Consider the following 1,153,433-nt stretch of genomic DNA (forward strand, 5'->3'; position numbering starts at 1 on the left):
TTATTTTTTTCAAAAACCATATGGATTTGAATCACGTGTGATTGCATCAGCCAAGCTTGAACCTTCGTGCGCATGCGTGAGTTTTTTCACGCCTGTCGGTTGCGTCATTCGCCTGTGAGCAGACTTTGAGTGAGGTGTGGTCCACCCCTCTCGTCTATTTTTTATTGCGAATAAATGTCTGAACGATTTGGATTTTTGCTGCATCAATTTTTTTCCAGAAACTGTGAGAGACCTCCAGGTGGACACCGTTCGGAAAATTAATATGGCTTTCAGGGATGATTTTATGGGGATTACACAGATTAAGGAGTGATCCAGACGGTTTAAAGACCGCCCACAACTGCTGAGAGCACGGGGCGCTCCCAGCCCCCATCGACAGGCTGACACCCCGCTGGAACAACCAGATCATTTCCAACGTGAAGGCTTTGTTGATCCGGGACCTCGTCTGACTTTCACAAAAAGGCTGAAGATGTGGACATCAGCACTTTTTCGGTACATTCCACCGTTACAGGAGTTTTTTTCATGGAAAGAAAAGCGGAGGGACGCGCCACGGAGCCGTTCATTACGCGGCACAAAACCACCTCGGTGTTGGTCTCACAGGAAGGCTTAAAGGTGGATTTCAGATGGATTCCGGTTGCTTTTCAGTCGTGTGATTATCCGTGCATGAGCTGGACATGCCCCAACATGTCCTGTGAGGCTTCATCACGGCGTTGCTTTGCGCCATGCAGCTCCACCGCGATGCGCGGAATTCCTCCGCATGTCTGTCTCAATGTGCCGAAAAAATGCTGATGTCCACGTCTTTTCACAATTCCTGTGCTAGTCAGACGACATACTGGATCAAGACAGTGTCCAGTTTAGAAATGAACGGCACATTCCACTGTTACAGGAGTTTTTGTCATGGAAAGAGGAGCGGCTCCACCGCACGTCGCGGTGGAGCTGCATGGCGCAAAGCAATGCCGTGATGAAGCCTTCCAGGACATGTTGGGGCAGGTCCAGCTCATGCACAATCACAATCGGATAATCACACGACTGAAAAGCAACCGACAGCCGTCTGAAATCCACCTTTAAGCCGTCCTGTGAGACCAACACCGAGGTGGTTTTGTCCCGGATACTTTTCTAACAGACCTCGTAAATGCAACAGCAAAAACAACATACCGAAGAACAGGTTATTAAAAAAAAAAAAAAAAAAAGATCAAAACTAGGAGGAATTTTTTTTTTTACTTTCTCAAGGTAACCACATTTCAGATTTCCTGTTTCACCGTGGACTCAAAATTTGGCACTTCCTGTTTCAGTCTCAACTTGCCACTGAAGATCTCCTCTATTGTCATTCCAGGAAGTGTTCAACATTTGACATTTCCTATTTCACTGTGGACTCAAAATCTGGCACTTCCTGTTTGGAACACAGTGTACCATGTACGAACTGCACGCCAGTGCGTCGCTTCGCTCAGAGTATTATAAGTACTAGTAGTATGAATAAAATGTCTTTAAAAGTGTACCTTTAATCTAGGTTTGCCATCTGAGGAGGAAGAATGGACATGTGTTTATGCAGAAAGCATGACCAGCTTGACAGGTAAGAAAGTTTTATCTGCATTTTTACGTCATGTTGTCCTCAGAAGGAGAGTTTAAGCACATTTGGGTGGAAAAAGAGCATTAGTATTTGTTGCTAACAGGTCTTCAGCTGTTTTTAGTGAGGACACTCACAGAGTGACACAGAGTTTTAAAGAAAAAAACAGCATAAAAATGTCTTAGTAAAGCTCAGTGCAGGTGTGCTGCCATCACCACGCTTTGAGAGATGACAACTGTTTTTTCAACTCAGAGCTGCTCTGCCCAGAGGCCAGTTTTAATGCTGCAATCGACCCACACCATCTCTGCGATCAACCGATCAGGCACCCCTGATTTATCACTCACTCATCTTCAACTGATCACTCCAATTAAGGGTCGCGGGGGGCTGTCATCCTAGCAGAGCATGAGGCAGGGTACACCCTGGACAGAATGCCAGACTGTCAGACATAAAGACATGGATGACCTCTAATTTCCTGCTTTTAAACTCAGATAAAACTGAAGTTATTGTACTTGGCCCCACAAATCTTAGAAACATGGCATCTAACCAGATCCTTACTCTGGATGGCATTACCCTGACCTCTAGTAATACTGTGAGAAATCTTGGAGTCATTTTTGATCAGGATATGTCATTCAAAGCGCATATTAAACAAATATGTAGGACTGCTTTTTTGCATTTACGCAATATCTCTAAAATTAGAAAGGTCTTGTCTCAGAGTGATGCTGAAAAACTAATTCATGCATTTATTTCCTCTAGGCTGGACTATTGTCATTCATTATTATCAGGTTGTCCTAAAAGATCCCTGAAAAGCCTTCAGTTAATTCAAAATGCTGCAGCTAGAGTACTAACGGGGACTAGAAGGAGAGAGCATATCTCACCCATATTGGCCTCTCTTCATTGGCTTCCTGTTAATTCTAGAATAGAATTTAAAATTCTTCTTCTTACTTATAAGGTTTTGAATAATCAGGTCCCATCTTATCTTAGGGACCTCATAGTACCATATCACCCCAATAGAGCGCTTCGCTCTCAGACTGCAGGCTTACTTGTAGTTCCTAGGGTTTGTAAGAGTACAATGGGAGGCAGAGCCTTCAGCTTTCAGGCTCCTCTCCTGTGGAACCAGCTCCCAATTCAGATCAAGGAGACAGACACCCTCTCTACTTTTAAGATTAGGCTTAAAACTTTCCTTTTTGCTAAAGCTTATAGTTAGGGCTGGATCAGGTGACCCTGAACCATCCCTTAGTTATGCTGCTATAGACTTAGACTGCTGGGGGGTTCCGATGATGCACTGTTTCTTTCTCTTTTTGCTCTGTATGCACCACTCTGCATTTAATCATTAGTGATTGATCTCTGCTCCCCTCCACAGCATGTCTTTTTCCTGGTTCTCTCCCTTAGCCCCAACCAGTCCCAGCAGAAGACTGCCCCTCCCTGAGCCTGGTTCTGCTGGAGGTTTCTTCCTGTTAAAAGGGAGATTTTCCTTCCCACTGTCGCCAAGTGCTTGCTCACAGGGGGTCGTTTTGACCGTTGGGGTTTTTACGTAATTATTGTATGGCTTTGCCTTACAATATAAAGCGCCTTGGGGCAACTGTTTGTTGTGATTTGGCGCTATATAAATAAAATTGATTGATTGATTGATTGACTGTCGCAGGGCCACATACAGACAAACAAACACATTCACACACCTACCGACAATTTCAGGTCTCCAATCCACCTAACCAGCATGTCTTTGGATGTGGGAGGAAACCAGAGCACCCAGAGGGATCCCACGCAAACACGGGGAGATCATGCAAACTCCACACAGAAAGGCCACAGGTGGGAATTGAACACATGACCTTCTTGCTGTGAGGCAGCAGCGCTAACCACTAAGCCACTATGCTGCCCCCTGATTTATACTGTATAAAAATACAAAAATACCAGTAGCGGAGAGTGACTTGGAGAAGTAATTTTAATCTGACTACTGATTTGGAAATATTAACGCGTTAGAAACCGGTCCAAGATAATAAAAATAATATTAATAATAAGAAGGAAAAATACTTAAAAGGCAATTACTTACACTCATAATCCAGAAAAACATGGACACATGCACACATGGACGAACTATTGTGATGTATGGCCAAAAACTTCATAGGGTGAGGAAACCTAGTATATTATTATACATATGAATTTTGGAATGAGTTGGATTAGGTATTCATAAGATGTAGTGTTGAAAGGAAAACACAACAGGTGAGGCACATGTGTACGGCTCAAACATGGAGGCGGTTTCTGGCACATCCCAAGCAAGATCAGATTTGACAAAAGGTCAGTCACAGGTGCACTAGGTTGTGTCTGCGTGTATGTATGTTTGTGGTCCTGTTCCTGACAGATCTTTCTTCTGATTTCTACCCAACTTGGTATGTCAATGAACAAAAATTAGTTTTGGTCAAGGTCATGGAAATTGATTTTCAGCCTAATTTGGACCAAATGTGATGCTCACTTGGGTGGATTCCATAACTACCCTGGCCATTACTGTCTTCATGCCCACAAGTACTATTACAGAGTGTCAACAAATTTGTTCACTTTTATGATTCAGATATGGCGTGCTTATTGTCATAAGGATCATTTCTGTTGGCTGCTCCCATTTTGCTCAGAGTGACCACAGCCGAGCAATGGATGTTGATTTGGCACAGCTTTTACACCGCATTCTCTTCATAGACGCAACTCCAGATGTATATGGAAAATGGGGCACGCGTGGTTTTGAACCAGCAACTTTCTGTTTGGGAGGCAAGTGTACTCAAAACATTATTATGATTATTATTGTTACATCAACAATAGCAGTTCTAATGTTAATATTTCATGCATTTTAACACCTCCACACTGACCAATGAGCAATGTGAACTATTGTTATTTTTGCACATTATCTTCTTATCATCAGTTGAAAATGATGAAACAGTGGCAGCTATGTGCACAGTGTTATTAGGTCCAATGCCTGGTGTTGACTGTAGCGTTGGTTGGTGACATATTCTTTCTGGGGCTAATGCACTGAGACTTATTTCCACGTCAGTGAATGGTACAGGCTGAATCTCAGCGGGCTTGGGTGACCCACTTTTTTCTCTCTCCAAGTAAGCATTGTGCACTTCACATCACACAGCACTCCATTGTTATCTGTATGCTCTCACAAGTCACAAGTCACGGTGGAAGCACCTCATGTAACTTTATACAGTGAGCTGTTCTTGGATCTTTGGCTGGTGTAGCTCCATAATACTCCAAAAAGACAGTTTACATGGAAATATAATTAAAACTGCACCTGGATTTGGGAATCTGGGGCCTGTTGATTCAGTTTTACTATTTGAAACTCAAATAGGTGCATCAGTAAATTAGTATTAGTACAACCCCAATTCCAATGAAGTTGGGACATTGTAAAATGTAAATGAAAACAGAATACAATGACTTGCAAATCCTCTTCAACCTATATTCAATTGAATACACCACAGAGACAACATATTTAATGTTCAAACTGATAAACTTTATTGTTTTTGTGCAAATATTTGCTCATTTTGAAATGGATGCCTGTAACATGTTTCAAAAAAGCTGGGACAGTGGTATGTTTACCTCTGTGTTACATCACCTTTCCTTCTAACAACACTCAATAAGCATTTGGGAACTGAGGACACTAATTGTTGAAGCTTTGTAGGTGGAATTCTTTCCCATTCTTGCTTGATGTATGACTTCAGTTGTTCAGCAGTCCAGGGTCTCCGTTGTTGTATTTTGCCCTTCATAATGCGCCACACATTTTCAATGGGAGACAGGTCTGGACTGCAGGCAGGCCATTCTAGTACCCGCACTGTTTTACTACGAAGCCATGCTGTTGTAACACGTGCAGAATGTGGCTTGGCATTGTCTTGCTGAAATAAGCAGGGACGTCCCTGAAAAAGACGTTGCTTGGATGACAGCATGTCTTGCTCCAAAACCTGGATGTACCTTTCTGAATTATTGGTGCCATCACAGATGTGTAAGTTGCCCATGCCATGGGCACTAACACACCCCCATACCATCACAGATGCTGGCTTTTGAACTTTGTGCTGGTAACAATCTGGATGGCCTTTTTCCTCTTTTGTCCAGAGGACATGACGTCCATGATTTCCAAAAACAATTTGAAATGTGGACTCATCAGACCACAGCACACTTTTCCACTTTGCATCTTGCCATTTCAAATGAGCTCAGGCCCAGAGAAGGCAGCGGTGTTTCTGGATGTTGTTGATGTATGGCTTTCGCTTTGCATGGTAGAGTTTTAACTTGCACTTGTAGATGTAGCGACGAACTGTGTTAACTGACAATGGTTTTTTGAAGTGTTTCTGAGCCCACGCAGTAAGATCCTTTACACAATGATGTCAGTTTTTAATGCAGTGCCGCCTGAGGGATTGAAGGCCACAGGCATTCGGCCTGCTTGCATGAAAGTTCTCCAGATTCTCTGAATCTTCTGATTATATTATGGACTGTCGATGAATCCCCAAATTCATTGCAATTGAACATTGAGAAACATTGTTCTTAAACTGTTGTACTATTTTTTCACGCAGTTGTTCACAAAGTGGTGATCCTCGCCCCATCTTTACTTGTGAAAGGCTGAGCCTTTTGGGGATGCTCCTTTTATACCCAATCATGACACTCGCCTGTTTCCAGTTAGGTGTTCTTTGAGCATTCATCAACTTTCCCAGTCTTTTGTTACCCCGTCCCAGCTTTTTTGAAATGTGTTGCAGGCATCTATTTCAAAATCAGCAAATATTTGCACAAAAACAACAACGTTTATCAGTTTGAACATTAAATATCTTGTCTTTGTGGTGTATTCAGCTGAATATAGGTTGAAGAGGATTTGCAAATCATAGTATTCTGTTTTTATTTACATTTTACACAACGTCCCAACTTCATTGGAATTGGGGTTGTAATAAGTACTCATACAAAAGTCTTTATTTTTATTATGTTATGAGGTTTGGGGCAGTACAGTGGTGTAGTGGTTTGCAAAGTTGTCTCACAGCAAGAATGTCGTGGGATCACTTCCTCCTTGGTCCTTTCTGTGGAGAGTTTGCATGTTCTCCCCGTGTTTACGTGAGTTCCCTTCAGGTGCTCCGGTTTCCTCCCACTTCCAAACACATGCAGGTTAGGTGAACTGGAAACTTTAAAATGACCGTAGGAGTGTGTGCAGATGTGAATGTGTTTGCACACACTTGCGAATGCACACACTTTAATAAATACTGCTTTTGTACCAACATATGTTTGAAATAAAACTGATTATTATTATTATTTACCTCATTATTATCCTGAAATCTATCCTGTCCCAAAGCAAGACGGACAAATAAGCATGCAATTGACAACATATTGGAAGTTATTCAACGCAATCTGGACAAAAGGAATCAGATGGACTGCTGGCTCACACCAATATGGTGAAGTAAACAGTGGATTTATGCAGGAAGACCTCAGCTTGTGGTGTATACCGTAATGACTGTTAAATACCAAAAATACGCAAGATGGACAAATTAACCTGCAATGGATAACATTTTGGCTGTTATTTGATGCAGTTCGGACAAAATAAAATCAGATGAACATGTTTTTTTTTTCTTATCAGCTCTGGAATTTGGTATTTTGCAATTTATTATTGGAGTTTATTTTGTTTAGTGCTTTCATTGCTGGCAAAGCCTGAGATAAGTACAGTAAAACTCGCATATAATAGATTCAGGTGGACCAGAAAATTTTGTCTGTTAAAATCGAAATCCGCTGTATGTATCAAACAGACATAATCCACTATATGTATAAAATGGACAAAATCCGTTATATGTATGCAACGGATTAGATACAGTCAGGAGGCGCTGACCGATCTGTGGGGAATCCTCAGCACCAATTAGGCTTATATATTTCCTTGATTAAAAGCCTGACCTTGAATAGGGGCCTACCTCATTAAATGGCTGGGTCAAAACTTCATCTGAAAAAAATTAACTCCTCCCTTCAATAAGCTCCAGGCATTATGTGCATTAAAAATTTAGTTGAGTCACTATTTTTTCTAAGTCTGCTGTAGAGTGGTGCCTTCAAATCCTAAAGCCTGATTTATGCTTCTGCAACTCTGTAACTCTGTGGCCATGCAATGACATTGACGTACGCATGACCCTTTTAAAGTTTTCCATCACGTTGTTGGGTGTCTTAATGCAATTTACGACGAAAGCAGTGGCTTTTTCTGGATCAATTTTGTCCCTCATGAGCTCCACTTCTTTATACAATCCTCAACTTCCAAACCAACATTACAGTACGTGCAATTTCTCTCCATGTCTGCCAAACGTCTATTTGATCCATGATCAAAATGTAATCAGCGCGCTCATTGCAAAAACTTTTAACCCTATAAAGCCCACCCTGTGAAATAATTGTCCGAAAATTCTAATTTTTTTGAAACAAGAGTCTTTATTGGACCTTTTAACAAACCCACCAAAAAAAAAAAAAAAACCTTTTTGCATATATGAGTTTTTATTTGTATCATATTTGCTACAGTGGGCGTTCTAGCATAAAAACATCCATTTTAAATCCAGAGCAAACATAACATTTCAAACCTATAAAATGCTGCGTTTTCTTAGGGAAACTACTGTGGATCACTTGTTTCAGGCAGCCATTATGAATGTCTCATCTGAAGGCCCTCTGATGCATAAGATACTGACATCTGGTGGTTTGTGTGTGCACTACAAGTATCTCATTGTATATGATGGGTTTTTTTGGGGAGAAAATATCACACTGATGAAGCAGACATCTCAGAAAATCCTATATCAAATATGATACACTTGGCATTATAGGGTTAAATGTTACAGGAGAGGAAGGAGTGAAACTGTAGGTGACCAATCACAGCCCTTGGGGTCTCCATCATTTTGACTGAGCTACAAAGAGGGTTCGCAGCCATGCAGAGGGCTCTGATCTAAAGTGCTTGTCTTTGGTTCTCCACACCCAGAGATATGTGTTAAACTTAACACCATATTACAGTGTATTTTGTTAATAATCCCCAGCGTTAAATAAAGGCCTCGTTTAGGCGCTGGGTCTGAGCACAGTTTTAAAAAATACATGTAAATGCCCGGGTTTTTAATCAAGGTAATAAGGTACCCACTTTCTTCGAATTGGCTAGTTTCAGTGTTGAACTTCATTTCGTACCTCTGTTGCAACTGGGCAAGCCCAGGCTGCTCTGTATGGTACACAGGAGGGGTGTTTAATGGAAATGCATTGCGATGGGATGGGACGTTTTGTCTGATGTGAGCAAAAATCCATGATACAAAATCTGGTATATTGTTGTTGTTGATGTTCATTCAGGTGCTCCTGTTTTTTGTTCAGGGTCACCACAACGGATACAGCCCGATCTGTATTTGTATTTGGCACAAGTTTTACACCGGATGCCCTTCCTGAGGCAACTCCAGTATAACCTGGAGAAACACACACAGCTGCTGGTGTTACAAAGAGGTCTCCCATCCAAGTACTATCCAGGTCCCACACTGCTTAGCTTCTGAGATCTGATGGGATCAGGCTTAAACAGAGCAGACCGGTTGTGGTACTAAATCTGGTATATATGATGTTTATTACATGGAAAACTGTACAAAAACTTTTGCTTTTGTCCGGTGAGTGTGACTATCTCGTTTATTCGATGACGGTTTAGGTGAGTTTTACTGCAGCCATTATCATTATTATTAATACTAATTAATGCATGATTATTCAATATATAAGTCACAGGATCGAACCCCCCTCTATCTCATTGTATTATTCTGTATATGCTTTGAAACATCTACATTCCTTATGGCTTGTCCTCACGTACTGTGCACCCCGAATGTATTCACAGCGTTTGACTCTTTCCATATTTTCTTATGTTACAGCCTTATTCCAAAATGGAGTAAATTCATTGTTCAACTCAAAATTGTACTCACATCATAATGACAACATGAAAATGTTTTGGGTTTTTGTTTGTTTTTTTAATTTTTGCAAATTTATTAAAAACAAAAAAAAATAAATAAATAAATCACGTGTCCATAAGTATTCACACTCTTTGCTCAATACTTTGTTGATGCACCTTTGGTAGCAGTTACAGCCTCAAGTCTTCTTGAATATGATGCCACAACCTTGGTGCACCTATCTTTGCCCAGTTATGCATATTCCTCTTTGCAGCACCTTTCAACCTCCATCAGGTTGGATGGGGAGCATCGGTGCACAGCCATTTTCAGATCTCTCCAGAGAAGTTCAATCAGATTCAGGTCTGGTCTCTGGTTGTGCCACTCAAGGACATTCATAGAGTTGTCCTGAAGCCACATCTTTGGTATCTTTGCTGTGTGCTCGTGTCTATGTCCTGCTAAAAGATGAACTGTTGCCTCAGTCTGAGGTCAAGAGCGCTCTGGAGCATGTTTTCATCCAGGCTGTCTCTGTATATTGCTGCATTCATCTTTCCCTCAATCCTGACTAGTCTCCCAGTTTCTGCTGCTGAAAAACATCCCCACAGCATGATGCTGCCACCACCATGCTTCACTTCACTTCTACCGACAGTTCCTTTGACTTCATGCTTAGTTTCTGCTCTGACATGCGCTGTCAACTATGGGACCTTATATGTAGACAGTGGTGTGTACAGGTGGACTCCAATTAATCTGTAGAAACAGCTCAAGGATGATCAATGGAAACAGAATGTCCCTGAGCAATTTTGAGCAAAGGCTGTGAATACTAGGGCTGCAACAACGAATCGATAAAATCGATAAAATTCGATTACGACAGGCGTTGGCAACACATTGCGTCATCAATGCGTTGTGTCGAGCGATTATGGCACCAGAAGCAACCAGTGCACAGAGCAGATCAGACGCTGTTTCGTAGAAGAACTACACACTTAGAATATGGCAGAAGCAAGTAGACAGAAGAAAGTCAAGACTTCAAAAGTGTGGGAGCACTTTACGTTAACGCAAATACGTTTGTTAACTGCAACATTTTCAAGTCGGACCTCGCATGGCACGGGAGTACGACGGTAATGATGCATCTCAAACGAAAGCATATCGGAGTCATCAAAGAGGAAAGGGAGAGCTCAGTGTCTGGGCAAGTTAACAAATCTTTATTTTTGTTTAAGCAGTTGTAACGTCTCAGTATGACAAGTCAGGCAGTGATATGAAGCTAGTCAGGCTCAGGCTGTCTGCGCGTCTCCGAGAGCAGTGAGGTGAGGGGCAGAGAGTGAGAGAAAAAGAAAACAGTAACAGCACCAACAGTTTTTTATTAATGTTGTCAAAGTCCGACCATCGACATTAACGCTTGTCCGATTGTCCGGGTTACAGCAATAAAAATACCTCTTTTTTCACCATATATTTTATAACATTTATATGCTTCAGTGTTGTTTTATGGCAACTCATCCATTTGATAAAGCAATGCCATTTGAAATAATTATTTTTGTTCTTTATTATAAACTGTTTTATTCTTTATTATTTTATATTTCAACAGCCAAGGGACATTTGTCAATTTGTTGATTTTCAAGTATTTTAAGTTTTCAAATAATGTTCTGTTGTTAAAGTGATGGAAGGAGAGAAAAATTGTTTCCCTGGCACATTTTAAAAAAATTCCCCGCTAATCCGATTAATGATTAATCGTGTCGAAACCCCATCAGATTAATCGATGATCCAAATAATCGTTTGTTGCAGCCCTAGTGAATACTTATGTACATGTCACCAGTGGTGGGCACAGCTAACCAAAATGTTAGCTTCGATAACCATTAATCAGATAACTGAAAAGTTATCTTTTATGACGATAAACTGATAAACTGATAAAAAATGTATCTTTATTACAGATAACCGATTATTATTAGTATTGATTTGGACACAGCCACATCAGATTACACGGTCGGCTTCTGATAAACCAGTTTCACTTTAAGCGCCGCAGGGGCTTATGGGTAAATTCAAGGATCACAAACACAAAGAACACATGAAAAATGAATAAATAAAAAAATAAAACCCCAAACACTGTCATCTTTCAAAAGCAGTAACACACAGTATTAGAAGTCACAGTTTATCTACCGCACAATGGTGGAGAGCGAGCCACGCTCCGGTCGGCCATCAACATGCTGAAATGACCGGATCATTTCCAAAGTGAACGTTGTAGTGATGCGGGACTGTCGTGAGGTGGGCATCAGCACTTTTTCGGTACATTCCACTGTGACAGAAGATTTGGCCATGAAAAGAGTGGCTGTGAAATTCATGCCGAAGCTGATGGTGCAGCAAAAGCGCCTCTGTGTTGAAGTCTCACAGGACATGCTGTGACATGCCCAGCTCTTCCACAATTTCTCAGATAGTCACATGACTGAAAAGTCACCGAAAGCCATCTGAATCATCTGAATGGTTTCCACCTGGCTGTCGCCCAGTTTCTGGCAAAATTTGATGCAGCGCTGCTCCAGTCGTTCCATCTTTTTCCTTGACTGAAAAAACGCTGAGTGCATGACACACACCTCATACAAAGGCTGTTTACCAGAAAATGATGCAATTGACAGGCGTGAAAAAGTTCACGCATGCGCACGAAGGTTCAAGGTTTGCTCATGCAAGCACATGTGATTCAAATCCATCAGGTTTTTGAAAAAAATAAAAAGTTCCGATACTTTTCTAACAGACCTCGTACATCTATTCCAAGGACTTTGTTGGTGAAGCTGGACCAAGTATTGAGCATCTGGAGTTCCAGACGTTATCAATCAATCAATCAATCAATTTTTTTATATAGCGCCAAATCACAACAAACAGTTGCCCCAAGGTGCTTTATATTGTAAGGCAAGGCCATACAATAATTATGTAAAACCCCAACGGTCAAAACGACCCCCTGTGAGCAAGCACTTGGCTACAGTGGGAAGGAAAAACTCCCTTTTAACAGGAAGAAACCTCCAGCAGAACCAGGCTCAGGGAGGGGCAGTCTTCTGCTGGGACTGGTTGGGGCTGAGGGAGAGAACCAGGAAAAAGACATGCTGTGGAGGGGAGCAGAGATCGATCACTAATGGCATGGTTATTCCAGCCACATTTCTCCCTAAGCTAGTAAGTCATGTTTCCCACGGGGCAGATGCTACATGTCTAAAAGAGAGATGATCATTTTGGTATTTTCTCTAAATTTATCAGTGGTATAGTGCTTGCAGCGGTAGACATCACGTCAATTAGTGCGCCTGAATCTGTTAAAGCACATTTTAAAGCTATAGATAATACCGTGAAACTGCGGTATTTTTGCCCACAGTTATCATCCAGATTTCATACCGGCCCTTGCCTACACCCGAGTATAATTCGCAGGGCTTCCCAAACTAGTAAAAAACAAAACAAAAAAGATTTGGTCTTCAGATTGTACTTTTCAAAACTATGTCTTGGAAAAAAGGGTTTTATTTTTTAATCAGAGCCATTTTATATCTAGGCCAGTATGAAGATGTGAATAGGGTTGTAAAAAAAGAGTGCATTTCTATACACTCTTTTTAAATGACAGCAACAATAATTACTTACCCTGATAAAAAAAAATTCCAGTTTCATTGCATGTATTTGTCTCTCTACTGCATAAGCAGGAAACAGTCAGAAGAGGTGCATGTGCTAAGGTGCTGGACAGGAATCAGACCTTCGCTTCGTGATTGAAACAGAAATGAGGGTCAAGCGTTCGTCATTCCTGCCTCAAGCCTCTGTCAGATTGCCAGCAGATGAAAGGTGATGGATTAAAACAAGAAGAAAGGAAAGAAAAAACCCACTGCCAAGTGCTGTGATTGAAATCACTTGGCCACTGCCTGTGTTTTCTCTTTTGTGTTAATTACTTTGCTTCACAGATGGTCTTACACTCAGTGGCCTTATCTGCCCAGCAAACAGTCGGCCGTTATCTCCTGGCGATTTACATGCAAAGCAATCAAATATAAAAATCTCCTGCCAGCTCATGTTTGCAGATCTATCGAATCTAAAATCCATCAATACATCCAATTTCATGAATATGCTAATACACTCTTGTTTCTTGTTTCAGAAACTCAGACAGCTTTCTTTTTTGTCCACCTTAAATGGATGAGGCACACGGTGTCTTCTTATTGTTCTGACTGCTGCAAAATCACACGGTCTTGACCTGAGTGAGTTTTCTGTGTTCAGAAGCATTTTTTATGCATGTTTCTTGGTGGATTTGAAAATAAGGATGCAAAACCGATGTCACAACCAGCTAAACAGAAAGATGTGGCGCAGTTTAAGTTCTATACCCAACAACATGCAGTAGAAGGACTGTTTAGTCTGCAGCGAGCATATATACACATGCAATAATCTATTCTAAACCCTTTATAAAATACTGTTAAGAGTTAATACATGTGTGCAGTAGCACATGTAAGTGTATCATTTGTGGTCATATGTGTCCGTCAGTGTGTTAACAAAAGTTTTCATCCATGGACGAAACTTGTGTAGCTGAGTGGAAAATGTCATGCTGATTATAATTAATGCCACTATATTTGGGGAAGCCCCGGGATGACGTGAGATTTTGGGGTTATATAAGAGGCTGTAAGTCATAGGATGTCATCTCATCTTGACTTCCTTGTTGCTATGTGGAGGGTTGTCGGTGTGGATGTTTCCAGTGTCGCAGACCGAACGGTTCCCCCCTAAAATTCAATCCTCCCCGCCTTCACTGCTCATGCGTCATTTCAGAGCGTCAGCAGCGATTCACAGATTATTGTCTCTCTTCTTCTTAAAACTGACTTTAGACTTTACTTTGTCATCTGATGGTTAATAATCACATTATTCCAATTGATCGCTTTGAGTGTAGAGAGTCAGACTCAGAGAGTGAGTCTCAGATGTGCTGCTGCGGCGCTTTGATTGTTCCCCTGTCTTATTATGAAATAATGCTTAATTTATGTGGAAATGATTGTTGTACACAAGCTTCAGATATCTGTCGCTGAGACAGATGATGACTGGAGTGCAGTTTTAAGCAGAAACAAAGTGATAATCGGTGAACGGTGGCTGACGCACAGAAATGACACATGCACAGTGAAGGCAGGGAGGACCAATTTTTAGGGGGACCGTTCAGTCAGCGACACGAGCACATTACGATGACCGTAGCCGGTGCGGGGAAACATGGAAGTTGATTGACAGCAGTGGGACCCACACTCACACCCATTGTGTAGGCCGCATTTGAGAGTATTTTTCTTTCTTCCCTGCTTGTTAGTATTTGTCTTTTCCTGATTTTATTTATTTTAATAATGAAGTAATTTTGTATATTTTCACTTATGATAATTAGTTGTAATTCTATATCACTGATTCATTTGTCCAGAATAAAGAGCCCAAAAAGAGTTCTTGTGTTCTGTGTAGTGTACAAAATTTGCCAGGCTACACTTGGTGGAACCATCTGCTGGTGCAGACAACAGCTGCACCATGCAGTTTCTTCAAGTATACCATGGATTCACCCGACGTTTTGTTCAGAAACAGTGGAGCTAACACTAGCCAAAATGCTTATGTTACCAAGAATGTTGGCAGCTCTTCAGAATCATAAGCATTAGCTAGCAAAGCTAATGCCCCTGGCCAACACTTGTACCTTTGGCAAGTCAGTGGAATTGTTATCGACTGCCAAAGCCTTAACAGCAAGGTGCATGAACTTGTTCTAAACTTTGACGGAGAATTTCTCATGCCAGTGGAGGAATATGCTACACCTTGGAAGTACAGCAAGAGATAGCATAAACCCTCCTCCCAAAAACAGATACCCAATTGAGACTGGAAAGATGTATAATTGGTGGTAAAAGTAGCATTGTAAAACATTGTGAGCAATTGCGAAAGTTTTAAACTTGTCTAAAAAAAAATTTAATATCAGCACACATCGTGACCCACAAAATTTAAAAATCAGATGTAATAGGGCACCGCAGTCTCATTTGAACAGTCCCGTGATAGTGCAGGATTTGACCACTTAAGGAGATCTCCGCTGCCATTGTGCAATATATACAGAGCATAACTTCACACGGATAAATGGTGTAATGTTTTGTTTTCGGCTGCAATCACCGAAGCAGTCCAGAAAAGTGTTTTTTTTTAGTTCCCAGTGGAGAAGGGAAGACAACGTGAGTGGGAAATGTTGTGTCACTAAGTGTTAGCCTACACAGCTAACCAGAGTAGCTGCGTTGTCTCAGCTGCACAACCGCCTCGACATGTTTGAGTTCCGGGTCATAAACCCGAACACATGTCCACTTTCCCACTTCATTGTCACTTTTTCTGTGCATTTTCACTTTGTTTGCATGTAATTTGTCCAAAAACCCATTTAAAATGCCATGGCTTTTCCCCCCGAAAAACAGGGAAATTACATCATATGCATCATATTTTACCCCTTTAGCGCCCGCCCTCAAACGAGACTACAGTGCCCAATTTGTACAGACGGGGTTAATCTTTAGCAAAAGTCAGGGCATGTGAGCAGCATGATAGTGGAGGGGAGAAAATGGATTTTGGCAAGAGCTTAGGTTGGCATAAGAAAGAAACTTGGTGCATCAAGTATGAAACACAGCTCACTTTACTTTCACATACTGGAGCAGTAGCTACTGGACCTGCACACACCAGGCATTTTTACAGATGGATTTGTTTTTTATTTCATGAGTACATCATGAAATATATGATGTCGGCTTAAATATGGATTTGGATGCATATTTACTTTGATGCAAGGCTAAAGTTTAATGTGTTTAATGTAAAATTAAAATACAGCACAGATTGTTTTCTCTTTAGGCGCAAGAGGTGAGTCATTTCATTGGCTTAGGGTGAAAGTTCACTAGGCCGAGAAACGATCATGAGAACAGCGGTTTGCTGTGTGCAGGGGAGCAGGTGGAGCACACAACTCCACGAGTGCACCGTTTCATGAGCAATGAGTGAAACAGGGTCATCGCTCTGGCAAAAGGATGGATATTGCTCATGTATGATATCTGTGTGGCAAAAGTGGGTGATGGTGGACACGCCAGTCCAACATACAGCGATGGAGATGTACCATTATGTGAATGGTAGCCTTCCAATTCTCCTCTAAAACATAAATCCCATGACAAACATGTCATGCTCTCCAACAGAAGACAGTTTGAGATGTGAACAAATACAATTTAGCTTTGTGGAAAATAGTGAAAATAACCAGAACTTTGTGGAAAAGTGTGGCAATAAAAGCAGTCGTACTGCATAGACTGTACAGAGTAGCATTGTGCAGTGCACAAGCACTCGTGTCATGGGACTCATCTGTGCTTGAGTGGAGTTATCAGTAATAGTAGGATACACATTCTGCCTGCTATTTTAATGAATCTGGGCTGACTCTCTCACTTTTGTAATGGGGACGCAAACTGAAACCAAAAATCTGCATTCTGAGATGGGCATTCGTCCGATACAACCACTGAGACCCTTCAGTAAACAGGAACTAACCCACAGGTGCACAACTGCATAAATGAAATATGTGTTCTACACCACTTCAGTTCAAAGAGAACATGGGTTCAGCCTATTGACACGACGTTTTCAGTCTCTGGCATCCAGTGTAGTGCATTAAATGATCACAGACATTGGGCCTTTGCATTTTAATGGGTTTGTTGGCAGAAGGGGCATGGGGCGACCTTGTTGTTTATTTCCTATCTTTGGCTCTAAGTCACTTATGTGACATCATCTGTGATTAAAAAAAATTATCTGGATCGAGTTTAATTTGTTTGACCCCTGAAAATTGGAAGCTCCCCTATTGATGGTGACCTGGTACCGCGACCGATCCCATACATCAAGACAGACAAGTGACACTTGTGCTGCAGTCAATTGGTTTTTAAACTCCAGTAACACAGACACGTCAGCTACAACCACATACCTGATGTGCGGTATGACACATTACTGTGCATGAGACCATGGAGAGGCGCAGCGGCACATGGTGCCTTCGGTTTGATAGCGCGCGCTTCACACCCACTGTACAATGAGTGCCACATACATGTTATGACATATCAACATTTCCTTTGGCCTCCGTGGCCGGGGTCCAGTGGAGGTGGACATCCGAGGTACAACATGCCGGCAGGCTTTGCTGTGACCGATCAATCTCAGAGGTCAATCAATCGGATCATGTCAGTTGCTGTTTTTATGCCATCAGAAAATGTAGACTGTGATGAGATGACGCAAAAACTGCACATAGACCGCCGGCAGATGTGCGTCACATCTTGATGGCGCCAAGAGTGTTTTGAATATGTGCAACACACTCGGGAAAGCCGAGCGAATGGGACCAAATATATAGATGCTCACAGGCTGCCGTCCATAGGTCTTCAGACTGCACCTCAATATTTCCCAATTGTGGCCGGATGTGTCATTCTGATGCATTTCGGCCTCAATCGGCGTATGTGTGTTGGGGGTATAAAACAGAACTACACCCCAAATAAATTAAAGACATGCAGCTTAAATATGACTACAAATGGATAATACTGCAGAAGGTTGAATTTGGACTATTCAGTGTAAGACAAAAATATTTTGAGTCAGGAGATAAAAGTGGGAAACTTTTAACATGCTGTACTAACCTTCCTGTCGTGATGATGATGTTGGGGTTGCCACAGCGGATACAGCCAGATCCGCATTGGTATTTGGCACCAGTTTTACGACGGATGTCCTTCCTGACGCAACTCCAGTTTTACCTGGAGAAACACACACAGCCTGTGGTGTTCCAAAGAGGTCTCCCATCCAAGTACTAACCAGGTCATGCACTGCTTAGCTTCTGCGATCTGACGGTATCAGGCTTACACAGAGCAGAATGGCTGCACTAACCTTCTTGTTGTGTTTGGGTCAAATCTGACTGTTTTTTTTTTTTAAATTATTATTTAAATTAATCTTTATTTAACTAGGTTAGTCCCATTGAGATCAAGATCTCTTTTGCAAGGGAGACCTGGACAATTATAAAGCTTCCAATCCACATAACCTGCATGTCTTTAAATGTGGGCGGAAACCAGACCACCCAGAGGAAATGCACACAAACACGGGAGAACATGCAGACTCCACACAGAGAGGCCACAGGTGGGAACAGATCCCATGACCTTCTTGCTGTGAGGCAACAGTGTTTTAAGTTGTAAAAAAACTAAGCCATCATGGCTTAGTGGTTACAAATATGTTTTTAAACTTTTCTTTTCTTTCAAACTCTTTGCCACTCTGTGCATGTCCTTGCTACAGTTAAACTAAAACACAGCTGCAGAAGCATGACACTTAACAACAAATACTAATGTTTTTTCTCCTTCAAATACGACTATAGTCTCTTTCTGAGAACGACGTGAACTAAAAAGCGCTGATAAAACCTTCTTAACTCTCAATTAAGTCATGCTTTTCACATACTGTACATACACAACTTTTCCATTCTACCTGCTCAGAGCCTGCAAACCAGGGGTGAAATGATACGGAAAGGGGGTGGGGGGGAGGACTGCTCCCAACACCTCAGTTAAAGGTGGACTTTTGAAGACATTTTTTCATACTAAAAGAATACTACTACTTCTACTACTACTAGGGCATGGCGCAGCACAGCAGCGACACAGGTAAGGGCTGCTGTTGCTTGTCCTGTCTAAACTCTGTATTTTATGTGAATTGTGTAAGTGGAGTTTATTGAGCAAAACGTTTGGTGATTAAACTCTGACTGCAGCTGTGCAGTGAGTACGAGCCACGCTAGTAGGAAGCAGCGTTTTTGATCTGCAGTTGGTAGCCTCGAACAATGGCACCATGGCAACTTTTTTCTACTTTGGACAATATTCTTTTGCAAACTGTTTGAATTGACCACCACGTGGAATATACGACAAGAACAAAGAAGACCTGCGAGGATAGTATATTCCAGAGATACACTGCTGTTTTTGAGACAGCAGTATACTGAACCGGAGTGTTTGCCTGAGGCTATCTGGGCGTGGCAGCCACGAGCTATTACTGGGATTCGGCTACGGCGTAAACGAGGAAGACGTGGAGGAGTACGTGAACGGCTCCGCCGGCGAGCCAGCAGACCACCGCTGCCCTCGATAATTCTGAGCAACGTGAGGTCATGGGCACCTAAGATGGATCAAATCAAATCAAATCAATTTTATTTATATAGCGCCAAATCACAACAAACAGTTGCCCCAAGGCGCTTTATATTGTAAGGCAAAAGCCATACAATAATTACAGAAAAACCCCAACGGTCAAAACGACCCCCTGTGAGCAAGCACTTGGCGACATTGGGAAGGAAAAACTCCCTTTTAACAGGAAGAAACCTCCAGCAGAACCAGGCTCAGGGAGGGGCAGTCTTCTGCTGGGACTGGTTGGGGCTGAGGGGAGAGAATCAGGAAAAAGACATGCTGTGGAAGACAGCAGAGATCAATCACTAATGATTAAATGCAGAGTGGTGCATACAGAGCAAAAAGAGAAAGAAACACTCAGTGCATCATGGGACCCCCCCCCCCCCCCCCAGCAGTAAGTCTATAGCAGCATAACTAAGGGATGGTTCAGGGTCACTTGATCCAGCCCTAACTATAAGCTTTAGCAAAAAGGAAAGTTTTAAGCCTAATCTTAAAAGTAGAGAGGGTGTCTGTCTCCCTGATCCGAATTGGGAGCTGGTTCCACAGGAGAGGAGCCTGAAAGCTGAAGGCTCTGCCTCCCATTCTACTCTTAAAAACCCTAGGAACTACAAGTAAGCCTGCAGTCTGAGAGCGAAGCTCTCTATTGGGGTGATATGGTACTATGAGGTCCCTAAGATAAGATGGGACCTGATTATTCAAAACCTTATAAGTAAGAAGAAGAATTTTAAATTCTATTCTAGAATTAACAGGAAGCCAATGAAGAGAGGCCAATATGGGTGAAATATGCTCTCTCCTTCTAGTCCCCGTCAGTACTCTAGCTGCAGCATTTTGAATTAACTGAAGGCTTTTCAGGGAACTTTTAGGACAACCTGATAATAATGAATTACAATAGTCCAGCCTAGAGGAGATAAATGCATGAATTAGTTTTTCAGCATCACTCAGACAAGACCTTTCTAATTTTAGAGATATTGCGCAAATGCAAAAAAAGCAGTCCTACGTATTTGCTTAATATGCGCATTGAAGGACATATCCTGATCAAAAATGACTCCAAGATTTCTCACAGTATTACTAGAGGTCAGGGTAATGCCATCCAGAGTAAGGATCTGGTTAGACACCATGTTTCTAAGATTTGTGGGGCCAAGTACAATAACTTCAGTTTTATCTGACTTTAAAAGCAGGAAATTAGAGGTCATCCATGTCTTTATGTCTGTAAGACATTCCTACAGTTTAACTAATTGGCGTGTGTCCTATGGCTTCATGGATAGATAAAGCTGGGTATCATCTGCGTAACAATGAAAATTTAAGCAATGCTATCTAATAATACTGCCTAAGGGAAGCATGTATAAAGTGAATAAAATTGGTCCTAGCACAGAACCTTGTGGAACTCCATAATTAACCTTAGTCTGTGAAGAAGACTCCCCATTTACATGAACAAATTGTAATCTATTAGATAAATATGATTCAAACCACCGCAGCACAGTGCCTTTAATACCTATGGCATGCTCTAATCTCTGTAATAAAATTTTATGGTCAACAGTATCAAAAGCAGCACTGAGGTCTAACAGGACAAGCACAGAGATGAGTCCACTGTCTGAGGCCATAAGAAGGTCATTTGTAACCTTCACTAATGCTGTTTCTGTACTACGATGAATTCTAAAACCTGACTGAAACTCTTCAAATAGACCATTCCTCTGCAGATGATCAGTTAGCTGTTTTACAACTACCCTTTCAAGAATTTTTGAGAGAAAAGGAAGGTTAGAGATTGGCCTATAATTAGATAAGATAGCTGGGTCAAGTGATGGCTTTTTAAGTAATGGTTTAATTACTGCCACCTTAAAAGCCTGTGGTACATAGCCAACTAATAAAGATAGATTGATCATATTTATGATCGAAGCATTAATTAATGGTAGGGCTTCCTTGAGCAGCCTGGTAGGAATGGGGTCTAATAGACATGTTGATGGTTTGGAGGAAGTAACTAATGAAAATAACTCAGATTTCAGAACAATCGGAGAGAAAGAGTCTAACCAAATACCAGCATTACTGAAAGCAGCCAAAGATAACGATATGTCTTTGGGATGGTTATGAGTAATTTTTTCTCTAATAGTTAAAATTTTATTAGCAAAGAAAGTCATGAAGTCATTACTAGTTAAAGTTAAAGGAATACTCGGCTCAACAGAGCTCTGACTCTTTGTCAGCCTGGCTACAGTGCTGAAAAGAAACCTGGGGTTGTTCTTATTTTCTTCAATTAGTGATGAGTAGTAAGATGTCCTAGCTTTACGGAGGGCTTTTTTTTATAGAGCAACAGACTCTTTTTCCAGGCTAAGTGAAGATCTTCTAAATTAGTGAGACGCCATTTCCTCTCCAACTTATGGGTTATCTGCTTTAAGGTGCAAGTTTGTGAGTTATACCACAGTCAGGCACTTCTGATTTAAGGCTCTCTTTTTCAGAGGAGCTACAGCAGCCAAAGTTGTGCTCAATGAGGATGTAAAACTATTGACGAGATAATCTATCTCACTCACAGAGTTTAGGCAGCTACTCTGCACTGTGTTGGTATATGGCATTGGAGAACATAACAAAGAAGGAATCATATCCTTAAACCTAGTTACAGCGCTTTCCGAAAGACTTCTACTGTAATGAAACTTATTCCCCACTGCTGGGTAGTCCATTAAAGTAAATGTCAATGTTATTAAGAAATGACCATACAGAAGGGGGTTTTCAGGGAATACTGTTGTCTTCAATTTCCATACCATAAGTCAGAACAAGATCTAAAGTATGGTTAAAGTGGTGGGTGGACTTATTTACATTTTGAGCGAAGCCAGTTGAGTCTAATAGTAGATTAAATGCAGTGTTGAGGCTGTCATTCTCAGCATCTATGTGGATGTTAAAATCACCCACTATAATTATCTTATCTGAGCTAAGCACTAAGTCAGACAAAAGGTCTGAAAATTCACAGAGAAACTCACAGTAACGACCAGGTGGACGATAAATAACAACAAATAAAACTGGTTTTTGGGACTTCCAATTTGGATGGACAAGACTAAGAGTCAAGCTTTCAAATGAATTAAAGCTCTGTCTGGGTTTTTGATTAATTAATAAGCTGGAGTGGAAGATTGCTGCTAATCCTCCCCCTCGGCCCATGCTACGAGCATTCTGACAGTTAGTGTGACTCGGGGGTGTTGACTCATTTAAACTAACATATTCATGCTGCTGTAACCAGGTTTCTGTAAGGCAGAATAAATCAATATGTTGATCAATTATTATATCATTTACCAACAGGGACTTAGAAGAGAGAGACCTAATGTTTAATAGACCACATTTAACTGTTTTAGTCTGTGGTGCAGCTGAAGGTGCAATATTATTTTTTCTTTTTGAATTTTTATGCTTAAATAGATTTTTACTGGTTGTTGGTGGTCTGGGAGCAGGCATCGTCTCTATGGGGATGGGGTATTGGGGGTATGGCAGGGGGAGAGAAGCTGCAGAGAGGTGTGTAAGACTTTGCCAATTATCTATGAAGCCCACCTCATTTTTTGGACACCACTCAGACAGCCAGCAATTCAAGGAGAACATGCGGCTAAACATGTCACTCCCGGTCCGATTAGGGAGGGGCCCAGAGAAAACTACAGAGTCCGACACTGTTTTTGCAAAGTTACACACCGATTCAATGTTAATTTTAGTGACCTCCGATTGGTGTAACTGGGTGTCATTACTGCCGACGTGAATTACAATCTTACCAAATTTACGCTTAGCTTTAGCCAGCAGTTTCAAATTTCCTTCAGTGTCGCCTGCTCTGGCCCCCGGAAGACAATTGACTATGGTTGCTGGTGTCGCTAACTTCATATTTCTCAAAACAGAGTTGCCAGTAACCAGAGTTTGTTCCTCGGCGGGTGTGTCGCTGAGTGGGGAAAAACGGCTAGAGATGTGAACGGGTTGGTGGTGTACAGGGGGCTTCTTTTTAGGACTACGCTTCCTACGTCACCCAGCCGGCCTGCTTTCCCGGCTGCTCGGGATCTGCTGGGGGACAGCTAACGGCGGCTAAGCTACCTTGGTCCGCACCAACTACAGGGGCCTGGCTAGCTGTAGGATTTTCCAAGGTGCGGAGCCGAATCTCCAATTCGCCCAGCCTGGTCTCCAAAGCTACGAATAAGCTACACTTATTACAAGTACCATTACTGCTAAAGGAGGCCGAGGAATAACTAAAAATTTCACACCCAGAGCAGAAAAGTGCGGGAGAGACAGGAGAAGCCGCCATGCTAAACTGGCTAAGAGCTAGTAGCTGCGCTAAGCTAGCGGATTCCTAAAAACACACAAAGTGAATAATGTGTAAATAATTTAGAGGTGATTCAGCAGAGGGAGTGCTTTAGTTAAGGCACGTGAAGATTACACTGTGAAACAAATCGTTATCTAGTTATCTAGATCAATCTAACTACGCAGATTAAACAACCAACAGATACAGCAAAACACCGCTGTGCTCCAGAACAGGAAGTGATACAATACCGCAGTGAGAGCCAACCACCAGTGGATGAGCTTCAAGTCATCACAAAGACTTGTTTTGAATACCGTAAGGCTAATGTTGTGGTATTTGCAGAAACTTGGCTTCATGAGAGAGTCCCTGGCTCTTTACTTGGACTAGATGGATACTCATTGATACGCGCTGACCACTCAGTAGCCAATTCAGGCAAGAAAAGCGGAGGAGGAGTTTCTCTGTACATCTCTGACAAGTGGTGCACACAGCATACAGTAAGGGACAAAGTGTGCACCCCAGATGTTGAAATTCTATGTGTGTCTCTGCGACCTCACTATCTGCCCCGGGAGTTTGGCTGTGTGCTCATCTGTGCTGTTTATATTCCACCAAGCGGCAATGCAGGACAAGCAGCAGCGCGCATTGGCGAGTGCGCACACCAGCAGCTTCAGCGCTCACCGGGAGCCCCTCTGTTAATCTTGGGAAATTTCAATCACTGCAGACCAGATGCGGTGCTTGCAGGATTCCAGCAGTATGTGCAGTGTGACACTCGACAAAAGAAAACCCTGGATAAATGTTATGGCAATGTAAAAAATGCATACACAGTGAAATCAAAGCCCCCTCTCTCCAACTCTGATCACAACACAGTTAATCTAATTCCCATATATAAATCAGTATTCAAGACAAGTAAACCAGAGTGCAAAACAGTAAATGTTTGGACGGAGGAATCACTGGAAACACTAAAAGGCAGTTTTTTTTATGTACAGACTGGTCAGTATTCCACACATTACATCTTGAGGCCACGGTTACAATTAGTGATTATATACATTTTTGTGCAATGTTGTTTGCAAAAAAAAGATTGTTGTTTATCCAAATAACAAATCATATATTACCAAAGAAATCAAACAATGTATCAATAATAAAAAGTGGGCTTTTGGGAGGAAAGACAGAGCAGGGTTGCGTAGCACAGAAGGAGCTAAAAAATTATCTTAAAAGGGCCAGGGAAAAACACAGACAAGCCATGGAACACAGTTTCTACACTGCTAATACTAAAAAGCTGTGGGATACAATGAAATTGGTTGCAAATATGAAAACAGCCAAGACACATATTGCAGTAATAAATGAACTGCAGAGAGCAAATTAATTAAATGATTTTTATTTGAGGTTCGAGTCACAAGATCATTCAGAGAAATGCCATAATCTGCTACAATCACTGCCTGATACTGATTTGAAACCCAGAGTGAAGGTAGACCCCACTGATGTGCAGCGTCTTTTCAAACGCCTGCGCACCAATAAGGCAACTGGACCTGACGGCCTGCCGGCTTTCTTACTAAAAAGCTGTGCCGAGGAACTTTCTGCAGCTTGGTGTCCTCTATTTCAGCAGTCTCTTGATCTGCAGAAAGTGCCTTCTTTGTGGAAATTATCACATATATCGCCAATTCTCAAAAAGCCTGGTGCTACAGCTAACAATGATCTGCGCCCAGTGGCTTTGACCTCAAATGTAATGAAATGTTTTGAGAGGTTTGTTGTGTCACTATTGGAGAGAGAAGTGGACTCAATGCTGGACACTAATCAGTTTGCTTACAAGAAAAACAGGAGCACTGAAGACGCTGTCCTAAGCATTGTCCATCTTGTGTCTCAACATCTGGAAGATACTTATGCACGCATTCTATTTGTTGATTTTAGTTCTGCTTTTAATACAGTACAAATACATCTGCTTTTAGAGAAACTGTCTGCAATGGGAGTCAGTGCTTTTTTAATAAAATGGCATTATGCTCAAAATAACAGCATTATGAAAAATGCAGATGACAATGCTATTTTGAGTCTTTTATCTAAGGATACGAACACATCCTTATATCACAATGAAATTGACAGCTTCGCAAAATGGTGTGAAGGGAACTTTCTTGTGATTAATCCAACAAAAACACAAGAAATTGTTTTTGATCCTCGGCATATATGTGAGCATGAACCTATCCACATAGACAATGTGATCATCCAGCAAGTGGACTCCTACAAATATCTTGGGGTCCACATGGACAGTGCTGTCTCTTGGAAGGCTCACATTGGGCCTCATTTATCAAACGAACGTATGGCAGAAAACGTGCATTTGACCATTTTTACGCAAACTTCAGTATTTATCAATTTGGACGTGAGCAGAGGCTAAGACGAATCTCACGACAGAGCTTACATCTGGTCTGAGCTTGCGAACGCAACTGAGTCTGTGGATCTGCGTCGCAGCACTACAAAATCTGTCTGCGTCTGAAAATAATTATGAAACAAACTTCAGCTGTCATCCAAGCATAAGCGGCCACATATTCAGAATAGATCAAAATGGATTCTTAAAATGGATTAAACAAAATTAATTAAAAAAGCCCACGTTATTAATGATACTGCTTCCTTTGTAAAATACAAAATACATATGCTAAATAGCCTAAACATGACAATTAATCATTGCACATTAAAATGTGAAATAATCATAAATAAGCTGAAATCTGTGTTTGCAAACAAACTCAAAATACCCTCGGTTTTCCGCTGGGTTTCCCCCAGTCTGCCTAATGCTGCGCTTAAGTGCCGCAACACGTTTTTTGGTGGCCAGCTTTAAATCGGACCACTTTTTCTTGACCTAAATGCAAAGAATTCTTAATCAATTAGCAGGCATAAGCTTTTAACTGTGGGTGCATAAAAGATTGATTCAAAATCATTAGGCATAGGTTAAGTCAAAGAATTCTTCAAACCTCAGCCAGGGTACGTTCCTCTGCTGTTGACTGCCTCCGTTACACTCTTCCACACAGCATTGTTCTGAGTGCCTTTGACTCCACTTTTCAGACTGCCAAAAAGTACAAGTTTGTTTTTCTCCACCTCCGATGTTAGGATGCCGATTTCCATCTCCGAAAAGTTTTTGTTCTTCCCAGTGCTTCTTCGGTCCATGTTGAGCTCAGTGGGCGAGGCTTCCGAACCATGAATATTTATGGGCATAACACACAAGTATAAATCACAAGGGTGTCTTGTCATAAGACCAATTATGCGCTCAAATCTGCGCCTGTTTTTATGCAGTGTTGTTAAATGAGGCCCACTGACTCTCTCTGCTCACGGCTGCAGCAGAGGCTGTACTTTTTAAGGAGGCTGAGGCTGTATGGAGTGGTAATTAACATCCTGCTTGTTTTTTTACAGAGCAACAATTGAGAGCCTCATCCGTTATGGGATCACAGCGTGGTTTGGTACTCTGTCCAACTGAAAAACAAGCTCGCTCACATCCATTAAACAGCCATGAAAGTTGTAGGGCTAAAAGATTACCTGCCTATTCAAGCTAAGCTCTGTCATGTGGGACTATGTACATGTTTGAATTTTATATTGCTTTATGTTCTTGTTCAGGTTTTGTTTTGCTTTGTGTTGTGGTTACGGCACACTCTTGTCTTGTGTCTGGCGTTTGGGTCTGGGTGTGTTTTCCTTTTGTTTGCCACCCCTCTTTCCTGAATGTTCCATCACACCTGCTCCTAATTTGTCCCTCATTACCTGTGTTATTTAAGGCATTTGTTTTCCTTCTTGTCTTCACCAGTTCATCATACCTTGTGTCGTCTCTACCAGCCTTCTCACAATCCTTGTCTTTTGTTACTGCAATGCCGTGGTTTTGACAGTGGTGGGCACAGCTAACCAAAAAGTTAGCTTCGATAACCATTGATTTGATAACTGAAAAGTTATCTTTTATGATGCTAAACTGATGCTAAAACTGCTAAAAAATGTATCTTCATTAAAGATAACTGATAACTTTTATTCGGACATGGCCACATCGGATTACACTGTCGGCTTCTGATAATCCAGTTTCACTTTAAGCGCCGCAGGGGCTTCTGGGTAAGAATTTATCTTTCAAAAGCAGTAAAACACAGTATTAGAAGTCACAGTTTATCTCGGTATTATATACGCCATCATTTACAAACTAAAAGCTGCTGCTTTTTCACACGCTTTGAACCCCGCAGCTTAAACAACCAATACATCCATTGATTGGCAGAGTAAAATACACATAGTAAATATAAATTCTTACCTATAGGTTCAGTGGGATTCATCAAATTCTGAAGAAAATATTCCACATAAAGCATCCCGATCATCCAAAATGGTGTGTAAACGGAGAAGTCCTTGCAGCTGTGCCGTGAGCTCTCCTCTCTCCCACCGAGTCACAAAGAAATAAAATAAAATGTTAAAATTAGTCAGTTTTGTTTGTGTTGAGTGGACGTAACAGTGTAATGTCCAAAGTGAACCTGAACTACACTACCCACAATGCTCGCTGCATCGACGGGCCAATCACGTTTTGCGTTAATGAAGACGTCATCAACAAGCGACAGCCAGTCTGTCATAAATCACTGATCTACACACAACAGGGATTAAAATGTTTGATTTTAGGGTTTACAAATGTTTTTGACTGTTAAACTTTGCTCACTTTACCAGCAAAAAAAAAAAAAAATGTTAGCGGACTGAAAGTTACCGGAACTAAATTTATCGGAAGATAATTGGTCCGATGATGGTTTTAAAACTTATCTGAAAAGCTAATCCACTAACAAAAACATTAGCTTTGATAATTATCGGTTATTGGATTAGCTGAACAGTGCCCACCACTGGTTTTTGAACCTTTTGCCTGTTTGTTGACCTCCAGTTTCTCATGATTTGGATACCTCTGCTGATTCTTGTCTGTCTTTTTGTGTACTGACCTCTGCCAGTTTACAAAGTAAATTATTTTTCTCATCCTTCTATGTGAATCCTGCATTTGTGTCCAGTCTTTCTGAGTCCAAGTTCATGACAAGCTCAGGCATTACTGATTCTGTTTGGAAATTTAGCTTTAAAATGAGGTCATTTAGAGATCAGGAATAAGTATGAAAATGATTATAACTCTTGTGGTTAGTATGCGTTTGATAGTTGTTTGAGGTTTGATCAACATATAAACTCTGGTGTCAAGTTTTCTTTTTCCCAACTATGTGCTCTGGCTAAAGTCAAGTCCTTCCTCAGTAGACATGCTCTTCAGATGACCATTCATGCTTTCATCAGCTTCAAACTTGAGTACTGTAATGTATCTCATGCTGGTGTTAACCAGTTTTCTCTTGCATGCCTCCAGCTTGAGCAAAATTCTGCTGCTTGTCTTTTAATGAACACTTCCAGAAGTGAGCATATTATGCCTGTACTTTACTCACTACACTGGCTTCCAGTCCATTTTAGAATTGATTTTAAGGTTTTAATGTTTGTTTTTAAAGTTATTAATTGCCTTGCACCATCTTGCTTGTCTGAAATTTTAACTGCGTACTTACAGTAGGACATTACGGGCGTCTCATCAACTTTGCTTAGATATTCTGAGGTCAAAATATAAACTCTGGGGTGATCGTGTTTTTGAGGTAGCTAAAACGAGACTGTACAACAAGTTACCTCCTGATTTACGCACTTTTGTGACCTAGCACATTTTAAATCGAAGCTCAAGAGTTATTTATTTAAAATGGCTTTTACCACCTGGTGGTGTTAACATGTTTGTGTGTGAGTTTTTAATTCTATTGTACATTTGTTTTATTTTTGTTAATTCTTGTTCATTGAGTTTACTGTAAAACACTTTGGACACCGTCTGGCTGCTGTAAAGGGCTACATAAATAAATGTTGATTTATTGATAGTAATCTTATCAAACAAACAGGTTGTGATATCAATTTGGGGTAAAGGCAAAGAAAAGGCGAAAATGTGGAACAAAAAAAAATATAAACAACACACATATTAAGCAGTTCAACTAAATTGGGGGGGGGGATAGTAATCAAAAAATCCTTCAGAATGTATCCCGAGACATCAAAATCACCAATGTTTCTCTGCCGACAAAGACAAAAGTCCTGTTTTACCAAAAAAGGCCCACACTTTTTCAGTACCTGACTACAGGCGTGCAAGTTCAGAACCAATTTTAGGGCCCTGTCCCACTGGGGAGAAGATTAATTGTGCATGAATTGAGTACGGGCATTCGTTCTCGTCCACAACAAAAATGGCTAAAAATGACAAATGTCCCAGTATGAATTATGGATATATTAATAATGTACAGTGAATACGAGGTCTGTGAGAAAAGTATCCGACCTTTTTATTTTTTTCAAAAACTATATGGATTTGAATCATGTGCACTTGCATCAGACAAGCTTGAACTTTCGTGCGCATGCATGAGTTTTTTCACGCCTGTCGGTTGCGTCATTCGCCTGTGGGCAGGCTTTGAGTGAGCACTGGTCCACCCCCCTCGTCGGATTTTTATTGTCAGTGAAATGGCTGAGAGGCTGCCGCTTTGCTCCATGAATTTTTTTTCAGAAACTGTTAGAGACAGCCAGTTGGAAACCATTCGAAAGATTCAGATGGATTTCGGTGAAGATTCTGTCGGTATCATACGGATTAAGGACCATTAAAACTGGATTAAAAATGGCCCACGGCGGCAGAGGGCGCACCGCGCCCCGAGCAGCCATCGACAGGCTGGAACGAGCAGATCACTTCCAAATTTAAGGCTCTGTTGATGCAGGACGTCGTGTGACTAGCAGAGAAGTTTCAGAAGAGGTCGGGATCAGCACTTTATCGGCACATTCCACTGTTAAAGGAGATTTTGTAATGAAAGACGTGTGGACGGATTCGTGCGTCGGGACGCAGCCCCTCACAGCCGCTGGACAAACAACACATCCGTGTTGGAAGTCTCACAGGACAAGTTGGAACATGCCCAGCTGTTAAACAATTTCTCGGATGCTCACTCGACTGAAAAGCCATCAAAAGCCGTCTGAATCTTCTGAATGGTTTCCAACACGGAGGTGGTTTTTTTTTTTGTTGCGCGCCATGAGCGGCTCCGTGCTGACTCGCGAAATCCTCCGCACGTCTTTCATTACAAAATCTCCTGTAACAGTGGAATGTGCCACAAAAGTGCTATGTCCAGCTCTCTTGCCATTTCTGTGATAGTCACAAGATGTCCCGGATCAACACAGCGTTCAGTTTAGAAATGATCTGGTCATTCCAGCCTGTCGATGGCCGCTCGGTGCACCGCGCGCCCTCCGCCGCTGTGGGCCGTCTTTAAAAAGGTTTTAACACAACTTAATCCGTGTGACGCCGACAGAATCTTCACCGAAATCCACCTGAATCTTTCGGATGGTTTCCAACTGGCTGTCTCTAACAGTTTCTGAAAAAAAATTCATGGAGCAAAGCGGCAGTCTCTCAGCCATTTCACTGACAATAAAAATCCGACGAGGGGGGTGGACCAGTGCTCACTCAAAGCCTGCCCACAGGCGAATGACGCAACCGACAGGCGTGGAAAAAACTCACGCACGCGCACGAAGGTTCAAGCTTGTCTGATGCAAGCGCACATGATTTAAATCCATATAGTTTTTGAAAAAAATAAAAAGGTCGGATAGTTTTCTCACAGACCCTGTATATGATGAACAATCACAGTTGTATAACGCATGTAGTGAGGAAATGGATCTGACGCATTGCGATTATCATGGCAGCATTACGAGTGTATTATGAATGCATCGCGCACGTGTTTGCGCGTGCACGGCATCTGCATTGTGGTCATAAAAGAAGCGCACTCGGGCCATCAGCATCACTATTCACATCAACAATACAGTCTCTGGAGCATTTGCTGGACTTGGACAAGTTGATTGGAGTAAACAAGCAGTGAACAGGGTGAGTGGTGACGTCAGTGGATCGCATCAGAGCACAGCTCATCTGAACGATTATAACAAGAAGTTAAATCTGTTATAAACATAGGAATAAATACTGTAACAGCTGCAGACAAGAAGAAAAAAGATGCAACTGTTTTATCAAGCCTTGACAATGTAAACAAGTCAAATAATTACCTTTTTAGACGGCTCAAAATGCTTTCTGCAGCTTGTTAGCCGTTCGCACGCAGCTTCCTGTGATTCAGGAGGTGATTAGAGCCATTTTCAACAGCCAATTTGCACAATAAAATGATTAATCTGCCACGAAATAATTATTTTATATACGCAGCATCCAGCGCAGAGCGTGTGGCAGCCGGTAGAACAAAGAACGGTGTCTAGCTGTGAACACAGCGCATCTGATTTGCATCCGCCTCAAATCAGATGCAAAGCAGACGGAATAAAAATGCTTTATTTGTAGCCAATCTGTATACAACTTATGTTAGTTCGTGATGTGGACATGATGAGCAAGCAAAATATCCATTTTACACACTGTCCCAGTCCGCTGCCAAGACACAAATCCCTGTCAGTTGCCGATATCAGCAGATGACGGCGAATATACAGTGCATAGATTGACTATGTATATGTATGTTGTTATGCTCCCGAGACGATGATCTCACCCGTCTGGTCACAAGGTCGAGTCTCTGGCAAATACACACTGTGTACTCCAGTCTTAAATGCCACCATGTTCCAATCCATGTAGATGCACCACAGCTGTGAGTCCTGACGAGCCGTAGGTGATCAGGGTGAGGTCCTGATAAACTCAGCTACACAGCCACTCAGTCCCAAATGCAAGCCACCTGGAAGGAAAAACAAAAGACAGAAACAAAAAGGCAGCCAGGCCCCCCAGCCATACAACAGTACCCCACCCTCACGGGAAGCCTCCTGGCGACCACACAAACCTGGCCCAGGAGAAACACCCCCCTCCAGGGACCATGGCTGGAAACCGTATCCGCATTCATCTTCCAACAGAATCTTCATCTAACAGAACGGTAGATGTCTTCTCCTCTGGCTGCATCTTTGCCCTTGTTTCTATCAGTCAATTAGCACAGGTGTGGCCAGGAGTTCTTGAACCTGTGCGGTCAGCCTTTGTCCAACCATGTTCACAGTCTGATTAGTCATAAAACAAAAAAGACAAACATAAACAACCAAAACACCCCCCCCCCCCCCCCCCCCAGAGGCCCGTTCCATCAAACCCCGGGAAGGGGAGAAAAGAAAAACAACCCAAACTTAAGCTAACAAATAAAAACACTAACACCCCCCCCCCAGAGGACCGTTCCATCAAACCCCGGGAAGGGGAGAAAAGAAAAACCCAAACTTAAGCTCACAAATAAAAATGCTAACACCCCCCCCCCCAACGACATGTAGGGACCAACACCCCCCAGAGGACATCCCGCCAGCTCCAGGAGTAATAACCACAGCCGAGGTCCCTCTGGGATCCAACATCACCCACGGGGACTCCCAGCGCCTCCCAGAGGACCATTCCATCAACCCCAGGAGACGCCTCCCCTCATGACCAACGGACCCAGCCCCGGCCGTCTATGGCTAGATGGACCCACAGCCCTTTCCCCCCCAGAGGACACCACAGTCAAACCCTGAGGGCGGAAACTGGGGGGAAAAACAAAAGAAGAAAAAAAAAACATACAAACAAAACAACCCCAACCCCACCCCCTTGGCGCAGTGGAAACTGGAAGCAGGTCCAGTGTCACCAACTGTGACTATACCCCAGAAGCCAACCGGGAGGAGTGGAACAGCGGTTATGGCAGACAGCACAAAACGGCGCCACTCCTCCAACTTCTAAACTGCCACCAGCTGCGGGTATATCCCACTGCCCCAAACCTCAGCCACGCCGATGGCAGACGGCTCAAAGGCGTGCTGAAGCCGGAGGTGGAACAGGGAAACAACAAACAAAAACATCCCCCCCCCCCCTCCCCCCCAGGTGCAGAGATTACCTGGGAAACGCCCAGCATAACCAAACTGCACCACTCCAGCAACGCCGACACTACGGCTCACACGGCTGGAGCCAGAGGAGAAGAGAGGGAACAAAAAGAAAATATCCCAAACCCCCCCCCCTCCCCTCCCGGGTGCAGAGGTTACCTGGGAAACGCCCAGCACAACCAAACTGCACCACTCCAGCAACGCCGACTCTGCGGCTCACCCGGCTGGAGTCAGAGGAGAAGAGAGGGCATAACAAAAAACAAAACAAAAAAAAAGAAAAAAGAAAAAACAACCCAAATACCCCCCCATGACCCCCCAGGGGACCGTCCCATCAAACCCTGGGAGGTGAAACTGAAAGAAATAAAAAGAAAGACTAACAGACTAACATAAAGTTGCTTGGGTCCTTTTTTTTTTCCAGACAGACTGCAGGGTCACAACCCCAGACCCTAATAGTGGAAAACAAAAAAATAAAATCGCACACAAAAACCAACTCAAAAAATGAACACAAAACAAATAAGTGATTTATACCGTCAAGCTCAAACAAATGGAACACACCTGTTCCAACTTAAGAGCTTGACGGTAATGTGACTCAGTCACCAACAGAGGGAGCCAGAGTGCTAAAAATAAAAAACCCCCTTTGGTGACAGAAAATAATTCATGCTGCTTTTCCTGTGAGCAGCACACAACCAAAAATGTGATTCAACTAAATAACACCGGAGCTGACAACAGACGCAGTAGCTATCATTACCCAGGGAAACGGGGCTACGACTGTAACACAGGAAGCACTGCGACCCGTGCCACAGAGCTCCGCCGTGCGCGTTCACCCATTACAGACCCACTCCTGCAGCTCCCGTTCAAACCTCTTATCCGGTCGAAGTGCGACGCGAAGCCGTCACCAGTCACACTCCACCACGACCCACGGATAAGGCACAAACACAGGAACACGGCTGCACGAGCGCTCAAATCAGTATTCAGTAATGGGTTCTCCAACACGCACCATCCGGGCGGAGAGCACCCGCAACTGATCCGGATAACTTCTGAACGTCTGCTGCCGCCTTCCCGGCGCGTTACCGTCTCTGCTACCGCTGGGTCCGTGATGTTTGGCCAGAGACTACTGTTATATGTCGGACGCAGCCCGGAGAACCGACCAGCGTTTGAAGGACCCAGTATAAAATAAGCAGAGCACGGTACAAAGGATAACAGAGTTTAATGAACATAACAGTGCTGTGAAAAATATAAAAGTGCGCGGTCTGGTGTGGTGGATTGCGGTGCGCTCCCAGCAGCGCTAACGGTCCGGAGCCAGAACTGGTTCGGACCCAAGGACCCCGCCGACACCCCCCAGGTGGCCGCGACAAACCGAGTCTGTGAAAGAAGGAATCATTATGTGAGTCCACACTCAACACACAGAGAGAACGCTCAAAGGTGCACAAACAGCAAACACTTCCTGGCTTAATTACTAATCAGCTTCCCACCCTGCAGGCATGGAACATCCAGTTCACAAACTCACTGCAGCGGAAGCTGATTTAAACGACCAACATACAGCTCAATATAATAAGGTGTGAGGGACACCACATTTACTGACTGTATAAATGTTAGTCACAAAATCTAACGTACCTCAGGAAGTGTGCTGACGAGCGTGAGACCTCACCCTCTCCTCTTTCACAGACCATGCATCAAACCTGGACGTTCTCTGCATCCACTGATGATGAGATGGCTCCCGAGACGACGATCTCACCCGTCTGGTCACAAGGTCGAGTCTCTGGCAAATACACACTGTGTACTCCAGTCTTAAATGCCACCATGTTCCAATCCATGTAGATGCACCACAGCTGTGAGTCCTGACGAGCCGCAGGTGATCAGGGTGAGGTCCTGATAAACTCAGCTACACAGCCACTCAGTCCCAAAGGAAAAACAAAAGACAGAAACAAAAAGGCAGCCAGGCCCCCCAGCCATACAACAGTATGTATTATGTAAGGCAGATGTCATCCGCAGCCAATATTTTGTGCAGCTCAAAAATCCTGGAAATGGAAAAACGTGCCTCTGTGGATAATTGCGAACGTGTGCGGGTGTCAGCCAACTCATACAAGCATGTTTCACGCATACTGCGGATGTTAAGCGAATATGAGCCAATTTTGTGAGCAATCCATGCGCAAATCCTCCTAAACGCCAGTGGGACCGGGCCCTTACAGCTGGCTGGACTGAGACACTGCAGATGAAGTATCTTTTTCAACAATACAGGTAGGCTGAGCACACCCCTGGTATCAAACTCTGCACTGTATGTTGCAGTGGTGGGCACAGTTCCGCGGATCTGCTAACAGATAATTATCGAAGATAATGTTTTCATCATCAAATTAGCTTTTCAGATAACTTTGAAAGCCGCCATCAGACCACTTATCTTAAGATAAGTTTTCGTCCAATAATTTGTAGATCGTAACATCTTCGCAGACAAAGCTTTTTGTCGTAGATACGCACTACTGTCCTCTAAAAACAGAGAAGAGGTGGTTCCAGAAGGAACCACTCTATCCTTTGCACGCAAGGGAGAACTGGTCATAGAAAAAAAACTAATCTCTATTCAGATGTATTTGGGAGCCACTCTGAAGTTTCAGACTGTGGAATCTCCCAGGCGTCTGTTAATCTGGATATCTATTTGGTTTCCAAACACCAGCTGTCCTTCAAGGCCGCTGGGATAAAATCCTCCCCCCGAGGAACACTCCTGATAGCCTTGCTCCTTGTTCCCCCCCCCCCCTTCGTCTTCCCCCTCCCTCCTTCCCTTCCCAGTCCCGAGATGTTTACTGTGGGACCTTGAGACTCTGGTGGACTGATTCAGGACTGGGATCCCCCCCCCAGGATGGACAGATAAGGCCTGTCGATGGCGCCTCATGTGTGGCCTTCCGGGCTGTCTGTCTGGACACTGGACACATCCAAGTCTCAGCTGTCGTCTGTCGTCTGTTGTGATTTGTTTTTTGTTATGACTGTTTTTCTGTGCTTATGGGTTTTTTGTTTTTTTTTTTTGCTCTCCAGTGGTGCTGCGTGAGTTCAACGCATGGTATATATTAACCATTTGTGCTTTATCCCCATTCAGAATCATCATAATAGTATTTATCTTTTATTGAGCCAAGAATATATTGTTACATATATGAGTGTGTTCTAATGTTTGGAAGTGATCATTTATACGAGGTCTGTTAGAAAAGTATCTGCCCTTTTTATTTTTTTCAAAAACCATATGGATTTGAATCACGTGTGATTGCATCAGACAAGCTTGAACCTTCGTTCACATGCGTGAATTTTTTCACGCCTGTCGGTTGCATCATTTGCCTGTGAGCAGGCTTTGTGTGAGCACTGGTCCAGCCTCTCATCGTTTTTTTATTGCGAATAAATGTCTGAACGATTTGGAGCTTTGCTGCATCAATTTTTTTCCAGAAACTGTGAGAGACCTCCAGGTGGACACCGTTCGGAAAATTAATATGGCTTTCAGGGACGATTTTATGGGGATTATACAGATTAAGGAGTGTTACTGCCGCTTTAAGGACGGCTCACAACTGCTGAGAGTGCGACGCGCGGAACTCCTCCGCACGTCTGTCTTAATGTGCTGATGTCCACGTCTTTTCACAATTCCTGTGCTAGTCAGACGACATACCGGATCAAGACAGCGTCCAGTTTAGAAATGAACGGCACATTCCACTGTTACAGGAGTTTTTGTCATGGAAAGAGGAGCGGAATTCCGCGCGTCGCAGTGGAGCTGCATGGCGCAAAGCAACGCCGTGATGAAGCCTTCCAGGACATGTTGGGGCATGTCCAGCTCATGCGCAATCACAATCGGATAATCACACGACTGAAAAGCAACCGGAATCCATCTGAAATCCACCTGAAAGCCGTCCTGTGAGACCAACACGGAGGTGGTTTTGTACCGCGTAATGAACGGCTCCGTGGCGTGTCCCTTCGCTTTTTTTTCCATAAAAAAACTCCTGTAACAGTGGAATGTGCCCAAAAAGTGCTGATGTCCACGACTTCTGCCTTTTTGTGAAAGTCAGATGAGGTCCTGGATCAACAAAGCCTTCACGCTGGAAATGATCTGGTTGTTTCAGCGGGGGTGTGAGCCTGTCGATCGGTGCTGGGAGCGCGCCGCGTTCTCAGCAGTTGTGGGCCGTCCTTAAAGCGGCAGTGTGGACCAGTGCTCACACAAAGCCTGCTCACAGGCGAATGAGGCAACCGACAGGCGTGAAAAAACTCACGCATGCGCACAAAGGTTCAAGCTTGTCTGATGCAATCACACGTGATTCAAATCCATATGGTTTTTGAAAAAAATAAAAAGGTCGGATACTTTTCTAACAGACCTCGTATATTAATAGAGCTTGTTGCTGTTGAAGAATATATTACTTATATGCTCATAGTGATCAATATTTAACAATGCTTATTAAACATGTAATCTATAGCTAAGGTTAATTACACGATATCTATATGTTCAAATATTTTTGAAATATATGTTTGTATGCTGTTTTGAATTGTGTATTGTGTCTACCAAATTAAAGGTATGTTATGTTTATGATTACATTTGCTTTTGTTCTAAGATTTGCTTTTGCTCAAATATTAGTTTAGTTTCTTAGCAGGCTGAAGATATGTTACTTATATAATCATTTTCAAAGTGTTGTAAATGTGATGTGTCCCTGTTTCGGTGAGGCCCTGAAGATATATTGAGAAATACCTGTATGTTGCAAACAGCATATGGAACTGGATGCCAGTACTGACCACAAACAGTCAGATAAGGAGACTAAACTTGATACACAGTTATGATTAGACTTATTTGTTAGACTACTGTGCAATTTTGTGAGGTGCTATTATTCTTGTGGTATAACCGCGTGATGAGACTTGCTGACAGTCTTTCAGTTTGCAGTTTTCTGGCCCAAAATAATTTCCTATCAGTTTAGGCACAGGTGTCACTTTAGGAGAAAGAGGAAGCAAGAGCACTCCACGGCACGTGTGGGCAGGACCAGTGCCACGAAGAAGAGGGATGAAGACCACTCAGATGAAGGACAACGCCTAAGATTAGCATGAATCATTGTATTAGCATAGGAAGACAGAGGATTATAAAAACAGAGTCCAGCCCACTGTTCGGAGTTCCTCTTTGCTGAGAGCTTGCTGGAACACCAGATGCCTGGTTGGAAGCTCTCAGCTCCTGGGACCCTCAGAATGTCTGGGTATGATCTCACTCATTCTGTAAAACTTGCATTCTGTGAAATTCTGTGACATTTAAATTCTGTTTAATAAATCTCTGGGTGGTGGACTAGCCCTCAGAGTGATTATGTTCAAACTTAATAACTGGTCAAAACCTTCTTTCAAATCAACGGATGCGCGGTGTTATGTGTCGGACGCAGCCCGGAGAACCGACCAGCGTTTGAAGGACCCAGTATAAAATAAGCAGAGCACGGTACAAAGGATAACAGAGTTTAATGAACATAACAGTGCTGTGAAAAATATAAAAGTGTGCGGTCTGGCGTGGTGGACTGCGGTGCGCTCCCAGCAGCGCTAACGGTCCAGAGCCAAAACTGGTTTGGACCCAAGGACCCCGCCGACACCCCCCAGGTGGCCGCGACAAACCGAGTCTGTGAAAGAAGGAATCATTATGTGAGTCCACACTCAACACACAGAGAGAACGCTCAAAGGTGCACAAACAGCAAACACTTCCTGGCTTAATTACTAATCAGCTTCCCACCCTGCAGGCATGGAACATCCAGTTCACAAACTCACTGCAGCGGAAGCTGATTTAAACGACCAACATACAGCTCAATATAATAAGGTGTGAGGGACACCACATTTACTGACTGTATAAATGTTAGTCACAAAATCTAACGTACCTCAGGAAGTGTGCTGACGAGCGTGAGACCTCACCCTCTCCTCTTTCACAGACCATGCATCAAACCTGGACGTTCTCTGCATCCACTGATGATGAGATGGCTCCCGAGACGACGATCTCACCCGTCTGGTCACAAGGTCGAGTCTCTGGCAAATACACACTGTGTACTCCAGTCTTAAATGCCACCATGTTCCAATCCATGTAGATGCACCACAGCTGTGAGTCCTGACGAGCTGCAGGTGATCAGCCTCAGGTGATCAGGGTGAGGTCCTGATAAACTCAGCTACACAGCCACTCAGTCCCAAATGCAAGCCACCTGGAAGGAAAAACAAAAGACAGAAACAAAAAGGCAGCCAGGCCCCCCAGCCATACAACACGCGGGATAAGAGACAGGAGAGAGCGAGGTCACTGGAGAACCCTGAATTATCCCAAGATTACCCATGATCCCTTTGGGCTTCTGTGTGTTAATGTTCAAATGTTCAGAGTTAGTATATTATTTTAAAATTAACAGATATGTGTTATATATCACTTTGTACATTTTAAAAGTTTACATTAATGTAGTTATTCCATACAGAATAATTTTATTTATAAAGCAAAACCATAATTCAAACCTGCTTTCCATTTCAAGACCTCTGCCTCATCCTGGACCTCTGTATTCTACCAGGGTAAATGATGCTTTCCTACAGCAGGGGGCAGAGTGCACAAATGCTGGCTCATTAGCTGTTTGGGTTTTGATCTCCTTTGGTTCTATTAGAACATTTGGTGGTGTTTAAGCTCAAAATCAGCTTCTTAATAACTGAGAGCCTGTGGGAGGTAAAATGGAAAGTTATTGGTTATCTGTAGCTTCTGATAAGTTTTTGGTCAGTTTATTAGATTAGTGTTAAAAAAGGTAACTTTTTACTTAGCTAATTACCAGTTATCGAAGCTAAGTTTTTGGTTAGCTGTGCCTAGGGTTGCCAACCGTCCCTTGAAAAACGGAATCGTCCCTTATTTGGAAATAAAAGTGTGCGTTCCGTATTGACCTGAAACGGGACGCAGTTTGTCCCGTATTTCTGTGAGAATCAAAAAGTCTGTAAAATGTCAATGGAATTGACTGGCGCTTTATATGGAAACGTACGGTAAATTTGATCCCAGCCTCTCTCCTGCTTTTCACCAATGAGCTGACAGATACGAGTTGACAATACAGAATCACTCTTATCTCATTGGTCGAGGGACATCTGCTCGCAAGAAGATACCGACGTCATGAGCCGACGACGGTCGCTGGACGACAATAACAAATCAGCATGGCTGATATCGATACAGACACTGACACTGGCACTGCAGATATGCCTACGGACAGCAATGTCTGTAACGTTGTTACTACTCCTAAAAAAAAAAAAAAAAAAAAAAAAAAAAAAGAATGCAAAAATACAGGGAGAATGAGAAAAGGAAAATGGCTGGGTGGAAAAGGTGTGCGACAACAGTATTGTTTACTTTTCAGACTTTATTTTTTGCACTTTGTATTACACTAAATGTGTAAATGTGCACTGTTACATTGTTTTGGATGATGCAAATTTTCTATTGGGTTTTTTTTTTGTTAATTTATACAATTTTAAGTTAAGCAATAGCACTACAGAGATTTATTTTTAAAGAAGACAGAATGCTCATATTGAAATTGTGAGTGAAAATTTATTTTGCACTAAAAATAAATTGCTAAATAATAATTTGTTTTCCACATGTTCATATCAGAACAAATGCATGTATGCAGCTACCTAAATTCAGGGTCAAGTCAACAGTCAAATGGTTAAAAATCGTTTCACACAGACGCTGGGAAGGGTGAAGGCAATGGTCAGTCGCCGGTCGGCCCTGGCGGTGAGGTGTCCCTTATTTATTTTTCAGAGAGTTGGCAACCCTAGCTGTGCCCACCACTGGTATATTGTAATCCAGCTCCTATGTAACACACCCACCTACAAAAACATGCTGATACAGTAAATATAGTATGCAATTTTAAAAAGTTTGGCAAAATGTAGTTTTAGTTTGAATTGGAGCTCTGTTGCAGGTACGTACATTGGCAACCATATTTTCTTTTCACCACTTTTTTCCAAATGACATTTCTCTCTTAATGATGCTATTGTTGAAAGGGTGTATAAGATTTTTGTAGTGCGACCTTTGCATATTGAAATGTGTGTCACTGTCCCAGAGAGAAGGCTCTGAGAGACTGCTGGCTAAACAGATGTGCCACAAGGCCACCAACCCAGCTCATCATGGGTTCAGATCTCTACCTCAGTTTGAAAGGATTTGCAGGTGGCACTCGGAGCCTCAAGCAGCAACAGAAAGGTCGTTAGAGAAGCTCCACGACTCTGCATTGAGCCATATGGCGAGAGCACGGACAGATGAGTTTTTAACTGCTGCACTGTGGAACTGATTACTCCAAAGAGTTTGGAAACAACCAGTCAGCAGAACTGAATCAGGCACAAAGACATTATAGGAACCTGGTAGCAAAGGGAGTAGAGACGTATTGATGTATGATTGTTTCTTAAGCCTTCATGTTGATCTAAATGGTAAATGGCCTGCATTTATATAGCGCTTTTCCATCTGCATCAGACACTCAAAGCGCTTTACAATTATGCCTCACATTTACCCTGATGTCAGTGTGCTGCCATACATGGCGCTCACTACACACTGGGAGCAATAGGGGATTAAAGACCTTGCCCAAGGGCCCTTAGTGATTTTCTAGTCAGGTGGGGATTTGAACCGAGGATCTTCTGGTCTCAAGCGCAACACCTTAACCACTAGACCATCACCTCCCTGTCTTGTTTGTGCAAAGGCCTTTTTTACACATTTATGGGATCTGTTTCCTTTTGATTTTTAATCAGTCACATAAGATGTTCTCCAAGGCTTTAACGGAATCACAGTTTAGAAGACAAATGACCAAACTCTATAAGTTAATGAATGTCTTTCTGAACACTGATACACTATGTTTAGAACTGCTCATTGAATCTAATACCCCTATTCCACAGAGTGCCGTTCCTTCCCGTGAAGTGAAAACACAGTGAACTTTTCTGTATTTTGTAGCAGTTCGAGTGATTTTGGAGCTGTCTCGCTGGCTGTAGAGCCAATTAAATAAAAACATTCAGTTCTAAAGCAATTTGCCACATTTTTCTGCTGCACAAAGTAACACTGTTTTTAATAATGCCACTCACATTTGATGAGTTAGACGCTCTCACTCATAAAACAAACGTAGCACAGTGCAAGTTTGACTAGTACAACTCAGATTTCAAGCATTCATTCAGATGTGCTGACTCAGTAAGAGCCAGAGCTCTATTCAAAAACCACGGGTCCACAATGTATTGATCTCATTTATTCATTTTATATCTATTGTAAGCGCCACAACTTGAGCCAGTTCAATTTAAATATGATGCACACTTAATATTTCATTATTTGTTTTATATAAGGCCTGAATAGGTCCTTGTCATTTAATTGGTGGTTTGTATGTCACGTGACATGGATTATTCGTACCATTTGCCATTGTGTTCCATTTTCCATGCAATTTTGGTGCTATTTAGTGTGCAATTTTGGTACTATACAATTTGTGCTATTGCATGCCGCGACCACCGGGTGTACTCACAGTAGCGACAATAGCGCTTAGCTTAAAAACGAACATGGCGGGAGCTTATTGACGCTGCTCATTCTTCTAACACACACACACAAAAAAACAAAACAAAAAAAACAAAAAACAAATCCAGTACACCATAAGCCATCTGGAGGCATTTGCAGTATTTGCTGGGACGTCGATAGGTGAAGTGGAACCACTGTCGGATGAAGACCTCAACACATTCCTGTCGCGATTTTTCGTTGGACTGAGAAAAATAGACAGCAGTCTGTACATGGCATCAGCTATGGACTACTTTCTCTGGATTGTTTTTGAACTTTTTGACTGTTTTTGCAAGTTGACTGAGAGCAATTAATGAATGTTTTTCATTCTTGCAATGGAAATAATATATCATTTGGTGAAAAACAGAACATTTCATTTTTCACCTCCATGAAATATTCTTACCATTGCATTTGTAAACATTCATTATTTGTATAATATTTCATGTTATTTGTTATATACGTATGTATGTATATAACTCGCTTAGTTGGATTGCAGGAGCAACAGCTCCAGTAGGGCACTCCAATCTTCCCTTTCCTGGACCACATTAACCACCTCTGACTAGGGGATACCGAAGCATTAATCTTGTGCATGTGTGACCACGTATGCACATGTGCATGAGGACGTGCATGTGTGTGCATGTGCATGTGTGTGTAGAGTGCAATGGTAACAAATGTATGGAACCAAATTTGCACTCTAAATGGAACCAAACTGCACTCTGAATGTAATGCAACACAAATGGGATGAATTAATCCATGTGACATACAAAGCACCAATCAAATATTCTTCATAAATTTGGACTCTCGATGGTCAGGGGTGCAATAAATAGAATTCTGTATCTCTCCGCCAAACATCAACATGGCAGCCTTATCGGCTCCTGAAGGCCAAATTCCCTGCTCTTTCCCCAGAAGGATCTACAGCCTTGGTGAAGGAATTCGGCACCCCCTTCTCATCTACCCCCCCCAGCCTGCTGTTGCCTAGCAACATCAGACTTTACACACACACGGACAGAAATTGACAGAAATTTAACTCATCTGCACACGACGCATGTCTCCCTTCCTCCATTCCTATTACCCCCCCCCCCCATGTCTCTCCACTCCTCCCACCCAGGCTTCCTCGCCACCTCAAAGGCAGCGTGGTTTTTACTGCTGCAGCCTTCAACCCCCAGGCTGGGCGGCGCGGGCCCCTCCTGCTGCGGCCTTCACCCACTTTGCCTCAATTCGGAAGACGGACTACTTCAAGTTTAGTGCACATAAACAATGTCAAATGTATATGTGTTGTCTTTAATTTTGATGTGTGCCATTATTACGGTAAACAAGTAATAATTGTGGATTAATTGCTGTATCTTGTCTGAGGTAATTGGAGTGTAAACGTAATTGCCCTTTTTTGGGATCAATAAAGTTGTCTGAAGTCTGTCTGAAATGACAAGCATCCACTCAGCCATTATATAATATTACATATAATACTCACTTTTGAAAGCTCACTCCACAATCCTTTGTCATCTTGTTGCTGCACCCGAACGCTGCACAGAACAGCATTTTCAGATCATTTTAAGTTTACGTAAGCGCATCACCGATTTCTACTTAATCTAATGCCTGACAATGTGTAATAACACTAAGCAAGATGGCAGTTGCCTGGCAACAGCCCACGAGCAGCATCCACCATCTAGCATATTAAATAGAAATTGATGGCTGAGACAAGAGTGTCAATGTAACACACAGTAACTTTAATCCGAGCCTCAGAGAGCTGACAGAGTGTAAATGTAAAGTAACACACTGTGCATCCAGAAAGTATTCACAGCACTTCACTTTTTCCACATTTTATGTTACAGCCTTATTCCAAAATGGAGTAAATTCATTTTCCCCTCAAAATTCTACTCACAACACCACACAATAACAAAATGAAAAAAGTTTTTTGTTTTTGTTTTTTGTTTTGTTTTTTGTTTTGTTTTTTGTTTTTTTGCAAATTTATTAAAAATAAAAAAAAATAAGAAATCACATGTACATAAGTATTTACACCCTTTGCTAAATACTTTGTTGAGGCACCTTTGGCAGCAATTCCAGCCTCACGTCTTCTTGAATATGATGCCAAAAGCCTGGCAACAAAATGCCAAAAAAGCGAAGCGATGTGAATACTTTCTGGATGCAGTGTAGATCAGCTTTGACAAACTATCGTAATTTGCACGAGACATCAGTTGTTGTGCTGCACATGGGTTAAGCTACTGGTGAAGACTTTTAAACAAACATCAAGTGAGATTATCACAGCTGTCCACTTAGGTGGGAACTTACCAAAACACTGTAGCTTTTCCATTTCTTTCTCACTTGTGCTTGAACTGTCAAAGTCCTGATTTCCCACTGGTGCTCTACTAAAAACATATGAGCCAACTTCACTGCATTTTCTCCTCTTTTAATAAGCTTAGGCTCCTCAAAAAATAATGATTTGATTCCATACAGGCTGTTTCTACCTTTCCCTCCTTCTCCCTCTATGGTGAACCAGCTGCACCCCCTACTTTCACCTTTACAACACCTCCTTCCCCCAGCAAACACCAAGAACATGATGAACACCCTCTCCCACCAGACTGTGACTACAGACCAGGTTAAGAGACAGCTGGACAGACTTCATCAGTGGAAGGTTGCCAGCTTAGATGGACTCAGCTCCAGGAGACTGAGGACATGTGTCAGCTAACTGTCCCCTGTTCTACACAAGCCTGAGTCAGTAAAGAGTACCAGTGCTGTGGCAAATGTTCCTTGTTCCTGGTCCCAAGAAACCATCTCCATCGGACCTCAAAGACTTCCATATTTTCATGTTATGATGGTTTTGGAGAGGCTGGTCTTGGTTCACCTGAGGCCACAGTTGAGGATCTCTGGATCCTCTGCAGTTTACATGGGAGTGGACAATGATGTCATGTTTCTGCTGCAACAAGACCAGGCCCACCTGGATGGTGGTAGTAACATTGAGAGAATCACTTTTTTGGACTCCTCCATTGCTTTCAACACCATCCAGCCACTGTTACTGAGCGAGAAACTGCAGGGGATGGCTGTCAACCCCTACATAGTCTCCTGGGCTTCTGGTAGCTTTAAAATTTGTAGAACCAGAGTAAAGGTCTTTGTGAATTTAGAAAAAGTTAAAGGTTTGAGAGCGGCGTTGTAACATTACAAAAAGGAAAAGTCACTTTTATGTAAATTTGCTCTTATTCTGAAAAGTTCCACTAGGACATTTTCTTATAAAAAATTGAAGACTTGACAAACCTTAGGGCCCCTTTACACATAGTGAGAATTTGGTCGAATTACGGCAAAACAGTTCGAATTAGCGAACCACGAAAACATTGTGCCGATGCGCCGACGGGCAGGCATGTACGATCCTGCTGCAAAGGTGTCGAACACATTGCGAGCAACTGGAGCGTGTGTAACCACATCGCTCTGCTGCTGTGGAATAAATAAAAAAATAACCCCTATGATCATGACCCCAACCCTCATGACCATAGGTGAGAGTAGGAACAAAGATTGACCAGTAGTTCGAGAGCTTCGCCTTTTAGCTCAGCCCCTTTTCGTAACAACAGTACAGTAGAGTGAATGTGAGAGTGAAGAGCTGGTTGGTTGTTCCACGACCAGGACGGAACCTCTCCAATCAGAGGTTTGACCATCGGCCGAACCCTCCTTTCCAGCACCCTGGAGTAGACTTTACCAGGGAGGTTGAGTAGTGTGATGCCTCTGTATTTGCTACACACTCTCTGGTCCCTTTTTTTTAAATATGGGGACCACCACCCCAGTTTGCCACCTCAACGCAATGTTGAAGAGACGTCTCATTCAAGACAGTCCCTCCACACCCAGAGCTTTCAGCATTTCTGGAGGGATCTCTTCAACCCCCGGGGCCTTGCCACTGTGGAGTTCTTTGACTACCTCAGTGACTTCCACCAGGGAAATTCCAGTTTCTACACAGTAACTGTGTCGTAACTGTGTTTTACTACACAGTAAAATCACTAGTGTTAAATTAACTCTGACATATGGTGAACATATGGTTCCACTCTGACTAGAGTAGGACCATATGTACACTGTCATTGTTAGTTTTACACTGGTGATTTTACTGTGTAGTAGTTTTGGCACTGCGGAAAAAGGAAAAGGAAACCAGCATCTCAACAAGGGCTGTCAGCAGATGGAAGAAGGAAGTGCTCTAAAACCTTCTGGTAGATGGCTGGGTTGATGCTGGATATGATAAAAATGCAGTGGAACAACATCAGCAGATGACATGGATCATCCACAGTGACCATCACTCACTGTTGAAACTTCATACTGGACTTCAAGCAGCTTGGATTTTGTGCCTCTCCACTCTTACTCCAGACTCTGAGACCTTGATTTCCAAATGAAAATTTAAATTTACTTTGGTCTGAAAAGAGGACTTTGGACTACTGAAGAATGGTAAATGGACTGCATTTACGTATATAGCACTTTTCCATCTGCATCAGAAGCTCAAAGCACTTTACAATTATACCTCAAATTCCCCTATTCACACAGACACACAGTGCTGTCATAGTGCTCCGATGCAAGGCGCTTATGACACACTGGGATCAACTAGGGGACTAAGGACCTTGCCCGAGGGTGCTTAGTGATTTCCAGTCTGGCTGTGTTTTGAACTGAGGATCCTCTGGCCTCAAGCCCAACGCTTAACAACTAGACCATCACCACCCCCCACGGTCCAGTTCTTTTTCTCCTTAGCCTGGGTAAGACGTTTGTGACATTGTCTCTGGATCAGGAGTGGCTTGGCACCAGGAATTATCAAGTCAGCAGTCTTCCCCATGATTGTGGTTGTTACTGAACCAGATTTGAGAGCTTCATGGTATTTATAATGCTTAAATAGTGACTTGAAATAAAACATTGTAATATTTTGAGATAGGCATTTTCTATTTTTTGGAACAGGAGGCTGTAATTATCAAAATTAAAAGGACAAAAATGACAAACACTTTAGTTTCTATGTGTTGAAACAGGAATATGTAAAATTTTGCTTTATGAAATACTGTACTTGACAAAAAAAAAAAAAAAAACTTTTTCATGGTATTTCTTTTTTCTTTTTTTCTTTTTTTTAGATGCACCTGTACAACTAACTACCATCATATACTTTATATTGTAAAGTCAGTTTGTTACTAATAATCTTATTAGGTGATCGGTAGCTGGATGGTCTTCATGCAGATTTACGCTCAACAATGAACCTTTTTTAACTCGCTACAGCCAAAGCGTGTAATTATTGTGCAGCCGTGAGAGCCTCAGCTGAATGCAGTGAATATCTCAAATGACATTTTAATGCTCCATCACCAGCTGTAACAAACAAACCATAAGCACCAAGTCACTGCATCATTTTTAGCGTTTACGAGCCAGCATTCCAGTGAACCCTGTAATATAATGCACAGCTAATTATGAGCCACAGCACTGCTTCACGTAGCATAAAATACATATTTACAACAGGCACAAGCGGTATGGTGAGTATTTATATCTCATTCTATATCACTGCTGTCTTTGTTGGTCAGGTTACTGTACTTAGAAATTAACAGGCGATTGTTAAATGATTTAAAAGTTCCTCATCACTGCTTTTTACGCTGTGGTTTATTTTCATGGGCATGGTTCTGACACAGCAATGTTTGCTCATGACTCTTTGACAAGTGGAAAGCTATAATTGCTTCCGCCAGTTAGACAGCGAATGTTTGTAGTCGCACTCACATTCACTCTCTCGTGTAACCATGTGTTTAAATTTTACACCGCATTACATAGCTCAGACTGTGTGAACAATCCAAACATATGCAAACCCGAGTCACAGCCAGACATTTTTGTAACACCCGGGCACAGAGCACATTTATGCACAGTCTACATTTGATTTCATTTTAAAATATTATAGTAACAATAAATAGTAGATAGCAATTGTGCTACAGCAGTTCTTTGTCTGCGTGTTTGTACTTAAACATGAAAATGAAAAAGAGATTAAGGGTGCGTGCACTTGCATGTGTGTGTGTTGGGGTGTGTGCATACAAAGCATAGAGTGCTGATTAGGCAGCCAGTTATTTGCCTGTACATTATACAATAGCTCTCACACAGGCTTTAATTGCTTTGCACCATGCAGAATTCTCTTTAATTTTAAAAACACTAAAGATGGGATTTTAAAGGCCTGCCATTACGAGTCTAGTTAAAACTGGTAAGTCCCTCCCACATATATCCATGAATCCACTTTTATGACCTGAAAACGTGTTTCTCCATGAGCCACAGAGCCTCATTCCTCTTTTGTTGAATATGTTCTCTAAAATATGACCATCTGAATTATACATGTGGTTAACCCCCCCTTTGTAATAGTCCTGAAGATTACAAAGGGGAATCTATATAATAAAAAGACTAATTTTGGAGGCTGGTGATCAAAATTCCTCATTGTTATTGTTGCACTTGGGTTTATTCTGCTACCATTTGATGCACTTGGAAATATTTCAGTTCCACTAAGAGCTGGTATTTGCAAAAGCCTCTGTGATTGTGTGTAATTTAATGCAAATACATGCAGTTCCTTCCACCACCACCACCCGCAAAACAATGGTGTGTGTGTATCCCGTGTGTATTTGTGTGTGTGTGAGCAGCATTGATTTGGTGCTCACTGCACATGTACATTGATATAATCTTGTGGAGCTGCTTGCTGTATGTAGTGAAAGAAAGAGAATGCTAATCCCTCAAACATGCAGAAAATAACAAAAGAGAATCTAAATTTTTCAGTAAAATGCTTAGTCACCACTGGAAAAGAAAAAGGACAAACGGATATGACAGACAAAAAAACCAAAGTTGCAGGAACAGATGATTCAATTCAATTTATTGAATTTAAATAGCACCAAATCACAACAAAGCTGCCTCAAGATGCTTCATACAAGTAAGGTCTAACCTTACCAACCCCTAGAGCAAGCACACAGGCGACAGTGGTAAGGAAAAACTCCCTCTGATGGTGTTGAGGAAGAAATGTCAAGCAGACCAGACTCAGAAGGGTGGCCCACTGCTTGGCCATTCTAACAGTTACAAGGTTTTTACAAAGTTTTTACAAGATGAAGAAACGGGAAACAGAAAACCAGAGTAACATTAAAAACAGTACCATAAAAAAACAAAGTCCATTATTGAGATGACCACGCAAGCAGTTGTGCCACAGGCAGGGGGTCATCCAGCACCCTGGGATGCAGTGCCAGCATCCATCCATCATGTCATCAGTAGGCCTGTCCTCCTGGCAGAATATATTCCAACAGCAGACTGCAGTGTGCTTTGTCAGCTTCAGCCAGGACATCTCATGGTCAGTCCAGCACCTTGTGGTGTGCAGCTGTCAGCCTTGTGAGATGTCATCAGTGCCTCAGACAGAGAGAGAGAGAGAGAGAAAAGAGCAGAGTAAGTCAACTGGAAAAACTACACCTAAGGTATGAGTTCACCAGCAGTAAATTGACAGGGAAGCAACGGGAATACTAAGGTGATCGCTGGCCCTAAGCTTCACTAACAGACCCAGAATTTAGATGAAATGAGGCAGAGACCTGTTCCATTGCTAATAAGATGAGGGATAAGAAACATAGTACTATACTATGCAAATATGCTAGCTATACGAGAGGGAGAATAGATACGTCAAGTCTGGACTTCAATCTGACTGTTGTGAGGGTGAGGAGCTCGGTCACTCGGGAGGAGCTCGGAGTTGCGCCGCTGCTCCTCCACGTCGAAAGGAGCCAGCTGAGGTGGCTCAGGCATCTTTTTCGGGTGCTCCCTGGACGCCTCGCTGGAGAGGTGTTCTGGGCACGTCCCATTGGGAGGAGGCCCCGGGGAAGACCCCGGACACGCTGGAGGGACTATGTCTCGCAGCTGGCTTGGGAACGCCTCGGGGGTTCCCCCCGGAGGAGCTGGGGGGAGGTGTGGGGAGAGGTGTGTGTGGCTCGGGAGGTCTGGGCGGCTTTGCTTGAGCTGCTGCCCCCGTGACCCGATCTCGAATAAAGCGGAAAAAAATGGATGGATGGATGTTTTATCTCCATAGGGAGATCATTCCACAAAACAGGGGCATGATAAGAGAAGGTTCTGTGGCCCACAGACTTTTTACTCACCCTAGGGACACAAAAAACATAACTGCAAAAGACAAATTGTCAATTCAATTCAGTTCAGTTTATTTTTCTTATACATTAAATCACAATATGAATTGCCCCAAGGAACTTTGTAAGTGTAAGGTTTAACATAAGCAACCCCCTGAGCAAGCACTTAGGCAACAGTGACAAGAAAAAACTCCCTCGGGCTAGTTTTGAAGGAAAACCTCAAGTAGACCAGATTCAGGGGGTGCCCAAATGCTTAGGCAAAGATCGAATAAACAGAGAATAACAAAGAATTTTATAAAAACGAAGGTGGGAAATCCCTATTTTCACAAATACCTGTGTATGTGTGCACTTTGTCTGTGACACCTGTGTTCTGGTTCATGCACAGATGCATGTCCAAAATGCATATATGCAAACATAATTTCAAATGCATATTAGAAATAAAACACTCAAAGTAAGTTAATCAAGAAAAAGGACATCGGAGAAAAGCAGCATGCTTGGACAAACTAAATATACTGTCTTATCTGTAGCCTCAGTAATCACTTTTGTTTTCAGTGTGGTGTTTTTTTGTGAGCAGTACAGACTTGTGTGACAAGGTACTTGAATATATTGTTGGACACAAATCTTCTAGAGGACATGTAGTTCGCAAAATGCTGTTGTGGTCTGTGTGTGTGTGTGTGTGTGTGTGTGTGTGTGTGTGTGTGTGTGTGTGTGTGTGTGTGTGTGTGTGTGTGTGTGTGTGTGTGTGTGTGTGTGTGTGTGTGTGGCATTTGGTTCACAATGTGGATTGGAGAGTCTTTGAAAGCTCTGTTAAAGAGGTAATATCATTTTAATACTGTAAGCTTCTACAGTTATGATTATTTTGGAACATCTTTTTCAGGGTTTATTTTGTTTATTTATTTACTTTTCAATTCTGTGATCATCTTCGCTTTTAGATGCTTTTGAGAGATGAGGGCCAGATCTGAGTGGCTGCCTGCACATGATGAGTGGGGTGCGTCCTTTGAGTGTCCTGTCCTATTTGGTGTCTAATGTTCTGCAACTCTGCACTTTATTATAAATCAATCAATCAATCAATCAATCAATTTTTTTATATAGCGCCAAATCACAACAAACAGTTGCCCCAAGGCGCTTTATATTGTAAGGCAAGGCCATACAATAATTATGTAAAACCCCAACGGTCAAAACGACCCCCTGTGAGCAAGCACCTGGCTACAGTGGGAAGGAAAAACCCCCTTCCAACAGGAAGAAACCTCCAGCAGAACCAGGCCCAGGGAGGGGCAGTCCTCCGCTGGGACCGGCTGGGGCCGAGGGAGAGAACCAGGAAAAAGACATGCTGTGGAGGGGAGCAGAGATCGATCACCAATGACTAAATGCAGAGTGGTGCATACAGAGCAAAAAGAGAAAGAGAAAATCTTATGATACTCAATGTAACTCTGTCTGGATTTGTCAGATAACTTCCTGAATCTGAGTTGCTGTCAGCTTCCAAGGTGTTACAGCTGGGAATATGAGCCATTAATAAAAGATTAGTTTAAAATGCAGCCAACACTGACACAGCTGCATCAAGCCAGATATATATATATATATATATATAGAGAGAGAGAGAGAGAGAGAGAGAGAGAGAGAGAGAGAGAGAGAGAGAGAGAGAGAGAGAGAGAGAGAGAGAGAGTGGTATGTGTGTTCCTCAAGCTCAGGTCCTCTACCAGAGGCCTTGGAGTTTGAGGGTTTGGTGCAGTATCTTAGCTGTTCCTAGGACTGCACTCTTCTGGACAGAGACCTCTGGTGTTGTGCCTGGAATCTGCTGTCACTACTCTTCCAATTTTGGGGGTTACAGCTCCTCGTGTTTCTATTGCCACTGGGAACACTTTGGACTTTACTTTCCACATCTGCTCCGGTTCCTTGTGTTGTGCTCCTTCTTTCATCGATCACAACTGCAGTCTTCTATTCTTTATCAACCACCACTATGTCTGGTTATTTGGCCAGCAGCTGCTTGTCTATCTGGAATTTGAAGTCCCACAGGACCTTAGTCCTGTCGTTCTCAACACCTTCGGTGGTATCTCTCATTGGGACTTGGTCACATCTAATCCGTATGTGGCACAGATGTTATAGACCCTTGAAGTAGCATCATCTTAGTCAATGGACAGTTCTGTAGGTAAAAAGACCAGTGCTTCTTCACGTTTTTGGCTTTATGGTTGGATGTTTGTGGGAATTGCAATGGTATCTTCTTCCATGCTGAGGAGACAACTAGGTTCTTACAAAGGAGGAAAGTGTGTCTGTGGTCAACATGCTAGATTTTTCAGCACACCATTCATCACCAACATGGTGTCCACTTCCAAACCACCATCTACTTATGTTTTCCTAATATCTTCACTTGTCTTTTTACATTGTTTCTCCTTCTGGCTGTTTATTTAATTTTAGATGATAATTTTTGACTTAGATAATTTTTTCTTCATGTCAAGCAAAGTCTGGGAGCCTGTGTTGCAGGGGCGCCTTGTTCATAAGGGTGAGTTGGGCGATGCATTTCCAAACGGGAAAAAGGTTGATTTTTTTTTTCCCCCTGTCTGAGTCTACCCCTGTTACAGTGGTTATTAGTGTTCCAGACTGTTTGATGTCATTGTCCAGCCAGCTCTCTTCCAGACTCTCATGTAAAATCAATATTTTTCACAAAATGGATCTTTCAACGCAATCCCTAATTTTGCGGGTGTGCACGTTACATTTACATCATACGCAACTGTGAAAATCGCGGGCTGTGACATCCATCAGTGCTGCAATCAAAACCGCTGCGAAGCCTCAGACTGCAAGCTTAATGGATTTACTGATGAGACAACTGGGACGGCAGTTCGTGATGCATTACGAAAAGTAAATTAATCTGTGGTTCGTGATACTGTTACGAAAACGGGGAACTTTTTGTGACAGGGCACGCATTGGTAGGTAGGATTAGAAACGGTATAATAATTTTAAAAAAAATCACGAAAATGTGGAAAAAAGTGTGAGACTGGGCTGTTTTTTTTTACTCTACTGGACGTTTCTGCTGGTGAGTGTGGTACCATCATGCTAACCATTTGTTATTATTATTGTTTATTTTATTTTATTATGTTATTATGGCTGACAAAATGACACGTTAATTTATATTAATCACTTACAGGACCTATAATGTGTTCATTTTTTTAAATTGTGATTGATCGCACTTTGCTCCGTTTTGTTTTGATGTCACTGACTTGGTCTGTAGATAAAGTGTTTTTGAGAGCAGTAACTGAACTGGGTTAGATCATAGGGTGGCCAGATGTCCTCCTTTGTGCCACAAATTGAGATGGTCAGTCCAGCTTCAGTTTTGAAATGCGTATTTGAAACATGCATTTTTAAAACACGCTTTTGAAAACTGAAGCCGGACTGTCAGTAACAATGCCGGAAACCATCTCAATTTGTGGCACAAAGGAGGACATCTGGCCACATGTCTGTGCCTTTTGGACACTTTTTTCACAGTTAAAACAATAACAACACAAGATCCGAAGTCAATTTTCTTAAATAGTGGCAAGAAAATTACACGATTAACTCAGCCACAGTGCACGGGTTAGTTTATGTGGTTAAAACAGTCTCATTATTGTTTTCTGCTGCTGAACGAGACATGGAGGTAAAGTACACGTTAAATACTTTTCATACCAAAGTTAACATAACTGTTGTTTTATCTAAAATGTGGGAGTTTGTTCATTTACCAACACATTTTGCTTACACACACACATTAACAATTGTTAATGAACAGCTTCAGGCAGCTCCAACAGACTTAATGAAATGGTCTTGGAGCCAATAAGATAATTATTAAAGGGGTCATATTGTGCAAAATCCCCTTTTACATAACAACTCCAAAGTCCCACAATTGTATGAGGGCTTTCACAGATGTTCTCCTGATTTAAGACGAATATATGTCACCTCTGAGACATATATAACAGAAATAACCCTGATTATCTCATTTTACCTGGGAATATTACAAATACATGCACATATATACATAGACACACACACACACACACACACACACACACACACACACACACACACACACACACACACACACACACACACACACACACACAAATCTATACAGCGCTTTTCCATCTGAAAATAACGAAGGGCCCTTTTGGGCAAGGTGGGGCCACTTAATTTTGCTTTTCTTGTGAATGTTCCTGGATGCAACTTTCTTCCATAGCTTTCCACCTGTAATTTATGTACATAGAGGGGAAATATTTCTCTTGTATGCTGCCATCTAGTGGACTTATTGCTAACAACTAACAACAAATTGATACAATTGTCTTGCTTAATACATTTACTGAATGGGTTGCCTTAATCATTATCAGAAACATTGCCCCTGCTGAGAAATTTTTCAGGAGTCGCCACTGCTGTGTTGGTGTCGCATGTTGCTGCACGCACCACCCTACGGAATAACCTTGGATTGTAGACAACTGGTCCAACCGGTCCAGTTTTCTCTTTGCAAAAAAGAACATCCCTTTAATATCAACTATCAACATTAATGAAATCTTCCCAACATTTATGCACACAAGATGGTTTTGACTATAATTGACATTTTATTCAACAAAAACCACAGAAATGGCTGTTTTACTTCAGGGACTACATGCTTTAAAGGATGTATTTTATGACGATCTGGACATCAGAGACAACAGAGGCCAAAACTGTTGTGATTCCTGTATGTGTCTGTCCTTGTTCTCTGTCTCCCTCTTGTGGCCATTCTTGGGTTGGGTTCTCTGTGTTGTCACTGCTCTGTCCTTCTTCTGCAGTTCCTGTTTTATTTTGGTGGACACAGTTTCCTTGTGTATTTTACTAGCTTTCTTCCTGTGTTTCTCCTCAGCTGTCTCCCATTTGTGTGATTACGTTCCCAGTGTATTTATACCCTTGTGTTCTTGTAGCTTTTGTTTGTTTATCCCCTCTTGGATGCTTTACTGTGATTTTTCTGATATCTGTGTACTGCTCTCTGTGCCTACGCTGGGTTATAATAATCAAGACTGTGTTTTTATGCCAGATCATCTTTATCTTTGTGTTGTGGTTTAACTCATCCACCTGTGACAGAAACAGCTGTTCTGAAATGAGACAGTCTAGCCCATGGAGCATTTTGCTTTTGTGTCATTTCTTTAACTTTACCCCCACTGCCCAGCAACCTTAACAGTTGGCATGCCACAGGCTAGTGTAACCTGTAGTTTAGTAATCTGTTTCAATATTTATATCTACTTATAGACATTACTTACTTATTATACATATGAAGCCAGACATTGTCTTTTTTTTATCAACCATTTTGTCTTGGGGGGATTGCTAAATGACTCAAGATAGTTTTTGTTTTTTTTTCTTTCCCCATCAAGGATATATGTGCTATGTTATTTCAAAACAAAGATGAAGGTTGCATTTGTTGGCTGCATTCTAAGAAACATTTGAAACAAGACAGAATCGTCACACCTCTATGATGCATGCATGTGATGTGCCCTCTGCTCCAGTAGTTTGGGAGAGGTACGTGGTAACCTTTGAGCTAAATGGACAGGAATGCAGCCAAAGTCTTTACTCCATTTCACTTTACTCAAAAGAACATCAAAGCTTTTCTGCATAGGTGCAAAACAGTTCTGTCAAGAGCAATCGATCTGCGAATCATCGAACTCTTAATAAACTATAAATAGTGTACATGGTATTTATACTTTTTGTACTGTATTAACAATGTTTTTAAAAGTAACAATCATGACATAAATGAACTATGAATCATTTTTAACTCTCGGTTTTAACTGTATATAAATTCCTACTATCAACCCTTTTTAAATCATTTTTAACTGTATGAATTCTACTATCAATCTTTTTAACCTGGGTATGGAACACTTTTAAGCATTTTAATAATTTTAACCTGTCATGTATGCAGTTTTTGAAGGATGTGACCCCTGAAGTGGGACACACCCAGTGAGTTTCAGATATGACCTAAACATGTGAGTAAACGATGCTGAATTGGGAATCAAACACTTGAGGAGTTTTGGAAAAAGTAATGGAATGCATCTCTGACCATCTACTCCGGTGCATACCTTGATTCTCTGTAGTCTGGACAGGAACAGACTGTGGTGACCTCATGTTGAAACTGAGACATTGCAGTCCTCCAAGTGTGCACAAACTCCCATCCTGCTTATCAGCGGTCGGAGTGGGAGATGTAGTCACGAGGATGTTGTGCATCTTAAACTGTCACTGCTGGTATTTGCAAGTCTGACAACCTGCTGGAGCAACAAATCCCCACGAGCGTGTGCATACATTCATGCATATGTAAATATACACTTAACCCGACACATCAATACGCACAAACAGCAGAGCCGCATGTCAGCCAGCAAAAGCAGCACAGTATGTGCATAAGATGTGAAAGGTGGTGCTGTTCCAGTTATTATGATTAATGGCAAAACTCTCACCGTGCAGCAGTCATGGCAGAGTGCTCGCACGCAAGATTAACACATGACATGATGGTGCCGGATTTGCAAGGCAGCACTATATATCATTTGCTTCGTGCACAGTGGACGGCTGTCTGGAGACACGGCCAATTAGGGGACACATTTTTCTGCAGCGTTACAAACATGATGAGTAAGCTTTGATGGAAAACGCCACAAGGGATGCAAATAAATATGAGAAGAAAATGTCACTCTAAATAAGTTAGATGTCATATCAAGAGGAAATAAACCAACTTGTAAAGCTATTGAAAGGTGTGATAAATAATAAACCAGCATCTGATGCTGTTCTGATTTCACTCCTTGTTATATCCAATCACCTCTCATCACGACGTAAATCACAGCATTCTGCCACAGTTACTAACTACCACAGAGTGTTCCTAGGCTTAATAAGAAGACAGAGGGCAGCAGAGCGTTTGTGTATCGTGCACTAATTTGACAGTCGAGTTCTGTGAGTACTTTAAAGTCCAGACTCAACTTATTTTCTACTGCTTACTATGTATAATTGTACAAGGGTGTTTTGAGGGTTTGGTTTCTATTAACGTTATACTTTTGAGATGTTTAACTTTTTTTTTTCTTTTCTGATAACTTTTTAAATGAGATTTAACTTTTTTTTCATATATGCATTGTTGTATTGCAGTTTTATTTTTGGAGTTTATTTGTTCAGTGCTTTGATTTATGAAAAGCATATATATATAAACTTTTATTATTGCAGTTAACCACACAGAAAGCCATATTACCTCATCTGTATTGAAAATGCTCAAAGGAACTAGTGGCCTGTTAGCAGCTAGCTGTCAGACAAATTAACCACACCCTAAATATGCACAACTTTAGGATTTAAACAAATGAATTTATTTAAAAATCCCCCACATGCAGATGAGTGGGGAACTTGCTATCGAGACCAAACCTGCTTGTTTGTTTTTTGACAAAAAATGTTTATTTCTGCTGTAAGATAGAATAATATAACATTGTTTTATGCAGATTGAATTGCTTTTGGATCAGCCACAAGGGGCCATTCGAGGAACTGCAGTTTTTAGCACTTCAAGTTGGGCTTCATATCTCAGCACTGGAGGTTGCAGTTTAATTACCTGCAAGAAATTGGAATGTATAATCTCATCCAGATATCACAAAATTAATGTAATCTAATTAGTTTTGGTTAATTTTGGGTTTACCTCAAAACCATATGCACATAAACAGATTAAAAAAATGTGAGTGGATTCTACAACACAGATACCGTATTGAGAGGAGGGCATAAAGTCCTCTGGCTAAAATCAAATTTGTGGTGGGGGGTGTATAACTGCTCTGATACTGTGTGAGACACCAAGGCAGAAAAATACTGTATGTCCAAGACCAGACGGACAAATGTTTGTGAAAGGAAAAAAAATAGATGAACAAACATGTCAATCAAAGCTAAATGATAATGAATACAGCCTCGCTCTTCGGCTCCCTGTCAGTGTTGGAAGATATATGTGTGTGTGTGTGTTTAGAAAATACCTTCAGTTTTCGCAGGTTTTAACCTGAATTTGTTTCATTTGTACAGGAGTCGTCGTAAAAAATAGGGAAAATAAAGGTCCAGGTTGAGAAGGTACATCGTTAAAATTCATCTCGGGTTCCAGTGTCTCCAATAATAGTCCGGGGTTCAATAAAAACTGCAGAAGTGGTGGTGGGTGCAGGTGGAGCTGCTTGATTCCCCCCCCCCACACACACACACTTCCAAACGATGGGCAAGACAGAAAAAGTTCTTAGAAACCACTCCTTTACAGCAGCCCAATCACTTTCTTTGTATAATTATATATGAAGTGGTGCTTTCTCTTGAAAATAGATTATTTGACAAGATGGAAACAGAATATTTGACAAGATGTCATTCTGAAAGTCAACTGTTCAACCTGCAGAAACTTCTAAATGGACATTATCAATGTTGGTCATATAAACACAGCAAACCTGTGGTGGTACTACAGTAATGCACATACATACAGTATTTACATTAGTGTGAAGTCCCAGAAAACTAGACTGTTGGACAGTTTTTACTCACAAGCACTCAGGCTTGTGAACAACTCTCCCACTCAGCCCACTCTCACCCTCACACATAGATCCTTGTGCACTTCCTCACCAGTATGACTTACAAATGCATTGACACTTTACACTGCTGCGTTGTTGTTGTTGTTGTTAACATGATAATGAGGATGATACAATGACTATTATTACAGTACTTTTATTGCTTTTATTATTTTATTCAGTTTCTATTTTATTATTTGTAGGAAATGTGCAAGTAAGATTTTCATTATAAACTCTGTTTTTTATGTGTATATGACAATAAACTCCTATATTTTGTCATTGTAACTGCAATGGAATACATTCATTTTCTATACCTGCTTATTCCAGTCAAGGGTCACTGGGGGGCTGGAGCTTATCCCAGCAGCCATAGGGCGTGAAGATGCCAGGGACACGCGCGCGCGCACACACATATATATTCTTGCTTGCCTCTACTGGTGGTTGGCTCTCACTGCGGTATTGTATCACTTCCTGTTCCGGAGCACAGCGGTGTTTTTCTGTATCTGTTAGCTGTTTAATCTGCGCAGTTAGATTGATCTAGTTATCTAGATTACGATTTGTTTCCCAGTGTAATCTTTACGTGCCTTAACTAAAGCACTCCTTCTGCTGAATCACCTCTAAATTATTTACACATTATTCACTTTGCGTGTTTTTAGGAATCCGCTAGCTTAGCGTAGCTACTAGCTCTTAGCCGATTTAGCATGGCGGCTTCTCCTGTCTCTCCCGCACTTTTCTGCTCTGGGTGTGAAATGTTTAGTTATTCCTCGGCCTCCTTTAGCAGTAATGGTACTTGTAGTAAGTGTAGCTTATTCGTAGCTTTGGAGGCCAGGCTGGGCGAATTGGAGACTCGGCTCCGCACCGTGGAAAATTCTACAGCTAGCCAGGCCCCTGTAGTCGGTGCGGACCAAGGTAGCTTAGCCGCCGTTAGTTACCCCCTGGCAGATCCCGAGCAGCCGGGAAAGCAGGCCGACTGGGTGACTGTGAGGAGGAAGCGTAGCCCTAAACAGAAGCCCCGTGTACACCGCCAACCCGTTCACATCTCTAACCGTTTTTCCCCACTCGACGACACACCCGCTGAGGATCAAACTCTGGTTATTGGCGACTCTGTTTTGAGAAATGTGAAGTTAGCAAAAACAATGTCGGACTCTGTAGTTTTCTCTGGGCCCCTCCCCAATCGGACCGGGAGTGACATGTTTAGTCGCATGTTCTCCTTGAATTGCTGGCTGTCTGAGTGGTGTCCAAAAAATGAGGTGGGCTTCATAGATAATTGGCAAAGCTTCTGGGGAAAACCTGGTCTTGTTAGGAGAGACGGCATCCATCCCACTTTGGATGGAGCAGCTCTCATTTCTAGAAATCTGGCCAATTTTCTTAAATCCTCCAAACCGTGACTATCCAGGGTTGGGACCAGGAAGCAGAGTTGTAGTCTTACACACCTCTCTGCAGCTTCTCTCCCCCTGCCATCCCCTCATTACCCCATCCCCATAGAGACGGTGCCTGCTCCCAGCCTACCAATAACCAGCAAAAATCTATTTAAGCATAAAAATTCAAAAAGAAAAAATAATATAGCACCTTCAACTGCACCACAGACTAAAACAGTTAAATGTGGTCTATTAAACATTAGGTCTCTCTCTTCTAAGTCCCTGTTGGTAAATGATATAATAATTGATCAACATATTGATTTATTCTGCCTAACAGAAACCTGGTTACAGCAGGATGAATATGTTAGTTTAAATGAGTCAACACCCCCGAGTCACACTAACTGTCAGAATGCTCGTAGCACGGGCCGGGGCGGAGGATTAGCAGCAATCTTCCATCCCAGCTTATTAATTAATCAAAAACCCAGACAGAGCTTTAATTCATTTGAAAGCTTGTTTCTTAGTCTTGTCCATCCAAATTGGAAGTCCCAAAAACCAGTTTTATTTGTTATTATCTATCGTCCACCTGGTCGTTACTGTGAGTTTCTCTGTGAATTTTCAGACCTTTTGTCTGACTTAGTGCTTAGCTCAGATAAGATAATTATAGTGGGCGATTTTAACATCCACACAGATGCTGAGAATGACAGCCTCAACACTGCATTTAATCTATTATTAGACTCTATTGGCTTTGCTCAAAAAGTAAATGAGTCCACCCACCACTTTAATCATATCTTAGATCTTGTTCTGACTTATGGTATGGAAATAGAAGACTTAACAGTATTCCCTGAAAACTCCCTTCTGTCTGATCATTTCTTAATAACATTTACATTTACTCTGATGGACTACCCAGCAGTGGGGAATAAGTTTCATTACACTAGAAGTCTTTCAGAAAGTGCTGTAACTAGGTTTAAGGATATGATTCCTTCTTTATGTTCTCTAATGCCATATACCAACACAGTGCAGAGTAGCTACCTAAACTCTGTAAGGGAGATAGAGTATCTCGTCAATAGTTTTACATCCTCATTGAAGACAACTTTGGATGCTGTAGCTCCTCTGAAAAAGAGAGCTTTAAATCAGAAGTGTCTGACTCCGTGGTATAACTCACAAACTCGTAGCTTAAAGCAGATAACCCGTAAGTTGGAGAGGAAATGGCGTATCACTAATTTAGAAGATCTTCACTTAGCCTGGAAAAAGAGTCTGTTGCTCTATAAAAAAGCCCTCCATAAAGCTAGGACATCTTTCTACTCATCACTAATTGAAGAAAATAAGAACAACCCCAGGTTTCTTTTCAGCACTGTAGCCAGGCTGACAAAGAGTCAGAGCTCTATTGAGCTGAGTATTCCATTAACTTTAACTAGTAATGACTTCATGGCTTTCTTTGCTAACAAAATTTTAACTATTAGAGAAAAAATTACTCATAACCATCCCAAAGACGTATCGTTATCTTTGGCTGCTTTCAGTGATGCCGGTATTTGGTTAGACTCTTTCTCTCCGATTGTTCTGTCTGAGTTATTTTCATTAGTTACTCCATCCAAACCATCAACATGTTTATTAGACCCCATTCCTACCAGGCTGCTCAAGGAAGCCCTACCATTATTTAATGCTTCGATCTTAAATATGATCAATCTATCTTTGTTAGTTGGCTATGTACCACAGGCTTTTAAGGTGGCAGTAATTAAACCATTACTTAAAAAGCCATCACTTGACCCAGCTATCTTAGCTAATTATAGGCCAATCTCCAACCTTCCTTTTCTCTCAAAAATTCTTGAAAGGGTAGTTGTAAAACAGCTAACTGATCATCTGCAGAGGAATGGTCTATTTGAAGAGTTTCACTCAGGTTTTAGAATTCATCATAGTACAGAAACAGCATTAGTGAAGGTTACAAATGATCTTCTTATGGCCTCGGACAGTGGACTCATCTCTGTGCTTGTTCTGTTAGACCTCAGTGCTGCTTTTGATACTGTTGACCATAAAATTTTATTACAGAGATTAGAGCATGCAATAGGTATTAAAGGCACTGCGCTGCGGTGGTTTGAATCATATTTGTCTAATAGATTACAATTTGTTCATGTAAATGGGGAATCTTCTTCACAGACTAAAGTTAATTATGGAGTTCCACAAGGTTCTGTGCTAGGACCAATTTTATTCACTTTATACATGCTTCCCTTAGGCAGTATTATTAGACGGTATTGCTTAAATTTTCATTGTTACGCAGATGATACCCAGCTTTATCTGTCCATGAAGCCAGAGGACACACACCAATTAGCTAAACTGCAGGATTGTCTTACAGACATAAAGACATGGATGACCTCTAATTTCCTGCTTTTAAACTCAGATAAAACTGAAATTATTGTACTTGGCCCCACAAATCTTAGAAACATGGTGTCTAACCAGATCCTTACTCTGGATGGCATTACCCTGACCTCTAGTAATACTGTGAGAAATCTTGGAGTCATTTTTGATCAGGATATGTCATTCAAAGCGCATATTAAACAAATATGTAGGACTGCTTTTTTGCATTTACACAATATCTCTAAAATCAGAAAGGTCTTGTCTCAGAGTGATGCTGAAAAACTAATTCATGCATTTATTTCCTCTAGGCTGGACTATTGTAATTCATTATTATCAGGTTGTCCTAAAAGTTCCCTAAAAAGCCTTCAGTTAATTCAAAATGCTGCAGCTAGAGTACTGACGGGGACTAGAAGGAGAGAGCATATCTCACCCATATTGGCCTCTCTTCATTGGCTTCCTGTTAATTCTAGAATAGAATTTAAAATTCTTCTTCTTACTTATAAGGTTTTGAATAATCAGGTCCCATCTTATCTTAGGGACCTCGTAGTACCATATCACCCCAATAGAGCGCTTCGCTCTCAGACTGCAGGCTTACTTGTAGTTCCTAGGGTTTGTAAGAGTAGAATGGGAGGCAGAGCCTTCAGCTTTCAGGCTCCTCTCCTGTGGAACCAGCTCCCAATTCAGATCAGGGAGACAGACACCCTCTCTACTCTTAAGATTAGGCTTAAAACTTTCCTTTTTGCTAAAGCTTATAGTTAGGGCTGGATCAGGTGACCCTGAACCATCCCTTAGTTATGCTGCTATAGACGTAGACTGCTGGGGGGTTCCCATGATGCACTGTTTCTTTCTCTTTTTGCTCTGTATGCACCACTCTGCATTTAATCATTAGTGATCGATCTCTGCTCCCCTCCACAGCATGTCTTTTTCCTGGTTCTCTCCCTCAGCCCCAACCAGTCCCAGCAGAAGACTGCCCCTCCCTGAGCCTGGTTCTGCTGGAGGTTTCTTCCTGTTAAAAGGGAGTTTTTCCTTCCCACTGTAGCCAAGTGCTTGCTCACAGGGGGTCGTTTTGACCGTTGGGGTTTTGCATAATTATTGTATGGCCTTGCCTTACAATATAAAGCGCCTAGGGGCAACTGTTTGTTGTGATTTGGCGCTATATAAAAAAATTGATTGATTGATTGATATATATATAAACTGATTCTCACGCACACCTACAGTCAATTTAAATTCACCTAAGCTGCGTGTCTTTGGATGTGGGAGGAAGCCAGAGCACCTGGAGGAATCCCACACAAACTGTTATGGATTAGACGCGGATTGAGGAGCGGTCCAGTATCTGACTGAACCCAGCATGAAATAATCAGAAGCAGTTCCAAAAAGAAAACACATTTATTTTTCTCCCTTTGTGCTATACATGAAATACTAAATAATTATAGTTCTGGTGAGGTGAAAAGGCTGCGCGCTCTCTCAGCGTCTCAACAGTCGAAGTCCGAACGTTCAGGACTCAGGAGTTCCGCCAACACCCCCCCCCCAGGTGACTTTCCCAGACTGTACTCTGCGAAGGAGGAACAGAGATGAGATTATTCAACACTTATTACTATGAAATATTGTTTAGAGGCAAACTTATCAGCAACACGTTTAGGTCTGGTTTCAAACTTAGTTCAAAGAGGCTGCTGCTCACAGCTAGTGGAGGATCATTAATCCGCACGCCACTGCCGTGAGGAGCACGCCAAACAATTTCCACCAATAATTACTTATAGCTGCGCATAAACGCCAATTTACATTCACGGATAAACCTTTCAGAATATTCACCTCTGTCGTGTGCTGACATTTGCCTCTCACCCTCGTCCTCCTTCACAGGCGCGATGTCAGACTCTGAAACGGCCCTCAGCGTCCCCACACGGTCGTCACAAGGTCATATTCTCTGGCAATCTTATCCAACTCACTGCTGGTTTAAATGTAGTTCTTCATCACTACATTGGTACCAGCTGGAAGTCCTCAGATCTGCACGTGAACAACACACAACACAAACACAGGGAGAAGAGAAAAACTCCACATAGAAAAGGACCAGGTGGGAAGCGATCCCAGTGTTCTTGCTGTGAGGCAGCAGTGCTAACCACAGTAAGCCACCGTGCCACCATAATGCAATGCACTTACTTTTTTTGTGTCCTGATTTGAACGCCATCACTTCTTCATCCCTCCCTGAGAGTGCCCACATTGCAGTAGATGGAGCAGTATTTACCTAATGGGCATGATCGGGTGTTCAGGAGACCCTGGACTCACACCAAGCAGAGTGAACTTCAACTGAGGACCAAAGTTGTAATTAAACATGAACAGATGGTTTTGCTGGAGGACGCTCTTCTTTCAATCCCTCTGCTCTCGCTACCCTCAAAGAATTGTTGCACACAGATTACTGTTCAGTCATTTGAGGGCTGGCAGGTTGGCTGTGCAGTCAAAGCGACTGCTGTGAGGGAGTGTTGTCCGTCCAGCCTTGAAATGAGGAAAAACCTGAACTTTCCAGAAAACATTTTATGGAACCTTCCTGCAATATAACTCTGATCACTACTGCTGAATCATATCAGAATGTCACCCTTCGAGCTGCTTACAAAATTATTTGGTAAATTGGTTGGCTTTAACAAGCTCTATAAATATCGTTTTAATTACTTGTTATAGCAAGATGAATTAGGTGTATCAATTTTTTGTTTTTTGGGGGGGATCTGCATTCTGCACTGTTTGCATGGTTTTGAAATTTTAGTTCAGTGATTAATTTAATTAATTGTATTTGTCATCATAGCTATGTATATTTTATATACATTTTTATGGTTAAAGGGGGGGCGTTTATAAGCTTTTGCTTCTGCCTACAACCTTTCAGGCACATGAGTATGTTGTTAAATTGTTTTCTTTGAACTTTTGTTTTTGCTATTTTTGAGTCTGTGCCAAATAAATAAATAAATTCAATACAAAGAAATCATTTTTTAGTGCATACTATAATTTGAGCAATGATTGTGTGCTTTTTTCCCCTGATCCCTTCAGGTCCATTGGCCAGTTTCACGCAAACTTGATTTGTGGATGATGGTCAACCCCACATTTTCTCTTAATGGGTTTGTTTGGGCAAAAGTCAAACAATGTCATTGGGGTTTTTCCACACATATGGAAGTGGGTTCCAGAATTGCCCAGCAATATCAAATTTGCCAAAGATCATTCATTGGCATTTAGGTCATGTCTACCTGTCTGTTTGATGAACTACTCTTCACAGGTCCTTTTTTCCTGATTTCCCTAAAACTTGGTATGTCAAGTAGGGAAGAACCCTGTTGTGTCTAATTTGTGGACATTATACGGTCGCAAATTGACCTTTACCTGTTTTAAAATGGATATTTGTGACCGTATAACAGCATGAACATCCACAAATCATTAGACATAAGGGGGTTATTCCCATTCTAATCCAATTCCGTCGTTTGCATGGTTTATTTTTCTGTAGGTAATTCGGTTGGTGAGGCTTACCATCGAGGCAGCGTTGCTCCAACAGCAGTCAGGGTGTGGAGTAATCCATCAAATATTAAAATCCATCAAATGTGAAATGGTAATTCTGTATCAGAATCCACATCAATACTTTACTATGGGAGCTTAAATTCACCCATTTTGGCGGCAGTATGCGACTTGCTCTCATTCTCAGGTAGCAGCACGCCTGGTGTTCTGTTGAATTGTGTGTCTCATCGCATAAATAAACAGTTCCGCGTCCTGACAATATTGCAAGCGCAGTTACGCAGCAGGCTGGCCTGTCGACGGGAATGACATCTCATCAGAACACTGCTGGGGTGCGGAGTGATGCATCCAAATGTGAAACGGTGGAATATTTTCCCACCGTTACCCTGATATCATAAGGTCTGAAATGTCACATGATTAATCAGATTTCTGGAAAAAAAATGTAATTGGATTAGAATAAAGGTTGACCTCAAAACTACTTAAAGAATTTAATTTTGCCAAAGGTCAAGGAATTTGATTTTTCAACCCAATTTAGCTCAAATGTGTCACACACTCTGATGGATTCGAGCTTTCAGGTTGCTGCAGTTGTTACTGCAGGAGTTACCAACCCTGCTCCTGGAGATCACCTGCCCTGCATAGGAAAATATGCAGGGCAGGTGATGGTCTAGTGGTTAAGGTGTTGGGCTTGAGTCCAGAAGATCATGGGTTCAAATCCCCGCCTGACTGGAAAATCACTCAGGGCCCTTGGGCAAGGCCTTTAATCTCCTATTGCTCCCGGTGTGTAGTGAGCGCCTTGTATGGCAGCACCCTGAATGTGAAGCATAATTGTAAAGCGCTTTGAGCGTCTTATGCAGATGGAAAAGCGCTATATAAATGCAGTCCATTTACTGTCTGCTCCACCCACTGCTAATTTATTAAGTCAGGTGTCCCAAGCCAATCAAGAGCTCCCAAACACCACACTTGATGAATTGGTTATGGGTACAACAGGTAAACATGCAGGATTGGTGACCCCTACCTTACTGTCTTCAAGCCCATGGGTACATTTCCCTACTCATCTTAAAATCACTCCTAATCAATCAAACCTAATTTTGTATCATCGTCTTACTTTAACAGGTAGATCTCCTGCTTAAAGAGCAGACATCTATTATAGATAGAAACAAAAAATAAGCTCCGAGGTCAGCTGACGAAGGTACACAGTAGAGTAGAGCTGAATATGTGCTGAGTCCTTTTCCTGGACTCCCATGAGATAAAGACAATGTACAGTGTATAATTCTTTGCTACAGATGCCCTTTGTCCTCTCTTTTGAAATTGCACAGGTGATTTATGATTTTATGAGTTTAGAACCAAAGGAGCGCCACTGCATTTTGCAATAGGTAAAAATCCATTCATAATGTACTCCAAAGACAGTATATAGAGGTGTTCATGTTGGTGCAGTTTCCTCTTTTCTGATTGTCTTATGAGGATCTCTGGGTATTCCAAACTGTGCTGGATTGAAACATAACATTTTTTTCAACTGTGTTCCCATGTGGCAATGACCTATTTGAGTGCAGCCAGTGTCGACTGTATAATTACCCAGAAAACGAGAGAGCTGAAAAATTGGATCCAACATGTTCCTAGACTTTGGAAATGCAGTGAGTGAATAGATATAAATGTCAATCTCTCAAAATTGTTAACAAATTAAGATGGCATATGATGAGGACCAAGTAATTACAATCTAGTGAACTCTGATGCATCCATTCAATCAGAAAAGCAATTTTGTTTTGCTTACGTAATTTCCCATAGACTTGTGTGTCACCTGCTGTATGATTAGTGGACCCTTTTTTATGAATGGTAGAAATTAGTAGCAGGTGTTGAAATGAGCTTGTTTTTCTGGAAAGTTCTGAGGAGGGTGTAGTAACCGGGGTTACCTGCAGGGGTGCTGAGTGTGTGGAGGCAAAAAAGGACTTTAACTGTCTGAGGCTGTTTGTGGAAATGGAAAGTCAGACGAACTGACAGATTGTCTAAATAACAGGCTTTTAATTTGAGGCCTCAAAGACACATGCAAAGTCAAAATCAATACAGCAGGATTTTGAATAAGTGTGTGCACAGAGCAGTTCTGAAGGTGCTTTTTTTGTACACCAGCTAGGGCGAGCACACAGCAAGCAGACAAAGACACATGAAAACATTTCAGCTTTTCCCATGAAAACTCTCGCTGAACAATGAATGTTGTCAGAGTTTCGGCTAAGGAGAAAAAAGGGAGGACACCAGGCAGAGACGTTGTGTTTTTCCAGCTGCAAGGTTACATGGAGGCATTTGTAATACAGTTAGAGAGTTTAGATGCAAGTTTTAGGCAGGCTGTCTTTAAGTCATAAAATGAATAATTTTATATCACAAGTGCCAGTATACGAAAAGACTGAGCACAGAAGTAGGGGGGCAATGAGGGGAGACCTGTAGCCTGTGTGAAAACCTTTGTATTAAAGGTCACTATGTTCTTGTGCACACTTGTCTGTTTCCTTTGGCAATATTGAGCTAAACTTCTACACACATCAGTTTCTTTCATTTATAAAGCCATAGGTCCGGTGGCTATCACAGCTACTGCTGCTTTCATTGGTAGATGTAAAATAGTTTCACTTTCTTGGGGCTCTTTGGTTCCTGTATAAGACACATCTGACATTGTCCTCAAAAGCAAAATTTTTAAATTGTGCTTGTGCGCGTGTGTAATTCCTCAATGCAGCGAAAAAAAAAATCACATCAGAAATTAGTCCAGCTTTGCTTGTTGTCAAGCTGCTACAGTCAAAGTTCAACCCAATCCAACTTTTGCCGCTGTACGCTGTGACAGCTTCACATTGTCCAGTAGAAATGAGGCATCAGGACAAAATACAGAAGACTACATTGCAGAACTGTCACAGAACTGCTCATTTGTACACAGCAGTTTTCTGAAGAAAATCCTTGCAAATGTGTGTTTGTTTGTTTTTTTACCTCAAGATCAGTGGCAGTGCCAGGAAATTTTTGTTGAGGGGGCTGAGGGGGGCTGGAGTAAAAGTTGGAGGGGCACCACAAAATGTTGTAGAAATGAACAATATATAGTAAATTGCTTTATAAATACCAAGGTATATGTTTTAGTCACCCGTGCTCCTCTAAAATGTGGTATCAATGCACACATCACTTAGAATGATTGCAAGTTCAGTAAACTTGCACATAGGTATAAATAAAGATAAGTGAAGTTTTAAGAGTGGCCATAATAAATATTTAGGAAACCTAAATTCTTGGAGTATGGAGTTAAATTTGTCTTGCAAATGCACAGAGGGTGATTTACAAATATCCTTTGATTTGTACACATGCTTTGTGATCCACAAACACAAATTTCTGATTTGTAACTTGTGTGTTGGTTTTTACAAATAAATGTTTATTTGCAAAACTGAAAATTCTGCTTGTGAAGGGTGATTTAGCATTCGTGAATCACCGAACACACACATTCATCACTTTGCTCAGTTACACAATACTGAGACATTCTCAGCGCAAAACTGCAGTTGAGATCCACAAATATCAGTCGCTAGTCACATTATTGGCAGAATTATTGGGGGGGCTAAGAGGGGGCGTGGCTCATTATTGGGTGGGCTTAAGCCCCCCTTGGCACCGCCACTGCTCAAGATTAATTTCTGATTACCTTAAACATTTCGTACATTATAATACTTGTATAGTTAAAAAAATCTTGGACATTTATTTTTAGACAAATAAAATAGCATGAAAATGAATGTGCACTTTAATCCAGAACAGAGATATAGGACACAGCAAGGAGGGTTGAAGGACACAGCAAGGAGGGTTTGTTATGGTTTGGACGCGGATTGAGGAGCGGTCCAGCGTCTGACTGAACCCAGCGTCAAATAACCAGAAGCAATTCCAAAAGAAACAAGTTTTATTTTTTTTCCACTTGTGCTGTACATGAAATACTAAATAAGTCTGGTGAGGTGAAGAGGCGGCGCACTTTCTCAGCGTCTCAACAAATCGGAGCCCGAACGTCTTGGACTCAGGAATTCCGCCGACCCCCAAGGTGGCTTTTCCCAGGACTGTACTCTGCGAAGGAGGAACAGAGGTGAAGTTATTCAACACTATTACCACGAAATATTATTTAGAGGCACACTTATCAGCTACAGGGTCAGGTCTGATTTAGTTCAAAAGGGCTGCTGCTCACAGCTAGTGGAGGATTATCCATCCGCGCGCCACTGCCGTGAGGAGCAAACCAGACAATTTTCACCAATATTTAATTATAGCTGCGCAAAACGCCAAATTACAATTACAGATAAGCCTTTCAGAATAATTGCCTCTCACCCTCGTCCTCCTTCACAGGCGCAATGTCAGAATCTGGAGCGGCCCTCAGCATCCCCAAACAATCGTCACATGGTCGTATTCTCCGGCAATTCAGCCCTGATCACTGCTGGCTTAAATGCAGCTCTTCATTTCTTCATTGGCACCAGCTGAGAGTCCTTAGATCTACACGTGAATGCCACAGGTGTCGTAGATCGTCCTGATAGAGAGCCGCACGTGAGTGCAACAGGTGCAGCAGATCACCGTAACAGAGGTGAGAGACTCTTCTGCAGCACGAGATCAGTCCCAAAACCACCTGGGAGGAAAATAAACACAAAAACTGCAAAACAATGCCCAGCCAAACCCCCCAACACACAACAGCGTTAGAGGACAGAGGGCAAAGATGAGAGGAAAAAGACCTGAAAACAGGGGGGAAAAACCCAAACTGTTGTTCTCACAATTGTTAAAAGGAGGAGACCATTTATGTTTAACCTTTTTTGGAAAGACATAAAAAAAATTTTAAGGTGAATATGGGACGAAATCTGCTTCTGTTTTTGGAAAATAAAACATTTTTTAGTTCCACTGCTGCCTGTTTATTAGACTGTTCCATCGTAGCCTGCTCTGTTGACCTCTCATGGCATTACCATAGGTTGTGTGTGACACACATGTACACGTTGGATGCATTATAAATAGAATTCACAAAAGTAAAACATCTTTGGATAACCCATTTCTGCTGGTCTTATTAAACACAGAAGGATACCTTTGGATAGGCTACAGATGAAGCATTATAATTTGGTGCTTTGGTGGTTAAGCCAGGCTGATGGATCATAGTTTGCAAAATTATAAGGACAAATTAGTTCCTATTAAGAGGAAAGTGAAAAGCTGGTTGGGCAACCTCTAGATGCAGTGACATTTTTTTAAGAATTAAATGAGTGTAGTGATGTCAAGTTAATAGCTGCAGCATTCTCAACTGCTCATCTGGGTCACTTTAAAAACCTAATAACCAACTGCAGTGCCCCCAATGGGCTCAGACCAGAATTCTGGTTCCATCATACTGCAGTTGGTGGAAAGTGACCACCAAAAACATTCAAATTAAATACATTAAAAAGAAATCACTTTAGCATTGCAGGGCTGCTTGAACAATACAAAAGGAAGAACTGCATTTTTTATAGCACCTTTCCAACTAGCAGATGCTCAAAGTCCTTTACAGTGATGCCTCACATTTACTTTCGCAGCCCAAAGATAGTATCTGTTTACATGGACTGATGCCATGCCAGATTAGGTATCTTCAGTGGTGGGCACACTTCCGATAATCAGATAACAGATAATTATCGAAGATAATGTTTTCTTTATCGGATTATCTTTTTAGATAACTTTAAAAACCATTATCGGACCAATTATCTTCCGATTAATCTTTAAACCGATAAACAAAGCTGAACAGCGACAAGCATTTTTAGTTGCTCCATCGCTGTACTGAGCTCAAGCATAAAGCAATTTAGTGGGGCACTTGTGTACCCCATGGCTGTGACGATAAACATAAAGGACCGACGGGTTCCTGGAACACGAGATGGCTAATGGGCGGATCATGGAAGGAGCTGATGACTTCTAACCCAACGGCTGTGAAGGTGGATGAAGGTTGCGGCATGTCTTCAGACCTCGAATGTCTGGAATTTCCCAGCCATCGTACCTGGTTAAGGATCTGTCGATGACTGTGTGTTTGTCAGCATGCAACACCATTCCCATGTTCAACAAATCCATGCACAGGCATCTGTAGATAAACCCTGGATATAGATTTTCTACACTGCATAGGTGATTCACATTAAGGCAGTTAAGGCTTACTTAACTTTGTATAAGGCTTCCTTTTACAATAGGGAAGCCTTCCCAAGCTTATGTCGGTACAAATGTTGATCAAAATGGAATTAAGAAGGTCAAACTACGCTACAAACAAAAAGATAAAGTCAAGCTAAGTAATAATATTTTGGGCGTCATATGACGACTATGGCTTGGCTAACTGACAATGTTAAGAAAAGTATCAGTACACTTTACACCAAGGTCTAGCTCAAGAGCTTTTACATGCTAACATGCCAAAAAATACATGGGAAACCTGTAACTACTTGCCTACCTGTTTTCCCACTTACTGGATATTTGACACATTCACTGTTCTTTGTGATTGATGCAAATGAAGTCTAGGTTATATATTCAATGACTTGGAAATGCTCATGTATCCATCTCCTGACTTGGCTCAAGAAAACTGGCTCTAAAAGTGATGATTTAATCCATATATTTAGACTAGATTGCCTTTGTCCCAACTTCTTTATGTATGTGTGTTGCAGGCTTAAATGCAGGAATAGAAGTATATTAACAAATGAAATTAATTTAAACCACACAACATGGAATATCTTGGTTTGCAACGAAACAGAAGTCAAAGTAAATGTAAGGATCACAATGCCACCAGCAAAATCCAAACACTACTTTAGTCTCTGCCATCTCCCCAAAACTGAAAAGGCAGTTATTTGTATTTTTTAATCTTTCTGTGTTTGCCTTGATTGTTTTTAACTTATCCATTTTATTGTGTATTTATGGCATTGTTTTATTTTATGTGCCCTTCTTTCTTTTTAACTGAGGATCATATTTATGTTGTACAAACAGTGAGCACTGCAGCATACATTTAGTGGACACGAAAGGCCCAACTGGGAACAAATAAAGTTAATATTGATTGAACGTTTGGTGCAGTCGTACGCTGTATAGTGCCAGTAAATGATAGAGAAGTATATATTTGCACTGGGTATTTCATTTTAGTTTAATTTGTTGTTCACTATAACCATGCCAGAAGAGAGACGGTGAAGTAGCGGTCACACCTGGCCGTGTCTAGCACAGTGTTTGTTCCCCGGTGGGAGGGAAGGTGTTTGTGTGTTAAGGGGGGTGGAGGGGGGTAGTGTGTAGGAATGGGCAATAACGTCTTAAATTTATATCATTTCATTGTTTTGGGGGCAATAATGATATAAATGACCATATGAAAATGGTACCATACATCTCACTCGCCTGCAGCCAAAGTCCATCAGACTTCCACCAAGAATTCCCAACCACTTTGAGAGTAAGTCTTCTCTTGAAGATATTCTAGACATTTTTTATACAATAATAATAATAAATTAACAGCTAAAATGTTTAATCAATATTACACTGTCTTCATTTTACTGAAATTCTGGACTTAATTGAACTTTTCTGCATAACTAAAGTGAGATGTGAAGCAAGCAGCTAGGTCTTTTTTGGGGTTCTCACTTTGAAATCAGGGCACTAGGGTTAGGGAAGTCAAAAAATATGTAAATGATGAAGGGTTTTGGGGGTTAATAATCTTACCAAACATACATGTAGACTGTTCAGTCAGTGTTGCAAAGAAAACATGAAAATGTGCAAAAGAATAAATGAACAGAGCACATGAAATATATTTCAGTAGACTGTTATTACGTTGTTTGGCCCATGCACACTGAGTATACCAAGCTGCTCATGTGGAATGCTGTGGGGAACAAAGTGTTCTAATACAGACCTGCATGCTCTGCATAACTATATGGACGCAGCTGAATTTATGGATAACACTGCAGCAAATGTCTGTAACGTGACCAAAGATGTGACAATCGGAACAATCATACAATAGTTAGTAGAGAACATTGGCGTCGGCAGCTGTAATCCTGTACACACCTTTAAAGCAGCAGAAATATTTCTGTACCCTTCCCCAGATTTGAGCCTCGAGACAATCCTGTCTCTGAGATCGACAGACAATTCCTTTGACTTCATCCTTGGTTTGTCCTCTGACGTGCACTGTCAACTGTGGAACCTGACACATGCAGACCGGTGTGTGTGTGTGTGTGTGTGTGTGCCTTTCCAAATCATGTCCAATCAACTGAATTTATCCCAGGTGGACTCCAATTAAGCTGTCGATGATCAGTGGAAACAGGATACACCTGAGCTTAATTTTGAACTTCATGCCTTTACCATGAAGTTCCATATATACGTGTGTGTGTGATTTCTTAATTACTTTTAATAAACTTGCAAAAATGGAGTATTGTGTGTAAAATTTTGAGGGGGGAAAATTTTCAACCATTTTGGACCAAATGGTGGAAAAAGTGAAGTGCTATGAATACTTTCTGGATGCTCTCTCTCTCTCTCTCTCTCTCTCTCTCTCTCTCTCTATATATATATATATATATATACGAGGTCTGAGAAAAGTATCGTACCTTTTTTATTTTTTTTTCAAAAACCATATGGATTTCATTCATATGTTTTTACGTCAGCCAAGCTTGAACCTTCGTGTGCATGCATGAGTTTTTCCACGCCTGTCGGTTGTGTCATTCGCCTGTGAGCACGCCTTGTGGGAGGAGTGGTCCAGCCCCCTCGTCGGATTTTCATTGTCAGGAAATGGCGGAATGATTTGGGCTTTTTTTCCATCAGAATTTTTTCAGAAACTGTTAGAGACAAGCAGCTGGAAACCATTCGAAAAATTTTATCTGGCTTTCGGTGAAAATTTTACGGGCTTCACAGAGAACAATGACTGTTACTACAGCTTTAAGGACACTCCACAATGGCGCACGGCGCGCCGCGCTCAGAGCCGCCATTGAGAGGCAGAAAACACATCATTTCTAAACGGATGGCTGTGTGGAGCCGGGACCGTCGTGTGCAATTTCTCTGGTTATCACAAGAGCTGGACATCAGCCATTTTCCGGCAGATTTCACTTTTAACAAGAGGCTTCGCGCGTCAGGACCGATTCGATAATCGAGCGAGACAAAGGAACACCTCCGTTTCGGAGTGCCAGGGGACAAGTTGGGACATGCCCAGCTCTCCACAATTTCTCTTATACTCACTGGGCTGGTAAGCATTGAAAGTCGAGATAGGCATGTCCCAACTTGTCCTTTAACACTCCAAAATGGAGGTGTTCCTTTGTCTCGCTCGATCAGCGAATTGGTCCTGACGTGCAAAGCCTCTGCACGGCTTTCCATGACAAAATCTCTTGTTAAAAGTGAAATCTGCCGGAAAATGGCTGATGTCCAGCTCTTGTGATAACCAGAGAAATTGCTCACGACGGTCCCAGCTCCACACAGCGATCCATTTAGAAATGATGTGGTGTTTTCTGCCTCTCGATGGCAGCTCGGAGCGCGGCGCGCCGTGCACCATTGTGGGCCGTCCTTAAAGCTGTAGTAACAGTCCTTTCCAGTCACCGAAAGCCAGATAAATTTTTCAGATGGTTCCAGCTGCTTGTCTCCAACAGTTTCTGAAAAACTTCTGATGGAAAAAAAGCCCAAATCATTCCGCCATTTCCTCACAATGAAACAACGACGAGAGGGGTGGACCAGTGCTCACTCAAAGCCTGCCCACAGGCAAATGATGTAACCGACAGGCGTGGAAAAACTCACGCATGCGCACAAAGGTTCAAGCTTGACTGACGTAAAAACATATGAATCAAATCCATATATTTTTTGAAAAAAATAAAAAGGTACGATACTTTTCTCACAGACCTCGTGTGTATGTGTATGTGTATATATATATATATATACATATATATATATATATACATATATATATACATATATATATATATACATATATATATACATATATATATATATACATATATATATATATACATATATATATATATATATATATATACATATATATATATATATAGTTTATTTGCAAAAATCTGAAAAAAAAACTGTCACATTGTCATTATGGGGTGTTGTGTGTAGCATTTTCAGGGAAAAAAAAGAATTTTCATCCATTTTGGAATAAGGCTGTAACATGACAAAATGTGGAAAAAGTGAAGCACTGTGAATACTTTCCAGATGCATGGATCAAGCATCTCAACTCCAACAATATGTATCATATTGAATCAGGTTTTGAGAAAAAATAGAGCCCAAACCATAACGCTGTTATGCAGTATGATCCTGCATCAAGGTCATGTGTCTGTTACAGCAGTATGACATTGTATCATCATGGTTTTTATGGTGGTTTCTTCCTCATCTGTTTTGATGTCTGCCTTCCATCATGCTTCTTTTCAATGTGAATGATGTGCCAGTGTGCAGCATAAATGAAAACACATCTATATTGTTAAATATCACAGGATGACGATTTTTTATGAAGGGATATGGCACATCCCTACTAGTGTGCAACTTGGCTAAGTGCAGCAATAGTCAAGAAAGGTTAGTTAAGCTGATTCTACTTTTGAACATATTCACAATTTTTTTTGTAGCATGGCCAGGTTCCGGGAAAATGTGACCCGATTTGTGCTCAACATGGGGCAGCAACGTGAACCCAGTTTTTATGCCAGACACGGAATGAGTTCACTCGAGATATCAAGAGTTGCGAGAGTTCTGCTGGAGTGTACACCAAGTTTTCTTGGAGTTATGCCAGGCCTTTCCCCAGCCATGGAGTAGGCTGAGGTGTGGGAAAACTTTCCCAACTTTTTATGAGTGATGTGTCTGCTCGGAAGACTCGGAGTCAAATGTGGCCAGGTAAGAACTGTTCAGGGAAATCATCTGAGGGCTGCTGAGTTGTAAGTTGGCCCTTTATGGTACATAACACCACCAAATGGCATGTTAAGTGTGACAGTAACAGTACTGGATTAAAAGTCAGAAGAATCGTTCAGACCAGATGGACTAAGGTCCATCCCCTTGAACAGACAGATAAATGTGGGTAGAAAGGTGAATGTACAGTATTTATCCTGTACAGCATTTATCTCACTGTCTTTGCCACCAACAAGGTGCCATTTTGGAAGGCTCTTATTCCCCAGCGGAGTTGTGCACCTTGTATGGCAATACTGTGACATCGGAGCTTGAGTAGTGTTTTTTCCATGTATCAGAAGTTCAAAAAGTGCTTCACATTCATGCATTAACATAGAAATGCAATCCATTTACTTAATTACCTCCACCAAGGAGGTTATGTTTTCGGTCGCATTTGTTTGTCTGTCTGTCTGTTTGTCAGCAAGATAACTCAAAGTTTTGATCAGAATTTGATGAAATTTTGTGGAGTGGTTGGAAATGACAAGAGGAACAAGTGATTACATTTTAGTGGTGATCCGGATCACGATCCAGATCCCGATGCTAACGCATTAGCATGTCTATGGTATTTTCAATATTAAAAGTTAGCATTAAACAGTTGCAGCTGCCATCACATTCGGGTGCATTTGTTTTCAAATTGTAATATTTCTTAAATTTATTTTTGTTTATATATTAATAATCTAATGATTATTATATACAATGTTAGAGAAAGAGACAAAGAAATAGATCACTGTGCCAAGGAGGGAATCTCTTTAGGGTCAGTGACCCTATGGCCTTGTTTAGAGAAGTATTTCATAAATGTTAAAAAAATTCATATATTTGCAGTTTAGTTGAATAATAAATTGAATTTTGGTCTCATTTGTTTTGTCTATAAACACATGCAATATCAATATCAGTGCTCAGATGACAGTAGCTTCTGGGAAAGGTGCAAGTTGCAATAAACTGATGCCAAGCGCTGAGGATACATGCTATCCAGTCACAGCAGATGAAACTTTTTTTTACTACTGAGCAAGTTTTTTAGGTTCAATGATTCCACGGCGTGTAGATGTTATAACGTCAGTGACCCCATGGCCTTGGTGGAGGTTTGCACTCTCTGAGTGCTTCTAGTTTTATTTACTTCTTAAAATTCTTGGATCATGCATACTCAGGATGCACAGAGGGCCTCGCCGTATCAGTGATTTCATACAGAACCAGGCTGAGGTGTTATCAAGGTGACCACAATTTCTAGCAGCCCACATCTTATAGCAATACAATGGTTCCAAGGTTTCAAACGTAACACTTTGTCACATCAGTGACATACTGGCAATCAAGTGATCCCAACACCAAATACTATGTGTACATTTAATTTTTAATCAAAAACTAAAGTGAAATTGTCTGCAATCAACTGAAGGTTCTGCCCAGAAGACAGCATCACAGAAAGGAAGTAATAACACTTCCCCCTGCCATGTTGTCACGTGTTTGCTATAAAAATGTCAGTGGGCAGAAAGAATCACAGCACTGTTTGCTGTAATGACAACAAAAACAGTTGGCTGCTCAGTTCTACCTCCATTCAGTATCTCATCTTGCAGGGTTAAAACATGGGAGCTATTGGGCTGCGTGATGCTGCAACCATCCACTAAGAACAGGTGATCAAATCATTGTCATCTATGGCAGTGCACGCCTTAGTGCCCGACTTTACTGCCGCCGTATTGTGGCTGCAGACCGGCGTTTGCTGTGTTTAATGGCAGTGTTGCTTTACCCACTGAGACACACAGCTGTAATTACACTCAGGCAGACTTGAGATGGAGAAGGCAAGGTCAGCTAACACCCACAAAACAGATGCACACATATTTAAGCATATGGACACTAGCATTCACATGCAGCACACCAACATGTAGGTCACGCCATGTTTCTCTTGCAGTTTGTATAATACACAAGTATTGTACATGCACACACAGAGATCTCCCCAGATACACTGTGCTGCTGATTTATTAAAGCCGTAAGAGGACAAAAGCTCAAATTGATGATGCCGGACTGAGGGGAAAAGGATTATGAGCTGGATTGGGACAGCAGAGTTTTCACTGAGACACTGGACTGTGTGTAGAGGAAAAGAAAATCATAAATCTTGCTTCTTTATGTGTGTTGTTATTCTTAGTACAATCAAGCAGACACTTGGGCCAATAACCTGTGCATTCCCTGACAGATCCAAGAACAACTGGCTGATCCAGGATCACGCGAATCCGGTTCATTCGGTTCTTGAAACCCAAGTGAGAATTTCATTAGAGAAGCTGTATTCCTTCATCTGAGATGATGGGGCACACCTGTGGTTCCGGAGGGTATATTTGTCAATTCTGGAAATCAGGATCAGCAATGCTATGGGTAGAGGTGCAACTAGGGTTGCCAACCATCCCTTGAAAACCTGAATCACTCTAAACTAAAATATGCGTCCCGTGTTGAACCAATAAGGGATGTACTTTGTTCTGTATGTGAGAGTCAAATACACACTGTATATAATTAATGAATGACAGGGCAATTTATTAGAATTTACAGTAATGTGCTCATCTCATCGGTTGACGTGCTGCTTACTTAAGATAGCAGAAGAGACAGTGAAGTACGGCAGTGGAGTGCAGCAGTACTCTCTTCATTTAATACTCTCCCAACAAAGAGAAAAAGGCTGCAAAAATATTACATTGGAAAATGAAAATGCATGGCTTGAAAAGGTACATGATGATGTTTACAAGGCTCACTGCACCTTTTTGTCAGTGCCCCAAAATTTCAACGTTGGAACACCAGAAAACTTTTTTCATGGTGGACTGTCCGAAGATAAACATCATGATTCCAGTGACGGACATGCAAGGAACACAACAACCAAAAAAATCCTGGGCAACATTTGACAGGTTTGTCGTCCACCAATCAAATCCAGAGGCAGCTGTTGCATGTACAAAAAGAATGAACTTTTTTTTATCCTCTCTGTCATGCATTGGGTAGGTGGAAAGTGACTTTCAGTGTTTCATGGCCAAAAATAATACAATATTATGTATGTGATTTTAATAAACAAACACATTGAATGGACAATTAATATATACATTATGAAAAAACACATTATATACACACACACACACACCGCTCTCTCTCTCTCTCTCTATATATATAAAATATACGAGGTCTGTTAGAAAACTATCCGACCCTTTTTATTTTTTGCAAAAACCACATGGATTTGAATCACGTGTGATTGCATCAGCCAAGCTTGAACCTTCGTGCGCATGTGTGAGTTTTTTCACGCCTGTCGGTTGCGTCATTCGCCTGTGAGCAGGCTTTGTGTGAGCAGTGGTCCACCCGCCTTGTCGGATTTTTATTGCGAGTAAAATGTCTGAACGATTTGGAGCTTTGCTGCATCAAATTTTTCCAGAAACTGTGAGAGACAGCCAGGTGGACACCTTTCGGAAAATTCAGATGGCTTTCAGGGACGATTTTATGGGGATCACACAGATTAAGGAGTGTTACAGCCGGTTTAAAGACCACCCACAGCGGCTGAGGGCGCGCCGCACTCCGAGCAGCGATCAACAAGCTGAAACGACCAGATCATTTCCAAAGTGAAGGCTGTGTTGATCCGGGACTTCGTCTGACTACCACAGAAATGGCAGAAGACGTGGACATCAGCACTTTTTCGGCACATTCCACTGTTACAGAAGATTTTGTCATGGAAAGAGGAGCGGAGGAATGTGCCACAGAGCTGCGAATGGCGCCGGACAAAAGCACCTCCGTGTTGGTCTCACAGTGTGTCTTGATATATGAGGTTACTATAAATATGTCTGGTAATTGTCTGAAGTCATTGCATTTCCTTATGATTATGTTTATAATGGGTAGGACTTCAAACACCCACCCAAAAGTAGCTGAAATAGTGCGGAAAATTGAAAATAATAAACAAAGGTCACATTTTTCAGCCAGTTTGTCAGGTAAAGGCCACAGCCAACACAGCACATAGGTGCCCCTTATTTTAATTTCAGGGAGTTGGCATGCAACTAATGATTACAGTCATGATCTGTCAGTTACTTTCTTGATTAATCGATGAGCTGTTGCGTCCAAACCATGTCAGGAAATGGTGTAAATGTCGATCAGTGTTTTCCAAAGCCCAAGATGACATCCTGAACAGTCATGTTTTGTCCACAACGGCAGAGCAGGTAGCTCAGTGGATAAGGATCTGGCCTGCTATGATGTAGACCTGGGTTTGAATCCCATTTGTGCTACCTGTCTGTGCCGTTGGAAAAGACACCTAATCTGCATTGTTTCAGTCCACTCAATTGTAAAATTGGGACTGGCCTTAGCTGGGAAGTAACTTGCGATGGAGTGGTGTGCTGTCCAACTGGAGTCGTTGACATGTCTGCTTCACACCACAGAAACCAGAGCGAAACGCAGGTTCAGTTGGCCAATAAGGACTTTTTAAAATTTTGTCCACAAACCAAAGATATTGTTTTTTTTTGTTATAGAGGAGGAAAGAAACCAGAAAATATTCACATTTAAGAAGCTAAAATCAAAGAATTTTAATGACTCAAATAACTGATTTAATTATGATAATAGCATGTGATCCATTTAGTTGTAGCTCTACAATTGTAAAAGCTTCTGTTACACTATCACACATTTTGTGGGATGATTTGCACTGAAACCACAGAAGCTGCAAAATATTAAATGAAGGATGACAAAATATGATACTGAGCAGTGTCACAGAAATGGACATCTTGGTGATCCATCATCTCCTGTTTTTGGACACCACTGCCCTTTCACTGCAAATCTTTTCTCGCATTTGCACTTGGGATTCATGTCAAATCCATAGTCAGACATATCATCCAAAACACATCAAAAATCAATGAATCTACATCACTACATAGATGCACACACCCTTGAATCAAACTAAATGGATGATGATTCAGTCATTTCATAATTTTAATGTTATAAATTGGTTGTATTATCTTGTTGCAATGCTGTTTCCATGTCTTAAAACTCTTGTAACAGTTCAAAGGTTGGTGCAATGTTCTTGAGACATTTAACTTTATAATGGTAAAAACAAATCATGTTCTATCGAGGTACCCAGTACAATGGATACATTTTTCTCATTTGAACCATAATTTGATTCACAATTTCCTGCGTTATTTGCACTATGCTAACGACCACAGCCGGCTCCAGGCACCACCTGCTGGAGGGCCATCGCTGCAAGCACAAATAAAAAAACAACTAAAAATGAAACAAAACAACCCTTCACATTAATGCTTGTCCAATTGTCTGGGACAAGTAGAACATGTGATCACACAGATCCTTTTATAACCTTGCCCAAATTGGACACGTCCAATTTTTCTTTCTAAAGTGATCAAATCACTTGTTTTGTGTCGATGTTTGTCAAAATGCTTTCCAGACAGTGCGTGCGAGCCTGTAAAAAATAGCCTTGCTTATGTGAAGCTGTTCCGCAAAAGCTGCATTGATAAATCTGTTGTTCACCCTGTTGATGAATAAATGAACGCACAGGGTTGATCAGAACAGACAGTGAACTCTTTCTCTGCAGCTGTACACACACTCTATAGGCCTTTGGTGCAGGGGTGGACCCACAGGAGCCCTCCCCCAAACCCCTTAAAAGTCCACTATTATAACTATTTTAAAGACATTTTTTTTCAAATAATAATAATGAGTGCGTTGCCGGTGGGGATCCACAGGCAATAGATTGGGTAGTGTTTATAAAATAGGTCGCTGACATTTTTCAAGGGTGGTAATAACAAATTATGCAAAGTTTCTGTAATAAGCTGGAATGGCGTGCGAGTCCAGAATATTTATAAAACTTTAAACCTTAGTCCTCAACAGTTTCTAGAAGAATAACTCCACACTTTTTTTTCCTGTTAATTATGTAATTTTTAATGCTAATTTAATGGCAGTGTATTTATAATAAATTGTTTAGGTTCTTCTTATATATTCATATACACATTATTATTATTTTATTAGCACCTCTATTTTGTCATTTGATTTTTAAATACACCACAATGGATATAAATGTTTTCACTTTCTTGTGTCATCCACATATTTTTAATGTATTCACAGTTGTATTATGTACTTACTTACACTGAACTTACTAAATAAAATCACGCACATACGCGTGCTTTTAATATGTAGATGATTTACACCCCCTGCTGGAATGGTGTGTGAGTCAAGAGCGTAATTATCAACAGCCATTGTTCAGTGTTGTTAGCTAATATCCAAGGTTTCTCCAAAAATATTAGCCCTATAAACATTTTGTTTAGGCGGCATTCATCCTTGACCCAAAATACATAGGCTAAGCATACCAAACAGCAAATGTCAGCTTTCACCAGTTTATCCGTGATCAAAGTTATACGCACACACAGAGCTTTTTGTCTAATCTGCATTCTGCCGCAAGCAGGTGCTTTTATTTTTACACACCCACAATCAGAGATGGTGGCAGAAGACATCAAACACAGTACACTTCTCACTCATGGTAATGCCAACTTTCTGTTTTCTCAGCGTTCATCCTTGACCCAAAATATACTCAACAAAAATATAAATGCAACACTTTTGGTTTTGCTCCCATTTTGTATGAGATGAACTCAAAGATCTAAAACTTTTTCCACATACACAATATCACCATTTTCCTCAAATATTGTTCACAAACCAGGCTAAATCTGTGATAGTGAGCACTTCTCCTTTGCTGAGATAATCCATCCCACCTCACAGGTGTGCCATATCAAGATGCTGATTAGACACCATGATTAGTGCACAGGTGTGCCTTAGACTGCCCACAATAAAAGGCCACTCTGAAAGGTGCAGTTTTATCACACAGCACAAAGCCACAGATGTCGCAAGATTTGAGCGAGCGTGCAATTGGCATGCTGACAGCAGGAATGTCAACCAGAGCTGTTGCTCCTGTATTGAATGTTCATTTCTCTACCATAAGCCGTCTCCAAAGGCGTTTCAGAGAATTTGGCAGTACATCCAACCAGCCTCACAACTGCAGACCACGTGTAACCACACCAGCCCAGGACCTCCACAGCCAACATGTTCACCTCCAAGATCATCTGAGACCAGCCACTCGGGACAGCTGCTGAAACAATCGGTTTGCATAACCAAAGAATTTCTGCACAAACTGTCAGAAACCGTCTCAGGGAAGCTCATCTGTATGCTCATTGACCTCATCGGGGTCTCGACCTGAATCCAGTTCGTCGTCGCAACTTCGCACAGCCATTGAAGAGGAGTGGACCAACATTCCACAGGCCACAATTGACAACCTGATCAACTCTATGCGAAGGAGATGTGTTGCACTGCATGAGGCAAATGGTGGTCACACCAGATACTGACTGGTATCCCCCCCAATAAAACAAAACTGCACCTTTCAAAGTGGCCTTTTATTGTGGGCAGTCTAAGGCACACCTGTGCACTAATCATGGTGTCTAATCAGCATCTTGATATGGCACACCTGTGAGGTGGGATGGATTATCTCAGCAAAGGAGAAGTGCTCACTATCAGAGATTTAGACTGGTTTGTGAACAATATTTGAGGGAAATGGTGATATTGTGTATGTGGAAAAAGTTTTAGATCTTTGAGTTCATCTCGTACAAAATGGGAGCAAAACCAAAAGTGTTGCATTTATATTTTTGTTGAGTATACATAAGCATACCAAATGGCAAATGGCAACTCTACCCAGTTTCTCTGTGATTGAAGCCATGCACACAACAATTAACCAACATTAAAGGTCTGTCATACGGCTGTTGTACATTAATGTTGAGGGTGGTGTGTGTGTGCACGCAGAGGGGGGGGGGGGGTCCAAACCATAATCTCGCCTGGGGCATCAATGGCTACAGCCAGCTGTGCTAACAGCTGGCTTTTTCTTCTGGGCTTTTTCAGTGTTACTGTATGTGATGCTGCCCAGTTGGGAGCAAAAGGCCAGCAGAGGCAGCGCCAATATTTCTGCAGTACAGTTGTAAAAAGTTAACGATATTTTATAGAATATGTATTTGAATGTAAGAAATGTCACTTTTGGCTTCTTTTTAATTTATCATGGAAGGTGAAAGTTAATATTAAACAAAGAATTGTCTTAGATTGCTTCATATCACAATGAATCAAATTGTTCTGAATTAAAATTGTTCCATAAAAACAAAAAAAACCCCTACTGAATCATATTGCGGCACATGTATCTAGATAGATGTATCATTTTACAAAGGAAACATGCACATCCTCTAGAAATGCACACACATATAAAAGACCATGGGTTAAAAGTTGTGACATTACCTTTTGTGATATGAACCAGCTCTTCCTCAGAGATCATAATTTGTGCACTTTGTCCTTTGAAATGTGCATTCGATAAAGATTAAATTTTGCTGCAGGGGTTGACCCTGTGTAGATGACGGGTCAAGGTTGCTGTTGCGGTCATCACTGAATTTTGGCATTTGTTCTGCGAAACAAGTGGGGTTGGTGCCTTCCTCTGGGTCAGACCTGTGAGACTGACTGACTGACTGTGCTTCTCCTGCATCATTTTGTTAACTCCTGTATATGTTTCTATTCTTGTGTCCTGCTTTGGTCATCTCTGATAGTATGCTGGGAAACAAGCCAGCATGACTTGAATTAATAGCTCAGAGTAAGAGCATCCGAGAAAGAAACAAGTATATACAAATAAAGGAAATTCCAGGTAATGTGATCAATTTTCTATTTAGAAATATGCAGCTTCATTAAATGATTGAGCTAATGGGATGCAGAAGAGTTAAGAAAAATATATCCTCAAGTGATAATGACAGCAATCACTTCAGACACTAAAATATATTTGTTGATGAGCAACAATGTGCAGGCCTGGCACCATGCGCTGATGCCACACATTGCAGCACCCATCACATTACTGCAGTGCTCCGGGTCTCAGATTGCAACCACCCAGGCAGATAAGTGGTCCATGCGCAATTCTTAAAGGTGGTCATCTGTTTTCTGCAGCCAGGTAAAATGTGGGAATCTCCTCGGCTGTCTCTAGTTGCAGGTGTTGGCAACACTGCAGCACCTCCATGCTGGTTCACGCTTTGAGAAACATGCCATACGACCAAAGTCTTGTCGCTGAAGTTCCCTCGTGGCACAAATGATAAACCTCATTTGAGTCTCCAAAAGTCACCGCAAATTCATTCCAGTGGGACTCAAGGATTTCCAAAGTGACCTGGGACCAAAAGCATCTAGTCATCGCCTTAGGTCACTGGTTAGTCCAAGTCACTCAATCACAGAGCAAGACAGGAAGCACTGCAATACCAAAGACTTGAACCTTTGTTCTTTTTCAAATATATCAGCATCACCAGGCACTTCTTTCCAGTGACCTCATGACTCCATATGCTTTTCCAAGACATCTATTTTTTTCAAAGCCTGAGGACCCATAGACAAGAACATCTTTGAGGGAAGCAAATTTTGAAGGTTTCAGTTTCACAGACGTTTGATGGCCATGTCGAGGAAATCACTGAAAGCCTAGATCTTTGTCTTGATGCAGGACAACTACAAAACCAAACACTCTGTGTAATCAGTGGATACACAGTGCTTTGAGTGAGGAATCAAAGATTGCTGCACTGTCTTCAAAGTCAAAAATAATAAAGTCAAGAATCCAGATCTGTCTTATGCTAGAGGTGCTTAAAGGGGATAGAGAATCAAAATCATCTTTTTCATGTTTTTGGTGTTAGTTCAGAGTCTCCCCGCTGTGGGGAAAACACATGAAGTGCCAGCAAGTTTCAGAACCTCTGTTTCAAGTATTTCTCCTTTTTTGAATTGCCCCTAAAAAACAGGCCAATCCGTTTTTGAGAGAAAACTTACGTCACTTTTTCACCAATAGCCCCCCCCCCCCACACACACCCACACCCACCCCCTTTCACACACGCCCCTTCGAAATTAATTATTCATAAGGTTGTGCCCACCCATTCATAACACTCGAAGAGAAGCAATGGTGAGCTACAGGTGTGCTTTCCCAGGCTGTTTTAGGGGACTACGATCTTCCCACGGAAAGCAGTGTACGCGATCACTGGCTTTTATTCATTTTTAACCGCATCCCCAGTACATACAACCGCCGACTATTTCTTTGCGCATTTCACGGAGGACTGTTTCACAAACCTTGCACGATTACGAGCTGGCTTCAGTCGGCATTTAGTACTCAGTAGAGGGTCAGTTCCGACGCTGCGACAAAATCAACCCCAGCAATCAGTACAGCCTGTAAAGTATCACATTTTCTTTTGTTTTAAATTTGTGTTGCGCCATATTCCTGTTGTAAGAATTGCACGTTAGAATGGCACGTTAGCTCTGGTTTGTCCCTCTAAAGGGAATGAGCTAACCCCTTAGCAGCTAGGGATATGTATCAAGAACCGGTTCCTTTTGGGTATCGTTAAGAAATGACTCGACCCACCGACATCAATAAGCTTTGTGCTTAACAATTATGTTATCGGCCCTTCAGAGTGGCCGTTGTTTTGGGGGGTGTTTGTCAGGAAAATGATGATTTCTGTATTGATTACAGACCCTGCAGCGGGTCCGTAAACAACTTTTCTGCAGCGCGGCTTTGCTTTGAACCTTAACCAATCAAAGCAGTGCTTCGCAGATTGAAGCAATGCTTTGATTATTCTTTCTTTCTTTTGCTTAATTTTCTCCTGCTAAAACCCTAAAGAGCATACATCTGTGAGTATTATTTACCTTTTCTATGTTAAACCGACCTGTTATGTTCTTCTGAAACAGTTGATAGATGTATTTTATAACTTAAAAACGGGAGCGATGCTAACGCGTTAGGATGTCTATGGCATTTTCAATGTTAAAAGTTAGCATTGCAGCTGTCATCACGTTCGGGTGCATTTGTTTTCAAATTGTAATATTTCTTAAATTTATTTTTGTTTATATATTAATAATCTAATGATTATTATATACAATTTTAGAGAAAGAGGCAAAAAAAAAACCTGAATAGAAACACAACAGAAAATATAAAAGCAATGAAAATAAATAAATAATGCTTTCTTTTCAGTGAGAGCAAGGGCAGCCAATCAAACAACGGCAACCGATCACCGCCACCTACTTGCATTTCATAATGAGGTTGCCAAATAAGCTCCGAAACGACACCATTAAAGGCAAACGAGGCATTCTAAACCCAGCATAGTAACATAGCTGTTTCAGAGAGCCTTTTAGGAAGGTTCTGATCCATTATAGACCCATCCAATTTTTGGGGGGCTACATATCATCACAGAACAAGGATTAATGCCCCATTCAACCTCTCTCTATCACCTTTAAGTTGAGGTTGATCTGCATGTGTATTTGACACAAGTTTTACACTGGATGCCCTTCCTGATGCAACTCCCTGTTACATAGAGAATGGTTTTGAACTGGGAACCTTCCATTCTCTGTCTCTCTCTCTCTTATTTTCTGTATATAGTGTGTGTGTCTGTGTGTATGCGTTCCAAATAATAGCAGTGTGTTTAAAAATGTGAGTAAAGTTCAAAATCCTTATAATAGCTTTTGTTTCCATACATGCCAGTGCATTGGGAAACACGAAGAAAAATGTACTGGATTTATTACTTTACAGAACGTGAAGAAAAAGGAATATTAGGTTGTTAAAAAAATGGCAGTGTCTGCACTTTTCTTTACAAAGTCAAACATTTACTGTACAAACTAAAAAATGCTTGAAGATTTATCTTTCCTGTGAATCACTGAACTAATATTTATTTGTATAACAACTGTTTCTGAGAACTGCTTCACATCTGTGTTACATGGAGTCAACCAAATTCTGACACCTGTGAATAGGTGTTCCAGCCCAGGACGATTGAACTATATTTTGCATGTCCTCTGCATTTCTTGGTTTTGACACAGAAACACCTTTTTTGATGTCACCCAACAAGTTTTCTATTGGATTAAGGTCCAGGGATTGGGCTGGCCACTCCATAACATCAATCTTGTTGGTCTGGAGCCAAGATGCTGCTCACTTGCTGGTGTGTTCAGGATCACTGTATTTTTGAAACACCAATTTCAAGAGCATTTCTTCTTCAAAATAAGGCAACAAGACTGCAAGTATTTTGATGTATTCAAACTGATCCATGACCCTGGCATGTGATAAACAGGCCCGACACCATAGTATAAGAAACATCCCCATATCATGATGCTTGCTCCACCATGCATCACTGTCTTGAATTCAGTTTTTGTGGGTCATCTGGCAAACTGTGGCCCCGAGATATACGAGGGCTGTCCATAAAGTATAGGTCCTTTTTATTTTTTTCAAAAACTATATGGATTTCATTCATATGTTTTTACGTCAGACATGCATGAACCCTCGTGCGCATGCGTGAGTTTTTCCACGCCTGTCGGTGACGTCATTCGCCTGTGAGCACTAGGAGTCGTCCAGCCCCTCGTCGGAATTCCTTTGTCTGAGAAGTTGCTGAGAGACTGGCGCTTTGTTTGATCAAAATTTTTTCTAAACCTGTGAGACACATCGATGTGGACACGGTTCGAAAAATTAAGCTGGTTTTCAGTGAAAATTTTAACGGCTGATGAGAGATTTTGAGGTGACACTGTCGCTTTAAGGAGTTCCCACGGTGCGAGACGTCGCGCTGCGCTCTCAGGCGGCGTCATCAGCCTGTTTCAAGCTGAAAACCTCCACATTTCAGGCTCTATTGATCCAGGACGTCGTGAGAGAGCAGAGAAGTTTCAGAAGAAGTCGGTTTCAGCATTTTATCCGAATATTCCACTGTTAAAGGAGATTTTTTTAATGAAAGACGTGCGGACGGGTCCGCGCATCGGGACGCAGCCGGCGCGGAGCGGCGGCACAGGAAAAACACCTCCGTGTTGATAACCATTTGTAAAATCCAGGCGGCTTTTGATGGCTTTCAGTGGAGTGAGTATATGAGAAATTGTTTAACAGCTGGACATGTTCCAACTTGTCCTTAAGGCTTCCAACGGAGGTGTTTTTCCTGTGGCGGAGCGTCGCGGCGGCTGCGAGCCGACGCGCGGACCCGTCCACACGTCTTTCATTAAAAAAATCTCCTTTAACAGTGGAATATTCGGATGAAATGCTGAAACCGACTTCTTCTGAAACTTCTCTGTTCTCTCACGACGTCCTGGATCAATAGAGCCTGAAATGTGGAGGTTTTCAGCTTGAAACAGGCTGATGACGCCGCCTGAGAGCGCTGCACGACGTCTCGCACCGTGGGAAGTCCTTAAAGCGACAGTGTCACCTCAAAATCTCTCATCAGCCGTTAAAATTTTCACTGAAAACCAGCTTAATTTTTCAAACCATGTCCACTTCGATGTGTCTCACAGGTTTAGAAAAAATTTTGATCAAACAAAGCGCCAGTCTCTCAGCAACTTCTCAGACAAAGGAATTCCGACGAGGGGCTGGACGACTCCTCCCACAAGGAGTGCTCACAGGCGAATGACGTCACCGACAGGCGTGGAAAAACTCACGCATGCGCACGAGGGTTCAAGCATGTCTGACGTAAAAACATATGAATGAAATCCATATAGTTTTTGAAAAAAAATAAAAAGGACCTATACTTTATGGACAGACCTCGTAAAAAAGAACAATCTTGCTTTCATTAATCCACAAAATGTTGCACCATTTTTCTTTAGTCCAGTCAGTGTGTTTTCAAATTGTAACCTCTTCAGCACGTCTTTTTCAGCAATGGGACTTTGTGGGGCTTCTTGTGCATAGTTTGTTTTTACATAGGCGTCTTCTAAATGTTACAGTACTCACAGGTAAGTTTAGACCTTCTTTGTTCACCCTGGAGCACATCATTGGCTGAGTCTTTAAAATGGTCACCAACAGGGGCGTAGCACCAAATTCTGGGCCCTAGGTACTAGCCATATTGAAGACCCCCCCCCACACACACACACACTGTTATGTTCTTTTTTTATTAACGCAAACACCAAATTTCTAATGTGTAGTCAAACCAGGTCTAAATCATGTATACCTTCGATCACACTTGGGAGTCAGAATCCTTTTTAAAGTTGGGGGAGCAATATTGAATTGGGGGATCTGGGGGACCAAATTGCACCATTTTCTAGAAAAATTATGCAATTTGGTGTATTCCTGTGCATTTTAACAGATGGGAACGTGCCAAATTGCACCATTTTTCTAGACAATGGTGCAATTTGGTCCCCCAGACCCCCCAACTCAATGTAGCTAGCTTTCAAGCTCACCTCTCTTTTCAAAGAATTTGGTTAGCAGCTGCTTTCCCTCATTTAGTTTTCTTTCCCTGTCCTTTTTTCTCTTCTTTTTTGAAATCCGGACTTTGATTTTTTAGGAAAGACATTTTATTTCAGCCTAAACATTAGGGCTGCAACTAACGATTATCTTACTAATCAGTTCATTGGTCGATTATTTTTTCGATTAATTTTTTTTTTTTTAACTTGTGAGTTTTGCCGTTATTTCTTTAAGTGAGTTATTATTAAAAGGCCTTTGTCACACAACATCAACATTTGACCTTGTAACAAAGTTGTTATATTCTTGTCAAAAACATACCTGGAGTAGTGTTTTGTTTTATTTTGCATATACATACATCACTGACACACCACAAAGAGATTTCTATCAGGTTTAGATGTCTACAGCAACTATCTCAACCACTGACAACATATTACAGCAAGAGTCCACTAAAGTATTTTAAAGGCCCGACGAAAGTGTAATATGTTATATTTAATAAGATATTTTCATGAAAAAAGACACAAATGTGCAGTTTATTGCATTTTATTTTTTCTTGTGTAAAAGCAAAGCTTAGATGTGGTTTGACCGAAACAAATTGTCATTAAACTGTTGTGTGGGCCGCCAGAAGAGGAGGTACTGCTGGCCCACCACCAGAGGGCGCCCTGCCTGAAGTGCGGGCTTCAGGCACGAGGGGGCGCTGCCGCCTTACAGGAACAGCCGAGGTGACAGCTGTCACTCAACTATGACAGCTGTCACCGATCATCTGCACTTCACCCTGGATAAAAGCAGGATGACACCTCCACCACGTCGCCGAGATATCGTACTTCTTTGAGAGGTAACTTTCTCTGCCTGCGTACTATATTGATTGATTTCAAGAGCTACTTTGTTGCAGCTGTCTACCCAGAGGACCGGCGTGGGTCGCGACTGTTTCGTTCTACTTCCCACCAGATAAGTGGTACTCAGACGCTGCACGAGTGTGTGTTAGAGGTGGAGGTGGAATTCCCACCGTTGTTGTTACGGGGTGTACACACACCCACACTTGACTGTCTTTGCTCTCCGCCAGCAGTACCAGATCCGACACGCTGAGACGGTGGCCACCTGGGGACTTCGGGACCTGGCGGCTCCAGTATCCTTCGGGTTCGGTGGCGGTGGAAATCGTGTGGTTCCGGTTCATCTCCAGACGGACGTCTCCTATCGTCGAGCCTGCCCACACGACACCTTTATTCATTGACTTGTATTTATTCTATAATCTGCTGTGTGTGGTTGTGACATTCACAACAGTAAAGTGTTCACATTTAACTTCCTCTATTGTCCGTTCATTTACGCCCCCTGTTGTGGGTCCGTGTCACTACACTTTCCCAACATAAACTTAATAAAACAGGGATGAAGTGGAGATTTAAGAGTCACTAGGTGTTCACAGGAAACAGTTATTTCTATATTTATTTATGTTCATTGTTAGTTGGTTTAAATTTTCTGTTTTGTTTTATCAGATTCTTTTTGTCCGTTTCTCTAAAACTGTATTGTGGCATTATTCGTTATTATAACTATTATTGTTGTTGTTTTTATTATTATTATTATTATTGATATATAAATACAAATAAATGATAAAATATTACAATTTGTAATACATTTGACTCTTTTACGACAACAAACGCTGAGCCATGAATTATTATACAGAAAACAAATGTGCTGACAGCTGCCAACAGCTTAATGCTAACTTCAACATTGAAAACGCCATAGACATGCTAACACATTAGCATCGGTCCCGTTTTTAAGTTATAAACAAGGTTGGGTAGGATTACTTTGAAAGAATACATGTGGATTACATGTATGTATGTATGTACATACATACATGTAATCCACATGTACTCGTATGTGGATTACATTTCAAAGTAACCCTACCCAACCATGATTATAAAATACATCTATCAAGTGTTTAAGAAGAATATAACAGGTCAGATTAACATAAAAAGGTAAATGTTACTCACAGACATATGCTCTTTGGGGTTTTAGTGGGGAAAAATTAAGATTAAGCGAAATAAAACAGTGAATCAACAAAGCACCAGATCGAGGCTTCGATTGGTTCAAGGTTCAAAGCAAAGCCGCGCTGCAGAAACGGTTGATTTATATGGAAGAAACGAAACATTTGCGGCAAAACAGTTATTTAACAACTAACTGATGACTAAATTACTTGACAACTATTTTAATAATCGATTAAATCGATTAGTTGTTTCAGCAGAATCAGCACTACTAAACACCACCTCTTTCTGTCAGATCCCGTTTGGGATGTGTGTGTGTGTGTGGGGGGGGGGTGTCGCCTGTGCGCCTGGACTAAACCATTGTACAACTGTGCAGGGGTGGGAAGGGCCCTCGGAGATCTTTCAATATTATTGTTAGAGCAGAACAGAATTATGTTTTGCAACGTTTATACATTCATTCTAATAATATTCTTTTACAACATGAATTGTATGGACATTAATAACATGCAACACAAAAATGTATTTAATGCCAGTTTTTTGTGGGCCCCCCCGCCCTGGTCACCAAAACCAGAAAGATGTGGAAGAAAATGAAAAACCACCATTTAAATGGATCTAAGAAGAGCCAGAATGACAAAGCATTTGAGATCATTTTATCTGAGCAGCCTGTCAGTTTCTGTACAGCCTAATATTCCTTTTTCCTTCACTTTCTGTAAAGTAATTTTACACACACACACACGCTTCTTCAACCACTTAGCAGGGGGCTGGAGCCTATCCCAGCAGTCATAGGGCGTGAAGCGGGGCTGGACAGGATGCCAGTCTGTCCCAGGGACACATATAGATCAACAAACACACACACACCTACAGACAATTTAATGTTTCCAATCCACCTAAGCTGCATGTCTTTGGATGTGGGAGGAAGCAGGAGGACCCAGAGGGAACCCACACAAACACAGGGAGAACATGCAAACTCCACACAGAAAAGACACCGGTGGGAATCGAACCCATGGTTTTCTTGCTGTGAGGCAACAGTGCTAACCACTAATCTACTATGCTGCCCAACAACGTATAAATTTAGAGAAGCCAAAAAAAAAACAAAAAACAGACTGGGCACACAGACACTGGCAACTATCAGAATGTCCATGTCAGCAGAGGCAGAACATCTTCCTGATTGGAGTAAGTGGATATAGAAAATGGATGTATTTCTGCTGATATTCAAACACCTTATAATAGAGAAAATGGTAAATGATTTTGGCTCTTATAGGAGACAACATGAAGGTGAATGAAGTTCATTTTATTTTTATTTTATTTAACCTTTATTTTACCAGGTAAGCCAATTGAGAACCAATTCTCATTTGCAATGGCGACCTGGCCAAGAAGCAGTATAAGAACTACTAATTACTGTATTGTCTCAGTTTTAGTGACAAGTGTCCACACTACACTTTGCAGGTGGGCAGCTGAAAAAAAAATCACACATCAAAGCTTTTGAATTTTAAAGTCTTTACTTATAAATATATCAAATAGAATAATCATGCTTTATTAATCCAATATAATGTACATATTTATACACACACACCAAGACGGGACACACAGACACAGGCAGCCATCAGCTTGTCCATATCAGCAGAGGGCGAACATCCTCCTGAAAGTCTGTGTCAGACGGCTCCTCCAAGTTGTCCTGGTCTCTGTTTGTGCCTCTAAAAATCACACAGAAATATTTTGTTAGATTGAATAAAGCAATAAAGATAGGAACACTGTGGTCACTGTGGAGCATATGACTCACCGGGCTGGATGGCTGATGGTTCTGCTTCCTCCTTCATAATGGGGATGGGGTTCTCAGTCAGGTCCAGATTTTCTTCATCCGTGACAAGTGGTTCATCCTTCTCCAGACTGTTCTCATCCAGGAAGGGATGTTTCAGAACATCAGCGGGTCTGATACGTTGCTCTTTGTCGAGGCACATCATGCATTTTAGGAGGTCCACAAACTCACACCCCTCTTTCTCTGTTGTATTTCTGTCCATCAGCTGGTGAAGCAAGAAGTCAGAAAGACTGTCACATAACCCAAATGGCTGGTGGTAATCATCAACTGCATAGATCCTGGACAAACCCTCTGTGACATCACAGACAGGTTTTCTTTAGGGTGGTTTTGAAGCTCAAATAATTTGTGTCATTTGTGGATTTGTGAATGTGTCACGGTCTGGGGGCACGCCCTCCCTCCCCTCAAATTTATTTGAATTTTAAGGTGCCGTTTCCTGCATTTTGGTACATATTTTATCACAAAATGCAATCAGAGGAAATCAGAGAAAAGATACTTTATCATCTGTTCTTATTAATTTGAATTTGTACAATCTTGAATGTGATGCTGTGATGTTATGACGACAAGTAACAGAAAACATTTGAAGTGTCTTTGTCTAAAAAGGTGAGAGACGTTACTATACCTTGCTGAATCATGGTCTGGTACAAATTGTTCTTCACTTTTTGCTAAATAAAGCATTAAGAACCAGCATTCAGCAGGTTTTTTTTTTTTGGTCCAAGAAAAGGGGGCATGGGTGGTGCCCCCCTCAGTCACTGAGGAATATCTGTGGCACCAACCTCACCAAGTTACCCAAACCTGCTAATCGTGCTATTATACAAATGAAATAACAAGAAGCTTTCACTTCAGAGAAAAGTGAATTTTTGTATTCATTTTTAATTATTTATTCAATTTTATGTTGACTTGTTTTATGTGAGGCGCCTTGAGATGGCTTTTGCTGTGATTTGGTGCATTATAAGCTAATTAAATTAAATTAAAAGCTGGCACACATACTACTTATATGGTCTTTTAGTCCCATTCACAGCACAACAATCCATATTATCTCATATTTGGAATAAAATGCTCTGGACACAGCTCAGCAGCACACACAGCTGTCAGTCAAAGCGACCATGGTGCTTATTATTCTTATATTCATGCCTTAAAAATTCTTAAATTGATGAAGTGGGAACAATCTGTTGAGGCCAAAACTTTTTTGTATCAGGCTGTATATGTTTTTTTTGTTTGTTTCTGTTTGAAAATTGGACAATTTAACATGTGGGTCAATGGACAGTAAATCTCTATAGGAGCCAGCATCAAGTGGCCATTCAAGGAATTGTCTGATTTAGCTTTTTGATTTTGCTTAATTTCACAGGGCGAGAGGCTGGGGTGTCATGGTCATGCAGTCAGTGAATTAAGCTGGGTTTACACTGTGCAAGTTTTGGCCCTTTTTGAGCCAATTTTTCACTCGTGAGAATTTTTTGGATCGCACCGAGTTTCAGCTTAATCATGTGTCCTGCATCGTGTAGTATACATGGAGTAACGAGCTGCGTTTAACCTCTCATGACCACCTCCCCATCGGCAATCATATGGTCAGATGAAATTCAAACCTGTTTGATATTCTGGGCGGCCCTCGTGACGGTATTGTGCTGTTGAAGCAGCGCTATGAGCGTCTACAAGCCGATTTACCCCAACCTCTCGCACTGTGCATGTGCAAACACCGATGCAGAATTGGAGAGAGTATAAACAGTGATCATCTCTTAGGGAGAGAGCAGCATCTGTTTACGTTTTGCTTACGGAAACACAAGTCCGACGTGTGGTTTTTGAAAGTACAATGTTAGTAGTCAGATCGCATCAGAGCATCGGGCCGTATAGTGTGAGAACATAAATCATGCACTGAACTTTTACACCCTGCAGTTTTGTCGTACAGTTTCAGCTGGAGCCGAGTACAGCGATTGAAAATATCGTACAGTGTCTGCCCAGCTTTAGACACTGGAGGCATAAATTTGTTGAAGGTGGTTGAAGAAATGACTAAGAGGCCATTAGGGAGCACCTACCTGCATGATGTCCTCCAGAGAGGTTAACATCACTGCTCTGGTGTCACGGAACTTGTGCCCCGTCTCCATCTGAACCAGTGCAGGAGTCTGCAAAGAGACAGTAACTGAGTTAACTCTCAAAAAAAAAAAAAAAAATGGATGGATGAATGGCTGGACGGATGTGATGGTACCTTCAGTGTCCAGGTGTCCTGACCATCAATACGACGTCTATTAAAGTAGTGGTTGGTTTCTGGTCCCAACCTGAGGAGGTGGTCTGGGGGCAGACCCTGTGTGTCCACAATGAACTTCATCTGAAGACAAACAAAAACATCAAATCACACTGACGTTTCTTTAACAAATTGTTGCCTTTTCAGGTGCAAATGTTTCTCTGTTTAAGAGTGCCATGGATTAATAACAAATCCAGGATTTTGACAAGCTGGACAAAAAAGACTTACTATATCATATGAATGATATCCTGGATACAGGGAGACTCCCAGAGCCAGCTCAGCCATGGACACACCGAGCGACCACATGTCAATCTCCTTGAATCATTTTTTTTTTCTTCCTTCCTTTTTTTTAAATTGTATTATTATTTATACTGATCAACTGTCTATTGGTGCACAAACTAAGCTAACGTAAGTGAATGTATATTTGTTATTTGACTCATTGTGTAAAGTCATGTGCTAAGCTAGCTGTAACAGGCTAACAGGAGCACTGTGTGTCAGAACCTCATGTCATTTGTTGATTTTCTTCTTCTGCTTGAAGGACCTGAATTTACTGGTGACATTCTGGGCTGTAACATTTGTCTTTTTGTTTGATATTGATACATGAAACTGTTTGACCCTGATTAACTGACTTGTTTTTAGTGGGTGTGTGGTCAGATGAGGCTGAATAAGGTTTTCACTAACTGAGCAAATGAAGTATCAAAGTATATTTTAAGACCGATTCTATTTGCAAGGCAGAAATTCAATATACTGTTTGCAAGACAATGCCCTGGTGGTGAAAGTGGGAACTAAAGTTGTAGTTCCAAACTAAACAGTAATGAGGTGTTGATGCTATTTCGGTACCCACATTTAAATTGTCTTTAAACTCTTATTTCTTGGCCAAATTTGTTGATTTAAGAGTCAAATCACATGAATAGAAGGCGTCACGATGATGTCACACGCCGGTGCGGGGGCCATTGTGGTTGGCAGAAAACCTATTCAGCCACTGACTGTATAATATTTGAAGATATCACCATTCAAAGCGTGTACTCTGTCATCCATCCATTACACACAGACAGATCAGCTCAGCGCCATGCGTAAAACCCGTCAACACATCACATCCAGATGGATGACAAACCGTGTAAAGACTTTCACTTCTCAAGCATTTAGTATCAAAGACTGGATGTGGTTTGGCTCAGAAGTGTCCAGTACAAATGGAATATGGGATCACATGAGCTCACCTTGTGTTCAAACTAATCACATTAAACCCGCTCCTGTATTTATTTATTTTTTTCTTTTTGCCTTTGGTTTCCTCTGTGCAGCTCCACATTTAGGAGACAAACTGTGACTGATGTTATTGTGAGAGTTGCAAACTAACAATGATCTGATTTTTGTTTCATTCTTGAAATCAGAGTTTGGTGTAACCTGGGTGACAAATCCTGTCATTTTTATTTTGCGTCTTTCCCATATTACTTGTATTTTACATGCTGGTTCTTGCGTAACTACGTCACACAGTCATGTGATCTAGCGCGGCCAATTGTGTTGGCATAAAGAGACGGAAGTGACTTGCTTCTGTTAGGAGCGTGAGGGGTGCATGCCTTGCAGGAGCCTTCTATCAGTGTCATCGATCTGAAACAACTGGGCGTAGAATGTTCACAATCTATGGAATCGGCCAGGTTTGATGGCGAGCTAACGAGCCTAAACAGCTGTCTGGGACTTCCAGAAGATCTCCCTGAATTTAAGTGAACTGAATCTCCTGCCTTGGTCTGGTAGGAGGCACCACTGTGCAGCCGCCTTTTCCTTCTTTTTGGTTTGCCCCTCTGCAACTCTTAATCACGGCCCAACTATATACATCTTTGTTGGACTAAAAACTTTGTCCAATATCTGGACCATTTCTCCTTCTGGTTTGCGTGAGGCTGTTGAACTGTGGTGCCTTTGGGCAAAATTGAAACACATTGACTGGAATTTGCGGTCGCAAGATACCGCGCGGGGATTTTTTGTGGTTGAATTGTTACATTTGGACTGTGAACTGTTGAATTGTGACTACTCGTGACTTTACGATTTTTATGGTGTTTATCGAATGGCCATTCGCATATGTGTTGTATGTTAAATTGTTTGTCTTTCACAATATATGGTACCGCTCACACCAAAAGATAATTTGTGGTTCAGTTTTTTGTTCTCCTCTCCTAGAGCCGTTCTTAGTTCTTCTGATCTAGATTATCAGTTAGATTTATTAGTACTGAAACTGTGCTATTTCTGAGTAACACCCCGTGGGTTACAAAATGTGGTGAGCAGTATCCAGGAGTGGAGGAAAAAAAAAAACTGAACATATTTTTTCTTGTGTGATATACATATATTGTTTTTTTTTGTTTGTTTTTTTTTGGTGCGAAACATGGATATATTTGAGAAACGTGGCATTAAAATCCCTAATGCAGTTTTAATACAGAACGCAACTAAAACTGAAAGAGATGAAGAAGTTATTGAGTTGTTAGGATGGTACGGGTCGATTTCAAAATTTGAACACATCAGTGAACCTAAATCCACTTTTTGTGGTGCAGTCATAGTTAAATTTGGGTCCGGCGCTGTGATGGTTGCCTTGCGTCCGCTTTTGCCGTATACGTTTGCGTGTGCAAATGTGAAAGTTACATATGATATTCTAGACTTGTCTCCGGTTTGCTCAGATGAAGTGGGGAAAGCCCACACTGAAAATTACTTGTCCGAGTTACAGAATGTTGCTAAATTGACTGGGCAAGAATTTTGCACTTGTTTTAAAGGGGGTGATGTCTCTGCTTGGTCGGACAGTTACCAAGCTCCACCACACTGCTCCAGTGGAAAAGCCTCTGCCGGAAGACAATGAAGAGTTGACTGCTGATCTCAACGCTACAGCTCATCTGATTGAGACGCCGCCAGCCATTCAGCCGAACTCCACTGCCCAACATGCCAGAAGATCCTCTCTTCCAGTCCTGTTGAATGGTAATTTAAATCCACCAGAAGTGCAACGTTACGTTGTTGAACATATTGTTAAGAATGATGATGGGGACATCAACCAGTCAGTACAGTGTCTGAGAGCCTTCTCCAGGAGAATGCCCAGACCACACACAGAGTCTGACTACGATGCCTGCCGTTCCGGAGTAGAGCTGCTAATGAAAGATCCTGCCGTGTCCGATCTGCAGCGCTCACAGAAGATCTTCGATAGCTTGTTACTGCTTGCTGCTGATGTGGTGAAACACCTAAAGCCTGATGCACTGCTAGCATTGTATCTTCAGACTCTTGACTCAGCGTACGGCATGGTACAGGATGGCGATTAGCTATACGCTAAATTTATGGAAACATTCCAGGATGCTGGAGAGAAACCTTCAAACTATTTGCAACATCTGCAGGTGGCGTTAAACCAGGCTGTGAAGCAAGGTGGAGTTGCAAATAAGGACTTTGATCGACACCTATTGACCCAATATTGCCGTGGCTGTTGGGATAATTCACTCATCACAGAATTACAACTTAAGCAACGAAAGCACAATCCCCCATCATTTGCTGAATTCCTGCTATTACTGCGAACTGAAGAGGACTGTGAAGCCGCTAAAGCCATCCGTATGAGACAATATCTTGGCTCATCACGCCCTAGAGTTGCAGCCCATGCACAATATGTCCACACCAACAGTGCAGAGAAAGGGGAGATTGTTGCTCTCACCAATGTTACGCAGCAACTAGTCCAACAGATGGCCGAAATTCAAAAGCAGCTAGCAACAATAACTGCTGCCCAGGCAAGCTCCAGTCAGTCTGCTGCTCTTAAGCCCACACCTGGCAATAAGTCAAGTGAGGGGCAGAGGGCGGGCAAGCCATCAAAGAACCCATCCTCTGTTCCCAAGCCAGGCTACTGCTATCGGTGCGGTGAAGATGGCCATTTCAAGCCTAACTGTAATAACCCCCCAAACTCTGCACTTGTTTCTGCCAAGAAGAAACAGTTTGCAAAAAAAAAGTGGCAGAAATAGAACACTTCCAGAAGTAATTTACCTAGAAGCAGTTCCAGTTGTGGGGCAAACCGGAACTGTTGCAGACCCACAATGTCCCAACAAGAAATGTGTCACATGTCAAGAAGTAACTCAGACTACATCCACTGTTTCATCCAGATTATCCAAAGGCTTGGTTGGATCTCGCTGCACTGCAAATGTTAAACTTGCTGGTGAGGAATGCAGTTGTCTTTTGGACACAGGATCACAAGTAACCACAATTCCAGTATCATTTTACAATCAGCACTGTGCAACCAGCCATTGAAATCTCTTAATGACTTATTGCAAGTTGAAGGAGCTGCAGGGCAAGCTGTCCCTTATCTGGGATATGTGGAGATGGTGGTCACATTTCCAAAGGAGTTTCTGGGAGCTGATTTTGATGTTGCAACACTGGCGCTTGTTGTCCCTGACATCGAAACCCAGCAGTCCCCTTGTGTTGATCGGCATGAGCACCCTGGAGGCACTGTATAGCCAGTACATGGGGAGTGAGCACTCCAATTTTCTGCCAACTGCCAATGGCTACAGGGCAGTCCTCAAATTACTGCAACTGCGCCAGCAACAGCAAGGCAGCCAGGAAGTTGTGAGATCAGCCAGCAAGACTCCAATCCTCATTCCTGCTGGCTGTACTACAGTCGTTGATGGGTTGTTGCATCCCAGCATGCCAACTCCTGGCCAGTGGGCGCTTGTGGAGCATCCAGCCTCCCACTGCCAGGTGGGCTGTGTGTTAAGAACTCTTTAATTATGCTCCCAAGCCAACTCCACAAGAAGATACCTGTCCTTCTTAGTAATGAGTCAGACCAAGATGTGACAGTTCAACCCCTTTCCATCATCGCAGAACTTGCAGTGCCACCGCAGGTCCTTTCGCACAGTGTGAAATCCTGTTCATTAAATTCTGGTAATACTGACATTGAATTTTGGAGACTCGCCCATTCCTCCTGAGTGGAAGGCAATGATCACGGAGAAACTCAGTCAGATTCCTGAAGTCTTTTCATTTAACGACATGGATTTTGGATGCACTAACAAGGTGAAACATCACATTAAACTGAGCGACGAAACTCCATTCAAACATAGAGCCAGACCTATCCATCCTCAAGACATTGAGGCTGTCCAACAACATCTAAGGGACCTATTGGAGGCTGGTGTCATTCGTGAATCGGAGTCACCCATTTCATCACTTAATGTCATAGTCAAGAAAAAGAATGGAGACATACGTCTGTGCATTGATTACCGTAAGATGAACCATCAGACGGTTAAAGACGCCTATCCTTTGCCCAATCTGGAGTAGTCACTTTCAGCATTGACCGGTTCCAAATGATTCACTGTACTTGATCTAAAATCTGGGTACTACCAAATTGAAATGAACAAAGCCGACAAAGCAAAAACAGCCTTTGTGATGCCCATTGGATTCTGGGAATTTAACCACATGCCTCAAGGGGTAACAAACGCCCCATCGACATTTCAGCGGTTAATGGAGAAGAGCATGGGGGACCTCCATTTAAAAGAAGTGCTGGTCTTTCTTGATGATCTTATTGTGTTTTCGGATACACTTGAAGAACACGAGCGAAGACTACTGCGGGTGTTGTGTCGCTTGAAGGAATATGGATTGAAGCTCTCTCCAGAGAAATGTAAATTCTTTCAGGCATCTGTTAAGTATATGAGACACATTGTGTCAGAGAGAGGGGTCGAACCTGATCCAGATAAAATCTGTGCTTTAAAATCCTGGCCGATTCCGAGAGCTTTAAAGGAATTGAAATCATTCTTAGGATTTGCTGGCTACTATCAGAGGTTTATAAAGGGTTACTCTGCCATTGCCAAGCTTCTTAATGACATGACACGGGGCTATGGGCCTACCTCCAAGTCTCAGAAGAAGACCAGTCCAATTAAGTTCCAGGACATGTGGTTTAAAGGTGGTCTATTAAACATTAGGTCTCTCTCTTCTAAGTCCCTGTTAGTAAATGATATAATAATTGATCAACATATTGATTTATTCTGCCTTACAGAAACCTGGTTACAGCAGGATGAATATGTTAGTTTAAATGAGTCAACACCCCCGAGTCACACTGTCAGAATGCTCGTAGCACGGGCCGAGGCGGAGGATTAGCAGCAATCTTCCACTCCAGCTTATTAATTAATCAAAAACCCAGACAGAGCTTTAATTCATTTGAAAGCTTGACTCTTAGTCTTGTCCATCCAAATTGTAAGTCCCCAAAACCAGTTTTATTTGTTGTTATCTATCGTCCACCTGGTCATTACTGTGAGTTTCTCTGTGAATTTTCAGACATTTTGTCTGACTTAGTGCTTAGTTCAGATAAGATAATTACAGTGGGCGATTTTAACATCCACATAGATGCTGAGAATGACAGCCTCAACACTGCATTTAATCTATTATTAGACTCAGCTGGCTTTGCTCAAAATGTAAATGAGTCCACCCACCACTTTAATCATACTTTAGATCTTGTTTTGACTTATGGTATGGAAATTGAAGACTTAACTATTCCCTGAAAACCCCCTTCTGTCTGATCATTTCTTAATAACATTTACATTTACTTTAATGGACTACCCAGCAGTGGGGAATAAGTTGTTGTGAAAGTGTAGTGACACGGACCCACAACAGGGGGCGCAAATGAACGGTCAATAGATGAGCCAAAAATTAACAATTTAATGTTGTGAAGGTGCACAACGAACATACAGACAATCTCAGAATATGATTACAGTCAATCCACAAAGGTGACATGTGGGCAGGCTCAAGGATAGAAGAGCTGGAACCACACGATTTCTGCCGCCACCGAACCTGGTGAATACTGGAGCCGCCAAGTCCCGAATTCCCAGGTGATCACCGTCCCCGACTGTCGGATCTGGTACTGCTGGCGAGAACAAAGACAGTCAAGTGTGGGTGTGTGTACACCCAGTAACAACAACGGTGGGAATGCCACCTCCACCTCTCACTCAATATGTTGCAGAGTACCGCAGTGATTCCTCAGGGGAAAAGAGTGCCGTCCTGCACTCACTCAGCCTCCACGGAAAGAGGGACCGGTACTCCTGCAAACACTCACAATATACAGATATGTTGTAACACAAATGGCTGAGAATATTACCTCCAACGAAGTACCATATCTCGGCAACGAGGTGGAGTTGACGTCTGGTCTTTATGGAGTGAGATGATGTTGAGTAGATGAGTGACAGCTGTCACCCCCGGCTGTGTCCGTGGCGGCAGTGCCCTCTCGTGCCTGAAGCCCGCACTTCAGGCAGGGCGCCCACTGGTGGTGGGCCAGCAGTACCTCCTCTTCTGGCGGCCCACACAACATAAGTTTCATTACATTAGAAGTCTTTCGGAAAGTGCTGTAACTAGGTTTAAGGATATGATTCTTTCATTGTTATGTTCTCCAATGCCATATTCCAACACAGTGCAGAGTAGCTACCTAAACTCTGTGAGTGAGATAGATTATCTCGTCAATAGTTTTACATCCTCATTGAGCACAACCTTGGATGCTGTAGCTCCTCTGAAAAAGAGAGCCGTAAATCAGAAGTGCCTGACTCCGTGGTATAACTCACAAACTCGTAGATTAAAGCAGATAACCTGTAGGTGGAGAGGATATGGCGTTTCTCTTATTTACAACCCCTGGCAATAATTATGGAATCACCAGCCTCGGAGGATGTTCATTCAGTTGTTTAATTTTGTAGAAAAAAAGCAGATCACAGACATGACACAAAACTAAAGTCATTTCAAATGGCAACTTTCTGGCTTTAAGAAACACTAAATCATCACGCAATGCAAAAGATGTTGGTTGTTCACAGTCAGCTGTGTCTAAACTCTGGACCAAATACAAACAACATGGGAAGGTTGTTAAAGACAAACATACTGGTAGACCAAGGAAGACATCAAAGCGTCAAGACAGAAAACTTAAAGCAATATGTCTCAAAAATCAAAAATGCACAACAAAACAAATGAGGAAAGAATGGGAGGAAACTGGAGTCAACGTCTGTGACCGAACTGCAAGAAACTGCCTAAAGGAAATGGGATTTACATACAGAAAAGCTAAACGAAAGCCATCATTAACACCTAAACAGAAAAAGAACAAGGTTACAATGGGCTAAGGAAAAGCAATCGTGGACTGTGGATGACTGGATCGAGTGAGGGTGGCCCGTGAGCTAACCGAAGCGGCGGCGGAGGAGCGAGGTTGGCCCGTGAGCTAACCGAGGCAGTGGTGGAGGAGCGAGGTTGGCCCGTGAGCTAACCGAGGCAGTGGTGGAGGAGCGAGGTTGGCCCGTGAGCTAACCGAGGTAGCAGTGGACGGCGGAGGAGAGAGGCTGAGGTGCGGAGAGAGTGGTTGGTGGGGAAAAGTGCCTGAGTGGCTGGTCCGGAGAGAGCTGTCCGGCGGGGAAACATTGCGGTTGACCGGTGAGGCAAGTAAAAGTTGTCGGCTATAAGCAGGCGGCGTGCTGGCAGCTAGCAGCTTAGCATAAGTAACAGGACTGAGCTTATTAATGGGCATACCATTATGGGGCCAAAAAAAGAGCGGCACAGAGACATCAGAGTCAAATATAAGATCGGTCCCTTTAAGCACAAGCCCAACCATTGAAAAGGAGCTAGAGGATATTAAGAAGTCACTGAAGTTTATAGCACTGGACATGCAAAACATATCGAACCAACAAAAAACAATTATAGATTTAATGGCCCAAGTGAATGAACTGAAACAGCAAAATATGGAGAAAGACGTGAAGATTAAAACTCTTGAAAATAGAGTATCAGATCTTGAACAATATTCCAGGATAAACGATCTCATGATTACAGGCCTTGACATCAAACCAAGAACTTATGCAAGAGCAGTAACCAACGAAGATGAGCCCACTGACAAAGATCTGGAATCAATGGACCAGCAGGTGGTCACCTTCTTTGCTACCAAAGGAATTACAATGAACACGCAGGATATAGAGGCATGTCATCTGCTGCCCCGAAAAGACAAGCAACAAAAATCAGCAATAATAGTAAGGTTTGTTAATAGGAAACATAAGTTAACCATATTAAAGCAGGGAAAGAAACTTAAAGGGACCAAGGTATACATAAACGATCATGTGACCAAAAAAAATGCAGATATAGCTAGAAAAGCCCGTCTACTAAAGAAACAAAACAAAATCCAAGGAACATGGACCTCTAACTGCAGAGTTTACATAAAATTATTAGGTACACCAGAAGAAGCTAAAGTATTATGCATCAAAGAAGAACATGAACTGAACAAATACAATTGAAAAATGAAACATAAATATAAAAACCTAGATAGTTTTACCTTCAACTCAAAGTGACAAATTAAACATTAACAATTCCCTGCCCACAGAGGACAATGAAAGTACAAAACCAAGAAATGCAATTTAAAACTTTTGAATGTAGTGAATCTAAAATGCATCTTACTACTCATCACTAATTGAAGAAAATAAGACCCAGATATAAACTTTTATAATGACATAAATGATGACTGCATGTATTGTCAAGACCAGCAAATACCAATTCAAAATAAACCTAATGAGATGTTATCAATTGTTCACTTCAATAGCCGCAGCCTTCATGCAAATTTTGAAAAGATAAAAGATTACTTGAACCAATTGGGTACTTTGTTTAATGTACTAACAATTTCAGAAACTTGGATAAAAAATGATGAAACAACTTTATGTTAGAAGATTATGAGATGTTTGCACAGAGCAGAAACAAAAAAATGGAGGTGGTGTGGCATTATATGTGGATAAAAACTTACATGCAAAACAGATTGACAACATGACATTGGCTATTGATGATATTATGGAGTGTATAACAATTGAATTGATAATGGAAAACAGAAAAAATATATTGATTACGTGTGTTTATAGGTCTCCTGGATCAAGTATTGAAATGTTTACGGAACTAATGCATAATTTGTATACGAAAATGGAACATAAAGATGTCTTTATATAAGTGACCAATTACCAGTATTTGCAACTATGAAAATAAGTTATAACTATAGGAAAGTTAAGAAAAATATTAAATTAGTAATTTTATAAGAGTAAAAACAAATGAATCAATAATGATATTCAAACAAAGTCTATTAAAACAAGACTGGAAAGTAATATTAGATGAAACTGAGGTTAACTCGGCGTATAACACTTTTTTGAATAAATTTTTGACTCTCTATGATCAATGTTGCCCTGTGAAATCAATCCAAATCAAACAACAAGCTAAAACCAACCCATGGATGATAGGTAGTTTAATAAATGCCTGTAAAAAGAAAAACTGGCTATACAGGGTATTTATTAAAGAAAGAACAACTGAAACAGAAAATAAATATAAAATATATAAAAATAAGTTGACATGTGTATTAAGAAATTGTAAAAAAAAATGTATTATAAAACACAACTAGAACAAAACAAGGGAAATATTAAAGGCCTCTGGAATGTAATAAATAGTGTCATCAGGAAAAAGGAGAACTGTAGTATTTTGCCGGACTATTTCATTGACAGTGATAAAAAAAATCTATAACAACGAAGAGCTAGTAAATGCATTTAATCATTATTTTGTCAACATAGGGCCAGAATTGGCAGCTGAAATAAAAATGCCATATTCAGCCTCAGAAACAGGTGCTGAACAAACAAACTTAAATTCATTCTTTCTATCAGCAACAGATGAAATGGAAATAATAAACACTGTTAATGAATTGAAGGCAAAAAAAAAATCATTAGATTGCAATAAGTTGGACACTACAATAATTAAGTCATTAATGAAATTGCAAAACCTCTAAGTCATATCTATAACTTATCATTTATTAATGGAGAGTTTCCAAGTCAAATGAAGATTGCCAAAATTACACCCATATATAAAAGTGGAGATAAGTATCTATTCTCACATTATAGACCTATATCTGTGTTATCTCAATTCTCAAAAGTTTAGAAAAACTATATACAGTATGGTTAGGTCAATACATTGAAAAGTTCAAGATATTAAACGATAACCAGTATGGCTTCAGAAAAAATAGATCTACAACTTTAGCGTTAATTGATTTAGTGGAAGAAATAACAAATAATATTGATAAAAAGAAACAATGGCGATCTTCACTTAAAAAAGGCATTTGATACTATTAATCACAACATATTATTACGTAAATTGGAAAAAAATTGGCATAAGAGGTACTGCACTAAATTGGCTCCAATCTTATTTAAACAGGCAACAATATGTACAAATAGGAGAATATAAATCTTTGTTCAGATACATTGTGGAGTTCCACAAGGGTCCGTTTTAGGACCTAAACTTTTTCTAATTTACATTAATGACTTGCAACTCATCTCCGAAAAACTGAAATTTATCCTCTTTGCTGATGACACAACAATAGTATGTTCTGGGGAAAACCTGGAACAAATTGGTGTGATGGTAATAAATTGTCACTTAATATTTCAAAGACAAAACTAAATGCTCTTTGGAAACCGAGAAATGAAAACAAAAGTAAATCTTAAAATTGACATGGTTCCTATTGAAAGGGTTAACCAATACAGATTTTTAGGAATAATAATCGATCACAAGATGTGCTGGAAACCCCACACTGCTAGCATACAATCCAAAATGGCCAGAAGTATTTCCATAATGGGGAAAGCCAAACATTTCTTAGATCAGGATTCCTTATATATTATTTATTGCACATTAATACTACCATATATTGGCTATGGCATTGAGGTATGGGGTAATACATATAAAAGTAATGTAGACACACTTTTTAAGCTACAGAAAAGGGCAATAAGAATCATCCATAATGCAGGCTTCAGAGATCATACGAGTACACTGTTTTTACAATCCAAAATCCTAAAATTTAGAGATCTTGCAGAATTTAAAACTCTACAAATAATTTTCAAAGTGAAACAAAACCTACTACCAGATAACCTCCAAAAATTGTTTAGTGAAAGAGAGGGAGGTTACAATTTAAGAAGGAAATATAATTTAAAAAAACAGTGTGCTCGTACAACAATGAAACAAATGTGCCTTACGAGACATGGGGTGGATTTATGGAATAACCTAACTGAGGACATCAAAGTGTATACTACATTACATCAATTCAAAAGAAATTTAAAACTTAAAATATTAAAAAATATGAAACTGAATAACATAATTTTCAGTATATATACAGGTGTGCATGTTTGTGGATTTAAACTGTTATATTATCGGGTCATATCGAATGTATGGGAAACATGCATGCACACGTGGACACAGGTTGCCCATGGGTGCATGTGTGTGGATAAAAAAACTGTTATTATTATGTCATGTTGAATGCAAGGAAACGTGCATGGACACGGGTTGCCCATGTGTGCATGTAAGTGGATAAAATTGTTATATTATTAAGTCATATTGAATACAGGGAAACGTGCATGCAGGCGTGGGCGCGGGTTGCCCACGTGTGCATGTATGTGGATAAAAAATTATTATCATCAAGTCTAATCGAATACAGGGAAATGTGCATGCATGCATGGGCTTGGGTGCCCATGGGTGCATGTATGTGGGTTAAAATTGTTATATTATCAAATCTCAATTGAATCTAGTGTCTGTATTGGTGTATGCAAGGGTATTTGTGTATAGACGTAATGCATTTATGTAAATATATGTTGATATGTATAGTGCAAGGTGTGTGTTTATACAGGTATGTATGATCTCAAATCTTTTTATTTATTCTTGTCTGCACAGCTGAAAATAATACATGTGAAAGGGGGTAGAAAATATAAGTTTTACTTCATCCTACTCCCTTTGAGTAATGTATGGACTCTAAATAGATAAATGTTTTTAACTTGCTCAATAAATAATAAAGACTGGATGAAAGTCATATTCAGTGATGAATCTCGAATCTGCATTGGGTAAGGTGATGATGCTGGAACTTTTGTTTGGTGCCGTTCCAATGAGATTTATAAAGATGACTGCCTGAAGAGAACATGTAAATTTCCACAATCATTGATGATATGGGGCTGCATGTCAGGTAAACGCACTGGGGAGATGGCTGTCATTACATCATCAATAAATGCACAAGTTTACGTTGATATTTTGGACACTTTTCATATTCCATCAATTGAAAGGATGTTTGGGGATGATATCATTTTTCAAGATGATAATGCATCTTGCCATAGAGCAAAAACTGTGAAAACATTCCTTGCAAAAAGACACATAGAGTCAATGTCATGGCCTGCAAATAGTCCGGATCCAATTGAAAATCTTTGGTGGAAGTTGAAGAAAATGGTCCATGACAAGGCTCCAACCTGCAAACCTGATCTGGCAACAGCAATCAGAGAAAGTTGGAGCCAGATTGATGAAGAGTACTGTTTGTCACTCATTAAGTCCATGCCTCAGAGACTGCAAGCTGTTATAAAAGCCAGAGGTGGTGCAACAAAATACTAGTGATGTGTTGGAGCGTTCTTTTGTTTTTCATAATTCCATAATTTTTTCCTCAGAATTGAGTGATTCCATATTTTTTTCCCTCTGCTTGGTCTAAAAAGTAACCGTTACTGACTGCCACAATTTTTTTTCCTGATTTCTTATAGTGTTTCTTAAAGCCAGAAAGTTGCCATTTGAAATGACTTTAGTTTTGTGTCATGTCTGTGATCTGCTTTTTTTCTACAAAATTAAACAACTGAATGAACATCCTCCAAGGCTGGTGATTCCATAATTTTTGCCAGGGGTTGTAGAAGATCTTCACTTAGCCTGGAAAAAGAGTCTGTTGCTCTATTAAAAAGCCCTCCGTAAAGCTAGGACATCTTACTACTCATCACTAATTGAAGAAAATAAGAACAACCCCAGGTTTCTTTTCAGCACTGTAGCCAGGCTGACAAAGAGTCAGAGCTCTATTGAGCCGAGTATTCCTTTAACTTTAACTAGTAATGACTTCATGACTTTCTTAATAAAATTTCAACTATTAGAGAAAAAATTACTCATAACCATCCCAAAGACATATCGTTATCTTTGGCTGCTTTCAGTAATGCTGGTATTTGATTAGACTCTTTCTCTCCGATTGTTCTGTCTTTTATTTTCATTACTCACTTCCTCCAAACCATCAACATGTCTATTAGACCCCATTCCTACCAGGCTGCTCAAGGAAGCCCTACCATTAATTAATGCTTTGATCTTAAATATGATATGCTAGCACCATTGGGCTCGGCGCAGCTTTGTACCAGGAGCAGGATGGACAGATGAGGGCAATTGCTTATGCCAGCCGCGGTTTATCTGCAAGTGAGTCGAGGTATCCTGCTCATAAATTAGAATTCCTTGCAATAAAGTGGAGTGTGTGTGAAAAGTTTCATGACTATCTTTATGGGACTAACTTTGTGGTAGTGACAGACAACAATCCGCTCACTTACCTTTTAACATCTGCAAAGTTAGATGTCGCCAGCCATAGATGGTTAGCTGCCTTGTCCACCTACACTTTTAAGTTGCAATATCGAGCAGGTAAACAGAACCTTGATGCAGATGCTTTATCTCACCTACCTCATCCCCATCTTGCTGACTTGTCCATACAGAGAGACTGAGATCTGATCCACAAATTCAAAGAAGAACATGACATGGAACCTGATGAAGTCCAAGAGCTTGATCTTGACACTGTGTCTGCCATCTGCCACCGCAGCCTTGTCACCAGTCAGCCTGTCTCTTTGAATTCCATCACCTTGGTTGAGTCGATGAGTATGTCACCAAAAGCCATACCAGACTGTTACAGCAGTGAAGACCAGCATGGACTGCCAGTTATTCCTTTCCTGTCACATTTGGACCTTAAGGAAATGCAGTGCGCTGATCCAGTCATCAGAGAGGTCATTTACCAGATGGAGACTGGAGAGAACATTCCCCTAAGCGCAAGGCAGTAACTCCCGGACCTTGTACTGTTGTTCAGGGAGCTGAATCGTCTTGAGTTACAAGAGGATATCTTGTATTGAAGGAGGCAGGAGGGAGAGCACGTCTCATTCCAGCTAGTATTACCTGAGGAGCTGCGGTCAACTGTCCTTAAATGTCTGCACGATGATATGGGCCATATGGGCATTGAACGGACCTTAGACCTCCTGCGTTCCCAGTTCTTTTGGCCCCGCATGGCAGCAGATGTAGAGGTCAAATTCAAAACCTGTGATCGTTGTGTGAGACGTAAAGCACTCCCAGAGAGATCTGCACCCCTTGTGAATATCACAACTACCCGTCCTCTGGAGTTACTCTGCATGGACTATTTGTCACTCGAGCCTGATCAGAGTAATACAAAAGACATCCTTGTTTTCACCGATCATTTTACCAAATTTGCAATAGCCGTCCCTACTGCAAACCAAAAAGCGAAAACGGTGGCAAAATGTCTATGGGAGAACTTCATTGTGTGTTATGGGATACCCAAACGACTCCACACCGATCAAGGACTGGACTTTGAGTCCAAGTTAATAAAAGAACTCTGCCAACTTGCCGGTATTGTAAAGACTCGCATGACCCCATACCATCCTCGAGGTAACCCAGTAGAGCGGTTCAACCAGACTCTGATTAGTATGCTCGGTACTTTGGAGCCTAAGCAGAAGTCCAGATGGAAAGACTATGTTAAACCGCTAGTGCACGCTTACAACTGCACCAGAAATGACGTTACTGGCTTTACGCCTTATGAATTAATGTTTGGCCATTCACCGCATCTCCCGGTGGATCTGGCCTTTGGGTTGCCTGTGCCAGAGGACCAGTCTATTTCGCACTTCCAGTATGTGAAGAACTTGTGGTCCCGACTGCAAGAGAGTTTTCAACTTGCGACGAAGAATGCTGCAAAGGTTGGGGAAAGGAATAAAGCTCGGTTCGATCAACGAGCCATTCCATCAAGTCTGGAGGAGGGAGATAGAGTTTTGGTGCGGAATGTTAGACTTCGTGGGAAGCACAAGCTTGAAGATAAATGGGAGAAAGGTGTGTACGTCGTTGTGAAATGTGCTGGTGACCTACCAGTGTACACAGTACGGCCTGAGGACAGCCCAGATGGACCAAGTTGTACATTACACTGAGACCTACTGCTTCCTTGTCCCCTCCTTCCAGCAAGTGCCGATCCAGAACTGTCGCCGGCTACACAATCTTGTCGTCCTTGTACAAGGAGCCAGAGGCCAACCGGTGTCAAGGACGTTGTCGATCTGGTTGGGGAGGAGGATGGATGGATGGAGTCCTCCGCGAGTCCGAATCCAGCCAACAACTTTCCAATTTGAGACCTTGCATGCTGCTGAACCTGTTTTTCCATCTGCTGATTCACCTGAGTCCTCAGAGAGTCCTGTAAATTCTGTTACTGAACCTGATAAGGATCACTTATCTACCGATGGGGAGTCCGCTGCAGAATCCGAAGTTTCTTTACCTGTGGAGGTAGAGCTTGAGCCTGGTGAAACAGAACCAGAGTCTAAAGAACTGCCACTTACCTATACCTCTGAAGACTTGCCTGTAGAAGAACTGGAGCTCTCTGATCAAGCAGGGACATCCTTCTGCCAAGATGAGCGATTGCTCGATTCCCCTGAAATATTTGCTGAACCATCCAACTTGCGTGATCCGGTTGTGGAACCGCCTGTTGTTAGACATCCAAGTCGTCAGCGGCAACCTCCAAATCATCTCCAATACACGGCATTAGGTACTCCGCTAATTTCAGTTGTTCAAACGCTATTTCATGGGTTGGTCGATGCTTATAGCGAGGCGTTTACTACTGCTGCAGCCAACAATCTCTTGCAACCTTGTATTCACAATGTTTAGCATGCACCAGGAGTCGCATGATCTAAGGCGGGAGGGTGTAACCTGGGTGACAAATCCTGTCATCCTCAAAAAGCTCTCCAAGAGCTGACAGTTTTCTTTTACTTTTGACAGGTGTCGCTACCATATCTTCTTCTGACCTTAGCTCCTCTTCCACCTCCTGTTCATTTGTTCTTCCCTTCTCCTGCTTGGTCAACTGTCTAACCTTGAAATAAAACATATATAACAAGTATTTAAAATACTGTGATTGTATTAGAACATAACCAAGTGGTCTACATAATGGACAAACCTTGTCTCCACTTAAGGTATAGCTGCATTCTGTAGGCGGGTCCAAATAGCCTCATCATGAATCTTCCGTTTGAATCGAGGATCCAGAGTGGTGGCCTCCTCCAGGAATTGCCGAAGCTCTTTGTTTGTTTCCTCCTATCAACATTAAAAGTAAAAAATTGGGTAACAAATTATTATATGTGGATAATTGCACAATTAAGTTTAAGTTGACAAAATGATCAATCAATTGAAAGTATCAATTACACACCAAGTGTGTAGTTAATCGATACTCGACCAACTCGTTAATCGACCAACAATGGGAGAGGTCTCCCCAGACCTGCTCCTTGATGGCTGTCTTGAATGGAGAATCATCATGTTTCACCTCAAGCTTTGTCTTCAGTTTGTCCAGTATAGGGAGGATCTGCCCAGCAGTGGCACTCTCATCAGATGAGGCTGCATATGTGTAACTTAGATTGGTTTTTTATATCATTTTTATCTGTACCTGTCTCTGTCCATTGCCTTCTTGATGCGTGGGTCCCTTGAAGCAGTCTGGATTACAGAATGTTCATCAAGGCCCTTGACAAGACATAAAATCATAAGGATGTTAATATTGTGGAAATTGGAAGAATCTAAAATAATTTGAATGTCTGAAATAGTAAAGGTATATGAACATCCTATGTGTTTTACTAACCTCTGTAGGAGTTTCTGCTTATCTTTAAGGACAGGCTTGACAAGACTATTTCTTCTGAGCCACAGCACAACAGCCCATATCCTCCTGGACCAGTTGGCAATGCTTTTCACATTGTACAGCTTTTGGGCAGCTGTGTTCAGGGTATGAGCAAAATACCCCATCTTCATAACATGCATTTTCTTCACAGCTACATCCATGTTGGCAGCGTTGTCAACAGTAATAGCAACCACTGCGGACTTCACCTCAAGGTCATCTACGATGCTGTCTGTTTCTTCAGCTACAGCAGCCCCTGTCTGGAAGACATATGCTGCTCTTGTATGGAGAACTCTCTCAGCTCTGCCTCCACAGCATAGTGGACAGTGACGGTGATGTCGTGATCTTGAGCCACACTACTCCATGCATCTGCCGTCACTGCAACATGATCTACTGCTTTCAGCTCCTGCTTCACATTAACCTTTTCAACATTATACCAAGCTGGTATTAATGTGTTGCAAAGATCCTTTCTGTTGGGGGGGGTGGACTTTAGATTCAGGGCCCTCGTCATCTCCCTATTACATAACGACAATAAAATAACAAACATAACTGCTTTTTCATCACCTTCATCCATCACACATACTATACATTATCACTTATTGTATGCCGTAATACTTTACCTAAACCATGGGGTGTCAGTGGTTGTAAAGAGCAACATTCATTTGACCACAAATGCAGTCACTGCCCTGTGACACGCATCTACCCTCTGATGGGAAAAGGCTGTCTCTTTGGCTTTTGTAAGGGGAGTCACAGTTGCAGCTGTCACTTTACCTTTAGGCTGCGTTGACAACAGGTTTGACTGTGACAGACCTGCATGAAAATACATAAATGTCACAAAGTACACTCAACAAAAATATAAATGCAACACTTTTGGTTTTGCTCCCATTTTGTATGAGATGAACTCAAAGATCTAAAACTTTTTCCACATACACAATATCACCATTTCCCTCAAATATTGTTCACAAACCAGTCGAAATCTGTGATAGTGAGCACTTCTCCTTTGCTGAGATAATCAATCAATCAATCAATCAACTTTTTTCTTGTATAGCGCCAAATCACAACAAACAGTTGCCCCAAGGCGCTCCACATTGCAAGGCAAGGCCATACAATAATTATGAAACACAGTCTACGTCTAAAGCAACATAACCAAGGGATGGTCCAGGGTCACCCGATCCAGCCCTAACTATAAGCCTTAGCGAAAAGGAAAGTTTTAAGCCTAATCTTAAAAGTAGAGAGGGTATCTGTCTCCCTGATCTGAATTGGGAGCTGGTTCCACAGGAGAGGAGCCTGAAAGCTGAAGGCTCTGCCTCCCATTCTACTCTTACAAACCCTAGGAACTACAAGTAAGCCCGCAGTCTGAGAGCGAAGCGCTCTAATGGGGTAATATGGTACTACGAGGTCCCTAAGATAAGATGGGACCTGATTATTCAAAACCTTATAAGTAAGAAGAAGAATTTTAAATTCTATTCTAGCATTAACAGGAAGCCAATGAAGGGAGGCCAACACGGGTGAGATATGCTCTCTCCTGCTAGTCCCCGTCAGTACTCTAGCTGCAGCATTCTGAACCAACTGAAGGCTTTTTAGGGAACTTTTAGGACAACCTGATAATAATGAATTACAATAGTCCAGCCTAGAGGAAATAAATGCATGAATTAGTTTTTCAGCATCACTCTGAGACAAGACCTTTCTGATTTTAGAGATAATCCATCCCACCTCACAGGTGTGCCATATCAAGATGCTGATTAGACACCATGATTAGTGCACAGGTGTGCCTTAGACTGCCCACAATAAAAGGCCACTCTGAAAGGTGCAGTTTTATCACACAGCACAATGCCACAGATGTCGCAAGATTTGAGGGAGCGTGCAATTGGCATGCTGACAGCAGGAATGTCAACCAGAGCTGTTGCTCGTGTATTGAATGTTCATTTCTCTACCATAAGCCGTCTCCAAAGGCGTTTCAGAGAATTTGGCAGTACATCCAACCAGCCTCACAACCGCAGACCACATGTAACCACACCAGCCCAGGACCTCCACATCCAACATGTTCACCTCCAGCATGTTCACCTCCAAGGACAGCTGCTGAAACAATCGGTTTGCATAACCAAAGAATTTCTGCACAAACTGTCAGAAACCATCTCAGGGAAGCTCATCTGCATGCTTGTCATCCTCATTGGGGTCTCGACCTCACTCCAGTTCGTCGTCGTAACCGACTTGAGTGGGCAAATGCTCACATTTGCTGGCGTTTGGCACGTTGGAGAGGTGTTCTCTTCACGGATGATGCGAAGGAGATGTGTTGCACTGCATGAGGCAAATGGTGGTCACACCAGATACTGACTGGTATCCCCCCCCAATAAAACAAAACTGCACCTTTCAGAGTGGCCTTTTATTGTGGGCAGTCTAAGGCACACCTGTGCACTAATCATGGTGTCTAATCAGCATCTTGATATGGCACACCTGTGAGGTGGGATGGATTATCTCAGCGAAGGAGAAGTGCTCACTATCACAGATTTCGACTGGTTTGTGAACAATATTTGAGGGAAATGGTGATATTGTGTATGTGGAAAAAGTTTTAGATCTTTGAGTTTGTCTCATACAAAATGGGAGCAAAACCAAAAGTGTTGCGTTTATATTTTTGTTGAGTATATAAAGAACCAAGCTGGTAATTACTAACACTAGTTACAATGCCATGCTAACATCATCTAAACACTACACTTTAGTGTTTCTTACCTGCTGCTAGATCTGCCACAAACAACTATTTTGATAGTTGACTTGTCAACGATTATTTTTGCCATTAGTCAACAAGTCGGATCATACATAAATTGCACCTTAGCGCATTTTATCGATATCGATGTCATTATCAATTCCGCTTATCGAACCGATTCCTTATCGATTCCTCCTGTGAATTTGCTGTGTGCTACAAGTAGACTTCAGGGGTTTTCTATGTCAACAACATTTTATTGAGTCTTGAAGTAAATAAATATGAATTTGGTCACTGGATCTTTCATCTCTGGCCTAAATAAACTCAACATGGTGGATCCTTGATCTCTGGACATAGACAGAAAAAAATCTGTAGTTTTTGTCAAAACATTTCCTTTCAGACATTAGCGGCATGGATGTCACTCCATACGTCTAAGCTGAGTTCAGCTGGCTGTGGAGTCTGCAGGTCTGCAGCCATATAGTTTTGGGCTGCTGCACATCAGCCAGGACGTCTCACTTTGAGAAGAAAAAAACATTTTGATTGATTGCAGTTTATTGTTTGTATTACAATGTTTGGAAAGAGGTGTCATTTGATTTAAATGGGGATTCGCTGTGAAGTTATTAATTCCGAGCGGACTCTATCTTTCTAACTTGACTCGGCAGTGCAGCATTTGGAGCAATGGAACAAAGGACGATTCTTGTTTCTTTCAGGAGTCCTAGTTCGTCACTTTAATCTACACAAAAGTGACTCACGAGTGACATATTTTAATGGCTTTGAGAGGAGTTAAGAAACTGAGTTGACGCTTCTGAAGAGAAGCGAAGCAAATATCCAACGAAGCAGCGGATCAAAACACTGCTTCACTGGTTCAAGGTTCAAAGCAAATGACTCGTCGACTACTAAATTAGTTGTCGATGGTTTCGATAGTCAATGTCGTTGTGACTAGTTGTGGCAGCCCTACCTGCAGCAGACAATGATGATGAAGCGGATGTCTCACTTATTTGAATTGTCGTTGTCACTGTTGCCATCACCAAATGTTTCAACAAGCGTATCTTCTCCAGCGATGCTGGCTGCAGACGATGAGTCGCGAGTGGTGCCGAATTTAGGAACTGATCTGACTCACAGGCAGTCAAACTCTAACCATAACGTGTCTCCTTTCCTCTAACCCTAACCATAATTCCCCCAGACCCCCACTTGCCACCCTGCATTTCATGCCCCTGTCACAAAATGAATTTGTGCCCCTGTCACATATGACGTACCATAGATTATTTTACTTTTCGTAATGGCTTCACGAACTGTTGTGAGACTAGGTTTGAAACAGATAATGTAGTGATTTGGAGTTCTCTGTCTGGCCACCAGGGCTTTACTTTGTGAATAGCAGATAGGAAATTATCCACAAGGCTGCCTTGCGAATAGCCATTTCCATAATTTAAATTCGCCGGAGACAAATTAAGAACCCAAAACATAATTAATTTGACTTAGATTGGTGGGAGAAATTCAGTAATAGACTAAGTAGGACATTTGGGACATTGGTCATGTGACCATCATTGCAACACGGTCTTCATTTTCTTGTTTGTGAAAGTGCAGTGAATGTCTCAGGGTTCTCACCAGGATTTTTTCACAGCATAGGGGGTAACTTAGCAGGGCATAGCCGCGTGACAAGCATTGCAGGCGCGAGTACTGTAGGAGGTTCTGGACCATCCCCGGAGAAAATTTTGATTCTGAATCTTATGATTATATTATGGACTGTAGATGATGGAATCCCTAAATTCCTTGTAATTGAACATTGAGAAACATTGTTCTTAAACTGTTGGACTATTTTTTTCATGCAGTTGTTCACAAAGTGGTGATCCTTGTGAGAAATTTGGTGGTTGGCTCTCACTGCGGTATTGTATCACTTCCTGTTCCGGAGCACAACGGTGTTTTTCTGTATCTGTTAGCTGTTTAATCTGCGCAGTTAGATTGATCTAGTTATCTACATTACGATTTGTTTCCCAGTGTAATCTTTACGTGCCTTAACTAAAGCACTCCTTCTGCTGAATCACCTCTAAATTATTTACACATTATTCACTTTGCGTGTTTTTAGGAATCCGCTAGCTTAGCGTAGCTACTAGCACTTAGCCGATTTAGCATGGCGGCTTCTCCTTTCTCTCCCGCACTTTTCTGCTCTGGGTGTGAAATGTTTAGTTATTCCTCGGCCTCCTTTAGTAGTAACGGTACTTGTAATAAGTGTAGCTTATTCATAGCTTTGGAGGCCAGGCTGGGCGAATTGGAGACTCGGCTCCGCACCGTGGGAAAATTCTACAGCTAGCCAGGCCCCTGTAGTCGGTGCGGACCAAGGTAGCTTAGCCGCCGTTAGTTCCCCCCTGGCAGATCCCGAGCAGTCGGGAAAGCAGGCCGACTGGGTGACTGTGAGGAGGAAGCGTAGCCCTAAACAGAAGCCCCGTGTACACCGCCAACCCGTTCACATTTCTAACTGTTTTTCCCCACTCGGCGACACACCCGCCGAGGATCAAACTCTGGTTATTGGCGACTCTGTTTTGAGAAATGTGAAGTTAGCGACACCAGCAACCATAGTCAATTGTCTTCCGGGGGCCAGAGCAGGCAACATTGAAGGAAATTTGAAACTGCTGGCTAAGGCTAAGCGTAAATTTGGTAAGACTGTAATTCACGTCGGCAGTAATGACACCCGGTTACGCCAATCGGAGGTCACTAAAATTAACATTAAATCGGTGCCTGCTCCCAGACCACCAATAACCAGCAAAAATCTATTTAAGCATAAAAATTCAAAAAGAAAAAATAATATAGCACCTTCAACTGCACCACAGACTAAAACAGTTAAATGTGGTCTATTAAACATTAGGTCTCTCTCTTCTAAGTCCCTGTTGGTAAATGATATAATAATTGATCAACATATTGATTTATTCTGCCTAACAGAAACCTGGTTACAGCAGGATGAATATGTTAGTTTAAATGAGTCAACACCCCCGAGTCACACTAACTGTCAGAATGCTCGTAGCACGGGCCGGGGCGGAGGATTAGCAGCAATCTTCCATTCCAGCTTATTAATTAATCAAAAACCCAGACAGAGCTTTAATTCATTTGAAAGCTTGTCTCTTAGTCTTGTCCATCCAAATCGGAAGTCCCAAAAACCAGTTTTATTTGTTATTATCTATCGTCCACCTGGTCGTTACTGTGAGTTTCTCTGTGAATTTTCAGACCTTTTGTCTGACTTAGTGCTTAGCTCAGATAAGATAATTATAGTGGGCGATTTTAACATCCACACAGATGCTGAGAATGACAGCCTCAACACTGCATTTAATCTATTATTAGACTCTATTGGCTTTGCTCAAAAAGTAAATAAGGCCACCCACCACTTTAATCATATCTTAGATCTTGTTCTGACTTATGGTATGGAAATAGAAGACTTAACAGTATTCCCTGAAAACTCCCTTCTGTCTGATCATTTCTTAATAACATTTACATTTACTCTGATGGACTACCCAGCAGTGGGGAATAAGTTTCATTACACTAGAAGTCTTTCAGAAAGCGCTGTAACTAGGTTTAAGGATATGATTCCTTCTTTATGTTCTCTAATTTCCTGCTTTTAAACTCAGATAAAACTGAAGTTATTGTACTTGGCCCCACAAATCTTAGAAGCATGGTGTCTAACCAGATCGTTACTCTGGATGGCATTTCCCTGATCTCTAGTAATACTGTGAGAAATCTTGGAGTCATTTTTGATCAGGATATGTCATTCAAAGCGCATATTAAACAATTATGTAGGACTGCCTTTTTGCATTTACGCAATATCTCTAAAATCAGAAAGGTCTTGTCTCAGAGTGATGCTGAAAAACTAATTCATGCATTTATTTCCTCTAGGCTGGACTATTGTAATTCATTATTATCAGGTTGTCCTAAAAGTTCCCTAAAAAGCCTTCAGTTGGTTCAGAATTCTGCAGCTAGAGTACTGACGGGGACTAGCAGGAGAGAGCATATCTCACCCGTGTTGGCCTCTCTTCATTGGCTTCCTGTTAATTCTAGAATAGAATTTAAAATTCTTCTTCTTACTTATAAGGTTTTGAATAATCAGGTCCCATCTTATCTTAGGGACCTCGTAGTACCATATTACCCCATTAGAGCGCTTCACTCTCAGACTGTGGGCTTACTTGTAGTTCCTAGGGTTTGTAAGAGTAGAATGGGAGGCAGAGCCTTCAGCTTTCAGGCTCCTCTCCTGTGGAACCAGCTCCCAATTCAGATCAGGGAGACAGATACCCTCTCTACTTTTAAGATTAGGCTTAAAACTTTCCTTTTCGCTAAGGCTTATAGTTAGGGCTGGATCGGGTGACCCTGGACCATCCCTTGGTTATGCTGCTTTAGACGTAGATTGTGGGGGGGTTCCCATGATGCACTGTTTCTTTCTCTTTTTGCTCCGTATGCATCACTCTGCATTTAATCATTAGTGATCGATCTCTGCCCCCCTTCACGGCATGTCTTTTTCCTGTTTTTTTCCCTCAGCCCCAACCAGTCTCAGCAGAAGACTACCCCTCCCTGAGCCTGGTTCTGCTGGAGGTTTCTTCCTGTTAAAAGGGAGTTTTTCCTTCCCACTGTTGCCAAGTGCTTGCTCATAGGGGGTCGTTTTGACCGTTGGGGTTTTTCATAATTATTGTATGGCCTTGCCTTACAATATGGAGCGCCTTGGGGCAACTGTTTGTTGTGATTTGGCGCTATATAAGAAAAAAGTTGATTGATTGATTGATAATGCCATATACCAACACAGTGCAGAGTAGCTACCTAAACTCTGTAAGGGAGATAGAGTATCTCGTCAATAGTTTTACATCCTCATTGAAGACAACTTTGGATGCTGTAGCTCCTCTGAAAAAGAGAGCTTTAAATCAGAAGTGTCTGACTCCGTGGTATAACTCACAAACTCGTAGCTTAAAGCAGATAACCCGTAAGTTGGAGAGGAAATGGCATCTCACTAATTTAGAAGATCTTCACTTAGCCTGGAAAAGAGTCTGTTGCTCTATAAAAAAAGCCCTCCGTAAAGCTAGGACATCTTTCTACTCATCACTAATTGAAGAAAATAAGAACAACCCCAGGTTTCTTTTCAGCACTGTAGCCAGGCTGACAAAGAGTCAGAGCTCTATTGAGCTGAGTATTCCATTAACTTTAACTAGTAATGACTTCATGACTTTCTTTGCTAACAAAATTTTAACTATTAGAGAAAAAATTACTCATAACCATCCCAAAGACGTATCGTTATCTTTGGCTGCTTTCAGTGATGCTGGTATTTGGTTAGACTCTTTCTCTCCGATTGTTCTGTCTGAGTTATTTTCATTAGTTACTTCATCCAAACCATCAACATGTTTATTAGACCCCATTCCTACCAGGCTGCTCAAGGAAGCCCTACCATTATTTAATGCTTCGATCTTAAATATGATCAATCTGTCTTTGTTAGTTGGCTATGTACCACAGGCTTTTAAGGTGGCAGTAATTAAACCATTACGTTAAAAAGCCATCACTTGACCCAGCTATCTTAGCTAATTATAGGCCAATCTCCAACCTTCCTTTTCTCTCAAAAATTCTTGAAAGGGTAGTTGTAAAACAGCTAACTGATCATCTGCAGAGGAATGGTCTATTTGAAGAGTTTCAGTCAGGTTTTAGAATTCATCATAGTACAGAAACAGCATTAGTGAAGGTTACAAATGATCTTATGGCCTCGGACAGTGGACTCATCTCTGTGCTTGTTCTGTTAGACCTCAGTGCTGCTTTTGATACTGTTGACCATAAAATTTTATTACAGAGATTAGAGCATGCCATAGGTATTAAAGGCACTGCGCTGCGGTGGTTTGAATCATATTTGTCTAATAGATTACAATTTGTTCATGTAAATGGGGAATCTTCTTCACAGACTAAGGTTAATTATGGAGTTCCACAAGGTTCTGTGCTAGGACCAATTTTATTCACTTTATACATGCTTCCCTTAGGCAGTATTATTAGACGGTATTGCTTAAATTTTCATTGTTATGCAGATGATACCCAGCTTTATCTATCCATGAAGCCAGAGGACACACACCAATTAGCTAAACTGCAGGATTGTCTTACAGACATAAAGACATGGATGACCTCTAATTTCCTGCTTTTAAACTCAGATAAAACTGAAGTTATTGTACTTGGCCCCACAAATCTTAGAAACATGGTGTCTAACCAGATCCTTACTCTGGATGGCATTACCCTGACCTCTAGTAATACTGTGAGAAATCTTGGAGTCATTTTTGATCAGGATATGTCATTCAAAGCGCATATTAAACAAATATGTAGGACTGCTTTTTTGCATTTACGCAATATCTCTAAAATCAGAAAGGTCTTGTCTGAGTGATGCTGAAAAACTAATTCATGCATTTATTTCCTCTAGGCTGGACTATTGTAATTCATTATTATCAGGTTGTCCTAAAAGTTCCCTAAAAAGCCTTCAGTTAATTCAAAATGCTGCAGCTAGAGTACTGACGGGGACTAGAAGGAGAGAGCATATCTCACCCATATTGGCCTCTCTTCATTGGCTTCCTGTTAATTCTAGAATAGAATTTAAAATTCTTCTTCTTACTTATAAGGTTTTGAATAATCAGGTCCCATCTTATCTTAGGGACCTCGTAGTACCATATCACCCCAATAGAGCGCTTCGCTCTCAGACTGCAGGCTTACTTGTAGTTCCTAGGGTTTTTAAGAGTAGAATGGGAGGCAGAGCCTTCAGCTTTCAGGCTCCTCTCCTGTGGAACCAGCTCCCAATTCAGATCAGGGAGACAGACACCCTCTCTACTTTTAAGATTAGGCTTAAAACTTTCCTTTTTGCTAAAGCTTATAGTTAGGGCTGGATCAGGTGACCCTAAACCATCCCTTAGTTATGCTGCTATAGACGTAGACTGCTGGGGGGTTCCCATGATGCACTATTTCTTTCTCCTTTTGCTCTGTATGCACCACTCTGCATTTAATCATTAGTGATCGATCTCTGCTCCCCTCCACAGCATGTCTTTTTCCTGGTTCTCTCCCTCAGCCCCAACCAGTCCCAGCAGAAGACTGCCCCTCCCTGAGCCTGGTTCTGCTGGAGGTTTCTTCCTGTTAAAAGGGAGTTTTTCCTTCCCACTGTAGCCAAGTGCTTGCTCACAGGGGGTCGTTTTGACTGTTGGGGTTTTACATAATTATTGTATGGCCTTGCCTTACAATATAAAGCGCCTTGGGGCAACTGTTTGTTGTGATTTGGCGCTATATAAAAAAATTGATTGATTGATTGATCCTTGCCCCATCTTTGCTTGTGAATGGCTGAGCCTTTTGAAGATGCTCCTTTTATACCCAATCATGACAGTCACAATTAGTGTCCTCAGTTCCCAAATGCTTATTGAGTGTTGTTTGAAGGAAAGGTGATGTAACACAGTGGTAAACATACCACTGTCCCAGCTTTTTTGAAATGTGTTGCAGGCTTGCATTTCAAAATGAGCAAATATTTGCACAAAAAACAATAAAGTTTACCAGTTTGAACATTAAATATCTTGTCTTTGTGGTGTACTCAATTGAACAACTACAATTATGAACAGCTACATGAAAAAATAGTCCAGCAGTTTAAGAACAATGTTTCTCAATGTTCAATTGCAAGGAATTTAGGGATTCCATCATCTACAGGTCATAATATAATCAGAAGATTCAGCGAATCTGGGGAATTTTCTACACGTAAGCGGCAAGGCCGAAAATCAACATTGAATGCCCATGACCTTTGGTCCCTCAGGTCCCACTGCAATAAAAACTGACATCATTGTGTAAAGGATCTTACCGTATGGGCTCAGGAACACTTCAGAAAACCATTATCAGTTCACACAGGTCATCTCTACGTCTACAAGTGCAAGTTAAAACTCTACCATGCAAAGCGAAAGCCATATATCAACAACATGCAGAAATGCCCCCGCCTTGTCTGGGCCCAAGCTCATTTGAGATGGACAGATGCAAAGTGGAAAAGTGTGCTGTGGTCTAATGAGTCCACATTTTCAAATTGTTTTTCAAATTGTCTTTTTCAGGGACGTCCCTGCTTATTTCAGCAAGACAATGCCAAACCACATTCTGCACGTGTTACATACAGTGTGGCTTCGTAGTAAAAGAGTGCGGGTACTAGACTGGCCTGCCTACAGTCCAGACGTGTCGCCCATTGAAATTGTGTGGCACATCAGGCATTGACATTAAGCTTTTTAAACCACCAGGGTTACTTGTCCTATAGGAAAAGCTGGTTGTCTGGACGAGCGAGTGCCGCAGGTGCCAGTCACATGAAATGTGCCGAAGGCACGCGATACATACGCCAATGGCGCGTGTCACCTAGGGGTGTCTGGGGGCATGCTACTGTGGAAGTACTGAAATTACACTTTTTCATAAATTGCTTCTCTCCTGTGTGGGTGGTAAAATTGAATTTCCAAAAAATACATTTTATTATATATCGCATGCATAGCCTCTAGCCTTTTAGTCCGTTAACTAAGACATAGCTCATAATGTTTCTCTCCTGCGATTGTTCATAATTGGGGGGAAAAAATTTAAATAACTGGTAAATGCCAATATGCATCTGCTTCTCTCCTGTGTTTTCTGAATTCATCACTGTTCAATCCATGATCATTTGCCAGTATGTATTTTATAAAGCAAATCAAATTCTTTTATTTCAACATTTAAAAATGCCTTACTGGTCCGCAGTTGAAGGAAAATCCCGACTTCTTTTTTCTAAGTTCTTTTTTGTATTTTTCTGTCTATGTTAAGAAAATAAATGACATTGAAAAGTTTAAAAACACATTAATATTTAATGGACATACCATTTGCTCTCTTCTTTAAAAAATGACACACTGTACCTGTGCAGAATTTTTTCTGTCATGTTGACAGTGTAGCTTTTTTTCAACATTTTTGAGTGGAATTGCATACTTATTTAAAAAAAAAAAAAAAAAACAATATAACCCCTAATTGTCTTGTTTGAACAAGAGCTAAATCTGGACTGATTTAATTGTCAAATCAGAATCAAATTTATTGTCAAGTAAGTTCTCACATACAAGTAATTTGATCTGGGATCATTGGTGCATAAACAACAATAATAAAAAGAAAATGAAAAAAATTATTCTGGAAGAAGTAAAGGAGTAAGTCTGCTCTTTTAAAGATGAATCCTGGATGAAAAACTTTCTGAATCAGTTTTTCACACTTTACTGTTTCACTGAGGCTGTGTGGTGAAGATGATTGTTGATTAAAATTGTTTTGCTGCTTTTTACAGCTGTAGTGTCTGCTAACACTTTTTCCTCCTCTCTCTCTCTCTCTCTCTCTCTCTCTCTGTGTGTGTGTGTGTGTGTGTGTGTGTGTGTGTGTGTGTGTGTGTGTGTGTGTGTGTGTGTGTGTGTGTGTGTGTGTGTGTGTGTGAACGAGAGACTCCACTCTCACACCGTATTTGAGCAAATTTTGGAAACATGAAGGCTTTCAACTGTAAAATAAAGCCTATAAATGAATTTCTGGAGCTATGCAAGCAGAAGGAGCTCTTTTTATCTGAAGAATTTGACTTTTTTTTTTTTTTCCCCCCCCCACTGTGCGCTCTGAGCTGCAGCGCTGCTCGGCTCTCTGCCGGCAGGGGGCGGGCAGTTCAGCACAAACAGGCTGGCTGGATTTAAAAAACTACTTGATAGCAGGGCAGAGTGTGACCGCGCTGCGCCGTTGTTCCATTGTCTGGGGAGAACCCTGTGATATCATGTTTTCCGATTGTCCGCTGCGTGGAGAGTTGCGGGAAAAAACGAGCATGCTTTCTTGCGAGGTGTGAGACAAGACGTGATGTAAATGAGAAAACAACTTGTCCGGTCGAACAATGATTTAGAGCTATTGCTTGTCCGATCTCACATTTTACACTTGTCCCGGACAGTCGGACAACCGTTAATGTCGATGGTAGCACATTATGAAGCACAAAATACAACAACAGCTGAAGTCGTACATCAAGCAAGAATGGGAAAGAATTCCACTGACAAAGCTTCAATAATTAGTGTCTTCAGTTCCCAAACGCTTATTGAGTGTTGTTAGAAGGAAAGGTGATGTAACACAGTGGTAAACATACCACTGTTCCAGCTTTTTTGAAACGTGCTGCAGGTATCCATTTCAAAATGAGCAAATATTTGCACAAAAACAATCAAGTTTATCAGTTTGAACATTAAATATCTTGTCTTTGTGGTGTATTCAACTGAATATAGGTTGAAGAGGATTTGCAAATCATTGTATTCTGTTTTTATTTACATTTTACACAACGTCCCAACTTCATTGGAATTGGGGTTGTATATGGCTCCAATGGTACGTGCACTCTGATTGGCTTATTTCTGGTCTGATATTTTCACATATGTTCACCTTCCTAAAATAATGGACTAAGTCATGTGACTTAGTCTATTATTTTAGGAAGGTGACGATATATGATCGGTTACCATGACAATTGGTCCGAAACGCATATCCCATTTGTTACAAACCAGAACGCTAAAAACGCAATTAGAAAAATCAAGTTGGACGAACAGGTCTGACTACGAGCCATCAGCAGCTTTCTTTTTCTGTTGTGTGTGTGTTGCATTGTTATGACAGCCAGCATGGCCTGTGTTATACTTTCTGTACTTGTGTCTGTCCCCTTGGCACCTCTTTAGTCTTGTCGAAGTAATTTGACAAGACTATGTTGGTGTGTCTGTTGGTTTGTTTGTTTATATGTTTGTCTTTGTTTGTTTGTTCACCTTAAATTTGGAGCATTTTTCATCTGATTGACTTGAAATTTGGTCAGAACATGTAGACTGCCTGTGTGTATAAGCCAATGATTTTTGGAGTGGTTCCAATAATATTTATCACTGATAATTGCGTCAAACTTCACAATTTTGCGAACATTTAAATGAAAAGCCACCCTGTGGCAAACACCGGAATCACAGCTTTCTGTTATCAGATGGCACCGCCTGGTGGCAAAAACCAGAAGTACAGGCAGATGGGCTGTGATCTAAAGTGGTTCTCTTTGCTTCGTCACACTCAGGGATCTGTGTGAAACTTCAGACAACAAGCAGCATTTTGTTAATAATCACGGTTTACATTTCCTCGTCGTCATTCCAACAGGCTTCCGTTCAGGTAAAATACTTGTGAAGTTTGTCTGTTTTGATGGTGAGCCATCAGGAAACAGCAAAATATTCGTAACTACAATATTTAGAGGAAAAAAAAGTGGAGAAACTTTTAAAATAAATATGACGGGACAGAAAGGAGTGAAAAAGGAAAAGTGTCCATCACAGCCTTTGCGGTGTCAGCAGCTATCATCAGGCTGCGAGAAGGTTCGCAGCCTGACCAAAATACTGCAATTCTGGTTTTGCGAAATGACACTTCTGTTTGTTTAGTATTAGTCCACTGTCTTTAATGGTTTTCAAGACTCTGCTCAAACGTTTGTCGTGCTCTTCTTTTGTTGGCCCAAAGACCAGCACATCATCCAACACAACAACTACTCCGTCGTGACCCCTCAACAACTCTGACATTTGTCTCTGGAAGATTTCAGGGGCGGATGTGATTCCAAAAGGTAAGCGTTTGAAGCAGAATCTGCCTTTTGGCGTGATGAAAGTAGTTAGCTTTCTGCTGCTTTCTTCCAAAGGGATCTGCCAGAATCCACAGGATGCATCCAAAGTTGAGAACACTTTAGCTCCAGCCAGCCTTGGGGATATGTCCTCTAGCGTTGGCAGTATATATCTTTCACGCTTGACTGCATTGTTTAGGTGTTTAGGTCAACACACACCTGGACACGTTCTCTGTCCTTCTTTTCAACAGGAACCATGGGGGCACACCAATCAGTGGGCTCTGTGACCTCTTTGATTATCCCCATAGCCAGCATACGCTTCAGTTCAGCTTCGACTTTATGGCCCAGGCACACGACGATTCCTGAACGAAGGGAAAAAGTAAAAAAAGTCACAATTCATTGAGAAAAGGTGGACGAAAGAGCTTTTATCACCGAACAGTTTGCGAAGCAAGAGCGCAAAAGGGACGAAAGAGGAACTTAACAAAACCGAAGCACACGATCTTGATGCTTTAACGAACAGCTGGAGCAGTGCAGTGTGTGTCTGCATCTCTGCTTCCAGGACTCGGCACTGGGACGGAGCTCATAGCACCTGAGTCCTGGAGAAACTGCAAACAGAAGCTGTGGAGATCTGTGTGTACGTCGGTGGACCACCTGCTCTGGTTCCTCGTCCAGAACAAAAGAGGGATCATCTCCTTCATCATCAGAATCCTGACTGTCTGTCGACACGCTGCAAGCTCCGTCTTGTTCCAATTAAAAAAAAAAAAGTGCTGTGGTCACTGCTGTATCACTGTATTATGTTCTAAGCCATTTTTTAACAGAAAACTGTCAAAAGGGAGAATAAATATAAATATAAGTGTTATTGAATATATCAGAGCAGTAAATTAATCAGTGCGTGTGAACACGTGCATTGACTCACATGTGCTGTTATTTCCACCAGCTGATCACTGATCCACAACGTGAATTCTTCCTTCCAGAACAACTCTTTATATCATCATTTTGATTCATCTGTCCGTTGCCACATGTACAGAAGGACTGGATTGTCATTCCTACACTCATATTGTTATATTTAATACAAAATAATAAGCGCACACAGTAGCTCCTGCTGCCGCTTATGCTACATTCAAGTACCGTCGGAAATTACACAACTTTTTTGTTGTTTCAAATTCAGCAGTTGCTTGTGGCCACACAAAACATTAATTCTGTCCTAGGTGCCTGAGCCCATTGAAGCTGCCCCCCCACACACAGATAAAAAACATCCAAGCAAGCAAGCTGAATTTGCCCTGTAATTTCCAATGGTACATGAAGCAGCAGCAGCCTCAGCGCTCACAAACCGGCTTCTGCAGTGTGTGAAAACATTCAACTGCTCCAACGACGTCAAATTAATCAATAACGTTACAAAAACTACACAAACAAAAAACATCAAGAACGACAACAAAACGAAACACAGACGAATTGAGGTTTTCGCTGCCATTCCTTCAAATTTTTCAACAGTTTAAAAATCCTGACGAAGCTCCAGCTGCAGGAACGAAGCTGCGTGTAGGTTAAACGATGCCAACGAAAGTCCAGATTTCTTGTTTCATAGGGCTTCGTCACCCTTCGTTAAGTGCCGTGTGACTGGGCCTTTAGGCAAGAGGGAAAAAAGGCACTCTTGGTGGTGTTGTTAGGGAGTAGGGCTCAGCATTAGCTTTCAGTTCAATTTTTACTGGGTCACATTTGAGAAGGCCAATGTCCCCAACTACAACCTCCAACAGTCCTGTGTTAATGCCATCAGCTCGTTTAACTAGACCCATTTTCTTAGCTACACTCCCAACGAGTAGGTTATGTGCATAAGGGCCAGTAATAAGTTATCCAAAACTTGTACTTTTGTCTTTTATAGTGGCTTGAAGCCAGAAATTAGCCTGTGCACTGTACCTTTCCTCCTGGGCTAGTGATGTGTGGTGCCTTTCTCTGAGCGACCAGACGAGGGCAGTGTTGTAACTTGTTAACTTCACTTTGTGCCATGACCATAATGTCGGCTCGCATATCGATTTTGAACTTGACTGTGTTGCCGTTTACAGATAAGTTCACCAACCACTCCTCGTCAGTTCCATGTTGCTCAATTACGTCCTCATTTACTGCTCCAAGGAAGAAGTAATCATCTGTGTCTGTCTCTTTGGGAACCACAGTGACTTCTTTCAGTGTTTTTGTGAAACAAGCTACCTCAAAATGTACGATTTTGTTGCATCTCCTGCAGTTTTTGTTTCTTGCCGAACAGGGTTGAGCCAGTTCATATAAACTCCTCACAAACGCCTCCACCGATTCACCGGGCTTCTGCACTCATTTGTAAAACCATGCACGTTCGTGAATGATGTTACGTTTTGGTACAAAGTGGTCGCTAAACTTTTCCATGACTTTTGCGTAGTCCAACTTTGACCTTAGTCTTTCCTCCTTAGTCTTTTTCTTCACTGTCACAAAATACAAATAAATCATAAATACAACAATGGTTCATTTCAGGTCATCTTAGTGTATAAATCTCACTGTCCCAGGCAATTTAGAAGCAAATTAGAAACAATAAAAAACTGCTGATTTCAATAGAACAGCATATACAGACAGTTACCCAGTTCCGGATCATCTTTTTTAAAAGTCCAGCTATATGGAGCCATAATGCACCTGAATGTCCTTTATTGGGTATTGTTATATTGGGTATTTGGATGTTATCTAGCTGAAAAAGTCAGGATGGGGTAGCCCTTCTTCTTAAAGTGTGAAGCCACATTATGTGTGCTGCAAATATTTGCCAGAAATGGATCACTTTACCTGGTTCTGGATCACGACACTCTGTGTCACTTTGGGGGCATTCCTGGGATCTGGCTGGAGTCCTTCTAATGCAGAATGATGCACACTGTGCCGAGAATGTGTTTTGAACACAAAATTATATCAATTATACTTATTAAATGAGAATTTACTTAGTTTCAAAAGGCGCAGTTATACGTTTTTACAAGCAAAAAAATGAAGTGTGGAGGTGAGATTTCTCATGCGTGAGTTTTTCCACGCCTGTCCGTGACGTCATTCGCCTGTGAGCACGCCTTGTGGGAGTTGTGGTCCAGGCCCCTTGTCGGATTTTCATTGTCTGAGAAGATGCTGAGAGACTGGCGCTGTGCTTCATCAAAATTTTTTCCAAAACTGTGAGGCACATCCGAGTGGACACCATTCGACAAATTAAGCTGGTTTTCGGTGAAAATTTTAACGGCCGATGAGAGATTTTGGATTGTTTCTATCGCTGTAAAGACTTCTCACGGAGCGGGACGTCGCACAGCGCTCCGAGGCGACGTTGTCATCCTGTTTTAAGCTGAAAACCTCCAAATTTAAGCCTCTGTTGACCCAGGACGTCGTGAGAGAACAGAGAACTTTCAGAACAGGTCGGGATCAGCAGTTTATCCGGACATTCCACTGTTAAAGGAGATTTTTTTAATGAAAGACATGCGGACGGATTGGTGCGTCGGCTCGCAGCCGGTGCAGCGCGCCCGCCACAGGAAAAACACCTCCGTGTTGATAACCATTTGTAAAATCCAGGCGGCTTTTGGTGGCTTTCAGTTGAGTGAGTATCTGAGAAATTGTTTAACAGCAGGGCATGTTCCAACTTGTCCTTAAGGCTTCCAACGGAAGTGTTTTTCCTGTGGTGGGCACGTCTTTCTCACCCTCTAAATACGGCGAGTAGCGTTGATACCAAAAAGCTCTATTGACTTACACTGATGAGGAGAAGAGCTCACTTACATTGTGCTCAAGGTCCCCAGAAAAGACAAGCTCTTAATACTAGGCGACTTTAACGGTCGTGTCGGGGTAGATTAAAAAACTTACACAGGCATCATTGGCAAGTTTGGCAAGAAGAAAAAAATGCCAATGGGGTGCTCCAGCTGAACTTATGTGCACAACTAGTGCTTAGCATTACTAACACGTTTTTCTACCAGCCTAACAAGAACTATTTCTCCTGGAAACACCTACGATCAGGTCACTACTACTTGCTCAACTATGTCATCACAAGAAAGCCAGACTTGACAGTTGTACTTTGTACAAAAGCAATGCGTGGACCAGAGTGTTCTACTGATCACTACCTTGTGAGGTGTCAAGATCACTTTGTCTTACAGGAAAAGCTCTGCAAGTGCCAAGACTAAGAAACTGGACATAAGCAAGCTGACAGACTCTGAGCGCACTGTCGTGCACTGGCGAGGGTGATAGAAGCTGCATTGGAGAGTGTTCAGCCGGCTGCAGAGGAAGAGGTAGAGCAGCATCGGAAAGCCCTGAGGGAAGTGGTGTACTCTGGAAGTAAGGAAATTTTAGGCCATCCCCATACAAAGACTCCTGATTGTTTCTGGGAGCATGGTAATGAAATTGAGAGGCTCCAAGAAGAGAAGAGGAGCAAGCATTTTTTGCATCTACAGGAGAACTTGGAGAGGAGCAAGAGTGCACTTAAGGCCAAGATACAGAGGGAAGTGAGAGCTCTTCCGAACGACTGGTGGCAGAGGAAAGCAGAAGAATTACAGTGTATGGCTGATAACCAGGACTTTCGTGGCATACTGGGCATTTATGGACCCAAGAGCAATGCTGTGCCCCAGTTAAGTGGGCGGATGGTAGGAAGTTGCTCACAGACCTTCAAGACATTGAGGCCAGATGGTATGAACACTTAAACATCTTGTTAAACCAAGAAGGATCTGCACACGCAGATGCATGTCAACCACTGAAGAGGAAGCCCACAAGGAATGAGCTGTGCGGGGAACTCCAGAAAGCTCTGAAGTCGACGGCAAATGTCAAAGCACCTGGTCTGGATGGTATTCCCTCAGATATCCTGAATAAAGGTGGAGAAAAGTTGTGCAAAGCTCTACTTGACCTGGTCAACAGATGTCTACTCTCTTGGACTATGCCCCAAGACTTTCGAGATGCTTTAATTGTCACCATCTATAAGAGAAAAGGTGATCACACAGAATGCAGAACCCATTGGGGAATATCACTACTGGCCATAGGTGGCAAAGTACTTGCCAAAATTATTCTGAACAGACTGAAAATCATTTCGGAAGAAGTTCTCCCTGAATGTCAATGTGGATTCTGGACTGGCCGTTCCACTTCCAACACGATCTTCACTCTGCAGCAGCTCAAAAGAGAAGGCTGCAGAGCAGCACCAACCATTGCATGTAGTCAGTGGTGGACAAGGTTCTGCTAATTAGTGAAGCTAACTTTTTTTATTAGCAGATTAGCTGTTTAGCTAATTTTGAAAATATTCAGTGGACCAAATAGCTTCTGCTAAAATTAGTTGTGGTAATTTTCAAAATCATACAGTCCCTGTATGATTAGTCCCTATCTGTTGTGTGTTTTTCAACAGTCACACCACTGTGAGCTTTGTCTTCCCCCAGCAGAAGGGAGCGGGCTGGCTGCTGTTGCCACAAAAAAAGAAGTGTCATTTACTTTCCACATGCAATGAGACAGTGGGCAGGAGACTTCAAACACAAAGCAGTTTTCACTCATGGCTTCAATTATAAACAACTAATTCCGGACAGTTTATCAACATTAACAGTAACTCTGTCATTTTTACAAAGTGAAAATATTGCACATATCTTTTAAAGTAATGCACTAATTGTGAAGGTTTGAACTTTAACAGACACATGTTGGCGAAAGGCATGGGAAAATTAATCTCCTTCTCTGGCTTGTTGGTTTATTTAATTGTAAAACCAACACACAAGTTACTGTAATGTGTGTGTTGGTTGACAAACTGTCTGGAATTAGTTGTTTGAAATTGAAGCCATGAGTCAAAAGTGCTTTGCGTTTCATGTCTCCTGGCCACTGACTGTGTTGAAGTATGTGGAAAGTAAATTACATTTTGGGGGGGGGCAGCAGTGGACAGTGTGCATAAAGACAGAAGCTCTGGCTCGTTGTTTTGATTTTACTCAGAATTCTTGGCGGTGCTTAAACTTGAAACTGGCTTATCAGTAGTCGACAGTGTACTGAGTCAGTACTAAAAGTTAGTGGTTAGCTGTAACTTCCGCTAATTTTTTTTTTTCTTTTTGCTCTGTTGCTGGCTCGCCATGATATTGTTTGAGCATAACATTTTCAGTGACATCATGGCTGACCTGGATTACCGCTACTGTGAATGTGCGTCAAGGACAGAAAGGCAGTGGAAGACACAGCAGCAGCTTTAAAAGAAAAACAAAGCTTAAAAAAAATAAACAATGATGGCGATTATTAAATTAGCTGCCAACAATTTTGCTAGTTGACATAATCATGAGTAGTTGACTAATCATGGCAGCCCTAGTGCAGAGTGTGGTTTGTGTTAAGGATTTTATATATATATATATATATATATATATAAGGTTAAAGGTCCTCTACGGTTGCGAGGGACGCAAGTAGTTAAATTCCGGAAGGAGGATACGGACTCCTCTGTTTTAATACGTAAAGGAAATCCCGGGTAGAAATACGTGCACTGTAAAAAAGCAGTTAAATTTGGCAGGGACGGCGGAGTCCCCTAATGCAGGACATTAGTTAAATTTCACGGGAGGGCGAGCTCCCCTGGCATAAGAATACGCGTACGATTATTAAAAGTGTTTCTATGTGTAAATAGTGTTTTGTGTAAGTGTAAATAACTGTGTGAAAGTGTAATACTTTGGACAACGTTAGTGACAACCGTGCGTGTGGAAGCAGAGGCAAGTGATTCCGCTTCCTACGGGGAGGTGAAAGGAATCAACCACACGACGGCAAATTAATTGTCACGTCCAAAGAAAGTGTGAAAACTTCAGATTTAGAACACCCTAGGTGTGCCCCCGTCTGAAGTCCAAATTATAACAAGGGATAATAAAAATGGGGGGTAAGACGTCTATAAATAAGGAAAATTTATCAACTGACGACTGGAAATTTATGGAAGCAAAAAAAAATCCAAGACCAACAAAACATTGGAGACCTGGATTAATAAACATGACTTTGACGGACGACTGAACCTGATCAGTATACAGAAGCTAAAGAAGGAGTTAGAACAGCAACATAAAGGTGATGAGAAAAAGATGCAGAAAGTAGGGGCAGATTTAGTGGCATTTTGGGAGGAGGAAGCAGAGAACAGACGGAAAGGAGCAGAGAAGCGACGATTAGAGAAAGCAAGGAAAAAGAAAGCTGTAGGTAAGGCAGAAGAAGATGTGATAATTCAGCACAGAGAACCAGAACAGCCTCAACAATCACCGCTGGCTGGATCGTCGGTGACAACAACACCTTTATCTCCTCTACCAGAGGATGACGATGTACCGCCACCACAGTATGATTTGGCAGTAAAACCTAAGGTAAAAAGTGAAAAACCAGAAAAACCACAAACACGCAGTCAAGCGAAAGTGCCCACAGCCCCTCCCATGGTGGAACACAGTGACCAGGGAGGTGCCTATCCTATGATAGAAGTACCAAATCCTCGTGCAGGAATAGCAGGACAGCGATCAACCATGCTCGTATATCGAACATGGAATGCTGATAATATCAAAGCAGCAGTCGACATGATACCATCGCCACATGTCGATATCGAGGGATTTATGCAGGATGTAGAAAACATTAGAAGTTCTTACCACCTTAGTGGACCTGAAGTCCAACAGGTGTGGATGAAAGCATGTGGCCCTAAAATGGAGTCAGATACGCGGAGACTGGAATCCTGCAGACCAGGATGGCGTACCATTGCCACATGATGATCCAGTCTTGAAAACAAGAGTGGAAGCTATGATTACACGTGCAAAAGGTGTGTTAGGACCAATTATACTGAAATTACCAGGACAACTCAGAAAGAAGGAGAGCCATGGATAGAGTTTAGATGCAGATTTGAGAGTGTATTTAGAGTCCATAGTGGCATATTGCCAGGAACACCAGTGTATGAAAACAAATTGAAAAATGTTTCACCTGTGAAGCTGACAATGACCGATTTGATTCATGATGGCAACTCAACAGCTGTCATAACAGTAACAGGTGCCACTGAAGATGTTTTAAAATTGAGATTCACAGGTATGCCATTACATGTGTCACTTTGTAAACCATATTTGACAGAATGGCAAGAATTGGGACTGACAGTCATAACAGCTTTGTCAGCCACTGATTGAAGCAGAGTTGGACCACGAACGGAGTTCAGTCCATCAACTAAATTGTATAAAGTGCCAGTTAATGTCTCATTGGTGCTGACAGCTGGAACACACATTAATGTGTCCACTTCACAATCCTGAGTGTTTCAGTTGAGTCCTGAAGAGGATGATCTTCTCTCTTCTGTACCATCAGGATTGTGGACAACAGGTCCTTCAGACGTAGGACTGATAAAAAATGCACAACCTGTAGTTATAAGACCAAAAACAGAATACAGACCATGTGTAAGACAGTATCCATTGAAACCTGATGCAATTGAAGGAATCAGGCCGGTAATAGAGAATTTATTAACAGCAGGAGTAATAGTGCCATGTCCAGATTCACCATGTAACACACCCATATTTCCTGTAAAAAAAGGCTCCGCCCTCAGTGGGATGGAGATAGATTCAAGATCTGCAGGCAGTAAATGCTGCTGTGATTAAAAGAGCACCATGTGTACCAGATCCGCACACACTGTTAAGCTCATTGAGATTAAATTCTAGTTGTTTTTCTGTAATAGATATCAGTAATGCATTTTTTTTTTTTTTTCTGTACCAGTACACCCAGATAGTCAATTCTGGTTTGCTTTTACAAACGATAAGGACAACAATATACATTTACCAGATTACCGCAGGGTTACGCAGAGAGTCCAACTATTTATTCTCAAGTCATGTCAGCATGTTTAGCCAATTTCGTTCCACCGGCAGATAGCCAACTATTAGTGTATGTTGATGACATTCTGATTGCCTCTGACACACGAGAAAACTGCATAACTGACACAGTAGCATTATTATGTTTCTTATTTGATAATGGCCACAAAGTGAGTAAAAACAAAGTTCAGTTGTGTAGGGATAAAGTAAAATATTTAGGACATGAATTATCAGCCACAGGGCGCACGATCCTGTAATTTTGCACGCTCCAAAACCACAAACCAAAAAGCAGATGATGTCATTTCTTGGACTGACTAATTACTGCAGAGCATGGATTCCCTGCTATGCAGAATTGACTAGTCCACTTTCTGATTTGATGTACAAGGATGATATTTCAATGTCAACCGTGTTGGAATGGAACAAAGATGCTGAGGAAGCCTTTGTAAAAGTAAAACAAACATTAGTGTCATCCACAGTTTTGGCACTACCAGATTATAGTAAACCATTCATTCAAACAGCTGATTGTAAGAATGAGTCCATGACTAGTGTTTTGGTTCAAGTGTATGGCTCAAAATTAAGGCCAGTTGCCTACTACTCATCTAAATTGGATGCAGTGGCAAGTGCTCTACCACCATGTGTACAGGCTGTTGTTGCAGCCTTTATGGCTGTTCAAAGTAGCAGTAATGTTGTTCTATTCCATCAGTTGACACTGGAAGTTCCACATGCAGTTTCTGCACTTCTGTTGCAGACAAAAATGAGCCTTTTGTCCCCAGCAAGACATCTTTCGTGCATGTCCTTGCTATTATCACAACCACACCTTACGGTAGAGCGCTGTACGACATTGAATCCATCCACATTGATACCCTTACCTGAGGATGGTGAGCCGCACAATTGTCTTGATGTAGCTACGGTCTGTACGAAAGCACGCCCAGACCTCCAGGACACACCCATCCCAAACAGTACAATTGTGTATGTGGATGGTTCTTCCACTGACAAAGCTTATGGACAAACACAATCTGGATATGCTGTTGTCACAAATTCAGAAGTATTGGATTCTGCTTCATTGCCATCGTCATTTTCAGCACAAGCAGCTGAATTAGTTGCTTTAACTGCAGCTTGCTATCTGTTTAAAGGTACGGCTGTATCAATTTATACAGACAGCCAGTACACTTTCAGCACAGTGCATGTGTTTGCAAAACTGTGGGAGGAGCGTGGAATGGTGACATCATCTGGAAAGCCAGTGACTCATGCCACTCTCCTAACTGCCCTACTGCAAGCTGTGAAGTTGCCTCAACAAATTGCTATATGCAAATGTGCGGCTCACACCAAAGGCTCTGACAGTGTTTCAAAAGGAAATGACGTTGCTGACAAAACCGCAAAGGCGGCAACAGCTCTTTCTATTTTTCTCCTATATGACACCCCTCCGGATATGACCACAAAAGAAACCCATATTGCCAAAAAATATGTTTAAATGGGCAGCTATTATGAGCCATGGCGTGACGCATGTCTCATCAGGGGGTATGATATCGCAATTGCAATCTATTTTTTGTCTTTATGGGTTCGATGCATATGCAAAACAGCATTGTAGAGCATGCATGACATGTGCAAAACACAACTCACAAGGCAATTTGAGACCCCAAAGAGGCAAAAGAGACCCCAAAGAGACTGGGTGTTCATCAGAGTCCAGTCCTCGTTGGGAAGGTCTATACCAAGTGCTGTTAACAACACCAACTGCAGTAAAGATAGCGGAGAGATCAACGTGGATACATCACTGTAAGATACAGCGTGTGTTGGCGGCCTCCACAGTGGAAGGGGAAGTCTGGCTACAAAGGGAGTCTATTTAATTAGCAATAGATTGTCTCAATGCCAGTGAAGCAGGGAGATCCTTGCACTATTAGGTGAGGTGGTTAACAACACTGTATCCTAGCAATCATGACTGAACTACAGCAGACCCCGGAGCGGCGTGCTCAGCGCCGCCGCTGCCGGACTGTTGGTAGGGCAGCCGGTTGCGTTGTGATCTTAGTGTGTTTCGTGCTCCTCGGATTCCTGGCCTGGTGGAATGGAATTACGTTACTAATTGTTATGTTTGTTCACAGATACCTATATCCTCAACACACCCAGCTCTGACGGCTAAACCGTACCCTGCTAGGGTGACAGAATGTCTTATCATACGGATGCATAATCAAACTGTATTTCGGGGGCAGCAGTTCTCAGCAAATCTGATAAGATGTAACACCACTTGCCTCAGTGCAACCACTTATATGATAGGGATTTCAACAGAGGACGTACAAGCGTGCCCAAGTGCTGCTCCATTGACTAGACTGAAGGGAAATGCAAAAATATCATCACGTTAAATTGTCATCACAACGGCCATTCCCAATTTGCTTTTACGGGACAGGGAATAAAAATGTAGGTAAAATTAAGAAACGTCTGTGTACCCAAACGTATGTTTTATCAAATAATTTAAGCCTAACCAAAACATAATATGTGGATGGTACTTATCTTCATCACATTGGACGGGGATGTAATTATACAGGCTCCTGTCCATGGGGAACGGATGAATCATGTGCTTATGTTAGTAAGTTTTTGCTACCACCTATAAATGGTACTCCGGTGTATGATGACATCTATTGGCTTTATGGTTCCAGACTGTACATGAGTCTCCCACCAAATTGGGGTGGTGTGTGTGCACCTACCCAGGTGACTGACCATACATATGTGGTAGGACCTCCACAGAGAAGAATGGCAGCACCAGACGGAGGAGATTGATATACCCAGATGTGTTACCACATGATCACATGTGGGGCTCGGATGTACTAAAGGACCAAAAAATTGTGGTCTGTAGGAGATAAAATAGCACATTCATTGTTCCCCTGGATAGGAGTGGAAAAAAATTCATTAATGATTGAAACTCTGAATTATCGATTGGGTCTGTTCATGAATGTAACTAAAAAATAGTAGCAGCTCAAAACACTGAAATAGATGCTTTACGTACCATGGTGATGCAAAATCGCATGGTTTTAGACTTGCTTACTGGTTCACAGGGAGGAGTTTGTGTTCTGCTGAACACAACATGCTGTACTTTCATCCCAGACTCCATTCATTCAGTGGATATGCAGGACGCATTGGAAGAGCTGAATAAACTTCGTGATGCAATGCATAAAGACACCCTAGCCGTGAACCGGTGGAATCCCTGGTCCTGGTTGACTTCAGGACCATGTTGGCAGTTACTATTGAAAATGGTGACACCAGTTATTATAGTCCTAATTCTGATTGGACTTTGCATGTGTTGTGTGATCCCTTATATCAAAACAATGGTTGGCAAAATGGTGTCAAATACATTTGTACAGTGTAATCTGGCCTTCCAACAAACTATGCCAAAATATCAAGCATTGAAACAGTCAGACCTTAGTGGAGAAAACTGTAATGACTGTACTGAGAATTATGATGATATTGAAAAGCTCACAACTCCAGTTCAAGCTTGAACTGTTGACGTGATGAGTTAACACACTCTTAGCCTATGAAGCTTTAGCTGAAAAAGTAATAAGACAAGTGGTGTAGTCGAATAATACAGAAAAAACAGTTCATTTATACCAGTCGGTAGGAGTGATGTATGGTGGTGGTGTGGTGATAACAGAATCTTTGACAGACTGCCACGAAATGTGTCAGGTTATTGTGCATTAATATCATTATTGTTACCCATGACCCCTGAAGACGTTACGACATATGCAGCCTCTCTTATTCCTGAGGATTGGCAGAAAGGCATAGCCAGACATAGAGTAAAAAGAGATTGGAAAGGAGTAGGAAATCCAACATATATTGACGCAATAGGAGTCCCCAGAGGAGTGCCTGACGAGTATAAACTGGTTGATCAAATAGCAGCTGGATTCGAATCTTCCATCTGTTGGTGGTGTTTAATTAATAAAAACGTGGACAGAATAGATTAAGTTAATAAACTAACTAACTAAGCTGGGTGATGCCTACTGTATGTTTAACAGGTGATAAACAGGTGGGAAATGTTAAGGATTTTATATATATATATATATATATATGTTATCACTGTTAAACATTTGTACCTTTGTCTTCTTTCTCATGAGAACGGTGTTGTGCTGTTTTGCACCTGTCTTAACCAAGCCTGAGAATTCAATTTTGTTTTAGCACTCTGGGGTCAATCTGAGCTGGGAATGAAGGGCTGGATGTACTTATTATTATAATATAACTTTGTTTTCGCAGCCTCTTAACGACTGGGAGTAAGAGAACGTTTTGACTGTTGTGATGTGGTGCTTAGTGTGAAGGAGTGTGAAGGACAGGACACTTCAGGCAGATGCAGAACAGCTGATAACTGCAACAGACGAACGAGATGTGCTGACCTGTGTAAAAGAAAGTGTCCTTCCTTACAGCTGCACTTATTGACGTATGCGTTTATGTTACGGGAAGAAACTTGTCTTGCGTCATCACCCCCACCCTTAGGACAAGTTTTTTGTTTATGTGATGAGGGCGTCTCTTAATAAAAAGAGCGGAAAAGCAGGCCAGACTTTAGTGTAGCCTTGGTGTACAGCCTGGCCGCACTCCGCGCGTAAAATTTGACTTTCTGTCTCACCCAACAGTGAGATACCCAACAGTTTGCATTGTATTTTTGAAAGAACCCCCCCCCCCCCCCCAAAAAAAACATGTGAATTCAGTGGAAAAGATATGTTCTTGAAGGCAGCATTTGCTCTAAAACCTCAATGTACTTTCCTGCAATAATGATGCGATCACTGAATTGTAAATTACCTTTGCCAAGACAAGAGCATTGACACAACCCCATAGGATGACAAATCCTGGCTTTTGGACTTGTTGTTGATGATATTGTGGTTGGTCCTTGTAATCTTTCATCCATTTCTTCCAAAAAGACCTGGAATATTGTTTTATCTGACCACAGTAGACAATTGCACCATGTGATGGCCCTGTCTCTGGGCCCAGAGACGTCCATGCTGCATCTGAGCAAGATAAGTGTATGGCTTGTTTTCTTGCCCCTGTATAGTTATAAATGTAATGGTGACGACAACTGCTAGGATAGGCGCCAAACTCATGTGACCCTAAATTGGAATAAACAAGTCAAGAAAATGAATAGATGTGTAACTATAACTCCTTATTGTAGTGCTTTACAAAGGTTTCTTGGAGTTATCCTTTCCCATGTGGCTATATCAACTATTGATAAATGACGGTTCTTGATGCTGTGATGTCTGAGGGATCGGAGATCGCTGGTGTTCATTTTTAGGCTTGCGCCTTTACCCTTTATGCACTGAAATTCCTCCAGATTCCTTGAATTGTTTAATGATACCATGCATCTGACTTGTACTAGTTGACAAGTGCCCAACTCATCAACTTGCGTTTCATTAGTTGTTCTAACCCTACTTTTAGATTATAAAAATTTAGCCCTGATACATCTTCTGAGGCCCAATGGGCTGGTGCTTATCCCTGGATACCAAAACCTGATGTTGATGAGTCCATGACTTCCCCTGGATTGGGCGCCAGTCCATTTGTAAGTTACTTATCCAGCCAAAACTGATTCCCATTTACCACTGCATGGATTGGGGTGATGCAAATGAAATGAAACGTCTTGACCACAAACAGATGGCCCCCCCAAAAATACACCTGGATTTGAACTCTAGTCTACATACTGTATGTGTCGACCTATAGACTGTGCATTGCTGTCACACCCAACACGTGATTGTGTTTATGCAACCATAATGGATGGCAAGCTCTGTATACACCACAGCATGGCCGATGCTGGATCGTCGGTGGACAGCCAAGTTATTTTGTCTGATATAGCAAAAGCGCTCGATCCTGAACAACAGAGGAGATATTTAGAGAAAATACAGAAAATTAGTGTTGTTCCCTACAATATTTCCCTTGAGAAGTTCACCAGTTTCATCGATTTTGAGCGGAAATCAGATGTGCGGTACCCAAACATTTTTAACTACTTGATCAACACTCCATCACCTTACACTAGGGATGGGTATTGATAAGATTTTATCCATATTAATTCTGCTCATCTATCTGATTCTTTATCGATTCCTTTATCAATACCTCCTGTGAATTTTCTGTGTACAAAAAGTAGGTTTTCCAGGCTTTCTATGTCAACATTTTATTGAGTCTTAAAGTAAATAAATATGAAATTGGTCACTGGATCCCTGATCTCTGGACATAAATACAAAATAAAATAAAATCTGTACATGGTTATTGGATCCTAGATCTCTGGGATAGATTCAACCAGGAGTTGGCCATATCTTATTTCGGACAGTTTTATAGTGATTAGGGATGTCCTCATGTATTGTAATAAATATTCCAGAGAAAATCAAGAACTTCTCTCAGAATTTAGAAGAACAGGCCTAAAAGAAGTTTCTGTTGGAAGGCTTTTAGACATAGGATCAGCAGTTTAGGTGAATTGGAAAGTTTATAAATGTCCAGGCCTCCCGTGTAAAAGAGATCTTCATCTCAATGGGACAAACCTGGTTAAATAAAGATTAAATTAAAGTGTGTGTGGGGGGGGGGGGGGGGGGGGTGCAGTGTTGGAAAGACACTGGACTTGAGAGGATTTAGTACTGCTATAACGGACTGATGCAGAAGGTGGCAGCAATACAACAATAAGGATGCCGGCTGCCATTAAATGCCACAGAAGAACGTTTGGTGTATATCACAGGAGTGTGTTTTGATGTTGGAGTGCATTTCTGCATTCACAAAATGCCTCAAGAAACCACAAAAAAATGCATAAAAGTACTTGATTTACTCATTTGTTGTCAGTCTGGGTAAATCATCAGACTCAGCCCCTTTGATTGTGCAGGTAATGTTGTTTCCTCAGCGAAGCGTGCGCGAGACAAAAATAAACGTGTTATTATCTTGATGAGTGGTCAGAGCTATCACCAACCGCCAGCTATCTCCAGCATAATGTGAATTAAAGAATAACCAATAAGGGAATCATTAAGCAAAAAGGCTATTGATGTTGGTGGATCAAATAATTTCTTATCAATTCTTAACAGGAACTGGTTTTTCAATACCCATCTCTACCCTACACAGGAGAAACCCTGAAGGTATATAAAAGTTTGGATGCCTACAGCTTCTTCGCAGCTTGATGGGTGCAGAATGTGGTCATACTCCAAGGCTGAAATTCTGTCTACTCACCCAATATGAAGTGTTTGCTGCATAGTCAGGAATATTGGGTCGGGTGCTAAGCCTCTCTTTTCACAGCAGCCACCCACTTTTCACACTGCTCTTTATCAGCGGGAAAACGATAAAAATGTATCCTGGAGCCCTTCTTCTGAAGGTTCATACATTTATATTTGTCTTGACATTCGTAAATAACGCGAAAAAGTACAACTGATAAATATAAGGTTCAATCATTTGCCGTCCATGCCATGCAAAAGTTGCCGTCCAGTATGGCTGGGTAAATACATATCACGTGATCTGTGATATGTCACCTGCACAGTATCTGTTGGTGTCCCACAGAGTCACCTGCTCCCTATTTTGATTTGATGTTACAAGACATTTCACATTTTGCTACCCAAACCTTTGGATATATCTGTACACTAAATGTTTTGTTTTTCTTGCTGTCTTTCACAGAATATTAGAGGTGAAAACAAATACTACAAATGAACTTGTAGTAGAATTTGTGAGCTTTAATTTGAATTACACTGAGTAACTCAGGAATTACTGCACATTTTGCATGTGGTTCTCCATTTTGAAGTACCAAAAGCAACTGTCATGCAGGCAGTTCTGTGGTGCAGGAGTTGTGCGTCCAACAAACAGACCAGGGTTCAATTCCAGTTGCGTCCACTCAAGACTGCCAGTTTCTGTCCTTGGACAACACACTTCATGTGCATTGTCCCATGCAGTCCAGCAAGATGGAAATACCAGATACAGCTGTTGAGTCAACGATGGACCAGGGGGGTACCACAGGAAGTCATAGACTCCTCTGATTCACACTCTAGAAAAGAGTTAAGCACCACATCTATGGGCTGCTACACTGTCAGCTAATGTTCCTTCTTACTAATTTGAGCCTGGATTCCACATTTTGTTTTTCCTACCATGGCTTTCTCTGCGCCAGTTTGACTGATAAAGGAACAGGCAAAGTTTTTGCATGCAGTCTGTCCAATGATGCCTGCTGATCTTTTGTCAGCTTGGTGGAAGGTCACGTAGAATTTTAGGATAACATGACTGCATTATAAAATATTCTTCGCTGGAATGAAATATTCTTCCATTAAATGAAATAGTCATATTGTCTGTCACACTGTTCCAGTTGTCACATCTTAAACATGGTTGGTTTTATGGTAGTTGGTAATAGTGATAAACACTGGGCCAATATATAATCGCCATCATGATGTTTTTACAGCCTCCCAGGAGATACCACGTGCCGTTGACAGTGCTCAAGATGGTTCCACCCTGTCTTTTCAAAATTGACCAGGCCTTCTGATTGGAAACCATGTCATTTCATTTCATTTAATTTATTATACAGGAAAAAGGTTAAAAGCACAATTGCACATTACCCCAGGCCTGACTCAGTTAAAACTGTTTTACAGCAGGTTCCTGTTTTACACATAAACCTACACACAAACAATCATTTCATTCAATCATGTGGACAATAAACCTAAGGTACAGCACACATTCATAAAATCATAAATACATAAATAAAAAGATCAGACAAGTGACAAAGGTAGATCAGTGGTTACACGAATAACTATTCAATAAATCGTCTCTGTAAGTTTTTTTTAAATAGTATCTCTGAGCTGATAGTTCTAGTGCCCAGAGGGATATCATTCCACACCTTAGTATAGATGTAGAAGAATGATCTTCGTCCATAAGTGTTTTTATAAGAAGGGACTTGGAGCTGTTCCACAGATGTTGATCTGGTGCTCCTTTGAGAGTTTGTAGTTGGTACTAGAGCCAACAGAGCTGGTGGCAGGTTGAAGTTTTTTAACTGAAAATAGAATCTAATAGCCATACTGCTTATATAGTTGTTGAAGGTCAGAGCATTTGATCTGGACAGAGCTATACAATGGTGGGTCCAACCTGGAAGTTGACAGTGAATTTTAAATGCTCTGTTGTACAGTCGAGCCACAGGATCAAGAACATCATTTGTGGTGAGAGACCATATAGGCAAACAATAGGAGATAGAGGAGAGGACTACAGCATGGAGGTACGTATGAGAAACAGAGTTTGTCAAATATGGTCTGATTTTGTTGTAGACATACAGTTTTTGTTGCAGTTTCTTGGTCAGAGAGTTGACATGTTCTTTGTAATTAAGACGAGAATCCAAGAGCACACCAAGATATTTATAGGTTGTTGTTATGTGCAGTTTGTAATCGGAGAACATGATTGTGTTGCACATTTGGAGTTGCTTCCTGGGGGAATGAAAATACATACATTCTGTCTTTTTCATGTTAGTACTAAGGTGGTGATCCGTTAGCCAATTTTGGAGTGTTTTGAGTTCAGGTTGACAATTTAACAATTACAAAATTGGGGTTTGAGTCGGAGTAAAAGAGTACAGTGTCTGCATACAATACAATACAATATGCATACAATAAAACGTTAGAATAATTGCATATAAGTGGAAGATCATTAATATAAAGAAGAAACAGTAATGGACCAAGAGTACTCCCTTGTGGTACACCGATATTGTATTTAAGAGGACGAGATTTAGTTTGACCAATTTTGACTATTTGAAACCTGCCACTCAAATAGGATGTAATCATGTCAAGCACACTTTGGGACAGCTTAAAGGACTGAAGTTTACTTAGTAAAATGAGATGATTTACTGTATCAAATGCTTTACGGAAATCTATAACAACTGCACCTGTAACCTGTCCTTTGTTTAAAGCAGAGCGTATATGTTCAGTGAACAGTAGAAGAGCAGACATAGTGGAATGTTTGGACCGAAAACCATACTGAGAGTCACTGAGCAGGTGGTTATTCTCCAGGAAGTTGATAAATTGATTATACAGAGTTTTTTCTAGTAATTTTGATATTGTTGAAAGTATAGCTATTGGTCTGTAATTTGAAATGCATGTAGGGCTGTCTGATTTAAATATGGGAATGATCAGGGCAGTTTTCCAGGAACATGGGAACACAGAGAGTCTAATACATAAATTGATCAGATGGTGAAACAAAGGTACAAAGCTTTCAGAGTGTGTCTTCAGGAAGTTCGTTGTTAAGCCAGTGACATCCCGTGTGTGAGAGTTGTTTAAGGTTTGAAAAGTGGCAGGTATCTCTTGTTGTGAGACTTCTGTAAAGGAGAACAATGATTGAAGACCTGTCTGCACTGTTGTAACATCAGGAGATGTGAAGACAGAGGATAACTCATATACAGAGGATATAAAATAATCATTAAAAGCACTTGCAATCCTTTCGTGTTCCGTGACAAGGTTACCATCAATATTAATTTGAATTTTATTTAAGTTATTCTTTTTATTGTTTCCTGTTATGTTGTTAAGTACTTGCCATAGCGTTTTTGGATTTGAGCCAGCTTGAACAATTAAGTTTTGAAAATATGTAATTTTGGATTTGTATAATTCAGCCGTGCGTTTATTTCTAATTTGCCTGAGTTGATATTTACTCTCTGGCGTTTTGTTTTTTCTATATTGTTTTAAAGATGTAGATTTTTGTTTAAGAAGTTTAATTATTTGGGAGTTAATCCAAGGTAATTTATTTTGCCGTTGTTTTATCGTTCGGACAGTTGTATATTTTGTAATTACAGTTTCGATTTTCTCATGAAAATTAATTAAGATTTGATCGGGGTTTCTAAGTTGCATTTCATTTGACCAGTCAATATTGTCAATCTCTTCGTTTAATCATGGTAAATTAGAGTTTAGTACTTTGGTCACAGTTGAATGACTAGCATGACCTTTTGTATTCTTGGCTTTTTTCCTGATTACATATGTAAGGAAATGATCAGAAATAGCAGTTTCTACTATACCAGAGAGAGCGAATTTGGAGGCTTGAGAAGTAAAGATGAGATCAAGCACAGAGCTGCGTGTTTTTCCAATTCTAGTTGGGTTTTTGATTAACTGAGTAAGTCCAAGTTTGGTTGCAAGAGCTTTTAATGGTTTAGATGAGCTGTCATTCCAGTCCAGATTTAGGTCTCCAAGTACAATCAATTCCTTTGTATTCACTAATTTTAATATATCAGAGAGTTGAGACACAAATAGGTTCGGATTTACATTCAGAGGTTTATACGTTACTAGAATTGTAATTGCGTGTTGATTTGTAAAATTTATAACTAGCTGCAGTGACTCCGAAACAGTTTCAATTTTTGATATGGAGTGCGCATAATTTTGACTTACATAGAGCGCCACTCCACCTCCACATTTACCAATACGGTCTTTCCGATATAAACTATAGTTTTCAATGGAGAGAAAAGAATCAGGAATTTCTGGTGTTAGCCAGGATTCACTGATTGCCATTACATGGGCTTTAGTTTGTGCTAGTATAATTTTCAGTTCATCTATTTTTGGTGCAAGGCTGCGTATATTTAGATGACAGATTTTGAGACCTTTGCTTCTACTAAGCTGGTATAAAGTTTTTGGATTTTTCCTGGAATGACAAACTCGTTTACCCTTCTTTGGTTTGGGACCTGGTTCTGTACTATAAAAAAAGGGAAGTACAGGAGCAGAGTCCAGTTTTATGAGGGGGGCACGGTGGTGCAACAGAGTGGGAGTAGGAAATGATAGGTTTGGAGGTGTACATTCTGTGATAGATGTGTACATTCCAGCAATAGTAAGTGTATAAAAGTTGACATAATAACTTAAAAAATACATAAAAAGTGGGATAAATACATTTGAGTCAGGACCTGGGTTAATTTCAACATTTCCAATAAATAACAAGATAAATAACAGTAGTCCAGGACAGCAGGTGTAACCCTCCAGGTCAGATCCCTCAGAAAACCCTTAGTTTGTGATGTCAAAGCAGTGCTGTATCGATGCAATGACCTCCTTGCTCCAAACCTGCACAGTCTTTATAAAGGGTATAAGCATATCTAGGTGAAGGGTGAAGCACTCTGAAGTCACAAAAATTAACATACAGAGGACTTGTGACCTTGCCAGAAAGATGTGTCGGCATCAATTAATAGTCACTGGTCCCCTTCCCTCTTGGGGTAATGATGAGGTGTTTAGGAGGCTGACATCATTAAATAGGTGGCTGGTGCAATTTTGTAGACAGCAAAGGTTTAGTATTATTGATAACTGGCATTTGTTTTGGGGCCATCGTGGTTTGCTGATGCCGGACGGCCTTCAACCTACTGGGGAAGGTGCTGCCATCTTGTCTGCGAACATAGAGCTCTACAGGGACGGTAACATTAGGACTTTACAGCAGACCACAGAGCAGGTGATTTGAGACCCTGCAAGGCATATGATGAATTTGGATGTGGAATCCATTAGCTTAGCGAGGACATTAGTGCAGAAAATCCGCTATGGTGACACTGCAGTTTATGTGGCAGGGAGAGAAATTCATCCAGTTGAGACTGTGGCCTGTTTCCGCAGACGTGTCCATAAAAATCATCGAGGGATATGCTTTGCAAACTTAATACCCGTTACTACATTGGATGACGCTGAAATTGAGGATGGTCCGCAGGCTGATCCAACAATATCAAATATTTGGTGTCTGCTCCCTGCAACCCGCGTGGAATGTCTGATACCTAAACCTGCTTCCAAGCATCTTATACAGCGGTGGGCACAGCTTACCAAAAAATTAGCTTTGATAACAGATAATCTGCTAACTGAAAAGTTATCTTTTATAGAGCTAAACCGATAAACCACCCAAAAATTTATCGGAAGCTACAGATAACCGATAACTTCCAGTATTCTTCCAGCGTTGTCTCCGGTACACTTGCAACTACTAACAAGCTGATTTTGAGTTTTAACGCCACGATCGCATCTGGTAGCATCAAAGGCTACTACAGACCCAAACAATGAGTCAGAACTTCTGTCTTTGTGCGCCCTGCCCACTGCTGAAAGCTCCTGTTTATTACATAGCTTCCAGCAGTGAAGCAGTTGAGAGGAGCAGCGAAGCTCAACTCGCTACTCAAAAACACAGTTGCCGTGAGGTGGTCTTTGAAAATAAAGCAGTGTTGACTTATGGTTTGGTTTATAAATAAAATTAATACTGATAGAATATTACTGTCAATTCTGTCATTTGTACAAAGTTAAAATATAACATATATCTTTTAATGTTGAATATTGCACTAATTCTGAAGTTTTGTAACAAACACAGAGAGATACCAAAGGGATTATGGGTAAAATGTGCCTCCGCTAACATTAATTGGTTGACTCATTCATTCTTTGTAAACCAACACATTAATGTGAGGTGTGTCGTCTGTTGGTGTTTACAGATAAATGTGCTTTTGTAAAATATGCCTTTTTTTTTTTGTAAAAAAAAAAAAAAGCATTTTCCAAAAAAAAAGCACCAAGTTGTAATTAGATAACCGTCTGATATAACCACTGTCAAAATAAATAGAACACTGCCATGATCTACTGGTGCCCAGACGCTCAGTACTTAAGCTGGGCTGACACTGTACTTACTTACTTGTACCCCTTTTCAGCCGATTCTTCACTTGTGCGAGAATTTTTTTGGATCATGCCGAGTTTCAGCTTAATCGCGCGTCCTGCATCATGTAGTATACATGGAGTAACAAGCTGCGTTTAACCCCTCACGACCACCTCCTGATTGACAGTCGTATAGTCAGATGAAAATCAAACCTGTTTGATATTCTGGTCGGCCGTTGTGAGGGTATCCCGCTGCTGAAGCACTACAAGTGAGAATTTTTGTAAAAATAAGAAATGTAAAGAAAGTTTTAAAAAAAAAGCTTCTGTTTATGTTTTGCTTCTGGAAACACGAGCCCAACGTGTGGTTTTTGAATGTACAATGTGAGCAGTCAGATCGCATCAGAGCATCGGGCCGTATAGTGTGAGAACATAAATAATGCGCTCTAAACTTTTACACCATGCGGTTTTGTCAGACAGTTTGAGCTGGAGCCGAGTACAACAATGTGAAAATATTGTACAGTGTCTGCCCAACTTTAGGGCGAATACTGCCATGAACACTACTGGCCAGTAGATGGCAGTAGAGACCTTGAAAACTTGCCAAAACGAAATTCCAGATAATCCATGTCTGCTACGTTTAAGATGCGTGGAATTTAATAAATGCAAACTGAATTTCAGACATCTTATATATATTACTCTGGAACAAAGACGACAGACTGTTTAACATAAGCAGGACTCTATATAGCAAATAGCAAACAGCAATCAACTGCAATGATTCCATCCATCCATCCATTTTCTTCCGCTTTATCCGGAGTCGGGTCGCAGGGGCAGCAGCTCAAGCAAAGCCGCCCAGACCTCCCGATCCACACACACCTCCCCCAGCTCCTCCGGGGGAACCCCAAGGCGTTCCCAAGCCAGCCGAGAGATGTAGTCCCTCCAGCGTGTCCTGGGTCTTCCCCGGGGCCTCCTCCCAATGGGACGTGCCCGGAACACCTCCATTTGAAAATAATGGAAGCGCAACCTGAGCTTCTTCTGGCATTTTTACATAAAACAAACACAATAACAACGTCTATAAACCCAGAGAATATATTCACGAGAGTTTTAGGTACAATATACAAAGAGCTTAATGCTGTTGTCCGTGTGGAGCCTGATCAGAGCGTCTCAAATGCATTTCTTCTGTCGTGAATGTACTGAGATTACCCATAAAGCACCTCGACATAGCATGTCCACACTAAAACCTTCAAAATTAGTGCATTACTTTAAAACTAATACATATATCTGATATTTTCACTTTATAAAACTTCAGACGTGACGTTAATTTAAATAACTTGTCTGAAATTAGTTTGGTTAAAATTTTAACCATAAGTTAAAACTGTATGCCTCTGGATGACTTGGGTGATATTGCCAGCATATCAGTATGGGGTCAAAAGAAATGAGTAGGGTTGAGCCGGATACTCATTTCAGATGAGTATCTGGTACGGATAACATTTTTGAATTTATCTCTAACTTGTGAACGAGTGCAGAGAACATTCTGATTATTGGTGACTTCAACATTCATATAAATAAGCCTTGTGATCCCCTCTGGAAATCATTTATGAAAATTATGGATGTATTAGGATTCCAGCAATGCATACAGGATTCGACACACATTTGTGGAAACACCCTGGATTTGGTTCTTGCACGTAGTATTGCTGTCACAAATATTGACATCATGCCTCTTGCATCAGTGGTCTCACTCACTTATTACGTTTACAGTTTCGCTGCTGTGTTTAGTGGAACAACAACCTTATTTATCATTGCAGCAACACGTCACCTCTCAACTACGACTGAACTCGAAGGTAGACTGTCTGATATCTTAGCTTCACGTCTAGAAAATGCCCAGTCAGTAGACAGTCTTGTGGACAGTTTAAACTCGGCGCTCAAAACAACACTCGACATGTTTGCTCCACCTATATTAAAACCATGCTCCCCCCAAAACACAGTCACCTTGGTTGAATGATTATTTTGGTGTAGGGCTGAAATGATTCCTCTAATAATTTGATTACTAAAATGCCTCGAGGCTTAGTTTAATTCACTACTATGCGTGCGATACATGCACAGCACGCTCGCTTTTGATGCCATAAAGCCTATGCAAAGCACGAAATGCAAAATGGAGACAGACGGAGATGAAAACGGTTAGCGGCAGAGAGCACAAGATAACCCACGGAGAAAACATCAGAAACTGTCGAAAGTGTGGGACCATTATCAGTTAAACCAAAAAAAAAAAAAAAAAACACAGTACAATGCCTGTACAGCAAAACGGAATTAGCTTTCCATAACAGCAATTCTTCCATGTGCTGTCCATCGAGCCTGCCAAGTGGACCCACAGTTAATGTTAATGTCACAGTGATTGCTAGTAGGGCTGGGTATCATTAAGAATCTATAAATTATTCGTTATTCAGTTCACATTGTGCGGGAGCTAGGTGGGGGTTGGAGATAGCTTTGACCGCATGCCATGATGAAAACACGGATGTTTTTGTCTCACGAACACTTCGCTGAGGAAACAAAATTAGTCCGATGATTTACCCATATTGATAACAAATATGAGTTAAAGTACTTTTTGCACTTTTTGTGTCTTTTTTTTGTGTATGTGTGTGTGTGTGTGTGTGTGTTTAGGCAGTTTATGAATTGTAAATGGAGAAACACACCCCTGTAATATAAAACAAACGAACTCTCGCGCACGCTCTGCTGTGGAAACAAGATTAGCTGCTAAATCAATGGGTCAGAGTCCTACTATTTATCCAGACTAACTACAAATATGAGTAAAGTAAGTACTTTTAGGCATTTTTTGTGGTGTCCTGAGGCATTTTGTGAATGCAGAAATGCGCTCCGACCTCAAACCGCATTGCTGTTAAATAAACTAAACATACCCTGTCTTCTTCTGTGGAGTTTAATGGCAGCCAGCATCCTTACTGTTGCATTGCTGCCACCCTTTGCATCAGTCCGTTATAGTAGTACTAAACCCTCTCAAAAGCCAGCACTCCCCCCCCTCCACTTCAATTTAATCTTTATTTAACCACGTTACTCCCACTGAGCTCAAGACCTGGACAATGATAAAGTGTCCAATTCACCAAACCTGCTGATCCTATGTCTAAAAGACTTCCAACAGAAACGTTTCAGCTCTATAATATGGCAATATGTTTTACAACCCCAATTCTAATGAAGTTGGGACGTTGTGTAAAATGTAAATAAAAACAGAATACGATGATTTGCAAATCCTCTTCAACCTACATTCAATTGAATACACCACAAAGACAAGATATTTAATGTTCAAACTGATAAAATGTATTCTTTTTGTGCAAATATTTGCTCATTTTGAAATGGAAGCCTGCATATGTTTCAAAAAATCTGGGACAGTGGTATGTTTACCACAGTGTTACATCCCTCTAACAACACTCAATAAGCTTTTGGGAACTGAGGACACTAACTGCTGAAGCTTTGTAGGTGGAATTCTTTCCCATTGCTTGATGTACGACTTCAGTTGTTCAACAGTCCAGGGTCTCCGGCGACAAGTCTAGACTGTAGGCAAGCCAGTCTAGTACCCGCACTCTTTTACTACCAAGCCACACTGTTGTAACATGTGCAGAATGTGGCTTGGCATTGTCTTGCTGAAATAAGCAGGGATGTCCCTGAAAAAAACGTTGCTTGGATGGCAGCATGTGTTGCTCCAAAACCTGGATGTACCTTTCAGCATTGATGGTGCCATCGCAGATGTGTAAGTTGCCCATGCAATGGGCATTAACACACCCCCATACCATCACAGATGCTTGCTTTTCAAGTTTGCACTGGTAACAATCTGGATGGTCTTTTTCCTCTTTTGTCCGGAGGACACAACGTCCATGATTTCCAAAAACAATTTTAAATGTGGACTCATCAGTCCACAGCACACATTTCCACTTTGCGTCTGTCCATTTCAAAGGAGGTCGGGCCCAGAGAAGCTGGCAGCGTTTCTGGATGTTGTTGATTTATGGCTTTCGCTTTGCATGGTAGAGTTTTAACTTGAACTTGTAAATGTAGCGACGAACTGTGTTAACTGACAGTGATTTTCTGAAGTGTTCCTGAGCCCACGCGGTAAGATCCTTTACACAATGATGTCAGTTTTTAATGCAGTGCCTTTTTGGCCTTGCCGCTCATCAACTTCCCCCGTCTTTTTTTTGCCCCTGTCCAAGCTTTTTGAAATGTGTTGCAGGCATCCATTTCAAAATGAGCAAATACTTGCACAAAAACAAAAAAGTCTAACAGTTTGAACATTAAATATCTTGTCTTTGTGGTGTATTCAATTGAATATAGGTTGAAGAGGATTTGCAAATCATTGTATTCTGTTTTTATTTACATTTCACACAATATCCCAACTTAATCGGAATTAGGGTTGTAAGTTTTTTGGTAATCTGTTTTGTCATCTTTAAAATAAACATTTTTATGGGCAGACTTTGGTGGCATAACTTAATTGGTAGCTTCTTCTTTAAAGAAAGAAAAGGAGTCCATTTAAGTGGCATTGGCATATCCTGGATTAATTTTAAGGAAATTAATGAAATACATTTTTTTACTCAATTAATCGCCAAAATAATCAATAGAATGCTCTATTACTAAAATAATCGATAGCTGCAGCCCTACTTGCGTGACCTCAAGCATAAGGCTAGAGGTATAGAACAAAAATGGCGTAGTTCATAATTAGCAGTATTCCTCGCGGAACGTAATGCTGTCTTAGACTGTAAGCATGCACTACAACAAAAACAAGCATAACTCAAAGTTCTTGTTTGACATGGTGGCAGCACTTATTCATGGGCAACCACCTGTAATTCTCTCTCCTTGTACAGCACAAGATTTCTTGGATTATTTCGAGAAGAAAATAGATGACATTAGTTTAAACATATGCCAGCATACTACACCCTGCTATTGAGGTGGGTGTCATCACTGAGGTAGTACCGAGATTTATAGAATTTGATAGTCTCTCACTGGGTGTGCTGATGAAGCTAATGTTTTCATTATCGGATTAGCTTTTCAGATAACTTTGAAAACTATCAGTGGACTAATTATCTTCCAATAAATTTTGGCTCAATAATTTTTAGACCGCTAACATTTATGAAGTTTGCCATCAAAGATTTGAGTGTAGTAGATGCTAGTAGTAGAGCTAGTTTCAGAGAAGCTGCTCTGTACTCAGCAGACAAATGAGAACTGCTCACAGAAAAAAACAAAAACTAATTTCTTTCAACCCCATACTAGTTCGCTGGCAATATCAACCAAGTCATCCAGAGACATATAGTTTTAACTTATGGTAAAAAATTTTAACCAAACTAATTTCGGACAAGATATTTACAGTGAGGAAAATAAGTATTTGAACACCCTGTAGTTTTGCAAGTTCTCCGACTTAGAAATCATGGAGGGGTCTGAAATTTTCATCTTAGGTGCATGTCCACTGTGAGAGACACAATCTAAAAAAAAAAAAATCCGTAAATCACAATGTATGATTTTTTTTATATATATAATTGATTTGTATGTTACTGCTGCAAATAAGCATTTTACCCCCTACCAACCAGCAAGAATTCTGGCTCACACAGACCTGTTAATTTTTCTTTAAGAAGCCCTCTTATTCTGCACTCTTTACCTGTATTAATTGCACCTGTTTGAACTTGTTACCTGTATAAAAGACACCTGTTCACACACTCAATCAATCACACTCCAACCTGTCCACCATTGCCAAGATCAAAGCGCTGTCTAAGGACACCAGGGACAAAACTGTAGACCTGCACAAGGCTGGGATGGACTACAGGACAACAGGCAAGCTGCTTGGTAGAAGACAACAACTGTTCTGATTATTTATTAGAAAGTGGAAGAAACACAAGATGACTGTCGATCTCCCTCAGTCTGAGATTCCATGCAAGATCTCACTTTGTGGGATAAGGATGATTCTGAGAAAGCTCAGAACTACATAGGAGGACCTGGTCAATGACCTGAAGAGAGCTGGGACCACAGTCACAAAGATTACATTAGTAACACATGATGCTGTCATGGTTTAAAATCCTGCAGGGCAGCAAGGTCCCCCTGCTCAAGCCAGCACATGTCCAGGCCTGTTTGAAGTTCACCAGTGACCATCTGGATGATCCAGAGGAGGCATGGGAGAAGGTCATGTGGTCAGATGAGACCAGAATAGAGCTTTTTGGAATCAACTCCACTTACCATGTTTAGAGGATGAAAACAACCCCAAGAAAACCATCCCAACCGTGAAGCATGGGGGTGGAAACATCATACTCGTGGGGTGCTCTTCTGCAAAGGGGACAGGATGACTTCACCGTATTGAAGGGAGGATGGATGGGGTCATGTATTGCGAGATTTTGGCAAACAACTTCCTTCCCTCAGTAAGAGCATTGAAGATGGGTCATGGCTGGGTCTTCCAGCATGACAAATGACCCCAAACACACAGCCAGGACAACTAAGGAGGGGCTCCGTAAGAAGCATTTCAAGGTCCTGGAGTGGCCTGGCCAGTCTTCAGACCTGAACTCAATAGAAAATCTTTGGAGGGAGCTGAAACTCCAAACCTGAAAGATCTAGAGAAGATCTGTATGGAGGAGTGGACCAAAATCCCTGCTGCAGTGTGTGCAAACCTGGTGAAAAACTACAGGAAACGTTTGACCTCTGTAATTGCAAACAAAGGCTACTGTATCAAATATTAACATTGATTTTCACAGGTGTTAAAATACTTATTTGCAGCAGTAACATACAAATAAATTATTAAAAAATCATACATTGTGATTTCCAGATTTTTTTTGATTTTTTTTAGATTATGTCTCTCACAGTGGACATGCACCTAAGATGAAAATTTCAGACCTCTCCGTGATTTCTAAGTGGGAGAACTTGCAAAATCGCAGGGTGTTCAAATACTTATTTTCCTCACTGTAAATTAATGTCACTTCTGAAGTTTTATAAACTGAAAATATCAGATAAATGTTTTAGTTTTAAAGTAATGCACTAATTTTGAAGTTTTTAGTGTGGAAATGCTGTGTCCAGTGCATTATGGGTAATCTCAGTACATTCATGACAGGAGAAATGCATTTGCGACGCTCTGTTCAGGCTCCACACGGACAACAGCATTAAACCCTTTGTACATTGTGCCTAAAACTCTTGTGAATATATTCTCTGTGTTTATAGACGTTATTGTGTTTGTTTTATGTGAAGATGCCAGAAGAAACTCAGGATGTTTCCCCATTATTTTCAGTTGGAATCATTGTGAGCTGCAATCGCTTCCTGTTTGCTCTTTAACATCTTGCTTATGTCAAACACTGTCTGTCCTCTTTGTTCCAGAGTAATATATAAAAGATTTCTGAAATTCAGTTTGTGTTTATTTAATTCCGCGCATCTTAAACATACCAGACACGGACGGTTTATTTATTTGGAATATTTATTTTAGCAAGTTTTCAGGGTCTCTACTGCCATCTCCTGGCCAGTAGTGTTTATGGCAGTATTCATCCAATGTACTGAGCATCTGGGCACCAGTAGATGGCAGTGTTCTATTTATTTTGACCCCGGATGTATCAGATGGTTGTCTAATCAAAACTTGACTTTTGGCTTTTGCAAATGCCTTTTTTTTTTTCATTTTTTTTTTTACAAATAAAAAAATGGCATATTTTACAAAAGCACATTTATATGTAAACACCAACACACCTCACGTTAACGTGTTGGTTCTTACAGAGCATGAATGAATCAACCAATCAGTGTTAGCGGAGGCACATTTTACCGATAATCCCTTTGGCATCTGTCTGTTTGTTACAAAACTTCAGAATTAGTGCATTATTTAAAATTAAAGATATATGTTATATTTTAACTTTGTACAAATGACAGAATTAACATTAATGGAGTTAATCTATCTGTATTAATTTGATTTATAAATCAAAACTATAAGTCAAAACTGCTTTATTTTCCAAGACCTCTGCCTCACTGCGACACTGCTATATTCTGTTATAGCAGTGTTGAATGGTATGTTCCAGCTTTCGCCAAATTAAATATTCGTACCATTGAAAGAATTTAAAAACATTCATTATTTCAGGAAAGCACGCTTCTTATAGAAACAGGGAAAAAATCCAGCACACATGGACTTCAAACTGTAAAATATTCATCAAACTGAACGGATCACCAGAACAAGCAAAGGTTATGGCAATAAGGAACATCGAGGAGCTGGACAAATATGAACAATAGGTATGAGGACTCAAACACATCACAGCACCATGATGCAGACTGGAGCAACCCACTCATCCACATCATCTACACCCGGAGACAAGAGAGACATAATGACTAAGGATAATGATCCGTTTATTTCTGCCCAGGAGCTCTGTCTAGATACATTTAATTATAATAACTCTGCTAACCACCCCTTCGAATCTGAAAATGATCCTGATACCTTTTTCAGTGAGAATATTGTGAGACAGTGCAAATATTTTACAGAACAATTCAAAAATTATAAAATCAATGATGAAGATTTTTCAATTATACATTTCAACAGCAGAAGTCTTTCTCGTAATCTGTCCACTATTAATGATTGTTTGAAAACATCCAAAAAACGTTTTTCAGTTATTGCAATTTCAGAAACATGGTTAAATGAGGATAATAAAGATCTCGTATATCTTGATGGTTATGAATTGTTCCTGGTTAATAGGCAGACGAGAAGGGGCGGAGGCATTGCATTGTTTGTAAGGTCAGATTATAACTGTAAACTCATTAACAACATGTCATTTACAGTGGACAACATCATGGAATGTGTTACCATAGAAATTACATCTATAAACTCCAAAAACATAGTTGTTAGTTGTATTTACAGAGCTCCTGGGACAAATATTGACACCTTTGAAGACATTATCTTAGGAATGTACAACAAAATCAACAGAAATAAACATTTATTTGTCTGTGGAGATTTCAATATAGATTTTTTAAACCCTCACAATCATCCACAAATCACTTCATTTATAAACACCTTGTATTGTTTAGGACTGTTTCCAACCATCATTCATCCTAGCAGAATAACTATGGACTCAACAACTCTCATTGACAATATTTTAACTAACGTTATATCCGGTAATCTTAGTGGGGGACTACTGGTCAGTGATATCAGTGATCACTTGCCAGTTTTCTCAGTCTTTGCATTGGAGGGTTGTTGTAAGTATCGAAGCAATATCAAATTCATGAGCAGAAAAATAACACCTGAAACAATTGATAATTTAAGGGAGGATTTATCAAGTCAGAATTGGTCAGATGTTTTTGTTGATGATGTTGACAGGTCATATGATGCTTTTTGTATAATAAACACTGTCCATTTGTTGACAAAATATATAGAAATCAGTATAGCAACAAACCATGGATAACTAAGGGGCTTCAGAGGGCATGTAAAAAGAAAAACGTACTATATAAACATTTCATAAAACTACGAACTAAGGAAGCTGAAAGTAAGTATAAAACATATAAGAATAAGTTAATCAATATCATGAGACTCAGTAAAAAAATATATTATAATGAGTTACTTGTCAAAAATAGAAATAACATCAAAAACACATGGAACACTCGAGGTCTGTCCGTAAAGTATAGGTCCTTTTTATTTTTTTCAAAAACTATATGGATTTCATTCATATGTTTTTACGTCAGACATGCTTGAACCCTCGTGCGCATGCGTGAGTTTTTCCACGCCTGTCGGTGACGTCATTCGCCTGTGAGCACTCCTTGTGGGAGGAGTCGTCCAGCCCCTCATCGGAATTCCTTTGTCTGAGAAGTTGCTGAGAGACTGGCGCTTTGTTTGATCAAAATTTTTTCTAAACCTGTGAGACACATCGAAATGGACATGGTTCGAAAAATTAAGCTGGTTTTCAGTGAAAATTTTAACAGCTGATGAGAGATTTTGAGGTGATTCTGTCGCTTTAAGGACTTTTCACGGTGCGAGACGTCGCGCAGCGCTCTCAGGCAGCGTCATCAGCCTGTTTCAAGCTTAAAACCTCCACATTTCAGGCTCTATTGATCCAGGACGTCGTGAGAGAACAGAGAAGTTTCAGAAGAAGTCGGTTTCAGCATTTTATCCGGATATTCCACTGTTAAAGGAGATTTTTTTAATGAAAGACGTGCGGGCGGATTGCAGCGTTGGCTCGCAGCCGCCGCGACGCTCCGTCACAGGAAAAACACCTCTGCTGAAAGCCTTAAGGACAAGTTGGAACATCTCCAGCTGATAAACAATTTCTCATATACTCACTCCACTGAAAGCCATCAAAAGCCAACTGGATTTTAACAAATGGTTATCAACACGGAGGTGTTTTTCCTGTGCCGCCGCGCCGCGTCGGCTGCGTCCCAACGCGCGGACCCGTCCGCACGTCTTTCATTAAAAAAATATCCTTTAACAGTGGAATATCCGGATAAAATGCTGAAACCGACTTCTTCTGAAACGTCTCTGTTCTCTCACGACGTCCTGGATCAATAGAGCCTGAAATGTGGAGGTTTTAAGCTTGAAACAGGCTGATGACGCTGCCTGAGAGCGCTGCGCGACGTCTCGCACCGTGAAAAGTCCTTAAAGCGACAGAATCACCTCAAAATCTCTCATCAGCTGTTAAAATTTTCACTGAAACCAGCTTAATTTTTCGAACCATGTCCACATTGATGTGTCTCACAGGTTTAGAAAAAATTTTGATCAAACAAAGCGCCAGTCTCTCAGCAACTTCTCAAAGGAATTCCGACGAGGGGCTGGACGACTCCTCCCACAAGGAGTGCTCACAGGCGAATGACGTCACCGACAGGCGTGGAAAAACTCACGCATGCGCACGAGGGTTCAAGCATGTCTGACGTAAAAACATATGAATGAAATCCATATAGTTTTTGAAAAAAATAAAAAGGACCTATACTTTACGGACAGCCCTCGTATTAAATGAAATAGTAAAAAAGAATAGAGTAACTAGAGATTATCCTTCATTTTTTCAGAGTAACAACTACATCACGATTGATAACGACGAGTCTATTGCTGAACACTTTAATGAATACTTCGTTAATGTGGGTAAAAATCTTGCCAGTAAAATTGACTCATCAACTAATAACTTTTGGGTAAATAATTCAACGTTTAACAAATCTGTATCAATGTTCATTGGTGGTACTCATGAAAGGGAAATACTTGATCTGGTTCATGGTTCAAAAAGTAAGAAATCGACTGATTTTAATAATTTGGATATGGCTTTATTAAAAAAAGTTACTGATTGTATAGTAAAACCGTTCAATTATATTTGCAATATGTCACTAAGTACTGGTAAATTTCCTTCTCAAATGAAAATAGCCAAAGTAATTCCTCTGTTTAAAACTGGTGATAAACACACATTTTCTAATTATACGAGGTCTGTCCGTAAAGTATAGGTCCTTTTTATTTTTTTCAAAAACTATATGGATTTCATTCATATGTTTTTACGTCAGACATGCTTGCACCCTCGTGCGCATGCGTGAGTTTTTCCATGCATGTCGGTGACGTCATTCGCCTGTGAGCACTCCTTGTGGGAGGAGTCGTCCAGCCCGTCGTCGGAATTCCTTTGTCTGAGAAGTTGCTGAGAGACTGGCGCTTTGTTTGATCAAAATTTTTTCTAAACCTGTGAGACACATCAAAGTGGACATGGTTCGAAAAATTAAGCTGGTTTTCAGTGAAAATTTTAACAGCTGATGAGAGATTTTGAGGTGATTCTGTCGCTTTAAGGACTTTTCACGGTGCGAGATGTCGCTCAGCGCTCTCAGGCAGCGTCATCAGCCTGTTTCAAGCTTAAAACCTCCACATTTCAGGCTCTATTAATCCAGGACGTCGTGAGAGAACAGAGAAGTTTCAGAAGAATTCGGTTTCAGCATTTTATCCGGATATTCCACTGTTAAAGGATATTTTTTTAATGAAAGATGTGCGGACGGGTCCGCGCGTCGGGACGCAGCCGACGCGGCGCGGCGGCACAGGAAAAACACCTCCATGTTGATAACCATTTGTTAAAATCCAGTTGGCTTTTGATGGCTTTCAGTGGAGTGAGTATATGAGAAATTGTTTATCAGCTGGAGATGTTCCAACTTGTCCTCAAGGCTTCCAACAGAGGTGTTTTTCCTGTGGCGGAGCGTCGCGGCGGCTGCGAGCCGACGCTGCAATCCGCCCGCACGTCTTTCATTAAAAAAATCTCCTTTAACAGTGGAATATCCGGATAAAATGCTGAAACCGACTTCTTCTGAAACTTCTCTCTTCTCTCACGACGTCCTGGATCAACAGAGCCTGAAATGTGGAGGTTTTAAGCTTGAAACAGGCTGATGACGCCGCCTGAGAGCGCTGCGCGACGTCTCGCACCGTGAAAAGTCCTTAAAGCGACAGAATCACCTCAAAATCTCTCATCAGCTGTTAAAATTTTCACTGAAGACCAGCTTAATTTTTCAAACCATGTCCACTTCGATGTGTCTCACAGGTTTAGAAAAAATTTTGATCAAACAAAGCGCCAGTCTCTCAGCAACTTCTCAGACAAAGGAATTCCGACGAGGGGCTGGACGACTCCTCCCACAAGGAGTGCTCACAGGCGAATGACGTCACCGACAGGCGTGGAAAAACTCACGCATGCGCACGAGGGTTCAAGCATGTCTGACGTAAAAACATATGAATGAAATCCATATAGTTTTTGAAAAAAATAAAAAGGACCTATACTTTACGGACAGACCTCGTAGACCTATATCACTCCTGCCACAATTTTCCAAAATTTTGGAAAAAATATTTGCTAAAAGATTAAATGATTATTTACTGAAGCATAACATCATTTGTGAAGAACAATATGGATTCAGAAGGTCTCGAACTACATCACATGCTTTGATGGACTTTGTGGAAAGTATAGCAACTGCAATTGACAATAAACAATACACAATAGGTGTTTTTTTTTATTTACAGAAAGCGTTTGACACAATTAACCATGGAATACTATTAATTAAACTGCAGAAATATGGAATCAGAGGTCTGGCATATGAATGGATAGCTAGTTATTTACAAGGCAGATTTCAGTATGTTCAGTTCAATAATACAAATTCTGAACTCAGGGATGTCACATGTGGGGTGCCGCAGGGCTCAGTGCTGGGTCCTTTGTTGTTTATAATCTATATAAATGATATAAGTTGGGTGTCGGGTTCACTGAGATGTGTCCTTTTTGCAGATGATACAACTGTGTTCTGTAGCGGTGAAAATCTTGAACAGCTTCTGGACATAGTGGAGAAAGAACTGGAAAAATTTAAGGTTTGGTTTGACGCTAATAAGTTGTCACTCAACCTTGGGAAAACTAAATGTATTATATTTGGAAATAAACAGGCACCCAAATGTAAAAATTTAACTATAAACAATAAGGAAATTGAGTTACTGACAGAGAATAAATTTTTAGGTGTTATAATTGATAATAAACTTAGCTGGAAACCACATATAAATTATGTGAAATCAAAATTGTCAAAAACTATAGCCATTCTGTATAAAGCCAAAGACCTACTGCCGCAAGAAGGGTTACTTACTTTATATCATTCTCTGATGGTACCATATATGACATATTGTGTTGAGTCATGGGGAAACACTTACAAATCAAATACCAATCCAATATTCCTTTTGCAAAAACGAGCCATACGAATCATCTGCAATAAACAATATCGTGAACCAACTCATTCTTTATTTGTGTCTTTAAATTTATTAAAATTCATAGATTTGGTCGATTACATTACAATTCAAACTTTATTTCGAGCGAAAAACCAAGCCTTACCGAGACATGTCCAGAGTCTGTTCCGATTGAGGGAATCCAGATATAGTTTAAGAGGTTGTGCAATTTTATGAAACCATCAGTAAGAACAAATGTAAAGGGTTTTTGTGTGTCTGTGGTTGGGGTGAGGAAATGGAACAAATGTTCAACAGAGGTTAGAATGAGTAGTACCTTAGTAAGATTTAAGAAACTACTCAAAAAGAACATCATGTCTAAGTATCATAAAGAAGCAAATATAATTTGATTTATATGGAATGTTCAATTTATAAGTGGGACTCATTGTATATTTGAATGTGTGGGTATGTATATGCGTATGTAGATATATAGATATGGGTAGGTGTATATGTATATAAGTGACTGTGTATATGTATGTATGTATATATTTATGTTTGTAAAGTATATAAGTATGTATATAGGTATATATGGCACAGCCCAAGCAGAGGGTCACCCCCAAGAGCCTGGTCTGCTTGAGGTTTCTTCCTTATAGGGAGTTTTTCCTCACCACAGTTGCCTAGTGCTCGCACTGGGGGTTGGTAAGGTTAGTCCTTACTGGCGTAAAGTGCCTTGATTCGACTTTCTTGTGATCTGGTACTATATAAATATAATTATAAGTGAATAGTATATTGATGTGTATGTCTGTGTGTCGACATGTAGTAGTGAATTTGTATTTATGTAAATATGACTGATAAGAATTGTTGGACTTGTACGAGCAGGGGTGGGCGCTAATAAGCTTTGCTTCAGCCCACACACTTTCGGACTCACTAGTTTTGTCTGTGTTTGTTTGTGGAATTGTTCATTTTTTTTCTATTTGAATATTTTGTGTGCCGAATAAAAACTTTGTCATTTGTCACATATTTGTTTTATATAACGGCTAAAATAGATCATTGTCATTTCCAACCTTCCTTTTCTCTCAAAAATTCTTGAAAGGGTAGTTGTAAAACAGCTAACTGATCATCTGCAGAGGAATGGTCTATTTGAAGAGTTTCAGTCAGGTTTTAGAATTCATCATAGTACAGAAACAGCATTAGTGAAGGTTACAAATGATCTTCTTATGGCCTCGGACAGTGGACTCATCTCTGTGCTTGTTCTGTTAGACCTCAGTGCTGCTTTTGATACTGTTGACCATAAAATTTTATTACAGAGATTAGAGCATGCCATAGGTATTAAAGGCACTGCGCTGCGGTGGTTTGAATCATATTTGTCTAATAGATTACAATTTGTTCATGTAAATGGGGAATCTTCTTCACAGACTAAAGTTAATTATGGAGTTCCACAAGGTTCTGTGCTAGGACCAATTTTATTCACTTTATACATGCTTCCCTTAGGCAGTATTATTAGACGGTATTGCTTAAATTTTCATTGTTACGCAGATGATACCCAGCTTTATCTATCCATTAAGCCAGAGGACACACACCAATTAGCTAAACTGCAGGATTGTCTTACAGACATAAAGACATGGATGACCTCTAATTTCCTGCTTTTAAACTCAGATAAAACTGAAGTTATTGTACTTGGCCCCACAAATCTTAGAAACATGGTGTCTAACCAGATCCTTACTCTGGATGGCATTACCCTGACCTCTAGTAATACTGTGAGAAATCTTGGAGTCATTTTTGATCAGGATATGTCATTCAAAGCGCATATTAAACAAATATGTAGGACTGCTTTTTTGCATTTACGCAATATCTCTAAATCAGAAAGGTCTTGTCTCAGAGTGATGCTGAAAAACTAATTCATGCATTTATTTCCTCTAGGCTGGACTATTGTAATTCATTATTATCAGGTTGTCCTAAAAGTTCCCTAAAAAGCCTTCAGTTAATTCAAAATGCTGCAGCTAGAGTACTGACGGGGACTAGAAGGAGAGAGCATATCTCACCCATATTGGCCTCTCTTCACTGGCTTCCTGTTAATTCTAGAATAGAATTTAAAATTCTTCTTCTTACTTATAAGGTTTTGAATAATCAGGTCCCATCTTATCTTAGGGACCTCGTAGTACCATATCACCCCAATAGAGCGCTTCGCTCTCAGACTGCAGGCTTACTTGTAGTTCCTAGGGTTTGTAAGAGTAGAATGGGAGGCAGAGCCTTCAGCTTTCAGGCTCCTCTCCTGTGGAACCAGCTCCCAATTCAGATCAGGGAGACAGACACCCTCTCTACTTTTAAGATTAGGCTTAAAACTTTCCTTTTTGCTAAAGCTTATAGTTAGGGCTGGATCAGGTGACCCTGAACCATCCCTTAGTTATGCTGCTATAGACGTAGACTGCTGGGGGTTCCCATGATGCACTGTTTCTTTCTCTTTTTGCTCTGTATGCACCACTCTGCATTTAATCATTAGTGATCGATCTCTGCTCCCCTCCACAGCATGTCTTTTTCCTGGTTCTCTCCCTCAGCCCCAACCAGTCCCAGCAGAAGACTGCCCCTCCCTGAGCCTGGTTCTGCTGGAGGTTTCTTCCTGTTAAAAGGGAGTTTTTCCTTCCCACTGTAGCCAAGTGCTTGCTCACAGGGGGTCGTTTTGACCGTTGGGGTTTTACATAATTATTGTATGGCCTTGCCTTACAATATAAAGCGCCTTGGGGCAACTGTTTGTTGTGATTTGGCGCTATATAAAAAAAATTGATTGATTGATTGATTGATTGATATTTTATTAATTTATAAACAACAGAAAAGGTACTTGCATTTTGGTGTTCCACTGTGACGTGTAGTCCAGTGATGCTGTGCACTGACTTCGGACATCCATAAAAAAAAAAGACTTTGTGTAGTTCCTCAGTTCAGCCAAAAATCACATCAGCGTTTCATGTTAGCAGCTCTTCATGCATCCAGACGGCTTACAGGGGAGTGGATTTTGTGTGTGTGTAGCAGCGTCAGTTAACTCAATCAAATCATCATGTCGCTGTCCCATGCGCACGTGCGCGCCCACGCATCTGGCTCAGTCCAGCTGTACCTCTTCAGTGCAGCAAAAAAAAGTCACATCAGAAATGAGTCCAGGTTTTCTTTCTCTTCCTGCTAACAGACAGCACAGTGGATTTGTTTTGTGTGTATGTGTGTCTGTATCTTACAAGAATTAGCAGTGTCAGTTAGCTCAAATTATGTCTCAGGAGAGTCGTGTCCCCCGCGCACACGCACACACAACCTGGTCGGCGCTTGTGCGTGCGTGAACAACAAAAATAAGACTGTATACGTCCTCAGTGCAGCAAAAAACAAAAATCACGTCAAAAATGAGTCCAGCTTTTGTTCTCTCTTCCTGCTAACAACCTCCAGGCAGCACAGTGAGTTGGTTTTGTGTGTGTGCGTGCGCACACGAGCATGTGTGGGCGCGCATGTACTCGTGCGCAAGCGCACATGTTTTGCGACATGCGTGTGCACGAGTATACGTGCGCGAGTATGCGTGCACGAGCATGCTCACACGTGCACGCATACTCGTGCGCACTTGTGTATGCGTGATCACATGTGCGCATGTGCACGAGGCTATGCATGTGCACGTGCACGTGAAAGTGCAATGGTACCAAACGTATGGAACCAAATTTGCACTCTAAATGGAACCAAGCCGCACTCTGAATGCAATGCAACACAAATGGGATGAATTAATCCATGTCATGTGACATACAAAGCACAATGAAATAAATTGAATTGAAGCATATTCCCCTCATGCATGCCCCACCAGGGCTACCAAAATGTAGGACTCAGACCTTCAACAGGTCTACTGTGTTGTGTGGGCCGCTGAAGAGGAGGTACTGCTGGCCCACCACCAGAGGGCGCCCTGCCTGAAGTGCGGGCTTCAGGCACAAGAGGGTGCATCCGCCCCACGGGAGCAACTGGGAGTGACAGCTGTCACTCATCATCAACGCCAGCTGTCACTCATCAACCACCACCATAAAAGCCGGGCAGCATCTCCACCTCGCTGCTGAGATATCGTCTACCAAATAGGTAAACTACTCTGCTGTATTGCTGACTGTTTTGCATCTGTACTTTTGCAGTTGGTGAGTGCTTACAGCTGGAGGCTGGGTTTGTGGTTCGTGGAGGGCTGCCGGTTTCGCTCCCCACGCCAAACTTGGATAAGTACTCACAGATTTCTGCACGTGCCTGGTTTCTGGATTAAAGGTGGAGGTGTTTTTCCCACCCGACTTCAGAGAGAACGTGTTTGCTGACTGTTTACTGGGTGTGTAAACACACACCCACCATTAACTGTTTCTGCTTCCTGCCAGCAGTACCAGGTCTGACAGCTGGAGACGGTGGCCACCTGGGGACTCAGGACTTGGTGGCTCCGGTGTGCTTCAGACCCGTTGGCAGCGGAAATTGTGTGGGGCCCGGCTCTTCTCTGGACAGACGTCTTCTATCCTCGAGCCTGCCCACACTGTTGTATGGGCCGCCAGAAGAGGAGGTACTGCTGGCCCACCACCAGAGGGCGCCCTGCCTGAAGTGCGGGCTTCAGGCACGAGAGGGCGCTGCCGCCACGGACACAGCCGGGAGTGACAGCTGTCACTCATTATTTCCTGACAGCTGTCACTCATTCTTCATCATCTCACTCCATAAAACCCAGACGTCATCTCCACCTCATCACCGAGATATCGTACTTCTATGGAGGTAACTTTCTCTGCCAGCATTAAGTGATTCCAAGAGCTATTGTGTTGCAGCTTTCAACCAGAGGACCGGCGTGGGTCGCGACTGTTTCGTCCTACGCCCCGTCAGATAAGTGGTTAAACAGACACTGCACGAGTGTGTGTTAGAGGTGGAGGTGGAATTCCCACCGTTGTTGTTACGGGGTGTACACACACCCACACTTGACTGTCTTTGCTCTTCGCCAGCAGTACCAGATCCGACAGTCGGGGACGGTGATCACCTGGGAATTCAGGACTTGGCAGCTCCAGTATTCACCAGGTTCGGTGGCGGCGGAAATCGTGTGGTTCCGGCTCTTCTCAGGACAGACGTCTTCTATCCTCGAGCCTGCCCACACGTCACCTTTGTGGATTGAGTGTTATCAAATTCTGAGATTGTCTGTATATTCGTTGTGCACCTTCACAACATTAAATTTTTACTTTTTTGGCTCATCTATTGACCGTTCATTTGCGCCCCCTGTTGTGGGTCCGTGTCACTACACTTTCACAACACACACGTCACCTTTGTATATTGATTGTATACAAATTCTGTGATTGTATTTCGTTGTGCACATTCACAACAGTAAATTCTTGTTTTTGTCTCATTCATTGTCCATTCATTTACGCCCCCTGTTGTGGGTCCGTGTCACTACACTTTCCCAACATACTGCATGGAAAGAAGAAATTGCAGCTGCAAAGACGCCCACACACTTTCCATAGGGTACAAATAATTTGTTGCTTAAACTTGGTTGAAAAGCAAAATAATGTGTTAGAAATGTTCTTTAAACTCAGTGTGAGTTTTTACCAATGTGCGTTCAATTATCTCCAGGTCTAAAAATATTGAATTTTTTCAAGTTTTGTAAATGTGATCTTTTACAAAGTCTTCACTGATACCATCTGTGTGTCAGCTTTGTGTTGATCTCTTAGTGTCACTACTCTGTGTCCACAATAGGACCACAGTTGTAAAGCAAAGACAAAAGAATGACTGTGATGAATGGACACATTTTGTCTGGTTTTAGCTCCTGCTTCCAGCTGATGAGATGCAGTAAGAGGGATTGAGAGCCTAACTTCGAGCTAAAGAAGTGCGTTAAAAGGAGTAATGTGGAGGAGTAGCTGCGGCTTTACACTTCAGTCTAAATAAACAGCCCATCTGGAGTTGGAAAATGTTCATGAAGGTTCTCAGTCGTATGGAGGTCAAGAGTTTCTAAAAGGCAAAACTTGTTCAGTCCTCATTTCCATCCTCATCTATGGCGAACTTCAAAATGGCCAAAAAGGTGTATTTTAAATCAGGGTCTAGCCAGATAAGCAATGATTTTCCTAGAGCGCTCGCCTCTATTTTTATATGAAATGAAAAAGTGAATAAATTAATTTAGTACCTTTCAATATAAGTAATATTTGTGTTTTAAAAAATAAATTGGCTGAAGAAAACCTGCAGCCTGGCTGCACTGCAACCCCACCAGCGGTGGCTGTCGTGCGTCAACCACTTAACTCATGATGCGGGCAGATGGATCATGGAGGTCTAAAAAGTAGGCTGTAGGCTAACAGTTAAGCAAATTATTTTAGCAGCACAGATGAGCACAAAGGAACAGCAGTGCTATTTTAATATTTTGAATGACAGGTGAAGCCACCTTCACGCAGGTTGATGTCATGCATGTAAAAACATAGGCCTAAGCTGTGAACAGGTGAAACCGTAAAAGCACAAAAGTTTTATTTTAACAGCACAAACATAGCACAAATAATAGAGACCAGTTTGGATGTGGGAAGGGGGCTGACTGACATCATGGGTCAGAAAATGTATTTTTGAATTACTTCAAAAGCTTTAAGAGCACAAATGAAAATTTTACCCCACAAAACGGTTTGGGAACTGAGGACACTAATTGTTGAAGCTTTGTAGGTGGAATTCTTTCCCATTCTTGCTTGATGTATGACTTCAGTTGTTCAACAGTCCAGGGTCTCCATTGTTGTATTTTGCACTTAATAATGCGCCACACATTTTCAGTGGGCAACAGGTCTTGACTGCAGGCAAGCCAGTCTAGTACCCGCACTGTTTTACTACGAAGCCACGCTGTTGTAACACATGCAGAATGTGGCTTAGCATTGTCTTGCTAAAATAAGCAGGGACGTCCCTGAAAAAGACGTTGCTTGGATGACAGCATGTGTTGCTCCAAAACTTGGATGTACCTTTCAGCATTGATGGTGCCATCACAGATGTGTAAGTTGCCCATGCCATGGGCACTAACACACCCCCATACTATCACAGATGCTGGCTTTTGAACTTTGCACTGGTAACAATCTGGATGGTCTTTTTTCTCTTTTGTCTGGAGGACACGATGTCCATGATTTCCAAAAACAATTTGAAATGTGGACTCATCAGACCACTGCGCACTTTTCCACTTTGTGTCTGTCCATTCAAATGAGGTAGGGCCCAGAGAAGGCGGTGGTGTTTCTGGATGTTGTTGATGTATGGCTTTCGCTTTGCATGGTAGAATTTTAACTTGAACTTGTAGATGTAGCGACGAACTGTGTTAACTGACAATGGTTTCCTAAAGTGTTCTTGAGCCCATGCGATAAGATCCTTTACACAGTGATGTCGGTTTTTAATGCAGTGCCGCCTGAGGGATCGAATGTCACGGGCATTCAGTGTTGTTTTTCGGCCTTGCCGCTTACATGTAGAAAGTTCTCCAGATTCTCTGAATCTTCTGATTATATTATGGAATGTAGATGATGGAATCCCTAAATTCCTTGCAACTGAACACTGAGAAACATTGTTCTTAAACTGCTGGACTATTTTTTTCCACGCAGTTGTTCACAAAGTGGTGATCCTCGCCCCATCTTTCCTTGTGAACAGCTGAGCCTTTTGGGGATGCTCCTTTTATACCCGATCATGACACTCACCTGTTTCCAATTAACCTGTTCACCTGTGGAATGTTCCAAACAGGTGTTCTTTGAGCATTAATCAACTTTCTCAGTCTTTTCTTGCCCCGTCCCAGCTTTTTATGAAATTGGTGCAGGCATCCATTTCAAAATAAGCAAATATTTGCACAAAAACAAAAAAGTCTATCAGTTTCAACATTAAATATCTTGTAGAACAAAAGTTCTCCGCACTTCTGTATAGCACAAAAAATCTGGTGCAACCAGGTAGGACTGACTTGTAGAAGAGAACATCAGCTGGTGCAACACAGAAGTAGGTGCTAAAAAATTTGTTAAGGTGCTGAAAACATACAAAAAAGACTAACGTTTCGATGTGAAAATCACATCTTCATCAGAGTCCTTACGAAGATTGGTCTGTTTGGGGTTTTAGCTTTAAAATCAGGTCAGTTAGGATGAAGGAAGCCAAAAATAGGAAAATGATTACAGCTCTTGTGATTAGTAATCTTATCAAATAAACATGTAGGTTGTGATATCAATTTTGGTTAAAGGCAAAGAAAATGTGAAAATGTGCTAAAGAAAATACAAATACAACACATATTAAGCACTACAACTGATCCTGCTATTATCCATGTTAATAGACTGTGGAAATTTCCCTGACTATACACAGTAACGACAAAATAAATTAAATAATGATAAACACAGCACAATGCCACAGATGTCGCAAGATTTGAGGGAGCGTGCAATTGGCATGCTGACAGCAGGAATGTCAACCAGAGCTGTTGCTCATGTATTGAATGTTCATTTCTCTACCATAATGTTATATGGCTGGGGGGGCCTGGCTGCCGGTTTGTTTGTCTTTTGGTTTCCTCCCAGGTGGCGTGCATTTGGGACTGAGTGGCTGTGTTGCTGAGGCTGTCAGGACCTCACCCTGATCAGCTGCGACTCGTCAGGACTCACAGCTGTGGTGCATCTGGATGGATTGGAACATGTTGGCATTTAAGACTGGAGTGCACAGTGTGTATTTGCCAGAGACTCGACCTTGTGACCAGACGGGTGAGATCGTCGTCTCGGGAGCCATCTCATCAACAGCGGATGCTGAGAACGTCCAGGTTTGATGCACAGTCTGTGAAAGAGGAGGGGGTGAGTCTCAACGCTCGTCAGCACACTTCCTGAGGTACGTTAGATTTTGTGACTAACAGTTATACAGTCAGTAAATGTGGTGTCCCTCACACCTTATTGTATTGAGCTGTTTGTTAGTCATGTATCAGCTTCCACTGCAGTGGAGTTTTGTGAACGGGATGTTCCATGCCTGCAGGTTGGGAAGCTGATCAGTAATCAAGCCAGGAAGTGTTTGCTGTTTGTACACCTTTAAGTGTTCTGTGTGTAGAGTGTGGACTCACATAATGGTTCCTTCTTTCACAGACTCGGTTGTTGCGGCCACCTGGGGGGTGTCGGCGGGGTCCTTGGTCCGAAACAGCTTCTGGCTCCGGACCGTTAGCGCTGCTGGGAGCGCACCACGCCAGGCCGCACCTTTTTGTTATTATCACTGTTATGTATTAAATTCAGTTAGCCTTTGAACCGTGCTCTGCTTATTTCATACTGGGTCCTTCAAACGCTGGTCGGTTCTCCGAGCTGCGTCCGACACATAACAGTAGTCTCTGGCCAAACATCACGGACCCAGCGGTAGCAGAGACGGTAACGCGCCGGGAAGGCGGCAGCAGACGTTCAGTGTTATCCGGATCAGTTGCGGGGCTCTCCGCCCGGAAGGTGCGTGTTTGAGAACCCATTACTGGATACTGATTTGTGCTCTCTTGCAGCCGTGTTCCTGTGTTGTGCCTTATCCGTGGGTCGTGGTGGAGTGTGACTGGCGACGGCTTCGCATCACGCTCCGACCGGATAAGAGGTGTAAACGGGAGCTGCAAGAGTGCGTTTGTAATGGGTTCACGCGCACGGCGGAGCTCTGTTAGCACGGGTCGCTGGGCTTCCTGTGTTACAGTCGTAGCCCCGTTTCCCCGGACAAAGGTAACTACTGCGTCTGTTGTATCAGCTCCGGCGTTATTTAGTTGAGCACATTTTGGTTGTGTGTTGCACTCAGCTGCGCACACAAAAGCAGCTCGTTTGTTTTTTTCTGTCGCCAAAGGGGTTTTTTTCATTTTTAGCACTCTGGTTCCCCCTTGTGGTGACTGAATCACGTTACCGTCAAGCTCTTGAGTAGGAACAGGTGTGTTCCATTTGGTTGAGCTTGACGGTATAACTCACTGATTTGTTTTGTGTTAGTTCATTTTGTGTGGGTGTTTTTGAGTTGGTTTTTGTGTGGGATTTTATTTTTTGTTGTCCACTATTTGTCTGGGGGTGTGACCCTGTAGCCTTTGCAAAAAAAAAAAAACAACAAAAAAAAAAAACACAAACAGGGACCCAAACAACTGTGTGTTGGTCTGTTTGTTTTTTCTTTTGTTTCTTTTGTTTCACATCCCCAGGGTTGGATGGAACGGTCCCCTGGGGGGGTGATGGGGTTGGTACTTGGGTTGTTTTTTTTCTTTTTGTTTTTTGTTATGCCCTCTCTTCTCCTCTGACTCCAGCCGGGTGTGCCGTAGTGTCGGCATTGCTGGAGGGGTGCAGTTAGGTTGTGCTGGGCGTTTCCCAGGTGGCCTCTGCACCCGGGAGGGGAGGGGGGGGGTTTGGGGTATTTTTTTTGTTTCCCCCCCCCCAGTTTCCGCCCTCAGGGTTTGACTGTGGTGTCCTCTGGGGGGGAAAGGGCGTTGGGTCCATCTAGCCGTGGACGGCCGGGGCTGGGTCCATTAGTCATGAGGGGAGGCGTCTCCTGGGGTTGACAAGTGGTCCTCTGGGAGGCGCTGGTAGTCCCCGTGGGTGACGTTGGATCCCAGAGGGACCTCGGCCGTGGTTATTACTCCTGGAGCTGGCGGGTGGCCCTCTGGGGGGTGTTGGTCCCTACGTGTCGTTTGGGGGGGAGGAGGGGGGTATTTTGGCATTTTTGTTTGTGAGCTCAATTTGGGTTGTTTTTCTTTTCTCCCCTTCCCTGGGGTTTGATGGAACGGTCCTCTGGGGGGGGGGGTGTTTTAGTATTTTTGTTTGTAGGCTTGGGTTGGGTTGTTTTTCCTTTCTCCCCTTCCCTGGGGTTTGATGGGACGGTCCCCTGGGGAGGGGGGGGTGTTTTGGTTGTTTTGTTTTATGACTAATCACACGTTTGGTTAAAGGCTGACCGCACAGGTGTAGGAACTCCTGGCCACACCTGTGCTAAGACTGTCAGAAACAAGGGCAAAGATGCAGCCAGTTCAACCAGTCTGTTGGAGGATGAACGCAGACGCGGTTTCCAGCCATGGTCCCTGGAGGGGGGTGTTTCTCCTGGGCCAGGTGTGTGTGGTCGCCGGGAGGCTTCCCGTGAGGGTGGGGTACTGTTATATGGCAGGGGGGGCCTGGCTGCCGGTTTGTTTGTCTTTTGGGTTTCCTCCCAGGTGGCGTGCATTTGGGACTGAGTGGCTGTGTTGCTGAGGCTGTCAGGACCTCACCCTGATCACCTGCGACTCGTCAGGACTCACAGCTGTGGTGCATCTGGATGGATTGGAACATGTTGGCATTTAAGACTGGAGTGCACAGTGTGTATTTGCCAGAGACTCGACCTTGTGACCAGACGGGTGAGATCGTCGTCTCGGGAGCCATCTCATCAACAGCGGATGCTGAGAACGTCCAGGTTTGATGCACAGTCTGTGAAAGAGGAGGGGGTGAGGTCTCACGCTCGTCAGCACACTTCCTGAGGTACGTTAGATTTTGTGACTAACAGTTATACAGTCAGTAAATGTGGTGTCCCTCACACCTTATTGTATTGAGCTGTTTGTTATCAGCTTCCACTGCAGTGGAGTTTTGTGAACGGGATGTTCCATGCCTGCAGGTTGGGAAGCTGATCAGTAATCAAGCCAGGAAGTGTTTGCTGTTTGTACACCTTTAAGTGTTCTGTGTGTAGAGTGTGGACTCACATAATGGTTCCTTCTTTCACAGACTCGGTTGTTGCGGCCACCTGGGGGGTGTCGGCGGGGTCCTTGGGTCCGAAACAGCTTCTGGCTCCGGACCGTTAGCGCTGCTGGGAGCGCACCATGCCAGGCCGCACCTTTTTGTTATTATCACTGTTATGTATTAAATTCAGTTAGCCTTTGAACCGTGCTCTGCTTATTTCATACTGGGTCCTTCAAACGCTGGTCGGTTCTCCGAGCTGCGTCCGACACATAACACATAAGCCGTCTCCAAAGGCGTTTCAGAGAATTTGGCAGTACATCCAACCAGCCTCACAACCCCAGACCACGTGTAACCATACCAGCCCAGGACCTCTACATCCAGCATGTTCACCTCCAAGATCGTCTGAGACCAGCCACTCGGACAGCTGCTGAAACAATCGGTTTGCATAACCAAAGAATTTCTGCACAAACTGTCAGAAACCGTCTCAGGGAAGCTCATCTGCATGCTCGTCGTCCTCATCGGGGTCTCGACCTGACTCCAGTTCGTCGTCGTAACCGACTTGAGTGGGTAAATCCTCACATTCGCTGGCGTTTGGCACGTTGGAGAGGTGTTCTCTTCACGGATGATTCCCGGTTCACACTGTCCAGGGCAGATGGCAGACAGCGTGTGTGGCGTCGTGTGGGTGAGCGGTTTTCTGATGTCAATGTTGTGGATCGAGTGGCCCATGGTGGCGGTGGGGTTATGGTATGGGCAGGCGTCTGTTATGGATGAAGAACACAGGTGCATTTTATTGATGGCATTTTGAATGCACAGAGATACCGTGACGAGATCCTGAGGCCCATTGTTGTGCCATGCATCCGAGAACATCACCTCATGTTGCAGCAGGATAATGCACGGCCCCATGTTGCAAGGATCTGTACACAATTCTTGGAAGCTGAAAGTGTCCCAGTTCTTGCATGGCCGACATACTCACCGGACATGTCACCCATTGAGCCTGTTTGGGATGCTCTGGACCGGCGTATACGACAGCGTGTACCAGTTCCTGCCAATATCCAGCAACTTCGCACAGCCATTGAAGAGGAGTGGACCAACATTCCACAGGCCACAATTGACAACCTGATCAACTCTATGCGAAGGAGAAGTGTTGCACTGCATGAGGCAAATGGTGGTCACACCAGATACTGACTGGTATCCCCCCCCCCCAATAAAACAAAACTGCACCTTTCAGAGTGGCCTTTTATTGTGGACAGTCTAAGGCACACCTGTGCACTAATCATGGTGTCTAATCAGCATCTTGGTATGGCACACCTGTGAGGTGGGATGGATTATCTCAGCAAAGGAGAAGTGCTCACTATCACAGATTTAGACTGGTTTGTGAACAATATTTGAGGGAAATGGTGATATTGTGTATGTGGAAAAAGTTTTAGATCTTTGAGTTCATCTCATACAAAATGGGAGCAAAACCAAAAGTGTTGCGTTTATATTTTTGTTGAGTGTAAAAAAGGCCTCAAGACATTTTTATTTAAAAGGGCCTTGTAAAATGTTAAAAATGTTAAAATTGTTGTGTGGGCCGCTGAAGAGGAGGTACTGCTGGCCCACCACCACAAGATGGCGCCCTGCTTGAAGTGCAGGCTTCAAGCACGAGAGGGCGTCGGCTTTGCTGGAGGTGACAGCTGTCATCAATCAACACAAGCTGTCACCCATCACCACCACTACAAAGACCAGACTGCAACTCCACCTCCTCGCCGAGAAATCAACTACCATTCAGGTAAATTCTCTGCTGACTAACACTGTGTGTGTAATAACTTGGACTTCTATTGCAGCCGTTTTCCTGGAGTGTTGCCTTATCTGGAGGATTGGCGTTTGGTGTGACAGCGACGGCTTCGCCTCACAGCCCAACTCAGATAAGTGGTTGACCAGGAGCTGCACGAGTGTGTGTGATTGGAGGTGGAGGTTTTCCCTCCTTTACTTAATACAGACTGTGGGATTACTGAGTGTGCGAACTCACACTCATCTGGACTGTCTCTGTTCTCTGCCAGCAGTACCGGGTCTGACTGCTGAAGACAGCGGCCACCTGGGGCGCAGGGCTTGGCGGCTCCGGTGTTCTTCAGCTCCGTTGGTGGTGGAAGCTGTGTGGGGATCCAGCTCTTCTCTCTCCAGGCGTCTTCTATCGTCGAGCCTGCCCACACGTCACCTGGTGTATGATTGACAGTCCACCATATTGTTATTGTCTGTACGTTGTTGTGCGATTCACAACATTAAATTGTTACTTTCTGGCTTATCCATTGTCCGTTCATTAACACCCCCTGTTGTGGGTCCATGTCACGTCACTTTCACAACAGGATTTCTCGGCCAGCGTCGTGGATCCCGAGGGGCGTCAACCATCGCTTGAACAGCCAATGGGAGAGCGAGGTGCACAGGCAGGAGGCGTGTTGGGTGAGCTGCAGCACATCTTAACCGCCTTTGCCGCTCGGTTGGACTTAGTTACCGAGCAGAGCAGTGTTCTCAATTGCAGGATAGAGGCTCTCACCGCCCAGGTGGAAGCGCATGCTCAGGGCGCTGCTGCAGCACCTCCTCCTGCTGACCGTGTGCCAGAAACAGACATTCCGCTGGTCGTTCAACAACCCCCCACCTTCCCCTGAAGCATACATAAGCCCTCCGGAGCCGTACGGAGGCTGTGTGGAGACGTGCGCGGACTTCTTGATGCAGTGCTCGCTCGTCTTTTCACAGCGTCCCGTCATGTACTCGTCAGACGCCAGCCGGGTGGCTTACGTTATAAACTTGCTTCGAGGAGAGGCACGCGCCTGGGCTACGGCGCTTTGGGAGCAGAATTCACGGCTCCTAACGGTTTATACTGAGTTTGTGAGGGAGTTCCGACAGGTGTTCGACCACCCTCATAGAGGCGAGACCGCTTCAAGTGTGCTGCTGTCGATAAGACAGGGGCGTCGGAGCGCAGCAAAGTATGCAGTCGACTTCCGCATCGCGGCAGCGCGAGCCGGCTGGAATGCTGTTGCGCTCCGCGTCGCCTTTGTAAACGGACTGTCTCTGGTCCTCAAGGAGCACCTGGTGGCGAAGGATGAGCCGTGGGATTTAGATGGGCTTATCGACCTGGTTATACGGTTAGACAACCGATTAACAGAACACCGACGGGAGCGAGACGAAGGGCGTGGTCAGGCACAAGCCGTCCCTCTTCCTCCCGGGTCTGAAAGGGAGCCGACTTCCCCACGCTCCACTGCCAGGGCTCTCCACGTGACAACAGCTCCCCCTGCTGACGTTGCTATGGAAACGAGCAGGGCCAAAAAACGATCAGATCAGAGACAAAGGAGGCTGATCCGTGGAGAGTGTTTTCTCTGCAGCTCTACTGAGCACACACAGAGAGAATGCCCCAAACGATCAAAACAGCAGCACTCGTCCTTAGAGACTGGGCTAAGGGTGGGTCACAATACCCACGCGGGGAGACTCCGTAAATCTGCACGAATCCCAGTCATGATCCTGAGTGAGGATTTAACCCTTCACGCCCCAGCACTGGTGGACACGGGGTCGGAGGGAAATCTGCTGGATAGCAGATGGGCAAAGGAGGTTGGGCTCCCTCTAGTGGCCTTACCGTCACCATTGTCGGTGCGGGCACTAGATGGCACCCTTCTTCCACTAATCACACACCAGACTCAACCAGTGACATTGGTGGTGTCTGGGAATCACAGGGAGGAGATTGTGTTTTATGTAACACCTTCTACCTCCCGAGTGATTTTGGGTTTTCCATGGGTGTTAAAACACAATCCCCGGATTGATTGGCCGTCTGGGGTTGTGGTTCAGTGGAGCGAAACCTGCCACCGGGAGTGTTTAGGATCCTCGGTTCCACCCGGTGTGACAGCTAAGGAGGAGGTTTTAGTCCCCCCCAATCTGGCGGCGGTGCCAGCCGAGTACCACGACCTTGCTGACGTCTTCAGCAAGGATCTGGCACTCACGCTGCCCCCGCACCGTCCATACGATTGTGCCATTGATTTGATACCGGGTGCTGAGTACCCGTCCAGCAGGCTGTACAACCTCTCATGTCCGGAACGCGAATCAATGGAGACCTACATCCGGGACTCGTTAGCTGCCGGGTTGATCTGGAACTCCACCTCCCCGATGGGTGCTGGTTTCTTTTTTGTGGGCAAGAAGGACGGCGGACTCCGTCCATGCATTGATTACAGAGGGCTGAAGGAGATCATGGTTCGAAACCGATACCCGTTACCTCTGTTGGATTCAGTGTTCACGCCCCTGCATGGAGCCCAAATTTTCACGAAATTGGATCTTAGGAATGCTTATCACCTGGTTCGGATCCGGAAGGGAGACAAGTGGAAGACGGCATTTAACACCCCGTTAGGTCAATTTGAGTACCTGGTCATGCCGTTCGGCCTCACCAATGCACCCGCGACGTTCCAAGCATTGGTTAATGACGTCTTGCGGGACTTCCTGCATCGGTTTGTCTTCGTATATCTAGATGATATACTCATTTTTTCTCCGGATCCTGAGACCCATGTTAAGCATGTACGTCAGGTCCTACAGCGGTTGTTGGAGAACCGGCTGTTTGTGAAGGGCGAGAAGTGTGAGTTCCACCGCACTTCTTTGTCCTTCTTGGGGTTCATAATCTCCTCCAACTCCGTCGCCCCTGATCCGGCCAAGGTTGCGGCGGTGAGAGATTGGCCCCAACCAACGAACCGTAGGAAACTACAACAGTTCCTCGGTTTTGCAAATTTCTACCGGAGGTTCATCAAGGGCTACAGTCAGGTAGTTAGCCCCCTGACAGCCCTGACCTCCACAAAAGTCCCCTTCACCTGGTCGGATCGGTGCGAAGCCGCGTTTAGGGAGTTGAAATGCCGGTTCTCAACTGCACCAGTTCTGGTGCAGCCCGATCCAAAGCGCCAGTTTGTTGTTGAAGTGGATGCCTCTGACTCAGGGATAGGAGCCGTGCTATCCCAGAGCGGGGAGTCCGACAAGGTTCTCCATCCATGTGCCTACTTTTCCCGCAGGTTGACCCCAGCTGAACAGAACTATGACGTCGGCAATCGGGAACTTCTTGTGGTGAAGGAGGCTCTTGAAGAGTGGAGACACCTGTTGGAGGGAGCATCGGTACCATTTACAGTTTTCACGGACCATCGGAACCTGGAGTACATCCGGACCGCGAAACGTCTGAACCCCAGGCAAGCCCGCTGGTCGCTGTTCTTCGGGCGTTTTGACTTCCGGATCACCTACCGCCCCGGGACAAAGAACCAACGATCTGATGCCCTGTCCCGGGTGCACGAAGCGGAGGTCAAGACCGAGCTGTCAGACCCCCCTGACACCACCATCCCCGAGTCCACTGTTGTGGCCGCCCTTACCTGGGACGTGGAGAAGACCGTCCGGGAGGCCCTGACACGGAGCCCGGACCCGGGGACCGGTCCGAAGAACAAACTGTACGTCCCACCAGAGGTCAGGGCTGCGGTCCTTGCCTTCTGTCACGGTTCCAAGCTCTCCTGTCACCCAGGGGTGCGAAGAACTGTGGCAGTGGTCCGGCAGCGCTTCTGGTGGGTGTCTATGGAAGCCGACGTCCGGGAGTATGTCCAGGCCTGCACCACCTGCGCCAGGGGCAAAGCTGACCATCGCAAGGCCCAAGGCCTCCTCCAGCCTCTGCCAGTGCCTCGTCGCCCCTGGTCTCATATCGGCCTGGACTTTGTCACGGGCCTCCCGCCGTCCCAGGGAAACACCACCATCCTAATGATAGTGGACCGGTTTTCCAAGGCGGCCCACTTCGTGGCCCTCCCGAAGCTCCCGACGGCCCAGGAGACTGCAGACCTCCTGGTCCACCACGTCGTGCATCTGCATGGGATTCCACCAGACATTGTCTCGGATCGTGGTCCTCAGTTCTCCTCCCAGGTCTGGAGGAGTTTCTGTAGGGAACTGGGGGCCACCGTCAGTCTCTCGTCTGGGTACCACCCCCAGACGAACGGGCAGGCAGAGCGGACAAACCAGGAACTGGAGCAGGCCCTCCATTGCGTGACCTCCGTGCACCCGACGGCCTGGAGTGAGCATCTGGCCTGGATCGAGTACGCTCATAACAGCCAAGTCTCGTCTGCCACCGGCCTCTCCCCATTTGAAGTGTGTTTGGGGTACCAGCCCCCATTGTTCCCGCTAGTGGAGGGAGAGGTCGGGGTGCCCTCGGTCCAGGCCCATCAGAGAAGGTGCCGTCGGGTGTGGCGTACCGCCCGCTCTGCCCTGCTCAAAGCCCGGACGAGGGCCAAGAACCATGCAGACCGCCGGCGTGCCCCGGCCCCTGCGTACCAGCCTGGGCAGGAGGTTTGGCTTTCTACAAAGGACATTCCCCTGCAAGTGGAATCCCAAAAGTTGAAGGACAGATACATCGGACCTTTCCCTATCCTCAAGGATCCACCCGGTTTTCCATGTGTCCCACATCAAACCTCACCACGTGTCACCCCTCTATACCCCCGGACCGGCGCCGCCTCCTGCCCGGATCATCGACGGGGAGCCGGCTTGGACCGTGCGCCGGCTCCTGGACGTCCGTCGGAAGGGCCGGGGTTCCAGTATTTGCTGGACTGGGAGGGGTATGGACCCGAAGAACGCTCATGGGTGAAGAGGAGCTTCATCCTGGACCCGGCCCTCCTGGCCGACTTCTACCGGCGGCACCCGGACAAGCCTGGTCGGGCGCCAGGAGGCGCCCGTTGAGGGGGGGGTCCTGTTGTGTGGGCTGCTGAAGAGGAGGTACTGCTGGCCCACCACCACAAGATGGCGCCCTGCTTGAAGTGCGGGCTTCAAGCACGAGAGGGCGTCGGCTTTGCTGGAGGTGACAGCTGTCATCAATCAACACAAGCTGTCACCCATCACCACCACTACAAAGACCGGACTGCAACTCCACCTCCTCGCCGAGAAATCAACTACCATTCAGGTAAATTCTCTGCTGACTAACACTGTGTGTGTAATAACTTGGACTTCTATTGCAGCCGTTTTCCTGGAGTGTTGCCTTATCTGGAGGATTGGCGTTTGGTGTGACAGCGACGGCTTCGCCTCACACCCCAACTCAGATAAGTGGTTGACCAGGAGCTGCACGAGTGTGTGTGATTGGAGGTGGAGGTTTTCCCTCCTTTACTTAATACAGACTGTGGGATTACTGAGTGTGCGAACTCACACTCATCTGGACTGTCTCTGTTCTCTGCCAGCAGTACCGGGTCTGACTGCTGAAGACAGCGGCCACCTGGGGTGCAGGGCTTGGCGGCTCCGGTGTTCTTCAGCTCCGTTGGTGATGGAAGCTGTGTGGGGATCCAGCTCTTCTCTCTCCAGGCGTCTTCTATCGTCGAGCCTGCCCACACGTCAGCTGGTGTATGATTGACAGTCCACCATATTGTTATTGTCTGTACGTTGTTGTGCGATTCACAACATTAAATTGTTACTTTTTGGCTTATCCATTGTCCGTTCATTAACGCCCCCTGTTGTGGGTCCGTGTCACGTCACTTTCACAACAAAAATGTTTAAAATGTTATGATTTTATCTGTGTGGTTATGTTTTATGGATATATTTTATTGTTCTTGACCCTGTATATTGTTTGTTTTTAGTCTCTGCTCTGTAGCACTTTGAGATTCCATGGAATGTAAAGTGCGTTACAAATAAAATGTATTATTATTAAAAACGCTGCATTTCTTCAGCCATGACAAGGAAGTATTTCCAGAGGTTGTTTTCTAAAATAAGGATGCTTTATGTGGATATGTTTTCATCAGGCTGTGATTATAATGTTAGCCAGAAATTGAACTTGCGGGTGTCCAAAAAAAATCAGGGTGTCCAAAATTTTAGGCACTGACCTGGGAATATTTTTTTTTTGGTAATTAAATTTTTTATTTGGAACTTTACACTGGAATATTTACATATTACATACATTCATACATAACAATAATTATCTTTGGATTTTAACTCTCAAGAATAGTGTTCCCAGTGGCCTTTACATTCCGCCCCTTTAAAAAAATATATAATAATAAACATCAACAAAAACAAAGAAAATAAAAATAAACAGGCAAATGAAAATATTAACGGAGTAGCAGTAGAAGAGTGGGTGTCATTATATTGTTCCTTTTCAAATGTTCATAAAGTCTGTCCAAGGTTTCCAGTAGTCCTCAAATTTCTTGTGGGCGAGTCTCAATGCAAATGTCAGTTTTACCATCTGAGCAATGTTGTTGACAATATCGGTCCATTCTTCTATGGTGGGAAATTTATTAGACATCCATTTCCTAGTTATTGTTTTCTTACAAGCAACCAACATAATATTCCACAGATATTTTTTTTTTTACAAATTCCGTTAATACAATCAGGCCTTTTCCCTAAAGACATAGTCTCAAAATTTAAAGGAGTTATTATTCCTAAGACTTTGTCAGTAGTGCTCTTAATGTTCACCCAGAACTGAGACAGTTTGGGACAACTCCAAAAAACATGATGGTGGTGAGCTTTTTTCATCCCACATATCCTCCAACATGATGTGTCTGCGTTTGAACCTGAGTAAAATTGTTATAATTCCACATAGTGGTGTATTAGCATCTAGTTTGTTCATTTTGTCTAGGTAGTGATGAATTTGTAAGAATCTAGAGAAATCTTTGTTGTCAAGGTTATATGTCTGTTTTGGATCTTGAAAGCTTCGCAGGCAGCCTTTATGGTATAAATCGTCAAATTTTACTAACCCCCTTCCAATCCATGCCTTAAAGTTTTTGTCAGTCTTTGATGGGGTGAAGTCTTCATCATATGCTATCCACCTCATCCTCAAGCAATTTTCATTACACTCTTTAACAAGTTTTGTCCAAGTCCCAAGTGCAGATTCTGTCCAAGGATTAATTTGATCAATTTTATTCAAAAGATCTACATTTCCTCTCACAGCCTGTGTGGGAGTATTATTTTGATATTCTATTTCTTTCCATTTAGTTACATATGATGGATTGCAAATGTCTATCAGTGTGTTTATTTGAGCTGCCCTGTAGTAATTTGTAACATTTGGAAATGACAGGTCTCCTTTATTTTTGGCCAATTGTAAAGTTTTATATTTAATCCGGGGCTTATTTCCCTGCCATGTAAATCTAGAAAATAATTTATCTATTTCTTGAAACATAGTGTTTGGAGGTTCAGCTGGTATCGTCTGAAATAAGTGTAATAATTTAGGCAATATAATCATCTTTATTGCTTTGATCCTTTGCATAATGCCTAGGAAAGGAACCAGGTTCTACCTGTCTAAATCACTTTTATTTATTTTAGTCACAAGTGGGTCATAATTGGCTGGAATTAGATCGTTCATGTCTAGGGATGGGTATCGAGAACCGGTTCCTTTCGGGTATCATTAAGAAATGATTCGATCCACCGACATCAATAAGTGCTTAACGATTCTGTTATCGGTCCTTCAGAGTGGCCGTTGTTTTGGGGGATGTTTGTCAGGAAAATGATAATTTCTCTACAATGATTACAGACCCTGCAGCGGGTCCGTAATCAACTTTTCTGCAGCGCGGCTTTGCTTTGAACCTTAACCAATTGAAGCAGTGGTTCGCAGACTGAAGAAATATCAGTCTGCGATAAAATCGGATCAATACCCATCCCTATTCATGTCTCTTGGAATAATAATCCCCAGGTAGGAAATTGATTCCATCCCCAGTTTATTTTGAAATGTTTTTTAATGGACTCGTCAGGTATATAATTGAAGGCTATCACTTGAGATTCATGAGAATTTAATTTGTAGCCTGAAACTGTGCCAAATTCTGTTAAGGTTTTATGTAGTTCTGGGAGGGATTCATAGAGGGCTGCAAAGAGGGCTATCTTCTGTTCTATCTTATTTACCTTCACACCATATATTTTGGGGTTCTGTCTGATTAAATGTGCCAAAGGCTCAATAAATGTACTAAAGAGAAGTGGTGAGAGATTACATCCCTGTCTGCAGCCCCGTTCAATTTGTAGAGCGCCTGACAGGCCTCCATTAATTTTAATTTTCCCAGTAGGACTGTCATAGAGACCTTGTATAATTTTTGTAAATTTGTCAGAGAAACTAAAGTGTGAAAGTGTTCTATACAGAAAAGCCCAGTCTACTGTGTCAAATGCTTTTTGGGTGTCTAGTTCTAGTATAACTGCCTGGTCTTTGTTTTTTGTATATGAGTCATTACGTGGAGATATCGTCTTATATTGTCTCTGTTTTTTCTTTTTTTTTCAAATTCCTTTTATTGAAGACACAGGTAATAAAATACAGTACAATGTCTTTCTCTTTTCTTCTTCTTTTTTTCCCCTCTTATTACAGTAATTGTACAGAGTTACACAAATGTAAAATATCACCTGTTATGTGCATCCTTTTTTATGATGGCTTAACTGAAACAGAACAAGTAGAACAAAACAAAACAAACCCACCCCATCTCAGCTCGTCAGTAATAACATTGATTGCTTTACATTACAAAATATATATAAATATATACATCTATACAGAATAGGCTGTGTATTTTCACGTATACATGTGTCATGTCCAGGCATTGGCAGATGTTCAATCTGGTAGCACAAGCAGATCTGAAAAGTAACTAATAAAGCATTGCCATGTTTGGAAAAATTTGTCAGTGCATCCTCTTAAAGTGTATTTTATCTTTTCAAGTTTTAAGAAACACATAACATCTTTTACCCATTGAGAAAAAGAAGGACATTTTGCAGATTTCCAAAGTAGCAATATTAAACGTCTTGCAATTAGAGAGGTTAAAGGCTATAATATCTTTCTGCAGGGAGGTCAATGCGATTGAAGAATCAGTGATACCAAATATGGCAATCAAAGGACTGGGCCTTACGTTTACACCCAGAATTGTTTTCATAGTAGTGAAATAACTAGACCAAAAACTATATAGAGAGGGACATTGAAAAAACATATGGCTAAGGTGGCAAGGAGAGCCCTTACATCTGTTACATTTGTCTTCAGTTTCGGGAAATATTTCAGATAGTCTTAACTTGGCTAAATGTACCCTGTATAAAACTTTAAGTTGTATAAGACTAAGACGGGCACATGAGGTGGTTCATATTCTATCAATGGATTTGTCCCAAAGTTCCTCATTTATAATGATCCCCAACTCCTTTTCCCATGCGCTCTTGATTTTCAGACTCGATTGATCATTTGAAGACAATATAAAATCATATATTTTTGAGATATGTCCTTTTTGGTGTATATTGTGCGATAACACAATTTCCCAGGACTGTGTTGGAGGAGCAGTAGGAAAATTAGTAAAAAGATTTGAAACAAAGCTACGGATCTGAAAGTAGCAAAATAAATGACTTCCAGGCAAAGTATGTTTAGCAGAAAGATTAGCAAAACTATCAAATATCCCAGATGTATATAGGTCTTTAATTTGCTTGATGCCCTTATCATACCAAATTGAGTAACTCGAGTCAGATAGTGATGGAGGAAATAAGTGATTATTGTTCAATGGGCCCTGTGATGATGCAGATACCCATCCAAAACAGCGTCTAAATTGATACCAAATCTTACGTGTATCGAGTACCACTTTGTTATCAGTATAGAAGGATAGTTTTGTAGGAATAGAGGAAAAGATCAAAGCTGAAAGAGATGAACCACTACAGGATAAGTGTTCTAGTCTGCACCATGGAGATGTTGTAGCTTTTAACAAGTAGCAAAGTTTATGAATGTGAGCCACCCAGTAGTACGATTGGAAACTGGGTAGTGCAAGACCACCACCAAGTCTACACCTTTGCAACAATGATTTCCGCACTCTAGGAGGTTTCCCATTCCAAATAAAATCACTAATTATCTTGTCCAATGTGTCAAAGAAATTCTTAGGCAGAAAACTTGGAATCGTCTGGAATAAGAAAAGAAATCTAGGCAAAACATTAATTTTAATCACATTAATCTTGCCAATAAGGGATAATGGGAGATAACGCCATTTCTGAAAGTCAGACTTAAATTTTATAATAAGAGGGGTATAATTAGCAGAGACTAAAGAAGAAAAAGAACGAGTAATGTTTATGCCTAAATACTTAAACCCTAAAGGGCTAAATTTAAAAGGAACATTGTTTTGTTGAAGGTTGCAAGCAGCATGGTTAATTGGAAAACATTCACTCTTTTCGAAATTTAATTTATACCCCGAAAAAGAGCTAAAATTATCCAGAATACTCAAAACAGTTGGAATAGTGATGGCATGGTCAGTAACATATAGTAGCAAGTCATCAGCATATAATGACAGTTTGTATTGGATATTATTTCACATTATCCCTTTAAATAATGGAGAAGCCCTTAATGTGATTGACAGCGGCTCAATTGCAATGGCAAAAAGCAGAGGCGAGAGAGGGCAACCCTGACGTGTTCCGCGGCCCAGGGTGAAGTAATCAGAGTCAACGTTGTTGGTATGTACACTAGCTTTGGGTGATGAATATAAGAGACGGATCCATGTGATTAATCTCTTACCAAACTCAAATTTAGACAAAGCTGCAAACAAGTATTCCCACTCCACCCTATCAAAAGCCTTCTCTGCATTGAGAGAAATGACCAACTCTGGTTTATCTGATGTGTTTTGAGTATATGATATTTAATAATAAGCGAGTGTTGAAAAATCATTGACGCGACTTTATAAAACCATTTTGCTCGGTGGAAATAATGGAGGGGAGTACACTTTCCATGCGGGATGCAATAGCTTTAGCTAACACCTTAACATCAGAATTTAACAATGATAAGGGCCTATAGGACCCACAGAGTGTGGGATCTTTGTCCTTCTTATGGATTGCTTGCGTGAGCGTGGGTGGTAAACAACCGTTCTCCAGTGATTCATTAAACATGGCCAAGAGCAGTGGTCCCAATTTTTCAGCAAACTTTTTGTAAAATTCAATTGGAATCCCGTCAGGTCCGGGTGACTTATTTGATTGTAGTGCTTTGATTGAATTTAAAATTTCAGTGTTAGTGAGTGGGGAATCCATACTCTTAGCAATGTCAGGATTAACCACTGGATTATTAAGGTCTCTGAAAAATTCATCCATTTTGGTATTGGCAGGAGGGGATTCTGATTTTTATAATGAAAATAAAATGATTTAAAGGTGTTATTGATTTCAACAGGGTCAGAATCAACAGTGTCTTGGGCATTTCTTATACTAGATATACTACGAGAAGTAGTTTGTCGTTTTAGCTGATGAGCCAAAAGACAACTGGCCTTATCGCCATGCTCATAATATGTACCGCGAGTTTGTAATAGTAAGTGCTCTGCTTCGCTAGTGGTTAAAAGGCCAAACTCTGTTTGCAAATCCAAACGCTGTTTATGAAGTTCTGGAGACGGGTTCCTGGCATATCTTTGATCAATATCGGCTATAGCAGTGGTTAATTCGTTTATTCTAAAATCAGATTTTTTTCTTTGATAAGGCATTATAGTAAATTATTTGACCCCTAAGATAACATTTGAGTGTCTCCCATATCAGTGAATGCGAAGTAGAATTAGTTTGATTAAACAAAAGGAACTCATCGATCGAGTTAGAGATGAAATCACAAAATTCCTTATCTGCCAAAAGAAGTGAATTAAACCTCCATCGAGGTGGAGTGCGCATCTGGGTGTTAAATTGAATGTCTAATAATAGTGGTGCATTATCAGATATTGTTATACTCAAATAATCTGATGAGAGTACAAATGGATTTAAAGTTCTATCAATAAAAAAAATAGTCGATTCTGGAGAAAGAATGATGCACTTGGGAAAAAAATGAGTACTTCCGACCTGCAGGGTTAAGAGATCTCCATGGGTCGATAAGGCCATTGTGTTTCATGAAATTAGAAAATACTTGTGCCATAGCTGATAATGTAGTGCGTGGGTTTGATCGGTCCAAATTTGGATTAAAAACACTATTCAGATTGGCAGCAAAGATGATAGAATGAGTATTCAAAAAGGGGAGGCTACTTAACAATCTCTTGGTGAAGGCAGCGGCGTCAAAATTCGGAGCATATGCATTAACTAATAAAACATTTTTCCCCATCAAAGTACCAGCAACTATTAGAAATCTACCTTGTCTGTCGGCTATAACCTTAGTGGAGAAGAATTGTACATTTTTATGAATCAATATAGCAACTCCTCTCGCTTTTGAATTGAAGTCAGAATGAAAAATCTGACTCACCCAAGGACAGCGCAATCTGTGATGGTCATCATTTCTAAGATGCGTCTCCTGTAAGAACACTATAGAAGGCCTCTGACGTTTCAGATGAGAGAACACCTTTGATCTCTTGACAGGGTTGCCCATCCCTCTAACATTCCAACTTATAAATCTGCAAGGTGTACCAAGCCCAGACATATTAGAATGGTGGTACTAGCCATTTGACCATATAACATAGAGCTGAGACGGCCCCCCTCCCCCAATTCCCCTAAAAAGCAAAAAACACCCAAAGTCTCAACAAAACCTTTGAAGTGTGGAGACAGCAGTGTAAATGACATAAAGAAAAAACATGCTCACAAAGTGTGAGCACTTCGGAGTCAACCAAACTATTCCTAGAAGCAAAAATTAGAGCCAGATAGCTAAAAAACAGAGTGAAGGGACTCCCACCAAACACAGATCTTAAAAGTAAAATGCGCATTGTAAGAGCACCCTAATGTTACAAAGACTATGATTTAAAATTATATGAGCACCACAAATTGTACATTTACATATGTATCAATAATTGTGAACAACAAAATTTCAATGTTAATGAAAGTCTGTATTGTTAATCAGTCTTGTATCAACTAACAATCAAAATAAAAAGAAGTGAAAAAGTGTCTGAAAGATGAGGCCATACCGGTACATTCCCGGATTACCCTGCTACCATGATCTTCACATACCGTCCAGCATCTCTACTTTTAAGATTAGGCTTAAAACTTTCCTTTTTGCTAAAGCTTATAGTTAGGGCTGGATCAGGTGACCCTGAACCATCCCTTAGTTATGCTGCTATAGACGTAGACTGCTGGGGGGTTCCCATGATGAGTGTTTCTTTCTCTTTTTGCTCTGTATGCACCACTCTGCATTTAATCATTAGTGATTGATCTCTGCTCCCCTCCACAGCATGTCTTTTTCCTGCTTCTCTCCATCAGCCCCAACCAGTCCCAGCAGAAGACTGCCCTCCCTGAGCCTGGTTCTGCTGGAGGTTTCTTCCTGTTAAAAGGGAGTTTTTCCTTCCCACTGTCGCCAAGTGCTTGCTCACAGGGGGTCGTTTTGACCGTTGGGGTTTTTACGTAATTATTGTATGGCCTTGCCTTACAATAATTAGGCCTTGGGGCAACTGTTTGTTGTGATTTGGCGCTATATAAATAAAATTGATTGATTGATTGATTGATCCTCAGCAGAGGTGAACTCCTTCTCCACTCCCCTGTAGGTAATACAGAGCCGTGCTGGATAAAACAGACCATACTAGGCTCCCTTGATGTTCCGGAGTTGTCGCCTCACGTCGTTGAATGCAGCCCGCGCCCGAGCTACTCCGTCAGTGTAGGGAAAATAGAAATGGTCATATCACCGACCTTTATCTGCCCCCGCTCTCTCGCACGATGTAAAATGTCCACACAATCACTGTAGTAGTGAAGCCGACAGATAATAGCTCGTGGGCGCGAGCGATCTCCTGGTGCTGTTTGACGAGGCGCCGTTCGGTGAGATCGGTCCAAGCGGGGCTTGCTCTCCAACCCGAGGGTCTCTTTGAGCAGGGCAGCGACAGCAGTGATATTGCAAGTGTTGGGTCCCTCGTGGACTCCCACTATTCTTATGTTTTGGCGCCTCGATCTGGCCTCAAGATTCTCACATTTGCTTTCCAGTCTGGTTACAGTTGCAGAGAGATGTGCCACAGTTGTTCTCATAGTAGCTATGTCATCTGTACAATCAGACAGAGCCGTCTCCATGTCCTCAACTGTACCTTTCAATGCCGTCAACGTAGCATCAGTAGCGGCCTTATTAGCCGTTAGCTGCGCCTGCAAGGCCTGTAAATCAGACCTCACTGGCAATAGCGCTGGCACAAGGGCATCTTGGAGCTCTTTCTTGATGATTCTGGCAATGTCTTCTTTTAGTGATGACAAAATCTCAAGTTTTAAAGCGGCAGTGTCTGATTCAGCCTCGGATAGGGCAGAGACCAGCTCATTCGGTGCTAGCTGCACACCTGAAGCACCAGTGGTAGCCTGCATGCTAGGAGTTAGCTGCGTCTGAATGGTAGTCCAAGTCTTCTTAACTGTGCTCTTTCCAGACATTTTAAAGCGATTCTGTTGTCCACTTCAAATAATTATGTGCTTCGAATAAGCAAAAATACAAGATTTGTAAATAAAAGCGCGAAGAAATATCACTTTTAGTCGTATTTGGCAGGAGCCCGCAATCACACGTCTTACTCCATGAACAGCTTAGCCACGCCCCTCATTTTTAATTTTTTTTTTATGAAACCTGATTGATCCAAGTTTATTATGTATGGAAGGATGAATTCTAGTCTTTTGGCATGTATAGAAGTAAAAATCCTATATTCCTGGTTGAGTAGACTACTTAGTCAGTAATTTGAGCAATTTAAATTGTCTTTCCCCTCTTTCGGGATTACTGTGATTATTGTCTCTCTCCAGGAGGGTGGGATCTTTCCTCCATTTAAAATCCAATTAAATGTTTTCAAGAGCAGAGGAGAAAGCTCTTCCTGGTATATTTTGTACCAATCTCCATTGTAACCATCCACTCCTGGTGATTTGTTTGGTTTCAATCTTTCTATTGCTTTAATTCCCGATGTGATATTTCTGTTGTTAAGGATTTGTTTTGTTCTTTTGAGACAGTGGGTAATATCAAATTGTCTAATACTGTCTTAATATTCTGCAAAACATTCTCTTATTTCCTCTTCTTTGTAAGTGATTTTTTTTTTTTTTTTTTTTTTTTGTCCAACTTCCTGATTTTCTGTACAGACATTTCAGCTTGTTTTTGGAGTCTGTATGCTAAGGGTTTTGTTGATTTGCTTCCTGCTTCATAAAACTCTGTTTTAGAAATATAATTTTTTTCAGAATCTGAGTCTGTAATTCTTGGTTTATTTCATCTCGAATTTCTTTAATTTTCTGTAAAGTTTCTTCTTTGAAATTTTTCTTATGTTTCCCCTCCAGTTCAGTCAGTCTGCTCTCCATGTTTTTGAGTTTTTCTTGTCAGATTTTTTTTTTTTTTTTAGAAGAGTTGCTTTTACAATTAATTTAATATGGCTTTACAGGTGTCCCAGATTATGTTTGGGGAGACAGCCTCATTGTCATTATCATCTGTGTACCTTTTGATATCTTATTTTATTTCTTATTTAATTTTCCCTTTGAGTATACTGGAGTTGAGTTTTCCAAATGAAAGGCATTTGGGTTTTACCAACATCAACTTTCAGAAAAACTGGGCAATGATCCGATAAGTCCACCGTTCCAAACTGGCAATCTTTCACTCAGGCAATATCCTTGTTGAACATAAAAAAATAATCAAGTCTTCTTGAGTAGGAATTTCATGCATATTGTGCATATTTTCATTGCGTGCAGAATGCTGAAGAGTCGACTGAGGCCAGTGGTAAATGCTGGCGTGAATGAATGAGGTGCTGTGACGCTTTCAAATTTTAAAAGAAGTTACCGGTAATTTTCTTGTTGTGGGACAAAGCGCTGGCATCCCTTGGAAAACACACCGGAGCAGACAAACACAGAAGGACTACTGTAAAAATGCTGTGTTTCTTCAGCCACGACAAGGAAGTATTTACAGACATTGTTTTCCAAAATAAGGATGCTTTATGTGGATATGTTTTCGCCGTGATCATAATGTTAGGCAGAAATTGAACTTGCGGGCTTCCCAAAAAAAAAAAAAATCAGGGTGTCCAAAATTTTAGGTGCTGACGAGTGGTGGGCCTCCCCTGGGAACATTTTGAAAAAAATAGACCTTAAATAATGCATTCTGGAGAACAAAATACTATATTTTGACCTTAAAAATCTGATTAGATGTTGCTTCTTTACAGTAATATATTTTCTTTTCAGCCTAACATTATTGTTAATGCAACCTACACCCTTCCTTGCCTTCTTTAAATGTTATCTTTTTTCTTTTCACGAAATGGCTTCCTTTCTTTGGTGATGATTTCCGACTTTCCAAGAATCTGAACCTGTCCTGTGCCTGAATCAACTCACTGCATGTGCATGTTTAAACCCCCTGTAGCTGGCACATTGCTTGTTTCTGCACTCCTAAACTGTGCACATGTAGATTCTGAAATAGTTTCTATTATCCTAGTCTTAGTTTATAATTGGATATTGTACGCTTATTTTATTTCTGCATGTTAAAAACCTAATCAGCAAATTGATATATATCTCTTTCAATCTTGCCATAGCATGTGCCACCTATAGCTAGGTCCCATGGTCTTAGTATGTCACACATACTTAAATTGGTGAGGGAACAAGCATGATTGTACTTTTTGAATGTAAATACTTACATCAAAATCAACCACATTTAATAATTTAATTGAACTTTTTTATTGATTAATGAAATGAAAAACTAGAATTATTGACAGTATATACAAATATGTGTCTACAGTATGAAAGTGAAAAATAAGTCATGAAAGTGGTTAAACAATGATCAAATATGTAAAGGAACCAGATGTGTAACTACCAAAAGAGATCATCATTGAATATTTATACATAGACATATGAACACATTAGAAGGGGAAAATGGCGGCGCCCATGCACTGTTCCGACGTGTGCTGTAACAAATTGGGAAAAAAAAACAAGCTTAACACCCTCACAGCATTCATCATTTGTTTCAGAGGAAGGTATTGTAAAACTAACTTAACTATGAAGGAGGTGGAAAAAGCCAAGACCCGTGGGAGCAGGAGAAAAGACGCTGATATTGATGGCGCAGCCGCTGGGAGTGACTCGGTCATTATTATGAGTGAGTTGAAAGCACTCAGTAAAAAGTTGGATGGCATGCAGTCCACTTTTGAAAAACAGCTTAATAGTAAAGTTGACAGTCTGCGTGCTTCCCTGGAAAAACTGATGACTGAAACTGGTGAATCACTGAAAGCTGAGCTGGAGAAGACCATGGAAATCCGGGATGATTTTGTTATGGAGATTGGTCAATTGAGAAGCCGGGTGGAAGCCGTGGAGGCTAAGCTAGCATGCGCGAGTCCTAAGCTCAACAGATTTGACTCTGATGACTCCGTCATTGTAACGAGTCTATCGTTTGAAGAGGCAGAGGACATTAAAGAAAAACTCAAACAGCTGCTCACCGATGGAATGCAGTGTGATGTCGATGTGTTAGCGGCGGAGAAAACGAAGCCCAGAGGACGGGGCCCTGGTGTGGTGAAGGTGCAGTTCTGATCTGTTCAGGAGAAGGTTGCGGTGCTCAGGGAGAAGCAAAAGCTAAAAAAATCACAGCGCCTATAAGAGGGTGTATCTACGATCTGTGAAATCCCACACCGACCGTCTCATAGAGCTAAATTTCAAGACACTTCTGCGAGAGATTCCTGGTGGCAAGGATTACTTTATCACTGGCAGCGGACAAGTTAATAAGCGGGAGCCCCGGGATGCGCCCACTGACAATGACTCATCTTTATCGCGGCCGTGAGAGTGCACTGCCCAGCCTGCATGGGATCAGATCCGCCTTGTACATTGGAATGTGAACGGATGGACGCCTTCGAACTATGAGTTGCGAGAAGCTGTTCTTGTTGGGAAAGTGTAGTGACACGGACCCACAACAGGGGGCGTAAATGAACGGACAATAGAAGGAGTTAAATTTGAACACTTTACTGTTGTGAATGCCACAACCAAACACAGCAGATTACAGAATGAATACAAGTCAATCAATAAAGGTGTCGTGTGGCCAGGCTCGACGATAGGAGACACCCGTCTGGAGACGAACCGGAACCACATGATTTCCACCGCCACCGAACCCGAGGGATACTGGAGCCGCCAAGTCCCGAAGTCCCCAGGTGTCGGCGTGTCGACCTCAGCGTGTCGGATCTGGTACTGCTGGCGGAAAACAAAGACAGTCAAGTGTGGGTGTGTGTACACCCTGTAACAATAATGGTGGAATTCCACCTCCACCTCTCACTCAATATTCTGATGAGTATGCAGTGATCCCTCAGAGGAAAAGAGTGCCGTCCTGCACTCACTCAGCTTCCACAAAACAAGGGACCGGTACTCCTGCAAACACTCACAAAATACAGATTTATAAGGTAACCACAAATGGCTGAGGATATTACCTCTCACTGAAGTCGATATCTCGGCGATGTGGTGGAGGTGTCTTCCTGCTTTTATTCCAGGTGAGATGCAGATGATCGGTGACAGCTGTCATGGTTGATGAGTGACAGCTGTCACCTCGGCTGTTCCTGTAGGCGGCAGCGCCCTCTCGTGCCTGAAGACCGCACTTCAGGCAGGGCGCCCTCTGGTGGTGGGCCAGCAGTACCTCCTCTTCTGGCGGCCCACACAACAGTTCTGTTCTATTTATCTCCAGACATTATATCGGTGAATGAAACAATCTGAAAGGCAGCGATGTAGTTGAACTGAATGGCTACATCTGGTATGGTCAAAATAGAATGGTTCATCACAGGGCCCCTAAAGGCTCGGGTGGTGTTGGTATATTTGTAAAGGATGACTTGTTGGTCCATTATAAAATTGCTGTTTTAGATAAGCATGTGGATGGAGTACTGGGTTTGCAGTTTGAACATTGTTTTCAAAATACACTTTGCACTGTTTTTCCTGCTACCTGAGCAGTCCCCTTGGGGACGAGATGCTAATGAATTTTTAGTCATATGCTGTGTCAGATGTATGCATTGAAGATGTGGACAATATTATCATATGGGGGATTTATTAGCAGAACAGGGGCGCTCGATGACTGTATTGATGATGTGGACGGGATTCCACCATGTGAGATACTTGACTTTGTTGTAAACAATCATGGTGCCAGCCTAATTGATTTTTTGAAAGATTCCAAGATGTGCATGTTGAATGGAAGATTTTCCCCAACAAATAACAGTTCACCTCTGTTTCTCCAAAAGGGAAGGCAGTGTAGATTATATTATTACGCCTTATGACTGTCTTGATAAATTCTTGAGTTCAGTATATTGAGTCCATTATCTGATGGAAAAATGTGGTACCTCTAGTTTGGAATTAATAGGTGATTGTTGCAGACTACCTGACTATTGTGTGTTATGTGTAGGATTTTATGTTTCTTCACAAGGAAAACAGTTGGTTGAAAATCCACAGCAGTTTTCACAGCAAGGCAACAAAAAGAACTTCAATAGCAGAAACATATCTGGGAATTTTTTGACATCTGATGCCAACCGTAGGGCTTTGTGTACTGTGATTGATAACTTACAATCTATGCTTGAAACTCAAGAAAACATGGACATTTGGTATGACAAGTTTTGCAACCTTATCCATGATGAATTAAATTCAGGCGCTGATGATGACAATAGCAATGTGTCTAGATACAGGAAGTTCTATTGTTCGGGTAATGCATTCTGGAATGCTGAGCTGGACAATTTATGGTCAGATATGAGGAAAGCTGAGTGACTTTTTACCAAATTTCAGGGAAGTAGGAGATGTAGAGAGGTTTTCAGGGCAGAGTTTAGAAACAAACAATACACATTGATAAAAAGTTTAGATTTTACAAAGGTAGATACCAGCGAGGACAAATACTTGAACTTGAGGGTCTCCAAACCAATAATCCACAAAGATTTTGGAATGAGGTTAACAAACTTGGACCTAAGCGAAGTACAAAAATTCCAATGGAGGTCACTGATAATAATGGGGATCTGATTCAGGATGTGAACAGAGTACTTTAAAGATGGGAAAGTGATTTTGCAGACCTATTTGCAGGAAATAGCACAGAGACTGAATTTGATGAAGAATTTTATCACGAGATTTGTACACTGAAAAAACAGCTTGAAAAGAACATGAGAGATTTGTCATATTCATCAAACTCATTTTTGAATTCCCCAATTACACTGACTGAAGTTGAAGAGGTCTTGATCTCTGTTAAGAAGGGTAAAGCGTGTGGGGTGGATGATATCCCTAATGAAATCCTAAAAACACCAAATTTGTTGCAATCTCTGTGCAATCTAGTGCAAAAATGTTTCAAAAGTGGTCTTATACCATCTGTTTGGTATAAGTCGATTATTAAACCCATACCAAAGTCTGCAAAGAAAGACCCTAAAGTTCCCATGAACTACAGGGGGATAAGTCTGATGAGCACAGTATATAAACTTTATACAAGTGTTCTTAACAACAGATTAAATCACTACCTTGAGTCTTCAAACTTGATAGAGAACAAGCAGAATGGTTTCCGCAAAGCGAGAGCCTGCATCGATCACATATATACAATTTCTACTGTTATCAGAGCTAGAATTCAGGAGGGAAAATCAACTTTTGCATGTTTTATTGACTTCCAAAAGGCATTTGATTGGATAGACAGAGATCCCCTTGCATACAGACTTATTCAAGCTGGGGTGGTCAGTAAGTTCTATGAAGCACTTATGACATTATATAAATCGCCCCGTGGCACGCGTTCAACTTAATGGACATATTACTCAATGGTTTCCTACTCCTTTTGGAGTTAAGCAGGGCGATGTTTTGTCCCCAACTTAATTTGTATTGTATGTTAATGATCTTGCAAAACTTGTGTAAGAATCTGGGCTTGGAGTTAGGATAGATGATATTACACTTAGTATACTACTCTATGCTGATGATATTGTTCTTGTAGCTGAGACTGAAGACCATCTCCAGGAAAATGTTGAATTTAGTAACAAATGGTGTTCTCGATGGAGACTAATGATCAATCAGTTAAAAACTCAAATTATTCACTTTAGGAAATGTGGTACTAAACAAAGTACTTATGAATTTATGTTCAGAAAAGTGAAACTGGAGTATGCAATCTCCTATAAATACTTGGGTCTCTATTTAGATCAACATTTAACTTTTACTCCTGGTACTACTATACTTGCTGATGCAGCAGGGAGGGCTTTAGGGAGGAATACTTGGCAAAGTTAAATGTTTAAAGGACCTAGGGTACCAAACATCCTCTGCACTTTTTGATGCATGTGATTGTCCTATATTGGACTACGCTGCTGGAGTATGGGGTTTTAAAAATTATGACAAAAGCCTCGTTATTCAAAATGGGCCATCCGCTGCTTTCTTGGTCTTCACCGCTTTGCACCCACCTCTGCAATCAGTGGTGACATGGGCTGGATACCATGTGAGGTTAGGTGGAAGGGAGCTATGGTCGCACTCTGGAACATGCTTGTGACTATGCCTGATGACAGGATCACAAAGAAGGTTGCTAGATGGGACATAAGTAATCAAGGTTCCTGGAGCAAAGATTTATTTAAATTTTTTTGTGACTCAGATTAGGAACATGTTTTCTTGAATATGCTCAAATGTGATATAAGGCGTATCAGAGATGTACTGTTCTCTAAATATGAGCAAAATTGGTCTTCTGACTGACCTTTGGATAAAACCAAAGCTAAGAACGTATGTGATGATCAAAGATACATTCTCACCGGAAAAATATGTAACTCTACCTCTTACACGGTCCCAGAGGTCCCTGTGTGCCCAGGATAGAGCTGGGATTCTACCTTTGTCTATCGAAACTGGCCGATACCATGTTATCCCAGAAGATGACAGAATTTGCTTGTTGTGTGACTTACATAAAATAGAGAATGAGGCTGACTTTATATTTTACTGCCCATTCTATGATAACCTGCGTCACGCTCTTTTTGTTAAAATGTATAATAAGAGACCGGATATCATCTGAGAAAGAGATGAAATTAAACTTAAATGGTTATTTACAGAGGGTGTGTTTGAAGTTGCGTTATTGTTACAGCAGGTGTGGAAAATAAATATTCCATTTATGTGTAATAGAATGTGATTCTATTTTGTGGAAATACGTAATGTTGTTGCTTTTTAGATGACTGTAAGATTAAATATCTTTATGTTTTGTAATGAGATTAAATTATTCTGTGTAGTGTATGTAACACTCTTGTTATGGTGTCCTATAAGCCCATGTGAGCTGGGCGACCTGTGGTCGCATGACACGTTAATAAACTTTCATTCATTCATTCATTCATTTATACTCAATAAACTTGTATAATCTATAAAGTAAATTTGAACAGCTGCTGCCACTTTATATAAAAATACATTAACAAATATTTCTGAATTTGACATGCTATAGCATAATGTTTAGAATCAGCCTTACACTTTACAACTACATTTACCACTTTTCATGAAAATATAATGACTAGAAATTCACGTTGATTGTATTGTGCTACTTTTCATTCATGTTTCCTACAGAATGATGGAATTACAGACCAATCAGAGGCCACCTTCAAAAGGTGGTGTCAATTGACAAATCACATCGCACGTTACTGGGCGTAATGCAGAACCAGAAGTCAGTTGCTGGTTGTCTACTTGAGATGATGATTTGCTATATTCCTTGAAAAAGGATGGATTTAGACCAAATTAGACTGTGACAAGGTAAAAGGCCATTATCCACCTATTTTAGACGGCTTTGAGCAAGCTCTCCAGTAATATTTCGACAGTCTTTTTCAAAAATTGATTGCCCAAGTGACTGCTGGATGGCTCGCTGCCTAAAATGTTAGCTGTGATAATGAATCCAACTCAAACAATGTAACAGGTAAAATTAAGACTTTATATTTACTCACTGTGTGAATGGTTTTAATATTTGTAATAGTCTGAACTGTTCACATGAGGACTGCAGGTTTCGTGTTAGCTGCTGAGGCAATCAATGCACAGCAGCAGGTTAGCGCCTCCCTTTTCTAACCAGTCCATAATTTTGGGACCCCAGCCGAAGCGTGCCGAAAAAGTGGTACGGTACGGGTTGGGGTTTTTTGGTGCTGGTTCCTAAATCTGAATGTGGAAATGGTAATGGACTGCATTTATATAGCGCTTTTCCATCTGCATCAGACACTCAAAGCGCTTTATAGTAATGCCTCACATTCACCCCGATGTCAGGGTGCTGCCATACAAGGCGCTAGGTTAGGCTAGGGGATTAAGGACCTTGCCCAAGGGCTCTTAGTGATTTTCCAGTCAGGTTGGGATTTGAACCAAGGGTCCTCTGGTCTCAAGGCCAATGCTTACCCACTATACTATACCATCACCTCTCCTAAAAACACAAAAAATAGCGTGCCAGACCACTCTGTGGAAACGGGGTTTAAGTGTACAAGGTCTGTCCATAAAGTATCGTACCTTTTTATTTTTTTTTAAACTATATGGATTTGATTCATATGTTTTCACGTCAGACAAGCTTGAACCCTCGTGCGCATGCGTGAGTTTTTCCACACCTATTGGTTGCGTCATTCGCCTGTGAGCACGCCTTGTGGAAGGAGTGGTCCCACCCCGTCGTCGGATTTTCATTGTCTGGAAATGGCGGAATGATTTGGGGTTTTTTTTGTCATCAGAATTTTTTCAGAAGCTGTTAGAGACTGGCACCTGGAAACCATTCGAAAAATTTATCTGGCTTTCGGTGAAAATTTTATGGGCTTCACAGAGAATAAGGTCTGTTAGTACAGCTTTAAGGACCCCTTTAAGGACGCTCGGCGCACCGTGCTAAGAGCTGCGACGACGCAGCACAAGCCACCGGACCATTTCTAAACGGATGACTCTGTGGATACGAGACCGTCGTGTGCTCTTTCTCTGGTTATCACAAGAGCTGGACATCAGCCATTTTCCAGCAGATTTCACTTTTAACAAGAGATTTTGTCATGGAAAGCCGCGCGGAGGCTTCGCGCGTCACGACGATTCACTTTGGGAGCGAGATAAAGGAACACCTCTGTTTCGGCGTGCCAGAGGACAAGTTCGGACATGCCTATCTCGGCTTTCGATGCTTACCAGTCGAGTGAGTTATAAGAGAAATTGTGGAGAGCTGGGCATGTCTGAACTTGTCCTCTGGCACACCAAAACGGAGGCGTTCTTTGTCTCGCTCGAACAGCGAATCAGTCGTGACTCACAAAGCCTCCGCGTGGCTTTCCATGACAAAATCTCTTGTTAAAAGTGAAATCTGCCAGAAAATGGTTGATGTCCAGCTCTTGTGATAACCAGAGAAAGTGCACACGACGGTCCCAGCTCCACACAGCCATCCATTTAGAAATGATCCGGTGGTTCGTGCCTGTCGTCGCGGCTCGGGGCGCGATGCGCCGAGCGCCATTGTGGGCCATCCTTAAAGCTGTAGTAATAGTCTTTATTCTCTGTGAAGCCCGTAAAATTTTCACTGAAAGCCAGATAAATTTTTCGAATGGTTTCCAGGTGCCAGTCTCTAACTGCTTCTGAAAAAATTCTGATGGAAAAAAACCCCAAATCATTCCGCCATTTCCAGACAATGAAAATCCGACGACGGGGCGGGACCACTCCTTCCACAAGGCATGCTCACAGGCGAATGACGCAACCGACAGGAGTGGAAAAACTCACGCATGCGCACAAGGGTTCAAGCTTGTCTGACGTGAAAACATATGAATCAAATCCATATAGTTTAAAAAAAAATAAAAAGGTACGATACTTTATGGACAGACCTCGCAAGCCAAGATACCCTACAGAAGAACCTAATTTCTGTCACTTTTATCTGTGGTCTGCTTCTTTTGTCACGACCCAGAACTTTTGAGAAATATTTGTTTTTTTTCTTTGTGAAAAGTAAAATTGTGTACGCATCCAAAATAAAGTAGGATGTTTAAAAATGCTATGTTGAAAATTCCTTGCGCTGTTAAAAAAGCACTTGGGAACATTTTTTTTTAGAAAACTTTTCAGAGGGGGTTTAAGTGTAGATTTCTCATAGCACGGTGACAACACAGCAAGCAAAGAGCTGAGTTTTACAAACATATTTTAAACTTTTCTTTAAACATCTGCTCTGAGTGTCTCGGTGAGTATCTTTGCTGTGTTTAACCCTTGTATTATGGTGAGAAATAAATATGTTTATTATGTTGTGGGTCATTTTGACCCGTATTGTTTAAATCCACTCAAAACAGTCAAAAATGAAGTTAAACCAATCAGAACTTTATTTTAGATTATACAAACATTTTGAAGAGATATGAAGAAGAGATATACAATTCAAACACTACATCAAAGAACTCCTGTTTTCAATTTTTCCCTCTTCACAAACACTTTTTTTTTTCATTTAACTTGCCCCGTTTTCTTGGATTTTCAGTGTTCAACATTTTCCCCACGTGATGGACAGAATGTGACTTTGTGCTTTCTGCAGATGTACTTCTTGCATCTCACACAACAGGTACTTGTTTTATTATCATCTTGATAGGGAGAGACTTGGCATCTTTTGCATTTCTTTGCACCTGTATCCAAAGGATCCATTGTGGGTTGGCCAGATGCCCTTCCCTGGACCTTTGTGATGAAAGCTGCAGCTGCTGGGGATCGAGCTGGCATGGCCCGGTTCTGGATCTTGGTGACGACTGCTTTGCCTAGTTCTTCCAGGAAAATTCGACGTCTGTACAGTTTGCTGGCATTCCACTGTTGGTTGATCTCAATCCACATAGGCATTGTACGCAGACACGTCGACAATGTTGTAGAAAACCACCAAGGGCCAACGGGCAGTCTTGCGCTGGCAGCTATATGTTGCTGTGACTTTGTCAATGTAGCAGGAGGAGTATTCCCTGTCTCTCCCCTGATTGTCATTTGGTTCATCCAATCCTCGTTAGGGGCGCACTTCAAAAGGAGTGGTGCCTTATGGGTGGGCCCTTCCTGGTTCGGCATGGTATTGAACGGGCACGCTTAGCCGCTCCACTTCCACCACTTGGTTTCTTTTGCCTCACTCCCCGGTGCAGCACGTCATCGTGCAGCGAGTTACCAGCCTCCTTCTGTGCATTATTTGGGTGTGCGCCTCGTCTTCTGCAGCTCAGCAGGCAGGAAATCTGTGGTTATCGTGTTGTGGGGGGGAAACGTGATCAGTAGGGTCGTTACGGCGGCATCAGCAGCTGTGGCGCTCCTCCCTCCCTTCCTGTGATTAAGCGGCTCCTTCCTTGATCTCTAGTGTGGACAGTGGCTCTGGACCGGCTGCATGAGACCGCTTGCTGCTTTGCCTTACTTAGTTTTAGCGTGTTGTCTGCATGTGTTAATGTTAGCATACCCCCCTGGTGGCTAACTTAGACACCCGCAACATATCCAGGCCTCTTTGCGCAGTAGCGCTTGTGGGGGTTTGGATTAGGGTCTAATAATTTTTGTTTTTTTTTATTTTATCCTTTTTCTTTTAACTGCACGTATATTGTGTTTCTTTTTAATATTGGCTGATGTGTTTTTTTTGTGTCTAGTTTGTGGTTAATTTTAAATCTTTTTTTTTTTTAACTATGTCTCATTGGGGGGATTGTTTTGATCTCTTTTATTTGTTTTTCAGTTGTGGGTCAACGGTGGTGGTGTAAGGGCCCAGGGTGTTGGATCCCTCGATTTTGGTGTGTTGTGCTTCACCCACCCCGCAGGATTGGACCTTCACAGTGTGATTTTGGTGTGTGTGTCACGTGTGACTGGGGTGCTTATTTCTTTCTTTAGGGACCATCACTGCTGGTGTCTCCTTTTCACCGATAAGCCCTTGCTGCTGATCAATCCCTCCACGCTTTGTTTGTTAATTAATTTTTAACCACAAGTTGGCCATTTTAAATAATTGAAAATAAAATCTAAGTTATTGTAATTTGGGACCACGCCTCTGCTTGTTTTTCTTACCCTAGTTTGAGAATCTCTCTTTTTTTTTTTTTTGTTGGTGACCTGTAGGGGTCGCCACATTCTGGCGTCACAAACAGGATTCTCATAGGGTTGGAGCAGAGACCTGTGTTCCTTAATTTGTGTTTGTTTTTGTTTTGAGGCAAAGCAGCAGTGGGTTTGCAATTGGTAAGGTATCATTTTTTTGGGGGGGGGTGAGTTGTAGCCATGGAGGAACAGTTACAGGAATTAAGAGAGTTAGTCGCTCAGTTAAAGGCAGACAGTGAGTGGTTATGACAGGAGCAGGCCGAAGTTGCGTTGGGACCTAGCACTTCGGTGTCTGCTGGACCTCCTGAGGCCCCCCATCCTGAGAGGTTAGTTTTGGTACCTCGGGACCGGAAATGCCCTATGTTTAGGGGAAGATCAGGGATAGGACTGAGCAAATGGATTGAGGAGGTAGAGGCTTGTATGAGAGCGCGTCACCTATCCACATCTGATAGGGCGTTCTTTTTGTTTGATCATCTTGAGGGGGAGGCACGTGAAGAGATTAAATTTCGGTCGAGGCAAGAGCGGGAAGATCCAGATGAAATCATTGCAGTGTTGCAGGAGTTGTATGGTTGTTGGCTGGTTGTTGATTCCTATGTTGCTCTGCAGGAAGCGTTCTTCTCCCGACGACAACAAGAAGGTGACACGTTGCAGAAGTTTTCGTTAGCATTAATGCGTTTAATGGCGGCTGTTAAACAACGTGCCCCGGGCGACATGCCTAATGCTGACGCCCTGCTACGCGATCAATTTGTAGAGCATGTTAGTGATGGCTCCCTTCGTCAGGAGTTGAAACAATATGTGCGCGGGCAGCCGACTGCTACATTGCTTGAGGTCCGGGGGTGAGGCAATTCGGTAGGGAACGGGAAGGTCTGCCTGGGGTTCTCGGGGTCATAGTTCTTTTGTTCCTTCACTGCTTGGCTTTCAGTATGGGATCAACGGTGGCCCCACAGTTAATCCATCCTACGGGTCTGAGCTGACTGAGATGAGGGAGATGCTCAGACTCCAGCAGCAGCAGCTTAATCAGCTCACTCAGAGCATCTCCCAGTTACGCAGCTCTCGCCAGCGTAGTCGCTCCCATCGTGGCCCTCTTATTTGTGACCGATGTCAGCAACCCGGTCACTTTGCTAGGGAGTGTGATGGGGTTCGTGTGGCCCTCAGGCACTCAGTCTTCCTCCTTCGGCACAGATGACCAGACGGGCCGACCCATTCTGTTGAACCGGCGGAAAACCAGTTCCCGCCGGATTGCAGAGCCACTGTTTGGAGGGTGTAGCCACAGGCTCAAAGTTTGCCGTTGGCAATTCTGAAGTTGCTAAATTGGTGTCATCTTGTCCCCATTTAGCTGTGAGCATGGGTGGAGTCAGCGTCCCTTGTTTAGTGGATACTGGCTCTATGGTCTCTACAATTACAGAGAGTTTCTTCCTTCAACATTTTAAGCCATGGGGCGAGAGAGACTTGCGTCTTTCCAGTGGCTTCAACATCAGAGCAGACATGGCCTGGCTTCCCCTATATTGGCTATTTGGAGCTTCTGGTTGAGTTTTGTGGCAAGCTGATGCTGCAGTGTGGGGTCCTTGTGGTCCGGGATCCTCCTGGTGGCGGGTTTGCGCCAGCTCCCGGTGTTTTGGGGATGAACATCATACGCAAGTGCTACCAGGAGCTGTTTTGCCAACATGGTCCGCATTGTTTGATTTGCCATCTGTGTTGAGGCCCCCGAAGTTGGTTGGCGGGCACTACATTCGTGTCATCAGGCTAGTGTGTCACCTGTTGCTCTGCCTCTGGTGGGTCAAGTGTGTGTGGGAGGATGTGGCGAATTCCTGGTGGGGTGATGCGATTGTTTGCAGCAACCTGTTCTGAACATTACTCAGGCACTGCCGCACTGTTTGAGCCTTTGGAATCTGTCTCCCTGCTGGACTACTTGCCTCGCCAGCTTTGGTTCGGGTTGTCGGGGGGACAGCTTACATTCCTATAGGAATGTAGGTACCACCGAGGCACTGCTTTATCCTCGTACTGTAGTTGGCAGCCTAACTAAGGTAGACGTTGCGAGTCTCCCTGCTGGGGTCACAGAAGTACCATCTAATGTGGCCACAGTCTTATCTCAGTCGGCTTCCACTTCTGTTTCTGAGCAGATCGCCTCCCTTCCCTTGGCTTCTTTGTCTGTTGAAGACCAGTGTATGGTCAGGGCTCTCCTCACAAAGTATGCGTCTGTATTCACCGCTCATGATGGTGACCTTGGCTGTACTAATTTGATCACTCATGACATCCCTTTGTTGGATGATGTTCCTGTTCGGCAGCGTTACAGGCGCATTCCTCCATCTGAATACGAGGTGGTAAAAGCACACATAAATCAACTGCTGGAGGCTCAGGTGATTCGGGAGAGTAGCAGTCCGTATGCCTCTCCCATTGTCCTTGTTAAAAGAAGCATGGTAGCCTCCGTATGTGTGTGGACTATAGACAGTTAATAGTAAAACCAGGAAGGATGCTTTCCCTCTGCCTCGTATTGAGGAGTCTTTGGATGCTCTGACTGGGGCTCGCTGGTTTTCGACTTTGACCTTGCTAGCGGGTATAATCAGGTTCCGGTTGCAGAGGGGAGATCGAGCCAAACGGCGTTTTGTACACCTTTTGGCTTGTTTGAGTGGAATCGCATGCCCTTCGGGCTCTGTAATGCTCCGAGCACCTTTCAGAGATTGATGCAGAGGCTTTTTGGTGATCAGCAATGCCAGTCATTGCTGCTCTACCTGGATGATATTGTGGTCTTCTCTTCGACTGTTGATCAACATCTGCAAAGGTTGGAGGTGGTGCTCGAGCGGTTACAGCGAGAGGGCCTTAAAGCAAAGCTTTCCAAATGCTCCTTCTTTCAGAGGGAAGTGTGTTATTTGGGGCATGTGATTTCTGACAAGGGTGTTGCTACAGACCCTCGTAAGGTCGAAGTGGTGGCTAATTGGCAGCCTCCCACCACAATTTCTGAACTGCGGTCATTTCTGGGTTTTGCCAGCTATTACCGCCGGTTTGTGGAAGGCTTTGCCAAGTTGGCAGCACCCTTACACCGATTGGTGGCTGAGCTGGGAGGGAAAAGGTCTAGAAATAGATCACCTACTGTGGTTGAGCACTGGTCTGATGAGTGTCATCGGAGTTTTGAGTTATTGAAGACCAAACTCACCACTGCGCCTGTGTTGGCGTACGCCGACTTTTCCCTTCCATTTATCCTGGAGGTGGACGCAAGCTATGGTGGTTTGGGGGCAGTATTGTCACAGCAGCAGAATGGCCAGATTAGGCCGATTGCTTATGCCAGCAGAGGTCTACGGCCCACCGAGTGCAATATGGAAAATTACAGCTCTATGAAGCTGGAGTTTTTGCGCTCAAGTGGGCCATGACTGAAAAGTTTCGAGAATACCTGCTTGGTCATAAGTGTGTGGTCTATACTGACAATAATCCCTTGAGCCACCTTTTCTCAGCTAAGCTTGGTGCCACGGAACAGCGCTGGGCAGCTCAACTCATGCAGTTCGATTTCGACATTTGTTCGGACTGCAGTGGGTACTGCAGCCTAGCGCCGCGGAAGCGATTCAGGGTGCTGTTGTGGCTCTGCCTCATTATGCGCCCCGGGATCTTTCCCAACTCCAACAGGCCGACCCGGTCATTCAAGAACTTTTGACTTTTTGGGTGCAGAAGCGGCGTCCAACTTGCGTGGAGCGTAAACAACTCTCCCACTCTGCCTTGGTTCTGCTCCGCCAGTGGGACCGCTTGGTGGAGAGGGAGGGTATGTTGTATCGGCGGCCTTCCGCCGTGATGGTACCGAGGGGGTGTTGCAGTTGGTGTTACCTGTGGCATTAAAGGAAGAGGTATTAATGGAAGTACACCAGAGACATGGCCATCAGGGTGTTGAAAGGACCTTGGAGTTGTTGCGTTTATGCTGTTACTGGCCAGGCATGTCCGCTGATGTGGCGCAGTGGTGCCGGTCCTGTGATAGGTGCCAGGTTGCCAAAAACACACAACCAGTCGCTCTTAGCTTCATGGGGCACCTGCTTGCATCTCGGCCAAATGAGATCTTGGCCATGGATTTTACGGTACTGGAACCTACTGCGACGGGCCTGGAGAACGTCCTTGTTATGACGGATGTTTTTAGTAAGTACACTCTGGCCATCCCCACCCATGACCACCGTGCATCTACTGTGGCACAAGTGTTGGTTACAGAGTGGTTTTGTAAGTTTGTAAGTCTCCCCGCTCGTATTCACTCCGATCAGGGGCGTAACTTTGAGAGTTTGCTGATCCAGCAGCTTTGTAGTCTTTATGGCATTGAAAAGTCCCGTACAACGCCATATCATCCAGCTGGCAGTGGGCAGTGTGAGCGGTTTAATCGAACCCTCCACAACCTGCTGCGTACTTTGCCCGCCTCTCGGAAACGTGAGTGGCAAGCCTGCCTACCGCAACTCCTTTATTCATATAACACCACCCCCCCATCAGTCAACAGGTGAATCTCCATTCTTTTTAATGTTTGGACAAGAGCCTAGGCTCCCAGTTGACTTTTTGTTGGGCCGTGTTCAAAGTCCAGTTCGTGGTGGTGTTTCTGAATGGATTCAGGAGCACCAAGTCCGGTTGCGGATGGCATTTGAGGGTGCGAGAGAGAGGTTGAGGTTGGTAACAGAGCGTCGACGAAACAACTATAATCGGCGGGTCCAGGATGTCCCTCTGCACGAGGGGCAGTTGGTGTTGTTGCGGGACTGTAGTGCAAAAGGCCGTAATAAAATTCAGGATTTGTGGAGTTCTGTTCTGTATCAAGTTCTGAACGCACCAAAGATGGGGGCTCTGTGTATACTATTGCCCCCGTGGAGGATACTCCAAATTAAAACAGTCCACAGAACCCTGTTAAAGGTAGTGGCTGGAGTTGGTACCCCTGTGGACCCGGGTCCTCTTTCTCTGGAGGGAGAGCTTCTGGAGGAGGAACCCCAGAAAGTGACCTGTTTGTGGTGACTCGTGGAACTTGTCGTGGAACACATTCGTTCTGTGGCGACCCCTACAGGTCACCAACAAAAAAAAAAAAGAGAGAGAGATTCTCAAACTAGGGTAAGAAAAACAAGCAGAGGAGTGGTCCCAAATTACAATAACTTAGTTTTTATTTTCAATTATTTAAAATGGCCAACTTGTGGTTAAAAATTAATTAACAAACAAAGCATGGAGGGATTGATCAGCAGCAATGGCTTACCGGTGAAAAGGAGACACCAGCAGTGATGGTCCCTAAAGAAAGAAATAAGCACCCCAGTCACACGTGACACACACACCAAAATCACACTGTGAAGGTCCAATCCTGCGGGGTGGGTGAAGCACAACACACATTGCCCCACAACTGAAAAACAAATAAAAGAGATCAAAACAATCCCCCCAATGAGACATAGTTAAAAAAAAAGATTTAAAATTAACCACAAACTAGACACAAAAAAAAAACACATCAGCCAATGTTAAAAAAGAAACACAATATACGTGCAGTTAAAAGAAAAAGGATAAAATAAATAAAAAAAAAAAATTACTTGACCCTAATCCAACCCCCACAAGCGCTACTGCGCAAAGAGGCCTGGATATGTTGTGGGTGTCTACGTTAGCCACCAGGGGGGGTATGCTAACATTAACACGTGCAGACAACACGCTAAAACCAAGTAAGGCAAAGCAGCAGTGGTCTCATGCAGCCGGTCAGGGGCCGCTGTCCACACCAGAGATCAAGGAAGGAGCCGCTTAATCACAGGAAGGGAGGGAGGAGTGCCACAGCTGCTGATGCCGCCGTAACGACCTACTGATCACGTTTCCCCCCACAACACGATAACCACAGATTTCCTGCCTGCTGAGCTGCAGAAGACGAGGCGCACACCCAAATAATGCACAGAAGGAGGCTGGCAACTCGCTGCACGATGACGTGCTGCACCGGGAGTGAGGCAAAAGAAACCAAGTGGTGGAAGTGGAGCGGCTAAGCGTGCCTGCTCAATACCATGCCGAACCAGGAAGGGCCCACCCATAAGGCACCACTCCTTTTGAAGTGCGCCCCTAACGAGGATTGGATGAACCAAATGACAATCAGGGGAGAGACAGGGAATACTCCTCCTGCTACATCAAGATTGTCAACTCCTCCTTTGTCATCTCTTCCTTTCATGGACTTCAGCTCGGCATTCAACACCATCATCTCCGACATTCTCCACCAAAACTCTCCAACCTCTCTATGCCAGCTCCCACATGTCAGTGGATGTCCAACTTCCTGATTGACAGGACACAGCAGGTGAGGCTGGGGAGCATCACATCCGGCACACAGACAGTCAGCACTGGCGCCCCTCAGGAGTGTGTGCTCTCCTCACTGCTCTTTTCCCTCAATACAAACAACTGCACCTGGGAACGCCTCTGTTAAACTCCTGAAATTTGCAGATGATACCACCATTGGTTTGAGGCTGTGTACAGACAGGAGGTGGAACAGTTGGTCCTCTGGTGTAGTCAGAACAACATGGAGCTGAACCCATTCAAAACTGTGGAGATGATACTGGACTTCAGGAGAAACCCCACATCATCCCCCACCCCATCCATCCTCAACAACACTGTGTCTACTGTGGACAATTTCTGGTTCCTGGGATCCACCATCTCCCAAAATCTTAAGTGGACCTCCCACATAGACTCCATCACGAAAAAGACACAACAGAGGATGTACTTCCTCAGATAGCTCAGGAAGTTCGACCTGCCCCAGAAACTGCTAATCATCTTTTACACATACATCATCCAGTCTGTCCTGTGCATCTCCATCTCTGTTTGGTTTCCCTCTGCCTCCAAACATGACAGGCACAGACTTCAGCGAACTGTCAGGTCTGCAGAAAAAATTAATCGGAGCCAACCTGCCCTTCATCCAGCACTTATACTGCTCCAAGACCAGGAAGCAAGCTGGTAACATCTCTGCAGACCCCTCACACCCTGGACACACACTCCTCCCCCATGGTTGATGTTACAGAGCTGTGTACGTCAAAACAACCAGTCACAGGAACAGTTTCTTCCCACAGGCCATCACACCAATGAACAATTTAACTTGCCAAAAATCTCACGAATTCATATACTTCATGTACAACTTTAATCTGTTTGTTTCTCCTTTGCACATTTTTATTGTGAATTATTTAGTGTGGATTTATACATGCCCATACAGAGAGTACAGTTCAAACCGGAGTCCAGTTCCTTTTTTTCTTTAAGATACTTGGTGAATAAAGGCTATTATAATTATTTTGAGATTGATGTCCTGGAAGTTATAATTTACAACTTGACTTTTCTTAAACACAGAATGACGTTCCATGGGCAAACATGGTAGTGATAACTGTAACATGATGATTAGATCGAATGACTTTACTTTCCAGGCCAAAAAAACAAAAACAAAAAAAATAATAAAAACATAGACCACTGCGCTCATAGAGGGCAAACCTCTGGCAACACCAGTTTCCAATTCCACGAAATTTTACCTTCTTGAAAAAATTTCAAGGTCAATGTCCTGTTAGAAGTGGTTTTTCATAATGAATTAGATGTGATGTCAGGAATATGTACTTGGTTCAGGCAGTTGAATCAAAGTTTATTTTGTGGTGGTATCATTTTTTTCCCAACTTTTTTGATTTCTGAATTCTTTTTAGATAATTTGCACAGATCATTGGTTATCTCTGCTGTGTGCAATTTGTCATTGCTTTTTGGCACATGGTTTCTGACTCATAATTGGAAGCTAGACAAACGGACATAAAATTGGAACCTCCAATCAATTTTGGTGGTGTAGATAAATCCGTAAAAGAAAAATGAGAATGATTGAGGCACTTTTGATTGAGATATAATGCAAAATGTACACCAAATGGGCTTTTCAATATTAAAATTAAAATATCCACAATCCTGATCAGATCCTGATTAATCTGTGTCAGGCAATTGTGAGTGACAGTCACTGGTTATGTTAAGTTTAAATGGTCACAGAATCTGTAATCTGGATCTGGATCAAACTTTGTCAATTGATTAAAGGATAACATTCCTACGTAATGCTTTCGGATATGAAAGAAATTTAATCTTTTTTGAGTTATGAATTTTTGAACATTCAGTGTTAAAAATAGGGATTTTTCCTGGACTTTGCCCGTTGCCCTTGAAAATTTAATCAGTTCTTGCCTATTAGGATATGAATCTTCAGTAAAAATTTAACAATATATAAAAAATTGTGGGTTACAAGCTGTTCCTAAACAAACCGGCGAAAACATAACTTCCTCCAATGTCGCCGGAGGTAAAAATCTAGATAGTCTCAGCTAAGTTTTGCAATCTTTTACTACTCGCTAATGAAAATTTTCTCCCATGTTGTGTGGGCCGCCTGAAGAGGAGGTACTGCGGGCCCATCACCACCAGATGGCGCCCTGCCTGGAGTGCGGGCTTCAGGCACGAGAGGGCGCTGCTGCCACGGACACAGCGGGGGTGACAGCTGTCACTCATCATCTCATGACAGCTGTCACCCATCAACACTTCATCATGCTACTCCATAAAACCCGGGCGTCATCTCCACCTCGTTGCCGAGATATCTTCGACCCGTGAAGGTAATACTCTCAGCCGTTGTTGTGCTAAAACACAGAATTCTCTGAGTTGTTGCAGGAGTTCCTGAGGAGCCTACTGTTAACGGGACGCTAAGTTTGGGGAAACGTGACAAGTGACGCACGTCAGACTAAGTAGCCCTCAGTCTCTTACTGTGTTAGAGGCGGAGGTGGAATCTCCACCTTTGTTGTTACTGGGTGTACACACACCCACATCTTATTGTCTCTGCTCCTCGCCAGCAGTACCAGATCCGACACTCGGAGACGGTGGCTACCTGGAGACTCGGAACTTGGCGGCTCCAGTATTCTCCAGGTTCGGTGGCGGAGGAAATCGTGTGGTTCCGATTCTTCTCAGGACAGACGTCTTCTATCCTCGAGCCTACCCACACGTCACCTTTGTGATTGACTGTTTTCAAAATCTTATATTCCTCTGTATTGTGGTTGTGCTCATTCACGACAGTAAAGTGTTCATATTCGACTCTTTCATTGTCCGTTCATTTACGCCCCCTGTTGTGGGTCCGTGTCACTACACTTCCCCAACAGGATATCTCGGCCAACATCATGGATCCCGAGGGGCATCACCCATCTGTTGAACAGCCAATGGAAGAGCAGGGTGCACAGGCGTCTGCAGGAGGCGTGATTGGTGAGTTGCAGCAAATCCTCACCGCCTTTACCGCTCGGTTGGATCTGATGACCGAGCAAAACGTCATCCTTAATCGCAGGATGGAGGATCTCACCACACAGGTGGAAGCGCGTGCTCAGGGCGCTGCTGTGGCTCCTCCTCCTGCCGACCCGGTGCAGAATATAAACGTTCCACTGGTCATTCAACGAACTCCCCCACTATCCCCTGAAGCATACATAAGTCGCCCAGAGCCGTACGGAGGTTGTGTGGAGACATGCGCAGACTTTCTTATGCAGTCGTCTTTGCACAACGTCCCGTAATGTACGCGTCTGACTCCAGTAAGGTGGCTTATGTAATTAACTTGCTTCGTGGTGAGGCACGCGTTTGGGCTACGGCGCTTTGGGAGCAAAATTCACGGCTCCTTACCACTTATACTGGGTTTGTGAGGGAGTTCAGAACAGTTTTTGATCACCATAATAGAGGACAGACTGCTTCAACAGTGCTGCTGTCAATGAGACAGGGGCGCCGGAGTGCAGCCGAATATGCAGTCGACTTCCGCATCGCGGCTGTGAGGTCCGGCTGGAATGACGTTGCGCTCCGCGCCGCCTTCATAAACGGACTGTCATCGGTCCTGAAGGAGCACCTGGTAGCGAAGGAAGAACCGCGAGATTTAGATGGGCTTATTGATCTCGTTATATGGTTGGACAATCGGTTGGAGGAACGCCGTCGGGAGCGAGACGAAGGACATGGCCGGGTACGCGCCATCCCCCTCCCTTCCGGTTCCGAAAGGGTTCCACCCTCCCCACGCTCCACAGCCGCAGCGCTCCGTGGGGCAACAGCTCCCCCTGCTGACGTTGCTAGGGAAACGCACAGGGCCAAAATGAGAACAGATGACAGAATGAGGAGGCTGGTCCGCGGGGAGTGTTTTCTCTGCCGCTCAAAAGAGCACATACAGAAAAACTGCCCCAAACGGCCAAAACGACAACACTCGCCCTTAGAGACTGGGCTAAGGGGGGGTCATAACATTCACGTGGGACACACACATATTGCCACACAACTCCCAGTTACAATCCTGAGTGGGGATTTAACCCTTCAAGCCCCAGCACTGGTGGACACAGGGTCGGAAGGGAATCTGCTAGACAGCAGATGGGCTAGGGAGGTAGGGCTCCCTCTGGTGGCGCTCCCTTCGCCATTGCAGGTGCGGGCACTAGATGGCACCCTTCTCCCTTTAATCACGCACAAGACACAACCAGTAACTCTGGTGGTGTCTGGAAATCATCGGGAGGAGATCGAGTTTTTTGTAACTCCTTCTACAACCCGCGTGATTTTGGGCTTCTCGTGGATACTGAAGCACAATCCCCGGATTGATTGGCCGTCTGGGGTGGTGGTTCAGTGGAGCGAAACCTGCCATCGGGTGTGTTTAGGATCCTCGGTTCCTCCCGGTTTACATGCTAAGGAGGAGGTCAAAAGTCCCTCCCAATCTGACAGCGGTGCCGGTTGAGTACCACGATCTTGCTGACGTCTTCAGCAAGGATCTGGCACTCACCCTTCCCCCGCACCGTCCGTATGATTGTGCCATTGATTTGATTCCAGGTGTGGAGTTTCCATCCAGCAGGCTGTACAACCTCTCACGACCTGAGCGCGAATCAATGGAGACCTACATCCGGGACTCATTAGCTGCTGGGCTGATCCGGAATTCCACCTCCCCGATGGGTGCAGGATTCTTTTTTGTGGGCAAGAAAGATGGCGGACTCCGTCCATGCATTGATTACAGGGGGCTGAATGAGATTACGGTTCGCAACCGATACCCGTTGCCATTGTTAGATTCCGTGTTCACCCCCCTGCATGGAGCCAAAATCTTTACAAAGTTGGATCTTAGGAATGCGTATCACCTGGTTCGGGTCCGGAAGGGAGACGAATGGAAGACGGCATTTAACACCCCGTTAGGTCACTTCGAGTACCTGGTCATGCCGTTCGGCCTCACTAACGCCCCCGCGATGTTCCAAGCTTTGGTAAATGACGTCTTGCGGGACTTCCTGCACCGATTCGTCTTCGTATATCTGGATGATATACTCATCTTTTCTCCGGACCCTGAGACTCATGTCCAGCATGTACGTCAGGTGTTGCAGTGGTTGTTGGAGAACCGGCTGTTTGTGAAGGGCGAGAAGTGCGAGTTCCACCGTGCTTCTTTGTCCTTCCCGGGGTTTATCATCTCCTCCAACTCCGTCGCCCCTGATCCGGCCAAGGTTGCGGCGGTGAGAGATTGGCCCCAACCAACAAGCCGTAGGAAGCTGCAACAGTTCCTCGGCTTTGCAAATTTCTACAGGAGGTTCATTAAGGGCTACAGTCAGGTAGTTAGCCCCCTGACAGCCCTGACCACTCCAAAAGTCCCCTTCACCTGGTCGGATCGGTGCGAAGCCGCGTTCAAGGAGTTGAAACGACGGTTCTCGACTGCACCAGTTCTGGTGCAGCCTGACCCTAGCCGCCAGTTTGTGGTTGAAGTGGACGCCTCTGACTCAAGGATAGGAGCCGTGCTATCCAGGAGCGGAGAGACCGATAAGGTTCTTCACCCGTGTGCCTACTTTTCTCGCAGGTTGACCCCGGCCGAACGGAACTATGACGTCGGCAATCGAGAACTCCTTGCGGTGAAAGAGGCTCTTGAGGAGTGGAGACACCTGTTGGAAGGAGTGTCTGTGCCGTTCACGGTTTTCACCGACCATCGGAACCTGGAGTATATCAGGACCGCCAAGCGGCTGAACCCCAGGCAAGCCCGCTGGTCACTGTTCTTCGGACGTTTTGACTTCCGGATCACCTACCATCCCGGGACCAAGAACCAGAGATCGGATGCCTTGTCCCGGGTACACGAAGACGAAGTCAAAACTGTGCTGTCGGATCCACCGGAGCCCATCATTCCAGAGTCCACTGTCGTGGCCACCCTCACCTGGGACGTGGAGAAGACCGTCCGGGAGGCCCTGACACGGAGCCCGGACCCGGGGACAGGTCCGAAGGACAACTTGTACGTCCCACCAGAGGCCAGGGCTGCGGTCCTAGACTTCTGTCACGGTTCCAAGCTCTCCTGTCATCCAGGGGTGCGAAGGACCATGGCGGTTGTCCGGCAGCGCTTCTGGTGGGCATCTATGGAGGCCGACGTCCGGGAGTACATCCAGGCCTGCACCACCTGTGCCAGGGGCAAGGCAGACCACAGGAGGTCCCAAGGACTGCTCCAGCCGCTTCCTGTGCCTCATCGCCCCTGGTCCCACATCGGCCTGGATTTCGTCACTGGCCTCCCACCGTCCCAGGACAACACCACCATCCTCACGATAGTGGACCGATTCTCCAAGGCGGCCCACTTCGTGGCCCTCCCGAAGCTCCGAACGGCCCAGGAGACAGAGGACCTCCTGGTCCACCATGTCGTCCGTCTGCATGGGATACCAACTGACGTAGTCTCGGATCGTGGTCCGCAGTTTTCCTTTCAAGTCTGGAGGAGTTTCTGCAGGGAACTGGGGGCCACCGTGAGCCTCTCGTCCGGGTACCACCCACAGACGAACGGACAGGCAGAACGGGCCAACCAAGAGTTGGAACAGACCCTCCGCTGTGTGACATCCGCACACCCGACGACCTGGAGTGACCATCTGGCCTGGATCAAGTATGCACATAACAGCCAGGTGTCTTCTGCCACCGGCCTCTCCCCATTTGAGGTGTGTCTGGGGTACCAGCCCCCGTTGTTTCCCGTGGTGGAGGGAGAGGTCGGTGTGCCCTCGGTCCGGGCCCAGCTGCGGAGGTGCCGTCGGGTGTGGCGCACCGCCCGTTCTGCCTAGTTGAAGGCCCGGACGAGGGCTAAGGCCCATGCAGACCGCCGGCGGTCCCTGGCCCCTGCATACCAGGCCGGGCAGGATGTGTGGTTATCGACGAGGGACAGCCCCCTCCAAGTGGACTCCCCTAAGTTGATGGACAGGTTCATCGGACCCTTCAAAATCCTCAAGATCCTCAGCCCTGCCGCAGTGAAGCTCCAACTCCCAGCTTCACTGCGGATCCATTCTGTTTTCCACGTGTTCAGATTGAAACCACACCACACCTCACCCCTCTGTGCTCCCGGTCCGGCGCCGTCTCCTGCCCGGATCATTGACGGGGAGCCTGCCTGGACAGTCCGCCGGCTCCTGGACGTCCGTCGAATGGGCCGGGGGTTCCAGTATTTGGTGGACTGGGAGGGGTATGGACCTGAAGAACGCTCCTGGGTGAAGAGGAGCTTCATCCTGGATCCGGCCCTCCTGGCCGATTTCTACCGCCGACACCCCGATAAACCTGGTCGGGCGCCAGGAGGCGCCCGTTGAGGGGGGGGGTCCTGTTGTGTGGGCCGCCTGAAGAGGAGGTACTGCGCGCCCACCACCACCAGATGGCGCCCTGCCTGGAGTGCGGGCTTCAGGCATGAGAGGGCGCTGCCGCCACGGACACAGCCGGGGGTGACAGCTGTCACTCATCATCTCATGACAGCTGTCACCCATCAACACTTCATCATGCTACTCCATAAAACCCGGACGTCATCTCCACCTCGTTGCTGAGATATCTTCGACCCGTGAAGGTAATACTCTCAGCCGTTGTGCTAAAACACAGAATTCTCTGAGTTGTTGCAGGAGTTCCTGAGGAGCCTACTGTTAACGGGACGCTAAGTTTGGGGAAACGTGACAAGTGACGCACGTCAGACTAAGTAGCCCTCAGTCTCTTACTGTGTTAGAGGTGGAGGTGGAATCTCCACCTTTGTTGTTACTGGGTGTACACACACCCACATCTTATTGTCTCTGCTCCTCGCCAGCAGTACCAGATCCGACACTCGGAGACGGTGGCCACCTGGGGACTCGGAACTTGGCGGCTCCAGTATTCTCCAGGTTCGGTGGCGGAGGAAATCGTGTGGTTCCGGTTCTTCTCAGGACAGACGTCTTCTATCCTCGAGCCTACCCACACGTCACCTTTGTGATTGACCCTTTTCAAAATCTTATATTCCTCTGTATTGTCGTTGTCCTCATTCACGACAGTAAAGTGTTCATATTCGACTCTTTCATTGTCCGTTCATTTACGCCCCCTGTTGTGGGTCCGTGTCACTACACTTCCCCAACACATTTTGTCACACGTTCCAGACACTGACTCAATTCAACTGATGCTTAGTAATTTCTAGCCCTTCTTCAGTGTTGAAGAAGGGCTACAACAAGCATCTGTTATACTATAAAATTATATACTCTTTATATTGCATGAGGCAGTACAGTGATTATTGTTATATACAGTGGTATGTAAAAGTTTGGGTACCCCTGATGATTTCCATGATTTTTCTTTATAAATCATTGATTGTTTGGATCAGCCATTTCAGTTAAATATATCATATAGCAGACAAACACAGTAATATTTGAGAAGTGAAATTAAGTTTATAGGATTTAAAGAAAGTGTGCAATAATTCTTTAAACAAAATTAGGCAGGTGCATAAATTTGGGCACCCCAAAAGAAAAAAAAATGCATCAATATTTAGTAGATCCTCCTTTTGCAGAAATAACAGCCTCTAAATGCTTCCTATAGCTTCCAATGAGAGTCTGGATTCTGGTTGAAGGTATTTTGGACCATTCTTCTTTACAAAACATCTCAGGCTTGTTGGTTTGCGGGCATGGATAGCCCGCTTAAATTCACACCACAGATTTTCAATAATATTCAGGTCTGGGGACTGAGATGGCCGTCCCAGAATGTTGTACTTGTTCCTCTGCAAGAATGCCTTAGTAGATTTTGAGCAGTGTTTAGGCTCATCTTGTTGAAAGATCCATCCCCAGCGCATCTTCAACTTTGTCACTGATTCATGAACACTGTTCTCAAGAATCTGCTGATATTGACTGGAATCCATGTGACCCTCAACTTTAACAAGATTCCCAGTACCTGCACTGGCCACACAGCCCCACAGCATGATGGAAGCACCTCCAAATTTTACTGGCTTCCTGTGCATTACAGCATCTGTTCTTGCAAAGTGTGCTGTGTAGTTGAACGATGCACAGAGACACTATCTGCAGCAAGATCATGTTGTAGGTCTTTGGCGCAGGTCTGTGGGTTAACTATGACTGTTTTCACCATCCTTCGCTTCAGCTTATCTGAGATTTTTCGTGGCCTGCCACTTCGGGCCTTAACTCGTACTGTGCCTGTGGTCTTCCATTTCCTCACTATGTTTCTCCTAGTGGAAACTGAGAGCTGAAATCTCTGAGATAGCTTTTTGTATCCTTCTCCTAAACCACAATGTTGAACAATCTTTGTTTTCAGGTCATTTGAGAGTTGTTTAGAGCATCCCATGTTGCCACTCAATAGAAGAGATGCAAAGAGGGGAAACATTTGCAAATGGCCACCTTAAATACCCTTTCTCGTGATTGGATTCACCTGTGTAAAGAGGTCAAGTGTCAGTGAGCTTACCAAACCAATTTTGTGTTACAATAATTAGTGCTAAATGTATTCAAAGCGATAAAATGACAAGGGTGCCCAAATTTATGCACCTGCCCAATTTTGTTTAAATAATTATTGCACACTTTCTGTAAATACTAGAAACTTCGTTTCCCTTCTCAAATATTAGTTTGTTCATCTGCTATGATATATTTAACTGAAATTTCTGATCCAGACAACCAATGATTTATAAAGGAAAGTCATGAAAATTAACAGGGGTGCCCAAACTTTTGCAGACAACTTTATACTGTTCAAATTGTATAAATGTTGAGAAAAATAAAACCTTGTCGATAGCTGCCCATACTTTTCCATCTCTTTGTAAGACTCTCAATGGCTCAATAAGGGCCGATGGTTCCCAGAGTAAGGCAAACACCTCGAAGGGGTTGACAGGTGTGATATCCTCACTGTTTGATCCATCTGGGCTTCTTTGTTTTTCAGACCATGTTTTCTTGGACATTTGGCCAAACTGTAATCTATATATTAATAGTCAAGTGGCCTCCATGTGCCTGTATGCATACATGGATTCAATCATATTCAAACTGGGGAGAGCGGACATTTGCCGTTTGGTATGTTTATGTATTTTGGGTCAAGGATGAACACCGCCAAAATGTAATGTTGATAGGACTAATTTTTTTGGAGAAACTACAGATATTAGTTAACAACACTGAACAATGGACATTGATATTTACAGTCTGGACTCGCACGCCATTCCAGCAGGGAGCAGTAAATCATTTATACAGTGAGGCAAATAAGTATTTGATCCACTGTCTCTTTTGCACGTTTTCCCACCTACAAAGAATGGAGAGGTCTGTAAGCTTTATCGTAGGTACACTTCAACTGTGAGAGACAGAATCTAAAAAGAAATTCTGAAAAATTACATTGTTTGATTTTTAAATAATTAATTTGCATTTTATTGCATGAAATAAGTATTTGATCACCTACCAACCAGCAAGAATTCTGGCTCTCACAGACCTGTTAGTTCTTTAAGAAGCCCTCCTATTCTGCACTCTTCATCTGTATTAATGGCACCTGTTTGAACTTGTTACCTGTATAAAAGACACCTGTTCACACACAATCACACTAAAACCTATCCACCATGGCCAAGACCAAAGAGCTGTCGAAGGACACCAGGGACAAAACTGTAGACCTGCACAAGGCTGGGATGGGCTACAGGACAATAGGCAAGCATTTTGGTGAGAAGGCAACTGTTGGTGCAATTCTTAGAAAATGGAAGAACATGATGACTGTCAGTCTTCCCTGGTTTTGGGCTCCATGCAAGATCTCACCTCATGGGATAAGGATGATTCTGAGAAAGTCCAGAACAACACAGGAGGATCTGGTCAGTGACCTGAAGAGAGCTGGGACCACAGTCACAAAGATTACTTTGGTAACACACAAGGCTGTCATGGTTTAAAATCCTGCACGGCAGCAAGGTGCCCCTGCTCACGCCAACACAGGTCCAGGCCCATTTGAAGTTCATCAGTGACCATCTGGATGATCCAGAGGAGGCATGGGAGAAGGTCATGTGGTCAGATGAGACCAAAATGGAGCTTCTTGGCATCAGCTCCACTCGCCGTGTTTGGAGGATGAGAACAACCCCAAGAACACTGTCCCAACTGTGAAGCATAGGGGTGGAAACATCATTTTTGGAGGTGCTTTTCTGCAAAGGGGATTGGATGACTGCACCATATTGAAGGGAGGATGGATGGGGTCATGTATCGTGAAATTTTGGCAAACAACCTCCTTCCCTCAGTAAGAGCATTGAAGATGGGTCGTGGCTGGGTCTTCCACCATGACAATGACCCCAAACACACAGCCAGGACAACTAAGGAGAGGCGCCGTAGAGAAGCATTTCAAGGTCCTGGAGTGACCTAGCCAGTCTCCAGACCTGAACTCAATAGAAAATCTTTGGATGGAGCTGAAACTCCAAACCTGAAAGATCTGGAGAAGATCTGCATGGAGGAGGGGACCAAAATCCCTGCTGCAGTTTGCAAACTTGGCCACTACAGGAAATGTCCGAGTTCTGTAACTTCAAACAATGGTTTCTGTACCAAATATTAAGGTCTGCTTTTCCAGTGGATCAAATACTTATTTCATTATTTCAAAATCATACAATGTGGTTTTTTTTTTTTTTTTTTTTTTTACATTCTGTATCACAGTTGAAGTGTACTTACGATAAAACTTACAGACCTCTCCATTCTTTGTAGGTGGGAAAACTTGCAAAATCAACAGTGGATCAAATACTTATTTGCTTGAAGTGTACATGTATGTGTGCAATTTTATTTAGCAAGTTCAATGTAAGTATATAATGTAACTGTAAATACATTAAAAATACATGGATGACACAAAGTGAAAACTTATTTCCACTGTGGTCCATTTAAAAATCAAATGACAAATTAGAAGTAATAATTATCATAATAGTGTGTAGATGATAGCAAGAACCTAAACAATGTATAAATACATTAAGATAGTAAACATAAAAATGTAATTAACAGGAAATAAAAGTGATGAGTTTTTCTTCTAAAAACTGTTGAGGTTTAAGGTCTAAGGTTGTAAAAACATTCTGGACTCACATGCCATTTCATCTCGTTATCGAAACTTTGCACAATTTAATACCACCCTTGAAAAATGTTAGCTACGAATTTTATAAACACTATCCAATCTAGACGCCATGGATCCCCACGGGCAACGCACTGGTCACCTCTATATATATCCAAGTAGTTCTCACCAAATTTTAATTAAATCCATTGAGCCATTTTTGAGTTATGTCCACACAAGTGTGCCAATGAAAACAATACATGTGTATTGCTGCTTCACTGACAGCCCAACCCACAGGAGGGCATTTGTGTTTTTCAAATTGTAATAAATATGTTTGAATCCTAAAAATGCTGAATTTACAAACCTGTGGTGTTAAAGAAGTGTTTACTAGAAAATTGTTTGAAATAACCCACATGATTTAACACATTTGCATACTTTATGCACACTGAAGAAAAGTAGACTTTTGTACAATATCTCACTAAATATATTTACATGACATACAATTCGCCATCAGTGCAATACATAGGAATGTTGCATATTTACCAAATGTTAGACTCTTTCCTTTTATGAAGAAAAATCATTCAAATGACAGAAGCTAACTGAACTAATGTGTAAAGTAACATGTGCAACTTTCATATTGGTTAACAGCTTCACATGAAATAAAAAAAAATAATTTTAGTACCACCCTATTAACAATAAAATATTAAGCATTGAAAAAGTAATAGATGACTTGTACATATATATCTTCATACATGTAATGGATTGCTTTTGTACAAATATTTTATATAACTTTGGCAGTTTATCACAAACAAAGAAACAAAAAAGTACCTTAAAACATGAAATAATATTAAACTGTCAATAATGTCATGTAAGCTTGCCTTCCAAAGCTAATGTTCACAGTGGTCATTCAAAAAGGCTAGAAGCCAAAAAGGAAAAGAAAAAAACAAACAAACAAAAAGCCAAAAAACATTTCCATCCTTTCTAAGTCTGTTCGCATTGGAGGCTGTCGTCATTGTTGTCATGGTTATAAAATTACAAACACTTATTAAGGTTTACATAGCAGTCATCGCCATTTAAAAAACACGGTCTATTTTTTCAGGTTGACTTAAAATACAAACAGTTTGAAGGCAAGGGGAACGGACCCAGCTCTGTGGTCGCTGTGGAATCATGGGAGAGACATGGCCAAGAAAGGGACATGCACAACAGTGCAGTGTTGAAGAATGTGATGCAAAACGAGGGTGCAAAATGAGACACTTTGCAACAATCAAAACGCCACACGGTCAGAAAATGACTTACACCGGACAAAATAATCGAGCAAATTCGAAACATACTAATTTCACCATAACTCTTATGAGTCTGTTTTGTTCTTTTTTCCACTGGTTTGGCACTTTATTGGAACAAATCTCTGTTCAGAAAGACTAAATGTTATACAAAAATGTATTTCATGTCCTGTTAACTAATAGAATATAGTACTTAGCATACGGTAAGTAAACACTTGTACATACTGTAGTTTAAAATGAACATTCCAACAGATGTTTTACACACATGCACAAAAACAAACACACACAACTCTCGCGTTTGCCTTTCTCCTTCTTGCCTGTTTGGGGCTTTCTCTCTTTCACGTTGGGCAATTCTTTTCATCTGCTTTCCAGTATCTCAAAAAACAAAGTAAAACAAAAGTTGCTACTGCTCACTCTCTCTCTCTCGTTCTCTCAGTTAAGACAACAAGAGACCCTTGTCATACCGCGTTTCGCTCCACATTATGATACGTCCTCCGCTGAGCGTGTGTCTGTCTTTAGACGCACAAACTCTTTGGCCACCTCATCGTTGGTCCTTTGGGAGAGTATCCTCATGATTGTGAGGCCCGTTTCGTCCATGGTGATGCTCTTCACCAGCGGGTAGCAGGTGGAGCAGCTGCCTTTGTCTGCCAGCTCGCGGAGCTGGATGACCGTCATGCCAATGACGCGGTCCTCACGGGCGAAGCAGTAGTCTTTTACTGAGACATGCAGCTCGTAGGCTTCTGGACCGTGTTCATTACTCAGAATGCTGGGAAAAATGGCAGAGGGAAGGAGAAACTGTGATGCAAAGAAATGTTTTACTGGTACACAGTCAAGAAAAATATAAATGCAGCACTTTTGTTTATGTGCCCTTTTTCCATGAGTTGAAGGAAGATTCAAGACTTCTTTGAACACAAAAGGCTTTTTTCTCTTGAATTTTGTTCGCAAATTTGATAAAATATGTGTTAGTGAGCACTGTTTTTGAGATGATCTGTCCACCTCATGGACATACCCTATTTTCAGGAATATAAATTGTACCTGTCAAAAAATGCCTCCTGGAGAAAAACAACAACAACAACAACAAAAACCCCATATAAATCGCTTCAGAGTATACAGCACCAGGCAAATGTTTGCCTGGTAGTGTTAAGTTGCAGGTTTTTTCTGCATATGGAACTCACTAACACAACATTTCGTGGGGCCGAGGACAGAAACTCAGTAGCACATACGAACACCACAGTGTGTGCCATTATTTAACATAATTCCTTTAAAATTCCAAAAATAAGGAAGATGGACAAATATGTGTGTTGGAGAACATACTGCATGTAATTTGACTCAGTTTGGACAAAAGGAATGGTCAGTTGGACATGGACGGACACTGCACAGTGGGTTTATGCTCGAAGCCCTGGTTTGTATCGAAAGAATGTTTAAATTCTAAAAAATAAGCAAGATAAATGTGCTCATTTAGATGCAAATGAACACTGATTGCTGGCCCACAGTGTCAAACACTACAATAAAAATGTGAGTGCCTTTGACTTTTTTTCCTCCCCAGCTCTTTAATTTGGGATTTTTGTGCATTGCTGTTGGGATCAATTAAGTTGATCTTATCTTATTATTAGTGTTTATTATTTTAGTATGTGTTAAGTGTGTTGACTCCTCCAAAAGCTTGAAATCAAGTGTTACTATTATATTAATAACAACCATGATTTTTTGTTACTCACAGTAAGTTGCACTGGAATATAAATCATAAAAGCTCCCAAACTAGTTAAAAAAATACCTGCGACATATACTCTGGAAATTTCAATGAATGGTGACTCAACAGCATGATTATTGCACAGATGTGCCTTGGACTGGTGAAAATAAAACACTTTAAAATGTACGCGTGATCTTGACCAGTATTAGAGGATGCCAGATGTGTGTATCCTGGGCTGGGTTACATGGGGCTTGTGGTTGTCAAATGACATTGAAGGTGGTTCATGCTTGTGAAATGAACATTTAATTCACAGGCAACAGCTCTGGTGGACATTCCTGCCGTCAGTATGCTAACTGCATGCTCCCTCAAAAACTTAGTGTCTGTGGCATTGTGCTGTGTGATAAAACTGCACATTTTATTGTGACCAGTCCAAGGAACGCATGACCAATAATCATGTTGTTTCTTCAGCATTTTGATTTGCTACACCTGTCAAGTGGCTGGATTATTTTAGCAAAGATGAAGTGCTCATTAACAGATTTTAACACATTTTTGAACACAATTTGACAAAAATAAGGCTTTTGTGTGCACAGAAGAAATCTTGGGTCTTTTCCTTCAATGTATGTAAAATAGGAATGAAAACAAAAGTGTATTTTTGTTGCATGCAGACAGCAGGTGAGATTAAAATGACTACTTTTGTATTCCTGTCTAACATTCTTGAAAATGGAGCAGCTTGTTCATGAGCAATGTGCATGTTGTTTTTGACACCGACGTGAAGCTCTTTACAGCTGAATATGATGTGTCAGTCAGAGTCTGGCTGGGTGACAAGTCTTCTTGTATATGAGACAGATGAGACAACTGAATCATGTTTAGCAAGTGAAATGAACACTTTTTATTCAAACGAGGCATTACATACAGCCCGGCCTATTCTTTCAGCTGTTTTTGAAGTATGTCACGCAGCTTGACCTCTTTTTCTAATTTCAGTGAAACTGGAGGAGTGAATCTTGGCCCAGTGGAGATAACTGATCACACTGACATATTACAGCACCGCAGCTCTTTTACATTAGTTGTATGAGCTAAGAGAAATGTAGTACAGAAAGGTCAACAAATCAGATCTCTAAAGCTAAAACACTGAAAAGTGCTACAAAAACAGCATTTTCGTAACTGGAAATAGACAAGTCTGCAAATAAAGTTACAATTATTTGTAAATTCACTGCATATCACAGAAGGTATTAAGCATTTTATTAAAATGCATGATGTGCAGCAGATTGTCATGAGTATGCTGAAGGCTAAACTGGAGTTGGAACAGTTGGAGCTTTTTTCTATCACAACTCGTAATGATCTTTTTTATACAACAGCATTTTAAAGTTAACCTTTGTCTTAGCCCGACAACCGGCCCTGAATTGGGCCAGATACTGGCCTCCATTTTGGAGTGGGAATTCCACTCCTAATCGACCAATAGGCGAGCAGTGAAAGTGAGGCTGGCGTCAGCGTCTCGGCCACCAACCAATTACAGGCTAGGAGAGAGAGGCCAGTATCTGGCCCAATTCAGGGCCGGTTGTCGGGTAACTTTTGTCTTTGTTTTTTCTTCTTCTTCTTCTCTTGGCTTTGGAAAAGCCCAGTCATGTACTCTGTAAAATGCAGCATAACAAACAATAAATGCTAACATTTGTGTACATACAACTTACCGATTAACATTTTGTTAACCTTGATGTTATGAAGGACCAAACATGAATTAAGAATAAATACATAAATACAACCCCAATTCCAATGAAGTTGGGACATTGTGTGAAATGTAAATAAAAACAGAATACAATGATTTACAAATTCTCTTCAACCTATATTCAATTGAATACACCACAAAGACAAGATATTTACAAAGCTTCAACAATTAGTGTCCTCAGTTCCCGAATGCTTAGTGAGTGTTGTTAGAAGGAAAGGTGATGTAAGACAGTGGGAAACATACCACTGTTCCAGCTTTTTTGAAATGTGTTGCAGGCACCCATTTCAAAATGAGCAAATATTTGCACAAAAACAATAAAATCTATCAATTTGAACATTAAATATCTTGTCATTGTGGTGTATTCAACTGAATATAGGTTGAAGAGGATTTGCAAATCATTGTATTCTGTTTTATTTACATTTTACACAATGTCCCAACTTTATTGGAATTGGAGTTGGACATAAATGCATGAACAAATTTATTTGGGTCTTTTATTTATACTTTGAGACATGTATTTGTAGTTTTATACTTGTATTTATACTTACACTTACATACATATTTTATTTATTTATTATTTATTATTTTTTATTTACTCTTAATTTTAGGAATTAAAGTTCTCCGTCATTATGACGGATGTCCGTCAATTGGGCTGTCAGAAAGCAGATTTCATGTTGACACCATCCTGGTGAAAAATATAAAGATATAAATTTTACCACGTTCAAAATGTTCAAAAATCAAGTCTTGTTTTTGTTTAGTTTTTTTTTTCTCCCCTTCTGGCAGTGAGTCCCTCTGTTTCTTTGTGTCCTGTTTGCACTCTGAAGGTGGGGGGAGGGTGGTGGTGTGTTTGTGTGTCCCACAGCGCGATGATGACCGACACAGCGAGCAGAGTGCAGAGTTTTACAAATATATTTTTAAACTTTATTATCAAAGTCTGCGCTGAGTGTCTGTGAATGTTCTCGCTGTGGTTAATTTAAATTAAAAACAGCTGCAAGACCTGCAATGTATTATCAACAAACACTAACACCCCCCCTCCCCCAAAAATACACATAAAATCTCTGGATTGTGTAAAGGAAAATGCACGCATTAAACCTTATCTCCCAATCAGGTCACGATTTCCACATAATTACACAAATTCTTGATTATTCCTGCGCATGTGGAAAAAGGTTTTTTTTTTTTTCATTGCAAATTTCTTAAAAATAACAAAAACTAAGAAACGACATGTCCATAAGTATTTACAGCCTTTACCATGAAGCTCAAAATTGAGCTCAGGTGCATCCTGTTTTCCTGTATTTCTGCAGCTTAATTGGAGTCCACCTGGGGTAAATTCAGTTGATTGGACATGATTTGGAAAGACATACACCTGCCTACATATAAGGTCCGACAGTTGACCAGTGTTGCTACAGTTACTTTAAAAAGGTACATTATTAGTTACTTTATACAGTTACTTCATTAGCAGCTTTATGTAGTTACTTTATTAGGAGCTGCTGACAACTTGTAACTAATAAGTAATCTCACTTGGTTACTCTTAAGATTGCAGTAACTAATCAGCAAAGTAATTAATAGTTACTTTCTGAGTATTCAATCTTAAAAATAACCAAGTTATATTACTAATTTACTTTATTAGTTACATTCAGCAGCTGCCGACAAGTTGCCTGCAGCTGCTAATGAAGTAACTGTAAAATGTAACTGTTTAAAAGTAACTAATAAAGTAACTTTTCAAAGTTATTGTGGCAACACTACAGATGACAGTGCATGTCAGAGCACAAACCAAGCATGAAGTCAAAGGAATTGTCTGTAGACCTCTGAGACAGGATTGTCTCAAGGCACAAATCTGCTGAAGGGTACAGAAACATTTCTGCTACTTTGAAGGTCCCAATGAGCACAGTGGCCTCCATCAACCATATGTGTAAGAAGTTCGGATCCACCAGGACTCTTCCTAGAGCTGGCTGCCCGTTGAAACTGAGCGATCTGAGGGGAAGGGCCTTAATCAGGGAGATGACCAAGAACCCGATGGTAACTCTGTCAGAGCTCCAGCAATCCAACAATCAGGCCTGTATGGTAGAGTGGCCAGACGGAAGGCATTCCTGAGTAAAAAAGGCACATGGCAGCCCACCTGGAGTTTGTCAAAAGGCACCTGAAGGACTCTCAGACCAGGAGAAACAAAATTCTCTGGTCTGATGAGGCAAAGATTGAACTCTTTGGTGTGAATGCCAGGCATCATGTTTGGAGGAAACCAGGCACCATCCCTACAGTGAAGCATGGTGGTGGCAGCTGTGGGGATGTTTTTCAGCAGCAGGAACTGGGACACTAGTCCGGATTGAGAGAAAGATGAATGCAGCAATGTACAGAGACACCCTAGATGAAAACCTGCTCCAGAGCGCTCTTGACCTCAGACTGGGGCAACAGTTCATCCTTCAGCAGGACAATGACCCTAAGCACAGAGCCAAGGTATCAAAGGCGTGGCTTCAGGACAACTCTGTGAATGTCCTTGAGTGACACAGCCAGAGCCCAGACCTGAATCCAACTGAACATCTCTGGAGAGATTTGTAAATGGCTGTGCACTAGGGCTGCCACGATTAGTCAATAAGTCACGATTACATTGACTATCAAAATAGTCAGCAACTAATTGAATAATCAGTCATTTTTTTAAAGCTGTGTTTTTCTCTCAAAACTGCCGCTGTACCTTTGATTGCCTTTCTGTCCTTGACGCGCATGGCGCAGTAGTGGTAATCCAGGTCAGCCGTGATGTCACTGGAAAAGTTATGCCCAAACAATATTATGGCTTGCCAGCAAGGGCGCTCAAAGGTTTGGGAGCATTTTAACCATCTTAAAGAGAAAAATGTACAATGCAAAATCTGCAAGGCAGAACTTGCCTTCCACGGCAGTACAATGGCAATGCAGGAAAATCTGAGAAGGAAACACATTGTGGCTGATTCTGATGAAGAGGGACCATAGTCTCGGTAAGATAATTAGGTAGACAGCAGATAACATTAATGTCTATAGTGAGCTACTTAACGTATATTGATAGCTGTAAACGTTAATATTAACAATAACAATTTCATTAACCATAGCACACGTTATGTTTGCTGTAATGTTTTAACAGTGATTTCATGTCTGAATAGGAAATGTGATAATGCAGATGTTTTACGCTATGTGACAGTGCCAAAAAATATGTTCCTCTTCAATGGGCAACTTTGTTACTAAAGCAACAACGTGCACACCTTGGCAAACAAATATCCTGACTGAAGCAATCTTGAACATGTTGGTGACTGACATGAGACCCCTGTCCATGGTTGGCGACCAAGGTTTCAATTATCTTTATTTTTTAGTTATCACATACCTTAAACACTTCAAACTTGAGGTTAATGATGGTTATACAAGAGCAGCTACATGCTGTGCATTAAGACACAATTTATATATGATGTGATTACTGGATTATTTGCAAAAATAATCCGGGACTAGTCGATTATCAAAACAGTTGTTTGTAGCCCCATCCAACTTGATGGAGCTTGAGAGGGGCTGCAAAGAGGAAGATGGATTTTGACCCAAAATGCATAGAACAATGCTATCTACTGGATGGGAGTGTAAATAGCATCCTACTGTCATACGGTTGACATTCAGTGCGCTATATCACACTTAAACAGAATTTCCAGTTTTGCAAATGCCTTTTTTAAACAAATGATTAGTTTTTTAACATGTTTACAAATGCAGATGTATTTGTAAAAACCAATACACACGTTATAGTAACTTGTGTGTTGTGTTTTTTTTTTTACAACCATCCAGTGATGAGGAGGCTCAATTTCCCATAATGCCTTTTGGCATCTGTGAGTTTTAATGCTCAAACTTTCAGAATTAGTGCATTACTTTAAAACTAAAAGATATTTGTGATATTTTCACTTTGCAAAAATGACAGAGTTAACGTTAATATTAACAAACCGTCTGGAATTAGTATGGTTTTTAAATCAAACCATAAGTCAAACCTGCTTTTCTGTTTATGCCTTTTGCCCACGTCTGGTGGACTGTATGCTGTGAGTGTAAATGACTGTTCCTTACAGCAGTGGGCATGGTGCACAAAGACAGAAGCTCTGACTCATTGTTTGTGTTGGGTCTGTGATCACCTTTGATTCTACTCAGAAGCATCAGTGGTGCTTAAACTCAAAACTGGCTTGTCAGTACCTGACAGTGTACCGGAGTCGATACTAAAAGTTAGCGGTTATCAGTTAGCTGTATCTTCCACTAAATTTTCTATCAGTTTATTGTTATGAAAGTTAATATTTCAGTTAGCGAATTAGCGGTTATCGAAGCTAATTTTTTTTGGTTAGGTGTGCCCACCACTGGACAGATCAATATAAAAAGAAACTTAATTTTGCATACTCTATATTATATTCCATAGACTTGTCTGCCATGTTTTCATAACATGCATGATGGAAATTAGGAGCATTTGTGGGTCATGTTATATTGCATCTTACAGTGAGCTTGTTTCTTTTCCAAGGCCACTGCTGCTTGTTTTGAAAACTTGTCATTATCATTGTCTTTAAAAGACAACTTTTATTTATTTTAAATGGTCACTGATTCAGCAGACCTATAGCTGACAATACAAGTTGTAACACTGGCTGTGTTTGACTGCAGGTGTTTCTCAATATGACCTCAAATCAAAAATTTTGAGTCGCAGCACAAAACATTGCTCACACATTTCTAACTATCAAAAATCACACGGGGCTGAAAATGAATGAATCAGGATTACTCACTATTGGAATGTTTCATTGTACTTTGGTGACCAATTGTTGTTCTTAGTCTTGGTGCTGAATTTGCGCTTCTTGTCAGCCAGGTGCGGTCCTACTGCGTTGACTTCGACAAATGGCCGGAACATGGCGTTGGTCTGCCAGTTGATGTTGTTTACTGCGACCACTAGGTAATGTAGAAAACATACCATATTAAGTAACACAGAGCAGATAAAGTAAAGGACAGTCTTTTTATTTGTTCACTTTCTGCAATGGACATCTACTGTTTAAAAACAAAAACAGGTTGTGCACTTTTCATGAATGTTTCCTTTTTGTAAGTACATCTTATTATTGCAGTATTTGCCTACATGTAATAAAAATGTCATTATAGGATGAGTCACTTTTGGCACACTAACAATAGAAACTGATTTTTTAAAAAAAGGTAAACATGCCTGCAAGACAGTGCCTATGAGTCGTGTTGCTGATTTGCATGTACAAATGCTGCACAGGAAAAGTCTGCCATGAAGGATAAAGAGAACAACACCCCTTAATACAGTGCAGTATTTTGACTGAAGCTATAGAAACATAATATTTATACCCTGGATATCTCGCTGACTGTGACAGAATAAATTCTAGGTGGCCACAGCCCCTCATTTGGCTCATTTATTAATAATGCATATGGTGTTTTGGCTGCCAAAGTTACTTCTGGAAATGTCAGTACTTTATTTCAAGAATGCAGATTTTTTAAATGTAATTGCAGCCACTGATGAGTTCATGTTTTCATTGTCATCGGTCTGTCTGGAGGATCCCCCAAAAAGGTGTGAACAGATTTCAGTTTAATTTGGTGGAAAGGAAAAACTTGGACAAGCAAGAGCTTATATGTTATTATTTCTGGTCTGGATCAGAAGATGGATCATGACTTTGGTCTTAATTATCTTAAAAGCATATTAAGAGGTTTCAATTAAATTTGATGGAGAAGTAAACATTGGCTCAAGGAAGAGTTTGTTAAATTTTGGTGGTGCATCTGGATCGAGTGGAGGATCTTGTCTTTGATCATTACCTTTAATCCAGTTTTTGATCTTTGAGCCAGACTCCTTTGATCCTGACTGAGGCAAATTCTGCCCTTTATCCTTGATTCTGATCCTTCCTTTCATCCTTGATGCAGATCCAAGGGCAGTTCATTTACATTACATTTACATAGCGTCAAATCACAACAAAGCTGCCTTAAGGCGCTTTAAATGAGTAAGATCTAACCTCACCAACCCCTAGAGCAAGCACACAGGCAGCAATGGTAAGGAAAAACGCACCCTGATGATATTGAGGACGAAACCTCAAGCAGACCAGACTCAAAGGGGTGACCCACTGCAGATCATGCATTTGATCCTTGATCTTTGATCGGTGGTTTTGAAAATTCTTCAAATTTTTATATAGTAGCTGTAATCTGTGAGCAGCAGAGAGCTGCTGTCAGACACTTCAGCACTATGAAACAAAGTGTAAGTGTAAACTTTTTTCATTAAACGTTTATGAATTGGTTTACATTCTTCTCACTTGCATTGGGATGATTTTACTGTGCAGTGTGTTGCTTTGTTTTTTGCTTGTTTTTATGTCGCATGACATGTCAATCCAGACCGCCTTCAATATTTTGTCCATTGTAAGTTTTTCATTTTTGCTCAAAGACGGCATCTCATAAAACCACACTCTGTAGAGGTTTGAAATAACTGTACGCAGTGTCGCCACCTCATCTGTGAAATTTCATACTAATTCATATAAAACGTTACATTTTGTCATAAGCTGGTGGCGTTGTCTGTCTGAACTGAAATGGTTGGGCTCATCCAGAGACAGTGATTCAGCACAAATATGCATCGGCATGCTTTCGCTTTTAGGTTCATACTTTGGAGGAAAAAGGTAAAATTAACCAATTCCATTTGTCTCCAAAATTTCTGATTGGAATATTGCCACTGCTTGCTTCAACTGGCAGGCTCACCATTTCCTCTGTTCCACTGACATGCAGACAGCAGACTGAGGTGCCTGACCCCACCTTGCTGCACAGAGCATGATGCAGTCTGTGGACACGAGCAGTGCAGCTCGCTGAAATGCCTGTGGTTTATGGAAGCAAATACGCATTGCAGTCATACCGCGTAATTGGCGTACAGTTCTGTGCACGAACCGTTGAGTGTGCACCATAAGGTTCGATACAACCACATGTACTGTGACACCCCAAATGAAGAGTGATCAGCATCAATGGTTAGCAGACCTGATCAATGTTCAGGGTTAAAGATCAGGAATCAAAGGTCCCAGTTAGGTCTCAGAATGTTGGAAAAGCAAAGAAATATCTCTCACTGTGAAACTGAAAGAGATAAAAGGAAAAACATGCAAAACAGAGGACAATTTGCACTTGGCATAGGAATGCACTCTCTGAGTGCCCTTGTACTTGTTAATAATAAAATGGTCAAAATATAAGAAAACCCTCACATCTTTGAAATTAATTACCAGTTTATTTACCCACCCATATGCAGATTAGACAAAGATAATGAAATGCTGTCCTGTGACTGTTTGTCTTTATGAGAATAGTCATTATTTTACTAAACAGTCACAGAAGATGGAGTTTGTTTGTAAGAGAAACATGTATTTTCCATTGCCATAGTAACCTAACTCTCCTGACAATCACTTTGTTTTGTTACTGCTGTCAGCCGATTATCTCTGATTGCCAGCTGCACTGCGCGTCTTGCATCCATGTGGGAGATGTTTTCAGCTGAGTCTGACTTTTGTTGCTAACAAATAAGGAGGAAAACAACAAGAAGTGCAGGGTTATCTAAAATCAAAAAGTATAAAAACAGTGCCTGCTTTTAAGGAAAAAGACCTACAAATCTGTACATTTTTAAATTTGTTAACACGGAACAATGTAGCAGACATGAATTATATAAGAATACCAATGTGCACATGGCCAATAGAGACAAAAGCAACAATTTATGCACTGATGGAATGAGCTTGGTGATACTGTGGTGTTCTCACAGCTCACGCTTGGTGTACTGTTTGATTAGATATGGACTTTTTAGGTTTGATAATCTAATATTGATGAGAAAAGTTCTTTCTGTATAATAGTGATAATGCATGTGTTGGCTTATTTCAAAACCTTTTTATAGCTTTTGAAAGAATATGAATGAAATCTAAAATACACAATTCCTTGTCAGAGTAAAAAGTAATATTTGTTTCCATAGTTTTTCCACAACAGAATCAATCATTCAGCCTTCACAGAAATAATAAAACTAATGTACATAATGTTTCACAACCCAAAGAGATGTTTTCAAATGACATGTAGTCAAAACACAGTTCAAAATTTGAACACAAATCATATATTCAGTCATTTTATTACTAACAATCAAAACAAAATTTCTGATGACACAGTAATGACTGATGTAAATTATGTCCAAAACATATTCAATTGAGAATGTTCACATATCCATTCCTTTACCCGTTGAAAGAAAACTAACCATGAAAGTGATGATTTGTTATTATTATAATAGTGTTTTTGTATTTGCCCAATTACTTATGGGTTCTTAAAATCGAGTGCCTGTGTATACAAATGGCTTTAATTTCTTCATGGAGTATTTTTTGTTAAACCCCTTGAATGAAAGTTGTAAGTCTAGACCAGAAGACCATCTTAATTGTTTAATTTCAACTCCATTGTGGTGGTGTGTAGACGGAAAATTAGTGTCGATGTCCAAATACTTTATGGACTGGACTTTATCTTAGTGTCCAAAAGTCCTATGTTTGTTGTCGCTTTCATCAGTTCAGCCACTGACTGCATCCTGGGTCACTGAATGCAAGTGTGAATATTGACACTGCTTATTTGCAGCCTATGTTGATTTTTCTAAAGCATTTGATTCATTGACCAGACTGCTCTCTGGTACAACCTGAAAACTGAGAAAATAAGAAAACATAAAATTTGTCATTTAGGTTAAAAAAAAAAAAAAAAAAAAAAAAAAAAAAAATCAAAATATGCCAATTTTTCCCTGATGAGTATAACCAATGATCAAATTTCACTATCACTGGCAAAACCATGCTTATTTAGGGTCTGCTCCTTTGTCTTTCTCTACTCTTGACTAAGTCATCGTATCTACATTTGCAGTTGGTCCTCAGGCCCCAGAATGTGGCTGCCCACTGCTCATAGTGGTTGGATTGTGTCTAACTGTAATCAGGATGGGTTAAATGTAGAGGACAAACTTCGATGTAGGCATCCATGTATACACAATGACAACTAGAACACCGTGCTTGTGGAGCACAAACCAATTCCACAAAATTTTACCTTGGAAAAATATTTCAAGGTAAAAGTCCTGTTAGAAGTGTCTTTTCATAATAATTTAAGATGTGATCAAATGTCAGGAGTATGTATTTAGTTCATGCACTTGAATCAAAGTGTTTTTTGTGGCGTTATCATTTTTCCAACTTTTTTGGTTTCTGAATTCTTTTTCAGATAATTTTCACAGAACATTGGTCATCTCTGCTATGTAAAATTTGTCATTGTTTTTTGGCACTTGGTTTCCGACTGATAACTGGAAGATAGACTAACAGGCAGAAAACTGGAACCTCCATCCAATTTTTGTGGTGTAGATAAATCCATAACAGAAAAATTTAAGTGATTGAGGCACTTTTGATTGAGATATAATGCAAAATGTACACTAAATGGGCTTTTCAATGTTAAATTTCAAAGTCCACAAAAATCCACAATCTAGATCAAAATTTGTCAGGCGAGTCAGTGCCTGTCTGCACCTCACTTTCAAATATGAGAGTGATTGGGGCACGTTTTATTAAGATATGTAAAATATACATGAAATCGGGTTTTCAATGTTAAATTTAAATGGCCATAAAAACTGTAATCTGGATCAGATCCAGCTCAAACGTTGCCAGTTGATAAAGCCTACATAATGCTCTCACATATGAAAGAAATTTGATCTTTTTGACAGGATTATGAATTTTTGAAAATTCGTTCCATGTTAAAAGATAGGGATTTTTCCACTTCTCCAAGATATAGAAAATTGTTGGCACCAGGCTGTTCACAAAGAAACAAACAGGTGAAAACATAACCTCCTCCAACTTTGTTGGCGGAGGTAATAAAGGCCCTTCTTCTTTAAAAGAGAATTTTCTGTTGATCAGTGAACTTTTGAACAATTGCAGAGATGTTTTTACAATGCTAATTTCCAAGGTTCTAGAATCCACATCAATGCTGGGGGACACAGTTGTACAGTCCCACAGAAGAGGTTACAAATCTGAAATGCATTGATGAAAAGCGAGTGTAAGTATGGGAGCGCTCACCCTTCACGCTGACTTTGTGCTCCCCCGTGCCAGGGTGAGAGATGAGATTCACTTGCATCAACACCTCCCCAACTGATCCATTGGATGACTGACCTGGGCAAAGACCAAAATAGGAACAGGACAATTGCAAAGAGGCATAATGACAGTAGAGGGAATGGAGGAATGGTGCAGAGGGAGCCAAAGAAAGAGAGAGAGTGATGGTGAGATAAAAAAAAGTGAGTGAGAGGGGAATCCAAAACAGAGAATGTGCTTTTTTGTAAATGAGGTATCTAGAAATTGATCCAAAAACCAATGTGTAAACACCCCTGTGTATCAAAGCTTGAAAAGAAAACAGAAAAACAGCAGGGTATAATATTTGATTTCAGCCTCAGGCGTGTCGGCCTGGAGGCAAATACGGTCAGTTTTTCCTCCAGCTTTAGGCTCAGCTCGACCCAATGCAGACACAGACATAAATACAAACAAAAATAATCTCCCAGATATTAAAGCCATGGAATACACTGCACATGTTCTGATACAATCAATAAATAATGTTGCACACTGCAACTAACAATTATTTTTGTAATCGATATATCAATTTTTTTCTTCTTGATTAATTCACTCATCTTTTTTGAATATTATTAGACAATTGTTTTTTTTTTTGGAAGGTTCTCTGTTCAAACCTCATCCTTGCCCCATTTCTCCATGCAACATGGAGTTGCATCAGGAAGGGCATCTGGCGTAACACTTCTGCCAATTCAACATGCAGCTTCACTTCGAATTTGCTTTGGTGACCCTGAGTGCAAACAAAGAAGCAGCCGAAGGGACTTATTATTCATCGAGAAACATAAGCAAATCTTATTCTCTCTCTCTGTCTTCCTGAGACACACAAAGATACAAAAAAAATCCCAACATATTTCATAGGGCTGCAAATAACTGTTCATTATTTAATAGGTTTAAATTAAATGTTTTGTTTTATCCATAACCCCAAAGATATTCAATGTACTGTCAGAGAGGAGTAAATAAAAACATTTACAGTACATGCAAGAAGCTGAAATCAGAATTTGGACATTTAAAAAAGAAGACTCAAAATCATTAATCAATTACTAAATTAGCTGGTGATTAATTTAATTCTACAGATTCAGATTAACTGTTGCAGCTCTATTTGACACAATGACATCATTAATCTGTTCAACTCCAGGACAATAAGGAAACACTGGATTTGAGAACATGCTAATAAATCCATTGCGTGTTTTTTTTTTTTGCATCAAAGTGTAAAACCACTGTGCCAGATTGAGGCAACGTTTGACTAAACCAAAATGTGAAGGAGGAAATACCCTCATCACATCCCTTTGCCAGCAAACAGTTGTAGCTGACTGTTGACCACGTGTTTGTTGCTGTCCATTGTGGGAAATTGTGTTCATTTCAACATCCTCTTGTCTTTCACCACCACAGACCGAGAGGCAACAGCCAGTCTGGCTGATGAAGGGCCATGTTGACTAAATAGTGAATCGATACATGCCAAACAACCAGGATCTATTACAGCAGGTAATGAAGAAACAAGGCTTTTGATTTATTGTAATGACGCTGTGAGAGGCTGTGTGGTTGGGAGGAGAATTAAACCCTCCACTTGTAGGAAATTAATACATCCGTGCCTTAATAAGTAATTCCAGCTCTTGGCTGAAATATGTAAACAATAAATTCTGGCTGAACATGAGAATAAATAAATGAATACTTTTAAAACAAAAAGTCCTGCTGTTCAAAAACATGCTCCAGCTGTGAAATAGTGAACTGCCAAATTTTGCGATTTACTAAAGGGCACATATGGTATCAGAGACGAGTGAAGGAAAGAAAACAATTTGAACTGAAAATCAGTTGAATGAGTGAAACTGGCCAAATAATTTAAAGCTATAGGGCCTTTCAAATTTCACAAAACTGAGAAAATTTAGTCTACCAAAATCTAAGCATTGTAATGTAGGTTTATTTTTGCAAAGTGTTGCAAAATTACAGCTCATTTTAATGAAGAGGATGTATTTATCTGGGGGGAAATTTCATGGTGGCAGCACAGTGGATTAGTGGTTAGCACTGTTGCCTCACAGCAAGAAGGTCATGGGATCGATTCCCACCTGTGTACTTTCTGTGTGGAGTTTGCATGTTCTCCCTGTGTTTGCATGGGTTCCCTCCGGGTGCTCCGGCTTCCTCCCACATCCAAAGACCTGCAGGTTAGGTGGATCTGAAACTTTAAATTGTCCGTAGGTGTGCGTGTGGGTGTGTTTGTCTGTCTATATGTGGCCCTGCGACAGACTAGCGTTCTGTCCAGGGTGTACCCCGCCTCATGCTCTGTGACTGCTGGGATAGGCTCCAGCTCCCTGCGCCCCTTAAATCAATCAATCAATCAATCAATCAATCAATCAATCAATCAATCAATCAATTTTTTTATATAGCGCCAAATCACAACAAACAGTTGCCCCAAGGCGCTTTATATTGTAAGGCAAGGCCATACAATAATTATGTAAAACCCCAACGGTCAAAACGACCCCCTGTGAGCAAGCACTTGGCTACAGTGGGAAGGAAAACTCCCTTTTAACAGGAAGAAACCTCCAGCAGAACCAGGCTCAGGGAGGGGCAGTCTTCTGCTGGGACTGGTTGGGGCTGAGGGAGAGAACCAGGAAAAAGACATGCTGTGGAGGGGAGCAGAGATCGATCACTAATGATTAAATGCAGAGTGGTGCATACAGAGCAAAAAGAGAAAGAAACAGTGCATCATGGGAACCCCCCAGCAGTCTACGTCTATAGCAGCATAACTAAGGGATGGTTCAGGGTCACCTGATCCAGCCCTAACTATAAGCTTTAGCAAAAAGGAAAGTTTTAAGCCTAATCTTAAAAGTAGAGAGGGTGTCTGTCTCCCTGATCTGAATTGGGAGCTGGTTCCACAGGAGAGGAGCCTGAAAGCTGAAGGCTCTGCCTCCCATTCTACTCTTACAAACCCTAGGAACTACAAGTAAGCCTGCAGTCTGAGAGCGAAGCCCTCTATTGGGGTGATATGGTACTACGAGGTCCCTAAGATAAGATGGGACCTGATTATTCAAAACCTTATAAGTAAGAAGAAGAATTTTAAATTCTATTCTAGAATTAACAGGAAGCCAATGAAGAGAGGCCAATATGGGTGAGATATGCTCTCTCCTTCTAGTCCCCGTCAGTACTCTAGCTGCAGCATTTTGAATTAACTGAAGGCTTTTTAGGGAACTTTTAGGACAACCTGATAATAATGAATTACAATAGTCCAGCCTAGAGGAAATAAATGCATGAATTAGTTTTTCAGCATCACTCTGAGACAAGACCTTTCTGATTTTAGAGATATTGCGTAAATGCAAAAAAGCAGTCCTACATATTTGTTTAATATGCGCTTTGAATGACATATCCTGATCAAAAATGACTCCAAGATTTCTCACAGTATTACTAGAGGTCAGGGTAATGCCATCCAGAGTAAGGATCTGGTTAGACACCATGTTTCTAAGATTTGTGGGGCCAAGTACAATAACTTCAGTTTTATCTGAGTTTAAAAGCAGGAAATTAGAGGTCATCCATGTCTTTATGTCTGTAAGACAATCCTGCAGTTTAGCTAATTGGTGTGTGTCCTCTGGCTTCATGGATAGATAAAGCTGGGTATCATCTGCGTAACAATGGAAATTTAAGCAATACCGTCTAATAATACTGCCTAAGGGAAGCATGTATAAAGTGAATAAAATTGGTCCTAGCACAGAACCTTGTGGAACTCCATAATTAACTTTAGTCTGTGAAGAAGATTCCCCATTTACATGAACAAATTGTAATCTATTAGACAAATATGATTCAAACCACCGCAGCGCAGTGCCTTTAATACCTATGGCATGCTCTAATCTCTGTAATAAAATTTTATGGTCAACAGTATCAAAAGCAGCACTGAGGTCTAACAGAACAAGCACAGAGATGAGTCCACTGTCCGAGGCCATAAGAAGATCATTTGTAACCTTCACTAATGCTGTTTCTGTACTATGATGAATTCTAAAACCTGACTGAAACTCTTCAAATAGACCATTCCTCTGCAGATGATCAGTTAGCTGTTTTACAACTACCCTTTCAAGAATTTTTGAGAGAAAAGGAAAAGGAATGGAGTAAGCGGTTGAAGGTGAGTGAGTGAGTGAAATTTCATGGTGCATACTGTCTTTTCCTTCATTGCTGTCATGCAGACTTAACTACACGAGGAAGCGTGTGTGCGTATGTGTGAGGTTTTGAAATGAACTGTGACCCATTTTACGTTAACATCCATAAGATCTTTTGTAAATTACTTCCAAGTCTACCAAATGTTGGTCACAGCATCTCAAACCTTGAATTTCTCTCACTCAGGGGTTGAAATTCTAAATTGTTTCCAGACAGCATGAATTTTGATCATACTGGCAATCATTTTATGAATCTCTTATCTAAATGCTAAGGAATAAAATTATAGTGGTGCCAAAGAAATTCTTTTTATGACTTAAATCTTGAAAAAACAAAACAAAACAGTGGCACTATACCTTTAAACAATAAGGTGTTCAGTTTTGACAAAGAATTGCACACAATTGAACTACTGTCCTCTCACCTTCCTCCCAGCTGAAGAAATATGATGTTAGGACAAACACAACTGAAAAACAAAATGGTGTTTTGGGATGTCCAAATCACATTTTAATCCAATCCTGTCCAAGTTCTTTATAATTAAACGTGATTAACATATTATGAAGCATTTATTTTCCTGGTTTGTGATGCCCAACTGTCAACATTATTGGTGCAAGAAATAATCGGACACCCAGTGGTGGCTTAATGTTGGGTGTAAAATGTGGTAAAAGTGGCTTTGAAGAACATTGTCAGCACTTCGGGAATTTTTGTACATGTTTAAAAATTCTGTGACATTCGGAAATTTTGTTATCTAAAACAGTGAATAGTCAGCCTTTGATTTGTGTAGAGCAGGGTTGAGGACCTCTTCACACATAGTGTGAATATGGTCGATTTGCACATAAAGTGCGCATGAAGCAAGAATCGTGTGCAAAACATGTAAAATCGTAGCTGCCTCGTACACCTGTTGCTACAACTATTTGCGCACACCAGCTGCTGAAAGACAGAGTGTGCACTGTGTGAGCCCATCGATCCCTCTCTTGGCAGGTGTCAACCAAATTCCAGGTGACACACACAAACATCTAACACCGCTCGTTTGGCACTTAGAAAATGTGTGGCCATTCGCACTATTAACACAACAACAGTCAGCAGACAATCATTCCTGAGCTGGCAGTGAAACCTGTCTAAGCGCCCCACGACTGTGAAGTTGCCTAGTGCACATGTGGCGTGTCAGAGTGTCGGCTCCCCCCCACCCCAACACATGTGTACAACCCCCTGGCAGGTGAGTCATCTCTCATCTGATCACAGAGTGACATCTTGGTCTGTGCGCTGAACGGACAGGGGGTGTGGCTGGCTGCTCACAGCTGTTGAGACATTGCCGGTCCTGGACATTACAGCTGCAGCACATGTCCCATGTTTTCACAGATACGTGTATGTGTGAAGGAGAAACAGGCTGTCAGTCTGTTTGGACACGTAGCAGGCGATCTCAATGTCACGTCTGACAGGACATGCGTGTCGGGCCATGAGGGCTGTGACCAGTGCGCCGCAGGACCAGGACAACCCAGCAGTATGACAAATACGCCATTTTCAGTCATATATCAGCAGAAATACACCATACCAAATGCCGTTTGGTCAGTAATCACAGTGCTTTTTTTTTTTTTTTTTTTAAGAAAATACGTTTATCTGCTTGTTGATTTTAGCCATTTCATGCTCCTGTTACAAGACAGTGATTGTAGTGCAGTTGTAAAGTTTCCATCTGGTAATCAGCGAGTGTGGGTTCAAATCCCGTGAGTGGCTTTTTTTTTTATTTAACCAGGGTTGTTTAACTGCGGGCTTCTGTATTGCGTCCCCTGTTATGTATTATTTATATCAACCCAGTGATATTCACTAATTAGACAGCTGGTTTTATTTAATTTTTCTCAATATCAGCGGCGCGATGTGGTGCACCTTGCCGCATGGAACACGCTGTGTTCCTGCTCAAAAGACACCATGGCATGCACTAACCGTCGCACTGGCATTGTGCATGCCTGCATGCCTGACCGCCAGTACGATGTTTCGTGGTGCGCTCATACGAGCTCTACCGCCATGAGTTGCACTGAATTGTACGTATTCGCACTATGTGTGAAGGGGCCCTAAGATTTAACAAAAGTAGGTGATCCACAGAAACCTCCATCTGATTCTCCTCTGCAACATTAATGCCATGTAAAACATGTTGCTCTCTTTAACAGAAGGCAGTTTTGGGATGTAAACAGACATGTTAGCTTTCTGGAAAAGTGTGAATAACATATGCTGACAAATACGTGTATAATGGGACTGGTATCTACTCAGGTGTGTACAGCACCGACCGGCAATACTCGGTAATCATTGGTTACACTTGTTTGTGAGTGGTTGTATAACTGTAAGAAATACATTTTTTTTTTGCCTGCCATTTTACTGCCAGGGAAAGTATTCACAGTGCTTCAAGCTACAACTTAGTAAAAGGCACATGGCAGCTCGCCTGGGGTTTGCCTAAAGGCACCTGAAGGACTCTCAGACCATGAGAAACAAAATTCTCTGGTCTGATGTGACAATGAAGCATGATGGTGGCAGCATCATGCTGTGGGAATGTTTTTCAGCAGCAGGAACTGGGAGACTAGTCAGGATTGAGGGAAAGATGAATGCAGCAATGTACAGAAAACCTGCTCCAGAGCACTCTTGACCTCAGACTGTGGCGACAGTTCATCTTTCAGCAGGACAATGACCCTAAGCACACAGCCAAGGAGTGGCTTCAGGACAACCCTGTGAATGTCCATGAGTGACCCAGCCAGAGCCCAGACCTGAATCAGATTGAACATGTCTGGAGAGATCTGAGAAAGGCTGTGCACTGACGCTCCCCATCCAACCTGATCGAGCTTGAGAGGTGCTGTAAAGAAGAATGGGCAAAACTGCCCAAAGATGCTTGTGGCATCATATTCAAGAAGACTTGAGGCTGCAATTGCTGCCAAAGGTGCAAGAAGGTATTGAGTAAAGGGTGTGAATGTACATGTACATGTGATTTGTTAGTTCTTTATTTTTAATAAATTTACAAAAAATTACAAAAACGTTTTTTCATGTTGTCATCATGGGGTGTCATTATGAGTAGAATTTTGAGGGAAAAAAAATTATTTACTCGATTTTGGAATAAGACTGTAACATAACAAAATGTGGAAAAAGTGAAGTGCTGTGAACAGTTTCCAGATGCACTGTATATTGGCAGCTACACTATATTCGCACGTTCACTAATTCTTAAAAAGACATCACAGTTACCACCTCCAATGGACAGACTCCTTCAATTATTTTGGAAATAATGATCTATAGCAGTTTAAAGCAGCCCACATTTGGCAAATTCACATTGTAAAAAAGGTCAAGTTACAACTCAGATACTCCCTAGATAATTTTTCAAAGGATCTCTTGCCTACCTGCATTCAGCGCCAAGTGCTTCTGAGCAAAAGTCAGAAAAGGGGCAGAGCTCGATGAGACTTCCAATTGCCTTGGCCTGGCCCAGAGTCAGTCCAAAGCAGACTGGTGTAACTCCAGACAAACATGGTGTTCACTTAAGGCAAAGTAGTCTTCAACTCTTGATATGTTGGGGTAACTCATTCCGTGCTTGTCATGAAAACTGCACACCAAATTGCAGTTGCGGTCAAGGGAGTCCAGCTGAGTGCCGCAAAAATTTGAAGTATGCAGCTCTTGATTTGTTTATTAAATGACAATGCATTTTGATGCTTCATTTTTCTTTACAGGATTTCTTTTTTCTCAGTGTGACAACTTGGTACTTTTCAAAGGAAAGAATTTGTCATGATCCATAATGCATTTATTTCCAATACATCCTTGAACCACTCAGCCATATTTATACATATTTTGCTCTCTATCAATGGTTGAAATTCTAAAATAAATAACACATAATTTAAATCCCATGTATTTGTTTTTTTTATTTCTGATTATTTTGAAATAATAAGTAAGGTTAGTCCTTACTGGCGTAAAGTGCCTTGATTTGACTTTCTCATGATCTGGTACTATATAAACATAATAATAAGTGAATAGTATATTGATGTGTATGTCTGTGTGTCGACATGTAGTAGTGAATTTATATTTATGTAAATATGACTGATTAGAATTGTTGGACTTGTACTAGCAGGGGTGGGCGCTAATGCTTCAGCCCACACCCTTTCGGACTCACTAGTTTTGTCTGTGTTTGTTTGTGGAATTGTTCATTTTTTTTCTATTTGAATATTTTGTGTGCCGAATTAAAAAACTTTGTCACTTTGTCAATAATCGAATGTTTGTAGGTCATTTTAACCATTTTTAAAAATCAAATTCAAAATCAAAGACGTACATATGAATTTATTTTTAGTAACCTCTCATGGCCCACCTGTAGTACCTCCACGGTCCATGTGTTGAAACCTCAGCACTCATAAGCAAAGACGGAAACATACAGTGGGAGGATAACCCTGAATGTACAAATCTCAGAATTAAAGCAGCACGTGGCGTGGTCTGTCGCTGTCATACCACCGGGGTTGTGATTAATGAAATGGTGTCTGCTGTGCTACACAAAGCATGAGCACATTTCCCACTGCTTACTGACCGAATGCACATTGGCCATCTCACTGCTGTACACCGACATCGCTGCAGAATACTTCAGACAAAGATGGACAACAGAGTGAATTGGTGTCAACACAGGCGGGGCTGAGATAAGAGGTGTAGTGTGAAGCAAAGGACAAAATAGTAGACAATGAAACAACGTTCATCTATGCCCATCTGCCAGTCAGCAGCTGGACTGCTGGATGCCCAGCTGAATGATTTCTCCCACTGCTATTCTGTTTCTTTCCATATGTCGATGTGGCATCCTGCAAGGCTGAAGAACATGAGGCTTAACGCTTTAAGATTCAGTGCCAATCTGGGCTGAATTCCCTCTCGATTTTCTCTGGACACCTGAAGGTACTGATGCCTTGTTACAGAAAAAGACAAACGAACAGTGCTGCACAGAGACAGATGAACGAGACAAAGCGCACATAAAAGTGGGTCAGTGATGACTGAGAGAAAAGAGAGACAGAGAGAAGCATTAAATGACATCAATTTCTAATGACAATATTTTTGAGAGAGAGACAGAAAATGAGATCGAAAGAAGTTTAAAAAGGCTAGGAGAGGATTCTAGCTCTTGTGGGCATTGGTTAAAGAGGCAACAATAACGTAACATTTTGCATTTCGCACAGAAAGACAGAAATGACTCCTGCATTGCAGACATAAATGCAATTACTGCAGAGTCCTAAAGACAGTAACCTGACGGAGTGAGATTCCATCCAAGTCTCTGAACACAAAGGCAACTGGAAGGTGGTTAACGCTGATGAATGGTCAGAAGATATTTAAGAAAGGTGAACTCAAAATGGCAACAATACCTGCAAGTGAGTCTATGCTAAAAAGAAGGCACCACTCCTTAGGGTGTTATCTCACTGGGTACGACTGGAGAGCAGTTGGAGATGTGAATTAGCAACCAAACACACGAGCAAGTGACAGTGTTGGTATCTCAAATAAAGTGGCCACTCGCAGCTGAAGACTAATGATGCATTTGCACACAAAGTGATCAGCTCTTATTATCCATCTGAACACACTGGAAATTCCTCCACTGTTCCCAATAATGGCAAAATACAATAATATAAATAATAAAATAATAATAAATAAAACTAAAAAAGCCTCCATCACACTCACTGATTTGCAGAATGATGTCCCTGCTGGATCTAGTGTCCAATCTTCCATGTCCAGTATATAATTAACTTGTTTTCTATACCTGCTTATTCCAATTAAGGGTCACAGTGGCTCTGAGATCCACGCACATTGATTGTTCATATGCTAGAACAGCCTTCTGTCCATGACAGCAATGTCCAGCAACATTTCAGGGGTTTGCCTCCTTTGATTTCATTTATTCAGCAATAATATTAAGTACTTTCAGGTGTTTTTTTTCACTCTAGGTCTCCACAGCATATTTGAGTTGGATCTGTATGTTGATTTGGCACAGATATGTCCTCCATTTTGGCTCTGATGGGCATACTATGACGAAGGGCTGTGAAATGAAAATAGTGAAATCTGAGGAAAATTTGCAGGTGATTTGGGGGAGTGCAGCCCTCCTGGAGCTGGGGTCTAGGGCCTGCGGGGCTCCAGAAACCAAATTAATTTTGTATCTGATACATTTTCAGGATCTCCTGGAGGAATAAATCTCAAAAGAAGTGCATATTTAAATGATCCTAGATTCAACCTTTCATTTGAACTGTCAATGATAATGTTGAAATAACAGAACATGACATGGAAGTCGGACCTGGAATGATTTTCCTTTTAATCATAAACCAAATTATGCTTTGGTTTTGCTCCCATTTTGTATGAGATGAACTCAAAGATCTAAAACTTTTTCCACATACACAATATCACCATTTCCCTCAAATATTGTTCACAAACCAGTCTAAATCTGTGATAGTGAGCACTTCTCCTTTGCTGAGATAATCCATCCCACCTCACAGGTGTGCCATATCAAGATGCTGATTAGACACCATGATTAGTGCACAGGTGTGCCTTAGACTGTCCACAATAAAAGGCCACTCTGAAAGGTGCAGTTTTGTTTTATTGGGGGGGGGGATACCAGTCAGTATCTGGTGTGACCACCATTTGCCTCATGCAGTGCAACACATCTCCTTCGCATAGAGTTGATCAGGTTGTCAATTGTGGCCTGTGGAATGTTGGTCCACTCCTCTTCAATGGCTGTGTGAAGTTGCTGGATATTGGCAGGAACTGGTACACGCTGTCGTATATGCCGGTCCAGAGCATCCCAAACATGCTCAATGGGTGACATGTCCGGTGAGTATGCAAGAACTGGGACATTTTCAGCTTCCAAGAATTGTGTACAGATCCTTGCAACATGGGGCCATGCATTATCCTGCTGCAACATGAGGTGATGTTCTTGGATGGCACAACAATGGGCCTCAGGATCTCGTCACGGTATCTCTGTGCATTCAAAATGCCATCAATAAAATGCACCTGTGTTCTTCGTCCATAACAGACGCCTGCCCATACCATAACCCCACCGCCACCATGGGCCACTCGATCCACAACACTGACATCAGAAAACCGCTCACCCACACGACGCCACACACGCTGTCTGCCATCTGCCCTGGACAGTGTGAACCGGGATTCATCCGTGAAGAGAACACCTCTCCAACGTGCCAAATGCCACTCAAGTCGGTTACGATGACGAACTGGAGTCAGGTCGAGACCCCGATGAGGACGACGAGCATGCAGATGAGCTTCCCTGAGACGTTTCTGACAGTTTGTGCAGAAATTCTTTGGTTATGCAAACCGATTGTTTCAGCAGCTGTCCGAGTGGCTGGTCTCAGACGATCCTGGAGGTAAACATGCTGGATGTGGAGGTCCTGGGCTGGTGTGGTTACACGTGGTCTGCGGTTGTGAGGCTGCTTGGATGTACTGCCAAATTCTCTGAAACGCCTTTGGAGACAGCTTATAGTAGAGAAATGAACATTCAATACACGAGCAACAGCTCTGGTTGACATTCCTGCTGTCAGCATGCCAATTGCACGCTCCCTCAAATCTTGCGACATCTGTGGCATTGTGCTGTGTGATAAAACTGCACCTTTCAGAGTGGCCTTTTATTGTGGGCAGTCTAAGGCACACCTGTGCACTAATCATGGTGTCTAATCAGCATCTTGGTATGGCACACCTGTGAGGTGGGATGGATTATCTCAGCAAAGGGGAAGTGCTCACTATCACAGATTTAGACTGGTTTGTGAACAATATTTGAGGGAAATGGTGATATTGTGTATGTGGAAAAGTTTTAGATCTTTGAGTTCATCTCATACAAAATGGGAGCAAAACCAAAAGTGTTGCGTTTATATTTTTGTTGCGTGTACATGAACTTCATGAAGACTGAAAAGACTGTTAAAGCATTTCAAAAACTACAGCTAAAGCTTTTATAATATTTTGAAAATCATGGTAAAATAACATACCTTATAGTAAAAAAATCACATATTCTTGGGTAAATTTCTGTAAGTCCATTCAAAGCGACGGTGTCTTTTTTCCAATGAAAGAAAGTCTACATTAATTAAAAAAAGTCACAGAATGTCTGAAATCCTGTTTGAACAAAACAGTGTTTATTTTCCAGAGACAAAAAAATTCCTATACCATGTTTCCTGAGAGCACAAGATGCACTTTGCTTTTTCCATTTCTTTTAGCTTTCGAATGTGTTAAATTCAAGCCAGCGCCAATTCCAAGGATTCTTGTCCTTATTAAACTTTTTCAAACTATGTTTCTCGCCATCTTCCCTCTGTACGACGTCACTCCATGACACAGACATGCTGCAAAATTCTTCTTTTAAAAACTTGATGGCTCTAAAGTATGCAATGTCCACATGCTACTTTTAGCTTCAGCTTCTTGGAGCAGGCACACAGCGTCGCCGTAGCAACCAACCAGTCCTGCTTACAACTGTCGTAACAGCCATGCTTTGAGTGAGCCAATTTTCTTTGCCAAACTCCACGGACACTGAACTGTATCTGTTATACAGATCATTGTCCACGGAGTTATAAAACTTGCACGATGTTAAAAAAAAGAACGCTTTGCGATAGGCATTTTAAAAACTCAGTGATGATCACGATTACACAGTACAACACTAACATGCCCCCCTCCTCCTCATGATGAAATCCGTGGAATTCCTCAGATCCACTGAGTTTTCACAGCCCTGTATGACATCACATTTCCACAGCACAGTAGAAAGATTTTCCCGGTTTAAAGACACGTACGCTGTTACTGAACTGAGCACTGTGTGCCTTTAATGAAAGCACGCGGTTATATTTCCTCAATGATCATGCGCTCCTCACAATGAGCATCAAAGAACTCCCACCGCACATCCTCAGGGGGAGGAGGGAGGGGAGCAGAGACAGACAGAATGAGAGGAAGAGAGAGAGCACTCCAGATAAGAAAAGAGCCTCAATTAAAAAAACAAAACAACAACAAAAACAAAAAAACCCCATTAAATCCAGAAGTCCTGATGTCCTGCAACTGTTGGCCAGGTTGGCAGCAGCTCGGCCATTTCCAGATGTGGCTGTTCCTCACCGATCATCTCTGCTATTTAAGAGTGCTCCCCCGCAGCTTGTACGTGTGCCCCAGCCCCTCCCTCCGCTCACCTCAGTTCTCTCATGAAGCTCTCATGTTAGGAGTCACAGCGAGTACATTCAGAGGGTTGGGCGACACCAGCGATGGCTCTGGGAGCACACTGGGAGGAGCCTTGTCACCTTGCCAACATTGAAAAATTGAAAATCCAGACGCGACGCCCTGCAAGTGAAGCGAGCGATCCAGCGGATGTCGTGCAAAATTAAGTGATATCCCTCGTAACTGCTATTCGCAGGTTGTTGCAGCCCATTGAGATAGGACCCGTAACAAGTGGCAGCTGAAAAATGTGCTGCAGAAAGTATCCATGTTTCCCTCTAACTTTTTCACATTTTCCTCATGCAAGTACATTTTTTATACATTATTTTCATTCTCTTGGATTTTTTTTGTAATATGATGTTTATTCTGTTCTTTAAAATAATTTACTTCTTATGGACAATGAAAGCCAACTGTTGAAGACTGAAATATCTCCTTTGCCTGAGCTGCATTTTTAATGAACTTAAAGCTAAACCATTCTTACCTTGAGAGGTTTGGGTGCATATGTATTTCTTGATCAAGGCATCTGTAGGTTGAGTGTAAAGGCTGAGAGCATATTTGAGGGACTTCAGGTCAGGACTCTTCTCAAGGAAATTTTTTTTCAGCCCATTTCCTCCAGCATGGAAGTATTGCTACAGAAGAAGAAAATATCAACCTAGTTTTAGAATTATTCAGGTTAATGTATCACTTAGTATCCATCATATACTATCTTGATACATATATGGTGCATGGTCTATACCACATAGTGCAAGTGCATTTGGTACATTTCTAACTCCACTGTGCTATTTACAGAATGCATAATCTGAGCACAAAGAGCAAAGGCAGGTATTTAGTCAATTAGTCATGGGCCCGGTTTCATAAAGCAGTCTAATCTTGTTTCGAGGACAAAACTCACTTTGTTGGTTGCACAAAGCGCTTAGTCCGCTAATGTTACATGTTACCTGACTAAAGTTTTCAGCATGGTACAGAAGTGGCTAATTGTATTTTTTTCAACAAAACTTCAGCGTCTTACCTCAAAAAAGGCGGCTATCATGTACCACCACTTGGTGGAGGAGGAAGGAAGGAGACCCTTGCAGTGGGAGCGGGTGTTTTGGGACCGTAATAATCAAGGTGAGATTTTTACAGATGCCTAGGTTGGGAGCACTTCTCCTCTGCTGCGGTGGACTCAGCCATGTTTGTAGGAGATGGACAAACCCGGAAGTAAAGAAAACTGTCACGCAACTAACCTGTAAACTAACCTTAGACTGCTTTATGAAACTGGGCCATGGTTTATTGGGATGTAACATGTCTGTCATCCCCTTTAAGAGTCTGATTTCTCGGAGTGAGTGAATCCCACCAAAGTTCCCTGACGTGAAGCAAGTGAAGTATTTGTATTTTTCTTGTTATATCCATTCGTACTTACTTTTTTCCAGTTTTACTGTGGGTTTAGTGAAGTTTTATTATGTACACATGCTGCCTGTATGTGTGTTCTAAAACTCCCTATAAAAAGCGTAGCTGTATATTCTTCAAATACACCTTGCAAAAATTCCAGAATACACTGCCAGACTGTCACACTACCTTGGTTACACCCATTTCAATCTTTTCTTCTGGGGTGTAAATGATAGCAGTGTTTGGTCTGCTGGTATGGACTGAAGAGATACCCTTTGTGTTGGCTGCTAGCTCCACAGCACTTCTATGGACACCGAATTGGTGGGATAGAACACCGTACATGTTGGAATGGCCAGGTCCTTCCGGGCTATGTGTGCTAGATTTTTGTTGATCTGTGATGCAGTTGTTGTGTGCTGCCTCATGATACCAATGCATCAACACTGCCCCTGACGACACCTTATTCAAAGACCACCAAGGTCCTCAGTACAATTTAATGAGCTGTCTCAGAGAAAATCATGCGGGGGTGGCTGGATGACCGACTCCGATTTTGATTAAATTTTCACCATATACCCTTCAAGTAGATTGATTTAGAATGGCAAGGTTAGTTTGTCCATCAGGCAAAATTTAGGTCAGTTCAAAATTTGATATGAAAATGGCCTCAGCTTGTGTTACATTAAAAATATAGTAAAAATGGCTAACTTTTACTTATCTGTTCTCAATTCTCGACGGGTAGACACAATAAGTGGGTGTGATTCCTCATACGGTTGCCAGTGACCTTCAAAAACCATTGTTTCGTTCTGTGGCATATTTCCATATATTTCTGTAATTGACACTTTTTAAATCCTACAGGTGAGCATTTTCAGGGCCAAATCTGGGTGAGCGGGAAATTTGAAATGTCTCATAAATGAGTCAATTTTCTGCTTATTTCAGCCAGTAAGATTTCCTATGTTTTCCAGTATGCAGAATCACTTTATACAGTTATTTTGGTGATTAGAGGTCAAGGTCATTGATAAAGGTCAAGGTCATTCTCAAATTTTACAATTTTTCACATATCTTTGGTGCTTAACAGGACATTTTAGCACCTGCAATGATAAAATTTAGTTTGTGACTACATCAATTGATAGAACATATTGTTAGCATAAAGTTAATTGTAATATGCACAGTTTAAAGTATCTTCGCATTCCGTGAGGTTATCAAATCGATCATTCTAAATGCAGAAGAAGTTGATGAAAAACATGTTAATTTTTTATACCAATATACATTTATTACAAAGAGGTATTTTCTCCACTCATACCATGATATGATTGAATTCCATGGAGTTATGGGGCAAAACCAGCAAAAATGGTGACAAAGGACAGTTTCAGTTTGTACAAAGGTCAAAATTAAAGTTCCTCCAATTTTAGTAAAAAGTGATGCAAAATATTGGTTACGCTAATAGGATGACTGTGACGGGGTGCTTGCAGCACTGCGTCCCTCTCTGCCTTGCATGCCCCTCCTTCTCTCTCCCTCTGTGCTCAGGGACCGTGTGATTACAGCGCACTGGTTCTCTGCTTGAATTCATATACACTTCCTCCCAGTTGTAGCGCGGTTGAGGGTGCACATTTTGGGTCTATATGTCAATATTTTTGGCTCTCAGCTATCCTTTGGGGGCTAAACTGAAGCACTTCCTGGTTGCGCTTTAAATAGCACATTGTGGCGCGCTTCAAGCGGTCAGCTGACCTCGGGCTGAACCATTCTTGTGTGTGTAGATCTGTTTGATTTGTTACATTTTGTTGTTTATTGTTGGGTACCAAAGATGGGTAAGGAATTTTTATTATTGTGATTGAGTTTTGGTTTGGCGTTATAGATTGTTTGGGCAGTGTTAAAAATATTCCCCTCTGATTATCTCGGTACGCCCAGGGGCGGGGCTTTGGGTATTTGGGGGGGTATTGATGCCAGGAGGAGAGATGGTGTTGGAGCTTTGGTCTTGATGCACTGGTGGTGCTGTTGTCCATACGGTGTCTGAGTATTTTTTGTTTGGAAATTGCTGGCCCTGAATAAAGTATATTGCTGGGAGAAGTCTTGGACTCAGCCATTATTATTATCTTTTTGAGCAGTTTGAGGAGAACCCCGTGACATATGGTGTCAGAAGTGGGATGGCGATGTCGAAGAAAACGTCGGTCCCAGCGGCATAAAATGGAGGAAGAGGAGGAGCTGGTAAATCATGGAGAAGCTGAGTCATTAGGTGAGCTCCTGGACCTAATGAAAACCTTTATGATAAGCCAGCAGACACGAGAGGAGGGATTCCTGGCTGGGTTTAAAGAACTCCGGGTGTGTTTGGCAGTAGCACAGCAGGACCAGCAAGCGCCCATGGATGAGCAGGAAGCAGCAATGTCTGTCCCGTTACCTGAGGGGGCTCAGTCGCCAACTGAGGAGTCTGGTCTAAGCCCACGGCTGACTCTGCCAACACCTGCTCCCCGGCGACGTCAAAGTCCCTCTATAGATCTACCCAGTGTTCATGTGAGGGGTGAAGAGGAACGCCCCAGGCCTGAGGTTCAACCCTATGGTGACCCTAAAATCCCTCAGTATGTGGCGGGAGAGGACATTGAAAACTACCTTCTTCACTTTGAGCGTATTGTTAAGACATGGGGGTGGCCGCAGGATGAGTGGGCCTGCCGTCTGGTGCCGTTACTTAGTGGTAAGGCACTGGAGGCCTATACGGCAATGGATGAGGACAGGGCCCACCTGTATCCTGACCTGAGGGCAGCGCTTCTGGCCAAGTTTGACATTTCGCTGGAGACGTATCGTCAGCAGTTCTGGTCCAGCCTGGTTCCACCTGGGGAAAACCCAACGGAGACGTACAATCGCCTGAAGGGACTCTATCGTCGATGGATCCGTCCTGAGCAGCACTCCAAGGAGCAGATCGGGGAACAGGTCATCCTGGAGCAGCTTCTGCGGGTCTTTCCAGCTGACATCTGTACCTGGGTGAAGGAGCACGAGCCTGTGGACGGACTAGCTGCGGCCAAGCTAGCACTGCAGTATATGAATGCGCGGAGGGGAGGCCCACCTGTACATCCCGGTGGACTTGGCCGTCAATCTATGGGGCAGCCCAGACAAGTATTCCGAACTAGCTACCAGCCACCAGCAGATCCGAGCCCGGCTCCTGGTCAACAAGGTGCCGGTATTTGACACAAGGGGACAAAGAGTGTTTTATTCTTGATAATGGCGTCCTTTATGCAGTGACTGATGGTGTCAAACGCCTTGTGGTTCCGGTGACCTGTCGACAGATGATTCTGCACTTGGCACACACCTTGCCCTGGGCTGGTCATTTAGGCCGTAATAAAACCTTTTTGCGCATAGCCTCCCGATTCTATTGGCCCTCCATCTACTTTGATGTGCAAATGTACTGTAAGACCTGTCCTATCTGCCAGAAAACCTCCCACGTACGCCAATCCGATCGAGCCTACCTCCGACCGATGCCGGTGATTTCCACACCATTTCGGCGTATAGCTATGGACGTTGTCGGTCTGTTAGTGAAGAGCAGCCGGGGCCATCAATACATCTTAGTGGTCTCAGACTATGCCACATGTTTCCCCGAGGCGTTTCCATTGCACACCGTCACTGCCCCTGCTGTGCTGCGTTGTCTTGTGCAGTTGTTTTCCAGGGTTGGTATTCCAGAGGAGATTGTGACAGATCAGCCCGGGGAAGACCGACCTGGTCGAGCATGCCATCCATTTGAAAGAGAGGGGTCCAATCCGCCAGCGGTCCTGCCGGGTGCCACAACATCTGGTGGGGAAGCTTCTGAAGGAAGTAGAGGAAATGCAGCGTCTGGGTGTGATCGAACCATCACTGTCCGAGGGGTACAGTCCAGTGGTCATCGTGGTAAAGAAGGATAGCTCGCTGCACATTTGCACTGACTTCCGAAAGCTCAACGCAGTGTCAGAGTTTGATACCTATCCAATGCCTCGCATTGACGACTTGCTGGAGAAGATTGGACGAGCCGGTTCATTACAACGTTGGACCTTTGCAAGGGCTATTGGCAGGTGCTGTTGGAAGTGTCCTGTCGCCCTTACACTGCTTTTCGGACACCTGCGGGCCTCTTCCAGTTTACTGTGATGCCCTTCGAGCTGCATGGAGCACCTGCCACCTTCCAGAGGCTAATGGACTGTGTCTTGCGTGGGTGTGAAGACTGCTGTGCGGCTTACTTGGATGATGTTGTCATCTTCAGTGCCAACTGGGAGGAGCACATGCGGCACTTGGAATGGGTCCTGAGCCGGATTCAAGAGGTGGGCCTGACGCTGAATCCAGCCAAGTGTGAGTGAGCCAAGGAGGAAGTTAAATACCTCGGCTATCGGCTGGGGCATGGTGAGGTCCGTCCCCAGCTGGACAAGGTGGAGGCGATCCGCAGTTGTCCACAGCCCTGCACAAAGAGGGAGGTGAGGTCCTTTCTGGGGCTGGCCGGCTGGTACAGGAGGTTTCTCCCGCAGTTTGCTTCCATCGCCGCTCCCCTGACCGCCCTCACTGCGAAGAATCAGAGGAATCCTGTCATTTGGAGTGAGGACTGCGAGACTGCTTTCCAGACCCTGAAGACTTGTCTGTGTACACCACCTGTCCTGCGGAGTCCCGATTTCAACCAGAGGTTTCTGGTCCAGACCGATGCATCGGCCCTTGGGATCGGAGCTGTCCTGGCTCAGGGTACTCCGGGAGAAGAGAAACCCATCTTGTATCTAAGCCGCAAGCTGCTGCCTCGGGAGACCATATATTCGACGGTGGAGAAGGAGGGCCTGGCTATCAAGTGGTCCCTGGAAAGCTTGCGATACTATCTGCTGGGAAGGGAGTTCGACCTGGAGACTGACCACCATGCTCTGACCTGGATGAATTCCATGAAAGATCACAACAGCCGTCTCACTCGGTGGTACCTGTCCCTGCAGCCGTTCCAGTTTCGAATCCGTCATCGGGCCGGCAGGAACAATGTGGTGGCTGATTATCTCTCCAGGTTGCCGCGCAGCGTCAACTTTGGAGAGGAGGAGATACTGTGACGGGGTGCTTGCAGCACCGCATCCCTCTCTGCTTTGCGTACCCCTCCTTCTCTCTCCCTCTGTGCTCAGGGACCGTGTGATTACAGCGATTCTCTGCTTGAATTCATATACACTTCCTCCCAGTTGTAGCGCGGTTGAGGGTGCACATTTTGGATCTATATGTCCATATTTTTGGGTATTGAATGTTGACAAACTCTCTTACCTGTTGTTGCGCAGCTCTCATCTATTCTTTAGGGCTAAACTGAAGCGCTTCCTGGTTGCGCTTTAAATAGAACATTGTGGTGCGCTTCAAGCGGTCAGCTGACCTTGGGCTGAACCATTCTTGTGTGTGTAGATTTGTTGTCTGATTTGTTACATTTTGTTGTTTATTGTTGGGTACCAAAGATGGGTAAGGAATTATTGTGATTGAGTTTTGGTCTGGCGTTATAGATTGTTTGGGCAGTGTTAAAAACATTCCCCTCTGATTATCTCTTGGTACGCCCAGGGGCGGGGCTTTGGGTATTGGGGGGGTATTGCTGCCAGGAGGAGAGATGGTGTTGGCGCTTTGGTCTTGATGCATAGGTGGTGCTGTTGTCCATATGGTGTCTGAGTATTTTTTTTTTTTGGAAATTGCTGGCCCTGAATAAAGTATATTGCTGGGAGAAATCTTGGACTCAGCTATTATTATTATTATCTTTTTGAGCAGTTTGAGGAGAACCCCGTGACAATAAATAAATGGAATAGTTTTGACAGTGTTGAATGTTTGGTCTCCAAAGTAAAGGTCAAACAAGGTCGACGTCCATTGGATTCGATGACATATGACATATGCTACCCCGTAACATGATAACTAAGAATGACAGATGGTGCAAACTACTCCTTTTAAAATGCTCTTAACTCAACCAATAATTTGCATCAATTTTTTTTCCAAAATTGTAGCAACTTTAACTTTTGACCCCTATACAAACCAAAACTGACCTTTGTCACCATTCTTGCTATTTTTTACCCCATAACTCCATGGAATTCAGTCATAGATAGTCCAAACTATTCCTTTTTGGAATCTTTATGATCAGGCAAATAATGTGGTATAGTTTTCAACATGATTGGAGCATTTTAAAAGTGTGACCCCTACCTGGCTGCCTATTGAAAATTCAGGTGGCTAATCAGTTATGTCAAGAGTAATGTCTAAGGCCTGGTTCACACGGCAGTATAATTAGATTGATCTTTGTATCACCATTTGCAGTATTCCGCTCTAAATATTCTCTTATCTGCTGCACTATATAGGATTCAAAACTGTCAATTATAGAAATATAAGGAGATATACCACAGAATAAACAGTGGTTTTGTAGGTCACTGCAGGCACCCCGCATGAGGACTCACACTCACTTTTTGTATCTACCCATCATGAATTGGGAACCGATATGTCAAAGTTGTGCATTTTTACTATATTTTAATGTAACATAATCTGAAGCCATTTTGACATCAAATATTGAACTGCCCAAAATTAAAGTAAAATTTTGCCTCATGGAAAAACTAACTTTGCCATTCCGAATCAATCTACTTGAAGGGTATATGGTGAAAATTTCATCAAAACTGGAGTCGGTCATCCAACCACCCCCGCATGATTTTCTCTGAGACAGCTCATTAAAGACAGTAACTAGAGAATATGTCATTCCCTCAGAAAAGGTCACTTTGCTCATTTACACTGCAATATGCCATGCTACAGACACTAAAAACATTTAGAAAAATATGTTTCCAAAATTCTGGTACACAGGGAACAGCAATACAGGTGTCGAGAACTGAGAACATTCCCTTTAAAAATCGGCTTTTTTACTATATATTTCAATGTAGAGATGGCAAGCGTGGCCAAAAGTGGATCATTTTTAAAATTGTCTAAAGTTGTTCAGCACATTTTATGAAGTGAAAAAATGTTATGGGTCCAAGTTTTTAAGATTGTTCTTCACTTCTGGAAAGTTTCATGGAAATCGGTGATGGTCATCCAGCCAAATTCTCTTTTTCTGTGCAGCAATGTGCAATGCTTTGTTTTTAAATTTAAATGTCCAAAAGCTGGTCACAGGATCCTGCAGAGGAAGAGCAACCACGACACAACCAGTGGCGCAAAGTCAAAGACAGCAGTAACAGCTCCTTGTGTACTTAATTACCATGCACATTATTTAAAACTGAAGTCTACGCGGGGATGCTTAATGCACATTTGTGCTACAAGGGCTGACAGTTCATGACTGAAAACTGCTTTATTTTAAACTTCTGTTGCCATCTGCATAGGGGTGTTTGAGTCTGAACAGATTTTATTCAGAAACGACATGCTGTTGAATGTCAGCAACAGCTAGGACAGCAGATAGGTAAAATTAAGTTCATTTTTTAGTTACTAAAGCATGAAATTTGGCACACATATTCTGAACTAAATAATGCTTATTTTGAAATATGGAGGTATCCTGGAGCTGACCTCTAATGACTGACAGAGGTCAATGAAGAATTACACGGGGGTAAAAATTTTAAAGTGTTCCAATCATATTGAAAGGTATACTGTATTATTTTTCTGATCATAATGATTCCAAAAAGGTATAGTGTAGACCAGGGGTAGGCAACCTGTTCCAGAAAGAGCCAAGAGGGTGCAGGTTTTCTTTGCAGCCACTGACTCCACCAGGTGATTTCACTGATTAACTGATTCCATCTGCTCAAAGTGATATTAATCAGTAAAATCACCTGGTGGAGTCAGTGGCTGCAAAGAAAACCTGCACCCTCATGGCTCTTTCTGGAACAGGTTGCCTACCCCTGGTGTAGACTATCCTTGACTAACAGTCCGGGATCTCCGTTGTCGTATTTTGTGCTTCATAATGCGTCACACATTTTCAATGGGTGACAGGTCTGGACTGCAGGTCGGCCACTCTAGTACTTGTACTCTTTTACTATGAAGCCACGCTGTTGTAACACGTGCAGAATGTGGCTTGGCATTGTCTTACTGAAATAAGCAGGGACGTCCCTGAAAAAGACGTTGCTTGGATGGCAGCATGTGTTGCTCCAAAACCTGGATGTACCTTTCAGCATTGATGGTGCCATCACAGATGTGTAAGCTGCCCATGTCATGGGCACTAACACACCCCCATACCATCACAGATGCTGGCTTTTGAACTTTGCGCTGGTAACAATCTGGATGGTCTTTTTCCTCTTTTGTCCGGAGGACACGATGTCCATGATTTCCAAAAACAATTTTAAATGTGGACTCATCAGACCACAGCACACTTTTCCACTTTGCGTCTGTCCATTTCAAATGAGCTCGCGCCCAGAGAAGGCGGCAGCATTTCTGGATGTTGTTGATGTATGGCTTTCACTTTGCATGGTACAGTTTTAACTTGCACTCGTAGATGTAGCGACGAACTGTGTTAACTGACAATGGTTTTCTGAAGTGTTCCTGAGCCCACGCGGTAAGATCCTTTACACAATGATGTTGGTTTTTAATCCAGTGCCGCCTGAGGGATTGAAGGTCACGGACATTCAATGTTGGTTTTCAGCCTTGCCGCTTATGTGTAGAAAGTTCTCTGAATGTTCTGATTATATTATGGACTGTAGATGATAGAATCCCTAAATTCCTTGCAATTGAACATTGAGAAACATTGTTCTTAAACTTGGACTATTTTTTCACACAATTGTTCACAAAGTGGTGATCCTCTCCCCATCTTTGCTTGTGAATGGCTGAGTCTTTTGGGGATGCTCCTTTTATACCCAATCATGACACTCACCTGTTTCCAATTAGGTGTTCTTTGAGCATTCATCAACGTTCACAGTCTTTTGTTGCCCCATCCCAGCTTTTTTGAAATGTGTTGCAGGCATCCACTTCAAAATGAGCAAATATTTGCACAAAAATAATAAAGTTTATCAGTTTGAACATTAAATCTCTTGTCTTTGTGGTGTACTCAACTGAATATAGATTGAAGAGGATTTGCAAATCATTGTATTCTGTTTTTATTTACATTTTACACAACGTCCCAACTTAATTGGAATTGGGGTTGTAAGTCTATCCGCGCACATGCAGTAATAATTAGTGGTTGCTGATGTATTTTATTGGTAATTATCCCTCTTTGTCTGCGATTCAGCAGGTGCATTTCTGCTGGAGGTTTAACAAGTCTCACAGTCACCGTATTTGTGAAACGCTGTGTGTTTTAAAAAAAAAAAACCCCAAAAAAACAAAAATTAAAAAACAAAACAGTCTGAGAGTCATAACCACAAGATTAATGATCAAAAAGCAGAAGAACAAGTGATGGACATCACCCTGCTGGGAGGAGCTTTTTTTCAGTGACTGTTCATCAGTGAGGCCGGTTGAACCTGACACAGACAGCCACACCAGTTGATAAGGGAGAGAGACAGCAGCTGGTGTTATTGAGCAGCAGAGGGGTCAAATCCAGCTTCAGAAAGTAAAATTCCAGCCACATATTTGTTTCATCTTCCCAAAAACCAGCTGATTATAATTACTTCAGCTCTTCAGGCAGGTGGATGAGCTAATTATTGAGATCACCTGTTTTAGGTGCACAGGTAGAAGCAACACATGAGAGGGTTTTTACTTTCTGAAGCTGGATTTGACACCTCTGTTGAGCAGACACACTCGCTTTTAGATATGTACAAATACCCAGTTTGAGCAACAGAGCTACTGCAAATTTTTCTGAGGTGAGTAAATAATCTAAAAATAAAACATGACGTTACTACATCGCTGAAGGTTTATCAGCTAACATTAGCCTAGCCTTTAGCTGCGGGATGTTGAATAAATTACTGTCAACCTGAATGAACGTTTTATATTCGTAAACTGTTTGATCTATTTTTATTTTTACCAAATAAAGCCACACAGATTTTAATGGTTACTGTTCTGACTCAAGCTCAATTTTAAATAACTTAGATTTTTTTTAATCCTAATGTTAACTACGTAGTAATCAGCCAAAACAGCACAGCACTGTTTTGTGTTGCTTTATATTTTATGAAACAAATTTCTTGACTTGTCCCACATCAGGAACATAAATACAGATGCATTGCAAAAACCTCCAGTGATGGAGCTGAACACCAAAACCTGAAGTCCAGAAGGAAGAAGAGAACATGTCTGTTCTTCAAAGTGTGAGGAAAGTGTCTCCAAAAACTCCACCAAGAGGGTGAAGCTGCAGGGGAGACCTTCATCTGGTTAAACGCCCTGGTTGTCCAGGAGACCTGTCATCTCTAAAAACTATGGAGCTGTATATAAGAACTAGAGAGCGCAGTCCCATTGTTGCACACTAAACGAAAACGTCCCTTCATGGACAGCGACATGACGTCTCCTAACCGGACAAAATATTGATGAAGTACCCGGATGTTAATGCATTTTCAATGGAGATTCACGACTGAACACAGAAAAATGCTTGTAAAATACGTGTTAAAATGCCATTTTGACCTGGATATCGAGCCAGTAAAATTAATTTACATTAAATTATGTCAGGAAAGTATTAAACTTACTCTGAGACCCACACATTCCCAAATCTTAGTGTTGAAAGTTATACGGATCTGCGCTGTTAAGCTACGCTGCTAGGCTGAGCTGCTGCTGTGTTCAACGCAGCGCAGCTCCTTAAACCATTATAATACATTTACAGTGAGGAAAATAAGTATTTGAACACCCTGAGATTTTGCAAGTTCTCCCACTTAGAAATCATAGAGGGGTCTGAAATTTTCATCTTAGGTGCATGTCCACTGTGAGAGACATAATCAAAAAAAAAAAAAAAAAATCCGGAAATCACAATTTATGATTTTTTTTTTAACAATTTATTTGTATGTTACTGCTGCAAATAAGTATTTGAACACCTACCAACCAGCAAGAATTCTGGCTTTCACAGACCTGTTAATTTTTATTTAAGAAGCCCTCTTATTCTGCACTCTTTACCTGTTTACACCTGTTCACACACTCAATCAATCACACTCCAACCTGTCCACCATAGCCAAGATCAAAGAGCTGTCTAAGGACACCAGGGACAAAACTGTAGACCTGCACAAAGCTGGGATGGACGACAGGACAACAGGAAAGCAGCTTGGTAGAAGACAACAACTGTTATGATTATTTATTAGAAAGTGGAAGAAACACAAGATGACTGTCGATCTCCCTCGGTCTGGGATTCCATGCAAGATCTCACTTTGTGGGGTAAGGATGAGTCTGAGAAAGCTCAGAACTACACAGAAGGAACTGGTCAATGACCTGAAGAGAGCTGGGACCACAGTCACAAAGATTACATTAGTAACACATGATGCTGTCATGGTTTAAAATCCTGCAGGGCAGCAAGGTCCCCCTGCTCAAGCCAGCCCATGTCCAGGCCCGTTTGAAGTTCACCAGTGACCATCTGGATGATCCAGAGGAGGCATGGGAGAAGGTTATGTGGTCCGATGAGACCAGAATAGAGCTTTTTGGAATCAACTCCACTTACCATGTTTAGAGGATGAGAACAACCCCAAGAAAACCATCCCAACCGTGAAGCATGGGGGTGGAAACATCATACTCTGGGGGTGCTTTTCTGCAAAGGGGACAGGACGACTGCACCATATTAAAGGGAGGATGGATGGGGTCATGTATTGCGAGATTTTGGCAAACAACCTCCTTCCCTCAGTAAGAGCATTGAAGATGGGTCATGGCTGGGTCTTCCAGCACGACAAATGACCCCAAACACACAGCCAGGGCAACTAAGGAGGGGCTCCGTAAGAAGCATTTCAAGGTCCTGGAGTGGCCTGGCCAGTCTCCAGACCTGAACTCAATAGAAAATCTTTGGAGGCAGCTGAAACTCCAAACCTGAAAGATCTAGAGAAGATCTGTATGGATGACTGAACCAAAATCCCTGCTGCAGTGTGTGCAAACCTGGTGAAAAACTGCAGGAAACGTTTGACCTCTGTAATTGCAAACAAAGGCAATGGAAAATATCAACTAGATATAAGTGAAGAGATAAGGGTCCATGTCATCGGGCGACACAGGTGCGGCAGGAAACATACAGCTGTTTATCATCCAAATATCATGGACAAAGTGACAAGAATAACCAAAACCACTTACTTGTGGAAGGAAATATTGTCTCCCTTGTTCCTCCGTTTGTGGCTTTGCCAACATGCGCAGCTTTCTGGCATATTCCACCTGTTTCTTGACGAGACTAAGTGAACGTAAATCACTAACTTGCCCGAAATTAAAATGGCGATCACGCCTCCTTGTTGGCACATGGCTCAGCGCGACTGCGCTCTCCAGTTCTTATATACAGCTCCATGCTAAAAACACACACCTGTTGCTATGCTTCTAAATAAAGCAAATATTTAATTATGTGAAAATCTCTTTCCGTTTATATTTTAACATTAAATGAATGAATCATTGAACACGTCCATGAAGTCAAAATTCAGTCAAAAAAAACATTTGCACAGGCAGACGTCTGCCCCAACTGTGCACAATTTCAAAGCATTCACAATCACTAGTATAGTCAAATTCATATTTTATTAATTACTCTGTCCTGATTACATTAAAATCAATCAAGTAGTCAAAGAGGACACAATTTAATGTTGAAATGAGTAAATACAAAAATTATTTCATCATGAGGGTTATGCCACATTGAGAAATCCTAATTAACAGACACACTGCAGTCATTGTTAAATCATCTCTGTTGTGTTTATAATAAATATTTATATTTATTTACAGTGTCTTTTTTCCTGGTTGAAATGCAGATATGAATGAATGAAGGAATCTACCAGAGTTAAAAATGTACACATTACTTTTCATGTTATTTTATTTGTCTAAAAATAAATGCCCAAGGTTCCTTGTAATGTTAATCAAGAAATCATCTCATGTGAAGCAAAAACAACAGATAAGTTAAGGTTTTAATTTACAGATGAACATCAAAGTTTTCTAAAGAACCTCTTTTTCTTTTAAAAAAAAAAAACTATTTTAATTACAAGTTTTTTAATGTAAAAAACTTTTTTGATTTCAAAATGTACAGCAATCATAAATTAATCTTGAAGTAAAAAATACATTTGTAAGGATTTTCTTTAGAAAACTGCTGTGTACAACCCCTGGCAATAATTATGGAATCACCAGCCTCGGAGGATGTTCATTCAGTTGTTTAATTTTGTAGAAAAAAAGCAGATCACAGACATGACACAAAACTAAAGTCATTTCAAATGGCAACTTTCTGGCTTTAAGAAACACTATAAGAAATCAGGAAAAATAATTGTGGCAGTCAGTAACGGTTACTTTTTTAGACCAAGCAGAGGGAAAAAAATATGGACGCACTCAATTCTGAGGAATAAATTATGGAATCACCCTGTATCCCCAAAACTAACACCTGCATCAAATCAGATCTGCTCGTTAGTCTGCATCTAAAAAGGAGTGATCACACCTTGGAGAGCTGTTGCACCAAGTGGACTGACATGAATCATGGCTCCAACACGAGAGATATCAATTGAAACAAAGAAGAGGATTATCAAACTCTTAAAAGAGGGTAAATCATCACTTAATGTTGCAAAAGATGTTGGTTGTTCACAGTCAGCTGTGTCTAAACTCTGGACCAAATACAAACAACATGGGAAGGTTGTTAAAGGCAAACATACTGGTAGACCAAGGAAGACATCAAAGCGTCAAGACAGAAAACTTAAAGCAATATGTCTCAAAAATCGAAAATGCACAACAAAACAAATGAGGAACGAATGGGAGGAAACTGGAGTCAACGTCTGTGACCGAACTGTAAGAAACCGCTTAAAGGAAATGGGATTTACATACAGAAAAGCTCAACGAAAGCCATTATTAACACCTAAACAGAAAAAAAACAAGGTTACAATGGGCTAAGGAAAAGCAATCGTGGACTGTGTATGACTGGATGAAAGTCATATTCAGTGATAAATCTCGAATCTGCATTGGGCAAGGTGATGATGCTGGAACTTTTGTTTGGTGCCGTTCCAGTGAGATTTATAAAGATAACTGCCTGAAGAGAACATGTAAATTTCCACAGTCATTGATGATATGGGGCTGCATGTCAGGTAAAGGCACTGGGGAGATGGCTGTCATTACATCATCAATAAATGCACAAGTTTACGTTGATATTTGGGACACTTTTCTTATCCCATCAGTTGAAAGGATGTTTGGGGATGATATCATTTTTCAAGATGATAATGCATCTTGCCATAGAGCAAAAACTGTGAAAACATTCCTTGCAAAAAGACACATAGGGTCAATGTCATGGCCTGCAAATAGTCAGGATCTTAATCCAATTGAAAATCTTTGGTGGAAGTTGAAGAAAATGGTCCATAACAAGGCTCCAACCTGCAAACCTGATCTGACAACAGCAATCAGAGAAAGTTGGAGCCAGATTGATGAAGAGTACTGTTTGTCACTCATTAAGTCCATGCCTCAGAGACTGCAAGCTGTTATAAAAGCCAGAGGTGGTGCAACAAAATACTAGTGATGTGTTAGAGCGTTCTTTTGTTTTTCATGATTCCATAATTTTTTCCTCAGAATTGAGTGAGTCCATATTTTTTTCCCTCTGCTTGGTCTAAAAAAGTAACCGTTACTGACTGCCACAATTTTTTTTCTTGATTTCTTATAGTGTTTCTTAAAGCCAGAAAGTTGCCATTTGAAATGACTTTAGTTTTGTGTCATGTTTGTGATCTGCTTTTTTTCTACAAAATTAAACAACTGAATGAACATCCTCCGAGGCCGGTGATTCCATAATTTTTGCCAGGGGTTGCATAAACTGGTAGTTCTGATGTTCCTCCATGTTCCTTCCTTCCATGTTTTGACCTGATACCTAGTTTCTTTTGGCTTTAAAGTAAGCTGTAACAACGATCAAAATCTTAATTCACAAAATTTGGCCTACAAAACGCAGGAAATAATGTCTCAGTGGGTTATGAATTTCAAAATTGTCTGGGGGGAGGAGAGGGGTGGTTGCCCCCAGACTACTGCCCCCACAATACTCGCGCCTGCAGCACTTGCTATGCTGTGAAGAAATCCTGGTGAGAACCCTGAAATGTTTAAAGTGAGTCAGTCTCTGAAAATACAACCCCTGGCAAAAATTATGGAATCACCGGCCTCGGAGGATGTTCATTCAGTTGTTTAATTTTGTAGAAAAATGCAGATCACAGACATGACACAAAACTAAAGTCATTTCAAATAGCAACTTTCTGGCTTTAAGAAACACTATAAGAAATCAGGAAAAAAAATTGTGGCAGTCAGTAACGGTTACTTTTTTAGACCAAGCAGAGGGAAAAAATATGGAATCACTCAATTCTGAGGAAAAAATTATGGAATCATGAAAAACAAAAGAACGCTCCAACACATCACTAGTATTTTGTTGCACCACCTCTGGCTTTTATAACAGCTTGCAGTCTCTGTTGCATGGACTTAATGAGTGACAAACAGTACTTTTCATCAATCTGGCTCTTCAGGCAGTCATCTTTATAAATCTCATTGGAACGGTACCAAACAAAAGTTCCAGCATCATCACCTTGCCCAATGCAGATTCGAGATTCATCACTGAATATGACGTTCATCCAGTCATCCACAGTCCACGATTGCTTGTAACCTTGTTTTTTCTGTTTAGGTGTTAATGATGGCTTTTCTGTATGTAAATCCCATTTCCTTTAGGCGGTTTCTTACAGTTCGGTCACAGACGTTGACTCCAGTTTCCTCCCATTTGTTCCTCATTTGTTTTGTTGTGCATTTTCAATTTTTGAGACATATTGCTTTAAGTTTTCTGTCTTGACGCTTTGATGTCTTCCTTGGTCTACCAGTATGTTTGCCTTTAACAACCTTCCCATGTTGTTTGTATTTTGGTCCAGAGTTTAGACACAGATGACTGTGAACAACCAACATCTTTTGCAACATTGCGTGATGATTTACCCTCTTTTAAGAGTTTAATAATCCTGTCCTTTGTTTCAATTGACATCTCTCATGTTGGAGCCATGATTCATGTCAGTCCACTTGGTGCAACAGCTCTCCAAGGTGTGATCGCTCCTTTTTAGATGCAGACTAACGAGCAGATCTGATTTGATGCAGGTGTTAGTTTTGCGGATGAAAATTTACAGGGTGATTCCATAATTTATTCCTCAGAATTGAGTGATTCCATATTTTTTTCCCTCTGCTTGGTCTAAAAAAGTAACCATTACTGACTGCCACAATTATTTTTCCTGATTTCTTATAGTGTATCACACTGAAGATATGGGGAGGTGATGGTCAAGTGGGCTAGTGACCACAGGATCCTCGGTTCAAATCTGCGTCAGAAAATCATTCAGGGGCCTTGGCCCAGTGGAGCAACCGCCTTGCAATGTCACCACCTTGATGTTTGTGTGTGGGTGACGGTGAGAATCACTGTCAAGCAGTTTGACCATCAAAGCTCTCTCTATATAAATGCAGTCTGTTTACCATATGCCAATTTACTGCATCATTTTGCAAAATACAGTCCAGTGAAAAACAGTTAGGCAATGTTGAGACTGAAGATGGTTTCAACAAAAATGCCATCAATATTTTTAATTTAGCTAAAGGTTCTCGTAATGTAATGCTATGCAAACTGTATACCTGAAGAATAAGATGTTAATTCTGTTCTTAGCACTTCTTGATCTGATCAGCAAACTCTCCTCAGGCATTATTGAACTAAGTTAATTGTCTGTTCTCATTAGAATGGCGATGAAATACATTCCAACATCATTATTGATCTAGCCTGCTGGTAGTTTCCTTGGAAACAGCAGAATCAATTAGGCTTTTTTTCTGCACTTGATGCAGTGTTCGCCCGATGGCATGCCACCATAATTCTCTTTTCTCTGGAGAACTATGAGCTGGTCTAGAAAATGTCTCATACACGTTTTACTACTACCAGCGGCATGGCAGTAAATCAACAGTGAAACACTTCATATTTTCTGTATTTTTCTTTTGTATCTGCCCTTTAGAAGCTGGAAAGAAAATCTCATTCCTTGTTCACAAATTTATAACCAACCATTAATTAATAATATTGATGGCCTGAGGGGGGGGAAAAAAAAGAAAAGCCAGAGCTATATATTGTATCAAGTATACAATACCAGTCAAAGGTTTGGACCCACTTTCCCCTTCAAATGAATGGGAAAGTGGGTCCAAACTTTTGATTGGCAATGGAAGAGCATGTCCACAGGTGAAAACACTACCAGTCAAAAGTTTGGACCTACTTTCCCTGTGGGTCCAAACTTTTGACTGGTACTGTAAGAGCATGTCTACATGTGAAAACAGTAACAGTCAAAAGTTTGGACCTACTTTCCCCGTGGGTCCAAATCTTTGACTCGTATTGTAAGAGCATGGCGACAGGTGAAAACAGTACCAGTTAAATGTTTGGATACACTTTCCTATTCAATTGAAGGGGGAAGTAGGTCCAACCTTTTGACTCATACTGTAAGAGTATGTCTACAGGTTTTCACCTATGCCATGTTACTTTTGAATATTATAAATGTGAATTATACTTTATCCAACCTGGCAATGTTTTTACAACATTAAAAACAAAGACCTAGCAACACTGACAGGAAACATAAAAGCAATAAAGGATAGATCCTATTTTGGTGCTGACTAACATGCTTTTCTTTTCTAGTCTGCCTTGCTATTACATCAGAGCAGTGTCGTTTAGTGTTCTCCATACGGTCCTGTGTCGATATCATGGTTTTTGCTTAATTTATTTTTTTAACTGGCAGAAAAGTGCTGATCGAGCACCCACAAACATTGTCTTCCCAGCAGTTTAAGCATTTTCAGTGGGAGGAAGCACAAAAAAGCTCTCCTTGTGTCATGAGCCGATGGCAACAAACAGCTGATGGTTGGTTATAACAATGCTTGGTTATAACAAACATCTGTTTCAGCTGCTATTACAGATTACCTTTTTTTTTGTCTCTATTGTGATGGGTCATTTGTCTGCCTGGGTGCGTGGCATCCAGTACTCAAGGTGGTTCCATTGTGCTATGGATGCAGCAAGGGATGGCACCAGTGCATGCTCCCAGACTTCACTTAACTTGTGACAGATTTGGGGGGGGGTGCTGGAGCCTATCCCAGCAGTCACAGGGCATCCTGGACAGGACAGCAGTTTGTTGCAGGGCCACAAGTAAAATCAAGCCACATTTTACCCTCAGAGGTGGCTCCACAAGGGCTAACCTCTAAACTTGCAAAATGCCCTTTTCCTCAAACCATATCAGAAAACGAAGTGATTACAACACACAAACCATTCAAATAAAGAGGAAAAAAACATACATTTTAAACATAAAAACTGTCAGACTAAACAGTAAATTAGGTCAAGAAGTATGTGTTTTGTAATTAGGATTTCAAACAAATTAATTTTGCTATGTCCAGTGAAGAATCATGAAGATTATCTGAAAATGTACATGTCACAGAATGCACTGCTCAAAACGTTTTCTCCCACAGACTAATGCAGCGGTGCACTAACCTTGATGGTGGGAAGTACAAGGTCCATGGCAGCACACTGTCGTGGAGTCAGACTTCTGGCTTCCTCCCGAATTACATGCTCCTGGATGGAAACCAAAATAAAGCATGTTAAGAAAGCTAAAAAAGAAAGAAAGAAAGAAGAAGAAAAAAAAAAAAGAAATCCTCCAACGCTAGAAAAACTTTTCCACAATTAAGCATCATAAATGACATCTGGATACTTTTCCGATAATTTTCTTATCAGCTTCGAAAGCCAGATGGTCAGCATCCGCCTTTTCCTCTAAAAACACAGACCCCAGAAGGACATACTTTTCCCCAAAGTCCCAGAACTGTGCCTTCACAGCAAAATTCCAATAGGTTCATATCACAGAAGAATTGCTATCAACTTGGAGATCACAATACAGTTTTTCTGGTCAAAATCGACCTCAGATTGACGGATTTCATGTTTATGATAAAATCCAAAAACCAGCCACTTCTAGTACATGGAACAAGAGTGACCCCTTTTGGTGAATTGGGGAAGGACATGTACCCAATTCGTGGAATGTTATAAAGTTGTAGTTACATTTAAAAAAGTCGTAATATTGTTTGTTGTAACAAGAAAAAAAAAAGAAAAGAAAAGAAAGGGGAGAAACCAATATGTGATCATTTAACCTCACACATGGAATTTATATATCCTGTGCCTTTTGTTCTGAGCATAGATTGTAGAAAGTTTATCAAATGTGTGCTTTTCATATATGATTGTGTTGCATGCTATTTCAAAGGAAATTGTTTACTAGAGTTTTGTGATACAGGACTTGCTTGGTTTTAAGCAGGAATTTAAAAAATGGACATTGATTTATTATAAAATCAGACAAAGAAACGCAGAGAAAACTAGAATTCTTGCGGGTGGAGCTTTTAACCCTTCAAAAGCATGCGCCCCCAGAAAAGTCATTCTCTTGCTCTTTCGCCTCTTACGCTCTTCCTCCTTCACCTATCTCTTTTTCTTGGGTCTTGAGACAGTCGCCTCCACCGTCCCAATTTTTATGACCATTTGTTCTTGCAACCATGTGTTGTTTGAACTGATTTCTTGTCTGTGCGTGCAACAACAAATCAGCTTTTTCCTTTTTCTACAGATAACTTTTACACAAACTTCTGTGAAGTCAAACACGCTGGTGCAAGTAACTTCCATTCACGATTTTTCAAGTTACACTCAACAAAAATATAAATGCAACACTTTTGGTTTTGCTCCCATTTCGTATGAGATGAACTCAAAGATCTAAAATGTTTTCCACATACACAATATCACCATTTCCCTCAAATATTGTTCACAAACCAGTCTAAATCTGTGATAGTGAGCACTTCTCCTTTGCTGAGATAATCCATCCCACCTTACAGGTGTGCCATATCAAGATGCTGATTAGACACCATGATTAGTGCACAGGTGTGCCTTAGACTGTCCACAATAAAAGGCCACTCTGAAAGGTGCAGTTTTGTTTTATTGGGGGGGGGATACCAGTCAGTATCTGGTGTGACCACCATTTGCCTCATGCAGTGCAACACATCTCCTTCGCATAGAGTTGATCAGGTTGTCAATTGTGGCCTGTGGAATGTTGGTCCACTCCTCTTCAATGGCTGTGCGAAGTTGCTGGATATTGGCAGGAACTGGTACATGCTGTCGTATACGCCGGTCCAGAGCATCCCAAACATGCTCAATGGGTGACATGTCCGGTGAGTATGCTGGCCATGCAAGAACTGGGACATTTTCAGCTTCCAAGAATTGTGTACAGATCCTTGCAACATGGGGCTGTGCATTATCCTGCTGCAACATGAGGTGATGTTCTTGGATGTATGGCACAACAATGGGCCTCAGGATCTTGTCACGGTATCTCTGTACATTCAAAATGCCATCAATAAAATACACCTGTGTTCTTCGTCCATAACAGACGCCTGCCCATACCATAACCCCACCGCCACCATGGGCCACTTGATCCACAACATTGACATCAGAAAACCGCTCACCCACATGACACCACACACGCTGTCTGCCATCTGCCCTGAACAGTGTCAACCGGGATTCATCCGTGAAGAGAACACCTCTCCAACATGCCAAACGCCAGCGAATGTGAGCATTTGCCCACTCAAGTCGGTTACGATGACGAACTGGAGTCAGGTCGAGACCCCGATGAGGACGACGAGCATGCAGATGAGCTTCCCTGAGACAGTTTCTGACAGTTTGTGCAGAAATTCTTTGGTTATGCAAACCGATTGTTTCAGCAGCTGTCCGAGTGGCTGGTCTCAGACGATCTTGAAGGTGAACATGCTGGATGTGGAGGTCCTGGGCTGGTGTGGTTACACGTGGTCTGCGGTTGTGAGGCTGGTTGGATGTACTGCCAAATTCTCTGAAACGCCTTTGGAGATGGCTTATGGTAGAGAAATGAACATTCAATACACGAGCAACAGCTCTGGTTGACATTCCTGCTGTCAGCGTGCCAATTGCACGCTCCCTCAAATCTTGCGACATCTGTGGCATTGTGCTGTGTGATAAAACTGCACCTTTCAGAGTGGCCTTTTATTGTGGGCAGTCTAAGGCACACCTGTGCACTAATCATGGTGTCTAATCAGCATCTTGATATGGCACACCTGTAAGGTGGGATGGATTATCTCAGCAAAGGAGAAGTGCTCACTATCACAGATTTAGACTGGTTTGTGAACAATATTTGAGGGAAATGGTGATATTGTGTATGTGGAAAAAGTTTTAGATCTTTGAGTTCATCTCATACGAAATGGGAGCAAAACCAAAAGTGTTGCGTTTATATTTTTGTTGAGTATAAAACCTTTTTCTTCTTAAACTCCAAATTTATCTCGTGAACATTTTTCTTACCAAGTCAACTATTTTTGTATCGAGTTTTGACTGGACCTGGCTTCTTAAGATGACGACGAAAGACAAATTTTTGTTTTTGGCGAAAACAAAATAAAGACACTCAAACCTTTATTCTGACGATCCCAGACGGCAACCGCTGCAGAGATATATACATCCATGTCAGCCTGAGCCGCACAGCGATTCAAAACGCCGTCAAAAATCACAGCGTAACGACATAAATCGCCTCTGGTAACCAATGAAACCGGGCGCGGTGACCGGCAGAGTCACTTTGTCAAGATTCTCCAAGTCAGCTGTGCAGACGGGCGATTCATCGACTGGAGATGAAACAGCTCCCAGCATCTGACCTCACAGAGATCCTATCTGCACTGTGCATCAAGTAAGACCTGGGTTTTCGTCATCATAAAATTGCCTTACTGTGATATGTCCTGTTATTCAACTCCTGACTGAGTTAAATAAATGTTTTAAACGTATGAAGTTGTCTGTGATTGTATGGTTTTACAGAAGACTCAGACCTTGACCTGTAGAACTTCTGAACGGAAGATCAGAGATTGATTTAATATTTCCTATTGACTGACACTAAAATCACTGATATTATAACCTTGTTATAATATCATTCAGTCATAGGTGGTGTCCCCATTATTCAAAGTAAAATTGTCCACAAGTGATAATATCAACATATCTAAAACACATCTTTATGCTACAAAAATCACTTTGCAGTCTGCTACAAAACTTCAAGATAGAATCATATGCATCTGGTGTCTGGTATATACACACACACACACACACACACACACACAAGATTTAATAAGCATGTACTGTACATCAAGAAAGTATTCAGAGCGCTTCACATTTTCAAAATCTGTGCAGTATTTTTGACATAATCTTTAAAAGTGTACAAAGTGAAATCCTGATCCAGAATCCGGATATGGATCCAGATCACCTCCAAAATGTAATGGAATCTTCCAAGGCCTAACACCAATGTGTGGTAAAACTTTGGTGAAAATCTGTGAATCAGTTTTGATAGAATCCTTCAAAGCCTATATAAAGTGAAATCTTGATCCAGAATCCAGATCAGGATCACCTCCAAAACTCAGTGGAGTATTTCATGCCCTAATATCTACCTGTGGTGCAAATTTTGTCAAAATCTGTGCAGCAGTTTTGACATAATCCTGTTAACAGATAAACAAATAAATAAACACAATGATTTTATTATATCCTTGGTGAACGTAATAAAAACTAAAATAAAAAAGAAATCACATGTACAGAAGTATTCACACTGTTTGCTCAATACTTTGTTGATGCACCTTTGGCAGCAATTACAGCCTCAAGTCTTCTTGAATATGATGCCACAAGCTTGGTGCACCTATCTTTGGGCAGTTTTGCTCATTCCTCTTTGCAGCACCTCTCATGCTCCGTCAGGTTGGACGGGGAGTGTCAGTGCACAGCCATTTTCAGATCTCTCCAGAGATGTTCAATCGGATTCAGGTCTGGGCTCTGGCTGGGCCACTCAAGGACATTCACAGAGTTGTCCTGAAGTCACTCCTTTGATATCTTGGCTGTGTGCTTAGGGTCATTGTCCTGCTGAAAGATGAACCATTGCCCCAGTCTGAGGTCAAGAGCACTCTGGAGCAGGTTTTCATCCAGGATGTCTCTGTACATTACATTACTAGGGGGTGGTGGCCAAGTGGTTAATGCGCTTGGTTTCAGTTCAGAAGGCTCGGGGATCAAATCCCAGCCCTGCCACATTTCTCCATGTAATGTGGAGTTGCGTCAGGAAAACCTGTGCCAATTCAACATGCAGATCCACCTTGGATTTGCTGTCGCGACCCCGAGTGCAAACAAGGGAGCAGCCAAAGGGACTTTTATGTCTCTGTACATTACTGCATTCATCTTCCCCATCTGCACAAACATCCCCACAGCATGATGCTGCCACCACCATGCTTCACTGTAGGGATTGTGCCTGGTTTCCTCCAAACATGATGCCTGGCATTCACACCAAAGAGTTCAATCTTTGTCTCATCAGACCAGAGAATTTTGTTTCTCCTGGTCTGAGAGCTTTTAGTTTTTTATTTTTAATAAATTTACAAAAATCTAAAATAAACTAGAAGCACTCAGAGAGTGCAAACCTCCACCAAGGCCATGGGGTCACTGACACCATAACATCTACACGCCGTGGAATCATTGAACCTAAAAAAGTCTAACAATGATGTTTGCTCAGTAGTAAAAAAGTTTCATCTGCTGTGACTGGATAGCATGTATCCTTAGCGCTTGGCATCACAGTTTATTGCAACTTGCACCTTTCCCAGAAGCTACTGTCATCTGAGCACTGATATTGATATTGCATGTGTTTATAGACAAAAACAAATAAGAGACAAAATTCAATTTATTATTCAACTAAACTGCAAATATATGAATTTTTTTAACATTTATGAAACACTTCTCTAAACAAGGTCATAGGGTCACTGACCCTAAAGAGATTTCCTCCTTGGCACAGTGATTTATTTCTTTTTGTCTCTTTCTCTAAAATTGTATATAATAATCATTAGATTATTAATATATGAACAAAAATAAATTCAAGAAATATTACAATTTGAAAACAAATGCACCTGAACGTGATGGCAGCTGCAACTGCTTAATGCTAACTTTTAACATTGAAAATGCCATAGACATGCTAACGCGTTAGCATCGGGATCCGGATCGCCACTAACATTTAATCACTTGTTCCTCTTGTCATTTCCAACCACTCCACAAAATGTAATCAAAATCCGTTCAAAACTTTTTGAGTTATCCTGCTGACAAACAGACAGACAAACAAACAAACGCAACCGAAACTATAACCTCCTTGGCGGAGGTAATTGTCAGGGTAAAACACCTTTAGACACTTAAGAAAGAATGGACACGGAATGCAGCAAATCTTTTTTTGTCAGCTTTGCAAAGGGAAGAGCAGTCTCAGAGCACACAGTCTCCACCTTACTCTCTTTCTGACTTTCTTCGACTGTCTTCCTGTGCTTAGCATCATTTTATTCAGTCAAACAGTGACATACAAGCAGGGCGTGATCATAGTGACATTGTCAGTCACCTTGAGTGGAAGCAAACATCCTGTGCAGCTGGTGGATACAAGGTTTAATACATGTCTTATCTGTGGGTTTACTGTGATTGCTAGCCTATACTCCCTTCTTTTCCCATCAAACATCAAACAACCTCGCTTCAAGGCCGCAATCCCAGCAGAGACGTGCAGTACTACATGGTGCAAAAGATATAAGCATGCATAAGATATGTGATGCAGAACAAACGATAATTAAGTGTTGTGGTGGTACAAACAATTTTTCTAACAGTAATAAACTAAGCAAGCTTTTTTCACATTGTCATTATGGGTTTTTGTGTGTAGAATATTGAGGGAAAAAATGAATTGAAATGAAACGCTGTGAATACTTTCTGGATGCACTGTATCCATGGTGGAAAAGCCGCTTGCATACATGCTGTGCTTTAAAATTGCACACAATATGTCAAATTAAAGACTGCAGCTGTCATGTACATAGGTATAATTTCTACACCATTTATCCAGTTTACATGTAATTATCTTCACATTAAAGCTGCACTGGGGGCTCTCATTCATTATTTTCTTTCAGCTGTAATGAGCTGTGATAGATGTCCAAAAATGAACACACAGAGCCATTGCGCATGTTGGACTGCATGTAAAAGTAGTGTGGTAAAGTGAGATTATCACTGAAGATTACACAACAGGAGGAGGATGAACTGTAAAACGTCTGGGGACTGAAACACGCCATCTGCATGGTGTTGTTATGTATCCAGATGTCACCACAAAGAACATGGGGAAAAGAGTATCTCTCGCTCACACAAGCAAAGACTACTGTAAAAAACACTCGTAAAACCACACATGCAACGAAAAACACACAAGCAAAGATTCAATTTACACCTACTGTGTGACTCACAACAACTCTCTGAGGTGTTGTCATCCCAAGGTTGTTAGTTAAAAACACTGATCCAATCCAACGCCTCACTACCCATAGCATGAAGGATTAAACATCCTCAGGCAGCACCAACAATTGCATACCAGCCTGGGCTACATAGAGCTGCAATGCACACTGACTGCCAAAGCTGCTCTCACATGGCCATGATTCCAACAGTCCATTATATAAATCTGGTCCTGAATTAAATCCGAGTGCAGTATATTCTTACATGCTGCATATTGAACTGCTGAAATGGCAGGAATGTAACTGTGAAAATTCCTTAAAGGGAAATACCCCAGGTCGCATGTGCTGTATTTTCGAGCGGAATAGTCGGTACGGGACGTTCGGTTCGGTACAGGGTTGTTCACAGGTGAATTTGCGTTTTGTGCTTACATTCAGTGTTGCCAGCTTGGCCATTTTCTTGCTAAATTTGGCGACTTTCCAAACCCTCTTGACGACGTATTTTCTCTAGTGACAAATCTAGCTACTTTTCCTGGCATTACTGGAGACTTTTCTGATGTTTGGCGACTGAAAGTGAAAGTCTTGTCACCGAGCTGGCAGCGGGTCTCCTCCTCCTCCTCTGCAGCAGCCTGTCTGTAATGCTGCGTTCACACCGGGCGCGACGCGAGCAACGGCAGTGACAGGTTGCCATGTAATCCCTGTGGAAGGATGCGTTTTGGCACCAAGCCGCGCAGCGCGATCCGCTGGACGCGAATGAAGCGACGCGAGTGAAGCGATTTTGAGCGAGTGGTGCGATATTGTGTCGTGTCACGTCGCATTGCCCTCCTCCCCAAGTTGAAAAATCTGAACTTTTTCGTCTTGTCCCGCCGCGATGACCAATCAGGGACTGAATATGTAGTGACATGGAGATGTCTGGAGTTTGACTGAGTTGGATGTGAACATGCCCTGTCTCTGGTAGCCAGCCTGTGAGCAGGACTTATGTCCCTTTTGTCCTTTATTTCACAATTATGACAGAGATTTTGGAGCGAGCAGCAGCCCCACAGCAGGGGGAGCGGAGGTTTTTAAAAAAAATTGTTTACATGTGCGCGCGTGAATGGGACAGGAGGTCCTCAAACTGGGTCCTGCAGAGGCGGAAGGACCGCTGAAAGCGGCCATCATCCATATGCAGCCCCTGCAGCAAATAATGATACTCCTCGAACTAGGAACATCTCATGACATTTGTCAGCTTTCCACAACAACTCGCTCCGTGTGATCAAGGTCCGTCATGTTAACTTGACTGACAACCGGAGCCAGCGAGCGGAATGGAAGCTCCTCCTATTTGATGAAGCACTGGGGCGAATTTTCGCAGTGAAAGCAGAACAACACACCGGGCGATGGTGGCGCATCCGTCGCCACGCGACCGACATGAATTCGTGGCGTCTGGTCGTGCCGGTGTGAACGCGGCATAAAGCACTGAGCGGAGGGATATCTACAATCCTCCTCACTCAGACTCGCTCAGCCTACTGACCTCGTTTACTGCGCTGTGATTAAATAGTCCCCAGACTTTGAGAAGCCCTGGCCTTGAGAAGTTATTTTATTTAGAGATGTACCGAATCCTGATTTTTAAGATTCTGCCGAATACCGAATCCACTGCTTAAGATTTGGCCGAATCCGAAACCGAATCCTACTCCGATCATCAGCTAGTACATTATAATGCAATGAAAACCATTGCACAGTGTATTTCCTTTCCTTAACAGTAAGATAAAACATAGGCAATAACTTCTACCATTATTTTTTTTATTTCAATATAGTCACACTTAGAGAACACCACTGAAATGTTAAGCTTAAAGCCATTCAGTGTACAGGCTTAGTGTTCTGTTCATTCCAAAGAACAAAAAGCAAAAAGGTTATCTTCTCTTAAGCCTGGTTCACACGACAGGATTTTAAAATTATCTTTAGGTTTCCAAAACCTGAGAGACCACACACGTGAAGATAAAAAATCATAGCTCTAACAGGTTTGGTCGTACAGTGTGTGGTGTTTTGCCACACGGTAAGAACACCACACACGAACAGATTTCATGCACGGACATTCACACCTCAGACAGGAAATCTCGCAAAATCTCTCAAGATTAAACGTGACTTCAGAGTAAACAAACAGAGATACTTTGTGGACTATTTAAAACAGAGGGGAAAAAAAGATACAAAAAGAAAAAGAAAAGGTGTTCTTTAAAGGAGTGGAGACAGCGCGACCACCGGACTTTCTGGTAAGTCAGAACAGCTGTTTTGATTTTATTTTCCACTCCGTGCGTCCGTCACCTTGCTTTCTGATTGGCTGCACGTCACATTCAGCAGGCTGTGTGCTTGTTTTGGTCGAAAGACACAACACACACAGCGATATAGGGCCAAAAAAAAATACATGTTGAATATCCCAGATTTGCGATCGGAGCGCTCCTGACGCCCTTCTGAGCAGATCAGAGCGCTATAACACACCACACACGGGAGGAATATCTGATAAGATTACCTTTAGTGTCATCACGATTGTCGGGGCGTCCTTAAGATTGTCGGAAGGGGAAGATCGGGTCCGATATCGGCCTAATTATCCTGCCGTGTGAACCCGGCCTTAAACATTAACGACGTAATCACGTTGTGCTTACATGCGGTAGAATTCGGTTCAGTTGGCGCTCTAGTAAAAAAGTTGGCCTTGTTGACAGGGTTCGGTTTCGGTCGAACCCTGTCAACAATGCCAATGTTCGGCCGAATCTGAAACCGAATCTTGGATTCGGTACATCTCTATTTTATTTTAATATGGGATGGGCAATTTTAATGGCAAAAATATATAAACAAACCAAGAATCAAGTTTATTTGTGGTTCTAAATATTTTAAGGTGATTTTACTCACTTTTTTGCCTCTCCCACAATGTTTTGTTTTCAAAACTATTTTAAAAAGATATATGAACAAACATCAAACAAACAGTTAAGGCCACAATAACATTCACAGTATTATTATAAATAGAAAGAGATAGAAAATAAAATAAATTGTACAAAAGTAAAGGAATTCTTTAACATTAATTCTCTTTAAAAAATTCCTCATAGAATGTTTTGGACACGTTAACTTTTCTGGCAAAAAATATGAAGGCTGAATAAAATTGATCAGGGCTTGATGCTGGAATCGTTCTGTTGCACTTGTGGAAAGGTTTTGTTAAAAGCTGTTTACTAGGAATTTATTTTTTTTATATATAATATTTTATACATTTGTTTTATTATTTGAGAACATTTTATTTAACTTATTACCAGGCAGCACTTTGCAATTATTTTATTTTCCTGTTTGTACAATGTTACAATAAATTGTTGGTTTAAACAACAAGCAAATTTAGATTTTGCATTTTGCTCCCATACTGTACCGAAAAGGAACCGAACTGTGACATATATATATATGTGTGTGTGTGTGTGTGTGTGTCACACCTTTATTCAGAATGTGGAAGTCACTTTTTAACACAGCATTTTCCTGGAGGACAGTTTACTTAGTAGCATATGTGCACACCACAGTATGTGCTGTTATTTAATATAAGGACTTTTAAATTCTAAAAATAAGCATGGTGGACAAATAAACATGAGATAGACAACAAATTTCCTACTTTTAAACTCTGATAAGACTGAAATAATGGTTCTTGGTCAAGTGAGACATCGGCATCAATTTGACCAGTTAATGCTTAGCCTAGGCTTGTGTGTCATACATCACGCTGACAAAGTGAGGAACCTTGGGGTAATTTTTGATCCTACATTGTCCTTTTACCTCCACATTAGAAATATTACGAGGACTGCTTTCTTCCACCTGCGAAATATAGCAAAGATTTGTCCAATCCTGTCTATGGCTGATGCTGAGACCCTGATCCATGCGTTTATCTCTTCTAGATTGGACTACTGCAATGTTCTATTTTCTGGTTTATCGGAGTCCAGCATTAGGGCTCTCCAATTGGTTCAAAATGCTGCAGCCAGACTTTTGACACGAAGCAGAAAGTTCGACCACATTACACCCATTTTGGCATCCCTTCAGTGGCTTCCTGTCCCAGTGAGATCAGATTTTAAGGTTCTGCTACTAGTCTATAAAACTGTTCATGGACTGGCACCTCCCTAACTAGCTGACCTAATTAAACCTTATGTACCGGCCCGGGCTTTGTGTTCTCAGGGTGCAGAACTACTTTGTGTCCCTAGGGTGAATAAGAAGTCTGCGGGTCATAGAGCTTTCTCTTATCGTGCCCCTGTTCTGTGGAATGATCTCCCCACGTCAATAAAACAGTCAGATTCTGTGGAGACTTTCAAGTCCAGACTTAAGACACACTTATTTTCCCTTTCGTATGGCTAGGCATACTACATAGTATAGTTCTGCGCTTTTTACTCTTTAATTCATTTTATTTCACTAAAAGACCTAAATTCTGGGTCTTTTAGTGAAGCTTAGATCTAGTGGCTGGCGATCACCTCAGTATCCTGTTTTTCTTGTTGTTTAATGCTGGCAAATTATAGTGTATTTCTTATCTTTCTGATGCCTGATTCTGTTTTTTCTCTCTGTTTAAGGTGCAGCTCCATCCAGAGATGAGCGTGGTATTTGTGCTGAAAACCCTCCTGTCCTGTGCACCAACAGCATTTCCTGTATATTCGTTTTGTGAATTGTTCTGTAATTTATGTCTGTAGCATGGCCCAAGCAGAGGGTCACCCCTTTGAGTCTGGTCTGCTTGAGGTTTCTTCCTCAGAGGCAGTTTTTCCTTACCACCTTTGCTCTGGGGGTTTGTAAGGTTAGACCTTACTTGTGTGAAGCGCCTTGAGGCAACTCTGTTGTGATTTGGCACAATATAAATGAACATAAATTGAAAATGAATTGAAATGGGATATTACATGAGGGGTTATGGGCATTAAAAAATAGATTTACAGGGATTGTAACGCACAGCATTGGAAACAGTATAAGTCCATTTGTTTGTTTTTTTGTTCAACTTTTTTGGGATTTGGGATTTTTTATACATTGTTGTAGTATGTCATTCGCATTGTGAGGGAGTGTCAACTTTGACACTTTGGCCACGTGGCATGTTTCTCTGTGCATGATTCATCATGTCCGTGCCTGAGTGTTCCCCAGTTGGTGGAGAAGGCCAAGGGGACACCCATGTTTCACCTGGCTGCACTTACCTCTGCCCTGTCTGCTATATATACATAGGCTGAATCTCAATTCTACCCCTGAGCCCTTCCCCTTACCCCTTCCCCTCCATTTTGTGCGGGCACGAGAGACAGAGGGGTGTCTCAATTCTCTTTTTGGAGCGAGGCGGAGGGGTTGGCGAAGGGGTACAAACCCCTGTGTTTGGAGTGAATCTGGATGCACACTCCATTTGGAGGGGTAGGAGGAGCTTACCGCTGTCTCCGAAAAAACAAACATGGCGCCGAAAGAGCCACACAAATGAAGCGGCTTTCATTAAAAATTACGCTCTTTAGAAAGTTATAACTTGCTAAAAAACTTTACAGGCAGTTGTCTATGACAGCAACATGTATGCTGCTGGATGCATGTTGCGTATATTGTCTTTCTAAGGAATATCGTAACTTCGCTCATGCGCTGAGGCGTTATAATGCGCATACACATGAACGCTACGATAAGACACTTTTATATCTCACAATGGAGAAAATCATGATAAAGGATAAGCACGTTAATTTGTATGTTCATTAATCTTTGGACAATAGTGATCCCTGCTGTTGGATTTCACGGTCTGTAACGTGTGTGTATTTTGTAAACAAACAGGGAGCCCTGAGCACACTCGTCTCCTAATAAGCTTTCGAGCAGAAAATGAGACATTTCATCAATGGGAATAAGTTGGAAAATATATACACACATGTGTAACACATAACCTGATGTCCTAGTAGACTGATATTATTTGTCAAGGAAATTTCTAAAGGAAATAGGGCTGGATGCAAAAAATGGGAGAATTTGAAAAAGAAATATAAGGTTAACAGAACTAGATGCAGCCCATAACATACATACAGGTGCTGGTCATATAATTAGAATATCATGAAAAAGTTGATTTATTTCAGTCATTCCATTCAAAAAGTGAAACTTATACATTCATTGCACACAGACAGATATATTTCAAGTGTTTATTTTAATTACTAATTAATTACTAATCATTAAATTAATGATTAATCAAACAATATTAATTATTACTATTATTGATCAATTATTATTAGTATTAACATAAATTAATTAATAATTAATTCATGATTAATACTATTTATTATTATTATTACTATTATTATTATTAGAAATTACAAATTAATTACATTAATTAACATGACATGATTGTGACGAGTCGAAGAAGACATACCCCTTCGCCTTACCCCTTGTTTTAACGGGGTAAGCGTAGGGGTAGGGGTAGGGCCAGGGCCAAGGGGAAGGGGGTACAAAAGAGAATTGAGATTGGGGGTTAACAAAGGTCCCAATTCAGCATAATTTCAATTCAGCACATATTTGAGCCTGTACTTAGAATTTAGAGCAGGGCTCTTCAGCTCATTCCAGAAAGAGCCGAGAGGGTGCACCCTCTCGGCCCTTTCTGGAATGAGTTAAATACCCAATTGACACTGTGTTGGCAATGATCCAAACTAAATTCAAACTTGTGTACCCAATTCTGTTTTTTTTTTTAAGTCATTAATGATATTTGCAGTCCAATCAATCCAACGTGGCAAAAGAACAACTCAAACAAATCATTAAACCCCCAAAACAAGAAAAATAAATAAACAGACGAGAGCACTGTGCTTGTACAGCACAAACCTCCGCCAACACTAGTTTCCAATTCCACAAAATTTTACATTGGAAAAATTTTTCAATGTCAAAGTCCTTTTAGAAGTGGCTTTTCATAAGCTAAATTAGATGCGAATAAATGTCAGGAGTATGGATTTAGTTAATACACTTGAAGTTTTTCTGTGTTGTTATCAGATTTTTTTTCAACTATTTCAGTTTCTGAATTCTTTTTCAGATAATTTTCACAGAACACTGGTTGCCTTTGCTATGCACAATTTGTCACTGCATTTTGGCACTTGGTTTCCGACTGATCACTGGAAGATAGACAAACACATAAAATTGGAACCTCCATCCAATTTTGGTGGTGTAGGTTCGGCATGCCCAACCAATTGATCACGGTTGAGTTCCAGTTGGTCACATGAACAAAAAACAAACAAACGTCTATCTCTGTATGCACAGAGTCGAAAGGGCACAAGAAGCTACAGTAGAGAGTACAGGGATGCTACAATGGCAAAAGCTAAAAAAATCCAAAACTTATTTTCATTCAGAGTGGGAGGAGGATTTTTTTTTTTTTTATTCAAATGGAAAATCCATCGGTCTTTCTGCAAAGAAAATGTGGCTTTACTGAAGAAAGGGAATTTGGAGCAGCATTTCAAGAGCTACAATGCAAACTTCCCAGCTAAATCACCTCTGTGTGCCCAAAAAGTTCAGGAATTGAAAAGATGGCTAGCAGCACAACGGTCCATAAATATGGAAGACGTGATGGATGTGGCTAACAAGATTGTGTGTTCTGTTCGGGCCAGGAGTCTGAGGAGGTGATTATTCCATGCGTAGCTGGAGGGGAATAGAATAGAATACAAACTTTATTGTCATTGCACATACGAAGGCTGTCAATAAAGTAACGGTCCTTTTTATTTTTTTCAAAAACTATATGGATTTCATTCATATGTTTTTACGTCAGACATGCTTGAACCCTCGTGCGCATGCGTGAATTTTTCCACGCCTGTCGGTGACGTCATTCAGCTGTAAGCACTCCTTGTGGGAGGAGTCGTCCAGCCCCTCGTCGGAATTCCTTTGTCTGAGAAGTTGCTGAGAGACTGGCGCGTTGTTTGATCAAACTTTTTTCTAAACCTGTGAGACACATCGAAGTGGACACGGTTCGAAAAATTAAGCTGGTTTTCAGTGAAAATTTTAATGGCTGATGAGAGATTTTGAGGTGATTCTGTCGCTTTAAGGACTTCCCACGGTGCGAGACGTCGCTCAGCGCTCTCAGCCGCCGTCGTCAGCCTGTTCAAGCTGAAAACCTCCACATTTCAGGCTCTATTGATCCAGGACGTCGTGAGAGAACAGAGAAGTTTCAGAAGAAGTCGGTTTCAGCATTTTATCCGGATATTCCGCTGTTAAAGGAGATTTTTTTTAATGAAAGACGTGCGGACGGGTCCGCGCGCGCTCTGCCACAGGAAAATTACCTCTGTTGAAAGCCTTAAGGACAAGTTGGAACATGTCCTGCTGTTAAACAATTTCTCATATACTCACTCCACTGAAAGCCATCAAAGCCGCCTGGATTTTACAAATGGTTATCAACACGGAGGTGTTTTCCTGTGCCGCCGCACCGCGTCGGCTGCGTCCCGACGCGCGGACCCGTCCGCACGTCTTTCATTAAAAAAATCTCCTTTAACAGTGGAATATCCGGATAAAATGCTGAAACCGACTTCTTCTGAAACTTCTCTGTTCTCTCACGATGTCCTGGATCAATAGAGCCTGAAATGTGGAGGTTTTCAGCTTGAACAGGCTGACGACGGCGGCTGAGAGCGCTGAGCGACGTCTCGCACCGTGGGAAGTCCTTAAAGCGACAGTATCACCTAAAAAATCTCTCATCAGCCGTTAAAATTTTCACTGAAAACCAGCTTAATTTTTCGAACCGTGTCCACTTCGATGTGTCTCACAGGTTTAGAAAAATTTTGATCAAACAACGCGCCAGTCTCTCAGCAACTTCTCAGACAAAGGAATTCCGACGAGGGGCCTGGACGACTCCTCCCACAAGGAGTGCTCACAGGCGAATGACGTCACCGACAGGCGTGGGAAAAACTCACGCATGCGCACGAGGGTTCAAGCATGTCTGATGTAAAATATATGAATGAAATCCATATAGTTTTTGAAAAAATAAAAAGGGACCGTTGCTTTATTGACAGACCTCGTATATACATACAACAAAACTTGTCCTCTGCATTAACCCATTCTAATTACAGTCAGACACAATTTAACTACTAGGAGCAGTGGGCAGCCACAGTCCAGTGCCCTGGGACCAACTCCAGATGTAGATACTGCCTTGGTCAGGGGCAGAGAAAGGAGCAGACCCTAAATATGCATATTTTTGATTATGGGAGGAACCGGAGTGGCCGGAGGAAACCCATGCAGACGCGGGGAGAACATGCAAACTCCACACAGAAGGCCTGGAATCGATCTTGCTGTGAGGCAACAATGCTAACCACTAAGTCACCGTGCCGCCCAGGGGACGTGCAGAACACACAGATATGCTGCTGCACACAGAGGTAAATTTTCTGGAACGGTTTTCTGAATTGTTGCCCGAAATTAAAGAATTTCTGAAATGTTCAAACCATGCTGAATATGCAAAGGTAGAACAGTCATTGGCGCATGAATTTAGCCTTTCTTCCTGATCTGACTAATATGCTCATTCACTTAAATCTAGACCTGCAGAGTAAAGACAAACACATCAGCAACATGATCAGCTCCATGAACACGCTTTAAAGCAAGTTACACCTGCTATCAAGCAGGTTGCAACAGTGTGACTTACTGACCTTTCCACATATGGACACAGAACTAAGTGGTCAGGGCAAAGACTGTGCGGAGCTTGAGAGTGCACGTTCTGATGGTCAAGTGCAGAGCATCTTGTAAGAATTTGACAGGCGCTTTACTAACATTGCTGCATCTGGTGAGCTTGTTGTCAGTTTTCCCTGTTTTCCATTTGGGGAAAATATAGATGTGTATTGTATAACCTCCAAAGTAGCACCACTCTTCAACCTGGATAGCTGTGCTGTTCAGAATGAGATCCTCACATGGACAAATGACACTGAGCTCAAATCCAGAGCAACTCCTGACATGAATGTCCAGTTTCTAGAATCTAATGCAGGAACAGAAGTAACCCATCCTCAGGCAAATGGCACAGAATTTGACTGCACTTTTTGGATCAACATATTTGTGTGAGTCTGACTTTTCACATCTGAAAATCATCAAGTCAACATACAGATCCACTATGACTGATGATCACCTTGCGGCCTGCTTATGGCTGGCACTCAGCTCCTACAGTCCGAACTATGAGAGAACAGCTTCCTCCTCTCGGTACCAGAAGTCCCACTAGGTAGGTAACAATTTTTCCAACTTAATTAGGCATTGTATTACTTGGGTTGTTGGTTGTTCTAGGCCTACATGTGCTTATTCTTTGCACACACGCATTTACTTGAATAATGTATTAATATTGTTAAAACTTTATCTTTGTACCAGAAAATCTTGTTATTATACTGGTGCCCAATAAATGTTATGGTGTTTGATATGGCTTGGAAAGCTTGACACACTGTGTCAACTTTAAAAGTAGATCTTGGTTCAAAAACGTAGGGCATCCCCGGTGCAGTTAAATCCATAAAAGAAAAATGAGAGTGACTGAGGCACTTTTCATTGACATATAATGCAAAATGTACATCAGATGAGCTTTTCAATATTACATTCAAATGTCCACAAAATCCACAATTCGGATCAGATCAAAATTTGTGAGGTGATAGTGAGTGCCAGTCTGCACATCACTTTCAAATATGAGAGTGATTGGGGCATGTTTGGTTAAGCTATAATTACAAAGTAACCCTGTTGTGTCTGATTTGTGGACGTTCATGCTGGTTATATGGTCGCAAATAGAGGAACGTTGCCGGAAAACTCCTCTATTTGTGACTGTATAACCAGCATGAACGTCCACAAATCATCAGAGGAGGTTATTCCCATTCTAATTCAATTCCATCGTTTGGACGGTTTATGTTTCTGTAGGTAATATGGTCGGCGAGGCTTACCGTCGAGCCAAGACAGCGTTGCTCCAACAGTGGTCAGGGCTCGGAGTAATCCATCACATGTGAAAATTTATCAAATCCATAAAATGTGAAACGGTAATTCTATATCAGAATCCACATCAGTACTTACGTATGGTAGCTTAAATTCACCCATGTAGGCGGTGGCGTGGGTACGTGACTTCCTCTCGCTCTCAGCTAACAGCTAGCAGCGCGTGCAGCCGGTGTTCTGTCAAACTGTGCATCTCGTCGCATAAATCAACATTTCCGCACCCCGACAATCAAAATCCACATCAATACTTTCGTATGGTAGCTTAAATTCATCCATTTAGGTGTCGGCGTCGGTATGCGACTTTCTCTCAGTCTCAGCTAACAGTGCTAACAGCTAGCAGCGTGCAGCAGGTGTTCTGTCAAATTGTGCGTCTCGTCACATAAATCAACACTTCCGCGTCCTGACAATTTGCGCATGCGCAGCTGCGCGGAGGACAGGAATGACATTCAACAGGAATGAAATCTCATCAAAACACCGGTCAGGGCGCGGAGTAATACATCTAAATGTGAAACAGTCGAATATTTTGCCACTGTTTACCCTGATATTATATGGTCTGAAATCTCACACACTTAAAGAATCAGATTCAATGAAACAATAACTGGATTAGAATGTAAAAATATACATTAAATGGAGTTTTAACGTTAAATTAAATGGCCACAAAATCTGTAATCTGGATCAGATCCTGATCAAACTTTGTCAGTCGATAAAGGATATTATCACATATAATGCTTTCAAATATGAAAGAAATTCTATCTTTTTTGACAGAGGTATGAATGTTTGAAAACGACATCAATGTTAAAGATGGGATTTTTCCAGACTTTGACCTTTGGACCTTGAAAAGGAGTCACTTCTTGTCCACCAGGATACGAATCTTTAGTAAAAATTTCAAATAATATATGAAAAAGTGTGGGCTCCAGGCTGTTCACAAACAAAAACAGGGATATGAAAACATTAGTTGGAGGAGGTAATTACCATGACATTCATGCTCAGCATGAGTGTATGTAAACCTCCAACCACAACTGTAGAGCATCACTCCCATGGGTACACAGATGAGTGCAGTTTTACTTTCTATTTACATGAGGGAAGCACTGAAAGTGAAAACTACATCTGTTACTTGTACACTAGGAATGACACTTGCGATATGCTGTGCACAACTTTGACCTGGTTTAAAGATAGGGCCCTTCATGAAATGCTTTCAGATGCAACCTGACAACCAACAGACTACAATATGCTTTTACATATTCAAGATTGACAGAGTTTTGAATTTTCCGCAAACCACTGAACCTATATCTAGCAGCTGTACTCTGCTCTTCTGCTTTGCGTTGTCTCCTCTCACTCGCTCCCCTCGGGACATGAACTCAGTATCGTCAGTATGGAAGGCAGACACTCTAACCAGAAGGCCAAAAACTGGCTCTGACCTTGTGGCCAGAAGTCCTATTAGCTGTTGGGGAGTGAGGTTTACTGACTACTATTGCATCGTGACTCCTGCTGGCCTCGTCACAATATATATGTATATCCCGTATCCTGCTCACACTTTTCTGGCATATACACTAAAATACATCATTCATATTCAGCATACAGAAACTGTGTGAAATGCAGACTATTTACAGTATATTTTATAGGTGTGGTGGAAGAAATTCTCAATTTGCAGGCCAACATTTTTGTGCAAAGCTCATGAGAAAAAAAATTACCTTCAGTTTGGAGAGCTGTCCCAAGTCCTTCGCGGCACTGAAGATCATCTGAGCTCCTTGCTGTTAAAGAGATAATTAGGTTTTCTTACACAGAAGAAAAATAAAATACAAGAATAAAAAGAAGGCAAAAAAGTATAATTTCCAGCAGAAACTTTCAAAACAAACATTTTAAGATTAGCCTGATAAAAAATGAATTTGACTTTCTTATAACCACCACAGGGTTATTCCACAAAACAGGAGCACAATAAGTAAAAACTCTACAGCCTGCACGAGACAGAACGTCAAGCTCAACAGGGTCTGTATAAGTGTCTGCACAGCCAATCAGAGTCTTAACAGTCAACAACAAATCATCTCAAATGATCACTCAGTCCTACTTGAGAAGAAAATGCAATCAGCATGGCTCAAAGAACTGGAAATGACAAATTCCTGAAATGAAAGGTGAATGTTGCACTTCGAGAAGTACTGCCAGCACAGTACTAAATGAAGTATGACCAGCACAGTACTAACTGAGGTACAGCACAGAAATGCATGCGTGAAGATTTATAGCAGCCATGTTGCTCCATCGATTGTTCAGTAAGGATCTGTACATCACAAGTTGGTCAGAGAGCTGAACAGATGGAGGAAAAAAAGAGAGACAGGTGGACAAGAGGAATGAGGTGGAGGGCAGCCAGGGCAACAAAAGGAGTAAAGAAGCAGAAAAAAAGATGTAATTGATCAAACTCACACTCTGGTCACTCAGCGGAGGCAGAACAATTGTTCTCTCGATGGTGTTCAGCACAATTTTCCACAGCTCTTTGAGAACTCGCTTCAGCACAGTCTTCTCACAAATCTTGGCAAATAACATCAAACTGCAAAGCAGCAAAAAGGGCATTTGTCAGATTACCGCATGAATCATGTGTCTCAAACTGAGCCAACAAGGCTGAAGGCTGCAAGACATGACGTTCAGGGAAAAACACCTGTGCCTCAGTAAAATAAATGCAGTGGCCTTATGTTTTAATCCCACTCTATTGTGCAAGCACGGGATGAAGGATTTGGTATTTCCATATATTAAGAGGATTTGCCGTTAATACTCCACTGGCCTCAATGTTACTTTGAGAAAATGGTTGAGGGCGATTCTTGGAGCTCAGCTGAAGCATACTAGTGTTCCGGTTCTTGAAAGAAATTCACAGAAACAAATGCAATTTATGTAGATGGTATACAACCACACAGGGCTTTGGCAGTGTTTTTTTTTCTCTAAAACCTAAAACCTACTGACTTAAATTAACAGCTAAAATCTCATTAATACATTGTAGATGGTAAAACCTATAATCCAAAGACTGACAGCATAGGTTGTCCAACTTCTTCCTCCTCTAATTTACAGTAGATGTGCCCCAAATTTGAGAAGATTCAGTGTTTAACCCTTAAGCCGAGCCTATTTCACCAAATCACATACCCATACATTATGATTTATTTCTCAGCTTGTACAAGGTAAAAAATGCAACAGTTTGGATCAGCTAAAAGACAGGTCCTAGGGGATGTTGTGGATGCAAAAAAATTGAAAGTAAATAATACATGGTAGGAGTAAATTTTTTTTTTTCCAAAAAAATGAATTCCGATTTATGTCTTTATTTGCTTGGCATTTCAGCTGTGGTTAGTTGATATGTGATTGAAGTGGATACTTTTGTAGAGGATATTTTGCTTGACATTTTGATGTATAATAAGTGTATGTTGGTGTCAGCATTGGTTAGTTATGAGTGTTCAAATGTTTCCAAACAGGGCAACTCCCCAAATTTGGGGACTCTAGAGTTTAAGAGGTTAAGAGCTCAAGGACATTTGCTTGTGTTGGGTTGTAACAACTGTGTAGCATGACATAAACTCCTAATAGATATGTGCCTTGAGCAAACCTTTCTCAGTTTGGTCAGAAGTGGTGCTGGTGATTCTAGGCTGGGGTTCATTTTTAATAATGGCTTTCTATGTGGCCACTACTGTGAAGCAACAGGCAAACGTTATTTCCCTTAAGTCCCTCAATTCCACATGCTGAAGATTACAGCTACGTCAATATTGTCATGTATATGTTCATGGCTTCCCTCACTTGCTCCCCGCCCCCCATGCCATTCGGTTAGCACTACATTTTTTGGGGATGGGTGGGATCCCTCTGCCATTCTGGGAGGTATGCACTGTTCAACTGCTCCTTTTAGTTCACTTAGTTTGGAAAATATACTGGGAACAAAGAAAAAAAAAAAATGTTCATTTTTACCCAAGGTCATCAAATGTCCAAGGCCACTAACATTCTTGGACACAGACCTTGGAGAAGTTCAAAGATGGCTAACCTTGACCTATTTTAAGAGGTTAAAAAGTCACATTCTGTTTCAATCTGTTCCTTTTTTTAGATGCGGGGGTTACAGCCAATCAGAGTAGAGCTGCACCTAACATCAGTAGCTGGTCTCTCCAAAACCACTTCGTTTTGTGTGTTTACATACATGTTTCTCATATTTTATGTAAAAGCTAGCGAGCAATAAACACTTCTAAAACTGAAAATACTGTTTTTGGAACCTAATAATACCTCTGAAGTGATTTAGAAGACATTTAGTGGACATTAGCATGCATGCTAATGTCCGCTAACTCAAAGCTAACGTCCGTTCTTGTCAAAAGCTCAGTATTACCAGCTCAGCCTGTTCCTCTGTTAAGAAGACGGCATTCTGGGATCTATCATGTGGGCACTGGGAGAGGTCTGTGTGGTTTATTTGAGTTATTTCAGTTTTGTCTGCAGCTGCTACCAATGCTCCCCACCAAACAGGTGGTGGTAGTAGTGCACCGAGTCAGGTTATGAGCCGCATCCTGAAACAAAGAGGAAGAAGTGTGTGAGCTGGCTGCAGCGCGGAATATTAGGGACCTCTACTCTGTTAAAAAGAAAAATAAAGTTTGTGTTCAGTGAGTTACAATATGAGTGCTCAGCCTCTGTACCATGGTTAAGACACCACTGTGCACACGCAGACGCAGGCACTCCGGCAGGCACCGTTAAAACATAAAATTGTTTATGATTATTGAGGGGCTTTATTGAACATGTGCATCATATGTAAGACAATAGGATCTTAATAATTAATTAAATAACTGCAAATTATAAAGGATGCAAAGCTCATATGGCTGAGGGTATTTTAGCATTGCATTAAATTTAAAATCTTCACCCAAAGCTCCAATCATACTGCTATGTACCCACTTTTTATCTAGAAGGTCCATAAGAGGTCGCAGGACTGTCTCTGCATCCATGGCAGCGTGCTCCCTTTGATAGGTCCTTCATCTGTACTAACTCCTGGTTCATCTGCTTCACACATTCCTCCAATCACAGGTTTTGAAACTACAGTAGGTGAGAAAAAACATCACTTAAAAATCAATATCCAAATTTTTTTTATGCAGTAATAACGAAAACACTTGTTTTGGGGAGGTGCTGACACATATATTACTTTTCTGACAAGTATTCAGCACACTGGTTTGTGTACAAGTGTACATAAGCAACAGAATTGTCAGCCGTGATCATGTGACCAAAAATAAAACATGTGGATCTGTGACTGAAAATAAAGGCACCTAAGACTGCAAGCAGTCATATACGAGCACTCATGTACCGTGCCAGCACATCCCCTTGTCACCAGATTGGGCAGATGCGTACAGGGGGCAGACACTCATCATACAGTTCAAGTTTCAAGACAATCAGACAATGCATGAAGGAGTATGTCAAGTTGATATTTCATCCACTAGGGGCACTCAGGGGGCAGGTGTGTTCAGGGGCCGATCAACATCACACGTGAAATTTCAAGGTCAATGAGAGAAAGCATGAAGGAGTTATCATGACTTGATGTTCCATGGCGAAGGTCAAAATTGCGGCGACTTGCGGCCACACACTTCGACATAGAAAAAAGCTTTGATACTTTTGATAAGTATAGTCTCTGGATGATCTGAAAGAAATTTGAAGTGCACTGGACAAAATCCCAAGGAGGAGTTTGCTCAAATACAACGTGTGGGAATCATGTCAAAATGACACGAAAATTCAAAATGGCTGACTTCCTGTTTGGAGTAGACCAATTGTGCAAGAGACTTTTTGTATGTCTATGCAAATCACACGTGTACCAATTTTCATCTCCCTACTGCAACAAAACCCCTATGGGGAGGGGTTTTTGAAAGTTGCAAGGGGGCGCTATTGAGGCACTTTGCCCCACCCATGGGCGACGCTCCTATGACCTGTAAGAGGTTGTCATGCTTGACCTGTGTATGAATTTTCATGATGAAATGACAAAATGAAAGCCATCAAAAGGAAGAACATAATTTCATGGTGAGGGGTCAATATTCGGCACGCCGCCACACGGACGCCGTTACTCGTAACTTCACGGCAATCATTGCCTACGTTCACCAACTTGTTCTGCATGTTTTAGAAGTGGAATGAAGTTGATGGGGTTAACTATGTGACATCAGTACTGGTTAAAGTATAGATAGGACATTTCCTGTTACCACCGAGTGGCGTTATGCGTTAGGTGGGAAGTTAATATATGGCTATGTTCAGGGCGGAGCCCTCATCATGTCCACAAGTTTGAAGGACCTACAATGAAGTATTGGGCGTGACAGCCGTTCGGAGTGAAATGACGAACCCTAGCAGCCACGCCTTTTGACCTACAGAAATTCTTTTGATAACTTTAATCAGCATGGAGTCCATGATGATGTGTACTAAATTTGAAGACGATTGGATGAAATCCCTAGGACGAGTTCCTTCAAATGTAAGTAGTGGAAATGGCCAGAACTGCAAAAATGACCTCAAAATCAAACTTCAAATCAAAATGGACGACTTTCTGTCGACATCTTCACCATGACGTTAAGAGACTTTTTTGTGTATCCCAGCATGGTAAATATATGTACCGAATTTCGTGAGGCTACCACCAAAAAAAAGCCCAATGGGGAGGGTGTTTTGAAATTTTGTACGGGGTGCTATTTGATATTTCACTGCGAGCATGTGCGCGACCCCCAAAATATCGACTTCAGATCCGGCTGAATGACTTTGCAAGTTTGGTGAGTTTTGAGCAAAAGTAAAGGGGAAAAGGGAAAGGGGCGAAATTGGGGCTTTAAATTATAAATAAATAAATAATAAACAGCGCAATTACAATAGGGTCCTCGTAGGACTTTGTCCTACTTGGGCCCTAAATATTCTTCTTCTTATTGCTATTCTAGCCCCAACCTTAACCTTCGTCTCTGAAGGTTGAATGAGAAAAGTGTGTTGCGCATCCATATGAAAATCATAAGATTATCCATGAAATATCGTGTTTAAATTTTAGTGTATCATATGGCCGAATTCAGGAGAATATATTATGCTGTTGGCAGCATGCACAGCAAGACATGGAATTTGCTATATTTTTCAGTCAAAAACCAATCAGACCTGTAGTGTAATTTGCTTGATGCAGTTCTGCTAGTGCATATCAATGCATGTTCACCTTCATGTCAATACCATACAGACACAAAAGTGCATCCTGAGCCACAGCCATTAATACTTACCTTGACCCAAACACGCCGCTGAGCTCATCTAGCACTGTGTTGAGTTTATTCTGCAGCTCCTTCAGCAGATCACTGGCCTCTGCGTCCAGCTGTTAGAGACAGACAGTTACGGCATCATTACACACAGGCCAAACTGAGCAGGACTGGAATTGGGAAGATGCCTCAGCTGTAGCGGGTTGTTGGAGAAAGGGCAGGCATGAAGTGAGGGTAATCCTGCATTTGTGGCGACTCCCACTCACTTTCCCTGCCATCTGTGTTGAGCAACACGGTGAATACAATGGGCAATAGACCTTGGAGTGCTAAAATAATGAATGCTTGTTGAGTCAGCAAACATGAGCTCAACGTAAAGCCATCCTCACAAGCCACTGGAAATTGAATAGTTTTCCAAAATGGGAAATTTTCTTTTGTACTTCATCTTTACAGGAAACAGTACAAACAGCATTCTCCCGGTCATTCCCACATTTTAACATCTAAAAAAGGATACATTCTGTTGTACTGTGTGTGTAGAATTTCTTGCATCACTGGGTCAAAAGCACAAACATTACTGTTCCAACAAAGTTGATAAGTTTTTTGTTTATTTTATTAAAGAAAATACCCATTTATTAAGTTAGAACTAAGGTTGAAAGAAGGAAAAGAAACTAACACCCGATTTGTGGATGTACCATCAAGTACATGACAACACATGACAACACAAGGTAGTTGCTAATAATCAGATGTGTGTGTGTGTGTGTGTGTGTGTATATATATATACGAGGTTTGTTAGAAAAGTATCCGACCTTATTATTTTTTCAAAAACCATATGGATTTGAATCACGTTCGATTACATCAGACAAGCTTGAACCCTCGTGGGCATGCGAGAGTTTTCTCACGCCTGTCGGTTGCGTCATTCGCCTGTGGGCAGTCTTTGAGTGAGGAGTGGTCCACCCCTCCTGTCTATTTTTTTCATTGTTTAGGATGGCTCAGAGGACTGCCGCTTTGCTTGATCAAAATTTTTCAGAAACTGTAAGGCACATCCGAGTGGACACCATTTGAGAAATTCAGCTGGTTTTCGGTGAAAATTTTAAGGCCTGGTAATCTTCTCACTCAACAAGCGATTCATGCTGCAGTCAAACTTCTACCTAAAGGCTACAAGACTGTCAAAATACCCCCATTCAAATTTAGAGACAGGTTTGTATAACTAGTCAAATATTATATTAAGAACAAAGAATCATCTCCTGAAAAAAGTTGTGCTGAGAACAAGGATGTGGATCACCCTGAAAATAGAATGTGATGTCAAGAATCACATCATTAAAGATATCATTACATGTGGGTGGATATGATGAAATCATTGTATACGAGGTCTGTCCATAAAGTATAGGTCCTTTTTATTTTTTTCAAAAACTATATGGATTTCATTCATATGTTTTTTACGTCAGGACATGCTTGAACCCTCGTGCGCATGCATGAGTTTTTCCACGCCTGTCGGGTGACGTCATTTGCCTGTGAGCACTCTTCGTGGGAGGAGTGTCCAGCCCCTCGTCGGAATTCCTTTGTCTGAGAAGTTGGCTGAGAGACTGGCGCTTTGTTTGATCAAAATTTTTTCTAAACCTGTGAGACACATCGAAGTGGACATGGTTCGAAAATTAAGCTGGTTTTTGGTGGAAATTTTAACGGCTGATGAGAGATTTTGAGGTGATACTGTCGCTTTAAGGACTTCCCCACGCAGTGGGGACGTCATGCAGCGCTCTCAGGCACCGTCGTCAGCCTGTTTCAAGCTGGAAACCTCCACATTTCAGGCTCTATTGATCCAGGACGTCGTGAGAGAACAGAGAAGTTTCAGAAGAAGTCGGTTTCAGCATTTTATCCGGATATTCCACTGTTAAGGAGATTTTTAATGAAAGACGTGCTGGCTGATTGCAGCGTCGGCTCGCAGCCGCCGCGACGCTCCACCACAGGAAAAACACCTCCGTTGGAAGCCTTAAGGACAAGTTGGAACATGCCCAGCTGTTAAACAATTTCTCATATACTCACTCCACTGAAAGCCATCAAAAGCCGCCTGGATTTTACAAATGGTTATCAACACAGAGGTGTTTTTCCTGTGCCGCCGCACCGCGCCGGCTGCGTCCCGACGCGCAGACCCGTCCGCACGTCTCTTCATTAAAAAAATCTCCTTTAACAGTGGAATATCTGGATAAAATGCTGAAACAGACTTCTTCTGAAACTTCTCTGTTCTCTCACGATGTCCTGGATCAATAGAGCCTGAAATGTGGAGGTTTTCAGCTTGAAACAGGCTGACGACGGCGCCTGGGACGTCCTTAAAGCGACAGTATCACCTCAAAATCTCTCATCAGCCATTAAAATTTTCACAGAAAACCAGCTTAATTTTTCGAACCGTGTCCACTTCGATGTGTCTCACAGGTTTAGAAAAAATTTTGATCAAACAAAGCGCCAGTCTCTCAGCAACTTCTCAGACAAAGGAATTCCGACGAGGGGCTGGACGACTCCTCCCACAAGGAGTGCTCACAGGCGAATGACGTCACCGACAGGCATGGAAAAACTCACGCTATGCGCGACGAGGGTTCAAGCATGTCTGACATAAAAACTAATGAATGAAATCCATACAGTTTTGAAAAAAATAAAAAGGACCTATACTTTATTGACAGCCCTCGTATATTGAATATTTGCACAGTCAGGTGTCAATTTCAGTTGCAAAGACAAAGCAAGATTTGTTTAAGACACTGTATGCATTTGGTCTTTGAAGATCAGTTACAATCTGGTCATTTAACTTCATGTGAAGGAAACACTACATTTTTGGGACCACTAATCTCTGTGCAGATTTAGTGAGTGTGTCATATTGTCCTGTGCATGTGACTTTACAGATCACACTGCTTAACGTCCCTATTTCACAGGGTGCTGTTCCATTATGATCCCCTACAATCCACAAAAAAGTACAATAACAGGATGGCACAGTTTACTCTAGCTTGTAAAGTGCAGACCCGGCAACCCACTCGAAAACAAAAGTAAAGCTGCACTCGGCTGCGTCCCCGGCCACAACAGTGTTGTGCTTCCAATTTTTTAACAAGTATCAAGGTGTACTCACTAGGACTATATACACTATTTAAGATATCTGAACATGAACGAAGCTGTTAAGACTATGAACACTCAAAAGTGACTGCGTAATGAAGCTGATTTGGCCAATCGGGATGAAATTTTAGATTAGCTCAAAATTTCACCCGATGTTCAAAACTGGTGCCAATGATAGCTGTAACTACTATGCACGTAGACCAATTTTGTTCAAAATTGACAAAAGATGGATAAAGAAATTCCTGTGATGCTTCAAAACACGCCCCAATTTGCTATTCAGGATGCAACGGATAGGAATGGTGCTCTGTTCCTTGGGTGGTTGCTTGAGGCCAGCTCCAAAATCAAGTCACTCCCGTAGACCCAATGTTAAAATGTAGAACTTTACAGTAGAAAGTTTACAGTTTTGTACAACACCCCAAATAAATGTAAAAGACATACGAGGTGAATTCAAAAAGTATCCGCAAAAATTACTCACCTGGTGGTCTGAAATCCTATCCTCTTTGAAGTAGTGTCCTTGGGATTGCGCACACTTCTCCCAGCAGTTCTGCTATTTTTTGAAGCATTTCGAAAGTCTTCTTTTGGAATGGTGTCCAGCTGGCCCACTGTGTTCCAAGTGATGACTTCTCGCAAACTCAAGGAACTTTTAGTGTAGTTTTGAGCTTGGGGAACAGCCAAAAATCAGAGGGAGCCATATCAGGAGACTAAGGAGCATGATGAATCACAGAAGTGTTGTGCTTGGCCAGGAAAGCCCGAATCACCTGAGCAGAATGGGCGGGGTGCACTGTCATAATAGAGATGCCACCTTTTTTGCTGCCCACAGATCCTGTCATTTGCAGCACACAGCATCAGCAAAGGTGACGTAGGACCTCCTGATAATGCTCATTATTAATATTTTGTCCTTCGTGTGCATAATCATGAGACCCCACGAGAGTCAAAGAAAACGGTTCAGCTTGACTTTGACATTGCTGCATATTGCCATGATTCTTTGGCTTCGGTGATGTTTCCAATGCGATGACTGAAATTTGGTTTCCGGGTGGTACCCGTAACCCCATGTCTCATCACCAGTGATGATGGTGTTCAGGAAGTCGGGTCGCTGTTTGGCCATTTTAGCATGTCCTGTAAGACTTCCAGACGCAGTTGCTTTCGCTCCACTGTTAGCAGCTTTGGCACAAATTTCACTGACACTCCTGCATGCCCAAGTCAACTGTCTAAATGGAATACACTGAACCTGTGCTTATCCCCACGTTATCTGCAAGTTCTTGGATGGTGACACAACACTCATCCATGACCAAAGTCCATATTTTGTCATTCAACTGGTCATTTTGGCTTGTGGATGGTCTACCAAAACAATCTTAACTCACCACTGAAGTGCGCCCATTTTTGCAGCAGTTATACCACTCTTTTATTTGATTTATGGTCATGGCCAAAAGCCTGCTGAATCTTGTAAATGGTTTCTGCTTGGGCATCACCAAGCTTTTAGCAAAATTTGATGCAATGCCTTTGATCAGCCGTTCTGTTCAGGGGTGCCCAAGTTCGGTCCTCGTGATCTACCTTCCTGACACTCTTAGTAGTCTTCCTGCTCCAACACAGTTAAATCCAATGAAAGGGTCATTAAAAGCCTGCTAACGAGTCTTTCATTGGATTCAGGTGTGTTAGAACAAGGAGACAACTAAAAGTGTCAGGAAGGTAGAGCTCGAGGACCGAACTTGGGCACCCCTGTGCTATGTTATAGCAATGGAACCCGTCGGGTACTGAGTACACTTGTTCACTCTGTGGTTGACAGCTACAAATTGATGCGCATTGCAGGCTGGAAAAAAATCACACATGCGCAAGAAGGTTCCTTTCAGCTCCCCACCAAACAACAAGTACACTTCATTTGTTTCAGTAGCCACCATAACTAGTTTCTAGTTATGTATAACTCATCAATTTAAGCTGTAAAGTTATTAATAATTAGGGGTGTGATTGCTTTGAGTGAGGGCTAGTGTGTGAAATGTGTCTGTACTACATGGTTACTAGAGCATGTCTCCCATCGCCAATTTCTGGCACTGAATATCCATTCGGGCATGCTATAGTGTGTAGTCCATGTTAATCGCATTGCAGAATGCTGCAACCTATCATGAAATTTTTAAAAATGCTAAAAAAAAATTGTGACACTGTGATACATCATCCAGAAAAAATAAATAACTGGACATAATCTGTGCAGACAGGGGTCAAATGTGCGTGTTTAACTTTACCGACGGCTTTGGTTTTTATTTCGTTATTGCATCTTGAAAAACTGTTTCCATTTCATTGTGGATTTGGCTCTGCAGTCACTTTGATGCCAGGCTACAATTAAAGACCAAAAGTAAAATACAATGCAGATTATTTTCTGTTTTAAAGCAGTACATTTTCACTGACTAGAGCAGGCAGTAGAGTGGACAGCTTGTGCGTGGTGTGTGTGTATTCACAGACGCATTGTTTCCCTGGACATATAATGCATCCATAATTCCATGAGAGGCATGCCGCACTGTTCATCAGAAGACAATTTTCAGATGTTAACAGATACACTGTAGCTTTGTAGTAATGTCTTAAAAAAAATAAACATTAGCACCTAGACTGCACACAGTACTGTTGTGAGCATGCCCAGTAGTTCCTGTGTCATTGGGCTGCATTCAAAGTGCTTGTACAACTTTAGACTGCTGATAATAAACAGGCAATCACAATGTGAGCTAGCTCATGTAAACAAAGACACCTCAGCCCTCCAGTGTGTTGATATAAGTCACTGCTGTAGTGTTGAAACATTAGGTCTCTCTCTTCTAAGTCCCTGTTGGTAAATGATATAATAATTGATCAACATATTGATTATTCTGCCTTACAGAAACCTGGTTACAGCAGGATGAATATGTTAGTTTAAATGAGTCAACACCCCCGAGTCACACTAACTGTCAGAATGCTCGTAGCACGGGCCGGGGCGGAGGATTAGCAGCAATCTTCCATTCCAGCTTATTAATGAATCAAAAACCCAGACGAGCTTTAATTCATTTGAAAAGCTTGACTCTTAGTCTTGTCCATCCAAATTGGAAGTCCCAAAAACCAGTTTTATTTGTTATTATCTATCGTCCACCTGGTCGTTACTGTGAGTTTCTCTGTGAATTTTCAGACCTTTTGTCTGACTTAGTGCTTACCTCAGATAAGATAATTATAGTGGGCGATTTTAACATCCACACAGATGCTGAGAATGACAGCCTCAACACTGCATTTAATCTATTATTAGACTCTATTGGCTTTTGCTCAAAAAGTAAATGAGTCCACCCACCACTTTATCATATCTTAGATCTTGTTCGGACTTATGGTATGGAAATAGAAGACTTAACAGTATTCCCTGAAAACTCCCTTCTGTCTGATCATTCTTAAATTTACATTTACTCTGATGGACTACCCCGCAGTGGGGAATAAGTTCATTACACTAGAAGTCTTCAGAACGCGCTGTAACTAGGTTTTAAGGATATGATTCCTTCTTTATGTTCTCTAATGCCATATACCAACACAGTGCAGAGTAGCTACCTAACTCTGTAAGTGAGATAGAGTATCTCGTCAATAGTTTTACATCCTCATTGAAGACAACTTTGGATGCTGTAGCTCCTCTGAAAAGAGAGCTTTAAATCAGAAGTGCCTGACTCCGTGGTACTAACTCACAAACTCGCAGCTTAAGCAGATAACCCGTAAGTTGGAGGAGGAAATGGCGTCTCACTAATTTAGAAGATCTCACTAGCCTGGAAAAGAGTCTGTTGCTCTATAAAAAAGCCCTCCGTAAAGCTAGGACATCTTTCTACTCATCACTAATTGAAGAAAAATAAGACACCCAGGTTTCTTTTCAGCTACTGTAGCCGGCTGACAAAGAGTCAGAGCTCTATTGAGCTGAGTATTCCATTAACTTTAATAGTAATGACTTCATGACTTTCTTGCTAACAAAATTTTAACTATTAGAGAAAAAAATTACTCATAACCATCCCAAAGACGTATCGTTATCTTTGCTGCTTTCAGTGATGCCGGTATTGGGTTAGACTCTTTCTCTCCGATTGTTCTGAGTTATTTTCATTAGTTACTTCATCCAAACCATCAACATGTTTATTAGACCCCATTCCTACCAGGCTGGCTCAAGGAAGCCCTACCATTATTTAATGCTTCGATCTTAAATATGATCAATCTATCTTTGTTAGTTGGCTATGTACCACAGGCTTTTAAGGTGGCAGTAATTAAACCATTACTTAAAAAGCCATCACTTGACCCAGCTATTTTAGCTAATTATAGGCCAATCTCCAACCTTCCTTTTCTCTCAAAAATTCTTGAAAGGGTAGTTGTAAAACAGCTAACTGATCATCTGCAGAGGCATGGTCTCTTTGAAGAGTTTCAGTCATGGTTTTAGAATCATCATAGTACAGAAACAGCATTAGTGAAGGTTACAAAGATTTTCTTATGGCCTCGGACAGTGGATCATCTCTGTGCTGTTCTGTTAGGACCTCAGTGCGACTTTTTGTACTGTTGACCCATAAAATTTTATTACAGAGATTAGAGCATGGACATAGGTATTAAAGGCACTGCGCTGCGGTGGTTTGATCATATTTGTCTAATTAGATTACAATTTGTTCATGTAAATGGGGAATCTTCTTCACAGACTAAAGTTAATTATGGAGTTCCACAAGGTTCTGTGCTAGGATCAATTTTATTCACTTTATACATGCTTCCCTTAGGCAGTATTATTAGACGGTATTGCTTAAATTTTCATTGTTACAACAGATGATACCCAGCTTTATCTCTCAATGAAGCCGAGGACACACACCAATTAGCTAAACTGCGGATTGTCTTACAGACATAAAGACATGGATGACCTCTAATTTCCTGCTTTTAAACTAGATAAAAATGAAGTTATTGACTTGGCCCCACAAATCTTAGAAACCATGGTGTCTAACCAGATCCTTACTCTGGATGGCATTACCCTGACCTCTAGTAATACTGTGAGAAATCTTGGAGTCATTTTTTGATCAGGATATGTCATTCAAAGCGCATATTAAACAAATATGTAGGACTGCTTTTTTGCATTACGCAATATCTCTAAAATCAGAAAGGTCTTGTCTCAGAGTGATGCTGAAAAACTAATTCATGCATTTATTTCCTCTAGGCTGGACTATTGTAATTCATATTATCAGGTTGTCCTAAAAGTTCCCTAAAAAGCCTTCAGTTAATTCAAAATGCTGCAGCTAGAGTACTGACGGGGACTAGAAGGAGAGAGCATATCTCACCCATATTGGCCTCTCTTCATTGGCTTCCTGTTAATTCTAGAATAGAATTTAAAATTCTTCTTCTTACTTATAAGGTTTTGAATAATCAGGTCCCATCTTATCTTAGGGACCTCGTAGTACCATATCACCCCAATAGAGCGCTTCGCTCTCAGACTGCAGGCTTACTTGTAGTTCCTAGGGTTTGTAAGAGTAGAATGGGAGGCAGAGCCTTCAGCTTTCAGGCTCCTCTCCTGTGGAACCAGCTCCCAATTCAGATCAGGGAGACAGACACCCTCTCTACTTTTAAGATTAGGCTTAAAACTTTCCTTTTTGCTAAAGCTTATAGTTAGGGCTGGATCAGGTGACCCTGAACCATCCCTTAGTTATGCTGCTATAGACGTAGACTGCTGGGGGGTTCCCATGATGCACTGTTTCTTTCTCTTTTTGCTCTGTATGCACCACTCTGCATTTAATCATTAGTGATCGATCTCTGCTCCCCTCCACAGCATGTCTTTTTCCTGGTTCTCTCCCTCAGCCCCAACCAGTCCCAGCAGAAGACTGCCCCTCCCCGAGCCTGGTTCTGCTGGAGGTTTCTTCCTGTTAAAAGGGAGTTTTTCCTTCCCACTGTAGCCAAGTGCTTGCTCACAGGGGGTCGTTTTGACCGTTGGGGTTTTACATTGTATGGCCTTGCCTTACAATATAAAGCACCTTGTGGCAACTGTTTGTTTTGATTTGGCGCTATATAAAAAAATTGATTGATTGATTGATTGATTGTCTGTCCAAACCAACACATTGTGGACCTCTAAAATTGGGGGAAATGTGCCTCAGAATCAGTTGCAGGGCTGACAGCCCCTGGTACTTTATATGGGAGACTGCATATGAGGGCTGTATGATACATTCATTGCGCTTCCTTCAAACATGCCCCCCCACCCCAATGCCTGTTAATGATGTGTCTGAAGGGACACCCTTATAGCAGTCAACTCTTTTTCCTCCAGGGATATGACACTGAAATGCACTATGCCATCTGTGTGACAGATTTGGCAACACTTCCCATGAATGAAAATAAAGAACTGCAAGAAGAGTGGATGCTATTAGACATAAGCAGAATTTTCTCTGCTACTGGGCTAATTATGGAAATCTTTAAACTTTCCTGAGTAGGGCTGACCCAGCACTGTCTGGAGTCTGAGGAGAACCCCATGAAGGAAACTGTTTGAATGGGGAAATGACATTATTTTCCAGCTTTATCCTGGAACTTAAACTCCCCAGATACTCTGTGAGTAGGTTTGCATAGCCTGCGGCTTTCTGCTGAGATGACGCAGCTGTGAGCCAATGATGGATACAAAATAGCCACAATGATCCCCTGCTTCTGAGTGGCTTCGCTACAGCTTCTGTGTATTTCACAAACACCCGTGGACTCGGCAAAGGAAAAGGGAGAACCAACTAACTGTAATGTATCCACTGGAAAGAAAGATTGTCATGTCGGGGATAAACTGGAATATTAAAACAAGCTTCGTCATGGACAACTGATGTAAAACAGTTAACTGGACACAGATAAATGCAGCAGAGTTATGTATTTACATTTTACATTTGCATTTTCTGTTAAGAGCTCTTGAGATCCAGAACTGCCTGTGAGAAATGCCCTGCCCACTGCCCCCTTTCTTTGAGACTAGAGAGGATCTTGAATAAGAGCCACTCTGTCCGTGCAGTCTTGGAATCATTTTTATTGCCGTGCTTTTCTATAGAGAATAAATCTCCACTTGAACGAATTGAGTCACTTCAACGTGAGCCTGTGAGTGAATTATTCCTTTGAAGTGAGGACAGACAGCAAATTGTCATCTGTACCCCCTGTGAATCATTCTCAGAGACCTCTATGACTGCACTGTCCAGCCAGCATGTAATACACTAGTACTACAGACCTGCCAACCTCAAAGGAGTACCACTTGTGTGTGTGTGTGGGTGGTGGTGGGGGGGAGGAGTGAATCCAAAAACAGAAAATAGAACTGTTTTTTGAAGAGCTGATTTATTTCTAATTATAAATCTGAACTTAAAAAGTGAACCACTTGCAGTAGCTCTGGCCAAAAAAGGTTTATTTAATGAAATTCTGATGATAAGCATGGCCTTGGGGGAAAAAAATATTTATGACAAAGTGTACCTGAAAAAAGTAAGCAATTTGCTGTAGCATGACATAAAGTAAAATTAAATTGAAGTAAAAGACCCATAAATCAAACAATTAAATACTAAGAATTTAAGAATTAAAAACTAATAGCATCAAATAATGAAACAGGTTTTTGTAGTTTAAAAAAAAAAAAAAATTTGTTTCATGTATTTTACACCCTTATATCCCACTCCCAACACTTTTTCCAAAGTTAACGGTGTTAACTGCACTTGCATTCTTAAACTTAGCCTCAAGCGAGGCACACTTGAGCCTTGTTCACATTACCACTCAAAATTGGATTTTAGGAGATAGTATCTAACTTATTATTTATTTTTTTTGGAAATCTGGAGAGTGGAAAACCACATGAGATGAGATTTTGGAAATTTATTAAAAATAAAAAACTAAGAAATCACATGTACATAGTATTCACAACCTTTGCTAGTTTAAGTTAACCTTTATTTAGCCAGGTTCGTCCCACTGCGATCAAGATCTCTTTTGCAAGGGAGCCCTGGGCAATTATAAATTTCCAATTAACCTAACCTGCCTGTCTTTTTATGTGTGAGGAAAACGGAGCACCCGGAGGAAACCCACACAAACACGAGGAGAACATACAAACTCCACACAGAAAAGCCACAAGTGGGACTCGATCTCATGACCTTCTTGCTGTGAGGCAACAGTGCTAACCACTATTCCACGACTAAGTGCATCCTGCTTCCACTGATCATCCTTGAGATGTTTCTGCAGTTTAACTGGAGTCCACCTGGGGTACATTCAGTTGATTGGACATGATTTGAAAAGACACACACCTGTCTACATATAAGGTCCCACAGTTGACAGTGCATGTCAAAGCACAAGCCAAGCATGAAGTCAAAGGAATTGTCTGTAGACCTCCGAGACAGAATTGTCTGTGCCCACACCACTGTGTGTGTGTGTGTGGGAAATATTGTCTCCCTTGTTCCTCCGTTTGTGGCTTTGCCAACATGCGCAGCTTTCTGGCATATTCCACCTGTTTCTTGACGAGACTAAGTGAACGTAAATCACTAACTTGCCCGAAATTAAAATGGCGATCACGCCTCCTTGTTGGCACATGGCTCAGCGCGACTGCGCTCTCCAGTTCTTATATACAGCTCCATGCTAAAAACACACACCTGTTGCTATGCTTCTAAATAAAGCAAATATTTAATTATGTGAAAATCTCTTTCCGTTTATATTTTAACATTAAATGAATGAATCATTGAACACGTCCATGAAGTCAAAATTCAGTCAAAAAAAACATTTGCACAGGCAGACGTCTGCCCCAACTGTGCACAATTTCAAAGCATTCACAATCACTAGTATAGTCAAATTCATATTTTATTAATTACTCTGTCCTGATTACATTAAAATCAATCAAGTAGTCAAAGAGGACACAATTTAATGTTGAAATGAGTAAATACAAAATTATTTCATCATGAGGGTTATGCCACATTGAGAAATCCTAATTAACAGACACACTGCAGTCATTGTTAAATCATCTCTGTTGTGTTTATAATAAATATTTATATTTATTTACAGTGTCTTTTTTCCTGGTTGAAATGCAGATATGAATGAATGAAGGAATCTACCAGAGTTAAAAATGTACACATTACTTTTCATGTTATTTTATTTGTCTAAAAATAAATGCCCAAGGTTCCTTGTAATGTTAATCAAGAAATCATCTCATGTGAAGCAAAAACAACAGATAAGTTAAGGTTTTAATTTACAGATGAACATCAAAGTTTTCTAAAGAACCTCTTTTTCTTTAAAAAAAAAAAACTATTTTAATTACAAGTTTTTTAATGTAAAAAACTTTTTGATTTCAAAATGTACAGCAATCATAAATTAATCTTGAAGTAAAAAATACATTTGTAAGGATTTTCTTTAGAAAACTGCTGTGTACAACCCCTGGCAATAATTATGGAATCACCAGCCTCGGAGGATGTTCATTCAGTTGTTTAATTTTGTAGAAAAAAAGCAGATCACAGACATGACACAAAACTAAAGTCATTTCAAATGGCAACTTTCTGGCTTTAAGAAACACTATAAGAAATCAGGAAAAATAATTGTGGCAGTCAGTAACGGTTACTTTTTTAGACCAAGCAGAGGGAAAAAATATGGACGCACTCAATTCTGAGGAATAAATTATGGAATCACCCTGTATCCCCAAAACTAACACCTGCATCAAATCAGATCTGCTCGTTAGTCTGCATCTAAAAAGGAGTGATCACACCTTGGAGAGCTGTTGCACCAAGTGGACTGACATGAATCATGGCTCCAACACGAGAGATATCAATTGAAACAAAGAAGAGGATTATCAAACTCTTAAAAGAGGGTAAATCATCACTTAATGTTGCAAAAGATGTTGGTTGTTCACAGTCAGCTGTGTCTAAACTCTGGACCAAATACAAACAACATGGGAAGGTTGTTAAAGGCAAACATACTGGTAGACCAAGGAAGACATCAAAGCGTCAAGACAGAAAACTTAAAGCAATATGTCTCAAAAATCGAAAATGCACAACAAAACAAATGAGGAACGAATGGGAGGAAACTGGAGTCAACGTCTGTGACCGAACTGTAAGAAACCGCTTAAAGGAAATGGGATTTACATACAGAAAAGCTCAACGAAAGCCATTATTAACACCTAAACAGAAAAAAAACAAGGTTACAATGGGCTAAGGAAAAGCAATCGTGGACTGGGTATGACTGGATGAAAGTCATATTCAGTGATAAATCTCGAATCTGCATTGGGCAAGGTGATGATGCTGGAACTTTTGTTTGGTGCCGTTCCAGTGAGATTTATAAAGATAACTGCCTGAAGAGAACATGTAAATTTCCACAGTCATTGATGATATGGGGCTGCATGTCAGGTAAAGGCACTGGGGAGATGGCTGTCATTACATCATCAATAAATGCACAAGTTTACGTTGATATTTGGGACACTTTTTATCCCATCAGTTGAAAGGATGTTTGGGGATGATATCATTTTTCAAGATGATAATGCATCTTGCCATAGAGCAAAAACTGTGAAAACATTCCTTGCAAAAAGACACATAGGGTCAATGTCATGGCCTGCAAATAGTCAGGATCTTAATCCAATTGAAAATCTTTGGTGGAAGTTGAAGAAAATGGTCCATAACAAGGCTCCAACCTGCAAACCTGATCTGACAACAGCAATCAGAGAAAGTTGGAGCCAGATTGATGAAGAGTACTGTTTGTCACTCATTAAGTCCATGCCTCAGAGACTGCAAGCTGTTATAAAAGCCAGAGGTGGTGCAACAAAATACTAGTGATGTGTTAGAGCGTTCTTTTGTTTTTCATGATTCCATAATTTTTTCCTCAGAATTGAGTGAGTCCATATTTTTTTCCCTCTGCTTGGTCTAAAAAAGTAACCGTTACTGACTGCCACAATTTTTTTTCTTGATTTCTTATAGTGTTTCTTAAAGCCAGAAAGTTGCCATTTGAAATGACTTTAGTTTTTGTTTCGTTTGTGATCTGCTTTTTTTCTACAAAATTAAACAACTGAATGAACATCCTCCGAGGCCGGTGATTCCATAATTTTTGCCAGGGGTTGCATAAACTGGTAGTTCTGATGTTCCTCCATGTTCCTTCCTTCCATGTTTTGACCTGATACCTAGTTTCTTTTGGCTTTAAAGTAAGCTGTAACAACGATCAAAATCTTAATTCACAAAATTTGGCCTACAAAACGCAGGAAATAATGTCTCAGTGGGTTATGAATTTCAAAATTGTCTGGGGGGAGGAGAGGGGTGGTTGCCCCCAGACTACTGCCCCCACAATACTCGCCTGCAGCACTTGCTATGCTGTGAAGAAATCCTGGTGAGAACCCTGAAATGTTTAAAGTGAGTCAGTCTCTGAAAATACAACCCCTGGCAAAAATTATGGAATCACCGGCCTCGGAGGATGTTCATTCAGTTGTTTAATTTTGTAGAAAAATGCAGATCACAGACATGACACAAAACTAAAGTCATTTCAAATAGCAACTTTCTGGCTTTAAGAAACACTATAAGAAATCAGGAAAAAAAATTGTGGCAGTCAGTAACGGTTACTTTTTTAGACCAAGCAGAGGGAAAAAATATGGAATCACTCAATTCTGAGGAAAAAATTATGGAATCATGAAAAACAAAAGAACGCTCCAACACATCACTAGTATTTTGTTGCACCACCTGGCTTTTATAACAGCTTGCAGTCTCTGTTGCATGGACTTAATGAGTGACAAACAGTACTTTTCATCAATCTGGCTCTTCAGGCAGTCATCTTTATAATCTCATTGGAACGGTACCAAACAAAAGTTCCAGCATCATCACCTTGCCCAATGCAGATTCGAGATTCATCACTGAATATGACGTTCATCCAGTCATCCACAGTCCACGATTGCTTGTAACCTTGTTTTTTCTGTTTAGGTGTTAATGATGGCTTTTCTGTATGTAAATCCCATTTCCTTTAGGCGGTTTCTTACAGTTCGGTCACAGACGTTGACTCCAGTTTCCTCCCATTTGTTCCTCATTTGTTTTGTTGTGCATTTTCAATTTTTGAGACATATTGCTTTAAGTTTTCTGTCTTGACGCTTTGATGTCTTCCTTGGTCTACCAGTATGTTTGCCTTTAACAACCTTCCCATGTTTTTGTATTTTGGTCCAGAGTTTAGACACAGATGACTGTGAACAACCAACATCTTTTGCAACATTGCGTGATGATTTACCCTCTTTTAAGAGTTTAATAATCCTGTCCTTTGTTTCAATTGACATCTCTCATGTTGGAGCCATGATTCATGTCAGTCCACTTGGTGCAACAGCTCTCCAAGGTGTGATCGCTCCTTTTTAGATGCAGACTAACGAGCAGATCTGATTTGATGCAGGTGTTAGTTTTGCGGATGAAAATTTACAGGGTGATTCCATAATTTATTCCTCAGAATTGAGTGATTCCATATTTTTTTCCCTCTGCTTGGTCTAAAAAAGTAACCATTACTGACTGCCACAATTATTTTTCCTGATTTCTTATAGTGTATCACACTGAAGATATGGGGAGGTGATGGTCAAGTGGGCTAGTGACCACAGGATCCTCGGTTCAAATCTGCGTCAGAAAATCATTCAGGGGCCTTGGCCCAGTGGAGCAACCGCCTTGCAATGTCACCACCTTGATGTTTGTGTGTGGGTGACGGTGAGAATCACTGTCAAGCAGTTTGACCATCAAAGCTCTCTCATATAAATGCAGTCTGTTTACCATATGCCAATTTACTGCATCATTTTGCAAAATACAGTCCAGTGAAAAACAGTTAGGCAATGTTGAGACTGAAGATGGTTTCAACAAAAATGCCATCAATATTTTTAATTTAGCTAAAGGTTCTCGTAATGTAATGCTATGCAAACTGTATACCTGAAGAATAAGATGTTAATTCTGTTCTTAGCACTTCTTGATCTGATCAGCAAACTCTCCTCAGGCATTATGAACTAAGTTAATTGTCTGTTCTCATTAGAATGGCGATGAAATACATTCCAACATCATTATTGATCTAGCCTGCTGGTAGTTTCCTTGGAAACAGCAGAATCAATTAGGCTTTTTTTCTGCACTTGATGCAGTGTTCGCCCGATGGCATGCCACCATAATTCTCTTTTCTCTGGAGAACTATGAGCTGGTCTAGAAAATGTCTCATACACGTTTTACTACTACCAGCGGCATGGCAGTAAATCAACAGTGAAACACTTCATATTTTCTGTATTTTCTTTGTATCTGCCCTTTAGAAGCTGGAAAGAAAATCTCATTCCTTGTTCACAAATTTATAACCAACCATTAATTAATAATATTGATGGCCTGAGGGGGGGGAAAAAAAAGAAAAGCCAGAGCTATATATTGTATCAAGTATACAATACCAGTCAAAGGTTTGGACCCACTTTCCCCTTCAAATGAATGGGAAAGTGGGTCCAAACTTTGATTGGCAATGGAAGAGCATGTCCACAGGTGAAAACACTACCAGTCAAAAGTTTGGACCTACTTTCCCTGTGGGTCCAAACTTTGACTGGTACTGTAAGAGCATGTCTACATGTGAAAACAGTAACAGTCAAAAGTTTGGACCTACTTTCCCGTGGGTCCAAATCTTTGACTCGTATTGTAAGAGCATGGCGACAGGTGAAAACAGTACCAGTTAATGTTTGGATACACTTTCCTATTCAATTGAAGGGGGAAGTAGGTCCAACCTTTTGACTCTGTAAGATATGTCTACAGGTTTTCACCTATGCCATGTTCTTTTGATATTATAAATGTGAATTATACTTTATCAACCTGGCAATGTTTTTACAACATTAAAAACAAAGACCTAGCAACACTGACAGGAAACATAAAAGCAATAAAGGATAGATCCTATTTTGGTGCTGACTAACATGCTTTTCTTTTCTAGTCTGCCTTGCTATTACATCAGAGCAGTGTCGTTTAGTGTTCTCCATACGGTCCTGTGTCGATATCATGGTTTTTGCTTAATTTATTTTTTTAACTGGCAGAAAAGTGCTGATCGAGCACCCACAAACATTGTCTTCCCAGCAGTTTAAGCATTTTCAGTGGGAGGAAGCACAAAAAAGCTCTCCTTGTGTCATGAGCCGATGGCAACAAACAGCTGATGGTTGGTTATAACAATGCTTGGTTATAACAAACATCTGTTTCAGCTGCTATTACAGATTACCTTTTTTTTTGTCTCTATTGTGATGGGTCATTTGTCTGCCTGGGTGCGTGGCATCCAGTACTCAAGGTGGTTCCATTGTGCTATGGATGCAGCAAGGGATGGCACCAGTGCATGCTCCCAGACTTCACTTAACTTGTGACAGATTTGGGGGGGGGTGCTGGAGCCTATCCCAGCAGTCACAGGGCATCCTGGACAGGACAGCAGTTTGTTGCAGGGCCACAAGTAAAATCAAGCCACATTTTACCCTCAGAGGTGGCTCCACAAGGGCTAACCTCTAAACTTGCAAAATGCCCTTTTCCTCAAACCATATCAGAAAACGAGTGATTACAACACACAACCATTCAAATAAAGAGGAAAAAAACATACATTTTAAACATAAAAACTGTCAGACTAAACAGTAAATTAGGTCAAGAAGTATGTGTTTTGTAATTAGGATTTCAAACAAATTAATTTTGCTATGTCCAGTGAAGAATCATGAAGATTATCTGAAAATGTACATGTCACAGAATGCACTGCTCAAAACGTTTTCTCCCACAGACTAATGCAGCGGTGCACTAACCTTGATGGTGGGAAGTACAAGGTCCATGGCAGCACACTGTCGTGGAGTCAGACTTCTGGCTTCCTCCCGAATTACATGCTCCTGGATGGAAACCAAAATAAAGCATGTTAAGAAAGCTAAAAAAAGAAAGAAAGAAGAAGAAAAAAAAAAAAAGAAATCCTCCAACGCTAGAAAAACTTTTCCACAATTAAGCATCATAAATGACATCTGGATACTTTTCCGATAATTTCTTATCAGCTTCGAAGCCAGATGGTCAGCATCCGCCCTTTTCCTCTTAAAAACACAGACCCCAGAAGGACATACTTTCCCCAAAGTCCCAGAACTGTGCCTTCACAGCAAAATTCCAATAGGTTCATATCACAGAAGAAATTGCTATCAACTTGGAGATCACAATACAGTTTTTCTGGTCAAAATCGACCTCAGATTGACGGATTTCATGTTTATGATAAAATCCAAAAACCAGCCACTTCTAGTACATGGAACAGAGTGACCCTTTTGGTGAATTGGGGAAGGACATGTACCCAATTCGTGGAATGTTATAAAGTTGTAGTTACATTAAAAAAGTCGTAATATTGTTTGTTGTAACAAGAAAAAAAAAAGAAAGAAAAGAAAGGGGAGAAACCAATATGTGATCATTTAACCTCACACATGGAATTTATATATCCTGTGCCTTTTGTTCTGAGCATAGATTGTAGAAAGTTTATCAAATGTGTGCTTTTCATATATGATTGTGTTGCATGCTATTTCAAAGGAAATTGTTTACTAGAGTTTTGTGATACAGGACTTGCTTGGTTTTAAGCAGGAATTTAAAAAATGGACATTGATTTATTATAAAATCAGACAAAAGAAAACGCAGAGAAAACTAGAATTCTTGCGGGTGGAGCTTTTAACCCTTCAAAAGCATGCGCCCCCAGAAAAGTCATTCTCTTGCTCTTTCGCCTCTTACGCTCTTCTCCTTCACCTATCTCTTTTTCTTGGGTCTTGAGACAGTCGCCTCCACCGTCCCAATTTTTTATGACCATTTGTTCTTGCAACCATGTGTTGTTTGAACTGATTTCTTGTCTGTGCGTGCAACAACAAATCAGCTTTTTCCTTTTTCTACAGATACTTTTACACAAACTTCTGTGAAGTCAAACACGCTGGTGCAAGTAACTTCCATTCACGTTTTTCAAGTTACACTCAACAAAAATATAAATGCAACACTTTTGGTTTTGCTCCCATTTCGTATGAGATGAACTCAAAGATCTAAAATGTTTTCCACATACACAATATCACCATTTCCCTCAAATATTGTTCACAAACCAGTCTAAAATCTGTGATAGTGAGCACTTCTCCTTTGCTGAGATAATCCATCCCACCTTACAGGTGTGCCATATCAAGATGCTGATTAGACACCATGATTAGTGCACAGGTGTGCCTTAGACTGTCCCACATAAAGGCCACTCTGAAAGGTGCAGTTTTGTTTTATTGGGGGGGGGATACCAGTCAGTATCTGGTGTGACCACCATTGCCTCATGCAGTGCAACACATCTCCTTCGCATAGAGTTGATCAGGTTGTCAATTGTGGCCTGTGGAATGTTGGTCCACTCCTCTTCAATGGCTGTGCGAAGTTGCTGGATATTGGCAGGAACTGGTACATGCTGTCGTATACGCCGGTCCAGAGCATCCCAAACATGCTCAATGGGTGACATGTCCGGTGAGTATGCCGGCCATGCAAGAACTGGGACATTTTCAGCTTCCAAGAATTGTGTACAGATCCTTGCAACATGGGGCCTTGCATTATCCTGCTGCAACATGAGGTGATGTTCTTGGATGTATGGCACAACAATGGGCCTCAGGATCTTGTCACGGTATCTCTGTACATTCAAAATGCCATCAATAAAATACACCTGTGTTCTTCGTCCATAACAGACGCCTGCCCATACCATAACCCCACCGCCACCATGGGCCACTTGATCCACAACATTGACATCAGAAAACCGCTCACCCACATGACACCACACACGCTGTCTGCCATCTGCCCTGAACAGTGTCACCGGGATTCATCCGTGAAGAGAACACCTCTCCAACATGCCAAACGCCAGCGAATGTGAGCATTTGCCCACTCAAGTCGGTTACGATGACGAACTGGAGTCAGGTCGAGACCCCGATGAGGACGACGAGCATGCAGATGAGCTTCCCTGAGACAGTTTCTGACAGTTTGTGCAGAAATTCTTTGGTTATGCAAACCGATTGTTTCAGCAGCTGTCCGAGTGGCTGGTCTCAGACGATCTTGAAGGTGAACATGCTGGATGTGGAGGTCCTGGGCTGGTGTGGTTACACGTGGTCTGCGGTTTGTGAGGCTGGTTGGATGTACTGCCAAATTCTCTGAAACGCCTTTGGAGATGGCTTATGGTAAGAAATGAACATTCAATACACGAGCAACAGCTCTGGTTGACATTCCTGCTGTCAGCGTGCCAATTGCACGCTCCCTCAAATCTTGCGACATCTGTGGCATTGTGCTGTGTGATAAAACTGCACCTTTCAGAGTGGCCTTTTATTGTGGGCAGTCTAAGGCACACCTGTGCACTAATCATGGTGTCTAATCAGCATCTGATATGGCACACCTGTAAGGTGGGATGGATTATCTCAGCAAAGGAGAAGTGCTCACTATCACAGATTTAGACTGGTTTGTGAACAATATTTGAGGGAAATGGTGATATTGTGTATGTGGAAAAAGTTTTAGATCTTTGAGTTCATCTCATACGAAATGGGAGCAAAACCAAAAGTGTTGCGTTTATATTTTTGTTGAGTATAAAACCTTTTTCTTCTTAAACTCCAAATTTATCTCGTGAACATTTTTCTTACCAAGTCAACTATTTTTGTATCGAGTTTTGACTGGACCTGGCTTCTTAAGATGACGACGAAAGACAAATTTTTGTTTTTGGCGAAAACAAAATAAAGACACTCAAACCTTTATTCTGACGATCCCAGACGGCAACCGCTGCAGAGATATATACATCCATGTCAGCCTGAGCCGCACAGCGATTCAAAACGCCGTCAAAAATCACAGCGTAACGACATAAATCGCCTCTGGTAACCAATGAAACCGGGCGCGGTGACCGGCAGAGTCACTTTGTCAAGATTCTCCAAGTCAGCTGTGCAGACGGGCGATTCATCGACTGGAGATGAAACAGCTCCCAGCATCTGACCTCACAGAGATCCTATCTGCACTGTGCATCAAGTAAGACCTGGGTTTCGTCATCATAAAATTGCCTTACTGTGATATGTCCTGTTATTCAACTCCTGACTGAGTTAAATAAATGTTTTAAACGTATGAAGTTGTCTGTGATTGTATGGTTTTACAGAAGACTCAGACCTTGACCTGTAGAACTTCTGAACGGAAGATCAGAGATTGATTTAATATTTCCTATTGACTGACACTAAAATCACTGATATTATAACCTTGTTATAATATCATTCAGTCATAGGTGGTGTCCCCATTATTCAAAGTAAAATTGTCCACAAGTGATAATATCAACATATCTAAAACACATCTTTATGCTACAAAAATCACTTTGCAGTCTGCTACAAAACTTCAAGATAGAATCATATGCATCTGGTGTCTGGTATATACACACACACACACAAGATTTAATAAGCATGTACTGTACATCAAGAAAGTATTCAGAGCGCTTCACATTTTCAAAATCTGTGCAGTATTTTTGACATAATCTTTAAAAGTGTACAAAGTGAAATCCTGATCCAGAATCCGGATATGGATCCAGATCACCTCCAAAATGTAATGGAATCTTCCAAGGCCTAACACCAATGTGTGGTAAAACTTTGGTGAAAATCTGTGAATCAGTTTTGATAGAATCCTTCAAAGCCTATATAAAGTGAAATCTTGATCCAGAATCCAGATCAGGATCACCTCCAAAACTCAGTGGAGTATTTCATGCCCTAATATCTACCTGTGGTGCAAATTTTGTCAAAATCTGTGCAGCAGTTTTGACATAATCCTGTTAACAGATAAACAATAAATAACACAATGATTTTATTATATCCTTGGTGAACGTAATAAAAACTAAAATAAAAAGAAATCACATGTACAGAAGTATTCACACTGTTTGCTCAATACTTTGTTGATGCACCTTTGGCAGCAATTACAGCCTCAAGTCTTCTTGAATATGATGCCACAAGCTTGGTGCACCTATCTTTGGGCAGTTTTGCTCATTCCTCTTTGCAGCACCTCTCATGCTCCGTCAGGTTGGACGGGGAGTGTCAGTGCACAGCCATTTTCAGATCTCTCCAGAGATGTTCAATCGGATTCAGGTCTGGGCTCTGGCTGGGCCACTCAAGGACATTCACAGAGTTGTCCTGAAGTCACTCCTTTGATATCTTGGCTGTGTGCTTAGGGTCATTGTCCTGCTGAAAGATGAACCATTGCCCCAGTCTGAGGTCAAGAGCACTCTGGAGCAGGTTTTCATCCAGGATGTCTCTGTACATTACATTACTAGGGGGTGGTGGCCAAGTGGTTAATGCGCTTGGTTTCAGTTCAGAAGGCTCGGGGATCAAATCCCAGCCCTGCCACATTTCTCCATGTAATGTGGAGTTGCGTCAGGAAAACCTGTGCCAATTCAACATGCAGATCCACCTTGGATTTGCTGTCGCGACCCCGAGTGCAAACAAGGGAGCAGCCAAAGGGACTTTTATGTCTCTGTACATTACTGCATTCATCTTCCCCATCTGCACAAACATCCCCACAGCATGATGCTGCCACCACCATGCTTCACTGTAGGGATTGTGCCTGGTTTCCTCCAAACATGATGCCTGGCATTCACACCAAAGAGTTCAATCTTTGTCTCATCAGACCAGAGAATTTTGTTTCTCCTGGTCTGAGAGCTTTTAGTTTTTTATTTTTAATAAATTTACAAAAATCTAAAATAAACTAGAAGCACTCAGAGAGTGCAAACCTCCACCAAGGCCATGGGGTCACTGACACCATAACATCTACACGCCGTGGAATCATTGAACCTAAAAAAGTCTAACAATGATGTTTGCTCAGTAGTAAAAAGTTTCATCTGCTGTGACTGGATAGCATGTATCCTTAGCGCTTGGCATCACAGTTTATTGCAACTTGCACCTTTCCCAGAAGCTACTGTCATCTGAGCACTGATATTGATATTGCATGTGTTTATAGACAAAAACAAATAAGAGACAAAATTCAATTTATTATTCAACTAAACTGCAAATATATGAATTTTTTAACATTTATGAAACACTTCTCTAAACAGGTCATAGGGTCACTGACCCTAAGAGATTCCTCCTTGGCACAGTGATTTATTTCTTTTGTCTCTTTCTCTAAAATTGTATATAATAATCATTAGATTATTAATATATGAACAAAATAAATTCAAGAAATATTACAATTTGAAAACAAATGCACCTGAACGTGATGGCAGCTGCAACTGCTTAATGCTAACTTTTAACATTGAAAATGCCATAGACATGCTAACAGCGTTAGCATCGGGATCCGGATCGCCACTAACATTTAATCACTTGTTCCTCTTGTCATTTCCAACCACTCCACAAAATGTAATCAAAATCCGTTCAAAACTTTTTGAGTTATCCTGCTGACAAACAGACAGACAAACAAACAAACGCAACCGAAACTATAACCTCCTTGGCGGAGGTAATTGTCAGGGTAAAACACCTTTAGACACTTAAGAAAGAATGGACACGGAATGCAGCAAATCTTTTTTTGTCAGCTTTGCAAAGGGAAGAGCAGTCTCAGAGCACACAGTCTCCACCTTACTCTCTTTCTGACTTTCTTCGACTGTCTTCCTGTGCTTAGCATCATTTTATTCAGTCAAACAGTGACATACAAGCAGGGCGTGATCATAGTGACATTGTCAGTCACCTTGAGTGGAAGCAAACATCCTGTGCAGCTGGTGGATACAAGGTTTAATACATGTCTTATCTGTGGGTTTACTGTGATTGCTAGCCTATACTCCCTTCTTTTCCCATCAAACATCAAACAACCTCGCTTCAAGGCCGCAATCCCAGCAGAGACGTGCAGTACTACATGGTGCAAAAGATATAAGCATGCATAAGATATGTGATGCAGAACAAACGATAATTAAGTGTTGTGGTGGTACAAACAATTTTTCTAACAGTAATAAACTAAGCAAGCTTTTTTCACATTGTCATTATGGGTTTTTGTGTGTAGAATATTGAGGGAAAAAATGAATTGAAATGAAACGCTGTGAATACTTCTGGATGCACTGTATCCATGGTGGAAAAGCCGCTTGCATACATGCTGTGCTTTAAAATTGCACACAATATGTCAAATTAAAGACTGCAGATGTCATGTACATAGGTATAATTTCTACACCATTATCCAGTTTACATGTAATTATCTTCACATTAAAGCTGCACTGGGGGCTCTCATTCATTATTTCTTTCAGCTGTAATGAGCTGTGATAGATGTCCAAAAATGAACACACAGAGCCATTGCGCATGTTGGACTGCATGTAAAAGTAGTGTGGTAAAGTGAGATTATCACTGAAGATTACACAACAGGAGGAGGATGAACTGTAAAACGTCTGGGGACTGAAACACGCCATCTGCATGGTGTTGTTATGTATCCAGATGTCACCACAAAGAACATGGGGAAAAGAGTATCTCTCGCTCACACAAGCAAAGACTACTGTAAAAAACACTCGTAAAACCACACATGCAACGAAAAACACACAAGCAAAGATTCAATTTACACCTACTGTGTGACTCACAACAACTCTCTGAGGTGTTGTCATCCCAAGGTTGTTAGTTAAAAACACTGATCCAATCCAACGCCTCACTACCCATAGCATGAAGGATTAAACATCCTCAGGCAGCACCAACAATTGCATACCAGCCTGGGCTACATAGAGCTGCAATGCACACTGACTGCCAAAGCTGCTCTCACATGGCCATGATTCCAACAGTCCATTATATAAATCTGGTCCTGAATTAAATCCGAGTGCAGTATATTCTTACATGCTGCATATTGAACTGCTGAAATGGCAGGAATGTAACTGTGAAAATTCCTTAAAGGGAAATACCCCAGGTCGCATGTGCTGTATTTTCGAGCGGAATAGTCGGTACGGGACGTTCGGTTCGGTACAGGGTTGTTCACAGGTGAATTTGCGTTTTGTGCTTACATTCAGTGTTGCCAGCTTGGCCATTTTCTTGCTAAATTTGGCGACTTTCCAAACCCTCTTGACGACGTATTTTCTCTAGTGACAAATCTAGCTACTTTTCCTGGCATTACTGGAGACTTTTCTGATGTTTGGCGACTGAAAGTGAAAGTCTTGTCACCGAGTGGCAGCGGGTCTCCTCCTCCTCCTCTGCAGCAGCCTGTCTGTAATGCTGCGTTCACACCGGGCGCGACGCGAGCAACGGCAGTGACAGGTTGCCATGTAATCCCTGTGGAAGGATGCGTTTTGGCACCAAGCCGCGCAGCGCGATCCGCTGGACGCGAATGAAGCGACGCGAGTGAAGCGATTTTGAGCGAGTGGTGCGATATTGTGTCGTGTCACGTCGCATTGCCCTCCTCCCCAAGTTGAAAAATCTGAACTTTTTCGTCTTGTCCCGCCGCGATGACCAATCAGGGACTGAATATGTAGTGACATGGAGATGTCTGGAGTTTGACTGAGTTGGATGTGAACATGCCCTGTCTCTGTAGCCAGCCTGTGAGCAGGACTTATGTCCCTTTTGTCCTTTATTTCACAATTATGACAGAGATTTTGGAGCGAGCAGCAGCCCCACAGCAGGGGGAGCGGAGGTTTTTAAAAAAAATTGTTTACATGTGCGCGTGCGTGAATGGGACAGGAGGTCCTCAAACTGGGTCCTGCAGAGGCGGAAGGACCGCTGAAAGCGGCCATCATCCATATGCAGCCCCTGCAGCAAATAATGATACTCCTCGAACTAGGAACATCTCATGACATTTGTCAGCTTTCCACAACAACTCGCTCCGTGTGATCAAGGTCCGTCATGTTAACTTGACTGACAACCGGAGCCAGCGAGCGGAATGGAAGCTCTCCTATTTGATGAAGCACTGGGGCGAATTTTCGCAGTGAAAGCAGAACAACACACCGGGCGATGGTGGCGCATCCGTCGCCACGCGACCGACATGAATTCGTGGCGTCTGGTCGTGCCGGTGTGAACGCGGCATAAAGCACTGAGCGGAGGGATATCTACAATCCTCCTCACTCAGACTCGCTCAGCCTACTGACCTCGTTTACTGCGCTGTGATTAAATAGTCCCCAGACTTTGAGAAGCCCTGGCCTTGAGAAGTTATTTTATTTTAGAGATGTACCGAATCCTGATTTTTAAGATTCTGCCGAATACCGAATCCACTGCTTAAGATTTGGCCGAATCCGAAACCGAATCCTACTCCGATCATCAGCTAGTACATTATAATGCAATGAAAACCATTGCACAGTGTATTTCCTTCCTTAACAGTAAGATAAAACATAGGCAATAACTTCTACCATTATTTTTTTTATTTCAATATAGTCACACTTAGAGAACACCACTGAAATGTTAAGCTTAAAGCCATTCAGTGTACAGGCTTAGTGTTCTGTTCATTCCAAAGAACAAAAGCAAAAAGGTTATCTTCTCTTAAGCCTGGTTCACACGACAGGATTTTAAAATTATCTTTAGGTTTCCAAAACCTGAGAGACCACACACGTGAAGATAAAAAATCATAGCTCTAACAGGTTTGGTCGTACAGTGTGTGGTGTTTTGCCACACGGTAAGAACACCACACACGAACAGATTTCATGCACGGACATTCACACCTCAGACAGGAAATCTCGCAAAATCTCTCAAGATTAACGTGACTTCAGAGTAAACAAACAGAGATACTTTGTGGACTATTTAAAACAGAGGGGAAAAAAAGATACAAAAAGAAAAAGAAAAGGTGTTCTTTAAAGGAGTGGAGACAGCGCGACCACCGGACTTTCTGGTAAGTCAGAACAGCTGTTTTGATTTTATTTTCCACTCCGTGCGTCCGTCACCTTGCTTTCTGATTGGCTGCACGTCACATTCAGCAGGCTGTGTGCTTGTTTTGGTCGAAAGACACAACACACACAGCGATATAGGGCCAAAAAAAAATACATGTTGAATATCCCAGATTTGCGATCGGAGCGCTCCTGACGCCCTTCTGAGCAGATCAGAGCGCTATAACACACCACACACGGGAGGAATATCTGATAAGATTACCTTTAGTGTCATCACGATTGTCGGGGGCGTCCTTAAGATTGTCGGAAGGGGAAGATCGGGTCCGATATCGGCCTAATTATCCTGCCGTGTGAACCCGGCCTTAAACATTAACGACGTAATCACGTTGTGCTTACATGCGGTAGAATTCGGTTCAGTTGGCGCTCTAGTAAAAAAGTTGGCCTTGTTGACAGGGTTCGGTTTCGGTCGAACCCTGTCAACAATGCCAATGTTCGGCCGAATCTGAAACCGAATCTTGGATTCGGTACATCTCTATTTTATTTTAATATGGGATGGGCAATTTTAATGGCAAAAATATATAAACAAACCAAGAATCAAGTTTATTTGTGGTTCTAAATATTTTTAAGGTGATTTTACTCACTTTTTTGCCTCTCCCACAATGTTTTGTTTTCAAAACTATTTTAAAAAGATATATGAACAAACATCAAACAAACAGTTAAGGCCACAATAACATTCACAGTATTATTATAAATAGAAAGAGATAGAAAATAAAATAAATTGTACAAAAGTAAAGGAATTCTTTAACATTAATTCTCTTTAAAAAATTCCTCATAGAATGTTTTGGACACGTTAACTTTTCTGGCAAAAAATATGAAGGCTGAATAAAATTGATCAGGGCTTGATGCTGGAATCGTTCTGTTGCACTTGTGGAAAGGTTTTGTTAAAAGCTGTTTACTAGGAATTTATTTTTTTTATATATAATATTTTATACATTTGTTTTATTATTTGAGAACATTTTATTTAACTTATTACCAGGCAGCACTTTGCAATTATTTTATTTTCCTGTTTGTACAATGTTACAATAAATTGTTGGTTTAAACAACAAGCAAATTTAGATTTTGCATTTTGCTCCCATACTGTACCGAAAAGGAACCGAACTGTGACATATATATATATGTGTGTGTGTGTGTGTGTGTCACACCTTTATTCAGAATGTGGAAGTCACTTTTTAACACAGCATTTTCCTGGAGGACAGTTTACTTAGTAGCATATGTGCACACCACAGTATGTGCTGTTATTTAATATAAGGACTTTTAAATTCTAAAAATAAGCATGGTGGACAAATAAACATGAGATAGACAACAAATTTCCTACTTTTAAACTCTGATAAGACTGAAATAATGGTTCTTGGTCAAGTGAGACATCGGCATCAATTTGACCAGTTAATGCTTAGCCTAGGCTTGTGTGTCATACATCACGCTGACAAAGTGAGGAACCTTGGGGTAATTTTTGATCCTACATTGTCCTTTTACCTCCACATTAGAAATATTACGAGGACTGCTTTCTTCCACCTGCGAAATATAGCAAAGATTTGTCCAATCCTGTCTATGGCTGATGCTGAGACCCTGATCCATGCGTTTATCTCTTCTAGATTGGACTACTGCAATGTTCTATTTTCTGGTTTATCGGAGTCCAGCATTAGGGCTCTCCAATTGGTTCAAAATGCTGCAGCCAGACTTTTGACACGAAGCAGAAAGTTCGACCACATTACACCCATTTTGGCATCCCTTCAGTGGCTTCCTGTCCCAGTGAGATCAGATTTTAAGGTTCTGCTACTAGTCTATAAAACTGTTCATGGACTGGCACCTCCCTAACTAGCTGACCTAATTAAACCTTATGTACCGGCCCGGGCTTTGTGTTCTCAGGGTGCAGAACTACTTTGTGTCCCTAGGGTGAATAAGAAGTCTGCGGGTCATAGAGCTTTCTCTTATCGTGCCCCTGTTCTGTGGAATGATCTCCCCACGTCAATAAAACAGTCAGATTCTGTGGAGACTTTCAAGTCCAGACTTAAGACACACTTATTTTCCCTTTCGTATGGCTAGGCATACTACATAGTATAGTTCTGCGCTTTTTACTCTTTTAATTCATTTTATTTCACTAAAAGACCTAAATTCTGGGTCTTTTAGTGAAGCTTAGATCTAGTGGCTGGCGATCACCTCAGTATCCTGTTTTTCTTGTTGTTTAATGCTGGCAAATTATAGTGTATTTCTTATCTTTCTGATGCCTGATTCTGTTTTTTCTCTCTGTTTAAGGTGCAGCTCCATCCAGAGATGAGCGTGGTATTTGTGCTGAAAACCCTCCTGTCCTGTGCACCAACAGCATTTCCTGTATATTCGTTTTGTGAATTGTTCTGTAATTTATGTCTGTAGCATGGCCCAAGCAGAGGGTCACCCCTTTGAGTCTGGTCTGCTTGAGGTTTCTTCCTCAGAGGCAGTTTTTCCTTACCACCTTTGCTCTGGGGGTTTGTAAGGTTAGACCTTACTTGTGTGAAGCGCCTTGAGGCAACTCTGTTGTGATTTGGCACAATATAAATGAACATAAATTGAAAATGAATTGAAATGGGATATTACATGAGGGGTTATGGGCATTAAAAAATAGATTTACAGGGATTGTAACGCACAGCATTGGAAACAGTATAAGTCCATTTGTTTGTTTTTTTGTTCAACTTTTTGGGATTGGGATTTTTTATACATTGTTGTAGTATGTCATTCGCATTGTGAGGGAGTGTCAACTTTGACACTTTGGCCACGTGGCATGTTTCTCTGTGCATGATTCATCATGTCCGTGCCTGAGTGTTCCCCAGTTGGTGGAGAAGGCCAAGGGGACACCCATGTTTCACCTGGCTGCACTTACCTCTGCCCTGTCTGCTATATATACATAGGCTGAATCTCAATTCTACCCCTGAGCCCTTCCCCTTACCCCTTCCCCTCCATTTTGTGCGGGCACGAGAGACAGAGGGGTGTCTCAATTCTCTTTTTGGAGCGAGGCGGAGGGGTTGGCGAAGGGGTACAAACCCCTGTGTTTGGAGTGAATCTGGATGCACACTCCATTTGGAGGGGTAGGAGGAGCTTACCGCTGTCTCCGAAAAAACAAACATGGCGCCGTAAGAGCCACACAAATGAAGCGGCTTTCATTAAAAATTACGCTCTTTAGAAAGTTATAACTTGCTAAAAAACTTTACAGGCAGTTGTCTATGACAGCAACATGTATGCTGCTGGATGCATGTTGCGTATATTGTCTTTCTAAGGAATATCGTAACTTCGCTCATGCGCTGAGGCGTTATAATGCGCATACACATGAACGCTACGATAAGACACTTTATATCTCACAATGGAGAAAATCATGATAAAGGATAAGCACGTTAATTTGTATGTTCATTAATCTTTGGACAATAGTGATCCCTGCTGTTGGATTTCACGGTCTGTAACGTGTGTGTATTTTGTAAACAAACAGGGAGCCCTGAGCACACTCGTCTCCTAATAAGCTTTCGAGCAGAAAATGAGACATTCATCAATGGGAATAAGTTGGAAAATATATACACACATGTGTAACACATAACCTGATGTCCTAGTAGACTGATATTATTTGTCAAGGAAATTTCTAAAGGAAATAGGGCTGGATGCAAAAATGGGAGAATTTGAAAAAGAAATATAAGGTTAACAGAACTAGATGCAGCCCATAACATACATACAGGTGCTGGTCATATAATTAGAATATCATGAAAAAGTTGATTATTTCAGTCATTCCATTCAAAAAGTGAAACTTATACATTCATTGCACACAGACAGATATATTTCAAGTGTTTATTTTAATTACTAATTAATTACTAATCATTAAATTAATGATTAATCAAACAATATTAATTATTACTATATTGATCAATTATTATTAGTATTAACATAAATTAATTAATAATTAATTCATGATACTACTATTTATTATTATTACTATTATTATTATTAGAAATTACAAATTAATTACATTAATTAACATGACATGATTGTGACGAGTCGAAGAAGACATACCCCTTCGCCTTACCCCTTGTTTAACGGGTAAGCGTAGGGGTAGGGGGTAGGGCCAGGGCCAAGGGGAAGGGGTACAAAGAGAATTGAGATTGGGGTTAACAAAGGTCCCAATTCAGCATAATTTCAATTCAGCACATATTTGAGCCTGTACTTAGAATTTAGAGCAGGGCTCTTCAGCTCATTCCAGAAAGAGCCGAGAGGGTGCACCCTCTCGGCCCTTTCTGGAATGAGTTAAATACCCAATTGACACTGTGTTGGCAATGATCCAAACTAAATTCAAACTTGTGTACCCAATTCTGTTTTTTTTTTTAAGTCATTAATGATATTTGCAGTCCAATCAATCCAACGTGGCAAAAGAACAACTCAAACAAATCATTAAACCCCCAAAAACAAGAAAAATAAATAAACAGACGAGAGCACTGTGCTTGTACAGCACAAACCTCCGCCAACACTAGTTTCCAATTCCACAAATTTTACATTGGAAAAATTTTTCAATGTCAAAGTCCTTTTAGAAGTGGCTTTTCATAAGCTAAATTAGATGCGAATAAATGTCAGGAGTATGGATTTAGTTAATACACTTGAAGTTTTTCTGTGTTGTTATCAGATTTTTTTTCAACTATTTCAGTTTCTGAATTCTTTTTCAGATAATTTCACAGAACACTGGTTGCCTTTGCTATGCACAATTTGTCACTGCATTTTGGCACTTGGTTTCCGACTGATCACTGGAAGATAGACAAACACATAAAATTGGAACCTCCATCCAATTTTGGTGGTGTAGGTTCGGCATGCCCAACCAATTGATCACGGTTGAGTTCCAGTTGGTCACATGAACAAAAAACAAACAAACGTCTATCTCTGTATGCACAGAGTCGAAAGGGCACAGAAGCTACAGTAGAGAGTACAGGGTGCTACAATGGCAAAAGCTAAAAAAATCCAAAACTTATTTTCATTCAGAGTGGGAGGAGGATTTTTTTTTTTTTTATTCAAATGGAAAATCCATCGGTCTTTCTGCAAAGAAAATGTGGGCTTTACTGAAGAAAGGGAATTTGGAGCAGCATTTCAAGAGCTACAATGCAACTTCCCAGCTAAATCACCTCTGTGTGCCCAAAAAGTTCAGGAATTGAAAAGATGGCTAGCAGCACAACGGTCCATAAATATGGAAGACGTGATGGATGTGGCTAACAAGATTGTGTGTTCTGTTCGGGCCAGGAGTCTGAGGAGGTGATATTCCATGCGTAGCTGGAGGGGAATAGAATAGAATACAAACTTTATTGTCATTGCACATACGAAGGCTGTCAATAAAGTACGGTCCTTTTTATTTTTTTCAAAAACTATATGGATTTCATTCATATGTTTTTACGTCAGACATGCTTGAACCCTCGTGCGCATGCGTGAATTTTTCCACGCCTGTCGGTGACGTCATTCAGCTGTAAGCACTCCTTGTGGGAGGAGTCGTCCAGCCCCTCGTCGGAATTCCTTTGTCTGAGAAGTTGCTGAGAGACTGGCGCGTTGTTTGATCAACTTTTTCTAAACCTGTGAGACACATCGAAGTGGACACGGTTCGAAAAATTAAGCTGGTTTTCAGTGAAAATTTTAATGGCTGATGAGAGATTTTGAGGTGATTCTGTCGCTTTAAGGACTTCCCACGGTGCGAGACGTCGCTCAGCGCTCTCAGCCGCCGTCGTCAGCCTGTTCAAGCTGAAAACCTCCACATTTCAGGCTCTATTGATCCAGGACGTCGTGAGAGAACAGAGAAGTTTCAGAAGAAGTCGGTTTCAGCATTTTATCCGGATATTCCGCTGTTAAAGGAGATTTTTTTTAATGAAAGACGTGCGGACGGGTCCGCTGCGCGCTCTGCCACAGGAAAATTACCTCTGTTGAAAGCCTAAGGACAAGTTGGAACATGTCCTGCTGTTAAACAATTTCTCATATACTCACTCCACTGAAAGCCATCAAAAGCGCCTGGATTTTACAAATGGTTTATCAACACGGAGGTGTTTTTCCTGTGCCGCCGCAACCGCGTCGGTCTGCGTCCCGACGCGCGGACCCGTCCGCACGTCTTTCATTAAAAAAATATCCTTAACAGTGGAATATCCGGATTAAAATGCTGAAACGACTTCTTCTGAAACTTCTCTGTTCTCTCACGATGTCCTGGATCAATAGAGCCTGAAATGTGGAGGTTTTCAGCTTGAACAGGCTGACGACGGCGGCTGAGAGCGCTGAGCGACGTCTCGCACCGTGGGAAGTCCTTAAAGCGACAGAATCACCTAAAAATCTCTCATCAGCCGTTAAAATTTTCACTGAAAACCAGCTTAATTTTTCGAACCGTGTCCACTTCGATGTGTCTCACAGGTTTAGAAAAAATTTTGATCAAACAACGCGCCAGTCTCTCAGCAACTTCTCAGACAAAGGAATTCCGACGAGGGGCTGGACGACTCCTCCCACAAGGAGTGCTCACAGGCGAATGACGTCACCGACAGGCGTGGAAAAACTCACGCATGCGCACGAGGGTTCAAGCATGTCTGATGTAAAAATATATGAATGAAATCCATATAGTTTTTGAAAAAAATAAAAAGGACCGTTGCTTTATTGACAGACCTCGTATATACATACAACAAAACTTGTCCTCTGCATTAACCCATTCTAATTACAGTCAGACACAATTTAACTACTAGGAGCAGTGGGCAGCCACAGTCCAGTGCCCTGGGACCAACTCCAGATGTAGATACTGCCTTGGTCAGGGGCAGAGAAAGGAGCAGACCCTAAATATGCATATTTTTGATTATGGGAGGAACCGGAGTGGCCGGAGGAAACCCATGCAGACGCGGGGAGAACATGCAAACTCCACACAGAAAGGCCTGGAATCGATCTTGCTGTGAGGCAACAATGCTAACCACTAAGTCACCGTGCCGCCCAGGGGACGTGCAGAACACACAGATCTGCTGCTGCACACAGAGGTAAATTTCTGGAACGGTTTTCTGAATTGTTGCCCGAAATTAAAGAATTTCTGAAATGTTCAAACCATGCTGAATATGCAAAGGTAGAACAGTCATTGGCGCATGAATTTAGCCTTTCTTCCTGATCTGACTAATATGCTCATTCACTTAAATCTAGACCTGCAGAGTAAAGACAAACACATCAGCAACATGATCAGCTCCATGAACACGCTTTAAAGCAAGTTACACCTGCTATCAAGCAGGTTGCAACAGTGTGACTTACTGACCTTTCCACATATGGACACAGAACTTAAGTGTCAGGGCAAAGACTGTGCGGAGCTTGAGAGTGCACGTTCTGATGGTCAAGTGCAGAGCATCTTGTAAGAATTTGACAGGCGCTTTACTAACATTGCTGCATCTGGTGAGCTTGTTGTCAGTTTTCCCTGTTTTCCATTTGGGGAAAATATAGATGTGTATTGTATAACCTCCAAAGTAGCACCACTCTTCAACCTGGATAGCTGTGCTGTTCAGAATGAGATCCTCACATGGACAAATGACACTGAGCTCAAATCCAGAGCAACTCCTGACATGAATGTCCAGTTCTAGAATCTAATGCAGGAACAGAAGTAACCCATCCTCAGGCAAATGGCACAGAATTTGACTGCACTTTTTGGATCAACATATTTGTGTGAGTCTGACTTTTCACATCTGAAAATCATCAAGTCAACATACAGATCCACTATGACTGATGATCACCTTGCGGCCTGCTTATGGCTGGCACTCAGCTCCTACAGTCCGAACTATGAGAGAACAGCTTCCTCCTCTCGGTACCAGAAGTCCCACTAAGGTAGGTAACAATTTTTCCAACTTTAATTAGGCATTGTATTACTTGGGTTGTTGGTTGTTCTAGGCCTACATGTGCTTATTCTTTGCACACACGCATTTACTTGAATAATGTATTAATATTGTTAAAACTTTATCTTTGTACCAGAAAATCTTGTTATTATACTGGTGCCCAATAAATGTTATGGTGTTTGATATGGCTTGGAAAGCTTGACACACTGTGTCAACTTTAAAAGTAGATCTTGGTTCAAAAACGTAGGGCATCCCCGGTGCAGTTAAATCCATAAAAGAAAAATGAGAGTGACTGAGGCACTTTTCATTGACATATAATGCAAAATGTACATCAGATGAGCTTTTCAATATTACATTCAAATGTCCACAAAATCCACAATTCGGATCAGATCAAAATTTGTGAGGTGATAGTGAGTGCCAGTCTGCACATCACTTTCAAATATGAGAGTGATTGGGGCATGTTGGTTAAGCTATAATTACAAAGTAACCTGTTGTGTCTGATTTGTGGACGTTCATGCTGGTTATATGGTCGCAAATAGAGGAACGTTGCCGGAAAACTCCTCTATTTGTGACTGTATAACCAGCATGAACGTCCACAAATCATCAGAGGAGGTTATTCCCCTTCTAATTCAATTCCATCGTTTGGACGGTTTATGTTTCTGTAGGTAATATGGTCGGCGAGGCTTACCGTCGAGCCAAGACAGCGTTGCTCCAACAGTGGTCAGGGCTCGGAGTAATCCATCACATGTGAAAATTTATCAAATCCATAAAATGTGAAACGGTAATTCTATATCAGAATCCACATCAGTACTTACGTATGGTAGCTTAAATTCACCCATGTAGGCGGGTGGCGTGGGTACGTGACTTCCTCTCGCTCTCAGCTAACAGCTAGCAGCGCGTGCAGCCGGTGTTCTGTCAAACTGTGCATCTCGTCGCAATAAATCAACATTTCCGCACCCCGACAATCAAAATCCACATCAATACTTTCGTATGGTAGCTTAAATTCATCCATTTAGGTGTCGGCGTCGGTATGCGACTTTCTCTCAGTCTCAGCTAACAGTGCTAACAGCTAGCAGCGTGCAGCAGGTGTTCTGTCAAATTGTGCGTCTCGTCACATAAATCAACACTTCCGCGTCCTGACAATTTGCGCATGCGCAGCTGCGCGGAGGACAGGAATGACATTCAACAGGAATGAAATCTCATCAAAACACCGGTCAGGGCGCGGAGTAATACATCTAAATGTGAAACAGTCGAATATTTTGCCACTGTTACCCTGATATTATATGGTCTGAAATCTCACACACTTAAAGAATCAGATTCAATGAAAACAAATAACTGGATTAGAATGTAAAATATACATTAAATGGAGTTTTTAACGTTAAATTTAAATGGCCACAAAATCTGTAATCTGGATCAGATCCTGATCAAACTTTGTCAGTCGATAAAGGATATTATCACATATAATGCTTTCAAATATGAAAGAAATTCTATCTTTTTTGACAGAGGTATGAATGTTTGAAAACGACATCAATGTTAAAGATGGGGATTTTTCCAGACTTTGACCTTTGACCTTGAAAATGAGTCACTTCTTGTCCACCAGGATACGAATCTTTAGTAAAAATTTCAAAATAATATATGAAAAAGTGTGGGCTCCAGGCTGTTCACAAACAAAAACAGGGATGAAAACATTAGTTGGAGGAGGTAATTACCATGACATTCATGCTCAGCATGAGTGTATGTAAACCTCCAACCACAACTGTAGAGCATCACTCCCATGGGTACACAGATGAGTGCAGTTTTACTTTCTATTTACATGAGGGAAGCACTGAAAGTGAAAACTACATCTGTTACTTGTACACTAGGAATGACACTTGCGATATGCTGTGCACAACTTTGACCTGGTTTAAAGATAGGGCCCTTCATGAAATGCTTTCAGATGCAACCTGACAACCAACAGACTACAATATGCTTTTACATATTCAAGATTGACAGAGTTTTGAATTTTCCGCAACCACTGAACCTATATCTAGCAGCTGTACTCTGCTCTTCTGCTTTGCGTTGTCTCCTCTCACTCGCTCCCCTCGGGACATGAACTCAGTATCGTCAGTATGGAAGGCAGACACTCTAACCAGAAGGCCAAAAACCTGGGCTCTGACCTTGTGGCCAGAAAGTCCTATTAGCTGTTGGGGAGTGAGGTTTACTGACTACTATTGCATAGTGACTCCTGCTGGCCTCCGTCACATATATATGTATATCCCGTATCCTGCTCACACTTTTCTGGCATATACACTAAAATACATCATTCATATTCAGCATACAGAAACTGTGTGAAATGCAGACTATTTACAGTATATTTTATAGGTGTGGTGGAAGAAATTCTCAATTTGCAGGCCAACATTTTTGTGCAAAGCTCATGAGAAAAAAAATTACCTTCAGTTTGGAGAGCTGTCCCAAGTCCTTCGCGGCACTGAAGATCATCTGAGCTCCTTGCTGTTAAAGAGATAATTAGGTTTTCTTACACAGAAGAAAAATAAAATACAAGAATAATAAGAAGGCAAAAAAGTATTAATTTCCAGCAGAAACTTTCAAACAAACATTTTAAGATTAGCCTGATAAAAAATGATTTGACTTTCTTATAACCACCACAGGGTTATTCCACAAAACAGGAGCACAATAAGTAAAAACTCTACAGCCTGCACGAGACAGAACGTCAAGCTCAACAGGGTCTGTATAAGTGTCTGCACAGCCAATCAGAGTCTTAACAGTCAACAACAAATCATCTCAAATGATCACTCAGTCCTACTTGAGAAGAAAATGCAATCAGCATGGCTCAAAGAACTGGAAATGACAAATTCCTGAAATGAAAGGTGAATGTTGCACTTCGAGAAGTACTGCCAGCACAGTACTAAATGAAGTATGACCAGCACAGTACTAACTGAGGTACAGCACAGAAATGCATGCGTGAAGATTTATAGCAGCCATGTTGCTCCATCGATTGTTCAGTAAGGATCTGTACATCACAAGTTGGTCAGAGAGCTGAACAGATGGAGGAAAAAAGAGAGACAGGTGGACAAGAGGAATGAGGTGGAGGGCAGCCAGGGCAACAAAAGGAGTAAAGAAGCAGAAAAAAAGATGTAATTGATCAAACTCACACTCTGGTCACTCAGCGGAGGCAGAACAATTGTTCTCTCGATGGTGTTCAGCACAATTTTCCACAGCTCTTTGAGAACTCGCTTCAGCACAGTCTTCTCACAAATCTTGGCAAATAACATCAAACTGCAAAGCAGCAAAAGGGCATTTGTCAGATTACCGCATGAATCATGTGTCTCAAACTGAGCCAACAAGGCTGAAGGCTGCAAGACATGACGTTCAGGGAAAAACACCTGTGCCTCAGTAAAATAAATGCAGTGGCCTTATGTTTTAATCCCACTCTATTGTGCAAGCACGGGATGAAGGATTTGGTATTTCCATATATTAAGAGGATTTGCCGTTAATACTCCACTGGCCTCAATGTTACTTTGAGAAAATGGTTGAGGGCGATTCTTGGAGCTCAGCTGAAGCATACTAGTGTTCCGGTTCTTGAAAGAAATTCACAGAAACAAATGCAATTTATGTAGATGGTATACAACCACACAGGGCTTTGGCAGTGTTTTTTTTTCTCTAAAACCTAAACCTACTGACTTAAATTAACAGCTAAAATCTCATTAATACATTGTAGATGGTAAAACCTATAATCCAAAGACTGACAGCATAGGTTGTCCAACTTCTTCCTCCTCTAATTTACAGTAGATGTGCCCCAAATTTGAGAAGATTCAGTGTTTAACCCCTTAAGCCGAGCCTATTTCACCAAAATCACATACCCATACATTATGATTTATTTCTCAGCTTGTACAAGGTAAAAAATGCAACAGTTTGGATCAGCTAAAAGACAGGTCCTAGGGGATGTTGTGGATGCAAAAAAATTGAAAGTAAATAATACATGGTAGGAGTAAATTTTTTTTTTTCCAAAAAAATGAATTCCGATTTATGTCTTTATTTGCTTGGCATTTCAGCTGTGGTTAGTTGATATGTGATTGAAGTGGATACTTTTGTAGAGGATATTTTGCTTGACATTTTGATGTATAATAAGTGTATGTTGGTGTCAGCATTGGTTAGTTATGAGTGTTCAAATGTTTCCAAACAGGGCAACTCCCCAAATTTGGGGACTCTAGAGTTTAAGAGGTTAAGAGCTCAAGGACATTTGCTTGTGTTGGGTTGTAACAACTGTGTAGCATGACATAAACTCCTAATAGATATGTGCCTTGAGCAAAACCTTTTCTCAGTTTTGTCAGAAGTGGTGCTGGTGATTCTAGGCTGGGGTTCATTTTTAATAATGGCTTTCTATGTGGCCACTACTGTGAAGCAACAGGCAAACGTTATTTCCCTTAAGTCCCTCAATTCCACATGCTGAAGATTACAGCTACGTCAATATTGTCATGTATATGTTCATGGCTTCCCTCACTTGCTCCCCGCCCCCCATGCCATTCGGTTAGCACTACATTTTTTGGGGATGGGTGGGATCCCTCTGCCATTCTGGGAGGTATGCACTGTTCAACTGCTCCTTTTAGTTCACTTAGTTTGGAAATATACTGGGAACAAAGAAAAAAAAAATGTTCATTTTTACCCAAGGTCATCAAATGTCCAAGGCCACTAACATTCTTGGGACACAGACCTTGGAGAAGTTCAAAGATGGCTAACCTTGACCTATTTTAAGAGGTTAAAAAGTCACATTCTGTTTCAATCTGTTCCTTTTTTTAGATGCGGGGGTTACAGCCAATCAGAGTAGAGCTGCACCTAACATCAGTAGCTGGTCTCTCCAAAACCACTTCGTTTTGTGTGTTTACATACATGTTTCTCATATTTTATGTAAAAGCTAGCGAGCAATAAACACTTCTAAAACTGAAAATACTGTTTTTGGAACCTAATAATACCTCTGAAGTGATTTAGAAGACATTTAGTGGACATTAGCATGCATGCTAATGTCCGCTAACTCAAAGCTAACGTCCGTTCTTGTCAAAAGCTCAGTATTACCAGCTCAGCCTGTTCCTCTGTTTAAGAAGACGGCATTCTGGGATCTATCATGTGGGGCACTGGGAGAGGTCTGTGTGGTTTTATTTGAGTTATTTCAGTTTTGTCTGCAGCTGCTACCAATGCTCCCCACCAAACAGGTGGTGGTAGTAGTGCACCGAGTCAGGTTATGAGCCGCATCCTGAAACAAAGAGGAAGAAGTGTGTGAGCTGGCTGCAGCGCGGAATATTAGGGACCTCTACTCTGTTAAAAAGAAAATAAAGTTTGTGTTCAGTGAGTTACAATATGAGTGCTCAGCCTCTGTACCATGGTTAAGACACCACTGTGCACACGCAGACGCAGGCACTCCGGCAGGCACCGTTAAAACATAAAAATTGTTTATGATTTATTGAGGGGCTTTATTGAACATGTGCATCATATGTAAGACAATAGGATCTTAATAATTAATTAAATAACTGCAAATTATAAAGGATGCAAAGCTCATATGGCTGAGGGTATTTTAGCATTGCATTAAATTTAAAATCTTCACCCAAAGCTCCAATCATACTGCTATGTACCCACTTTTTATCTAGAAGGTCCATAAGAGGTCGCAGGACTGTCTCTGCATCCATGGCAGCGTTGCTCCCTTTGATAGGTCCTTTCATCTGTACTAACTCCTGGTTCATCTGCTTCACACATTCCTCAATCACAGGTTTGAAACTACAGTAGGTGAGAAAAAACATCACTTAAAAATCAATATCCAAATTTTTTTTATGCAGTAATAACGAAAACACTTGTTTTGGGGAGGTGCTGACACATATATTACTTTTCTGACAAGTATTCAGCACAACTGGTTTGTGTACAAGTGTACATAAGCAACAGAATTGTCAGCCGTGATCATGTGACCAAAATAAAACATGTTGGATCTTGTGACTGAAAATAAAGGCACCTAAGACTGCAAGCAGTCATATACGAGCCCTCATGTCCGTGCCAGCACATCCCCTTGTCACCAGATGTGGGCAGATGCGTACAGGGGCAGACACTCATCATACAGTTCAAGTTTCAAGCAAATCAGACAATGCATGAAGGAGTTATGTCAAGTTGATATTTCATCCACTAGGGGGCACTCAGGGGGCAGGTGTGTTCAGGGGCCGATCCACATCACACGTGAAATTTCAAGTCAATGAGAGAAAGCATGAAGGAGTTATCATGACTTGATGTTCCATGGCGAAGGGTCAAAATTGCGGCGACATTGCGGCCACACACTTCGACATAGAAAAAAGCTTTTGATAACTTTTGATAAGTATAGTCTCTGGATGATCTGAAAGAAATTTGAAGTGCACTGGACAAAATCCCAAGGAGGAGTTTGCTCAAATACAACGTGTGGGAATCATGTCAAAATGACACGAAAATTCAAAATGGCTGACTTCCTGTTTGGAGTAGACCAATTGTGCAAGAGACTTTTTGTATGTCTATGCAAATCACACGTGTACCAATTTTCATCTCCCTACTGCAACAAAACCCCTATGGGGAGGGGTTTTTGAAAGTTGCAAGGGGGCGCTATTGAGGCACTTTGCCCCACCCATGGGCGACGCTCCTATGACCTGTAAGAGGTTGTCATGCTTGACCTGTGTATGAATTTTCATGATGAAATGACAAAATGAAAGCCATCAAAAGGAAGAACATAATTTCATGGTGAGGGGTCAATATTCGGCACGCCGCCACACGGACGCCGTTACTCGTAACTTCACGGCAATCATTGCCTACGTTCACCAACTTGTTCTGCATGTTTTAGAAGTGGAATGAAGTTGATGGGGTTAACTATGTGACATCGTACTGGTTAAAGTATAGATAGGACATTTCCTGTTACCACCGAGTGGCGTTATGCGTTAGGTGGGAAGTTAATATATGGCTATGTTCAGGGCGGAGCCCTCATCATGTCCAACAAGTTTGAAGGACCTACAATGAAGTATGTGGGCGTGACAGCCGTTCGGAGTGAAATGACGAACCCTAGCAGCCACGCCTTTTGACCTACAGAAATTCTTTTGATAACTTTTAATCAGCATGGAGTCCATGATGATGTGTACTAAATTTGAAGACGATTGGATGAAATCCCTAGGACGAGTTCCTTCAAATGTAAGTAGTGGAAATGGCCAGAAACTGCAAAAATGACCTCAAAATCAAAACTTCAAATCAAAATGGACGACTTTCTGTCGACATTTCACCATGACGTTAAGAGACTTTTTTGTGTATCCCAGCATGGTAAATATATGTACCGAATTTCGTGAGGCTACCACAAAAAAAGCCCAATGGGGAGGGTGTTTTGAAAATTTGTACGGGGTGCTATTTTGATATTTCACTGCGAGCATGTGCGCGACCCCCAAAATATCGACTTTCAGATCCGGCTGAATGACTTTGCAAAGTTTGGTGAGTTTTGAGCAAAAGTAAAGGGGAAAAGGGAAAGGGGCGAAATTGGGGCTTTAAATTATAAATAAATAAATAATAAACAGCGCAATTACAATAGGGTCCTCGTAGGACTTTGTCCTACTTGGGCCCTAAATATTCTTCTTCTTATTGCTATTCTAGCCCCAACCTTAACCTTCGTCTCTGAAGGTTGAATGAGAAAAGTGTGTTGCGCATCCATATGAAAATTCATAAGATTATCCATGAAATATCGTGTTTAAATTTTAGTGTATCATATGGCCGAATTCAGGAGAATATATTATGCTGTTGGGCATCATGCACAGCAAGACATGGAATTTGCTATATTTTTCAGTCAAAAACCAATCAGACCTGTAGTGTAATTTGCTTGATGCAGTTCTGCTAGTGCATATCAATGCATGTTCACCTTCATGTCAATCCCATACAGACACAAAAAGTGCATCCTGAGCCACAGCCATTAATACTTACCTTGACCCAAACACGCCGCTGAGCTCATCTAGCACTGTGTTGAGTTTATTCTGCAGCTCCTTCAGCAGATCACTGGCCTCTGCGTCCAGCTGTTAGAGACAGACAGTTACGGCATCATTACACACAGGCCAAACTGAGCAGGACTGGAATTGTGGAAGATGCCTCAGCTGTAGCGGGTGTTGGAGGAAAGGGCAGGCATGAAGTGAGGGTATCCTGCATTTGTGGCGACTCCCACTCACTTTCCCTGCCATCTGTGTTGAGCAACACGGTGAATACAAATGGGCAATAGACCTTGGAGTGCTAAAATAATGAATGCTTGTTGAGTCAGCAAACATGAGCTCAACGTAAAGCCATCCTCACAGCCACTGGAAATTGAATAGTTTTCCAAAATGGGAAATTTTCTTTTGTACTTCATCTTTACAGGAAACAGTACAAACAGCATTCTCCCGGTCATTCTCCACATTTTAACATCTAAAAAAGGATACATTCTGTTGTACTGTGTGTGTAGAATTTCTTGCATCACTGGGTCAAAAGCACAAACATTACTGTTCCAACAAAAGTTGATAAGTTTTTTGTTTATTTTATTAAAGAAAATACCCATTTATTAAGTTAGAACTAAGGTTAGAAAGAAGGAAAAGAAACTAACACCCGATTTGTGGATGTACCATCCAAGTACATGACAACACATGACAACACAAAGGTAGTTGCTAATAATCAATGTGTGTGTGTGTGTGTGTGTGTGTATATATATATACGAGGTCTATTAGAAAAGTATCCGACCTTATTATTTTTTCAAAACTATATGGATTTGAATCACGTTCGATTACATCAGACAAGCTTGAACCCTCGTGGGCATGCGAGAGTTTTCTCACGCCTGTCGGTTGCGTCATTCGCCTGTGGGCAGTCTTTGAGTGAGGAGTGGTCCACCCCTCCTGTCTATTTTTTCATTGTTTAGGAATGGCTCAGAGACTGCCGCTTTGCTTGATCAAAATTTTTTCAGAAACTGTAAGGCACATCCGAGTGGACACCATTTGAGAAAATTCAGCTGGTTTTCGGTGAAAATTTTAAGGCCTGGTAATCTTCTCACTCAACAAAGCGATTCATGCTGCAGTCAAACTTCTACCTAAGGCTACAAGCACTGTCAAAATACCCCCATTCAAATTTAGAGACAGGTTTGTATAACTAGTCAAATATTATATTAAGACACAAGAATCATTCTCCTGAAAAAGTTGTGCTGAGAACACGGATGTGGATCACCCTGAAATAGAATGTGATGTCAAGAATCACATCTTAAAGATATCATTACATGTGGGTGGATATGATGAAATCATTGTATACGAGGCTGTCCATAAAGTATAGGTCCTTTTTATTTTTTCAAAAACTATATGGATTCATTCATATGTTTTTACGTCAGACATGCTTGAACCCTCGTGCGCATGCATGAGTTTTTCCACGCCTGTCGGTGACGTCATTTGCATGTGAGCACTCTTCGTGGGAGGAGTTGTCCAGCCCCTCGTCGGAATTCCTTTTGTCTGAGAAGTTGCTGAAGAGACTGGCGCTTTGTTGATCAAAATTTTTTCTAAACCTGCGGAGACACATCGAATTGGACCATGGTTCGAAAATTAAGTGGTTTTTGGTGGAAATTTTAACGGCTGATGAGAGATTTTGAGGTGATACTGTCGCTTTAAGGACTTCCCACGCAGTGGGACGTCATGCAGCGCTCTCAGGCACCGTCGTCAGCCTGTTTCAAGCTGGAAACCTCCACATTTCAGGCTCTATTGATCCAGGACGTCGTGATGAGAACAGAGAAGTTTTCAGAAGAAGTCGGTTTCAGCATTTTATCCGGATATTCCACTGTTAAAGGAGATTTTTTTAATGAAAGACGTGCTGGCTGATTGCAGCGTCGGCTCGCAGCCGCCGCGACGCTCCACACAGGAAAAACACCCTCCGTTGGAAGCTTAAGGACAAGTTGGAACATGCCCAGCTGTTAAAACAATTTCTCATATACTCACTCAACTGAAAGCCATCAAAAGCCGCTGGATTTTACAAATGGTTATCAACACAGAGGTGTTTTCCTGTGCCGCCGCACCGCGCCGGCTGCGTCCCGACGCGCAGACCCGTCCGCACGTCTCTTCATTAAAAAAATCTCCTTTAACAGTAGGACTATCTGGATAAATGCTCTGTGAAAACAGACTTCTTCTGAAACTTCTCTGTTCTCTCACGATGTCCTGGATCAATAGAGCCTGAAATGTGGAGGTTTTCAGCTTGAAACAGGCTGACGACGGCGCCTGGACGTCCTTAAGCGGACAGTATCACCTCAAAATCTCTCATCAGCCATTAAATTTTCACAGAAAACCAGCTTAATTTTTCGAACCGTGTCCACTTCGATGTGTCTCACAGGTTTAGAAAAAATTTTGATCAAACAAAGCGCCAGTCTCTCAGCAACTTCTCAGACAAAGGAATTCCGACGAGGGGCTGGACGACTCCTCCCACAAGGAGTGCTCACAGGCGAATGACGTCACCGACAGGCATGGAAAAACTCACGCATGCGCACGAGGGTTCAAGCATGTCTGACATAAAAACATATGAATGAAATCCATACAGTTTTTGAAAAAAATAAAAAGGACCTATACTTTATTGACAGCCCTCGTATATTGAATATTTGCACAGTCAGGTGTCAATTTCAGTTGCAAAGACAAAGCAAGATTTGTTTAAGACACTGTATGCATTTGGTCTTTGAAGATCAGTTACAATCTGGTCATTTAACTTCATGTGAAGGAAACACTACATTTTTGGGACCACTAATCTCTGTGCAGATTTAGTGAGTGTGTCATATTGTCCTGTGCATGTGACTTTACAGATCACACTGCTTAACGTCCCTATTTCACAGGGTGCTGTTCCATTATGATCCCCTACAATCCACAAAAAAGTACAATAACAGGATGGCACAGTTTACTCTAGCTTGTAAAGTGCAGACCCGGCAACCCACTCGAAAACAAAAGTAAAGCTGCACTCGGCTGCGTCCCCGGCCACAACAGTGTTGTGCTTCCAATTTTTTAACAAGTATCAAGGTGTACTCACTAGGACTATTATACACTATTTAAAGATATCTGAACATGAACGAAGCTGTTAAGACTATGAACACTCAAAAGTGACTGCGTAATGAAGCTGATTTGGCCAATCGGGATGAAATTTTAGATTAGCTCAAAAATTTCACCCGATGTCAAAACTGGTGCCAATGATAGCTGTAACTACTATGCACGTAGACCAATTTTGTTCAAAATTGACAAAAGATGGATAAAGAAATTCCTGTGATGCTTCAAAACACGCCCCAATTTGCTATTCAGGATGCAACGGATAGGAATGGTGCTCTGTTCCTTGGGTGGTTGCTTGAGGCCAGCTCCAAAATCAAGTCACTCCCGTAGACCCAATGTTAAAATGTAGAACTTTACAGTAGAAAGTTTACAGTTTGGTACAACACCCCAAATAAATGTAAAAGACATACGAGGTGCATTCAAAAAGTATCCGCAAAAAATTACTCACCTGGTGGTCTGAAATCCTAATCCTCTTTGAAGTAGTGTCCTTGGGATTGCGCACACTTCTCCCAGCAGTTCTGCTATTTTTTGAAGCATTTCTGAAAGTCTTCTTTTGGAATGGTGTCCAGCTGGCCCACTGTGTTCCAAGTGATGACTTCTCGCAACTCAAGGAACTTTTAGTGTAGTTTTGAGCTTGGGGAACAGCCAAAAATCAGAGGGAGCCATATCAGGAGACTAAGGAGCATGATGAATCACAGAAGTGTTGTGCTTGGCCAGGAAAGCCCGAATCACCTGAGCAGAATGGGCGGGTGCACTGTCATAATAGAGATGCCACCTTTTTTGCTGCCCACAGATCCTGTCATTTGCAGCACACAGCATCAGCAAGGTGACGTAGGACCTCCTGATAATGCTCATTATTAATATTTTGTCCTTCGTGTGCATAATCATGAGACCCCACGAGAGTCAAAGAAAACGGTCAGCTTGACTTTGACATTGCTGCATATCTGCCATGATTCTTTGGCTTCGGTGATGTTTCCAATGCGATGACTGAAATTTGGTTTCCGGGTGGTACCCGTAACCCCATGTCTCATCACCAGTGATGATGGTGTTCAGGAAGTCGGGTCGCTGTTTGGCCATTTTAGCATGTCCTGTAAGACTTCCAGACGCAGTTGCTTTCGCTCCACTGTTAGCAGCTTTGGCACAAATTTCACTGACACTCTCTGCATGCCCAAGTCAACTGTCTAAATGGAATACACTGAACCTGTGCTTATCCCCACGTTATCTGCAAGTTCTTGGATGGTGACACAACACTCATCCATGACCAAAGTCCATATTTTGTCATTCAACTGGTCATTTTGGCTTGTGGATGGTCTACCAAAACAATCTTAACTCACCACTGAAGTGCGCCCATTTTTGCAGCAGTTATACCACTCTTTTATTTGATTTATGGTCATGGCCAAAAGCCTGCTGAATCTTGTAAATGGTTTCTGCTTGGGCATCACCAAGCTTTTAGCAAAATTTGATGCAATGCCTTTGATCAAGCCGTTCTGTTCAGGGGTGCCCAAGTTCGGTCCTCGTGATCTACCTTCCTGACACTCTTAGTAGTCTTCCTGCTCCAACACAGTTAAATCCAATGAAAGGGTCATTAAAAGCCTGCTAACGAGTCTTTCATTGGATTCAGGTGTGTTAGAACAAGGAGACAACTAAAAGTGTCAGGAAGGTAGAGCTCGAGGACCGAACTTGGGCACCCCTGTGCTATGTTATAGCAAATGAGAACCCGTCGGGTACTGAGTACACTTGTTCACTCTGTGGTTGACAGCTACAAATTGATGCGCATTGCAGGCTGGAAAAAAATCACACATGCGCAAGAAGGTTCCTTTCAGCTCCCCACCAAACAACAAGTACACTTCATTTGTTTCAGTAGCCACCATAACTAGTTTCTAGTTATGTATAACTCATCAATTTAAGCTGTAAAGTTATTAATAATTAGGGGTGTGATTGCTTTGAGTGAGGGCTAGTGTGTGAAATGTGTCTGTACTACATGGTTACTAGAGCATGTCTCCCATCGCCAATTTCTGGCACTGAATATCCATTCGGGCATGCTATAGTGTGTAGTCCATGTTAATCGCATTGCAGAATGCTGCAACCTATCATGAAATTTTTAAAAATGCTAAAAAAAATTGTGACACTGTGATACATCATCCAGAAAAAATAAATAACTGGACATAATCTGTGCAGACAGGGGTCAAATGTGCGTGTTTAACTTTACCGACGGCTTTGGTTTTTATTTCGTTATTGCATCTTGAAAAACTGTTTCCATTTCATTGTGGATTTGGCTCTGCAGTCACTTTGATGCCAGGCTACAATTAAAGACCAAAAGTAAAATACAATGCAGATTATTTTCTGTTTTAAAGCAGTACATTTTCACTGACTAGAGCAGGCAGTAGAGTGGACAGCTTGTGCGTGGTGTGTGTGTATTCACAGACGCATTGTTTCCCTGGACATATAATATGCATCCATAATTCCATGAGAGGCATGCCGCACTGTTCATCAGAAGACAATTTTCAGATGTTAACAGATACACTGTAGCTTTGTAGTAATGTCTTAAAAAAATAAAACATTAGCACCTAGACTGCACACAGTACTGTTGTGAGCATGCCCAGTAGTTCCTGTGTCATTGGGCTGCATTCAAAGTTGCTTGTACAACTTTAGACTGCTGATAATAAACAGGCAATCACAATGTGAGCTAGCTCATGTAAACAAAGACACCTCAGCCCTCCAGTGTGTTGATATAAGTCACTGCTGTAGTGTTGAAACATTAGGTCTCTCTCTTCTAAGTCCCTGTTGGTAAATGATATAATAATTGATCAACATATTGATTTATTCTGCCTTACAGAAACCTGGTTACAGCAGGATGAATATGTTAGTTTAAATGAGTCAACACCCCCGAGTCACACTAACTGTCAGAATGCTCGTAGCACGGGCCGGGGCGGAGGATTAGCAGCAATCTTCCATTCCAGCTTATTAATGAATCAAAAACCCAGACAGAGCTTTAATTCATTTGAAAGCTTGACTCTTAGTCTTGTCCATCCAAATTGGAAGTCCCAAAAACCAGTTTTATTTGTTATTATCTATCGTCCACCTGGTCGTTACTGTGAGTTTCTCTGTGAATTTTCAGACCTTTTGTCTGACTAGTGCTTACCTCAGATAAGATAATTATAGTGGGCGATTTTAACATCCACACAGATGTGAGAATGACAGCCTCAACACTGCATTTAATCTATTATTAGACTCTATTGGCTTTGCTCAAAAAGTAAATGAGTCCACCCACCACTTTAATCATATCTTAGATCTTGTTCTGACTTATGGTATGGAAATAGAAGACTTAACAGTATTCCCTGAAACTCCCTTCTGTCTGATCATTTCTTAATAACATTTACATTTACTCTGATGGACTACCCAGCAGTGGGGAATAAGTTTCATTACACTAGAAGTCTTTCAGAAAGCGCTGTAACTAGGTTTAAGGATATGATTCCTTCTTTATGTTCTCTAATGCCATATACCAACACAGTGCAGAGTAGCTACCTAAACTCTGTAAGTGAGATAGAGTATCTCGTCAATAGTTTTACATCCTCATTGAAGACAACTTTGGATGCTGTAGCTCCTCTGAAAAAGAGAGCTTTAAATCAGAAGTGCCTGACTCCGTGGTATAACTCACAAACTCGCAGCTTAAAGCAGATAACCCGTAAGTTGGAGAGGAAATGGCGTCTCACTAATTTAGAAGATCTTCACTTAGCCTGGAAAAAGAGTCTGTTGCTCTATAAAAAGCCCTCCGTAAAGCTAGGACATCTTTCTACTCATCACTAATTGAAGAAAATAAGAACCCCAGGTTTCTTTTCAGCACTGTAGCCAGGCTGACAAAGAGTCAGAGCTCTATTGAGCTGAGTATTCCATTAACTTTAACTAGTAATGACTTCATGACTTTCTTTGCTAACAAAATTTTAACTATTAGAGAAAAAATTACTCATAACCATCCCAAAGACGTATCGTTATCTTTGGCTGCTTTCAGTGATGCCGGTATTTGGTTAGACTCTTTCTCTCCGATTGTTCTGAGTTATTTTCATTAGTTACTTCATCCAAACCATCAACATGTTTATTAGACCCCATTCCTACCAGGCTGCTCAAGGAAGCCCTACCATTATTTAATGCTTCGATCTTAAATATGATCAATCTATCTTTGTTAGTTGGCTATGTACCACAGGCTTTTAAGGTGGCAGTAATTAAACCATTACTTAAAAAGCCATCACTTGACCCAGCTATTTTAGCTAATTATAGGCCAATCTCCAACCTTCCTTTTCTCTCAAAAATTCTTGAAAGGGTAGTTGTAAAACAGCTAACTGATCATCTGCAGAGGAATGGTCTATTTGAAGAGTTTCAGTCAGGTTTTAGAATTCATCATAGTACAGAAACAGCATTAGTGAAGGTTACAAATGATCTTCTTATGGCCTCGGACAGTGGACTCATCTCTGTGCTTGTTCTGTTAGACCTCAGTGCTGCTTTTGATACTGTTGACCATAAAATTTTATTACAGAGATTAGAGCATGGCATAGGTATTAAAGGCACTGCGCTGCGGTGGTTTGAATCATATTTGTCTAATAGATTACAATTTGTTCATGTAAATGGGGAATCTTCTTCACAGACTAAAGTTAATTATGGAGTTCCACAAGGTTCTGTGCTAGGATCAATTTTATTCACTTTATACATGCTTCCCTTAGGCAGTATTATTAGACGGTATTGCTTAAATTTTCATTGTTACACAGATGATACCCAGCTTTATCTATCCATGAAGCCAGAGGACACACACCAATTAGCTAAACTGCAGGATTGTCTTACAGACATAAAGACATGGATGACCTCTAATTTCCTGCTTTTAAACTCAGATAAAACTGAAGTTATTGTACTTGGCCCCACAAATCTTAGAAACATGGTGTCTAACCAGATCCTTACTCTGGATGGCATTACCCTGACCTCTAGTAATACTGTGAGAAATCTTGGAGTCATTTTTGATCAGGATATGTCATTCAAAGCGCATATTAAACAAATATGTAGGACTGCTTTTTTGCATTTACGCAATATCTCTAAAATCAGAAAGGTCTTGTCTCAGAGTGATGCTGAAAAACTAATTCATGCATTTATTTCCTCTAGGCTGGACTATTGTAATTCATTATTATCAGGTTGTCCTAAAAGTTCCCTAAAAAGCCTTCAGTTAATTCAAAATGCTGCAGCTAGAGTACTGACGGGGACTAGAAGGAGAGAGCATATCTCACCCATATTGGCCTCTCTTCATTGGCTTCCTGTTAATTCTAGAATAGAATTTAAAATTCTTCTTCTTACTTATAAGGTTTTGAATAATCAGGTCCCATCTTATCTTAGGGACCTCGTAGTACCATATCACCCCAATAGAGCGCTTCGCTCTCAGACTGCAGGCTTACTTGTAGTTCCTAGGGTTTGTAAGAGTAGAATGGGAGGCAGAGCCTTCAGCTTTCAGGCTCCTCTCCTGTGGAACCAGCTCCCAATTCAGATCAGGGAGACAGACACCCTCTCTACTTTTAAGATTAGGCTTAAAACTTTCCTTTTTGCTAAAGCTTATAGTTAGGGCTGGATCAGGTGACCCTGAACCATCCCTTAGTTATGCTGCTATAGACGTAGACTGCTGGGGGGTTCCCATGATGCACTGTTTCTTTCTCTTTTTGCTCTGTATGCACCACTCTGCATTTAATCATTAGTGATCGATCTCTGCTCCCCTCCACAGCATGTCTTTTTCCTGGTTCTCTCCCTCAGCCCCAACCAGTCCCAGCAGAAGACTGCCCCTCCCCGAGCCTGGTTCTGCTGGAGGTTTCTTCCTGTTAAAAGGGAGTTTTTCCTTCCCACTGTAGCCAAGTGCTTGCTCACAGGGGGTCGTTTTGACCGTTGGGGTTTTACATTGTATGGCCTTGCCTTACAATATAAAGCACCTTGTGGCAACTGTTTGTTTTGATTTGGCGCTATATAAAAAAATTGATTGATTGATTGATTGATTGTCTGTCCAAACCAACACATTGTGGACCTCTAAAATTGGGGGAAATGTGCCTCAGAATCAGTTGCAGGGCTGACAGCCCCTGGTACTTTATATGGGAGACTGCATATGAGGGCTGTATGATACATTCATTGCGCTTCCTTCAAACATGCCCCCCCACCCCCAATGCCTGTTAATGATGTGTCTGAAGGGACACCCTTATAGCAGTCAACTCTTTTTCCTCCAGGGATATGACACTGAAATGCACTATGCCATCTGTGTGACAGATTTGGCAACACTTCCCATGAATGAAAATAAAGAACTGCAAGAAGAGTGGATGCTATTAGACATAAGCAGAATTTTCTCTGCTACTGGGCTAATTATGGAAATCTTTAAACTTTCCTGAGTAGGGCTGACCCAGCACTGTCTGGAGTCTGAGGAGAACCCCATGAAGGAAACTGTTTGAATGGGGAAATGACATTATTTTCCAGCTTTATCCTGGAACTTAAACTCCCCAGATACTCTGTGAGTAGGTTTGCATAGCCTGCGGCTTTCTGCTGAGATGACGCAGCTGTGAGCCAATGATGGATACAAAATAGCCACAATGATCCCCTGCTTCTGAGTGGCTTCGCTACAGCTTCTGTGTATTTCACAAACACCCGTGGACTCGGCAAAGGAAAAGGGAGAACCAACTAACTGTAATGTATCCACTGGAAAGAAAGATTGTCATGTCGGGGATAAACTGGAATATTAAAACAAGCTTCGTCATGGACAACTGATGTAAAACAGTTAACTGGACACAGATAAATGCAGCAGAGTTATGTATTTACATTTTACATTTGCATTTTCTGTTAAGAGCTCTTGAGATCCAGAACTGCCTGTGAGAAATGCCCTGCCCACTGCCCCCTTTCTTTGAGACTAGAGAGGATCTTGAATAAGAGCCACTCTGTCCGTGCAGTCTTGGAATCATTTTTATTGCCGTGCTTTTCTATAGAGAATAAATCTCCACTTGAACGAATTGAGTCACTTCAACGTGAGCCTGTGAGTGAATTATTCCTTTGAAGTGAGGACAGACAGCAAATTGTCATCTGTACCCCCTGTGAATCATTCTCAGAGACCTCTATGACTGCACTGTCCAGCCAGCATGTAATACACTAGTACTACAGACCTGCCAACCTCAAAGGAGTACCACTTCGTGTGTGTGTGTGTGGGTGGTGGTGGGGGGGAGGAGTGAATCCAAAAACAGAAAATAGAACTGTTTTTTGAAGAGCTGATTTATTTCTAATTATAAATCTGAACTTAAAAAGTGAACCACTTGCAGTAGCTCTGGCCAAAAAAGGTTTATTTAATGAAATTCTGATGATAAGCATGGCCTTGAGGGGAAAAAAATATTTATGACAAAGTGTACCTGAAAAAAAGTAAGCAATTTGCTGTAGCATGACATAAAGTAAAAATTAAATTGAAGTAAAAGACCCATAAATCAAACAATTAAATACTAAGAATTTAAGAATTAAAAACTAATAGCATCAAAATAAATGAAACAGGTTTTTGTAGTTTAAAAAAAAAAAAAAAATTTGTTTCATGTATTTTACACCCTTATATCCCACTCCCAACACTTTTTCCAAAGTTAACGGTGTTAACTGCACTTGCATTCTTAAACTTAGCCTCAAGCGAGGCACACTTGAGCCTTGTTCACATTACCACTCAAAATTGGATTTTAGGAGATAGTATCTAACTTTATTTATTTATTTTTTTTGGAAATCTGGAGAGTGGAAAACCACATGAGATGAGATTTTGGAAAATTTATTAAAAATAAAAAACTAAGAAATCACATGTACATAAGTATTCACAACCTTTGCTAGTTTAAGTTAACCTTTATTTAGCCAGGTTCGTCCCACTGCGATCAAGATCTCTTTTGCAAGGGAGCCCTGGGCAATTATAAAATTTCCAATTAACCTAACCTGCCTGTCTTTTTATGTGTGAGGAAAACGGAGCACCCGGAGGAAACCCACACAAACACGAGGAGAACATACAAACTCCACACAGAAAAGCCACAAGTGGGACTCGATCTCATGACCTTCTTGCTGTGAGGCAACAGTGCTAACCACTATTCCACGACTAAGTGCATCCTGCTTCCACTGATCATCCTTGAGATGTTTCTGCAGTTTAACTGGAGTCCACCTGGGGTACATTCAGTTGATTGGACATGATTTGAAAAGACACACACCTGTCTACATATAAGGTCCCACAGTTGACAGTGCATGTCAAAGCACAAGCCAAGCATGAAGTCAAAGGAATTGTCTGTAGACCTCCGAGACAGAATTGTCTGTGCCCACACCACTGTGTGTGTATATATATATATATATATATATATATATATATATATATATATATATATATATATATACACGAGGTCTATTAGATAATAAACCGACCCTTTTATTTTTTTTTAACTATATGGATTTGAATGACGTGCGATAACACCAATCATGCTTGAACCCTCGTGCGCATGCGTGAGTTTTTTCATGCGTGTCGGTGACGTCATTTCCCTGTGGGCAGGCCTTGAGTGAGATGTGGTCCTGCCCTCTCGGCTGAATTCCTTTGTTTCACACGCTGCTCGAGACGGCGCGCGTTGCTTTACCAAAATTTTTTCTGGACCTGTGAGGAATATCCGAGTGGACACTATTCGAGAAATTAAGCAGAAGAGGCCAGCATGAGGACTTTATGTGGACATTCCACTGTTTAAGGACATTTTTTAATGAAAGACGTGCGCGCAAATTCGCCGAGTTGTTTCCGTGACGACTCGGCAAATCTGTGTGCGCCGCGACAGGAAAAACACCTCCGTGTTGAAAACCATTTGTAAAATTCAGGTGGCTTTTGATGGCTTTCAACAAGTAAGTAACTGAGAAATTGTTTAACAGCTTGGGCATGTTCCAACTTGCCCGTTAAGGTTTCCAACGGAGGTGTTTTTCCTGTCGCGACCCCCCGCGGTCGGGTCCGGCCCAACATGCAACTCTGCCCGCACGTTCTTTCATTACAAAATGTCCGTTAACAATGGAATGTCCGAATAAACTCCTCATGCCAACTTCTTCTGAAAGTTCTCTGTTCTCTGACGACTTCCTGGGTCAACAGAGCCTGAAATGTGGAAGTTTTCAACTTGAAACGGTGAGACGCTGCCGCCTCAAAGGGCAGATCACCGTCAGGCGCCGTGGGCCGTCCTTACGGCGACACTACCAGACCAAAATCTCTCATCAGCCGTTAAAATTTTTTACCGAAAACCAGTTGAATTTATCGAATGGTGTCCACTCAGTTGTGCCTTACAGTTTAGAAAAAATTTTGATCAAACAAAGCAGCAGTCTCTGAGCCATTCCTAAACAATGAAAAAATCGACGAGAGGGTGGGCGACTCCTCACTCAAAGACTGCCCACAGGCGAATGACGTAACCGACAGGCGTGCAAAAACTCTAGCATGCCCATGAGGTTTCAAGCATGTCTGATGTAATCACACGTGATTCAAATCCATATGGTTTTTGAAAAAAAATAATAAGGTCGGATACTTTTCTAATAGACCTCGTATATATATATTAGGGTTCATCATTTGCCCCACTTTTATAAAATTTTTTGAAAATTACTCTGCACCTAGAATAATTTTTTTACACTTACTAAAATAAACTTCCATAAGAAATTTGATCAAATTCCATTAATATCTAAGGGGTCCACTGAGCCCCTGAAGTTTCCTACTAACAATGCCCATGATTCTGGGCCGAAAATATCAGTTTTTCTGAAATAGCACCAAAAATAATGGATTTAGCCATATAATGTCAATGAAAGTTGAAGATAAATATGGACGTTGCTATTTGTTTTGCCATCTGCCTTTGGGATCTATCAGCTGTTGCATATGATAGTGCAGCGGCCTCTGGGTTACCTCCAGCCTCCTCAATGACACACTGAGTGAAAGCAGCTTGCTGAGACGGAGTGAGCTTCATCCTCGTGGACAATGACACCAGCTTGGGACGTTTCAGAATGTCATAAGGGATAAAAACTGAGGTGCCAGTCTTCTTGACACAATTATGTGGTCGCTGTTTGGAAAACTGCTCGAAAGTTTCATCATCATCAGAATACTCTCCACCTGTCATGCTGATGACATTCTGAGATGTAGACGCTTGTTCTTCATACTTGCATTTTCTCTCATTCTCTGCTGACAACTGGGCCTCCTTCCTCTTCTCCTTTGCAGCAGTTGGCTTGTCCAGAGCACCAAAGGTTGCTTTCTGATCTGTTTTCCTGGTTCTTCATGAGCTATTCAACATTACAAGGCTAGATGGCAAATGTCTCCTGAAGTTTGACCTGCATCTTCTCCTGTGAGGCTGGCAGATCCCTGCGATTCTTTGGAATGGCTCTCATCTTGGCATTCTCATCTGACAAGGCTATTATCCTCTGAAGGGCCTTTATCTCTGATATCATTGGGATGTTGGCTTTCTGGTAGAAGGTTTCAAGTTATGCTATCACCAGTTTTGCTGCTTCCCATTTGGAATGTAGCTCAGATGCTCCCTCTTGGATGTGCCACATCATATATCTGAGGACTTGATTGCAGTTTGGAAGCCTTGAACCTGTTATGATAGCATCATGATTGTTTATTGCAGCCCCAAGTCCATATATGGACTTTGCCCTCCTTGTTGCTGATTTTGCATTTTGGCTTGGCCTGATATCCTTTTGCAATGGCTTATCTGCCATAGTGGCAAAGTACTGACAAGTACTACAGGATACAATATAGATACTCTGGAAAAAACACAAATATTGGGACAAATTTTTTGGTAAGTACTGAAAAGTACTTGTTCACTCTTTTCACCACCAGAAATTGCTGTGAAAGATTATCAGTAGTAGAGACTATCAGTAAGAGCTCTAAAATAACTGCGGAATGAGTACTATAACACACACTATGTCTCTCGTCTCATTAATCAACCCTCAATAACAGCGAGAACTTGCCTTTTAAGTCTAGATCTATATACTTGTGTCTTTGTAGGTTTGGTTCCATGAACCCATAGTGGAAAAAGTTTATTTCATGAGACCATGACTAGTGACTACATTCATTTCTGGTCTTGTGATGACAAAATGCTCAGAATTTCATCAAAAATGCTGTATCTTGAAAACCAAAGAAGTTAGAGAAAACAGACTGGTGAGGAAGGCAGGTTTGGTGGTGGGCATGGAGCTTGAGACTCTCACTTCAACAGCTGAGAACAGAACCCTGAACAGACTGGACTCTATAATGGACAATCAGAAACACCCCCTTCACACCATCTTCACTAACCAGCTGAGTCTGTTTAGCCACAGACTCCGTGCCCTCTCCTGCAGGACAGACAGGCTGTGAAGGTCCTTTGTCCCATGGGCCATTCAACTGTTTAACAACACACAGAAGGACACTAAGAAGGACATCATCATTGGGGACTGGACTGCCTAAGACCACATGTCCTCCAGTTATTCAAGGATGCTAAGTTTTCACTACAAGACACTAGAACAGTTTTTACCCCACTATTTTTCACCACCAGGGACGGTTGCACTGCACTTATCAGAAGAGTGACTTAATGGAGATGTAAGGAGCCACACACAAAAAGGGTTGCGTAAAAAAAATCTATAAACATCGCACCGTTCATCACATCCTGGATTAAATCAGGTCATCGCCTGATCACATCACGGGCTTCTGGACCAAAGGAAGCTGATCCCAGGCCTGTGGTTACTTCTGTTTTAAGGTAAGGCCTAATCTATATAAACTATTACTGTTAGCATTGTGTTGGCTGATTTTTTTATCTTAATGGTCTGGTTTGAATGGTCATGCGTGTGGGGTGTCATTGATTGGTTTGTTGATGTGTATTATAGTATTTCAGAGTTATTTTGTGTATGTTAATGCAGACTTGATTCCTTGTTCAGATTTGATTCAGATTTGATGCATGTAGAGGTTTTATGTGATATGTGTTGTGCTGACATGAGGCAAGTAGGCGCACAGGCTTGTAATAATGGATGTTTTGGCCTATCATCAGCAGCATGGCTTCACCCTGCCTGTTTTAACAATATCTACTCTCTTAGCAGGCTTTTATTCCCAAATACAGTGCGCCCTAAATTATTTACAGTGCCAAGAAAATAAAGGCTGACTACCCTCCAAAGCAAGGAAAAAACAAAAAAACAAAACACAAGCACAAACCGCATATACAGTGTAACCTCAGCACTGAGGGATCAGGCAATGATGATTGCAGAAATTGACACACTGTGAGACAAAACGTCTGTTATGTGTTACTGAGTAGAAGGAAGGACTTCTTGCTTCACAGCAAGAAGGTCATGTGTTGAGGGTGTAAACTGTCATTGTGCGTTGGTGTCATCCCCTTCAGGATGCAACAATGCATAACTGGAAGTACACACTCCTCCTGATCTGATGTGTTATTGGCTGTTTTATTGCATCATTACCTCTCCGTGACTAAACTGCTGATAGGAAACGTTTCTGTAGAAACAGAAAACCTTTGCTTGAAATGTACCCTCATCTGTATAATTTACATGTACAGTGCAGACACCAACAAACATATACTTGTGCACTGTGTGTAGATAGTCACACTTTGGGAATTTTTAATGAATGCAAAGTATTCTTGTGGCCTGGGAGTAATCCAGCTCTTGGTGAGCTACCTGTGAGGAGACAGAAGCACCTCAGCGGAGGCCACAGCGGCATAGATTTGTACATGTTTGAGAAGCTCATTAAACACGGACTGAAAATCCTGTCTCAAGTGGTTGTGGCCGCTGCCAGGCAAATGAATAAAGATGATCAAAACCACAGCCAAGAGATGTGGCAAGCCCCTAACTACACTCTGTGCAATTGGGGAGGAAAAAAATGAACAAAAATGAATACCTCCTTTCTAAATTAGCTGCGGACAGAAAAGTGGTAGAGAAAAACAAAAAGCAAGCTAAAAATAAAGGTGGGATCTGGTGGTTAGAGTCACCATCCCCAAAGCACTGGGGAGAGGACACTGGGGAGCCTGTCCAGAGGGGTGATGGGTAATTCAGATTCCGTATGCTCTGTGGCACATGCTGCTGAAGGGTGAGAAGCGTCGGCGTGAGACATGGCATGTGTGGGAGGAGGGGGGTATTTTTGTATCATTCAATAAATGGTAAAAGACCTATTGCACACACCTTACAGAAGGACACAACCCCCTCCTCCTGGAGACAGAAAGAGAGAACACAGAAGGGAAATGGGGGGAAACAGAAGACACAATGACAACAGGTGACAAAACGCAGGGCGAGACAGGGCCTTAGAGTCTGGAGAGAACATGCATGTTGAGTAGGGATGGGAATTTTATTCATATCAATTCGTTATTGATTCTGCTTGTTGGGTCCAGTCACAGGATATTGATAACAGATAATTGTGGGCATTGAAAACATGGGTTTCTATAGAATGACATACCCGACAGAGGCAATTTCAGTGAAGCATACAAATCACTGCTGAAATTGAAGTGCCATTATTGCTTTCGACCAAAATGTGTGCATAAAAGTGAAAGTAACCATTTCTGGGATCAGACAGTGCCTTTTATCACTAATTGTCATGTTTGACCTTGACCTTGAGGTCCAAGGTCAAAGGGAGTCAGGATTCACGATTTCCTATAGGTGTTCCTATGGATGTGATTTTGGATGACCTTGAAAATCTAGGTCAAGGTCGTATGCCTGGACATCAAATATGTGCCTGCGTACAATATAGTATGGGTGTGTAGTATGTATGCAAGGGGTAAGAGGGAAATCTAGAGCCCTCGGAACAACGGACAGACAGACACACACATGGAGTCCATTTCAATGGTACCCTTATTTCATGGCGGAGGACATGTATTTGTAGCTTTTAGCTTGCTCTGATTTGTCAATGAATGTGTACATTAAAGAATTGTATTGGATTGCACTGTATTTCACCGGCTTGAATTGCATGGAATCATTCCATAATAAAAAGCATTGTTCCTGGATTGTACTGTATATGGATGCATTTAATTCCCATTTACTGGGTGACAGTGAACCACAATGATAATCCGAATCCGATGCTTCACATGTAGGAAGGTCGTCGGCAACAAATGGGAAGTGTACCTTGGCCTGCTTCAAGCAGTATAGAGAGGGTGATGCCCTGGGTTTAAAGAGATGCTGCTGCCAAAGGATGCTCCTTTCTCATGTGGATCTCACTGAGAAACTTAAATTATGCTCCCCTGGAGAAGTGATAACTTATCAACTTCATCCAAGTCCTGCATGGATAGCCGGACTGTGGCATTGATTGACAGGACGTGTGCGTACCTGCATGTGCACACATGACAGAAGAGACCACTGAAGCTATGCTGTTAATTTCTGCATCTTTTAGAATTTTTTTATTTCAATATGAACTAATTTCTTTAATAAACTTGATAAGTGAAAAAATAAGGGGGAGGTGATGGTCTAGTGGTTAAGTGTTGGGCTTGAGACCAGAGGATCCTCAGTTCAAATCCCAGCCTGACCAGAAAACCACTATGGGCCCTTGGGCAAGGTCCTTAATCCCCGAGTTGCTCCCGGTGTGTTCACCTTGTATGGCAGCACCCTGACAGTGGGGTGAATGTGAGGCATTATTGTACAGCATTTTGAGTGCCTGATGCAGATGGAAAAGCAATATATAAATGCAGTCCATTTGCCATTTACAGCCCACAACCCACATATCTGTACATGTATTGTTATATAAAGGAGAGATATACACTCCACTACACAGGTTTTCAACATTGCAATGCAGCTGTTTTCCTTGTTGCTAGGTGCAGAGGTTGACAAAACTCCTCCATCACAATGTTTTTGCATTGCTGAACTGTCAGGAACAGTATGTTTTGCATTTATAAGAAGAACTGATAATGTCTGAGAAATACAATTAGAAAGGATGGAAAAATTTGGAAACAGCTCATGACTGGACCTGGTTATCAATTCCCATCCCTCGTGTTTAGTCTTAAGATGTTGCATCTTCTGCTTCTCAGGTTAGACTGACAGAGACCATATTCAACAACATTTGATACCAAGCACATAGAGGATTTATCTCAATATTTCCTAAAAATTATTGCCACAACAAAACACAAGGTACATGAGGGAGATGTTAGAGGTGGGGAAACAATGACAGAGCACAAAGAAGTTAGTGGTGATGTTTGAAGAAGGAACATGTACACTGATTGAAGACAGATTTGTTGAAAGGACTGAGCTTTAAGCCCCGTGCTATCAACCTTGACAAAGTAATTTTCACCAAATTGTTGAGTTCCTACAAACTCCAAGGAGGTTCTTGTGGCTGACTTTGTGCTTTGACCGTCCTGTGAAAGAGAATGTCTCCAGGATTAAAGCAGTAATTGCACTGTAATAATTATAACTAATGCGTAAAAGCACAACAATAATTAAATTATTAAAAATGAACTGCTACAAAGGTTGACACAGACACAGTGGGAACATAGAATTAGAAAGCGACAGACCTGTTTGCCACCCATGGACTCAAACATCTTCTCCAGCTGAACTCGTAGCTGCTGAATGTTGTTGAGGAGGATGCAGGGCTGTAAAAGTGCACACATACACTGTTGCTTCACTGTACAACATTTTTAATGCTTAAATACATACTTAACTAGAAGCACTCGGAGAGCACAAACCTCCGCCAAGGCCATAGGGTCACTGACGTCACTTGAATACCCTTTGGCAAAGAGACTTATTCCAAGTCGTTTCACGCATCTACTGTCATGTTTTAGATTCAGTGGTTAAACCCTTAGCTCTTCAGCAAATGTATTTATAAAGAGAAACTGCATGAACTACACAAGTTTTTTTTAAATTTTCTAATAAGTTTATTCAATGAGGAGAAATGAATGCTAAATTATTTCTGTGTCGTAACTTAATTTTTGTTCAGCCTTTGTGACCCGTCTTCATGAAGTTAGATGCAAAAATGTTGAAATTGGCTCTATCCTGCAATGATAAAGAATCCTTAAAAAAATTACTGGATCTGGATCGTGTTCTGGATCATTACCAAAATGTAATGACTTCTAAGTTAGCCCAAGATAAACCACTGGTAAAAATTTCATTGAAATCCGTTGAGGATTTTTTGAGTAATCCTGCTAACAAACCAACCAACCAAACAACAAACAAATGGACGCGATCAAAAACATAACCTCCTTGGCGGAAGTAATAATGGTTCAAATGTTTGTAGCAGGTGACATTGTTGAACACCAAGTGGGTATTAAAAGTAACCAGTGTACAGTAATAGAATCACTCAGGCAATGCACAGGAAGTAAACAACGGTAACAAGTTTTCTTAACTTCCTGACACATTTTCTAGAAAGATGTGGGGTTTCTGTTTAATGCTGCACTTTAAATGGCGAGCATTATTGATCCTCATTTACACAACAAATTTAATAAATGGCTGTCATTAATCATGTTGTTTACAGAGAACAATTCCTCAGAGTTTTTAGTATGTCAAAATGTAATGCTTAATATCTATCCAAAAATAACAGACAATGAATATATAACAGCAATGGACAGCACCAAAATGATTATTCTCACCCCAGGGGAGAATCGTGACTGGTTTCTTTCAACGCACAAAGCAATCAATATCGTCTCTGCTTCGAGATGTAACACAGTGTGTTCCACTGATTTATAACCACATTTGTACAACAGTGATTATGTATGCTAATCTGAACTAAAACAATGGACAGCTTCCTCAGTCTCACATTTTTATCTTCAAAAAATGTAAATAGAAAAAGGGTCAATTCACATATGCAGTTGTTGGAAAAATCAGTGACTATGGCGATATGCTGATGCCAAGAGAAAGTACAATGGTAAGATGTGTATCTGCTAACTGATATCCTATATCACATATGCAGCAGGTAACGGATAATGTTTCAAGTGGTGGCAGAAGCGCTGAATTTGGTAAAAAAAATACTCCTCTGATGTGACTCATTCGAAAAAGCCCAGGGGCCACTTGAATTTTCAACACTGTAGCCTTCTTGAAAAATTGCAGCCATTCTGGCATACTGATGTGCAGAATCCCACCACGTGGCTCAAACTGGCTGGTCTTGGTATCCTCAAAGTAAGGTTTTTTTATTATGAAGAAACCCCGTGGTCATCAGGCTGATGCTTATCCATGCATATCCTGGCGTCAAGCAAAGCCCTGGATGGGATGCTAGTCCATCATAGGTTACTTCCCCAACCAAGGCTGGTATCCTTTTACAGCTGGTTGGACTGCAATGATGCAGATGAAGTTGGATTATGTTGTGTACGTAACGGTGTAGACAGAGGTGGTCTGTGGGGCCACTAACTAGTTCACTACAACATTTTATAGATATAAAGCTCCAGCCAAAATATTCTGTGATAGTTAATGTCTTCTTTGCATCCTTTTGCATAGGACTGTGTCTTGTCTGAACTATGGCTATACTGCTCCCATGATATTCTGTGGTATTGTTCCATTTCATCCGTGTCCATTAGCTTTCAGAAAATAGACACAAATATGGAAAAATTGTGTGCAGGCAGCAGGCTCCCTGCATATCCATAATCAGCTTCTTTCAGCTGCACTATTTATAGGTTGCCTCAGCAGATCATCCATCTCACACAGTCCTCAGTATCTTCCTCTGTCACACCAACTACCAACATGTACTCCCTCATCACATCCACAGACCTCCATTCTGGCCTCCCTTTTCGGCTCCTGCCTGGTGGCTCCATCCTTAGCATCCCTCTCCCTATATAACCAGGGTTACTCCTCTGTACGTGACCAAAGCCATCACAGTCTCACCTCTGTTGGCCGCCAAAACATGAATCTGCTGCAAATCGTGAATTATCCACAAACCATTCATGAAAATTTACGCAAACCATGAATATCTGGGAACTGTTAATAATTTTGCTGCAAACCCTGAATAAAATATCCCACAAAACATGAACGCAGGTCTCGCAAGACGTACGTATTGTGAATATCATTCATGATATATATTTTCTTTCAGTTTAAGTAGTTAACGGATTTCAGTTTATGGATCAATTACTTAAGGAAATGTTGATCACAAATCCTATCTACGCAAAGATATTTTTTTGGGGGTGGGGGGAGTCACTATGGTGAGGTGGGGAGGCGAGACCTTTGCAGGCTCTCGCTTCTGGTGTCAAGCGCCCGCCCCCCGCTGGGCGTGACCCACTCCAGAGACAGTGGCAAGTGTGGAATCTGGTACACTTGTCAAACACAGGTGTCTAAAGCAAACTCAGAGAAGACAGAAACCTCCTGTAGAGCAAAAGGGCAAAAGCTTGCTTGATATTAATTTTTAGTATGAATACACGGTGAAAGTGGGGCCTCACGATTCTTCTGGCTTTTTGGGTTTTAAGCAGGAGGTGTCAAAAAAGTTACCACAGAGAGAACTGACTTCTGGTGGTCAAGCATTTATAGCAACATCACTTTTTGATCCTTTGATGTCGACTTTTCCTATCATCATGAAGCAAATTTCGCCAAGCATTGGACTAATCACCCACTAACAGGAAACGTGAAAGACCCCTGCACTGACGTGCAATTCATCGTGCCAATACATCCCGCTTTGTCCCGCTTGACGCCATGCTATATAAAATAATAATTTTGTAGCTGATGATGTATTTCCTCTCAGAACTTGGTTGATGAAACTATTCTCTCATCGCTCCCAGAATCACAGATAAATACTAATCCACAGCTGACTTTCATGTGCATCTGTGGTGGAGAACACATTTGTCTCAAAGGTAAATATTTACAATATTCATACTGTAATGGATTAGTAAAACAGCTGCATTTTCATTCTGTCTTATGAGTTAGATAATGTATCTGTAAAGTTCTGTTTATTATAGATGTAACATCTTGTTGTAATCTCTATTTAAAGTTCAGATGCACTGCAAGCAATTACACAGTGACATGCAGTGTTTTCCAATAGGTTGCGCAATGTTCACGACTAGTTCATGAAATTAATGCGTGCAAGAGGTTTTGAATATTTAATTTTCTTTGCGCACTGGCACGCAGCCATGCACAGGTTACAGCAGTTTACGAAGAGTTTACTCATTAGCATGCCAGATTGCGTGCCAGTGAGGGGGTCAAATTCGTGCAAGTGTCAAGGTCGTGTGAAGCCCTGTGGTGCAATGAAAGTGAGAGGTGCGCAGTCATAATTCCATAGATGGTAGCTTCGCACCATTGGCTCCTCAGCCATACATCAAATTGTGAAGAAATGCATGTTTTATGACTTTACATTTTGCGAGATCTGCAGTCAAATTTCGGGAGATATTTTTTCAGTATCCGCGTTTTACAATTCATTGTTTGCAGATTTGCATGATTCACATTTTGAGAGTTAACACCTCTCTGACTTTGTCTCCTACCCCCCAAAGAAAATCGCAGCAACTTGGACACCTCCACCACCACCTCTTGTCTTTTTGTTTGCGATACAACATAACTGGACTCATCCCTGTTTAGTAAACTTTCCCTTTCACTGTTGCATATGACCCCAAGTATTTAAACGCTAACTTCATCACCTCTACTCCTTGCAACCTCACAATTCCACCAGATTCCCTCTGATTCACACACATGTATGCCCTGTTGCTTCGACTGATTTTCATTCCCCTTCTCTCCAGAGCATAGGTCCACTTTTCCAGGCAAGTCGCTATACTGCTTGCTGCTATATGCTCTACTCTCACTACAGATCCCAATGTCACAACATACAGTATTTTATATGAAATGTTTTATACATACGCAGTTGTGTTCAAAATAATAACAGTGTGTTTAAAAACGTGAATAAAGTTCAAGATCCTTATAATAGCTTTTATTGTCATGCACGCAAATGCATTAGCATCACTGCACATTCTATTCCAAATCCAAACATGAAGAAAAATTGATAAAATTTGTCACTACTTTCCACAAAGTGAAGAAAAGTAATATCAGGCTGTTCAAAAAAAAGCAATGTCTGGATTTTTCTTTCTGTGACTCTTATACCCCAGTCACACATAGTCAGAATCACGCAGAATGGCGTCAGAATTATGAAGTGTCAGATTTCAGTTCCAAGACATTCTGACAGCCATCTGTGGAAGTCCACACAGTTGGTCAAAATCGGCCGGCGGCCCCGAGTGTGAAGCACATGTTCAAACCCCCCCAGGTGCCGTCGAGATGGGACACCTATCCCATGTGCAATTTGAGGACCACCTGAACCACAATTTACATATTCCAATGGTGGCAAAACGGAATCCTGAATGATCTGAGCGCAAATGAGGGGACCTCGAAATGGATCTGCACAGTATGACCTGCACATGCCACGTATAATGATGCCCATGCCCCCTAGAGCACAAATGAGCTGTTGAAATGTATGTGGCACACTTCATCATGATAATAATTATTAATAATCATTATTATTATTATGTACAGTGAAGGTGAACATCGGCTATCAAACCGAAAGCTCCATCGCCGTAAATCTGAACAGGCTGTTATATCCACAATAGACCTTACAGTACAGATATTTGTCCATTTGCTCTCAAGGGTGATATAAATATTGTGAACTATTGTCTCCATCATATCTGTATATAACACGGGCAGCTCTGCCTCTCCGTGGTGCGCAGTAACGCGTCATTGCACAAGTCAGGCTCAGAGCTGAACGGATCTCACGCTGTAATATACAACCCCAATTCCAATGAAGTTGGGACGTTGTGAAAAATGTAAATAAAAACAGAATACGATTTGCAAATCCTCTTCAACCTATATTCAATTGAATAGACCACAAAGACAAGATATTTAATATTCAAACTGATAAACTTTATTGTTTTTGTGCAAATATTTGCTCATTTTGAAATGGATGCCTGCAATACGTTTCAAAAAAGCTGGGACAGTGATATGTTTACCACTGTGTTACATCACCTTTCCTTCTAACAACACTCAATAAGCATTTGGGAACTGAGGACTCTCATGACTCGGTATAAAAGGAGCATCCCAAAAAAAATCTCACCCATTCACAAGCAAAGATGGGGTGAGGATCACCACTTTGTGAACAACTGCATGAAAAAATAGTCCAACAGTTTAAGAACAATGTTTCTCAATGGTCAATTGCAAGGAATTTAGGGATTCCATCATCTACAGTCCATAATATAATCAGAAGATTCATAGAATCTGGAGAACATTCTACACATAAGCGGCAAGGCCGAAAGCCAACACTGAATGCCCGTGACCTTTGATCCCTCAGGCGGCACTGCATTAAAAACTGACATCATTGTGTAAAGGATCTTACCGCGTGGGTTCAGGAACACTTCAGAAAACCATTGTCAGTTAACGCAGTTCTTCACTACATCTACAAGTGCAAGTTAAAACTCTACCATGCAAAACGAAAGCCATACATCAACAACATCCAGAAATGCCGCCGCCTTCTCTGGGCGTGAGTTCATTTGAAACAGTCCTGTTGTGTGTTGGGGGGTTTGGCTGGACATTTTGGTGTTGTTTTCTTTTCTTTGCTCTCCAGGTGGTATGCAAACTGGGTTTTTGTCTGTGGAGAAGGTGCTGGCAGAAGAGTCCTTCACCCTCATCAGCATTATTGGCTGCACTTGTGGAGGATGTTCACGTGCAGGCCTAATGACTTGCAGCACCTGTGGATGATGCTCATGTGCAAACTTAAAGACTTTTAGCTGAAGCAGATAATGAGATGGTGTTCTGCATTTAAGCCATGAGTGACTCGAGCAGAATTGCCGGGAACTCGACCTTGTGACGTTCGTTTGTGAGACGCTGAGGGCCGCGCCAGGGTTTGACACATCGTGCCTGTGAAGGAGGACGGGTGAGGGACACATGCTGTCAGCACACATCAGAGGTGATGACTGTCTGAATAAGTGTTAACAGTAATTTGGTATTTTGTTACGCAGTATATTTGAACAGTGATGAGAATTGTGCAGTTTGCTTCTCACTGCCGTGGCGTACGGAATGATGATCCTCCACCTGTTGTGAGAAGCTGCTCATTTACATAAAGCTTAAATTCAGACCTGAATGTGTTACTGATAGTGTGTGCCTCTGAAGGATATTTGTTGTAGCTCTGTTGACTTACCTCACCTTTTCCATCCTTCACAGAGTCAGTTTGTCGTATCCACCTGGGGGGTGTTCGGCGGTGAGTCTGGGTCCAGAAGCGCCGAGCTTTGAGCCATTTGGGCGCTGGAGAGCGCGCCGTCCTTCACCTCGCCAGACAACCGCACATTTATGTTGTACACAAAGTATTGCACAAGAGGGAAATAAATTTGTTTTGTTTTTGGAATCGCTTTCTGGCTATTTAGCGCTGGGTTCGGTCAGACGTTGGTCCGCTCCTCAACCTGCGTCTGCACATAACAAGTCCGGGGTCTCTGTTGTATTTTGCACTTCATAATGCGCCACACATTTTCAATGGGCGACAGGTCTGTCTTTGTGGTGTATTCAATTGAATATAGGTTGAAGAGGATTTGCAAATCATTGTATTCTGTTTTTATTTACATTTTACACAACGTCCCAACTTCATTGGAATTGGGGTTGTATGATCACCTTCTAACTCTGTAGGAGATATGACATGGAAGTGTTGTGCCAGGCTGTGACATCATTAATAAACATGAATCTCACCTCCAACAGTGGTCCAGGAGTGTTTCACAGCTTGTACGTGGATGTGGGGCCAAAACTGGTACCCTGTGGTTAAAATCCTCTCACCCAAAATAAAAAATTAATTCCCATGTGATAATCCAACCATCGCGGTGTCAAGTGTTGCGTTGTGCTCCTGAAGTGAGCAAAAAAAAAAAAAAAAAAAAAAGTAAGTCCCTTCAACTGGTCCCTTGTTTGCACTCAGGGTCGCCACAGCAAATCCAAGGTGGATCTACATGTTGAATTGGCACATGTTTTACGCCGGATGCCCTTCCTGACGCAACTCCACATTACATGGAGAAATGTGGCAGGGGTGGGATTTGAACCCGGAAGCTTCTGCACTGAAACCAAGTGCATTAACCACTTGGCCACAGAAAAATGAAATTAAACTTCAGGAACACAGCGCTCCAGTCCAGTGTTTGTCCTCCAGATGTTTGGACACCGGGCAGTCTGCAGTGCCTTTTATGGCTGTCTGACAGCAGTCTGTATAATCCACCTGTTGTCTACATGCACTTTGGACGCCATCATGCAGGTGTGGACGAGGTACTCCGGATGCGTTCTGACACGGCTGACCACGCCTCTTTCCTCCCGACTGCGTCTGATTATGACAATATTTGCAGTGTTAGGCATGGTTCCTCCACATTCTTGCTATGTGTGACGGGGGCTTTATTACACCCTTAAAGGTGGCCCTTATTTAAGGATGAAGGCAGTAAATGTTGCCCATGGTGGTTGTGGTGCATTTCTATCTGAAAATCTGAGTAAAATGGGTAATTCCAGACACTGTTCAGAAGAACAGCAGACTTTCATTCAAAAGTTGATTGGAGAAAAACTTAAAATGTTAGGCTGCTCAGCTAAAATGATCTCAAATGCTTTAAAATGGTGACCAAAATCAGAAAGACATGGAAGAAAATAGAAAACTGCCATTCAAATCAATAAAAGAAGAGACCAGAATGTCAAAGACTCAGGCAATGATCAGCTCTAGGGTGATTAAAGAAGATCTAAAGTTGCCTGTGAGTACTGTAACAACTAGAGCACTGCGCTCATAGAAAGCAAACCTCAACCAACACTAGTTTCCAATTCCACAAATTGGAAGAAGTGGCTTTTCATAAATATAACACAAACTATAGATCAAAAGGGCTTTTCAATGTTAAAGTCAAGTACCTGCTAAATCCGCAATACGGATCAGATGTGGATCAAACTTAGTCTATTCATTGAGAGTGCCATTGTCACAAATGACAGTGACTGAGGCACTTTTGTTTGAGATATAATGCCAAATGGGCTTTTTAATATTAAATCCAGATGTCCACAAAATCCACAATCCCGATAAGATCTGGATCAAACAGTCTGCACCTCACTTTCAAATATGAGAGTGATTGGGATATGTTTGATCTAAATGAAGAAGATACATTAAATGGGGTTTTCAATGGCCACAAATCTGTAATCCAGATCAGACCCAGATCAAACTGTCAGTCGATAAAGGATACCATCCTACATAATGCTCTCAAATATGAAAAAAATTCAATATTTTTTTGACAAAGTTTGAATTTTACAGTATTTGTTCAGTGGCAGGGATATGGATTTTTACTGACTTTGACCTTTAACCTATGATCTTGAAAACTGAATCAGTTCTTGACTATCAGGATATGAATCCTCTGTAAAAAAAATTCATAACGATATATGAAAAATTGCGGGTTCCAGGCTGTTCACATGCAGACAAACAGGGGTGCAAACATAACCTCCACCCAACTTCATTGGTGGAGGTAATTAGAAAATGCCGATGTGACGCCAACCAGTGAGTGCCCATGAAATCCCATTGTTGAAAAAACGACGTGCTGAAGAGGTTACAATTTGCCAAACAACACACTGACAGGCCTAAAGAGAAATGATACAACATTTTATGGACTGATGAAGCAAGATTATTCTTTTTGAACTCAACTTTACAACTCAACTCAACTTGTAAAGTTGAGTTCAACATCCTAAATTTGTAATTTTTTAGAGTGCACCATAATCCATGGAGACTTCTGTCTGATCTCATCAGTCAATCTGATCCATAATCAACATTGAGCATAAATAAGCCTTAACTCAACAAGATTTTCAGTTTCATGGCAGGAAATACAGCACCTTAAGTGTACCTTAATTACATGATCAAAATTTGGTTTCATTTAGATATATTGCCAATCCCTCTCCCTCACTTTTCCTTTTTGTCCGCATCATCTGTGCTGCACTCTCTGAGGAACAATGCATGTTTTCTGTGGAACAATTGTCCTGAACCTGTCAGCTCTGAAAAGAAACAGCTGCCTTGTCTGCTGATATTCACAGGGTTATCTTTCACTTCAACACCAAACACCCCTTGTGGATAATTCAACAATTCAGAATGCGTGCGCGTATGTGTAGTCATCATTCATATTACACAATGGACAAAAAGCTGAGAAATACCATTGACTTCACACCATCGACTACAGGCTGCAAGTTGAATAATTAGCTTTCAGCTAATAGAGATGCTTTGTTGCTGTAAGTGCATTTGAAAGACCAGGCAGGGCTGACCTACATAGCACAGCGATACTACATTTTCCAAAAGCCAATGATGCTATTAACAATATCACTGTTTACTGTATTTGCAATCCTGTCAAAAACACTTAATGTGACCTTTGCTTTTAAGCTTTTCTGATTTTGGTGGGACACTTACCACATTCTCTTTACTCAAATACAAGTGAAAGTCCTTGGATATGATTGCAGCATACTGCAGAAGAACTTTGTTGATAGTCTGTCGGGAAGAACACACAATCATTAATAATTACTGTGTGTGCATACATATATGTACTGTATGTACACTCACTGGCCACTATATTAGGTACATACACCTGTTCAATTGCTTAACACAAACAGCTAATCAGCCAATCACATGGCAGCAATTCAATACATTTAGGGATCTAGACACGGTGAAGACGACTTGCTGAAGTTCAAACTGAGCATCAGAATGGGGAAGAAAGGGAATTTAAATGACTTTGAATGTGGCATGGTTGTTGGTGCCAGACGGGCTGGTCTGAGTAGTTCAGAAACTGCTGAGGAATTGGCATTTTCACACACAACCACCTCTAGGGTTCACAGTGAATGGACTGAAAAAAAAAAGAAGCTATCCAGTGAGTGACAGCTATGTGGACAAAAATACCTTGTTGATGTCAGAGGAGAATGGGCAGACTGGTTGAATGAGCGACTGCATGATGCTATCATATCAGTATGGACAAAGAGCTGCGAGGAATGTTTCCAACACCTTCTTGAATCTATACCATGAAGAATTAAGGCTGTTCTGAAGGCAAAAGGGGGTCCAACCTGGTATTAGCAAGGTGTACTTAATAAAGTAACCAGTAAAAATGTGTGCGTGTGAGTCTGTGTATGTATACACAGTGGATCCAGAAAGTATTCACAGCACTTCAATTTTTCCACATTTTGTTACAGCCTTATTTCAAAATGGATGAAATTCATTTTGCCGCAAAATTATACACACAATATCCCATAAATGGTTTTTCTTTCCAAGGTCTTTTTATTAAACACTCAAATGTAATATAGAATACAAATTATGTAAAAAAATTACCATTATTATTTTTTTATTTTCTTCCCATGAACATTAAACAATAAAGAAGAGAAACCAGCAGCCAGCTGCTTAACAACATATAACAAAGAAACCCAGAGGAAAAAAAGAGGAATCGAATGAGTAAACATAAAACAATATATATAAAATTAAAGGGGGGGGGGAGGGGTAGAACGTGGCAAGGGGGAAAGGGGGAAGGGCAGTCATTGGGCTACTCAGAGGCATTACTAGTTGTAGATCTCTCAAAGAATTCCAGAAAAGGACACCATAACTTATAAACTGTTTTCGGATCCACGAACTGTGTATCTGATTTTTTCTAAATCCATGCAGGACATTACATCTCTTAACCGTTGTACATGTTAAGGGGGTGAGGAATCTTTCTACACAAGGAAAATAGCCCTTCTGGCTAATAAAGTCCAGTGGATTTTTATTTTATTTTATTTTTTAGCACTGTTGTTGTGCGTTACCTGTGCTGCTCCACAGCCTGTCCAGTGGATTTTTATTTTGTTTTAGCACTGTTGTCGTGCGTTGCCTGTGCTGCTCCACAGCCTGTCCAGTGGATTTTGATTTAGCACTGTTGTCGTGCGTTACCTGTGCTGCTCCACAGCCTGTCCAGTGGATTTTTATTTTGTTTTAGCACTGTTGTCGTGCGTTGCCTGTGCTGCTCCACAGCCTGTCCAGTGGATTTTTATTTTTATTTTATTTTTTAGCACTGTTGTCGTGCGTTACCTGTGCTGCTCCACAGCCTGTCTAGTGTCGGATTCCCTGTTTGGGAATCCGCTAGCTTAGCGTAGCTACTAGCTCTTAGCCGTTTTAGCATGGCGGCTTCTCCTGTCTCTCCCGTACTTTTCTGCTCTGGGTGTGAAATGTTTAGTTATTCCTCGGCCTCTTTTACCAGTAACGGTACTTGTAATAAGTGCAGCTTATTCGTAACTTTGGAGGCCAGGCTGGGCGAATTGGAGGCTCGGCTCCGCACCGTGGAAAATTCTACAGCTAGCCAGGCCCCTGTAGTCGGTGCGGACCAAGGTAGCTTAGCCGCCGTTAGTTCCCCCCTGGCAGACCCCGTGCAGTCGGGAAAGCAGGCTGACTGGGTGACTGTGAGGAGGAAGCATAGCCCTAAACAGAAGCCCCGTGTACACCGTCAACCCGTTCACATCTCTAACCGTTTTTCCCCACTCGACGATACACTCGCCGAGGATCAAACTCTGGTTATTGGCGACTCTGTTTTGAGAAATGTGAAGTTAGCGACACCAGCAACCATTGTCAATTGTCTTCCGGGGGCCAGAGCAGGCGACATCGAAGGACATTTGAAATTGCTGGCTAAGGCTAAGCGTAAATTTGGTAAGATTGTAATTCACGTCGGCAGTAATGACACTCGGTTACGTCAATCGGAGGTCACTAAAATTAACATTGAATCGGTGTGTAACTTTGCAAAAACAATGTCGGACTCTGTTGTTTTCTCTGGGCCCCTCCCCAATCAGACCGGGAGTGACGTTTAGCCGCATGTTCTCCTTGAACTGCTGGCTGTCTGAGTGGTGTCCAAAAAATGAGGTGGGCTTCATTGATAATTGGCAAAGCTTCTGGGGAAAACCTGGTCTTGTTAGGAGAGACGGCATCCATCCCACTTTAGAGGGAGCAGCTCTCATTTCTAGAAATCTGGCCAATTTTTTGGGATCCTCCAAACTGTGACTGTCTAGCGTTGGGACCAGGAGGCAGAGCTGTGGTCTTATACACCTCTCTGCAGCTTCTCTCCCCCTGCCATCCCCCTATTACCCCATCCCCGTAGAGACGGTGCCTGCTCCCAGACCACCAATAACTAGCAAAAATCTATTTAAGCATAAAAATTCAAAAAGAAAAAATAATATAGCACCTTCAATTGCACCACAGACTAAAACAGTTAAATGTGGTCTATTAAACATTAGGTCTCTTTCTTCTAAGTCCCTGTTGGTAAATGATATAATAATTGATCAACGTATTGATTTATTCTGCCTAACAGAAACTTGGTTACAGCAGGATGAATATGTTAGTTTAAATGAGTCAACACCCCCGAGTCACACTAACTGTCAGAATGCTCGTAGCACGGGCCGGGGCGGAGGATTAGCAGCAATCTTCCATTCCAGCTTATTAATTAATCAAAAACCCAGACAGAGCTTTAATTCATTTGAAAGCTTGTCTCTTAGTCTTGTCCATCCAAATTGGAAGTCCCAAAAACCAGTTTTATTTGTTATTATCTATCGTCCACCTGGTCGTTACTGTGAGTTTCTCTGTGAATTTTCAGACCTTTTGTCTGACTTAGTGCTTAGCTCAGATAAGATAATTATAGTGGGCGATTTTAACATCCACACAGATGCTGAGAATGACAGCCTCAACACTGCATTTAATCTATTATTAGACTCTATCGGCTTTGCTCAAAAAGTAAATGAGTCCACCCACCACTTTAATCATATTTTAGATCTTGTTCTGACTTATGGTATGGAAATAGAAGACTTAACAGTATTCCCTGAAAACTCCCTTTTGTCTGATCATTTTTTAATAACATTTACATTTACCCTGATGGACTACCCTGCAGTGGGGAATAAGTTTCATTACACTAGAAGTCTTTCAGAAAGCGCTGTAACTAGGTTTAAGGATATGATTCCTTCTTTATGTTCTCTAATGTCATATACCAACACAGAGCAGAGTAGCTACCTAAACTCTGTAAGGGAGTTAGAGTATCTTGTCAATAGTTTTACATCCTCATTGAAGACAACTTTGGATGCTGTAGCTCCTCTGAAAAAGAGAGCTTTAAATCAGAAGTGTCTGACTCCGTGGTATAACTCACAAACTCGTAGCTTAAAGCAGATAACCCGTAAGTTGGAGAGGAAATGGCGTCTCACTAATTTAGAAGATCTTCACTTAGCCTGGAAAAAGAGTTTGTTGCTCTATAAGAAAGCCCTTCGTGAAGCTAGGACATCTTTCTACTCATCACTAATTGAAGAAAATAAGAACAACCCCAGGTTTCTTTTCAGCACTGTAGCCAGGCTGACAAAGAGTCAGAGCTCTATTGAGCTGAGTATTCCATTAACTTTAACTAGTAATGACTTCATGACTTTCTTTGCTAACAAAATTTTGACTATTAGAGAAAAAATTACTCATAACCATCCCAAAGATGTATCGTTATCTTTGGCTGCTTTCAGTGATGCCGGTATTTGGTTAGACTCTTTCTCTCCGATTGTTCTGTCTGAGTTATTTTCATTAGTTACTTCATCCAAACCATCAACATGCTTATTAGACCCCATTCCTGCCAGGCTGCTCAAGGAAGTCCTACCATTATTTAATGCTTCAATCTTAAATATGATCAATCTATCTTTGTTAGTTGGTTATGTACCACAGGCCTTTAAGGTGGCAGTAATTAAACCATTACTTAAAAAGCCATCACTTGACCCAGCTATCTTAGCTAATTATAGGCCAATCTCCAACCTTCCTTTTCTCTCAAAGATTCTTGAGAGGGTAGTTGTAAAACAGCTAACTGATCACCTGCAGAGGAATGGTCTATTTGAAGAGTTTCAGTCAGGTTTTAGAATTCATCATAGTACAGAAACAGCATTAGTGAAGGTTACAAATGATCTTCTTATGGCTTCGGACAGTGGACTTATCTCTGTGCTTGTTCTGTTGGACCTCAGTGCTGCTTTTGATACTGTTGACCATAAAATTTTATTACAGAGATTAGAGCATGTCATAGGTATTAAAGGCATTGCGCTGCGGTGGTTTGAATCATATTTGTCTAATAGATTACAGTTTGTTCATGTAAATGGGGAATCTTCTTCACAGACTAAAGTTAATTATGGAGTTCCACAAGGTTCTGTGCTAGGACCAATTTTATTCACTTTATACATGCTTCCCTTGGGCAGTATTATTAGACGGTATTGCTTAAATTTTCATTGTTACGCAGATGATACCCAGCTTTATCTATCCATGAAGCCAGAGGATACGCACCAATTAGCTAAACTGCAGGATTGTCTTACAGACATAAAGACATGGATGACCTCTAATTTCCTGCTTTTAAACTCAGATAAAACTGAAGTTATTGTACTTGGCCCCACAAATCTTAGAAGCATGGTGTCTAACCAGATCGTTACTCTGGATGGCATTTCCCTGATCTCTAGTAATACTGTGAGAAATCTTGGAGTTATTTTTGATCAGGATATGTCATTCAAAGCGCATATTAAACAAATATGTAGGACTGCCTTTTTGCATTTACGCAATATCTCTAAAATCAGAAAGGTCTTGTCTCAGAGTGATGCTGAAAAACTAATTCATGCATTTATTTCCTCTAGGCTGGACTATTGTAATTCATTATTATCAGGTTGTCCTAAAAGTTCCCTAAAAAGCCTTCAGTTGGTTCAGAATGCTGCAGCTAGAGTACTGACGGGGACTAGCAGGAGAGAGCATATCTCACCCGTGTTGGCCTCCCTTCATTGGCTTCCTGTTAATGCTAGAATAGAATTTAAAATTCTTCTTCTTACTTATAAGGTTTTGAATAATCAGGTCCCATCTTATCTTAGGGACCTCGTAGTACCATATTACCCCATTAGAGCGCTTCGCTCTCAGACTGCGGGCTTACTTGTAGTTCCTAGGGTTTGTAAGAGTAGAATGGGAGGCAGAGCCTTCAGCTTTCAGGCTCCTCTCCTGTGGAACCAGCTCCCAATTCAGATCAGGGAGACAGATACCCTCTCTACTTTTAAGATTAGGCTTAAAACTTTCCTTTTCGCTAAGGCTTATAGTTAGGGCTGGATCGGGTGACCCTGGACCATCCCTTGGTTATGTTGCTTTAGACGTAGACTGTGTTTCATATTTATTGTATGGCCTTGCCTTGCAATGTGGAGCGCCTTGGGGCAACTGTTTGTTGTGATTTGGCGCTATACAAGAAAAAAGTAGATTGATTGATTGATTGATTGATAAAGATGAAAAATTCAAAACTTTGAGCTTGGAATCTGGCAAGTTCAGGTTTGGGGCCACTCCAAAAATAGCACCGATGGATCTGGTTTAATTTGATGGTGCAGGATATCAGACGTGTAAAAAACAGAATTCCAAAAATTAACCAATAAGGGACAGGACCAGTACATGTGAAGCAATGTACCAGGAGCACATCTACACCTTGAACAAGTTGGATCGACATCTGGATATATGCGTGCCAAGTTAACCTTGGACAAGTGCACACAATGAACAATCTTAAATTGAATGAGTCCATGTCGAGCACACATCGATGTAGTGTGAACCTGGCCAAGGATAGAATCCCACAATTAATTTGTAATGATAAGATTGAGATCTTGCTCGCATTTGGATTTAATAACGGCTGCAGAGGGACACTGAAGGTTTGAGACATAGTTGTACGAGGTTGAAATTTTGAAGGTTTGAGACATAGTTGTACGAGGTTGAAATTATACCCCTTGAAGTTGGCTTGAACATTAACAGACTCTCTATGGGATTGTCTGTTGGTTTTTGAGGAAAATGTGCAGTCATAGTTTGCATATAGTGTCTGACCTGTGAAAACCGAAAGAAATGAGTAGAGGGAATACCAAATTTGGTACACAGTTGAGAAAAGCTTGCAAATTGTCCACCTAAATATAAATCAGTAAAACATTTTAAATGCTTTCTGTGTCAAATGTGAAAACATTATCTGTCATTGAAGGAACAAATAAGTGATTCACAGCAACTGGACTTTGAAGTGAGAAAGACTGGAGACCAAAACTTTTCCTAAACTGAGACCAAATTCTGATAGATTGATGTACTATTCTATTATTACTAGGTAAAGACAAAGCAAGACGAAGTGATGAACCTAAAGTTGCAGGCAAAGAAATCCTATTGTCTGCATGAGACTCCATGACGACCCAGACAGGTGGTGTTGGTTCCAAGTAAAAGTATTTCCAGTACAACATACACTTGATATTTGTAGCCCAATAATAATGTTGAAAGTTGGACAGAGCCATACCTCCCATCCTCTTAGCTCTCTGAAGAAGAGCCTTCCTCAGTCTTGGATGTTTGCCATTCCAAATAAATGAAATAATTAAAGAATCCAGAGAGTTAAAAAAGGATTTAGGAATCAGAATGGGAAGACACTGAAACAAGTATAAAAATTTTGGAAGTAGCGTCATTTTAACAGAATGAATTCTGACAATTAAAGACAAAGATAATGGGGACCATTTAGAATCAATCAATTAATCAATCAATCAATAAATGTTTATTTATAGAGCCCTTTACAACACTCAAGGTGACCAAAGAGTTTTACAGTAAAGTAAAAAACAATATAGAATAAAAAAAATAAAAAGTCTTTAGAAAGAATGTGCTTGTACTGATGAAGTAGGAGGAGAAAAGTATTCTTAAATAAATAATTAAATTGTTTAGTGACACATATTCCAAGATAATTGAAACGATCAGTAACTACTTTAAAAGGGTCATTTTCAAGACCCTTGTCTGAAATCTTAATATTAATAACAAATAACTTTTCTTCATATTAATTTTGTACCCAGAAAGCTTGCTGAAACCATCAAGTATATTAAGTACAGCAGGTAAAGAAGTGAAATGATTGGAAAGTAACAACAAAAGATCATCGGTGTAAAGTGAAAACCTGTGCTCAATGCCCCCCTCCAAATGCCTTGTACGAGGGCTGTCAATAAAGTAACGGTCCTTTTTATTTTTTTCAAAAACTATATGGATTTCATTCATATGTTTTTACGTCAGACATGCTTGAACCCTCGTGCGCATGCGTGAGCTTTTCCACGCCTGTCGGTGACGTCATTCGCCTGTGAGCACTCCTTGTGGGAGGAGTCGTCCAGCCCCTCGTCGGAATTCCTTTGTCTGAGAAGTTGCTGAGAGACTGGCGCGTTGTTTGATCAAAATTTTTTCTAAACCTGTGAGACACATCGAAGTGGACACGGTTCGAAAAATTAAGCTGGTTTTCAGTGAAAATTTTAACAGCTGATGAGAGATTTTGAGGTGATTCTGTCGCTTTAAGGACTTTTCACGGTGCGAGACGTCGCGCTGCGCTCTCAGGCGCCGTCATCAGCCTGTTCAAGCTGAAAACCTCCACATTTCAGGCTCTATTGATCCAGGACGTCGTGAGAGAACAGATAAGTTTCAGAAGAAGTCGGTTTCAGCATTTTATCCGGATATTCCACTGTTAAAGGAGATTTTTTTAATGAAAGACGTGCGGACGGATCCGCGCGTCGGGACGCAGCCGACGCGGTGCGGCGGCACAGGAAAAACACCTCCGTGTTGATAACCATTTGTAAAATCCAGGCGGCTTTTGATGGCTTTCAGTGGAGTGAGTATATGAGAAATTGTTTAACAGGCAGGACATGTTCCAACTTGTCCTTAAGGCTTTCAACAGAGGTGTTTTTCCTGTGGTGGAGCGTCGCGGCGGCTGCGTCCTGACGCGCGGACCCGTCCGCACGTCTTTCATTAAAAAAATCTCCTTTAACAGTGGAATATCTGGATAAAATGCTGAAACCGACTTCTTCTGAAACTTCTCTGTTCTCTCACGACGTCCTGGATCAATAGAACCTGAAATGTGGAGGTTTTCAGCTTGAACAGGCTGACGACGCCGCCTGAGAGCGCTGCGCGACGTCTCGCACCGTGAAAAGTCCTTAAAGCGACAGAATCACCTCAAAATCTCTCATCAGCCGTTAAAATTTTCACTGAAAACCAGCTTAATTTTTCGAACCGTGTCCAATTCGATGTGTCTCACAGGTTTAGAAAAAATTTTGATCAAACAACGCGCCAGTCTCTCAGCAACTTCTCAGACAAAGGAATTCCGACGAGGGGCTGGACGACTCCTCCCACAAGGAGTGCTCACAGGCGAATGACGTCACCGACAGGCGTGGAAAAACTCACGCATGCGCACGAGGGTTCAAGCATGTCTGACGTAAAAACATATGAATGAAATCCATATAGTTTTTGAAAAAAATTAAAAGGACCGTAACTTTATTGACAGCCCTCGTATGTCCCCACTGCCACGAACCCCAATTGCTAGCGGTTCGATCGCTAGGGCAAAAAGCAAAGGACTTAAAGGACAGCCCTACCATGTCCCATGGTAAATCCTAAAATAATCAGCGTAGCAACAATTAGTTAAAACTGAGGCCAAAGGACTAGTATAAAGAAGTTTTAACCAAGGAATAAAATAAAGGGCCGAAACCAAACCTTTCTAAAGTAAAAAACAACTAATTCCACTCAACCCTATAAAATGCTTATTGCAATGAGACATTCATTGGTTAGGAGTGTAAATGATGTTAAATACTCTTCTTATGTAAAAGAAAGCACGCCGATTCTTAATAAAGCCAGTTTGATCAGGTGATATTATGGAAGGAAGAATGTTTTCTAACCTACGAGCCAGCAGTTTTGTGAGAATTTTAAAATCAGTGTTCAACAAAGATATAGGCCTGTAAGAAGCACAATCAGCTGGATCCTTATCGTTTTAAGCAACACAGAGATACAGGCCTGGTAACACGATGGAGGAAGTGCACCAGAGTCAAGAGACTCTTTGAAAAGTTGGCAAAGAAAAGGGGCAAGGTCGTCCGATTTGTTTTTTTTTTTTAAATCAGCAGAAAACCCATCAGGGCCTGGAGATTTTCCTGACTGCATAGATGATATTGCCAACTGAATTTCCTCTTTTGTGATGGGAGCTTCAAGAGCTTGTCTAAGCTCTGGGGAAAGCAAAGGCATAGTAATATAGTCAAAGAAATCATGCAAATCCTTTAAATTTACTGTAGATTCTGATGTGTATAGTTTGGAGTAAAATGCCTGAATGTGTCGTTAATCACCTTCTGGTCTGATGTCACCTCTCTGTTGTTTGTCCTAACCGCAGTTATTATTTGCTTCGCCCTAATACCATGCAATTGATTAGCCAGGAGCTTACCAGTCTTTTCCCCATGTTCATAAAACTTTCTCAGCCTTCAACTTGGTGGGTGGAAAGTAAACTGAGTTTGGTTTGTAAGCTCAAGCGTTCTTTATATAGAGCAGGTGATGGTGACTGAGCATACTGCCTGTCAATACTCAAAATTTGATCTGAGATAGCTCTCTGTTCCTGCATTGCAGACCATCTTTTAAATGCTGCCAATGAAATAATTTCACCTCTCAGAAACACCTTCATATCCTCCTATATAGTGTTGCCAGGCATACCAGGTGTTCTATTCTCCTTCAGAAAGATTTTGATTTTGGATAAGATGTTAGTTACAAATTGTTCTTCTGTGAGCAACAATGGATCCAGTCTCCAGCGCTTTCTCACAAAGTCACAGCCCTCAAAAAACATTTTCAGTACAAGGGGGGCATGATCAGAAATTATAATACTTTCATAACTGCCAGAACACTACACTACACTGCAAGAACACTATTAATCAATAAAATGTCAATTAAAAAAAATCTATTCTGGTATAAGTATGATATACATGAAAAAAGAGAGCAATCTCTGCCGGTAGGATACAAAAACCGCCAAAGATCTGTGAGGCTATAATCCTCAAGGAAAGATTTCACATAGGTTGTAGATTTGTTAAGAGAAGCAGGTTTGGAGGATAAGCGGTCCAATACCACATCCATATACAAATTAAATTCACCTCCAAGAATTAAAGGATGGGTATTTAAATCCAGGAGCTGCAAAAACAGGTTCTGAAAGAACTGCATGTCATCAAAATTAGGTGCATAAAGATTAGCCAAAGTCACAAGCTTACTGCAAAGTTTGCCAGACACTATTACAAACCGACCATTTTTATCTGATACAGAGGGAACAAATGGAATATTTTTATCAACAACAATAGTTGTACCCCTGGCCTTCTCTTTATAATTTGAATGAAAAAACTGACCTGACCAGCATTTTGCCAAGTGTGAGTGGTCTGAATTCTGCAAATGAATTTCTTGCAAAAAAGTTTTTATTTTTTTGCAAATTTATTTAAACACAAAAACAACAAAAAACTAACTAATTAAGCAATCGCATGTAAATAAGTATTCACAGTCATTGCCATGAAGCTCAAAATTGAGCTCAGTGTTCATCCTGTTTCCACTGATCATCCTTGAGGTGTTTTTGCAGCTTAATTGGAGTCCACCTGGGGTAAATTCAGTTGACTGGACATGATTTGGAAAGAGACACACCTGTCTACACATAAGGTCCCACAGATGACAGCACAGGTCAGAGCACAAACCAAGCATGAAGTCAAAGGAATTGTCTCTAGACCACTGAGACAGGATTGTCTCAAGGCACAAATCTGGGGAAGGGTACAGAAACATTTCTGCTGCTTTGAAGGTCCCAATGAGCACAGTGCCCTCCATCATCTGTAAATGGAAGAAGCTTGGATCCACCAGGACTCTTCCTAGAGCTGGCCGCCCGTCTAAACTGAGCAATTGCGGGAGAAGGGCCTCAGTCAGGGAGGTGACCAAGATGGTCACTCTGTCAGAGCTCCAGCATTCCTTTGTTCAGAGAGGAGAACCTTCCAGAAGGACAACCATCTCTACAGCAATCCACCAATCAGGACTGTATGGTACAGTGGCCAGATGGAGGCCACTCCTTAGTAAAAGGCACGTGGCAGCCCACCTGGAGTTTGCCAAAAGGCACCTGAAGGACTCTCAGATCATGAGAAACAAAATTCTCTGGTCTGATGAGATGAAAAATTGAACTCTTTAGTGTGAATGCCAGGTGTCATGTTTGGAGGAAACCAGGCACCATCCCTACAGTGAAGCATGGTGGTGGCAGCATCATGCCGTGGAGATTTTTTTTTCATGGCAGGAACCAGGAAGCTAGTCAGGATTGAGGGAAAAATGAATGCAGCAATGTGCAGAGACATCCTGGATGAAAACTTGCTCCAGAATGCTCTTGACCTCAGACTGGGGCTAAGGTTCATCTTTCAGCAAGGCAATGACCCTAAACACATAACACAGATCTCAAAGGAGTGGCTTCTGGACAGCTCTGTGAATGTCCTTGAGTGGCCCAGCCAGAGCCCAGACCTGATTCCGACTGAACATCTCTGGAGAAATCTGAAAATGGCTGTGCACTGACGCTGCCTTCCAACCTGATGGAGCTTGTGAGGTGCTGTAAAAAGGAATGGGCAAAACTGCCCAAAGATAGGTGCACCAAGCTTGTGGCATCATATTCAAGACGACTTGAGGCTGTAATTGCTGCCAACGGTGCATCAACAAAGTACTGAGCGAAAGGCATGAATTTCAAAAAAACTTTTTTCATGTTGTCAGTGTTGTGAGTAGAATTTTTAGGGAAAAAAATGAATTTACTCCATTTTGGAATAAGGCTGTAACATAAGAAAATATGGAAAAAGTGAAGCACTGTGAATACTTTCCGGATGCATCGTACATTTACATACATACATACAGTTGTGCTCAAACATTTACATAACCTGGCAAACACAGTTGTTTGTCAATAAATGGCTTCACCCAACCACTAACCATGAGTGAAAAAAGTTTTGTGTTATCATTCACATTCTCTGAAAAATGGCCAAAAAAATTAAAAATTCTGCCAGGGTATGAAAACTTTTGAGCACAACTGTATACACACACACACACACACACACACACACACACACACACACACACACACACACACACACACACACACACACACACACACACACACACACACACACACACCGTGTTTTCGTTTGTGAGGTGCACTGGTCAGGGGAGCGTTATTGCCTCAGGTACAGGAGTTTAAGTCACTCTGGGTCTTGTTCATCAATGGGGCAATGGGGGCAAGTTGGAGCGCAAGATTGATAAATAGATTCGAGCGGTGCCTGATGTTTTACGGACGTTGTACTGGGCCATCGTGGTGAAGAAGGAGTTGAGCCAGAATGAGAGGCTCTCAATTCATGGTCATATCCTCACCTATGGTCAAGAACTTGGTGTAATGACAAAAAGAATAAGGTGACGGATACAGGTGGCAGAAATTAGATTCCTCCAGCGGGTATCTGGGCTTACTCCTGGACAGGGTGAGAAGCTCGACTATCCGGGAGGGACACAGAGTAGAGATGCTGCTTCTTTGCATCAAAAGGAGTCAGCTGAATTGGTCTGAGCATCCAGTGTGGATGCCCCCTGGTCCGGGTCCTCTCCCTAGGGAGGTCTTCCAGGCATGCCCAAATGGGAGAAGACCCCGGGGAAGACAAAAGACACGCTGGAGGGATTATATTTCCCAGCCCCCTTAGGAACACCTCAGAGTACCTGGGAAAGATCTACAGCACTTGGTAGAGGATAGGGAAGTGTGGGGTGAGCTGATTAGTCTGCTGTGACCTGGACCCGGATAAGCGGTAGAAAATGAATGAGAACTTATATAATGAAAAATCACAAGTTTAGTATTAGTAATAATATTAATGACTGTTTATATAGAACTTTCCAAGGAATCAAACACTAAAGAAAAAAAACTCTGATGATGTGATGCACTGAAAAAACTGGATTGCTGTAACTTAAAAACAAGACAATATCACACATAGGGCAGGGTAATAAAATACTTACTGTGACAGGAATAAAAAACAACCTCAATATAAAATGGAAAACATCAACCGAAGGTTATTGATGATGCATAAAGACAATAATATCTCAATCTTGAAGAATTTTTTACAAATTATGAGACAGTTGGTTAAGAAAGCATCACCCGTTGGACTGGTGATTAAGGAGGGGGCTGTTTATTTGAAAAATGGAGAAACTTTCTTTCTGTAGCATTCGACTCTGTGCCCTCTCCTGAACCTGTTCACATGACATCATGATCCAATTTCAATTCAATTTCAATTGTTGTGTGGGCCGCCAGAAGAGGAGGTACTGCTGGCCCACCACCAGAGGGCGCCCTGTCTGGAGTGCGGGCTCCAGGCACCAGAGGGCGCAGCCGCCTCACAGGAGCAGCCAGGGTGACAGCTGTCACGCATCACCTGCAACAGCTGTTACCAATCATCTGATGGCAGGAGTATATCAGCAGGACGACGTCTCCACCTCTTGGCCGAGATATCGTTTCTACCTGGAAGGTAACGTATCTCAGCTGACGGATTGTATCCTTTTGGATTTTGTGCGTTGTTCTGTGGATTACTTTTCCAACGAGAGGTGGAGGTAGCTTTCCTGCCGTTCGGATTCCTGGGTGCAAACATGCCCTCATTTAATTGTTCTTTGTTCCTCGCCAGCAGTACCAGGTCCGACACGCGGAGGCAGTGGCCACCTGGGAGTTCGGGACTTGGCGGCTCCAGTATTCCCGGGGTCTGGTGGCGGAGGAAACCGTGTGGTTCCGGTTCTACTTTGGAGAGGCGTCTCCTATCTTCGAGCCTGCCCACACAACACCTTTGTGAATTGACTTTTGTCCATTGCTGTAATCTGTTGTATTTGTTGTGCACATTCACAACAGTAAAGTGTTGTTATTTGACCTATTCCATTGTCCGTTCATTTGCGCCCCCTGTTGTGGGTCCGTGTACTTACACTTTCCCAACATCAATTTCAATTTGTTTTCCTTTATATAGCGCCAAATCACAACAGAGCTGCCTCAAATCGCTTCACACAGGTAAGGTCTAACCTTACCAACCCCCAGAGCAACAGTGGTAAGGAAAAACTCCCTCTGAGGAAGAAACCTCAAGCAGACCAGACTCAAAGGGGTGACCCTCTGCTTGGGCCATGTTACAGACATAAATTACAGAACAATTCACAGAACAATTCACGGACAAATATACAAGAAATGCTGTTGGCGCACAGGACAGAAGGGTTACCAACATGAATACAACTCCCATCTCTGGATGGAGCTGCACCTTAAACAAAGAGAAAAAACAGAATCAGGCATCAGAAAGACAAAAAATACTGTATAATTTGTCAGCATTAAACAACAAGAAAAACAGAGAAATACTAAGGTGATCGCCGGCCACTAGCCCTAAACTTCACTAAAAGACTCAGAATTTAGGTAAAGTTGAGGCCGCAGCCCTCTCCAATTACTAATAAATGAATTAAAAGAGTAAAAAGCATAAAACAAAACTGTACCAGTATGCTAGCCATATGAAAGGAAAAATAAGCGCGTCTTAAGTCTGGACTTAAGAATCTGACTGTTTTATTGTCGCAGGGAGATCATTCCACAGAACAGGGGCACGATAAGAGAAAGCTCTATGACCCGCAGACTTCTTATTCACCTTAGGGACACAAAGTATTCCTGCACCCTGAGAACGTAAAGCCCGGGCCGGTACGTAAGGAATCCAAGCAACACAGCTGTCATTTTAAACGCTTCACCAATGATCCAACAACAGTATTCGAGCTGGTGAACATTTACACTGCATTATGCACGTGGAAGCACAGAGAGAGCTACTTCATCATGCACCGAGAGCACACGTGCATGTGTGTTTGTCAAGGAAGCAGCAGGAGTGAGATGAGCAGACAGAGGATCAGACTGGTGACTGATCAATACTTAAGTACACTTTGTTCAATGAAATGCTTTTGATCACCATAAACTGTTTATTGGCCATTTTCTTAATATAAATATGTTGTTACTACTGCACGTCACTGCATCATTGGAGCATGTACACATAGCGATGAATCTTAGAATCAATCTAAAAGGCATGATGCCAATACACATTACATAAAAAAGGTGGATTGAAGATGCTGATGACAGTAACTGACACAAAATATGAGCTTCCCGGTCACAAACATTTCTCACACACTGTTCTTTGTCAGCTCTACACAGAGTGTAGAAGAGCTGCTAATAAATCTCCACTTCACCTCTGATACGTGGTCCACTCATCAGTCCATACACGAGCTTTTACATTCACTTAATCAATGAAAGTGAAGCTCTTGAAAATGCTCGCAAGCTGCTTACTTCACTGAGAACCACACAAAGGAGACTACTCCTGAAGCCCTGACTGAGGCAATGCATCCTGGGGATGGCAGCAGGACCATTAACTCTGCATCACAACAGACAGCAGAATAAATATGCAAGTGAAGTCAACTTTATGAAACAAGTGAGTTACTGCATATACCCTGACAAGTATTGCAATGATAGATATACAAAAACAAACAAAAAAAACCATTGTTACAGTGGTGGGCACAGCTAACCAAAAAGTTAGCTTCGATAACAGCTAATCAGCTAACTGAAAAGTTATCTTTTATGAAGCTAAACCAATCCGGTTGTTAAGCTCTGACGTAACGCATCACGTGATAAATCTTTCCGGGTCCAAAGACCTGCAAGTTTACAATTAAAGTTACGTCTGTATGATCCTTTTAAGGATCTACAGTTCAAGTTTAGTTTGTGTTTACAGTGTGCGCAAACCTCCCACCCGCCGTTAACCGCATTCGTCTGTTTCTAAGGTAAGAACATTTACATGTCTGTTTGTTAATAAAAAATTATTACAATAAACAGGATGTTAAAGTGCAAACTTCACTTTCCCCCCGAACGACATGAACAGGAAGCTATCGCAGCAACTCCCACTGAAAATAACGGAGAAACGACCTGAGCTTCTGGCATTTTTACACAAAACAAACGCAATAACATCTAAAGACCCAGTTAATATATCCAGGAGAGTTTTAGGCACAATATACAAAGAGTTTTATGTTGCAATGTTAATGCTGTTGTCCGTGTGCAACGGTTTAAGTGCAGCCTGATCAGAGCGTTTCAATGTTAATGACAGCGCGCCTTTTTTGTTTGGAGCCAGAAGTTGAAAATCACATGATGCGTTACATCACACTTAACAACTGGATAAACCACCCAAAAATTTATCGGAAGCTACAGCTAACCGATAACTTTCAGTATTGTCTCCAGTACACTTGCAACTACTAACAAGCTGATTTACCAGGAGTGATCACAAACCCAAACGAGTCAGCACTGTCTTTGTGCACCCTGCCCCCTGCTGGAAGCTCCTATTTACTGCATATTTTGCAGCAGTGAAGCAGTTAAGAACACACACACACACACACACACACACACACACACACACACACACACACACACACACACACACACACACACACACACACACACACACACACACACACACACACACACACAGTTATTGCTGCCAAGGTTTGGAAACAACCAGTTAGGTTGAAAGGGGAATTATTCAGCTAAAATATATATAAAGTACAGATCTTGCAGTCGATTAGCAACAAGGGAAGTTTTAAAAGACAAAGTTAAGTTTAAAAGTTAAGTTTATTCAGTTAGCTAAGGGAAGAGGATCACACCACGTTTTTATTTATTTTTATTTTATAATGTGATTTCTGGTCCAAAAGACAAACTTATCTTCTAGTCCTTTATTTTCTTGTCCAAAACGTGGTGTTAAATTGGTTGTCTACACTTCTAGAGGGATACAGTTGCTATTTATTTTAATTTATTGAGATCTTATTGTTCTCTGTTCCATTTATATTTATTTTATTGGTATCCCAGTGTAAATTGTGTGTGTATATACATACATACATATATATATACGAGGTCTGTCCATAAAGTATCGTACCTTTTTATTTTTTTCAAAAACTATATGGATTTCATTCATATGTTTTTACGTCAGACATGCTTGAACCCTCGTGCGCATGCGTGAGTTTTTCCACGCCTGTCAGTGACGTCATTCGCCTGTGAGCACGCCTTGTGGAAGGAGTGGTCCCGCCCTCTCGTCGGATTTTCATTGTCTGGAAATGGCGGAATGAAAAGGACTTTTTTTCCATCAGAATTTTTTCAGAAGCTGTTAGAGACTGGCACCTGGAAACCATTCGAAAAATTTATCTGGCTTTCAGTGAAAATTTTACGGGCTTCACAGAGAATAAGGACTTTAACTACAGGTTTAAGGACCCCTTTAACCACGGTCGGTGCGCCGCGCTGCGAGCTGCGACGATGCGGCACAAACCACTGGATCATTTCTAAGCTGATGGCTCTGTGGATACGAGACCATCGTGTGCTCTTTCTCTGGTTATCACAAGACCTGGACATCAGCCATTTTCCGGCAGATTTCACTTTTAACAAGAGATTTTGTCATGGAAAGCCGCGTGGAGGCTTCGCGCGTCACGACCGATTCGCTGATGAAGCGAGACAAAGGAACACCTCCGTTTCGGAGTGTTAGAGGACAAGTTGGGACATGTCCAGCTCTCCACAAGTTCTTTTATACTCACTCGACTGGTAAGCACTGAAAGCCGAGATAGACATGTCCCAACTTGTCCTCTAACACGCCGAAACGGAGGTGTTCCTTTGTCTCGCTTCATCAGCGAATCGGTCGTGACGCGCGAAGCCTCCGCGCGGCTTTCCATGACAAAATCTCTTGTTAAAAGTGAAATCTGCCGGAAAATGGCTGATGTCCAGGTCTTGTGATAACCAGAGAAAGAGCACACGACGGTCTCGTATCCACAGAGCCATCAGCTTAGAAATGATCCAGTGGTTTGTGCCGCATCGTCGCAGCTCGCAGCGCGGCACACTGACCGTGGTTAAAGGGGTCCTTAAACCTGTAGTTAAAGTCCTTATTCTCTGTGAAGCCTGTAAAATTTTCACTGAAAGCCAGATAAATTTTTCGAATGGTTTCCAGGTGCCAGTCTCTAACAGCTTCTGAAAAAATTCTGATGGAAAAAAAGTCCTTTTCATTCCGCCATTTCCAGACAATGAAAATCCGACGAGGGGGCGGGACCACTCCTTCCACAAGGCGTGCTCACAGGCGAATGACGTCACTGACAGGCGTGGAAAAACTCACGCATGCGCACAAGGGTTCAAGCATGTCTGACGTAAAAACATATGAATGAAATCCATATAGTTTTTGAAAAAATAAAAAGGTACGATACTTTATGGACATACCTCGTACATATACATATATATATATATATACATATATATATATAAGTGTTCAGAATAATAGTTGCGCTATGTGACTAAAAAGATTAATCCAGGTTTTGAATATATTTCTTATTGTTACAAGGGAAACAAGGTACCAGTAGATTCTCACAAATCCAACCCCCTTTTCTACTTTTTTTTTTTTTACTAATAGCCTAGTTTCATAGCCTTAAGAGTGTGCATATCATGAGTGCTTGGTCTTGTTGGATTTGTGAGAATCTACTGAATCTACTGGTACCTTGTTTACCATGTAACAATAAGAAATATACTCAAAACCTGGATTAAACTTTTTAGTCACATAGCACTACTAGTGGAGCGGTTAAGGCAGAAATCGTTCAGTTTTTGAAGAAAGCATGAAACTTGGCAGAGTGATACTATAGGACCTAGGGATCATGAAAAAAAATAGACCCCCAAAAATAACGCCCCCTGGTGGCTGCAATATTGGATTAAAAAATGGCCATTATTTTCAACATATTTTTGCCATTTACTTTCAAATTAAGGCAGATAAAAGCACAATTCCAAAATATTTATCCATGTTTTTGGGGTCAGGGAATCCAATGGACTCATTTTCAACTTTGTGAGATGGAGGCCATATTGGATTCCAAGATGGCCACCATTAAAATGAAGATTATGAAAAATATCAGTCCTCTGTAAAGATGGAAGCATAATTGTAAAAGTTACCCATAAGTAATGAGGAGTCCAATTAACCGATTACATTAATTGCCTGATGCCAGCCATATTGGATTCCACAATGGCTGCAATTAAAATTAAGTATTGATTATCTCTGCTATTTTAGTGACAAATTCAAAATTCAAGCCTTAGGCCTTTGTATCTATGAAGTAGTGATTGCAATAGTTTCATTCACAATTCATCTACTAGATGTTTGTCATACTGGATTTCAAGATGGCTGCCATATTTCACGTTATTGTCAAAATATTTTTCTTCTATTTTTCCATGCATCCTACTTAGCATACATTGCCATATATGTTGAGTATACATCAGAGAATTACCTTTCAAATTAAGTAACTGGTAATAAAGATCTATGTTTAAATCCTGGAGGCAGAAATCTAGTTCAAACATGTCCATGCACCATGGCAACTTTAAAGGTAAAATAGATGGGTGGGCTGCCAAATGAATATAAACAAGGCCAAAAGATATGGTTCATATTAGCCATATCCAGCTAATGCCAGTTCCACATTTCAGTTGAATTATTTTAGCCATAGTGGAATAATCTGTATCGCTCCTGGGATACTTCATTATAAAGTGTGTTATTTACAAGGAATTACCTGCGCAAACTGATATTATTGACCCATATTTATATAAAAAAAAAATTAAGATTATAACAAACAGCTGATTTATTATAATTAAACATGTGTAGATCCGTAACAGAACAAAACAGATTATTTAAAAAGCACAATGCAAAAACTGGAGATGTTTATGCTATCTTTGTTACAGCAAACAAATATTCAATTTTTTTTTATTTTTTTTTTGTTTTCAAACAGAATGCTTTAAAGTTGCATCAGTAAATGTTTAGTGCTTTAAAAACATATGAACGTTTTCGTCCATTTCAAACAGCCCAAGTGTGGGGAAATCTTACCCAGATGGCCAAATGTCCAGCAAGTTTATAATTAAAAGTTGCCCTGTTGGCATGTGTCTGATCAATGTCAGAAGCTTATCCATCATAGCACTCCCCACTGCATTTGCACAGCTGGGTGCAAGTATTTTTAGATAGATATTTAAGATAAGCATTATTAAACAAACAAGAGATAAAGAAGAGACAAAGAATTTAAATAGGATTTTAAGTTGCACTTTTGCTTTGGAAATTTAGCACTGTCTTAACTGTAATCTCTGATGTATTGGGCAGCTTGGCAGCATAAAATAGTGCCATAGCATCCATATAGGTGTTTTTATTATTACATAACACGGGTATAAGAACCTCAAGACGCGCGGAATTCCTCCGCACGCCTGTCTCAATGTGCCGAAAAAGTGCTGATGTCCACATCTTTTCACAATTCCTGTGCTAGTCAGACGACGTCAAGGATAAAACACAGCGTCCAGTTTGGAAATGAACGGCACATTCCACTGTTACAGGAGTTTTTGTCATGGAAAGAGGAGCGGAGGCTTCGCGCGTCGCGGCGGTGCCGCATGGCGCACAGCAACGCCGTGATGAAGCCTCACGGGACATGTTCTGGCATGTCCAGGCACATCCACAATTTCTCGGATAATCACTCAATGGAAAAACCACCGACAGCTGTCTGAACGCCATCTCAAAGCCGTCCTGTGAGACCAAAACGGAGGTGGTTTTGTCTCGCTCCAGTAGCGAATCCACTGTGACGCGTGAAGCCTCCACTCGGCTTTCCATGACAAAATCTCTTGTTAAAAGTGAAATCTGCCGGAAAATGGTTGATGTCCAGCTCTTGTGATAACCAGAGAAATGGCACACGATGGTCACGGATCCAGACAGCCATCCGTTTAGAAATGAAATGGTCGTTCAGCCTGTCGATGGTGGCTTCGGAGCGCGGCACGCCCCACAGCCGCTGGGGGCCATCCTTAAAGCGACAGTAACACTCCTTATTCTCTACCAAGCTCATAACATTTTCAAGCCAGATAAATTTTTCTAATGGTTTCCAGCTGCCAGTCTCTAACAGTTTCTGAAAAAATTCTGATGGGAAAAAAAGCCCAAATCATTCCGCCATTTCCTGACAATGAAAATCCGACGAGGGGGCTGGACCACTCCTCACTCAAAGCCTGCTCACAGGCGAATGACGCAACCGACAGGCGTGGAAAAACTCACGCATGCGCACGAGGGATCAAGCTTGTCTGACACAATCACACGTGATTCAAATCCATATGGTTTTTGAAAAAAATAATAAGGTCGGATACTTTTCTAATAGACCTTGTATAGTCACCTTTCTGTGTTATATTGATTTTACAAAATGAACTCAATCAATTCTGTAAATACTGATGATTTTTGTTTTACTCTAAATACTATTTTATCTGAGGCAACAAGGCTGTCCACGTTGCCAGACTGGGAACTGCTCGACTCAGCATCCAAGAGTCAGCTGGTGGTCTCCTGTCACCTGTGTCATCCTGTCAACCATCGTCTGGTAGAATACTGCCTGAGAGGCCTCATGGTTGATCCCAGATATCCTGGACGTCTTCATGTTGCAAGAACTAACAATGTGCATAGTACCGAAACTACAAAGCTTTCATGTAGTTTTGTAATATCACACAAACCCGCTGGGCTTGCTGGTGATTTTTCCACAGTTTTGGCAGCTTGCTAGAAACAGAGACAGGTGTCAGGTCCTTCATGATGCCTCTCATATTTTCTTTGATTTGTGTGGACTGAAATAAATTATGCATATTTCATTGTGTTGACTGTGTGATACCTCAGTGATATGGAAATAATTTATGACTGAAAATAAAATGTGAATTGTTCTTAACAATGAGTGATGTTCAGCAAAAGAACGTGGTTCTTCTGGAACAATATCAGGATCTTCAAGATTGATGTCATTCCAGCATGACAATGGATCCCAAACACACCGCTCGGGAAGTGAAGGAGTGACTCCGTAAAAAGCATTTCAAGGTCCAGGAGTGGCCAAGCCAGTCTCCAGACCTCAACCCCATTTGTGGAGGCAGTTGAAAGTCAGTGTTGCCCTGCGACAGCCCCAAAACATCATTGCTCTAGAGGAGATCTGCACGGAGGAATGGGCCAAAATACTAGCTACAGTGTGTGCAAACCTGGTGAAGACTTACAGGAAACGTTTGACCTCTGTCATTGCCAACAAAGATTATGCTACAAAGTATTGAGTTGAACTTTTGTTATTGACCAAATACAGTAGTGTTCAGAATAATAGTAGTGCTATGTGACTAAAAAGATTAATCCAGGTTTTGAGTATATTTCTTATTGTTACATTTGAAACAAGGTACCGGTAGATTCAGTAGGTTCTCACAAATCTAACAAGACCAAGCATTCATGATATGCACACTCTTAAGGCTATGAAATCGGGCTATTAGTAAAAAAAAAAAAAGTAGAAAAGGGGGTGTTCACAATAATAGTAGCATCTGCTGTTGATGCTACAAACTCAAAACGATTATGTTCAAACTGCTTTTTTAGCAATCCTGTGAATCACTAAACTAGTATTTAGTTGTATAACCACAGTTTTTCATGATTTCTTCACATCTACAAGGCATTAATGTTGTTGGTTTGGAACCAAGATTTTGTTTGTTTACTAGTGTGCTTGGGGTCATTGTCTTGTTGAAACACCCATTTCAAGGGCATGTCCTCTTCAGCATAAGGCAACATGACCTCTTCAATTATTTTGACATATCCAAACTGATCCATGATACCAGGTATGCGATATATAGGCCCAGCACCATAGTAGGAGAAACATGCCCATATCATGATGCTTGCACCACCATGCTTCACTCTTTTCAGTGTGAACTGTGACTTGAATTCAGAGTTTGGGGGTCGTTTCACAAACTGTCTGTGGCCCTTGGACCCAAAAAGAACAATTTTACTCTTATCAGTCCACAAAATATTCCTCCATTTCTCTTTAGGCCAGTTGATGTGTTCTTTGGCAAATTGTAACCTCTTCTGCACATGTCTTTTATGTAACAGAGGGACTTTGCAGGGGATTCTTGCAAATAAATTAGCTTCACACAGGCGTCTTCTAACTGTCACAGCACTTACAGGTAACTCCAGACTGTCTTTGATCATCCTGGAGCTGATCAATGGGTGAGCCTTTGCCATTCTGGTTATTCTTCTATCCATTTTGATGGCTGTTTTCCGTTTTCTTCCACGCGTCACTGTTTTTATTGTCCATTTTAAAGCATTGGAGATCATTGTAGATGAACAGCCTATAATTTTTTGCACCTGCGTATACGTTTTCCCCTCTCCAAACAACTTTTTAATCAAACTATGCTGTTCTTCTGAACAATGTCTGGAACGTCCCATTTTCCTCAGGCTTTCAAAGAGAAAAGCATGTTCAACAGGTGCTGGCTTCATCCTTACACAGGGGACACCTGATTCACACCTGATTGTTCCACAAAATTGACAAACTCACTGACTGAATGCCACACTACTATTATTGTGAACACCCCCTTTTCTACTTTTTTTTAACTTATAGCCCAATTTCATAGCCTTAAGAGTGTGCATATCATGAATGCTTGGTCTTGTTGGATTTGTGAGAATCTACTGAATCTACTGGTACCTTGTTTTCCATGTAACAATAAGAAACATACTCAAAACCTGGATTAATCTTTTTAGTCACATAGCACTACTATTATTCTGAACACTACTGTACTTATTTTCCACCATAATTTACAAATGAATTCTTTAAAAATCCTATAATGTGATTTCCTGGATTTCTTTCTCATTTTGAAGTGGTTGAAGTGTACCTATGATGAAAAGTACAGACGCCTCTCATCTTTCTAAGTAGGAGAACTTGCACAATCAGGGGCTGACTAAATACTTTTGGCCCCACTGTGTTATATAGATATATATATATATATATATTATATATATATATATATATATATATATATAATACACAGTATAATATGTACAGGCCAGAATTTCTTCCCCATAATAGAATTTATTATATTTGAGTGGTCACTCTCACATTTTTGATATGACTCAAGATAATATTTTATATTTAGTTGTAACTCTGTGGAACGGTCTCCCTTATCATGTGGTAAATACTCCAAATGTTATTACTTCAAAGGAATCTATGATTATTTTATGGTGTTTGATTTTGATTGACAATTGTATTATGGTGTTTGATGAGTTTTATTATGCAATTTATGAGTTTTATACGGTTATATTTGAGTTTTACTAGGACGCTTTTTAATTGACGAATGATGTGTGCTTTTATTGTATTTTTATACACGTTTTATGAATAATTAATGATCATTGGCCATGATTTTCTGCCACAGTTGCTGACAGTCTGCATGCTGTTATCAACAGTATTAGCACGTTTTGTTCTGAATACGATTAAAATCAACAAGAACTTCATTCAAGCTGCACTTTGAACATACTTCGAGGAGATAAGTTGCTGAAGCCACGGCAGAAAACGCAAGAAAACACGCAGAAACTGCTTTAAAAGTGCATCTGGTGTTATTGCTGGCAGATGACCGGAAGTGAATTACCCCAACTCTTGCAGCTGAGCGGCTGAAATCTCGGGGTCGCAAGCTCACAAGAGAACTCAATGGAACGAGATCTTGAGTTGGCATTCCAGTCTGGTAAAAATTAACACGTTAATGTGAGGTGTGTTGGTGTTTACATATAAATGTGCTTTTGTTAAATATGCCATTTTTTTATTTGCAAAAAAAAAAAAAAAAAAAAAAAAAAGCCATTTGCAAGGTCAAAAGTCAAGTTGTGAATAGACAATCGTCTGATATAACCAGGATCAAAATACATAGAACACTGCCATCTACTGGCGCCCAGACACTCAGACCCTAACCCATAATCCTTTGTGTGCCAGAGAGTTGCTGCGGTTTTAAACAGCACAGAGAGGAAAACATGACGACAATTGTAAATTAACATTATGCAACCAAAATGTACAGTTTTATGCTTTTCATCTGCTGCAGCAAGAGGCTGCTGCAACCCCTCTTGTGTGCAAAGGATTATGGATATCTCAATACTTAGGGCGAATACCGCCATGAACACTACTGGCCAGGAGACGGCAGTGGAGACCCTGAAAATTTGCTAAAAACAAATATTCCAAATAATAATCCGTGTTTGCAAACGTTTAAGATGCATGGAATTTAATCAACGCAAAACCGAATTCAGACATATATATTACTCTGGAACAAAGACGACAGATAGTGTTTGACATGAGCAGTACGTTAAAGAGCAAACAGGAAGCGATTGCAGCTCACAGTGATACCAAATAAAAATAATGGAGAAGCAACCTGAGCTGCTTCTGGCATTTTTACATAAAACAAACACAATAACAACATCTATGAACCCAGAGAATATATTCACGAGAATTTTAGGTACAATATACAAAGTGTTTAATGATGTCCTGTTGTGAATGTACTGAGATTACCCATAATGCACTGGAGACAGCATGGCCACACTAAAACCTTCAAAATTAGTGCATTATTTTAAAACTAAAACATATATCTGATATTTCACTTTATAAAACTTCAGACATAACGTTAATTTAAATACTTGTCCAAAATTAGTTTGGTTAAAATTTTAACCATAAGTTAAAACTGTATGCCTCTGGATGACTTGGGTGATATTGCCAGTGAGTCAGTATGGGGGTCACAAGAAATGATACCCCCTCCTCCCTGTTCTTCTGCTTTCTTTCTGTTATGTGACTTGTTCTCCTCTGTCTGCAGAGGATAGAGTGGTTTCTCATGAAATTAGCTCCCCTGTTTGCAGAGAAGAGAACTGTCCATCTACTACAAAACATTTATAAACAAGTAGGTACTCATTCTTTGATATCAGGTTTCATAATGTTTGTAACTGTTAAGCTTTGTTCACCACGCCTGAAAAAATATGTTAGTGATCTAAAAATTATCAGACCAAAATTTATCATAATATAACTGATGGTTTTCAAAATTACCTGAAAAGCTAATCCAATAATGAAACAATAGCTTCGATAATTAGTGGATTAGCCGAACTGTGCCCACCACTGCACTGATAGTACAGGTTTTTTTTCCTCTCAAAATGGCTTGAAGGTTTAATAGAAGAAAAGAAAATTGTAGCAAATATGACCACAGAACATATCTTTACAGAATCAAAAGTTGCCTTAATTTCCCACTTTTAACAAAGAAGAGACTCTCCAGAAATTCTAGAGAGAGCCGTGTCTGGTAAGTTAGAACAGCATCTTAGCTCAGTAGAGTTAGATGTTACGGGCACTCCAGATGAGGTTAGTGTTGGGCTGGCTAGTGTGCCCATTAACATCAGCCTAGAAATGCCAGCTGTGGAGGACGGCTTTTGGACTGTGGCGAGGCAGAGGAAGCCCTGTAGGGTTTGGTTCACGGTTGTGGTACGCCAATCACACTCTTGGATTTGCCTGATGTGAATTCTCTGAGCCCACGAGTGACTTCCACTCCTGTCTCCAGGCCGAAACACCTCCCGGGGTACTGATGAGGTGTTTAGCAGGCTGACATCGTTAAATAGTTGGCTGGCGAAATTTTGTAGACAGCAAGGATTTAGTTTTATTGATAACTGGCCTTCGTTCTTGTATGTATATGTGTTGTCTTTAATTTTGATGTGTGCCATTATTACGGTAAACAAATAATAACTGTGGATTAATTGCTGTATTTTGTCTGAGGTAATTGGAATGTAAACCTAATCTTGTTGCATTTGTGATGACAATGACAATAAATCTCATTCATTCAACTGTTTAATGCTTGTAGCTGGAATACTGTGAGAACACACTAAATGTGTTTCATCTTGGGTCTTAATTCTGCACTCCAAAGCCTGAAGAATATCAAAATGACATCAAACTGTTTTTCTCATCTCACTGACTTACCAGCCATAGAATCAACAGGATACTGCAACCCCCTCTTCCAGGTGGTCAAAAAAACCCAAAGGCTGAAGTCTGCTTGGATAAATCATACAGCTGAACTAAAAACTCTGGTTAAATGGCAAAAATCAATATAAATCTCCTCAGGACTTAACTGGACGCAGCAAGAAGACCACATTGCCTGTTTGTCTTGTGAAAATAGGCCCCAGAACGACAAAATTTTGATGTTTATGGAAAGCTGTAATGGGCATCACAAGAATGGACCCACAGAGCCTCCTTTGGGATCGCGTTTGGAAGAACACGGACTCCTCAATACGCAAATATACTTTCTTTTAACAAAAGAGAAAAAATGTAATTTCTTTTCCTCTTCTTGTCATTAACCAAAGACAAAATTTATATTCCAATTTCATTTGTTACACGTTTCTTTCATGTGACATAATGAGCATTCCTTTTATAACTCTGGCACATGTTTAAATGTTATTTGCTGAATTATTAATGAATTGTTATGGTGAAAACAGTGTTTCTGTTAATCACTTCCCTTTTCTCGGATGGATTTAGGAAACTCAGTCGCCTTATATTTTTTTGCCAAAGAAGAAAGAAGAGATATGTAATTTATTGTATCTGGTGGTGTGTTTCAAATAATGTTTCTTTGGGAGAAACCTGATGCCCAGTGGGTAGAGCTTATGACCATGTGCATAGCTTCTTTAAAAATGACCCTGGAACAAAGAAACACTCTCTTACACCCTTCTTCAGCTCTTCTGATGGCTTCAACTCCATTCTGTCTTCAACACTCTCTAAGTCAAAGTATGTTCAAGCTTTTGTTTCATTGTTTCTTTTATTTCATTGTGTTTCTTTTTGTTCCGCAACTTTCATAGTTTTATGCACCAGTTTTTAATAACTTTTAAAGCATGGGTCGAGTCCTTTGCATTTTGAAGACAACTTCCGAGCTGAGTTTGTCAAATTAAGAGCAAATTTGCGAGTCTCCAAATTCTTTATTGCCAAAAGTGTTTTTGTTAACTTTAATTTTTCTCCACAACCTTCTTTGTAAAGCCTTGAACTTTTTCAAAGTTTTGCAAAGACTAGAACTACCAGCCTTTTCTCACTACTCCTTTTCTACCGGAGGGTGCCAAATGGCACTGCTGGGGTAATTTACAACTCATTAGGCCACCTTTTTTTATGTGAATGCAGCCATTAGATTGGAAAGTGCCACTACCAGAGTCAACAGCAGTTGAGCCTAAGGATAGTGTTGATTCTTGCCTTCAAATGATCATTTGTTGCTCTCTGTTCCATTTGCCTGCACAGAACTGGGAAAAAGGGCTTTTGTTTACTCTGCTCTGTCTACCTGGATCATGTTGCAAAAAGACTTTGAAATTAACTGAACTTATTTCATTGAGCATGTTTAAGTCCAGACTGAGAGCACTTGAGATGGCCTCTTTAAATTGTGACTGTTTTTGTTAATCTTTTTATTTTAATTGTGTGAATATAATTCAAATTGTAGTGTAACTTTTTCTGCCTCTTGGCCAGGACTCCCTTGTAAAAGAAATTTTTAATCTCAGTGAGACTTTCCTGGTTAAATAAATGTTAATAATAATAATTTACTTTGATGTCCACGAATGTATGACGCTACTGCTTTTTAATATATACAAGTGCATCGCACAAAATTAGATTATATTGTGAAAAAGTTCAATACTTTATCTCAGATATTTTAGAAAGTGACATATAAACATTAAATATAAACTCAGGGCCCTGTCCCACTGGCATTTAGGAGGATTTGCGTATGGATTGCGCACAAAATTGGCCCATATTCGCCAAACATCCGCAATATCCGTGTAACATGCCTGTATGAGTCGGCCGTCATCCCAACACGCCCATGATCATCCGCAGAGGCACGCATGTCCACAGCCAGGATTTTTGAGCTTTTCAAAAGTCTGAATGCGGATGATATCCGCCTTACATACTCCATATATACTCAATTCATACACAATACATACTCACTCTATGCGCTGTATATCTGCCATTAACCGCTGATATCCGCAACTGATGGGGATTTGTGACTTGGCGGCGCACTGGGACAGTGTGGTAAAACAGATATATTGCGTGCCCGTCATGTCCACATCACAAACTAAAATATGTTGTAGCGAATGCATACAAATTGGCCACGAATAAAGCGTTTTTAATTTCATCTGCTTTGCAGCTGATTTGTGGACAATCTGTGAATGCATAACAAACATGTCACGTAAACCCAAAGTATTATATGTGGCAGAAAGCAACATACCTGCCAGTCAGTGCAGGTCCAGCTGTGTAAATCCACAAAGACGTAGCTGCTGCAATCAGGTCTCCTCCAGGACTTTTATTTAACACCAACAAAAGGAAGAGTTGCTGTTTACCCACAACTCACTCAAAAAAAAAACAAAAAAAAAAACACTGTCTCACACCCCGAGCGGCTTCCCCCCTCCCGCTCCCCAAAGTCATGAAAAGTTAACCCTCGCATGACAACACTCTGATCAACTTGTCCAAGTCCAGCAAATGCTCCAGAGCCTGTATTGTTGGTGTGAATAGTGATGCCGACGGCACGAGTGCGCTTCTTTTATGACCGCAATGCAGATGTCGTGCACGCGCAACACGTGCGCGATGCATTCATAATACACCCGTAATACTGCTGTGATAATCTCAATGTGTCGGATCAGTTTCCTCACTACATGCATTATATAACCGTGATTGTTCATCATATATTCGCTATATATTATTAACATATCCATAATTCATACTGGGACATTTGTCATTTTTGGCCATTTTTGTTGCGGACGACAACGAACGCCCACAATTTGTATACTCAATTCATGCGCAATTAATCCTCTCCCCAGTGGGATAGGGCCCTAAAATGTTTCTGTAAGGGTTGTGAGTGGGACGCCAAAGCAGGAACAAGGTTGGTGGTGAAAAAAAACAGCAAAAAACAAAACAAAAAACACTGGTTTATTGTGCAAAACAACACACTGGAAATAAAAAAGGAACCAAAAAACAGTCAACAAAACACAAACAAAACAAAATGGCAGGCTGGATCAAGGTCAAGAGCAAAAGCAAATGCAAGGTCAATACACTTGAGAGCAGTCCATAGCGCAACAGTCTTTTTGGAGGGGAAAGCAAAAGTGTGATCCAAATAACAAACACAGGTCAAGCACAAAAAACAGTAGTCGTGCCATGCACAATTATACAACTCAGGAGAAACGTGGGGCTCAAAAGCAGCATGAAGTTCACCAACAAGGATGCAGTATCCAGATCAGACAGGAGATAATATACCTCTGGAAATATAATTTTCTGGCTTGCTAAAAATGAAATTCAACTGTCTGGACAAATAATGAAATTCTGTTCTGCTTCTGACCAAACAGAGCTTGGCTGTAGGTTGCTTATTCACAACAAAATTTATGTAGTATGTTGTCAAAAAAAGTCAACTGAAACACATGACTTCAAATTACCACTGCTCCTGTCGTGGTTCACGCTTCTGGTGCTTAATTTATGATATCTGGGTTTATATTTCTAGTGTCGTCTCCTGTGTATTGTATTCTTGTGTAGTGCTTATATTATCTGGCATTCCTCATCCATGTTAATTAGTCAAGTTTTCCTGTTTATTATTTCACTCATCACTCACTCATCTTCAAACCGCTTACCTCCAAATAAGGATTGTGGGTCGTGCGAAAGTACACTACGTTCAGGAACACGGCATTGGCCAGTTGCTGTGTTTTACAACCTGAATGACATTGCTCAGACTATCTGGTCCTTTTGAGGAGTGGGTCTTTTCCGCCGTGCTTCAAACACTTGTGAGCTTCAGTGGCTACAGCTTAGCATGGCGGATGAAGAGCTAATTCAGCCAGCACCGTCTTTGCTGAAGGCAAATATTTGGGCGTATTTGGATTTTATTATTTGCTGCGTAAGAAGGGAGCTTGACATGACTTATGCAGTGTGCAAAATCTGCAAAATGAAAGTCAAGTACTTCGGAAACACTTCAAATCCGCAAGCCGACATGCTATGCCATCACCCGGAGCTAAAAGAGCGGAGCAGCGGTCTACTGACCAGCGCTTCGGTAACTGCCAGCCAACTCCGAACGAGCAAAACAGATAAGTACCGTATTTTCCGGACTATAAGTCGCACCTTTTTACATGTTTTGGCCGGTGGGTGCGACCTATACTCCGGTGCGACTTATAAATGAAAAATATAACCGGTAGGATCTCAATTAATTACTGTAACAAACAATTTTACGTGACAGAGTCGATCTATGTTTTAAAATGGCCACCGGAAAGGAAATGCAATGCATCATGGGCACTGTAGTATGACGCCATCCTATAGTTCACGCTGGTCGCGATAACCAATCAGAGAACAGAACTTTGGATGCGTATTCCTCACCTCACCCACAGCGTGTGAAGCTGACGAACTCGGTGCTTGCTGTTATTCCAGCTTGGCGAACAGAACAGCTTCAACCCTTGGATATCAATGTGAGCAGAGTGTTTAAGTTGACGCTGAGAGCTGCGTGGGAGCACCGGGTGAGCGACGGCGGAGGATTAGTGTGTGCACTTGGAAGGAGCTGGCGTCGATGATTGTGAAAAGCGTTTGAAGCAGACGAACATGGTGTTTATTCCGGGACGGCTAACAAGACAGCTTCAACCCTTGGATATCAGTGTGAGCAGAGTTGACGCTGAGAGCTGCATGGGAGCACTGAGCGACGGCGGAGGATTAGCGTCTGCACTTGGAAGGAGCTGGATCGACACCGCTGGGTGGTCATGAGCTGCGCAGGTAGGTGCTGCATGGTTCGGCTCGCAATGTGGTCCGCAAAATACAAACATATCCGTAGGTAAAATGCAGCTCACGAGAGGGCACTCGAGGCTTGTGTGACTGTTCCTGCGACTTCTGACAACCATAGAAAAATAAAAATTTTAACGTTACTGATAACATAACAAGACACCGGAGAAGGCCCGAAAAAAATGCCACCAAAAAGAAATCATACTCTGCAGATTACAAGTTGCGACTGGTGAAATATGCATCCGAAAACGGTAGCCGTCACAATATTATCATCTGAACTTTTCATGTTAACATACCTGTATGTCCACTGGACTTATAGTCCAGTGGACCTTATTTATGGTTTATTTTTCTTTATAATGGATAAAGTGGCTGGTGCGACTTATACTCCGGTGCGACTTATAGTCCGAAAATACGGTAAATTTACATCTATAATCACTTGATTAACCCTGTAAAGCTGCATTTTCTTAAACATAATAGTTTTTTTAAGTAATATAACCATTTCTCAGAGCTCTCTGAATCGAAAATCGATTCTGAATCGAATCGTCACCCCAAGAATCGGAATCGATTAAATCGTAAGTTGTATTATTCACATCCCTATTCTAGTGTTAAATTGTTCTTCCACATGTTTTGGAAGCTGCTGGAGCATTTTTGATAACAAACACCGAGCTTCATCCTGGGTCTGTCAGTGAACCAGTTCTACGGAACCGTCAAACTATCTCAGTCGGTCCTGCTGGATCCATGCCTGTAGTCATTCGCAGAGACCAGTGGGTTAACCTGACGCAGGTCAATTAAAGAAAGCCAGCAAAGGCCCATCAATAAACCGCAGAATTTTCACTCCACCCAATCCAAAGTACCCAGATAAGTGAACCTTTAAGTGTTCCGATGGTCTTTGCTGTCAGTGATGCAAAGTGGTTTCCTTTGTTTAATTTTTTAAATATAATACAATTAACCTATGACCTGTGAACCTATAAATGGAAAACTCATTGACTGATAGGAGCGATGAGCTGCACACAGACTACATCTATTGTTGTTGTGGCATCACCGAAGTTCTCAAATTTGGTCCTTGTCATTACATTCTGGGACACAAAGTGCTTTTTCTCATCATTCCAGGGTAATCCAGGTATAGTGGGCTTCTACAAAGCCTTCACGCAAACACTTCGTCAGCTGATCAGCTATCGTCACCCGGTGTGGGCTATAAGCCATTCTGGCCACTGTGCACCCCTGACTCCATTGACATGGTGGAAGATACCTCCGCACTGACAGATGGGGATGTGTTTGGTCTGAATACACAGACCGAACCAAAGCTGGACTTCCTTAGAAAACATGTTCCCAGGGAAATGAGTCTGGTCCTGGTGGGACCACTCCACTGGCTGCTACATTATTCTGGAGATGATGAAGAGAGATCCTGAACTCAAGATTTTCAAAGGCTGTTATGCTGTTTCCCACCATGGCGCGAAGGGCCCAGAGTCCACAGGGCAAGATCACCATCCCTGGTTTTCAAGACCAGGCACCTAAGTGGCTCTACTCTACTCTTTTCTACTCTCCTATTTTACTCTTCCTTTTTAGATATTTAGATATACCTTATATACTAGCATAGTTCCACCTTAGAATTTGAATATAATATATAAGATATACCTTAAGATATACCTGCTGTGCCACTTGCATTATGTGGTTTATTTGCCCATTTCCTGCTTTCTCTGTTGCCCGAAGGACTCAAAACCTCCTTGATCAAGTTAATCTATGGTAGACTTCCCTCCTTTGACCACAGTGTCGTCCAGGTGGACTGTTGGTCTTCTCAGCGGGGATTGTGCAGTCAATGGTATGTATATGGGGGCTCAGGAAATGCAAAAGGTCCTGGTCAGAGACAACCACACTATCAGGAACAACTTGAAAAAGCTTACGTTTTATTATGGAGCCACAGAACACTGGTGCCCTGTGCAGTATTATTATGCTTTTGTCTTGGATGCGGGAAGAGAAGTTGCTGAAATGGTGGTGGAATGGGTCCATCTTGATGTTGGGACATGAGTTGTCTGTCCTCTGACAGATGGGAATGCACGGTTACCAGTACATATACTAATAAATAAAGCTGCCTCAAGGCGCTTCACATAGGTAAGATCTAACCTTACCAACCAGAAAGAAACCTTAAGCAGACCAGGCTGAGAGGGGTGACCCACTGCTTGGGCCAAAGTGACAAGCAGTTAAATTGCATGATAGTGCAAAGTCCAATTAAGGCCAAGCTGACAGAGTCCAACAACTTATCCCACATTCAACTGTGTCTTCTGTCTTCAACTGTGTCCAGTTGAACACAGATGTTTAATCAATCTTATCCAGAACTTATGACTTTGAGAAAAAAAGACTGAATAATATCAATCATAACATGATCAAGTTCCTGTGGTATGCAGGTGGTGCCCCTTTCAAGGTATTTAATTAAATTTCATATTTAATTCAATATTGTTTTAATTTACATGCACTACACACTTTTAACCTGCGTAACTCTAAATGCAAAAGAACCACTGGCTTGATATGTATTGTCATATAAGAAAAAATATTTTGAGATACAGATTTACTTCGTACAGTATAACATTGCCCCAGCCACACTCTAAAACTGGCAATATATATCAGGTAAAATCCCGCATAGTGTTATTTCTATTTCAAATTGTCTGACCTTTGCAAAGCGACACATAAAATGAGCCAAAGCCTGTGGGTTCGGACACTCCAGCTTCTTGATGATCTCAAAACTCTGGTTGAGTTGAGTGAACACGTCCACACCGAACAGGAAAACAGGGCGTGCTCTGATGTCTGCTGGAACTGTTACAGTAAGAGAAAGGCAGAAGAAAAAGACACGTTGAAGAAAGGGAAGGAGAAGAAAGGAAGCAAGTACAAGACTAAGAGACCAGGACACAGACACAGAATCTCATCACCTCATGATAATATTCACCAAGTGTTGAGGACGCTCGTTAATGTAAAAAAGACTCTGTCTTATCAGTAATTGAGAGCGAAGTTTTAAACACTTACACGCGATGAGACTAGATGAAATGCAATGCACTAAAGCAGTGAAGTGCCCTGCCAGAATCAGACAGACTGCTGCGTCTGAACAAATTACCTTGGGGTCAGCTTTACAATAAGAGAAAAATGGACTGGAAGACAACATCAATGGTAATGTGGGTGCTGCTTCTGACTATTGCAGTTTTTAAAGTGACTGAGACAGAAGGTGAAGCTCTTAATTCGACCTACATTACATCCCTCACCTGTAATCAGAAATTTTGAATAGCGACTGAAAGAATGAGACAACAAAGATAAACTGCAAACACCAAAATGTTTCCTTTGCAGCATGCTTGGACTTCTTCTCTTGATACAGGTAGAGGAGTTTGAATATCCAGCTAATATTCCAGTGAACATCTGCTCTACCTATGAAGTGGTTTGGCCATCTGATTAGGATTGCACCTGGATACTGTTATTTTGGAGGCATAACCAAGTGGCAGGAGATTCTGGTCTAGACCCAGAACATGTGGAGTAATTATATGCTGAGAAAATGACCTTGGCAACAGTAAAAGTATTACAAAAGGCACACAATGTGTTTGTGTGGATATTGAGTCCTGTATTTGTATTACAACCTTTCTAAAGCTTTTCTTGTGGCAAAAAATTAGATTTTTGCAAAGTGTTCAATTTCCTGGTTTGGTCACATTTGTGTATTACCTGTTTGCCAGTCCTGTAGAATTTTTAAAGGCGTAGCAATGGTAGGGGATACATTAATTATACATGTGCATAATCTTGACACAAGCTCTACAGCTGTGTGGTCATGTGCAAATGAAGTCATGGGTGGAATCTACAACCGTTGTTTCAGGCAGTCCAACTGCACCTCAACCTCTATATCTGCACAGTACATGGGTTCCTTCCTGCTCCCGTGACTCCCAAATAAAGCAAGAATGCTGCAGTCTACAGCTGGCTTGCTGACTGTTGATCCAGAAGAGCATATTAAGGTTGTGAGCATGAAAACTGACAATACGAGGTCTGTCCAAAAAGTATCAGACCTTTTATTTTTTGCAAAAACCATATGGATATGAATCACGTGTGATTGCATCCGCCAAGCTTGAACTTTCGTGCGCATGCGTGAGTTTTTCACGCCTGTCGGTTGCGTCATTCACCTGTGAGCAGCTTTGTGTGAGCAGTGGTCCACCCCTCTCGTTGATTTTTATTGCGAATAAATGTCTGAACGATTTGGAGCTTTGCTGCATCAATTTTTTTCCAGAAACTGTGAGAGACCTCCAGGTGGACACCGTTCGGAAAATTAATATGGCTTTCAGGGACGATTTTGTGGGGATTACACAGATTAAGGAGTGTTACTGCCGCTTTAAGGACGGCCCACAACTGCTGAGAGCGTGCCGCGCTCCCAGCGCCGATCGACAGGCTGAATCAACCAGATCATTTCCAACGTGAAAGCTTTGTTGATCCGGGACGTCGTCTGACTTCCACAAAAAAAAGGAAGAAGGCGTGGACATCAGCACTTTTTCGGCACATTCCACTGTTAAATGGAATGCGCCACCGGGCTGTTCATGGCGCGGGACAAAACCACCTCCGTGTTGGTCTCACAGGACGGCTTTGAGATGGCTTTCAGACGGCTGTTGGTGGGTTTTCAGTCGTGTAACTAACCGAGAAATTGAGCATGAGCTGGACATGCCAGAACATGTCCTGTGAGGCTTCATCACGGCGTTGCTTTGCGCCATGCGGCTCCACCCGCGACGCGCGGAATTCCTCCGCTCCTCTTTCCATGACAAAAACTCCTGTAACAGTGGAATGTGCCGTTCATTTCTAAACTGGATGCTGTCTTGATCCGGTATGTCGTCTGACTAGCACAGGAACTGTGAAAAGATGTGGACATCAGCACTTTTCGGCACATTGAGACAGACGTGCGGAGGAGTTCCGCGCGTCGCGGTGGAGCCGCATGGCGCAAAGCAACGCCGTGATGAAGCCTCACAGGACATGTTGGGGCATGTCCAGCTCATGCTCAATTCTCAGATAATCACACGACTGAAAAGCAAACCGACAGCCGTCTGAAATCCACCTGAAAGCCATCCTGTGAGACCAAGACGGAGGTGGTTTTGTGCTGTGTAATGAACGGCTCAGTGGCGCGTCCCTCCGCTTTCTTTCCATGAAAAAAACTCCTGTAACAGTGGAATGTGCCGAAAAAGTGCTGATGTCCACGCCTTCTGCCTTTTTGTGAAAGTCAGACGACGTCCCGGATCAACAAAGCCTTCACGTTGGAAATGATCTGGTTGTTTCAGCGGGGTGTGAGCCTGTCGATCGGTCTCTGGGAGCGCGGCGCGCTCTCAGCAGTTGTGGGCCGTCCTTAAAGCGACAGTAACACTCCTTAATCTGTGTAATCCCCACAAAATCGTCCCTGAAAGCCATATTAATTTTCCGAACGTGTCCACCTGGAGGTCTCTCACAGTTTTCTGGAAATGCAAAGCTCCAAATCGTTCAGACATTTATTCGCAATAAAAATCCGACGTGAGTGGTGGACCACTGCTCACACAAAGCCTGCTCACAGACGAATGACGCAACTGACAGGCATGAAAAAACTTGCGCATGCGCACGAAGGTTCAAGCTTGGCTGATGCAATCACACGTGATTCAAATCCGTATGGTTTTTGCAAAAAATAAAAAGGTCCGATACTTTTTGGACAGACCTCATATATGATGATATTTCTATTAAGAATATGAACGGCACCAAGTTACAACTAAATGTATACGAAGACCATGTCCATAAAGATCACATCATAGTGTTGCATTCAGTGTTTTGCTTGGAATATAGCTCATCTGGTCTGGGTTCACCTTGAGTTTCCTAAGAAGTAGCTGGTCTTTGTGGCTAGGTAGAAAGACATCTGGCCTATTTATTTAATGTAGTCCCACCATGACACAGATAAACACAGGAAATGCATGAATGGAATACACTGTATTTTTATTCTCTTCTTTGAGGCTATCTCTGAAACACTTCACACGTGAGCCTATATAATACGTCACTTCGGCTGCTCCCTTGTTTTCACTCTAGGTTGCCACAGCCGATCCAAGATGACAACTCCATATTACATAGAGAATGGGCAGGGGTGAGTTTTGAAACACAACCGCTATAATTTATTCATGTTAAGCTTGAATTTTCATTTATCCCTCACAACATCCTCTTCCATAAGAAGTGCCATCCTTATGGATAAAAAGACAGTCATCTAACATGGCTGAATAAATACGAGGGCTGTCAATAAAGTAACGGTTTCAGAAGAAGTCGGTTTCAGCATTTTATCCGGATATTCCACTGTTAAAGGAGATTTTTTTAATGAAAGACATGCGGACGGGTCCGCGCGTCGGGACGCAGCCGCCGCGAGCGCTCCGCCACAGGAAAAAACACCTCTGTTGAAAGCCTTAAGGACAAGTTGGAACATGTCCTGCCTGTTAAACAATTTCTCATATACTCACTCCACTGAAAGCCATCAAAAGCCGCCTGGATTTTACAAATGGTTATCAACACGGAGGTGTTTTTCCTGTGCCGCCGCACCGCGCGGCTGCGTCCCGACGCGCGGATCCGTCCGCACCTCTTTCATTAAAAAAATCTCCTTTAACAGTGGAATATCCGGATAAAATGCTGAACCGACTTCTTCTAAACCTCTCTGTTCTCTCACGACGTCCTGGATCAATAGAGCCTGAATGTGGAGGTTTTCAGCTTGAACAGGCTGACGACGGCGGCTGAGAGCGCTGAGCGACGTCTCGCACCGTGGGAAAGTCCTTAAAGCGACAGAATCACCTCAAAATCTCTCATCAGCCGTTAAAATTTTCACTGAAAACCAGCTTAATTTTTTGAACCGTGTCCACTTCGATGTGTCTCACAGGTTTAGGAAAAAATTTTGATCAAACAACGCACCAGCTCTCAGCAACTTGTCAGACAAAGGAATTCCGACGAGGGGCTGGACGACTCCTCCCACAAGGAGTGCTCAAAGGCAAATAACGTCACCGACAGGCGTGGAAAAACTCACGCATGCGCACGAGGGTTCAAGCATGTCTGACGTAAAAACATATGAATGAAATCCATATAGTTTTTGAAAAAATAAAAAGGACCGTTACTTTATTGACAGCCCTCGTATTCAAGATCATTCTGAGACAGGAACTGGTTTACTCACTCCATCCTTTTTGTCCCTTCCCAATGCCCATTGAGGAAATCCATGGCAACATCCTCATTCTCGTCGAGCCACTGAATAACAAATGGTTCAAACCACCTGGCAAAGAAAAGCAAAAGAAATAATTACATTCACCAACTTTTTGTAGAGAACTAGATGAGATGTTGTTATTGTGGTTAGGACGATTCATATTTGTATACAACTTAAAAACAAACAGGGAACCGGTAGGTGAGATTCTTAAAAAGGTATATCATATTGGTTTGGTTTTAACAGCGAAGTTTAAACAGACGACAGCAGAGGACAGGGTTGCCAAGACAGACGAGTCAGTAGAGGACATACATTTGTTAGTGGAATAATAATTCTGCTCTCTCCGTTTCATTTTGCCATTTCCTCATTTATTATAGTGCCTGAGCTTTTCCTTGGAGCAACAAATTCCCCCAAATGGCTTTGGACTCTGGCTAAGGGCATCTGCTGCATAAGGGAAAGCCCATAAATAAGGTGGGTGTGACTCGCGAGATATGAGAGTGAGAGAGACAAGCAGACAGGAGAAAAACACTGAGTGTTTGCATGATGTGTTTGCCTCTGGAAGAGTCTGTCCACATTTGAATGACAGCATTAGTGGGGGGGAGGGAGTGAGAGTCATTACTCTGACAGACTGACAGGAGGAGACAGGACACTGCATTCTCCGCATGTGTTTATATTACAGCTGCTCCTCCTTTGCTGCACATGAATAACTATAAAATAGAAAAATAGGAATTAAAGGTATCAGAGGGCTGATGAAGCCCTGCGCGCTCTGAGCAAGCACAGATTCCTTTAGGGCCCCTTCACACATAGTGCGAATTTGGTCGAAATTGTGCATGAAGCAGAATCCTATGCAAAACATGTAAATGTGTAGCTGCTTCCAACGCCTCGCACATCTGTTGCTACAAATATATGTGCACACAAGTGGCTGAAAGACAAGAGTGTGCGCTGTGCAAGCCCATCGAACCCTCTCGCGGCAGGTGTCGGCCAAATTCCAGCCGACACACACGAATATCTAACACCGCTCACTTGGCACTTAGATAATGTGTGGACATTTGCACTGTTAACATGACAACACTCAGCAGACAATCACTGTTGAGCTGGCAGTGAAATCTGTCTAAGTGCCCCATGAGTGTGGCATTGCAAACAGACACAGTGACACGTTGGTGTGTGAGCTGAAGTGACAGGAGGTATAGCCACCGACAGGAGTGGCTGTGGAGATCTGTGGTTCTGGACGTCACGACTGGAGAACACGTACTGTGATGAACTGCCCACTGTGACGCTCATGTGTCTGCTTGCTGTCATCACATGGACATAAATAAAAACATATATTGCTGTTGCAATGGGCGCACGCCGTGAACATTGACAGGCTGCCCCCAGGTGAAATGGACCGTCAGATCATAACACGCTGTGGTGATCTGAATGTCACGTCACCCACGTGAGCCCTGTTCCACATGACACGGTGTAAGTCCTGCGGCGCACCATCCACAAGACACGCGTGTCGGGCAAGACACACGCGTGGAGCCGGCTGGACACGCCGCCAGTAGATGTGGACACGATAAGAGCACCCTGTTTCTCATTCATGTTGTTTCATGACTGTACATCTGTGGCCATGGGTCAGAAGAACAGAAGAACAGATGGTTCATACTTATATTTCTCACTTGATAAGAGGGATTCAATAAAATGCGGTGTTTTTATATGGTGTGTTGTTTTTTTTTTTTTAAATACATCAATGTCCTTCTTGATTTTAGGCATTTTCCCGCACCTTTTACAGGACAGCGATGGCAGCGCAGTGATAACGTTTCCATCTGGTAATCAAGAGTTTATAGGTTCGAATCCCGTGAGTGGCATTTTTTTTAACCAGGGTTATTTAACTGCGGGGTTCTGTATTGCGTCCCCTTTTATGTATTATTTATACCAACCCAGTGATATTCACTAATTAAACAGCTGGATTTTATTTTATTGTTCTCCACATCAGCAGCACGATGTGGTGCAGCTGCTCGCACTGTGTTCCTGCTTGATTCGTCGCAGCGGCATCGTGCTCGCCTGCCCGTGTTGGTCTGCCGTAAGTCGCCCTGAGCTGTACTTATTCGTACTGCGTGTGAAGGGGCCCGTAAAGCATACAGTTCTTGTGCTGTGATGTTTTGAACTTAGACTGAGTGGAAGACATGGTTTGTCTCTGACTGTAGTCAATAAATCTATGATGCTTTTACTTCATGCTTGTAGCAATATGTTATTGAGTACTGTACTGTACACATGCTGGATTTTGTCTCTCCCTTTTAGTCTGCAATACAGGTGGCCTTAATAGAGGGGGACGACTGTATACAGATCTAGTTGTTGATCAGTTATCAGTCTGCTCTGGTCTGTTTGCCAATCTCTGACTTTCCTCGACAACAACAAGTTTCCTCCCATACACACACACACACACACACACGCACGCACAGCAGAAATCTATTCTCTGTGTATTGTTAAATGGCTTATTCTGTGCTTCCATAAGCAGAATGCAGCGTAAATGTTCACCAGTTTGTGCTTGAATATTTCAGTTACAACACTGATGAATAGTCTGAATTAACTGTTATGTTGCTGTGGTCAAAAAAAAAAAGAAAAAAAAGATGTGCGAACAAATTCAGCTGTGTGTGCTCAATTTGTGCATGCAGAAAGTGCTGCAAGTCAGCGCCATGCTGAAAGAGAGAGTGCATTCACCGTTTTACAACAATGAAATCCCTTTGTTAATAATCAATCCATTAAACCCTGCAACAGTTTTGTAACAATTCTGCCAAAAAGGAAACAAATTTCACATAGGCTCCTCCTTTAAAATCAGAAACACAGAAGGCCTGTGCGTGGTGTTTAGAAAGGTGTGTCACACTTGCCACCCAACTCACTGTTATCTGCCACAAACACATCACACAGTGCCACACTGTTGCTCATCAGGTTGTGGGGTTTTGGTCATGTTCAAAACACTTACCATTCAATATCACTCGTGAGCCGTCTCTCCTTACACCTGCGACAGGCTGGAAAGCACCAGGTTATTCTGAAACTCTAAATCCATAGTGCAATGGAGGAAAATGGAGACCAATTTGATAAAACACTAGCCAGGAAGCAGCAGACAATGTGCTTCATTAAACACAGCTGAATGCCGCAACCACCCAGGGGTCACATAGTGTACATGTGTTGAAGTCACACACCATACACACACTGGCAGTTGCTGGTATTGGCGGCACGTGCAGTTGTGTTCCCGGCAGGTATAGTACCCTCATGGTTGGCACTAATATGCCATGCACACTCCTTATGTGTGAGGGTAGCGTCACACGGCCTATTAGAATGGTGTACACCACAAACTGTTGTCTTACTGGAACCCCAACGTCCTCCTGACGGAGCAGAGGTGATGATCACTCAGTCAACCATGTTATTCTATAAGTTGTTTGATAAATGACAAATAATCATTCATTTTATTCATTCATTTTGTATACCCGCTTATTCCAATCAAGGGCCAGGGGGTGCTGGAATCTATCCCAGCAGTCATAGGGTGTGAGGTGGGGTACTAGTCCTTCACTGTGCAAATGAATTCCAACTTTTCAAAATTGGGGATTTGCTACTTTGTGGCAGTTGATTATAACATAAAGATCTCTGAAGACAAATCTTTAGGTTGGATAACTGTGATGAGCATTTTCTACAATGTTGTGACACTTTACAGACTTAATCCTTAATTAAAAAAAATAATCTAAATGTTAAACAGTCATGGAACTACAGATTAGTTTTCAGCACTAGGAAATAACAACATGATACGGCTAAATTTGCTACATTGTTATTTGCATGGTTACAAAAGCTTTTGGGTCATTTGTAAGAACTAAAGCACTGATATCCACGCAGTTAATGACACTGTCACTTCTGTCTCTGGACTTTGAAGGTTTTTAATTATTTGTGCATACACACAGTGTGTGTGGTAACGCTTCCACTGTGTGAAAATGAGCTGGTACTTACAGAGAATACTCAGGTGGGACATCCTTGAAGGATGGCAGTTCACGGACATATTCATTATGGAACCATTTTACTTTGAAGTGAAGATTCATGTATTCCGTACTCTTGCATAGGCGGTGCTTGTCATGCTCTGTAATGCAGATTAAAGCATGAAAATAAAACACGTCAGTATGTAAAGTACATCCACTGAAATTCTTTAGCAGCTGGATCGTGTAATGGTGAATATTTAGGCATTTTCAATTTGTCATTAGATCACTGTTTCGAGGCAAAGTCTCACAGCCATACAATAAAGGTGCCTTGACACTTGCACGAATTTGATCTGTGCACTGGTACACAATCTGCCATGCTGGAGAGTAAACTCAATGTAAACTGTTGGAAACTGTGCGCGGCTTCGGGAAAGTGCACAAAGGAAATTTTGAAATGTTCAAAATCTCTGTTACGCATTAATTATGTGAACTTCACGTGAACATTGTGCAAACAATTAAAAAACACTGAGTGTGCGTGCAAGTGATTGCTTCAGTGCACCCCGTCACAGCGCAGCTCGTCTGAACGATTATAACGAGATGTTAAATCTATCATAAACATACTTTTACAGATACTCATAAGAAGGAATGAACATGCAACTGTTTTACCAAGCCATTACATCATAAATATTACAAGTAATAGTACCTTCTAGACTATTCAAAAAGCATTCTCCACATTATGAAGCGCAGGGGAAGGAGAGAGGAGAGAGAGAGAGAGAGAGGAGAGGAGAGAGAGAGAGAGAGAGAGAGAGAGAGAGAGAGAGAGACTGCAGCTGTAACGGTCCTCTGTGTTTCCGGAAGCGATTAGAGGTGTTTTCAACATCCAAACTCTAAGAGAAACTGATTAATCCACTACAAATAATTGTTTTATATATGCAGCATCCAGCTGCACAAAGCGTGGTGAATTGCGCGGGAGTGCGGAGCCAAAACGCATGCAAGTGTCAAGGCACCTTAAGAAAGTAAGCACTGAGACTCTAAAGACTTGGACCTTTATTTTCTACAAAGATATCATCATTGGCGAACACCTATGTCCAGCAACCCCACAACTCCTTATAAGCTCTTTCCAGGTGTCTCTCAGCCACTACTGAGACAATATACAGTAGTGTTCAGAATAATAGTAGTGCTATGTGACTAAAAAGATTAATCCAGGTTTTGAGTATATTTCTTATTGTTACATAGGAAACAAGGCACCGGTAGATTCAGTAGATTCTCACAAATCCAACAAGACCAAGCATTCATGATATGCACACTCTTAAGGCTATGAAATTGGGCTATTAGTAAAAAAAGTAGAAAAGGGGGTGTTCACAATAATAGTAGTGTGGCATTCAGTCACTGAGCTAGTGAATTTTGTGGAACAAACAGGTGTGAATTAGGTGTCCCCTATTTAAGGATGAAGCCAGCACCTGTTGAACATGCTTTTCTCTTTGAAAGCCTGAGGAAAATGGGACGTTCAAGACATTGTTCACAAGAACAGTGTAGTTTGATTAAAAAGTTGACTGGAGAGAGGAATCTCCAATGCTTTAAAATGGCCAAAAATCCAGAGACGCGTGGAAGAAAACGGAAAACAACCATCAAAATGGATAGAAGAATAACCAGAATGGCAAAGGCTCACCCACTGATCAGCTCCAGGATGATCAAAGACAGTCTGGAATTACCTGTAAGTGTTGTGACAGTTAGAAGAAGCCTGTGTGAAGCTAATTTATTTGCAAAAATCCCCTGCAAAGTCCATCTGTTAAATAAAAGACACGTGCAGAAGAGGTTACAATTTGCCAAAGAACACATCAACTGGCCTAAAGAGAAATGGAGAATATTTTGTGGACTGATGAGAGTAAAACTGTTCTTTTTGGGTTCAAGGGCCGCAGACAGTTTGTGAGACGACCCCCGAACTCTGAATTCAAGCCACAGTTCACAGTGAAGACAGTGAAGCATGGTGGTGCAAGCATCATGATATGGGCATGTTTCTCCTACTATGGTGTTGGGCCTATATATCGCATACCAGGTATCATGGATCAGTTTGGATATGTCAAAATACTTGAAGAGGTCATGTTGCCTTATGCTGAAGAGGACATGCCCTTGAAATGGGTGTTTCAACAAGACAATGACCCCAAGCACACTAGTAAACAAACAAAATCTTGGTTCCAAACCAACAAAATTAATGTTTTGGAGTGGCCTGCCCAATCCCCGGACCTAAATCCAATTAAGAACTTGTGGGGTGACATCAAAAAAGCTGTTTCTGAAGCAAAACCAAGAAATGTGAATGAATTGTGGAATGTTGTTAAAGAATCTTGGAGTGGAATAACAGCTGAAAGGTGCCACAAGTTGGTTGACTCCATGTCTTGCAGATGTGAAGAAATCATGAAAGACTGTGGTTATACATCTAAATACTAGCTTAGTGATTCACAGGACTGCTAAAAAAAAGCAGTTTGAACATAACAGCTTTGAGTTTGTAGCGTCAAGCATGTTCAACAGGTGCTGGCTTCATCCTTAAGTAGGGGACACCTGATTCACACCTGTTTGTTCCACAAAATTGACTAACTCACTGACTGAATGCCACACTACTATTATTGTGAACACCCCCTTTTCTACTTTTTTTACTAATAGCCTGATTTCATAGCCTTAAGAGTGTGCATATCATGAATGCTTGGTCTTGTGGGATTTGTGAGAATCTACTGAATCTCCTGGTACCTTGTTTCCCATGTAACAATAAGAACAATACTCAAACCTGGATTAATCTTTTTAGTCACATAGCACTACTATTATTCTGAACACTACTGTACCTGGCAATAAATCAATAATGAAATAAATTTTTATTCTTATAACTAAGAAAACATCTGAACTGGCCAGAGAGCAGGATGAAGTGAAAGCCCAAGTTTTCAGTTTATAAAATACATTTTACACACTTGGTGAGGGGTGGGTTGTCGATATAAACTGTGTCTACCTCAATATTTGAATGCATAAATATAGTCACACACCCACAAAAATATGTGTGTAAAATATGTTAATAAGTGAAACAAAAACCATCTTAACTGCTGCTGTTGGTTAATCTGGCATCTATCAGCCTCGATTATAAGAAAGATCAAATCATGAGGAATCAAAATTAAGTCTGTAAATGCATCCTGCTCCTATCAAACCATCAATGACTGTACAGAAGCTGAAGATAAAATGGATTAAGTTGTCATGCCAGCTCACGTGGCTGCTGAGTCATTTATTCCAGCTCACTGTTGGGCTTTCAAAACAATTAAACATTTTCCATTGGATCCCCTGGAGACAAGATGGATGGGTGATGGTGCAACAGATGGAGTGAAGAAAGAAGAGATGAAGAAAAAATTAAACCAATGAAGTAAAATCAGTGAAGAGGACGAGATGGGCCAAGTGGAGAAAGTACAATAATAATGGTATTCTGCAACCATAACGGTCAGTGAACATAATGGCTACATGCCAGCAAATGAAACAAGAAGACGGCCAAGAAATATCAGAGAAAATGCAATATAAGGAGACTGTGGAGGTACAGTATTTGTTGGATCATAAAATAAGACAGAAGAGTGCATTTACAGTTACACGCATACACACATAAACAAAACAGAAGTAGAGTACACCACTGAATACTGATCGATCCCATTACAAATACGCAGTTACATTTATTTTTTCAGTCTTGGATGTTTGGGATGAAAATGTGAAAATGCAAGACTTCATATCCATGATGACATCTCATTGGAGATGTTTTCAGTTGATTTTACAAACAATATATTTTTTTGTGCCTGAAATCCAACCCAGACTGCTTCAGAAAACAAAAATAAACTGGAAAATGTTGCCACAGATGGAAAAGAAAAAATAAAATAAAACCAGACTTTCAGAAATTCCCAGAAGACGCAGCGAGGATGACAGGATCTGTCTCTGATCATCTGTGACTGCAACGCATCATCACTACTGTTCAACATCAAGAGAGTCAAATACGGTGCCAACACAATAGCTGTTGGTCAGCTGTGCATGGGGAAAACAACCTTATGAACACCATAACATAAGAACAAGCACCAACATAATATATCCTTACTCACAACCTTCACACAAGACGACCCTACAGAAGGTTTATCTTTAACCCCCGAAACTGTAACAACCATTGGTAGTGGTTGCAATGACATAGATCCTTACACAGTCGATCAACCAGATGCAGTGATCTCAGGTAGAAAGTTTCGCTCATGTATGTGTTAATGTGGGCAATCCCAGCAGATATTGCAGTATAGGTCACCATTTCCAGACAATAAACCATTGAGACGCATTCTAACTTTCATGGATATGCCTCCCAGAATGTCACAATCATTGACAAATTGGCGAGTGAAGCTGACAATCATTGACAAATTGGTGAGTGAAGCTGATGCTTGCCCACAAATGTGATCTAGCATGAAGTTTAATGACGTAACACCCTGCACTTGTATCATATAAATCGACTGTAACACACCCATAGTATAACTTGAGCACAACCTTGATGCTTCTGGAAAATGTCCTGTAATATTACAGCATGTACAACAATATTAAAAACTTCACAGAAATGCAAGGGATTACTAAGATATGTCAAAATTCATGAAGGACAAAAGATATTTTTGAATATTTTCAAAATCCCATCACGATTAAAACAAGACTGCAGCTCAATCATGAAATATCCAGGGCCTCGTGTACAAAGCGTGCTTACGCACAAAAACCTGGCATACGTCCGTCTCCACGCCAACGTTCAGATGTATCAAAAGTGAAATGACCGTGGAAATGTGTGGTGCGTCACACAAAAATCCTGGCTGGCGTACGCATGTGTCTACAGCTATTGTTTCACTGTGGATATGTAACGGTGATGCTGGGAACCGTTAATAGTGTGAAAACAAGAAGTCATCAGAGTGATGTGCACATCAGCGACACAGTGATGAGCAATTAACGCACCCACGTGTTTGCAATTATATGGGTGAATATAAAAACATGCACAAAGTGATGTGTAAAATGGCACTAACAATGGGTCTGTTAGAATTGTTCGAGAACCTTGCAAATGGTGCAATCCGACACAGGTGCTGATCATGCTGGGCATCCTGGCATCATGGGCATTTCAGTGTGAGCTGGCTGATCGGTCAGGAGTGTGCCAGTCAACTTTGTACCAAGCCAAGCCAGCTGTGTGGAACGCAATTATCTGAATCTCATCCAGGTACATTCCAACATTACAGCGCATTTTGCAGCGAGAACCGGTTTCCCAAATGTAATCGGAGCTATGAACTGCACACATACGAGGTCTGTTAGAAAAGTAAGGGACCTTTTTATTTTTTGCAAAAACTATATGGATTTGAATCATGTGCGCTTGCATCAGCCAAGCTTGAACCTTTGTGCGCATGCGTGAGTTTTTTCACGCCTGTCGATTGCGTCATTCACCTGTGGGCAGGCTTTGAGTGAGCACTGGTCCTCCCCCCTCGTCGGATTTTCATTGTCAGGAAAATGTCTGAACGATTGGAGCAGCACTGCATCAAATTTTTTCAGAAACTGTGAGAGACAGCCAGGTGGAAACCATTCGGAAAATTCAGATGGCTTTCAGTGAAGATTCTATGGGTGTCACAAGGATTAAGGAGCATTACAACCGGATTAAAGATGGCCCACAGCGGCTGAGGTTGCGCCGCGCTCCGAGCGGCCATCGACAGGCTGAAATGACTAGATCATTTCCAAAGTGAAGGCTGTGTTGATCCGAGACGCCGTGTGACCCAGAGAAATTGCGTAAGAGGTGGGCATAGCCATTTTTAGGCACATTCCACTGTTAAAGGATATTTTGTAATGAAAGACGTGCATCGGAATTTGCGCATTGGGACGAAGCCGCAATGGTGGAGAACAAAAGCAAGTCCATGTTGGAAGTCTCACGGGACATGTCTTCCACCATTCAGAAGATTCAGATGGCTTTCGGTGGCTTTTTAGTCGAGTGAGAATCCGAGAAATTGTGGAGAGCTGGGCATGTCAACATGTCCCGTGCTTGGTGGTTAAATAATTTATCCGTGCAATTTTTGCTAACGAAAACCACCGTGGACACATTTGAGCATGTGTGCATTCAAATATGTTTTATTTTTTATTATTATTATGTTTTCTTTTTCTTGATGGTGGAACTAGAGAGCCTCTTAACAAGGCCCTGGCTGTGTTCAGGTTTTGTCAATAAAAGCGTGTAATGTTAATCTCACACACTGTCAGCCGCTGTGCACCTAATATCTTTTTACTTCAGTGTGTGCGCGCAACTCAGTTCAGCATTTACACTTACACTTACATGACTGTACACTTTGACATGACAAATTTTCAAAGTAATTAATGTAATTAATGCCATGGTCAGCATATTTTACCTATCTACCATAGAGTGTCTGCGGATTCAGCTCAAAGGGAGTAAGTGTTGGAGTACACCGGGACTATGTAACTGCCAAAAGTTGGCACCCACCAAAATGAGTCTCATGTCAATCAATCAATCAATCAATCAACATTTATTTATAAAGCGCTTTACAGCACTGACTGGTGTCCAAAGTGCTTGACATTAAAAACACAAATTCACAAAAATAAAACACATATAGAATAAAATTTTAAAACAACACATAAAAAAGAACATAAAAATATAACATGTCACCTCCCCACTAAGTGTTAAAAGCCAGTTTAAATAAATAAGTCTTTAACTTAGATTTAAAAAGTGCTAGGTCAGGAATAGTATGTAACTCAAGAGGCAGCTCATTCCACAGTCTGGGGCCAGCTACCACAAAAGCATGATCACCCCAGCGTGTATATCTTGACCTTGGAACATCTAAGTAAAGCTGGCCAGATGCCCTTAATGTCCTACTGTAGGTGCGCAAAGTTAAAATTTCAGACAAGTAGGGAGGTGCAAGGCCATAAATAGCTTTAAAAACAAACATTAAAATTTTAAAATCAATTCTAAAACGAACTGGAAGCCAGTGGAGTGAGTACAGGACGGGCGTAATATGCTCACGTCTAAAAGTGTTTGTTAAAAGACGAGCAGCAGCATTCTGCACCAATTGGAGACGTGCAAGAGACGACTGATTAATGCCCGAATAAAGTGCTTTACAATAATCAAGTCTGGAGCTGATGAAAGCATGAATAGCTGTCTCAAGATCACGTCTACAGAGAAAGTGCTTTATTTTAGCCAAAAGGCGAAGTTGGAAAAAACTAGCTTTGACAACAGAGTTTATCTGTTGATCAAACCTCAAACAGCTGTCAAATATTACTCCCAAATTCTTGACAGCTGGTTTTACATAGTTAGCCAAAGCACCAAAATTTGGTGTTACCACATTTGGTATGCCAGAGCGCTCAAACACCATGATCTCAGTTTTACCATCATTCAGGTAAAGGAAGTTTTGGGACAGCCACTGCTTTACATCACGAATAAAATTAAATAATGATGACAAAGCATCACTCCCATTAGTCCTTACAGGCAGATAGATTTGCAGATCATCTGCATAACAATGAAAGGATAGGTTGTGCTGGGTTATAATTGACCCCAATGGCAGAATTTACAAAGAAAATAGAATCGGCCCAAGGACAGAACCCTGTGGCACTCCACAAGACAGATGAGCAGCTGATGAGGAGAGGTCCCCAATCATGACAGAAAAGCTCCTTTCAGGCAAATATGATCTAAACCACTTAAGTGCAGTACTCTGAATGCCAATAAAATGTTCTAACCGGGAGACAAGTACTGTGTGATCCACAGTATCAAAGGCTGCTGTGAGGTCCAACAGAACCAGCACAGCGGGATTCCCTGCATCCACCGACAGAGTAATATCATTAAGAACTTTTAAAAGTGCTGACTCAGTGCTGTGTCGTGATCTAAACCCAGATTGGAATTTTTCAAGGATGAGATTGTCTTCTAAAAATGATTGTAACTGTAAAAAGACAACCTTTTCTAAAACCTTAGACAGAAATGGCAGATGAGACACAGGTCTAAAATTAGATAAAACTGACAAGTCCAGGTGAGGTTTTTTAAGAAGAGGTCGAACCACAGCATGTTTAAAAGCAGCTGGAACAGACCCTGATCTAAGACAAGCATTGATAAAAGTTAGGAGACCCGCTCCAACAGTATTAAAAACCTCCTTCAGCACCTTAGCTGGAACAACATCTGAAGGACAACTTGTAGATTTTGTGTTTTACAACATTAGCAAGAGATGCAAAAGAAATGGGCTCAAACTGTTCGAGCACAGCAGAATGTGCACGAGGAGCAGACAACTCAACATTACAGTTCTGATCAGCGTTCTGTCTGACTGATGAAACCTTGTCAATAAAAACTGAAGAAACTCCTCACAGGTTGTGGTTGTAGCGTCCAACAAAACAGAGGTGTGTGGATTTACAACTGAGTTTATAGTCTGAAATAACACACTGGGACGATGACAACTGCTCGAAATAATATGAGACAGATATTGTGCTTTTGCCTCCTTCACAGCCTTCTGATAGCCAGTTAGACTGTCCATCAGAAAACCCAGAGACACCTGTAGTTTGTCCTTTTTCCATTTTCTCTCTGCCTGTCTGCAGCGTTGCCTGAGGGCACGGGTCGTGGCATTTAACCGGGGGTCGGATTTTGATTTCCTGGATTTGCAGCGCATCGGTGCAACAGAGTCCAAAATTACTGTGCATGTGGAGTGGAAAGAAGAGAGGATGTTATCTGGGAGTAATGGAGAAACCAGTCCATTCATGGCATAAAACTGAGAGTCCATAAAGGCAGCAGCAAAGTCCCCCGCTGTCGAGGAGGTGACCAAACGGCGGCGAGAGACAGGAACAAGTGGCTTACCAGCAGATGGAGGAGCAGTAAATTCAAAAACAACAGGAAAGTGATCTGAAATAGCAATGTCTGATATGTCCTTAAGTGAAACTGAGAGCCCATAAGAAATGACCAGGTCCAAGGTGTGTCCAAGATTATGTGTTGGTCCATCCACAACTTGTGTTAGACCAAAAGAGTTCAGGAGGCTTTTAAAATCATCAGCCAGCTGATTAGGAGGACAACAGATATGAATATTAAAATCACCACAGACCAAAAATTTGTCATATTTTGAGATAAAATCTGCCAGAAACTCATAAAACTCCTGAATAAAATCCTTATTAAATTTTGGTGGACGGTAAACAACAGCACAGAGCACAGGACAGTCGAACTCCATCACAAACAACTGAAGTTCAAAAGTGGAGTAGACATTAGAAGACAAAAATCGGCATTTAAAGCTGTCTTTAAAAACCATGGCCACACCCCAGTTGCGTCCCTGGCCGTCCGCCCGAGCCAGGTACAGCTAAATTCTCCAGCGAAGCCCGAATGCTGATAAAAGTCTGGCGATCATACACCAGGAGCGGTGACACATTCCATGCAACAAAATGCAAAAACAATAAAAACGACAGCAAAAGAAGCGAGTGCCGACGGCAGGCCACATACAACGGCGCCATCTTGTTTTATGTCAGCTGATGTCTGCAAAGATAGTCATTAAGCTTTGTGCATGTTCAAATCTTTGAGGGACAAACAGATCTTTCCTGCTGCCTGGACATTTGTTTGCTGTTCTGAGACTGAGAGAGTAGGACACAGAGCACATGTAGCGATTCTGGACGAGAACATGATGAAAACTGGCTTCAAGTGTTGACAGTAAGCAATAGTCTGGCTGTTCCACTGTTTTTTGTGAGAGACTGATGGGAAACATATGGATTTTTTTATCTTAACAAGCAGGAATCACGGACCGCAAATGGATTATTTAACTGCAGAGTCGCCTGGATTTAAACAGGTAGGAGGTTTTTTTAATCATCCATGAGAACCACAGTTTTCTGTTTTAATACAACACTGTGCAAAATGTTTCAGTGAAGCAAATAATTGTCTGCACGGTTCATTCTGAAAACTGACCATACACTTGATATCATTTTTTTTTTTGCTGCAGAGATAAAAAGAAAGAGAAAGTTGGCTAAACACCCACCAGAAATTAAATTATTTTTTAAATTAAAGTTTATTAAATGCCCACCTAAAATAAATTAATTCCGTGACCCCCAGCATGTAAAAAGCAAAAAGCAAAAAACAATGAGTTTTCACAATGTTTTTCTCGTCATCCGTTTGTCCTGTGCTCTCACTGTGAAGGACTCTTGTGCAAGAAACATTAAGTGCTCTGTGACAATATGGCTAGCTTTATATGGACAGCATCAAATGGAGTACTTAACTGTAGAGTTGCCTGGATTTAAACACATAGGAACTTTTAAAGCTTCCATGAGCACCAGAGTTTCCTGTTTTAATATAAATGCTGTGCACGATGTTTCAGTGAAGGAAATTATTGTCTGTGTGGTTAATATTGAAACCAGACTGTGCATGTCTTTTTTTTTGTTTGTTTGTTTGTTTGTTTTGCTGTGCCAGACATCAGCTGAGAAGGAACACATTTAATAAATGAAAAGGATAGGGAGAAAAAACAAAAGACAGTTTGTGAGGAAATCAGACATTTTACTGAAATGGGCAGTTGACAAACATAATATTTGGCCGGTTTGTGCAAACGCCCAGCCCCGCTTCAAGCAGAATTTCATCCGGAGTGCTGAGGCTGCTCATACGTGTGATACGGTACACATATTCATACGCACTTCATAAATAAATACAGGAACATACGTCCCAACATGTTTAAATCTACAGAATGCACACTGGCTGTTATTTCTTAATCCTCACAAGAACCTGGGTGCTATCTCTGATACGTAGTCCAATGCCTGCAACTCGGAACTCACCTATGAGCCTGATCAAAATATTTACATATGTAATGAACGGTGAATGTGATGAATGCACAGCACAGTATATTTCTAATTACAACTTTTCTTAATATTCTGTTGACTCAGGTCAGTTGTGTTACATGACGCTCCGTTCATGTCTGCTCTTTGAACTAAAGCAACTGAAATAAAAAGAGCTTTGATATACAAATAGTAAAAAGAATGACATTTCATAACTTCTTGTGTTTAGAATAAGTTTCAAATTTGAATTAGGCTAATATTACATCATCCTAAATTCATTTTGTTGGACAGGTATTTACGTTTGCACAGAGTACAAAACATCAGTAATGTAATCTTAATAAATGGAATGAAATATAAGAGTGATTGTACCTGTTTCACTGACAGGTTTTTTTCAGGGATGCATTGTTCTGTTCGTTGAGGAATTTACCTTTAACAGTAATAGTTATCAGTGGAGGTTTAGCGGAAACAGGAAGAAAGTGATCTAGGGGAAGGTCGCTGCAAAAACAACAGTTAAAATTTTCTGTTAAAGGGGTTTTTACAAATACAATGAAATCAGAAATCATTTTCCCCTTATTATAACAACTACTCAGAACACACCCCAAAGATAAAAGTGAAGTACAACTGCTGGAATTAATTCGTCTAATTATAGCCAGAAGCACTTTTAGCAATGTACAACATGTTCAACTTGTAACAGAGGGTTTAACATCCTGACAGGTGGTATCTTGACAGATGTAGTGTTGTAAAGAGACAACCGGGCAAAAAGGCTTTTCATTTTCTGCCCTGTCTACCTGGAATGATGTGCAGAAGGACTTGAAATTGACACATTTTGTATCTCTGGGGAAATTTAACACAATTATAAAAGAGAAATAAGCTTAATTAGATCTTGTGACTGCACTGTGTAATCATGTAATCCCACTCTTGATTTCTGCAGTGTGTGAAAGTGTGACTGTATTTTATTTGAGTTTTATGTTTTTCCTATAATTCATTTTGTGCTGCATTCTTGGCCAGGTCACGCTTGAAAAAATGGTTTTAAATCTCAGTGAGTCTTTTTTTTACCAGGTTAAATAATGCACATCCATCCATTCATTCAAATGAACCTGTCTCTAAGTTAAGTTTCGCTGTGTCTTGATTATTGGTGAAATGCAAATGGTACAATGAACAGGATGTTAAATGTAGTTTCTTATGTAATGACTTTCAGCTTCAGGTCAGGTGGTTTCATAATTCTATTTATGAACTAGCTGAGTTACCTGTTTTACGCACGGGCAATAGAGAAGATTTTAGCCATGTCATTGTACAACCACAGTTCCAATTAAATTAAGACATTGTGTAAAATGTAAATAAAAACAGAATACAATGATTTGCAAATCCTCTTCAACCTATATTCAACTGAATACACCACAAAGACAAAACATTTAATGTTCAAACTAATAAACTTTATTGTTTTTGTGCAAATATTTGCTTATTTTGAAATGGATGTCTGCAACACGTTTCAAAAAAGCTGGGACAGTGGTATGTTTACCACTGTGTTACATCACCTTTCCTTCTAACAACACTCAATAAGCGTTTGGAAACTGAGGACACTAATTGTTGAAGCTTTGTAGGTGGAATTGTTTCCTGCTCTTGCTTGATGTACGACTTCAGTTGTTCAACAGTCCGGAGTCTCCGTTGTCATATTTTGCGCTTCATAATACGCCACACATTTTCAATGGGCGACAGGTCTGGGATGCAGGCAGGCCAGTCTAGAACCCACACCCTTTTACTATGAAGCCACCCCGTTGTAACACCTGCAGAATGTGGCTTGGCATTGTCTTGCTGAAATAAGCAGGGACGTCACTGAAAAAGACGTTGCTTGGATGGCAGCATGTGTTGCTCTAATACCTGGATGTACCTTTCAGCATTGATGGTGCCATCACAGATGTGTAAGTTGTCCATGCCATGGGCACTAACACACCACCATACCATCACAGATGCTGGCTTTTGAGCTTTGCGCTGGTAACACTCTGAATGGTCTTTTTCCTCTTTTGTCCAAGGACACAACATCCATGATTTCCAAAAACAATTTGAAATGTGGACTCATCAGTCCACAGCACACTTTTCCACTTTGCATCTGTCCATTTCAAATGAGCTCGGGCCCAGAGAAGGTGGCCGCGTTCCTAGATGTTGTTGATGTATGGCTTTCGCTTTGTATGGTGGAGTTTTAACTTGCACTTGTAGATGTAGTGACGAACTGTGTTAACTGACAATGGTTTTCTGAAGTGTTACTGAGCCCACGCGGTAACAACATTTACACAATAATGTTGGTTTTTAATGCAGTGCCGCCTGAGGGATCGAAGGTCACGGGCAATCAATGATGGCTTTCGGCCTTGCTACTTACGTGTAGAAAGTTCTCCAGATTCTCTGAATCTTCTGATTATATTATGGACTGTAGATGATGGAATCCCTAAATTCCTTTCAACTGAATGTTGAGAAACATTGTTCTTAAACTGTTGGGTGATTTTTTCATGCAGTTATTCACAAAGTGGTGATCCTCGCCCCATCTTTGCGAATGGCTGAGCCTTTTGGGGATGCTCCTTTTATACCCAATCATGACTCTCACGTGTTTCCAATTAGGTGTTCTTTGAACATTTATCAACTTTCCCCGTCTTTTGTTGCCCCGTCCCAACTTTTTTGAAACGTGTTGCAGGCATCCATTTCAAAATGAGCAAATATTTGCACAAAAACAACAAAGTTTATCAGCTTGAACATTAAATATCTTGTCTTTGTGGTGTCTTCGATTGAATATAGGTTGAAGAGGATTTGCAAGTCATTGTATTCTATTTTTATTGACATTTTACACAACGTCCCAACTTCAATGGAATTGTATATTTCATGTTACTTTAGTTGAGGTGTAGTAAGTTGCATTGCATTGTGTGTATGCTGTCATCATTAATTTTCATAAAGCAATTTGTCACATTCATGAGACTCAAGTGAATGATGATAAAAAGGTGAAAGCATGTCATATCACAGCAATACTGTGGGATATATGATGTTCTTTGCGCTGTAGATGTTTCCCCAGCTCTATTACATTTCATCCGTTTAGCACTTGGAGTTTTACAACCTAACGCCCCCTGCTTCTTGGGAGGTATATCAACAGTCTGCATGCTGTACACAGCAGGTACATTTTAAGTCAAAAAATGCACTTAACTCGCATGCAATGCACACTGGCCCGTCGGATTTCAAAAATTAAAAAATTGTGTCACTGTCCAAGTATGTATGGACCTGACAGTATATACAGATGTTGAGATAAGTCTTTGTACACCTTGACCATAAACTTTCAAAGTCAATTTTCCCCTACTTCACACAGGAAGTATGTATTAAGTGATGACCCACACTGAATGAAAACAAAATTATTACATTTTTCATTCCAATCACAGACATCACTGTGAATGTTTGAGAAGACATTCTGAAGGGAGCAGTGCTTTCATCCTCTGGAGTCGTCTGACGCGGAGATGTGTCAAAGTCACATGACCGAATTAAGCGGATGTACCATCCAATACACCACAGTCTGAGTCTCCATTTGAGTGGGTGTTAAATGTGTGGACTTCAAACTATATACCAGTTTTTAAATTGTATTTATAGTCCTGGTATAACTTGAATCATGATTAATAATTTATGCCATGCTTTTTCTTGAATATTATGGTCATTTCTGGTGCGCATTTCTGCAAAAATGTGCAACAAAAATAACCATAACTTCCTTATCCTCTCCTCTGTCGATGCAGCAGTTGCAGAGCAAAAAATCATGACTTCCCCTTTACCAGTGTGGAAAAATGCACAACCTAAACCAGTCAAAAAAGATCACCAACCCACGTATTTGGTTGCTGAGGAGATTCTGGCCAAAAAGCCACCAAAGGCAGACTGTAGTGCCAACACTGCCTCTAGGTGGACAACAGGAGGCCTGTGTCCCCTCTGTCTTGTGTTGGACAGGAATTGTTTTTTTGAATGACACAAATAATTTGTGTGGCATCTTATTATTTTGTAAATAGTTGTACAAAAAACACCTGAAGCTTTTCCTGCATTTTAATGTAAACAATTGTATATAACTTTGTTACATTTGTACGTCTTAGAAATTTACAATTTATATTTGCATTCTAAGTTATGAATATAACACAATGCTAAAATACCCTCAGTCATATGAGCATAAAAATAGGAAACAGAATGTGACCTTTTGGCCTCTTAAAATAGGTTAAGGTTGTCATCTTTGAACTTGTCCAAGGTCTGGGTCCCAAGAATGTTCTCTATGAATCTGAAGACCCTGGCAGTAATAGGAATGGACATACGCTGAGCACAGACAGACGGACGGACACAAGTCCTTCGCAATACCCAATGACCATATTTTGGCTTCAGGAAAAAATGGTTAAACCACATTTATGGTTTTCACAGTAAAAAACAAAACTTTTTATGTTTTTGTGTGAATTTAGGTCCATTGTGTCGATAAAGTATGTCAGAATGAAAGAAAAACTATAAGCTCACACGGGTAAGGTTTTGGTGAAAAAAATTACACCAAACAAGGCAAAGTAAACAGTTTTTGAAGGTAAATTATGAAGGTAAATTCAAAAGTAGTAAAAAATGGCCAACCACTTGTATACTCTTGACCGCAGAGGGTTAAAACTGCTTGTAGTGAAGACTTCCAGAAGTAAATCCACACAAGTTGACATCAGAATGAGTCATCCTTTATTTCACATAATGGCTTTAAATATTTAATATTGCAGAAATCCTTTTAAAAATCAGTCTTTCGAATGATTATGCGTTTATGCACTATAACAAGTACTAAGAAAATTGCACGCTATGAAAATTTACTGATTAATTAAATCACTAATTGAATAATTTCACATCCATCACAACAATTACTTTTGTAAATTCAAATTTAAATAAGGGTTTGTAAGTTTTACTAACATTTACATGAGAAAGGGAGAAAGGTATCTTTTCAGATGCTAAATTAATTAAAATTATGTAGTTGCTATTTTGTAACAGAAATCTAACATCTTGGGCTCCATTTAAATGCACACACACACGCACACACATATATGTGTGTGTGTGTGTACATACAGAGATGTGACTTGTGAGCCTATAAAACTGTTATGTTTTTAACAGCAATGTGCGGAACAGCTACACTACATTCTTATTTTATGAATTTGTCTATACCTTCCTGCCAAGTGCCGCGACTGATATAAAGAGAGTCATTAATACAATGTAGACAGAAATGAGGTGACCCAAAACAAGGTAATTGAATTTTGACAGAAAGTCAGCCTTTAATGTTGCACTAAGAATTGTGATGTGAGGAACACATTGTCAGCACAATGACTTATTTGAAATGTTTTTCTGAACAAGGTCAATAAAAGCAAATTCAATCAGCAAATGTGTATTTCATGAATACATGGATTGCACATTCTTAAAGTACAGTAGATGACATACTGTATTTAGACCAACAAATTGCAAGCCATGGGTGACTGCACCTCAGTCAGTAGAGCACATTGAATACTGGGTATGCCTTGACTGCAGGTGTAAACAAACAACAAACAAGTTGTACAGAAGCTGCAAATCCATTTGGTGGCGTGTCTGTGTGCTTAATGTAGTGGCTGGAAATGCCAGCTCAAGGCTGTTCATGAGGTATGGGAGTGTTGTAGTCTGAATATAATATCAACCAGAGTGGCACCTGACCTTCCCTTTAAATCGGAGTATAAGAGGTGCATAATGCACCAACACACCACACCTCATTTTTGATCAATACACCCACATTACACTGAGGCACCTGAGTGCCAGCTCATGCATGGCAAAACAACCCACATGGTCGAAATGCTGAAGCTGATGCTCTGTCACAATGAAAATGATCATGTTACTTTCTGAAAAGGTCGCATTTCACTGGGCTGCGACAGCCTATGAACAGCATTTGCGAGGGAAATCGCTTGACTTCGTGCAATGTTTGCTGGGTGGCGTTCTTGCCTCGGCTCACTTGCAGGACAATGCAAGTACTGTGCCTGAATTTTGAACTGTTGTGGGCTGCCTTTGTCTGCCTCCCTTTCCTGTCTGTTTTTAACCTTGTGTGTAGTTTGTTGTTTCCCACAGATGGCACACTCTGAGCTGAGGAACACCTGATGTTCATGAGCGGCTCATCAGCAGCGAGTTACTTAAACCCAGGCTTTCAGCTTATTCACTGCCAAATTCTTGCATTGCATCATGATCGTGAAGCTTCCCTGACCTTGACCTTGTCTTTCCTGCTGCTACCATGCGCCCTGATGTCTGAGCTCTCCACAGCTCGTTCCACGGTAACCTGGTCAACTCTAATTGAAATTAAAGCCCTACCATTATTTAATGCTTCGATCTTAAATATGATCGATCTATCTTTGTTAGTTGGCTATGTACCACAGGCTTTTAAGATGGCAGTAATTAAACCATTACTTAAAAAGCCATCACTTGACCCAGCTATCTTAGCTAATTATAGGCCAATCTCCAACCTTCCTTTTCTCTCAAAAATTCTTGAAAGGGTAGTTGTAAAACAGCTAACTGATCATCTGCAGAGGAATGGTCTATTTGAAGAGTTTCAGTCAGGTTTTAGAATTCATCATAGCACAGAAACAGCATTAGTGAAGGTTACAAATGATCTTCTTATGGCCTCGGACAGTGGACTCATCTCTGTGCTTGTTCTGTTAGACCTCAGTGCTGCTTTTGATACTGTTGACCATAAAATTTTATTACAGAGATTAGAGCATGCCATAGGTATTAAAGGCACTGCGCTGTGGTGGTTTGAATCATATTTGTCTAATAGATTACAATTTGTTCATGTAAATGGGGAATCTTCTTCACAGACTAAAGTTAATTATGGAGTTCCACAAGGTTCTGTGCTAGGACCAATTTTATTCACTTTATACATGCTTCCCTTAGGCAGTATTATTAGACGGTATTGCTTAAATTTTCATTGTTACGCAGATGATACCCAGCTTTATCTATCCATGAAGCCAGAGGACACACCAATTAGCTAAACTGCAGGATTGTCTTTCAGACATAAAGACATGGATGACCTCTAATTTCCTGCTTTTAAACTCAGATAAAACTGAAGTTATTGTACTTGGCCCCACAAATCTTAGAAACATGGTGTCTAACCAGATCCTTACTCTGGATGGCATTACCCTGACCTCTAGTAATACTGTGAGAAATCTTGGAGTCATTTTTGATCAGGATATGTCATTCAAAGCGCATATTAAACAAATATGTAGGACTGCTTTTTTGCATTTACGCAATATCTCTAAAATCAGAAAGGTCTTGTCTCAGAGTGATGCTGAAAAACTAATTCATGCATTTATTTCCTCTAGGCTGGACTATTGTAATTCATTATTATCAGGTTGTCCTAAAAGTTCCCTAAAAAGCCTTCAGTTAATTCAAAATGCTGCAGCTAGAGTACTGACGGGGACTAGAAGGAGAGAGCATCTAATTTCCTGCTTTTAAACTCAGATAAAACTGAAGTTATTGTACTTGGCCCCACAAATCTTAGAAACATGGTGTCTAACCAGATCCTTACTCTGGATGGCATTACCCTGACCTCTAGTAATACTGTGAGAAATCTTGGAGTCATTTTTGATCAGGATATGTCATTCAAAGCGCATATTAAACAAATATGTAGGACTGCTTTTTGCATTTACGCAATATCTCTAAAATCAGAAAGGTCTTGTCTCAGAGTGATGCTGAAAAACTAATTCATGCATTTATTTCCTCTAGGCTGGACTATTGTAATTCATTATTATCAGGTTGTCCTAAAAGTTCCCTAAAAAGCCTTCAGTTAATTCAAAATGCTGCAGCTAGAGTACTGACGGGGACTAGAAGGAGAGAGCATATCTCACCCATATTGGCCTCTCTTCATTGGCTTCCTGTTAATTCTAGAATAGAATTTAAAATTCTTCTTCTTACTTATAAGGTTTTGAATAATCAGGTCCCATCTTATCTTAGGGACCTCGTAGTACCATATCACCCCAATAGAGCGCTTCGCTCTCAGACTGCAGGCTTACTTGTAGTTCCTAGGGTTTGTAAGAGTAGAATGGGAGGCAGAGCCTTCAGCTTTCAGGCTCCTCTCCTGTGGAACCAGCTCCCAATTCAGATCAGGGAGACAGACACCCTCTCTACTTTTAAGATTAGGCTTAAAACTTTCCTTTTTGCTAAAGCTTATAGTTAGGGCTGGATCAGGTGACCCTGAACCATCCCTTAGTTATGCTGCTATAGACGTAGACTGCTGGGGGGTTCCCATGATGCACTGTTTCTTTCTCTTTTTGCTCTGTATGCACCACTCTGCATTTAATCATTAGTGATCGATCTCTGCTCCCCTCCACAGCATGTCTTTTTCCTGGTTCTCTCCCTCAGCCCCAACCAGTCCCAGCAGAAGACTGCCCCTCCCTGAGCCTGGTTCTGCTGGAGGTTTCTTCCTGTTAAAAGGGAGTTTTTCCTTCCCACTGTAGCCAAGTGCTTGCTCACAGGGGGTCGTTTTGACCGTTGGGATTTTACATAATTATTGTATGGCCTTGCCTTACAATATAAAGCGCCTTGGGGCAACTGTTTGTTGTGATTTGGCGCTATATAAAAAAATTGATTGATTGATTGATTGATTAATTTCCATATTAGAGCTCGTTAATGTTGTTGGTGTTTCCAGACTCTCCTGCGCGGCTTCCTTGTTGCACATGTTCCTGGCTCCCACGCCACATTCTGCACGACGTCACTTTGGAACTCTTCAGCTCTCAGCTACAGAGCACACAGCTCTGCCATGCTTCAGTTAAGTACCTTCATGTTCTATGAGATCCCGCTCTCACACTGCCCTTGTTTGTGACTGTGCATGACTAAGAACTGTTTCCAAGAACTGGTTCCTTGAACTGTTCCAAGAACTGTTTTACCTGAACTGTATGAACTTTGATACTGAACTACTAAGAAATTTCCAAGTTGTTCCTAAAGTCAAGTCTTGCTTAATTGGAACTGCATCACAAGACGCGCAGCACCTGACCTTTGAACTCTGAAGATATTTATGAACTGTGAACAACTCCTGAACAGCAAACCTTATTTCCAAGACGGTGAACATTATTTCCAGAACTGTGAACATTCCTGTTTTAAGCCTACAGCGAACTGTCTGTTGTTAAAGGCTTCAGTGTTACGAGTGCAATCACTCACCAATTCTCTCCTCCGTTCTCCTAGTTCCTGTTCTTGGCTCTGTGCATCCCACCTGGCCCCGGCTCTCAGTTTTCTTACAAGACTGGCTTGGGAACCTGCAGCTCCTCCACCACTACGAGCAGGCTGACTCTCCACTCTGCAGGCACCCCCACCGCAGCAATATTATTTATCCAATTTCATCTTTTAATTCACAACCAGTTCTGTTCCTTGCTGCCAGCATTTGAGTTCATCGTCTGTACTGGTCTGGTCCCGCCCGGACCTCTAACCATAACATAATTGTTCAAAGTTGGAGAGGTGACAGAGCTCCTGCCAGTGCATTCTCAGAGCCCTGTGACTCGCTGAAGGCACTCACTGGGACTCAAAACATGAGACATTCATGAGAGAACTGTAGGAGGGGTGGGCCACATCCACGAGCTGCAGTGAAGCATGCCAAAATAGCGGAGATGAGCCACTTCCATCCTGGCCACAGATGAAGGGGACATCAAGACTCACATTTGAGCTTTCTGGACTTACAGTGAGGCAAATAAATATTTGATCCACTGTTGATTTTGCAAGTTTTCCCACCTACAAAGAACGGAGAAATCTGTAATTTCTATCATAGGTACACTTCAACTGTGAGAGACAGAATCTAATTTTTTTTTTTAGAAAATCACACTGTATGATTTTTAAATAATCAGCATTTTATTGCATGAAATAAGTATTTGATGACCTACCAACCAGCAAGAATTCTGTCACAGGTCTGTTAGTTTTTCTTTAAGAAGCCCTCCTATTCTTTACCTGTATTAAGTGCTCTGTTTGGACAATCATGGACTACTAACTGTCCACTGTGAGGCACGTGTGTCTGATTGCTGCATTTACATGGACATAAATAAAAACATATATCGCTGTGGTGGCAACAAGCTGCAGCAAGCAAGCGCGCGCATGGCGCGGACACTGACAGCCCTGCAGGTGAAACAGACCATCAGATCAGAATACGCAGCAGGTGATCTGACCGTCACGTCATCCACATGAGCTCTGTTCCACATGACGCAGTGTCTGTGCTGCGGTGCGCTGTCCACAAAACAGACGTGTCGAGCAGAACACACGCGTGGCCGTCTAGAAGGACCTGATCTTTAGAGGTGGACATGATCAGAGCACACTGCTTCTCATTCACGTCATTTCATGACTGTACGTCTGAGACCAAGGGTCATCACCAGAGGAACGGATGGATCCTATTTGTATTGCTCGCTTATTAAAAGCTGTGTTTTTATATGGTGTGGGATTTTAATTTTTTGTTTTGTAATACTTCCATGTCTTTTCTGATATGAGACAGCTTCCCGCAGCTTTCAAAGAACAGCTCCGTAGCTCAGTGGTAAAGTCTCTGACTGGTGATCAGAGGTTGTGAAAGGCACAAGTTCACATCCAGGGTGGTGCGTTTTTTTTTTTTTATTATTATCCCACATAAGCGGCGCGATGTGGTTCCACATGTACCTACCAGCTGGTTTTTATTTCTTCCACATAAGTGGCGCCATATGGTGCACTTGGCACTGTTCCTGCTCAACAGACACCGGCCCACGAACTCTTGCCCCGGGTTCGTGCACGCCTGCCCGTCGTCACAATGATTTGTGCAATAATTTCAAACTGTTTTGTCGTTTTCATCCAAATGCTGTCCAGACCTTGCACTATGTGTGAAGGGGCCATGACAGCAGTTTTCACTGAGGAAAAACTCCAGTCTCTGCCTCAGCTCTGTACAGCACTCACAGTATCTGTGTATAGGCTGGTTATGATACTCAGAATCTGCTTGGGGACCCCAAGAGTTCCAAGGTGTCATGGAAGTGGCAAAGCACAGCACCAGTGCATGCTCCTAGACCTGACTTGACACCCACATTCTTGCAAAGTGGTACTGTGGTTTAGAGGACATGGACGCAGCACGTAGAGCTGAGATGGAAAATAGCAACGACGTAATATGCTGTGTGCTGCTGTGTGTTGGGTGGAAAATAGACCCCATAGTCATTGCCAAAAGGTTGGTGGTTCTATTCCTGGCTACTCCTCCATATATCTTACCACATCCCTACACACAACAAAGAACATCCTGGTGTGCAGGTCAATGCATTGCATGCCAGTTCATAACACAGAACTATGTCAGACTTGTCTTGATTATTTTTCCATATGTTCAACCAAAACCACCAGTTTACAGGTGCAACAGCTGTTTGTCTCAGCAGCTTCTGTCTCACGTCTATCACATATGTTTTGACAAGAGCTTAATTATGACTAATAGTTTGGATTAACTGGACATTTATGAGTTCAACAGGAATTTATCGTTTCGCTCTATTTTTTTGCATTTCCACACCTTTTTCAAGCATTATTATGATGGATAACCATAAACAATACATGCCCAGCTTGTCATGATGTAGCTCATGAATGACTGTGGATGATAGTGCAGCCAGTGATTTTTTTCCCTTCATTCGGTGAAACATCTTCATTACATTCCATAATGATTGGCATAACTGTTTAAAAGGTAATGTGACTGAGTGAGGAGATTATAACAATACCCATTTTATTCATATTCCACTTCAACCACTCTTTTGCAAATAGCATTCTGAAAATTTATAAACCAAAAAGATCAAGGGTGCTTAAACGCATTAATACTGTACAGAAATTAACTTTGCAACTGTTAAAATGTGGCCTCCGTATATGTATGTGCATGTTGTGTGTCTGTGTATGCTTGTCCATGCTTCTGTAAGTGCCTTTGTGTCTTGGTGATGGTAAACAGTGTGGGTTGTCCTCAGGGAGTTGTAGGATCAAGGTCCCTGGTGAGGATGTCATCTTGTCTGACTCAGCCCACTGGGACATTCAAGCTCATAAAAGACTCATTCACTAACTGTCTCATTGATTTGAATACATTGGATATTGTGATGAACTACACCACAGCATTAACCTCCAACAATTACGATGCAGTGGATATGTCAATGAGGGTAATGTTAGACAGATTTCCCAGGACAAAATGCTGGACAACCAGAATGGCAAGCTGAGGCTAGTGTGACACTCAATGTGACATAATTCCTTCGTCTTAGCTTCTGACCCAGTTCTGTCAAAGGGTCTCCTAAGCTGTATCACAGGGGACGACTGATGCAGCTCTTTGCTAACACTTGAGACCATGGAAACACAAACTTCTATTGATGTGACACAAATGTACAAGGCACTTGGACACTTCCTGTTTTATGCCTCACAAAAATAATAGGTCACTGTGGTTCACTACAGTGTCACAACCTTGGCATTTAAACTTGTAGCATGCTAACAATAGCATGGAATAAAATGCCCCAGAAATGTAAAAGTCAAGCAGACCTTAAAAATACCAGACTATCATTTAATGGAATAGTAATTACTTTATATAAATTAACATTCCCTCCCCCCTTGCAAAGCGAGAGCTCTGTTCGGGTTCTCAGCAGTAAATCGGACTTGTCATCAATCTTTGTCATCAATCATGTTTGCGATATTCACTGACAGGTGACAGTTTGGTGGGCTCAGGGTCTCATCTCTGCTTTTTCCAGATGATGTGGTCCTGTTGGCTTTATCGGCCACAACTCCGGGTAGGAAATGAGGTCTTGCCCCAAGTGAAGGAGTTCAAGTACAAACAGGTACAAACTTGTGGCCAAAATGGGTTTCTTCAGGAGGTTGGCTGGTGTCTCCCTTAGAGACAGGATGAGAAGCTCAGTCATCCGTGAAGGGCTCGGAGTAGAGTGGCTCCTGCTCTGCGTTGAACGGAGCCAGCTGAGGTGGTTCAGGCATCTGGTAAGGATGCGCCCTGGGTGGTTTCAGGCACGTCCACCTGGGAGGAGAACCCGGGGAAGACCCAGGACGAGATGGAGAGATTATATCTCCACACTAGCACTGTAAATGCCTCGGCATTCCCAAGTCAGAGGTGGTTCTTGTGGCCTGGAAAAGGGAAGTGTGTTGTCCCGTGCTGGAGCTGTTGCCCCGTGACCCGATCCCGGATAAGCAGTTGAAGATGTATGTATGCAACATTACCTCACCCCTTCTTCTGGGGTGATGGTGGTGTGTGTCTAACTCACACCTGGATCCTATACCAAAGACCTGACAGACCATAACAGTGTCTTAACTGCTCCTCAAACTGTTCTTTAATGACCCTGCTGGACCTCAAAGATTCAAACAGGTCATTAATTCTTTAAAAATAAAAATGCTTTATCTGTGTAAATGTAAAAATGCATAAGGTGGTAGGTGGGGGGACAAAGCATGCAGGGTTAGGCTGGGAAATTGGGCTTTACAGACAAAAAATCTAGAGAACAAAGCATTAAAAGTGCACACCATCTTGACAGATTGTACACTATAAATGTATGCATTAGCTCCTGTTTTCTAGTGCTCCTCTTTTGTAGCTTCCATTCTTTTTCCTCTCTTACTGCTGTACCACTGTAGAGCAGGGAGCTCAGTGGATAAAGATCTGGCATGGCAATATGAAGAGCTGAGTTTAAATCCTGCTACCTGTCTTTATCTTTGGACAAGACAGTTAATTTTCTAAGTCCACCAAGAGGTAAAATTGGTACTGTTCTTGCCGGGGGAAATAATCTGTGTCAGACTGGCATCCTGTCCTGGGGGAGTTATCGGTGCTCATCCTTTTCATGCTACAGAATCTGGAGATCGGCAGCATCACCAATATGCCATTGGGTTTACTACCCTATTTTTTTTCCTGCCTCTAAACCTATCCACATTCAGTCATTTACATTTGAAAATATTATAACCCACCTCCTCAGATGTTGTCCTTTTGGTGGCATTTTCCAGCCATGAAAATATGGCTTTGTTAGCACAGTCTCCAGAATGGATCAATCCAAATACACCTGAGCAATTGATTACAGAGCGCAGAACAAACTTGAACCGAGGCTTTACACAGTAGCTTGAGGTTGAGAAGAAAAGTTTGTTTCCTGCAACTCTGCATTTGTGAATTTTAAATGTTAATGTAGCCAAGGACACAATAAAGCTGTTCTCATTAAACTGTATTCATTTTAAATTTGTCAGCCAAACTTGCAGTCATAAAGGTCTAATTAATTGTAACAGCACGGAGATTGCTGCTAATTAAAAGACTGCATGAGACACACTGCTGCATTGCTACTTCATTTGTCTGACAACAGAAACAGAAATGTCATTACAATATGAATTGCAGTAATTATAAATGAGAATAACTACATTGTCGGTTTAGCAGAACTGGTTGCATAAGTGGTGCAACAGGTGCAACTGAAAGCAGTTTTCACCTGCTGAGTCTCTGGTACTCTGTGTTGCTGTCTTACATCAACACCTCTATTGGCGTCCGAGTGACAACAGGGGAAAAGAAATGTCTTAACTGATCTTATGGAAAACAACTCAAAATGCTAATGTGAATATGTGTTGTTTGTACATGCAAAGCTAGCTTCTAATTTCAGACATCGCTCTCTCTCTGTGTCTCACACACACACACACACACACACACACACACACACACACACACACACACACACACACACACACACACACACATGCACACACAGACTCACAGACGGAAGCTAAAATTAGCAACACCCATTTTTGTAGCATCCTTGGCACCAAAGGCCTCTCAGCTGGAAGCAGAGGCTGGATCAAAGACTTGATTCAGAAATGTGCATGCACAAATATGCACACAGACGTACACATTCAGATCCAAATTCCTGTTTTGTTTTCATTCCTTCACTCGCATTACTTACTGGCACAACACACAGATGCTTTCACAAATGCACAAGACTAATTTGCATCCATGTGTGCACACAGAGACACACATGAACAGAGACCAACATTCCCCTCCTTCTGGGTATCTCAGTCAGCTGCACTGCCAGTTTTATAAACCCTTTAACCTACACAGGTCACCCACAACTTAAACTCTGTCACTGAGTAAGAAACACAGGGTGCAGCCTGGACAGGCTCAGAGCCCATTCCTCCTAATTGTGATCATCATTCATTGCGCAAACCTCAAATACACATGTACGACTGAAGGCATGTACAAGCGCGCATGCACACACACAGTGCATCTGGAAAGTATTCACGGTGCTACACTTTTTCCAGATTTTGTTACGTTGCAGTCTTATTCCAAAAAGGATGAAATTAATTTTTTTCCTTCAAAATTCTAAACACAATACCCCATAATGACAATGTGAAAAAGTTTTTCTAATTTTTTTTTTTTTTTAGATTTTTCAAAATTTATTCAAAATAAATGAAAACTAAGAAGTCACATGTCCATACAGTAGTGTTCAGAATAATAATAGTGCTATGTGACTAAAAAGATTAATCCAGGTTTTGAAATTGGGCTATTAGTAAAAAAAAGTAGAAAAGGGGGTGTTCACAATAATAGTAGTGTGGCATTCAGTCAGTGAGTTCGTCAATTTTGTGGAACAAACAGGTGTGAATCAGGTGTCCCCTATTTAAGGATGAAGCCAGCACCTGTTGAACATGCTTTTCTCTTTGAAAGCCTGAGGAAAATGGGACGTTCAAGACATTGTTCAAAAGAACAGTGTAGTTTGATTAAAAAGTTGATTGGAGAGGGGGAAAACCTATACGCAGGTGCAAAAAATTATGGGCTGTTCATCCACAATGATCTCCAATGCTTTAAAATGGACAAAAAAAAAACAAAAACCCAGAGACGCGTGGAAGAAAATGGAAAACAACCATCAAAATGGATTGAAGAATAACCAGAATGGCAAAGGCTCATCCATTGATCAACTCCAGGATGATCAAAGACAGTCTGGAGTTACCTGTAAGTGCTGTGACAGTTAGAAGACACCTGTGTGAAGCTAATTTATTTGCAAGAATCCCTCTGTTAAATAAAAGACGTGCAGAAGAGGTTACAATTTGCCAAAGAACAAATCAACTGGCCTAAAGAGAAATGGAGGAATATTTTGTGTACTGATGAGAGTAAAATTGTTCTTTTTGGGTCCAAGGGCCGCAGACAGTTTGTGAGACGACCCCCAAACTCTGAATTCAAGCCACAGTTCACAGTGAAGACAGTGAAGCATGGTGGTGCAAGCATGATGATATGGGCATGTTTCTCCTACTATGGTGTTGGGCCTATACATCGCATACCAGGTATCATGGATCAGTTTGGATATGTCAAAATACTTGAAGAGGTCATGTTGCCTTATGCTGAAGAGGACATGCCCTTGAAATGGGTGTTTCAACAAGACAATGACCCCAAGCACACTAGTAAATGAGCAAAATCTTGGTTCCAAACCAACAAAATTAATGCCTTGCAGATGTGAAGAAATCATGAAAAACTGTGGTTATACAACTAAATACTAGTTTAGTGATTCACAGGATTGCTAAAAAAGCAGTTTGAACATAATAGTTTGGAGTTCGTAGCATCAACAGCAGATGCTACTATTATTGTGAACACCCCCTTTTCTACTTTTTGTTACTAACAGCCCAATTTCATAGCCTTAAGAGTGTGCATATCATGAATGCTTGGTCTTGTAGGATTTGTGAGAATCTACTGAATCTACTGGTACCTTGCTTCCCATGTAACAATAAGAAATATACTCAAAACCTGGATTAATCGTTTTAGTCACATAGCACTACTATTATTCTGAATGCTACTGTAAGTATTCACAGCCTTTGCCATAAAGCACAAAATTGAGCTCAGGTGCATCCCGTTTCCACTGATCATCCTTGAGATGTTTCTACAGCTTAATTGGAGTCCACCTGGGGTAAATTCAGTCAATTGGACATGATTTGGAAAGGCACACACCTCTCTACATATAAGGTCCCACAGTTGACAGTGCATGTCAGAGCACAAACCAAGCATGAAGTCAAAGGAATTGTCTGCAAACCTCTGAGACAGGATTGTCTTGAGGCACAAATCTGGGGAAGGGTACAGAAACATTTCTGCTGCTTTGAAGGTCTCGATGAGCACAGTGGCCTCCCTCATCTGCAAATGGAAGAAGTCTGGATCCATGACACCTGTCTAAACTGAGCGATCGGGGGAGAAGGGCCTTAGTCAGGGAGGTGACGAAGAACCTGATGGTCACTCTGTCAGAGCTCCAGCATTCCTCTGTGGAGATAGGAGAATTTTCAAGATTGACAACCAGCAATCTGCAGCAATCCACAAATCAGGCCTGTATGGTAGAGTGGCCAGACGGAAGCAACTTCTCAGTAAAAGGCACATGGTAGCCCACCTGGAGTTTGCCAAAAGGCACCTGAACAACTCTCAGACCATATATACACAGTGTATGACAAAGACGTTATGTGTCAAGGTGAAACTTTGTACACTGAAGCTAGGGAGTGTTTTGAATGCAACTGTGGCCACCAGGGGTAGAGCATCTGAAACTCTGTGTATGCGATATATTGACAAAGATTTTTGTATATTAAGATGAAACTTTAGTCACAAAGGTCATCTCACTCCGAGCTTCAACAAATTCAACGTTGGGTGCGAGTTGATTCTGTGGCCACCACAGGGCAGATGGTCTGAAGCACTGTTTGCAATATTGTAGAAGTATTTTTCATTTTTTTTATATATATATTTTGGTGTGTGGGATATTCTGTGTAGCAAGGGAGATAAAATATACTGACAATGAAAGTATTTGTACTAGTGGAGACATTGTCCATACCCTTCAAAATGTTACTTTATAGAAGAGGTCAAACCGCATAGTGTATTAAAAAACCCACCAAGAACACTAAAATTGTTTTACAAACTCATTCAGTGGTGGTGCAACACATAGCATGCCTTCTTGAGCCTGTCAGTTTCATTAGCCTCTGCTTTGTCCATTAATAATTCCTGAGACCATGAACCTGTCATGTCATATAGAAGCTGCCATTTCCAATCTGTCTCGCAACTGCCCTCAGTCTGTTCCCACCTTCATTTTATAACCTTCATCATCATAACCTTCTCTACTTACTTATAGCGTTTCTTTCCATCATAACAGCACATACTCACTCAGTCTCCACCAAGCCTATACTGAAACGCAAAAAAAAGATTCCTATTTAACAAGTGAAAAAACATGTCATCACATATTTCCCTTAGTTGTTCCCAATAGAATGATTTCATATTCACAATTTGGATGACAGTACAGGTGTCTATGTCAGATGGTTTAGAGGCAATGTAGAAATGTAGTCCACAATGGTAACAAGTGTTTACAATGTATTGTGTTATCCAGGTGTTTTAATGTGCACTATATATTTTTGTATTTTGCACAGTTTTACTAAATAAATTCAATAAATGGATCAGTCACACATTAAAAACTGACCACACTGTGGCACATTGCTGGTGTTTAACCTAATGCCATTCTGTCTATTTCACATACCTAGGCACACAGAAACACACCCTCTTTAATTAAGACAACTGGCTTTTCCTTATTGATTTTGTGCACTGGATGTTCATTCCCACAGTTAATGTGCATTTGTTGTGGCTTAATGAAAAGTTACCAGGTAGTTTTTCATCAGACTTTACTAATGCAAACAAACAAATGGGAGAGGTGATGTGGGCTGGAGGCATTTAAAGTTGAGAAAACACAAAGAAAGGAAAGTGAATAGTTTTAGATGTCAAAGAAAGAAGAAACCAGAGCAAATTATGTATTTATTTAAAGCTATTAATATTTTGAACATTGCACGCCATTATGTCATAAATCTTGATTTTATGAGTTAGGCCAGTTTAGGTCATAGAGGTTCCAACTGGAACTGCTTTATGTGAGCAAAGAACCTTGAAAGGTGAATGATGGCACTATTTCTCTCTTGCCAATGGGCACGCTTAAGAGCATAAGGTTGTCTCCGCTGGGCAACAATCTGCTGCTCTGCATGGAAATCATCTGACCATGACAGTAAACATAAGGACAAAACCATGGAAAGGAAAAGACCAGGAAAAAGAAAATTAAACAACACTGGCCAATTGATACCTCCAAGATGAAATGGAGAAAACAGAAAAAGAATTTAACCCATTGATGGCTCATTCCAAATAATGTACCTTAAATGAGAGAGTGGCGACATGACGAGCCGGAAAAAAATTGGTGATGTGACTCATGGTGCCATTTTAGGTTCAAAATAGTGTTCGCTGTAATCTGTCTGTCTACATGTACAGTAAATCCAGCTATTTTATTTTATTTTTTTGCTGAAAATGCCGAGTTGCTGTGGATTTGGGGGTACAAATAGACACAACAACAGGGGCTTCAAGATGTACAGATTCCCTTCAGATCCGAGCAGAAGACAAATTTGGGACAATAAAGTCAGTAGTGTGGGATGGAAGCTGACATCATCGTCAAAGCTTTGAGAGGTAAATTTATTGTTCTATTTCATTCCTCCTGACCGACAGAGGGTGGTGCTTTAGCACCTGGATAACTACATGTGCGCAGCACAGAGTTCGAGAATATATACCAACAAAGTCACACCACTGGATGTGACCTGGGTGACGTCACTGGTTGTCTTTATATACCAGACGCACCCAGCGCTCGCTTCTTTTCTACATTCTCACATTCTTAGAGGTTGAGAGCACATTTAGATGTGATTGCCGCTCTCGCTTGTAGCCTCACAACCGTGCACTGCACACGTCCTCCAGAGGCTGTGAGACACGGCTTCACTGTTTTGTGTATTCTTTGACTGACGCCTGTCGTGAGTACGCCTTCCTAAACGCCGGGTGCACGCCTTTGCCGCTGCCCTGTTGGGTATTTTCCTCTGTGCACATTAGCTGTGTTGTTTCAACAAAAGCTGGCTATTTGTTTCGTTGTGTCACTAACCCCGTTAACTACGTGGTAGTGTGTGTATCAGAACCAGTATAGTGTACTGTGTTGTGCTTGCCGTGAGTGTTTTCCACTCCTTGAAGTACTTCGTCTGCACTGCCACCATTTTGCTAAGTTTAAAAGCTCCGCTAGCAGCTAGTTTTGTCATCGTTGCTCTAAGTGACTTAGCACTGTGAGTTTTTCGGCTGTGTGCATCGTGTTATTACTGTGGCTGTGAGTGTTTCACGCTCCGGGCCTTGTATTAGCTTTTACACTGTGAGTGTTTCACGCTCCGTGCCTCGTGCCAAGTCTGCGGCTGGAGTGCTTCACACGCCGTGCCTCATGTCGAGTCTGCGGCTGGAGTGCTTCACGCTCCGTGCCTCGTGTCGAGTCTGCGGCTGTGAGTGCTTCACGCTCTGTGCCTCGTGTCAAGTCGACGGCTGTAAGTGCTTCACGCTCCGTGCCTCGTGTCAAGTCGACGGCTGGTGTGCTTCACGCTCCGTGCCTCGTATTACTATTTACACTGCATGTGATTCACGCTTTGTCTTTCCATCTGTAACCGTCAGGGTTTGCGTTAGCCATCTGCACGCAGTCCACAATGTTGGCAGGGCCTTTGTTGCATGGCTGTAGTACCTGATTGGCTCCCTTGAGCCGAGATGATGGACATATGTTTTGCCCCTCGTGTCTTGGGATCGGACACCTGAGGGAAGCCCTGACTGGCGATGCCTGCCTTAATTGTGCCAGCATGCCACTGGCAGAGAGATCTGCTAGACTTGCGGCATTGTAAAGTGGAATATCTAGTGCGACTTTGGCCTCCAGCCCCAGGAAGGAACCAAAGCGCCGTAAACGCCCACATGCAGGAGCCCCTTCTGCTAAGAAGGTTAGTTATGACCATGCATTGGCTGAAAAGGTCGAAACGTTGACTTCTGAGTTTGCTCAGATTAAGTCCTTGCTTCTGAATCTACAGCCTAGGGATGCAGTGACAGTTCCTGTTGTCACTAATGAGGCTGATCAGACCAGTGTAGTTACTCAGCAGGAGGAAGATGTCGTGTCTATTGCTGCGACTGATTCCTTGTACATGACAAGTGATATAAACTGTGTGTAGGATGAGGATGAGAGGGGTCTTTCTCCAAGCCATTCATTAGTGGGCTCTCACACCTCTGAGGCAGAGTCCCTGCCGCAAATCGGACCTGGACTATCCTTTATCAAGCAAGCTGTTCAGTTGGATTTATCCAGGCTTGGGGTCAACAATCCCCCTGCGGAAACCACCGCTTCAAGTGCCTTTTTCAAAGTCACTCAGAAGCCTGAGTTCAACGTTCCAGTTTCACAACCATATATCGAGGAGCTCCACCGATGTTTGGCGGACCCCAAATCATTGACCCATCTATCGCAGGACTGCAGAGCCCTTAGCTCTATGTGTAATTCGGCCCAGTATGGTCTGAACCGTATGCCCACCGTTGACAGCATTATTGCGAACCTGGTTGTGGCTCCAGCTGATGCTGCTCGGCCGGATGCCCGCTGCCCACGACCTCAATGTAGGGCCACTGATGACCTCCTCACCAAAAGCTATGACATAGCTGCTCGCATCGGTCACCTAGGCAACACACTATCCCATTTAGCCCTTGCCCTCTCAGTCTTTGAGGGAGGCAGAGGTTGATGATGCTATGCAAAGTCTTAGTGATGCCTCACTCCAAACATTTGCTTATATGTCCAGAGAGCTTGGCAGACTGATGTCAACCCTTACCATCACTAGACGTAAGGTGTGGCTTGCGCAGTCTCCCCTGTCCGAATCCTGCAGAGGCACACTCTGTTCGCTGCCGGTTCTTCCAGGCCAAGTATTTGGACCTGCGGCCCAACAAACTTTGGAGCATGCTGTTGAGGCTAGTAAATCTTGGCAACAGTTTGCTGACCTACACCGGTCTTCCAGACCTCAGCCAGTCAGACGTGCTACAGCTTTTCACTCTACATCCAGGTTTCTGCCGACTCCCAGAGCTGCACGTGCTTTCGCAATTGAGGGCCAGCTCTCCCAGCGGCCTGCCTTTCGGGAGCCTACGGGCAGACCCCCGAGAACTGAACGGTTTCACAGAGCTTCCAGTAATTACGCCCAGAGGTCCTCAGGGATGCGAGGCAGAGGTGGTCGGGTCTGACTGCCAACGTTTGGCCCCCAGCCGTTTTTCATAAAATCAACTGAGCCACTGGGAGGCTCAAGTTCAAGACCCATGGGTCATTTCAACCTTGTTCGAAGGTTACAGAATTCAGTTCAGATGTCGTCCTCCAAAGTTCAATGGGGTAAGGATGACTGTTGTTTCTGACTTGGTGCAGTCTGCCGCCCTACAACGGGAGATTTTGGAACTCCTGGAGAAGGGGGCCATAGAGCCAGTTCACAGTTCAGACCAGCTCAGGGGGTCTATTCAATTTACTTCCTTGTTCCAAAGAAGGATGGCGGCTTTCGTCCTATTCTCGATCTCCGACGTCTGAATCATTATATCAAAGTGCTGCAGTTTCACATGCTCTGCACAGTAGACGCCCTTCAAACTATCACACCAGGAGACTGGTTCACAAGTGTCGACTTAAAAGACGCCTATTTCCATGTGCCAGTGGCGCCTCGTCACAGGCAGTTTCTCCGCTTTGCTTACGAAGGTCAGGCATACCAGTTCAGGGTGTTTCCTTTCGGCCTCTCTCTCACCCCTCGTACATTTATCAGATGCATGGCTGCAGCACTAGCCCCACTGCAAGCTCTTGGATTAAGAATCCTACCCTACTTAGACGATTGGCTTGTCTGCGCTCCAACTCAGGAGCAGGCGCACAACGACACAGCTCTTCTACTGAACCATGTCTCTCATATAGGACTCACAGTGAACTTTGCAAAGAGTTCTCTTGTTCCCAGTCAACAAATGACCTTCATCGGCATTGCCATCAACTCCCTGACTATGACTGCATCGCCATCCCCGCAGAGAGTGGACAATGTAATTTGTCTTGTCTCACACATTCAACGGGCTGTGACGCTGTCTTTTGGTTTGCTGCTCCGGTTGATGGGCGAATTGACTGCAATGTCGCTAGTGGTACCTTTGCGACTGGCAGGTCAGTCAGTTCACACCTCTTAGTGTGCCGTTTTTTACAACGTGCTCTACGTTTGCAGTCTCCAAGGCTTGCACGCGTACCTTCATGGGACCTTCCTCTAGTCCTGGAGGGTTTAAGCTTATCCCCTTTCGAACCAGTTGAAAGTGCTGATCTTAAATGGGCGTCAGTGAAGACTGCCTTTCTACTTGCACTGTCTTCGGCTAAGCGTGTGGGAGAGCTCCATGCCCTATCAGTCGCTGGGGACTGTTTGCGATGGAATTCTGACGGATCTGGGGTTACGCTGTGGCCTAATCCGTCCTTTATACCTAAGAGAATTTCAACCTTTCATGTTAACCAGCCAGTTTCCTTTTCTGTGTATGCCCCGCATTCTGATCCAGGATTATCTGTTTCAGGTTCCCTGTGTCCTGTCCGAATGTTGAAGCAGTACATTAGTGCGACTGCCGGGATCCGGAAAACAGATGCCCTGTTTGTGTGTTACGGTGATCACAAAAGAGGCTGTGCTGTCTCAAAGCAGCGACTCTCACATTGGGTCGTGGCTGCCATTTTACAAGTATACAGGTCCAGAGGTCTTCAGCCTCCTAAGGTTACGTGCCATTCCACCAGAGGGGTGTCCACCTCCTGGGCTGCACTGAGAGGCGTCCCTTTGAGTGATATTTGTGCTGCTGCTACGTGGGCTTCGTCCTGTACCTTCGCCCACTATTACAGACTGAATGTGGCTGCTCCTCCTGCGGTGACTTCAGCGGTGTTGTCTGCCTCCACTCCCCACTGCTGATGCAAGGTGAGTGTGACTCTTCGTGACTTTGTTGGTATTAAGTCATCCAGGTGCTAAAGCACCGCCCTCTGGCGGTCAGGAGGAATGAAATAGAACGAGAGTTACAAATGTAACTACGGTTCTATGAATTCCGGATGACCGCCAGAGTTGCTTGTCACTCAGTCTTGCGAGTTCATTCCGAAAAGAAGCGAGCGCTGGGTGCGTCTGGTATATAAAGACAACCAGTGACGTCACCCAGGTCACATCCAATGGTATATAATGGTATAATGTTGGTATACATTCTCGACCTCTGTGCTGCGCACATGTAGTTATCCAGGTGCTAAAGCACCGCCCTTTGGCGGTCATCCGGAATTCATAGAACCGTAGTTACATTCGTAACTCTCGTTCAGTCCCATGTACAGTAAAACTCACCTCAACAGTCATTGCATAAACCAGATATTCATAGTCATTTAACAAAAAAAGTCCCAATGTTTTTGTATTGTTTTCTATGTAATAAACACCTTATATAACGGATTATGTACAACGGATTTTCGCTCACCTTGGATAAAATGTCCCATCCAATCACAATGTATTTCCATTAAACCCCTTGCATGTGGGACTGGAGTCATTTCGGTGATTACAAGCCCAACCATTTATTTTTTCACACCGTGTTCAGACTAAGACTTGGACGTGCACCTGTTAAATCAGACACCACAAAAGGCTGTAATTTGACACTTTGCTGCTTTTGCTGCTTCGTCTGCCATCAGATTTTAATAGCTTTTGCAGTGCACACGCAGATTACATTTTAATAATGGATCAAATACATTTGGCAGGAAAAAAATTTTCATAGGAAATTTTGACACGGTCATTAAATGAGGCACATGTCCCGACTCAGGATTCCCCGTAGATGTTCGGGGCCTCCTGACTGACGAATCCGTTACATGCATATCGCTCACATCGGATAAAATGTCCCATCCGATCGCAATGTATTTCCATTAAAAACCCGAGCAGTCTGGATGTGCAAAGTAACAGAGGTACGAGGGCTGTCAATAAAGTAACGGTCCTTTTTATTTTTTTCAAAAACTATATGGATTTCATTCATATGTTTTTACGTCAGACATGCTTGAACCCTCGTGCGCATGCGTGAGTTTTTCCACGCCTGTCGGTGACGTCATTCGCCTGTGAGCACTCCTTGTGGGAGGAGTCGTCCAGCCCCTCGTTGGAATTCCTTTGTCTGAGAAGTTGCTGAGAGACTGGCGCGTTGTTTGATCAAAATATTTTCTAAACCTGTGAGACACATCGAAGTGGACACGGTTCGAAAAATTAAGATGGTTTTCAGTGAAAATTGTAACGGCTGATGAGAGATTTTGAGGTGATTCTGTCGCTTTAAGGACTTCCCACGGTGCTTCCCTCTGTTGAAAGCCTTAAGGACAAGTTGGAACATGTCCTGCCTGTTAAACAATTTCTCATATACTCACTCCACTGAAAGCCATCAAAAGCCGCCTGGATTTTACAAATGGTTATCAACACGGAGGTGTTTTTCCTGTGCCGCCGCACCGCGTCGGCTGCGTCCCGACGCGTGGATCCGTCCGCACGTCTTTCATTAAAAAAATCTCCTTTAACAGTGGAATATCCGGATAAAACGCTGAAACCGACTTCTTCTGAAACTTCTCTGTTCCCTCACGACGTCCTGGATCAATAGAGCCTGAAATGTGGAGGTTTTCAGCTTGAACAGGCTGACGACGGCAGCTGAGAGCGCTGAGCGACGTCTCGCACCGTGGGAAGTCCTTAAAGCGACAGAATCACCTCAAAATCTCTCATCAGCCGTTAAAATTTTCACTGAAAACCAGCTTAATTTTTAGAACCATGTCCACTTCGATGTGTCTCACAGGTTTAGAAAAAATTTTGATCAAACAACGCGCCAGTCTCTCAGCAACTTCTCAGACAAAGGAATTCCGACGAGGGGCTGGACGACTCCTCCCACAAGGAGTGCTCACAGGCAAATGACGTCACCGACAGGCATGGAAAAACTCACGCATGTGCACGAGGGTTCAAGCATGTCTGACGTAAAAACATATGAATGAAATCCATATAGTTTTTGAAAAAAATAAAAAGGACCTATACTTTATTGACAGCCCTCGTACAAATTAAAGCTCAGCACTCTGACACTTGCTGATTTGAGGAAAGTGGGACCAGAGTAATTTCTGTGATTAAAAGACTGTTTATTTTTTCACACCGTGCTCAGGCTCGAACCTGAAGCCTGATGTGCACCTGTTAAATCAGACACAAAAGACTGTGATTTGACATTTTTTTGCTTTTACTCTTTCGTCTGTTATAATAGTTTTTTATTGCACACGCTGATTAAAAATGGATCAGAAAAGTCTGCAACTTTACAGCATAAAGTCAGCAAAAGAGGAAAATGAACAGCTTACTTTTGATTTGGATGTGATGACTGTAGAAAGTAAAGCTTGAGGGTTAAATTAGTCCAGAATAAAGCATAATCCAGAGACAGAGAAGTTTAAAACTGTCACGCACACCATCGTATGACACAGAGTTACAGAGGTGCAACTGCATAAATCAGGCTTTAAATTAATTAAATAAATCATAAATTGTAAATGTATGTAAATTCGATAGCTTAACTATTTTTATAATTATTGTGGTAGCACCTGTACCTGGATGTGTTGCTGTATATGGTAAAATTATTTTAAAAAATGTTGAAAACATTAAAGGTTCATTCAGCAGTTCAGCGCAGTTGGACCCAAAATGAGTTGAGTATGACTTGACACCACTCTCTCAATTAAGGCACTCTAATTCCAACAATACTGCACATCCTCAGCTCTTACTAAGAAGCACCATCACCAGTGCATCTGATCACACCAGTGTAGAGATTATTAAGTAGTCCAAAGTAGCAAGAACCCTATCTGAAAAAAGCATCAGTAAGACAAGGAAGTAAAGAATTTTTAAAAAGCAAAAATGATAGTTTCTGAAATAACCAGATGATGCATGACTAAAAGAATAACTTTGAATGAATGAATGAATGAATGAATGAATGAAAACTGTTTATTTCGTACATTTGATACAACAACAATTACAAGATAGATCAGTAAAGACAACAACAAAAAAGTTCCTACTGTGTACCCAACATGTCCGAAAAGGGGTAGGGTGAAGCATCAGCTTATTTATCCCTACCCCTTCTTCCCCACAACCCGTAATACCCTTTGCCACATATACACAGAGATTCCTACACACCTAAACCGATATCAATATATATATATATATATATATATATATATATATATATATATATATATATATATATATATATATATATATACATATATACACATACACATACATATATACATACACACATCAACATACATACACATATACATACACATATATACACATATACATATATACACATATATATACACAAACATAAACATACACCTACACATACCTACTTACATACAAAATACTATATATTTACAAGCCGAAGCAAAAAACAAAAACACCCTAACCCTCATTACCCTTCCTCCTCCCTATACCCAGAAAAAAACATATTTTTGTACTAACTTTAACTTTAAGAAGACTATCATGCATTCACTAGTAACGTATAAGCTGACGTTAATATGTTTTGAAAGTGTCAAGCTTTGTAAATGTGTCAAATCTTTATGTATCATGAAAATAGACCCTTTATGTTTTATTGAATGTTATTACAAATTGTATGGTGAGCTGCAACAATTTATAATATGTACAATGAAGCAATGATGGGCTGTGTGGTGCCCATGCGGTTAGTGCATTTGCTTTCGGAGCAGAAGGTTCCTGGTTCAAGACCACCCCTACCCTCCATGTAATGTGGAGCTGCACCAAGAAGGGTATCTGGCATATAAATGTGTGCTTCATCAACATGTAGATACATATCAGACCTGCTGTAGCTACCCCAAGTAAAAAAGAACTTACTTTTACAATGAACCTACGATAATCATTCATAAATGCCTATTATGTTCATGACAATGCTGAATAGAAAGGTTTGGGAATTTTAAGAAGTGAAAGCTCCTTTGACAGTGTCGGCACTTGAAAAACCTGCAATAAATTTCCAAGCATGCAGTTAAAGTGTTAAGGCTCGGACATTGGATTTTTGATGCTTCTTAAGGTGTAAAAGTTAAAGTTTATTGGGTGTACAACATCAAAAAGTGCTCTAAAAGGTTAGTCTGGTTTTTAATGAAAATAACACATCCTGGGGACTCGCTGTACGAGTCACTAAATTCAAAATCTAGCAACATTCCAAGAGCCCTGATCCATAAGAGGAGAGCTGCCGTTAACGGGCGTGGCCGGTTCGTATCCTGGTTCCAGAGAAGGCTATTCGACCGGGGTGCGAGATCAGCGTAAGCGGGGTGGACGTCCGGATGGAGGCAGTGAGCGGCTAGACGAATCTCCTCGCCACCAGCTTGAACAGCCTTTGTGCAGCCCTGCCGGGTATTACGAACCGGCCACGCCCGTTAACGGCAGCTCTCCTCTTATGGATCAGGGCTCTTGGAATGTTGCTAGATTTTGAATTTAGTGACTCGTACAGCGAGTCCCCAGGATGTGTTATTTTCATTAAAAACCAGACTAACCTTTTAGAGCACTTTTTGATGTTGTACACCCAATAAACTTTAACTTTTACACCTTAAGAAGCATCAAAAATCCAATGTACGAGCCTTAACACTTTAACTGCATGCTTGGAAATTTATTGCAGGTTTTGCAAGTGCCGACAACATAATCAAAATAGGTTATATGATGATAATTTCACAACAACATTGTTCTTAAACTCTTGAACTATTTTTTCACGCATTTGTTCACAAATGATGATCCTTGCCCCATCTTTTCTTGTGAACGGCTGAGCCTTTTGGGGATGCTCCTTTTATACCCAATCATTACACTCACCTGTTTCCAATTAGGTGTTCTTTGAACATTCATCGACTTTCCCACCATCCCAACTTTTTTGAAATGTGTTGCAGTCATCCATTTCAAAATGAACAAATATTTGCACAAAAACAACAAAGTTTATCAGTTTGAACATTAAATATCTTGTCTTTGTTGTGTATTCAATTGAATATATGTTGAAGAGGATTTGCAAATCATTGTATTCTGTTTTTATTTACATTTTGCACAATGTCCCAACTTCATTGGAATTGGGGTTGTAACTCAATGCAGCTGACGAGATGGAGAAATGGGACTGCTAACAGAATTTCCAGTTTGGAATTAAGGCGATGTTGCTATGGTAAGCTTTGACGAGCCGACCACACCCTTTCACAACAATTCGCCGACCAAATTACTGACAGAAAAATAAACTGTGCAAATGATGGAATTGGATGAGAATGGGAGAATTACAGTTGCAAATATCCATTTATCCGTTTTACTGGCTCCAGTAAAACTTAATTTCCGTAAAATCCAGCATGAATGTCCACAAATCATCAGACACAACAGGGTTATTCCATAAATGTACAAGATGTCCAAACAGAGAAATCCTAACCACAGCAAAACTCAAGTTTCGAGGCCATAAGCTGATTAAGGGCAGACATATGACTGGTATGAGATATCATCTGATTTGAGGTGTACAACTGCTGTTGGGTAAAAGTTTCAGGATTACATCTGATTTTTTCATTACTCGAATCAAAAACACTGTAAAACCTAAGGCAAAATTAGAAACTTGAGACTTTGGGAGTGGTTGCCTGGAAAACTGTGACATCTTCAAATTGAGCCACTTGTAGGCATTTGCACTAAAGTCAACACAGCCACTGCAAGATAAGAAAACACTTATGGAATCCTGAAGGGAAATTTGAATGGAATTTTGGTGTACAGTTTTCTAAGCTCCCTCGATAGCAGTGAAAGATGGTCATTCTTGCTAGAGGAGAAGTGGTATTCCAGGTGCCCACCTGCACCAGCCGCCTCATGTTTGGACCTGGGTGCTGCTGTATAGTGGATGATTGATCAGCACTGCACCAACTGCCACCTCCAAAACAACCCTTGGCGCTCTCATGTGGTTTCTTCTTTTGAAGAAATGAGGCACCAAACAGCTTTCCCCTATCCGCTTCATAATGCACTCCACTCCCATGGAAGGCAGCAGCAGATTTACTCTCCCAGAGTGCAGAAACAACAGGGGTTTTTTGTTGTTTGTTTTTTCTCACTGTGGAGCTTTGTGAAGTGATTTATTTAGGCTGAAGTGTCAATCCTGCCACCAACCCAGAAAAAGGGGATTATCTGCAGGTTGGGGGACCACCTAGTCTCAGCATGAAGAATAATGTTTTGCCCAGGATGCAGATACATAAAATAGATAATATAAATTAATATATATATATATATATATATATATATATATATATAAAAACATGTCGACGGGTGCAGTCAGTGTGAGGATAAAAATCTTTCACTAAAGCGATCAATTGCTACCATTAAAGAGATTCTGTGGACCCAAAGTGCAGAATGCTAACTGTTTAAATGTGTGACACAGCATATCTGCATGGAAGCTTTTCTAGTTGTTTATTCTCAATACAATTAAATTCAAAGTAATTTATATATGTTGCGTCAAAGAACAACATAAGACACCCTGTGGCAATGGGCACTGTACGGCCCGTTGCTCTGATGCGATCTGACTGCTCACATTGTATGTTCAAAAACCACACGTTGGGAGCTTTTTTTTCTTAAAAAAAAAAAAAAAATTATTTCATGCCTATCAGTGCGCACAGTGAGTGAAATCAGGTGGGGGGAGACTGAACGTATATGCGTGCGTGCACACACACAGCAGACGACAGATGAGGGAGTAAGTTGCTGCACCTTGGACAGCTGTATGACTCCATATGAAATATAGTTTATTTATACAACAGTGTAAGTAGCAACACCTGTTATGAATGTTTATGTTTTCTTTTTTTACTGTCCTCTCATGGATCATGTTGCTGTCTGCTGTGTGTGCGCGCGCATACACGTTCAGTCTCCCCCCACCTGATTTCACTCACTGTGCGCACTAATAGGCATGAAATAAAATTTTTTTTAAAAGAAAAAAAAAAAGCTCCCGACATGTGGTTTTTGAACATACAATGTGAGCAGTCAGATCACATCAGAGCATCGGGCCGTACAGTGTGAGAACATGAATCATGCGCTCTGAACTTTTAAATCCTGCGGTTTTGTCACACAGTTTGAGCTGGAGCCAAGTACAACGATTGAAAATATCGTACAGTGTATGCCCAGCCTTACTCATCCCACGAGTAAGGATTGAGCTGCCAAACTCAATGGTGACCGTGGTAAGAAAAAAAAAACCTTTTTTGATTATTTTAAGAAACCTCGCACAGACCTGACTCAGTCGAGTGGCCATCTGCTTTGGCTGGATGCTAATGAAATAAATGCAGAACAAAGAAGTGCCGAAATGCAAAGACAGAAATGTTGCAGCTAATCAATCATTTACATTTTAGTCCAGTAATCACAATGTCCAATCATTGAAAAGACAATGCACAGAGTCCCACTAAAACAGACTGCAATTAGCAAGTGAGTGACTGTACTGATATGATGTCAGATCAGCCATGACATTCTTCCATTTTCACCTCCACCCTGATGCATCACTAAAGGGCCTGTCACAGTGGCGTATTCGTAGAACTGCTCATTACAGCGTATCGTCTACGCTGTAATGAGCAGCTCTCTGCCCACTTCACGAGGAGTTTTTTCTCAATATGCAGCAGTATGTTGAGGACTACGTGCGTAGGACGGAAAAAAATCAAACCTGTTTAATTTTCTTCGGCGTACAGCACAGCATGGAGCCTCCACACAAGTCCACGCAGCGCCGTGCTACTGTCCGCTATTGTGAGCCCGCCCACGCTTCAACACGGTACTGTGCGCCATTTCACATCTCCCTGTTGTTCTTCTGGAGCCATAAATTCTGCAAGATCGTTGCTTCACTTTATCATACTGGACTATGATAAAGGACTGATATGATATGAGGACTGTTTCACTGTGTCGCATTGTAAATATAAATAAAATAAAATAAAATAAAAGCGCTCTCTCATGTGCGTGTGCTCTCCCTCCCTCACTCTCTCTCTCTCTGTGTATAATCAGAGCTGTGACTCTTTAAAATAAACGCACACTCGCTGCATGTCGGTGTGCTCATCAAACGCCCTGATCAATCAGTCTGATCAAAGCTGAAAAGAGCTGTGACTCTAAAATAAATGCGCACTCGCTACATAAAAAAAAAAAATAATAATAATAATAATAATGTTAAATGACTGCTTTTGAGCCGCACCACACCATGCAGTAGAGAACAGAGCGCACATCCACAGAGGCAGAAAATAGCACTGAAACTGGTGCGGCATGGCACGCGCGACTGTGTGCACATTAAAACGCGAGCACACGCAGCTGCAAGTATGAACAAACACTGTTAAAGGCCGAGTACGCGCTTATTTCGGGCGTATTTAAATGAAACACAATGCTGCAATGAGCAGCTCTACGAATACACCACTATGACAGGCCCTTAACCCCACCACAAGATGCCCCACATCTTGAAAACAAGTTCCCATATAAACTGCACTTGTCTCAGTGCAGAAAAGTCACACTCAGAGTAGATGCAACATGAGTTCATCCACACCTCTTCAATTCTGTCATCAGAGAGGAGATGAGACCTTCCCTGATCCATAGCTTGAACTTGCTCCTGTTTTCTTTAATAAGTGTGTGACTTACGTACATGTTGTACTGAGTGTTATGCCCTGGTATATGCATTTAAAACAATGAATCAAATCCTAAATCCAAGTGCTGCTTATTTTTTTATTGTTTACAATATATTTAGTTTTAATGTGATTTATTTGCTGCCAAACCTTCCATCACAACTTTCTTCAACAAACCCATTCCTTCAACTGCGAATAGATCTGACAAACAAATGAGCAATAATTCATTCAAAATGTTCCTCTGAGGAACATGACAGTCATGTCCTCCTCCTGGCACGTGTCGCTGTGGGCTGGCAGTGACAAACTGACAAGAGGAGGCAAAATAAGAGAAGAGGAGTTCAGACTCAAGGAGTGAGCGTGATGCTGTGGGTGACCAAGTGCATCCATGATTCTTATCTCCTTTTGTAACATGAACACCCTCAGGCAACTCCTACACAAAGAAGCAAACACACACACACTGCAAAGGCCTGCTGTGACAGTAGTCTGTAACACATTAGGTATTCACATGCCCATTACACAGTACACATTCTCACAGACACTCTAGCTTTCTCACTTGAAGCCGAGGCTTCAGATTGTAACATATGTCACATGTCACAGAATCCAATGGACGTTGACACTGCTCTACCTTTACCTTGCAGACCAAGCATTCAACACAGTCAAAACTATTTCATTTATTAATCCTATTAGGTCAACCAATAATTTGCATCACTTTTTACCAAAATTGGAGCAACTTTAACTTCTAACCCCTGTAAGAACTGAAATTGACCTTTGTCACCATTCTTGTTGTTTTTACCCCATAACTCCATAACATTCAGTCATAGATAGTCCAAACTATACCTTTTTGGTATCGTTGTGATCAGACAAATAATGTGGTATAGCTTTCAATATGACTGGAGCATTTTTAAATTTTGTTCCCTGTGTAATTCTTCAATTGACCCTTACCTGGCTGCCTACTGAAAATTCAAGTGCCTACTCAGTTTTTTCAAAAGAGTAATGTCTAAGGAGTATTTGTGCCAACTTTGGTGCTTCTTTCCAGAAATGAACAATTGTTACAGTTATCTGCCCCACTATCTGAAGCTTTTGTACAACAATCATTTGCGCATAAATTCAGCATAATTTTGTAATAAAAGACTGTGGTCCGATCAGAGCGTCACAGCTGCAGCTGTACCTACGTCATTTCAGAGCGTCAATAACGACTCGCCGATTACAGCCTCGTTTTCTGCTTAACCCTCTGGGGTCCGAGGGCATTTTTTGGACAGTGCACTCGCCTGGCATAAATGTTTTATTATTGCTGTTAACAGCTCTCCCTGCATCCCACAATCAAGTTTTATGTCTCTTTTTTTCAGGACAACCTGTGCTTAAAAAAATAATTTTCCACACACATTTAATCAAAACACACAGCAAACTATAATAAACAACTGTTTTGACACATTATAAAGGTAATATGAGGTCTTGTGTGAAAGGGTGTGCAACAAAAAGGTTCAAACAATCAATACAAATGCACATTTTGAACAATATATACAAAATGGTCTATGCGTTTTGTTGTCCATTGATATGGTAAACAGTGCTTTACGCAGCGAAAGCAACAGAGTTATCCAGTAACAATCACATGCAAACTAGCGGAGCAATCCTGATAGTTACACACTCTTTGTTTGAGCACGTGAGATTGTCATCAGAGGCTCTCCGTGTGCTCCTGCTTTCAATGATCGCTGTGTGTAATGGCGCAGGGCACACTGAGTATGTACTAATATTATGTACTCATTGGAGCACCCAGGGGGCTATTGAAATGGGCCAACTAGTAACATATCACTCCTGAAAACGATCTTTGGCTTTTCACGTGAGGTAAATCTGCCCTACGATTGGATTTTGGAAAACCATGTAACGGTAAACCAATTCCGATTGAACACTCACATTGCGCATGTCATCACACAGCTTCTATGAGGAGTACAAAGATGGCTGATGGCTGGCTCGAAAGTCAGCGGAGTTAAATTTTCAGCAAAAAAAGAGTAAGTTTCTATCTCATATCATTCAAAAGTTATTTATAATTTAGTAAAGCTTGGTCATAGCCGTCGTATACGATGGCGTCAGCCCCAGAGGGTTAAAACGGCCTCGTTTCTGCTTGAAACCTACTTTAGAATGATTTAAGAGGTTTTACTCTGTCATCTGATGGTTAATAATCACATTTTTCCCTTTCATCGCTTTGGGTGCAGAGAGTCCATCTTAGACGTGCTGCTGTTGTCCCAAATGACGCATACGCAGTGAAGGCAGGGCAGACCAACTGTCTGGGGTCTCCGATGTCGTATTTTGCGCTTCATAATGCACCACACATTGTCAATGGGTGACAGGTCTGGACTGCAGGCAGGCCAGTCTAGTACCCGCACTCTTTGAATACGAAGCCATGCTGTTGTAACATGTACAGAATGTGGCTTGGCATTGTCTTGCTGAAATAAGCAGGGACGTTCCTGAAAAAGACGTTGCTTGGATGGCAGCATGTGTTGCTCCAAAACCTGGATGTACCTTTCAGCACTGATGGTGCCATCACAGATGTGTAAGTTGCCCATGCCATGGGCACTAACACACTTCCATACTATCACAGATGCTGGCTTTTGAGCTCTGCACTGGTAACAATCTAGATGGTCTTCTTCCTCTTTTGTCCGGAGGACACAATATCCATGATTTCCAAAAACAATTGGAAATGTGGACTCATCAGACCAGAGCACACTTTTCCACTTTGCGTATGTCCATTTCAAATGAGCTTGGGCCCAGAGAAGGTGGCGGCATTTCTGGATGTTGTTGATGTATGGCTTTCACTTTGCATGGTAGAGTTTTAAGTTGGACTTGTAGATGTAGTGACAAACTGTGTTAACTGACAATGGTTTTCTGAAGTGTTCCTGAGCGTACGCGGTAAGATCCTTTACACAATGATGTTGGTTTTTAATGCAGTGCCACCTGAGGGATCGAAGATCATGGCCATTCACTGTTGGTTTTCGGGTTTTGCTGCTTACGTGTAGAAAGTTCTCCAGATTCTCAAAATCTTCTGATTATATTATGGACTGTAGATGATAGAATCCCTAAATTCCTTGCAATTCAACACTGAGAAACATTGTTCTTAAACTGTTGGACTATTTTTTTCACACAGTTGTTGTGATCCTCGCCCCATCTTTGCTTGTGAATAGCTGGGCCTTTTGGGGATGCTCCTTCTATACCCAATCGTGACACTCACCTGTTTCCAATTAACCTGTTCACCTGTGGAATGTGCACAAAAACAAAATAGTCTATCAGTTTGAACATTAAATATCTTGTCTTTGTGGTGTATTCAACTGAATATAGGTTAAAGAGGATTTGCAAATCATTGTATTCTGTTTTTATTTACAATTCACAAAACGCCCCTACTTCGTTAGAATTGGGGTTGTACAATACTGCTGAAAAAGCAAAAGCTTTGCTTTTCTGCAGTATTGTACAGTAACGCATACATTTCACACAAGTGTATGTGTGCCAACTGTATGAAGAGATATTGGAAACTGCAGCGCTTGGTTGCTATAGCAACTCGAGATGGTTTTGCTAGGAGACGAAGAAGATATGTATGTGCATAAATCAGCAATAAGCTCCTTTATTTGCTACTATCCCTTTTTCCCAAAAAGGAATATTGTGGTTTTATTCTCCACCGGACAGTTTTTTTTAACACCATATCTACTGTATAAAATTAGATTACAAAGTTGGACAACAGTAGAAAAGAGCATCTTATACCCCCAATGAGAAGTGAAATATGTTAGTTCCCCTTTCCTAAAATATATTTTAGCCTTGAGAATATTCTTCACCAAAGTGAATCACAAAGCTGCATTATACACAGCATCTCACAAACATGCTGTATAGTTCAAACTTAGCTGTAACTGCCTAATCAAAACTGCCCAATCTTAGGGCCTCTTCACACATAGTCCGAAGTTTGGACGATGCGCAAACTGTGTAATGTCATCCCTGCCTCCAATGCCTTGTACACCTGTTGCTACAACTGTTTGTGCACACACGCGCCTGAAATACAAAGTGTGCACTGTGCGAACCCATCGCACCCTCTCAAGGCAGGTGTCGGCCAAATTCCAGGTGACACGCATGAACATCTAACACCATTCGCATGGCACTTAGAAGATGTGTGGCCAGTCACACTCTTCACACAACAGCAGACTGCAGATGACCACTGTAGTGCTGGCAGAGAAATCTGTCCAGTTCCAAGTTCCACACAACTGTGGCTTTGGTGTGTGCGCTGAGAACTGACAGGAGGTGTGGCTATGACAGAAGCAGCTGTGGTGATCTGTCATTCTGGACATTCCAGCTATGCAACACCTACTGTGTTTGGACAGACATAGACTACCAACTGTCCACTGTGAGGCGCGTGTGTCTGATTGCTGTATTTACGTGGACATAAATAAAAACATATATCGCGGTGGCGACAAGCCGCAGCCAGTAAGCGCGTGCACGGAGCGGACATTGACAGCCTGCCAGGTTGAAACTGACTGTCAGATCAGAACATGCAGCGGGCGATCTGACTGTCACATCACCCACATGAGCTCTGTTCCACATGATGCGGTGTTTATGCTGAGGCGCGCCATCCACAAGACACACATGTCGGGCAAGACACATGCGTGGCCGACTGGACGCACCGGAGTAGTTGTGGACATAAGAGCACACTGATATTCATGTTATTTCATGACTGTTTGTCAGTGACCAAGGGTCATCTACAGATGAACAGACAGATTGTATTTGTATTGCTCGCTTGATAAATGCGGTAATTTTATATGGTGTAGGATTTTAAATTTTTTTGTAATGCTTCCATGTCCTTCGTGATATCAGGCAGCTTCTTGCAGCTTTCAAAGAACAGCTCCGTAGCTGACTGGGAATCAGAGCTTTTGAAAGGCACGAGTTTGCATCACGGGTGGTGTGTTTTTTTTCTTTTGTTTTTAAATATTCCACATAAGTGGCGCGATGTGGTCCCACAGGTACAGGCTGGTTTTTATTTTTTTCTTTATTCCACATAAGCAGCGCAATGTGGTTCCACACGTACCAGCTGTGATGTGCTGCACCTGGCACTGTCCCTGCTCGAAAGACAGCAGCGCATGCACAAACTCTCACACCGGGTTCATGCACGCCTGCCTGTCGGTGCAATGTTTCGAGGTGCACTAATTTCGAGCTGTTTAGTCGTAATTGACCAGACGTTAATCAAACTTCGCACTATGTGTGAAGGGGCCCTTAATAACAGACACACACATATTAAACAAATGTGCAGAGTGTGCAAATACATTTGGGGCATGTCCAAGCACATACTGTTATTAAATTAATGGGAAATACCAGCACAGTGCAAGGCGCTGGGCACACAGGGGTTGGATTTACCATGTTCATTAAGAGGAGGGTACTGTTGCCCGAATACAATATTGATCAATCAGTGTGGCACCTTTAACTAGGAGTGCATCAGGCAGGCGCATAGCACTGTAATACTTAGAAACCCGATGCACATGAAACAGTTTCAACTGCCTTAACAGATTAGTCAGAGTGTGTCAGAGTGTCACCAACCTGTCAGAGTGCACAGAACATGTCAACCACCAAAGCTCCCTGAAGTGAAGCAATTGCAGAGGCAAGGAGTGTGTTTACACTTATTTTGTTTAATGGCTGTTTTCAAGTCATTTTCATTATGTGTTTCATGGTATTATCATGATGCCAGTGTTGTGTGGTGGTGGTGGTGGGGGGTATGTCAACAGTAGGATTAATTCAGCCACCTCCACAGTCTCATTAACTGCCAGTCACACATCTGTTTCACCTCTGCTCTATCTGTAACATGAGAGTTTAATACAGAAGCCACTCTTTTCAGCTTCATCTATCACAGTACATTCCATGAGAAATTTGGTGGCATGCTGGGAGATGAGGTGAGAAGGAAGGAAGTGAAGATTGAAATCAAGACCAACAGTATTATGAGGACATCTGTCTTTCTGCCAGTAGAGATATGAGATTTAATATGAGGTTCATGGAAGTGCCATCTGTTGTGTTTTCAGACTTGTGGTGACCAGTGTTGCCACAGTTACTTTGAAAAAGTAACTTAGTTACTTTACTGATTACTCAATTGTAAAAGTAACTTAGTTACTTTACTGATTACTCAATTGTAAAAGTAACTAAGTTAGATTACTAGTTACTTTTTTAGTTACTTTTCCCAGCTGCCGACAACAACCCTCTGCCACCTCAACATGACAATGATACCTGTTTTGCCAAAACTCACTTTATAGTCACCCTTTCTTGACTTCAATGAAAATAAATACTTGTTTTATAAAAAGTAAAATAAAGACGTCTTTCTTGACCTCATATTTAACTGTTGACAGCACTGTAACAGTAAAACTTGCAATTTCGAGCCTACATTGTTTATAAAGGTAACTATTAAATTCTAACATTTTTCTAACATTTAAATTCTCTCTAAACATTTTACTTGTCGAAATTATTATTATTTTAAGCAATATTAGTTGTAGTAAAAAATGGCTTCAAAATTGCACCTTTAATCTAGGGGTGTTGTGGGGGAGGGGGCACATCCCTGCCCCACGCCCCCATTCCATCTAGATTCGCCCCTGCTTTGGCGTTTGAGCACAAAGAATGGATAACATTTATTTATGCAGAAAACATGACCAGATTTACAGGTAAGAAAGTTTTATTGCGTTTTCACATCATGTGGTCCTCAGAAAGAGAGTTTAGGTGCATTTGAGTGGAAAATAGTGTTAGTTGTTGACGCGTCGCGGAGGATCAGCTGTTTTTAACGACCAGATACAGAGCGGCTCAGCTCAGAATTCTAAATAAAGGAGGAAAAAAAGTATAAAAATGTCTTTGTAAAGTCCAGTGCAGGTGTGCTGATCACCGCGCTTTAAGAGGTGAGGACGAGTCGAGCAGCTGCAAAAAACCGCGGATTAAAAGCTCACAGCTCGCTTAAAGTGGGCAGTTCAGTCGAACCCCGACCCCCTGCCCACGGACCAAGTTTTATGCTGTTATCGACCCACAATGAAAAATAATAGTAACGCACAGTGACATGGAGAAGTAACTTTAATCTGATTACTGATTTGGAAAGATTAACGCGTTAGATTACTCGTTACTAAAAAAAGTGGTCAGATTAGAGTAACGCGTTACTCTAATCTTACCGCGTTACCGGCATCACTGGTGGTGACAGACTCTACACTGCTGAGGCAGCATGTGACTGCATCCAATTGATGGATTCACAGTGACAACATATTACATTGTTTCACACAAGAATATTAAAGATTGCAAGCCATAAATCTGTGGACAGCAGAATTTCCTTTCTCTGTGCCTTTGCACATCAACACAGTGGCACACAAACTGGGTGTCCTGAGTTTCTTATCTGTTTAGACTGTGGCATTGATCAATTTTTTTATCTTGATGAAAAAGAACTTCCAGTTTCTGCACAGAGATCAATAGTGTTAAATCAAGGCTGTAATATAGATAGACAACACAGCTCATCATGGCCAGAAATGTCAGACAACCGACACTGAACAACTGCAAGACAAACTGAGGTATAACACTCAGTGACAGGATAACACACCCACAATCCCGAGCAGCTAGCTGTTAATGATAGAGCAGGAAGTAAGTGCTAATGATTAAAAAGCTGGCAATTAGCTATACAGTTATTTTGAGCTATCCAGGATTTTGTGTCTGTCAATATAAGATGATTAATTACTGCACTCCATCATCAGAAATTTATCTCACTTTGTCACAACTCCAACAGGGAAGGATTCAGTCAAGATAAACTCATTTTGGACAGTGTCAGCTGAGTGTAAGATTCTCCAGCTTGAGCGCACTCAAGCTGCTGTTGGCTGCACAGTCAATTCTGAAGAGTGAAATGGACTCTGAAGTGAGTAGATATAGTGTTAAATCAACTCATCATTGTGTTAAATCATTTCCATCATAGTGTTAAATCAGATTGATCACTGCTAAGGTCAGATCAGTGGTTCCCAAACTGAGGGCTACAAAGGTATGTAGTGCAGATGGGCTGCAGCCCCCTGGTGGGTGTGAAGGTAATGCAGCAATGAGAGGTAATTAAAAATAAATTGGTGGAGGGTGATGTCTTGGACCTTTAATTTTGTAATAAATATTAAAATTACCTAAAAATATTTTATTTCAAAAAATCTAATCAGAAGTAATAAAACAAAGCCAAGGGATTTAAAGTATGCATTATTCTTTGTTTAACTCGGTGACATGAGGTGTGCAGCCAGTACATTCTGAATGCCAGTCCCAAGCTCAGATAAATGAGGAGGGTAGAAGGAGGCAGGCGTTAACCTTAAAGTTTGTCAAATCTCTGCCACATGGGGTGTGCAGTCAGTAGGGCAAATTGGGGCACGGTGAATCACAGGGCACAGTGAATCAGTCTAGAAAGTGATTTACTAAGCCCCAGTATCAAGTAGATGACAAATATTATTTGTTGAAGCTTATACATTTATTTTTCCATGAATTATTTCTATAAGTTGTATATATAAACAACTGTTTTCACTTTTGAACAGAAATTATGACAGTTGTATTTATAATAGTTTTGTAAAGGACTTATATCACTATATAAGACACTCACACATTACATAGCTGGTTTGCTGGATTATAGTTTGTATATGCATCAGCATATATTTAATAATTTTGAAGAAATCTTTATAATCATGTGTTTTTTCATTATATTCTAAGTTGATTCACTGTGCCCCGGACACTGATTCATTATGCTCCATGAATTAGTGGCCGGGGCATAGTGAATAAAAAATTTTTAAATCGATTTTAAACGCTTGTAAATTACACTTGAGGAGACATACACCTACAACTACTCCGGGTGGAGTAGCAGGGTGTAAGTGAGAGTTGGGACTTTGAATGTCTGATAGGGGAGAGAGCTGGCTGACATGATGGAAAGGAGAAAGGTAGGCATATTATGTGTGCAAGAGACCAAGTGGAACGGAAGTAAGATCAGGAGCATAGGCAGTGGGTTCAAATTGTTATATCATGGTGTAGATAGGAAGAGAAATGGTGGTGTGGTTATTTTAAAAAGAGTATGTTAAGTGTGTGTTGGAGGTTAAGCGAGTGTCTGACAAGGTAATGAGTGTGAAGTTGGAAATTGAAGGGGTGTTGATGAATATCATTGGTGCATATGTCCCACAAGTAACTCCGCCCCATGGGGTGTGGAGTCAATACATTCTGAGAGTCAGTCCCAAGCCCAGATAAATGAGGAGGGTAGAAGGAGGCAGGCGTTAACCATAGAGTTTGTCAAATCTCAGCCACATGGGGTGTGCAGCCAGTACACTCTGAGTGCCGGTCCCAAGCCTGGATAAAAGAGTAGGGTTGCATTAAGAAGGGCATCCAGTGTAAAACAGGCCAACCCAACCATGCAGAGTACAAATTGAATTTCCATTCCGGATCAGTTCAGGCCCGGGTTAACAACAACCGTATTGGTGCCATTGCCCAACAGGGTACCAGTGGAAATTGGGCTACTGCTGAGTGAAGAAGAAGAAGGGGAGGAGAACGTGTGGAAGTGAGAGTTGGCACTTGGAATGTTTGGTAAAGGGAGACAGCTGGCTGACATGATGGAGAGGAGAATGGTGGATATATTGTATGAGCAAGAGACCAAGTGTAAGGGAAGTAAGAGCAGGAGCATAGGTGGTGGGTTCAAGTTATTGTATCACTGTGTGGATAGGAAGAGAAATGGTGTTGGGGTCATTTTAAAGAAAGAGTATGTTAAGAGTCTGTTGGAGGTTAAGCAAGTGTTGAAGGGGTGATGATGAATATCATCAGTGCATATGCTCCAATGGTAGGTCGTGAGATGATGGAGAAAGAAGATTTCTTGAGTGAGTTTATCTACTAATCATTTATGATTATTTAAATCAGGCCTGGTGCACCTTTCATCACTCCTCAAAAAAAGGGGGTGGGGGGGGGGTAAAATGACTAGACTGAACAGACTGGATTAGCCTCTATGACCTGTGTTCTATCATCTAGCTTCTGTGTCGTGCATATGTCTACTTCACGTGTATTCCTGCTATCTGGGCTGTGTGCAGAAGTGTGCACTTTATGGAGTGGCTCATGCAAAGCAGGTCCGAACACTTCTCATCAAGCACAGAATAAATGTGTCCTATTCCACTGACTTTGTAGCTGAACGTTTTTAATCTTCGTGCAGAGGTGTACAGCCTGTCCACAATGTCAAAGGAGAGCAGGTGGTCTGACAACAAACAGTAACAAAACGCATAGTGTCGAATCATTGACATGAACACGATCACATGATTTCACAGCCTTGATGTGTGAAAGAAATTCTACGTAAATAAAATTCAAGCATGAATGTAAAATCTTTGCTACTGTCGTGGAGACTGTCTTCCAAATGCTTCTTTAAGCACTCCCATACTTGAGGTAAACAGCAGAAAACTCCTTTTTCAGAGGATGTCATTGACATCTCTATTAACATTGGATTAAGTTTGGAATAGCTGATTTAGACAGAGCTGATTTAACACTACTTGGAATGGAACCATATACGTTCACTGTGTACTTAAAGGCTATTTCTGAAAAGGTTACTGCATGTTTTTAAATCTCATTTTGTGCCTGAATGGCCACAGCAAATGGCCACCAAATTGTTCCTGTCTGTCTGGAGGTTCAGAATATTAAAAAGGAGTTAAAGTGAGGTATTTTTTAATCACTATTGCAAATGGACTCGATTGTTGGATAGGTATGGTGTAGGTGTTACTCTTTGTGTATAATGCGTTGTCATGATTTCCATTTTGATTTGGCTCCAAATAAATAAACTGAATTGACTTAACAGTTTTAAGTCACTCATTTAAACACAACACACAAAGACATACATGTCTCGACACGTTGTCTATAACAAGCAGCACAGCTTACCTTCCATTGCGTACTTCATATCCTGGGCAAAGAGGTTCCACATGATCTCAGCACTGATCTTGCCCACATTCAGCTCCTGTGGAAACCTCAAAAACCAAAATGGATTCCAGTCAGACTAATTTTCTTATAATGACACGCTAGACTGAGCAGTCTGATGGCCTGGCCCAGCCTGAATCTCTGACAAACAAGGTAACGGATGTAACAGATGTACAGGGAGGCATGGCTGGTGAATCTTATAATCTAATAATCCCCAATCATTTCCAAACCAGGCTGATATGGAGCAGAATGGACATGCATGTAATAGGATAAAGTGTAGGAAAATGCACAGCAAAGAAGAGAAAGTGAGGAAAAAAAAAAAAAAAACAGTTTGGCAAGTACAATATAATTTGCTATTTTGAATGCCCAGAGATTTCCAGTCAAACCTTGAATGTGACATGCCAGTGGTTAAATTACCCATATCATCAGACTGCGATGGGAGGACATTTATAGTTATTGGGGTCTTGGTTTGGCGCGAGTCAATTCAGCTGAAAATGTTTAATGTTTGTTAAAGGCAGACCTGGTTCTAAGAACAGATATATCCAACATTTTCTTAAAATTTCAAAACCATCATCTATTCAGCTGGGGCATGCCTGTCGAAATGAATGCACAATTGCACAGAAGCACATTCATCCACCCACTTCCCTGTATCCTCTCCAACCTTACGCACATCCCTATACAGAACGGAATAAACAAAGACTCAAAGGAGGATTTGTGCACCCAGTGGAGCATTAAAATGGGGAAAAAACATTAATCAAAGAAACAATTGCTCCCTCCTTCATCTCCATCATTCTGAGAACATTTCTCTCTTTAGACTTTTTAATACTCCCACATGGTACAGTAGGCAAAACAGCTAATGAAAACCTCTCATGAAAAAACGTGAAGGTAGCATCAACAACTGCGTCATTCATTTTACCACCTCTGTCAGCAGTGGTGAGCACAGTTTATCTAAATGTTAGCTTTGAAATCTGTTAATCTGCTAACTAATAATGTATCTGAGGTAACACTGAACTGATATACCGTTAAAACATTTCGCTGAAGCTAAACACTAAAGTTTATTGTATGAAATAAGCTTTGGCTTGCAGTTTAATTTTTTCTCTAAACAGCTGAAATTTTAACATGCTGAAGTGTAAACATGGTTGTTCCCTAAAAGCAGTGTTGGGCACAGTTCCGATAATCCGATAACAGATAATTATCGAAGATAATGTTTTCATTATTGGATTATCTTTTTAGATAACTTTAAAAACCATTATCTGACTAATTATCTTCCAATAAATTTTTGTCCAATAACTTTTAGACCGATAACGTATTAAACAAAGCTGAACAGCGGCAAACATTTTTAAAATTTAAAATCAGTTGAGTACCTACCTGTTAAAAGTTTCCTAACAGATATATAGTTCCACCCTCTGCAAACAGAAGAGAGCTGCTTCCAGGAGTAACCATTCTGTCCTCTGCAGGCAAAGGAGAACTGGTCTCTCACACACACACACACACACACACACACACACACACACACACACACACACACACACACACACACACACACACACACACACACACACACACACACACACACACACACACAAAATCATTTCCTTTAACTTTAACACCATACTGATATGCTGGCAATATCACCAAAGTCATCCAGAGGCATACATTTTTAACTTATGGTTCAAATTTTAACCAAACTAATTTTGGACAAGTTATTTAAAATTACTGTCATGTCTGAAGTTTTATAAAGAGAAAATATCAGATATACGTTTTAGTTTTAAAGTAATGTGCTAATTTTTAAGGTTTTAGTGAGCACATGCTGTGCCCAGCAGTGCATTATGGATAGGATAGAGTAATCTCAGTACGTTCATGACATGAGAAATGCATTTCAGACATTCTGTTCAGGCTCCAGCATTAAACTGTAGTGCCTAAAACTCTTGTGAATATATTCTCTGGGTTTATAGACATTGTTATTGTATTTGCGTTTGTTAAATTCCATGCATCTTCAATGTAGCAGACACGGATTATCTGGAATTTTGTTTTGGCAAGTTTTCAAGGCCTCTACTGCCATCTACTGGCCAGTAGTGTTCACGGCAGTTCATGGCAGTATTTGTCCTGAAGCTGAGCAGACACTGTATATTTTTAATCACTGTACTCTCAGTCCAAACTGTACCACAAAAGTTCAGAGCGCATGATTTATGTTCTCACACACATTGTACGTTCAAAAACCACACGTCGAACTCATGTTTCCAGAAGCAAAACGTAAGCTTTTCTTTCAAATTTAATTTACAAAAACTCTCGATGGGAGACATCAAAGTTTAAAAACAAAACAAAACAACAACAAAAACACATGCACAGTGCGAGCGGTTGGATGCTTGTAGCTCTTCAGCAGCAGGATACCCTCACGACGGTCGACCAGAATAATATCAAACAGGTTGGATTTTCATTCGACCATACGATCGGCGATCAGGAGGTGGTCGTAAGATGTTAAACGCAGCTTTTTACTCTATGTACACTACACGATGCAGGACGTGCGATTAACCTGAAATTCGGTCCAAAAAATTCTTGCACGAATGAAAAAACATCTGAAAAAGGGCGAAAACTCGCACAGTGTAAAGCCAACATTTATGTGTCAAGACAATATTGAGTGCACGTTTTACAACATCATAAAACGTGCGCACGGCACTAATAAAATAAGCGCACATTCTCTCCACATGCAGAACATTTTGTGATGACACTTCCAGGGCTCCGTAAAAATGCCTGTTTTTACAAATAAAAAATGGAATATTTTACAAAAGCACATTTATCCGTAAACACCAACACACGACACATGTCACATTAACGTGTTGGTTTATATAATGAATGACTGAACCAATCAGTGTTTAGCAGAGGCACTTTTACCCAGAATCCTTTGCGATCTGTCTGTGTTTGTTACAAAACCTCAGAATTAGCGCATTAGTCAACATTAAAAGATATATGTTATATTTTAACTTTGTATAAATGACAGAATTGACATTAATGAAGTTATTCTATCAGTATCCACACCAAACCATAAGTCAGCATGACTTTATTGTCCAAGACCTCCGCCTGACCGGAATGTTGTGATTGGTAGAGAGGTAGCTTTGTGGCTGCTCTCAGGGTGCTTCTGTGCTAGAAGCTGTGTAGTAAACAAGAGCTTCCAGCAGGGGGCAGGATCTTCAAACACAGAAGTGCGGGCTCATTGTTTGGGTCTATTGTCGCTTTTGATGCTTCCAAAAGAACTCAAATTCAGCTTGTTAGTAGTTGCAAATGTACCAGAGACAATACTGGAATTTATCGGTTATCTGTAACTACATTTTTGGGTGGTTTATCTTTATCAAAGATAACTTTTCAATTATCTGATTATCTGTTATCGAAGTTAATTTTTTGGTTATCTGTGCCCACCACTGCCTAAACGGTTAGGCATGCCTAAAAGATGATGATCAACATGGACATAAACAACTGAAGGAAGAAGGAAAGAAAGGAAGAAGTTAAACAATATTTTACATTCAACATACAGTTTGTTCACAGTACAGAACATATTAAATGAATACGAAACATTGAGGAATAAAAATAAATGTAAAAAAACTTTAAGAATGTAATTAATGCATTTACTGTGGTGTTGGATTCCATCAAGGTGATGCTTGTTGCCTTTCCATGATGTGTCAATTTCACTTATTGGATTACTGTTTAAGTTCCAAAAGGAATAAACATGTATAACTTTTGGTTTTACAAACATTTTTTGGACAGTGAACTTTATTCAAAAAATTGTTAGCTGACTTGATGTGAGCTGATCTATATTTAGTGGAAGCTAACTGGTCCACAATTGGTTTTCAAAGTTAGCTAAAAAGCCTAATCCACAAATAAAACGTTAGCTTCGGTACTGACTGAATAGTTGAACTGTACCCACTACTGTGGTATTTGATACAATACGTTTTACTGCTGTGTGCTGCCAAGTAGACAAACCATCTCTGGTAGCAGCGTGCAGGAACAGGCATGCTTTTTGTCAGTTGGTATCATTCCACAGCATGTTTGTTAACATTTATTCAAATTTGCTTGAAGTGAGTGTGCCTGCAAACTGTACTTTATGTCTGGAGCCCGAAGATTCACAAAGATATGAGGAACAGCTCCAAGCAGTGATGTCATCACGATCACGCACAGCTTTTGTGGTACACAGCAAAATCACCAGTGTTAAATTAACACTGACAGTGTACACATGGTCCCACATTGGGTCAGTGTAGGACCATATGGACACTGGCAGTCTGAATTTAACACTGTTAGTGTTAATTTAACATTGGTGATTTTTGCAAAATTTACTATGCATGTTGTTTATAATTTGTGCAATAGTTCTTTTAATAGTTTGACCCTGAGACTACTGCAGCATGCCATGTGTAAATAGGATAAATTCATTAATTTATTAGCAGAAAGAGTTTGTAAGAGTTTCCTCCTTCCTTGTATTTACTTTTATTTGAAAGCAACAGGTATACTTGTGAGTTTATTGTAAAAAGGTATGCATATAGCTGTCAGCCTGCGATCTTAGCTGTGGGGGAACTGGACATGGGCACTCCAAATCTATCATTAAACAGTGCAGGAGAGAAAGCCCAAGGCATAAACAGTCTTAATAGGATCGTAAATCTCTAACAAGAACAAGCAAGCAAACTAAAAGAGAAAAAGTGCATGTGCTGAAGCAGACAAATAAGCATCATTTTATTTCTTCTAAGACGCTCTATGTTGTTTGGGGCATGCAACATTTTGGATATTCTTACTAAAACCATCTAGAGGAGAAGAAACCATCCAGGCAACAAGCCCGTCATCCTGCTTTTCTACCAGCAACTGGTTTTACCCGTTATATTTATAGTCATAATACTTCAAAAGACAAGCAAACTATTTATTGCTAGAATTTGTGGCTTTCTTCTGCCTCGCTGCACTCACAGCCTCTCCACAGTCAGAAAGCATTTTATTCAAGTCAATGCAGACAGATGTTCCATTTGTCTTCATATTTTCTAATTTTTCTTCATATTTTCTCAAACACCACCAAAAGAAATTGAATACTTAACACCACAACATAAAGCGCTACCATATCAGCATAATGTAGAAATGTTTTTTTTCAGACGTACTGCAGCACATGGCAAACACAACACAGCAATGCACAAGCAGGATGTGCGCACTGTGCGCAGCACAACAAAGGTTTTCCCATCTTTGGTTGATATAGCGCTTGGCTATGAGAAATAAAAACAGTTCTACTGTCTTCACAAAAGAGTCAATCATTTCCCAAGTTTGATTACTGAGTGTGCACATTAGTATCTATGCTGTGCTAAATTTCTGAGCGCACACAGAGAATTGAGATATAAAATAGCACCCTGCATTATTATTCTGATTTATGTGGAAGGTAACAAATACAGAAATATATTTACTGAGCACAGATGAGATGTTGTTTGCGCAGAGAAAGGTGCATAATGTGAACCACATCGCTTTTCATGGCCGCATGCACTGCTAAAAGGTACAGTAACATACTGCATCACATTGAAAATACATGAGCACATCATATCATCGTGTAGCGAGTAGGTGGCTTAACTTACTACAGTGATCTAGCCAGGTTAAAAGAGAGCAGCATGCGTGTCCCTTAAAATGCAAAATGCATTTGTACTAAATGTAAGTAAGTCCCTTCGGCTGCTCCTTTGTTTTCACTTGGGGTCACCACAGCAGATCCGATGTGGATTTGTAAGTTGAAGTAGCACAAGTTTTACGCCGGATGCCCTTCCTGATGCAACTCCATATTATGTGGAGAAACCAGCAGGGGTGGGGTTTGAACCGGGAACCTTCTACACTGAAACCAGCATTAACTTTCAAAGTACTACATTTATTTTAGTTTTTAGGGGTTTTTCTTTTCAAGTATTTACTTCAGGTGAAGAAAGTAATCAAACCATAGAAGCTACATATAATATAATATTTTTATTTTGTCCTCCCTACAGCCTCCAACACTTCATCATAGCGAATTTTGCAGAGTAAGTTACACGGCATACGACGATAGCTGAACAAAGGAGAAAAAGTCACAAATTGTTGCGAAAAGGTGGACGAATGATCCTGCACTTCTCCCATCACCGAAAAACCTGTGAATCAAAAGCGCATAAAGTCACGACACAAAACCGAAACTACCAAAATAAAAACAAAGGGAATGTCGACCTTGATGCTTTAAACAAAATCAAAATGAAACGTTCATGATGATGTGACTGACAGCGGGACTGAGCGCATCCAGCCTGTGCTCATGTCCGCAGCAGCTGCAGGTGCAGGTGCATTTGCTACGCAAACAATGAGGAATGGTCAAGACGGAAAGCAAAATGGAATACGGACAAATTGAGGTTGTCGTCGGGATTCGTTCACATTTTCAACAGTGTGAAAATTCTGACGAAGCTGGACGATGGTTAAACGAAGGCCGAAAGTCCAGATTTCTTGTTTCGTTTTCACTTCAGTGCCCTTCGTTAGTGCCACGTGATTGGGGTTTTAAATGCACTGTACAGGGACTACAATGGATCCCACGCCAACCAAAGTTAAATAAACTCTATTATAGTGTGAAATCAGCTCTATTGTCTTGTCAAATCAAGTTTTTCAACTGCAATAAGAGTCATTCACAGCATGATAGAGTTGATTTAACACTGTAATACAGCTTATTTAACCCTATTTTGAGTTTATTTTGCTCTGTAAAATTTACTGTGCTGAATGTTGGGTCCTTTAAGGGAGTGTAGCATTACTTTTTTAAACATTCTTTCAGCTCTACTTGTCTTTTAACAACAGAAACGTATCAGACAAAGCTAGGAAGTCTAGTGGACATTCTGCAGTGTGTTATGTTTGTTTCTTTGTAGCTACTCCTTTTTACCTTGGGGACAATAGTACGTGTGTGTGTGCGTGCACGCACACCTGTGTACACCTGTATGCATTTCTCCAGTCATAATACCATCTATGTAACACCATGCAATGCTCGTTATGATGTAATACCGGAAATATGGCTTGAAATGTAGTGTTAAGGTCCCTTGCAATAGGACTTGCATTTCTGTGCGATGGTGGAAAAAAGCATGTTCATATTGTATCACCGTGTACTGTATGTAATGAGTGGCCAGCTTCAGGCTGCAAACCTATCCTGATCCAGCGCAGGCTAACCTCAGAATTTCATGTTCAGCTTCAAACCGTGTTCAATACAAACATCTTTAAGAAGTAATTAACCATCACAGGTGAACAAGCTTTTATTTTTGCACTTGATTTTTCTTATAGTTAGTTCCCATTCTTATACCACCTGTCACAGACCAGCCCAGTCTCACGTTTTTTTTTTCGTGCTCCTGTCACGAAATGAGTCAAATTTTCATGACAGGTTTTTTTTAACTCACTATTACTAACCCAACTCCTACCCCAAACCCTAACCTTAACCACCCCGACCCCCACCATCCCAGCTTCACTTTTAATTTCGTCCAGCCATCACGGAATGAATTAGAATGAATCCGTGCTGCTGTGACGAAAATGAGGCAGTTTTCATCACAATATCATGAACCAATAGATTTTGTACTGCGGAATCATGACTTGCCATGAGACTGGATTGCACAGACACACCATTGTGCATGTTCAGTTCGGTTTTTATGTTGCTTTTTTGTTGCACATAATTTCAATTGTTTGATTATGTCCACAACAAAGTGTTCCTTTTTTTCATAACTTAATCACTAGGGAGTAAGAAGGAAGCACTTGTCAACAATACGGCACTGCCTCACAGAAAAGTTGGCATAATAACCAATAAAAGTACATCTGAAATATACATTTAATTAATAAGCTGCATAAACCATGAATTCTGTGATAAAGAGGTACATACTGATTAATGACTGGGGTGTAAGCCGTACGGTCTTCGTCAATTACAGAAACCATGAGGGTGATGAGTTTTGGCCAGAAGTCCAGGTTCTTTATCGATGGACCCTGCTCCTCACGAGGAATGTCCTGCTTCCGGCTCTGCGGAGAAGGTAATCAGGATCACTGGACTTGGAGGAGTGTGTTGAAACAGCACATGACTTTGGGAAGATTAAAGGACATGTTGCACATTATTTAATATCCCAGTTAGCAACATAACATCAAAGCGTTCAAGATTGCAACTCTATCTGCGCACATGTGGTCACAATTAGTGGTCGCTGATGTATTTTATTGCTAATTATTCCACTCGCTGGGAGAGTCAGCAGGTGCATTTACAGAGAACACCTTACTCCCCATTTATCAGTGTGTGAGGTACATTTTAGGAAAAGCAGAAACATTCAGATCGGTGACATACAGCGTGAAATGAACGCTGCTACGTCCAATAACGAAGCTTCTGAGCTTTCATTTGAAAGTGATGGCTCAGATTTACAGAGGATGTGCAGAGAGGAGACGACACACTTCACACAGAAACCTAACGTGAGCCTAACGTGTGGTGACACTGCTGTTTGTGTCGCAGGATGCTATTTTACTGCCACAAGGAACACGCACATGGACTGCCTCCACGACACTGTTTTTATAGGCTGCCTGAACATGCAGGTAGATTTTTTACATTGGAAAAAAGTTGGAATACGTTATTTTCAGGAGATAATGGACTTTCTATCTAATCTGTCTGAAGGAGCACACGGGCCACTCTGCTGTTTTTCAGGCTGTTTGATCACACAAATGTATTTCTTAGACTTCACAGTTTGTATAGATGACAACACTTATAAGCGTGCACAAAACTGAGCCTTTAGCAGACTGTTTCTAACAGGATGCATTCATGATTATTGGCTGTGCACGTACACTAAGTCTTCTCACAGTGGAGAAGGCTGCTGCTTTTACCGTGACTGCATAAAAATGAACAGTTATAACTTCAAAATGAGTCATCATAACACGACATTTGTAATGTTAGCAGTTACATTCCATCCAAAGGTGCACTGGAACATTTTCCTCAAAGCTACATAAACACTGCTGAAAACACTCAGAAAAACGAGTACTTTGTTTTAGGCAGTCTCCATAGCTGTTTGTTGCGAATGCTGTATACTTTGAGACCGGTCACGGAAGTGCACAAAGTAATCCCAGTGTATCATCAGATGTCACTAACAACCTAAATCTAAATTGTTATGATTTAGGTGCAACATGTCCTTTAAAAAAAAAAAAAGGAAAAGTAATAAATCGGGAACAGTTAAAAAGGCAGAAAACCAGAGACAGAAACAAGCATATGTGTAACGTCACAAATACAGCACACGAAATGAGCCATATGAGACAGAGACCAGAAGTTCAGACAATCCAGATTTCCACTGTAAACCCAAAAGTATCACATTCCAACATGTTTTACAGCAGATATGTGCAAATTTGAATTGCTGAAATACCTACTGCAGCCTTGAGGTGAAAGGTGTCAAACATAAAACATCTGGCAGGCTCTTCTTCAGTTTGAGTCTGACTAAACTGAACTTCTCCTGTCATAAACTGTCACCCTCTTTCATTGGTGCATTGAGCAGGCTCCACAGAAATTATTCAAGACCTTGCACACAAAAAAATAAGCTACTGCAAGTGCATATCTGCAACCTAGACATGCATAAAATATAGCTACACAAACAGAACCTGCCTCTTCACTTTTACATGTTGAGAATTAATTCAATTCAATTCAATTCAATTTTATTTATATAGCGCCAAATCACAACAAACAGTTGCCCCAAGGCGCTTTATATTGTAAGGCAAGGCCATACAATAATTACGTAAAAACCCCAATGGTCAAAACGACCCCCTGTGAGCAAGCACTTGGCGACAGTGGGAAGGAAAAACTCCCTTTTAACAGGAAGAAACCTCCAGCAGAACCAGGCTCAGGGAGGGGCAGTCTTCTGCTGGGACTGGTTGGGGCTGAGGGAGAGAACCAGGAAAAAGACATGCTGTGGAGGGGAGCAGAGATCAATCACTAATGATTAAATGCAGAGTGGTGCATACAGAGCAAAAAGAGAAAGAAAGACTCAGTGCATTATGGGAACCCCCCAGCAGTCTAAGTCTATAGCAGCATAACTAAGGGATGGTTCAGGATCACCTGATCCAGCCCTAACTATAAGCTTTAGCAAAAAAGAAAGTTTTAAGCCTAATCTTAAAAGTAGAGAGGGTGTCTGTCTCCCTGATCCGAATTGGGAGCTGGTTCCACAGGAGAGGAGCCTGAAAGCTGAAGGCTCTGCCTCCCATTCTACTCTTACAAACCCTAGGAACTACAAGTAAGCCTGCAGTCTGAGAGCGAAGCGCTCTATTGGGGTGATATGGTACTATGAGGTCCCTAAGATAAGAAGGGACCTGATTATTCAAAACCTTATAAGTAAGAAGAAGAATTTTAAATTCTATTCTAGAATTAACAGGAAGCCAATGAAGAGAGGCCAATATGGGTGAGATATGCTCTCTCCTTCTAGTCCCCGTCAGTACTCTAGCTGCAGCATTTTGAATTAACTGAAGGCTTTTCAGGGAACTTTTAGGACAACCTGAAAATAATGAATTACAATAGTCCAGCCTAGAGGAAATAAAAGCATGAATTAGTTTTTCCTGGTCCCAACCCTGGATAGTCACGGTTTGGAGGATTTAAGAAAATTGGCCAGATTTCTAGAAATGAGAGCTGCTCCATCCAAAGTGGGATGGATGCCGTCTCTCCTAACAAGACCAGGTTTTCCCCAGAAGCTTTGCCAATTATCTACGAAGCCCACCTCATTTTTTGGACACCACTCAGACAGCCAGCAATTCAAGGAGAACATGCGGCTAAACATGTCACTCCCGGTCCGATTGGGGAGGGGCCCAGAGAAAACTACAGAGTCCAACATTGTTTTTGCAAAGTTACACACCGATTCAATGTTAATTTTAGTGACCTCCGATTGGCGTAACCGGGTGTCATTACTGCCGACGTGAATTACAATCTTACCAAATTTACGCTTAGCCTTAGCCAGCAGTTTCAAATTTCCTTCAATGTCGCCTGCTCTGGCCCCCGGAAGACAATTGACTATGGTTGCTGGTGTCGCTAACTTCACATTTCTCAAAACAGAGTCGCCAATAACCAGAGTTTGTTCCTCGGCGGGTGTGTCGCCGAGTGGGGAAAAACGGTTAGAAATGTGAACGGGTTGGCGGTGTACACGGGGCTTCTGTTTAGGGCTACGCTTCCTCCTCACAGTCACCCAGTCGGCCTGCTTTCCCGGCTGCTCGGGATCTGCCAGAGGGAAACTAACGGCGGCTAAGCTACCTTGGTCCGCACCGACTACAGGGGCCTGGCTAGCTGTAGAGTTTTCCACGGTGCAGAGCCGAGTCTCCAATTCGCCCAGCCTGGCCTCCAAAGCTACGAATAAGCTACACTTATTACAAGTACCATTACTGCTAAAGGAGGCCGAGGAATAACTAAACATTTCACACCCAGAGCAGAAAAGTGCGGGAGAGACAGGAGAAGCCGCCATGCTAAACCGGCTAAGAGCTAGTAGCTGCGCTAAGCTAGCGGATTCCTAAAAACACACAAAGTGAATAACGTGTAAATAATTTAGAGGTGATTCAGCAGAGGGAGTGCTTTAGTTAAGGCACGTGAAGATAACACTGTGAAACAAATCGTTATCTAGGTAACTAGATCAATCTAACTGCGCAGATTAAACAGCTAACAGATACAGCAAAACACCGCTGTGCTCCGGAACAGGAAGTGATACAATACCGCAGTGAGAGCCAACCACCAGTAGAGGCCACAAATATTTATTTATTACAAATATTATTTCTGACTAAGGATGTTAGAGACACACGTCCTCTCAGAGGATTCTCCTCTGTCATTCTGGATGATGGAAAATGTACTTTTGATTTTCAAGAAAATCTGTTTAAAATCTAACATTTTTTAATGTGAATAAATAATTTGCATTGAAATTTTTTTAAATCCCTCATCTTATTGATTTTAGTGTTGCACACAAAGATGTGGAGAGTGTGAGGGATATATATATATATATATATATATATATATATATATATATATATATATATATATATATATATATATATCATGGGTTAAAGCAATAAATTTTCATCCGACTGAAATTTTTTCCTGGCAAAAATCAATGCCAGAAATTCCTAAAATGTGGCATAGTGGGGGCACACACACTCTTTGTTCCTCAATAAATACAACCCCTGGCAAAAATTATGGAATCACCGGCCTCGGAGGATGTTCATTCAGTTGTTTAATTTTGTAGAAAAAAGCAGATCACAGACATGACACAAAACTAAAGTCATTTCAAATGGCAACTTTCTGGCTTTAAGAAACACTATAAGGAATCAGGAAAAATAATTGTGGCAGTCAGTAACGGTTACTTTTTTAGACCAAGCAGAGGGAAAAAAATATGGACTCTCAATTCTGAGGAATAAATTATGGAATCACCCTGTAAATTTTCATCCCCAAAACTAACACCTGCATCAAATCAGATCTGCTCGTAAGTCTGCATCTAAACAGGAGTGATCACACCTTGGAGAGCTGTTGCACCAAGTGGACTGACATGAATCATGGCTCCAACACGAGAGATGTCAATTGAAACAAAGGAGAGGATTATCAAACTCTTAAAAGAGGGTAAATCATCACGCAATGTTGCAAAAGATGTTGGTTGTTAACAGTCAGCTGTGTCTAAACTCTGGACCAAATACAAACAACATGGGAAGGTTGTTAAAGGCAAACATACTGGTAGACCAATGAAGCCATCAAAGCATCAAGACAGAAAACTTAAAGCAATATGTCTCAAAAATGGAAAATGCACAACAAAACAAATGAGGAACGAATGGGAGGAAACTGGAGTCAACATCTGTAACCGAACTGTAAGAAACCGCCTAAAGGAAATGGGATTTACATACAGAAAAGCTAAACTAAAGCCATCATTAACACCTAAACAGAAAAAAACAAGGTTACAATGGGCTAAGGAAAAGCAATCGTGGACTGTGGATGACTGGATGAAAGTCATATTCAGTGATGAATCTCGAATCTGCATTGGGCAAGGTGATGATGATGGAAATTTTGTTTGGTGCTGTTCCAATGAGATTTATGAAGATGACTGCCTGAAGAGAACATGTAAATTTCCACAGTCATTGATGATATGGGGATGCATGTCAGGTAAAGGCAATGGGGAGATGGCTGTCATTACATCATCAATAAATGCACAAGTTTACGTTGATATTTTGGACACTTTTCTTATCCATCAATTGAAAGGATGTTTGGGGATGATGAAATCATTTTTCAAGATGATAATGCATCTTGCCATAGAGCAAAAACTGTGAAAACATTCCTTGCAAAAAGACACATAGGGTCAATGTCATGGCCTACAAATAGTCCGGATCTTAATCCAATTGAAAATCTTTGGTGGAAGTTGAAGAAAATGGTCCATGACAAGGCTCCAACCTGCAAAGCTGATCTGGCAACAGCAATCAGACAAAGTTGGAGCCAGACTGATGAAGAATACTGTTTGTCACTCATTAAGTCCATGCCTCAAAGACTGCAAGCTGTTATAAAAGCCAGAGGTGGTGCAACAAAATACTAGTGATGTGTTGGAGCGTTCTTTTGTTTTTCATGATTCCATAATTTTTTCCTCAGAATTGAGTGATTCCATATTTTTTCCCTCTGCTTGGTCTAAAAAAGTAACTGTTACTGACTGCCACAATTGTTTTTTCCTGATTTCTTATAGTGTTTCTTAAAGCCAGAAAGTTGCTATGTGAAATGACTTTAGTTTTGTGTCACGTCTGTGAGCTGCTTTTTTTCTACAAAATTAAACAACTGAATGAACATCCTCCGAGGCCGGTGATTCCATCATTTTTGCAAGGGGTTGTACAATAAACACATTATACAGTACACAAATCTATTCTAAATAGCCTCTAAGGAGAGACAAACAAAGCATAAAAAGAATGCAAAACTTGAACATAAAGGTACATAAAAAGGTGGTGGGTGGGGTGCGGTGTAGTCTTGATTCTGGAGGGTCTGGGGGTGCTCCCCCAGCACATTTTTTTAAAGACCAAGTCAAATTTTGTGTATTCTGGTGAATTTTAACAGGTATGAAGCCCTCTGAAACAAATAAAACTCACTTCAATCTGTGAAGTAAAAACACAGTAGTGATTAGGCGGGGTCTGGGGATTCTCCGCCAGAATTTTATTAAAAGAGCAAGTCAAATTTTGTATTTTCTGGTGAATTTTAATGGGTATGAAGCCCTCTGAAACAAAGAAAACTCACTTCAAACTATGGGGGTCTGGGGGATCTCTCACAGAATTTTTTTTAAAAGAGCAAGTCAAATTTTGTATATTCTGGTGAATTTTAATCAAATTCAAATCAAATCAAATTTATTAATTTATATAGCGCCAAGTCACGATGAAATCGTCTCAAGGCGCTTCACACAACATAAAAAAAAATTTTAAAATTTAAAACACAATAAAAAGACGACCATAAAAGAATACAAGAATAAAAACACATCATAACACTAATGTTAAAACAGGGAAAACAAATGAGTCTTTAAACGTGACTTAAAAGTCTCCACAGTATCCGACTGCCGAATGTGTGCCGGGAGATCGTTCCACAGAGCTGGGGCATGGTAGGAGAAAGCTCTGTGACCGGCAGACTTTTTATTCACCCTGGGAACACACAGAAGTCCTGCACCCTGAGAACGCAGGGCCCGAGCTGGTACATAGGGGCTTACCAGGTCAGCCAGATAGGGAGGTGCAAGTCCATGAACAATTTTATAAACTAATAACAGTACTTTAAAATCTGATTTTGCAGGAACAGGAAGCCAGTGCAGGGACGCCAAAACGGGCGTAATGTGGTCAAACTTTCTGCTTTGTGTCAAAAGTCTGGCAGCAGCATTTTAAACCAGTTGAAGACCCCTAATCCTGGACTGCGGTAAGCCAGAAAATAGAGCATTACAATAGTCCAATCTAGAAGAGACAAATGCATGAATCAAAGTCTCAGCATCAGCCATAGACAGGATGGGACGAATCTCTGCTATATTTCGCAAATGGAAGAAAGCAGTCCTCGTAATGTCTCTAATGTGGAGATCAAAGGACAACGTAGGATCAAAAATTACTCCAAGGTTCCTCACTTTATCCATATGATGTATAACACACAAACCTAAGCTAAGTGCTAGCTGATCAAATTGATGCCAATACCTCGCGGGATCAAGAACCATAACTTCAATCTTATCAGAATTTAAAAGTAAGAAGTTACTGGACATCCAACTTCTTACTGATGCAAGGCAATCTTCCACAGATTTTATGTGAATGAGATTACCAGCAGTTATTGGCATGTACAATTGAGTGTCATCAGCATAGCAATGAAAGGGAATCCCAAAGCGCCGCAGTATATTCCCAAGGGGTGCTACATAAAGGGAAAAAAGCAGGGGGCATAAAACGGATCCCTGTGGAACCCCAAACTTCACATCCCTACGATCAGAGGAGTTGCCATTACACAATACACAGTAAGAACGACTGGACAGATATGACGTCAACCATGCAAGAGCAGTTCCAGTAATCCCAAAGTGATTCTCCAGCCTATTGAGTAAAATATGATGATCCACAGTATCAAACGCAGCACTAAGATCCAGCAGCACCAAGACTGTAGTGGTATCTGAGTCCATTGCTCGCAAAAGGTCATTCACTACTTTAGTAAGTGCTGTCTCTGTGGAGTGATATTTTCTAAAAGCAGACTGCAGTGGCTCAAAAAGATTATTCTCAGTGAAGTAGTCCATGAGCTGTCGCGAAACCACTTTTTCCAGAATTTTAGAACAAAATGATAGATTTGAAATCGGTCTATAATTCTTCAATACACTAGGGTCGAGATTTGGATTTAATGAGTATGAAGCCCACTGAAACAAATAAAAGTCACTTCAAGTATGAAGTAAAAACACACGATTGATTATGGGGGTCTGGGGGTGTTCCCCGAGAAATGTTTTAAAAGAGCAAGTCAAATTTTGTATATTCTGGTGAATTTTAATGGGTATGAAGCCCTCTGAAACAAAGAAAACTCACTTCAAACTGTTAAGTAAAAACACAGTATTGATTATGGGGGGTCTGGGGGATCTCCCCCAGAATTTCTTTAAAAGAGCAAGTCAAATTTTGTATATTCTGGTGAATTTTAATGGGTATGAAGCCCTCTGAAACAAAGAAAACTCACTTCAAACTGTTAGGTAAAAACACAGTATTGATTATGGGGGTTCTAGGGGATCTCCCCCAGAATTTCTTCAAAAGAGCAAGTCAAATTTTGTATATTCTGGTGAATTTTAATGGGTATGAAGCACTCTGAAACAAAGAAAACTCACTTCAAACTATGAGGGTCTGGGAGATCTCCCACAAAAATTATTTAAAAGAGTAAGTCAAATTTTGTATATTCTGGTGAATTTTAATGGGTATGAAGCCCACTGAAACAAATAAAAGTCACTTCAAGTATGAAGTAAAAACACACTATTGATTATGGGGGTCTGGGGGTGTTCCCCCGAGAAATTTTTTAAAAGAGCAAGTCAAATTTTGTATATTCTGGTGAATTTTAATGGGTATGAAGCCCTCTAAAACAAAGAAAACTCACTTCAAACTGTTAAGTAAAAACACAGTATTGATTATGGGGGGTCTGGGGGATCTCCCCCAGAATTTCTTTAAAAGAGCAAGTCAAATTTTGTATATTCTGGTGAATTTTAATGGGTATGAAGCCCTCTAAAACAAAGAAAACTCACTTCAAACTGTTAAGTAAAAACACAGTATTGATTATGGGGGGTCTGGGGGATCTCCCCCAGAATTTCTTTAAAAGAGCAAGTCAAATTTTGTATATTCTGGTGAATTTTAATGGGTATGAAGCCCTCTGAAACAAAGAAAACTCACTTCAAACTATGAGGGTCTGGGGGATCTCCCACAAAATTGTTTTAAAAGAGCAAGTCAAATTTTGTATATTCTGGTGAATTTTAATGGGTATGAAGCCCTCTGAAACAAAGAAAACTCACTTCAAACTATGAGGGTCTGGGGGATCTCCCACAAAATTGTTTTAAAAGAGCAAGTCAAATTTTGTATATTCTGGTGAATTTTAATGAGCATGAACAAATAAAAGTCACTTCAAAGTGTGAAGTATAAACACACTTCAAACTATGGTGCAGAAAGCATTGTGAGCCATCTAAAAAGGTAATTGTTTGACTTGTTTACATTGTCAAGGCCTGATATAACAGTTGCAGCTGTTACAGTATTTATTCCTATGTTTATAAAAGATTTAATACTGCCGTGATAATCGCAATGTGTCTGATCCGTTTCCTCACTACATGCATTATACAACTGTGATTGTTCATCATATATTCGCTATACATTATTAATATATCCATAATTCATACTGGGACATTTGTCATTTGTAGCCATTTTTGTTGCGGACGACAACGAATGTCCGTAATTTGTGTACTCAATTCATGCGCAATTAATCCTCTCCCCAGTGGGACAGGGCCCTAATCTCGTAACACACACGTGTAGAGAATTGAGCTTCACGGCTCCTCTCAGCTGCGTCACTGCTAGAAGCTATGGAGTAAACAGGAGCTTCCAGCAGTGGGCAGGGTGCACAAAAACAGCACATGTCCAGGCCTGTTTGAAGTTCATCAGTGGCCAGAGGAGGCATGGGAAAAGGTCATGTGGTCAGATGAGACCAAAATAGAGTTTTGTGGTATCAACTCCACTTGCCATGTTTGGAGGATGAGAACAACCCCAAGAACACCATCCCAACTGTGAAGCATGGGGGTGGAAACATCATTTTTGGGGGTGGGCCTCTGCAAAGGGTACAGGATGACTGCACCCTACTGAAGGTAGAATGGATGGGGTTATGTATCACAAGATTTTGGCAAACAACTTCCTTCCCTTAGTAAGAGCACTGAAGATGGGTCATAGCTGGGTCTTCCAGCATGACAATGACCTGAAACACACAGCCAGGGAAACTAAGTAGTGGCTCCGTAAGAAGCGTTTCAAGGTCCTGGAGTAGGCTAGCCAGTCTCCAGACCTGAATTCAATAGAAAATCTTTGAAGGGAGGTGAAACCCGAAACCTGAAAGATCTGTAGAAGATCTGTATGGAGGAGTGGACCAAAATCCCCGCTACAGTGTGCAAACTTGTTGAAGAACTACAGAAAATATCTGACCTCTGTAATTGCAAACAAAGGTCTCTGTATCAAAGATTAAGGTCTGTTTTTCTACTGAATCCAATTATTTCATGCAATAAAATGCAAATTAATAATTTAAAAATCATACAATGTGATTTTCTGAGTTTTTTTTTTTTTTTTTAGATTCTGTCTTACGGTTGAAATGTACCTACGATGGAAATTATAGACTTCTCCCGTCTTTGTAGGTGGGAAAAGTTACTTAACTTAAAACTGAAAACAAAATAGACAGTGGACCCAATTCTTATTTCACTCACTGTGTGTATACACACACACACACACGCACATATATATATATATATATATATATATATATATATATATATATATATATATATATATATATGTGTGTGTGTGTGTGTGAACCCGATGGTCAATCTGTCAGAGCTCCAGCATTCCTCAGTGGAGAGAGGAGAACCTTCTAGAAGGAAAATCCACCAATCAGACCTGTATGGTAGAGTTGCCAGATGGAAGCCACTCTTTAGTAAAAGGCACGTGGCAGCCTGCATGCAGTTTGCCAAAAGGCACCTGAAGGACTCTCAGACCATGAGAAACTAAATTCTCTGGTCTGATGAGACAAAGATTGAACTCTTTGGTGTGAATGCCAGGTGTCATGTTTGGAGGAAACCAGGCACCATCCCTACAGTAAAGCATAGTGGTGGCAACATCATGTTGTGGGGATGTTTTTCAGTGGCAGGAACCAGGAAACTAGTCAGGAATGAGGGAAAAATGAATGCAGCAATGTACAGAGACATCATGGATGAAAACTTGCTCCAGAGCGATCTTGACCTCAGACTGGGGCAACGGTTCATCTTTCAGCAGGACAACGACCCGAAGCACATAGCCAAGATATCAAAGGAGTGGCTTCAGGAGAACTCTGTGAATGTCCTTGAGTGGCCCAGCCAGAGCCCAGATCTGAATCTCGTTGAAAAATTCTGGAGAGATCTGAAAATGGCTGTGGACCTATGCTATGCTACCCATCTGCAAAGAGGAATGGACAAAACTGCCCAAAGATAGTTGCATCAAGCTTGTGACATCATATTCAAGATTTGAGGCTGTAATTGCTGCCAAATATGCATCAACAAAGTATTGGGCAAATGTGCATGTGATTTCTTAGTTTTTTTATTGTTAATAAATTTGCAAAAAAAAAAAAAAAAAATGTTGTCCTTATGGGGTGTTGTGAGTAGAATTGTGAGGAAAAAAAAAAACTCCATTCTGGAATAAGGCTGTAACATAACAAAATGTGGAAAAAGTGAAGCAGTGTCAATACTTTCCAGATGCACTGTACACACACAGTACAGTACTTTAACACAAAGCTAGAGTATATCTTTAAGTTTATCAGCCTGTGTGGACAAAAAAAAAAAATCTTTTTTACCCTAAGACATATTTTAAATGGGAAGCTTGAAATGCAGAGGAGCAAATAATCTGCAGTGCATCCTATTAGAACGAGTGTAGACCAGTCTGAAATAAAGTTAAGACAACATCACCAGTAAAATTTGCATGAAAAATTCTTATGGATAAAGAATAGGACTCCTATCAATTTTAACTTGTAAACTCTAATTTAAGAAACTGGAGTTGCAGTGTTTATATCTTACAGATCTCTTGGCACAGCTGGAGTATGACTGGCTACCGAGGGGATGTGCCGCCACTGTACATGCGGGAAAAAAAATTCTGCCAAAGTGGACACATAAATAAACACATATTTCTGCACAGAGCTGGCTAGTGATGCAAAACTTGCCCGTATGTGTGTGTGTCTCTATGCATGTATAAAGGACACTCGAGGTTATGTTGTCCCTAGCAATTTCATGCAGTATGCATCCTAGTGTACACTGAGTATGCTCAGCTGTATTCCCCTCAAGTAAGAGAAAACACATTGTTAAAGGTGATTAAGTATGTTGGTGTCTTTTTACAGTCAACAACATGCTCATGGGCCTCCAGCTCAGTTGTGTTAAAAGTGCCTACTGTCCTAAATTAACAGCAGTGACATCCTGCTACATCCAGTGCATAAGTAATGTAGGCAGCGGTAAGCATGACACAGAAATTCTGCCAAAGAGCAGCAACTGGTTAATGTTGCTTTTATTATTTACCGTTTTTGATCATTTTTGGCACATGGAGAAAATCAACATTTGCATAAAACTTAGCAAAAGTAGTTTACACTTCTGCGATGGCAACATGAATGCAGAAATTATATTGAGGTTTTAGAGCAATATATTCTCCCTTCAATAGGCAACTTTTGTAAGGGTGGTCATACATTTTTGCAAAAAGACAATGCGAAACCACATTGTGCACACGTTGCAAAGGTATGTCTGTGGAGGAAGAGGTTATGGGTACTGATCTGGCCTGCCTGCAGTCCTGACCTACCCTCATTAGAAAATATGTGGAGAATTTGGAAAAGAAAAAAAACAACCCCATACTTTTGCACGCCTTAAAATCTATCTGCAGGAAAAATGGGACAAAAGAAAATACCTCAGTGACAGAAACATCTCAGTGCTTGATATCCTTTATGCCCAAATGTCTCTGAAGTGTTGTGAGAAGGAAAGGCATCATTATAAAGTGCTTTAGTGTCCCAACCTTTTATTGAATGTGTTGTAGGCCTTAAATGCAGGAATCACTGTATATTACAAATGTAATAAAGTTGACCACATAAAACATGAAATATCTTGGGTTCATAGTTGACTGCAATGAAATAACAGTCAAAACAAAAGTAAGCATTACTGCTATTATTATTATTATTATTATGATTATTGTTATTGTCATCATTGTTGTTATTATTACTGATTTGCATTTTCCATAGCGTCTCATATTTCTCATTTGGAGTCAGATGAATGTACATATCTTAGGGTCCCTTCACACATAATTCAAATTTAGTCAAATTGCGCATTAAGTGTACTCGAAGCAGGAATCGTATCCAATACGTGTGAAATCGGAGCTGCCTCCAACGCCTCGTACACCTGTTGCTACGGCTATTTGCGCACACCAGCGGCTGAAAAGTGTGCTGTGAGAGCCTATTGAACCCTCTTGCGGCAGGTGTCGGCCAAATTCCAGGTGACACACACGAGCATCTAACACAGCTCGCTTGGCACTTAGAAAAGGTGTGGCCATACATACTATTAACATGGCAACAGCCAGCTTTTGTATCACCAGGTATCCATCTTCATGATGAAGTGGAACAGAGGAGGATTTTCTTAAAAAGAAGACCTGAAAGTTTAGCTACAAATTGCCAGAAGGTACATCTGAGATGCAAGCCTGGATTTGATCTGTTTTGGTGAAAGAAAATCCTTCTCTGCTCAACTCCACTATGAAGCTAAGAGTAGTGATGCAAAATGCAAAGCTTGCACTGTGCACAATTTCTCCAATCACAGCCACATAAGCCCATAACTTCTCCTGGGTTGTCTGGGTGTCTTGGTGGCTTTCCTCACTCTTCTCCTTCTTGCACAGTCACTCAGTTTTTGAGAACTGTCTACTCCATGCAGATTTACCATAAAGTGCCATACTGTTTTTATTTCTTTGTAATTAATGTAAATAAAGTCCAAGACATATTCAGTGGCAGCTTTACCATCAGAAAGCCTCGTCCACAACTACCACAAAAGACTCCAAGCTGTTGTTGATGTTAAAGGGGCCAATACACGGTATTAAGAACAGGGGTATGTAAACTTTTGAGCACAACTGTATGTAATTATGTCTCATACCTCCAGGTGCTCATGACCCACTGCTGCATTATGCGAAATGTGTGCAGTAGTAGCGACAGTGTACTTGCATTATACAATCTACACATTATTCTCCTCTTTAAATTGCATCTATTGCAGGTGACAGCCCCTGCCCTGCCAAAACAGCAGCTTTTATATCACTCCTCTTAGGCAACCCTTTGTGCAATGTATACAAGAGTCACAGTGCACTTTTTTATTGTTTGATAAATGCCATTCATGAGATATAGCCTGAGTGACTGAAATTACATCTTCCTGGCACTGTCACATAGCTATACAAAGCATACTTAGTTGCTAATGTGGAACTGCGAGGAGCCAGCTGTATGACAAGTTAAAGGTGATAAAAAATGAAGTCATAGAGGAAGTGTCAGGTGCTGACACTTGACAGAAAAGTGTGATACGATAATGCTTGTTTTCAAAGCCTGTTAAGGACTTAAGCGCTAAAATTTCCACGTGATTGAAACAGAATTTATGTGCGCTAAATCAGTACTGGCCAGTAAGCAACTTGTGTGATATAAGTCCAAAAAAAAAAAAAAAAATTAAGTCAATTTTCTATAAACGCTCAGCTGTCTGCCTGGGTTTTTAAACAAGAGTCTAGATGGCTTACTGGGCTACGTACAACTGTTGACTGGATTGGTTTGTGCAGATGACAGGATCCCTTGAATGGAATATTAATTTCGTCTGACAAACTCTTCCAGTTTTAACATGTTAATGGCCAATTCACACTATAACGTGAAGTGACTGACACTGGCTGAAGTAGCAGATTCTTAAAAATTAGGGGTTGACCGATTATCAGCGCCAATATTCAGCATTTTTGGGGATATCAGTATTGGGTAATTAAAACGGCCAAAATGCTGATATAACAGTTTATTTTTGCAGATCCGGACATAGCGAGTAATTGGTCACCAAGTACCGCTTTCATGCGTGCATTTAAAAAAAAAAAGAGGCCGCCAGTTAACAACGTTCGTGTTCCGTGAGGCCAGAGAGGTTTTTTTTTTAAAGCTGCGGTGAACAGCTGAAAGCAGCCTCTCTCTCCCTCTGAGAAAAAGACAAAACCTAATCAAAACCCCTCATTAAATAATCCACAGTTCCTCCTCTGTCCATAACTGTTGTTACATTCAAAGATGAATGGCTTATTTTACAGACTAAAGGCTTTGTGTTTCCAAAAAGCTCTGTGTTTTCTTGGAGAAGAAAACAAGAGCGAGTATGTTGTTCTTTGAAGCTAAACAAGGACAGAGGGAAGAGCGAGAGAGAAGTGGGGGGGTGGTTTCACTCATTTTCACATGAAAACAAAAATTAAGTTTTCATGGAACCGTTTACATACTGTTTACAAATGATCACATGATCATTTGTGTGAACAGGGACATCGGCACTAAACGGTCACTAAAGCATCAGAAGAACTTAAAGATCATAAAAGATCATCTTCAGTGCCTAGCCTCACTTTTTATAACAAAACGTTGTTAAAAAACTAGGATTCAGAAAGTTTTTCATCCAGGTTTTATTCTTTATAGAGCTGGTTTGATAATGAAATCAGTCTAGCTCTTGTACAAGACACCTATTAAAGGGGGTATATTGCAAAAAAAAAAAAAAAAAAAATGCAATCCCACTCAAAAATGTTGAATGAAAAACTGTCAAGATGACAGAACAAGAGTGCTCTGAGAGCATAATATCCCCTGCTGGTAAATGCTGCTTTGGTACACATACTTGCTAGATTTTGATAACATTTCAAGGTATGTGATAGCACTGGTCAACAATGGTTTTGCTACCTGGTGAATATTAGCTGATATAAGGTATTTCAGGTATGCTGATTCCAAATCTGTAATCAGAATTAGTCTAACACATCAGGTTCTTGAGTTATGCACATGCCAATATTTAGCTAATCTATTGCTATTATGGCGCTTCTCATGCAAATGTAGATTGTGTTAAAATTTTCTAATTTTAGAATTAAACAGAATTTAGCACTAATTTGGGTGATTTTGGGTTGCTGAATCCAAATATGGTAAAACAATTCAATCAATAAACTGCCAATATTGAGGGCCAACATTGCCAGAAATTTGTAATTTTTTTATAATGATTGCTTTGATCAGTCTACAGATGAAAACCAAGTGTTTGTGGTACATGTACATCAAGTGATGGAATACTGCTGGAGCACTGAATACATACATACACACACACACACACACACACACACATATATATATATATATATATATATATATATATATATATATATATATATATATATACATATATATACACACGAGGTCTGTCAATAAAGTATAGGTCTTTTTTATTTTTTTCAAAAACGATATGGATTTCATTCATATATTTTTACGTCAGACATGCTTGAACCCTCGTGCGCATGCGTGAGTTTTTCCACGCCTGTCGGTGACGTCATTCGCCTGTGAGCACTCCTTGTGGGAGGAGTCATCCAGCCCCTCGTCGGAATTCCTTTGTCTGAGAAGTTGCTGAGAGACTGGCGCTTTGTTTGATCAAAATTTTTTCTAAACCTGTGAGGCACATCGAAGTGGACACGGTTCGAAAAATTAAGCTGGTTTTCTGTGAAAATTTTAACAGCTGATGAGAGATTTTGAGGTGATACTGTCGCTTTAAGGACTTCCCACGGAGCGGGACGTCCCGCAGCGCTCCCAGGCGTCGTCGTCAGCCTGTTTCAAGCTGAAAACCTCCACATTTCAGGCTCTATTGATCCAGGACATCGTGAGAGAACAGAGAAGTTTGAGAAGAAGTTGGTTTCAGCATTTTATCCGGATATTCCACTGTTAAAGGAGATTTTTTTAATGAAAGACGTGCGGGCGGATTGCAGCGTCGGCTCGCAGCTGCCGCAACGCTCCGCCACAGGAAACACACCTCTGTTGGAAGCCTTAATGATAAGTTGGAACATGTCCAGCTGTTAAACAATTTCTCATATACTCACTCCACTGAAAGCCATCAAAAGCCACCTGGATTTTACAAAAGGTTATCAACACGGAGGTGTTTTTCCTGTGCCGACGCACTGCGCCGGCTGCGTCCCGACGCGCGGACCCGTCCGCACGTCTTTCATTAATAAAATCTCCTTTAACAGTGGAATATCCGGATAAAATGCTGAAACCGACTTCTTCTGAAACTTCTCTGTTCTCTCACGACTTCCTGGATCAATAGAGCCTGAAATGTGGAGGTTTTCAGCTTGAAACAGGCAGACGACGATGCCTGGGAGCGCCGCGGGACGTCCCGCTCACAGGCGAATGACGTCACCAACAGACGTGGAAAAACTCACGCATGCGCACGAGGGTTCAAGCATGACTGACGTAAAAACATATGAATGAAATCCATATAGTTTTTGAAAAAAATAAAAAGGACCTATACTTTATTGACAGCCCTCATCTATATATATATATATATATATATATGATTAATCTAGCCTCAAAAATAGTTTGTTCAATGTTCTAAAATCAGAAATGCAAAATATGAAAAAAGAGACCTACAGATATTTGGCAAATGCATCAAATCTAGCACACTGCAAATGTTTATGAGAAAGGAACAATCTATCAAAATCAAAATCAAGACGTGGCCGGAACGAGTCCAACACAGTTGGAAAACACAATGTAAAACACCAGGCATTGATTGATCCACAGAAAGTATACCTTCCTCCCCTGCATATAGAACTTGGCCTCATCAAGAACTTTGTGAAGGCAATGGATCATAGCTGAGATGGCTTTAAATACCTGAAGCAAAAATTTGGGGCAGTCCAAAGTGATGCCAAGCTTAAAGCTGGGATTTTTGATGGACCTCAAATACGTGAGCTTATTAGAGACAAAGACTTTCCATCTAAGCTCAGACCCCTTGAACTAAGAGCATGGGAATCATCTGTGCAAGTGGTACAGAATTTCTTGGGCAGCCACAAAGCCACAAACTATGAAGAACTAGTTGACAACTTGCTTAAATCATACAAACGCATGGGCTGCAGAATGTCACTTAAGATTCACTTCCTGCACTCTCTTTCCACCCAATTTGGGTGATGTGAGTGATGAGCATGGTGAAAGATTCCACCAAGATATCTCTGAAATGGAGACCAGGTACCAGGGGCATTATAATGCAAACATGATGGGTGACTACTACTGGTTTCTACAGCGTGAAACGTCTGTGACCCACAAGCGCAAGAGCAAGTGTTTGGCTCACTTTTGAACTGTTAAGACTAATTGTGGAGTGTATTAATTTGGGTTTCCTCATAATGATTGATATTTTGGTATCTGTGTAATTTTTTTTCACCAGTTGTGTTCATTTCTAATAAAATCATTGAGAACAATTTGGCGACTGGCGTTTATTGGTATAGTCACATAACTCAAAATCTTGACGTGCTAGAGAAATTCTGTTTGCATATTTGAAATCAGCATACTCAAATTAGTCAAAATCAGTTGTTTCTCTTCAGGTAGCAGACAAAAAGTTGTTTTTTTTGTTGACCAGTGTAGTTGATTTCAGAATGCAGACACCAACCTGTGAAACTGACAGTGTTTGATAATAAAGGGCCATAACTTTGCCAAAATATGTCAAGCTTGTACAATATTATATGTGTATTATCAACCTATAACAATGATTTGTACCACGTTTCATGAATTTCCTTCTAAAAACATGGGATGAGTTGATTTTAGAATGCAGGCACCCACTGATGACACTGACGGAGTCTAGATTTGTCAATCAAGGGCCATAACTCTGGTAATATTGGCCCAACTCAAATGATATGATAATATGCGTATTACCAACCTATAACAAGGGTTTGTACCAAGTTTCACAAAATTCTTACAAAAAATACAAGAGGAGTTGATTTCAGAATGCTTATATCGTTTTTGGGACACATGGATGTTACAGACAGACGAAAACCGCTACAACATAATCCCCTTTCAGGCCTTTGCCCACTGGGGGATAAAAACTGCTTGACACAGCTCTCTGTCCCGACTAGATGAAAGCTACTGTTTGTCAGTTTTGAAGAAAGGAGCAAATGCTATGTCCAACAAATATTAAGGTGTCTTTAACCTTTTAAATGTTATTTATGCCCTACACATATAACATTTAAAAGGTTAAAAACAATATATAAAACAACATGAAATATAACAGAAATATGAAATATGCATCATATTTAAGTTACAGTATATTACCTCCACTTGTGGCAGTTACAGTAGATTACAAAACATTTCAAATCTTGAATTACTTTAATTTATTCTGCTTCACATAGATCCACTGATGTGTGAGAAGGTCCCATCATATGACACTAATGGCACCTTATTTCAGGCACTGAGAGAGTGTTAGCCCATACCACTTTTAAAATATGATTCTCTGCTTTCTGGTTCGTAACAAAGTCCCACCCACAGCACTGCTGTCACAAGTTCAGCCTGTCATCACTGAAGGGTGCTGTTCCACAGACTGGCAGGTAGCAGACTGCAAAGTGGAGCTATGTTGGCTGTATCTATTTGTGTTCATTTGTTTAATTTATTAATGTTATATTATTTATAGCTCCTTGCACTTTTTGTGTGAAGGTCATGTTGAAAACCTCTCTGAATTAAACATATGCTGCAAAACATATAAAGAAAGTTATGTGTTAAGGGTGTGCTATACTACATTTTGACACCTTTTTGACACTTTTTACTGCAGGCAAATATCAGCATCAAACATCTGTATCTGCCTCCAAACCTTGTTGATATAAACCTATCGGTCATTAAAAATCCATAGGAGTCAACCCCTATTAAAAATCTCTGTGAAACACCAGAGGAGGCGCACCAAGGGTCCAATGTTCCTGTCTTCAATGCAGGTCGACGTAGCTCAGCAGAGGGCGATGTTTGCGACAGTCCACTGACTTATTATTGGATGCAGTTCAACTTTAACCATCAGAGGGCGGGTGCTTTGGTAGAGCACTTTGCGGAGCCGTAGCGTAGCTCGGCGGAGCTGATCGTTGACTCGACATTTGAGACATCACCTGATGTAGACTATATAATCTCGACGTAACTCAACAATTTCTTCACTTACTACACATTTCTTCATATTTTACATATTACTTCATGCCCAAAGGATCCAGAGGAGATAGTGCATGCACTCAACCCTCTGACGTTGGTCAGCAGAGGACAAAGGAGCAGTAACGGGGTACTAGCAGAAGTGACATAGTTTTAGCGGAGCTCAACTGTTGCCTGCATATTAGCACACATCAAAGATTTTAAACATGTTGAAAGTCTTTCCAAGATCACAAAGAACATCAGCATTGCCTGACTGACATCGACTTAACTCCTGTGGAATCTTGGTGCTGGTTAACGGTAAGCAATTTTTCACTCTCCATCGGCAAACAGCTGTCTAATCGTCAGTGTGTGAATGGGCCATAAACATTGGTGTGCATCTCTCTCCTGTTACGTATCACAATAATCAACAACAACAAAAATCCACCACTACTACAACTACTACTACTACTACTAACAATAATAATACTAATACTACTACTAATAATAATGATAATAGTAACAATATATTTTTATGTGACCAATACATGAACTTACTAGATTGTGATGTTTCCAACAACTACCAATGCCACTAAGACTTCACTCTGCAGCTTTATAGTTTGCAGATTTCAGCTTTCTTAATTTCTTCCCCACAGCTTTCACTTTTTAATGGACAGAAAATTTAAGACACCAATGTCGAAAGAATCTGGGAGCTGTTACCTGATCCAACAACTGGTTGTAGAGCTCATGACAGTTATCAAAAATGTATTTGTATGTAGAGTCCAGACAGGCTTTCACGCAATCCTTCACCACCGTGCTGGCTCTAGGTGGACTCTGGAGCTCTTGTACCTATATTGACAAACATAATATCAACAGTGATCACATAAATTTGCAGGTGTTACCATCAAAGTGGCAACAGAACTGATAATAAAATAAAATAACAAAAGTGTATAACAACTTTTAACACTTTTTACATTCATAGTACATATCAAAATACATTTGGAATACTGATATAAAGACAGCAGTTCCCTGAAAATGGAGTAACCAAGTGTATCAATCACAAATATGACAACTGATGACCAATGCACAGAGTTGTGTCAGAGTATTTTGACATGTAATCAGTTACTGAACACAAATTACATGAACATTTGCAATGAATTACATGGGCATTTAGTAACATAATTAAGATGTAAGATTCATCTCGACAGGATCTCCATTATTGAAGCTTCTCTCTGCACTTATTTTGCACACTGGTTTATAACATTACTGTTTTGATAGGGTTTTTTATTTCATAGGAGATGGTATTCAGGTTTTAAACTGATTTTTAAAAATCTTTTAGGCTGTTTAAGGCAGGCTTTTTATTTCATCTGTAATTATATCTATTGTATTTGTTTTTTGTCTTGTGTGTCAATTTTCTGCTCTGCAGCTGTTGTAGCACTTTAGCCCAAGCAAAATTTTCATGCAGGGACAATAAAGTATATTTGTTTTTTATCCGTTAGATTGCAAAAAAAGTAACATCAGAGTACCTTAGGAGTACTTCAAAACTGATTACTGAAAATGGTGTACATCATATTAACAAATAGTACACAACCCCAACTATTTTCTCTTTATTTAATAATCCTTCCATCCATTTTCAATACTCACTTAACTCCAGTTAAGGGTCACGGGGACGCTGGAGCCTATCTCAGCAGTCATAGGAAGTGAGGCGGTGTACATGCTGGACAGGACGCCAGTCCATCGCAGGGCTAAAGGCATTCATTCATTCATTTTCTATACCCATTTAGTCCAATTAAGAGTCACAGGGGGTGGAACCTATCCCAGCAATCATAGGGAGTGAGGCAAGGTACAGCCTGGACTTTGTCTCAAAATAATTTTTAAATTAAATTATCAAATAATTGATTATTAAATAATCGAACAAAGTATCTCAAAACATATCTATTTCAATTATCTGTAAATTATGCATGTTTGTCTTAAACCCCATTACACAAATTGCATTCAATGTTTCTGTTCTTGTGGTGCACATTTTTAAAATCAAAAATGCAATGCAATGCTAAAATACCCTCAGCCATATGAGCATTGTGTTCTTTATAATTTAGAGTTGTTTAATTAATTATTAAGATCCTATTGTCTTTCATACAATTTGCACATGTTCAATAAAGCCCCTCTATCAATCAATCAATCAAAAACAATATTTACTTGTCAGGGCTTGACATAAACCAATTTTGCCCCACTGGGCCAGTAGAATTTAGACGTTAGTGGCCCACAGTGTGGGAGCACTGGCCCATGGTTTTGCGTGTGAGAGTTCATGATATTCCACCCTGAAATCCTGCAAATAAAACTGCCTAAATAGTATAAACCAATCCATAAAAAAACATAAAATAGTCTATGGACCATGAAGTTAAAAAAAAAAAATAGAATTCATCCAAGGGCATTCTCAAGTGTAAAAAAATAAAGTGACTCCCATAAAATTTATAAGGCATTTTTTAGCAACCCTCAGAGTTGGCTAACTCACAGTCAAAAATGTAAAATACAGATGTAGGTCCATATCAAAACTAAAAAGTATGCCTTGTCTGGATTGGAGTTATTGATCTAAAAAATGAAAAAAAAATATTATGCTTGGCTCCTTTGCTAATGTCACCGTGGGGTTTCCACAAAGGCAAGCTGGTTAGACTTTTAAACTAGCTTCAAAACAGCCAGGCTCTACCAGGACCAAGCATAAACTTTACTTACTTGTCAGCATACGATGGATAGGCCCTGCAGATTTGGCAGAAAACCTCATTCTTCTCTTGGTCATGACCAAGCCACGGCCATTTCTGTAGCCAGGTCAGGACAAAACCTCTCTTCTCTTGTTTCTTTCATATAGCCTGTCTCTCTCCCTTAACTCATCATCACTAAGCTTCCTCTTCCTCTTCTGACCAATTCCTTTAGCAAAACTCTTTCCTGGTGGTTGTAGTTTAAACATATACTCAACAAAAATATAAACGCAACACTTTTGGTTTTGCTCCCATTTTGCATGAGATTAACTCAAAGATCTAAAACTTTTTCCACATACACAATATCACCATTTCCCTCAAATATTGTTCACAAACCAGTCTAAATCTGTGATAGTGAGCACTTCTCCTTTGCTGAGATAATCCATCCCACCTCACAGGTGTGCCATATCAAGATGCTGATTAGACACCATGATTAGTGCACAGGTGTGCCTTAGACTGCCCACAATAAAAGGCCACTCTGAAAGGTGCAGTTTTGTTTTACTGGGGGGGGGGGAACCAGTCAGTATCTGGTGTGACCACCATTTGCCTCATGCAGTGCAACACATCTCCTTCGCATCATCCGTGAAGAGAACACCTCTCCAACGTGCGAAACGGCAGCGAATGTGAGCATTTGCCCACTCAAATCGGTTACAACGACGAACTGGAGTCAGGTCGAGACCCAGATGAGGACGACGAGCATGCAGATGAGCTTCCCTGAGACAGTTTCTGACAGTTTGTGCAGAAATTCTTTGGTTATGCAAACCGATTGTTCCAGCAGCTGTCCGAGTGGCTGGTCTCAGACGATCTTGGAGGTGAACATGCTGGATGTGGAGGTCCTGGGCTGGTGTGGTTACACGTGGTCTGCGGTTGTGAGGCTGGTTGGATGTACTGCCAAATTCTCTGAAACGCCTTTGGAGACGGCTTATGGTAGAGAAATGAACATTCAATACACGAGCAACAGCTCTGGTTGACATTCCTGCTGTCAGCATGCCAATTGCACGCTCCCTCAAATCTTGCGACATCTGTGGCATTGTGCTGTGTGATAAAACTGCACCTTTCAGAGTGGCCTTTTATTGTGGGCAGTCTAAGGCACACCTGTGCACTAATCATGGTGTCTAATCAGCATCTTGATATGGCACACCTGTGAGGTGGGATGGATTATCTCAGCAAAGGAGATGTGCTCACTATCACAGATTTAGACTGGTTTGTGAACAATATTTGAGAGAAATGGTGATATTGTATATGTGGAAAAAGTTTTAGATCTTTGAGTTCATCTCATACAAAATGGGAGCAAAACCAAAAGTGTTGCGTTTATATTTTTGTTGAGTGTATTTCAATTCCAATTTCAAAGCGTTCTGTTAGATATGTGTCTTGTTCGTCTTCATTTCCTGCAGCTTCCAGCGCATTTAAAGATGCTAACGAACACTGCCGAAGATCGGTGATGGAAACGGTCGAATACACGCTCCATCGACAACATACATTTCAATATGCACGAGATTCCGCGGGAGCATGGAGCGTGGTTAGGGATGGGTATTGATATCAATACCATTTTCAATTTCGCTTATCAATCCGATTCCTTATCTATTCCTTTATCGATACCACTTGTGAATTTTGTGTACTAAAAGTTGGCTTTACAGGTTTTCTATGTCAACAACATTTTATTGAGTCTTAAAGTAAATAAATATGAAATTGCTCACTGGAAGCTTAAACTCTGGACCTAAATAAACTCTACACGGTGGCTCCTTGATCTCTGAACATAAATAGAAATAAACAAAATCTGTAGTTTTTGTCAAAAGCATTTCCTTTCAGACATTATTGGCATGAATGTCTTTCCATACATCTGAGTTGAGCTCTTGCAGCTGGTTGTGCTACACGTCAGGATGTAATTCATAAAGAATGCAGGGCGTCTCATTTTGGGAGGAAAAAATAATTTTAGTCTACTGTAGTTTGTCTGTATTACAGCGTTTGGAAAGAGGTGTCATTTTATTTAAAGCAGCAATTCGTTTTGAAGTTATTAATTCCGACCGGAGTTTGTCTCGGCAGAGAGCTGTGCAGCGTTTGGAGCTGTGCCAACGGAACGGGGGACGATTCTCGTTTCTTGACTGCAACAAGACAAGAGTCCCAGTTAGCGACTTTAATCTGCACAAAAGTGACTCAGTCACGATTGACATATTTTAATGGCTTTCAGAGGAGTTAAGAAGCGGACTTGCCGCTTCTGAAGAGTTATTATTACTATTATTGCTGTTGTTGTTGCTATTATTATTATTAATATATAAATACAAATAAATTAAAAAAAAATACAATTTTTAATACATTTGACTCTTTTATGACAACAAATGAGCCATTAATTATACAGAAAACAAATGCACACAAACGTGCTGAAATGCAAACAGCTAATGCTAACTTTAACATTGAAAACACCATAGACATGCTAACGCGTTAGCATCTGTCCCTTTTTTAAATTATAAAATACATCTATCAACTTTTTCAGAAGACCATAACAGGTCGGTTTAACATAAAAGGGTATATATTATTCACAGGCATATGCTCTTTAGGATTTTATTGGGGAAAAATTAAGATAAACTCCAACGAGCCAGCGGAAGCATTGCTTCATCGGTTCACGCTTCAAAGTGCTGTCGCTCTGCAGAAGTAGTTGATTACAGAGTCGCTGCAGGGTCTGTAATCAATGCAGAGAAATGATCATTTTCCCAACAAACACCCTCAAAAACAACGGCCACTCTGAAAGACTGATAAGGGAATCGTTAAGCAAAATGACTATTGATATCGGTGGATCAAATCATTTCTTAACGATACCCAACCCAAAGCGTGGTGCGAGGCCAAAACAAACATGGCGGACTTGGTGAAGTTTGATGAGACAGAGATGTGAAGAAATTCGACTTTGACGCCACAAAATATGGTAAAATAAATAGAATTTTGCGTATTTTTGTAGTGGCCCGAGCGGGCCATCATTTGATAAATTGTACTGGCCCGTAGTGGCCCGAAAGTGGGCCAAATCGGCGTCGGGCCAGTGGGCAAACGGCTATGTCGAGCCCTGCTTGTTACGAGCGGAAGTTATGCAAATCAAGCAATATTTGTAGATCATCCTCTGTGTAATTGCAGGTATTAATAAGACAAATTAAACTCCATAGAAAATTAGCTTTGAGTTAGCGGAAGTTAGCATGCACAGCACGCTAACGTCTGCAAAATCACTCCAGAGATGTTATCAGGTTACATAAAAAGTATTTTCAGTTTTAGAAGTGTTTGTTTCTCGCTAGCTTTTATATAATATATGAGAAACATGTATATAAACACACAAAACGAAGCGATTTTGGAGACACCAGCCACTGACATCACAGTGCAGCTCTACTCTGATTGGCTGTCACCCCTGCCACTCAAAAACAAAACTGAACAGACTGAAACAGAATGTGACTGTTTAACCTCTTAAAATGCCTCTTAAAATAGGTCAAGATTAGCCATCTTTGAACTTGTCCAAGGTCCGTGTCCCAAGAATGTTGTGAATTTGAAGACTCTGGTAGTAATAGGAATGGACTTATGTTGAGCACAGACAGACGGACGGACGGATGGGCAGACGGATGGACGGATGGACTGAAACCCTTCACAATACTTGATGGCCATATTTGATGGCCTCAGGTAATGATGGAGATATTTCCAGGAATCGAAAGCTGTTTTATCAAGTGGTATGAATGAAGTGCTGCTGCTTGAGTCTTCTATCTTTTGGAGATTTTCTTCTTATACTTGCAACATCACAATTAAAGTGTTACAAAAAAGTGAGACTAGCGATTAAAAATTGAAGATTGTCCTCTAGTAGTTACACGGATGAGCTGCTTCTCATTCAATTATACAAGTAGTTGATTTAGTAGCATTGGATCACTGCAAAAATCATTATTTTAAAATTATCATCTATTAACTGTATGTCATGTAATCAAGTAATCCTTAACAGTGTTAATGTAATTATACATTTTCCAATGCAATCTTGGTCTGATTATAGTTACTTATTTTTTAATCTGATTATGTAATCCCGATGACATAAAATTGGTTCTTATCCAACCCTACCTATGTGTACACGTTTTGGTATATGTGTAAAATAAATGCTAATGGAAAAATAAGTGACAAGAATTTATGTAAACATGACTGCTATTGCTTATGCACAATAGAGTTCAGCATCGGTATGGCATGGAGCGAGCGCGCTCTTAAACTGAACTGACAGTTTTCATTTCTTCGCTCACAGCTGCCATCTTAGCTATGCATTGGTGCTCCAGCTCTACACCCACCCCAACTCCCTCCTGCCAAAGGAGAGCAGAGTGGAGCGGAGACCTTCATATAGCAGGAGACAGCTAGAGACACTGTTTATAAGGTGGAGAGGAAACAAGACCGACGTGAAAGTATTTTAAATGTAGAGGTATACTGAAGTATGCAGGACAACACAAACTGCATCTCCTCTTACTGTGGCATAAAACTACAGTTTTCTTCTTGACGTCACTTATTCTAAATTTAAATTCCTAAGTTTAAATCTATATTTGAATGTGGAGAGACTTTATGTGTTAAAAGGTTCCTCAGTTGCTCAGTCAAGGGCAATTTTTTTTTGCCATCATGAAATAATATTTACAAAAGCCACACAGTATCAAGACTAATAAGTGTAAAAACACCCATTATTACATGTGTTTTCAAATTTATCTAAAACTGATGTAGCGTTATTATATCACACATTGGTTACCTTCATCCTGAAGAAGGTAATGCTGGTTAACAGATCAACGGTGGACTTCAGATCTTGAAGTCGCTCTGGGTTTCCTGCAGGAAAATTATCCTAAAGAGACAGAAACAGACATGAAGTGGGGAAAAAATACATGAGGAGAGGAGACATCTTATTTGAGAACAGCCACCCACACACCACATCACAGCACTTAGGCCACAACACTGACATTGATTACACAGCAAGGCCCAGCAATCATAACAAAATGACTGTCTTATCTAATCGTTTAGTGGACAAGGCAGGTCTCTGCTGATGAAAAGCTCTAATTCAGGGCCATGAAGTGATCAGGCAGGGCACAGGCCCGTCACGGGGAACCACTGACCGCAACAAGGAAATGCATAACCACCTCATACATTATCTTACTTCTCCTTAGCCCGCTGAAAATAGTTTGTTTTCTGTCCCTCCTCTAACTTGTCAATAAAATTACAATGGATCACAAAAGCAAAAATCAAGAAAGACGACATTGAAAAAAATAAATAAATAAATAAAACACCAAAGCAGGCTTTAGGACTACACTAAGACAGGCCAGTCAATATGTGGTCACATCGGGTTAATCAGCAGAATAAAAGCTTCTATGAGCAACATTCATTTCCTATACCTGCTTATTCCAATTAAGGGTCGCGGGGTAGATGGAGCCTATCCCAGTGATCACTGGGCAAGAGGTAGGGTACACTCTGGACAGAATGCTGGTCTATTGCAGGGTCGCATGTATACAGACAAATTCATTCACACTCGCACTCCCACCTACGGTCAAGTTACAGTCTCCAGTTCACCTAACCTGCATGTTTTTGGAAGTGAGAGGAAACCGGAGCACCCGGAGGGAACACACACAAACATAGAACATGCAAATTCCACACACAAACAACCAGCTGAGAAGCGATCCCATCACCTTCTTGCTGTGAGGCAACAGTGCTAACCACTGATCCACCGTGCTGCCCTATATGAGCAACAGATTTTGAACATTTCAAAAGAGAGACTCATAAATACATGGTTTGTGAGAAGTGGTTTGTACTGTTTCTTCACAGTGAACTCTTTCTCTCGCTCTCTGGACCCATGATCATTAGGGAAAAGTCTATTTTAGATGTGAAAGTGGAGTCTGCAATAAAAATAAACCAAACAGCCTCCAGGCAAACAAACCGTTCACATACAGTGAACAAACCAACATAGTGCAGCGACACCGTATTTATAAGAAGTCTGGAATTTTATGTCTCACTGTGAATGTGTCTTTTATGATGTTTGTTTTCAAAGTGCAAGATGAATGCATTTGTCTTTGAGACAAAAACAACAAACAAAATTTAAAAAAGTAAAAAAAAAAAAAAAAAAACTGATATGCAACATGAATATTGCTACAACACAGTGTCATACTACCATACAATATTTTCCAGAGCACAAGTCATATTTTGGATTATTTATTTATTTTTACTAGTGTGGGAGGTCCTGCAACTCATACGCTGATGCGACATACAGTGAGGCATATACAGTGAGGAAAATAAGTACTTCAACACCCTGCGGTTTTGCACGTTTTCCCACTTCTGAGTGGGAGGGGTCTGAAATTTTCATCTTAGGTACATGTCCACTGTGAGAGACAATCTAAAAAAAAAAAAAAAAAAATCCAGAAATCACAATGTATGATTTTTTAATAATTTATTTGTATGTTACTGCTGCAAATAAGTATTTGATCCCCTACCAACCAGCAAGAATTCTGGCTCACACAGACCTGTTAGTTTTTCTTTAAAAAGCCCTCTTATTCTGCACTCTTTACCTGTATTAATTGCACCTGTTTGAACTTGTTACCTGTATAAAAGACACCTGTTCACACACTCAATCAATCACACTCCAACCTGTCCACCATAGCCAAGACCAAAGAGCTGTCTAAGGACACCAGGGACAAAACTGTAGACATGCACAAGGCTGGGATAGACTACAGGACAACAGGCAAGCAGCTTGGTAGAAGACAACAACTGTTATGATTATTTATTAGAAAGTGGAAGAAACACAAGATGACTGTCAATCTCCCTTGGTCTGGGATTCCATGCAAGATCTCACTTTGTGGGGTAAGGATGATTCTGAGAAAGCTCAGAACTAAACAGGATGACCTGGTCAATGACCTGAACAGAGCTGGGACCACAGTCACAAAGATTACATTAGTAACACATGATGCTGTCATGGTTTAAAGTGCAGATGACACCTCAAAAAAATAGGGAAAACTGATATAAGTAGCAAAATATACATATTTTATAGTAAGTTGAAAGTAATTATACTCATTATCACTGAAAAATAAAGTTTGTACAGCTTCTCAAAAGTATGTTAATTGGACAGCGCGCCTTCAACGGTCACATGATGCCGTGATGACACAGGCTGGAGAGTCCCGTCTTTGTCTGTTCGATCGACAACAGATGGACCTCAGACTGTGACGAGATCAAGAACTTTTCTGACTCCTCTTCAAGTGTGGATTATTTCTGACTCGGATCCTGAGGATGTTGCAGCAGTGATTAGATCCTATAGATTGGAGCCGTATCTTTCGGACGAACATTCAAACCAGGAGCATTATGGCAGCGAAAATAATGCCGACGGTGTTTATGGCGGAGCCGAAGCAGAGGCAAGAGACATGCCAATTCCGATGGATTTTGAAAGGCTGCAGAATATGGAATGGTAAGGGAGGCTTTGATTTTTGTTGCTGCTGTTTATAACACTCTAATTACTCTAATTATGTCATGTTTACATGCCGCCGCCATGTTTACGCCGCCGTCGTGTTTTCATGCCGCCGTCATGTTTACCCTCTGCCGCCGTGTTTACATGCCGCTGCCGTGTTTTCATGCCGCTCCCGTGTTTTCATGCCGCTCCCGTGTTTACATGCCGCTGCCGTGTTTACGCCGCCGTGTTTTCATGCTGCTGCCGTGTTTTCATGCCGCTGTCGTGTTTTCATGCCGCTGTCGTGTTTACATGCCGCTGCCGTGTTTACATGCCGCTGCCGTGTTTACGCCACCGCCGTGTTTACGCCACCGTGTTTTCATGCTGCTGCCGTGTTTTCATGCCGCTGTCGTGTTTTCATGCCGCTGTCGTGTTTACATGCCGCTGCCGTGTTTATATGCCGCTGCCGTGTTTACGCCGTCGTGTTTACATGCTGCAAGATTATTGTGAACATATTATTTGGGGTTGACATTTTATGTGTTCCTGTGAGCAGTGAGAAAGAACATAGAGACGGTAAAGGAAAGTGTCTGCTGCCTGGAGCAAATGTGGGTGTGCGAGCGGAGCGAGCGGCAGCCGGACATTTCGTGCATCACACAACACCGCAGCTTTCGATCAATCTGCCTGGACTTGAAAAGGCTAAAACCTTTCGCCCTTGTGTTTGTGCAATATGCTGCTACACACTGGTCAGGCATATCGACAAACAAGTCCCTGAGAGCTGTGTTTAATCAAAGTTTCTGCCGCTAAAAAAAAGTGTAAACGACGGCCGCTAGGCGCGCAAGCCGATACAGTCTACAGCCTGTGACGTATTTTAGGCTTAGTGCTCAGCGGGAAGCTGTTCAGGGGCGTGCACATTTTTCAGTGGTGGGACGTTCAAATGTTATATATAACGGGAGAACTGCATCCATTTTCCCAAAACGCTTAGGTTGACCAAATTATATAACCTTTGTTACATGTAATAAGACTATGTTGTCTTTAAGTGTCATATCCACTTTAAAATCCTGCAGGGTAGCAAGGTCCGCCTGCTCAAGCCAGCACATGTCCAGGCCCATTTGAAGTTCACCAGTGACCATCTGGATGATCCACAGGAGGCATGGAAGAAGGTCATGTGGTCAGATGAGCCCAGAACAGAGCTTTTTGGGATCAACGCCACTTACCATGTTTAGAGGCTGAGAACAACCCCAAGAAAACCATCCCAACCGTGAAGCATGGGGGTGGAAACATCATACTCTGGGGGTGCTCTTCTGCAAAGGGGACAGGACGACTGCACAGTATTGAAGGGAGGATGGACGGGGTCATGTATTGCGAGATTTTGGCAAACAACCTCCTTCCCTCAGTAAGAGCATTGAAGATGGGTCATTGCTGGGTCTTCCAAGTTAAAAAGGTTATGACCCCAAACACACAGCCAGGGCAACTAAGGAGGGGCTCCGTAAGAAGCATTTCAAGGTCCTGGAGTGGCCTGGCCAGTCTCCAGACCTGAACTCAATAGAAAATCTTTGGAGGGAGCTGAAACTCCAAACCTGAAAGATCCAGAGAAAATCTGTGTGGAGGAGTGGACCAAAATCCCTGCTGCAGTGCGTGCAAACCTGGTGAAAAACTACAGGAAACGTTTGACCTCTGTAATTGCAAACAACGGCTAATGTACCAAATATTAACACTGATTTTCACAGGTGGTCATACCATAAAAGCAAAGCATTACCCCCAAGCCAAAAAGTGCAGCCAGCTTCAGTACTTCCATCCAAACATGAGAAAAATGAAAAAAAAATAAATAAAAAAAAATATATATATAAGTTAAAATGAGAAAGGGTGTAACAGATAACCATCCTGATCCTTGTTTCTTTTTCTATTCTCTCACACAGAACACACTGCTAACAAAACAGAAAAACGGACAAATAATTTTAAAAATTTGCCACCACTACTTAACTTTTATGCAGTGACATGAATTGAATTTAAATAGTCTGTATTATACAATGGTTTGGTCAGTGAACATCAGTCTTAAAAATGGATTTTTATGCCAAACACAATCAGTTACTCGGTGGATTACGAAGATTCTGTTTGGGTCTTGTTTCTTTGCTGTGAATTCTTTCAGTGACAACAGCATGGGGCTTTCCCAAAGGTTAGTAAGCTATTATTAATCACTGTTCATACCAAACCCCCACTTTCACCTGTGAGTTGAGTCACTTGTCCATCATAGCGGCCTGCATTCTTTCAATCACTTCTTGCCAAACTGGCATGTGTGCTCCTGCCATTCTTTCTAGCCTTAGGATGTGTTCCAAGACTGACCAGCAAACGGTAACTAATCTTTGCGTGTCCGATGCTTTTCAGATTTTCTCTGGCAATTATGGAAAACCTTATTCTACAGTAATAATCCTCTTATAGCTGAGAAAGCAGATAAGAATTTTTCCTACACGAGGTTTGAAAAAGGAACTATTTTGTGCTGAAACTTTATTTCAATAATGATGAACATGAGTTAGGGGTGACATGGTGGCTTAGGGGTTAGCACTGATTCCCAGGGTTAGAGAAATATTTTTTGAGCCTACTGGTCAGGACCAGTAGCACCAATTTTGTTACTGGTCCTCCTGGTCCAAGTTAGTGGCTCCAGGTATTTGGAAGCTCAGCGCCTCCGTTGGCGAGCCTCAGCATAGCATTAATCATCACATCATGTGCATAGATTCAATCAATAGTTATTTATATAAACATTTTCTTACATAATCCTTTGTTTTTGTGACTGTACTGTGCACTGTATACTTTGCTTTTCTGTAATTCTGGCCTTGTGCTTGTCTTATGTAGCTCAAACATATAGCCTTACTCTTGTTACTTAATCCACTTGTCTATTCTTGCTGTGTAAGCTCAGTAATATATCTGATTTTTTTGGGTAACAATTATTTTCTCCCGTCTTCCACAAATAAAATTCTTCTGGAGCCACAAAACATATGTGAGCTTTAAAATGAATGAATAAAGACAATACATCTTTTATATATATATATATATATATATAGAGAGAGAGAGAGAGAGAGAGAGAGAGAGAGAGAGAGAGACAGAGAGAGAGAGAATCTATATCCAGACATTTACTTTGACTTCTATTTACTGCAGACACTATGAAGCCAACAAATTTCATGTTTTGTGTGGTCAGCTTTATTTTATTTGTTAATATATATCCATTCCTACATTTAAGGCCTGCATCATTTTCCAAGAAAAAAAGGGTTGGGAAAGGGCAGTTTATTGTAAATGTAAGAATTAATTAATCATTTTTACAGCAAATTTTCTTAAGAAATGTGGGGGATAAAAACGTGAACATTTCCAAGTCACTGAATATTTCTGAGACTTCATTTACATCAATCATTCAGAAATACAAACAGTGTGGTACTTTATGAGAAATCTGTGTCAGGTAGGCAGGTCTCAAAAAATAAATGTCCATGCTGGAAGGAGACAAGTGAGGGAAGCCACCAAGTCACAACCCTGAAAAAATTTTTGGCTTCTGTGGGTGTGAGTGGAAAAACTGGGAATAGTGCAACATTTTTATTCTTTGGTTTTATCTTCATTTTAGACATAGTCCCAACTTTTTCTGATTTGTGGTCGTTTTCTGTTGCATTTCTGAAATTACATAACTGCTATAAAGCAAAGTATTAACATTTTATTTATTTATTTTAAACTTTGTAGAACAAATGAAAACACAAAACTCTTAAGCCCCCATCACACATAGTAAGAATTTGCCAGAGCTATGCCCGACATGACAAATATCAGATCGCATCCAGAGCGTATGTAGACGACACAGATTGCTGTCAGATGGCCATAAAAGCGGCTGCAGATGCCCGATCTCCAAATGTCTGGATGGCAAACATGGGACGATGTGTTCCTCATGCGTATGTGTACGTGAGTGCACAGTGTGCGTGGTTCACATGCGCTCTGCGCACACGTTTGGGGCTGCAATTATAACTCAGCAGTGTGTGAGTGTGTGTGTGTGTGTCTGTGTGTGTATGCATAACTAAGCACGCGCATGTGCCACTAGACAGCATCGTTCAAAGTTTGCAGGCACTGGGCCATGCTGTCCCCTGCTTCAGACGGAGCACCTTTCCAGGGAACCTTCTTTTTTCTTTTTTGTGCACTTCAGGAGCACAACACAACTCTGGACACCACGATGGTTGGATTATCACATGGATAATATTTTTATTTTGGGTGAGAGGATTTTTACCACTGACTGCTGTCCCGGCTTCATGTCCACGTCAGCAGTAGCGCATGGAGCTTTCGGTTTGATAGCCACTGTCCACATTCACTGTATATTATAATAATTCCTAATTATTGTCGTGATGAAGTGTGCCACATACATTTCAACAGTTCCTTTGCGCTTGGGGGGTGGACATTATTATACGTGGCACAGCAGGTCATACCGGCAGGCTTTGCAGTGCCAGATCCACCTCGAGATTCCCTCGTATGCGCTCAAATCATTTCGGATCCCGTTTTGTCACAATCAGGCTATGTAAATTGCGGTCAGATGGTCGTCAAATTACACATGGATCACTGTCAGATAGGTGTCCCATCTCGATCGCGTCCGGATAGTTTTGAACATGTGCATCACACTCGGGGCAGCCGGCCAATTTTGACCAACTGTGTCGACTTCTGCAGATGGCTGTCAGAACATTTTGGAACTGAAATCCAACACTTTTCAGATGTGCGATGATTCATAATTACAATGCCACCCTGTGTGATTCCAGCTATGTGTGACAGGGGTATCATAAAGAAGGAACAATGCACGGACATGTGCAGGAAAACTTTGATAGAAACTGAACAGAACAATGCAGGCTGATTAGACTCCTTATGTTCTTTTGAAAATAAGAATAAAATAAAAAGTAACTTAAGCCCCTTTCACACCGGGCTGGCATACAGTTGCATTGTGAGGCGTATGGAGTACACTGGAAAAATTGCACAGATTTGGCGTAGTCCCTGTTTAGGCTGTTTTGTGATGGTCGTATGGTTGCGTTCCTAATCTTACTTACAGTTGCATATGGTTGCTTACTGCCATGTATGTAGCCTTCAACGCTATTTTTCTGCCTCTCACAGTCCACTCCTGCCACTCCTTTGTGTTGTATTCTTGGCATTGTGAAAATGTGCTCTGTTCTCAAAACACTACATGGATGGCACTCACGTTTCCAAAGGTACAGTGGGAGACAAGCTGCTGCCTCATCACAGCTGCATTGTTGTGCGCAAGGGGAGAGAGAGAGAGAGAGAGAGAGAGAGAGAGAGAGAGAGAGAGTGAGAGAGAGAGAGAGAAAACCTTGCGCGCAGATGGGATAAGCTTGGCTCCATGATGCTACAGACTGCGTGGACACGCAGATGAATTTGATACATTGGAAAAAGTCAGAATAGATTATTTCCAGGAGTTAATGGACTTTATTTACGTTCCACAATCGTGAGAGAACTTAAGAATGTGAAAGTTCTGCGGAGCTGCAGCCAGCAATCACAAGCAAGTTCCGTCCATGAGGAGTAGACGTGGACATGTCCTCTAGCTGGACATCCATCCGTGAGGAGTTAACTTGGCCGTGGACATGTCCTCTCACTGGGGATCAGTGCGTGAGCAGGAGTTAATGGACTTTATTTAACTTGCCACAATCTTGAGAGAACTTAGAGGTGAAAGAAAGCTGCAGCGCAATGGCGTGCGTGATCCGTCTGTGAGATGTGGACAGTGGATGGGACATGTCCTCTTGCTGGCGATCTGTCCATGAGGAGTGGACATGGACATGTCCTCTGAACGTGGAACCTCTTCTTCTGTGGTTCTGAAGCTTCACTGCCAGCAAAGTCCAGCAGGATGAATAAAATCTATCAATCCAGGTATGTACTGATAAAAGGATTTTTTGCCCTGGCGTTGAGTTGTGTAGAATTGACTTAGCTTACAGTAGAATTGGCTTGGTGTACAGTAGCAAAGTGTTGTATAGATTTACATACACTAGCGGAGTGTTGCGTAGTCTTGGCTAAAAACGGCGTACTTTCTGTGTCCAGTGCTCTACACCAAAAAACTTAAACATGTTAAATTTTTTGCATCCACCTCGCGTAGCCCTCAGCATACTGCTGCGCAGGGGAGCAAAATCCCGGCACAGAGCTGCCTAAACTTAATGTAGAGCTGCTTAGTTCAACATGATCGGTACGCTGCAATACGCAACTCTACGTTGGCCCCGGTGTGAAAGGGGCTTTACTTTGAAATAAAACATATAGCTGAGGCCTAAAAACTTTGAAAAATAACATAAAAATTAGCCAGCTTGTATTTCTGTTCTGACTGGAGTTTAGTGTGATGAAGTCATCCTGTTTTTTTCTCCTCCTCAGTCATGTTTTGTGCTTGACTACATTAAGCTCAATATCTAAAATAAAAAATACCTTTGGAAATTGAAGTTCAGAGTTCAATTTTCAATTTCAATTTTCAATTTATTTTCATTTATATAGCACCAAATCACAACAGAGTTGCCTCAAGGTGCTTCACACAAGTAAGGTCTAACCTTACTAACCCCCAGAGCAGCAGTGGGAGCAGTTCTCACCTGCTTAATGTGATTTCTGCTTCTGAATATCACTACAAAGTTTCTCCACACCAGGTTTTTTTTAACACACATATGCATAATTTTTATTCAGTTCATTCATATAGTCTCATTTTTAAGGAGTTTTGACAATTTACTTAACTTCAACATCTCATAAATTCAGGCAGAATGTAGCGTCCCATGCCTGCATACAGGAAACCCCCCTCACAGTCTGCCAGATGACTGCAGCTCCACACACACACACACACACACACACACACACACACACACACACACACACACACACACACACACACACACACACACACACACACACACACACACACACACACACACACACACACACACACACACACACACAAACAGACACACAGCTCCTTCAGAAAACTCCACATTTTTAGACCGCTGTGAGGTACATCCGCTGTTTTTTTTCTGCTGTCTTTTTCAAAAATTGACGGATGGCTCGCTGCCTAAAACCCTGTTGTAATCTCTGAACAGTGGCTCAGTTATTTTAGGCACAAGTTTGAAAAAAATCATCGGACTTTTCAAACAATTTTAATCACTACACCAAAATGATTTTTAACTAAGCATCAGTCTAGCAGGTGAAAATATCAACTAGATATGGGTCAAAAGTTACTGGGCCGTGACCTCGGAGCAGTGGATTTCTCTACCCCTGTTGCCTAGATGCAAGAAGGTCCTGGGATAGCTTCCTGCCTGGTCCTTTCTGTAAAGAGTTTGAATGTTCAAACTGTGTTTTTGTGGATTCCCTCCAGGTGCTTTGGCTTCCTCTGACAAAGTTAGGTGGACTGGAAACATTAAATTGATGGTAGGTCTGTGGCGTGTAAATGTGCAGGAGTTTGTCTGTCTACATGTGGCCCTGTAATAGACTGCCATCCTGTGCAGGGTGTACCCTATCTACACCCCCCCGACGCTTGATTGGATATAGTTACTGAAAATGAGATTAAAAAAAACAACTAAACTTTATTAAGGGCCCCTTCACACATAGTGCGAATACATACAACTCCAGGGTGACTCATGGTGGTAGAGCTCGTATGAGTGCATCATGAAACATCATGCCCACATGTAGGTGTACACGATGCCGGTTTGTGCACATGGGAACACACTGTCAGCAGCTGCACGATGCATAACCACATCGTGCTGCTATATTGTAGTTTGTGTTTAGGTGACATAAGTCTGTCTGTTGTTTTTGCATCTTCATGCTGTCTGTTATGAAATTCAAGTGTCAGGAGCTCTGGATTATGCAGGTCTGCAAAGCAGCTGATAATTCCAAATATTTTCAACAATATGCAGATGGGCCTTCATTCTCATTTTGGTGTTGCATTTGCTTTTTCCTAAGAGGAGAAAGCACTGTTTCCCTGCTATGTGATGATGACAAAGGCTGCCTGTAAGCTTCCAAAGTACATTGTGTGAAATGTGACACAAAAAGTGTACCAATAGAAAATGGACTCGTTGGAAACTTTGGGAGAGTTTTCTTTGTGTGTCTTTTGACAGTGCTGCTTTCTGCCCTCTAAGCACTAATAATAATAGTCCAAGCTGTTACAGAGTGTGTCAGGCACAGTATAAAATAACAAAAATTCTCAGAGTTGTCTCCACTAAACAAAGCAGGAGCAAATACTCCACCACATGAAGCAGCCGAACAGTTTTCCATAAAAAAAAAAAAAATTGAATTAAAAAAAACCCCTCTTCTCTAAATGCAGACCACACTGTGCTATGTTTGAAAGATGCGTGGACAATTCACAGTGGATTTTCTATACAAACATCACTTCATATCAAGCTGTTCAAACTACTCTAAATCAGCAGGCCAAATCCCTGATAGTGTTCCAAATGTGGAGACTTTTTCAAACCCAATGAAACCATCAAACCTCAAATGCAAAAGTAGATATTGAGTGTGTCAGTGTGTCAGGGCTGCAACAATAAAGCTTAAAACGATAGTTCACCCAGAGAATTTGTGAATAAGGTCAACGTGTTGTGTATGAACAACCGCTTTGCACCCCAGTGTTTGTTAATTACCCTGCATGTCAGCGAAGTGGTGATAGCAGGGTTTTTATTTCACTTTGTTTATGTGTTCGGAAAAGATAACTGAAAAACAGCTGGATGGGTTTCTTTCAAACTTGGTGGGAATATTACCGAACATCAAATGAGGCCGAAGCTGAAGGGTTTTAGCAATGCTAATGCTCCCCAGAGCCATTTTACTGAAAAAAAAAACTGAAGGACTTAAATGACACGGAGAGATGGTGAGGAGCTTCCAGGCCTGTGAGACGGAAATCAAGAAAAATGCTTTATGGCGGGGGTCAGGAGGGCCCTGGTTTTAGCCATGTTAATGCTCCCCAGAACCATTTTACTGACAAAAAGCATGAATGACCAAAATGACATGGTGAGATGTGAGGAGGTTTGCTCATTACTGTCGGTGACAAACATATTATCTACTCTTGTTGTAAATTACATTGATCATTCAATAAATCTATCGATCTTGAGAATACAGAAGTTTCTGTTCTTGATATTCTACTTAGCAATGATATTTTCATGAATACCTTTAATAAACCCATATGTATGTACCATTTAATCCTGCAAAAGTTTATCATGAACAAATTGTGCCAGTCTATTTAAAGTACCTTCATCGCAAGACCTTCATATACCCAAGCAATTTTATACCAACATTTTATACGTTGTGACAAAATTGATCGTGTCAAAGATTACACAGCAATGTGATACAATCATTATTCTCCAATAATAGTATAGGCCTGACGAACAAGAAATAGTTTTTGTAATCACACAGCGAAAAATAATTATTTCAGTGCATCTGTAACTTGGATCAGCACAGCAGTGCTGAGGCTGTGATAATCACAGATCCACCCGATCCCCATTGTGCTAAGCTCCACACCTGAGACAAACACTTCTTAAATACTTTTCTTATAGATGCAACTGGCTAAAAAGTAATTTTTACGTGAAGACATACAGTAACCTAACGTACGGAAATTTTGTTAAACTACGTAAATTGATTATAAAACAATCAATTAAACATGACAATGGCGAAGCAAAACTGTAACAATTTTTCTTTTCATGACATTTTTCATCCACATGTTGACTCTGAATGAACAGATTTGAGAATGAAAATAGACTAGGCTAAATTCTTGTTCATATAAGATCATTATTAAAGAGGTCAAATAGTGTAAAGCAAGTTTATATCCACCGTTAACATTTTCATGTGTTTGAGGTTTAATGTCAAACATCTCAGAAGATCCACAATTCTATGAATGCTTTTACAGACATTCTACCTGCTATAAACATCATTAAGGGCCCCTTCACGCACAGTGCGAGTTTGGTTGAATTGCGCATTAAGTGCGCATGAAGCAGGAATCGTATGCAAACCGTGTAATTTCGTAGCTGCTTTCAACGGCTCGTACACCTGTTGCTTCATCTATTTGCGCACACCAGCGGCTGACAGACACAGTGTGTGAATCCATCAAACCCTCTCGCGACAGGTGTCGGCCAAATTCCATGTGACACGCACGAACATCTAACACCGCTCGCATGACACTTAGAAAATATGTGCCAATTCGCATTCTTGCCACGACAACAATCTGCAGACAATCATTGTTGTACTGGCAGTGAAATTTGTCTAAGTGCCCCACGTGTGTGGCTTTGATGTGTGCGCTAAAAACTGACAGGAGGTGTGGCCGCCCACTGAAGTGGCTGTGGAGATTTGTCATTCTGGACATCCTAGCTGGACTGTACTGTGTTTGGATGGACATGGACTAACAACTGACCACTGTGAAGCACGTGTCTGTTTGCTGTCATCAAGAGGACATAAATAAAAACCTATATCACTGTCGCGGTGGGCTGCACGGCGTGCACATGGACGGGCTGCCCCCAGGTTGAAACGGACCATCAGATCATAACACGGAGCAGGTGTGCTGACTGTCACGTCAGCCATGTGAGCTCTGTACAACATGATGTGGTGTCCTGTGGCGTGCCGTCCACAAGACGTGTGTCAGAAGAACATGCGCACGGGCCGGCAAGACGTGCACGGGCCGGCAGGACACATGCCAGCAGATGTGGACATGAATGAAACGAGCGAACTGCTTCTCATTTATGTCATTTCATGACTGTGCCTCAGTGACCATGGGTCATCTACAGAGGAACAGACGGATCAATATATATATTGCTCGCTTGATGAGAGGGATTTAATACAATGCGATGTTTTTATATGGTGCTTCCTTTCTATTTTTTTTTTTAAATACATCCATGTGCTTCCTGATATGAGGCAGTTTCCAGCACCTGTCACAGGGCAGCAATGGTAAAGTTTCCGACTGGCAAGCAGAGCTTTTGGAAGGTGCAGGGTTGAATCCTGTGGGTGACATGTATTTTTTTTATTTTTTTGTTATTTTTATTTTCCCTTTATTTTCTCCTGACAAAAGCTGCCGTGTTCCCATGTGTAGTGAACTGTCACAGCATGTATTTTCTTATTTCTTATTAATTTTTCTTATTTTTTATTTATTGTTTTCTTCACAGCAGCTGCACAATGTGTAACGACATCATGCAGGTGGTGGCACATATGTAACAGAAACACTCTTCATATGCTTTAATTTTACTTCTGATTATTAAAACATGCCACTCCCCCACCCAGACACTCACACACACAATGCTGACAATGCTTTATAAATTCCCATGTTTCCCAACTGACAATGACACATTCCATGGATTTAATATATTATAACATAACATTGTGACTACTTGCCAAATAATGTACAGTTCCCCCATTTGCCACCAAAACAGCCCTGATCCCTCAAGAAATTGAGGCCACTCAGCCCTTTTATTAGAGCCAACATTAACTTTTTCAGCAATCTACGCTACAGTAGCTCAAAAGCCAACCTTTGCTCACCACATGTATCAATAAGCCTTGGAGTTTTGTAGGTACTGACCACTACAGGCCAGGAATATCACACAAGATCTGCAGTTGTGGAGAGGATCTGACCCAGTCATTTAACCATCACAATCTGGCCTCGCACTTGCATGAGCTGCTGATATATGGATGTGTGTTGGTGTGTGCGCTGGACTGCCAGGTGGTGTGTCCAACAGCTGCAGGTGTTGAGATCGTTGGTTCTGGATGTCACAGCTGCAGAACACATATCATGTTTTGATGGACACACGTGTGTGTGTGTGTGTGTGTGCTTGTTGTCCTCATGTGGATATACATAAAAACATGTATCACTGATACAATGGGCTGCAGCAAGTGAGCGCATGCTGTGCACATTGCCAGGTTACCCCTGGTGAAATCGACCGTCAGATCATAACACACAGCAGGAGATCTGAATGTCACATCACCCACGTGAGATCTGTTCCACATGACGCCGTGTCTGTCTGCAGCGCGTTGTCCACAAGATACGTGCGCAGAGTTGGCTGGACACGCCACCAGCAGATGTGGACATGCTACCCCAGACCCACACCACCCGGGACATGGCCCCTAAAGGGAGGAGCGAGCAGCGGCAGGGATGAGGGGCCAAGGAGCCAGCACGACCAAACCCAAAGCCCGGGCAGGGACCACTGAGCCCAACGAGGGGGGAGATCCAGCCCCCAGACAAGGGCGGAACCAAACTCCTCAGCCAGAAAGCACATGAGACTCCCCAAACACCCGAGACTCCCCCAACACACCCAGGGGAAGCACACTGCCATCCAGTAGATGGCAGTGTGAATACCAATTGCCACTGATGACAGGAAACTAATTTTCCCATAATGCTTTTCGGCATGTGTGTCTGTGAACCACTAAAACCTTCAAAATTGTTGCATTATTTTAAAACTACAACATATAGCTGATATTTTCACTTTGTAACATGACAGAGGTGACATTAATTTCATTAACTTGTCCGGAATTTGTTTGTTTAAAATTTTAACCATAGGTCAAAACTGTCTTGCTGTGCATGATTCCTATGATACATCTGCAAGTTTGTATGGTGTGAAAATTATTTTCTCCCCCTCTTCCTTTCTCTCTGGTAGCCTGCTCTCCTCTGCTGGCAGAGGATTGATCTTTACCTCTCATAGCTGTCTGTCTGCTACAAAACATGTAACAGGCAGGCACTAAAATGTATTATTTCAGGCTTTACAAATGTTTTTAACTGTTAAGCTTTATTCACTATGCCTGCAAAAATAAATGTTAGCGGTCTAAAAGTTATCATAACTAAATTTAGCGTATGTTAATTGGTCCGCTGGTGGTTTTCAAAGTTAGCTGAAAAGCTAATCAGCTAACAAAAAAGTTAGCTTTACTGATTAGCAGTTAGTAGATTAGTGGAACTGTGCCCACCATTGGTTGTGGATGATGTCGGAACATGGCTGAGTGTGATGAGGTTTTAAGGGGACAGGACTTCCTACAAGTGTGAGATAAAGCATGTGAAATACGAGTTCTATTAGAAAAGTATCCGACCTTTTTATTTTTTTCAAAAACTATATGGATTTGAATCACGTGCAATTACATCAGCCAACCTTGAACCCAGGTGCGCATGCGTGAGTTTTTTCACGCCTGTCGGTTGCATCATTCGCCTGTGGGCAGGCTTTGAGTGAGGAGTGGTCCACCCCTCTCGTCGGATTTCTTTTGTCTGGGAACTTCCTGAGAGACTGGCGCTTTGCTTGATCAAAATTTTTTCAGAACCTTTGAGGCACATCGAAGTGGACACCATTTGAGAAATTCAGCTGGTTTTCGGTGAAAATTTTAACGGCTGATGAGAGACTATGGAGTGTTACTGTCACTTTAAGAACTTCCCATGGAGCAGGACGTCGCACAGCGCTCCAAGGCTACGTCGTCAGCCTGTTTCAAGCTGAAAACCTCCTAATTTAAGCCTCTGTTGACCCAGGACGTCGTGAGAGAACAGAGAAATTTCAGAAGAGGTCAGGATCAGCAGTTTATCCGGACATTCCAATGTTAAAGGAGATTTTGTAATGAAAGACGTGCGGACAGATTGGTGAGTTGGCAGTCAGCCGGCGCGGCGCGCCGCAACAGGAAAAACACCTCCGTTGGAAGCCTAAAGGACAAGTTGGAACATGTCCAGCTGTTAAACAATTTCTCAGATATTCACTCAACTGAAAGCCATCAAAAGCCACCTGGTTTTTACAAATGATTATCAACACGGAGGTGTTTTTCTTGTGGCGGCACGCCGCGCCGGCTGCCTATCAACACACCAATCCGTCCGCACGTCTTTCATTACAAAATCTCCTTTAACAGTGGAATGTCCGTATAAAGTGCTGATCCCGACCTCTTCTGAAAGTTCTCTGTTCTCTCACGACGTCCTGGGTCAACAGAGGCTTAAATTTGGAGGTTTTCAGCTGGAAACAGGATGACGACGGCGCCTCGGAGCGCTGCGCGACGTCCCGCTCCGTGGGAAGTCCTTAAAGCGACAGTAACACTCCATAATCTCTCATCAGCCGTTAAAATTTTCACCAAAAACCAGCTGAATTTCTCGAATGGTGTCCACTTCGATGTGCCTCACAGGTTCTGAAAAAATTTGGATAAAGCAAAGCGCCAGTCTCTCAGCAAGTTTTCAGACAAAGGAATTCCGACGGGAGGGGTGGACCACTCCTCACTCAAAGCCTGCCCACAGACGAATGACGTAACTGACAGGCGTGAAAAAACTCACGCATGCGCACGAGGGTTCAAGGTTGGCTGATGTAATCGCACGTGATTCAAATCCATATAGTTTTTGAAAAAAATAAAAAGGTAGGATACTTTTCTAATAGACCTCATATTACCATAGCTATCAAAAAAGCAAACGACTGATATTAATTTTAGGTCATTTTGCCCCCCCCAACATGTAACAACAGCAATAGTCAAACAAAGAAATTAATTTCAAATTCTGCAATTTAGCATTGTGCGCATTTGGGGAAGTCTTGAAGGACTGTACAACTGGCAGGAGGGCCTGGAGAAGACCCAGGACATGCTTTAGGGACTATAACTCTGAGATGGTTTGGGAATGCCTGTTGGGGAAGTGTCGTGACACGGACCCACAACAGGGGGCGTTAATGAAGGGACAATGGAATAGCCAAAAAGTAACAATTTAATGTTGTGAAGGTGCACAACGTAGTACAGACAGATACAAATATGCGTTATATCAATCCAACAAAAGGTGACGTGTGGCAGGCTCGAAGATAGGAGACGTCCGGTGCGAGAAGAGCCGGATCCCACACAGCCCTCACCACAAACGGACCTGAAGAACACCGGAGCCGCCAAGCCCTGCGCCCCAGGTGGCCACTGTCTTCAGCAGTCAGACCCGGTACTGCTGGCAGAAAACAGAAACAGTTCTGGATGAGTGTGAGTTCGCACACTCAGTAATCCCACAGTCTGTACACAGTTAGGAGGGAGAACCTCCACCTCCAATCACACACTCGTGCAGCTCCCGAGATAACCACTTATCTGGGTGGGGTGGGAGGCGAAGCCGTCGCAGTCCACACCAAACGCCAACTCAGCAGACAGGGTATCCGTCCCAGGAAAATGGCTGCAAAAAGAGATCAGACTAATACTCGAATTAAGGTTCAGCAGAGAATTACCTGTATGGTAGAAGATTTCTCAGCGAGGAGGTGGAACTGCAGTCCGGTCTTTGTAGTGGTGTTGATGGGTGACAGCTGGTGTTGATAGGTGACAGCTGTCACCTCCAGCGGCTCCGACGCCCTCTCGTGCTTGGAGCCCGCACTCCAAGCAGGGCGCCATCTGGTGGTGGTGGGCCAGCAGTACCTCCTCTTCAGCGGCCCACACAACAATGCCTAGGAATCCCCCAGGAAGCATTAGAGGATTTGACCAAGGACAAGGTCTGCTCGGTCTGCAGTCACTACATCCAGTACACTAGACCCAGATAAGCAGTGGGAAATGAAAGAATGAATGAGTGCCTCTCAGTGTTGGAAGCTCATGCACGTGTAACGTTATGCATATTGCATTTAATCATGTGGTGCTGACAGTAAATATATGTACTTTTTTGGTGCACTTTATTTTTTGATTAAAAAAACAAAAAACTAAACAGGAACTCTTGATTTGGCATTTTAACTGAAATAAAAATATTTATGCATTATTGGACTTGCCATTTTCTCTGATTCCTTGAATTTGAAGATGGGTGTTATTTGTGAAAAACACAAATACACATACAGTATGGAGCAAAATGCAGCATGGCAGCTGTACCCCGGCTCAATCTCTACTGATTCAACCCTCTGCTTTAGAAAAGCAAATTCAATCTCCCTCAGAATGTCATTATCAGGAAATTCATATGGTGAGCTGTTAAACCAGGCAGATCTGAATCTTATTACTGTGGAACAGTGACAGGCAGGGCTCAGACGGACACTCCAGAAAAAGAGTGTGACCTGTGTGTATGTGAGAATCACTGGTCTGTGGCCAGCTTGACAAGAGATCAGGCGGGTGGCGTTGGCAAGTGGAGCCAATGTGATATTCTGTGAATGCCCTCAATGAACATGTCACGAGGATCCAATCATCACTTAACCCTCTCTCCTCCACTGGTACCTATCCACCAAGCCGCAATCAGGTCCATAAGTACTTCATGTGACACTTTTTTGGTCTCTGTACACTACCACAGTGGAGCTGAAATGAACAAACTGGATTTTCAGCTTTAATTCCAGAGATGCTACAAAATGATTGCATTAATTTGGACAAACTAAATAGAAGAAGAAGAAAGTCCTATGGATAGTGGGGTAAATATGTGTAAAATATCACTATGATTGTGTGTTACATGGTAAAAGCACCAAATGTTGCACAGCCATTATTTTCTATATAATAAAAGAATATTAAGATATCAAGCAAAGCTCTTTTTTTTTGCATGAAGACAATAAATAGCAAAATCCAAGCTGGTTGCCATGCCATATCAGAACATTGTCTAAATCATGGGTTAAAGCAACAAATTTTCATCTGACTGAAATTTTCCTGGCAAAAATCAATGCCAGCAATTCCCTAAAATGTGGTGTAGTGGAGGCACACACTGTTTTTTCCTCAATAAATACAATAAACATTATACAGTATACAAATCTATTCTACATAGCCTCTAAGGAGAGAGAGAGACAAAGCATAAAAAGAATGGAAAACTTAAAACTTACATAAAAGGGTGGTGCTCCCCCAGAACATTTTTTTAAAGACCAAGTCAAATTTTGTGTATAAATTTTGTGTAATTTTAACAGGTATGAAGCCCTCTGAAACAAATAAAACTCACTTCAATCTGTGAAGTAAAAACACAGTACTGATTATGGGGGGACTGGGGGTTCTCCCCAGAATCTTTTTTAAAAGAGCAAGTCAAATTTTGTATATTCTGGTGAATTTTAATGGGTATGAAGCCCTCTGAAAGAAAGAAAACTCACTTCAAACTATGGGGGCCTGTGGGATCTCCCCCAGAAATTTTTTAAAAGAGCAAGTCAAATTTTGTATATTCTGGTGAATTTTAATGTGTATGAAGCCCTCTGAAACAAAGAAAACTCACTTCAAACTGTTAAGTAAAAGCACAGTATTGATTATGGGGGTCTGGGGGATCTCCCGCAGAAATCCTTTAAACGAGCAAGTCAAATTTTGTATATTCTGGTGAATGTTAATGAGTATTAAGCCCACTGAAACAAATAAAAGTCACTTCAATCTGTGAAGTAAAAACACATGATTGATTATGGGGGGTCTGGGGGTGCTCCCCCAGAATTTTTTAAAAGAGCAAGGCAAATTTTGTATATTCTGGTGAATTTTAAAGGGTATGAAGCCCTCTGAAACAAAGAAAACTCACGTCAAACTATGGGGGTCTAGGGGATCTCCCCCAGAATTTTTTTAAAAGAGCAAGTCAAATTTTGTATATTGTGGTGAATTTGAATGGGTATGAAGCCCTCTGAAACAAAGAAAACTCACTTCAAACTGTTAAGTAAAAACACAGTATTGACTATGGGGGTCTAGGGGATCTCCCCCAGAAACTTTTTAAAAGAACAAGTCAAATTTTGTATATTCTGGTGAATTTTAATGGATATGAAGCCATCTGAAACAAAGAAAACTCACTTCAAGCTATGGGTGTCTGGGGGATCTCTCCCAGAATTTTTTAAAAAGAGCAAGTCAAATTTTGTATATTCTGGTGAATTTTAATGGGTATGAAGCCATCTGAAACAAAGCAAACTTAATTCAAACTATGGGGGTCTGGGGGATCTCCCCCAGAATTTTTTAAAAAGAGCAAGTCAAATTTTGTATATTCTGGTGAATTTTGATGGGTATGAAGCTTTCTGCAACAAAGAAAACTCACTTCAAACTATGGGGGTCTAGGGGATCTCCCCCAGAATTTTTTTAAAAGAGCAAGTCAAATTTTGTATATTCTGGTGAATTTGAATGAGTATTAAGCCCACTGAAACAAATAAAAGTCACTTCAATCTGTGAAGTAAAAACACACTATTGATTATGGGGAGTCTGGGGGTGCTCCCCCAGAAATTTTTTAAAAGAGCAAGTCAAATTTTGTATATTCTGGTGAATTTTAATGAGTATGAAGCTCTCTGAAACAAAGCAAACTCAATTCAAACTATGGGGGTCGGGGGGATCTCCCCCAGAATATTTTAAAAAGAGCAAGTCCAATTTTGTATATTCTGGTGAATTTTAATGGGTATGAAGCCCTCTGAAACAAAGAAAACTCACTTCAAACTATGAGGGTCTAGGGGATCTCCCCCAGAATTTTTTTAAAAGAGCAAGTCAAATTTTGTATATTCTGGTGAATATTAATGAATATTAAGCCCACTGCAACAAATAAAAGTCACTTCAATCTGTGAAGTAAAAACACACTATTGATTATGGGGGGTCTGGGGGATCGCCCCCAAAATTTGTAAAAGAGCAAGGCAAATTTTGTATATTCTGGTGAATTTTAATGGGTATGTAGCCCTCTGAAACAAAGAAAACTCACTTCAAACTGTTAGGTAAAAGCACAGTATTGATTATGGGGGTCTGGGGGATCTCCCCCAGAAATTTTTTTAAAAGAGCAAGTCAAATTTTGTATATTCTGTGAAACAAAGAAAACTCACTTGAAACTGTTAAGTAAAAGCACAGTATTGATTATGGGGGTCCTGCGGATCTCCCCCAGAAATTTTTTAAAAGAGCAAGTCAAATTTTGTATATTCTGGTGAATTTTAATGGGTATGAAGCCCTCTGAAACAAAGAGAAAACACTTCAAACTGTTACGTAAAAGCACAGTATCGATTATGGGGGTCTGGGGGATCTCCCCCAGAAATTTTTTCAAAGAGCAAGTCAAATTTTGTATATTCTGGTGAATTTTAATGGGTATGAAGCCATCTGAAACAAAGAAAACTCCCTTCAAACTATGTGGGTCTGGGGGATCTCCCCCAGAATTTTTTAAAAAGAGCAAGTCAAATTTTGTATATTCTGGTGAATTTTAATGGGTATGAAGCCCTCTGAAACAAAGAAAACTCACTTCAAACTGTTAAGTAAAAGCACAGTATTGATTATGGGGGTCTGGGGGTGTTCCCCCAGAAATGTTTTCAAAGAGCAAGTCAAATTTTGTATATTCTGGTGAATTTTAATGGGTATGAAGCCACCTGAAACAAAGAAAACTCCCTTCAAACTATGTGGGTCTGGGGGATCTCCCCCAGAATTTTTTAAAAAGAGCAAGTCAAATTTTGTATATTCTGGTGAATTTTAATGAGTATGAAGCTCTCTGAAACAAAGCAAACTCAATTCAAACTGTCAAGTAAAAATTCTTTGTCTTCTGTAGTATTTTGATTTGTTCTAATCCAGTGAATGCACCAAATGGGTGCTGTGTTTCTGGCTGTACAGTCAATAAAATACAAAATTAGGGCCTAAAGCAACTGACAACGTTGTTCTGCTGTGCACAAAGTAACACTGTCACCAGTTTTGAAAACGCATGTGCACTGAGAAACTCAAAACTGGAGTATTCAAATTTAATCTGTAAAATTAATCGATTACTAAAATAATCGTTAGTTGCAGCCCTAGTTTGTTTTACGAGATGTTGCTTTGTTCGTGAGACTATCATATTTCGGCCCCAAAACACGCATGGCACCACATCCGTCGTGGTGACGGAGAACTTTAACCCATGGTCTAAATGCTCTGTTTTTATTACTGTATGCCATACAAACACAAATGAAGCAGCACTTTCGATGTTTTCTTCCATGATGTATTAATTTAAAAACAGGAACAAAATCTGCTTTGTATCTACTTTATATATCTGTGTTGTTCCATATCTCTTAATTACAAATCGATCTATCTTTCTGTAAACTGTTATTTCATGTCTTCTTTGGAAAACTGTTTTCTTCCATTCCACAATGAAGCTATATAACTAGTGTGGCAAAAGACAAAAGTGGCACCACGCTGTTTTCCAATCACAGCCACAGAAGTCAATAACTCCTTCAGGTGTCTATTTCTAAGTACATTCTTTGTCATTCCATCCAGTCTGTTTCTCTCATCCTTATTTCTCTTCCTTTTTTCAGCAGGCAGTAGGACCTTCTTTCAGTGTCTTTCTGTAATGACATGAGGCTTCTCACAGCAGCTACTTCACAAAGAACACGCCAGTTGAAACAATCAGCTTCTTCAGCATCTCTGAGTTACAGCTCAACCCGTCCTGCTGTCACATCAGGCATGACCAGACATACATACAACCCGAATTCCAACACGAGAGATGTCAATTGAAACAAAGGAGAGCATTATCAAACTCTTAAAAGAGGGTAAATCATCACGCAATGTTGCAAAAGATGTTGGTTGTTCACAGTCAGTTGTGTCTAAACTCTGGACCAAATACAAACAACATGGGAAGGTTGTTAAAGGCAAACATACTGGTAGACCAAGGAAGACATCAAAGTGTCAAGACAGAAAACTTAAAGCAATATGTCCCAAAAATCGAAAATGCACAACAAAACAAATGAGGAACGAATGGGAGGAAACTGGAGTCAACGTCTGTGACCGAACTGTAAGAAACCGCCTAAAGGACATGGGATTTACATTCAGAAAAGCTAAACGAAAGCCATCATTAACACCTAAACAGAAAAAAACAAGGTTACAATGGGCTAAGGAAAAGCAATCGTGGACTGTGGATAACTGGATGAAAGTCATATTCAGTGATGAATCTCGAATCTGCATTGGGCAAGGTGATGATGATGGAACTTTTGTTTGGTGCTGTTCCAATGAGATTTATAAAGATGACTGCCTGAAGAGAACATGTAAATTTCCACCGTCATTGATGATATGGGGCTGCATGTCAGGTAAAGGCACTGGGGAGATGGCTGTCATTACATCATCAATAAATGCACAAGTTTACATTTATATTTTGGACACTTTTCTTATCCCATCAATTGGAAGGATGTTTGGGGATGATGAAATCATTTTTCAAGATGATAATGCATCTTGCCATAGAGCAAAAACTGTGAAAACATTCCTTGCAAAAAGACATATAGGGTCAATGTCATGGCCTGCAAATAGTCCGGATCTTAATCCAATTGAAAATCATTGGTGGAAGTTGAAGAAAATGGTCCATGACAAGGCTCCAACCTGCAAAGCTGATCTGGCAACAGCAATCAGAGAAAGTTGGAGCCAGATTGATGAAGAGTACTGTTTGTCACTCATTAAGTCCATGACTCAGAGACTGCAAGCTGTTATAAAAGCCAGAGGTGGTGCAACAAAATACTAGTGATGTGTTTGAGCGTTCTTTTGTTTTTCATGATTCCATAATTTTTTCCTCAGAATTGAGTGATTCCATATTTTTTCCCTCTGCTTGGTCTAAAAACGTAACCATTACTGGCTGCCACAATTTTTTTCCTAATTTCTTATAGTGTTTCTTAAAGCCAGAAAGTTGCCATTTGAAATGACTTTAGTTTTGTGTCATGTCTGTAATCTGCTTTTTTTCTACAAAATTAAACGACTAAATGAACATCCTCCGAGGCCAGTGATTCTATAATTTTTGCCAGGGGTTGAATGTCTGCAGCAGTTCCACTGTCACTTGCCAAAATGCCAAGTTATAATGTTCTGTCATTTTTCAAGCACACAACTTGGTACTCCTTATTGTCAATTTTCTTACCATCAAATTGCAGACAAAATTTTGTATATATTTTTTTGTATATATTTTATTTGTATATATTTTCTTGTTATTTCTTGATACTTCTTAATTCTTTTCTTGTTACGTTCTTTTAAATAGTATTGTGTAAACTCGTATTTTTTAAAAGTGATGTGGTGCTAGGTGTGGGATGATCCAATGAAATAAACTTCAAAAAAGTGAACTATGGGTAAATGTTCATCAAATGCAACATCAGGAAAATTAAAGTTTTGAAAAACGTTTTGTAGTCATAACCCTAGTGCACACATATATCTCTGTCATTCAAGCGGGCAGTGTCAACTGAATCAGCATAAAGATGACATCATTGGACAACACTGGTCAAAAAAAAAAATCTTGCATGATCTTTGAGAACTGATTTAGGACAGAAACACCAGCACCCCCCAAATTACCCAAAATCCATAAAAACGTTCATGCAAGAAAAATCGTGATGACCAGTGTAATTCGCACCATTCACTGGACTTTCTATGGCTGGAAAACAACACATGAAAAATACAAACAGATTAAAAATGAAATAAACTTTAAAAAAAACATTGCAGGGACTGAAATAAAGCCACATGACAGTTTTCCGGTTCACAAATCTCACTTTTGTCCTCTTCTGACCTGACCGGAGCTTTTGTAATTGGACTGCTGTTGCGAGTGTTTCCCGCTCTGTTTATACAGCAGCTATAGCCAGAACAGACCACTGGCATATTAATGCTTTTGTATTAGTCCACAGACCGCTGCATTGTTTGAATTGAGCTGTATGTTGTGAGTGTTCCCGCACCATAGCCGGAACACACTGTGTTGACTTTGGCTGCTGTGGCGTGAATGTTTCTCTCTTCCTACACACACAGAATAGTGTCAACCAAGTTGCTGCACGAGTGCAGTAGCTGTTTGGCCCCTCTGAGCCTGGAGGATGGCCATAATTTATGCCCATCATGTCTTGGGGCTGGACACATGAAACAAGCACCGACAGAAGACGCTCGCTTCAATTGCGTTTCCATACCACTGGCTGATAGGTCGGCCAGAGTGGCCAGGTTTGAAGCTGAGATGCTCTCTGCAATACTGGCCTCCATATAATAATTATGATAATAAAAATAATAATAATGATAATAATAATGACTTAGATTTATAGAGCACCTTATTGCTGAGATACCCAAAGTCCTTGTAGTTGCATTACTATTCATTCACTCACACATTCACACACTGGTGGTGGTAAGCTACTAGTGCAGCCACAGCTGCCCTGAGGCAGAATGATGGATGTGTGGCTGCCATTCTATGCCTACGGCTCCTCTGACCACCACATCATTCATGCACATTCATAAATAAGCATGCTTTTGACAGTGGGAGGAAACCGGAGTGCCCAGAGGAAAACTACGCAAACACGGGGAGAACATGCAAATTCCACACAGAAAGGGCGGGGAGCAATCTCACATAATAATTGATTTCTTAGTTTTTTTATTTTTAATAAATTTGCAAAAATCTAAAAAAAAAAAAAATCACATATCGTCATTATGGGGTACTGTGTGGAGAATTTTAAGAAAAAAAAAAACAAAAAAACAAATTTCATCCATTTTGGAATGAAGCTGTAACATAATAAAATGTGGAAAAAGTGAACCTCTGTGAATGCACTGTATGTCAGGGAACATCAAGGCCCTCAAGCTTAATATGATGAGACAAGATGAAAGGTTTCTGGTTGAGTCTAAGAGTATGAGTTGTTGGTGCACTTCACTGTATCACAACACTAAAGAATCACTACTCACTTCTAAGCACAGAGATGCTTTGTTCTCATCATCTTCCGTTTGTATGTGAGAGTGTGAAGAACAAAAGATCCAAACCATCCGTGAAATACAAATCTATACTCGACTGTCAGGAAGGATTTACATCAGTGCAATTATGAAAGAGTCAATACAAACTCACATTTTATTTGCCTTTGTTAAGACTGAACTCAGCATATTCGGCCACTGATAAATAATAAAATGACACATCATAATTACATCATATTTTCAAGTGCTGAACCACTGGTCTTAAATCAGAAAGCCAGGCTTTAGATGTTGCTGGCATAATCCCATAATTCAGTGCAGATGCAAATGAGGAAATTGTTTTATCAAGCTTCGCTGCCTTTCTTGTCTCCTGGCAGATCTTTGCAGCACCTTTGTTGGTTTTTTATTATAGTTTGTACGACCAACTGGGTCAGATTTTAAGACAAACTTATGAGAACTTAGATTTAGAATACAACACAACCACCAAACTAAAATGTATTAAGCCCCGGTCACACGGAACTAATGAAGGACACCGAAGCCAAAATGAAACAAGAAATCTGGAAATAATTGACTTTTGCGGCATTGTTTAACCGTCATCCAGCTTCGTACCTGCAGCTGGCGCTTCGTCAGAATTTTCAAACTGTTGAAAAATGTGAACGAATCCCGACGACAACATCAATTCGTCCATATTTCGTTTTGCTTTCTGTCTTGACGGTTCCTCATTGTTTGCGTAGTTTCTGTAAATTCAGCCTTTTGTTTGACTGTCGACCAACTTCGCCCAGTCTCCCAAGTCCAACGTCTTGCACAAACGTTGACAGTATCTGAACGGATCAATAACTAAAGTTCCGACGAGCTGCACGTAACATCCTTGTATTGCTGATGACTTGTCCAAGTGTGGAACGAAAAGCAACATCGTCATACAGAAACAATAGCGGTAAGAATTACATTTTATCGACTACTTTAACGATTTACGTGCTTTCCAGCCATTTGTGGCTGGCCTGCGTGTGCACACACGTTGTTGTTGTGAAGACAAACCTGTTGTCAAGACAACCAGATCCCACACCTGCAGGTGCTGAACATGAGGACACTGCTGGCTGCTCTCGGTCTCATACCCGCTGTCAAGTCACGTCATCATGAATGTTTCATTTTGATTTTGTTTAATGCGTCAAGGTCAGCGTTCACTTAGTTTTTCTTTTGTTAGTGCCGGTTTTGTTTCGTTCCTTTTTGCGCTTTTGATTCGCAGGCTTTTTGGTGATGGAAGAAGTGCAGGATCATTTGTCTACCTTTTCTCGATGATTTGTGATTTTTTCCTTCGTTCAGCTATCGCCGCGTGCTGTGTGACCGGGCCCTCACATAGCTCATACAAACACAGATAGGTGCTCCATGGCATTCACTGCGGGGTTAATAAGGTGTTGGGATTGTTATTCAAAAAAGTTATATATTACACATTGCTCACTAAATTAAAAAAATATAATGCCTTATTTCACTTCTTTACTGTGTGCGGAAGGTGTCATTATATTATTCTTTCCATCACTCGTTACTCAGAAACAGACTATATAGACAACTCTCCACCAATTCCCTCTGGACTCCCCAAGGATGGACATTAGACACAGTGCCCGATGTTTTAACTGTGTTTAAGGTGCATTAAAAGCTTTAAAATACAAAGTACTCACACTCTAAACAACCCACTAAGCTGTTAGGGCTTTTTGATTGGTCAGACATGTTACTCACAATCTCACTATCTATTGATACTTTAACAGAGACTGTATTTCCCAATAGAATTTCAGTTCCTTTAACTCCACATACTCTTTATTAGCTTTACTACTATGTTTACACACAGATAATGAAACCTAGTTAAGTGTCCGCACCCACTAAATCACAGTTACCATGTTATGTGGTTACTGTAATGTGAGTTGACATCTGTGGAAGAGTCATCTGCAAAATAATCTAGATATATATTTTACACTTAAAATTTATCAAACCATTTTCTTTTTCCTTTCCCTTAACTGCAGTATGTAAAATGAGGATCACAAATATTTAACTACAAGTGTGAAAGAGATCTGTATTTCATGTTAACATGAGTCACAAATATAAATGGTACAAACAAAAGCTTCGTACATACCCGGTATTTGGAGAGGTCAATCCTTAGCGAGTTGTGCAGTTGGTCCAGTAATTTAACAAATTTTTCCCTCTGTCAGGAAGAGAAAACCATAAGATTTCAATTTCAATTTCAAATTCAATTTCAATCAACCATAAGAACTTTTTCAGTGTCACCACACGCACATCACTGTGCACAACAAAAGGTACAACTCTGAGTAGCTGTCCACTTTTCAATCTCAACAGTGATTAATTTGTTCTTCCTGGCCCAAAATATAATTCCTTAAATATTTTGCCAGATGCATCTAAGTGTCTGGAAGTATTACTGAGTTTGATTCCTTATAACATTAGCTTATTAATACTTCAATCAGTGAAACTTCAAGCAGTTGGTTTCAATCATTAAGCTTTTTTGAAATAAGCAATTCTTGGATTACACAACAGAGATTTTTACAATTTAGTGCAAAACACAAACAAGCCACACTGGACCACTTGGAAAAAAAAGATTTGTTCTGACTTTCAAAAATGTAATAAAAATCAGGTAACTGCATTTGTGAAATTTTCAGGTATCAGAAAAACACCCGCTCTAATTGACCTAGTGCTTTTACAAAATATATCATTCTTCTTGTGAACACACATTTTAATCACAATATAGTGTTCACACAGTGTACAGATTTCAGACTGCAAGAAAAAAATTGGTGAAATAGGTGTATTTACCCCAAAGTTGGATGCAGCAAAGCGGTCTGACGCTGAGGCAGTGGTTGTGGTGGCTGTGGTAGTGTGGGCAAAGTAGGCATTGATATTAGCGAGCAGGTTGCTCATCACTGCCGGCACACCGGGACACATGTATTTGGCAGACAAACAGGAGAAATGCCTGCAGGGAAGAATAAAACAGGTATTATCCTATAAGGGTCAGAGTATAAAGGTCCATGTTGTTGACATTTCACAGTACACACATAATTTGTAATGACATGACACAGTAATGACATAATTTGTAAAACATGAATTAAGAGATAATTACATCGGATGACTTGAAATCCTGTTTTTCCAGGGACAGTCCCGTACTTTTCCTGACTCATTTTGAAAATGTCCAGATTTGTCCTCTACTTGATGGTTTACCTGTCACACAACCCCTAGTTCAAACTATCAGTGTGCCTGTCTTGCGCTGCCCCTGTGGGCCTGTTAATCCTGCATGTTATCTGACAAATTGAGTTTTCCCGCAGGACATATATGTGCTACAGTAGTTTCATATTTTTGGCTCCCCAGCTTGTTTCAAAGAAGCCCTCCAAAAAGTATTGAAATTCATGACAGTGATGGTGCCAACAGTGACCTGGTGTGTACCTAATGTGTACCTGGTGGAGCACACGGCACAGAGACATGAAGCAGAAGGTCAATATGAAAAGCGAAAGGAAGCAAAAAAGATGTCTCTGTGGCGACCCGCATCTGCAGCATTTTGAACCCAGTCAAGACAGCAGAATACAGATGGGTTTGGCCAAACACCTCCTTTTTTGTTGTCTGTTTGTTTTATTTGTTGTTCCCTCCAAATCTGTACCCATAAAAAGCTACAGCACAGCCAGTAGTGGCACAAATATAGTCAAACCAATGCCACAAGGGTCCACCATTCCAACGGCGTATTTAACAAGTCAACTACAACCCCTGGCAAAAATTATGGAATCACCGGCCTCGGAGGATGTTCATTCAGTTGTTTAATTTTGTAGAAAAAAAGCAGATCACAGACATGACACAAAACTAAAGTCATTTCAAATGGCAACTTTCTGGCTTTAAGAAACACTATAAGAAATCAAGAAAAAAAGATTGTGGCAGTCAGTAACGGTTACTTTTTTAGACCAAGCAGAGGAAAAAAATATGGAATCACTCAATTCTGAGGAAAAAATTATGGAATCACCCTGTAAATTTTCATCCCCAAAACTAACACCTGCATCATATCAGATCTGCTCGTTAGTCTGCATCTAAAAAGGAGTGAACACACCTTGGAGAGCTGCTGCACCAAGTGGACTGACATGAATCATGGCTCCAACACGAGAGATGTCAATTGAAACAAAGGAGAGGATTATCAAACTCTTAAAAGAGAGTAAATCATCACGCAATGTTGCAAAAGATGTTGGTTGTTCACAGTCAGCTGTGTCTAAACTCTGGACCAAATACAAACAACATGGGAAGGTTGTTAAAGGCAAACATACTGGTAGACCAAGGAAGACATCAAAGCGCCAAGACAGAAAACTTAAAGCAATATGTCTCAAAAATCGAAAAATGTACAACAAAACAAATGAGGAACGAATGGGAGGAAACTGGAGTCAACGTCTGTGACCGAACTGTAAGAAACCGCCTAAAGGAAATGGGATTTACATACAGAAAAGCTAAACGAAAGGCATCATTAACACCTAAACAGAAAAAAACAAGGTTACAATGGGCTAAGGAAAAGCAATTGTGGACTGTGGATGACTGGATGAAAGTCATATTCAGTGATGAATCTCGAATCTGCATTGGGCAAGGTGATGATGCTGGAACTTTTGTTTGGTGCCTTTCCAATGAGATTTATAAAGATGACTGCCTGAAGAGAACATGTAAATTTCCACAGTCATTGATGATATGGGGCTGCATGTCAGATAAAGGCATTGGGGAGATGGCTGTCATCACATCATCAATAAATGCACAAGTTTATGTTGATATTTTGGACAATTGAAAGGATGTTTGGGGATGATGAAATCATTTTTCAAGATGATAATGCATCTTGCCATAGAGCAAAAACTGCAAAAACATTCCTTGCAAAAAGACACATAGGGTCAATGTCATGGCATAGGGTCAATGTCAATGAGCAGATCTGATTTGATGCAGGTGTTAATTTGGGGGATGAAAATTTACAGGGTGATTCCATAATTTTTTCCTCAGAATTGAGTGATTCCATATTTTTTTCCTCTGCTTGGTCTAAAAAAGTAACCGTTACTGACTGCCACAATCTTTTTTTCTTGATTTCTTATAGTGTTTCTTAAAGCCAGAAAGATGCCATTTGAAATGACTTTAGTTTTGTGTCATGTCTGTGATCTGCTTTTTTTCTACAAAAATTAAACAACTGAATGAACATCCTCTGAGGCCGGTGATTCCATAATTTTTGCCAGGGGTTGTAGCCACACGGCCTGTGAGAGAGAGTGTGTGTGTGTGTATGAGAGAGAGTGTGTGTGTATGAGAGAGAGAGAGAGAGAGAGAGTGTTTGTTGCATGTTCTGTCGATATTTTTTTCTGGCTTCACAGCTGTCTTCATAAACCAACCACAGCAGATAGCCATCCCACTGAGACTGGTCTGCTGAAGTTTTCTTCCTGTTGTAGTATACTATTACTACTACTACTACTACTACTAATAATAATAATAATAATAAACATTTTTCCTTATCACTGTTTCTAATCAGGGCAGCACGGTGGCATAGTGGTTAGCACTGTTGCCTCACAGCAAGAAGGTCATGGGTTCAATTCCCACCTGTGGCCTTTCTGTGTGGAGTTTACATGTTCTCCCCATGTTTGCGTGGGCTTCCTCCGGTTTCCTCCCACATCCAAAGACATGCAGGTTAGGTGGATTGGAATCTTTACATTGTCCATAGGTGTGCGAGTGGATGTGAATGTGTTTGTTTGTCTGTTTGTGGCCCTGCGACAGACTGGCGTCCTGTCCTGGGTGTCATGGTCCTGCCCTTGATGTGCTTTCTGTTATGACTTTTTCATTGATCTTTGCTTTCTTGTTCTGTACATCTGTATTTGCATTCCTGCCATGTTCATGTTTTCATTGGTTTTGTTTTCTGTTCATCATTCATGTATTGTGTAGTTTTGTCTTAGTAGCTGTTTTGCCACATTGTTTTCATTAATTGTTACCTTAGTTTTCACTTCAGTCTTGGTTTTGTTCTGTTTATTTAATTTATTGTATTATGCTTTAGTCTGGCCTTTTCTGTGAAGTTCACTTTTGTCTCTGCTTTTGTTTTCAGTTTATCACTTAGTCTTCTGTTTAGTCATTTTAGGCATTATCTGTTATTCTGTAGTCTGTGGGTTTGTTTGCCATTTTCTAGTTTTCTCTTAGTCTTTTATATTCTGGCTGGTCTGTCCAATTTAACATGTACTAGTTTTTGGGGTCATTTCTTTCTGTTTGCATGTCATGATGTTTAGTTGTTTTTTTCTGTTTTCTTTCATCTCTGTCTCATTGTACTTGTCTCTGCATTTTGTTATTTCTGTTTTTTCTTCATCAGAATTACCTTTTGGTTTTTGCTGTTCAGTATTTTTGCACTAAGTCACGCCCACCTGAACTTTTCTGTTTCTTCTGTTTGCCACGCCCTCTTCCTGGTTCTTCCAACAAACCTGTTCTCACTTTCCTCATTTCCACTTTGGTTATTTAAACTCTCTGTCTTCACTCAAGCCCCGCCAGTTCGTTGATTTTCACAGTCCTCGTACCAGCCTTTTCATAGCTCTGCCTTGTTTTGCCGTGTACTGACCCAGCTCTGTTTTGTGACCTCGTCTTGCTGCTGCCCACGTACTTTGCTTGTGTTAAAGACCTGAGCCAGCCTTTTTGACGACGCCCTGGCCTGCCGACTATCTGTACCCCTGCATCCATGACTGCCTAACTGTGTACCGAATCCAAGCTCATTTTTTGACCGATAAAGCCTTTCAATTTCAATTCCATTGTCTGTGAGGTTTTGCATTTGGGTCCCACAACCTTTGGTGCCACATCACCCCGAGTTCCTGACACTGGGTGTACCCTGCCTCGCGCTCTATGATTGATCCCCGCGACCCTTGATTGGACTAAGCGGTTGAAGATGAGTGTGTGTGTGTGTGTGTGTGTGTGTGTGTGAGTGTGTGTTTCTAATCACTTAACCAGTGAACCTGCCCTGCATATGTGTACCTGCTTTTCTCACAATCAGTTATTAAGTCTGCCAAGGACGTAATAAAATCAGTGGCATGTATTTATTTATTTGTCTGTCTTTTAGCAGGATTAAGTCAAAACTACTTCATGGATTCTCACCAAATTTGCACCACAGATAGATATTAGGGCATGGAAGACACCACTGGATTTTGGAGGTGATCTGGATCCGGATTGGCGGATGTCAGAAATCTCTGTTTGCTGTTTACCTTTTGTTTCCCACCTCTCGATAGGTGGAATACATCAAGTTAACTAGCTGTGGGTGGAGCAAGGGAAGTAAGAAGACATATAATGTAACAGCACTTTGACATGACTTATTTCATGATTGGGCACTGCATAAACTGAGCTGAACTGATGGTTGGTGCATATTCTCAATGAACAGCAACAAGCAAAATGTTGAATCTCTTAAAGTGCCTGCAACTAAAGTACTTCTTGGTTGTCACTCAGCAGTTCACATAAATATTTTGTGATACAGCAACCACTACATTTGGCTCAGCACAAATTAATTCTCTGATTTGCTCCAGGAGTAATATTCAAAATTAATTTGGTACAGCATCACCCATTTTCTTTCTGTAGCATCATTTCTACCAAACCAGTATAAATCACTGCATTCATAATGGTTTCAGTCAGACTGCAATAAAATAAAATCTTTAACATTTGTGAAGAAAAAAATTGTTACCCATGCACCAACTTGTGACTCAGTTTAGGAAATAAAGTATCTGACAGTACCTGGCAGCAATATAATTTTCTCTGATTTTATTTTGGAATGGAATGCCATTCGTTTAAGGAAAAAACTTTGAAGCTCATCAGTCAATGTCCAATTAACTGTAAGTCCTGCTGTTGTTCTGGGAGTTTTTTTTTTGTGAATGTATTTAATGACAGCAAACAGATACTGAATGCTGCTACTCATTATGTTCCAATTCATCATGTGATTGTCTGGGTAGTGAGATGAGGTGTAACACACCTATAGTTTACTGGGATGATGAACTGGCAAAGGGAGAATCTCGGGATCACTCATTCTGCAGTTAGCAATCATAAAACAACCACTCTTATGGTCAAGAAATTATTATCCTGGATCAAGACTAAGAAGAAGGCTTTCTATGACAGTCTGTCTATCTATGACAAAAGTGTCAAACTTGTTGAGAGATTCACTTACTTCAGCAGTGGCATTCATATTTTGACAGCAAGGTCACTAAGCTTGAGAGATGACTGGGAAAAGTTGAGTCATGAGGTCAATGGACAGAGATGTTTGGTAATAACGATACCTTTGCAGGACAAGCAAGGTCAAAACCTTTAAGGCAGTGGTGTCCAAAGACATTCCAGAAAGGGCTAAGAGGGCGCAGGTTTCCTTTGCATCCACTGACTCCAGCAGGTGATTTCACTGATTAATATTACATTGAGCAGATGTGATGAGTTCATCAGTGCAATCTAACACCACTCGCATGGCACTTCGAAAATGTGTGGCCATTCGCACTCTTGGCACGACAACAGACTGCAGACAATCACTGTCGTACTCGCAGTGAAAATTGTCTAAATACACCACGAGTGTGGCTTTGGTGTGTGTGCTGAACTGACAGGAGGTGTGGCTATGACAGAAGCAGCCATGGAGATCTGTCATTCTGGACATCCCAGCTGGACAGTACTATGTTGGATGGACATGGACTAACAACTGACCACTGTGATGCGTGTGTCTGTTTGCTGTCATCAAGTGGACAAAAATAAAAGCATATATCACTGTGGCGACGGGCTGCAGCAAGCGAGTGCACACAGTGTGCACATAGGCAGGCTGTCCCCAGGTTGAAACAGACCGTCAGATCATAAAATTGGTGGTTGGCTCTCACTGCGGTATTGTATCCATTCCTCTTCCGGAGCACAGCGGTGTTTTGCTGTATCTGTTAGCTGTTTAATCTGCGCAGTTAGATTGATCTAGATAACTACATAACGATTTGTTTCACAGTGTAATCTTCACGTGCCTTAACTAAAGCACTCCCTCTTCTGAATCACCTCTAAATTATTTACACATTATTCACTTTGTGTGTTTTTAGGAATCCGCTAGCTTAGTGCAGCTACTAGCTCTTAGCCGATTTAGCATGGCAGCTTCTCCTGTCTCTCCCGCACTTTTCTGCTCTGGGTGTGAAATGTTTAGTTATTCCTCGGCCTCCTTTAGCAGTAATGGTACTTGTAATAAGTGTAGCTTATTCGTAGCTTTGGAGGCCAGGCTGGGCGAACTGGAGACTCGGCTCCGCACCGTGGAAAATTCTACAGCTAGCCAGGTCCCTGTAGTCGGTGCGGACCAAGGTAGCTTAGCCACCGTTAGTTCCCTTCCAGCAGATCCCGAGCAGCCGGGAAAGCAGGCCGACTGGGTGACTGTGAGGAGGAAGCGTAGCCCTAAACAGAAGCCCCATGTACACCGCCAACCCGTTCACATTTCTAACCGTTTTTCCCCACTCGGTGACACACCCGCCGAGGATCAAACTCTGGTTATTGGTGACTCTGTTTTGAGAAATGTGAAGTTAGCGACACCAGCAACCATAGTCAATTGTCTTCCTGGGGCCAGAGCAGGCGACATTGAAGGAAATTTGAAACTGCTGGCTAAGGCTAAGCGTAAATTTGGTAAGATTGTAATTCACGTTGGCAGTAATGACACCCGGTTACGCCAATCGGAGGTCACTAAAATTAACATTGAATCGGTGTGTAACTTTGCAAAAACAATGTCGGACTCTGTAGTTTTCTCTGGTCCCCTCCCCAATCGGACCGGGAGTGACATGTTTAGTGGCATGTTCTCCTTGAATTGCTGGCTGTCTGAGTGGTGTCCAAAAAATGAGGTGGGCTTCATAGATAATTGGCAAAGCTTCTGGGGAAAACCTGGTCTTGTTGGGAGAGACGGCATCCATCCCACTTTGGATGGAGCAGCTCTCATTTCTAGAAATCAATTTTCTTAAATCCTCAAAACCGTGACTACGCAGGGTTGGGACCAGGAAGCAGAGTTGTAGTCTTACACACCTCTCTGCAGCTTCTCTCCCCCTGCAATCCCCTCATTACCCCATCCCCGTAGAGACGGTGCCTGCTCCCAGACCACCAATAACCAGTAAAAATCTATTTAAGCATAAAAATTCAAAAAGAAAAAATAATATAGCACCTTCAACTGCACCACAGACTAAAACAGTTAAATGTGGTCTATTAAACATTAGGTCTCTCTCTTCTAAGTCCCTGTTATATAATAATTGATCAACATATTGATTTATTCTGCCTTACAGAAACCTGGTTACAGCAGGATGAATATGTTAGTTTAAATGAGTCAACACCCCCGAGTCACACTAACTGCCAGAACGCTCGTAGCACAGGCTGAGGCGGAGGATTAGCAGCAATCTTCCATTCCATCTTATTAATTAATCCAAAACCCAGACAGAGCTTTAATTCATTTGAAAGCTTGACTCTTAGTCTTGTCCATCCAAATTGGAAGTCCCAAAAACCAGTTTTATTTCTTATTATCTATCGTCCACCTGGTCGTTAGTGTGAGTTTCTCTGTGAATTTTCAGACCTTTTGTCTGACTTAGTGCTTAGCTCAGATAAGATAATTATAGTGGGCGATTTTAACATCCACACAGATGCTGAGAATGACACCCTCAACACTGCATTTAATCTATTATTAGACTCAATTGGCTTTACTCAAAATGTAAATGAGTCCACCCACCACTTTAATCATATTGTAGATCTTGTTCTGACTTATGGTATGGAAATTGAAGACTTAACAGTAGTCCCTGAAAACTCTCTTCTGTCTGATCATTTCTTAATAACATTTACATTTACTCTGATGGACTACCCAGCAGTGGGGAATAAGTTTCATTACACTAGAAGTCTTTCAGAAAGAGCTGTAACTAGGTTTAAGGATATGATTCCTTCTTTATGTTCTCTAATGCCGTATACCAACACAGTGCAGAGTAGCTACCTAAACTCTGTGAGTGAGATAGAGTATCTCATCAATAGTTTTACATCCTCATTGAAGACAACTTTGGATGCTGTAGCTCCTCTGAAAAAGAGAGCCTTAAATCAGAAGTGCCTGACTCCGTGGTATAACTCACAAACTCGCAGCTTAAAGCAGATAACCCGTAAGTTGGAGGGGAAATGGCGTCTCACTAATTTAGAAGATCTTCACTTAGCCTGGAAAAAGAGTCTGTTGCTGTATAAAAAAAAGCCCTCCGTAAAGCTAGGACATCTTACTACTCATCACTAATTGAAGAAAATAAGAACAACCCCAGGTTTCTTTTCATCACTGTAGCCAGGCTGACAAAGAGTCAGAGCTCTATTGAGCTGAGTATTCCTTTAACTTTAACTAGTAATGACTTCATGACTTTCTTTGCTAATAAAATTTTAACTATTAGAGAAAAAATTACTCATAACCATCCCAAAGACATATCGTTATCTTTCGCTGCTTTCAGTGATGCCGGTATTTGGTTAGACTCTTTCTCTCCGATTGTTCTGTCTGAGTTATTTTCATTAGTTACTTCCTCCAAACCATCAACATGTCTATTAGACCCCATTCCTACCAGGCTGCTCAAGGAAGCCCTACCATTAATTAATGCTTCGATCTTAAATATGATCAATCTATCTTTATTAGTTGGCTATGTGAGCGCCTTGGGGCAACTGTTTGTTGTGATTTGGCGCTATATAAGAAAAAAGTTGATTGATTGATTGATATGTACCACAGGCTTTTAAGGTGGCAGTAATTAAACCATTACTTAAAAAGCCATCACTTGACCCAGCTATCTTAGCTAATTATAGGCCAATCTCCAACCTTCCTTTTCTCTCAAAAATTTTTGAAAGGGTAGTTGTAAAACAGCTAACTGATCATCTGCAGAGGAATGGTCTATTTGAAGAGTTTCAGTCAGGTTTTAGAATTCATCATAGTACAGAAACAGCATTAGTGAAGGTTACAAATGATCTTCTTATGGCCTCAGACAATGGACTCATCTCTGTGCTTATTCTGTTAGACCTCAGTGCTGCTTTTGATACTGTTGACCATAAAATTTTATTACAGAGATTAGAGCATGCCATAGGTATTAAAGGCACTGCGCTGTGGTGGTTTGAATCATATTTATCTAATAGATTACAATTTGTTAATGTAAATGGGGAATCTTCTTCACAGACTAAGGTTAATTATGGAGTTCCACAAGGTTCTGTGCTAGGACCAATTTTATTCACTTTATACATGCTTCCCTTAGGCAGTATTATTAGACAGCATTGATTAAATTTTCATTGTTACGCAGATGATACCCAGCTTTTTCTATCCATGAAGCCAGAGGACACACACCAATTAGCTAAACTGCAGGATTGTCTTACAGACATAAAGACATGGATGACCTCTAATTTCCTGCTTTTAAATTCAGATAAAACTGAAGTTATTGTACTTGGCCCCACAAATCTTAGAAACATGGTGTCTAACCAGATCCTTACTCTGGATGGCATTACCCTGACCTCTAGTAATACTGTGAGAAATCTTGGAGTCATTTTTGATCAGGATATGTCATTCAATGCACATATTAAACAAATATGTAGGACTGCTTTTTTGCATTTATGCAATATCTCTAAAATTAGAAAGGTCTTGTCTCAGAGTGATGCTGAAAAACTAATTCATGCATTTATTTCCTCTAGGCTGGACTATTGTAATTCATTATTATCAGGTTGTCCTAAACGTTCCCTGAAAAGCCTTCAGTTAATTCAAAATGCTGCAGCTAGAGTACTGACAGGGACTAGAAGGAGAGAGCATATCTCACCCATATTGGCCTCTCTTCATTGGCTTCCTGTTAATTCTAGAATAGAATTTAAAATTCTTCTTACTTATAAGGTTTTGAATAATCAGGTCCCATCTTATCTTAGGGACCTCATAGTACCATATCACCCCAATAGAGCGCTTCGCTCTCAGACTGCAGGCTTACTTGTAGTTCCTAGGGTTTGTAAGAGTAGAATGGGAGGCAGAGCCTTCAGCTTTCAGGCTCCTCTCCTGTGGAACCAGCTCCCAATTCAGATCAGGGAGACAGACACCCTCTCTACTTTTAAGATTAGGCTTAAAACTTTCCTTTTTGCTAAAGCTTATAGTTAGGGCTGGATCAGGTGACCCTGAACCATCCCTTAGTTATGCTGCTATAGACTTAGACTGCTGGGGGGTTCCCATGATGCACTGAATGTTTCTTTCTCTTTTTGCTCTGTATGCACCACTCTGAATTTAATCATTAGTGATTGATCTCTGCTCCCCTCCACAGCATGTCTTTTTCCTGGTTCTCTCCCTCAGCTCCAACCAGTCCCAGCAGAAGACTGCCCCTCCCTGAGCCTGGTTCTGCTGGAGGTTTCTTCCTGTTAAAAGGGAGTTTTTCCTTCCCACTGTCGCCAAGTGCTTGCTCACAGGGGGTCGTTTTGACCGTTGGGGTTTTTCCATAATTATTGTATGGCCTTGCCTTACAATATAAAGCGCCTTGGGGCAACTGTTTATTGTGATTTGGTGCTATATAAATAAAATTGATTTGATTTGATAACACAGCAGGCCATATGACTGTCACATCACCCACGTGAGTTCTGTTCCACATGACATGGTGTCCTGCGGCGCGCGGTCCACAAGACACGTAGGTAAGATGCGCGCGGGCCGGCAGGACACGCGCCAGCAGATGTGGACATGAATGAGACAAGCAAACTGCTTCTCATTCATGTGATTTCATGACTGTACGTCAGTGACCATGTGTCATCTACAGAGGAACAGAAGGATTATATATGTATTGTCTGCTTGATGAGAAGGATTTAATACTATGCATTGTACAACAACAATTCCATTGAAGTTGGGATGTTGTGTAAAATGTAAATAAAACAGAATACAATGATTTGCAAATCCTCTTCAACCTATATTCAATTGAATACACTATAAAGACAAGATATTTAATGTTCAAAATAATAAACTTTATTCATTTTGTGCAAATATTTGCACATTTTGAAATGGACGTCTGCAACACATTTCACAAAAGTCAGGACGGGCAACAAAAAAGTGGGAAAGTTGATGAATGCTCAAAGAACACCTGATTGGAAACAGGAGAGTGTCATGACTGGGTATAAAAGGAGCATCCCAAAAAGGCTCAGCTGTTCACAATCAAAGATGGGTGAGGATGAATTTAGAGATTCCATCATCTACAGTCCATAGTATAATCAGAAGATTCAGAGAATCAGGAGAACCTTCTGCACGTAAGCAGCAAGGCCGAAAACCAACATTGAATGCCCGTGACCGTCAATCCCTCAGGCAGCACTGCATTAAAAACCAACATCATTGTGTAAAGGATCTTACCGCGTGGGCTCAGGAACACTTCAGAAAACCATTGTCAGTCAACACAGTTGACACACAAGTGCAAGTTAAAACTCTACCATGCAAAGCGAAAGCCATACATCAACAACATCCAAAAACACCGCCACCTTCTCTGGGCTCAAGCTCATTTGAAATGGACAGATGCAAAGTAGAAAAGTGTGCTGTGTTCTTATGAGTTCACATTTCAAACTGTTTTTGGAAATCAGAAATCATGGACGTTGTGTCCTCTGGACAAAAGAGGAAAAAGACCATCCAGACTGTTACCAGCGCAAAGTTCAAAAGCCAGCATTTGTGATGGTGTGGGGGTGTGTTAGTGCCCATGGCATGGGCAACTTACACTACACATCTGTAATGGCACCATCAACGCTGAAAGGTACATCCAGGTTTTGGAGCAACAAATGCTGCCATCCAAGCAATGTCTTTTTCAGGTTCGTTCCTGCTTATTTCAGCAAGACAATGCCAAGCCACATTCTGCACGTTACAACAGCGTGGCTTCGTAGTAAAAGAGTGGGGGTACTAGACTGGGCTGCCTGCAGTCCAGACCTGTCGCCCATTGAAAACGTGTGGCGCATTATGAAGCGCAAAATACGACAATGGAGACCCCGGACTGTTGAACAACTGAGGTCGCACATCAAGCAAGAATGGGAAAGAATTCCACCTACAAAGCTTCAACAGTTCCCAAATGCTTATTGAGTGTTGTTAGAAGGAAAGGTGATGTAACACAGTAGTAAACATACCACTGTCCCAGCTTTTTTTAAACGTGTTGCAGGCATCCATTTCAAAATGAGCAAATATTTGCACAAAAACAATAAAGTTTATCAGCTTGAACATTAAATATCTTGTCTTTGTGGTGTATTCAATTGAATATAGGTTGAAGAGGATTTGCAAATTATTGTATTCTGTTTTTATATACATTTTACACAACATCCCAACTTCAATGGAACTGGGGTTGTAGGTGGCACAATCATGTCCAGTGTAGTTTTGAGCGCTGTTTAAACTCTCCCCAAGACTGTCTACTGATTGGGTATTTTCCAAATGTGAAGCGAAGATATCAGGCAGTCTAGCTTCAAGTTCAGTTGTAGTTGAGGAGTTGATGTGTCGCCATAATGATAAATAAGGTTGTTGTTCCACTAAACACGGCAGCAAAACCCTAAAACTAATAAGTGAGTGATCAGAGACCACCGAAGCAAGAGGCATGTCAACATTTATGACAGCAATACCACATGCGAGAAGTAAATCCAGGGTATTTCCACTAATGTGCATCGAATAATGAATGATTACTGGAATCTTAAGACATCCATAATTTCCATAAATGAGTTGCATATGAATGTTGAGATCACCAATAATCAGAATGTTATCCGCACTACAGGGTTGTAGCTAGCGCAAACTTGCGTTACGGCCCGTTACGCTATAATTTTGGACCGTTACGCTATAATTTTGGACCGTTACACTTATTTTCAATACAGCGTCTGTAATCAACCGTTTCTGCAGCGCGACTCCAGTTTGAAGCGTGAATCGAAGCAATGCTTCGATTCCATGGCTCGTGGCTCTTTGATTCGCTGCTCTTCAGAAGCAGTAAGTCCGCTTCTTAACCCCTCTCAAGGCCATTAAAATATCATGAGTCACTTTTGTGTGGATTAAAGTCACTAACCGGGACTCTTGTCTTGTTGCAGTCGAGAAACGAGAATTGTCCTCTGTTCCGTTTGCACAGCTTCAAACGCTGCGCGGCTCTTTGCTGAGTCAGAGTCCAGTCGGAATTAATAACTTCAAAACGAATTGTGGCTTTAAATAAAATGACACCTCTTGCAAAAGTTGCAATACAGACAAACTACAATCGACTAAAACGTTTTTTCCTCCCAAAATGAGACGTCCTGTATTCTTTATAAACCTGACCTGCAGCACAGCTACAAGAGCTCAGCTCATAGGTATGGAAAGACATTCATGCCAATAATAATGTCTGAATGGAAATGCTTTTGTTTATGTCCAGAGATCAAGGATCCACCATGTAGAGTTTATTAAGTCCAGAGTTTAAGGATCCAGTAACCAATTTCATATTTATTTACTTTAAGACTCAATAAAATGTTGTTCAATTTCAATTTAATCAGCTTATAAAGCGCCAAATTACAACAAAAGCCGTCTCAAGGCGCCTCACACAGAACAGTTCAACATAAAAAATAAAATAAATAAATAAAATTGAACACCTAATTAAAAACATAAGTAAAAGAATAAAACATAACAAAATAAAAACTAGTCATAAGAAAGAGAATAAAAATAGGTTTTAAGTCTTGACTTAAAAATGTCCACGGACTCCGACAGCCTCACTGAGGGCCATGTACTGGCTAACCCAGAATGAGATTGCCCACTCAACAAACTTCCCCAGCCTTCTGGACATGACGAAGGGACTTGGGCTGTCATACCTGGCTTTTCCCCTTTGGGTACCCCTAGAATGGCCAATTTTTAGCTTGAATTTTCAAAAGCTTCCCATCCCCCCCATCGGTCGCTTCGCTCCATTGACATTACCACTACTCTAAAATTTTATCCTAGCTAGAACCCTGCACTAGTTGACAGAGATGAACTCACCTCATCTAAGAATTCAGAGTATGGGCCTGGGGGCCTATATACCGTGACAAAATAATACGGCTGATTTTTATTCTTCTGACCTTGGCAATACGTAGCATCACGGGCACAGCAGAGAATCAGTTGTTCAAACAAATTATATTTGTGACCCCAACAGCTAATGGACTAAATAAGAGCAACACCCCCACCTTGTTTCGCATCATGAGGGACGTGACTAAATGTGTACGCAAGTGGACAGGCCTCATTTAAGGGGAGCGCAGATGTAGGTTTAAGCCAGATTTCACATAACCCAATCATATCTAAAGGATGATCCATAATTAGATCATTAATCAGCAATGATTTTGAGGACAGTGATATTATGTTAATTAGACCTAGGCTAAGGACCTCAGTGGGGTTGACAGTTGGACTGTTTGGATTTAAGGGTGGTTCCAGAGTAGCATATATAAGATGCCTGGAAGTAGGTTTAGGTTTGAGACATTCCACGCGGGTTTTCGGTAGCAAACACAAAATATTTGATATTGCTGGAACAGCCAACAGGCCATCCTCAATTTCAACATCATCCAATCTAGTAATGGGTAGTTTGTAGAGCTCTATCTATGTTCATAAACAAGATGACGGCGCCTTCTCCAGTAGGGTGAAGACCGCCCGGCATCAACAAGCCACGTTGGCCCCAAAATGAAGGCAGTTACTGGTCAAACTAAAGCCTTGCTGTCTACAAAATTGTGCCAACCACTTATGTAACGATGTCAGCCTGCTAAACAGCTCATCATTACCCCAGGAGGGGAGAAGACCAGAGGCTATTAATTGATGCTGACACATCCTTCTGGCAAGGTCACAAGTCCTCTCTATGTCCATTTTTGTGACCTCAAAGTGTTTCATTCTCATTGTTCATTGTTTCATCATTGCACCAACATGAATAACTATGTGGCTGTATCTAGTGTCATGTTCCTTTGTCTGTCTACCCTTCTGCAGTGACAGCACCCTAAGATGGGAGGCAATGTCGAAAACTCTGGCCCCAGGAATACATTTAACTTCAGCCGACATCTGTAACCTGACTTTGTGGGTGATAGAATCCCCTATCACTAAAGCCCGGTGTTTCAGCCTGGAGATAAGAGTGGAAGTCACCCGTGGGCTGACAGGACTAACTGCAACTGGGCACAAACCCCTATGTGACTTCTTTGGCCTAACCACAGTCCGAAAGCCATCCTAAGATTCACACAGGAGTAAAATAATGAGCTACAATTCACAGCAGTTACACTGAAAAACTAACAGAAGTATTAGATTGGTAGTAACAGTAGTAAAAGGAACAATTAAAAAAAGACCTACCACTAACGAAACGCTAACCAATCCTAAGATTCACAACAGGAGAAATTTAGTTAAATAAGATTCACAATAGATGCACTTAAAAACTAAAAGAAGTGTTAAACAGAAATAAAAGAAACCAATACAACCTTGTAGTGATTAGAAGCAATCAGTCCATCAGAAACAAGTTGCCAGATCTGTTCTACCATCTATTGCTTCTCTGTGTGCAGCTAAAACAGGTGATTTCATTGATTAGCTCATCTACCGGTCTTAATTAAAATCAGATGGTTTAGTGTGTGTATGGAACAAATATCGGGTCGGACATTTACTCACTCTGGTTTTCCACCTAAGGCTGTGAGACATACTGTAGATGCTAATCAGTGAACTAAAGTGATGACAAGAAATCTTTAATACTAAGTTTATTTTAAGGAACCTGGGGTACAGCTATATGCACATTGTGTCAAATGAATGGTCACTTAGGGAGAACCAGATGACAAAACTACGGCCATGTGGTGCACTTCCATGACCATGATTTAGTGTGCAGGTCCATCAGTGCTGAGGGCCCCCACAACTGGAAATGGCCAAGCAGATGCTCACGTATGAGAGGCAACTGAGAAGTTTTGAGCCTGACTGAGGAAAAATAGGGTGTGGTTGTCTCCAACATTTTTCAACATTACACCCAGTGAGTCAAAACCCCACACATGCTCCATTAATGTTGGTTTCTAAGAATGGAAAAGATGGAGAACCACACACTACTTTTTCTGGGTCAGGTTCAAAACTTCTCAATCACTTCTCGTATCACACAGCTATGATAGACACGGAACTCAGTGGTTATGTAAGTTGGATCCTGTGACAATTGGCACCAGTGAATGCTCAAAGACCTGACTGATCTGAAGTTTAACTGAAAATAAATGAACCTTTAAAGTATGTAACAAAATCAAACAAGCAAAACGTCCAGGCAAAAGAAAAACATCAAGTACTTGAAAGGCCCTCAAGTACATTCCAAAATTCACAGAAGAATACAGTATATCAATATGAGATAACATAGCACTGAAAGACATTTACTCCTTGTAAATAAGTGAATGTAAAATTAGATCACCCTCATTGGCAGGACATGGAACAAAGTGATTTCAATGAACATACTGCATCTGTGGAAAATGGTGCCATAAATCAAAGCTGAAAAAAAATCTGTAATACTAAAAACAGAAGGCTGCACAATAATAGACTGAGTGAGTATGTTTGGTTGTAAATAGGATTTATGTAGTGGCGGAAATGTAACGACATGGTGAAGAGATGAACGCTGAACCATCTACTGCCTCGTCTAAAGATTATATGATTTACTATGAAAGTAGTTTCTTAAAAAAATGCCAGTGACATAGGTTTAACGTACAGTATCTATGCTTGCCAATTTTGTATTTCATATTGAGGGAAATCAACACTTGTCAGCATCTGACTGCATTTTGCACAAATTATACAGAAAATGCACCATTTTTGCCCAGTGAGGAGTTTGGCTCAGGTGTATATTACTGTTACTAAGTTGATGCTACCTGATTTCATTTTCTCCTGTCTCAGCAATTTATTGAACACTCCTGAACTTTAAAATGAAGCTTTGGGTGCTTGCACTTTTTATTCCCTCATGCATTTAGTTTATCTGAAAGCAGCTTTGCTTAACATCACTTCCATTTTCTCCTGCTGTCAGAATTCTCATTTGTATCTCCTTTGTCATCATTTAAGATGTCATGTTACACCTGTGCCTGATTACATTTACTTAATATAGTTATTTTGACCAATCCCACAAAACGTGGTTGTTTCAATGGGAACATAATGTTGTGGCAACAACAACTAATTAATGATTGAATTTCTGCATTTTCTTGGTTTTGGGAGATCATGTGGCTTATATCACACATTCGTTATTAATAATAATTAGAATGATTACTTAGGAAACTCATAGGTGTTATGGAATTTTCGTGATGAAGTCAGCGGAGAAATGACACCAATGAGCAAGGAACACCAGGAATCGATACATGACGCCGAGAGATTTTAATTGCAGTTGAAGCACACATGCAGATGCATCTGGAGTAGACCCTAACATGCAAGCAAACGTAAAAGCCAGAGTCTTCTGATCTTAGAAACTCAGAGACCGTTTTAAGGACCCCTGCCTTAGTAAAAAAAAATTCCATAATACAGATGTGGCCATCAATTAGACTGGGACACAATCAGATGTTATGTCGTGGACTCGGAGAAACACAACCCGTTCTATCAACACAGGCCGGCAGGTGATGGATAACCCTAACCCAGTATTCAGATATGGGGGAACAGCACTTTTTCACCAACAATAGGACTCAAAGCACTAAACTTAATCAACTGTAATAACAAAAGAATAAATGGCAATAATACAAAGCACACTACAAAAATGCAAAAATTCCCAAATTAAAGAGTTGATAATAAAGAAATAAGCTGCAACTCATACTTGAATGTGACATACGAGGTCTATTAGAAAAGTATCCGACCTTATTATTTTTTCAAAAACCATATGGATTTGAATCACGTGTGATTACATCAGACATCCTTGAACCCTCGTGGGCATGCAAGAGTTTTTTCACGCCTGTCGGTTACGTCATTCGCCTGTGGGCAGTCTTTGAGTGAGGAGTGGCCCACCCTCTCGTCGTTTTTTCATTGTTTAGGAATGGCTCAGAGACTGCTGGCTTTGTTTGATAAAATTTTTTTCAAAAACTGCAAGGCACAACTGAGTGGACACCATTCGATAAATTCAGCTGGTTTTCGGTAAAAATTTTAACGGCTGATGAGAGATTTTGGTCTGGTAGTGTCGCCGTAAGGACGGCCCACGGCACTTGACGGCGATCTGCGCTTCGAGGCGGCAGCGTCTTGCCGTTTCATGTTGAAAACTTCCACATTTCAGGCTCTGTTGACCCAGGAAGTCGTCAGAGAACAGAGAACTTTCAGAAGTAGTCAGCATGAGGAGTTTATTCGGACATTCCATTATTAACGGACATTTTGTAATGAAAGAACGTGCGGGCAGAGTCGCATGTCGGGCCAGACCCGACCGTGGGGGGTCGCGACAGGAAAAACACCTCCGTTGGAAACCTTAACGGGCAAGTTGGAACATGCCCAAGCTGTTAAACAATTTCTCAGTTACTCACTTGTTGAAAGCCATCAAAAGCTGCCTGAATTTTACAAATGGTTTTCAACACGGAGGTGTTTTTCCTGTCGCGGCGCACACAGATTTGCCGAGTTGTAACGGAAACGACTCTGCGAATTTGCGCGCACGTCTTTCATTAAAAAATGTCCTTAAACAGTGGAATGTCTGCATAAAGTCCTCATGCCGGCCTCTTCTGAATCTTCTCTGTTCTCTCACGACGTCCTGGGTGAATTAAGCCTTAAATTAGGATATTTTCAGGTCGAAACAGGCCGACGACAGCGCCTGGAAGCGCTGCACGACATCCCGGTCCGTAGGAAGTCCTTACACCGACAGAAACACCCCCTAATCTCTCATCAGCCGTTAAACTTTTCACCGAAAACCAGCTTCATTTCTCGAATAGTGTCCACTCGGATATTCCTCACAGGTCCAGAAAAAATGTTGATAAAGCAACGCGCGCCGTCTCGAGCAGCGTGTGAAACAAAGGAATTCAGCCGCGAGGGCGGGACCACATCTCACTCAAGGCCTGCCCACAGGGAAATGACATCACTGACACGCGTGAAAAAACACACATGCGCACGAAGGTTCAAGCATGATTGGTGTAATCGCATGTCATTCAAATCCATATAGTTAAAAAAAAAATAAAAGGGTCGGTTTATTGTCTAATAGACCTCGTATATGGGTTTTTACTCTTCTAGAAGCATTTTTAACAGGAAGTTTCATGCATCAAACCACAAATGAATTCATGGGGAAAAATGATTATCAGATTAACTGATAATGAAAACAAGAGCAATCAGAGATTTCTGGCATCTGCCAATCTAGTGTCACCGGCTGAATGGTGCCCTCTAAAAATTGGTCCGCCCTGCCTTCACTGCACATGCGTCATTTCATTGCGTTGGTAGCAATTCACCAATCATCACCTCGCTTCTGCTTAAAACTGCACTCAGTCGTCATCGATCTCAGCAACATGTATCTGAAGCTTTTGTACAACAATCGTTTCCACATAAATTTGGCATTATTTCATAATAAAAGACGAGAGAGCGATCACAGCACCACAGCAGCGCATGCGAGACTGACTCTCCGACTCTACACCCAAAGCTATCAATGAGAATAATGTGATTATTAACCATCAGATGACAAATTAAAACCTCTTAAATCATTCTAAAGTCAGTTTTAAGCAAAAACGAGGCTGTTTAAAGCAGAAACTATCAGGGTTTGGGGGTTGTGGGTTGTGATTTTTGTGTTATGTTTTAGATTGTTTGGTTCTGATCACATTCTGTGGAATTATTTTCTTGTCTGTCTTTTTGCTTGGGGTTTTCTGTCTCTACTTCGCTTGTGTGTCACTTGGTGCTCGGTGGTGGGCATGTCCCTCTATCTTTCCACTCACACTCCAACACACACTGTCTTTCAGCCGCTGGTGTGTGTGAATAGTTTTAGCGACACGTGTACAAGGCATTGGAGGTAGCTCCAATTTTTCACGAATGGCATGCAATTCCTCCTTCGTGCGCTAGTTGACTTCAAATGTGTTGTGTGTGAAGAGGCCCTTAGTGTCTCTCCATGCACTGTTTTTTTTTCTTTAAGACCCAGTCACACGGCGCACGACAATTCCTGAACGAAGGGAAAAAGTAAAAAAAAGTCACAATTCGTTGAGAAAAGATGGACAAAAGAGCTTTTATCACCGGACAGCCTGCGAAGAAAGAGTGCAAAAGGGATGAAAGAGGAACTTAACAAAACCGAAGCTCATGATCTCGACGCTTTAACGAAACGTGCCTGGAGCCACAGCTGGAGCAGCGTGTGTCTGCATCTCTGAGTTCCAGGACTCGGCGCTGGGACGGAGCTCAGAGCGCCTGAGTCCTGTCGAAACTGCAAACAGAAGCTGTGGAGATCTGTGTGCACGTCGGTGTACCACCTGCTCTGGTTCCTCGTCCAGAACAAAAGAGGGATCATCTCCATCATCATCAGAATCCTCACTGTCTGTCCACACGCTGCGCGCTCCGTCTTGCTCCAATTAAAGAAAAAAAAAGTGTGTTGTGATTTATAACAGAAAACTGTAAAAAGGGAGAATAAATATGAATATAAGTGTACAGATGACTGAATATATCAGAACAGTAAATTAATCAGTGTGTCTGAACGCGTGCATTGACTCACGTGCGGTTATTTCCACCAGCTGCAGCTAATCCACAATGTGAATTCTCTCTTCCAGAACAGCTCGTTATATAATAATTTTGATTCATCTACCCATTGCCACATGTACAGAAGGACTGGATTGTCATTCCTACACTCGTGTTGTTATATTTAATACAAAATAATCAGCGCAAGCAGCAGCAGCTCCTGCTGCTATGCTGCATTCAAGTACTGCCGGAAATTACACAACCTTTTTGTTGTTTCAAATTCAACAGTTGCTTGTGGCAAAATAATTAATTATATCCACACAAAAGATTAATACTAGCCTATGTAAGGTGCCTGAGACCATTGAAGCTGACCCCCCACACAGATAAAAAAAAATCCAAGAAAAACAGGCTGAGTTTGCCCTGTAATTTCCGACAGTACATGAAGCAGCAGCAGCCTCAGCGCTCACAAACCAGCTTCTGCACTATGTGAAAACATTCAGCTGCTCCAACGAAGTCAAATGAAACAATAATGTTACAAAAACTACACAAACGATTAAAAAACGTCAAGAACGACAGCAAAACAAAACAGACGAATTGAGGTTTTCGTTGCCCTTCGTTCAAATTTTTCAACAGTTTAAAAATCCTGATGAAGCGCCAGCTGCAGGAACAAAGCTGCGCGAAGGTTAAACGATGCCAACGAAAGTCAATGAAAGTCCAGATTTCTTGTTTCATCAGGGCTTCGTTGCCCTTCGTTAAGTGCCGTGTGACTGGGCCATTAGATGTTTTTTTTGTTTAGTTTCTTTTTTAAGCAATTGGATGAGTCATGCTACGCATAATCTCACATTTCTGTGAGTTCAGTTTGTGGGGCAAAATGAGAAAAGGATGATGAGAAACATACACAATGAGGGAGGTAAGAGGTGACAGAAAGATGAAGACAGAGGTACGGTGGGGATTGTTAGTTGGAGGCACAGGAGGGAGAAGAGTGAGTCTTTGCAGCTGCTATGATTTATGCTGCCTTCACCTTAGCAGTGACGGGGCATCAAGGCTCCGTGATGAAAAACAAAAAAGTACTGCCTTTCATAAATTCCTGATGAAGCATAACAAGTACCAACAAACAATGCAGAGCTTAAATGACTCTCAAAGCTGAGATATTGACTCCAGCTGGAGAACATAAGGCCACCTATTGCAAAACTTGTATGCACATAAATAACCAGGTGATCTTTCATTTTGCTGCAATTCACTACCATTACTGACTGATTTAATGCTTGAAGGACTGACTTAAGCACACATTACAACTTAACCACGAACAGTGAAGACTGGGATGATCAAATGTGGAGATTAAGCATGGTCAAAACCTTTAGCAACTGCACAAGAGGCTGCTGAATTACCCATAAATCTCTTCCACTAATTCAACAGTTTATGTTCAGCTCACTTTATGTCCACGCTGTATAATTGGTGTCTAATTTAAAGCAGCAGCGAGTTACACATTCCTTGTCTCTGGGAAAGCGAGGGGTTTAGGCATGTATCATGTAAAATGCAGTGAGTGAATCCAGTAAAACTCACATATAACGGATTTAGGTGGACTAGCTAATTTTCTTTATTGTAACCAAGATCCGTTATATGTATAAAATGGACAAAATATGGTGTATGTATAAAATGGACAAAATCCATTATATATATGTAACAGATTAGTTACAGTCAGGAGGCGTCGACCGATCTACGGGGAATCTCCAGCATCAATTAAGCTTATGCATTTCCTTGATTATTTCCTTGCCTGATCTTGAATAGGGGCCTATCTCATTTAATGGCCGGGTCAAAACTTCATCTGAAAAAAGTGCCAGACATTATGTGCATTAAAAAGATTACATTTAGTCGAGTCACACTTTTTCAAGGCTGCTGCGAATGTAGTACCCTAAAATCCTAAAGCTTGATTTATGCTTCTACAACTCCGTAACTCTGTGGCCATGCAATGACATAGACGTGCACGTGACGTTTTTAAAGTTCTCTGTCGCACTGCTGGGTGTCTTAATGCAAATTATCACAGGAACAGTTGGTTTTTCTGGACTAATTTGTCCCTCAATGAGCTCCACTTCTGTATTCAATCATCAACCTCCAAATCAACTTTATGGTACATGGAAATTTCCCTCCAGGGATTGAGGGTCATTTAAGCATCTTTCTAGTTTTTCAACTCCATGTTGTAAAGTTGGCCATATTTGCAGACTTTTCTGCAAATGTTCCTCTATTTGATCCATGATTGAAATCAGTGTGCGCACTGCAAAAACTTTTACAATATGACGGGAGAGGAAGGAGTTATACTGGAAAAGTGACCAATCATAGCTTTGTGGTCTCCGTCCTTAAAGCAGGTGTGCGTCAGAGTACGGGGGGTGGGGGGGTTTCGCAGCCATGCAGAGGACTGTGATCTAAAGAGGTTGTCTTTGGTTCTCAACACCCAGGGATATGTGTGAAATGTAACACCATATTACAGTGCAGGCAGCAAACACCATTTTTTTTAATAATCACCGGCCTTGAATAAAGGTCTGCCTCGTTTAGGCGCTTCCATCAGGGTAAAAATTTGAAGCAGATAAAGTGTTTCTTGAGATTCTGGCCAAGGACAAAGCCAGGTTTGCACTTTATATGTTACCTGTTATGATGTAAGTTGGAGCAAGCTGCAAGCCAGAGCAAGCTGCCAACTCAAATGGAAATCCCAGTGTGTCAGTCACAAACTTTGTAGATAACTATTAACTATGAAAACCAGTTCACTCTTCTAAGACAATGAAATAATGCATTCTCAGCTTTGCGAATATCCCTCTGAATTTCAGAAGTCATGTCGACACAGTGGTATGCTGGCTTAGTGGTTAACACTGTTGCCTCACAGCAAGAAAGTAGCTGGATTGCATCCTGCCTGGTCCTTTCTGTGTGGAGTTCGTGTGTTTTCCCCGTGTTCATGTAGGTTCCCTCCGGGTGCTCCCACTTACAAAACATGCAGGTTAGGTAAGTCGGAAACTTTAAATTGACTGTAGGTGTGTCTGTGTGAATATGAATGAGTTTGCTTATCTATATGTTGTCCTATAATGGACTGGCGTCCTGTGCAGGATGTACCCCGCCTCTCGTCCTATGACTGCTGGGGGATAGGCTCCAGCTCCCTCATGACACTTAATTGGAGTAAGGAGGTATATAAAATGAATGAATGAATGACTACATAGCTACAGCTGCTGATATCCTCTAGATCGTGGTAAGGCAATAGTGTGCCATGAAGGACAAAGACAGTGCAGGTTATCCTTGCCAATGATAAGATAAGACTTTAGACTTTAACCCTAACATATACATATATAAACATGATTGGAATTGAAAAAAAAATAGGAGCACCTTATTTACAATATGTGAAGTGGAGTTTAGATGTGATAAGGTGACAATAGTGCTGGGATTTGTAAACGAGTTGTTATTGCACGTAATTTGTGGACATATTATTGCACGTGGTTCTCTCCCGCTCTGTGCTGCCCGGGGCCCAACAGACGACAGCATAGAGGAGAGATGAGGCTACAACAGAGTCATAGAAGGTCTTAAGCAGAGGCCTGCACACTCCAAAGGATCTCAGTCTCCTCAGGAGGTGGAGGCGACTCTGGCCTTTCTTGTACAGGGCGTCAGTGTTGTGAGTCCAGTCCAGTTTGTTGTTTAGGTGAACACCCAGGTATTTGAAACTGTCCACAGACTCTATGTTCTCCCCCTGGATGTTCACCGGTGGGTGAGGTGGTGGTTTCCTCCTGAAGTCGATTACCATTTCCTTCGTCTTACTGATGTTGAGACACAAGTGGTTGCACTCACACCAGTCCACAAAGTCTGTGATGACCGACCGGTACTCCAGTTCGTTCCCCTCAGACACACGACCCACAATGCCAGAGTCATCAGAGAACTTCTGGAGATGGCAGCTGTCTGTGTTGTAGGTGAAGTCCAAGGTATAAAGGGTGAAGAGGAAAGGCAAGAGAACGGAGCCCTGGGGGGCCCCGGTGCTGAACCTTACCACCTCAGACTGACAGCCGCGCAGCCGCACGTAGTGCGGGCGGTCAGTGAGGTAGTCGATGGTCCAGTCGGCGAGATGTCCATCCACACCTGCCTCCTCTAGCTTCCCCCGCAGCAGCGCCGGACTGATGGTGTTGAAAGTGCTGGAGAAATGAAAGAACATGACTCTCACAGCTCTCCCACCGGTTTCCAGGTGGGTGAGCACTCGCTGCAGCAGGCAGATGAGAGCGTCATCTACACCGATGTTGGGCCTGTAAACGAATTGCAGTGGGTCCAGGATGTTGCTCACCACGGTGCGGAGGTGAGACAGGACGAGCCGGTCCATGGTCTTCATGAGGTGGGAGGTCAGGGCAACTGGTCTGTAGTGGGCTGGTTCCTTGGCGTGCAGTGTTTTGGGAACCGGGACCACACAGGAAGTCTTCCACAGGGTGGGGACCACCCCCAGGCTAAGGCTCTTGTTGAAGATGTGGCTGAGGACCTCACAGAGCTCATCTGCACAGGTCCTCAGCAGCCTGGGGAGATCCCATCAGGTCCTGCTGCTTTCCTCTGCATCAGCCGCAGGAGCTGGCCTCTCACCTCAGTCGGAGTTACAGTGAGGGGGGAGGGAGGGGGAAGCTGAGGTGTGAGCTGAGGTGGGCTGGTGCTGAATACAGTCCGGGGAGAGGAGGGACAAAGTCTGGGGTGGAGTGGGGGGAAGAATGTGGGGGGTCAGAGGGACTGGAGGGCTGGCTGCTGGAGATGTGTGGAGAGCCGGGAGCAGGCAGGGGACCAGGTGTGGAGGAGCCAAAACAGTTAAAGTAACTGGTTAGCTCATCTGCAAACCGAGACTCTCCATCTGCAGTCCTGCTGGCACCCTGCCCAAATCTGGAGGTGGTCTTGAGGCATCTCCACATGTCCCTGACGTTGTTGTAGGCCAGCTGCTCCTCCATCTTCCTTCCATACTCCTTCTTGGCTGCCCGGATCTTCCACTGGAGTTCCTGTTGGACTCTATACTGCTCCTCTCTGTCTCCTGAGTTGAAAGCACTCTTCTTCTGGTTCATCAGGACCTTCAGCTCGGGGGTCATCCAGGGGTGATTGTTGGGAAAGCACCGTACCCTCCGGGTAGGCACAGTGCTCTCCACACAGAAGTTCATGTAGTCAGTGACACACTGGGTCAGCCCGTTGATGTCTTTACCATAAGAGTTTTGAAACATGCTCCAGTCTGTGGTTCTGAAATAGTCCCTCAGCCTCTCAGTGGCCTCTTCAGTCCAGAGTTTCACTGACCTTTTCTGCACTGGCTCTCTTCTCACACTGGGTGTGTATTGGGGGAGCAAGTAGACGAGGTTGTGATCCGAGCAGTGGGAATGGGGTGGAGGTGTAAACGTCCTCCACATTAGCGTAAAAAAGGTCCAGTATTCTATTGTCCCCGGTTTTACACATGATGTACTGGGTGAACGTGGGGAGGGTGGCGGAGAGGGAGGCGTGGTTAAAGTCCCCTGTGATGAGGAGGAGCGCGCGGGGGTGTTGTGTCTGCAGCCGCGTGACTGTACTGTGGATCCACTCACAGGCAGCGGTGGCGTCTGCAGAGGGAGGAATATACGCGCAGAGCGTAATCACACTTATAAACTCCCGTGGGAGACAGTACGACCTCAGGCTCACCGCGAGTAGCTCCACGTCCGAGGAGCAGATCTGAACAAGAGCTACGTTGCACCATCTCTCACTCACATAAACGGCGAGCCCCCCTCCTCTTTTCTTTCCGCTCTCTGCCAACGTCCTGTCCGCGCAGATGAGTATGAAGCCGTCCATGTTAATAACAGAGTCCAGTACATGTTCATCCAACCACGTCTCCGTGAAGCACATGAGACTGCAGCACTTATACAGCCTCTGGAAACGGATTAGCGCTGCTAGCTGCTCGGTCTTGTTGTGGAGAGACCTTACATTCCCCATGACCACAGACAGAATATAAGTCCTTCTCTGCTTCGTCCGTCCACCCCTGCAGCCTCTCCGTCTCTTCCGTATGTCTGCAGGTATGTCCAAGTGCTCAGCATATTGGGGACCCGGTCCACTGTACATAGAGTCTCTTAGTCCAAGCAGCTGATCCCGGCTGTAAACAATGGGACGTCCGGAGCCAAGGACAAAGGGATTTCCCCGCGCTGCCTCAAAAAATGCCAAAAGAAGCAGAAAACTAACCACAAGAGTTATAAAAGTGGGTTTCCCATGTGCACACTTGCACAGGGTACCACCCACTGCAAATAAAAACAATAAAGCACTATTAAAAAGTATTAAAAATAGCGAAAGTAGGAAAAGAGGTGGCAGAGCTGAAGTAACAAGCAGCTGCATCGACAGCGGCATCTTGAAAAAAAAATCTCTGATCTCCTTAGCAGGTGATTTCATAGGTAACCAGGACTTTAAGTTGAGGGGAGGAGCTCATCAATAAAATCGCCTACCGAGGTGGTTGTTGCATGAAAACCTACATAGTCATGGCCCTTTCTACCCAACCCTGCTCTTGGTCCTTTGTACAGCAGTGACACAGGAGCATTGTTATATTTTAAGTGTACTGTGCTAATTGTATTCAACTCCCAGTTTGAAATTATTATAATGCAGATTTTTAAAATAACAAATATCTACTGTGAATAAATACTTTAGTGATGTAGGCAAAATATTTGGCGTGGAGCCATTTTTTGTGAAATGTTAATGGCCCCTTCACACATAACACAAAGTTGAACGAAAGAAGCAGAAACTGGCCGAAAAAACGTGAAAAACAAATGAAATGGGGAACTGCGAAAAATTCTACCTGTTTTCGAGAGGGCACATGGTCGGACAGGCGTGAACGACACCGCGGCGACAGTTTCGTGCAATTTCTAATATATAATCCCTTTTATCAAGTGGACAATACAAGTATGATCCTTCTCTTCCTCTGTATATGATCCATGGTCATAGATATCAAGTCATGAAATGACATTATTTCATGAAGCGGTGCACTCTTACGTCCACATCTGCTGGCGCCACGTGTCCAGCCGGCCCTGTGTGTCCAGCGAGTAGGGATGAGTATTGATAAGATTTTATCGATATCGATTCCATTATCAATTTCGCTTATAGATCCGATTCCTTATGGATTCCCTTATCGATACCTCTTGTGAATTTTCTGTGTACTAAAAGTAGGCTTTACAGGTTTTCTATGTCAACACATTTTAAATTGGTCAATGGATCCTTGATCTCTGGACATAAATAAAAATAAATAAAATCTGTAGTTTTTGTCAAAAGCATTTCCTTTCACACATTCTGATATGAATGTCTCTCCGTACCTCTGAGCTGAGCTCAGTTGGCTGCTGCATGTCAGGACATCTCGATTTGGAAGGAAAAAACATTTAGATCGATTGCAGTTTGTTTGTATTACAACATTTGCAAAGAGGTGTCATTTGTTTTAAACGGCATTTTGCTTTGAAGTTATTAATTCCGACTGGACTCTATTGTTGTAACTTGACTCTGCAGAGAGCGGCGCAGCGTTTGGAGCTGTGTGAACAGAACGGAGGAGTGACTCACGATTGACATGTTCAGGGATGAAAGTGGTGAAAAACAAAAAAAGCTGAAACCCAAAATTACCTCCAACACCACCCGCACAAAAATGTTTCAATTCTAGAAGCTCTGAAATGCAATCTGGGACTATTCCAGACAATAAACTGCAGTGAGTGCAGCATCCATTTAGGTGAGAAAAAACACAACTTTCCTTATTCAAATTCATTCCAGTAGTATTCTGCTCTTACTAGGATGCAGCAGTTTTCTAGCTTGGCAGATAGTTCTGGAGGAAATCACTGAAGAAATTAACAAATTGAAAATATGGTTTGACTGAAACAAATTGTCATTAAACTTAAAAAAAAAAGTGGAGGTGTAAGAGTCACTAGGTGTTCACAGGAAACACTTATTTCTATATGTATTTATTTATTCTCATTGTTAGATGGTTTTATCTTTTCTGTTGTGTTTTGTTTCATTAGGTTCTTTTTGTCTCTTTCTCTAAAAGTGTACTGTAACATTATTAGCAGAGGTGCACCGATCAGGATTTTTTAGACCGATCACCGATCACTGAAATTTTGATTGGCCGATACCGATCAAGGCCGATACCAATCAAGTACATATTTGGATCATGCCCAAAATAATAATAAATTAATATATAAACAAAAATAAATTTAAGAAATATTACAATTTGAAAACAAATGCACCCGAACATGATGACAGCTGCAAATGCGTAATGCTAACTTTTAACATTGAAAATGCCATAGACATGCTAACGCATTAGCATCGCTCCCGTTTTTAAGTTATAAAATACATCTATCAACTGTTTCAGAAGACCATAACAGGTCGGTTTAACATAGAAAAGGTAAATAATACTCACAGACGTATGCTCTTTAGAGTTTTAGCGGGGGAAAATTAAGCGAAAGAAAGAAAATATAAACGAAGCAACAGGCTCGAAGCATTGCTTCAATCTGCGAACCACTGGTTCGATTGGTTCAAGGTTCAGAGCAAAGCCGCGCTGCACAAAAGTTGATCACGGACCCGCTGCAGGGTCTGTAATCAATGTAGAGAAATGATCATTTTCCTGACAAACACACCAAGCGCTCCCTGCACTACTGCCTGCACTGTTGTGATCGGTCCTTTTGATCGGCGCATTTTGCCGATCACCGATCAAACCGATCAAGGCGTGATCGGCTGATAATGATCGGTGGCCGATCGATCGGTGCACCTCTAATTATTAGTCTATTATTATTGACTGTTATTGTCTGTTATGTAGACTATTATTGTTGTTGCTATTATTATTAATATATGAATAAAAAATACAATTTGACTCTTTTACGACAACGAATGCTGAGCCATTAATTATACAGAAAACAAATCAACACAAACGTGCTGAGATGCGAACAGCTTAATGCTAACTTTAACATGGAAAATGCCATAGACATGCTAACGCGTTAACATCGGTCCCGTTTTTAAGTTATAAAATACATCTATCAACTGTTTCAGAAGACCATAACAGATCGGTTTAACATAAAAATATTAAATATTACTCACAGACATATGCTCTTCAGGGTTTTAGCGGGGAAAATTTAGGATAAAGCAAAATAAAACAATGAATCCACGAATCAGTACATCGAAGCACTGCTTTGATCTGCGAATCACTGCTTCGATTAGTTCAAGGTTCAAAGCAAAGCCGCGCTGCAGAAAAGTTGATTACAGACCCGCTGCAGATCTGTAATCAATGTAGAGAAATGATCATTTTCCTGACAAACAAACAACCCCCCCCAAAACAACAGCCACTCTGAAGGACCGATAAGAGAATCGTTAAGCAAAAAGGTTATTGATGTCTGTGGATCGAATTATTTCTTAACGATACATGAAAGGAATTGGTTCTCGCTACCCAACCCTAATGTAATTATGCATGTAGTTATTGTATGTATTTATTTAATTGTCCTGCTCTCTGTGTTTTTAATTTGACATCATGTGCACTGAGCTGCTGTCAGCAGGAAGTGAGGAGAGAATGAGAGCCCGCCCACACATGTGCATTGAGGGAAATGTTGTTCACGTTGTTCATGGCATGACCTATGTCCTCCAGCTGAGTTGTGAGTACACAGGGGTCAGCTGTTCCAGTTGGACATTACAGCCATCCAGATGTGCGCTACGCTGAACAATGACCTCACTGCAACCACCTCAGCCACACCTGTTCGATCATGATGTGTGGGGGGGGGGGGACGACACACTCCTCACGACATCTGTGCTGTGGGGGGGGGGAGCCTTGCATGACGTGTGTTGCTTGGTAACAGCACACGCGTGGGGCACTTCGAACATGTGGGTCCATTTGCACAGTCAGGTCGAAAGTGGTCAGCTGCTCTCTACTCTTGTGCTGGCAGTGTAAATGTCCCCACCTTTTCGAAGTGCCCCGCGAGTGGTGTTGGATGTTTGTGGGTGGCACATGGACTCCAGCCGACTCCGGCCAAGAATGGATCAACTGGCCACTCGTAGGGCATTTGACGACTGACGGCCGCTAGTGTGAAGGCTGTCGCAATCACGTCATTTGGCCACGGTTCGACATGACCATTGATTTTGTGCAGCTGCTGTCTGTCCTGCATACAACATGCCGTTCAAATGGCAGTGTGACAGCATCATGCCCGCCATTCAAATGGGATTCCAGTGTGAGTGGCACGCGAATATAGAGTGCATGTGTCCTGCCCGAATGAATGTGGCGACTTCTGTACGAGGCCTTCGAGTGCAGCTCCGATTTCCCACCAGTGCCATTTGACTCCTCCTTCAGGCACCATTCTGCCTCAATCGTGTTATGTGTGAAGGGGCCATAAGTGTTGTATCCAAAACATGATTAAATGACTGAATAAAGTTTGTGCTGCATGTCAACTGTAAAATCCTCCAAAAAAAAAAAAAAAAAAAAAAAAAAATATATATATATATATATATATATATATATATATATATATATATATATATATATATAAAGTAAGTCCCTTCAGCTGCTCCCTTGTTTGTACTCGGGGTTGCCACAGCACATCCATGGTGGATCTATATGTTGAATTGGCACAGGCTGCCCTTCCTGACGTAACTCCACATTACATGTAGAAATGTGGCAGGGGTGGGGTGTGAACTGGGAACCTTCCACACTATTATTAAAAAAATAATAATTATATAATAACAATTTATATGGGACTTTCACCAGGAATCAAAGCATAAAACAAAATAAATTCTAATAATAAAAGAATAATAATAAAAAATAATGCTGAAATAATAATACTGAAACAATAATAAAAAGCATACTACATACAAAATGCATTAAAATTCCAAATTAAACATAATGCATAAAACATAATACACAAAAAAATGCTTGCCTTATGCTCAAGAAAATATGGTACTTGATGTAAGATATCTACAGTGTTAAATGCAAACTTCTGCGTTCCACTGCACCATCACTTCACAGTTTAACATGACTTTGGATGACTTTGATCAATATTTAATGACTAATGTTTGGGTGGTGAGGCTGTGTATCTTAGACTATCTCTGTGAGTGAGAGACATTTTATGGACAGAGATGGTCTGGGAGGAGCTGAGAGACAAAGACGGAGACACCAGAGTCTGTGTGGGTGCCTATGATCAATGTGACCAAGGCGAGTTCAGACTTTTTCCAGAAGAACTGCAATGAATCAATCAAACTTAGGAGCCTGATAGTCGTCCGATCTTTGATTGTGCTGAGGAGACACCTTTGCTGCTCCTCTTCTCATTTTGCTCTCGTCCTCTCACCACCTTCTCTCCCAGAGTCTCAGAATCAGACAGTGACTGATAGGTGAGGTAGAACACTGTAGATCAGAGTGGTACGCACGTCATAGCCTGATAGATGTACTCCACCCCGTATCTCATGGCAAACTCATCTACTATCTCCTGAGACACATCGTCAAAGTAGACCTTCCACGCTTCGTCCCCTTTCAATTGTGGGATCTTCACTACTCCGCTGTTCCTCACCTCGGTCAGGTAGTGAAACAGGTTCTGTGAGTGGCAGGAAAGATAAGAGAGAATTGGATATGGTGCTGGAGCACAATGTCACAACAGCGAGTAATAAATGTCACATCTCAGTGTTTGATGTACAGCATAAAATGAATACACTTATCACAGCTAGAGACATTTTTCACCATTCTGTGAATAGAAAACCCACTGACGATTATCAGAATTCAGGGAAAACCTGTCTCCCTAAAAGTTAATCATACTGTGAAGATTACCTCATGTAAACAGGTATACTGGCCGTGGGGTGGAACCACATTCTCCTCCCCTTTCATCTCCACGCTGATCTTAAGTCTGATGGCACCAGATACGGCAGACTTGTCAGTTCTCTTATCTGTAACACACAACCAGGATCTATTACTGTTGTAATACTGATAATTCCAAGAGGATGATTTTGACAAAAATATGTTGGGGACATTAGTGTTTAACACATTTGTCTTATATTGTTAGTTCTGTTTTTCAAAGCAGCTGGTTCTCTGTAAATGCTGCATTATTGAATCTCTGTCTTTGGCGTTTTCATCATCCTATAAAATGGCGCAGAAAAGTGAACCATCTTGACATTACTGTTGTCTAGCCTCCTTTAACATTCTGTGATTTGGGTTTCTCCATTAAAAAGAGAACAGAGAGATTCATATGTTCAGTCCTCCTAAACCTGATTTTAGCTAATATAAATACAACTAATTGGAATGTTATCATACGCAGAATGAAAATGGCTGCAAGGTTATATCAGATTTATTACCTCTGCCAAGGAGGTTATGTTTTTGGTCGCGTCTGTTTGTTTGTCTGTCAGCAGGATAACTCAAAAAGTTTTGAACAGATTTTGATGAAATTTTGTGAGTGGTTGGAAATGACAGTTCAATTCAATTCAATCAATCAATCAATCAACATTTATTTATAAAGCGCTTTACAGCACCGACTGGTGTCCAAAGTGCTTAACATTAAAAACACAAATTTACAAAATAAAACACATATAAAATAAAATTTTAAAACAACACATAAAAAAAAAAACATAAAAATAACAGAACATGTCACCTCCCCACTAAGTGTTAAAAGCCAGTTTAAATAAATAAGTCTTTAACTTAGATTTAAAAAGTGCTAGGTCAGGAATAGTACGTAACTCAAGAGGTAGCTCATTCCACAGTCTGGGGCCAGCTACCGCGAAAGCATGATCACCCCAGCGTTTATATCTTGACCTTGGAACATCTAAGTAAAGCTGGCCAGACGCCCTTAACGTCCTACTGTAGGTGCGCAAAGTTAAAATTTCAGACAAGTAGGGAGGTGCAAGGCCATAAATAGCTTTAAAAACAAACATTAAAATTTTAAAATCAATTCTAAAACGAACTGGAAGCCAGTGGAGTGAGTATAGGATGGGCGCAATATGCTCACGTCTAGAAGTGTTTGTCAAAAGACGAGCAGCAGCATTCTGCACCAACTGGAGACGCGCAAGAGACGACTGAGTAATGCCCGCATAAAGTGCATTACAATAATCAAGTCTGGAGCTGATGAAAGCATGAATGGCCGTCTCAAGATCACGTCTCAATACTTTATTCTCATTGCCATAATAACAACAGTTATAAATGACACGAAATTTCGATGGAGCCTCAAACAACGGCATAGTAGCTTATTCATGACATAATAACTTATTCGTGGGTATGAATATGTTTGTAAACCTTCATTATCAAGTAAGGCACAGAGAGACAGTTCAGCATCTTAGTGCACAGTAGAACAGAGTAAAGTGCGTATATGTAATGGGGGGGGGGGGGGGTCCCAGTAAACAGGGATGTTGGGGAGTGTCGAGTGGCTGCTGCAGCAATGCAAAGACCAATTCACAGTTACTGTAATGGTGGGATGTGATGTGTAGTGATGGGGGGCGATGACAGAGAAGGAAGGGGAGGGAGAGACTGCAGGTTTAGCAGCCTCACAGCCTGGGAATACAGATTGCGGGCCATTCTAGAGGTTCCAGCACGTGTGGATCTGTATCTTCTCCCAGAAGGTAACAGATGGAATAGGTCATGTGCAGGATGGTAACTGTCCCGAAGGATGTTGTACACTCGTCTAAGGCAGCGGCCGGTGCCAGGAACAAGTGATTAAATTTTAGTGGTGATCCGGATCACGATCCGGATCCCGATGCTAACGCGTTAGCATGTCTATGGCATTTTCAATTTTAAAAGTTAGCATTAAGCAGTTGCAGCTGTCGTCACGTTCGGGTGCATTTGTTTTCAAATTGTAATATTTCTTAAATTTATTTTTGTTTATATATTAATAATCTAATGATTATTATATACAATTTTAGAGAAAGAGACAAAATGAAATAGATCACTGTGCCAAGTAGGGATGGGTATCGAGAACCGGTTCCTTTCGGGTATCGTTAAGAAATGGTTCGATCCACCGACATCAATAACCTTTTTACTTAACGATTCCCTTATCGGTCCTTCAGAGTGCCCATTGTTTTTGGGGGTGTTTGTCAGGAAAATTCTAATTTCTCTACACTGATTACAGACCCTGCAGCGGGTCTGTAATCAACTTTTCTGCAGCGCGGCTTTGCTTTGAACCTTAAAACAATCGAAACAGTGATTCGCAGATCGAAGCATTGCTTCGATCATTGCTTTGTTGGTTAATTTTTTTTCTTTCCCCACTAAAACCCCAAAGAGCATATGGCTGTGAGTATTATTTACCTTTTTTTATGTTAAACCGACCTGTTATGGTCTTCTGAAACAGTTGATAGATGTATTTTATAACTTAAAAATGGGACTGATGCTAACACATTAGCATGTCTATGGCATTTTCAATGTTAAGTTAGCATTAAGCAGTTGCAGCTGTCAAGCGTTTGTTGTTGTAAAAGAGTCAAATGTATTACAAATTGTAATATTTTTTAAATTTATTTTTGATAATATATTATTAATAATAGCAAGCACAACAATAATAGTAATAATAACTAATCCAATGATTATATACAATTTTAGAGAAAGAGACAAAAAACTTAAATAAAAACACAAAAAACCAACTAACAATGAACATACATTAATAAATAAATACATACATACATACAGAAATAAATAAGTGTTTCCTGTGAACACCTAGTGACTTACACCTCCAGTTCATCCATGTCTTATTTAAGTTTAATGACAGTTTGTTTCGGTCAAACCATATTTTCAGTGTGTTAATTTCTTCAGTGATTTCCTCCAGAAAATATCTGCCAAGCTAGAAAACTGCTGCATCCTAGTAAGAGCAGAATACTACTGGAATGAATTTGAATAAGGAAAGTTGGGGTTTTTTTTCTCACCTAAATGGATGCTGCACTCACTGCAGTTTATTGTCTGGAATAGTCCCAGATTGCATTTCAGCGTTTCTAGAATTCAAACATTTTCATGCACGTGATGTTAGGGGTAATTTTGGGTTTCAGCTTTTTTGTTTTTCACCACTTTCATCCCAGAATATGTGAAATCGTGAGTCACTTTTGTGCGGATTGAAGTTAGTAACTGGGACTCCTGTCTTGTTGCGAGAAAGAAACGAGAATCGTCCTCCGTTCTGTTCACACAGCTCCAAACACTGCACGGCTCTCTGCCGAGTCAAGTTAGAACGACAGAATCCAGTCGGAATTAATAACTTCAAAGCGAAACACCGTTTTGTTTATTTTTATTTATGTCCAAAGATCAAGGATACAGTGACCAATTTCATATTTATTTACTTTAAGACTCAATGAAATGCATAGAAAACCTGTAAAGCCTACTTTTAGTACAAAATTCACAAGAGGCATCGATAAGGGAATCAATAAGGAATCGGATCGATAAGCAGAATCGATAATGGCATCGATAGCGATAAAATCTTACCAATACCCATCCCTAGTGCCAAGGAGGGAATCTCTTTAGGGTCAGTGACCCTATGGCCTTGTTTAGAGAAGTGTTTCATAAATGTTTAAAAATTCATATATTTGCAGTTTAGTTGAATAATAAATTGAATTTTGTCTCTTATTTGTTTTTGTCTATAAGCACATGCGATATCAATATCAGTGCTCAGATGACAGTAGCTTCTGGGAAAGTTGCAAGTTGCAATAAACTGTGATGCCAAGCGCTAAGGATACATGCTATCCAGTCACAGCAGATAAAACGTTTTTTTTACTACTGAGCAAACATCATTGTTAGACTTTTTTAGGTTCAATGATTCCACGGCATGTAGATGTTATGGCGTCAGTGACCCCATGGCCTTGGCGGAGGTTTGCACTCTCTGAGTGCTTCTAGTAATTATTATGTAATGTATAAAGCTGACCGTGTGTGTGTGTGTGTGTGTGTTCGCTATGCACAGCCACAATAATTAAGTAATCAACACCAAACTTGCTATGGTACTGGGGACACCGGGGGGAGGTCACTGGTGCCTTTACATTGAAAGTGAACATGCATGAACATACACACACACACACACACACACACACACACACACACACACACACACACACACACACACACACACACAGTCACCCTTATATATTAGATCATGACCCGCCGTCTGGAGCCTTTATTTTCACAATTCCCATGGTACTCAGGTCAGGTTGCAAGCATGACACTTTACTTACTGCGTAGTAGCAGATGGCTAGGGTGCACTGTAATTACAATCCGAACAAGCCAGCGTGTGTCATGTGCCAGTTCAAGCACACGTTTTTTGTTTTGTTTTTTTTTTCAGTTAAAATGTACCTGCTGTGTATGGCTGCCAGATCATTGCAGTGATATGACATGCAATCACCTTTTTATCATCAGTCACGTAAGTCTCATGAATGTCAGAAATTGCTCTATGAAATTTAATGATAACATACACACAATGTAATGGAACTTGCTACACCTTAACTAAAGTGACATGAAATATACAGTGATATGGCTAAGCTTTTTCTCCATTACCTGTGCGTAAAATGGGTAACTCAGCTACTTATTATTATTATTATTATTATTACCTCCACCAACAAAGCTGAAGGAGGTTATGTTTTTGTTTGTTTGTGAACAGTCTGGAGCCCACAATTTTTCATATACTGCTATGAAATTTTTACTGAAGATTCATATCCTTATAGGCAAGAAGATTTTCAAGGTCATAGGTCAAAGGGCAAAATCAAGAAAAATCTTGAAAAAAATCCCTATCTTCAACACTGAACAAATTTCCAAAAATGCATAACTCTGTAAAATAATATTGAATTTCGTCATATTCTTCTTGAATTTCTTTATATTCTTCATATTTGAGAGCGTTATGTAGGACAATATTCTTTATCGCCTGTCAAGGTTTGACCCAGATCTGATCCAGATTACAGATTTTGTTGCCATTTAAATTTAACACTGAAAACTACATTATATCTTAATCAAACATGCCCCAATCACCAAAATTGGATGGAGGTTCCAATTTTATGAGTGTTTATCTTCCATTTCTCAGTTGGAAACCAAATGCCAAAAAGCAATGACAAATTGTGCATAGCAGAGATGACAATGTTCTATGAAAATGATCTGAAAATGAATTCAGAAATCAAAAAAGTTGAAAGAAAAAAAGATGGCACCACAACAAAAACTTTGATTCAAGTGCATGAACTAAATACATACTCCTGATATTTGATCACATCTAATTTAGCTTATGAAAGGTACATCTAACAGGGCTTTGACCTTGAAAATGTTTTCCAAGGTAAAAATTTGTGGAATTGTCAACTAGTGTTGGTTGAGGTTTGCGCTCTATAAGCGCAGTGCTTGAGCTATTATTATTATCCCAAGCTCCATTAAAACTGAAAATTGACGTTGAGCTGCTCAGCCCATCAGTTGTTCCCAAAGTGAGTCTATCGTCCCTTTTACAAGCCTGACTCATTCAGTGATACTTGGTGACCTGTAATCAATTAATAATCAATGATAAAAATGAAGAGACAACTATTTTGAAAATTAATACTTTGCTTTGAGTCCTTTTTTCAAACTAAATTCTCTGATTTCAGTTTCTAAAATTTGAATACTGTCTAGTTTATTTTACTAGTTTCTTTACTCCTATCAGGCAATAAACTAAGTATCTTTGGGCTGTGGACCAAACAAGACTTTTGAAGTGAAGGCATAATCTGAAAAATATTTAACATTTTTTTACCTAACAACAAATCGATTAATTGAAAAAAAAAATCAATGAATTAGTCAATTACAAAGATAACGTGCAGCCACAGTGACCAGTGACTGACATATGACGTTACTAAGGGCCCCTTCACACATAACACGAAAGATGCAAAAACCGAAAGAAAATCCGCAAACCAAACAAATAATGGGGAACCACGAAACATTCCACACAGTGCAAGCAGCTGGTACGTGTGGAACCACATTGCGCAGCTGCTACAGAAAAAATAAAAACCAGCTGGTACGTGTGGAACCACATCACGCAGCTGATGTAGAGGAAAAGAAAAAAGAAAAAAAAAACACAGCTGGAACGTGTGGCACCACATCGGGCGCTGCTATGGAGAAACAAAAAATAAACAAAAAATAAAAAATATATGCCACCCGCAGGATTCGAATCTGCAATTTAAAAAAGCTCTGATTAACAGACAGAAACTTTACATCAGCGCTACCATCGCTGTCCTATAACGAGCTTAAAATGCCTAAAATAAACAAGGAGATAAACTTATTAAAAAATAGAAATTAGGCAATGTAGACAAAGCAGAAGTCTGTAATTACGGTGAAAAAGCACCATAATAACTGACAAAACGTGGGGGCATCCCGTGGGGTGATTTCCTGCATGGCACAATATTCACCAGCGTTGCAGGGCGCTGGTGCAGCGGTCAGCTGAAGCAATATGTGTTTTAATTTTTTTCCACGTGAGGACAGCATGTCGGCGTCCGCACGTCACGCTGTAGTTATGCGACTTAATATCCTACTAGCCAGTACAGGTATTCCGTGCTGTGACTTGCATCCACAGATATCTGACCAGCTACACGTTGCACGGGAACACGTCCCACCTGTCACCGGACCCTCCAGCTCACAGAACAAAAAGGGTCACCCTCTGTTGCATTGTTCTGTGATTTTAATTTAATGTTTGTATTATTATATGTTTGTCCTGCATCTGTCTGATGTCTGTGTTTTTAATTTGACACCTTGTGTGCACGGTCACGTCCAGCTGACAGTCTGCAGTCAGCTGACAGGCGCTGTATGTCAACAGCAAAGCATATGAGCAAAGCGACTGGACTCCAGGACCTTCAGCCACAGCTGACAATGTTGGATTCATGGTGTCTGTGTGTGTGTGTGAGAGTGTGTGTGTGTTGTTGGGGGAGGAGACGACGCATCCCACAAGCCATTTGTGTTGGGGGGTAACGACACACTCCACACGCCATTTCTGTGTGTGTGTGGTGGTGGGGTCGGCACAGTTACACCCTTGTGTGTTGCTAGGTGACGCCACACTCATGCACACTCTTGCACTTTGACACTTTTCACAAACAGCTCAAAAGTGATCGTCTGCTCGCTATTGTTGTGCTGACAGCGTGAATGGCTGGACATTTTCTAAGTGCCCGGCGAGCAGTGTTGGATGTTCATGTGTGTCACGTGAAATTTGGCTGACACCTGCCGAGAGAGGGATTGAATGAGCACGCACAGGGCATTCACTGTCTTTCGGCCACTAGTGTGTGCGAATGTTGCGGCGACAGCTGTATGAGGTGTTTGGGCGGCTCCAATTTTTCACGAGTGGCATGCAATTCCTCCTTCCTGCGCTAGTCAGCTTTAATCGTGTTATGTGTGAAGGGGCTCTAATAAACCCTCCACCCTATGTAAATACATGGAGCCTAACCTACATAAAGCCACATAAAACTTCAAGCTATATTGTGTTCTCAACTACTTAAATCCTGCAGTGACTATTCCATGTCACACAGCAATGACTCTGGTTTCCTTTACCCAGGAATAAGTCAAGACAAGTCTGGGAGCATCTGCTGGCACTGCGTTTTGCCACATCCACAACACCACGGAACTGCTTTGGATCCTTGATATCAACCACCCAGGAAGACAACTGGTCCATTCCCATATCTCAAAAATGATCATCTATCTGTCGTACCCAGGTGAACCGTGGATGTCCCCTTGGCCTTCTCCCGCTACTGGGGTCCTCAACACTCAAGCACCTGCGTACTGGATTATGCACAAAGAAACGACACACATGGGGCCTGATTTACCCAGGATGCTTCAGTACAATTACTACACACACAGAGAGTGGGCACCATGTCTCATTGTTTTTCTTTACTGAGGTAAGGTGATTTAGATTAAAGTAATTTCTTGTAGCTTCTCCCTTTTTGCTCAGACTCACCACAGCGGATCTGATATGGAAGTTTTATGCCAGATAACCTTTCTGACACAACTCCAGATTTACATGCAGAATGGAGCACAACTGGCCTTGAACCAGGGACCTTGTGTTTTTGGAAGCGAGGGCAATGAATGGTTGAGCCACTACGCTGCCAAAATGAAATCGACTGAGAAGTTAAATAAAAAAACACCCTTTTATCTAAAGTGCTCACAACTTGTAAACATGCACACTGTAACACTCACAGGAAGCCCTGCGGTCTGTGAGGTAATTACACTGCAGTTGGCACCTTAGAAATGTTTAAAATCTGTGAAATATTCCACCAGAGGCAGTCAGCTTGGTGAACAAAAAAACAATAAAATGACAATGTGACTGAAATGTGTGCGTTGGGAGGGTTAAATAACATACCAAACTGAAGAGGAGCTAAAGAGGCTTTTAGAGCAGAGCATCTGGAGAGGTGGACACCCACAGCAGCAAAGGCCTGTTTAAACATTCATTGTGGACATTTAAAAAGGCACCGAGTAGCCACAGTGGGCAAGGGTCACTATTAACACAAACTGCTTCCTTTTAGCAAGAGAGGCAAACAAAGAGAGCATCCACCAGTCATAATACTTCATCAGAAGTGGGGGCTCATTATGGTGCTGTTCAACCTAATGTAGCGTGGTCACGCCAGGGATGGATGAGAGCAGAAACACAGAAAGTCTTCACAAGACCAGCGTCTGTACTCAGAAACCACAGGTGCCTGTGGTTTCTGAGTATACAGACATTAACGGTTATCTTATAAGTGGACCGCAATTTGCCAGAAGATGCATTTATCCTCATTTCCTGTTGTTAGGTCGGAATGAGTAGTAGAACGCATGAAGTGTTTAACTGGGTAAAGGATATGTGCATGCCATAAAACAGTTTACAAATGGCCACTTGTTTTATTGTTAACAGGATAACTGCAGCCATGAGCATTATTTTGATCAACATCTCAATTTATATTTAAACTCTGTACTCAAAAAGTGATAAAGAACATACCTAAATTGTACCAAACATCCATCTCTCCACTGAGGGTTCGAACCTCGATGATTGTCTGGCCCAGAAAATCGTCCGACTCTCGTTTGAAATGCTGCTTCACACGGGATTTGATGTCATCATCCTCATCCCACACTCGCACCTTAATGCGGTCAGTGGCATTGTGACATTCACTGTAATATGAGAGATGATTAGGCCGGTCAAACCAATCGTAGAGTCGCTACATGAAAAACAACACCAGGAACAGATTCAGTGACAACTCCCGGGTTTGTTGCACAGAGTGGAACAGAAGGACTAAGCTTCTGTTCCAAACAGCATGGTGGGCGTCTCAGTTATTTTAGGCTTTATGTTTGTCAGATGTTATATGCTGTTCCACAGTTTTCAAAGTAAAGAAGAATGACTTTCCTCATGAAAATATGAGACACCTCTTTCCCAGTTTACAGGAGTAAGTTATCCTGTTGGAAAACCGTGAACGTAATCTCCTTCTGTGACTGTTTCATTGTACATGCTAAAACGTAAAAAAAGAAAATAAAGCTAATACAATATGATGACATTTTGTGGATATATAGTTGTTTGGACACGGAAGCATTTAGCAAATTTTGGTGGTGATCCCAATCTCTATCAATATGTTTACTTTGGACTATGAGCTGAGTGTCAAATCATTTGGGCTTTTGCACATCCAGAACAGCGCACTCGACCCTTTAGTGTCTCCATGAAGATGACACCATGCCCGACCGAGCTCCATGGCTGTAGACCTGGCAATCATGCAACCCATGCCTGGCTGCAAGAGGACGTCCTGGTTTCCCTAATCCAGGTGAGGTAACTCTCTCCTTGAATGTGTCAATTATGAACGGTCATTTTTTTTTTAATCGCCCGTTGTCTGTCTCCCCACCTAGGATGAATTTTCCAAGAGAAGACCTACTAGGAGCTAATGCTCCAAGCAGCTCAGCTCCCAGGATCACTAGAACACACAAACCCCTCTACCATGCTAAGGTGTTGAGCCAGTGAGGAGTTGAAGTAACTCGGGGTCTTGTTCACAAATGGGGCATGATGGGGCGTGAGATTGATAGATGAACTGGGGTTGCGTCTGAGGTTTTGCGGATGCTGTACCAGATTGCTGTGATGAAGAAAGAGTTGAAATGACCGAAAGAACAAGATTCCGGATACAAAGCAGCCAAAATGAGATCTTTTCATTGCAGTCACTGCTTCTTCACATCAAAAGGAGCCAGCTGAGGTGGTCCTGGAATGTGGTGAGAATGCCCCATTGTCATCTCCCAAGGTGAGATCTTCCAGGCACGTCTTCTAAGGATTTTAAGATTGTATATCTTCTCAGTATTTTGGCCACAAACTATATTTAAGAAACCTGGTGACTTATATTAGATTGCTGAAAAGGTGTATAATACAACTGCTTCAAGATCATCAAAGGTTAAAATCATCTTAGCCAAAATATCCTTTTGGAAAAGTAGGTCTTCGTTTGAAAAAAAAAGTGTGTGTGCACTTAATACAGACAGGTCTGGGTGATTATGCATAATTACAACATATTGTATGTGGGTATTGACTCTGCTTGGAAGGAAGATTTATTCCGCAGCCACTGTAACCTTTATTCTGCATCTTCAAGACATTTACTGGCTCTCAACAGAATGGCCCATACTAACATTATCAAATAAGTGCTGAATGTTCTGCTCGAATGACTGTGTAGCAATTCACAGCAAACAATATTTATTTATCTGTGAAAGCCCTGTACACTGTACAAGCTCCATCTCTTTGCGCTTTGTTTCAGGCGAAGCAGCTGACAGATGTTTCACTGTAACGGCACGATAGATAGAGCACAGAGGGCTGAAGCACTTAGATGGGGTCAGATTGTTCGGATCTGGAATTAAAAAAGACAGATTACATTTTGTTCTAATGACAAATCTAATCTTGGGTGTGTGCATCAGCCAGAGAAACAGTATCCACACTTTTTTTTTTAACTAATCCCTTTCAGGAGAGACACTACTGGCTATTGCTGTACTAGTTGGAGGCAGTGCTCTCTGCCAAACACACAGTAATGTATCAGTCTATTAATCTATGTACATCACTCTAGTAATGGAAAAGAGTTTTATTACAGCCAATGCTGGAATCTCATTACAGGTGAGGAGCCCAAGTGTGGAACTGCCACCGGATCATCAGAGAATCTCTGTAATGTGCACAGTAATTCATAAGAGCTTCTTACTAACACCAACATTTATCCAGAAAGGAAAACTTGTTCTTGTTCAGACAATTTAATGCTCTACAAATAACTTTAAAAAAAATCTGAGAAAAAATTCTGCTGCAAATCCAGACAGAAATGTGCAGTTGAACGACTGTACAAAACATCTGTAAAAATGAATCCATTCGAGAGAATAAAACACCACATGCATAGTGTACGTGGTCGAATAAAGTCAACATCGACTTTAAGGGTCAGGTTTAGACATGCTACTTAGGATGACAATTTATGTTTCGACAATATGTCACAGCAAAAAACATATTTCAAAATATAACAAAACAAATAAAACAAAAGAAAAAAATTATGCCGAAATAAAAAGTTTTTTTTCTTTTAAATATTTAAACTTGAACAAATAGTTGCCAATTTCAGAGGGGATTATCTATTTTGATAAAGATTAAATTAGTAGAAAGCACTCACAAGTAGAACTTCTCATCCCAGACTGGGTTGAGGTTGCCAAAGATGGTCTTCGTCCTGCGTTTGGTCTTGCCCACCTGGACGGTGACGTACGGGTCACTGGATCCTGTTTTGTCCTTGGCTTGTAAACCCTGCGCACTCATTACTGGATAGAGGTCATGGTGAGAGAATAGTAAAACATAAAGTTACGGTTCATAAACAACATTCTAAGACACCTTTACTTCTTGAATATTTTTATTATATATTCAAAAGGGACATTTGCTGAGAACTTTTATAGGAACTGTCCTGATGTTTGACTTTATTCACTTTACAATACATACACTTTCATCATGATATGCAGCAGCAATTTAAGAATCAACTTTTCAATACAAGAAAGCATCGGTGAAAACCAGTGAAATGATCTGGCTGAACAAAACTACATTCTGGTCAAACCAATAGGTGTAACACAAACGACTTCAGCTCTAATACAAAGGAAGGACACTAAAGGTGATTTGTCAGTCACTAAGGTAACTTGTGAACAAAAATGAGGGGAAGAATGCATAAAGAGTTTTTTTGTATGTTTCTTTTTTGCTGGAACATCTATAAATAAACTCATGGACAGTGAGGAAAAAAGTATGAATAAGAAAGACAGTTAATTACAGAATGTGAAAGATCTGAAGAGGTTTGTTAGTTGTAAGTTGGGCAGTTGGATGATTCCATCATCCATTGCTAATGGCTGACCAACATCAGGATGTGGAGTCACCACTGTGAGGCCATGCCGCCCTGCCATATACGAGGTCTGTCAGAAAAGTATCAGACCTTTTTATGTTTTTCAAAAACTATATGGATTTGATTCATATGTTTTTACGTCAGCCAAGCTTGAACCTTCGTGCGCATGCGTGAGTTTTTCCACGCCTGTCAGTTGCGTCATTCGCCTGTGGGCAGGCTCTGAGTGAGCACTGCTCCACCCCTCTCGTCGTTGTTTCATTGCGAGGAAATGGCGGAATGATTTGGGCTTTTTTTCCATCAGAATTTTATCAGAAACTGTTAGAGACAAGCAGCTGGAAACCATTCGAAAAATTTATCTAGCTTTCGGTGAAAATTTTACGGGCTTCACAGAGAATAAGGACTGTTACTACAGCTTTAAGGACGCCCCACAATGGCGCACGCCGCACCGCGCTCCGAGCCGCCATCGAGAGGCAGAAAACACCACATCATTTCGAAACAGATCGCTGTGTGGAGCCGGGACCGTCGTGTGCAATTTCTCTGGTTATCACAAGAGCTGGACATCAGCCATTTTCCGGCAGATTTCACTATTAACAAGAGATTTTGTCATGGAAAGCCGCGCAGAGGCTTCGCGCGTCAGGACCGATTCACTGATCGAGTGAAACAAAGGAACACCTCCGTTTCGGAGTACCAGGGGACAAGTTGGGACATGCCTATCTCGACTTTCAATGCTGACCAGCCCAGTGAGTATAAGAGAAATTGTGGAGAGCTGGGCAAAATCAGTTGTGGCCAAACACTGACTCCTGGACATCAACACCACTTCTAACAAACCACAGGCTGACCATATCACCCCAAGGACACAGAGCATGAGCAGTATAATGAAATGACACCAAAAATATATGTGACTTACGAGGTCTGTCCAAAAAGTATCGGACCTTTTTATTTTTTGCAAAAACTATATGGATTTGAATCACGTGTGATTGCATCAGCCAAGCTTGAACCTTTGTGCGTATGCGTGAGTTTTTTCACGCCTGTCGGTTGCGTCATTCGCCTGTGAGCAGGCTTTGTGTGAGCAGTGGTCCACCCCTCTCGTTGGATTTTTATTGCGAATAAATGTCTGAACGATTTGGAGCTTTGCTGCATCAAATTTTTCCAGAAACTGTGAGAGACCTCCAGCTGGACACCATTCGGAAAGTTTAGATGGCTTTCAGCGACGATTTTATGGGGATTACACAGATTAAGGAGTGCTCCAGCCGGTTTAAAGACCGCCCACAGCGTCTGAACGTGCCGAAAAAATGCTGATGTCCACGTCTTCCACAATTCCTGTGCTAGTCAGACGACATACCGGATCAATACAAATGAACGGCACATTCCACTGTTACAGGAGTTTTTGTCATGGAAAGAGGAGCGGAGGAACTCCGTACGTCACGGCGGAGCTGCATGGCGCAAAGCAACGCCGTGATGAAGCCTCACAGGACATGTTGGGGCATGTCCAGCTCATGCAAAATTTCTCGGATACTCACACGATTGAAAAGCAACCGGAAGCCGTCTGAAAGCCACCTAAAAGCCGTCCTGTGAGACCAACATGGAGGTGGTTTTGTCCCGCGCCATGAGCGGCATGGTGGTGCAATCCTCCGCTTCTCTTTCCATGAAAAAAACTCCTGTAACAGTAGAATGTGCCGAAAAAGTGCTGATGTCCACGCCTTCTGCCTTTTTTGTGAAAGTCAGACGACGTCCCGGATCAACAAAGCCTTCACGTTGGAAATGATCTGGTTGTTTCAGCGGGGTTTGAGCCTGTCGATCGGCGCTCAGAGAGCGCCGCGCTCTCAGACGCTGTGGGTGGTCTTTAAACCGGCTGGAGCACTCCTTAATCTGTGTAATCCCCATAAAATCATCGCTGAAAGCCATCTAAATTTTCCGAATGGTGTCCATCTGGAGGTCTCTCACAGTTTCTGGAAAAATTTGATGCAGCAAAGCTCCAAATCACTCAGACATTTTTTCGCAATAAAAATCCGACAAGAGGGGTGGACCACTTCTCACAGGCGAATGATGCAACCGACAGGCGTGAAAAAACTCACGCATGCGCACGAAGGTTCAAGCTTGGCTGATGCAATCACACGTGATTCAAATCCATATGGTTTTTGCAAAAAATAAAAAGGTCCGATACTTTTTGGACAGACCTTGTATAACACAAAATATGTTATATCAGTTCGCTGAAAAATTTATAACATGACCACTTTAAGTCTGTAAGGGGGTGGTCTCCAAGTGGTTAATGTGCTTGGATTCAGTGCAGAAGGTTCCAGGTTCAAATCCCACCCCTGCCACATTTCTCCATGTAATGTGGAGTTGCGTCAGGAATGGCATCCGGCGTAAAACCTGTGCCAATTCAACATGCAGATCTACCTTGGATTTGCTGTGGCGACCCAGAGTGCAAACAAGGGAGCAGCCGAAGGGACTTACTTTTACCACTTTAAATCTGTAGCTTCTTTGCCTGGAACAATTGCAATATATGTGTATTTTGTGGAGCAGTTTTAAATTGCTTTATGGTCATAATTTATAATTCAGCATCTGAGGTCAGAATGGGCCATTCCCACTTTCCCTTTGTTCTGAGATCAGAGCTGGATTGCTGAATGAATTTAGCCAATGTTCATGTTAGCATTACTGATAAATGCTGTTGCTATCTGTTTTGTAAATATATCTGTTGTTAGGTGACACGATGACAATAAAAGGTGACAGTTGTTCATTAGAAACTGTGTACAATATTAAAATGACACACTATAAGTAGACCAGCTGTTCCCCACTGATCCTTCATTATGTCAGCTGTCAAATATATTGTGAATGTAACGTGTCCTGTGTATTGTAGTGTGAGGCATTAACGCTGTTACAACTCTAAGAATGTTGCAGTTGAAAGCCTGCAGTTGCAGGCTTTCAACTGCAACATTCTAATTTGCAAAGAAAGAAATTGAATCTGTATTTTGTGTGTAAAAATCTTCCAGTTGTGTGCATTATGCTAAAATGTCGTTGATTTTTAGGATGTGCCCCTGTGCTGGTATTGGTTTTATTGTGACCCAGCTCCTATGCAATCATGCTGTGCTGAGCGTTAACTCTCAGATGGACGATCCCCAATTCTGACTCATTCTTACATACACAAAGACCTCAACTCCCTAAAGGATACAAAGAAAGAGAGACAGTAGTATTTCACATGGCCATAAAAGGGAGAAAGGACACGTGCATTAAATATGAAAAGGTTACATTGTAAATAATTCAGTATACATATATATCCTTCAGCTGAATGCTGACAAGTGTTGGTGTGCAAGATACAGAGGTATGAAAATCTGCGGCCTGCTTGCTCCAGGAGTACTCAAGATCAAGTGCCTCCTGTAAAGAAGTGGTGTAAAATCTTTTATGGGTTCAAATAAGAGATGTGAGCCTGTGTGCTACGGATGGATAAAAGACTACAGACCTCAGCAAGTGATTTGAGTGTGCAAAATGAGAGCAGCTCGTCAGTGAAATCACCTGTTGGTGTAATCTGCCGAAAAAGATTCTGTCTTCATGAAGAAGACATCCAGACAGGACCAGACTGCCCTTTACGCTCCCTGCACATGTTGCACTGAGCCCCACAAATAACAGAATGCCCTACCTTGTCAACATTGACTCTGACATTTGCTTTAATACAAGGGGGAGTCTATGTATTAAAGCAAATATCAGAGTCAATGTTGACAAGTTTGATTAGATGAAAAATAATTGTTTTTAGGGGGATGAGAAGGGGTGTGGGCTCTATTATAATGAACTGAGGGGAGGTGATGGTCTAGTGGTTAAAGTGTTGGGCTTGAGACCAGAAGATCTTCGGTTCAAATCCCTGCCTGACTGGAAAATCACTAAGGGCCCCCGGTGTGTACTGAGCGCCTTGTATGGCAGCACCCTGACATCGGGGTGAATGTGAGGGATAATTGTAAAGCGCTTTGAACGTCTGATGCAGATGGAAAATCGCTATATAAATGCAGTACATTTACCATTTAACTGAGGCACAGCAGTCAGATGTTCTCTCCTCTCCAGGTTAGATATCAGCAATTAACAAACTGCAGTTTCTGCCAGGTCCATAAGCATTTGTGTGATTGAAGCCATACAGACACACACACACACACACACACACACACACACACACAAAGACCACTTGGCATGCACTGCGCGGCACCAGCGCAGTGCAGATCCATCCCGGTGACAAACAACGCAGGCTGTTAACATCGGCGATCGACAAGCTGCTCATAAGCCGACCATGGGGCCTAAGAAGGTTCTGACAGCGGAGGAAGGTGACGATATTAAAAAATCTCTGGACTTTCTATCAGAGGAGATTTCTGTTGTGAAGCAGCAACAGAAATCAATCATGGATCTGGTGGAGGAGGTGAAGGCATTACGGCTCCAGAATGCCGAGAAAGACCGGCATCTGGTGCAGCTGGAAAATAGAGTGGCTGAATTGGAGCAGTACACCAGAATTAACGACGTCATCATCACAGGTCTTCATATCAAACCACGGTCCTACGCACGGGCGGTAACAGATGAGAGCGGAGGGGAGCCCAGTGAACAGGAGGTCAGCTCTGTGGAAAAACAGGTTGCTGATTTCCTCCTATCTAAAGGTATAGAAATGGATTTAAATAACATTGAAGCGTGCCACCCTCTGTCCCGGAGAAATGACGGTGATAAACGAACCGTCATCATGAGATTCATCAACAGAAAACACAAAACAGCACTGTTAAAACAAGGAAGAAAACTGAAAGGGACAAACGTATTCATCAATGAACATCTCACCAAACGGAATGCCGACATCGCCAGGAAAGCACGCTTCTTGAAGAAACAGGGAAAAATCCAGCACACATGGACTTCAAACTGTAAAATATTCATCAAACTGAACGGATCACCAGAACAAGCAAAAGTCATGGCAATAAGGAACATCGAGGAGCTGGACAAATATGAACAATAGTGTTTCTTAAAGTGAGGATCTGGACAAATATGACCAATAAGGTATGAGGACACAAACACATCACAACACCATGACACAGACCAGAGGAACCTATTCATCTACTACCTATTCATCTACATCTGGAGACAAGAAGGATATAACTCAAAGGATTGCTGATCATGGAAAAGTAGAACTGAGAACATTTAAATACACAGACCACAATGTACTGGACTTGGAGCACGATATAGACCCGGACAATAATTTCTTCTCAAATATCAATGACAGTTGTTGCTATTATACAGATGAACAGTTTAATCGGATCATTAAAACGGATAACAAATTATCAATAATCCATTTCAACAGCAGAAGTCTATATGCAAACTTTAACAACATTAAAGAATATTTAAGTCAGTTTAAAAAAATATTTAACATAATTGCTATATCAGAAACATGGATCAATGAAGATAAAGGAATGGATTTTGAACTGGATGGATATGAATTTAATTGTGTAAACAGAAAAAATAAGAGTGGAGGAGGAGTGGCTGTGTATGTGGATAAGAACATGGATTATAAAATAGTAGACAATATGACAACTGTGATTGATAACTTATTAGAATGTATAACTATTGAAATATGTGAAGAAAAAAGCAAAAATGTATTAGTCAGCTGTATATATAGAGCACCAGGATCTAGTATTGAAACATTCACTGACTGTATGGGAAAAATGTTCTCAAAAACTAATCAAAAAACTGTGTTCATTTGTGGTGACTTAAATATTGATCTGCTCAATCCAAATAAGCATAAAATAACAGATGAATTTATCAGTATAATGTACAGTATGAGTTTATATACAAAAATCACCAGGCCAAGCAGAATTACATCCCATAGTGCCACCTTAATTGATAATATATTCAGCAATGATATTGAGAATAACACTGTGAGTGGATTATTAATCAATGACATTAGTGATCATCTACCAGTTTTCATCGTTTATAATAGAAACCATCGGCGGAATCAGCCAGAGGAGAAAATAAAATACAGGCGAGTGCGGACAGAGGAAAACATGAACACACTAAAGAAGGATTTACAGGAGCAAAACTGGGAAAAGGTATACAGTGAAAGTGATGTTGATAGTGCATATGAAACTTTTTTACAAATATTTACATCATTATATGATAAAAATTGTCCAATTAAACAAGACTACAGAAAACAAAAAATCCAAGCTCGACCATGGATGACGAAAGGGTTACGAAATGCATGTAATAAGAAAAATACACTGTATACAGAATTCATAAAACTAAAGACTAAAGAGGCAGAAAATAGATATAAGAAATACAAAAATAGATTAACTAATATTATACGGGTATGTAGGAAGGAATATTATAGTAACATATTATATAATAACAAAAACAATATTAAAGGAATATGGGATATATTAAATAGCATTATCAAAAATGGTAATAAAAAACAGAGTTACCCTCAGTATTTCATTGATAATAATGTCAAGAAGGAAAATAAGGATGAGGTAGTCAACGGTTTTAATAATTTTTTTGTAAATATTGGACCAAGCTTGGCAGAAAAAATTCCCGATTCCCAACCTGAGGATTGGGATAATAATCTCATAGAAAGAAATCCCTGTTCAATGTTCCTCACAGCAGTGGATGGAAATGAAATTATAGACATTGTGAATAATTGTAAATATAAAACATCTACCGATTTAAATGAAATTGATATGGTGGTGGTAAAACAGGTCATTGAATGGATTGTAGAACCATTAACATACATCTGTAACTTATCATTTCAAACCGGTAAATTTCCCAATCAAATGAAAATAGCTAAGGTTGTGCCGCTGTATAAGACTGGGGATAGACACTACTTCACAAATTATAGACCTGTTTCTTTGCTTCCACAATTTTCCAAATTATTAGAAAAGTTATTCAATAATAGATTAGACAAATTCATAAATAAACATAAATTACTTACTGATAGTCAATATGGATTCAGAGCACATAGTTCAACATCACTTGCATTAATAGAATCAGTTGAGGAGATTACAAACGCCATAGACCACAAATTACATTCAGTTGGAATATTTATAGACCTTAAAAAGGCTTTTGATACAATTAATCATGACATATTAATCAATAAACTTGAACAGTATGGGATTAGGGGGTTGGTGTTGCACTGGGTGAGAAGCTACTTAAGTAACAGAAAACAGTTTGTGAAGTTGGGGGAATATACATCATCATGCTTGGACAATGCTTGTGGCGTCCCACAGGGGTCAGTATTGGGTCCAAAACTGTTTCTAATTTATATAAATGATATTGTCAATGTTTCCAAAATATTAAAATTAGTATTATTTGCAGATGACACAAGCATTTTTTGTTCAGGGGGGGATTTGCAGGAGTTACTGAGGAGGATCAGTATAGAAATGGGAAAATTGAAAATATGGTTTGACAGAAACAAATTATCATTAAACTTAAGTAAAACAAAATACATGTTATTTGGCTATTGTAATACAGACATACAGGTTCAGTTACAAGTCGAGGGGGTAGATATTGAAAGGGTACATGAAAATAAGTTTCTGGGGGTGATAATAGATGATAAGATAAACTGGAAGACTCATATAAAACATATACAAAGTAAACTGTCAAGAAGCATTTCAGTTCTAAACAAAGCGAAACATATTCTGGACCACAACTCACTCCGCATTCTTTACTGCTCACTGGTTTTACCATATTTACAGTACTGTGCAGAGGTATGGGGTAATACTTATAAAGGTACAACACAATCACTATCAGTAATGCAGAAAAGAGCTATAAGAATTATTCATAATACTGGCTATAGAGATCATACAAATCCACTATTTTTACAATCCAAATTCTTAAAATTCACAGACTTGGTTCATTTTCAAACAGTACAAATTGTGTATAAAGCAATAAACAATTTACTTCCAGCAAATATTAAAAATATGTTTTTTAACAGATCAGGGGATTACAGTCTGAGGGGGAAATTTAATTTAAAGCATCAGTGGGCACGAACAACATTAAAAGGTTTCTGTATTTCTGTCTGTGGGGTGAGGATGTGGAACAGATTGGGAGTGGGGCTCAAGCAATGTCCAAGCATGAACCAGTTCAAACAGCGGTACAAAAATATGTTTTTTTCTGGGTATAGGGAGGAGGAAGGGTAATGAGGGTTAGGGTGTTTTTGTTTTTTGCTTCGGCTTGTAAATATATAGTATTTTGTATGTAAGTAGGTATGTGTAGGTGTATGTTTATGTTTGTGTATATATGTATATGTGTATATATGTGTATGTATATGTGTATGTATGTTGATGTGTGTATGTATATATGTATGTGTATATATATGTATATATATATATATTGATATCGGTTTAGGTGTGTAGGAATCTATGTGTATATGTGGCAAAGGGTATTACTGGTTGTGGGGAAGAAGGGGTAGGGATAAATAAGCTGATGCTTCACCCTACCCCTTTTCGGACATGTTGGGTACACAGTAGGAACTTTTTTGTTGTTGTCTTTACTGATCTATCTTGTAATTGTTGTTGTATCAAATGTTCGAAATAAACACTTTTCATTTTCATTTTCATTTTCATTATAATATACACTACGACGTTGACCCGTGACAAACCACAGGTTCTAGATGTTGTAATTTGTACTACATACGGAGGACAGCTGACTTTTGGGGAAAATCTGTTTACAGTTTTGCTACATTTTTTTAAGTAAGATGGTGGCGCATATTCCATGTAAACAAATTTACGAATACTGTAAAACTTGCCTAAACTGCCATCGTGTAAACCAGATATTCACACTCACCATACAAAAGCAAAAGTCCCAATGCTTTTATATGGTTTCCATGTAATAAACACTGTATATAAAGGATTTTGTATAACAGATTTTCGCTCATATCGGACAAAACATCCCGTCCGATTGCACTGCATTTCCATTAAAAACTCCTCGCGTGTACCAGACAGAGCAGTCTGAACGTGCCCAGTAACAGATGTACAAAATGAAATTCAGCACTGACACTTGGTAATTTGAGGAAGTCAGTACCGTATTTCCATGATTAAAAGACCGGGCATTTATTTTTTTAAACCGTGCTCAGACACAAGACCTACATGAGGCAGGACATAATTCAAGGCCGTTGATTATTAACAAAATGCTACTTACACTGTAATATGGTGTTAAGTTTCACACATATCCCTGAGTGTGACGAATCCAACCACTTTAGATCAGAGCCCTCTGCGGGGCTATGAACCAGCACACCTGCTAAATTACAGAGACCGCAAAAGGCTATGCTTTGTCACTTTTCTACTTTCACTCCTTCCTCTTCCATCATATTTTAAAAGCTTCTGCAGTGCGCACATCGATTATATTTCAATCATGGATCAAATACATTTGGCAGAAGAGTCCGCAAATATGACCAACTTCACAACATGGAGTCAGAAAAATACACTCAAATGACCCGCAGTTCACGGAGGAAAATTACACATACAGTATCGTTTGTTTGGAGGTTGATGATTGTATAAAGACATGGACGGACAAATTAATCCAGCAAAAAAAACAAAACAAACACTGTTCCTGCAGCAAATTGCATTAAAATGTGATGGAGAACTTTAAAAGGGTCCCGCACACATCAACATCATTGCATGGCCATGGAGTTATGGAACTGGAGTAACATAAATCAGGCCTAAGGACTTTAACGTACCACTCCGCAGCGAACTTAGAAAAAAGAGTGACTCAACCAAATGTAATATTTTTACAGATTGGCTAGCTTAAAAATAATTCTTATTTCATGTGGTAAAACATACTAAAAATATACAGTTCTCACCCTTCTTATGAGTTTTTTGTTTTTGACAATTAACAAATGGATAAAATAAAACACTATAAAGAACGCATCTGATTGTTCAGAAATTTTATGACATATGCGTCTGGGGACCAAGCTCCTGTGTATATCTGGGGCTGTGGGGGATGGCTGCCTATCCAGTGTTTTACCTTTTTTTTTAACTATTTTTTTCCTATTCTTTCTACCCTCCTGCTCTTCCCACGAGGACATTGTGTGCTTTACACATACCCCATGGATATTTTTAACTTTCTAACACAACAGGGAGTCAGCTTTATTTTACTTATTCAAGAGAGGAACTGCTGGGTCTGAAAACAAAGGGACAAGCTGGGATACGACAACCCATCCCTGAGATTTGAGAAGGAGACCCAGGGGCTTCAAGGCTAGGGCTAAGCAAAAGGCTAGGCTAGCAGATAACCGGAGGCGCTACAAACCACCATTCCCCCCGTGATCATGGGAAAGGTGAACTCGCTGCCAAACAAGATGGACAAGCTGTTCGCACTGAAAAACCAGTGGATTTATGAGAGCTTGCTTATCCTTACGGAGACGTGGCTAATGGATGCTAACGTGGACCTGCTGGGATTCACTGCTCTGAGAGCCGACTGAGACACTAAAGCGTGCAGGAAAAGCAAAAGTGGGACTCATCATGTACATTAATAACCACTGGTGTAACCCAGGACATATCATCGTAAAGTCGGTCTTGTGCTACCACAAACTCGAGCTACTAGATGTTAGCCTGCGGGCATACTATCTACCTATCTACCGAGGGAGCTTAGTCACATCAATTCCGGTCAAGAAGACCAAAGCCAGCTGTCACTGTGAGAGCAGAGGCAGCTGAGAACAGAAGAAGTCTTTGCAGGAGGTAAGTTTTGAAAGTAGACTATTTATTTATCAGTCTAGCTGAGGACATGCTATAAATTCTAAATGGTTAACCGGTGCAGAGCTAAACACATTACCACATACGCACACGTCACACTTGTAGTTTTAATGCAGCGTCTCTAGCAGTGATTTATTTTTAGCTAATTTGTTTAGCGCCGATAATTATTAATAGAATATGCGACTTTTGAAAATAACTGTAAAAATTAGTTTTGACACTTATTGAAGGCAGGCATTTATTTTTTTCAGACAAAAGTTTTGACCCGGTCATTAAATGAGGCAGGTCCCAATTCAAGGTCAGGCATTTAATCAAGGAAATACGTAAGCCTAATTAGTGCTAGGGATTCACTGTACATCATTCGGCACCTCCTGACTGTAACTAATCTGTTGCATACATATAACAGATTCTGTCCATTTTATACATATAACAGATTTAGATTATAACGGACCCAATTCACTGGTCCACCTGAATCCATTATATGTGAGTTTTACTGTAACTAAAGTTTTTTTTTTTTGCACTGTGACAGTGTTCATATTAGATCAATTTTTCTTTTTGTTTTTGGCTTGTGTGAGACACTGTTGAGACACAATTGTGCTGTTTTCCTGGAGCGTGAAAATGTTAATTTTTATTTATTTATTTATTTTTTTGGTCACACGCATACAGAAAATGCCCAGATTTGAATCTGCTGTCTGGGATGTTAGAGAATAAACAGAGTGATGAATTCTGTCAGGTCTGCAACAACGTCACATGCTTTTATTTTGAAATCCAAGCGCTTATTGTGAATGTGCGTATTGGTCCAATCACCTTGCTGTTTTCACAACTCGAATCCTCATGAAAAAATACATAAATATGCCAAAGGATGAAAGTCAGCTCTTTCTGGATTTCAACTGATGCTCCAGATACACAAACACACAGAGGCCACTTGCCTTTTATTATATGGATAATACACAGATTAAATTCATTTTGCTTCTTGTTGCATGAAGTGGTAAATGTGACGTGTTTTCTGTGTGTACTAAAGAGGCATTTTTGGACATGTGTGACCGATACTCTGGAATTATACATAGTCAATGTATTGGTTGGATGGTGCTGCCATGCTAAGCTTCTGAAAGGTGAAAAACTGGCATACCGGTCTGACTAATACTGTGTTTAATGTGAACCTTGGTGTCTGAGCAAGGCTGCTGAATAAAACATTTACATTACTCATCACTCAGTTGTGTGACAGGATGATCATTTCACATGAATGCAGAGTAGCAGCGTCAATGATTAGGAGACATTTCAGAATTAGTTTATATTATATTACATGCAATCAAGGCTCAGAACTTACAATCAATGCCACAGCTTCCACCATGTAGATCCAACAAAGACAGAACACATCCTGGATAAACGTGCTACAAAACGTCAATTCCAGTTGTGGTTATCAAAAGAATAAATGACTCACAGAGATGTTCAATAAGCCCTTTAAAATCTATAAAAGTACTACTTTGTCTCTTTCTATCGCTCTGTAAATTTTTCCTCCGTCTCTGTTTTCATCATTTTGTCTTTTACTTTCTGCCTATTTGTCTCCATCATTCCCTGTTTCTGTTTGTCTCTGGTGTATTGACATGGTCAGAAATGCAAGATGAGCAATAACAGAGCTGGGCCTGGCACAGTTGCCATGGAGACAGCCTGGAGCGGGGAGACCAAGGTTGAAACCGGACAGCTAACATCTCTGCCATAAAGGAATTATCACCATAATTTTTTGTTTGCTTGTTTCATGACTACTGCTACTATTATTATTATTATTATTTATGGCGGTTGGAATAAGAAATGAAATGCACTTCATACAGTATTTCCATTTAACTAATGCTAGTATTTGGTGGAGAGTAGGGGGAAACACAAAATCGCATGGAAACAGGCAAAAAGGCAATAACTTTCTCATGTGGAATCTCACTGAACTGGTCCTCCTGACACGTGTGCACACAGCGGCCAACTGTCTGCTGAATACTGTCCGGAGTGGCAGCAAAAATACACCCACAGTCTGCACACAAAAAGCGCAGCATACATGCGAAAGTTGAGCGGCACTGGCGCGGTCACTGCGGGTGCAAGGATTTGCGTGTGAAAAAGACGCAGTATTCTCACAGATGTTCAGCACCACTGAAGTGGCTGAAATGGTGACATGTTTGTGCACACAGAGCTCAGGATGGCTGTGGACGATTACACTGTTATTACCGTATGTGAAAGAGGCTGTGAAAATACCCCCGGACATTAGGCAGGAAAACCACTGAAAATAATAACAAAATCATAAATAAACACTAGTTAAAAAAACAAGAAAAGTGTGAACAACCACTCACGAATGTGCAGAATGATGTCCAGTAGCTGCATCTCTCAACTTCCATTCCCTAACCCTTACAGGCAATGAAAAAAAACCCCCAATAAATCCAGCTTGTCTTGTCCACATTCTCCACACAATTGTAGCAACCCACTGTCCTGGTGGGCACAAGGGCCACCACTGGTGGGCAGCATTAAACATATTTCCACTGCAGTCTTCATAAAAATAAATAAATAAAAAGAGATAAGCACAAGCAAGTAATTGCAGTTCATGCAGTTCCTCTGTGGCCACACATATATGCATCCAGCATGCGTGCACAGCCGGACTGTGCATTCACAGCTGGGCCATGCATAAAACAGTTCTATTAGATAGCACGGCTCCTCCATGGCACAACAGGATGTGTCCAACATCTAATGCATGCGTACAGCCAGCCATGCATAAAACTGAGTTTCATTAGATGGCATGCCTTCTCCATGGCGGGACAGGACGCACGGGCATCGTGATCCCATGGTGCACTGCAGCACAATGTCCATTGTTTACTGGTTAGCTAAAATTGCAAATTTATCCAAAAATATTAGTCCTATCAATGTTCCATTTTTGGAGTGCTCATCCTTGACCCAAAATACATAAGCATACCCAATTCTCGGGTTGTCCATGATCAAAGCCATACACACAGGCACACAGAGATCACTTGGCTATTACATGGGTGCTGGTAAGAAATATTTTTTTAACTGAAACGGATTGTGACGAAGCGGTACAACACAAGCACCAAAGGCAAAAAGTCCTCTCAGGTGATCCAGGGGCATGCCCTCCAGAATTTGTTTTTTTTAATGGTGCATTTTGGTGCATTCTGGTAGATTCTTGACACATAATTCGTACTTTAAAAAAATCAGTGTTCTCAATTATATCTGACCAAGATATAACCCTAGAAAGTGACTTTTTTCTAGACAAAAAGTATATCTTTGACTACAAGAAAAGTTGTATACAGCGATACAAATTTTTGCATGGTACCACCATAACCCAATGTATCATACTATATATTAAGACATTAAAAAAAATCTGTTTAATTTTGTATGAGATAATAAAAGCTTCAGATCAATGATCATTCTCTACATCAAAATATGAGATCAAATAAAAATTAACTATGATTTGTACATATTTTCCTTTTTCTGCCGATGATGCATACTTTCTTTGAACAGTTTCCAACTTCAGTTAGCATTATTGCAGATGATTCCGTTCCTTTGTCAATTTAAATTTAAAATATATAAGGAAAATGGATACTACATGAAATTTCTGAGATTATCTGACTTAGGTTCACTCTGATATCAGTCAAGATGTACTCACAGTTTCCAGAGTTCTTCTATAAAATCATATTTTAATCAGTAATAGTAAACTGAATCAAATATGAATCTGATTTTTATTACAACTTTTATTTTAGCTTATAACCTCACCTTATGCAGTGACTGGAAGGATGTTAATATCAAAATTCAATCTAAATGTATGTATATAGGACTCATTATTATTATTATTATTATTATTTTTTTCTTCAAAACAAATCACAAGCTTCTGGGTATCGCTTTTTTTTTTTTTTTTTTTTTTTTTTTTTTTTACATGGGGCTGTGCTGATTTTTCCCCTCTTGGTTTGGACTTCAGAGACATGATTTGCCATTAATTTCAACAGGCATATTTTTAATCTTTTTCAATATTTAACAACATTTGACTGGAATTTTAACAGTTGTTGTCATTTGAATGTGTTTCAGTGACTTTGTTTCCAGTGACTGGACTGAAAGGTGCTGGTGGCTACTGTATATTATTGAGGAATAAAGGGAGAATAAATATAAGTATAAATCTGATGGAGTATATAATCAGAGGAGTAAAATGATCAGAATACCACACTGACCACCCACCAGCACTGACTAGAGATGGGTACTGATAAGATTTTATCGATATCGATGCCATTATCAATTCCGCTTATCGATCCCATTCTTTATCGCTTCCATTATCAATACCTCTTGTGAATTTTCTGTGTACTAAAAGTAGGCTTTAAGAGGTTTCTATGTCAACAACATTTTATTGAGTTTTAAAGTAAATAAGTATGAAATTGGCCAGAGGATTCTAAATCTCTGAACAGAATAGAAATAAAATCTGTAGTTTTTGTCAAAAGCATGTCCTTTCAAATACTGACACAAGTGTAACTCCATAGCCCTGAGCTGTGAGCTCTTGTAGTCGGATGCGATTGGTGAAATTGCGATGGTCTGCGATCGCCCACTGAAAATGCATAGCGCATTTTGAAGAGCAAAATACGACAACAGTGACCCCGGACTGTTGAACAACTGAAGTCGTACATCAAGCAAGAATGGGAAAGATTCCACCTACAAAGCTTCAATAATTAGTGTCCTCAGTTCCTAAATGCTTACTGAGTGTTGTTAGAAGGAAAGGTGATGTAACACAATGGTAAACATACCACTGTCCCAGCTTTTTTGAAACATGTTGCAGGCATCCATTGCAAAATGAGCAAATATTTGCACAAAAACAATAAAATTTATCAGTTTGAACATTAAATATCTTGTCTTTGTGGTCTATTCAATTGAATATAGGATAAAAAGGATTTGCAAATCATTGTATTCTGTTTTTATTTACATTTTACACAACATCCCAACTTCATTGGAATTGGTGTTGTGTGTGTGTATATATATATATATATATATATATATATATATATATATATATATATATACATACCCAGGCCAGCTCAGGGCCCAAGGCAATTGATTGGTTTGCTTGCCTTGTTGCAACAGGCCTTCGTCCAGCCTGCTCATGTACATGCACAAGGTGTGGGTGCAGACTGGCTACAGAACCGGGTGGCTGAATGCTGCTGGACTCATTTCGCTGCTTCCAGAAGGGTTGTTCTTCTCTGATCATATAAAAGGAAAAGTGTGGTTCAAGCCCTCACAAGTTGTCCACATGTTGCACACGTTCTGAGTTGGAGAGACTATGTGGTGAGGGGTACAAAGTGTCCACCTGAAGATTCGGCGAGGGAGTTCGTGGAAAATTTTTGGTCTGTTCCAAAATCAAGCGACACGCTGGGTGCCGCCCTGCAACTGAGGCGAGGTGACAGTGAACGGCTAGGAACCTCACACCAAACTGCGCAAATTTACTTGCGGATGCCATTTGCAGGCTGTTGGAGCCCAGTGAGATACTAGCCTAAAAGATATCCTAAGAGATATTCAATGTGCACAACTATTTAGTAAACACGGTGGTCCTTGATTCTGGAAATATTTTATGATTAATACATTAACAATGAATTCATTTTTAAATTTAAGACAAGAGAAAATGCGAGGCTTGTTCAAGCCTCATCTATACAGCCTGTTTTGCATGTTTCACGTTGTCCTAGCTAGGCTCAGGAGGTGCAAATAGGTTAAACCAGGTGTTGTTGTGTGGGCCGCTGAAGAGGAGGTACTGCTGGCCCACCACCACCAGATGGCGCCCTGCTTGAAGTGCGGGCTTCAAGCACAAGAGGGCGTCATAGCAACCGGGAGTGACAGCTGTCACTCGTCATCAGCACCAGCTGTCACTCATCACACATCACCATCACAATAAAGGCCGGACTGCAACTCCACCTCCTCGCCGAGAAATCAGCTACCAATCGAGGTAATCTTCTCTGCTGTGATTATTGTTGACTAAAAATATTGTTCTGTGTGCAGCCGTGTTCCTGCGGGCTCTGTCGGAGGCTGGATTGGCGGACAGTGAGAGGGCGACATTCTTCGCCTCTCACTCCATCCAAATTGTTTCTGGAGGTGGAGGTTCTCCCTCCCGGAGGAACTAATCAAGGGGCGATTACTGGGTGTGTCTTCACACACCCACCATTAACTGTTTCTGTTTCTGCCAGCAGTACCTGGTCTGACTGCTGGAGACGGTGGCCACCTGGGACTCGGGACTTGGCGGCTCCGGTGTTCTTCAGATCCGCTGGCAGTGGAGGCCGTGTGGGATCTGGCTCTTCTCTGGACAGACGTCTTCTATCCTCGAGCCTGCCCACACGTCACCTTGTATACGATTGACTGTACTCCTCTACTGTCATTGTCTGTATTCCGTTGTGCAATTCACAACATTAAATTGTTACTTTTTGGCTCATCCATTGTCCATTCATTAACGCCCCCTGTTGTGGGTCCATGTCACTACACCCTCCCAACAGGTGTAAACTAATCTTAATAAAACTGTTCATAGCTTTCTTCAACAGACCATGAGCACAGTCACAGTCACAGATTTATAGATGCTGTAAGTGAAAAGACGTGCCCTGTGGTTTAAACCCTGTTTACAATCACTATTAATTAAGCTTATGGAGAAGCAATGCACATACAACGCAAAACAGAAAACTTGTGTAGCCAATGAAGGACTGGGTGAATGTGTATGTACTACGCAGCGTAAAAATATGCATTTACTGATCACTGCTCTGAAGTAAAATGGTCATAATTATATCATTCAATGACATGCCAACCATCATGGCACACGTCACCTGCATATTGTGACGAGAGACATTATATGGCGGCAATGGCAGCACATATTTGCAGGTAACACACCTGCAACGACTATTAGTTTGACGACATATTTTGGACACTGTACGAGGGGAAAAAATTACCTGAACAAAAATCTGATATTTTCCAATAAAGATTTTTGAGAAAAAAATAAGAATTTCTCTGAGAGTCTTTTATTCTCTTCACAGGAAAACATCACTTCACTTTGCACGTTAAAATTGCAAAAGCTTTGAACATACCTGCATACTGATGATATTACAGAAATACTTAAATCTGTTACCTTAATGAGTAGATGCTTTGTGTGTACAGAGACATTAATACACAATACACAAAATTGAAATATATTGTACTATATAGTTGAGAGCCAGAGACGTGTAAAAACCTTCAGTCATTTTCCTCTGAACATACTGTGAGATGTTGAACTGCTGAACTACTAAGTGACGTGACATCTAGATCAGCACCTCTGAGAGAGCTTACAATGCAGCACTGGGGAGCTCTTTTCTACAATGCGCAGCACAAAGTTCTGTTCACACAGTTTATTTTCCTTGAGCATGGCAGTAAATTAAAAGCAGCAAAACTCAGCGTCACTTGCAGACAATAATAAAGGATAAGTAATAACTGCCCACACCTCACAGATGTTTTGCATTACCTGTTACTCTTTAACCACTTATTTGACAATCACAGTCACAACCTGGTAATCTCTCCTACTGTTAACACAACCAGAAGAATCCCATTCTTCAATATTCATTCATTTTCAGCCTTCTGACTTGAAGTGCACCTGGTGGTTTTATGTTCAGTCTATAGCTGCACCAATCAATGAGGACAAAAGAAAGATATGTCCTTCTACAGCTTTCCATCAGACCAAATAAGACGGGGGAAACGATTAAAAGTCATTCTCTGTTTATTTTTTCTTAAATACCATCAATAGGTTAAACTGCAAAGGGAGCAAAATTTCCTCTTTTTACTCGACAGGGGAGCATATATTGTGTGTGTGTGTGTGTGTGTGTGTGTGTGTGTGTGTGTGTGTGTGTGTGTGTGTGTGTGTGTGTGTGTGTGTGTGTGTGTGTGTGTGTGTGTGTGTGCGCCTGCTCCTGTATTCACAAAAGGAAGTACGCACTAATCACGTCACTGTTCCTTTGACAAATTAACATCTTCTTCATATGTGATCATTTGTTCTTTCTCTGCAATATTGGTTAAAGTTAATGAGTTAATGTGGGGTTAGAATTAATGTAATGTCAGACATTCTCTTTTAATCTGTGATGCTTATTCATAGGCAGTTGCTCATTAAGGAGCAGTGCACTGTGCCGCTGGTATTCTGGTGCAATGCATTTTAAATTGAGTATGCTGTATTTAGCCACTGGCAATTCTAGTCTATATTTCACTAAACTCTGGAGTTTTTGATCAAGGGTCTTTTTTTATTATTATTATTAATATAAGAATAAGAAGAACTTCATTAATCCCAAAGGAAATTGTCAATCCTGAAGGAAATATGTGTGCTTATCAATTCGGATAGGAGCTCCATGTCTTAATTTTGGCTCCAAATGATTTGTGTGACTTGCCTCATGCATTTCTTTATACCCCCATCACACATAGCTGGAATCACGCAGAGTGCCACCGGAGTTATGAATTGGCACACATCCGAAAGGTGTCGGATTTCAGTTCCAAAACCTTCTGACAGCCATCTGCGGAAGTCCACACAGTTGGTCAAAATCGGCCAGCTGCCCCGAGTGTAACTCACAAGCTCATAATTCTCCATGCGCCGTCGAGATGGGACACCTATTCGACAGCAATCTATATGTAATCTGGTGACCTTCTGACCACAATTTCCATATTCCGATGGCGGCATAAACAGGATCTGAAACAATCTGATTGCGGTTGATTGAGCTCTGAGATTGATCGATCACAGCAAAGCCTGCTGACATCCTGTGCCACGTTTGACCACCTCTACTGGACCCCGGCCAGGGAGGGCAAAGGAAATATTGTTATGTAATAACATGTATGTGGCAATGTGCGTGCATCAGAGGCACAGTGCAGCAACGCAACACAGCTGAACAGGAGGTCATCGCTGTAACGCACGTGTTATTACGCGTATACCTCCTAAGTCTGTAGCAGGCATGATGTGGAAATGTTTGCCCAGCCACATGATGACATAAATAAACATGTAACTTACCTCCGGTACCCCGCGTTCCACAGCGCAGCGCAGACAGCTAGTCAAGTCCTTTCCACCCGTTGCACTGCATACTGGCTACGTCGATCATATAACTAATACACAATCCACCTCTGGTATAAATAAATCCCATGTGAAGCGCCGTCCCACAACGATAATCCAACTACAGTTGTGTCATGATGCGTATCAAGTAAAATGACAAAAAAGAGTTTAAAAAAGAGAAAAGAGAAAGTCCACTGGCTGCATCTGAATGTTGCGCACATGTGGGAAGTTGGCACACTGCCAGCACAGTCCAGCGGCAGTTATGGAGTCCAGCTGGACGAATAAAATCTAGCAATGCAAGTATACACTGATTAAACACCTAATGGGATTTTTCACCGGACTGTACAACAGTAGGTGATCACTGACAGCTGTCAGTGCACTAGGATGCACATCAGCTCCAGTGCTCACGTGCATGCGGAGTTGCTGGTACAGCATTTATCGACACATATACACACAGCTGAGCCAACATTTCGGCCACACACTCGCACACTGCTTTGATCACCTGCTCTACACGCGTACATGCGCACACTCCATCATGTGAGACACACACTGATGAGAGGTCAGTTTAGCACTGGGAATGTGAGGACGAGCGGAGATTTTATTGCGTAGGTGAGTGAGTGGGTGAGTGACAGCTCCAATGTTGGTGTTGTCTGACAGCAGTCTGTGTCATCTGACTGTTTGTCAGAAATATGTTTGGGCTACATCCTGTAGGTGTGCACGAGGCAGTCCGGATGTGTTCAGACCACGGCTGGCCACGCCTCTTTTTCTGCCTTCTGCGTCGGATAATGGCAATATTTGCCGTGTTGTAATGGCTCCTCCACATTCTTGCTATGTGTGACAGGGGCCTTAGTCTAACAACTATTCAACATATTTACAAAATTTAAAGAACAGCAGAATTTGCATTTCTGCTTTGAATTCTGGGACTGAGCCTATTTCTGTGTGAAACAAATGGACACTGCATCTCTACTGCCCTCGAAAATAGCAATGTTACCACTCAAGGTACCATGACTCCACCAGGTATGCTGGTTGCATTAGTGCTGCTTTAACCCACAGGTAGCTTCTTGTTAAAACTTCACAATCATAAAACTATTATTAAGTGTAATCATTTATAAAGCAAGTAAAGTAAACTGAGTCAAGCACAGTATGAATGCTTTATATGAATTTTTCCGTAGGTCATCAATTTGGATGTTAACTTAAGAATGTAATGAGGAAAATGTCAATCATTGTCCACACAAAAGAAGCAATGGTAGTCTTCATGGAATTATCAATAAGCAACCTCATTCTCACTTCTAATTAAACCATCATTGCTGTGGTCAGGGTTTAATGACAAAGATACTGAGGTTAATTACGAGTTAATTCTAGTCTTAAATTAAAATTACAGTGAGCAACTCAGAAACCTTAAGATCATTCTGGGTGCTGATCTCCAATTTTGAAAGCTGTATCAGTAACATAAGCAGCACAACTATTTATCATTCAGAGAACAAAGTTTGAGGATTTATAGCTCAGGATGACTGACAAACTGATTCACTCTTTCATCTGAAGCAGACAGGTCTGCTCTAATGCTCCCTTTGTTGCACTACAGAAGCAAATAGTAACAAGCTTGCAGCATGTTCAGAAGGCAGCAGAGGTCTTCAATTCACACGTGAAAGCAACAAATATTTCCACAGCTTCAATTACTTCATTGACCCCTCATATACTGAAAAAGTAATTTAAAAACTCCACAGACTGGGTTTCAAACATGTAATAGTTGGAATTCCTATTATGTCATTGACCTTCTCACTGAATAGATCTACTTCAACTGTGGGAAAATTTAAGTATTTTGCTCCTGCTCTCTGGAAACAAGTAGTGTAGATGTTAGCACACCTACAGACCCTGTGCTGACTCTAGCTTTAAAACGTGAAATTGAAAAAGCGTGTGATCCTACTTCCTTTACTTATAATGTTTCACCAAAACAACACCAAATAAACATCTGAAGCATTTTGAAGCATCTGTTCTGAATCAGTTGGTGAGATCTTGAAGCCCCATTCAGCACAGCTTATGATGTCTTACCTCCAGAACAATATTCAAAACAAGTTTTGAAATGCTCTGGAGCAGTGCACTAAGATAGCATCATTTATGGAATGAACAAAAAGTTTTGACACCACCCCACCAAGCATCCCCCTTTTGATATGGACTCCAGAACAGTGTTAAAAATAGGTTTTGAAATCTCTGGTGCAGTGTTTTGAGTTAATGTCACTAATTTACGAAGCTGGCTAAAAGTCCTGGCACTATCCCCAGCCACACATTCTATCTATTGCTTATTAGCTAGATGGAGCACCAGCACAGTGACAAGTTCAGCACGTCCAGAGTTCAGGAGGCAGACAAACTACATAGAGCTGCACCACAGCTGTTCCTAATTTTTGAAAATTTATCCAGCATTAACTTATTGTTCATAACTTTTTAACTGGCAGCCATGACAGCAGGCACCTCCACAAATCAGAGACTACATAGGCAAATCAAAGTTGCTTTTACAATCAATCAGGAATATAAAACTTCAAAAGATGTCACAGGATTTGTACCTATTATATGTTCTTTTAGTTTCTTGAGTTACAAGGTGATGGTATTTACTGTTTTTGAGATATTGCCACTAACACAACTTTTTGGGAAGGAGGGAGGGATGGCCTGAATGACTGACTGAATGACTGACTCACTCACTCAGTTGCATTTTGGCTGCCCAAGCACTACAATGTTACTAGCACAGGGAACAAACTCTCGAATGAGCTAAGATTAACCCCAGCAGGAACTACTACAATTCATTCATTCATTTCCGGTTTATCTGAGTTTGAATCGTGGTGGCAGTAGACCAAACAGCTCATCCCACACTTCCCGACCCTCGGCCAAGTCCTGTAACTTTTCCCATAGGATTCCAAGGCATTCCTAAGCAGTGATGCCGGTAACACGTTACTTAGTAACGCGTTACTCTAATCTGACCACTTTTTTTAGTAACAAGTAATCTAACGCGTTAATCTTTCCAAATCAGTAATCAGATTAAAGTTACTTCTCCATGTCACTGTGCGTTACTATTATTTTTCATTGTGGGTCGATGGCAGCATTAAACTTGGTCCGTGGGCAGGAGGTCGGGGTTCGACTGAACGGCCCACTTTCAGCGAGCTGTGAGCTTTTCATCCACGGTTTTTTGCAGCTGCTCGACTCGTCCTCACCTCTTAAAGCGCGGTGATCAGCAAACCTGCACTGAGCTTTACAAAGACATTTTTATACTGTTTTTCTCCTTTATTTAGAATTCTGATCTGAGCCGCTCCGTATCGTCTCGTTAAAAACAGCTGATCCTCCGCGACGCGTCAACAACTAACACTATTTTCCACTCAAATGCACCTAAACTCTCTTTCTGGGGAGCGCATGATGTGAAAACGCAATAAAACTTTCTTACCTGTAAATCTGGTCCTGTTTTCTGCATAAATAAATGTTATCCATTCTTTGTGCTCAAACGCCAAAGCAGGGGCGAATCCAGATGGAATGGGGGCGTGGGGCAGGGATGTGCCCCCCTCTCCCACAACACCCCGAGATTAAAGGTGCAGTTTTGAAGCCGTTTTTTACTACAACTACTAATATTGCTTAAAATAATAATAATTTTGACAAGTAAAATGTTTAGAGAGAATTTAAATGTTAGAAAAATGTTAGAATTTAATAGTTACATTTATAAACAATGTAGGTTTGAAATTGCAAGCTTTACTGTTACAGTGCTGTCAACAGTTAAATATGAGGTCAAGAAAGAGGTCTTTATTTTACTTTTTATAAAACAAGTATTTATTTTCATTGAAGTCAAGAAAGGGTGACTATAAAGTGAGTTTTGGCAAAACAGGTATCATTGTCATGTTGACGTGGGTTGTTGTCGGCAGCTGGGGAAAGTAACTAAAAAAGTAACTAGTAATCTAACTTAGTTACTTTTACAATTGAGTAATCAGTAAAGTAACTAAGTTACTTTTTCAAGGAGTAATCAGTAATCAATAATTGGATTACTTTTTCAAAAGGCAGCTGGGAAATATAAACCTTACAGCTTGTCCCATCCCTGGATTGCCACTTTATCGTGATGGAGGGGTTTATGTGCTCCAGTGATCCTGGGAACTGCGTTATTTGGAGTATTTGCTCTTGATGGGGCCACCCTTGGCAAATTGGTCCCAGGTGAGGAGACAGACAAAAGGGTGATCCAAGAGACAGTCAACCCACCTCAGAGAAGTGGGGTGAGCCAGACAGAAGACAATCTTGCTTGAATCCTATTTTCGCCATACAGATTCAGAAAACCACAATCCGGCTCCAGCTGGACTGCCAACCCCAGTCTGAATGGGGTCTAACACCTACAGGCTTTAAAGTTTACAATTCACTTAACCTGCATGTCTTTGGATGTGGGAGGAACCTGGAACACCCAGAGGAAACCCACACAAACATGGGGAGAACATGTTTGAAAGCTGTATCAGTAAGATAAGCAGCACAACTATTTATCATTCAGATAACATAAATTTTGAGGATTTATAGCTCAGGATGACTGACAAACTGATTCACTCTTTCATCTGAAGAAGATACGTCTGCTCTAATGCTCCCTTTGTTGCACTACAGAAGCAAATAGTAACAAGCTTGCAGCATGTTCAGAATGAAACACAGAAAAACCACAGGTGGGAATTGATCCCATGACCTTCTCGCTGTGAGGCAGCAGTGCTAACCACTAAACCACTGTGCTGCCCTATGTCCAATATAATAATGTACTATTCTGGACAGTGCTATAGATATCTTATTTTAGTTTTGATATTGTGTGGTGGTGTTTGTTGAGTTTTTTCATGTATAACATGAGCACTGTTAAAACCTGCTGTGAGCAGGATGTGTTTTGGTTTGTTTCTGTGGTGTACACGTTGTAAATTAGGAGTTTGCATGTGGGTCTCAGTAGCTGAGGATGTGGGCTGTAGGCAATGGTTCTTCAGTACCTATTATTTGCTGCAACATGTATTTTAATATAACACGCACTGAGTCTACTTATTGGGCTATACAGTATATGAATAAAATTGCCTTGTCTCAAGTAAGATGTGCTTGACTAGTAACAGCAGCAAATCACTTTGAAAGTCAAGTACACAGTGTAAAGAGTGCACTTTTCTGAAGCACTAAAAGCATGAGATTCAGGCACCACTCAGAGGTCCCATGAGCTATCTTTTCATCAACAATGACCCAACATCTTGAAGTTACCCATGAGTAAAATAAGGAAGTAAGTAACTTCTTGTGGCTTATCTCTGCCTGGGGTCACTACAGTGGATCAGACATGAATCAGCATGTTGATTTGTCAAACGTTTTATGTCCTTAGTGACACAACCTCAGATGTTATGTGGATAGGACACAGGTGGTCTCAAAGCAGGCACCTTCTGTTTTGGAAGCTCATGCACTCACCATACATGAGTGTGCGTAAATATTAGCTAGAATTATATCATATCATTTATGATTCAAGTTGAACTTGACTTAATATCAGTTTTGCTGAAAAGTGGTTATAATACTGAGTAAAAAAGTTTTAGTTCTTTTGTCCATCATTCACTGCCATCTGTTCTGGAAGTCAAGTCTGAGGTGAGCAATCTATTTTTCTGAATCACTCAAAAAATTTGATTCAGACTAACCTGTGATGCTGATTTTGGCAGACCACTTGGAGGTGCCATCCAGCACAGCCTGCTTGGCTGTCTTCAGATGACTGGCAAAGTCCTCTCTGGAGATATGGAACATCGCTTGGATCACCTCAAACACTTCAGGACAGTTCTTCTCCCTTATTTTCATGCGCTCCTTCATAGCCATGATGATGTTGTGGGTCTTATCCTCTGCTCCATGTTTGGAGCTCTTCTCCACTGCCCCTAAAACAAAACAAAAAAACTGAGTTGCTTAGGCTCAGTATTTACCTGGGATGTTTTGAATGTAATGACAATGAAATAAAGTAAATGTTTCAAGCGTGTTGAGAGGATAAAAAATCATAAAAATCATAAATTCAGTACATATTGGTTTTGTCTGTGTTGTCACTCATGCTATTTGTTACTCCAAGCCACTAACTGTACTTTCTATCTGATTATACTATTTTATCCTCTATATGAGCTTGATTACAGATTTAAATGTGATAAAAAAAAAATCCAGTTTCAGTTAGAAAATGTTGCTATTGTGGTACAAAAACAAATTCAGCCACAGTATAGCTAACACTGATCAACACAACTCTTCTTGCATGGAGTTTTTCAATGGATTTTGGGTAATTTGGGGGTGCTGAAGCCGAAACTGGTGTTAGTTTTTGCCAGTCATGTTTTTGAGATATGAAAACATATTTTTTGTATCAAGCATTGAAGCAAAAGCTGCACACCTCTTCAATGCAATAAACAATAATACGGTGCTTGTTCACATTTCTCAGACCTGGTTTAAAAACTATGCTTTTGAAGCTGCTTTTGTATATGAATAGTGGCAACAAACAAGTGAGTGAATGAGCAACTTTTGTGTAATCCATCAATAGGGAAAATGTAGAATGCAAAAACAAAAACAAACATGATGTGCTAGAGGAAATCTGAGCTCAGATTCGGTTTCTGCACCACAAAATTAACCTAAATCAGCTCTCAAAGTCCATGCAAGAAATTTTTGTTGTTGTTGTTGACGAGTGTAATCCATACAGAGGCTATGATAACTACCACAAATATTGACATGAATCTGACATGTGACACTGTGTTTATTCGTCTATGCCAGTGGTGTCCAAAGTATGCCAGAAACGGCCAAGAGCGTGCAGGTTTTCTTTGCAGCCACTGACTCCAGCAGGGGATTTTACTGATTAACATCACTTTGAGCAGATGGGATGAGTTCCTCAACACCAAGCAGTAGCTTGGTATTGTTAGCGCCACAGTTATCTGTTCATTAGTGCTAACAGAGCTAAATACAAATTAAACAATATTAAAATTTCACAAAAAAAATCCTCACACAGACGTCTTACATTGTCCGTTACTACAATTAACTGCACAGCAAGCCATATTTTCTCAGATATTTGTAAAAAAAGAAATGCTCAGAAAGAGCAAATAGTCATGTTCACAGCAGGTAGCAGCCACCTGCTACCTACCTCTGGTAGCAGATTGTTGACTTGACCCTTTGGCACACTAGCTGTCAATCAAAGCAACTTCTATCCTAATTACTCATATCATTATAGCGTAAACTATCTTAAATTTATGAGTTATATAAAAATTTACTCCACATACTGTACATATAAAGACCAAAACCTGGACATTTTAACATGGGCATCTATGGGGAATGAGTCTCTATTGAAGCCAGCCTTACCTGGCCATTCAAAAAACTGCAAGACTTGGAACTTCCAAGTTGGCTTTGTTTTTCAGCAACAGAGGTTGCAGCTTGCGTACATCCCCACAGCAATTACGATTACTCATGTGAGTGCATTTGTGATTGTGAGGAAGCACACAAACTGTGAAACAAGCTGTAAAACGATTCCAACCTGAACCCCAGTTTTAAGCATGTGCATGTATAAATAACTCTACTTCCTTACTTTGTAAACAGTCTGCATTGAGCAGATCCTGGCACTTCTCATGACATTTGACGCCACACTCCGAGCAGCGCATCCCCTGACGGGCGATGCCCCAGAGCAGCCCTTCACACTCATGACAATAGGTAGGTGCAGTAGCCGTCCACACCTCAAAATTATGGGGTGTTGTGGATGAAATAGGGTAGATCAAGGCCTGCAGAGTCTTCTTAAAAACATGTAGTTTCTGGGGAAAAAAGAGAAAGCAAAAAGTGTAAGAAATAAGAAAGCCTAAAGAGAATTGTGGAAAATGGAAGCAGAAGGAGTGAAGCTGGTAAACTCCTGCACAGCACAATGAAGTACAAAATAAGAAATAACGGTTTATTCAAAATTCATTTTCAGAAATGTTTAGTACGAGGTCTGTTAGAAAAGTATCCGACCTTTTTATTTTTTTCAAAAACCTGATGGATTTGAATCACGTGTGCTTGCATGAGCCAACCTTGAACCTTCTTGCGCATGCGTGAATTTTTTCACGCCTGTCGATTGCATCATTTGCTTGTAAGCAGCCTTTGTGTGAGGATGGGTGTTGTCGCTCGTCGTTTTTTCTTTGCAAGGAAATGGCGTAACGACTGGAGCAGCGCGACTGCATCAAATTTTGCCAGAAACTGGGCGACAGCCAGGTGGAAACCATTCGGATTATTCAGACGGCTTTTGGTGATGATCCTCTGGGCATCACACAGATTAAGGAGCAGTACAACCGGTTTAAAGACGTCCGCACAGTGGTGGAGAGCGAGCCACGCTCCGGTCGGCCATCAACATGCTGAAACGACCAGATCATTTCCAAAGTGAACGCTGTGGTGATGCGGGACTGTTGTGTGATTGTCCGAGAAATTGCGGAAGAGGTGGACATCAGCACTTTTTCGGCACATTCCACTGACAGAAGATTTGGCCATGAAAAGAGTTGCAGCGAAATTCATAGGCACAAAGCTGAAGGCGCAGCAAAAGCGCCTTCGTGTTGAAGCCTCACAGGACATGTGACATGCCCACCTCATCCACAATTTCTCGGATAGTCACACGACTGAAAAGCCACCGAAAGCCGTCTGAATCTTCCAAATGGTGGAACAGCTGGGCATGTTACAACATCTCCTGTAAGAGTTCAACACGAAGGCGCTTTTGCTCTGCCGTCAGCTTTGTGCCGATGAATTTCGCTGCCACTCTTTTCATGGCAAAATCTTCTGTCACAGTGGAATGTGCCGAAAAAGTGCTGATGTCCACCTCTCCGCAATTTTCGGATAGTCACACGATGGTCCCACATCACCACAGTGTTCACTTTGGAAATGATCTGGTCATTTCTGCATGTTGATGGCCAACCAGAGCGCGGCGCGCTCTCCACCATTGTGCGGACATCTTTAAACCGGTTCTACCGCTCCTTAATCTGTGTGATGCCCAGAGGATCATCACCGAAAGCCGTCTGAATATTCAGAATGGTTTCCACCTGGCTGTCGCCCAGTTTCTGGCAAAATTTGATGCAGTCACGCTGCTCCAGTCGTTCCGCCATTTCCTTGCAAAGAAAAAACAACGAGAGACTACAGCCATCCTCACACAAAGGCTGCTTACAAGCAAATGACGCAATCGACAGGCGTGAAAAAATTCACGCATGCGCACGAAGGTTCAAGGCTGGCTCATGCAAGCACACGTGATTCAAATCCATCAGGTTTTTGAAAAAATAAAAAGGTCTGATACTTTTCTAACAGACCTCGTATATGCACATTTTAGGGCTCTATATCATTTCTCAAAACTCTATACAATCTGTATCATTGGGTGTCTGATACTCGAAATATATCACTATATTGATACATTCATGTGCTTAATACTGCTGATATTTTTATTTAAATGCATGCAGAATTTGTAGTGTATGATGTTGGTGTGTAACTCAACTTTTTAATAATGTAGTTATACTGCTTGATGTGTGTTGTATTAGTATTTTCTTTTGCACATTTTCACCTTTTCGGTGCCTTTACCCTATACCAAATTGACATCACAACCTACAGTGCATCCAGAAAGTACTGACAGCGCTTCACTTTTTCCATATTTTGTTATGTAACAACCTTATTCCAAAATGAAGGAAATTCATTTTTCCCTCAAAATTCTACACACAATAACCCATAATGACAATGTGAAAGTTTAGTTGTTTAGTTTTTTTGTACAGGTTTTTTTTTTTTTTTTTTTTAGATTTTTGCAAATTTACTTAAAAAAACAAAACAAACAAAAAAAAAATCACATGTAAGTATTCACAGCCATTGCCATGAAACTCAAAATTGAGCTCAGGTGCATCCTTAAATTTAGTTGATTGGACATGATCTGGAAACGCACACGTGTCTACATATAAAGTCCCACAGTTGATGGTGCATGTCAGAGCACAAACCAAGCATGAAGTCAAAGGAATTGTCTGTATACTTCTGAGATGGGATTGTCTTGAGGCGCAAACCTGGGGAAGGGTACAGAAACATTTCTGCTGCTTTGAAGGCATCAATGAGCACAGTGGCCTCCATCATCTGTAAATGAAAGAAGTTCAGATCCACAAGGACACTTCCTAGAGATGGTCAACCGTCTAAATTGAGCAATCTGCGGAGAAGGGCCTTAGGTCACCCTGTCAGAGCTCCAGCATTGCTCTGTGGAGAGAGGAGAACCTTCTAGAAGGACAACCATCGCTGCAGAAATCCAACAGTCAGGCCTGTATGGTGGAGTGACCAGACAGAAGACACTCTTGAGTTAAAGGCACATGACAGCCCACCTGGAGTTTGCCAAAAGGCACCTGAAGGACTCTGAGACCATGAGAAACAAAATTCTCTGGTCTGCTGAGACAAAGATTGAGCTCTTTGGCATGAATGCCAGGCGTTATGTTTAGAGGAAACCAGGCACCATCGCTACAGTGAAACATGGTGGTGGCAGCATCATGCTATGGAGATGTGTTTCAGTGTTAGGAACTGGGAGACTAGTCAGGATTGAGGGAAAGATGAATGCAGCAATTTACAGAGACATCCTGGATGAAAACCTGCTCCAGAGCGGTATCAATCAATCAATTTTCAATCAATTTTTTTATATAGCGCCAAATCACAACAAACAGTTGCCCCAAGGCGCTTTATATTGTAAGGCAAGGCCATACAATAATTATGTAAAACCCCAACGGTCAAAACGACCCCCTGTGAGCAAGCACTTGGCTACAGTGGGAAGGAAAAACTCCCTTTTAACAGGAAGAAACCTCCAGCAGAACCAGGCTCAGGGAGGGGCAGTCTTCTGCTGGGACTGGTTGGGGCTGAGGGAGAGAACCAGGAAAAAGACATGCTGTGGAGGGGAGCAGAGATCGATCACTAATGATTAAATGCAGAGTGGTGCATACAGAGCAAAAAGAGAAAGAAACAGTGCATCATGGGAACCCCCCAGCAGTCTACGTCTATAGCAGCATAACTAAGGGATGGTTCAGGGTCACCTGATCCAGCCCTAACTATAAGCTTTAGCAAAAAGGAAAGTTTTAAGCCTAATCTTAAAAGTAGAGAGGGTGTCTGTCTCCCTGATCTGAATTGGGAGCTGGTTCCACAGGAGAGGAGCCTGAAAGCTGAAGGCTCTGCCTCCCATTCTACTCTTACAAACCCTAGGAACTACAAGTAAGCCTGCAGTCTGAGAGCGAAGCGCTCTATTGGGGTGATATGGTACTACGAGGTCCCTAAGATAAGATGGGACCTGATTATTCAAAACCTTATAAGTAAGAAGAAGAATTTTAAATTCTATTCTAGAATTCGTCTTTGGGATGGTTATGAGTAATTTTTTCTCTAATAGTTAAAATTTTGTTAGCAAAGAAAGTCATGAAGTCATTACTAGTTAAAGTTAATGGAATACTCAGCTCAATAGAGCTCTGACTCTTTGTCAGCCTGGCTACAGTGCTGAAAAGAAACCTGGGGTTGTTCTTATTTTCTTCAATTAGTGATGAGTAGAAAGATGTCCTAACTTTACGGAGGGCTTTTTTATAGAGCAACAGACTCTTTTTCCAGGCTAAGTGAAGATCTTCTAAATTAGTGAGACGCCATTTCCTCTCCAACGTACGGGTTATCTGCTTTAAGCTACGAGCTTGTGAGTTATACCACGGAGTCAGGCACTTCTGATTTAAAGCTCTCTTTTTTAGAGGAGCTACAGCATCCAAAGTTGTCTTCAATGAGGATGTAAAACTATTGACGAGATACTCTATCTCACTTACAGAGTTTAGGTAGCTACTCTGCACTGTGTTGGTATATGGCATTAGAGAACATAAAGAAGGAATCATATCCTTAAACCTAGTTACAGCGCTTTCTGAAAGACTTCTAGTGTAATGAAACTTATTCCCCACTGCTGGGTAGACCATCAGAGTAAATGTAAATGTTAAGAAATGATCAGACAGAAGGGAGTTTTCAGGGAATACTGTTAAGTCTTCTATTTCCATACCATAAGTCAGAACAAGATCTAAGATATGATTAAAGTGGTGGGTGGACTCATTTACTTTTTGAGCAAAGCCAATAGAGTCTAATAATAGATTAAATGCAGTGTTGAGGCTGTCATTCTCAGCATCTGTGTGGATGCTAAAATCGCCCACTATAATGATCTTATCTGAGCTAAGCACTAAGTCAGACAAAAGGTCTGAAAATTCACAGAGAAACTCACAGTAACGACCAGGTGGACGATAGATAATAACAAATAAAACTGGTTTTTGGGACTTCCAATTTGGATGGACAAGACTAAGAGTCAAGCTTTCAAATGAATTAAAGCTCTGTCTGGGTTTTTGATTAATTAATAAGCTGGAATGGAAGATTGCTGCTAATCCTCCGCCCCGGCCCGTGCTACGAGCATTCTGACAGTTAGTGTGACTCGGGGGTGTTGACTCATTTAAACTAACATATTCATCCTGCTGTAACCAGGTTTCTGTAAGGCAGAATAAATCAATATGTTGATCAATTATTATATCATTTACCAACAGGGACTTAGAAGAGAGAGACCTAATGTTTAATAGACCACATTTAACTGTTTTAGTCTGTGGTGCAGTTGAAGGTGCTATATTATTTTTTCTCTTTGAATTTTTATGCTTAAATAGATTTTTGCTGGTTATTTGTAGTCTGGGAGCAGGCACCGTCTCTACGGGGATGGGGTAATGAGGGGATGGCAGGGGGAGAGAAGCTGCAGAGAGGTGTGTAAGACTACAACTCTGCTTCCTGGTCCCAACCCTGGATAGTCACGGTTTGGAGGATTTAAGAAAATTGGCCAGATTTCTAGAAATGAGAGCTGCTCCATCCAAAGTGGGATGGATGCCGTCTCTCCTAACAAGACCAGGTTTTCCCCAGAAGCTTTGCCAATTATCTATGAAGCCCACCTCATTTTTTGGACACCACTCAGACAGCCAGCAATTCAAGGAGAACATGCGGCTAAACATGTCACTCCCGGTCTGATTGGGGAGGGGCCCAGAGAAAACTACAGAGTCCGACATTGTTTTTGCAAAGTTACACACCGATTTAATGTTAATTTTAGTGACCTCCGATTGGCGTAACCGGGTGTCATTACTGCCGACGTGAATTACAATCTTACCAAATTTACGCTTAGCCTTAGCCAGCAGTTTCAAATTTCCTTCAATGTCGCCTGCTCTGGCCCCCGGAAGACAATTGACTATGGTTGCTGGTGTCGCTAACTTCACATTTCGCAAAACAGAGTCGCCAATAACCAGAGTTTGATCCTCGGCGGGTGTGTCGTCGAGTGGGGAAAAACGGTTAGAGATGTGAACGGGTTGGCGGTGTACACGGGGCTTCTGTTTAGGGCTACGCTTCCTCCTCACAGTCACCCAGTCAGCCTGCTTTCCCAGCTGCTTGGGATCTGCCAGGGGGTAACTAACGGCGGCTAAGCTACCTTGGTCCGCACCGACTACAGGGGCCTGGCTAGCTGTAGAATTTTCCACGGTGCGGAGCCGAGTCTCCAATTCGCCCAGCCTGGCCTCCAAAGCTACGAATAAGCTACACTTATTACAAGTACCGTTACTGCTAAAGGAGGCCGAGGAATAACTAAACATTTCACACCCAGAGCAGAAAAGTGCGGGAGAGACAGGAGAAGCCGCCATGCTAAATCGGCTAAGAGCTAGTAGCTACGCTAAGCTAGCGGATTCCTAAAAACACGCAAAGTGAATAATGTGTAAATAATTTAGAGGTGATTCAGCAGAAGGAGTGCTTTAGTTAAGGCACGTAAAGATTACACTGGGAAACAAATCGTAATCTAGATAACTAGATCAATCTAACTGCGCAGATTAAACAGCTAACAGATACAGAAAAACACCGCTGTGCTCCAGAACAGGAAGTGATACAATACCGCAGTGAGAGCCAACCACCAGACACCTCAGACTGGGGTGACGGTTTTCAGCAGGCTAATGACCCTAAGTACACAGCCAAGATATCAAAGAAGTGGCTTCAGGGCAACTCTGTGAATGTCCTTGAGTGGCCAAGCCAGAGCCCAGAGCTGAATCTGATTGAACATCTCTGGAGAGATCTGAAAATTGATGTGTACTGACGCTCCCCATCCAACCTGATGGAGCCTGAGAGGTGCTGCAAAGAGAAATGGGAAAAACTGCCCAAAGATAGGTGCACCAAGCTTTTACCATCATATTCAAGAAGACTTGAGGCTGTTATTGCTGCCAAAGGTGCACCAAAAAATTATTGAGCAAAGAGTGTGAATACTTATGCACATGTGAATTCTTTGGGGGGGGGTTTTCTGGTGGGGGTTGTTTTGTTTTGTTTTTAGTAATTTTGCAAAAATTCCACCAACCCCAAGAGCCTTAATTGTTTTCATATTTCTAGCTTTCCAAACCCTAAGTGACCTGATTTTAACTCTAGAACCCCAAACAGACTCACTTATGCCCAAGCTTTGACATTGCTTTAAAAAAGATATTACTTCAGATTTCACTTTAGTTCTGCAGAAAAGATAAATTAACATATTTTTATATGGCTCATCAATTCCACTTTGTGCAGAACTGCAGTAAAACCTAAGCACAGAGGAACATTGAGTAAAATTTTAGTTGTTAAAAACATTCTTCTTTTGGCTGTTCCTGTTAGGAATTGCCATAGCACGTCAACTTCCATCTCACCCTGTCCTCTGCATCTTCCTCTGTCACACCAACCACCTGCATATCCTTACCATCTCCTCTTGGGTCCTCCTGCCTGGTGGCTCCATCCTCACCATCCTTCTCCTTATATAACCCTGGTCCCTCCTCTGCACACGTCCAAACCATCTCAATCTCACCTCTCTGACTTTGTCTCCAAACCTTCTGACCTGTGCTTTCCCTCTGATATGCTCATTCCCAATTAGAGGTGAAATTAGTTTTAATGTCTTGCCGGTGTCACTGACCAAACAGTCCCCCCGAGAAATCGGCCCCCCCTGCCTTCACTGCGCATGCGTCATTTCGGAGTGTCAGCATGGTCATTTCTAAGCATCAGCTGCGATCCACCGATTATCACCTTGTGTCTGCTTAAAATGGCCTTGTTCCTGTTTAAAACTGACTTTAGAATGATTTAAGAGGATTTAATTTGTCATCTGATGGTTAATAATCACATTATTCCCTTTGATCGTTTTGGTCCGAAATGACGCATGTGCAGTGAAGGCAGGGCGGACCATTTTGGGGGGGGGGGGGGGGGGGCGTTCGGTCTGCAACACCAGTACTATCACAATCTATATTGCTTTATAGCTTTATATTGTTCATCTCTCAATTTCAATATTTTAGTACATGTACTGACAAAAAAGAAATTGGAAACACTTGACATATGACTTGCAATATTTTACTGTGAGAGGCAGCTTTTAATAGGCTTATGTGTAACTAGAGAAAACATTCAGAATCCTCACAACTTATTTTGTTTTAATTTCAATAACTGCTTAATTCAACACATGAACAGTTCATTTCTTTTCTTTTCAGAACATCATATTCAGCACATCACAAGATTATTATAAACAGAATCTCAGAAAAATGTTTCCTTCAAACTCTCAGGAGTCACAACAACAAAGAAATGTTGAACTGCTCTAGAACACTTGAACTGATTTAAACTATAAGTGGCCGTCACTCTTAAATGCTAAAAATAGACTATAAACTGATGCAGTTTGGGGTGGTGGACAAGTGGTTAAATATTCTTGTTTCCAGTGTGTGAGGTTCCTGGTGCAAACCCTCATTGGTGCCCATGTAATGTGGAGTTGCATCAGGAAAGACATCTGGTGTAAAAAACCTGTGCCAAATTAACATGCAGCTCTACCTCATATCTGTTGTGGTGAGTGAAAAGCAAGGAAGAAGCTGGTAGGATTTTCTTACAAAGTAAAATTAATGTAATACTACTGCTGTGAAAGATTTTAAAGTTTTTTTTTCCCAACTTCAGGAACCATGCAGTTAAGTCAACATGATTTTCTGAGTTATGCTATTAGTTCATTCAAAAGATAATTTTTATTTTAACCAAATCTGAGTTACTCGCAGTAATGCATAGTTGAGTCAACTTAACCTCTTCTGTGTGAACTCAAAGGCTTACTGAAGAGACCAAGTCAGCACAACTATCAGGCCTGAAGTTCAGAAAACGTAACCTTTTGTAGCTCGTGTTAAATTTTTAAGTTGACTCAACTTCTTTACAGTGTCTGGCATTTTTTGCCTTCCTTTTTTCTTGAACCAACCTCTCAAAACAGTCAGTTTGGCTGTCCGATATATGTAACGTGACAGCATGTAAACCAACCACAACAATGCTTAGAATTTGCTTTCAATCAGGACCAGGAGCAAAAGTTCCTTGATTGTATTCATCTTTAAGTTCTTTAATAAAGGTAAATTAAGATTATGTTTGCCTCCCCCCTCACCCTGTCTCTTTTTGCTGATCCTAAAATTGATCCAATCCAAACTTTGACTTTGTGATCCATTACAACCCTATTTGGGCACCGTAGTCTCGCTTGAGGGTGGGCAATAAAGGGGTGAAATGAAAGAGCATATGACGCAAAAACTGTGCTTCCAGAGACAGCTCCATTATCATTATTGACATTAAATCTCACTAAAACCTACCGACACAACCTCTCCCATTTGCCTTGTCTTCCCTTCTCCACTGGGAACTGAAAAAAAAATCTCCACACTTTTCATGACTGCTTCACTGGCTGCAGCTGAAAACAAAACAGTACACCATCTTCCAGTGTGAAGTGATGCTGTGATTGTGTTGCGCACGGGCAGGCTGTCCCTGGAAGTGACCAAATCCGACAATATCACACAGGGGTTCAAACGAGACTGTGCTGCCCCATTATTCTGAATTAGTCTGAATTGTCTGAAGTGTAACAATCATTCACAAGTAATACCAGCATTTTCAAACTGTTTTAATAAGTAAGAAGAACTAAACAGGTTGCTAGATAAACGATCTGTAAGGATACATGGGTGAGTCTTTTATGATTATTATCACTGGGGACAGCACAGCATGGAGCCTTCACGCGAGTACACGCAGCGCCATGCTACTGTCCGCTACTGTGAGCCCGCCCACGCTGCAACACCGTACTGTACGCCATTGCACACCTCCTGCCGGGCTCCATTGTTCTTCTGGAGCTATAAATACTGCAAGATCGTTGCTTCACTTTATCATCCTGGACTCATTATATGAGGACTGTTGTCATTTCATAAAAGCACTCTTTCGTGCTCACTCTCCCTCTCTCTTTGTGTCTGATCAGACTTGTGACTTTAAAATAAAAGCGCTCTCCCTCAAACTGGGATTTTGTGCCTTCTGAAGATACTCTGTAGTTTTTCCCCTACTCCTGCTAAATAAGGGAGAGACACTCCTCTTCTTCTTGTCTCCGTCTCCTGTCTATCTGGTCTCTTTGTTCTCTGGGACTTCTGCACTTTGTCCAGGGACCATCGTGGGTACCCACATACTGTGAGGGCTTTCCGGACAAGTTGTTGTTCTTTAGCCCTTCCCTCTGCAGTTGTGGGCACTTGTAGGGCTCTGTGTTGAAGCGTCCTGATCACCCCGAGCTTGTGTTCAAGGGGGTGGTTTGAGCCAAAGAGCAGATATTGGTCAATGTGAGTTGGTTTTCTGTAAACCCCTGTCTGGAGCTGCCTGTTCTCTCCAATCGTAACATCACAGTCCAAGAAGGCTAAATGGTTGTTTCTGGCATCCTCACGTGTGAACTTGATATTGGCGTCCACCGAGTTGATGTGTTCTGTAAAGTCCTCAACTTCCTGTTGCTTGATTTTAACCCATGTGTCATCAACATATCTGAACCAGTGACTGGGAGAGATGTGAAAGACGTCAAGGCTGTCTTCTCCACTAGCTCCATGTACAGATTGGCCACAATGGGGGATACCGGAGACCCCATCGCACAACCATGAATCTGCCTGTAGTAATTCCCCCTAAACTGTTGTGTGGGCCGCCCGAAGAGGAGGTACTGCTGGCCAACACGGGAGGGCGCCCTGACTGAAGGCGGGCTTCAGGCACCAGAGGGCGCAGTCGCAACCTGGAGCATCTGGAACTCGGACTGACAGCTGTCACTCATCCACTCATCATCCACTCATCATGACGCAACCATAAAAGCCTGGAGAAGACACCACACCCACGCCTAGAAATCATCGACCCGTACAGGTAGACTCTCAGCCGTCTTCGCAGCTAAGCTTTTGTTGTGACGTTCTTTACTTCTGAGCTGGTAGCTGATAATCAGTGACTTTTTTGAGTTTGCAGTTTATTCTACTTGTGTCTGAGTCTGAGGGAGTTGGTTGGAGCCGGTGTTTCTGCTCTGCACTCCAGCACTCAACAAGTGTATACTTGGTCTGCACGGTAACTCAAAGGACTTGTGAAAGCAGGAGGTGGAGGCGTTCTTCTCCTCCCAAAAAGGAGTCAATTGCTGACTGTTTGCTGGGTATGTTCACTCACACTCACTCTTAACTGTTTCTGTTTCCTGCCAGCAGTACCCGATCTGACAGCTGGAGACGGTGGCCACCTGGGGACTCAGGATTGGCGGCTCCGGGGTGTTCCAGATCCGTTGGCGGTGGAAATCGTGTGGGTTCCGACTCCTCTCTGGACGGGCGTCTCCTATCCTCGAGCCTGCCCACACTACACCAACTTGAGATTGACTGTAGTATTGATTGTATCTGTATTCGTTGTGCACATTTCACAACATTAAATTGTTATTCTTGCATTCCCATTGACCGTTCATTTACGCCCCCTGTTGTGGGTCCGTGTCATCACACTTTTCACAACAGGATTTCTGGGCCATCGTCATGGATCCCGAGGGGCGTCAACCGTCAAGTGAACCACCAATGGAAACGCAGGGTGCACAGGGGCCAGCAGGAGGCGTACTAGGTGAGCTGCAGCAAATCCTAACCGCCTTCACTGCTCGGTTGGACTTGGTAACCGAGCAGAACTTTATCCTCAATCGGAGGATGGAGGCTCTCACCGCTCAGGTGGAACTGCACGCGCAGGGCGCTGCTGCGGCACCTCCTCCTGCTGCCCGAGTGCCAGATACAGATATTCCAGTGGTTGTTCAATGAACCCCCCCCCATCCCCTGAAGCATACATAAGTCCTCCAGAGCCGTACGGAGGCTGTGTCGAGACGTGCACTGACTTTTTAATGCAGTGTTCGCTCGTCTTTTCACAGCGTCCGGTTATGTACACGTCTGACGCTAGCAGGGTGGCACGCGCCTGGGCTACGGCGCTTTGGGTGCAGAACTCTCGGCTCCTAACAACATACACTGGGTTTGTGCGGGAGTTCAAACAAGTATTTGATCACCCCAATAGAGGCGAGACCGCTTCGAACGTGCTGCTATCGATGAGACAGGGGCATCGGAGCGCAGCCGAATATGCAGTCGACTTCCGCATCGCGGCAGCGAGGTCAGGCTGGAATAACGTTGCGCTCGGCGCCGCCTTCGTAAATGGACTGTCTCCGATCCTGAAGGAGCATTTGCTGGAGAAGGATGAGCCGCGGGATTTTGATGGGCTTGTTGATCTACTTATACGGTTAGACAACCGACTAGAAGAACACCGCCGGGAGCGAGGCGAGGGGCGTGGCCGGGCACGAGCCGTCCCTCTTCCTTCCGGGTCCGAACGGATGTCGCCGTCCTCACGCTCCACTGCCAGAGCACTCCGTGAGGCGACAGCTCTCCCTGCTGACGAAGCTATTGACACGAGCAGGGCAAAAGTAAAATCAGAAAACAGACAACGGAGGCTGGCCCACGGGGAGTGTTTTTTCTGCGGCTCGAGTGAGCATATACAGAGAAATTGCCCCAAACGGTCAAACTACAACACCCGCCCTTAGAGACCGGGCTAAGGGTGGGCCATAATACACACGAGGGGAAATCCCGCAAATCCGCACGAATCCCAGTTGTGACCCTGAGTGGGGATCTAACCCTTCACGCCCCAGCACTGGTGGACACGGGGTCGGAGGGGAATCTGCTGGATAGCAGATGGGCAAAGGAGGTTGGGCTCCCTCTAGTGGCCTTACCGTCACCACTGTCGGTACGGGCACTAGATGGCACCCTTCTTCCACTAATCACACCTCAGACACAGCCAGTGACAATGGTTGTGTCTGAAAATCACAGGGAGGAGATTGTGTTTTATGTAACACCTTCTACCTCCCGAGTGATTTTGGGTTTTCCATGGGTGTTAAAACACAATCCCCGGATTGATTGGCCGTCTGGGGTTGTGACGCAGTGGAGCGAAACCTGCCACCGGGAGTGTTTAGGATCCTCGGTTCCACCCGGTGTGACAGCTAAGGAGGAGGTTAAAGTCCCCCCCCAATCTGACAGCAGTGCCTAAGGAGTACCACGATCTCGCTGACTTCTTCAGCAAAGATCTGGCACTCACGCTGCCCCTGCACCGTCCGTACGATTGTGCCATTGGTTTGATCCCGGGCACTGAGTACCCGTCCAGCAGGCTGTACAACCTCTCACGTCCGGAACGCGACTCAATGGAGACCTACATCCGGGACTCGTTAGCTGCCGGGTTGATCCGGAACTCCACTTCCCCGATGGGTGCTGGTTTCTTTTTTGTGGGCAAGAAAGACGGCGGACTCCGTCCATGCATCGATTACAGAGGGCTGAATGACATTACGGTTCGCAATCGATACCCGTTACCTCTGTTGGATTCGGTGTTCACGCCCCTGCATGGAGCCCAAATATTTACTAAATTGGATCTTAGGAATGCGTACCACCTGGTTCAGATCCGGAAGGGAGACGAGTGGAAGACGGCATTTAACACCCCCTTAGGTCACTTTGAGTACCTGGTCATGCCGTTCGGCCTCACAAACACCCCCGCGACGTTCCAAGCATTGGTTAATGATGTCTTGCGGGACTTCCTGCACCGGTTCGTCTTCATATATCTAGACGACATTCTCATCTTCTCCCCGGATCCTGAGACCCATGTCAAGCATGTACGTCAGGTCCTGCAGCGGTTGTTGGAGAACCGACTGTTTGTGAAGGGCGAGAAGTGTGAGTTCCACCGCACTTCTTTGTCCTTCCTGGGGTTCATAATCTCCTCCAACTCCATCGCCCCTGATCTGGCCAAGGTTGCGGCGGTGAGAGATTGGCCCCAACCAACAAGCCGCAGGAAACTGCAACAGTTCCTCGGTTTCGCAAACTTCTATCGGAGGTTCATTAAGGGCTACAGTCAGGTTGTTAGCCCCCTGACAGCCCTGACCTCCACTAAGGTCCCTTTCACCTGGTCGGACCGGTGTGAAGCCGCGTTTAAGGAGTTGAAACGTCGGTTCTCGACTGCACCAGTTCTGGTGCAGCCCGACCCCGATCACCAGTTCATAGTCGAGGTGGACGCCTCTGAGGAATAGGAGCCGTGCTGTCCCAAAGCGGGGAGTCCGATAAAGTTCTCCATCCTTGTGCTTACTACTCCCGCAGGTTGACCCCGGCTGAAAGGAATTATGACGTCGGCAATCGGGAATTACTGGCGGTGAAAGAGGCTCTTGAGGAGTGGAGACATCTTCTGGAGGGAGCCACGGTTCTTTTCACGGTTTTCATGGACCATCGGAACCTGGAGTACATCCGGACCGCCAAGCGTCTGAACCCCAGGCAAGCCCGTTGGTCACTGTTCTTCGGTCGGTTTGACTTCCAGATCACGTATCGAGCTGGGACCAAAAACCAACGGTCCGAATCAGAATCAGAATCAGAATTTCTTTATTGTCCCGTAAAGGGAAATTAATGTTGCAGCAGGAGCACACAAAGGACAAGGTACACAAAGATAACAATATCAACAGTGAAAATAAGACCCAATTAAAAGTCTAAAATCAAACAAGGAAGGAAACAAAGGAATAAACTTAATAATAATAACTAACTAAGTAACCTTTATCACTAAACTTAGTAATAAAAGTAAAACTTAATAATAATAATAATAATAATAATAATAGTAATAATAATAAAATAAAATAAAATAAAAACAATAAAAACAATACCCATACAATGTCAAATATTCAATCCAGAGTCCATGCCAAAAACAATAAGTATTGCAAAAATGCAATATGTGGATGTGCAAATAAGCAATAGCAGTGCAAAATAAACAACATCAAAGGCTAATTGCCATTGAGTAATAAAATTGCACTAGGAATAAACGAGACCTGAAATCTTTTAGTCCTCCTCATAGGAGCCCTAAAACGACGGCCTGAGGGCAGAAGCTCAAACTCTTTTTTCAGTGGATGATTAGAACAATCCAGAACAGCATTAGCCTTTCTCAGGACCTGTCTGTTATAGATGGACATTACCCCGGCCTGCTGACTGCCTGAGATTTTTCCAGCAGTTTTGACAAGACTGCCAAGATGACTCTTATTTAGACAATTCAAATTTCCAAACCAAGCAACAATACAAAAAGTCAAAACTGATTCAATAAAACTTCTATAAAAAAGAGTCATCATCTCAGAAGAAACCTGGAAGGTTCTCATCTTCCTCAAAAAGAACAATCTTTGCTGAACCTTTTTGGAGATAACATCAACATGAGGTTCAAAGCAAAGTTTATTATCAAGGAACACACCCAGATATTTATAGCTCTCCACCATCTCAACATCAACATTTTTAAGAACAGTTGGTGATGGAAAACAGGTAGCCTTCCTAAAATCAATAATCATATCTTTAGTTTTTGACACATTCAATTCTAGAAAAGACTCCTCACACCAAGAGACAAAGTCATCAACAGCAGGCCCATGGTCCTGCTCATCTCCCTGAAGAAGACTGACAATAACTGTATCATCAGCAAACTTTAAGATGTGTCTATTACTGACACTGCTGCGGCACTCATTACTGTACAAAATAAAGAGCAGGGGTGACAAGCAGCAACCCTGAGGAGAACCAGTAGAAGAGGGGAGCACACGAGAAAGAACACTGTTGACTCTCACACACTGTGACCTATGAGTTAAAAAGTCAGTTATCCAACTAATCAGGTGAGGATCAAGTTTAAAATGATGGAAGAGCCTATCAGCAAGCAAAAAGGGTTGGATGGTATTGAATGCTGAGGAAAAGTCTATAAATAAGAGTCTGGCATGTGTCTTCTGCCCCTCCAAATGCCTAAACAAAAAATGCAGTAATGTTACCACTGCATCCTCGACACCTCTGCCAGCTCGGTATGCAAACTGCAGTGGGTCAAGCTGTTGTTCAACATGCAACAAAATTTCTGATCTGATAATCTTCTCAAAAGTCTTCATTACTAAAGAAGTCAAAGCTATGGGCCTGAAATCATTAAATACTTTGGGGGAGCCACTCTTTGCTATTGGAACAATAACCGAATGTTTCCAAAGCTTAGGTACTTTGTGCAGCTCAAGAGACCGTGAAAAAATATAATGGAAAATGCTGCTCAGCTGATCCGCACACATTTTTAATACTTTACCACAGATATTATCAGGTCCAGGGCTCTTAGCCTTAGTTTTCTTAAAAAGATTTGCCACATCATCCACATCAATAGAAAATGCTGGAGACACTGTCAAAGTATCTTTAAAAACACCTGTCCGTGCAATAAAATTCTGATTTTCAAATCGAAGATAAAAACTGTTTAAATCATCTGCTAACTCTTTATCTGAAGTAAAACCATCCAATGTTCTCATTCCATTCCAGGCTTTCCTCAAATTGTTACTGCTCAGTTCAGCCTCAATTTTATCTTTATACCTTAATTTTGCCTTTTTTTTATTTCAGACCTCACTTCCTTCTTTAGTTTTCTTTCTGTAAGGTCATCACCCATATCAAAGGCAATTTTCCTTTTGTGAATAAGTCCCCTAATATCCTTAGAGAGCCATGGTTTATTATTAGGAAAAATTTTTACCTCCATAGAAGGAATCACAGAGTCTCTGCAAAATGAGATATAGCTACACACAACATCGGTGAGTTCATCAATATCTGAGCAGTCCTCCTGGAATAGAGACCAGTCTGTGCAATCGAAACATCCTTGTAGGGCAAGTGAACTGTCATTGCTCCAGACTTTGACTTGCTTTTTGCAAGTTTTTTCCCTCCTCAGCACAGATTTATACGTGGGAAGGAGGTGAACAGTGTTATGATCTGAAGAGCCCAGTGCAGGTCCTGCCTCAGATTTGTACGCCCCTTTAATAGATCCATAACACAGATCTAAAGTTCTGTTACGCCTTGTAGGACAGGTGACGTACTGATAAAAATTTCTCAGTGATTTCTTAAGATTACAGTGATTAAAATCCCCCAAAATAAAATTTGGAGCATCAGGAGAAATAGATTGCAGGTCGTGTATCACTTTAAAGATTGTGTCTGAAGCAGATCTGACGTCAGCTTTGGGGTGGTTGTAGACCACCGTGACAAATATTTGAGGAAATTCCCTTGGGAGGTAGAACGGCCTCAGTGACACAGACAAAAGCTCAATATCAGGTAGGCACAGCCGCTGGCGCACAGTTACCTGACTGCACCATCTGCGGTTTATGTACAAGCATACTCCTCCTCCCTGAGTTTTACGCGTCGCTTCACTGTCCCGATCCAGACGCACAGGAACACGGAAGCCGCTAAGTTCCAGAGAAGAGTCGCAGTCCGAATCAGACAGCCATGTCTCAGTAAATGCTAAGACACATGCATCCCTGAATTCCCGTAAGTGAAGAACATTTCCCTGTAGTTCATCAGTCTTATTCCTTAAAGACTGAACATTTGCCATGATCATAGAAGGCAGAGGAATACGGTTCTTACTTTGAAGTTTCCTGATGTGCTGACGCACGCCGCCTCTCCGTCCACGTTTGCGACATCTCGGCTTCCCAAAGCTCTCCCGAAATACGAAAGATAAATCTTTTGTAGAGTTTTTGACCAGCCAAGAGTGTGTGGGATCATTCCCGACTGCACAGTGCCGTCTTAATCCTATGAGAGCCTCCCGTGTATACGTGATTGTTTGGGAGTGCTCATAGCTCCAGGTAAAATTCGCAATAAACAATGTGAATAAGAGATAAATCATCTCCATTGCGACAGGGACTCTGTTAAAACAATCACAAATGTACAGGTTTCCAAAAACAAACACTTAAAACAGATTGAAAAGAACATAAAATAGACACAGAGAACACCAGCTGCGTGTCGCCACAAGAGCAGCGCCACCTCTAGAGCAGCGCCACCTTCGATGCACTGTCCCGGGTGCATGAAGAGGAGGTCAAGCCAGAACTGTCGGATCCACCGGACACTATACTCCCCGAGTCCACTGTCGTCGCAACCCTCACCTGGGACGTGGAGAAAACCGTCCGGGAGGCCCTGACACGACACCTGGACCCCGGAAATGGACCACCGAACAGGCTATACATCCCACCAGAGGCCAGGGCTGTGGTCTTGGACTTCTGTCACGGTTCCAAGCTCTCCTGCCATCCAGGGGTGCGAAAAACCGTGGCAGTGGTCCGGCAGCGCTTCTGGTGGGTGTCACTGGAAACCGACGTCCGGGAGTACGTCCAGGCCTGCACCACCTGCGCCAGGGGCAAGGCTGAACACAAGAAGGCCCAAGGACTCCTCCAGCCGCTGCCAGTGCCTCGTCGCCCCTGGTCCCACATAGGCCTGGACTTCGTCACGGGTCTCCCTGCGTCCCAGGGTATGACGACCATCCTGACGATAGTGGACCGGTTTTCCAAGGCGGCCCACTTCGTGGCCCTTCCGAAGCTCCCGACGGCCCAGGAGACTGCAGACCTCCTGGTCCACCACGTCGTGCGTCTGCATGGTATCCCCACGAACATAGTCTCGGACCGTGGTCCCCAGTTCTCCTCGCAAGTCTGGAGGAGTTTCTGTAGGGAACTGGGGGCCACCGTGAGCCTCTTGTCCGGGTACCACCCTCAGACTAATGGCCAGGTAGAGCGGGCGAATCAAGACCTGGAGCAGGCCCTGCGGTGTATCACCTCCGCACACCCGACGGCCTGGAGTCGACATCTGGCCTGGATCGAGTATGCCCACAACAGTCAGATCTCCTCGGCGACCGGCCTCTCCCCCTTCGAGGCGTGTTTGGGGTACCAGCCCCCGCTGTTCCCAGCTGTAGAGGGGGAGGTCGAGGTCCCCTCGGTCCAGGCCCACCTCAGAAGGTGCCGTCGGGTGTGGCGCACTGCCCGCTCTGCCATTCTGAAAGCCCGGATGAGGGTTAAGGACCATGCAGATCGCCGACATACCCCGGCCCCTGCATATCAGCCCGGGCAGGAGGTTTGGTTGTCAACCAAGGACATCCCTCTGTCTGTTGAATCCCAGAAACTGAAAGACCGGTACATCTGACCCTTTTCTATCGCCAAAGTCCTCAGCCCGGCCGCAGTGAAGCTGCGTTTGCCAGCTTCACTGCGGATACATCCTTGTTTCATCTGCCTCCAGCTGCAGGTCCTTGATCTTGTTCACAAAATCTTGTATGTTCTCCACATGGTGGTCTGAGTTACCCACTAGAGGAGCCAAACGTCCTCATGTCAAGCAACCCAGTCCAGTCGAAGATTCAAGCTTCTCTACTAGGGATTTATAATGATTATACTGAATTTGATTAACAGCCTCCCCAGCCTTCAGGCTTTGTTCTTATTCAGAGGTGTACTGACAAAAGTTTACAGACCAAATGTTAAGGTCTACTGGAGGCCCGTCAAGACTGATTGCTGTGTAACAGGCACCTCTACAAATCGAATGCTTTACTGCAGCATTCATAAGATCCACACTGACTAGAAAATAGGCCGGGATTTGCCAACTCTTGAAAGGGAATCAATGGATGCAGTAAATAAGGTTTTAAAAGTGAGCATTATCCAGATTGAGAGAGCAAGAGAAAGTGACATAGAACGAGAAAGAGGCGTTTTCTCTCTACTACAGCTCATCTCCTCCACCCTCCTTATCACGCAAGCCCCCTGTGTATTGCTGTAACACCTGTACAGTGGCTTTGAAGATTATTGCTCTGCACACGTACACAAAACCTGTGCAGTTGATTAAATAACAGCTGACGAAAATGGCAACAGGGTCATCTAACAATATGAGACACTGCTTCTTGGGTGAACTACATCTGTGAGCCTGTCGAGTTCTGAAGGACCTTTAATGAAACACAGAGACAGAGAGGGAAAGACCATTTGAGTGCTTTCCAACTCTAGTTTTTCCACATCTTTTTATCATAAGGGTGGAAGGCTTGCTCAATAATGAATAAATAAATTTGCCCAAACTGTACTAATGAGGGCTGGTCAGGCTTCGAGGTAAAACCATTAATGAAAAACACTGGTGTCCAGATCTGTAAAAGAAGCATGTTTAAATCATAGCAAATTTTATGGATGTTAGTGAAAGTGCTGTATTTGACACCGAACAAAATACAAAATATTAAGGTGGATTTTTAAATGGGATTACACCAGTAAACTTAATTTATTATTACTTATGAATTTCTATTAATTGCAACAGATGATATTTTACAAGAGACCAGTGTCAACGCAAATGTGACTGGCCTGTACTGGAGTAATGCCAAATAAATTAAATGGCAAATTAGCGTGTTTCCCATGGAGATCCACGGGCTCTAGATTGGGTAGTGTTTATAAAATAGGTAGCTGACATTTTTCAAAGATAGTAATAAATTAAGCAAAGCTTGTATAATCAATTGGAATGGTGTGTGAATCCAGAATGTTTTTAGAATGTTAAACCACAACAATTTTTAGAAGAGGAACTGACTCACTCATCCCCAACCGCTTACTCCAATTAAGGGTCACAGGGGCTGGAACCTATCCCCGTAGTCATAGAGCATGAGGTGGGGTACACCCTAGAGAGGATGCCAGACTGTCGCAGGGCAGAAGAGGAACTCAACTCTTTTATTTCCTGTTAATTATTTATTTTTTAATGTTAATTTACTGTCTTAATGTATTTATAAATTGTTTAGGTTCTTGTCATCATATACGAGGTCTATTAGATAAGAAACCGACACTTTTATTTTTTTTTTTAACTATATGGATTTGAATGACGTGCGATTACACCAATCATGCTTGAACCCTCGTGCGCATGCGTGAGTTTTTTCATGCGTGTCGGTGACGTCATTTCCCTGTGGGCAGGCCTTGAGTGAGATGTGGTCCAGCCCTCTCGGCTGAATTCCTTTGTTTCACACGCTGCTAGAGAAGGCGCACGTTGCTTTATCAAAATGTATGTATATATACACACACACATACGTGTGTATATATATATATATATATATATATATATATATATATATATATATATATATACACACACACATACGTGTGTATATATATATATATATATATATATATATATATAGTTGAGGTGTTGAGGTGAACACCCAGGTATTTGAAACTGTCAACAACGAACGAACCGAGAATCCCCATCTGCAGTCCTGCTGGCACCCTGCCCAAATCCGGAGGCGGTCTTGAGGCATCTCCACACGTCTCTGACGTTGTTCCGGGCCAGCTGCTTCTCCATCTTCCTTCCATACACCTTCTTGGCTGCACAGATCTTCCACTGGAGCTCCTGTTGGACTCTACGCTGCTCCTCTCTGTCTCCCGAGTTGAAGGCCCTCTTCTTCTGGTTTATCAGGCCCTTCAGCTCGGGGGTCACCCAGGGGTGGTTGCTGGGAAAGCACCATACCCTCTGGGTGGGCACAGTGCTCTTCACACAGAAGTTCATGTAGTCAGTGACACACTGGGTCAGGCCATTGATGTCTTCACCATAAGAGTTCTGAAACATGCTCCAGTCTGTGGTTCTGAAACAGTCCCTCAGCCTCTCAGTGGCCTCTTCAGTCCAGAGTTTCACTGACCTTTTCTGCACTGGCTCTCTTCTCACCCTGGGTGTCTATTGGGGGAGCAGATAGACGAGACTGTGATCAGAGCGTTCCAGCGGGGGGATGGGGGCAGAGGTGTAAGCATCCTCCACATTAGCATAAAAAAGGTCCAGTAGTCTATTGTCCCTGGTTTTACATGTGATGTACTGGGTGAACGTGGGGAGGGTGGCGGAGAGGGAGGCGTGGTTAAAGTCCCCAGTGATGAGGAAGAGCACATGGGGGTGTTGTGTCTGTAGCTGCGTGACTGTGCTGTGAATCTGCTCACAGGCAGTGGCGGCATCCGCAGAGGGAGGAATATATGCGCAGAGAGTAATCACACTTCCAAACTCCCGTGGGAGATAATATGGCCTCATGCTCATCGCTAGTAGCGCCACGTCCAAGGAGCAGATCTGGTCTTTGACGTGAATATGAGTTGTGCTGCACCATCTCTCACTCACATAAACAGCGAGCCCCCCGCCTCTCTTTTTTCCGCTCTCCGCCAGCATCCTGTCCACGCAGATGAGTGTGAAGCCATCCATGTTGATTATAGAGTCCGGTACATGTTCATCCAACCACGTCTCCGTGAAGCACATGAGACTGCAGCCCTTATACAGCCTCTGGAAACGGGTTAGCGCTGATAGCTCTTTGGTCTTGTTGCGGAGAGATCTTACATTCCCCATGACCACAGACAGAATACAAGTCCTTCTCCGCTTGTCCGCCCGGCCCTTAATCCCCTCCATTTCTTCCGAATGTCTGCAGGTACGTCCAGGTGCTCAGCACAGCGGGGACCCTGCCCACTGTACACTGAGTCTCTTAGTCCAAGCAGCTGATCCTGGCTATAAACAATGGGACGTCCGGAGCTGGAAACAAAGGGATTTCCCCATGCTGCCTCGAAAAGTGCCAAGAGCATCATAAAAATAATCACAAGAGTAACAAAAGTGGATTTCCCATGTGCATACTTGCAGAGGTTATCATCCACTACAAATAAAGACAAATAAGCACCATTAAAAGTATTAAAAATAGCAAAAGTAGGAAAAGAGGGGCCAGAGCTGAAGTATACCACGGTACACCGCGGTATGAAAAAGCCACGGTAAAATATTCCGTTATACCGTCCCTACAGTATGAGCGGGTTACGAGAATTCTTGACAGGCAGAGCGGAGGCAGCCGCTGCCGCCCGTCCCCTGGCGCGCACCTCTGTCTCTGCTTACAAACAGGTAGCTAACATTAGCTAGCTCTACATCATGGCTGATGGAGGTGAAGCCTGCACTGAACTTTTCCCTCCGTCGAAAAGGACCAAGTCAGCTTTTTCATTTTATTTTACGCGGAATAGCCCTTCAAACCAAAAATGGTGGCAACAAAGCACCGTAGCTATGGCCTGTGTCGGACTATGAGCGATTCAAGATACCTTCAAAGGATTACATGGAAGGAGTAAACTTTATCCCATCTTTGAAACCACTGAGAAGTACAAGTGACGGACTCGAGTCGTGCTTGTGGTCGACCAAATTTCTCCCACAAACATGTCAAGAAGGACAAATACATCTATTCCAAGCACTTTGTTGGTGAAGCTGGGCTAAGTATTGAGCATCCGGAGTTCCGGACGTTATTCCAGCCACGTTTCTCCCTAAGCAAGTAAGTCATGTTTCCCACGGGGCACATGCTACATGTCTAAAAGGGAGACGATCATTTTGGTATTTTCTCTAAATTTATCAGTGGTATAGTGCTCGCAGCGGTAGACATTGTGTCAATTACACTATGTAACACAATTTTTGTTCCTGGCTTCTAAGTGTTATATTTCAACTGCTTATGTCTAAAGTCTATGGAAAAATTACTACATTCAGCACAAACTTTGATTTTTTTTTTTAACTTCTAGAAAGTTCTAAAAGTTTCTTGAAATTTCTAGATAATTCTGGAAACTTCTAGAAAATTCTGGACAGTTCTAGCAGTTCAAGAATATTTTAGAAGACTACTCAGTAGTAGTGAAGGCGAATCGAGAATATTTGTGAAAACAGACAAATTTCAAAATATCATTGTCCTGATCACAGAAGCAAAGTTTCTGTGGAATAGCAGCTATTTTCTATTTATTTAAGGCATAACAGGTTAGGAAAACACACTGTGTACTCAGGAAAACAAAAATAAAAATTTGTTACATAGTGAATCACGCATGCTTCAATGCAAGCAGCCATACTGTTGTTAGAGCACATTTTAAAGCTATACATAATACTCTGAAACCGTAAAATCATGAAGCCACGGTATTTTTGCCCACAGTTATCATACCATCCAAATCTCCTATTGGCCCATGCCTAATTCTGACCTCCCAATTTAGGGGTCTCTGCTTAATTCATTTATAAAGCACTTTAAAACAACTCCTGACACAAAGTGCTGCTATTAGCATTTATCCCTGTCGCTTTCAATTCTACAGTTTACTATTTTTCAGCCAATTATAAAGAATTCTTCAATGCCATTTCACCTGATAGTTACAGATTCTTGTGCATATTTGATATTTGGTTAATTTTCTGCCTGCGTCGTATTTTAGCTTGTCCATGAGCAGTAATTTATTTCTTTGCAGCAGCCTGTGGTTTCTGAATGCCTCCTCCACAACACTGTCTGTCTCCTTCCTGCCCATCAAGTTCACACTGTGCATCGGATGTGAGAAGTGCGCGCCATGTGTGAGCCACGTGTTACACTGCAAGGTAACCCTGGTGGTGTTTAAGACCCTGCCCAATTTGATTGACAGTTTCTACCTTTAAGACAGAGAAGACAAAAATTCCTCACACATTTTATCCATCATTTCCAATTTCCCCATACTGTACTTTTCACTTTACACTTTATTTAATTGTAAAGTGCATATCACTCGTAAATGAAATGTCAAATGAGCTGACTATTCTAAATAAATAAAGAATTATGAAAATATTGATGTACTGTGTTATTTTTAGTGTCATATGCCCTGAGAAATGAAGTCATAAGCATGGGGAATTTAGCCTGATTTCAGCTGCTGCTGACAAACACTGAAAAGTCAAGAGGAATATGAACTCTGATGACATCATGTAGGGTAATGCCCCCTCAAGGGCCTCAACTGAAACAAATGGGGAAAACCACAATTTTTTACAATGTGAAATTAGTGCTTTGGCTTGTTTTGTGTGTGTGTGTGTGTGTGTGTGTGTACTTTGATGGTGAATATGTCAAAATAGTATCTGTTTTTCAAGGATACAGTAAAACAACTCGTGTTTCTAGTGGACAGATTTTCCAAGGATAATATTTTGATGAGGAAAGTGAGGGTTTTTTTTTGTTTGTTTTTGTTTTTTGTGCATCTCGGACAGCCAGCAGAAGTGAAGCCCAGTACAGCATGAGAATGGTCTTCAAAACATGGATCTAACCATGTATTTTATCCTTTCCTTGCCTGTAGCCAAGAGAAAATTATTAAAATGTGTTTCCTCTCCCGAAAGCGTGGAATTGGCCATGCTTGTGGATTGCGCCAGCATGTTGCGTCATGCAAAGATAAGCTGCTACTCACACCGGTAAGTCTCATTGGGGAACCTGCTTCTGTGATCAGTCGGACAGAACGTGGCGATGAGTGACCGCTGCTAACAGGACAGCCAGGATGTGAGCCAGCTAGCCGTTTGTGTTATTGCCTAAGCTGAGCTAAACTGATAGCTAAGATAAACTGCTGGGAGCAAGTCTGGAGAAGGCTGACAGAGGAATGTTGTTTTATCTGTGGACAAAAGACAGCGGCACACAGTGAAACAATAATTCCACATAGCTCTTTGTACAAACTGAGCAGGAGTGAAATCAGAGACACTGCTGTCACGGTATGCGACCAGAAAATCCTTGGTTCAGATTCCCATCAGACAATAAAATCGCTCAGGGCCATTGGTCCTTAATCCCCAAGTTGCTCCCAGTGTGGAGTGAGCACATCTCAGCACCCTGACTTTGGTGTGTGTATGTGTGTGAGAGAGAGAGAGAGAGAGAGAGAGAGAGAGAGAGAGAGAGAGAGAGAGAGAGAGAGAGAGAGAGAGAGAGAGAGAGAGAATGTGAGGTGCTTTGACAATAAAAGTGTAATATAAATGCAGTCAATTTAACATGCAATAATGCCCTGTTCACAATGGGGGAATAACTGAATAGACAACATCGGGGTGTAGATTAAAGTCCCAGAGAAACAGAAGGTGTTACTGACTCAGTGTGTGTTGATTCCAAATCATGCATTGAAGTAGGAGAGTTCCAAGGCCCCACTCTAAACTACCTGGACTTGTGATTTCTCTAACTTTATTAACTAACTAATTACCTAACTGAAGATTCTGGAATGTCTGTCAGCGAGAGATTACAACAAAATCATAAAGCAAATTCACAAATGGCAAGAGCAATTTCAGTAGTGTACTTTTATTACCAAGCCCTGCCTCCTGAAGGTTCAACCCAGGCTCCACCCATCTCTTAAAGCAAGTGAATCATTTCCACTGGATGAGGTGATGTTTGAAACAGATGTGTATTGTACAGATGCATCTCAAAAATTAAAATATTGTGGGAAAAGTTCAATATTTGTTGCCAGTATCTTCAAAAAGTGAAAATTTTACATATTCAAGGCTCATTTCCTATAAAAGAATATGTTTCAAGAAATTTTTATTTTATTTTTGATCTTCAAACCTTACAGCTTTAAGAAAATAGAAAAAGTACCTCAAAATAGAATATTTCAATTAAAGTTTGAGTACCAATGAAGTTGGTACGCTGTGTAAAATGTGAATAAAAACAGAATACAATGATTTGCAAATCCTCTTCAACCTATATTCAGTTGAATATACCACAAAGACGATATTTAATGTTCAAACTAGAGCCCGACCCAGGGGCGTAGCACCAAATTCTGGGACCTAGGTACTAGCCATATTGAAGACCCCCCCCCCACCCCGTTAAGATTTTTTTATTAACGCAAACACCAAATTTCTAATGCATAGTCAAATCAGGCCTAAATCATGTATACCTTAGGGCCCTGTCCCACTGGGGAGAGGATTAATTGCGCATGAACTGAGTATACAAAATGCGGGCATTCGTTGTTGTCCGCAACAAAAATGGCCAAAAATGACAAATGTCCCAGTATGAATTACGGATATATTAATAATATATAGCGAATATATGGTGAACAATCACGGTTATATAACGCATGTAGTGAGGAAACTGATCCGACACACTGAGATTATCACGGCAGTATTATGGGTATATTATGAATGCATTGCACGTGTTGCACTCGGGCCGACTCGGAAGACAGCCAACTGATACAGGCATGTTACACAGATATTGCGGATGTTTGGCGAATATGGGCCAATTTTGTGCGCAATCCATATGCAAATCCTTCTAAACGCCAGTGGGACAGGGCCCTTAGATCACACCTGGGAGTCAGAACCCTATTTAAAGTTGGGGGAGCAATACTGAGTTGGGGGGTCTGGGAGACCAAATTGCACCATTTTCTAGAAAAATGGTGCAATTTGGTGCATTCCCGTCTGTTAAAATGCACAGGAATGCACCAAATCTCACCATTCCCATCTGTTAACATGCACAGGAATGCACCATAATTTGTCTAGAAAATGGTGCAATTTGGTACCCCAGACCGCCCAACTCAATATAGCTAGCTTTCAAGCTCACCTCTCTTTTCAAAGAATTTGGTTAGCAGCTGCTTTCCCTCATTTAGTTTTCTTTCCCTGTCCTTTTTTCTCTTCTTTTTTGAAATCTGGACTTTGATTTTTTAGGAAAGACATATTTTATTTCAGCCTAAACACTAGAGCTATTTTTTCAATTAATCATTTTGGGGGTTTTTTTTACTTACATGTGAGTTTTGCCATTATTTGTGAGTTTATTTATTTATTATTACAAGTGAGTTATTATTAAAAGGCCTTTATCACGCAACTTCAATGTTTGACCTTGTAACAAAGTTATGTTATATTCTCGTCAAAAACATACCAGGAGTAGTGGTTTGTTTTATTTTGCACAGACATACATCACCGACACACCACAGAGATTTCTATCAGGTTTCACGCGATTATGAGCATTTTTAGATGCCTACAGCAACTATCTCAACCACTGACAACATATTACAGCAAGAGTCCACAAAACTATTTTAAAGGCCTCACGAAAGTGTAATATGTTATATTTAATAAGATATTTTCATGAAAAAAGACACAAATGTGCAGTTCACTGCATTTTATTTTTTCTTGTGTAAAAACACAGCTTAGATGTGGTTTGACCGAAACAAATTGTCATTAAACTTAATAAAACAGGGATGAAGTGGAGGTTTAAGAGTCACTAGGTGTTCACAGGAAACAGTTATTTCTATATTTATTTATGTTCATTGTTAGCTGGTTTAATCTTTTCTGTTTTCTTTTATCAGATTCTTTTTGTCCGTTTCTCTAAAACTTTATTGTGGCATTATTAGTTATTATTACTATTATTGTTGTTTCTATTATTATTACTGATATATAAATAAAAATAAATGAATAAAATATTACAATTTGTAATACATTTGACTCTTTTATGACAACAAACACTGAGCCATGAATTATTATACCAAAAACAAATGTGCTGACAGCTGCAACAGCTTAATGCTAACTTCAGCATTGAAAACGCCATAGACATGTTAGCATCGGTCCCATTTTTAAGTTAAAAAATACATCTATCAACTGTTTCAGAAGACCATAACAGGTCAGATTAACATAAAAAGGTAAATGTTACTCACAGACATATGCTCTTTGGGGTTTTAGTGGGGAAAAATTAAGATTAAGCGAAATAAAACAAAGCACCAGATCGAAGCACTGCTTCGATCTGCGAATCACTACTTCGATTGGTTCAAGGTTCAAAGCAAAGCTGCACTGCAGAAACGGTTGATTTATATGGAAGAAACAAAACATTTGCGGGAAAACAAAGTTATTTAACAACTAACTGATGACTAAATTAGTTGACAACTATTTTAATAGTCAATTAAATCGATTAGTTGTTTCAGCACTACTAAACACCTCCTCTTTCTGTCATATCCCGTTTGGGATGTGTGTGTGTGGGGGGGGGGGGGGGGGGGTGTTGCCTGTGTGCCTGGACTAAACCATTGTACAACTGTAAACATAAGTTAACTTTTTCACAAGCTAACTTAAGTTAACTTTTTAATTTCAGGTACTCTTAATATTGCCACTTACTTGTATGCTTTTGTCAGCCGATCAGTGCAGTGTGACGGCGAACTACGGGGGCCGGTGATGAACACATTTAAGCAGGGGTGTAAGCACCTCTCAGCTGAATGGAGTCAGAGCTCCATCTACTGGACAAAGGGTGCAAGGACATTTTACATTGCCGATGTTCTGTTTATGAGAAATTATCGGCGTTCTATCGGCAAAATTTTGGCCGATAGTGAGTACTTTGAAAAGGGCTTATATTGGCCAATAATATCGGCCGGCCGATATATCGGTCGGGCTCCAGTTCAAACTGATAAACTTTATTGTTTTTGTGCAAATATTTGCTCATTTTGAAATGGATTCCTGCAACACTTTTCAAAATGCTGGGACAGTAGTATGTTTACCACTGTGTTACATCACCTTTCTCAAGTATCACAATAAGCATCATATAGGCCCCCATGCATCATGATACATATTGTATCAGGAGTCAAATATATCGTCCCAACCCTAACTGACAGCTGTTCAGAGGACATTCACTGACATCCTCCCCAAGCAGGGTAAGCAACAAAAGGTCATTGTTGAAAGGAATGCCTTTTCACGGAAAGTTGACTGGAAGGGAAATGTGGTAGGAAAAGATGCAAAAGCAACAGGGAAGACTGCAACCATGATAAAACTGTCTAGCAAACCATATTCAAAAACATGGGGGGATTTTACAAGGAGTGGACTAAGGCTGTGGAAATGGGCTACAGGTGTTACTTTCCTAGTACCAAGCCACTCCTGAACCACAGACAATGTCAGCAGTGTCTTACCCTTAACTTGACTGTTGCTAAGTGGGCCAGTCAAAGTCCTCTTTTCAGATTAAAGTAAACTGTGCATGTAATAATCAAAGTCCGAGAGTCTGGAGGAAGAATGGAGAGACACAGAATCCAAACTGCTTGAAGTCCAGTGTGAAGTTTCCACAGTCAGTGATGATTTGGGACATCATGTCATTTGCTGCTGTTGGTCCACTGTGTTTGATCAAGGTCAATGCAGCCATCTACGAGGAGATTTTAGAGCACTTCAAGCGTCCATGGAGATTTTGATTAACATTACTGTAACTGGTTTGCTGACCATGGTAATACTGTACTTGATTGGCCAGCCAACACACTAGATGTGAGCCCCACAGAGAATCTACTGGGTATTGTCAAGAGAAGATGAGAGTCGTCAGACCAAACAATACATAGAAACTGAAGCCTGCTTCAAAGCAATAACATGGGCTTCAGTAACACCTCAGCAGTGCCACAGGCTGATCACCTCCATGCCACACCACATTGATGCAGTAACTCCTACAAAAGTAGCCCCAACTGCATAAATGAACACATTTTTCAGAAGCTCGACATTTCTGGTTTATAAATCCTTTGACTTATAAATCCTTTACTGGATTGATCTTATGAAATGTTCTAATATTATGAGATACCCTTTCCTACTATTTTTGAACTGTAGAACATAATTATCAAAATTAAGGTAAAAATTGCTTGACACAATGTAGTTTTTATGCAATGAGTCTAGAATATATAGAATTTTTACTTTCTGAAGTAAGTGACAAAAGATATTGAACTTTTTCATGATATTCCATTTTCATTAAATGTATGGCAACTACAAACAATGCACAGATTGTCCAAACATTACCTGCATGAAGTTCAGAAGATAAAAGAGCTTGTGTGAGCAAGTGCCTAGTTGGTGTTGACAGTAAATGTTATGAAGCACTAGTTCAGATCATATGAAGTTAAAACTCAGACGCATTTCCCAGCCCACACATAATGGTTCATTCTGCTCTACAAAGCAGAGCCACTGGAAACATGAGGCTAAAGCCAAAGGACAACAGCATCAAGACACAATTCCACCAACTATAACTGTGTGACCCATAATCATCAAATTTCAGTTTACGGAGTTGACCAAGAATGAAGGAAAAGCAAATTGTATTGATGACATTAGACCAGGATTACCAACCCTGTTCCTGGAGTTCACCTGCCCCGCATGTTTTTTAACTCTCCCTGATCCACTCCCAGGCAATTAACTATCAGGTGTGCTCAGCCAATCAACAGCTGGAAAACACCACTTTAAAAAATAAAGATACAGGTGTGACTTGAGTAGGTTGATGTGGAAAAACATACAGGGCAGGGTGACCCCTGAGATACAGACCTGAACAAAAGCTCATAATGGTCAGTATTTGTGATTGACTGATGATGAGGTCACAAAGCAGGGGTCACCAACCCTGGAGAGGCCCTGCCCTGTATGTTTTCCACGTCAACCTACTCAAGTCACACCTGTGTTTTTTAAAGTGGTGTCTTCCAGCTCTTGATTGGCTAAGCACACCTGATAGTTAATTGCCTGGGAGTGGATCAGGGAGAGTTAGAAAACATGCAGGTCAGATGCCCTCCAGGAACAGGGTTGGTGACCCCTGCATTAGACAATAAGAAGGTGGAAGGGGAAAAAAAAGAAGGATGACAAATGGATTTAACCATCTCTGCAAGCAACAGAGGACAGTGACACAGATCAGTAACATCAGGGCTGTGATGTCACAGTGACACTCACTCTGCTCATCTTATTCATCCATTCTGTCCTTTTTACAGATTATACTGTAGTTAATGTGTAAACGTGAGGGGCATACAACATCTATTGCCCCAATGCAGAATCAAACCATGGACAATGCACAGTTGAGCCCCAAACCCATCATTCACCAGTGCAGCCCACTCCCCTGCACTGTTAAATGCCATATGGCTGTTGACTAAATTCTTTCATTGGAGGAAAGCACTGTCCTGGACTTAATGCAGCAGATAAAACTTTGTCATCTGGTTGTCCTACTTACAACAGCCAGACAATCTGCAGCTCTGCTCAAAAATCCAGCTCTCGCTGACAACTAGACATTAAACCTCTTCTGCTACTGCCTTGTTCACACCTAATCTGAACACCCATCACAAAAGGTCACCACTGGTACATTATGTTAAAATCTATCCAAGAATCAGCTCTTACTGTACATCAATGAACACGGCAAATCTATCTGAGCCATATCCTTTCCCTTCCATCAGGGACATTGGTTATTCATCCATAAACCTAATTTAATCAAACTCATGCCTTTCAGTCAATCAAGCCCCTGTCATGTCAGATAAGTGGGCACATGGAGCATATATAGAACAGACATGAGCACAAATAAAGCCAACGTCTCTTGTTCGACAGGAAGGAATGACGCACAGCATATACTGGAATATAGGGAGCCTCTTGTTGCATAACAACAAATATGAACTTGGTTGCCTATTTTTCCTGTTGAGAAACGTCTTTTTCCTGTTTGACTCAAATAACATTGTCTTCCCTGTGGGAGGGAAGAATTGCAATCAATTAATGCGGAGAGCGCTTTGGAGGTCAACACAAAAGAGTCTCTCAGCATCAAATGGCACGTCCCATTCTTTCCGTAGAGCTGTGGGTTGTTTGATGCACACAGCTTATTGTTAATCACAGGTCAATGTCTAAATGAAATGATGGGATTACCTATAATCAGGCAAACACATCTGACAAGAAAGAGTACAACAGAAGTATTAAGCAGCTGTCAAAAGAAAAAGTACAATAATTAATTGCCAATAAAGCCTGAATGCAGCAGAGACATGTACAGGCAGACAGGTGACCACACAGACACATGATGGCAATGCTCATGCCACATGTACAGTAATGCCAGCAAATGATGCAGTCCACCTCCTTTTAATTTTGGAAGCCTGTTTTCCTGGCAATGTGATAACAACCTTTCAAGTATAATGGCTGCAGCAAACGGCAGAGCTATAAAAGTTTGTCAGCCGTCCAGCAGCATGATGTCCAAACTTAGCTCGAAAAAAAAAAAAAACAATGATATGATCGTTGGTGCACTATCTCATGTTCCCATAGAAACCTCAATTACCCAGAGATTTCACTACAATAATAATAAATAACATGATAATGGTGAAGCTGATTTGAGTACTCACCAGATCTTCATTGTTCAGGGTCGACCGGTTCACTAGAGCGAACGAGATGCCTGCCTTTCGAGCAGTGAGGGTCTGAGAAAAGAGAAAAGGGGCATATAAATATATGTGATTTCACTGCCTGCCTGCAGTTTAAATGTCAATGGATTCACAAACACAGATATAATGGATACACAGCTTGTGAAAGTGATGATCGTATTTATCCGCACCAACACTGCAAGATGGGACACTCAACTAATTACAGGTGGGGATTTGTTTGTTTGTTTTTTTTAATCTAGGTGCAAAAGTCAGGCTTGGCCCAGAAGAGAAAATGTGAAATTTAATGAAAAGTCACAACGGAACTAAACCATGAAACTTTTAACAGAATTTCTTAAAGTTTCAAGCTGAAGAAGAGAGAAGAGAAGCTGAGAAGAGGTATGTGCTCTCCTAGATTTGAAAACGCATAGAAATGCAGGTGAGGTCAGGTCTGGCACAGGTGTTGCACATTTCTGCATCCACTGTACTATGGAACTGTCTTGTGTCCCGGATGGCAACCGCTCAGGCACCTGCTGAAAGAAACTATCTATGTACTGCAACCATGCAAAATACTTGGCGTTCTCCAACCACAAGAGTCCTCAACACTGAGGTACCTATGTGCTGGATCATGCGTAGAGAATCGCGTAATAGCTGGTGCTCCCTCACAATCAGTCTGTGTCTACACCTCTGCAAGTAGCTGTTCATTTGACATAAATTCATTCTAGTGTCACCGAAGGATCCTCTAAAGACACCTAGTACCAAAGACATCCCCAGTCATCACCTTAGAGATGATCAGCAATAGTAGTTAAAATTGAAATACATCTTGCATATGGATTACATTTGACCTCAAGATTCTGGGATATAATAATAAGAGGTACACCCTATATAGTCCCCGAGGACTGTTTGACTGATTTACTGAAGGTTTCCATGGGTAAAAATGTGTGTACACCATTGTACTCGTAAATACACCTATATTTCGAGTTACGAACAGAGCGCAACAAGGACTGCATCTGTGAAATGCGCAAAATAGTGTGTCTTACCAATTTAGTGTTACCAGTTTAGTTTACCTTCATGAATATGCAATTTGGGGTTTGTCCACACCCAAATTTGCAAAATTGTGGGTGTGAACATGCTAATAGGTGAGGTTTGAACACACAATATGATTAATCAAAGTGAAAAAGAAATTTAGCAAGTGATGATAGTGTCTGTATTTAGCAAGTTTGAATCCTTTGTTTTAAATGACTGTTCTTGAGAGCCTGCTGTTCCATAACACTGTTCCAACGCACAGGATTTAAAAAAAAAATGCCGGGCACTATATTTCGTGCTTGCTTGTTTAAGAATAAATGTTTCAATGTGTAACAAGTAGACCAAAAACAGACACTTATCAGAGTCTGTATGGGACATCACAGCTGTGCACAAAGGAGGCACAGTGCTTGAACGCGATCATGTGCTGGCTATTAAAACAAACAACGAAACAGATATAAAAACAATCTCCTGTCTCAGACATTTAACTCTTGTTTTATCCATGGTATTTTAGCAAACTGGCCAATAATAATGTGTTCTGCCAGTGGAACACATACTGCACTGTGCACAGTTGTATATTGGATCTGGATAAAGAGGTGCCTCGCACCTGCATCCACTAACTTAACTTACTGCTATCTACGTCACCTTACCGATCGATATCAAGTGCGCATTTAGTCTTAATAAATCATCCACAAAACTATCTCCACCTGAATGTACAAATGTTTGGATTGCACATACCATTTAGCACTTGTTATCTGAGATCACAGTAAATCAGACACCAAGTGTCATGTTCAAGGACACAGACAGGTAGCATGAGCAGGATTCAAACCCAGGTCTACATATTGGTAGGCTAGCTCCTTATCCACTGGGCTAAAAATACAGCCAGGGATATAAGAATGTAATTTAAATATAAAGATGAGCTAAATAATAACAAATGAATGTGCTGAAACTGATTTATTGTTGCCTGTAAAGAAGAAAACCAGTCATTGTTGCTTTTCAGTGTAGAAACAGAGTTGCCTTACCAAAGCCTGATAATTCCCAGGAGTCCGTGGGGAGAGAATGAAGGAAATAATAAGTCAGAATTAGACAAAGAGTGAAAGGGATAATGATGAAAGCACAAACAGTGTGTTTATTCATACTGAGCACATAGGTGTCTACTGCCATGCAGGACTGCTGGCTTAAGGCACAATGCTTTAGAAAGTTAACTATTCATCAGGACAGCATATACAGCAGATGCATTTTCTTTTTAACCACTCATGCATTTGAAGTTACTAAACTGCAATCTGTCATGCTTGGCATTTATAGTCAGTTCACTGTTGGATGAAGCTTTGATCATATTTTCTGCTGTCTGCTCTGCACATTAGTTTGATGTAAACAGAGAAACACAATATATACATACTCATTTATGGGTGAAGCCAGCTGTACTGCACAACACCATTTCACACACACACACATACACACGCACACACTTCTACAACAATCACACACATATTCAGATATACACAAATGTTTTCACACTCAAGCAACGCCCACACAAAGTACTCTCGCAACACAGACAAAAAAAAAAAAAAACAATCATATGCACAAACACACATACATTAGCAAATATGTTCACTTCCATTACGTCTGTGCGACCAGATATTTAGAGCAGGAAATAGACTGATCAACATTTATTCTATAGTGAAGGAAGTTACAGAACAAAGGAATGCAGACATGACAGCTGACAATATTGGATCAGTCTTTACCACGAACATCTTGTGTGTGCAGCCCAGCTATGGTAAAGATCCATGGAAGCCATGGAGAATATAGGAAGGAACGTGACCTCTACATGAACCGTGAGTGTTGATGTAAGTGTATCACATGCACCAGCACTGCTGAGGTTGCTGCGGGCAAAACAATAAAAACCCCTGCATCCACTTGGTAATAATTGACAATCAATTATCAACTTTTGATGGCTTTTTTTGTTTGTTTGTTTTTTGCATCCCACCATCAAGTGAGGAACTCTGCTGTCTGTTCCAATCCAACTGCTGTTGTTGCCTGAAGCAATCACACAGCAAATGGGGACATTGACAAAGGAGAGGCATGAAAGGGGACCAATTAGATTGCTGGCTACTGACTTCATCCCATGTGTAAAAGGCTTGTTCAGTGTCACTTTTACATGATTTAAAAGCCTCGCACAGTTAAATCAGAAGTCAATGAAGTCTTCAAATATATTTTTGGGTTGAGCTGTCAGCATTTCAAATTAAATACAATTTTCAATACCTGCTGAGCAACAACGACAACAAAAGGGGAGCAACGCTCAAGCATCAGCGAGGCTGAAATCTGACAACTCACTGAAAAATATCACCCATAGCTCTTATGGGTTTATGCAGGAATGGCAAATATACACGCAATATTCAAAATAAATAAGTAAATAACGACAACCCATACTTACCAAGACATTGTTGGTTATTAATTTCATGAGAGATATGGACAAATACAGCATCAACTCATGTTGTTCACTGTGATATAAACAATCATCAACATCTATGTGTATGAAATCAAGCTTCAATGTCATTTGCATAAAATTGTACTATTATTTTAAACCTTAATTCTTAAAAGAACAAAGACTTTAATGAGTACTGAACAGACAGACTGTAGTGATGACAGAAACGTTTCCATTAAAAAAATAGATATGGTGATTAAAAAAACATAATTACACAAGACAGGCAGACAGTGATCAGTACATAATGGACAGTTTGACTGAATAGTTCTGGCATGAAGACAGCCTGCTGTCCTTCAGAAAGACTAACCATGTGGTACGATGCTCCAGTTGACTGTACTGTGACAGGCCTCTCTGTGGGATATGTTATGACACATTATGTTGCAGTAAAAGGAAATGGGGAGCATCAGCATGATGCAAAGCCTTAAGCCACCCCTCTAGGCTAATTAATCGAGTTATAGAGTCAAGGCTTAAATTTACTGTTCCCACCAGCCAGGTCTCCAGGTGGAGTAGGCACTTGGAAGCTATTGCTTTTATTGACAATCAACTGCTTCCTGATGTTTTCCTATATCACAATCAATTTCTTATAGTTTTATAATTTTAATTTCAAACTACAAAGTCTGTCGGCAAAAGAAAACTAATGCCAGTCATTCAAAGTACATAGTGAGACCCTGTTTTAACAGAACCACCAGTATAAACAGGGCTTGGCATTAAAAACTTTACTTGTCCACAAACATTTTTACTGGTCCACTGGTGTATGTGACATGGTCGGGTCAGATTTTGGAGTATGTTATGATGCCACATGCCACCACATCCACCACACCAACCACCCATACAAGCAGTCCATTCCCACTTCTACTAAGTAGCCATGTATCTGCTGCAACCAGACACCTTTATCAATACAAGCAACGATTCTTTCTATTCCACAGTGAGAAGATATCTCCTTTATTACAGTGCATACCAATGATACGTGCATCCCAGATTGAAACAAGCATTACTGGCAGTGCCAGGAGAACAACAGCTCCACATGCATGGATGAGTTCAGCTCAAATATTGCAGATCCCTGGAGCTTCCTAGCCATCAACTGTTTCACTGCCTTGCAATCTCATCAACATTTGGTGGTTTGCAGATGACGGGATGTATGTGACGTAAATCGGTTGATTTCCATAATACAAAATGCAGACTTTGAACAAGGAAAATCAACATTTTAAATGACATGCAACATGCACGCATGCTGTTGTTAATATGCTGTCACATAACACAACACACATTTGCACTTGAAACACAGTGATATTAGTTCAAGAAACTGTCAGAATTCCACCTGAGCCATAAAGCACTCTATCTAATGAGGTGTAACTCAGCTGAAATGTCTTCATTTTAATTGGACTCGACTTGTATGAGAAATCAGGTACCTGTGTTGACATTTTGTGATTTATCTAACGAATAAGGACGTGATTCAGTAACAGAGAAATACGAGGAAAAGCAAACCATTACACCGGGGCCTGTGGCTCGCCTAGGGCCCTAAAAGCTGAAGGGTTCTAAATGCTCTGAAATACATTCTCCTGCAAAGCGCTTTACAAATAATGCCTCACATTCACCCCAATGTGAGGGTGCTGCCATAAAAGGCACTCACTACACACCAGGAGCAATAGGGGATTAAAAACCTTGCCCAAGGGCCCTTAGTGATCTTCCAGTCAGGCTGGGATTTGAACCGAGGATCGTCTGGTCTCAGGCCCAACGCCTTAACCGCTAGATCATCACCTCCCCTGCCAGAGTGTGGTCTTTCATTTTGAGAACATATATTACTTGTAAAACAATAGTGTGCTATATATTATTTGACCATTAGATGTCTGTAGTCTCTCACGAGCTTTCAAGTTAAATGAAGCTACAAAGTCATGAAGTGTTTAGCTAAGCAATTGGTTAGGAGTCAAGACTTCGACACCATGTGCCACTTCAATGAGGTTTAGTTTTCCTTTTGGTAGCTTTCGCTTTACTGTCAATGAGAATTGTGTATTGTGGCTGTTGCACGTTACCTTGTTGTTCTCACTTATAAAATGAAGTTACATGCTTGGCTTTCACACACCAACTCGCATCAAAATAGATATGCTGCATGACTTAGGCACAGCACTGTCCAATCCTGAGACATTTCACTTTCACTCGACCTGCAGGAGACAACTGTCACATGTCCAATACAATCCTCTAAAGATATTTTATCAGGGCAGTTGGACAAACATTATTGCCCAGCCTGGCTTTACCACCAACTTTTCAACTTACCAGTCCATTCAAACTCTGGAGGAAAATGACTGCAATGCATGAGGTAGAACTTACTTGTCTCATCAAACAACTGCAAAAGTGACTTCATTCATGCAATCACAACTGCATGAATTGCACAATTCCTTGTCCTAGAATATTGGACAAGTATTAATGCCAAGCCCTGAAAAGCATTAATTCTGGTGTATATGGACTATGCAGTTGTACCACACTTGCTGTCTTGGTTTGGAAAAGTGCAGAAGCAGCAAGTGCAAAATAAATCACTGGAGTAAAATACAGATTGGACGGTGTGAAGGATAACTGATTTCCTCTCTATTCTCTACGTTTATTTATATGCTTGCAATACCATTTAAATACCTGTGCCATTTAAAGTGCAAATGACAAGAATACACAATAGCGACATGTAAGGGCACCTTCACACATAGCACGAATGAGGACGAATGGCGCACAAAGGAGGAGTGAAATGCCATTCGTGAAAAATCGGAGCTGCCTGTAACGCCTCGTACACCTGTCGCCACAACCATTCCCGCACATCAGCGACCAAAAGACAGAGAGTGCACTGTGAGAGCCCATTTGATCCCTCTCTCGGCAGGTGTCGGCCAAATTCCAGGTGCCACACACGAACATCCAACACCACTTGTGGAGCACTTAAACGCAGCCTGCAATAAAATAGAAAGCAAGCCAATACTTTCAAGCTGGCTGTGAAATTTGTCTAAGTGCCCCACGAGTGTGGCGTGCCAGTGTCGGCTCCCCCCCTCAACACGTGGTGTACGTGTGTATCTTGCGTGCGCTCGTGTCGTGCCCCCCCACCCCCACAACACATGCGCACCCATACGTGTGTCAAGGTCACATGTGGGTGATGTGACATTCATATCGCCAGCTGGGTATACACATGATCTGACAGTCCATTTCTCCTGGCACAGCCTGTCAAGGTGAGCGCCGTGCGGCCGTTGCAGGCCAACACAAAGGCAATATATGTTTTATGTAGTTCTACATGACGACAGTAGGCACAGACACGCTCCTCACTGTGGACAGTTGTAAGGTCATGTCCTTTAAAATATGGTATGTGTTCTCCAGCTGTGACGTCGAGGTCCAGAGATCTCAACAGCAGCGGCTCGCATGAACACGCCCCCCCATTTCAATCAACCCTCTCAAACAACAAAGTGTCTCTATGCTTTTCTTTTCACTGTTTATTTTAGTTTATTTATTTGACAAGGACATTGCACAACAAATGTGTTGCACAGACCAGATTTAGCTACAAGCTAATTTTCACCTATTGTCCCCGAGCAGAAGCAAGAAACAGCAGGTCACAATGTACCAACAAGAATGTGATTAATTATTTTAGTTGTCATGTAACTGTGTATGTAGTAATGTCTCACTCTATTATATATATATATATATATATATATATATATATATATATACACGAGGTCTGTGAGAAAAGTAACGTACCTTTTTATTTTTTTCAAAAACTATATGGATTTGAATCACGTGCGATTACATCAGCCAACCTTGAACCCTCGTGCACATGCGTGAGTTTTATCACGCCTGTCGGTTACGTCATTCGCCTGTGGCCAGGCTTTGAGTGAGGAGTGGTCCACCCCTCCCTGTGGCGGCGCGCCGCGCCGGCTGCCTGCCGACGCACCAATCCGTCCACACGTCTTTCATTACAAAATCTCCTTTAACAGTGGAATGTCCGGATAAATTGCTGATCCCGACCTCTTCTGAAAGTTCTCTGTTCTCTCACGATGTTTTGGGTCAACAGAGGCTTAAATTTTGAGGTTTTCAGCTCGAAACAGGCTGACGACGGCACCTCCGAGCGCGGCGCGACGTCCCACTCCGTGGGAAGTCCTTAAAGCGACAGTAATACTACATAATCTCTCATCAGCCGTTAAAATTTTCACCGAAAACCAGCTGAATTTCTCGAATGATGTCCACTTCAATGTGACTCACAGGTTCTGAAAAAATTTTGATAAAGCAAAGAGCCAGTCACTCAGCAAGTTGTCAGACAAAGGGATTCCGACGGGAGGGGTGGACCACTCCTCACTCAAAGCCTGCCCACAGGCAAATGACGTAACCGACAGGCGTGAAAAAACTCCTGCATGCCCACAAAGGTTCAAGCTTGTCTGATGTAATCGCACATGATTCAAATCCATATAGTTTTTGAAAAAAATAAAAAGTTCCGTTACTTTTCTCACCCCCCTCTCCCTTCCCCCCTTCGCTAGGGGGGGAAGGAGCCTGAGCGTGTGTGGGAGGTTGAGAGATACCGACTAGAGATAGTTGGGCTCACCTCCACGCACAGCTTGGGCTCTGGTACCCAACTCCTGGAGAGGGGCTGAACGCTTCATTTTTCTGGCGTCGCCCACGGGGAGAGGCGGAGAGCTGGAGTCGCATTGCTTATTGCTCCCCAGCTCAGTCGCCAAGTGTTGGAGTTCACTCCGGTGAACGAGAGGGTCGCGTCCCTATGCCTTCGGGTCGGGGACAGGTCTCTCACCATTGTCTCGGCCTACGGGCCGAGCAGCAGTGCAGAGTACCCGACCTTCCTGGAGTCCCTGGGAGGGATACTAGATAGCGCTCCGACTGGGGACTCCATTGTTCTCCTGGGGGATTTCAATGCCCACGTGGGCGGCAACAGTGAGACCTGGAGGGGGGTGATCGGGAAGCACGGCCTCTCCGATCTGAACCCTAGTGGTGTTCAGTTGTTGGACTTCTGTGCTAGTCACAGTTTGTCCATCACGAACACCATGTTCGAGCACAAGGGTGTCCATAAGTGCACGTGGCACCAGGACACCCTGAGCCGGAGGTAGATGATCGACTTTGTCGTCGTATCATCTGACCTTCGGCCACGTGTCTCAGACACTCGAGTGAAGAGAGGGGCAGAGCTGTCGACTGATCACCACCTGGTGGTGAGTTGGATCCGCTGGGAGGGTAGGAAGCCGGTCAGACCAGGCAGGCCCAAACGTATCGTGAGGGTCTGCTGGGAACGACTGGCGGAACCCTCTGTCAGCGAGGTCTTCAACTCCCACCTCCGGGAGAGCTTCTCCCAGATCCCGGGGGAGGTTGGAGACATGGAGTCCGAGTGGACCATGTTCTCCACCTCCATTGTCTATGTGGCTGCTCGTAGCTGTGGTCGCAAGGTCTCTGATGCCTGTCGTGGTGGCAATCCCAGAACCCGGTGGTGGACACCGGAAGTAAGGGATGCCGTCAAGCTGAAGGAGTCCTACTTATCTTTGTTGGTAGGTGGGACCCCAGAGGCAGCTGACAGGTACCGGCAGGCCAAGCGTTCCGCAGCCCGTGCGGTCGCAGAGGCAAAAACTCAGGTCTGGGAGGAGTTCGGGGAGGCTATGGAGGAGGACTATCGGTCGGCCTTGAAGAGATTCTGGCAAACCGTCCGACGCCTCAGGAGGCGGAAGCAGCTCTCCACCAGCACTGTTTACGGTGCGGGTGGGGAGCTGTTGACCCTGACTGGGGATGTTGTCGGGCGGTGGAAGGAGTACTTCGAGGATCTCCTCAATCCCATTGTCACGTCTTCCGAAGAGGAAGCAGAGACTGGGGACTCAGAGGCGGACTCATCCATTACCCAGGCAGAAGTCACCGAGGTGGTTAGAAAGCTCCTCGGTGACAAGGCTCCTGGGGTGGATGAAATCCATCCTGAGTACCTTAAGTCTCTGGATGTTGTGGGGCTGTCTTGGCTGACACGCCTCTGCAACATCGCGTGGCGATCGGGGACAGTGCCTCTGGATTGGCAGACCGGGGTGGTGGTACCTCTGTTTAAGAAGGGGGACCGGAGGGTGTGTTCCAACTACAGGGGGATCACACTCCTCAGCCTACCCAGTAAGGTCTATTCCAGAGTACTGGAGAGGAGAATTCCTCGGATTCAGGAGGAGCAGTGTGGTTTTCGGCCTGGTCGCGGCACACTGGACCAGCTCTACACACTCCATCGGGTGCTCGAGAGTTCATGGGAGTTTGCCCAACCAGTCCACATGTGTTTTGTGGATCTGGAGAAGGCGTTCGACCGTGTCCCTCGGGGCACCCTGAGGGGAGTGCTCCGGGAGTACGGGGTCCGGGGTCCTTTGTTAAGAGCTATCCGGTCCCTGTATGACCGCAGTAGGAGCTTGGTTCGCATTGCCAGTAGTAAGTCAAACCTGTTTCCAGTGCACGTTGGCCTCCGCCAGGGCTGCCCTTTGTCACCGGTTCTGTTCATTATTTTTATGGACAGAATTTCTAGGCGCAGCCAGGGTGTAGAGGGAGTCTGGTTTGGGAACCACAGAATCTCGTCTCTGCTGTTTGCGGACGATGTGGTTCTGTTGGCTTTGTCAAATCAGGACCTTCAGCGTGCACTGGAGCAGTTTGCAGCCGAGTGTGAAGCGTCCGGGATGAAAATCAGCAGCTCCAAATCCGAGGCCATGGTTCTCGACCAGAAAAAGGTGCTTTGCCCTCTTCAGGTCGGTGGAGTGTCCTTGCCTCAAGTGGAGGAGTTTAAGTATCTCGGGGTCTTGTTCACGAGTGAGGGACAGATGGAGCGTGAGATTGATAGACGGATCGGTGCAGCATCTGCAGTGATGCGGTCGCTGTATCGGACCGTCATGGTGAAGAGAGAGCTGAGTAGGGGGGCAAAGCTCTCGATTTACCGATCGATCTACGTTCCGATCCTCACCTGTGGTCATGAGATTTGGCTCATGACTGAAAGAACGAGATCGCGAGTACAAGTGGCCGAGATGAGTTTCCTCCGCAGGGTGGCTGGGCGCTCCCTTAGAGATAGGGTGAGGAGCTCGGTCACTCGGGAGGAGCTTGGAGTCGAGCCGCTGCTCCTCCACGTCGAAAGGAGTCAGTTCAGGTGGCTCGGGCATCTTTTCCGGATGCCCCCTGGACACCTCACTGGAGAGGTGTTCCGGGCACGTCCCACTGGGAGGAGGCCGCGGGGAAGACCCAGACACGCTGGAGGGACTACATCTCTCCGCTGGCTTGGGAACGCCTTGGGGTTCCCCCGGAGGAGCTGGGGGAGGTGTGTGTGGATCGGGAGGTCTGGGCGGCTTTGCTTAAGCTGCTGCCCCCGCGACCCGACTCCGGATAAATCGGAAGAAGATGGATGGATGGATGGATACTTTTCTCACAGACCTCGTGTGTATGTATATATATATATATATATATATATATATATATATATATATATATATATATAAATTAGATTTTTCACAGTTATATACAACACTTCTTAGTGTTTTTAATACATTCTCATAGCTGCTGCATCAAAATGAACAGTTATCATATAAAAACGAGTCATCATAACACGACATCACACTTGTGTAAACTTTAGAATTAATCTGTGCCTCCGTTCTTAACGTTATCAGCTGCATTCCATTGAAGCGCAGTAGTAGCTATGTCACTTGTCGGAAGCACACGAGTACTCACAAGTACTTTGTTTTTGAACGTGTCCGTAGCTGTTTGCTGCGAATGCCGTATACTTTGAAACCAGCCATGGAAGTGCACAAAGTAATGCCAGTGGATCATCAGATGGTCTCTAACAGCTGAAATCTAAATTGTTATGATTTCGGTGCAACATGTCCTTTAAATATTGGAAACTGCGGTGTTTCTTATGGTGTGTGGTTTTCATTTTTTTTCTCCACAGCAGCGGCACGATGTGGTGCAACACTTTCCAGCTGCTCGCACTGTGTTTGTGCATGCACGTGCACGAAACTGTTGCAGCGGGATCATTCATGCCTGCCCAACCGTCTATCCCTCCCTTTCTTGGCTGGATGTTTTTGTGGCTCGCTCATTTGGGCTGTTTCGCTGTGATTCGCCCTGATTCCTACTTATTCCTGCCACATGTGAAGGGGCCCTAAATAATGACTGGAATAATGCAAAGATGTGAATACATAACACCATAAATACACAGCCAATCCCACATGCTGTCTCTTTTTAAAATGATGTCATGTTTGTGGTGTTATTAAATGCTGTCTCATTGTGATTTCCTTTAATGTTGCCAGTTTTATAATACAGCCAAGTGATCAACATAATGAACATTACATATTGCTGATTATGTTGTAGACTACAGTAAACATCATGAAAAACAGCAACAAAAATAACTGGTCTAGGTTGCTTATATATGTGAAACAATTCCAATCCAATTTCTGTCATCATTGGACTTTATCACATCAGATCACCTTGAAAAAGGCCTTTTAAGAACAATACAAAAGCATCGCTTGCGGCAGAAAAGTTACAATATGGGCTATTACGCAAAACATTATCTTAGGGCCCCTTCACACATTGTACAAATTTGGTTCAAGTGCGCATGAAGCATCAATTGTATGAAAAATGGTACATTTGTAGCTGCCTCGAATGCCTCCTACACCTGTTGCTACAACTATTTACGCACACCAGCAGCTAAAAGACAGAGTGTGCGCTGTGCAAGACCATCGACCTCTCTCTCGGCAGGTGTCTGCCAAATTCCAGGTGACACATGAACATCTAACACCGCTTGTGTGGCACTTAGAAAATGTGTGGCCATTCGTATTATCATCACGAAAACAGTCAGCAGATGATCACTTTCAAGCTGGACGTGAAATCTGTCTAAGTACCCCACGACTGTGGAGTTGCCGAGTGCACATGTGAAGTGTCAGAGTGTCGGCTCCCCCGACAACATGTGGTCAGTTATCACAGCGCTTTACTCTTTTTTTTTTTAGAAAATACGTTTATCTGCTTGCTGATTTTAACCATTTCATGTTCCTGTTATGAGACTGATTTTGGCGCAGTAGTAAAGTTTCCATCTAGTAATCAGAGTGTGGAGGTTCAAATCCCATGAGTGGCATGTTTTTTGTTTTTTTCTTGTTTTTTTAAACCAGGGTTATTTAACCGCGGGCTTCTGTATTGCGTCACCTTTTACGTATTATTTGTACCAACCCAGTGATATTCACTAATTATACAGGTGGTTTTCATTTTCCTCCACATCAGCAGTGCGATGTGTAGCAGCTTTTCCCACAGTGCAAGCTACTGCAGCTGCTCGCACTGTGTTCCTGCTCGAAAGACACCGTCGCGTGCATGAACTCACGTGGGGGGAGCACAACACACGTGCACACGTGCGATACACACGCACACCAGGTGTTGAGGGGGGAGCCGACACTCTGGCACACCACACTCATGGGATCGTGCACGCCTGCCCATCGGTGCAATGTTTTGTGGTGCGCTAATTCGAACTGTTTCGCTGTATTTGACCAAAGTTCGAACTATGTGTGAAGGGGCCTTTAATAAAGTTGAGTATGTCAAACCTCTCAGATTTGTACAGATGTGTGTGTGGTTATTTTTTTTAGGTCTGGTGTCATTTGCATAAGGTGGTCACCCATGCCTAATACAGTGGCAGATACTCTTGTTATTGAGGGTGAAAATTTCTCACACACAATCTTCTATGCTGATTCTCCAATTAATATATATAGATCAATACAATGCACTTCACTGACATTCACTAAATCATAGTCAACTGTTATTACTGTGGCTTCTTTAAATGTATCCTCTTGTTGCGCTGCTTCGTTAAAATTACTTAGTAAAGTCATTATTCTGTAATGGCTTCAAATTGTAGAGTATTTAGCTTGCAGCACCAGCACCATATTCCTCAAGTGAATTGTTGACAAAAACAGACAATTCTTCAAAAGTTGTTGTGCAGCATCAATTTCCAAAAAATGTCCACACTTTATACCTTTGCTGCCTCATGTTAATGATGTATCAGCACATGCTCCAACTTCTGAAATACCCACGCTGATACAAAATTATCAGTCAGTGAATTACCAAATTGTGCTGGAAATTTGCACCTCCAGAAACAGAAAGCATGCAATGATTAAAATAGATTGTTTTATCCTACATTGTTAGTCATCTGCTAATTGGATGCTTATGAGCTTTCTATGTCCATTTCATTGACATCGTTACTGATGACAAACAAGAACTATTATTTAAGAGCCTTAAGGTGAAGGTGTTGTTGTTTTATGCAGAAATGAAGGCATTTCTTCCATATTCATGCACAGCGGGATCATTTTGCTGTAATGTGAGGTCAGTCAAATATTATCTGACATAAATAACACATAACCTTGTTGAGGTAAATGACTCACCAGGTCTCGGACAAGAGGCATTGTCCTCTTACGGCGTAAATCTGGCATGCTGTCAATACCATAAAGAATGTTGCCAGCCCTGTAGAAGCAGACAGATTTAAGGTCTATTAATATCATAGTAATGCCATGCGGAGGGACACATTACTACAGGAAAAGTGGGGTCTTGATTTACTGCCAGCAAACATCATGGATCATGCTTCTTGCCTAACCTGTCCCACCCTTCTCTACTTCCCATGGTGCCAACCACCTACATGCTGGCTTCTTGTAATCCTTTTACCATCTGCTGTTCTAATTAACTCCCTGCCTTCTGCATGATTTCAATCTTTCACAAGGTAATTGTTAAGCACCATTCATTTTTAAACAGATGTAAGTGGAATTATCTCAAAATCAATTGTGGTTACATATGCTACTCATTCAATGCTGATGGCCCACTGCAAGAAAACTAGAAAAACAACAGCTGTCCCCTACCTCTAAAATGAAGACACCAAGATAAATTCCTGTTTTAGTCTGTCTTGCCTTTAAAGACACTAAAGCTCTAGTTTTTTGCTCCCCTTCCATCCTCTAGCTCCCTTGTGCCAACACTCTCGCTGCTTTCCCAACCAGTCGTCCTCTTTTCCCAAGAGGCTTTCAGTGCATCACCCCAAATGTCACTAATAGCTTCTCTAATGACCTCAACATGACATCAAGACCCCATTGTCTCCATATAGATAAAGCTCCTCAAGGCTCTCTCTCTCTCTCTCGTCAGTGACATCAGTGGTACAGCCCTACGGCGTATAATTTAGTTCACGCTGGCAAAAATGGTAGTCTGTTCCAAAACAGACCATGTCCACATCCAAAGGGTTTGTGTTCTCATAACAACTTCATGTAGATGCCAGAGTTTTAGATGGTACTGAAAAGTAAAGCAATTTTAAAACAGTAACAAATATAAGAACAAACTCATCATAGTAACGCAATTTTTTTTTCCTGTTTCTCAAAGAGACTCAGTCACAAGCCGTTGAATACAGGAAAACTCACAAAGACAGTGTGATGTGAGAATATTCACATCCACTTCCTCCTTCATTTTAGTGGTCCTATCACTGATTAAAGTTTATGCATTTCTCCAGTCATTACAGAACTTGTCTGGTATGCACAAGGGGGGCGACAATCAAACATTTCTGATTTATATCAGCCCAATATTGGCCAAAATTACTGAATAAAATATCGCAAATTAAAAACAGCAAATTCAACTCAATCCAATCTCAATTCTCTTTTGTACCCCTTCCCCTTCCCCTTGGCCCTACCCCTACCCCTTTAAAACAAGGGGTAAGGTGAAGGGGTATGCCTCTCCTCTCCTTAGGAGAAAAAAACTGCCCGTGTCAAACTGCCGTCTTCACTGTTTGTTAACATGGCAACCGAAATCAACTTGTTGCAACTTGTTCGCTCTTTTTATTTTCTCACCTTTCTGTGTAAATGCAAAGAAATAGAAGTCGCAGATTCTTCGACGCATCGCAATCATGTCATGTTAATTAATTTAATTAATTTGTAATTTATACTAATAATAATTAATAGTATTAATAATTAATTAATTAGCAATTAAAATAAATAAACACTTGAAATATATCAGTCTTTTGAATGGAATTACTGAAATAAATCAACTTTTTCATGATATTCTAATTATATGACCAGCACCTGTATGTATGTTAAGGGCTGCATCTAGTTCTGTTAACCTTATATTTCTTTTTCAAATTCTCCCATTTTTTGCATCCAGCCCTATTTCCTTTAGAAATTTCCTTGACAAATAATATCAGTCTATTAGGATGTCAGGTTATGTGTTACACATATACATGTGTGTGTATATATTTTCCAACTTAATCCCACTGATGAAACTTCTCATTTTCTGCCTGAAAGCTTATTAGGAGACGAGTGCGCTCAGGGCTCCCTGTTTGTTTACTAAATACACATGCATTACAGACCTTGAAATCCAACAGCAGGGACAGATATTATCCAAAGATTTATGAACATACAAATTAATGTGCTTACACGTTATCGTGAGGGAGAGACTCTATTGGGGTTTTCATTGGCATTGATGGACCTGATGGCATCTGTTAAGCAGTGCGCACCCAATGGTATCTCAAATGCAGAAGTTTGTTACATGATCAGTTTATGGAGTGTGTCCTTGATAGGTCACTTTGTCGCGAGCTGAAGCAGTTTGTGCACTGGCAGCCTACCACTACATTGCTGGAAGTTAGGGGTGAGGCAATTAGGTGAGAGGTATGAAGGGTCGTAGTTCCTCCATCCATTCTGTTGTGGGTACTCAGTGTGTGGTTCAGGGTAGTGGCCAGGTGGAGGCCCAGGGGTCGGGAAACTAGTGCCTGACGAGCTGCAAGCCACAGTTCGGAGGGGCAAGTTACTGGCTTAGGTTTGACTAGGACAGGTGACAACGAAGTGTCCAAGCTTGTGTCATTGTGTCCTCATTTCGGGGTGAGTATGGGGGAATTGTGGTCCCTTGCCTGACAGACACGGAGTCTATGGTGTCAAGTATTCTGAAGTCTCTTTTCCATCAGCAGTTTGAGCTGTGGGGTTCAGGGTAGCTGAAATCCTGTCACTGGCTACAGCTTAGAGCACCTAATGGTTCAGCCATCCCTTACCTGGACTATTTGGAGTTGGATATGGAGCTTTGTGGTAAGCTGTTGCCAGAGTGTGGCATCTTGGTGGTTAAAGATTCACCTGGTGTGTCCCCACAGGTTCCCTGGGTTCTGGGGATGAATATCATCCGCAAGTGTTATGGGGAACTTTTTGGGCAGTACGGGATTTCCCTGTTCAATTTGCCAGCGGTGTCTGAAGCCTCCAAGTGCGTCATGCAGGCATTTCAGAAGTGTCACAAAGCTAGTGGCATTGTTGATCGAGGAGCAGGGAAGGTTATGGTTCATGGGGGAGAGGCTTGTCAGATCCCGGGTGGTGTGATGATGTTTGTTAAGGCCACGTGCTCAGATCAGGATTCTGGTGGGGCGGCCCTGTTTGAGCCTGTGGAGTCTGGCTTGCCTGCTGGACTGTTGGCATCTCCTGCTTTGGTGCAGCTGGAACGGGGTACAGTCTACATTCCGGAGGTGAATGTGGGATCTGTGGATGTGTGGCTACGTCCCCGGGCTATGGTTGGCACTTTAAAGGAGGCACAGGTTGTGAGTTTGCCTGCAGGGGTTACTGAGGTGCCCCCAGTGGAGGCTATAGTGGCCTCGCTCCTGGATGATGTTCCAGTGCAACAGCAGTACCGCAGAATTCCTCCATCTGACTATGAGGTGGTTAAAGATAACATCAATCAGCTGCTTGGTGCACAAGTTATTAGGGAGAGTAGCAGTCCCTATGGCTCTCCTATTGCGCTGGTTAAGAAGAAGGATGGCAGCTTGTGTATGTGTGTTGACTACAGGCTCCTGAATGGAAAAAACAGGACGGATGCCTTTCCTTTGCCTCGGCAGGATGAGTCCTTGGATGCCCTCACTGGGACTCATTGGTTCTCTACTATGGATCTGGCAAGTGGGTATAACCAGGTTCCTGTGGTGGAGGCTGATCGTCCCAAGACAGCCTTTGTGCACGCCTTTCGATCTGTTTGAGTGGAACCGTATGCCCTTTGGGCTTTGCAACGCTCCTGGTACCTTTCACAGATAGATGCAGAGGATTTTTGGTGACCAGCAGTGTCTGTCTTTATTGCTGTATTTGAATGACATTGTGTTTTTTTCCTCTACCGCTGAGCAACATCTGGATAGGCTGAGGGTGGTAGTGGAACATTTGCAGCATGAGTGGTGTGCCTTTTTCCAGGAAGAAGTGCGTTAATGGGGGCATGTCATCTTCGAGAAGGGTGTCGCCACCGACCCTGGTAAAGTGGAGGTGGCAGAAACAGGTGTTGCAGTCAGCCCGGGTGCTGCTTCAGCACATTCTAATGTTCACCATCTTTCATGGTCTGTAGTGCGTGTGGGTCCTTCTGGCCCTGTGTAATGTAGGTGGTGTTAATTAGGCTATGGGTTGGAGTGGTTTGGGTTGTTCCATCATCGAAGCGATAATTTAAGTTGTGCTGGTGGATTGTAGCAGGATGAATGACTTAATGATTTTCAGTGGTCATTGGATGGAACTGACCGTTGGAGCAGTCCGTCAAGGACTTCTTTCTTTCTTTTTTTTTTTTTTTTGACTTTTTTTTTCTTTTTCTTTTTTTTTTGGACTTAGTATCAATAAATTGTCATTTTAAATAGTTTTACTGTTAATAAATTCTTTTGTATTTTGGAACCACTACTCTGTCACTTTTTTGCAATGAACCTGTGTGTCTTGAGTTGAAATTATTCAAACTGGAGAATTCCCTGGGTGAAATTCTCAGGGTGGTGTCAGAAGTCCGACATCATGTTCATTCATGATTTCCAATTGTCGTAGTGATTAAAACAACTCATCTGCTTTGCCACATTAAGAACAAAGGACATTTTATTTCTTTCTTCTTTGTTCTCTTTCTTCCTCTTCATTGACACTACATCTTTAATAAGGCAAGAAAAAGAAGATACTTTCTGCTAATATATTAGCCTGAGTGTTTGGGACACCGCTGTTTCATGATCGGACAACAGACTGGATTTTATTTCAGTCTCCAGAGCGTGAAGTGAGTTGATTGTGAATTTTCCACTTTATTATTATTAATTCACTATGGATTATCACACAGACGTTTTGAGCCCAGTATAGACATGGTTGTGGAGTTCTTGTTGATTTCTTCTGTATGTGGAACATTTCCCTAAGGAAATGACTGTGGTCCAACAGAAAAGGTTCAGCTCACTGTGGCATTTATCTGTTACTCTTTAAGCTGTCTTTCTGCTATGCGCTGTAGCACCACGTGTGAGCAGATGTCCATTTAATCAGTTGATTGTGTCATTCGACAGGACACTTTGCTGTTTGATGAAGACATTTATTCATATTTATTTGCTTGATCTGGAGTCCGACATGAGGAGAAGCTCAACGTAGTGACACCATCACAATCACTCTTATTCACCTTATTCAGGAAGTCAGGGTGAGCGGCTCCATTTTGTCAAACAACTTCCGGTTTGCCACTGCGTCTGATGATTAGCTACATGGGAACACAGTACGCCAGAAGTGTCCAAACATGAGCAGCATTAATTGTTCAGTTCGTGGGTGCCACAACAACTGGAAGAAGAGGAAGCTATCGCTTTCAGAACGATGTTTTGAACATGGAAAGGAGAGATCTGAGTGCTGTGGGCTAGCATTTAACTTGTTCCCTCCTCCATCAAAAGACGAGGATCTCTGGTGCTGGCTAAAGGTGCTGAATTTGAAAATTAGGAAAATCCACCCAAACATCCCTGTCTGTTCTTTTCATTTTGTGGAGAAAAAACCCACACCACTGGATCCTTACCCAGATGAAATGGTTGGACTACAACTCTCCGTTGAAGAAGAACACAGCGAATGCTAGTGAGACAAACGGGTAAGCTGTGTTTGTAGCATTAGCTGCTATCTAATTTACTCATTTTCTGCTGTTTGACACAACCAAGCACTGCATGAATTAACACCATACGTATATTAACATTACGTAATCTTGGCATTACGGTGGTACTACTTATCTGGTAGTATTTTCACTTGATTCAAGGAGATGCTTTGGTGTTTTTGTAGTTCCTCATAGCCAAACAGTCCACACAAAGTAGTTAACAATATTGGTATACATAATCGAGGGCCATTTTTTCATGTCATATTCTCACTCCGTTATGACCCTTGGGTGAGCCAGAGTCGTTTCCTTTGAGCTTTTAAAAAAGTTTTTGTTTCTACCCATGTAATATCTTCCATTTTTCTATACTGAAAACACCGCTCACCGGAAGTCCTAAGCCAAAATGGAAACGTCTCTGTCGTAAAAGTGGGCGGAGCTGAATAAGTGAATATCGAGAGCTTTAATTGTAACCCGGCAGTTTTAAACACGTGCCGAAAGTAATTGAACCCTGTTATGAAGTTTCCACTTCTCCAGTTTTTTAAAACAAAACGACAGTTTGATGTTTTGTTTCTCGTACCAGTGTAAAGAAAATTCATGGTCGTGAATCGTGATTTTTCGGTATGTAAGTTGCACCGGAATATAAGTCGCAGGACCTCTCAAACTAGTAAAAAAAAAACAAAAACGTGACTTATAGTTGTAACTGATGAATTAATAGCACCAATGACATACTGACCAGTGAACAATTGACTGAGGAAGTTACAACATTACAAAAGGGCTGTGTGACTCACGTAAAACTGATCAAATAAAAACATTTTATCTCTGTTTTAAAAATAGATTTGACATTGATGGGCAAAAGCTGACTAGGCAATTCAATGAAGGCAGTGACTGCAGTGTACATAAAGGATGTTTGTCCAAAAGACTTTACTGATGGGATGCTAGACAGGTAGGTTAGCAAAGTACATCCAGAAAATGCATTTAGTAGCATATGTGATGATTTAAGATTGGGAAAATGGCATTGGATTGGTATCATATTGGCAGATACTGATGGTTCCACTATCCATATCGTACAGGATATGAAAATGTGGTATTGTGCCATCCCTAGTATGCACGCAATCATGCAGGCCATTAGATAATGTGATTCAGATCAGTCCACATTGCAAGCAGCTGTCGCCATGCTCACGGTGCATCAACATGCACATGAACTAAGAGTCAGCCTTAAGATGGTAATGCAATGCGATAAGCTGCACCGTCCCTTATCTCACCCTATAGGGCTCCCCGTCTGTAGCTGCCAGTTATGCACAACACAGATGGCTTCCCTGAGTCACAACATGGCCAGAGGTAATGGAGGTAATATGTTGATTTGTTCTAATTTTCCATATGACATCATATGCTAAGAGTTACCATGAAGGCAGTCAACACAATAAATAATTGATATCACCTTCTCAATGACAACATCAGCTGTGAGGACAACAAGTTCAGTTAGGAATGTTCAGAACCCAACAAGCTTTCTTTGTGCATAAAAACGCAGGAAGTGATGTGACCTTAATTGGAGCTGAGTGCCAAAGAAAAAGCAAGTCCAACTTACTTTACTGCAAAGTGTGATTCATCATGTGAGGACACAAAACTGCACAGCAGCACAGGCTTTTGTTTCTGTTGGTGCTGTTTTTTTCTCTCCTTTCTTTGTTTATTAAATGTGCGACTTGATCAGATTTGAAAATGAGTAACCACTTACCCTCCAGATTGCAAGCCAAGAACTTTGGGGTCCAGGACACTGCGAGGCTGCAGAGAGAATTAAAACAAAACTAGTTCAATTTCAGGAGCACTTACATTGCACATGAACAAGACGGGTGCACCAAACTATGCAAGCTACATGTGAATTTAAACATAACAATGGATCATCGTGGAAATGCACAGCACATTTGGAGGACATCTTATGATGGGAAAAATGGGAGAAGAGGATGAGTACAGTGCTGTGAAAGGGATGGAATCACCAAAGGCAAGAGACCAAATTATTCCACATCAATGTAATTTGTAGGCTCAAGACAGAGTTTTGTTGTTCTTTGTGCTTCAGGCCAAATTTGCCTATTGCATAACCCTGCCTCGTCACTGACCAAATTGTCAGATTTGAAAAAGAAATTGTTTTTTGAGTGGAGGAATAAAAAGGTACACAGAAGAAAGTGAGTAAAGGAAACATGCTGCATTCTCTGAAGCTTGAATGGAACTATTGTGCCATTTCTTCTAAGGTTGCGACTAATCCAGCTTCCGATACCGGCGTAATTCACATATCAGAAAATACCTATCTAACCCGTGACAATTTCCGAAACTGGAGAAGAGCCACTGTTAATTAGAGCCCGACCGATATAAGCCCTTTTCAAAGTACTCACCATCGGCCGAAATTTTGCCGATAAAACGCCGATAATTTCTCATAAACCAGGGGTGGGCAACGAGGGCCGAGACACTGCAGGTTATCCTTGCAAGCAATCACCTCAGCAGGTGGGTTGCTGATGAGCTTCTCCCTTGAACATAACCACCTGGTTGTCAATGAAATCACTTGCTGAGGTGATTGGTAGCAAGGAAAACCTGCAGTGCTTCGGCCCTTCATGGCACATGATTGCCCACCCCTGTCATAAACAGAACAGTTACTGAAATAATGTTTGTGTCAGCAATGTAAAATGTACTTGCACCGTTTGTCCAGTAGATGGAGCTCTGACTCCATTCAACTGAGAGCTGCTTACACCCCTACTTAAATGTGTTCATCACCGCCCCCGTAGTTCGCCGTCACACTGCACTGATTGGCTTGAAAAAAAGCATACAAGTTTATAAGGATGTTGTTTGTAATAACTTTGCGACTACATTCACCCCACATTTCTCCTGTTTCAGTTCAACTCAGTCTGATTAACTCAGTTTATGTAGTAATGTGTCAAATGTGCTTCACTGCGTCGGTCATGCTTTTTATTAAGCCCACGTTGTGTAGACCTTATTTCTAGCATGAAAAACTTTTGTTTACTGCTAAGAGGTTGAAACATTCAGATTCACTCGTCGTCCGGAAGGGTTCTGGGAATTACTGCCGTTCACCTTGCGTTACGGTCCGTTACAATATAATTTTTGACCGTTACGCTTATTTTGGACCGTGTAATCAACCATTTCTGCAGCACGACTCCAGTTTGAAGCGTGAATCACTGAAGCAATGCTTCGATTCAATGGCTCGTGGCTCTTTGATTCGCTGCTCTTCAGAAACGGTAAGTCCGCTTCTTAACCCCTCTCAAAGCCATTAAAATATCATGAGTCATTTTTGTGTGTATTAAAGTCATTAACTGGGGCTCTTGTCTTGTTGCAGTCAACAAACGACAATCGTCCTCCGTTCCGTTGTCACAGCTTTAAACGCTGCGCGGCTCTGTGCTGAAACAGAGTCCACTCGGAATTAATAACTTCAAAACGAATCACCGATTTAAATAAAATGACACCTCTTACAAACGTTGCAATACAGACAATAAACTACAATCGACTGAAACGTTTTTTTCCTCCCAAAATGAGACGTCTATGAGCTGTAGAGCTCAGCTCATAGGTATGGAAAGACATTCATGCCACTAATAATGTCTGAAAGGAAATGCTTTTGACAAAAACTAACAGATTTTTTTTCTGTTTATGTGCAGAGATCAAGGATCCACCATGTAGAGCTTATTATGTCCAGAGTTTAAGGATCCAGTAACCAATTTCATATTTATTTACTTTAAGACTCAATAAAATGTTGTTCAATTTCAACGTAATCAGCTTATAAAGCGCCAAATTACAAAAAAAGCCATCTCAAGGTGCCTCACACGGAACAGTTCAACATAAAAAAATTAAAACAAATTTTAAAAAAAAATTCCAATACCTAATTAAAAACAGAAGTAAAAGAATAAAACATAAAACAAAAACTACTCATAACAAAGAGAATAAAAATAGGTTTTTGATTTCCACCCAAAGGGACCAAGAATGAAGGGCGAATGTTTCAAGATTTGTTTAATAACTTTTGTAGAGTTGAGTTTTTTTTGTAACGTTATTTATCTTTTCCTTAGAGATTAATGCAACTTTGCACAGATTTTTTTGTACTAGACAGTTCTTTGTTACTGTTACTAAAATTGCACAAACATACTACAGGGTCTTGTGAAAAGAATCTTATTTTACTGTTATATGATAGTTTCCTCACGTTATATCAGGGTCCATGTTTTCTTGTTAAAATGTGCCACCAGCACTAAAACCAACCTCTGCTTGCACTAAGGTTGTTTGAAAGTTTTTTTGTTCTTGAAAGTTGCAGAATAGAAAAATAAAGGAGTCTTGTGAAAATAATGTTTCCTAAATAGTGTTTCTTTCCTCTCACAATTACTTGTCTGCAACTGAAAAAGTTTTTCTACATGTAATATAACCTATATCTAAGTTGCAGCAACAAGAGGTACAAGATCAGATGTATTTCACAACTCTTTTAAAGGATATGTATTTGCTAATTTCACAAAGGTTTAATTCTTGATTGCATTTTTTGAACTTGAAAATTCTTCTCTGTTATAAAGTTAATCAATATGAGGACAAAGCTTCAGCTTTTAGCTCATACCTTTTTTGTTAAGGGTCCAAAAAAGAACATTTTATTCATTAAAAAAAAAATAATAATAATATCGGCTGATTTATCGGCTATCGGCAAATCAGCCGATTTATCGATTATCAGCATTTTTTCATCCAAATATCGTTATCGGCATCGGCCTCAAAAAATCCATATCGGTCGGGCTCTACTGTTAGTCCTCTCAATTGCTGTTGTTTGCTCTCTGCTTTGTTTACTGCCGTTTACTTTTTGAGGCCTAGCTGTTTGAGAGAGCTCTCTTCTGCACGGTTCGAAGCTGAGGGCAGCAGCAAATTTCTGCCCGCATCTCGGGTTCAACTTTTCTGTTCGTCGAGCACTGATTGAGCACAAAATGAACTGAACTGTTGCTGAAAATGTGTGCTAAAAAATTAGCTGCTTCACTGTCTCGAGGCTGTGGAACGCCAGCTCAGCGTGCAGCCGAGGAGGAGCCGAACAGAGAATCTGTCCGCTGAAAGGGAAAAAAGTCTCAATTAAAATCCTGCGAGTGAGCGTCGATGACGATACATTTATTTTACAGTTGAAAGGCTTCGTGTTTCCAAAAAGTCAGATGTTTGCGCAGCACAAAAACAGCGAGAGAGAGAGAGAGAGAGAGAGAGAAAGAGAGACAAAGGGAGCGAACAAGAGAGGGAGACAGACAGACAGAGAGAGAGAGAGACACACAGAGAGAGGGAGGGAGACAGACAAAGAAAGAGAGGGAGAGAGACACACAGAGAGAGGGAGGGAGACAGACAAAGAAAGAGAGGGAGAGAGAGAGAGACAGTGCTGTCTTTTCTCTAAGTCGATAACAATAAGGCTATAAAAGTCTATAAAAAAATAAAAGTACTTAATTCTTTCTTCAAAAAATCAAAACTAGGCTTTCATCTTAGATGCACCTTCTGGCAAATTGTAGCTGAACTGAAGTCTCCTTTTTAAGAAAATCCTCATATAAAATCAACATGATAATAATAATTTTAAAGCAAACAGAGCTCTGGTATCGGATCGGAATAATAACAGTATCAGCAGATATCCAAATTCAGGTATCGGGATTGGATCGGAAGTAAAAAAATTGTGGATCAGTGCATCCCTAATTTCTTCTGTTTACACAGAAACACGTGCATTCAGGACAATGTGTTGTTTCCAAATCAAGGAAGAAACAAACAGAAAAATGCACCAACAAGTCCACAAAGTCAGGAATGCCACATATGAAAACATGCAAGGAAATCACAAGCATCCACGTGGTTGATGAAAATCAATGACATAAAACCTGAGTATCCAAAGCACTGCTGTCTGAAAGGACAAAATGACAGAAAGGTAGAGTGTTAGAAGTTAGTCCACTGCAAAATAAACACAATTAGTCAGGACACAAATCTAGTACCACCACCTGATGGGACAATGCTGTTTATTCAAACAACTTCTGCAGAAATGGTGGCAGAGTTAACATGTGCCTTGGGCGTAGCAGCTGCAAATACAGTAGAAAGCACCATTTAAGCTATTTTGCTAAACAAAAGCCTTAGTTAAAAGCAAGAAGGCAATTTTTGAATGTTTTCCATTCCACTCTCTGTCCCATATTTGGCCCTGCAGCAGGCATTATACTTCTCTCAGTGGTTGCTAGCATAACTTCTTATCCACTGCATCCAGCTGGTGGCAGACAGATCTACTGTATAGGATATTACCCAGTCAAAACAAAGTCGCTTTTTCAACTGATGTGGTGCATGAAAAACCACCAAGATCTATAGACTTCATCCATTGTTTCCTCTTTTAATTTGGCGAGTTATATCATAGCATTCGTTGTTTTTGAGTTACTGCCTACACACGCTGGCTGGGATGGACAAACTCAAGTGCACACTCACCCACCAACTCATATACATTTGTGCTGTACAAGCCACGTAATGTTACCAGCGCAGGAAAATACAGCACAAATTTTTAAAAAAGGTGTAATCAATAACAGATCTTGGATCTGCATTTAAACAAAGGAGACACAGAACATTAGGTGAGAATAAAAAAATCACAATGCCAATTTAGAGACAAAGTACAAGAGGGCCAGACTTTAAATATGCAAGGTTGCACAGGTATAATTACACTTGTATTACTCTAGATGTAATAAATGATGCTCTAATGTGTTACAAACAAAAACAGTATTTCTATAAAGTGACACACCACAGCTGAAGTGCAGTTCACAGCCTTTTAAAGCAGCATGCATGAATTAATTATTTCAGAATTAAGAATTAAAGGATAGCCTATACATTAGTTCACACATTAATACCTCATGGAACATCAGGAATTAACATTAACATGAGATCAAAGTCATTCGTGACCTCATGAATGAACACATTAATTAAACCATTATCAAGATGAGCACACATTACAAATTATATAATTTATTAATCATGATTATGATATATTATTTGTTTGCCAAATAATATGATCTTTACTGTCCATGTAACTAGGGTTATTGTGTATGAATTGTCATGAATTCTTGCATGGCTGTATGAGGTTCATTGCAGAACAGGTAACCTTATGGGACAGGCGTTAGACTACTAATATGTTGGTCCGTGTTTGATCCCCGGTCATGCCACGTGTCTGTGTCCTTGAAAAAGACACTTCATCAATGTTGTGCCAGTCCATCCATCTGTCAATGGGTTCTGGCCTTGGCTGCGGGAGTAGCCTAGGATGGACTGGCCTCCCATTCAGGAGGAGATGTAAACTGTCATCTGCTTCAGACTCCAGTGTCTGGGGATAAACACGGGCACCAAAGTTCGCTCATTTATTCATTTTCTGCCACTTATCCAGGCCTGGGTCATGGTATACAGGAGTTGCTTGTACTTTGTTTGGAAAAAAGTGTGCATTCATGCATCTAAAACATCTTGAATTATTAAGGAAAAATACAAGAACCCACATTATCTCATAAATGCAAATGTGATAGAACAATTTGTCAAAAAAAATGCAAGAAGAAATTTTCTTCAATCATTATTACTTCTGAATGTTTTCTTTACAGAGGCCTGTGGGTAAAATGAAAGACCCATAAATGGTAAATCATAGCACATAGCCCGTTTTTGCTGTCAACATAAAAATAATGCCATCATTAACTAACTTCCACCTAGACTTCATCATGTGTGTGTGGCCTCTCACCTAAAGTGGTGACTTTGGGTCTGTCCTTTTACCTTCAGGCCACCATGAAGAATTCAAAGAGGTTTAGATGCATGAATTCATGATTTTCATGCATAAAGTCATGATAATTCATTAACAATAACATTACCTTTACTTACAAGGATAAGTGGCAGAAAATGAATGAAGGAATTAATGAATAAATAAATCATAATCATGTTTAATAACTTTATATAACAAATAAATAGATCGTTGTCACCTCATTGAATGGAACAATCCATCTTTCTACTCGTGAAAATATTCTTACCATTGCACTCATAAACATTCATCATTTGTATATTATATAACGGCTGAGTGGATTCTTGTTATTTGATTGGTGCTTTGTATGTCACATGACATGGATTAATTCATCCCATCTGTGTTGCATTGCATTCAGAGTGTGGCTTGGTTCCATTTAGAGTGCAAATTTGATTCCATACATTTGGTACCATTGCACTTGAACGTGCACGCGCACACATACATGCAAGCGTGCACATCCTCTTGCACGTGCACACACGTGATCACGCACACACGTGCGCTGTGCTCGTGCACGTCCTCGTGCACATGCGCACGCCCCCGTGCACATGCGCACGCCCCCGTGCACATGCGCGCACACACTCGTTTGTATGCTCGTGCACGTCGCGCACACATGCTCGTGCACACACGTGCACGCGCACCCACATATGAGCGTGCGCGCGCACGCACACACAAAACTAATCCACTGTGCTGCCTGGAGGTTGTTAGTGAACAAAACCTGGACTCATTTCTGACGTGATTTTTTTTCCCACTGCACTGAGGACGTATACAGTCTTATTTTTGTTGTTCACGCACACACAAGCGCCGACCAGGTTGCGTGTGCGCACGCGCGTGTGGGGGACACGACTCTCCTGAGGCATAATTTGAGCTAACTGACACTGCTAATTCTTGTAAGATACACATACACACACACACACACACACACACACAAAACAAATCCACTGTGCTGTCTGTTAGCAGGAAGAGAAAGAAAACCTGGACTTTTTTCTGACGTGACTTTTTTTTTTTCTCTGCACTGAGCAGGTACACGGCTGGACTGAGCCGGTCGCATGCGCGCGGGACAGCAACATGATCACTTGATTGAAAAGCTGATGTGATTTTTGGCTGGAGTGAGGAACGACACAAAGTCTTTTTTTTTTATGGAAGTCCGAAGTCAGTGCACAGCATCACTGGACTACACATCACAGTGAAACACCAAAATGTAAGTCCCTTTTAGGGCTGAACAATTAATTACATTTACAATAATATCGCGATATCATAGAACGAGATTTCCTAATCGCAAAGGACGCGATTTGAAACGTGATCTCGTAACGCACGAGATTTGAGTGCAAGCCGAGCGAAGAAAGCAGCCACAACGCGTAGTTAGCAGTAGCACTGCGCTAACCTGTTGTACAATGGCTTCAGGCTCGACAGAAGCAGACACAGCTCAAAGTTTGGTACCAAAGAGGGGCAGCACGTCAGTTGTGTGGAATTATTTTGGCTTTAAAAATGAAGATGCAGCGCAGCATCAGGTATTGTGCAGAACCTGCCTTGCTACAGTTGCTACCTCACGAGGCAACACCACGAACCTTTTTCAACATTTAAAGCTGTATACGATAGTTGCATGGCTACTACGACAAATACTCCAAGCAAACAAAGTACCAGCCGACAGGGATCATTGACAGAACAGTTCAAAGGAATTACGCCATATGAACGGAGTTTAAAATGGCACACAGAAATAACTTCAGCAATAACGGAGTTCATCGTGCAAGACATGATGCCTATTAGTATAGTGACCAAGCCTGGGTTTCAGGCTTTGGTTAGCACATTGGATAAGCGGTACAGAATGCCTTCATGCACACATTTTAGCCAGGTTGCAATACCAGACATCTACAAAAATGCAGACTGAAAGTTACAGCGGAGCTGAAAACGGTGGCGTTTTTTGCAACAACAACTGACCTGTGGTCAAGCCGTACAGCAGAGCCATACCAGAGTCTTACTGTGCATTACATAGACGAAGACCTAAATCTCAAAGCTTGCTGCCTTCAAGCCTCCTACTTCCCGGATGACCACGCGACAGAAAACATTGCAGCCAGTTTAAGGGAGGGGCTTGCCAGTTGGGATCTACACGAAGAAAATCACATCTGCATTACGACGGACAATGCCTCAAATATGGTGATGGCAGCAGAGATAAATGGATGGACAAGACTGCAATGTTTTGGACACCGTTTACATCTTGCCATCGGTAAGTAAATTACTATCATGATGTGTGTGCGATATAGCAGAGTGATAGAGATAGTGTGAAAAAAACTTGTGTTTATTACAAAGTTTGCAACTTGATATCACACTCTATCATATACCTATAAATGATACGCCAACGCGATTGGATAAGACACTAAAGAGTAAATAGCCATACACCCTTTTCGTGGACGGGTAATATTTTTCATACCACCCAAGTGTCAAAGTCAATCAGGCGTCACGTACAATTCTTTCCGCCTCGTTTAGGAAACAGCGCTTCCTAACAGCGCAGGTGGATGGATGATGAAAGAAGCAAAACACCTTCGCAATTTATGTCGACATTTTGATGAATTTCTTCATTTACAGCAGCTTCATTAAACAAATGTACTCGAATGATTATTTGCACATCGGCGAGCTTACAGGCTAACCTCCGCTAACACTAGAAGACAGTTGCCAGTTATGGCTTCTGAAACAAGCGAGAAAAAAAAGAAACAGCACCGTTCAGCTGAAGCATTAGCGGATGTAAAATATTCTGTCTGTTAAGAGCTTCACCTCTTGTTCCACCGGTGTCACGTACGTCCACTAATGCTTCAGCTGAACGGTGCCATTTTTTTTTTCTCGCTTGTTTCAGAAGCCATAACTGGCAACTGTCTTCTAGTGTTAGCGGAGGTTAGCCTGTAAGCTCGCCAATGTGCAAATAATCATTCGAGTACATTTGTTTAATGAAGCTGCTGTAAATGAAGAAATTCATCAAAATGTCGACATAAATTGCGAAGGTGTTTTCCTTCTTTCATCATCCATCCACCTCAAGTTCCAAGCGCTGTTTTCTAAGCGAGGCAGAAAGAATTGTAAGTGACACCTGATGATGTCACGGGTGGTATGAAAAATATTACCCGTCCACGAAAAGGGTGTATGGCTCCAATCACGTTGGCGTATCATTTATAGGTATATGAAAAGGCTTTTTACACCCTTCAGAAAATGATCATTTATAGGTATATGATAAAATCGTTATCATATTCAGCCTCAGGGTGTATGGTTTTCTTCAGAGTGTATAAAGCCATATTCATTGGTGAACAACTTGATAACTGATAGTATTATTCACAGTATTTCATATTATTTTATAGGACATGCTATCAAAGATGAAAGAGTTTCCAGAGCACTAGGGCTGTGCAAGCAGTTGGTGGGGCACTTCTCCCACAGTTGGAAGAAAAAAGCAGCATTGACTGAGGCACAGAGGGAACTCAAACTTCCTGAACACAGTCTCATTACGGAGTGCCCCACGAGATGAAGATCCAAAGAAATGATGATTTCCAGGGTCCTAGAACAGCTTAAAGCCATTACACAGGTTTTGTCAGATGATAGAAATGCACGCTCCCTCATCCCAACATGGCAAGATATAGAGGTGTTGGAGTCTATTCACAAGGCACTGCATCCCTTAGTGACTTTACTGATGCCCTCTCTGGAGAGGAGTATGTCAGTGTCTACTACCTCAAACCAGTTCTACACCTTTTGGCCACATCAGTTCTGGCTGAAAACCAAGAGGACACTGACCTGACTAGATCAATCAAAACCAAAGTCCTGGCATACCTCAGTGACAAGTATAAAGACCCCAGCACCCAGGAGCTTTTGGATGTTGCATCCTGCTTAGACCCCAGGTTTAAAACCAATTATATCTCTGCAGACAACATTCCTACAATTAAGACCAGACTCAAGACTGAAATGCTCCAATCAGCAAGGCTTGCACATCACCAGGTTACTATTATATTGCAAATACTTCCTATGTAAGTATAATCTTATTTCAGTACTGATTGCTGTTTTGTTGTTTTTTTTTTTACTATCTTTCATCTTGCAGGAGAAGAGGTCTCGCACTGAAACAACTCCAACAGCTCAAAGTGCAAAGCCCTCTGGCGAAAAGGTGAAGAAGTCTCTTGGCAGCTTCTTCAAGACTGGTGTGACCTCTCTTTCTTCCATCCAACCTGAAGACCTTGCTGAGGCAGAGTTAAACAGTTACCTCATGTCCCCTCCCATTGATGGAGAAGATGACCCCTTGGCCTGGTGGAAGGTGCACAAAATCAACTTTCCTCAACTGTGCAGTTTGGCTCACAAGTATCTGTGCGTCCCTGCCACAAGTGCTCCTTCAGAGCGTCTTTTTAGTTCTGGAGGTAATATAGTGACTTGCACTCGCGCATCTTTAAAACCAGCAAAAGTTGACATGCTTGTTTTCCATGCAAAAAATCTGTGAACTTATGAGAACTATACTAAATAATCTTTTCTGGTTGATGGTGCCATAGTCATCATTTTGCACTTTAATATGTTGTGCACTGCTGCTACTGAGTGAATTCATGTTCAAAATGTTTTTTTTTTCCTCTTAGAACTTACAACACTTTTTGGATATATTGGGAGTTTGATATACTTAAAGGAGACCTGCATTGAAAAAAATGCAGTCAGATTTTTTGAACAAAAAATGACTTACATTTACACATGAGATCCTTCTGAATGTAGTAAAGTAAATCTGCAAGCCCAGATCTGTCATTCAACGGAGAAATCTTCATTTGAAAATTACAAATTTACAGCTAACATTTAGCCCTCCGCAAATTGTCCCTCTCATCATGGACGCTGCCGAGACGTCACGGACAAGACCCTCTCCTAGCATGCATTGCGCCAATTGTAAATTGTGGATTTACGTCAGTTTGCATCTGCACCTTTTTCTTGTCTTATACGGAAGGATCTACTTTTTTTAAAACTTCATATTGTCTTGCGGCACGTTTGGTGAGTACACATTTATTTGTGCTTGAAAATTATTTTGGGGGACTTTTTCATACGCCCATTTGATTGAGTGGTGTCGCAATGAAAATCTACTGTCTTTCGCCTCCGGTACCATCGCGGGATATGGAGGCGAGACCTGCAAAGAATCCCAGTCATTAAAAATATATAAACCTCTCTCAGCGTCCATGGAGCTCTGGGGCTCCGATTGCCGAGACGTGCGGTGCTGTGGATTTTGCCGCAAGAAGTCTGTCCTTGCAGCAACAGGTGTACCGGCCGCTTCACATTAAAACAGCGAGCGTAGCGGAGGCAGAAGAGCGGGAGAGGAAGAACGGCGCCCGCTGTCGATGTCGTTGCTGATCTGAGCACACAGATATGTATCTCAAATTCATTGCAGCTTACTTTTGGATGTTGAAACCAGGACGTGTATAAGTAACATTACTAACAGATAAAATCAATTTCAATGCGGGATCGGACTGAAGGCGGGAGCACGTCGTCTTGTCCCTGACGTCATGGAAATGATACGGCTGTACAAACTGTTTTCACAGAGGGCTAAATTTTAGCTGCAAATTTGTCATTTTTAAAGGAAGATTTCTCCGCTGAATTACAAATTTGGGCTTACAGATTTACTTTACTGCATTCACAAGGGTCTTATAAATACATATCAGCTATTTCTTTCTGAAATCTGACCACATTTATTTCAATGCAGGTCTACTTTAAAAAATGTCCAATAGGTTTTAAAGCACATATCTGCTTTTTGCACTTTAGTATGTGTGATGTTACTGACTTGAGATCAGTAAGCTTTATTTGTTTTATACCTGTAATTGTATTTATTTATAGATTATTATAAATCTATAAAGTTCAGTGTTTAAAAAGAGCAGGCCTCATGTTTACATAAAACTAAAGTTGAATAAGTAAAGTCAGTTTGTTTGCATTGTTGTTGTGTTGCATTGTGTTGTTTGCACTTTAAAAAAATATAGTTTATTATGAAACAGATTCATTAATTCTATTGTGTGTGCATGTGTGTGGTTTTTTTAATGCACAAGAAGGGGAAAAATAATCGCATATTAAATCGCAATCGCAATATTGAGGAGAAAAATCGCAATTAGATTATTTTCCAAAATCGTTCAGCCCTAGTCCCTTTTCTGTTGTTTATAAATTAATAAAATATCAAATGACAATGCTCTATTTTAGCCGTTATATAAAACAAATAATGAATGTTTTTACATTCTTTCAATGGTACGAATATTTCATGAGGTGAAAGCTGGAACATACCATTCAACGAGGCGAATTTAACTCATAAACATTCATTATTTGTATAATATTATATTGTTCATGCATGAGATCACAAATGCAAGTCACATTAATTATAATTCATGACATATTATTGCAGAAAGCAATGTATAGGTCATGCATGAAGTCAAGATCATCCATGTGCCATGACTATAGTGTTCCACCTTTTGGTTGTGGAGGGGGGTGTATTTCTCAATATCTTGTTTGTTTGTTTTTGAGTCTCTATGTGAAATTAAAAACTGCTCATAAACATGAACACACTGGCAGACAGTTTCATCCAAAGTACTTCACAGTGTCATTACGGTACTTTTAGGCAGCGAGCTGCTGCCACCTCCACTGTCTTCACTGTAGACACGGCAGCAAATTTGATATTAATGTAAGAGAAAGAGAGCAACTGCAGTTCTCCTGAATACACACAGCTTTCTGTTGCTGCTGCTGTCTAAATTATAAATGATGTTTGACTTTTAAGCTTTCTGTTCCAGTTCAGCATGTCCACACATCAAAAACTAAGGGCTAATTATGACTGCATCTGAACAGCATGGAATATGTGATACAGCCGCAAATATGGTCAAACACAACAATTTAGAGCAATCTGTGTGGAGAAACATTAGTGTAAATCAAAATAATGACAATTATCAAGAAAAATAAATAAAGTGATGCCTGGGACATTACTGAAATGTAGATTAACTCCAATATTTAAAAAAAATACTGCAATAAAAAATTATGTCTTATTGTTGAACAGAACTCCAACTTCCAAAGGTCTGTGTCCCAAAATGTTTCCTGTGAATTTGAAGGCCTTGGCAGGAATAGGACTGGACTTATGCTGAGCACAGACAGACCGGCGGATGCAAGGCCTCTGCAATTTCCAATGGTCATATTGTGGCCTTGGGTAAAAATTTAACTGAAGTCCTCACAAAGCCTGGAAATTTTCATTTTGATTGTATGTCATACAATTAAATGTGGTTTGCACTGAAACGCACAAACGTCTGCATATAACTGATAATTGTCACCGAATCACAGGACACAGGTGTGGCAATGTGTGGCGCTACAACAGGTAAGAAGGAACTAAGCTGTAAGTGGGTCTGCAATCAGTTAAGCTACATTCAGCAGACCTGTACTCCATAGGACACAACACAGACAGAGTCAACGACCAACAAGTCTACAGCTGCACGCGATAAAATCAGACAACAAAGGCTGGATGTAGGCTACAGATATGAAACCCATTTCACAGGTGCCTGCAGAAAAATATCTGATTGGTAGGAAATGTGTGTATGCCCTGGTGTTTATGTGGAAACAAAAATATGTAAATTTCAGTGGCAGTACACACATAGTCACACAAACAGAGATTAGAACTCACCAGAGCAAAACGCCACTGCAGGGCAACAAGCAGAACCAAATGCATGAAAAAGGTAGTATGCACGCATGCACACACACACCACCACCACCACCTGCACAACTACAACAAATTCTTGCTTGTATAAAAAATAAATAGATAAAATAAGCAGTATTTGAGACCACAAAATCAAATACGTCTTAAAATAATCATTATAACAATTGAAAATGTGTTATAAATAATATATTATGTTTATGTATTATAAATAATGTACTGATCTGCAGGAGTCTTGTAAATGTACTTGGTAGTTCCCCCAAAATAATTTAGTTTTAAAGTTAAGAGGCAGTCACCCAAAGTGTTAATGTTTTCTCCTCTTTAATGTTTCATGTGACTTTTTGCAGAATATGAGGGCTGTCAATAAAATAACGGTCCTTTTTATTTTTTTCAAAAACTATATGGATTTCATTCATATGTTTTTACGTCAGACATGCTTGAACCCTCGTGCGCATGCGTGAGTTTTTCCACGCCTGTCGGTGACATCATTCGCCTGTGAGCACTCCTTGTGGGAGGAGTCGTCCAGCCCCTCGTCGGAATTCCTTTGTCTGAGAAGTTGCTGAGAGACTGGCGCGTTGTTTGATCAAACTTTTTCTAAACCTGTGAGACACATCGAAGTGGACACGGTTCGAAAAATTAAGCTGGTTTTCAGTGAAAATTTTAACGGCTGATGAGAGATTTTGAGGTGATTCTGTCGCTTTAAGGACTTCCCACGGTGCGAGACGTCGCTCAGCGCTCTCAGCCGCCGTCGTCAGCCTGTTCAAGCTGAAAACCTCCACATTTCAGGTTCTATTGATCCAGGACGTCGTGAGAGAACAGAGAAGTTTCAGAAGAAGTCGGTTTCAGCATTTTATCCGGATATTCCACTGTTAAAGGAGATTTTTTTAATGAAAGTCGTGCGGACGGGTCCGCGCGTCGGGACACAGCCGCCGCGACGCTCCGCCACAGGAAAAACACCTCTGTTGAAAGCCTTAAGGACAAGTTGGAACATGTCCTGCCTGTTAAACAATTTCTCATATACTCACTCCACTGAAAGCCATCAAAAGCCGCCTGGATTTTACAAATGGTTATCAACACGGAGGTGTTTTTTCCTGTGCCGCCGCACCGCATCGGCTGCGTCCCGACGCGCGGATCCGTCCGCACGTCTTTCATTAAAAAAATCTTTTTTAACAGTGGAATATCCGGATAAAATGCTGAAACCGACTTCTTCTGAAACTTCTCTGTTCTCTCACGACGTCCTGGATCAATAGAGCCTGAAATGTGGAGGTTTTCAGCTTGAACAGGCTGACGACGGCGGCTGAGAGCGCTGAGCGACGTCTCACACCGTGGGAAGTCCTTAAAGCGACAGAATCACCTCAAAATCTCTCATCAGCCGTTAAAATTTTCACTGGAAACCAGCTTAATTTTTCGAACCGTGTCCACTTCGATGTGTCTCACAGGTTTAGAAAAAATTTTGATCAAACAACGCGCCAGTCTCTCAGCAACTTCTCAGACAAAGGAATTCCGACGAGGGGCTGGACGACTCCTCCCACAAGGAGTGCTCACAGGCGAATGACGTCACCGACAGGCGTGGAAAAACTCACGCATGCGCACGAGGGTTCAAGCATGTCTGACGTAAAAACATATGAAATCCATATAGTTTTTGAAAAAAATAAAAAGGACCGTTACTTTATTGACAGCCCTCGTATCTGCTACAGCGAGAATTTGTTTTCTTATGCCAACAATTTTTCCAATGTAATAGACCGATGTTACAAACCGAATGTGCATGCTCAGCGGTGTGTAAATCTCATGCAACAAAGCATGAATTCCCTCTTCTGCTATAGGCGTGGGGGGCAAAGTGTTATTCCAAGATTGTGATGGGAGAGTGTGAAGCATATTAAAAAAGACCATTGTTGTACCAACAACTGTTCCATCCACAGGGGCAAAGTAAGTCTACCATTTCATAGAATTCCCCAGACTTTAGATTTCACGTGGCATTTCTGTCCGTCACCAGGATGAAACTGGATCCCCTGCGCATACACTTCACAAAAGTATTTGCATGCTTTTGTGGCCTTGTAAGCACAAACTGGTAGTCTGTCAAAAGTGTTATCTGTATTGTCTATCCTCAGCACTGAGGCACCTGCGTGCTGGATCATACTCAAGGAAGCATGTCACATCGCCAAAATGTCAGAGCTGATGTTCTCACACAATGCAAATAGTACACATCATCTGAATCTTCTTATGAAAAGCCATTTCAGTGGTACCCGTGGACTCTCTGGAGTGACCTAATATCAAGGACACGCTGTTGTTGCTTTATGCCCTAGTCAGAGTCCAAGTCTCCCAACCATATAGTAGGACTAGAAGTACCTAAAGACTTGGACTTCTGATTTCCTGCAAAGTCCATCAGTATCATCAAATATCTCTATGCAGCAATGTCATTACTCCATTACCTCTTCCCAGATATTTCGCAACCACATGGGATGAGATCCCAGAACCATGAATGTCACTGCCGAGATAAAATTAACATTTTACTCACATTCAGACACAATAATGATAGCTGAGTCCCAAATGTCACTAAAAGTATGAATCTTACCTGTTGATCCAAGATAATCACAAACTCAAATACTCCTCACTCAGCTTCTCAATTCTACAATCAGGGCGTACATTGATTGAACAAAAATCCACCAGTCAAAGTTTCCTCACCAACAAAGTTGGCCAAGTTGCTGAAATCCATGACCTTAGCCAACACCCAGTCCATCCAAGTACTGAACAGTGTAGGGATCAGAACGCATCCCTGGTGAACGCCAGAATTCACTGGGAAAAAGTCAGACACAGTCTACATTTCACACAGCACTCACAGTGTATAGGACAGCTATGTTGTCCAACAGCTTGTTGCAGATGCCACACATTACAAGGATATTTCACAATGCAACCCAATCACCAGAATAAAACTCTGCAAAATCAACACAGGCCACAAAGAAGACTGCCAATATTCATGCTTGTGTTCAGTGAGTGAAGCAGAGCAGGTCCTGATTAATACTTGGCTGGAAGACTGTTTGGGAACACCAGGGGCTGTGTGTGTTTCTCCATGCAGAACTGAGGTTGCGTCGGGAAGAGCATCTAGTGTAAAACTTGCATCAAATCCCACTGTGGTGACCTTGAATATTCAGGAGCAGCCAAAACACACAAAAAAACCCAACAAAAAACAGATGACAGTGAGAGAATTTGTAAAAGTTCCTAACAGTTTCAACTTCTGTTTTGGCATCTTGTATCATCAGAACTTACAAGAAAACACAAAGACCAAACCAATACAAAATTGTGTTTGTGAGAACATGGCCGTAACTGTCTTTAGCTGTGTCCAAACATGATGCAACAAAAGCTGGCATTTCAGTGACTTCAAGCCTTACTTAGTCAATTAACCCTTGTGTGGTGTTCGGGTCTGTGGGACCCGTTTTCATTTTTTATTAAAAGAAAAATAATACAATTAATTCTTTTTTCAAACTCAGACTCACTGGCCTTGGCTCATTACTGTGAAGAGCATATATCAGAATACAATTTTTCATGACCACACACTGTACACCCCCTACACATTTCTATTACATATAAGATGTTCGGGGTCTACTGGGAGCCCAGAGCTAGAAGTGTGGAAATCGATGTTCTGTGTACCTACACTCCTCCTGTCTGGGCCTGCTGTTAGTGTGTGTGTGTGTGTGTGTGTGTGTGTGTGTGTGTGTGTGAGAGAGAGAGTGACAGAAAGAGAGAGCCGCTGTCCCTTTTGGCAGTATATAAATGGTATAAAGATCTGGGCTGCTTGTGATGCCACTTCCTCATATGCTTGGAACTTACAAGTCTACACAGGGAAACCTGATGGAGGAGCCCCTGAGAAAAACCAGGGAATGAGAGTTGTTCAGGACATGTGTCAGGGACTCAGTGGACACAACATCACATGTGACAATTTTTTTCACCTCTACAAGCTGGTAACATGAGCTCCTAAAGAGGAAGCTGACCATGTGTGGGAACAATCCGAAAAACAAGTCAGAGCTCCCACCTCAACTGCTCACTCTCAAAAAACAGGCCTGTCATGTCTTCCAAGTTGCATACACGGCTGACACATCTCTGTATCCTATGTGCCAAAGAAAGGCAAAAATGTGGGACTCATGAGTACACTGCATGGGGATGGAATAATCTGTGACCAGGAACATCACAAACCAGAGATCATCATGGATTATAATGCCACAAAAGGAGGGGTAGACAACATGGATAAGCTAGTGACGGCCTACAGCTGCAAACGGAGGACTCTACGCTGGCCACTGGTGATATTCTTTGACATGTTGGACATCTCAGCATACAACGCCTTTGTCATTTGGATTGCACTGAACTCAGAGTGGAACAGAGGGAAGCTCCAAAAGAGATGCCTCTTTCTCGAGGATCTGGGAAAGGCATTGGTGAGACCACAAATCGAGGAAAGACAACATGTCCCCAGAAGCCCAGCCTCTGCAGCCATCGTGAGGAGGATTCAGGAGGAGAATGCTGGTGCACTATCCACCCAACCTACAGAACCACAATCTGCAGAGCCTGAAGTAAGTGTGTGATGCTGTTGCAGTACATGTCTGGCACTCATGTCTTTTGAGAGAGAGAGAGGTGTTTGTAAAATTCCTGATCTTTTCATTATTCCAGGTTGTGAACACCAGCAACAAGAAGAAGCGGTGCGAAGTGTGTGGACCCAAGATGGACAGAAAAACATAAAATATCTGCAACACACACACAGTAAAACTCTGCCCCTCATGTCTTGTATAGGCTAGTGGCTAAAGGCCATGTGTCCAATGGAGCTGATGTGTTGTCTTGACTAATATGTTTATATGTTATGTGTTCATGTGTTGTGTTTGGTGTTGTGCACCTGAATGGGTTAAATTTCTGAGTTCAAAGAAATAAAAGTCAGTAATTTTGAAAAACCTTGCTTCACTTGTAAATTTGTTTCCACTCATATCTTGATTTTAATTGATTTTCTTTATTACGTTTTAAATAATAAGTTATAAATGTGATCTAATAAATATACTGTTTATACTGCTTGTATTTGGGATGAAGTAAACATCTGTTGAGTATTTTAACATAAAAGTGTTTGATTGTGAGGCATTAAAAACCACAAAATGCAACGGGTCCGCCAGACCCACAAACACTGGCTGGGTAACAACAATATGAACACCACATGACGGTTAAATTTGATATTGCACCTTTCACAAAGAAAACAATAATACAAGGAGACTTTGACAAGAAAGACAAATAAGATGTTATGTAACATATAAGAAACAGCCTTGTATACAATGCCATTATAAAGTACTGTCATGAATCATGTTTAGGTACTGGTCTTGTCAAATGTTGCTCTGAGTTATTTCTGTTCATTTTACCTCAGACTTATTTGTTATTTCTTCTTGTGGTATTTTTTTTATTGTGCTCTTATCGTGGTATTTGTCCGGTATGAGTTTGACTCTTGTCATAGGTCATGATTAAGCTCCAGTCATGTTATCCTGTTCTGGTCCAGTTCACAGTCACACAGTTATTCTAACAAATTTCTTTCCATGTCATTTAATTTGTTTACAGACTGCCCTCTTTACTTTGGCACTTATTTATCACACTGTGTTGGTTTGAACATCTAGGTTGTTGACTTGCGTGTTCGCATGGCAACTCAGGCTAATTGAATGAAATGTCTCTTGGCGCCAGATTGTTGGTTTGGGTTCCCTCGTGCTTTCTACCCTTCCATGTCACAGTATTCTAGGTTACAAACTACATATTGCTGACTTCAGTTATCATTCTGGACTTCTGTTTTTGCCTGCCATTTTTAGCTCCAGTTGCAGTGGACTGATCTCCCGGTGTCGCCGACCGAATGGTCCCCCCTAAAACCTCAGTCCACCTTCACTGCACAGGCATCAGTTCTGCGTGCAGCCAAGGTTCACCGATTATCACCTCATTTCAGCTTAAAACTGCACTCCAGTCATCATCTATCCCACCAAACAGATATCTGAAGCTTTTGGTCCAACAATCATTATCCACATAAATTCAGCATTATTTCATAATAAAAGACGGAGGAAGCTAAGTGCCAGAGCCAGATGAGTGCCACAGCCAGATGAGCTGCTGGTGCTGCGTTCATTGCACCTCCGTCATTTCAAAGCGTCAGTAGCGTCTCACCAATTATCACCTCGTTTCTACTTAAAACGTCCTAGTTTCTGCTTAAAACTGACTTTAGAATGATTTAACCGTTCAGTCTGCGACACCGGTATCGGCTCCTTTGACATTATGGATTCCTGGTTTCTTAAGTGCCTTTGGACTTTATGGTATGAAAATTCCTGGATCAGTTTCTGAGAATTCACTACTCTAAACATATTTACCATGGATTACCATGCTCCAGCCCCCCGCAACCCTTAATTGGACTAAGCGGTTGAAGATGAGTGAGTGAGTGAGTGAGTGAGTGAGTGAGTGAGTGAGTGAGTGAGTGAGTGAGTGAGTGAGTGAGTGAGTGAGTGAGTGAGTGAGTACGATGCTGTATGTATTAATTAATAGTTAATATTATTAAGGCACTTTCAGAGAATTCAAAGTGCTGTACAGAGCCTACAAGACCACAAAACATACACAACATAAAAGGCATATTTATAATAAAATTTTAAAATTTACATCATAGAACTCTAAAAGAACGCATAAGAATCATAAATTATAACCCTCCAGCAGTGGTGGGCACAGATAACCAAAAAATTAGCTTCGATAACAGATAATCAGATAACTGAAAAGTTATCTTTGATAAAGATAAAACAATAAACCACCCCAAAATGCATCAGAAGTTACAGATAACCGATAACCGATAAATTCCATTATTGTCTCTGGTACATTTGCAACTGCTAATAAACTGAATTTGAGTTTTAACACCACGATCGCTTCTGGTAGCATCAAAAGTGACGACAAACCCAAACAATGAGCCCACACTTCTGTCTTTGAACATCTTGCCTCCTGCTGGAAGCTCTTGTTTACTACATGGCTTCCAGCACAGAAGCAAGCTAAGAGCAGCCATAAACCCCAGCTCTCTACCAACCACAACGCTCCGGTCAGGCGGAGGTCTTGGAAAATAAAGCAGTGCTGACTTATGGTTTTGAATTATAAATAACATTAATAGCTAGAATAACTCCATTAATGTCAATTCTGTCATTTGTACAAAGTTAAAATATAACATATATCTTTTCATGTTGAACAATGCACTAATTCTGAGGTTTCGTAACAAACACAGACAGCTCGCAAAGGATTCTGGGTAAAATGTGCCTCTGCCAAACACTGATTGGTTCAGTCATTCATTATGTAAACCAACATGTTAATGTGATGTGTGTCGTGTGTTGGTGTTTACAGATAAATGTGCTTTTGTAAAATATTCCATTTTTTTATTTGTAAAAACAGGCATTTTTACGGAGCCCTGGAAGTGTCATCACAAAATGTTTTGCATGTGGAGAGAATGTGCACACGTTTTATGATGTTGTGTGCACCTTTTATTATATTGTAAAACGTGCACTCAATATTGTCTTGACACATAAATGTTGGCTATTCGCCCTATTGACGTTTCAAATCCCACAAAACCTTGGAGAGGTCGCCGCGCTGCGAGATCTCAGTAACATTGAGAACTGCATTGAGACGCTCTGATCACGCTGCACTTTAACCGTCCGCTGCATACAGACAACACCATTAACATCGCAACATAAAACTTTTTATATTGTGCCTAAAGCTCTCATGAATATATTCTCTGGGTTTATTTATTGCTATTGTGTTTATTTTATGTAAACATGCGACAATCACAGGCTGTCTCTCCGTTATTTTCAGTGGGAGCTGCTGTGAGCTACACTCACTTCCTGTTCATGTCGTTCTGGGGGAAACTGAAGTTTGCTCTTTAACGTCTTGATTATTGTTCTTTACAACACTGTTTGTCCTCTTTGTTCGAGACTAATATATATAATATGTCTGAAATTTGGTTTGCGTTTATTAAATTCCATGCAGATTAAACGTAACAGACACGGATTATTTGTTATAATTGTTTTAGCAAGTTTTCAGGGTATCATGCATGCAGTGTCTTATTAACGTGACAAAAAGCATAAAAAATACATTTTTGTAGTATAATATTAATTTACAACTGTCCTCGTGTTGATTCTCTATATGTTGTTGACTGCAGCGACTCTCTGGCATGCAAGGGATTATGGGATACGTCAATAGGGCGAATGTACACTACTGGCCAGTAGATGGCAGTAGAGACCTTGAAAACTTGCCAAAACAAAAATCCAGATAATCCGTGTCTGCTACATTTAAGATGTGTGGAATTTAATAAATGCAGACACAATAACAACGTCTATAAACCCAGAAAATATATTCATGAGAGTTTTAGGCACTAGAGTTTAATGCTGTTGTCCGTAGAGCCTGATCAGAGTGTTTCAAATGCATTTCTCATGTCATGAACGTACTGAGATTACCCTATCCTACCCATAATGCACTGCTGGCCACAGCATATATCCACACTAAAACCTTAAAAATTAGCACATTAACACTAAAACATATATCTCATATTTTCACTTTATAAAACTTCTGACATGACATTAATTTAAATAACTTGTCCGACATTAGTTTGGTTAAAAGTTGAACCATAAGTTAAAAATGTATGCCTCTGGATGACTTGGGTGATATTGCCTGCGTATCAGTATGGGGTTAAGAGAAATTAAAAATGAGTCACCATAACACGACATCACACTTATATAAACTATGGAATTAATCTGTGCCTCAGTTCTTAAGATTAGCAGGAACATTCCATTGAAACGCACATTGGGACACTTGTAATAGCTACGTCACGTGTCGGAAACACACAAGTGCTTTATTTTTGTAAGTCCCCGTAGCCGTTTGCTGCGAATGCCGTATACTTTGAAGTCACAGAAGCGCACAAAGTAATCCCGGTGGATCATCGGATGTCACTAAGCCTCAATCTAAATTGTTATGATTTTGGTACGACATGTCCTTTGAGCATCCATCACTAACAGAACTGGTCTAATCCTTGTAACATTTCATGAATGTAAAACAGCAATTTTGATTATGTAATGTAATGATGTAATGACTTCTGTAAATGAACTTCCAAGACATTTAGTGACTTGGAAATGTTCACGTAGCCAACAATGTGATCATTTAGTGTAAACTACTCAATGCCTATAACAGTGTCACACATTTTTATGTGTATTTGTATTTCACTATGCTTTTCGAAAGCTTTTTTGTTTTTGTTCAATAACTTTGGCATTTTATTAAATATGATTAGACAAAATGATTCATTTTCAAGTTTTAGAATTCTGCACTGAAAATTCAGGGTTGTCAAAAATTAAGGCCAAGACTGGAAGAGCTTTGTGACATCATACAGCAAAATTTGTAAATAATGGCAGGAAAGGGAAGCTTTTTGTTGTGTGTGGGCCGCCAGAAGAGGAGGTACTGCTGGCCCACCACCAGTGGGCGCCCTGCCTGAAGTGCGGGCTTCAGGCACGAGAGGGCGCAGCTGTCACTCATTACCTCTTGACAGCTGTCACCCATCTTCTCAACGTCCTCTCACTCCATAAAGACCAGACGTCATCTCCACCTCGTTGCCGAGATATCATACTTCATTGGAGGTAATATCCTCAGCCTTTGTGGTAATATTGAAAATCTGTTTATTGTGAGTGTTTGCAGGAGTACCGGTCCTTTTGTGGAGGCTGTGCAATACTGCACTCTTTTCCTCTGAGGACGCGCTGCAAGTATTGAGTGAGAGGTGGAGGTGGCATTCCCACCGCTGTTGTTACTGGGTGTACACACACCCACACTTAACTGTCTTTGTTCTTCGCCAGCAGTACCAGATCCGACAGTCGGGGACGGTGATCACCTGGGAATTCGGGACTTGGCGGCTCCAGTATTCACCAGGTTCTGTGGCTGCGGAAATCGTGTGGTTCCAGCTCTTCTCAGGACAGACGTCTTCTATCCTCGAGCCTGCCCACACGTCACCTTTGTGATTGGACTGTAATTATATTCTGAGATTGTCTGTATGTTCGTTGTGCACATTTCACAACATTAAATCGTTACCTTTTTGGCTCATCTATTGGCCGTTCATTTGCGCCCCCTGTTGTGGGTCCGTGTCACTACACTTTCACAACAGGATATCTCGGCCAGCGTCATGGACTCCGAGGGCGTCACCCGGCTGTTGAACGACCAATGGGAGAGCAGGGAGCGCAGGCGTCTGCAGGAGGCGTGATTGGTGAGCTGCAGCACATTCTCACCGCCTTTACGGCTCGGTTAGATCAGATGACCGAGCAAACATCCTCCTGAACCGCAGGGTGGAGGCTCTCTCCGCACAGATGGCGGCGAGCGCTCAGGGCGCTGCTGCAGCTCGTCCTCCTGCCGACCCTGTGCAGGATATGAACGTTCCAGTGGTGGTTCAACAACCCCTCCCACCATCCCCTGAAGCATACATAAGCCCTCCTGAGCCGTACAGAGGTTGTGTGGAGACGTGCGCGGACTTCCTCATGCAGTGTTCGCTCGTCTTCGCACAACGTCCCGTCATGTACGCGTCAGATGCTAGTAAAATAGCTTATGTGATTGCTCTGCTTCGGGGTAAGGCACGCGCCTGGGCTACGGCGCTCTGGGAACAGAACTCACGGTTGTTATCAGCATACACTGGGTTTGTGGGGGAGTTCAGAACAGTGTTTGATCACCCTAACAGAGGAGAGACCGCTTCAACTGCGCTGCTGTCAATGAGACAGGGACGCGACAGCGCAGCCGCTTATGCAGTCAACTTCCGCATCGCGGCTGCGAGGTCCGGCTGGAATAACATTGCGCTCCGCGCCGCCTTCATTAAACGGAATGTCGTTGGTTCTGAAGGAGCAGCTGGTAGCCAAGGAGGAACCGCGGGATTTAGATGGGCTTATCGATCTCGTTATACGGTTAGACAATCAGTTGGAGGAACGCCGTCAGGAGCGAGGCGAAGGACGTGACCGGATACGCGCCGTCCCTCTCCCTTCCGGGTTCGAAAAGGGGCTGCCCTCCCCACGCTCCACAGCCGCAGCGCTCTGTGGGGCAACAGCTCCCCCTGCTGACGTTGTTAGGGAAACGCACAGGGCCAAAATGAGCAGGCTGATCCGCGGGGAGTGTTTTCTCTGCAGCTCAAAGGAGCACATACAGAAAAACTGCCCCAAACGGCCAAAACGACAACACTCGCCCTTAGAGACTGGGCTAAGGGGGGGTCAAAACATTCAAGTGAGACACACACAGATTGCCACACGACTCCCAGTCACAAACCTGAGCGGGGATTTAACCCTTCAAGCCCCAGCACTGGTGGACACGGAGTCAGAAGGGAATCTGCTAGACAGCAGATGGGCAAGGGAGGTAGGGCTCCCTCTGGTGGCGCTTCCTTCGCCAGTGCAGGTGCGGGCACTAGATGGCACCTTCCTCCCTTTAATCACACACAAGACACAACCAGTAACTCTGGTTGTGTCTGGAAACCATCGGGAGGAGAGTGAGTTTTTTGTAACTCCTTCTACCTCCCGCGTGATTTTGGGCTTCCCATGGATGTTGAAGCACAATCCCCGGATTGATTGGCCGTCTGGGGTGGTGGTTCAGTGGAGCGAAACCTGCCATCGGGTGTGTTTAGGATCCTCGGTTCCTCCCGGTTTACAGGCTAAGGAGGAGGTCAAAGTCCCTCCCAATCTGACGGCAGTGCCGGTTGAGTACCACGATCTTGCTGACGTCTTCAGCAAGGATCTGGCACTCACCCTTCCCCCGCACCGTCTGTACGATTGTGCCATTGATTTGGTTCCAGGCGCTGAGTTCCCGTCCAGCAGGCTGTACAACCTCTCACGACCTGAGCGCGAATCAATGGAGACCTACATCCAGGACTCATTAGCTGCCGGGCTGATCCGGAACTCCACCTCCCCGATGGGGGCAGGTTTCTTTTTTGTGGGCAAGAAAGATGGCGGACTCCGTCCATGCATTGATTACAGGGGGCTGAATGAGATTACGGTTCGCAACCGATACCCGTTGCCATTGTTGGATTCCGTGTTCACCCCCCTGCATGGAGCCAAAATCTTTACTAAGCTGGATCTTAGAAATGCGTATCACCTGGTTCGGATCCGGAAGGGAGACGAATGGAAGACGGCATTTAACACCCCTTTAGGTCACTTTGAGTACCTGGTCATGCCGTTCGGCCTCACCAACGCCCCCGCGACGTTCCAAGCCTTGGTTAACGACGTCTTGCGGGACTTCCTGCACCGATTCGTCTTCGTATATCTGGACGATATTCTCATCTTTTCTCCGGATCCTGAGACCCATGTCCAGCATGTACATCAGGTCCTGCAGCGGTTATTAGAGAACCGACTGTTTGTGAAGGGCGAGAAGTGCAAGTTTCACTGCACGTCTTTGACCTTCCTGGGGTTTATCATCTCCTCTAACTCCGTCGCCCCTGATCCGGCCAAGGTTGCGGCGGTGAGAGATTGGCCCCAACCAACAAGCCGTAGGAAGCTGCAACAGTTCCTCGGCTTTGCTAATTTCTATAGAAGGTTCATTAAGGGCTACAGTCAGGTAGTTAGCCCCCTGACAGCCCTAACCTCTCCAAAAGTCCCCTTCACCTGGTCGGATCGGTGCGAAGCAGCGTTCAAGGAGTTGAAATGACGGTTCTCTACTGCGCCAGTTTTGGTGCAGCCCGACCCTAGCCGCCAGTTCGTGGTTGAAGTGGACGCCTCTGACTCAGGGATAGGAGCCGTGCTATCCCAGAGCGGAGAGACCGATAAGGTTCTTCACCCGTGTGCCTACTTTTCACGCAGGTTGACCCCGGCTGAACGGAACTATGACGTCAGCAATCGAGAACTCCTTGCGGTGAAAGAGGCTCTTGAGGAGTGGAGACACCTGTTGGAGGGAGCGTCTGTGCCGTTCACGGTTTTCACTGACCATTGGAACCTGGAGTATATCAGGACCGCCAAGCGGCTGAACCCCAGGCAAGCCCGCTGGTCACTGTTCTTCGGACGTTTTGACTTCCGGATCACCTATCGCCCCGGGACCAAGAACCAGAGATTGGATGCCTTGTCCCGGGTACACGAAGACGAAGTCAAAACGGTGCTGTCGGATCCACCGGAGCCCATCATTCCGGAGTCCACTATCGTGGCCACCCTCACCTGGGACGTGGAGAAGACCGTCCGGGAGGCCCTGGCACGGAGCCCGGACCACGGAACCGGTCCGAAGAACCGTCAGTACGTCCCACCAGAGGCCAGAGCTGCAGTCTTGGACTTCTGTCACGGTTCCAAGCTCTCCTGTCATCCAGGGGTGCGAAGGACCGTGGCAGTTGTCCGGCAGCGCTTCTGGTGGGCGTCTATCCATCCACAGACGAACGGACAGGCAGAGCGGGCCAACCAGGAACTGGAACAGACCCTCCGCTGCGTCACATCCGCGCACCCGATGGCCTGGAGTAACCATCTGGCCTGGATCGAGTATGCGCATAACAGCCAGGTGTCTTCTGCCACCGGCCTCTCCCCATTTGAGGTGTGTTTGGGGTATCACCCCCGTTGTTTCCCGTGGTGGAGGGAGAGGTCGGTGTGCCCTCGGTCCAGACCCACCTGCGGAAGTGCCGTCGGGTGTGGCGCTCCGCCCGTTCTGCCTTGTTGAAGGCCCAGACGAGGGCGAAGACCCATGCAGACCGCCGGCGATCCCCGGCCCCTGCTTACCAGCCCTGGCAGGAGGTGTGGCTTTCCACGAAGGACATCCCCCTCCAGGTGGACTCCCCGAAACTTCAGGACAGGTACATTGGCCCCTTCAGGATCCTCAAAGTCCTCAGTCCTGCCGCAGTGAAGCTCCAACTCCCGGCTTCACTGCGGATCCATCCGGTTTTCCACGTGTCCCGCATCAAACCTCACCACACCTCACCCCTCTGTGCTCCCGGACCGGCGCCGCCTCCTGCTCGGATCATCGACGGGGAGCCGGCTTGGACGGTGCGCCGGCTCCTGGACGTCCGTCGGATGGGCCGGGGGTTCCAGTACTTGGTGGACTGGGAGGGGTATGGACCCGAAGAACGCTCCTGGGTGAAGAGGAGCTTCATCCTGGATCCGGCCCTCCTGGCCGACTTCTACCGTCGACACCCCAACAAGCCGGGTCGGGCGCCAGGAGGCGCCCGTTGAGGGGGGGGTCCTGTTGTGTGTGGGCCGCCAGAAGAGGAGGTACTGCTGGCCCACCACCAGTGGACGCCCTGCCTGAAGTGCGGGCTTCGGCACGAGAGAGCGCTGCCGCCATGGACACAGCCTGGGGTGACAGCTGTCACTCATTACCTCTTGACAGCTGTCACCCATCTACTCAACGTCCTCTCACTCCATAAAGACCAGACGTCATCTCCACCTCGTTGCCGAGATATCATACTTCATTGGAGGTAATATCCTCAGCCTTTGTGGTATTATTGAAAATCTGTTTATTGTGAGTGTTTGCAGGAGTACCGGTCCTTTTGTGGAGGCTGTGCAATACTGCACTCTTTTTCCTCTGAGGACACGCTGCAAGTATTGAGTGAGAGGTGGAGGTGGCATTCCCACCGCTGTTGTTACTGGGTGTACACACACCCACACTTAACTGTCTTTGTTCTTCGCCAGCAGTACCAGATCCGACAGTCGGGGACGGTGATCACCTGGGAATTCCGGACTTGGCGGCTCCAGTATTCACCAGGTTCTGTGGCTGCGGAAATCGTGTGGTTCCGGCTCTTCTCAGGACAGACGTCTTCTATCCTCGAGCCTGCCCACACGTCACCTTTGTGATTGGACTGTAATTATATTCTGAGATTGTCTGTATGTTCGTTGTGCACATTTCACAACATTAAATTGTTACCTTTTTGGCTCATCTATTGGCCGTTCATTTGCGCCCCCTGTTGTGGGTCCGTGTCACTACACTTTCACAACACTTTTCTTACAATGTAAAAAAAGAAAAATTCTCACAAATCTTCTCTGACCCAAAAATCGTTATAAAAGATAAGATAAAATAAAATAAATTCACTCCAACCTGTGAACCACCTTTTGAGTTTCAGCATCAATTAACAGACAGACAGAAAGTTGCTCATATAACCTCCATCCTCCACAAATGGCTTCCAGGGGTAATGATGTAATTTTCAAATTACACTGGGAGAAACAATTTATGAATAAAGGAAGGAGGTGCACATGGTGAGGCATTGTACCCCTCCAAGCACCGATGTGATGCAATGTGGTAGCAGAGAGCGAGGCTATAAATGTCTTGATTACTGGGGCAAGCAATCTGTTCACTGCCCATCCCTCGAATGACTCAAACTGTAACACATGACCAAGCAGTTTCTTCTTATAAAGGGAACGACATCAAGTACAGCATGTTGGGATTCAAGGTTCTCCTCAATGACATCTAACTGGTCTTGGCCAGGGTATGCTGATGTCAGTTGGTTCAGTTAGATCATCTTGAGAACAAAATAATTCTGCATAGGGACAGGCAGTTTTTTCTGTCAGTCTCTGTCAATGGTGAAAAAATTCTTACACTTTGTCAAATGTTGAAGAGAAAGAGCAAATTGCTGGAAATGAAGAACATATTAATTTTACTAATTGAGGCCATGACAGTGGCACATTTTTCTTTTGTCTCCCTTTCTGTGCCATGTATGCATCAGGGCTCTCCCTCAGCAATGGAATAATGGTGCTGGGCATCATCTTAGGATGTTAGTGCCATCAAATTTAGGGTGTTCCCTCTATGTTTTCCTAGGAATTTTTTTTGTCTGCAAGTTTTTCATTACAAGTGTCAGACTGTATGCACCGGTGGTCGGTGAAATCATCAGTCAGTGGAGGAGCTGCGCATGCACACGAATGCAGCCTGTGAAACATTGGGCTGTGGAGTGTAGCTTTTCTTCAAAAGCCGCACTGATTATTCCGCTGTGCACCCCATTGAGGAACACATGAAAAATCTTTTGACTAGCATACAAATAATAAATGTTTTCGAGTCCAATGGTAAGAAAATTTCATGACGTGAAAGACAGAATGTTCCATTTTTTACCGAACAAAATATTCTTTCCCTTCCATGGAAACAATATTTGGGCCATGTTTTGCTAGCATGGCCCAAGCAGAGGACCACCCCTTTGAGTCTGGTCTGCCTGAGGTATTTTCCTCAGAGTGAGTTTTTCCTTACCACTGTCGCCTGTATGCTTACTCTGGGAGTTGGTAAGGTTAAACCTTCCTTGTGTGAGGCGTCTTGAGGCACCTTTGTTGTGATTTGGCGTTATATAAATGAAAATAAATTGAAATTGTTGCAAGAATGAAAAAAGATCCATTATTTGTTTTATATAACAGCTAAAATAGATCCTTGTCATTTGATATTTTATTCATTTATAAACAACAGACAGGGACTTATATTTTGGTGTGCGTCACTGGTTCTTTGACGTCAAGAGGTTACAAACAGTCCAACCCCATCTATAAATAGCACCCCAATCTAATCCAGAATTGATCTCAGTCAACTTGCAAAAACAGTCAGATAGTTCAAAAACAATCCTGATGATATAGTCCATAGCCAATGCCGTGCATTGACTTCTTTGTGTACAGATGGCCATCTGCTTTTCTCAGTCCAGCAAAAAATCGCAACAGAAATGTGTCAAGCTCTTCATCCGACAGCAGTTCAACTTCAGCTACAGATGTCCCAGCAAATACTGCAAATACCTACAGATGGCTTACAGCGTACTGTATTTGGTTTTTTTTTGTGTGTTCGAATAATGAGCATACATAGGCTCCCGCCATGTTTGTTTAACACAAAAGACGCAGAAACCAGAAGAAAATCCATGAACCAAAGACGAAATGGGGAACCACAAAACATTCCACCTGCTGTCGTGAGGGACGCACGGTCACACAGGCATGCACGACATACCTGAGACAGTTTTGTGCATTTTTGTGCAAATTCATGTCCTTCAAAACATGGTACGTATTCTCCAGCTGGGACATCAACAACAGCAGCTGTTGGCAGACACGCTCCCTGTCCGTTCAGCACCCAGACCAACGTGTCACTCTTTGTTTCTGTGTTATGTGGTCATTCATTTTAGTTATCTGTTATGTAATTGCGTATGTAGGTATTGTCGTAATTATTTATATACCTGTCCTGCCGGTGGTCTCTGTGTTATTAATGTGACATGTCGTGTGCACTGACCTGTCATTTCCAGCTGTCAGTGTGCTGCAAACAGCTGATGCGCCTCCCCGTGGTGTGTACGCTCAGATTTGGCTGTCCGGCCCCCATGTGATCATGTCTGTCCATACATACAAGTGTGTGCGCCCCACACGCTACATGTGGAGCTTGGGAACAGCGCAAAACACACATAGCCACATGTGTTGTGGTGAGGGGGAGCGTGACACACCTGCGCGATACACATGCACGCCACACGTGTCTTGCTTTTTGCAACGCCACAACCATGGGGGCACGTAGACAAATTTCCCATCCAAAAGTCAAAAGTGATCAAAAGTGATCGTCTCTCACTATTTTTGTGCTAACAGTGCAAATGGCCACACATTTTCTAAGTGTCAAGCGAGCCGTTTTGGATGTTCATGTGTGTCATCTGGAATTTAGCCTACACCTGCCGTGAGAGGGATCAAATGGGCTCTCACAGGGCACAATATGCGCGAATAATTGTAGCGACAGGTTTACAAAATGAGGCAGCTCTGATTTTTCACCGAATGGCATGCAATTCCTCCTTTGAGCGCTCCTTTCAGTCGGCTTCAATTGTGTTATGTGTGAAGGGGCCCTAAGCACCGTTGCTGCAAGTGTGAGCGTGCGCAGTGGTTGGGGTGTGCAATCGCACAAATCGCATAGTAAATTGCACACTAAATAGCACTATTGCACGGTAAATGGAACACAATGACAAATGGTATGAATAATCCATGTCACGTGACAACATTGTAATTAAATGACAAGGATCGATTCAGGTGTTATATAATTAAACTTGACTCACTTAAAACGCATGACCATTTGCTTCGTCTGCGAAGTGGAGAGCAGCCAGTGGACCAACACACAGTGCAGTGTGTTTTTTAAAAATACATGAACACAATGTTTCGCTTAAATTACACAATAAGTCTTTTAGGTGATCAACAGTACACATCTGTCTCGCTGTTTGATAGTACGGAGTTGATAAGAACTGCCAGTGAGCCCTCTTTCTCTGCAGCTGCACACACACTCGGCAGGCCTCTGGTGCAAGGGTGGACCCACAAGGGTGAGAGGTGAGAAAGCCCCCTTCCCAAAAAAAAGCCCTTTAAAGTCCACTTTGTAGCCATTTTAAGTACATTTTTTGCACATAATAATAAGAATAACATCAACCAATCCTGATCTAGATCACTCCAAAATACAGTAGTCTTCTATCTGTGGTGCAAATTTCGTGAGAATCCTTGAAGTAATTTTAAAGGAATCCTTCAAAGCCTTTACAAAGTAAAATCTTGATCCAGAATCCGGATCCAGATCACCTTCAAAATTGAGTGGAGTCGTCCATGCCCTAATATCTGTTTGTGGTGCAAATTTGGTGAGACTCGGGGAGGTAGTTTTGGAGTAATCCTTCAAAGCCTATATAAAGGGAAATCTTGATCCAGAATCAGGATCCGGATCACCTCCAAAATTCAGTGGAGTCTTCCATGCCCTAATATCCTCCTGTGGTGCAAATTTGGTGAGAATCGATGAAGTACTTTTTGATCCAGAATCCGGATCCAGATCCAGATCACCTCCAACATTCAGACTTCCATGCCCTGATATATGACCGTGGTGAAAATCTGGTGAGAATCCCTGAAGTAGTTTTGACTTAATCTTTCAAAGACTATATAAAGTGAAACTGATCCTGAATCTGGATCAGGATCCTCTAAAATTTAATGGGCTCTTCCATGGCCTAATATGTATCTACATAGAAAATTTTGTCAAAATCCATGCAGGAGTTTTGATGTAATCCTGCTAAAAGTCATCCTTCAAAACCTGTATAAAGTCAAATGTGATGCAGAATCCAGATCACCTCCAAAATGTATTGGACTCTTCTTTCTTCTTCTTTCGTCTAATATCTGTCTGTGTTGAAACTTTCATCAAAATCTGTGCAGTACCTTTGACGTAATCTTGCTAACAGACAGACAGACAAATAAATAAACAAAACCAATCAGAGATTTCTGACATCCGCAAATCCGGATACAGATCACCTCCAAAATTCAGTGGAGTCTTCTATGCCCTAATATCGATCTGTGGTGCAAATTGGGTGAGAATCCATTAAGTAGTTTTGACATAATCCTTCAAAGCCTATATAAAGGGAAAGCTCGATCCAGAATCCGGATCCAGATCCAGATCACCTCCAACATTCAGTGGAGTCTTCCAAACCCTAATATCTATCTGTGGTGCAAATTTGGTGAGAATCCAATAAGTAGTTTTGACGTACTCCTTCAAAGTGTATATACAAGTTCTAAGGCTCACTATGATGCAGTTAATGCATTAACTGTATCATAGTGAGCCTTAGAACTTTTCAGCCTACCCTCGTATAGTGAAATCTTGATCCAGAATCCGGATCTGGATCACCTCCAAAATTTACTAGAGACTTCCATGCCCTGATATATGTCTGTGGTGAAAATCTAGTGAGAATCTGTGAAATAGTTTTGGCATAATCCTTCAAAGTGTATATAAAGTGAAAATGATCCTGATTCTGGATCCAGATCACCAAATTTAATGGGATCTTCCATTGCCTAATATGTATCTGTGTTTATAGTAGAGAAGCTTGAATCTTCGACTGGACTGGGTTGCTTGACGCGAGGATGTTTCGCTTCAAATCGCAGAAGCTTCCTCAGCTAAAATTCTTGCTCTGGTAGTCTGACTTCTGTCTTGACTCTTGTAGAGAAGAATAACAGAAGCCACAAAAGCTGGAGTTTTAAACCTAACCAGACCCCTCCTACCGAGAGGCAGACTGCTATAGCCTAGTGACTAAAAAAACAGCTCTAATTAGCACCTATTGTGCTCTAGGTAGCACCCTCATAATGACAGGGCAGCTGTCCCTCCTAATGATGGGACGGACCCTCTCCTGACTGCTCCCCTGACGACTCTCCTGATGACGTGAATGACTCATTACCATGAACAAAAGCCTGAAACTGCTTTGACCTGAGTACCCCATTGTAAACAGGGGACAAAGCATGTCTCAGACCCCCTCCCTGGTTAAGGCTGGGTTTCAACTGTTTCACATGAAATGCCTCCTTCACTCCTCTCTCAAACCATTTCCTTTCTCTGGCTAAGATTTTAACTTCCTTGTCCTCAAATGTGTGGTTAATGTCTTTAAGGTGGAGATGAACTGCAGACTGAGGTCCACCGGCGCCCTCTCTGCAGTGCTGGTATAGCCTTTTGTGTAAAGGTTGCTTAGCCCCACCTATGTAGTGTTCGTTACAGTTTTCCTGACATCTGATAGAATATACTACATTGCTCTGTTTGTAATTAGGGATCCTGTCCTTAGGGTGAACTAATTTCTGTCTCAGGGTGTTAACAGGTTTAAAATAAACTGGGATTTTGTACTGTCTGAAGAGCCTCTGTAGTTTTTCCCCTACTCCTGCTAAATAAGGGAGAGAGCAGGAGTAGGGGAAAAACTACAGTCTTCCATGACCTAATATGTATCCTTTGTGAAAACTTAGTCAGTATCCGTGATGTAGTTGTGACGTAGTCCTTCAAAGCCTATATAAAGTGAACCTTGATCCAGAATCCGGATCCAGGATCACCTCCAAAATTTAACAGATTATAAAGTGAACCTTGATCCAGAATCCGGATCCAGGATCACCTCCAAAATTTAACAGATTCTTCCATGGCCTAATTGTCAGGGTTTGAGTTTGTTACCTGTTTGTATTTCTTTTCTCTTATCTGTTTATTTTTCTTAGTTTATTAGTTTTTGACTGTTTAGTCTCTTGCCAGGGTTTTCTGCTTAGGTCTGTGTCTCCACTTCTCTTGTCTGTCTCTTGGTTCTTGGTGATGGGTGTTTCCCTCTCTCTGGCCATGCCCTTGTTCTAGTGCTTTCCATGCACACCTGTTCATGATTTGCTGATTATCACCTGGGGTTATATAAGCTCATGAGGTGTGTTAGCTCTTCGCCAGTTTGTCGTGCCTTGTGCCTTCATTCCAGCTCTGTACCTGCGTTCCATTGTCCTGCTTGCCTCCTTGTGTGTTCCTGACCTCTAGCCCGTTGCAACGACCACGCCTTTTTACCTGATGATTTTTGTACTGCTGCTTTTCTTTGACTGCCTACTTGTGTACCAACCTCTGCAATCCTCACCAGTAAAGCGTTTTAATAACCAGAGCTGTCTGTTTGAGCTGTGCATTTGTGTCCAGTGATTCCTGACCATCCAGCCTGATACTAATATCTATTTGTGGTGAAAATTTCATAAGAAATCTGTGCAACAGATTTGACGTAATCCTGCTAACAGGCAGACAGACACACAAATAAATAAACGCCAATGATTTTATTACGTCCGCCAAGGACGTAATAAATAAATGCCTATGATTTTATTATGTCACTGGCGGATGTAATAATAATATTAACCAGATTATAATACTTTGAAAAAAGACATTTAGTTATATATTATTAACACCGACTTAATATTTGTAATATTTAAGGATAAAGATATTTTGCCTGAAACCCAAGAGCTTCCTATACTAGATACTGTGTCTTCTTTTATTTTAAAAATGACTTCATTAACTAAAGATACATATAGAGGGGAAATCTTACAGCTGCACAAGCATCAAGTATCAGTCTCAATGCTTGTGCAGCTTTAACTCTTGCTATTCTGGATCTGTTGTCCATGCTTCCTTACAAAACAGTAAAATATAACAATGAGAGTTGGCAAATTACAATACCATCTGAAGCTATAATGTTGAAAATCTCATAGATCTTCCTGGGGTCATAAGTGACCCTGCACAAATTTGGATTATACTTGCCACACGGATCAGCCGATCGTTCCAAAATTCTATGAACAAATGCAGGACAAATAGATTAACAAATTTATGGTAGGAAACCTTTTGTCCAATTCAAAGTAGAAAAATGGTGCACAAAAATATATGCCCAGGGTCATAAATGAGCCCACTCCGTCGCTTGAGGGTTAACAAAAAATAAATAAATAAATGAGCTGAGGGCAAGCCATACAAGGAAGACATATCGGTAAAATAAAGAAACCTCAAAAAGTCCTTAAAAAGATCACAGAAAATTTTAATGGCCTTCTTACGCCATAGATCAGGGCTGTGAAATGAAAATTGTGAAATCCAAGAAAAATTCCCAGGGGGTCTGCCCCCCCCCCAAGGAGCCGGGGTCTAAGGCCTTGTGGGGCCCCAGAAACCAAATAAAATTTTCATCTACTGATACATTTTCAACATCTCCTGGAAGAACAAATCTCAAAATTAGTGCATATTTAAATTATCCTAGATTCAACCTTTCATTTGACCTGTCAATGATCATGTTGAAATAACAGAATATGATGTGGAAGTAGGACCTGGTATGATTTTCCTTTTAATTGTAAACCAAATTCTGCATTAACTCAGAACAATTAAACTACATGAAATTCATGAATACTGAAAAGACAAAGTATTTCAAATCCACAGCTAAAGCTTGTACAATATTTTAAAAATCATGGTAAAATATCAATAACATACCTTATAGTAAAAAGCCACACATTCTTGTGTAAATTCCTGTAAATCCACTCAAAGCCACGTCTTTTTTTCCCATGAAAAAAGTCTACATTAACAAAAACTAATTTACATTGTTGTGTAAATTCATGTAGCCTAAATTCATTCAAAGCCACAATGTCTTTTTTTTTTCAATTAAAGTCTAGATTAATGAAAGAAAAAAGGCACATAATCTTTTCTGAAATCCTGTTTGAACAGCACAATGTTTATTACGTAGTCCCTCCAGTGTGATCTGGGTCTTCCCCGGGGCCTCCTCCCGATGGGGCGTGCCCGGAACACCTCTCCAGTGAGGTGTCCAGGGGGCATCCAGAAAAGATGCCCGAGCCACCTCAGCTGGCTCGTTTCGACGTGGAGGAGCAGCGGCTCGACTCCGAGCTCCTCCCGAGTGACAGAGCTCCTCACCCTATCTCTAAGGGAGCGCCCAGCCATCCTGCGGAGGAAACACATCTCGGCAGCTTGTACTCGCGAACTTGTTCTTTCGGTCATGAGCCAAATCTTACGACCATAGGTGAGGGTCAGAATGTAGATCAATGAGTAAATCGAGAGCTTTGCCCCCCTGCTCAGCTCTCTTTTCACCACGACAGTCGGATACAGCGACTGCATCACTGCAGACGCTGCACCGATCCGTCTGTCAATCTCACGCTCCATCCGTCCCTCACTTGTGAACAAGACCCCGAGATACTTAAACTCCTCCACCTGAGGCAACAACACCCCACCGACTTGGCTGCAAACCGCCCCAGTGCACACTGAAGGTCCTGGTTTGACAAAGCCAACAGGACCACATCATCCGCAAACAGCAGAGATGAGATTCTGTGGTTCCCAAACCGGACCCCCTCTACACCCTGACTGCGCCTAGAAATTCTGTCCATAAAGGTAATGAACAGAACCGGTGACAAAGGCCAGCCCTGGTGGAGGCCAACATGCACTGGAAACAGGTTTGAATTACTACCGGCAATACGAACCAAGCTCCTACTGCGGTCGTACAGGGACCGGCTAGCCCTTAGCAAAGGACCCTGGACCCCGTACTCCCGGAGCACCCCCCACAGGGCGCCTCGAGGGACACAGTCAAGCGCCTTCTCCAGATCCACAAAGCACATGTGGACTGGTGGACGAACTCCCATGAACCCTCGAGCACCCGATGGAGGGTGTAGAGCTGGTCCAGTGTAGAGCTGGTCCAGTGTGCCGCGACCAGGACGAAAACCACACTGCTCCTCATGAATCCGAGGTTCGACTATCATTGTATTAATCCTAGCAAAAATATATACTGGGAATTAAACCATTTTGAAAAGCTGACCTTATATTGGACAATAAAGGACTAAAATTTGTGGCCCGCACACTTGCATTTTGCAGTGCTTGTGTCCTCTGGATGTAAACAGGATAAAACAAAGAGCTGAAGTTCTGAGCTGAAGTGAAACTTCTCCGCAAAAATGGGTTTGCATAAGGTCAGATTCCCACCTGGTCTCATGCTATGACATCGCGAGATGATGCCACAGTACAGCAGTGCTGGATCAGTATAACAGTAAAGCACCATTATTCCATTGTCTGGGGACAATCCTGTCCATTATTCAGTGTTGTTAGCTAATGTCCGTAGATTCTCCAAAAATATTAGTCCTATCAACATTCCGTTTTGGCAGCGTTCATCCTGGACCCACAATAAATAAGCATACCAAACAGCAAATGTCCGCTCTCCCCGGTTTGTCTATGATCAAAGTTATATGTATGCTTGCACACATGCAGAGCTTTTTGTCTTTTCTGCATTCTGCCTCAAACAGGTGCTTTTATTTTTTACACACCCACATACACAGACGGTGGTGGAAGACATCAAATGCACTACGCTTGTCACTCATGGTAACAGCAACATGACACTTAACTAAACTGAATAAACCAATTGAATTACAAAAACACAATAAATCAATAACACAAACAACACTGTCAAACTAACATGAACCACAATAAGAATATTTAAAACCCCAAAACACGAACCCCCATGGTGCATTGCAGCACAACGTCCATTGTTCACTGTTAGCACAGTTAGAAATTGGCTAATAATGCTTAATTTCTCCAAAAATATTTGTCCCATCAAGTTGACCCAAAATACACTCAACAAAAATATAAACGCAACACTTTTGGTTTTGCTCCCATTTTGTATGAGATGAACTCAAAGATCTAAAACTTTTTCCACATACACAATTCACATTCAGAGTGGCCTTTTATTGTGGGCAGTCTAAGGCACACCTGTGCACTAATCATGGTGTCTAATCAGCATCTTGGTATGGCACACCTGTGAGGTGGGATGGATTATCTCAGCAAAGGAGAAGTGCTCACTATCACAGATTTCGACTGGTTTGTGAACAATATTTGAGGGAAATGGTGATATTGTGTATGTGGAAAAAGTTTTAGATCTTTGAGTTCATCTCATACAAAATGGGAGCAAAACCAAAAGTGTTGCGTTTATATTTTTGTTGAGTATATAAGTACACCAAATGGCAAATATCAGCTCTCCTAGTTTCTCCGTGATCAAAGCCATACACACATACACGCATACAGAGGTCACTTGGCTATTATTATAGGGTTTTTTTTATTTTACACACGACACATGTAGTGCATACACACGGGGGGGTGGCCAAGTGGATAATGCGCTTGGTTTCAGTGCAGAAGGTTCCGGGTTCAAATCCCACCCCTGCCACGTTTCTCCATGCAATGTGGAGTTGCGTCAGGAAGGGCATCCGGCGTAAAACCTATGCCAATTCAACATGTAGATCCACCTTGGATTTGCTGTGGCGACCCTGAGTGCAAACAAGGGAGCAGCCGAAGGGACTTACCTTTACATGTAGTGCATACACGCGCGTGAGCTGGACACACGTCTTGTAGACAGCACCAGGGAAGACAGAAGGAGTGAGTGAGAGAGTGTGAGAGAGAGAGGGAGAGACAGAGAGAGAGAGGGAACGTGCTCTTTTCCTGCACTACCTAAAGCAGTATCAAACATCAGAGCTTATTGATACTCGGGCCTTTAATGTGCTTCCCCAGGCTGCAGGTGAGGTGTCCCCCCCACCCCATCACCTTGTTCTTCCGAGGACTGCATGCTCTGACTAAGCGCAGCCACATCACTCCCTCCTTGCTACATAAGTTGATATATTTACGTAACACAGCCCTAATAATAACTGATTCATAAAAGCAGCTAGCATGTTACATTTCGGACCAAAGAAAACCTCACTTTTATGGAAGCACATAAAAGACAGATCCAGATCTGTCTTAAGGTGAGTTTCTATTCATGTTAACAATGACTCATTGATGGGGAATTTTCAAGGTACTTATCAATTATTATTGTCTTTGATTCTGTCTTTGATTCTGTCTTATATAAATGTGTGATCTCACTTACTATTACTCTTAGTTTATCACTGAACTGCTCACACGGGAAGATGAACTTTTGCTCACATGGAAAGTGTGAGAGTATAGACTATGTTTTTGCTAAGACCATGTTTTTGCTAAGCACAGATGTACATTTTAATTAACAGTCAGGCCTTGAGCAGAGAGCGGTGTGACCTGCACACCAGCTCAGGGTTTATGCTGTTTTCTTCATGTTATGAGAAGACCGTGAGACTGGAGGCTTAAAGCCATAACAATTTTCATATTGATGTGAGAACAGGCTTCGCGTCGCAACTGTGTTTTTGTATACTGTCTCTTCCATATGTCTGTATGCAATTTTATTTCAATAAATACAGGAGGCAAGTGGCCGGGGCCCTTCAGAGCTGACGGGATGGTCAGTGACGAGGGTCACGTCCGTTTGCTCTCTCCTGATTCAGGAAAAGAAATTCAGTGTCTCCTGCATGATTATTTTCTGTGTTAATTGAGTTGTTCTCCTTTTTATTTTCTGTGTTAATTGAGTTGTTCTCCTTTTCAGGCTCAACTCTGACACTCATTTTGTTAATGCAACATAGCCATAGCTCGTAGTACCATCCTGACCATTCTCTGTCCTGTAATCAAACTATAATGTTTGAGCTTTAAATAAAATATACTGAGTCTTCAGTTATACATCATTCACTTGGTGAACTCGAAAAATACAATAGTGGATGCTCAGAGTAATATATTTGAGCTTCGTTGCTGTCTTTACAGAAAAGACATAAACTGTTTCAACTGCTTGTTGTGGATACGCAAGATGGAAAATGTGTCAGATGAGTGTATTTGTATTTGTAGTCTGGACTCAGTGACAGTATTTTTTAAAAACTATTATGCTGGCAACCTCAAGGGCATTTATAATATTACTGTTTCAACAGTCATGATGAAGGATGCCATGGTTATATTTCTCATGATGTCCTATTGAATATATGGAAGCACTGCAGGTTTTTTCCTGGCTCAAAATTAGGCTGAGGTGGTAGAAGACCACCTGTGTGGAGAAAAGATTATGTTGTTTTGCCCCTGTCTTAAAGTAACCCTAATGATGTACTTGTTATTATTACACTAATTGCACGAATTTGTTTTTGTAGCCACTAACGACTGGGAGTGAAGCATGCTGGGGTCATTCTGAACTGGGAGTGAAGAGCTGGGGTCATTATGTTTTTGCAAGAGGAAATAACTTTCAGATGCCTGTTGATTAAAGGAATTATGTGTGCCTGGGAGTTTGAGATGGCCACTCACCCTCCCTTCACGCACACACTAGAAAAGAGGGGGCAGAGCCATGCTCCGATAGAGTCTGCTGCGGGTTACGTAGGAACGCCCAGCCGGTTGACAAGCGCACTCTGCCGAAGGTGTTGGCTCTCCACCTTAAAGGCGTCACGGTAAGAGAGAAAGAGATATTTTATGCGCTGTAACCACTTGTGTTTGATGTAACTGCTTTTGTGGGGAATAAACATACGCCTGTTTGTTCTAGCAAAATGCAGTCTGTGTGATCATTTCTGTGTGCCGATCTGACCGAACCTTGTTTCAAAACACCACCACAGGACCAGTGACCACAGTCTTAGAGTCGATAACCCAGTGGATAAGGAGCTGGTATGCCAATATGTAGACCTGGGTTCTAATCCCGCTTTTTATGTGTCTGGGTCCTTGGACATGACACATCATCTGCATTGTCTCAGTATACCCAGCTGTAAATGGGTACTGGGGAAGTATGTTGGACAGGCATCCCACCCAGGGGGAGTTGTAGACTCACGCGCATGTCACGCAATGGAATCCAGCAATAAGGACCTGCACCAATGAACTCCAGGGTCGATATTGGACTTATAGGTCATCCAAACTACAGTATGAGTGTGTGGAGGAAGGATTTCAATTGTATACTCTCACCTAAATCAACAAAATAAGATTTGCCATTGCCTTTGTTCTTTGAAAGCTGCACTTTGTGAAGAAATAGTACACCAAGCATAAAGAGGGTCTACCTCCTTCGTTCCCACAGGAGCCAGCATGAACCTCACTAGCAGCAGTAAGACCTCCATAAATATTCTAAGCGAGGCTGACCTGGTTACAGAATGCCCTTGGGAGTGTGAATTAGCATCTGAATACAGGCAATGCTGTATCCTGTTAAAGACAGGCCTGGCAGGAGTAGAAGTACTGCTGAGACTCCTTTCATAGCTCCCACAGACCAGTCAGCATGCTTCAGAGCACACATGATGAGCACATCAGCAACTAGAACAGCAAACGGAGGCTCTATCATGACTCTGAAAATGTGCATACAGTACCAAAGTGCAGAGTATCTACTGTATGTGCATTATGTTTTTACCTGTTCTAAAGTAAAGTTTAAGAGGGTGAACCCACCTACCATGACAGGCTATACAGTAGGGAAAATAAGTATGAGGTCTATTAGAAAAGTATCAGACCTTATTATTTTTTTCAAAAACCATATGGATTTGAATCACGTGTGATTGCGTCAGACAAGCTTGAACCTTCGTGCACATGCGTGAGTTTTTTCACGCCTGTCGGTTGCGTCATTCGCCTGTGAGCAGGCTTTGAGTGAGGAGTGGTCCAGCCCCCTCGTCGTTGTTTTTAATTGCCAGGAAATGGCAGAATGATTTGGGCTTTTTTTCCATCAGAATTTTTTCAGAAACTGTTAGAAACTGGCAGCTGGAAACCATTAGAAAAATTTATCTGGCTTTCAGTGAAAATGTTACGGGCTTGGTAGAGAATAAGGAGTGTTACTGTCGCTTTAAGGACGGCCCCCAGCAGCTGTGGGGGCGCACCGCGCTCCGAAGCCGCCATCGACAGGCTGAACGACCATTTCATTTCTAAACGGATGGCTGTCTGGATCCGTGACCATCGTGTGCCATTTCTCTGGTTAGTACAAGAGCTGGACATCAACCATTTTCCGGCAGATTTCACTTTTAACAAGAGATTTTGTCATGGAAAGCCGAGCGGAGGCTTCGCGCGTCACGATAGATTCGCTACTGGAGCGAGACAAAACCCCCTCCGTTTTGGTCTCACGGGACGGCTTTGAGATGGCGTTCAGACGGCTGTCGGTAGTTTTTCCATCGAGTGATTATCCGAGAAATTGTGGATGTGCCTGGACATGCCAGAACATGTCCTGTGAGGCTTCATCACGGCGTTGGTTTGCGCCATGCGGTACCGCCGCGACGCGCGGAATTCCTCCGCACGTCTGTCTCAATGTGCCGAAAAAGTGCTGATGTCCACGTCTTTTCACAATTCCTGTGCTAGTCAGACGACGTCCCGGATAAAACACAGCGTCCAGTTTGAAAATGAACGGCACATTCCACTGTTACAGGAGTTTTTGTCATGGAAAGAGAAGCGGAGGCTTCATGCGTCGCGGCGGTGCCGCATGGTGCACAGCAACGCCGTGATGAAGCCTCACAGGACATGTTCTGGCATGTCCAGGCACATCCACAATTTCTCGGATAATCACTCAATGGAAAAACTACCGACAGCTGTCTGAACGCCGTCTCAAAGCCGTCCTGTGAGACCAAAACGGAGCTGGTTTTGTCTCGCTCCAGTAGCAAATCCATCGTGACGCGCGAAGCCTCCGCTCGGCTTTCCATGACAAAATCTCTTGTTAAAAGTGAAATCTGCCGGCCAGCTTTTGTGATAACCTCAGAAATGGCACACGATGGTCACGGACCCAGACAGCCATCCGTTTAGAAATGAAATGGTCGTTCAGCCTGTCGATGGTGGCTTCGGAGCGCAGGCGCGCCACACAGCCGCTGGGGACCATCCTTAAAGCGACAGTAACACTCCTTATTCTCTACCAAGCCCGTAACATTTTCACCGAAAGCCAGATAAATTTTTCTAATGGTTTCCAGCTGCCAGTCTCTAACAGTTTCTGAAAAAATTCTGATGGAAAAAAAGCCCAAATCATTCCGCCATTTCCTGGCAATGAAACAACGACGAGGGGGCTGGACCACTCCTCACTCAAAGCCTGCTCACAGGCAAATGACGCAACCGACAGGCGTGAAAAAACTCACGCATGCGCATGAAGGTTCAAGCTTGTCTGACGCAATCACACGTGATTCAAATCCATATGGTTTTTGAAAAAAATAATAAGGTTGGATACTTTTCTAATAGACCTCGTATTTGATCCACTGTGGATTTTTCCAGTTTTCCCACCTACAAAGAATGTAGAGGTCTGTAATTTTTTATTGTGGGTACACTTCAACTGTGAGAGACAGAATCTAAAAAAAAAAAAATATATCAGAAAATCACATTGTATGATTTTTAAATAATGAATTTGCTTTTTATTGCATGAAATAAGTATTTGATCCAACAAAAAACAGACCTTAATATCTGGTACATAAACCATTATTTGCAGTTACAGAGGTCAGACGTTTCCTGTAGTTCTTGACCAAGTTTGCACACTGCAGCAGGGATTTTGGTCCACTCCTCCATACAGATCATCTCCAAATCCTTCAAGTTTGGGGTTTCAGCTCCCTCCAACGATGTTATATTGAGTTCAGGTCTGCAGACTGGGTAGGCCACTCCAGGACCTTGAAATGTTTCTTATGGAGCCACTCCTTAGTTGCCCTGGTTCTATGTTTCGGGTCACTGTTATGCTGGAAGACCCAGCCACGACCCATCTTCAATGCTCTTACTGATGAAAGGAGGTTATTTGCCAAAATCTCACGATACATGACCCTATCCATCCTCCCTTCAATATGGTGCAGTCGTCCTGTCCCCTTTTCAGAAAAGCACCCCCAAAAATTATTTTTCCACCCCATTCTTCACAGTTGGGATGGTGTTCTTGCTCTCATCCTCCAAACACGGTGAATGGAGTTGATACCAAAAAGCTCTATTTTGGGGTCATCTGACCAGATGACCTTCTCCCATGCCTCCTCTGGATCATCTAGATGGTCCCTGGTAAACTTCAAATCCCTGCAGGATTTTAAACCATGACAGCGTTGTGTGTTACGAATGTAATCTTTGCGATTGTAGTCCCAGCTCTCTTCAGGTCATTGACCAGTTCCTCCTGTGTAGTTCTGGGCTTTCTCAGAATCATCTTTACCCCACAAGGTGAGATCTTGCATGGAGCCCCAGGCCGATGAAGATTGACAGTCATCTTGGGTTTCTTCCAATTTATAAGAATTACTCCAACAGTTGTTGTCTTCTACCAAGCTGCTTGCCTGTTGTCCCATAGTCCATCACAGCCTTGTGCAGGTCTACAGTTTTGTCCCTGGTGTCCTTAGACAGCTCTTTGGTCTTGGCCATGGTGGACAGGTTGGAGTGTGACTGAATGTGTGCACAGGTGTCTTTTACACAGGTAACGAGTAGCAATTAATGCAGGTGTAATTAATACAGGTAAAGAGTGCAGAATAGCAGGGCTTCTTAAAGAAACACTAACAGGTCTATGAGTGCCAGAATTCTTGCTGGTTGGTAAGTGATCAAATACTTATTTCATGCAATAAAATGCTAATTCATTTTTTTTTTAAATGATACAATGTTATTTTTTGATTTTATTTTATTTTTTTTTTTAGATTGTGTCTCTCACAGTTGAAGAGTACCTACGGTAAAAATGGAAAAACTCTCCATTCTTTGTAGGTGGGAAAGCCTGCAAAATCAACAGTGGATCAAATACTTATTTGCCTCACTGTACAACCCAACGCACCCTGACACCTTTGCGGCGATTATTAACAAAATGCTGCTTGCTACCTGCAATGTAATATGCTGTTAAGTTTACACATATCCCTGGGTGTGGAGAACCTAAGACAACCACTTTAAATCAGAGCCCTCAGCGTCGCTGCAAACCCTCTCCGTAGGCTGACATGTACCTCCCAAATGTCGAAACAATGGAGACCGTATGTTATGTGGGCCGCTGAAGAGGAGGTACTGCTGGCTTACAAATTTTGTGTATTTAGTTGTGTGTTGTCACAACATTAAATTGTTACTTTTTGGCTTATTCATTGTCCGTTCATTTGCGCCCCCTGTTGTGGGTCCGTGCTACGACACCTTCCCAACAGGATTTCTCGGCCATTCGTCATGGATTCCGAGGGGCGTCAACCCGAGCTTGAACGGCCAATGGAAGAGCCAGGAGCGCAGGCGTCAGCGGGAGGCGTGTTGAGTGAGCTGCAGCAGATCTTAACCGCCTTCACGGCTCGGCTAGATTTAGTGACCGAGCAGAATGTTCTCCTTAACCGGAGGGTGGAGGCTCTCACCGCCAGGGTGGAAGCGCGCGATCAGGGCGCTGCTGCAGCCACTCCTCTTGCTGGTCCTGGGCCCGTAACAGACGTTCCACTGGTCGTTCAACGACCCCCCCCACCGTCCCCTGAAGCATACATAAGCCCTCCGGAACCGTACGGGGGTTGTGTTGAGACGTGCGCAGACTTCCTCATGCAGTGTTCGCTCGTCTTTTCACAGCGTCCTGTCATGTACGAGTCAGACGCCAGCCGGGTGGCTTATGTTATTAATGTGCTTCGAGGAGAGGCACGCGCCTGGGCTACGGCGCTTTGGGAGCAGAATTCACGGCTCCTAACGTCTTATGCTGGGTTTGTACGGGAGTTCAAACAAGTGTTTGACCATCCCAACAGAGGCGAGACCGCTTCGAGCGTGCTGCTGTCAATGAGACGGGCGTTGCAGCGCAGCCGAGTATGCAGTCGACTTCCGCATCGCTGCAGCGAGGTCCGGCTGAAATAACGTTGCGCTCCGCGCCGCCTTCATAAATGGACTGTCTCCGGTCCTGAAGGAGCACCTGCTGGCTAAGGAGGAACCGCGGGATTTTGACGGGCTTGTCGATTTGGTTATACGCTTAGACAACAGTTTGAATGAGCACCGTCGGGAGCAGGCCGGGGGGCGTGACCGGGCACGAGCCGTCCCTCCCCCTTCCGGTTCCGAAAAGGTGACATCGTCCCCACGCTTCACTGCCAGAGAGCTCCGTGTGGCTACAGCTCCCCCTGCTGAGGAGGCTATGGACACGAGCAGGGCCAAAGTAAAAACAAACGTCAGACAAAGGAGGCTGGCCCGCGGGGAGTGTTTTGTCTGCGGCTCTTGTGAGCATATGCAGAAGGACTGCCCCAAAACGGTCAAACTACAACGCCCGTCCTTAGAAACTGGGCTAAGGGTGGGTCATAACACGCACGCGGGGAAATCCCGCAAATCTGCACGAATCCCAGTGACGATCCTTTGTGGGGATCTAACCCTTCACGCCCCAGCACTGGTAGACACGGGGTCGGAAGGGAATCTGCTAGATAGCAGATGGGCAAAGGAAGTAGGGCTCCCCCTGGTGGCTCTGCCGGCACCACTGCAGGTGCGAGCACTAGATGGCACCCTGCTTCCATTAATCACACATCAGACACAGCCAGTGACCTTGGTTGTGTCTGGAAATCACAGGGAGGAGATAGTGTTCCATGTAACACCTTCTACCTCCCGAGTGATTTTGGGATTTCCATGGATGGTGAAGCACAATCCCCGGATAGACTGGCCGTCCGGGGTTGTGACGCAGTGGAGCGAAACCTGCCACCGGGAGTGTTTAGGATCCTCGGTTCCTCCCGGCACGACGGCTAATGAGGAGGTTAAAGTCCCCCCCAATCTATCGGCGGTGCCAAAGGAGTACCACAATCTTGCTGACGTCTTCAGCAAAGATCTGGCGCTCACTCTTCCCCCGCACCGACCGTACGATTGTGCCATCGATTTGGTCCCGGGCGCTGAGTACCCGTCCAGTAGGTTGTACAACCTCTCACGTCCGGAACGCGAATCAATGGAGACCTACATCCGGGACTCTTTAGCTGCCGGGCTGATCCAGAACTCCACCTCCCCGATGGGTGCTGGTTTCTTTTTTGTGGGCAAAAAGGACGGCGGACTCCGTCCATGCATTGATTACAGAGGGCTGAACGAGATCACGGTTCGCAACCGATACCCGTTACCTCTGTTGGATTCAGTGTTCACGCCCCTGCATGGAGCCCAAATTTTCACAAAATTGGATCTTAGAAACGCGTACCACCTGGTTCGGATCTGGAAGGGAGACGAATGGAAGACGGCATTTAACACCCCGTTAGGTCACTTTGAGTACCTGGTCATGCCGTTCGGCCTCACTAACGCCCCCGCGACGTTCCAAGCTTTGGTAAATGACGTCTTGCGGGACTTCCTGCATCGGTTCGTCTTCGTATATCTGGACAATATACTCATCTTTTCCCCGGACCCTGAGACCCATGTCCAGCATGTACGTCAGGTCCTTCAGCGGTTGTTGGAGAACCGGCTGTTTGTGAAGGGCGAGAAGTGCGAGTTCCACCACACTTCTTTGTCCTTCTTGGGGTTCATCATCTCCTCCAACTCCGTCGCCCCTGATCCGGCCAAGGTTGCGGCGGTGAGAGATTGGCCCCAACCAACAAGCCGCAGGAAATTGCAGCAGTTCCTCGGCTTTGCAAATTTCTACAGGAGGTTCATTAAAGGCTACAGTCAGGTAGTTAGCCCCCTGACTGCCCTGACCTCCACCAAGGTCCCCTTCACCTGGTCGGATCGGTGCGAAGCCGCGTTCCAGGAGTTGAAACGCCGGTTCTCGACTGCACCAGTTCTGGTGCAGCCTGATCCTGATCGCCAGTACATAGTGGAAGTGGACGCCTCTGACTCAGGGATAGGAGCCGTGCTGTCCCAGAGCGTGGAGGCTGATAAGGTTCTCCATCCTGCACGAAGAAGAAGCCAAGGCGGGGCTGTCGAACCCCACCGAGACCATCATCTCATCCCCGAGTCCACTCTCGTGGCCTCCCTCACCTGGGACGTGGAGAAGACCGTCCGGGAGGCCCTGGCAAGGAGCCCGGACCCGGGGACCGGCCCCAAGAACAGAATGTACGTCCCACCAGAGGCAAGAGCTGCCGTATTGGCCTTCTGTCACGGGTCCAAGCTCTCCTGTCATCCCGGAGTGCGTAGGACCGTGGCAGTGGTCCAGCAGCGCTTCTGGTGGGCGTCCCTGGAAACCGACGTTCGGGACTACGTCCAGGCCTGTACCATCTGCGCCAGGGGCAAGGCAGACCATCGGAGGACCTCGGGACTCCTCCAACCCCTGCCGGTGCCTCACCGCCCCTGGTCTCACATCGGCCTGGACTTCATCACGGGCCTCCCGCCGTCCCAGGGCAACACCATCATTCTCACGATACTGGACTGGTTCTCCAAGGCGGCCCACTTCGTGGCCCTCCCGAAGCTCCCGACGGCCCAGGAGACGGCAGACCTCCTGGTCCACCACGTCATGCGGCTGCATGGGATACCATCGGACATTGTATCAGATCGTGGTCCCCAGTTCTCTTCGCAGGTGTGGAAGAGTTTCTGTAAGGAGCTGGGGGACACCGTGAGACTCTCGTCCGGGTACCACCCCCAGACAAACGGCCAGGCAGAGCGGGCTAACCAGGAGTTGGAACAGGCCCTTCGCTGCGTCACCTCCGCGCACCCGGCGGCCTGGAGTCACCATCTGGCCTGGATCGAGTATGCCCATAACAGCCAAGTCTCGTCTGCTACCGGCCTCTCCCCTGTAGTTGATCTTATCTTATCTGAATGTTATTGGAGAGTAACATCAACTGATGAAACATTACTATGATGTATGGAGTTATTCATGAAAACCCCAAACTAAAATCAGACATTCAGTTAAGTCAAGTCGGGCAGCATGCACTGATGCTGCGCTTTTCCCCATCCATAACTAGAGCCCGACCGATATGGATTTTTTGAGGCTGATGCCGATAATGATATTTAGATGAAAAAAATGCAGATAATCAATAAATCGGCTGATTTGCCGATAGCTGATAAATCAGCCGATATTTTTTATTTATTTAAATGAATAAAATGTTCTTTTTTGGACCCTTAACAAAAAGGTATGAGCTAAAAGCTGAAGCTTTGTCCTCATATTGATTAACTTTATAACAGAGAAGAATTTTCAAGTTCAAAAAATGCAAAAATGCAAGTAGAGCAGTTAGGGGGCTATTCAAACGGGCCAACTAGTAAGATATCACTCCTGAAAATGATCTTTGCCATATCATGTGAGGTAAATCTACCCTACGGTTGGATTTTGGAAAACGATGTGACGGAGAACCAATTCCGATTGGACACTTATATTGCGCACGTCATCTTCTATGAGGAGTACCAAGATGGCCGATAGTGGATTGAAAGTCCGCGGAGTTAACTTTACAGCAAAAAAAACAAAACAAAAGTAAGTTTCTATCTCATATCATTAAAAAGTTATTTACAATTTAGTAAAGCTTGGTCCCAGCCGTCGTATATGACGGCATCGGCTCCAGAGGTTTAATGGCGAACGGCAGTAACTCCTAGAACCCTTCTGGACGACCAGTGAATCTGAATGTTTCAACCTCTTAGCAGTAAATGAAAGTTTTTCATGCCAGAAATAAGGTCTACACAACGTGGGCTTAATAAAAAGCGTGACCGACGCAATGAAGCACATTTGACACATTACTACATAAACTGAGTTAATCAAACTGAGTTGAACTGAAACAGGAGAAATATGGGGTGAATGTAATCGCAAAGTTATTACAAACAACATCCTTATAAACTTACTTGTATGCTTCTGACAGCCAATCAGTGCAGTGTGATGGCAAACTACGGGAGCCGGTGATGAACACATTCAAGCAGGGGTGTAAGCAGCTCTCTGTTAAATGGAGTCAGAGCTCCATCTACTGGACAAACGGTGCAAGGACATTTTACATTGCCGACACAAACATTATTTCAGTAACTGTTCTGTTTACGAGAAATTATCGGTGTTCTATCGGCAAAATTTCGTCCGATAGTGAGTACTTTGAAAAGGGCTGATATCGGCCGATAATATCGGCCGGCCAATATATCGGTCAGGCTGTATCCATAACACCACAGAATCACCATGGGTCCTGGATGGCAACCACCCAGGCAGACAACTGGTCCATTCCACATCTCTAAAATAGCTATCCATCTGCTGCAGCCAGATGAGACATGGGCATCCCTTGATTAAATAAAATTACCAGCCCAGTCTCACGTTTTTTTTTCGTGCTAGCGAGTTAAAAAAAAAACCCATCATGAAAATTCGACTCACTTCATGACAGGGCTTTTTTTAAACACACTATTCCTAATCCTACTCTTCCCTAACCATAACCACCCCGTACCCCCCCCCCCCCCCCCCCCCCCCCGCTTCACTTTTAATTTGGTGCAGCCATCACGGAATGAATTAGAATGAATTTGTGCTGCCGTGACGAAAATGAGGCGCTTTTCGTCACAATATCACAAACCAATAGATTAATGTATATTTCGTGATGCTGAATCACGACATGCCGTGAGACTGGGTTGAAAATTACTCATGATTGTAAGTGTCTCTGCACACATGTGCTAATAATTAGTGATCACTGATGTATTTCATTCCTCTCTGAGCATTGGCAGGTGCATTTCTGGAAAACGTTTCACTCGGCAAACCTCAGCATTTTTTCAGTGTGTGACGTCCTTATTAGCAAAACAGAAGCATCCTAATGACTGACAGACAGAGGGAAAGGAACCTGCTCTGTCCGAAAATGAAGCTTCTGAGCTGCTGTTCAAAAGTGATGCTCAGATTTACAGAGAGGCGATGACACGCTTCACCCTGAAACTGTTAATTTTTTCAGAGTGTCGGATTTTGGAGCCTAAAGTGTGGTGACACGCTGTTTGATACTGAAGCTGTGTACGATGAGTTCACACTGAGATAGTTGATGACTGAATTGCAGTTTTAAGCAGAAATGAGGCGATAATCAGTGAATCGCTGCTGACGCTCCAAAATGACACTGCTGATGCACCAAAATGATGCATGTGCGGTGAAGGCAGGGAGGACCGATTTTTTTTTTTGGGGGGGGGGGGGGGGCGTTTTTTCCGCGACACTAGAAAATAGGGGCACCACACCCCTTGTTTTGGCTGTGCGCCCACTTGCCAAAATGCAGATTTTTTTTTTCAGCGCTCTTCCTAGCATGCAGCCTTCTCTCGGCGATCGATTCTTCTGTGAATATATAACACTGATGCCAGGAAATAGCAAGCCCATTCATAATAAACAACTTTTTTTTTTCAAAATACTAAAAATGTGGCAAAATGACAGTAAGAGTACATAAGCATGTGCTATTTCACGCAGCTCCCACGCTCTGCCATTGTTGTTCCTATCCGCCTCGCTATTTCACGCCACCATTTTGATTGCGAAACATGTAGTCTTGCATGTTATAGAGTTCTATAATGTTCTATGTCTGTGATAACTTGCCCATCTGAGTTACTTACCCTTATTATACTGGTCCTTCAAGAAGCCTCAGAATGCCCCGTTTTGCCCTCAAATTTTCAAAAGTTCCCTCACAGCTGGTGCCTCCCCTTCGCTAAATTTCCCTAGAAAAACCCCTGTATACCAACGCACAGGAGCACCCTGAGTCCTGACGCGCAAATCTGCCAAGTACACCCGTCAACCACTGCACCACACCACACAAGTGCTTCCCAGATGCCTTTTTAGCTACAAAGCTGTGCTCCCAGTCATGAACACAGGGCTCGAAATAATACGTGCATGTGCATGAACCAATAAAGCAGGGGTAGGCAACCTGTTCCAGAAAGAGCCATGAGGGTGCAGGTTTTCTTTGCAGCCACTGACTCCACCAGGTGATTTCACTGATTAACTGATTCCATCTGCTCAAAGTGATATTAATCAGTAAAATCACCTGGTGGAATCAGTGGCTGCAAAGAAAACCTGCACCCTCATGGCTCTTTCTGGAACAGGTTGCCTACCCCTGCAATAAAGGAATAAATAAGAAAAAAAAAATTTCCAATGTGTTGTCTTCGTCTTCCTTGCGTTTTATGACTCTCACACACGGAGCAAGTTGCTGTGACAATTTGTTCGCGCGCGCACGTGAAAAAAAAAATCTGCCGCGGCCGCTGCTCTTCTCTCAAACTCTGTCATAACCACACTGGACCTGCTTCGAGTTGCTCCCTGCGGCGTCATGACGATGCAGGAATAACTGCGTCAGGTGCGCGCAGCAGGGGGGCAGAGAGGAGGTGAGGACGCAGCCTGCAGGTTCTCTGCACAGAGGAATCAGAGTGCAAAGTTTGGCTGCAGCCAGACTGTGCACTCTGATTTCTCTTCTAGTGTATATTTGTTCTTGTGCTGAGCTGCAGCTCTGCTCTCTGAGTTCTGTTATAGTTTATCTTTCCTCCTTTGACTGCGAGATGTGCGCATGTGCGCGAGAATGAACCGTCAGTGAGAAAATGTGGAGATGTCTGTTGTTATAGTTGATGTCCGACATGTCCTGTCTCTGGCAATCAGTCTGTGAGCAGGACTTATGTCCTTTTTTTAACACTGTGAGGACAGAGTTTGAGGGGAGAACAAGGAACTAACTGGCTGCAGCCAGACAGTTTTTTTTTTCTTTCTTTTAATTGTTCACATGCGCGCGCGTGAACGACTCGTCAGTGAGTAAATGTGGAGATGTCCTGCGCCTGGCAATCTGTGAGCAGGACTTATGTCCTTTTTTGTCCTTTATTTAACACTGTGATGAGAGAGCTTTTTTTTCTGTGCTCTTTTTTGAGCATGTAGTTTTACTGCATTGTGTGCAAGGTATAAAAACAATCCTGAGTAAATTTATACTTCAGGAACAATGGAACACAGCAGAAATCATACATTGGCGTCGGGTATCGTTGTCTTGTGAGGGTGTGGCTTCCAGTCACGCTGAGTACCATCCTGTTGCTCTGACTTGCATTGAAACCACTTAATTTCTGCACCGACCACAGGGCACAAACAAAAATTAAGCATGTTTAATTTATATGTTAAATTTCATAAACACGTTTAATTTTTGGCGTCCGATTTGCTTCGTCCTTTGCACCCCTCGCGCTGTTGTGGCGTCGAGCTGCTTGTTTCGGCACTGAGTTGCTTCCACGCGGCATCGTCATGATGACGCACGACGCAACTGGGAGCAGCCCCGGTGTGAAAGGGGCTTTACGGGCCCAGAAAGGAAGAGTCTGACACATCAAACGAGGCGTTTTAAGGCTGATATAAGACTGACTTTTGGTTGTGCAAGTAACTTTTTTTTTTGGTGCAAGTAATTTTTTTGTTACTAGCACCAGTGCAAGTAGGTTAAAAAATGTATTTCGACCCCTGTTAACAAGTTCATCACTCTCACCACATACATACATACACATTGTTGATAGCTAGACTCACCTCAATCTTAGTCTTAGTACAGGATAATTACAAAACGAGATACTCCAATTCTTTCTCAGATTCTCGAGACCTGTAACTAGGACATCCACTGAGTCTGCACAGATCACATTTGTCATTTGACTTCGAAGTCAAGGTCAGCAAACCTTTCCAAACCACTTAATCCAACCAAGTGAATGAACCAGGGTTGGGATATTTTAGATGCATCATAGTTAAATCCTGGCAAAAACCATCCTGGTGAAAACAGGCTTCAGATTCCTAGACTGCCTCCAGTCATTGCGGGAACATCCAAGGAGCCCAAGGGTCCACTAGTCTGAGAAATCACTATTCCTAGTCCTATTACTAAGGAGAGCATGTTGAAGTTGTTCTTACATTTATGGTAGGCTATATGTTGCACTAAAGTAGGTTAAGTAATGTTACAAAAGAGTGACAATTTAAAAAAAACATTTAATTATGGTGAATTACCATTATTTGTTGATTTACAATTCAACAGATTTATAGACAACAGTACAATTTAAGGCTTAAGGATTAATGGTGTATGTCAACAGAATCACATGCTTTATTTTTGTAAATTGAACAAAACTGGATGTGGTTAATTAGCTGTTTGAAAGTATTACATTTATTTGTGAACTTTAAAATCAGTTTGGGGTTGTAATATACACCATCAAATAATATAACGACATTAGGACCAGTGGACCCTAGGACTAGTGAACCGTCCTCAGTTGCTGCAATCAAGGAGATTATGCGTAGTTTTACAGAGAGGGAGAACAAGGCCTTTCTTCCAGTCAGCTAGGGTGACACCTGTCCCCCGGAAAGTAGCAAAGATTGCATGAAATGCATGGAAAACAGGCATCTGCATGAACCTGAAGAAGTTGAACCCAGACAACATAGATCCCCACAGTTTTTCCTGCCTTAAGATGTTTCACCACTTGTCCAAATCTCAGTGAGAGCAACAAGAACAGGAACCGCAGCACTGGACATATCCATCATCTTGACAGGAGGATCAACCTTACACACCTGTTCAAAGCAGGTAGAGCAGGACTGTCGGAGCATCCATCAGGACTGACTTTTTAACCACAGAATTTGTTTATTTATGATGGTAACCACAATCTACAACTGTACTTTTTTTATTTATTCTACAATCAGATAACAACACAATAAGGTGCCTTGTATGTGTGTGTGTGTGTGTGTGTGTGTGTGTGTGTGTGTGTGTGTGTGTGTGTGTGTGTGTGTGTGTGTGTGTGTGTGTGTGTAGCAGTACCTAAGTAGTACACTTTCTCAAACACTGTACAAAGGGAAATATTTAAGTTTTAACTAGCAGCTTTAGTTGCTAGTTAGTTTGTAAATTTAAATAAATCTTCTTTGTCTTTCGGCTGCTCCCGTTAGGGGTCGCCACAGCAGATCAATCGTTTCCATCTCACCCTGTCCTCTGTATCTTCCTCTGTCACACCAATCACCTGCATGTCCTCCCTCAGTACATCCATAAACCTCCTCTTTGGCCTTCCTCTTAATCCTCCTGCCTGCATCCTTCTCCCTATATACCCTGGGTCCCTCCTCTGCACATGTCCAAACCATCTCAATGTCACCTCTCTGACTTTGTCTCCAAACTGTCCCACCTGAGCTGTCCCTCTGATATGTTCATTCCTAATCTTGTCCATTCTCGTCACTCCCAAAGAGAATCTCAACATCTTCAGTTCTGCCACCTCCAGCTCTGCCTCCTGTCTTTTTGTTAGTGCCACTGTCTCTAAACCGTACAACATAGCTGGTCTCACTACTGTCTTGTAAAGTTTCCCCTTCACTCTTGCTGATCTTCGGTCACAAATCACTCCTGCCACCTTTCTCCACCCACTCCACCCTGCCTGCACTCTCTTTTTCACCTCTCTACCACACTCTCCATTACTTTGAACAGTTGACCCCAAATACATAAACTCATCTTCTTTCACCACTTCTACTCCTTGTAACTGCACTATTCCACTGGGCTCCCTCTCATTCACACACATGTACTCAGTCTTGCTTCTACTGACTTTCATTCCCCTGCTCTCCAGAGCATATCTCCACCTCTCCAGACTAGACTCAACTTGCTCTCTATTCTCACTACAGATCACAATGTCATCTGCAAACATCATAGTCCATGAGAACTCCTGTCTGATCTCATCCGTCAACCTGTCCATCACCACTGCAAACAAGAAAGGACTCAGAGCTGACCCTTGGTGTAATCCCATCTCCACCTTGAATGAGTCTGTCATTCCTACTGCGCATCTCACCGCTGTCACACTATTCTTGTACATGTCCTGCACTACCCTAACATACTTCTCTGCCACTCCAGACTTCCTCATACAATACCACAGCTCTTCTCTTGGCACCCTATCATAAGCTTTTTCTAAGTCCACAAACATACAATGTAACTCTTTCTGGCCTTCTCTGTACTTCTCCAACAGTATTCTCAGACCAAACAGTGCATCTGTAGTGCTCTTTCTCGGCATGAAACCATATTGCTGCTCACAGATCTTCACCTGTTTTCTAAGCCTAGCTTCTACTGCTCTTTCCCATAACTTCATGCTGTGGCTGATCAACTTTATGCCTCTGTAGTTACTGCAGCTCTGCACATCACCCTTGTTCTTGAAAATACGAACCAGCACACTTCGTCTCCGCTCCTCAGACATCCTTTCACTTTCCAAGATTTTATTAAACAATCTGGTTCGAAAGTCCACTGCCATCTCTGCTAGACATTTCCATGCCTCCACTGGAATGTCATCTGGACCAACTGCCTTTCCACTCTTCATCCTCTTCATAGCAGCCCTCACTTCTTCCTTACTAATCTCTTATACTTCCTGACTTACTCTCACCACATCATCCAGCCTTTGCTCTCGCTCATTTTCTTCATTCATCAGCTCTTCAAAATATTCCCTCCACCTTCTCAGCACACACTCCTCACTTTGTCAGCACATTACCATGTGCATCTTTTACCACCCTAACCTGCTGCACATCCTTTCCAACTCTGTCCCTTTGTCTGGCCAATCGGTACTGATTGTTTTCCTCTTCCTTACTATTGAATTTCTTGTACAGCTCGCAATATGCCTTTTCCTTCGCTTTTGCCACTTCTCTTTTCGCCTTAAGCCATACTCCTGTCTACTTTCTTCATCTCTCCGACTAAACTTTTTCGCCAACCTCTTTCTCCTTATGCTTTCCTGGACCTCTTCATTCCACCACCAAGTCTCCTTGTCTTCCTTCAACTGTCCAGATGTCACACCCAGTACTGTCCTAGCTGTCCCCACTTACCACATCTGCAGTACTTTTCCAGTTGTCCAAAACTGCTTCCCCTCCAACCAGTGCTTCTCTCACCTGCTCGCTAAATTTCACACAACAGTCTTCCTCCTTCAGCTTCCACCATCTGATCCTTTGTTGAGCTCTCACTCTCTTCTTCTTCTTTACCTCGAAAGTCATCCTACAAACGACCATCCTATGCTGTCTAACAACACTCTCTCCTGCCACCATCTTACAGTTTCTGATTTCTTTTAGCTTGCATCTCCTATAAAGAATGTAGTCCACGTGTGTGCACCTTCCTCCACTCTTATATGTTACCCTGTGCTCCTCACTTTTCTTAAAGTAGGTATTCACCACAGCCATTTCCATCCTTTTTGCAAAATCAACTACCATCTGTCCTTCCCCATTCCTACCATTGATACCATATCTACCCATTACTTCCTCATCACCTCTGTTCCCTTCACCAACATGCCCATTGAAGTCCGCTCCTATCACCACTCTTTCATGCTTGGGCACACTCTCCACCACCTCATCTAACACACTCCAGAAATCTTCTTTCTCCTTCATCTCACAACCTACCTGTGGGGCATATGCACTGATGATATTCATCATCACCCTTTCAATTTCAAACTTCACACTCATCACCCTGTCAGACACTCGCTTAATCTCCAACACACTTTTAACATACTCTTCCTTTAAAATGACCCCAACACCATTTCTCTTCCTGTCCTCACCATGGTACAACAACTTGAACCCACCGCCGATGCTCCTGCTCTTACTCCCCTTCGACTTGGTCTCTTGCACACACAAATGTCTACCTTTCTCCTCTCCATCATATCAGCCAGCTCTCTCCCTTTACCAGTCATACCACCAACATTCAAAGTCCCCACTCTCATTTCCACCCTTCTAGTTTTCTTCTTCTCCTGCTGTTTGTGGAAATGTTCTCCTCCTCTTCTTTGTCGTCTTCGCCCAGCAGTAGCCCAATTTCCACTGGCACCCTGTTGGGGAACAGCACCGGTGGCGGACATTGTTAACCCGGGCCTGGAAATTCGATTCTTAGTCTGCATAGTTGTGTTGGCTTGTTTTACGCCGGATGCCCTTCCTGACGCAACCCTCCTCATTTATCCAGGCTTGGGACCGGCACTCAGAATGTACTGGCTAGACACCCCATGTGGCTGAGTTTGTAAATTTAAATAAATAATACCATTAAACGCAGTACATAGGTTATATTATTATATCAATAAGGCTTTATTGGTTCACATGGCAACATTCACAAGCTAACCAGCTTTAGATTAAGAAGTGTCCTATTTAGGGCCTGAGGCCCAAGATACAGTATCATGAAGTGGACCAGACTCAACACTCCTGCTGGACTTTAAGCCCCTTTTACACCGGGCTTGCATACAGTTATGTTGTGATGCGTATGGATTACGCTGGAAAATTGTCCAGCTTTGGCATAGCCCCTGTGTAGGCTGTTGTGTATTTGCATGTGGTTGCATTCCTAGTCTTGCTTTCAGTCCACTCCTGCCAACTTTTATTTATTTTATTTTTTTGACATTGTGGAAATGCGCTCCGTTCTGAAAACAGAGAGAGAGAGAAAGAGAGAGAGCGAGTGGAGGGGAAAAGTTTGGCTCCATGATGCTACAGACTGACACGCAGATGGTTTTGATACATTGGAAAAAGTCAAATGACATTATTTCCAGCAGTTAATGGCCTTTGTTAATGTGCCACGTGAGAGAACTTAAGAAGGTGAAAATTCCAAGATCTCCAGCCGGCAATTGAGCACGCATTCTGTGCATGAGGAGTAAATGGTGGACATGTCCTCTCGCTGGCCATCCATCCATGAGGAGTTATACTGGACATGGAAATGTTCTCTCGCTGGCGATCAGCCCGTGATAAGGAGTTAACAGACTTTTTATTTAACTTGCCACAATCTTGAGAGAACTGGAGGAGATGAAAGCAATGCAGAGCTGCATCTGACAGTTGCGTGCGCGATCCGTCCGTGAGAAATGGAACGGTGGACTTGGACATCTGCTCTTGCTGGCGATCTGTCCATGAAGAGTGGATGTGGACATGTCCTCTGAACATGGAAGCTTGGCTCGCCTCTCCTTCTGTGGTTTGAAGCTTGTAGCCCTCAGCATACTGCTGCATAGAGTAGCAAAAACTCAGCGCGGAGCTGCTTAAACTTGGCATAGAGCTGCTTAACTAGGCGTAGTCAGTATGCCCCAATACACACTCTACATTGGCCCCGGTGTAAAAGGGGCTTTACACCAGTCCAATGCCGATTACTACCCCAGTCAAGGGGGAGTAAGTTTCAAAGAAAATAGATTCCACCAGGACAAGACATTTTCTGAAAGTACTTATGTCAATCTGTTAAAGTCCCACATTAGGGGAGCGCACTCTCGTTTGAACCCCTGCGTAATATCGTGGGATTTGACCACTTCTGGGGACAGGCTCCCATTGCACAATGCTAACACAGCATAACTTCACATGGATAAATGGTGTACTGTTTTGTTTTTGGCTGCAATCACCGAAGCAGTCGTGAAAAGCGGGGTTTTTCAGTTTCCAGTGGAGAAGGGAAAACAAGGTAAATGGGAGAGGTTGTGTCGCTACGTTTTAGCCTACACAGCTAACCAGAGTAGCGGTGTTCTCTCGCCTGCACAACCACCTCGACACGTTTGAGCTCCAAGTCATAAACAAACCACCACACGTCCACTTTCCATCGCATCGTCACTTTTTCTTTCCATTTTAACTTTGTTTGCCATATAATTTGCCCAAAAACTGAGAGAGGGATGTCACCGGATGTAGGGTGATTGCGTCATCATATGCGTCACATTTTAACCCTTTAGCATCCACCCTCAAATGAGACTGCGCTGGCCAATTCTACATCGGTGCAAGTAGAAGCTAATACACTATATGCAAAATTTAGGCTGAAAATTTCTTTTTTATACAGCATTATACACAAAAACCCCTACTTGCGCTGGACCAGTCACAAATCTAAGCAACATGCTACCACAGTCTGTAGCAGAGTCGCAGATGGAGAAATCCTCTGCCATGACCTCAGTATCTATGGGGTATTTTTTTAGGGGTGTAAATCATGAGTTTCACCACAACAATACTATACTGACTGATCAATAATACAATATTCAGTAATATCACAAAGTCTGCCACAATTCACATCATTTCAGGGGCGATATCATATGTCTATTAGCTGCCTGGTGCTAGGTCACTGCCAGAGAACAAATGTTTAGGAAAGCAGGGTGCATGGACAGAAATGGTGACAGGAGTGGCATGTAAATCTCCTCTGTGATTTTGAATCATTGATTGTTGAAGCAATACATTGATCTTTATCAGCGTATCATTAAACTCCTATCATTTTTGTTACAAAATTTAGTATGTTTTTTAAGAACCTGGCAAACTATACCAGTTTGCTGAAAAAGATTTATTGCCACTTTAAGGGAAAAAGCAATTTGTTAACTTGAGTCATTGCTGAAAAGACACCGCTGCATCGCTAATACCAGACTGACCATGCATCATAATTATTGAGATGGGCTGATTCAGTTACTGGTTTATTGTCAACTAAATTTGCATTAAATCCATCTTTTAAGAATTCTACTGGTGTTGCCGGCTGTAATTTAACATCACATCATTTCCAACAATTTAGTATCTGTCTCAATTTGTATGCACATTCATGAAATGAAAAGAGGAAACTTAGTCACTCAAAAATCTACTGATCTGCATGACAAAGAGACTTTTTTCCCCTGTTGGCACTTACCACTGTTATCACTGTTCGCCTACTTTATGTAAATAATGTCAATAATACAGCAATAAAATTAAACTGACACTATGACAGACTACAAACAACAAAGAAGCATACCTCCTGCTAAGATCTGCTGCTCCAGTTCCGCCATTTGTTTGCGATAGGCCCTCAGTGCTGCCTCCTTAAATGTGGGTCGAACACGTTTCTTGGGTGGAGCCTCTGTTGGTTTTTCTTCTGGAACATTTTTGTTTTCATCCTCTTGCTGTTGCTCCTCTTTTACAGACACTTCAACAGCTTCATCTACAATGTCTTCTATCTCCTCTAACTCTTCTTCACCTTCTTCCATCTCCTCTGTCACATCATTGTCCTCTGTCTCATCAGGTTCTTCAACATCAACATATTCCACCATAGCGTCATATTCAGTAGTGTCCTCAGTCAATTGCATTTCAATTTCCTCAGTGTAGTCCTCATCATATTGCTCATCCAGTCTGCAATCATACTCCAAAACACCTGCCTCTTCACCAGCTTCAAAATCCTCAGTAGTCTCAAAATCTTGCGTGGCCTCAGGATCCTGAGGAGCATAATTTTTTTGAGAACTGTCAATGTCAACAGACACAACATAGTCCTGAGACATTTCACTATTTTGTACAACCTCTTCTGTCTCATTGACATTAGTTCTGTTCTCCAAGTTAGCGAGTACCTGCTCCATTACTTCAACATAGTGGGTCTCATTGTCCACGGACTGCTCTACAACATCTGCTGCAACATCTATTTTCTCTTTCTCTGCCCTGATGTAGACAGGCTCTCTATGCACATCTGGTTCCACAGTAACACTGGAAGTATTTGCAGTTGTGGTTGACAAGTTACGGAAACGTCCCAGAAATGAGGAAGAGGAGTTGGCAGGTTCCTCAGAGGGAGCAGAAGAAGTCTGAGAGCCAGATTTCCAGACAACCTCCAGAGCAGACTTAGCTCTATGAAGTGTGGATCCAAAGCCAAAACCGAATGACTTCTCACTAAGGTCTATGCTCAGCCTACTACTCCACGACTTGGGCACTTCCTCAACCTTCTCAGTTCGAATCTCACTCTGGCTGCGGTACATACTTGAGGACTTATTCTGGTTCTGGTGAAAACTGTGATTGACATCCAGTTCTGGAAATTTTTCCTTTAGACCTGTTTTAGCAATTTCTTTGGGGGTATCTTTAGTGGTTGCTTTGGGTGCTGTTTTAGGGGCTTCAGTGGGACCTGTTTTAGGCATCTCTTGAGTGGTGGCCTGAGGCCATTCTTTCATGACAATTTTTGGGGCTTCTTTGGGTGCAGTTTTAGAAGAATCTTTTATGATCATTTTCGCAGTATCTTTAGGTGCTACTTTATGCATCTCATTTGAGGTCTCTTTTGAGGGTTCTTTTTCAGATTCTTTGGCAACCACTTTAGCAGTAACTTTTACACTTTCGTTTGATGTAACTTGAGGGGGTTCCTTAGCAATAATGACTTTGGGTGATTCTTTCGGAGATTCTTTTGGAGTTGCTGCTGGGCTCATAATTGGGGTCATTTTAGGACTCTCTTTCGGTGACTCTTTAGGACTATCTTTTGGAGTCATTATTGGGCTGTCTTTTGGAGTCACTTTAGAAGTGACCTTAGCTGGTTCACTAGAAATTACTTTAGCTGTCACTTTAGATGACTCTTTAAGGGGAGACATTGTGATATCTTTAGTTGTAGGTTTAGGAGTCTCTTTAGAGATGCCTTGAGATAATTCTTTAACTGTTGATTTATAAAGGTCTTTAGGTGACTCTTTAGAAACTGCTTTAGAGGTCACTTTAGGTGAACCCTTATTCGATATTTTTATTCCTTCCTTAGGTAATATTTTAGAGGTTTCATCTTTGGAAGCCAATTTAGCTGGCTTATGTGTTGTTTTTGATGAAACCTTCGATGCATCCTTAGATGATGGTTTGTTGGTTTCTTTTGTGGTCACTTTACATCCTTCTTTAAACTGTTGAACAGAGGTCTTGACAGACTCATGTTCTGTAATAGGAGCAATTATGTGGGTGGTAATTGGAGGCAAGGCAGAATCTCTGTCAAGCATCATGAAATCTTCATCCCCTTCAAACTGTAAATCAACCTCCTGACATTTAGTTATGTTCTCCGGGAATCCAGGAATGGTTGAAGGGTCAAATGGGCTGCTAACTTCAATGGAGGCTTCCAAGCCTGAGTCAGCACCTTGTTCAAGATGATGCCAGTCTTTCCAGGGTGATAGGTCACCTTGCAGAGAGAGCTGGGAGCCACTGTAGTGGCTCCTGTCACCAGACATGCAAACAAGTCCATTGCTCACTCCACTGTCTATAGTCTCTGTAGTCTCATTGTGTTCATAGGGTTTATTTCCTTGGCTGAGGCCGGAGCTTGCATACCAAGAGGATGCCATGTCTTCTTGTTTTCTCTGCCACAATTCCTGGTCTGAGGAGGACAGCAAGGAGCCGCCATTAGCCCGTGTAAAGTACTGACTTTCTGAGAAGTCTTCAGAGTATGACTGGCAGAGTTTTGAGCAGTCAGACTCAGAGCGGCTGAGTTTTGGGGTGGAATAGTCACTCTGGGAGAGCCAGCCAGGGGTTAGATCAGAGTAGTAAGCCTTTGCATGCTTATCTGAGTCATAGTAAGAGTCATCAGCATAGTGAACTGACCCCAAGTACCCTGCGTCATCTCCTGGTCGGTTATGGTCATGAGACCGTCTCTTCTCTGATTTGCTCTTATGTACAGGTTTTGAAATTACCATTGCATATTTATTTCTGCTTAATTCATCTAATTCTTTGTCACTATCCATTGAGTCCCAATCATCACTCTCTACAACTTTATCCTTTCCTGAGATTTTAATGTCCACGCTTTCATATGTTTGTGATGAAGACATTGTTTTGTCTTTTCTATCCTTTCCATCGTGTGTTAAGCTATCAGTGGAGACTGTAATACCTGTTCCTTTAAGCTTATAACATTTTTTCAAGACTAAATCCCTATCTTGTGGTGTTGCAAATATAACAATAATTGGGCGGGGTTTTGCATTAGAACATTCTCTCTGTTGGCCTAACCTATGAGCGAGTTCAATTTTAATGGTTTTATGGGCATCAATAAATCCCATTTTGTCTTTTATTATTTTATATATAAGGCTCTCTGTTTTCTCTGACCCTTCTTCAGGAACATTAAGGAACCTCAGGGTTGAATTATTGGCCTGCTGGCTAATCTGTTTTATATAATCATGGATATCACGTGTTTCTCTTCTAGACTGGACAAAACCGGAGCGAAGCTGTTCAATTTCACTCTGAACTACTTCCACGCTGCTTGAGATTTCATCAATGGAGCTCTTTAGTGCATTTACATGGCCACGAAGTTCAGACAATTCTGTTTCTATTTGGCTAATCCCCTGAAGTTCCTTGAAGATCATCTCCATGACATCCTGGGTTTGACTGATACAACCTGTAGAAGAGGAACCAGGCTCCAGGGTGGAGCTTTTTTGCTGCCGACCAGCACGGTCCAAGGACTTGCTCCGGATGCCCAGTGTCTTCCTCCAGTTGCTCACCTCTGAATCTGAAGATACACACTCTTGACTCTTTTTCCATTTTCTCAGCTTGCGCAGGGCACCTAGCCGAAGTGTGTGTAGACTGGAGCGTTCCACCCGTTCACCCTCTGAACTACCATCAGAGGGAGCCAAACTGATTAGGCTCTTTCTGTTTCGTCTTACTGGCATCGTGTGTGATCTCTGGTCATCCAGACTCCGTGCAAGTTTTGCCTCACTCAAACAGTCAGAGTAGCTACTGTCAACTGAAAGATCCTCAGGAAAGATATTTTCATTATTGTTCAAAAAAAGAGAGTTTTTAGGAAGTCCGTTTGCTATAGCTACACGATAACTGAAAGTGGGTGAAAGAGATGAGCAGTTCTTTACGTTGTCGTCTTCAAGAGATATGTTACGTGCCGAAGAGCATTTGGAAATATTTTTAACTGTCGTCTTCAGTGTGGTTGAGAGAGTTAAATTATGTGCTTGCAAATCTGCGTTTAATTTAGGCTCTTTATTATCACTTCTCTCTTTCTTCTTTATGGGGTTTGCCAGTTTCTTTGTAAACATTCCTTTGCAAATCTTTTCAATGTAGGAGGATACAGTCTTGATTAGGGCAGAAACCATGGATGGCAATCCTGTAGAATGTTTTTTCTCATTTAGTGAAGGTGCAGTTGGCTGAGAAAACAGTGTTTGTGAGGCAGGCACACTTAATCTGTGCTTGACAGAAGAAGCCCAGCTCTGAGTCACTAAAACCACAGGCTGAATTGAGACTCACTAGTACTTTTAAATCCCGTGGCACTTATCCAGACAGGAGCATCCCTAAAAGACAGAGAAAAAAAATGAATATTCACAATTTAGTTGTGCATTCTTGGCTCGTTAAAAGAATTAGAACACTAAGTAAAACACATTTTGACATCAGTGTGGTCGAGTGAGACATTGGCAATACACCTGTTGGAGAGAAAATACAAGGTCTGTTAGAAAAGTATCTGACCTTTTTATTTTTTTCAAAAACCTGATGGATTTGAATCACGTGTGCTTGCATGAGCAAACCTTGAACCTTCGTGTGCATGCGTGAACTTTTTCACGTCTGTCGATTGCATCATTTTCTGGTAAGCAGCCTTTGTGTGAGGTGTGTGTCATGCGCTCAGCGTTTTTTCATTCCAAGGAAAAAAACAGAACGACTGGAGCAGCGCCGCATCAAATTTTGCCAGAAACTGGGCGACGGACAGGTGGAAACCATTTGGATGATTCAGACGGCTTTCGGTGACGATCCTAAGCTCATCACACAGATTAAGGAGCGGTACAATCGGTTTAAAGACGGCCGCACAATGGTGGAGAGCGAGCCATGCTCCGGTCGGCCATCAACATGCTGAAACGACCAGATCATTTCCAAAGTGAACGCTGTGGTGATGCGGGACTGTCGTGTGACTATCCGAGAAATTGCGGAAGAGGTGATCATCAGCACTTTTTCGGTACATTCCACTGTGACAGAAGATTTGGCCATGAAAAGCGTAGCGGTGAAATTCATGCCGATGGCTTCGGCACGAAGCTACCGAAGGCAGAGCAAAAGCGCCTTTGTGTTGAAGTCTCACAGGACATGCTGTGACATGCCCAGCTCTTCCACAATTTCTCGGATAGTCACACGACTGAAAAGTCACCGAAAGCCTTCTGAATCATCCGAATGGTTTCCACCTGGCTGTCGCCCAGTTTCTGGCAAAATTTGATGCGGCGCTGCTCCAGTCGTTCCGTCTTTTTCCTTGGAATGAAAAAACGCCGAGCGCACGACACACAACTCACACAAAGGCTGCTTACCAGAAAATGATGCAATTGACAACCGTGAAAAAGTTCACGCATGCGCACGAAGGTTCAAGGTTTGCTCATGCAAGTACACGCAATTCAAATCCATCAGGTTTTTGAAAAAAATAAAAAGGTCTGATACTTTTCTAACAGACCTCGTATACTGTATACAACCCCTGGCAAAAATTATGGAATCACCGGCCTCGGAGGATGTTCATTCAGTTGTTTAATTTTGTAGAAAAAAAGCAGATCACAGACATGACACAAAACTAAAGTCATTTCAAATGGCAACTTTCTGGCTTTAAGAAACACTATAAGAAATCAAGAAAAAAAATTGTGGCAGTCAGTAACGGTTACTTTTTTAGACCAAGCAGAGGGAAAAAATATGGACTCACTCAATTCTGAGGAAAAAATTATGGAATCACCCTGTAAATTTTCATCCCCAAAACTAACACCTGCATCAAATCAGATCTGCTCGTTAGTCTGCATCTAAAAAGCAGTGATCACACCTTGGAGAGCTGTTGCACCAAGTGGACTGACATGAATCATAGCTCCAACACGAGAGATGTCAACTGAAACAAAGGAGAGGATTATCAAACTCTTAAAAGAGGGTAAATCATCACGCAATGTTGCAAAAGATGTTGGTTGTTCACAGTCAGCTGTGTCTAAACTCTGGACCAATACAAACATGGGAAGGTTGTTAAAGGCAAACATACTGGTAGACCAAGGAAGACATCAAAGCGTCAAGACAGACTACATAAAGCAATATGTCTCAAAAATCGAAAATGCACAACAAAACAAATGAGGAACGAATGGGAGGAAACTGGAGTCAACGTCTGTGACCGAACTGTAAGAAACCGCCTAAAGGAAATGGGATTTACATACAGAAAAGCTAAACAAAAGCCATCATTAACACCTAAACAGAAAAAAACAAGGTTACAATGGGCTAAGGAAAAGCAATCGTGGACTGTGGATGACTGGATGAAAGTCATGTTCAGTGATGAATCTCGAATCTGCATTGGGCAAGGTGATGATGCTGGAACTTTTGTTTGGTGCCATTCCAATGAGATTTATAAAGATGACTGCCTGAAGAGAACATGTAAATTTCCACAGTCATTGATGATATAGGGCAGCATGTCAGGTAAAGGCCCTGGGGAGATGGCTGTCATTACATCATCAATAAATGCACAAGTTTACGTTGATATTTTGGACACTTTTCTTATTCCATCAATTGAAAGGATGTTTGGGGATGATGAAATCATTTTTCAAGATGATAATGCATCTTGCCATAGAGCAAAAACTGTGAAAACATTCCTTGCAAAAAGACACATAGGGTCAATGTCATGGCCTCCAAATAGTCCGGATCTTAATCCAATTGAAAATCTTTGGTGGAAGTTGAAGAAAATGGTCCATGACAAGGCTCCAACCTGCAAAGCTGATCTGGCAACAGCAATCAGAGAAAGTTGGAGCCAGATTGATGAAGAGTACTGTTTGTCACTCATTAAGTCCATGCCTCAGAGACTGCAAGCTGTTATAAAAGCCAGAGGTGGTGCAACAAAATACTAGTGATGTGTTAGAGCGTTCTTTTGTTTTTCATGATTCCATAATTTTTCCTCAGAATTGAGTGACTCCATATATTTTTTCCCTCTGCTTGGTCTAAAAAAGTAACCATTACTGACTGCCACAATTTTTTTCCTGATTTCTTAGTGTTTCTTAAAGCCAGAAAGTTGCCATCTGAAACGACTTTAGTTTTGTGTCATGTCTGTGATCTGCTTTTTTTCTACAAAATTAAACAACTGAATGAACATCCTCCGAGGCCGGTGATTCCATAATTTTTGCCAGGGGTTGTACTTCTCACTGAGTCACCCACAAATCAACTACTGTGCTGAAATGATTATTTAAAATGAGTTATAAAGCAGTCATTTGTGTGAATAATTAAAGCAAAGACCACATTTTGTACCATATAATTAACTGAACTTAAAAGCACCATAACTTTTTTGTTGTTTTTAATCGGAGCACATATTTAATGTGTGCCACTAGTCCCAAGGAATAAGGAAGTAAAGTCATTGTGCACATATAGAGAGGTGACAAATTCAAGGGCAACACTGAATAAACTTGTGGTAAAACAGAAACCATGCAAATGTATGTACCCATGTATACATGCACTGTGTGGCACAATTACATGATACACATCCATGCATACTCTGTGGCATGCATAAAAATGCAGTCAACAGAACTAAACAGTTGAAGATTTTGGGACAAGTTACACAACATTTTCATCGAAACAACAGTTGTGAAATGGGTTCATCTGATACCGCCTTTTTGGCTTGTGTTTAATGTTTAGTTTTCTACTGTGTTTCTGTTTGTGTCAGTGCCTGTCTCCTCCCACAACTGATCTGCATTCTGTTAACTGCTGCTATTTTTCTTCTTGTGCATCCCCAAACATTTTAAACTCAGCTATCTTGCCTCCCTGTGCCAGATAGTATTTGTTTCTTCGTGTATATTGCTCCCTCGCACTTTCTTTCTTGTGACTCTATGATTTGCTTTTTTGCTGTGTCTGTTACTAATTTATTGATGCCCCTCATGATTTGGTTGCCGTGATTTTGCTGTCATACACATTTCTTGGTGTATGGCTTTTTGTTTGTGCCTTGGTTTGCCTTTTTGCAACACACTATGGACAATGTTGCCAACATGGATGTGATTTCACTTGAGTAAACTCAGGCATGATTAAAGACCTTGCCTTTTTGTGTCTTTCCACCTGTGCTGCTAATTCTTCTGCAACTGAGTCCCAGTTTTGCCTCATCCTCTCACAACCATGGATGTCTCGACACATCTCAATGTACTTTTCATATTTCTATTAATACATCAGCAACAGAATGCCAGAAAGAATTACCAATGGCTGAACCTATAAATTTGCAGCTGTAAAATCCATTTCTCCTTTAGTACAAATCAGGGCAACTCACGGCAGAACAGCTCATATGAGCGAACCATGAAAACATCGATCAAACCGACAGGCAGGCATGTACGATCCCACTGCGACGGTATCGTGCATGCGACGGTGTCACGCGAGCAGAAACACAGTGCAACAGCTGGCACGTGGTGCACCACATCGTGCCGCTGATGTGGAGAAAAATAAAATAAAAACCAGCTGTATAATTATTGAATATCACTGGGTTGATATAAACAATACACAAAAGGGGGACGCAATACAGAACCTTGCGGTTAAATAAAAAAATGCCACTTACAGGATTCAAACCAGTAAGTTCTGATTACCAGATGGAAATCTTACCACTGTGCTACCATCGCTGGCCTGTAATTGGTGCAGAAAAATGCCTGAAATCAACTTGGTCATGGAGGAGGTGCTGTGTGCGACCGCTGCAGCCCAGCGCAAAGGCGAAAGATGTTTTATATATTTCCACGTGAGGACAGCAGGCAGAGACACGTGCCTCACAGAGGAATGTTTTAAGTCCATGTCCACATTCCAGCTGGGACGTCCAAGAGCAGAGATCTTTACAGCCGCCTCTGTGAGCGGACACACCCGCCCTGTCTGTTCAGCATCCAGACCAATGTGTCACTCTCTGTGTTATGTAGTCATTCATTTTTGTTGTTATGTAATTACGTATGTAGGTATTGCCGTAATTATTTATATAACTGTCGTGGTGGTGGTTTCTGCTATTATTAATGTGACACATCGTGTACACTGACCCATCATTTCCAGCTGTCAGTGTGCTGCAATCAGCTGACAGACCCCTCCCCATGCTGTGTGCAATCAGACCTGGCTGTCCAGCCAGGTCCTGGCTGTCCATGTGGTTAGATCTGTACATACATATAAGCATAATGACTCGATCGGTACGCCAGTTGTGTTGGGGGAGTGCGGTGGGGGGGGGCACGACACACGCACACGTGCGCAACACATGCACCACATGTGTGTTACTGTTTGCAAAGTCACACTTGTGAGGCACTTATACAAATTTCACATCCAGCTTGACAATGATCATCTGCTGACTTTTTTTGTGCTAATAGTGCAAATGGCCACACATTTTCTAAGTGCCAAACAAGCAGTGTCACCTGGAATTTGGCCACCTTTCGCGAGAGGGATCGACTGGGCTCTCACAGCCACACTCTGTCTTTCAGCCACTGGTGTGCACAAATAGTTGTAGCAACAGGTGTACGAGGTGTTAGAGGGAGCTATGATTTTACACGTATTGCATACGATTCCTGCTTCATGCGCAATTCAACCACATTCTTATGATGTGTGAAAGGGTTGTGAAATGCGGCACTAAACACTCAGACCCTGAAAAAATGTTCTTGGCCTTAAAACACTTTTTTAAATCATTGTGGATGGATCCCTCTGACATAAGGTTTCATCACAAATGGATTTTATTCATCCAAAACAGAGTTATTTGACAAGAGTCAGACAGTAGACAGACAAGTGATATTATTTTATAAACATACTGTTTTGGAATGTTCCAGATCTCTGACATGTAGTTCTCAGCAGGTGGCGTTGCTCCACTGCACAGCACATATTTGATTTAATGTTTTATTTATTATAAATTGTTTTAAAATCTTATATACGAGGGCTGTCAATAAAGTTACGGTCCTTTTTATTTTTTTCAAAAACTATATGGATTTCATTCATATGTTTTTACGTCAGACATGCTTGAACCCTCGTGCGCATGCGTGAGTTTTTCCACGCCTGTCGGTGACGTCATTCGCCTTTGAGCACTCCTTGTGGGAGGAGTCGTCCAGCCCCTCGTCGGAATTCCTTTGTCTGAGAAGTTGCTGAGAGACTGGCGCGTTATTTGATCAAAATTTTTTCTAAACCTGTGAGACACATTGAAGTGGACACGGTTCGAAAAATTAAGCTGGTTTTCAGTGAAAATTTTAACGGCTGATGAGAGATTTTGAGGTGATTCTGTCGCTTTAAGGACTTTTCACGGTGCGAGACGTCGCGCAGCGCTCTCAGGCGGCGTCATCAGCCTGTTCAAGCTGAAAACCTCCACATTTCAGGCTCTATTGATCCAGGACGTCGTGAGAGAACAGAGAAGTTTCAGAAGAAGTCGGTTTCAGCATTTTATCCGGATATTTCACTGTTAAAGTAGATTTTTTTAATGAAAGACGTGCGGACGGGTCCGCGCGTCGGGACGCAGCCGCCGCGACGCTCCGCCACAGGAAAAACACCTCTGTTGAAAGCCTTAAGGACAAGTTGGAACATGTCCTGCCTGTTAAACAATTTCTCATATACTCACTCCACTGAAAGCCATCAAAAGCCGCCTGGATTTTACAAATGGTTATCAACACGGAGGTGTTTTTCCTGTGCCGCCGCACCGCGTCGGCTGCGTCCCGACGCGCGGATCCGTCCGCACGTCTTTCATTAAAAAAATCTCCTTTAACAGTGAAATATCCGGATAAAATGCTGAAACCGACTTCTTCTGAAACTTCTCTGTTCTCTCACGACGTCCTGGATCAATAGAGCCTGAAATGTGGAAGTTTTCAGCTTGAACAGGCTGATGACGCCGCCTGAGAGCGCTGAGCGACGTCTCGCACCGTGAAAAGTCCTTAAAGCGACAGAATCACCTCAAAATCTCTCATCAGCTGTTAAAATTTTCACTGAAAACCAGCTTAATTTTTCGAACCGTGTCCACTTCGATGTGTCTCACAGGTTTAGAAAAAATTTTGATCAAAGAACGCGCCAGTCTCTCAGCAACTTCTCAGACAAAGGAATTCCGACGAGGGGCTGGACGACTCCTCCCACAAGGAGTGCTCACAGGCGAATGATGTCACCGACAGGCGTGGAAAAACTCTCGCATGCGCACGAGGGTTCAAGCATGTCTGACGTAAAAACATATGAATGAAATCCATATAGTTTTTGAAAAAAATAAAAAGAACCGTTACTTTATTGACAGCCCTCATATATACACATTTGTGACCCAAACTACATTTGTGACCCAAAGGCTTTACTAAACCCATTTCTAACACTAAAAGAGTACATCCACAAGAATACAAATGTATGTTGATTAAAGATTTGAAGAATTTCTGAAAACGTCATGTTCAGATTATGGCCCAATTATATCTTTTATGCAGTCTTTCAAGACAAATACATGTCTCACATTCAGAAAGATGAGATTAATCTAAACATTTTTCTGTGGAACATGCTAGTATTTACAAGGACAATTACTGAAAGTATGGTAAAACTGAGGAAATGCCCTCGGATTCCAGAGGGTTAACTTGTTACACAATTAGAATAATGCTGTTCCACAGTGCAATTCCAGAAATTTGTACAATCAAAGCCAAGGTGCACGGATAATTCTGACAGCACGTGGTGGCTCAACACCTTACTAAGAGACACTTAATGATGTTTTATTTTTAATTTGTCAACATCTGTATATGCATTTAACTGCATGTGTGTATACGTGTATAAGTATTTACAATGTCTACATTTCCATCAATATAACAACGTGTGACAATGTAAAAAATGGATGTAAGACTCAGAGAAATGTTCTTTTCCAGGTGTGACTTGTTCAAAGAAAGACACATTCCCAATCACTTGCATAATCTGCCCAGTAAAACCACAGTCTTATCTGTTGCCAGATGAGCAGCTTCACTGAAGGTATTTGGAATTAACCCGATGGACAAGTAGAGAGTAGCTCACGCTTGTCTGTTGATAGGCATAATGGGAATTTACACAAGCAAGTTTTTGATTCACGCAACAGCACGACCTGTGTCGTGATGTGTCGTGCTGGAGAGTAAACTCGTCTTTAACGGGTGCAGACAGGACGCCAGAGGGGCACCGGTGCGTGCTATTGCGCACAATCTTTCACACACAAATGTCGTGCTATGTGACGCAATCTAATTTCCAACACGACGTGCAGCTCGTCATGTGGAGTAAACAAGCAGTGAACAGGGCGAGTGGTGACGTCAGCAGATCACATCAGAGTGCAGCTCAGCTGAACGATTATAACAAGAAGTTAAATCTGTTATAAACATATTTAACAGCTGCACACAAGAAGGAAAAACATGCAACTGTTTTATCAAGCCATCCATCCATCCATCCATTTTCTTCCTCTTTATCCGGAGTCGGGTCGCGGGGGCAGCAGCTCAAGCAAAGCCGCCCAGACCTCCCGATCCACACACACCTCCCCCAGCTCCTCCGGGGGAACCCCAAGGCGTTCCCAAGCCAGCCGAGAGATGTAATCCTTCCAGCGTGTCCTGGGTCTTCCCCGGGGCCTCCTCCCAATGGGATGTGCCCGGAACACCTCTCCAGCGAGGCGTCCAGGGGGCATCCGGAAAAGATGCCTGAGCCACCTCAACTGACTCCTTTCGACGTGGAGGAGCAGCGGCTCGACTCCGAGCTCCTCCCGAGTGACCGAGCTCCTCACCCTATCTCTAAGGGAGCGCCCAGCCACCCTGCCGAGGAAACTCATCTCGGCCACTTGTACCCGCGATCTCTTTCTTTCGGTCATGAGCCGAATCTCATGACCATAGGTGAGGAACGGAACGTAGATCGATTGGTAAGTCGAGAGCTTTGCCCCCCTACTCAGCTCTCTTCACCACAATGGTCCGATACAGGGACCGCATCACTGCAGACGCTGCACAGATCCATCTATCGATCTCACGCTCCATCCGTCCCTCACTCGTGAGTAAGACCCCGAGATACTTAAACTCCTCCACTTGAGGCAAGGACACTCCACCGACCTGAAGAGGGCAAAGCACCTTTTTCCGGTCGAGAACCATGGTCTCGGATTTGGAGGTGCTGATTTTCATCCCGGACGCCTCACACTTGGCTGCAAACTGAAGGTCCTGATTTGACGAAGCCAACAGAACCACATCGTCCGCAAACAGCAGAGACGAGATTCTGTGGTTCCCAAACCAGACCCCCTCTACACCCTGGCTGCGCCTAGAAATTCTGTCCATAAAAATAATGAACAGAACCGGTGACAAAGGGCAGCCCTGGCGGAGGCCGACGTGCACTGGAAACAGGTTTGACTTACTACCGGCAATGCAAACCAAGCTCCTGCTGCAGTCATACAGGGACCGGATAGCCCTTAGCAAAGGACCCCGGACCCTGTACTCCCGGAGCACTCCCCACAGGGTGCCCCAAGGGACACGGTCGAACGCCTTCTCCAGATCCACAAAACACATGTGGACTGGTTGGGCGAACTCCCATGAACCCTCGAGCACCCGATGGAGCGTGTAGAGCTGGTCCAGTGTGCTGCGACCAGGACAAAAACCACACTGCTCCTCCTGAATCCGAGGTTTGACCATCGGTCGAATTCTCCTCTCCAGTACTCTGGAATAGACCTTACCGGGGAGGCTGAGGAGTGTGATCCCCCTATAGTTGGAACACACCCTCCGGTCCCCCTTCTTAAACAGAGGGACCACCACCCCGGTCTGCCAATCCAGAGGCACTGTCCCCGATCGCCACGCGATGTTGCAGAGGCGTGTCAGCCAAGACAGTCCCACAACATCCAGAGACTTAAGGTACTCAGGACGGATTTCATCCACCCCAGGAGCCGTGCCACCGAGGAGCTTTCCAACCACCTCGGTGACTTCTGCCTGGGTAATGGATGAGTCCGCCTCTGGGTCCTGTCTCTGCCTCCTCTTCGGAAGACGTGACGATGGGATTGAGGAGATCCTCAAAGTACTTCTTCCACCGCCCAACAACATCCCCAGTCAGAGTCAACAGCTCCCCACCCGCACTGTAAACAGTGCCGGTGGAGAGCTGCTTCCGCCTCCCGAGGCATCGGACGGTTTGCCAGAATATCTTCAAGGCCGACCGATAGTCCTCCTCCATAGTCCTCCATAGTCTTGTTTACATTGTCATGGCTTTATCAAGCCATGACAATGTAAACAAGACAAATAATTACCTTTTTAGATGGCTCAAAATGCTTTCTGCAGCTTGTTAGGCATGCGCATCAGTATCATGAAAAAAAAAACATCCAAAACATAAAATCTCTGTCAAAGGGCAAAAAAAAAAAAAAAATCCAAAATATAAAATATCTATCTGTAAGTAAGTCAATCAGCTGCTCCCTTGTTTGCACTCGGGGTCACCACAGCAAATCCAAGGTGGATCTGCATGTTGAATTGGCATAGGTTTTTTTTACGCAGAATGCCCTTCCTGACGCAACTCCACATTACATGGAGAAATGTGGCAGGGGTGGGATTTGAACCCGGAACCTTCTGCACTGAAACCAAGTGCATTAACCACTTGGCCACCACCCCTGCATTATAAACTATCTATCTGTCAAAGGGTTTAAAAAAAAAAAAAATCCAAAACATAAAATCTCTAGGCAAAGGCTAGAGGGCTTTGCCCAGAGATTTGCCTAAAGGCCCAACCGTTGGGCAGATAAATATAATGTCTTACCTTATTCGTCCAACCGTGATCATGTATTTGACACATTTTGTGCATCTAAACTACGTTTTTTACACCACTTTTTAAGGCTCTACTGCGGCGTTAAAAGCGGCGTATGTTTGACACATTTAACGGCGCCATCTTTAATTACTGCGAAAAAACACCGCAATGGATGAAAGCAGACAAACTTTATAAGCATTTTGAACGGAAGCCTGTTAACAACGACGAAACAGTTTTGATGAACAAAATGCTGCTTGTTGCCTGTAAGATGGTGTTAATTTGACACAGTTCCCTGGGTGTGATGAGCCAAACAGAACCGCTTTAGATCACAGCCATTCCGCGGGCTGCGAACCCTCATGCAGACGGTGAGAAAATATCCGCCCTTTTTCCCCACACTGAAACCGGAAGTGAACTTACAAGCACACTCATTGGTTGGGTGTGGTTGGGTGTATATGCTCGCCTATTTACTTTATTGAACCAGCAGTTGGGCGTACAGCCACTCCGATCTTTCAAAGGGCACCAAATTGTACCTGTTTTAGGATAATACAAAAAAAAAAATCCCATTATCTTCCAAATAATAGAATAAATTTAATCATCACAATGCACCAAGGCATAAATCAATCGTTTCTTGTCTTACCGTATTTTCCGCACCATAAGGCGCACCTAAAAGCCTTAAATTTTCACAAAAATCGGCCGTGTGCTCTATAATCCGGTGCACCTTATGTGCGCACTGAATTCCAAAATCTGTAAAAACGACCAACGTTGTCTTTGACCGTCGGAATATCGGACCATTTCCCGCTGACACAAGGACGTAATACGTAAAGTACGTACGCTAGCAGCGTAGAGTACATACCCTGGCAGCGATACACCAATCGGAGAACATTACGTAATACGTAAAGTACGTACGCTGGTAGCGTAGAGTACGTATGCTGCCAGCGATAAACCAATCAGAGAAGAGTCCGTGAGTCCATGGTACGTACACTTACCTCCGCCACTCCTCCGGTAGTTACCATATACTAGAGGGATCCTACAAAACAACATTTGTTTGTCTAAGGACCCCCGAAAATGGCGCCAGCGAAGAGACATGCTTATGAGGCACAATTCAAACTGCAGGCTATCAGTTACGCGGTTGTTCATGGGAATAGAGCAGCTGCGAGAGGAAACAAGAAAATGAACTGCGCCAAGTTAAAAAGACCAAACAGGGTTTCCACAGAAACAAAGCGAGGTAGCCACAGCTAGAAGACCAGCTGTTCAATTCAGACACAGAAGATGAAGACTTCGATGGATTTGTGACAGAACCATAATAAGAAATAATGTGAGTACCATATTAAATACCGGTAGTTCAAAGTTGTTAAAAAGTTCAAATAAACTCATCGTGACCTTTTTTTTTTTTTTTTGGTAGACTATATGTTTTAGCGTGCGCCTTTTGTAAGGGTTAAGTACCCGCTAATTGAGGCCACGCCTTATAATCCGGTGCCCCTTATGGTGCAGAAAATACGGTAATCCAACACCAAATGAAAAGGCTGGTGTGGAGGAGACAGAATTGTCCATCGAGGAGATAACTGATACTTATTGGATGACAGCAGTTCACGTGCTGTGCTCTAGGATGAGATTAGGCCTGCTGCACTGAATTATAAGGTTTTGTATTGGAAAGTCTGTTACAAAAAATAAATATACGCATTTTGAATTCTGTCAATGATAAAAAGATTATTGAACAAAACCTGAGACCACAAAATGTTGACTACTTAAAAGATTCCCTGACATAGAGCCTAAGTTTTCCATTACTCATGCTTTTTTTTTTAATTATTATTATGACTCCAAAACTGTTGTGAAAGTGTAGGAACACGGACCCACAACAGGGGGCGCAAATGAACGGGCAATGGATAGGCCAAACAGTAACAATTTAATGTTGTAAATTGTGCACAACGGAATACAGACAATAACAGGTTTGGAACTACAGTCAATTATACGTTGAGTGACGTGTGGGCAGGCTTGAGGATAGGAGACGCCCGTCCAGAACCGAGCCGGATCCCACACGGCCTTCACTGCCAACGGATCTGAAGAACACCGGAGCCGCCAAGTCCTGGGTTCCCAGGTGGCCACCGTCTCCAGCTGTCAGACCTGGCACTGCTGGCAGAGAACAAAAACAGCACAGGTGAGTGTGAGTACGCACACTCAGTAATCCCACAGTCTGTGTTCCTTAGGGAGGGAGCACCTCCACCTCCAATAACACACGCGTGCAGCTCCTGTCTAACCACTTATCTGGTTGGGGTGTGAAGCGAAGCCGTGGCTGTTCACACCAAACGCCAATCCAGCAGATAAGGCACACCACAGGAAAGCGGCTGCAAAAAGAGTTCAGACTATGACACAGTTTTCAGTACAGCAGAGAATTACCTCTAAGGTATCTGATTTCTCGGCGGGGAGGTGGAGTTGCAGTTAATCTTTAAGAGATACTGTTTGTAATTTTTTTTCTTTTTTGTATCAAAGGATTCATTCATTCATTTTCTGAACCCCTTAGTCAATGGGAAGGAGATGGGCTCTACCCTTGACAGGTCACCATACTATCACAGGGCCAACACACAAACTCGCAATGTGTGTCAGCTCGCACCTACTGCCAATGTAGTCACCAGTTCACCTAACCTACATGTGACTGAAGGTGGAAGAAAGCTGGAGCACCCAGAGAGAACCTAGGACCTTCTTGCTGTGAGGTAGCAGCGCTAACCACTAACCCACCGAATATGGGTTAGTGGACAACTGCATTTTGCCCATTTGTCCACCCACCCAAGCCACGAAGAGGAAGAAAGCCAACAATATGTGCAAATCAGACAAATTCTACTTTGAACCACCTGTGTTTCAAGCATTGTTACCGACTCCCTATAAAAAAGTATGATAGGCCAAAATGCACAACAGAATGCAAAAGTAAGACTAGGATTAAACAACAGAATGTGTGAATGTGGCAACCCAGTCTCACTTTTTTTTCATGCTCCCGTCACGAAATGAGTTGAATTTTCGTAACAGTAACCCTACTCCTACCCCCAACCCTAACCATAACCACCCCGACCCCCCCGACCCCCCCCCGCTTCACTTTTAATTTCGTGCAGCCATCACGGAATGAATTAGAATGAATTTGTGTTGCCGTGAAGAAAATGAGGCGCTTTTCGTCACAATATCACGAACCAATAAATTATTGTATATTTCGTGCTGCTGAATCACGACTTGCTGTGAGACTGGGTTGGAATGTGGACAATGCCACAACTTTTCATATGCAAATCAACAACGGCTAAACTTGAAATACTGCTTTGAAAAGTTTAGAATCCACTGACATGCCTGTGTTTCAAACATTGTTCTGGAGTCCAGGTGGAAAGGAAGACATCATATGCTGTGCTGCCAACTGGTGAACACTGGCATCTGCTGGACACTTCAGGAATGTGCATCCATATAAAATGATGTACAATGGTCCCTTGTTTATCGTGGGAGTTACTGTGAGTAACTCCCGGGAGTTACCCTCTTCATCCTGGCGCGGCGCTGCTGTCGGGCCTTTTTCCACTGAGTCACACCTCGGTGCAGGTGTCTTTTTCCGAGTGAAGAACACAGTTATGGGTAGTTGTTGGTGCTCTTTTTTCTTCTGGGCGAGAAGATTTTTATAAGCAGACACGCAGAACACAATGCGCGTACTCTCCCTTCGCGGTGCTGTGACCGGCCTGCTTGATGAGGATGCAGAACACAATGCACTGTTAAAAAAAAAAAAAAAAAAAAGCATGCAAAATTGGACTAAAAAAATCTACTTCACTGCGAGGCCACGAAAGGTGAACCGCGTTATAGTGAGGGACCACTGTATTTCATATTTAAAGGCTACAGTCAGCGTAGGGTTTGCGCATACACAAGCACATATGTTGTTATTATCACTTTTAAAAACCTACTTAACTGAAGTATACATGATATAAATCATTCAAGTCATAATGCACAGAACAACTCAAACTACACTGCAACAAAAGATAAAAAGGCATTTCATTTTACAATTACTGAAATAAAGAGAGAACTGTCTTAAGACATACTGTTTCATAATGAATCTTACAGACCATGGAGAGGCTGACAGAAGTGTGAATCGGATATGGGGCATTTGTTGTGCAGTGGAGGTGACAGCTGCTCCACATTAGTTCTGGGGTTTAGAGCTTGATGTGTCTACATTCTCATGACCACAGAGACATGCTCACTTCAAATGAGCTGTGAAACACAGCTTCACAGTTTATTGCTGGACTCCCAAGAAGGACTAAGTATTAACAAATAGAGCTTAAGGCAAGGATATATTTCAGCTTATAGTGGAAGGTGGAATATAACCAGGAGCCCAGTTATTTCTTTACTTCTTGAGGTAGGTGAGGCTACCTTGGGGACCTCAGGGCTGTACAGTGCGAGCGTTTTGCTTGCATACTGCGCCTAAAATTTGATTGTGCGAGGAAAAAAATAAAACGGGCGCACGTGTGCGAGAATGTATTTCAACCCTTTCATTCGTATTTTGCTCCTAAAATAAATACAGTGGTCCCTCGCTAACGCGGTTCACCTTTCGCCGTCATCTGAACATTCAAACTTGGATAAGACGGCTGATTAAAACGGTGGCCATCTTGTTCAAAGTCGTCTAAAATGCGCAGTTTACCGGAGGAGCTGTGTGTGTGCGTGCACGCGCGCGCGGAGTCAACTCGCTGCAGACTGCGAACGGAGGCACAAGACGTTACATTCTGCTGAGAACCATCAGTGCACGTGACACAGCGAGCACGGAGCAGAGAGAGGATTTTAACCCGAGTGAACATAAAAAAAAACAACAAAAAAAACTACTTTTCTTTTCTCTGCTCTTTCTCTACCGGTGTTTTTCTGATGGCACCGTCCTGTTCACACCATGTGCACGTCATATACTGAATTTATGAGATCATGAGATGAAATAAACGGTCTGATATCCTTAAAAACATCCTTAAAAAAATGAGAATATATGAATGAACTGAGGAAAAATTATGCAAACACTGGATAAAAAATAAAACCCTGTTGCAGTGATGTTCAGAGGCACAGATCACAAAAAGCAGGTGAGAACTCTGAACAGCTGCTATTTTCCAAAGGTATTTATTTGTTCAATCTTAAGCGATGAGGAGAAATAAATGACTTCATCACACTAAATGAACTGGAGTCAGAATAAAAATACAAGCTGCTGATTTTTGTTATTTTCCAAAGTTATTATAAGCTGCAGCTATATGTTTTATTCATTTCAAAGTGAGTCACCTCTTATTTTATTCTGATTTATTTATACAAAAAATATGGGGAGTCAAATCAGCCTGCATTGTTCTGTTCAGTTTATATCAGTTTTCCTGCACATGTCCAGGTATTCTTTCCTCTTTATAAGAGTTTGGTGTTTGCATTTGCGCCACAAAGTTTTAAAACACAATAAAATGTTCACACTTTTCTTTAAAGCAGTTCTGTAATTTCAGAAATGCAACAGAAACAACCACAAATCAGAAAAAGTTGGGACTATAAGTAAAATGAAGATAAAAATAAAAATGTTGCAGAGTTGTGTCTTGGTGGCTTCCCTCACTTGTCTCCTTCCAGCATGGACATTTAGTTTTTGAGAACTGCCTACCTGACACAGATTTACTATAAAGTACCACACTGTTTGTATTTCTGAATGATTGATGTAAATGAAGTCTAAGAAACAGTCACTGATTTGGAAATGTTCATGTTTTCATCCCGACGTTTCTCTGAAAATGCTGCAGACCTTAATTTAGCAAATTCTGTATGATCCGACTAGTCGACTAATCGCAGAAATAATCGTTGACTAGTCGACTATCAAAATAGTCGTTTGTGGCAGCCCTATTTTCAAACCATCTCCCAAAACCATTCCCACATCTGTACAAATCGACAAGAGTGTGTGTGTGTGTGTGTGTGAGAGTGTGTGCTGTGGACCGTTGGTTGAATGTAGCTAAGCGTAGCAGGCGACCTGAGTATAAAAAGTGGGACGGGGATGTTATGTGTGTGTGAGGGTTTAAAATAATACAAGAAATACACAACAAAAAGTAATGAAATGGACAAAAGCAATGATGTAAATAATGATAGAAAACGAAGTAAAAAACAATGAAATAAATACAACATTAGAATCATATAAAATGTGCATGTGTGTGTAGAAAAGGTACTCTCTGTACAGTATGTGTCTTTGCGTTAATAATAAAATTGTATCAAGAAATTTCACAGTGCTCCTAAATTTTTATCTGTGCTCCTAAATTTTTTCATTTAGCAGCACCTGTGCTCCTAGTGAAAAAGCTAAACGTACAGCCCTGGACCTGGAGCATGGATAAAATGTACTGCTAAAGGTACAACAGTATCAGTTTCACCTGGCCAACACAGAATGTGTGGTGGTGCTTCTGAAACTGAATTTGTGCCACGAATTGCCTTGGTAAGGGGTCAAATAGTGAAGGGTTACCCTGTGAAAACGGGAGCAGCAGCAACAAAAATTTGTCATTTATAAATGGAATGTATGTGAAATGATGTGGACGGTATGAGGAGTCTCATGACTCAGTTCCCAATACTGGCATGAACCAAAGAGGAGTCCTTTGCAATTCAGGGGTCACAAACTAAACCTGTCCCTCGAAAAATAAATCACATTAGATATTGTAGCAATGTGTTGTAGCATGACCTTAGACACTTTCTGCAGCATCTGAGGGCTCCAGTAATTTTAAGCTTACCTGAAAATGTTTAGTACCACCACACAGTTGTGTTTTATTAATTATCAACCAGCGAAAGGTTAAGTGTGATGTTTAAGGGCCCCTTCACACATACTACGAAAAAGTACAACTCAGGGCGACTCACGGTGGAACAGCTCCTATGAGTGAACCATGAAAACATCGAGCCGACGGACAGGCGTGCACAATGCCACTGTGGCGGTTCTGCTATGAAGAAAAATTAAAAAAGAAAATTAAAAATACATGCTGCTACAGTTTCTTGGGCGCAGGAACAAAGTGCAAGCAGCTGCTGTGAAAATAAAAAATATATAAAATACATGCCACCCACAGGATTCAAACCTGCACTCTCAAAAAGCTCTGATTGCCAGTCAGATACTTTACCACAGAGCTACCATCACTGTCCTGTGAAAGGTGTGGGAAAATGCCTGATATCAAGAAGGACATGGATGTATTTAAGAAAAAAATAAAACAACACACCATATAAAAACACCGCATTTTACTGAATCCGTCTTATCAAGCGGACAACACAATTATGGTCCGTCTCTTCCTCTGTAGATGACCCATGGTCACAGACGTACAGTCATGAAATGACATGAATGAGAAGCAGGGCGCTCCTATCATGTCCACATCTGCTGGCAGCGTGTCCAGCCGGCACCGCACGTGTCCTGCCCGACACGCGTGTCTTGTGGACAATGCACATCAGACAACGCATCATGGGGAACAGAGCTCACATGGGTGGCGTGACATTCAAATTGCCAGCTGCGTGTTGTGATCTGATGGTCCGGATCACCTGGGGTGCCTGTCAATGTAAGCGCCATGTGTGCACTCACTGCAGCACATTGCAACAGCAATATATGTTTTTATGTATGTCCACGTGATGACAACAAGTAAACACACGCTCGTCACAGTGGACAGTTGTTAATTCATGTCCGTCCAAGCCCGGTATGTGTTCCTCAGCCATGATGTCCAGAACCACAGATCTCCGCGGCCGCTCCTGTCGGCGGCCACACCCCCTGTCAGTTCAACGCACACGCTAATGTTTCAGTATGCCTGGTTGCAAAGCCATACTCGTGGTGCACTTAGACAAATTTCACATCCAGCTCAACAGTGATTGTCTGCTGACTGTTGTTGTGTTAACAATGTGAACGGCCACACATTTTCTAAGTGCCACGCGAGTGGTGTTAGATGCTCGTGTGTTACCTGGAATTTGGCTGACACCTGCTGCAAGAGGATTCGATGGGCTCTCACAGCGCACACTCTGTCTTTCAGCTGCTGGTGTGCGCAAATAGCTGTAGCAACAGGTGTACAAGGCATTGGAGAAAGCTACAATTTTACACGTATTGCATACGATTCCTGCTTCATCCGCAATTCCACCAAATTCGCACTATGTCTGAAGGGGACCTAAGGGATGGTGTTGTGGTAGAAGGGTGTAGAAGTTAAACATTGGTTTGATATAAACAGATTGTCACTAAATATTAATAAGACAAATTTCATATTGTTTAATGATAGAGCGAAAAAAAATAATGTGTCATTACAAATAGATGGAATGGATATACAAAGGGTAAAAGAAATGAAATTTTTAGAAGTCACACATAAATTACATAAAAGGAAAAATAGCGAAAGCCATTGCTGTTTTGCATAAAGTAAAATATTCATTAAATAGTTATGGTTTATTAACATTGTACAATTCATTGATTGTCCCATATTTAACTTACTGTGTAGAAATCTGGGGATCAACATATACAACCTATATACAACCTTTATTTATTTTGCAGAAAAGAGCTTTAAAAGTGATTAGTAACAGTGGTTTTAGAGATCCATCTAATCCATTGTTTATTAAGTATAGGGTACTTAAATTTCATGATTTAGTCGATTTGAAAATATTATAAACGATGTACCAAGTTAATAAAAATACTTTACCAACAAACATTCAAAATATGTTTGAAAAAAGAGTAAGTAGTTATAAATTGAAAGGAATAGAAGTCTTTAAAAAACCAAGATTTAGAACCAAAGTAAAGGAAAGGAGTATTGCAGTAAATGGTGTCAAATTATGGAACAATCTTAATAAAGAAATTAAAGAATTAAGGTCGCTTAAATTATAAAAAAAAACATATTAAATTAGATGTATTAAGTAAGTATGAAACTATGAAGTAAGTCAGTGGGCTGCAAGAAAGTTAAAAAAAAAAAAGTAAACTGTTAATAATGTTTGGAGTGTCTTAAGTTTAAATGTAACCTGTCAGTGATGTAATCTATTAATTAATGGTCATAATTATGAAATGGGTCAGTGGTATGTGACAAGTTAAAGAAATGCAATCTGTTAAATAATGTTGACTATGATGCTGTATATTGAAAGATTGTATTGTTAAAAGGGGCAGAAATCATAAGACTTGTTCTTCTTTCTGCTCCTTTTCATTCTGGTATTGTGGTGCTTTTGTTTTTTGCTTTTCTGTTTTTCCTTTTAAATGAATGAAATAAATATTAAAGAAAAAAAAAAAAGAAGAAAAAAAGAGCATCTCAACTGGTACCTTAATGCCAAATTATTGTTGTGTGGGCCGCTGAAGAGGAGGTACTGCTGGCCCACCACCACCAGAGGGCGCCCTGCCTGGAGTGCGGGCTCCAGGCACCAGAGGGCGCTGCCGCCTTATGGGAGTAGCCTGGGTGACAGCTGTCACCCATCACCAGACACAGCTGTTCCACTCAGCACAGAGGTATATCAGGAGGACGGCGTCTCCACCTCAGTGCCGAGATATCGCCTAAGACTGAGGTAATATTCTCTGCATTTATATTCTGAACAACCAGCTAAACTTGTTAAACCTTTTCAGGACTGGTGACTACAGATAGCTTCATTGTTTGGATAAGTACTCACCTTCCTGCTGTACTTTGACAAGAGGTGGAGGCGGCTTCTCCCCTCTCCGTTACTGGGTGCGGTCGCATCCACACCTGTGTGTTGTTGCTCTCTCCCGCCAGCAGTACCGGATCCGACGAGCGGAGGCAGTGGCCACCTGGGAATTCGGGACTTGGCGGTTCCAGTATTTCCAGGGTTCGGTGGCAGAGGAGATCTGGGTGGTTCCGGTTCGACTGAGACGGACGTCTCCTACCTTCGAGCCTGCCCACACGACACCAGCGGATTCCACCCCAAATTGTGACTGTTGTATTTATTGTGCTCGTTTCACAATAGTAAACCTTGTTATTTACCTTCTCCATTGTCCGTTCATTGCGCCCCCTGTTGTGGGTCCGTGTTCCTACACTTTCACAACAATTATGTCAGGAAAATAATTTCTTTTCAGTTAAATGTCTTTATTCAAATTTTTTTTGTGATTTCACTATCACACCTTGCAGCCCGTCCAAAACTGCCTCTTTGGCAGGACAAAGAAGCAATTTTTTAGATGTTGTACTGACATACTGGCTCTGAGACAAAACAACAGTTTGATTATATCCATTTCTCTCAGGAAAAAAATGATGAGGAAAAACACAGATTTACACTTTTTAACAAGCTCTTTTAGTTTCTTGAAACCAAATCATGAAATGAGCCTTTACTAATAAGGTCAGATTAGATTAGGGAGGATGCAATGTTACCACACACAACTGGTTTAGATTCTGAATGGAGTATCTGATCAGAATCTAATAAAAACAGGTGTTTTATCTCTTCTTTTTTTGCAATATACGCAGTGCGGAAGCTAGAGATATTACTCCAGATTTTACGTAGAGAGAAGCTGTAACGTGCCGTACAGCAAATGTACTTACATAAAATGTGTATCGCTGCGTTCCAAACCTCGGCAATTAACATTTCTTAAATCCACTGTTGATATTTGTGAATCGATTCACAATCGTCCATAATCGCAACACGATGCATCAAAGCATAATTTTTTTCTCCCACCCCTAGTGTGTGCACAGTACTCATAATGCGCAACCTGTGGACATATCAGGTCAGCATAGCGTCCAGTATCACCTCAAACACCGCACTACAGACCCGTCTTGGATAACAACCCAAGTCATCCAGGCAGACAACCAGTCCATCCCCACCTCGTGAAAGTACCTGCAGCAGCCACGTGAAATGTGGACATCCCATTGGCCTTTTCCAGTTGTTGCGATACCCAGCACTGAGGCTCTTGCATGCTGGGTTACAGTGCATCCGGAAAGTATTCACAGCACTTCACTTATTCTGTTGTGGCCAGCCTTTTGGCTGCCTTTCTCCCCATCCCTTTGAATTGCAACTGTTTGCAATTGTATCACCAGTTATCCATCGTCATGATGAAGTGGTATAGAGGAGGATTTTCTTAAAAAGAAGACCTGAAAGTTTAGCTACAAATTGCCTGAAGATACATCTGAGACGCAAGCCTGGATCTGATCTGTTTTGGTGAAAGAAAATCCTTCTCTGCTCTACTCCAATATGAAGCTGAGAGTAGTGATGCAAAATGCAAAGCTTACACTGTGCACAATTTCTCCAATCACAGCCACATAAGCCCATAACTTCTCCTGGGTTGTCTGGGTGTCTTGGTGGCTTTCCTCACGCTTCTACTTCTTGCACAGGCACTCAGTTTTTGAGAACTGTCTACTACATTCAGATTTACCATAAAGTGCCATACTGTTTGTATTTCTTTGTAATTAATGTAAATAAAGTCCAAGACATATTCAGTGGCAGCTTCGCCATCAGAAAGCCTCGTCCACAACCACCACAAAAGACTCCAAGCTGTCGTTGATGTTAAAGGGGGCGATACACAGTATTAAGAACAGGGGTATGTAAACATTGGATCAGGGTCATTTGGGTAGTTCTCTTGTCATTTTGATTTGAAAAGAAGAAACACAGTTGTTTAGCAATAAATGGCTTCACCCAACCACGAACCATGAGTGAAAAAAAGTTTTTGTGTTGTCATTCATATTCTCTTAAAAATGGCCAAAAAAGCTAAAATTCTGCCAGGGTATGTAATAATAATAATAATAATAATAATACATTTTATTTAAAAGCGCCTTTCAAAACACCCAAGGACACTGTACAGGACAAATTAAAAACAAAGATAAAAAAGAAACAGAGAAGCATATATAAAACTGGAAGCTGTAGAGTTGCGGTATGTGATATCATGTGATGTGTGTGGTCATGTGGTGTAAGTGGTCATGTGGAGTGTGTGGTCATGTGGTGTATGTGGTCGTGTGGCATGAGCAATCATGAGGAGCGTGTGGTCGTGAGGCATGTATGGTCACGCTGTGTAGGATTGTCTGAACAGGTGAGTTGAGCACAACAGTATATTGATCTATAACAGAAAACTGTCAAAAGGGGGAATAAATATAAGTGTAAAGATGACTGAATATATCAGAGCATTCAGTCCGTGTGAATGCCGCGCATTGACTCCCCATGTGTGGTTATTTCAACCAGCTGCAGCTGATCCACGTTAATTCTGCCTTTCAGAACAGCTCTTTATATACTCAACAAAAATATAAACGCAACACTTTTGGTTTTGCTCCCATTTTGTATGAGATTAACTCAATGATCTAAAACTTTTTCCACATATACAATACCACCATTTCCCTCAAATACTGTGCACAAACCAGTCTAAATCTGTGATAGTGAGCACTTCTCCTTTGCTGAGATAATCCATCCCACCTCACAGGTGTGCCATATCAAGATGCTGATTAGACACCATGATTAGTGCACAGGTGTGCCTTAGACTGCCCACAATAAAAGGCCACTCTGAAAGGTGCAGTTTTGTTTTATTGGGGGGGGGATACCAGTCAGTATCTGGTGTGACCACCATTTGCCTCATGCAGTGCAACACATCTCCTTCGCATCATCCGTGAAGAGAACACCTCTCCAACGTGCCAAACGGCAGCAAATGTGAGCATTTGCCCACTCAAATCGGTTACGACGACGAACTGGAGTCAGGTCGAGACCCCGATGAGGATGATGAGTATGCAGATGAGCTTCCCTGAGACAGTTTCTGACAGTTTGTGCAGAAATTCTTTGGTTATGCAAACCGATTGTTCCAGCAGCTGTCCGAGTGGCTGGTCTCAGACGATCATGGAGGTGAACATGCTGGATGTGGAGGTCCTGGGCTGGTGTGGTTACACGTGGTCTGCGGTTGTGAGGCTGGTTGGATGTACTGCCAAATTCTCTGAAACGCCTTTGGAGATGGCTTATGGTAGAGAAATGAACATTCAATACACGAGCAACAGTTCTGGTTGACATTCCTGCTGTCAGCATGCCAATTGCATGCTCCTTCAAATCTTGCGACATCTGTGGCATTGTGCTGTGTGATAAAACTGCACCTTTCAGAGTGGCCTTTTATTGTGGGCAGTCTAAGGCACACCTGTGCACTAATCATGGTGTCTAATCAGCATCTTGATATGGCACACCTGTGAGGTGGGATGGATTATCTCAGCAAAGAAGAAGTGCTCACTATCACAGATTTAGACTGGTTTGTGAACAATATTTGAGAGAAATGGTGATATTGTATATGTGGAAAAAGTTTTAGATCTTTGAGTTCATCTCATACAAAATGGGAGCAAAACCAAAAGTGTTGCGTTTATATTTTTGTTGAGTATCTACCTGTTGCCACATGTACATATGGGCTGGATTGTCATTCCTACACTCATATTGTTATATTTAATAAAAAAAATAATAAGCGCACATAGGAGCTGCTGCTGCCACTGCCGCTGCGTTCAAGTACCGTCGGAAATTACACAACTTTTTTGTTGTTTCAAATTCAGCAGTTGCTTGTGGCAAAATAATTAATTGTATCCACACAAAATATTAATTCTGGCCTATATAAGGTGCCTGAGCCCAGTGAAGCTGACCCCCCACCCAGATAATAAAATCCAAGCAAACACGCTGTGCTTGCCCTGTAATTTCCAACGGTAAATGAACGCAGCAGCAGCAGCAGCAGCAGCAGGCCTCAAATATGGCTTCTGCACTGTGTGAAAACATTCAGCTGGTCGAACGAAGTCAAACTAATCGCTAACGTTACAAAAACTAAGCAAACGATAAAAAAAGTCAAGAACAGCAAAACGAAATACGGACACACTGATGTTTTCGATGGCATTCGTTCAAATTTTTCAACAGTTGAAAAATCCTGACAAAGCGCCAGCTGCAGAAACGAAGCTGCACGAAGGTTAAACGATGCCAACGAAAGTTCAAAGTTTCTTGTTTCATTTGGGCTTCGTTGCCCTTCATTAAGTGCCGTGTGACTGGGCCATTACACAAACAGAGTTCAGGTGTTAGATGCACTTACATTCTGAACCCTCATAATTAGCCTGTTAGCTTTAGCTTGTTTGGTAACACTGAAATGGGGCTTAGAAAAGCTAAGCTTGATTCAGACAGTTTATTACCACGTTTTTCCGGACTGGGTGGTGGTTTACATGATGGGTGGCTTGGGTGCAGGCATTAAAAATGATTACTGCCTTACTGTCTCAGTAACCACACAGTAACTGTGGAGAAAACATCACCAAGCTACCAACAACCGTAAACGGTGCAAAAACACAGACTAAATAAAACTTTCACTCTGTTGAAGACTTCTGTGATCGTCCATTTATCAAACTAACCATGCAGAAAGCCATATTATCTTAGATATTTATAATAAAATGGTCAGAAAGAGCAGACATGGTCAGTCCACTACAACTAGCAGCCACTGCTAGCTCTTCTTCTTCGTCCTTGTTAGCATAGAGTTATATGCACAATCAGGTGCTTATGCATCTGATGGAAACATGAATTCACAGAAAAGGGGTTGAGGTAGGGCCAGCAAGGGGTCAACATGGTGGGGTCAGTGTCAGATGTGTCTTAAGGAATCTCAAAGAGAGGGAGGGGAAGGCCCAGAAAGAGTGGAAAGGAGAGCAGAGATCAACAAATGGTGAGAAACGGTTCACAAAGTTATTAAGTAGATAAAGTTTTAAAAGTTTGTTCAGTCTCTTATTTGAGTAAATGGCACAAGACCTTTTACTTATTATACTAAACTGGTATGTAGAATTTATTGCAGAATTTTTCTGGAGTTATAATATAGTTTTCAGCTGTAGTGTTTGTCCATTTTAGTGTAACACACAAGTTGGGTCCCTCAATTTTTCAGGGAATGACTGAGGAAATAATAATAATAAACACCCCCTAACATCGGGGTGAATCTGAGGCATTATTGTAAAGCGCTTTGAGCGTCTGATGCAGATGGAAAAGCACTATATAAACACAGTCCATATGCAGCACAATCTTCTATATATTAAAAGCCAAGTGGTCTCTGTGTATGTATATGCATGTGTATAGGCCCACTGACACTTGCACGACTTTGATGCACACACTTGCACACCCTGTGTCGTGCAGGAGAGTAAACCCGTCTTTAACGGGTGTAGACTGGTATTTCGTAATTTTCTCCCTTTCAGTTCTATTCAGGCCATAGTCATTGGGGACTGTTACATCAATAATTTTAGTTGTCTTGCTTGTTCCAGATGACAATATCTGGTTTTACTGCACCTCCTTCGATATGTCGTCCTGCTGGGATCTCTTTGTCATAGAAGATAGTTACTTTTCCGTTGGATGAGACTGATGCTGGCTCATGCTCCCAGATCGTAGGCTTGTGTTCTCAGTTCTTAGCCAGTCTGGCGTGTCCTCTTCTCTGTTCAGTATTTTTGTGAAAGCCACGGCATGGCATAGTGGTGGTGCAATGCTGTCAGCCTTTTCAACCAAAAATTCTGGACTTTATCAATGCCAGGTACCTTAAAGTTACTGTATTCAGAAATTTTATTTCTTATCACTTGTTCAGTTATTATCGTTGCTGGCATTTTCTGTTTGTCTTTGTTTTTCTGTTGTATTATTTCAATCCACTCTGCCCCCTGGTGCTGTTTAGGGTCTTCAAAGAGTAGTCTCCAGAATCTCTCAACTTCATCTCTCTCAAGTGGCTGTTGTACTTCTATTGTGTCCTTTGCCATGTTCCTGTAGACTAGCCTGGGGTTTTGTACAAACTGCTTATTTATCTGTTTGGCATTTATTTTTGTATCTTTGTTTCTGATTTGAGCAGCTAAGGCTTTAAAATGTCTTTTTAAAGTCATTTGTTCCATTAAGAGTGCAGACAGTGTCTCCCACAGCCGTGCAACAGCATGAACAGAGGATTTTAAATACAACTACTGTATTGGTCTTTATCAGTCTGCTAATACAGAGCATTTGCATATGTTGAGTGTGTCCTGAAAAAATAACTTGGTCTATACAGCTGTCACTTAATTAAACCCACCCCTGAGCCCTTATTAGTCCTATCAACTTTTTTGTTTTTGCACCATACATCCTTGACCCAAAATACATAAGCATCCCAAATGCCAAATGTTAGCTCTCCTCAGTTTGTCTGTGTTCAAAGGTACACACTAGGGCTGTAGCTATCGATTATTTTAGTAATAAAGTATTCTATCAATTAATTGAGTAATCGGATAAAAAGTACTTTTGCATTTTTAAACAACATAAGCAATGGCACAATGTCGCTGCTCGAAAGTGTTGACATTTTGCTGAAATGCCGATGGGATGCGGCTTTCTGTTTTGTTTTGTTTTCTCCAACTTGTAAAATTTAATAATTTTTAAGTTGTTTTTTTATAAAGGTTGGTGGACTGGGTCCTTGCATGATTTTTGTTTATCCCTCTTTCTCTGCGATTCAGCAGATGCATTTCTACTGGAGGCTGAACATGCAAGCTTCACAATCAGTTTTTTTTATTGTTATTTTATTTAAGTTACAGTGTTTGTGAAGCGCTGTGTGTTGGCCAAAAAAAGCAATAATTAAAAAGCGAAACACTCAGTGCGAGTCTGAGGAAAACACAGAAGAAAGAGTGGACAGAGAGACAGCAGCCGGCCGCCGGGTCACTCCCCACGTACAGCGGACCGTGTGTTTTTTAAAGACAAACACACTGCTTCACTTTAAATGCACAGTAAGCAGGGGTCGAAATACATTTTTTAAGTTACTTGCACAACCAAAAGTCAGTCTTATATCAACATTAAAACTCCTCCTCTGATGTGTCAGACTCTTAATTCCTCTCTGGGGAGAGTTTGCTACTGCTGCTCTCCCCTCAGTTTTTTTTTTCACGTGCGCACGAACCAATCGTCCGTGAAGTTTATTTTATTTATTAACTACACAGATGTATAATAAAACAAATGGTGACTGGTTTATAACACAATTATGACAGAGTTTCAGGGGAGAGAGAGCGAGGAACTACAGAGCCCTGGAAGTGTCATCACAAAATGTTTCGATGTGGAGAGAATGTGCACACGTTTTATTATATCGTGCGCACATTTTATTATATTGTGCGCTCACTTTATGATATTGTGCACATGTTTTAAGCATCGTTTGAGTAAAACAAGGGCACGATCTACTTAAACGTGGCCACAATTTGTAAAACGTGCTCTCAATATTTGTCTTGACACATAAATGCTGACTATTAGTCAACAAAGCAGGAGACCGTGTAATACTTTTCTCCATTAGAAATGGATCTAGTCAGAGTGTATCATCATGGTTTGGGTGCACAAGGACATACAGCGAACTCCAGCTGCCCAGCATGGCATCATCTGGAGTTTATGCACATTAAAAAGGATGCTGAGGGTGAAGCATCGTGAGGATGAAAATTTAGTGTTGGGAAGGTGTCGTAGCACGGACCCACAACAGGGGGCGCAAATGAACGGACAATGAATAAGCCAAAAAGGTAACAATTTAATGTTGCGATAATACACAACGAAGCGTACTGTAATCTGCACAGTCAATTTAACACCAGGTGACGTGTGGGCAGTTCTCGAAGATAGAAGACCCCCGACGAGAGAGAAGCTGCGTCCCACACGGCTTCCACCACCAACGGTCTGAAGAACACCGGAGCCGCCAAGTCCCGAGTCCCCAGGTGGCCTCTGTCTTCGGCTGTCGACCCTGGTACTGCTGGCAGAAAGCAGAAATATGATGAGTGAGTGTGAGTCCGCACACTCAGTAAATCCACAGTTAACGGGGGAGGAAGCGCCTCCACCTCCAAGCACACACTCGTACAGCTCCTGTTTGAGCACTTATCTGGGTGGGAGGTGTTGCGAAGCCGTCGCTGAACACCTCAAACGCCACCTCCACAGACGAGTTTCACCGACAGGAAAACGGCTGCAAAGAAGAGTTTAGACAGATACACAGTCTTAAGTTCACAGAGAAATTACCTTGGTAATGGTAGTCGATTTCTCGGCGGGGAGGTGGAGTTGCAGTCCGGCTTTTATGGTGGTGATGATGAACGAGTGACAGCTGGTGCAGAGGATGAGTGACAGCTGTCACTTCTTCTGGGTCTGGTGCCCTCTCGTGCTTGGAGCCCGCACTCCAAGCAGGGCGCCCTCTGGTGGTGGTGGGCCAGCAGTACCTCCTCTTCAGCGGCCCACACAACATTTAGGTCATATTATGAAGTTCATTTTGAACGAAAGGAAAACGTGCGCACCTTTTATTAATTTGAGGGCTCAATTAAAGGAAAACGTGTGCACGTTTTATCACGGCCAGGAAAACGTGTGCATGTTTTATTAATTTGAGAGCACATTTTATTCATTTGTGTGCTCAATTAAAGGAAAATGTGCGCACAGATTATCATGGCCAGAAAAAAATTTAGGTGATGTCTCCCGGGTTCCGTAAAGGAACCGCAGCGACAGCCACTTTTTTTTTTTCACGTGCGCGTGAACTAATCGTCCGTGAAGATAATTTTATTAACTACACAGATGTATAATAAAACAAATGGTGACTGGTTTATAACATAATGATGACAGAGTTTGAGGGGGGGAGAGAGAGAGAGGAACTGCAGCCAGCCAGTTTTTTTCTTTTCTTTGTTTACATGTGCGCGCACAAACAAAACAAATAGAGCACAGCAACTCACTCTGTGTTTCTGAGTCATAAAACGCAGGGAAGATGAAGACAACACACTGGAAATTGTTTTTTTCCTCATTTATTCCTTTATTGGTTCATTTTACTGGTGCTTATAGTTGAAAAAACTTGGATAAAGTTACTTGCACCAGTGCAAGTGCAGTATAAAATTACGTGCACAAACTACAAACTAGCACATGCATGTACTATTTCGAGCCCTGGTAAGTCTATTTCAGATGATCAGCGTGGACCGTCTTTCTCTTAAAAGGCTATATTTTACTCTGTGTGCTGCGTTGAAAAGCAGTAGCTATCGTTGCAATTTGTTTTTTTTTATTAGTTTTTTTCTGGGGATGATGCAGCACCACACACAGGCCTGGCATATGTACTGCAACATTAAACAAAGCTTCGAGGCACGGAATTTGCCTCAAACATTCTCTCAACAATTTGGATGCTTTCACCACAAACAGATACACTTCTGATGGCTGAGTCCACATAGTACATAACTGAAAGCCTGAATCTTAGTCTTGATCCAGGATATCCACAAACTCAGACACTCATCTACTCAAGTGCTGCAATCAGGGCATCCATTGATTCTACAAATATCACAGTGTTGTCTGAAAATTCAAGGTTAGTGAACCTTTCCTCGCTAACAAAGGCAAGTATGTTGCTGGACTCCACAACCCTAACCAACATTCAGTCCATGCAAGTTTTGACAGAGCCAGTGTCAGATCGAAAAGTAACCCCATGAAAAATTCTACTATAGAACTCTAGAGTTGTCCTGACCAATTTGGTGCCCGAAGCAAATTTTTTTATCTAGTACCCCTACATCCCAGCTAATTAACCACCAATTACTGTGTTCCTACAATTATAGAGAGAAACAGAGATTAATAGAGAAAATAGAGAAACAGCATTGCTTGTGTCACTGTTTTCTTTATTTTACAAACAAAACATGAAGTTTTCTTTACAAACAAGCAAAACACATAATGAAAAGAGCAATAAAAAGTGTGATAACAGAATTTGCAAATGCAATTATTAGATTAATAATTTATATTCTGTTTGACATAACAGAAGGTCCCTGGTTTGCTTCCAACCAGGTCTTTTCTGTGTGGAGTTTGCATGTTCCCCCCCCCCGTGTGTGTGTGTGTGTGTGTGTGTGTGTGTGTGTGTGTGTGTGTGTGTGTGTGTGTGTGTGTGTGTGTGTGTGTGTGTGTGTGTGTGTGTGTGTGTGTGTGTGTGTGTGTGTGCCAACCAGACGTTCCGGCTTCCTTCCACTTCCAAAGTCATGTAGGTTAAGTTAATTGCTTTAATCTAAATTGACAGTAAGTGTGAGTGTGAATGAGTTTGTCTGTCTATATGTGTCTGTCCTGCAATAGACTAGGGGCCTGTCCAGGGTGTGCCCCACCTCTCGCTGAGTCATTGGTGGGATAGGCTCCAGCCTTCCTGTGACCCTGAATTGTAATTAGTGGGTCCACATAATTTATAATTTATATGACATTTATGATATGTTTAAGCCAATTTTTTATATATATATATAATTTTTAAAGGTTCAGAGATTGAAAATTAAATGTATATTTTGTGCCAAAGACCCACCATATTGCCAGACAATGTGTTATTGTTTTTGTGCAATCAGTCTTCATGTCTTTTTTCCATTTCTCTTCCTCTTCCCTCCTTCTTTTGCTACCCTTGGTGCTCTCTACTACGGAGTGTTGTCTTTTTGATGTCATCAGCTTTAATTAAAACCCAAACTGAAACCCTGAAAGCCTTTCAGGTAGGGCTGAATGCCTGCGGGTGCACTGGCTTTATATCACATGGTAAAAACAGAGTTCTCAGCAGGATTTTTTCTCAGAGTAATGGAATGGAAAAATCACCTTAAAAAGCCAGGGGCTCAGGGGATGTTGAGGTTTTGCTCCCCCAAAGTTTTTGCATTATGGGCTTATAAAGGGCGTTCTTTGTTAGTTTAAATAAATATACCAAAATCTGATGTCCAGACAGAAGAAGAGAACATCTCTGTGTTTCAAAATGTGAGTAAAGTGTTTTAAAAAATGCCACCAATTTGAAGTTGAAGCTGCAGAGGAGGCCTTTATCTGCTTAATTGTGCTGGTGAAATCTGGTGACATTACTGATTGTGGACCCGCAGCGGGTCCACAATCAGTAATGATCATCATTTCTGATCATCAGCAATGATCAGAAATTATCATTTTCCCGTTACACTTGGAAACAGCATAACGGCCCAACTGTAGCATAATTTTTTTCATGCAGCAGCATAATGGGCCGTTACACTGTTATAATGCTGGTGAGAATCCTGAAAAGGAGACCCCATCATAGCAAATATGAGTGCAAAACAATCTGTTATCTCAATTACATTATTTTCCTAATCAAGCAGTCAAACTTCAGAAGTGAAGCAGAGTAGGTCATCATTAGTATCTGGCTGGGAGACCAACTGGGAAGTCCAGGGGCAGTGTGTGTTTCCCTATGTACAACTGCAGTTGCGCTAGTTGTGCCAAAATCCCAATGTGAATATAGTACTGGATCCACTGTGACAACCAAGAGAAACTGGGAGCAGCCAAAAGATAAATCAGAATCAGAATCAGAAATGTTTTATTGCCGTATGAGTGAACAAGTTCACAACATTAGGAAATTGCTGCAGTACTTGGTGCTAACATAAAAAGAAAAAATAGAGCAGTAAAACAAGTAATATATAGTAAAACTTTACACTATAACAATGTTACAAAATGTACAGAATGTATGAGCTAAGATAAATAAATGGTGATAAATGGTGGTGATAGCAACAATGTAGAGTTCTAAAGGTTCTTGTTGAGGTGGTTAACAGCAGAGGGTAAAAAAATTGTTCTTATGGCGGGACGTTCTGGTCCGAAGGGACCGTAGCCTCCTGCCTGAGGGGAGGAGGTCAAAAAGGCTATATCCAGGGTGAGAAGGATCGGCTCTGATCTGACCTGAACGCCCCAACAAGTATTAATATGTTCTTTCTCTTTTTTCAATGAATTGTGTACTTGTTAGTGCTTGCTTTGTGTTGTTGTTTTTAATATTTATTTATTTATTTATTGTAGCATTTACAGTGAAATGCTCCAACAGTTTTAAAAAAAGTATAAGTTAAAAAAATTCTCCCCTTATTTTGGCTGTCCTCTATGACTTGCTGTTGCCCTGTCCACAATTATTGACACCACCTATGCTGGCTTTGAGCATTGAATAGAGTAAAAGTCAGAGAACCCACAGAGCACTCACATATACAACTGTCTTTTAAAACTACACTTAAATGAATGCTGTCCACACAGCGAAAGTAACTGTCAAATTTTTATACGTTAGTAACTGGAACCTTAAGGTGGGCAGACACTGCACGATCTTTTCAATCATTGTACTCGGCTCCAGCTCAAACTGTACGACAAAACTGCAGGGTGTAAAAGTTCAGAGCACACGATTTATGTTCTCACACTATACGGCCCGATGCTCTGATGTGATCTGACTACTCACATTGTAAAGTTTATTTACATTTCTTATTTTTACAAAAACTCTCGATGGAAGACATCAAATTTTTTGTAAAAAAAAAAAAAAACAAGACTTTACATGAGTTGAAGAATAAGGGGGTCAAAAAGAAACAGAAGCTGCTCTCCCAAAGAGATGAGCACTGTTTATGCTCTCTCCAATTCTGCATCGGTGTTTGCACATGCGCAGTGCGAGAGGTTCGGGTAAATCGGCTCGTAGACGCTTGTAGCGCTGCTTCAACAGCGCGATACCCTCACGAGGGCTGACCAGAATATCAAACAGGTTTGATTTTCATCCGACCATACGACTGCCAGTCGGGAGGTGGCTGTGAGAGGTTAAACGCAGCTCATTACTCCACGTATACTACACGATGCAGGATGCACGATTAAGCTGAAACTCGGTGCGATCCAAAAAATTCTCGCACGAGTAAAAAATTAGCTCAAAAAGGGCCAAAACTCGCACAGTGTAAGCCCAGCTTTACTTACTGTGCATACTCTGCTCCCCTGTAGCCTCTAGTATGTGGCCAAATCACACTAAAAGAGTGTTTAATGAGTGCTGATTACCAATTAGGGGGCTGCCTTTCTCTCTATAGAGCCACCTTCCTGACATCTGCATGTTAAGGTCTGACAAATGAAGCATTCACCCTCTTCTAGCACTAAAGTTGATACGGACATTACTGGTCAATACCCACAAGGTATCGTTTTCAACGTCTCATTGGAGACTAATGATCCAAGAATTAGAAAAAAGGATGACAGATAACTAGATCACTTCAATTTAACCGCATCGTCTCCAAAGACGCAACTCAACAAGTGGACTCAGCCAGAAACAGACCACAAATCAAATACCATGTTACAAGCCTCCACCCAAGATTTGTTTTTATATCTTTTGGGGGCTGTGATCAGACAGACAAGATGTAATTCCACAAATATACACAAAATAATCATGACTCAAGTATATACACATTAGGAGATATACTCAGAGTGCCCATCACTCTGAAGATAACAGCAGAAAGAATTCTGACTTTGAGCTATTGTACAATGTACAAAACAATGAGATACAGGAAAAAAACCTCACAATGTTCATATTATGGATAATGAAGAAATAAAATCAAATAAAAATGTTTAAATAAAACATGAGGCTAATCCTGATTACAATAGGGTTACACTATATAGGAAAAAAATTGACTGTGATTTTTTGCCAGTGCTGATATATATTGCAATATATTAATATCTTACAGGATTTTTAGGATACACTGGAAATATCTGAAAAGTGCACACGCCAAGCCTGTATGTGGAGCTGTAACGCTTCCACTGTGGAAAAATTTTGTGGAGCTTCCACAACAAACTGAGAAAAAGACAGGTGGGCAATTCTGCGGTAACGGAATTACAATCTGACCTAATCTGTAGTCGTTAGATGCAGTATGTCCAGATTTTGCTGCTGTTGTAATTCCGTTACCATAGAATTCCCTGGGTGTCAGCAGCAATGTAGTCAACGAAGCAGCAGAAGATTTTACAAAGTGCACACTGAGTAAAATAAAGCCTTTTAAGAGAAAGAGGCTCCGCAGTGATCATCTGAAATACACATTGCATATTTAAAGCGAAGCAGTGTGTTCGTGTATTGGTAAAAAAAAACCACATCACTATGTGTTAATCGGCTGATCGGCAACTCGTGCACTTGAAGTCAATCAAGTTTAACTATTCAAAAAATGCCTTTATTTGGATACAATCAGATATTTGATCAACAGGGTGAACAAACGATTTATCAATGCGGCCGTTTTTCACAGGCTGTGTGCACATTCACACGCAGTCCACTGACTGGATTAAAGTTCCGAAACTTGTAACGACATGAAAAAAATAATGAAAAAATAAATAATTACCAAATTATCAATGTAGCAGCAGAAGGCTGTAATGTTTCAAAGCAGTAAACGGAGGAATTAAAGTCTTTGTTTTATATGGCTGCATGCTACGCATGCTGATTGGCTGATTTCCAGTCTGATATTTTCCCGAATCTGACCGATTACCATGACAATCGGTCCGAAACGCATATCCCATTAGTTACAAACCAGAAAGCTAAAAACACAATTAGAAAAACCAAGTCGGACATGAACATATAAATATCGAAACAGCATCAGAAAACATACACGGATTGAAAGCTTACAAGCTAACGACCGGACCATCTGTTAGCAAGTTCTTTCTGGAAGTGAAGCAAACAGGTCTCTGACTACGAGCCCAAAATCATCAGCAGCTTTCATATTCGGACAATACCATACGTTTGTGTGTTTATATATATGACAGGGTTCTCCCCAGAAATTTTTAGTGTCACGGTGCTATTGGCACCGTGTCACCCGAAGCGGCGCACGTTGCGAGTCATTTTGACTGGTTTTAGATGCATTAAAAGCAAGAATAATAGACAAAAAATTACACTTATGTTATAATATCAAAGTTCTTTTTTGCATGTTTCTGTATAAGTTAATAAAATAAATAACATTGAAAAGTTTAAAACACAATGTTTGATGGACATAACATTTTCTCTCCTCTTCCAAAATGACACACAATGTACCTTTAATCCAGTAAGACAGGCAGTGTTTTCTGTCATGTTGACAGTTTAGTTTTTTCTTTTTAACATTTCTGACTGGGATTGCATACTTTTTTAAAACAATATAACCCCAAATTGTCTTGTTTAAACAAGAGCTAAACCTAGACTGATTTGATTGTCAAATCAGAATCAAATTTATTGCAAAGTAAGTTCTCACATACAAGTAATTTGATTTGGTGTCTTTGGTGCATAAACAACAATAAAAAGAAAACAAAAAAAGATACTTCTGCAAGAAGTAAATCTACTCTTTTAAAAATGAAACCCTGAATGGAAAACTTTTTGAATCACTTTTTCACACTTTATTGTTTCACTGAGGCTGTGTGGTGAAGATGATCGTTTGTTAAAATTGTTTCGCTGCTTTTTTTTACAGCGTGGAGCGTCTGTTGTTCACACTTTTTCCTTCTCTCTCTCTCTCTCTCTGTCTGTGAGGGAACAAGAAACTCGTCACTCTCTCACCGCCTTTGCGGTTTATTTGAGCAAACTTTGGAAACACGAAGGCTTTCATCTGTAAAATAAAGCCTTAATGTGTCACTAGCTACGCAGGCAGAAGGAGCTCTTTTTTATTGGAAGACTTTGACACCACGTGCTGTCTCATTGTGAGCTGCGGCGCTGTGGCTCTGCTCGGCTGCCGGTGGGGGAGACGCAAGCAGGCAGCAGCCCGTTCAGCACAAACAGCCTGGCTGAATTAAGAAATATTAGAGAGCACGGCGCAATATAACGGCACTGTCATAAGAGTAGCTTGAACCTTCGTGCGCATGCGTGAGTTTTTTCACGCCTGTCGGTTGCATCATTCGCCTGTGGGCAGGCTTTGAGTGAGCACTGGTCCACCCCCCTCGTCGGAATTCCTTTGTCTGACTTCTTCAGAAGTTTCAGAAGAGGTCGGGATCAGCAGTTTATCCAGACATTCCACTGTTAAAGGAGATTTTGTAATGAAAGACGTGCGGACGGATTTGCGCGTCACCACCCAGCCGCTCATCGCGCGGCGCCACAGCAAAACACCTCCATTGGAAGCATTACAGGACAAGTTTGAACATGCCCAGCTGTTAAACAATTTCTTGGATACTCACTCGACTGAAAGCCATCGAAAACCGCCTGAATCTTACGAATGGTTATCAACACGGAGGTGTTATGCTGTGGCGCCGCGCCATGAGCGGCTGGGCGCTGACGCACGAATCCGTCCGCACGTCTTTCATTACAAAATCTCCTTTAACAGTGGAATGTCCGGACAAACTGCTGATCCCGACCTCTTCTGAAACTTCTCTGTTCTCTCACGACGTCCTGGGTCAACAGAGGCTTAAATTTGGAAGTTCTCAGCTCGAAACAGGCTGACGACAGCGGCTCGGGGCGCAGCGCGCCGTCCGGCGCCGTGGGCTGTCCTTAAAGCGATAGTAACACTCCTTAATCTCTCATCAGCTGTTAAAATTTTCACCGAAAACCGTCTGAATTTCTCGAATGGTGTCCACTTAGATGTGCCTTACAGTTTCTGAAAAAATTTTGATCAAGCAAAGCGCCAGTCTCTCAGGAAGAAGTCAGACAAAGGAATTCCGATGAGGGGGGTGGACCAGTGCTCACTCAAAGCCTGCCCACAGGCGAATGACGCAACCGACAGGCGTGAAAAAACTCACGCATGCGCACGAGGGTTCAAGCTTGTCTGACGCAATCACACGTGATTCAAATCCGTATAGTTTTTGAAAAAAATAAAAAGGTCGGTTTCTTTTCTAATAGACCTCGTACATATAAGGAAAACCTGCAGTGTATCGGCCCTCGTTGCCCACCCTTGGTCTAAGCCCAAACATTTCCTGGCTGAATTTATGACACCTCAGGAAAACTTCAACAAATGGTCCCCATTGATCAAAAGACTCTTGTTCCAAACTGCACTTTGGTTCCAGTCAGCCCCAGTTCAAACTGAATTTATTTGACAGTTTAACGTAACGTGTCCAATTCAGAGAACTTCCAAAACCAGAACAGGGCATTTTCTGCTGATAAGATCTCAAAATGCCTTCCCTCTTATCAAACCGAACTCAAGTCACAAACCAGACATGGGATAGAACCACAGTGCCCCCTGAAAGATATTGGTGGGAACTACAATAAAACCCAAAACCAAAACAGTGAGCAGTCACATAAAAGAATTAATTATTCTCCCTAAGAATTATCGTCCAATTTACTCATTCATATGTTGTTTTTCATGTGATGAGTGTCTTCCTTTTACATAATCCGTTATTGCATGCTGAAATGTAATCTGTTTATATTAATGAATGTCAAATATTTCATTGTACACAATTTTTAACCACTTTTCTGTTTCATCCTATGATGTGTTCAAGTAAAAGGTATTTTCGTTCAGCTGTTATTCAAAGAAGGTATATGTCATGTCATTTATTGTATCTTATGTATTCTGTCTTCAAATGCTTTCTTGGATAGAGCAACCTGATACCAAGTGGCTGGAGCATATGGCCATGTGAAAAGCACTCTTGAAAAGAACCCTGAAACAAAGAAACGCTCTTATGCTTAGACTCTCCTCTGCATTTAACTCCCTCTTGAGCCTCCATCGTCCTTCTTAGTCCTTAGTCTTAGCTTGTGGTTTGTTGTTCCCTTTTTCTGTTGTATACTTGCATTTTTCTGTTAGCCATGCTTTTTATGAAGTCTCTGAACAACAATGCAAACTTTTGTAAGTAAATTTAAGGCATGAGGAAAGTCATCTGCATTTTACAGACAACTTCCTAGCTGAATTTATCAAATTATGAGCAAATATGCGAATTTCCAAATTCAAAATGCTAAAAGCTTTAAGTTACCTTTCATTCATGCTCCACAACTTTCTTTGCACCTTTTTAAATTTTTGCAAAGACTTTAAACTGACTGGATGGATGGATGGATGGATGGATGGATGGATGGATGGATGGATGGATGGATGGATGGATGGATGGATGGATGGATGGATGGATGGATGGATGGATGGATGGATGGATGGATGGATGGATGGATGGATGGATGGATGGATGGATGGACTTTAAATTGATTCCACAAGTTCTGAAAGTCACAGGCGCACTCGACTGACAGCAAACACCGACAGAAGTCTTCCTCCTGGGTCATTAACTTCAACTAACATTAACTGCCTAACGTCCACGCTCGGTCCTGCAGGGAAAATGAGCAGTATTCACATGTGCAGTCACGTGGTAGACCCTCTCGGTCAACCCGACACTAGGGGTGGGTAAAAATATCGAAAAATCTATGCATCGTAATGATCCGCCCCCTAATTCAATATCAATTATGCAAACTCTCTGAATCGATTCACCTCCTGGCCATTGGGGGGCCTCTGCGCAACATTCGTGTTTTACGGACGGAAGACGCACGCAACCAAACAACAACAATATGGCGACGAAGGCAGGCAATTTAAGATCAGACGTTTGGACTCATTTTGGATTCTCGTGTAAATCCGGAACACAAGAAATAGACAAAAGTAGGGTGGTGTGTGAGTTGTGCCAGGCAGAATTAAAGTACAACAGTAACACAACGAACTTGCGGAATCACTTAACCCGACACCATGCGGATGCTCTGCAACAACCCGCAGCTAAACCTGTTGATTCAAAACAGACGCAACTCGACAAAGCTTTTGTCTGCAAACTAGCGTCCAGCTCTGTCAGAAGATAATTGAGTCCGTGGCGGTCTTCATTTGCAAGGACCTTCGACCGTACAGCGTCGTGGAAAATGAAGGTTTTCAGAAGATGGTACACACACTTGAACCACGATACGCTATACCAACACGAAAACACATGACAGATGTCGCCATCCCAAAGCTGTACACAGAGGTGAAGACAGAGGTTTTGGCGGCGTTGAAGTCGGCAGAGAGAGTGGCTCTTACGTGTGATGGTTGGACTTCTAGAGCGACAGACCCATACGTAACTATCACTTCTCATTTAATTTCTAATGAATGGGAATTAGTGTCACATGTTCTGCAGACCCCAGCCCTGCACGGAAGCCACACAGGGAGCAATATGGCGAACTTGTTGACAGAGGCAATACATGAATGGGGTTGCCGCTAACATGCTACTTGCTGTCAGTCTCATGGAGTCATCACTGCATGTAGGCTGCTTTGCCCATGTACTCAATTTGGCTTCACAGGCTGCTCTTAAAAACCCAGCTGCCGCACAGCTTCTTGGTAGAGTGAGACGCATCTCCACTTTTTTTCACCGGAGCACCTTAGCCTGTAATGCACTTAAGAAGAAACAGCAGTTGCTGGACCTCCCACAGCACAAACTAATAACTGATGTACCTACGCGTTGGAATAGGGCATTAGACATGTTGGAGAGATTTTTGGAGCAACAACCAGCTGTCTCTGCTGCACTTCTTGCCCCTGAAGTACGAAAACAAGAAAAAGATCTGTGCACCCTTACTGAAACAGACATAACTGCAGCAGAGAATGTTGCAGAGGCCCTGAAGCCACTGAAGAAAGCCACCTTAGTGATGTCTCAAGAAGGTACTCCAACACTGTCTGTCATCGCACCCCTAAGAGCAAGACTTCTGGAGGAGATGCAACCAGCCCCCGATGACTCTGTGATGGTGAAGGAGATGAAGTCTGCTGTGCGTCAGGATCTCCAGAAAAGGTATTTGTTCTACAAACGTAATCATTTTGACATTGTAAGAATGAAATAAGAATTTCATCATCATGTGACAAAACGATTTACCCTAATGTGAATTTATTTCAAGGTACACAGGCCTGAAAGATGACCTGTACATAGCCTCAGTTCTGGATACTCGCTTTAAGGCCCTGCCTTTTCTGTCAGATGATGAGCAGAAGAATGTCTTCACCAAACTCATCACTCTCACTGAGGAACAGGCAACTGATAAAAGCTCTGTAAGTACAACTGTATATTGAATGAAGATTCAGACTGTGTGCACACAGAATATTTGTACTGTGTTTTCTCATGGAATGCAGTCAGTCTCAGTCTGTAATTATTTAAACACTCACTGGCAAAATTTTAGTAAAACAATTTTGTCTCCATTGTACACTCCCACATATAATCACAGAATTCTAAAGGTGTTCTTTACTAATGTGATTAATTTATTTTTTCAACAGAGTGGGCCAATAAATGCAGCCGACAGTGACGCAGTTCAGGTGCTGGAGCAGCAGGCAGAGCCAGCTGATGACCCTGTGCCCCCATCAAAGAAAGCAAGGGACTCTTGTGCTCTGGCTGATCTCCTGGGGAACACATATACCCAAGTAGCAGTGTCCACTGCAGATGACAAGGCATTAGATGAGGTGATGAGGTATAAAGAGGTAAAACCACTGCCACTCTCCACCAATCCACTCCACTGGTGGAGGGAACACGAGGGGGAATTCCCCCTGCTGTCATGCCAAGCCAAACGATACCTCTGTATCCCTGGAACTAGTGTACCAGCTGAGAGAATCTTCTCAACAGCTGGTGACATTGTCACGGCCCAGAGAAGTGCGGTGAAGCCTGAACATGTAGACCAGCTGCTTTTCCTTAACAAAAATCTACATGTGTACACTTAATATGTGACCAGAAATGAAAGGACATGGTTCAGTGGTTCAGATGTTATTATTCAAAAAATGTTGTTGAGGTATATCACAATTTCCAAGATGTAAGACAGTTTACATGCACTTTATTTTTCATTTTGATACAGAACTGTCATGTTTTTTTACTTTTGTTCTGTATATGCACAAGTGAGCTATTATGGTGCTGCTAACGTTTTATTTTCAGATGTTGTGAGGTATATCACAATGTCCAGGAGGGAAGATATTTTATTTAAGTTAACGGGCACTTTACTTTTTCATTTTGATACAGAACTGTCATGTTTTTTACTTTTGTACTACATATGCACAAGTGAGCTGTTATGGTGCTGCTAATGTTTTATTTTCAGATGTTTTATTGCCCAAAGATGTGAAGTAACATACCACATGTGTTATGGGCATGAAAATAAATATTAAAAAATTGCCAACAGTTACTCTTAACTATTTGTGTACTTCTACTTCTTACTGAATCGACATTGAAGAATTTAAATCAATATTGAATTGAATCGAAATTGAATCGAATCGAAACCTAAAGAATCGAAATCGAATCGAATCGTGAGGTTCTTAACAATACCCAGCCCTACCCGACACAGGTCGATAAAGGAGGCCAGCAAACGGCCGACCAGGAAACTGGACCAGAACTTTCCACTTCACCCAACCCAGCAGCCCAGATAAGTGATTCTTCAAGTGTTCTGATGGTCTTTGCTGTCAAGTGATGCAAAATGGCTTTGTCTAATTTTCTTAATCATAACAATAATTTTGTAAATCCAAAATTCACTGCTAAATTCCAACCAAGTTTATCTATACATTGAAAGCCAAGTGGCCTCTGTGTATATGTATGTGTGCGTGCATGCATGTGTATGGCGTAGATCACGGAGAAACTGGGGAGAGCTGACATTTTCCATTTGGTATGCTTACGCATTTTGGGTCAAGGATGAATGCCACCAAAAACGGAACCTTGATAGGACTAATATTTTTGAAGAAATTACAGATATTACGTAACAACAGTGAACAATGGACATTAATAATTACATTGTGGACTCACACGCCATTCCAAATCATTATAGAAACTTTGCATAATTTATTACCACCCTTGAAAAAAATGGCAGCTACCTATTTTATAAACACTAGCCCATCCAGAGCCCATGGATCCCCACAGGCAATGTACTAGTTACTTATTAATTTCATATTTAGTTTCTTGTTTGCTTCCCCTTTATCTGTATGTCTCATGTATCGTATCACCTTAGTAATAAAACTATGACTCATTATCCATATTCACAAAATCTCTGTCACGTGTGTTTGTCACATGTAAATATATAAATAAATGTGTAAATATTATGCCAGTTGTTTGTCTCAAGTCCAGTTGAAGGCAGATGCTTAACCAGTTGTATTCAGAACTTTTGACGTTCAGATTTAAGACTGATTAATATTAATTTTTTCATGCACTTCTGCCAGGATGGTGCCCATTTCGGGGTATTTAAATTTCAGATTTAATTAAATATTGTTTACCCTATATCCACTACAGGGTTCCTTATCATGAAAATTGCTTGTGAATGAATGCAGTGTTTTTAACGAAGTCCCTCAGTGCTATAATATAGTTCTCCAGGTGCGTTGTTTTCAGCCACTGAAACCAAGACAAGTTGTTTTATTTCAGCTGAGAATATGATTGATGCGTGTAACGCAGGGAGGGAGGATGTGCAGGTCATGCACTCGTACGACTAGGATCCTTTATTCGAGTAAATTTGATGTTGGTTAGTCATGAAAAACAAAAGCGGACCCCCCCCCCCACACACACACACACACACATACCTGTAGCCAGAACAGCGAGGAGTCAGAAGACATTATTATTATGAGGATGAATGTATTTTTTATAACTTAAACACAACCACCAGTCTTTCATCAATGTCATTCTATTAATATTATTATGAGTGTTCCAGCTGTACTACAGTGCATCTGCAAAGTATTCAAAGTGCTTCACTTTTTCCACATTTTTTTATGTTACAGCCTTATTCCAAAATGGATTAAATTATTTTTTTTTCCCTCAAAATTCTATACACAGTATTTCATAATGACAATGACTACGTTTACATGCCGTTAATATTCGGGTTAAGGTCAATATTCCAGTTTCTGAATCATTAGAAATAACCTGTTTACATGCTTAAGCAGACAGCGTTACTCCTGTATCCATGGTCATTGGTATCATTTGGAATATCCCCATCTAAACAGCGACGCACATCTTCCACTGGTGCTTGATTTAGTCTGGCATTCGTGCGAATCCTGCTTTGCGTAACTTTTCGGCCACCTTCTTGTAAATGTCGCTATCTCGGTACTTTCTACCGTCAATAAAATACATTATATTCATGTCTAATGAATACTATGATACTAATGAAGTACATTAGCCCCTCATTTATCAAAGGAATTGTCTGTAGACCTCTGAGACAGGATTGTCTCAGAGTCACAAATCTGGGGAAGGGTACAGAAACATTTCTGCTGCTTTGAAGGTCCCAATGAGCACAGTGGCCTGCATCATCCATAAATGGAAGAAGTTCGGATCCACCAGGACTCTTCCACCCGTCTAAACTGAGCGACTGGAGAAGGACCTTAGTCAGGGAGGTGACCAAGAACCTGATGGTCACTCTGTCAGAGCTGCAGCATTCCTCTGTGGAGAGACAAGAACCTTCCAGAAGGACAACTATCTCAGCAGCAATCGACCAATCAGTCCTGTATGGTAGAGTAGCCAGATGGAAACCACTCTTTAATAAAGGGCAAAATTGTCTGGTCTGCTGAGACAAAAATTGTACTCTTTGGTATGAATGCCAGGCATCATGTTTGGAGGAAACCAGGCACCATCCCTACAGTGAAGCATGGTGGCAGCATCATGCTGTGGGGATGTTTTTCAGCAGCAGGAACTGGGAGACTAGTTAGGATTGAGGGAAAGATGAATGCAGTAACGTACAGAGACATCCTGGATGAAAACCTGCTCCAGAGCGCTCTTGACCTCAGACTGGGGTGAAGGGTCATCTGTCAGCATGACAATGACCCTAAGCACAGAGCCAAGATATCAAAGGAGTGGCTTAAGGACAACTGTGTGAATGTCCTTGAGTGGCCGAGCCAAAATCCAGACCTGAATCCGATTGAACATCTGTGCAGAGAAATGGTTGTGCATCGATGCTCCCCATCCAATCTGATGGAGCTTGAGAGGTGCTGCAAAGACAAATGGGTGAAACTGCCAAAAGATAGGTGCACCAAGCTTGTGGCATCATATTCAAGAAGATTTGAGGCTGTAACTGCTGCCAAAGTTGCATCAACAAAGTATTGAGCAAAGGGTGTGAATACTTATATACATGTGATTTCTTAGTTTTTTATTTTTAATAACTTAAAAATAACTTTTTTCATGTTGTCATTATGGGTTGTTGGAAGTAGAATTTTGATGGAAAAAATTAATTTACGCCATTTTGGAATAAATGTGGAAAAAGTGAAGTACTGTGAATACTTTCGGGATGCACTGTATTACAATTCTGTAGTAGCTGTTGTGTGTTGGGGGGTGTGGCTGGATGTTTTGGTGTTATTTTCTTTTCTTTGCTCTTCAGGTGGCATGGAAACTGATTCTTCTGTGGAGAAGGTGCTGGCTGAAGAGTCCTCACCCTCATCAACATCATGTGAAGCACCTGTGACTGGTGCTCACATGCAACCTTAAAGACTTTCAGCTGAAGCAGATAATTGGATGGCGTTCTGCATTTAAGTCATGTGTGATTCAAGCAGAACTGCCGGGAACTCGACCTTGTGATGTTCGTTTGTGAGACGCTGAGGACCGCGCCTGGGTTTGACACATCGAGCCCGTGAAGCAAGGAAGGGTGAGGACACATGCTGTCAGCACACATCAAAGGTGATTAAGTGTTTGACTAATTGTTGATAGTAACTTGGTGTTTTGTTACACAGTATACTTGAATTGTGATGAGAATTGTGCAGCTTGCTTCTCACTGCTGTGGCATGCGGATAAGTGATCCTCCACCTGTTGTGAGAAGCTGCTCATTTGCATAAAGTTAAAAAGATACAGACCTGAATGTGTTGCTGATAGCGTGCGTCTTTTGAAAGTTATTGTTGTAACTGCTGACTTACCTCACCTCTTCTTTGCTTCACAGAGAGTCAGTTTGTCGTGTCCACCTGGGGAGTGTTTGGTGGTGGTAGTGGGTCCAGGAACGCCGGGCTTTGATCCTTGCTGGCGCTGGAGAGCGTACCAACAGTCACTCCACCAGAAGGACGCTATTTTTGTTTTTACACCTTTTAAGCACAGCGGGTGAAATAAATATATTGTTTTTGGAACCGCTTTTCTGGTTATTTGTAGCGCTGGGTTCCGTCTGACGCAGGTCCGCCCCTCAACCCGCGTCGACACATAACAGTAGTTCCCGGCCATTCCATAATGGACCCAGCGGCAGAGGCGGTTCCTTTTGCTGAAAAAGTTCAAGAACACTTGGAGAAAATATGGGAGCAATTACAGCATCTCGCAAACCAAATTAAACAAACAGACGCCCGTGTTACGGAGCTTGCAGCGCAAGCCGTTCTGCTTCCTGCTGCTCGAGCTGCGACATCATCGATTCTAGTGCAGATAACTCCGTCACCCAGAGATTCGGCGTCCGAACCGATTGTTTGTCGTCCGGAGCCTTGTGCGGTGATGCAATGTTCTCTGGTTTCTGCTCAGTCAGGTTGGAGTGCCGCAGCTTTACGAGGAATGTTTGTAGATGGGATAAATTAGTCATTAAAAGACGAGCCGGCAGTCCGTGACGAGCCAAACGATTTAGATGAGCTAATATCGTTGGTGATTCGTCTAGATGATCGGATGAAGGAGCGTGGACGTGAGAGAGGACGCCCATCAGAGCGGGTTTTTTCATCTCGGGGCTTTCCCCGACACAAATCTGGGCCGCCTCTTCTTCGCCCCACTGAGGCTCCTCCGACGGGACCTCTGGCTCCTCCTGTTGACGAGCCCATGCAGCTCGGACGAGCAGAGATTCCTGTATTGCCCCGACACGTAAGCGTCAAGAGAAATAATGGTGACGTATCTCCAAGTGTTCTGGGACAGGCAAAATAACACACATAAAAATAAAAAAAAAATCTAGCACGAGTAAATGTTTTGTTTTCTTTAAATAGGGGTTATAATTGTATGGGGAGTCAGAGGCGTATCTGGTGGAGTGATTGTTATGCGGTTAGAAGTCCGCCTGGGCTCACTTAATCGTTAATTTTTTATGTGTTTTTAGGTATTTTCTGTTTGGGTTGTTGGGTCGTTTTATTTTGTTGTTTTTTATTTCTCTACATCCCTAACCCCAACCTCACTTGCCCCAAGACCGTTTGTCTTGTGGGTTGTGGGGTGGTGCAGGCTGGTCACGCTGAGCATTCTCAGAAGACCTCTGCACCTAGGGGGGGGGGGGGGGGGGTGTTAGAGGCGTTTTTTTTGGTTTGGTTAGGGCCCGGTTCCAGTCCAGCCTCGGTGAGCCTTTGTACCGTTCGTCATTGGTATTGCCGGGGTGTGGTGCAGCGGAGACTTACCTCGGTCGGAGGGGTGGGCCGATCTGTTGCCGTTCGCCATTTCGGTAGTTCCACCCCTCCCGAGAGGCTGGGGTATGGTCGAGTTGGGGCACCGGACACATTTCCGGTTCTCTGCTGCGCCTTGGGGTTGGAGCTGGGTTAGTTTTTTCCTGTTCCCTTCTCCGGCTTAATATTTTGAGCCGTTCGCCAAAATTGAGCTGCCGAAGGGCTCTGGGAGGGACCTGGGGTCTTTCGGGGTGCCGGGGAGAGTAACAGGGTTTATGGTCGTTTTATATCCCCCCGGGGTTGTTTTTGGTAGTCCTCCGGGGGTTGATTTTTGATTTTGTTCTGTTTCCTTCCGGGTTCCACCTCCAGGGTTGATGGGACGGTCCTCTGGGGGGGAATTGGCTTGGGGCCAACTAGCCAAGTGTGACCGGGTCTGGGGTTCCGGGGTTGTGGGGAGGGTACCTCCTGGGGTTGATGGTACGGTCCTCTGGGGGGCGCCGTTTGCTCCATGTACACCTGGGGACCTTTGTGGGATTATGGTTCTGGCTGTTACTCCTGGAACTGGCGATGAAGGCCTTCTGGGGGGGGTTGGGCTCTGCAGGTCATTCTGGGGGAGTTGTTTGTTGTTTTTCTTTTATGCATTTACGTTTGTATTGTGTTTGTGGGGCTGTGTTGGGTTTTTGCGTTTGGGAGTTTTTCTTTTCTTCCCGGGGTTTGATGGGACGGTCCCCTGGGGAGGTTTTGGGTGGGTTTTATGTTTTTTTCTGTGTGTTGAATTGTACTGGGGAATGTTTTGGGGCTTTTGTTGATGCCAGCCGGCCTTCCAGCTGCGGTGCCTGTCCTGCTGTCTGTGGTGGACCTTAGGAGCATGGTGCTGTCTGCTTCCTGACGTGGACCCCGGAGGGAGGTGCTGTTCTCGGGCCTGGTCTGTTCGGTCGCCGGGAGGCTTCCCGTTGATGGGGGGGTACTGTTGTGTGTTGGGGGGGTGTGGCTGGATGTTTTGGTGTTCTTTTCTTTTCTTTGCTCTTCAGGTGGCATGGAAACTGATTCTTCTGTGGAGAAGGTGCTGGCTGAAGAGTCCTCACCCTCATCAACATCATGTGAAGCACCTGTGACTGGTGCTCACATGCAACCTTAAAGACTTTCAGCTGAAGCAGATAATTGGATGGCGTTCTGCATTTAAGTCATGTGTGATTCAAGCAGAACTGCCGGGAACTCGACCTTGTGATGTTCGTTTGTGAGACGCTGAGGACCGCGCCTGGGTTTGACACATCGAGCCCGTGAAGCAAGGAAGGGTGAGGACACATGCTGTCAGCACACATCAAAGGTGATTAAGTGTTTGACTAATTGTTGATAGTAACTTGGTGTTTTGTTACACAGTATACTTGAATTGTGATGAGAATTGTGCAGCTTGCTTCTCACTGCTGTGGCATGCGGATAAGTGATCCTCCACCTGTTGTGAGAAGCTGCTCATTTGCATAAAGTTAAAAAGATACAGACCTGAATGTGTTGCTGATAGCGTGTGTCTTTTGAAAGTTATTGTTGTAACGGCTGACTTACCTCACCTCTTCTTTGCTTCACAGAGAGTCAGTTTGTCGTGTCCACCTGGGGAGTGTTTGGTGGTGGTAGTGGGTCCAGGAACGCCGAGCTTTGATCCTTGCGGGCGCTGGAGAGCGTACCAACAGTCACTCCACCAGAAGGACGCTATTTTTGTTTTTACACCTTTTAAGCACAGCGGGTGGAATAAATATATTGTTTTTGGAACCGCTTTTCTGGTTATTTGTAGCGCTGGGTTCCGTCTGACGCAGGTCCGCTCCTCAACCCGCGTCGACACATAACAGTAGCCCTGCAATAGACTGGCAGCCTGTCCAGAGTGTGCCTCTTGCCCAGTGACCACTGGGATAGACTCCACCTCCTCCATGACCCTTAATTAAAATGAGTGGCGATTGAAAATGAATGAATGAATTCTGTCATAAGTGGAATTTATGATTTGTATCAAGAAATCCTGCTTGTTTATTTTATTTTGTAATAAATAAATAAAATAGAGGTGGGACTATCGAGCCAAAGCTCAAGCAATTTATCGAACTCGGCCACATATGAATTTATTCAAGTCCCGCAATCATTAACTGAGCCCAGGAATTCTGCTGCCAAGCCCATAGCCACTGCAGACATGTCCACTGATATCCACACTACTCTTGTCAATTTAAAAAAAAAAAAAAACACAATCAGCATTGTATTTTAATTTTTGCTATTTCTGATAATATCAAACAATATCCAAGCACCCAAATATGTGTGTGGCCTCTGGGTTCATTATATCCTCCAGGGACATAATAAAATCATCAGCGTTAATTTTTCTGCCTGTCTGTCAGTAGGATTACGTTAAACTACTGCACACCACAGATACATATTAGTTCATGGAAGACCCCATTAAATTTTGGATACGGAAACAGATTCTGGATCAAGATTTCACTTTCGATAGGCTTCAAAGAATTGTGTCAATACTACTTTATGTATTCTCACCAAATTTGCATTTACAAATATTAATGAGACAATTTTAACTCCATAAATTTGCAACACAGATAGATACGTATTAGAGCATGGAAAACTCCACTGAATTTTCGAGGTGATCCAGATCCGGACTGGCAATTTATATATGATCCGATTTGTTGACAAATCGCAAAAATAAATCAGTGACTAGTCGATTATCAAAATAATCTTTTGTGGCAGCCCTAGTTGCTTCAAAGGATGTTTTCAATACACCATGCTGTAGGAGGTATAGGATTAGCTTTGGCGACGTGACTCTACTGATTTTAAAACATGTCTAAAACTGGGTTTCTGTGGTGTGGCTCCAGTCACACAAGATGTTACGGGTGTAACACTATATTCACACTTTGATTTTGTTCAGTTTGTAAGATGGCTTGGTTTGGTTAATTTTCAGTAAAAATTAAATGGTTAACACCACCAAAGCCTATCCTATCCAGTATTAAGACCTAAACTTGATCTAACCAGTTGGAGAAATGAGTTCCGCCTTAACAAGCCTTGTAGTAACATCCATCCATCCATCCATCCATTTTCTTCCGCTTATCCTAGTCGGATCGCGGGGGCAGCAGCTCAAGCAAAGCCGCCCAGACCTCCCGATCCACACACGTCCCCCAGCTCCTCCAGGGGAACCCTGAGGCGTTCCCAAGCCACCTGAGAGACACAGTCCCTCCAGCGTGATCTGGGTCTTCCCCATGGCCTCCTCCCGATGGGACGTGCCCGGAACACCTCTCCAGCGAGGCGTCCAGGGGGAATCCGGAAAAGATGCCCAAGCCACCTCAGCTGGCTCCTTTCGACATGGAGGAGCAGCGGCTCGACTTGGAGCTCCTCCTGAGTAACAGAGCTCCTCACCCTATCTCTAAGGGAGTGCCCAGCCACCCTGCGGAGGAAACCCATCTCGGCCGCTTGTACTCGCGATCTTGTTCTTTTGGTCATGAGCCAAATCTCATGACCATAGGTGAGGGTCGGAACGTAGATCGATCGGTAAATCGAGCGCTTTGCCCCCCTGCTCAGCTCTCTCTTCACCACGACAGTCCGATACAGCGACCGCATCACTGCCACGCTGCACCGATCCGTCTATCGATCTCATGCTCCATCCGTCCCTCACTCGTGAACAAGACCCCGAGATACTTAAACTCCTCCACCTGAGGCAATGACACCCCACCGACCTGAAGAGGGCAAGGCACCTTTTTCCGGTCGAGAACCATGGCCTCGGATTTGGAGGTGATGATCGTCATCCCGGACGCTTCACACTTGGCTGCAAACCGCCCCAGTGCACACTGAAGGTCCTGGTTTGACAAAGCCAACAGGACCACATCATCCGCAACAGCAGAGATGAGATTCTGTGGTTCCCAAACCGGACCCCCTCTACACCCTGACGGCGCCTAGAAATTCTGTCCATAAAGGTAATGAACAGAACCGGTGACAAAGGGCAGCCCTGGCGGAGGCCAACATGCACTGGAAAGAGGTTTGACTTACTAACATTAAAAATAATATTTCCTGTTGATTCAAGTGACAAATTATGTTTCACTAAATATCCATTTTGATAAAAAATTATGATACAAAACACAAAATACCATAAAAGTGATTATAGTGCAGTGATTAAAAAAAGTGTTTCCTCTTAAAACGAGATGTCATTTTCAATTTAAATCAAAACACTCATCAAAACTCACTGCACATTTCTAACTTACACTTTAGCTGCCACCGCACAGTCTGAAAAACAGCACCACAAACATTTGCTCTGAGGTGTGTGGAGGTGGTGGGACAGGCCTTCTGCTGTCCTTTTGACAGTTTAATAATGCATTGTGCATGTTGGGGGACATGGTGATTAGGCTTGGACTACTCTTGAACATTTTGCTATTAGATATTTTTACTTGTTTTTTTTTCAGAAGGTCAATAAAAAAGTGGCTAAAGGATTAATATAGTCTTTTAGCTGTGGTGTAATATGTAGTCTACTAAATTCACTGGTCACGAGCTTTGAAATTATGAATGATATACAGTATTCATATACACAGATTGAATTGGTCAAAGTTGTGTTTTTAAAGCATTAAAAGCCAAAACAAGGATCTGTTATTTAGCTGATATTTGAAGCTGATATCCCACACTGTGTTTTTCCCTCAGTATTGGCACTAGTTTTTACTGTTTCTTGTTCTGTTTAGTTGTTGTTAACGTTTAGTTGTTGTTAACTAAGTGGTTACTAAATAAACAAGCTTTGTGAATGCTACTGAGATCACAGTATTTTTTGTGAAAAAAGTACTGTAATTATAAATAATCACAGTATTTAATGTTTTTTTTTTCTTTTAGTTATACACATAGTACTGTTAATGCAACTAATAATCACAGTATTTAATGCCTTTTTCTTTTACAGTTATACACATAGTACTGCAAATGCAACTAATAATCACAGTATTAAATGTTTTTTCTTTTACAGTTATACACATAGTACTGTAAATGCAACTAATAATCACAGTATTTTGCTTACAGTACATGGAGAAAATACTGTAAATTGAAAGTACAGTACTCTTTACTGTAAAACATATTTAAAGTTTCATTAGTTAATTTTTGCCAAGTAGTTGCTGTAAATTTTACAGCAAATTTTTTACAGTGTACCTTTTTGGAATCTTTATGATCAGGCAAATAATGTGGCATAGGTTTCAATATGATTGGAGCATCTTTTAATTTTGACTCCTGTGTATTTCTTCAATTGACCTCTACCTGAACGCCAACTGAAAATTCAAGTGGCCAATCGTTTTTTTCACAAGAGGATTGTCTGAGGACTATTTCTGCCGAACTTGATGCTTTTATCACCATTTGCAGGATTTCGCTCTAAATATTCTCTTATCTGCTGCACTATGTGGACCAGTGGGGCAAATTGGTTTATGTCAAGCCCTGAAAACATCCAAGATTTGCAAATCTGAATAAACATGCCCTCACATGCTAAATGTCTGTCATTAGCTGCTATATTAATCTGTCTTTTAGGGAGGAATGATTAGCACTTTTATTAAGGTACATATTTGTTTCAACATTTAGCTAAATATTTAGCTTGATGTTTGTAAAATCACCTAAAACAGTTCTACATTTTTAAAGGTTTAAAGTGGCCTCACCCTTTTCTTATTTATTTATATCTGTTAACCGTCAGTCATATTGACTATGGTGTAGCACCAAAAGGATCATCTTGTTTGACTGTGTGGATCAATCTTACGTTTACATCCTCTGTTGGACGTTTCTGATATATGAAGACAGACACCTGTTGTAGATGCCAGTGATTCTGTAGTGCCGACTTTCCTTCTGGCACTGGTTTCATCGTTACAATTTCTGATGACAGTCCATCCATTTCTGAGTCCTTGTGATATTTGTTCCTAAATCTTTTTTGTTTTGTTTTCCTGTTTGTAAGTGATCGTTATCTGATCTCGCAGTCATATCACCAGTGATGAAATAGAAAGCAGAATGAAATCAGAACTGAATTTGATCTCTGAGCACAAACACAAAGGAAGGTAACAAGAAAAATACATAAATTAAATTTGAGATGTTCAGATGGCTCATAAAACAGTAAGAAACTCAAATCTCACATCAAATAATTTGATTTGGCACATTCATTGCTATATTAACTTAATCTAGTTTGGTAAACCAGCCCAACATACCTCAGTTGTTTACATATTAAACAGAACATACTGTAAAATACAATACAATTAATTGTAGATTTTGTTAATTTAGCTATATATTTTGTTAAACAACCAGGTTATGTGGTGAGGGTTAACAAAAATTAGATTAAGTACATATATGTTGTAATTTGTTAAAGTGTACACTGCATCACACAGGCACACAAAAACAAGATCTGATTCAAGTCACTTCAGCTCGTAATGTGAACGCAGCTCAATTTCTAAACCCTCAATAGACTGGCTCTCCTTCTGCAAACTTTTTTTTTTCCACGAGTGGGCAGTTTGTCCTCTCTGGTGAAATTCGAACCCGTTCTTGCACTCTGTCTGTTTGCTTTCAAACGCCTGTTCTGTGCACAGAGTTCTGGTTCTGTGCTGCGTCCTAAGTGGACTTTGCCACCAGACAGCAGGATCCTGCTGAGTGGAACAGTGGAGAAACGGGAGCACTGCAGGATGATCCGTCCGGAGTCAAAGTGGAGCAGAGCGTCTGTTCCGGGTGACAACCGCAGAGAAGAACCACCGAACCTTTTTCCCTGGTTCTGTTCTGTGCAGCTCAGCAAGCAGGGGCGCCTACAGCTGCAGGGAGGGGGCGCCAATTTGCTAATTCCCCACACAGTGATATGATCACCGCTTTGCAGCGCAGGTGCATGATTATTTTTTTTAAAGTCTTTGTGCTGCCCCCTTGTGTGTCATGAAAAAAATGCGCTGCCTGCTTCACCCGCATCAAAAGCCGCGTCTGATCACTCAGTCAAACAAGCAGTGATGCCGGTAACGCGTTACTTACTAACGCGTTACTCTAATCTGACCACTTTTTTTAGTAACGAGTAATCTAACGCGTTAATCTTTCCAAATCAGTAATCAGATTAAAGTTACTTCTCCATGTCACTGTGCGTTACTATTATTTTTCATTGTGGGTCGATAGCAGCATTAAACTTGGTCCGTGGGCAGGAGGTCGGGGTTCGACTGAACGGCCCACTTTAAGCGAGCTGTGAGCTTTTCATCTGCGGTTTTTTGCAGCTGCTCGACTCGTCCTCACCTCTTAAAGCGTGGTGATCAGCACACCTGCACTGAGCTTTACAAAGACATTTTTATACTTTTTTTCCTCCTTTATTTAGAATTCTGATCTGAGCCGCTCCGTATCGTCTCGTTAAAAACACCTGATCCTCCGCGACGCGTCAACAACTAACACTATTTTCCACTCAAATGCACCTAAACACTCTTTCTGAGGACCACATGATGTGAAAACGCAATAAAACTTTCTTACCTGTAAATCTGGTCATGTTTTCTGCATAAATAAATGTTATCCATTCTTTGTGCTCAAACGCCAAAGCAGGGGTGAATCCAGGTGGGATGGGGACGTGGGGCAGGGATGTGCCCCCCTCCCCCACAACACCCCTAGATTAAAGGTCCAGTTTTGAAGCCGTTTTTTACTACAACTACTAATATTGCTTAAAATAATAATAATTTCGACAAGTAAAATGTTTAGAGAGAATTTAAATGTTAGAAAAATGTTAGAATTTAATAGTTACATTTATAAACAATGTAGGTTCAAAATTGCAAGTTTTACTGTTACAGTGCTGTCAACAGTTAAATATGAGGTCAAGAAAGAGGTCTTTATTTTACTTTTTATAAAACAAGTATTTATTTTCATTGAAGTCAAGAAGGGTGACTATAAAGTGAGTTTTGGCAAAACAGGTATCATTGTCATGTTGAGGTGGCAGAGGGTTGTTGTCGGCAGCTGGGAAAAGTAACTAAAAACTAGTAATCTAACTTAGTTACTTTTACAATTGAGTAATCAGTAAAGTAACTAAGTTACTTTTTCAAGGAGTAATCAGTAATCAGTAATTGGATTACTTTTTCAAAGTAACTGTGGCAACACTGCAAACAAGCCACATAAAACCACGAAAACAGCCATGAGCACATCCATTTCCCAGAACATTATACCAATTTTCCTGAAAAAAAGGTATATCCAGGAAAAATTCTGGTATATCATATGTTGTAGTACGGTAAACATTATGTGGTAGCAATGGTCTCTCGATGCATGTACAAGCTACATAAGACTTCTCTTTGCCTCACAAGTAAAGGTGCGTTTACACATAACCAAGATGTCATTTTTCTGTCATTCGTGACACATTCCTGACATTCTTAATGTGACTTAACGCATCTGAATAGGTTTCTTAATAGTGCATGTTGGTGCGTGATATTGATATTCGTGGAGCATGTTTTTGCCTGTCAAAAAAATCTTCCACGAATGTCACACACCACCCTCATTTCGTCTCACGTCGTGGAGGTCGCAACTGAGCATATTGATCCGTCTTGATGAGTAGTGATCCTTAATAAAATGTGACAACGTTCGTAGTGGTTCCTGTGATGGTTCTTGGAGCCCAAACTGTCATGCATTATTATGAACTGACACGGAAACTGTCAAGTTCTGACATGACTTCTAACGCGGCGTCAATTTCACTGCGCGCCACAACAAATCAGTTTTCTGTCATGTGCGCACAATTAAATTCAGCTCCAAATGTCGTTCCACAGTTCCTGCTGAAGCTCCTCAGGATGCTCCTGCAGGTGTTCCACCTGCTGTTGTAACTGATGAGCGGGAGAACAAGTCTGAGCCAGAGGAACCAGAGGAGACTCACGTGCAGCCAGACATTTCTGCACCTCCTGCAGTCCGGCGGAGGAAGAAGCGCGCGCACAATTAAACCCTGCTGCACTGCATTTAGTTTGACTGCTGACACCAAGTCGGCTAAAAGTCTAATTTCAGTGCTCTTCAGCGCGCTCCTGCAGGTGTTCCACCTGCTGCATGTGCCTGATGTTTGGGAAAATCCGTGAGACAACAGCCGCATGAAGCCACACATCTGGCTCTGTCCTCCTCCTCCTCTCTGTGCCACTCCATGGCACAGAGCCCAAATACGCATGCAGTCACAAAGTTCTTCTGAAAAACTGGAGCGATCTGAATTCAGTTGGATGAATATGGGTGTGTGTGGAGACAATTCACCTCGTTCACAACGTGACAGAACTTAACGATGCGCTGTTACGCACAATAGCGTAACAGCGTACACAATAGCGCGCAACAACGCGGAAACACTATCTTGACCGTGCGTAATGGTTCCTGATAATTCACCAGCAACACATGCCATTAATCGTAACATGTGGTAACAGGTTGCAGCAGTTCCTGAGGACACCTGACGCCTCTGCCCGAATCATCACATTCGTGATCAGCGGCCAAGAATGCATACTTTTGTGGCATTCGTGACTTGTCGTCGTTATGTGTAAACGTAGCATAAACAATCTGAAATGGGTGAGTCTTCCATATAACGTACGCAGCCTGACACTTACACACCCTGCTATCCATCCATTATCTAATCCCACTTATTCCAGATAAGAGTCATGTGGGACTGGAGCCTATCCCAGGAGTCACAGGCCTTGTCCACACGTCTACAAAACAACCTTTGTTTTCAAATAGTGTTCCGTAAGCACAGCAACATTTCAAGATTTATTTGCGTCCACACTAAAACGCCCAAATTAACCAAAAAAACTGTAGTACATATGGTACATGGTAGGTCTGTAGGTGGCACTGTGTTCGTGTGAGTGTGTGCGCATGTGTTTTTATGTCATTCATTGGACTTTCTACAGCTGGAAAATAACAGAGAGAGAAGCTACGTGCCAAAAAGGAACTAAATACTAGATTAATTTTCCACACTTCAGTTTGGATCTATCTTTTTCTGTCATTCAAGTAGACGACATCAAGTGATCAGCAGAAAAATGGACCATCGGATAATTAGCTCCTTTCACTGGACTTTCTGGTTGGAAAACAACACAGACATGAAAAAAACAGTTTTGTTTTTTTAACCATTGCAGGGACTGAAAGAAAGTCACACAACTGTTTTCTGGTTCAGAAAACTCACTTTTGCCCTCTTCCGACTGGACTGCCACACAGACTAACTTTGAATTTTACAAATGATGGAAATAAAGAAAAAGGATGCTGAGTCCACATAAACATTAATTTACGTATTAATATAGGAAGTGGCTATTCGCAAGGCAGCTTGCGGAAAAATTTCCTATCAGCTATTCGCAAGGCAGCGAATTGGGAACTACAGTTGTAAACAAACCAAACAGTGAATATGTACCCACAGTTTAGAAATCTGAGGCCACGGATTTCTAAACTGCACTCAAGGCTGTGTAGGTTATATGCCCATGTATGTGCACTGCTGTCACAGACTTGAACATGTCACTAAGCATGTGTGCGCGTGTACAAGGAAGTAATGGAAATCAACACTTTTACCTTCACCCTTCATCAGCTGAGCTCCAGTGGAAGCTGTTTCATACAGAAATAATCTAACAGACTTGACAGACTGACAGGGACAGACTGCGTGCACTCCCTAACTGCACCACAATGAAAAATATTTGAGATGATTTTAAGTGACCAGCTATAATGAGCCCTGATCCTCAGCACATAAACTAAAAAAAAATGTACAAAATAAATCCAAACTGAATGCACTGTACAGAAATGCGGAAAAAGGTTTAATGAATTTTAGCTCATTTTGTCTACCGTGATGACAGGTTGTTAGTTGATGCTACAGGTTGTCATCTCGAACAGTTATCAGGATGCAGATTACTCAGCGGTTTTCACCACAGACTCAGCTTTTGGCTTTCTGCTCACTGTGAAAAATCCATTTAATAATCCACCAAGAGGAAAAACGTTTTTATATTATTAACGGCCCCTTCACACATAACACAATTCAAGCTGACTGGCGCACGAAGAAGGAATCGTATGCCACTCGTGAAAAATCAGAGCCACCTGAAACCCCTCATACAGCGAATGCCTTGCGAGTGCCCATTCAACCCCTCTCTCGTCAGGTGTCGGCCAAATTCCAGGTGCCACACACGAACATCTAACACGAACATCCAATAGTAAGCTAACAGGTTTTACTTTAGACAGATACCTAACATATTACATCGTAGCTTCTGTTTCTATAATAATAATATACCATATTTAAAGCTTAGCCTACTAGCTATAATTTAATTTTACTTCTAGTCTACAGACTAGTATACATATACTACAATTTTCTCCTGTATTAATATTTTAGTATAAATTTTAGTTTTTAGAAGCTTACTCCTATAATATTATATAACAAACGTATTTCTTGTATATGTTGTTTATTACCCTTATGTAAATATCACTTATATACATGAATTCTATTTTGTTATTATATTCAAAATGCTGCAGCTAGAGTACTGACGGGGACTAGAAGGAGAGAGCATATTTCACCCATATTGGCCTCTCTTCATTGGCTTCCTGTTAATTCTAGAATAGAATTTAAAATTCTTCTTCTTACTTATAATAATAATAATCTTATCTTAGGGACCTCTTAGTACCATATCACCCCAATAGAGCGCTTCGCTCTCAGACTGCAGGCTTACTTGTAGTTCCTAGGGTTTTTAAGAGTAGGAATGGGAGGCAGAGCCTTCAGCTTTTCAGGCTCCTCTCCTGTGGAACCAGCTCCCAATTCGGATCAGGGAGACAGACACCCTCTCTACTTTAAGATTAGGCTTAAAACTTTCCTTTTGCTAAAGCTTATAGTTAGGGCTGGATCAGGTGACCCTGAACCATCCCTTAGTTATGCTGCTATAGACTTAGACTGCTGGGGGGTTCCCATGATGCACTGTGTTGTTTCTTTCTCTTTTTGCTCTGTATGCACCACTCTGCATTTAATCATTAGTGATTGATCTCTGCTCTCTTCCACTGCCATGTCTTTTTCCTGATTCTCTCCCCTCAGCCCCAACCAGTCCCAGCAGAAGACTGCCCCTCCCTGAGCCTGGTTCTGCTGGAGGTTTCTTCCTGTTAAAAGGGAGTTTTTCCTTCCCACTGTCGCCAGTGCTTGCTCACAGGGGGTCGTTTTGACCGTTGGGGTTTTTCTGTAATTATTGTATGGCTTTTGCCTTGCAATATAAAGCGCCTTGGGGCAACTGTTGTTGTGATTTGGCGCTATATAAATAAATTGATTTGGCGGCTATATAAATAAATTGATTTGATTTGATTATATATGTCTTATGATATGTCCATTTTCCTTGAGCCGCTTGGGTGGGTAGCGAGAGTTCCCATGGGATAAAAAAGCTTTTCAAAACCTACCATCCCTGGTTCTCAAGACCAGGCATCTAAGTTGCTCTACTCTACTCTATTCTACTCTTCTTTTTTAGATATTATCAGTTATCAAGTTGTTCACCAATGAATATGGCTTTATACACGTACGTGACACCGGTGGGAAATACACACGTGGAACAAGAGGTGAAGCTGTTAACAGACAGTATATTTTACGTCCGCTAATGCTTCAGCTGAACGGTGCTGTTTCTTTTTTTCTCTCTTGTTTCAGAAGCCATAACTGGAAACTATCTTCTAGTGTTAGCGGAGGTTAGCCTGTAAGCTCGTCGCTGTGCTGATAATCATTCAAGTACATTTGTTTAATGAAGCTGCTGTAAATGAAGAAATTCATCAAAATATCGACAAATTGCGAAGGTGTTTTGCTTCTTTCATCATCCATCCACTTCAAGTTCCAAGCGCTGTTTTCTAAGCGAGGCGGAAAGAATTGTAAGTGACACCTGATTGGCTGATTACGCGGGTGGTATGAAAAATATTACCCGTCCGCGAAAAGGGTGTCTTGCTATTTATTCTTTAGTGTTTTATCCAATCATATTGGCGTATCATTTATAGGTATATGATAATTAGATATACCTTAGTATACACTGGTAGAGTTCTACCTCAGAAATGGAATATATTCTAGAAGACATACCTTACTGAATTTTTATCTAACACCACTAGCCAGGCACTTAGAAAAGGTGTAGCTATTCGCACTCCCAGCACGATAGGAGACAGCAGGCGACCATGTTTGAGCTGTCTGTGAAAAGTGTTTAATTGACACACGAAAGCATAACCTAAGTGGCATGCCAGAGTGTCGCACCCCCTCAACACATGTGGTGTGCGTGTGTATCGCACATGTGTGAATGCATTGTGCCCCCCCCCATGCAACACATGTGGCATGCATATCTTTTTGCACCCCCCCAGCACATGCTGCGTGCAGGGCGAGCACACTTGCATGAAATGCTGGTATGTATGTACAGCCATAATCACATGGGGACCAGCCAGCCGCGTCTGAGCGCACACAGCAGGGCAAGGTGCCTCTCAACTGATGCCCAGCCAGTCACTCACTGCAAATGGCAGCTCAGTGCACACGACATGTTACATTAAAAACACAGGGACCACAGCCAGCACAGGTATATAATTAATTACTACAATAACTACATACACAATTACATAACAAATAACTAAAACAAATGATCACAGAACACAGAAACAGAGAGTGACACTTTGTTCTGTGCACTGCAGAAACAGGTGGGTGTGGCCCAAAGAGCAGCTGCGCTTGAGTTCTCCGGGTCCGCGAGCCCCAGCTAGAGAACACATACAGTGTTTTGAAGGACATGACCTTACAACTCTACACCGTGAGGCGCATGCGTGTGTCTACTGTCCTCACGTGGAAATACATAAATACATATATCGCTTTTGCACGGGCTGGAGCAGCCCGCACACTGGCAGGCTCCTCCATGTGAAAAGGACCGTCTGATCATGTGAACACACAGCTGGGGATCTAAATGTCACGTCACCCACGTGAACTACGGTCCACATGACGCGGTGACTCTCCTTCGGCGAGCGGCTCACACGTGTGCCGCTCGCTGGACACACACGCCGCTCGCTGGACACACGCGTGGCGCCTGCTGGACACACCAGGCCAGCAGATTGTGGACATAAGAGCGCACTGCTTCATTCATGTCATTTCTGACTGTACATCAATGACCATGGGTCATCTACAGAGGAATAGATGGATCATACTTGTATTGCTATTTTTTTTTTTATGTTGTGTGGGTTTTTTTCCCACAACAGCGACATCCACTGACAAAGGGGGCATGTCTCCCTGTGACCTGCAAACTGCAAGGCACATGTCACTGCGGGATTTCCCCACATTGTAATAATTAAAACACTATCACATTTGCAACGCGATCACCATTGGATGACTGCACGCGGGACACACCATGCCGTCTAATGCGTTCAGACACGAGAGTCGGCTATTCATGAGATGGGAGCCCAGCTGATGTCTTCATGTGAGGAGTGCATTAGGTAATTTGTGTAAAACATAAAAGGGAGACTAGCAATCCACATCATTTCATTGCTTCCTGGTGTACGTCTAGGCGGAGCCTAAGTCTGCTCTTTATAACAGGAATTAAGTATTATAAATTGTGGTGTTTTATTAATTTTTTGCTCCGCTACTGTGCGTGCAACTTTCCATGTGCTCGCACTGTGTTTGGGTGTGAACACGAAACAGTAACTGCGGTAACGTGCATGCCTGTAGGACCGTACGTCCCTCCGGACAGCAGGTGGAATGTTTTGCGGTTCCCCATTTTGTTTTTGGTTCGCAGATTTTCTTCTGGTTTCTGCATCTTTCATGTTATGTGTGAAGGGGCCCTAACCCTCAAGCAACTGAGTGGGGTAATTTATGACACTGGACATGTATTTTTGTGCGCCATTTTCCTCATTTTAATCTGAAAGAAGTTTCCTGCCATGAATGCGTCAATTTATTTGTCTTGCATTTGTTCACAGAATTCTGTAAGGATCAGCCGATATATGTGGCAAGTATATTCCAACTTGTGCCTGGTCACTTATGACCTCGAGAAGAGCAATGTGATTTTTGACATTATAGCTTCAGATGGTATTCTAATGTGCCAACTCTAATCATTATATTTTACTGTTTGCAAGGAAGCATGGCCGACAGTCCAAGAATAGCAAGATTTACAGGTGCACATGCATTAAGACTGATACTTGACGCCCAGAGTGAAAATTAAAATACCTCATGATTGTCACAAAGGATGACTGATAGGTTTATTGAGATTAGTGTTAAAGTATTGGCATATTTGCTCATCACTCTTTCTTCTATATTAGATGCTATAATTATCCCACCATATTAGTCACTAAAATAGCTTGGTCGCTTGAGGGTTAACAACAACATCAAGTGATTAATTATGAGCCACTGTGATTAGACAGGTGGTGCTGTGACTTCATTGTTTCAGAAACATTCAGTATTGCTTGTGCACATGGAAACGCAAATCCAGCATTTTCAGATTTACCCACTCTGGGACCTGATTTCAAAGTAACATTTCCCGCTGCCCAGAATGGCTTTTACGTGTGGATGAAATGCCAAAAAGGTATAAAACTAATGCAGATACACCTAAATCTGTTCCCGTGTGGATGGAGCCAAGGGTGTGAGGTGGGGACAGGACACCAGTCCATTGAAGGGCCACATACAAAGAGACAAACACATTCACATTCTGACTCGCACCTACATTCAATTTCGCAATGATTCATCCAACCTGCATGTCTTTGGAAGTGGGAGGAAGCCCACGGGAACACAGGGAGAACATGCAAACTGCAAACACAAAGGACCAGGTCGTAAGCAAACCTGGAAACTTCTCACTTTGAAGCAACAGTGCTAACCACTAAACCACTGTACTGCCTATAACATAACTTAACCAAAAAGGAAACGTATAACATCTCCAAAATGAGTCAGACCACTTTCTGGAGGAAAACATGGGAATTCCTGTGGTCCTGAAGTGGAGCCCCTCCCATGTGTGAGTCAGGCTGGCAAATCCTCCAGAGAAAGGACTTCTGCCACACCCACTTCTGAAACACTGCTCCCCTAGAGCCCTGCATCAATGTCTAGGGAGCCCATTTGTTAATGCAACCAATTAGCACAGCACTCTAAAAGATGGTATTTCTTTCATTTGAACTTGTGCTTTTCCGCTTTAATGAAAATGGGTGTCAGTTGGAGGCATGCTAACCTATTTCTGACAGTCGTACAATCTGCTCGTTTTAAGTATGCTAATTGCAGGCTGTTATTCTGCAAACCATTACACTAATGCTGTGATGAGCTCGTTACTTTGTCACCATTTTTGGTGACACTGAATTTTTTGTTCTTTTTTTTTTTTGCAGAAACCTTTAGAGATGCATGCAAAGAGGGGCTCGAGTGTTACGTCACGTCTCCAGAATGACACAAGACTTCATGCATTACTGCTTTCCAGCAGGATTTTGTGCATGCTGCTCTGAGAGATGAGCACAGGCAGTGTGGGTTAAGCTGGGAGTGCATCCTCACATCATGCTGCCCACACGCCCATCCATCCTCACACGCATTTTGCCTTTTTTTTTTTTTTTTTTTTTTTTTGCACCCCCTCCAACACATTTCCTAACAGGAAAATATCTGCCTGCAGCTCCAGGAAGTGTGCCAACATTACAACAGACTGTCTCCAATCATACATTTAAGTGTTGTTATTTCGATACTCGACAATAAGCACCAGCACGTTTGCTCGGGTGAAACAACAGCGACGCTCACATGCCTTCATGCGTTCATGTTGTTGCACAACACCACGGGGAAACGGTGAGGATGAGAAATTTGTGGAATCAACACCGTTTTCACCAGATTCGATGAGATTGTCCCCCCCAGCTACATGTGCGGATCTGACCGTATCTACTTCCATTAATCCACTGACAGGGCCACAGAGGGAAGCAACAAGAAGAAATAGGATGATGTCAAACAGTTGGGATGCAAATACGAACGGGCTACGCCGCTGGCACATACCTGGTGGTGTCAAAAAAAAATCCACTGCGCAGGGCTCCGGTGACAGTGAGCACGGCGAGCCGTGGAGCCGAATCCCCCGGACGAAAAGGGACGGTCGGTGGGAGCCCAGCGGCGGTGCTGAGGCGGGGAGGGCGGGTTCGGTGCGCAGCTGCCTGCTAATACCAGAGCTCACAGCACCGCTCCACATCCCTCCGCCCTGCCTCCGTGAGCAAAACACGCGCACCCCTCTCCTCCATGCCACTGTCCGCGCGCGCCTCTTCCTCTCCTCTTTCTTCCCCCCTGTTGGCGTTTAAGAGGGTTGGATGACGGTGGCTTTTAACGTTGAAAAAACGGGGTTTTGTCGGCTGCAGCGGTGACACCCCCGCCGTCACAGTCGCATATTGTCAGCAGGTGCTGTGTCACAGGAGGTAGGTGTCTATCTGTAGTCCAAAGCGGGAGAAGACGGACACAGTGATGGAGGGCAGACAGAGCTGCTCCAACTGCCCAGACTCAGGCTCCGCTTCCCGGCTGAAGAATGTCTCTCTCTCTCTCTCTCCTCCACCCCCCCCCCCCCCGCAAAAATGGAGGGAATGTGAAATGATAAATTGAACATCATTCCGCCAGGTGAAAATTATCCACCACCAAACTGTCCTTAACTATTATTCATTGACACTTGCTCTTACAAGTCATGTTTATGAGAGTAAGTCATATTTACAAGATACAAAATTCTAAATACAGAGGATAAAGTAGTTATTCATACCACACCGTAATTACGAAATGCATTGTCAAGTGGAGATAGAAAGGTGCCTGCCCTTACCAAAAAGTAGTATATGCAAGTATGTTTCAAGTATACTTCTAGTTTACTTTTTATATACTTATCAGTACTATTTTTTGGTAAGGGTGGGAAGTGCCGGAGTCACAAGGCCGCTAGGCAGAAGTGTTTGGCAATTCGCCCTATTGACGTATCCCATAATCCCTTGCGCGCCAGAGAGTCGCTGCAGTCAAACAACATAGAGAAACCACATGATGACAATTGTAAATGAATATTATACAACAAAATGTAATTTTTTTTATGCTTTTGGTCACATTAAAGCTAGAGTGCCAGGAAGCATATTGAAATTGAGACGATTGTTATAATTTTGATGGGGACCAAAGTAATTTTGTTTGTTAGTGTCAATATAAAGGATTCCCAAAATATTAGTCTGAACATGATTAAAATTCGTCCATATCGAAACAAATTCTGAATTATTGGCACATGCCAAAAATTCGAAAGTCAGGACGCCATCAGGGTGATGTCACAGGTCACATGGGGGGGTTCACCTCTAGCTGCAGTGACAGAAGACTGGCAGTCGAACTCACGAGGATTTTGCATCGCTGCTTTTGGACAGGTGAGTTGCCTGGTGACCGGTGTCTGACTGTGTACAGTTATGGTTATTATCTGAGTCTGTTATTATCTGAGTTATTAAGTGCATCTGCGCAAGCGCAGAAACACCTCCGGCTTGAATTCGTCTGCAGGTTTTGACGTTCGCTGGGGCGAAATACGCTATGGATTTCCCTCAAATTATGTATGTTCCCACAAATTAAAAATTCCCCAAAAATTTTAATCTGTTCTAAATATGATGTAGTTTATATATATTAAACTTCAGACTATATTTTATCTATTGAAGATTGCTGGCATTCTAGCTTTAATAAGAGACTGCATTGCATGATAGCCTGAAAACTTGCTAAAACAATTATAACAAATAATCCATGTCTGCTGCGTTTAATCTGCGTGGAATTTAATAAACGCAAACTGAATTTCAGACATATTATATATTAGTCTGGAACAAAGAGGACAAACAATGTTGTAAAGAACAATAATTAAGACGTTAAAGAGCAAACGTCACTTTCCCCAGAACGACATGATCAGGAAGCAAACGTAGCTCACAGCAGCTCCCATTGAAAATAACGGAGAGACAGCCTGTGCTTCTCATATGTTTACATAAACAAATGCAATAACAACGTCTATAAAACCAGAGAATATATTCATGAGAGTTTTAGGCAGAATATAAAAATTGTTTTATGTTGCGATGTTAATGGTGTTGTCCGTGTGCAGAGGTTAAAGTGCAGCACGATCAGAGCGTCTCAATGCAGTTCTCAATGTTACTGAGATCTCGCAGCGCGGCGACCTCTTCGAAGTTTTGCGGGATTCGAAACATCAATAGGGCGAATGCCAATATCTTTGTCAGAGAATGAAGGGCCAAGTTTTGAGGGTAGTGCTACCTATCTTAAGTCTGAGTCACACTGTGACAAACTGAGAAAACATAACAGATACGAAATTTTGATACCGTTCCTGCCGGTTTTTGTACTGTACATATCCTTTTTTCATTCGTCAAATGTGTACCTTGTCAGCTGATGTCCAATGGAAAGTTTTATGCATGCTCAAAACTTTGAGCAGACATCAGATGGAGAGCTTCGCCGGTGGTTGCACATTTGTTTACCGTTTTGTCCTGTACTTGTTTGTAGCTTGCCAGTGATGTACGGTAGATGTTAGTTTTATCCATGCATTATCTGTTTGTCTTCTGTTCGCATCTGGAAGTGCTGTGTACCCGCATTCGGTGGTTCACATCTGGAAATGCTGTGTACCCGCATTCGGTGGTTCTCCACTCATTCGATCAGAGCTCGAAATCCACTGGAGACTGACCGATTAGGTAATTTTTGCCACCAGACAAATTTCACTCTAACCTCAGTTCTGGATACTCGCTTTAAGGCCCTGCCTTTTCTGTCAGATGATGAGCAGAAGAATGTCTTCACCAAACTCATCACTCTCACTGAGGAACAGGCAACTGATAAAAGCTCTGTAAGTACAACTGTATATTGAATGAAGATTCAGACTGTGTGCACACAGAATATTTGTACTGTGTTTTCTCATGGAATGCAGTCAGTCTCAGTCTGTAATTATTTAAACACTCACTGGCAAAATTTTAGTAAAACAATTTTGCTCCATTGTACACTCCCACATATAATCACAGAATTCTAAAGGTCTTCTTTACTAATGTGATTAATTTATTTTTTCAACAGAGTGGGCCAATAATGCAGCCGACAGTGACGCAGTTCAGGTGCTGGAGCAGCAGGCAGAGCCAGCTGATGACCCTGTGCCCCCATCAAAGAAAGCAAGGGACTCTTGTGCTCTGGCTGATCTCCTGGGGAACACATATACCCAAGTAGCAGTGTCCACTGCAGATGACAAGGCATTAGATGAGGTGATGAGTAAAAGAGGTAAAACCACTGCCACTCTCCACCAATCCACTCCACTGGTGGAGGGAACACGAGGGGGAATTCCCCTGCTGTCATGCCAAGCCAAACGATACCTCTGTATCCCTGGAACTAGTGTACCAGCTGAGAGAATCTTCTCAACAGCTGGTGACATTGTCACGGCCCAGAGAAGTGCGGAAGCCTGAACATGTAGACCAGCTTTTCCTTAACAAAAATCTACATGTGTACACTTAATATGTGACCAGAAATGAAGGACATGGTTCAGTGGTTCAGATGTTATTATTCAAAAAATGTTGTTGAGGTATATCACAATTTCCAAGATGTAAGACAGTTTACATGCACTTTATTTTCATTTTGATACAGAACTGTCATGTTTTTTTACTTTTGTTCTGTATATGCACAGTGAGCTATTATGGTGCTGCTAACGTTTTTATTTTCAGATGTTGTGAGGTATATCACAATGTCCAGGAGGGAAGATATTTTATTTAAGTTAACGGCACTTTACTTTTTCATTTTGATACAGAACTGTCATGTTTTTTACTTTTGTACTACATATGCACAAGTGAGCTGTTATGGTGCTGCTAATGTTTTATTTTCAGATGTTTTATTGCCCAAAGATGTGAAGTAACATACCACATGTGTTATGGGCATGAAAATAAATATTAAAAAATTGCCAACAGTTACTCTTAACTATTTGTGTACTTCTACTTCTTACTGAATCGACATTGAAGAATTTAAATCAATATTGAATTGAATCGAAATTGAATCGAATCGAAACCTAAAGAATCGAAATCGAATCGAATCGTGAGGTTCTTAACAATACCCAGCCCTACCCGACACAGGTCGATAAAGGAGGCCAGCAAACGGCCGACCAGGAAACTGGACCAGAACTTTCCACTTCACCCAACCCAGCAGCCCAGATAAGTGATTCTTCAAGTGTTCTGATGGTCTTTGCTGTCAAGTGATGCAAAATGGCTTTGTCTAATTTTCTTAATCATAACAATAATTTTGTAAATCCAAAATTCACTGCTAAATTCCAACCAAGTTTATCTATACATTGAAAGCCAAGTGGCCTCTGTGTATATGTGTGCGTGCATGCATGTATGGCGTAGATCACGGAGAAACTGGGGAGAGCTGACATTTTCCATTTGGTATGCTTACGCATTTTGGGTCAAGGATGAATGCCACCAAAAACGGAACCTTGATAGGACTAATATTTTTTGAAGAAATTACAGATATTACGTAACAACAGTGAACAATGGACATTAATAATTACATTGTGGACTCACACGCCATTCCAAATCATTATAGAAACTTTGCATAATTTATACCACCCTTGAAAAAAATGGCAGCTACCTATTTTATAAACACTAGCCCATCCAGAGCCCATGGATCCCCACAGGCAATGTACTAGTTACTTATTAATTTCATATTTAGTTTCTTGTTTGCTTCCCCTTTATCTGTATGTCTCATGTATCGTATCACCTTAGTAATAAAACTATGACTCATTATCCATATTCACAAAATCTCTGTCACGTGTGTTTGTCACATGTAAATATATAAATAAATGTGTAAATATTATGCCAGTTGTTTGTCTCAAGTCCAGTTGAAGGCAGATGCTTAACAGTTGTATTCAGAACTTTTGACGTTCAGATTTAAGACTGATTAATATTAATTTTTTCATGCACTTCTGCCAGGATGGTGCCCATTTCGGGGTATTTAAATTTCAGATTTAATTAAATATTGTTTACCCTATATCCACTACAGGGTTCCTTATCATGAAAATTGCTTGTGAATGAATGCAGTGTTTTTAACGAAGTCCCTCAGTGCTATAATATAGTTCTCCAGGTGCGTTGTTTTCAGCCACTGAAACCAAGACAAGTTGTTTTATTTCAGCTGAGAATATGATTGATGCGTGTAACGCAGGGAGGGAGGATGTGCAGGTCATGCACTCGTACGACTAGGATCCTTTATTCGAGTAAATTTGATGTTGGTTAGTCATGAAAAACAAAAGCGGACCCCCCCCCCCACACACACACACACATACCTGTAGCCAGACAGCGAGGAGTCAGAAGACATTATTATTATGAGGATGAATGTATTTTTTATAACTTAAACACAACCACCAGTCTTTCATCAATGTCATTCTATTAATATTAGATAGTGTTCCAGCTGTACTACAGTGCATCTGCAAAGTATTCAAAGTGCTTCACTTTTTCCACATTTTTTTATGTTACAGCCTTATTCCAAAATGGATTAAATTATTTTTTTTCCCTCAAAATTCTATACACAGTATTTCATAATGACAATGACTACGTTTACATGCCGTTAATATTCGGGTTAAGGTCAATATTCCAGTTTCTGAATCATTAGAAATAACCTGTTTACATGCTTAAGCAGACAGCGTTACTCCTGTATCCATGGTCATTGGTATCATTTGGAATATCCCCATCTAAACAGCGACGCACATCTTCCACTGGTGCTTGATTTAGTCTGGCATTCGTGCGAATCCTGCTTGCGTAACTTTTCGGCCACCTTCTTGTAAATGTCGCTATCTCGGTACTTTCTACCGTCAATAAAATACATTATATTCATGTCTAATGAATACTATGATACTAATGAAGTACATTAGCCCCTCATTTATCAAAGGAATTGTCTGTAGACCTCTGAGACAGGATTGTCTCAGAGTCACAAATCTGGGGAAGGGTACAGAAACATTTCTGCTGCTTTGAAGGTCCCAATGAGCACAGTGGCCTGCATCATCCATAAATGGAAGAAGTTCGGATCCACCAGGACTCTTCCACCCGTCTAAACTGAGCGACTGGAGAAGGACCTTAGTCAGGGAGGTGACCAAGAACCTGATGGTCACTCTGTCAGAGCTGCAGCATTCCTCTGTGGAGAGACAAGAACCTTCCAGAAGGACAACTATCTCAGCAGCAATCGACCAATCAGTCCTGTATGGTAGAGTAGCCAGATGGAAACCACTCTTTAATAAAGGGCAAAATTGTCTGGTCTGCTGAGACAAAAATTGTACTCTTTGGTATGAATGCCAGGCATCATGTTTGGAGGAAACCAGGCACCATCCCTACAGTGAAGCATGGTGGCAGCATCATGCTGTGGGGATGTTTTTCAGCAGCAGGAACTGGGAGACTAGTTAGGATTGAGGGAAAGATGAATGCAGTAACGTACAGAGACATCCTGGATGAAAACCTGCTCCAGAGCGCTCTTGACCTCAGACTGGGGTGAAGGGTCATCTGTCAGCATGACAATGACCCTAAGCACAGAGCCAAGATATCAAAGGAGTGGCTTAAGGACAACTGTGTGAATGTCCTTGAGTGGCCGAGCCAAAATCCAGACCTGAATCCGATTGAACATCTGTGCAGAGAAATGGTTGTGCATCGATGCTCCCCATCCAATCTGATGGAGCTTGAGAGGTGCTGCAAAGACAAATGGTGAAACTGCCAAAAGATAGGTGCACCAAGCTTGTGGCATCATATTCAAGAAGATTTGAGGCTGTAACTGCTGCCAAAGTTGCATCAACAAAGTATTGAGCAAAGGGTGTGAATACTTATATACATGTGATTTCTTAGTTTTTTATTTTTAATAACTTAAAAAACTTTTTTCATGTTGTCATTATGGGTTGTTGGAAGTAGAATTTTGATGGAAAAAATTAATTTACGCCATTTTGGAATAAATGTGGAAAAAGTGAAGTACTGTGAATACTTTCGGGATGCACTGTATTACAATTCTGTAGTAGCTGTTGTGTGTTGGGGGGTGTGGCTGGATGTTTGGTGTTATTTTTCTTTCTTTGCTCTTCAGGTGGCATGGAAACTGATTCTTCTGTGGAGAAGGTGCTGGCTGAAGATCCTCACCCTCATCAACATCATGTGAAGCACCTGTGACTGGTGCTCACATGCAACCTTAAAGACTTTCAGCTGAAGCAGATAATTGGATGGCGTTCTGCATTTAAGTCATGTGTGATTCAAGCAGAACTGCCGGGAACTCGACCTTGTGATGTTCGTTTGTGAGACGCTGAGGACCGCGCCTGGGTTTGACACATCGAGCCCGTGAAGCAAGGAAGGGTGAGGACACATGCTGTCAGCACACATCAAAGGTGATTAAGTGTTTGACTAATTGTTGATAGTAACTTGGTGTTTTGTTACACAGTATACTTGAATTGTGATGAGAATTGTGCAGCTTGCTTCTCACTGCTGTGGCATGCGGATAAGTGATCCTCCACCTGTTGAGAAGCTGCTCATTGCATAAAGTTAAAAAGATACAGACCTGAATGTGTTGCTGATAGCGTGCGTCTTTTGAAAGTTATTGTTGTAACTGCTGACTTACCTCACCTCTTCTTTGCTTCACAGAGAGTCAGTTTGTCGTGTCCACCTGGGGAGTGTTTGGTGGTGGTAGTGGGTCCAGGAACGCCGGGCTTTGATCCTTGCTGGCGCTGGAGAGCGTACCAACAGTCACTCCACCAGAAGGACGCTATTTTTGTTTTACACCTTTTAAGCACAGCGGGTGAAATAATATATTGTTTTTGGAACCGCTTTTCTGGTTATTTGTAGCGCTGGGTTCCGTCTGACGCAGGTCCGCCCCTCAACCCGCGTCGACACATAACAGTAGTTCCCGGCCATTCCATAATGGACCCAGCGGCAGAGGCGGTTCCTTTTGCTGAAAAAGTTCAAGAACACTTGGAGAAAATATGGGAGCAATTACAGCATCTCGCAAACCAAATTAAACAAACAGACGCCCGTGTTACGGAGCTTGCAGCGCAAGCCGTTCTGCTTCCTGCTGCTCGAGCTGCGACATCATCGATTCTAGTGCAGATAACTCCGTCACCCAGAGATTCGGCGTCCGAACCGATTGTTTGTCGTCCGGAGCCTTGTGCGGTGATGCAATGTCTCTGGTTTCTGCTCAGTCAGGTTGGAGTGCCGCAGCTTTACGAGGAATGTTTGTAGATGGGATAAATTAGTCATTAAAAGACGAGCCGGCAGTCCGTGACGAGCCAAACGATTTAGATGAGCTAATATCGTTGGTGATTCGTCTAGATGATCGGATGAAGGAGCGTGGACGTGAGAGAGCGCCCATCAGAGCGGGTTTTTTCATCTCGGGGCTTTCCCCGACACAAATCTGGGCCGCCTCTTCTTCGCCCCACTGAGGCTCCTCGACGGGACCTCTGGCTCCTCCTGTTGACGAGCCCATGCAGCTCGGACGAGCAGAGATTCCTGTATTGCCCCGACACGTAAGCGTCAAGAGAAATAATGGTGACGTATCTCCAAGTGTTCTGGGACAGGCAAAATACACACATAAAAATAAAAAAAAAATCTAGCACGAGTAAATGTTTTGTTTTCTTTAAATAGGGGTTATAATTGTATGGGGAGTCAGAGGCGTATCTGGTGGAGTGATTGTTATGCGGTTAGAAGTCCGCCTGGGCTCACTTAATCGTTAATTTTTTATGTGTTTTTAGGTATTTTCTGTTTGGGTTGTTGGTCGTTTTATTTGTTGTTTTTTATTTCTCTACATCCCTAACCCCAACCTCACTTGCCCAAGACCGTTTGTCTTGTGGGTTGTGGGGTGGTGCAGGCTGGTCACGCTGAGCATTCTCAGAAGACCTCTGCACCTAGGGGGGGGGGGGGGGGTGTTAGAGGCGTTTTTTTTGGTTTGGTTAGGGCCCGGTTCCAGTCCAGCCTCGGTGAGCCTTTGTACCGTTCGTCATTGGTATTGCCGGGGTGTGGTGCAGCGGAGACTTACCTCGGTCGGAGGGGTGGGCCGATCTGTTGCCGTTCGCCATTTCGGTAGTTCCACCCCTCCCGAGAGGCTGGGGTATGGTCGAGTTGGGGCACCGGACACATTTCCGGTTCTCTGCTGCGCCTTGGGGTTGGAGCTGGGTTAGTTTTTTCCTGTTCCCTTCTCCGGCTTAATATTTTGAGCCGTTCGCCAAAATTGAGCTGCCGAAGGGCTCTGGGAGGGACCTGGGGTTTCGGGGTGCCGGGGAGAGTAACAGGGTTTATGGTCGTTTTATATCCCCCCGGGTTGTTTTTGGTAGTCCTCCGGGGGTTGATTTTGATTTTGTTCTGTTTCCTTCCGGGTTCCACCTCCAGGGTTGATGGGACGGTCCTCTGGGGGGGAATGGCTTGGGGCCAACTAGCCAAGTGTGACCGGGTCTGGGGTTCCGGGGTTGTGGGGAGGGTACCTCCTGGGGTTGATGGTACGGTCCTCTGGGGGGCGCCGTTTGCTCCATGTACCTGGGGACCTTTGTGGGATTATGGTTCTGGCTGTTACTCCTGGAACTGGCGATGAAGGCCTTCTGGGGGGGGTTGGGCTCTGCAGGTCATTCTGGGGGAGTTGTTTGTTGTTTTTCTTTTATGCATTTACGTTTGTATTGTGTGGGGCTGTGTTGGGTTTTTGCGTTTGGGAGTTTTTCTTTTCTTCCCGGGGTTTGATGGGACGGTCCCCTGGGGAGGTTTTGGGTGGGTTTTATGTTTTTTCTGTGTTGAATTGTACTGGGGAATGTTTTGGGGCTTTTGTTGATGCCAGCCGGCCTTCCAGCTGCGGTGCCTGTCCTGCTGTCTGTGGTGGACCTTAGGAGCATGGTGCTGTCTGCTTCCTGACGTGGACCCCGGAGGGAGGTGCTGTTCTCGGGCCTGGTCTGTTCGGTCGCCGGGAGGCTTCCCGTTGATGGGGGGGTACTGTTGTGTGTTGGGGGGGTGTGGCTGGATGTTTTGGTGTTCTTTTCTTTTTTTGCTCTTCAGGTGGCATGGAAACTGATTCTTCTGTGGAGAAGGTGCTGGCTGAAGAGTCCTCACCCTCATCAACATCATGTGAAGCACCTGTGACTGGTGCTCACATGCAACCTTAAAGACTTTCAGCTGAAGCAGATAATTGGATGGCGTTCTGCATTTAAGTCATGTGTGATTCAAGCAGAACTGCCGGGAACTCGACCTTGTGATGTTCGTTTGTGAGACGCTGAGGACCGCGCCTGGGTTTGACACATCGAGCCCGTGAAGCAAGGAAGGGTGAGGACACATGCTGTCAGCACACATCAAAGGTGATTAAGTGTTTGACTAATTGTTGATAGTAACTTGGTGTTTGTTACACAGTATACTTGAATTGTGATGAGAATTGTGCAGCTTGCTTCTCACTGCTGTGGCATGCGGATAAGTGATCCTCCACCTGTTGTGAGAAGCTGCTCATTTGCATAAAGTTAAAAGATACAGACCTGAATGTGTTGCTGATAGCGTGTGCTTTTGAAAGTTATTGTTGTAACGGCTGACTTACCTCACCTCTTCTTTGCTTCACAGAGAGTCAGTTTGTCGTGTCCACCTGGGGAGTGTTTGGTGGTGGTAGTGGGTCCAGGAACGCCGAGCTTTGATCCTTGCGGGCGCTGGAGAGCGTACCAACAGTCACTCCACCAGAAGGACGCTATTTTTGTTTTTACACCTTTTAAGCACAGCGGGTGGAATAAATATATTGTTTTTGGAACCGCTTTTCTGGTTATTTGTAGCGCTGGGTTCCGTCTGACGCAGGTCCGCTCCTCAACCCGCGTCGACACATAACAGTAGCCCTGCAATAGACTGGCAGCCTGTCCAGAGTGTGCCTCTTGCCCAGTGACCACTGGGATAGACTCCACCTCCTCCATGACCCTTAATTAAAATGAGTGGCGATTGAAAATGAATGAATGAATTCTGTCATAAGTGGAATTTATGATTTGTATCAAGAAATCCTGCTTGTTTATTTTATTTTGTAATAAATAAATAAAATAGAGGTGGGACTATCGAGCCAAAGCTCAAGCAATTTATCGAACTCGGCCACATATGAATTTATTCAAGTCCCGCAATCATTAACTGAGCCCAGGAATTCTGCTGCCAAGCCCATAGCCACTGCAGACATGTCCACTGATATCCACACTACTCTTGTCAATTTAAAAAAAAAAAAAAAACACAATCAGCATTGTATTTTAATTTTTGCTATTTCTGATAATATCAAACAATATCCAAGCACCCAAATATGTGTGTGGCCTCTGGGTTCATTATATCCTCCAGGGACATAATAAAATCATCAGCGTTAATTTTTCTGCCTGTCTGTCAGTAGGATTACGTTAAACTACTGCACACCACAGATACATATTAGTTCATGGAAGACCCCATTAAATTTTGGATACGGAAACAGATTCTGGATCAAGATTTCACTTTCGATAGGCTTCAAAGAATTGTGTCAATACTACTTTATGTATTCTCACCAAATTTGCATTTACAAATATTAATGAGACAATTTTAACTCCATAAATTTGCAACACAGATAGATACGTATTAGAGCATGGAAAACTCCACTGAATTTTCGAGGTGATCCAGATCCGGACTGGCAATTTATGTATGATCCGATTTGTTGACAAATCGCAAAAATAAATCAGTGACTAGTCGATTATCAAAATAATCTTTTGTGGCAGCCCTAGTTGCTTCAAAGGATGTTTTCAATACACCATGCTGTAGGAGGTATAGGATTAGCTTTGGCGACGTGACTCTACTGATTTTAAAACATGTCTAAAACTGGGTTTCTGTGGTGTGGCTCCAGTCACACAAGATGTTACGGGTGTAACACTATATTCACACTTTGATTTTGTTCAGTTTGTAAGATGGCTTGGTTTGGTTAATTTTCAGTAAAAATTAAATGGTTAACACCACCAAAGCCTATCCTATCCAGTATTAAGACCTAAACTTGATCTAACCAGTTGGAGAAATGAGTTCCGCCTTAACAAGCCTTGTAGTAACATCCATCCATCCATCCATTTTCTTCCGCTTATCCTAGTCGGATCGCGGGGGCAGCAGCTCAAGCAAAGCCGCCCAGACCTCCCGATCCACACACGTCCCCAGCTCCTCCAGGGGAACCCTGAGGCGTTCCCAAGCCACCTGAGAGACACAGTCCCTCCAGCGTGATCTGGGTCTTCCCCATGGCCTCCTCCCGATGGGACGTGCCCGGAACACCTCTCCAGCGAGGCGTCCAGGGGGAATCCGGAAAAGATGCCCAAGCCACCTCAGCTGGCTCCTTTCGACATGGAGGAGCAGCGGCTCGACTTGGAGCTCCTCCTGAGTAACAGAGCTCCTCACCCTATCTCTAAGGGAGTGCCCAGCCACCCTGCGGAGGAAACCCATCTCGGCCGCTTGTACTCGCGATCTTGTTCTTTTGGTCATGAGCCAAATCTCATGACCATAGGTGAGGGTCGGAACGTAGATCGATCGGTAAATCGAGCGCTTTGCCCCCCTGCTCAGCTCTCTCTTCACCACGACAGTCCGATACAGCGACCGCATCACTGCCACGCTGCACCGATCCGTCTATCGATCTCATGCTCCATCCGTCCCTCACTCGTGAACAAGACCCCGAGATACTTAAACTCCTCCACCTGAGGCAATGACACCCCACCGACCTGAAGAGGGCAAGGCACCTTTTTCCGGTCGAGAACCATGGCCTCGGATTTGGAGGTGATGATCGTCATCCCGGACGCTTCACACTTGGCTGCAAACCGCCCCAGTGCACACTGAAGGTCCTGGTTTGACAAAGCCAACAGGACCACATCATCCGCAAACAGCAGAGATGAGATTCTGTGGTTCCCAAACCGGACCCCCTCTACACCCTGACGGCGCCTAGAAATTCTGTCCATAAAGGTAATGAACAGAACCGGTGACAAAGGGCAGCCCTGGCGGAGGCCAACATGCACTGGAAAGAGGTTTGACTTACTAACATTAAAAATAATATTTCCTGTTGATTCAAGTGACAAATTATGTTTCACTAAATATCCATTTTGATAAAAAATTATGATACAAAACACAAAATACCATAAAAGTGATTATAGTGCAGTGATTAAAAAAAGTGTTTCCTCTTAAAACGAGATGTCATTTTCAATTTAAATCAAAACACTCATCAAAACTCACTGCACATTCTAACTTACACTTTAGCTGCCACCGCACAGTCTGAAAAACAGCACCACAAACATTTGCTCTGAGGTGTGTGGAGGTGGTGGGACAGGCCTTCTGCTGTCCTTTTGACAGTTTAATAATGCATTGTGCATGTTGGGGGACATGGTGATTAGGCTTGGACTACTCTTGAACATTTTGCTATTAGATATTTTTACTTGTTTTTTTTTCAGAAGGTCAATAAAAAAGTGGCTAAAGGATTAATATAGTCTTTTAGCTGTGGTGTAATATGTAGTCTACTAAATTCACTGGTCACGAGCTTTGAAATTAGAATGATATACAGTATTCATATACACAGATTGAATTGGTCAAAGTTGTGTTTTTAAAGCATTAAAAGCCAAAACAAGGATCTGTTATTTAGCTGATATTTGAAGCTGATATCCCACACTGTGTTTTTCCCTCAGTATTGGCACTAGTTTTTACTGTTTCTTGTTCTGTTTAGTTGTTGTTAACGTTTAGTTGTTGTTAACTAAGTGGTTACTAAATAAACAAGCTTTGTGAATGCTACTGAGATCACAGTATTTTTTGTGAAAAAAGTACTGTAATTATAAATAATCACAGTATTTAATGTTTTTTTTTTCTTTTAGTTATACACATAGTACTGTTAATGCAACTAATAATCACAGTATTTAATGCCTTTTTCTTTTACAGTTATACACATAGTACTGCAAATGCAACTAATAATCACAGTATTAAATGTTTTTTCTTTTACAGTTATACACATAGTACTGTAAATGCAACTAATATCACAGTATTTTGCTTACAGTACATGGAGAAAATACTGTAAATTGAAAGTACAGTACTCTTTACTGTAAAACATATTTAAAGTTTCATTAGTTAATTTTTGCCAAGTAGTTGCTGTAAATTTTACAGCAAATTTTTTACAGTGTACCTTTTTGGAATCTTTATGATCAGGCAAATAATGTGGCATAGGTTTCAATATGATTGGAGCATCTTTTAATTTTGACTCCTGTATTTCTTCAATTGACCTCTACCTGAACGCCAACTGAAAATTCAAGTGGCCAATCGTTTTTTTCACAAGAGGATTGTCTGAGGACTATTTCTGCCGAACTTGATGCTTTTATCACCATTTGCAGGATTTCGCTCTAAATATTCTCTTATCTGCTGCACTATGTGGACCAGTGGGGCAAATTGGTTTATGTCAAGCCCTGAAACATCCAAGATTTGCAAATCTGAATAAACATGCCCTCACATGCTAAATGTCTGTCATTAGCTGCTATATTAATCTGTCTTTTAGGGAGGAATGATTAGCACTTTTATTAAGGTACATATTTGTTTCAACATTTAGCTAAATATTTAGCTTGATGTTTGTAAAATCACCTAAAACAGTTCTACATTTTTAAAGGTTTAAAGTGGCCTCACCCTTTTCTTATTTATTTATCTGTTAACCGTCAGTCATATTGACTATGGTGTAGCACCAAAAGGATCATCTTTTTGACTGTGTGGATCAATCTTACGTTTACATCCTCTGTTGGACGTTTCTGATATATGAAGACAGACACCTGTTGTAGATGCCAGTGATTCTGTAGTGCCGACTTTCCTTCTGGCACTGGTTTCATCGTTACAATTTCTGATGACAGTCCATCCATTTCTGAGTCCTTGTGATATTTGTTCCTAAATCTTTTTTGTTTTGTTTTCCTGTTTGTAAGTGATCGTTATCTGATCTCGCAGTCATATCACCAGTGATGAAATAGAAAGCAGAATGAAATCAGAACTGAATTTGATCTCTGAGCACAAACACAAAGGAAGGTAACAAGAAAAATACATAAATTAAATTTGAGATGTTCAGATGGCTCATAAAACAGTAAGAAACTCAAATCTCACATCAAATAATTTGATTTGGCACATTCATTCTATATTAACTTCTAGTTTGGTAAACCAGCCCAACATACCTCAGTTGTTTACATATTAAACAGAACATACTGTAAAATACAATACAATTAATTGTAGATTTTGTTAATTTAGCTATATATTTTGTTAAACAACCAGGTTATGTGGTGAGGGTTAACAAAAATTAGATTAAGTACATATATGTTGTAATTTGTTAAAGTGTACACTGCATCACACAGGCACACAAAAACAAGATCTGATTCAAGTCACTTCAGCTCGTAATGTGAACGCAGCTCAATTTCTAAACCCTCAATAGACTGGCTCTCCTTCTGCAAACTTTTTTTTTTCCACGAGTGGGCAGTTTGTCCTCTCTGGTGAAATTCGAACCCGTTCTTGCACTCTGTCTGTTTGCTTTCAAACGCCTGTTCTGTGCACAGAGTTCTGGTTCTGTGCTGCGTCCTAAGTGGACTTTGCCACCAGACAGCAGTCCTGCTGAGTGGAACAGTGGAGAAACGGGAGCACTGCAGGATGATCCGTCCGGAGTCAAAGTGGAGCAGAGCGTCTGTTCCGGGTGACAACCGCAGAGAAGAACCACCGAACCTTTTTCCCTGGTTCTGTTCTGTGCAGCTCAGCAAGCAGGGGCGCCTACAGCTGCAGGGATGGGGGCGCCAATTTGCTATTCCCCACACAGTGATATGATCACCGCTTTGCAGCGCAGGTGCATGATTATTTTTTTTAAGTCTTTGTGCTGCCCCCTTGTGTGTCATGAAAAAAAGGCGCTGCCTGCTTCACCCCGCATCAAAGACCGCGTCTGATCACTCAGTCAAACAAGCAGTGATGCCGGTAACGCGTTACTTACTAACGCGTTACTCTAATCTGACCACTTTTTTTAGTAACGAGTAATCTAACGCGTTAATCTTTCCAAATCAGTAATCAGATTAAAGTTACTTCTCCATGTCACTGTGCGTTACTATATTTTTCATTGTGGGTCGATAGCAGCATTAAACTTGGTCCGTGGGCAGGAGGTCGGGGTTCGACTGAACGGCCCACTTTAAGCGAGCTGTGAGCTTTCATCTGCGGTTTTTTGCAGCTGCTCGACTCGTCCTCACCTCTTAAAGCGTGGTGATCAGCACACCTGCACTGAGCTTTACAAAGACATTTTTATACTTGTTTTCCTCCTTTATTTAGAATTCTGATCTGAGCCGCTCCGTATCGTCTCGTTAAAACACCTGATCCTCCGCGACGCGTCAACAACTAACACTATTTTCCACTCAAATGCACCCTAAACACTCTTTCTGAGGACCACATGATGTGGAAAACGCAATAAAACTTTCTTACCTGTAAATCTGGTCATGTTTTCTGCATAAATAAATGTTATCCATTCTTTGTGCTCAAACGCCAAGCAGGGGTGAATCCAGGTGGGATGGGGACGTGGGGCAGGGATGTGCCCCCCTCCCCCACAACACCCCTAGATTAAAGGTCCAGTTTTGAAGCCGTTTTTTACTACAACTACTAATATTGCTTAAATAATAATAATTTCGACAAGTAAAATGTTTAGAGAGAATTTAAATGTTAGAAAAAATGTTAGAATTTAATAGTTACATTATAACAATGTAGGTTTCAAAATTGCAAGTTTTTACTGTTACAGTGCTGTCAACAGTTAATATGAGGTCAAGAAAGAGGTCTTTATTTTACTTTTTATAAAACAAGTATTTATTTTCATTGAAGTCAAGAAAGGGTGACTATAAAGTGAGTTTTGGCAAAACAGGTATCATTGTCTGTTGAGGTGGCAGAGGGTTGTTGTCCGGCAGCTGGGAAAAGTAACTAAAAACTAGTAATCTAACTTAGTTACTTTTACAATTGAGTAATCAGTAAAGTAACTAAGTTACTTTTTTCAAGGAGTAATCAGTAATCAGTAATTGGATTACTTTTTCAAAGTAACTGTGGCAACACTGCAAACAAGCCACATAAAACCACGAAAACAGCCATGAGCACATCCATTTCCCAGAACATTATACCAATTTTCCTGAAAAAAGGTATATCCAGGAAAAATTCTGGTAATCATATGTTGTAGTACGGTAAACATTATGTGGTTAGCAATGGTCTCTCGTGCATGTACAAGCTACATAAGACTTCTCTTTGCCTCACAAGTAAAGGTGCGTTTACACATAACCAAGATGTCATTTTTCTGTCATTCGTGACACATTCCTGACATTCTTATGTGACTTAACGCATCTGAATAGGTTTCTTATAGTGCATGTTGGTGCGTGATATTGATATTCGTGGAGCATGTTTTTGCCTGTCAAAAAAATCTTCCCACGAATGTCCCACACCACCCTCATTTCGTCTCACGTCGTGGAGGTCGCAACTGAGCATATTGATCCGTCTTGATGAGTAGTGATCCTTAATAAAATGTGACAACGTTCGTAGTGGTTCCTGTGATGGTTCTGGAGCCCAAACTGTCATGCATTATTCTGAAATGACACGGAAACTGTCAAGTTCTGACATGCCTTCTAACGCGGCGTCAAATTTCACTGCGCGCCCACAACCAAATCAGTTTTCTGTCATGTGCGCACAATTAAATTCAGCTCCAAATGTCGTTCCACAGTTCCCTGCTGAACTCCTCAGGATGCCCTGCAGGTTGTTCCACCTGCTGTTGTAAACTGATGAGCGGGGAGAACAAGTCTGAGCCAGAGGAACCAGAGGAGACTCACGTGCAGCCAGACATTTCTGCACCTCCTGCAGTCCGGCGGAGGAAAGAAGCGCGCGCACAATTAAACCCTGCTGCACTGCATTAGTTGACTGCTGACACCAAGTCGGCTAAAAGTCTAATTTCAGTGCTCTTCAGCGCGCTCCTGCAGGTGTTCCACCTGCTGCATGTGCCTGATGTTTGGGAAAATCCGTGAGACAACAGCCGCATGAAGCCACACATCTGGCTCTGTCCTCCTCCTCCTCTCTGTGCCACTCCATGGCACAGAGCCCAAATACGCATGCAGTCACAAAGTTCTTCTGAAAAACTGGAGCGATCTGAATTCAGTTGGATGAATATGGGTGTGTGTGGAGACAATTCACCTCGTTCACAACGTGACAGAACTTAACGATGCGCTGTTACGCACAATAGCGTAACAGCGTACACAATAGCGCGCAACAACGCGGAACACTATTCTTGACCGTGCGTAATGGTTCCTGATAATTCACCAGCAACACATGCCATTAATCGTAACATGTGGTAACAGGTTGCAGCAGTTCCTGAGGACACCTGACGCCTCTGCCCCGAATCATCACATTCGTGATCAGCGGCCAAGAATGCATACTTTGTGGCATTCGTGACTTGTCGTCGTTATGTGTAAACGTAGCATAAACAATCTGAAATGGGTGAGTCTTCCATATAACGTACGCAGCCTGACACTTACACCCCTGCTATCCATCCATTATCTAATCCCACTTATTCCAGATAAGAGTCATGTGGGACTGGAGCCTATCCCAGGAGTCACAGGCCTTGTCCACACGTCTACAAAACAACCTTTGTTTTCAAATAGTGTTCCGTAAGCACAGCAACATTTCAAGATTTATTTGCTCACACTAAAACGCCCAAATTAACCAAAAAAAACTGTAGTACATATGGTACATGGTAGGTCTGTAGGTGGCACTGTGTTCGTGTGAGTGTGTGCGCATGTGTTTTTATGTCATTCATTGGACTTTCTACAGCTGGAAAATAACAGAGAGAGAAGCTACGTGCCAAAAAGGAACTAAATACTAGATTAATTTTCCACACTTCAGTTTGGATCTATCTTTTTTCTGTCATTCAAGTAGACGACATCAAGTGAATCAGCAGAAAAATGACCATCGGATAATTAGCTCCTTTCACTGGACTTTCTGGTTGGAAAACAACACAGACATGAAAAAAACAGTTTTGTTTTTTTAACCATTGCAGGGACTGAAAGAAAGTCACACAACTGTTTTCTGGTTCAGAAAACTCACTTTTGCCCTCTTCCGACTGGACTGCCACACAGACTAACTTTGAATTTTACAAATGATGGAAATAAAGAAAAAGGATGCTGAGTCCACATAAACATTAATTTACGTATTAATATAGGAAGTGGCTATTCGCAAGGCAGCTTGCGGAAAATTTCCTATCAGCTATTCGCAAGGCAGCGAAATTGGGAACTACAGTTGTAAACAAACCAAACAGTGAATATGTACCCACAGTTTAGAAATCTGAGGCCACGGATTTCTAAACTGCACTCAAGGCTGTGTAGGTTATATGCCCATGTATGTGCACTGCTGTCACAGACTTGAACATGTCACTAAGCATGTGTGCGCGTGTACAAGGAAGTAATGGAAATCAACACTTTTACCTTCACCCTTCATCAGCTGAGCTCCAGTGGAAGCTGTTTCATACAGAAATAATCTAACAGACTTGACAGACTGACAGGGACAGACTGCGTGCACTCCCTAACTGCACCACAATGAAAAATATTTGAGATGATTTTAAGTGACCAGCTATAAATGAGCCCTGATCCTCAGCACATAAACTCAAAAAAAATGTACAAAATAAATCCAAACTGAATGCACTGTACAGAAATGCGGAAAAAGGTTTAATTGAATTTTTAGCTCATTTTGTCTACCGTGATGACAGGTTGTTAGTTGATGCTACAGGTTGTCATCCGAACAGTTATCAGGATGCAGATTACTCAGCGGTTTTCACCACAGACTCAGCTTTTGGCTTTCTGCTCACTGTGAAAAATCCATTTAATAATCCACCAAGAGGAAAAACGTTTTTATATTATTAACGGCCCCTTCACACATAACACAATTCAAGCTGACTGGCGCACGAAGAAGGAATCGTATGCCACTCGTGAAAAATCAGAGCCACCTGAAACCCCTCATACAGCGAATGCCTTGCGAGTGCCCATTCAACCCCTCTCTCGTCAGGTGTCGGCCAAATTCCAGGTGCCACACACGAACATCTAACACGAACATCCAATAGTAAGCTAACAGGTTTTACTTTAGACAGATACCTAACATATTACATCGTAGCTTCTGTTTCTATAATAATAATATAACCATATTTAAAGCTTAGCCTACTAGCTATAATTTAATTTTACTTCTAGTCTACAGACTAAGTATACATATACTACAATTTTCTCCTGTATTAATATTTTAGTATAAATTTTAGTTTTTAGAAGCTTACTCCTATAATATTATATAACAAACGTATTTCTTGTATATGTTGTTTATTACCCTTATGTAAATATCACTTATATACATGAATTCTATTTTGTTATTATATTCAAAATGCTGCAGCTAGAGTACTGACGGGGCTAGAAGGAGAGAGCATATTTCACCCATATTGGCCTCTCTTCATTGGCTTCCTGTTAATTCTAGAATAGAATTTAAAATTCTTCTTCTTACTTATAATAATAATAATCTTATCTTAGGGACCTCTTAGTACCATATCACCCCAATAGAGCGCTTCGCTCTCAGACTGCAGGCTTACTTGTAGTTCCTAGGGTTTTTAAGAGTAGAATGGGAGGCAGAGCCTTCAGCTTTCAGGCTCCTCTCCTGTGGAACCAGCTCCCAATTCGGATCAGGGAGACAGACACCCTCTCTACTTTTAAGATTAGGCTTAAAACTTTCCTTTTTGCTAAAGCTTATAGTTAGGGCTGGATCAGGTGACCCTGAACCATCCCTTAGTTATGCTGCTATAGACTTAGACTGCTGGGGGGTTCCCATGATGCACTGTGTGTTTCTTTCTCTTTTTGCTCTGTATGCACCACTCTGCATTTAATCATTAGTGATTGATCTCTGCTCTCTTCCACTGCATGTCTTTTTCCTGATTCTCTCCCCTCAGCCCCAACCAGTCCCAGCAGAAGACTGCCCCTCCCTGAGCCTGGTTCTGCTGGAGGTTTCTTCCTGTTAAAAGGGAGTTTTTCCTTCCCACTGTTGCCAAGTGCTTGCTCACAGGGGGTCGTTTTGACCGTTGGGGTTTTTTCTGTAATTATTGTATGGCTTTTGCCTTGCAATATAAAGCGCCTTGGGGCAACTGTTGTTGTGATTTGGCGCTATATAAATAAATTGATTTGGCGCTATATAAATAAATTGATTTGATTTGATTTATTATATGTCTTATGATATGTCCATTTTCTTGAGCCGCTTGGGTGGGTAGCGAGAGTTCCCATGGGATAAAAAAGCTTTTCAACCTACCATCCCTGGTTCTCAAGACCAGGCATCTAAGTTGCTCTACTCTACTCTATTCTACTCTTCTTTTTTAGATATTATCAGTTATCAAGTTGTTCACCAATGAATATGGCTTTATACACGTACGTGACACCGGTGGGAAATACACACGTGGAACAAGAGGTGAAGCTGTTAACAGACAGTATATTTTACGTCCGCTAATGCTTCAGCTGAACGGTGCTGTTTCTTTTTTTCTCTCTTGTTTCAGAAGCCATAACTGGAAACTATCTTCTAGTGTTAGCGGAGGTTAGCCTGTAAGCTCGTCGCTGTGCTGATAATCATTCAAGTACATTTGTTTAATGAAGCTGCTGTAAATGAAGAAATTCATCAAAATATCGACAAATTGCGAAGGTGTTTTGCTTCTTCATCATCCATCCACTTCAAGTTCCAAGCGCTGTTTTCTAAGCGAGGCGGAAAGAATTGTAAGTGACACCTGATTGGCTGATTACGCGGGTGGTATGAAAAATATTACCCGTCCGCGAAAAGGGTGTCTTGCTATTTATTCTTTAGTGTTTTATATCCAATCATGTTGGCGTATCATTTATAGGTATATGATAATTAGATATACCTTAGTATACACTGGTAGAGTTCTACCTCAGAAATGGAATATATTCTAGAAGACATACCTTACTGAATTTTTATCTAACACCACTAGCCAGGCACTTAGAAAAGGTGTAGCTATTCGCACTCCCAGCACGATAGGAGACAGCAGGCGACCATGTTTGAGCTGTCTGTGAAAAGTGTTTAATTGACACACGAAAGCATAACCTAAGTGGCATGCCAGAGTGTCGCACCCCCTCAACACATGTGGTGTGCGTGTGTATCGCACATGTGTGAATGCATTGTGCCCCCCCCCCATGCAACACATGTGGCATGCATATCTTTTTGCACCCCCCCAGCACATGCTGCGTGCAGGGCGAGCACACTTGCATGAAATGCTGGTATGTATGTACAGCCATAATCACATGGGGACCAGCCAGCCGCGTCTGAGCGCACACAGCAGGGCAAGGTGCCTCTCAACTGATGCCCAGCCAGTCACTCACTGCAAATGGCAGCTCAGTGCACACGACATGTTACATTAAAAACACAGGGACCACAGCCAGCACAGGTATATAATTAATTACTACAATAACTACATACACAATTACATAACAAATAACTAAAACAAATGATCACAGAACACAGAAACAGAGAGTGACACTTTGTTCTGTGCACTGCAGAAACAGGTGGGTGTGGCCCCAAAGAGCAGCTGCGCTTGAGTTCTCCGGGTCCGCGAGCCCCAGCTAGAGAACACATACAGTGTTTTGAAGGACATGACCTTACAACTCTACACCGTGAGGCGCATGCGTGTGTCTACTGTCCTCACGTGGAAATACATAAATACATATATCGCTTTTGCCACGGGCTGGAGCAGCCCGCACACTGGCAGGCTCCTCCATGTGAAAAGGACCGTCTGATCATGTGAACACACAGCTGGGGATCTAAATGTCACGTCACCCACGTGAACTACGGTCCACATGACGCGGTGACTCTCCTTCGGCGAGCGGCTCACACGTGTGCCGCTCGCTGGACACACACGCCGCTCGCTGGACACACGCGTGGCGCCTGCTGGACACACCAGGCCAGCAGATGTGGACATAAGAGCGCACTGCTTCATTCATGTCATTTCTTGACTGTACATCAATGACCATGGGTCATCTACAGAGGAATAGATGGATCATACTTGTATTGCTATTTTTTTTTTTTTATGTTGTGTGGGTTTTTTTCCCACAACAGCGACATCCACTGACAAAGGGGGCATGTCTCCCTGTGACCTGCAACTGCAAGGCACATGTCACTGCGGGATTTCCCCACATTGTAATAATTAAAACACATATCACATTTGCAACGCGATCACCATTGGATGACTGCACGCGGGACACACCATGCCGTCTAATGCGTTCATGACACGAGAGTCGGCTATTCATGAGATGGGAGCCCAGCTGATGTCTTCATGTGAGGAGTGCATTAGGTAATTTGTGTAAAACATAAAAGGGAGACTAGCAATCCACATCATTTCATTGCTTCCTGGTGTACGTCTAGGCGGAGCCTAAGTCTGCTCTTTATAACAGGAATTAAGTATTATAAATTGTGGTGTTTTATTAATTTTTTGCTCCGCTACTGTGCGTGCAACTTTCCATGTGCTCGCACTGTGTTTGGGTGTGTGAACACGAAACAGTAACTGCGGTAACGTGCATGCCTGTAGGACCGTACGTCCCTCCGGACAGCAGGTGGAATGTTTTGCGGTTCCCCATTTTGTTTTTGGTTCGCAGATTTTCTTCTGGTTTCTGCATCTTTCATGTTATGTGTGAAGGGGCCCTAACCCTCAAGCAACTGAGTGGGGTAATTTATGACACTGGACATGTATTTTTGTGCGCCATTTTCCTCATTTTAATCTGAAAGAAGTTTCCTGCCATGAATGCGTCAATTTATTTGTCTTGCATTTGTTCACAGAATTCTGTAAGGATCAGCCGATATATGTGGCAAGTATATTCCAAACTTGTGCCTGGTCACTTATGACCTCGAGAAGAGCAATGTGATTTTTGACATTATAGCTTCAGATGGTATTCTAATGTGCCAACTCTAATCATTATATTTTACTGTTTGCAAGGAAGCATGGCCGACAGTCCAAGAATAGCAAGATTTACAGGTGCACATGCATTAAGACTGATACTTGACGCCCAGAGTGAAAATTAAAATACCTCATGATTGTCACAAAGGATGACTGATAGGTTTATTGAGATTAGTGTTAAAGTATTGGCATATTTGCTCATCACTGCTTCTTCTATATTAGATGCTATAATTATCCCACCATATTAGTCACTAAAATAGCTTGGTCGCTTGAGGGTTAACAACAACATCAAGTGATTAATTATGAGCCACTGTGATTAGACAGGTGGTGCTGTGACTTCATTGTTTCAGAAACATTCAGTATTGCTTGTGCACATGGAAACGCAAATCCAGCATTTTCAGATTTACCCACTCTGGGACCTGATTTCAAAGTAACATTTCCCGCTGCCCAGAATGGCTTTTACGTGTGGATGAAATGCCAAAAAGGTATAAAACTAATGCAGATACACCTAAATCTGTTCCCGTGTGGATGGAGCCAAGGGTGTGAGGTGGGGACAGGGACACCAGTCCATTGAAGGGCCACATACAAAGAGACAAACACATTCACATTCTGACTCGCACCTACATTCAATTTCGCAATGATTCATCCAACCTGCATGTCTTTGGAAGTGGGAGGAAGCCCACGGGAACACAGGGAGAACATGCAAACCTGCAAACACAAAGGACCAGGTCGTAAGCAAACCTGGAAACTTCTCACTTTGAAGCAACAGTGCTAACCACTAAACCACTGTACTGCCTATAACATAACTTAACCAAAAAGGAAACGTATAACATCTCCAAAATGAGTCAGACCACTTTCTGGAGGAAAACATGGAATTCCTGTGGTCCTGAAGTGGAGCCCCTCCCATGTGTGAGTCAGGCTGGCAAATCCTCCAGAGAAAGGACTTCTGCCACACCCACTTCTGAAACACTGCTCCCCTAGAGCCCTGCATCAATGTCTAGGGAGCCCATTTGTTAATGCAACCAATTAGCACAGCACTCTAAAAGATGGTATTTCTTTCATTTGAACTTGTGCTTTTCCGCTTTAATGAAAATGGGTGTCAGTTGGAGGCATGCTAACCTATTTCTGACAGTCGTACAATCTGCTCGTTTTAAGTATGCTAATTGCAGGCTGTTATTCTGCAAACCATTACACTAATGCTGTGATGAGCTCGTTACTTTGTCACCATTTTTGGTGACACTGAATTTTTTGTTCTTTTTTTTTTTTGCAGAAACCTTTAGAGATGCATGCAAAGAGGGGCTCGAGTGTTACGTCACGTCTCCAGAATGACACAAGACTTCATGCATTACTGCTTTCCAGCAGGATTTTGTGCATGCTGCTCTGAGAGATGAGCACAGGCAGTGTGGGTTAAGCTGGGAGTGCATCCTCACATCATGCTGCCCACACGCCCATCCATCCTCACACGCATTTTGCCTTTTTTTTTTTTTTTTTTTTTTTTTGCACCCCCTCCAACACATTTCCTAACTGGAAAATATCTGCCTGCAGCTCCAGGAAGTGTGCCAACATTACAACAGACTGTCTCCAATCATACATTTAAGTGTTGTTATTTCGATACTCGACAATAAGCACCAGCACGTTTGCTCGGGGTGAAACAACAGCGACGCTCACATGCCTTCATGCGTTCATGTTGTTGCACAACACCACGGGGAAACGGTGAGGATGAGAAATTTGTGGAATCAACACCGTTTTCACCAGATTCGATGAGATTGTCCCCCCCAGCTACATGTGCGGATCTGACCGTATCTACTTCCATTAATCCACTGACAGGGCCACAGAGGGAAGCAACAAGAAGAAATAGGATGATGTCAAACAGTTGGGATGCAAATACGAACGGGCTACGCCGCTGGCACATACCTGGTGGTGTCAAAAAAAAATCCACTGCGCAGGGCTCCGGTGACAGTGAGCACGGCGAGCCGTGGAGCCGAATCCCCCGGACGAAAAGGGACGGTCGGTGGGAGCCCAGCGGCGGTGCTGAGGCGGGGAGGGCGGGTTCGGTGCGCAGCTGCCTGCTAATACCAGAGCTCACAGCACCGCTCCACATCCCTCCGCCCTGCCTCCGTGAGCAAAACACGCGCACCCCTCTCCTCCTGCCACTGTCCGCGCGCGCCTCTTCCTCTCCTCTTTCTTCCCCCCTGTTGGCGTTTAAGAGGGTTGGATGACGGTGGCTTTTAACGTTGAAAAAACGGGGTTTTGTCGGCTGCAGCGGTGACACCCCCGCCGTCACAGTCGCATATTGTCAGCAGGTGCTGTGTCACAGGAGGTAGGTGTCTATCTGTAGTCCAAAGCGGGAGAAGACGGACACAGTGATGGAGGGCAGACAGAGCTGCTCCAACTGCCCAGACTCAGGCTCCGCTTCCCGGCTGAAGAATGTCTCTCTCTCTCTCTCTCTCTCCACCCCCCCCCCCCCCCCAGCAAAAATGGAGGGAATGTGAAATGATAAATTGAACATCATTCCGCCAGGTGAAAATTATCCACCACCAAACTGTCCTTAACTATTATTCATTGACACTTGCTCTTACAAGTCATGTTATGAGAGTAAGTCATATTTACAAGATACAAAATTCTAAATACAGAGGATAAAGTAGTTATTCATACCACACCGTAATTACGAAATGCATTGTCAAGTGGAGATAGAAAGGTGCCTGCCCTTACCAAAAAGGTAGTATATGCAAGTATGTTTCAAGTATACTTCTAGTTTACTTTTATATACTTATCAGTACTATTTTTTGGTAAGGGTGGGAAGTGCCGGAGTCACAAGGCCGCTAGGCAGAAGTGTTTGGCAATTCGCCCTATTGACGTATCCCATAATCCCTTGCGCGCCAGAGAGTCGCTGCAGTCAAACAACATAGAGAAACCACATGATGACAATTGTAAATGAATAGTATACAACAAAATGTAATTTTTTTATTGCTTTTGGTCACATTAAAGCTAGAGTGCCAGGAAGCATATTGAAATTGAGACGATTGTTATAATTTTGATGGGGACCAAAGTAATTTTGTTTGTTAGTGTCATATAAAGGATTCCCAAATATTAGTCTGAACATGATTAAAATTCGTCCATATCGAAACAAATTCTGAATTATTGGCACATGCCAAAAATTCGAAATTCAGGACGCCATCAGGGTGATGTCACAGGTCACATGGGGGGGTTCACCTCTAGCTGCAGTGACAGAAGACTGGCAGTCGAACTCACGAGGATTTTGCATCGCTGCTTTTGGACAGGTGAGTTGCCTGGTGACCCGGTGTCTGACTGTGTACAGTTATGGTTATTATCTGAGTCTGTTATTATCTGACGTTATTAAGTGCATCTGCGCAAGCGCAGAAACACCTCCGGCTTGAATTCGTTCTGCAGGTTTTGACGTTCGCTGGGGCGAAATACGCTATGGATTTCCCTCAAATTATGTATGTTCCCACAAATTAAAATTCCCCAAAAATTTTAATCTGTTCTAAATATGATGTAGTTTATATATATTAAACTTCAGACTATATTTTATCTATTGAAGATTGCTGGCATTCTAGCTTAATAAGAGACTGCATTGCATGATAGCCTGAAAACTTGCTAAAACAATTATAACAAATAATCCATGTCTGCTGCGTTTAATCTGCGTGGAATTAATAAACGCAAACTGAATTTCAGACATATTATATATAATTAGTCTGGACACAAAGAGGACAAAACAATGTTGTAAAGAACAATAATTAAGACGTTAAAGAGCAAACGTCACTTTCCCCAGAACGACATGATCAGAAGCAAACGTAGCTCACAGCAGCTCCCATTGAAAATAACGGAGAGACAGCCTGTGCTTCTCATATGTTTACATAAAACAAATGCAATAACAACGTCTATAAAACCAGAGAATATATTCATGAGAGTTTTAGGCAGAATATAAAATTGTTTTATGTTGCGATGTTAATGGTGTTGTCCGTGTGCAGAGGTTAAAGTGCAGCACGATCAGAGCGTCTCAATGCAGTTCTCAATGTTACTGAGATCTCGCAGCGCGGCGACCTCTTCGAAGTTTTGCGGATTCGAAACATCAATAGGGCGAATGCCAATATCTTTGTCAGAGAATGAAGGGCCAAGTTTTGAGGGTAGTGCTACCTATCTTAAGTCTGAGTCACACTGTGACAAACTGGAAAACATAACAGATACGAAATTTGATACCGTTCCTGCCGGTTTTTGTACTGTACATATCCTTTTTTCATTCGTCAAATGTGTACCTTGTCAGCTGATGTCCAATGGAAAGTTTTATGCATGCTCAAAACTTTGAGCAGACATCAGATGGAGAGCTCGCCGGTGGTTGCACATTGTTTACGTTTTGTCCTGTACTTGTTTGTAGCTTGCCAGTGATGTACGGTAGATGTTAGTTTATCCATGCATTATTCTGTTTGTCTTCTGTTCGCATCTGGAAGTGCTGTGTACCCGCATTCGGTGGTTCACATCTGGAAATGCTGTGTACCCGCATTCGGTGGTTCTCCACTCATTCGATCAGAGCTCGAAATCCACTGGAGACTGACCGATTAGGTAATTTTTGCCACCAGACAAATTTCACTCTATTACTAATCAGTTTACTAAATCATTCACAGTGTGACTACACCTTTTCTGTATGATTATGAGACTTGGACGCTAACCAGTGACAAGTGAAAATATAACTAGATGTCTTTGGTACCAGGTCTCTTCTGGTCTCATTTTGGCCATGTGGCACATTTTCTCCATGCATGATCCATCGTGCTGGGTGCCTGAATGTTGAGGACCTCAGTGTTTGGAGAAGGCCAAGGAGATGTCCACATTTTGCCTAATTGCAACAGATAGTCATTTTAGAGATGTAGGGATGGATTGGTTGTCTAGGTGGGTGGTTGCCATCCAGGACTCAAGGTGGTTCCATGGTGGCGTGAATGCAGCAAAGCGCAACACCAGCACATGCTGCAAGACTTGACTTGGTATCGTAATTATGAAATGCTATATCAGTTATAATTTGCTAGGCCTGAAAAATTAGTTAGTAAAAGATAATAATGAGATATAAATATATAATTATGAGCTAATCAGACATACCTATGATGCATTACCTCATCATAATGATATTCTAAAATAGGATGTCTTTGCACTTAAATTGTCCATCTGTCCTTCCGCGTTTTTCCCCATTTCCCCATCGGTGAAAATGAAACAACATGTGGGTTGTCCTTGTAATTTGTAACTTTTGCCAGCAAGTACCATCACTGTGTGTGGTTGCTGTCATCACAGCTCGTGGTTGCAAAATTTTTCATGAACCTTTCTTTGAAAATAATGAAACACCGGGTTTACCATCAGCATATGTCACAATTTACTTTATTTATTTTTTTTATTTAACTTTAATTTTACTCGTATGTTTCTTTCTTTTGAGTTCCTCAATTTTTACTCTGGATTGCCACAGCAGATCCAGTATGGATGTTTGATTTGGTACAGGTTTTACTCTAGATGCCATTCTTGACATAGCTCCAGGGTGTGAGAATGAGCACGTTTGGAGGCAAGTGTACTAACCTCTTGTGCCGCCATGCTAACTAGATACTAAATCATACATGACATAGCAAGCCAATAATTATGAGATAGCAAGTCACTGATATTACACATGTCTGAACTAAGATAGGTTAAATCAAAATTATGATAGCACACCAAAGTTATCACTAGATATTATTACTTTATCTCTGGGCAGATCTGGGAGCATGCCTTGTGCAACATGTCGCTGCATCTGTTGTGGGCTGGGGTGTTTGGCTGGTTTGGTTTTTGTTTCTGTTTCTCCCACCAGGTGGTATGCATTCAGGACTGAGTGGCTGAGCATCAGGACCTCACCCTGAACACCTGAGGCTTGTTATCACGTGCAGGTCATCAGGACTCACAGCTGTGGTGTATTTTGTCTTAATCAGAGGATTGCTGCATTTAACCTTGAATGCACAGTGTGTGATTGCCAGAGACTCGACCTTGTGAGCAGACGTGTGAGATCGACGTCAGGAGAACAATCTCACCATCACGGACGCAGAGACCGCTCCAGGTTTGACGCCACAGTCTGTGAAGGAGGATTGGGTGAGGTCTCACACTCTTCAGCACACTTCCTGAGGTAATTTGGTTTTGGTGACTTTTATGAAGTAATGACAGTGGATTTGGTGTCCCTCACACCTTGTGTTGGTGAGCTGTCACGTTATGCTAATTGTCTAATCAGCTTCTGCTGCAGTGGAGATTTGAACTGAGTTGTTCCGTGCCTGCAGGGTGAGAAGCTGATATATAGATTTAAGCCAGGAAGTTGTCAGATCCCGTTATTATTTTCTTTTAGATACACGCGGCACACCCTCACCCTCCGATGAGTGCGTTTGTGTACCCAAAAACCAGCTCTCCGTCTCTGGGGTCCGACCTTCGTGTCTCCACGGGTATTACCCGGCAGGGCTGCACAAAGGCTGTTTAAGCTGGTGGCGAGGAGATTCATCTAGCCGCTCACTGCCTCCATCCGGACGTCCACCCCGCTGACGCTGATCTCGCACCCCGGTCGAATAGCCTACTCTGGAACCAGGATACGAGCCGGCCACGCCCGTTAACGGCAGCTCTCCTCTATGGATCAGGGCTCTTGTGAATGTTGCTAGATTTAAATTTAGTGACTCGTACAGCGAGTCCCCAGGATGCGTTAATTTCGTTAAAAACCAGACTAACCTTTCAGAGCACTTTTTGATGTTATACACCCAAAAAAACTTTAACTTTTACACCTTAAGAAGAATCAATAAATCCAATGTCCGAGCCTTAACACTTTTAACTGCATGCTTGGAATTTATTGCAGGTTTGCAAGTGCTGACAACATAATCACAATAGGTTATATGATGATAATTTCACAACAGTAATTCGAATATAATCAGAATAATAACTGGCAGAGATTTTGTTTTTGATTCAATAATGCTGTCTGATGTCACCCTGACTGGACTGGATTAACTTCTTAACAATTTTTCTAGGAGTGAGGGAAGGAGGTTTTTGATGTTAAAATCCCCAGTTCGATGAACTTGATTTCCTCTTCATCAGCTATTAGCTGTTAGCTGACCACGATCCTTGTGTGATGTTGTAATCCTTCAGGAAATTAATCCACATAAGAGTTTATTCCTTCTTCAATCAACCAAAAGTTGATCTAATCCATTCTTGTTGTGGCTGGCGTGCCTGGCTGGCTTTTGTTTGTCTTCTGTTTCTGTCTTTTGGTTTTCCTTCCAGGTGGTGCGCATTTGGGACTGAGTGGCTGTGTGGCTGAGTTACCAGGACCTCACCCTGATCACCTGAGGCTGATCAGGTGCGGCTCGTCAGGACTCACAGCTGTGGTGCATCTACACGGATTGGAACATGGTGGCATTTAAGTCTGGAGTACACAGTGTGTATTTGCCAGAGACTCGACCTTGTGACCAGACGGGTGAGATTGTCGTCTCGAGAGCCATCTCATCATCAGTGGATGCAGAGACTGTACCAGGTTTGACACCTTGGTCTGTGAGAGAGGAGGGGGTGAGGTCTCACGCTCGTCAGCACACTTCCTGAGGTACGTTAGGTTTTGTGACTAACATTTGTACAGTCAGTATATGTGGTGTCCCTCACACCTTATTGTATTGAGCTGTTATGTTAGTCGTTTAATCAGCTTCCACTGCAGTTTGAGTATGTGAACAGGGTGTTCCATGCCTGCAGGGTGGGAAGCTGATTAGTAATTAAGCCAGGAAGTGTTTGCTGTTTATGCACACCTTTGAGTGGTCTCTCTGTGTGTGGAGTGTGGACTCACATGATGATTCTTCTTTCACAGACGCGGTTTGTCGCGGCCACCTGGGGGGGTGTCGGCGGGGTCCTTGGGTCCGAACAGTTTCGGCTCCGGACCGTTAGTGCTGCTGGGAGCACACCGTTTCACCACCATGCCAGACCGCGCACATCTTTTGTTATATTTTCCACATCACTGTTATGTAATTAAATTTAGTTATCCTTTGTACCGTGCTCTGCTTATTTCATACTGGGTCCTTCAACACTGGTCGGTTCTCCGGGCTGCTGTCCGACACATAACACATCTTGGTATGATGTGATGTTCCTTGAGAGAGAAAACGTTGAAACTTCCCCACTCAGACTTATGGCCAGTGATTATTCTCCAGTGCTCTGCTACTCCGTGACTGGACGGCCTGAGTGGGAGTTGAAAACTCTCTCAAATGATCTCTTATGTCTCCAATCCTCTCGCTCCACGATTCCAATTGCAGCTCACAAGATGGTCAAGTCTTGTGATCTCCTCGTAGCAGGGGAGAAGTGACAACAGCACCTCTCCCTAGAAGAATAACCCCGTTTCCTGTTGTTTTGCAGCTTATATATGCTTGACTCTTGTTGTTCTTCAGATGATCTTGGTTACCATGGGGACGATGGTGACTCAAAACCTCCTCCCTACACCTTCCCTTACTGGAAGCCATCTGCAGAACTCATTTCCCGGCTGTCAGTAACTTATTTCTCGGCTGCCAGTAACTTATTGCGCAAGTTCCTCTTTTCTGTTTAACACATCAGCTTTTCTGAGAATTCATTCTTTTTAAATCATGTCTTTAGAATCACATCAATCATATTCAATCATTTCATTACAACTCTCTTTCACATAAAAACAATTCATATGATCATATACAAACATTTTCATTCCTTATTATTCATTTCATATTTTATCACATCTTAATTATTTGATCAGTTGTTTTTATCATCAGCTCTTCTGGCCTTGCTTGCGACATCACTAACTTTCTCTTTCTCTGACTCTGCACTAAAAACAACTTCTTCAGTTCCTCTTTTTCTCTAACTGCAATGAAAAACAACTTCTTATAATCATTCATTTTACTTATTTGTAACATACTTTTCTAATCAACTCTTACTCTTATTACATTAATAGTTCATTTAATCATACTTGTTATGGTGGAATCATTCTTAGATATCTACTTTTAACACACTAATACTTCATTTTGATCAGACTTTGTCATTTTAGAATCATCTAAGACATATTCCATCGTCTTCACCACTGAGTTCATTCCATGGGCCTCCCCATCTGTAATGGAAAAGTCCGGTATGACCTCACTTACTCCAGGAAAGTACCAACCACTGTTCAGTTTAATCCAACAACATGTGTATTAATCCCATGGCACGTATTATATTCCAAGGTGAAAACAAGCTGAAAGCAAGCTTAAAGTCATCTTTCTTGACACCCCCTCCATGACTTGAAGCTCTGCCGATCTCTTTATACTTCCATAAAAACATCCCCGTCGTCGTCGACAGGGTGAAGGGTGAGCACTTCTTTCTCATCCACCATCGGCGACAGAACAGGAGGAGCTGGAGTTGAACGACACTCATCCAGCACCACATACTCCTCTCTGCCCATCTGTAGATTGCTGTCGCCGTCAGAAGGCTGCTCCTCCAGTAGCGATGCTTGTGATGGTAATTCCGATGGAGATGGAGTCGCCTCATATTCCTGAGATGATAATCCATCAGGGAACGATGGTGCGCATGGTGAAGTGGGGGTGACAGGTGTATAACACGGTGTAACTGGTGTAGATGGTCGTGGTGATGTTTCCTTCGGTTGAGGTGAAGCTTCAGCGTGAATATCCTCAGGCTCGGGCTGTTGAAGGTGTTCCTCCAGGAACACCTGCGTGAGGGCCTCCAAACACCAGTTCATATCCTCGGTCTGCACTGCAACCTCCACAGTGTGCTGTGGAGATGAACGTGGAGCTGGTGGTAATGAAGGACCAATGGCCACGATCCGGCCATCAGCGAGATGAGCTGTGGAGAATCTTATTCCCGTAGGGTACATCCACATTTTGGTAAACACTGGGCAATACGTATATCCTTCTGGAGACACTATAGTGTCAGCTCGTATTTGATCAACCAAAAGGGAATGCCAAATCACGGTTGCCTCAGCCTCAATTTTTAGGTATGTTGCTGTTGGTACCTGGGGCACAAAAGATGTATCCTTCCATCCCATTATTCCTCGTGCCACTTGAACAGCGAAGTTGTTGCTATAACACGTCGGGCACCACAGAGTCGGTGTTACTTCCCAGAAGTAGATCGCTTGTTCCAGGGTGGCTTGACAATGAATACATCTTATATCCCCCTACAGTGTAAGAGGAAACATTAGTCTTTTAACTATTATATTGCAAGCAAGCAAAAGAGTTTGTCGGGATTATTCAGATGCACGCCAGAGCTGCCTCATGATCACCGTTGGAGAGTGGGACGGTGATGACGTTACCATTCCCGCTGTAGCTGAAGGAGCTGTACGCGGGAAGCAAGCATCATAGGTCGTAAACCATAACAGCAGGAGTAGTTGACTAACCATGGACAGCCAGTATAAGGATGATAATATTCCCCATCCTAAGGCCCAAATTATGATAAGTCCAAGTTTGTAGAGCCAGGGTTTCTTGCGTTGTACGGCTCCAGTTAACGTAGCTATGTACGCCAATAGGGTCAGGGCCATCACAGCTTCGCACACAGTGTCAGCTATCACTGCCGGGGCGTAAAAGATTGCTGTCATATCTATCACCATCCAAATTGTAATCGATGTGTACTGCCATATTCCCCAACAGTCAAACTGGAGATTAAAGCGACCGAGGACGTGAGTGATGAATAAAGACAACCCTAAGTCACTCTGACCGTAGTGCAGATTGATGATCGCCAATCTGACACATCCATGTAGTAGCGTTACTATTCGCAGTGGTTGTCGTAAGTCCCAACGGCCGACACAGCAGTATAGCAGCCATATTAACAGTAGTGCAATAAACTCCACTCTACTCACTTTGAAGATGGTGTCATTTATGCCGCCAGTATTGTTGGACATTGTGCTCTCTTATTCTTTTTACTTACGCCTTAAGTTGGTGTGCTGTTATGTAGATGCTTCTTCTTCCTTCACTCCCCCAAGGCAGAATGAACAGGGCGTGTCCCGGCGTCGAGCTTTGTAGGCTCCATAGCTCCTCCCCTAACAGAGGAGGGGCTCCATTTCACTGCGTTGTGTGCTCCTCCCACACAAGCGCAGGGCTGCTGCGAAACTTCCTTTTATCAAGACATATCCAATTACTGCAGCAATAATAAGTCCTATTATGATTAACAGATAGGGCCAAAGATATCCAAACAAATGTCCAATCCAACCAGTCACTACTTCGAGACCTTCTTTAATGACTTCTCCGGTCTCTGCTGCAAAAGTGGTGATGATTCCTCCAGCGATTATTTGCGTTCTTTCCCACCAAGAACATTCATGCCGACTTCTTCCTTTTCCACAGCTCAACCAATGTTCTGCAGGCAATTCACATGTACCATTATTGTAAATCCGATTGGGTCCCAACCATTCGTAACCGACAATTTCTTGTCCTTCACACAGACTTTTCTTGAAGGCATATCCTTCTTCAAGCATTATCAAAGCATCTCCAACAAATGGCACTATGTGGCCTAGGATCTGCTTCCTTTTCGACATTCCATGTCCCAGGACCGCCTTGGCACATCCAACGTTGGGTGGAAAAGCTCTTATCCATTCGCCAGCACCGTTCTTCTCCCAAACTGTTTGATGGCTGTAAGTGTCGTACTCGCCGTCATAGTAAGCATCACAATATTCTTCCCAGCCAGGAACTTTTCTACAATTTTGGCGGGCAAGGCTTATTGTGCATGTAGTATTAAGCCTATTACAAATCATTTTCCATGGCCTTGGCGTAACATAAGGATTTGGTCTCCAGAGTACACTAGCCCAAGTAGCTCTATCTCTGGAGTAGACTGTGGCGATGTATTGATATTTAACCCAATAATTATTACTTTGATCTAAACAGGGGAATACCCAATCTTCAACTTCATATTTCTCCATTCCCCACCAGGTAACGTCCTTACTACGCTTAACTCCTTCCTGCCATGCTTGAAGGGTCCCCTTAATGGTTGGAACTTGTAACAACTTTGTACAGTTATATACCCATCTTAGCCAATTCCCTGTCTTAATTTGGTCTATGGGACATCAGGGGGATTTACCAGAACCTTCAGCCAAACTACTATGGTATTCTGTCTCATGTAAACTTCCATAGATTTTATTCGCCACGCACTGATCAATTTTGCTAAAATCATCCCGAGGTACTGACCTTAGCTCATCAGGTTTTGGTAGTTTTTGCACATAGAATTTTGCTTTATGTGGACCCCGCAAACTATGCCCAGTCCACGCGTTTCCCTTTGGAAAATTCCCATCAAAATGTATTAGTGGAATGCTCCAGACCCACGGAAAGGTGTCGTTAAGCCATTCATCATGTTTTGCCTCTTGTATTTGTTTCCAAGTAATCCTGTCTATCAACTCAATAACTGGTGTAAGCACCATGTAATTTTGAGATTTACATCCAATAGGTCGATTCCAATAACATCTATCTAATTTTGCTACTTTCTCTTTTACACAATAATCATTAATCTCCTTCCATCTCTTTTTAATCACATTATCGATACTTTTAACTTTTGGTTCTAATACTCGCTGTGTATCTTGTGTTGGCGATGCGGGGAGTAATTTAATTCCTCTCTGTGTTGGTGATATCTTTGTGGACCCCACCAATCCTACTGGTGAGATGACGGTTGGTTTGGAGTATGATATTCCTGCTCCCATGTCGGTAGCGTTGTTCAACGGAGGGATTATTGTAGATGTAGCATCCACTTTCGGCACTCTGCTGCGGGTGTTGTCACAGGTGAGGTTGTAATTTCCCCAATGTTTCCAGGTAGGCATTATCATTCTGTAAACATCATGTCTTGGTAATGCTGGAAAAACAGCTTCTTTCTCCCAATATCCTGCTCGATAGCCCAGTAGTACTCTACATCCCCATGAGCAATACCAGGCTGGCTCGCCAGGTTCAGGTCTTATCCAAGTGCAGCCTACTTCTCTTCGCTCTTTTTGTTTTAACCGTAAGATGGTCGCCACGATAATCTCTTTCTCCCTCACCTGTAGGTTTTGAAGGATCTCTGCTCCGGTGGTCAAGTTGTGATTGGTAGTGACGGTTGGAAATTCCCCACTGTCGTTCAAGTATTGTAGCCACTTGTTCTTTTGCATCTGCTGGGTTAAGTTCTTCATCTTTGCCCATTTTTCTGTAGAATTCTGGTCCCATATCATGTAGGTGTTTCTTGATTCAACTCCCCAACATGTCTGTTGAAAAGTTTTAGTTGTTGCGTACTGGACCCTGATATGGGTTAAGGTCCAGGGCGTACTACCATAATGGTACAGGATAGCTAGAAGTACAGCAATGCCGACTAATAATGCTGTAAGTCTGGCCATCCAACTCCAACATTGGAGGCACTTTTTCTTCCACGGCCAGCTTTGTTGCTGCTGCCTTATTCCAACATTTTCGTAGTAGAATTCACTTGGTACTTGTGGCAGTGGCTCCTGCCCTCGAGGTTGTCGCAGTAGTGGCATTTCTATGGCAGATTCTCTTCTCTTGGTCTGTCGTTGATCCTTCGAGGTTGCGTGGTGATCACGTTGTCTTCCTGTGGTTCTCCCATCTCGGAGATAGATGATTCTTAGGTGCTGTTGTTTGTCTCGTGCTTTCACCATGGACACTTGATGCTCGTTGCTGAAGAAGATGTTTAACAAGGGAGACGGCCCCGGGAGTCTAATATCACAGTCCTCGCAAGCCCATTGCCCAAGTGACAACTGTCACCTCCTTCATTTCAGGCGGTGGTCCCTGGGGTGTGAATAAACGCTGTGAAGATGCGGAACACTCCCACCTTGTTCGATGTCAAGGTACTGTACTGTCGTACATATTGGCAAAGTTTGGTTCTCAATCAAATAAAAAGTTGAAAGTGCCTCTTTTTGTTGAAGTCTTTTAAACATATAGGGACTACTGGTCCAAATCTGGAAAGATCTGAGCCAAATATCCACATACATTCCTTGTAATGGATCAACATAATTAGGTCCCCATCTTATTTTAAATCTGTAGCCTCTTTTCTGTATATACACCACGTTTAAGATGCAGGGGTATAAGTCTGGACACCGGGGTATTGGGTAAAACTTCCATCCGACCCCGGGGCAATTCCAGTGTTGTCCAACTTTGTCCACGATAGCTTCCAGAGGAGTGTATATTCCAGGCGCTGCAAGGTCAGCAGTTCTTTTAAATGAGTCGTTATCTACAAAGTATCCTCCTGTCCCCAGCAACCATCCTTTTTCTTTGTAATCCTTTTGCGGCCAGCTTAAACATATTTTCTTGTAGGGTAATTCCAAATATGGTGTAAGTCCTCTCGGCCCGGAGCGTAGACTATTTACATTATTTTCATCCAATTTGAAGGTCCGCAGCATGATTCAGAGTGAGTTGTACTCCGCCATCGGTCTCCTTCTCTTCCTGCCAAGATACACCACCATAGGGTACAGTTGTTTTCTCTTAGAGAGATGAGTGTAGATGGGGATGGGTGCTTAAGTTCTGAATCCATTCCTTTTCCACGCCCATTTCCACATCATAACAATTATTCTATCAGGTTTAGGGAGGGGTCCCTCAGGGATCCTCTGTACTTGATGTGGGGGTACATAGTCCCATAGATCTTGCCAATGCTGCCAAAACTGGTATCCAGAATACATGGATTGTGATAGGCCTAGATAAAGGGGAACTATAGGCTTGTTTCTTGATCCTTGGGCTCATTTGAAGCTGAATCTTCCTTGCCTGACTAACAGTTCCAGACCCCTCTTTGTACAGGTAGATGAGTTTTGATTTTCAAAAATTGGTGGTATGGTTGGGGGTAGGCAGGGCATACAGTCCAGAGGTTGATCAATGATTCTCAAATTTAATGTCTGGTTATCTAATACGGGATAACTTGGGTCTTGCAGTCGTTTTGTTCAAGTGACGTTGCATGTTGGGGCTTGTCGTCCAGATCAAGCACTGGTTAAGGTATATTCACATAGACTCCTTGGAGTGGCTCAACGTAATTAATCCCCCATCTCTCACTGTGAATCTTAGGTCTTTGAGTTGTAGGTAAATCACATTTAATATCCATGGGTATGTATCTGGACATCTTGGAATCGATTGGGACATTTTTTCGACGTCCGTTCATGTACCAAACCGCAGACTGCATCGCTCAGCACTCGTTCAGAGAGTAATTTTGTCCTGTTGTCTCTGTTAATTCGGCATCTCTTTTATATTCATAATTTGAGACAAAATATCCTTTAGATGCTAGTTCCCAGTTTTCTTCTTCAAAATCTTTTTCTGGCCAATTTAAGTATAGTTTCTCAGCACCGAGGACACTTGGTATGTAGGGTCCAATCTTTCTCGATTATAATAATGGGTATTCTATTTACACTTGGTCCTTGCGATATTTTGCAAACAGCCGCTTCTTTTTTACTTCTTCCTTGTCCCGCGAAAAATGGAGGGAAACATCCAGCGCTTCCGAGACTTTCTTGATTTTCCTCACCTTGAGTCGGTTGGTCCAACGACTGCTGCTGTTCCTCCAAGGAGGTCAACGTGTGCTCCGACAGAATAAACCCCCACATAGGGAACCAACACCATCAGCACTGTGAGCCGCACCTTAATTGTTTGGTCCGGCCTACTAGGAGTGTCTGCTCTGCTAGCCACTCCCCCTAGATTGTATCATCTTTTCCTCACCCATTCTTCGGGTGTCACGTGGTACACGGCTGACTTCTTCCTTTGGTTTTGCTGCTTTATTTCCCCAGGCATCTAATCCAGTGGTAAAATAATACATGAGGGTTTCTCTGCCCCCTTTTTCTTGTGGCACCTCTTCTGCATCTTCCAGTAGAATTTCTGGGTTTTTTTAGAACTTCCTCTATCAATTTTTGCCCAAGTTGTCAATTCCCAAGGGCCAATCCATCCTTCTTCTTGGGCTTTTTTGTTGTTGATCATACGGTCAGTCCTTCCATCATGTCTGTATATCCGGGTCGCTCCGGATCTCTATGAACACAAGTGGAATTTGTACTGCATCTATTGGAGGGTCATAAGTTTGCCCATACTCTGGACCCTGGGACCAACTTTGCTGTATAGCTTCATGCAACAAAGACGGCTTTCGTTCACTACCCCCTGCAGCTTGATCACTTCCTCCTGCTCTAGCTGTGTCCAACATCAGATAGACACTTGGAGCCGTTGGACTCACGTCACCGCCGCCTTGATTCCCCTCAGCTTGATCAAGTGCAGTTGTTGCTGCAGGATTAGCCCAGCAGGTTCATCAGTGTGAAAGGTCCTCAGGGGGGTCCTAAGAACCTCTCACTTGCCATCCTCTGCTTTTGCCACATGCAGTAGTCTTCCCATATGAGTTCTTGCTTTACACACCAGGCAATACTCAATGTCACGTCCATTCCAATAGCATGAACACACTTGCATATCCACATTGTCTCCACGTAAGTCCCACTGGGTGTAAAAGCCATTCTTGGCAAGTGGTTAATCGGCATAACCCACATACAAGTGCATCCAAAACCTTCACCGGACTTGTGAAGTAATTGCTTGAATTCATTTTTTGTCCCATTTGAAGATGGGGGTTTTGCCTAACTCCAGGTCCAGACCATTGGACCGTCAGCTGTTACTTCTCCACGGCAAACCACACAGTGATTCTCACTTTTTTCCATTGTAATAACTCCTTTTCATTAGAGAAAAATCCTTTCTTTGCATGAGATAGTATCCTCAGGGCTCTGCCTGCCCAGAGGCTTCTCTTGTTCTTCTCAAGGCAACCCACCCCATTGACAGTGGCCATTCTGACGAAGGGTGGAAGATCTTGGGTGTTTTGGCCATGTTAGCTCCTGGTTTCGTCTAGTTAGGAGTTGGCTTCAGCTGCTCCACTCCTTGGATTCCTTTCCTCTTCAACTCTACTGTATTACTATCCAGTATCTTCACTACTGTATCTGTGGTCTCATACTTAGGTTTAACAGCAGTGTTGGTTGGGTGATCTCGTGCTCTCACCCACACCTTCTGCCCAACCTTGAATGGGATCTTTGGTTCTGGTTCTCTGTCCCTTTCAGTCTGACTCCGCCCCACTTCCGGTGTCGAAAATGGGCGTTGGTTCAGTTCTTGCGAAGGGGTGGGCCTGCCGGCATGTTGGCGGTCATTCAGGGCCTGTCCAATTTCCAGGGCCTTAGTACTCCATTCCTTCGTGCTAGCATTTTTTCCAATCCAGTTTTTCACCAGTCCAATAGCCCTTTCTACAACTCCATTTGCTTGTGGGGTGTATGGGGGCGAGTAAATTCTCATTACTCCATTTTTCTGGCACCACTGGTCGACCTGAGAGTTACGGAAATGTGTTCCATTGTCCGTTCTCAGCTCCTTAGGTATCCCCAGATTTGAACACACTTGATCCAACATGACTCACACTGCTGCCGTGGCTTTCTCACAGGTCTAACACTCACATAGCCTGACATAGAGTCCACAAGCACCAACAGATACTTTTCTCCTTTCTTACCGGTCACCCCCCATGGGCCCGGCAACATCCATGCATACTGATCCCCATGGAACAGTACTCTTTATGGTGAAACCATCCACCCTTTGTCCTCGTCGTCCTGCATTGTATCGACCACATACTTCACAGTCTTTGAGAACTCGGCAGACTTGGTTTCTCGGAATCCAAAGTTGCAGCTTCTCCAGCTCCTTCCGTGTGGGAATGGTGCCTGCATGGCAAAGCGCTTCATGTACGGCCAGCACCACTTCTTTCACGGACTCTTTTGGAACTACCCTTCCCTTGGGTGTCTGTTCCCACTTCTCGATCCCGACAACGACGACTTTTCTCAGCTGCACATAGCGGTCCACTTCTTCGTTCCCGCTCCAATGTCCTCCTTCTTTTACATGGGCCTTCTGATGTACCACATCTAAGTCCATTGTTAGCCTCAACTCGGCTATTTTCCTCCACAAATCCATATGAGCTACAGGCTTCCCCTTAGCTCCCTCAAATCCATTTTCTTCCCAAATGGATAAGTCCTCTTTCAGGGCTTGTGCGCAGTAATGACTGTCTGTAACCACTTTAGCCCTTTTTACTTTCCTCTTGTTTAACTCCAAGAGTCCTTCCAATATTGCTGTTACTTCTCCAGCTTGGGCACTCCCTGGCGTTTGACCTTTTCGACAATATTTCTCCTTATCTTCATACTTCAGAATATAGCCCCAATAAGCTATATTGTCTGTACCCTTCTTTGATCCATCAGTTTACATAGTCCAGTCGTATGGCTCCATAGGGAGTTGCCTCTCCTTCGGTAACTTTTTTGTCGCCGACTGGTTTGGCCCAATTTCCAGCTCAGGGTCTAACAGGATGTCCTCCCACCTTCCCCATCTGGCATTTGTGGCTTTAGTGCTCTCAATTGTTCCTTTTCTTAGGAACCGGTGGACTTGGCTTTGAGTGATAACTTTTATCCCCTGACCTTGTGCAAGTTCTTTCAACGCACTCCAATATCTAGCCAGGACTGCCAGTTCTTTTTCTTCCGGTGGATATTTTTTCTCAATCGAAGACAGAGTATAGCTCCACAATGTTACCATACCCCCTCCTTCATTGCTCACTTTTACCACCGAATCCTCTTCTTCACAGCTTATTTCGGCTAGCAGACGAGTAGTCAGACTACGCGGCTCCAGCCTAACTGCGTCTTGAATGGCTTTCTTTAGCTTTTCCAAGCAATCCTGATCTGTAGCTGTCCAAATCCATTGCTTTTGCTCTTGTCCATTAGGTTTCTTCTTGAAGCGAGCATAAAGGGGCTTTGCGTATTTCTGATAGTGTGGAACGTGATCTCTCACATAATTACACAGTCCCAATATTTTCTGTAGGTCATTCTCAGATTGAGGTGGTTTAATCTGACTCAATTTTTCTCGGTATCCTTCTGAGAGTCCCAAGTCTGATGATACCTGGAATCCCAAATAGTTAACCTTGAATTGTCCAAACTGACATTTCTTCAGGTTTAATCCAGCTTCTGTGAGCTTCTGTATCACCTTTTGCAGCCGCATTAGGTGTTCATTTTCATCATCATCTGTGATAAACACATCATCGATGTAGACTGTTACTCCCAGATCTTTCAATATTTCCATTACTGCTGCTTGGAACACATTTGGTGAATTTCTGTATCCCTGCGGGAGTCGTTGCCACACATAACTTTTCCCCTTATGTGTGAATGCTGTTTTCCCTTGTGACTGTTTTGCTAATCGCAGGGAAAGAATCCATTTGCCAGATCAATGCATGATTTGTATTTCTTAATTTGGAGAGTTTTCAGTGCTCCTTGGGGATTTATCAAACTTGCTCTATTAGCTATTGTTCGTCGATTGAGAGCCTTGAAGTTGATTACGGGTCTCCAGCCTCCTCCTGCTGACTCTGGCTTCTTAACTGCTTGGATGGGGCTGTTAGTGATCGGATTCAATTCCACTCGAATGATCCCCAAAGTTTCTAATTCTTTTTCTATTTTATCCATTTCCTCAACCGCTCCAGGGTTCAAGGGATATTGTTGCACCGGTGGATGTACTCCTCCTTCGATGACATGAATGTGTTTAGTCCCCATATCTCCACAATCATTTTTAAATCGTGCTACATTAGCTTTGGAGATGATTTCCGTCAATTTTTCTTTCCCTGCTTCAGAGAAATCACTTTCTTCAATTTTTTCTTCTGTGACAGCCGGTACATCCACTTCTTTGTACCAGCTTACCGGACTCTTTCCAATTGGAGTTATACCCATTCGCACAACTCTTGCTTGTAATTTTTTCACTCGTCGTCTTATTAGAGTTCGAAGTCTTTTGGGCCGATGCAATTCTTTCAAATCCTTGACTGATATCAAATTAAAGGGGCCTTTTAACCAAACTATCCCTTTCCATATTCCAAATGGTGTTCTCTCCGTTGCCCCATTTGCATACTGGATCAATAGGTATCCTATGGTAACAAGGTTTCTGCAGGTCATGGACACCTCTGCTCCCGTGTCTACCAGGTACGGTTCTCCATCCACATCAGTGTAGATATCGTCCCCTTCCCAGTAGGCATGGTCTAGCATGACCCGCGCCTCCGAAGCCATTACTTCTTCTACCCTCCAGCCGCCGCTGTGGCTTGGCGGACTTCCTGGAGGGTTTTTCTTTGTTCTGGAGTTAATTTGTCGTACTCCTCTTTAGGGAGATAGCCACCACTATGAGGTGTAGGTGTAGGTCGCGATTGTGGTGGTGGAGGTGGTGGACCTCTCGGCCGAGAGCTCCATTGTCCAGCTGGAGGCCTTTGATTATTCCTCTGTGGTGTTTGATGTGACTGAGGAGGTGGAGGTTTAGGCACTGAATTTCTTTTCTCCACTCCCAGCGGTTTTTGTCCTGATCTCGGTGTGCTCTCCTTCTTCCTCTTTTCTTCATAGAACTGCTGCTCCAAATCCCAGCTCTTTACCACCGCATCCATTTGTGGGACTGTAGTGCCGTCTATGGGCATTTTTACAAAAGTTATCTCCCCTCTTCTTCCTTTTGTGACCTCTCTCAGTGCCCTAACATAGCGTTGTGGCAAAATCGTCTGTTTCAGCCCATGCCAAACTTGAACCAATGTTTGACCTTTGTCTAGTCCAGCTTTAGCTCGAGCAATATGGGAATCTTCATCGTTGGGATCTTCCAACACTAACCTGGCATAATGGTTTCGTGCTGGTTCACCCCGACTGATGGGTTGACTGGTAACTTGGGCTAGCCACATAGATTTACCCTCTTCACTGTTCGAAGCTCTGTCAATAAGGGGCCACACTTCTTTCAAATAGTCCTTTAGGTCTTCATTTGGTTCTTTCTCTCTCACCAGCATCTTTAATTTCTTGAATTCCCGGAATTCCCTGCCGTCTGCTTGAATTTCAGCTTGAATTGCTGGCAGACTTTGCTCTCTAGCTCCAGCAGGAAAATTCTGATTTGGGAGGCTTACTGGTAATCCTGACGATGGCGGAATTGTTTCTCCCTCATCATCCAGATTTTCTTCATTGTTTTCTCTCAACACTTGCCGTGACCAACGCAAAGCTGCTGTTTTTAGTTTTCTCAACATCACATCATGGGCAACGCCTAAATAGGTGACTCTGAAGTTATTTGTTAACTCTTTACAGGCCGTCAGTGTAGGATAGAAAGGCCACATTAGTATATTGGCCCACTCTCCAACAGTAGCTGGTACCTTGAGAGTTTTCTTTTCATCTTGTCGCTCTATCCACTCTTCTGGGATGTCATACCCAGTTTGTCCAACTTCTGGAGCATAGGTTTGTCGCTTATCTCGGGTCTCCACTGGGTTGACTCTGACATCTCTTGCAATTCTCTCAGAGGCTACACGCACATTATACACCCCAACTTCTTTCTTTCGTCCTCTATAACGTCCAGTTCGTAGTTCTGGGCATGAGACTTCTCTTTCCCCTACCACAGATAGCAGTTCATCCTCTTCTGAGTCTTGTGGATTGATCTCCTCTTCAGACTCTCTTTCCTGGTCCTCATCCATATCAGATTCATGGGGAGGACATGGGTCTTGTGGTTGTGGGTCCCCGTTTTGTTCTGACTTTCGGGGTGCCCCAGTTGCTTCAATATTTCCGACTGGTAAAGGAATGAATATAGGATCCTCTTCTCCATTATCCGGTGGAAGAGCCTGGAAAGGCTCTTTCATCTGAGATTGGGAGCCTGTCGGGTGTATGATAGTCTGGAGCCCACTTGCAACTTGTTTTAATGTTGGTCGTGGGGTTTTAATCCTTAATTGCTGCACTCCCACAGCATGTACTGATCTTTTCTCACTTGTCGCCATGGGAATAGGCTGCATCACTAACGGGGGACTAGTTGCCACTCCACTTGCTCCAACTGCACCTTTCTTTGGACCTGCTCTATTTGGTCCTAGGTTCACCGCTTCAAGTGCCCTTCTCACTCGATCTTGCTCCTGCTCATTGCTAGTGACCACCACTATTTCTCTCATTGATCCCCATACTCCTGGGGTACGCATGTGTAGGTTCACAGCTGCCATGGCAACCTTTTCTGCCTCTTCCCATGTCATATGTCCAGATCATAATCCGTCCACACATATCACCACTCGCCGATGCTGGCGTTCTTTGGCCAAATCAATAGCTATTCCCAGAGTTTTCAACATTTTCTCCGTGTATTCGATTGAATTTTCTCTCCCCGGGTAGCTTTCAAAGGGCACATGTATGAGTGCATGATAATCCATTCGTGGTGCGCTTGTTATCACCATGGATTTTCCGTCCAGACTTCTCCCCTTTATGTTCTTAAGCTCCTCTTGGTATTCTTTGCCTGCCCGCTCCTTGAGCTTTGCTCGGAATTTTCGGTTGGCAATTTTCAGTCTGTGATTTGTGAAGACAATGAGACTATCTCCATCTATATCCCAAGGACTGCCAAAATAATGATATGCCCGTCTTCCATCTTGGGTCACCATTTTTTTGGTTCCTTCGGGCATAGGGTTCAAGTCCTCCATGTAGTCAGATTCGATGTATACACGGTGGGTTTTTACTTTAGATTTTCTAAAGATTTCCCGAGAGCGGCCTTCCTCTTTAATATGGTAACTCGGTCCAGCAGCACATTCTTCAGATTTAAGCTGTCCCAAGCTTCTGGGCCCACATTCCGGCGATTGATGGAATATCTGTCCAGATACTCCCTGAAGGCTTCTTCGTCTTTTCTCCTGCTCAACTAAGCGTTCTGTCTGTTTTTTAACTGTTGAGGTTGTTCCTCTCACACTTCCTAAGGGCAGTTTTTGCCACACCGGGTCAAAGCTTGTGTGGAGCTGGTCCGGGCTTTTATATTCTTGACCATTTACTCCAGAATTAGGACCTCCCGGGGATGTTAATTCATCTTCACTTTCCTCTGGCTTGTTTTCCTCATCACTTTGTCTGGGCTCGGTCTGGAAATCTATCTTGCTCTCGTCTCCAGTGTCTAAGACCTGACTTCCATTCCTATCCTCCATTATAGGATATTGTTCCTTAAGCATTCTTCCTACCCCTTTTAGCCATTCTGCCATGGACTTAAACTCAGCATACACGGACGCTGATTTTGCTTTAACATCAACCAGGACTGTCTCTACTCCCAACAACCCAGCTGTCATTTTACTACGGAGTCCATAACTTTTCTCAGGACTTATTAAGGTGGTGATTGTCCTCTTGTCCACCCTTCTTCGCGAAGTTTGCACCACCAATCAAGCCACTCTCTGGTCCCCGTCTTGTCCTTTGGGACTGGTGGGCTTTCCAAAAACGGCCAGGATCTGCCCCTCTTTATGCTGACCTGGATAATATATCCCTAAATTGTGTATAGTTTCTACCATAGCTTCTTTGAAACTTTCTTCATCAGTTTCTACACTTTGATCTCTGACATATTTTTTTTTAATTCCCTTTGCCGTTTGCCATTGGCGTTGCTGGGGTGGTGCAGTTCGGTTATGCTGGGTGGTTCCCAGGTAACCTCTGCACCCGGGTGGGGGGGGTTTAGGGTTTTTTTTTTTGTTACTTCCCTGTTCCACCTCCAGCTTCAGCGCGCCTTTGAGCCGTACGCCATCGGCGTAGCTGAGGTTTGGGGCAGTGGAATATACCCACAGCTGGTGGCTGGTTTAAAAGTCGGAGGGGTGGCGCTGTCTTGTGCCGGATGCCATTACTGCTGTTCCACTCCTCCCGGTTGACTTTTGGGGTATAGTCGTGGTTGGTGACACTGGACGTACTTCCAGTTTCCACTGTGCTGAGGGGGTGGGGTTGTTGTTTTGTTTGTATGTTTTTTTTTGTTTTTCCCCCAGTTTCCGCCCTCAGGGTGTGACTGTGGTGTCCTCTGGGGGGGAAAGGACTGTGGGTCCATCTAGCCGTAGACGGCCGGGGCTGGGTCTGTTAGTCATGAGGGGGGGCGTCTCCTGGGGTTTGATGGAACGGTCCTCTGGGAGGCGCTGGGAGTCCCCGTGGGTGACTTTGGATCCCAGAGGGACCTCGGCTGTGGTTATTACTCCTGGAGCTGGCGGGATGTCCTCTGGGGGGTGTTGGTCCCTACATGTTGTCCGGGGGGGGGGGGGGGGGGGGGGTTGTTAGCGTTTTTTTTTTTTTTTTTGCAAGCTTAAATTTGGGTTGTGTTTTTTCTTTTCTCCTCTTCCTGGGGTTTGATGGAATGGTCCTCTGGGGAGGGGGGGGTTGGTATGGTTGTTTGTGTTTGTCTTTTTTTTGTTTATGACTAAGCAGACTTTAACACATAGTCGGAAGAAGGCTGAGTGCACAGGATTAAGAACTCCTGGCCAAACTTATGCAAAGTGAACTAAAGCAAGAGTCAACAGGAATGAATGCAAAGGTGGAGACTCTAATAGGTTTGCTAAACGAAACAGAGGGCAAGACCATTCAAGTCAACAAGGGATGTCTCTGCACAGGAGTGTCAGCTGCGGAGCAGTCTGCTGCAGACAGGCTCAGGATGGGAAAGGATGGGCTCCAGGATGAGAGTGATGGTCTCGGCACGGAGTTCCCTGTTGACAGAGATGAGGCGGCTGGGAGCGTGCGTTATCCAGCTGAGGGAAGAGCTGGAGAGGCTCAACATTGAGATGATCAATGACTGCATGAAGAGATTAACGTTGCAAGTGGAGCAGCTAATGATGGAGCTGTTGTCAGAGCACAGTAACGCACAGCTCCTGGAGACAGGCCTTTCCCAGCTGGATCATCAGCACAAGGAGCTGAAGCTGCAGGAGGTGTTTTTTGTTCCCAGCCAACATTCCAGCCATGGTCCCTGGAGGGGGGCTTTGTTTTTTCCTGGCCCAGGTCCGTTGTGGTCGCCGGGAGGCTTCCGTGAGGGTGGGGGTACTGTTGTGGGCTGGGGTGTTTGGCTGGTTTGGTTTTTGTTTTCTGTTTCTCCCACCAGGTGGTATGCATTCAGGACTGAGTGGCTGAGCATCAGGACCTCACCCTGAACACCTGAGGCTTGTTATCACGTGCAGGTCATCAGGACTCACAGCTGTGGTGTATTTTGTCTTAATCAGAGACTGCTGCATTTAACCTTGAATGCACAGTGTGTGATGCCAGAGACTCTAATTGTCTAATCAGCTTCTGCTGCAGTGGAGATTTGAACTGAGTTGTTCCGTGCCTGCAGAGTGAGAAGCTGATATATAGATTTAAGCCAGGAAGTGTTTGCTGATTGCGTGCACCTTTGAGTTGTGTCTCTCTGTGTGGAGTTGGACTCACCTCATGTTTTCTTTCTTCACAGACTCGGTTTGTCGCGGCCACCTGGGGGGTGTCTGCGGGGTCCCTGGGTCCGAACTGCTGTGGCTCCGGACCGTTTGCGCTGCTGAGAGGCGCCGTGTTTTCACCTCACCAGACCGCGGACTGTTTAGTTGTTTTAATATCACTCACTGTTATGTTTATTAAATTCTGTATCCTTTGAACGTGCTCTGCTTATTTTATGCTGGGTCCTTCAAACGCTGGGTCGGTCCTCTGACACGTCGAAACATAACAGCATCCATGACTTTATGGATCTATCTTGGATCATGGTTAACAGTCACCCAGATGTACGACCAGATCATTCACACCTCCAAAAATAGCCATCAATCTACCACAGCTAGGTGATATTTGGGAATTCCCTTGGCCTTTTCAAATTGATGGGATCAACAGCGTTGAAGCACCTGCACACTGGATCATGCTTAGAAAAGGCCACCACATGGTCATAATGTTGTAGCAGACGTTAACTCAGAATGAAAGTAGAACACTTCATTCGAGTGAGTATCCCTAATTAAAAAAATAATAATTCCAGCATTATGCAAGGATCCCAAGGAGCGAATGTGTGCCAAAGAAATTCAGCCATAATGACTCGTGATATTTTAGCCTTACATACAGTAACACTAAAAACACCAGGCCCCTGCACCTTCATTCTCCTCCAAAGATATCAGAATTGCAAATTACCTCTCTTCATTGACAACATGACAAAAAGCTCTTCCCAGGTACTGCTTGATCTCAAAGGCAAAGGTCCCAGTGACACGAATGTCACTGATGAAAAAAGTGAATCTCCCCAAACAAGTTCACACCACCTAATGGCTTTGTTCAGAAAATACTGAAACCCTGGATCTTAGTTTGATGCTTACTTCTATAAGCAAATATTGTAATTTTTACTCCACTGCATTTATCTGACAGTCTTCTTTACTATTTACTTTATAAATTCAGATTAACAATACACAATCTATTCAAAACATAAAGTATATAATGATATAAATGAGGCTTTACTGGTCCACAGGAGGAAATTCGCATACTACCAAGTTTGGGTCAAGTAATATCTAAAACATTTTTCATTAAATTACAATTAGTTCCATATTTACCAGCTGAAACATCAAATCAATGAATGCATAAATGAATCAACAATTACAATCAAATAACATCATGTGCACACATATACACACATGTATACTCATTCACTATATATATATATATATATATATATATATATATGGCCACCATGCTTAAATTACTGACCACCTGTGCACTTCATTGTATGCTTGTGTGTGCCGCTATGCCGTCACTTACATATCACGGCCATGTCAGCGGGGATGGATGCAGTCCTTGTAACCTCTGTCAGTGCTAGTAGCTGCACTGAAATCACCCATGACCAGAGGAGTGTTACCTCTGGGGAAGTCATCAGTCATCAAATGAAGCAGTGAGTAAACTTCTCCTTCACCAAGGTATCACTCACTGCAGTTGGACCATGGACTGAAACAACACACAGGACACCAAAGGATGACAAAACTGATGAATCTTAAGTCTAGTCTACAAACCTCAGCTGGTCTGACATGCCTAATTGAAAGAGGAAGGATAGTCTACAGTAATGGTGCTTGAAATGAAAAAAGCTCTACCACTTTTTGTCTTCTTAATCACCTTAGGAACACAGCAGGTCAGCCCTCTGTGATCGCACGGCACGGCAAAGGTACATATGGCTCAACTACATTAGCAACACAAGAGAGCCTGCAACTTTTCCGTATTTTATAGCTCAATAACAACCATGAAGTGAACAGGCAGCCAGTAAGGAACAGGTTCCAGTTTAACAGTACTTGTCTACTTTCTTGAAGTCATCTTATCTAAGTGTGCTAAATACAGAACAAACTCCAGAGGAACCCCAAGCTTAACAGCAGAGGATCCAATAACATATAATTAAATATATCGCATTACAACTGCCTCAAATAAAATTCAGATACAACAGCACTTTACAGAATAAAAAAAATGTCAGGTCTATCCAACTAACTACTATGATATTTCAATTATTTCATTTATATAGTGCCAAATCCACACAAAGTTCCCTCAAGGTGCTTCACACAGTAAGGTCTGACCTTACCAACCCCTGGAGCAAGCACACAGGTGACAGTGGTAAGGAAGAACTTCCTCTGATGAGACAGACTCAGAGGGGTGACCCTCTGCTTGGGCCATGCTACTGATACCAACTGACAAAAACAAATGCACAGGAAATTTTGGGCACCCATGCTGGTAAACAGGATGGGAGGCTTGCAGAAAAACACACCACCGCTCTAGATGGAACCACAACTCAAACAGAGAGAAAAAACAGAATCAGGCATCAGAAAAACAACAAATACAGTATAATTTGTCAGCATTAAGCAACAGAAAAACAGAAGAAATACTGAGGTCACTGCTAGCCACTAGCCCTAAGCTTCACTAAAAGACCCAGACTTTAGATAAAGTTGAGGTCACGGCCCGCTCTCTTTACTAATAATTGAATTTAAAAGGATTAAAAAGCATAGTAACATACTTTTTAATTTGACTTAACAAATGGTAGTCTGTAAACACATCTACAATTTGCCATCATCCCATACCACGTCCAGAATAAAAACTGATAATGGTCATACTCCACCTGCTTTACATGTGGGTGTTCTGTTTCTGATGTCATCAGTTCTGTTATTTATACAATCCATAAAATCATCTGTTAGCCTGTACAGCTAACAGACTTGTGTCCTGAGTAAGTGATGCCACCATCAAGTCAGTCAATCAAGTCTGGAATCATCCACCCATACCACCAAACTGCCTGGGTCCTGGATGGCCACCACACAGGCAGACAACCGATACGTCCCCACCTCTCAAAAATAAGCCATCTACTGTAACCAGGTGAAATGTGGGTGTCCTTTTGGCCTTCTCAACACTGAGGCCACATGCCAGATCGTGCCCAGAGGAATGACTCACATGGCCAAATGTCATAGTCGGTGTTCTCTCACAATGCAAAGTGACACCTCTCGTCTGAGTCTCCCTAAGTAACTGCTCCTTTGACACAAAGTGTAACCACTATATCAAACAGTTAATTAGATTAGAATCAAAACCAAATTGGCACTTTACTTGGCACGTTGATAGCCTTTCAGACAGCCATTTCATTAACCTTAAGCCACCTCTCACCTCAAAGGTGTTATGTTTTCATCCTCCTGCACTTTTGCCAAAGGAGGACGTTGATCCTCTGTGAATCAAGGCACCTGGCTTTTTTTGTGTGTGATAATAGGGAACTGCAGTCTCATTTGAACCCCTGCATGATATCGTGGGATCTGACCACTTTGGGGGACAGTCTGCACGAACACAGCCACTTTACATGGAAAAATGGTGTTACTGTTTGTTTTCAGCTTCAGTCACCAATGCAGTTCACAAATTTTTTTTTTTTTTTTCCAGTTCCCAGTGGAGAAGGAAGACAAGGCAAATGGGAGAGATTGTGTCAGTAAGTTTTTAGCCAACACACCTTGACAGAAGTAGCTGTGTTCTCTCGCCTGCACAGCCGCCTCGACATGTTTGAGCTACAAGTCATAAACAAACCCCTTTCCACTGCATCTGTCATGGTCTGCCCTGGTCCTTTTCCCTTTCTTAACCTTGTATGTAGGTTTGTCTTCTTTTCCCCAGGTGGCGTGCTGCAGAGCTGAGGAACACCTGTAACTCATAATCTCCTCGAACTTGAAGCTTTTGAGCGGCTTATCAGGAGTGGGCTACTTAAACCCCGCATTTAAGCTCAGTCTTTGACAGATTCTTCGTTTGTCCATGCCATGAAGCCAGTTCGTATTTTCCTGAGGCCAGATTCTTTCAGGAGTTTCCCAGAGCTTCAATGAGATGCCATGACCTTGACCTCATCTTACCTGCCGCCTTCCAAGAGCTCTGATGTCGGCGGTTTCCACAGCTTATTTCAAGGTAACCTGGCCAACTCTAACTCCCGTATTAGAGCTGATGATTGCCCTGGTTGTTTCCAGACACTCTCCTGCACGGCTTCCATGTTGCAAATGCTCCTGGCTCCACGACTATCTGCACCACAGCTGTCAGCTACAAAGTGCGTAGCTCTGCCATGCTTCAGTTAAGTTCCTTCACGTTCTGCGAGATTCCACTCTCACGCAGCTCCTGTCCGTTGACTGTGGATGACTAAGAACTGTTTCCAAGAACAGTCTCTAAGAAACTGTTCCAAGAACTAGTACCAAGAACTATTTCCAAGAACTGTTTTTCTAGAAACTGTATTGAACTCTGATATTTAACCACTAAGAACTTTCCAAGTCATTCTAAAGTCAAGTCCTGCTTAATTGGACCTGCGTCACAAGATGCACCTGACCACTGACCTCTGAAGATAATCAATGAACTGGGACAGATTCCTGAACAGAAAAACTTACTTCTTAAGCCCCTTTCACATTGGCGTATTAGTAGAGCTGTGTATTGTGGCATTGTGTTTCATTTAAGTATACCCGAAATGCGCATGTACTAGCCTTTTTCCGTGTTCGTAGATCTGCTTCAGCTGCGTGTGTTCGGTTTTTAATCTTTGCACACAGTTGTGTGTACCTTGCTGTTATTTAAACCCCAGTTCACTCCTGCCAGCTGTGCAGAACACATCACGGCACTTGGAGAGCAGTGGACTGGATCATGAGGTTTTTACAGTTGCATTACTGCCACGTATGTAGCCATAGCTGCTATTTTCTGCCTCATTTAACGTTATTATTATTATTATTATTATTATTTGTCTTGGTGGATCATTTTCATTGTGTACAGATGCTGCTGAGTCTGGCTGTGGTAAAGGCTGCTGTGAATGAAGCACTGTGACTCGTTAAACTTTTAAAGCTCCGGTTGCTCCGATCAGGTCTGCAGATTTGATCAGACCTGATCGACAGGGCGTCTGATGATCGCACCGACATGCAGTGAGTGCGCTTTTATTTTAAAGAGTCACAGCGCTTATTGTTTGATCAGACGCATACACACAGAGAGAGAGAGAGAGAGAGAGCGACAGAGTGGGAGAGAGAGAAAGACAGAGAGCAAGTGAGAGAGAGAGAGCGACTGACCTGCTGTGTCTGTTGTGTTTCTGGATTTCTGAGTTGAGGTTCGATTCCCTGTTCTGAGCACACACAGGTGCTGTGGGCTGTGTGATCATGTTCTCATGTTCTCCAGCTGATTCCTCTGGATGCATGCACTCAGTTTTTCGTTGTGTACAGGAGCGCCGTGTTGCACAGACTTGCATGCAGTAACGCTGTGCTGCGCAGACCTGCATAAAACTGTGTCCAACGCTCTACGCCAAAGAAAATTAAACATGTTTAATTTCTTCCATCCTATGCGCGTAGCCCTCAACATACTGCTGTGTAGGGAGCAAAAACATAAGGTACAGCTGCTACAAGTGGGCGGAGAGCTGCTCAACTCAGCGTAGATGATACGCCACAATACTCAGCTCTACGTTTACGCCAGTGTGAAAGGGGCTTTAGACTGTGAAAATTACTTCCTGGGCTGTGGACATTCTTGTTTTGAGCCTTCTGTGAACTGTCTGTTGTTAAAGGCTTCAGTGTTACGAATGCAGTAACTCACCTCTGTTCTCCTAGTTCCTGTTCTCAGCTCTGTGCGTCCCACTTGGTCTCGGCTCCAGAACCTTACACTCCAGGATTCCTGCTTGTTCTCAGACTCCCAAGTCTGTCCATGTGTGCACTGCAGCTCCCATATGTTCTACTGCTACAAGCTGGGCCTGTCTTGGCTCAGCAGGCTGTCTAACTAACGCAGAATTGTTCACTTGTTTATTGTAAATAAATCTCTTTTCATTCACATCCAGTTCTGTTCCTTGCTCCCAGTGTTTAAGTCCATCACCTGTAATGGTGTGGCCCCATCTGGACCCCTAACCATAACTGCATTGTTACTTTTTCTTTGCATTTTCACTTTGTTTGCTGCGTAATTTGTCTAAAAACGCAGAGAAGAAAGTGCCATGTTTCTGCTGGGGACAGAGGAGGGCTGTCCCCAGAAGTAGAATTATGCTCTTTCATTTTACCCCTTTGGTGCTCACCCTCAAATGAGAGTATACGGTACCCAATACCTTCATAGCACAGCTGGTGTAACTGAGTCCAGCAGACCTGGAAGTACAAGCAGCGCTATTGCCTGCACTGAAAAAAAGAGAATAGCTGAACCAACTTAAATGAATTGCTTTAATTGGTAACATTTAAATTAATTAAGTTGTGTGAACTTAAGTTAGAACCGACTTCGTTCCTACTCTCACCTATGGTCATGAGGGTTGGGTCATGACCGAAAGAACTAGATCGTGGGTACAATCGGCTGAAATGGGCTTCCTTAGGAGGGTGGCTGGTGTCTCCCTTAGAGATAGGGTGAGAAGTTCGGTCATCCGTGGGGAGCTCGGCGTAGAGCCGCTGTTCCTTCGTGTTGAAAGGAGCCAGCTGAGGTGGTTCGGGCATCTGGTAAGAATGCCCCCGGGCGCCTCCCTAGGGAGGGCTTCTAGGCACGTCCATCTGGGAGGAGACCCCAGGGAAGACCCAGGTCTACGTGGACAGATTATATCTTCACACGTCTCGGTATCTCGCACTAAGAGGTAGTCAATGTGGCCCATGAAAGGGAAGTCTGGGGTCCCCTGCTGGAGCTGTTGCCCCCGCGACCCGATCTCAGATAAGCAGTTGAAGATGATGTGAGTGATGATTGAACTTAAGTTCTTAAGTTAGACCAACTCTAACGTACAAACTTAAGTTCAAAGAACTTAATTCATTCAGGTGTTACCAATTGAACCAACTTTTTAAGTTGGTTCTTTTTTTCAGTGTACAGACTGCAGCACATGCATGAGCTTTAAAATAAGTTCCATGAGGTCAAGTTTATGGAGTCTATAGATGTGCACAATTTGTGACTACATTGAGGATTCAGCTGAATTCTTGCAGACTGCCATCTGCTCAGTGCCAACGATTCAATCTGGCCAGACTTCAAAATCACACTGTTTTGCAGGAGTCCGTGCACAAGAAGGATGCAGGATTTGCATTCTGTAATCACATCCTGGAAAGATGATGGGGATATACTGGTATCAATCAAGTCCACCCAAGGAGATATTTCATATCTGAGGGCTCTCTGAACATCATCCAGAGGGCTTGTGGTGCACAGCTTGATGGAAGCTCCAGGCTGTGTTAAGAGATTGGACTTTAAAAAAAATGTTTCATAATTTTTATATATATATATATATATATATATATAAAGTGCTTCATTGAGTGGCAAATATGAATAAGTAATAATAAATAATTAATTAGGAAAGGAATCCAGACAGGATCAAGTGCCAACTTTTAGTCATTAGAGTTTGAGACTGATGCTTTTAAACCCCAGCTACCTGATGGAATTTCAGTGTTGGCCAAAAAATAATAAATAAAATTTAAAAAATGACTTTAGACAAAAAAATTAAAAATAAAAATCTGCATATCAGCGTCAGTTTAGCCTACTACGTTAACATGTCCTTGAGTGACATTCATTAACTGAGGGTTTGATTCCATGGTGACAGGCACAAATGAAGACAGACATGTTGAAATGCAACCATTGCAGGTGGTGCAATACATGACACACACATCATTTTGCTGACTCCCCAGCCTCCACCGTGATAAAGAATTCAAACCTCTCTTCCTCCCTCTCTGTCAGTCTTGCTCTCAGCTGACATGTGCCTTGCATTCCCCCCGCAGCCACTAATTGTCTGGCCTTTTTGACAAAATCCAGTTTCTCTCTGTCATGGAAGACAGGCTGGATGAATGGGTGCATGAGGCGGATGCTGATGCAGCGGATGAATGGCTGCTGATCGCCCCCTGCTGGTGCTAATGACAATTAGCCAAGGGTGTTTATGAGCCAAACTGATCCAAATGCACACGTGTCTTGAGTTTACTGAAGCATCATGTGATATAATTATGTCAAGATTTTAAGTATCTTGAATGTTTAAATTGTGCAAGCTCACACTCATGCTGCTCAATCACACATAACATCCAATGTGCAAATCAAACGCATCCTTTCTATGCAACTGCCAGAATCAAGGACTCATCCCAGTGGCTTCCTGTGCTTATGATGTCTAACTTTAATAAGGTCACTTTGTGTGTTTATACTCAACTCTGACAAATCCACCATATGAGAGAAATGCCTGTTTCCCCAAAACCTGCTGAAAAGGAAATACAGTAGGGGACCTGTATGAGATCCAAATGAACTCAAGCTATGTTTCACCCAAATTTAAAACTGTATGGTGTAGCTATTAACGCATTCTTGCATTATGATTCGTGAAATATGAAGGTGCCTTCTGCATGCTAAGAGACCATGATGGACTGGAAGTTGTCGAGTCTCATCCACTTCATTCTACAGTATCATGGGATAAGCACCAGGCCAATGGTCCCCAGGATTGGTGCAGGCTTTACTTTACTAGGGGAGCTATGACCACTACCTTTGCACCCCCCCAGACTAAACCAAACCAACCTTTTTAGGTTCCTTAGATGACCCCAAAACACAATCAGGATGTTCCCAAAAATAAAAACTGGCCTCAAGCCAGTTATCCAAGATGGCGTCTAAGATGGCCACCAAGATGGTCACCAAAATGGGGTTTTTCCACTAAAACAGCTTTTAATAACATATCAACAACTTAAATATCACAGAGATTCAATGGGAAGACCATTGCAGGTCACAGCAAACTAATGTGTGCCTATACTAAATTCATTCATGGATTTAAGATTCAAAATGGCGTCCAAAATGGCTGCCAATAGACCCTTATCTGTTATGTTTCGGACGCGGTCGGAGCACCGACCCAGCGTTTGAAAGGACCCAGCATAAAATAAGCAGAGCACGGTTCAAAAGGTAACAGAATTTAATAAACATAACAGTGAGTGACGTGCTAAACAACTAAAAGTCCGCGGTCTGGTGAGGTGGAAACACGGCGCGCTCTCAACAGCGCAAACGGTCCGGAGCCACAGCAGTTCGGACCCAGGGACCCCGCCGACACCCCCCAGGTGGCCGCGACAAACCAAGTCTGTGAAGAAAGAAAACATGGAGGTGAGTCCAACTCCACACAGAGAGACACAACTCAAAGGTGCACGCAATCAGCAAACACTTCCTGGCTTAAATCTATACATCAGCTTCTCACCCTGCAGGCACGGAACAACCCAGTTCAAATCTCCACTGCAGCAGAAGCCGATTAGACAATTAGCATAACGTGACAGCTCACTAACACAAGGTGTGAGGGACACCAAATCTACTGTCATTACTTCATAAAAGTCACCAAAACCAAATTACCTCAGGAAGTGTGCTGAAGAGCGTGAGACCTCACCCAGTCCTCCTTCACAGACTGTGGCATCAAACCTGGAGCGGTCTCTGCGTCCGTGATGGTGAGATTGTTCTCCTGACGTCGATCTCACACGTCTGCTCACAAGGTCGAGTCTCTGGCAATCACACACTGTGCATTCAAGGTTTAAATGCAGCAATCTCTGATCAAGACAAAATACACCACAGCTGTGAGTCCTGATGACCTGCATGTGAAAACAAGCCTCAGGTGTTCAGGGTGAGGTCTTAATGCTCAGCCACTCAGTCCTGAATGCATACCACCTGGTGGGAGAAACAGAAAACAAAACCCAAGCCAGCCAAACACCCCAGCCCACAACACTTATCATTAAAATACATAGTAGGAAGTTGTTTATGTTACCACAAGGACCAGAAACAGAATAAAGTTTAACAATATTTATTCTTTACATAAACAAGGAAGCCCACGGGTTACACTTCATCTTGAGCTGACCAATCCAAAACCATGCACTGAAAACGTGGATTCACAGCAAAACACTACAAACGTAGGTAAACCCACAGTAACATGCATTAAGATTCACTTTAACCCAAAAACACTGCAGGCAAATGAGGTCGAAAATGGTCAGAACCTGAATAGTGTAGCAAACAAATGGGGAAGTGACAAAACAAATACAACCAAGAAAAATAAAATTAAGAAACTGAGTTAGTCCGTTCATACAAACGCTATGTCACGGCGAAACAGATGTCCTACTCTGAACGGATTAACTAGAACCAAAACACCAAACTTAAAAACACAAAAAGACAGCAGGCAGCGGTACCAATTAAAACTGAAATAACAAAACTGAAGAGCCAACATTACAATCAATAAAACTACAACTTTAATTACACATTAAAATATTAAGCACTGCATACCTGAGTTGTCGTTCTTCCACACCCAGTCACGCATACACACAATCCCTCCAGTCTTCCTCAACAGTAAAAGACCCTATCACACAAAATGTATTTACACCCCAAATCACACCATAAAAAACACACAAGTTAAAATGATATTTATCAAATTGTCTAGGCAACGTTTTCCACATGTGGGCCCAGCAAACACTCTGGCCACCCCACCGGAAACTGGCATCTCCGTGGCAAATCTACTATTTCCGTTTTTATAGGAAAATACTCAGGGGGAGGGTGACACCTGGTGGTGCCCTACGTTACATTCATATGTTGTTTAAAGGTGATTTAGTGGGAAAAAAAAAAACTATTTTGGCGGCCATCTTGGACACCATTTTGGATAACTGGCTTGAGGGCAGTTTTTATTTTTGGGAACATCCTGACTGTGTTTTGGGGTTATCTAAGGAACCTAAACAAGTTGGTTTAGTTTAGTCCTGGGGGGGTGGTGCAAAGGTAGTGGTCGTAGCTCCCTCTGTAACATTTCGTAATGGTACTGTAAATCTCTGCTGAAGATTCAGGATATGCTGTTGTTGTTTATTGTCAAATACAGCTGGAAGAAATAGGGGGAAAAGCTATATATTAGCAGGGACAGGTTGTTGGAAATGAATATCACTTCTGAGTAGACTAGATTACCAGAGAGGCTTGCTATATATTTTATGTTAGACTTGTGTTATTAATTATATTGTATTAGTTGATTTTGGGTTGATTCTATTTTTTCCAATAGATATACGGAAAGGAAGGAAGGAACAAACACATGAACAAGCAAACAGATGAACAAACAAAGCTCATGCACCATGAGGTCTGTACATTGTGGCAATGTCTTGGTGGTGAGGAAGATGGCCACTTGGTTGGTCTTAACATGTACTTTTTCTGAAAAATACTGCACGTGGTTGCTTTGGGAAGCTTCTGCCGATCAAGATCTTTCTCTTTGGCATTCCTCTTTCTCCTCTGTCTTCTTCATCTGCATTTTTTCAAAAGACTTTCACGCCTGTGTGGATCATCTCATTCTTGTTCTTCTCAGGTCTTCCAGCCAGTGGAGCAGCTCTTGAGGTTTTGCTTCAGGAGGTCCTTGTAGCATTTCTTCTGCCCCCCTCTGGACCATTTTCCTTTGCTTAGCTGGAAGTAGAAGATCTGCTTGGGAAGTCAGCTGTTAAACATCCTAAGGAAATGACTGTCTGGGTTGTCTTGTTTTAACAGGTTTAACCGTGACATTTTCATGGCCTCATGGCCACCAAAGCTGATTCTTGATGATGACACATGGTCTGGAGTTTGGCTTCAGTCAGGACACTGATGTTGGCACAGCCCTCTTCCCACCTGATGCGGTAGATACGCCTCAGGCAGCACTGGTGGAGTCAATCGAAGGTCCTCAGGTGGTGATGATAGTGGTCCAGGTCTCGGGAGGTTCTGTTCACATCAGTGATGAATATGCAGCCTCACTGGAGTTAAGACTGCTGTGCTGTTATATACGAGGAGCGATTGAAAAGTTTTCAGCCTCACCCAGAAAAATAGGGTGTCAATCTCCAACATTCCTCAAGAATGTGTCAACTTTAGACTCAATGACTGCAAAGCTGAGGAATATTTGTTTCTCAGAATGCAAAAGATGGAGAACCACACCCTACTTTTTCTGGTCCAGGAACAAAACGTCTCAATCACCCCATGTAAACCACTATACTAGTCTCCAGCAGTGTTGTATAAAGTACCGGAAAATCACACTTAAGTAAAAGTACAGATACCCATTAAAAAAAATGACTTTGGTAGAAGTTCAAGTCACTGATTGAAATGCTACTCAAGTAAAAGTCTTAAAGTATCGCATATTTACTGTACTTAAGTATGACAAGTAATGTACAACTAAATGTACTCAAGTATTGAAAGTAAAAATACAAGTAAATGTTAATAATCAAAAGCAGACTGATTTTGTTTTTTATAAAAGTTTATCTAGGCTTGTAAATGACTGGTAATATTACATCTTCAAATTTGTTCTCTTTCACTTATAATTGGCTGGTATGCATTACTGGCTATTCTTACATTTGATATTAATCTTTACCCTCTTTAGGGTTAGGATTTCACTCTCATCTCTTCAAACTTTAGCCCGAATTAGAAAATCATAGGAACAGCGATGTTAAAATGGCTTTAATGCTTTTTTGTTCTATCAACTGGTGTCCTCTCCATTTCTTAGCCATTAGATTTAACTTGACTTGGAGTCAACTTGGCCCTCACCATGAGGGGACCTGTATGTCTGCCTTGTCCTTGGTGGAGCAATCCTTCCCCAATAAGTCCATTTTCACAGTTTATATTGGATTTCTACAATCAACTTCATGTTTATCATGGAGATCTACTTGTTCTTTAAATAATTTATTTGAAAGATATGTCTGATACACTGTAAACATTATGAAGCCAACAGTGACAATTTGTGATTAAAAACAGTAAGTAAACCTCCACTAAACTGAATGTTCTCTGGAGGAAAGAGCTGTACCATCCATTCCCTCTATACAAGCACAAGCGTATGCTGCAGGGAGTGGTAAGGTCACAGAAAATATCTGCTATGCCCACGTAAAAAAAAAAAAAACAAAAAAAACAAAACCCAGTGTGAGCTGGCTGCCTGAACGATTAATGCTTTCATTATTAGCACAGAACCATATTTTTACAAAGACCAACCAAATATTTGACACCACATTGCCCTTCGTCCAATTCTACCTCACATCTCTCTTGTGGATTTCCATCTTCCACTTTTCTACATTTCTGGAAGCAGAGAACTTATAGCTCCTGTCTGTGCCTTCCGCTTGCCAAGAGACAGCTTGCCAAGACACCCGACGTTCTTCTCCACCTCCGCCTGCACTTTCCCTCTCCTCTCTGCAGATTTGTCCTCTCCAAGCTTGTATAACAACATCATCCATCTCTGTCTGTGTGTTTTCTCTCTTATTGCAGTCACACACTTTTTTCCAGGTTGTTGTTGTTGTTGTTTTTTTTGTTGTTGTTTCGCTTTTTCCTTCTTCAACAACTCATTCATGAAGATGTCTGTATTGAGAGTCATTGTGTTTAATGGAAATTCTGCATACAGAAGGAGAATGAACAATTTATTCAGTCAGGTTCCAATGACAACCATTGTATACTCAGATGAACTGGTTTGCACACAGTATTGCCATCAGTTTTCAAGGAAAAAACAGCTTGATACCCAAAGACCTACAGCCACAGACCTGGACACTGGACATCACAACCCATAGTGCAGGGGTGGCCAAGTTCGGTCCTCGAGAGCCATCTTCTACCTTCCTGACACTCTAGTTGTCTCCCTGCTCCAACACACCTGAATCCAATGAAAGGCTCATTAAAAGTCTGCTAACGAGTCTTTCAGTGGATTCAGGTGTATTGGAGCAGGGGAGACAACTAAGAGTGTCAGGAAGGTGGCTCTCGAGGACCGAACTTGGCCACCCTGCCATAGTGGATCTGAAGGTGATTTTATTTGCACTCACCAACTCTACATTTGTTCACAAGATTTTCTCACTTGGATGTCGCAGTTGTCCATAGTACTGTATACTTGGTTTTTAAGGAACTCTGACTTTTAGAGTCCAGTTTAGACATAAAGCTTTCAACTAATGAATCTGGTCCTTCACATAATATTTGCTACATTTATATACTGAGGAGATATTCTTGTGTGACAGAAAAGGATCTCTGAAATGAACTGTTGTACTGCACTTACATGCTTTATGTGGTTAATGCTGAACCCAACCAACAATAATAGCAATATTCTCTGTGATTATCAAGGCATGCAAAGGGTTAATTGGAATCACTCAATGAGTGAGTGGGTCTACACATTTTTTTTAAGTAACTCCATAAAAGCTGCAGAATAGTCACCTCAGAAATTTTGGGTTCTGATAGATACAGGTGATGACTAATAGACCTACTGTTTGGAGCCATGATAGTATCTTTCCACATTTACAATGACCATAAAGTAAAATGATGATAGATAGACTTCTGAGGATCCTTGTGAATCCTTGTTGGTAATTATAGGGTCCTGGAGGCCACTGTTGCTTGTATCAAAACAGGAATAAATAAATAAATACATTAATAATAATTGGAAAAGACCCCTAACATTGTAAGGGTCTTCAGAAAATACACTCAACAAAAATATAAACACAACACTTTTGGTTTTGCTCCCATTTTGTATGAGATGAACTCAAAGATCTAAAACTTTTTCCACATACACAATATCACCATTTCCCTCAAATATTGTTCACAAACCAGTCTAAATCTGTGATAGTGAGCATTTCTCCTTTGCTGAGATAATCCATCCCACCTCACAGGTGTGCATATCAAGATGCTGATTAGACACCATGATTAGTGCACAGGGTGTGCCTTAGACTGCCCACAATAAAGGCCACTCTGAAAGGTGCAGTTTTATCACACAGCACAATGCCACAGATGTCGCAAGATTGAGGGAGCGTGCAATTGGCATGCTGACAGCAGGAAATGTCACCAGAGCTGTTGCTCGTGTATTGAATGTTCATTTCTCTACCATAAGCCGTCTCCAAAGGTGTTTCAGAGAATTGGCAGTACATCCAACCAGCCTCACAACCGCAGACCACGTGTAACCACACCAGCCCAGGACCTCCACATCCAGCATGTTCAGCTCCAAGATCGTCTGAGACCAGCCACTCAGACAAGCTGCTGAAACAATCGGTTTGCATAACCAAAGAATTTCTGCACAAACTGTCAGAAACCGTCTCAGGGAAGCTCATCTGCATGCTCGTCGTCCTCATCGGGGTCTCGACCTGACTCCAGTTCGTCGTCGTAACCGCCTTGAGTGGGCAAATGCTCACATTTGCTGGCGTTTGGCACGTTGGAGAGGTGTTCTCTTCACAGATGATGTGAAAGAGATGTGTTGCACACTGCATGAGGCAAATGGTGGTCACACCAGATACTGACTGGTATCCCCCCCAATAAAACAAAAACTGCACCTTTCAGAGTGGCCTTTTATTGTGGACAGTCTAAGGCACACCTGTGCACTAATCATGGTGTCTAATCAGCATCTTGGTATGGCACACCTGTGAGGTGGGATGGATTATCTCAGCAAAGGAGAAGTGCTCACTATCACAGATTTAGACTGGTTTGTGAACAATATTTGAGGGAAATGGTGATATTGTGTATGTGGAAAAAGTTTTAGATCTTTCAGTTCATCTCATACAAAATGGGAGCAAAACCAAAAGTGTTGCGTTTATATTTTTGTTGAGTATAGATGGATGAATGAATAATTTTAAAAGCATGAACCTTTTCATTTGAGAACAGTGTCCCCATGTTTATACACACATCATTTGTAGTTGTGCTCCCCTTTTTTCTCTTTTATATCCAGTGTTTTGTTATTGTCCAGTGACAGTGTGTTCAGTGCATAATTACACATCCTCTGCTGTCTGAACTTACTTCTTTATAGAATAGGCCAAAACTCTGGGCTAAACCCACCAAGCATTGTATACAATAGAGAGAGAGAGAGGAGAGAGAGAGATGAGAGAGAGAGAGAGAGAGAGAGAGCGAGCGAGAGAGAGAGAGAGGAGATGAGAGAGAGAGAGAGAGTGCGTGTATTCGACCGCATTCTGCCTGAAGCTGGTGTGGACCTTGTGCATCCCCACCAAAACGCCTCTCTGCCCCCAAAAAGAAAACACAAAAAGAAAAGACAAACAAATTGTCAAAATGGCAGTCCCTGGGTGGCAAGGATGTGCTGCTTCTGTCCGGGTCAGAGGGCTTTCAGATTCACAATCCTGCCCTTGCCACATTTTGCCATTTGCCAAAAGAATCAGAATCAGAATCCAAGTTCTCACATACACGAATTTGATCTGGTGTCATTTGGTGCCAAACAACAATAAAAAGAAAAGTAAAAATACTTCTGTAAGAAGTGGAGGAGTCAAATAGAACAGTCAAAACGTTCACTGTCAAATAAAGATAACAGTAGAATGGGGCTGTGCAAAGGATGCAGATGTACAGTACACAGTGCAGGGATGATCAATCTGTACTTTGTGGGAGTGGGGGGAGGTAGGGTAAATGGGGGTCTCTGGCATTTATACGTCTAGATGTGGATGGAAAGAAGCTGGTTTTGTGTCTTGAGGTTTTAGTCTGTTGGACCTCAGCTCTCTGCCAGAGGGGAGGGTCACAAAAACTTTTTATCCTGGGTGAGAGGGATTGGCCACTATCTTCCTTGCTCACCTCAAGCCCTGGAGGTGTACAGACCTGTAGGGATGGCAGGTGCAGTCGATTACCTTCTCTGCTGTGTGGATGATATGCTGCAGTCTCCTCCAGCAGTGTACCAGACAATGATGGAAGAGGAGATGATGGACTCAGTGATGGCAGAGTAGATGTTCACCATCATTGTTTTTGGCAGGTTGAGCTTCCTCAGCTGCCACAAAAAAGTACATCCTCTGTTGTGCTCTCTTGATGAGAGAGCTGATGTTCAGTTCCCACTTGAGGTCCTGGGTGATGGTGATCCCCAGGTAACAGAAGGACTCCACAATGGCGACTGGGGAGTAACAGAGGGTGATGGGGTGGCCGGGACTGGATTCCTTCTGAAGTCAACAAACATCTCCACTGTCTTGAGGGCATTGAGCTCCAGATTGTTCTGTTTGCATCAGGACACCAGGTGATCGATCTCCCATCTGTAGGCAGACTTGTCCCCATCAGAGATGAGTCCGATGAGGGTTTTATCATCCGTGAACTTCAGGAGCTTTACAGACTGGTGGCTGGAGGTGCAGCTGTTGGTGTACAAGGAGAAGAGTAGAAGGGAAAGAACATAGCCTTGGGGGGGATCCGGTACTGATGGACCAGTTGTTGGAGACGTGTCCTCCCAGCTTCACATGCTGCATCCTGTTGGACAGGAAGTCAGTGAACCACCTGCAGGTGAAGTTGGGCATGCCAAGCTCTCTCAGCTAGGCATGCCCAACAGAGAGCTTGTCGTGCAGCAGGGTTGGGATGATCTTACTGAAAGCAGAGCTGGAGTCCACAACAGAATCCTTGCATAGCTCCTGGGAAGTCAGAGATGCTGGAGGATGAGGTGGAGGGCTGTGTTTAAAGCGATGTCTCCCAACCTGTTGGCTCTGTAGGTGAACTGCAGGGGATCCAGGTGAGGGTCAGAGATGGCCTTGCGATGTGAGGACAAGGCACTCAAAGGTCTTCATTACCACAGAGGTCAGGGCGACAGATCTGTAGTCATTTAAGTCCTGAAGTTCTTTGTTTTTTGGGATATGGGGATGATGGTGGAGGCCTTGAAGCATGCTGGCACCTGGCATGTCTCCGTGAGGTGTGAAGAGGGGTCGAAGATGTCTGAGAACACCGGGGACAGTTGGTCTGCACAGTTCTTCAACATGGTTAGGAGACAGAGTCAGATCTGGCTGCTTTGCAGGGTTTTGCCTCTTGAAGAGCCTGTTGACATCTCTCTCTCATGAAAGGAGAGGGAGCAGAAGTAGTGGGGGAGGAGATGCTGGTGTGTTGGAGCTGGTGGTTGTCGTTGGGGATGGCCGTAAAGGTGCACTGACATGTGCATGACTTTGACTCATGCACTTACAAGCCCTGTGTCCTGCAGGAGAGGTAAACTCATCTTTAACTGGGTGCAGACTGAATGTGAGAGGGGCGCTGGTGCATGCAATTGCGCAAAGAGAATTTTGAAATGTCCAAAAAATCCTTTACGCATAATGTCATGCTACATGGCACGATCTGCTCGCCAACGTGACATGCAGCTCACAAGTGGAGTAAGAAGAAGTGAACAGAGTGAGTGGTTGTCAGCAGATCGCATCACAGCGCAGCTCATCTGAACGATTATAACAAGATGTTAAATCTATTATAACATACTTTTAACAGCTGCAGACAAGAAGGAAGGAAAATGCAACTGTTTTTACCAAGCCATGACAATGTAACATGACAAATATGTATCTTTTTAGACGGCTTCAAATGCTTCCTCCAGCTCATTCCTCCTCTGTGATTCAGGAAGCGATTAGAGTTGTTTTCAACAGACAACATGAAGAGAAAATGATTAATCCACTACGAAATAATTATTTTATATACGCAGCGTCCAGCGTAGAGCGCGTGGCAGGCAGTGGAACAAAGCATGGCATCCAGCTGGGAACACAGTGGGTGGGATCTTCATGATGACGTGCATGCAAGTTGCGTGAATCAAAGTCATGCATGTGTCAGTGCACATAAGACTGTCCCCTTATCTTTTAAATCTGCAGTAATACTTGTTCAACTGATTTGCTAAAAGAGTGTCTTTGGTTTGGATTGTAGGTGGTGATTTGCCTGAGACCTTTCCAGACAGAAGTGGAGTTGTTTGTTGAGCACTCATGTTGAGTTTCACAGAGTACAGCCATGTAGTTTCCCTGACTGCCTTCCCAAACATGTACTTTGACTCTTTAAACCTGACCTGTCCCCACTCTTGAAAGTCTTCTCCTTCTGCATCCTCAACTGTCTGAGTTTGGTACTGAACCAGGGTTTGTCATTGTTATACCCTCACTGTAGTTCGTGATGGAATGCAGCAGTCCTCACAGAAGCTGATACAGTAGTGTTCAGAATAATAGTAGTGCTATGTGACTAAAAAAGATTAATCCAGGTTTGAGTATATTCTTATTGTTACATGGGAAACAAGGTACCAGTAGATTCAATAGATTCTCACAAATCCAACAAGACCAAGCAATTCATGATATGCACACTCTTAAGGCTACGAAATTGGGCTATTAGTAAAAAAAAAAAAGTAGAAAAGGGGGTGTTAACAATAATAGTAGCATCTGCTGTTGACGCTACAAACTCAAACTATTATGTTCAAACTGCTTTTTTAGCAATCCTGTGAATCACTAAATAGTATTTAGTTGTATAACCACAGTTTTCATGATTTCTTCACATCTGCGAGGCATTAATTTTGTTGGTTTGGAACCAGATCTTGCTTGTTTACTAGTGTGCTTGAGGTCATTGTGTTGTTGAAACACCCATTTCAAGGGCATGTCCTCTTCAGCATAAGGCAACATGACCTCTTCAAGTATTTTGACATATCCATATGATCCATGATACCTGGTATGCGATATATAGGCCAATACCATAGTAGGGAAACATGCCCATATCATGATGCTTGCACCACCATGCTTCACTGTCTTCACTGGTGAACTGTGGCTTGAATTCAGAGTTTGGGGGTCGTCTCACAAAACTGTCTGCGGCCCTTGGACCCAAAAAAGAACAATTTTACTCTCATCAGTCCACAAATATTCATCCATTTTTCTTTAGGCCAGTTGATGGTTTTCTTCGGCAAATTGTAACCTCTTTCTGCTCATGTCTTTTATTTAACAGAGGGACTTTGCGGGGGATCTTGGCAATAAATTAGCTTCACACAGGCTTCTTCTAACTGTCACAGCACTTACAGGTAACTCCAGACTGTCTTTGCTCATCCTGGAGCTGATCAATGGGATGAGCCTTTGCCATTCTGGTATTCTTCTATCCATTTTGATGGTTGTTTTCTGTTTCTTCCACGCGTCTGTTTTTTTTTGTCCATTTTTAAAGCATTGGAGATCATTGTAGATGAACAGCCTAAAATTTTGCACCTGTGTATAAGTTTTCCCTCTCCAATCAACTTTTTAATCAAACTACGCTGGTTCTTCTGAACAATGTCTTGAACGTCCCATTTTTCCTCAGGCTTTCAAAGAGAAAGCATGTTCAACAGGTGCTGGCTTCATCCTTAAATAGGGGACATCTGATTCACACCTGTTTGTTCCACAAAACTGACAAACTCACTGACTGAATGCCACACTACTATTATTGTGAACACCCCTTTTCTACTTTTTTTTACTAATAGCCCAATTTTATAGCCTTAAGAGTGTGCATATCATGAAGCTTGGCCTTGTTTGGGATTTGTGAGAATCTACTGAATCTACTGGTACCTTGTTTCCCATGTAACAATAAGAAATATACTCAAACCTGGATTAATCTTTTAGTCACATAGCACTACTATTATTCTGAACACTACTGTATATGAAGTCACAGCATCTGTGTACCTCATCAGACTGTTGGTGGCACAAAGACTTGTGATTGTGCTGTGCAGTGTAGAAAATCTTCATCCATGGTCGATGCAGAGACGCTTGTGTGGGTTTGTTTCATGTGGGAAAGTCATTGTACACCGACAAACACCACAGCCCTTGACAGACCCTGTGTTGTGTGTGTGGTGTTGTGGTGTGTGTGTGTGTGTGTTGTGTGTGTGTGTGTGTGTGGTGTGTGGTGTGTGTGTGTGTGAGACCCACTTCGGTTGCATTTGGTGTCAGTTTTTTTACCCACTTTCCATTTTTTTGCCACCTCCTTATTTTGGATTGACCTTTCATGCTAATTAACCTCACAAACTGTTTTGGATGTTTTTGCACTTACCTTGTACAAATAAATAAATAAATAAAAATCACCTGGGTTTTGGACACACCTCACATGTGATCATTGTCTGAAATTTTGGGCTCACTATCTCACGTATCTGTAACACCCTGAGCCTGGTCCAATGACTGGGAAATCCCAGACGATCAGGGTCTGAGGACCTGCTGCAGCCTTCATCCACCTTCACAGCTGTTGGGTTACAAGCCATCAACTCCTCCTGCTGAACCCCTATCGAGGGTTCCCTTTTTTCTCCAAAGCCCTGTTAGCTGTCTCGTGTTCAGGGTTCCTGTTTGGCTGTCATGGTTATTGTAGGGGCCACGGGGCAGACAATTCCCCACCATATTTCACCCAAACAGGATTGGATTTTGACACTCAAAGAAAAACAAATATTGCCTTTAGAAATTAAATTCTTCCACTGACACATGCCTACATGTACTGTAGCAGTGGATCTAACATCATCTTGAAGGAAATAATGTGTGTGTGTGTGTGTGTATGTGTGTGTGTGTGTGTGTGTGTGAGAGAGAGAGAGAGAGAGAGAGAGAGAGAGAGAGAGAGAGAGAGAGAGAGAGAGAACATTAAGAGCACAATGAGATGGCACAGCTGTTCCACACTGTAGGACAGAATGACTGTTTTTAAGTTTCTGATCTGCAAAGTAAAAGCTCACAACTGCACAACAATTTCCTTTAAGAGATATTATAGATTTTGTGCACGGGTTATTCTCATTTCACTTATTTACATGCACGTTACTCATGTTCCCTTCCAGCTTCGTCTCTCCCGATGAAAGTATAAGAACAAGATGTCAGAAAAACATGGAACGAGAGAGGAATTGGTTCAGACAAATGACACATTCTTTCCTCTCAGTTTGGCAATGTCGTCAGATTCTGATGACAGCGGCACGACTGGATCAGCTGTCAGTTTAACAGGAAGCTGATCTGCAGACAGTCTACCCACTTTCCTTAGTCTGTATGAGGGTGTCATTTATGGACAAATGTGCACATTTACAAATGCAGCACTTTGATTTATTTATTGGACAGCTGCCATATGACTTTACAGAATATGAAATATCAGCGGCTGCCTGTTAACCAAACTGATTTGTAGGAAGTTGTAGTATCTCTGTGAATTGTCAGATCCGCTTTTTTTTTTTAGATACACGGCACACGCTCACCCTTCCGATGAGTGTGTTGTGTACTAAACCAGCTCTCAGTCTCTGGGGTCGACCTTCGTGTCTCCACGGGTATTACCCGGCAGGGCTTCGCACTAAAGGCTGTTCAAGCTGGTGGCGAGGAGATCGTCTAGCTGCTCACTGCATCTCCCCGGACGTCCACCCCGCTGATGCTGATCTCGCACCCGGTCGAATAGCCTACTCGTGGAACCAGGATACGAAACCGGCCACGCCCGTTAACGGCAGCTCTCCTCTTATGGATCAGGGCTCTTAGAATGTTGCTAGATTTTAATTTAGTGACTCGTACAGCGAGTCCCCAGGATGTGTATTTCATTAAAACCAGACTAACCTTTTAGAGCACTTTTGATGTTGTACACCCAATAACTTAACTTTTACACCTTAGGAAGCATCAATAATCCAATGTCCGAGCCGTAATACTTTAACTGCATGCTTGGAAATTTATTGCAGGTTTTGCAAGTGCCATAACATAATCAAAATAGGTTATATGATGATAATTTCACAACAATAATTCAAGTATAATTAGAATAATGATTGGCAGAGATTTTTTGTTTTTTGATTCAATAATTCTGACTGATCTTACTTTGACTGGGACTGGATTGACTTCTTAACAATTTTTTCTAGGAGTGAGGGAAGGAGGTTTTGAGGTTAAAGTCCCAGCTCGATGAACTTGATTTCCTCTTCATCAGCTATTAATCGTTAGCTGACCACGATCCTTGTGTGATGTTGTAATCCTTCAGGAAGTTAATCCACATAAGAGTTATTCCATCTTCAATCAACCAAAGTTGATCTAATCCATTCTGGTATGCTGTGATGTTCCTTGAGAGAGAAAACGTTGAACATTCCCCACTCAGACTTAAGGCCAGTGATTATTCTCCAATGATCTGCTACTCCGTGACTGGACGGCCTGAGTGGGAGTTGAAAACTCTCTCAAATGATCTTTATGGCTCCAATCCTCTCACTCCACGATTCCAATTGCTGCTCACAAGATGGTCAAGTCTTGTGATTTCCTTGTAGCAGGGGAGAAGTGGCAACAGCACCTCTCCCTTGGAAGAATAACCCTGTTTCCTGGTGTTTCACAGTTTATATATGTGCTTGACTCTTGTTGTCTTCAGATGATCTTTGGTTACCATGGGGACGCTGTTGACTCAAAACCTCCTCTCTTCTCCTTCCCTTACTGGAAATCTTCTGCAGCTCCTTACCAGTAACTTATTGCTCAAGTTCCTCTTTTCTGTTAACACTTCAGCTTTTCTGAGAATTCATTCTTTTAAATCATTCTTTAGAATACACATCAATCATATCAATCATTTCATTACAACTCTCTTTCACATAAAAAACAATTCATAGGATCATATACAAACATTTTCATTCCTTATTATTCATTTCATATTTTACCAACTCTTAATCATTTGATCAGTTGTTTATCATCAGCTTTTCTTGCCCTGCTTGCGACATCTTCTTCACTTCCTCTTTCTCTCTGACTCTGCACTCTTTATGAAAACAACTTCTTCACTTCGCTTTCCTCTGACTCTGCACTCTTTATGAAAACAACTCATATAATCATTCATTTCACTTATTTGTAACATACTTTTCTAATCAACTCTTAATTTTAACACATTAATACTTCATTTAATCATACTTGTCATGTTAGAATCATTTTTAGACATTACTTTTAACACATTAATACTTCATTTGATCATACTTGTCATGTAGAATCATTCTTAGACATATCCATCCGCCCATCTGTAGATTGCTGTCGCCGTCAGAAGGCTGCTCATCCAGTAGTGGTGATTGTGATGGTAATCCAATGGAGACGGAGTTGCCTCATATTCCTGAGATGATAATCCGTCAGGGAACGCTGGTACGCATGGTGAAGTGGGGGTGACGGGTGTATAACACAAGGTAACTGGTGTAGATGGCCGCGGTGAGTATCCTTCGTGTGAGGTGAAGCTTCAGCATTAATATCCTCCGAGGCTCGGGCTGTTGAAGGTGTTCATCCAGGAACACCTGCGTAAGGCCTCCAAACACCAGTCATATCCTCAGTTTGCATCCCAACCTCCGCAGTGCGCTGTGGAGATGAACGTGGAACTGGTGGTAATGAAGGACCATGGCCACGATCCGGCCATCAGCAGATGAGCTGTGGAGAATCTTATTTCCGTAGGATACATCCACATTTTTGGTAAACACGGGCAATAACATATATCCTTCTGGAGACACTATATGTGTCAGATCGGATTTGATCACTCAGAGAGAATGCCAGATCATGTCTGCCTCGATTTCAATTTTTATGTATGCATCTGATGTAGGCTGGGCTAGAAAAGATGATCCTTCCGTCCATTATTCCTCGGGCCACTTGAACAGCGAAGTTGTATGCTATAACACGTCGGGCACCACAGAGTCGGTGTTATCTCCCAGAAGTAGAGCGCTTGTTCCAGGGGTGGCTTGACAATGAATACATCTTATATCCCCCTATAGTGTAAGAGGAAACATTAGTGTTTTAACTATTATATTGCAAGCAAGCAAAAGTGTTTGTCGGGATTATTCAGATGTACGCCAGAGACGCCTCATGATCACCGTAGGAGAGTGGGACTGGTGATGACGTTACCATTCCTCGCTGTAGCTGAAGGAAACGTACGCGGGAAGCAAGCATCATATGTCGTAAACCATAACAGCAGGAGTAGTTGACTAACCATGGACACGCCAGTATAAAGCTGATAATATTCCCCATCCTAAGGCCCAAATTATGATAATCCAAGTTTGTAGAGCCAGGGTTTCTTGCGTTGTACGGCTCCAGTTAACGTAGCTATGTACGCCATAGGGTCAGGCCATCACAGCTTCACACACAATGTCAGCTATTACTGCCGGGGCGTAAAAGATTGCTGTCATATCTATCACCATCCAATTGTATTGATGGTACTGCCATATTCCCCAACAGTCAAACTGGAGAGTAAAGCGACCCGAGGACGTGAGTGATGAATAAGACAACCCTAGGTCACTCTGACCGTAGTGCAGATTGATGATCGCCAATCTGACACATCATTGTAGCGTTACTATTCGCAATGGTTTGTCGTAAGTCCCCAACGGCCGACACAGCAGTATAGCAAGCCATATTAACAGTAGTGCAATAAACTCCACTCTACTCACTTCGAAGATGGTGTCATTTATGCCGACCAGTATTGTTGGACATTGTGCTCTCTTAGTTCTTTTTACTTATCTCCTTAAGTTGGTATGTGTTATGTAGATGCTTCTTCTTCCTTCACTCCCCCAAGGCAGAATGAACAGGGCGTGTCTCGGCGTCAGGCTTTGTAGGCTTCATCGCTCTCCCCTAACGGAGGAGGGGCTCCATATCACTGCGTGTGTGCTCCTCCCCACCAAGCGCAGGGCGGCTGCGAAACTTCCTTTTAACAAAAACATATCCAATTACTGCAGCAATAATAAGTCCTATTATGATTAACAGATAGGGCCAAGATATCCAAAACAAATGTCCAATCCACCAGTCCCACTTCGAGACCTTCTTAATGACCTCTCCGGTCTCTGCAGCGAAAGTGGTGATGATTCCTCCAGCTATATTTGCGTTCTTTTCCCACCAAGAAACATTCATGCCGACCTCTTCCTTTTCCACAGCTCAACCAATGTCTGCAGGCGATTCACATGTACCATTATTGTAAATCCGATTGGGTCCCACCATTCGTAACCGACAATTTCTCATCCTTCACATAGACTTTTCTTGAAGGGCATATCCTTCCTCAAGCATTATCAAAGCATCACCAACAAATGGCACTATGTGGCCTAGGACCCTGCTTCCTTTTCGACTTCCATGTCCCAGGACAGCCTTGGCACATCCAACGTTGGGTGGAAAAGCTCTTATTCCATTCGCCAGCACTGTTCTTCTCCCAAACTGTTTTGATGGCCGTAAGTGTCATACTCGCCGTCATAGTAAGCGTCACAATATTCTTCCCAGCCAGGAACATTTCTACAATTTTGGCGGGCAAGGCTTATCGTGCATGTGGTATTACGTCTATTACAAATCATTTTCCAGGGCCGTGGCGTAACATAAGGGTTTGGTCTCCAGAGTACACTGGACATGTAGCTCTGTCTCTGGAGTAAACCGTGGCGATGTATTGATATTAACCCAATATTTATCACTTTGATCTAAACAGGGGAATACCCAATCTTCAATTTCATATTTCTCCGTCCCCACCAGTGACGTCCTTACTACGCCTAACTCCTTCCTGCCATGCTTGAAGGGTCCCCTTAATGGTTGGAACCTGTAACAACTTTGTACAGTTATATACACCCACCTTATCCAATTCCCTGTCTTAATTTGGTCTATGGGACATCGGGGTGGATTTACCAGAACCTTCAGCCAAATTATTATGGTATTCTGTCTCATGTAAGCTTCTATAGATTTTATTCGCCACGCATTGATCAATTTTGCTAAAATCTTCCTGAGGTACTGACCTTAGCTCATCAGGCTTTGTAGTTTTTGCACATAGAATTTTGCCTTATGTGGACCCCCGCAAACTATGCCCAGTCCACGTGATCCCCTTGGAAAATTCCCCTCAAAATGTATCAGTGGAATGCGCCAGACCCACGGAAAGGTGTCGTTAAGCCATTGATCATGTTTTGCCTCCTGTTTTTGTTTCCAAGTAATCCTATTTATCAAATTGATGACTGGTGCAAGCACATGTAATTTTGAGATACAAGAATCATGAATCTTCTTCCATCTATTTTTAGCTGCGTTATCATACTTTTAACTTTTGGTTCTAATACTTGCTGGGTATCTGTGTTGGCGATGTAGGGAGTGGTTGGTTTTTCCCTGTGTTGGTGATATCTTTGTGGATCCCACCAATGCTGCTGGTAAGATGGCGGTTGGTTTGGAATATGGTATTCCTGTTCCCATGTCGGTAGCGTTGTTCAACGGAGGGACTATTGTAGATGTAGTATCCACTTTCGGCACTCTGCTGCGGGTGTTGTCACGGTGAGGTTATAATTACCCCAATGTTTCCAGGTAGGCATTATCATTCTGCAAACATCATGTCTTGGTATGCTGGAAAAACAGCTTCTTTTTCCCAATATCCTGCTCGATAGCCAGTAGTACTCTGCATCCCCATGAGCAATACCAGGCTGGCTCGCCAGGTTCAGGTCTTATCCAGTGCAGCCTACTTCTCTTCACTCTCTTTGTTTTAACCATAAGATGGTTGCCACGATAATCTCTTGATCCCTCATTGTAGGTTTTGAAGGATGTTGCTCCGGTGGTCAGGTTGTGATTGGTGGTGATGGTGGAAATTCCCCACTGTTGTTTAAGTATTGCAGCCACTTAGGCCTTTGCATCTGCTGGGTTAGGTTCTTCATCTTTGCCCATTTCTCTGTAGAATTCGGATCCCATATCATGTAGATGTTTCTTGATTCACTCCCCAACATGTCTGCTGGAAAGTTTTAGGTGTTGCGTACTGGACCCTGATATGGGTTAAGGGTCCAGGGCTACTACCATAGTGGTACAGGATAGCTAGAAGTACAGCAATGCCGACTAATAATGCTGTAAGTCTGGCCATCCAACTCCAACATTGGAGGCACTTTTTCTTCCACGGGCTGGCTTTGTTGCTGCTGCTTTTATTCCAACATTTTCGTAGTAGAATTCACTTGGTACTGGTGGCAGCGGCTCCATCTTTTGGGGTTGTTGCAGTAGTGGCATTTCTATGCCAAATTCTCCTTCTCTTGGTCGTTCGTGGTTCTTTGAGGTTGCGCAGTGATCACGCTGTCTTCCGTGGTTCTCCCAGCTCGGAGATAGATTATCTTAGGTGCTGTTGTTTGTCTCGTGCTCCCAACAGAGACGCTTGATGCCATTGCTGAAGAAGGTGATTAACAAGGGAGATGGCCATGGGAGTCTAATATCTAGTCCTCACCACGCCATTTCCAAGGTGACGACTGTCACCTCCTTCATTTCAGGCGGTGGTCCCTGGGGTGTGTAGAAACACTGTGAAGATGCAGGATTCAATTGCTCTACGTAGATGCAAGATAATCCTCATAGGCTCCCAATATGCTGCTCCATGTAGACATACTGCGCCATCACGAGTACAGAGGATCGATCTCCGAATAGTCCTCTTCCCGACTTTATGCCAAGTCGTATCAGTATAGAGTTTGGGGGTTGCCAAAGCCCCAGTAGTACTCTGTTCGCCATCCACTTCTAATAGGCGGGAGACTTCCGCCTCTCTCGATGTCAAGTACTGTACTGTCGTGCATATTGGCAAAGTTTGGTTCTCAATCAATAAAAGTTGAATGTGCCTCTTGTAATTGAGTCTTTTAACATATAGGGACTACTGTCCAGATCTGAAAAGATCCAAGCCAAATATCCACATACATTCCTCTGTAATGGATCAACATAATTAGGTCCCCACCTTATTTTAAATCTGTAGCACGCCCACTTCCACATCGTAACATTTATTCTGTCAGGTTTAGGGAGGGGTCCCTCAGGGATCCTCTGTACCTGATGTGGGGGTACATAGTCCCATAGATCTTGCCAATGCTGCCAAAACTGGTGTCCAGAATACCTGGTTTGTGATAGGGCTAGATAAAGGGGAACTATAGGCTTGTCTTCTTGATCCTTGGGCTCAATTTGAAGCTGAATTTTCCTTGCTTGACTACAGTTCCAGACTCCTCTTCTGTACAGGTAGAAGAAGTCTTGATTTACAAAAATTGGTGGTATGGTTGGGGGTAGGCAGGTCATACAAGCTAGGGGTTGATCCATAACTCTCAAATTTAATGTCTGGTTATCTAATACGGGATATCTTGGGTCTTGCAGTTGTCTGTGCAATTGACGTCGCATGTTGGGGCTTGTTGTCCAGAACAAGCACTGGTTAAGGTATATTTCAACATAGACTCCTTGGAGTGGCTCAACGTAATTATCCCCCATCTCACTGTGAATCTCAGTCTTTAAGTTGTAGGTAAATCACAGTTAATAATCCAAGGGTAGGTGTCTGGACAGCTTGGAACCGATTGGGGTATCTTCGGCGTCCTTTCATGTACCAATGCTGCAGACTTTGCATCGCTCAGCACTCATTCAGCAAGTAATTTTTGGTCCTATTATCTCTGTTAAGTCGGCATCTCTTTATATTCATAATTTGGAGACATATATCCTTTAGATGCTAGTTCCCAATCTTCTTCCTCAAAATCTTTTTCTGGGCCAATTTAAGTATAGTTTTCTCAGCACCAAGGCACCTTGTATGTAGGGTCCAAGTCTTCCTCGATTATGAATATGGGTACTCTCTTACATTTGGTCCTTGCGACATTTTGCAAACAGCCGCTTCTTTTTACTTCTTCCTTGTCCCGCGGAAAATGGAGGGAAACATCCATGACTCCGAGACTTTCTTGATTTTCCTCACCTTGATCGGGTTGGTGAACAACTGCTGCGTTCCTCCAGGAGGTCACGTGTGCTCGCGACAGAATAAACCCCCACATAGGGGACCAACACCATCAGCACTGGAGCCGCACCCTTAATTGTTTGGTCCGGCCTACTAGGAGTGTCCACCTCTGGTAGCCACTCCCCCCATAGGATTGTATCCTCCTCTTTCTCACCCATTCTTCGGGTGTCACTTGGTGCTCGGCTGACTTCTTCTTCGTTTTGCTGCTTTATTTCCCCAGGCGTCTAATCCAGTGGTAAAATAATACATGAGGTTCTCTGCCCCCTTTTTCTTGTGGCACCTCTTCTGCATCTTCCAGTGAATTTCTGGGTTTTTTAGAACTTCTATCAATTTGGCCCAATTTGTCAGTTCCCAAGAGCCAATCCATCCTTTCTTTCTTGGGCTATTTGCTGTTGATCATCTGTCAGTCCTCCCATCATGTCTGTATATCCGGGTCGCTCCGGATCTCTGTACACTCTGAACACTAGTGGAATTTGCACTGTGTCTATTGGAGGGTCATAAGTTTGCCCATACTCTGGACCATGGGACCAACTTTGATGTATAGCTTCATGCAACAAAGACGGCTTTCGCTCACCACCTCCTGCAGCTTGGTCACTTCCTCCTGCTCTAGTTGTGTCCAACATCAAATAGACACTTGGTGCCGTTGGACTCACATCACCGCTGCCTTGATTCCCTTCTGCTTGATCAAGTGCAACTGTTGCTACAGGATTAGCCCAACAGGCTTCATCGGTGTGAAAGGTCCTCAGGGGGTCCAAAACCCTTCTCACTTGCCATCCTTCTGCTCTTGCCACATGCAGTAGTCTTCCCATATGAGTTCTTGCTTTACACACCAGGCAGTACTCGATCTCACGTCCATTCCAATAGCATGAACACACCTGCATATCCACATTGTCCTCCACGTATGTCCCACTGGTGGTAAAAAGACCATTCTTGGCAACTGGGGTTAGTCGCATAACCCACATAAAAGTGCATCCAAAACCTTCACCGGCTTGTGAAGTAATTGCTTGAACTCATTTTTTGCCCCATTTGGAATTGGGGGTTTTCATAACCCCAGGTCCCGACCATTGGACCGTCAGCGGTACTTCTTCGTGGCAAATCACACAGTGATTCTCAACTTTTTTTCCATTGTAATAACTCCTTTTCATTAGATAAAAATCCTTTCTTTGCATGAGATAGTATCCTCAGGGCTCTGCCTGCCCAGAGGTCAGTTCTTGTTCTTCTTAAGGCAACCACCCATTGACAGTGGCCATTCTGACGAAGGGTGGAAAATCTTGGGTGTTTTTGGCCATGTTTAGCTCCTGGTTTTGTGTAGTTAGGAGTTGGCTTCAGCTGCTCCACTCCTTGGATTCCCTTCTTCTTCAACTCTACTGTGTTACTGTCCAGTATCTTCACTACTGTATCTGTGGTCTCATACTTAGGTTTAACAGCAGTGTTGGTTGGGTGATCTCGAGCTCTCACCCACACCTTCTGTCCAACCTTAAATAGGATCTTTGGTTCTGGTTCTCCATCCTTTTTAGTCTGACTCCGCCCCACTTCCGGTGTCGAAAATGGGCGTTGGTTCAGTTCTTGCGAAGGGGTGGGCCTGCCGGCACGATGGCGGTCATTCAGGGCCTGTCCAATTTCCAGGGCCTTAGTACTCTCCATTCCTAGTCGTGTCAGCATTTTCCCAATCCAGTTTTCACCAGTCCAATAGCCCTTTCTCAACTCCATTTGCTTGTGGGGTGTATGGGGCGAGTAAATTCTCATTACTTACTCCATTTTTCTGGCACCACTGGTCGACCTGAGCATTACGGAAATGTGTCCCATTGTCCGTTCTCAGCTCCCTAGGTATCCCCAGATTTGAACACACTTGATACAACATGCTGATCACACTGCTGCCATTGGCTTTTCTCACAGGCTTAACAATCACATAGCCCGACATAGAGTCCACAAGCACCAACAGATACTTTTCTCCTTTCTTACCGGTCACCCCCATGGGCCCGGCAACATCCATGCATACTGATCCCCATGGAACAGTACTCTTTATGGTGAAACCATCCACCTTTGTCCTCATCGTCCTGCATTGTATTGACCACATGGTGGTTTAATCTGACTCAATTTTTCTCGGTATACTTCTGAGAGTCCCAGGTCTGATGATACCTGAATCCCAAATAGTTAACCTTGAATTGTCCAAACTGACATTTCTTCAGGTGAGTTTTAATCCAGCTTCTGTGAGCTTCTGTATCACCTTTTGCAGCCGCATTAGGTGTTCATTTTCATCATCATCTGCGATAAACACATCATCGATGTAGACTGTTACTCCCAGATCTTTTAATATTTCCATTACTGCTGCTTGGAACACATTTGGTGAATTTCTGTATCCCTGTGGGAGTCGTTGCCACACGTAACTTTTCCCTTTATGTGTGAATGCTGTTTTCCCTTGTGACTGTTTTGCTAATCGCAGGGAAAAGAATCCATTTGCCAGATCAATGCATGATTTGTATTTCTTAATTTGAAGCGTTTTCAGTGCTCCTTGGGGATTTATCAAGCTCGCTCTATGGCTGTTGTTCGTCGATTGAGACCCTTGAAGTTGATTACTGGTCTCCAGCCTCCTCCTGCCGACTCTGGCTTCTTAACTGCTTGGATAGGGCTGGTAGTGATCGGATTCAATTCCACTCGAATGATCCCCAAAGCTTCCAATTCTTTCACTATTTTATCCATTTCCTCAACCGCTCCAGGGTTCAAGGGATATTGTCGCACCGGTGGATGTATCCTCCTTCGATGACATGAATGTATTTAGCCCCCAAATCTCCACAGTCATTTTTAAATTGTGCTACTTTAGCTTCGGAGATATTTCTCCCAATTTTTCTTTCCCTGCTTCAGAGAAATCACTTTCTTCAATCTTTTCTTCTGTGACAGCTGGTACATTCACTTCTTTGTACAGCTTACCGGATTCTTTCCAGTTGGAGTTATATCATTCGTACAACTCTTGCTTGTAATTTTTTCACTCGTCGTCTTATTAGAGTTCGAAGCCTTTTGGGCCGATGTAATTCTCTCAAATCCTTGACTGTTATCAAATTAAGGGGCCTTTTATCCAAACTACCCCTTTCCATATTCCAAATGGTCTTTTCTCCATTGCCGCATTTGCATACTGGATCAGTAGGTATCCTTTGGTCTCGAGGCTTCTGCGGGTCATGGACACCTCTGCTCCCATGTCCACCAGGTATGGTTCTCCATCCACATCAGTGTAGATATTGTCCCCCTCCCAGTAGGCATGGTCTAGCGTGACCCGCGCCTCCGAAGCCATTACTTCTTCTGCCCTCCAGCCGCCGCTGAAGCTTGGCGGACTTCCTGGAGGGCTTTCCTTTGTTCTGGAGTTAATTTGTCATACTCCTCTTTAGGGAAATAGCCACCACTACGAGGTGCAGGTGTAGGTCGCGATTGTGGTGGTGGAGGTGGTGGACCTCTCGGCCGAGAACTCCATTGTCCAGCTGGAGGCCTTTGAGTATTCCTCTGTGGTGTTTGATGTGGCTGAGGAGGTGGTGGTTTTGGCACTGAATTTCTTTTCTCCACTCCCACCGGGTTTTGTCCTGATCTCGGTGTGCTCTCCTTCTTCCTCTTTTCCTCATAGAACTGCTGCTCCAAATCCCAGCTCTTTACCACCGCGTCCATTTGTGGGACTGTATTCTATGGGCATTTTCACAAAGGTTATCTCCCCTCTTCTTCCCTTAGTGACCTCTCTCAGTGCCCTAACATAGCGTTGTGGCAAAATCGTCTGTTTTAGCCCATGCCACACTTGAACTAATGTTTGACCTTTATCTAGACCAGCTTTAGCTCGAGCAATATGGGAATCTTCATCATTGGGATCTTCCAACACTAACCTGGCATAATGGTTTCGTGCTGGTTCACCCCGACTGATGGGTTGACTGGTAACTTGGGCCAGCCACATAGATTTACCCTCTTCGCTGTTAGAAGCTCTGTCAATAAGGGGCCACACTTCTTTCAAATAGTCCTTTAGGTCTTCATTTGGTTCTTTCTCTCTCACCAGCATCTTTAATTTCTTGAATTCCCGGAATTCCCTGCCGTCTGCTTGAGTTTCAGCTTGAATTGCTGGCAGACTTTGCTCTCTAGATCCAGCAGGAAAGTCCTGATTTGGGAGGCTCACTTGTAATCCTGACGATGGTGGAATTATTTCTCCCTCATCATCCAGATTTTCTTCATTGGTTTCTTTCAACACTTGCCGTGACCAGCGTAAAGCTGCTGTTTTTAGTTTTCTCAACATCACATCATGGGCAACGCCTAAATAAGCGACTCTGAAGTTATTTGTTAACTCTTTACAGGCAGTCAGTGTAGGATAGAAGGGCCACATTAGTATATTAGCCCACTCTCCAACAGTAGCTGTTACCTCGAGAGTTTTCTTTTCATCTTGTCACTCAATCCACTCTTCTGGGATGTCATACCCAGTTTGTCCACCTTCTGGAGCATAGGTTTGTCGCTTATCTCGGGTCTCCACTGGGTTGACCCTGCAGGCTATCCCCGTCTGCTTCTCGTCCCAGTCCAGATGATCCAGCAGTGACACGTCTGCTTCTCGTCCTTGATCCCAGCTCCCTGGGATACTTACTCCTGTTGTCTTTACTTTGTCCTTCTGGTGGTCGCCTCCAAATTTTCACACCTCTGGAAAACAGATATGTTTCAAGCCGTTACTGGACCTATACAGGCCATCAGCCGACACTCTCCACAACACTGTCTCCTTTGGTGATCTGCTCAGGGGCTTTCCACCTACCCAATGACAAAGACTCTCCTTTGGCCAGGATTCTTCCTTGGACCCGACTACACTTCGTCAGGTCCCTGTTCGGGCGCCACGTGTCAGATCCCGCTTTTTTTTTTTAGGTACACGGCACACGCTCACCCTCTGATGAGTGTGTTTGTGGACTAAACCAGCTCTCCGTCTCTGGGGTCCGACCTTCGTGTCTCCACGGGTATTACCCGGCAGGGCTGCACAAAGGCTGTTCAAGCTGGTGGTGAGGAGATTCGTCTAGCCGCTCACAGCCTCCATCCGGACGTCCACCCCGCTGATGCTGATCTCGCACCCCGGTTGAATAGCCTTCTCTGGAACCAGGATACGAACCGGCCACGCCCGTTAACGGCAGCTCTCCTCTTATGGATCAGGGCTCTTGGAATGTTGCTAGATTTTAAATTTAGTGACTCGTACAGCGAGGTCCCCAGGATGTGTTATTTTCATTTAAAAAACAGACTAACCTTTAGAGCACTTTTTGATGTTGTACACCCAATAACTTTAACTTTTACACCTTAGGAAGCATCAATAAATCCAATGTCCGAGTCGTAATACTTTAACTGCATGCTTGAATTTATTGCAGGTTTTGCAAGTGCCAATAACATAATCAAAATAGGTCTTCAGATGATCTTGGTTACCATGGGGATGCTGTTGACTCAAAACTCCTCTCTTCTCCTTCCCTTACTGAAATCTTCTGCAGCTCCTTACCAGTAACTTATTGCTCAAGTTCGTCTTTTCTGTTAACACTTCAGCTTTTCTGAGAATTCATTCTTTTAAATCATTCTTTAGAATCACATAATCATATTCAATCATTTCATTACAACTCTATTCACATAAAAACAATTCATATGATCATATACAAACATTTTCATTCCTTATTATTCATTTCATATTTTACCAACTGTTGTGTGGGCCGCCAGAAGAGGAGTACTGCTGGCCCACCACCAGAGGGCGCCCTGCCTGAAGTGCGGGTTTCAGGCACGAGAGGGTGCTGCCGCCACGGACACAGCCGGGAGTGACAGCTGTCACTCATTAATTCCTGACAGCTGTCACTCATTCTTCATCATCGCACTCCATAAAACCCAGACGTCATCTCCACCTCATCGCCGAGATATCGTACTTCATTGGAGGTAATATCCTCAGCCATTTGTGTTTACTTATAAGCTGTATATTGTGAGTGTTTGCCGGAGTACCGGTCCCTCTTCCTGTGGAGGCTGAGTGAGTGCAGGACGGCACTCTTTTCCTCTGAGGGACCACTGTAAATTCATCAGCATATTGAGTGAGAGGTGGAGGTGGCATTCCCACCGTTGTTGTTACTGGGTGTGCACACACCTACACTTGACTGTCTTTGTTCTTCGCCAGCAGTACCAGATCCGACAGTCGGGGACGGTGATCACCTGGGAATTCGGGACTTGGCGGCTCCAGTATTCACCAGGTTCGGTGGCAGCGGAAATCGTGTGGTTCCGGCTCTTCTCAGGACAGACGTCTTCTATCCTCGAGCCTGCCCACACGTCACCTCTGTGGATTGACTGTAATCTTATTCTGAGATTGTCTGTATGTTCGTTGTGCTCCTTCACAACATTAAATTGTTAATTTTTGGCTCATCTATTGACCGTTCATTTGCGCCCCCTGTTGTGGGTCCGTGTCACTACACTTTCACAACAGGATATCTCGGCCAGCGTCATGGACTCCGAGGGGCGTACCCTGGCTGTTGAACCACCAATGGGAGAGCAGGGAGCGCAGGCGTCTGCAGGAGGCGTGATTGGTGAGCTGCAGCACATTCTCACCGCCTTTACGGCTCGGTTGGATCAAATGACCGAGCAAAACATCCTCCTGAACCGCAGGGTGGAGGCTCTCTCCGCGCAGGCGGCGGCGAGCGCTCAGGGCGCTGCTGCAGCTCCTTCTCCTGCCGACCCTGTGCAGGATATGAATGTTCTAGTGGTGGTTCAACAACCCCTCCCACCATCCCCTGAAGCATACATAAGCCCTCCTGAGCCGTACGGAGCTTGTGTGGACTTTCTCATGCAGTGTTCGCTCGTCTTCGCACAACGTCCCATCATGTACGCGTCAGATGCTAGTAAAATAGCTTATGTGATTGCTCTGCTTCGGGGTAAGGCACGCGCCTGGGCTACGGCGCTCTGGGAACAGAACTCACGGTTGTTATCAGCATACACTGGGTTTGTGGGGTAGTTCAGAACAGTGTTTGATCACCCTAACAGAGGAGAGACCGCTTCAACAATGCTGCTGTCAATGCGACAGGGGCGCTGGTGTGCAGCCGAATTTGCAGTCGACTTCCACATCGCGGCTGCGAGGTCTGGCTGGAATGACGTTGCGCTCCGCGCCGCCTTCATAAACGGACTGTCATTGGTCCTGAAGGAGCATCTGGTAGCTAAGGAGGAACCGCGGGATTTAGATGGGCTTATCGATCTCGTTATACGGTTAGACAATCGGTTGGAGGAACGCCGTCGGGAGCGAGGCGAAGGACGTGGCCGGATACGCGCCGTCCCTCTCCCTTCCGGGTTCGAAAAGGGGCCGCCCTCCCCACGCTCCACAGCCGCAGCGCTCTGTGGGGCAACAGCTCCCCCTGCTGACATTGTTAGGGAAACGCACAGGGCCAAAATGAGGAGGCTGATCCGCGGGGAGTGTTTTCTCTGCAGCTCAAAGGAGCACACACAGAAAAACTGCCCCAAACGGCCACAACAACAACCGCCCTCAGAGACTGGGCTAAGGGGGGGTCAAAACATTCACGTGAGACACACACAGATTGCCACACGACTCCCAGTTACAATCCTGAGCGGGGATTTAACCCTTCAAGCCCCAGCACTGGTGGACACGGGGTCAGAAGGGAATTTGCTAGACAGCAGATGGGCAAGGGAGGTAGGGCTCCCTCTGGTGGCGCTTCCTTCGCCATTGCAGGTGCGGGCACTAAATGGCACCCTCCTCCCTTTAATCACACACAAGACTCAACCAGTAACTCTGGTGGTGTCTGGAAACCATCGGGAGGAGATTGAGTTTTTTGTAACTCCTTCTACCTCCCGCGTGATTTTGGGCTTTTCATGGATGTTGAAGCACAATCCCCGGATTGATTGGCCATCTGGGGTGGTGGTTCAGTGGAGCGAAACCTGCCATCGGGTGTGTTTAGGATCCTCGGTTCCTCCCGGTTTACAGGCTAAGGAGGAGGTCAAAGTCCCTCCCAATCTGACGGCAGTGCCGGTTGAGTACCACGATCTTGCTGACGTCTTCAGCAAGGATCTGGCACTCACCCTTCCCCCGCACCGTCTGTACGATTGTGCCATTGATTTGGTTCCAGGCGCTGAGTTCCCATCCAGCAGGCTGTACAACCTCTCACGACCTGAGCGTGAATCAATGGAGACCTACATCCGGGACTCATTAGTTGCCGGGCTGATCCGGAACTCCACCTCCCCGATGGGGGCAGGTTTCTTTTTTGTGGGCAAGAAAGATGGCGGACTCCGTCCATGCATTGATTACAGGGGGCTGAATGAGATTACGGTTCGCAACCGATACCCGTTGCCATTGTTGGATTCCGTGTTCACCCCCCTGCATGGAGCCAAAATCTTTACTAAGCTGGATCTTAGAAATGCGTATCACCTGGTTCGAATCCGGAAGGGAGACGAATGGAAGACGGCATTTAACACCCCGTTAGGTCACTTTGAGTACCTGGTCATGCCGTTCGGCCTCACCAACGCCCCCGCGACGTTCCAAGCCTTGGTTAATAATGTCTTGCGGGACTTCCTGCACCGATTCGTCTTCGTATATCTGGACGATATTCTCATCTTTTCTCTGGATCCTGAGACCCATGTCCAGCATGTACGTCAGGTCCTGCAGTGGTTATTAGAGAACCGACTGTTTGTGAAGGGCGAGAAGTGCGAGTTTCACCACACGTCTTTGTCCTTCCTGGGGTTTATCATCTCCTCTAACTCCGTCGCCCCTGATCCGGCCAAGGTTGCGGCGGTGAAAGATTGGCCCCAACCAACAAGCCGTAGGAAGCTGCAACAGTTCCTCAGCTTCGCTAATTTCTATAGGAGGTTCATTAAGGGCTACAGTCAGGTAGTTAGCCCCCTGACAGCCCTGACCTCTCCAAAAGTCCCCTTCACCTGGTCGGATCGGTGCGAAGCCGCGTTCAAGGAGTTGAAACGGCGGTTCTCTACTGCGCCAGTTTTGGTGCAGCCCGACCCTAGCCACCAGTTCGTGGTTGAAGTGGATGCCTCTGACTCAGGGATAGGAGCCGTGCTATCCCAGAGCGGAGAGACCGATAAGGTTCTTCACCCGTGTGCCTACTTTTCTCGCAGGTTGACCCAGCTGAACGGAACTATGACGTCGGCAATCGAGAACTCCTTGCGGTGAAAGAGGCTCTTGAGGAGTGGAGACACCTGTTGGAGGGAGCGTCTGTGCCGTTCACGGTTTTCACTGACCATCGGAACCTGGAGTATATCAGGACCGCCAAGCGGCTGAACCCCAGGCAAGCCCGCTGGTCACTGTTCTTCGGATGTTTTGACTTCCGGATCACCTATCGCCCCGGGACCAAGAACCAGAGATCGGATGCCTTGTCCCGGGTACACGAAGACGAAGTCAAAACGGTGCTGTCGGTTCCACCGGTGCCCATCATTCCGGAGTCCACTATCATGGCCACCCTCACCTGGGACGTGGAGAAGACCGTCCGGGAGGCCCTGGCACGGAGCCCAGACCCCGGAACCGGTCCGAAGAATCGTCTATACGTCCCACCAGAGGCCAGAGCTGCAGTCTTGGACTTCTGTCATGGTTCCAAGCTCTCCTGTCATCCAGGGGTGCGAAGGACCGTGGCAGTTGTCCGGCAGCGCTTCTGGTGGGCGTCTATGGAGGCCGACGTCCGGGAGTACATCCAGGCCTGCACCACCTGTGCCAGGGGCAAGGCAGACCACAAGAGGTCCCAAGGGCTTCTCCAGCCACTTCCTGTGCCTCATCGCCCCTGGTCCCATATCAGCCTGGATTTCGTCACGGGCCTCCCGCCGTCCCAGGGCAACACCACCATCTTCACGATAGTGGACCGATTCTCCAAGGCGGCCCACTTCGTGGCCCTCCCGAAGCTCCCAACAGCCCAGGAGACAGCAGACCTCCTGGTCCACCACGTCGTCCGTCTGCATGGGATACCCACCAACATCGTCTCTGATCGTGGTCCCCAGTTCTCCTCACACGTCTGGAGGAGCTTCTGCCGGGAACTGGGGGCCACTGTGAGCCTCTCGTCCGGGTATCACCCGCAGACCAATGGACAGGCAGAACGGGCCAATCAGGAATTGGAGCAAGCCCTGCGCTGCGTAACGTCCGCACACCCGACGGCCTGGAGTGAACATCTGGCCTGGATCGAGTATGCACATAACAGCCAGGTGTCCTCTGCCACCGGCCTCTCCCCGTTTGAGGTGTGTTTGGGGTATCAGCCCCCATTGTTTCCCGTGGTGGAGGGAGAGGTCGGTGTGCCCTCGGTCCAGGCCCACCTGCGGAAGTGCCGTCGGGTGTTGCGCTCCGCCCGTTCTGCCTTGTTGAAGGCCTGGACGAGGGCGACGACCCATGCGGACCACCGGCGATCCCCGGCCCCTGCTTACCAGCCTGGGCAGGAGGTGTGGCTGTCCACGAAGGACATCCCCCTCCAAGTGGACTCCCCTAAGTTGAAGGACCGTTACATTGGACCATTCAAGATCCTCAAAATCCTCAGTCCTGCCGCAGTGAAGCTCCGACTCCCAGCTTCACTGCGGATCCACCCGGTTTTTCATGTGTCCAGACTCAAGCCTCACCACACCTCACCCCTCTGTGCTCCCGGTCCGGCGCCTGCCTCCTGCCCGGATCATTGACGGGGAGCCGGCTTGGACAGTGCGCCGGCTCCTGGACGTCCGTCGAATGGGCCGGGGGTTCCAGTATTTGGTGGACTGGGAGGGGTATGGACCCGAAGAACGCTCCTGGGTGAAGAGGAGCTTCATCCTGGATCCGGCCCTCCTGGCCGATTTCTACCGTCGACACCCAGACAAGCCTGGTCGGGCGCCAGGAGGTGCCCGTTGGGGGGGGGGGTCCTGTTGTGTGGGCCGCCAGAAGAGGAGGTACTGCTGGCCCACCACCAGAGGGCGCCCTGCCTGAAGTGCGGGTTTCAGGCACGAGAGGGCGCTGCCGCCACGGACACAGCCGGGAGTGACAGCTGTCACTCATTAATTCCTGACAGCTGTCACTCATTCTTCATCATCGCACTCCATAAAACCCAGACGTCATCTCCACCTCATCGCCGAGATATCGTACTTCAGGTAATTGTACTTCAGGTAATGGCTGAGGAGGTAATATCCTCAGCCATTTGTGTTTACTTATAAGCTGTATATTGTGAGTGTTTGCAGGAGTACCGGTCCCTCTTCCTGTGGAGGCTGAGTGAGTGCAGGACAGCACTCTTTTCCTCTGAGGGACCACTGTAAATTCATCAGCATATTGATTGAGAGGTGGAGGTGGCATTACCACCGTTGTTGTTACTGGGTGTGCACACACCTACACTTGACTGTCTTTGTTCTTCGCCAGCAGTACCAGATCCGACAGTCGGGGACGGTGATCACCTGGGAATTCGGGACTTGGCGGCTCCAGTATTCACCAGGTTCGGTGGCGGCGGAAATCGTGTGGTTCCGGCTCTTCTCAGGACAGACGTCTTCTATCCTCGAGCCTGCCCACACGTCACCTCTGTGAATTGACTGTAATCTTTTTCTGAGATTGCCTGTATGTTCGTTGTGCTCCTTCACAACATTAAATTGTTAATTTTTGGCTCATCTATTGACCGTTCATTTGCGCCCCCTGTTGTGGGTCCTTGTCACTAGACTTTCACAACACCAACATCTTAATCATTTGATCAGTTGTTTATCATCAGCTTTTCTTGCCCTGCTTGCGACATCTTCTTCACTTCCTCTTTCTCTCTGAGTCTGCACTCTTTATGAAAAACAATTTCTTCACTTCCTCTTTCCTCTGACTCTGCACTCTTATGAAAAACAACTCATATAATCATTCATTTCACTTATTTGTAACATACTTTTTCTAATCATCTCTTAATTTTAACACATTAATACTTCATTTAATCATACTTGTCATGTTAGAATCATTTTTAGACATTACTTTTAACACATTAATACTTCATTTGATCATACTTGTCATGTTAGAATCATTCTTAGACATATTCCATCGTCTTCACCACTGAGTTCATTCCGTGGGCCTCCCCATTTGTAATGGAAAAGTCTGGTATGACCTCACTTACTTCTGTAAGGTACCAAACACTGTGCAGTTTAATCCAACAGCATGTATATTAATCCCATGGCACGTATTATATTCCAAGATGAAAACAAGCTGAAAGCAAGCTTAAAGTCATCTTTCCTGACAGAATGAAGACAATAACATTTGACCCTGGTGACTTTGACCTTCACCCAAATTACTGACCTCTGGTTGACATGGCCAGAACAATTCTCAAATCCAACCTAATTGTGGGTCACATGTGGTCCAAATCAGGTTAAATTTCAAATTCCTTGACATTGATCTTAGCCAATATTAATATTTTCACAGCAATTTCAACCATTGTTGATGCACCAAGACTGGTTGAAATCATCAAAATTATGTTATTGGGGTAGGCCACCAAACAAACAGGCAGACATCAGACATGACATTGAACCCAATGACTAATCTTTGACAAACATAACCTTGGTGGGCAATTTTTAACCCCCCCCCCAATATGTGTGCCACCTTTGATGCAAATTGGAGTGAAAAACTAAAATCTTCACCCAACAACCTTGGCCGCAATAATAGACCTTCAGTAATTTTTACCTCACCTGGACAAGTCCAGAACCTACCTACATGCCACATTTGATTCAAATGAGAGTGGAAAAACCTTTTGACCTGTGGTCACAATGCCATTGACTCCAAGGGAACACAACCAAGTATCTTTCTTGGCCTGGTCACCCTATCTCTTTTTATCTGTTTATCTGTTGTTTTAAATAAAGGTTATATATTGAGTGCACAATTGAACATACTTTTCAGAAGTTGACATTTCTGTATATATTTGTATATCCTTTGTTGAACGGATCTTATGAAATATTCTAATATTTTGAGATATGCATTTTCTACTTTTTTTTTTTTTTTTTGGAGCTGTAGGTCATAAATGTCAAAATGTAAACAACTTGAAACATTTTGGTTTTTATGTAATGAGTCTCGAATATATAAAATTTTCACTTGGTGAAGTACCTGCCAAAACATAATGAACTTTTTCATGATATTCTTAATTTTATGAGACGTACCTCCAAAATGTCAAATTGTACAAAAGTGCAACTCCGACACAGGGTGAGCACTTTCTACAGACATTATCTGCAGCCCCAGGCTTCTTAAACCCTGGGCATTGTGATGCAAAATTAAGAAAAAAGTATTATAAACCTGCTTGAGGTTCATCCTATAGTTCACAGTGAGATGTTTTTGTTGCATTCACTAGACATTGAAAGAGATGCGCTAGATGAGTATGAGGGTGTTAAGTCCCTGGCATAGTCAGAGTCCTCTTCTCAAGTCATTCAACTGCTGCAGATAAAAGCTCTCCTCTGCCAGACTCTTTACATACTACAGGGACCAGGCAACATTCTCATCTCATTAAATATCCCATCATCAGGTATAGGACGGGTATGTCCCAATGGCCGTTACTATCTTTCCTTCATATATCAATTTCTCTTAATGCAGGTAACAGATAAGTTAAGAGCAGACAGCATGGTTCACACTCTTGCCTCACAGCAAGAAAGTCTGGAGTTAGATTGCACCCATCCTGTCTTAGTTTCTATGTGGAGTTTGCACATTCTCCCTATGTCTGCATGGATTTCCTGCCACCATCAAAAAACATGCACATTAGGGTCTGCTCCTTTCTTTACTGTTGACCAAAGCAGCAGCTGTAGTTGGTCCCCAGGTGCTGGACTTCAGCTGCCCACTGCTCCTTCTGGCTGGATTGTGTCTAACTGTATAAAAGCCCATCTTATGTGGCCTGTAAGCATTTCTATTAACCCTTTGGGGTCCGAGGGCATTTTTTGGACAGTTCCCTCGCCTGGCATAAATGTTTTATTATTGCTGTTAACAGCTCTCCCTGCATCCCACAATCAAGTTTTATGTCTCTTTTTTTCAGGACAACCTGTACTTTCAAAATATATATGCTATAGTTGTGTTTTATAAGTGTAAGAATGGTTTACAATCAGAAATAAGAAAGGGAAAAGTAAAGCAGGAAATAATTTTCCACACACATTTATTCAAAACACACAGCAAACTATAATAAACAACTGTTTTGATACTTTATAAAGGTAATTTGGGCTCTGAAAGACTGTACAACAAAAAGGTTCAAACAATAAACACGAATGCACATTTTGAACAATATATACAAAATGGTCTATGCGTTTTGTTTGTCTTCATCTCAAAGCAATTTCTGTCTGCTATTACGCAAAGGTCACATCACAAACTTCTACTATGAAGTTGACTGTGTGTTTGTTCTCTCCTGCTCTGAAAGCAACATTCACACTTCGAGGCTCTTTCAGTTTGAGGAGCGGCCCCTCCCCCTCGCTCAGTTAATATGGTAAACAGTGCTTTACGCTGGAGCGAGAGAGCTTGCCACAGGCTTATCCAATAACATTCACAGGAAAACTAGTCGAGCAATCCTGATACTCACACACTCTGTTTGAGCACGTGAGATTGTATAAGAGGCTCTGCATCTGCGCCGTCTGCTCACTTTCACTTTTGCAGTGCGTAATGGTCCAGAGCGCATTGGAGCAGCCAGGGGGCTATTCAAACAAGCCAACTCATAACACATCACTCCTAAAACAATCTTTGGTGTGTCACGTGAGGTGAATCTGCCCTACGATTGGATTTTGTAAAACCATGTGACGGTGAACCAGTTCCGATTGGACTCTCACATTGCTCACATCATCACACAGCTTCTATGAGGAGTACAAAGACGTGGACGGTGGCTCAAAAGTTCGCAGAGTTAACGTTTCAGCAAAAAAAGTAAGCTTCTATCTCATATCATTAAAAAGTTATTTATAATTTAGTAAAGCTTGGTCTCAGCCGTCGTATACGATGGCGTCGACCCCAGAGGGTTAAAATTAATAATACAATCCCAGATTTTTACAGAAACAACACATATGAATCAATATGTCATCATATGAAACCTTTTAGTTGTTATCAAGTTACATTTTTCTTCCGTTGCATTTCCAGTGATTCCATTTACAGTTAGGTCCATAAGTAGTTGGACAGTAACACAAGTTTTGTCAATTTTCTCCTGTTAGTCACCACAGTTGAGTTGAAATGATATGAAGAGGTGCACAAAGAGCTGGGCTGAAAGGGGAGACTCTTGATTTACCAGTCGATTTGTGCTCCTATCCTCACCTATGGTCATGAACTTTGGCTAATGAGTGAAAAAGCAAGGTCGTGGTTACAAGTAGCTCTTTCTGGTAGCTGGGTTTACATTACATTTGCGCAATATCTCTAAAAATAGAAAGGTCTTGTCTCAGAGTGATGCTGAAAAACTAATTCATGCATTTATTTCCTCTAGGCTGGACTATTGTAATTCATTATTATCAGGTTGTCCTAAAGTTCCCTGAAAAGAATAGAATTTAAAATTCTTCTTCTTACTTATAAGGTTTTGAATAATCAGGTCCCATCTTATCTTAGGGACCTCTTAGTACCATATCACCCCAATAGAGTGCTTCGCTCTCAGACTGCAGGCTTACTTGTAGTTCCTAGGGTTTTTAAGAGTAGAATGGGAGGCAGAGCCTTCAGCTTTCAGGCTCCTCTCCTGTGGAACCAGCTCCCAATTCGGATCAGGGAGACAGACACCCTCTCTACTTTAAGATTAGGCTTAAAACTTTCCTTTTTGCTAAAGCTTATAGTTAAGGCTGGTTCAGGTGACCCTGAACCATCCCTTAGTTATGCTGCTATAGACTTAGACTGCTGGGGGGTTCCCATGATGCACTGTGTGTTTCTTTGTGTTTTTGCTCTGTATGCACCACTCTGCATTTAATCATTAGTGATTGATCTCTGCTGTCTTCCACAGCATGTCTTTTTCCTGATTCTCTCCCCTCAGCCCCAACCAGTCCCAGCAGAAGACTGCCCCTCCCTGAGCCTGGTTCTGCTGGAGGTTTCTTCCTGTTAAAAGGGAGTTTTTCCTTCCCACTGTCGCCAAGTGCTTGCTCATAGGGGGTCGTTTTGACTGTTGGGGATTTTCAGTGATTATTGTATAGCTTTTGTCTTGCAATATAAAGCGCCTTGGGGCAACTGTTGTTGTGATTTGGTGCTATATAAATAAAATTGATTTGATTTGATTTGGTTTTACACTCAGGGACAGGGTGAGAAGCTTGAATATACCTAAGAGACTTGGAGTAGAGCCACTGCTTCTTTCCATCGAAAGGAGCCAGCTGAGAGGGTTCAGGCACCTGGTGAAGATGCAGGGAGACGACCAGGTGGCACTGGTCGTCTAACCTACTTGTACTGGTGCTAGTCACAAAAATTACCAAAAAAAAAAATTACTTGCACAACCAAAAGTCAGTCTTATATCAGCCTTAAAATTAATATATGACTCTGTGTCAGACTCTTAATTCCTCTCTGGAGAGAGTTTACCGCTGCTGCTGCTGCTGCTCTCCCCTCAGTTTTTTTTTCATGTGCGCACGCGAACAAATCATCCGTGAAGATTATTTTATTTATTAACTACACAGATGTATAATAAAACAAATGATGACTGGTTTATAACACAATTATGACAGAGTTTCGGGGGAGAGACAGCGAGGAACTACGGAGCCCTGGAAGTATCAGCGCAAAATGTTTTGCATGTGGAGAGAATGTGCACACGTTTTATTATATTGTGTGCTCGTTTTATGATATTGTGCACGCGTTTTATGATATTGTGCACTTGTTTTATTATACTGTGCGCTCGTTTTATATTTTGAGCACGTTTTAAGCATCATTTGAGTAAAACAAGGACACAATCTACTTAAACGTGGCCACAATTTGTAAAATGTGCACTCAATATTGTCTTGACACATAATGAATGTGACATGACATGAATGTGAAGTGACTGTTAGTCAACAAACCAGCAGACAGTGTAATACATTTCCCCATTAGAAATTGATCTGGTCTGGGTGTATCATCATGGTTTGGGTGCACAAGGACATACAGAGAACTCCAGCTGCCCAGCATGGCATCATCTGGAGTTTAAGCACATTAAAAAGGATGCTGAGGGTGAAGCATCTCCCCGTCGTGAGGATGACAATTTAGGTCATATTATGGAGTTCATTTTGAACAAAAGGAAAACGTGCGTACGTTTTATTAATTTGAGAGTGCGTTTTATTAATTTGTGTGCACAATTAAAGGAAAACGTGTGCACAAATGATCATGGCCAGGAAAAAATATCACTTTAAGTGACCTCTCCCGGGTTCCGTAAAGGAACCGCAGAACTAATCGTCCATGAAGATAATTTTATTAACTACTCAGATGTATAGTTCACATTTCTAACCGTTTTTCCCCACTCGGCGAAACACCCGCCGAGGATCAAACTCTGGTTATTGGCGACTCTGTTTTGAGAAATGTGAAGTTAGCGACACCAGCAACCATAGTCAATTGTCTTCCGGGGGCCAGAGCAGGCGACATTGAAGGAAATTTGAAACTGCTGGCTAAGGCTAAGCGTAAATTCGGTAAGATTGTAATTCACGTCGGCAGTAATGACACCCGGTTACGCCAATCGGAGGTCACTAAAATTAACATTAAATCAGTGTGTAACTTTGCAAAAACAATGTCGGACTCTGTAGTTTTCTCTGGGCCCCTCCCCAATCGGACCGGGAGTGATGTTTAGCCGCATGTTCTCCTTGAATTGCTGGCTGTCTGAGTGGTGTCCAAAAAATGAGGTGGGCTTCATAGATAATTGGCAAAGCTTCTGGGGAAGACCTGGTCTTGTTAGGAGAGACGGCATCCATCCCACTTTGGATGGAGCAGCTCTCATTTCTAGAAATCTGGCCAATTTTCTTAAATCCTCCAAACCGTGACTATCCAGGGTTGGGACCAGGAAGCAGAGTTGTAGTCTTACACACCTCTCTGCAGCTTCTCTCCCCCTGCCACCCCCTCATTACCCCATCCCCATAGAGACGGTGTCTGCTCCCAGACCACCAATAACCAGCAAAAATCTATTTAAGCATAAAAATTCAAAAAGAAAAAATAATATAGCACCTTCAACTGCACCACAGACAAAAACAGTTAAATGTGGTCTATTAAACATTAGGTCTCTCTCTTCTAAGTCCCTGTTGGTAAATGATATAATAATTGACCAACATATTGATTTATTCTGCCTTACAGAAACCTGGTTACAGCAGGATGAATATGTTAGTTTAAATGAGTCAGCACCCCCGAGTCACACTAACTGTCAGAATGCTCGTAGCACGGGCCGGGGCGGAGGATTAGCAGCAATCTTCCATTCCAGCTTATTAATTAATCAAAAACCCAGACAGAGCTTTAATTCATTTGAAAGCTTGACTCTTAGTCCTGTCCATCCAAACTGGAAGTCCCAAAAAACAGTTTTATTTGTTATTATCTATCGTCCACCTGGTCGTTACTGTGAGTTTCTCTGTGAATTTTCAGACCTTTTGTCTGACTTAGTGCTTAGCTCAGATAAGATAATTATAGTGGGCGATTTTAACATCCACACAGATGCTGAGAATGACAGCCTCAACACTGCATTTAATCTATTATTAGACTCTATTGGCTTTGCTCAAAATGTAAATGAGTCCACCCACCACTTAATCATATCTTAGATCTTGTTCTGACTTATGGTATGGAAATAGAAGACTTAACAGTATTCCCTGAAAACTCCCTTCTGTCTGATCATTTCTTAATAACATTTACATTTACTGTGATGTACTACCCAGCAGTGGGGAATAAGTTTCATTACACTAGAAGTCTTTCAGAAAGCGCTGTAACTAGGTTTAAGGATATTATTCCTTCTTTATGTTCTCTAATGCCATATACCAACACAGTGCAGAGTAGCTACCTAAACTCTGTAAGTGAGATAGAGTATCTCGTCAATAGTTTTACATCCTCATTCAAGACAACTTTGGATGCTGTAGCTCCTCTGAAAAAGAGAGCTTTAAATCAGAAGTGCCTGACTCCATGGTATAACTCACAAACTCGTAGCTTAAAGCAGATAACCCGTAAGTTGGAGAGGAAATGGCGTCTCACTAATTTAGAAGATCTTCACTTAGCCTGGAAAAAGAGTCTGTTGCTCTATAAAAAAGCCCTCCGTAAAGCTAGGACATCTTTCTACTCATCACTAATTGAAGAAAATAAGAACAACCCCAGGTTTCTTTTCAGCACTGTAGCCAGGCTGACAAAGAGTCAGAGCTCTGTTGAGCTGAGTATTCCATTAACTTTAACTAGTAATGACTTCATGACTTTCTTTGCTAACAAAATTTTAACTATTAGAGAAAAAAATTACTCATAACCATCCCAAAGACGTATCGTTATCTTTGGCTGCTTTCAGTGATGCCTGTATTTGGTTAGACTCTTTCTCTCCGATTGTTCTGTCTGAGTTAGTTTCATTAGTTACTTCATCCAAACCATCAACATGTTTATTAGACCCCATTCCTACGAGGCTGCTCAAGGAAGCCCTACCATTATTTAATGCTTCGATCTTAAATATGATCAATCTATGTTAGTTGGCTATGTACCACAGGCTTTTAAGGTGGCACTAATTAAACCATTACTTAAAAAGCCATCACTTGACCCAGCTATCTTAGCTAATTATAGGCCAATCTCCAACCTTCCTTTTCTCTGAAAAATTCTTGAAAGGGTAGTTGTAAAACAGCTAACTGATCATCTGCAGAGGAATGGTCTATTTGAAGAGTTTCAGTCAGGTTTTAGAATTCATCATAGTACAGAAACAGCATTAGTGAAGGTTACAAATGATCTTCTTATGGCCTCGGACAGTGGACTCATCTCTATGTTTGTTCTGTTAGACCTCAGTGCTGCTTTTGATACTCTTGACCATAAAATTTTATTACAGAGATTAGAGCATGCCATAGGTATTAAAGGCACTGCGCTGCGGTGGTTTGAATCATATTTGTCTAATAGATTACAATTTGTTCATGTAAATGGGGAATCTTCTTCACAGACTAAAGTTAATTATGGAGTTCCACAAGGTTCTGTGCTAGGACCAATTTTATTCACTTTATACATGCTTCCCTTAGGCAGTATTATTAGACGGTATTGCTTAAATTTTCATTGTTATGCAGATGATACCCAGCTTTATCTATCCATGAAGCCAGAGGACACACACCAATTAGCTAAACTGCAGGATTGTCTTACAGACATAAAGACATGGATGACCTCTAATTTCCTGTTTTAAACTCAGATAAAACTGAAGTTATTGTACTTGGCCCCACAAATCTTAGAAACATGGTGTCTATGTTGGGAAAGTGTAGTGACACGGACCCACAACAGGGGGCGTAAATGAACGGACAATGGAAGGAGACAAATTATAACACTTTACTGTTGTGAATGTCACAACCAAACACAGCAGATTCAGAATGTGCAACAGTCAATTAATAAAGGTGTCGTGTGGGCAGGCTCGACGATAGGAGACGCCCGTCTGGAAACGAACCGGAACCACATGATTTCCACCGCCACCTGAACCTGAGGAATACTGGAACCGCCAAGTCCCGGAGTCCCCAGGTGGCCACCTTCCCGGCGTGTCGGATCTGGTACTGCTGGCAGAAAGCAAAAGACAGTCAAAGGGTGGGTGTGTGAACACCCAGTAACAATGGTGGGAATGCCACCTCCACCTCTCACTCAACACGTTGCAGCGGTCTCAGATGAAAAGGAGCGCCGTCTTGCACAGCCTCCGTAAAAACGACCGGTTCTCCTGCAAACACTCACAATAACAGATTTATAAATCACAAAAGGCTGAGAGTATTACCTCCAGATGAAGATGATATCTTGGCAGTTTGGTGGAGGTGTCTTCCTGCTTTTATACCAGATGTGATGATTAGTGACAGCTGTCACGGATGATGGGTGACAGCTGTCACCACGGCTTGTTCCTGAGGCGGCAGCGCCCTCTCGTGCCTGAAGCCCGCACTTCAGGCAGGGCGCCTTCTGGTGGTGGGCCAGCAGTACCTCCTCTTCAGCGGCCCACACAACAGGACCCCCCCTCAACCAGGCTTGTCCGGGTGGCGACGATAGAAATCGGCCAGGAGGGCCGGGTCCATGATGAAGCTCCTCTTCACCCAGGAGCGTTCTTCGGGTCCATACCCCTCCCAGTCCACCAAATACTGGAAACCCCGGCCCATTCGACAGACTTCCAAGAGCCGGCGAACTGTCCAAGCCGGCTCCCCGTCGATAATACGGGCAGGAGGCGGCGCTGGACCGGGTGCACAGAGGGGCGAGGTGTGATGCGGTTTTATCCTGGAGACATGAAAGACCGGATGGATCCGCAGTGAGGCCGGGAGTTGGAGCCTCACTGCGGTAGGACTGAGGACCTTGAGGATGGGGAAGGGTCCAATGAATCGGTCTTTCAACTTGGGGGACTTGACCTGGAGTGGAATGTCCTTGGTGGAAAGCCACACCTCCTGCCCGGGCTGGTAAGTGGGGGCCGGGGACCGTCGACAGTCTGCATGGGCTTTAGCCCTCGTCCGGGCCCTCAACAAGGCCGAACGGCGGTGCGCCACACCCGACGGCATCTCCGCAGGTGGGCCTGGACCGAGGGCACACCGACCTCTCCCTCCACCAAAGGAAACAAAGGGGGCTGGTACCCCAGACACACCTCGAATGGGGAGAGGCCGGTGGCAGAGGACACCTGGCTGTTATGAGCGTACTCGATCCAGGCCAGATGTTCACTCCAAGCTGTCGGGTGCGCGGAGGTCGTGCACCTGAGGGCCTGCTCCAACTCCTAGTTGGCCCGTTCGACCTGTCCGTTAGTCTGCGGGTGATACCCAGATGAGAGGCTTACAGTGGCCCCCAGTTCCCGGCAGAAACTTCTCCACACCTGCGAGGAGAACTGGGGACCGCGATCCGAAACGATGTCTGTTGGTATCCCATGCAGCCGGACAACATGGTGGACGAGGAGCGGTGAGGCACAGGAAGTGGCTGTAGAAGTCCCTGTGCCTTCTGGTGGTCAGCCTTGCCCCTGGCGCAGGTGGTGCAGGCCTGGATGTAAGCCCGGACATCAGTCTCCAGGGACGCCCACCAGAAGCGCTGCCGGACCGCTGCCATGGTCCTACGCACCCCTGGGTGGCAGGAGAGCTTGGACCCGTGACAGTCCAGAACGGCAGCTCTGGCTTCTGGTGGGACATATAGTCTGTTCTTCGGCCCTGTTCCGGGATCCGGGCTCCGTGCCAGGGCCTCCCGGACGGTCTTCTCCACGTCCCAGGTCAGAGCAGCCACGATAGTAGACTCCGGGAGGATGGGTTCCGGTGGATCCGACAGCTCGGTCGGGACAGGGCATCCGATCTTTGGTTTTTGGTCCCGGGGCGGTAGGTGATCCGGAAGTCAAAACGGCCGAAAAACAGTGACCAGCGGGCTTGCCTGGGGTTCAGTCGCTTGGCGGTCCTGATATACTCCAGGTTCCGGTGGTCAGTGAAAACCGTGAAAGGCACTGATGCTCCCTCCAGCAGGTGTCTCCACTCCTCAAGGGCCTCTTTCACCGCAAGGAGCTCTCGATTGCCCACGTCATAGTTCCACTCTGCTGGGGTCAACCTGCGGGAAAAATAGGCACACGGGTGAAGAACCTTATCGGTTTCTCCGCTCTGGGATAGCACGGCTCCTATCCCTGAGTCAGAGGCGTCCACTTCAACCACAAACTGGCGACCAGGATCGGGCTGCACCAAGACCGGTGCAGTCGAGAACCGGCGTTTCAACTCCCTAAACGCGGCTTCGCACCGATCCGACCAGGTGAAGGGAACTTTTGGTGAGGTCAGGGCCGTCAGGGGGTTAACTACCTGACTATACCCCTTAATGAACCTCCTGTAGAAATTTGCGAAGCCGAGGAACTGTTGCAGCTTACTACGGCTTGTAGGTTGGGGCCAGTCTCTCACCGCTGCGACCTTGGCCGGTTCCGGGGCGACGGAGTCAGAGGAGATGATAAACCCCAGGAAGGACAAAGAAGTGTGGTGAAACTCACACTTCTCGCCCTTCACAAACAACCGGTTCTCCAACAACCGCTGCAGGACCTGACGTACATGCCGTACATGGGTCTCAGGGTCCGGAGAAAAGATGAGTATATCATCCAGATATACGAAGACGAATCGGTGCAGGAAGTCCCGCAAGACGTCATTAGCCAAAGCTTGGAACGTCGCGGGGGCGTTAGTGAGGCCGAACGGCATGACCAGGTACTCAAAATGACCTAACGGGGTGTTAAATGCCGTCTTCCATTCGTCTCCCTTCCGGATCCGAACTAGGTGGTATGCATTCCTAAGATCCAACTTTGTGAAGATTTTGGCTCCATGCAGGGGGGTGAACACTGAATCCAACAAAGGCAACGGGTATCGGTTGCGAACCGTGATCTCGTTCAGCCCCCGATAATCAATGCATGGACGAAGACCGCCATCTTTTTTTCCCACAAAAAAGAAACCTGCTCCCATCGGAGAGGTGGAGTTACGGATCAGCCCGGCAGCTAAGGAGTCCCGGATGTAGGTCTCCATCAATTCGCGCTCAGGTCTGGAGAGGTTGTACAGCCTGCTGGACGGGAACTCCACGCCTGGCAACAAATCGATGGCACAATCATATGGACGGTGCGGGGGAAGAGTGAGTGCCCGATCCTTGCTAAAAACGTCAGCAAGATCGTGGTACTCAACCGGCACCGCCGACAGATAAGGGGGAACTTGGACCTGCTCCTTAGCCTTAGGTAGAAGGAGTCACAAAAAACTCAATCTCCTCCCTATGATTCCCTAACACTACCAGAGTTACTGGTGGTGTCTTGTGTGTGATTAAAGGGAGTAGGGTGCCATCTAGTGCTCGCACCTGCAATGGTGTAGGTAGCGCCACCAGAGGGAGCCCTACCTCCCTGGCCCATCTGCTGTCTAACAGATTCCCTTCTGACCCTGTGTCTACCAGTGCTGGGGTCTGAAGGGTTAAATCCCCGCTAAGGATTGTAACTGGGAGTCGTGCGGCAATATGTGTGTGTCCCACGTGAATTTTTTGGCCCACCCTAAGCCCAGTCTCTAGGGGCGGGCGTTGGTGTTTAACCGTTCGGGGCAATCGCTCAATTGATGCTCCATTGAGCCACAAACAAAACACGCCCCGCGTGGAAACCTCCTCTGTCTATTAGGTGGTCTAAATGTGGCCTTGCTCGTGTCCATAGCTTCGTCAGCAGGGGGAGCTGTCGCCCCACGGGACGTAGAGGCCAGGGAGCGTGGGAAGGGCGGACCTTTTTCGGACCCGGAAGGAAGAGGGACGGCGCGCGCCCGGCCACGTCCTTTGTCTCGTTCCCGACGGCGTTCCTCCAACCGATTGTCTAACCGTATAACGAGATCAATAAGCCCATCTAATTCCCGCGGTTCATCCTTGGCCACTAGGTGCTCCTTTAGGACTGACGACAGTCCGTTTACAAAGGCGGCGCGGAGTGCAGCGTTATTCCAGGCGGACCTCGCAGCCGCGATGCGGAAGTCGACTGCATAAGCGGCTGCGCTCCGGCGTCCCTGTCTCATCAACAGCAGCACGGTTGAAGCCGTCTCTCCCGTTAGGGTGATCAAACACAGTTCTGAACTCCCTCACAAACCCAGTGTATGTGTGAAGGAGCCGTGAATTTTGCTCCCAAAGCGCCGTAGCCCAAGCGCGTGCCTCTCCCCGAAGCAGAGTGATCACATAAGCTATTTTGCTTGCGTCTGACGCGTACATGACAGGACGTTGTGCGAAGACGAGCGAACACTGCATAAGAAAGTCCGCGCACGTCTCCACACAACCTCCGTACGGCTCAGGAGGGCTTATGTATGCTTCAGGGGATGGTGGGAGGGGTTGTTGAACCACCACTGGAACATTAATATCTAGCACAGGATCGACAGGAGGAGGAGCTGCAGCAGCGCCCTGAGCGTTCGCCGCCACTTGCGCGGAGAGACCCTCCACCCTGCGGTTCAGGAGGATGTTTTGCTCGGCTATTTGATCCATTCGAGCCGTAAAGGCGGTGAGAATATGCTGTAGCTCACCAATCACGCCTCCTGCAGATGCCTGCGCTCCCTGCTCTCCCATTGGTTGTTCAACAGCCTGGTGACGCCCCTCGGAGTCCATGACGCTGGCCAAGATATCCTGTTGGGAAAGTGTAGTGACACGGACCCACAACAGGGGGCGTAAATTAACGGACAATGGAAGGAGACAAATTATAACACAACCAAACACAGCAGATTCAGAATGTGCAACAGTCAATTAATAAAGGCGTCGTGTGGGCAGGCTCGACGATAGGAGACGCCCGTCTGGAAACGAACCGGAACCACACGATTTCCACCGCCACCTGAACCTGAGGAATACTGGAGCCGCCAAGTCCCGGAGTCCCCAGGTGGCCACCTTCCCGGCGTGTCGGATCTGGTACTGCTGGCAGAAAGCAAAAGACAGTCAAAGGGTGGGTGTGTGAACACCCAGTAACAATGGTGGGAATGCCACCTCCACCTCTCACTCAACACGTTGCAGCGGTCTCAGATGAAAAGGAGCGCCGTCTTGCACAGCCTCCGTAAAAACGACCGGTTCTCCTGCAAACACTCACAATAACAGATTTATAAATCACAAAAGGCTGAGAGTATTACCTCCAGATGAAGATGATATCTCGGCAGTTTGGTGGAGGTGTCTTCCTGCTTTTATACCAGATGTGATGATTAGTGACAGCTGTCACGGATGATGGGTGACAGCTGTCACCACGGCTTGTTCCTGAGGCGGCAGCGCCCTCTCGTGCCTGAAGCCCGCACTTCAGGAAGGGCGCCTTCTGGTGGTGGGCCAGCAGTACCTCCTCTTCAGCGGCCCACACAACAGTCTAACCAGATCCTTACTCTGGATGGCATTACCCTGACCTCTAGTAATGCTGTGAGAAATCTTGGAGTCATTTTTGATCAGGATATGTCATTCAAAGCGCATATTAAACAAATATGTAGGACTGCTTTTTTGCATTTACGCAATATCTCTAAAATTAGAAAGGTCTTGTCTCAGAGTGATACTGAAAAACTAATTCATGCATTTATTTCCTCTAGGCTGGACTATTGTAATTCATTATTATCAGGTTGTCCTAAAAGTTCCCTAAAAAGCCTTCAGTTAATTCAAAATGCTGCAGCTAGAGTACTAATGGCGACTAGAAGGAGAGAGCATATCTCACCCATATTGGCCTCTCTTCATTGGCTTCCTGTTAATTCTAGAATAGAATTTAAAATTCTTCTTCTTACTTATAAGGTTTTGAATAATCAGGTCCCATCTTATCTTAGGGGCCTCGTAGTACCATATCACCCCAATAGAGCGCTTCGCTCTCAGACTGCAGGCTTACTTGTAGTTCCTAGGGTTTGTAAGAGTAGAATGGGAGGCAGAGCCTTCAGCTTTCAGGCTCCTCTCCTATGTAACCAGCTCCCAATTCAGATCAGGGAGACAGACACCCTCTCTACTTTTAAGATTAGGCTTAAAACTTTCCTTTTTGCTAAAGCTTATAGTTAGGGCTGGATCAGGTGACCCTGAACCATCCCTTAGTTATGCTGCTATAGACGTAGACTGCTGGGGGGTTCCCATGATGCACTGTTTCTTTCTCTTTTTGCTCTGTATGCACCACTCTGCATTTAATCATTAGTGATCGATCTCTGCTCCCCTCCACAGCATGTCTTTTTCCTGGTTCTCTCCCTCAGCCCCAACCAGTCCCAGCAGAAGACTGCCCCTCCCTGAGCCTGGTTCTGCTGGAGGTTTCTTCCTGTTAAAAGGGAGTTTTTCCTTCCCACTGTAGCCAAGTGCTTGCTCACAGGGGGTCGTTTTGACCGTTGGGGTTTTACATAATTATTGTATGGCCTTGCCTTACAATATAAAGCGCCTTGGGGCAACTGTTTGTTGTGTTTTGGCGCTATATAAAAAAAATTGATTGATTGATTGATGTATAATAAAACAAATGGTGACTGGTTTATAACACAAACATAGTTTGAGGGGGAGAGAGAGAGGAACTGCAGCCAGCCAGTTTTTTTTCTTTTCTTTGTTTACATGTGTGCACGCGAACACAACAAATAGCAAATAGCGTACAGCAACTCGCTCCATGTGTGAGAGTCATAAAACACAGGGAAAACAAAGACAACACACTGCAAATTGTTTTTTCCTTATTTATTCCTTTATTGGTTCATTCTACTGGTGCTTATAGTTGATAAAACTTGGATAAAGTTACTTGCACCAGAGCAAGTGGAGTATAAAATTATGTGCACCGCTCAAATAATATGTGCACAAACTAGCACATGCACGTACTATTTCGAGCCTTGCCTTACAGGCATGTCCAACTAGGAGGAGGCCCTGCAGAAGATCCAGGACACGCTGTGTCGGAGGCCAGCAGGAGTGTGGACGCATATAGTAGTCAGTAACACCTCACTCCGCAATGCCAAAAGATGCTCTGGCCACAGACGCCAGGGCCCATGGGTTTTAGCCTCCTTGTCAGAGCATCCACCTCTCATGCCGGAGATTGTATGTTCGCATCCCAGTTTAGAGCAATGGAATCGTGAGTTTGCATCCCAGTTTAGAACAATGGAGTGAAGAGTACATACACAACAAAGAGGTTAAACTGTCTTGAAAACACCTCAGGATCCCCCAGGTAGAGTTAGAGGGCTTGGCTGAGGATAGGGGAGCACTAATTTACAGGTCTACTGTCACCATGGTCCAGACCTGGAGAAACTGCAGAAAATGAATAGTTCAAAGCTGATCTGTGCTGATTAGTTCAGGGACAAATGGAAAATGTTTAGTACTTTGGGTCCCAAGGACCAGGATAGGTAAACACTACCTTAAACAATCACCATAAACCAGCTAGCTTGGTATCTTTCCAATCCAGCCCAATCCACCTTTATTTGTATAGCACATTTTAAGAAACGACAAGGTTACCTTGTTGTTTCTTAAAAAACAAGGGTAACAAAAAATGTTACCAAAATGCTGCACAACAGATAAAGTATAAATAATAAAATAAAGTTAAAATACAGTAGATTAAAAACATGTATAAACAAAAAGAAGATATCAGATAAGTTAAAACACTAGAAGGTAAAAAATACAATAAAAACAGAGACAGAAGACCACACAACTCTCATGCAGTATTAAAAGCAATGGAATAAAAATAAGTTTTTAAACGAGATTTAAAAGTATCCAGGGTGGGGGCCATTTTGATATGAGTGGGCAGCTCATTCCATCCCTTAGGAACCACTACTGAAAAAGCACGGCCCCTCCGCTCTTTTGTCTGCTTTTTGGCACAACAACATGGAGCTGATCAGCGGCTCTCAATGCTCTCGTGGGGGCGTAGATATGTAAAAGATCAGCAATATACTGAGTAGGGCTGCAGCTATCCAATATTTTTGGAATAGAGTATTCTATCGATTATTTTATCGATTAATCGAGTAATCAGATAAAAAAGTACTTTTGTATTTTTAAACAATATCAGTAGTGGCAGGGCTCTCCTGAGCAATGGCACAATGTCACTGTGCCATCATGCTGATTCTTAAGTTTAGGATGTTCCCTCTCTCTCTCTGTTTTCCCAGGTAATTATTAATTTTTTCACATTATTGAGTTTTGGAGCTTTGCCAAACCTTAAGCCCAGGCGCTCTGTGAAATCTTCAGTCTGCGGACAGGACAGTCTTTTTTTTTCTTATTGCACATTTCATTTGCGCTTTTTATTAATGTGATTTATTCATTGTTTAGTGTATATTTCTTCTACATGCCGTACAGAGCAGCTCAAACCGAAGTCAAATTCCTTGTTTTCTGTGGCTACTTGGTGAATAACAAAGCCTTTGGAAAAAACGGCCTGTGGAGTGCAACATTTCCACAACAGCTGCACTGATAAATTAACTCTACAGCCTGTTGATAAAAACTCTTATCAAATCTGAATATAGGCATATTTTTTGAATAGTTAAACATGATTAATTTAAAGTGCGCTTCCTTTCGCTTCACCTGCGGAGGTGCAGCCAGTGGATCAAAGCCATGTTTAAAAAAAAAATATATATATATACTGTATAAACACACTGCTTCACTTTAAATGCATAATAAGTCAGTTTCACATGATCAGCACAGACCCTTTCTCTTAAGAGGCTTTATTTTACTCAGCATGTGCCTTTGTAAAGTTGTAGCATCGCCTGTTACATTGATTAGCGCTTACATTAGTTATGGGCAGGCTCTAGGGTCTTCTTCTCAGTTACAGTGCCACCTACAGACCTGGCATATGTACTACAGCTTTAAATGAAGCTTCGAGGCAAAGAATTTTCCTCGAACATTTTTTGTAATTGAATTATTCGAATTACTCGATTAATCGTTTCAGCCCTAATACTGAGGTGCCAGGCCATTTAGTGACTTGAACAAACAATAAAATCTTAAAATTTATTCTAAATTGGACAGGGAGCCAGTGGAGAGAGGCGAGAATTTGGGTAATGTGATCATGCTTACGAGTACCTGTTAAAAGATGAGCAGCCCCGTTTTGGACTAACTGTAAGCGGGCGAGGGAGGCCTGGTTAATGCCAATATACAGACAAAGGGCTAGTGTGGACAGGCTTTACATGGCTGACATGGAAGGTGGGGTGTATCTTCATGGACCTGGGAAAAAGTAGACGGACTGAAACAGGGTTAATCACTTTAGAGATGGGGAACGGAACAACGAACCTGGGAGTGAGCTTCCTGGGCAGTCCATGGATGGGCAGGTGGCGAGTGGAGAGCCAGACTTTCTAACCTGGAGTGTAGGCTGGCGCTGAAGACCTCTTCCTATCGGCTGCAGTTTTATAGGTGATCGACGAACGCTGCAGAGCCCAACGGGCCCACTCCCAGGTTCGTTGGCAGCGAAGGATGAGGGACAAGGCAGAGGGCACCCGAGAGTTCAAGTCTGTGGGGGAAGGTACAAAGATGGTTGAAATCCATGTGACACATGAAATGGGGAGTAGCCTGTGGATGCAGATGGCAAGCAGTTATGCGCTACTTCAATCCACACTAACTGTGAGGCCCAGGTGGCCGGATGCTGAGAAGCTAACATACGAAGGCCCTTTTGCAACTCTTGATTGACTCTTTCAGTTTGTCCGTTTGATTGTGGGTGGTATCCCGAGGTTAGGCTGGAGGTGACCCCCAGCAGATGACAGAACTCCTTCCAGAATTGAGATACAAATTGAGGCCCTCAATCAGAGACTATGTCCTGTGGAATACCATGCAGTTTGAAAACGTGAATCAACAAAACTTCAGCGGTCTCTTTGGCGGTATGTAATTTTGATAAGGGCACGAAATGAGCCATTTTAGAAAGACGATCAACAACCGTTAATATTACTGTATCCCCCTTAGTGGGCGGAAGGCCTGTGACAACGTCAAGGGAAATGTGTGACCAAGAACGGACAAAGGCAGGAGTTTACCAGACGGTGAGTGAGTGAAGGATTTATGCATAGCACAAGTGTGGCACACCTTGACATAATCGGTGGTATTGGAAAGCAGGTGAGGCCACCAAAACCTCTCCTGGACAATGCGCATGGTATTCTTGATGCCTGGGTGGCAAGTAAACCAGCTATCATGTCCCCAGCATATGACTTCCCCTCTTAGAGACGCAGTTACAAACAGTTTACCCTTAGGACACCCCAGAGGAACGGGTACGTCACGCACAGCGGAACGAACCTTAGTCTCAATATCCCAGGTGATAGCAGAGACAAAACAAGACTCAGGAAGGATTGTACTTGGCTCAGACATAGCAAGTGAAGGATCTCCTTGTTGGGAGAGTGCATCCGGTTTGCCGTTTTTGGATCCAGGGTGGTATGACAGTACAAAATTGAAACAGCTATAGAAAATAGCCCAACAAGCCTGCCTAGAATTTAACCATTTAGCTGAGTGCAAATACTCAAAATTTTTGTGATCAGTCCATACCAAGAATGGCACTTGTGCCCTCTCAAGCCAATGGCGCCACTCCTCCAAGGTCACTTTAACCATCAACAGTTCACGGTCGTCTATGTTATAATTATGTTCTGCAGGAGATACTTTCTTGGATAAATAAGCACATGGGTGTAATTTTTTGTCAGTTGGGTCAAATTGAGATAGGATCGCTTCAACATCTATGTCGGAAGCATCAACCTCGACCACAAACTGTCAGGTGGGGTCAGGAAGGAGTAGTACGGGGACCCGCTGTAAGCGATTCTTTAGGACCTGAAAGGCCTTATCACACTCAGGAGTCCAATGAAAGGCCTGGAGGGATGAGGTGACGTGCAGTGGTGCAGCTATGGAAATGAAGTTACAGATAAATTTACAGTAAAAATGACTGAAACTGAGAAATCTCTGTACCTCCTTTCGGTTCTTAAGGGTAGCCCAATCGCGAACTGCTGCCACCTTCTCTGGATCCATCCGGATTTCCCCCTGTGCAATTACGAACCCTAAAAAAGACACTGTGGATCTATGCACAGTAAAATCACCAGTGTAAAACTAACACTGATAGTGTTAAATTAATACTGCCAGTGTACATATCGTCCCACTCTGGTCAGAGTGGGACCATATGTTCACTGTCAGTGTTAATTTAACATACATACAGTGTTGTATAGTAACAAAGTAAAAATACTTCACTACTGTACTTAAGTACGTTTTGGAAGACTTTGTACTTTACTTGAGTTTTTTAAATTCAGCTTACTTTCACTTTTACTTCACTACATTTCCAACCTTAATTGCATACTTCTACTCTGATACATTTTCTATGCGCCATGCCGTTACTCGTTACACACACACACACACACACACACACACACACACACACACACACACACACACACACACACACACACACACACACACACACACACACACACACACACACACACACATGAAAAAAGTCGTGTTTTCACCCAGAGACACCACTGATTACTAGTGACTGCAACGAAGTCAGGCCGATTTTCATGAGGCATGTCCGGTAGGCTTTTTTGCAGTTGCGCACTTGGGGGGTGTTTGTCAGGAAAATGATCATTTCTCTGCATTGATTACAGACCCGCAGCAGGTCTGTAATCAACTTTTCTGCAGCGTGGCTTTGCTTTGAACCTTGAACCAATCGAAGCAGTGATTCGCAGGCCGAAGCAGTGCTTCGATCTACGATTCGTGGATTTATTTCTCCTTATCCTAATTTTTTCCCGCTAAAACCCTGAAGAGCATATGTCTGTGAGTAATATTTAATATTTTTATGTTAAACCGACCTGTTATGGTCTTCTGAAACAGTTGATAGATTTATTTTATAACTTAAAAACGGGGCCGATGCTAACGCATTAGCATGTCTATGGCGTTTTCAATGTTAAAGTTAGCATTAAGCTGTTCGCATCAGCACGTTTGTGTTGATTTGTTTTCTGTATAATTAATGGCTCAGCATTCGTTGTCGTAAAAGAGTCAAATTGTAATTTTTTAAATGTATTTTTATTCATATATTATAGCAACAACAATAATAGTCTACATAGTAGACAATAATAGTCAATAATAGACTAATAATGTTACAATACAATTTTAGAGAAAGAGACAAAAAGAACCTGCAAGGACCCAGCGAGAGAAGATTGTAACAAATTAGCGTCTGAGCCAGAATCAATAAACACTGGCACCACACAGGATGAATACTCTGAGATAAACCTGGCCGTGATCATATTTTGAAGAGTTACAGAAGAAATGGAATTCTGACTCACCTGCAGTACTGGTCATGACCACACGAGAGCACCCTTAGATTGACACTCAGTGATCACATGTCCAGCCCGCCCACAATAAAAACAAAGGTCCAGGTCTTTATGGCACTGCTGTTCCTTGGCAGCTAGCCGGGTATGACCCAGCTGCATGGGCTTTTCCATGGAAGGACGAGGAGGGCTTGAGCCAGGAGGAGGAGACCCGGTGTGGTGAGCTGGAGGCGTCTCGGTGCGCTGGGCCGGGAGGCATGCATCACGTCAAGGCCGGTCCACCAGCCAGCGGTCGGTGCGGATGGCGAGTGCGATGAGATCATCCAAATTTTCCGGTAGAGTAATGGCAACAAGCTGATTCTGGACCTGGTCACAGAGCCCCTGGAAAAACACATCCTGGAGTGCCACCGGGTTCCATTCGCTCTTTGCTGCCAGGATGCGGAAGTCAGTAGCATAGTTGGCAACTTTTCTGCTTCCTTGCCTTAGCCGTATGAGAGAATGGGCCGCCTTATGCCCCGGTGACATGTGCTGGAAAACTTGGAGAAGAGCAGTCTTGAACGCCTGGAGAGAGTCGCATGACGGTGACTGCCTGCTCCACTCTGCCAAGGCCCATGCCGCCGCCCGGCCGGTCAGGTACGTAATGATGAATGTTATCTTCGTCCACGGATGAAAACATTGCTGACATTAACTCAAAGTGTAGTTCACATTGGGTGAGAAAAGGGTTAGCATCTCCAGATTCTCCGGAGAAATGCTCAGGTCGAGACAGATGATTACAAAAAATCAGAGCAGCTATTGATATCGGTGGGGCAGCACTCGCTCCCGGAAGTGGTTGGTTGCTAATGTCAGGAGTCAAGTCAGAGGAGGCCTGATGTGTCACAGCAATTACAAGCTGATTGATCTGTGAGCTCACAGAGGTCATGAAAGCATCTTGCCGTTTAGCAAGGTCGCTGATGCCAGAACTCAGGGCCATGAGATGATCTTCTTGTTCTGCTAGCTGACGGCTATGGTAACGAACCACTAGCTGGGATGCGTTTGAGTCCGCTGTGTCCATTGTTGGCCAGATCGTTCTATCAGGTTTGGCGGACAGAAACGTCTGGACACAATTGCAGGACTTGACACAGTAGCTCTGGTTTGTAAAAGCGTTTACTAAAAAGATTCAGTGGGGTCCGATACACAGCAAGGCAGTCCAAAATAAGCAAGCAGAGCAAAAACATCAGGCATAAGGCATGGTTGGTACAAACAGGCAGGTGGTCAAAACACAGCATGGTAGCAGGACTTGGAAACATGGAACACAGAGCTGGAAGCAAAGGCACAAGGCGCAATGATCTGGTGAAGGAGTAGTGCCACCAGTGGGAGATAAATACACCCAGGTGATGAGATGCAGATTAGAAACAGGTGTGTGGATAGATCCAGATCAGGGTATGGCCCAAGCACAGTACAACGCCCACCACCAAGCACAGAGAGACAGACAAGAGAGACAGGGATAGAAAAAGACCAAGCAGGAAAAAACCCAGCACAGGGAAAACCATAACAACCTAAACTAAACATGGCATGACACAGAGCACAGGTTCAAAGCATGACAGTGCATCCAGAAAGTATTCAGGGTGCTTCACTTTTTCCACATTTTGTTATGTTACAGCCTTATTCCAAAATGTATTAAATAAATTTATTTCCCTCAAAATTCTACACACAATACCCCATAATGTGAAAAAAGCTTTTTTCAAATTTTTGCAAATTTACTAAAAACGAGAGATTCCTAATGTCCGCCGAGTTTTCCAATTTGAATTTTTTTCAATTTATTTTAATTTATATAATGCCAAATCACAACAGAGTTGGCTCAAGATGCTTCACACAAGTAATGTTGGGAACGTGTAGTGACACGGACCCACAACAGGGGGCGTAAATGAACGGACAATGAAAGAGTCGAATATGAACACTTTACTGTTGTGAAATGAGCACAACCACAATACAGAGGACTACAGAATTTTGCAAACAGTCAATCCACAAAGATGACGTGTGGGCAGGCTCGAGGATAGAAGACGTCTGTCCTGAGAAGAACCGGAACCACATGATTTCCTCCGCCACCAAACCTGGAGAATACTGGAGCCACCAAGTCCCGAGTCCCCAGGTGGCCACCGTCGCCGAGTGTCGGATCTGGTACTGCTGGCGAGGAGCAGAAACAATAAGATGTGGGTGTGTGTACACCCAGTAACAACAATGGTGGAAATTCCACCTCCACCTCAAATCACACACTCGTGCAGCTCCTGTTTAACCACTTATCTGGTTGGGGTGTGAGGCGAAGCCGTCGCTAATCACACCAAACGCCAATCCAGCAGATAAGGAAACACCACAGGAAAACGGCTGCAAAAAGAGCTCAGATTATTTGTTAGAGTTGACTACAGCTGAGAAGTTACCTTAACAGGTCGAAGATATCTCGGCAACGAGGTGGAGATGACGTCCGGGTTTTATGGAGTAGTATGATGAAGTGAAGATGGGTGACAGCTGTCATGAGATAATGAGTGACAGCTGTCACCCCCGGCTGTGTCCGTGGCGGCAGCGCCCTCTCGTGCCTGAAGCCCGCACTTCAGGCAGGGCGCCCTCTGGTGGTGGGCCAGCAGTACCTCCTCTTCTGGCGGCCCACACAACAAGTAAGGTCTAACCTTACCAACCCCCAGAGCAACAGTGGTAAGGAAAAATCCCTCTGAGGAAGAAACCTCAAGCAGACCAGACTCAAAGGGGTGACGCTTGCTTGGGCCATGCTACAGACATAAATTACAGAACAGTTCACAGAAACAATTCACAAAACGAATATACAGGAAATGCTGTTGGTGCACAGGACAGGAGGGTCTCCAGCATGGCCTAATATCGATCTGTGGTGCAAATTTCGTCGAAATCTGTGCAGTTCTTTTGACGTAATCCTGCTAACAGACAGACAAATAAAAATGCCAATGATTTTATTACGTCCTTGGTGGATGAAATAAAGAGCTAAGAAATCACATGTACATAAGTATTCACAGCCTTTGCCATGAAGCTCAAAATTGATCTCAGATGCATCCTGTTTCCACTGATCATCCTTGAGATGTTTATACAGCTTAATTGGAGTCCACCTGGGGTAAATTCAGTTGATTGGACATGATTTAGAAAGGCACACACCTGTCTACATATAAGGTTCCACAGTTGACAGTGCATGTCAGAGCACAAACCAAGCATAAAGTCAAAGGAATTGTCTGTGGACCTCAGAGACAGGACAGTACAGAAACATTTCTGCTTCGCAGGTCCCAATGAGCACAGTGGCCTCCATCATCCGGAAATGGAAGAAGTTCAGATCCACCAGGACTCTTCCCAGAGCTGGCCATCCGTATAAACTGAGCGATTGGGGGAGAAGAGCCTTAGTCAGGGAGGTGACAAAGAACCCAAAGGTCACTCTGTCAGAACTCCAGCAGCATTCCTCTGTGGAGAGAGGAGAACCTTCCAGAAAGACAACCAAGTCTGCAGCAATCAGGCTTATGTGGTAGAGTGGCCAGACAAAAGCCACTCCTGAGTAAAAGGCACATGGCAGCCCGCCTGGAGTTTGCCAAAAGCCACCTGAAGGTCTCTCAGGCCAGGAGACACAAAAATCTCTGGTCTGATGATACAAAGGTTAAATTCTTTGGCGTGAATGCCAGGCGTCATGTTTGGATTAAACCAGGCACCATCCCTACAGTGAAGCATGGTGGTGGCAGCATCATGCTGTGGGGATGTTTTTCAGCAGCAGGAACTGGGAGACTAGTCAGGATTGAGGGAAAGATCAATGCAGCAATGTACAGAGACATACTGGATAAAAACCTGCTCCTGACCTCAGACTGGCAAAATGTTTCATCTTTCAGCAGGATAATGACCTCCTAGCTAGAGTTAGCACATAGGGAAGATATCAAAGAAGTGACTTTAGGACAACTCTGTGAATGTCCTTGAGTGGTCCAGCCAGAGCCCAGACCTGAATCCGATTGAACATCTCTAGAGAGATCTGAAAATGGCTGTGCACTGACTGTCCAAAAAAAAAAGTGCACCAAGCTTGTGGCATCATATTCAGGAAGACCTGAGGCTTCAATTGCTGCCAAAGGTCCATCAACAAATTACTGAGCAAAGGGTGTGAATGCTTACCTGTGATTTCTTAGTTTTTTGTTGTTGTTGTTTTTTTTTAAATAAATTAGCAAACATTTAAACAAAACATTTTCATGTTTTCATGTTGTCATTATGGGGTGTTGTGAGTAGAATTTTGAGGGAAAAAAAATGATTTTACTGCATTTTGAAATAAGGCTGTATCATAACAAAATGTGAAAGAATGGATACTTTCCAGATGCACTGTATACAATCTGTGCTTGGAACCCATGCAGAGACACAGACAGACAAAACTATAACAGTGGCTGAATGTGTTCTGAAATACTGTCAAATATAGTACCATGTGTAAATACTATTGCAATCCTGTTCTCAACTTCTGTGATGACTGCTCAAAGAAGCAGATGTTAAAAAATGAGGATATGATGTTAAAAAGGCACCTATTCAATGATTTCAGATATAAGGGCTATATAAGCCGAGAGGCATCATACTGTATAAAACATCCGTTTGAGCTGCAGGAGATGGTGCTTTGGCAGGGTGTGAATGAGACTGCGTGCACGCAGTGCAGCTGTTGTGTTTAATGATGACAGTGTACTTGCAATGTGCACAAACAGTTCCAACTAACTTTGAAAAACGAAGACAAACTAATTTAATAGATTTGAGCTTGTATACAGGCTGTTGCCGAAATTTGGAAGCATGATATTTTGGCTTCAGCTGCTGGCTGAGAGTCTGGTCTTCTCAGTCATGGTGCAATAGGCACAAAGGATGTTGAAAGCCTTTTGCAGATTGTGAGTTTAACAGAAAGCAGATAGCAGAATGTTTCAGTTTGTCTTGGGATGAACGGTCATGTTCTGAACTTTCATTGTGTTTAATGCAGTACAACTTGTGACTCAAGGTGTGAGATAAAGATTCCCAGAAAGAAAAATACCACATGGCACAGCTAATTGTTTATATTTGAATAGTGTTATATACAATTACATCTGTGGAACTGCAATGTTATTACAGGGTGTTACGCAACTCCAGGCATGATAAAGAAGATAATCCTACTCAGCATCATTGGCACCCCTGAATTTACAGTACACAATTTAAAATCTGGTCAGAGATAAATGCAAATCAGCCAATTTTCCATTATCAGAATATTTAATAAATAATATAACATTTATTCAGCAATAACAACAAAATGATTTTGCATGTGTGGCAGTTATTGATAGGCTTTGATAAACTTACTGTAATCATCACTTTTCCACAGAAATGTATCTGTATGTGGTCAAAGTATTGAACTTGACTTATCTTTGGTTCCATGACCGTTGAGATTGGGAGGTGCCTGGGAAGAGTTTATGGAATCATGAGGTAGACAGAGGTGTTTGGTAATGACAGTATCTTTGCAGGAGAAAATGGTCCAGGATTTTAGGGCCTTTAGGGTCTTTACTTTATGGTTGTGAGACTTGGAAACTAAACAGTGAGCTAAGGCAACGACTGGATGTCTTTGGTACTACGTCTCTTTGGAGGCTTCTTGGGTATACCGCTAGAATGACTCTGTGTCAAATGAGTGGTTTTTAGAAAGACCAAGATGAAGAGTATCACTTGCATTGATGGGAGCATCAGCTTTGGCATTTTGGCATCCAGGTGCCTCAGTGTCCACAATGTCCACACGATCTGTTCGTCCACATGGTCCGTCCATCATGTGACAGCCTGACTGACAGACCAGTGTGGGCAGCTCATCTGCCTCACATCCTGGAGCCGTGAGCCCATTCATGTGAGCGCGTCGCTGCTCCGGACAGGGGGGGCATGTCGCTCATTGGTGATGTGGTGTATTGACATAATCACACGCGCTCATATCAATCAATCAATCAATCAATTTTTTTATATAGCGCCAAATCACAACAAACAGTTGCCCCAAGGCGCTTTATATTGTAAGGCAAGGCCATACAATAATTATGTAAAACCCCAACGGTCAAAACGACCCCCTGTGAGCAAGCACTTGGCTACAGTGGGAAGGAAAAACTCCCTTTTAACAGGAAGAAACCTCCAGCAGAACCAGGCTCAGGGAGGGGCAGTCTTCTGCTGGGACTGGTTGGGGCTGAGGGAGAGAACCAGGAAAAAGACATGCTGTGGAGGGGAGCAGAGATCGATCACTAATGATTAAATGCAGAGTGGTGCATACAGAGCAAAAAGAGAAAGAAACAGTGCATCATGGGAACCCCCCAGCAGTCTACGTCTATAGCAGCATAACTAAGGGATGGTTCAGGGTCACCTGATCCAGCCCTAACTATCAGCTTTAGCAAAAAGGAAAGTTTTAAGCCTAATCTTAAAAGTAGAGAGGGTGTCTGTCTCCCTGATCTGAATTGGGAGCTGGTTCCACAGGAGAGGAGCCTGAAAGCTGAAGGCTCTGCCTCCCATTCTACTCTTACAAACCCTAGGAACTACAAGTAAGCCTGCAGTCTGAGAGCGAAGCGCTCTATTGGGGTGATATGGTACTACGAGGTCCCTAAGATAAGATGGGACCTGATTATTCAAAACCTTATAAGTAAGAAGAAGAATTTTAAATTCTATTCTAGAATTAACAGGAAGCAATGAAGAGAGGCCAATATGGGTGAGATATGCTCTCTCCTTCTAGTCACCGTCAGTACTCTAGCTGCAGCATTTTGAATTAACTGAAGGCTTTTTAGGGAACTTTTAGGACAACCTGATAATAATGAATTACAATAGTCCAGCCTAGAGGAAATAAATGCATGAATTAGCTTTTCAGCATCACTCTGAGACAAGACCTTTCTGATTTTAGAGATATTGCGTAAATGCAAAAAAGCAGTCCTACATATTTGTTTAATATGCGCTTTGAATGACATATCCTGATCAAAAATGACTCCAAGATTTCTCACAGTATTACTAGAGGTCAGGGTAATGCCATCCACAGTAAGGATCTGGTTAGACACCATGTTTCTAAGATTTGTGGGGCCAAGTACAATAACTTCAGTTTTATCTGAGTTTAAAAGCAGGAAATTAGAGGTCATCCATGTCTTTATGTCTGTAAGACAATCCTGCAGTTTAGCTAATTGGTGTGTGTCCTCTGGCTTCATGGATAGATAAAGCTGGGTATCATCTGCGTAACAATGAAAATTTAAGCAATACCGTCTAATAATACTACCTAAGGGAAGCATGTATAAAGTGAATAAAATTGGTCCTAGCACAGAACCTTGTGGAACTCCATAATTAACTTTAGTCTGTGAAGAAGATTCCCCATTTACATGAACAAATTGTAATCTATTAGACAAATATGATTCAAACCACCGCAGCGCAGTGCCTTTAATACCTATGGCATGCTCTAATCTCTGTAATAAAATTTTATGGTCAACAGTATCAAAAGCAGCACTGAGGTCTAACAGAATAAGCACAGAGATGAGTCCACTGTCCGAGGCCATAAGAAGATCATTTGTAACCTTCACTAATGCTGTTTCTGTACTATGATGAATTCTAAAACCTGACTGAAACTCTTCAAATAGACCATTCCTCTGCAGATGATCAGTTAGCTGTTTTACAACTACCCTTTCAAGAATTTTTGAGAGAAAAGGAAGGTTGGAGATTGGCCTATAATTAGCTAAGATAGCTGGGTCAAGTGATGGCTTTTTAAGTAATGGTTTAATTACTGCCACCTTAAAAGCCTGTGGTACATAGCCAACTAACAAAGATAGATTGATCATATTTAAGATCGAAGCATTAAATAATGGTAGGGCTTCCTTGAGCAGCCTGGTAGGAATGGGGTCTAATAAACATGTTGATGGTTTGGATGAAGTAACTAATGAAAATAACTCAGACAGAACAATCGGAGAGAAAGAGTCTAACCAAATACCGGCATCACTGAAAGCAGCCAAAGATAACGATACGTCTTTGGGATGGTTATGAGTAATTTTTTCTCTAATAGTTAAAATTTTGTTAGCAAAGAAAGTCATGAAGTCATTACTAGTTAAAGTTAATGGAATACTCAGCTCAATAGAGCTCTGACTCTTTGTCAGCCTGGCTACAGTGCTGAAAAGAAACCTGGGGTTGTTCTTATTTTCTTCAATTAGTGATGAGTAGAAAGATGTCCTAGCTTTACGGAGGGCTTTTTTATAGAGCAACAGACTCTTTTTCCAGGCTAAGTGAAGATCTTCTAAATTAGTGAGACGCCATTTCCTCTCCAACTTACGGGTTATCTGCTTTAAGCTACGAGTTTGTGAGTTATACCACGGAGTCAGGCACTTCTGATTTAAAGCTCTCTTTTTTAGAGGAGCTACAGCATCCAAAGTTGTCTTCAATGAGGATGTAAAACTATTGACGAGATACTCTATCTCACTTACAGAGTTTAGGTAGCTACTCTGCACTGTGTTGGTATATGGCATTAGAGAACATAAAGAAGGAATCATATCCTTAAACCTAGTTACAGCGCTTTCTGAAAGACTTCTAGTGTAATGAAACTTATTCCCCACTGCTGGGTAGTCCATCAGAGTAAATGTAAATGTTATTAAGAAATGATCAGACAGAAGGGAGTTTTCAGGGAATACTGTTAAGTCTTCTATTTCCATACCATAAGTCAGAACAAGATCTAAGATATGATTAAAGTGGTGGGTGGACTCATTTACTTTTTGAGCAAAGCCAATAGAGTCTAATAATAGATTAAATGCAGTGTTGAGGCTGTCATTCTCAGCATCTGTGTGGATGTTAAAATCGCCCACTATAATTATCTTATCTGAGCTAAGCACTAAGTCAGACAAAAGGTCTGAAAATTCACAGAGAAACTCACAGTAACGACCAGGTGGACGATAGATAATAACAAATAAAACTGGTTTTTGGGACTTCCAATTTGGATGGACAAGACTAAAAGTCAAGCTTTCAAATGAATTAAAGCTCTGTTTGGGTTTTTGATTAATTAATAAGCTGGAATGGAAGATTGCTGCTAATCCTCCGCCCCGGCCCGTGCTACGAGCATTCTGACAGTTAGTGTGACTCGGGGGTGTTGACTCATTTAAACTAACATATTCATCCTGCTGTAACCAGGTTTCTGTAAGGCAGAATAAATCAATATGTTGATCAATTATTATATCATTTACCAACAGGGACTTAGAAGAGAGAGACCTAATGTTTAATAGACCACATTTAACTGTTTTAGTCTGTGGTGCAGTTGAAGGTGCTATATTATTTTTTCTTTTTGAATTTTTATGCTTAAATAGATTTTTACTGGTTATTGGTGGTCTGGGAGCAGGCACCGTCTCTACGGGGATGGGGTAATGAGGGGATGGCAGGGGGAGAGAAGCTGCAGAGAGGTGTGTAAGACTACAACTCTGCTTCCTGGTCCCAACCCTGGATAGTCACGGTTTGGAGGATTTAAGAAAATTGGCCAGATTTCTAGAAATGAGAGTTGCTCCATCCAAAGTGGGATGGATGCCGTCTCTCCTAACAAGACCAGGTTTTCCCCAGAAGCTTTGCCAATTATCTATGAAGCCCACCTCATTTTTTGGACACCACTCAGACAGCCAGCAATTCAAGGAGAACATGCGGCTAAACATGTCACTCCCGGTCTGATTGGGGAGGGGCCCAGAGAAAACTACAGAGTCCGACATTGTTTTTGCAAAGTTACACACCAATTTAATGTTAATTTTAGTGACCTCCGATTGGCGTAACCGGGTGTCATTACTGCCGACGTGAATTACAATCTTACCAAATTTACGCTTAGCCTTAACCAGCAGTTTCAAATTTCCTTCAGTGTCGCCTGCTCTGGCCCCCGGAAGACAACTGACTATGGTTGCTGGTGTCGCTAACTTCACATTTCGCAAAACAGAGTCGCCAATAACCAGAGTTTGATCCTCGGCGGGTGTGTCGTCGAGTGGGGAAAAACGGTTAGAGATGTGAATGGGTTGGCGGTGTACACAGGGCTTCTGTTTAGGGCTACGCTTCCTCCTCACAGTCACCCAGTCAGCCTGCTTTCCCGGCTGCTCGGTATCTGCCAGGGGGTAACTAACGGCGGCTAAGCTACCTTGGTCCGCACCGACTACAGGGGCCTGGCTAGCTGTAGAATTTTCCACGGTGCGGAGCCGAGTCTCCAATTCGCCCAGCCTGGCCTCCAAAGCTACGAATAAGCTACACTTATTACAAGTACCGTTACTGCTAAAGGAGGCCGAGGAATAACTAAACATTTCACACCCAGAGCAGAAAAGTGCGGGAGAGACAGGAGAAGCCGCCATGCTAAATCGGCTAAGAGCTAGTAGCTACGTTAAGCTAGCGGATTCCTAAAAACACGCAAAGTGAATAATGTGTAAATAATTTAGAGGTGATTCAGCAGAAGGAGTGCTTTAGTTAAGGCACGTAAAGATTACACTGGGAAACAAATTGTAATCTAGATAACTAGATCAATCTACCTACACTACAGTTGTACATCTGTCAGGGGACCGTGGTGTTGGATGTCATTTGAAATTATGCAGGGAGGGAGCTGACCACAGACCACAGCCCGTGACTGCATTCTGCGACTTGTGCTGCTCCACATTGCAGTCATTGCGTCAGCGCAATGCAAAGCTGGGGAACACATGTTGTCACATGTGCGCCAATCAGCCATGTACAAGGCACAGTGGTGCACACGTCTGCAAACGATGAAAACATGGGAAAAATAAAAAACAAATAAGATCACCCCTGAATTGTTCCCAGCTACTTCTCAGCCTGCACGGCGATGACCATGCTGTCAGAGTGGCACCTGACCACTGTATTATGGTCAGATGCTCATGGTGAAAAATAAAAACACGTATCACCTTTGGAACACGTTCAGCTGCACCTCAGTGCGCACTGCTGACACCATCAGCCAGGCTGCCCTATGTGAAAATATCAATCTGATCATGTGATTAGCCAGCTGGCGAGGCAAATGTCATGTCCACCACCTGAGTTGTAGTCCACATAACATTGTGTTCTTCGACGCATTGCATGCCGATTGGCCAGAGACAGCTGGACGTGTGGAGCCTCCATGTGGGTGGCTGATGTGTTCATGGTGTGAGGGCATGAGTTTATTCATGTCAGTTTATTAATTCCTTGTTTACATCCATGGGCATGGTTCTTGAACATAAAGGAACAGCAGGATGATAAGACTTGTATTGTCTGCTCTTTATAATTAAATATTTTAACAGACAAAACAACAGCCCTTTGTTTCCTCAATTCCAACACAGACCATCAAACCATCAAGCATCAATATTGTCTTACATTTAAACAGTACATTCATTGTTCTTATAATGTTCTGTGCTCTCTCATTATTTGGTCCTTATGTAATTTTCTTAAATGTCTTACATTTTTTAACAAACAGAGTCCAGCAGGTCACATGTCCAAGCCTTCAATGTCCAACACTGGTTCTCCTCAGGGCCTTGTTCCTCTCTCCCCTGCTTTTTATTCTGCACACAGACAGTTGTAGGGTGGGCCAGGAGAGCAGCTATCTGGTTAAGTTCTCTGCTGTCTCATCTTCAGGGTTCTGAGTCAGGCCATGGGAATGCTTTGTCGATGTTTGTTAAATGGTGTGATGACAGCTTTCTTGACCTTGTAGCGCATGGCCTCGATTTGTCCTAATTAAATAAATACATTAATGTTGTCTCAACAAAAACCTGAGCATTTGGAACTGAAGACAGAGACTGTGTTTTCACTCCCAGTTGAGAAATTTCTGTGTCCATCTGGAGATAAGCCTGAGACCCCCCGTTTGGGCCTCAACACTGTGCTTCACAGCAAAAACAGAACTAACTCAGAGTTCTTCAAAGGAGCCCTTGCTTGTTTATTGGTTAAATTTTGGTCACTATGAATTACATGACATTATAATGGCTTCACGTCAGAATCTGAACTTACCCAGGCCTGGAGAACCACCTTTTATGGCCTCACATCAATGCCAGATCCTCCCCAGACACTGCAGGAAGATCTCGTCCACAATAAGACCTGGTCATAAAACTTTGGGTCTTGACAATCTGCTATTATCTTTAGGTCTAAGTGAAAGGAAAGACATTTACTTAAAATAAAAAAAATTGCATTGGTATTCTTTTATTCATATATAAAAACTTATAATGTTGTTTGTATTGATCAAACAAAATGCTTTGCATATAAACATTCCATTTTATTGACATGTGATCCTTGTAACTGATTTGTGTTTAAGTGTGATCTTTCTGCATTATCAGTATGTTGATGGTGAAGTATTCTGTTTATCCAAAGGATGTGTTTAAGTGCCTATTAATAATGTATATCCATTCGAGTGTCTTAGAACAAATAGTATGCCAAAATAGTTAATGTGTTTAAATAATTGAATCATTTTTGTCTGCCTTTCTAACACATGAAGTTTTCTGTGAAATTACACACCCTAAATGGGCGGAGTTTAATGACATAAGTCCCCTTTAAAAGCTAGAACAGAGTTTCTGCTCGTTCTCTTGGAGCACTCTGCAACTCTCTTCCCCTCTTCTTTTTCTTTAAACATTTAATTTTAATTTTGGGTCAACAAGGCCCCGTGCTAAGCTAACCTAAAGCTACCACGTGGCTTCATTCATTCATTCGCTGCTATTCGCTGCAAGCAAAGTCTGTTTTTTCCTATCAAAAGTAAATTTTGTGGATGTCAGTGTCTTTGTATTTATTTCTCACAACAGCGGAAAGGTGGCCCAAAAAATATTAGTTCGAAGACTATCTGTCCAACTGATGAGCATGTGTTATGTCTTCTCCAGACTATCAGCTATTTGATAACATGACTCGTGTGTCACATGCACCCGGGGCACAGTGACTCAGTCTAGAAAGTGATTTACTAAGCCCCAGTATCAAGTGGAGGACAAATATTACTTGTTGAAGCTCATACATTTATTTTTACATGAATTATTTCTGTAATTTGTGTATATAAATAACTGTTTTCACATTTGGACAGAAATTCTGACAGTTGTATTTATAATAGTTTCTAAAGGACTTATATCACTATATAAGACACTCACACATTACATAGCTGGTTTGCTGGATTGTAGTTTGTATATGCATCAGCATTTAATAATTTTGAAGAAATCTTTATAATCATGTTTTTTCATTATATTCTAGGTTGATTCACTGTACCCCGTGAATTAGTGTCCGGGGCACAGTGAATCAAAAAATTTTAAAATATATTTTAAACACTTGTAAGTTACACTTAGGGAAACATAAATAACAGCCTTATAAACAATACCTTGCTGTATTAAATCCACAATAGAATGACCTAAACCTATGCATAATGTGTTTCTGCTACCACAAAACAACATTTCTGATCCACTGTGCCCCGGCTTCCCCAAAGGATCCACTGTGCCCAGGTGGAATCTTCAGGGAGTAAAGAGGTTTGCAAATGCATCACAATTCCAACACAATAACATGATGATTTATAAATAAATAATCATGAAAATGTCAAATGATTCGCTGGTGATAAATTCAATTAAATGGAAAATGGACATCATTGGTATAACTTCTCAATGATGCATCACTTTCACCCACCAACATTGGTATGCTGCCATGCAAAATGCTGAACTGCACACCGACAGAAATATGGGGATTAAGGATCTTGTCCAAAAAGCTTTTAATTTGGAGGATTTTACTTTGCTAAATGGGAAACGTGGGTGCTAAAGGGTTAAATATGATATATAATATGATGCAATAATCCTACATCTGGGGATAGCCCTCTCTGAGAATTTGGGCAAATTACACAGAAAACAAACTGAAAATGCAAAGAAAAAGTGACAATGTGGTGGAAAGTGGACATGTGTTGTGGTTTGTTTATGAACCAGAGCTCAAACACGTCGAGGCAGTTGTGCAGGCGAGAGAATGCAGCTACTCTTACCGACACAACCTCTCCCATTTGCCTCATCTTCCCTTCTCCACTGGGAACTGAAAAAACTGCACTTTTCATGACTGCTTCGGTGATTGGAGCTGAAAACAAAACAGTACACCATTTATGTGACATTATACTGTGTTTGTATTGTGCAACGGGAGGCTGTCCCCAGAAGTGGTCAAATCCCACGATATTACGCTCAAATGAGACTGTGCTGCCCTTTTGGTATTAATTTTAACCGGAAAGCATTTTGCACACGTTCATAGCATTCCTTTGTCAAGTTTGAAATGTATAATGCAATTGGAATGGAAAAATGCTAATATACTGTATATGCATCATCCAGAGGTTGGAGTAAAGGTGCCCTGACACTTGCACGACTTTGATCCACGCACTTGCACGCATTTCATCATGACGATCCCACTCGCTGTGTTCCCAGCTGGACGCCGTGCTTTGTTCCACTGGATGCTACGCTTTGTGCACTGGAGGCTGCATATATAAAATAATTATTTCATAGTGGAGTCATCATTTTCTCTCAGAGTTGGCTGTTGAAAATGCCTCTAATTGATTCTGGAATCATGGAGGTCCACTTAATCTGCCGCTTTTTTACTCTCTCTCTCTCTCGTGCTCTTAATGAGGCGGAGAACATATTTGGAGCTGTCTAAAAGGTAAATTTTTGTCATGTTTATATTGTAATAGCTTGGTAAAACAGTTGCATGTTCAGTCCTTCTTGTGATCAGCTGTATGTTCATCAGCAGTATGTTCATGATAGATTTAACATCTCGTTATAATCGTTCAGATGAGCTGCACTGTGATGTGGTGCACTGGCACAATCACTCGCACTTTCATGCAGTGTTTTTTAATTGTTTGCACAATGTTCACGTGAAGTTCATGTAATTAATGCATAATGGATGTTTTGAACATTTCAAAATTTTCTTTGAGCACTTGCACGAAGCCGCGCACAGTTTACAATGGTTTACAATGAGTTTACTCTCCTGCACGGCAGGAGCCTCGTTGTTGTGGACAGCCAGCTGCAGGTGATGGGAAATACTACGAGTCTTCCCACTGTCCCAAGTAGTGCCGCCAGCCAGCTCAAGGATCCCAGTGGCCAGACACTCGAGGACAGCCACCAGGTAAATGGGGAATCCGGAGCTCATGAGCGGTGTTGCCAGCCTTTTTGGGAATCTCAGCAGTCGGGTGCTTGAGCACGGCTGCTGGTTGGGCGGGGGCTCCGGCACCGTGATTGCCCTTCCGTGGCGGGCGGTGGCCATGGTGGGCTGGGGCTGCGGTCCAGCACGGGATGATTTCATTCTAATCCTTCTCTGTCAAAGCAAAGAGAGAAAAAAAGAGGAGTCAGCCAGAGAGTTAACTGATGACATGAGTTTTCTATTGACAGAAGCCACACTTTATGCTCCATTTGCAGCCTTATAGAGAGAAAGGATCAACAGTTATGATAAATCTGACTTCAGAAATGGAATCTATGTATCTGAATTAACCTTAGCATAAGCTTTCACATCTTAAATGTATATAATGCCAGAGATGCCGGGCAAAGAATCTACAGTGATTACAAGCACAGAGCATGCATTTTCCACTGACAGAGACCACATGACCAAAATACCTATCTATTATGGGATGCCGATGGTTGTGAATTGCTAGCGGTTAGCTTTCACTAGTGGTTAGCTTTCGCTAGTGGTTAGCTGCGTCAGCTAGGTCGACCTCCCCCCTGCTGTTTCCTTTATTACTGTTTTTACCAGTCTAACACTTCTCTTAGTTTCTCAGTGTAACAGCTGTGAATTTTAGGTCATTATTTTACTCCTGTGTAAATCTTAGGAGTGGCAAGCATTTTCGCTAGTGGTCAGCTTGCGTTAGCTAGGTCGAATCCTCCCCCCCCCCCCCCGTTTTTAATACTTCTGTTAGTTTCTCAGTGTAACTGCTGTGAATTTTAGCTTATTACTTTATTCTTGTGCTAATCTTAGGAGTGGCATGCTTAGGAGTTTTAAGAGGTTTAGGAATTTTATGTAAATTCCGCGTAAAGGTGGCAGATAGGTTGGCTCTTCTAGAGAGCTATGGCTGTAAGCTAGAACAGCTTATTAGCTCAGTGGAGAAAGATGTTACGGGCACTCAGAGGTGTCAAATCCAGCTTCAGAAAGTAAAAAACCTCCCATGTGTTGCACCTAAAACAGGTGATCTCAATAATTAGCTCATCCACCAAACCAGATGAAGTAATTACAATCAGCTGGTTTATTGGGAAGATGGAACAAATATGTGGCTGGACTTTTACTTTCTGAAGCTGGATTTGACACCTCTGCGGGCACTCCAGACGAGATTAGTGTTGGGCCGGCTAGCGTGCCCATTAGCATCAGCCTAGAAATGCCGGCTGTGGAGGACGGCTTTCAGATTGTGGTTAGGCGGAAGAAGTCACGTAGGGCTCAGTGCCTGGTTCTGGTACCCCAATCATACACACCACTGTGAACCGTGAACTGGTTTTCTCCCTTGGATATGCCTGATGTGAGTTCTCTGAGCCCACGGGTGACTTCCACTCCTGTCTCCAGGCTGAAATGCTGGGCTTTAGTGATATGGGATTACATCCATCAGGTTACAGATGCCGGAAAATGTTAAATGTATTCCTAGGGCCAGAGCTCCCGACACTGCCTACCATCTTAGGGTGCTGATGCTGCAGAAGGGTAGACAGACAAAGGAACATGATATGAGATACAGTCACACAGTTATTCACGGCGGTGCAGTGATGTCAGGATGACGCACTCAGAGGTCACAAAAATGGACATAGAGAGGACTTGTAACCTTTCCAGAAAGATGTGTCGGCATTGATTAATAGTCTCCAGTCCCCTTCTCTCCCGGGGTAATGATGAGGCATTTAGCAGGCTGACATTGTTAAATAGGTGGCTGGCACAGTTTTGTAGACGGCAAGGCTTTAGTTTTATTGATAACTGACCTTCATTCTGGGGCCACCGTGGCTTGCTGATGTCGGACGGCCTTCACCCTATTGGTGAAGGCACCACCATCTTGTCTGCGAACACAGATAGAGCTCTACATGGAGGGTAACATTAAGATTTTACAGCAGGGAGGGAATTTCATCAAATTGAGACTGTGGCCTGTTTCCGTAGATGTGTGATAGGTGTGATAGGCTGTTCCAGCAATATCAAATATTTTGTGTCTGCTACCTACAACCTGCGTGGAATATCTCAAACATAAACCTACTTCCAGGCATCTTATATATGCTACTCTGGAACCACCCCTAAATCCAAACAGTCCAACTGTCAACCCCACAAAAGTCCTTAGTCTGGGTCTCATTAACATAAGATCACTGTCCTCAGAATCATTGTTGATTAATGATCTAATTATGGATCATCACTTGGATATGATTGGGTTATGTGAAACTTGGCTTAAACCTACAGCTGTCCCTTAAATGAGGCCTGCCCACTGGCATACACATTTAGCCACATCCCTCATGATGCGAAGCAAGGCGGGGGGTGTTGTTCTTATTTATACATCTATGTTTAGCTTATTAGCTGTTGGGGGTCACAAAAGTAGAAGTATTCCACCTTGTGTAGCGTGATGCTATCTTAGACTATAAGCATCCAGTACTGGCTACAAAGCAGGCCTACTACTCTGATTTGATCAACAAAAACAAGCATAACTCAAAGTTCTTGTTCGACATGGTGACAACACTTATTCGTGAACAACCGCCTGTAAGTCGCTCTCCTTTTTCAGCACAGGATTTCTTGGATTACTTTGAAAAGAAAAAAGAAAACATTAGGAAACATATCCCAGCATGCCTTAAACCATTACTTAAGAAATTTAATCTTGACCCTAGTGTATTGAAAAACTATAGGCCCATATCAAATCTATCATTTTCCTCTAAAATTCTGGAAAAATGTGGTTTCACTGCAGCTCATGGACCATCTTGCTGAGAATAACCTTTTTGAGCCACTGCAGTCTGCGCTTAGAAAATCATTCCACAGAGACGGCTCTCACTAAAGTGGTGAATGATCTTCTGCTTGCAATGGATTTGGACACCACTATGGATTTGGTGCTGTTAGATCTCATTGTTGCATTTAATAATGTGGATCATCATATTCTACTTGATAGGTTGGAGAATCATTTTGGAATGACTGGGAGTGCCCTTGCCTGCTTGACGTCATATCTGACCAGTCATTCTCACCGTGTTTTGTACAATAACACTATCTCTAACCTTAGTGACATGAAATTTGGGTGCCACAGGGTGTCTGTCTTAGGCCCCCTGCTTTTCTCCCTTTATATAGCAAACCCTTGACCACATATTGCAGCATTTTGGGATTACCTTTCACTGCTATGCTGATGATACTCAGCATAGCAGTGAAACTTATCGGCACATGCTGATAAGTGCTGGTAATCTCATCCACATAAAATCCTTAGAAGATTACCTTGCATCAGTGAGAAGCTGGATGTCTAGAAACTTCCTACTTTTAAACTCTGATAAGACTGCTGAAATGATGATTCTTGGTCCAGTGAGACATCTGAATCAATTTGACCAACTAACACCGAGCCTAAGCTCATGTGTCATACATCACAGTGACAAAGTGAGGAACCTTGGGGTAATTTTGGAGCCTACGTTGTCCTTTGACCTACACATTAGAGATATTATGAGGACTGCTTTCTTCCACCTGTGAAATATAGTGACGATTCCTCCCATCCTGTCTATGGCTGATGCTGAGACCCTGATTCATGCATTTGTCTCTTCTAAATTGGACTATTGCAATGTTCTATTTTCTCGTTTACTGCAGTCCAGCATTAGGGGTCTCCAATTTGTTCAAAATGCTGCTGCCAGACTTTTGACACGAAGAAGAATGTTTGACCACATTACACCCATTTTGGCATCTTTTCACTGGCTTCCTGTCCCTGTGAGATCAGATTTTAAGATTCTGCTACTAGCCTATAAAATTATTCATGGACTGGCACCTCCCTATCTTGCTGACCCAATTAAACCCTACGTACTGGCCTGGGCTTTGCGTTCTCAGGGTACAGGACTACTTTGCGTCCCTAGGGCAAATAAAAAGTCTGTGGGTCACAGAGTTTTCTCTTATTGTGCCCCTGTTCCGTGGAATGATCTCCCTGCGTCAATAAAACAGTCAGATTCTGTAGAGACTTTCAAGTCCAGACACAAGATGCAATTATTTTCCATTTCTTAGAGCTAGCATACTGGCATAGTATGTTACTATGCTTTTTACTCTTTAATTCATTTTATTAGAAATTATTTTTGTCATTTGTGTCGGTAGCATGGCCCAAAAAGGGTCACCCCTTTGAGTCTGGTCTGCTTGAGGTTTCTTCCTCAAAGGAGTTTTTCCTTACCACTGTCACCTGTGTGCTTGCTCTATGGGTTGGTAAGGTTAGGCCTTGTTTGTGTGAAACACCTTGAGGCAACTGTGCTTTGGTGCTATATAAAATGAAATAAATTGAAACTGAAATCGGTCACTGACCCTGCTCAGTACCAACATCTTGTGTGATTCATCAAAGTGGAAATCAAAAATCTAGCTGTGATCGTTGACCTCAAATTGTCTTTTGGCTTTATCAAAAATACCCTATTCCATCTATGTAATACTGCAAAGATTTGGCCTGTCCTGTGCATGGGAAATGCTGAGAAACTGGTTCATTAGTGTGGCTCTTCCAGAACTGTGCTTGCTCTAGGGGTTGGTAAGGTTAGACGTTGTGTTATGTGCCTTGAGGCAGCTTTGTAGTGATTTGATGCTATGTAAATGAAATAAACTGAATTGAAATTGAATTATGCTTCATTGCCTGGCCTGTCATGCATGAGTTTTAGAAGATTTCAAATGGTTCAAAATGTGGCTACTGAGATTCATTGGTTTATGATACATACAAGTGCAAGTTTCAAGGTTTTGTTATCAGCATAAAGTATTCTATGGCTGTGTGGCTTCTTATCTTGCAGAACTTAAGACTTATTTACCTCCCTGTGCTCTGTATTCTCAGGCTGCAGGCTTATTTTGTGTCCCAAAGCTGAGGAAAAAGCAGCGACAGGGTTTTTTTTTTCCTTTCATGCTCCTTATTAGCAGAATAATTTGCTCTCTGAGATAACAGAGCCCAATTCTGTAGAGTTTGTTGAATCTAGAGACAAGATGCATCTTGTTTTCCTCATTACCTACATGTAGTTAATGACTTTGGGCTTTTTCTATTTGTTACTGTTTTACTGATTTTTGCGAACATAATAAGTATGGGAACATAATTTACTTATGTGTTGTCATGTTTGAAATTTGTTCTTATTCTTACTGCTTTGTGTTTTTTTGTATCCTTTTTAATTGTTCTTTTTGTGTGTTTTTGTTGTTGTAGGTGGAAAGTAAAGGATAATATCTAGAGCTCAATTCTCACACTAACATGCTCCAGTTTTTGGGACTGACAGCAATTTGGAGGTTTTGTCTGTTCAATCAATCAATCAACAACTTTATTACTCCCACAAGGAGCAATTTCATTTGAGCAGTCCGTTTAAAAAAACAAAACAATATATAACAACAATAAAACTAATAAAAACAAATAAAACAGACTTAAGAAGTTAAAATGAATAGAAAGAATAAATAAATAAATACGAACATGGCAGACCTACAGAGCATTTAAACGTTGAATTGGCGAAGGTATAAATGACTTTAAAAATTGGTTGGTTCTATGCACCGGGGACGCATAACGGTGTCCTAAAGGAAGCAGAAAAAACTCTCCTAAAAGAACATGACCTGACATGGACAAGATGATTTCAGCCTTCCGGAGGATCTGTTGATTACAAAAAGAGTGTAAGTCTCTTTGTTTCACTCCGATAATTTTTGAACAAATTTTAACAATGTTGTTCAGGGTGTTTCTGTCTTTCATTGAGAGGCTGTGAAACCAGCAGATAAATGAAAAACACAAAAGACTCTCAATAAAAGACTGATAAAAATGACAAAGGATTGCAGGCCTGACAGAAAAAAAAATCAGTTTACGAAGAAGATAAGTTCTCTGCTGTCCTCGCTTCACTATGGCGTCTGTGTTCACGACAAACTTCAGCTTCATCAAAAATAGTCCCAAAATACTTATATGATGTGACAAGTTCCACTTTTCGTTGTGTATGATGCTCTCCTTGGCCACATCCCTGTTACGTCTGAAGTCAATGATAATTTCTTTAGTTTTGGACACATTTAAATCCAAAAAGTTGTTATCACACCAACAAATGAAATCTGATAAAACAGCTCCGTGTGGTGTGATTCTGAACCGTGGAGAAGAGACAACAGTACAGTGTCATCAGAAAATTTAACCAAATAACTGTTGTCTTAAGAACTCCTACAGCTGTCTGTATACATGTTAAAAAGGAGGGGCAAAAGAACGCACCCTTGTGGTGAGCCTGTGGACAACACAACAGAGTCAGAGAAGCAGCCATTTACCCCCTCCTCTTGGTCAGATAAAAAATTAAAAATCCATAAAACAAGCTGGTGAGGCAGGTGGAAATCATCACACAGCCTTTGTACTAAAAGATACGGCTGCATTGTATTGAATGCCGACGAGAAGTCTGCAAACAAGAGTCTGGCATGTGCCTGTGGCTTCTCCAGATGTTTATACAGGGAGTTGAGAATAAAAAGATTTGCATCCTCCACCCCTCTCCCTGCCCGGTAAGCAAACTGAAGTGTGTCCAGGGCTCCATCCACTGTTTCCAGAATAAGATTCTTCACAATTCTCTCAAAACATTTCATTATTAATGACGTTAAACCGAAAGGCCTAAAATCACTACGTTGCATCGGTTTAGTCGTCTTTGGGACTGGGATCACTGTAGATGATTTACAGCTAACTGGAATTTGGTGAGAATTGAGAGACATTTGAAAAATATGCTGGAGTACACCACTAAGCTGGTCCGCACAATGTCGTAGTGTGCACCCACAGATGTTATCTGGACCAGGGGCCTTTCTAATGTTTATACCCTTCAGAATACTTTTGACCCATTCCTGGTCAATGACAACATCAGACTCAGGACTAAGAGACTCTCTAAACAGGGAGATGTCTCGGGAAAAGTCATGCTTTTCAAATCGAGAATAAAAAACATTAAACATATTAGGGAGATCGGAATCCTTGATTCCCTCAATTTTAAGAAATTCTCTGTCAATACAGCTGTCCCTTTGAGTGGCTAAGGACATGGATTTTATTCCCCTCCAAGCTGCCCGTAGATCACCACTACTGTACTTCTGGTCCACTTTATCCTTATACTTTAGTTTAGCTTTCCTTATCTCATACGTTACCTCCCTTGTGATTTCTTTCTTTTCCTGGCTATTCCTTAAGGAATCTGAAGGAAGGAAGTTGCTCAAGGAACTGTGATAAACAACAGTAGCCAGACATCGATCAACTGACCTTATGTTACAAATAACTCACTGTGCCACATGACCAATCACTGTCAAGCAAAATTCTGCTTTTACACAAATATTTATAACCTGCATGATATTTTTGTGGGAAGAAATTCTATAATTTTGCCTCAGTAGGCCCAAAAAGAGATAAGCAACTTTTAATTATCCTTCCTTCGAAATAGAAGATTATTCATGAAGGAGAATATATCAATCAATCAATCAATCAATCAACATTTATTTATAAAGCGCTTTACAGCACCGACTGGTGTCCAAAGTGCTTAACATTAAAAACACAAATTTACAAAATAAAACACATATAAAATAAAATTTTAAAACAACACATAAAAAAAGAACATAAAAATAACAGAACATGTCACCTCCCCACTAAGTGTTAAAAGCCAGTTTAAATAAATAAGTCTTTAACTTAGATTTAAAAAGTGCTAGGTCAGGAATAGTACGTAACTCAAGAGGTAGCTCATTCCACAGTCTGGGGCCAGCTACCGTGAAAGCATGATCACCCCAGCGTTTATATCTTGACCTTGGAACATCTAAGTAAAGCTGGCCAGATGCCCTTAACGTCCTACTGTAGGTGCGCAAAGTTAAAATTTCAGACAAGTAGGGAGGTGCAAGGCCATAAATAGCTTTAAAAACAAACATTAAAATTTTAAAATCAATTCTAAAACGAACTGGAAGCCAGTGGAGTGAGTATAGGATGGGCGCAATATGCTCACGTCTAGAAGTGTTTGTCAAAAGACGAGCAGCAGCATTCTGCACCAACTGGAGATGCGCAAGAGACGACTGATTAATGCCCGCATAAAGTGCATTACAATAAACAAGTCTGGAGCTGATGAAAGCATGAATGGCCGTCTCAAGATCACGTCTACTGAAAAAGTGCTTTATTTTAGCCAAGAGGCGAAGTTGGAAAAAACTAGCTTTGACAACAGAATTTATCTGTTGATCGAACCTCAAACAGCTGTCAAATATCACTCCCAAATTCTTGACAGCTGGTTTTACATAGTTAGCCAAAGCACCAAAATTTGGTGTTACCACATTTGGTATGCCAGTGTGCTCAAACACCATGATCTCAGTTTTACCATCATTCAGGTAAAGGAAGTTTCGGGACAGCCACTGCTTTACATCACGAATACAATTAAATAATGATGACAAAGCATCACTCCCATTAGTCCTCACAGGCAGATAGATTTGCAGATAATCTGCATAACAATGAAAGGACAAATTGTGCTGGGTTATAATTGACCCCAATGGCAGAATGTACAACGAAAATAGAATCGGCCCAAGGACAGATCCCTGCGGCACTCCACAGCACAGATGAGCAGTTGATGAGGAAAGGTCCCCAATCATGACAGAAAAGCTCCTTTCAGCCAAATATGATCTAAACCACTCAAGTGCAATACCATGAATGCCAATAAAATGTTCCAACCGGGAAACAAGTACTGTGTGATCCACAGTATCAAAGGCTGCTGTGAGGTCCAACAGAACCAGCACAGCAGGATTCCCTGCATCCACCGACAGAGTAATATCATTATGAACTTTTAAAAGTGCTGACTCAGTGCTGTGTCGCGATCTAAACCCAGACTGGAATTTTTCAAGGATGAGATTGTCTTCTAAAAATGATTGTAACTGTAAAAAGACAACCTTTTCTAAAACCTTAGATAGAAATGGCAGATGAGAGACAGGTCTAAAATTGGATAAAACTGATGAGTCCAGGTGAGGTTTTTTAAGAAGAGGTCGAACCACAGCATGTTTAAAAGCAGCTGGAACAGACCCTGATCTAAGGCAAGCATTGATAAAAGTTAGGAGACCCGCCCCAACAGTATTAAAAGCCTCCTTCAGCACCTTAGCTGGAACAACATCAAAAGGACAACTTGTAGATTTTATGTGTTTTACAACATCAGCGAGAGATGCAAAAGAAATGGGCTCAAACTGTTCGAGCTCAGCAGAATGTGCACGAGGAGCAGACAACTCAACATTACAGTTCTGATCAGCGTTCTGTCTGACTGATGAAACCTTATCAATAAAAAACTGAAGAAACTCCTCACAGGTTGTGGTTGTAGCGTCCAACAAAACAGAGGTGTGTGGATTTACAACTGAGTTTATAGTCTGAAATAACACACTGGGACGATGACAACTGCTCGAAATAATATGAGACAGATATTGTGCTTTTGCCTCCTTCACAGCCTTCTGATAGTCAGTTAGACTGTCTCTCAGAAAACCCAGAGACACCTGTAGTTTGTCCTTTTTCCATTTTCTCTCCGCCCGTCTGCAGCGTTGCCTGAGGGCACGGGTCGTGGCATTTAACCAGGGGTCGGATTTTGATTTCCTGGATTTGCAGCGCATCGGTGCAACAGAGTCCAAAATGACTGTGCATGTAGAGTGGAAAGAAGAGAGGATGTTATCTGGGAGTAATGGAGAAACCAGTCCATTCATGGCATAAAACTGAGAGTCCATGAAGGCAGCAGCAAAGTCCCCCGCTGTCGAGGAGGTGACCAAACGGCGGCGAGAGACAGGAACAAGTGGCTTACTAGCAGATGGAGGAGCAATAAATTCAAAAATAACAGGAAAGTGATCTGAAATAGCAATGTCTGATATGTCCTTAAGTGAAACTGAGAGCCCAAAAGAAATGTTGGCCAAGATTATGTGTTGGTCCATCCACAACTTGTGTTAGACCAAAAGAGTTCAGGAGGCTTTTAAAATCATCAGCCAGCTGATTAGAAGGACAACAGATATGAATATTAAAATCACCACAGACCAAAAATTTGTCATATTTTGGGATAAAATCTTCCAGAAACTCAGAAAACTCCTGAATAAAATCCTTATTAAATTTTGGTGGACGATAAACAACAGCACAGAGCACAGGACAGTCGAACGCCATCACAAACAACTGAAGTTCAAAAGTGGAGTAGACAGAAGATAAAAATCGGCATTTAAAACTGTCTTTAAAAACCGTGGCCACACCACCGCCTCGACCTGATGCTCGCGGGGAGCTGAAAAATGAGCAGCCGGGGGGGAGGAGCTCAGAAAAGGCGCTATTTTCACCTGGTTTCAACCAGGTCTCCGTTAACAGGAGAAAGTCCAGATCACGACTGGAGAAAAAGTCATTCAAAATGAAAGTCTTACTTGTGAGTGACCTTGTGTTGACGAGTGCCACACGGACTGAGCGCACGTCAGTCTGCTGGGAGACACGACCGAGCGGGCGCAGGTTCTCCTGCACGCAGCCACGACTGCAGCTCCTCACAGGACGGCGACGCGGAAGTGGAGACCCGGCACCCCGGACAACCGGCCGGAGCCACCGATAGCGAAAAGTCAGAGAACGCCGCACGTCGTAGCCGTCATATGGTGTGAAGAATCCGGCTATGAATTGTCGTGGAGCATGTTTGCAGGAAACAGCCAGGCACACTCTGAGCCGAACACGGACTCCTCCTCTCTTCCCACGTCCTCTGCGACGCAGACGCCGAGGCAACACGCCAAGCGGCCGGCGTAGAAAGTCTGGTACGGACGCTAAGACAGGCGACGGGGGCAGCCGCGTCCCTGGCCATCCGCCCGAGCCAGAAACAGTGAAATTCTCCAGCGAAGCCCGAACGCTGATAAGAGTCTGCCGATCATACACCAGGAGCGGTGACACATTCCATGCAACAAAGTGTAAAAACAATAAAAACGACACTAAAAGAAGCGAGTGCCGACGGCAGGCCACATACAACGGCGCCATCTCAGATTCTAAGTTTTTTTTTTTATCGCAGGCACAAGAAGAATGAGAAGAGCTGCTTACAGGAGAGAAAGGAAGCAAAAGAAGGGAAAAAAAATAATTTCTCTTTACACCATACAAACTCACCGGCATATAACGCAAGTCATCAACAGGCATACAGTTTTAACTTATAGTTAAAATTTTACCCAAACTAATTCCAGACAAGTTATTTAAATTAATGTCATGTCTGGCGTTTTATAAAACAAAACTATCAGCTATATGTTTTAGTTTTAAAGTAATGCACGAATTTTGAATGGTTTAGTGTTTGGACATGCATGCTGCAGTGTATTATGGATAAAGTTTCATGACAGGACAAATGCATTGAGATGCTCTGATTAGGCTGCACTTTAACCGCTGTACACAGACAACAGAATTAACTCTTTGAATATTGTGCCTAAAACTCGGGAATATATTCTCTAGGTTTATAGACAAAATCTATTGAGATATCCCATAATCCTTTGCGCGCCAGAGAGTTGCTGTGGTCTAAACAGCACAGAATACACATGACGACAACTGTAATGGGCGAATACTGCCATGAGCACTACTGGCCAGTAGATGACAGTAGAGACCATAAAACTTGCCAAAACAAATATTCCAAATAAATAATCCGTTTCTGCTACATTTAATCTGCGTGGAATAATAAACCCAAACCAAATTTCAGACATCTTATATATATTACTCTGGAACAAAGATAGCAAACATTGTTGTAAAGGACAATAACCAGGACATTATAGCGCAAACAGGAAGCGATTGCAGCTCACAGTGATTCCAACTGAAAATAACAGAGAAGCAACCTGAGCTTCTTCTGGCATTTTTACATAAAACAAACACAATAACAACATCTATAAACCCAGAGAATATATTCACGAGAGTTTTAGGCACAATATACAAAGGGTTTAATGCTGTTGTCCATGTGGAGCCTGATCAGAACGTCTCAGATGCATTTCACCTGTCGTGAACTTTTACCCATAATGCACTGCACACACACCTTGTCCACACTATAACCTTTAAAATTAGTGCAATACTTTAAAAGTAAAACATATAGCTGATATTTTCACTTTATAAAACTTCAGATGTGATGTTTACATAACTTGTCTGAAATTTGTTTGGTTAAAATTTTAACCATAAGTTAAAACTGTACGCCTGTGGATGACTTGGGTAATATTGCTGGCTAGTTAGTAGGGTGTCAAAAGAAATTATTTTTCTGGCTCTCATTTGGTTTTCTTCTGCTCTTTTCTGATTGCAGAGGATAGATGTAATGGAGGCCAGCAGGTGTCGCTGTGCAGATGTAGTTAGTAAACCTTTTTGGTTCACGGATTTTCTTCTGGTTTCTGCATTTTTGTGTTATGTGTGAAAGGACCGTAAGGACAGGCCAAGACTCCATGGACACCTTCATGTGTGTTAGTTGGATCATTTCAAGATGCACATCATTTTTTTTCTTTTGGCTGCTCTCATTTTGTTTTTCAACAATAAAAACATGGACATGCAAGGGCTTTGGCCATGGATGAGTATGTAATTACAGTTGCACTCAAAAATTTACATACTCTGGCAGAATTTTATTTATTTATTTTTTTGGCCATTTTTCAGAAAATATGAATGATAACACAAAAAAACTTTTTTTTCACTCATGGTTAGTGGTGGGTGAAGCCATTTATTGTCAAACAACTGTGTTTACTCATTTTAAATAATAATGGCAACAGAAACTACCCAAATGACCCTGATCAAAAGTTTACATACCCTTATTCTTAATACTGTGTATTGCCCCCTTTAACATCAATGACAGCTTGGAGTCTTTGTGGTGGTTGTGGATGAGGCTCTCTGGTGGTAAAGCTGCACTGAATATCTCTTGGACTTTATTTAGATCAAGGTACATCTGAGATGCAAGTCTAGATCTTGATCTGTTTTGGTGAAAGATTATCCTTCTCTGCTCTACTCACTATGAAGCCACCGCTGGACTGATAGTATTGCACACCAGGCATTTGCCCGCTGGCCTGATGGCCTACTGGCCTGCGGATTTTTTTTTTTTTTTTACGAAGTAAAGCGAGCTGTGAGCTTTTCATCCGCGTTTTTTTTTTTTTTTGTTGCAGCTACGACTCGTCGTCAACTCTTAAAGCGCGGTGATAACAGCACACCTGCACTGAGCTTTACAAAGCCATTTTTATGCTTTTTTCCTCTTTCCTTTTAGAGCTGAGCTGAGCCGCTCCATATCTGCACGTTAAAACAGCTGATCCTCCGCGACGCGTCAACAACTAACACTATTTTCCACTCAGATGCACCTAAACTCTCTTTCTGGGGAGCGCATGATGTGAAAACAAAATAAAACTTTCTGACCTGTAAATCTGGCATGTTTTCTGCATAAATAAATGTTATCCATTCTTTGTGCTCAAACGCCAAAGCAGGGGCGAATCCAGATGGAATGGGGGCGTGGGGCAAGGATGTCCCCCCCTCACAACACCCCTAGATTAAAGGTCCAGTTTTGAAGCGTTTTTTTTACAACTACTAATACTATTTAAAATAATAATAATTTCGACAAGTAAAATGTTTAGAGAAAATTTAAATGTTAGAAAAATGTTAGAAAGAATTTAATAGTTACATTTATTAACAATGTAGGTTAGAAATTACAAGTTTTACTGTTACAGTGCTGTCAACAGTTAAATATGAGGTGAAGAAAGAGGTCTTTATTTTACTTTTTATAAAACAAGTATATATTTTCATTGAAGTCAAGAAAGACTATAAAGTGAGGCGGGGACCACTACGGCCATGACGGTAAGTGAAGGTTAACTTCAGCTATTAATTGATGAACAGCAACCTAACTTGTTCATAAATCAGACATCTATGTGTGAGAGAGACTGATCTTCTGGTCCGAAGTAAAGTGCTGTCTAACTGGGTCACTCAGATATGAATTAAGGTTGGATATTATTTTCGTTCATGCTAACTCTGCCAGTCACGTAACCTAGCCTAGCAATGTAACCTGTGCAAATGGTGTGCATGGCTAGCTACCATGCTGTCACCGCCAGGTTGTTTCTTTATTCTTTATTCTATTTGTGTGACGGTCATGCGTCAGTCATACGAAATATGCTGTTTTGCACAGCCTGCGGTACGGTGGCGTGGTATAACGGCGTCCCTGTCTAAAATGTATTTTCCCACGTCCTGGCATAATTTCACATACCTAACATTTTACTTTAAATTGAGAGTCATTCTCTAAGTTGATTAGCAACACAAATTGGTAATAAAAGAAATCATTGATGTTACTTGTAGCTTGTAGTGAGATAGACAACTGTCTCCATCTTGTGGCCTTTTTGTGTATTGCAGTTTCAAAAGTTCAACCTTTGTATCCAGTCACTGGTCCAGTCATCCAGTCATTTCTTGCTTTATATGATGAATTGTATCACACAAGTAATGATATATTATTTATAGTATAGCCTACAGTATTTCTATAACAAATGTTTTTATATAATTTCTATTTCCAAATTTAAGTAACAAGGCTGAATGAAATGACGGCTTATTATGTCTAAAAAGTAATGTGACCTACTGTCAATAGATTGTACTTTTGATAAGCCTATGATAACTGTATTTTGGGAGAACTTTTCATAATGCTTCTTATAGTGTTAAAATGTATGTGTCTCCTGGTGCACATTGATCGGTTAAGGGACCAAAAAAAAAAAACAAAACAAAACACACCGTCACAGCAGGCTTAATTTTTTTCCCCTTCGATACCTGGTGGTGGCCTGGTCTTGGTTAAAAATGCCGGCCTGAAAAATTTCCCCAGTCCAGCCCTGTGTGAAGCTAAGAGTGGTGATGCAAAATACCAGAATTTGCACTGTGCATGAGGTATAGAGGAGGATTTTCTTTCACCACAACATCAACTCTAGAGTTGCATCTCAGATGTACCATCTCATTAAGAACTGTCTACTCTATGGAGATTTACCATCGAGTGCCATACTGTTTGCATTCTTCATAACTGATATAAATAAAGTCCAAGACATATTCAGTGATTGGAAATGTTCATTTATCCATCCCCTGACTGGCAATAAATCAAATTATTTACAGGTATTATACACTGAAAAAGTGAAACACAGTGCACTTCATTCAAAGTGTTGGGAAAGGGTCGTAACACGGACCCGCAACAGGGGGCACAAATGAACGGACAATGGATAAGACAAAGAGTAACAATTTAATGTTGTGAAACGCACAACTAAATACAGACACAGATAATGGCAATTGTACACAAGGTGACGTGCGGGCAGGCTCGATGATAGGAGACCTCTGGCGATCGGAGAGCCGGGACCCACACAGCTTCCACCACCAACGGCCTGAAGAACACCGGAGCCGCCAAGTCCTGAGTCCCCAGGTGGTCACCGTCTTCTGTTGCAGACCCTGGTACTGCTGGCAGAAGATGACAAAACAGTTATGGTGAGTGTGTATGCACACACCCAGTAATCCTTCTTCTACAGGTCTTCGCGGAGGGAAAACCTCCACCTCCGATACAGAATCACCCGTGCAGCTCCTGACAGTTGCTCCTTGGATGGAGTGAGAGGCGAAGACGTCGCAGACTCTCACTGCACGCCAATCCAATTACAGACTTCAGGAATATGGCTGCACACAGAACAATAATTAGTCTTCAGAAAGTATGAAATGCAGAGAATTACCTTCGACGGTAGTTGATTTCTCGGCGAGGAGGTGGAGTAATGATCCGGCTTTTGTAGAGATGGTGGTGATTGGTGACAGCTGGTGTAAATGAGTGACAGCTGTCACTCTCTGTCTCAGCGCCCTCTCATGCTTGAAGCCTGCACTCCAAGCAGGGCGCTGACTGGTGGTGGTGGGCCAGCAGTACCTCCTCTTCAGCGGCCCACACAACACAAAGTACTTATTTACATTGGTCTAATGGAAAATTGTGGTTTCCAGTTTAAATTTGCTGGAATCACTTTACAAAATCATAAATATACATTGTGAGAAACTAAAAAAATTAACAAATTACATCAATTTTTTAAAGTTGATCCAAAGTAGCATTTTTTTCAGTGTACCAATTACCATTACTTATGCAACCTATCATCTTGGCTTTTACGAGGTCTGTCAATAAAGTATAGGTCCTTTTCATTTTTTTCAAAAACTATATGGATTTCATTCATATGTTTTTACGTCAGACATGCTTGAACCCTCGTGTGCATGCGTGAGTTTTTCCACGCCTGTTGGTGATGTCATTCGCCTGTGAGCACTCCTTGTGGGAGGAGTCGTCCAGCCCCTCGTCAGAATTCCTTTGTCTGAGAAGTTGCTGAGAGACTGGCGCTTTGTTTGATCAAAATTTTTTCTAAACCTGTGAGACACATCGAAGTGGACACGCTTCGAAAAATTAAGCTGGTTTTCAGTGAAAATTTTAATGGCTGATGAGAGATTTTGAGGTGATACTGTCGCTTTAAGGACTTCCCACGGTGCGAGACGTCGCGCAGCGCTCTCAGGCACCGTCGTCAGCCTGTTTCAAGCTGAAAACCTCGGTTTCAGCATTTTATCCGGATATTCCACTGTTAAAGGAGATTTTTTTTAATGAAAGACGTGCAGACGGATTGCAGCGTCGGCTCGCAGGCGCCGCGACGCTCCGCCACAGGAAAAACACCTCCGTTGGAACATGTCCAGCTGTTAAACAATTTCTCATATACTCACTCCACTGAAAGCCACTGGATTTTACAAATGGTTATCAACACGGAAGTGTTTTTCCTGTGCCGCTGCACTGCGCCGGCTGCGTCCTGACGCGCGGACCCGTCCGCACGTCTTTCATTAAAAAAATCTCCTTTAACAGTGGAATATCCGGATAAAATGCTGAAACCGACTTCTTCTGAAACTTCTCTGTTCTCTCACGACGTCCTGGATCAATAGAGCCTGAAATGTGGAGGTTTTCAGCTTGAAACAGGCTGACGACGGCGCCTGAGAGCGCTGTGCGATGTCTCGCACCGTGGGAAGTCCTTAAAGCGACAGTATCACCTCAAAATCTCTCATCAGCCGTTAAAATTTTCACTGAAAACCAGCTTAATTTTTCGAACCGTGTCCACTTCGATGTGTCTCACAGGTTTAGAAAAAATTTTGATCAAACAAAGCGCCAGTCTCTCAGCAACTTCTCAGACAAAGGAATTCCGATGAGCGGCTGGACGACTCCTCCCACAAGGAGTGCTCACAGGTGAATGACGTCACCGACAGGCGTGGAAAAACTCAAGCATGCGCACGAGGGTTCAAGCATGTCTGACGTAAAAGCATATGAATGAAATCCATATAGTTTTTGAAAAAAATAAAAAGGACCTATACTTTATTGACAGACCTCGTATATATATATATATATATATATATATATATATATACATATTCTATTTCCACCTCATTTTCTTATTTTATTGTATTGTTACAAGTATTATTATTGCTTATCCTTGCACACACTGTTTGATGCACATTTTCCTCTACTTGCACCCATCTTGTGTGTGTGTGTTTTTTTTTTTTAAGAGCTGACGTAACGTGAATTTCTCTCTCGTCTTTGGCGGACGTAATCAAATGATCTATGTTTATTTATTTCTCTGTCTGTCTGACTGTCTGTTAGGGGTCTCTGTGAAAAGAACACACAGAGAACAATACACATTTAAAATGTTTGGCACCTCAAAAGAAACATACTATGATGAAGCATGAACATAAGTACTGCTACATTGGTGCAGGTGACAGCATGAATCAAGTCTGAAGTGTTTGTTCCCCTAAGTGGGAGGTGGAAATATAGTGAAAGTCTTCGTTTGGCCATCTGTTTGTATATGTCACCGACCTTATTCTGATCAACTGGGATGTCTCTTTCAATGGGGAGTAGCATTAGGTCAGAGAGCCGGTTTTTCCCACACTGGTTTCTCAGCATGGTTTTAATGAGATTCGATTTTGAGAAGGACTGCTCTCTACTGACACCATTGTCACTGGTATAGTCGCATATACAAGAGGGCAGTTTCATGTGTTTTGCCAACCAGGAGAGCGTTTTTACCTCCCAAGAAGGATGGTGAATTTTGCCTACTAGGACGGCACTTCAGCATGTATTTTTTTCCTCCCAAGAGAGCACTTTAGGGTGCGTTTTTGCCACCCAAGAGGGACGTGTATCATGTTTTAACCAGCTAAGGGGATAGTTTAGTGCGTTTATTCCACCCAAGAGGGTGGGTTAGTGTATTTTGCCAACCAAAAGGGCACATTAGCACAGGTTTTGGCTCTCAAGAGGGCACTTTAGCATATATTTTGACTCCAAAGAGGGCGCTTTAGTGCACGTTTTGGTTCTCAAGAGCACACTTTAGCACATGTTTTTGCCACCCAAGAGGGCAGTTGTATTTTGCCAACCAGGAGGGCACTTTATCATGCAGTTTTGCCTCCCAAGAGGGCTCTTTAGCGTGTGCATTTTTGCCACCAAAGAGGACAGTTTATCATGTTTTAACCAGCCAAGGGGGCAGTTTAGTGTTTACTGCCAACCAGGAGCCACTTTAGCGTGAGTTTTGGCTGCCAAGAGGTCCCTTTAGTGTGTATTTTGGCTGCAAAGAGGGCACTCTAGTGTGTGTTTTGGCTCTCAAGAGGGCGCTTTAGCATGGATTTTGACTCCCAAGAAGACACTTTTGCATGCGCTTTTCAACATTTGGGTCATGGGGTGTGTGTGTGACTGCTCCCTCTGCGCACACCAGTGCTGGAGGGTCAGAGTTAGTCTCTCACAGTTGTGATTGTTCAAACTAATGTTCACTGTGATGATTTCGTGTGTCAGGCTGCAGACTCTGCATCTTCATAATTTTCTAGTGTTCTTCACCATAACCATCTTCCACTTTTGAATTGTGTAGATCAGTTTTCTTCTAACAAAGATTCAGCAGCACACAGGAACACACATTCTATTAATAAAATTTGCAGACATATTTCCACTACCATGTACAGTGCATCCAGCCTCAAGTCTTTTTGAATATGATGCCACAAGCTTGGTGCATCTATCTTTGGGCAGTTTGGCCCATTTCTCTTTGCAGAACCTCTCAAGCTCGATTAGGGTGGATGGGGAGCGTCGGTGCACAGCCATTTTCGGATCTCTCCAGAGACGTTCAGTCAGATTTAGGTCTGGGCTCTGGCTTTGCCACTATGTCATTATGGGGTATTGTGTGTAGAATTTTGAAGAAAAAATGAATTTCATCCATTTTGGAAAAAGGCTGTAACATAACAGAATGTGGAAAAAAATTAAGCACTGTGAATACTTTCTGGATGCACGGTACATCTGTCAGTGCATTTTGAGGATATTTGCCCTGCAGGAGTTTTCCTTAACAAACTTGAGTTGTAAACGCCTGCATCTATGCCTTCTCTTTCTTTTAAGAGACTAATTATGCTTCGGCGTCGGTGATAAATGTGGCTCTGGTTATGATCTACAGCACTTGCCGCAGTCCTCTCAGTACTCACAGCCTCTTGCAACATCACACAAACAAACGTCTTATTCTTTCTCCCTCTCTTGCACACACACCATACACCAAGTACAATTTCCCCCGAGAGCAATTATCACAAAGTCCTACAATCTGTATTGTGTTATTAAAGTCCTTGCTGACTTTGCTGTCATAAAATGACACTTTCCACGCTTATTTACAGAATAATTCCTGGCCAGTGGGTTTCCCTGCCCATATAATTACAGCCACAAAAGAAGTGACTTACAGAAACCAGGTAAACGTATATTAAACTTGTTAGTGAGCCAATGAGATGAGAGGAAATGGTAAATGGACTGCCTTTCTATAGCGCTTTTCCATCTGCACACTCAAAGCGCTTTACACATCAATGCTTCACATTCACCCCAATGTGAGGCTGCTGCCATGCAAGGTGCCCACTATACACGCTGGGAGCAACTAGGGCAAGGGTGGCCAAGTTCGGTCTTCAAGAGCCACCTTCCTGACACTCTTAGTTGTCTTCCTGCTCCAACACACCTGAATCCAATGAAAGGCTTGTTAAAAGTCTGCTAACGAGTCTTTCATTGGATTCAGGTGTGTTGGAGCAGGAAGACAACTAAGAATGTCAGGAAGGTGGCTCTCGAGGACCGAACTTGGCCACTCCTGAACTAGGGGATTAAGCACCTTGCCCAAGGGCCCTTAGTGATTTTCCGGTCAAGCTGGGATTTGAACCGAGGATCCTCTGGTCTCAAACCCAACGCAGGTACAGGCTGTATTGCATATGCAATATTTGTATCACGTGTATATACAGTGAACAAACCTGTCATAACATCACCCATAGGTTTTCTGAAGTGTGGGTTTGAAGCTCAAATGGGGCAGTTCCAAATGACATGCTCCACATTGTACACCGCAGATGCCATTTCCTTCATATGGGTGTGCACATGGGCCATTGCCATAAACATGAAAATTGATCACCTTTCACACTGACTACCAATATGCCAACTTGTGTTTAATTCACAGTTGTGAGCCAAAGATCATTAATTCCTTCACCATCATGCTGCCTCATCCACACACAGCCACTTATTTGTAAAGATGATATATATATATATGACAAATATTAAATTGAATCATACATTAATTGGTACTCTAGAAAATGTTATTATAACAAATTGCACCTAAATAGATGTTTGATTTGTGTAACATCCAAAACTTGTAAGAGCTCTTTATGTTAAAGAGAGGTAGCAAGTGGACATCCCTTGATCGATGGCTATGCATAGAATATTCTGACCTCTGTCTATGTGGACAGTGCACTGCCCCATCCAACTGGAGAGCCATAATAGAATGGAACAACACACTTATTCTACACTATAATAATTAGAAAAGAGGTTTAAACCAAGGCTGAAAGTGAAATTATAGAAATGAAATCCATGAAGGTTTCTGTAATGCATTCAGACTTTATGGCTCATTTTTATGAATATTGCAGTGCTGTGAATGTTTTTGTTCACGGACGGCTGAATCTTTGAAGTGAGCAAAGATGTGCGCTTTCTGTGTCACAATAATTTAATTGTTTGACTCCCAGTTCAGTAAAATATGTAAGTGCCATATTCAAAACACAAGGTGAACAGCAGAAGCCAATAACTGTTACTGAGCTGGATATTACCCTGTGTCACATCCATAAGGAAGTGGTTTTGATTATTCTTGTCACTTTGTCTGTGACATTTGGTCGATAAACAGGTGCATGTTGCCTGTTGTGTCTGTGTCGTCCGAGGACACGGACCATTAACTCTTCACTTATGTCTAGTTGATATTTCCCCTGCTAGACCGATGTCTAGTTAAAATACTTGTCATTAGTGATTAAAATTGTTTGACAAACCCGCAGATTTTATAATATATGACCGGTGCTGTGCTGCTCACAGTCACACCAACAAACAGAGATGTGCACCCACACCACTACTTCATGAATGAAACTCGGTCAATAAAGAATAATTGTGTAAAAATATAATATTTTAATATATATATATATATTTTAATATATATATATATATATATATATATATATATATATATATATATATATATATATATATATATATATATATATATATATATATATATATATATAATTTATTGTAATGGTTTTAGGAGCCACCCTTCGTGGAACACAGCAGCAGCTGCAGGACTTCTCAGCTGAGCAGCTGGAACAGATCAGATCTGTGTAAATTTCAACACTAATATTTGGGAATGTGTGTGTGTCAGAGTAAGTTTAATACTTTCCTGACATAATTTAATGTAAACTAATTTTACTGGCTTGATATCCAGGTCAGAATGACATTTTAACACGTTTTTCTGAGTATGTTCAATAGCGAATCTGCATTGAAAATGCATTAAGATCCAAGCACTTATTCAATGTTTTGCCCAGTTAGGAGGTGTCATGTCTGTCCATGAAGGGACATTTGGGAGTACGGACTATAGTTCTCATTTATACCCTTAGCAAAAAGTAGTATACTTAAAGTTCATTTTATTAACTATGCTTCAGTATAAGTATAGCAAGTATACTACAGACTGTGTACTGTTAGTATACTAGAAAGTACACAAATTTAATACTTTTTTGGACTAAATTGGAACATTTCAAGTTTATAAAAGTATATTATAAAGTTCGTTTTAAATTTGCAAAAGTACACTTTAAAGTATACAACAAGTACACTCATCTATGCTGTCAATGTACTTGGTATATCCCTCTTGTATGCTTAAGGTATACCACAAGAGCACTTATCGATATACTGCCACTGTACTAGCTGTATACTTTGAGTCCCTATTTTTAGTTTATTATCGTATACGTAAAGTATACTGTTATACACATGGGTTATTTCACTATTTTACTTATTATACTTTCATTTTGCTTGGCATATTACTTGTAGCTTACTATTTATATACTGAAAATATACTCCTTAAAGTATTCTTAAAGTTTACTCATACTGTATGTACACAAGAGTGTGATGCATTTAAAAAATCACAAGACAGAATGTTGAAAACAAGTTTGATATATTTTCAAACATTTCAAAAACAAAGACCTATGAGATCAAGTCCTTCCTTTGTGGAGAAAATTAAAGGAAAAAGTGCATGTAAAATGTAAACATAATGGTCTCTCCAAGATCAAGTCCTTTTTTGTACAAATGTAAACATAGTGTCTTCAACTGAGAACTAAAGTCCTTCCTTGTCAAAAAAGGTAAAGGAAAAGTGCGAACCTTTGGAACCAAAAATAAATAACTACATAGAAAAAAAAATCTGTACTTTTACGACTTCTTTTCAGTTACTTGAGTCAATGGCTTGACTTAGTATATCTTGCTCCAAGTGCATAATAAGTGTTAGTACTTTGTGGCAGAAAGATGTAAAAAGGATACTAAAGTATAAGTTTTAGTATTAAAGTATAAGTGTAAGTCTTAGTATTAATGTACTTAGACTTAGACTTGTACTTAGACTTTTGTTTATACTTTTTAGTATAAGCCAAGTATACTTCTATTCTTAAGTATATAAAATATAGTTTATAAAAAGTCACCTTCAAGTATACTTCCTCAATTTTAGTAAAAAAAATAAGTACGAGGTCTGTTAGAAAAGTATCCGACCTTATTATTTTTTTCAAAAACTATATGGATTTGAATCACGTGTGATTGCGTCAGACAAGCTTGAACCCTCATGCGCATGCGTGCGTTTTTTCACGCCTGTCGGTTGCGTCATTCGCTTGTGGGCAGGCTTTGAGTGAGCACTGGTCCACCCCTCCTGTCGGAATTCCTTTGTCTGAGAACTTCCTGAGAGACTGGCGCTTTGCTTGATCAAAATTTTTTCAGAAACTGTAAGGCACATCCAAGTGGACACCATTCGAGAAATTCAGACGGTTTTCGGTGAAAATTTTAACGGCTGATGAGAGATTAAGAAGTGTTACTATCGCTTTAAGGACAGCCCATGGCGCCGGACGGCACGCCGCGCCCCGAGCCGCCGTCGTCAGCCTGTTTTGAGCTGAAAACTTCCAAATTTAAGCCTCTGTTGACCCAGGACGTCGTGAGAGAGCAGAGAAGTTTCAGAAGAGGTCGGGATCAGCAGTTTATCTGGACATTCCACTGTTAAAGGAGATTTTGTAATGAAAGACGTGCGGAAGGCTTAAATTTGGAAGTTTTCAGCTCAAAACAGGCTGACGACGGTGGCTCGGGGCGCGGCGTGCCGTCCGGCACCGTGGGCTGTCCTTAAAGCGATAGTAACACTCCTTAATCTCTCATCACCCGTTAAAATTTTCACCGAAAACCGTCTGAATTTCTCGAATGGTGTCCACTTGGATGTGCCTTACAGTTTCTGAAAAAATTTTGATCAAGCAAAGCGCCAGTCTCTCAGGAAGTTCTCAGACAAAGGAATTCCGACGGGAGGGGTGGATCAGTGCTCACTCAAAGCCTGCCCACAGGCGAATGACGCAACCGACAGGCGTGAAAAAACTCACACATGCGCACGAGGGTTCAAGCTTGTCTGATGTAATCGCACGTGATTCAAATCCATATAGTTTTTGAAAAAAAATAAAAAGGTCGGTTTCTTTTCTAATAGACCTCGTATACTCATCGTACACTTGAATAAACTTCTTTTTGCTAAGGGTAACCTCTTTGAGTTTGAGTTGAGTTGAGATTTACTCACTAAACAGCACCACCTGCTCGCTACTGTTACATCTGCGCCATGATGTTTGCTGAATGTAACGGGCTTCTGTCTCTGTTTATTTACAGAAAAAGCCACTGAATGAGTGTCAGTGAATGAGTGAGCTGTAGGAAGAAAGCCAGTGTGATGAATGAGTGAGCCAAGCAGTCATATACAAGGTCTATTAGAAAAGTATCAGACCTTATTATTTTTTTCAAAAACCATATGGATTTGAATCACGTGTGATTGCGTCAGACAAGCTTGAACCTTCATGCGCATGCGTGAGTTTTTTCACGCCTGTCGGTTGCGTCATTCGCCTGTGAGCAGGCTTTGAGTGAGGAGTGGTCCAGCCCCCTCGTCGTTGTTTCATTGCCAGGAAATGGTGGAATGATTTGGGCTTTTTTTCCATCAGAATTTTTTCAGAAACTGTTAGAGACTGGCAGCTGGAAACCATTAGAAAAATTTATCTGTCTTTCGGTGGAAATGTTACGGGCTTGGTAGAGAATAAGGAGTGTTACTGTCGCTTTAAGGACGGCCCCCAGCGGCTGTGGGGCGCGCCGCGCTCTGAAGCCGCCATCGACAAGCTGAACGACCATTTCATTTCTAAACAGATGACTGTCTGGATCCATGACCATCGTGTGCCATTTCTCTGGTTATCACAAGAGCTGGACATCAACCATTTTCCGGCAGATTTCACCTTTAACAAGAGATTTTGTCATGGAAAGCCGAGCGGAGGCTTCGCGCGTCACGATTGATTCGCTACTGGAGCGAGACAAAACCACCTCCATTTTGGTCTCACAGGACGGCTTTGAGATGGCGTTCAGACAGCTGTCGGTGGTTTTTCCATTGAGTGATTATCCGAGAAATTGTGGATGTGCCTGGACATGCCAGAACATGTCCTGTGAGGCTTCATCACGGTGTTGCTTTGCGCCATGCAGCACCGCCGCGACGCAAAGATAAGTTGGGACATGCCTATCTCGGCTTTCAGTGCTTACCAGTCGAGTGAGTATAAGAGAAATTGTGGAGAGCTGGGCATGTCCCAACTTGTCTTTTAACACTCCGAAACGGAGGTGTTCCTTTGTCTGGCTTCATCAGCGAATCGGTCGTGACGGCCCCACAGCCGCTGGGGGCCGTCCTTAAAGCGACAGTAACACTCCTTATTCCCTGTGAAGCCCATAAAATTTTCACCAAAAGCCAGATAAATTTTTCAAATGGTTTCCAGCTGCCAGTCTCTAACAGTTTCTGAAAAAATTCTGATGGAAAAAAAGCCCAAATCATTCCACCATTTCCTCGCAATGAAACAACGACGAGAGGGGTGGAGCAGTGCTCACTCAAAGCCTGCCCACAGGCGAATGACGCAACCGACAGGCGTGAAAAAACTCACATGTGCACGAAGGTTCAAGCTTGGCTGACGTAAAAACATATGAATCAAATCCATATAGTTTTTGAAAAAAATAAAAAGGTACGGTACTTTTCTAACAGACCTCGTATATATATATATATATATATATATATATATATATACACACACACACACACAATTTACACTGGGATACCAATAAAATAAAATAAGTATAAATGGAACAGAGAACAATAAGATCTTAATAAATTAAAATAAATAACAACTGTATCCCTGTAGAAGTGCAGACAACCAATTTAACACCACGTTTTCGACAAGAAAATAATGGACTAGAAGATAAGATCGTCTTTTGCACCAGAAATCACATTTAAAATAAAAATAAATAAAAACGTGGCGTGATCCTCTTACCTTACCTGACTGAATAAACTTAATTTTAACTGTCTTTTAAAACTTGCCTTGTTGCTAATCGACTGCAAGATCTATATTTTATATATATATTTTAGCTGAATAATTCCCCTTTCAACCTAACCGGTTGTGTCCAAACCTTCGCAGCAATAACAGCACGGCACTGATGCATTTCTATTTTGAGAGCAGCGTGACTTTGTGAGCGATAACTGGGGCAGCTACAAAATGTAAGGCTCGGTAAATTATTCAGATTAAGTGATCAAAACCTTTAACCTTATTTTGTGATGTTTGATATCGTGAATTTCCAGCAGAAACTGGAGTTTATAATACCTGTGAACAGGGTTGGGAGGGTTACTTTAAAAATGTATTCCGATACAGTTACTAGTTACCTGTGGAAAATGTAGTAGTAACGTAATCCAAGTACCATAATATTACAGTAATGTCATTTGATTACTTTCAATTACTTCTGGATTACTTCAATATCAAATATGGTAATACAGACAAAAGAAACTAAATATAAATAGTCCTGACCACATAGTACAGTTTATTAAGCAAAAATAAAACTGTTTCTTTTACATGGCATGCTCTGTTTTACTTCACATTATGAATTAAGAGCACCCACAATATTGTTTTAAACACACCCAGTGTTCACCTGCTAAATTTTCAACAAAAATGGCAAACAAATGAAGGATAATGAAAACTCAGGCGTGTGCGGATGAATTTGTAATTAAAAGTGGTGTTGTGTGGGCCACCAGAAGAGGGGTACTGCTGGCCCACCACCAGAGGGCGCCCTGCCTGAAGTGCAGGCTTCAGGCACGAGAGGGCGCTGCCGCCACGGACACAGCCGGGTGTTACAGCTGTCACTCATGATCTCCTGACAGCTGTAACTCATTCATGCTTCATTATCTCACTCCATAAAACCCGGACGTCATCTCCACCTCATCGCCGAGATATCGTCAAACCGTTCAGGTAGTATTCTCAGCCTTGAAAAGTGAACTGTGTATCAGTCTGAACTCTTTTTTGCAGCCGTTTTCCTGTGGTGTTCCGTGTCTGTGAGACCGGCGTTCGGTGTGTCCAGCAACGGCTCCGCTGCACACCTCTACCAGATAAGTGGGTAGACAGGAGCTGCACGAGTGTGTGTTAGAGGTGGAGGTGGCATTCCCACCGTTGTTGCTACTGGGTGTGCACACACCCATATCTTATTGTCTCTGCTCCCTGCCAGCAGTACCAGATCCGACCTTCGAAGACGGTGGCCACCTGGGGACTCGGGACTTGGCGGCTCCACTATTCTCCGGGTTCGGTGGCGGAGGAAATCGCGTGGTTCCAGTTCATCTCAGGACAGACGTCTTCTATCCTCGAGCCTGCCCACACGTCACCCTTGTGATTGACTGTAAAATTTCACATTCCTCTGTGTTGTGCTCATTCACAACAGTAAAGTGTTCATATTTGACTCTTTCATTGTCCGTTCATTTGCGCCCCCTGTTGTGGGTCCGTGTCACTACACTTTCCCCAACAGGTGGCTTGCAGAACAATATACAAAACAAAAAAGTTTGCTACTTGTTCAGTAAACATAAAATTATCTTACTTTAGTCTTTCACATGGCATTTGCACCATGTTTAACGTATCAGTCCACTTATTGAACTTTCAAAATAAGAACAAAAGCATAATGAAAACCATTAAGTAAATACTGTCAGTAAGGAGGCGTGGTCACCATTTTAATTCCGGGCAAGTTAGTGATTTGCGTGCATAGAAGTTCAAGAAACAGGTGGAATATGCCGGAAAGCTGCGCATGTTGGCAAAGCCACAAACGGAGGAACAAGGGAGACAATATTTCCTTCCATAAGTAAGTGGTTTTGGTTCTTCTTGTCACTTTGTCCGTGATATTTGGATGATAACAGCTGTATGCCTCCTGCCGTGTCGCCCGATGACACTTATGTCTAGTTGATATTTTCCACTGCTAGACCATTGTCTAGTTAAAATACTTGTCGTTAGTGATTCAAATTGTTCGACAAGACTGGGGATTTTTTTTAAATTTGCACCTTAATATAATGAGATTATAATGACCCGCGCTGTGCCGCTCACAGTCACACCCACGGTTAGAGACGTGTACTCACACCACTCACTTCATGAATGAAACTCGGTCAATAAAGGATAACTGTGTAAAAATATTATGTATATATACATATATATATATATGTATTGGTTGGTATATATAAATGTAATGGTTTTAGGAGCTGCGCTGCGTTGAACACAGCAGCTCAGCAGGACGCCTCAGATCAGCAGCTTGAACAGCGCAGATCCGTGTAAATTTCAACACTAATATTTGGGAATGTGTGTGTGTCAGAGTAAGTTTAACACTTTCCTGACATAATTTAATGTAATTTAATTTTACTGGCTCGATATCCAGGTCAAAATGGCATTTTTTTAACACATATTTTGCGAGCATTTTTCTGAGTGTGTTCAGTCGCGAATCTCCATTGAAAATGCATTAACATCCGGGAACTTCATCAATATTTTGCCCGGTTAGGAGACGTCATGTCATTGTCCATGAAGGGACGTTTTCTTTTCAAAGAAAAAAAAAATATATATATACAGATAATATCATAAAATACATTAAAATTGTAATCCTGCGAACTAATCCCCATTTTTACTAAATATACCTGTAATCTGAATACGTCTTTTTTTTCTGTAACTGTAGCGGAATACAGTTACCTTTTTTGGTATCCTAATTACATGTATTCCGTTACTCCCCAAGCCTGCCTGTGAATGAAGTGCTGGCTGCAGAGCAAAAGACTGGAAGTGAAGAACCCAAACTCCTCTCACGAGATCAGGAGTTGGCATTCCACCTCTCTACTTCTATGATATCTACTACTATAAGCAGCAGGTTTGTCATCTTGTCCCACAGCAGCCTGAACTTACACTCACAGAAATATTTAACCCTAACTTTTAAGATTTATGTAATTTTATTACATGACAAATTCCCATTTACTTTTTTTTTTAGATAATTTTAATACAGACCTACCAAATAAGCCTTACATGATGCATATTCATTACTGTAATAAATCCTATTCATTTGAAATGCATAATCCTCAGATTTATGTATTTAGTATTAATAAAATATAATTACTCTAAATCAATAATAATGACAGTATTTAAAATACATAAAGTATATTGTTTGAATTGCATAATAAGTGTTACCTATACAAGATAAATGGCATAGCTAACATAATTATATTTATAATTAATTATATAATGTAATTATATTTTTTTAATACAAAATGCATAAAGCTGAGGATTATGCATGTGAAATGAATAGGATTTATTACAGTAATGAATAAGCATCATGTAAGGTTTATTTGGTAGGTTTGTTTTAAAATTATCAAAAAAAAGTAACTGGAAATTTGTCATGTAATAAAATTACATAAAGTTTAAAGGTTAGGGTTAAATATTTCTGTGAGTGTATGGTTCTTGAAATGGAGCAATATCACCACCTGGTGGACATTTGCTATTAATGTGGGTACAACAGAATTTAGCCAAGAACTATAGTTTTCAAGATAAGTCGGTGTGTTTGGGTTTCACTTCTCCTACCCAGGTCATGCTGGTCTTGCCCACACACCACCCCTTGCCGATTTAGGGGTTGACTAAGAGTTAGAGGGAGTCAGGCTCTGCTGAGATGACGGATGATAACATACAAAACCAACCCACTTGGGCTTCAAACCCGCTCTTCAGAAAAGCTATGAGTGACATCACACAGGGTTTGTATACAGTCTATGGTTACAGGGCAGGGCAAGCTACATGGTTTTGATGTTTGAAAGGTGAAAAGAGTTACTGTAGATGTGTCCCTTAAAACAACAGCAAATATGGTTGAAAAACATTCAGTAGCAGAAATGATAAAGGTTCTTGTGTGAATAAAAAAAGCACTCCCAAGACCAAAAGGCAGCCAGTTATTATTTATTAAGTGCATATATGAATGACAAACAGATATCAAGCAATCAGGTGTTTCTTACTCAGAGGTTATTCTTTCATATTGGACAGGATTCAGCTCAGCTGCCTTCAGTCATCGCAGTGATTTTCGTCATCTTTTTATGGAGAGGTGGAAGAGGGAGGTGATAACGGCGGAGTAAACAACAGGGGATTGGCATGGGTCAGGAAGGCAAAGACTGTAACAGATGGCTTTATCTGGACTTCTTCCATTGGCTGCACACTCACAGCATTTTAATATCCAAATGTGTGGACGAGTATTACAGATGACCAGGATGTGTCATACTACCTGTTAATATGAAGATACAAAGCAATAAGAACAGAACAGCTCGAAAGGATCTGTGACGCTGATACTATCAGGGTAAAATGTGAAACAGTTTCTTGGACAGGATAAACAGTTTGTTGTTGTTATAATTCATAATGTATCCTGTTTACACTAGGGTTGGGTATCGAATACCGGTTCCTGTTAAGAATCGTTAATAAATGATTCGATCCACAGACATCAATAGCCTTTTTGCTTAATGATTCCCATATCAGCCCTTCAGTTCACATTATGCCGGAGCGGCTGCTGTTTTTGCGGGTGTTTATTGGAAAAATTATCATTTCTCTATGCGGATTGCTGCTTGAAGCAATGAAGTAATGAAGCAGTGCTGCGACCTGCTGCTTTGCTGGTTCTCAGCTTTGCTCCTTTTCAGAAGCGGCAGGTCCGCAATTTGTTCATTAACTCCCCCTCAAAGCCATTTAAAGATGCCAATCGTGAGTCACCTTTGTGCGGATTAAAGTCATTAACTAGGACTCTTGTCTTGTTACGGGCAAAAAATAAGAATCATACTCTGTTCCACAGCGGAGTTTTACGCAGTGGCTCTCTGGCGTGAGCTGCACTCGCTTCACCAGTGTGTAAACTGAAGCTGTTCATCAGGTAAAGCAAATAATATTATTATAAATAATAATGATAATGACATCCTCTGTTTTGTGGGACTAACTGCATTGCTCCAAACTCTGCAAAGCTCTCTGAAAGATAGATTTTGGTCGGAATTAATAACTTCAAAGCAAATCGCCATTTTAAATCAAATGACACCTCTGTCCAGATGCTGTAATATAAACAATGAACTACAACCGACCAAAACGGGTTTTTCCCCCAAAAAATGAGACGTCTTTTGTTCTTTATGTATTACATTGATCCTGACTTACAGCGCAGCCGGCTGCAAGAGGTCAGCTCAGAGGCTGTGGAGTTAAATTTGTCTGATTAATATCTGAAAGGAAATGCTTTTGACAAAAACTACAGATTTTGTTTATTTATGTCCAGAGATCAAGGATCCAGTGACCAATTTCATATATGTTTACTTTAAGACTCAATAAAACATTGTTGACAAAGAAAACCCGTAAAGCCTACTTTTAGCATGCAGAAAATTCACAAGAGGTATTGATAAGGGAATTGATAAAGAATCAGATCGATAAGTGGAACTGATTATGGTATCGATAGATAAAATCTTATCAATACCCATCCCTAGTGTACATGTACAACCCCAATTCCAATGAAGTTGGGACTGTTGTGTGTGGGCCGCTGAAGAGGAGGTACTGCTGGCCCATCACCACCAGAGGGCGCCCTGCCTGGAGTGCGGGCTCCAGGCACCAGAGGGCGCCGCCGCCTGATGAGAGCAGCCAGGGTGACAGCTGTCACCCATTACTGGACACAGCTGACTTCACTCAGTACGGAGGTATATCAGCAGGACAGCGTCTCCACCTCAGTGCCGAGATATCACCTTGAGTTTAAGGTAATCACCTCTGCAACATATATCTGTGTGACGACACTTTATAAACTTTTCAGGACAGCGGAAGGCCAAGTGCTCAGATAAGTACTCACCTTTCCTGCTTCAGTGTGACAAGAGGTGGAGGCGGCTTTGCCCCTCTCATCTACCGGGTGCGGTCGCATCCCAACCTGTGTGTTTGTGTTCTTTCCCGCCAGCAGTACCGGATCCGACGAGCGGAGGCAGTGGCCACCTGGGGATTCGGGACTTGGCGGTTCCAGTACTTCTGGGTTTCGGTGGCAGAGGAGATCTGGGTGGTTCCGGTTCAACTAGGACGGACGTCTCCTACCTTCGGGCCTGCCCACAAGACACCAGCAGATTTCGGCTTACACCTCCAAATTGCTAATTGTTGTATTAGTTGTGCTATTTTCACAACAGTAAAACTTTTTCTTACTTTTCTCCATTGTCCGTTCATTGCGCCCCCTGTTGTGGGTCCGTGTACCTACACTTTCACAACAGGATATCTCGGCCAGCGTCATGGATCCCGAGGGGCGTCAACCGGCTGTTGAACGGCCACTGGAAGACCAAGACGTGGCGGAGGCTTCGGGAGGGGTAATCGGTGAGTTGCAGCGGATCCTCACCGCTTTCACCTCTCGGATCGATTTAATGACCGAGCAACACGTTCTCCTAAACCGCAGGGTGGAGGCTCTCGCCGCACAAGTGGAGGCACGCCCTTCGGGCGCCGCTGCGGCTCTCCCTCCCGAGGACCCTGCGTGCGAAAGTAACATTCCACTGGTCGTTCAACGGTCCCTCCCTCCGTCCCCAGAAGCATACATAAGCCCTCCAGAACCGTACGGAGGCTGTGTGGAGACGTGCGCGGACTTTCTTATGCAGTGTTCGCTCGTCTTCGCTCAGCGTCCCGTGATGTACGCGACGGATGCTAGCAAAGTAGCTTATGTGATAAACCTGCTTCGCGGGGAGGCACGCGCTTGGGCTACAGCACTCTGGGAGCAGAACTCTCGGCTCCTTCATACTTACGATGGGTTTGTACGGGAGCTCAGAACGGTGTTCGATCATCCCAACAGAGGAAAGTCCGCTTCAACCGCACTACTGTCCATGCGACAGGGACGTCGGAGCGCAGCTGCCTATGCAGTCGCCTTTCGCATCGCGGCGGCGAGATCCGGCTGGAATAGCACTGCCCTCCGCGCTGCCTTTGTAAACGGACTGTCTCTGGTCCTAAAAGAGCACCTGGTGGCCAAGGACGAACCGCGAGATTTAGATGGGCTCATTGATCTAGTCATACGACTCAACAACCGGTTAGAAGAACGCCGTCGGGAACGAGGCGAAGGGCGTGGCCAGGCACGCGTCGTCCCTCTCCCTTCCGGGTCCGATCGAGCTCCGCCCTCCCCACGCTCCTCTGTTCCTGCGCTCCGTGCGCTTACGGCTCCCCCTGCTGACGAAGCTATGGACACGAGCAGGGCAACATTTAGGGCACCTGGAGCACAAAGGAGGCGGGCCCACGGAGCTTGTTATGTTTGTGGCTCGAGTGAGCATATGGCAAACGACTGCCCCGAGCGGTTAAACTCCAACGCCCGCCCTTAGAGACTGGGCCAGGGGTGGGCCAAAACATTCACGTGGGACACACCCACATTGCTACACGACTCCCAGTCACAATCCTGTATGAGGATTCAACCCTGAAGGCCCCAGCACTGGTGGACACGGGCTCTGAGGGGAATCTGCTTGACAGCAGATGGGCCAGGGAGATAGGGCTCCCTCTGGTGGCTCTTACTTCGCCTGTGCAGGTTCGAGCACTAGATGGCTCCCTACTCCCACCAATCACGCATAAGACACCTCCAGTAACTCTGGTGGTGTCAGGTAACCACCGGGAGGTGATCGAGTTCTTCGTGACTCAGGCCACCTCCCGTGTGGTTTTAGGGTTTCCATGGATGCTTAAGCACAATCCCCGGATTGATTGGCCGTCCGGGGTAGTGGTGCAGTGGAGCGAAACCTGCCATCGGGAGTGTCTCGGTTCCTCGGTTCCTCCCGGCTCCCAAGCTAAGGAGGAGGTCCGAGTCCCGCCCAATCTGAAGGCGGTGCCAGCGGAGTACCATGACCTCGCTGACGTGTTCAGCAAGGATCTGGCTCTCACGCTTCCTCCCCACCGCCCGTACGATTGTGCCATTGATTTGGTTCCAGGCAGTGAGTTCCCGTCCAGTAGGCTGTACAACCTCTCACGGCCGGAACGCGAATCAATGGAGACCTACATCCGGGACTCATTAGCCGCTGGGTTGATCCGGAATTCCACCTCACCGATGGGCGCAGGTTTCTTTTTTGTGGGTAAAAAAGATGGCGGACTTCGTCCATGCATTGATTACAGGGGGTTGAACGAGATCACGGTCCGCAACCGATACCCGTTGCCCTTGTTGGATTCAGTGTTCATCCCCTTGCATGGAGCCAAGATTTTCACCAAGCTGGATCTTAGGAATGCGTATCATTTGGTTCGGATTCGGAAGGGAGACGAATGGAAGACGGCATTTAACACCCCCTTAGGTCATTTTGAGTACCTGGTCATGCCGTTCGGTCTCACTAATGCTCCCGCGACCTTCCAAGCGTTGGTAAACGATGTCTTGCGGGACTTCCTGCACCGGTTCGTCTTCGTATATCTAGACGATATACTCATCTTTTCCCCGGATCCTGAGACTCATGTCCGGCATGTCCGTCAGGTCCTGCAGCGGTTGTTGGAGAACCGTCTGTTTGTGAAGGGCGAGAAGTGTGAGTTCCACCGCACTTCTTTGTCCTTCCTGGGGTTTATCATCTCCTCTAACTCCGTCGCCCCGGATCCGGCCAAGGTTGCGGCGGTGAGAGATTGGCCCCAACCCACAAGCCGTAGGAAGCTGCAACAGTTCCTCGGCTTTGCTAATTTCTATAGGAGGTTCATTAAGGGCTACAGTCAGGTAGTTAGCCCCCTGACAGCCCTGACCTCTCCAAAAGTTCCCTTCACCTGGTCGGACCGGTGCGAGGCCGCGTTCAAGGAGTTGAAACGGCGCTTCTCGTCTGCACCAGTTCTGGTGCAGCCCGATCCTAGCCGCCAGTTAGTGGTTGAAGTGGATGCCTCGGACTCAGGGATAGGAGCGGTGCTCTCCCAGAGCGGGAAGACCGATAAGGTCCTTCACCCGTGTGCCTATTTCTCTCGCAGGTTGACCCCCGCTGAACGGAATTATGACGTCGGCAATCGGGAACTCCTTGCTGTGAAAGAGGCCCTCGAAGAGTGGAGACATCTGTTGGAGGGAACAGCCGTGCCATTCACGGTTTTCACTGACCATCGGAACCTGGAGTACATCAGGACCGCTAAGCGTCTGAACCCCAGGCAAGCCCGCTGGTCACTGTTCTTTGGCCGTTTTGACTTCCGGATTACCTACCGCCCCGGGACCAAGAATCAAAGATCGGACGCATTGTCCCGGGTGCACGAGGATGAAGTCAAAACTGAACCGTCGGATCCCCCGGATCCCATCATCCCGGAGTCCACTATCGTGGCCGCCCTCACCTGGGACGTGGAGAAGACCGTCCGGGAGGCCCTGACCCGTGTCCCGGACCCCGGAAACGGACCAAAGGACAAACTATACGTCCCACCAGAGGCTAGGGCTGCAGTCCTGGACTTCTGTCACGGTTCTAAGCTCTCCTGTCACCCAGGGGTGCGAAGGACCGTGACAGTCGTCCGGCAACGCTTCTGGTGGGCATCCCTGGAGGCCGACGTCCGGGACTACATCCAGGCCTGTACCACCTGCGCCAGGGGCAAGGCTGACCACAAGAAGACCTCAGGGCAGCTACAGCCACTGCCCGTGCCTCATCGCCCCTGGTCCCATATCGGCCTGGACTTCGTCACGGGTCTCCCGCCGTCCCAGGGAAACACCGTCGTCTTCACGATAGTGGACCGTTTCTCCAAGGCGGCCCACTTCGTGGCCCTCCCGAAGCTTCCAACGGCCCAGGAGACAGCGGACCTCCTGGTCCACCACGTCGTCCGTCTGCATGGCATCCCATCAGACATCGTCTCCGATCGCGGTCCCCAGTTCACCTCACACGTCTGGAGGAGTTTTTGCCGGGAACTGGGGGCCACGGTCAGCCTCTCGTCTGGGTATCACCCCCAGACCAACGGGCAAGCAGAGCGGGCGAATCAGGAATTGGAGCAGACACTACGCTGTGTGACAGCCGCGCACCCGACGGCCTGGAGTACCCACCTGGCCTGGATCGAGTACGCTCACAACAGCCAAGTGTCATCTGCCACCGGCCTCTCCCCGTTTGAGGTGTGCTTGGGGTATCAGCCCCCCTTGTTTCCGGTGGTCGAGGGAGAGGTCGGTGTGCCCTCGGTCCAGGCCCACCTACGGAGGTGCCGTCGTGTGTGGCGTGCCGCCCGCTCTGCCTTGTTGAAGGCCCGGACGAGGGCGAAAACACATGCAGACCGGCGGCGGGCCCCGGCTCCCACGTATCGTCCTGGGCAGGAAGTGTGGTTGTCCACCAAGGACATTCCCCTTCAAGTGGACTCCCCCAAGCTCCAAGAACGATACATCGGTCCCTTCAAAATCCGCAAAATCATCAATCCCGCCGCAGTGAGGCTTCAGCTGCCGGCCTCGCTGCGGATTCACCCAGTGTTCCATGTCTCCCGGATAAAGCCCCATCACACCTCACCCCTCTGCACCCCGGGTCCGGCACCACCTCCTGCCCGGATCATCGACGGGGAACCGGCTTGGACCGTGCGTCGGCTCCTCGATGTCCGTCGAATGGGCCGGGGTCTTCAGTACCTGGTGGACTGGGAGGGGTACGGCCCCGAGGAACGCTCCTGGGTGAAGAGGAGCTTCATCCTGGACCCGGCCCTCCTGGCCGACTTTTACCGTCGCCATCCGGAGAAGCCCGGTCGTGCGCCAGGAGGCGCCCGTTGAGGGGGGGGTCCTGTTGTGTGTGGGCCGCTGAAGAGGAGGTACTGCTGGCCCATCACCACCAGAGGGCGCCCTGCCTGGAGTGCGGGCTCCAGGCACCAGAGGGCGCCGCCGCCTGATGAGAGCAGCCAGGGTGACAGCTGTCACCCATTACTGGACACAGCTGACTTCACTCAGTACGGAGGTATATCAGCAGGACAGCGTCTCCACCTCAGTGCCGAGATATCACCTTGAGTTTAAGGTAATCACCTCTGCAACATATATCTGTGTGACGACACTTTATAAACTTTTCAGGACAGCGGAAGGCCAAGTGCTCAGATAAGTACTCACCTTTCCTGCTTCAGTGTGACAAGAGGTGGAGGCGGCTTTGCCCCTCTCATCTACCGGGTGCGGTCGCATCCCAACCTGTGTGTTTGTGTTCTTTCCCGCCAGCAGTACCGGATCCGACGAGCGGAGGCAGTGGCCACCTGGGGATTCGGGACTTGGCGGTTCCAGTACTTCTGGGTTTCGGTGGCAGAGGAGATCTGGGTGGTTCCGGTTCAACTAGGATGGACGTCTCCTACCTTCGGGCCTGCCCACAAGACACCAGCAGATTTCGGCTTACACCTCCAAATTGCTAATTGTTGTATTAGTTGTGCTATTTTCACAACAGTAAAACTTTTTCTTACTTTTCTCCATTGTCCGTTCATTGCGCCCCCTGTTGTGGGTCCGTGTACCTACACTTTCACAACAGGATATCTCGGCCAGCGTCATGGATCCCGAGGGGCGTCAACCGGCTGTTGAACGGCCACTGGAAGACCAAGACGTGGCGGAGGCTTCGGGAGGGGTAATCGGTGAGTTGCAGCGGATCCTCACCGCTTTCACCTCTCGGATCGATTTAATGACCGAGCAACACGTTCTCCTAAACCGCAGGGTGGAGGCTCTCGCCGCACAAGTGGAGGCACGCCCTTCGGGCGCCGCTGCGGCTCTCCCTCCCGAGGACCCTGCGCGCGAAAGTAACATTCCACTGGTCGTTCAACGGTCCCTCCCTCCGTCCCCAGAAGCATACATAAGCCCTCCAGAACCGTACGGAGGCTGTGTGGAGACGTGCGCGGACTTTCTTATGCAGTGTTCGCTCGTCTTCGCTCAGCGTCCCGTGATGTACGCGACGGATGCTAGCAAAGTAGCTTATGTGATAACCTGCTTCGCGGGGAGGCACGCGCTTGGGCTACAGCACTCTGGGAGCAGAACTCTCGGCTCCTTCATACTTACGATGGGTTTGTACGGGAGCTCAGAACGGTGTTCGATCATCCCAACAGAGGAAAGTCCGCTTCAACCGCACTACTGTCCATGCGACAGGGACGTCGGAGCGCAGCTGCCTATGCAGTCGCCTTTCGCATCGCGGCGGCGAGATCCGGCTGGAATAGCACTGCCCTCCGCGCTGCCTTTGTAAACGGACTGTCTCTGGTCCTAAAAGAGCACCTGGTGGCCAAGGACGAACCGCGAGATTTAGATGGGCTCATTGATCTAGTCATACGACTCGACAACCGGTTAGAAGAACGCCGTCGGGAACGAGGCGAAGGGCGTGGCCAGGCACGCGTCGTCCCTCTCCCTTCCGGGTCCGATCGAGCTCCGCCCTCCCCACGCTCCTCTGTTCCTGCGCTCCGTGCGCTTACGGCTCCCCCTGCTGACGAAGCTATGGACACGAGCAGGGCAACATTTAGGGCACCTGGAGCACAAAGGAGGCGGGCCCACGGAGCTTGTTATGTTTGTGGCTCGAGTGAGCATATGGCAAACGACTGCCCCGAGCGGTTAAACTCCAACGCCCGCCCTTAGAGACTGGGCCAGGGGTGGGCCAAAACATTCACGTGGGACACACCCACATTGCTACACGACTCCCAGTCACAATCCTGTATGAGGATTCAACCCTGAAGGCCCCAGCACTGGTGGACACGGGCTCTGAGGGGAATCTGCTTGACAGCAGATGGGCCAGGGAGATAGGGCTCCCTCTGGTGGCTCTTACTTCGCCTGTGCAGGTTCGAGCACTAGATGGCTCCCTACTCCCACCAATCACGCATAAGACACCTCCAGTAACTCTGGTGGTGTCAGGTAACCACCGGGAGGTGATCGAGTTCTTCGTGACTCAGGCCACCTCCCGTGTGGTTTTAGGGTTTCCATGGATGCTTAAGCACAATCCCCGGATTGATTGGCCGTCCGGGGTAGTGGTGCAGTGGAGCGAAACCTGCCATCGGGAGTGTCTCGGTTCCTCGGTTCCTCCCGGCTCCCAAGCTAAGGAGGAGGTCCGAGTCCCGCCCAATCTGAAGGCGGTGCCAGCGGAGTACCATGACCTCGCTGACGTGTTCAGCAAGGATCTGGCTCTCACGCTTCCTCCCCACCGCCCGTACGATTGTGCCATTGATTTGGTTCCAGGCAGTGAGTTCCCGTCCAGTAGGCTGTACAACCTCTCACGGCCGGAACGCGAATCAATGGAGACCTACATCCGGGACTCATTAGCCGCTGGGTTGATCCGGAATTCCACCTCACCGATGGGCGCAGGTTTCTTTTTTGTGGGTAAAAAAGATGGCGGACTTCGTCCATGCATTGATTACAGGGGGTTGAACGAGATCACGGTCCGCAACCGATACCCGTTGCCCTTGTTGGATTCAGTGTTCATCCCCTTGCATGGAGCCAAGATTTTCACCAAGCTGGATCTTAGGAATGCGTATCATTTGGTTCGGATTCGGAAGGGAGACGAATGGAAGACGGCATTTAACACCCCCTTAGGTCATTTTGAGTACCTGGTCATGCCGTTCGGTCTCACTAATGCTCCCGCGACCTTCCAAGCGTTGGTAAACGATGTCTTGCGGGACTTCCTGCACCGGTTCGTCTTCGTATATCTAGACGATATACTCATCTTTTCCCCGGATCCTGAGACTCATGTCCGGCATGTCCGTCAGGTCCTGCAGCGGTTGTTGGAGAACCGTCTGTTTGTGAAGGGCGAGAAGTGTGAGTTCCACCGCACTTCTTTGTCCTTCCTGGGGTTTATCATCTCCTCTAACTCCGTCGCCCCGGATCCGGCCAAGGTTGCGGCGGTGAGAGATTGGCCCCAACCCACAAGCTGTAGGAAGCTGCAACAGTTCCTCGGCTTTGCTAATTTCTATAGGAGGTTCATTAAGGGCTACAGTCAGGTAGTTAGCCCCCTGACAGCCCTGACCTCTCCAAAAGTTCCCTTCACCTGGTCGGACCGGTGCGAGGCCGCGTTCAAGGAGTTGAAACGGCGCTTCTCGTCTGCACCAGTTCTGGTGCAGCCCGATCCTAGCCGCCAGTTAGTGGTTGAAGTGGATGCCTCGGACTCAGGGATAGGAGCGGTGCTCTCCCAGAGCGGGAAGACCGATAAGGTCCTTCACCCGTGTGCCTATTTCTCTCGCAGGTTGACCCCCGCTGAACGGAATTATGACGTCGGCAATCGGGAACTCCTTGCTGTGAAAGAGGCCCTCGAAGAGTGGAGACATCTGTTGGAGGGAACAGCCGTGCCATTCACGGTTTTCACTGACCATCGGAACCTGGAGTACATCAGGACCGCTAAGCGTCTGAACCCCAGGCAAGCCCGCTGGTCACTGTTCTTTGGCCGTTTTGACTTCCGGATTACCTACCGCCCCGGGACCAAGAATCAAAGATCGGACGCATTGTCCCGGGTGCACGAGGATGAAGTCAAAACGGAACCGTCGGATCCCCCGGATCCCATCATCCCGGAGTCCGCTATCGTGGCCGCCCTCACCTGGGACGTGGAGAAGACCGTCCGGGAGGCCCTGACCCGTGTCCCGGACCCCGGAAACGGACCAAAGGACAAACTATACGTCCCACCAGAGGCTAGGGCTGCAGTCCTGGACTTCTGTCACGGTTCTAAGCTCTCCTGTCACCCAGGGGTGCGAAGGACCGTGACAGTCGTCCGGCAACGCTTCTGGTGGGCATCCCTGGAGGCCGACGTCCGGGACTACATCCAGGCCTGTACCACCTGCGCCAGGGGCAAGGCTGACCACAAGAAGACCTCAGGGCAGCTACAGCCACTGCCCGTGCCTCATCGCCCCTGGTCCCATATCGGCCTGGACTTCGTCACGGGTCTCCCGCCGTCCCAGGGAAACACCGTCGTCTTCACGATAGTGGACCGTTTCTCCAAGGCGGCCCACTTCGTGGCCCTCCCGAAGCTTCCAACGGCCCAGGAGACAGCGGACCTCCTGGTCCACCACGTCGTCCGTCTGCATGGCATCCCATCAGACATCGTCTCCGATCGCGGTCCCCAGTTCACCTCACACGTCTGGAGGAGTTTTTGCCGGGAACTGGGGGCCACGGTCAGCCTCTCGTCTGGGTATCACCCCCAGACCAACGGGCAAGCAGAGCGGGCGAATCAGGAATTGGAGCAGACACTACGCTGTGTGACAGCCGCGCACCCGACGGCCTGGAGTACCCACCTGGCCTGGATCGAGTACGCTCACAACAGCCAAGTGTCATCTGCCACCGGCCTCTCCCCGTTTGAGGTGTGCTTGGGGTATCAGCCCCCCTTGTTTCCGGTGGTCGAGGGAGAGGTCGGTGTGCCCTCGGTCCAGGCCCACCTACGGAGGTGCCGTCGTGTGTGGCGTGCCGCCCGCTCTGCCTTGTTGAAGGCCCGGACGAGGGCGAAAACACATGCAGACCGGCGGCGGGCCCCGGCTCCCACGTATCGTCCTGGGCAGGAAGTGTGGTTGTCCACCAAGGACATTCCCCTTCAAGTGGACTCCCCCAAGCTCCAAGAACGATACATCGGTCCCTTCAAAATCCGCAAAATCATCAATCCCGCCGCAGTGAGGCTTCAGCTGCCGGCCTCGCTGCGGATTCACCCAGTGTTCCATGTCTCCCGGATAAAGCCCCATCACACCTCACCCCTCTGCACCCCGGGTCCGGCACCACCTCCGTGCGTCGGCTCCTCGATGTCCGTCGAATGGGCCGGGGTCTTCAGTACCTGGTGGACTGGGAGGGGTACGGCCCCGAGGAACGCTCCTGGGTGAAGAGGAGCTTCATCCTGGACCCGGCCCTCCTGGCCGACTTTTACCGTCGCCATCCGGAGAAGCCCGGTCGTGCGCCAGGAGGCGCCCGTTGAGGGGGGGGTCCTGTTGTGTGTGGGCCGCTGAAGAGGAGGTACTGCTGGCCCATCACCACCAGAGGGCGCCCTGCCTGGAGTGCGGGCTCCAGGCACCAGAGGGCGCCGCCGCCTGATGAGAGCAGCCAGGGTGACAGCTGTCACCCATTACTGGACACAGCTGACTTCACTCAGTACGGAGGTATATCAGCAGGACAGCGTCTCCACCTCAGTGCCGAGATATCACCTTGAGTTTAAGGTAATCACCTCTGCAACATATATCTGTGTGACGACACTTTATAAACTTTTCAGGACAGCGGAAGGCCAAGTGCTCAGATAAGTACTCACCTTTCCTGCTTCAGTGTGACAAGAGGTGGAGGCGGCTTTGCCCCTCTCATCTACCGGGTGCGGTCGCATCCCAACCTGTGTGTTTGTGTTCTTTCCCGCCAGCAGTACCGGATCCGACGAGCGGAGGCAGTGGCCACCTGGGGATTCGGGACTTGGCGGTTCCAGTACTTCTGGGTTTCGGTGGCAGAGGAGATCTGGGTGGTTCCGGTTCAACTAGGACGGACGTCTCCTACCTTCGGGCCTGCCCACAAGACACCAGCAGATTTCGGCTTACACCTCCAAATTGCTAATTGTTGTATTAGTTGTGCTATTTTCACAACAGTAAAACTTGTTCTTACTTTTCTCCATTGTCCGTTCATTGCGCCCCCTGTTGTGGGTCCGTGTACCTACACTTTCACAACAGGGACGTTATGTAAAATGTAAATAAAAACAGAATACAATGACTTGCAAATTCTCTTCAACCTATATTCAACTGAATACACCACAAAGACAAGATATTTAATGTTCAAACTGATAAACTTTATTGTTTTTCTGCAAATGTTTGCTCATTTTGAAATGGATGCCTGCAACATGTAAGTTGCACATGCCACTGGCACTAACACACCCACATACCATCACAGATGCTGGCTTTTGAACTTTGCGCTGGTAACAATCCTCTTTTGTCCAGAGGACACCACGTCCATAATTTCCAAAAACAATTTGAAATGTGGACTCATCAGACCAAAGCACACGTTTCCACTTTGCGTCTGTCCATTTCAAATAAGCTCGGGCCCAGAGAAGGCGGCGGCATTTCTGGATGTTGTTGATGTGTGGGTTTGCTTTGCATGGTAGAGTTTTAACTTGCACTTGTAGATGTAGTGACGAACTGTGTTAACTGACAATGGTTTTCTGAAGTGTTCCTGAGCCCACATGGTAGGATCCTTTACACAATGATGTCGGTTTTTAATGCAGTGCCGTTTGAGGGATCGAAGGTCACGGGCATTCAATGTTGGTTTTCAGCCTTGCCGCTTATGTGTAGAAAGTTCTCCAGATTCTCTGAATCTTCTGGTTATATTATGGGCTATGATGATGTAATCCCTAGACTCCTCGCAAGTGAACGTTCACAAAGTGAATGTTGAGAAACATGGTTGTTAAACTGTTGGACTATTTTTTCATGCAGTTCACAAAGTGGTGATCCTCACTCCATCTTTGGTTGTGAATGGCTGAGCCTTTTGGGGATGCTCCTTTTATACCCAATCATGACACTTCCAATTAGCCTGTTCACCTGAGGAATGTTCCAAACAGGTGTTCTTTGAGCATTCATCAACTTTTCAAGTCTTTTGTTGCCCCTGTCTCAGCTTTTTTGAAATGTGTTACAGGCATCCATTTCAACATGAGCAAATATTTGCACAAAAACAAAAAACTCTATCAGTGTGAACATTAAATATCTTGTCTTTGTGGTGTATTCAATTGAATATAGGTTGAAGAGGATTTGCAAATCATTGTATTCTGTTTTTATTTACATTTCACACAATGTCCCAACTTCACTAGAATAGGGCTTGTAGTAGAGCTGTGCAAATCCACGTGAAGATGCTGCACATTTAAAATTACTGTCACAAACAGCTCTTGGTCATTTCATGATTTTATTTATATTTTTTTATCCATGGAACCCATGGGTGTGTGTTGTTGTTGTTGTTCCATCTATGGTGATCTTCTAGACTTTTTTGAACCTGGTGTTGCCTTCGATACAGCCACAGAATGTTCCTGTGATCAGTGAAGTGGCGTTGAACGCATTCATAGACTCTAAATTCTCACAAGAGTACAGTCGTTGTGTTTTGATTGGTTAATGACTTTAAGTACAGTCTGTTCCAGGGGTGCCCAAGTTCGGTCCTTGAGATCTACCTGTTGTGGGCTGGGGTGTTTGGCTGGCTTTGCTTTTGTTTTCTGTTTCTCCCACCAGGTGGTATGCATTCAGGACTGAGTGGCTGAGCATTAGGACCTCACCCTGAACACCTGAGGCTTGTTTTCACGTGCAGGTCATCAGGACTCACAGCTGTGGTGTATTCTGTCTTGATCAGAGATTGCTGCATTTAAACCTTGAATGCACAGTGTGTGATTGCCAGAGACTCAACCTTGTGAGCAGACGTGTGAGATCGACGTCAGGAGAACAATCTCACCATTACGGATGCAGAGACCGCTCCAGGTTTGACGCCACAGTCTGTGAAGGAGGATTGGGTGAGGTCTCACGCTCTTCAGCACACTTCCTGAGGTAATTTGGTTTTGGTGACTTTTATGGAGTAATGACAGTGGATTTGGTGTCCCTCACACCTTGTGTTAATGAGCTGTCACGTTATGCTAATTGTCTAATCAGCTTCTGCTGCAGTGGAGATTTGAACTGAGTTGTTCCGTGCCTGCAGGGTGAGAAGCTGATATATATTTAAGCCAGGAAGTGTTTGCTGATTGTGTACACCCTTTTGAGCTGTGTCTCTCTGGGTGGAGAGTGATGGACTCACCTCATGTTTTCTTTCTTCACAGACTCCGTTTGTCGTGGCCACCTGGGGGGTGTCGGCGGGGTCCCTGGGTCCGAACTGCTGTGGCTCCGGACCGTTTGCGCTGCTGAGAGCGCGCCGTGTTTTCACCTCACCAGACCGCGGACATTTTTGGTTGTTTATCACTGCACTTATTATGATTATTAAATTCTGTTATCTTTTGAACCGTGCTCTGCTTATTTCGTGCTGGGTCCTGTCAAACGCTGGGTCGGTGCTCCGACCGCGTCCGACACAACACTACCTTCCTGACACTCTTAGTTGTCTCCCTGCTCCAACACACCTGAATCCAATGAAAGTCTCATTAAAAGCCTGCTAACGAGTCTTTCATTAGATTCAGGTGTGTTGGAACAGAAAGACAAGTAAGAGTGTAAAGGAAGGTAGATCTCGGGGACCGAACTTGGGCACCCCTGTGACAATGACCATTTTTGCATCTTTACACCAAAACAATGGATTTGAAATGAAACTATGATAATGTGTAGACTGTTAGCTTTGATTCAAGGTGTGTAACAAGAATTTTGTGTTAACCATTTTGGAATTCCAGTCATTTGTACACATAGTGCCTCCATTTTCAGAGCACGTACTAAAACTGTACAAAATCTGCACTATGTCCAGTTTCTCCAGTCAAACCACAGAAGCTTGTAACTACTATTCTGAGTGTCTTGGGGGCTTCCCTCATGAGTCCCCTTCTTGTATGGTCACTCAGTTTTTGAGAACTACCAGCTCCAGACAGATTTATAACAGAGTACCAAGCTTTTTTTTTTTTTAGTGATAAATCTAAATGAAGCCCAAGACAAAATTAGCGATTTCAGTAAAGAAAACTGGCTGCAAATACAAAGATTTGTATCAAAAATAATCCTTGAAAATGGAGGCGCTGTGTATACAAATCAATCAATCAACTTTTATTTCTACAGCCCTTTACACAGCCCAACCAAAGTGCTTGTTAGTTTAAATAAAAACCGGTGCTGGGCACAGTTCCGCTAATCTGCTAACTGCTAATTAGCAAAGCTAACTTTTTTGTTAGCAGATTAACTTTCCAGGTAACTCTGAAAACCATTACCGAGCCAATTAGCTTGCACTACATTTCGTTCCGCGAAGCTTTCAGTGGCTAACATCTTTTTTGCTAGTGGAATGAGTAAAGTTTAACGTTCAAAAATGTTTGTAAACCCTAAAATCATACGTTAGTTCCTGCCTGTTGTGTGTCTGCAACAGTGTGTCTGCATCCCGTTGTGTAAATAGACAGCTCATGGGTCTAGATTAAAGAGAACGTGTACATGAAAATTTTTACTTTTTTTAAAAATTAAAAGGCACTTACTGCTGTATTTTCATGTAAAGTCAAAACTTAAGTGGATTTTGTTCGGTGTGGCAGCTCAATGCAATGGGTGAGTTGTAGATTTTACCAATCGTATTGAACGCAATACGAGTGAGCCAGTCCTGTAACTAGGGATGCACCGATAACACTTTTTTCAGACTGAGTACAAGTACAAGTACATACATTTGTGTACTCGCTGATACCGAGTACCGATACAAATACTTATTGATACCATTAGAGTTTTATGATAACTTTGAAATCATGTTTTATTCATCAGTTCTTCCTTACTTTTTCATTAGCTTTGTTTTTATTCACAGACATTTCACTTAAAACACATAACTTCACTTTTTGACTAAAACAAATTGTCCTTTAACATTAACCGTGTGTTTCTTATCAAACATGACACGACCAGACATCTCACTTAAATGTAACCTGTGGACTTTAGCACTACAAAATATACAACACCAATAACAGAACTGAAATTATCCATCACTGACTTTATTTATGTCTGTGAGGACTAAAAGCCTTTTTTGAAAATGTGAGGGGCAGATTCTTTTTGATGTTGGATGTCATCTTTCTACCACACGGAGGCAAAACAGAGTAATTTTAACTTTTTTTTTTCTTTGTGAATCATGGAATAATTTCGAGTGCACACAGAATCACCTGTGGTCTGTGGGAACTGAGACGTTAACGAATGAGACTCTTTCAACTTGAGGCACAAAAGTGCGGCCCATGAAAAAGAGAGGAATTAAGCTCAGAATGCTGTGCCACAGACATCCAACAAACAGATTACACCTGTAGTGGGCCAAGCAGGTCTCACATTGTCCTGGACAACCACACCAGGGGCTGAAACTCACCAACCTGATGGACAATCTCTGCCACTGAAACCGTGATCTGATGGAGGGAACTGAGCACAAAGTCCTGAACCTCAGTCCAAACCTCATCTCAGAGTCTCAGTATTGTTGGCTGTCCTTGCAGACCGTGGCTGGCCACTGTGTTCTTTGTTTTTATCTCCAACACTTCTTGTTTCCCTCAACTTTTCCAGGAGACTCCTGATTGTGAGTTTGTTGGGAAGATTTCTCCCGGGAAAGTCCCTCCTGAATTTTCACTGAGTGAGGACCACTGATTTTGTTGCAAAATATTGCTCCACAATCTTTACCTTCTCTTGCACAGTCTTTAGAGTTGTTGGATCCATTGATGCTTTGGGATGAAAATCTAAGGCTTTGTTTTGGATTTTCCTGAAAATGAGAAAGATATGTTAATTATTGTGAAAGTGGTAAGAATTTAATAAGGGTAAGGTTTTTTTTTGGCCCACCCTGTATTTTGTTAAACCGCTTGAATTGAAGGTAAAAGTGTCCACTACAAACATATCTTGATTGTTTATTATAAACACCATTGTAATATATTTGTACAGCGCCTTTGAGTATGTAGAAAAATGCAATAAAAATAAAACATACTAAATGGGTGCTCGACCAGTTCCACATTTTATTGCAGGGTTGACATATAGAGACAAACACACATTCACACTCACTGCAGTTACCAGTTTAAAAGCGGGGGGGGGGGACCATAGAGCACCCAGAAAGAACCCACACAACCATGGGGAGAACAGGCAAACTCCACACAGAAAGGACCAAGTCAAAAGCAACCCTGGGACCTTCTTGCTGTGATACAACAGTGGCAACCACTAAAACTAAACCACTGTGCTGCTCTGTTCTTCTTCTTGTGTTGTTGTTGTTTTTTTTTTTAACTTTGTTCCTGTTTGTGTAGGGTCACCACAGTGGATCCAGCATTGCTCAGCATAGAGACTTGGCACAAGTTTTATGCCCTTCCTGACGCATCTCCAATTTTACCTGGAGAAACACACATTGCCCCTGGCACACATTGCCCCAAAGTGGTCTCCCATCCAAGTACTAACCAGGACTCACTGTGATTAGCTTGCGAGATCTGATGGAATCAGGGTCACACAGAGCAGACTGACTGCTCTTCTTCTTCTTGTGTACAAAGTGAAATTTTCAAGACGTGTGTCACTGTACACATACTTATGGACCTGACTTTTCATAAGCTTTTCAAACTCAAAATTTAAGTCTGTACATTATTAAAATTAAAGCTGGAGGTGCACTCAGAGCACACATACATCCACCGGTCTTAGTGATGTCATAAAGCCTACTGTTGAAATACCTGGAAACAGACAAAAGGAAAAGATCTCCACCAAATATCTGAATCCTTCCTCTACTTTTTAAAATTGCATACACTTCAACCCAATTTGTTGACAGAGGTAATAAAAACAAAACACAAAAGGAGAGATTACATAAGTACTCATCGCTATTTACTACTTGGCGTTAGACGATTCCAGGGAGAGATACAATAAATGATCTGTGGCACAATATCCATTGAGGTTAATTAAATCAATCATTTACAAAAATATATGACAAATATGTAAAAACAACAACAAAACAGTGATTGTGCATAGAGACACATGAGACACCTCTGATAACTGAAGTGGTTACAAGCTTCAGTGGCTGCAGAGACATGACATTTAATGATACACGATGATCAGACAAACAGGGGATATGACAGAGATAAATGATCTTGTTCACTTGAACATATAACTTCTGTTGCCTAACACACTAATTGCAGACATTTTCCTCTTTAAACTAAGGTCTACAAAGATCAAAACAACAAAATAAACCAGTGACTGCCTTTGAGTTTGGGGCATCACAGGCACTTCTGCTGAGGCTCAGAAGAACCTTGTTTTTGACATTTTATGAAGAGCGACACTAAATTATAATTAATTATTTGAGAACCTCTTTGGATTTTAATTAAAACCAGTGATGCATGAGACCACATCCAAACTCATTTTTTTAAAAGAAATTTGTAATCATTACCTGAAACAAAAACAGATTTTTCCAGCTACATTCCTGCCAATTATCTTTTAACATAATTACAACATGTAACAACCTGTCTATTATAACCAGCAGTGGGTAGCAACAAATGATATTTACTCTGTTACGGTGAAAGAAAAAAGTGCCACTCTGTCATGAAGCACTGAACAAGTCTAAAACCAGTTTATACTGTGAAAGGAATATTAATAACAAATATAAACCATTATGGGCGGCATGGTGGATTAGTGGTTAGCACTGTTGCCCCACAGCAAGAAGGTTGTGGGTTCAATTCCCGTGGCCTTTCTGTGTGGAGTTTGCATGTTCTCCCCGTGTTTGCGTGGGTTTCCTCCGGGTGCTCCGGTTTCCTCCCTCTTCCAAAGACATGCGGGTCAGGTGGATTGGAATCTTTGAAATTGTCCTTAGGTGTGCGTGTGGGTGTGTCTGTGTTTGTTTGTCTGTTTGTGGCCCTGCGGCAGACTGGCGTCCTTTTCCTGGGTGTACCCCACCTCACGCCCTATGACTGCTGGGATAGGCTCCAGCCCCCTGCGACCCTTAATTGGACTAAGCGGTAGAAGATGGATGGATGGATGGATATAAACCATTATTATACTTTGAAACTTTAGCAAGTTTATTCACTGATGTGATGTTTGTTAACATAGATTTGGAAAGGGCTTAATTTAGAGTAATGATTATTCGATAAACATCCTACATTTATTATTGAACTCGTGATGTCAGTAAAAGAGCCCCCTGTGGAAAAACTGGCCTAAAAAAATAATTGTAATATCACACCAGTTCTGAAGAAAGACTGATTTGTTTTAATCAAAGTTTACATTTCACCACAAACATGCCTCTATGATGCTCGTTAGTCACCGTAGTACCTCATACACAAACTGCCCCATGCTGTTGGAGCTCAGTGTTAAACATCTTGAAATTAGCGCCACACTCAGAGATGAGCCTTGTTAACTGAAGATAATGCCTCTAAGGGCCTCTCAGAGCCACCATTCCCACGATAGTTGAATAAATCCTCTCGTAGCAAGAAAAAAAAAGAAGCTATGTGGCTCATTATTCATCCTTCATTATTTGGTGGGACCAAGGCTTAAATCTATCACATATCCGCTATGAACACACCTCTGTGTGCCTCTAAGTACCTCACATGTGCTAGGTATCAGCCTCTATTGAGCCACAACCGACTTGTCATTTGAGCCCTGTCCAGCCTTGAATGGCTCGTGTTGCCGCATATGATCCACATCAAGCCATATATGGTCCATGTAGCGCCATGTAACATGACTTTGGTGCAGGTTTAGTCATGGGTTTGGTGCAAACCTCCAGCCCCTCCCACACTTAGTCCCTTTAAAGTGTGGGCTTTTAATTGACAGCATCCATTCAAGATGATGTCACATTTTTTAAATGTAGTCCAATCCTGTGTTCTAGAGTCATCAAATGCAGCAGTTCTGTGTGTTCACCCAGTGCAAGGCTGAAAAATTGATGAAGGAAGAAGAACTACTGTGGAGCGGTTTCTCTGTGACCAAAAAAAAAAAAAAAAAAAAAAGACAGCAATGAGGTGGCCGCTTTAATTATATACACCTGGAACTGTGTGGATCACCCCCCACCCCCCCAAAAAATAACTGGACAGTCACCTCTGCGCTTCTTCTCGCTGGCTTTATTCCGTAGCTTGCAGTCATTTTGACACCGGTGATCCAACTTTTGACTTTGTGTTCATCCTTTATTGTCTGCAAAATCGCTCTTTTGTGTGCTCACGTTCTGCGTAAATGCTTGTATTGAGTGCGAGTCATTACACCAGTGCGTACACAGCGGAGCTCATCTGATCCATTAACAAGATGTTAAAACTATCATAAACATACTTTTACAGCTGCTTATAAAGAAGGAATGAACATGTAACTGTTTTACCAAACCATGACAATATAAACATTGCAAATAATTACCTTTTAGGCTGTTCCAAATATGTTCTCCACCTCATGCACACGAGAGAGAGAGAGAGAGAGAGAGAGAGAGAGAGAGAGAGAGAGAGAGAGAGAGAGAGAGAGAGAGAGAGAGAGAGAGAGAGAAAAGGGTTCAGATGAAACAGTCCTCTGTGATTCCAGAAGCGACAATAGGTATTTTAACAGCCAAACTCTGACAGAAAATGATTAATCCACAACAAAATAAGTATTTTATATACAGCGTCCAGCGCACAAAGCAGGTGGGATTGTCACAACGAAGTGCGCGAGAGGGCTGAGACAAATTAACCTGTCCAAAATAGTCTGTCCTGTCCTTGTAGCCACCAGGTGCTTGGATAATAGGCTTTTAACAGCCTTGTCCTCACCACACACATGCCTCTAAAATCCTTGTTTGTCATCGTAGTACCCTGTACACAAACTGCCCCATGCAGTTTGTGTATGGGGTACTACGTACACAAACTGATTCTTTGCTAATTTTTGAACTTCTTGAAATTCATGCCATGCACAGAGATGAGCCTCATTAGGCAAAGAGCCTCTAAGAGCCACTATTTTCCCACATTTGTTGAACAACTGGACTCGGACAAAAAAAAACGTTATGTGGCTCAGTATTCATCATTCATTATTAGTGTCGGTGGTTGACTGGCACACTCCTGTGTGATCAGCCAACTCCCGCCGGAGTGGCCCTGTTTCCAGGAAGTGCAGCGTGGTCAGTGCCTGTGTGGGCTTTGTGTAAAATGTAAATAAAAACAGAATACAATGATTTGCAAATCTTCTTCTTTTTGTGTAAATATTTGCTCATTTTGAAATGGATGCCCACAACGTTTCAAAAAAGCTGGGACAGTGGTATGTTTACCACTGTCTTACATCACCTTTCCTTCTAACAACACTCAATAAGCGTTTAGGAACTGAGGACACTAATTGTTGAAGCTTTGTAGGTGGAATTCTTTCCCATTATTGCTTCATGTACAGTCCGGGGTCTCTGTTGTCATATTTTGCGCTTTCTAATGCACCACACATTTTCAGTGGGCGACAGGTCTGGACTGCAAGCAGGCCAGTCTAGTACCCACACACTTTTACTACAAAGCCACGCTGTTGTAACACGTGCAGAATGTGACTTGGCATTGTCTTGCTGAAATAATACATCCCTGAAAAAGACATTGCTTGGATGGCAGCATGTGTTGCTCCAAAACCTGGATGTACCTTTCAGCATTGATGGTGTCATCACAGATGTGTAAGTTGCCCATGCCTTGGGCACTAACACACCCCCGTAACATCACAGATGCTGGCTTTTGAACTTCGCGGTGGTCCATGATTTCCAAAACCAATTTGAAATTTGGACTCATCAGACCCCAGCACACTTTTCCACTTTGTGCCTGTCCATTTCAAATGAGCTTGGGCCCAGAGAAGGTGGCGGTGTTACTGGATGTTGCTGATGTATGATTTTCGCTTTGCATGGTAGAGTTTTAACTTGCACTTGTAGATGTAATGACGAACTGTGTTAACTGACAATAGTTTTCTGAAGTGTTTCTGAGCCCACGCGGTAAGATCCTTTACACAATGTCAGTTTTTAATGCAGTGCAGCCTGAATGATCAAATGTCACGGGCATTCAATGTTGGTTTTCAGCCTTGCCGCTTACATGTAGAAAGTTCTCCAGATTCTCTGAATCTTCTGATTATACAACCCCTGGCAATAATTATGGAATCACCGGCCTCGGAGGATGTTCATTCAGTTGTTTAATTTTGTAGAAAAAAGCAGATCACAGACATGACACAAAACTAAAGTCATTTCAAATGGCAACTTTCTGGCTTTAAGAAACACTATAAGAAATCAAGAAAAAAAAAATTGTGGCAGTCAGTAACAATTACTTTTATAGACCAAGCAGAGTGTTAGTCTGCATCTAAAAAGGAGTGATCACACCTTGGAGAGCTGTTGCACCAAGTGGACTATCAATCAATCAATCAATCAATCAACTTTTTTCTTATATAGCGCCAAATCACAACAAACAGTTGCCCCAAGGCGCTCCATATTGCAAGGCAAGGCCATACAATAACCATGAAAAACCCCAACGGTCAAAACGACCCCCTATGAGCAAGCACTTGGCCACAGTGGGAAGGAAAAACTCCCTTTTAACAGGAAGAAACCTCCAGCAGAACCAGGCTCAGGGAGGGGCAGTCTTCTGCTGAGACTGGTTGGGGCTGAGGGAAAGAACCAGGAAAAAGACATGCCGAGAAGGGGGGCAGAGATCGATCACTAATGATTAAATGCAGAGTGATGCATACGGAGCAAAAAAAGAAAGAAACAGTGCATCATGGGAACCCCCCCACAGTCTACGTCTAAAGCAACATAACCAAGGGATGGTCCAGGGTCACCCGATCCAGCCCTAACTATAAGCCTTAGCGAAAAGGAAAGTTTTAAGCCTAATCTTAAAAGTAGAGAGGGTATCTGTCTCCCTGATCTGAATTGGGAGCTGGTTCCACAGGAGAGGAGCCTGAAAGCTGAAGGCTCTGCCTCCCATTCTACTCTTACAAACCCTAGGAACTACAAGTAAGCCCGCAGTCTGAGAGCGAAGCGCTCTAATGGGGTAATATGGTACTACGAGGTCCCTAAGATAAGATGGGACCTGATTATTCAAAACCTTATAAGTAAGAAGAAGAATTTTAAATTCTATTCTAGAATTAACAGGAAGCCAATGAAGAGAGGCCAACACGGGTGAGATATGCTCTCTCCTGCTAGTCCCCGTCAGTACTCTAGCTGCAGCATTCTGAACCAACTGAAGGCTTTTTAGGGAACTTTTAGGACAACCTGATAATAATGAATTACAATAGTCCAGCCTAGAGGAAATAAATGCATGAATTAGTTTTTCAGCATCACTCTGAGACAAGACCTTTCTGATTTTAGAGATATTGCGTAAATGCAAAAAGGCAGTCCTACATATTTGTTTAATATGCGCTTTGAATGACATATCCTGATCAAAAATAACTCCAAGATTTCTCACAGTATTACTAGAGATCAGGGAAATGCCATCCAGAGTAACGATCTGGTTAGACATCATGCTTCTAAGATTTGTGGGGCCAAGTACAATAACTTCAGTTTTATCTGAGTTTAAAAGCAGGAAATTAGAGGTCATCCATGTCTTTATGTCTGTAAGACAATCCTGCAGTTTAGCTAATTGGTGTGTATCCTCTGGCTTCATGGATAGATAAAGCTGGGTATCATCTGCGTAACAATGAAAATTTAAGCAATACCGTCTAATAATACTGCCCAAGGGAAGCATGTATAAAGTGAATAAAATTGGTCCTAGCACAGAACCTTGTGGAACTCCATAATTAACTTTAGTCTGTGAAGAAGATTCCCCATTTACATGAACAAACTGTAATCTATTAGACAAATATGATTCAAACCACCGCAGCGCAGTGCCTTTAATACCTATGACATGCTCTAATCTCTGTAATAAAATTTTATGGTCAACAGTATCAAAAGCAGCACTGAGGTCCAACAGAACAAGCACAGAGATAAGTCCACTGTCCGAAGCCATAAGAAGATCATTTGTAACCTTCACTAATACTGTTTCTGTACTATGATGAATTCTAAAACCTGACTGAAACTCTTCAAATAGACCATTCCTCTGCAGGTGATCAGTTAGCTGTTTTACAACTACCCTCTCAAGAATCTTTGAGAGAAAAGGAAGGTTGGAGATTGGCCTATAATTAGCTAAGATAGCTGGGTCAAGTGATGGCTTTTTAAGTAATGGTTTAATTACTGCCACCTTAAAGGCCTGTGGTACATAACCAACTAACAAAGATAGATTGATCATATTTAAGATTGAAGCATTAAATAATGGTAGGACTTCCTTGAGCAGCCTGGCAGGAATGGGGTCTAATAAGCATGTTGATGGTTTGGATGAAGTAACTAATGAAAATAACTCAGACAGAACAATCGGAGAGAAAGAGTCTAACCAAATACCGGCATCACTGAAAGCAGCCAAAGATAACGATACATCTTTGGGATGGTTATGAGTAATTTTTTCTCTAATAGTCAAAATTTTGTTAGCAAAGAAAGTCATGAAGTCATCACTAGTTAAAGTTAATGGAATACTCAGCTCAATAGAGCTCTGACTCTTTGTCAGCCTGGCTACAGTGCTGAAAAGAAACCTGGGGTTGTTCTTATTTTCTTCAATTAGTGATGAGTAGAAAGATGTCCTAGCTTCACGGAGGGCTTTCTTATAGAGCAACAAACTCTTTTTCCAGGCTAAGTGAAGATCTTCTAAATTAGTGAGACGCCATTTCCTCTCCAACTTACGGGTTATCTGCTTTAAGCTACGAGTTTGTGAGTTATACCACGGAGTCAGACACTTCTGATGTAAAGCTCTCTTTTTCAGAGGAGCTACAGCATCCAAAGTTGTCTTCAATGAGGATGTAAAACTATTGACGAGATACTCTAGCTCCCTTACAGAGTTTAGGTAGCTACTCTGCTCTGTGTTGGTATATGACATTAGAGAACATAAAGAAGGAATCATATCCTTAAACCTAGTTACAGCGCTTTCTGAAAGACTTCTAGTGTAATGAAACTTATTCCCCACTGCAGGGTAGTCCATCAGGGTAAATGTAAATGTTATTAAAAAAATGATCAGACAGAAGGGAGTTTTCAGGGAATACTGTTAAGTCTTCTATTTCCATACCATAAGTCAGAACAAGATCTAAAATATGATTAAAGTGGTGGGTGGACTCATTTACTTTTTGAGCAAAGCCGATAGAGTCTAATAATAGATTCAATGCAGTGTTGAGGCTGTCATTCTCAGCATCTGTGTGGATGTTAAAATCGCCCACTATAATTATCTTATCTGAGCTAAGCACTAAGTCAGACAAAAGGTCTGAAAATTCACAGAGAAACTCACAGTAACGACCAGGTGGACGATAGATAATAACAAATAAAACTGGTTTTTGGGACTTCCAATTTGGATGGACAAGACTAAGAGACAAGCTTTCAAATAAATTAAAGCTCTGTCTAGGTTTTTGATTAATTAATAAGCTGGAATGGAAGATTGCTGCTAATCCTCCGACCCGGCCCGTGCTACGAGCATTCTGACAGTTAGTGTGACTCGGGGGTGTTGACTCATTTAAACTAACATATTCATCCTGCTGTAACCAAGTTTCTGTTAGGCAGAATAAATCAATACGTTGATCAATTATTATATCATTTACCAACAGGGACTTAGAAGAAAGAGACCTAATGTTTAATAGACCACATTTAACTGTTTTAGTCTGTGGTGCAATTGAAGGTGCTATATTATTTTTTCTTTTTGAATTTTTATGCTTAAATAGATTTTTGCTAGTTATTGGTGGTCTGGGAGCAGGCACCGTCTCTACGGGGATGGGGTAATAAGGGGATGGCAGGGGGAGAGAAGCTGCAGAGAGGTGTATAAGACCACAGCTCTGCCTCCTGGTCCCAACGCTAGACAGTCACAGTTTGGAGGATCCAAAAAAATTGGCCAGATTTCTAGAAATGAGAGCTGCTCCCTCTAAAGTGGGATGGATGCCGTCTCTCCTAACAAGACCAGGTTTTCCCCAGAAGCTTTGCCAATTATCAATGAAGCCCACCTCATTTTTTGGACACCACTCAGACAGCCAGCAATTCAAGGAGAACATGCGGCTAAACATGTCACTCCCGGTCTGATTGGGGAGGGGCCCAGAGAAAACAACAGAGTCCGACATTGTTTTTGCAAAGTTACACACCGATTTAATGTTAATTTTAGTGACCTCCGATTGGCGTAACCGAGTGTCATTACTGCCGACGTGAATTACAATCTTACCAAATTTACGCTTAGCCTTAGCCAGCAATTTCAAATGTCCTTCGATGTCGCCTGCTCTGGCCCCCGGAAGACAATTGACAATGGTTGCTGGTGTCGCTAACTTCACATTTCTCAAAACAGAGTCGCCAATAACCAGAGTTTGATCCTCGGCGGGTGTGTCGTCGAGTGGGGAAAAACGGTTAGAGATGTGAACGGGTTGACGGTGTACACGGGGCTTCTGTTTAGGGCTACGCTTCCTCCTCACAGTCACCCAGTCAGCCTGCTTTCCCGACTGCACGGGATCTGCCAGGGGGGAACTAACGGCGGCTAAGCTACCTTGGTCCGCACCGACTACAGGGGCCTGGCTAGCTGTAGAATTTTCCACGGTGCGGAGCCGAGCCTCCACTTCGCCCAGCCTGGCCTCCAAAGCTACGAATAAGCTGCACTTATTACAAGTACCGTTACTGCTAAAGGAGGCCGAGGAATAACTAAACATTTCACACCCAGAGCAGAAAAGTGCGGGAGAGACAGGAGAAGCCGCCATGCTAAATCGGCTAAGAGCTAGTAGCTACGCTAAGCTAGCGGATTCCCAAAAACACACAAAGTGAATAATGTGCAAATAATCCAGAGGTGATTCAGCAGAAGGAGTGCCCCAATCAAGGCACCAAACAGGCCATGAAGCAGCACAGGCAACGCACGACAACGGTGCTAAAATAAAATAAAAATAAAAAAAAAATAAAAAGAAAGCGTTAGCAAGCTAGTTAGCCTGCCAACGCTAATGAAAGTTAGCTGATAAAAGTGCTCCGCCGCGATGTTTCGACCGTTAGAGGTCTTCCTTAGGCGTTGGAGCACAGTAAAAAGTTAAAAAAAAATTAAAAAGTAAAAAAGTAAAGTATGTGGACATGAATCATGGCTCCAACACGAGAGATGACAATTGAAACAAAGGAGAGGATTATCAAACTCTTAAAAGAGGGTAAATCATCACGCAATGTTGCAAAGGATGTTGGTTGTTCACAGTCAGCTGTGTCTAAACTCTGGACCAAATACAAACAACATGGGAAGGTTGTTAAAGGCAAACATACTGGTAGACCAAGGAAGACATCAAAGCGTCAAGACAGAAAACTTAAAGCAGTATGTCTCAAAAATCAAAAATGCACAACAAAACAAATGAGGAACGAATGGGAGGAAACTGGAGTCAACATCTGTGACTGAACTGTAAGAAACCGCCTAAAGGAAATGGGATTTACATACAGAAAAGCTAAACAAAAGCCATCATTAACACCTAAACAGAAAAAAAAAGGTTACAATGGGCTAAGGAAAAGCAATTGTGGACTGTGGATGACTGGATGAAAGTCATATTCAGTGATGAATCTCGAATCTGCATTGGGCAAGGTGATGATGCTGGAACTTTTGTTTGGTGCCTGTTGTGTGGGCCGGCAGAAGAGGAGGTACTGCTGGCCCAACACCAGAGGACGCCCTGCCTGAAGGCGGGTTTCAGGCACCAGAGGGCGCAGTCGCCTACCAGGAGCACCAGGAGCCCGGAGCTGACAGCTGTCACCCATAGTCATCATCACCATCCACCATAAAAGCCTGGCAGAGACATCACATCCCTGCCGAGAAATCAGCTTACCCGACAGGTAACTTTCTCAGCCTTTTTCTGTGCCGTACGCACGTATTGGATTCTAAACTCTTTGCAGTCGTAACCTTCTGTAACTGACAGCTTGGAGCTGGTTTGTGGGAATTTAGAGGAGTTGGCGAGTCCACTCCTAAATTTCTTAAGTGTTACAGTAGGCACTGCACGTACTTTGTTTTCCTGCTACCTGGGAGTAGAGGACTTTTCACTCAGGAAAGAACTGTGAGTTTGCTGACTGTTGCTGGGTGTTCACACACCCACATAATCTGTTTGTGCTTCCTGCCAGCAGTACCCGATCCGACAGCTGGAGGCAGTGGCCACCTGGGGACTCAGGACTTGGTGGCTCCGGTGTGTTGCAGGTCTCCGTTGGCAGTGGAAATCATGTGGGGCTGTTCTCTGGACAGGCGTCTCCTATCCTCGAGCCTGCCCACACGTCACCTGTTATTCAATTGACTGTTACCTAGAAGTAGTATCTGTATTCCGTTGTGCACATTTTCACAACATTAAATTGTTATCTTTTGGCATTTTCATTGTCCGTTCATTTACGCCCCCTGTTGTGGGTCCTATCCTCGAGCCTGCCCACACGTCACCTATTATTCAATTGACTGTTACCTAGAAGTAGTATCTGTATTCTGTTGTGCACATTTTCACAACATTAAATTGTTATCTTTTGGCATTTTCATTGTCCGTTCATTTACGCCCCCTGTTGTGGGTCCGTGTCACTACACTTTCCCAACAGGATTTCTCGGCCAAACGTCATGGATCCCGAGGGGCGTCAACCATTGAGTGAACCATCAATGGAAACGCAAGGTGCACAGGCGCCAACAGGAGGCGTGTTAGGTGAGCTGCAGCAGATCTTAACCGCCTTCACTGCTCGGTTGGATTTAGTAACCGAGCAGAACGTCATATTCAATCGGAGGATGAAGGCTCTCACCGCTCAGGTGGAAGCACACGCGCAGGGCGCAGCTGCAGCACCTCCTCCTGCTGACCTGGGGCCGAATACAGACATTCCAGTGGTCATTCAACGAACCCCCCCCGTCCCCTGAAGCATACATAAGCCCTCCGGAACCGTACGGAGGTTGTGTCGAGACGTGCGCAGACTTCCTGATGCAGTGTTCGCTCGTCTTTGCACAGCGTCCCGTCATGTACGCGTCGGATGCTAGCCGGGTGGCTTATGTTATAAATTTGCTTCAAGGAGAGGCACGCGCCTGGGCTACGGCGCTCTGGGAGCAGAATTCAAGGCTCCTAACAACATATGCTGGGTTTGTGAGGGAGTTCAAACAAGTGTTCAATCACCCCAATAGAGGCGAGACCGCTTCAAATGTGCTGCTGTCAATGAGACAGGGGCATCAGAGTGTGGCCGAGTATGCAGTCGACTTCCGCATAGCGGCAGCGAGGGCCGGCTGGAATACTGTTGCACTCCGCACTGCCTTCATAAACGGACTGTCTCCGGTCCTGAAGGAACATCTGCTGGCTAAGGACGAGCCGCAGGATTTTGACGGGCTTATTGACCTGGTTATACGGTTAGACAACCGATTAGAAGAACATCGTCGGGAGCGGAGCGAAGGGGGTGGCCACGCACGAGCTGTCCCTCTTCCTTCCGGGTCCGAAAGGGTGCCGCCGTCCCAACGCTCCACAGCCAGAGAGCTCCATGTGGCAACAGCTCCCCCTGCTGACGAAGCTATGGACACGAGCAGGGCCAAAGTAAAATCAAATAACAGACAATGGAGGCTGGCCCGCGGGGAGTGATTTTCTGTGGCTCGAGTGAGCATATACAAAAGAACTGCCCCAAGCGGTTAAACTACAACGCCCGCCCTTAGAGACTGGGCTAAGGGTGGGCCATAACACTCACGCGGGGAAACCCCGTAAATCCGCATGCATCCCAGTCACGATCCTGAGTGGGGATCTAACCCTTCACGCCCCAGCACTGGTGGACACAGGGTCGGAAGGGAATCTGCAGGACAGCAGATGGGCAGGGTAAGTTGGGCTCTCTCTAGTGGCCCTACCTTCACCATTGAAGGTTCGGGCACTAGATGGCACCCTTCTCCCACTAATCACACACCAGACTCAGCCCGTGACATTGGTTGTGTCTGGGAATCACAGGGAGGAGATTGTGTTTTACGTAACACCTTCTACCTCCCGAGTGATTTTGGGTTTTCCATGGATGGTAAAGCACAATCCCCGGATAGATTGGCCATCTGGGGTTGTGACGCAGTGGAGCGAAACCTGCCACCGGGAGTGTTTAGGATCCTCAGTTCCACCTGGGGTGACAGCTAAAGAGGAGGTTCAAATTCCCCCCAATCTGGTGGCGGTGCCAGCCGAGTACCACGACCTTGCTGATGTCTTCAGCAAGGATCTGGCACTTACGCTGCCCCCGCACTGTCCGTACGATTGTGCCATTGATTTGATCCCGGGCGTCGAGTACCCGTCCAGCAGGCTGTACAACCTCTCACGTCTGGAGTGCGAATCAATGGAGACCTACATCCGGGACTCTTTAGCTGCCGGGTTGATCCAGAACTCCACCTCCCCGATGGGTGCTGGTTTCTTTTTTGTGGGCAAAAAAGACGGCGGACTCCGTCCATGCATTGACTACAGAGGGCTGAACGACGTTACGGTTCGCAACCGATACCCGCTGCCTGTGTTAGATTCAGTGTTCACGCCCTTGCATGGAGCCCAAATTTTCACCAAGTTGGATCTTAGGAATGCATATCACCTGGTTCGGATCCGGAAGGGAGACGAGTGGAAGACGGCATTTAACACCCCGTTAGGTCACTTTGAGTACCTGGTCATGCCGTTCGGCCTCACCAATGCGCCCGCAACATTCCAAGCCTTGGTTAATGACGTCTTGCGGGACTTCCTGCATTGGTTCATCTTCGTATACCTAGACAATATCCTTATCTTCTCCCCAGATCCTGAGACTCATGTGAAGCATGTATGTCAGGTCCTGCAGCGGTTATTGGAGAACCGGTTGTTTGTGAAGGGCGAGAAGTGCGAGTTCCACCACACTTCTTTGTCCTTCCTGGGGTTTATAATCTCCTCCAACTCCGTCGCCCCTGATCCAGCCAAGGTTGCGGCGGTGAGAGATTGGCCCCAACCAACAAGCCGTAGGAAATTGCAGCAGTTCCTCGGCTTTGCAAATTTCTACCGGAGGTTCATAATGGGCTATAGCCAGGTAGTTAGCCCCCTGATGGCCCTAACATCCACTAAAGTCCCCTTCTCCTGGTGGGATCGGTGCAAAGCCGCATTTAGGGAGTTGAAATGCCGGTTCTCGACTGCACCAGTTCTGGTGCAGCCCGATCCCAATCGCCAGTTCATAGTTGAAGTGGATGCCTCTGACTCAGGGATAAAAGCCGTGCTGTCCCAGAGTAGGGAGTCTGACAAGGTCTTCCATCCTTGTGCCTATTTTTCCCGCAGGTTGACCCCGGCTGAAAGGAACTATGTCGTCGGCAATTGGGAACTTCTGGCGGTGAAAGATGCCCTTGAGGAGTGGAGACACCTGTTGGAGGGAGCTGCGGTACCTTTCACGGTTTTCATGGACCATCGGAACCTGGAATACATCCGGACCGCTAAGCATCTGAACCCCAGGCAAGCCTGCTGGTCATTGTTCTTCGGTCGGTTTGACTTCCAAATCACGAATTGCCCCGGGACCAAGAACCAACAGTCCGATGCATTGTCCCAGGTGCATGAAGAGGAGGTCAAGACAGAGCTGTCGGATCCACCTGACACCATCATCCCCGAGTCCACTGTCGTCGCAACCTTCACCTGGGACGTGGAGAAGACCGTCCGGGAGGCCCTGACACGACACCCGGACCCCGGAGATGGACCAAAGAACAAACTGTACGTCCCACCAGAGGCCAGAGCTGCAGTCTTGGATTTCTGTCACGGTTCCAAGCTCTCCTGCCACCCAGGGGTGCGAAGAAGTGTGGCAGTGGTCAAGCAGCGCTTCTGGTGGGCATCGATGGAAGCCAACGTCCGGGAATATGTCCAGGCCTGCACCACCTGCGCCAGGGGCAAGGCAGTCCATAAAAAAGAACAGGGACTCCTCCAGCCTGTTATGTGTCGGACGCAGCTCGGAGAACCGACCAGCGTTTGAAGGACCCAGTATGAAATAAGCAGAGCACGGTACAAAGGCTAACTGAATTTAATACATAACAGTGATACAAAATATACAAAAGAAAGTGCGGTCTGGCGTGGTGCGCTCCCAGCAGCGCTAACGGTCCGGAGCCAGAAGCTGTTCGGACCCAAGGACCCCGCCGACACCCCCCAGGTGGCCGCAACAAACCGAGTCTGTGAAAGAAGGAACCATTATGTGAGTCCACACTCTACACACAGAGAGAACACTTAAAGGTGTACAAACAGCAAACACTTCCTGGCTTGATTACTAATCAGCTTCCCAACCTGCAGGCATGGAACATCCAGTTCACAAAACTCCACTGCAGTGGAAGCCGATACATGACTAACATACAGCTCAATATAAAAAGGTGTGAGGGACACCACATTTACTGACTGTATAAATGTTAGTCACAAAATCTAACGTACCTCAGGAAGTGTGCTGACGAGCGTGAGACCTCACCCCCTCCTCTTTCACAGACCGTGCATCAAACCCTGGACGTTCTTTGCATCCACTGATGATGAGATGGCTCCCGAGACGACGATCTCACCCGTCTGGTCACAAGGTCGAGTCTCTGGCAAATACACACTGTATACTCCAGTCTTAAATGCCACCATGTTCCAATCCATATAGATGCACCTCAGCTGTGAGTCCTGACGAGCCGCAGGTGATCAGGGTGAGGTCCTGATAACCTCAGCAACACAGCCACTCAGTCCCAAATGCAAGCCACCTGGAAGGAGAAACAAAGGACAGAAACAAAAAGGCAGCCAGGCCCCCCCAGCCATATAACACAGCCATTGCTGGTGCCTCGTCGCCCCTGGTCCCACATAGGCCTGGACTTTGTCACGGGTCTCCCTGCGTCCCAGGATATGACCACCATTCTGACGATAGTGGACCGGTTCTCCAAGGCGGCCCACTTCGTGGCCCTCTCAAAGCTCCTGACAGCCCAGGAGACTGCAGACCTCCTGGTCCACCATGTCGTGCGTCTGCATGGTATCCTGACAAACATCGTCTCCGACCGTGGTCCCCAGTTCTCCTCGCAAGTCTGGAGGAGTTTCTGTTGGGAACTGGAATCACCGTGAGCCTATCGTCCGGGTACCACCCGCAAACTAATGGACAGGCAGAGCGGGCCAACCAAGAGTTGGAACAGGCCCTACGCTGTGTAACCTCCGCGCACCCGACGGCCTGGAGTCACCATCTGGCCTGGATCGAGTACGCACACAACAGCCAGATATCATCGGTGACCGGCCTCTCCCCATTCGAGGTGTGTTTGGGGTACCAGCCCCCATTGTTCCCACTCGTGGAGGGAGAGGTCGGGGCCCCCTCGGTCCAGGCCCATCTCAGGAGGTGCCGTCGGATGTGGCGCACTGCCCGCTCTGCCCTGCTTAAGGCCCGGACGAGGGCCAAGGACCATGCAGACCACCGGCGTACCCCGGCCCCTGCATACCAGCCTGGGCAGGAGCTGTGGCTTTCCACCAAGGACATTCTGCTCCAGGTCGAATCCAAGAAACTCAAGGACCGCTATATCGGACCGTTCCCCATCATCAAGGTCCTCAGCCCTGCCGCAGTGAAGCTGACGCTGCCAGCTTCACTGCGGATACACCCAGTATTCCACGTCTCCAGAATCAAGCCTCACCACACCTCATCCCTCTGCACCCCCGGACCGGCGCCGCCTCCTGCCCGGATCATCGACGGGGAGCCCTCGTGGACAGTTCGCAAGCTCCTGCACGTCCGTCGAAAGGGCCGGGGGTTCCAGTATCTGGTGGACTGGGAGTGTTACGGACCCGAAGAGCACTCCTGGGTGAAGAGGAGCTACATCCTGGACCCGGCCCTCCTGGCCGATTTCTACAGCCGACATCCCGACAAGCCTGGTCAGGAGGCACCCGTTGGGGGGGGTTCCCTGTTGTGTGGGTCGCCAGAAGAGGAGGTACTGCTGGCCCAACACCAGAGGGCGCCCTGCCTGAAAGCGGGTTTCAGGCACCAGAGGGCGCAGTCGCCTACCAGGAGCACCAGGAGCCCGGAGCTGACAGCTGTCACCCATCAGTCATCATCACCATCCACCATAAAAGCCTGGCAGAGACATCACATCCTTGCCGAGAAATCAGCTTACCCGACAGGTAACCTTCTCAGCCGTTTCTGTGCCGTATGCACGTATTGGATTGTCACGGCCCTCCCCTGCCTGTTGTGGGAGGCTCCCCACAACAGGCAGGGGTGGAGCTGCTTGAGTGGTGGCACCTGTGCTGTGCTGTTAAATTGTTTGTGCTGTGCTCATTCACTCTCTCTGCTCTCTCCCCACCAGGTAACCCATTTGGTTTGTCTTCAGTTCATTTTTTGTTTTAGTTACTTTTGGTTTTCACACGCCAACACATTTGCACCTACATATTCATGCGCCTTCATGCACTGCATACACCACTGATTCTTACTTACATTTGCATGCCTTGTATTTATGTTGCATTTTATTATTGTTTGTTAAATAAACTATTTTAATTGGCCTGAACCTTTTGAGTTATTTCCCCCTCCCAGCTAGTTTGTTTGGGTTGTGACTTGCCATCGAGCCAGGCTTGTTACACGTGGGGGCTCGTCTAATTTAAAGTTAATTTAACTTAACATTTGGGTTAAATTTTGGTTAGTTTGTTTATTTTGTGGTTTTGCATTTGTAGTTTGGCCTTGTTTGACCTACTTTGTAATTAACTTTGTTTGCTGTAGTTTCAGTAGGTTACTTTGATAGCCAGTTTTGTATGGGGAAATTTGGTTTGGGCCAGTTGGGGTTGAGAGCAGTTAGCATTTTTCTTTTGTGCTATTTTGGTTAGAAGCTCACATCTGGACCTAGTACTGGGTTTAGTCTGGTGGGAGTCCTCCCCTGTTAGGTTTATCATCGGGTCACATTAGGTGGCTCGTGGTGTTTTTTTTGTAGGTGGCAGCGAGGTGGGTAGAGCTTCCCTATCCCCTTTCATCGGCTCGGGTTCACGTCCGTGGGATCCTGTGGGTGGCTGCATGTGCAGGAGCTCACAGCCCCATTGGTACAGTGGCCTTTAGGGTCACTGGTGATTAAAAACCTCCCGCCAGACTGCACGAAGATTAGGGGGCAGTTAATTAGCTTTTTCTTGAGTTTAGTGGGGTGAGGCTCTTTACCAATAACCCAGTCGGGGCAGCGCGTGAGTTTTCTAAATTTGTTAGGTTAATTTGGTTGGTCTTTCTGACATAATGTCCTCCATGTTGGCTAGTTTTGTTCAGTCACCTTCAGAGTTGGCTTTAAAATTGTGCACAAAAGAACAGTTATTGGAGATTGCAGAGCATTACTAAATTGTTATAGTGGATAGGAAGTTAAAGGAAACAGTTAGGGATTCATTAAAACAAGGTCTTTTGGATGCTGGTGTTCTCTTTCAGTCGGGTGCCAGTCAAGGGGCAGCGGTTCAGCCTAGTCCAGTCATGTTAACTTTTGAGCAGCAGCGGGAGCTGTAGCAGATGCAGCTAGAACTGGAAAGGCTGAGAAGTGGCAATAGACTAGGGGTTGAAAGGGAGACTCAGTTTGATGTTTCACAGAATCTTCGTTTACTACCTAAATTTGATGAATCAGATCCAGATACGTACTTTATTTTGTTTGAACGCATTGCTGATGCTAGGGCCTGGTCAGATGTGGATAGAACTACTTTGTTACAGTGTGTGCTTACAGGGAAAGCATTGGAGGCTTTTTCAGCATTAAATGTTGCAGATAGTAAGGTTTATGCTACTGTTAAAGCGGCAGTCCTTAAAGTCTACGAGCTGGTACCAGAAGCATATCGTCAACGTTTTCGGTACAGGAAGAAACAGGATTCACAGACTTATTCTGAGTTTGTAAGGGACTTGTCAAATGCCTTTAGTCGATGGTCTACAGCTGCTGAAGTGGTTACTTTACAGGATTTGTCTAATTTAATTGTGTTGGAGCAATTCAAAAATTCTGTACCAGATTCTGTTGCCACATATGTTAACGAACGGACAGTCAAGTCTCCTGGGGAAGCAGCTATTCTGGCAGATGAATATGTGTTGACCCATAAAACTCGTTTTGACTCAAATAGGGAAGGTCGTAATAAAAGTGAGTCTATGTTAAAACATAAGTCACCACTGCCTGGGGTTTCTTTCCAAAAACCTCAGCGAAAGTTTGCTAATATGGGATCAAAAGGACCAGTTAATGCAAATACCTGTAGATATTGTTTGGGTGATGGACACTGGAAAAAAGATTGTCCTTTGCTTAGCTCCAAAAGGTCGGAACACGTAAAGCCGGCTGTGATGGCAGCTCCGGTTACAAGTCCTGTTGCCACACCTGTCCACCAGGGTGAACTCTACCACCAACAGGTTAAGGTTGGTTTTGAATCTACCCAGGGTGAGTTTTCAGCTTTCATTTCCGATGGTGTTGTGTCTTTGTTAGATGGGAATCAACAAGTTCCAATTAAAATTTTGAGGGACACAGGAGCTTTGGATTCTTTTATTTTAGAGTCTGTGTTGCCATTTTCAAAATTGTCAGATACAGGAAGTTGTGTTCTAATCCGTGGAATGGGTTTGGTTCCTTTTTCATCCCCTTTACATAAAGTCAATCTTGTGTGTGGTTTGGTCGAGGGTGATGTTGTGGTTGGTGTCAGACCCAGGTTGCCAGTGGATGGTGTCCACATGATTCTGGGAAATGATCTGGCAGGTGGGAAAGTGTGGGCAGATGGCAAGCCTAACATTTTCAAGGAGTTAACCGTGCCCTCTGCTGGTGTGTTCCCAGATTGCAGTCTAGATGTTTTCCCAAGTTGCGTTACTACTCATGCTATTTCTCGGCGTAAGGAGGCAGAGAGCTGGCCTGATAATCTTGAGTTGCCAACTGATCTTCAAATTGGAAGCTTGACAAATTCTAGAGATTCCTTGATAGCAGAGCAAAAGGGTGACAAATCTTTGGTTGAAATTTTTGATAAAGTTGTTCCTGAAGTAGCAGTGAGGGATAGTGCTCAATGTTATTTTCTTCTTGATGGGCTGTTGGTTAGAAAATATGTTCCACATAATGAGCAAGGTCTGGGAGGAGCATGTCCAGAGAGTGCAAGCCTTGTTTGATCGGCTGGTGTGGGCCAGGTTGACTGTAAACTTGGCAAAGTGTGAGTTTGCCAGAGCCACAGTCACCTACCTTGGTAAAGTGGTGGGTCAAGGTTTTGTCCGTCCCGTGGAGGCTAAAATACAGGCTGTAAAGCAGTTTCCTCCTCTGACTACTAAAAAGGAGCTTATGCGCTTCCTTGGGATGGCCGGGTACTACCGCTCCTTCTGTAAAAACTTTTCTATGGTAGTTGCCCCTCTGACCAACCTGTTGAGAGCCAAGGTTGAGTTTTTCTGGTCCCCACAATGTCAGGAGGCCTTTGATTTAGTTAAGGCATTGCTGTGTTCCGCTCCGGTGTTGGCAGCACCAAATTTTAGTAAACCTTTTAAATTACAGGTGGATGCCAGTCAGATTGGGGCAGGTGCTGTACTTCTACAGACGATGATAATGTTGAGTGCCCTGTAAGTTTCTTCTCCTGGAAATTTAATAAGTATCAATTTAATTATTCTGTAATTGAAAAAGAGGCTTTGAGCCTCATTTGGGCTTTACAGCACTTCAAGGTCTATGTAGGTTCCGGGTCGACTCAGTTGACTGTATTCACTGATCATAATCCATTGACCTTTTTGAAGTCTCTGCAGAATCCCAACCAGCGCCTTATGCGTTGGGCTTTGTTTTTACAACCGTACACTCTTGACATAAGACACATCAGTGGTAAAGATAACATTATTGCTGATGCTCTTTCCCGTGCTCCTTTAACCTAATGTGTTTCTCTGCTCCTTTTTGCCTCACTATTTGTCCTCCTGCTCTTAAACTGCTCCCCAGGTACCAGGGCTGCTGGGTGAAGGTACGGACAGCTGGTGGAAGGGTGCAGAAAGTACTGTATGCACGGGTATTATTTTGGTTGGGTCATATGTACGTAGGCCTGTTTGGATGAGAGTAGTACCCTCATTTTAAGGGGGGGGGGGTGTCACGGCCCTCCCCTGCCTGTTGTGGGAGGCTCCCCACGGCAGGCAGGGGTGGAGCTGCTTGAGTGGTGGCACCTGTGCTGTGCTGTTAAATTGTTTGTGCTGTGCTCATTCACTCTCTCTGCTCTCTCCCCACCAGGTAACCCATTTGGTTTGTCTTCAGTTCATTTTTTGTTTTAGTTACTTTTGGTTTTCACACGCCAACACATTTGCACCTACATATTCATGCGCCTTCATGCACTGCATACACCACTGATTCTTACTTACATTTGCATGCCTTGTATTTATGTTGCATTTTATTATTGTTTGTTAAATAAACTATTTTAATTGGCCTGAACCTTTTGAGTTATTTTCCCCTCCCAGCTAGTTTGTTTGGGTTGTGACTTGCCGTCGAGCCAGGCTTGTTACAGGATTCTAAACTCTTTGCAGTCGTAACCTTCTGTAACTGACAGCTTGAAGCTGGTTTGTGGGAATTTGGAGGAGCTGGCGATTCCACTCCTAAATTTCTTAAGTGTTACAGTAGGCACTGCACATACTTTGTTTTCCTGCTACCTGGGAGTGGAGGACTTTTCACTCAGGAAAAAACTGTGAGTTTGCTGACTGTTGCTGGGTGTTCACACACCCACATAACCTGTTTGTGTTACTCTACTGGTGGTTGGTTCTCACTGCGGTATTGTATCACTTCCTGTTCCGGAGCACAGCGGTGTTTTGCTGTATCTGTTAGCTGTTTAATCTGCGCAGTTAGATTGATCTAGTTAACTAGATAACGATTTGTTTCACAGTGTAATCTTCATGTGCCTTAACTAAAGCACTCCGTCTGCTGAATCACCTCTAAATTATTTACACATTATTCACTTTGTGTGTTTTTAGGAATCTGCTAGCTTAGCGCAGCTACTAGCTCTTAGCCAGTTTAGCATGGCGGCTTCTCCTGTCTCTCCCGCACTCTTCTGCTCTGGGTGTGAAATGTTTACTTATGCCTCGGCCTCCTTTAGCAGTAATGGTACTTGTAATAACTGTAGCTTATTCGTAGCTTTGGAGGCCAGGCTGGGCGAATTGGAGACTCGGCTCCGCACCATGGAAAATTCTACCAGGCCCCTGTAGTCAGTGCGGACCAAGGTAGCTTAGCTGCCGTTCGTTCCCTTCCAGCAGATCCCGAGCAGCCGGGAAAGCAGGCTGACTGGGTGACTGTGAGGAGGAAGCGTAGCCCTAAACAGAAGCCCCATGTACACCGCCAACCCGTTCACATTTCTAACCGTTTTTCCCCACTCTGCGACACACCCGCCGAGGATCAAACTCTGGTTATTGGCGACTCTGTTTTGAGAAATGTGAAGTTAGCGACACCAGCAACCATAGTCAAATGTCTTCCTGGGGCCAGAGCAGGCGACATTGAAGGAAATTTGAAACTGCTGGTTAAGGCTAAGCGTAAATTTGGTAAGATTGTAATTCACGTCGGCAGTAATGACACCCGGTTACGCCAATTGGAGGTCACTAAAATTAAAGTTTTCTCTGGGCCCCTCCCCAATCGGACCGGGAGTGACATGTTTAGCCGCATGTTCTCCCTGAATTACTGGCTGTCTGAGTGGTGTCCAAAAAATGAGGTGGGCTTCATAGATAATTGGCAAAGCTTCTGCCAGAACTGCCAGAACGCTCGTAGCACGGGCTGAGGCGGAGGATTAGCAGCAATCTTCCATTCCAGCTTATTAATTAATCCAAAACCCAGACAGAGCTTTAATTCATTTGAAAGCTTGACTCTTAGTCTTGTCCATCCAAACTGGAAGTCCCAAAAACCAGTTTTATTTGTTATTATCTATCGTCCACCTGGTCGTTACTGTGAGTTTCTCTGTGAATTTTCAGACCTTTTGTCTGACTTAGTGCTTAGCTCAGATAAGATAATTATAGTGGGCGATTGTAACATCCACACAGATGCTGAGAATGACAGCCACGTCACTGCATTTAATCTATTATTAGACTCAACTGGCTTTGCTCAAAATGTAAATGAGTCCACCCACCACTTTAATCATATCTTAGATCTTGTTCTGACTTATGGTATGGAAATTGAAGACTTAACAGTATTCCCTGAAAACTCCCTTCTGTCTGATCATTTCTTAATAACATTTACATTTACTCTGATGGACTACCCAGCAGTGGGGAATAAGTTTCATTACACTAGAAGTCTTTCAGAAAGCGCTGTAACTAGGTTTAAGGATATGATTCCTTCTTTATGTTCTCTAATGCCATATACCAACACAGTGCAGAGTAGCTACCTAAACTCTGTGAGTGAGATAGAGTATCTCGTCAATAGTTTTACATCCTCATTGAAGACAACTTTGGATGCTGTAGCTCCTCTGAAAAAGAGAGCCTTAAATCAGAAGTGCCTGACTCCGTGGTATAACAAACAAACTCGCAGCTTAAAGCAGATAACCCGTAAGTTGGAGAGGAAATGGTGTCTCACTAATTTAGAACATCTTCACTTAGCCTGGAAAAAGAGTCTGTTGCTCTATAAAAAAGCCCTCCGTAAAGCTAGGACATCTTACTATTCATCGCTAATTGAAGAAAATAAGAACAACCCCAGGTTTCTTTTCAGCACTGTAGCCAGGCTGACAGTCAGAGCTCTATTGAGCCGAGTATTCCTTTAACTTTAACTAGTAATGACTTCATGACTTTCTTTGCTAATAAAATTCTAACTATTAGAGAAAAAATTACTCATAACCACCCCAAAGACATATCGTTATCTTTGGCTGCTTTCAGTGATGCCGGTATTTGGTTAGACTCTTTCTCTCCAATTGTTATGTCTGAGTTATTTTCGTTAGTTACTTCCTCCAAACCATCAACATGTCTATTAGACCCCATTCCTACCAGGCTGCTCAAGGAAGCCCTACCATTAATTAATGCTTCGATCTTAAATATGATCAATCTATCTTTATTAGTTGGCTATGTACCACAGGCTTTTAAGGTGGCAGTAATTAAACCATTACTTAAAAAGCCATCACTTGACCCAGCTATCTTAGCTAATTATAGGCCAATCTCCAACCTTCCTTTTTCTCTCAAAAATTCTTGAAAGGGTAGTTGTAAAACAGCTAACTGATCATCTGCAGAGGAATGGTCTATTTGAAGAGTTTCAGTCAGGTTTTAGAATCCATCATAGTACAGAAACAGCATTAGTGAAGGTTACAAATGATCTTCTTATGGCCTCAGACAGTGGACTCATCTCCGTGCTTGTTCTGTTAGACCTCAGTGCTGCTTTTGATACTGTTGACCATAAAATTTTATTACAGAGATTAGAGCATGCCATAGGTATTAAAGGCACTGCGCTGCGGTGGTTTGAATCATATTTATCTAATAGATTACAATTTGTTAATGTAAATGGGGAATCTTCTTCACAGACTAAGGTTAATTATGGAGTTCCACAAGGTTCTGTGCTAGGACCAATTTTATTCACTTTATACATGTTTCCCTTAGTATTAGGGAAACAGTAGGGCAGTATTATTAGACAGCATTGCTTAACTTTTCATTGTTACGCAGATGATACCCAGCTTTATCTATCCATGAAGCCAGAGGACACACACCAATTAGCTAAACTGCAGGATTGTCTTACAGACATAAAGACATGGATGACCTCTAATTTCCTGCTTTTAAACTCAGATAAAACTGAAGGTATTGTACTTGGCCCCAAAAATCTTAGAAACATGGTGTCTAACCAGATCCTTACTCTGAATGGCATTACCCTGACCTCTAGTAATACTGTGAGAAATCTTGGAGTCATTTTTGATCAGGATATGTCATTCAATGCGCATATTAAACAAATATGTAGGACTGCTTTTTTGCATTTGCGCAATATCTCTAAAATTAGAAAGGTCTTGTCTCAGAGTGATGCTGAAAAACTAATTCATGCATTTATTTCCTCTAGGCTGGACTATTGTAATTCATTATTATCAGGTTGTCCTAAAAGTTCCCTGAAAAGCCTTCAGTTAATTCAAAATGCTGCAGCTAGAGTACTGACAGGGACTAGAAGGAGAGAGCATATCTCACCCATATTGGCCTCTCTTCATTGGCTTCCTGTTAATTCTAGAATAGAATTTAAAATTCTTCTTCTTACTTATAAGGTTTTGAATAATCAGGTCCCATCTTATCTTAGGAACCTCATATTACCATATCACCCCAATAGAGCGCTTCGCTCTCAGACTGCAGGTTTACTTGTAGTTCCTAGGGTTTGTAAGAGTAGAATGGGAGGCAGAGCCTTCAGCTTTCAGGCTCCTCTCCTCTGGAACCAGCTCCCAATTCAGATCAGGGAGACAGACACCCTCTCTACTTTTAAGATTAGGCTTAAAACTTTCCTTTTTGCTAAAGCTTATAGTTAGGGCTGGATCAGGTGACCCTGAACCATCCCTTAGTTATGCTGCTATAGACTTAGACTGCTGGGGGGTTCCTATGATGCACTGAGTGTTTCTTTCTCTTTTTGCTCTGTATGCACCACTCTGCATTTAATCATTAGTGATTGATCTCTGCTCCCCTCCACAGCATGTCTTTTTCCTGGTTCTCTCCCTCAGCCCCAACCAGTCCCAGCAGAAGACTGCCCCTCCTTGAGCCTGGTTCTGCTGGAGGTTACTTCCTGTTAAAAGGGAGTTTTTCCTTCCCACTGTCGCCAAGTGCTTGCTCACAGGGGGTCGTTTTGACCGTTGGGATTTTTCCGTAATTATTGTATGGCCTTGCCTTACAATATAAAGTGCCTTGGGGCAGCTGTTTGTTGTGATTTGGCGCTATATAAATAAAATTGATTTGATTTTGATTTTTGATTTGTGCTTCCTGCCAGCAGTACCCGATCCGACAGCTGGAGGCAGTGGCCACCTGGGGACTCAGGACTTGGCGGCTCCGGTGTGTTGCAGGTCTCCGTTGGCAGTGGAAATCGTGTGGGGCCCGGCTCTTCTCTGGACAGGCGTCTCCTATCCTCGAGCCTGCCCACACGTCACCTGTTATTCAACTGACTGTTACCTAGAAGTAGTATCTGTATTCCGTTGTGCACATTTTCACAACATTAAATTGTTATCTTTTGGCATTTTCATTGTCCGTTCATTTACGCCCCCTGTTGTGGGTCCGTGTCACTACACTTTCCCAACAGTGCCGTTCCAATGAGATTTATAAAGACTGCCTGAAGAGAACATGTAAATTTCCACAGTCATTGATGATATGGGGCTGCATGTCAGGTAATGGCACTGGGGAGATGGCTGTCATTACATCATCAATAAATGCATAAGTTTACGTTGATATTTTGGACACTTTTCTTATCCCATCAATTGAAAGGATGTTTGGGGATGATGAAATCATTTTTCAAGATGATAATGCATCTTGCCATAGAGCAAAAACTGTGAAAACATTCCTTGCAAAAAGACACATAGGGTCAATGTCATGGCCTGCAAATAGTCCGGATCTTAATCCAATTGAAAATCTTTGGTGGAAGTTGAAGAAAATGGTCCATGACAAGGCTCCAACCTGCAAAGCTGATCTCGCAACAGCAATCAGAGAAAGGTGGAGCCAGATTGATGAAGAGTACTGTTTGTCACTCATTAAGTCCATGCCTCAGAGACTGCAAGCTGTTATAAAAGCCAGAGGTGGTGCAACAAAATACTAGTGATGTGTTGGAGCGTTCTTTTGTTTTTCATGATTCCATAATTTTTTCCTCAGAATTGAGTGATTCCATATTTTTTTCCCTCTGCTTGGTCTAAAAAAGTAACCGTTACTGCCACAATTTTTTTCCCTGATTTCTTATAGTGTTTCTTAAAGCCAGAAAGTTGCCATTTGAAATGACTTTAGTTTTGTGTCATGTCTGTCATGATCTGCTTTTTTTCTACAAAATTAAACAACTGAATGAACATCCTCCGAGGCCGGTGATTCCACAATTTTTGCCAGGGGTTGTATTATGGACTGTAGATGATGGAATCCCTAAATTCCTTGCAATTGAAAGTTGAGAAACATTGTTCTTAAACTGTTGTACTATTTTTTTCATGCAGTTGTTCACAAAGTGGTGATCCTTGCTCCATCTTTGCTTGTGAATGGCTGAGCCTTTTGGGGATCCTCCTTTTATACCCAATCATGACATTCACCTGTTTCCAATTAGGTGTTCTTTGAGCATTCATCAACTTTGCCAGTTGACTCTGCACTTTTAGACTGTTTGAGGCACTTGTCTTGACTGTTCTTTGTCTTTTTATTTGATTAAATTGGTTAATTTAGTCTACTTTGGTGTGCTTGAGTGAATGAAGCTTCAAAGGACATTTAAGGATTTTAATCCCAAGTGAGACAGGCAGACATGACCTTGGCCCCAATGACTGACCTCTGACAAATTTGACTTTGCTGGGGAGTTCTGAAACCAATCCCGTACAGGGGCATTGGATTGGGGGGTAAAGGGTACTATGTACACAGGGCCCAGAGCATTGGGGGGCGCCACAAAAAACTGGCATTAAATACATTTTTGTGTTGCATGTCATTAATGTTCATACAATTCATGTTGTAAAAGAATATAATTAGAATGAATGTATAAATGTTGCGAAACATAATTCTGCTCTAACAGTAATATTGAAAGATGTCTGAGGGCCCTTCCCACCCCTGCACAGCTGTACAATGGTTTAGTCCAGGGGCACAGGCGGCACTCTGCCCCTACACAAACACATCCCACAAGGGATCTCACAGAAAGAGTAGGTGTTTCGTACAGCTGAAACAACTAATCAATTTAATCGATTATTAAAATAGTTGTCAACTAATTTAGTCATCGATTAGTTGTTAAATAACTTTGTTTTACCGCAAATGTTTCGTTTCTTCCATATAAATCAACCATTTCTACAGCGTGGCTTTGCTTTGAACCTTGAACCAACAGAAGCAATGATTCGCAGATTGAAGCAGTGCTTCGATCTGCTGCTTTGTTGATTCATTCATTTTTTATTCACTTTACCTTAATTTTTCCCCACTAAAACCCAAAGGGCATATGTCTGTGAGTAATATTTACCTTTTTATGTTAATCTGTTATGTTTATGTTGTTAATAACTTAAAAACGGGACCATTGCTAATGCGTTAGCATGTCTATGGCATTTTCAATGTTAAAGTTAGCAGCTGTCAGTACATTTGTGTGCTAAAAGAGTCAAATGTATTACAAATTGTAATATTTTTTTATTTTTTATTTATATATTAGTAATAATAGCAACAACAATAATAGTAATAATAACCAGTAATGCTACAATACAATTTTAGAGAAAGAAACAAAAGAACCTGATTAAACACAACAGAAAAGATAAATCCAACTAACAATGAACATACATTACAATGAACATACATGCACATTTAAGTTTAATGACAATTTGTTTCGGTCAAACCACATCTAAGCTGTGTTTTTACACAGGAAGAAATAAAATGCAGTTAACTGCACATTTGTGTCTTTTTTCATGAAAATATATATGGTTTTTTTCCATCAGAATTTTTTCAGAAGCTGTTAGAGACTGGCACCTGGAAACTATTCAAAAAATTTATCTGGCTTTCGGTGAAAATTTTACGGGCTTCACAGAGAATAAGGTCAGTTAGTACAGCTTTAAGGACCCCTTTAAGGACGCTCAGCGCGCCGCGCTCCGAGCTGCGACGACACAGCACAAGCCACTGGACCATTTCTGAGCTGATGGCTCTGTGGATACGAGACCGTCGTGTGCTCTTTCTCTGGTTATCACAAGAGCTGGACATCAGCCATTTTCCGGCAGATTTCACTTTTAACAAGAGATTTTGTCATGGAAAGCTGCGCGGAGGCTTCGCGCGTCACGACCGATTCGCTTTGGAAGCGAGACAAAGGAACACCTCTGTTTCGGCGTGTCAGAGGACAAGTTTGGACATGTCCAGCTCTCCACAATTTCACTGATACTTACTGGACTGGTAAGCATTGAAAGCCGAGATAGACATGGGGGTGCTGGAACCTACCTTGCTGTCACGAGGTGTACAGGCTGCCAGTCTATCCCAGGGCCTTCATAGTTCAATGTCTCTTGTAATTACAAACATTTGGATCTTGGCAATAAAATCTCTAAGAGATTCAACAATCAAGTCAAAGCAGTTAATGATGTACGAGGTCTGTTAGAAAAGTATCCGACCTTTTTATTTTTTGCAAAAACCATATGGATTTGAATCACGTGTGATTGCATCAGCCAAGCTTGAACCATCGTGTGCATGCGTGAGTTTTTTCACGCCTGTCGGTTGCGTCATTCGCCTGTGAGGAAAATGTCTGAACAGCTGGAGCAGCGCTGCAACAAATTTTTCCAGCAACTGTGAGAGACAGCCAGGTGGACACCATTCGGAAAATTCATATGGTTTTCAGGGACGATTTTATGGGCATCACACAGATTAAGGAGTGTTACAGCCGGTTTAAAGATGGCGCACAATGGCGGAGGGCGCGCCGCGCTCCGAGCGGCGATCGACAGGCTGAAATGACCAGATCATTTCCAAACTGAATGCTGTGTTGATCCGGGACATCGTCTGACTACCAGAGAAATGGCAGAAAAGGTGGACATCAGCGCTTTTCCGGCACATTCCACTGTTAAAGGAGATTTTGTCATGAAAACAGGAGCAGAGGAATTCGCCACGGAGCCGCTAATGGCGCGGAACGAAAGCACCTCTGTGTTGGTCTCACAGGACATGTGACATGCCCAGATCTTCGACAATTTCTTGGATACTCACTCGACTGAAAAGCCACCCAAAGCCGTCTGAATCTTCCGAATGGTGGAAAAGCTGGGCATGTCCCTTGAGACTTCCAACACGGAGGTGCTTTTTGTTCTGCGCCATTACGTGGCTCCGTCCTGACACACGAATTCCGCCGCACGTCTTTCATTACAAAATCTCCTGTAACTGTAATGTGCCAAAAAGTGCTATGTCCACCTCTCTTGCCATTTCTCTGGTAGTCAGACGACGTCCCGGATCAACACAGCCTTCACTTTGGAAATGATCTGGTCGTTTCAGCCTGTCAATGGCCGCTCGAAGCGCGGCGCGCCCTCAGCCGCTGTGGGCCATCTTTAATCCGGTTGTAATGCTCCTTAATCTGTGTGATGCCCATAAGATCTTCACTGAAAGCCATCTGAATTTTCCGAATGGTTTCCACCTGGCTGTCTCTCACAGTTTCTGATGCAGCAAAGTGGCAGTCGCTCGGCCATTTTCCTGACAATAAAAATCCACCGAGGGGGGTGGACCACTCCTCACTCAAAGCCTGCTCACCGGCGAATGACGCAACCGACAGGCGTGAAAAAACTCACGCATGCGCACGAAGGTTCAAGCTTGGCAGATGCAATCACACGTGATTCAAATCCATATGGTTTTTGCAAAAAATAAAAAGGTTGGATACTTTTCTAACAGACCTCATATGTGTATTAGTAATACACATAATTTTTTATCTTTTACTGCTTCTCACGTGATGCACAGAAACTGACAAATGCAGAACTACAACAGGAAAAGTGGTTCATTTTATGGCTGACAGGTTCTTGCATTTTTTATTGTCCTCTTGCACTGCCTCAGGATGAATGAATGGGTGCTTCATGAGTAGGTCCAGCTCTTGCATATGAGCTTTAGCCTGGTCCCTCTCATGTCACAAATTCTTTATTTCAGTTTTAAGCATCTGATGCTCTATGAGGGATAGGGTGTCAGGTTTTTGGGTGTGCTGGTCTGGAAGGGAAATCGCTTCCAGATATGTTTAGAAGAGTCTCCAAATGCTGAACGTATGAGGAGGAAGAAATATTGAGGAATTTGTATGTATTAGTATACAGTGCATATTTCATATTTAAACTTTATGTGGTGTATAAGATGCCTTGTTTTTCTTTTTTTTGTGGTGTACAGTAGCTCTGCGAGAGCAGCCCCAATTTCATTTGTATCCCCTCGTACAATCACAGTAAAGACTATTTTATTCTATATATACTTGCACGTTGGGATCAACAAGCTCTAGATTGGGTAGTGTTTATAAACAGCCCAGTCTTACGTTTTTTTTTTGTGCTCCCGTGATGAAATGAGTCAAATTTTTGTGACGGGGTGTTTTTTTATCTCACTATTCCTAACCTTACTCCTACACCTGACCCTAACCTTAACTATAACCTAATCTTTCCCTTTCTACCCACCCTAACCATAACACCCCCCCCCCTTCACTTTTAATTTTGTGCAGCCATCAAGGATTGAATTAGAATTAATTCGTGCTGCCATGATGAAAATGAGGCAGTTTTCGTCACAATATCACGAACTAATAGATCAATGTATATTTTGTCCTGCTGGATTGTGCAAAGTTTCTATAATGAGTTGGAATGGTGTGTGAATTTATAAACAGTAATATGTATATTATTGTAAACACATTTGCAGTGGTTTACAATGATATTAGGTGCTTATATTGAACTTCAAATCACGCATGCAGTGCACGCACTCTTAAGGGCCCCTTCACACAGTGTGAATTTGGTCGATTTGAGCATAAAGTGCGCATGGAGCAGGAATTGTATGCAAAATGTGTACGATCGTAGCTGCTTTCAATGCCTCATACACCTTTTGCTGCAAATATTTGCGCACACCAGCAGGTGAAAGTGAGAGTGTGCGCTGTGACAGCCCATCGAACCCTCTCGTACCAGGTGTCGGCCAAATTCCAGCTGACACACATGCACATCTAACACAGCTCGCATGGCACTTAGAAAATGTGTGGCCATTTGCACCATTAACACAACAACAATCATTGTCGTGCTAGCAGTGAAATTTGTCTAAATGCCCCACAAGTGTGGCTTTGGTGTGTGCGCTAAACTGACAGGAAGCGTGGCTGCCGACAGAAGCAGCTGTGGGGATCTGTCATTCTGGACATCCCAGCTGGACAACACGTACTGTATTGGACGGACATGGACTAACAACTGCCCACTGTGACGCACATTGACAGGCTGCCCCCAGGTTGAAATGGAACGATCTGACTGTCACGTCACCCACGTGAGCTCTGTTCCACATGACGGGGTGTCAGTCCTGCGGCGCGGCATCCACATGACATGCGTGTCGGGCATGACACACACCAGCAGATGTAGACATGATAAGATGAGTGAACTGCTTTTCATTCATGCTTATGTCATTTCATGACTGTACGTCTGTGACCATGGGTCATCTATAGAGGAACAGATGGATCATATGTGTATTGCCCGCTTGATAAGAGGGATTCAATATAATGCAATGTTTTTATATAGTGTGTGGTTTTATTTATTTTTTTCAATACGTCCATATCCTTCCTGATATCAGGCAGTTTCCTGCACCTTTCACAGGCCAGTGATGGTAGCTCAGTGGTAAAGTTTCTGACTGGCAATCAGAGCTTTTGGAAAGCACGGGTTTGAATCCGGTGGGTGACATGTATTTTTTATTATTTTTATTTTCACAGCAGCTGCATGATGTGGTTACACATCGCACTGCTGCTCGCACTGTGTTCCTGCGTGCACGAAACTATTGCAACATGTATTTTTAAAAATTCTTTATTTAGTTTTTCTTCACAGCAGCTGCGCAATGTGTAACCACATCAGCCGTTCACAAGCCAAGATGGAGTGAGGATCATCACTTTGTGAACAACTACGTGAAAAATAGTCCAGTTTAAGAATAATGTTTCTCAACGTTCAGTTTCAAGGAATTTTGGGATTCCATCATCTGCAGTCCATAATATAATCAGAAGATTCAGAGAATCTGGGGAAGTTTCTACATGTAAGCGGCAAGGACGAAAACCAACATTGAATGCCCATGTCCTTCGATCCCTCAGGCGGCACTGCATTAAAAACCGACATCATTGTGTACAACAGCATGACTTTGTTGTAAAAGAGTGCAGGTATGAGACTGGCCTGCCTGCAGTCCAGACCTGTCGCCCATTCAAAATGTGTGGTGCATAATACGACAATGGAGACCCTGGACTGTTGAACAACTGAAGTCATACATCAAGCAAGAATGGAAAATAATTCCACCTACAAAGCTTTAACAATTAGTGTCCTCAGTTCCCAAACACTTAATGAGTGTTGTTAGAAGGAAAGGTGATGTAACACAGTGGTAAACATACCACTGTCCCAGCTTTTTTGAAATGTGTTGCAGGCATCCATTTTGAAATGAGCAAATATTTGCACAAAAACAATAAAGTTTATCAGTTTGAAGATTAAATATCCTGTCTTTGTGGTGTATTCAACTGAATATAGGTTGAAGAGGATTTGCAAATCATTGTATTTTGTTTTTATTTGCATTTTACACAACGTCCCAACTTCTTTGGAATTGGGGTTGTAGTTACTTCGGGTGACTCAGAGTATTACTTGCATTGTGAGGGAGCCTCAGCTTCGACATTTTGGCCATGTGGTGCATTTCTCTGTGCATAACCCAGCACGCAGGTGCCTGAGTGTTGAGGACCTCAGAAGCTGTAGAAGGCCACGTTTCACCTGGCTGGAGCAGATAGGTCATGGGTTAAAGCAATAAATTTTCATCTGACTGAAATTTTTCCTGGCAAAAATCAATGCCAGCAATTCCCTAAAATGTGGCGTAGTGGGGGCACACACTCTTTTTCCCGCAATAAATACAATAAACACATTATACAGCATACAAATCTATTCTAAATAGCCTCTAAGGAGAGACAGACAAAGCATAAAAAGAATGCAAAACTTGAACATAAAGGTACATAAAAGGGTGGTGGGGGGCTGGGTATAGTCAACCACTGACAACATATTACAGCAAGAGTCCACAAAAGTATTTTAAAGGCCTGACTAAAGTGTAATATCTGATCTTTAATAAGATATTTTCATAAAAAAGACACAAATGTGCAGTTTACTGCATTTTATTTTTTTCTTGTGTAAAAACACAGCTTAGATGTGGTTTGACCGAAACAAATTGTCATTAAACTTAAATAAACAGGGATGAAGTAGAGTCACTAGATGTTCACAGGAAACATTTATTTCTACATTTATTTATTTATGTTCATTGTTAGTTGGCAACATGGCTTTGCAAACAAATAGCCACACATTTTCTAAGTGCCAAGCAAGCGGCATTCGATGTGCATGCGTATCAACTGGAATTTGACCGACACCTGCCATGAGAGGGATCGATGGGCTCTCACAGTGCACACTCTTGTCTTTCAGCCGCTCGTGTGTGCAAATAGTTGTAGCAGCAGGTGTACGAGGCCTTAGAGGCAGCTCCGATTTTGCACAATTCCTGCTTCATGCGCACTTCATGCGCAATTTGACCACATTCGTTCTATGAGAAGGAACCCTAAAAGATGCACTGCCATTAAGAATAGTATAATCTCACTTGATCTCCAGATTAAGGATGAAGCTAGGCTTCCTTTACAGAAAAAAGTCATGCTTCTCCTTAAGTGCTTGGAAGCTCCTGATAACTGCTACGTTCCTGGCCCTATAGAGGCTTTGCACGTGATGTCACAGGTCACGTGCAGGTCGGTACCACCCAAAGCTGCAGGTCAAGTTTAGTCGGTCACAATATGCTTGGCTGTGAAAACAAGCCATCTCAACTCCACTTTCCTACGTTTTTTGCCTTTTTTCCGCTATTACACCGTGGCTAGGGTTGGAACTAGCGAGTTTTTAAAAAAAAACGTGGCACTAAACCATTACTCCTTTCGTTAAGGAAGCCGCTACCACAAAAAAAAAAAAAAAAGGATTTTTCTCCACAATCAAAGAAGCAGCACACAACAGTCAATAAAGTTAATGATGAATAATATCACAAAGGATAGGGTTAGAAATAGTGAAATAAAAAAAAAAAGTGCTACAAAAACATTACTCCCTTTGTTAAGGAAGCCACGCATGATGGGACCACACAAAAAAGAGACCCCGCTCATTTTTTTTCCCCCCACAATCACACAGCAGCACACAATATTCAATAAAGTTAATGATGAACAATATCACAAAGGGTAGGGTTACAAATACTGAAATATAAAATAAATAAACCACAAAACATTACTTGTTTCTCTACGGAAGCCATGAGAGGACCAAGAAAACAAGAGGGAGACTCCGTTTGTTTTTTTCTCCACAAACACACAGCAGCATACCCAACATTCAATAAGGAAGCCACACATGATGGGACCACACAAAAAAGAGAATCTGCTTGTTTTTTTTCCACAATTACACAGCAGCACACAACATTCAATAAAGTTAATGATGAACAATATCACAAAGGGTAGGGTTAAAAATACTGAAATATAAAATAAATAAACCACAAAACATTACTTGTTTCTCTACGGAAGCCATGAGAGGACCAAGAAAACAAGAGGGAGACTCCGTTCGGTTTTTTCTCCACAAACCAGGGGAGTAACTTTGATTTTGATATTGGTGGGGACACAAAAGTGCTCCAAGACAAAGATTTTTTTTTTTTGCATTACCAATCATAAGTTCATGTCATGCAGATGTTATAGGTTAACGAGCCATCCCAATGGTTAGGGAGTTGGTCTTTCAATCACAGGGTTGCAGGCTCAAATCCCAACCTTACCTCTCTTTACACCTCCATCCATGACTGGAGTGACCTTGAGCAAAGCAACTAACCCAACGTTGCTCCAGCTATACATTTAAATTGATTTCATCGAGGATGGATATTTAACACAAAGTATTGCAATGACCCAATCTGATAGTGTTGTGACGTTCGTGAATAGGGATGGGTATTGATAAGATTTTATCTATCAATGCCATTATTGATTCTGCTTATCGATCCAATTCCTTATTGATACCTCGTGCATTTTGTACTAAAAGTAGGCTTTACAGGTTTTCTATGTATTTCATTGAGTCTTAAAGTAAATAAATATGAAATTGGTCACTGTACCCTTGATCTCTGGACATAAAAAAACAAAACAAAACTGTGTTTCGCTTTGAAGTTATTAATTCCGACTGGACTCTATCGTTCTAACTTGACTTGGCAGAGAACCGCGCAGTGTTTGGAGCTGTGTGAACAGAACGGAGGACGATTCTCGTTTCTTTCTCGCAACACGACAGGAGTCCCAGTTAGTAACTTTAATCCACACAAAAGTGACTCACGATTGACATATTCAGGGATAGATATGTCACCACCTGCACGAAAATGAATTCTAGAAGCTGTGAAATGCAATCTGGAACTATTCCAGACAATAAACTGGACTGAGTGCAGCATCCATTTAGTGAGAAAAAAACCCAACTTTCCTTATTCAGATTCATTCCAGTAGTATTCTGCTCTTACTAAGATGCAGCAGTTTTCTAGCTTGGCAGATAGTTCTGGAGGAAATCACTGAGGAAATTAACACATTGAAAATATGGTTTGACCGAAACAAATTGTCATTAAACTTAAATAAGACAGGGATGAAATGGAGGTGTAAGAATCACTAGGTGTTCACAGGAAACAATTATTTATTTCTGTATGTATGTATGTATGTTCATTGTTAGTTGGTTTTATATTTTCTGTTGTGTTTCTATTCAGGTTATTTTTGTCTCTTTCTCTAAAACTGTATATAATAAGTATATATTGTATATAATAATCATTAGATTATAATATATAAACAAAAATAAATTTAAAAAATATTACAATTTGAAAACAAATGCACCCGAATGTGACGACAGCTGCAACTGCTTAATGCTAACTTTTAACATTGAAAATGCCATAGACACACTAACGCATTAGCATTGCTCCCATTTTTAAGTTATAAAATACATCTATCAACTGTTTCAGAAGACCATAACAGGTTGGTTTAACATAGAAAAGGTAAATAATACTCAGACGTATGCTCTTTAGGGTTTTAGCGGGGGGAAATTAAGCGAAAGAAAGAAAGAATAAACAAAGCAATCGAAGCACTGTTTCAATCTGCGAACCACTGCTTCGATTGGTTCAAGGTTCAAAGCAAAGCCACGCTGCAGAAAAGTTGATTACGGACCCACTGCAGGGTCCGTAATCAATGTAGAGAAATTATCATTTTCCTGACAAACACCCCCCAAAATAACGGCCACTCTGAAGGACCGATAACAGAATCGTTAAGCAAAAAGCTTATTGATGTCGGTGGATCGAATCATTTCTTAACGATACCCGAAAGGAACCGGTTCTCGATACCTATCCCTATTCGTGAATGAATTGATTCCCGTTTGTCTGTCTGTTATTGTGTCCGCCCGCGCAGTCTTTTAATAAGTTCCCTGCAACTGTGCAGTAGCCTAGCTCTAACGATGTGTCCTGCCATGTTGCTAAAACCTGCCTAGTGCTTAAAGAGCAGAAGAAGCCTAATGCTTTTAAGAAGGGTTTCCATTCATGAAAGGGATTTTGCTTAGTTTTAAAGCTTGACGGAGACCCTGCACTTACATTCCTGACTGTGAAGAATGAACGAATATCTTGTTTCTTGGGAAACAAGATATATAATATATAATATCCATTACCAAATATCACAAAGTCTACCTCAAGAGAGAGAGATAGGGGCGGGGTGGACGGGGATCGATGGGCGGTCGAGGCTACTGTGGGAAGTGTGCTGCTTGGAGTGACAAGTGGGATAGCCAACCAAGTTAGCGAGAAACGCGTAGCTAATCAGCAGTGTTGCCACAGTTACTTTGAAAAAGTAATCCAATTACTGATTACTGATTCCTCCTTGAAAAAGTAACTTAGTTACTTTACTGATTACTCAATTGGAAAAGTAACTAAGTTAGATTACTAGTTACTTTTTTAGTTACTTTCCCCAGCTGCCGACAACAACCCTCTGCCACCTCAACATGACAATATTTGTTTTGCCAAAACTCGCTTTATAGTCACCCTTTCTTGAGTTCAATGAAAATAAATACTTGTTTTATAAAAAGTAAAATAAAGACCTCTTTCTTGACCTCATATTTAACTGTTGACAGCACTGTAACAGTAAAACTTGCAATTTCTAACCTACATTGTTTATAAATGTAACTATTAAATTCATTCTAACATTTTTCTAACATTTAAATTCTCTCTAAACATTTTACTTGTTGAAATTATTATTATTTTAAGTAGTATTAGTAGTTGTAGTAAAAAAAGGCTTCAAAACTGGACCTTTAATCTAGGGGTGTTGGGGGGGCACATCCTTGCCCCACGCCCCCATTCCATCTGGATTCGCCCCTGCTTTGGCGTTTGAACACAAAGAATGGATAACATTTATTTATGTAGAAAACATGACCAGATTTACAGGTAAGAAAGTTTTAGTGCTCCTCAGAAAGAGAGTTTAGGTGCATTTGAGTGGAAAATAGTGTTAGTTGTTGACGCGTTGCGGAGGATCAGCTGTTTTTAGCAGCAGATACGGAGCAGCTCGGAGAAAAAAAAAGCATAAAAATGTCTTTGTAAAGCTCAGTGCAGGTGTGCTGTCACTGTGCTTTAAGAGGTGAGGACGAGTCGTAGCTGTTGCAGAACAACGCGGATGAAAAGCTCACAGCTCGCTTAAAGTGTGTAGCTCTGTCGAATTCCGACCCCCTGCCCACAGACCAAGTTTAATGCTGCTTTCGACCCATAATGCAAAAATAATAGTAACGCACAGTGACCTGATTACTGATTTGGAAAGATTCGTTACTAAAAAAAAGTGGTCAGATTAGACCGGCATCACTGCTAATCAGACAAGGATATCTACGTTAAAGAGGGGGGCTTCGAGCAGCGGCATACATTTAACCCTTTATGTGCCATAATAATGGAGGACAGCGGTTTTATTGGTCGTGATTACACAGTAGGGGGCTGAATATTGGTAGGGACGTGACCCTAGCGTCCCTACCCAAAATTACGCCCTAGCCACAAACACACAGCAGCATACCCAACATTCAATAAGGAAGCCACACATGATGGGACCACACAAAAAAGAGAATCTGCTTGTTTTTTTTCCACAATTACACAGCAGCACACAACATTCAATAAAGTTAATGATGAACAATATCACAAAGGGTAGGCTTAGAAATACTGAAATAAAAAATAAACACGCCACAAAAACATTACTTGTTTTGTTAAGGAAGCCACACGATTGGACCACAAAAAAAAGAGACTCTGCTCATTTTTTTCACAATCACACAGCAGCGTACGTACACAGCATTCAATAAAGTTAATGATGAACAAAGGGTAGAGTTCCGCATACTGAAATAAAAAATAAACGCGGCACAAAAACATTACTCGTTTCGTTACGGAAGCCGTGAGGGGACCATGAAAACAAGAGGGAGACTCGGCTCGTTTTTTTCTCCACAAACACACCGCAGCGTACACAACATTCAATAAAGTTAATGGCGAACATTTTCACTAAATATGATTTATAAATATGCAAGTCCGCAATTCTCAATTAACTTAAGTCCTGAGTGTACTTACATGTGTGGTGATAACAATGTTGCTCCAAGTCCAGTCAGCTGGTTTGTACAGTGCCAAAAAACAATTTTCTCCATGTACCATAGTAATTCACTGCTAGAAAGATGTCTGGTATGTTCAGCTTCTCCACTATCAGGTTCAGAGATGATGACTTTATCTCAAAGTTTGCCCAAAACTTTGCACTATGTCAGGAGTTTCTCATGTAAATAATCCTGGAAGCCCTGCGCTTGATCGGCAGCACGGCAATGGGGTGTGGCCTGGAAGTGGCCAGGTCACGTGACTACAAAGCCTTTATTGGAGTATGGTGATATCGTGTACAGGAGTGCCTCAAATAGTTGTCTACAATCCTTGACCCCGCTGAATCACTGCACCCTGAGATTCATCACTGGTTGCAACCGCCTCACCCACCACTGTGAGTTGTGTGTCAAAGCCGGCAGCCCTCTGTCTGTTAGGCGATATACACATTGGATGACTCTGGTTTACAGAAGTCTTATTGGTCTGGTTCTGACCAATTTATCCAACTTACTTCAGAGATCTGAAAGCCGTTATGCTCTGCGCGTGAATGACATATTATTTTTTCGTGTACCTTGTGTCCGCACTGAAACGGGAAAGAATGCCTTTAGCTTTTCAGCTCCTTCTGATTGGAACATTCTCCAATCTGAACTGAAACTGTCCAGACTGACTTCCTTGAACACCTTCCGGATCGCAAATGGGTTTCTTTTGTGCAAAGCCTTTGTTTCTAAATCTAAATCTGCTTGAGACTTTTGACCACGTGCAATGTTATTCTGACCAAGTTGATTGTATTTTATTTACGAGGGCTGTCAATAAAGTAACGGTCCTTTTTATTTTTTTCAAAAACTATATGGATTTCATTCATATGTTTTTATGTCAGACACGCTTGAACCCTCGTGCGCATGCGTGAGTTTTTCCACGCCTGTCGGTGACGTCATTCGCCTGTGAGCACTCCTTGTGGGAGGAGTCGTCCAGCCCCTCGTCGGAATTCCTTTGTCTGAGAAGTTGCTGAGAGACTGGTGCGTTGTTTGATCAAATTTTTTTCTAAACCTGAGACACATCGAAGTGGACACGGTTCGAAAAATTAAGCTGGTTTTCAGTGAAAATTTTAACGGCTGATGAGAGATTTTGAGGTGAGACTGTCGCTTTAAGGACTTTTCACGGTGCGAGATGTCGCGCAGCGCTCTCAGGCGGCGTCGTCAGCCTGTTTCAAGCTGAAAACCTCCACATTTCAGGCTCTATTGATCCAGGACGTCGTGAGAGAACAGAGACGTTTCAGAAGAAGTCGGTTTCAGCATTTTATCCGGATATTCCACTGTTAAAGAAGATTTTTTTAATGAAAGACGTGCGGACGGGTCCGCGCGTCGGGACGCAGCCGCCGCGACGCTCCGCCACAGGAAAAACACCTCTGTTGAAAGCCTTAAGGACAAGTTGGAACATGTCCTGCCTGTTAAACAATTTCTCATATACTCACTCCACTGAAAGCCATCAAAAGCCGCCTGGATTTTACAAATGGTTATCAACACGGAGGTGTTTTTCCGGTGCCGCCGCACCGCGTCGGCTGCGTCCCGACGCGCGGATCCGTCCGCACGTCTTTCATTAAAAAAATCTCCTTTAACAGTGGAATATCCGGATAAAATGCTGAAACCGACTTCTTCTGAAACTTCTCTGTTCTCTCACGACGTCCTGGATCAACAGAGCCTGAAATGTGGAGGTTTTCAGCTTGAACAGGCTGATGACGCCGCCTGAGAGCGCTGCGCGACGTCTCGCACCGTGAAAAGTCCTTAAAGCGACAGAATCACCTCAAAATCTCTCATCAGCCGTTAAAATTTTCACTGAAAACCAGCTTAATTTTTCGAACCGTGTCCACTTCGATGTGTCTCACAGGTTTAGAAAAAATTTTGATCAAACAACGCGCCAGTCTCTCAGCAACTTCTCAGACAAAGGAATTCCGACGAGGGGCTGGACGACTCCTTCCACAAGGAGTGCTCACAGGCGAATGACGTCACCGACAGGCGTGGAAAAACTCACGCATGCGCACGAGGGTGCAAGCATGTCTGACGTAAAAACATATGAATGAAATCCATATAGTTTTTGAAAAAAATAAAAAGGACCGTTACTTTATTGACAGCCCTCGTATCACCAGTGTTCTCATGTTGATGTTAACCTGTCCACTATGAGGTGTACTGCTGCCTTTCTTGGCCAGGTCATCATTGCAAAAGAGGTTTCAATCTCATTGGAATTCTACCTGGTTAAATCATACATGTCAACCCCTTTGAGGGTCCACCTGTATAGCCAAGTGAGAAAATCTACAAAATCAACACAAAATCCTTATAACCTTCAAATCGCAGTAAAATCAGTTTTATTACACTACACACAACCGCATAGCAGTATCACATAACTGGGTTTTTGCCCACATATCATAAGTTGCCACAATGACAAAGTCAGGATCATTAGTATTTCCTCCACAGTTGAATTTCAAACAATAGAGAACTAGTATTCATACAACAAGCTGAATTTTATAGAACTGAATGTGTCAAATTTAGTTATTTTTTACAGAAACAAGAACTGTGTGTCACTAACGGAAATACATTAATAAAATCATGAAAAATAAATCAAATATAATGAACAAAATAAAACATACCTCAGGACTTCATCAAGTGTATCGAAAATCACCTGTGAGGTGTCTTGAGATGGCTTTTGTTGTGATTTGGTGCTTTATAAGCCGATTCAATTGAAATTGAATTGAAATTTAACAACTTTATTGAGTCTTAAAGTAAATAAATATGAAATTGGTCACTGGATCCTTAATCTCTGGATATAATAAACTCTACATGGTGGATCCTTGATCTCTGGACATAAATAGAAATAAACAAAATCTGTAGTTTTTGTCAAAAGCATTTCCTTTCAGACATTATTGGCATGAATGTCTCTCCATACATCTGAGCTGAGCTCTTATAGCTGCTGTGCTGCATGTCAGGATGTAATTCATAAAGAATACAGCACGTCTCATTTTGGGAGGAAAAAAACATTTTAGTCGATTGTAGTTTCTTGTCTTTAATACAACATTTTAAAGAGGTGGCAATTCATGTTGAAGTTGGAGGAGGTGATGGTCTAGTGGTTAAGGTGTTGGAAGATCATGGGTTCAAATCCCCGCCTGACTGGAAAATCACCAAGGGCCCTTGGGCAAGGCCTTTAATCCCCCATTGCTCCCGGTGTGTAGTGAGCGCCTTGCCCTGACATTGGGGTGAATGTGAGGCATAATTGTGCATCTGATGCAGATGGAAAAGTGCTATGTAAATGCAGTCCATTTACCATTTATTTAAGTTATTAATTCCGACCGGACTCTGTCTCGGCAGAGAGCCTCGCAGCGTTTGGAGCTGTGCCAATGGAACGGAGGATGATTCTCGTTACTTGACTGCAACAAGACAAGAGTCCCAGTTAGTGACTTTAATCCACACAAAAGTGACTCACGATATTCTACTGGCTTTCAGAGGGGTTAAGAAGCGAACTTGCCGTTTCTGAAGAGCAACAAATCAAAGAACCAATGAACTAGTAGATTGAAGCATTGCTTCAATGGCTCACACATCAAAGTGGAGTCGCGCTGCAGAAACGGTTGATTACATAGCCGCTGCAGACCAAACCCTGAATATACGTAAGACTTTATTTGTACGTCCGTATGACTCTGAAACTCGGAAAAATCTAAAAATTTACAGACAATCTGTATAGGTTGACATGTATGTTAAATAAAGGTTATTATTATGATTCATAAACTGATTTTAAAATCTGCCCTTAGATGAACAGGCAGACAATGCAAAGAAGACAGTACAGGAGCATCATTATCAAACTTTCTAGTGCCAGTCAACATCCTTGCAGCCGTAGTCATGCACTCAGAGCCAAGCCATACGCCAACTACGCGGTCGCTTAGGGCCTCCACGCCACCAGGGGGCCCCGAGAGCACTGAGACGTTGTGATAAAAAAGTAAATATATACATGAAATTAAAATAATATTGAATAATTTAAACGAAATTGTATTACACCCGAAAAAAATAAATTCATTTTGACAAAATACCAATACTAGGTTAATTGATACCTCCTGTTGGCTGCTGCCACCATTGAGCAAATTTAGATGCACCCCTTGGGTCAGGTGGTCGATGACTAATCATGAGGAATGAAGTGAGTGTAAGTCAGGTCTCAGAAAAGAAATTATCCCTCTGGAGCGGAGAAAAGAAAAAAGAAGTTGGAAGATGAGAAAAAACAACAAGACAAAGGTAGGTTTGCATGTCCAATATTGCAATTGTTGTTGTCATTATTTGCGAAATGCTCCGTTCGTTTAGTGTAAAGTGCTTTAGGTGTCTTAAAGTCAGAGGCGATTGCTCTAAGACTGCAAGGGAAGCTCAGCTTCCCCTAAAATGTCAAAAAATAAGGGATCAAATATATACTGTTGTGTGTACATGTCATTGACTAAATATGCGCTACAACGTGCTCAACTTTTGTTCAGAATCAGCTTCTTATCACTGGTAACGACGCAGCTTTCCTGTCACTCAAACCCGCAGCTTCACAGCGCTTTAAACGGTGTGTGGACGCTGAGCGTCCACAGACTTCAATAGCGACGCAAAGCATGCAGTGAAACGAGACGAGTCATTGGATAAATGCTGGGCTTTGTCCCGCCCATCGGACGCTCATCGTGTCTGGGGGTCTATGGGGTAGTGGCCCGGATGCTCAGCTTCTGCATGATGATTGGATGATCTGTCTGAGGCTGAATCCCTTTTTGATTGACAGCGAAATGAGCGAATCAGCGATCTTTTGGTGTAAACATCCGTGGGAGCATTTTCATTCTGTTCTGAGTTGAACCGGAGACTTTCCTAATCCTCTTAGCGGCATATTCTTTGTTAAAAATGACTAGCGACAAATCGAGCTTCTATTTCTGGTGTTTTTTTTTGTAGCTGCTTGTGTTTGGAGACTGACTTCTATCACTCTGACTTCTATCGCAGTTTTTGTCCCTACCGAGCAGCGGGTGCTGCTGAGCTCCTCCACCGTCACAAAGCACTCACAGGCGGACACACTTCACACTAGCCTCGCGCCAGTCCCAGCTAGCGAGCTAGCTAGGTAGCAAGCTGCACATAATGGCAGACAATTTGAATGTTGTGGACCGGATTTTGGCGAAGCCATTTGATAGTCTTCCTTATGAAGAAAAACAGAGTTAAACAGCAGGGCAGATCAACTCCTCAGATTAATTTGGTGCAAAAGGTGGGGAAAAGTAGCTCAGCTCTCAATGGTTTGCAGGCCAAAGTTAAAGCAATAGCCCCCAGTGCAATGTGTGTGCATTGCTATGCACACACATTGCTGTTATGTTGTGGATTTCTATATTCGTTTTGGAGATTATTTAAGTATTGTATTTATTATTTAAGTATTTAATTTTGATTACAACTTTATTTTTCTTTAAGATCATGTGAATGTCATTTGATTCTATTTTGTATTTGGATATTGAACATTTTGCACACCATTGCACATCTGAAAGAAATTAAACTATTTAACGTGTTTACTACACTCAACAAAAATATAAACACAACACTTTTGGTTTTGCTCCCATTTTGTATGAGATGAACTCAAAGATCCAAAACATTTTCCACATACACAATATCACCATTTCCCTCAAATATTGTTCACAAACCAGTCTAAATCTGTGATAGTGAGCACTTCTCCTTTGCTGAGATAATCCATCCCACCTCACAGGTGTGCCATATCAAGATGCTGATTAGACACCATGATTAGTGCACAGGTGTGCCTTAGACTGCCCACAATAAAAGACCACTCTGAAAGGTGCAGTTTTATCACACAGCACAATGCCACAGATGTCGCAAGATTTGAGGGAGCGTGCAATTGGCATGCTGACAGCAGGAATGTCAACCAGAGCTGTTGCTCGTGTATTGAATGTTCATTTCTCTACCATAAGCCATCTCCAAAGGCGTTTCAGAGAATTTGGCAGTACATCCAACCAGCCTCACAACCGCAGACCACGTGTAACCACATCAGCCCAGGACCTCCACATCCAACATGTTCACCTCCAAGATCGTCTGAGACCAGCCACTCGGACAGCTGCTGAAACAATCGGTTTGCATAACCAAAGAATTTCTGCACAAACTGTCAGAAACCGTCTCAGGTAAGCTCATCTGCATGCTCGTCGTCCTCATCGGGGTCTCGACCTGACTCCAGTTCATCGTCGTAACTGACTTGAGTGGGCAAATGCTCACATTCGCTGGCGTTTGGCATGTTGGAGAGGTGTTCTCTTCATGGATGAATCCCGGTTCACACTGTTCAGAGCAGATGGCAGACAACGTGTGTGGCGTCGTGTACCAGTTCCTACCAATATCCAGCAACTTCGCACAGCCATTGAAGAGGAGTGGACCAACATTCCACAGGCCACAATTGACAACCTGATCAACTCTATGCGAAGGAGATGTGTTGCACTGCATGAGGAAAATGGTGGTCACACCAGATACTGACTGGTATCCCCCCCCCCCCAATAAAACAAAACTGCACCTTTCAGAGTGTCCTTTTATTGTGGACAGTCTAAGGCACACCTGTGCACTAATCATGGTGTCTAATCAGCATCCTGATATGGCACACCTGTGAGGTGGGATGGATTATCTCAGCAAAGGAGAAGTGCTCACTATCACAGATTTAGACTGGTTTGTGAACAATATTTGAGGGAAATGGTGATATTGTGGATGTGGAAAAGTTTTAGATCTTTGAGTTCATCTCATACAAAATGGGAGCAAAACCAAAAGTGTTGCGTTTATATTTTTGTTGAGTGTATAAATGCAGTCTCCTGCCTGCTGATGTTACTTTCAAATAGTTAAATTAATGAGCCATACTTATACATCATTCTGTATGTAGAAGTTAATTAAAACATATTTATGAGTTTGCTACCCCTTTAAGGTTGAAAACAAGAATGACACCTGTATGATGTAAGATAATTACAAATAATGCTAATGATTGTGGGTATGTTACACACATAACAGTGTAGCCTGTGGAATAATGAGGCATCTGGTGCTGAGGTGATGGTAGGGGGGCCCCCAAATGAAATTCTGCTTAAGGCCCCATAAAGGCTTGGGCCGGCCCTGCATGCACTGGTTCAGAGCTGCAATATATCATATTTGGACTGACCTTCTCTTGGTCCAGCACCTTTTGGTGAAAGGCTGGCCAAGCCCGTGCATAATGAAAAAAAAAAAAAACAGGTTTAATATGCATGGACAATAAGACAGGACTCTCCTCTGGTATTAATCCACTGACTCCTGTATTCAATTTGTTAAAGTGTGTAATTGAAAGAAAAAGGCTTCAATTAACACGCAGGTTATTCAGTCTTCTCTCCAAATTATCCATTTTAATTGTGCTAAAGAAGTCAAAATCTTTTGTACTCTGGTACAAATTAATTTATCAGTGTTACAACCCTTCATTCAAGTCCCACATTTTCTATGCAAATGTGCTGTGGACTGAAAAATAACATGTAGTCAAACCAGAACAAAGAAAACTGAGTTCCGCAGATAAATGATGAATTTCATCACCCTTAATGGCAGCAGATTTTTAGCACTTAACAACAATTAGACTTCTTGCTGCTCTCCTCCCATTTGTTTAATTGTGAACAAATAACATGGACTGAGTGTGTTTGACAGCAGGAGGTCCGCTTTGTTTCCCAGCACAAAATCTGTCTGCTGAAACACACAAAGCTCAGGGGAGAAGAGTATGCATGCACTATCCATGTACGTAAGTGTTTGTGCACGTCTGTGTGTGAGGGACACACAGACGGATGTTGCTGATGGGCTTGGCGTGTCATGTTTTGCAGGAAGCTGGGTAGTCTGGGCCTAGGGAGAGGACACTTCTTGTTCCTCTTTAACTGTAAATGAGGATAAAGGTCTGTCCCACAGGACTGTCCTCCCACTAGTTGCCGTGATTACTGATGACATCACTTATTAGAGGTCACAGGAAAGAGCAAATACTGCTGAAAGGGACAGATTGGACTGAAAGATGTCTGCAGTTAAAGTGGCTTTGACTCCTTAAGGAGCAATCAATACTAATGCCTTTTTCTCACTTGCTTGATCCTTGCAAGGAAATAACTGCCAAATGTCAGAGCTACCACTTTAATAAGTATTTTTAATCTGGATAGTTTGTTAATTCCAGAATTTATTGCCCCTTGAGACTGTTTCAGTACGCTGAGCCACCTAGAGCTATTTCTCTCTGCGAGTGTTACATCAGAGGGGGCGGAGCTCATATGACTAAACGCTTCTCAGAGAGACAAGCTTACCAGTTGTGGCTGCTGTAACACACGTCGACAAAATTTATGCCACAGATGTGCTATGATGTTCATGTTGGGTGATGTTCAGCACCCTGGTCTGGGAGCCACATGTCCCCGCATCCATCACACTAGAGTCCTGGATGGCAACTACAACCCCAATTCCAATGAAGTTGGGACATTGTGTGAAATGTAAATAAAAACTGAATACAATGATTTGCAAATCCTGTTCAGCCTATATTCAATTGAACACACCACAAAGACAAGATATTTAATGTTCAAACTGATAAACGTTTTTGTTTTTGTGCAAATATTTGCTCATTTTGAAATGGATGCCTGCAACACGTTTCAAAAAAGCTGAGACAGGGGCAACAAAAGACTGGGAAAGTTGATGAATGCTCAAAGAACACCTGTTTGGAACATTCCACGGGTGAGCAGGTTAATTTGAAACAGGTGAGTGTCATGATTGGGTATAAAAGGAGCATCCCCAAAAGGCTCAGCCATTCACAAACAAAGATGGGGTGAGGATCACCACTTTGTGAACAACTGCGTGAAAAAATAGTTTAAAAACAGTTTAAGCACAATGTTTCACAATGTTCAATTGCAAGGAATTTAGGGATTCCGTCATCTACAGTCCATAATGCAATCAGAAGATTCAGATAATCTGAAGACTTTCTACACGTAAGCGACATGGCTGAAAATCAACATTGAATGCCTGTGACCTTCGATCCCTCAGGCGGCACTGCATTACAAACCGACATCATTGTGTAAAGGATCTTACCACATGGGCTCAGGAACACTTCAGAAAACCATTGTCAGTTAACACAGTTCGTCACTACATCTACAAGTGCAAGTTAAAACTCTACCATGCAAAGAGAAAGCCATACATCAACAACATCCAGAAATGCCACTGCCTTCTCTGGGCCCCAGGTCATTTGAAATGGACAGACAAAGTAGAAAAGTGTGCTGTGGTCTGATGAGTCCACATTTCAAATTGTTTTTGATAATGGACGGCGTGTCCTCTGGACAAAAGAGGAAAAACACCATCCAGATTGTTACAAGTGCAAAGTTCAAAAGCTAGCATCTGTGATGGTATGGGGGTGTGTTGGTGTCCATGGCATGGGCAACTTACACATCTGTGATGGCACCATCAATGCTGAAAGGTACATCCAGGTTTTGGAGCAACACATGCTGTCATCCAAGCAACATCTTTTTCAGGGACGTCCCTGCTTATTTCAGCAAGACAATGCCAAGCCACATTCTGCACATGTTACAACAGCGTGGCTTCGTAGTAAAAGAGTGCGGGTACTAGACTGGCCTGCCTGCAGTCCAGACCTGTAGCCCACTGAAAATGTGTGGCACATTATGAAGCGCAAAATAGGACAACAGAGACGCCGGACTGTTGAACAACTGAAGTACATCTAGCAAGAATGGGAAAGAATTCCACCTACAAAGCTTCAGCAATTAGTGTCCTCAGTTTCCAAATGCTTATAGAGTGTTGTTAGAAGGAAAGGTGATGTAACACAGTGGTAAACACACCACTGTCCCAGCTTTTTTGAAACGTGTTGCAGGCATCCATTTCAAAATGAGCAAATATTTGTACAAAAAAAATAAAGTTTATCAGTTTGAACATTAAATATCTTGTCTTTGTGGTGTATTCAATTGAATATAGGTTGAAGAGGGTTTGCAAATCATTGTATTCTGTTTTTATTTACATTTTACACAATGTCCCAACTTCATTAGAATTGGGGTTGTATGCAGGTAGACAATCACTCCATCCTCAACTCTGCAAAGCAACAATCTGCAGCAGCTAGGTTAAACATGGTTGCTGGCTTGGCTTTCTTCAGCCACTGAAGTCCTCAACACTCAGGTACCTCTGTGTGTGTGTGTGTGTGTGTGTGTGTGTGTGTGTGTGTGTGTGTGTGTGTGTGTGTGTGTGTGTGTGTGTGTGTGTGTGTGTGTGTGTTGAATCATGCCCAGAATTATGCACCTACCCACATTTCATATCTGATGTTCTCTCCTAGAGCATATGATAGTCCACATCTGAGTCTCCCTAAGTATCAGCACACTTCACACAGTCATTCCAGTGGTACCCAAGGACTCTCCAAAGAGGCCGAGTACCAAAGACATAATTGTCACCTTAGAGCCTGGTCACACAGCACACAACGATAATTGAACGAAGGAAAAAAGTCACAAAGTCACAAATCGTTGAGAAAATGTGGACGAATGATCCTGCACTTCTCCCATCACCGAAAAGCCTGTGAATCAATGGAACATAACAAACCCGAAACTAACAAAAGAAAAATAAAGTGAACTGCAACCTTGACGCTTTAAACAAAATCAAAACGAAACATTCATGATGACGTGACTGGACAGCAGGTATCAGACCGAGTGCCAACCTGTGATCATGTGTGCAGTCAAACTGTGCTGTCCGCAGCACCTGCAAGTGCAAGGTCTGGTTGTCTTGACAACAGGTTTGTCTTTACATCAACAATGTGTACACACACTCACATTCCAGCTCTCATGACAGGGAGAGGGAAGAGACAGAGAGGGTAGTCTTAACATGTTCTTGAAGAATAAAAAAAGCTTTTTTCCACATGCTATCTTTGTTTTGTTTTTAACCATAAAATTACACAGAACAAGGATTTATATGTTTCATCACCCATATGAGAATTTGTATTTACCGCCTCCGAGCTTGACCAACTTTATTGCTGCGACGGATATGACCTCATGTGGGTAAAGGTGTCGAAGCGACGATCTGTTTACCAACACGGCAGACACGGACATCGAAGGCATAGTGAGCGATTATAGCGAAGATTTAAGTGACATATCCATTGTTTTTGAAGAAGATGAGGAAGTTTCTGATGAACGAAGCGACGGTGAAGATAATGAGGGGCTCTAGCCGTATATGTTCTAGCCGTACGTGACAGAAGACATGAATGAAGCGGAGGTGTCAGGGCATGACAACAACAATGAAGGCGATGTTGAGGAGGATATAAGCCACTTACAAAACACAGAATGGTTTGTTCACCCACCACCTTTTCTTATAAATGATCATTTATTCCTGGGTAATAGACAGTTCCACCTGCATTTTGATCAATTTGGACCTGGACTGTAGTATACGAGTATTTGTGTCTGAAAAAATTATTTCAGCAGCACAGTGTGCTTAAGCTCAGGAGTTTGTTCTAAAATCACTGAAAATAAAGTTTCTGTACAGTCTGTATATATTTATTAATTTATAAGTCAGATTCTTGTGATTGCTAATTCTTCACTTTTTATTCAAAGCAAATGATTGCTAATCTTTATCTGAAAAGCTGTAGCCCCACATGGGATGGGGAAAAAATATTTCTAAATAAAAGAAAATTTTACTTCTATATCTGTTGTCAAATTTTATCAGGCATAATGTAGAAAAAAGAATATGCTAAATGGAGACTTTCCTGTCTAAAATACACATACAGTACATCCGTAATCATAAATTGTATCACATCTAATCTACTTTGAATGAACAGAAGTCTGAACAAAAAACAGGATGTTCAGTTTACATGCATATGAAAATTCAGTAAGGTATGTCTTCTATAATAATTTCAATTTATTTTCATTTATATAGCGCCAAATCACAACAGAGCTGCCTCAAAGCGCTTCACACAGGTAAGGTCTAACCTTAACAACCCCCAGAGCAACAGTGGTAAGGAAAAAATTCCCTCTAAAGAAGAAACCTCAAGCAGACCAGACTCAAAGGGGTGACCCTCTGCTTGGGCCATGCTACAGACATAAATTACAGAACAATTCACGGACGAATATACAAGAAATGCTATTGGCGCACAGGACAGGAGGATTGCCAACATGAATACAACTCCCATCTCTGGATGGAGCTGCACCTTAAACAGAGAGAAAAAACAATCAGGCATCAGAAAGACAAAAAATATACTGTATAATTTGCCAGCATTAAACAACAAGAAAAACAGAGAAATACTAAGGTGATCGCCGGCCACTAGCCCTAAACTTCACTAAAAGACCCAGAATTTAGGTAAAGTTGAGGCCGCAGCCCGCTCCAATTACTAATAAATGAATTAAAAGAGTAAAAACGTAAAACAAAACTGTACCAGTATGCTAGCAATATGAAAGGGAAAATAAGTGCATCTTAAGTCTGAACTTGAAAATCTCCACAGAATCTGACTGTTTTATTGACGCAGGGAGATCATTCCACAGAACAGGGGCACAATAAGATAATATAATCCAATACTAAAATAGAACTCTACTAGTGTATACTAAGGTATATCAATCAATCAATCAATTTTATTTATATAGCGCCAAATCACAACAAACAGTTGCCCCAAGGCACTTTATATTGTAAGGCAAGGCCATACAATAATTACGTAAAAACCCCAACGGTCAAAACAACCCCCTGTGAGCAAGCACTTGGCGACAGTGGGAAGGAAAAACTCCCTTTCAACAGGAAGAAACCTCCAGCAGAACCAGGCTCAGTGAGGGGCAGTCTTCTGCTGGGACTGGTTGGGGCTGAGGGAGAGAACCAGGAAAAAGGCATGCTGTGGAGGGGAGCAGAGATCAATCACTAATGATTAAATGCAGAGTGGTGCATACAGAGCAAAAAGAGAAAGAAACACTCAGTGCATCATGGGAACCCCCCAGCAGTCTAAGTCTATAGCAGCATAACTAAGGGATGGTTCAGGGTAACCTGATCCAGCCCTAACTGTAAGCTTTAGCAAAAAGGTAAGTTTTAAGCCTAATCTTAAAAGTAGAGAGGGTGTCTGTCTCCCTGATCTGAATTGGGAGCTGGTTCCACAGGAGAGGAGCCTGAAAGCTGAAGGCTCTGCCTCCCATTCTACTCTTACAAACCCTAGGAACTACAAGTAAGCCTGCAGTCTGAGAGCGAAGCGCTCTATTGGGGTGATATGGTACTATGAGGTCCCCAAGATAAGATGGGACCTGATTATTCAAAACCTTATAAGTAAGAAGAAGAATTTTAAATTCTATTCTAGAATTAACAGGAAGCCAATGAAGAGAGGCCAATATGGGTGAGATATGCTCTCTCCTTCTAGTCCCCGTTAGTACTCTAGCTGCAGCATTTTGAATTAACTGAAGGCTTTTCAGGGAACTTTTAGGACAACCTGATAATAATGAATTACAATAGTCCAGCCTAGAGGAAATAAATGCATGAATTAGTTTTTCAGCATCACTCTGAGACAAGACCTTTCTAATTTTAGAGATATTGCGTAAATGCAAAAAAGCAGTCCTACATATTTGTTTAATATGCGCTTTGAATGACATATCCTGATCAAAAATGACTCCAAGATTTCTCACAGTATTACTAGAGGTCAGGGTAATGCCATCCAGAGTAAGGATCTGGTTAGACACCATGTTTCTAAGATTTGTGGGGCCAAGTACAGTAACTTCAGTTTTATCTGAGTTTAAAAGCAGGAAATTAGAGGTCATCCATGTCTTTATGTCTGTAAGACAATCCTGCAGTTTAGCTAATTGGTGTTTGTCCTCTGGCTTCATGGATAGATAAAGCTGGGTATCATCTGAGTAACAATGAAAATTTAAGCAATGCCGTCTAATAATACTGCCTAAGGGAAGCATGTATAAAGTGAATAAAATTGGTCCTAGCACAGAACCTTGTGGAACTCCATAATTAACCTTAGTCTGTGAAGAAGATTCCCCATTTACATGAACAAATTGTAATCTATTAGATAAATATGATTCAAACCACCGCAGCGCAGTGCCTTTAATACCTATGGCATGCTCTAATCTCTGTAATAAAATTTTATGGTCAACAGTATCAAAAGCAGCACTGAGGTCTAACAGAACAAGCACAAAGATGAGTCCACTGTCTGAGGCCATAAGAAGATCATTTGTAACCTTCACTAATGCTGTTTCTGTACAATGATGAATTCTAAAACCTGACTGAAACTCTTCAAATAGACCATTCCTCTGCAGATGATCAGTTAGCTGTTTTACAACTACCCTTTCAAGAATTTTTGAGAGAAAAGGAAGGTTGGAGTTTGGCCTATAATTAGCTAAGATAGCTGGGTCAAGTGATGGCTTTTTAAGTAATGGTTTAATTACTGCCACCTTAAAAGCCTGTGGTACATAGCCAACTAATAAAGATAGATTGATCATATTTAAGATCGAAGCATTAAATAATGGTAGGGCTTCCTTGAGCAGCCTGGTAGGAATGGGGTCTAATAGACACGTTGATGGTTTGGATGAAGTAACTAATGAAAATAACTCAGACAGAACAATCTGAGAGAAAGAGTCTAACCAAATACCGGCATCACTGAAAGCAGCCAAAGATAACGATACGTCTTTGGGACGGTTATGAGTAATTTTTTCTCTAATAGTTAAAATTTTATTAGCAAAGAAAGTCATGAAGTCATTACTAGTTAAAGTTAAAGGAATACTCGGCTCAATAGAGCGCTTACTCTTTGTCAGCCTGGCTACAGTGCTGAAAAAGAAACCTGGGGTTGTTCTTATTTTCTTCAATTAGTGATGAGTAGTAAGATATCCTAGCTTTACGGAGGGCTTTTTTATAGAGCAACAGACTCTTTTTCCAGGCTACGTGAAGATCTTCTAAATTAGTGAGACGCCATTTCCTCTCCAACTTATGGGTTATCTGCTTTAAGCTGCGAGTTTGTGAGCCATACCACGGAGTCAGGCACTTCTGATTTAAAGCTCTCTTTTTCAGAGGAGCTACAGCATCCAAAGTTGTCTTCAATGAGGATGTAAAACTATTGACGAGATACTCTATCTCACTTACAGAGTTTAGGTAGCTACTCTGCACTGTGTTGGTATATGGCATTAGAGAACATAAAGAAGGAATCATATCCTTAAACCTAGTTACAGTGCTTTCTGAAAGACTTCTAGTGTAATGAAACTTATTCCCCACTGCTGGGTAGTCCATCAGAGTAAATGTAAATGTTATTAAGAAATGATCAGACAGAAGGGAGTTTTCAGGGAATACTGTTAAGTCTTCAATTTCCATACCATAAGTCAGAACAAGATCTAAGATATGATTAAAGTGGTGGGTGGACTCATTTACATTTTGAGCAAAGCCAATTGAGTCTAATAATAGATTAAATGCAGTGTTGAGGCTGTCATTCTCAGCATCTGTGTGGATGTTAAAATCGCCCACTATAATGATCTTATCTGAGCTAAGCACTAAGTCAGACAAAAGGTCTGAAAATTCACAGAGAAACTCACAGTAATGACCAGGAGGACAATAGATAACAACAAATAAAACTGGCTTTTGGGACTTCCAATTTGGATGGACAAGACTAAGAGTCAAGCTTTCAAATGAATTAAAGCTCTGTTTGGGTTTTTGATTAATTAATAAGCTGGAATGGAAGATTGCTGCTAATCCTCCGCCTCGGCCCATGCTACGAGCGTTCTGGCAGTTAGTGTGACTCGGGGGTGTTGACTCATTTAAACTAACATATTCATCCTGCTGTAACCAGGTTTCTGTAAGGCAGAATAAATCAATATGTTGATTAATTATTATATCATTTACTAACAGGGACTTAGAAGAGAGAGACCTAATGTTTAATAGACCACATTTAACTGTTTTAGTCTGTGGTGCAGTTGAAGGTGCTATATTATTTTTTCTTTTTGAATTTTTATGCTTAAATAGATTTTTGCTGGTTATTGGTGGTCTGGGAGCAGGCACCGTCTCTACGGGGATGGGGTAATGAGGGGATGGCAGGGGGAGAGAAGCTGCAGAGAGGTGTGTAAGACTACAACTCTGCTTCCTGGTCCCAACCCTGGATAGTTACGGTTTGGAGGATTTAAGAAAATTGGCCAGATTTCTAGAAATGAGAGCTGCTCCATCCAAAGTGGGTGCCGTCTCTCCTAACAAGACCAGGTTTTCCCCAGAAGCTTTGCCAATTATCTATGAAGCCCACCTCATTTTTTGGACACCACTCAGACAGCCAGCAATTCAAGGAGAACATGTGGCTAAACATGTCACTCCCGGTCCGATTGGGGAGGGGCCCAGAGAAAACTACAGAGTCCGACATTGTTTTTGCAAAGTTACACACCGATTCAATGTTAATTTTAGTGACCTCCGATTGGCATAACCGGGTGTCATTACTGCCGACGTGAATTACAATCTTATCAAATTTACGCTTAGCCTTAGCCAGCAGTTTCAAATTTCCTTCAATGTCGCCTGCTCTGGCCCCCGGAAGACAATTGACTATGGTTGCTGGTGTCGCTAACTTCACATTTCTCAAAACAGAGTCGCCAATAACCAGAGTTTGATCCTCGGTGGGTCTGTCGCCGAGTGGGGAAAAACGGTTAGAAATGTGAACGGGTTGGCGGTGTACACGGGGCTTCTGTTTAGAACTACGCTTCCTCCTCACAGTCATCCAGTCGGCCTGCTTTCCCGGCTGCTCGGGATCTGCCAGAGGTATATCTAAATATCTAAAAAAGAAGAGTAGAATAGAAGCGTAGAACAGAGTAGAGTAGAGCCACTTAGGTGCCTGGTATTGAGAACAGGGATGGTAGGAAAAAGTGGTGGTGAAAATCCTCAATGTGTCACACAGCTGGCTAGTTTTTCAATTGTGTGTTTGGATGGCACACTATGGGAGGCATGATGCTCCACAATACGAGTCAGTACATGAAATAGTTATAAAGTTTCATTTACATGGTTTATAGAAAAAGGAAAAAATGTTCCGATACAAAAAGAATGAACTGTTATTTTGAACATAAATCTATGCTATTTTTTGTTGCAGAAAGTATCGTCATATCACATATCGGCAATTTGTTCGGTTGTGCTGGGGACATTTGGGAAGGCACAGAAGGTTGCCACTACCAGCTTGTGTATCCAAAATAAGGAGTACTTTTCCATCACCATCAGCCGACTACGCTGGCTTCCATTTTCCTCCTCTGGAGTGAGGGGTTGGGCTCATCGGTGGTACCTGGTCCACCTGGCAGTAACAGCCTCAGATTTTTCAAGTTGTTCAAGTTGGCTGCTCAGTGGCGGAGGATCACTGGTGGGGATTTTCGGTCGGTTTGGTGTTTTACAGATTTGAAGAACCTCTTTTGCTATGTCGCTCACATAGACTGAAAAAAAAATGTTTTTTAACAAATTGTAAAACACTTCTTATTTGAATGAAACAATGTTAAACTTATGTGAAATTGTATTTTTACTAATTTTATCATGCTATATAAAAATATACAAATAATCTTTTTCTTTTCTCTCATTTTCCACATATGTTGGATATGTGGCTAATTTTCTCACTGTGAATCCTCCTTTTTTCCACTAAGGAAAGCATATTCTGAACCGTGGCCACACTGTGCCACTGTAATAATTTTTTCAGACATAAACACACCACAGTCCAGGTTCAAATTGATCAAGATGCAGGTGAAACTGTCTATCACCCAGGTATAAATGATCATTTATAAGAAAAGGTGGTGAGTGAACAAACCATTCTGTTTTGTAAGCGGCATATATCCTCCTTGACATTGCCTTTGTTGTTGACATCCCCTGACACCTCCGCTTCATCCTGGTCTTCTGTGGTGTACGGCTCGAACATATACGGCTGGAGCCTGATACAGTTCCACGTCATAACTCCTGCAGAGTTAGATTGTGATCAAGTAATAATATGTATATTACAACAGTGAGATCCGTTCAGCTCTGAGCCTCTGATGCGTGCAATGATGCATTACTGCGCATGAGACCACGGAGAGGCGCACCTGCCCATGAGAGGTCTGACACCAGTTGGCAATTTTGTTAGTCCAGTCTTGCAGATGCACCACCTAGTTGTGGTTGATCCCCACTTAATTCATTTAAATTTATTTATATAGCACCAGATCAGAAGTGTAGAAAAGGCCCCAAGATAGGATGTAGCATGTTTATGATGTGATGTTTTATAGATGTAGTGTTGGTCAGTTCATATAGAAGCACACCCTCTGCTGGTTATATAGTGTAACTGACGGCATTCTGTCAAATGAAAGCGTGTGCTCCGGTGAGTCAGCAGAGTGAGCAATTAAGGAAGAGCAACTAGTTAATGGCGTGACAAGTGGTCTGTGCATGAATGAAATGTGAGTACACCTGTAAATATTGTTGATACAGTGTGTTTATGTTGCTGCAGCTCTAGATTATTTCTGCTGCTCTAATGTGTAGTTTTAGCACTCACCATGTGCTCACTGTTTAAGCTAGTTGTAGCATTTAGCTTACCTGCCTCTGAACGGGTGTATGTCGCATGTAATGTTACTGTTATCACTCTGGCTCATTAGGGTAGTGTTTATAAGGAGTGTTAGATTGCTGTTGTTATATAATTGTGTTATGTGTGTGTTAATATGCTAATAAGTCAGGTGAAGTATGTTTTGGGGCTGAGATAGTGGGGATAACAGACCAATGGAGATGCGGTAATTTCAGTACTTCTGGAGATTAAGAGATTCATCCTTTATTCATTGGTGTATTGTGTTTTATTTGCTGTAGAAAACCACATGACCACATTGCCTGCAAAGGAGAAAATAAACCATCTGAACCATCCATCACCTTTGGACCCTCTGGAAATTTGGCCTTAAGTGGTGTTCTGGCCGACACCCCGGTGTGAACTTGTGATAACCCCCGAACTAACGCCAGATACAGTATATTCCCAGTGTCTCTACTACATTTAATGGTCCTTCGAGCCGGATCACTGGTTTACATTAGGGATTGAACAACTTCCAGAGTACAAGGCTCGTGGTGCACGCCCCAGATGATTCATCCCCCAGTCCGCTATGCCGATTATGATGTGGATAATCTGGGCTACATCAGTCAGACATACAGAGACGATGCAGAGATGCTACACCAGGAGGGTAAGGCCAAGATGACCACCCTCACCTCTGCTTATGACCCTTCCCCTTTGAGCCACCTGCAGAGGCGGGATGCTATTCTGCAGGAGATGGACTTGTGCTATGGAGCCGAGGGCCAGCAGCACACCCAGGAGAATCCGCTAGCCTCCCTGCTGTCACCCGAGAGTGATCTTGGGGAACGGTTCTATGAGCGCTTTCCTTCCCTACACCCAGCGCCACACCTCAGACAACCACAAGGCTATAAGGTTAGAGTTAGAGGACATCCATCATGAGAGACACCTCCTTCAGCAGACACAGCACCGTATATCATCAGACCTAATGGAGCTCAGAGCAGTACAAGCAGACATGAAACAGTTAGTATGCTGTTCAGAAACTACGAAGTCCCTCTTCTTCTCAGCCAGAGCAGCCTACACCCCTGCAGCTACTGCCACCGACTGTACCTGCTGAAGATGATGATGGGCCTGCACCACCACCGTGGCCAGATCCAGTGATGGTGAGGCTGTTACCTGCTAACCTACCACCCCCACCACCAACACATAACAGTGTTCAGGCAACAGTCGAGCCTCCATATGTTAAGGATGAGGCCATCTCAACCTCTATTACTCAACCATTTAGGAGCCTGCCACAGGCTCAGCAGTCAACATATGGTGTCACTTCTGTTACAAGACTATCTGATGACACTGCTCATTATCCACATCCCTGGTTTAAGCCAGTTCATTCCCCAGTGCTATCTAGTTCGCCTATGGCTGAGCCCAAGTCGTCTGCAGCATATGGTGGTCCAAAGAGTGAGCCAGGATGCAATTCCCAGCAGCCTTCTGTCAGGTCACGGATGCAGCCAAACCCATCCGGACTGCTTCCAGACAGGAACTTGAATGTTCCTGAGTCAAGTTACTATGGACCACGCCCAACCATCCGCAACTTCTCTCGTCATGAACCAAGTGAGTTTGCTCGTCTTAAGCTCTCATTGGAGAACCTATTACCCCCGGATGCCCCAGAACTGTTTAAGTATCAAGTGTTGGTCGATCACCTCAACTAGAAGAGGCCCAGCTGATAGCAGACGCTTACCTTAACTCTCCAACACCCTTCTCTGACACAATGGCCGCCTTGAATGATAAGTTTGGTCAACCACATCACATTGCATTGGGGTATATTGCTGCTGTGCTGGACTCATCAGACATCAGGCGGGGAGATGTTGCTGCGTTTGAGAAGTTTGCTCTCCAGGTACAGTCACTGGTGGGAATGTTGAGGACATTAGGCCCTGAAGGAGAAGCAGAGTTACAGTGTGACTCACATGTTGCTCGTCTGCTGAACAGAGAGCAGAGTTCCGCCGCTGCATGTTCTATCGAGGCACAAGAACTCACACCTTACCTGATCTGTCAGAGTGGCTGAGATATGAGTCCTGGTGTCAGGACTCCAAAGGGCAGTTAACTATGAGAGGGGCTAGGCAGAGGCCAGAGCCCAGACCTGATGGTCACCAGAGCAATTGGCCCACTACTGTGCTCCATGGTGGAAATGATGCAGATAAGAAGCCAGAGGTTCAAACCTCGGGTATCCCTCTTAAGGGGAACAAGAGCAAGCCCTACTGTCCATTCTGCAATAATGAAGAGCATTATCTCAGTCAGTGTGTAGCAGTCTCCAAGTTGACCAAGGAACAGCTGACAGAATGGATAAGGTGCAACAAGAGATGCTGGCGCTGTGCACGGTCACATCAGGCTGCACAGTGCAATCTGAAGAAACCATGCAACCTGTGCCAGGGGAGACACCTTCAGGTGCTGCATGAAGTCAATGTGCCAACAACACCAGAGATGGGCCACAACACGAGAGCTACAACAGAGGTGCTATATCTAGACCGACCCACAGAAAGTAGTCGAGTCCTGCTGAAAGTCATTAAAGTCCGCATTCACTATGGTGGTCAAACACTCCATACTTACGCTATACTGGATGACGGCTCAATCTCAATCTATTTATAAACCACTTCAAAATGCATACCAACAACCAAAGCGCTGTACACAACAAGAACAGGCAAGTTAAAATGAATAAATAAATTAACCACAGTTAAAAGCAGAAACACTAAAAAAAAAAAAAAACGTGTCAAACTGCGTTAAAAGCCAAAGAAATGTGTTTGAAGAGAAGCTTTAAAAGCAGAGAGAGAATCAGCCTGCCTAATGTGCAAAGGAAGATCATTTCACAGTCTTGGGGCAACGACTGAAAAAGCTTGGTCACCTCTACGCTTCCTCTTTGACCTTGGGCTAACCAACAGTGGCAAATCAGCTGACCTGAGTGAGCGTGAAGGGACATATAAATGGAGCAGGTCAGACAGATATAACGGGGCAAAGCCATGAAGACATTTAAAAACAAATAAAAGAATTTTAAAATCAATTCTAAACAAACTGGGAGTCAATGGAGTGAGGCCAAAATGGGTGTAATGTGCTTGCACCTTCTAACACCAGCCAAAAGTCGAGCAGCAGCATTTTGCACCATCTGTAGGCGAGTAAGCAGTGTCTGATTCAGCCCAATATAAAGTGCATTGCAATAGTCCAGGCGATTAGTGATAAAACCATGGATTAAAATCTCAAAATGATGCCTTGAAAGAAATCGCTTCACCTTGGCCATTTGTCTAAGTTGATAGAAACTGGACTTGACTACTGACCTAATCTGAGCATCAAATTTAAGATTACTGTCCAGTTTTACACCCAGGTTTATTGCTGTCTCTGTCAGATACTGACTCATGGGACTCAGATCAACATTGATTTTGGAAGTGTCACTAGGTCCAAACAGCAAAACCTCAGTCTTTTTATTATTCAGGTGTAGAAAATTTATGGACAACCATGCCTTATGCACTCTAGGAGATGGTTCGCAGAGTATGCATTTTGCTGCTTCAGTGGCAGATACATTTGACAGTCATCTGCATAAAAATGAAAAGAGATATCATGTCTCCTAAAAATTGATCCCATTGGGAGTAGGTACAGAGAAAAAAAGAAGCGGACCAGGTATGGAGCCTTGATGCACCCCATATGTAAGGGGCACTGCACAAGACTCAACAGCTCCAATACGGACACAAAAACTTCTCTCTGATAGGTAGGATCTAAACCAGTCTAAAACAACACCCTTAATGCCCCGCCCAGTTTTCCAGGTGAGACAAGAGGATCTGATAGTCCACTGTATCGAAGGCCGCTGTTAGATCCAACAGGACCAAAACAACTGTCACAGTTTGTAATTGGACCCAAAAGCAGACTCAAATCCGAAAACGGTTTCAAAGTATTTATTCAATTTAACTGGAGACTGAGGAGCAGGTACCAAGGCGGGAGTGTAAGCGGGCAGGTGCACTAGTAAGTAGCAGGCAGGTGAACAGGAAGGTAGCAGGCTGGCAACAGGGTAGTAGTAGGCAGGTAAACAGGTAAGTAGTAAGCAGACAAACCGGTGAGTAGCAGCCTGGCAAACAGATGAGTAGCAGGCAGGCGGGTTTTCATTGAGTATCAGAAACAACAAACTGGCAAGTTGTGAAGGGCTGCACTGCATCTTAAAATGGAGGCTGATTGGAGATGATTGTCAGCTGTGCTGCAGGAGGCTGGAAGATCCTCCCAGGTAGGTGGAGACAAGCCAACACAGGAAGGGAGGGGGAGAGGAGGCTGAGGAGTGTGACAGTACCCCCCCCAACGGACAACCCCAGGCGGACGACCAGGCTTGTCGGGATGGGAACGATAAAACTCCACAAGCAGCTCAGGATCAAGGATGAGAGCACGAGAGATCCAGGACCGCTCCTCCGGCCCATAACCCACCCAATCCACAAGGTACTGGAACCCCCGACCACGCCGCCGCACAGCCAAGAGACGACGAACCCGAAAGGCCGGATGGCCATCGACAGCCGGGAGGGAGGAGGGAGCTCGGCAGGCGGGCAGAGCGGACTCCCATGAACAGGCTTCAGATTAGACACATGAAAACTTGGATGAATTTTCATCGAAGCAGGCAACTTCAAATGGACAACTGCTGGGTTGATGACCCTTTCAATTTCAAATGGCCCAATATAACGCGGTACCAACGTCTTAGATTCAACCTGCAAGGGAATGTCTTTTGTTGAGAGACAAACCTTCTGTCCCGTTTGATAAGTAGGGGCAGAATTCCTGTGCCTGTCAGCAATGTCCCGGTTATGCTCAGCAGAACGAAGTAGAGCAGCACGGGCACACTTCCAGATCCGACGACACCGGCTGAGGTGGTCTTTGACAGATGGTACAGCAATGTCTCTCTCCTGCTCTGGAAACAAGGTGGTAGATAGCCAAGAGCACATTCAAATGGTGTCATACCAGTAGCAGCTGATGGAAGGGAATTATGAGCATATTCCACCCATGGGAGGTACTCCCTCCAACTAGAGGGATTCTGAGCTGCAACACATCGAAGAGCTGCCTCCAAATCCTGGTCGGCCCTTTCACACTGTCCATTGGTCTGTGGATGAAACCCAGAGGAAAGGCTCACCTTGGCTCCAAGGGCTTGGCAAAAACTTCCCCACACTTGAGAGATGAATTGAGGACCACGATCTGACACTACAATCCCTGGCAAAAATTATGGAATCACCGGCCTCGGAGGATGTTCATTCAGTTGTTTAATTTTGCAGAAAAAAAGCAGATCACAGACATGACACAAAACTAAAGTCATTTCAAATGGCAACTTTCTGGCTTTAAGAAACACTATAAGAAATCAGGAAAAAAATTGTGGCAGTCAGTAACGGTTACTTTTTGATACCAAGCAGAGGGAAAAAAAATATGGAATCACTCAATTCTGAGGAAAAAATTATGGAATCATGAAAAACAAAAGAATGCTCCAACACATCACTAGTATTTTGTTGCACCACCTCTGGCTTTTATAACAGCTTGCAGTCTCTGAGGCATGGACTTAATGAGTGACAAACAGTACTCTTCAACTTTCTCTGATTGCTGTTGCCAGATCAGCTTTGCAGGTTGGAGCCTTGTCATGGACCATTTTATTCAACTTCCACCAAAGATTTTCAATTGGATTAAGATGCGGACTATTTGCAGGCCATGACATTGACCCTATGTGTCTTTTTGCAAGGAATGTTTTCACAGTTTTTGCTGTATGGTAAGATGCATTATCATCTTGAAAAATGATTTCATCATCCCCAAACATCCTTTCAACTGATGGGATAAGAAAAGTGTCCAAAATATCAACGTAAAGTTGTGCATTTATTGATGATGTAATGACAGCCATCTCCCCAGTGCCTTTACTTGACATGCAGCCCCATATCATCAATGACTGTGGAAATTTACATGTTCTCTTCAGGCAGTCATCTTTATAAATCTCATTGGAACGGCACCAAACAAAAGTTCCAGCATCATCACCTTGCCCAATGCAGATTCAAGATTCATCACTGAATATGACTTTCATCCAGTCATCCACAGTCCACGATTGCTTTTCCTTAGCCCATTGTAACCTTGTTTTTTTCTGTTTAGGTGTTAATGATGGCTTTCGTTTAGCTTTTCTGTATGTAAATCCCATTTCCTTTAGGCGGTTTCTTACAGTTCGGTCACAGACGTTGACTCCAGTTTCCTCCCATTCGTTCCTCATTTGTTTTGTTGCGCATTTTCGATTTTTGAGACATATTACTTTAAGTTTTCTGTCTTGACGCTTTGATGTCTTCCTTGGTCTACCAGTATGTTTGCCTTTAACAACCTTCCCATGTTGTTTGTATTTGGTCCAGAGTTTAGACGCATCTTTTGCAACATTGCGTGATGATTTACCCTCTTTTAAGAGTTTGATAATCCTCTCCTTTGTTTCAATTGACATCTCTCGTGTTGGAGCCATGATTCATGTCAGTCCACTTGGTGCAACAGCTCTCCAAGGTGTGATCACTTATTTTAGATGCAGACTAATGAGCAGATCTGATTTGATGCAGGTGTTACTTTTGGGGATGAAAATTTACAGGGTGATTCCATAATTTTTTCCTGAGAATTGAGTGAGTCCAAATTTTTTTCCCTCTGCTTGGTCTAAAAAAGTAACCGTTACTGACTGCCACAATTTTTTTTTCCTGATTTCTTATAGTGTTTCTTAAAGCCAGAAAGTTGCCATTTGAAATGACTTTAGTTTTGTGTCATGTCTGTGATCTGCTTTTTTTCTACAAAATTAATCAACTGAATGAACATCCTCCGAGGCTGGTGATTCCATAATTTTTGCCAGGGGTTGTATATCGAGTGGTATGCCGTGGAGTCTGAAAACATGTTGGACCAAACAATCTGCAGTCTCTTGAGCTGATGGTAACTTTGCAAGGGCCACGAAATGTACTGATTTTGAAAGCGATCAATGATGGTTAAGATTACTGAATTACCTTGAGACATGGGGAGCCCGCCGACAAAATCAATTGCTATGTGAGACCATGGGCGACTTGGAACAGGCAGAGGGCATAGCTGTCCTGATGGGCGCTGGTTTGAAGTCTTGCCTCTGGCACATACTGTACAGGCCTGGACATATTCTCTGGTGTCTCGTTCCATAGTTGGCCACCAGAAATGACGACGAAGAAGGGCAGATGTACGGCCCATTCCAGGATGACATGCAAAACGAGAAGTATGGACCCACTGCAAAACCTGCGAGCGAACAGATTGAGGAACATACAGACAGTTAGGGGGTCCATTACCTGGATCTAGTTCGGTTTCTTGGGCCTCTTTGATCTTAGACTCAATCTCCCAGGATAAGGATGCAACCACACAGGAAGGAGAGAGAATGTTGTCAACTTGCTCAGGTGAGTCCGTGGGAGAAAACAGTCTAGAGAGTGCATCGGGCTTGAGGTTTCTTGACCCAGGTTTGTAAGTTAAGGTAAAGTTAAAGCGTCCAAAAAACAAAGCCCAACGAGCCTGGCGGGAATTTAACCGCCAGGCTCGATGAAAGAGCTGGCGTGAATGAAAGTATATTTGACTTGACTACAATTGGTTGTGAGTATTATATGGAAAAACAGTTAAATAGTGAAAAAATTACTGAAGATACCCTGTCACTCATACATATAAACATCTGAAGCTTGTACTGTAAAATGTCAAAAATAAAAGATTATTTAAACCAGTTTAAAAATAGATTCAGCATTGTTGCAATCACAGAATCTTGGCTTAAAAATGACCTCATGGCTGATGTTCAAATGGAGGGATATGAGCTATATTTTGCAAATTGAAGAGATAAAAAAAAGGCAGAGGTATTGCTTTGTACATAAAAACAGATCTGACATGTAAAATTGTGGAAGAAATGACAATTATAGATGATGTCATAGAAATTATAACAGTGGAAATTGTACATGAAACATCTAAAAATATTCTAATCAGCTGTGTATACAGAGCACCAGACTCTTGTGTTGTGAAATTTACAGATAAAATAATAGAATTATTCCATCAAATCAAAAACAAAACGCTCTTTATGTGTGGAGACTTTAATGTTAATGTGGAAAGCTCCAGTTGCCAAAGAGTAAGTGATTTTGTGAATTCAATGAATAGCTTGGGCTTATTCCCTTTGATAACAAAACCAACCAGAATTACATCACAAAGTGCAACTGTAATTGACAATATATTCACAAATAGAACAGATGAAATTATTAAGAATGGGATATTGATGACAGATCTTAGTGATCATTTACCGGTTTTTCAATATTTAAATATAAAAATAGGTACAAAAAAAAACTGTTATAAACTTTAAAAGAGATAAGTCATTAAAAGCCTTAGAGGCATTAAATTATGACCTTAAAAATCAAAATTGGGAAGAAGTTTATGTCGGTGACGTTAATGTAGCATATAATTCATTTATGAAAATACTGATGGAATCATATAATAAAAATTGTAAATTAATAAAAACTAGTAAGAAAATAATAAATAAACCATGGCTGACTAAGGGAATAAAAAATGCTTGTGTAAAGAAAAACTATTTATATAGGTGCTTTTTAAAAATGCAAACAAAGGAAACAGAACATAGATACAAAAAAATAAAATAAACTATTGACAATAATTATGTTGTGAAAGTGTAGGAACACGGACCCACAACAGGGGGCGCAATGAACGGACAATGGAGAGAGTAAATAACAAGATTTACTACAGAAACCAGCACGAGTAATACAACAAACACAATTTGGGGTCGAATCCGTTGGTGTCGTGTGGGCAGGCTCGAAGGTAGGAGACGTCTGTCTCAGTCGAACCGGAACCACCCAGATCTCCTCTGCCACCGAACCCTGGAAATACTGGAACCGCCAAGTCCCGAATTCCCAGGTGGCCACTGCCTCCGCTCGTCGGATCCGGTACTGCTGGCAGGAGAGAGCAACAACACACAGGAGTGGATGAACGCACCCCGTAACAGAGAGGGGAGAAGCCGCCTCCACCTCTTGGCAAGAATAGCAGGAAGGTGAGTACTTATCCCAAAATGAGGTGTTTAGTAGTCACCAGTCCTGAAAACAAGGTTTTAGTTGATAATGCAATGTGTACCTGCAGAGAATACTACCTTGGTCTTAGGCGATATCTCGGCACTGAGGTGGAGACGCCGTCCTCCTGATATACCTTGGTGCTGAGTAGAACAGCTGTGTCTGGTGATGGGTGACAGCTGTCACCCAGGCTACTCCCATGATGCGGCAGCGCCCTCTGGTGCCTGGAGCCCGCACTCCAGGCAGGGCGCCCTCTGGTGGTGGTGGGCCAGCAGTACCTCCTCTTCAGCGGCCCACACAACAGGACCCCCCCCTCAACGGGCGCCTCCTGGCGCACGACCGGGCTTGTCCGGGTGGCGTCGGTAGAAGTCGGCCAGGAGGGCCGGGTCCAGGATGAAGCCCTTCCTCACCCAGGAGCGCTCCTCGGGGCTGTACCCCTCCCAGTCCACCAGATACTGAAAACCCCGGCCCATCCGACGGACGTCAAGGAGCCGGCGGACAGTCCAAGCCGGTGCTCCGTCGATGATCCGGGCAGGAGGCGGCGCCGGACCCGGGGTGCAGAGGGGTGAGGTGTGAAGAGGCTTGATCCAGGAAACATGGAAGACTGGATGGATCCGCAGTGAGGCCGGAAGCTGGAGCCTCACTGCGGCGGGGTTGATGACCTTGAGGATCTTATAAGGTCCGATGTACCGGTCTTGCAGTTTGGGCGAATCAACCTGTAGGGGAACGTCCTTCGTGGACAACCAGACCTCCTGCCCAGGACGATACTTGGGGGCCGGGGCTCGCCGCCGGTCTGCATGTCTCTTCGCCCTCGTCCGGGCCTGCAACAAGGCAGAGCGAGCGGCCCGCCACACCCGACGGCACTTCCGTAGGTGGGCCTGGACCGAGGGCACACCGACCTCTCCCTCTACCACCGGAAACAAGGGGGGCTGATACCCCAAGCACACCTCAAACGGGGAGAGGCCGGTGGCTGATGACACTTGGCTGTTGTGGGCGTACTCGATCCAGGCCAGGTGGGTACTCCAGGCCGTCGGGTGCGCGGCTGTCACACAGCGAAGTGTCTGCTCCAGTTCTTGATTCGCCCGCTCTGCCTGCCCGTTGGTCTGGGGGTGGTACCCAGACGAGAGGCTGACCGTGGCCCCCAGTTCCCGGCAGAAGCTCCTCCAGACATGTGAGGTGAACTGGGGACCGCGATCGGAGACGATGTCTGATGGTATGCCATGCAGACGGACGACGTGGTGGACCAGGAGGTCCGCTGTCTCCTGGGCCGTAGGGAGCTTCGGGAGGGCCACGAAGTGGGCCGCCTTGGAGAAACGGTCCACTATCGTGAAGACGACGGTGTTTCCCTGGGACGGCGGGAGACCCGTGACGAAGTCCAGGCCGATGTGGGACCAGGGGCGATGAGGCACGGGCAATGGCTGTAGCTGCCCTGAGGTCTTCCTATGATCGGCCTTGCCCCTGGCGCAGGTGGTACAGGCCTGGACGTAGTCCCGGACGTCGGTCTCCAGGGATGCCCACCAGAAGCGTTGCCGGACGACTGCCACGGTCCTTCGCACCCCTGGGTGACAGGAGAGCTTAGAACCGTGACAGAAGTCCAGGACTGCAGCTCTAGCCTCTGGTGGGACGTATAGTCTGTTTTTTGGTCCGTTTCCGGGGTCCGGGACACGGGTCAGGGCCTCCCGGACGGTCTTCTCTACGTCCCAGGTGAGGGCGGCCACGATAGCGGACTCCGGGATGATGGGATCCGGGGGATCCGACGGTTCCGTTTTGACCTCATCTTCGTGCACCCGGGACAATGCATCCGATCTCTGATTCTTGGTCCCGGGACGGTAGGTAATCCGGAAGTCAAAACGGCCAAAGAACAGTGACCAGCGGGCTTGCCTGGGGTTCAGACGCTTGGCGGTTCTGATGTACTCCAGGTTCCGATGGTCAGTGAAAACCGTGAATGGCACGGCTGTTCCCTCCAACAGATGTCTCCACTCTTCGAGGGCCTCTTTCACAGCAAGGAGTTCCCGATTGCCGACGTCATAATTCCGTTCAGCGGGGGTCAACCTGCGAGAAAAATAGGCACACGGGTGAAGGACCTTATCGGTCTTCCCGCTCTGGGAGAGCACCGCTCCTATCCCTGAGTCCGAGGCATCCACTTCAACCACTAACTGGCGGCTAGGATCGGGCTGCACCAGAACTGGTGCAGACGAGAAGCGCCGTTTCAACTCCTTGAACGCGGCCTCGCACCGGTCCGACCAGGTGAAGGGAACTTTTGGAGAGGTCAGGGCTGTCAGGGGGCTAACTACCTGACTGTAGCCCTTAATGAACCTCCTATAAAAATTAGCAAAACCGAGGAACTGTTGCAGCTTCCTACGGCTTGTAGGTTGGGGCCAATCTCTCACCGCCGCAACCTTGGCCGGGTCCGGGGCGACGGAGTTAGAGGAGATGATAAACCCCAGGAAGGACAAAGAAGTGCGGTGGAACTCACACTTCTCGCCCTTCACAAACAGGCGGTTCTCCAACAACCGCTGCAGGACCTGACGGACATGCCGGACATGAGTCTCAGGATCCGGGGAAAAGATGAGTATATCGTCCAGATACACGAAGACGAACCGGTGCAGGAAGTCCCGCAGGACATCGTTTACCAATGCTTGGAAGGTCGCGGGAGCGTTAGTGAGACCGAACGGCATGACCAGGTACTCAAAATGGCCCAACGGGGTGTTAAATGCCGTCTTCCATTCGTCTCCCTTCCGGATCCGAACCAAATGATAGGCATTCCTAAGATCAAGTTTGGTGAAGATATTGGCTCCATGCAAGGGGGTGAACACCGAATCCAACAGGGGCAACGGGTATCGATTGCGAACCGTGATTTCGTTCAACCCCCTATAATCAATGCATGGACGAAGCCCGCCATCCTTTTTACCCACAAAAAAGAAACCAGCACCCATCGGAGAGGTGGAATTCCGGATCAACCCGGCAGCTAATGAGTCCCGGATGTAGGTCTCCATTGATTCACGCTCCGGCCGTGAGAGGTTGTACAGCCTACTGGACGGAAACTCACTGCCTGGAACCAAATCAATGGCACAATCGTATGGGCGGTGAGGAGGAAGCGTGAGAGCCAGATCCTTGCTGAACACATCAGCGAGGTCACGGTACTCCGCTGGCACCGCCTTCAGATTGGGCGGGACTCGGACCTCCTCCTTAGCTTGGGAGCCGGGAGGAACCGAGGAACCTAGACACTCCCGATGGCAGGTTTCGCTCCACTGAACCACCACCCCGGACGGCCAATCAATCCGGGGATTGTGCTTTAGCATCCATGGAAACCCTAAAACCACACGGGAGGTGGCCTGAGTCACGAAGAACTCGATCACCTCCCGGTGGTTACCTGACACCACCAGAGTTACTGGAGGTGTCTTATGTGTGATTGGTGGGAGTAGGGAGCCATCTAGCGCCCGAACCTGCACAGGCGAGGTAAGAGCCACCAGAGGGAGCCCTATCTCCCTGGCCCATCTACTGTCAAGCAGATTCCCCTCAGAGCCCGTGTCCACCAGTGCTGGGGCCTTCAGGGTTGAATCCTCATAAAGGATCGTGACTGGGAGTCGTGTAGCAATGTGGGTGTGTCCCACGTGAATGTTTTGGCCCACCCCTGGCCCAGTCTCTAGGGGCGGGCGTTGGAGTTTAACCGCTCGGGGCAGTCGTTTGCCATGTGCTCACTCGAGCCACAAACATAACAAGCTCCGTGGGCCCGCCTCCTTTGTGCTCCAGGTGCCCTAAATGTTGCCCTGCTCGTGTCCATAGCTTCGTCAGCAGGGGGAGCCATAGGCGCACGGAGCGCAGGAACAGAGGAGCGTGGGGAGGGCGGAGCTCGATCGGACCCGGAAGGGAGAGGGACGACGCGTGCTTGGCCACGCCCTTCGCCTCGTTCCCGACGGCGTTCTTCTAACCGGTTGTCGAGTCGTATGACTAGATCGATGAGCCCATCTAAATCCCGCGGTTCGTCCTTAGCCACCAGGTGCTCTTTTAGGACCAGAGACAGTCCGTTTACAAAGGCAGCGCGGAGGGCAGTGCTATTCCAGCCGGATCTCGCTGCCGCGATGCGGAAGGCGACTGCATAGGCAGCTGCGCTCCGACGTCCCTGTCGTATGGACAGTAGTGCGGTTGAAGCGGACTCTCCTCTGTTGGGATGATCGAACACCGTTCTGAGCTCCCGTACAAACCCATCGTATGAACGAAGGAGCCGTGAGTTCTGCTCCCAGAGCGCTGTAGCCCAAGCGCGTGCCTCCCCGCGAAGCAGATTTATCACATAAGCTACTTTGCTAGCATCAGTCGCGTACATCACGGGACGCTGAGCGAAGACGAGCGAACACTGCATAAGAAAGTCCGCGCACGTCTCCACACAGCCTCCGTACGGTTCTGGAGGGCTTATGTATGCTTCTGGGGACGGAGGGAGGGACCGTTGAACGACCAGTGGAACGTTACTTTCGCACGCAGGGTCCTCGGGAGGGAGAGCCGCAGCGGCGCCCGAAGGGCGCGCCTCCACTTGTGCGGCGAGAGCCTCCACCCTGCGGTTTAGGAGAACGTGCTGCTCGGTCATTAAGTCGATCCGAGAGGTGAAAGCGGTGAGGATCCGCTGCAACTCACCGATTACCCCTCCCGAAGCCTCCGCCGCGCCTTGGTCTTCCATTGGCCGTTCAACAGCCGGTTGACGCCCCTCGGGATCCATGACGCTGGCCGAGATATCCTGTTGTGAAAGTGTAGGAACACGGACCCACAACAGGGGGCGCAATGAACGGACAATGGAGAGAGTAAATAACAAGATTTACTACAGAAACCAGCACGAGTAATACAACAAACACAATTTGGGGTTGAATCCGTTGGTGTCGTGTGGGCAGGCTCGAAGGTAGGAGACGTCTGTCTCAGTCGAACCGGAACCACCCAGATCTCCTCTGCCACCGAACCCTGGAAATACTGGAACCGCCAAGTCCCGAATTCCCAGGTGGCCACTGCCTCCGCTCGTCGGATCCGGTACTGCTGGCAGGAGAGAGCAACAACACACAGGAGTGGATGAACGCACCCCGTAACAGAGAGGGGAGAAGCCGCCTCCACCTCTTGGCAAGAATAGCAGGAAGGTGAGTACTTATCCCAAAATGAGGTGTTTAGTAGTCACCAGTCCTGAAAACAAGGTTTTAGTTGATAATGCAATGTGTACCTGCAGAGAATACTACCTTGGTCTTAGGCGATATCTCGGCACTGAGGTGGAGACGCCGTCCTCCTGATATACCTTGGTGCTGAGTAGAACAGCTGTGTCTGGTGATGGGTGACAGCTGTCACCCAGGCTACTCCCATGATGCGGCAGCGCCCTCTGGTGCCTGGAGCCCGCACTCCAGGCAGGGCGCCCTCTGGTGGTGGTGGGCCAGCAGTACCTCCTCTTCAGCGGCCCACACAACAAATTAGGAAACAAAAAAAAAGATTATTATAGTGAACAATTGAATAAGAGTAAAGATAATATGAGGGCAACATGGGGAATTATAAAAAGTGTGATGGAGTGAAATCAACTTTTCCGAATTACCTTGTCAAGGAAAATAAAGAGATATATGACATAAAAGAAGTTGTAAATGAGTTTAATGATTATTTTTCAAAGGTGGGATCAAGTCTGGTGGGAAATAAACCAATAATAGAAGATAAATTAAATACAACTGTAAATACGATCAATAGTATTTTCCTTGACAATGTGGAAAAAGATGAAATAAGGAATATTGTAAAAAGCTGTGTAAAAGATCAACTGACAGAGTATAATAAGAGTGTAAAAGTATAATAGAAACTGTTATTGAACCATTTACTTACATTTGTAATCTGTCTCTGTCAACAGGAATTTTTCCAGACGAAATGAAAATTGCCAAGGTAGTCCCATTATATAAAAATGGAGACAAACATAACGTTGCAAATTACAGGCTAGTGTCATTGCTTCCACAGTTTCTAAAATTATGGAAAAAGTTTTTGTGACAAGGTTGGATAAATTCATTGAGAAACATCATATTTTAAATAATGCTCAGTATGGATTCAGAACAAAACATTCGACAGCTATGGCAATTATGGAATTAACAGAGAAAATATCAACAGCAATAGACAATAAGGATTATTTTGTAAGTGTTTTTATTGACCTGAAAAAAGCTTTTGATGTTATCGATCATTCAAGATTGCTTCACAAGTTACAACAATATGGAATAAGAGGGATTGCACATCAGTGGGTAAAAAGCTACTTAGAAAATAGAAAACAGTTTGTTCAGATAAATAATACTAAATACTGTAATATTATTTGTGGAGTACCGCAAGGGTCGGTACTTGGACCCAAACTGTTTATTTTGTATATCAATGATTTTGTGAATGTATCTAATGTACTTGGTAGCATTTTATTCGCTGACGAAACATTATTTTACTCTGGATCAGATATACAGGAAGTAGCACAAGTGATAAATACAGAGTTGGAAAAAGTTAAATATTGGTTTGATATAAACAGATTGTCACTTAATAAAACAAATTTCATATTGTTTAATGACAGAGTAAAAAAAATGTGTCATTAAAAATAGATGGAATGGACATTCAAATGGTAAAAGAAACGAAATTTTTAGGAGTTATGATTGATGAAGATTTTACATGGAAGTCACACATAAATTACATAAAAGGAAAGATAGCGAAAGCCATTGCTGTTCTGCATAAAGTTAAATATTCATTAAATAGTTATGGATTATTAACATTGTACAATTCATTGATTGTTCCATATTCGACTTATTGTGTAGAAATCTGGGGATCAACATGTACAACTTATACACAACCTTTATTTTGCAGAAAAGAGCTTTAAAAGTGATTAGCAACAGTCGTTTTAGAGATCCATCTAGTCCATTGTTCATTAAGTATAGGGTACTTAAATTTCATGATTTAGTTGATTTGAAATTATTACAAACAATGTACCAAGTGAATAACAATACCTTACCAATAAACATTCAAAATATGTTTGAAAAAATTCAGAACCAAGATAAAGGAACGGAGTATTGCAGTGAATGGTGTAAAATTATGGAACAACCTCAACAAAGAAATCAAAGAATCAAGGTTACTTAAATTATTTTAAAAATGTATTAAACTTGATGTATTTCGTAAGTATGAAACTATGAAATAAGTCAGTGGGCTGTGACAAAGCCAAAAATGTAATCTGTTAATAATGTTTAGAATGTTTGAAGTTTAAAATGTAATCTGTTAGGGAAGTAATCTTTTAAATAATCGATAAAATTATGAAATAAGTCAGTAGCATGTGACAAAGTCATAGAAATGTAATCTGTTAATTTAGGTCGATTAATGATGCTTGATACTGCAAGATTGTATTGTAAAAAAGGGGCAGAATATATAAGACTTGTTCTTCCAATCTGCTCCTTTTCATTCAATGGTTTGTAATGTTTTGTTATTTCTGCTTTTCTGTTTTTTTCTTTTAAATGAATGAAAAAAACAAAACAAAAAAAAAAACGTTTAGCCGATTGTATGTAAGACAGGTTTTTGTGGTCTGTCCACACGACAAATGGATGCTCTGAGCCTTCAAGATAGTGTCTCCATTCTTCCACGGCCAATTTAACGGCTAAATTTCACGATCTCCAATAGTATAGTTGCATTCAGTGGGGGTCAAGCGTCGAGAAAAGAATGGACAGGGGTGCAGTTTTTGATCAGAAGGGGACCTTTGGGAAAGTACAGCTCCTACACCGATATCCGAGGCATCAACCTCCACTACAAACTGCAAGGACGGGTCCGGATGAGCAAGGACTGGGGTGGTTGTGAAGAGTTTTTTGAGATCTTTGAAAGCCTGCTCTGCCTCAGGAGACCAAACAAAATGAAGTTTTTGTTGGGAAAGTGAAGTACACGGACCCACGCCAGGGGGTATGAATGAACGGCCAATAGTAAGTCCGAATAAATAACAATTTATTCTGCAAATGTGCACAAACAACCAAATATGCTTTTAGTCTGTCAATCACAAAACTCAGTGACGCGTGGGCAGGCCCGAGGGTAGGAGACGCCTATCCAGAGAAGAGCCGGGACCCATGATGTTCCACCACCAGCGGAGACCTGCAATACACCGGAGCCGCCAAGTCCTGAGTCCCCAGGTGGCCACCGCTTCCAGCTGTCAGATCCGGTACTGCTGGCAGGAACAGACACAGGTGAAAAGGTGGGTGTGTGAACACCCAGCAAACAATCAGCTACAATACAGTTCCTTTCTGAGGGAAAAATCTCCACCTCCAAACACAGGAACACAGAGTACGTGCAGTGCCTTATGTATCACTTAATCAAGTCTGAAGTGAGGAGTGGAGACGCCAACTCCTCCAACTTCCACAAACTCGGCTACAAGCTGCAAGTGTACAGAAGGTTAATCGACTGCAAAAAGTTCAGAAGCAAAAACGTGTGCGTACGGCACAAAACGGCTGAGTGGTTTACCTTTAGGGTAAGCAGATAACTCGGCATAGTGTGATGTTTCTCCCAGGCTTTTATGGATGGTGATGAGTGATGATGATGTGTGACAGCTGTCAGCTCCGTGCACCTGGTGGACTCCTCCGACAACTGCGCCGTCTGGTGCCTGAAACAGGCAGGGCGCCCTCTGGTGGTGAGCCAGCAGTACCTCCTCTTCGGGTGGCCCACACAACAGGACCCCCCCCTCAACGGGCGCCTCCTGGCGCCCGACCCGGCTTGTCGGGGTGACACTGGTAGAAATCCACCAGGAGGGCGGGATCCAAGATGAAGCTCCTCTTCACCCAGGAGCGCTCTTCTGGTCCGTAACCCTCCCAATCTACCAGATACTGTAAGCCCCGACCCTTCCGATGAACATCCAGCAGCTTTCGTACTGTCCAGGCCAGCTCGCCGTCAATGATATGGGCAGGAGGCGGCACTGGTCCGGGGGGGCAGAGGTCCGAGGTGTGGTGTGGTTTGATGCATGACACATAAAAAACCATATGGATCCACAGTGAAGCCGGGAGTCTAAGCTTCACTGTGGCGGGACTGATGACCTTAATGATGGGGAAAGGTCCGATGAACCGGTCTGTGAGTTTGGGTGAGTCCATCTGCAGAGGTATAGTTTTGGTTGAAAGCCACACCTCCTGCCCAAGCTGGTAAGCTGGGGCCGGGGCTTGCTGGCGATCTGCATGGCTCTTCGCCCTCGTACGGGCCTTTAGGAGAGCAGAGCGGGCTGTATGACGCCCACCAGAACCACTGCCGGACCACTGCCAATGATTCTGCGCACCCCTGGGTGACAGGAGAGTTTGGAACTGTGACAGAAGTCCAAAACTGCAATCCGTGCATCTGGTGGGACGTACGGCCGGTTTGGTGGTCCACCGCCGGGATCTGGATGTCGGGTCAGGGCGTCCCACGTGAGGGTGGTGATGATAGTGGACTCCGGCAGAATGGTATCTGGTGGATCTGACAGCTTTGGTCCAACTTCCTCTTCATGCACCCGGGACAGTGCATCAGACCTTTGGTTCTTTGTCCCGGGGCGGTAGGTGATCTGGAAGTTGAACCTACTGAAAAACAGTGACCAACGGGCTTGCCTGGGGTACAGACGCTTGGCGGTCTGGATATATTCCAGGTTCCGATGGTCAGTGAGAACAATAAATGGGACCACAGCTCCCTCCAGCAAGTGTCTCCACTCCTCGAGGGCCTCTTTCACCGCCAGGAGTTCCCGATTGCCAACGTCGTAGTTCCGTTCAGCGGGGGTTAACCTGCAGGAGAAATATGCACATGGGTGGAGAACCTTGTCGGACTCCCTACTCTGGGACAGCACGGCTCCTATCCCTGAGTCAGAGGCAGCCACTTCAACTATAAACTGGCAGTTGGGATCGGGCTGCACCAGAACTGGTGCAGTCGAAAACCGGCGTTTCAACTCCCTAAACGCGGCTTCGCACCAATCCGACCAGGTGAAGGGGACTTTTGTGGAGGTCAGGGCAGTAAGGGGACCAACAACCTGACTATAGCCCTTAATGAACCTCCTGTAGAAATTTGCGAAGCCGAGGAACTGTTGCAGCTTCCTACGGCTTGCTGGTTGGGGCCAATCTCTCACCCCTGCTACCTTAGCTGGATCGGGTGCGACGGAGTTGGAGGAGATGATGAACCCCAGGTCAAAGAAGGACAAAGAAGTACGGTGGAACTCGCACTTCTCGCCCTTCACAAACAGCCGGTTCTCCAATAACCGCTGCAGGACCTGACGTACATGTTTTACATGGGTCTCAGGGTCCGGAGAGAAGATGAGGATATCATCTAGATATACGAAGACGAATCGATGCAGGAAGTCCCACAAGACGTCGTTAACAAATGCTTGAAACGTCGTGGGGGTGTTAGTGAGGCCGAACGGCATGACCAGGTACTCAAAGTGACCTAAGGGGGTGTTAAATGCCGTCTTCCATTCGTCTCCCTTCCGGATCCGAACCAGGTGATAAGCATTACACAGATCTAACTTGGTGAAGATTTTAGCTCCATGCAAGGGCGTGAACACTGAATCTAATAAGGGCAACGGGTATCGGTTGCGAACCGTGACCGCGTTCAGCCCTCTAAAATCAATGCATGGACAGAGTCCGCCATCCTTCTTGCCCACAAAAAAGAAACCTGCACCCAACGGGGAGGAAGAGTTTCGTATTAACCTGGCAGCTAAAGAGTCCCGGATGTAGGTCTCCATTGATTCGCGCTCAGGACGTGAGAGATTGTACAGCCTGCTGGACGGATACTCAGCGCCCGGAACCAAATCAATGGCACAATCATACGGTCGGTGCGGGGGAAGCGTGAGTGCCAGATCTTTGCTGAAAACGTCAGCAAGATCATGATACTCAGCCGGCACCGTTGTAAGATTGGGGGGGACTCGGACCTCCTCTTTAGCAGTCTCACCGGGTGGCACAGAGGATCTTAGACACTCCTGGTGGCAGGTTTCGCTCCATTGAGCCACTACCCCAGACAGCCAATCAATCCGGGGATTGTGCTTCACCATCCAGGGAAAACCCAAAATAATCCTGGAGGTAGAAGGTGTTACTAAGAACACAATCTCCTCCCTGTGATTACCAGAGACAATCAAAGTTAAGGGCTGTGTCTGGTGTGTGATTACTGGGAGGAGGGTGCCATCTAGTGCCCATACCTTCAGTGGTGAAGGAACGGCCACCAGAGGGAGCCCTACCTCCTTAGCCCATCTACTGTCCGGTAGATTTCCCTCTGACCCTGTGTCAAGCAGTGCTGGGGAGTTAAGGGTTAAATTCCCACAGAGGATAGTGACTGGGAGTCGTGCGCATTTGCGTGGGACACCCGTGTGGTTTGTATGACTCACTCTTAACCCAGTCTCTAAGGTTGAGTCTTGTTGTTTGACCGCCTGGGGCCTCTGATTCTGCGCACGCTCATTCGAGCTGCAGTAAACACACTCTCCACATGCCAGTCTCCCTTGTTTCCTCCTTCTCAATTTGGCCGTGCTCGTTTCCATAGCAACGTCAGCAGGGGGAGCTGGTGTCACGTGGAGAGCCCTGGCCTTGGAGCGGGGAGAGGGCGGGGCTGCTTTGGACTTGGAAGGGGGAGGGACGGCGCACACCCGGCCATGTCCTTTGTCTCGCTCCCGTCGATGTTCGGCTAATCGATTGTCTAATCGTATAACCAGATATATCAGCCCATCTAAATCCCGCAGTTGATCTTTTGCCACCAGGTGCTCCTTTAGGGCCAGAGACAGCCCCTTTACAAAGGCGGCGCAGAGCGCCACCGAATTCCAGCCGGCCCTCGCTGCCGCAACGCGGAAGGCGACTGCATATTCGGCTGTGCTACGGCGCCCCTGTTGGATTGACAGTAGCACATTTAAAATGGCTTCGTCTCTGTAAGGATGATCAAACACCTGTCAAAACTCCCTGATAAACCCAGTGTACGTCGACAGGAGCTGTGAGTTCTGCTCCCAGAGCGCTGTAGCCCAGGCGCGTGCCTTGCCCCGAAGCAAATTAATCACATAAGCCACCCGGCTGTGGTCTGACGCGTACATCACGGGGCATTGTGAAAAAATGAGCGCGCACTGCATCAAGAAGTCCGCGCACGTTTCGACACAACCCCCGTACGGTTCCGGGGGGCTAATGTAAGCTTCGGGCGACGGGGGGGGGGGGGGGGGGGGGGGGGGGAGACCTTTGAACTACCACTGGATTTTCATTATCTAGCGACAGGTCCGCAGGAGGAGTGGCTGCAGCCACGCCTGACACGCGTGCCTCCACCTGAGCGGTGAGAGCCTCCATCCTATGGGTGAGGTGAATATCCTGCTCGGTTAACAAATCCAACCGAGCAATGAGGTTGGTGAGAATGTGCTGTAGCTCACCCAACTCACCTCCTGGTGGAGCCTGTGCACCTTGCATTTCCATTGGTGGTTCAACTGGTGGAATACGCCCCTCGGAGTCCATGACGAGGCCGAGTTATCCTGTTGGGAAAGTGAAGTACACGGACCCACGCCAGCGGGCGTGAATAAACGGCCAATAGGAAGTCCGAATAAATAACAATTTATTCTGCAAATGTGCACAAACAACCAAATATGCTTTTAGTCTGTCAATCACAAAATTCAGCGACACGTGGACAGGCCCGAGGGTAGGAGACGCCTATCCAGAGAAGAGCCAGGACCCACGATGTTCCACCGCCAGCGGAGACCTGCAATACACCGGAGCCGCCAAGTCCTGAGTCCCCAGGTGGCCACCGCTTCCAGCTGTCAGATCTGGTACTGCTGGCAGGAACAGACACAGGTGAAAAGGTGGGTGTGTGAACACCCAGCAAACAATCAGCTACAATACAGTTCCTTTCTGAGGGAAAAATCTCCACCTCCAAACTCAGGAACACAGAGTACGTGCAGTGCCTTATGTATCACTTAATCAAGTCTGAAGTGAGGAGTGGAGACGCCAACTCCTCCAACTTCCACAAACTCGGCTACAAGCTGCAAGTGTACATAAGGTTAATCGACTGCAAAAAGTTCAGAAGCAAAAACGTGTGCGTACGGCACAAAACGGCTGAGTAGTTTACCTTTAGGGTAAGCAGATAACTCGGCAGAGTGTGATGTTTCTCCCAGGCTTTTATGGATGGTGATGAGTGGTGATGATATGTGACAGCTGTCAGCTCCGTGCACCTGGTGGACTCCTCCGACAACTGCGCCCTCTGGTGCCTGAAACCCGACAACAGGCAGGGCACCCTCTGGTGGTGAGCCAGCAGTACCTCCTCTTCGGGCGGCCCACACAACAGTTTTGAGGAAGTAAGACGAGTTAAAGGGGCTGCCACTTGACTGTAATTTCTTATGAATCGTCTGTAAAAATTTGCGAATCCAAGAAATCTCTGCAACTGTTTTCGATTTTCAGGTTAAGGCCAATCTGTGACTGCTTGAATCTTGGCTGGGTCAGGCATCACACGCCCGCTGCCTAGAATGTAGCCCAGGAAACTCACTGTTTGGACATGAAACTCACACTTTTCTGATTTTACATACAGCTTATTCTCCAGAAGCCTCTGGAGAACTTGACGGACGTGAGTGACATGTTCATCTGGGGAACGAGAAAAGATTAAAATGTCATCCAAGTAGACAAACACAAATCTGTTAAGGAAATGACGGAGAACATTGTTAACAAGAGCTTGGAAGACTGCGGGGGCATTAGTGAGTCCGAATGGCATAAAAAGATATTCAAAGTGTCCAAGAGGGGTGTTGAATGCGGTTTTCCACTCGTCCCCTTCATGAATTCTGACAAGAAGGTATGCATTTCTTAGGTCTAGTTTGGTAAAGATTGTGGATTCATGCAGAGGCTGAAATGCAGAATTTATAAGAAGTAGAGGGTATTTGTTTTTTACTGTAATATTGTTTAACCCACGAAAATCTATGCAAGGGCGAAGTGTACGATCCTTCTTTTCTACAAAGAAAAACCTAGCACTGACAGGAGAAGAAGAAGGGCGGATAATACCTGCAGCCAGAGAGTCCTTGATATATTTTTCCATAGCTTCGTGTTCAGGACGGGACAAGTTGTACAAGCGGCTAGAAGGCAGAGTGGCACCTGGAAGAAGGTCGATGGCGCAGTCATAGGGTCTGTGAGGAGGAAGAGATAGGGCCCGTCCTTACTAAAAACCTCACCCAGATCATGGTACTCTGCTGGCACTGAAGACAAATCTGGTGGCTCTGGATGAGAGACTGAGGCTCCAGCTGGGGGAAGAGCAGATTTTAAACACTTGGAATGGCAAAAAGTGCTCCAACTCAAGATCTTTCCATTAATCCAATCCAAGTGTGGGTTATGAACCTTTAGCCAAGTATATCCAAGTATTACTGGGTTGTGTGGAGTTGAAATCAGATTAAATTGTATCAGCTCTTGATGGTTTCCAGACATCATTAATTGTAAGGGTTCTGTGCGGTGGGTTACCTTGGCGATCATTTTACCATCCAGGGCGTTGGCTACCAGTGGAGTGTCCAGGCAAATGCGTTTGAAGCCTGCTTGAGAGGCTAGTTGGGAATCCATAAAATTTTCTTCAGCACCTGAATCAACTAAAGCAGTGAGAGGCAAACTGACGTCTTGTGTACAAATGTTAGCAGGAAGTAACATTTTAGTTTGGGAGCCGGAGGTGAATATACTTTGGCTCACCAGCACTCCCATATTTACTGGTGAGCCCAATCTTTTGGTCGTGATGGGCATGTGGCGACAAAGTGGCCAACTTGACCACAATACATGCACTCACCAGCTGTGATTCTACGCAGACGCTCACTGGGTGTCAGTTTGGCTCGACCAAGTTGCATGGGTTCCACTTCCTGACCAGCTGAGGATGTGTTACCTTGGGACGTAGCAGACATAGGAGCTGGCAAAACAGCAGGAGAACGAGCTGGGGTACTTCTGTGGGGGAGTGTTGATGTTTGTCGTGTGGACCGCTCCCGGCATCTCTCACGCAATCGATTGTTGAGTTTTATTGCTGTGGAAATAAATGTGTCAAGATTATCCAAATCATCCTTCAATGCTAGCTCGTTCTTCAACTGTTCGGACAGTCCATTGACAAAAACACTTTGTAGCGCAACATCATCCCACCCCGCTTCAGCGACAAGTGTTCTGAACTTTGACAGAATATTCAGCCACACTACGAGCTCCCTGATGAATGGAGAGTAACCTTTTAGAGGCCTCCTTTCCCTGGACAGGATGATCAAAGACTTTCTTGAGTTCTCCAACAAAGGTATCAAAGTCATTACGAACATGCGGTCTACCTTACCACATGGCTACTGCCCAGTCCAAAGCCCTCCCTTTTAGCAACCCCATGACAAATGCGATCTTGGAACAATCAGTAGCATATGTTATAGTTTTTTGACTGAAAACTAGGGAACATTGAAGCAGGAACCCCCCACATTTTCCCATATCACCTGAGTAGTGGTCAGGGTCTGGAACATGAGATTCTCTGAGTGGCTGCGGAGATAAAGTGGGAGGCTGAGGTGGAGCAGGAGCTGGCTGTGGTGGGGGCTGGGCAACTGGAGTTGTGATATTGGTGGCAAGCTGCTGCATCATGGAATTAAGTTGAGCGATCTGTTGGGCAGTGGCGCGTTGACCTTCCATTAGTTCTTGAAGCAGTTGCTCATGATGGCCCAATTTGCTCCCTTGATTTGAAATGGCTGTAGCAAGATGATCTGCATCTGCTGGGTCCATGTTGGCCAGTATGTACTGTCACAGTTTGCAATTGGACCCAAAAGCAGACTCAAATCCGAAAACGGTTTCAAAGTATTTATTCAATTTAACTGGAGACTGAGGAGCAGGTACCAAGGCGGGAGTGTAAGCGGGCAGGTGCACTAGTAAGTAGCAGGCAGGTGAACAGGAAGGTAGCAGGCTGGCAACAGGGTAGTAGTAGGCAGGTAAACAGGTAAGCAGTAAGCAGATAAACCGGTGAGTAGCAGGTTGGCAAACAGATGAGTAGCAGGCAGGCGGGTTTTCACTGAGTATCAGAAACAACAAACTGGCAAGTTGTGAAGGGCTGCACTGCATCTTAAAATGGAGGCTGATTGGAGATGATTGTCAGCTGTGCTGCAGGAGGCTGGAGGATCCGCCCAGGTAGGTGGAGACAAGCCAACACAGGAAGGGAGGGGGAGAGGAGGCTGAGGAGTGTGACAACAACACAGTGACCAGAATCAGTAGCTACACAAATGTCATTAAAAACCCGCAGCAGTGGCGACTCAGTACTGTGACGGGATTTAAAACCAGACTGAAACAACTCCAGGGTGTCATGATTATTTAGAAAAGAACTCAACTGGCAGTATACAATTTTCTCCAAAATTTTAGAGAGAAAAGGAAGTTTGGAAATTGGCCTAAAACTGGAACGTTCAGAAGAATCTTAGCCAGATTTCTTAATAAGTGGGGTCACCACTGCATTCTTGAAACTGGTAGGCACTATACCATTAACCAAACTCCCATTAATAATATTCAATACAAATGGTGCCAACATAGAAAAAGCCTCTTTAAAAAGACGAGGTGGCAAGGGGTCATTTGGAGAACCAGCAGGCTTCATATGACCAATAATATCTCTCAAAGACGGCAAACTGACAGACTCAAACTGGTCAAAAACAGCTGAGCATGTCACTAAGATAGAAGGGTCATAAGCAGGAGAACTAATGAGGGCCCTAATACCAACTACTTTTTAAAGAAAAAACTCAGAAAATTCTCACACAATTCAGTGGAGCTCTCCAGACAATCCAATTGTGGTGCACTTACAACAGAATTTACAATCTTAAAAAGAACACGAGGATTATAACAGTTCAAAGCAATAACATCAGAAAAGTACTTAAATTTAGCAGCCTTCATAGTTTTTTGATAAAAACGGCAACAGTCATGCAGTAACTGGAAGGTCAACTGAGATCTGTCCTTCTTCCACTTTCGCTCAGCTCTCCTACACTCGCGCCTGACAGTGCGCAGTGCACGTAACATAATTCATCCAAGGCTCAGATTGACGTTTGGAAGATCTAAGTTTCAATGGAGCTACAGTATCTAAGACAGTCTAACAGATCAAGTTGAATTCATGTCATCATCTAAATTAAAGCCGAGACACTCAGAAGAGCTGATCACAGCACTAAAAGGCTCAGAGAGAACTATGTTGCTGCCTGAGGCAGCAGAGAAGTTGGGAGTGCAAGGACCCTCAGAGGATTTACTGCTACGCACCATCAGACAGAGTTCAGACACTTAGCAGTGCATCAATGTCATTTTCCTTTTCTTCCTCTGCTAAACCAAAGAGTACAGGTGCATTCACCGCTGCTCGCATTGGACTCACTAGTCATACCTACCCCATGAAGCAGCTCAGGAAGAATTACAAGCACCTTGTTGGCCTTCCTATACAGACCCTCTCAAATGTGAAACCCATGTTGCTCATTGGGAGTGATCATCCCCACCTCATCACCCCCATTGAACCCGTTAGGTTGGGACCTCCAGGAGGACCTGCTGCCATCCACACGAGACTGGGTTGGACTCTGCAGGGCCCAGCTAGTGTCATCTGTCACCTCTCTCAGCCTCAGCAATGCCTCTTCACGTCAGTAGCACTCCAGGTGAGCGAGCTGATGAGGCATGTTGAGAGATTACAGCAGGTTGATACGGTCCCATTCAGGATCAAGAAACTAGTCACTCGTTCAAAGCAAGACCGGGAGGCCATCAGTATCCTTGAGACGAGGACCACCAGGGTAGAGGTCAATGGCATACTCCATTATGCCACCCCACTGCTGCGCCGGACGGACATGCCGTTACTCCAGGTTACCAAAGCAGCAGTTATGCCCGCCTTGCGAGGTGTGGAACGCCGATTGGCCAGAGACCCTGCACAGGCTGCAGCCTACAAAGTGGAAATGGAGAAACTGATCAAGGCAGGCTCTATCATAAAGTGTGGCCCTGAAATGCCAGCTGAGGAAGGCCACGAGGCCTGGTACATCCCACACCATATGGTAAGACATAATGTTAAAAATAGACTGGTCTTCAACTGTTCCTACCAATACAGAGGACAGAGCCTCAATGATTACTTGCTGCCTGGGCCAACTTTAGGAGCATAACTCCTGGGAGTCCTGTTACGCTTCTGAGAACATGCAGTAGCCATCAGTGGAGACATCAAGAGCATGTTCCACCAGGTTCATCTCCTCCCAGAAGATCGTGCCCTCCTCCGCTTTGTCTGGCGTGATGTCAGTCAAGGGGAACTTCCTGCTGTGTATGAGTGGCAGGTACTACCGTTCGGAACAACATGTAGTCCGTGTTGTGCCACATTTGCCTTACAGTGCCACATCAACTATAACAGTCAGCCAGAAGAAGATGTGAGGATCTCAGTCGAGAAGTGTTTTTATGTGGATAATTGCCTCCAGAGTGTCTCCACCACTGCTGAGGCGATGCTTCTGGTTGACAAATTACGAGTCCTCCTAGCGTCTGCTGGCTTTGAGCTGCGTCAGTGGGCCAGCAACCAACCAGAGGTTATCAATCACCTACCTGAAGAGAGCCGTTCTGCTAGCGTGGAGCTATGGCTAGCCCAGAACAAGACAGATGCTCCGGAGTCCACACTAGGGCTGAGCTGGCTCTTCCACAGTGACGTCCTTGGCTATTAGCACCGCCAAGTGGATTATGGTGTCTCCACGATGCGCAACATATACAAAATCCTAGCGAGTGAGTATGACCCTTTGGGGTTCATATTACCCTACACTACCCGGGCAAAGATACTGGTCACCTGGGTTTCACATTTGTGAGGGTCTGTATAGGAAGGCCAACGAGGTGCTTGTAATTCTTCCTGAGCTGCTTCATGGGGTAGGTATGACTAGCGAGTCCAATGCGAGCAGCGTTGAATGCACCTGTAATCTCGAACCTGATCTTTGGTTTAGCAGAGGAAGAAAGGGAGAATGACACTGATGCACCGTGAAGTGTCTGAACCTCCTATCTGATGGTGTGTAGCGGTAAATCCTCTGAGGGTCCTTGCACTCCCAACTTCTCTGCTGCCTCAGGCAGCAGCATAGTTCTCTCTGAGCCGTCATCCAATATAGCGTAAGTATGGAGTGTTTGACCACCATAGTGAATGTGGACTTTAATGACTTTCAGCAGGACTCGACTACTTTCTGTGGGTCAGTCTAGATACAGCACCTCTGTTGTAGCTCTCGTGTTGTGGCCCACCTCTGGTGTTGTTGGCAGAGCTTTAGGTGGCCTCACATTGACTTCATGCAGCACCTGAAGGTGTCTCCCCTAGCACAGGTTGGATGATTTCTTCAGATTGCACTGTGCAGCCTGATGTGACCGTGCACAGCGCCAGCATCTCTTGTTGCACCTTATCCATTCTGTCAGCTGTTCCTTGGTCAACCTGGAGACTGCTACACCCTGACTGAGATAATGCCCCTCATTATTGCAAAATGGACAATAGGGCTTGCTCTTCTTCCCCTTAAGAGGGATACCCGAGGTTCGAACCTCTGGCTTCTTATCCGCATCGTCTCCACCATGGAGCACAGTAGTGGGCCGATTGCTCTGGTGACCATCAGGTCGGGGCATTGGCCTCTGCCTAGCCCCTCTCATAGCTAACTGCCATTTGGAGTCTTGACACCAGGACTCATACCTCAGCCACTCTGACAGATCAGGTAAGGTGTGAGTTCTTGTGCCTCGATAGAACATGCAGCAGTGGAACTCTGCTCTCTGTTCAGCAGACGAGCAACATGTGAGCCACATTGTAACTCTGCTTCTCCTTCAGGGCCTAATGTCCTCAACATTCACACCAGTGACTGTACCTGGAGAGCAAACTTCTTAAATGCAGTAACATCTCCCCGCCTGATGTCTGATGAGTCCAGCACAGCAGTAATACGGCCCAATGCAATGTGATGTGGTTGACCAAACTTATCATTCAAGGCGGCCATTGTGTCAGAGAAGGGTGTTGGAGAGTTAAGGTAAGCGTCTGCTATCAACCGGGCCTCTTCTAGTTGAGGTGATCGACCAACACTTGATACTTAAACAGTTCTGGGGCATCCGAGGGTAATAGGTTCTCCAATGAGAGCTTAAGACAAGCAAACGCATTGGGTCATGACGAGAGAAGTTGCGGATGGTTGGGCATGGTCCATAGTAACTTGACTCAGAAACACTGAAGTTCCTGTCTGGAAGCAGTCCGGATGGGTTTGGCTGCACCCGTGACCTGACAGGAGGCTGCTGGGAATTGCATCCTGGCTCACTCTTTGGACCACTATATGCTGCAGAAGACTTAGGCTCAGCCATAGGCGAACTAGATAGCACTGGGGAATGAACTGGCTTAAACCAGGGATGTGGATAATGAGCAGTGTCATCAGATAGTTTTGTAACAGAAGTGACACCATATGTTGACTGCTGAGCCTGTCGCAGGCTCCTAAATGGTTGAGTAATAGAGGTTGAGACGGCCTCATCCTTAACATATGGAGGCTCGACTGTTGCCTGAAAACTGTTATGTGTTGGGGGTGGTAGGTTAGCAGGTAACAGCCCCGCCATCACTGGATCTGGCCACGGTGGTGGTGCAGGCCAATCATCCTCTTCAGCAGGTACAGCCGGTGGCAGTAGGCTGAGGAGAAGAGGGACGTTGTAGTTTCTGAACAGCATCCACTAACTGTTTCATGTCTGCTTGTAATGCTCTGAGCTCCATTAGGTCTGATGACACCCTCCAGGAGTTGCACTGATTAAGGTCTGGAGTAGACTGACTTGTTGCAACTGCGGTGACCCCACAAAAGACAGACTTGTGCAGCTTTGAGGCGTCTTGTGCTTTGTCCAGCATAGGATCCTCAGGCCATAAATCTGATCTCTGCAAGAGAAAGGAGGGTCCCTGACTCCATCTATTGGGCTTGACCAGCTCTCTTAGTCTTTTCTCTCGGGTCACGCCATCAGCAGGATTCCTTGCTGAGTCAACATATCTCCATACATGACTGTCTGTCAACTCCTGAATCTCAGCCACGCGGGTGCCGACAAAGACCTTGAATCAGCAGGATTCAGATCTCAACCAAGTGAGCACAGTCGTACAGTCAGAGCACAGGATCATCTGGTTGATGTTTAACGTGAGTTCCCTTCTTAGGACCTGTGCAAGCTGTGCCCCAGCAAGGGCAGCACAGAGTTCTAATCGGGGCAGAGAGTGGGACCGCTTGGGAGCGACTCTGGAGTGAGGCATCAAGAAGGAGAGATGTACTCCATTGTTTCTGTCAGTGGACCGGAGATATGCCACCGCGCCAATACGCTTCTTCAGAGGCATCACAAAATATATGCACCTCTCTATGGAGATGGCAGAGGTCCACCTCCTTAGGTAAGTATGGCCGGGGCAGGGTAATCTGTGGTAGGACATTCAGTTCTTCCTTCCAGGCCTTCCACCACTGCAGAAGTTCCTGAGGTAGTAACGGGTCATCCCAGCCCCGGTGCTTATCCCAAAGGTCTGGGCTCGTTTCATCCAGCTCTACGTGCCAAGTCTTCAAGGTCGCCAGAAGTGGCAGGGTACAGCAGCTATCATCCAAGACTGTGTTGTGATGATTGCTGATTCCCAGCTTCCTTGAGCCCTATGGCCCATTGGGAAAGTGATCAAGACTCATTCCAGCCCTGATAGGCATGTCAGGTCTGCTGACGTGAAGGAGTGGGTTTACACCCGGCCAGTAGCCGGGCTGGTCGTCCTTCCTGCACTTCCATCTAGAGAAGACGAAGACAATTCCATTCCTACGACTCCAGCTCAACCATAGTACTTTGTACCTTTACTGATGAGCAAATGTATTCCATACATTTGGGGGCGGCTGTAGAAAAGGCCCCAAGTTAGGATGTAGCATGTTTATGATGTGATGTTTTATAGATGTACTGTTGGTCGGCTCATATAGGAGCACACCCTCTACTGGTTATATAGTGTAACTGATGGCATTCTGTCAAATAAATGTGTGTGCTCTGATGAGTCAGCAGAGTGAGCAATTAAGAAAGAGCAACTAGTTAACAGCGTGACAAGTGGTCTGTACGTGAATGAAACGTGAGTACACCTGTAAATATTGTTGATATAGTGTATTTATGTTGCTGCAGCTGTAGATTATTTCTGCTGCTCTAATGTGTAGTTTTAGCACTCACCATGTGCTCACTGGTTAAGCTAGTTGTAGCATTTAGCTCACCTGCCTCTGAACGGGTGTATGTCACATGTAATGTTATTGTTACTGATCTGACTCATTAGGGTAGTGTTTATTAGGAGTGTTCGATTGCTGTTGTTATATAATTATGCTATGTGTGTGTTAATATGCTAATAAGTCCTGTGAAGTATGTTTTAGGGCTAAGATAGTGCAGATAACAGACCAATGCAGATGCAGTAATTTCAGTACTTCTTTTATTCTGTTTATTGGAGATTAACAGATTCATCCTTTATTCATTAGTGTATTGTGTTTTATTTGCTGTAGAAAACCACATGACCACATTGCCTGCAAAGGAGAAAATAAACCACCTGAACCATGCATCACTCTCCTCTTTATTTGGACCCTCTGGAAGTTTGGCCTTAAGTGGTGTTCTGGCCGACACCCCGGTGTGAACTTGTGATAACCCCTGAACTAACGCCAGATACAGTATATTCCCAGTGTCTCCACTACAACAAGAGTTACCTCAAGGTGCTTCACATGGATAAGGGCTAACATTACTGTATCAACCCAACTATTCCAAGATCATGATAATAACTCATGCCCTGTTTACATTGGACTGAGACCTGTGTAAGACCTACACAAGATCATGACATTTTGTCAACTCTCACAAGCCTTGACTGGTCTCCATTGTGATCTGTTATTTGTGTTTACACCAAGCCTGCATTGCAACTGAACTGTGCAGGTGAAAAATATGTTAATATCCAGATCACTGATGCAACCCATTGCAGAGTCAGCTGAGAGTCTATTATGACCCATAGGTTCAAGTTGAGAAGTAAGGGTTTATTAAGACTGGCTTTGAGACCCATGTATTTTGTTAACTGGTCACAGAACTTGTGTGAGTGTTTTAAACAGTTCAGTACACTCACACACCTGTTGGAGACTGATGGGGAGTGATGGCGACCAAGAGGGATCTTTTTCCGACCATGGAGACCCCATTGTGACCAGCCTGCAACCCCAGTGGGAGTCAGTGAGAGTGATGGCAAGCAGAGGCCGTTTTTCAATCGCAACTCGGTCGTGGACTCGGTGTAAACAGGGTGTCAGCAGCAGACATGAAATTCCAGATGTGTGTATATTGAAGTGGCTTTCACTGTCCCGTTTTTGTCATTTAGATTTCTTGCATTCTTTCAGCCTGTTGATAGAAAAGTCCCAATAAGAAGGTTCTCAGTTTCAGGCCACCTGCACATCAGTCTCCATTTAGTATTTCCTTCCAACTTAGTGGGAATATTACATGGATATATATTGAAAGGGAGTTAGAGTTTGGAGTAGTCTGGTCAAAGAAAACATGGTCCAACAACCAAGACATCTATGTGGATGATCAAAAGCATATACTGATCAGCAAAACAACTGCAACTGATTGGTATGTATGACTTCATAATGAAGTCATACATAGTCAAAAACACCATTACAGACATATGTATATTTACTTGAACATTTATATTATATTGGTGTGTATAGCGCACAGGGAATGAATCAGCCCTCTGATGCTTTTCATGAGTACTGAATTTCAATATAAATCTTTTAAATTAGTAAAGTGAACTAGTTGGCCTGATGAGAAATAAAGGGCCACTTCAGTGTGGGAACATTATAGGGCATGTGACTATTTAAATTACATCAGATGAAGCTGGTGGGTGGGTGGCAGACTGGTGAAATGTGCGGGGTGTAATCTGGACTGACACTCACTCACATCTTGTCTCCCCAAATTCATGGCATCAACATTTATGTGATGGCTCATGGTCAGTCCCACGCCATACACTTATGAATACATCAAGAGAGACAATGAAAGGACGCAGGCATACATGCAAATAGAAAGAACAGAGACGACAGTGACTGCTAAGGTTTGAGAAAGAAATGTTAGATAATATCTTCCAATTAATTTTATTAATGCAGCACAAAACCACAACATATGACTTCTGAAGGTCCAAGATGATTATGGTCTAGAAACCTTACTCACCTCATGAGCAAGCATGTTGGTGACAGTGGCAAGAAAGGATTCCTGTGAAGTCAAAGTCTCCAGAAGTTTTTTTTCTCTCCATGTTTACCTGCTTGCTTTCCCTCCTATCTCATTCATTTTTCTCTTTTCACTCCCAAACCACCGGATTGCTGTAGAAGGCACATTTTGGAGGACTGAAAAAAGATTATACAAGGAGCTGCAGTGCCTATGTGACCCAGGTCCATGAAATGGTGAAGCGTGTGCAGCTGTAAAACTCACAAACAAAATGTTGGAAGAGTGGAAATGACTCATATGGTATGTAAGTCACTTGGTGGCGGCAAACCTGCACTCAGTAACAACTCCTGTCCGATTAGTGTGCAATAGTAGCCAAAGGTTTAATGGGCTGAGCATGAACGACATTCTCCTTAAAGGGCCAGATGTTTTCAACCCGATCAGAGCTGTCTTACTGAGGTTTAGAAGAGGGGTGCATGCAGCAATAGGAGATCTGTTCCATTCTTTGAGGCTTCCTCTTCAATCATTGCTTTGTTCATCATTGTAAAGTTCTTTGAGGGCAGGTCTGGCTCCCACAAAGTTTGTGCCAGGGTCCGATCATAACTTCTGAGGGTGTCCTCTCAGCGCGGTGAATCTCTTGTATGCCAATAGGAAAGCCCCGGATGACTGGTCGCTGACAAAATCAGTATGAATGGCTCTTGATGCCATGCAGGAAAAGACAACGCCCCAGACTTTAAGTTTCACCCTCTTCTTGGTCTTGGAAAATTCACCCTGCAGATTTGCCACATAGGAATGGAGCTGTGGAGGTAGCAGTCAAGACAGTGAAGAGAGCCCTCAACAATCTTGGGAGGAAGTAGAGCCTTGACATGGGGAGTTTCAGACATTTCTCTTCATGGCAGCAAATCTTGCAAATGAGAGACCCATAGGTGCTAGGCTGCAAAGTGGAGAGGAGTGTGTGGAGTATATTAGCCCCAACTCGTTTCTGATGGGGCGGCCAGTCCTCGAGGTGATCCTGGCAGCTTCCAATTTCAAGGCTACCCATACAAAAGACTCCAGGCAATTCAATACTCCAGGTCAGTAAATTTTGGAGGAGGTGGTGCCAATTTGCTGGCCCAAACCTGTTTGTCAGGAACAAGTAGCACACAAGAGAATGGAATGTTGCCAATGGAGATCTCATTTGGCTTGCTGACCAGAATGCACTGAGGGGGCAATACAAATTGGCAAGAGTTGTGAAGGTCAGCGCAGATGGAAAAGGTATTGTCCGACATGCCCACGTACAAACGTGCCCTACCTATTCACTGCAGATCACCATAACCAAACATGACACAACCAAGAGAAGAACAGGAACAAAAGTCCTAGGACCATCCTCCACAGAGATGTGAGGTGTCTTGTTCTGATTCTACCGATAGAGGAACAATAAGGACTTGAATTACTTGTGACCTCCTTTGGTTACGAACCAGGAGGTCAAGAGGGAGGTGTGAAGTCAAAACCTCCATAAGTTTTTTTCTCCTCATGTTTACCTGCTTGCCTTGCCTCCTATCTTATTCATTTTTCTCTTTTTTATTTTATTTTATTTGCTCATGCTGGGGTACTGAAAAAAGGGGGTGGTGTTTAAAAGCAGAAGCACCTGGGAGCTGACTGGTCTGATCAGCTGTGCAGAGGCCCTGATTAGTTTTGCCAGGGAAAAGTTTGAGAGGAGAACCTCAGGAGAGAGGAGCAGAGATGCCACTGGTATGGTTTTAACTTTTAATCAGCATTTTTTCAACAGATCGTGGGGCTTGTTTTGTTTGTGGATATTGCATTTATTTGTGGCATGATTTATGTGGTTGTCAAGGATTTTATATAGTTCATGCTTATATTATCATTTATTTTATATAGTTCATGCTTATCATTTATTTCCTTTTTATGACTACGTGTACTTTTCCTCTTTGTGAGAAGAGGAGGTTTTAAAAAGAAAGACTTGTCTGCATTCTTCATGATTGAGCAACCTATTTTTCATTTTGCATAAGTGCCTCATCCTGCTTTGGACGAGCCACAAGGCTCATGTCGCAGGAATGGAAGGTTCCAGCCGTCACCTTGCCTTGATATCTCCCTCTTGCAGACATGACTCATGTGTAACCTCTCCCCGACTGTCCTTGTTTGTTTTTTCTCATGTTGATGAACTAGATAAAAAGCCGAGCCAGAGGGGGGGATTTTAGGAGAGCTTTGGAGCTGAGCACTTACAAGCTGCTACTGCTCGCTTCTTATTCTCCTCCTCTGCGCAGAGCATAAAATATATTTGTCTCTCTCTGACTGGTTTCTTTACAGTGTTTGTGCCTCTCATTTCTTTAAAACAGGGTGCAAACCCAACAGTGGTAGTAGGAAAAATTAGTAAAGGAGTAGAGGTGTGTACCTTATTTTGTAAACTGATTAAACCTTAAATATCTTATTTGATAAAAACTAAATTCAAATTGTAAAAAGTGACAGTTTAATGAAAATAATTTTGCAAATAATGAAACTCAAGCTTGAGCAAATGTGGAAAATTGGATTATTTTACATTTTTTACATTTTTTTTTAATCTTTCCTTTCTCTTCATTCCTTTGGTCAGGTTAACAACCTCCTGTCAACCACCTGTCCCTTGCAAACTGAAAATAAAAGACAGAAAGATAGACTGAGTGGTCACCAGCGCCCTATTTGCTCCTCTCTTGCCTTGCAAGTAGGCAGTGGTGGAAAAAACCCACAGAAAACTTGACAATTCCCTCAGTGCTTTTGTTTATGCTGTAGGAAAAAAAATTCCAGCAGTCCAGACTCAGTGTGGTGACCATATGATAAAACCAAAAGGCACAACACACAATACAAAGGATTACAGAAAATAAAATCTTCTAATTTTTTTTCTTATCAAATCACGAGCTGTTCATCTACTGTACCTTTTTATTGGAACCCTTTTTCAATTGAAACCCCATTTCCAATGAAGTTGGGACATTGTATGAAATGTAAATAAAAACAATACAATGATCTGCAAATCCTCTTCAACCTATAATCAATTGAATACACCACAAAGACAAGATATTTAATGTTCAAACTGATAGATTTTTTTTGTTGTTTTTGTTGTTTTGTTTTTGAAGCAGGTGAGTTTCATGATAGGGTATAAAAGGAGCATCCCCAAAACGCTCAGTCGTTCACAAGCAAAGATGGGGTGAGGATCACCACTTTGTGAACAACTGCTTGAAAAATAGTCCAACAGTTTAAGAACAATGTTTCTCAATGTTCAGTTGCAAGGAATTTAGGGATTCCATCATCTACAGTCCATAATATAATCAGAAGATTCAGAGAAACTGGTGAACTTTCTACACATAAGCTGCAAGACCTAAAACCAACATTGAATGCCCGTGACCTTCCATCCCTCAGGGGGTACTGCATTAAAAACAAACATCATTGTGTAAAGGATCTCTGCAGTGGCATTCATGTCTTTGGGTCACCAGTCTTTGACATTGAAGGGTATTTGGGAAGAGCTTATGGAGATATGAGGTTTCTGGACAGAGATGATTGGCAATGCTGACGTCTTTGTAAGGACAACATACATGTGACCTTTAAGGACCCAGTGCTTCCCGTCTTTCTGTATGGTTGTGACACTCAGTAGTTACAAGTCAAGATATCTTGGTACCAGGTTTCTTTAGAGCATGCTTGGTTATTGCTGGAGGTACTTTGTTTCAGATGAGTGGTTACTTAGGGAGACTCATATGAGGAATATCACTTAGTGTTGAGGACCGCAGTGGGTGAAGAAGGCCAAGAGGATACCCATGCTTCACATGGCTGCAGTTACTTTTGAGAGGTCGGAATGGACAGGGTGGCTGCCATGTGGGACCTGGTTTGGTTTTGTGCAGCCCAGTCTCATGTTTTTTTTTTTCGTGCGCCCGGCACGAAATGAGTCAAATTTTCGTGACGGGTTTTTTTTAAAACTCACTATTACTAACTCTACTCCTACCCCCAACCCTAACCTTAACCATAACCTAACCCTACTCCCACCCGACCCCCCCCCCCCCCCACTTCACTTTTCATTTCGTGGAGCCATCGCGGAATTAATTAGAATGAATTTGTGCTGTCGTGACAAAAATGAGGCGCTTTTCATCACAATATCACGAACCAATAGATTAATGTATATTTCGTGCTGCTGAATCACGACTTGCCGTGAGACCAGGTTTGTTTTGTGATATCAAGGATGCGTCAAAGTATGACACCGCCAGATGTGCCCAGACTTGAGCTGAACCCAGATGTACATCAAACCCCTCCCAAAGATGCTCCAATATCCAAAAAAAGCAAGTTCAAAAGTTCCAATATAAGCTGCATACATATTAGTGCGATTTTACAGCTGCATGAACAGGAGACAGCCATGAGTTCATCCTACACCTATTTGAATCAGTGTTGCCAACTCCTCAGTAAGAAAAGTAGCTATTGGCTGTGCTAAAAGTCGCTAGCAGTTGCAAAATGACGCCACCATCTAATTTGCATATTATTTCCATTGTATGATGATGTAACAGATGTTGTAGGAAAAAAACACATTGTGGGAGAGATCACTAAATACATTATCACCCTTTTAATATTGTTTGGTAAATTCTATATTCATAAATGCAGAGTACTGAAAAGGAATTTACATGAACTTCTGGCTGAACAATATATAAGCAGTAATAAGCTTATACGTTCTCCCTACTGTCACGCTCTATAAGGAATTTTTTTTAAAGAGAATTAATGTTAAAGAAACCCTTTACTTTTGTTATTGTACAATTTATTTTATTTTTCTATCTCTTCTATTTATAATGATAATACTGTGAATGGTATTGTGGCCTTGTCCTTTGTTCGTTTACTGTTAATGTTTTGTTGAAATAAAGTTTTGAAAAAATTGTCGGAGAGACAAAAAAAAGTGAGTGAAAACATCTTAATAATATTTAGAACTACAAATAAACTTGATTCTTGGTTTGTTTATTTATTTTTGTCATTAAAAATGGCTATCACACCTCAAAATAAAATAACTTCTCAAGGCCAGGGCTTCTCAAAGTCTGGAGACTAATTAGTCAGCGCAGCAAATCAGGTAAAGGCTGAGCGAGTCCGAGTGAGGTTTGACATTCAATGCGGGAACAGCCGCGGTGGCATCGTGAATGAGTGTTTGAACACGGAGCATTGTAGATATCCCTCCGCTTAGTGCTTTGCAGTAGGGCTCTGTGGCTTTGCAGCAGCAGTGGGACCCGCTGCCGCTCGGTGAGAACAGACTAGATACAATACACTTTATTGTCCCTTCCGGGAAATTTGTCTTGGACTCCAAGAGCTGCAAAAATTGCCATGACATAATTACATAACATGCATATTGCACATACCCCTTTTGCACAGATGGCTCATACATATTGCACATATCCCAATACACATATCCAAATTGCACATACCCCTATTAAACAGCAGTCTCACACAAATGATTCATGTATACTGCACATATCCCTATTAAACAGCAGTCTCACACAAATGATTCATGTATATTGCACATACCCCTATTAAACAGCAGTCTCACACAAATGATTCATGTATACTGCACATATCCCTATTAAACAGCAGTCTCACACAAATGATTCATGTATATTGCACATACCCCTATTAAACAGCAGTCTCACATAAATGATTCATGTATATTGCACATACCCCTATTAAACAGCAGTCTCACACAAATGATTCATGTATATTGCACATATCCCTAAAACACATACCCCTATTGCACAGCCATCTCCCACATATGGTTAGAAGGAAAATACTGACAATGAATAAATAACACTGAATAACAATGCCACCATGACATTAATGTACAATCCTACTATCTATCCCAGGAACCATTATTTAAGACTCTAACTGACGTGGGCACAAATGAGTTTTTAAAGCAATTCAGTCTGCACTGAGGGACTCTGTATCGCCTACCAGACGGTAGGAGTTCATACTCAGGATAGAGGATATGGGAAGGATCCGACAAAGCTCGCTGTGCTTGTTTGAGAACAGACTGTTCATACATGGATTGCAGGGAAGAATTTTCAGTCTTCCCTTCAACTTTCACGGCAGTCTTCACCAGATGAGCAAGCTTAGATTTTAACTGGACAGAGAGATTACCGTACCAAGATGACATCCCATACCGGATAATGCTTTCCAAAACAGCCTGATAAAACAGAAACAAGACGTTCTGATCAACCCCAAACACCCTGAGTCTGCACAGAAAATATAGCATCTGCTGTAAACGGGAGCATAAATTACTGACGTTTCCCAGCTAAACTGGTTATCTAAGAAAATGCCTACATACCTGTAACAGCTGACCTGATTGGTTTCTTCATCATGGATTACCAGAGGGGTATGATCACCAATAGTGCGAGGGTCAATTATCATCTCCTCAGTTTTCTTTCCATTCATGGTAGGAAAGTTAGCATCACACCAGTGGACAAAAGACTGCACCTCGTTAAAGTACAGTGATGGATCTGAGTCTTTGTAAAGCAGACTGAGGATGGCAGTGTCATCAAAACTTACAAACATGGTTTCCATGAAAGTGGCTAATGCAGTCGTTAGTATAAAGAGTAAAAAGAACAGGCAAACTGACACAGCCCTGATGTTTTTTGGATCAGAGATAGTGTTATTAACTCTGACATTTTGAATTCTTACTGACAGGTGAATTCATTTTTGGATCAGTAAATGAGGCTGTAACGTCTTAAAAGCAGCCTTATTTTTCTGAACCCCACTAAAAAGTGACCTGATTTTGCTTGGATCAACTACTAACCTAGTGTGCAAATCAGTAGGTAAAATGGAATTTAAAATATTAGCACAATCCAAAGAAAAATCCTGAGTCTCAAATCTCAGATAAAAGTCATGGAGCTCATTCGCGTTTTTCTGATCATCATCTGTTACAAAGCTTTTCCTTTTTATTGTCATGTTAGCTGCCACTTTCATCGAATCCCAAGGATTTGTATATGGATTTGAATGACGTGCGATTGCACCAATCATGCTTGAACCCTCGTGCGCATGCGTGAGTTTTTTCACGCGTGTCGGTGACGTCATTTCCCTGTGGGCAGGCCTTGAGTGAGATGTGGTCCCGCCCTCTCGGCTGAATTCCTTTGTTTCACACGCTGCTCCAGACGGCGCGCGTTGCTTTATCAAAATTTTTTCTGGACCTTTTTTCTGGAACTGTGAGGAATATCTGAGTGGACACTATTCGAGAAATTAAGCTGGTTTTCGGTGAAAAGTTTAACGGCTGATGAGAGATTATGGGGTGTTTCTGTCGGTGTAAGGACTTCCCACGGAGCGTGACATCCTGCAGCACTTCCAGGCGCCATCGTCGGCCTGTTTCGAGCTGAAAACATCTTAATTTAAGACTTAATTCACCCAGGACGTCGTGAGAGAACAGAGAAGATTCAGAAGAGGCCGGCATGAGGACTTTATGTGGACATTCCACTGTTTAAGGACATTTTTTAATGAAAGACGTGCGCACAAATTCGCCGAGTCGTTTCCGTGAGGACTCGGCAAATCTGTGCGCACCGTGACAGGAAAAACATCTCCGTGTTGAAAACCATTTGTAAAATTCAGGCGGCTTTTGATGGCTTTCAACAAGTGAGTAACTGAGAAATTGTTTAACAGCTTGGGCATGTTCCAACTTGCCCGTTAAGGTTTTTCCTGTCGCGACCCCCCGCGGTCGGGTCCGGCCCGACATGCGACTCTGCCCGCACGTTCTTTCATTACAAAATGTCCGTTAACAATGGAATGTCCGAATAAACTCCTCCTGCCGACTTCTTCTGAAAGTTCTCTGTTCTCTGACGACTTCCTGGGTCAACAGAGCCTGAAATGTGGAAGTTTTCAACTTGAAACGGCGAGACGCTGCCGCCTCGAAGCGCAGATCGCCGTCAGGCACTGTGGGCCGTCCTTACGGCGACACTACCAGACCAAAATCTCTCATCAGCCGTTTTTACCGAAAACCAGCTGAATTTATCGAATGGTGTCCACTTAGTTGTGCCTTACAGTTTTGAAAAAAATTTGATCAAACAAAGCAGCAGTCTCTGAGCCATTCCTAAACAATGAAAAAAACAACGAGAGGGTGGGCGACTCCTCTCTCAAAGACTGCCCACAGGCGAATGACGTAACCGACAGGCGTGAAAAAACTCTCGCATGCCCACGAGGGTTCAAGCATGTTTGATGTAATCACACGTGATTCAAATCCATATGGTTTTTGAAAAAAATAATAAGGTCGGATACTTTTCTAATAGACCTCGTATATCTGATATTTTCACTTTATAAAACTTCAGATGTGACAGTAATTTTAAATAACTTGTCCGAAATGAGTTTGGTTAAAATTTGAACCATAAGTTAAAAATGTATGCCTCTGGATGACTTGGGTGATATTGCAGGCATATCAGTATGGTGTTAAAAGAAATTTTTTTGTTTGTTTTTGTGCCTGGTTCTCCTTTGCCTGCAGAGGATAGAGTAGTTTCTCATAGAAGCAGCTCTCTTCTGTTTGCAGAGGGTAGAACTATACATCTGTTAGAAAACTTTTAACAGGTAGGCGTTCAATGATTTAAAATTTTAAAAATGTTTGTTGTTCAGCTTCGTTTACTACGTTATCGGTCTAAAAGTTATCAGACAAAAATTTGTCCGATAATGGTTTTTAAAGTTATCTAAAAAGATAATCTGATAAGGAAAACATTATCTTCGATAATTATCTGTTATCAGATTATCAGAACTGTGCCCACCACTGGCTAGCAGCTGCTGTTGTCGTTGATGTAGGTGATTCCTGTTATTAGGAGCGATTGCTGTCTCTGGTTAAACTGTTTTGTATTGTTTCGGCTGAGAGCGATTCACGCTCCGTGCCTTGTGTTAGCATTTATGCTGCGAGCGATTCACGGTCCGTGCCTTGTGTTAGCATTTATGCTGTGAGTGATTCACGCTCCGTGCCTTGTGTTACGACTGTGGCTGTGAGTGATTCACGCTCCGTGCCTTGTGTTACAGATGTGGCTGTGAGTGATTCATGCTCCGTGCCTTGTGTTAGGGCTGTGGGTGAGTGTGATTCACGCTCCGTGCCTTGTGTTACGACAGTGGCTGTGAGTGGTTCACACTCCGTGTCTTGTGTTAGTATCTCCACTGTGTGTGATTCATGCTTTGTATTGCTGTCTGTAACCATCAGGGCTTGTGTTAGCCATCTGCACGCAGTTCACAATGATGTCAGGGACTTTACTGCATGGCTGTAGTTCCTGTTTGGCTCCTTTGAGCCCAGGAGATGGACATATGTTTTGCCCCTCATGTCTTGGGATCGGACACCTGAGGGAAGCCCTGACTGACGATGCCTGCCTTAATTGTGCCAATATACCACAAGCAGAGAGGTCTGCTAGACTCATGGCATTGGAAAGTGGGATGCCCAGTGGGACTTTGGCCTCCAGCCCCAGGAAAGAACCAAAGCGCCGTAAAGGCCCACATGCAGAGGCCTCTTCTGCTAAGAAGGTTACTTATGACCATGCTTTGGCTGAAAAGGTTGAAACATTGACTTCTGAGTTTGCTCCGATTAAGTCCTTACTTCTGAATCTACAGCCTAGGGACGCTTTAGCAGTTCCTGTTGTTCCTAATGAGGCTGATCAGACTGATGTAGTTAGTCAGTAGGAAGAAGATGCCATGTCTATTGCTGCAATTGATTCCTTGTAGATGACTAGTGATACAAACTGTGTGGAGGATCTGGATGAGAGGAGTCTCTCTCCAAGCCATTCATTGGTGGGCTCTCATGCCTCTGAGGCAGAGTCCCTGCCGCAAATCGGACCGGGACTATCCTTTGTCCAGCAAGCTGCTCAGTTGGCTTTATCCAGGCTTGGGATCAACAATCCCCCTGCGGAAACCACTGCTTCAAGTGCCTTTTTCAAAGTCACTCAGAAACTTGAGTTCACTGTTCCAGCTTCACAACCATACATCGAGGAGCTCCACCGATGTTGGGCAGACCCCAAATCATCGACCCATCTATCGCGGAACTGCAGAGCCCTTAGCTCTATGTGTGATTCGGCTCAGTATGGTCTGAACTGTATGCACTCTGTCGACAGCATTATCGCGAACCTGGTTGTGGCTCTGGCTGATGCTGCTTGGCCGGATGCCCGCTGCCCACGACCTCAGTGTAGGGTCACTGATGACCTCCTCACCAAGTGCCATGACGTAGCTGTTCGCATTGTTCACCTAAGCAACTCACTGTCCCATTTAGCCCTTGCCCTCTCAAAGTTTTTGATGCTATTCAAGGTCTTAGTGATGCCTCACTCCAAACTTCTGCTTATATGAAAATTCGGTAAGGTATATCTTATATATTATATTCCAATTCTAAGGTGGAACTATGCCAGTATACAAAGGTATATCTAAATATCTAAAAAGGAAGAGTAAAATAGGAGAGTAGAAAAGAGTAGAGTAGAGCCACTTAGGTGCCTGGTCTTAAGAAATAGGGATGGTAGGTTAAAAACCTTTTTTATCCCATGGGAACTCTCCCTACCCACCAAAGCAGCTCAAGACAAAGGTATATATAATATAATAAGTAATAAGACATAAGAAGGATCAGACATCAGAGGAGAAGATTATCAAACACAAAAGAACCAACTATTTTGTAAGCTACGATGAACGTTGCTAAGGCCGGCTAGATAAGCTAACGTTAGCTGATAGGTATAACTAATTATACCCCACTCCTCCAATATTTACTTAAATATAATAATATTAAAAAGGGGGGAACAAGAAAAAGCGTGTAGAAATGTATATGGAGACATAAGTACATATATTTGCAGAAAAGAGAAAAACGGCGGGCGTTTTAATCGCCAAACCTGCAGCTGCTAGCGTTACACATCTTGCTGTTTCTTCTTCTTCTGCTATATTTTTAACACAGTATTCAGTAGCTTATATGTCTCGAGTGCTTGGCAGACTGATGTCGACCCTTACCATCACTAGATGTCAGGTGTGGCTTCCGCAGTCCCCTCTGTCCGAATCCTGCAGAGGTACACTCCATTCACTGCCGGTTCTTCTAGGCCAAGTATTTGGACCTGTAGCACAACAAACTTGGAGCGTGCTGTTGAGGCTAGTAAATCTCTGCAACAGTTTGTTGACCTACACCAGACTTCCAGGCCTCAGCCTGTCAGATGTGGTACAACTTTTCACTCTACATCCAGGCTCCCCCTACCTCCAGAACTGCACATGCCTTCGCAGTTGAGGGCCAACTCTCCCAGCGGCCTGTCTTTTGGGAGCCTACAGGCAGACCCCCGAGAACTGAACGGTTTCACAGAGCTTCCAGTAATCGCACCCAGAGGTCCTCAGGAACGCGAGGCAGAGGTGGTTGGGTCTGACTGCCAATGTTTGGCCTCCAGTTGTTTTTCACTAACTCATCTCAGGTACTGGGAGGCCCAAGTTCAAGATCCATGGGTGATTTCAACCTTGTTCGAGGGTTACAGTGTTCAGTTCAGATGTCGTCCTCCAAAGTTCAATGGGGTGAGGATGACCGTTGTTTCCGACCCAGTGAAGTCTGCCGCCCTACAACAGGAGGTTTTGGAACTCCCGGAGAAGGGAGCCATAGAGCCAGTTCACAGTTCAGACCAGTTCAGAGGGTTCTATTCAATCTACTTCCTTGTTCCAAAGGAGGATGACGACTTTCATCCTATCCTCAATCTCCGATGTCTGAATCATTATCTCAAGGTGCTGCAGTTTCACATGCTCCGCACAGTAGATGTCCTTCAAGCTATCACACCAGGAGACTGGTTCACAAGCGTCTACTTAAGGACGCCTATTTCCATGTGCCAGTGGCGCTTGTCACAGGCAGTTTCTCCGTTTTGCTTTCGAGGGACAGGCATACCAGTTCAGGGTGCTTCCTTTTGGCCTCTTTCTCACCCCTCGTACATTTACCAGATGTATGGCTGCAGCACTAGTCCCACTGCAAGCTCTCGGATTAAGAATCCTACCCTACTTAGACAATCGGCTTGTCTGCGCTCCGACTCAGGAACAGATGCACAATGATACAGCTCTTCTACTGAACCATGTCTCTCAGTTAGGACTCACAGTGAATTTTGCAAAGAGCTCTCTTGTTCCCAGTCAACAAACAACCTTCATTGGCATTACCATCAACTCCCTAACTATGACTGCATCGCCATCCCTGCAGAGAGTGAGTGATGTAATTCATGTCGTCTCACACGTTCAATGGATTGTGACACTGTCTTTTGGTTTGCTGCTCCACTTGATGGGCAAAATTGACTACAGTGTCCCTAGTGCTACCTTTGGGACTTCTGTTCTTGCATCCCCTACAGATTTGGATCAACAACCTAGGCCTCAATTCAAAGATGCATCAGCACTGGCTTGTATGACTCTCCAACCAGCGCCTTCTGCACCTCAGACCCTGGGGGACCATAGACTTCATCTGCAAGGGTGTCCTCTAGGGCTCATCCCTTCTTGTCGAGGGGTGGTTGTTACAGATGTGCCACTCAAAGGTTGGGGGGCCGTGTGGGATCACAGGATGGTGAGGGGGTGTCTGAAGTCCTCAGGAGAGACTTCAACACATAAACATGCTGGAGCTTTGCATTGTGCGACTGGCTCTCAAGCATTTCCTCCGGGCCCAGAGAAGAAGACATGTTCTTGTCCAGTTGGACAACACATCTACAATCTACCACATAAACCCTCAGGGGGGCACCAGGTCCAATCACTCACTGGCAGAAGCTCGGAGGCTTCTCCTAGGGGCGTTACCTCGCCTTCAAAGTGTCTGTCAGAGCAGTTCATCTGCCCGGCATACAGAACGGTGCTGCGGACTTACTCTCCAGACAGAAACCACCCACCGGGAGAGTGGAGCCTGAACCCGTTGTTGTCCAGATGATCTGGCAGAAGTATGGAGTAGCGGAAGTGGACCTCTTCGCTTCAAGCACTTCAACACATTGCCCACGGTGGTACTCCCTCTCAGAACCAGACAGCCCGCTGGGGCAGGATGCATTGGCTGGATGCACCCGTGGCCAGACTGCCTCCTGTATGCCTTCCCCCTCTTCCACTGCTGATGCTGACACTGCACAGGATAGAGCAGAGCAGTCACAGGGTGCTGCTGGTTGCTCTGTTTTGGCCGGAGAGGATTTGGTTTCTTGTGATTTACAAGCTCCGCGAGGGGGAACCTTGGGCTCTCCCAGAGAGGAAGGATTTATTGTCACAGCTACAGGGGAGGATTTGGCACCCTCACCCAGAACCCCTTCAATTGCACGTGTGGCCGTTGAAGGGCCGGACTCCTTGCTAGGTTCTTGTGGACCAGGCTATTGTTCAGACTATCCTTAACTCACGTGCTGCTTCCACCAGGGGCTTTGTATGGCAACAGATGGAAGCTGTTTGTCCGGTGGTGTGAGAACCAAAAGTTAGACTCAGAGCATTGCCCTGTGCCTACTCTACTCAAATATTTACAAGAACTGCTGGATAAAGGACTTTCTGTCACTACTTTAAGGGTTTATGTTGCTGCAATCTCTGCCCGGCATGTCAATGCTGACGGCCGGTCAGTGGGTTCGCATTCCTTAGTGTGTTGTTTTTTTTGAAAGGTGCTCTACGTTTGCGGCCTCCAAGGCTTGCACGCATACCTTCATGGGACCTTCCACTAGTCCTGCAGGGTTTAAGCTTATCTCCATTCGAACCAGTTGAAAGTGTTGATCTTAAGTGGGTGTCAGTGAAAACTGCCTTTCTACTTGCAGTATCTTCGGCTAAGCGAGTGGAAGAGCTCCATGCCCTATTGGTCACTGAGAACTGTTTGCGATGGAATTCTGACAGATCTGGGGTTATGCTGTGGCCTAATTCATCCTTTTTACCTAAGAGAATTTCAGCCTTTCATGTTACCAGCTAATTTCCTTGCTATGTATGCCCCGCATTCTGCTCCAGGATTATCTGTCTCAGGTTCCCTGTGTCCTGTCCAAATGTTGAAGCAGTACATTAGTGCAACTGCTGGGGACCTCAGAAAACATATGCCCTGTTTGTTTGTTACGGTGATCACAAAAAAGGCTGTGCTGTATCAAAGCAGCATCTTTCACATTGGGGTCGTGGATGGCCATTTACAAGTCCAGGGGTCTTCAGCCTCCTAAAGTTACATGCTATTCCACAGAGGGGTGTCCACCTCCTGGGCTGCACTGAGCGGTGTTCCTTTGAGTGATATTTGTGCTGCTGCTACGTGGGCTTCGTCCTGTACCTTCACCCGCTATTACAGACTGAACGTGACCGCATCCTCCTGCGGTGACTTCGGTGGTGTTGTCTGCCTCCACTCCCCACTGTTGATGTTAGGTGAGTGTGACTCTTCGTGACCTTGTTGGTATCAAATCATCCAGGTGCTAAGCACCGCTGTTTGGCGGTCAGTAGGAATGAAACAGAACGAGAGTTACGAATGTAACTGAGGTTCTATGAATTCCGGATGACTGCCAGAGTTGCTTGTCACTCAAGTCTTGCGAGTTAATTCTGAAAAGAAACGCGCGCTGGGTTCGTCTGGTATATAAAGACAACCAGTGACGTCACCCAGGTTACATCCAATGGTGTGACTTTGTTGGTATATATGCTCGACCTCTCTGTGCTGCGCACATGTAGTTATCCAGGTGCTAAGCACCGCCCTCTGGCGGTCATCCGGAATTCATAGAACCTCAGTTACATTTGTAACTCTCGTTCTAGTTTACAGCTATTAAAATCACCAAGTATAAAAACAGGAGCACAGGCGTACATTGCAATTAAACATGACAAAGTCTGCAATTTGAGCTGCAGCTCAGGCTGCGTTTCCACTCGGGGGAACATAAACAGCAAAAATTTAAGATATTACCAAACTCCCTCGGAAGGTAAAGGGTCTCACGGAGAGGCACAGAAGTTCCACCTCTCTGTTGCACACCGTCTTCCCTGACGGTGTAATTCCTGCACCAGCCTTTACTGATGAACACACAGATGCCTCCTCCACAGCTCTTACCTGAGGATGCACTCCGGTCCACTCGAATGACAGAGAAACCCTCCACATCAATAAGAGAGTTCGAAATGTCCGTATGTAACCATGTCTCTGTAATCACAAGCAGGCCCGACTCCCGGTATTCAAAGCTTACTCTGGCATTGGTACAAAGCTCCTCCATCTTATTCCTCAGAGACCATGCATTGCACAGGATCATACCCAGCAGCGGCGGTCTGTTGCTTCTTCGGCGAAGATGCTGGCATATCCCTCCTCTTCTGCCTCTTCTCCGATGATGTGCTCTGCGGGCCAGTTGTATCCTCGGTGTCTCCGGCAGAGTGCAGCGAAAGAAGAGCGTCTCTGGTGTAGGTGAGGTGAACGCTCACCTGCTTCCACGTTCGGAAAAGTTTGGCAGATCCTCAGCAATTCCCAGATAATCAGCATTATAAGAATTGGTGCATAAATAACGCCATGGTGCTTTCACAGTGCTTTCCCCCACACTGACAAACAAATGATCCAAACAATTAAAATGTTTAAAAGTTTAAAACACAGCAGCCACAGCAGGAGTCTGGGTCACAACAGGGCAGCGCCACTGGCATCTTTTTCTTGCCAAGTAAATTTTAAAGTTCAGATCAATACGTGCTTTCACGTTTGAGTTGCCAAACACCAGAAAAGTCTCCAGTGATGCCAGGAAAAATAGCTAGATTTGTTGCTTGTCGTTTTTGAGAAAATAAGTTGTCAAGAGGGTTTGGAAAGTCACCAGATTTAGCGAAAAAATTGCCAAGTAGGCAACACTGATTTGAATCTTAAATTATTTCAACACTGACACTCATTAAAATGCCCAAATTGCATCCAGAGAGCCACGTTTTATCAGACTACAGCAGAACCAAGCATATATCAATAAATATTAGGGATCAGCGAGTACACCACTATCTGTATCTGTTCAACCATCTAAATTATCTGTACTCGGAATGGGCGGGGCCTAACCCGGAAGTGGGCGTGGTTTGACCAAAGATGGGTGGGGCTTACTTCTGTACATTATTTTAAGTCTAAAACTGATATGGATTGATCAGAAGTTGATATATTTATTGTTTATTTGAAAGTTATTAACAGAACAGTTTCAAAATTGAGATTCAAATCAATGATTTTGATAACAAAAGGAAGAGAACTGTTTACTATTTTACAGAACAAGTTTTTTATGAACTCAGAACATGAATATTCTTAAGGGTATGAATAAATAACACAGCAGCCTCAGAACTGACATTCAATGTTTTTGATCACAGTAGTAAAGGAACTATTTTACAGAACAAGTTTTTTTATAAACTCAGAACATGAATATTCTTAAGGGTATGAATGAGTAACAGAACAGCCTCAGAATTGACATTCAGTGTAGTAGGAAATTATGAACTACTAAGTATGCATGAACAAGAGTTGTCATACTCAACACAACTTTCTTTTTTATTATTATTATTATTTTGTTGAATTTTATGATGAAACTGTCATTTTTTTCCAATTTTGTATTTTTTTTTTTTACTACCTAACGTTCTTTGCATTTTTATTAAGGTGTCTGTGCGTGTGTGCATGTGTGTGTGACTGAGTGAGAGGGAGAGAGAGAGGTTGTTCTCTGTTTATTTTTTAATGATCTGTATGAACTTGGTGCTTTATGCAAACATCCAGTGATGGCAAACAGGGAAATAATATGTCAGCCTTATGTCACTGTATTCTTCTCAAAAGGTAACGCCGTTCAGTTCGAGCAGTACAAGCAAAGTTTTCTAACTGACTTTATATCACAGACAGCAAACAAAGGGTAAAAATAAAAAAACCCCGAACCGGAGTGGACGGCAGTGACCGACACAACACGAGCCATTTTCAGCTCTGTCTTGTCAAATGCACCGTATACGTTACGAAACAAGTTCACCAAGTAACTTTAAATATCATACAAACCAAAACAGAGGCGAACTGAAGAAAAATTGAGGAGTACTGACACAGCAACGTGAGCTAGAGTGAAGCCAAGCAGAGAGAGAGAGAGAGAGCAGTTCCTGTGTGTGTGTGTGTGTGTCAGAGGCTGCAGAGATGTGTCTGTGTAGGGAGGGGCAGGTGCTGTGTGACTGGCCAATCACAGAGCATGAAGACAGTCAGTTACCCAATCAGGATTTTCCTTCAGTACGAGCACAGATATTGACGAGTTTACTCAGATACTACAGTACTACAGTACTGGATAGGCTCAACCCTAATAAATATCATCTATCCAGCTTAGTATTTCCACCATTTCTTGGAACACCAATATGAATAAAAATGTAGGAAAGGAGTGTTGGGAAAAAAAGCTGTTAGCCAAAAACAAAAACATTTCTCTCTAGCCTTTTCAGAACCCTGACATTTTCCAACATGTTTCCATTGTGAGGTAAATTTTTCTTTGCTCTGTTTCCCACTGCTCCCTCTCTACCAATGCCTCCTCATTCTCCTCTACACTTCTTCCAGTTTGCTAACAGCACAGCATGGAGCATCTTTATTTCAGCTTCGTTGACTAGGACAGACTTCCTGAAACAATAGTTTGCAGATAGCGCCTTTGGTTTTCCTGTTGTGACGACACTTTTCACACCCGGCTCCACTCGCTCACTTGTCAGAACAAAAAGGTCTCAATATGCTTTCAGTGCCTTTGGCTCAAGATGCTTCTTAAGGCACCTTGACACTTTGCAGGTACTTGATCCCCGCACTGCTCTGCAATTCGTTGTGCCAATGTGTCCTGCTTTGACCCGCCTTTGTCCCGCTACATAAAAAAATAATTTCATAGCCGATGATGCATTTGCTCTCAGAACTTGGCTGATGAAACCATCATCGCTTCCAGAATCACAGAGAAATTATTTATATCTGAAGGTTGTCTTGTGTGCATTGTGCGGTGGAAAAAGCATTTGGAATCTTGTCTCAAAGGTAATTATTTGCAGTGGCGGCTCCAGAGATGTTTTTCTGCAGGTGCTATGGAGGAGCTTGGCATTTTATGAGGGTGATATGGGCTCATGTACTCTCTGCTAAACCTCTGCCACATTCGCGGACATGCATAGATGTTAGATATATTTCTGTTTAATTATGGTTTTCTTTATTTGTTTTCTGTATTTCTTTTGGTATTAAGGTAGTTATTATATTTAGGGTTATATTTTTAGTTTCATTCTTATTCTCACTTTCCTTTGTTCTTTCTTGGTATGTGCAAGTAGAACTGGATTTAACTGGTTTGTACCACTTAGGATAAAGAAAGTTAGGTTACAATTATAAATCATATGTCTCCCGTTATTGCGCGGGCCTGGGGCAGGGGGATGGACCTCCCTTGAATGCCCACGGGGGCAATAAGAGAAGGATTTTGCGAAATAAGGTACACCTCTGTTACGCATATGTATTCCTGTATAAAAACTGCTTGTATCCATTGTCTGGAGTTCTGTAAGAGCGGATCTTGTCTGCAAGAGAAGTTCTTGCAGCGCCCAGGCCTGATTATTTTTGCTGTGACTTTGATTAAATTTAAAAGTGCAGAATAGTTTGAGTTTGTGCTTTGTAAGGGGCAGTATTACAGAAAGACCTGGGGGAAGAATTAACATAGACATAGCCACATTCTCATCTGTGACAGTCACTGACATACAGAATGACCAAAATCACACACATAAACCTAGGCTACTGTTCAATACAAATATTCACAAACCTCCACATGTAGCCTATAGTGTTGGGAAAGTGTCGGTACACGGACCCACAACAGGGGGCGCAAAGGAACGGACAATGGAGTAGGTCAAATAACAACACTTTACTGTTGTGAATGTGCACAACAAATACAACAGATTACAACAATAGATCAGAATCAATTCACAAAGGTGTCGTGTGGGCAGGCTCGAAGATAGGAGACACCTGTCCAAAGCAGAACCGGAACCACACGATTTCCTCCGCCACCAGACCCCGGGAATACTGGAGCCGCCAAGTCCCGAATTCCCAGGTGGCCACTGCCTCCGCGTGTCGGACCTGGTACTGCTGGCGAGGAACAAAAACACAATTAAAGGTGGGCGCGTTTGCACCCAGTAATCCGCACGGCAGGAAAGCTACCTCCACCTCTCGTTGGAAAAAAGGTCTGTTATCACTCACAAAAATCACAAAAGGTTACTGTCAAGCAGTCAGCTGAGAATATTACCTTCCAGGTAGAACGATATCTCGGCAAAGAGGTGGAGACGTCGTCCTGCTGATGTATCCCTGCTGATTGGTAACAGCTGTTGCAGGTGATGCGTGACAGCTGTCACCCTGGCTGCTCCTGTGAGGCGGCTGCGCCCTCTGGTGCCTGGAGCCCGCACTCCAGGCAGGGCGCCCTCTGGTGGTGGGCCAGCAGTACCTCCTCTTCTGGCGGCCCACACAACATATAGCCTACAAAAAGGCCAACAGCTGGCAAAGAGAAAATCTTTCACCTACCACTGATGTCTTCATAACAGCACAATGCACCTGTTGGTGTGGTTAAGAGCAAAAGCATCAATGATTTGGTTCCTGTCCAGAGGCCGTGTTCTCTGAAGGATAATTTCCAGGCAACACTGGGTCACTTCACTTATTTTCAGTTCTACTCATGTATATTTGGGCAGCAAAAACTGAAGCATTTCAACAACTTGAGACTACACTCACTGCAGTATGACGTCATCATTGATACTGAAAAACTTGTCCATGCCTTTGTCTCCTCGAGGCTTGACTACTGTAACTTCCTGCTCTTTGGGATCTCTGGAAAAAAAAACTTTCAAAAGCTCCAATACATTCAAACAGTGCAACTAGAATTCTGATGAGAGTATGGAAACAGGAATGTTGCTGTTTATGTCCTCTCATCAGAAATCTAGCTGTGTAATGTATTCACATTACACCTATTCTCCATAACCTTCATGGGCTCCCCATCACCTACAGAATCCATTTCAAGATTGCTCTCATCACCCGCCAATGCATCCATGGCAATGCCCCCTGCTCACCTCAAAGACCTCCTCACTCCCCACACACCCTCCCATTCCCTCTGTTCATACAACACTAACCTTCTCCGTCTCCCTCACACCAAACTTCACACCATGGGAGACAGGGCCTTCTGTTCAGCTGACCCACATATTTGGAACTCCCTCCCTGACCATCTGAGGGCTCCACAAACTGGAAGCTTTAAAAAAAAACAAAACAAAAAAAAAACCCCTCAAGATATACCTATTTAGACAGGCCTATCACAGGTCTCAATATTTTGATTCTGTTGCATGTTAGATTTTATTACATACTGGTGACTGTTTTTATCTTAAGATTTTATGTTTTTATTCTCTTATTTCCTTGGTTTCATTTTTTCCCCTGTAGCACTTTGAGATTGTTATTAATGAAGGTGCCTTATTATTATCATGACATTGTTGAACGTCTAATTTAGCATATTTGTTTTTTCTTGGTGGTGGGACAAACCGCTGGCGTCCTCCAGCTCAGTCTGAGAAACTCACCCAGAGCAGACGCCGAGGGGCTTCTTAAAAACTAGAATTAATTAACGCATTTCCAGAGGTCAGCTTCCAAAACAAGGGTGTCATGTGCACAACAGTTTTCATCTATGATGATAAATTCTGGCAACAGGCCAGATTAAAAGACTCTATTTATTCTTTGAACCGACTTCTAAAGTGTTAGCTTTCGTTGCTACATTAGCCCAACGTCTTCTTCTCCATTTTTTGTAGAAGCGTTACAGTGCCACATACAGGCCTGGCATGTGTACTACAGCATTTTCACACGGTTTCATTGGATCTGTGACAACGGAGATATTTATTAAATGGAACACTTTTTGAAAATGACAAAGAAAAAGGCTGTATAGCAGAAGTTCAGTTTCAGTGTTGACAAGACCTTAAAAACATGGGATGAAATGAAATGAAAATAATAAATGAGGAATTATTTTCTTGGGGGTGCTATGACAAATCCAGGGGGTGCTCTCGCACCCCCTAGGCAATGCCCATGATTATTTGTAACATATACATATATATATTTATTATAGATGTAACATCTCGTCATAATCATTCAGATATGCTGCACGCAATGAGATGCATTGACACGCAGTGTTTCGAATAGGTTGCCCAATGTTCACAATTTGTTCACAAAATGAATGCATGCCAGATGTTCTGAGCATTTCAAAATTTTCTTTGTGCACTGGCACCCAGCCACACAGTTTATAACAAGTTTACTCACTGGCACGCCAGATTCCATGCCAGTGTGGGGATCAAATTATGCAAGTGTTGTGACTTTACACTATCAGAGGCTACAATGTTACAAAGGTATTGGAAGAAGTAAATAACCAACACTACTCATTCAAACTGTAGTAACAGTAAAATTTTTAATTTTTTTTGTTTGTTTACAGCAAGGCGGCTTAGTGGCTAGCACTGTTGCCTCACAACAAGAAGGTCCCAGGTTTGCTTCCCATCTGGTCCTTTCTGTGTGGAGTTTGCATGTTCTCCCTGTTTTTTTGTGGGTTCCATCCCAGTGCTCTAGCTTCCTTCCACTTCCAAAGACATGCAGGTTATGTGAATTGTTGACACTACTGTAGTTTGGCAGTAGGGCAGAGTGAGAGTGTGAATGTGAATGTCTGTCCTTATGTGTCGGCCCTGCAGTACACCGGCGGCCTGTCCCGGGTGTACACCACCTCTTACTTGGTGATTGCTGGGATAGGGGGTGCCTTTCATGGCAGCAGTGTTGACTCAGGCTTGTCACACCTCCTGTGAAATAGCAGACAAACTCTTTTCAAGGCACATGCATTTTCTATTTGGTAAATGTTCAGATGACATTTTCAGTTGAACATACCTACAAGTGACTTATTGAACCATCACTGTTACTTTACATGTACTTTAAAAATATTTTAGAATGTAAACATGTTTTCACCATGACATGAATCTCACCGTGAGGAATGAGAAAGCAGATAAGGAGAATAAACCCTAGACCAACCCAAAGTGTTTTTCTGTCACTTGGGAAAAACTGGATGTATTTTGTGAATGTTGAATGCGGACTTAGCCGGGTTTTTTTTTTTTTTAAATGGGAGAAGTTCATGATGTCTGCAGCCGAGTTGGACTGGGTCCTGCTGATGACCCACCCTGTTGGAGAACACTGTTCTGTTCTTCTGAACTGTGGTAGGATAAACAAATCCCCCCCGCCCATTGTTTTGCCACCATGCACAGAGGGAAACTTCTGGATTTTTTCCTCCTCCTTCAAGGACCTGCCTTCAAGGACCTGGACCTTTGGACTGAGAAGAACTGAGACTGAGAGAACAACTGAGTGTGAAAATGGGTTGTGCTTTTATTTGATATGAATACATGGAACTGTTTTGATCTTGAATGACTGACTTTTGTTGGGTTGTGTCAGATAGGTAATGAAAACCCAAGTAAGTATACTACTGAAATCATCCAGACAACGAATGAGATAGACTAATCAACTGAACAAGGGAAGTAAAATCTAAATAGGCCGAACTGAGATAAATTGAGAACTAATAGTGGAACTAAGTGGACTTAGTCTAAATAACAAACCCTAGACAATAAAAATTACACTTGATAAAAGAAACATATAGTTCAGCTGATTCAACTAAAGTAGGGTGAGCCCAGTCCTCTTAACCATCTGTGCAACAGTGAGTTGCACTGGTGATGAACTTGCATGGTTGGAGCCAGCTTTCTGGAACATTCTATAACTGCAGTAAAGAGGGGTCCTGCAGAGACGCTAAGCACCACTAGGTGGAATGCAAGGAGACAAGACGGTTGTTCTTATAATTTGCTGTAAATAAATGTGTCATAGTTCCAGTGCAGCTTCATCGTTTCTTCAGTCTTATGAACCTAAAATGGGCGGTACACAACAGAAACTGGTGACAAGGAGTGGATTCAAGTTTGAAGAAGAGCTTTGTCAGCGACTGAACTCCGTTGACATGAAGCAAACACATGGAGAAAATAGCGACCGCGTCCAGCAGAGGAGAAGACCTTCGATTTCACAGAGCGGAGGAAGAATTTGACACCTATATGGAATGGCTAGAACAACTGTTCTTCGTGGCAAACGGACTCGAAAAGCGGTGTTTTTGACAGCTGGAAAACAAAACCACACCCTGTTGGTCATGGGCGGTGGTGGGGGATAGGGGGGACAGATTTGAAACCAAAAATAGTTGCATCTAGGGACTAGTGTCTACACATAAGTATCAATGGACCATATGCTAATTTACTAAATTCTGAAAGTTAGAAAAGGAAATCAGAAAAGCTATCTGGGACCTAAGAAAGCCCATCTGCAATTATTGGTTGATCTCCAAAATCAGTCTATGCAAGCAAAATTATACTCAACAAAAATATAAACGCAACAGTTTTGGTTTTGCTCCCATTTTGTATGAGATTAATTCAAAGATCTAAAACTTTTTCCACATACACAATATCACCATTTCCCTCAAATATTGTTCACAAACCAGTCTAAATCTGTGATAGTGACCACTTCTCCTTTGCTGAGATAATCCATCCCACCTCACAGGTGTGCCATATCAGGATGCTGATTAGACACCATGATTAGTGCACAGGTGTGCCTTAGACTGTCCACAATAAAAGGACACTCTGAAAGGTGCAGTTTTGTTTTATTGGGGGGGGGGGGGATACCAGTCAGTATCTGGTGTGACCACCATTTTCCTCATGCAGTGCAACACATCTCCTTCGCATAGAGTTGATCAGGTTGTCAATTGTGGCCTGTGGAATGTTGGTCCACTCCTCTTCAATGGCTGTGCGAAGTTGCTGGATATTGGTAGGAACTGGTACACGACGCCACACACGTTGTCTGCCAAGGTGCAGTTTTGTTTTATTGGTGGGGGGTACCAGTCAGTATCTGGTGTGTGCCTCATGCAGTGCAACACATCTTCTTCGCATCATCCGTGAAGAGAACACCTCTCCAACGTGCCAACTGCCAGCGAATGTGAGCATTTGCCCACTCAAGTCGGTTACGACGACGAACTGGAGTCAGGTCGAGACCCCGATGAGGACGACGAGCATGCAGATGAGGTTCCCTGAGACAGTTTCTGACAGTTTGTGCAGAAATTCTTTGGTTATGCAAACCGACTGTTTCAGCAGCTGTCCGAGTGGCTGGTCTCAGACGATCTTGGAGGTGAACATGCTGGATGTGGAGGTCCTGGGCTGGTGTGGTTACACGTGGTCTGCGGTTGTGAGGCTGGTTGGATGTACTGCCAAATTCTCTGAAATGCCTTTGGAGACGGCTTATGGTAGAGAAATGAACATTCAATACACGAGCAACACGCTCTGGTTGACATTCCTGCTGCTGCAGCATGCCAATTGCACGCTCCCTCAAATCTTGTGACATCTGTGGCATTGTGCTGTGTGATAAAACTGCACCTTTCAGAGTGGCCTTTTATTGTGGGCAGTCTAAGGCACACCTGTGCACTAATCATGGTGTCTAATCAGCATTTTGATATGGCACACCTGTGAGGTGGGATGGATTATCTCAGCAAAGGAGAAGTGCTCACTATCACAGATTTAGACTGGTTTGTGAACAATATTTGACAGAAATGGTGATATTGTATATGTGGAAAAGTTTTAGATCTTTGAGTTCATCTCATACAAAATGGGAGCAAAACCAAAAGTGTTGCGTTTATATTTTTGTTGAGTGTATGTTCAGTATGTGTTGTCATTAGTGCCACTTCGAAAATTAAATTCATGATAAGTTATTTATCCTAAACTTATGATCTGCTGTTTTTTCAAACTTATGCAAAAACAAATCTTGAGAAAAAAAACACAGTATGCGATAGTTAATAATTACTGAGACTGTTCTTTCATATTTATGAATACATTTTACCACATTGCAGTTGTTTTTTAATGAGAACTCAACCTATCATTCTTTTTGAATTCTACACAAATGGTGTCCACTTTATGGTCTTCTCAAAACATTAAAATTACTGTTCTGGATGCTCAGAATACATCTGAGCTTATCTAGAAACCGTTGGCTTCTGGGGGCCTAAAGCGGCCCATGGACCCCTGGCCTATGGGCTTCGTGCGGGCCTTGCACTTTATCCCCCCCAATTTCTAGTTCTAAATTGTGCCCTTGCTGTTGGTGGTCTTATGTGCACAAATAAAACCATCTGAATGTAAGTTGCCTGATTTAATAAGTCTGGTGTGCACTCTATGCCAAAAACAAATTTTATTGCCAATTTTGACACCCGAAGACAAATAGAAGACGAGTCTATCAGTGAGTTCATGGCAAGCCTCAGAAAGCTTGCTTCAACATGCCAATTTGAAGCATTTTTGGACAATGCAGTAAGGGAGAGATTCGTTTGTGGTGTGCACAGCCATGAGTTGCGGGACCTCATGTTAAACAGAGCGCATACAAAGGACCTGGCTGGCGGAAACTTATGAGATGGACTTGGCACATGAAGTCGCAAAACAAAATTCAAAGCAGTACTTGTAGTCGCAAAAGTCCCTGAAAACCAATGTAGTTTTCCAAAAAACTGTTTCCAAGAAGGAGGAAAGCGGGAAATCGTGCTACAGTTGCAGAGGAAGAGGACAAGACACAGACAACTGCCGGTTCAAGCAGGTGGAGTGCCACAGCTGTAAGAAAAAAGGGCACCAGAGTGTGTCATGCACAACCAGGAGAAGCGGAACACGCATGGTCAGAACAGAAAGGTGCCAGACAGCATACGTGGACCCATCATCTGATAGCAGAGCAGTATGATGATTGGGATGAGTCACGTGAGACGCCACATGCAACGGTCAACACCTGACAGCTTCAAGAGAGAGGGAGGCAGGTGATTGGCACCTTCAGTCACCTGAAACCCCCAAGGTCACATCCAAACCAGACAGTGGTGTGACAAACAGGGAAGTTAAACACAAGGGTATGAAACTGTTTGAATTAGAAACTGGTGGTATGATTAATCCTTATTATGTTTATGTGCAAGTTATTGGTAAACAAATGAAAATGGAGGTTGATACTGGATCAGCTGTATCTGTTCTATCTGAGTCTCTGTTCAGACGTTGGTTCAAAAAGGTTAAACTTGGAGGTTAAAGGTTGTCTCCAAGTTTTGGTAAAATGTAAGGATAACAGTCATACACTAACCTTATTTGTTGTCAAAGTAAATAGTCCAGCCTTAATGGGAAGGGACTGGATTAAAAGGTTAAAACTGGATTGGTCTTTTGTAAACCAAGTGGCACCAGAGATTGTAGTGAAACCGAAGGGGTTATTACACCCGTTAGCTATAGTGAGTGGGCTGCACCCACTGTAAACATACCAAAAATGGATAACTTTGTCAGGATATGTGGAGATTACAAAGTTTACATAAACCCTTGGTTGGAGGTAAATCATTCCCCATTCCAAAACCTCAAGACTCATTCACAAAGTTGATGGAGGTGACACATTCTCTAAACTAGATTTTCCCCAAACTAATCAACAGATGGAACTGGATGAGAGTTCAAAACAGTACTTGACAATTAACAGGCACAAAGGCCTGTATAAATTTAAAAGACTTCCTTATGGAGTGGCCAGTGCACCTGTCATCTTCCAGAAATTGATGGATCAAGTTCTACAGGGTTTAGATGGAGTATTATGTTATTTAGATGGTAAATGGTAAATGGACTGCATTTATATAGCGCTTTTCCATCTGCATCAGACGCTCAAAGTGCTTTACAATAATGCCTCACATTCACCCCGATGTCAGGGTGCTGCCATACAAGGCGCTCACTACACACCGGGAGTAATAGGGGATTAAAGGCCTTGCCCAAGGGCCCTTAGTGATTTTCCAGTCAGGCGGGGATTTGAACCCATGATCTTCTGGACTCAAGCCCAACACCTTAACCACTAGACCATCACCTCCCCCAATGGGTGATGACATATTGATCACTGGACAGAACAGAGAACAACACATGAAAAAGTTGGAAGAAGTTGTAAAATGGCTGCAAACTCATAATCTTCGAGTAAACAAAGATAAATGCACTTTTTTCAACACAGCGTGTTGTATTTAGGACACAATTAATGAAGAAGGAATTCATCCCATACAAGAAAAATGTGAGGCGACTGCAAAAAACCACGAGCCCGAGTAATGTGACTGAGTTAAGATAACTTCTCTCTCTGTTGAGCTACTATAGAAAGTTCATTCCAAATTTGTCAACACTGATCGCACCAATGACTGGGTTGCTGTGCAAAGATGTCAAGTGAGTGGACGGAATCATGTAAAATAGTTTTTGAGGAAGTGGAAAAGCAGCTGATTTCAAACAAGGTGCTAGTACAATTTAACCCAATCTGCCACTCATAATTGGTGTCGGTGCAGTGATCAAATGCCAAATACCAAATGCCAGATAGAAGTGAAAAAGCAATTGCTTTTGCTTCTAGAATGCTTACAAACGCAGAGAAGAACTAATCACAAATTGGAAAAAAAAAGCTTTAGGCCAAATTTTTGGAATGCTAAAATTTAATGAGTACTTGGTGAACGTAAGTTTACTCTGATCACAAACCATTGTTAAAAATCCAGGAGCACCACCGCTAGCAGCAGCTTGGCTGCAGAGATGGTCCTTGATTTTAGCTGCATACTCCTACGAAATCAAGTACAAGCCATCAGAACAACATGGAAATCCGGATGCATCATCCAGACTGCCAATAGCAGATGAAGATTTTCCAAGCTCAAACCCAGTGTTTCGAGTCTGTTACCTTGACAGTCTATGAATGAATAATGCAACTTGTAAAGTGCTTTGGGTGTCTGGAAAAGCTGAAGGGTTGTAGCCATGCTAATACTCCCCAGAACCATTTTCTGCAGTGAATTTGCAAGGAGAGTTAGGGAGGATGGAGGCAGCTATTTTTCCAACTCTTTACAAGCTGGACAAAATCCATCTTCATATGCCAGCAGCTTCTGTTCCATGTGTGTCTTCTCCAAAACTGAAGAGAAGGAACAGACTCAAGCATAACACCGCTGAAAAGATCTTGTTTTTAAATAAAAAAAAGCCTTCTGAAGCCCCAAAATCCCCTTCATTTTGTACAACTATGGTCAAAGCAGTTTGTGCTTGTTGCACAAACATTTCACAATTGATATCTCTATTACAAACAGTATTTATGATGGCACAATCAAATTATAACACAAGTACTCGTATATTATTGTCTTTAAACAAAAATATAGTCAAACATTTCAAGATACACATAGAACCTTTATTATTGAACATACATAAAAGTGCCTGTTTTATTGTTCCATGCAAGTGCTTCGGTTTCTCCATCAGTAATAATTTAGGAATAAAATACATCAACGACCATATTTTTTCGCATTTGCACAGTTAGACTTAAAATCATGAATACTTGTTAACCAGGACATTAACATATGACATGTCCTTTAAATTAACTAGTTTATAACTAGTTGAAGTCTGTAGCCTACTGTCTCAAGACACAATTTGTTTGATTAGGCTACATCTGTAGTGACAAGGGACACAATTTTATTAGACAATAGATTATTCAATTTGTTAGGCTATTTATTTACTTACCTTGTCATCCAAAAAGTGTCCGACTCAAACAAGAAACAAGATTCGAACATATGCTCAAATTCTCTCTGAACTTTTCACGTGCAGCTGACATATCAGCAGTGTTGCTAGTTACTTTGAAAAGTAATCCAATTACTGATTACTCCTTGAAAAAGTAACTTGGTTACTTTACTGATACTCAGTGGTGTCAAAAGTACACACATTTGTTACTTAAGTAGAAGTATACATACTGCAGTTTAAAAACACTCTGGTAAAAATTGAAGTATCAACTTGACCTCTTTACTCAAGTAAAAGTGAAAAAATATGTGCTACTTAAAGTATAAAAGTATAAAGTAACCTTTAAAAAAAAAAAAAGGTAGATGCCACTATATGAATTGAAAGCTTAATTTAAAAACTGATTCGTTCTACATGTGGCCCAAGACCCAAAACTACCACCCAACACCACCCACACGAAAATGTTTCAATTCTAGAAGCTCTGAAATGCAATCTGGGACTATTCCAGACAATAAACTGCAGTGAGTGCAGCATCCATTTAGTGAAGAAAAAAAAAAAAAAAAAAAAAAAACAAAACAACTTTCCTTATTCAAATTCATTCCAGTAGTATTCTGCTCTTACAAGGATGCAGCAGTTTTCTAGTTTGGCAGATAGTTCTGGAGGAACTCACTGAAGAAATTAACCAGTGGTGTAGTCTACGTGGAACGCAGGTAGACGCCGTCTACTCACCTAAAATGACCGGGAATTTCCGTCTACCACTTCAAATTGCCCCGGGGAACGTGAGAGTGTAAATAAAATAAGCTCTTATTGACTGTAATTTTATTTTCTCCCTTTAAAAGACAGTGATCAGGCGTCCATCACTTAAGAGTTTTAATTGGCTCATAGAGAGATGGGGCGGGGCTACCAGCTAATCAGCAAGAAAGCCGCACACAAACAAGAATGTTGGAAGTATCGATGGTGATTATTACCCGAAAAAATGAAAAGAAATAGGTCTCGGTTTTAGATTTTTTTTTTTCCAAAATGTCCACCTGCTGCTTCAGGGCCGATTGATGAAGTTTGCACCCTGAGTGGAGGAGATAAACCTGGCGCTGTCTGCATTTCTAGCCTACGACAGCTAGTTTTTTATTTGTTCACTAAGCTAATGGGCCTTTCACACTGAATACGTCAGACGCGTCAAAAACGGTCTAAAAAGCATTATTTTCAATGAGACGCGTTTCTTTTTAGATGCTGACGGGAACGCGCATTGCCGCTTGTCGGCAGGCTGACGTAGACAAAGTTCAAGCCAATCCAACTTTCTGAGCCGTGACGTACCTTTGTGTTGTCCAATAGGAACGACGCGTCGGGCCAAAACACGGAAGACTAGTGGCAGAAACAGAAACCACTGATCTGTACAAAATAGATCGGTGTAGAAATAAACCACTGATCTGTACAAAACAAACGTGTCACAGGACTGCTCATTTATGGAGCAGTTTTATGAAGAAAAATCCTTGGAAATGTTTTTTGGTGTTGTTTGTTACCTCAGAATTTCTGATTACTGTTAAAAAGTTTAAAACACTTGTAATTAAAATAGCTAAATAAATCAATAAATGGTTATTTAGAACCCTTTCATCTGTAAATTAAAACCATTATTCAGATTAGATAATTTCTTGTTTAACATAAGGAACCTCGGACATTTATTTTTAGACAAAATAACATGGAAATTTGTACATTTTTTTTTAAGTCTGGTAGATTATTTATATCTCATTTCAACCAGAAAAACAGACACTGTAAATAAATACAAATGTTTATTATACAACAGGAAATATTTAACAATGACTGCAGTGATTGTAAAGTAGGATTTCTGTGACATAAACCTCTTGATGAATTTTTTTAATGCTCATTTCAACTTGTAATTTTGACAAAATATGTAATTGCCTTTAATGTTGTTATCAGGACAGAGTCATTTCTAAAATATGAATTTGAGCACAATAAGTGGAGAGCTTCTACTTGTGCAAATGTCTTTTGACTTTGATTCGTGGACATTTTTAATGATCCGTTCATTTATTGTTAAAATATAAAATGAAACAGCTTTTTAAAAAATAGAGTTTTGCCTGTAATCTACAAATGTCTCTGGAGCTTGAGTCCCGTTGGCTGTTGGATAGTGTAGTTTTAAAATGACTGGAATTGGTAAGTGGCATACTCCCAGTAGTTGCATGGTTGTCTTAGTTAGTTAGTTGGTTGTCTTCATACCATACTTTTGTGCCACTGATTTGGCCTACAGTTTTTTCATGGTCTGAAAAGGCTTCTGCAAAGTAAAGCATCTACCATATTTCACTGTATGTGAATTTTCTGGGAGCTAGTTTTTGTCCTTCAGCCTAGCTGCTGTTTAATGGAACTTAATGTATACTAATACTAGCTTGTTTATACTGGGTAGGTTTCCTTATGGACCACAAAGCCTACAGGTTCCAGTCCCCCGTCTGGACCTGATGATGGACTGTCAATTTCAACAGAGATGGTGGTAGGAGACGTGAGGCTCTGCAGCCAGTGCATGCTCATGTAGACCAGTGTGTTCTGTTTTGTTTTTGTTTATGCGTCTAAACTGTCCACAAACAACGTGGGGCCATGCGGATTATATGAAGGGTGAATCTTGAAGCTGCTGAATTTGACAGTACAGGCTCATATCCGATACTAAATAGAGGGAGGAAAAGTGAACTCTTGCAATATACTTAGTTGGGAGGCAATAATCTGCTCCTTATTATTGTTAAGAGAACTTTTCTTTCTTAATAACAAGGAGTCACAGTCACTTTTTTTTTGAGTGACTGTGACTTAAAGTTGTCTTATTTACTGTTAAACAATGCACAGTAGCTTGCATATGATACTTTTGGCTGGATTTAAACATTGTTTATTCCTGGTTTATGACCTGATTAAATTTCTTTGTTAAATTAGGTTTTCAGATGCCAAAAAATAAATGTATTTGATCTTTGTATTTTTTAATCACTCTTTTAGATTTACTGTTGTATACTGTATTTTACAATTGGTGCAAATTACTTACTTACATTCTGACACATTTCTCACATTTATAGTGGCAAATATAGAATATAAATGATCAGATTGAAAGTATAGATCTATTTGTTGTTATGGTGTTAAAAATGTTAATAACCAGGACGCAATGCACGGGTTTGATGACGGGCAAAAAACACAGTCTACCCACTTCAAAATGTAGACTACACCACTGAAATTAACACATTGAAAATGGTTTGACCAAAACAAATTGTCATTAAATAAGACAGGGATGAAGTGGAGGTGTAAGAGTCACTAGGTGTTCACAGGAAACACTTATTTATTTATGTATGTATGTATTTATTTATGTATGTTCATTGTTAGTTGCTTTTATATTTTCTGTTGTGTTTCTATTCAGGTTCTTCTTGCCTCTTTCTCTAAAATTGTATATAATAATCATTCGATTATTAATATATAAACAAAAATAAATTTAAGAAATATTACAATTTGAAAACAAATGCACCCGAACGTGATGAGAGCTGCTTAATGCTAACTTTTAACATTGAAAAATGCCATAGACATGCTAACGCGTTAGCGTCGCTCCCGTTTTTAAGTTATAAAATACATCTATCAACTGTTTCAGAAGACCATAACAGGTCGGTTTAACATAGAAAAGGTAAATAACTCACAGAAGTATGCTCTTTAGGGTTTTAGCGGGGGAAAATTAAGCGAAAGAAAGAAAGAATAAACGAAGCAATAGGTCGAAGCATTGCTTCAATCTGCGAACCACTGCTTGTATTGGTTCATGGTTCAAAGCAAAGCTGTGCTGCAGAAAAGTTGATTACAGGCGCACATGAGGTGAAATATATATATAGAAAAACATTAAACTGAAGCCAAGAGTAACGAGGCTGTTTGTTTTAAAAATGTAAGGAATAGAAAGAAAGTACAGATATTTGTGTGAAAATGTAATGAGTAGAAGTCAGAAGTAGGCAGAAAACTAAGTAAAGGCGTAAAGTATAGATACCTAAAAAGTGTACTTAAGTACAGTAATGAAGTATTTGTACTTCGTTACTTGACACCTCTGCTGATACTCAGTTTTAAAAGTAACTAAGTTAGATTAGTAGTTACTTTCAGCAGCTGCCGACAACACCCACCCCCGTCACCTCAACATAAAAATGATAATCCGTTTTGCCAATACTCACTTTATAGTCACCTTTTCTTGACTTCAATAAACATAAATATTTGTAAAAAATAAAGACATCTTTCTTGACCTCATATTTAACTGACAGCACTGTAATTTTTCTAACCAAATTCTTCTGAACATTTTTCTAACATTTAAATTCCTTCTAACATTTTAGTTGTTTAAATTATCATTAGACTATTATTATAATTCTAAGTAAGTATTAGTAGTAGTAAAGTATGAAAAAATGTCTTCAAATGTGGACCTTTAATCTAGGGCTGCTGTGGGGCGCCAGCCGCCACCCCCCCCAAAGCTCCCTTTCTGGCTGCATTCGCCCCTGGTTTGAAAACTGATTGAAACTAATTGGAAAAACTCAATTAAATCCAGATTGACAACAAACAGACATAAATATACTTCAATGCAAAACAGAGTAATATAAGAAATGCGAAGAGCAAAAACAAATTTTTTATCACAATAATGCAAAACGCAAACGGAAATGGAAAACAAATATGTCAGAATATTAACCTTCTGGGGTCCGAGGGCATTTTTGGACAGTTCACTCGCCTGGCATAAATGTTTTATTATTGCTGTTAACAGCTCTCCCTGCATCCCACAATCAAGTTTTATCTCTTTTTTTTTCAGGACAACCTGTGCTTTCATAATATATATGCTTTTGTTGTGTTTATAAGTGTAATAAGGTTTACAATCAAAATAAGGAAGGATAAAGTAAAGCGGAAAATAATTTTCCACACACATTTATTCAAAACACACAGAAAACTATAATAAACAAGTGTTTTGACACTTTATAAAGGTATTTTGAGGCCTTGTGTGAAAGACTGTACAACAAAAAGGTTCAAACAATAACACAAATGCACATTTTGAACAATATATACAAAATGGTCTATGCATTTTTTTGTCTTCATGGTAAAAGCAAGAGTTATCCAGTACATTCACATGCAAACTTGTGGAGCAGTCCAGATAGTTACACACTCTTGTTTGAGCACGTGAGGCTCTCCATCTGCTCCATCTTCTTTCACTGATCGCTGTGTGTAATGGCGCAGGGCGCATTTGGAGCCCAATAGTATGTACTCATGGAGCACCCAGGGGGCTATTCAAACGGGCCAACTAGTAACATATCACTCCTGAAAATGATCTTTGGCTTTTCATGTAAGGTGAATCTGCCCTACGATTGGATTTTGGAAAACCATGTGACAGTGAACCAATTCCGATTGGACCACTCACATTGCCCACGTCATCACACAGCTTCTATGAGGAGTACAAAGATGGCCAGTGGCTGGCTCGAAAGTCTGCAGAGTTAACTTTTCAGCAAAAAAGTAAGTTTCTATCTCATATCATTAAAAAGTTATTTATAATTTCGTAAAGCTTGGTCTTAGCCGTCATATATGACAGTGTCGGCCCCAGAGGGTATCAAACTTTTAGTGAGGCAGAAAAAGAAAGATGCATATCATTTGGAATTGAAAATTAATAATCTACGGTTTTAGCAAAAGAGCTGAATTTATCATTTCTACGCTCTGTTGAAGAAATGGCAGCATGTTTCAAGTTGCCTGAAATAACCTACAACAATCCAGGACACAATCAAATGTTTATATAAACCAATATCAGAGGTTGAATTTTAAAGATTATAAAATGCCATGAAGGAATCCAAAGCCAAAGACCATCATGGGTTTTGATGTTGGATTCCTAAAAACACATAAAATGGCTCTAGCACATCCAATTACACATTTATAAATTTGTCAGTTGAGCATTCCATTGTACCACAGACATGGAAGATGGCCACAGTTACCCTGATCTTTAGGTGGGTGACAAAGATGATATTAATAACTACAGACCAATTAGCACTACTGTCAGTCTTTTCTAAAGTCCTTGAAAAGTGGGTCACCAAGCAATTGATTCAAACATCTACAAAGTGGCCAAACTACTCTGAATTCCATGCGATTTGGTTTTCGTACTTGTCATTCAACTGAGACTGCCATAACAATGTCATGGAAAAAGTGAAAAGTCATTTGGATAAAACAATTGTGTAGAAGCAGTTTCTTAGATTTGCGTAAAGTGTTTGATCTAGTGATCCTAATATTTTATTATTAAAGCTGCAATCTTTTAATTTTCTGAGCGTGCCATAAATGGATTGGCATCTTATTTGTCAATAGAAACAGGCCACCGTGGTTAATGGTATTAAATCCCCCTACTTAGATTGTGCACTAGGAGTCCCCCAAGGATCTATCTTGGGGCCCATTTTATGTTCATTATTCATTAATGACCTACCAAAGGTTTGTGAGGATGTGGACATACAACTTACGCTGATGACGCGGTGATCTACACAACTGCAAGATCACCTGAGGCAGCAGCTCAAACTCTTACGTTCAGCCCTAAAGTATATTTTAAATTGGCTTAATGGATCATGTCTGAAATTAAACATACAGAAAACTGTCTGTATGTATTTTTCAAAAAAGGATTCCAATATTAAGTGCTCAATATGTACATTGGAGATGATGAACTGCAGTTAGTTAAAGAATTCAAATATTTGGGAGTGTTGCTGGACTCAACACTCTCCTTTAAAAATCATATTAAAATGATAACTAACATAATCAAATACAATGTGTTTAACTCATCAAATAAGGAGGTCAATGACAGATCAAGCCGCTATGAGGCTTTTGCACTGTATGATTTTTTTTTTTTTTTCTCATGTAGGTTACTGGTTAACCAGCTGGTCTCTAACAGGTGTGACAATTCTAAAACTGAATTGAAAGGCTTTATAAAGAGGACTGAAAATTTTAGATAAAAGGACCATTTTCGTATCATTAGATATCATTATTGTAAAATTTTAACAACATATACTTATTTAGTTTTGAAAATTTTATAAATTTAAAAATGCTTGTCTAATATAAACTTTACATGGGTTGGCTCCTCCATCTCTTCCAAATGATATTAAATATAGACCAACTGGTCCGAGGGTCACCAGAGCCGTGAGTAGAGGGACTGTGAGGTGTCTGTGCGAAAAACAGCTTTTACACAAAATGTCTGTTCTACAAAGGCAGTGTCCAATGGAACGCTTTGCCAACTACAGTGAGGGAGGCCCAAAGCTTTAAAGCTTTCAAAAGTCACTTAAATCAAATAAAAATGTGAGGCATTATGAACTCCATGTAGAAACTAAGAAAGAACTGTAGGGAATGTGCAATGCACTCCAGCACTATATATGAAATTAGACTTGCAATTTTAATATAACTTATTTCAGTTAAATGTACATGTAGTAGTAGTGTTTTTTTTGTTTTTTTTTTTGCTGTGTGCCTTCCTTTGAAGGAGTTTGTGTATAGATCACCTTAATGCTGAATCATGTCAGTGTCCTCTTGTTTCCTGCTCTTTTGTCCAGTCTGTGTCTTGTTGTTATAGTAGTTAGTGACCCCTATCTAATATAGTCTGTTTTCGTATGGTAAGCTCCTGTGATGTTTGTGTTGGCTTATTAGTGCAGCAGCAATAACTGAAACAATCCTTCAAATGGTGATACAAGCATCAAATTCAGCACAATACAGCTGGAGCAAAATGAATTGAGCAACTTTAACTTTTGACCCCTGTACAAACTGAAAGTGACCTTTGTCATCATTCTTGCTGCTTTTACCTCATAACTCCATAACATTCAGTCACAGATTGTCCAAACTATACCTTTTTTGGAATCTTTATGATCAGGCAAATAATGTGGTGTAGTCTTCTATATGATTGGAGCATCTTTTAATTTTGATCCCTGTGTAATTCTTCAGTTGACCCCTACCTGGCTGCCTATTGAAAATTCAAGTGGCCAATCTTTTTTTTAAAGAGTTCATGTCTATGGATTATTTGTGCTGAATTTGATGCTTGCATCACCATTTGCAGGATTCCACTCTAAATATTCTCTTATCTGCTACACTATATATGAGTGTTTCTCAATTGCCCTCAAAAGTATTGGAACACTTGGTATTTCACACATTTTAATTTGTTTATTCCATTTCAAATACTTTTTTTCTAAAATTATCTTCCTTAACTCAAACTGAAAGCAAATCTTTACAACTTGATGTAAATTAATTAAAATACAAAATCCAGCTTCCATGAAGTGGAGTAGAGGAGGATTTTCTTAAAAAGAAAAGCTGAAAGTTCAGCTACTATTTGACAGAAAGTACATTTGAGATGAAAGCCTAGATTTGATGTTTTGGTGAAAGAAACTTTTGTATTTCTTCATAATTGATGTAAATAAAGCCCTAGACATATTCAGTGACTTGGAAATGTTCAGGTTTCCATCCCCTGACTTGTCTAAAGAAAAATGGCAATAAAACTGACAAGTTTTATCATGTTTTAGAGATTTGCTTTCAGTTTGAGTTTCACTTTCAATTTCAAGTTATTAATTTATATAGCGCCAACTCACGACAAAGTTGCCCCAAGGCGCTTCACACAATTCATAACAACACAAAGTAATTTAAAATCAAAATTAAAATCAAGAAAAGCACAATAAAAGATAAAACACAGTAGAATAAAAATAAATTACAAAGCAAACATAAAAACAAATTATCCATAAATCCACAATCTCCATAAATGATTTACAGAGGGGATCAGAAGGCCTATTCATATGAATGTTAAAATCACCCATGATCAAAATGTTATCAGCACTAGTTGACAAGTTAGAAATAAACTGACCAAATTCATCCAAGAATTCAGAATATGGGCCAGGGGGCCTATAAACAATAACAAAATAACACAACTGATGTCCATACTTCTGCCCCAAACAATATGTAACATGGGCAGAGCAGAGAATCAGATGCTCAAATGATCCATACCTGTGACCCCCAACAGTTACTAATGTAAACCTATATTTATAAATAAAAGTAATACCCCCGCCTTGCTTCATACCACGGGAAACATGACTAAATGTGTATCCCGGTGGGCAGGCTTCATTTAGGGGAAGAACAACTGTAGGTTTAAGCCAGGTTTCACAAAAACCAATCATATCCAAATGGTGAGCCACAATTAAGTCATTGATCAACATAGATTTTGAAGACAATGATCTAACATTTATAAGACCCAAACTAAGGACCTCGGCAGAGTTGACTATTTGGGTTTATGGGTGGTTCCAAAGTAACATTTCTGAGGTACCTAAAAATAGGTTTAGGCCTGATACACTCCACATGGATCACAGGCATCAGACACGAAATATTTAATACAGCAGGAACAACCAGCAGGCCATCCTTGACTCCAATGTCATCCAATGTAGTAATAGGTACTAAATTTGAAAAACATATCCCCTGTAAGTTCTCCGAAAACCAGCTGAATTTATCGAATGGTGTCCACTTAGTTGTGCCTTACAGTTTTGAAAAAAATTTGATCAAACAAAGCAGCAGTCTCTGAGCCATTCCTAAACAATGAAAAAAACAACGAGAGGGTGGGCGACTCCTCTCTCAAAGACTGCCCACAGGCGAATGACGTAACCGACAGGCGTGAAAAAACTCTCGCATGCCCACGAGGGTTCAAGCATGTTTGATGTAATCACACGTGATTCAAATCCATATGGTTTTTGAAAAAAATAATAAGGTCGGATACTTTTCTAATAGACCTCGTATATCTGATATTTTCACTTTATAAAACTTCAGATGTGACAGTAATTTTAAATAACTTGTCCGAAATGAGTTTGGTTAAAATTTGAACCATAAGTTAAAAATGTATGCCTCTGGATGACTTGGGTGATATTGCAGGCATATCAGTATGGTGTTAAAAGAAATTTTTTTTGTTTGTTTTTGTGCCTGGTTCTCCTTTGCCTGCAGAGGATAGAGTAGTTTCTCATAGAAGCAGCTCTCTTCTGTTTGCAGAGGGTAGAACTATACATCTGTTAGAAAACTTTTAACAGGTAGGCGTTCAATGATTTAAAATTTTAAAAATGTTTGTTGTTCAGCTTCGTTTACTACGTCGGTCTAAAAGTTATCAGACAAAAATTTGTCCGATAATGGTTTTTAAAGTTATCTAAAAAGATAATCTGATAAGGAAAACATTATCTTCGATAATTATCTGTTATCAGATTATCAGAACTGTGCCCACCACTGGCTAGCAGCTGCTGTTGTCGTTGATGTAGGTGATTCCTGTTATTAGGAGCGATTGCTGTCTCTGGTTAAACTGTTTTGTATTGTTTCGGCTGAGAGCGATTCACGCTCCGTGCCTTGTGTTAGCATTTATGCTGCGAGCGATTCACGGTCCGTGCCTTGTGTTAGCATTTATGCTGTGAGTGATTCACGCTCCGTGCCTTGTGTTACGACTGTGGCTGTGAGTGATTCACGCTCCGTGCCTTGTGTTACAGATGTGGCTGTGAGTGATTCATGCTCCGTGCCTTGTGTTAGGGCTGTGGGTGAGTGTGATTCACGCTCCGTGCCTTGTGTTACGACAGTGGCTGTGAGTGGTTCACACTCCGTGTCTTGTGTTAGTATCTCCACTGTGTGTGATTCATGCTTTGTATTGCTGTCTGTAACCATCAGGGCTTGTGTTAGCCATCTGCACGCAGTTCACAATGATGTCAGGGACTTTACTGCATGGCTGTAGTTCCTGTTTGGCTCCTTTGAGCCCAGGAGATGGACATATGTTTTGCCCCTCATGTCTTGGGATCGGACACCTGAGGGAAGCCCTGACTGACGATGCCTGCCTTAATTGTGCCAATATACCACAAGCAGAGAGGTCTGCTAGACTCATGGCATTGGAAAGTGGGATGCCCAGTGGGACTTTGGCCTCCAGCCCCAGGAAAGAACCAAAGCGCCGTAAAGGCCCACATGCAGAGGCCTCTTCTGCTAAGAAGGTTACTTATGACCATGCTTTGGCTGAAAAGGTTGAAACATTGACTTCTGAGTTTGCTCCGATTAAGTCCTTACTTCTGAATCTACAGCCTAGGGACGCTTTAGCAGTTCCTGTTGTTCCTAATGAGGCTGATCAGACTGATGTAGTTAGTCAGTAGGAAGAAGATGCCATGTCTATTGCTGCAATTGATTCCTTGTAGATGACTAGTGATACAAACTGTGTGGAGGATCTGGATGAGAGGAGTCTCTCTCCAAGCCATTCATTGGTGGGCTCTCATGCCTCTGAGGCAGAGTCCCTGCCGCAAATCGGACCGGGACTATCCTTTGTCCAGCAAGCTGCTCAGTTGGCTTTATCCAGGCTTGGGATCAACAATCCCCCTGCGGAAACCACTGCTTCAAGTGCCTTTTTCAAAGTCACTCAGAAACTTGAGTTCACTGTTCCAGCTTCACAACCATACATCGAGGAGCTCCACCGATGTTGGGCAGACCCCAAATCATCGACCCATCTATCGCGGAACTGCAGAGCCCTTAGCTCTATGTGTGATTCGGCTCAGTATGGTCTGAACTGTATGCACTCTGTCGACAGCATTATCGCGAACCTGGTTGTGGCTCTGGCTGATGCTGCTTGGCCGGATGCCCGCTGCCCACGACCTCAGTGTAGGGTCACTGATGACCTCCTCACCAAGTGCCATGACGTAGCTGTTCGCATTGTTCACCTAAGCAACTCACTGTCCCATTTAGCCCTTGCCCTCTCAAAGTTTTTGATGCTATTCAAGGTCTTAGTGATGCCTCACTCCAAACTTCTGCTTATATGAAAATTCGGTAAGGTATATCTTATATATATTCCAATTCTAAGGTGGAACTATGCCAGTATACAAAGGTATATCTAAATATCTAAAAAGGAAGAGTAAAATAGGAGAGTAGAAAAAGAGTAGAGTAGAGCCACTTAGGTGCCTGGTCTTAAGAATAGGGATGGTAGGTTAAAAACCTTTTTTATCCCATGGGAACTCTCCCTACCCACCAAAGCAGCTCAAGACAAAGGTATATATAATATAATAAGTAATAAGACATAAGAAGGATCAGACATCAGAGGAGAAGATTATCAAACACAAAAGAACCAACTATTTTGTAAGCTACGATGAACGTTGCTAAGGCCGGCTAGATAAGCTAACGTTAGCTGATAGGTATAACTAATTATACCCCACTCCTCCAATATTTACTTAAATATAATAATATTAAAAAGGGGGGAACAAGAAAAAGCGTGTAGAAATGTATATGGAGACATAAGTACATATATTTGCAGAAAAGAGAAAAACGGCGGGCGTTTTAATCGCCAAACCTGCAGCTGCTAGCGTTACACATCTTGCTGTTTCTTCTTCTGCTATATTTTAACACAGTATTCAGTAGCTTATATGTCTCGAGTGCTTGGCAGACTGATGTCGACCCTTACCATCACTAGATGTCAGGTGTGGCTTCCGCAGTCCCCTCTGTCCGAATCCTGCAGAGGTACACTCCATTCACTGCCGGTTCTTCTAGGCCAAGTATTTGGACCTGTAGCACAACAAACTTGGAGCGTGCTGTTGAGGCTAGTAAATCTCTGCAACAGTTTGTTGACCTACACCAGACTTCCAGGCCTCAGCCTGTCAGATGTGGTACAACTTTTCACTCTACATCCAGGCTCCCCCTACCTCCAGAACTGCACATGCCTTCGCAGTTGAGGGCCAACTCTCCCAGCGGCCTGTCTTTTGGGAGCCTACAGGCAGACCCCCGAGAACTGAACGGTTTCACAGAGCTTCCAGTAATCGCACCCAGAGGTCCTCAGGAACGCGGCAGAGGTGGTTGGGTCTGACTGCCAATGTTTGGCCTCCAGTTGTTTTTCACTAACTCATCTCAGGTACTGGGAGGCCCAAGTTCAAGATCCATGGGTGATTTCAACCTTGTTCGAGGGTTACAGTGTTCAGTTCAGATGTCGTCCTCCAAAGTTCAATGGGGTGAGGATGACCGTTGTTTCCGACCCAGTGAAGTCTGCCGCCCTACAACAGGAGGTTTTGGAACTCCCGGAGAAGGGAGCCATAGAGCCAGTTCACAGTTCAGACCAGTTCAGAGGGTTCTATTCAATCTACTTCCTTGTTCCAAAGGAGGATGACGACTTTCATCCTATCCTCAATCTCCGATGTCTGAATCATTATCTCAAGGTGCTGCAGTTTCACATGCTCCGCACAGTAGATGTCCTTCAAGCTATCACACCAGGAGACTGGTTCACAAGCGTCTACTTAAAGGACGCCTATTTCCATGTGCCAGTGGCGCCTTGTCACAGGCAGTTTCTCCGTTTTGCTTTCGAGGGACAGGCATACCAGTTCAGGGTGCTTCCTTTTGGCCTCTTTCTCACCCCTCGTACATTTACCAGATGTATGGCTGCAGCACTAGTCCCACTGCAAGCTCTCGGATTAAGAATCCTACCCTACTTAGACAATCGGCTTGTCTGCGCTCCGACTCAGGAACATGCACAATGATACAGCTCTTCTACTGAACCATGTCTCTCAGTTAGGACTCACAGTGAATTTTGCAAAGAGCTCTCTTGTTCCCAGTCAACAAACAACCTTCATTGGCATTACCATCAACTCCCTAACTATGACTGCATCGCCATCCCTGCAGAGAGTGAGTGATGTAATTCATGTCGTCTCACACGTTCAATGGATTGTGACACTGTCTTTTGGTTTGCTGCTCCACTTGATGGGCAAATTGACTACAGTGTCCCTAGTGCTACCTTTGGGACTTCTGTTCTTGCATCCCCTACAGATTTGGATCAACAACCTAGGCCTCAATTCAAAGATGCATCAGCACTGGCTTGTATGACTCTCCAACCAGCGCCTTCTGCACCTCAGACCCTGGGGGACCATAGACTTCATCTGCAAGGGTGTCCCTCGAGGCTCCATCCCTTCTTGTCGAGAGGTGGTTGTTACAGATGTGCCACTCAAAGGTTGGGGGGCCGTGTGGGATCACAGGATGGTGAGGGGGTGTCTGAAGTCCTCAGGAGAGACTTCAACACATAAACATGCTGGAGCTTTGCATTGTGCGACTGGCTCTCAAGCATTTCCTCCGGGCCCAGAGAAGAAGACATGTTCTTGTCCAGTTGGACAACACATCTACAATCTACCACATAAACCCTCAGGGGGGCACCAGGTCCAATCACTCACTGGCAGAAGCTCGGAGGCTTCTCCTAGGGGCGTTACCTCGCCTTCAAAGTGTCTGTCAGAGCAGTTCATCTGCCCGGCATACAGAACGGTGCTGCGGACTTACTCTCCAGACAGAAACCACCACCGGGAGAGTGGAGCCTGAACCCGGTTGTTGTCCAGATGATCTGGCAGAAGTATGGAGTAGCGGAAGTGGACCTCTTCGCTTCAAGCACTTCAACACATTGCCCACGGTGGTACTCCCTCTCAGAACCAGACAGCCCGCTGGGGCAGGATGCATTGGCTGGATGCACCCGTGGCCAGACTGCCTCCTGTATGCCTTCCCCCTCTTCCACTGCTGATGCTGACACTGCACAGGATAGAGCAGAGCAGTCACAGGGTGCTGCTGGTTGCTCTGTTTTGGCCGGAGAGGATTTGGTTTCTTGTGATTTACAAGCTCCGCGAGGGGGAACCTTGGGCTCTCCCAGAGAGGAAGGATTTATTGTCACAGCTACAGGGGAGGATTTGGCACCCTCACCCAGAACCCCTTCAATTGCACGTGTGGCCGTTGAAGGGCCGGACTCCTTGCTAGGTTCTTGTGACCAGGCTATTGTTCAGACTATCCTTAACTCACGTGCTGCTTCCACCAGGGCTTTGTATGGCAACAGATGGAAGCTGTTTGTCCGGTGGTGTGAGAACCAAAAGTTAGACTCAGAGCATTGCCCTGTGCCTACTCTACTCAAATATTTACAAGAACTGCTGGATAAAGGACTTTCTGTCACTACTTTAAGGGTTTATGTTGCTGCAATCTCTGCCCGGCATGTCAATGCTGACGGCCGGTCAGTGGGTTCGCATTCCTTAGTGTTGTTTTTTTTGAAAGGTGCTCTACGTTTGCGGCCTCCAAGGCTTGCACGCATACCTTCATGGGACCTTCCACTAGTCCTGCAGGGTTTAAGCTTATCTCCATTCGAACCAGTTGAAAGTGTTGATCTTAAGTGGGTGTCAGTGAAAACTGCCTTTCTACTTGCAGTATCTTCGGCTAAGCGAGTGGAAGAGCTCCATGCCCTATTGGTCACTGAGAACTGTTTGCGATGGAATTCTGACAGATCTGGGGTTATGCTGTGGCCTAATTCATCCTTTTTACCTAAGAGAATTTCAGCCTTTCATGTTAACCAGCTAATTTCCTTGGCTATGTATGCCCCGCATTCTGCTCCAGGATTATCTGTCTCAGGTTCCCTGTGTCCTGTCCAAATGTTGAAGCAGTACATTAGTGCAACTGCTGGGACTCAGAAAACATATGCCCTGTTTGTTTGTTACGGTGATCACAAAAAAGGCTGTGCTGTATCAAAGCAGCATCTTTCACATTGGGTCGTGGATGCCATTTTACAAGTCCAGGGGTCTTCAGCCTCCTAAAGTTACATGCTATTCCACCAGAGGGGTGTCCACCTCCTGGGCTGCACTGAGCGGTGTTCCTTTGAGTGATATTTGTGCTGCTGCTACGTGGGCTTCGTCCTGTACCTTCACCCGCTATTACAGACTGAACGTGACCGCTCCTCCTGCGGTGACTTCGGTGGTGTTGTCTGCCTCCACTCCCCACTGTTGATGTTAGGTGAGTGTGACTCTTCGTGACCTTGTTGGTATCAAATCATCCAGGTGCTAAGCACCGCTGTTTGGCGGTCAGTAGGAATGAAACAGAACGAGAGTTACGAATGTAACTGAGGTTCTATGAATTCCGGATGACTGCCAGAGTTGCTTGTCACTCAAAGTCTTGCGAGTTAATTCTGAAAAGAAACGCGCGCTGGGTTCGTCTGGTATATAAAGACAACCAGTGACGTCACCCAGGTTACATCCAATGGTGTGACTTTGTTGGTATATATGCTCGACCTCTCTGTGCTGCGCACATGTAGTTATCCAGGTGCTAAGCACCGCCCTCTGGCGGTCATCCGGAATTCATAGAACCTCAGTTACATTTGTAACTCTCGTTCTAGTTTACAGCTATTAAAATCACCAAGTATAAAAACAGGAGCACCAGGCGTACATTGCAATTAAACATGAACAAAGTCTGCAATTTGAGCTGCAGCTCAGGCTGCGTTTCCACTCGGGGGAACATAAACAGCAAAAATTTAAATATTACCAAACTCCCTCGGAAGGTAAAAGGGTCTCACGGAGAGGCACAGAAGTTCCACATCTCTGTTGCACACCGTCTCCCTGACGGTGTAATTCCTGCACCAGCCTTTACTGATGAACACACAGATGCCTCCTCCACAGCTCTTACCTGAGGATGCACTCCGGTCCACTCGAATGACAGAGAAACCCTCCACATCAATAAGAGAGTTCGAAATGTCCGTATGTAACCATGTCTCTGTAATCACAAGCAGGCCCGACTCCCGGTATTCAAAGCTTACTCTGGCATTGGTACAAAGCTCCTCCATCTTATTCCTCAGAGACCATGCATTGCACAGGATCATACCCAGCAGCGGCGGTCTGTTGCTTCTTCGGCGAAGATGCTGGCATATCCCTCCTCTTCTGCCTCTTCTCCGATGATGTGCTCTGCGGGCCAGTTGTATCCTCGGTGTCTCCGGCAGAGTGCAGCGAAAGAAGAGCGTCTCTGGTGTAGGTGAGTGAACGCTCACCTGCTTCCACGTTCGGAAAAGTTTGGCAGATCCTCAGCAATTCCCAGATAATCAGCATTATTAAGAATTGGTGCATAAATAACGCCATGGTGCTTTCACAGTGCTTTCCCCCACACACTGACAAACAAATGATCCAAACAATTAAAATGTTTAAAAGTTTAAAACACAGCAGCCACAGCAGGAGTCTGGGTCACAACAGGGCAGCGCCACTGGCATCTTTTTCTTGCCAAGTAAATTTTAAAGTTCAGATCAATACGTGCTTTCACGTTTGAGTTGCCAAACACCAGAAAAGTCTCCAGTGATGCCAGGAAAAATAGCTAGATTTGTTGCTTGTCGTTTTTGAGAAAATAAGTTGTCAAGAGGGTTTGGAAAGTCACCAGATTTAGCGAAAAAATTGCCAAGTAGGCAACACTGATTTGAATCTTAAATTATTTCAACCGGACACTCAATTAAAATGCCCAAATTGCATCCAGAGAGCCACGTTTTATCAGACTACAGCAGAACCAAGCATATATCAATAAATATTAGGGATCAGCGAGTACACCACTATCTGTATCTGTTCAACCATCTAATTATCTGTACTCGGAAGTGGGCGGGGCCTAACCCGGAAGTGGGCGTGGTTGACCAAAGATGGGTGGGGCTTACTTCTGTACATTATTTTAGTCTAAAACTGATATGGATTGATCAGAAGTTGATATATTTATTGTTTATTTGAAAGTTATTAACAGAACAGTTTCCAAAATTGAGATTCAATCAATGATTTTTGATAACAAAAGGAAGAGAACTGTTTACTATTTTACAGAACAAGTTTTTTATGAACTCAGAACATGAATATTCTTAAGGGTATGAATAAATAACACAGCAGCCTCAGAACTGACATTCAATGTTTTTGATCACAGTAGTAAAGGAACTATTTTACAGAACAAGTTTTTTTATAACTCAGAACATGAATATTCTTAAGGGTATGAATGAGTAACAGAACAGCCTCAGAATTGACATTCAGTGTAGTAGGAAATTATGAACTACTAAGTATGCATGAACAAGAGTTGTCATACTCAACACAACTTTCTTTTTTATTATTATTATTATTTTGTTGAATTTTATGATGAAACTGTCATTTTTTTTCCAATTTTTTATTTTTTTTTTACTACCTAACGTTCTTTGCATTTTTATTAAGGTGTTCTGTGCGTGTGTGCATGTGTGTGTGACTGGTGAGAGGGAGAGAGAGAGGTTGTTCTCTGTTTATTTTTTAATGATCTGTATGAACTTGGTGCTTTATGCAAACATCCAGTGATGGCAAACAGGGAAATAATATGTCAGCCTTATGTCACTGTATTCTTCTCAAAAGTACCGCGTTCAGTTCGAGCAGTACAAGCAAAGTTTTCTAACTGACTTTATATCACAGACAGCAAACAAAGGGTAAAAATAAAAAACCCCCGACCGGAGTGGAGGCAGTGACCGACACAACACGAGCCATTTTCAGCTCTGTCTTGTCAAATGCACCGTATACGTTACGAAACAAGTTCACCAGTAACTTTAAATATCATACAAACCAAAACAGAGGCGAACTGAAGAAAAATTGAGGAGTACTGACACAGCAACGTGAGCTAGAGTGAAGCCAAGCAGAGAGAGAGAGAGAGAGCAGTTCCTGTGGTGTGTGTGTGTGTCAGAGGCTGCAGAGATGTGTCTGTGTAGGAGGGGCAGGTGCTGTGTGACTGGCCAATCACAGAGCATGAAGACAGTCAGTTACCCATCAGGATTTTCCTTCAGTACGAGCACAGATATTGACGAGTTTACTCAGATACTACAGTACTACAGTACTGGATAGGCCTCAACCCTAATAATATCATCTATCCAGCTTAGTATTTCCACCATTTCTTGGAACACCAATAGAATAAAATGTAGGAAAGGAGTGTTGGGAAAAAAAGCTGTTAGCCAAAAACAAAAACATTTCTCTCTAGCCTTTTCAGAACCCTGACATTTTCCAACATGTTTCCATTGTGAGGTAAATTTTTCTTTGCTCTGTTTCCCACTGCTCCCTCTCTACCAATGCCTCCTCATTCTCCTCTACACTTCTTCCAGTTTGCTAACAGCACAGCATGGAGCATCTTTATTTCAGCTTCGTTGACTAGGACAGACTTCCTGAAACAATAGTTTGCAGATAGCGCCTTTGGTTTTCCTGTTGTGACGACACTTTTCACACCCGGCTCCACTCGCTCACTTGTCAGAACAAAAGGTCTCAATATGCTTTCAGTGCCTTTGGCTCAAGATGCTTCTTAAGGCACCTTGACACTTTGCAGGTACTTGATCCCCCGCACTGCTCTGCAATTCGTTGTGCCAATGTGTCCTGCTTTGACCCGCCTTTGTCCCGCTACATAAAAAAATAATTTCATAGCCGATGATGCATTTGCTCTCAGAACTTGGCTGATGAAACCATCATCGCTTCCAGAATCACAGAGAAATTATTTATATCTGAAGGTTGTCTTGTGTGCATTGTGCGGTGGAAAAAGCATTTGGAATCTTGTCTCAAAGGTAATTATTTGCAGTGGCGGCTCCAGAGATGTTTTTCTGCAGGTGCTATGGAGGAGCTTGGCATTTTTATGAGGGTGATATGGGCTCATGTACTCTCTGCTAAACCTCTGCCACATTCGCGGACATGCATAGATGTTAGATATATTTCTGTTTAATTATGGTTTTCTTTATTTGTTTTCTGTATTTCTTTTGGTATTAAGGTAGTTATTATATTTAGGGTTATATTTTTAGTTTCATTCTTATTCTCACTTTCCTTTGTTCTTTCTTGGTATGTGCAAGTAGAACTGGATTTAACTGGTTTGTACCACTTAGGATAAAGAAAGTTAGGTTACAATTATAAATCATATGTCTCCCGTTATTGCGCGGGGCCTGGGGCAGGGGGATGGACCTCCCTTGAATGCCCACGGGGGCAATAAGAGAAGGATTTTGCGAAATAAGGTACACCTCTGTTACGCATATGTATTCCTGTATAAAACTGCTTGTATCCATTGTCTGGAGTTCTGTAAGAGCGGATCTTGTCTGCAAGAGAAGTTCTTGCAGCGCCCAGGCCTGATTATTTTTGCTGTGACTTTGATTAAATTTAAAAGTGCAGAATAGTTTGAGTTTGTGCTTTGTAAGGGGCAGTATTACAGAAAGGACCTGGGGAAGAATTAACATAGACATAGCCACATTCTCATCTGTGACAGTCACTGACATACAGAATGACCAAAATCACACACATAAACCTAGGCTACTGTTCAATACAATATTCACAAACCTCCACATGTAGCCTATAGTGTTGGGAAAGTGTCGGTACAACGGACCCACAACAGGGGGCGCAAAGGAACGGACAATGGAGTAGGTCAAATAACAACACTTTACTGTTGTGAATGTGCACAACAAATACAACAGATTACAACAATAGATCAGAATCAATTCACAAAGGTGTCGTGTGGGCAGGCTCGAAGATAGGAGACACCTGTCCAAAGCAGAACCGGAACCACACGATTTCCTCCGCCACCAGACCCCGGGAATACTGGAGCCGCCAAGTCCCGAATTCCCAGGTGGCCACTGCCTCCGCGTGTCGGACCTGGTACTGCTGGCGAGGAACAAAAACACAATTAAAGGTGGGCGCGTTTGCACCCAGTAATCCGCACGGCAGGAAAGCTACCTCCACCTCTCGTTGGAAAAAAAGGTCTGTTATCACTCACAAAAATCACAAAAGGTTACTGTCAAGCAGTCAGCTGAGAATATTACCTTCCAGGTAGAACGATATCTCGGCAAAGAGGTGGAGACGTCGTCCTGCTGATGTATCCCTGCTGATTGGTAACAGCTGTTGCAGGTGATGCGTGACAGCTGTCACCCTGGCTGCTCCTGTGAGGCGGCTGCGCCCTCTGGTGCCTGGAGCCCGCACTCCAGGCAGGGCGCCCTCTGGGTGGTGGGCCAGCAGTACCTCCTCTTCTGGCGGCCCACACAACATATAGCCTACAAAAGGCCAACAGCTGGCAAAGAGAAAATCTTTCACCTACCACTGATGTCTTCATAACAGCACAATGCACCTGTTGGTGTGGTTAAGAGCAAAAGCATCAATGATTTGGTTCCTGTCCAGAGGCCGTGTTCTCTGAAGGATAATTTCCAGGCAACACTGGGTCACTTCACTTATTTCAGTTCTACTCATGTATATTTGGGCAGCAAAAACTGAAGCATTTCAACAACTTGAGACTACACTCACTGCAGTATGACGTCATCATTGATACTGAAAAACTTGTCCATGCCTTTGTCTCCTCGAGGCTTGACTACTGTAACTTCCTGCTCTTTGGGATCTCTGGAAAAAAAAACTTTCAAAAGCTCCAATACATTCAAAACAGTGCAACTAGAATTCTGATGAGAGTATGGAAACAGGAATGTTGCTGTTTATGTCCTCTCATCAGAAATCTAGCTGTGTAATGTATTCACATTACACCTATTCTCCATAACCTTCATGGGCTCCCCATCACCTACAGAATCCATTTCAAGATTGCTCTCATCACCCGCCAATGCATCCATGGCAATGCCCCCTGCTCACCTCAAAGACCTCCTCACTCCCCACACACCCTCCCATTCCCTCTGTTCATACAACACTAACCTTCTCCGTCTCCCTCACACCAAACTTCACACCATGGGAGACAGGGCCTTCTGTTCAGCTGACCCACATATTTGGAACTCCCTCCCTGACCATCTGAGGGCTCCACAAACTGGAAGCTTTAAAAAAAAACAAAACAAAAAAAAAAACCCCTCAAGATATACCTATTTAGACAGGCCTATCACAGGTCTCAATATTTTGATTCTGTTGCATGTTAGATTTTATTACATACTGGTGACTGTTTTTATCTTAAGATTTTATGTTTTTATTCTCTTATTTATCCTTGGTTTCATTTTTTCCCCTGTAGCACTTTGAGATTGTTATTAATGAAAGGTGCCTTATTATTATCATGACATTGTTGAACGTCTAATTTAGCATATTTGTTTTTTCTTGGTGGTGGGACAAACCGCTGGCGTCCTCCAGCTCAGTCTGAGAAACTCACCCAGAGCAGAGACGCCGAGGGGCTTCTTAAAAACTAGAATTAATTAACGCATTTCCAGAGGTCAGCTTCCAAAACAAGGGTGTCATGTGCACAACAGTTTTCATCTATGATGATAAATTCTGGCAACAGGCCAGATTAAAAGACTCTATTTATTCTTTGAACCGACTTCTAAAGTGTTAGCTTTCGTTGCTACATTAGCCCAACGTCTTCTTCTCCATTTTTTGTAGAAGCGTTACAGTGCCACATACAGGCCTGGCATGTGTACTACAGCATTTTCACACGGTTTCATTGGATCTGTGACAACGGAGATATTTATTAAATGGAACACTTTTTGAAAATGACAAAGAAAAAGGCTGTATAGCAGAAGTTCAGTTTCAGTGTTGACAAGACCTTAAAAACATGGGATGAAATGAAATGAAAATAATAAATGAGGAATTATTTTCTTGGGGGTGCTATGACAAATCCAGGGGGTGCTCTCGCACCCCCTAGGCAATGCCCATGATTATTTGTAACATATACATATATATATTTATTATAGATGTAACATCTCGTCATAATCATTCAGATATGCTGCACGCAATGAGATGCATTGACACGCAGTGTTTTCGAATAGGTTGCCCAATGTTCACAATTTGTTCACAAAATGAATGCATGCCAGATGTTCTGAGCATTTCAAAATTTTCTTTGTGCACTGGCACCCAGCCACACACAGTTTATAACAAGTTTACTCACTGGCACGCCAGATTCCATGCCAGTGTGGGGATCAAATTATGCAAGTGTTGTGACTTTACACTATCAGAGGCTACAATGTTACAAAGGTATTGGAAGAAGTAAATAACCAACACTACTCATTCAAACTGTAGTAACAGTAAAATTTATTTAATGTTTTTTGTTTGTTTACAGCAAGGCGGCTTAGTGGCTAGCACTGTTGCCTCACAACAAGAAGGTCCCAGGTTTGCTTCCCATCTGGTCCTTTCTGTGTGGAGTTTGCATGTTCTCCCTGTTTTTTTGTGGGTTCCATCCCAGTGCTCTAGCTTCCTTCCACTTCCAAAGACATGCAGGTTATGTGAATTGTTGACACTACTGTAGTTTGGCAGTAGGGCAGAGTGAGAGTGTGAATGTGAATGTCTGTCCTTATGTGTCGGCCCTGCAGTACACCGGCGGCCTGTCCCGGGTGTACACCACCTCTTACTTGGTGATTGCTGGGATAGGGGGTGCCTTTCATGGCAGCAGTGTTGACTCAGGCTTGTCACACCTCCTGTGAAATAGCAGACAAACTCTTTTCAAGGCACATGCATTTTCTATTTGGTAAATGTTCAGATGACATTTTCAGTTGAACATACCTACAAGTGACTTATTGAACCATCACTGTTACTTTACATGTACTTTAAAAAATATTTTAGAATGTAAAACATGTTTTCACCATGACATGAATCTCACCGTGAGGAATGAGAAAGCAGATAAGGAGAATAAACCCTAGACCAACCCAAAGTGTTTTTCTGTCACTTGGGAAAAACTGGATGTATTTTGTGAATGTTGAATGCGGACTTAGCCGGGTTTTTTTTTTTTTTTAAATGGGAGAAGTTCATGATGTCTGCAGCCGAGTTGGACTGGGTCCTGCTGATGACCCACCCTGTTGGAGAACACTGTTCTGTTCTTCTGAACTGTGGTAGGATAAACAAATCCCCCCCCGCCCATTGTTTTGCCACCATGCACAGAGGGAAACTTCTGGATTTTTTCCTCCTCCTTCAAGGACCTGCCTTCAAGGACCTGGACCTTTGGACTGAGAAGAACTGAGACTGAGAGAACAACTGAGTGTGAAAATGGGTTGTGCTTTTATTTGATATGAATACATGGAACTGTTTTGATCTTGAATGACTGACTTTTGTTGGGTTGTGTCAGATAGGTAATGAAAACCCAAGTAAGTATACTACTGAAATCATCCAGACAACGAATGAGATAGACTAATCAACTGAACAAGGGAAGTAAAATCTAAATAGGCCGAACTGAGATAAATTGAGAACTAATAGTGGAACTAAGTGGACTTAGTCTAAATAACAAACCCTAGACAATAAAAATTACACTTGATAAAAGAAACATATAGTTCAGCTGATTCAACTAAAGTAGGGTGAGCCCAGTCCTCTTAACCATCTGTGCAACAGTGAGTTGCACTGGTGATGAACTTGCATGGTTGGAGCCAGCTTTCTGGAACATTCTATAACTGCAGTAAAGAGGGGTCCTGCAGAGACGCTAAGCACCACTAGGTGGAATGCAAGGAGACAAGACGGTTGTTCTTATAATTTGCTGTAAATAAATGTGTCATAGTTCCAGTGCAGCTTCATCGTTTCTTCAGTCTTATGAACCTAAAATGGGCGGTACACAACAGAAACTGGTGACAAGGAGTGGATTCAAGTTTGAAGAAGAGCTTTGTCAGCGACCTGAACTCCGTTGACATGAAGCAAACACATGGAGAAAATAGCGACCGCGTCCAGCAGAGGAGAAGACCTTCGATTTCACAGAGCGGAGGAAGAATTGACACCTATATGGAATGGCTAGAACAACTGTTCTTCGTGGCAAACGGACTCGAAAAGCGGTGTTTTTGACAGCTGGAAAACAAAACCACACCCTGTTGGTCATGGGCGGTGTGGGGGATAGGGGGGACAGATTTGAAACCAAAAATAGTTGCATCTAGGGACTAGTGTCTACACATAAGTATCAATGGACCATATGCTAATTTACTAAATTCTGAAAGTTAGAAAAGGAAATCAGAAAAGCTATCTGGGACCTAAGAAAGCCCATCTGCAATTATTGGTTGATCTCCAAAATCAGTCTATGCAAGCAAAATTATACTCAACAAAAATATAAACGCAACAGTTTTGGTTTTGCTCCCATTTTGTATGAGATTAATTCAAAGATCTAAAACTTTTTCCACATACACAATATCACCATTTCCCTCAAATATTGTTCACAAACCAGTCTAAATCTGTGATAGTGACCACTTCTCCTTTGCTGAGATAATCCATCCCACCTCACAGGTGTGCCAATATCAGGATGCTGATTAGACACCATGATTAGTGCACAGGTGTGCCTTAGACTGTCCACAATAAAAGGACACTCTGAAAGGTGCAGTTTTGTTTTATTGGGGGGGGGGGGGGATACCAGTCAGTATCTGGTGTGACCACCATTTTCCTCATGCAGTGCAACACATCTCCTTCGCATAGAGTTGATCAGGTTGTCAATTGTGGCCTGTGGAATGTTGGTCCACTCCTCTTCAATGGCTGTGCGAAGTTGCTGGATATTGGTAGGAACTGGTACACGACGCCACACACGTTGTCTGCCAAGGTGCAGTTTTGTTTTATTGGTGGGGGGTACCAGTCAGTATCTGGTGTGTGCCTCATGCAGTGCAACACATCTTCTTCGCATCATCCGTGAAGAGAACACCTCTCCAACGTGCCAACTGCCAGCGAATGTGAGCATTTGCCCACTCAAGTCGGTTACGACGACGAACTGGAGTCAGGTCGAGACCCCGATGAGGACGACGAGCATGCAGATGAGGTTCCCTGAGACAGTTTCTGACAGTTTGTGCAGAAATTCTTTGGTTATGCAAACCGACTGTTTCAGCAGCTGTCCGAGTGGCTGGTCTCAGACGATCTTGGAGGTGAACATGCTGGATGTGGAGGTCCTGGGCTGGTGTGGTTACACGTGGTCTGCGGTTGTGAGGCTGGTTGGATGTACTGCCAAATTCTCTGAAATGCCTTTGGAGACGGCTTATGGTAGAGAAATGAACATTCAATACACGAGCAACAGCTCTGGTTGACATTCCTGCTGTCAGCATGCCAATTGCACGCTCCCTCAAATCTTGTGACATCTGTGGCATTGTGCTGTGTGATAAAACTGCACCTTTCAGAGTGGCCTTTTATTGTGGGCAGTCTAAGGCACACCTGTGCACTAATCATGGTGTCTAATCAGCATTTTGATATGGCACACCTGTGAGGTGGGATGGATTATCTCAGCAAAGGAGAAGTGCTCACTATCACAGATTTAGACTGGTTTGTGAACAATATTTGACAGAAATGGTGATATTGTATATGTGGAAAAGTTTTAGATCTTTGAGTTCATCTCATACAAAATGGGAGCAAAACCAAAAGTGTTGCGTTTATATTTTTGTTGAGTGTATGTTCAGTATGTGTTGTCATTAGTGCCACTTCGAAAATTAAATTCATGATAAGTTATTTATCCTAAACTTATGATCTGCTGTTTTTTCAAACTTATGCAAAAACAAATCTTGAGGAAAAAAACACAGTATGCGATAGTTAATAATTACTGAGACTGTTCTTTCATATTTATGAATACATTTTACCACATTGCAGTTGTTTTTTAATGAGAACTCAACCTATCATTCTTTTTGAATTCTACACAAATGGTGTCCACTTTATGGTCTTCTCAAAACATTAAAATTACTGTTCTGGATGCTCAGAATACATCTGAGCTTATCTAGAAACCGTTGGCTTCTGGGGGCCTAAAGCGGCCCATGGACCCCTGGCCTATGGGCTTCGTGCGGGCCTTGCACTTTATCCCCCCCAATTTCTAGTTCTAAATTGTGCCCTTGCTGTTGGTGGTCTTATGTGCACAAATAAAACCATCTGAATGTAAGTTGCCTGATTTAATAAGTCTGGTGTGCACTCTATGCCAAAAACAAATTTTATTGCCAATTTTGACACCCGAAGACAAATAGAAGACGAGTCTATCAGTGAGTTCATGGCAAGCCTCAGAAAGCTTGCTTCAACATGCCAATTTGAAGCATTTTTGGACAATGCAGTAAGGGAGAGATTCGTTTGTGGTGTGCACAGCCATGAGTTGCGGGACCTCATGTTAAACAGAGCGCATACAAAGGACCTGGCTGGCGGAAACTTATGAGATGGACTTGGCACATGAAGTCGCAAAACAAAATTCAAAGCAGTACTTGTAGTCGCAAAAGTCCCTGAAAACCAATGTAGTTTTCCAAAAAACTGTTTCCAAGAAGGAGGAAAGCGGGAAATCGTGCTACAGTTGCAGAGGAAGAGGACAAGACACAGACAACTGCCGGTTCAAGCAGGTGGAGTGCCACAGCTGTAAGAAAAAAGGGCACCAGAGTGTGTCATGCACAACCAGGAGAAGCGGACTGCACATGACCAGGAGAAGTGGAACACGCATGGTCAGAACAGAAAGGTGCCAGACAGCATACGTGGACCCATCATCTGATAGCAGAGCAGTATGATGATTGGGATGAGTCACGTGAGACGCCACATGCAACGGTCAACACCTGACAGCTTCAAGAGAGGAGAGGAGGCAGGTGATTGGCACCTTCAGTCACCTGAAACCCCCAAGGTCACATCCAAACCAGACAGTGGTGTGACAAACAGGGAAGTTAAACACAAGGGTATGAAACTGTTTGAATTAGAAACTGGTGGTATGATTAATCCTTATTATGTTTATGTGCAAGTTATTGGTAAACAAATGAAAATGGAGGTTGATACTGGATCAGCTGTATCTGTTCTATCTGAGTCTCTGTTCAGACGTTGGTTCAAAAAGGTTAAACTTGGAGGTTAAAGGTTGTCTCCAAGTTTTGGTAAAATGTAAGGATAACAGTCATACACTAACCTTATTTGTTGTCAAAGTAAATAGTCCAGCCTTAATGGGAAGGGACTGGATTAAAAGGTTAAAACTGGATGTAAACCAAGTGGCACCAGAGATTGTAGTGAAACCGAAGGGGTTATTACACCCGTTAGCTATAGTGAGTGGGCTGCACCCACTGTAAACATACCAAAAATGGATAACTTTGTCAGGATATGTGGAGATTACAAAGTTTACATAAACCCTTGGTTGGAGGTAAATCATTCCCCATTCCAAAACCTCAAGACTCATTCACAAAGTTGATGGAGGTGACACATTCTCTAAACTAGATTTTCCCCAAACTAATCAACAGATGGAACTGGATGAGAGTTCAAAACAGTACTTGACAATTAACAGGCACAAAGGCCTGTATAAATTTAAAAGACTTCCTTATGGAGTGGCCAGTGCACCTGTCATCTTCCAGAAATTGATGGATCAAGTTCTACAGGGTTTAGATGGAGTATTATGTTATTTAGATGGTAAATGGTAAATGGACTGCATTTATATAGCGCTTTTCCATCTGCATCAGACGCTCAAAGTGCTTTACAATAATGCCTCACATTCACCCCGATGTCAGGGTGCTGCCATACAAGGCGCTCACTACACACCGGGAGTAATAGGGGATTAAAGGCCTTGCCCAAGGGCCCTTAGTGATTTTCCAGTCAGGCGGGGATTTGAACCCATGATCTTCTGGACTCAAGCCCAACACCTTAACCACTAGACCATCACCTCCCCCAATGGGTGATGACATATTGATCACTGGACAGAACAGAGAACAACACATGAAAAAGTTGGAAGAAGTTGTAAAATGGCTGCAAACTCATAATCTTCGAGTAAACAAAGATAAATGCACTTTTTTCAACACAGCGTGTTGTATTTAGGACACAATTAATGAAGAAGGAATTCATCCCATACAAGAAAAATGTGAGGCGACTGCAAAAAAACCACGAGCCCGAGTAATGTGACTGAGTTAAGATAACTTCTCTCTCTGTTGAGCTACTATAGAAAGTTCATTCCAAATTTGTCAACACTGATCGCACCAATGACTGGGTTGCTGTGCAAAGATGTCAAGTGAGAGTGGACGGAATCATGTAAAATAGTTTTTGAGGAAGTGGAAAAGCAGCTGATTTCAAACAAGGTGCTAGTACAATTTAACCCAATCTGCCACTCATAATTGGTGTCGGTGCAGTGATCAAATGCCAAATACCAAATGCCAGATAGAAGTGAAAAAGCAATTGCTTTTGCTTCTAGAATGCTTACAAACGCAGAGAAGAACTAATCACAAATTGGAAAAAAAAAGCTTTAGGCCAAATTTTTGGAATGCTAAAATTTAATGAGTACTTGGTGAACGTAAGTTTACTCTGATCACAAACCATTGTTAAAAATCCAGGAGCACCACCGCTAGCAGCAGCTTGGCTGCAGAGATGGTCCTTGATTTTAGCTGCATACTCCTACGAAATCAAGTACAAGCCATCAGAACAACATGGAAATCCGGATGCATCATCCAGACTGCCAATAGCAGATGAAGATTTTCCAAGCTCAAACCCAGTGTTTCGAGTCTGTTACCTTGACAGTCTATGAATGAATAATGCAACTTGTAAAGTGCTTTGGGTGTCTGGAAAAGCTGAAGGGTTGTAGCCATGCTAATACTCCCCAGAACCATTTTCTGCAGTGAATTTGCAAGGAGAGTTAGGGAGGATGGAGGCAGCTATTTTTCCAACTCTTTACAAGCTGGACAAAATCCATCTTCATATGCCAGCAGCTTCTGTTCCATGTGTGTCTTCTCCAAAACTGAAGAGAAGGAACAGACTCAAGCATAACACCGCTGAAAAGATCTTGTTTTTAAATAATAAAAAAAGCCTTCTGAAGCCCCAAAATCCCCTTCATTTTGTACAACTATGGTCAAAGCAGTTTGTGCTTGTTGCACAAACATTTCACAATTGATATCTCTATTACAAACAGTATTTTATGATGGCACAATCAAATTATAACACAAGTACTCGTATATTATTGTCTTTAAACAAAAATATAGTCAAACATTTCAAGATACACATAGAACCTTTATTATTGAACATACATAAAAGTGCCTGTTTTATTGTTCCATGCAAGTGCTTCGGTTTCTCCATCAGTAATAATTTAGGAATAAAATACATCAACGACCATATTTTTTGCGCATTTGCACAGTTAGACTTAAAATCATGAATACTTGTTAACCAGGACATTAACATATGACATGTCCTTTAAATTAACTAGTTTATAACTAGTTGAAGTCTGTAGCCTACTGTCTCAAGACACAATTTGTTTGATTAGGCTACATCTGTAGTGACAAGGGACACAATTTTATTAGACAATAGATTATTCAATTTGTTAGGCTATTTATTTACTTACCTTGTCATCCAAAAAGTGTCCGACTCAAACAAGAAACAAGATTCGAACATATGCTCAAATTCTCTCTGAACTTTTCACGTGCAGCTGACATATCAGCAGTGTTGCTAGTTACTTTGAAAAGTAATCCAATTACTGATTACTCCTTGAAAAAGTAACTTGGTTACTTTACTGATACTCAGTGGTGTCAAAAGTACACACATTTGTTACTTAAGTAGAAGTATACATACTGCAGTTTAAAAACACTCTGGTAAAAATTGAAGTATCAACTTGACCTCTTTACTCAAGTAAAAGTGAAAAAATATGTGCTACTTAAAGTATAAAAGTATAAAGTAACCTTTAAAAAAAAAAAAAAGGTAGATGCCACTATATGAATTGAAAGCTTAATTTAAAAACTGATTCGTTCTACATGTGGCCCAAGACCCAAAACTACCACCCAACACCACCCACACGAAAATGTTTCAATTCTAGAAGCTCTGAAATGCAATCTGGGACTATTCCAGACAATAAACTGCAGTGAGTGCAGCATCCATTTAGTGAAGAAAAAAAAAAACAAAAAAAAAAAAACAAAACAACTTTCCTTATTCAAATTCATTCCAGTAGTATTCTGCTCTTACAAGGATGCAGCAGTTTTCTAGTTTGGCAGATAGTTCTGGAGGAACTCACTGAAGAAATTAACCAGTGGTGTAGTCTACGTGGAACGCAGGTAGACGCCGTCTACTCACCTAAAATGACCGGGAATTTCCGTCTACCACTTCAAATTGCCCCGGGGAACGTGAGAGTGTAAATAAAATAAGCTCTTATTGACTGTAATTTTATTTTCTCCCTTTAAAAGACAGTGATCAGGCGTCCATCACTTAAGAGTTTTAATTGGCTCATAGAGAGATGGGGCGGGGCTACCAGCTAATCAGCAAGAAAGCCGCACACAAACAAGAAGAATGTTGGAAGTATCGATGGTGATTATTACCCGAAAAAATGAAAAGAAAATAGGTCTCGGTTTTAGATTTTTTTTTTTTCCAAAATGTCCACCTGCTGCTTCAGGGCCGATTGATGAAGTTTGCACCCTGAGTGGAGGAGATAAACCTGGCGCTGTCTGCATTTCTAGCCTACGACAGCTAGTTTTTTATTTGTTCACTAAGCTAATGGGCCTTTCACACTGAATACGTCAGACGCGTCAAAAACGGTCTAAAAAGCATTATTTTCAATGAGACGCGTTTCTTTTTAGATGCTGACGGGAACGCGCATTGCCGCTTGTCGGCAGGCTGACGTAGACAAAGTTCAAGCCAATCCAACTTTCTGAGCCGTGACGTACCTTTGTGTTGTCCAATAGGAACGACGCGTCGGGCCAAAACACGGAAGACTAGTGGCAGAAACAGAAACCACTGATCTGTACAAAATAGATCGGTGTAGAAATAAACCACTGATCTGTACAAAACAAACGTGTCACAGGACTGCTCATTTATGGAGCAGTTTTATGAAGAAAAATCCTTGGAAATGTTTTTTGGTGTTTGTTACCTCAGAATTTCTGATTACTGTTAAAAAGTTTAAAACACTTGTAATTAAAATAGCTAAATAAATCAATAAATGGTTATTTAGAACCCTTTCATCTGTAAATTAAAACCATTATTTCAGATTAGATAATTTCTTGTTTAACATAAGGAACCTCGGACATTTATTTTTAGACAAAATAACATGGAAATTTGTACATTTTTTTTTTAAGTCTGGTAGATTATTTATATCTCATTTCAACCAGAAAAACAGACACTGTAAATAAATACAAATGTTTATTATAAATGCAACAGGAAATAATTTAACAATGACTGCAGTGATTGTAAAGTAGGATTTCTGTGACATAAACCTCTTGATGAATTTTTTTTAATGCTCATTTCAACTTGTAATTTTGACAAAATATGTAATTGCCTTTAATGTTGTTATCAGGACAGAGTCATTTCTAAAATATGAATTTGAGCACAATAAGTGGAGAGCTTCTACTTGTGCAAATGTCTTTTGACTTTGATTCGTGGACATTTTTAATGATCCGTTCATTTATTGTTAAAATATAAAATGAAACAGCTTTTTAAAAAATAATAGAGTTTTGCCTGTAATCTACAAATGTCTCTGGAGCTTGAGTCCCGTTGGCTGTTGGATAGTGTAGTTTTAAAATGACTGGAATTGGTAAGTGGCATACTCCCAGTAGTTGCATGGTTGTCTTAGTTAGTTAGTTGGTTGTCTTCATACCATACTTTTGTGCCACTGATTTGGCCTACAGTGTTTTTGTCATGGTCTGAAAAGGCTTCTGCAAAGTAAAGCATCTACCATATTTTCACTGTATGTGAATTTTCTGGGAGCTAGTTTTTGTCCTTCAGCCTAGCTGCTGTTTAATGGAACTTAATGTATACTAATACTAGCTTGTTTATACTGGGTAGGTTTCCTTATGGACCACAAAGCCTACAGGTTCCAGTCCCCCGTCTGGACCTGATGATGGACTGTCAATTTCAACAGAGATGGTGGTAGGAGACGTGAGGCTCTGCAGCCAGTGCATGCTCATGTAGACCAGTGTGTTCTGTTTTGTTTTTGTTTATGCGTCTAAACTGTCCACAAACAACGTGGGGCCATGCGGATTATATGAAGGGTGAATCTTGAAGCTGCTGAATTTGACAGTACAGGCTCATATCCGATACTAAATAGAGGGAGGAAAAGTGAACTCTTGCAATATACTTAGTTGGGAGGCAATAATCTGCTCCTTATTATTGTTAAGAGAACTTTTCTTTCTTAATAACAAGGAGTCACAGTCACTTTTTTTTTGAGTGACTGTGACTTAAAGTTGTCTTATTTACTGTTAAACAATGCACAGTAGCTTGCATATGATACTTTTGGCTGGATTTAAACATTGTTTATTCCTGGTTTATGACCTGATTAAATTTCTTTGTTAAATTAGGTTTTCAGATGCCAAAAAATAAATGTATTTGATCTTTGTATTTTTTTAATCACTCTTTTAGATTTACTGTTGTATACTGTATTTTACAATTGGTGCAAATTACTTACTTACATTCTGACACATTTCTCACATTTATAGTGGCAAATATAGAATATAAATGATCAGATTGAAAGTATAGATCTATTTGTTGTTATGGTGTTAAAAATGTTAATAACCAGGACGCAATGCACGGGTTTGATGACGGGCAAAAAACACAGTCTACCCACTTCAAAAATGTAGACTACACCACTGAAATTAACACATTGAAAATATGGTTTGACCAAAACAAATTGTCATTAAATAAGACAGGGATGAAGTGGAGGTGTAAGAGTCACTAGGTGTTCACAGGAAACACTTATTTATTTATGTATGTATGTATTTATTTATGTATGTTCATTGTTAGTTGCTTTTATATTTTCTGTTGTGTTTCTATTCAGGTTCTTCTTGCCTCTTTCTCTAAAATTGTATATAATAATCATTCGATTATTAATATATAAACAAAAATAAATTTAAGAAATATTACAATTTGAAAACAAATGCACCCGAACGTGATGAGAGCTGCTTAATGCTAACTTTTAACATTGAAAAATGCCATAGACATGCTAACGCGTTAGCGTCGCTCCCGTTTTTAAGTTATAAAATACATCTATCAACTGTTTCAGAAGACCATAACAGGTCGGTTTAACATAGAAAAGGTAAATAATACTCACAGAAGTATGCTCTTTAGGGTTTTAGCGGGGGAAAATTAAGCGAAAGAAAGAAAGAATAAACGAAGCAATAGGTCGAAGCATTGCTTCAATCTGCGAACCACTGCTTGTATTGGTTCATGGTTCAAAGCAAAGCTGTGCTGCAGAAAAGTTGATTACAGGCGCACATGAGGTGAAATATATATATAGAAAAACATTAAACTGAAGCCAAGAGTAACGAGGCTGTTTGTTTTAAAAATGTAAGGAATAGAAAGAAAGTACAGATATTTGTGTGAAAATGTAATGAGTAGAAGTCAGAAGTAGGCAGAAAACTAAGTAAAGGCGTAAAGTATAGATACCTAAAAAGTGTACTTAAGTACAGTAATGAAGTATTTGTACTTCGTTACTTGACACCTCTGCTGATACTCAGTTTTAAAAGTAACTAAGTTAGATTAGTAGTTACTTTCAGCAGCTGCCGACAACACCCACCCCCGTCACCTCAACATAAAAATGATAATCCGTTTTGCCAATACTCACTTTATAGTCACCTTTTCTTGACTTCAATAAACATAAATATTTGTAAAAAATAAAGACATCTTTCTTGACCTCATATTTAACTGACAGCACTGTAATTTTTCTAACCAAATTCTTCTGAACATTTTTCTAACATTTAAATTCCTTCTAAACATTTTAGTTGTTTAAATTATCATTATGACTATTATTATAATTCTAAGTAGTATTAGTAGTAGTAAAAGTATGAAAAAATGTCTTCAAATGTGGACCTTTAATCTAGGGCTGCTGTGGGGAGCCGCCGCCACCCCCCCCAAAGCTCCCTTTCTGGCTGCATTCGCCCCTGGTTTGAAAAACTGATTGAAACTAATTGGAAAAACTCAATTAAATCCAGATTGACAACAAACAGACAGAAATATACTTCAATGCAAAACAGAGTAATATAAGAAATGCGAAGAGCAAAAACAAATTTTTTTATCACAATAATGCAAAACGCAAACGGAAATGGAAAACAAATATGTCAGAATATTAACCTTCTGGGGTCCGAGGGCATTTTTTGGACAGTTCACTCGCCTGGCATAAATGTTTTATTATTGCTGTTAACAGCTCTCCCTGCATCCCACAATCAAGTTTTATCTCTTTTTTTTTCAGGACAACCTGTGCTTTCATAATATATATGCTTTTGTTGTGTTTTATAAGTGTAATAAAGGTTTACAATCAAAAATAAGGAAGGATAAAGTAAAGCGGAAAAATAATTTTCCACACACATTTATTCAAAACACACAGAAAACTATAATAAACAAGTGTTTTGACACTTTATAAAGGTATTTTGAGGCCTTGTGTGAAAGACTGTACAACAAAAAGGTTCAAACAATAAACACAAATGCACATTTTGAACAATATATACAAAATGGTCTATGCATTTTTTTGTCTTCATGGTAAAAGCAAGAGTTATCCAGTAACATTCACATGCAAACTTGTGGAGCAGTCCAGATAGTTACACACTCTTTGTTTGAGCACGTGAGGCTCTCCATCTGCTCCATCTTCTTTCACTGATCGCTGTGTGTAATGGCGCAGGGCGCATTTGGAGCCCAATAGTATGTACTCATTGGAGCACCCAGGGGGCTATTCAAACGGGCCAACTAGTAACATATCACTCCTGAAAATGATCTTTGGCTTTTCATGTAAGGTGAATCTGCCCTACGATTGGATTTTGGAAAACCATGTGACAGTGAACCAATTCCGATTGGACACTCACATTGCCCACGTCATCACACAGCTTCTATGAGGAGTACAAAGATGGCCAGTGGCTGGCTCGAAAGTCTGCAGAGTTAACTTTTCAGCAAAAAAAGTAAGTTTCTATCTCATATCATTAAAAAGTTATTTATAATTTAGTAAAGCTTGGTCTTAGCCGTCATATATGACAGTGTCGGCCCCAGAGGGTTATCAAACTTTTAGTGAGGCAGAAAAAGAAAGATGCATATCATTTGGAATTGAAAATTAATAATCTACGGTTTTAGCAAAAGAGCTGAATTTATCATTTCTACGCTCTGTTGAAGAAATGGCAGCATGTTTCAAGTTGCCTGAAATAACCTACAACAATCCAGGACACAATCAAATGTTTAATATAAAACCAATATCAGAGGTTGAAATTTTAAAGATTATAAATGCCATGAAGGAATCCAAAGCCAAAGACCATCATGGGTTTGATGTTGGATTCCTAAAAACACATAAAATGGCTCTAGCACATCCAATTACACATTTAATAAATTTGTCAGTTGAGCATTCCATTGTACCACAGACATGGAAGATGGCCACAGTTACCCTGATCTTTAAGGTGGGTGACAAAGATGATATTAATAACTACAGACCAATTAGCATACTGTCAGTCTTTTCTAAAGTCCTTGAAAAGTGGGTCACCAAGCAATTGATTCAACATCTACAAAGTGGCCAAACTACTCTGAATTCCATGCGATTTGGTTTTCGTACTTGTCATTCAACTGAGACTGCCATAACAATGTTCATGGAAAAAGTGAAAAGTCATTTGGATAAAAACAATTGTGTAGAAGCAGTTTTCTTAGATTTGCGTAAAGTGTTTGATCTAGTGAATCCTAATATTTTATTATTAAAGCTGCAATCTTTTAATTTTTCTGAGCGTGCCATAAAATGGATGGCATCTTATTTGTCAAATAGAAAACAGGCCACCGTGGTTAATGGTATTAAATCCCCCTACTTAGATTGTGCACTAGGAGTCCCCCAAGGATCTATCTTGGGGCCCATTTTATGTTCATTATTCATTAATGACCTACCAAAGGTTTGTGAGGATGTGGACATACAACTTTACGCTGATGACGCGGTGATCTACACAACTGCAAGATCACCTGAGGCAGCAGCTCAAACTCTTACGTCAGCCCTAAAGTATATTTTAAATTGGCTTAATGGATCATGTCTGAAATTAAACATACAGAAAACTGTCTGTATGTATTTTTCAAAAAAGGATTCCAATATTAAGTGCTCCAATATGTACATTGGAGATGATGAACTGCAGTTAGTTAAAGAATTCAAATATTTGGGAGTGTTGCTGGACTCAACACTCTCCTTTAAAAATCATATTAAAATGATAACTAACATAATCAAATACAATGTGTTTAACTTCATCAAAATAAGGAGGTCAATGACAGATCAAGCCGCTATGATGCTTTTGCACTGTATGATTTTTTTTTTTTTTTCTCATGTAGGTTACTGGTTAACCAGCTGGTCTCTAACAGGTGTGACAATTCTAAAACTGATTGAAAGGCTTTATAAAAGAGGACTGAAAATTTTAGATAAAAGACCATTTTCGTATCATTAGATATCATTATTGTAAAATTTTAACAACATATAACTTATTTAGTTTTGAAAATTTTATAAAATTTAAAAATGCTTGTCTAATATATAAAACTTTACATGGGTTGGCTCCTCCATCTCTTCCAAATGATATTAAATATAGACCAACTGGTCCGAGGGTCACCAGAGCCGTGAGTAGAGGGGACTGTGAGGTGTCTGTGCGAAAAACAGCTTTTACACAAAATGTTCTGTTCTACAAAGGCAGTGTCCAATGGAACGCTTTGCCAACTACAGTGAGGGAGGCCCCAAGCTTTAAAGCTTTCAAAAGTCACTTAAATCAAATAAAAATGTGAGCATTATGAACTCAATTGTAGAAACTAAGAAGAACTGTAGGGAATGTGCAATGCACTACAGCACTATATATGAAATTAGACTTGCAATTTTAATTAACTTATTTCAGTTAAATTGTACATGTAGTAGTAGTGTTTTTTTTTTGTTTTTTTTTTTGCTGTGTGCCTTCCTTTGAAGGAGTTTGTGTAAGATCACCTTAATGCTTGAATCATGTCAGTGTCCTCTTGTTTCCTGTCTTTTGTCCAGTCTGTGTCTTGTTGTTATAGTAGTTAGTGACCCCTATCTAATATAGTCTGTTTTCGTATGGTAAGCTCCTGTGATGTTTGTGTTGGCTTATTAGTGCAGCAGATAACTGAAACAATCCTTCAAATGGTGATACAAGCATCAAATTCAGCACAAATACAGCTGGAGCAAAATGAATTGAGCAACTTTAACTTTTGACCCCTGTACAAACTGAAAGTGACCTTTGTCATCATTCTTGCTGCTTTTACCTCATAACTCCATAACATTCAGTCACAGATTGTCCAAACTATACCTTTTTTGGAATCTTTATGATCAGGCAAATAATGTGGTGTAGTCTTCTATATGATTGGAGCATCTTTTAATTTTGATCCCTGTGTAATTCTTCAGTTGACCCCTACCTGGCTGCCTATTGAAAATTCAAGTGGCCAATCTTTTTTTTAAAGAGTTCATGTCTATGGATTATTTGTGCTGAATTTGATGCTTGCATCACCATTTGCAGGATTCCACTCTAAATATTCTCTTATCTGCTACACTATATATGAGTGTTTCTCAATTGCCCTCAAAAGTATTGGAACACTTGGTATTTCACACATTTTAATTTGTTTATTCCATTTCAAATACTTTTTTTCTAAAATTATCTTCCTTAACTCAAACTGAAAGCAAATCTTTACAACTTGATGTAAATTAATTAAAAATACAAAATCCAGCTTCCTGATGAAGTGGAGTAGAGGAGGATTTTCTTAAAAAGAAAAGCTGAAAGTTCAGCTACTATTTGACAGAAAGTACATTTGAGATGAAAGCCTAGATTTGATGTTTTGGTGAAAGAAACTTTTGTATTTCTTCATAATTGATGTAAATAAAGCCCTAGACATATTCAGTGACTTGGAAATGTTCAGGTTTCCATCCCCTGACTTGTCTAAAGAAAAATGGCAATAAAACTGACAAGTTTTATCATGTTTTAGAGATTTGCTTTCAGTTTGAGTTTCACTTTCAATTTCAAGTTATTAATTTATATAGCGCCAACTCACGACAAAGTTGCCCCAAGGCGCTTCACACAATTCATAACAACACAAAGTAATTTAAAATCAAAATTAAAATCAAGAAAAGCACAATAAAAAGATAAAACACAGTAGAATAAAAATAAATTACAAAGCAAACATAAAAACAAATTATCCATAAATCCACAATCTCCATAAATGATTTACAGAGGGGATCAGAAGGCCTATTCATATGAATGTTAAAATCACCCATGATCAAAATGTTATCAGCACTAGTTGACAAGTTAGAAATAAACTGACCAAATTCATCCAAGAATTCAGAATATGGGCCAGGGGGCCTATAAACAATAACAAAATAACACAACTGATGTCCATACTTCTGCCCCAAACAATATGTAACATCATGGGCAGAGCAGAGAATCAGATGCTCAAATGATCCATACCTGTGACCCCCAACAGTTACTAATGTAAACCTATATTTATAAATAAAAGTAATACCCCCGCCTTGCTTCATACCACGGGAAACATGACTAAATGTGTATCCCGGTGGGCAGGCTTCATTTAGGGGAAGAACAACTGTAGGTTTAAGCCAGGTTTCACAAAAACCAATCATATCCAAATGGTGAGCCACAATTAAGTCATTGATCAACATAGATTTTGAAGACAATGATCTAACATTTATAAGACCCAAACTAAGGACCTCGGCAGAGTTGACTATTTGGGTTTATGGGTGGTTCCAAAGTAACATTTCTGAGGTACCTAAAAATAGGTTTAGGCCTGATACACTCCACATGGATCACAGGCATCAGACACGAAATATTTAATACAGCAGGAACAACCAGCAGGCCATCCTTGACTCCAATGTCATCCAATGTAGTAATAGGTACTAAATTTGAAAAACATATCCCCCTGTAAGTTCTACAAACACGTCTACAGGAGCAGGCCACAGTCTCAATCTGATAAATCTCTCTCCCAGAAAAACCACTGTCAGCACCTTGGATTGTCAGCACTAAACTCCCCGCTAAACTAGTGGATCCCACGCACACATTCATCCCATATTCTGCGACTTGCTGTATACTCTGAGTGTTACCCTCCCTGCAGAGCCCTATCTACAAGATGGCAGCTCCCTCTCCAGTAGGGTGAAAGCCATCCGGCATTAACAAATCACGCCAGCCCCAGAACAAAGGCCAATTATCAACAAAACCAAAACCGTGTTGTGTACAAAACTGTGCCAGCCACTTATTTAACGATAACAGCCTGCTAAAAAACCTCATCACCACCCCGGGAGGGGAGGGGACCAGAAACTATTAATCGATGCCGATGCCGAAGATGAAAATTATCTTCCTCAAATCGAGTCTGAGGAAGATAATTTTAGATATTTTTATTCTTTATATTTTTTTAATTCTTGTATTTGGCATAAACAAATTGTGAAAATTCCAAAGTGTTCCATACTTTTGGAGGGCACAGTGTCCTAACCTTATGATGAGTGCAAAATCAGTGTGGTATTATTACTGTTTTGTTTAAGAATGGTTAATTTTCACTGTTGCTGCACTTTGTGTCAAATCATAGTCATATCGTTTATCATATTGATATGAAAATTCAGTAAGGTATAACTTCTTTTAATACATTCCAAATCTAAGGTGTAACTTTACTGTTTACTAAGGTACACCTAAATATCTTAAAAAACAAAACGAGAGTAGAGCCACTTAGGTGCCTATTCTTGAGAACCAGGGATGGTAGGTTGAAAAGCTTTTTATCCCATGGGAACTCTCCCTGCCCACCTAAGCGGCTAAAGAATATAGACAGCATGTGTATAAGGGTGATTCTTAGACTACGGGCACTTATTATGTCCTTTGATCATATTGTATGAAAAACAGAAAAAAGGGGAAATTTCACACTTTTATAGTTATCTTTACAATGAAAGTGTGTTAAGAAATTTGTTCTAGTAGTCTATGATGACTTTTTCACCTTTTTTCAGCATCATTATATGCAAATATTGCCGTTTTGTGCTTGTCCCACACCCAGACTTTTGATCTTCAATGATAAAAATGAATGGTAAAGAAATGTTTTTTCTAATGTTTTAAAATATCTCTGAATAAAATATCAGTAAAATAATCAAAACATAATTGGGGTATTCAATGTCATACAATTGTTGTGATTTTTTTAAACAAAATGTAGTTGTCCCACACTATTGCCGTAATTTCCACCACAACACTGTAATGTCCCTTTAAACAGTTTGTATGAAAGATTGTTTGGGTAGTTTCTATGGAGATAAACAGTGACATCAGAGCACATGTATATAGCGCCAAATCACAACAAACAGTTGCCCCAAGGCGCTTTATATTGTAAGGCAATGGTGTGGTGGAAATTACATTTACAAGGCCAATAGTGCCCGTAGTTAAAGAATCACCCATAAGTGAAAGGGAAGTCTGGGGTCCCCTGCTGGAGCTGTTGCCCCTGCGATCCGAACTTGGAAAAGCTGTGAAGATGAGTGAGTATATAATGACATTTACATGACATTTTATATGACAATATTGAGATATGATAATTTGGCCATATTGTACAGCCCTACTGTCAACTAGCTGAAAACATTGAATATTAATTTACATCTACATTACAAAAAAAATGCTTAAAGTGGCAGGGGGTTAAGAGGGCTGTAATTAGGGGGGTCAGATGAAAAGCAAAAAAAGAAAAATGCTTAAAAAGGTAGGGGGTATGGGGGGCAGAGCTCCCCCAGAAGCTGATAGGTTTTAGTCATGCTCATGCTTCCAAGAACCATTTTGCTGAAAAAAGTCTGAAGGACCTAAAGGACATTGTTAGATGGCAAGGAGTTTTTCCAGGCATGTGAGAGGCCAATAAAAAGAAAAATGCTTAAAAAGGCGGGTGGTCTGGGTGGGCAGAGCACCCCCCTGAAGCATGGTTTTTGCCATGCTAATGCTCCCCTGAAGCATTTTCTCAAAATAAAGTCTGAAGGACCTAAATGACACGGTGAGATGCTGATGAGCTTCATGTCCACGACATATACATATTAGTAACCCACAGTGACTTGAGGAAGTAACTTTAAACCTGTTTTGGAAAGATGAATGTGTTAGATTACTTGTTATTGAAAAAAACAGTCAGATTAGGCATCACTGCGTGTTAGGTGCAAGATTTTCAGCGAAGCGATTATCAGATAAACCTGCAGTCAGAATGTTGTCAGCAGATGTTAACAGCTGTTTTGGGCTTGAGTCTTAAACTCTTCTCTTTTCATTTAAAAAACAATGCGCTGTGGTCTGGTCTAGTCTAATCTAGTCATCAAGAGAAAATTAATGGGAGAAATTTTATTTTGGTGTGACATTTCTTGCTTGTGCATGACAGCGTGAGATTGATCCAGAAAGCGTGACTGTCACACCAGACGCGTGAGAGTTGGCAACCCTGGTGCTAAGTGACACTATATAAGGTTGTGGCAGCTGCAGCCACAGCGCAGAATGGAATGCAAGGAGACAAGATGGTTGTTCTTATAATTTGCTGTAAATCAATGTGTCATTGTTCCAGTGCAGCTTCATCGTTTCTTCAGGCTTATGAACCTAAACTGAGTGCTACACAACACAAATGATTACAGACAAATTGTAAATCCTTGGAATCAGTGTCCTGTAAACCTGTCTTTGAACTTGTATCTACTTTTGGAGCATACGTTTGATTGTATAATAAGTTCAGCTTTTATAATGATCACCTCTTTTTTAAATGATGCTGTAAAATGTTCACCACATATGAGGTCTATTAGACAATAAACCGACCCTTTTATTTTTTTTTAAACTATATGGATTTGAATGACGTGCGATTCCACCAATCATGCTTGAACCCTCGTGCGCATGCGTGAGTTTTTTCACGCGTCGGTGACGTCATTTCCCTGTAGGCAGGCCTTGAGTGAGATGTGGTCCCGCCCACTCGGCTGAATTCCTTTGTTTCACACGCTGCTCCAGACGGCGCGCGTTGCTTTATCAAAATTTTTTCTGGACCTGTGAGGAATATCCGAGTGGATACTATTCGAGAAATTAAGCTGGTTTTCGGTGAAAAGTTTAACGGCTGATGAGAGATTATGGGGTGTTTCTGTCGGTGTAAGGACTTCCCACAGAGCGGGACGTCCTGCAGCGCTTCCAGGCGCCGTCGTCGGCCTGTTTCGACCTGAAAACATCCTAATTTAAGGCTTAATTCACCCAGGACGTCGTGAGAGAACAGAGAAGATTCAGAAGAGGCTGGCATGAGGACTTTATGTGGACATTCCACTGTTTAAGGACATTTTGTAATGAAAGACGTGCGCGCAAATTCGCCGAGTCGTTTCCGTGACGACTCGGCAAATCTGTGTGTGCTGCGACAGGAAAAACACCTCCGTGTTGAAAACCATTTGTAAATTCAGGCGGCTTTTGATGGCTTTCAACAAGTGAGTAACTGAGAAATTGTTTAACAGGTTGGGCATGTTCCAACTTGCCCGTTAAGGTTTCTAACGGAGGTGTTTTTCCTGTCGTGACCCCCCGCGGTCGGGTCCGGCCCGATATGCGACTCTGCCCGCACGTTCTTTCATTACAAAATGTCCGTTAACAATGGAATGTCTGAATAAACTCCTCATGCCGACTTCTTCTGAAAGTTCTCTGTTCTCTGACGACTTCCTGGGTCAACAGAGCCTGAAATGTGGAAGTTTTCAACTTGAAACAGTGAGACGCTGCCGCCTCGAAGCGCAGATCGCCGTCAGGCACTGTGGGCCGTCCTTACGGCGACACTAACAGACCAAAATCTCTCATCAGCCGTTAAAATTTTTACTGAAAACCAGCTGAATTTATCGAATGGTGTCCACTCAGTTGTGCCTTACAGTTTTGAAAAACTTTTGATCAAACAAAGCAGCAGTCTCTGAGCCATTCCTAAACAATGAAAAAAAACGACGAGAGGGTGGGCGACTCCTCACTCAAAGACTGCCCACAGGCGAATGACGTAACCGACAGGCGTGAAAAAACTCTTGCATGCCCACGAGGGTTCAAGCATGTCTGATGTAATCACACGTGATTCAAATCCATATGGTTTTTGAAAAAAATAATAAGGTCGGATACTTTTCTAATAGACCTCGTACAAGAGACAAACCCTCAGACCGTTTTGTTTCTCTATTAATGCTTTACAAGCTTCATGTTGATTTATTGAGGCAGGTGTGTAGGCCGTAAGGTCTAGTTAAGTCCAGAAGTATTTGGACAGTGGCACAGTTTGTAATTATTTTGCCTCTGTACACCATCGCAGTGAAGTTGATGTGAAGCAGTCAAGATGCCCAGACAGCAAATAGATCCGGGCCGGATATAGTCCAACATCTGGTACCAGTCCTGAAAACAGATCCGGTCCAAACAGTTTTTGCACCCTGGCCCAGATCCGGCACATGTCCGCTTTACAGATCTGGACCAGATCTGAACTGGATCCGCAAAACACCAACCGTTTACAGACCATATCTGGCACGGATCTGGGGCAGACGTGGACCGCATCACAGCACCATGGCAGAAACATGGGGCATAACGATAAGCAATTTTATCTTCACTCAGTAGAAACTATCCATTAGAGGTTGTAAACTCTGTACTCTGTAATCGTGATCTCACTGAGGCTTTTTTAAATGCTTATTGCAAAGCGGTTTGTTTCTTTACGACAGTCAAGTTTTATAAATCCAGGGACACTGATCTGTGTGTTATAGATACAAATCAGTTTCCTCGGATCCATGGAACTTACCCCTGTAAAACTTGTTCCTGCCATGGTGCTGTGATGCGGTCCACATCTGCCCCAGGTCCGTGCCAGATATGGTCTGTAAACGGTTGGTGTTTTGCGGATCCAGTTCAGATCTGGTCCAGATCTGTTCCAGAACTGTAAAGTGGAGCCGTGCAGTATCTGGGCCAGGGTGCAAAAACTGTCTGGACTGGATCTGTTTTCAGGATTGGTACCAGATGTTGGACTACATCCGGCCCGGATCTATTTGGTGTGTTTGCAGTGCCAAATTTCAGCTTTAATTCAAGACCATATGCTTGTGGTAAAGGGGCTGCATTTATATTGCACTTTCATACTCAAAACGCTTGATCATGATGCCTCAGGTTCACACTGATGTTAACATGCTGTCATGCAAGCAACTCAACTACACAATGGGAGCAACTTGAAGACAAAGGAACTTGGCCAAGGGCCAAAACCACCTTGTAGACACTGAGACAATACACCTGACATCAACCCTATTTTCTCAAAAAGACAGCAGACTGTTTCTGTGCCTGCTAGTTACGTGCACCATCTCCCAGCTGCTGATCTCTCATTTTCGCCCAATAATTTTGTGTGTGGGTATCTCCTAAAGGAAACAGGAATCCATACAGAGGCTTCTGTGACATCACAAAAGTTTAAGACGACCTGTTTCAGGCCTGAGTTTTACTTATAGCGGTTTCTCCTTGTACGGTCACAGTGCTGCACACATTTGAGGAAATATGTCCTCCTGTAAAAGACAGGTAAAGACTGATGTTGTTGGACGAGGCCAGTGGTGGGCACAGATAACCAAAAAATTAACTTCGATAACAGATAATAAGATAACTGAAAAGTTATCTTTGATAAATTTAAACCGATAAACCACCCAAAAATGTATCGGAAGTTACAGATAATCAATAAATTCCGGTGTTGTCTATGGGACATTTGCAGTTACTAAAAAGCTGAAATTGATTTTTAACACGATCGCTTTTGAAAGCATCAAAAGCAGTAAAAGACCTATCGAATAAGCAAGAATGTTTGACCATGCTGCCCCCTGCAGGAAGCAGCACAGACAAATCCTGAGAGTACCCACGAAATCAACTCTTTACTAATCATAATCATTTTTCTTTCAACATTCTGCCCCTGTTGGAAGCTCTTGTTTACAACAACGCTCCCACCACAGCGGAACACCGAGAGCAGCCATAAGGCCAGCTCCCTATCAATTTCAACACTCCGGTCAGGCGGAGGTCTTGAAAAATAGTCATACTAACTTATGGTTTTTTGAAAATACTGATAGAATAACTCCATTAATGTAAATTCTCTCATTTGTACAAAGTTAAAATGTAACATATATCTTTTAATGTTGAATAAGGCACTAATTCTGAGGTTTTGTAACAAACACAGACCGCAAAGCATTCTGGGTAAAAGTGCTAAACAGTGATTGGTTCAGTAATCCATTATGTAAACCAACACGTTAATGTGACGTGTGTCGTGTGTTGGTTTAAAGATAAATGTGCTTTTGTAAAATATTCCATTTTTATTTGTAAAAACAGGCATTTTTACGGAGCCCTGGAAGTGTCATCGCAATTGCATGTTTTAAAACTTTTATGATGTTGTAAAACGTGCACTCAATATTAGTAAGTAAGTAAATTTATTTATATAGTGCCTTTCACAGACATAAGGCCATGTACACACGTTGTCGGGTATTTGTAAAACCGAATATCTTACCCTTTCAGTTTGGGGAAAAAACTTCATCCACACTACGTCGTTTAAAAAAAAAAATCCATCCACATCGAGCCGTATAAATGTGTTGTAATTAGTCTGCCAAACCTATGGGTGGCGGTACTGATTAAAATTCTATCCAATGAGGAGCCTTATTATCTTGTCGTCACTTCCACAAAAACTAAAAACATGGCGCCAACCTCGTTCGTGTGGACCGATAAGGAGTCGGAATTACTTCTAACCGTAGTTTTAGAATACAAAGTTAACATATATGCACACAAAAAGCGCCTGGACAACAATGGACAATACCAACACTTTGAGAGCAGCCATGTACCCAGATGTTTAATACTGCCATGAACACTCCTGGCCAGTAGATGGCAGTAGCGGCCTTGAAAAAATGTCAAACAAAATTCCAGATAATCCGTGTCTGCTACTTTTAAGATGCGTGGAATTTAACAAACGCAAATACACTAACGTCTATAAACCCAGAGAATAAATTCACGAGAGTTTTAGGCACTAGTGTTTAATGCTGTTATCTGTGGACCCTGAACAGAGTGTCTGAAATGCATTTGTCCTGTCGTGAACGTCTGAGATTACCTTATGCTACCCATAATGCATTGCTGCCTGGCACTGCATGTGCTCACAAAACCTTAAAAATTAGCACATTACTTTAAAACGAAAACATATATCTGATATTTTCACTTTATAAACTTCAGACATGACGATAATTTTCAATAACTTGTCTAAAATGAGTGGTTAAAATTTGAACCATAAGTTAAACATGTATGCCTCTGGATGACTTGGTGACATTGCAATTATATTAGTATGGTGTTAAAAGAAATTACTTTTTTTTGGTCACCAGTTCTCCTTTGCTTACAGATGATAGAGTGGTTTCTGACTGCAGAGGGTAGAACAACATGCCTATTAATAAACTTTTAACAGGTAGGTCTCAACAGCTTCAACAGTTTTAAATATGTTTTTCACTGTTAAGCATAGTTTAGTACGTTATCGGTCTAAAAGTTATCGGACGGTAATTCATCGGAAGATAATTACTCAGATGATGGTTTTTAAATTTATCTAAAAAGATAATCCGATAATGAAAACATTATCTTTGATAATTATCTGTTATCGTATTATCGGAAGTGTGCCCACCACTGGACGAGGCAATCCATCAGTTTCCTGCTGAGAACCATAGCCTCAGATTTTGACGTGCTGATCCTCATCCCAGCCGATATATATATATATATATATATATATATATATATATATATATATATATATATATATATATATATATATATATATATATATATATATATATATATATATATATATATATGAGCACAGAACTGAGGCTGCTGACATGAGTGGATTTGCTTCATTGTTTACAGCTCCTGATGACACTTTTAGGGATTTAATGATGCCAGATGGGACATGTCACTGCATGAAAAAATTCTCACATATCCTAATTACCTCCTTGAAGTTGGCATGAATGTTTTTCTCCAGACTGAGGTTTGCTTGGATTCAATGTGGAAAAAAATGTGTTTTCACCTACAGTTAAATGCACAATTATATGATTTCAACAGCCTACTGCTGCAGCTGTTTAGCTCCTGCAAGTGACAATACTTTATCTAATGCATTATAGACCACTTTCCATTCTGGAAGTGGTTTCTCATGAGTAAACATAGAGTGAGCCGTGAAGCGTCAGTTGTTGTTAAAGGGACAATGGTTCATTCATGTGTGGCGTTCACGTGTACAAATTGTGGAAATGCAGACAGGAGATCACAAAATTTTTTTTGACATCCAGAGATTCATGACACATCAAGGAGAAAGGACGGAGAAACTTTCTAGTAACAACGCCAGCTGTGGATAGTTCAGATCAACATCAAATGATCTGAGCAAATGGCATACAAAGTGTGCTCTGAGCATTTTATCTCAGGCAAGTGTTTGCATTGGATTATTCTGAAAGGAGTAAAGGAATATAAGATACAATAACGCAGTGACTGGAAGCTCTAAAAATTGTGAAATTTTGTCCCTCCAGTTACCATTGCATTTTGTGGACCCTGATTTTTTTTTCTTGACCCATTTGTGATCTTCAGAAACATTTGCACATATAATTTAGTGTGTACTAACAGCTTTAGCGATATTGTGAAATTTTGCTTGATTTAATTTAAACACGGTCCAAATATGACAGTGATATTTGGGTGAACTCTGGAATGACTGCCCTGATAGTCTGGAATGACTGACCTGATAGTATTAAATTATCTGGTACTTCGGCTGGCCTGAAAAGATCTTATAAAATAACAAAATTGCTTTTTATAGTACGATAAATTAGGTAAATTGTTTCTGTTCTTCTGTTTAATCTTTGCATCATACTCCTAATTGTTCTGCTATGTTCGGCTGTTTGGTGTATTGATTAATCTACAAAACTTTGCTCGTCTTCTTGTCCTTTTCTTTTTTGTCGTTGCTGTTATGAGTGCATATATATGTGTGTATATAGCAACTCATGATAGGGATGGGCGTTTATAAGCTATAAACTAAAACATATATCTGATATTTTTACTTTATAAAACTTCAGACATGACAGTAATTTTAAATAACTTGTCCAAAATTAGTTTGGTTAAAATTTGAACCATAAGTTAAAAATGTATGCCTCTGGATGACTTAGGTCATATTGCAAGCATATCCGTATGGTATTAAAGGAAATGTTTTTTTTTCTTTTTCCTTTTGGGGCTGTTTTTTCTTTGTTTGCAGAGGATTGAGATGCTTTTTATACAAGCAGTTCTCTTCTGTTTGCAAAGGTTATAACTATGCATCTGTTACAAAACTTTTAACAGGTGGGTGCTGAAATAATTTTAAAAATGCTTGTCGCTGTTCAGCTTTGTTTATTTTGTTTATCGGTTTAAAAGTTATCGGATAAAAATTAATCGGAAGATAGTTTGTCCAGTAATGGTTTTTAAAGTTATCTATAAAGATAATCCGATACTGAAAACATTATCTTCGATAATTATCTGTTATCGGATTATGGGAAGTGTGCCCACCACTGGCATTAGGGCTCTCCAGTTGGTTCAAAATGCTGCAGCCAGACTTTTGACACAAAGCAGAACGTTCGACCACATTACAACCATTTTGGCGTCTCTTCACTGGCTTCCTGTCCCATTGAGATCAGATTTTAAGGTTCTGCTGCTAGTCTATAAAATTGTTCACGGACTGGCACCTCCTTACTTAGCTGACCTAATAAACCTTTGTACCGGCCTGGGCTTTGTGTTCTCAGGGTGCAGGACTACTTTGTGTCCCTAGGGTGAATAAGAAGTCTGCAGTTCATAGAGCTTTCTCTTATCGTGCCCCTGTTCTGTGGAATGGTCTTCCTGTGTCAATAAAACAGTCAAAGTCTGTGGAGACTTTCAAGTCCAGACTTAAGACACACTTATTTTCCCTTTCATATGGCTAGAATACTGGTATAGTTTTGTTTTATGCTTTTTACTCTTTTAATTAATTTTAATAGTAAACGGAGCGTGCTGCGGCCTCAACTTTACCTAAATTCTGGTTCTTTTAGTGAAGCTTAGGGCTCGTGGCCGGCGATCACCTTAGTATTTCTTGCTTTTCTTGTTGATTAATGCTGGCAAATTGTCCAGTATTTCTTGTCTTTCTGATGCCTGATTCTGTTTTTCCTCTTCTGTTTACGGTGTAGTTCCATCCAGAGATGAGAGTTGTATTTGTGCTGGCGACCCTCCTGTCCTGTGCACCAACACCATTTCCTGTATATTCGTTTTGTGAATTGTTCTGTGAATTGTTGTGTAATTTATGTCTGTAGCATGGCCCAAGCAGAGGGTCACCTCTTTGAGTCTGGTCTGCTTGAGGTTTCTTTCTCAGAGCGAGTTTTTCCTTACCACTGTTGCTCTGGGGGTTAGTAAGGTTAGACCTTACTTGTGTGAAGCGCCTTGAGGCAACTCTGTTGTGATTTGGTGCTATATAAATGAAAATAAATTGAAATTGATGCATCGCTTTCAAAATTTGACATATTTTCCCATGACAAAAAATAAATAAATAAAAATAATGTTCAGACTCTAGTAACGAACCTCTACCTCATATAGCTCGATGCCATCAGTCACCCTTTGCTTCTCCTTGGAGCGAGTAAATGTTGCTTCGTCCAAAGAATCACTGTAGTGCATGTGGGACATTGAAATGGAGGGGCTAACACCTTTTTAAAAAGGCACCTTGAGCATTCCTGCTTCAGCTTTTGTCTGCAGTGGGCTGCAAATAAAATGCTATTGCATGATGCATCATGGGTAACCACACCCAGAATGGAAATGGGCCTATTCCCTGCGCTGGTAACATCATAGGTTGTTGACAGCAAAAATGGAAACAAGTTGGATGAATTGGTTGATACATCCTGTACAGGTGAGGGATGGGTTCAGACCCCAATGCAGCAATAGCACCAGAAAATTCAGAAACACAGCCTTTAATGACTCACTCACGCAGAGGTCAAAGGTCAGTATGCAACCTGGTAAAGAATTTGGTTTCTAACTATGAATTTATTTCTGTCATATTAATTTAATTTCCCCCGTTGTATTTAAGTTGTTTGATGGTCGTCATCATTGCTTTAACTTGTCCACTAATTGAATTGTTCTTACTTTGTCCAGTTGGCTAAGTAGGTGTCAGTCACAGTCACTCCACTAACTTCAACCTGGTCTCACGGCAAGTCGTGATATAGCAGCACGAAATATACATTAATCTATTCGTTCGTGATATTGTGACGAAAAGTGCCTAATTTTTGTCATGGCAGCACAAATTCATTCTAATTCATTACGTGATGGCTGCATGAAATTAAAAATGAAGCGGGGGGGGGTGAGTCGGGAGTTGTTATGGTTAGGGTGGGGGGAAGGAGTATGGTTAGGTTATGTTTAAGGTTAGGGTTGGGGTAGAAGTAGGGTTAGTAATAGTGAGTTAAAAAAAAACCCCGTCATGAAAATTTGACTCATTTCGTGAAGTGAGGATGAAAAAAAAAAAAACGTGAGACTGGGCTGCTAACTTAGTTCTTTTACTTTACTCCATTGGTTATTAAGGTGTCAATCATAGTCACCCCACTCAGTTACTCCATCCAGATTGGCTGACATTCATTAGATGGGAAGATGTGCGCTTTCCATTGGTTGGAGGTCAGGGGAAATCCCTCCAGTTTAGCGTAAAAGTGGTCAGACACGAAGTGGCAGAAAAAAAAAACTACCAAGGAGTCGAAGCAGAGAAGATGAGCAAAGCAAAAGTTATCCAAAGAGAGACTGTGAGGCAAATGATTGTATTGTGAGGATGTGTCACAAGACATTACATTGCAACTAATCCCCTTAAGCCTGCTTCCATCCAGCTGACAAAATGTAGGAGGGAACAATGAAAAAACAAAACAAAAACACAAATGCTACCTCTAACGATGAGCTCTCTGAGTGGAGAGGTGATTCCCCCACACCCTGAAAAATAAAAAACCATCAACTGCTCACTCAGACCATAAAGGTTCAGAAATATCACAGGTTTCAGGCCACATTCGTGGCACAACATGTATCTCATCAAGATGAGCTGTGTGGTTGTAACCAGTGGCCTGACTCTGCCCCCACCCTGGCTGCTGCTCTACACTGTGTGACAGACGAGGACACTTGAGTTTCAGCTCAGCTGAACTGATGCCGTATTTATTCTGCACAGAAAGGAATCCAACAATTCAGCAGCATGAAAACCCCCACGGTGGACATCAGTACACCTCCAGCCAGTGATTTGAAAACAAAATGTAAAAATGCAATAGAAATGCAGCACCAAGAGGAGACACTCAGAAGCAAGAGATTCCACCCCGTGACTTTGTTCTGCTGCCGTCATGTTGAGCTGTTTTAAACCCGACAGACATGGAATCACCGGCCTCGGAAGATGTTCATTCAGTTGTTTAATTTTGTAGAAAAAAAGCAGATCACAGACATGACACAAAACTAAAGTAATTTCAAATGGCAACTTTCTGGCTTTAAGAAACACTATAAGAAATCAAGAAAAAAATATTGTGGCAGTCAGTAACGGTTACTTTTTAGACCAAGCAGAGGAAAAAAATATGGAATCAATTCTGAGGAAAAAATTATGGAATCACCCTGTAAATTTTCATCCTCAAAACTAACACCTGCATCAAATCAGATCTGCTCGTTGACATTGACCCTGTGCCATGACATTGACCCTACGTGTCTTTTTGCAAGGAATGTTTTCCCAGTTTTTGCTCTATGGCAAGATACATTATCATCTTGCCATAGAGTTTAGACACAGCTGACTGTGAACAACCAACATCTTTTGCAACATTGCGTGTTGATTTACTCTCTTTTAAGAGTTTGATAATCCTCTCCTTTGTTTCAATTGACTTATCTTGTGTTGGAGCCATGATTCATGTCAGTCCACTTGGTGCAACAGCTCTCCAAGGTGTGTTCACTCCTTTTTAGATGCAGACTAACGAGCAGATCTGATTTGATGCAGGTGTTAGTTTTGGGGATGAAAATTTACAGGGTGATTCCATAATTTATTCCTCAGAATTGAGTGATTCCATATTTTTTTCCTCTGCTTGGTCTAAAAAAGTAACCGTTACTGACTGCCACAATCTTTTTTCTTGATTTCTTATAGTGTTTCTTAAAGCCAGAAAGTTGTCATTTGAAATGACTTTAGTTTTGTGTCATGTCTGTGATCTGCTTTTTTTCTACAAAATTAAACAACTGAATGAACATCCTCCGAGGCCGGTGATTCCATAATTTTTGCCAGGGGTTGTATACACATCCATAAAATGATGATCTCATGTATTGACAGCATTGTGACTCTTCCTCAGAAATCAAAGCTGATATTGGAATATCACGCTTTATTTTGCATTCGTGTTGGTCATTTGAGTGCGAGCTTTCTGAACTACGGTTCATATTTCTGTCCGAACCCGATGCTGTTAGTTTCTCTATTTCCACTCTGAACAAATCTCTGGCCAGTTAACAGGAAGAATTGCTGTTAGATCCTATATTTAAGGTTTTTGTTTGTTTGTTTGTTTTTTTTAACAAAAATGAACTTTACATCATGTGATACAGAACTGTCAGCAGCTTTAATCTGACCTGTTGACAGTGGTGGGCACAGTTCTGCTAATCTGATAATTATCGAAGCTAACGTTTTTGTAAGTGGATTACCTTTTCAGCTAACTTCAAAATCCATCAGAGGACCAATTAGCTTCCGATAAATTTAGTCAGATAACTTTTAAACCACTAACGTTTTTTTTACATAGTAATGGTGAGAAACATTTCTAAACCCTGTTGGCTCCTGTCTGCTATGTATTTTCCAGCAGTGAAGCAACTAAGAGAAGCTGAGCTCAACTCTATCCCAGCAAAAAGGGCCTGGCTGCCAGGCTGCTACAAAAAACAAAAGTCATTACCCTTTACAGCATACAGCGGTCCAGCCGTGAGGCCGAAGTCCTCAAAAGGAAAGCAGGTTTGACTCATGGTTTTGATTTATAAACCAAATTAATCTGGATAGTTTGTACAAATGACAGAGTTGACATTAATGTAGTTAAAGTGAAAATATAACACATATCTTTTAATTTTAAAATAATGCACTATTTCTGAAGTTTTGAACATTAACACACACAGATGCCAAAATGCATTATGGATAAAAATGCAGACCACGTGTGTTGCTGTGTGCAAAGCCACATTCGTGAGGGCACTTCAATAAATTTCACATCCAGCTCGAAAGTGATCGTCTGCTGACTGTTGTCGTGCTAATAGTGCGAATGGCCACACATTTTCTAAGTGCCAAGCGAGCAGTGTTAGATGTGCATGTGTGTCACCTGGAATTTGGCCAACACATGCCGCGAGAGGGATGGAATGGGCTCTCACAGGGCACATTCTGTCTTTAAGCTGCTGGTGTGCGCAAATAGTTGTACCAACAGGTGTACGAGGCATTAGAGGCAGCTACAATTGTACACATATTGCATACGATTCCTGCTTCATGTGCACTTCATGGGCAATTCGACCACATTCGTACTATGTGTGAAGGGGCCCGTGGTTTTGTGAACTTTTCTGCCAAACGTATTTGATCCATGATCAAAATGTAATCACAATGTGGACTGCAAAAACGTACAATATGACATGAGAGGAAGGAGGCAAAATGTAAGAGTGACAAATCACTAACATTTCATATGTCAAACCATGAATGCCACAAATACAAGACAGTCACGTAGCACTTAAAAATCTGCCACAAACACGTAATTTTGTTTAAGTTTGTCTGTTTGCTTGTTTATGTATGAAAGATTTATGTATGAAAGACTTAGGATTTTATGGACTGAGTTGAATCCACCTTGTGTTAAAAACTGAAAGTACTAGCGCAAAAAGACCAAAAAATGTCAATGTCAGCTTTATTTATATAGCCCCTTTACACAGTGAATGGCCTCCCAAAGTGCTTTAGGCACAACAATAAAAATAATAAAAACCAAAAAGACCTTTCAACAAAACGTGGCAGCGTACCACTGACTTTTCATTTTTGTCTGTTTGTGAACAGCATGTAACCCACATTTTTTATCCTTTAAAACTGAACAAATTTTCATAAATTCATAAGACTGAATTTCTTTCATATTTGAGAGCGTTATGTAGGATGGTATCCTTGATCGACTGACAAAGTTTGCTATGGATCTGATCCTGATTACTGATTTTGTGGCCATTTAAATTTAACATTGAAAACCCCATTTAATGTATATTTTACATTATATCTTTATCAAATATGCCCCAATCATTCTCATATTTGAAAGTGAGGTGCAGACTGGCACTCACTATAGCCTGACAAATTTGATCTAAATCTGATCCATATTGTGGATTTTGTGGACATTTGAATTTAATATTAAAAGCCCATTTGGTGTGCATTTTGCATTATTTCTCAATCAAAAGTGCCTCAGTCACTCTTATTTTTCTGTTATGGAGTTACCTACACCACCAAAATTGGATGGAGGTTCCAATTTTATGCCTATTTGTCAATCTTTCAGTTATCAGTAGGAAACCGAGTGCCAAAAAGCAATGACAAATTGTACATAGCAGAGAAAAAACTTTGATTCAAGTGCATGAGCTAAATACATATACTCCTGACAGAACTGGTGCAGTCGAAAACCGGTGTTTCAACTCCCTAAATGTGGCTTCGCACCGATCCAACCAGGTAAAGGGGACTCTTGTGGATGTCAGGGCTGTAAGGGGACCAACAACCTGACTATAGCCCTTAATGAACCTCCTGTAAAAATTGGCGAAACCGAGGAACTGTTGCAGCTTCCTACGGCTTACCGGTTGGGGCCAATCTCTCACCACCACTACCTTGGCCGGATTGGGTGCGACGGAGTTGGAGGAGATAATGAACCCCAGGAAGGACAAAGAAGCATGGAACTCACACTTCTCGCCTTTCACGCCCTCCAACAACCGCTGCAGGACTTGACGTACATGCTTAACATGGGTCTCAGGGTCCGGGGGGAAGATGAGGATATCGTCCAGATATACAAAGACGAATCGGTGCAGGAAGTCCCGCAAGACGTCATTAACCAAAGCTTGGAACGTCGCGGGGGTGTTAGTGAGGCCGAACGGCATGACCAGGTATTCAAAGTGACCTAAGGGGGTGTTAAATGCCGTCTTCCATTCGTCTCCCTTCCGGATCTGAACCAGGTGATAAGCATTATGAAGATCCAATTTAGTGAAGATTTTGGCTCCATGCAGGGGCGTGAACACTGAATCTAATAGAGGCAACGGGAATTGGTTGCGAACCGTGATCTCACTCAGCCCTCTATAATCAATGCATGGACGGAGTCCACCATCCATCTTGCCACAAAAAGACACCCGCACCCAACGGGGAGGAAGAATTCCATATTAGTCCTGGATGTAGGTCTCTATTGATTCGCGCTCAGGACGTGAAAGGTTGTACAGCCTGCTGGACGGATACTCAGTGCCTGAAACCAAATCAATGGCATAATCATACGGTCGGTGCGGGGGAAGCGTGAGTGCCAGATCTTTGCTGAAAACGTCAGCAAGATCATGATACTCAGCCGGCACCGTTGTAAGATTGGGGGGGACTCGGACCTCCTCTTTAGCAGTCTCACCAGGTGGCACCGAGGATCTTAAACACTCCTGGTGGCAGGTTTCGCTCCATTGAGCCACTACCCCAGACGGCCAATCGATCTGGGGATTGTGCTTCACCATCCAGGGAAAACCCAAAATAATCCTGGAGGTAGAGGGTGTCACAAAGAACACAATCTCCTCCCTGTGGTTACCAGAGACAATCAGGGTTAAAGGCTGTGTCTGGTGTGTGATTACTGGGAGGAGGGTGCCATCTAGTGCCCGCACCTTTAATGGTGAAGGAACAGCCACCAGAGGGAGCCCTACCTCCTTAGCCCATCTATTGCCCAGTAGATTCCCTTCTGACCCCGTGTCAATAAGTGCTGGGGCATTAAGGGTTAAATCCCCACAGAGGATTGTAACTGGGAGTCGTGCGCATTTGCATGGGGCACCCGTGTGGTTTGTATGACTCACTCTTAACCCAGTCTCTAAGGTTGAGTCTTGTTGTTTGACCGCCTGGGGCCCTTTGTTCTGCGCATGCTCATTCGAGCCACAGTAAACACACTCTCCACGTGCCGGTCTCTTTTTTTCTCCTTTGTCATTTTGGCCCTGCTCGTTTCCATAGCAATGTCAGCAGGGGGAGCTGGTGTCACGTGGAGAGCCCTGGCCTTGGAGCGGGGAAAGGGCAGGGCTGCTTCGGACCCGGAAAAGAGAGGGACGACGCGCGCCCGACCACGTCCTTCATCTCGCTCCCGTCAGTGTTCCACTAATCGATTGTCTAATCGGATAACCAGATCTATCAACCCATCTAAATCCCGCGGTTGATCTTTCGCCACCAGGTGCTCCTTTAGGGCCGGAGACAGCCCATTTACAAAGGCGGCGCGGAGCGCTACCAAATTCCAGCCGGCGCTTGCTGCCGCAATGTGGAAGTCGACTGCATATTCGGGTGCGCTACGGCGCCCCTGTCGTATTGACAGTAGCACATTTGAAGCGGATTCGCCTCTGTTGGGATGATCAAACACCTGTGGAAACTCCCTGATAAACCCAGTGTAAGTCGACAGGAGCCGAGAGTTCTGCTCCCAGAGCGCCGTAGCCCAGGCGCGTGCCTTGCCCCGAAGCAAATTAACCACATAAGCCACCCGGCTGAGGTCTGACGCATACATCACCAGGCATTGTGAAAAAACGAGCGCGCACTGCACCAAGAAGTCCGCACACGTTTCAACACAACCCCCGTATGGTGCCGGGGGGCTAATGTAAGCTTTGGGCGACGGGGGGGGGGAGACCTTTGAACGACCACTGGATTTTCAATATTTAGTGACAGGTCCGCAGGAGGAGTGGCTGCAGCCGTGCCTGACGCGCACGCCTCCACCTGAGCGGTGAGAGCCTCCATCCGACGGGTGAGGTGAATATCCTGCTCGGTTAATAGATCCAACCGAGCAATAAGGTTGGTGAGTATGTGCTGCAGCTCACCCAGCTCACCTCCTGGTGGAGCCTGTGCACCTTGCATTTCCATTGGCGGTTCAACTGGTGGAAAACGCCCCTCGGAGTCCATGACATGGCCGAGTTATCCTGTTGGGAAAGTGAAGTACACGGACCCACGCCAGGGGGCGTGAATGAACGGCCAATAGGATGTCCGAATAAATAACAATTTATTCTGCAAAAATGTGCCCACACAACCAAATTTGCTTTTAGTCTGTCAATCCCAAAACACAGTGACGCGTGGGCAGGCCCGAGGGTAGGAGACACCTATCCAGAGAAGAGCCGGGACCCACGATGTTCCACCACCAATGGAGACCTGCAACACACCAGAGCCGCCAAGTCCTGAATCCACAGGTGGCCACTGCTCCAGCTGTCAGATCCGGTACTGCTGGCAGGAACAAACAGGTTAATGGTGGGTGTGTGTACACCCAGCAAACAGTCAGCAAAATACAGTTCCTTCCTGGGGGGGAAAAAACCTCCACTTCCAGATAGCAGGAACACAGAGTACGTGCAGTGCCTTATGTACTACTTAGAAAGTCACAAGTGAGGGGTGGAGACGCCAACTCCTCCAACTTCCACAAACTCGGCTACAAGCTGCAAGTATACAGAAGGTTAATGACTGCAAAAAAGCTCAGAAACAAAAACGTGTGCGTACGGCACAAAACGGCTGAGTTGTTTACCTGTCAGGTAAGCTGATAACTCGGCAGAGTTATGGTGTCCTTCCCAGGCTTTTATGGAGATGACGTGATGATGACTGATGAGTGACAGCTGAAGCTCCGGTGCACCTGGTGATCACACCGGGCCACTGCGCCCTCTGGTGCCTGAAACCCAACAACAGGCAGGGCGCCCTCTGGTGGTGAGTCAGCAGTACCTCCTCTTTGTGCGGCCCACACAACAGCCCATAGCAGTACCCACTCTTCTTCCCTCTTCCACTAACTCCTTTTGTACTCAAGCTGTTTCCCTTCCTCCAGCGACTGGTGATCTTTTGTTTGTTTTTGGACTCCTTCCTTTATACTTTGTATACTTTTGCTGTCAAGTATTTTGTAATTTGAGAGGCAATCAATTGTAGCTTTGCAGTTGTGGTGGCTTCTTTCTTTTCCGTTGGAAAATTTGCTTCTTTTAACCGCTTCTCAAATATTGCCCTTTTCCTCCTGCCCCATGTCTCATGCCTTGAGTAAGCGAAGCAGTAAAATATCTTTTTCTTCTCCTCAATGGTCCAATTTACACTGGTGTAGTTTTGTAGATTTCTTTTGGACCTTTCAGGCTGTTGTTGCTGGAGTCCAGGATCAGAACTATGCTGATCTAGTGGATTATCCAGCTGAGTGCTGCCGCAGGAGAGATCATTCCCCACAGCACTGGGAGAAATTGCACCACTGCTCTCCTCACACACCCTGGTGCCAAGGCGTGATTTGGGGACCTTTTTATCCTGGGTGACATCCGGCCAATACAATTTCTCATTATTGGACATTTTCAGATTTGCTTTCTGGAGTTTTTAGCTGGGGTTTGTTTTCATTGAAATGTCCTCATACCGAGATCTCTCCCGGCAAACCCTCTTCACAGTGGGGCGGACGACACTTGAGGCTAGTGTCCAGTAGGAACTCCAACCCACAAATTGTCCAACATGTTGTGCACGTTCTGAGTTGCAGAGACTATGTGGTGAGGGGTACGATGTGCCCGCTGGACTATTTGGTGAGATAGTTTATTGTGCAAATTTTTTGTTCTATTCAAAAGCCTATTAATAAGCGGGCGCCGCCCTGTGACTCAGACAAGGGGACAGTGAAGGGCTGCGAATCCTGCACCAAACTGTGTAAATTTTCTCATGGATGCTGTTCACAGGCTGTTGGAGCCCATTGAGATACAAGCCTAACTCAGGTCCATACGTAATTGGACAATGACACATTACCATGATGGAGTTTAAATGAAACAATCAAGCTGTGCTTGGAGGGTAGCTTTAATTCAGAGTTTAATGAAAATATCAAATTCACAATTTATGAATAATTTCAATTTCATCTTTAATTTATTTTCATTTATATAGCACCAAATCACAACAGAGTTGCCTCAAGGCGTTTCACATAAGTAAGGTCTAACTTTACCAACCCCCAGAGCAGCAGTGGTAAGGAAAAACTCCCTCTGAGGAAGAAACCTCAAGCAGACCAGCCTCAAAGGAGGGACCCTCTGCTTGGGCCATGCTACAGACACAAATTACAGAACAGTTCACAAAACGAATATACAGGAAATGCTGTTGGTGTACAGGACAGGAGGGTCTCCAGCATAAATACCACACCCATCTCTGGATGGAGCTGCACCTTAAACAGAGAGAAAAAACAGAATGAGGCATCAGAAAGACAAGAAATACTCTATCATTTGATAGCATTAAACAACAAGAAAAACAAGAAATACTAAGGTGATCGCCGGCCACTAGCCCTATGCTTCACTAAAACACCCAGAATTTAGGTAAAGTTGAGGCCGCAGCCTGCTCCATTTCCTAATAAAATGAATTAAAAGAGTAAAAAGCATAGAACTATACTATGCCAGTATGCTAGCCAATACGAAAGGGAAAATAACTGTGTCTTAAATCTGGACTTAAGACGCACAGTCTTCACAGAATCTGACTGTTTTATTGATGCAGGGAGATAATTCCACAGAACAGGGGCATGATAAGAAAAAGATCTATGACTTGCAGACTTCTTATTCACCGTAGGGACACAAAGTAGTACTGCACCCTGAGAACGCAAAGCCCAGACCAGTACGTAAGGTTTAATTATGTCAGCGAGTTAGGGAGGTGCCAGTCCGTGAACAGTTTTATAGACTAGCAGCAGAACCTTAAAATCTGATCTCACTGGGATCCTCCAACACTTGGCTCTCTGTTGGGACTGTTTACACTGAGACTGCTACCTGCTGCTTTGGACTTGAATTAACAGTCTTTTTCAAGACTTTTTTACCTTTTTACTTTTTTTTTTTTTTTTACTTTTTTACTGTGCTCCAACGCCTAAGGAAGACCTCTAACGGTCGAAACATCGCGACGGAGCACTTTTATCTGCTAACTTTCATTAGCGTTGGCAAGTTAACTAGCTTGCTAAAGCTTTCGTTTTTTATTTATTTATTGTTTTTTTATTTTTCTCTTTTAGCACTGTTGTCGTGCGTTGCCTGTGCTGCTTCATGGCCTGTTTGGTGCCTTGATTGGGGCACTCCTTCTGCTGAATCACCTTTAAATTATTTACACATTATTCACTTTGTGTGTTTTTAGGAATCCGCTAGGTTGCGTAGCTACTAGCTCTTAGCCGATTTAGCATGGCGGCTTCTCCTGTCTCTCCCGTACTTTTCTGCTCTGGGTGTGAAATGTTTAGTTATTCCTCGGCCTCCTTTAGCAGTAACGGTACTTGTAATAAGTGCAGCTTATTCGTAGCTTTGGAGGCCAGGCTGGGCAAATTGGAGACTCGGCTCCGCACCGTGGAAAATTCTACAGCTAGCCAGGCCCCTGTAGTCGGTGCGGACCAAGGTAGCTTAGCCGCCGTTAGGTCCCCTCTGGCAGATCCCGGGCAGTCGGGAAAGCAGGCTGACTGGGTGACTGTGAGGAGGAAGCGTAGCCCTAAACAGAAGCCCCGTGTACACCGTCAACCCGTTCACATCTCTAACCGTTTTTCCCCACTCGACGATACACTCGCCGAGGATCAAACTCTGGTTATTGGCGACTCTGTTTTGAGAAATGTGAAGTTAGCGACACCAGCAACCATTGTCAATTGTCTTCCGGGGGCCAGAGCAGGCGACATCGAAGGACATTTGAAATTGCTGGCTAAGGCTAAGCGTAAATTTGGTAAGATTGTAATTCACGTCGGCAGTAATGACACTCGGTTACGTCAATCGGAGGTCACTAAAATTAACATTAAATCGGTGTGTAACTTTGCAAAAACAATGTCGGACTCTGTTGTTTTCTCTGGGCCCCTCCCCAATCAGACCGGGAGTGACATGTTTAGCCGCATGTTCTCCTTGAATTGCTGGCTGTCTGAGTGGTGTCCAAAAAATGAGGTGGGCTTCATTGATAATTGGCAAAGCTTCTGGGGAAAACCTGGTCTTGTTAGGAGAGATGGCATCCATCCCACTTTAGAGGGAGCAGTTCTCATTTCTAGAAATCTGGCCAATTTTCTTGGATCCTCCAAACTGTGACTGTCCAGCGTTGGGACCAGGAGGCAGAGCTGTGGTCTTATACACCTCTCTGCAGCTTCTCTCCCCCTGCCATCCCCTCATTACCCCATCCCCGTAGAGACGGTGCCTGCTCCCAGACCACCAATAACCAGCAAAAATCTATTTAAGCATAAAAATTCAAAAAGAAAAAATAATATAGCACCTTCAATTGCACCACAGACTAAAACAGTTAAATGTGGTCTATTAAACATTAGGTCTCTCTCTTCTAAGTCCCTGTTGGTAAATGATATAATAATTGATCAACGTATTGATTTATTCTGCCTAACAGAAACCTGGTTACAGCAGGATGAATATGTTAGTTTAAATGAGTCAACACCCCCGAGTCACACTAACTGTCAGAATGCTCGTAGCACGGGCCGTGGCGGAGGATTAGCAGCAATCTTCCATTCCAGCTTATTAATTAATCAAAAACCTAGACAGAGCTTTAATTCATTTGAAAGCTTGTCTCTTAGTCTTGTCCATCCAAATTGGAAGTCCCAAAAACCAGTTTATTTGTTATTATCTATCGTCCACCTGGTCGTTACTGTGAGTTTCTCTGTGAATTTTCAGACCTTTTGTCTGACTTAGTGCTTAGCTCAGATAAGATAATTATAGTGGGCGATTTTAATATCCACACAGATGCTGAGAATGACAGCCTCAACACTGCATTTAATCTATTATTAGACTCTATCGGCTTTGCTCAAAAAGTAAATGAGTCCACCCACCACTTTAATCATATCTTAGATCTTGTTCTGACTTATGGTATGGAAATAGAAGATTTAACAGTATTCCCTGAAAACTCCCTTCTGTCTGATCATTTTTTAATAACATTTACATTTACCCTGATGGACTACCCTGCAATGGGGAATAAGTTTCATTACACTAGAAGTCTTTCAGAAAGCGCTGTAACTAGGTTTAAGGATATGATTCCTTCGTTATGTTCTCTAATGTCATATACCAACACAGAGCAGAGTAGCTACCTAAACTCTGTAAGGGAGTTAGAGTATCTCGTCAATAGTTTTACATCCTCTTTGAAGACAACTTTGGATGCTGTAGCTCCTCTGAAAAAGAGAGCTTTAAATCAGAAGTGTCTGACTCCGTGGTATAACTCACAAACTCGTAGCTTAAAGCAGATAACCCGTAAGTTGGAGAGGAAATGGCGTCTCACTAACTTAGAAGATCTTCACTTAGCCTGGAAAAAGAGTTTGTTGCTCTATAAAAAAGCCCTCCGTAAAGCTAGGACATCTTTCTACTCATCACTAATTGAAGAAAATAAGAATAACCTCAGGTTTCTTTTCAGCACTGTAGCTAGGCTGACAAAGAGTCAGAGCTCTATTGAGCTGAGTATTCCATTAACTTTAACTAGTAATGACTTCATGACTTTCTTTGCTAACAAAATTTTGACTATTAGAGAAATAATTACTCATAACCATCCCAAAGATGTATCGTTATCTTTGGCTGCTTTCAGTGATGCCGGTATTTGGTTAGACTCTTTCTCTCCGGTTGTTCTGTCTGAGTTATTTTCATTGGTTGCTTCGTCCAAACCATCGGCATGTTTATTGGACCCCATTCCTGCCAGGCTGCTCAAGGAAGTCCTACCATTATTTAATGCTTCAATCTTAAATATGATCAATCTATCTTTGTTAGTTGGTTATGTACCACAGGCCTTTAAGGTGGCAGTAATTAAACCATTACTTAAAAAGCCATCACTTGACCCAGCTATCTTAGCTAATTATAGGCCAATTTCCAACCTTCCTTTTCTCTCAAAGATTCTTGAGAGGGTAGTTGTAAAACAGTTAACTGATCACCTGCAGAGGAATGGTCTATTTGAAGAGTTTCAGTCAGGTTTTAGAATTCATCATAGTACAGAAACAGCATTAGTGAAGGTTACAAATGATCTTCTTATGGCTTCGGACAGTGGACTTATCTCTGTGCTTGTTCTGTTGGACCTCAGTGCTGCTTTTGATACTGTTGACCATAAAATTTTATTACAGAGATTAGAGCATGTCATAGGTATTAAAGGCACTGTGCTGCGGTGGTTTGAATCATATTTGTCTAATAGATTACAGTTTGTTCATGTAAATGGGGAATCTTCTTCACAGACTAAAGTTAATTATGGAGTTCCACAAGGTTCTGTGCTAGGACCAATTTTATTCACTTTATACATGCTTCCCTTAGGCAGTATTATTAGACGGTATTGCTTAAATTTTCATTGTTACGCAGATGATACCCAGCTTTATCTATCCATGAAGCCAGAGGATACACACCAATTAGCTAAACTGCAGGATTGTCTTACAGACATAAAGACATGGATGACCTCTAATTTCCTGCTTTTAAACTCAGATAAAACTGAAGTTATTGTACTTGGCCCCACAAATCTTAGAAGCATGGTGTCTAACCAGATCGTTACTCTGGATGGCATTTCCCTGATCTCTAGTAATACTGTGAGAAATCTTGGAGTCATTTTTGATCAGGATATGTCATTCAAAGCGCATATTAAACAAATATGTAGGACTGCCTTTTTGCATTTACGCAATATCTCTAAAATCAGAAAGGTCTTGTCTCAGAGTGATGCTGAAAAACTAATTCATGCATTTATTTCCTCTAGGCTGGACTATTGTAATTCATTATTATTAGGTTGTCCTAAAAGTTCCCTAAAAAGCCTTCAGTTGGTTCAGAATGCTGCAGCTAGAGTACTGACGGGGACTAGCAGGAGAGAGCATATCTCACCCGTGTTGGCCTCTCTTCATTGGCTTCCTGTTAATTCTAGAATAGAATTTAAAATTCTTCTTCTTACTTATAAGGTTTTGAATAATCAGGTCCCATCTTATCTTAGGGACCTCGTAGTACCATATTACCCCATTAGAGCGCTTCGCTCTCAGACTGCGGGCTTACTTGTAGTTCCTAGGGTTTGTAAGAGTAGAATGGGAGGCAGAGCCTTCAGCTTTCAGGCTCCTCTCCTGTGGAACCAGCTCCCAATTCAGATCAGGGAGACAGATACCCTCTCTACTTTTAAGATTAGGCTTAAAACTTTCCTTTTCGCTAAGGCTTATAGTTAGGGCTGGATCGGGTGACCCTGGACCATCCCTTGGTTATGCTGCTTTAGACGTAGATTGTGGGGGGGTTCCCATGATGCACTGTTTCTTTCTCTTTTTGCTCCGTATGCATCACTCTGTATTTAATCATTAGTGATCGATCTCTGCCCCCCTTCACGGCATGTCTTTTTCCTGTTTTTTTCCCTCAGCCCCAACCAGTCTCAGCAGAAGACTGCCCCTCCCTGAGCCTGGTTCTGCTGGAGGTTTCTTCCTGTTAAAGGGGAGTTTTTCCTTCCCACTGTTGCCAAGTGCTTGCTCATAGGGGGTCGTTTTGACCGTTGGGGTTTTTCATAATTATTGTGTGGCCTTGCCTTGCAATATGGAGCGACTTGGGGCAACTGTTTGTTGTGATTTGGCGCTATATAAAAAAAAAGTTGATTGATTGATTGATTGGGACAGGAAGCCAGTGAAGGGATGCCAAAATGGGTGTAATGTGGTCAAACTTTCTGCTTCATGTCAAAAGTATGGCTGCAGCATTTTGAACCAGTTGGAGAGCCCAAATGCTAGACTGCGGTAAAGCAGAAAATACATTATTGCAGTAGTCCAATCTAGAAGAGATAAAACCATGGATCAGCCATAGACAGGATGGGACGAATCTTCGCTAGATTTCGCAGGTGGAAGAAAGCAGTCCTCATAATATTTCTAATGTGGAGGTCAAAGGACAATGTAGGATCAAAAATCACCCCAAGATTCCCCACTTTGTCAGTGTGATGTATGACACACAAGCCTAGGCTAAGCGTTAACTGGTCAAATTGATGCTGATGTCTCACCAGAACAAGAACCATTATTTCAGTCTTATCAGAGTTTAAAAGTAGGAGGTTTCTAGACATCCAACTTCTCACTGATGCAAGGGAATCTTCTAAAGATTTTATGTGGATGAGATTACCAGCAGATATCAGCATGTATAACTGAGTATCATCAGCATAAGAGTGAAATATGTGCCCAAGGGGTGCTATATAAAGGGAGAAAAGCAGGGGGCCTAAGACAGACCATTGTGGAACCCCAAATTTCATGTCACTAAGCTTAACAGTAGTGTTACTGTGCAAAAGACAGTGACATGGACTGTGCAAAACACATTGAGAACGGCTGAATAACAACTGTGTGTGCATAAAGTCAGTGGTGGGCACAGCTAACCAAAAAGTTATCTTTGATAACCATTAATCCAATAACTGAAAAGTTATCTTTTATCACGCTAAACAGATAAACTGCTAAAAAAAATTGTCTTTAATACAGATAAACCAGTTTCACTTTTCGCTGCTGGGTAAATTCAAGGATCACTAACACATAGGAATGCACGAAAAATGAATGAATAAAAAAATAAAACCCCAAACACTGTCATCATCTTTCAAAAGCAGTAAAACACAGTATTAGAAGTCACAGTTTATCTCGGTATTATATACACGAACTAAAAAACTGCTGCTTTTTTCACACTAAGGCACCGCAATATGTGCCCAAGGAGTGCTATATAAAGGGAGAAAAGCAGGAGGCCTACGACAGACCCCTGTGGAACCCCAAATTTCATGTCACCAAGGTTAGAAGTAGTATTACTGTGCAAAACACAGTGACAACTGTGCAAAACACATTGAGAATGACTGAATAACAACTGGCGTCTCACTGAAATGGCGTCTCACTAATTTAGAAGATCTTTACTTAGCCTGGAAAAAGAGTCTGTTGCTCTATAAAAAAGCCCTCCGTAAAGCTAGGACATCTTTCTACTCATCAGTAATTGAAGAAAATAAGAACAACCCCAGGTTTCTTTTCAGCACTGTAGCCAGGCTGACAAAGAGTCAGAGCTCTATTGAGCTGAGTATTCCATTAACTTTAACTAGTAATGACTTCATGACTTTCTTTGCTAACAAAATTTTAACTATTAGAGAAAAAATTACTCATAACCATCCCAAAGACGTATCATTATCTTTGGCTGCTTTCAGTGATGCCGGTATTTGGTTAGACTCTTTCTCTCCGATTGTTCTGTCTGAGTTATTTTCATTAGTTACTTCATCCAAACCATCAACATGTTTATTAGACCCCATTCCTACCAGGCTGCTCAAGGAAGCCCTACCATTATTTAATGCTTCGATCTTAAATATGATCAATCTATCTTTGTTAGTTGGCTATGTACCACAGGCTTTTAAGGTGGCAGTAATTAAACCATTACTTAAAAAGCCATCACTTGACCCAGCTCTCTTAGCTAATTATAGGCCAATCTCCAACCTTCCTTTTCTCTCAAAAATTCTTGAAAGGGTAGTTGTAAAACAGCTAACTGATCATCTGCAGAGGAATGGTCTATTTGAAGAGTTTCAGTCAGGTTTTAGAATTCATCATAGTACAGAAACAGCATTAGTGAAGGTTACAAATGATCTTCTTATGGCCTCGGACAGTGGACTCATCTCTGTGCTTGTTCTGTTGGACCTCAGTGCTGCTTTTGATACTGTTGACCATAAAATTTTATTACAGAGATTAGAGCATGCCATAGGTATTAAAGGCACTGCGCTGCGGTGGTTTGAATCATATTTGTCTAATAGATTACAATTTGTTCATGTAAATGGGGAATCTTCTTCACAGACTAAAGTTAATTATGGAGTTCCACAAGGTTCTGTGCTAGGACCAATTTTATTCACTTTATACATGCTTCCCTTAGGCAGTATTATTAGACGGTATTGCTTAAATTTTCATTGTTACGCAGATGATACCCAGCTTTATCTATCCATGAAGCCAGAGGACACACACCAATTAGCTAAACTGCAGGATTGTCTTACAGACATAAAGACATGGATGACCTCTAATTTCCTGCTTTTAAACTCAGATAAAACTGAAGTTATTGTACTTGGCCCCACAAATCTTTGAAACATGGTGTCTAACCAGATCCTTACTCTGGATGGCATTACCCTGACCTTTAGTAATACTGTGAGAAATCTTGGAGTCATTTTTGATCAGGATATGTCATTCAAAGCGCATATTAAACAAATATGTAGGACTGCTTTTTTGCATTTACGCAATATTTCTAAAATCAGAAAGGTCTTGTCTCAGAGTGATGCTGAAAAACTAATTCATGCATTTATTTCCTCTAGGCTGGACTATTGTAATTCATTATTATCAGGTTGTCCTAAAAGTTCCCTAAAAAGCCTTCAGTTAATTCAAAATGCTGCAGCTAGAGTACTGACGGGGACTAGAAGGAGAGAGCATATCTCACCCATATTGGCCTCTCTTCATTGGCTTCCTGTTAATTCTAGAATAGAATTTAAAATTCTTCTTCTTACTTATAAGGTTTTGAATAATCAGGTCCCATCTTATCTTAGGGACCTCGTAGTACCATATCACCCCAATAGAGCGCTTCGCTCTCAGACTGCAGGCTTACTTGTAGTTCCTAGGGTTTGTAAGAGTAGAATGGGAGGCAGAGCCTTCAGCTTTCAGGCTCCTCTCCTGTGGAACCAGCTCCCAATTCAGATCAGGGAGACAGACACCCTCTCTACTTTTAAGATTAGTCTTAAAACTTTCCTTTTTGCTAAAGCTTATAGTTAGGGCTGGATCAGGTGACCCTGAACCATCCCTTAGTTATGCTGCTATAGACATAGACTGCTGGGGGGTTCCCATGATGCACTGTTTCTTTCTCTTTTTGCTCTGTATGCACCACTCTGCATTTAATCATTAGTGATCGATCTCTGCTCCCCTCCACAGCATGTCTTTTTCCTGGTTCTCTCCCTCAGCCCCAACCAGTCCCAGCAGAAGACTGCCCCTCCCTGAGCCTGGTTCTGCTGGAGGTTTCTTCCTGTTAAAAGGGAGTTTTTCCTTCCCACTGTAGCCAAGTGCTTGCTCACAGGGGGTCGTTTTGACCGTTGGGGTTTTACATAATTATTGTATGGCCTTGCCTTACAATATAAAGCGCCTTGGGGCAACTGTTTGTTGTGATTTGGCGCTATATAAAAAAATTGATTGATTGATTGATTGAACTGTGTGTACATAAAGTTGGTGGTGGGCACAGCTAACCAAAAAGTTATCTTTAATAACCATTAATTCGATAACTGAAGAGTGATCTTTTATGATGCTAAACCGATAAACTGCTAAAAAATTTATCTTTATTAGAGACAAACCAGTTTCACTTTTCGCTGCTGGGTAAATTCAAGGATCACTAAGTTAAAGTTATCTGAACTAAATTTATCGGAAGATAATTGGTCCGATGATGGCAAAAACATTACCTTCAATAATTATCTGTTATCGGTTTAGCTGAACTTTGCCCACCACTGTATAAAGTGTATCCGGAAAGTATTCACAGCACTTCATTTTTTTTTTAACATTTTGTTATATTATAGCCATATTCCAAAATGAAGTAATTTCATTTATTGCCTGAAAATTCTACTCACAAAACCCCATAATGACAACATAAAAATGTTTATTTTTAAATTTTTGTAAAAAAAACAACAACAAATATCAAAAACAAGAAATCACATGTACATAAGTATTCACACCCTTTGATCAATACTTTGTTGATGAACCTTTGGCAGAAATTACAGTCTCAAGTTGTCTTTTATGATGCCACAAACTTGGCGCACTTGCACCCCTGATAATTTTCATGACATTCCTTTATCAATCATTGGCTGTTTGGATCAGCAATTTCAGTTAAATATATCATATAGCAGACAAACAGTGATATTTGAGAAGTGAAATGAAGTTTATAGGATTTACAGAAAGTGTGCAATAATTCTTTTAAACAAACTTAGGCAGGTGCATAAATTTGGGCACCCCAACAGAAAAAATACATCAGTATTTAGTAGATCCTCCTTTTGCAGAAATAACAGCCTCAAAATGCTTCCTATAGCTTCCAATGAGAGTCTGGATTCTGGTTGAAGGTATTTTGGACCATTCTTCTTTACAAAACATCTCAGGTTTGTTGCTTTCCGAACATGCACAGCCCACTTAAAATCACATCACAGATTTTCAATAATATTCAGGTCTGGGGACTGAGATGGCTATTCCAGAACGTTGTACTTGCTCCTCTGCATGAATGCCTTAGTAGATTTTGAGCAGTGTATATGGCCCCTTCACACATAGTGTGAAATTTGGACGGCGTTTGGATGAAAACGGTGAAACAGTTCGAAATTAGTGCATGAAACGTCGCGCACGAAACGGCCAACGGGCAGGCGTGCACGAACCCGATGCAAGAGTTCATGCACGTGCCGGTGTCTGTCGAGCAGGAACAGTGCCAGGTGCACCACATCGTGCCGCTTATGTGGAAGAAATAAAAATAAAACCAGCCAGTACCTGTGGGAACACATCACACCGCTAATGTGGAATAATTAAAAAAAAAGAAAAGAAAAAAAACACACCACCCAGGACACAAATTCACGCCTTTCAAAAGCTCTCATTCCCAGTCAGAGACTTTACCATTGAGCTACAGAGCTGTTCTTTGAAAGCTGCGGGAAGCTGCCTCATATCAGGAAGGACATGGAAGTATTACAAAATTAAAAAAATCCCACATCATATAGAAACACCACATTTATCAAGCGAGCAACATAAATATGATCCATCTGTTCCTCTGTGATGACCCATGGTCACAGACATACAGTCATGAAATGACATGAATGAGAAGCAGTGTGCTCTGATGACCACATCTACTGGTCAGGTGCATCCAGTTGGCCGAGCACATGTTCTGCCCAACATGCATGTCTTGTGGACGATGTGCCACAGCATAGACACCACATCATGTGGAACAGAGCTCACGCGGGTGACGTGACAATCAGATCGCCCACTGCGTGTTCTGATCTGACAGTCCGTTTCAAACTGGGGGCTGTCAGTGTACGCTCCGTGTGCATGCTCGCTTGCTGCAGCTTGTCACCACCACGGCGTTATATGTTTTTATTTATGTCCACATAAAAACACCAATTAGACACACGCGCTTCACAGTGGACAGTTGTTAGTCCATGACTGTCCAAACACAGTAGGTGTTGTGTAGCTGGAATGTCGAGAATGACAGATCACCACAGCTGCTTCTGTCGGAAGCCACACCTCCCGTGAGTGCAGCGCACACATCCACGTGTCAGTGTGTGTGTTTGAGGCCTCTTGGCATGTCCTTCTTACTTGGGCAGTGGTGGTGGAATATCGTCTGCCATTCTCTACATGTTTCTCTCTGGTTGGTGTTTTTTGCTTTCGCATATTCTGTTGCCCATAGCAGTACCCACTCTTCTTCCCTCTTCCACTAACTCCTTTCATACTCAAGCTGTTTCCCTTCCTCCAGTGACTGGTGATCTTTTATTGCTTCTTTTTGGACTCCTTTATACTTTGTATTAATTTTATGTTCCAATAATTAGTGCTAAATATATTCAAATCAATAAAATGACAAGGGTGCCCAAATTTATGCACCTGCCTAATTTTGTTTAAATAAATATTGCCTACTTTCTGTAAATACTAGAAACTTCATTTCACTTCTCAAATATCAGTGTGTTTGTCTGCTATATGATATTTAACTGAAATGTCTGACCCAGACAACCAATGATTTATAAAGGAAAATGATGTAAATGATCAGGGGTGCCCAAACTTTTGCATACAACTGTAACTAATGAGTGTTGACGGAGGAAATATTGTACTTTATACAAAATGGCAATGATCTTTAACATTTTTGATTTAACATAATTTATAGGTGTTTTCCAACTTAGATTATCATCAATAATGTTAGATAATATCTGTGCTAATTCCTTATTTTATGTTAGTAATCAAGTATTTGCCTTTGTTATTTGATTGGAAGTCTCTGAGATCTGGTTTAAAGTTTAAACAAGAGTTAGGTTTCACTTCCATCATGCATGTGCAAGTTTTAGATACAGGGAGGCTTCCCCCTATCTGTGAGAGCAAGGAACATATAGACTAAACCACACCCACTGTAACGTCCACACTGTATAAAAGTGCTCTGCGAGGCATCTTCTTGGTCTTTCACAAAATGGTTGCCGTGTGTGAGGATCCAGGCCTGTTTTCAACCTTCAGTAAATTCAAAATGAGGAAAATAATGGTTTGGTTCTTGGTAAGGGGCAGTACCTACATAAAACAAATGAGCGGAAATAACAATAAAGACCCCAAGAAATGTAGTTTCATTTATGAGTTTCAACATCGTGTCAACAGTTTCAACATAAATTCCTGGGCTTAATACCAAATATGATATACTTTGTTTTACCAAAGTGAAGTGACAATTTGTTTGAATCAAACCAATCCTTAAACTTCTGCAGTTCCCTCGCCATCATGGTCAGAACCTGTCCCAAATGATCCCCACTACAAAACACAGTTGTGTCATCAACTGTGAGCACAGAAGAGGTCAGGAGGGTGCTCTGGGGTGTGAACCCGTCAAAGGCTGCTGGTCCCAATGGTGTCTAGGGAAGGGTACTGAGGGGCTGTGCAGACCAGCTGGCAGAAGTTTTTACTACCATTTTTAACCTCTCGCTGGCTGCCTGCACAGTCCCGAGCTGCCTAAAATCTGTCACTATTGAGCCCATCCCCAAGAGACAGTCGGTCAGCAGTCTGAATGATTACAGACCTGTGGCTCTCACTTCAACTGTGATGAAATGCTTTGAGAGGCTGGTGCTGAGGCACATAAAATCCTTACTGCCTCCCAGCCTTGATCAGCACCAATTCGCATACAGAGCCAACAGGTCCACAGGTGATACCATCAACACAGCCCTCCACACAGTGTGTCAACATCTTGAACAGTCTGACAGTTATGCGAGGATGTTGTTCGTGGACTTCAGTTCTGCTTTTAACACACTTGTTCCAACCAGACTGTTGTTCAAACTGCGCAGTGTGTATAATAAAATAAATTAAAAAAGCATTCTATTCTATTCTAGAATTTCCGCAGTAACACATTCCATAAAGCCATCCAAAGAAAATCACATATTTGCAACAATTTCACAGTGATAATTAGATCTGACACAAAGAGCCACACCACCACCCTGTTTATTTGCCCTATTTCTGGCAAAAAAAAAAAGTCATAGCTCTCAAACTGGACAGAATCGACATACTCATCTTTTAACCACATCTCAGTAACTGCAATAACTGAAAAATATTTATTGGCAAATTTTTAAACAGTCCTGAATTTTGGAAAAATTAACAGAAAGACTTCTGCTATTAAAATGTGCCACATGTGCATTCGGCTACTCCACAGTCGTGGGGGACTTAGACAAATTTCACATCCACCTCGACAGTGATGGTCTGCAGACTGTTTTCGTGATGATACTGGCCACACATTTTCTAAGTGTGAAACGAACGGTGTTAGATGTTCATGCGTGTCACCTGAAATTTGGCCAACACTTGCCGCGAGAGGGTTCGATGGTCTCACACAGCGCACACACTCTGTCTTTCAGCCGCTGGTGTGTTCAAATAGTTGTAACAGGTGTACGAGGCGTTGGAAGCCGCTATGATTTTACACATTTTGCAAATTATTCCTGGTTCATGCGTACTTTATGCGCAAATCGACCAAATGCGCACTATGTGTGAAGGAGTCCTTAACAAACATACACATTGTCTCTCAAAACTATGTAAGAGTAAGTACACCTCCCACCTTCAAAGCCTCACAGCCTCATATGACCATCCATGAAAAATCTACTTAAGCTCCCAATTTTCTATGGGAATACAAAGTTCCTACGGGCACTGCACTAGCTAATGTTAATACAAATCATGACTTTTACAGTCAGTCAGGGGATGGACATATGACCATATCCAGGTCCACAAATACTGTATATGTCTTATACTTTATAACAAGTCTGTCTGAAGTAGGCAGTTCTCAAAAACTCAGTGATTATGGAAGAAGGAGACTAGTGAGGGAAGCCACCAAGACACCCAGATAACTCTGAAGCAATTTGTGATTGGAGAAACTGTGTAGTGCAATTTTTGTCTGTTGCATCACCAGTTATACAGCTTCATAATGAAGTGGCACAGAGCATAATCCTTAATGCAAACACATAACAGATCCAGCCATGTGTTTTCCATCTGATTCGCTAAAGACTTGAAACAAAGTGAGAAAAGCTCCAAAATAGGTCTCATTTGCTTCAGTCAGTAGAAGTATGTAGCGCAGAATGAAAACACGGCAGCAGTACGTGTGCTGCACACTGTGGTTTGCACATCAAACGCTGACACTAGGATGTAAAGCAGAAATAATCCTGCAACATTAATCTCACCATCCCTCTACAATGAGTCAAGAGATGAGTAATTCTAAATCCACAGTTACTGAAACCTACAAGCACACAAATTATGCATGCACCCCAGAGCCTACAGCAAACTTAGTAGCTAAGTGCAAACATCAAGTCAGATACTTGCAGTTGAATGAAATCTGTGGCACAAAAATAGTAACATACTGCAAATGTGCAAACATACCTCATTTTTTTTATTCCTCATCTCTCAGATCTTTCCCACTCTCTTCCTTTTCCCAGTATAGTTGCATGTGTATTCTGCCTTTATGAGTTCCTGTTTGTTTTTCATGATTTCCTTTCTGATTTGAAAGCCAAAGACAGACATCGTAAATGCCTCAGAGGAGTCTTCTGGCAGCAGATAGCGACAGCTGAAGTTATTCTACTTCACTTCTCCATCAATCAGAGGCAGAAAATGAGAGCAGAGAAAAAGCTCTTCTTCTGACTGCATTATCACAGAGTGGTGGAGGGCATGGGAGAATTTCTGTCTTGATCTAGACGTCTCCTTTAGAGTTTGTGTGTGTAACAATTTTAGAAAGTCTTTTATTTGCCAGTATACAGTGTGCCTCCCCCACCAAATATATTTTTAGATGTGTTGAAGGGGGCGGGGGGAGTGGATCACTGAGTGGGTGCATTGTATTGGTTTCTCTCTTTGCATGTTTCTCCATGATCTGTGTGAGGGGAAAAAAGTGTGTGTGCAGTCAGGCTTATTAATATTCTGCACAGTGTGCAGACAGGCTCCCGGCGCAGTGACACCTGGTCATGCCTCAGAGCATCAAGCCTTTGTTGGAAAACTCAGAAACCTCCTCCACTGCTTTGAAATGCATACGTGCAACAAGAAAATTTGCCTCAGTCTCACTGTTGTGGTCATGATTATTTTGAAGTGTACTAATGTTCATTCAGGTAATCTACACACATGCAAGAAAGTGAATAATCACAGTCACACCCTACTCCAGTTAAATGTACAACGTGCTTTAGGATTGTTGGGCTCTCATAAGGGTGACTTCAGCAAGGCTCTCCCCAGACGATGGAATCATGGTGCCGCGCCGCTATACTGAGTGACGTCATCTCGCAATGTTTTAGCACGAGACGGTGGGAATCTGACTGCATGCAAACCTATTTTTGTGGGGAAATTTCACAGAAACAACTTAACCTCTGTATCCTGTTTAGACACAAAACATGACATAACACAAGCTCTACACAAAGCTCAATGGCCAGAAGAAGATCTCTGCATTTTTTGTTTCATTTTAGGTGGTGACCACAGCCTGTGTATCCAAGGAGGAGCAGCCAGAAAAATGTCCCAACGTCTGGGGCACTATGTTCAATGGTCTGTCCTGGGAGGGAAGCAAGCCGACGCCGAGCTTCACAGAGATGTAGGCCAGTACACAACCAACTCGATTGATGCTGTCTGCCATGGGTTTGACCAGATTGGTGGCTAACAACAACTCTATGGCCTCTGTGACAGTGAACAGGGAGACCTTTATGAAGAAACAGTAGAATGGAAATCAAAATTGTTGAGGTATCAAGACATACTTTCATTTTTTGAGATTTTGTTGCTGGATAGCAGCCTGCATTATTTCTATTCTTCTATGCTTTAAAGGGCATACTGCATGTTATTTAACATCCCAGTTAGCAACACAACATCAATGTAAATTGATTGTAAATCTATCTGCGCACATGCGGTAATAAATCATGGTCACTGATGTGTTTTATTACTAATTATTCCTGCCTCGGTGGATTAGCAGGTGCATTTCCATAAAACTTCTTACTCTGCATTTCTCTCCATTTCTCGACGTGTGACATACATTTTAGGAAAGCAGAACCATCCCGTTGGCCAACAGACAGAGTGAAATGAATGCTACTACATCTGATAATGAACCTTCTGAGCTTTCAGTTGAATGTGATAGCTCAGATTTACAGAGGACATACAAACAGGAGGTGACACACTTCACCGAAAACTCTTAATTTTTTGAGTCTGTTGGATTTTGTGGTGACACTGCTGTTTGTGTTGCAGGATGCTATTTTACTGCCGTTGTTGAATGTGCACATGGAATGTCTCAACGACGCTGTTTTTACAAGCTTCCTGAACATGCAGATGTGTTTCTTACATTGGAAAAAGTTGGGATACGTTATTTTCAGGAGATAATGAACTTTCTATCTAATGTGCCCTAATCATGAGTAGGGATGGGTATTGATAAGATTTTATCGATATCGGTGCCATTATTGATTCTGTGTATGGATCCGATTCCTTATCGATTCTCTTATCGATACCTCTTGTGAATTTTCTGTGTACTAAAAGTAGACTTTCCAGGTTTTCTATGTCAACAATATTTTACTGAGTCTTAAAGTAAATAAATCTGAAATTGGTCACTGAATCCTTGATCTGAACTCTAATAAAATCTGCATGATGGATCCTGGATCTCTGGACATAAATAGAAATAAACAAAATCTGTAGATTTGTCAAAAGCATTTCCTTTCAGACATTTTGGCATGAATGTCACTCCATACCTCTGACCTGCACGTCAGTGCAGGATGACTCATTTTAGGAGGAACAAAACATTTTGATCGATTGCAGTTTATTGTTTGTATTACGATGTTTGGAAAGAGGTGTCATTTGATTTAAAGGGCAATTCGTTTTGAAGTTATTAATTCCGACCGGACTCTATCTTTCTAACTTGACTTGGCAGAGAGCCGGGCAGCGTATGGAACTGTACGAACAGAACGGAGGATGATTCTTGTGTCTTTCTCGCAACAAGACAGGAGTCTCAGTTAGTGACTTTACTTCATGATTGACATATTTTAATGGCTTTGAGAGGGGTTAAGAAGCGGATTTGCCACTTCTGAAAAGCAGCGAAGCAAAGAACCAACGAAGCAGCTGGTCACTGCTTCATTGCTTCAACCTTCAAAGCAGAGCAATGCTGCAGAAGCGGTTGATTGCAAACCCGCTGCAGGGTCTGCGATCAATATAGAGAAATGATAATTTTTCGACAAACACCCTCAAAAACAACAGCCGCTCTGAAGGACCGATAAGGGAATCATTAAGCAAAAAGACTATCAATGTCGGTGGATCAAATAATTTCTTAACGGTTCTCGAAAAGAACCTGTTCCCGATACCCAACTCTAATCATGAGAAAACTTTGTGAGAAGCTGACGGTGGAGCTGCCGTGTGACACTGTTCTCCGGCTAGCGATTGTGTGTGATCTGTGCGTGAGAACGTCTTTTCTACTCAAGATGGCAGTGCGCACAGATACAGTAGCTCAAGGCTCCCCACTATTTTGCACGTTTTTGTGTTTTATAGTTTCCTTATTTATTCTTCTCCTGACACAAACATGCCACAGCAACCCCATCTATAGCCGCCAAGATCTGATAAACATTGAATTTCAGGCACAAATGGAAATTACTACTGCGTTTTCATAGACCCACAATATTCCACCGGAGATAACGAGACCTTTGGGCACCCCGTGGTTTTTTTGGGCCTAGCAGGTGCCGGAGGGGGCACCTGCTAGGCCCTCCTAGGAACCAGAAAGGCAGATGCTGGGCAGGTCTGCTAGCCCAGCTAAGGAGCCAACCGCACAGACCTCTGCAACCATCTATCTTCCTCATTAACACCAGATCCCTTTCAAACAAGATGGTCACAGATTGCCTACACCCGTGAGTGTTGTCTACTGATTGTTAGTGAATCCTGGCTGCGCCCACATATCCCCAATGCCACAATGGAGTTAGCAGGCCGCACCATTCATTGCTACGACCGGACTGAAGCCTCTGGTAAAAGCATAGGTGGGGGACTCTGTGTTTACGTGCTTGAGGACTGGTGCTCAAACAGCAGAGTAATAAACATCCACTGCTTACTGGATGTAGAGGCATATCTGTCCAGTGCCAACCCTTCTACCTGCCACGGTAGCTAACAGTAGTCATTGTGACTGCTGTTTTTACACACCCCCTGATGCTAATGTCAACACGGCACTCGGCCTGCTTTAGATCACGGTGTTTAAACAACAGAGGACTCATCCAGATGGCATGCACCTTATTGTTGGGGACTTTGATAAAGCATACCTCAAGACTGTTCTCCCCAAATTCCACCAGCATGTCAAGTGTGCAACTATACGGGAGAGAACACACTTGCTCATGTTTATTCAAACATAAAGCATGCCTACAAAAATGACACCCCCCTCCCCACCTCGGACAATCAGATCACCTTTCTCTGCTTCTCTTTCTAGCAAACAAAACCAGCCACCCAGATCATCAAAGCCTGGCATTAAAATGCCCTCACCCAGCTGCAGGACTGCTTTGCCTGCACAGGGAGGAGCAATTTTAAAGATCAGGACCTGGACACACACACAGTCTGTCCTCTTCTACATCAGATGCTGTGTAGAAAATGGCACAGAGGACAGACACATCCGGGTCTTTCCAAACAGGAAGCCCTGGATGACAAAGAAAGTCCAG

At 42.5% G+C, this 1,153,433-nt stretch overlaps 2 protein-coding genes, 5 long non-coding RNA genes and 1 pseudogene across 7 annotated transcripts; 5 read left to right on the forward strand and 3 right to left on the reverse strand.

The window, feature by feature from the left end:
- Positions 1-69,482: 69,482 nt before the first annotated feature.
- On the reverse strand, positions 69,483-89,789 carry LOC117502285. Its single transcript, XR_004558257.1, has 3 exons — positions 89,718-89,789; positions 85,886-85,903; positions 69,483-69,493 (listed from the first exon to the last, which is right to left on the reverse strand). It is a non-coding gene; the product is annotated as an uncharacterized LOC117502285 (long non-coding RNA).
- Positions 72,010-89,806, forward strand: LOC117502292. Its single transcript, XR_004558259.1, has 3 exons — positions 72,010-72,020; positions 83,089-83,091; positions 89,716-89,806. It is a non-coding gene; the product is annotated as an uncharacterized LOC117502292 (long non-coding RNA).
- A 7,817-nt stretch (positions 89,807-97,623) lies between these two features.
- On the reverse strand, positions 97,624-98,186 carry LOC117502297 (homeodomain-interacting protein kinase 1-like). The gene is made up of 3 exons (XM_034161350.1): positions 98,104-98,186; positions 97,840-97,959; positions 97,624-97,756 (listed from the first exon to the last, which is right to left on the reverse strand). The coding sequence occupies exons 1-3, from the start codon at positions 98,179-98,181 to the stop codon at positions 97,655-97,657; spliced, it is 300 nt and encodes a 99-aa protein (XP_034017241.1). The 5' UTR covers positions 98,182-98,186; the 3' UTR covers positions 97,624-97,654.
- A 126,371-nt stretch (positions 98,187-224,557) lies between these two features.
- LOC117524952 (protein unc-13 homolog C-like) lies at positions 224,558-719,986 on the reverse strand. The gene is given in 35 exon segments (XM_034186767.1): positions 224,558-226,186; positions 233,576-233,735; positions 238,862-238,954; positions 252,666-252,813; positions 271,971-272,051; positions 291,319-291,371; positions 299,703-299,706; positions 334,586-334,709; positions 337,062-337,199; positions 339,390-339,478; positions 357,955-358,032; positions 367,761-367,838; positions 402,388-402,491; positions 402,494-402,530; positions 406,888-406,913; positions 406,916-406,983; positions 410,887-411,013; positions 464,921-465,006; positions 472,818-472,951; positions 493,503-493,631; positions 500,271-500,360; positions 528,463-528,531; positions 529,152-529,308; positions 561,205-561,368; positions 561,599-561,714; positions 570,672-570,841; positions 573,331-573,472; positions 599,427-599,654; positions 601,322-601,541; positions 633,632-633,703; positions 635,689-635,694; positions 647,516-647,594; positions 654,688-654,734; positions 658,811-658,833; positions 715,729-719,986. Coding segments are annotated over 35 exon segments (7,668 nt in total). The 5' UTR covers positions 719,771-719,986; the 3' UTR covers positions 224,558-225,900.
- Positions 356,485-356,866, forward strand: LOC117524942 (annotated as a pseudogene).
- Positions 614,766-630,982, forward strand: LOC117524971. The gene is made up of 4 exons (XR_004564925.1): positions 614,766-614,775; positions 619,075-619,085; positions 620,205-620,208; positions 630,905-630,982. It is a non-coding gene; the product is annotated as an uncharacterized LOC117524971 (long non-coding RNA).
- On the forward strand, positions 640,613-648,434 carry LOC117524963. The gene is made up of 4 exons (XR_004564921.1): positions 640,613-640,733; positions 646,777-646,784; positions 648,049-648,053; positions 648,418-648,434. It is a non-coding gene; the product is annotated as an uncharacterized LOC117524963 (long non-coding RNA).
- Positions 719,987-1,112,653: 392,667 nt separating the features above from the next.
- LOC117502309 lies at positions 1,112,654-1,133,543 on the forward strand. Its single transcript, XR_004558266.1, has 3 exons — positions 1,112,654-1,112,664; positions 1,119,503-1,119,507; positions 1,133,451-1,133,543. It is a non-coding gene; the product is annotated as an uncharacterized LOC117502309 (long non-coding RNA).
- Positions 1,133,544-1,153,433: the final 19,890 nt, after the last annotated feature.

Source organism: Thalassophryne amazonica, chromosome 2 (genome assembly GCF_902500255.1).
Source record: "Thalassophryne amazonica chromosome 2, fThaAma1.1, whole genome shotgun sequence".
NCBI lineage: Eukaryota > Metazoa > Chordata > Actinopteri > Batrachoidiformes > Batrachoididae > Thalassophryne > Thalassophryne amazonica.

What these genes read in the sequence shown, in the direction of transcription:
- LOC117502297 (XM_034161350.1), bottom strand. Translation starts at nt 98,181, where the DNA reads ATGTGGTCGCTCGGTGTGTCCATGGCTGAGCTGGCTCTGGGAGTCTCC. An exon ending in GATATCATTCATATGATATA is followed by an intron (nt 97,960 to 98,103) that starts GTAAGTCTTTTT and finishes GTTTGTCTTCAG; the next exon opens with ATGAAGTTCATTGTGGACAC. An exon ending in AGGACACCTGGACACTGAAG is followed by an intron (nt 97,757 to 97,839) that starts GTACCATCACAT and finishes GTCTCTTTGCAG; the next exon opens with ACTCCTGCACTGGTTCAGAT.